The sequence below is a fragment of the Dermochelys coriacea genome, chromosome 2 (genome assembly GCF_009764565.3).
Source record: "Dermochelys coriacea isolate rDerCor1 chromosome 2, rDerCor1.pri.v4, whole genome shotgun sequence".
Lineage (NCBI taxonomy): Eukaryota > Metazoa > Chordata > Testudines > Dermochelyidae > Dermochelys > Dermochelys coriacea.
The window spans coordinates 133,710,739-134,864,171 of NC_050069.1; the positions used below are offsets into that span (position 1 = coordinate 133,710,739).

The following is a 1,153,433-nucleotide window of genomic DNA, read 5'->3' on the forward strand; positions in this document are numbered from 1 at the left end:
AGACATAATATAAACCCCAAAATGCTTGATAGAAAAGGTGATTTAAAAAATTAGATAAGAGTATATGGTCACTACAGTACTAGTAAAACCACTGAGGTTAAGAAACATCTGCAATTATTACTTTAAAATACAGGATTTTCTAGCTGGAGAAAGGACTAGAAAGATCAACCAGCATTTTAATCTCTTAGCCGCTGAAGGATCATCTTGGATGGGTATCAAGCAACTGAAAACAAGTAGCTCCTTCATTTATTGACAGAAGAAAAATAGAAATCTCTGTGCTAGTAAATCCATTTTAGAGTAGCAATCTGGGCTTCCATACTAGTTTTGAAGGCTAAATATGACATCATAAAACTCAGATTATGTTTCTAATTTGCAGGAACACGTTTTGTAACATGCTATTTATTGCCAAAAACCTTAATTTGAAAATCCTTAGTTATTCCTCACGCAGACCTAATTCCCATTGTCATCAATAACCTTGGAAAGACATGAGCTCTAGAGAGAAAGATTTTTGCTTCTCTAAGGTACCAGGAAACAGGTAACATTTTCTCCTCCTTTATGATATCTAGACACTACATATTTCTGTTATTCTCTTTGACTGAGGGAATAAGGTTTTCTTTAGCTGAAAAGTATGGATGTGACATCTTGCTCAGGTCACCCAGCACTCTGAGTCAGTATTACACCTCTGCCTCAGCAACAATGAACTTTGCTGCTGCTAAGCTATGTGTCAAGTCCTTGACACACCTGCTTGTCTGCCTTGCCAGCAAACTTTTCAGGACTTTGCCAACCCAAACTTAGCCTTTCAGTGAACCCCAGTTCCTGAGTTCCCAGAGACATTTTTCTGCAGTTTCCAGTCCCTCTCACTGGAGAAAAAAAATCACAGAAGTTATTAGGTATGTCCTACCTCTTTGGAGGCAGCAAACAACAGCTGTTAGATAAGCTGACAACTCACACTTCACCTCAATATAACACATGGACATAGTTTTGTAATAAAACAAGAATAATTTAAACAAAGAACATAGGTTTCAGTGTTTTCAAATAAGAGCAAAAGGTTTGAAAGGTTACAAAGACGTTTTAGTGACTAAAACTTAAATTTAGCAAGTTCCAATCTTTGTCTAAGGAGGTTTCTTCTTTTATAGTCAGTTCTCAGAGACTTTAGCCCACTTGGCTGAAGGATCTAACTCTCTCAGATTTCAAGAGCTTTCGCTTCTTTCGTCCCTCAAGTGACGGATGCCAAAATGGCTGTTCCTTTTTGTATTTCTCAAAGTCCATTTTCTCTATTTCAAGGGCCAAGAAGTCTTCCTGAAATACAGACTCAATCTCCCATCGTGATCATTAAGTGGTCATCTCCCACATTTGCTAGTTTGGTAGTTTAGTTTACCTTATATGTAAAAACTTTCATTGTTTCTGGCCTTGTCTTGTTCAATTAGCTTGGAGACACTGTCAAGCAGGTAAAAACATTCTCTGTCTAGTACTGGCTGGGCTTTTGCACTGTCTGCCAAACCCATTTTAAGAACAGATGTGTGCTGGACATATATAACTCTGTATACTCCACCTGTACATACCACAGACAATAATATTAAATGACCAGCATGCGATCAGCTTATATATGATACCTTAAATGACACCTTTTAGATACAGATTATGACCACAGTGAGTTGGAGCAAGGAGTATGTCAGGCCTGATGTGAGTTATGGGCTGGGGTGTTCACTGCCAGTTGGCATTGAAGGAGCTGCCTGGGTTGTTATAAGAGCATTTTTAATCCCGATGAACCTGAAGTAAAAAATTTTCTTTTAGTGAAGGACAACATGGAGGGAGAAGTTTTAACTTAGGTATCCATGTAAACTGAATGCAAGCCAATATATCTAAGGAAAGTAATCATAAAGGTGGATAAAGTATGGATGGTGAAACCCAGGAATCAATATGAGAACTACCATTGAGAGTAAACTTCTAATTTCTATGCAGAGATCTGGTAGAGTGTAGTGCCATGAAATCTGAACAGTCCATTTCTCCTATACACGTCTCCATCACCAAAACTCAATGGAATCCCTTCTCTGTTGGGCACCTATGGAGGGGCATCCACAAGGTGGAAGTGAGTAGGGACAGTAACGTGAGGAGAGCACTCCCCTTTCACTTAGGGAGATCCAAATAATTAAGGTCTGTGGCTCCTGCGTGGGAGAAAGAGACAAACTGGCGCAGTGATACTAAGCTGTTTCTTTCACTTTTCTTTTATGTAAGGAAGTAGCACACATATGATAGTTCCACAATGCTATTCATTCCACAAGAATACTTTAAAAAAAATCACTGCTGAAGAGTTTAACAAAAAGGCCCTTCTCTAAAGATGATATTTCCTGTTTTATGTGTGTGTAAATATGTAGCAAAGAACCTAATCACAAGTCACAAAAGAGCAAATCTTGCTGGGTTCTTTAAAGTGCATTCCATTTGATCATAAATTACCTGTTCAACATTACAAAGACTAGGTGGGTGAGATACTTTCTTTTATTGGATCAATGTCTGTTGGAGACAGAAATTCTTCTTCAGTTCTGTGTGGCTCAAAAACTTTTCTCTTATTGGACCAACTTCTGCTGGTGAGAGAGACAAGCTTTCATGCCACACACTCCTGAAGAATAGTCTCTGTCACCAACTGAAATTGGTCAAATAAAGCTTCAGAGGGGTAGCCATGTTAATCTGATGAAGTGGGTATTCACCCACGAAAGCTCATGCTCCAATACGTCTGTTAGTCTATAAGGTGCCACAGGACTCTTTGCCACTTGGTCAAATAAAAGATATTACCTCTTCCACCTAGCCTCTCTAATGTCATGGGACCGACTCAGCTACAGCTATACCACATACTGCTCAACATTGTTACAAGTACTGATTTTTGGCCTAGTACACTCCTTGTATTTATTACACCACGGTAAGTCAATCTAAGTATGTTGACTTCAGCTACGTTATTCACGGAGATGAAGTTGCATAACTTAGATCGATCCCCCCCGCCCCCAGTGTAGACCGGGGCTTAGACGTGGAAAATCTCCACTTCCTAGCTGCATCCAACTTGGAGCCTTCCCACAGGAATAACATGCAGAATGAGCATTCTGCACACAAAAATTAAAAATTATGTGCACAATATTTTAAAATTCTCCATATTTTATTTGTCAGAATAGCAATATAATTACACTGGTTTCAATTAGTTTGGTAATTTATTTCAAAATACAGGTCAACAAATATGTCTGTAACAATAAAGACAATTAAAAAGGTTCAGGATTTTTTATTTTTTTTTGACAAACAGATTCCTTAGTAGGCATATTAATATAAAAATTTGAGTACTAATTCATTTAAACTACGATATGGAAATGCATTTCCCACACCCCTGAAAAGCAGTGGAACAGCTTGGACAAGTATAGGGTAATGGAGTTGCTGAGGGAGAAGGAAGAAATTCCTGGAAAGGAGACTGAGAGTGAACCTGGAGGGTTGTTGGGTGTGGGTGGGAGAAGTATGAAATAGGTTTGTTTGGGGTTTTTTGGGGGGTGGGGGGTTGATAGAGAGCTAGAGAGGTTAGGGAGCTGGGAAGCCTCCCCATGCAGACCCTGACTGACTCCTAGCCTCTCCCATTCAGTCAGGCACATCTTCCCCGTCCCCATGTGCCCCTGCAAACCCTCCCCCATCCCCTTGTGTCCCTGTATTCCCACTCAGCCACCCCTCTTCCCAGTGTTTTTCCCAGGAAATGAAATTAGACGAGGTGTTCAAATATACAAGGGGGTGAGCGGCAACAAGGGGTGACAGCATGAGGATGAAAGTAGGCTGTATGGTACAATAGTAAAAATTGAAAAATGTTTCACAATCATTTTATTAGATTTTACTCATGTTTTAAAATCATCACAGAAATTAAAGTTGGCTACTCAGGCCTACTATAAAGCACGATGTTTACATCCTTCTTGGTTTCTTGTTGTAATTTTGAACAACTCTGTTACTGAACTTCTTGAATGCAGTGCATTCATTTTGGTTGGCTTCTTGTATGTCCGGTACTTCTTGTCCTTCATGATATGCTCCTGGTCAGGCAGAAGGCAACTTCTTTCAGTACACAATATTCTATTCAATGAGGGGAAAGAACTCAGCTAAGACTGTTGTGACTGGGATAACAAGCGATGAATTCATACTTCTTTCATCCCAGAAAACATAGCACAAAGATTAGGTCGAACCACTAGGGATGATAAAGAAGAAGGTGAAGTCAAATCTTCATTCATTCATTCATCATAAGATATTACACTCTGTGTTCAAATTCTTTATATTCTGTCCTGATCACATGGCAACCCCATTGTTGTTAGTGCCTCACTCCACTCAACTGTCAGTGTTTTATAAGACAGGCATCTGTAAAAGTTACACAGAGGTTGAGTAGAATCCAGAAGTCGCTGTTGTCGATTTCTAAGCATCAAGTCTCTGTACTTTTTCAGCTGGCTTAACAAACACTTCTTGTCCTCTTCACTTACAGCAGGGATCGGCAATGTGCTCCCTCCCCCCTGCTTCTCCCTCCACCGCACCCCACTCGTTGTTGTCTTTGGTCAGTGGAGACCCAGAGTACAAAGGTGATTTCATGTGAGTTCTCCTCCCACCCCCACCTTGCTTGTTTCTCCAGCTACTCACCACTTGCTCTGGCTGCTGTTGTCCATCATGCCATCATTCACTCCATGGCTCTGTCCCCAATGACCCTGCACTGTCACTTTCTGTTGCCACCTGCAACTACGACCTCTGTGAGTCAGTCTCTCAAGGTTCCACCAGCTCTCAGTGATTTCAGCTCTCGTTGGGGGAACCTCACTGCTCGTGCAGGCTGGGCCGTCTCTTCCACAGAAACTCTCTCCTGCAGCAGGTCTAACCCTTTGACTTGATAATCAGTGATTTCAGCTGTAGTGGTCACTTAAAAAAACACCCCAAAAGACTACCTATGGAGTCTAATCAGCCTCTATCTTTAAATAGGAAAGAGGGGCAGGTCAATAGTGCTGTGGCATTTAGGCAGAGCACACACCACCAAGCAACACACCTGTGCCCCACCCTCTCTCCCCCCACCTGGATCTGGCATCCAACCCCCCTGCTTAGCGAGGACAGTTCAGTTGAGTGTGACCAGTGCTTAATTTGTAATGAAAGAGGTGCTGGGGCTCAAGAAAGTTTGTTACTTTCATAACTGATATGTCAAGCCCAGAGGTCCCAGGCCAAGCCTAGAGGTTGACCACTGGGGGTGGGGTGTTGGGGAAATTCAGGAGGGAGGGGAGGAAATCCCTGCCTCCACCCCGTGGCCCTGCACCCCCACTCAACCCTAGCTCAATGCTCTCACCCCACTACCTCCTGTGTGCTTACCCCACTCTGTCCCTACCACTAGCCCTTCTGAACCTCAGACTGTGAGACTCCCAGCAGCCCCAAGTGCCATACTGTCCATCCCCTTGATATCCCATGACTCCTCAACTGGCCCCACAAGCAAGGTGCTGTGAGAAGTCAGCATCTTCTCCTCCCTCTCCACAGCTGGGTGTTCTGGCCCAAACCCAGCTGTCCTCTCTTCTGGTGCCACAGCAGCCCCTGGTGAGTGAAGGCTGTAATTGTGGGGCCTCTCTGGCTCAATGTATTTTCTGCAGGGGGAAAAAATCTGCATTTCACATGAATTCTTCAGATGAGCAGTGGCTCAAAATTCCTCCAGGAGTAGTGTGTCCAAAGATTCAATGCTGAAAACACTACTGCTTGAACAACTTGCTACCAGTTGTGCATAACCTAAACATGTGTAAACAAGTGATAGATGAAGAAAATGTTAGGTAGTGAGTACAGGCAATGGTGTTAAAAGTCAATATTTGCCGGGAGAGTTATCTCACAATTACCACATATATCCCCTATGGGAAACAGCGGGGAACACTGTGATGATTCAGGTATGGATATGTGGGAAATGTTGGCAGTGCTCACAACCACATGAAAATGATGGACCACAGATATGTCACTGGAATGTGAATAAATAAGACTGGACATTTGCTACCATGGACAGTGCTGGTAATTCATGTTGTAAGAGTTGGTAAATATTGGCTTTCTAATTATTTCTACTGTAATCTCCCCTTTCCTGCATCTCAAATCTGCAAATTTTAGGCAACACACACTGGATGGATCTAGAGTCAGGGTGTCAACAAGAGAAGTGAAATTTCTACTCAGCAACCTGTATTTAAATTAGAATGTTTCAAAAAAAGGAGACGTTTTCCTTGACAATTTTTATCAAAAGTGTGTCTTTGTGTGTGGAAAAATGTTGAGTTTCTATTCCCTCAATGAGCTGTAGTTTGAATATGAATACAGCCTGCAGAAGTTCTTTTTCTAGCTCATGTGAGTTAGGGCAATGACTGCTCTCACAGGAAGAACAGAGGCTTCTACTGACCTGCATCTGGGGTTGATTAGGACTCATTCAAATAGTTGCAATGAGCACGCTAGAGCCAGAGAGTCAATTTTAATTATCGTGTGCCACTTCTGGAAGGCACAACTCAGTAGTCTTCTCTTCATAAGAAGACTTTCACTATCTTTCCAAACCAAAAGGGAGGAAGGTATTATCTGATCTGCTTCTACTTTAATAAGGTTTTGTTTATCAATATGGCACTGTAACCTGATTCAACTCAGGACACCTTTCATCTTTCCTCATATATAATAGATGCTGTCAATCCACAGGTACCTCCTATTAAGTAACTAAAAATGCTAATCACTGCCTTTCTAGCAATCAACCACCTGCGCAACACAGGCAGTTTTGCTGTCTCTTCTGGACGTGATTTAATATTAACACACACATAAATCATTGCAAAGAGTCAGGAGGGACTGAAGCAGAGAGCTCCTGGACACAAAACAGTAACATTGCCAAGTAAGCCAAGCAGCTTCACTCATTTGAGTAAAAAGGCTTTGATATTCATACAACATTCCTTCCCCACCTCAGTCCATCGCCAGTATTGAAGCTTCTACAAAAATCATGCCCATGTTGCTCTAAACATTAAGCGAAACATCCAAGGGGCACTGACCCCTGCAGATAAATGAATATTAACATCACACATAATGAGATGGTCTGGTTGCTTTTTTTAAACAAGACAGAGTTTAGCAATAAATTGAGTTTTGAATGCCAGGAAGTGGGTTGTTTTCTAAGTGTAATATCACAATATAGAAAATAATTATTACACTGGGAGGCCGAGAAGTTTTTTTTTTAATATTCAAAGGAATAACTTAAATTATAGGCAAAATATGCAGACTAAACCCACCATCCTGCGAAGACATATACACTGGCTTACCTTTACTCAGAGTTCATAAAGTTAATACCATGCATAGATAGAATAGAATCATAGATATGTCTTTGCAGAATGGGGCATAAAGTAGATGGTACCAACATCATAACTTTGTTCTTAACAGAGCTTGGCTTACACTGAAAATGCCAATTCCTACTACATTTTAGTTGAATTCTAAATTGAATTACCTTTGACCCTTTTTATTCATTTTCTGCATTGATTTGTAGGACCGAACATTTATTTATAAGAAAGTCAAAAAAGAAGGCTTACATATATATTGATGTAAGTGAGTATACTTATGAAGGCTCTATTTTTGTATATGCTCAGTTCAGAAGGATTCTTGTGATCATCTTGAAGTAAGGGACTGGAAGGGAAGGATGATAGAAACAGAAGAGAAGGGCAAGCAAATCCAAATAATCAATAGCATCAGTGAGGAGGTTTTGTGGAGGTGCTCTATCAGATATCCCGCTGTTATCAGTACCATTGTTATTACCACAATTAGCAGCAAGAGAAGCAATGGGGTTTGCTTACACTAGAAAGCAATGCATCATAATGCTCGTGATCTACACACAAACTGGTAGATCAGGATTTTAAATGACCAGATCTTTGAACATCCAATCAGCCTTAGTATATATTTTTTTTTAATTCCAGTGCCTTGCACCTCTTTCCAGGACATTTTTCACTATCCATTTGATGCCAATAGCCAGAATATAACACTACAAGACCTCTTGAATTGGAGGGGGAAAAAGCAACAGCATTATCATTTGTCAGTTCCACTATATGTGGGGCACACTCAGGACTAGTTTTGTTTTGGTGACACTAGGCACTGTGGAGCAACCATGGTAGTGCTGGCAATACTGCTGCATGGCTTCCTCCCCAGTGGTTGCACTTGCGCTGAAACCTGAACCACTTTGCTGTTCTCCCTTTTTTAACTGAGTATATACATTGCCATATAACGGTAAGGAACTGAGATTCAGGGGAGGTAAAGGTTAAGATAGTTACTGTAACTTTCCACTTTCTGGAAGCGTTTCTCAGCTAGTGTAAATCAAATGTAGTCAGTCACTGAATTTAGTAGAGTTATGCTGATTTACACCAGGTAAGATTCTAGTCCATCCTCAGCAAAATTAGCTTTGGGGGCTGATTAGCTGGCATGACAAACTCACTTTCTGTCCTCTGGGGTGCCTGGAACTGGAGGTTATGTGTCTGTGCCTCTCCTTAGGTCATGCAAACAAACATTGGAATTGTTTTTAAGACTCCCTTACATGTTGACTTGTTTAACTGTTGCATAATATGCTACTTACAGCAACTGTTTACTTCTACAGTTCTGTAATTTTGAGTTTTGAATTGAGCTACAGCTGTCTACAGTGTGCCTCTGCCTCTGTAATTATTAGTCCTAGGAAGGGGCAGTTCAAGGATGATTATTAGACATATCCACAGGAGACTAGAGCTGTGAGCAAACCTGTTTGGGGGGATAAATGCTAGGAAAGACTGATAGTAAAGTCTGATCTGTGAAGAACGATATTTGAAATGAAAAAAAATCCCAAAGTAAAAAAAAAAACAAAAAAAACAAAAATCCCAAATGAACAAACAAAACCCCACCACCCTCCTAGTATAATCTATGTGATAATCAATGTATTTTGGCCTTTGAGAAAAGGAAGAGTCCAGTAGACATGTGAACTCTTTCTCCCTCTAACTTTACTAGATTTTTTTGCTCTATTGTTGTAAATATCCAGGGACATGTCTTTACTATATATATTTGCAGTGATGCAGTTGCAACATTCTTATGCAATGAGGGGAGTCTGACATACTAATGTACCTTATAGTTCCAGTTTTGCATTTTATTCTGGGCAAAACTACCTGTGGTTTCAATGAGAGTTTTGCCTGAGAGAGAACAGCAGGATCAGGTTCTAAGATTGTTTGCACAATTTCTTATCAGATATTAGACTACATAAAATTAAAACAGATGCTGTTGCTCAGTCAATTACCGATTTAAAATTAGGGCTATCAAGCAATTAAAAAAATTAATTGCGACTAATCACGCAATTTAAAAATTAATCACAATTAATCACGCGATTAATCACACTGTTAAACAATAATAGAATACCATTTATATAAATATTTTTGGATGTTTTCCACATTTTCAAATATATTGATTTCAATTACAACACAGAATACAAAGTGTACAGAACTCACTTTATATTTTATTATAAATATTTGCACTGTAAAAATAAAAGAAATAGCATTTTTCAACTCACTTAATACAAGTATTGTAGTGCAATCTCTTTATTGTGAAATTTGAACTTATAAATATAGAGTTATGTACAAAAATAATTGCATTAAAAATAAAACAATGTAAAACTTCAGAACCTACAAGTCCACACAGTCCTACCTTTTATTCAGCCAATTGCTCAGACAAACAAGTTTGTTTACCGTTGCAGGAGATAATGCTGCCTGCTTCTTGTTTACCATGTCACCTGAAAGTGAGAACAGGAGTTCACATGGCACTATTGTAGCTGGTGTCGCAAGATATTTATATACCAGATGCGTTAAAGACTCATATGTCCCTTCATGCTTCAAGCACAATTCAAGAGGACATATGTCCATGCTGATGATGGGTTCTGCTCGATAACAATTCAAAGCAGTGCAGATCAATGCATGTTCATTTTCATCATCTGACTTAGATGTCATTAGCAGAAGGTTCATTTTCTTTTTTCATGGTTCAGGTTCTGTAGTTTCTACATTGGAGTTTTGCTCTTTTTAAGACTTCTGAAAGCATGCTCCAAACCCCATCCCTCGCAGATTTTGGAAGGCACTTCACATTCTTAAATCATGGGTCCAATGCTGTAGCTATCTTTAGAAATCACACATTGGTACCTTTGTGTTCTGTGAAATCTGCAGTGAAAATCTTCTTAAAGTGAACAACATCCTGGGTCATCATCCGAGACTGCTGTAATTTGAAATCTCTGGCAGGATGCAGGTAAAACAGAGAGCAGGAGATGTACAATTATCCCCCAAGGAGTTCAGTCACAAATTTAATTAACACATAATTTTTTAACTCATATCTTCAGCATGGAAGCATATCCTCTGGAATCATGGTCAGAGCATGAAGGGGCATATGATTGTTTAGCATATCTGGCATGAAAATACCTTGCAGTGCTGGCTACAAAAGTGCAATGCAAACATCTGTTCTCTCTTTCAGGTGACATTGTAAATAAGAAGCGGGCAGCATTATTTCCAATAAATGTAAACAATTAGTGATTGGCTGCACAAGAAGTAGGACTGAGTGGACTTGTAAGTGCTAAAGTTTCCTTTTTTTTGAGTATAGTTATGTAACAAAAAAAATTCTACATTTGTAAGTTGCACTTTCATGATAAAGAGATTGCACTACAGCACTCTTATGAGGTGAATTGAAAAAATACAATTTATGTTGCCATTTTTACAGTGCAAATATTTGTAAAAAAATATATAAAGTGAGCACTGTATATTTTGTATTCTGTGTGGTCATTTAAATCAATATATTTGAAAATGTAGAAAAGCATCCAAAATATTTAATACATTTCAGTTACTATTCTATTGTTGAACAGTGCGATTAATCATGATAAATTTTTTAAATTAATTGAGTGAGTTAACTGTGATTAATCAACAGCCCTACTTAAAATATCTCATATCTATTTTCTCAAGTATGGAAAGTAATGGACAGAGCAGCCATTCTACTAATAGAAGATAACATTTTTTGGTAGATAATCATCACCCAATTACTAAGTTGTTCTGAAGGCTATTTTCATGCCCTGTGATACTGTATCTTATTACAAACAGTTGCTATGAAACCTTTTGAAGTTTGTTTCTAATGTGCCCTCTTAACATCATTAGATGGCACTACAGAACAGTTTCTCTTTGGGTTGGACAAAGCATAAACTTTTGCAATGATGTACATCCACTTGTTATTTCAACAATACATTTTGAGTTTTAGTTCATTGGTCTGTTCAAATGTTTCTATAACTCAAGAACTACAGAACTAGAGCATTTTCTGTGCAATCCGAAAGTGAAATAAACATGAACTGGGAAGAGGATTTGAGAGAATGATTTAGTAGACAAACAGAATCACTTAAAAGCATCTCTTAATTTTCTTAAGGAAGTTAATAAAGCATTCAGCATCTGATGCTAGGGAGCACTATGGAACTGCACAATTGAAGAACCAGTAGATTCTAGAAAAATGTCAAGACACTGGGGAACTGGAAGATTGAAGACACAGAATTAAAACTGTAAAAGCAGTTGGAAAATTTCTGAGAAATGTAATAAGGTCATGATTATACCTGGTTGGCTTCAGGGAATTAAGATTTGATCTTTTCTCGAGATTGTAATTGTCTATGTGTCAACCAAGAGAGTTCTGGATATATGCATATGGATTCCAAAGTAAAATACCTTAATCTGATCTCTAATTTTAATTCTCTGATGGAAGAGGGGAGCTCTCAGCCTAATTCCACTTACCTCTAATTTTATGTAGGTAGTAGCATAACCCACACTCAGAAATGATTTACAGGTCCCCCTCTGTGTCAATCCACAGAAGACATCAATTTTTACAGTTCCCAACTTTAGCATCTTACGCTCCTAATTTTAGAGGTTCCTGCTTCAGTACTTTTTCAGCACGCTCTGAAAGTCACCAAATTCAGGATATTTTAAGACTGAGGTTGAGAAACAAGTTTCAGGGTATCAGAGCCCTTACAGAATGCCCTGCCAGCCACACCCTCTATTTTAAAATGAGACATGTACAGTCACACACTGACTCCCAGGATGATGTTTATAAAAAAATCTCTAAAATGCCAGCCTGGGATGCTTACCCACCTAGGCCCTCGTATAATCTAAAATATGGCTAGAAGGAGTTCTTCTCTGATTGGGGAAAAAGTGGGTTACACATCTGTTGGGGATGATGTAGGTTTACTTGGTCCTGCTACAATGGAGGGGCAGGACTTGATGACATCTCGAGATCCCTTCCAGCCCTACATTTCTATGATTCTGTGTTATGCAGATTTAAAATAACCCAAACAAGTAAGTACAGCTCTTTCCTAAATAAAGTAATAAACACATTTTCTAGGAAGTTCAGAATTAAAGTATAATGAACTTTGATAAAGTCTGCACAGAATGTATGTCTATTAAGTAAATATTGTGAAAGTTTTTGAAGAAAGATTGTCAACATCTCTTGCCATTGTCTTAGCTGGATAAATACGATTTGCTGACAAAAGGACTTGAAGGTACCTTTGTACTGGTTTAGGATAAAATGAGGACTATTGGTGATGCCAGAGTCATATCCATATATTTGATAAGAGATGACGTAATAGTGAAAGGACAAATCAGACTAATGAGCTTATGTCTTCAATGTAATGCTACCTGAATAGAGGGTAGAGATAAAGTTTTTCTAGAAATGAATGAAAGATAAAAGTAATATGAAAACTCACACGTTACATTTTGAGGCATTTAAAACAGGAAGATCTCGACTGGCAGAAGAGAAGAAACAGAATTGGAAAGATCTTTTTAGCAAACAAAATGGTTAGTCAAACAGCCTTCCAACATCTCCTCTGGAGAAATGCTGTTGAGATAAATCTCCATAGAGTCCCTCTTGAAGACAAGTGTCCTCCAGGAAAAAGCAAGGAGCTATTCGGAGGAAGAACTACATCACTGCTTCCAAGATGTTGAGAAGCAGCTTAGAAATAGATTTGAGTTTATATCAAATTTAAACAAGCATCACAATGTGACTAAGTTGATTTTCTTTCTTTGTCTCTGAGAAAGGTATGGAGGCCTCCACATAAGTATGATACTGTTCCCATTGACATCTGTGGTATTTCTGACTCAAAGGATATAAGAAATGGAAATTCATTATAAGTTATAGGTTTCTTTGGCCACAGACCAATGCCAAAAAAGCTCAGCAAACCTTTATAAAATTTTAGTCCAATGCTTAAGTAATTTTCATTGTTGGACAACTATCATTCTTCTGCTTTGTCTAGATCCTAACTATGAAAATGGGGGCCTGTTTCACAGTAAGTATAAGGGGCTCACTCTTTAAAATACAAGTTTACTCTGTTCAGAAAACACTCACAAACATATTTTAAATGTGCAGTTTAATCTCTATTAAGTATTAACCAAGCATAAATAAGCAGTGTGTTTAAGAAACATTGTGTTAGCTTTGAATTTGATTGTTGCTGTGTATTAAATTATTTTTGAACAAGTATTCTCTGCTGTATTGAAATCTATTATGTTATCACCTATATTTGGCAAGTGGCTAATAAAAGGCCATTTAAAAATCCTCTTTTTCATATTAAGCATGTAAAGAGAGCTCTAAGAAACTTGCATAAGTATTTTAATGTAGAAGTGAGTCCTATTGGTTGAATTGGCAGTGATAGGTTGCCTCACACATTCCTTCACATGATCCTGTTTTCAGTTGCTTATAACAGTAGGAAGAGAGCCTGAGACATAAGCCCTTGTATTAGAGGCCTGTTTTTTTTAAAAAAAAACTCTTTTATTAATCAGTCTTACATTTTTTCTTTGAATAAAAAATAAAAATAAAAGGGGAAACCTCAACATTGAGGTAAAGATAATATTAACAAAATGTCAATTTCTTATTTGGGTTTTATGAACTTGTTTGCACTTTTAAATATAGTTATAGAAATGTCATAGCAATTTTTTTTTTAAAATTACAATTTATGCATAAAGCTATCCAAAGAATTTCAACAGGTTTCTACCTTTTCAGCAGGTTTCCACCTTTAGCTCCCAAACATAACAAAGTGTCATAAAAATTTAATACCCTCAAAGTGTTTGCATAAACTTGCATTTAAAATTTATTTTGGTTTAATTGTTAGACATTTTTATATTATGTTAAAGGCAAGTAGTTGTTAAAGATTGTGCTTCTAAATAGTTAAAAGTGGAATTAGTATCACAAGCAAATTAACTCTAAAAAACTTGTTGAAAATTATGTTATTAACTCTTTTGCTAAAACAAAGTGCTCAGCAAGAAGAAGCAATATGCCTTCTCATAGAAGATTGTGAGCATCTATTCTAGCAGTTAAGCATTACATTTAGTAATAATATACTAATACTAATACTAGTAATATATAATTACTAATATAAAATATTAGTAATGCACCTCAAGTAAAATTAATGTCTATACAATTCCTAAATTATTGTTATGAAAGACTTGGTCCCCATTACATTGTAAACAAATTAACTTAATCTGTGTATTAAATTTGGGTTACTAAAACAATGACAAATATAAAACAAACAAAAAAATATGTTAACTAACTAGCTGTTTACAGTTGCTTCTCGCACACCAAAACCACCAAAACTATTACACCACACAAACACTAGAAGACATCAGTGTACAATGAAGGAACCCCAAGCATCAAGAAAAGAAAAGTGAAGTGCTTTATAAATAAGATACTGGTCAACTACACCTCAGTCCACCACATATGGACAATTAAGTTGGCAATCAGTTAAAAACCACTAACTGGACCAGCTTAAATTGTCATTTAATTTGAATTTGGCTACTGTGTAAAAGCAAATGTATTATTGCTGTATTGCTACTTTATTGTTGTATTATTGCTGTACACCATTTACAATGTGCATAACATTGCTAAAATGTTTAAACAACACACAGGTAAATATCAACAAGCAAATGGCAGCAAACAACATGAAGACAAACAAAGCAAATCAAATTGGTTAAAAACCCATTACATAGTAACTACAAATTGGCTCAACAAATTCCCTAGTAGTACCAGTCACACTCTGAAGTCAGTAACACTGCATCTTTAGTAAAGCACATGTTATTCAAAACAATCTTGTTTAGTGTCAGGGTACCAATACTAAATGCTAACACAGCAATATTTAATAAATTAGTTACTGTCCATTCAGTAGGTTATTTGAAAGACAGCATCTATAAAAAAACAACTCATCTACAGCAGCTACTGGTGTATTACAGAGCAATGCAACCAATGAAACGAAAAAAGCTAACAGTTCCTATTCCCTGCCCAGCAAAGCTTACCCAAGGGTAACAACCAGCAGTAAGGGTAACCTATAACCACTGTTCCCTATAAGCTGTGCGCGTGTGCGCATGCACGCAGATCCTAAACCCCACGCACACGGCGAAACACCTCACGCACAAAAATATGCACAGAAGACATTTTTTGTGCACACGGCCTGTCAAAAATTTGCACAGAAGAAATTTTTTGCGCACATGGCCTGTCAAAAGTTAGAGGGAACATTGCCTATAACATGGATGGACAGTACTGTGTACTAACTAAACACACACAAAATTATATATAAAGGCCTCATTTGTAATGTCACTACTGCAAATTTCAGTTTTACTTCTCATATACATAGTACTGTGGAACACACTATAAGAATGCCTATCTGAGTATTTTAAAACAATCAGCCTACTACCAATAATCATACAGGTAATAACTGCTATCTGTGACACCAAAGTAAAAGGACCAAACTACAACGCCATATTAAAAAAAATATTGTTATACTTCAATATAAGGTGGTGTCATATATACACATATACATATACACTAAAAATATATACATCATAGCCATATTATTCATATGTATTAATTATTTGGTAGTGCCCCCAAAGTTCAATCATAAACCTACATTCCACAATCAAAGACCTGGGCCTAACATTCCCAGGCTTAAGGTACTACACATAATTGGAAAATAAAATCTGTCCATCAATTGTATGAGGGAATGTGCAACTAAGGGTACATGTATACTACCCACCAGATCGGCAGGCAGCGATCCATCCAGAGGGGGTCAATTTATCGCATCTAGTCTAGACGTGATAAATCGACCCCTGAGCACTCTCCCATCGACTCCTGTGCTCCACCGCCATGAGAGGAGCAGGCAGAGTTGATGGGGGAGTGGCAGCAGTCGACTCACCACAGTGAAAACACTGGGAAAAAATGGTATATAAACCCCTGTGACTCACTGCATAAACCAACCACTAATTGATTGAGGTTAGGAAGAAATTCCCCCTAAGAACAGCTTATTCTATAATTGCCTGTTATGAGGTTTCTTGCACCATCCTTTGAAGCATCTGGCATTGACCAATGCAGGAAACAGAATTCTGGAGTAGATGAAACATTGCTCTAGTCTGCAGTGGCAGGTGCTGTGTTCTTTCAATTAGGTAAAGCAAGAGATTGTCGATGCACAGACAAACATTTTAGTCACCGGGTGAAAAATGTTGGACATACAAGATCTGAAGAGGGAGAACAAGCAGGATGTGGCAATTGCCTTTAAGTGTGAGGGGAATGGACAGACAAACATCACATGACATTGTGGGAAGGAGGTTAGTTGTGCAAAGGAGAAGGGAGAAAAAGAAGAAAGTCTGAGAGGAAAAATGAAAAAAAAATCCTTGACTTTCCTCATATTACATCTGATCAACTGTCAGGACTACAACTGGATGGGAAATGGTTCCCACTCTGCATCAGAATGAAACCAAGACCATTTGGTGTTTTTCAATGAAAAACCAGAGATGTCCACCCTAACTCCAGTGTGGCCAATAGACTGCTGTGCTAAGGCCACTTGCCTTAGCTATGGGAGATTCCCTGGTTCAAGTTCCTTCTCCGCCTTATTCAGAAAAAAGGACTGAAAGCAAGTCTCATCTCATGGGAGTGTTTTGATCCTCTTGGGTACTTCTTTTTCTGAGATAGTCATGGTTATGTCTAGTCTCTCTCAGCTAGAAGTTCCATCCTGGTCCTGAGAAACCTTTCCTGATTAAAGTTTAATTGAAACAGGTACAATCTTGTAGAAAGTTTCCATTTCAAAAATTCTGCATTTTCTGATAAAAACTGTCCTGTCCCAAATTTTCTAGTATTGGAAATATTAGGCATTATGGCAATACAAATAAATAGTAAAAAGTAGAGGAAAATATTAAAGGATGTCCTATCATTTTTCCCCATACAGTCTCCTTCCCAATTCTAGCAGTAACAATTCCCAAAACAAACCAAAACAGAAAAAAAACAACAAAATTGTTTTTAAAACCAGTCCAAGTGCCAAATGGCAGCAACATTACTACCAATCACACTGTTTATAAAATCTCTCCACTTAAAAGTAAGGAAATAAATAACTAATGACAGCACAAAATCTTACAGTATGTACATCATAAGCAATCTCTGAATTCTTATCAAGCACAAAGAAATATGTTCTTAAGAATATATGAACGGCCATACTGGGTCAGACCATCTAGTCCAGTATACTATCTTCCAACAGTGACCAGTCCCAGGTGCATCAGAGGGAATGAACAGAACAGGTAATCATCAAGTTAACGATCTCCTGCAACCCCTTCCCAGCTTCTGGCAAACATAGGCTAGGGACACTTCACAACATGGTTTTGCATTCCTGCTCTTCCTGGCTAATAGCCATTGATGAACCTAGTCTCCTTATTGGGTTCTTTTAGATACTAAGGTCAGAAGGGACCATTTTTGAACCTTGTTATAGTCTTGGCCTTCACAACATTCTCTGGCAAAGAGTTCTACAGGTTGACTATGTGTTGTGTAAAGAACTACTGTCTTGTTTGTTTTAAACTTGCTGCCTATTAATTTCATTTGGTGACCCCTAGTTCTTGTGGTATGAGACGGCATAAATAACACTTCCTTATTTATTTTTTCCACACCAGTCATGATTTTATAGACCTCTAACATATCCCCCCTTAATCATCTCTTTTCCAAACTCGAAATCCCAGTTTTAATCTCTCCTCATATGGAAGCTGTTCCATACCCCTAATATTTTTGTTGCCCTTTTCTGTACCTTTTCCAATTCCAATATATCCTTTTTGAGATGGGGCCACCAGATCTGCATGCAGTATTCAAGATGTGGGTGGAAGCATGGATTTATCCAGAGGCAATATTGTATTTTCTGTCTATCCTTTTCCTAACACTTCTAAATGTCTCTTCTTTACAACATGATAGCCTTTATTCTGGCCATAAATGATTGAGTTGTTTTAATGCATTTTCATCTTGATTTTGGGGAAAAAATCAGTCAACTCTATTTCCTAACAATTTTGGAGAGTAGTACAGTGGTGGTCCATAACCCCAGCAATATGGTCTCTATCTATCAGGACATGTCATGATGGAGAGAACAGATTTTTTTTCAGCCCAGCAGTGTTTCCTTTTGTTGTAGAGGAAGATCTTTGACAAAGAAGCAACTATTTTCATGAAGAACAGGATCTTTATTAAAAACACTTACTCATCCATTAAACCAACACTTCTTGAGAAATCTTGGTATTTTCACAAAGAACCTGTTCTTCTTGAAAGCAGTATTGTTGTGTTGGAGATCCTTTCTTTATCTAAAAAAAAGTGATGGGGATGGGAGGGAATTTGGGGCTTCATTAAGAGCCAGTCCATGAGATTGTGTATAGTTTTAAGCATAGCACAAGGAAAGATTGTAGAGGCAGACAAAGTGTTTTGAACAAGATGAACACATAGAAATATTAATTGAAGATTTCAATTCAGGGTAATTTTTTGTTATGGACTTGTAGTCAAAAATCATTTAATGAACTTTCTTTAGATTGTGAAGAATAATTTTCTATTGGATTTGTTAACATTACTTAACCTTTGAATTGTATTGTATTGTATTGAATTGTATAGCACACAAAGTACCTGGAGGCCAGATTCAGGATCAGGCCCTATTGTGCTAGGCACTATGCACAGGTATAAGATTTCAAAGTAGATTTGATAATTTTCAAACAAAATCAGTTTTCCATCCCAAAGATGGAGGAGAAGAGGGCAGATGAAAGAGAGATTTATAGTGCAAGCTGATGAAACCTTAATTCAGAAGAGGCTACTGCTTCTGCATAATACTAAATTCGAAATCAGGCTTGTAAAACCCTTTTAAAATGATTGGCCTGCAGAGAGCAGCACTGGTTTCTTAAGAGAAATTATATAATATATGAAACTTTAACAGTGATAGATAACTATTTTTAAAACCTTTATTTTTATATCATGTTCATCCTGAAGAAAAGCACTTCAGCATGTGATATGTGTGTGTATATATATATATATATATATATATATATATATACACATATAGCAAGAAAGGAGGACATATTACTTTTCATTGATGGGTAATCAATGGCATCAGGTTGGTAGACCTAATTTTATGGCAAAATTAAGTCAAAGTCTCCAATAAATAAGACTTTGCCATTAACAAGGATTGAACTAGGGACCTCCAGGATGGAAAGCATGAGTTGCCATTTACTGAGCTATAAATCAAAGCCTTGCAGGATAGTAGCTGTATGAACTCACATCTTCTATGGATCAGACACAGAGAGGGACACAAGCCTACATCCACAAAGATATTTATGTGCCTAAACCCCAGACTAAGGCACCTAAATCTCAGGTTTAAGTGCCTATGTTCACAAATCTCTCCTAGAACCCTGTAGGCATCTAAATTCAGTCAGCACCTAAGTTTTCAAAGTAGAAGTTCCCTAAGCACCTATGTTTCTGCCTCTCTCCAGGCACCTGGACACCTATCTTCCTCCAAATCTTCCGATTTCATAGTAGCAGCCTTGTTAGTCTGTATTCACAAAAAGAAAAGGAGTACTTGTGGCACCTTAGAGACTAACAAATTTATTAGAGCATAAGCTTTTGTGAGATACAGCTCACTTCAGTAGCTGTAGCTCACGAAAGCTTATGCTCTAATAAATTTGTTAGTCTCTAAGGTGCCACAAGTACTCTTTTTCTTTTTGCTAACCTTCCGAGTGATTCACAAGTTCAGGCTGGCTGCCTAGGTATAGACCCCCAGGCTCTCTCCTTTTGCTGAGGTGCTGGAAATGAGAGATGCTTATCTGCTAAGGACACAGCTGCACTACCAAAAATCAGCCCAGCAGTATGTCCCCAGGGTGGAAGGGGTGCAGAGTGATTTGCAAACTGAGAGAAGATAGGTGCTGCATACAGGGCACTCAACAGTAGGTATGCTCAGAGGCTTCCCGCCCGTTCAGGTCCCATTCAAAGTCTACCTGCAGAGTGATGGCCAGGGGGTGGTGGTGAGGGGGGGGGGAATGTTCACCTCATAGTTGTTAGCTTAGCAACAAGCACACTCCCCTAGGATGCGGGAAATGCAGATTCAATCACCTCTCTTCTCTTTGCCGGTGGGGTGGGGGGAGAGAAAGAATGTGAACTCGATTTTTCTGCATCTCAGAAAAGCTCTCTAGCCATTGATCTAGTGGATAGTCTGGTGTCGGGCTATTCCAATCTCTCCTACGGAAATTATTCCATTGGGCCAGCGAGCTGGAGAAAGTTAGCAATAGATGGAATGATTCTGTCATCCAGTGGTTAGGGCACATACCTGGGAGGTGGGAAAGCCTGGCTCCAATCCTCCTGCTCTAATCACTTTCATTATTTAGCCATAGTGGGACAGCTTCAGCAGGAGAGATTAAGGGACTTTCCCCCACAAACTATTCCGTAGATCAATGGTTGAAAAACATGCCTACTATGTGGGAGATAATGGTTCACATCCTAGCTCTCCCTATGGAAAAGAGTGAATCTCACATCACAGGTCTGTGCTCTAACTAGTGGGTTATAAGGTCTGCTCATCTTGTGGTCATTTTGTGTAGAGAGAGGCAGGTACCTCAATCATTGCCTCAAAAATGACTTAGGCATCTGGTTCCCATTTGTGGCTTGCTAAACAGGGCTAGGTGCCTCCCTACAGACCAGATTTAAGTGCCTATTTTCAAGCGAGCAGCACAGCTTCCAAGATGCCAACCATTAGCTACCTTAGGTGGCTTCCTGCCTAGTATGCTGACTTTTGTGAATCACATTCTTAGGTGCCTAGCTCTCCCCATTCATTATGTAGGCCACCTAATTCAGCTTTGTGAATAATAGCATCATTCCTACGATTTTTCTAGGTGTCTAAAAGTTAGGCAACATAATGCTGAGCATTTCAACAGCTAAGTCCCTTTGTGGATCCCACCCACAGTGACCAGTGAGTTATACTTGGAGCAAATAATTGATTTTTTGGTTTGCTAGCCAAAACAAAAAAAATGAGGAAAAAAATCATTCAGGAGCAACCCAAAAGTGTATATATATAGTTTTCTTGGTGAAACAAAAAACAACAAATTTGTTGACTGAAAGAAAAACTTTTTGATTTTGGGCATTCATAAAATGAAGAAGAAAAGGGTGCTTTCCTTCCTGTCCCCACCCCCTTTTATCCAATAGCCCAATGGTAAGAGGGCTTTGTTCTGGCAGGGGGGAACTCCAGTTTAAATCCCTACTCTACAGCAGGCATGTCAATCCAGGTCTCCCCTACGGGAGTACCCAAATCACCCCGTATTGGCTACTTGGGGTATAGGACCCTCCTTATCTCCTCTGTTGAAGCTGTTCCACTTTCTATAAGTAAGTTAAATATTAGAAGGTTCAGTAGCACAAATCTATAGCTTGGTGTTTAGAACAGCTTCTCCAAGAGAATGAGAGAGACCCGCTCCCAGAATATTTAATTGCTCACTGGTTAGGGCATGCATGAGGGAGACCTAGGATTAAGTTCCTGTTTTTGTCATTGACAGCAGGAAAATGCTTCAGTTAGTTTTACAGCCTTATTCCCTCTAGATGTACCCAGGGCAGAACTATGTTCAAGATTTTAGTACTCTGGTAATGTACCTGAAACACAATTAAATCCAAACCATTTATAAAATCAAATTATGTGGGAAAATAACTACGGCATGTTAGACTGAGAACTTCTAACACACTGTACATAACATTCACACAACACCACATAGATTCATAAACTCTGCTGCATGTTGACCTTTTATAGGCACTTTTTCCCAGCATGCCTTTCTGGGTCTGGCTCTTTAAATCTGGCAGAGACAAGCAGCTGGAGCACTAATGGAAGCGCTTTGCACTTGGAAGCTACTGGCTGTATCTTATTTTTTCAGCTAGTAAATGTCTGTTGTGTTTTTCTTTTTTTATGGCTGAGACAATGACATATTCACATAGGTTGTTATCCTATTGTAATCCTTATTGTTACAAACTGGAAAGGCAAAGGAGCCTCTGTACCTCCAAGCCTTTTAACTTTAAAGGAGTTGTGCCCACTTATATCTCTACTGAATTTGATCTTTAATACCTTCCAATATTGTGGGGAAAAGACAAGATTTTATATTTTTAATTAATGGAATATTTGAATGATTGTGTATTTGTATTGTTCACATACCTCCTAGGACACTTTCTGTAACAGCTTCTTTGCTCAGGAAAAAGTCATTTGATACGAGGGCTGGTTTCTCCCATTGGAATTATTAGAAGGCCAGGATTCCCTGATCATTATTTATTATATATATTAATGTGTTGTCATATAGATATAAATATCCCTATGCAGCTTGTATTTTCTCCTGAAAAGCAATAATGAACAGCTTGTCATAATCTTGTTTTTTCCCATCTCTTTGGGGCAGAGACTGTGTCTTCCTAAGCATTTATACCATACTGAAAACAATGGGGCATGACTCTGGGGCTTTTTCGCTGTACTGTGATCTGTGATACAGACAACAAACAAACTCATCACATGTGGCTCAAAATTCAGGGAAAAGTGAGCTCTATTTATATATTGATATGGGGGGGAGTAAAAGTGCATGGAAATAGTATTTATAATGTGAAAATTCACTACTCCAGAGATGGGTGTATATATTTATGTGTGTGGGTCATCACACACACACACCCTTAGTTTTGAAACACAGTAATTAGGCCACCTGGCTTTTAATGAGCTATTTATTACTGTGTCTCCTCAGGGAATAATATAAGCAGACTATAGATACATATGAAAGGCTAAGGATGTTTTTTATTCTGAATCTGTTTTTGCCTAGCTCTAATTCACACTGTTTGCTGGCACACCGATTCAATACTCTGTGCTACTACACTGAGCTCTGGTGTAAAACATCTGTGCATAATTCTGCCTTGCTAAATATCCTCTCTTTGTATTTTCAACTAAAAATGTGTGCTTCCTGTCCTAAACTCTTTTGATGTGGAGTTTTTTTCCTATGCACTGTTAAAACAATACTATGTTCTACCGCAGAAGTGGCTGTATTTGTGTGGTGGCCAAAGACATATTTTTTATGGTAGATGCATAAGAGTATGTGTTCAGTATGTAAACAGTATACCTGGCATCTATAGTAACTTCACAGTTAAGGTTGTGTTGAAATTTTCACTTAAAGGTAAACTAAAATTCCAAAAGCAGAACAGACTTGAGGGGTGGAGTATACAGGGAGAAGTGGGGAAGTGTTCCTTTAATGCACCAGGCAAAAACTCCATGAGAATCCTTGATGCACAGATATGTGGACCCCCTACCATCCCAGACCCCCCCCTCACAGTGCTTCCTGTGTCTGTTTCTCCTTCTCTCCAATCCCCCCCCACACACACACCCCAAATTTCCTCTCTCCTGGACCTAAGAATGGTTCAGTTTGCTGTCTTCTGCCCCCATATAGTAACCACACAGCTCTCACCCTGTCACACAACAGGTTCTTCACTCATGAAAAAACAATTTTGGTCATGTAATATTTCATTTACATGTAAAATGCTAAATTTTACCACTGTGCATGCAGAAAGGTGATTTATTTTCATCCACCTAGGACTGGAGTTCACGTTGCACGTTTGAATGTGGTGTGTGCTTTGTGGTTGTTGATATGTTGGAGTTGAGAAGAAGTATAGTGTGGAGCTGAGGAATCTGAAACTGGATATTATATTTGGTGGTAATGGGTGAGTTGAAGCTGGTGTGTATATGAACTGTGGCTTAATAGGTGATTTCTGGGAATCTTAGTGATAGTGTTGAGCAATTTTTACTGCAAGTCAATTTCATGTGGGAGTATGTACGCACAGTTGCATGCACATATACTGTGACTCAGCCTGGAAAGATTTGGGTCAGCAAATGCTCCAAAGTCCTGAAATAGGGCAACATGGTTTGTGAAGTCACACTGTCTGTTTTTGCTCACTAGGAGGTTCTTCTTTTTTTAAATGTCTGCTGGGAGCAATAATTGTCAGTAGTTGTAAGCAAAACAGCAGCTTCTCTGGTAGTGTTAACATGATGAGGCGCGGGATCACCTTATGTCAATGAGACCAATTCTGCAGAGTCAGAAGCGTGGCACCAGCTACCCATCAGTCTGTTTCAGAATCAAAACTGGGTCAGCAGCAGAACCAGAACCACTAGCTTGCAGACCCATTTTCCTGTACAGTTTCCCAAAATCAGTGGTAGAACTATTCAGACTAAAGAATTTTGTGGTGATACAATGCTCAGTTATGTACAGTGCACAATGACCCTCCCAATGTTTTTACTTGTAAGCTTCTGTAGGGTATTGTTAGGGGTTGTAAAACAAATGGAAGTATGAAAGGCATAAGAAAGGAGCCTGGTTCAAAATCAGAGGGATATAAATATAAGACTGCAAGGCATGTTTCCCTTCTAGTCAGCATATACTTACTACTTTTCTGTATTTACTAGAGATAGTCCCAAATTCCAAAACTCAGAACTGGATTTTAAACACCCTAATATTCAAGTGCTTTGATCTGAGGGTTGCTGTTCAAATCCATCTCTGGCATTTCTATTCTGAAACACTGAAAACACTGAAAGAGAGGGGAAGGTTTGAGAATGCCACTGCAGCACAGTGTGTGTGTGTGTGTGTGTGTTTATATAATTCACATGAGAGAGCACAGAGACAAGGCTAGCTTTGAAGCTGGAGTCTCCTAAACATTGTCTCTCTAAGGAAGATAAAATACTGAAAAATACTTGGTTTAAACTGCTGCCAAAACTCCTATACTTTGTACCACTTCTGGAAAAGACCCTGGGGACCAGCACTGGAATCCTTTCTATTGATTGGCTGGTTAAATAGAGGCCTATTAAATTCATACAGGCTAGATTGATTATACAGCAGCATAAAGGAGCTTAGACTCAGAGCTAAGAGAGCAAGAGAGGGAGAGAGTATGTACTATAGCATCAGTATGTGACTGCTGGTGCCTGATAACACTGATACCTAGCTCCCTCAGTGGACAACTTACTGAGCTACCTTTTTCCTTCATGAGAGGATGCCAGCCTCAAGTCTGTGCAAGTGATGATAGACTGGACCTTGGAATAGTTCATTTTACTTATCTCTTAACAATCTTCATCTCTGAAGAAGAGGTCCATAACTGAAAACAAAAATTTTCCCTCTCCCCAGTAAACCCACACAGCACTGATGATATACCCAGTTTGATCCTCCAGGTAAGGATTTTATCTTTGTCCTTTCTCAGCAGTTAATAAAAAAATGCCTTATTCTTTTGTATACCTTGCATGTTAAAAATACCTATGAGCTTTGGCTTCATGTACAGTATGTATTTATTGCATATAGTTTTCTCTCTTTCTCAGATGGATAAGTATCAAATACTATGCATGCACAGAGAGAATTAGGAAGGAGCTCTGGATTGTGAAAAATGTTAATTATACTTTTGCCCCAAACTAAGTGAAAATGAAGTGGGTAGCAATTACATTTTTCTATCTACTTGTGCATTATTATAATGTAAACTGTCCCACAGATGCTAAGCAGTTTAGGGCAATAAATTCTTGGCTATTCATGTTGTGCAGCCAGGTAAGGCAGTGATTTCACTGGAGCATTTCACAGTGCTTGTCGGTAGTTTAAAACAAAATCTGTCTTTTGATGGTAAGCTAACCACTGCTGCACAAACATGATCTGTCTTAAATTATATGGCATTATACTACCATCTTATTAGAGATATGGTAATTATAGCTAATGATCTGCCTGAAAAGAAAATACCAAGGTTTAGGAGCTGAAACATGAACCCTCAGATATTCAGTTATTCTGTTCCTGATGTACCAGTCTTATCGAGCTGATTGCCTGTTTTGATGTGACATTGACACTACCCTCTCTTAAAGCGTCTTTTGTTCTCCATAAACTTTTCACATATTACATCCCTCAGCTTGGTGGGAAACAGTTTCATTACCTCTATGGAAGGTGATAAGTTAGAAAAGAAATAATCGAGCTTTAGGCTATGCAGCAGTCAGGAAGTTGATTGACTTTTGGATTATAGGTGACAGGAGAGTAAAGCTGAAAAGACAGCACTGTGACTTCAAACAAAAGGCATTCATATCATGTACTTTTTAACTGTGATGATTTGCATCACCTTTCATGTTAGTTTGTTTGTGCTTTCTGCTTCTTGATCCCAGCCAAAAGGATTTTTTGTATTCTAGCCACTTTAATTTTCTATCTGAGTAGAGTGGAATAGTCACTACATTAATCCAAGCATTTGAGCAGTTATTCTCACAACCAGGAACAACTTTCCTATGGGTCATCAAGTTAAGGATTTTTCACAGAAGGTTACTGATCCTAAAATTTCTGTTCTTTTAAACCCTACATTGCAGTCTACCCCTGGTGATGGCAAACCATCAATGGATATGCTGCAATTATCTTTTTTCCTCCCCCCAAATATTTTCCCTATGTTGTATATGCAACATTAAAGTATTAAATAATATTATTTCACCTGGTAACTACAAAACCCCCACAAGTAACATGAAATACCTTATTCATAATTATTCAGTTCACTCTTCATATTTTGTAGACCTTAAATATTAATTAAAAACTAGTTACCTGTATGTAGGGAAACATGGTTATAGAAAGAAAAGGAGTACTTGTGGCACCTTAGAGACTAACAAATTTATTAGAGCATAAGCTTTCGTGAGCTACAGCTCACTTCATCGGATGCTTATGCTCTAATAAATTTGTTAGTCTCTAAGGTGCCACAAGTACTCCTTTTCTTTTTGCGAATACAGACTAACACGGCTGCTACTCTGAAATGGTCATAGATGAATTTTTGAAATTGGCATTAGTATAATGGACCAGAGTGCATACTTGAATGGGTGAGTGAGGTATCTGGGTTCATTTTTAATATACTTTATGAAAAAAATTGCTAGAAAAGTAAAAATGCAAACTGACAAGCCTTAAAAAAAAAAAAGCAGTATCTGTCTAGTCTATTCAGCTTTGTTTTTGCATAGTGTAGTTAAGTAGTCCCAGTGCCTGTCTATAGTTGATAAACACAATTTATGCATATAGGTAATTCTAGCCTTTCCTCCTGTGATATTCTTCGCATTTAACAGTGGACTCATTTAGGGCCAGATTCTGCCGCATTTACGTGCATTGAATTGGGCCTCACTAAATGAACAGTCCCAATAGAATAAATAAGACTGCCGGCCAGAATACAGTACTGTACAAGGTAAGTGTCAGAATCCAGCCCAAAGTAAGAGAGAGAGAGACAAATGCTTTCTATTTTATCTACTGACAATGGTTAACAGAGCACAGTATATGTGTCAGGTACTGAAGGGGGTAGAGCTAGCAAGTATATTAGTTGTGGCTGGGATTTTTCACCCAACTCCCATTGAATTTCATTAGGAGCTGAACCCCTAACTCCCTTAGGCGCCTATGAAAATGCATGCCTGTCTGTTTAAATATGTAGCACTGAGGGTAACATTTCCAAATAGTTCTTTTGCATAGCTTTGACTAAGAGCTATGGGAAGGCTTTCACATTTCACCTCTCCCTTTTATCTGTGCAGACATGATTGCTTATTGAACCTGTGCTCTTTAAATGTACCACTTATGAAAGAGAGGAATCACTAATTGTTCTTGGTTGTTTCCCTCAATGGGATTCTGTGCCCCCCCCATGAAACTACAAAAAAAGCATCAGTTTTAAGTTACATCAAAGGGGTATAATATCAATAAGCCCCCTACAAATAAGTATCTAAAAACATTAACACTTTGAAGCTCATCATGAAATTCTAAAAGAAAATTACAAGGCTTTTATTTTTCTACTAGCAATACTCAGCTTGAATAATTATTTCTTCAAAAAAAAGGGGGGGAGGGAATCCAAAGCCTTCACATTATTTTAGGTTTTGAGATTGTTATATTTAAATGCATTGATAGCATCTGTGCATACGTTTTACACCATAAGGGTTCACTTTTGTCAGTCCCAGGTTTAAATAATTGAATTTACCTCTTAAACACATGTTCATTTCAAGCATTTATGTAGTCTAAACTGTTCATTTCCTTTGACTTTTTGAGCACAGAGAATCTTGACTGATCACTCTATTTCACACTTTGGTTCAATAATATCAACCACTTACCCAAATTACTAATTTTTTGCCATTCAGAAACATATTTTGCTTCTGCTTTCCACCAGGAACTCAGGAAACTGAAATCTATTTATTTTCACTGATAACTTGAAGCCATTAGGGGGCTCTTTCTTCCTATACTATTCACACAGCAGGCCACGTTGGACAGATACTATTGGTTCCTATACCCGTTTTTAAATATGTTCTGTTTGAATGAGTTTATTCTGAACATATATCTATTTTAATCAGATAGAGCAACCAGAAAATATTTATGATTTTTTTGCATGCATGCAGATGGTTGAGAAGCTAGTCCTGATGCTGATGCTGATTTATACAATGATGTTTTAAATTTATTGTGTGTGTCTGTCCATCTATCCATCCAGCTGTCCATTCAGTATGTGTAGGGAAACACTTTCAAGAAAAATAAGACAACTGCATTTAATATTAGTTGCTATAAATGTCCAAAAGATGCTACATATCTGCTCATTCCAGAAACATTTCCTGGGAGCTGTCATGAAAAGAAATAGTTCATGAGTGCTCTGTTATTGTTGGCGAAAGGCTCATATTTGACTGAGCTGCCTGATAAGAACCTTTAAGTTGTTTGGAATATGGAATAGGTAGTTTCTTCAGACATGCAACATTCTTTTTGAAGGAGAGAATAGATGTCAGTGATCTTTTAAAGTGGATGCTATTTGTTTGAAATGAGACATAGAGCAAATGCTACAACCTTCATTTCCCTTTTTCTCTATCAGCCTAAACTGGAAAACACTTACTCATGTGAGTAATGTCACTGAACTCACTTTTGAATGGATTCTGAAACTCTTAGTCATGCTGAGTATTACCTGACTTGAGAAGCCACCCATCAAGTGGAATACAACACTACTCCATAGGAGTGTCCTTGAGAATTACTTGCAATATTATTTATGTATACAGTACTATTTATATATATAGTATATTTGCAATATATTTCTGTATATAGCACTATTTAACACAGCAAATTGACATCAGCTGAGAGCAGCTCACAGTTAGATGAAAAGTAACAGAGTGAGCTTAACTAGTGAAAATATTTTCCAATGGAGGTTATACCAATAAGTATACTTAGAGCGATCAGTGGTTAGCACTGTTCCCCTCCCTGTGCTGAGGGATCCCTCTCATTAGCATCAAACATCCTATTGGGTGACAGATTTGCTGCACAGTTCCTCTATGCAGGAGGTCACTCCTCAACACCTTCCTCAGCATTGGTAACAGTTGCACAGTATCAGAGGTGGCTCTGGGGACTGAAATTTAGCAGTCCAAAGGTTAGGAAAAACCCATTCATAAATCTCAGTGCCAAAACCTAGAAAAAAAATCTTTCTACTTGATTAAGGCAAATATTGTAGAGAAAAAATATACTGACTGGAAGATTTTTCTCAAAATGAATTATTAAAGTCGTATTTTTCTTTTAAATGCCATCATTGAACTCTACTCTGCACTGATATGGCCTCAGCTGGAGTATTATGTCCAGTTCTGGGCACCACATTTCAGGAAAGATGTAGATGAATTGGAGAAAGTCCAGAGAAGAGCAACAACAATGATTAATGATCTAGAAAACATGGTCTATGAAGGAAGGTTGGAAACATTGTGTTTGTTTAGTCTGGAAAAGAGAAGACTGAGGGGGGATATAATAACAGTTTTCAAGTATATAAAAGGTTGTTACAAGGAGGAGGGAGAAAAAATATTCTCCTTAACCTCTGAGGATAGGACAAAACGCAATGGGTATATATTGCAGCAAGGGCAGTTTAGGTTGGGCATTAGGAAAAAAAATCCTAATTGTCAGGGTGGTTAAGCACGGAATAAATTGCCCAGTGAGATTATGGAATCACCATCATTGGGGATTTTTAAGAGCAGGTTAGACTGACACCTATCAGGGATGCTCTAGATCAGTGGCTCTCAAACTAGTTCCGCTGCTTTTTCAGGGAAAGCCCCTGGCAGGCCGGGCCAGTTTGTTTACCTGCTGCGTCCGCAGGTTCGGCCGATCGCGGCTCCCACTGGCCACGGTTTGCCGCTCCAGGCCAATGGGGGCTGCGGAAGAGGCATGGGCCACGGGATGTGCTATTCATGCTTCCTGCAGCCCCCATTGACCTAGAGCAGCGAACCGCGGCCAGTGGGATCCGCGATTGGCCGAACCTGTGGATGCGACAGGTAAACAAACTGGCCTGGCCCACCGGTGCTTTCCCTGAACAAGTGGTGGCCCTAGTTTGAGAACCACTGCTCTAGACAATACTTACTCCTGCCATGAGCTCAGGGGACTGGACTAGATGACCTTTTGAGGTCCCTTCCAGTTCTATGATTCTATGATTGCCAAGTGATCTGTTGCTAAAACATGAGAAGACAGGCTCAAGGGAATGCATATACTAAAAACAGTGACACAATGTGAAGTTGGAAAAAAATGTGAGTCAAAACTAGCAGAAAATTATTTCCCTCCTTCTTCCATTATTTTACTTCTGACAGAGTTATTTTTATAACTGTTTAACTTTGAAAGAGAATATATTTGCTCACTGGACAAGGTAACCTGCCAAGTCTGGTTGGCTTACAGAAGCTTTGAAATTTGTAATTCTGTTAAAAACAAAAGCTACCTTTTAAAACTGAGTATGAGCCACTCAACGTTACTTTCAATGTACTTATAAAAGATGGGATTCTCCTATGCCTGCTGATTTGTATCTTCCTACACAAATAAAGTTATGTCCCCACTTAAACCACTGCAGCATAGCAACTGCACCACTGTAGCCCTTGAGTGTAGGCATTCACTACAGAGATGGCAGGGGTCCTCTATAGCTGTAGTTAATCCACTTCCCCAAATGGCAGTAGCCCAGTCGACTGAAGAATTTTTTTGTTGAACTAGCTCTGTCTAAATGGCGGGTTATGTTGGCTTAACTATGTTGCTTAGGGGTATGGATTTTTCAGACCCCTGATCTGCCCCTCTGGGTCCCACCTAACTTTTTAGTGTAGACTTGGCCTAAGTTATCCAGTTGAACGAGACAATAGGAGTAGTCGCAGAATAAGGTATTACTCAATGTGAATAAAGATGGGAGGATTAGCCAAAATCACCTTTTACAATCTTGTAAATCTTTTAAAATCTTTTACAATACAGGTAACTTAACTTTTAAAGTACTGTTGTTTTGGTAGTAATTAGGGGCCACAGTCAGTGATCAGGCACTTTACACGCATGTAGCAAAAAGATGTCCCTGCCCAGAACTGCATCTTAAATAGAAACAATAGTCATTTTCCTTTTAGATTTTCCTGAAGATCACAATGATCACATGCTTGCTTGTTTGCATTTTTTTCTGTGAGACGAAGTGCTGCATTCTGAGAGGAGGGACTGCAATTCATTTTATTATAGTTGAACCTATTGGTTCCAATCAAGATTGGGAACCCAGTGCACTTGGTGCTGTAGATACATACAGCAAGAGAGAGTCCTTGTTTTGGAGATCGTACAGTCAGTCGTACAGACAGTCAGTAAGGAGGCAAGACTGTCAAAGACTGAGAGAAAGGAAGTATGATTTTTGAGATGGGGACCTGAGGCCTAGAGTGATTGATTAACATGAATAAGATCACACAAGAAGTCTGTAGCAGAACCAGGAAATGAAGCCAGAACTCGAGTCAGAGTCTAGTGCATTAACCCCAAGCTCACTGTCTTCTCCACAAATCCTGTATAATTTAATTATACTCTGCTTATCCAAAATCAATGAGGTTTCTTCAAACGCACCCGCACACAATCTCACATAGAAGCTCTTGCCACAGTGTCTACTGTGTTCCACTGCAGAGATGTCTCTAATTTACTGGGTGGTGAATTTATCCTTTAAATACACACGCTATGTAAAGCACTTTGAATTTTGAATGAAAATTACTGTGTAAATGTAAGGTGGTATTATGATAAACAGAAGTCACTCTGAAACTTTAGCTAATGAAACCTGCAACAGTCTGGGATGCTCTGCTAAACATGAATAAAACATTTGTCACTGATGAATGTTTAAAGATGTATAAAACAATTATTCAGACATGTCTCCAAATAAGACTCCAGATATGCTTAACAGGAAACATTTTTTCCCATTTTCTGCTTTCTTGGGGTCAATGAGGGGGAAGATTGTCATGTGTCTCTGACTATTATTGCTATAAGTAAGACATTTACAAGAATAACTTAAATATTATGAAAACTGTTAAAGACTCATTTTAATAGAGCTGATTTACGATATCAACTATATTATGCATATGAAGCTGGGTCTGTTGCTGTTAATTTTTCCAATTTCTTTTAAAAATTAAAAAAATTATTAAAGTTGGGACCCCTGTTCCCAGATACCTCAGATCAACCCAGGACCCTTAGCAATATGGAAAGGACAGATCATGACTCACTGACAGCTATTTACAGTCCTTGGCTTGAGAAGCTCAGGAATAAGCCAATGCTTATATTAACTCTACCTTTTGTTCCTCATATCATCTTGTATGTAAATATATGCATACCTCCATCCTTTCTATAATAGGTTTCAGAGTAGCAGCTGTGTTAGTCTGTATTCGCAAAAAAGAAAAAGAGTACTTGTGGCACCTTAGAGACTAACAAATTTATTTGAGCATAAGCTTTCATGAGCTACAGCTCACTGTTCTGTATTGTTGTGTATGTAGCCCCCAACCCTGCAATCAGATATGTGGATGGACTCTTGCAGCACCAATGCAGAAACTAGGTGTGTTCAATCAGCCTCCATATTGGTACAAGGATCCACCTGTGCAGATCCAGTTGCAAGATATGCCCCTTGTTGTGTTCTGTGGTGAATATAAAGTATTGAAAAAGCTTGAAACCCAAAATGCATGAACTTTAGTTGGTCATCAGATGTTTGAATCCTGCAATGAAATGTGGTTGTTGTTTTTTTTCCAATATGTACAGTTATTCCATCCAACTAACATGACCAGCTGTAATACATGAAGAAGGAAAAAATACTTTACTGTGTATAATGAAGAAAAATACTATTAAAGTGTGTGGAAGGACAGTCTGGAGATAAGCTTTTACAAATTCTGGATTTACTTGAATTTCAAAGCTTTTAGAACAGAGGCAACAAAATGCTACTGCTTTGCAAAAACACTGAATATGCTGAGGTGTAGAACAATGCACAGACAAATCTTCCTCTGTACAATAATTAATGATGCAGGTCTGTGGAGCACAAAATACATCAGCAAGGTCCTGCAGAACAGCTGATAGTGAAAAGTACTTCTTTTAGTTGGCTGTCCTTCCTTGGCAGATTTGTACCTTAGAAAATTAACTTGTTTATAGCAACAACAAAGCTATGTCAATTCCTTTAATTATTTATACCTTTATTATTTTTTTAAAAGTATTTTTCATGAATTCCAGTAGTTGGCTAAGGACAGTACCCAGAGTATATTTTATACCTTCCACTTATTGAAGATTCCTGATATAAATTGGTGCAAGTTTAGTAGTGACTACTTCAGTTACTAAGAATGCATGACGATTAACTATTTGCTTGATTCCATTGAGGAGTACATTTTGTTCTTAATATTGAAGAATGATCAGCTTGTACATGGCCCAGAATATTTAAAGGTGAAGATGATAGACTAGACAGGTGGCCACTGGGAATTATGTATGATATAGAGGAGAGTAGCAATATACTGGTTTATAAACTGCTGCATTCATCTTTTTCCTCTTGGAGTAAATGGACTTTTGTTTTTCTCTTCTAACAAAAATTGAGACAAAGAAATGGGTTTTCCTTTTTTGCACTGCCCAGACATCCAAAATCCAGACAATACTCATCGGCTCCAGCCTCTATTGGATGATAAATAAATGTACTGCAGAATGTAGAACGATAGACTCAATCGCTCTACAATTGAAATTGATGGAAAAACTACCACTAACTTCATTGGGAGTAAGAATGGACCCATTATTTAATGATTTCTCATGATGTACAAAGGCACTGAAACATGACCCAAACTTCATCCAAAGTTCAGATCCATTTTTTTTCTCAAGTTTAACTTTAAAAAAATATGCACATAACTTTCACATTCCAGTTTTGGCTGGGACAGTATCTGAATATACTAAATTACCATATGGGAGACTAGTGTTGTGAAATGTCCTACCCAATTGAAACCAAAAATCTTCACAGGAAAGCCACCTCTCTTCAGCTATCTAACCCTATTGTGAGATGTGACAAATTTCAATTAGCTTCAGATAAAGTTTTGAATGCCATTCCAAAACATCAAAGCTTTTGAAGTGTTGCTCATTACTGCTGTGCACTCATGTAAGAGAACAAGAAAGCTTTTCTTGATATTTTTCAAACTCAGTCCTATAATTAAGTAGATAATTTAATGAGCAAAATATCAGCAATGCACTTAGCAACTGCTCTTCCTTCTCCACATCTTATTCCACTAAAATGTCTAGGGCTATATTGACAGATGCCATGAAGCCACTTTGTTACACTGATACAAAGTGGCTGCAAAGAAGCTATAAAACACCTGGTAAAGAAAGCCCCACTGGTAGATCCAACATCTGCTCTACTGATTCTACCCTACCCCCTGCAGGAGGCCATGGTGCAGCAGCTATGGCCAGGGGAAGGCTTGGAGGATATGGAGGGATTGTTGCTGGGGCAGACCAGTGCTCCAACTATTATTTGGCTGTCACAAGGCCTACCGGGGCCTTGGGCAGCTGTGTGCAAGTTAAGTGGCCTAGTTAATTCCCAGGAGCTCCTGGATCAAGGTGCAAACTACCCACCTCAGTATTTGTGCAGAGATTATCTCCTCTATTTCTACTAGCAATTGGGGTCCTGTCACAAGTTATGCTCTTCCTCACTGCTGATGAAAGTAGTTTCCAGAACCAAAGTTCTTCTCTCTCTAGGAAACCAGATAAAGTCGTCTCCTCCTGTTGGTGTACAAGCAAGGAAACAGGCCCTTCTCAACCTAAATTGTAACTTTCCCCCTCTCCTTCCCCTTTTCTCTTTCCTCCTTTTATGATTGTCATCTGGGCATGATGGGTTTGTGAGGCACAGAAGCATACATTCCCTGACCCTCTTAACTCTTTCCAGTATGGTTCTAATGCCCTGCAGACTTGTCAGTTTCTTGTGTTATTTAGATTCTTGTAAGGAGCTCATCACCACATGTTCATCTGACTTTACCTGGATGTCTCCAATCAGATTCTAAAAGGCTCAATAAGACCACAAGCCCTTTCAGAGTATTTTGAACATCCATGTAGCAGACAGCAAAAACAATTACTAAACCCACAACCTGACGGTTATGAACTTCTCTTAAATGGTTCTCATTATTTTCTACCAGTTTTCTTTTTCATCAAATAAAATGTAAACTCCAGGATTGAAGTCCAGTGTTCTGCTAATTAAAAATATAACACCCGGGAATAACTGCTGGGAACATTACATACAGTAATGCAAATAATGATTTTTCTAATGCTCAAGAGATGCCCATGTTTGACCTACACTCAGTCTAGTTTATAGAAGTCAAACTGTTTAAATCTGTCTTGTGTCTCTTTTCACATGAGATGTTACTGAACACCTCAGCCAGGAAAGTTTTCCATTTAGTCTATCCCCACCCAAGGCATATCACTGCCAAATATTCCTCACAGTTTCTTTATAAGTGCAATACACAGTCTTCCCTTCTGGAAATAATCTCAAGAAGCTTCAGGACTTTGCTACTTTGAAAAGGAAATTGCTTAAGCAATTAACCTGTTTCAGCCAATCAACTGATTATTATACTATTTGAGGAGGAATTTTCTGCTTATTGCATCATGTACTTTACTAAAGAGAAGAAAAGGATTAGCAAAACACAGGATTATCCCGGTTATATCGTAGAGCTTGTCTGTAGACAATGGATCGTGTGGTGTGATCTGGATGAAAGCTAGAGGCATGTAGGTAGGAATAGTGGTCAGTAGGTTTCCGATATAATTTGCTGACCGCTATTCCTACTGACATGCTTCTAGCTTTCATCCAGATCACACCACACGATCCATTGTCTACAGACAAGCTCTATGATATAACTGCATTTGCTCCAACCCCTCAGACAGAGACAAACACCTACAAGATCTCTGTCATGCATTCTTACAACTACAATACCCACCTGCAGAAGTGAAGAAACAGACTGACAGAGCCAGAAGAGTACCCAGAAGTCACCTACTACAGGACAGGCCCAACAAAGAAAAGAACAGAACGCCACGAGCCATCACCTTCAGCCCCCAACTAAAATCTCTCCAATGCATCATCAATGATCTACAACCTATCCTGAAGGATGACCCAACACTCTCAGAGATCTTGGGAGACAGGCCAGTCCTTGCTTACAGACAGCCCCCCAACCTGAAGCAAATACTCACCAGCAACCACACAACAGAACCACTAACCCAGGAACCTATCCTTGCAACAAAGCTCGTTGCCAACTCTGTCCACATATCTATTCAGGGGACACCATCATAGGGCCTAATCACATCAGCCACACTATCAGAGGCTCATTCACCTGCGCATCTACCAATGTGATATATGCCATCATGCGCCAGCAATGCCCCTCTGCCATGTACATTGGTCAAACTGGACAGTCTCTATGTAAAAGAATAAATGGACACAAATCAGATGTCAAGAATTATAACATTCAAAAACCAGTCGGAGAACACTTCAGTCTCTCCAGTCACTCGATTACAGACCTGAGAGTGGCTATCTTTCAACAAAAAAACTTCAAAAACAGACTTCAACGAGAGACTGCTGAATTGGAATTATTTGCAAACTGGACAACTTAGGCTTGAATAGAGACTGGGAGTGGATGAGTCATTACACAAAGTAAAACTATTTCCCCATGGTATTTCTCCCTCCCACCCCACCCCCCACTGTTCCTCTGATATTCTTGTTAACTGCTGGAATTAGCCTACCTGCTTGTCACCATGAAAGGTTTTCCTCCTTCCCCCCCCTGCTGTTGGTGATGGCTTATCTTAAGTGATCACTCTCCTTACAGTATGTATGATAAAACCCTTTGTTTCATGTTCTCTGTGTGTCTATATAAATCTCTCCACTGTATTTTCCACCAAATGCATCCGATGAAGTGAACTGTAGCTCACGAAAGCTTATGCTCAAATAAATTTGTTAGTTTCTAAGGTGCCACAAGTACTCTTTTTCTTTTTGCGAATACAGACTAACACGGCTGCTACTCTGAAACCTGTCATGTTTCTCCAGTTACCTTTGCATAAGTTATGTTTTGTTTTATTTTTTTAATTTTGAAAATGTGTCTAGCCATCGTGGAGAAGGATGCTGTAATAAATATTTCATATATTTCTAGTGGGCAGAAGACTGAAGTGTGATCTGTGTCTTGAGGTTACGTTTACACCTCACATCTCCTGAGGTGGCATGGAGGGTCTGTGTAGCTCCATGAAGCAGTGAAAAGCAGGTTGAATCACACATGTTAGGGAGAGACTCGAGGGGAGGAGGGAAGGGCTTGGGAGCAGGGAGCTGCTGGAGACTTTCACCATTGCCTCCTCCTCTGAACTAGAGCCTTCCCCACTGCCAGAGCTGTTCCTTGTTACCTCCCCAAATGCAAGAATCTTTCCCCAGTGCTGGAGCATTTTCCCATACTGGTGAAAGTCTCCAGCAGTGAGGAGGCAGTGGGACACTATACTGCTAAAAATAGAAGTGTAGAAAGGGAGGCACTGTGTGGGTGAGTAGAGAGCCCTGAAGGCTACATACCAGGGTACATACCCACAGGGTTCAGAAATGTCTTTGCTCTATTTGCCTAAGCAGTACCTCATCATCTACACTGATATTTGTATCTTTGCTAGGGGTACATACAGTGTCTGTATTCTACATTCTGCTGAAAGGAATGTGCAGTGACATTATTAGACATTATTCTTTCTTACACTTTTTTGTAGTGGGAGTTGCTTTACATGTTCGTTTGTGCATTTTCAGCACCATACTAATAACTCTTGAGTTCAGATAACAAATATAATTAGGTCAAACTTCAGATTGCTTGCCTTGTAGATGATGCTTTAACTTCTGGATTTAACTGCAGGCATGTGGGTTTGTGAATCTAGAGATGTGCCAACTCAGTGAATTCTAGCGGTAAATCATAAGATACCCTGGTCTCGGGAAGGATAGTATACGAATGAAAATAAATGTATATAACTTATAGGTTTTAAAGCTGAGTCTTTCCCCAAATTGCAATAAGACCAATTTATTCTCATATTTTGCTCCTGTGTTTTGCTTGTATATTCACCATTACTTGTCATTCATTTCTGCTAATATATATATAAATTATATATATATAATTTACCTGTTGGCTCACCTTTTGGTATGCATCATGCAATATCTGTGGTGGAAAAATATGGTGGTATTCTTTGACGTGCTAATAGTGGAATAGATGTATCATTTTAAGGTAGTAATGTGGGTGTTTTGTATCCCAGGGGACAGATATAATACAGCAATTAAATGATTACCCAGGCATCACTTTGCTACTCCAACTCATAGGAACACATGTAACTCAAAAGAAGACTGATTGTACCTCATGCAGCATTAGCACCTTTATTCTCCTTTTTTTTCAAAACACTTTAAAAATGTGCAGGACATTCTCTTTCAACTGGTTTCAGTAGATGACTCTACATATTAATTGCTGGTGTTACTAATGTAAAGCAATTTTAAGTAAATTCCTTTTCGGTACTCACACTTCTTGTATTTGACATAAATGCAATATAATCTAAACTTTCTAAAATACTCTTCAAACCTGTGTATACACCTAAACGAGGTCATTATTTTTAGCCCCCAGTCCTGCTCCTTTTGAAGTCAAACCCTAAATATCCTTTTCTCCAATTGCACAGAACTAGGACCTGATTCTCTTCCTACTTTACAGCATTATGAATCAGGAGTAATGCTACTGAAATTAATGCCATTATTCTGACATAAAATTGGTATAAGAGAGCAGAGAATCAATTCCCTATCTTCTGTATAACTAAGTTCTTAAATTGCCTTAGTTATTTTTGTAGTCTTTTTTTATATTTACTTAATTATAGTTTTGTATAGCTAGGAACTAAACTAATTACTTCTCAGTATCTATTTTTATCCACCCAAATTGTGGTGACTTTATTGTTTCTAAACTTGTTGGCAAATTATATAGATTTCTACTGAGAGAATTGTGACTGCAGGCCAAGTCAGACAAATATTACTACTAGATTTAGGATTGAAGTGAATTTGGGACTATGAGCTATCGTTGTTTCCAAAAACAGACATTGGGAATATTTTCTCTAGTGTTTTCTGAACACTCCTAATCTCCTCCATATAACAAGAGGAAGTCATGTTAACATGTGCCATGTTCCTAGGGATCAGTGTAGGCAAAACGTACAGAAAATTGTGGTTCTATTTTAAGCACCTGGTCCTACAGCCCTTACACAGGAAATTTACCTATTCCTTTTTAAGGACATTTGCATGAACAAGGAGTACAGGATTGGACCATAAATCGGATTTCATGACATTTTGTATGTTTGTGTATATTGGCAGGGACAAGGGAATGCCAATATAGCTCTTGCATCCATTTTTGTTCTAATATAGTCTTGAAATGAGTCCATGTCTTTCTGTTGTTTTCTTAGAACAATATGGGCTCCCTCAATGGCTGAGAGGATACGTCAGTTCTCAGTGATATTAAGCAAAAGTGGTGTTGTGTGGTGTCAGATTGTCTGTCTGTATTTGCTCTCCTTTGCATACCCAGGTGGCTCTCTACCAGTGTGATTGCAGATCAGTGATCTGAAGAGAATTGGTTAACACTGACCTAAACTGCTGCCATTTGCTGGCGGGTGTGGGAGGCGCTTCTGTTTTCAGTATAATGGATTGCAGATTGTTGGAATAGAAAGGCCTAAGGAAGTTGTCCCATAGAAGTGTGGGAAGCTTCCAGATGACTCCCAAGACCTGAGTGAAGTGGGGCTGTGGACATTGCAAATAAATAGGGCTCAGACCCTCAGTCTTGTCTTTATTCTACCTCAGACCATTCAGCCCTCCAGGTTCTTGGGAGCCTGGGTCCAAGTCCTGTGTTAGTGCAGTTGCAGTGTAGATGTAAGGGGGGTTATACTTGAGCCTGGGCTCAAGCATTGGCTTACATTGCAGTGGAGATGTACCCACGGAAGGTATTGACATTTTCCTGTTTGTTTCAAAAGAAGAGCCATATGCCAAACTGGGTACTGCTTGCTTTAGCTAGGATTAGGGTGAAAGGAGAGAGAAATACCAAAGTCTGTGGTAAGTCGTATGTTCCTTCTGTCTGGCTTGTCTGCACTTGAAATGCTACAGCAGCACAGCTGTCGCCCTGGAGATGCACGCCACTATAACACTTCAGTGTAGACACACCCTACAGCAGTGAGAGGGGTTCTTGCATCATGCAGTTAATCCACCTCCCCAAGAGGCAGTAGTTAGGCTGATGGAAGAATTATTCTCTCATCCAAGCACTGTCTACATGGGGTTTAGGTTGGCTTAACTATGTCTTTCAGGAATGTGCATTTTTCACACTCCTGAGTGACATAGTTGGGTAGACCTAACTTGTTAGTGTAGACTAGGCCTTAGGGAAGTAGATTCCCTATGCTGATGGGAGAGCCCCTCCCAACAGTGTAGGTAGTGACTATGCTGAAGTGCTACAGTGGCACAGCTACATCACTGCCGCTGTGCCACTGTAGCATTTTAAGTATAGACAAGCCCCAAGTGTAGCAAGCTACACAACTTCACAGCTAAACCTTGTTTGCTGATGTGGACTTGTCTGGGAATTTCCTGACTTTGGTTTTTCTGGGCTAAGAGAAGAGAACCAACACTTCCTCTTTCATCCTTTCAGACTCCCCACTCTCTTTATAACTCTCCTTTAATGCAGGCTATCTGGGGAGTCCTAATTTTTTGCTGACAGATTGAACATTTTCTCTGGGGCAGGGAAAGACCCTCTGCCTTTTTCCATATGTGAGCAGATAACTCCTTCTCTTTCTAATTTTATGTGTGGGCTATGTGCGTCCTATCCCATCACCCTATGCAAGTGAACAATAAATGTAAATTTTCATAAAGTCACTTTCTGAAGGGCATGTACTTATCTTTCATGTTAGTTTTTACCTGATTATTTTGGACATGCATTAAGATGCATCTGGAAAGAAGATTAGGATATTGTATTGCCAACTCCAAACTTTCACAAATTCAGTCATACTCTCAAAATTCATGATAATGACTTAAACTATTATTTTAAAAAAACTCATGATTTTTATTTTCCAGTTGTTTTTTTTTAAACTTTTAGGATGCACATTGGTCACATTACCAAGTTTTCCTTTCTTTTTTACATTTATGATAGCTAGAACCATTATTTTATTTTATTTTTAAAAAGAATAAAAATAAAAGATAGACAAAAAAAGATGAGTTCCTCGTGTAATCATGCAACCCCTTGTCTCCAGGAGCTGGGGCATTTAGTAAAACATCCAATATTGTAAGATTTGTGATAAAGTTGTGACAGTTGGAAATACTGAGTGTGTATAACCTGGAACAAGGAAGAAGAGATTCTGAAAGTCACACTAGCACAGTGGTTCTCAAACTAGGGCCGCTGCTTGTTCAGGGAAAGTCCCTGGTGGGCCGGGCTGGTTTGTTTACCTGCCGTGTCCGCAGGTTCGGTCGATCGCGGCTCCCACTGGTCGCGGTTCGCCGCTCCAGGCCAATGGGGGCTGCAGGAAGCGGTGCGGGCCAAGGGATGTGCTGGCCACCCTTCCTGTAGCCCTCATTGGTCTGGAGTGGCGAACTGCAGCCAGTGGGAGCTGCGATCGGCCAAACCTGCGGACGCGGCAGGTAAACAAACCGGCCCGGCCCGCCAGGGGGTTTGAGAACCACTGGTAGTACCTATGACAAGAAATTCAGATTTATATTTGCAGTTTCCCAAACTTCAAAGGTTTTGGATTTGAGGTTCTGATTCTCGCCAACCTCTAACAATAAATATATATATATAATCTGTATTAAAACATCCAGATGTTAAATACTTACTGCACATTGTTCTTTTAAAAGTAATTTCTACCTAATTTAAAATGTGCATAGTTCTCTCAAACAGCAAATAATTTTATACTTTCACATTTAAAACTGATTGAACTCTTCACAAGCTGAACAAATACTGTAGCTGAGGTAAATTATGGTCAGCAAAACAATGCTCACTTTTCCCCGCTCCTCCAACAAAAATAAGTCTCAGTCTACTTTTCCAAAATGAAGCCAGAGTAATGTTGTCTATTGTAAAACCTGAGCCTTCCATATTTCTATCTACTTACTTCCCTTTACCTTATCACAGAGAAGACAGTCTTGGGAGGTAAGTTATTGTGCCTGCGTAGAATGAATGTAAGCTCTACTCTTGTAGATCCAATTAATCAAATTCTGCTTTTACTGGGAGACTGTCCAAAATGAGGGAATGGTCTCCAAGAGCTTAAAAAAATCTTTACTTTTAGGAAAAGATTTGAAACAGGAAGAAGACATTTATATGTAGGTTCACTTTGCTAAATTCTACCTTCCTGCAGCAGGCAAACTCACAAACACATCCCTATTATATTTGTAATGTCTGATGAAAATAACAGTTTATAACAAAGCAAGTCTATAACACCACTGTATTTTTCAGACTGATTACCCTTCTCTTTGTACCAGTGAGAGCCACAAACACCCTTAAAGAATCTGATCTGGAAATGCACAGAACAGTATGATCTCATCTTGTATAACTACTAACTACACAGAAACCCATTATAACATTTAACATACATATGCTCATTTACTTTATATAATAAAAGATGTAAACCAACCCAGTAATGCTTTTGTCAATACAAAAACAATCAAAAGTTGACACACTTAGAGAAAACTGTGTCCTTTTCATTCATGCTAAGCTGAGACAGTATCTTTTGTTAAATGTCCCATAAACCTTGCTTTAACATTGCTTTCATTGTTATGGCTGCCAACTCTCCAGGATTCTCCTGGAGTCTGTAGGAATTAAAGAATAATCTTTAATTAAAATTGTCATGTGTTGAAACCTCTGAGAATACATCTAACCAAAATTGGCAACCCTATGAACAGCGTAATTATTATTCTACAAGTGTAAGAACCCATTTCTTGCCTTCAGAAGAATGTGCTGCTTTACACATTTAAAAATAAGGTGGCTAGCAAACTCTGCTTCTTGAGACAGTGACCTGACCCTTAATTGCACTTATGAGGCAAGGAAGCTATGGTGTTTTTATTTTCTTCCTTGATTTGAAATGAAGCATGTTGTGTAAATAGGGACAAAATTCTGGTGCAGACCACAGAGAGTCATGCCCTGAAGAAACTCCTCTCATTACATTGTGTTCCTTTGAAAAGATGCGGGAACCTTTATTAATTGCATATTGAATGATTTGACTATTCCATCCAAACAACCATCCCCAAATGCACTGTAAGAAACAGTCGTATGACTAAATTCTGCCTGGTGATTGCCATAGGCCTATTATTGATATACTGCTTTTGAAATCCCTCTGTGGAGATCATTAGCTTGAGGCATAAATATCTTCCAATACAAACGTACATGCTATACTTGTAATGGTCAAATACTCTAGTGATGATATAAATATTACTTAGAGTGACTTTTGCCTCTACAGCTGTATCTGAAGACCACAAAATGCTCCTGTTCCAGCCTTTGGCTCCCTGAACTGCAGTTGTGCTCAATGACCCAAAAGAGAGATGATGCCAGATGACTTATGTTCTCAGTCCATACATAAAAGACCATCCAATTTTGTATTTAATATACATGCTGAAAGGCTGATTAGACATGCCAGCAAATAACCTCCATGGGCATTGTAGCTAAGTGCATGTGTGTACACGCACACACACAACTTTGTGTCCTTGTAGCCATAAGGTGGATGATTGCACCACCTGCTTTAAAGCCTTGAGAGACTGCAACCAACTGGTGGAGCCATGGCTTTTAAAAAATAAAATGTACCCACTAAAGATAAACTAAGTAAATTGAAACAGCCTGGGTGCTCTGATAACAAATAGCATGCCTGGCCCCACTAGTAGTTGCTGTGATAGCTCCCTCAGCTGCATTTAGCAACTGTAAATTGCTTGGTTCAAATAAGCATTTTTGCTGAGCAGAGCTATGGTCAATAAAGTCATAATGATTAACCCTCTGAGGGCAACAGGTAATGAATCAGTCTATACTCCCTTAGGCACCAGTCCTAGCAGGGAAATTTATATTTGGGTAGGAGAATATCATTTAATAGACCAGCAAACGTGCCCATCTCCATAATTAATTTTTACTCCCTCTGGGGAAATAAAAACTGCTTTTCTCAGCTGAAATACAAAATCATGTTACATTATACTTGGGCATTGAATGACACCAACAAATAGTTTTTACTCTGATGGATATGGTATTCCTTCATTACCTGACAGGCTTAATTTTACTAGGGGCTAGTGCTATGGATATTATCAAACTATTGTAAATCTACCATAATCTAGGTGCCTAATGTTGATTTCTATACCACAAAAACTATCACCTTTAACCTGAGTATAATGTAAGTAACCTGAAAGCCAAGCAGTTCTGCTATATTTATATGACCTGCAAATTGCTTCTTCCTACTTATACAGCTGGGAAGACATAGAATAGTTAAGAGAAATCTAATTCTGGTCTAATTAATATCATCACACTCATCATGGACTAATGCCAACCTGTACTACCACTATATCTCAATCCGTTGCTGTATCAATTGCCAGTCCTAACCTGTACAGTGATCCCTATACTTCTTTTCATTTGCCAATAAAAAATAAGGTAAAACTTCCTATTTATGAGTCAAATTCTGTTCTCATATCCTCTGATGTAACACCATTGACTATTATGGAGTTAATCTGGATTTACATTACATCAGTATAACTAAGAGCAGAATTTGGCTTTATATATTTATACATTATAAAAATTCCATATATATATTTCCTTATTGTCTTATAAGTTACAGTATACTTACTGACTTGGGTTCTGATTCTTTTGTGCCTTGCAGGTTGTTCAGTCCAATTACACCAATGTAGAATGCTACCACATCAGAATGGCAGTGTTTTATATTCACTTTCAACTGTAAATGACAGCATATGGTGAAAGGCTGTGGAGAAATAGGCGCTATGGTATTTCATGAATTAAAGAAATACTTTTAACATTTTGAGGTGTTTGATTTTAGACTCTTTTGAAAGTTACATTTGAAAATTTATATTCCTGACTCTTCCCATGAAGCAGCTAAAGGTAAAATTCAGGTTGGTCTTTCTATTGTTTATTTTGTAGGTAGGGACTCAGTCTTTTAATATTTGTGAAGTATTATCCACACTTATGACACTTGTTTACTGAAGGGTAATATTAAAATCTTAGTGCATAGGGGAATATAAGCTTGGCATAACACTTTAGATATTCAGCTTCATCTAATATTAATATCCACTTTCTTATACTTAGAATGTTCTGACTATTGCATTTGGCTATCATATCTCTGGTTTAAGGGGCAGACTGGCAGATGGAGGAAGTCCCTGGACGTTTGCCATGCTTAATCTGGCCATCCCATTGATAATGGCCAAAGTAAGCCCTGAATAAGCTGTCATTAATCTTTGCTGCTGGACCAGATGCAGGAGTTCCCATGGCACTCCATTAACCATCTGTGACTTCCTTGTTGCGAAAGTCTTCTGATTTCCAAAATCATTGTCCTTTTATTCAGGCTGTCAATCTAGTACAGAAAAAATATTTTTACTAGATAGTTATGAAATGACAATAGTTGTACCATAGGTCTGGTTCCAATGAGTCTCCATTAGAAGCCTGATTTTGCCTCTCCTCTAAAATGCAAAAAAAAAAAAAACCCACCCATCATATCAGTCTCAAAATTGATAGGTTAGATCTGAAGTCAGGGTAGAAATTTTCACAAAATACTAACTTAATCAGAGAAGAGACTCCTGACATATGATACTGTCTAATATAGGGGTTAAATGCTGTTCCAACACTCTTTTTAGATTTTTTTTTTTCAATTTTCTAGCAAGAAAATAAAGGAAGAGAGCAAATCTGCTTTACTGGATTGAGATCTGTAGTGCCAAAGACTCACATTTAGTTGATTTAATGTGGGTTTCAAGAGTTATTAATTTCAAGTAGTTTATACTATTAGCAGATAACATTGTATAGCTCAACAGAAGACAGAGGGAAACATTTACAAAAAGTGCACCACTCTACCCTTCTTTTAGATGAGATAGAGGTGAAAAGTATAGCTACACAGTTTTTTCTATAGGGAAAAAAAGATTTTTCCTGTAAAAAGGCTCATGAAGAGCCTCTTATAGAGAGAAAAGAGTGCTTTCTTCCTTTATGTGGACTTAAAGAGATCTATAGCAGGGAAATGCTACCCGCCCCTCCAGCAAGCCTTAAATTCATTGTTCTTCCCCCTGCCTTTATTAAGCTCATGAAGGGCAACCCCCAACTCACCAGGAGCCTTAGCTTAATTGTGAGCCCCCAAATAGCCATTTTGGCTCATTGGATGTAGTGTTGTTATAGCCTTGTTGGTCCCAAGATAGTAGAGATACAAAGTGGGTGATGCAATATCTTTTATTGGTCTGAAAAGCTTTTGTACTTACACAGAGCTCTTCTTCAGGTCTACAGAAGAGCTCTGTGTAAGCTTGAAAGCTTGTCTCTCTCATCAGTAGAAGTTGGTCCAATAAAAGATTTTCTCTCTAAGTTTGGCTCACTGGAGGATAATAATCCTATTTTGGTTTGTCAGGGGTGGGGAGCCCATTAAGGTTTGAAGTCCCTCCTAAATTTCATGGGGTGATATCTGAACAGACTTCTTAGGTGTAACAAGGGGACTCCAATGGGGATCTATTTAAGGATTTTTAAGGGATATCCCCTTCTGTTAATTTCAGGAGAGCCATAGAAATGAGGATGGTCCTCAGAACCTCCTCTCCGAGACCTTCATCCTCACTCAGTTTCCCTTCTCTGCAGACCTCCTTAGGGAGATCTGGAAGGGTTGGAATCTTAAAGGGGAGTGGCTATCAGGGGTCATTCTCTACTGAAGTCTACACGAACAGAGAACACTCAGACAGGGAATTTAGCCCCAGGCACCTATGGATTTTGGGAGATACACTAGAGGTCTGTGTCATGCATGATAGCCTTGTGCCTTCACACTGGCTCTGGTCTTCCTGCCTTCTATAAGGCTCTTTGGCAGCTTGGCTCCATCTGCAGCTGCCCTAGAACAACCTACTTTCCATGCTTTGGGTAGGGTCCACATGATGAAGGAGGTTTGCTGAAAAATGAATACAGCCTCATGATAGTTGAACCTCTCAGAGGATTCCCCATGCAGGGGTGGGGAATGGGGAGGAGATGTATGCAGTAGACATAGATCCCTGACTCTTCCCAAATGGAAAAGATATTTGGAGGTGGTTTTCTGAGAACCTTGAAATGGCTGATTTGCCCATTTGGTTCAAGAAGATGGAGATTTGAGGGGAGGAAGAGCAGGGCTCTCGTTTCTAGCCTTAATAAATCATGAGAGAACAGACCTTACACCTGTCATTGTTTCACACCCAAATATGGCCCTTGCTACATGTCAAAGCAGTGTAAATGTTGAAGGGAAAAATTCCACAGTTGTGGTGTATAGGTAAGGGAGAAGGAGAAAAAATTTTCTAGCAGGCTATTTTTAAAAGATGGCAGCTGGTTGAAGTTGTTTAGGGATTGGACATGTGAGAATGAATTCTAGGAAGAGGATTCCTTGTGCAGCATCCCCTTGTTGACAGCAGGGATCAAACCTGGAATCTCTTTGAGCTTAATGCATAAGCCTCTACTGCCTTAAAAGATGCATCTCTTTTAACCAAGGCTGTACCAGGTCTATTGATCGCTGGCTGGCCTAGCCACTAGTAAAGGGAGGCAGAGTGCCACACTAAGCAGGCAGGGGTTACACTTGGCAGGCTATCAGTTGTGTGTATCGCATGGCTTTGTCATTTATGAACAGTATCTCTGGGTGTATATATAGCTATAAAGTGCAACTATCTTTTCATATGCAAATGTATGTCGATGGGTGGACACTTTTTTAGGACTCCTCTTCCAGAAGGACTTTGTTAGCAGTTGGAAGGGAGCATAACGTGTGTGTGTGTGTGTGTGTGTGTGTGTGTGTGTCCAGGATAAATTTACTTTCATTCTTTCACAGACAAGAATTTATTCAAATGTCAGGACTTTATTGAATATAATAAGATGAGACCATCTAGCCCAGTATCCTGTCTTATGACAGTGGCCTTTTCTCAGAGGTCAAATGAAACTTGTCTCAGCCACCTTTTCTTAGAGGTCAAATGAAATGTGTGCTAGCCAGAGACTGTCTTTCACTTGAACTTCCCATAGCGATGGGTCCATAATTTAAAGATAAATTGCAATCATCTGGTATTTAAGTGACAAAATGGCTTTTATTGCATTGTGCTGTGCTTGGCAGATTGTTTAAATATACCATACAAGTCTGTGATATTTTTCACTAACAGATGCTATTACATACAGCCATTCACTGAATAGAAATTGTGCATAGCCTGGAAGTTTTCTGGGAGCCAACTGGGACCTTATTCTTAAAAGCATTTCCATTCCCTGTCAAAAGTTAACACAATAGCCAAGAACTCAAATTGTAATTTTCAAAATCACCTTGCAGATTATTATTAGAGGCTGATGAAATACCACAGAGCTCAATACACTCCGTTCTTTTAAAATTATCAGCAGGGAACAGTTAATTTAGTAACTGTTATTTATCCACGTGAGATTTTATTTTAATTTTTTCTTAGTTTGTCTCAACTATTTACTCCCACTTGTGGTTAATGATAAGCAATCTTTTCCTGTGATTACTATAAGGTGACAGCGATGTATCAAACTGGCTCATTTAATGAGACTCTTTCACTATGGGGACAGTTACAGTGCTGTAGGTATGCTGTCATAACCCCATACCATAGACACAGCGTACAGTGACAGAAGAGGGTTTTCCATCACTGCAAGAACTCAGTTTTCCTGAGTGATGGTAGCTAGGTTGATGGAAGCTGTGTCTATACCAACAGCTAGGTAGTTTAGCTATGGTGCCAGGGGTGTAGATTTTTCACACCCCTGAGCCCTGTCGCTATGTCAACCTAACTTGTGAGTGCAAGCCAGGCTTCAGGTTAACTCCACTTGAATTAGTCTAGCTTGAGGGAGAACAGAATGAGGGTGACCACTATGCAAAACAACAGCAGAGCTACACAGTGATTTGATTAGCATCATAGAGTGATTGGATTAGCAGTTGATTAGCTGTAACTTCAATTGATATATCTGTAGCTCTAGCAGCACTCAGACTTGAAATCACACCCCCAATGGGCCGGCTCGCTCAATTTGAAAATGCCACGTAACTCAACCTAGAGCAGCGGTTCTAAACTTTAGCAACCCAAGGACCCTCATTTAGATTTAAAATCTTTTGCAGACCCCCTAGCCCTCCCATCTCAGCACTAGGCCCCGCCCCAATTCCATCCCTTCCCCCAAGGCCTCACCCCCGCCTCTCCTCTTCCCTGCCTCTTTCCGCCCCGTCCCCACTCCTCCACCACCCTCCCAGCACCTCCTGCATGTTGGGGAACACCTGTTCACCGGCATGCAGGAGGTGCTGCGAGGAAGGGGGAGGAGTTATTCAGTGGGGCCCTTGGGCGCTCTGGAGTAACCTCATGACTCACTTTGAGAAACCCCAGTTTGAGAAACGTTGACCTAGAGAATTGTATGTATGGATGGGAGTTGAGTTGGGGCAAAGCTCGAGTTATAGTTCGAGCTAACAATACAGTGAAAGCCGATCCTTAAATTGAAGTGAATTCTTTTTTATGTAAACATCCTCATTATGGACCTTATTGTGAAATCATTTATCGGTTACAAGGTCAAAATCCAGATGATTTCAATGGGGCTTGTGCCTGAATAAGAACTCAGTCAAGACTGTATGGAGTCTATGAGATCTGAATCTCAGAGCAGCAGTGAGAAGCAATATTGTATGAATATATTGTATGTCCGCTGATATTTATAATTCCAAATATACAAGAAATGCATTACCAGAAAATCAGGAATAGTACATAAGCCATAGCTTTTGGTTAGACTTCAAAAGTATCCTAGGTAGTCATTGCAGCACTCTTACCTGGAGAATGTAAAGTTCTAGGTGGCTTTTGTGACAGGAAAGGAAACAACTTTCTGGCCAGCCATAGATGTTGAAATTCATTATGGCCCCGGTTACAATCTGAGAGCCAGATATTTTTCTGATGATTTGAGGTGCGATAGAGAGAAGACAGTGTGCAAGTTAGAGACTCCGATTGGACACACCAGGAGTAAATTCCCAGTAGAGGGTCTGGCATCAACCATTTCTCTAAATGGCATCAGCCCATTCCTGTAAATTTTACAGCCAACAAGCCTCATTTACATTTTATTCAGGTTGTGTCACAGTCAGTTTCTCTTTCATGTGGATCATTATCTTGTTCAGGCATGGGAAGACTGCACAATTAGAGTGTGATAGAGCTGAGCATCCTTGTATACTGAGGATGCTTCAGTCCAAAATATCAGTCTCCCCTAATGGCTTCACAAACATATGATAGGTGGCAAAAGGGAATGCTGAAGTTCCTGCACATGAAAGCCTTTGGAGAGAATGAGTCAAGGGCTACCTTCATTGAGCTGACAGGAAGAAATGACAATGGAGAAGATCACTACTACTATTAATGTCACTACTACCCTAATAGTAGTAGGGATGCCAAGGCTCTCCCAACAAATCTGGGGCTGTGGTGTTTGTATGCCCCAAGAGCCAAGGCTTTCTGCCTGTTGGCAGAAAGAGCATGTTTGTAAAGTGTGTGACATATATCCCACTAGTAACTAGCCCACAAGAGATAACAGCTCACTACTGCTGTCAGCTAAAGGAGTTACTTCTCCATGATAGAGGTCCATTTTAGTCCAGGTCTTGGATTAAAACCCTGCTGATGTGCGAGGGTTGTTACAAGATAACAGAGTCACCAATTACTTTTAGGAAAAATTGCTATGACAACTTTTCACACTTACAATCAGTTTACATTTTGAATGTGTCTCTGAAATGAGGGGAGCTAGAAACGTACCCTAATTTTAAATGAAAGCTGGGATTAGAATAATATTTAGGGGGCCAAAACATCATGGACCCCAAATGGTGAGCCTCTGTTACTGAGACCAATTACAGTAACTTCTCCAAAGATCAATGAAGCTGTGTGATGATTTTATCTGAGTTAAGTACATATAATGTGGATGTCAGAGTGGATGCTCATGGTAGTCCCTGCTGATCTTAACATCCAAACTTCCCCATTACTCATGATAGAGAGTCTCCTTGATCCTCATCTCTTCCTAGGACTTGTACTCCCCTTTATTATCCAGGCAGTGCCATGACCACTTCATCCCTTCTCATTTGCTTGGTCCGTATGCCGTTGCCAAGCCTCAGTTGGTCAGATGAATAGACACTGGGAAGAAGTTTCTTTTTTTTTTCTTTCACTACATTATTCCTCTTCCCTTTCTGACTCATAAAACTATTTACAGAGGTACAAGGTTACAACAGCTTAGTTCCATTAAGTTTGCCTGTAAGTGTACTGTACAGATTCAGCAAGTTCACAAACCTGTTTTGCCAATGCATTTTCCACATCTCAGGAACACTTCCCTGACAACATTTCCCATATTTAAGATCATGTCAGTTGAGGCAGTCAGCAAAATGTTACTCTAGTTGAAGAAAACAAAGATGCATTGAAAAATTTACAATTTAAAATTTGAAATGTTTTTATAAATAATGAGTGCTGAAAAGGGTGATGATTTGACAGATAGAACACAGTGCTCATGGAATTTCAAATCTCCTCTGATAAATACAGTCTCATTTGCAATGTTTTTAATACCTCTAACAGCATTTTAAGTTTGTACAAAAATAATTAAATTGTACTAAAGCATTTATGCAGTTACACGCACACACAGAAACTGTTGCAGCTGGTTGGTTTCCTCCTGTCTGATATCTTATCAACTCCAGAGTGAGCAGCCACTGATTACAAATTATTACAATAAAGCAGTGTCTGCTATCATGATCTGCTGGCTTTTTCTGTTCTATTTTGTCCCAACATTACTGCGCTTCTACTGGACATAAAATGTGCAGTCAATGGAAGCAATCTCAGGTCTATGGAACAAACAGTATTTTGTCAAAATCCAGTGGTAATTTGTAGATGAAGACTGCTGGATCACAGAAGCTTAGAAATCCAAAGTATGATTTTTGGATTGAGGATGACCGAGGGTGGCAATACACTAATAATAAAAATAATAAAAATCTTAGGAAGATATCTGGGAGAGAAACTAAATGAGATTGTCCCCACTATGGTATACCAGTTCCAAATTATGTATCATCTATGTTTTGTTTAGGCTTTTAATTGTGGATTCCTTCCTCTTGGTCTTTCTGCCAAAGCTGAGGTTTTGGCATAGGCCAATCCTTAAATAAATGGCTTTAGCAATGCATTACCAGAGAGACAAAGAAATATTGTTTGTCTTATACCTGTCTCACATGTTTTCTCTAGTAACTGAAAACGTGCCCAGCATGAAGCACATTGCTGTATATCAATACAGGGTGATGGAGCAGTATTTCTCACTGGCTGATGGAGAGGGGAGGTTCAAACAGACATGCTCTGTCAGCCTTCTTATTCAGACTCTGTTAGCCCCTTACATCCACATTTTAAGATAAGCCTAAGGTGGCTACTTTAATATATCAGACTCCTGGCATTTGAATAAAATAACCTACTTGTGTTTTGCTTAATAGCAGCTTTACTTACACTAATTTCCATGATGCAAATTCAATTTAGTGGGGCCCTAATTCACATCATGCAACTGTGAAATTACTGGGACGTTTCTTCTTGTCTCCTTATGTTTAAACAGTGAGGTATGCTGGGTAGAAAGTGGTTGTTGTTAGTCAGAGATGGTGTCACTATTCACACCAAAATTAATGACACTCTGGGTCTGACAGGGGAGCTCCATGATGGTGACTAATCTGCATTAACCATCCTATAAACAATCAAGTAAAAAGATGTTATTTCAACATCTCTGACATGCAGTGCATCATTTAGAATCAAAGTAACATGCAATAAATATAGAAAGTCAAAAGAGAAGATGAAATAATGCTGCAATCTTGCAAACAGCTGATTTACTTTATGCAAGTGAATAATTCTATTGTATTTGAGTCCTTATTTTGTCCTCTCTTTTGACATCCTATATTTATCATAGTTCATGTAGATCATAGTTCATTTGATCTCAACTATGTGCAATGTGCCAATGGCATTGAAATGATTTTTGTAATTATGTTTGAAATGCTTATTGTTGGAAAACTAGCACCACTTCAAACTTCCTCCTGTCACAAAAAGAGTGCTATTTTGGTGTCAGCAGTGGTGCCATCTCTGACTCGTACTGTCTTTCTGCCCTCTAACCATAAACAGCAATAAAAAAAAAACCCTTTACATTTGCATGCTGTTCAGAGGGACTGCTCAGGTGCTTACATATGCACGCACTGTTTTTGTGTACTGTCACTTGCAAAGACAAAAGAAAGAATGGAATGATTTAAAATATAAACCCCAAGATTGAATAATATTGTGGCAGCTCTTATCTTCATTGCCTCTGTTTGCAGTATGTAAACGCAATAACCATTTTTATATATAAATCATTTAGACACAAGTTATTTGAGTATACTATAGAACTAATCAGACTGTAGAAATAAAAAAAGTAGTTTTGCAGTAGGTCTGAAGATAGATACGAAAGAATTTCATGTATATGACATAGATCCTTGTATCAGCATCAGTGAACTTTTAAAATAATTCCAAAGTAACTACACTCATGCTTTCTTTTTTATTACCACTATTTTTCTTTTCCATACGCAAATCTGATATAACAAATTATTTTGAAGTAGTGATTTGACAAAAGAAAAAAATATCTTGATATTTTTAAAAGTCCTTAATGCCAATAAATTCAGAGCTCCTGCTACTGTATGAGCTTACATGTAGCATGTTGAAGGAAACTCTCTATTACCAATAATTTTCAGCTCTAAAGAATATCAAGAAACATATTTGATACATACAAACATATTTAATACATATTTTTCTTTCACTTACTTTAACTACATATTTCAGTGCACTGTGCATACAGCTGATCAGGAATTTTTCAATATATCATTTTTTTGTCTTCAAATGCTGATTTGTCAAATTCAAAACTGTTTGTGAAATTTCGATGAATTTCCTAACTTGAAAAAAAAGTCAAACAAAAAAGTTTTTAAATTGTTAGTTTTTAATTTTGTCATTTCCAAAAACAAAAATTCCCATCTTCCAGTTTAAAATGATTTTTGTTTCAAAATTTAAACTAATTAGAGTGAAAAAAGCTTTTTTAAAAAAGGGAGAAAAAAATTTAACTTGAAATTAAACATTTTGAAATATCAAAATGAAACATTTTGGTTGACCCAGAATGAAAAAAATATCATGTTTTTGGTGTCTCAATATTTTCAAAAATGTGTCCTGGTCTTGTTTCAAGACCATATCCGTGGGATGGGAAACAGTTTCCTGCCCAGCTGTAGTTGGGTACAGCTTGTATAGTATAAGTACAGTAAGTTAATTTTGATTTGTTAGAGTTTATGTTGAGTTCTATTAGCATCACTCGGGCATTTTTTAAAAGACATTTGTTTGGCCTGAATAACTGTGTTTCTATCCACTCAATCACCTGCATATATCCCTTAGTATTTGCTTCCTGTTTTGGATTTTTTCTCATCCTTGTTCTGGGGTTTGCAGCATGTAAGGGTACACATAAGAATCAAAATTTTCAAATCTAACTAGTGATTTTTGGGTGTAAAACATGATTCATCTTAAAGATGTCCGATTTTTTAAAAAGGCTGCTTTTAAGTTGTTACAGGTCAGGCGCACAATATCTTTAGTGACTTCTAAAAAATTAGGCCATGGTATAACTAATCAGCCTGCATCCTGATTCTAAGGATTTTAATATCTCAACTTTTAACTTCAAGTTATGTTTGTCTAACTTGTTCATTTAAAACTAAGCTAAAACTAAACAAACCCCCCCTCCCTTTGACTTTTTTCTGTTGTTTAGTACAATACATGCTGCAAGGTTGCTGATTTTAATTGGCACATTTTATAGTAAAATTCCATGAACAAATAGTATTTAATAGATATTTTATTACATGGTAAATCAGTGGTTATATCAGTCCAGCAGCTCAAACATATGGCTTATAAACTATGTCTTATAAACATCTGTAACACCTTCTACTAATGTGCTTATAACTGGAACTCTTTGGTTTTTGGTTTGTCATTGACACTCTCATCCCCCCCCCCCCTCCAAAAAAAAAAATATTGAATTTAAAACAGACATTTCCTGCGGGAGCTTCCATTTTGACAAAAAAATCATTTTTTATTTAAAAAAAAACTATTAGACCAAAAATTTGTGACCATTTCTACTTACAGCAATGTCTGGTTTTTAATAAGATTATCACAGTTTTAAATCACTTATTGACCCCTTGCAAGCTATTATAAATGCACCCTTAATATAAAGTGTGACCTACTTAATTATAGGTTTCAGAGTAGCAGCCGTGTTAGTCTGTATTCGCAAAAAGAAAAGGAGTACTTGTGGCACCTTAGAGACTAACAAATTTATTAGAGCATAAGCTTTGCATCCGATGAAGTGAGCTGTAGCTCACGAAAGCTTATGCTCTAATAAATTTGTTAGTCTCTAAGGTGCCACAAGTACTCCTTTTCTTTCTACTTAATTATATTATTGCTGTATGTGGTTCAGCCACATGGTACTTGAATTAAATCCTGTCTATTACTGAGGGCAAGGTAGGGTCCCATCTCATCTTGTGAGTTCCATAGTGAGCTTTTCCAAGGAGTTTTTCATGGTATTTAGATGCTGTTTTTCCTGTGTCCCAGGGTGTCATTCCACTTGCTCATTTCCTGTACCATTCAGCATTCTGATTTTACTGTTACATTTCTGATCTGGAGGTTGCAGCAAATGGCAGTATTGCATTTATATGCTTATTAATGGGATATTTATCCATACAAATCCTGAAGCATGGTCTCCCCCATGCAAAAATTTTCCTTTATGCATACTGCTACTGTTCTGCTGCACAACTACAACCTGATATATCATTCTTGTATAGTTTGTAAGTAAAGTTTTGTAAGTCTAAGCATTCTCCCACAATTAGCCTACAGATTGTTCTTCTTTGTGCCAGGAGCCTACCAGGCCTCCAGTCAATTTCTGAATCAGGGTAAGTGTTAAGGTGATACAAAATCACCTTTGCCCACAATTGCATGCTCACCCCTGCCATGTCTCCCAAGTAAAGATCAGCAAGACCTAGGGATCGGGCCTTCACTGTCTGTTTCTGAGGCAGATTTCTTTTTAAATATGAATTCATTTTTGCTCTTTTGATTTCACTGCTGCCAGCCACTCAACTCAAAATAACGTCTTACTAACTTGTTTCTTTTTTTTTAATTGAGAACCATATAGAACAACCGCAAAGATAAAAGGCCACACTATTTTTAGAAACTAGCTTTAAATATACAGAACACATACTCATCATTGGTTGCCATGTGCCTTAGGAACAGATCCTACTTGAATCTTAGTGCCCCAAACACCCACCAACTTTAATTAATTTATTTCCTTTCAATATTATTTCTAACACTATTTCTGTTGAAAACTTCTCTGCTTAAGATGACACCTGTTTCTCTGCTTTCTTGTGCACCTTCATTCTGCACTAATTGTGCAATACTTTGGGGAGCCAACCAAAAATACTGCAGTAAGGCATCACAACGCCAGCACCTCCAATTGTAGAAACTTTGTATCCAGATACCAGACAAATATACCCATGGCCTTGGCCACACCTAACAAGTAAGCTATTTTCTAACTAGCACCTTACAAAATGCAACGTTTTCACTAATTACCAAAACAGCTCTCACATTAAATGCTTAACAGTAAATACAAATGTAAATGTTTTAGCATAATACAAATATATTAGAATTCAAACTGTTGTTCAAAATCAATTAAGGTGTGCATTATCAAGAACAGCAGAAAGCTGGGACTTACTACAGAAATTACCACAAAATTAGTCATGGGAGAGGTCTTGCTTTTCATGCATAATAACCATAGTTACAATATGAAAAGAATAATTATCCACCAGTTGTATAAGTCTTGAACTCAGTCCCACATCTATCAATAAATTTGCAAGCATTCTCTTCCCAGTGGAATCTCAACTTAATTCTGCCATCGGTAGTAGTAGGTTGCTTCATAGAGAGAAGCCACTCAGGTACAAGTGAGTATCAGAGTCCAGATCAACACACTTGGGCTTGTGCTAAAAATAGCTGTGTAGTTGTGGCTTGTGCTGGAGTCTAGGCTGTGAGGGCACATCTATGCTGCAATAAAAGACCAGCAGCGTGGCCATGGCTGGCCCAGGTCAGATGAGTTTGGCTTTGGAATTCAGGCTGCAGGGCTAAAAATTGTAGTATAGACATATGGGTTTGGGCTAGATCCCAGGCTTTGGTGGTGGGAGGGTCAGAGAGCCCAGGCTTCCACCCAAACCCAAACACCTGCACTGCAATGTTTAGCCTTGTGAACCCCAGTCACTTGTGAGACTCAGTGCCACGGGATTTTTTATTGCAGAGTAGACCTACCCTGAGCCTATTGCTAGGTTTCAGAGCGTGAGCTCCAGCCCAAGCTGCAATGTCTATGCAGTCATTTTTACCATGAACCCCGCAAGCCTGAGTCTATTGAACCAGGCTCTGAGACTTGTTGCTAGGACCAGCTGCTCACTGTTTTGACATACACTTGGGTATCTCAGTGATGATTGTCATTAGACGGGGACTCAACGGCAAACATATTTTCTCACTGGATGTAGATATGTTTTATTTTTTAACAAAAAGATTAACAAACCCTCATTTGGCAAAGTCATTTTGTAAATCTGACCCCAATTTCTATAGTGCCCCATAATAAAAATAATTATATTTTCACATGCAAAACCAAACTGCCTGTAGTATGAAAAGGGAGAGATAACTGTTGGAAAGTGATTAATCGCCACTTGCAACAAATGTGTGAAAGTTTACAATTTGTTCCAAGTTGCAATTTTGCAGTTGTGCACCAACAAAAATAAAAGGCTGATAGTGGAAATAGTGGAATTTTGTTCCTTATGAAGTTTATCAATGTCTCTGATTGTTGCAAGAAAAATCTGTTTATGTAGTTTTACCATTTTTCAAACCCCTCTGATCTATATATACCCAAATTTTTGGGAAATTCACATCCAGATTTGAATTTTACAGCAGACCCATATTTCTGTTATGGGCCAAACGAAAGTTGTAGATATAACAGTCTCCAAATTTTGGAAGTCTGGACTCTAATCTAGATCCAGAACTTAGTTTTGCTGCTGGAGCCGATCCACGATCAGAAATTTTTATTAGATAAATCTTGGGAGAATTCACTAGGGAAACTGTCAGACAGTAAAATCATAGCAGCCAATAGCCTCCACAGGAAACCACTAAGTTCCTCATACAAATCAAGCACAATCCCAAGTGTAAAATCTATCTTATATTGTTGCCCATCCCCAAGTTTCTGAGTACTTTAAAATGAAGGAAAGTATAAATAATTTTCCATGTGAAATTCAATAAATTGCAAAATAAACTGTATCTACTATAAGAAGTACATTTCAAAGAGTTCCTTCTCCACACTGAGAAGCAAAAAAACTGAGTTATTCTATTGTGTGCATTCTGGATTTGGAAAAAAACAGTGTGTTGTGGAAAAATAGTTTCTTCATGAAATTTTCCTTCTGTCTACAACCGGTTTAGGATTTGTCAAAGCCATCAGTGGAGTGTTTCCCTTTCACCTACCAGATTGGTATAAGTTAATTTTCATTTAAAAATAGTTTTGTGGAGAAAAAATGTGGCCTTGTTTTTCTTCACAGCACTGGGATACATTATTACTACTACTTATTTGTATTAGAGTAGGGTCAATGCCTCATTGTTTTAGATCAGGAATGGGCAAACTTTTTGGCCTGAGGGCCACATTGGGGTTCCAAAACTGTATGGAGGGCTGGGTAGGGAAGGCTTTGCCTCCCCAAATAAACTGGCTCCCACCTCCTCTCCCACTTCCTGCCCCCTCAGAACTTCTGACCCATCCAACCCCCGTTCTGCTCCTTGTCTCCTGATCTCCCCCTCCCGGGATCCCCTGTCCCAACCTCCCCCCAGGCCCACCCCCTATCTGACCCCCCTGCTCCCTGTCCCCTGACAGCCCCCCCAGGACTTCCTGCCCCTAACCAACCTCCTGACCACCCCAATCTGATCCCCCCATTCCCTGACCCCTGACTGCCCCGATCCCATCCACCCGCCCCGACAGGCCCTCCAGGACACTCACGCCTATCCAGACCCCCGTTCCCTATCTCCTGACCACCCGTCCCCCCAGAACTTCTGCCCCATCCAACTGCCCCCTGCTCCCTGTCCCCGACTGCCCCCCAGGACTCCCTGCCCCTTATCCAACCCCCCACTCCCCGCCCCCTTACCATGCTGCTCAGAGCAGCAGGACTGGCAGCAGTGCTGTCCAGCCAGAGCCAGACCTGCCGCTGTGCTGCTCAGCAGGAGCTCACAGCCCCGCCACGCAGAACACTGGCTGCATGGCTAACTGAGGCTGATGGGGAGGGGGAACAGCACGGGAGGGGCCAGGAGCTAGCCTCCCCAGCTGGGAGCTTGTCAAGGTTCCTTCCCCACTCTGAACTGTAGGGTACAGATGTGGGGACCTGCATGAAAGCCCCTTAAGCTTATTTTTACCAGCTTAGGTTAAAACTTCCCCAAGGTACAAACTATTTTACCTTTTTGCCCTTGGACTTTATTGCTGCCATCATCAAGCATCTGACAAATATATAACAGGGAAAGAGCCCGCTTGGAAATGTCTTTCTCCCCCCATATCTCCCCAAGCCCTACACCCCCTTTCCTGGGGAAGGCTTGATAAAAATCTTCACCAATTTGCATAGGTGAACACAGACCCAAACCCTTGGATCTTAAGAACAAGGAAAAAGCAATCAGGTTCTTAAAAGAAGAATTTTAATTTAAGAAAAAAAAGTAAAAGAATCACCTCTGTAAAATCAGGATGGTAAATACTCTACAGGGTAATCGGATTCAAAACATAGAGAATTCCTCTAGGCAAAACCTTAAGTTACAAAAAGACACAAAAACAGGAATATCCATTCCATTCAGCACAGCTTATTTTCTCAGCCATTTAAATAAAACAGAATCTAACGCATATCTAGCTAGATTACTTACTAAGTTCTAAGACTCCATTCCTGTTCTGTCCCCGGCAAAAGTATCACACAGACAGAAAGAACCCTTTGTCCCCTGCCCCCCCTTGAAAGTATCTTGAAAAGTATCTTGTCTCCTCATTGGTCATTTTGGTCAGGTGCCAGTGAGGTTATCCTAGCTTCTTAACCCTTTACAGGTGAAAGGGTTTTTCCTCCGGCTAGGAGGGATTTAAAGGTGTTTACCCTTTGCTTTATATTTATGACAGAGCTCAAGGGCCAGGCAGGACTGTCCCAAGCTTCAACAGGTAGCACAAAGCTGTGACTAGGGCAAGTCACAGTTCAGGCAATAGCACCTGTATTCTCCCTTAGTGGTCCAGCCAGGGCACCCACCATAGGCTTCCAGCTCCTCAGCCATCAACTCTTTTGGGTAGAGCACCACATCTCTCTCCCTCTTGGATGGATTTTTTTTTCAGGCTGCACAGTTCTCTGCCTACATTGTGATATTCCCAGAAACCCGCACTGCCTAAAACGCCGGCATCTGTACTTTGCTTTCTCTTCAGAGGTTATGAAATTCCTAATGGCCCCCAGTTATAAGTTAGCACACAGTTCTTTATGATCAAACATCTTTATATTTCAGGTGAAAGCATAACAGAGGGGGAAAAACACTTTAAAAACAATGAAAGTACCTACATGCATGCTAAAGTACATGTATGCTCAATGATTGCCAGTTCTGTTCATTCCCTTTGAAACACCTGGGATTGGCCACTGTCAGAAAACAGGATACTTGGCTAGATGGACTATTGATCTGACCCAGTATGGCCGTTCTTATGTAAAAAGCTTTCCAGAGGTCACCCCAACCGCAAGCTCTGCGCGGTGTCAGTCCTTCAAAAAATCAGATTTTTCCCCCCCGATGGTTATTAGTTTCTCATTGTCTCAGATTCAGAATCTGAACCACCATGAAAAGTTGAGTCTTTTCTTTAGATATAGTAGAACCTCAGAGTTACAAACACCTTGTGAATGGAGGTTGTTCATAACTCTGAAATGTTCATAACTCTGCACAAAATATTATGGTTTGTCTTTCAAAAGTTTGCAACTGAATATTGACTTAATAGAGCCTTTTAACTTTAACTATGTAGAAGTAAATGCTGCTTTTAATCATCCTAATTTAAATGAAACAAGCCCAGAAACAGTTTCCTATCCTTGTCAATTTTTATAAAAAAAATTCCCTTTATTTTTAGTAGTTTACATTTAACACAGTATTGTATTGCATTCCCCTCCTCCCCACCCACTGACCTTTTTTTTTTTTTGGTCTCTGTTGCTGCCTGATTGCGTACTTCTGATTCCAGGTGTGGTGTGTGGTTGACTGGTCAGTTTGTAACTTTGAGGTTTTTCTGTAGGTTGGACCTTTGATCTTGACCTCATGTAACAGGCGTTCAGCAGCCAATGGTGTGCTCTTCAGGACATAGTGTCAAAAGGATGGGGTTTTGCATAACCAGAATGTGGAATTTGCATTCAACTCCCCCCTAAATATACCCCAGGAAAATGACTTCACGCTTTTTGTCTGAAAAGTCAATTCTTGTCTGGCACATTGTTCAATATAATAGTTTGGATCCCCAGGTCTCACATCAGTCACATTAACCCTCTCTAGAGGTTATACACAGTTCCAGCCCACAATAATACAAAAACCATGTATTTAATACAATGAACCCCAAAGATATTTACATTTAATTAAATAAAGTCTCCCAAGGATATTGCAGAAAATTGTCTACCACAGGACAATTCAAAAAAATTCCATCAAACATATATATTTCAATAGAAAATTGGGTCTGGGAGCAGACTTTTTTGGGTGTGTGATATTAAACACCATAACTGAACACCATAAACCAGAAATTTCAGTATTTGAATTTACACCAAAAATTAAAATTTCCATGGAAAATGTAGACAGAAAATATTTTTGTTTTGTTTTAATTAATCTCTGGCTGTAATCTTTGAGTTCCTACCATAAGCATAAACTTTCAGTCTCTTAAATTAAACTGAGTTAAAAACATATTTTAAAATACTCAAAAATATTCAGCAGCTCTAATAATATGACCAAATATGATATTTGATAAATATTATTTAAAACATATTTCCTCAACTGTAGAGTGGAGTTGATGATTCAAGTATTTGACATATATCATTGACATATATTGACATGTGACTATATCCCCGATTTTCACGATTTTTGATAAATTATTTAACAAATATTTTAATTATACTCCCTGTTCGACTTTGCAGTTAAAAATTCCTACTAAAAATAATGACCTACTGCTTTGTTTTCTAAAATCATAGAATCATAGAAGATTAGGGTTGGAAGAGACCTCAGGAGGTCATCTAGTCCAACCCTCTGCTCAAAGCAGGACAAACCCCAGCTAAATCATCCCAGCCAAGGTTTTGTCAAGCCGGGACTTAAAAACCTCTAAGAATGGAGATTCCACCACCTCCCTAGGTAACCCATTCCAGTGCTTCACTACCACCTCTCTCCAATTTGTCCACATCCTTTCTGTAGTGGGGGTCCCAAAACTGGATGCAATACTCCAGATATGGCCTCACCCGTGCCAAATAGTTGGGAATAATCACTTCCCTTGATCTGCTGACAATGCTCCTATTAATGCAGACCAATATGCTGTTAGCCTTCTTGACAACAAGGGCACACTGTTGACTCATATCCAGCTTCTCTTGCACTGTAATCCCAGGGTCCTTTTCTGCAGAACTGATGCTTAGCCAGTCGGTTCCCAGCCTGTAGCAATGCCTGGGATTCATCCATCCTAAGTGCAGGACTCTGCACTTGTCCTTGTTGAACCTCATCAGATTTCTTTTGGCCCAGTCCTCCAATTTGTGTAGGTCATGCTGGACCTTATCCCTACCCTCCATCATATCTACCTCTCCCCCAGCTTAGTGTCATCTGCAAACTTGTTGAGGTGCAATCCATCCCATTACCCAGATCATTAATGAAGGCGTTGAACAAAACTGACCCAAGGACTGTCCACTAATTATGACACCATACTTTAATTATGTACTGATTTCACCCTATATCAGCCTTTCCATGATTTTGTCCAGTAAGCTTGTTAAGCTAACTAGTCTATAATAATTCCCTCCAGCCACCCCATTTACCCTTTTTAAATATTGACACAATATTAGCTTTTTCCCCAGTCTTCTAGGACTTTCCTGTATTCCCAGATTTGTTAAGTATCAACCTCAATATAAATATAAAACCCCATTTACTGAGATTCATTACTATATGCATAAGACTTCAACTACTCAGACATCTGTTGGGAAAATATCAAAGAAGGACATAGATTATCCAAAAAATTATTGGAATTTATTGAAGACAATTTTTTTTATATCAGAAGGAGGAGAAAGCTACTAGAGGAGAGGCTGTTCTAGATTTGATTTTGAGAAATAGGGAGGAACTGGTTGAGAATTTGAAAGTGGAAGGCAACTTGGGTGAAAATGATCGTGAAATGGTAGAATTCATTATTCTAAGGAATGGTAGGAGAAAGAACAGCAAAATAAAGAAAAAGGATTTAAAGAAGGCAGATTTTAGCAAACTCAGGGATCTGATAGGTAAGATCCCATGAGAAGCAAGTCTAAGAGGAAAAACAATTGAAGACAGTTGGCAGTTTTTTAGAGACATTAAAAAGGGCACAAGTGCAAACTATCCCACTGTGTAGGAAAGATAGGAAGTATGGCAAGAGACCACTCTGGCTTAACCAGGAGATCTTTAATGATCTAAAACTCAAAAAAGTGTTCTACAAAAAGTGGAAACAAGGTCAAATTAGAAAGAATGAATAGAAACAAATAATGGAAGTAGGGACAAAATTAGAAAGACCAAGGCACAAAACGAGATCAAACTAGCTAGAGACATAAAGAGTAACAAGAAAATATTCTACAAATACATTAGAAGCAAGAGGAAGACCAAGGACCAGATAGGTCCATTACTCAATTAGGGGGGAAGAACAATAACAGAAAACATGGAAATGGTAGAGGTACTTAATGGCTTCTTTGTTTTGGTTTTCACCAGAAAGGTTGGTGGCTATTGGACGTCTAATATAATGAATGCCAGTGAAAATAAGGTAAGATCAAAGGCTAAAACAGGGAAAGAACAAGTTAAAAATTACTTAGACAAGCTAGATATTTTCAAGTCACCAGGGCCTGATGAAATGCGTCCTAGAATACTCAAGGAGCTGACTGAGGAGATATCTGAGCCATTAATGATTATCTTTGAAAAATCATGGAAGATGGGAGAGATTCCAGATGACTGGAAATGGGAAAATATAGTGCCAATCTATAAAAAGGGAAATAAGGACAACCCAGGGAATTACAGACCGGTCAGCTTAACTTCTGTACCTGAAAAGATAATGAAGCAAATAATTAAGTAATCAGTTTGCAAACATCTAGAAGATAATAAGGTGATAAGTAACAGTCAGCATGGATTTGTCAAAAAACAATCATGTCAAACCAACCTGATAGCATTCTTTGACAGGGTAACAAGCCTTGTGGATATGGGGTAATGGTAGATGTGGTATATCTTGACTTTAATAAAACTTTTGATAGTGTCTCACATGACCTTCTCATAAACGAATTAGGAAAATGCAACCTAGATGGAGCTACTATAAGGTAGGTGCAAAACTGGTTCGAAAATCATTTCCAGAAAGTAGTTATCAGTGGTTCATAGTCAAGCTGAAAGGAAATGAGTGGGGTCCCGCTGGGATCAGTTCTGGTTCCAGTTCTGTTTAATATTTTAATCAATGATTTAGTTAGTGGCATAGAGAATAAATTTGGTAGACAATATGAAGCCGGGAAGGGTTGCAAGTGATTTGGAGGATAGTATTATGACTCAAAATGATCTGGACAAACTGGAGTAAGTAGGATGACATTCAGTAAGGACAAATGCAAAGTACTCCACTTAGGAAGGAACAATCAGTTATATACATACAAAATGGGAAATGAGTGCCTAGGAAGGACTATTGTGGAAAGGGATCTGGGGGTCATAGTGGACCACAAGCTAATATGAATCAACAGTGTAACACTGTTGCAAAAAAACCTAACATCATTCTGGGATGTATTAGCAGGAGTGTTGTAAGCAAGACACGAGAAGTAATTCTTCCACTCTACTCTACTCCACTCTGATTAGGCCTCGACTGGAGTATTGTGTCCAGTTCTGGGCACCACAATTCAGTAAAGATGTGGACAAATTGGAGAAAGTCCAGAGAAGAGCAACAAAAAGGATTAAAGGTCTAGAAAATATGAGCTATCAGGGAAGACTGAAAATATTGGGTTTGTTTAGTCTGAAAAAGGGAAGACTGAAAGGGGACATAACAGTTTTCAAGTACATAAAATATTGTGACAAGGAGGAGGGAGAAAAATTCTTCTTCTTAATCTCTGAGAATAGGACAAGAAGCAAAGGGATTAAATTGCCTCAAGGGAGGTTTAGGTTGGACATTCAGAAAAACTTTCTAACTGTCAAGGTGGTTAAGCACTGGAATAAATTGCCTAGGGAGGTTGTGGAATCTCCATCATTGGAGATTTTTAAGAGCAAGTTAGACAAACACCTCTCAGGGATGGTCTAGATCAGGGGTTCCCAAACTTGGTTCGTAGCTTGTTCAGGGTAAGTACCTGGCTGGCCACGAGATGCTTTGTTTACCTGGGCATCCCTAGGTACTGCTGCTCATATTTCCCAGTGGCTGCGGTTCACCATTCCCAGCCAACGGGAGCTGTGGGAAGTGGGAAGCCCGGCAAGCGCCGCTTCCTGCGGCTCCCATTGGCCTGGAACAGCAAACCGCAGCCACTGGAAGCTGCGAGCTGCCATACCTGCAGACACTCAGGTAAACAGAGCATCTCAAGGCCTGCCAGGGGCTTACCCTGAACAAGCTGCGAACCAAGTTTGGGAACCGCTGGTCTAGATAATACTTAGTCCTGCCATCAGTGCAGGGGACTAGACGAGTTGACCTCTCAAGGTCCCTTTCAGTCCTCTGATTCTATGAACATTTTGATAAAGAAATCAGAACAATGATAAATCAACTTGGCACACATTAAATGGATTAAAAGCTGGTTAATTGAAGGACCTCAAAATGTAATTTTAAGTGGACAATCATCATCAAAAAGAAACAGAGTACTTGTGGCACCTTAGAGACTAACAAATTTATTAGAGCATAAGCTTTCGTGAGCTACAGCTCACTTCATCGGATGCATGTAGCTCACGAAAGCTTATGCTCTAATAAATTTGTTAGTCTCCAAGGTGCCACAAGTACTCCTTTTCTTTTTGCGAATACAGACTAACACGGCTGCTACTCTGAAACCAATCATCATCAAGTGGATGTGTTTCTAGTGGGGTCTCACAGGGATCAGTTTGTGGCCCTATGCTATTTAATATTTGTTATTAATAACCTGGAAGAATATATAATATCATTGGGAGAGAATGTCACAGGTTGGTCCCTTGAGAGTCCTTTCAGGCCTTAATCACAGACCACAACCACTCCAGATCCTCTGAACCACCTCTATGTTTTATTATATATTATATGTATTGATCAGTAGCTGACTTTCTCACTTACTTCTGGGGAAGGCTGCAATTGTAGCAACCAATCCTCCCTATTTCTGCTTTCCTTCAGGCTCCTAGCACTTCCTTCCTGCTTATATAATCCTAGCTGCTGGACTGTTTCCACTCAGTTAGCCCCCATCTGTGTCTCCACTGCCAACTGCCTGTCTTTCAGTCAGAGTTCAATTAATTTAAACAGGTGAGGAGTTGAATGACAGGATGTTGAGTTAGCTTCTGAGCTAAGTTATAATTTACCAAAGGTTGTGCCGAATTCTCCATCACTGGAAACTCATAAATCAGGATTGGATCTTGTTAATTTTTTTCTAAAAACATTATGATTCATGCTGATGAAGGATGAAGATTTGAGGGATTCTGAACTTTATAACAAGAATGAGATAGGAAACATTTCCATCAATATTTAACCTTCTCTCCATTTAACACCACTGCAGAAACCCCCTAACAGTACAGCTGTCAATTTCTTTTCAATGGGAAACATAGTAAGACAGAGTTCAACTTCTGTACACTTCATCTATATGAGTATATTGGGACTGAATACAATATTTCACTCATCACTGTTTAAATGCTGTGCTTTCTTAATGACTAAAACTGGTAAATGTGGTTTAAAAGCACCAAGAGTGCACTTCTATCTTTTTTGAGTATTTTAGCTTGAGACAGAAGAACATCAACACTTCAGAGAAGTTGTCACATTAGATTTCAGTACTGAAGCTTCAGTGGAGATCAGCTGTGAATGGGTTAAACTGTACAGATGTTTTAGCCAAGATGAAATAAACTAATTTTAGTGCTATTAAAGAAGTTGCATTTCATCCAGTAATCTCATGGGACGTCCTGGAAGATATTGTGGCACCTGTGACTATTGCCGGTGTATCCACTATAATACAGAATTTAATATACGAAGTATGCTGTTAAATTCCTATTGGATGACTCTTCCAGTTTAAATTAAATTATTGAACAATCACAGAACTGGATTTATTATTATGGAACCTGTAGTACAAAAGAATATCAGCCAAACTCAAATGTTTGCAAAGGGTCAGCATATCTACTGCCACAAGCAAGGAGGCTGCGCGGAGGGAGAGGGAACATGCCCATTTCTGAGCCAGCATTCTTCACAGATCCACAGAGTGATTAAAATGTCAAATCAGCTGACAGCAGCTGATTTGCAAAACAAGTGCATGAGCGAATTCACTTCTAGCAAAAAGTTTTCAAACATTAGTTAAAAAAAATTACAAAGATGCTTTTCAATAACAAACAGTTTGGCGAATGATTGAAAAGGGAGATTTAAAAAAAAATCCCATTCTGGACAACGTGCTTTAAACGATCCAGCAATTCTATCCTCTTGTTCTTCAAATAGACTCCAGTACATTATATGCAGAGAAGAATTTGGAAACATTCTGTCAGATTCCTACAACTGTGATTTCATAGGAAGCATAAAACAAGGCAAATTGATACCTCAATGCAGGTTGAATGCATGAGCTTTTACATGCAGGTTTGAATATTAATCATTCTTGAGTTGGAAATCATATCTAGCAGAATCATTGATATATAGCACCGGAAGTAGTTTGATTTTTATACTGACCTGCTTTATGATGCACTGCTTACAATTGTGTGCACATAAATTAGAAGTAAGCTTTTTATTTATTTAAACCATGGATCATTCTTGTAATAAAAAAGCATTTCAAGCAAGATTTTAAACTTCTCCAAGAGCACCTGTTCAAACAAGAAAGCTTTTTTTATTATTTTATTTTAAATGAATTTTACTGCTCATGAAGAGTGCTGAAATGACGGCCTTCTATTTCTCTTCAAATTGACTGAACACATGTAGCATAGGCAGAAGCTGTTCAAATGTCTCTGACACCTGAATAGTGTTCTTCAAGCCTGACTTAAACGATGACATCTAGCAGTGAGGCAGTTGATATTAAGTCTTTCTGATTCTTTCCATCTGTGGCCTCTGTAAGCATAGCTGCTTAGCCATGGACTCTGGTAATTGTGACATAGAAATTTGTTCACCCATTTCATATAAGCCTCTAACAACCATCATTTGGTCATTTGCTAGAGGTTATTGAATTATTTACAGTGAGAAATTGTGTTATTGAATTTATTCCATGTATCAATTTGGAATGCTGTACTTCATTTTATATGATCATTGAATTTATGCAAACAAATTTCAGTCTATTGATTTCAAACTATTCATAGTGAATATTTGATTATCTCATATTCAGAAATCACTGTTTAAATTGTGTGATTGGTCATCTAATTCACATTGTATTGTCTCTAATCCCTGATTGAATGATTTAATTTTAACAAAGAACTCTCACTTCTACCCAGCACCATTATTATTATTTTTTTTTGGTCAATTAAATTTAGTTTCTAAATTAAATGAAATATGATTTAAGGCCCAAGCCTGAGTCTTCTCCTCTCTAATACATCAATTTTACAGTAATGATACTCCATTAATTTTAGTGTAAAATATGTTTAATGAAGTGGAGAATTTAATCCCTAAACAAATCACTTCCAATAACATTCATATAAGCATAATTTTGTTTGTACGAATATTTGCAATTAAAGAACAATTTTATTTTAGTCCTGAGCCAGCAAGCACACAACTCTGCTGATGATGTATCAGGAATCTTCTAACAACAAAAAGCTGCAGGTGTATATGCTGCATGATAAGATAAGTGAGATTGCTTGGGTTAAGATAATTACTCTCTGTCCATTATTTTCATCCCAAGGTGCATTTGTATGTTATTGAAATGTATGTAGTCATTTAATAGTGGTAGATTAGGAAGCATTTAAGGAGGCAAACATTTAAATCTGAAAGACCAAGGGGAAAAATCAATAGGAGGCAATATGGTATCACAACAATGCTGAAGCCTTCATGCCACAAGTTTAACTGGCAAACGTTCCATAAAGTGTTAATGAATGACTTGGGAACTTTTTAAAAAGATCATAGCAAATCTGTCTAATTTTCTCTGGTTTTCTTCCCTTTCCTCTTGATTAAGGCTACAATTCTGTCATGGGTATTTTTAGTAAAAGTCACGGACTGGTTGTGGGCAATAAACAAAAATTCACAGAAGCTCCCGTGACCTGTCCCTGAATTTTACTAAAAATTCCCTGGAGGGGACATGGAACGAATAGAATCTGTGACTACCATGACAGAATCATAGCCTTACTCATGATTAATGGGCAGAGAGGTTATCTCAGCCCCCAAATCCCTTTAACTGAAGAAAAAACACCCCAAAACAAAAGAAGAGATTTGTACTAGACATAGGTTAGAGTATCATAGCTTGATCAAGACCCAAACTTCTCCAAATTCATCAGGGTTTGGAGACAGCGTTTTAGTTTGGTGTCTGTGTTTAAACACTACATCAACAGTATACAGCATACTGTTGCCTAGGAGACAACTGTAGTAATATTGGCCTGGGGTGGCATTAAAAGGATCAATGGGATCTGACCATAGAAATTCAGAAGAAGTTTAAGGTCTCAGAGCAGAATAGAAGAACTAAACTGGGGTTTCAGACAAGTGGTATCTTTTAAGAATCTATTCACTCTGGGGAAGGTATACACAGGGTAGCCCTTGACTGATCCCCAAAAAGAGCACTCAGAACAATGGTTTGCACTGGGCAATAACTGACTGAAAGCTCTTTGTCAAACCTATCTTAAAGGAAGTCTGAAAGAGGTGGAAAGGGGTGCTCCAATCTTAAAATATTTGCACCATGAAGTGACTATATCTCAGATTCTGTAAAGAGCTTTGAAGATGCTTTTCTGTGAATGGAGAAGGATACTAAGCACCTGCTTCGAGTCGTCTGTTCTGGTCCAATGGTGCTGTTCATGAGCCAGGCCCTGGAATGAGACCTACCATGTCATGGTGTAGAACTGGTCCTTGAAATAGAAGGTCTGCCTTTCTGGAAAAGTGAGGTTGCATTCACCGGTCAATTGGAGGAGGTCTATGAACCATACTCCTCAGCCAATCTAGAGCTAGAGGGGTAAGCAGGCTGTCATTTTTTTTCTCTTAGCAGTCCTAGTTGAAGTCTGGGACTGGAGGGAAGATTGTAGAAGTAATTAAAACAATATCTCCTTTGCCTACCTGGTCATGAATGTGTCATTTGCCAGGGCCCTGGGATCCAGTTAGTAACTGCAGTGCAACCTTTCTGGTCAGTGGCTTGCACTTGATGTGAAGAGGTTGACAGTCAGTGCTTCTGACTATCCCCTAGGATACTTTTTGATGGTCCCATTCCTGATAGGTTTGAGTTCTGTTTAGCCAGCCTTCATGCAGAGCTCTAAGATCTCACATTCTTTCTTGCCCAATAGTACAGAGAAGCTCCCCATTTCAGAAGAGTTGCTTTTCTTGTTCCATTTGCTTCTCATTGCACACTGTTTCACATATGACACTACTACTTTGTTTATCAGTTCATTTGGAAGACATAGCTTTCTAGGTAAATCATCCTATGAAGCATAGTAGCTCAATGCTAACAATCTAAGTACCAGGATGTTGATGAAGAGGGCCTTATTCTTGCCCCACCAATAGTCCTGAAACATGTTTCACACTGAATGTGCCCTCAACCAAATTGACTTCTGTCTGTGATTAAGCAATTAGGAGTGTTGGGCCTCCCTGAGGGTATCCTTTGGAGAGTGCTGTGGCTGTTTATTTACCAGTCTGGGAATGAAACAGTCATGTCTGCAATCTGCATGCTTCCTCCCCTTTTTTGGGCCTCTTCCTCATCTCGTCTTCCATGGTGATCAGTGCAGGTGAGATCAAATGCCTGTTCTGATATGTACAGGTTCTTATAATGCTCTCCTTACAATGGTATCTGAGAAGCTTCCAGAAATATGTTTGTCATTCATTCTCTCCACAGAGGAGACATTGTGTGTGCAATGCAGAGTTTTGTTTTAGAAGTTCATTATGTTTTTTAAACTGCCTGGAAAAAGATATCACATCCAACAACTTGTTAAAGCTGCTGCTTTAACAAAGGCAGAAAATCGATGAGGGAACCAGCTGCAGGAGTGTCTGCAATGAAAATTCTTACCATGTGGATTGGACACTTCCAGTCTCATTGAAAAGAGAGAGTTGATATGCCCAGAAACAGAATTAGGGTCAAGTGCTCCTCAGGAAAATAGCATGAAAGTCCTTTGATAAAAAAATGTCTGTTTTGTGAAATAGGTGAACATGAGTGATGAGAAAAGAGGCTGACAATAGAGGGTTTTTTTAGCAACACTTTACAAAATGTCATTCTGTGATCTTTATCAGTCACTTGTTACTCGTATGACCATATATATATTACAGTTTATATTACAGTTCCCAGTATGTTAAAATAAATTCTCCAGTGTTTCCCATGACAGCATCATATGAAGGCAGACAACTAAGTATTGACAAATTTGATAAGTGCTTATATACAAATGCTAGAAGTCTAAATACTAAGTTGGGTTAACTTGAGTGACTGGTATTAAATGAGGATATAGATACGTGAGGTGTCACACGTATTGATGTTGGAATGGTGATAATCAATGGAATATGGTAAAAACAGGGTACCAAAAATATATTTAGGAATGACGGAGGAAGTTATTCTGGGAAGGGGAGGGGCACTATATGTGAAAGAAACCATAAAGTCAAATATAGTAAAAGTCTTAAATGAATCAAAGCGTACCAGACAATCTCTATGGATAGAAATTCTGTGCTTGAGTAATAAGAGTATAGCAGTAGGAATATACCTCAGATCACCTGACCAGGATGGTGATGGTTATTGTGAAATGGTCAAGCAGATTAGAGAGGCTACAAAACCAAAAAACCCAATAGTAATGCAGGATTTCAATTATCCCCATATACAATTAACTTAGGCTTGAATAGAGACTGGGAATGGATGAGTCATTACACAAAGTAAAACTATTTCCCCATGGTATTTCTCCCTCCCACCCCATCCCCCACTGTTCCTCTGATATTCTTGTTAACTGCTGGAATTAGCCTACCTTGCTTGTCACACATCCTCCCCCCCCCCCGCTGCTGGTGATGGCTTATCTTAAGTGATCACTCTCCTTACAGTGTGTATGATAAACCCATTGTTTCATGTTCTCTGTGTGTGTGTATATAAATCTCTCCTCTGTTTTTTCCACCAAATGCATCCGATGAAGTGAGCTGTATCTCACGAAAGCTTATGCTCTAATAAATTTGTTAGTCTCTAAGGTGCCACAAGTACTCCTTTTCTTTTCACACAATAAAGAGATCATCTTGGAGTCATCTTAGATACTTTTCTGAAAATATTTACTCAGTTTGCAGCAGCAGTCAAAAAAATTAACAGAATGTTAGCAACTGTTAGGAAAGTGATAGATAATATGACAGAAAATATTATGTCACTATATAAAACCATGGTATACCCACCACTGAAATACTGCATGCAGTTTTGGTTGCTCCATCTAAAAAAAGATATATTAGAATTGGAAAAAGTACAGAGAAGGACAACAAAAATTATTAGGGATATAGAAAAACTTTCATATGAGGAGAGATTAAAAAGACTGGGACTGTTCAGCTTGGAAAAGAGACTATTAAGGAGGGATATGATAGAGGCATGGGCAGTGGGTGAACCCCCGCGTTGGGGAGGTTAGCTCGCTGGCCCTGCCCCCCCTGCACGCCGGAGCCCCAACCCTCCACCCCCGTTACAGGAGGAGCACACAATTACAACACAGAATACAAAGTGTACAGAGCTCACTTTATATTTTTATTATACATATTTGCACTGTAAAAATAAAAAATAGTATTTTTCAATTCACTTAACTCTATTTTTACAATACTTGTATTATGTACAAAAAATAATTGCATTCAAAAATAAAACAATGTAAAACTTTAGAACCTACAAGTCCACTCAGTCCTACTTCTTGTTCAGCAAATCACTCAGACCAACAAGTTTGTTTACATTTGCAGGAGATAATGCTGCCTGCTTCTTGTTTACAATGTCACCTGAAAGTGAGAACAGGCATTCACATGGCATTGTTGTAGCCAGCGTTGCAAGATATTTGTGTCACATGCACTAAAGATTCATATGTCCCTTCATGCTTCAACCACCATTCCAGAGGACATACGTCCATGCTGATGATGGGTTCTGCTCAATTATGATCCAAAGCAGTGCAGACCAATGCATGTTCATTTTCACCATCTGAGTCAGATGTCACCAGTAGAATGTTCATTTTCTTTTTTTGGTGGTTCGGGTCCTGTAGTTTCCACATCGGAGTGTTGCTCTTTTAAGACTTCTGAAAGCATACTCCACACTCCATCCCTTTCAGATTTTGAAAGGCACTTCAGATTCTGAAATCATGGGTTGAGTGCTGTAGATATCCTTAGAAATCTCACATTGGTACTTTCTTTGTGCTTTGTGAAATCTTCAGCGAAAGTGTTCTTAAAATGAAAAACATGCTGGGTTATCATCTGAGACTGTTGTAATATGAAATATATGGCAGAATGCAGGTAAAACATAGAGCAGAAGACATGAAATTCTGCACCAAGAACTTCAGTCACAAATTTAATTAATGCATAATTTTTTTAACGAGCATCATCAGCATGGAAGCATGTCCTCAGGAATGGTGACCAAATCATAGAGGGGCATATGAATGTTTAGCATATCTGGCATGAAAATACTTTGCAATGCTGGCTACAAAAGGGCCATGCAAATGTCTGTTATCTCTTTCAGGTGATATTGTAAATAAGAAGCGGGCAGCATTATATCCCATAAATGTAAACAAACATGTTTCTCTTAGCAATTGGCTTCACAAGAAATAGGACTGAGTGGAATTGTAGGCTCTAAAGTTTTACATTGTTTTGTTTTTGAGTGCAGTTATGTAACCAAAAAAAATCTACATTTGTAAGTTGCACTTTCATGATAAAGAGGTTGAACTATGGTACTTATGTGAGGTGAATTGAAAAATACTATTTCTTTTATCATTTTTACAGTGCAAATATTTGTAAAATATATATATTTATTAAAAATATAAAAGTGAGCACTGTACACTTTGTATTCCATGTTGTCATTTAAATCAATATATTTGAAAATGTAGAAAAAACATCCAAAATATTTAAAATATTTCAATTGGTATTCCATTGTTTAACAGTGCAATTAATCATTTTTAATCTTGATTTTTTTTTGTTACTCACATGAGTTAACTGCAATTAATCAACAGCCCTAGTTTTTATACGAGAGTTTGAAGGACATTGAATTCTCTCAGTCCAGCCCAATTATAAAAACACCTGCACTATATAAATTTGTGCTGATCCATTGTGAAAATTATGAGCTTTCAATAACTCACAATATATCTAATTTCATTCCGATGGTGTTGTGGTCAAGTTGTTACATTTTGGGAGCAGTACAAAGCATGTAATGGGGACATTTGTTCATGAAACCTTAAAATTTGTTTTCTCATTAACATTGCTTAAAAAGAACATCTGTGCTTACTTAATCATACTATACACTGTATAGATTGGCTTCTACTATAGGTCGAATTAAGAATTGGGACCAGATTCAAGCTGTTCCCCATGATCAAAGTGTTGAGATTTTCAGTTCTATTGCAGCTCATTATAAAGATAAGCTCTAATCAGAACATTTGGATCTGACTCTAGTTTTGAATTTTTAACCCATCTGAAATTAAGGTTTCAGGCTCTTCTCTGTTTCTCTACTTCAATTTACCTTCTGTAAGATTAGAACAGGATTTAAATTGCAGTACGGGGGAGGTAATTGCCTTGTAGTTAAAAACCTAGGCATTTTTGAGGTTCCCATGACTGTAGTATCTGAGAGATCATTAATGTATTTGTCCACAAAACGCTATTGTGAGGAATTTTCCTTATTTTACAACTGGGTCAAGGAGTCACAAAAAAAGGTTGTGACTTGCTCAAGGTCACAGAGGACATCTGTGGCCTACTGGGAAATCAACCTAGGTCTCCCATGCCTTGGGTTAGGGCCCTCGCCACCATCTGGCAAGATGTAGGGAACAACTTGAATCATTCTGAAGATACACTTTCTCCTTGCATCACTAATCCTCCTTTGGGTTTGTGACAATGTCAGTTTACAGTTTGGAGAGAGGCACTGATAAATTCTAAAGGGACTAAGCCCTGTGCTCCCAGTACAGGTATGAACTGTGCGGTGAGTTCAAGAATCTTACCCATTTAAAATTCTGCAAATAAAACCCAGACTGCAGGTACGATAGGCATTATTTTCTAGATTACTGCAACAGGGCATGCAACAGCTACCATTTTGATTTCTTACATTCTCTATGGTGTTTAGAGGAGCAGGCTGACATTATTTCATAGGAATTAAAGACGCGTATAATTAACTCTATACAATAGCCCTGCGATGGTGCCATGTATTATCTCTGTCATATGAAAACATCTCATACAGTCACTTTACTTTTTGGAGTTTAAAAGTCATCATCTGTCAGCTCGTATATCCCACTGATTTTGACCCTATGAGCCTGGAAGCCACTAGAAAATAAAGAAAATCTGAAAACATATTGGAAAACAGAGAGCCCTTTGTAGCACTGAATTTAGCATAGCACTAAAGCACATGCGATGGGATTTAGGCATGTGATTAATTGCTGTGTTGAAGAAAGTTGGAATTACTCATGTGCTTAAAAGTAAGCCCATGCTTTAATTGTTTTGCTGATTGGGGCCTGTATTTGTGGCTATTTCTAAATAGCAGCAATATGTAAGCTTTCTAAACTGCTTGGCAGCCAGCTTTTACTGTGAGTGATTTGCAGCTTTCTGACAATAATATGTTGACTGCCAGACAAGCATTAATTTAGCATTATATTATGCGTACAAAACAATTGGAGAAACTATTATCGCTTATTGTTATATATGTCTGAAGTTATAACCAGTCACATAATTTACCCCCCCCCCATTAAACTGCACAGCTCATGCCAAGTCTTCTTCCTGGATTAATCATGTATACATGGTAATCATTTATGACTGCAAAAGAAAAAGAGCTGGAATTGTCAGTTTTGACTGGTAAAGCTCTTCAAAGTTGCAACACCCCAAATAATAAAATTCTCTGAGAAGAAAAAAGTACTTAAAGAAATTAATCAAGGCATATTTTTGAGGGATGGAATGAAATGCCCTTCACATGCTGTTCTACTGTAATATGAAAAAGAAAGCATAGGGCTAAATTCTACTAGCAGTTTCATCCATCCAAGCCCATTGACCAATAAGGATGAATGGCTGTAAGGGAAGGCATTTTTGGCCTATAATTCTTACAAATTGGTGGTGCTGGGTAAATCATTCATTAAGAATGCTGCCAAGTTTCACTCTCCTTGGCTTTTTTGCCTCTTAGGGAGAAATGATCAATTAATGTCAGTTGACTTTATCTCAACATAGAAAGAGATCAGTGATCTGAAGATCAGGTTCTGTCTCTCCTTACAGTCCTCCCCTTGCAGTCTTTGTTAGCCATTCCTGCTTTTCAGGCATTCCAATTAGTTGCTTAGAGACCTATTCCTAAACAAGTTGTAACAGAGGCTAATCCAAAGGTTTTGCTAGAAACAATCCTAACAGCTACCTAAACCCAACAGTCAAAATCTAGTTTATTCAAATCAAGGTTCTGTCTGGGCTCAAACATAGCAGACCTTGGACAAATGACCTGAGAACCCAGGCTTTCAAAGACTTTGGCACATGCTCAGTGTTTAATTTGTGCCAGGGCTGAGCCCAAGCACCTCTTGGTTTTGCAGTTCATAGCCCCAGCACCTCAGGACTTGCTGCATCAGTTATGAATGTAAAAAAAAATGCTTAAGCCCCAGCACTTTGTTCATTGCAAATTAAGCACTGCTCCTACTTAACCTCATGCTTTATGATTTAAATAAGAATATTCATTGTGTAAAGTTAAGCACATATGTATGTCTGTGCAGGATTGAGACCTTAGGTTTTTGTTTTTGTTTTTAACTGAAAGATCTAGGAGACATTATTAAGGCCAGGTCTATACTACAAACTTACATCAATATAGCTCAAAGAGAAAAGGAGGACTTGTGGCACCTTAGAGACTATCAGATTTATTTGAGCATAAGCTTTCGTGAGCTACAGCTCACTTCATTGGATGCTGTGTTGCTCAGGGGTGTAAAATATCCACACCCCTAGTGATGTGAGTGGGCTTCTCACATTGATATAGCTACCGCCTTTCACAGAGGTGGATTCATTATACTGGCAGGAGAAGCTATCCCATCAGCATAGCAGTGTCTTCACTAAAGTGCTACAGAAGCACAGCTGTGCCAGTGCAGGTTTTAAGTACAGCCTGGCCCGAAGATGACAGATTAAAAATGAGCCAATAATGTAGCAATCAAAATTTGAGGAAATGTCAAACAGCCATAAAATCCACTTACAGAGTATTTGCTAGTTTGGAATCTTTGGAATGTGAAGAGTTACTTGAAAAAAATGTGGTTTTATATTCCCTGGATGTGTTTGACATTTACTACATATTCTAAAATTATTCCATATATGTCTTAAATCACTTCCATTTGGATCATTTTCCACTTAGTCTAGAAGAACTGTAATGGACAGGAAGCTTTCATGAGCTACAGCTCACTTCATCAGATGCATTTGAAGTGAGCTGTAGTTCACGAAAGCTTATGCTCAAATAAATATGTTAGTCTCTAAGGTGCCACAAGTACTCCTTTTCTTTTTGCGAATACAGACTAACACGGCTGCTACTCTGAAACCTGTAATGGACAGTGTCATGTCTGCATCATTATAGATAAAGAAAATATTTTATGTAAAAAACATAATGAGTGGAATGGTTCTTGGTATTCCAGCCTATCATTTACCATCATGATTTAAAATACCACTGTGATGGATGAAAATACTAATGATATGTTTGTTGAGTGATTTGCTGAGTAGAATTTTGCAAGGTTGCTTTCATTAATAATGCAGATGTAGACCCCTCCCCTCCAAACCTTGCCAGGGATGTTTTGATAAGGCCTTTATGTACTGTGAATTGGCTCCAAAGGACTATAACTACTTCCAGCTGAATTGTAGACAATATGAGAACTGCACATCCCATGATGCCATATTTGGTGTCTCTGGGACTCTTTGGACTTGGGTCTGTGATCCAGCATCTGGAGAAACTGAAAGCAAGAGATGCTACAGGGATTTCAATGATAGGATGCAAGTCTGAGGGCAGGGTCAAGCTAAGGGAAGCTAAAGAAGAGAAGAGACTGGAAAAGGGGGAGTGGGAGAAGAAAGATCAAGTACCTGAAAAAGAGAGTCAGGAGTTTCATGAGAAGGGGTTGCGAGGCCAGATGCCAGCTGTGCTACCTTACCAGTGCTGTACATCTATGCTACAGTAACTTGGTGCTAGGCACAAATCCTGTAATTTAAAATTCTTGTATCTTTTGTTCTTTTTTTTAAAAAAATGATAGAATTCTCTTTTTCCTTTGTCAAGCCATTAAAGATAAGTAATGGAGTGAGGGGAGAAAGAACCACTGCAGCAAAACATCTTTTTTTTTCCATTTCCCCCCAGTAACATTACAATAAAAATGCTAATTAAGATCAGGGGAAATATTGTGAGTATGTGTTCAAACTAAACCAGTGGTGGGCAACCTGCGGCCCATGGGCAACACGCCACCTGCCAGGGTAATCCGTTGGCAGGCTGCGAGACACTGTTTACATTGACCGTCTGCAGGCATGGCTGCTCACAGCTCCCAGTGGCTGTGGTTCACCTTCCCGGCCAATGTGGTTCACCTTCCCGGCCAATGGGAGCTGCAGGAAGCGGCGACCAGCACATCCTTGCGGCCCACACCGCTTCCTGCAGCTGTCACTGGCTGGGAATGGTGAACCGCAGCCACTGGGAGCTGCGGGCAGCCATGCCTGCAAAGGGTCAATGTAAACAAACTGTCTCGTGGTCCGCCAGTGTATTATCCTGTTAGGTTGCATGCGGTAGGTTGCCCACCACTGAACTAAATCAAAGTTTTGATTTAATTACATTAAAAGTGATTTTTCTAGGGTGATCATGAGGCAGAGCAGTGAATAGTATTAACTTACCCCTACAGACTGTGATGAAACTAAAAATGCATACTCTAATATGAAATTGCTCTAAAATGACATCCCATTGTATGAGAGTGTGCACATTTCTGTGATATCGCATCCAACATTCACTTAGTATCAAAGCTCACATGCTGTCTACAGGTCTATGATATAAGACTCTGTGATTACATTTTTAATGACAATAGAATCATTTTCCCCCAACAAATACCAGACACAGCCAATAAACCCAAAAATGCCAGACTATGAGTTGACACCCAGTCATCAAAAGTCTTATTAAAACACAATTTGAGCCACTTGTGTCATACTGTGATATACAGTATAGCAAATATGTTTTATAAACCGCCCTGCTGTGCTTAGAGGTATATTCTTTCTTAGTTACACAAGGATTTACATACGCAAATTTTCTAGTTAGAGCCTGATTCTTATTTTTAATGGAAATTAGGTGTACAAGTCAATATGGGCTGAGCAGAAAAATAGAAAAAAAAATGGTAATTCAGAGAAATTAGCACAAAAGATCAGCGTATTTAGGCAACGCCCTGGAACTATTTTACTCTGTGAAGTATGCTAAGAAATCATGATAGAGGACATATAACTTCATAATGGCTGGATTCAAAACTCATAGCAACTGTTACAACAGGTGAATTACACTCTGCAGATATGACTGCAATAATATAATACAGATATTTCAATATTTATCTGTTTGTAAGAAACTCTAAATAGTTTTGTGATTGTTCAGCACATCTTTATTGAAAAGTGTTAATAATTTCAAATCAAGTTTCTTTGACACATTACATTAAAATAATGAACCCATTAGGTTAGCATGGAGGTTCTTTTAAGCATTTTGATTGCTGATTATAACATCAACTAAAGAGAGTGTATATTTTTAAATCTGTGGTACATGAACCATATTCCCGTATTATCTCTTGTAATGTTAAATACCTTTTGCCTAATATAAATTAATTACCATAATTTGACAATTCCTTTAAATTAACCATGCCCTGATTACTTGTATATTAAATTTGTATCTACTTTTATGATCTAAAGCTTTATTTTCCATCTTTTAGATTAAACTGAGAATAAAGACTGTGTTACAGAATAAGTGCATTTTTAAAGTTGCAAACTAATACTACTAGCCCTGCTTTTTTCAGGGTGCCTTAATGATTCTGAACCAAATTTTCCTCTCAGTTACACCAGTCCAGTCCCATTGAAAGCACTGGTGTAATTAAAAGGAGAATTTAGCCCTGTGGGTAAATACAATCTTTTACATCCGCCAAAAAGAAAGAGACAATATATAAAGCTGATCAAGTGGAACAAAAATTAAGCAACTGGTTATGGGTCATGTCCTTGAAAATATCCCAAAATATTAGACAGTCTTGGACTGTCAACAAGAATATTAATACATTCATCAAGTGTAAAATAAATTCTGGAATAAAATCACACATACTCATTCATACTGAATAAAATTCAGCCTTTTGTATAGGGCTAGCCCAAGGCTTATGCATCACTCAAGTCATACTTAAGCCCTCTGAATAAAGAGTTGTGAGGGGCTTAATTGATGTGTAAGCCTTGTACTGTCCCTTTGCCCAGGGTGAATTCTTTCAGTGATGCGCAAGTAAACTTTTTGGCATGTCAGGTTAAAAAAGACATGAAGAATAATCTTTTCACAAGTAGGCTGCCTTGAGAGAAAATAATCTTAAAAACTGCAAAAGTGTATTGAAACTGTCTGATTTTTAATCTGTTATATACACCAGATCTTCCCAGTTCAAAGTAAGATATTTAAAAATTCAATTACCTTTCCACAAATGGATTCTGAGCAGGCTTATATCCTAGCTAAAGAGAATAAGTTAGAGGAAATGAAGAAAAGATACAGAGGGACCTAGACATATTAGAGGATTGAGCAAAAAAAAATCTGAAGAGGTTCAACAAGAACAAGTGCAGAGTCCTGCACTTAGGATGGAAGAATCTTATGCACTGCTACAGACTAGGGACCAAGGAGTACTTGTGGCACCTTAGAGACTAACAAATTTATTTGAGCATAAGCTTTTGTGAGCTACAGCTCACTTCATCGGATTCATGGAATGCATCCGATGAAGTGAGCTGTAGCTCACGAAAGCTTATGCTCAAATAAATTCGTTAGTCTCTACAGTGCCACAAGTACTCCTTTTCTTTTTTGCGAATACAGACTAACACGGCTGCTACTCTGAATACTAGAGACCGAGTAGCTAGGCAGCAGTTCTGCAGAAAAGGACCTAGGGGTTACAGTGGACAAGAAGCTGGATATGAGTCAACAGTGTGCCCTTGTTGCCAAAAAGGCTAGCAACGTTTTGGGCTGTATAAGTAGAAGCATTGCCAGCAGATTGAGGGACATGATCATTCCCCTCTTTTTTGGCATTGTTGAGGCCTCATCTAGAGTACTGTTTCCAGTTTGGGCCCCACACTACAAGAAGGATGTAGAAAAACAGGAAAGAGTCCAGAGGAAGGCAACAAAAATGATTAGGGGGCTGGAGCACATGATTTATGAGGAGAGGCTGAGGGAACTGGGATTATTTAGTCTGCAGAAGAGAAGAATGAGGGGGAATTTGATAGCTGCTTTCAACTACCTGAAAGGGGGTTCCAAAGAGGATGGATCTAGCCTGTTCTCAGTGGTAGCAGATGACAGAACAAGGTCTCAAGTTGCAGTGGGGGAGGTTTAGGTTGGATATTGGGAAAAACTTTTTCACTTGGAGGGTGGTGAAGCACTGGAATAGGTTACCTAGGGAGGTGGTGGAATCTCCTTCTTTAGAGGTTTTTAAGGTCAGGCTTGACAAGCCCTGGCTGGGATGATTTAGTTGGGGATTGATCCTGCTTTGAGCAGGGGGTTGGAATAGATGACAACCTGAGGTCCCTTCCAACCCTGATATTCTATGATTCTAAGAACTTTTTGAGCCAAGTTCTATTTTCAGCTGAAATTTTATCAGATTTAGAAACAACCAATTCCACCATTGCTATAAGTTTTTGTTTCTTTGAAAGAGAGGTCCAACTAATAGTCTAATTTGATGTCGCAATAATTACGGTAACATGGAACAAGATAAGGATGCCTCTCAACATATGTCATGTAAGCTGATATCCTTTTCTGTGTTGTAAAACTGTTTGATAAGATACAGCAACAAAATTAGAGTGCTTATTAGTCTCATGAAAACATAAGACCTAGTTTTACTGATAATAGTCCCGATTCTCTTCTCTCTTAGTTTTATTTCAGAGTGACTCCCTTGCCTTTGATGGAGTTGTGCTTGATTTTCACCAGTTTAAGTGAGAGGGTAATCAGGCCCAATAGTTATAGTTTTCAGGAGGTAAATGAATTGGTAAAATAAATAAATACAAGAATTAACAGATATTTTAAAGTTAGATGGAGAAGTATTCAGTCAATTACACCAATGGACAGTTCTAACCAGTGGGTGAAGAAAATGGAATTTTGGAGAACAAAAATGGATAGAGGTCTTGGGTCAAATTCTGGACCCTCCTGCACAAAGACGTTGAGTTTTGTAAATGGGACTGCACAGGAGACTGAGAGAGAATGGAAAGTTTATTCCTCTTGCAACAACAAACTGTAAAGTCATAATGTTTGCCCTGCAAGAGGCACTACAAGAAGCCTCAGAACTAAAATAGTGACTGCTGAGCTTGTGATCTCCCTTCACAAAGAATTTGGTTCATGTAGTTGTGGATCCCCTGGTCACACCTCCAGGCCTGTCCTCTACCACCAGTGTTCCTTCCCCGATCCCCCCCTCTGCATTGTTACAGAGAAGAATACTAGAAATATTTGTTCAATGATGTGCATAAGGGTTGTAGACTCTTCGCAATGCTGCCTTTCCCTGATTTCTCTCATCTGTGAATGGGGATTATGCTAATTTTTGCTGGGTCTGAGGATTGTTGTGGCACTAGAATGGCTGGGAAAAATTTTCACAAGCTATTTAAAAATTTGGGCCACGATCAAAACAAATTTTACCTTATTTAAATATTCTTAGGCAAAAAAGAGGCACTAGCAGGGTTTTCCTCTTTCTTCGAAATTGTGTTCTTTAGTTTATTTATTGTATGTAGGTATGCATATCAATATAAATATGGAAAAATTATTTGAGTCATGAACAATTTCACTTCATGCCCAGGATGTCTTACACACACATTTGTATATGAGTTGGGGGCGGGATGGGGAGGCACTAAGATGACATCTTGGATATAATGAGAAATTGTTCATGACAAATAATTTTGCCAGAACCATATTAATACACATAGGATTCTCAAATAAAATAAAAACAGACAATACTTGAAATGACTGCTGCCATATGACTTTGAGTTGTATAGCAGTTGACAACACTGAGTCATGGAAAATATCATCAGAAGACTAGTTTAGAAATAATTATGGGGCAAATGTTTCTTTAATTCAGGAGTCAACAACATTCGGCATGTGACCCATCAGGGTAATATGCTTGCAGGTTACGAGACATTTTGTCTATGCTGACCGTCCACAGGCATGGCCCCCTGCAGCTCCCAGTGGCCACGGTTCACCATTCCTGGCCAATGGGAGCTGCGGGTGACCATGCCTGTGAACGGTCAACGTAAACAAAATGTCTTGTGGCCCACCAGCGGACTACCCTGACGGGCCGCGTGCCGAAGGTTGCTGACCTCTGCTTTAATTAAATATGTTTCTAATTGTCTGGCTATACCGAAAGAAGGTCAGGAGACACTTGATATGGATTTAGTCAGGCTGAAATTTTATTATTAGATGATTGGGACTATCCAGCAGATGAAACTGCACAGTGCAGGCAACTCCATGTTCATTCAAATAGCTACCCAGGCCTTCCACTAGCCACCCCCTTCATTTTCCATCCAGATGGCCAGCCAACCCAAGGCTTGGATCTTGCCATCCATTCCCCCCTCCACCCCCCAAGAAGATGTTAAGATGTTAAAAAAGGGGTAGGTTCCTTGCCATACCAATCATAGGAGCCCCGAACCTCTCTCCCCTCCATTCTGTTCCTTTAACCAGCATCTCCTTTTTAAGTCCTTTACTAGGCCATTTGTCTGGTCACTGGATACCTTCCCTATGGAGTACCTGCACTGGACATCCACCCTACACTTACAAAATGGGTTGTGACATATTGTCTAATCCCTTTTCTTCATCACTATAATAGGTCCTCCCTGACACGCAATCTGGGGAAAGGGGAAAAAAAAACCCATTCTATCTAAGCCAATATGGTGGTGAGGGAAATATTTCTTCCCAGCCCCCCTAAAAAGGAGTGCAATGCCCACAGCAGGTCCTAACCTAGGGTAACCAGATATTCTGATTTTATAGGGACAGTCCTGATATTCGGGGCTTTTACTTATATAGGTGTCTATTACCCCACCCCTCACCCCCATCCTGATTTTTCACACTTGCAATCTGGTCACCCTATCCTAGCCCAACAGAAATATGTTTCTAAATGTATGAACTGTAGTTTAATATTTTAAATTATTTTACTTTATAGATTGTAACTGGCTGAAATTAAATTAAAAAGCAAAATTTCCCTAATGTTTTGTTACTGATTGTCCCAGAGCTTCTGAGTGCATGAGAAATAAAGGATCATGTAAATAAAGAAATATGATGTATTACAGAATGCTGAAATATATTTCCTGGAATTCTCACAACTGTTGATGCCTAGGAAAGATGCATTTATTTTAACCATATAGGCCCATGGATATGACTAGAAATTGATTATTCTATAACGTTATTAGGAAAAATCCTGAGCATGACTGTCTCAAAGGATCATGACGTCTATTCCAGATGTCCAGATGTCTATTATCTTGGAAAATATTATTGACTCTTGAAAAAATATTTACCAGAATGTATTTATGAAGGAAGCGAAAATGTTGAAAACCTCGAGGAATTAATGGCTGCTTTGAAGAACTTCTGTAGTATATACTGGTGGAAGTAAAAAGTATGCTTCCTCTGAGATACTTTTAGTATTGTCTATTTAGTCCCCTGAGACTGATTTGACAGTCTGATACCTTTAAAGAATGAATAATATTTTGATTGAATTCATTATGAATGAACAACATATTGAGGGGGTATAGCTGTTTTAATCAAGATGACATGGACATCGAATTTAATTGTCTTTTTCTCCAAAATTAACCCTTAGAAAAGTACAGAATATTTTGTTTTTCTATAAAGGCAAGGGTGAGGAATTAACTTTTATTTTTAAATAAACATTCTGTATATGAAAATTCTCTATTCATTATTGTTATATTTCATACGATGTTACCTTGTCTCTCCTAGGGGAAAATGTGCTTGATTTTTAAAAATGGAAACATTAAATTAAAATGAGGGTAAATTCTATTAGAGAATGAGGCAATTAGAAAAGTCAAGATTGTCTTTAACAAATATTTATTTCAGACCAGTTTATGTATCATTCTCTGTTCAGCTGAGGTTGCTAGTACTGCTGATTTCCCTTTACAATTCCTAACATTTTTTTAAACAAACATGAATTTTCCAAGTGTTTTGATCATGTTTGACTATCCTACATGGTATTTTCTCCTTGCGCACTGCTATAGGTGTTTCTAATGCATTGAATTAAATAATCATTATTTGATTAATGAAGTTGTATCTGGAGTTGGTAATGACTTTATGCAAGCATTTATTTTCTTATTCCTAAGCCTACTGAAATGATCAAAGGCTGAAACAAATATTGCATTCATGCCTTTGATGCATTATCTCATCTTTTGTAGGAGAACATATGGTGTCTCTGTGATCAAAGACTGCACAACAAATGCCATAACTAAATTGTTATTGAATATGTTTTAGGAAGAAAAAAATAAAAATAAGTTGATTATAAACTTTGGGCCAAGGGAGTATAATATTCTACCACTATAAAATCTGGTTAAGTAAAAATAAATAAAGTTATGTTAAAACAAGTCTGTGTTCTCAAAGGCACTTACCGTTGTTTATACAGATTACTGCAGAAGCATGTTTTGTCTTTGATCTACTAAGGAGTGCATCAAGGAAATCATGACTAGTTATATGCTTCTTCATCTAATCTCCTTCCACCTCTACAGGTAAAGCAATACAAAAAGCATATATGCTTTAGCAAACATCAGGAGAGTTTTTATGGTAACAGTCTCTATGGAAGCTGTTGACTAGTCCTTACCTCAACAGGGTTTCTCTACTCATATGTACAGTCTATTTCTAGATAGGGATGTAAATCCAAAAACTCCAGAGTAAATCAGGAGTAATGTCTTTCATTTCAAAAGCATTTCTTCTCACACTCAGCATATCTCACACTGTATGTTTCCTCTATGGTTAAAGATGCTGGTCCAGATTCTCAGTTGGTGTAAATTGGTGCATCTGCATTAACAAAAATTGAGAGATCTGTCCATGTATTTTATTCTCTGAGGAATCTCATAATTATGTTAATATATGATTCTCACAGTTCAGGGCAACAGCACCTCTGTATCCCCTCAGTGGTTCAGTAAGAGCATTCACTCTTTGCTTTCAGCTCCCCATTTGTGGCTTCTCTTGCATCTCTATCCTTTCTAACCAGGGTATCCCTACAACATTCTCCAACCAAAGTGCTACACTGGGACCAAGGAGGATCCCAACCTGGTCCCCTCCATCTCCAGCAAGAGGATCCTGGGTTGCATCTGTGAAGAGGACAACAGCTGTGTGATCTGGTTCTGGTTGCACAAGGGGGAGCCCCAGCGCTGCCCTCCTGCGGTGCCCATTACAAACTGGTCCCCTGCCATCTGCCACACTGAGAGGGTGCCCTGACCCCTGCGGGACCCTCCTGTCTCTGTTCTGTGGGATCCCAGGCCAAGCTGCCTTCTCTTTACAATGTCGTGTTACTTCTTGGAGCCAATAAAGAGTTGGTGTGTTAAAGGCATTGCCTCTTTTAAAAAAAACAAAAAACAAACAAAAAAGACTGTTCCCTGCCTTCATTCTATCATTCTCAGTAAAGACAGGTAGCTTGCTTTCTTTCAGAGGTGGATAACAGTTTAATTGCTATAGATATGCTACCACACAATTTTTTTCTATGACAGCCTAATTTATTCTTAAGGTAAACATTACAGAGAAAACATATTAAAATACTAAAAGAAACTATGTGCATACCAATAAGCTTAACAGAGTTCATTCCAGCTTTCTGGCAAGTGCAGTCTTTTAATATCCCACCCCAGGGGCATCCTTGTGGTTACAAATTCATCCTAGCTTCAGGTAAGAACAAGGATCCTCTTATCATGTTCAGTTCCCTACATCAAATCTCTAAGCTATTAGTAGAATTCCAGGTTTATTGAGGCAAGAACTGAAGATGGTTGAGAAAGTGTTAGGCCCTGTAGGTGTTAGCCCTCGTGAGTTCCAGTAATTACTCAGATACATGTCTATGGGAAAGGGAATTTTACTATGGCTGGCAAGAAAGGGAAAGGTTGCAGATACCCTAGATACAACTCATACCCTGAGTTACAACTCAGTGAGACAATAGTAGTTCAAATTTTGGCCCCTGGAGGCAGCCCAATCAAGGATTAGGGAATCTTCAAGCTTAATGCCTGGGTTGGCATCTACAGCCCAGTCTTCTAATAAAATTGGAGCTTTGAGGTGTCAAGACCAGGATCACTTAATGGTATCTCTTGCTCCTGGTCCAATCTCTGCTGCTTACCCCCCAAGTTCGGCATAGACTTGATCCCAGCTCTAATGTTCAGCAGTCTCACCCTGGCCCCCACACAATTCCCTATCCCCTGCTGCAGTCTGCTCTGCACATAGTTCCCTGGTGGCTTCTCCTGCATCCAACTTCCCTGCTGCTCATGGCTTGCCATGTGGCCTCTGTTTGCCCCAGAGCCAGATCACTTTCTGGGTCAGGGTTTTACAATATAGTTTCTGTCCCTTTCCCTGCTTTCTCCAAGGGAAAAGGATATGTCTGAGTGTTCACCTCAGAGGGTCATAGAACAGTGGGGATGGGGTTGATGGGAATGATGATTTCCTGCTTACCTGATTTCTATCACAAATGCCAGAATTTCAAATTCCTCGCACAGATTATTTGGAATCAGACATAAGATTAAGGTTTGTTGTAAAACAATGCATTTAATATTCCTAACAAAGAACAAATTCTACTAGAAGGACTGTAAATAAAATAAATATATATTGGCAAGGTACAATAATTCTTTCTCATACAATAAAATGTAGATTAAATGGGTGTTTCAGGAGAATTTAGAAAGTCAAGATAAAATGTCAGTGAACATATTTTTGAGTCCCAGTTCAAGCTCATAGAAGGAATCTAATGAGGCCTTATCAAAGTAGGAGAGAATTTTCTCTTAAGTTTCTGATCTGAGATCTTTAAGACTGCAATTTCCTTGCAAAAGTACAAATAATAAAGTAAAATATAGTGTGGAAGCTTTTAGCATATATAGAGACCCAGTGTAATGTTTGATACCGAAAATGACTCAAATGGAATAATGTAAATCTTCACATTCGAGATGAAACAGCACCATAAAATATAGATATGAATTCAGATCTGGATTTCAGACACCCTTCTCAAAAAGTTCTGGGGTGGGGTAACTGAGAGGTTTTTAAGCATGTAAGCCAGATCCAGGTTTGCGTCTAGATTTCAAATCCCATGCAGTGGTTAGGTTGTTCTGCAATCCATTTCAGGTCCATCTCTTCTTGAAACACACTTGAAAAATATATTCTTCCACAAAGTAAAAATCTCAGTATTAACTTTTGGCAGCTTGCTCAAAATAGTCATACAGGATTAATAATAGCAGATCTCTTCGTGTCATAAAAATATATATGTAAAGTATCTGTGTATCACAGCCAAATAAGGAATAAAAACAAATACAAAATACAGCCTGAATCTTGTGTTCCCACATAAATATATGCTGCTGATGTTTACCTCCCTCATTATAAACTGCAAGAGAAGAAGAGGGAATGAAGCACAGCACTGTTCCATAATGAAATGCCAATCCTGGGCAAATCAATGGCAAAATTCCCCCTGAATTTAGTAGAAGTAGAATCAAGCCTGAAAACTTTAATTTCAAAATTGCATACATAATGACATTTGATGACAAGCAAACATAATGTCTGGAAATTGCAAGTCACCCATTGTGGAAGAAAAGAATGCTAAGAATGATTAACAGACCTATATTTGAAACTATCTCATAAGCACAATGTCCCAGAAAAATGCTAATCACGACACACCTGATCAAATATTAAATGCAAACTAAATTTTTTACATTTCTAATGGAAGGGCAATTTTGTGATCTATTGTTTTCAATAAATAGTCTCTATTAAAGAAAGGACAGTTTTATTTGGTCTGATCTTCCTGCAATGTAAAAAAGGAGTAACTCTACTGAAGAAAGTGGAGTTATGCTGATGTAAAAAAGGTGGAATAAATCTCAGAATCAGGTGTGATATCTCTGAACATATCATCTTGGAGAAGCCCAGCAGCAAGTAGGGCAGATTGATCATAAGAAGTTGTCTGGCCAGTAATGTATCTGATTAATGGTTGCAACTGTTCCTAATGGATTATAGATGTGAGCTACAACTATGTGATAGGGCACAGTGGAGGTGCAACATGCCAGAGAGCAGCAGGGCTTGAGTGAAGAGGCAGTGCTGGTGAAGGAGTCGAAGTGAGGTGTGGGGAGTTGCAGAGCCAACCATGGAAAGTTTGGAGGCTGAGGAAAGTGCAGTAGGACTCCTGAACCCCTCTGATGTCCCTCATATGCCATTTTTGTGGTTCAATAAGAAAGAGAGATTAAGAACACAAGTTGGGAGTAGAACTCAAAATTTTAGGGCCTATAGGAGCTTATTGTTATGATTTAGTCCTGATCAACATATGATACTTGAACAGTGACATTATTAATCCTAAAACAATATATCTGTAAGTTTTAGGGTCCAAAGGCCAGCTCTACCAGGGATTTCACCAGATCGGACAAACTAAAGCCCTCCTTTACTCAATTCATGATGATATCTCCTAAGCTTGTCTCAGCTGGAAGATGTTCTTTGTGTGATGTATGTTTTAGGCTCTCTAGGTCAGTGGTTCTCAAAGCCGGTCTGCCATTTGTTCAGGGAAAACCCCTGCCAGGCTGGACCAGTTTGTTTACCTGCCGCATCTGCAGGTTCGGCTGATTGCAGCTCCCACTAGCCGCAGTTCCCCGCTCCAGGCCAATGGGGGCTGCGGGAAGCAACGCGGGCCAAGGGATGTGCTGGCCGCCCTTCCCGCAGCCCCCATTGGCCTGGAGCAGTGAACTGCGGCCAGTGGGAGCCGGGATCGGCCGAACCTGCGGACGTGGCAGGTAAACAAACCAGTCCAGCCCGGCGGGGGCTTTCCCTGAACAAGCGGTGGACCGGCTTTGAGAACCACTGCTCTAGATGGTAGCAGATACATCCCATGTTACCCAGCTGTGCTATCTAATTGAATAATTAAAATATGGAATCACACAAAGGAAATACTCTTAATTCTTTGATAAGTAGGAACACACAGGCACCCATGTACTTCAAGGGGCAATTGGATGCTTCCTTCTGACTTTGTGAAAACAGCATGATCTACTGATGAAGCAACATTAACTAACTCACTAATCACAGATGTAATAGTGGATAGAATCTGTAGGCAATGAACCATAATTGGCACAGATTTACACTCTCTCCAACCGTATTGATTTTTTGTGGGGATACACGTAGTATAAATCAGGATTAAATTTTCCTACAACTAAAATATGTATCCTCAATGTATATATAAAGAAAAGGAGGACTTGTGGCATCTTAGACACTAACAAATTTATTTGAGTATAAGCTTTCGTGAGCTACAGCCCACTTATATATATATATATAGTTCTCTGTCTGTGTGTGTGGTGTGTGTACACACACATAAAACTTATTTTTACTCACTGCTCATGCTTTGTTTTGTGAGTAATTTCAGATGACTTTAATAAAAAGTGGTATGTGGCTCTCTGATTTATTTTCAGAGCATCTGCCTGTTGTACCTTCATTTTGTTAAAAGAAATGTTCCAACTGTCATATATTAATCTCTTTACTAATCTACCTTGGTGTATTTCTAATGCACCCTGCCAGTATATCTGTTTGCCAGATAATCTTTAAGGATATATGGTGGCAATCATAGAATCATAGAATCATAGAATATCAGGGTTGGAAGGGACCCCAGAAGGTCATCTAGTCCAACCCCCTGCTCAAAGCAGGACCAAGTCCCAGTTAAATCATCCCAGCCAGGGCTTTGTCAAGCCTGACCTTAAAAACCTCTAAGGAAGGAGATTCTACCACCTCCCTAGGTAACGCATTCCAGTGTTTCACCACCCTCTTAGTGAAAAAGTTTTTCCTAATATCCAATCTAAACCTCCCCCATTGCAACTTGAGACCATTACTCCTCGTTCTGTCATCTGCTACCATTGAGAACAGTCTAGAGCCATCCTCTTTGAAACCCCCTTTCAGGTAGTTGAAAGCAGCTATCAAATCCCCTCTCATTCTTCTCTTCTGCAGACTAAACAATCCCAGCTCCCTCAGCCTCTCCTCATAAGTCATGTGCTCTAGACCCCTAATCATTTTCGTTGCCCTTCGTTGTACTCTTTCCAATTTATCCACATCCTTCCTGTAGTGTGGGGCCCAAAACTGGACACAGTACTCCAGATGAGGCCTCACCAGTGTCGAATAGAGGGGAACGATCACGTCCCTCGATCTGCTCGCTATGCCCCTACTTATACATCCCAAAATGCCATTGGCCTTCTTGGCAACAAGGGCACACTGCTGACTCATATCCAGCTTCTCGTCCACTGTCACCCCTAGGTCCTTTTCCGCAGAACTGCTGCCGAGCCATTCGGTCCCTAGTCTGTAGCGGTGCATTGGATTCTTCCATCCTAAGTGCAGGACCCTGCACTTATCCTTATTGAACCTCATTAGATTTCTTTTGGCCCAATCCTCCAATTTGTCTAGGTCCTTCTGTATCCTATCCCTCCCCTCCAGCGTATCTACCACTCCTCCCAGTTTAGTATCATCCGCAAATTTGCTGAGAGTGCAATCCACACCATCCTCCAGATCATTTATGAAGATATTGAACAAAACGGGCCCCAGGAGCGACCCCTGGGGCACTCCACTTGACACCGGCTGCCAACTAGACATGGAGCCATTGATCACTACCCGTTGAGCCCGACAATCTAGCCAGCTTTCTACCCACCTTATAGTGCATTCATCCAGCCCATACTTCCTTAACTTGCTGACAAGAATGCTGTGGGAGACCGTGTCAAAAGCTTTGCTAAAGTCAAGAAACAATACATCCACTGCTTTCCCTTCATCCACAGAACCAGTAATCTCATCATAAAAGGCGATTAGATTAGTCAGGCATGACCTTCCCTTGGTGAATCCATGCTGACTGTTCCTGATCACTTTCCTCTCCTCTAAGTGCTTCAGGATTGATTCTTTGAGGACCTGCTCCATGATTTTTCCAGGGACTGAGGTGAGGCTGACCGGCCTGTAGTTCCCAGGATCCTCCTTCTTCCCTTTTTTAAAGATGGGCACTACATTAGCCTTTTTCCAGTCATCCGGGACTTCCCCCGTTCGCCACGAGTTTTCAAAGATAATGGCCAAGGGCTCTGCAATCACAGCCGCCAATTCCTTCAGCACTCTCGGATGCAATTCGTCCGGCCCCATGGACTTGTGCACGTCCAGCTTTTCTAAATAGTCCCTAACCACCTCTATCTCTACAGAGGGCTGGCCATCTCTTCCCCATTTTGTGTTGCCCAGCACAGCAGTCTGGGAGCTGACCTTGTTAGTGAAAACAGAGGCAAAAAAAGCATTGAGTACATTAGCTTTTTCCACATCCTCTGTCACTAGCTTGCCTCCCTCATTCAGTAAGGGGCCCACACTTTCCTTGGCTTTCTTCTTGTTGCCAACATACCTGAAGAAACCCTTCTTGTTACTCTTGACATCTCTTGCTAGCTGCAGCTCCAGGTGCGATTTGGCCCTCCTGATATCTTTCCTACATGCCCGAGCAATATTTTTATACTCTTCCCTGGTCATATGTCCAACCTTCCACTTCTTGTAAGCTTCTTTTTTATGTTTAAGATCCGCTAGGATTTCACCATTAAGCCAAGCTGGTCGCCTGCCATATTTACTATTCTTTCGACTCATCGGGATGGTTTGTCCCTGTAACCTCAACAGGGATTCCTTGAAATAAAGCCAGCTCTCCTGGACTCCCTTCCCTTTCATGTTAGTCCCCCAGGGGATCCTGGCCATCTGTTCCCTGAGGGAGTCAAAGTCTGCTTTCCTGAAGTCCAGGGTCCGTATCCTGCTGCTTACCTTTCTTCCCTGCGTCAGGATCCTGAACTCAACCAACTCATGGTCACTGCCTCCCAGATTCCCATCCACTTTTGCTTCCCCCACTAATTCTACCCGGTTTGTGAGCAGCAGGTCAAGAAAAGCGCTCCCCCTAGTTGGCTCCCCTAGCACTTGCACCAGGAAATTGTCCCCTACGCTTTCCAAAAACTTCCTGGATTGTCTATGCACCGCTGTATTGCTCTCCCAGCAGATATCAGGAAAATTAAAGTCACCCATGAGAATCAGGGCATGCGATCTAGTAGCTTCCGTGAGTTGCCGGAAGAAAGCCTCATCCACCTCATCCCCCTGGTCCGGTGGTCTATAGCAGACTCCCACCATGACATCACTCTTGTTGCACACACTTCTAAACTTAATCCAGAGACACTCAGGTTTTTCCACAATCCTTTATGCTCCAGCTGTTTTGTGGCTCCCTATGCTCCTCTTACTGAAAAGGGGGCTTGGCAGGAAGGGAAGTGGACATGGCTGAAGTACCCTTGTGCTCCCTGGCTGCCAGAGTAGCCCACTGGACCATGGGTAGCCAGGTATATTTTTCAGCAGCTCCAGGATTTCTCTAAATTGCATCAGGTGATCAGGATGGGCCAGGATATCAGGTGACTTAGAACTACTTTTACACTCCTGTTGCTGAGCTGCACTGAACACCTTTAGCATAGCCCTTGATCTCTCCCATATAGATATAACAGTTTTACCCCTTTGCCACCATGGAACAAATCCCTGAACCCAGCTACAAGCCCAAGTAGCTGGGTATTGGGGAGATGTGCCTAAATTCAAGGTGAGACCTCTTTTCCTCTTCCCTCCTTAGCTAGCCTTAGATGCATGCTTGAGGTAGTCCAGCTTTTTCCTAATACAGCCCCACAGTGCAGGGAGGACTGAGAACATGTACAGCATCAGATCCTCCCATCCAGTTGCTCTTTTTCCCTGTGTGCTGCTGTGAAAGAAGCCTGTGCGAAGCTGGGCTCTGCACCAAGAAAGAAGCGCACGCTCCCTGAGCATCCTCCTAGAATATAGTCTCATCCTTGCTGTCGCTGGTTCCAGTGAATAAGACACCTCCATTGCTGTGTGTGTCAGGACTGAGTACATCCCTCATTGCAGGGCTTTCATCTCTGGAGGCCGATTTTCAGATGACGCTCATTTTACAGTCATAACTGTACAATGGTTTCAGTTCAGCGTTAGCTCATGACTCAAGTGACTCACATACAACGTAGCATATAACACAGAAATGTTGAGTGTTTTTCAAGGAAGATCTAGCTGATGCCACAATGCAGATGTGATTGGGCTTCTCCATATGGTAGGTCTGATGTTGAAATCTGGAAATAACATACACCACCATTAGAAGGCATCGGTGCTTCTCTCTCTCCCCCATTCCCTTTTAGAGCTTGTCAGTTCAGTTCCATTTCAAAATGTATTAAAGCAATTGCATTTTACTTTTGTTTACTTCCATAGGGCCAGTATTTTGATGGACAATGCAGCATCATGGGATTTCCTGTCTCAGAATGTAACTGCAACTGTTACATTCAATTTTCCCCATACTTTTAAAACTTTGCTTAAATGACCCTTTAAAGCTATTGGCAGCACAGCCACCAGAGGGCATATTCTTGTTGCTCCATGGGATTCTTGATTTAGAAGAGATTCAGGACTCTTGCTTCCTATATACTGATTTAATTATGTAATGTACCCAGTAAATTTAATCTTGAGGGCAGGCTTTATTTCCCCCGTCATCTGTCCAATGATTTGCCACACATCTTTTACCGTCTGTAATTATTATTAAAACAATTCCTTTGGAAGTATTTAGATTGACTATAAAGAAGAAATGAGTCAGATTCAGATCACCCTTTTACATGCAGATATCTACAAAATACATCGAGGCCAACTAGTAATATAATGTCCCAAATTGCTGGAAAAAGATGAAAGCTGCTTATTTCATATGGAAACTAGATATAAGAAAATGAATGAATTGGGTTAGGTCAAGTATTTTCTCAGTCTCCAAGATGGCTGTTTTAGAAAGAGAAAGTAAGGAATCATAAATATCAGTAATCGCCATATGATCAAACATAATTTTATTGTGCTATTAACTCACTAACAAAATCACTCACAGCCCTTATCAAGATCATTTAAATAGCAATATTTTAAAGATCTGACCTCCCTTTTAGCATGTACAAGTAATTATGAATGTAAATAAGCATATATACATATATAGGCCCAAATTTTCAAGAATCCATTGTCATCATCATCAATATGGCAAGCCCCAAAGGGACATGGCCTCCTTGTGAATCGAGCAATATCCAGATTGATCTGTGTCAAGGTACTTAGTGTTTGTCTATCATTGTCTATTTTGTTTTGCCATCAAAGCTTTTGGTGCCCATGTGCCAGCTGCATACCAGTATTCCTTGGTAAACCCACTGTGGAATTTGTTGGTCTTTTTTCCAGTTTAATAGTATGTCCCTGCCAAGAAAGCTGCCGAAACCAAACGAGTGCTGATAAGGAGGCTAGGTTTGGTTTCAGACATTCTCATTTATATCTTGTCTTACCACTTGGTATAGAGCAGCTGACAAAATTGACAAGAAATGAAAACATCAATCCAATGTTCTTCAGGCTTTCTCAGCATCCAGGTTTCATTGACATACAATAGAATTGGCATAATTATATTTCACTAATTTGGAGTGTGTCTAATTTGAGCTTCCTAAATGTTTCTTGGGCTCAGCATCCAGAAATTATGTCTTCCCATGTTAGCAGACATTTGAAAACTGATTGTGCCCACAGTTCATGTAATTAAATATCAAAATACCTTCATTTGTGTCTGCAAATAATTATAACTGCAAGCACAATTTTGTCAGTGTATGTACTCATGACAAAGGAAAGTTATTTTAAGGCTACTTTAAAATTACATCCCACACTGTAAATTGCAGGTGGATCAACATAAACAGTAGCTGTTATATGCAGCTGTCAATAGCGTATAGCTGATAATTAGGTTTCCTAGTGCATATATTTACCAGTTATTCACCATCAGCATGATTTTTAAGTGAATTTAATATTATATGTAAGATGTTAGATGACAGCTCCACTTTGCTTGTCTGAGTCAGCCATCTTGAAGTGTTTCACATTTCCACTAAGTCTTGGCTTATCTTACTGAAATTATCCTGATGTGCAATATAACAGGCTCTCTTAAAGAGGAAGTGTTTATTAAATGGAACTGCTATTAATTGCAGACACCAAGAAACAGGTTTCTATGTGGCTTGATTTATAGTTTGTTCTTTGCAGTGTAGTTGTAGCCATATCAGTCCCAATATATTAGGGACACAAGGTGTGTGTGGTAATATCTTTTATTGTCTCTCACCAACAGGAGTTTGTCCAATAAAAGATATTACCTCACCTACCTTGTCTCTCTAGCTTTTTCTTTGTGATTTTCCAAGGACCTCACCCTGTCTGGAACAGGACACAGCACAGAGATGTCTCATGGCTGAATATTATACAGAAAGGAAACAACACAGAAACTGCATCAAAGGTCACATTTGTGATTGTGCCTTTCCTTATGTCAACATTTTCCCATTTAAAACCAAACTGAAACTGCTACCTCACTTTACGTAGGCTACCATCTGCCATCAGTTGGTTAAAAACCTCCATTCACTACAGATTTGGGTAAGATTCAAATCAGTGACTTTGATGTGAGTAGTGTCATAAGCAATATGTTTCCTTAAAAGGAAAAGGAAATGCTCCTTAGCCTAAATAAGGGATCTGTTTATTAGTATTCATCTGTGTCTTCCAGCATGTCCTCACACTCCAAGGCACAACTTAGAGGGGAAGATGCGTTATCTAGTGAGTCATCCATATTCATTAGTATGCAAGTGCTTTTAAGCAACCAGTGCTGACAGCTCTGAGCAAGGTTCTTCATCCTATCCCTATGTAATCAGCAACCAAAAAGATGTGATCTGAATGTTCTCTGACTGATAGCAACTGATTTGGAAACCAACAAATGTTTCCTTCAAAGCTGGCTACAGCTGACTATTTCGTTCCCCATTACATTAGAGCTTGTTTTACGCTGACATTTGTAGCCCTTTCATCAAGAGAATAATGTCCATTGATAGAGGCACATTGTTTGCCTGAATAGCACCGCATCACTGTGAACTAATGATAACTAATGAGTTACATTTTTCAATTGCATTAGCAAATTGTTCTGGCAGAGTAAAATGTCTTACTCCTGCTGATGCTCTTTCATGTATTAGTGTTGCTGCAGTGTGCACTACTATAGCTTTTAGTCTCTTTTGTAAACTGAAATTCCAAAGATTAGGTGAGTAGGCTTTGTGGGATTTATTTGGCCTATGCATTAGAGTTTGAAAGGACAGTGATGAGGCCTGTAGATTTGTTTATGAGAACATGCTTCTGACTAATCAGGATCTTACATTGGCCAGAGGTTTGACACCAACACTACAATGCTGTAAGTATTTCATGCAGTGAGCAAATGAAAAGGGACAGCAAGGGATAGGTATATCTTCACCATTGGCAATTCTTTCTTACAGAAATTCTGTATCAGTCTGCTTCAGTCAAAGACGTCCAAGGGAGAGGTCAGGAATAGGTTGTTAATGGATGAGAAGGAGGGACTAATCAGTCATCAAATTAATACTATAGATTGTTAGCGCCTCAGCCATCTGGTATAGTTCAGTTGAACTAGCAATTATTTTTCTTACTTTTCTGAGTGTTTTAGATTTTATTTTTTAGTGCTTAATATATTCCTTCTAAGTCACCTTTCCCACATTCTTAGCAGTAGATACCGATTGTTTAGATTCAGTATTATTATTTCTATTGCAGTAGCACCTGAATTGTACTAAGTGTTGTCCAAACATAGAGGAATATAGACCCTGAAGCATTTATAATCTATTCTGACTGTCCACTGTCTTTAGTGTTGTAATTTGTTGCTGCAGCTGTACATATATGACACAGGTAGTAGGCTCCTGAGTTTTTATATTCTGAGGAGAAAGGAAAGGCCGATATTAAGTTCCTTTGCTTTCATATTCAGTACTGATATTATGATCTTCATAGATGTCCTTTCACTGGGAGGTATCCTAATGTCTCAGGATATAATAGCAAGAGCAGCTCTAAAGTTATGCTTTCATATTTGTCATTCAAACCAATGAACATATAGAATTTCTCTTAACATTGGCTCTTTCCATTCATTCTTTGGAAGATTGCCTATTTTTTTATATTGCCTACCTCCTCTCTTCTTGATTGGCAGCCTAATGCAGAGAGCAGGGGAAGGGAATGTTACATCACCCATATAATGAACTTAGAAACATGACCATTTCTGAATAAACACAAATAACAAGATTCCAAGTTTGCCGTGGTTGATCCAATGACACTACATTTCTTCAGGTCCCCTTGCCTGTGGGAGACAGGAGGATAGTCAGATATTGCATAAAACATCCATTTCTACTTCCAACTCTTAAAGTTATGAATTTGATCTCATACCCATTTTCAGACAACTGTGTAATGAACTGTGTTAGTAAATAATGGCAGAGAATAGAATACTATATATAGTATTATATGAAAATATGAATACTTTTTGCTTTTTGTGTGTTTCTCTGCTGGAACTTAGCTGAAACAGCTTCAGGGTTGTGTAAACCATGAAACTGGTTTGTTGGATTTTATCTGTGAAATCCTTGGTCTGTACAAATAGCAGAGTGAAACAGAGTGTCAAATGTGAATTGTTAGCTCCAGGTGTGCCTGCCTGCCCTTCCCCTCCCCGAACAAGACAAGCTAACAAGTAAAACCCAAGGTCAAATAACACCATACATGAAATGATAGTGCTTTTGCTCTGCTAGGGCAAGTAATAAAAGTTACATTATTTCTGCTATTACAAACTGGTACAGCAAAAATAATTGTGCATGTGTAAACTTGTGGCAATGTAACCTATTCACACTTATGTTCTGAATCTTTAAATATTCAAAATCAAATTTATATTTCTGTTACATTCCAAATTTTTCAAATATGAATAAAGACAAGAATTTCAAGATTTTAGGATGTTTAATGTGATTTTCAAAAATGCCTAAATCCTGTTCATTAGACCATTCCGCCTATGGAGTTAGATGCTTTTTAAAATCCCACCAGGCATCTTTTCCCTCTTTAGGTGCCTAAATACCTTTAAAATTCTGACCTTGCATGACTTAGGAGCACCAGCACTATACCATCAATGGAACTTAGTATCCCAAATCAGGTTCTCTTCAAAATTCCCCCCTTTCCCCATTCAAATCCAGGTGAATATAGTTTATATATGTATAAGATCTGGTATCTGCAGACATACCATAAGCATGTGCACAAAGCCTAGGATAAGTTCATGCAAAATTGTTTTCATAGAGTCATAGATTCCAAGGCCAGAAAGGGCTATTGTGATCAGCTAATTTGACCCCTTATAGAACACAGGAAATTAGAATTTTCCCCAAATAATTCTTAGAGCATATATTTTACAAAAACATCTAATCTTGATTTAAAAATGACCAGGTATGAAGAATCCACCATGACCCTTGATAACTAAGTGTTCCAATGGTTAATTACTCTCACTGTTTATTTAAAAAAAAAAAGCCTTATTTCCAGTCTGAATTTGTCTACCTTCAGCTTCCAGCTTCCAGCTGTTGCACCATGTTATACCTTTCTCCGATAGACCAAAGAGCTCATTATTAAATATTTGTTACCCATGTAGGACTTGTAGACCTTAACCAAGTCATCCCTGTGGTATACAGGAGGTCAGAGTAGATGATCAAAATGGTCCCTTCTGCCTTTGGAATCTGAGTCTTCGGTCACATCCTGCTGTCAAAGACACCTATTCAGCCAGTGTAACTGAAAGCAAAATTTTGGCCCCTTTAACGAGCTTTGTACACAATTTGATACCTGAAAGATTTTTAGTTACACCTTTTTAAATTAAAATTAAACAGATTTATTGATAGCTTGAGATATTTTCTTATGAAAGGAGTAAAAAGAAAGAGGAACAGGGTTGCTGATGGTAAAGATAAATCCATACATGAGTTAGGTTGGCTGAATCTGGGCCTCACTGATTGGCTTTTAATCCACCTTTCTTCAAACCAGTTTAGTTGACAAGCTAAGAATAAGCCTTTCCATATCTTTTAACCTCGAGAGTTATGTTTCTATGGGGCAGATACAGAATTCTGAAGCTACATTGGTGAAAAATATGTGTTGGCTGCCTTAACGAGGATTCTAAACAAATACCTCTGTTTAACTTCAGTAAAGCAAAAGATTTCCTAATATGATGATAAAAAAAAATTGGGGGGAGAACATCCCTGAAACAGCTCCTGTTGTGATACTAGACCAGATATATTTTGGTTTAGGACAATCCTGAAAGATAAAAAGGTGGTTCCATATACCTTGTCAGATGTCTTTCAGAATTTTGTGTCTCCTTTGTTTTGGTAATGCTCACAAATATCTTATCATGTTCTTTTGGTGTTCTCTTTATGACAAGGGGAAACTTGTATTATTGGAAATGAAGAAATAAATCTCTCTTGACTAGAGTAGTAGAAGGCTAGTAGCTGACTGCTGAAAGATTTAAAGATTTTATTCCCACTGAAACCTGAAAATATTGCCATCTTGATAAGAAAATATAAGATTCATTATTTTTGAAGAGGGTTTTATTTTTACTAATTATATTGCCTAGAGTGTTTCAGAATCCTGGCCTTGGAATCCTTCTTTTTTAAACAAGAATTCATGAAAGTAATTTTTGGTGAACTATGTCTGAGTTACTTTAACTGCAGATGTTTGCTTGTAAGTTACCCTAATAAGCACTTTTTCTCCCTCTGGCTCATTTGAGCATGTTATTGCTAGTCCATGTACAAGTTTTAGAAACAAAAAAGAGACTTCTAGTCATTTTGTTCTATGGAAACTTCCCAGTTTCCCAATTGTTAGGTAATACATTAAAACTCATACAAATATAGCAGATCAGAGTATTGCTTTATCATGAGTTCTGTTTGCCTGCAGCCGGGGCCATTCCCTGATACTCCCTCAGAAAACACCACTTTCTTCCCATTCACTGTCATGAAGCTACTTGTGCAATAATGAGCAGTATTATATAGATACTTATTGATACTGACAGATGAATTTACAATCTGATTCATAAAATTATCATAACATGCAGAATGCAAGTCAATTTAATTCATAATTGTTCAGAACCCCTAGTGTGTCATGGCTGAGTACATCAATACAAAAATAATCCTGCAATCTTTCTTACAAACTGAAATAATGCTGTGCCATTAGTGGACTTAACTGTCCATTTCTACCATCAGATAAGATGTATTACTCTCTTCCCGTTGGAGGTGAGTTCCAAATGCGTGAGAGTTTGCATAGTTGCTATATATATGAATGAATGACCTGATGCATGGCACTAGTGTAAGTCCATTGATACCAGAGGAATTACTCATAATTTGCTCTTTGTAAATAAGCACTGAGTCAGGTCCGAAGAGAGGACCCTTGGCTTCACAGGTGTTGATCCAGCATCTTCCACAAACCCAAAAAATAAAATTCTCTTAAAAATTTAAACAAACAAAATTACAAGCCTGAAGGAACCCAAACTTTAAAAATAGTAGCTCTAACCCAATCTACTGTATAACCAAAGATAACCTCCCAAAACATCTAAGTTAAAAAGAACTCCCAAACGTGTAATTTAGTGGTAAACTGAAAACTCTGTATTGTGTCATCTACTACCTTGATAAGTGTTTGTAACTTGTGAACTGAAAATTGTGATTGGCACTGGTATTTATGGTTTGAGCATTGGCTTGCTAAACCCAAGGTTGTGAGTTCAATCCTTGAGGGGCCCATTTAGGGATTTGGGGCAAAAATTGGGGATTGGTCCTGCTTTGAGCAGGGGTTGGACTAGATGATCTCCTGAGGTCCCTTCCAACCCTGATATTCTATGATTCTATGAACTATCATTCTCGTGGATAAAGATTATATAAAATATATAGTATTCTACATGGAGTTATAAAAAAGTAAAATAAAAATTGCACTTTATCAACTGATAGAACTAAATGCTAAAACTTAAATTGTTGATCTAAATCCAAAAAGAAATCACTTCAAGTAAAATTAATTTAATTGACTGTTCCCAAAGAAATACTTGAATTCACAAACTGTGTACATTCCTGTCAGAGGGGCTCTTGAGTTTGGGCTTTGAGTTTAACCATATATTTATGCTCCTTACACAACTTTAACAATCAGTATTATGGAAGCACCTCCACATTGCAGGGGCCCTTTTGATTATTTGCACTATATGGAGATAAATTACAGAATAAATCTAAGACGTTTCTATATTTCTTTCATTTTACCATGAAGAAGTTGATTTTCTCCAGTATAGTGCTGCTAGTGTTAGCTCCAACCATAAAAGAACAGAAGCAAAAGGAAGATTGTATATAGCAGTCTCGCTTCAAATAGCAGCAGCCAATCACATGCGTACTGGATTCTCTGAGTGAAAGAGGTACATTAATGAAGAATATATATTGCTTGGCAGCAACCCATTAATCTGATATCCGGACAGGTTCACTTTTGTGCCCAAACGTGTGAGGAAACAACTAGTGCCTTTGCCAAAGTGTCATATGTGCTAAAGTTGAAAGATTCAGATCCTGATTTTGAATACACCAAAGTTTGGAGATGTTTGGATCTGGGATGTCAGGTGAGTAGATTATAAAAATAGGGGCAATTTGCAAAATTCAGATCTGGATCTGGGGTAGTATTTCAAATGCCCTCAAGTTTTGGAGGTTGATCAGGGCCAGGATTTTGATTTGGAGAGGAAGGATGGTCCAGTGGTTAGGGTGTTAGTGTAGTTCTTGAGAGAAACAGATTCAGTTTCATACTCCACCACAAACTTCCTGTGTCTGTCCTTGTGCAAGTCACTTTGCTCCAGTTCCCCATCTGTAAAATGGGGGAAATAATACTTCCTTAGGAGAAATATGTTAATTTTGTGAGGCACTCAGATACTGTGGTGATAAGAGCCATATTAATATGACAGATAAATATGTATACTGACCCATTTCTAGGCAAGTACAGCTATGATTCATTTCACTGTTAATACCATTGCATCCTACACATTCATTCTGGTTTTCAAATCAAGTGCACCTTAAAATCAGTATTAAGTTATTTACTATTTGTGGTCTGTACAGAGAAATCATTTTCTCTGGAAAAAAACTCAACTTCCATATTTTGCTTTCCTCTTGTGCCACTTCCACAATTAGTTCTAGCTTGTCTGAAGACAATCTATACTGTGAACTAGCAAGTTCTTGAGGCTCTTTCCCAGATATCAATGTAAACAGGCGTCAGCTTCAGGATATATTTTATTATTATTATTATTATTATTATTTATTTATTTACTTATTTATTTTATTTTATTTCATTTGCAACATCACAAAGTAGCAAAATCCTGTAGGTAAAGACTGCTCTGCTCTCCCACAGCTCCTTTGTGGTTGGATCCTCAAATGGAGCACCCTAACATGTTGGATAATTTAGACTCATAAACAGTTGTTGTACATACTAAATTTGCCAAATATATAAATATATAACTGAAAAGTTCCAAAAGAAGCAAAAATAGCAGGTTTTATTGTCTGTGTAGGTGTTCCAATAATGTTGCACCATTACAGCAAATGCAAATCCTGATAACTGGACAGAAATAATCTTATTGATTTCAAAAGATCTTTTGTTCACTGCTGGACTGCCCCTTCCATTATTTTTTTCAGTGTTGCCATCCAGATTTTGTTTGAGTGTTTAGTTCATTGCCTGTCTAAGAACTCTTTTTTCTAAAAGAACATGTTAATATGGTGTAGTCTTGGAATCTTCTCGTGCAAGGCATTATATTGAATTTATGTCCTTGTGTGAAAGTATGTAACTGTTCCTTGATAATATTAAAGGCTCTAATAGTGCTCCTTGTTCCATGTCTATAATTCCCATTCCTGTTAATAGTTGTTAAACATGCAGATCAAGAAAACCATAGTAGATCCAGGTCTCTTTATATTAAGCCTTTGCTTGCTTTTTTTCCGATTGTGCTTAAGAATGGGTGTGTTGCGTGTTGTTTTTTGTTTGTTTGTTTTGAACCGTCATTTGTCAGTTTGTAACACTTCTTTTGGATCAGAAGATTCTGGATTTATGTATAACGCCAGTACTAAGCCTATTAGCCATTGCCAGCACTAGCATTGCCACACTATGAAGCAAAAGCCAAAGTATGAAAAAATACCCAGAGAACCCATCTACTATTTTTTTTTAATTTATTTTGGTTGCTCGCAAGTAAAGCTAAACTACATAACACTATTGCAAATAAAACACCAGCTTGCTCATTGGTATATTTTATTTCTCAAAGAATAGGTGCTATTGTTAAATGACTGAGAGTGACCCATGGTAAGAGCATAATAGTGATTTCCTTTGTCTGCATAGCTACTGCATTGCCAGAACTTAACTTACTGCAAAACTACATAAACTTCAAAGTTTATCCTATTTCAATAAGACCAACATTACGGTTCACATTTTAAGACTTCACTATTGTAATAGATACTAATTCCTTTTAGGGTCTGATTCTGTCATCCACATTGAGTAGTACCAAGTAGGCCATTATAAATAGAGCTGGTAAATATGTAATTTCACAAAAAATATTTTTTCCAGATTTTTCTATGGAAAAAACCCCCAAAATTGGAAAAGAAACCCCAAAATCTTAGATTTTGGTGGTTTTTTTTCCCATAAATAGGTGTTCCCGTATTTTTTCAAATGGCAAAATGAAGGGAAAAAAGGTAGGGGAGTGGCAAAACTGAGGAAAGGCTGACAACCAAAACTTTTTTTGTTTATCAAAAATCAGAAAATTTGAGGGAAAGCAAATGACACATGAACAGTTTTGCTATATTTTCAGAAATGTATTTGCATTTTGAAATTAATTCCTGAATAACTTTTGTCAATAGTTCTTGGTTTGGAAGAAGAATGGTCTAGTGGTGCAAGTGCTAACCTCAGATTCAGGAGACTGGAGTTTAATTCCCTACTCTGCTACAGACTTCCTTCGGTAAATCAATTATGTGTCTACATTTAAAAAACAAAATGTGTGCTGCTAACTCAAGTTAAATTAGTAATGAAGACGTAGCAACTTGGGTTTGCAGCTCAAGTTAGAGTCTTGGATTGAACTCAAGCTGCTAAACTCAGTTGCCCAGGCTTTGCTGCTTTTTTAACCCGAGTTAGCAAATGCTGATAAACTAACTCAGTTTCAAAACATGCCTTTTTGAAGTGTAGACATACCTTTTTTTCTCTTTGTGCCTTTATTCCCCACCTCTAAAATGGGGATATCACACTGGGGTGTTATGAGGAAAATACATTAAAAATTCTGTACAATATTATGGGGGGCATATAAGTATTTAAAATAGATACACAGCTGAAGAGAATTGTTTTTAGAATATAAACAAATATTAGGAGGAGTTTTGGTTTTTTTGCTGGGTTTTGTTTAGTTTTATTTTTCTTCCTCCTGTAGTATTCATGCAGCTGTATTGTAATGAAACAATGCAGGGTAAGTTTTGTGTGTTTTTATGTTTCCTTCTTAAATGTTCTCTCCTATTTCTACCACCAATCTTAGCAGCAAAATATAGATCTCTTATTTCAATCTGAATTAACTACAGTATGTTCATTTGATGTTATTAAATATATCTGGCACGCAGAGGCATTTGTTTAACATCTGACAGTCATGATGTTTTCACTTTTATTACCTGAATTGTTTTTCACCAGCATTTAGCTGGGTTTATTTTAACTGTTATGAAGAACATTTTATACTCCATGGTCAATTTGAGCTTCCTTATGCTCCTCCCAGAATGATTTCCTCCAAATTCCTGTTGATGAATAAACTGAGTAAATTTTATTAGGACATGATGTTCAGAAGTGACTAGTGATTTAGGATGTCTCCATTTTTGGATGCCCAACTAGAAATGCCTAAACATGGATCGATTTTCAGCAAGTGCTGAGCAACCTCCTCCTCCATCTGGAAATCAGGCCCCTTTAAGATAGGTCAAATTGGGCATCCAAAAAAAGAGAAGCTCTCAAAATCACTAGTCACTTCTGAATGTCTTTGTCCATTGCTTTTTAGTTCAGTTTTGCAGCATCATCTTGCCATGTGAAAAAAAAAATTGCGACCCAGTGGATAGAGCACTAGGCTAGGATTCAGGAGACCTGAGTTTTATTCCTCGTTCTGCAACTAGCTTGCTGGATGACCTTGGGCAAGATCAGTCATCTGTTCATGCTGCAGTTTCCCTGTCTTTAAATTGAGGATAATGATAATGACCTCTTCTGTAAAGTACTTTGAGGTCTATTGATTAAAAGTGCTAGGTACTAGTATCACTGCTCTAAATCCTGGCTCACCATCCGCAGATCATATGGAGGCTGATTGCTGTCAAACAAAATAATTTTTCTTTTGTATTAACACAGTTCCATAAATGAAGGATACTTACTTTACCTTATCCTTCAGTGTGATGTGTGTGGACAAAGTCCTGTTGACTTCATCAGGAATCCATGTGAGTCATGACTCTAAGCATGTGCATAATATTACAGGAGTAGGAACTTACTTTGTAAGGTACCATATGTGTGGATTTGCTCACAGATGTAAGAAAAGATAGAGTCCATATGTTTATATTTGAAATCCACAGTCAAACATTGTATATGCTGAATCACTGTTACATGCAGTTTCCTTTAAGTAGAATGCCATGCATCAGTGCCACACTAAACAATGTCCAGAGATAAGCTTATGTATAATAATTAATAATATTCACATGTCTGTGGTAAATAAAATCCAGAATACAACTCAGAGTGCTCAAATCCCATTTTAATATCATTAGTACATTCATGATATTTTCACACCTGTGGAATGGCATCAAATTGTTTGAGAAACTATTATGAAAGCCCAAGCCACAGAGCTCAATAGGATGACAATTACTTTTTTTGTTTGTTTTGGGGTTTTTTTTTGTTAATGGCATAGCTAAAAGAGAAAATAACATGATTATAGCTGTAAAGATCTAGTAAAAAAAGAAAAACAAAACCAAACCTCTCTTGCACTTCAATGAAAAAGAAAATACTGTAATACTGTTAGATAGATAGATAGATAGATAGATAGATAGATAGATAGATAGATAGATAGATAGATAGATTAGCACTGGAAGTTGCACTTAAATAGCACTTTAGTTGTATTCAGGCCCTCTGTGCATGTATAGCTTATTTTCTGTTTAGAAAAAAGGACTGCATCTGAGAACAACTGGCAGATACTTTTTCTCTGAAAAAGTATAATGGATCATAACACATTCAGACTGCAATTGACCAGTGTTCTCTGCAAGGAGAGATATTAGCAGCACACATGTCTTCCTTTTGGCTTGGTTGTGTATTTTCCTATATACAGTTGTTATTAATGCCCTAGTTTCTGTTGTGACTGAATTGTTTAGTGTAATTTGGCTGAATTTTAGCTCTACCATCCATAACCTAAATGTTAATGTTTAGTTGCATCAAACCACACAATATATTTTATCCTTATATCCTAGAACTAGAGCTATGTCAGATATAGCTGAAGGGATGAGATGATTTGGTCATTGAAATAACTGATACCATAACTAGACTCCCTGGGACTACACATCTGGGACAGAACACACTAGAGTTTGGGGACTTGAGAATATGGAGATTTTTTAACAATTACTATCTGCCTCTTAAATACTTAATATCCTAGCTCTGAGATTGCATTTGGGAGGCCAGGTTGCTTGATGTTTTCTAGGTTCAGTTAATCCCCTATAAGCGTCCCCCCCCCCAACATATATGAATTGTGGGAAGATTCCCAGACTCTCTGTTACGGTATCTAAATAAGTAACCTGATACTCATGATTATCAGCATCCACATCGCCCATGGCCAAATGCTTTACTAACACTGGACCAAATCCTACAATTCTGTACTCACTTTAATGATCCGGCAAAACACCAATAGACTTTTCCTTGAATTAGGACTGGGGGGGGTCTGTCTTTCAAGTTAGTTACACCAATGAAGTACAGCCAGGTATGATATGCAATGCTGCTTAAAAAATAAGAAAAGATTAAATGTAGGTCAAGGGCAAAAGAGCAAACACCTACTCTTACAAGAAGTGCCATAGAATCGTCAATGTCCACAAAGAGCCTCAGTTGTAAAGGCCTCATCATGAAGACATTGCTCAAAATTTTCAAACACTGGCACCTAAATCTATATTGGCTACCTCCATGGAGTGACCTGTTGATGAGCATACACTCTTTGCATTGAAATCAAATGTTTTACAGATTGTGGGCCAAATCTACAACACTATGCTCATTTTGAGCTGTTGGTGTCTGACTACAGGGAGGGGAGTTGTTCCATGTGTGTTTCTTTTACCTTTCACAGCCACAGAGCAGCAGGCCCAGACTCTTGAAAGAGGGACACACACTGCAAGATACATTATAGGGGAGGTAACACACTAATAATTTGTATTTGTTATTGTCTCATAATCTGGCATATTATTTGTTTTTTTCTGCACTAAATGATGTGTGTTTTCCAGCAAATGCCTTTTGCTTCTCTGAAAGAAATTCCTTTTTGAAATATTTAGAAAATTGGATAGTATTTCTTTGTTAAAAATAGGTAATAAGAATGGCAAATGCTGTGTATTTTGAAGTGGTGTTATTGAAAACACTGGTGCTCCACTTTATCATCTGAACAATTCCGTAATAGGCATTGGGTACACAAAGTATTTTGAAAGGTAACTCTTAGTATCACCATGTCACAGTTCTTGTTACTTATCAGGGATTATCCTGGCTGTTTTGATGTTTTTTTCTAAATTACTTAAAGTTCCCAGTGCATATTCTGTAGTCCACTATGGACCCTCAGCTTGTAAGAGAGGACTTTTAAAAAATGTAATGTTGAGTGTAAATTTATGCACACAGGTTAGAAGGCTAATGGGAACACCATCCAAGTGGAGAAAGACCAAGAACTGTCAGAGCACAGTAGTCCGTAACAGAACATTTTTATGTTTCTAACAGAGCGAAGCCCATAAATAATAGAAATCACTAAAAATACCCCTCATAATTACTGAGATAATGAAGGAAATTAAGGAGACCATCTTATAAAAAATGTAACAGGAATACAGTTTATTCCCCTTCTGAGATAAGATTGTGTCTGGCCCAACTATTGATGCAAGGGGAGGAGAGGCAAGGAGATGTTAAGAAACCACTCCTCAGTCTGATCAGCTGTGCAGGACACTAGCACAACTGGAGGCACAGGGAGTCCTCTGTTCTAGTATCCCCCAGGAATGTAAATTAACCTCTCCATGGGAAAATGAATGGCCCTAGCCCTCTATAATCTCTAGCAGAGAAGGGAACATGCCTGTACTATCCTAATGTGCAAGACAACATGCATATTTCACTTGTGTACTGGGGTTTCAGATCACCCAGAGGTAGAAATTACATATTTTGATCAAGTGTCCACCATTTGTGCCTTTACTTATATCGTGTCACCTTCAGAACCACAGGTAATGCACCGCTTTTACATAGTCTTGAAAGAAGCAAGACATGCAGAAATGTATAGTAGAGCTAGAACACATGTATTTTTAAAAAATGGCATTTCTGTAGTGTTTGGGTCACCCTGTATAGGGCCCAGATTCTCAGCTGATGTAAATTGACCTAGCTCCATTACATTCTATGGAGCTCCTCCAATTTACAGAAGATGAGACTCCAGCCCATAGAATAAATTCCATACTACCATGCTTTCTGCTTGTCCAAAAGAGAATAAGTAAACCTGTCTATGATCAGAAAGGCTAGGCACTCTTATTCACTTCTGGTTTTGATTGTGGAGGTATTTTGCTTCTATGATCTCTCAATTACACCTTTGTTTGAAACAATATAGTAAGTAGGTTATAAAAGTCCTGTTTATAGTACCTCAAAAGAATAAGGAGGAAAAAGATCTGATTCTCCTCTCACTTACAATGGTAAACATCAGCAGTAGTGGCTAGAGTTACAGTTGTCTTAAATCAGGGTGAGTTCTGAACAAGGAGAAGAGAGTTTGCAAGATAAATAAAAACTCATTTTGTACATTTTATCTTTTTACTATAAACCAAAGTTTGACTCTACGTGGACAAAACAGCTAAAGATCTAGGCATAGAGGTAGTGAAAACTGAGAATTTCTATTCCATGGGAAATTCCATTTTTTTTAAATTGTTCTAATTTGGAATGAGAAGTAATGATCAGAGTAGCAGCTGTGGTAGTCTGGAATCATTTTTTCGTAGACATTAAAAATAGCTGCTACTCTAATTATTAAAGAATACTTATCTTGTTCAAAGTGTCAAACTGTTTCATTGCAACATCAAGCAGAAGACATTTTCAACAAGAAAATAAGATACATTTCACTCTACTAAATTAGCAACTGATTTTTAATAATTTGAAAAATAAAATTAAAGCCAGGTGAGCTGGGGAGTCATGCTATTTTTTTAAATTCAGTTTTGATGTATGCGGATTCACACTGCTCTGGTTTCACTTTGAAACTGAGTTCAGAGAAACCCAAAAGCAAATCTCACTTGAAACTAATAAGTTTCTCACCTAATTTTGGTTGCATTTTAAAACTAAGTAAAATGGGATTTTGCATAATGTTGATGCAAAACCCACAAATTATTCCCTGTTTTCTCAAAATTGGGCTTTTATTTACCTGTAATAGGGTCCAGTATCAAGAAAACTGTGCACGAAGATAAGCAAACTGTTCTTGGAACCTAAGAAGAATTTGTGATAAAATTTCAAGACAATTTTTACTTTTTCAATTTTCACACCAAATGTTTAGTACAGTTCAATTTTTTTCAGTTTGAGGCTAGATTCTGGACATAATCAGACCACATAATCAGACTGGCATTGCCCCTTGGGGTTGCTGACAGCCAGCATAAAACAGAGCATCTCTAAGCCTTCTCTACTTTACACCAGGGATTGATGAAGGAGGATTAAAGCTGATTTTGTCCCCCGAGCCTGCTGGACTCCAGTAAGAGTAGTTTGGAAGTAGCCCTTAATTTATAAATTTGTAGCAACTAGAAGGGGAAAAAACTATTTTTTTTAAAATAAAAACGGATAAGGTCAGAAGAAGAGCCATTCAAACAGTGCCATTGTTGTACTACTATCCTATAGGGTGACCACTTTGTCAGAAAGCAAAAGCGGAACACATGAAGGAGCCTCTGCCCCTCGATGAAGTGAGCTGTAGCTCACGAAAGCTTATGCTCAAATAAATTTGTTAGTCTCTAAGGTACCACAAGTACTCCTTTTCTTTTTGCGAATACAGACTAACACGGCTGCTACTCTGAAATCTGCCCCTCTTCTTTCCCTTGAGGCCCTGCCCCCTGGCCAGGCCAGAAGTCGGAGCTGGGCAGTGGTAAGAGCTGCCTAGGAAGACGGGGATGCTGCGGGGAGCCCCAGACACTCCATCTGCCCTGGATGCGGGCCGTGGTGCCCGAGACCAGCCCCCAGCCCATGTCTCACCCCCCCCAGGGCACGCCTTCCCGGGCAGGTGGTGGGTTCAGTGTTCCTGCGAGCAGCCCAGGCTCCCTAGATGCTTCTTACTACTGCCCGGCTCCAGCATCTGGTCTGGCCTGGGGGCTGGGCTTCATGGTGGGGGGAGAGGAAAAGCAGGGAATAGGGTTTCATGGTGGTGGGGGGCTAAGCCCCACCGGGAAAAGGCTGGTGCACCCCTGACCTTTGGGCAGGTGTGGCCCGGTGCCACAGGGCCTAGGACTTGAACTCTGCATTTTGGGATTGTCCCACTCAATCCCAATTCGGTAAGGGTGGTCACCCTACTGCTCTATATAGCTGGTATTTATTATTATTATTTTGTGGTAGCATCCACAATGTGCCACACAGTGTCCACATATGCATTGAAAGCCAGTCTCTGCCCCAAAAGTGATTATCTTCTTAGGAAGCGATTACAGTCTACTATGAATTCTGTAAATAAGATGAAATTATTGCATGTGGTAGTGACTGTGCTCATTTATTATTCCTTGTATGACAGCATTCTTTCATCAATAATTGATTTTTACAAATCATTATTATACTGTAAATTTTTAAGTACATAAATTATTCTGTAGTTCTATATAATCTGTAGTTTCAAGGTAGAATAGTATTTGCCATTTTTTGCATAACAAAGATGTCAAACAGAGTAACTATTACGAGCAACAGAAGCTGTTTCATTACTGTGCCAACCATTCATTTTAAAAGGTTACATTTCCCCAGTTTTTTGTGTCTTTAGGTAAGTGAGTTAAACACATTGTACGCTGATATTAAAATGGCCCCTTTAGTATATGGAGCACATGAGTAAATGCGTATTAAAGGAACACTCTGTGAGAGATTTGTAAAAAATATTTCTAGAGAGTTAAATATGTATTTAAAAGAATGTATTATTAAAATAAAAATTATCTGAATCACAGTATCACCAGTTGAGATCAGGGCCTCTTCATACAAGCCACTGTACAAACATTTAGTAAGAAAGAGTCCTGAGCACAAAAGCATATATCTAAAGAGGATAAGGAAGATGATGGATGGGTGAAGGAAGGTATTACCCTAGTTTTATACATAGGTAATTGAGGCACATGGAAATTGCGGCTGGGGTTTACAAAGGAACTTTAAGAAAGTTAGGTGTGCATGTTCCACTGAAATTCAATGAGGAGTGGACACCTAACTATTATAGTCTTCTCTGAAAATGGAAGCCTAAATGACTTGGTCAAGGTCACACATTCAGTTTGCAGCAGTGCCAGTATATCACCTGAGTCCCAGTCTACTGCCTTTCCAATAAATGTCTGTGGAAGCTAAATGTTTTTTGTGACACTGCAGCTGCGATCTTATAGGGGATGTAGAGTAAAATGGTCTGAGTCATACCGGCACCTCTGTCATACTGCCCACCTTCCCAGTATTCCCTCACTGTTCCCACACCCGCTGCCACAACCATCATCCTCTCTATTATGGTGATGATCTTACCAGAATCTGAAAGACCACTTTTTCTTCTCTGTATTTATTGCTGCTGAAATAGCATTCACCTGATGTATACTGTGTTATTTTAGTGGGTATTTTTCCCCCTGCTTCCAGTGATTTGTGAAACATCTCTTCTTATGGAGCAGATTTGTGTTGTTTTGCATACTTTTCTTTAGCTATGATTTTGTATTTATTTATTTATACATTTTACAGCTATAGCCTGTCATCAAATAGGGTTGGACAAGTAGCTCAACAGAAAATCATAGATGTGCTTGACTTTGACTTGAAGACACACAGACAACTCCAAACAATCTTCAGGTGGTATCTCATCAGAGCTAGATTCATTGCAGAATGCATCACTTTTTATTGTTATTGCCATCCTAACATATTGGGTATGCACTTTATTTGCAAAGAAACGACCGTTCTATGAACACTTTTAGTGGACAATAAAGAATTATAGATTTTGGAAAATTTAAATCACCTGAGTGATCGCTAGCATGGTTGTGAATTCTATGGAAGACAAAAAGAAAAGGAGTACTTGTGGCACCTTAGAGACTAACAAATTTATTAGAGCATAAGCTTTCGTGAGCTACAGCTCACTTCATCGGATGCATTTGGTGGAAAAAACAGAGGGGAGATTGATATACACACACAGAGAACATGAAACAATGGGTTTATCATACACACTGTAAGGAGAGTGATCACTTAAGATAAGCCATCACCAGCAGCAGCGGGGGGGGGGGGGAAAGGAGGAAAACCTTTGATAGTGACAAGCAAGGTAGGCTATTTCCAGCAGTTAACAAGAATATCTGAGGCACAGTGGGGGGTGGGGTGGGGTGGGGGGGAGAAATAACATGGGGAAATAGTTTTACTTTGTGTAATGACTCATCCATTCCCAGTCTCTATTCAAGCCTAAGTTAATTGTATCCAGTTTGCAAATTAATTCCAATTCAGCAGTCTCTCGTTGGAGTCTGTTTCTGAAGCTTTTTTGTTGAAGGATAGCCACTCTTAGGTCTGTAATCGAGTGACCAGAGAGATTGAAGTGTTCTCCAACTGGTTTTGGAATGTTATAATTCTTGACGTCTGATTTGTGTCCATTCATTCTTTTACATAGAGACTGTCCAGTTTGACAAATGTACATGGCAGAGGGGTATTGCTGGCACATGATGGCATATATCACATTGGTAGATGCGCAGGTGAACGAGCCTCTGATAGCGTGGCTGATGTGATGGTGTCCCCTGAATAGATATGTGGACAGAGTTGGCAACGGGCTTTGTTGCAAGGATAGGTTCCTGGGTTGGTGGGTCTGTTGTGTGGTTGCTGGTGAGTATTTGCTTCAGATTGTGGGGGCTGTCTGTAAGCAAGGACTGGCCTGTCTCCCAAGATCTGTGAGAGTGATGGGTCGTCCTTCAGGATAGGTTGTAGATCCTTGATGATGCGTTGGAGAGGTTTTAGTTGGGGGCTGAAGGTGATGGCTAGTGGTGTTCTGTTCTTTTCTTTGTTGGGCCTGTCCTGTAGTAGGTGACTTCTGGGTACTCTTCTGGCTCTGTCAATCTGTTTCTTCACTTCAGCAGGTGGGTATTGTAGTTGTAGGAATGCATGATAGAGATCTTGTAGGTGTTTGTCTCTGTCTGAGGGGTTGGAGCAAATGCGGTTATATCGTAGAGCTTGGCTGTAGACAATGGATCGTGTGGTATGATCTGGATGAAAGCTAGAGGCATGTAGGTAGGAATAGCGGTCAGTAGGTTTCCGATATAGGGTGGTGTTTATGTGACCATCGCTTATTAGCACCGTAGTGTCCAGGAAGTGGATCTCTTGTGTGGACTGGTCCAGGCTGAGTTTGATGGTGGGATGGAAATTGTTGAAATCATGGTGGAATTCCTCAAGGGCTTCTTTTCCATGGGTCCAGATGAAGAAGATGTCATCAATGTAGCGCAAGTAGAGTAGGGGCATTAGGAGACGAGAGCTGAGGAAGCGTTGTTCTAAGTCAGCCATAAAAATGTTGGCATACTGTGGGGCCATGCGGGTACCCATCGCAGTGCTGCTGACTTGAAGGTATACATTGTCCCCAAATGTGAAATAGTTATGGGTGAAGACAAAGTCACAAAGTTCAGCCACCAGGTTAGCCGTGACAGTATCAGGGATACTGTTCCTGACGGCTTGTAGTCCATCTTTGTGTGGAATGTTGGTGTAGAGGGCTTCTACATCCATAGTGGCTAGGATGGTGTTTTTAGGAAGATCACCAATGGACTGTAGTTTCCTCAGGAAGTCAGTGGTGTCTCGAAGATAGCTGGGAGTGCTGGTAACGTAGGGCCTGAGGAGGGAGTCTACATAGCCAGACAATCCTGCTGTCAGGGTGCCAATGCCTGAGATGATGGGGCGTCCAGGATTTCCAGTTTTATGGATCTTGGGTAGCAGATAGAATACCTCAGGTCGGGGTTCTAGGGGTGTGTCTGTGCGGATTTGTTCTTGTGCTTTTTCAGGGAGTTTCTTGAGCAAATGCTGTAGTTTCTTTTGGTAACTCTCATTGGGATCAGAGTGTAATGGCTAGTAGAAAGTGGTGTTGGAGAGCTGCCTAGTAGCATCTTGTTCATACTCCAACCTATTCATGATGACGACAGCACCTCCTTTGTCAGACTTTTTGATTAGGATGTCAGAGTTGTTTCTGAGGCTGTGGATGGCATTGTGTTCTGCATGGCTGAGGTTATGGGGCAAGCGATGCTGCTTTTCCACAATTTCAGCTCGTGCACGTCGGCGGAAGCACTCTATGTAGAAGTTCAGGCTGCTGTTTCGACCTTCAGGAGGAGTCCACCCAGAATCCTTCTTTTTGTAGTGTTGGTAGGAAGGTCTCTGTGGGTTAATATGTTGGTCAGACGTGTGTTGGAAATATTCCTTGAGTCGGAGACGTCGAAAATAGGATTCTAGGTTACCACAGAACTGTATCATGTTCGTGGGGGTGGCTATCCTTCAACAAAAAAGCTTCAAAAACAGACTCCAAGGAGAGACTGCTGAATTGGAATTAATTTGCAAACCGGATACAATTAACTTAGGCTTGAATAGAGACTGGGAATGGATGAGTCATTACACAAAGTAAAACTATTTCCCCATGTTATTTCTCCCCCCCCCACCCCCGCCCACTGTTCCTCAGATATTCTTGTTAACTGCTGGAAATAGCCTACCTTGCTTGTCACCATGAAAGGTTTTCCTCCTTCCCCCCCACCCCTCCCCCGCTGCTGGTGATGGCTTATCTTAAGTGATCACTCTCCTTACAGTGTGTATGATAAACCCATTGTTTCATGTTCTCTGTGTGTGTATATCAATCTCCCCTCTGTTTTTTCCACCAAATGAATCCGATGAAGTGAGCTGTAGCTCACGAAAGCTTATGCTCTAATAAATTTGTTAGTCTCTAAGGTGCCACAAGTACTCCTTTTCTTTTTGCGAATACAGACTAACACGGCTGCTACTCTGAAACCTGTCATTATGGAAGACAAGAAGTTGGAAAAGATAAAAGTTTGGTAACTGGGGCCTCAGGCTGGTAAACCAGAACGAACAAACTGCTTATCCTGTAATCCTGCAATGCCTCATTAGAGATGCTATTTCCATTCATACTGGCCAAAGAATGGGACTGCAAACTGATGGAATGGTTTAGTATAAAATCTAGTTATAGTCAGGATGAGATTTAGTATTTATAAAAAAAGAAAGATCAGTAAAACCAAAGTTATAATTAGAGGTAAACCAATTGGAGATACTACATCTGCTCACTGTCACAGAAGCTATGAAGGCAGTACAGTCAGCCCATTGTCTGAGGGAAGCTCCTTATATTTCTCAGACTCCTTTTTTAAGGTTTGTAAAAGAGCAATGTTAATGGGCTCAGAGCAGTGATGTGATGGAAGGGGCTCTCAAGTGGCTGTTCATTAACATTCCTTCACCAGACTGAAGGGAAGTTGGGGAAAATTTTCCTGTCTGTGATGAAGTTCACCTTCTGTCTGGATACTGTACCACTTCCTTACCAGAGATAATATAAAGATGGGGCTCCTAAAAATAATCTTTAAAAACAATTGGTGGACATGTTTTTGGAATGTGCTAGATTATAGTTAACGGCAGGTTTGGGTTGTTTTTTTTTTAAATGTCTGAGGGAGGATACCCCGTCCCTCTTCAAGCTACCCAAGTTGAACGTTATGCTGTTCTATCAACATAATCAATATACCCCTTAGGAAACACAGTGGATTCCAAGGAAAGATCAATAGGTTAATACTTGTTTGACCAATATGTGTGGTTGTGAAGTGTCTCTGTTGGAGATATGCAAAATAAGATAGACTGGGGAAGATTAAATGAGGATTGCAGTTCTTTGAACAAGTGGATACCTCAAGCACCAAACATATCAGTTAAGCGTTTGATCTCTTTAGCCCAACAAGTCTTGAAAATCAAATGCATAAACTTTGTTTAAACTCTGTATAGAAGAATAAACTTTGTTTAAACTCTGTATAGAAAACCTAAGGGAGATAGGGCCGCTTTAACCTAGGAGATAACAGGCTTCCCTCCAGGTCCATAATGAAGATTATTTATTTTAGATAATTAGATCAATTTAGTAGCCAACTGTGGGAAGAAATGAGGATTCGAGTGGTCATTCATGGTTTGTACAGGAGGGTAAGTGTTCTGAATCCTTCAGGGTATCTCTTATGAATCCGAGCTGTGAGGCAATATTGGCTAATCTGATATAATTTGATGCTTGGTGCCCCTCAGGCCTTGTTTTGCTGTAGGTGCCAAGACACATTTGATGATTTACCTCACAAAATAAATAGGCCAATAGTTGTTCTTTCTTAAATCATGTGTGTTTATTATTGACAACAAGCAACATGTGCAGATGATAAAAAATATAAAGAAAAATATTGTGATTATGTTGATTGTGTTTAATCCTACTCATTACAAAAATGGTAGTGACAGCCACATCACATCTCACCCAGAATGTGACGGAGTGGTGGGGGTTGTTTAGAGATTACTTTAGAAAATCAGAATGACACCAAGAAGTGTGTTCAGACTATGATTTAAGGTCTGTCTGTCTATCTACCTGTGTATTTATAGTATGTCAAACAACATGGTATCCAGGCAATAAATGTGTCATTCTGAGAGTCAGAATATGGAGGCGGATATCTAACCCAAACCATCAGCTTGATACAAATCCTATCTGACCTGACCATATCGGAAGTCTTAATCCACTGATTATACCATTTCTACCATGGAAACTAATGCATCTCAGCAAACCCAAACTATACTTGGCTAGACAGAAAATCCATCTAATGAGTGGTTAGACTAAGAATGAAGGATGGGGGTAAGGAGTTGAGTCCAGTGCATGACTGGAGGCTGCAAGATCTATGCTTTTGGTAAAAAGTGAATGAGAGAGTCATTTTCCTATGAGTTCATAAACAAAGGTATAGATCAGTCACTAGCTGGTTCCTCTAGAAGGCTGAAAACCTATCATAGAAGACTTGTTTAACTCACTGGTCAGTGTATATTATGATGCACTGATAATGAGTTGTTACAGATCTCAGCCACAGAGTGTGGTTCATTTGTTCAAACTGTAGACACTTAGCTTTTAGCTCTGAAAGTCCCCAGTTCAAACCCCAGTGTGTCAGTGAAGATGATATTTGTTACACTTGCACATTACGGGGGTTGGTTAAGAGTAGGATATGACAAACTAGGAAAATGTATTATTTCTTAGTTTATGTATGACTCAGTTTCCCCAATCAGTTTTATACTGCTGCCTACTTGAACCCAAAAGACTCAGTAAGAGGGGGTTTGGCCTTGGCAGGAAAATAAATGATGACTAAGAGATAAGATAGCTTCAGGTAGACATCAAAGCAGGTAGGGGCCATTACGGGGAGATGCTTCTTCCTGGCAACACCAAAGTTAATGCTTTTTGTATTGCCAATGTTGAGACCCTAAAAGATCAGAGGACCCTGAGAAGGTGCCCTGGCAGCAAGGAAGAAGATCTGGGGGTGAGCTGGAGAGGTGGCTTTGGATGTATCACTGAAAAAGCTGACAGGCTTGAAGGAGACAGCTGACAGAGACAGGAGGAGAAGGCTGCAAATAGTGCAGGCTACGTCTTTCAACTCAATGAAGCCAGACCGACCTGAGCTAAAGATAAGGAAGTTACTCAGTCACAGAGGTTAGCAGATTTCCTGATTGGAACCCAAAACAGTGTGAATGAAGAACTGCATATCAACTGTAAAATTTACAATTTGAGAAGAGAGTTATCTCCTTGGCTATTTAAACTATTCCAGTTTGTTTGCTGGATATTGGCCAAAAGTGAACATGACAGATGTATTTAAGTGAACATACAACGTTGAGGTACTTGCCTTTTTACTCTTTTGATTGGAAAGTAAAATATTACAACATTTCGGAGATTGTTGTTTCAAATCAAGAACAAGTCAGTAGTTAGCACAGATTGTTACCATCTCGAGGCTGTTTATTGTTTGATGTTAAATGTGCATGTTGGTTGCAATTCAGCTCATAAGAGACAGATGTGCTCATTACTAAGCTGCTATCATAACAAGCAATAATTGGCACTTTGTTGGTGATGTCAGTGACTAATATGATGTGGCTTCAGACCATAGAGATGGTCTTTTATGGAGGAAATTTTCTCTGTCATACTCCAGTATACATTGTAGTTGAACCCATGCTTTTCGTATGCCTATGCTGTACCTAGTTTTTTAGATAAATAAAGAACTTGAGCACTGGCAATCAAACACCCTTCTCGGACTCTAAACTGACTTGAGAACAAACAAAAAAAACCCAGTACTGAAACTCTAGCTTTTAAAAAAGAAGGAAACAAGGTCCTTATACCATTTGATGTGCATTGCAAATTTCTGCATAATAAAAAGATTTTCTCCACTTACTAGAAGTGCTTACGAAAGTACTGTATTTAAAAGAGATGAAAAACATGGTTCTTTGCATATGTAGGCATTTATATTTTTAATGAGAATGGACGATAAAAGCCAGAGTCAATTACAAAGAGTTTTAATAATACAGAGTTCTAATAAAGAAAACAAGAAAACTAGGCTTTCTCTTTAAAATTATATGATACAAAGGAAACAAAAGGTCAAGCACAACATTATACAATGGAATTCATACAGGAAAGGCTTATTCTAGTGTTATGTAGACTTAAACATCATAATATTCTCTAATGGGGCTAGAAGCTATCAACAGCCATAATCTCAGCACTACAGTTCTGGAAAGTTTCACTAATGCTACCAAGTGTGAATTGTCTTGTTATAGACCAGGACTTGGATGTATCAAGTCATCACTGTCCGACACAGTACTGAATATTCTTAAGTGGTAGGTCTTTCTGCATAGGAAGAAATGGATTATGTGAATCCATTCTAAAGCTTGAAAAATTTCACTGAATGGTAAAAAGGTCTGCAAAGGATTTGTGTTTGCTTATATGCACTGTATAAGTAGGAACTCTGTATATATGTGTATCAGTATGTTGCTTATATACAGCGGTCACCATTAAACCTCAACTTTTATCAACAATTAACACAGCACTGTATCTGAGAGACAATAAATCTTCATCTCTCCACCCCATACTTAGAATATAAAATAACTGGTATCTCAGATACAGTGTTGTGGTAAATGTTAATTGTAATGGTGACTACTCTGTGTACGTGTTGCATGGCAATATATAGCATGCACACAATACATACACTGACACATAGTATAAATATGTTAAAAACATTATTTCAAAATCTTAGGGGTTTTTTCAAACTGAAATGGCATTCTGGAAGGTGACAGGCAGGACAGCCAGTCATCTCTTTAAAAATGTGCCAGAGCTAAAGACAACTCCAGACTCAATCTGCAAAAACTCAAGGAGATGGCTAAAAAGCCTTATCATGCAGCTTGATATGTGAGTCCTGGTGTCATAAATATAAAGGGAAGGCTAACCACCTTTAAATCCCTCCTGGCCAGAAGAAAAAACCATTTTACCTGTAAAGGGTTAAGAAGCTAAAGATCACCTCGCTGGCACCTGACCAAAATGACTAGTGAGGAGACAAGATACTTTCAAAGCTGGAGGAGGGCGGAGGAGGAACAAAGGGTTTTCTCTGTCTGTGTGTTGCCTTTGCCAGGACCAGAGCAGAAATGCAGGTCAGAACTCCTGTAAATGGTTAATAAGCAATCTAGTTAGATGTGTGTTAGATTCTGTTTTGTTTAAATGGCTGATAAAATAGGTTGTGCTGAATGGAATGTATATTCCGGTTTTTGTGTCTTTTTGTAACTTAAGGTTTAGCCTAGAGGGATTCTCCATGTTTTGAATCTGATTACCCTGTAAGGTATTTACCATCCTGATTTTACAGAGGTGATTATTTTAAGAACCTGATTGCTTTTTCCTTCTTCTTAAGATCCAAGGGTTTGGGTCTATGTTCACCTATGCAAATTGGTGAGGATTTTTATCAAGCCTTCCCCAGAAAGGGGGTGTAGGGCTTGGGGGAATTTGGGGGGGAAAGATGTTTCCAAGCAGGCTCTTTCCTGGTTATATTTGTTAGACACTTGGTGGTGGCAGCAATAAAGTCCAGGGACAAAAGGTAAAATAGTTTGTACCTTGGGGAAGTTTTAACCTAAGCTGGTAAAAATAAGTTTAGGGTTTTTTTCATGCAGGTCCCCACATCTGTACCCTAGAGTTCAGAATGGGGAAGGAACCTTGACACCTGGATTGAAGGAGAAGCATTCTGACATCTTGAAATGGAGCAACATTTGAGGTTGATGTAAAATATTGTTTTCATTACAACAGATTTGGGGAAAAAAGAAGTGATGACATTATAGGCTACTGTCAGACCAGATGACCTATTCTGTTTGTGCATCCTCTGTGTGTGTGTGTGTGTGTGTGTGTGTGTGTGTGTGTGTGTGTAGGGGGATTTTACCCTCTCTAAAAATATTAAGCTGAGTGAGAACTTGATGGACTATAGCCTTCAGTGATTGCCAAAAGAGGCATATTTGCACACTTTGAGAGGGAAGATAAGCATTTTGATGTATTATTGTCCCTATGGTGATTTGTAAGGTGGCTGCAGTATTTTTTTTTCACAGATGTGAAGCAACTTCTTCAGAATGTTAGGTGCTTCTTAAACAAGTGGTGTGTGATTTACTTCATTAATCATCCTAATTACCTTCTAAATACACAGTTCCTGTTTGTTTGTTTTTCTTGACAAGTGAGACTTCATAAATTTAGAGACTAATACATTTATTTGAGCATAAGCTTTCGTGAGCTACAGCTCACTTCATCGGATGAAGTGAGCTGTAGCTCACGAAAGCTTATATTCAAATAAATGTGTTAGTCTCTAAGGTGCCACAAGTACTCCTTTTCTTTTTGCGAATACAGACTAACACGGCTGCTACCCTGAAAACGTTCATAAATTTAATCCCTGATTTAGCAAATCACAGTATTTAAGTGGATCCCGATTCCGTAAAGCACTTAAATATGTACTTAAGTCTTATTGACTTCAATGAGATTTAAGCACATGCCTAAAGTTTAAACATATACTTAAGTGCTTTGCTGAATATGGACAAAGTGATTAAGTACTTTGCTGTATTGAAGCCCTTTTTTTAAAGTCCCTCCATAATGCTTGGGTTCTTTAGCTACAGTTTTTTAAAAGTTCTCTTCTTTCAGATCTGCCAGATCAACACGTTGTGACATGTGTTCCCCACCAATCACCATTATTTTATAAGAGAAAGTGCAATATAATATGATTTACATTTGGGAAAGAAGAGTGATGCTTTCTGTTCATAGTATGACATACTAGAACTTGATATCAGTGGCAGAATGTATAACCATCTGTGATCAGGGTCCCAGGGAGGCCACACTAAGATTGCTCAGTTGGGGCAAACTGCAAAGAATGAGGCAGACAATCCCCCAAACTGGTGGTTATTCTAATACTTAGATTCACCAAGCCAGCAACAAAACAGCTTCTGCAATACCTTACTGGTTACCCAGAAGCCAAAACACAGTTCCCTTAAAGCAACCCAACCTTGGGCTACCACCCAGATAGCCAAGTCAAATATGATGATGATCCCTGAAAATCTTGTTCATCTATAAAAAAAGTTCCAGTCCCAAAGAATGGACCATTGCTCACCAGATCAATTAATATTTTAGATCTTACCCAAATACACACTTACAGTCAATTCTTATTAACTAAACTCAGATTTATTAAAAAAAGAAAAGAGAGTATTGGTTAAAAGATCATTATACATACAGATATGAATAAAGTTCTTAGGTCAGTTTCATGGTAGAGGTGATGAGCTTCAGAGTTGCAAAGAGTTATTTCAGAGTTATTTCCATAGGTTATAATCCAATGTCTAATATCGGGGTGATCCCGAATGGAACTGGAGACTTCAGTCTTGTGACTCACATTTCCCTTGATGAAGCTTAAGCAGATCTGAGATGGAGGATCAGGGCCCTAGAGTTCTTTTTGTAGTTTTCTTGCAGCCTTTTTACAGCAGGTGAATAATAGGTGAAACATTGTGTCTTTGAAGTAGACCTCCTATGTCCTAAGCATCACTGGTAATTAACTACATGGGTTAGCATAAGGCAACTGCTCATCTCCCACCATTTACAGTAGTTTACTACAAACTTCAAAGAGAAATAAAGTCAGTGATATTACTACATTTACATTTCATCTAAATGTTAACATCTCCTTTTGATCTCTGTCAATTCAGACAGGAATTGTTTGGTTACATTGTCCATATCTAACAATATATATATAAATGCACAAAAAACCACAATCATTATCTACTAATATGTCTCTAAAGATTGAATCTGGGTCAATTAGCCTTATAGTTGTATAACAATTTCTGGCCCTGTGTCACACTATCTAAAATGAAAACACAGTGGGCCAGGTTCACCAGTGCATTCTTGCTGCCTTCCACTGCTCCTATGACATAGAGCAACTATTAATTCAGCATAGTGCTAAAATAGCATACATGCACATTTCAGAGTAGCAGCCGTGTTAGTCTGTATCCGCAAAAAGAAAAGGAGTACTTGTGGCACCTTAGAGACTAACAAATTTATTAGAGTATAAGCTTTCATGGGCTACAGCCCACTTCATCGGATGCATACACTGGAACATATAGTAAGAAGATATATTAGTGGGCTATAACCCATGAAAGCTTATGTTCTAATAAATTTGTTAGTCTCTAAGGTGCCACAAGTATTCCTGTTCTTTTTGCAAACAGCATGTGTTACCTGTAAATCTGGCCCTGTAATTATAATAAAGAATTAACAAGAGTGGGCCAAATACTGAAATCATAGCTTTGTGTTTACTCATGCAAAACTCCCATTAACTCCCAAAATGCATCATGGTTGCACAGCAGACTGTTTTATTGGGATATCTAGTAAAGTGTTAGGAGAAGATCTCAGCTACTACAACCCTTTCTTAATAGACCCAAAGGGGCATTGTCTTCTAACTAAAGAAAGTGATCAGATCTTTAAGCCACCTAACATATACTGCAGTATGCCATTTAAATTAGCCAATATGGTGCACTCCACTCTTTTTTAAAGGAGCAATAATGTGCTTCTGATCAAATAATTACCACCCTCCTCCTGCATAGCCAGGGAGGCTTTACTAACTGAAGTACTATATCTAGCAAAAAATTAATTGATCTTTTTAATGTATTTTTCTTTTTTTTCTCTTGTCCTCCTCATTAAATAAATGAAAATCTTTATAACTGATATAGGGGTTTGCAAATTTGCTTGAAATGAGTTATTTAATAAAAAAGAGAAGACAATCAAGTGATTAGGCCAGAGTACAGGGAATTTGCACCCCTCTCTCATCAGCTGACTGTGTTACCCTGGGCTCTGTGTACATCAGGTATAAAATGGGTATAATAAAACTTCCCAGTGATATAAGGAATTAGTGTTTGCAAAGGACTTTGAGATCCACCACCTAAATGTACTATATAATGTGAATTTAATTTGATTATGTTCAGTGAATCTTGTTTTTAAGCATCTAAATGTTTTTACAACACAATTCAGAGGGGCCTTTAATAAAAAACAACTCTATTTCATGTGAATGTCTGCATAACTGCAATTGCTCTTTCAGTGTGTGGAATGTTATTAGTCTCTGTCCCTCATTCAGTTATTTCATTCGGTGGTTCCCAATGGATAACCTCCCCTCTCAATGTTAAGATAAAAAATAATGCCGCTTATCACATCTTGGGGTGTGTGTGTGAGATTGGGCTAATATCACTCAAATTATTATTTCTTTTGTATACAAGCGTGTTCGGAATGTGCAGGCCAGGGGGCAATTTACTAAATGAGATAGATTTCATGGGTTTTGCACATGAGATTTTGTACATGGAGTATGAGGAGAAAGGAAATACACAGTGGGCAGGAACTGTAAGACTTCTTATATGATGAACATGAGGCTGACTTTTAAGTCTTCAAATTGATCTCCCAATTCCAGGTGACACATTCGATCAGAGTGTTGCTGAATAAATGGTGTTCTTCATCTTGAATTGGAGGGGGGGGGGTAGTCTTTCCACCTGCCCAGTTGTCTAGGGTTGCAATACAACATTGGTCTCTCACGTAGCTTGGCCTTTGCTTACCACTAAGAGAGGTTGGGAGGGGGAATAAAGGAGTATAGAAGAACAAAATAAAATTTAAAATGTGAAGTGTAGAATGTAAAACAAATACAGAGACTGCAAAAAAAAGGACAAGAAATAAAAGCAGCTGATGAGATGTTTCTCTGAACTACACTTCAATTGCAGTAGCAGTTCACCCATCAGTAATTGTGAGAGTCACATCCTGGAATTGAATCTTTGTGCACAGACCAGTCTGCCACTCAGAACCCCGTTAATATCAGCAGGTCTCTGAGAGTGCATATGTCTGCCTGGATAGTTCCAATTGCGGAATGTGGCCCTTAGACATGAAGTTCTTCATCCTTCTGCAGTATGATGGTATGTAAATTGTTTGAACCCAATATGACTAGGTAATTAAAACTGGTGAAATCCAAACTGTTGTGAAAATAATTCAAACAGCCATTTGTATCTATTAAGCATGAAGAGAAAGCAATAATTAAAGATTGTACAAGGAAGACTGTCAACTGTGATAAAGGATGAATAGGGGATTCACATGAAACAGCTGGTGGGAATAAGCAGGAGGAAAAAAGAGGAGGAACAGCTGGAGAGGATAAAGGAAGAGTGGCATATAAGATGAAGCAGTAGCACCAGAAGAGGAGTGAATAAGCAGTAACAAGAATAAAAATGTGCTCATTTCCACTATATATTGTCAAAAATGAAGTATATCAAAATTATGGATTTATTTAAAGAAAGCAATTATATCTAGATTTTCTGGGTTCTTGATTCCTTAAAGTTCAAAGTTTTATTCCATTTCTATCATTCAAGTTAACCAACAGAAATTTAAAGCTACATATTGATGAAGAGAAACAAAGGAGTTACAGTACTGCTGTGGTCTCTGTAGTTTGTGGAATGTGTACTGCACATTCAAATAGAGAGAATTCCCCTCCTTGTTCTGAGACAGCTAAAATTTTATACTCAAATGCAGCCTGCTATATGTGTGGTCCTACAGTGAAAATTACTTTTGTACTTTCATGGTTTTGTTGTTCTTTTAATAAATGTTACTGTGATTGAAATATTTAAGTTTTTTTAATCAGTTAAACACATGCATGGTTCTTAGTACACTCCTGTAGATGTAATCTGAAGTAGGAAACAAACTGAGTTCACCTGCATCTGATGGGAAGTCAATTCTTGAGAAAGTGCAGATGGCAGGGCTGCTGCTTTAATGTATCAGGGTTAGTCAGCTTTAAATCACAATCAGGACTCCATAATAGGTCCACCACCAAAGGAGACCTGGGGAATGCATTCAATCAGTGCCTTTCCAGTGTCCCTGATCCCCACTCCTCCTGCAGCTAGCCTAACCAAATTCTGGGTTGTAGGGTTTGCAAGCATTTTATGATGATAGTCTATTACTCCAAGTGGACTTTCGACCAAGCAAGCAGCCCATGTTATGCTGTTAGAACCCTTCCAGTAAATCAGGCTAATTTGCTTCTTGTTTCAGTAAACATCAAGTTCATTGACCCTTTTGGAAAATATTGACTGAAGTGAACCCTGCAAGGTAATCCTGTCAGAAAAAAAAATTAATTTAGAATTAAAGTTCTATATGCAATTCAAACACAGCATATTATTACACACATTATTAATTCCTCATCCAACAGCTATTAAAATTTTATAAGCAATTTGCACACTAAATCTTTACGTCCAAGTCACAAACAGAGACCATTAAATAGAAAGGGACCTATTTCCTACCACCCAATCAATGTTAACTCTAGCCTGTAACAAAATACTTCCACTAGTCAGAAAGTATAAAGCAACCTTTCCTGCCATCAGTCATAGCTCTTTACAAAACCACTAACCTTTATACATGGGGGACAAATCTTCATGCAAAAAAGGGTCAAAAGATAGTTTTGGTAGTCAAAACTATTTGAACATCATAGAAACAGCAATCTCCTCTCACAAAGCAGAAATGAATTCCATGTAGTTATAATTAGACAAATGTCATATGTAAGAACCTATCTTGATACTAACTGTTATGCAAAAACTAAGTAATTAGTGTTATCACCAGGACCATCTGTGAAATTGCAGCCTCAGAGCACATATCACTATATGCTTAATTGAATTAACATAATTCCACGTATATAACATTTATCTATTTTTAATTATTGCTATTTTTGTGGCTGCTGTTATGAGAAGACCCATTAGCTTCATAGTTTTTTTGAGATGTATCACTAGAAACTTTCCCATTTTAATATCTTGTAAGTTTCTTTTTCCTTAAACAGAGATTGATTCCAGTAGATGTTGAAGAAGCATTCACGTCACACAAATGCATTGTTGTCACTAATTAGCCATTATTTTGGTAATCTAAGTCAAGAGGCTAAGAAATGAGTGGCCAAGGTTTCTGAGATGGTCTCTCCTGTCAGACTTGAGGCTCATTAGTAGGACAGTCTGAAGAAATGTACTTCTGAGAATTAATAAGACTTCATTAGTTTTTATAGAAACTCCTTTTGTTTACTAAAGATGTTAAATAACAGTCCAATAAGGTAACTTCATAAAATGTATGCTTCCAAAATCAATGGGGATTAACAGAGTGAGGACATACATATCAACATCTACTTAAAGTATATGCTGCAATGTTTTTTCAACATCTTTTTCAGGAGTAACAATTCAATACTACTACCAGACCACGTGAGAACAATGTCGCTGTAACAGTATCATTGTGATTTGCCTGTATTTTGAAGGTTTCTAAAATACAGACAAGTACATACAACTCTTCTTCCTTGCATTAATCCCATCTTTCACAAAGTGCTCTACTCACTGCCAGAGTGCCTCCTTTCAGCTACATCTGGGGATCAGCTCTGCCGGCCGACACCCCTTCCTGCAATTGTACTCTGTTACTCTCTTCCTTGCTCTCTCAAGACAGAATTTCTCCCACTTCATGCTTGACTCTCCAGCCAGGTCACTCATATTTCGTGTTTTAAAAAACTATTCTGAATTGGAATAAAATGTTATCTACTATATTAAAAAACACTACAAAGATACATTGTCACCAGTTTGCTAAAGGGTCTACAAATGTTTAAAGTGCTAATACTCAGCTCATTAGGCATTGTAATAGAGGTAAGATAGAAGGATAAATGTTTAGAAGAGAACTTGTACTAAATATATGCTTGTGGTAAGTCACTGGAGTTACACGAGGTGTGAATTTGATAGTTATCGGTGCTATGTGTAGGTATGGGTGCAGGTTTGCGTGGGTATGTGAGGAGCAGATAAAAGTGCTTATATAAGAGAGTGGACTAGAATTAAGATAATTTCACCATCATTACCTACATCTGTGGAAATGTTCTTCACTTTGAACCATCACATTAAGGAGACTCTGAAGTTACATCCTAAAATCAGAAGTTACAGCCTAAAATCTGTATTTAGGCAGCTAAATGTCCATTTCAAACACCTCCATGCTAATTAAGGTGCTTAATCTTTAAGTAGAAAGAAAAGGAGTACTTGTGGCACCTTAGAGACTAACAAATTTATTAGAGCATAAGCTTTCGTGAGCTACAGCTCACTTCATCGGATGCATTTGGTGGAAAAAACAGAGGAGAGATTTATATACACACACACAGAGAACATGAAACAATGGGTTTATCATACACACTGTAAGGAGAGTGATCACTTAAGATAAGCCATCACCAGCAGCGGGGGGGGGGAGGATGTGTGACAAGCAAGGTAGGCTAATTCCAGCAGTTAACAAGAATATCAGAGGAACAGTGGGGGTGGGGTGGGGGGGAGAAATACCATGTGGAAATAGTTTTACTTTGTGTAATGACTCATCCATTCCCAGTCTCTATTCAAGCCTAAGTTAATTGTATCCAGTTTGCAAATTAATTCCAATTCAGCAGTCTCTCCTTGGAGTCTGTTTTTGAAGCTTTTTTTGAAGGATAGCCACTCTTAGGTCTGTGATCGAGTGACCAGAGAGATTGAAGTGTTCTCCAACTGGTTTTTGAATGTTATAATTCTTGACGTCTGATTTGTGTCCATTCATTCTTTTACGTAGAGACTGTCCAGTTTGGCCAATGTACATGGCAGAGGGGCATTGCTGGCACATGATGGCATATATCACATTGGTAGATGCACAGGTGAACGAGCCTCTGATAGTGTGGCTGATGTGATTAGGCCCTATGATGGTATCCCCTGAATAGATATGTGGACAGAGTTGGCAACGGGCTTTGTTGCAAGGATAGGTTCCTGGGTTAGTGGTTCTGTTGTGTGGTGTGTGGTTGCTGGTGAGTATTTGCTTCAGACTGGGGGGCTGTCTGTAAGCAAGGACTGGTCTGGTCTGAAATTAAATGCCACAGTGTTGGGATGATGAGGTGTTCTTCCCACCACAGGAATGTTAAATGTTATTATATTATGGTCACTATTTCCAAGAGGTCCTGTTATAATTACCTCTTGGACCAGATCCTGTGCTCCACTTATGACTAAATCGAGAGTTTCCTCTCCCCGGTGGTTCCTATACCAGCTGCTCCAAGAAGCAGTCATTTAAAGTATCGAGAAATTTTCTCTCTGCATTTCATCCTGAGGTGACATGTACCCAGTCAATATGGGGATAATTGAAATCCCCCACTATTATTGAGTTCTTTATTTTGATAGCCTCTCTAATCTCCCTTAGCATTTCGTCCTCACTATCACTGTCCTGGTCAGGTGGTCGATAATAGATTCCTACTGTTCTATTCTTATTAGACCATGGAATTACTATCCATCAGAATTCTATGGAACATGTGGATCCATTTAAAATTTTTATTTCATTTGATTCCACATTTTCTTTCACATATAGTGCCACTCTTCACCCCTACCCCCAGCATGACCTGTTCTGTCCTTCCAATCTATTTTGTACCCAGGAATGATTGTGTCCCATTGATTGTCCTCACTCCACCAAGTTTCTGTGATGCTTATTATATCAATATCCTCCTTTAACATGAGACACTCTAATTCACCCATCTTATTATTTAGACTTCTAGCATTTGTGTACAAGCACTTTAAAAACTTGCCACTCTTTATTTGTCTGCCCTTTTCTGATGTGTCAGATTCTTTATGTGAATGTTTCTCATCTGATCTGGCCCATATTTTATCCTCTTCCATCCTCTCCTCCTGACTAAAACCAAGAGAATCTCTATCAATAGACTCTCCTCTAAGAATAGTCTCTCTCCGATCCATGTGTTCCTCTGCAGCAATCGGCTTTCCCCCATCTCTTAGTTTAAAAACTGCTCTGCAACCTTTTTAATGTTAAGTGCCAGCAGTCTGGATCTACTTTGGCTAAGTGGAGCCCATCCTTCCTGTATAGGTTCCCCATATCCCAAAAGTTTCCCCAGTTCCTAATAAATCTAAACCCCTCCTCTCTATACCATTGTCTCATCTACGCATTGAGACTCTGAAGCTTTGCCTGCCTACCTGGCTCTGCACGTGGAACTGGAAGCATTTCTGAGAATGCCACCATAGAGGTCCTGGATTTTAGTCTCTTTCCTAGCAGCCTAAATTTGGCCTCCAGGACGTCTCCCCTACCCTTCCTTATGTCATTGGTACCTACATGTATCACGACCACCGGCTCCACCCCAGCACTACACATAAGTCTATCTAGATGCCTTGAGAGATCTGCAATCTTCGCACCAGGCAGGAAAGTCACAAGACAGTTCTCCCAGTCACCACAAACCCAGCTATCTATGTTTCTAATGATTGAATCTCCCATTACTAACACCTGCCTTTTCCTAATGACTAGAGTTCCCTCCTTGAGGAGGTAACCTCAGTGTGAGAGGATACTTCAACATAATCTGGAAGGAGGATCCCAACTATGGGAAGGTTTCCCTCTGCTCCCGTTGACTGCTCTTCTTCCCTGGGCCTTTCATCCTCCTTAACAGCGCAGGGTCTGTCTGACCGGAGGTGGGACAAATCTACAGTGTCCTGGAGAGCCTCATCAACATACTTCTCTGCCTCCCTTAGCTCCTCCAGTTCCGCCACCCTGGCCTCCAAAGCCCGTACACAGTCTCTGAGGGCCAGGAGCTCCTTGCACCGAATGCACACATACACCACCCACCCACAGGGCAGGTAATCATACATGCCACACTGAGTGCAATAAATAGGATAGCCCTCACTCTATTGCAGGGCTTCTGCCTGCATTCTCTCCTACAGCTACCTAGGTTAATGATAGGGTTTTTATTTAAATCAAGAAGTTTTGATTATAGTTTAATTTAAAGGTTTTAAAGAATGGCACGTGTACCTCATCCCCTTCCCACTCCTCTTCCAAACTCCCTCTCAAAACTCCCTGCTAGTGGCCCCTGGTCGCTTGCTCACTGCTTTATAAAGCCCTGGCTTTCTTGATAGCCCCGTCCCCTGACTAGGGCTCAGCCAATGAACAGAGGCTTCCAGATTTCAAACCTTGTTTAGAAGCTCACAGCTTCCAACTGCCGGCCACAGCACATGATCCTTCAAACAAACAGACAGACAAACACAAGTGCAGCACACAGCAAGTAACCCCCAAACACAAACACACACTACAGACAGCCACTTACCCCAAGAGTCCCGTATTTGCTCCTCTTTCACCTGGAGAACTCCCTTTTGAAACTTCCTGTTAGCAGCCCCTGTTCACAGAATAGATGTCTACCCCACTTGCTGATACAGTAGCAGAATCTCTGCACCCAATTCTTTTGTTGAGTATAAGTAGGCTTTGGGCCCCGTTGGAAGAGTGCTCAGTTTAGATGACTATTTGAATTGCTTATCCATACTGGTCTTTGTTGGATTGCACAGGTTAACACTGAACACCATATTTGAGTCAGGGAAGGAATATTGAAGCAGATTGGCCAGGCCTCAGGGATGTGGCAAGGTTTTGATTTCCACTCTGCACTGGCCCCTCAACAACTTTGGTAAGCAATGCCTGATTGTGTTGCAAATATATTCTCTGAGTTCCCATTGGTATAAAGGCAATTGTCTTAGCCCTGCATCCCACTTTTCAGTTAACATTGAGAGAATGAGGGCTGAGCTGATATTGCTGAAATCATGATGGGAATGGTCCTTAATGGTGGTCCTGCTGTGAAGCTCCCCTTGTCTCACATGCAGGCAGTGGGAAATGTGAGGGAAGAGAACTTTATTGATCCCTTTGATAATAAGACTAATGAAATGTCCAGAGACGTGCCGGGTCCAATTATTTTTATATTCCAAAAAAAAAATATTGTAAATGTTAATTATATTAATGCTTGCCCACATCTGTTATGTGCTTTAAGCTCCTCAGGATCAAAAACCACTATCAGTTAAAAGTATTCACACTACACATATTTCATTAAATTAGGCTCAACATGCACAAAAAAGGTTCCCTGGATCAATAGTGAAAATCTCAGACCTGTGTGAAGGAAAGCAGAATATGCCATTGCTGAAGCCAAAAAACAAGGCAACATTGGAAAGCATAGACAACTATCACTGCATTCAATAAATCCAGTGTCTGGTTTTAGATTATAATCTCTTTGGGGCTGGGACTATTTTTTTTTGTTTGTTTGTATAGTGCCTGGCACAATGGAGTCCTAGTTCATGACGAGGGGTCCTAGTTGCTGTGGTGATACACATAAATAATAAAAAGCTCTAGCTGAACTCTGTCTTGCACTACAACAAGACTTCATTTTAGACAACCTGCTCAGCTTTATAGGGCCATGATCCTCAATCGTTATCAACCAGAGAAGCTCCATTTACTTCTATGGAGCTTTGTTGATTTTCACTCGCTGAGGATCTGCCCCGTAATTTCTATACCACATCGAGTAGTCATATACAACAAGCTCTTAGATTTGAACATCAAAACCACCAAACAAATGGGGCAAACATGGAAAATTGTCAAGGGCCTACAAAGAATGGTAAAACATATGAAATAATCTGCATAAACCATTGTGATTGGTGAAGTAAGAGTTGAAATCTTTCACAGAATACCCTAATAAGCCTACACAGGTTGGAATTAAAGAGTCCAAATGAATGCCAAACATGTATAAAGCAGGATAGGGACTGCATTGGTGGCATCAGGAGCAGAAGGTGGTGGTGCTTTGAAAATATACACACCAAATATACACAGAAATTGTACAATAAATAAAGTTCATGGTATCTAAAAATTGATAATAGGGCTTGTATTTGAAATAACTACAGTACTTGTCCCTGCTGGTATATATTCCAGTTGTCATAATTCCCCTGTTCAAATAATCAGAGTATTTAAATCACTGTATAAATCAACTTTCTACAGCTATATATAAATTTCATCTTAAAAAGATGGCAGGGATAATTTATGTACAAGGTACAGAGATACTAGAGAAATAGGCAGCTATTAGAAATCCTTCTAGAGAAAGACAATGGTATGTTTGATGCTAAATCATGAATATAATTGGATATGACCTGTATTTTTGATTTTTTTATAAATCACTTGAATTCCAGGATGAATGGAGAATTAATAGAAAGAAATAGTATGCTGACTATAGCTATGCTATTGCTGTGCCTTCTTGCTTAAACTTCCAATAGTCAGAAGCACAGTGGTTCAGGACTATAGAATACATGAAAGCCGGAAACACTATCAATATGTAGGATGTGCATGTTCGCTTTGTGTCAGCTCCCATGACAATATGTTCTTTGTGCCTGCATATTTTCAAGGGAGCCAACATTGATAAAATTTGAGCAATCTATAGCACCACCGATGGTAAAAACTCAACAGAAAGTAGTAAACAACTTAGAATAACTTTATTTTCCCATAGAAAAGGAAGTAGAGAGAAGTCCTGTCTAAGGTATTTTTTTTTCATGTAGTCTCAGTATCAGTTTTCTGCTCATGGGGCAACTTTTCTGTTTAAATTTTAGTCTTAGTACAGTAGAACCTTGAAAATGTATACTAATATGTGGGGGGAGACATTAGAAATTTCCAGATTTTGGTGTTTATACAAGTATATAATTGTGATATTGTATGATAACAAATGTACAATGAAAAATAAACTTGAGCTGTGCAGCAGAATATAAACTAAGAGCACAGTTCTATAGACACTTTACTGTGGTTTTCTTGACAACCGGGGAGTGCCACGTTTGATGCACTGAAAATGCCATTATTTATTAACAGTTTGGGGATTTGCGTCTTTCTAAAGTGCACACTGGTGCAGGTCTACTGTACTGTAATCTAGGCCTAGTTAAGGCCCCAATCTTGAGTGGTGCTAAATGCCTTCACCTCATATTGACTACAGTGGAAATTGAAGATGTGAGAATCTGTCGGGATTAAGTCCGAACATAGCATCTCTGAACTGGTCCATTATTTTAACCTCGAGAGTGTGACAGAATGAGAGTGCATGATGGGTACAGAGAACAGCAGGAAAATTAAAATCTTTTATGAAACTGCAAGGATTTTTAGAAAAAGATACAGGAGATAATTATATATTATTTTGGGCCTACAGAAGAAACTGGAATTAACCTCTCCATGGCTAAGTCTACCATCCTAGAATTCATTCTGTCTAGGGGTATCCAGTTTAATAAGCATCAAGGCACAATATAAGACATACATATCTGGTCAAGGTTTTTGGTTTAGTTATTACCAGAGAATGCAGTTTTCTGTCATGGAGCAGGGTACTTTTCCTTTATACTGAAAGGCTGTTATTTTATTATTGATAGTTTTTCAAAATCTTAGGGAGCCAGATAGTTAGCTATAGGTAGTAATATAAAGATTTTTGGTTTGTAAAAATTTTCAAGATTTTGACTTTTGTCCTGATTTAGGATTTTTTTTTAATGTTGAATTCTCATCTTACATGGCAAAACTAATTGCTCCCAGACCTAGCCAGCATCTTAACTTCTCATCTAAACCATGCAATCTCATAGAAGTCAGTGGATTAAAACCATTATAACCAAGGGCAGAATTTGGCCTGGTCTCTCATTTTCCCCTATCTATAAAGTTAAAACACTACTTCTTATATATTCTGCTGTAGTGGTTGTACTTAGCTAAAGCCTTAACATGATTTTTTTTAAAGAGCTATATGAGTTCAAATTTTATTTTATATTTTCCCATTCTTGATTAGCATGTTCCTCATTAATTTCAGGGTGCAGCTGGACAATAGGAGAGGAATGTATCTGGGAATTTTGCCCACAACTAAAAGCAAGAATGAGGCCTTTTTCCAAAGTCAATAGGCTTCTTTCCATTGACTTCAATGGGTTTTGGATCTGATGGGGAGTTCATTCTAATAGCTTTTAGCAGTTCATGCTGACTCCAGAGATTCATATAAGAAAACATTCTATTGCCCTTTGTATCTAGGAGGCTTTTCTGAGTGATTTTCTTTATTAAAGCCTCTTTATTTGCATAACTTCCTGTCTTGTAAACAAATACTACAAAAGTGGTACATTGCTGAGTGAGTATGCAAAGTGGGCAAATAGAGAGTGTTTGTGGCAGCAGGCCAAGGTTAGTTCTCAGCCAGCTGATCTACTCAGGAAATGTACTAGAACAGATAATGGGCACAATGGGTTTCTTATAGGGATGATTTATTGTCCATTGTAAAGTATTTTTGAATGAAAAATTATGCTAGCTGTTAGAGTTAGTGTCCTTGGATTTTTTTCTTTTTCTTTCGATGCTAATAATGTAAGAACTTGCTGGAATTAGCTGCCTAGCTGTGTGTTTCAGAATGTGCTAGGTTTTCTGGTTGCAGACAGTTATTTGGAATTGAATATAATATATTTTGTCAAATGCATTGTTTATCCAGGTTGCAGATCCCACATTGGCAGGGGGAGAAGGGGGAAGGATGATACATTTAAACCAAATCTCTGCATTCCCAATATATCCATTCTGAATACAGTTATATCTGATAACTTGAGAGTTTCCTCTAGTGTCACAGATTCCCACAAATCAACAGTATAGATTTTTGTTGTAGGTCAAGCAAGATGATTAAATCCTTGATGTACCTATCTAGTCAAGTCTTTGAAAAGTTTTTCATTTAGTTATTACCAGAGAATGCAGTTTTCTATCATGGAGCGGGATTCTTTTCCTTTATTTTGAAAAGGATTGTTATTGTTATTATATTACTAGTTTTTACTAGTACTGTATTACTATATTACTTGTTATTTTATTACTAGTTTTTCCAAAATCTTAAGGTGACAGATACTTGGCTATATGTGTAAAATTCTAAATAAAACTGTACAGGATTAGGAACAGGGGCTCAAGAAAGGAATTATTATGATTCCTTAGCTAGATGGGATGAAAGCTAGTTCAGGTATAAGATCTTTATCCAACATATGTATCTCTCCACACATGCTCTAAACTTTTGCCAGTTTCTAGCCCTGAACCAATCTTAGTCCTTTCTGAAGAATTTAAAATGGATGTCAAATGTGTGGTATAAGAAACTCATCAAGGGACTGAGTTTCCCTTGGTTTCTTGTTCCATTAAAGCTTTGGGTTATCAAGGCTCTGTAACCTCTGATGCTGAAGGAGCAAAAACTGGATTTTCACATTTTAGTATGAAATGTGAAATCCATCCAGCCATCAGAAATCTTCTTTTTTCTTTGTGTTGGACTCTGTCCTTGAAAATTAGCTGTTAGTTCCCTGACTAGTCTTAATAGTGTACATATAGTTAAAAGTTGGCTAGGTCTTGGCTCAGTCCAGTTTCTAGTCCACATGACAAAATCCACCAAGATAACTGGCAGTAATTGGCATCCTAGCAGACAATCTTAGCAGAGAAGACAAGGACAGCATGGGCATGAGAACTGAACTTGTCTATCCTTTCTCTGCTAAAGGTGATTCTGCCAGATCAGAGTTAAGGCAAATGAGCAGGGTAGTGCAGGGAAACTAGTTCAGATTGTACTGGACCTGTTGTGTGGATTTTTTTTTAAAGGAACATCTGTCTCTGGCTGTCACTCAGATACCCTTCAAAGACATTCTGAAACCCAGTCTTCCATAAAGTAACGAAAAGAATACAGAGAAGAACCTGGTGCATCCAAAAGTATGTCCCTTGCCAGCCATTTTAATTTGTTCCCAGAGCTCATATGTCAGCAGGGGTATCCTGGAACTATTATTTAACAGGCTCACCTCTTCCCCTTTATTTTTTAAAGCACAGCAAAGCTTTTTGAACTAATTCCATGCATGTAAGGAAGAGAATGAGTTATTGGTCATGAAAAACAGTGATTCTACTTACATTTCTTGTTCTGCACTGTGGCAGGGTGATTCAGATTCAGCTGTCAAAAAGATGCTAACCACATCCACACTTCCCCTTACTATATGTCAAGGCTGATTCCCCACTCTGGCGCTTCGAGTGCAGAAGGTGGGGGCCCGCAAGGATTCTAAAAATTAATACTTGCCACTCCAGGCTTGTATTAAACATCCAAGGTTACAGCTTTTCTCTGACCTTGGATTGGTAGATGCTGGCAGCACCCGAGTGCAGAACCCCGGAAGGCACTCTTGGGAATTCCTTCCTGTGAGGTACCCTCAAGCCCTTTCATGTGCCCCCCTTCCGGGGAAGAGATGAGAAGGGGCAGGGGAGAATTCAGCTGTTGCCACCAGCTAATTAAACATGTGCACAAACCTTTTCAGACACAAAAATCCAATTCTGTTCTTAAGGTAAAGTTTATTAATTAAAAAAAAGAGAGAGAGAACATATATCTGGGAATTTAGGCTTTTGCTAGATTAAAAAAAAAACTACAAGGATTAAGTATTAAGAATAGCTTTTTTGAGTCCAGTTTAAAAGTTACAATAAAAAAAAAGCACTTGGGGTTAGCACAAAGGAATCCACAAGCCATAAAAAATAAAAGAAATAAACCTAATCACATCTTCCTAGACATTTCCTGATCTACTTACATATCTGGAGTTTTAAATGAGTAGTTTCTAGATATGATACTGATGAATTTCAGACCTGACCCAAAGCTTCTTACAGCATAACTGCAGGCCTCTCTGCCTCTCCCCAGTGAACAACAACAGACAGACAAAAGGGGAGTCTTGTTTTAATTTTAAAAAGCTCTAGCCTTCCCACTGGCTCTTTTGGCCATGTGCCCACTCACTTCCTTTTCCCTATGCATCACAGTGAGACTTTTTAACCCTTTACAGGTAAAGCAATTAGAGAACAGCTACTAAGAGGGATTTTATAGCTACTAGCTGGCTGGGTGTCCATAAAAGGGAGCTACCCCACACCCTTTATTTATCACATTATATATTGGCTATCTTCTAATCAGGCTTAGCAGCAGTGATGGTGGCTGTACCATATGGTGGTCCCGATTCTCAACTCCAACACAGCTTGGGCTGTCATTTGCCTGTGCACAAAATAGGTATAAATGGTTCCAAATCAGAATCACTACCATTCGCAATGGGTTTTTTTAAAACCTTCATAGGCACTGATATAAATGGCTATATAAGATGCAAAGCAGCAGAGAAGCAGATCCTGGGTTTTATTTCTATTCTCATTGAAATCAATGAGCATTTTGCCATCAGACAATCAGAATCAGGCCCAATACACTGATTCACAGAATCATAGAATGTCAGAGTTGGAAGGGGCCTCAGGAGGTCATCTAGTCCAACCCCCTGCTCAAAGCAGGACCAATCCCCAATTAAATCATCCCAGCCAGGGCTTTGTCAAGCCTGACCTTAAAAACCTCTAAGGAAGGAGATTCCACCACCTCCCTAGGTAACTCATTCCAGTGCTTCACCACCCTCCAAGTGTGAAAGTTTTTCCTAATATCAGAGGTGAAAGTAAATTACAGCTCTTACCCGTACGGGTCCCACTCTTTCTCCCCCCCCCCCCCCGGAAGAGGCGGTGCCTCAGGCAGAAGGGGCAGGGCCAGGGGTGGAAGTAAGTTACTTTTCTTACCCCTACAGTCCAAACACAAGCAACCCACCTCTTCTACATACTTCATGGATCCCTCCCATTGCGTGACTTAGCTATAGAAAATAAAGCTACTATTACTACTACCAGTACTGTCTGTAACAGAACTTTACTATTGGAATAAGCCTGAAAACTCACTGTCACATTTTTCTCCTTGTCCTCCCTCCTCCTCCTCCAGCCAGGCTGCTGTCATGGCTAGGCTCCACATTCCCCTGACCCCCGCATGCTGCAGGGGCTCCCCTCTAGCTTGTAGCAGGGAGCAGGGGGACTGGCTGAGAGAGAAGTCTCCCCAGGTAGCCTGCTGCCTGCATAAGAACAGTTTAAATTTAGCTGTTCACTCCACGGTCTGAACCATGGGATTCGGGGCTATTTCTGGCATCTGGCATCCTTTTAATTTCACTCAGGGTTGTTGCTGGGAGCAGGGGAGGAGGGGTTGTGTGAAACCATGGCAGGGGCAGAATACAATAGCCATTTGGCCGCACAGCTTAAATCTAGATGTGACAGTGAGTTTTCCCCTTACACTGGCTTTTATTAGCTCTGGATTTAAACTGTGCAGAGTTACGCACTCGTGAGGTCTCGAAAGTTGACCACTTATGCATTTAGAAGAGAATTAGGATTGAATTGTATTCCAGCAGCTCATTCTCCAGCTTTGATTAATCTGTATTCAGCATCTACAACAACTGGAAAGTGATGATCCTCCAGTCATATGATTATGCTCAGGTTTTTCTGTCTTTGCTTCACATAGCTGGCTAGAGGCCCCACTCACACCATACAAACTTTTTGTATGATACGTCGTCAGTATTAATTCATATTTTAATTGCATGCATTTCTCTAAACCAATCATGCATTAAGTAAAGGAGCTAATGGTAAAAGATATTTTTGAGGCTACAGTTCGAGCACTAACAGGGCTGACATGGGAGCAGAAGTGATCCAGGACAGCATTTCTGCAAGTGCAATAGGGTAATCTGTGACTTTTGAGGTGCTATTGCAAAGGTTTTTTTGAAGGATTGGGTTTAAATCAGGTTTTCTTCCAGATACATTTGGATGCAACTATTTCTATAGACATACTGAGGGAAACAAAATACACACCTTTTTAGAGATATATGCAATAATAGTTAAGGGTGGGTCTTTGGGGGGGTACATAAATACAAGCAGATATATATTTCAGATCTGGTCAAAATTTTCCAAGTTCCAAGTTTAACTATTTTTTTTTAATGGCACGATCTACTTTGCAATTATTTTTGTGGGGAGTAGAGTGTATTTCCAATTCACTATACATCTGCACTGAAGTGCAGATGCACTTTCAAAAGTTGAAAGATGTTGATGCTTTTCAAAACTGAAAAAAATCAGTAAAGGGGGTTTTGTTTTGTTTTGTTTTTTAATTTGCACAAAAAGTTGTTGTTGTTGTTTTTCCCAGCCACCTCTAATATAAAGACATCTGCAAAGATTGTATTGGACATTCTGCAAATAAGGATTTATTACAGTGTTTGGAGATATGTCTGCAAGTGCCAAGTTCTGTTGTTAGTTATATGGGTTTTAACCAAAACCAGGTTTCTCTTTAGTAACACACACCAACATCTCAGATTGGTTAAAAATAAATAAATACAATCGCCAGGGGTACTGTTTATTTTAGTCTGTTAGCATAATAAGATGCCTACCACAGACTCCTCTATCTACAATCCCAGACCCCCCTATTCCTTTATAATCTTGAAGAGCAGTGATTATAATAAGAGAAACACAATTAGTCCAAATTCCAGGAGAGTTACCCTTCTAGTTATCCAGGCTAGGGAATTTACTTGTGGTATAGCTGGGTAGTATCTCAGCTCCCTAGCCAGGCTCAGGCCAGGTTAGCACATTACATAGTTTCAAATTTGAAGGCAAACAATGCCAGCTTGTTTAACCCTACTGATTCTGGATTAATCTCTATAGTAGACACAGGGTTGTAATAGGGTTAATGATTATGGACCAGCTTTGTATGGTGCACTGCTGGTCCAGAATTGTTTCTGCACTAAATCCTGAAGGGCTAGTATACCACATCACAAATACTATATCTCCTTCAGTCCATTCATTATGGATTTGTAATAGACATCAGAATTTTACCCCAGGTGCTGCTACTCTAAAAGGAGCATAGCTTTTGTTTGATTGGTTTTTGGACAAAAGTATATAGCTCTAGTTAGTGTGCTGCTATCTGAAAATTGCATATATGGAATCCATTTTAGGAGCATAGTGTAATCCTGACTTTAGGAAGAATTCTTTTACTTCTTGCTGTCAGCCAAGATGTATTTCCATAGTGAGTTGACTGGCAACATGTCATGTGCAAATCCATAGTTCCCAGCATGAATATTTGCATACTGGAACATTGTGTTAATTTGAGACAATCAGCAGAGGAGTTTGGTTCTATGAATAAAATATAAGCAGGTTGTGGCAGGCATAATCTTAATGTCAATGAGGGCTCTATGTATAAATTGGCATGAATATAGCCTTTAAAATACGTATTCTTGGATGTAATCTCAGATGGGAAGGTTTTGATCCTGTGTGTTAACATTTCATATTCTAACTAAATTTAAAGAGCACAATGCAAAATCAGCCAGAGCCAGCGGACATTCTGGAAATCAAGTACTTATGATTCTGCAAGTTATTTTACCTAATATTTAGATATTATCCATTCATTAATACTATGCAAAACTGCCACTGAATATGGAAGGCTTTATTACAGAGTAATTATATCATTACTAATACACATTTTATGACATCAGAGAACCCAAATTTGCCCAGCTCTAAGAGATCGCAAGATCTTATTGATTTTGTGATAAAGCAACTACAAGTCTCGAATAACAATGGAAATCATGTACTGAGCATTGTTCTCAGTGTGCTATAAGTCACAGCCTAATAATTCCGTTTACTTCCCAGTAATTACCTGTGGACTTTTAAATTATTCCCTAGCTCTTGATGTTCATTAGTCACTGGAAATGAAAATGGCAAGGAAACCAATAGTGCATAATTTGGAACATTTTTAATGTTTATGGATTTCTTAGCATGATGAGAAAATTGTAGTACTGCTGCTCCTTCTCCTGGATCAATATAGATACATATTAGAAACCATAACAATAGTCTTGTCAAGGATAATGATTTAACAACATTGGAAATAGTGCTCGTACTACTGATTTTTTACATTTCCATTAGTGAACATGGGAAACTGCGGATTTTTTTTTAAACCAAAAACAAAGAAAACTTTTGACTGAACTGCTTTTGGCACAAATATTTGATTATTTTAAATCTACATCCACTGTATTTAATGAGATGCCTCTAAGGTCTTAGCTGTTCTGGTCTGATACTTCTCTTAATTTTATGGCCTTACAGATCACAATTTTTGTTCTCTCTGAACTTTGGTTACAGTTCCACAGTGTAAGAGAAAATGCCAACCAGAAAAAGTTTCATAGCAACTTAAAGCAGCTTTGATAATCCTCCCCCCACTCTATACTGAAGTGTCATAATTAAATGTTGACTCACTCTTCCTATGTAAACATATTAAGATGGCCTTGATTTGAGATATCTATATAATTGTATTAAATTGCAGATTCAAACGAATCAGCTCAACAGTTGACATATCCCATCCTTTAGAAATAGCTTATTAGCATATAGATATTTTTTAAATAATCAGTTCTTCAAAATTGCTAAATCAGACTTAGTTTATTTTTTCAGACTAATATTTTAAGATTTGGTTTAACATCAAATCCAATAAAAATCAAACAGAAAAATGTAATGTGCTTATTCATTTTAATTCCATTTCTAACAGAATAGGTCTTATTTTCTTCTTGCACCAAAGGTGCTGTGTACATTTAAAAATGTATTCCCCTGTTTCTGCAAGCAGATTGATACAGCTACAGAATTGGGTTCTTAGCCTAAATTCAGTAACAGTTTCCTTTGGTTTCAACAATGAAAAACAATTCTATAAGACCATAAGGTAGTGTAAACTAATATGCCAAAACTGCTTTTCCATAGATTGTCATGGATTTTATTGTAATGGGGACATTGTTAATAAGTGTTATGAGCAAAGTTAAACCTTGTCATGGATTGAGGTTAAACCTCACTGAGATTGATGGGTGTGAACACATCCTTCAGTTAGCACAACCATAAGGATAAGCCCACACCTAGGAAAAAAAGAGTTGGTGAACTTGCACAGGAGTTTTTGCTGAGTATTGTTTTGGGTGAATTGTGTGTGTGAGGGAAGGGAAAACTGAGAAACACCAAAACTGAGAACAGACAAGAAAAGAGAGAGAGAGAGAAATGCAAAAGCCAAAAGCAGGAAAGACAAGCCGTAGCCTGAGAGCACAGTGTGATGCTGGAAAGAGCTAAGAGCATACTTTGGAGTCGGCTAAAGAGGCTTGGGGCTGTAAACTAAAAGACTGCTCCTTTAGTTTTTTGTGCCTGCTGTGTTCAGACAAGCAGGACTTTGTAAACAAACAAGATTGAATAAACAAAATACCAGACTTCACCAATTCCTCCTTTTAACTGGAACATCCCAGGGCCACAAACTTTGACTAGCTGCTTGCTTCATAAACATACAGATCTGTCTTCACTATTGTTTGATTGGAATAATCAGATTCCATTCAAAATTTCTCATTTAGTTATATTGTACTCTAAATATGACCACACTTGCAAATGCATTGTCCCAATTAAAAAAAAATGCAGAAACAGTAGTATTTCTGTTTAAAATTATTTCTATTATTTCTATTTCTGTTTAAAGTTAAGGGGATCTCCCTTAAGAAGTGAGCCAGTGAGGGAAAGAATATTCAACTTCCCTTATTTGCTGGAACATGAGTACCATATAGGCAAACAATAAATGGATAGCCATTAGTTGTATTGGTCACAGCTGAATTTGAATTTTGATCTCATGTGGTGGTGAGCATTAGCAGTGATCCAGTTCCCACATGGTGGTGTCTAAAGTGCTCCACTTGTTTTCCCTGTTGTTCAATGAGGAAACAACTATGATGCCTAGGGTATAGTACTTCTATTATTGTACTGCAGGTAAATAGTGATCTAGTAACTATTCTTGTCCACTGTAATGACATGAACAATTTCTACTACAAAGCTTTAAAAAATTACAGATGAGCTAGTTTTGAATTCTGTCAGCTGATGTCCACCTAAATGCCCATGATTACATGAATGGCCAGAACCACCATAGTTGTACTTTACTACTAGAATTGTTATATGTAAAACTGTAGTAATATCAATATATCAGGCAATCACTATTACCCAGTGGGGTAAGGAGCACTCTATAGGAAGACTTCATCTTTTCTTTTTTCTCTCACTGGCATGTGGGGAGCCGTGAGGAGACATAGACCTGGGATAGGGAAGATAAGCTACCTCTAACAGTCAACCTATTGTTTTTTTCTGGTTATGTGACAGAACAGAAAAAGGAGTTGTCAACATGGTAAACATTTAACTGTGGTGTGTCCAAAGATTTCCCCAAAGATGGGTGTTTTTTTCATATATTCTTTAATGATCTGGAAAAGGGGAATGAGAAATAATGAACAAAATATGTAAGTAACACATTATTATTTAATAAGTTCAAGGCTAGACACAACTGAGGAACTTCAGAGGGACCTAACAAAGCTAGATAAATTGTCAGCACATAGGCAAATGGCATTTGATCTTGAGAAATAGAATGCAGTTCACATTGGAAGAAATAATTTGAGTTAACCATAAATATTGCTAGGTTCTAAATTTAATTTAGCTGTAGCTAGTTTGGACAAAAGATCCAGACAGCAATTGTGGACAGGACAATGAAAATTTTGGTCAATCAGCAGCAATAGTGAAAGAAAAAAAAGAAGTTAGGATGGAATAGAAAACAATTCTGAAAATATTGGAATGCTATCATATGAGTTGAATACTGAGCTCACATATGGCTACCCAATTTTATAAAAAGTATAGTGGGAAAAGATGCACAGAAAGAGGCAACGGAAAATGATTAATGTCACGGAAAGACAAGCATGTGAAGCAATACTGAAAGGCACTGGGCTGTTCAATTTACAGAGGAGAATAATAAAAGGAAATGAGTTCCATAAACTGCATAATTCACTTATGGAATTCACTGCCATAAAATATCAGCATCAAAGATTTAGAAAAGCAGTTGACTGACATAAAATGAATCCACAGATACATTAGAATAAAGAGTAATAGAGCCTGAATTTCAGAGGTGCTGAGGACTTTCAGCCCCTTTGTGCTTCACTTCTGCTGCTGAAGTGCTAGAAATCAAGTGGAAGTGCCTTAACTGCAAGTCCCCCTATGTATGGGCATCCCTCAGTTGTGGGTTGTGAAGGTTGTGCCAGGACTCAATCTGTCCGCCTCATCTTGAGGCAGCAGAAAGGATGTAACTGGGGGAAAGCAAGCACACTTTCAGAACCCGTGGACACTCATTCTTCCTTGTCGCTGTCTGACCTTGGGGCTCTAGATGTATGCTTGATCAACCCCGAAGCCTGCTCTACCTTAAACTCCAGAGTCGGGGTTCCCCAATGTATCTAAAGCACTCTTGTTCCACTGCTTGGATTCTGCACTGTGTGCAGTGCAGCCAACTCAAGAACAGATCCCATATTTTGTGATACATGATGGTCAAGTAACCCAACACTGGAGCTAAACATCTAGAGAATTTACTTACATATGTACATAATAAGTATATTAAGACTTGAATTGCTTGGTTTGTCATGACAGTTACAGTGAACAACTTGGGCAAAAAATTGTCTGAAGGGAATTTAGCCCGGTCTTTAATTGATCTGTTTCCCTTACTTATGTCTGCTACTGCATTCAAATGCAAGCCAGGAATATAAAAGACTCTCAGAAATGCTAAAACTTGTGTCAAATGCATGTGTGTCACTCCCTTGAAGTCAATGAGGCGCACACTTAATTTGAGGGCAGATTTCAGTTCTTCCAATTGCCCTTTTGAGTGTTAGCCACGTCATCATTTCACTTTTCTGAAACACACCCACACGAGGCTTTTATTTTTGGTGGGTCTTGCTCCAACTTTTCTTGACAATTAAAATTATATGATAAGTCCTTCAAAATCTGTGAAAATCCACTTTTCTCACTGTGAAGAAGGAGGAGGAAGTCGGTGGTTTAATCTGGCAGTAGATAACTTTGTCAGAGGACTTGCTTTCTGTGCCAATCATTGTCGTTATTTGCTCCCTGGAATCCTCCTGGCACATGTAGAGTAGTCATGCTATTTTACAAGATAGAGGACAATGTTCTATGGGAAGCTTTTAAGACTAAACTCATGTAATTTAGTGTGCTTAATGTCAAACAAGGGTCCATACTACAACAGAAGTACTCTAATGTCAAACAAATCAATTTTGCCAAATGTCAAACTGACATTAATGAAAACCATCTCTCTCACCATAATGCCTTTCTAATTCATAATAAATGTTACAACATCTTACATCACAACCATTTTGTAACACAGGAAATAACTTCCAGCCTGAACTCTTTGTTAGGGATTCAAGTTTCCTAATTCAGATGAATCATTTACAAGCATACCCATTATAATATTAAAAAATGTGTGTTCAAAACAGACAATATAGGTATAAAATATACAACTTGCAAAACAAGACTATACAAAGTCTTTCACAAAATGCTACAAATCCCTTGAACAGTCTTGAAATGATAGATTTAATGGAAAGAGACATTAATGGAGGAAACCTAGACAATGACATTAAAAATTAAAGCCAAACGCACATGGATGTAGACATGTACATATTTCTTACTTTATATACAATGTATCATATATATAAATTAAAACTATTTCAAATATGGAAACCTTTCCCACTAATACCTGTTAGAATTTTTTTAATGTATTTCAGCAATGCTTTCATCCCTGCCATAGTGTTGTTCCACAAATATTTGAGCAATTCACCTTTGCTGGCACAGATTTCAAAGGTGAAAGCATGAGTGTTCATGAAAAATTAACTAAAAATTAATTAAATGCAAACAGGTTTGAGGGAGGCATCCATGTTAGTTTGTATCAGCAAAAAGAACGAGGAGTACTTGGGCACCTTAGAGACTAACAATTTTATCTGGGCATAAGCTCTGGTGGACTAAAGCCCACTTCATCAGATTCATGCAGTGGAAAATACATAGGAAGATAGATTAGATTAGATTAGATTAGATTAGATTAGATTAGATTAGATTAGATTAGATATATACACACAGAGAATATGAAAAACATGGGTGTTGCCATACCACCTCTAATGAATAATAATCAATTAAGGTGGGCTATTATCAGCAGGAGAAAAAAAAACTTTTGTTGTGATAATTAGGATGGCCCATTTCAAACAGTTGAGAAAAAGGTGTGAGTAACAGTAGGGGGGAAATTAGCATGAGGAAATAGTTTTTACTTTGTGTAATGACCCATCCACTTCCAGTCCTTATTCAAACCTAATTTAATGGTGTCCAGTTTGCAAATTAATTCCAGTTCTGCAGCTTTTCTTGGAGTCTGTTTTTGAAGTTTTTTTGTTGAAGAATTGCCACTTTTAGGTCTGTAATTGAGTGACTAGCGAGGCTGAAGTGTTCGACTGGTTTTTGAATGTTATAATTCTTGACATCTGATTTGTGTCCATTTATTCTTTTGCGTAGAGACTGTCCAGTTTGGCCAATGTACATGGCAGAGGGGCATTGCTGGTACATGATGGCATATATCACATTGGTAGATGTGCAGGTGAGCGATCCTCTGATGGTGTGGCTGATGTGGTTAGGTCCTATGATGGTGTCCCTTGAATAGATATTGGACAGAGTTGGCAACAGGCTTTGTTGCAAGGATAGGTTCCTTGGTTAGTGTTTTTGTTGTGTGGTGTATGGTTGCTCGTGCATATTTGGTTCAGGTTCGGGGGCTGTCTGTAAGCAAGGGCTGGCCTGTCTCCCAAGATCTGTGAGAGCGAGGGATCGTCGTTCAGGATATGCAAAGTTATTCTTACAAGAAGTGCTGGCATAGAATCATAGAATATCAGGGTTGGGAGGGACCTCAGGAGGTCCTCTAGTCCAACCCACTGCTCAAAGCAGGACCAATCCCCAACTAAATCATCCCAGCCAGGGCTTTGTCAAGCCTGACCTTAAAAACTTCCAAGGAAGGAGATTCCACCACCTCCCTAGGTAACGCATTCCAGTGTTTCACCACCCTCCTAGTGAAAAAGTTTTTCCTAATATCCAACCTAAACCTCCCCCATTGCAACTTGAGACCATTACTCCTCGTTCTGTCATCTGCTACCACTGAGAACAGTCTAGAGACATCCTCTTTGGAACCCCCTTTCAGGTAGTTGAAAGCAGCTATCAAATCCCCCTTCATTCTTCTCTTCCTCAGACTAAACAATCCCAGTTCCCTCAGCCTCTCCTCATAAATCATGTGTTCCAGTCCCCTAATCATTTTTGTTGCCCTCCGCTGGACGTTTTCCAACTTTTTCACATCCTTCTTGTCGTGTGGGGCCCAAAACTGGACACAATACTCCAGATGAGGTCTCACCAATGTCGAATAGAGGGGAATGATCACATCCCTTTATCTGCTGGCAATGCCCCTACTTATACAGCCCAAAATGCCATTGGCCTTCTTGGCACACTGTTGATTCATATCCAGCTTCTCGTCCACTGTAACCCCTAGGTCCTTTTCTGCAGAACTGCTGCCTAGCCATTCAGTCGCTAGTCTGTAGGACTCTGCACTTGTCCTTGTTGAACCTCGTCAGATTTATTTGGCCCAATCCTCTAATTTTTCTAGTTCCCTCTGTATCCTATCCCTACCATCCAGTGCATCTACCTCTCCTCCAGTTTAATGTCATCTGAAAACTAGCCGAGGATGCAATCCACACCATCCTCCAGATCATTAATGAAGATATTGAACAAAACCGGCCTGAGGACCGACCCTGGGCCACTTCACTTGATACCGGCTGCCAACTAGACATGGAGCCATTGATCACTACCCATTGAGCTTGACAATCAAGCCAGCTTTCTATCCACCTTATAGTCCATTCATCCATCCCATACTTCTTTAACTTGCTGGCAAGAATACTGTGGGAGACCGTGTCAAAAGTTTTGCTAAAGTCAAGGAACAACACATCCACTGCTTTCCCCTCATCCACAGAGCCAGTTATCTCTTCATAGAAGGCAATTAGATTAGTCAGGCATGACTTGCCTTTGGTAAATCCATGCTGACTGTTCCTGATCACTTTCCTCTCCTCAAAGTGCTTCAAAATTGATTCCTTGAGGACCTGCTCCATGATTTTTCCAGGGACTGAGGTGAGGCTGACTGGCCTGTAGTTCCCAGGATCCTCCTTCTTTCCTTTTTTAAAGATGGGCACTGCATTAGCCTTTTTCCAGTCATCTGAGACCTCCCCCGATCGTCATGAGTTTTCAAAGATAATGGCCAATGGCTCTGCAATCACATCCACCAACTCCTTTAGCACTCTCGGATGCAGCACATCCGGCCCCATGGTACTTGTGCTCATCCAGATCTTCTAAATAGTCCTGAATCACTTCTCTCTTTACAGAGGGCTGGTCACCTCCTCCCCAGGCTGTGCTTCCCAGTTCAGCAGTCTGGAAGCTGACCTTGTTTGTGAAGACAGAGGCAAAAAAAGCATTGAGTACATTAGCTTTTTCCACATCCTCTGTCACTAGGTTGCCTCCCTCATTCAGTAAGGGGCCCACACTTTCCTTGACTTTCTTCTTGTTGCTAACATACCTGAAGAAACCCTTCCTGTTACTCTTAACATCTCTTGCTACCTGCAACTCCAGGTGTGATTTGGCCTTCCTGATTTCATTCCTGCATTCCTGAGCAATATTTTTATACTCTTCACTGGTCATTTGTCCAATCTTCCACTTCTTGTAAGCTTCTTTTTTTGTGTTTATGATCAGCAAGGATTTCACTGTTAAGCCAAGCTGTTCGCCTGCCATATTTACTATTTTTTCTACACATCGGGATGGTTTGTCCCTGTAACCTCAATAAGGATTCTTTAAAATACAACCAGTTCTCCTGGACTCCTTTCCCCCTCATGTTATTCTCCCAGGGGATCCTGCCCATCAGTTCCCTGAGGTTGTCTGCTTTTCTGAAGTCCAGGATCTGTATTCTGCTGCTCTCCTTTCTTCCCTGTGTCAGGATCCTGACCATCTCATGTTCACTGCCTCTCAGGTTCCCATCCACTTTTGCTTCCCCTACTAATTTTTCCCAGTTTGTGAGCAGCAGGTCAAGAAGAGCTCTGCCCCTAGTTGGTTCCTCCAGCACTTGCACCAGGAAATTGTCCCCTACACTTTCCAAAAACTTCCTGCATTGTCTGTGCACCACTGTATTGCTCTCCCAGCAGATATCAGGGTGATTGAAGTCTCCCATAAGAACCAGGGCCTGCGATCTAGTAACTTCCGTTAGTTGCTGGAAGAAAGCCTGGTTCACCTCATCCCGATGGTCCGATGGTCTATCACAGACTCCCACCATGACATCACGCTTGTTGCTCACATTTCTAAACTTAATCCAGAGACTCTCAGGTTTTTCTACAGTTTCATACTGGAGCTCTGAGCAGTCATACTGCTCTCTTACATACAATGCAACTCCCCCACCTTTTCTGCCCTCCCTGTGCTTTCTGAACAGTTTATATCCATTCATGAGAGTAGTCCAGTCATGTGAGTTATCCCACCAAGTCTCTGTTATTCCAATCACATCATAATTCCTTGACTGTGGAAGGACTTCCAGTTCTCCCTGCCGGTTTCCCAGGCTTTTTGCATTTGTGTATAGGCACTTGAGATAACTTGCTGTTTGTCCTGCTTTCTTCGTATGAGGCAGGAGCCCTCCCCTTTCGTGCTCTACTGCTCGTGCTTCCTCCTGGTATCCCATGTCCCCATTTCTCTCAGGGCTTTGGTCTCCTTCCCCCGGTAAACCTAGTTTAAAGCCCTCCTCACTAGGTTAGCCAACCTGCTTGCGAAGATGCTCTTCCCTCTCTTCGTTAGGCGGAGCCCATCTCTGCTTAGCACTCCTCCTTCTTGGAGCACCATCCCATGGTCAAAGAATCCAAAGCCTTCTCTCCAACATCACCTGTGTAGCCATTCGTTGACTTCCACAATTTTGACTTCCAGGCCTTTTTCTTCCATGTGGAGGATAGCTGAGAACACCAATTGCGCCTCAAACTCCTTTATCCTTCTTCCCAGAACCACGTAGTCTGCAGTGATCTGCTCAAGCTCTTTCTTGGCAGTATCATTGGTGCCAACGTGGAGAAGCAGGAAGGGGTAGCAATCTGAGGGCTTGATGAGTCTCGGCAATCTCTCTGTCACATCGTGAATCCTAGCTCCTGGCAAGCAGCAGACTTCTCGGTTTTCATGGTCAAGGTGGCAGATAGATGACTCAGTCCCCCTGAGGAGAGAGTCCCCGACCATCACCACCCACCTCCTTGTCATGGGAGCCGTGGTCATGGAACCCCCATCCCTAGGACAGTGCATCTCATGCCTTCCAATCGGTGGAGTCTCCTTCTGTTCCCTTCCCTTAGATATATCATCTAGTCCCCTCTCTGCATTAGTACCTGTGGAGAGAATATGAAAATGGTTGCTTACCTGTATCTGCGTTGCTGGTACATGGATGCTCCCCTTTCTTCTTCTGGAGGTCAAATGCTGCCAAATTTCTTCACTGTCCTTCTGTCCCCGCTGTGCGGCCTGCTCTGAATCTTCAGAACATTGTGCCTGTGGAAGCATATCCCGACATCTATCCAGAAAATATTCAATTTCTCTTATGCAACGCAGGGTTGATACTTGTTTTTCCGGACCTTGAACCTTCTCTTCCAATATGGAGACCAGCTTGCACTTTGTACAGACAAAATCACTTCTGTCCTGTAGAAGAAAGACAAACATGGCACATACAGAAAAGGAGTACTTGTGGCACCTTAGAGACTAACAAATTTATTAGAGCATAAGCTTTCGTGAGCTACAGCTCACTTCACGAAAGCTTATGCTCTAATAAATTTGTTAGTCTCTAAGGTGCCACAAGTACTCCTTTTCTTTTTGCGAATACAGACTAACACGGCTGCTACTCTGAAACCTATGGCACATACAGTGCAGGTCACAAGAGCTGAATGCTCCCCATTCATATTACCTGCCATCTATGAGCTTCCTCAGGAGTTGTAGTAACTACTCAGAGAAGCCGACAAGATGTAAGCCTCAGTGGGCTCTCCCTAGGCGAACTCCCAGGCAAATGCCCTCTGTTAGCCTCTCTGCTGTTTGCCACTCAGCTGTTTCGCAGCTGACTGGCTTTTTATAACAGTCAGGCCCACTCAAGGCTCACCTGGAACAAAGCACTCCCAATTCACACTTTTCAAACAACCAGTCAAGCACACGGTCAAACTGTCAAACTGTCCCCACAACGGACACTCAGATACTCACTAACACTGTTACTCCCTCATGCTCAGTCCAGCCCCAGTTCGGTAATATAGGTTAACACGTGCCTCACTTTAAGTACAGGAGTTGTCCAGTAGGAGACCAAGGAAGAGAAATGAGCTAGGATCTGACCCCTTGGAGAGCAACTTATTTTTATAATTATATATTTCTTGAGAAGATTCATTTTTACAGGGCTCTTCATACTAGTAAAGACATGCATAACAAGATCCAAAGCCTGAAAGTTGAAGCTAGAAAAAATCAGACAAAATCAGGGATAAACTTTTGATAGTGAAGGTAATTAACCATTGGAACAGCTTATCAAGGAAAGTAATAAATTATCAGGCATTTGAAATAGTTAATTCGGGGTCGAATGTCTTTTTAAAAAGAGATTTTTAGTTCCACGATGCGTTATTGTAGTTACTGGGTGAAATTCTATGGTCTGTGTTATGCAGGAAATCAGGTCACATTATCATAAATGGTCCCTATGAATAAGAAGATATTGATTTATACATAAAATTAATTTTTCAGACTCAAACAATGATAAATCTCAAAATGTGGATGTCCCTATTGTGGAAGTAGTAGTATTTGCCATAAGATTTACTACATGAGAGATCACTATATCCAGAACAGCATACGATTAAACATTAAAATTCTGTAAGGTTTCTTTGCCCCTGTTCAGTTCTATTTCCTCATGAGGTTTGTTTCCTCATTCAGCGATGGAGGCAGTAATCACAGAGTGAATGATACCTTCAGCATGGGAAAGAGATGGCCTGTGAATGATCAATGATGTCCTTTGTCACCCCTGCTTTTTGCTTTAATAATGGAACCCCTGGTTAGTTCTTAAGTGATCAACCCCATATTTAAAGGTTTTACTTCAGAATGAACAAAACAGCACTCTTTTTGGATGATAGTCTGCTCTTAATCTCGCAGCCTGAAAAATTCTTTACTTGCCAGAAATTTTGTTTACTTGCAAGACATTTTAAACAATTTCTGGGTTTAAATTGAACATGTCCTCGTTAGAAATTCTGCCTCTTTACATGACAGATTTCAGAATTGAAGGTTTTAAGGCCTGATTTCTCTAGGGTCCAATCTCGTATATGCTATCTAGGGAATCAAAGTATCCAGAAACCTTGGCTTTTCTTTCTTTTCTTTTCTTTTTTTTTAAAAGAGTTTTACAAACATTTTAGCCTTGATTTATTATGTTTGTATTTACTGGAAATAGTTGGGTCATTATGAAACATCTCAGCAGTATGTGAATAGATGAAAGTGGTGGGAGGTGGAAGATCCCTGCTTCCAAATCAATCCTAAACTGCACTGCAAAAAGGCATTATGACACTTCATGGGTTACGAGAGGTGTATCACTACCACCATGAGAGTGAGAGAGACTTGTTGGTGCCCACTGGGGGAAATCTCTCATTCTTATTTCAGCATGTGAGAGCCTTATTGGTGCCTACTGAGGGAATCCTCATAACTGACAGCACACGTCCTCTGCTCCAGGCTCTACAAACATGGCTCTTTTTCTCTGCAGGTTAGCCCCTAGCATACACATCCTTGCTTCTTTTGAGTGCCCAATCCCTTATCTTCTGGACAGCCCCAGTGTACACTGATCTGCTGCCTTCAGAGAAGCAGTGCACCCTGGTTCTCCCCTCAGTTCAACAGTGTGTTTAGTGCAAGGCCCTTGGTTGTTCCTATAGTAAAACCAAATATAAATTTATTTAACACAGCTCAAGAGAGATCCAAAATAGTAGCAAGTAAATGGAAAATCCAGATTACAGATAGAAGAAAAATATAAAATGCCTTCTAGAACCTATACTTATTACTTCATAAGAACAGCCATACTGGGTCAGACTAAAGGTCCATCTAGCCCAGTATCCTGTCTTCCAACAGTGGCCAATGCCAGGTGCCCCAGAGGGAATAAACAGAACAGGTAATCATCAAGTGATCCATCCTCTGTCACCCATTCCCAGCTTTTGACAAACAGAGGCTAGGGACACCTTACCTCCTCATCCTGGCTAATAGCCATTGATGGACCTATCCTCCATGAATTTATCTAGCTCTTTTTTGAACCCTGTCTAACTTCCCTGTCTAATAATATATTTCTCACTCAATGGTCAGTCTTTACAGTTTTCAGAGTAGCAGCCGTGTTAGACTGTATTCACAAAAAGAAAATGAGTACTTGTGGCACCTTAGCGACTAACAAATTTATTAGAGCATAAGCTTTCGTGAGGTAAGATTTTTGACCCATCACTCTCACAGATCTTGGAAGACAGGCCAGTCCTTGCTTAAAGACAGCCCCCCCAATCTGAAGCAAATACTCACCAGCAACCACACACCACACAACAGAACCACTAACCCAGGAACCTATCCTTGCAACAAAGCCCATTGCCAACTCTGTCCACATTTCTATTCAGGGGACACCATCATAGGGCCTAATCACATCAGCCACACTATCAGAGGCTCGTTCACCTGCGCATCTACCAATGTGATATATGCCATCATGTGCCAGCAATGCCCCTCCGCCATGTACATTGGTCAAACTGGACAGTCTCTATGTAAAAGAATGAATGGACGCAAATCAGACATCAAGAATTATAACATTCAAAAACCAGTTGGAGAAAACTTCAAACTCTCTGGTCACTCGATTACAGACCTAAGAGTGGCCATCCTTCAACAAAAAAGCTTCAAAAACAGACTCCAACGAGAGACTGCTGAATTGGAATTAATTTGCAAACTGGATACAATTAACTTAGGCTTGAATAGAGACTGGGAATGGATGAGTCATTACACAAAGACAGGTTTCAGAGTAGCAGCCGTGTTAGTCTGTATTCGCAAAAAGAAAAGGAGTACTTGTGGCACCTTAGAGACTAACAAATGTATAAGAGCATAAGCTTTCGTGAGCTACAGTTCACTTCATCGGATGCATTTGGTGGAAAAAACAGAGGGGAGATTTATAAACACACACAGAGAACATGAAACAATGGGTTTATCATACACACTGTAAGGAGAGTAATCACTTAAGATAAGCCATCACCAGCAGCGGGGGGGGGAAAGGAGGAAAACCTTTCATGGTGACAAGCAAGGTACGCTAATTCCAGCAGTTAACAAGAATATCTGAGGAACAGTGGGGGGTGGGGTGGGGGGAGAAATACCATGGGGAAATAGTTTTACTTTGTGTAATGACTCATCCATTCCCAGTCTCTATTCAAGTCTAAGTTAATTGTATCCAGTTTGCAAATTAATTCCAATTCAGCAGTCTCTCGTTTGAGTCTGTTTTTGAAGCTTTTTTGTTGAAGGATAGCCACTCTTAGGTCTGTAATCGAGTGACCAGAGAGATTGAAGTGTTCTCCAACTGGTTTTGAATGTTATAATTCTTGACGTCTGATTTGTGTCCATTAATTCCTTTACATAGAGACTGTCCTGTTTGGCCAATGTACATGGCAGAGGGGCATTGCTGGCACATGATGGCATATATCACATTGGTAGATGCGCAGGTGAAGGAGCCTCTGATAGTGTGGCTGATGTGATTAGGCCCTATGATGGTATCCCCTGAATGGATATGTGGACAGAGTTGGCAACGGGCTTTGTTGCAAGGATAGGTTCCTGGGTTAGTGGTTCTGTTGTGTGGTGTGTGGTTGCTGGTGAGTATTTGCTTCAGATTGGGGGGCTGTCTGTAAGCAAGGACTGGCCTGTCTCCCAAGATCTGTGAGAGTGATGGGTCGTCCTTCAGAATAGGTTGTAGATCCTTGATGATGCGTTGGAGAGGTTTTAGTTGGGGGCTGAAGGTGATGGCTAGTGGCGTTCTGTTATTTTCTTTGTTGGGCCTGTCCTGTAGTAGGTGACTTCTGGGTACTCTTCTGGCTCTCTCAATCTGTTTCTTCACTTCAGCAGGTGGGTATTGTAGTTGTAGGAATGCATGATAGAGATCTTGTAGGTGTTTGTCTCTGTCTGAGGGGTTGGAGCAAATGCGGTTATATCGTACAGCTTGGCTGTAGACAATGGATCGAGTGGTATGATCTGGATGAAAGCTAGAGGCATGTAGGTAGGAATAGCGGTCAGTAGGTTTCCAATATAGGGTGGTGTTTATGTGACCATCGCTTATTAGCACCGTAGTGTCCAGGAAGTGGATCTCTTGTGTGGACTGGTCCAGGCTGAGTTTGATGGTGGGATGGAAATTGTTGAAATCATGGTGGAATTCCTCAAGGGCTTCTTTTCCATGGATTCAGATGATGAAGATGTCATCAATGTAGCGCAAGTAGAGTAGGGGCACTAGGGTACAAGAGCTGAGGAAGCGTTGTTCTAAGTCAGCCATAAAAATGTTGGCATACTATGGGGCCATGCGGGTACCCATCGCAGTGCCGCTGATTTGAAGGTATACATTGTCCCCAAATGTGAAATAGTTATTGTTGAGGACAAAGTCACAAAGTTCAGCCACCAGGTTAGCCATGACATTATCGGGGATACTGTTCCTGACGGCTTGTAGTCCATCTTTGTGTGGAATGTTGGTGTAGAGGGCTTCTATATCCATAGCGGCTAGGATGGTGTTTTTAGGAAGATCACCAATGGACTGTAGTTTCCTCAGGAAGTCAGTGGTGTCTCGAAGATAGCTGGGAGTGCTGGTAACGAAGGGCCTGAGAAGGGAGTCTACATAGCCAGACAATCCTGCTGTCAGGATGCCAATGCCTGAGATGATGGGGCGTCCAGGATTTCCAGATTTATGGATCTTGGGTAGCAGATAGAATACCCCAGGTCGGGGTTCTAGGGGTGTGTCTGTCCGGATTTGTTCTTGTGCTTTTTCAGGGAGTTTCTTGAGCAAATGCTGTAGTTTCTTTTGGTAACTCTCAGTGGGATCAGAGGGTAACGGCTTGTAGAAAGTGGTGTTGGAGAGCTGCCTAGTAGCCTCTTGTTCATACTCCGACCTATTCATGATGACGACAGCACCTCCTTTGTCAGCCTTTTTGATTAGGATGTCAGAGTTGTTTCTGAGGCTGTGGATGGCACTGTGTTCTGCATGGCTGAGGTTATGGGGTAAGCGATGCTGCTTTTCCACAATTTCAGCTCATGCACGTCGGTGGAAGCACTCTATGCAGAAATCTAGGCTGCTGTTTCGACCTTCAGGAGGAGTCCACCCAGAATCCTTCTTTTTGTAGTGTTGGCAGGAAGGTCTCTGTGGGTTAATATGTTGGTCAGAGGTGTGTTGGAAATATTCCTTGAGTCTGAGACGTCGAAAATAGGATTCTAGGTCACCACAGAACTGTATCATGTTCGTGGGGGTGGAGGGGCAAAAGGAGAGGCCCCAAGATAGGACAGATTCTTCTGCTGGGCTAAGAGTATAGTTGGATAGATTAACAATATTGCTGGGTGGGTTACGGGAACCATTGTTGTGGCCCCTTGTGGCATATAGTAGTTTAGATAGCTTAGTGTCCTTTTTCTTTTGTAGAGAAGCAAAGTGTGTGTTGTAAATGGCTTGTCTAGTTGTCAAAATCCAGTTGGAGAACACTTCAGTCTCTCTGGTCACTCGATTACAGACCTAAGAGTGGCTATCCTTCAACAAAAAAGCTTCAAAAACAGACTCCAATGAGAGACTGCTGAATTGGAATTAATTTGTAAACTGGATACAATTAACTTAGGCTTGAATAGAGACTGGGAATGGATGAGTCATTACACAAAGTAAAACTATTTCCCCATGGTATTTCTCCCCCCACCCCACTCCCCACTGTTCCTCAGATATTCTTGTTAACTGCTGGAAGTAGCCTACCTTGCTTGTCACCATGAAAGGTTTTCCTCCTTTCTCCCCCCTGCTGCTGGTGATGGCTTATCTTAAGTGATCACTCTCCTTACAGTTTCAGAGTAGCAGCCGTGTTAGTCTGTATTTGCAAAAAGAAAAGGAGTAATTGTGGCACCTTAGAGACTAACAAATTCATTAGAGCATAAGCTTTCGTGAGCTACAGCTCACTGCATCCGATGAAGCTGTAGCTCACGAAAGCTTATGCTCTAATAAATTTGTTAGTCTCTAAGGTGCCACAAGTACTCCTTTTCTTTTCTCCTTACAGTGTGTATGATAAACCCATTGTTTCATGTTCTCTGTGTGTGTATATAAATCTCCCCTCTGTTTTTTCCACCAAATGCATCCGATGAAGTGAGCTGTAGCTCACGAAAGCTTATGCTCTAATAAATTTGTTAGTCTCTAAGGTGCCACAAGTACTTCTTTTCTTTCATTACACAAAGTAAAACTATTTCCCCATGTTATTTCTCCCCCAACCTCACCCCCCCCCCCACTGTTCCTCAGATATTCTTGTTAACTGCTGGAAATAGCCTACCTTGCTTGTCACCATGAAAGGTTTTCCTCCTTTCCCCCCCTGCTGCTGGTGATGGCTTATCTTAAGTGATCACTCTCCTTACAGTAAAAAGAAAAGGAGTACTTGTGGCACCTTAGAGACTAACAAATTTATTAGAGCATAAGCTTTCGTGAGCTACAGCTCACTTCATCAGATGCATCCGATGAAGTGAGCTGTAGCTCACGAAAGCTTATGCTCTAATAAATTTGTTAGTCTCTAAGGTGCCACAAGTACTCCTTTTCTTTTTGCGAATACAGACTAACACAGCTGATACTCTGAAACCTCCTTACAGTGTGTATGTTAAAACCCATTGTTTCATGTTCTCTGGGTGTGTATATCAATCTCCCCTCTGTTTTTTCCACCAAATGCATCCGATGAAGTGAGCTGTAGCTTACGAAAGCTTATGCTCTAATAAATTTGTTAGTCTCTAAAGTGCCACAACTACTCCTAGTCTTTATAGTGCTTATCTAATCCAAGGAGCTGGACCCACTTCTCATGAGACACATGCTGCCCAATTGTTGCCTCTGTAACGGATAGCATCTTTGTGCCTTTTCTTCTTCCCCAGATGTTTTGTCCCAGATTTTTTGTCTCTTTTCATAATAATAATCAGGGTGTTTCATTAACTTCAGCTCAGCTGTGGGGTCCTCTATTCAGAGTCTTTTCTTGGGCTTTCCTCTATTCAGTCTTTTCTTGGGCTTCCTTTGTCTTTGTAAAAGCTCAGGGCTGCATCTTCTCCAGATTGTCAGCATCAAAAGATGTTGATTGATCTCACTCTTGATTGAGATAGCTCTGAGGCCCACCCTGCCTCAGGTGACTTACTTCATCTCTAACAAGTGTGGAACGTAGTATCCTACATTTTACATATATTCACCCCACTCCCGCCTTTGGCAAAACATAGAGAAGCTGATCAGACATAGGTGTAATATGCCTGGGTCACAGGCATGTAGCAGTGACTGCATGGTTTCTACAAGCCCAGAAGATCTAGGAGGCATTCCTTATGCCTTCCAGTACTGCTCCTGGTGTGACGCAGCTCTGCACTGCTCTTAGTACACAGCCTCACAGACTATTGAGCCCAGAATCAGTGCCTTCCTTTCTATTTCATATGCTGCCTATTTTCCCTTCCAGTCCCCACCCCCCACTCATTTTTAATATGTTCTCACTCTGTGGAACTGGAAAAAAAAATCAAAACAATTCAAATCCTAATAAAGTCAACAACCAGGATGGTGTCTGACCTCCGAATCGCTATGTTTTATTACTAGGGAACTCAAGTATTTTGTGTTGGCAAAAAAGGGCCCATAACACTTAGTGAAAATGGAGCCATGCTCTTTCCTTCCCATATAAGAAGAATGAATGCCCTCTTTTCTGACTAAAAGCTCTAATTGGCAGTGAATTCCAACCCAGTGAATTTTAAACACAATTTGAATCTGGCAGAAAGCTAATATAGCTTTAAAATTCAGAACGTATCTGGCATCTTTCACCCCAGTTCATACTAGTCTTAAAGCTGTAAAGCTTTTGATCGTTGGCAGGCTTGGTGCTTGGGACATCATTAGAATATTTCAGATGCTAACTAGTACAGGTGTAATGACTTTAGGGAGAGGTGTGGGTAACTAAAATTATAGGGTATTTTATAGAGCTGGTCAAAACCTGAAATTTCCGTTCCATTTTGAAACATACTTTTTTTTCAAATTGAAACAAAAAATATTTCCTATACAATTAAGTTTTTGAAAATAGTTTTGGAACAAAAAAAGGGTTCCATTTCAATTAAATCAAAACATGTAATTCTTTAAAAAGTCAAAATCAGAATGAATTATATAATTTCATTCTAATATAAAAGAAACTAATTTATGAATCAACTCCATTTTGAAATAAAAAATCAAAATGATCTATTTTTACCAGAACACTTTTTTTTTTCATTTTTCCCAAAAACAAGATTTCATCAAAATTGATACTTTTTTGTGAAAAGTTAATGGAACTTAGTTTATGCCGAATTTATGACTTCTTTGGGGCTCTGTATATGCATAGGAGTCTGCATATGTGGAATAACTTGAAGGCTGGAGGCCTTAATATTTTTCAGAATGCATCCCTATTAAGAAGAATTTTGTTTATTCTGTCTTGATTAAACAGAAATCATTGACACCCACTCTCATTTGTTTAGCTTGCAAGTAGAAATCCCAGTGCGTTAGTGCCCTCCCAATTATGTGGAGTATCCTGTACTTTCAATTAGTGTTGTGTAGGTTTGCAAAATCCTAATCTCAAGGGGGTCCTGAAGGGTGCCATTTCTGACTCGGGGTGGGGGAGGCAAACTCTTGGTGTTTTTTTTTTCCAGATAATAATCTATACAGTGTTCCTGTCAGACAATAATTTCTAATTCCTATATAAAGAGAATTAAATAAATATTAGACCCACGCAGCTCTAATACTAACATGTTCTGACATGTGTCATTCACTTAAGGGACTGGTTAGGTTTAAAATTGTAATGTATATTCTTACTTTGTTACTAACTCTTGACTACAACAATTGAAACAATTGTAGAAAAATCTAGATTACTTTCTATCACTTTTGTTGCTGTTCTTCAAGCCTGGAATAGATCATTTAATTTTTGAAAACATCCTATTAGGGCAAGACCTTGTGAGTTTATACTGCACCTGCTTGGGGCTCTAGGGATAGGAGTAGTTACCCCACTACAAATAATAGACTAGAAACTGACTTTAAACAGGAGTGAAACTGACACTGTCAAGTCACTTATAGTATTGCCACCCCCAAATGTTCAAAAATCATGAATCAGGCTCACCAAAAATCATGAGATTGGGTTTAAAATAATGAGATTATGTAAAAATAATAGATTTGGTGTACTTTTTATTTACATTCTGCTTTTTGAGCCTTTAAGGTGTACTGGGGTCACATTGTGAAGCTTTCCCCATAGGCACAAGGGCCAGAAAGATCATTTTTCTTTAAGAATGAAGGCTGAAATCATCATATATCACTTGACTCCAGGAACTGGAGCTTTAAGGAAAAAAATAATTATCATGGGTCCCATGACAAAATCATGAGAGTTGGCAAAGGCTATTTTCTTTCCAGAAGGGTCTTAAACACAACACTAGAGTAACTGAGTTGCAGCTTTCACAGGAGAATATTTTAAAGCAAACACCAAGAAAATTCCACATTTTAAAGTTGAGAAAAAAAATGAGACTTCTGAGGTATATCAGAAAGAAAAGAAAATAAACAGGCACAGGAGCTCTGGGCAGCTCTTCTTCTTGAAAGAAAGTTGGAGGATCAAATCTTCTAGTCCTTAATCAAATAAAACTTCTATCTCCATCAGCACCTAGACTCATAGATATAAACGTGTGCTTAATAACTATACCCTTCATACTTAAATATCTGAGCCATCATATCCAGAGTTACACATTTTACATGCATTGGCTCAGGGATTACATTTTCTGGCATATGCTGAACAGTGCTGAGCACACAGATGGCGCCCAGTGAATAGTACAAATCATGACAGTAATCATCTACTTTATGGACTCTGTCAATGCAGTTTCTGATCTTTGTTCTGGAATTGCCATGAATACAGCTGAAACCCTAAGAATTTGAGGTATAATCACATCTGATACTCATATGACACTTTCTCATTCCTTCCTTTTCTCAGACTCAGAACAAAAAATGACAAAACAAAATGTTTTTCAGTTAAAATCTGAAATGGTACATCAGGCATTGCTGTACAACCCAGCACAGGGTAGAACCTGCCACCCATTAACAGTTAAGTGTTCTTCTCTCATCTGACTCTAATTTTCTTTCTTTCTTTTTTCAATCCTTCTTGACTTCTGTGCTGCTTTTCATACTGTCAGCCATGACATCCTTCCCAATGTCCAGGGACCAATTGTTGGAGACTCAGGGAACTGGCCGCCTTGGTATTCCTCCCATCCGAGTCCTCTTTTTTGCAGCATGCAGCAGAGAGCAAAAGGCTGGTCCACTGGATGGAGCTAGCCCTGAGTGGGAGACCTGGGTTCTACTTCCCCTGCACATGGACTTCCTGTATGACCTCAGGTCAGTGATATAGGGACAGAGTTTTAAAGATTTTTAGGCACCCAAAGATGCAGCTAGGCATCAAGTGGGGTTTACAAAGTACCTAACCTTCTAGGTGCTTTTGAAAATCCCACTAGGTGCCTAAATACCTTTGAAAATTTGGCCTTTAGTTTATGTGTCCCTCAGTGCTCCATCTGTACAATGGGGATAACAGCACTGCTCTATCTCATGGAGGTGCTGTGATGTGAGGCGCTCAGATATTATGATGATGGGGCAACATAAGTACCGCAGGTAGAGTGGGAACTTCCCTATACCACTGCTATTCCTTTCCTGGCCCCTTCTTTTCACCTACCCCATTCACATCTCCCTCTCTTCTTAATGTAACCTTCGCTTAGAGGGCTTAGTTGTATTTCAACAGTTTCTCCCCCCTGCAGAGGGATTCCTATTTTACGGGTTCATCTAACAATTTCCCGATCCTCAGTTTAATTATCAGCCCTTACTTATCTGAATCACCCTACCTCTGTTTGTAAACAAAAAACTGACTCCCTGCCCCAGGGACACAATCTGGGAGCAGCACCTCTCTGCAGAACTCATATTCCATACTAATTCTGTGCAGTTAAGATCTCCTTCTGGGAACACACATCCTGTATGAAACTCAGTAGGTGGATGGAGCCTCCCCCTTCCCCCTCCCCCCACACACACAATTGGCGCCCTGTATCTTAGAACTGCAGTAACTGTGGGTTGCGGAAATTCAGTCTGGAGCCACAGGGAAATTAAAAATTTTATACATACACACATCGCTGGCCCCAGGATATGATAGCATTCATCTATGTGCCTTACATAATTTTGGTCCTGAACAGTGTTTAAAAAAAAAGAGCAGAAAGTAGTCTGTGTTCTTCAGGCTGGCTGGTTTCTTGTTCATTCAGCCAGCAAGATGGAGAGGCATATTTCATAGGTTCTGCTGGCCCTCTGCAGCCTTTCACATTTTGTGCAAATAGGAAATATATTGACAGGTTTCAGAGTAGCAGCCATGTTAGTCTGTATTCGCAAAAAGAAAAGGAGTACTTGTGGCACCTTAGCGACTAACAAATGCATCCGATGAAGTGAGCTGTAGCTCACGAAAGCTTATGCTCTAATAAATTTGTTAGTCTCTAAGGTACCACAAGTACTCCTTTTCTTTTTAGGAAATATATTTAATCTCTATTTTAATACAGCTTTCAAAAATAGACAACAAAACTGTAAAGTAAGCCTAACAAGTTCATATTCAATTTAGACATAATGAATAACTTATTTACATAAATAGCAATCAATTACTACATGTACACTAATTTTTTAATTAGCTCCCTGCTGGGAACATTTGATTTATTTATTTATTTTTGGGTGCAAGTGAAAGCGAATTGATGCAGAAATTATTGAATAAAATGTTATGGGGTGTTATGTAGAAGATTGAACCAGGTGAGCACAGCATCCCTTCTAGCTTTAAAATCTATTCAATATTGTATTAATACTTCACTACAGGCACATGTATTTTGAAAGTATCTGCAGTATGTGCACATAATGCAGAAGGCTGGGATTGTTAAATATGTTGGGATGTATTTCTCACCATATTTAAAAGGTGTGCAAATTGCAAAGACTGTGGATAAGACCAACAAAAATATGGGTCACAATGAAATATGAAGAATGCCATTCATTTTCTACAGTACTATTTAGCAAGGTGTACGGTCAAAAATGAGCATAAATGGACACAATTTAGAGAAACTTGGTACTAGAAAAGCATTGCATGCAATTGGGTACCATTGTCATCCCCACCCCTGGTCATATATGCAGAGTATGTCTCATATTACTTCAAGCAACATCACAAATTAGATCTCCAGCCATAATAAATGAGGTTGATAAACTGGGACAGCTATATAGGGATGTATCTATGCAATCATTTAATCCCCATAAGGTCAACAACAAATGAAAAAGTGTAACCCTTACAAGTATTAACACAATTGATTTGTCATGTCTATAATGATTATTATGAATAATCAGTCACAGATTCTTTCCCAAAATGGGCTACACATGAGATTCCTTTAGGAACCCCCATTTTTCTTTCAGGGACTGAAGTGATTGATGGTAGAGTAGTATAGATTCAATACTAACCTTACAAAGAAACCTGATAGTTGTACTATCTATAAACACAAACTGGCATAAAAAAAAGTTTCCAACCAAATAGCCTGTATACCCAGTAGGGCCAAGGTAATAAACATATTTCATATTTGCACTATAAAAGATGATGATGAAGAAGAACTAGGGATGTAAATTAGCAAGTGGAAAACCTCAGAAGGCCATACATCCAGTTGATGCTAGTCCAGAGCCAGAGAGAACCCAAGGAAAGGGAACTAGCATGAGGCCTTATACACTACATTATGCAGAAGTTACAGATTTATGCCCATATTTATTCTGATATCCCAATCATCAATGTTAGTGCTTGCTCCCCTCCATCAATGGCATTCTGGGAGTCCCTAATTAACCATAATCACTAATATTAACCATTGGCATCAATCCTTTCTCAATTATTTCCTAACAATTCCGATGTGTCAGTGTGGTCTATCTACTTACCTACCGATTGCAAAGTGATTCTGTAAGTATGGAGTTTTGGTCTTGTGGTGTACTGTCCCTTTGTGGTCTCCTGTTTATCCTCTTGAATGAGAGTGCAAAAATATGAGCAAGGGTTATATTCCTTTGCGCCTATACTACTATAACTAAAACCTTAACCTAACTACTTCTAATAATTTTCCTGCTAATACAGCAAATCATTAATATAGCAACCCTGATAACCCAGTTACTTATATTCACCTACTTGCCCGCATTCCTGTTTCAAACCAATAAGAAATACAGCAAGATCCATCACATACCTATGATAATAGCATTATCCTCATTGCAACAACTAATGCAGAGGAAGCAGGGGAAAGGTCATAGGTCAACAAAAGGCAAATAGGAAACTAAGCCCCTTGTTCGCTCTGAGGAACTGAAGTGGCAGAAGATGACAACTTAAAATGGCCCTCCCTTCCCACCATCCCAATGACATACTATTATACTCGGTGACACCATGTAGTACAACATGACTGTGACCTCCTTCCAATGATGGATACAGGGTTAGTAGGTGGTTTTGGTTCTTTGGTTTCTTTGATGACTGGCGTTGCTCTGAGAACTACTCTGAAAGTAGCCTTTTTAGATTATCTGAATTTTCTCTGTGTGGGTTATGAGTTTACTGTGTGCCCATCACCTGCCCTCTCCCTCCTCTCAGCATATCTGAGTAAAACACCAATCTGTATTGTACCTACAGTTCAACTCTGATTGCTAGGAGAGTGACACAGCCACAGCAAACTGCCTCCCAGTTACAGTGCACTGCTTGATTACTGCCACCATCTGACATACAACTGGACAGTATGCCCGAGTCTTTTCCTTCCATGTGCCCCCATTCGTCTCATTTTCTTTGCTGAGCCTAATCATGCACTACCTCAGTGAGACTTCACCTTGACATTTTCCAGTTTGCTGTATTCCAGATAATCGTTTATGCATACTGTATTTCCACACAGCCTGCAGCATTACTTTGGCTCATAGCACTCCATAGTACTGGTACATGTACATGCACAGTCAGTGTTCTGCTGCAGTGATTAGATCTGCCATTCAGTCCATATTTCCTCTGCCACTATGCTGTCTTGAAGGAGATCCTTTCAAATTGTTACACTCCTTCCCTGACTAATTTCTCATTTGGACAATAGTTCCTTATCATTACTATTACATGCATAGCACACTGTTTACAGTGCCAGAGTAACACTGCAATTTTGGCTTTGCTATCATAGCAGTTGTGGTGTATTGTAACATGGTGGGGCTCACTTGGTTATTTTGGTCTTACCTTGCTATTTTCTTATACTTATTTGATTGGGCCCCTCTCATTTCATGTATTCCACCCTCCCCAAGTACGTATACCACCCCCCAGCTCTGAAGGCAGAGTGAGGAGCAGTGAGGACTGGCCAGGTCCCCAGCTCCGAAGGCAGCGACATGCTAGCAGCAACACAGAAGGGTGGCAATGTGAATATTTGTCAATATCACTTTCCACCGCAGACTTAGTGTCCCATTGTCACCCTTACTTCTGAGCTACTGTTGCAACCCTGGGGCTGACAGCCAGAGCCCTGCCACCTCCAGGTGAGGGATTGGGGTGGGGGGAAGGAGAGAAGAAGCCTGGGTGGCAGGGCTCCTGCTGTTCCCTTTATTCCTACCTCCTAGGCATGAATGGCACTTCTGCATAAGCCCCAGCCACCCTAGGCTGACAGCCAAAGCTCTTAACCTCCCCCCCACACACACCCTTTGCCTTTCTTCATATATTCCTGTGCTTCAACTGGGAGGCCTGCCACATAGTTTGGGAACTGCTGGTCTGAATCAATGGAGCTTTATCTGCTTACCCCAGATATTAATCTGGGACATTGAAATCAGTCTGTCAGCTTGTGCTACAATAATCTTAATGACAGGTTTCAGAGTAGCAGCCGTGTTAGTCTGTATTCGCAAAAAGAAAAGGAGTACTTGTGGCACCTTAGAGACTAACAAATTTATTAGAGCATAAGCTTTCGTAAATGCATCCAATGAAGTGAGCTGTAGCTCACGAAAGCTTATGCTCTAATAAATTTGTTAGTCTCTAAGGTGCCACAAGTACTCCTTTTCTTTTTAATAATCTTAATGCTTCCTACAGGTGTGTTTGAATACAAACAATCCAGCTTTGGCATTCTGTCTCCTGAATAGTTTAGCCTTCCAAAAAAAGGCCAAAATTTTTATATTTTTAGAGAAAGTCTGTGTTGTGAAACTGTTTGAGGAAGCATGGAGATAAGTTAGGGAGATGACTACTTCAGACTCCTTTAATAGTTCTTACCCATCTGACTGAACTGCTCTGAGCAGAATAGATAAATTGTGTATACTGAGGGTTTTCCCTAATGTCATTCCTATGAACCTACTGAGTGTACATAAGACAGACAAAAGGCCTAAAGAAACTCAATAGATATACAGCAGGAAGAAGTTTAGCCCCAAATGATGTGCCACAGTGTGGAAACCAAGATAATTGAACAGCTGACTCTGAGGAAGCAATTTTCCTTTGGAAAGAACAAAGTCTCTGTAGTTCTAAAAGTAAATTTAAGTTGGTGAGAGCCCTCACGAATGAAAATGTGTGTTTTATAGAAGTCCTAGCAACATTAATTCTAAGACTCTGATCCAGCAATCAGATCTTTACAGCTGGAGACCTGTGCCCATGCAAAGATGCATTCATTTCAATGGGGCTCTACATAGATGCAGAGGGCCCATCTGCTAAAATCTGATTGCAGGATTGGGGCCTAATCAATGAGTGGACATCTGTTAAAAAAAAAAACATTTAGTATATAATTAAGCTTCAGTACATATGTTTTTGATGGGTCACCAAATGTTAACTCCTACCCCAACATATAAGAGCACTATCAGCTAGAAATCTCAGGTGGTATATCGTGTACTTTGCAAACTTCTATGAAGCACTCAGCCAGATAGCTCTGCAGTTCCATAGATATCCTGTCAGATGCTGCCAAAATCCAGCAAATTTGCAAAAACCCTACAAACTCCCAGAAACCTCACTGTTGGAATCCACTGTTGTTCAGCAAATGATCCTGCAGAGACATGATAAACTGTATTATATAAAATGTATTGATTTTACTGACAATAGAAATGCTGAGCCACATTAATTCCGTATGTAACTCCAATGAGCAGAATGGAATTACACTAGGGATGATTATGATGCTCCTTGTTTCTTCATGCCAGACCTTCCTTATTCTTTACTTCTTTTTTTTTAAGACCTGTGCATCTCATAATATATTGGCAATTAAAAAGAGGAAAAGGGGAATTTCCTTCATGGTTTCAAAGTAAATCTATATTTCATCTCATCAGTTCATGTTACAAGCCAATAGACAGAAGCATACATGTAACCAAATATTACATAGTCTAGTTCCAGTTTTTTCTGCATACATCAAGGGTGATAACTGTGAAACATGCATTGACTTTTTTATCTAGATCCTAAATAAAATCCAGTGGATTTTATACTTTATGACAGTCGGCGACTTTTTCCTGTTCCAAATGATGAAAGGAAAATTAAAGTTTGATTCCTTTAGTGTTTAGAGATTTCAGACAATTGTGCAAAAGTGCATGCTCTGTGCCAACTACATAATAACTGAATTTTCATACCACCTGCTCCTCATCCCAGTGCAGATACTGGGGAGGAACAACTGTCTGTGTAATGTTGAGAGAATATTTTGATTTTATTGTTTTCTACACTTCCTCTAATGAAACATAAAGAGGCATCATTACAACATGAAAAATGCCCTTGAAGATGTACACAGATGGGTGATATAGCTGGTAGTATACATCATAATGCTATAGCAGAATGGCAATGGAGTTGAGGCTTTCTTAGTTTTTATTAATCAGTGTTTCATGTACTTTCTAATAATGAATATCTATAACACAGCTAGTTTAACGATCCTTGCTGGGGGGTTTTCCCCTCCCACAGAAAATATTTATATTAAGAGGGTGAAGGATAAGAAGTGTTTTGTGTTTTATTTCTTCCTCCCTGCTCATGAAGTAGCTTTCATGATACCCCATCACAAATCTGTCTTTCTGTTCTTTGCAAAGAAGAAAAACTGAAAGAACAGATATAACTTAGATAATTTTTTCACTTCAAGGTCCAAGAGACACAAGAAAGGTTTTTATCTCAAGGCCAAAATACCAAAAAGATCAAGATACTTGATCACGGCCTTGGATAGGCCAAGAGACTACTTCCACTTGATCTTAGCTCATAGAGTTGAGAAGCGAATGTTCCCCACAGCATCAGGCACAAAAGCAACAACCAACCTTCAGCATCTGTCTATGCTCACATCTCTCTTAGGCACAAAGCACAATAATATGTCAGAGAATATTTCCCAGATCTGAAGAAGAGCTTTGTGTAAACTCAAAAGCTTGTCTCTCTCACCAACAGAAGTTGGTCTAATAAAAGATATTACCTTATTGTGACATACCAGGGTACAATCCAGATTAATGAGCACCTGTGTCACTCCTGCCCTGCCAACTTGGGTGCCTTTACAATGCCTAGCTCTCACCTAGGATTTAGAACCACAGTTGCCAACTTTCACACGATAAATAAGCACCCTGACTTTCACAATAAGCCAAATATCAAACTAATCCCATTTCAAAACAAGGTCAAAACAAGCCAATCCCTAAGAACCCCAACACTCTATGTGACTAGATTCCCCTGGTGTGCAGTCTGGGACTCTGGTGGGCCCACTTTGCACCCCTGACTCTTCCCCCTCCCTTGCCCCTATTTGCCCCTTGCCCACACTTGCTGGGAACCGATCAAAAAAAAAAAAGAAGCAACAAGCTACAAGTCAAAAACTAGCTAACAAGCAACTCACAAGCCAATTAAGTTAAAAACAAGCCCAATTTCTGTTTGGTTTTTGTTGTTGTTTTTTGGGGTTTTTTTTTTGCGGGTTTGGCATGTTTGGTTGAAACATGTGTTAATAACACCATACAGGGAATCTTATAACTTTACGTACAGCTTTTCCATACACGTTTTATCAGGACAATACTGACCAGCAAATTATAAGTTTTTAGATGATACTTTGCAAGGCATACTTTGTACAAAAGTCATTACAGTAGTGTGTAGGGTGTGAATACAAGGGTGTATTCAAAAGCTTGTCTCTTTCATCAATAGAGATTGGTCCAATAAATGATATTACCTCAGCCGCCTTGTCTCCCTAATATCCTGGTACCAATATGGCTACAACAATACTGCATACAGTAATATGTAATGTCAGATATGAAAGTTTGATTAATAGGTAGGCTACAGCTTTCATTTGCTTGCTAACGCTTACAGCAAAAGAACTACATTGGTTACATAGTGAAGCTGAACTGATTCTTACAGATTAACTGCTAATGTGTATGTTGTCAAGCAGGTTTTTTTTTTTTGTTATTGTCAGGAAAGCCATTCTCATGCACCTTAAGTCTTTGAATGTTCCTTATTTTAGAAATGGTTAACACCTAGGAACAGCAACTTCTTGTTTCTTGGAGTCAAGAAGAGGGATCAATGATGCATATATGTTGTTAGAGGTGGGGCAGGGAAGGAAGAAGGAGGTAAGAGCTTGGTTGGACCAGAAAGACTGGGGGCAAGATAAAGTTCTAGAAGGAACAGACATGCAGGAAAAGTATTAGAATATGTAGTGATCTGGGCTGAGGCTGATGGGGGAAAATGGGTGGAAGAAGGCAGTGAGGAGAACGAAAGAGGTGTGATAAGTATGGCCTAACCTTCAGGGGACATGGAGAACAATTGATCACCAGCAGCCGCGTAGCCAGGTGGAGGGAATGGGGGGAGTGATCCAAAAAAAAGGTGATACCCGCTGCGGTGCTTTTACTCACCTGGCGGCGCTCCGGCAGCCGGCCCTCACTCACTCCGGGTGTCTTCTCTGGCACTGAAGGTCCCGCCACCGACGTGAGTAAAAGCACTGCAGCGGGTGGCGCCATTTTTTTGGATTGCTCCCCCTGTTCCCTCAACAGGGGAAAATTTAAAAGGTGCCAAGACATTGACAAGGCACCACTTGTGCTCAGTGGGGGAGCGGCCGCTGCCCCGCTCCCCCCCTAGTTATGTTACTAATCACCAGCCACTTTATAACAGCCCTTAACATATTTGAAGACTGTTATCACTTCCTCCCTCAATCTTATGTACTCAAGACCAAACCTGTCTTAAGATTTTTTTTTTTTAAATTCCCTCATATGCCAGGATTTTTGTTTCTCTATTCTGTACTCTCTACCATTTGCCACATGTTTCTTAAAGTATGGCACCAAAAACTGGACACAGTACTCTAGCTGAGGCCTCACCAGTGTCAAGTAGAGTGGGATAATTACATTTTTGTCCCACATGACATTCCTTTTAATACACCCCAGAATTATATTAGCCTTTTTCTTGACTGAATCGGGTTGGCTCATATTCAATATGTGGTCCACTATAAATACCAAAGCCTCTTATGCAGTACCACCACATCACCAATTATTCCCCTTTTTGTATTTGGGTATTTGATTTTTCCTTCCTAAGTATAATTCTTTGCAGTTGCCTTTACTGAATTTTTTCTTGTTGATTTTAGACCAATTCTCTAATTTGTCAAGGTTGTTTGAAATTCTAATTCTGAGCTCCAAAGTGCTTGTAACTCTTCCCAGCTTGATGTCATCCACAGATTTTAAGAATACTCTCCACTCCATCATCCGAGTCATTAATGAAAATACTGTCTACTACCAGACCAAGGACAGATCCCCTGAAACCTCACTTGATACATTCTCCAAGTTTGATAGCAAATCATTGATAACTATCGGTTGGGTACATCAACATTCCAGTTGGGATATATGATTCCCAGCTCACGTAGACAGACTTGCACTAACTCAGCTTGAGCTAGTGTGTTAAAAATAGTAGTGTGGACATTGCAGCACTGCCAGTGGCCAGTGCCTGAATCGAAGCCCACCCAACTCTCTGGGTCTATGCTTTGATGGCTACCCTGAGCTGTCAGCAGTGCCTCAACATTCACACTGCTATTTTTACAGGTTTCAGAGTAGCAGCCGTGTTAGTCTGTATTCGCAAAAAGAAAAGGAGTACTTGTGGCACCTTAGAGACAAACAAATTTATTAGAGCATAAGCTTTCGTGAGCTCATCCGATGAAGTGAGCTGTAGCTCAGGAAAGCTTATGCTCTAATAAATTTGTTAATCTCTAAGGTGCCACAAGTACTGCTATTTTTAGCATCCTAGCTCAAGCTGAACTACTCTGAGTCATAGAATAGAATCATCCAACCCTTGGCTCAAAAAGCAGGACCAATCTCCAATTTTTGCCCCAGATCCCTAAATAGCCCCCTCAAGGATTGAACTCACAACCCTGGGTTTAGCAGACCAATGCTCAACCCACTGAGCTATCCCTCGCCACTGAGTCTGTCAACCCATGCTGCTAATTGCACTTCCCAGCTATAGTGTACACATACCATTTGAGTACAGTTTTTCAGCCAGTTGTGCACCCACCTTATAGTAATTTAATGTAGATTGCATTCCCCTAGTTTACTTATCAAACTTTTAAGTGGGTCAGCATTAAAAGCTTTACTCAAAATCAAGATAAATCATATCTACTGCTTCACCCCTCCATCATCCACAGGGCCAGTAACCAGTAATTTGTTTCAGAGTAGCAGCTGTGTTACTCTGTATTCGCAAAAAGAAAAGGAGTACTTGTGACATCTTAGAGACTAACAAATTTATTAAAGCATAAGCTTTCGTGAGCTACAGCTCACTTCATCGGATGCATTTGGTGGAAAAAACAGAGGAGAGATTTATATACACACACAGAGAACATGAAACAATGGGTTTATCATACACACTGTAAGGAGAGTGATCACTTAAGATAAGCCATCACCAGCAGCGGGGGGGGGGGGGGGGGGGAGGAGGAAAACCTTTCATGGTGACAAGCAGGTAGGCTAATTCCAGCAGTTGACAAGAATATCAGAGGAACAGTGGGGGGTGGGGTGGGGGGGGAGAAATACCATGGGGAAATAGTTTTACTTTGTGTAATGACTCATCCATTCCCAGTCTCTATTCAAGCCTAAGTTAATTGTATCCAGTTTGCAAATTAATTCCAATTCAGCAGTCTCTCGTTGGAGTCTGTTTTTGAAGCTTTTTTGTTGAAGGATAGCCACTCTTAGGTCTGTAATCGAGTGACCAGAGAGATTGAAGTGTTCTCCAACTGGTTTTTGAATGTTATAATTCTTGACATCTGATTTGTGTCCATTCATTCTTTTACGTAGAGACTGTCCAGTTTGGCCAATGTACATGGCAGAGGGGCATTGCTGGCACATGATGGCATATATCACATTGGTAGATGCGCAGGTGAACGAGCCTCTGATAGTGTGGCTGATGTGATTAGGCCCTATGATGGTGTCCCCTGAATAGATATGTGGACAGAGTTGGCAACGGGCTTTGTTGCAAGGATAGGTTCCTGGGTTAGTGGTTCTGTTGTGTGGTGTGTAGTTGCTGGTGAGTATTTGCTTCAGATTGGGGGGCTGTCTGTAAGCAAGGACTGGCCTGTTTCCCAAGATCTGTGAGAGTGATGGGTCGTCCTTCAGAATAGGTTGTAGATCCTTGATGATGCGTTGGAGAGGTTTTAGTTGGGGGCTGAAGGTGATGGCTAGTGGCGTTCTGTTCTTTTCTTTGTTGGGCCTGTCCTGTAGTAGGTGACTTCTGGGTACTCTTATGGCTCTGTCAATCTACATGGAGTGCTTCCGCTGACGTGCACGAGCTGAAATTGTGGAAAAGCAGCATCGCTTACCCCATAACCTCAGCCATGCAGAACACAGTGCCATCCACAGCCTCAGAAACAACTCTGACATCATAATCAAAAAGGCTGACAAAGGAGGTGCTGTCGTCATCATGAATAGGTCGGAGTATGAACAAGAGGCTACTAGGCAGCTCTCCAACACCACTTTCTACAAGCCATTACCCTCTGATCCCACTGAGAGTTACCAAAAGAAACTACAGCATTTGCTCAAGAAACTCCCTGAAAAAGCACAAGAACAAATCCGCACAGACACACCCCTAGAACCCCGACCTGGGGTATTCTATCTGCTACCCAAGATCCATAAACCTGGAAATCCTGGACGCCCTATCATCTCAGGCATTGGCACCCTGACAGCAGGATTGTCTGGCTATGTAGACTCCCTCCTCAGGCCCTTCGTTACCAGCACTCCCAGCTATCTTCGAGACACCACTGACTTCCTGAGGAAACTACAGTCCATTGGTGATCTTCCTAAAAACACCATCCTAGCCACTATGGATGTAGAAGCCCTCTACACCAACATTCCACACAAAGATGGACTACAAGCCGTCAGGAACAGTATCCCCGATACTGTCACGGCTAACCTGGTGGCTGAACTTTGTAACTTTGTCCTCACCCATAACTATTTCACATTTGGTGACAATGTATACCTTCAAATCAGCGGCACTGCAATGGGTACCCGCATGGCCCCACAGTATGCCAACATTTTTATGGCTGACTTAAAACAACGCTTCCTCAGCTCTCGTCCCCTAATGCCCCTACTCTACTTGCGCTACATTGATGACATCTTCATCATCTGGACCCATGGAAAAGAAGCTCTTGAGGAATTCCACCATGATTTCAACAATTTCCATCCCACCATCAACCTCAGCCTGGACCAGTCCACACAAGAGATCCACTTCCTGGACACTACGGTGCTAATAAGCGATGGTCACATAAACACCACCCTATATCGGAAACCTACTGACCGCTATTCCTACCTACATGCCTCTAGCTTTCATCCAGATCATACCACACGATCCATTGTCTACAGCCAAGCTCTACGATATAACCGCATTTGCTCCAACCCCTCAGACAGAGACAAACACCTACAAGATCTCTATCATGCATTCCTACAACTACAATACCCACCTGCTGAAGTGAAGAAACAGATTGACAGAGCCAGAAGAGTACCCAGAAGTCACCTACTACAGGACAGGCCCAACAAAGAAAACAACAGAACGCCACTAGCCATCACCTTCAGCCCCCAACTAAAACCTCTCCAACGCATCATCAAGGATCTACAACCTATCCTGAAGGACGACCCATCACTCTCACAGATCTTGGGAGACAGACCAGTCCTTGCTTACAGACAGCCCCCCAATCTGAAGCAAATACTCACCAGCAACCACACACCACATAACAGAACCACTAACCCAGGAACCTATCCTTGCAACAAAGCCCGTTGCCAACTCTGTCCACATATCTATTCAGAGGATACCATCATACGGCCTAGTCACATCAGCCACACTATCAGAGGCTCGTTCCCCTGCGCATCTACCAATGTGATATATGCCATCATGTTCCAGCAATGCCCCTCTGCCATGTACATTCGCCAAACTGGACAGTCTCTACGTAAAAGAATGAATGGACACAAATCAGATGTCAAGAATTATAACATTCAAAAACCAGTTGGAGAACACTTCAATCTCTCTGGTCACTCGATTACAGACCTAAGAGTGGCTATCCTTCAACAAAAAAGCTTCAAAAACAGACTCCAACGAGAGACTGCTGAATTGGAATTAATTTGCAAACTGGATACAATTAACTTAGGCTTGAATAGAGACTGGGAATGGATGAGTCATTACACAAAGTAAAACTATTTCCCCATGGTATTTCTCCCCCCCACCCCACCCCCCACTGTTCCTCTGATATTCTTGTCAACTGCTGGAATTAGCCTACCTTGCTTGTCACCATGAAAGGTTTTCCTCCTCCCCCCCCCCCCCCCCCCGCTGCTGGTGATGGCTTATCTTAAGTGATCACTCTCCTTACAGTGTGTATGATAAACCCATTGTTTCATGTTCTCTGTGTGTGTATATAAATCTCTCCTCTGTTTTTTCCACCAAATGCATCCGATGAAGTGAGCTGTAGCTCACGAAAGCTTATGCTCTAATAAATTTGTTTGTCTCTAAGGTGCCACAAGTACTTCTTTTCTCTATTATAAGGAAGCGTTGCTTATGGTTTAAATATTGGTAGATAAGGCTATTAAAGAAATTCAAGAAAACATTCTATGACCCAGTCTTGCCATATGATGGTTATACATGGCAAGAAGAGAAAGGTCACATTCATCAAGAATGGTTTCAGAGTAGCAGCCGTGTTAGTCTGTATTCGCAAAAATAAAAGGAGTACTTGTGGCACCTTAGAGACTAACAAATTTATTAGAGCATAATCTTTCGTGAGCTACAGCTCACTTCATCGGATGCATTTGGTGGAAAAAACAGAGGAGAGATTATCAAGATTCATCAGGAAGAGGTTCTAATTGCCTATATTAGTGTCAATGCCTGCTTTCTTTTCTTATTTGGAAGGGAGCATTAAGGCATTCATCATCTATTCCCACTCTGATAAATTGCAACAGCATCTGAAAAAAAGTCTTTCAAGTGTGTATTTCTGATATTATATGGATCTGTAGGAAGTTTATTTTGTTAGATCGTTTTTGTACTGTAAAATGGTAATTGCATTTCCAGCTACAAGGTTCAGCAAAATGCTGCAAAAAAAAAAAAGCTCTCTAACTTATCTGAAGAAAACTCATTGGCTATTATTATCCACTATGGAATCATAGAATTGTAGGACTGGAAGGGACATCAGGAGGTCATCTAATCCAGTCCCCAGCACTCATAGCAGCACTAAGTATTATCTAGATCATTCCTGACAGGTGTTTGTGGAATCTCCATCATTGGAGATTTTTAAGAGCAGGTTAGAAAATCAGCCTGAGCAATTTATTCCATTGTTTAATCACCCTGATAGAAAGTTTTTCCTAATGTCCCACCTAAACATCCCTTGCTGCAATTTAAGCCCATTGCTTCTTGTCCTCTCCTCAGAGGTTAAGGAGAACAATTTTTCTCCCTCCTCCTTATAATAACCTTTTACATATTTGAAAAGTGTTATAATGTCATATCTAAGACTTCCTTTCTCCAGACTAAACAACTTGAATCTTCCCTTATAGGTCATGTTTTCTGGACCATTCAATCATTTTTGTTGTTCTTCTCTGGACTTTCTCCAATTTGTCCATATCTTTCCTGAAAAGTGGTGCCCAGAACTGAATACAAAACTCCAGCTGAGGTGTCTGTCATCAGCACAGAGTAGAGCGGCAGAATTACTTCTCGTGTCTTGCTTACAACACTTCTGCTAATATATCCCAGAATGAGGTTTGCTTTTTTAAAAAAAAAAAACACAAAACAATGTTACACTCTTCACTTATATTTAGCTTGTGATCCACTATGACCCCCAGATCCAAATTCTGCAGTGCTCCTTCTTAGGCAGTCATTTCCCATTTTGTGTGAGTGCAATTGATTGTTCACTCCTAAGTGGAGTACTTTGCATTTGTCCTCATTGAATTTCATCCTGTTTTCTTCAGACCATTTCTCCACTTTGTGCAGATCATTTTGAATTTTAACCCTATCCTTTAAAGCACTTGCAACCCCTCCCAGCTTGGTATCATCCTAAATTTCCTGCAAGCAGTGAGGCTATGTAGCCACCTATTTAGCAACGCGCAGGCACTCAGGGAATCCATCTGGAGACCTGCCATGGCTGGGAGAGGGATGCCCCTCCCCTGGCCCCAATTTAGCCCAGCTTCCAACCTGCAACAGCCGAAGCAGCCCCCTGGCCCCAACTATGCTGCAGCTCGGACATGTCGGGGCACCCCTCCTCTGGCCCGAACCCAGTCGGGGTGGTGCATTGTGGCCCCAGCCCACAGGCGTCAACTTTTGTTGACACCGGTGGGTGCTCATACTCCCCAGCCCCAATCCCGGCCCCACCCAGACTCCACCCCTCTCTGCCCCTAACAGATCCCTCCCCAAATCTCTGCCCTGGCCCAGCCTCTTCCCCAAGCGTGCCGCATTCCTCCTCCCCCCTTCCTCCCAGACTTGCTGCACGAAACAGCTGTTTCGCAGCGCAAGTGCTGTGGAGGGTGAGGGGAGAAGCAGGATATGTTGGCCCCTTCAGGGGAGGAGGTGGAGGCGAGCTGGGGTGGGTCAGTGAGCTGCCAGTGGGTGCTCCACACCCACCAATTTTTCCCCATGGGTGCTCCAGCCCCAGAGCACCCACGGAGTTGGCGCCTATGCCCCAGCTGCAGCCCATCTGACCCAGACCCAGCCGCAGCAGCCCTGCCTGGACCAGCCATGGCCAGGGTGGCCTGACCCAAACCTGGGTGGCCCAACCCAAACCTGGGCGGCCCGGCCCAGCCCGATTGCAGGGCACCCCTCTCTGAACCCAGCCCCAGTCCAAGAGCTGCCACTGCCGAGGGAGAGGTGTCTATACCCCCAAGCCCAAGTGCTGCTGTGGAGAGAGAGAGCTGAGGGGAGTCCTCTCTCCACACTGTAGCCCCAGAGCACCTTTCTGCACCCCAAACCCTCACCCCCAAGCCTGCACCCTCATCCGGAGCCCTCCCCTCCCCACACCCAACCCTCTGTTCCAGCCCTGAGCCTTTCATCCCCATCCCCACTCCAGGGCCCACACCCCCAGCCAGAGCCCTCACACCTCTGCACCACTAACCTTCTGCTCCAGCCCTGAGCACACTCCCACACTCCAAACCCCTCAGCCCTACCCCCACCACATGAATTTTGTTATGTGCACCAATATGGAGGTGATGTGTCACACATCACCTCCATATTGGTGCACATAACAAAATTCATTCTGCACATGGGTGGGAAAAATTAGAGGGAACAATGGAGCTGGGCAATATTTTTCAGGCAAAACTTCTCTTGGTGAAAAATACAGATTCAATTAAACTGATTGTATGTCAATTTAATTAAATTGTTTGCTTAATTCCTCCCCTCCACACACAGAAGTGTGTCCTAATAAAACGAGAACATTCTGAGTTTGACAGACCAAAGTGTTTCATTCAATTATAAAAAAAAACAACAACAAAAAACAAACAAAAAAAACCACACACACACACACATTTTTTAAAATCTTTTTGATTTTCCAAAAGTTTTGGAAGTGTTCAGTTTTGGCCTGACCCAATAACAGGTTTTCTAACTTTTCAAAGTTACCAATAAACCAAAAAGATCATTTTTCACCCAGCTCTACATATGCTTAATTTCAAGCATGTGAGTATCTCATATAATTAAGTGTGCCCATTCATATGCTCAAAATTAAGCATAAGGATCCGGGTATTAATTTCTTTTTTGTTGTTTCTTTTTAAGGCTAGAAAATACTTAATGTTTTATGTGTGAACATAAATCCTCAGATCCTTTATTTACAGCCATGCAAGTAAAATAGAAGGTTTTGCTTTGAAGTTCTCAGGTAAAACAAAACTCAGTGATAGCAAAAGATATAGAGTGAGAGTGATGTCATTAGAATTAAGCTAAATTGATCAAAAGTCCATCAAGTGAGTAGCAGGCAAGGTAGAAAGACTTTCTGGCAAGCAAGAAGATAAGCATACTCACTTCTACATCTAATTAGCTACTTGAGGTTCATACAGAATGCGAAAGGTATCTCAATACCTCAATACTCAATAGTGAGTAACCTTCAGATCCATAATTAGTATTTTTGTAGCCTTTTTAAAAGAGCATACTATAATCCTTAAACCAGAACACTCAAAAGCCTTTCCTCCATATTGCTTAGCAGTTGCTCTCACTTTAACAGAGAGAGTATATAAATGCTAATCATTACTTCACACCCATTCCACTAAATGTGAAATATCGGTACTTTGTGGTTTCTTCTAAATTACCAATAGGAACCTTGATAACTTACAGATGCATCAGGCCTTTATACTTAAACAGGAATACTGAGTGCATAAAATTGACTATAGACCAGCAATTCTCATACTGGGGTCCATGGACCCCTGGGGGTCTGCATGGGTACTCCAGGGGGTCCACGAGTCATGTCTGGCTCCAGGGGGTCTGCAAGTCATGTCCAGGGCTGCTGGCTCTGCTGATCAACTCCTCCTCCTCCCTCCCAGCATCTCCTGCCCACCACGGAACAGTTGTTCAGCAGCATGCAGGAGCCTCTGGGAGGGAGTGGGAGGAGCAGGGATGGGGCACGCTCGGGAGAGGGGGGCGGAAAGAGGCAAGGAAGAGAAAGGACAGGGGTGGAGTTGGGGCAGGAAAGGTGAGGTGGGACCTTGGGGGAAGGGGTGGACTGAGGGTAGGGGCAGGGGCTGAGCGGGGGTTGAGAACCCCCAAGGAAAATTAGAAGCCGGGTTGGGGGTCCGCAAAAAATTTGAAATCACAGTGTGGGTCCTCGGGTTGCTAATGTTTGAGAACAGCTGCATAGACAAAAGAATGAAGAATGTTCATTAGCCCCTTCCTACCCCTCCTACCCAGCCTTTTTTTTTTTTTTTTTTAAGCAGAGTTTTCACTTACTATTCAAAAACAGTGAAATAGAACAGGTATAAATCAAAGCCCATTAAAGACCATGGAAATCTTTCTATTGACTTCAGTGGACCATTGCACCCTGGATATGGCCTTATTGGGATTGTAAAGTGAATTAGCCTTTGAAAAGGACTTTGAAAATTAAGTTGTTAAATTGTTAAACTTGTTAAACTTGTATTGACAATTTTAATTTAATTTGAAGTTAGTTACAAAAATTCACAAAATATATAGTAAATATATATACTAAAAATTTGAGCTACTGGAACGCTATTATTTCAGTGAGAACACAGAATTCACAACAGCAAGTAAGTGTTCCACCATTCCCCATATAACCCTCTATCTAACACAAGCAGAAGTAAACCACATACCCCCAAAATATAAATGTTACAGGCAAAAAAAAAGGCACATCAAAATTACCCATCCTCCCCAAAATCCACACACAATATATGAAAACCCAGTGTCCCCTTCTCACATAATCTGACACATAATATACACAAGAAATCGGAATTGATATTTCTTCTCCTCTTTCCCTTCAAGGTTTGATAGCCCTTCATCCTCATTTACCTTCCCAACACTCATGAACCCTGAGAACTCTTCCACTCTCTGTAGATCCTTAACTTATTTGCTCTTTTGGAATGGTGGGAGTTTCTGTGAGTTGCTTGCACAAATAGCTGTCTGAGGATCTCTGTGATTAGTAGAGTACAGGAAGCTGTAGTCATAGTCAGTTGTCCCTGAATACCCTGTGATGACTGGCATGACCAGATTAAGCACCTGTAAACTGGCTAGCTGCTGGCTGAAGCAGCCTCATGAAGAGGTGACTCCTAAGTGTGAACTGAACTGGGACACCAAGCATGAACTATCTGGAAAATATGGTGTGTCCAGCCAATAAAAATGAACGGCAGATTCCACGAGGCTGAGCCCATGCAGTTTCTCCTTCTTCCGTGTGCCTGTAAACCACATTCATACTCACAGTCTAGCTGCTACTGTGAGAGCTGAGAATGTGTTGTGCCAGAGTCAGGTGAAAGGAAAAAGCTGTGGGACAAGGTGAAGACCAGAAAGCATCTCTGTGGAGGTGCTCCGAGTCCCCAGCCCGGCCATTGCTTCCCAGTCCCAAAGGTGGGACTCACAGCACTTTGTACTCCCAGACTTTGAGCACAGTTTTAGGATCAAAATTTTGGGTCCATAGACATCCTCTCAGCAGGATCCAAGCTCATTGATCCATGCATCCTGCTTTAATACACAACTTACTATACAAGGAAGCTGAGCTCAAAACATGGGGGTATTGACACAAAAATCTTTAAAATAACATTGCAAAGCCTAGAGTCACAAAAAGATGAATAATAGCCCAGCACCATAAAGAAATTCAAGCTAGTTTTTTGAAAGGAACACAATATTTAGTAAAAAGAAAAGGAGTACTTGTGGCACCTTAGAGACTAACAAATTTATTTGAGCATAAGCTTTCGTGAGCTACAGCTCACTTCATCGGATGCATTTGGTGGAAAAAACAGAGGGGAGATTGATATACACACACAGAGAACATGAAACAATGGGTTTATCATACACACTGTAAGGAGAGTGATCACTTAAGATAAGCCATCACCAGCAGCGGGGGGGGGGGGGGGAGGAAAACCTTTCATGGTGACAAGCAAGGTAGGCTATTTCCAGCAGTTAACAAGAATATCTGAGGAACAGTGGGGGGTGGGGTGGGGTGGAGGGGAGAAATACCATGGGGAAATAGTTTTACTTTGTGTAATGACTCATCCATTCCCAGTCTCTATTCAAGCCTAAGTTAATTGTATCCAGTTTGCAAATTAATTCCAATTCAGCAGTCTCTCGTTGGAGTCTGTTTTTGAAGCTTTTTTTGTTGAAGGATAGCCACTCTTAGGTCTGTAATCGAGTGACCAGAGAGATTGAAGTGTTCTCCAATTGGTTTTTGACAACTAGACAAGCCATTTAGAACACACACTTTGCTTCTCTACAAAAGAAAAGGACACTAAGCTATCTAAACTACTATATGCCACAAGGGGCCACAACAATGGTTCCCATAACCCACCCAGCAATATTGTTAATCTATCCAATTATACTCTTAGCCCAGCAGAAGAATCTGTCCTATCTCGGGGCCTCTCCTTTTGCCCCTCCACCCCCACGAACATGATACAGTTCTGTGGTGACCTAGAATCCTATTTTCGACGTCTCTGACTCAAGAAGTATTTCCAACACACCTCTGACCAACATATTAACCCACATAGACCTTCCTACCAACACTACAAAAAGAAGGATTCTGGGTGGATTACTCCTGAAGGTCGAAACAGCAGCCTGGACTTCTACATAGAGTGCTTCCACCGACGTGCACGAGCTGAAATTGTGGAAAAGCAGCATCACTTGCCCCATAACCTCAGCCGTGCAGAACACAATGCCATCCACAGCCTCAGAAACAACTCTGATATCATATATCAAAAAGGCTGACAAAGGAGGTGCTGTCGTCATCATGAATAGGTCGGAGTATGAACAAGAGGCTACTAGGCAGCTCTCCAACACCACTTTCTACAAGCCATTACCCTCTGATCCCACTGAGAGTTACCAAAAGAAACTACAGCATTTGCTCAGGAAACTCCCTGAAAAAGCACAAGAACAAATCCACACAGACACACCCCTAGAACTCCGACCTGTGGTATTCTATCTGCAACCCAAGATCCATAAACCTGGAAATCCTGGATGCCCCATCATCTCAGGCATTGGCACCCTGACAGCAGGATTGTCTGGCTATGTAGACTCCCTCCTCAGGCCCTACGTTACCAGCACTCCCAGCTATCTTCGAGACACCACTGACTTCCTGAGGAAACTACAATCCATTGGTGATCTTCCTAAAAACACCATCCTAGCCACTATAGATGTAGAAGCCCTCTACACCAACATTCTACACAAAGATGGACTAGAAGCCGTCAGGAACAGTATCCCCGATAATGTCACGGTTAACCTGGTGGCTGAACTTTGTGACTTTGTCCTCACCCATAACTATTTCACATTTGGGGACAATGTATACTTTCAAATCAGCAGCACTGCGATGGGTACCCGCATGGCCCCACAGTATGCCAACATTTTTATGGCTGACTTAGAACAACGCTTCCTCAGCTCTCGTCCCCTAATGCCCCTACTCTACTTGCGCTACATTGATGACATCTTCATCATCTGGACCCATGGAAAAGAAGCTCTTGAGGAATTCCACCATGATTTCAACAATTTCCATCCCACCATCAACCTCAGCCTGGACCAGTCCACACAAGAGATCCACTTCCTGGACACTATGGTGCTAATAAGCGATGGTCACATAAACACCACCCTATATCGGAAACCTACTGACCGCTATTCCTACCTACATGCCTCTAGCTTTCATCCAGATCATACCACACGATCCATTGTCTACAGCCAAGTTCTACGATATAACCGCATTTGCTCCAACCCCTCAGACAGAGACAAACACCTACAAGATCTCTATCATGCATTCCTACAACTACAATACCCACCTGCTGAAATGAAGAAACAGATTGACAGAGCCAGAAGAGTACCCAGAAGTCACCTACTACAGGACAGGCCCAACAAAGAAAAGAACAGAACACCACTAGCCATCACCTTCAGCCCCCAACTAAAACCTCTCCAATGCATCATCAAAGATCTACAACCTATCCTGAAGGACGACCCATCACTCTCACAGATCTTGGGAGACAGGCCAGTCCTTGCTTACAGACAGCCCCCCAATCTGAAGCAAATATTCACCAGTAACCACACACCACACAACAGAACCACTAACCCAGGAACCTATCCTTGCAACAAAGCCCGTTGCCAACTCTGTCCACATATCTATTCAGGGGATACCATCATAGGGCCTAATCACATCATCCACACTACCAGAGGCTCCTTCACCTGCGCATCTACGAATGTGATATATGCCATCATGTGCCAGCAATGCCCCTCTGCCATGTACATTGGTCAAACTGGACAGTCTCTACGTAAAAGAATGAATGGACACAAATCAGACGTCAAGAATTATAACATTCAAAAACCAGTTGGAGAACACTTCAATCTCTCCGGTCACTCGATTACAGACCTGAGGGTGGCTATTCTTCAACAAAAAAAACTTCAAAAATAGACTCCAACGAGAGACTGCTGAATTGGAATTAATTTGCAAACTGGATACAATTAACTTAGGCTTGAATAGAGACTGGGAATGGATGAGTCATTACACAAAGTAAAACTATTTCCCCATGGTATTTCTCCCCTCCACCCCGCCCCCCACTGTTCCTCAGATATTCTTGTTAACTGCTGGAAATAGCCTACCTTGCTTGTCACCATGAAAGGTTTTCCTCCTTTCCCCCCCTGCTGTTGGTGATGGCTTATTTTAAGTGATCACTCTCCTTACAGTGTGTATGATAAACCCATTGTTTCATGTTCTCTGTGTGTTTATATCAATCTCCCCTCTGTTTTTTCCACCAAATGCATCCGATGAAGTGAACTGTAGCTCACGAAAGCTTATGCTCAAATAAATTTGTTAGTCTCTAAGGTGCCACAAGTACTCCTTTTCTTTTTGTGAATACAGACTAACATGGCTGCTACTCTGAAACCTGTCAATATTTAGTAGTAACAGTGAGATTGGGAGAAAGACTATATTTTACAACTCTGACAACAATTAATGAGCATGTGGAGTGGTTCACCTCAGATTGCCTTAACCAGCATATTTCAAAAGGGGCTACATTATGATAAACTGTTGAATTGATTGTCCTATATAGTAATGTCAGCAACACTCCTCAGACAGATCTGATACACCACTCAAGGGGAGTGTGGGTGAAATCACCAGGTCTACTACTCAAGGTACTCAGGATCTCCAAATCTGGCTGCTAGTGAACAAATGGCAGTTCCCTCCTTTTCTCTCAGCAGTACTTGTGGTCGTGAGAGATGTACCCATTCATTTTGGTTTTATAACATTGCCTCATGCTTATTCCACAAACTTTTTTTGCGTTTAAAACAATAAATAAAAATCTATTGAAAAGTTTTTGGGGAGGATTTTCAAAAGCACTAGGTGTCAGCCTCTCTTGTTCTCCCGGAAGTCAATGGGAGATTTACCACTGGCTTTAATGGAAAAAGAGTTAGGCCAACTCCAAGTGCTTTTGAAAATCCTGCTTTTACATCCGTGAACATATTCATAATAGTTGAAGCCTATGGATACTTCGTAATATTGCAGTCAAATTGTGCTACTCTACCAATGGTCCTGGATACTTTTAAACTTGGATTCCTGAGTGATGCTGCATTTCTGTCAAACATAAATTGTCAGAGTGATGCCCTGAGCACCCTGGCAGGTTCTAAAGAAAATACCTTTATATTAACTGAGGAGAATGCAATTACCTGCCAGTCATTTTGCATAAAAGATAAAAGGAAAGCATTTCTATCATGCTTGATAGAGGTTAGCAACCCATTCAAATCTAATCAACTAGTGTGGGCATTTTCATTCTTGACACAATTTTCTTGACTTGTAATCTCTAGAGAGAGACAGACATTTAAATGCAGGTGATATGTGATTAAATTGGCTGGAGGTAAAACAGAAAAATTGTTCCATATTCAGTTTAAATACACAACTCAAGATGGAAAATCCTATTATCCTGTGCCAAATAGAGCTATATATATATATATATATATTATATATATTTCTTTACCCTATGTCTACATGAGTGTAGCCACTAATTGAGTGCCTCCTCATGGCTAAGGGTCACTTTTCAGGCATCCTATCTCTATTAGCCCTCTCTTCCAGACCGCTTAGTAGACCAGATAGTTTTAGTTACAGATTCACAGCACTCCTTTTTCAGACTGGCTTAATGTCAAATAAAGCTCATAAAAACCTCAGTGTCCTTCATCACAAAATAATCCAAACAGCTTTCAACAAAGTCTAAAATCATAAACCCTACCTAAGCCACCACTCCCCAGACCTCACTGTTTGGAGCTCACTTTTCTAGCCCTACTTCCTTCTCCTGTCAATATCCCCTGATTTCTGAGCTTCTCGATGACTGCAGCAGATTTCCAGACTGGGTCTACAAAACTGCACTGATTTACCAAATTTCCACACTAAGTATGTTGTGGTGTAGGTGTATTGGTCTTGGTTTATCAGAGAGATAAGGTGCTGAAGTAATATCTTTCATTGAATGTGTCAAGGTTCCTTCCCCACTCTGAACTCTAGGGTACAGATGTGGGGACCTGCATGAAACACCCCCTAAGCTTATTCTTACCAGCTTAGTTTAAAAACTTACTCAAGGTACAAACTTTGCCTTGTCCTTGAACCCTATGCTGACACCACCAAGCATGTTAAACAAAGAACAGGGAAAGAGATGACTTGGAGACATCTTCCCCACAAAATATCCCCCCAAGCCCTACACCCCCTTTCCTGGGGAAGGCTTGATAAAAATCCTCACCAATTTGCATAGGTGAACACAGACCCAGACCCTTGGATCTTAAGAACAAGGAAAAAGCAATCAGGTTCTTAAAAGAAGAAATTTTTATTAAAGAAAAAGTAAAAGAAAGAATCACCTCTGTAAAATCAGGATGGAAAATACCTTACAGGGTAATTAGATTCAAAACATAGAGAATCCCTCTAGGAAAAACCTTAAGTTACAAAAAGACACAAAAACAGGAATATACATTCCATTCAGCACAACCTATTTTACCAACCTTTTAACAAAAGGAAATTAATGCATTTCTAGCTAGATTACTTACTAACTTAACAGAAGTTCTGAAGAGCATTCCTGACCTAGTCCCAGCAAAAGCATCACACAGACAAACAGAAAGACCCTTTGTTTCTCCCCCCCCCAGCTTTGAAAGTATCTTGTCTCCTCATTGGTCATTTTGGTCAGATGCCAGGGAGGTTATCTTAGCTTCTTAACCCTTTACAGGTGAAAGGGTTTTGCCTCTGGCCAGGAGGGATTTTATAGTTCTGTATACAGAAAGGTGTTTTCCCTTCCCTTTATATTTATGACAGGATGAACTTCCGTTGGTGAGAGAGATGCACTTTCAAACTTACATAGAGCTCTGAAGCAAATTGGAATGCTCACAGTGCAAAACACTGATTTTTGCAGGATCAAGGCCCAAATGGACAATTGGGCTATTCTGGTCTTGCGATTTTGATGTTCTTAATAAAAAGAAAAGGAGTACTTGTGGCACCTTAGAGACTAACAAATTTATTAGAGCATAAGCTTTCGTGAGCTACAGCTCACTTCATCGGATGCATTTGGTGGAAAAAACAGAGGAGAGATTTATATACACACACACAGAGAACATGAAACAATGGGTTTATCATACACACTGTAAGGAGAGTGATCACTTAAGATAAGCCATCACCAACAGCAGGGGGGGGAAGGAGGAAAACCTTTCATGGTGACAAGCAGTTAGGCGAATTCCAGCAGTTAACAAGAATATCAGAGGAACAGTGGGGGGTGGGGTGGGAGGGAGAAATACCATGGGGAAATAGTTTTACTTTGTGTAATGACTCATCCATTCCCAGTCTCTATTCAAGCCTAAGTTAATTGTATCCAGTTTGCAAATTAATTCCAATTCAGCAGTCTCTCGTTGGAGTCTGTTTTTGAAGCTTTTTTGTTGAAGTATAGCCACTCTTAGGTCTGTGATCGAGTGACCAGAGAGATTGAAGTGTTCTCCCACTGGTTTTTGAATGTTGTAATTCTTGACGTCTGATTTGTGTCCATTCATTCTTTTACGTAGAGAGTGTCCAGTTTGGCCAATGTACATGGCAGAGGGGCATTGCTGGCACATGATGGCATATATCACATTGGTAGATGCGCAGGTGTATGAGCCTCTGATAGTGTGGCTGATGTGATTAGGCCCTATGATGGTATCCCCTGAATAGATATGTGGACAGAGTTGGCAACGGGCTTTGTTGCAAGGATAGGTTCCTGGGTTAGTGGTTCTGTTGTGTGGTGTGTGGTTGCTGGTGAGTATTTGCTTCAGATTGGGGGGCTGTCTGTAAGCAAGGACTGGTCTGTCTCCCAAGATCTGAGAGAGCGATGGCTTGTCCTTCAGGATAGGTTGTAGATCCTTGATGATGTGCTGGAGAGGTTTTAGTTGGGGGCTGAAGGTGATGGCTAGTGGCGTTCTGTTGTTTTCTTTGTTCGGCCTGTCCTGTAGTAGGTGACTTCTGGGTACTCTTCTGGCTCTGTCAATCTGTTTCAAAGGAAACTCAAACAGGTGAGAAAAAGGCAGCAGAGAGAACATCTTTCCACACAGACTCGTTTTCTGTTAGTACCCAGGTGTAAATGTTTTTTTTTCAGAGAGGGACTGAAAAGATAACAAGTGACAAATACCTCAAGCCCCTCTGCCCCCCCCCCCCCCCAGTCCATTGATTCACTGCAGCTGCAGGGACAAAGGAAGGAAGCATTGGTGTCTGTGGGAAGGAGTCCTGAGCTAAGAAGTTCGGTCAGTAAGACTGCAGAAAGCATGTGGTGAGAAAACGTTGCTTTGAATTTAACATAGTTTGTAAGTTAGTCACCAGTAATGTTTTATCTTTATTTTTCTTGTAACCATTTCTAACTTTTATGCATCATTACTTGCACTCACTTAAAATCCATCTCTCTGTAGTTAATAAACTTGTTGTCTTGTTTTATGTAATCCAGTGTGTTTAAATTGAAGTGTCTGGGAGACTACATTTGGGGTGGCAAGTTGTGTGTATATTATTTTCTTAAAGGAATAATGGATTTAATATAATTTGTACTGTTCAGTACAGAACACACATTTCTGGGGGGAAATCTAAAACTGGGGATGTATTGGGGTCATCCTGCAGTATAACTAAGGCTGCTGAGAGCCAGAGTATAACCCAAGTGTTGCTGGCAGGCTGCAGTTACACACAGACACTCAGGGTGTGGCGTGTATGCTGACAGGCTGTTTGTGAGCAGCCCAGGTGGGAGCTACTTCAGTAAGGCCATTTTAAGGCAACCAAGGTTGCAGGCCAAGGGTGAAACAACTGCTCAATAGTCTGCATTGTACCCTGGTATGTCACATACATGCCTAGCTTTAAGTATGTGTTAACTATCATTAAGGTCATGTGCTGAAGTGCCTTGCTGAATCGGGGCCTAAAAATATGAATATATATGGGGAAAATGAATGAACAACTAGTTGTCTGATTTGTTTTTATATGGAATGTAATTTTATCTTTAGCCTCCTTTTTGGAAAGGGGGGTTGTTTGTTCGGAACAGCTCCTTTATAGATCAAGATCATAGAGTAATAATTAGATTGGCAAACTCAATGAATAAATGTTTAATCATATGCACTAGAGTGTCGGTCTCACTTTCCTTATCTCCTGTGACCATCCAGCTATGGCTTCTTTATATCTCCTGTGTGAATTGCTGTCCTTTGCTTTTTAAAAACCCAGATTATAAATAAATCTTTTTATTATATTGTTTCCTGCCACACATTTATTCAAGCAAATGTCTCTGTTTACAGATGCTTTGTCTAGTTATCACCACTGTTCATTGTGAAGCTAGTTACTTAAAAAGGTGGAGACTACTTGGCTTCAGGCTGAGCTGACTCTGTTTGTAATAAGTTTCCATCTGGGTTACAATGAGACCACAGTGCATTTCTGTAATTTTTTTGCTTATTAATTCACATAAGGGTTTCTGATCATCTTTTTGGGTACTGCACAGATCTCAGAAAAAGCAAAGAACCCTGAAGAGAGCATAAACCTAGACCTGAACATTGTCATGAATGTTTCCACAAGCCCAAGAATGTCCTTCCTGCATTAATATCTTTAGCTCAAAATGGCATAATGGAAAAAACTATAATTTGTCCTGTAACATTAGAATTGCCTTTGGTGGTCAATGGACAGCTAAACCCTCAAAATCAAAATCTTTCCTGACTTTTCTTGATGTAGGAAGAGAGATTTAAAAACTGTGTCTGAGTTTGCTGGTCATACCAGGATAAATATCTGGAAAAGTTTGGGCTGGATTCCAATTTGTTTTATAAATTGGATCCAAAAGTGTATCCAAGATTTTCATGTTTCAGAGTAGCAGCCGTGTTAGTCTGTATTCGCAAAAAGAAAAGGAGTACTCGTGGCACCTTAGAGACTAACAAATTTATTAGAGCATAAGCTTTCGTGAGCCCCCTGTAGCTCACGAAAGCTTATGCTCTAATAAATTTGTTAGTCTCTAAGGTGCCACGGGTACTCCTTTTCTTTTTGCAAGATTTTCATGATTGCCAACAATTGTGCTTCACACTACTCTGACCTGGAAAGGGGGGCCTGCTGGGAGATACCTTTTCTATGCACTTTTTTTTTCCATTCTTTCAATCAAGTTCATGGCTATTCATCTCAGAGCCTTGTATTTATTTTATTCAAGGTATTCAAGCAGGCAATACTGCAGTTAAAACTGAATTGTATACCAGTGATAAAGCCCTTTTCATTTCTGAGTGCAGCTCTTCTCTTCCAGCTGTTATTGCTTGTATATATGAGCTTCCAAAAAATCTGCAATCTCTATATGAATTACTCTAAATCAGATGCTTTAGCTTTTTCTTCCCATTCATATATATATATATAATTTCCTTCTTCAACGGGCAAAAAACACATGGAGCTTTTTCTGTCTATCCTTTTCTTTCAAATTCTAGTATATTAATTCCCTCATCATACATCCGTTCAAGATTTTCAGAACTGCATACTGATTTTGGTTGCTTCATTTTTTGGGTACTCAACTTAAAACATCTTAAAGGGGCTTGATTTTCAGAGGCACCCCAGATCACTAGTAATTCTTAAAAATCTTTACTCCCTATATAATTGACAAGTTCCAAGAGACATTCAAAACCATGGCATTCCCTCCCCGATTCTTTATAGAGCCATATACATGTAATTAAAATAGTCTTGATTTCCTGTTTATTAAATAAACTCCACATGTTACAATGAGCCTTACAAAGCTTAATTGACTTTTTTCATTGTATTTAAGAAGGTTAAAGCCCACACGTGTTTAAAAAGGATGAAATTGCCCTCTGATATGCATGTCTGGTTTCTTATTCAAAGCAATTGAGCTCAGCATGCCAGCTGCTCCCTGGTGTGTCTGTTCAATGATTTTTACCAGCAACGATGCCCACCTAAATCAACCAACTGGCTTCATTTTCTGTGTCTTTATTTGTTGAATGTGGACCTATTTTATTAACATGGCTTGAATGAGATAATCCATCCCTTGAACTTGGATGACCTCTACTCAGATACATATTTTTAGCCATTTTGTATTGCTGATTTAAAGATGGACCTACAGATGGCATAAAGGAAGTTTAGAATGAAATCACTGAATTCTGAACCATTATGTTGTTTGTTGACAAGCAGCTATATCTTTTACCTTAACTTGGAATGTTCTCTGCCTATACCCAACATTGCTTAACCATAGGTAGCGCAGTTTCTCCTCATTCTCTTATCTCCCTCCTCTTTTCTTTGTTAATGCTTTCTTGGGTTGGGAATTAAATTTTTTTTAATATATTTTTCATATTTAGGGAGTTTTCATATTTATGGGAGCTAAGCGTATTTAGTGATCAAACCCAACTGGGGAGGCACCTAAGGCGTTGGGAAAGAGGCCAAGAAGGAGACCCAGGTGACCTGGATAGCTTCTCTCGGGCTAAAGGCAGAAGGAAGCCTTGGAGGCCTGAATCCAGAATCAGAGGCTCCTGAGCCAGGAAGAAGCCTGGAAGGTTGGGGGCCATGAAGCCTGGAACCAGAGGTGAGCTGTCCTAAGTCAGAAGAAAGCGTAAGGCAGTGACATCCAAGAGGCAGTGAAGATAAAGCATAAGGGGCATTTGGACTGGAGTCTGAGGGGCTACAGGGACAGATTGATAAACTCCGTAGACTCAAGACTATAAAAGGGTTCAGAAAAGAACTAGATAAATTCACAGAGGATAGGGCCATCAATGGCTATTAGCTAGGATGGGCAGAGATGGTGTCCCTAGCCTCTGTTTGCCAGAAGCTGAGTATGGATTTCAGGGGTTGTATCTTGATGATTACCTGTTCTCTTCACTCCTTCTGAAGCACCTGGCATTGGCCACTGTTGGAAGACAGGATACTGGGATAGATGGACCTTTGGTCTGACCCTGTATGGCCATTGTTAGCTCTTATCCTCAGTGCACTATAAAGAGGAGATATCTGAAATCCACAGGATTGGAGCAAGCTCCTGTGGTTAACCCTGATACAAGGCTCAGAAGTGGGGATAAACGCTGGTAGATGTTGCTTGTTACAAAGAGCCCACAAAGGGGCTGGTGAAAAGGCCTTGAAGAAAGGCTAATGGTAGGAAGGAGCCCAGGGAGCCAGTTGCGAGGTGTCTCGTGAAGCACACCTTGGCTGCACAATCTGTTCTTGTTCTTGTAAAAAGTCTGCATGAAGCCCTCAGAAGGGGATATGGACTACTGAAAATCCTGAGAAAAGGTTATAATGATCACTGGGCCCAGAATTGAGGGTGGCAGACTATACAGAGGGATCAGACATTTGTTTTTGTTGGACTTCTGTTAACCTGGAAGGGGTGGGACTAAATGTGACCTGCCAGAGGGCCAAGTCATGAGAAGAGGCAGACAGACAGCTAAGGGATTGAAGTGATCATCAGGGGCTCTAGAGAAGGCAGAGCTGCTACACTACACCCAAGGAGGCATGCCAGTGGTGAGTCCACTCTTCTAACTCTCCACTCAACCTTAAAGATCCACAGAAAAGAGCATGATCTAGTTCTGCTGCCCTTTCACAATACAATTCTTAAAGGTTCAGAGTGCCCTCCATTCCTGTTGAGTACAATCAAAAAAAGGGTACTTAGCATCTTTCATGATAGAGCTGATAGCCACATGAGGAGTGAAGGCTAATGCTTACTATCTACATGTTCGCAAAAAGAAAAGGAGTACTTGTGGCACCTTAGAGACTAACAAATTTATTAGAGCATAAGCTTTCGTGAGCTACAGCTCACTTCATCGGATGATCTCAAAAGCCACAGAATGTAACACACTAGCTGTGTTGTTTAGGAATTAGTGTTCTTTTTAATTTAGAATATTCTGATATTCTTCTTATAAAAGTGTTTGAGATGCTCCCTTGTTAAGGTGCCCTATAAATTGTAGGGTATTGTATAGCCTAGCCCAATTTGAAGTTTGAGTATGAAACAGTCTATCAACTAGTAGCACCCAGGACCAGAATGCATCTTGCATTTTTCATGAGTAGCACCCCCGGGCTAGAATTCCTGTTGTATTCTGTGTGCATTTGCTCAGTAAGTATAAGAGTCAATGTTGTATGCTTAGTTGGGTATCGCACTGTTACCTGCTTGCTAATTATAATGAAAAGGCAAAGCGTTTTCAGGGAAGAACATATATACTGTGTTTACTGTGATGAAGAAGAAGTAGAATTCAAAAGGAATAAAATGGTTTTGTTTATTTTCCTAACAAAAGAGAGGGGAAAGGCAAGAACATTAATTAGATATTCATTTTATATTGAATAAGCCATTATGAAATTAAGAAACTATTGCAAACCTGTCTGAGAAGTGAGACATAAACCTCCTGTTGGTTCTTTCTGAATTTTATAGCCAGTAAAATATCATCTCATTTTACAGAATATGAATCCATTGTTATTCTTCAACCTTCTACCTTGGGATAGAATACAGCCTTGGGAAATAAAGGATCAATTTTATTACCATACAAAATATCTACACTAGAACAGATTTGCTGGGATATGCATACCTAGTGGAGATGCAGTTATAGTTTTTTTGCCAGTATCAGCTACATCTACACTAGGCTTTTGCCAGCAAAGCTATAGAAGTTGGGGGTGTGATTTGTTTTTTTCATACTCCTAACTGACATAGTCATGCTGATAAAACTGAAGTCTAGACCAGGCCTTCTTCTCCTCCTGGCCTCCACTCTGCCCACTCATAGTTTTACTACTGTGGGTGCAAGAGCCTTCTCCTGTGCCGCACACTGCATCTAGCATTACCTTCCCTTCTGTCTAGTTTGACTCTCTACCCTCTTCTAAACATCACCTGAAAACATCTTCTCTTCCTTGCCTTTGCCTTTTGATTCTCTTTATTAGAAGGAAAGCTCCAGTGTTTCTACTTCAGAATTAATTTGTATCAAGCAGGTTCAGTAACGTATGAGGCATCCTTACAACAGAGAAACTTACTAGCCAGAAGTATATTTCTTGCTATGTGGGCACTGTTGATTATTTTCACCAAGGCTTGCATGTGCCTCCAAGCCAGAAAGTCTGTATCCTTCAGTCCTAACTTAGAATTTGTGGTGTTTTTAGAGCTGTTGTGTGAATAGTTCTCAAACCCAAATTACGTTGTATTTTTGTATTTGAATCACATAGTTGTTGCTGTGCACTGATGGGGCAGGGATAGCTCAGTGGTTTGAGCATTGGTCTGCTAAACCCAGGGTTGTGAGTTTTAATGCTTGAGGGGCCCATTTAGGGATCTGGGGCAAAAATTGGGGATTGGTCCTGCTTTGAGCAGGGGGTTGGACTAGATGACCTCCTGAGGTCCCTTCCGACCCTGGTATTCTATGATTCTATCTCTAATTTTTCCAAATTCATTTTTCTGAATGCATTAGGTCTGATATTTTGAAAGGAAACTCTTAGAAATGGTCTCATAACACTGATAAAAGCAACAACTCAACAAAATCAACATATTACTTCCAACACATTTCTGCAAAATACATATTAAAGTAAATATGTGTAGAATAGGCAATCACTAGCAACTGTAGTAAAAAATTAGCATTGAATTGCAAGTTGTCAAATGATCAGAGCAAAACTGCTGTGAACTGGGTAAATAGTGAACAACAATATTCCTGGATACTCATTTGAATTTGGAAGTGAATTCTGATTTAGACCATATCCATGACTTTTTATGAAAGCTTTCCCTTTCACACTAATATTCACATGCCGCAAAAGAGTAGATTTTTAGCTGAAATAGTCACTGACAACAACTTTCTATATCCATTAACTACCCACCAACAGTGTACCCCTTAAAATGCAGATTCAATTGTAATTGAGTTAGATATATGAAAAAGGGTGGAGAATCAGGCTTAGGGTGAATTTTGAATATTCACTGTTTGTGACTGACATACAGACCTGAGAACTACTCACTGGAAAAATCCACAAATAATATCCATGATTAATACATTTGAAAATGTTATAATATGTTTGCAAACAATTCATAAGCAAAAGAAGTAGGCCTGTTAGTTTGATATCTGTAGTATGCAAGGTCTTGGAAAAAATTTTAAAGGAGAAAGTAGTTAAGGACATTGAGGTCAATGGTAATTGGGACAAAATACAACATGGCTTTACAAAAGGTAGATCGTGTCAAACCAACCTGATCTCCTTCTTTGAGAAAGTAACAGATTTTTTAGACAAAGGAAACAAAGTGGATCTAATTTACCTAGATTTCAGTAAGGCATTTGATACGGTTCCACATGGAGGAGAATTAGCTAAATTGGAAAAGATGGGGATCAATAGGAAAATTGAAAGGTGGATAAGGAACTGGTTAAAGGGGAGACTACAGCGGGTCACACTTAAAGGTGAACTGTCAGGCTGGAAGGAGGTTACTAGTGGAGTTCCTCAGGGATTGGTTTTGGGACCAATCTTATTTAATCTTTTTATTACTGACCTTGGAACAAAAAGTGGAAATGTGCTAATAAAGTTTGCGGATAACACAAAGCTGAGAGATATTGCCAATACAGAGAAGGACCGGGATATCATACTGGAAGATATGGATGACCTTGTAAACTGTAATAGGATGAAATTTAATAGTGAAAAGTGCAAGGTCATGCATTTAGGGATTAATAACAAGAATTTCTGTTATAAACTGGGGATGCATCACTTGGAAGTAACAGAGGAGGAGAAGGACCTTGGAGTATTGGTTGATCACAGGATGATTATGAGCCACCAATGTGATATGGCCGTGAAAAAACCTAATGTGGTCTTGGGATGCATCAGGTGAGGTATTTCCAGTAGAGATAAGAAGGTGTTAATACCGTTATACAAGGCACTGGTGAGACCTCATCTGGAATATTGCGTGCAGTTCTGGTCTCCCATGTTTAAGAAGGATGAATTCAAACTGGAACAGGTACAGAGAAGTGCTACCAGGATGATCCAAGGAATGGAAAACCTGTATTATGAAAGGAGACTCAAAGAGTGTGGCTTGTTTAGCCTAACCAAAAGAAGGCTGAGAGGAGATATGGCTGCTGTCTATAAATATATCAGAGGGATAAATACCATGGAGGGAGAAGAATTATTTAAGCTCAGTACCAATGTGGACACAAGAACAAATGGATATAAACTGGCCATCAGGAAGTTTAGACTTGAAATTAGAAGAAGGTTTCTAACCATCAGAGGAGTGAAGTTCTGGAACAGCCTCCCAAGGGAAGCAGTGGAGGCAAAAGACATGTCTGGCTTCAAGACTAAGCTTGATACGTTTATGGAGGGGATGATATGATGGGATAGCCTAACTTTGGCAAATAATTGATCTTCAACTATTAGCAGTAGATATGCCCAATGGCCTGTGATGGGATGTTAGACGAGGTGGGATCTGAGTTACTACAGAGAATTATTTCCTGGGTGTCTGGCTGGTGAGTCTTGCCCACATACTCAGGGTTTAGCTGATCACCATATATGGGGTCGGGAAGGAATTTTCCTCCAGGGCAGATTGGCAGAGGCCCTGGGGGTTTTTCTCCTTCCTCTGCAGCGTGAGGCATGGGTCATTTGCTGGAGGATTCTCTGCACCTTGAAGTCTTTAAACCATATTTGAGAACTTCAATAGTTCAGTCATAAGTTAGGGGTTTGTTACAGGAGTCCCTTCTGACCTTAAATTCTATGATTCTACAAGTACAACTTGTTCGATATATTATTCACTACAAATTATCCATCAAGCTCTATTATTTACATTATCCTGTCTTTTGCTTTTTTTTATTTTTTTGGTCATCATTTCTTTAGACATGAAGTATTTACAACCCAGTGCTGATATAGCTTAATAAATTATTGACTGCATCCAAAGTGAAATTTATTTTCAAGGTATTCTGAAGCTGCAAAAAGCAGGAGATAAAACAAGAGAAGAAAGAAAGTTTTGTTTTTCATATTTTAAATTAATTCATTTAGGAGCTGATAGAGGTATTTGAGGTGCAGTACAATAAATAAAACACCTAGAATATCAACCAACCCACACCACCAAAACACTACTAAACCCTTAAAGTGCCTTGATTGTGCCTCCCATCTCACTCTGAATAATACCTTACTTCTTGTATGGGTCCTTGTTTATTAAAAGGAATGTTTGTGCAAATGGTGAAGACAGGTAAATGGTGTAGAATGTTTCCAGTGAGATTCACATTCTTAAATGTGAGTATCTATGTTGGGAAACCAATTCTAAAGGCATGTCTACCCTGCATACCACTGGTGATGGTATGTAGCTACATGCCTCAGTGAAAAGCAAGCTGAACCCACACCGTGGTATGGATCTACACATAGCTGTGAAAAGCTATGGCAAGGGGAAGGCAGGCTCTGGTAATGGGGAGCTGTAGGAGTCTTTCTCCATTGGCAGAGTCTTTGGGCTGTTGCGCCACTGTAGCACATCTGGTGAAGATGCTCTGCGCTGACAGAAGGGAGCTTTCCCATCAGTATAATAATTCCACCTCCATGGGAGGTGGTATCTATGTCAGTGGGAGAAGCCCTCCTGCTGACATAGCTCTCTTCACACTTAGGTTGATGTAACTTACTTCACTCAGGTAGTGGCTTATTCACACTCCTGAGCAACGTAAGTTGTACCGAAGTAAGTGGTAGTGCAGAGCTGGCCTTTCACTTCAGCAGGGGAAGACTCCAGGAGGACTCGCCACTGCTGGAGGCTTTCCCTACTGCCCTTCCTACTGTCAGTCTTTCCCTGTATCAGTGTTGATGAGGGAGGAATGGCTTGGGCATATAAAGTAAGGTACATACCCTAAATATTCAGGTGTATCTTTACTTGCCCAAGCAGTGCCTCACCATCTACACTGCTATTTATACCAGTGCTGGGGTGGGGCATGTAGTGTATGTATTCTATGTGCCACCATAAGAAGTGTTCGGTGTAAACATATCCTAAGGGCTTGTCTATACTGCCAATTTACAGCGCTGCAACTTTCTCGCCCAGGGGGTGTGGAAAAAAAAACCCTCTGAGCACAGCAAGTTTCAGCGCTGTAAAGCACCGGTGTAAACAGTGCACCAGAGCTGGTAGCTTGTGGAGGTGGTTTCTTTAGAGAGTGGCAGCGATTTAGTGTTACCAGGGTAGACTAGCTCTAAGAGTTACATTTAGTTATTCAGGGGATAGAAACATCCCATGTAACTGACATAGTCCAACAAAACAGCTTAAATAGAAAACACTCACAATAATTGTCCATGAATGAGCTTCAGTAAAACAAATATTTGCAGAAATTATATGACCATTAATTTCAGGTAATGAACATGTGAGACAACCACAGACTATTTACAAGCACAGAGGAGCAAATATTTGTTTTAAACAATATTTATTATGAGTTATTCACCCAGCTCTGGTAACATGGACCCATTTCTTGTCCTTTACTCAATATGAGGAATAACTTATTCTTTTACAGAAATCGGTTTTACAGAACTGAGCTCTAGGTTATGTGACAATTAGTTGACATGGATGTGGGGGAGGAGCAGGACTGGGCTCTTCGTTAGTCTAATTTAGACTAAAAGCTCTTTCAGTCTGGGACAATGTCTTTTTTATTTCTGTAAAGTGCTGCAGAAATATACAGTGCTATACATAGTTAATATTAAAGATATAGGGCCCATTCTTGCAGTCCTTACTGAAGCATTGAAGTCACTGGAGATTTGGGGAAATACTGATTATTAATTTGAAAATGGAAAGTTAGGTAAGCAGCAGGGCCGGATTTAGACCTTACGCACACCTAGGCAGAGCATCTTCAGCGCCTCTCCCCCCCGCCTACTGCTGACCTTTGTGCTGCACACATTTTTAGAGAGGTTAAGTCGCCCCTAGAATTCCAGTGCCCCTAGGCACTTGCCTACTGTGCCTAATTGGAAATCCAGCCCCAGTAAGTGGTGAATGGGTGGTAGAGACATAAAAAAAACACCAAACCAACCAGCCAAGCAAAAACCCCTCAAGTGGTAGCTATGAGATTCTGCAGAATGAAATCACCTCTCTCTCTGTACCCACACAGATCTGTTTTTGTTCTTGTAAACAGAGAAATGGCAATTAACACTGTTTCCATATAACATGCTTGATCTAGTCTGTTGTACTGAACTACATACGTTCCAAGGTGCTGACTCCAGGACACAGCTATCCTCACAGTCATCCCCGCTGTCAAAGGGAGGTTAAGGTTTGTTGAGAGGATAGCAGAAAGTGGGACTGAATTTTTGGTCCAAGAGTGGCAATCATACATACACTCTCTCTCTCACTCCTATTGCTGTTTACCTTTTTTCAGTCTACATGATTTATTAAAACATCAGTTGCTTCTGAGTATGAGTATTTAACTTTCAACATCAGATAGTTTTTGTATGCTAGTTTTTGCAGACAATGATAATGTAAGGCCTGATCCAAAGGCCTTTAAAAGCCATGGAAAGACTTCCACTGACTTCAGTGTAGTTTGAATGAAGTCTAAGCAATGTATGATGTAAAAAGTCATTATCTTGCAATATAATAGCATGACCTTCAGTGTCTCAAGTATTTAAATAGAGAAATAATATACAGTCTCTCTTCCTTCTGCTCTTGTAAGACAAATAGCTTTATTAATTTACAGCTTTGGTTTTTAATCTGTTTGTATGAACGAGTGAATAGGCAGATTTTGGTGTGTATCTCTTTCTGAAAGACTCAGGTTTCTTTCAGTCTTTCACTAACTTGTGCCTTTCTCTTATTTTATTATCTCTAGCTGCAGAATAGTATGTGCATTTAATATAACACACGTATATGTGTGTGTATGTATGTCTCTCTCTCTAATGTATGTATTTACTTACATATTTTGAGTTATACAGAAATATATAAAAACACTTATATGCGATGTTAAGTTCCCATGTCACATTTTAACAAAATACAATTATTGTAATTTATGACTCCATCGATTTTACCAATTTCCTGTAACCAAAAACGGCCAGGAATATATAGACACTACAAAAATCCTTTCCCTTCCCACCACTCCTTGTGCTACCAAATTTCTGCCATCTTTTCTAAAGGCCAGGTTGAATGTGTGGGTGTGGGGGGAAGCTTTGCAGTGCATTATAAAGGTCAAATAATGTGGAGTATTTAGAACCCAGGGAGGAAGTTCCAAAATCAAAGGGTTTTCTTAGAGAATGCCTTACCAGCATCTCCTAGGCTTTTATACTCACTGGTTTCCAGCCTGAGTGTCTCCAGTTACCACAAGTGCAACAGTGTTCATTAAGAAAGGGAGCTGTTGTAACCACAGTATATTTGAAATTTCTGGTTTTGTTTGAAAATAGAAATAGTCTTTGGAATCTGAATACTTAGACATCTATTGGACAGGGAACTTTACAGAACCACTGGCTGAACCACATTGCAGAGCATGACATAGGACTTCATTCGTAATAAATTATCAGTCTGTATTCTTGTTACAAGCCTGTTTTAAAATTACAGGGCCCAGTCCAACTCCCGTTGAAATCAATGAGAATATTTGCATTGACTTCAGTGGGAGTTGGATCAGGAACACAATTGATTTACAAACATTACTTAATATACTGCAGTTTCAAAGGGTTTGAATATATGAATCTAGATATGCAGGCATGCACACAAAGCAATTAGTGCTAATTTTAGTTTAAATGTGCCACAGTACCTCAGGGGCACTGTATAAATTTGTTAGAGAATCAAGAAATATTTTATCAGGAACTAAACCTTGCATTAATAATTAATATGAAATTTAACCTTGTCCTTCCACATTATAGAACTGTTCTTAAGAGAACCTGCACTACATCTGGAATACAGGGGAAACTATTTTACACTTAAAAAAACCCCTACAATATATTTTAGTACATGGATACAGTTTTGTGTTCTGGTAATTGATATGTCTTCCTTAAAAAAATATAGTGCAGTATTAATCCTTGTTCATGAAGCAGGAATGAAAATTCATCCTTTTTTTTAATGAAACTACTGAGTTTTTTTGATGTATGTATAAAATAAATCAGCTTTGAAGTTCATTGCTACTAGCAAAACATACATTTATTATAGAGCCATTCCCTTATGGAACATTGGATTTGGATGATTAAATTTAAAACTCAGTTTGGTACTGACTAGCTTGACAATTGCTATTTCCTTTGTAAGCACGTGGTATATTCATAAATAAGAAGTTCGTTCTATTATCGTTTCAGCTATTCTGAAATCCTAAGTAAATCTACCCAGCCACACTGGAAGTACTTTAACATTTTACTTCACTGTTCTGGAATAGCAAATGTGGAGATGGCATTTTCCTTCCATGCCATCAAAGAATTCAAAATATTGTTCAGGTATGATACAGCTGCAATTATTTTACCAAAGCAAGGATACAAAGTGTATTCCTGTAGTCTTAAAATGTCACCTGCTCAAATATTTTTAAAGGACAAACAATTTTTGCATTATTAAAAATAGAGAGAGGCCCAACTTGCAAAATTTGGATCCATATTTGTATTTGGCTCCCCAAAATTTTAGGGCCATTAGAATTTGGGGTTCTGTTTCAATTTTATTTCTAATTACATTTATTTATTTATTTTTAAATGTGGGTTTATTCATCCTTTCATCACATTCCTCTGATGTATATTTACTCTTCAATTTTTTGTGAAGACCCAATTTAGAAAATGTATCATCAGCTTTTGCACTACATAAGCTCTGAAAAAAAATCTTAAGTAATGTAACATTGTTATGTTTTACTGAATTGGACCCAAAGGGTAGCGTTGCCAACTTTCTAACTGTAGAAAAACAAATACCCTTCCTCCGCCCCTTACTCCTCCCCTGCCCCTTCTCTGAGGTCCCGTCCCTCCATTGCTTCCTCTCCCTCACTCTCACTCACTTGCTCATTTTCACCAGCCTGGGGCAGGGGGTTGGGATGTGGGATCTCTCTGGGGGTGTGGGCTCTGGGGCCAGGGATGAGGGGTTTGGGGTGTAGGAGGAGGCTCCAGGCCAGGGCAGGGGGTTCAGTGTGGGGTCAGCAAGGGCTCCAGCTGAGGGTGGGGATGAGTGGTTTGGGGTGAAGAAAAGAGCTCTGGGCTGGGGCCCAGGGATTTGAAGTGTGGGAGGGGACTCAGGGATGGGGCAGGGGGCTGGGGTGGGCTCCGGGAGGGAGTGTGGGTGTGGGAAGGGGTTCTGAGCTGGGGTACGGGGTTGGGGTGCAGGAGGGAGTTTGAGGCGCAGGCTCTGGGTGGTGCTTACTGACCTCAGGAGGCCCCAGCATTTCCCAGGAATGGAGGAAGTCCGCATGGCTCCCGAGAAATGGCAGCATATCCCTCTGGCTCCTAAGCGGAGGGATGGCCAGGGGTCTCCACACACTGCCCCTGCCTGCAGGCACTGCCCCCACAACCCTCGTTGGCCGCAGTTCCTTTGGAGCAGATGTTCAACCCAGGTATTCCCCTCCTAAGTGGGTGTTCACCTAAGAGGAAAAGACCTGTGTTCAAGTTGCTGCTTTGGCATAGGGATTTGAACCTGAGTTTTCCACATCCCAGGTGAACACTCTGATTACTAATTCCCCAACTCTGGGGAATGTTGCCTAAATCTGCTTAATGTTTTGATATTTTGATACTGTCAGAATGAGTTGTTTCAATACTTCAATTATTTTTTTTATTTCAACCAAAACCATTTGCCAAAATCTACACAAGTTCACCAAATGTTCCAGTTGACCTAAATCTGCACTTTTTTGGGGGTGGGAGTGGGGGATTGTCCCAAAAATTTTGCCCAGATCTAAGTCTGACATTCCCTGACCAGGCAATAATCTTGGCACCCATGAGTCTGTCACTTTTAGAAATGAAGTCAGAAAATATGTTAGGGTTTTTTTTTTCGAGCCCAGATCAATGTTTAGTGAGAAGAGAAATCATAAAAAAAATCAAACCAATTTTGCATCAAGGAATAATGTTTTTAAATGAATATCATTACTGAATGTCAGTTTGTTTTGCTGTAGGCATCAGTCTTCAGGATAAAATATCCTTCTGGAAAGAAGAAAGGAAAAAAAAAGATTAAAAATGTGTTCCTGTTCTTTCATTGACCGGTTATGTTAAAAGGAAATAGCAACAACATTTGTTAGAGTTACAATGGTGAAAGGAAGTTAAATAATGCTGGGCTAACAGGAGAGCTGTGAGGTATACACAGGGGTTTAATGGTTAGAGTTTTGGTTTCGATTTCAATTTAAGAATGAATGAATCAAATAATGTCTCATTTTACAGTGCAGTGGAATATCAGGAGGGGATCTAGAATGCAACAATAGAACTGAAGCAATCAATAGAGGCAATTAAATACAAGTGTTTTCTAGCAATTTGAAATGTTACTTCATTTTCTGGAAGTGAAATTAAATTGATTGTTTTTTGACTTTGACTTCACCTTGCTCCATGTTAATTATATGTTATAAATGGTCTCAGAAGCAGGGAACTGCCTTTAAATTAACCCCTTTCCTCCCCCCATCCCCAACTTTGCTGTTTCCTCATTTATATTATTGCCAGGGGCTTTCTCCAACCTTTTTCTTTTTCTCCCCCACCACCTTCCTATTCATCCAGAAATTGCTATGGGCTCCTCTCTGCCTCAGTATATAATCTTACCTCTCATGACGAAGTATCCTCAGTGGCTGTTATTCAGAACAGCCTTCCGGCACCTTTCAATCATATTTGAAATTTCTGTATGAAATATCTTATCAGAACTTTTCTTGCCATTAACCACACCCTACAATGCTTGGGGGGAAAAAAGAGTTGGACCTTACAATTTGTTATCAAAGTCAGCTGACTTGGACTATGTTACACCAATTGGAGGAAACAAGATCTGGAGTCAAAGGGTCTGGGCCGTTTTAAATCTAGGAGCTTCTCAGCTGACCTCAGCTCATACTTATAAAGAGAGAGAGAGTGTTTTTCATGGAGGCAGGACCCAAGCCATGTAGGTTTCTTTACATCAAAGGCATAACTTTGAACTGCACCAGAAATGAAAAGGAAGCTGGTATAGTTCCTATTACAATTTATCAGTTAATATTTTGTAAGGCCAGGTCTACTCTAGGACATTTTAGAAAAATCCCGTCGATGGTGGTGGTGTTTTTTCATACATTCCAAGATCAGAAGAGACCACTGTGTTCAGCCCAGATGATTTCCTGTATAACCCAGTCCATAAAACTTCCCCAAAATAATTCCCAGGACATATCTTTTAGAAAAACCTTAAATCTTGATTTAAAAATTCAGTGAAAGAGAATCCACCATGACTTTTGGTAAATTGTTCTAATTTCTCTCACTGTTAAAGATTTACACCTTATTTCCAGTCTGAATTTCTCCAGCTTCAGCTTCCAACCATTGGATCCTGTTATCCCTTTCTCTCCTATATTGAAAAGCCTATTATTAAATATTTGTTTCCCATGTAGATATTTATAGACTGTAATCAAGTCCCCCTTAATCCTATCTTCGTTAATTAAATAGATTGAGCTCCTAGAGTCTACCATTATAAGGCATATTTTCTAATCCTTTAATCATTCTAGTGGTTCTTCTCTGAATTCTCTCTAATTTATCAACATCCTTCTTGAACTGTGGGCACCAGAACTGGACACAGTATTCCAGCAGCAGTCACAACATTTCCAAATACAGAGGTAAATAACCTCTCTACTCCTCCTCCAGATTCCTTTGTTTATGTATTCCAGGATCACATTAGCTCATTTTGGCCTCAGTGTCACACTGGGAGCTCATGTACTGCTGATTATCCACCACAACCCTCAAATCTTTTTCAGAGTCACTGCTTCCCAGGATAGAGTCCCCCATTCTGTAAGTATGACTTACATTCTTTGTTCCCAGATGTATGCATTTTCATTCAGCCGTATTAAAACATATCTTCTTTGCTTGCATCCAGTTTACCAAGCAATCCAAATTGCTCTCAAGCAGTGATCTGTCCTCTTCATTATTACCACTCCCCTATTTTTGTGTCATCTGCAAACTTTATTAGTGATGATTGTGTGTTTTGTTCTAGGTCATTGATAAAAATGTTAAATAACATAGGGCCAAGAGGTGAGCACTGAGGAACTTCAATGGAAACACTCACTCCATGGTTCCCCACTTAGTTACATTTTGAGACCTATCAGTTAGCCAGTTTTTAATCTATTTAATGTGTGCCATGTTATTTTATATAGTTCCAGTTTTTTTAATCAAAGTGTCACATACCAAGTGGAACATCTTACAGAATTCTAAGTATATTATATCAACATTATTACCTTTATCAACCAAACTTGTAATCTCTTCCAAAATTATATCAAGTTAGTCTGTCAGGATCTATTTTCCATAAACCCATGTTTATTTGCATTAATAGCATTACCTTACTTTAATTCTCTACTAATCGAGTCCTGTATCAGCCACTCCATTATCTTGCCTGGGATCAATGTCAGAATGCAAGGCGTATAATTACCCCAGCCATCCATTTCCCTTTTTTAAAAATTGGCACATTAGCTTTCTTCCAATCTTCTGAAACTTTCCCAGTGATCCAAGTCTCATTGAAAATCCACATTAATGGCCCAACAAGCTCCTCAGCCAGTTCTTATAAAACTCTTGGCATGTAAGTTATCTGGACATGCTGATTTTAAAAATTGTTAGCTGTTGTTTAACATCCTCCTGAGATTCTAGTGGGATGGAAAGAGTGTTGTCACCATGTTATGAGACTATACCATCTGTTTCTCTCCCTCCCACCCTCATACAGAACAAATATTTATTGAACTCTTCTGCCCCTTCCACATTATTATTGATAATTCTATTATTTTTGTCTAATAATGTACCAATAACATTGTCAGGGTTTTTTTGTTCCTAATATATTTAAACAAACAAACAAAACCACCTATTGCCTTACACTCTGCTGGCCATAGATTTCTCCTGGTTTCCCTTTGCTTTCCTTATCAATGTTATCAATCCTTAACTTCTGTTTTATATTCATTACTTTCTTCCATTTGTAAAGTATTATTTTTCAATTTACATCTTCCTGCACTTCCCCTCTAAATGAGGTCAGTTTTTTTAACCACAGTTGTGGCTCTTGGGATTTCTCATAAGCTGTTCTTAAATTATTCCTAATTATCATTCACACTTTTCTGATTAAGTTCTTCCTCCCATATGATTTTACTTAAAACTGTTGTCTGCTTTGTGAAACTGTCTCTATTAAAGCACCAGTTATATATATTACTGGTCTGGACTTTATTCTGCTTGCACATTATAAATCATGATCACTTGTACCTGAGCTACCATGATTTTTTAAATCTGTAATCAGTTCCTCTTTGTTTGTTAGGACAACACCTAATATAAAATTCCCTTGTATTGGCTGCAACATTTTTTCAGTTAGGAAATTGTCATCTATAATCTTTAGAAATTCCAAGCATGTGTTAATATTGGCATATGTCACTCATATTGAAGGCCTCCATGATCATGAAACTTTTTTTCCCCTGCACATTATAGACAGGTACGTAAGGACTGGAGGCAGTCTTCCTGCTCTCTGATATTATTGGGTGATCTGTAGCAGTACCCCATCTTGTGTTTTATCTATTCCAATATCGATTCATAAACATTTAAGATGATTTTCAGTGATTCAGAAACAGGTAATGCCATTTCTCATGTAGTGTCACTCCGTCTTCCCTTTTGTCTACCCCATCTTTTCTAAATAAGTTATAACCATTGATTTTAACTTTACAATTGTGTGAATCATCCCACCAGGTTTCAGTGATACCAGTTCTAATTTATGCTCATAAATAAGCAATTCCAATTCCTGTTGTTTGTTACCCAGGTTCCTAGCATTGGTATATAGGCAATTCAGTGATTTCTTCTCTCCTTCTTCTTTAGTTCCTTAATTGATTTTGTTCTCAAGATCTCAGTTCTGTGCTGAAAGTTCATATATTCCCTCTTTTCACTCACTGATTTTACTATTAATTTAAACCACTCCTGACTACTCTACCCAGCTGGTCCCTGAGGAGATTGGTCCAACGTCTATTGGTAGAGGAAGCTGTGTAGTTTGGATGGCCTCTATTTCAGTAGAAGGGGGCACCAACATTCTGCAAAACCTAAACCCTCTACCTTACACCATTAATCTTACCTCGTTGGAACCTAAGAATAGATAAGGCTCTGGGAGTCGTCTGGTAGCTTCGGTCATGTTTCCCATTGTATCAATTAATTAAACCTGCTGATGAGCAGGTTTAACTAGCTTAGTCATAGAAACATCAGAAGTCACCAGAACCATTATAGTCAGAGCAAGTAGCTGCTCCCATATTTGAGGTTCTATTTAGCTAACTAGGTGTCCTGGAGCCTTCTCTACATAGGGTTTCTACTACTGTGGCAGAACTAGTGTTAGTACTGACTGATTTGGTTTTTTTCCTCATGTGGATGTGGCCAACTTAGAGTAGTTGTCTGCACCAACCAGAGGTGAAAGTAAACCGGTATGGTCTGGTACGGCATAATGGTAAGAAAGTAGCCGCCGTACCGGCAGGTCTGCTGATGTGGGGTGGGCCCTTTAAATTGCCGCTGGAGCCCCAGGGTTCCCAGCCATCGCCACTACTACCCCAGGGCACTGGCAGCGATTTAAAGGGCCCAGGGCTCCCGGCTACTGCCACTACCCCAGGGCTCCGGTGGCGATTTTAAAAAAAGGAAACCAAAGGTGAGGAATAAAAGAGAAAAGGCTATTGCCTGCACATGGTAGAATGCAAATGGTACAAAGTTTATTTTGCCTATCACATCCCATAATGAAAGGGCTGCTGGAGAGGAGAATTTTTATGCAAAGTCAGGTTAACAGGGCAACAGCAATAGGTTTGAAAATGAACAGATGAGGAAAGCAGCAAATGAAAAACACGACTGTTTGCATCATTTGGTGAATTGTGCAATGTGTGTTCCACTTAGACATTTACAATCTTTCTTCTGAATGTTGACACAGCAACCGTTGATGGGGTAACGGGTCACACAAGGAGACTAGACATTGTGATGTCAGTGCCGCAAAAAGAATAGTGCGGCAATAGGTTATGATAAAATTTTAGTTACAGAAATGATCCTAAAAAATGTTTCGGTATAAGTAATAAATCCAAGGAAAATATAAAAAAGTAATTGTTTGATGAACTCTGCTGTAAAAAATGAGACAGTATGTAACTGCAAGTTTCAGAGTAGCAGCCGTGTTAGTCTGTATTCGCAAAAAGAAAAGGAGTACTTGTGGCACCTTAGAGACTAACAAATTTATTAGAGCATAAGCTTTCGTGAGCTACAGCTCACTTCATCAGACGCATTTGGTGGAAAAAACAGAGGAGAGATTTATATACGCACACAGAGAACATGAAACAATGGGTTTATCATACACACTGTAAGGAGAGTGATCACTTAAGATAAGCCATCACTAGCAGCAGGGGGGGAAGGAGGAAAACCTTTCATGGTGACAAGCAAAGTAGGCTAATTCCAGAAGTTAACAAGAATATCAGAGGAACAGTGGGGGGTGGGGTGGGAGAGAGAAATACCATGGGGAAATAGTTTTACTTTGTGTAATGACTCATCCATTCCCAGTCTCTATTCAAGCCTAAGTTAATTGTATCCAGTTTGCAAATTAATTCCAATTCAGCAGTCTCTCGCTGGAGTCTGTTTTTGAAGCTTTTTTGTTGAAGGATAGCCACTCTTAGGTCTGTGATGGAGTGACCAGAGAGATTGAAGTGTTCTCTAACTGGTTTTTGAATGTTATAATTCTTGACATCTGATTTGTGTCCATTCATTCTTTTACGTAGAGAGTGTCCAGTTTGGCCAGTGTACATGGCAGAGGGGCATTGCTGGCACATGATGGCATATATCACATTGGTAGATGCGCAGGTGAAGGAGCCTCTGATAGCGTGGATGATGTGATTAGGCCCTATGATGGTATCCCCTGAATAGATATGTGGACAGAGTTGGCAACGGGCTTTGTTGCAAGGATAGGTTCCTGGGTTAGTGGTTCTGTTGTGTGGTGTGTGGTTGCTGGTGAGTATTTGCTTCAGATTGGGGGGCTGTCTGTAAGCAAGGACTGGTCTGTCTCCCAAGATCTGAGAGAGCGATGGCTCGTCCTTCAGGATAGGTTGTAGATCCTTCATGATGCGTTGGAGAGGTTTTAGTTGGGGGCTGAAGGTGATGGCTAGTGGCGTTCTGTTGTTTTCTTTGTTGGGCCTGTCCTGTAGTAGGTGACTTCTGGGTACTCTTCTGGCTCTGTCAATCTGTTTCTTCACTTCAGCAGGTGGGTATTGTAGTTGTAGGAATGCATGATAGAGATCTTGTAGGTGTTTGTCTCTGTCTGAGGGGTTGGAGCAAATGCGGTTATATCGTAGCGCTTGGCTGTAGACAATGGATCGAGTGGTATGATCTGGATGAAAGCTAGAGGCATGTAGGTAGGAATAGCGGTCAGTAGGTTTCCGATATAGGGTGGTGTTTATGTGACCATCGCTTATTAGCACCGTAGTGTCCAGGAAGTGGATCTCTTGTGTGGACTGGTCCAGGCTGAGGTTGATGGTGGGATGGAAATTGTTGAAATCATGGTGGAATTCCTCAAGAGCTTCTTTTCCATGTGTCCAGATGATGAAGATGTCATCAATGTAGCGCAAGTAGAGTAGGGGCATTAGGGGACGAGAGCTGAGGAAGCGTTGTTCTAAGTCAGCCATAAAAATGTTGGCATACTGTGGGGCCATGCGGGTACAATGAAGATATACATTGTCCCCAAATGTGAAATAGTTATGGGTGAGGACAAAGTCACAAAGTTCAGCCACCAGGTTAGCCGTGACAGTATCGTTCCTGTTCCTGATGGCTTGTTCCTGTTCCTGACGGCTTGTAGTCCATCTTCGTGTGGAATGTTGGTGTAGAGGGCTTCTACATCCATAGCGGCTAGGATGGTGTTTTTAGGAAGATCACCAATGGACTGTAGTTTCCTCAGGAAGTCAGTGGTGTCTCGAAGATAGCTGGGAGTGCTGGTAACGAAGGACCTGAGGAGGGAGTCTACATAGCCAGACAATCCTGCTGTCAGGGTGCCAATGCCTGAGATGAAACCAGTTGGAGAACACTTCAATCTCTCTGGTCACTCGATCACAGACCTAAGAGTGGCTATCCTTCAACAAAAAAGCTTCAAAAACAGACTCCAAGGAGAGACTGCTGAATTGGAATTAATTTGCAAACTGGATACAATTAACTTAGGCTTGAATAGAGACTGGGAATGGATGAGTCATTACACAAAGTAAAACTATTTCCCCATGGTATTTCTCCCCCCCCTCCACCCCATCCCCCACTGTTCCTCTGATATTCTTGTTAACTGCTGGAATTAGCCTACTTTGCTTGTCACCATGAAAGGTTTTCCTCCTTTCCCCCCCCTGCTGCTAGTGATGGCTTATCTTAAGTGATCACTCTCCTTACAGTGTGTATGATAAACCCATTGTTTCATGTTCTCTGTGTGTGTGTATATAAATCTCTCCTCTGTTTTTTCCACCTAATGCATCCGATGAAGTGAGCTGTAGCTCACGAAAGCTTATGCTTTAATAAATTTGTTAGTCTCTAAGGTGCCACAAGTACTCCTTTTCTTTTTATGTAACTGCATGCTCACAGCTTTTGATCCACACTTAAATTTAAAAAATCAAAGTGTGTTAGACATTTAAGATTAATGCTGGATCTAAATGTTACAAGTTGCAGTATCTTGTATTCTATCTGTTCTAAACTGAATATTCTTATACATCTATAAGATTATTTTTTCAAGATATATTTTTCTTCCTGTGTTGCTTTAAGTCCACTTGTCTGTGTTTGTTTGTTTACTTTATTTTATTTGTTTTTCTTTCAGTTCTGTTTGTATTGTTTTCAACCTGTTATAAGACTTTTTTGGTATTGATTTTATGATCATTAGTTACCCATATAACCTTTGACACAGCCAAGGACCTGGGATCACTGTTCTTTTTTTTTTATTTGCAGGTGAGCTATTGTCTAAAAGTGGTAACAACAGATTAGGAAACAGATCTAACAACTGAGATCCAAAATCCTTTGCTTTATCTAAGAGGACCTTATTCTGGTGTATTACCTGCTTGCTGTTGTAGTCCCATTATTGTCATGGAGCAAGCAGGTATTACACCAGAATATGGGTATAAGAATAGGATCCTTAAAAAAAATACCTGTTCACCTGCAATTGTTGGAGCTTATTCTATTTATTTTTAATTCATTTAGACTATAGTAAGGTATTTGAGTAATGAACATGATGCTTAAGGTGGGGTGTAGTTTCTCTCATATCTCCTGGCCCTTACATCCCAACCACCAAAATTGTTTTTAGGCTGAAACTTTCAAAGTTCTGTTTTAGCTACAAAGCTGACAAGTTTATATGTCAGTTGCACTGAAGACAGCTTCTTCTTCTTCTTCTTCAACAGCATATTGGATCAGCATATTGTTAAAGCATATTGGATCAGATTCATCTGATGGTGGTGATAAAGCTTTACATAGCACCTTTCATCTTAAAGGATTCCAGAACCCTTCACATTACAGGAGTTACTTGATCCGCTTCCTATAGTGAAATGGAGTAGTGCACAGCAATAAAATAAGTGTACAATTTGTTTTGCTAATTAATAAGGTATAGTTACATTACACAACAATTTAGAAAGTGAATAAGACTATCACATCCTATTAAAAGTGTAGGGGGAATGTAATTGCAGTGCTACCTGCAGTGACTCAAGAGTGTGAATACCACCCTCCAGACAGACTGTTAAAAACCAGGGCACAAACACATTATCAAGTATAAGCTCCTCGGTCAGTATAACAGCCTAAATATGCAAAAAGAAAAGGAGTACTTGTGTCACCTTAGAGACTAACAAATTTATTTGAGCATAAGCTTTCATGAGCTACAGCTCACTTCATTGGATGCATTTGGTGGAAAAAACAGAGGGGAGATTGATATACACACACAGAGAACATGAAACAATGGGTTTATCATATACACTGTAAGGAGAGTGATCACTTAAGATAAGCCATCACAGCAACAGGGGGGGAAGGAGGAAAACCTTTCGTGGTGACAAGCAAGGTAGGCTATTTCCAGCAGTTAACAAGAATATCTGAGGAACAGTGAGGGGTGGGGTGGGGGGGAGAAATACCATGGGGAAATAGTTTTACTTTGTGTAATGACTCATCCATTCCCAGTCTCTATTCAAGCCTAAATTAATTGTATCCAGTTTGCAAATTAATTCCAATTCAGCAGTCTCTCCTTGGAGTCTGTTTTTGAAGCTTTTTAGTTGAAGAATAGCCACTCTTAGGTCTGTAATCGAGTGACCAGAGAGATTGAAGTGTTCTCCAACTGGTTTTTGAATGTTATAATTCTTGACGTCTGATTTGTGTCTATTCATTCTTTTACGTAGAGACTGTCCAGTTTGACCAATGTACATGGCAGAGGGGCATTGCTGGCACATGATGGCATATATCACATTGGTAGATGCGCAGGTGAAGGAGCCTCTGATAGCGTGGCTGATGTGATTAGGCCCTATGATGGTGTCTCCTGAATAGATATGTGGACAGAGTTGGCAACGGGCTTTGTTGCAAGGATAGGTTCCTGGGTTAGTGGTTCTGTTGTGTGGTGTGTGGTTGCTGGTGAGTATTTGCTTCAGATTGGGGGGCTGTCTGTAAGCAAGGACTGGCCTGTCTCCCAAGATCTGTGAGAGTGATGGGTCGTCCTTCAGGATAGGTTGTAGATCCTTGATGATGCGTTGGAGAGGTTTTAGTTGGGGGCTGAAGGTGATGGCTAGTGGTGTTCTGTTCTTTTCTTTGTTGGGCCTGTCCTGTAGTAGGTGACTTCTGGGTACTCTTCTGGCTCTGTCAATCTGTTTCTTCACTTCAGCAGGTGGGTATTGTAGTTGTAGGAATGCATGATAGAGATCTTGTAGGTGTTTGTCTCTGTCTGAGGGGTTGGAGCAAATGCGGTTATATCGTACAGCTTGGCTGTAGACAATGGATCGTGTGGTATGATCTGGATGAAAGTTAGAGGCATGTAGGTAGGAATAGCGGTCAGTAGGTTTCCAATATAGGGTGGTGTTTATGTGACCATCACTTATTAGCACCATAGTGTCCAGGAAGTGGATCTCTTGTGTGGACTGGTCCAGGCTGAGGTTGATGGTGGGATGGAAAGGTTTTTCCTCCCCCCCCCCGCTGCTGGTGATGGCTTATCTTAAGTGATCACTCTCCTTACAGTTTTCAGAGTAGCAGCCGTGTTAGTCTGTATTCGCAAAAAGAAAAGGAGTACTTGTGGCACCTTAGAGACTAACAAATTTATTAGAGCATAAGCAAATGCATCCGATGAAGTGAGCTGTAGCTCACGAAAGCTTATGCTCTAATAAATTTGTTAGTCTCTAAGGTGCCACAAGTACTCCTTTTCTTTTTGTGAATACAAACTAACACAGCTGCTACTCTGAAACCAGCCTAAATATGGAGTCACAGACAGTCCTCTTGGGTACTCTGATCTATCTTGCCAATCGTGCGAGTTTACCTTTGTGATAGATGTTCTCTTACACTAAGAATTACAACAATATTCAGATTACTCCCAGTCCCAAAGGACCAGTTCATTACCCTGGATCAATTGCACCTTAAATCTCACACCAAAGATAATGTTTGTAGCCAATCCAATAACAAACTATATAAATATTTATTAAATAAGAAAAGGAAACAAGGGAGTTATTTACAAGGTTAGAACAGGTAACATATATACAAATGAGTTACAATTTTAAATTTCCAAAGGTAATAAAAGCTTCCATAATAAGCAAGATCTATAGGTACTTTAGGGCTAACTGAGGCTAAGCAGCTGCCGATCTTTTGCGTATGCCTAGGACACATTGCCCCACAGAGTCCAAGTGTCACAGAGATATAGTTCTTGGTGGTCTGAGCTGCAAACTCAGCTGATGGGAGGAATCCACTTGCTTCCTAATCTGAAGGGGGTGGAGGGCAGAACATCACAATGCCTTGGTCCTCTTTATCATCCCACAGTAGTCCATCTGGTGTCAATGGATTCTTCCAGGATGTAATACCTCCTATTGGAGATCAACACTTTATGCTAGTTTATGTCTCTCCCTGTCTGGTGATTTCCAAGGTCACAAAGGCTCCAATACAACCACTCAAATATTACTTTACAGTATGGGATATAAATGTTATAAGTAAGATTAATGGATGCAGCAACTCACAAGCATTCAATAGAGACTAAACATGAAACATACTTTTAATTCTAATAGCTATGTTAATGCTACTAACACACAGGTGAGCCAGACTGGTTCCAGTTATATATTTGTAAGTGTCTAGCTGAGCCATAGGAACTTTGGCACGATCTGGTACCTGGGTCTGCCAGCATCACAGTAATAATTCAAAAGATATTTCGGCCAGGACATCAAAGTTAAATACTCCTTTAAAAACACTAGGGGATATTTATTAATCAGAAATGGTTGGGACTCTGCTTTAGTGCATCACTGAAAGATGGCAGCTCTGCCAGCACAGTTTCCTCTAATTACATGCTTGATCATTGGTCCAAGCGTCAGCTCAGATGGAAGAGATCCACATGCTGAATTACCACACCTACATGCTGCAGCACCTAGTTATTTGTAAAGGCTCCCTATCCAAACAGGGATAAGGTTTAACCTTACATAGCCTATGACCAGACTGACCAAATGTCCTATAGGTCATTTACAAGCATTTACTACCTCATTTAATTATTTTTATCAGGTTTGGCACAAAGGGACTGGGCCAAATTTCAGTGAGTGGCATTGTGAGATGGCACATGGAGGTTGAAGCACTGCTTAGGTTTGGACTGGCCACCCCTCTGTCATGATAACAAATCTCCCTGAAGTTAATTTGAAAATGTTGGTCAATATGCTTATGACATCTGCGATCACATACCAAGGTGGCTTCATTGCAGGTATATATAACTGTAAGGCTCATCTCAGTACAGACTTTTAAAACTAAATCTATAGGTCAGCTCAGTCTGGACTATCGTACCCACATAAGGAGCCATTGGCAAGGGCACATGGAAAGGCCAAAGCAGTGCTTTCTTTTTTGGATGTGCGTAGAAAGTTGTTGAATCAGGAATGATTGTTTTACAGATTATTGTGAGGATTAATTTTTGCAAATAGAATCCATAACTGTTCTAATAAGGCCCGGATCAGACTGTCGATAGCACCAGTGTGCCTGGTAGTTTCATGATATGAATATACACTCTATAAGGAATTTGCTAAGAGCACAAACCCATTTCCTTTTTTGACAAAGAATATGCAAGATCTGAAGCCAGGATACTAGAGGAAAAAGGCTGGATGAATATCAATATCTAGTGTTTGCTTTATTTTCTTTGACTACTTTTATTTTCCTCCAGAAAACTGTTGTGAAAGCTGTTTAATGTGCAGGAGGAACTTGCTACAACATATGCACTGATGCATACAGATGGACTGCACTCTAAAATAATCTGTGATTATTTCAGAGCTCATGATAGGAGACTGATGCAGAGAGCAATATAAGGAATGCAATTTCATGAGGAGTGTTAGTGGGTTGCAGGCCTCATCAAAAACAAGCTGGCAGTATAGCAATCAACACACTTCAGAATTGTTTCATACCAGAAAGGTCAGTGAGGTCTTCCATCCCGACGTCTGTAGTGAAAGCTTTGGTATATTTTACTCAAGGAACAGTGTTTGGTGACAGACTTTACTGCCAGTCAGCACTCTCCATTAGTTTTAAATAAAACCTACACAAGGAGTAGACTGGGTGAACATCTCTGGGGAGATTCACTTTGCTGAGTAAGCTGCTGACTCAACATTCTTGGAGCAGCTGCAGGTTTACAGAGAAAGCAACCAGCAGACAAGCAATCACACAATGCCAGTCTCTGCTTCCAGATGGTTCTTGAGCTGTTAGGGAGGATATTATTTATTATGCTTCTTTGTGAAAAATGTATAACACATGGTCTCTGAAATTCCATGGAGTGAAGAACAAGTGCCATTAGTCCTGATGTCATACTATAGTTTCAATTTGTCCTCATTTTCAGATGAGCTGAATGCTGGCAGTCACCGCTGAAATCAATGGAAGTTGAGTGTTCAGCACCTCTGAAAATCAGTCCATTGTCTGTATTATGTATTACTGGGAGAGTGTAAACCTTCATGTCCCATGTTTCTTAATCATTTTAATCTCTATTCTTTTTTTTTTTTAATTTGGTGGTCCCTATTTCTCTCTATACTACTAGGAGATGCAATCAAACAATGTGTTTTCAATATGGCTAAATGGAAATGTATGCATTTTAAGAACAAAGAATGTAGGCAATATTTACAGGGTGAGGGACTCTACCCTGGGAAGTAGGAGAGGCATGTGCTCTAACCGGTACAAACTCTTCTGCTCTTTTCCCCGCAAGCTTAACTAACCCCTTCTGTCCCTTTCCCTCCAACCTGTCCCAGTTCAGTTCCTTCCCCATTCCTGGCTTCTTCTCCCAGTCTCATTTTCCTTGTCTAAATAATCCCATCTACACTCCTCAGGCTTCAGACCCCAGCCTCTTTGCCTGATAAGTCCCAGTCTCATCCCTCCAGACTTACAACCATTGTTCCAATCTCCCATCTTCTCCTATTCCTAGTTGTCTTACCCAGACATTCCAAGTCACCCCCAACCTTCTGGCTCCTTGTTCCCAGTGTCCTTGCCCAGCCAGTCCAAGTTTCCTTCTCAAATTCCCTAGCTATCATTCTTCATCCCTACTGACTCCTGGTCCCAGTTTCCCTTTCCAGGTTTTTCATCCATTTCTACTATCCTCACTGCCCCGATTCCTTTCCCAGTGTTTTTGCCTAGCCAGACCAATTCTTCCATCTCAGCTCAACTCCTTGACCTATCTGTCTTCCATTCCCACCACATTCTTCCCCTGTCCTGCAGTTTCCAGTTCCCAGTCTCCTTGTCCTACCAGTCCCAGTTTCCTCTCTGGTTCCTAAGCCCTGCCACCTACTGGTTACCCTTCTCACTCTATCCCTCACTCCATGTGAGTGAGTTGGTTTCCTCCTCCATCCTGCCTGGTTGCCAGCTGGGGTGTGTGTGTGGTGGGGGAGTCACTCTGCAGAGACAGACTGCCTGCTCTCAATGCCAGTGACTGGCCCAACCCCAGCCAGGATCAGCCATTACATGGAAAGTCCTTCTGAGCCCCCGGAGTGCTGAGCTGGAGGAAGCAAGCTCCTCTACTGTGTGAGGATGGTGCATGCACAGTCTGCTCAGCACTAGGAGCTGTGAGAGTGTGGAGAATGCTCAGTGATGACAGATTCCTTGGAGACTTTAGCTGCTAAGCTCTACTAGATAACTGTGATTTTTTTCAGAGGATTATAACTTGGACAAATTTGGGCAGGTTTTCAGAGTTTGGCAAAAGCCACATCTCCAATAGAAAGGCCACCACCTGCAAAATTTCCGATCCTTGCTCTAAGGAATTTTTTGATACTTGGAAAAAACATATTTTTTCCTTGACTTGTTCTCAGAATGGCTGAACTGTTTGGACTGAAATTTTCCAGAAATCTTCACCCTGAGGCAGCATGGAAAAATTCAGCCCAAACAATTAGTTTGGGAAAGCTATGACAAACTAAAAACTGGGTCTTAAAATGGGGGAAGTGTCAGGCAACCTGAATAATCAGTGGAGCTATGAACCCTACCTCTAATAAAGAACTTGTGTTCTCACTATATACTTTGTCTTTCAAAAAGGAGCTCACAGTGTGATCTGGTCATTTGCATGTTAATGGAACCTTCCTTCCAAAGAGGTGCTAAATAAAATCTTTAGCAATGCAAAGAGAAAAGGCAATCTGAAAACATGCAAAGTGTTTTGAGTGCTGGAAGAAAGACAAGGCAGCTAATGATATACTTTGTTTCAAATCCCATTAAATTTTGTTTAACCACATGGGGAAGGAACAGTAAAGGGGAGAGAGGTCTCCCTATCTCTCAGAGGAGATTCAATATATTAAGTCATTATTTTGTAAAAAGGGAGAATGGAAATAGTAATTGTTCTATAACTATGCCTCCAATTTGGAGGATGTCTTAATCAAAATGTATATGTGCTTTGGCATCACTATTAAGGAAATCATGCTTTCTATTGAAGACATAACATTTTTGTGAATGAGATACCACACAAGTAGTAGGGGTTATGAGCCTAATCCTGTTAGGTTCTTGTTGTCTTCCCATCCATTGACTTCAGTGAGAGTCGGAGATGCTCTGCACCTTACAGGCAGGGGTGCCATTTGGGGAGGGGAGGAGCAGGGGAAGGCTCTACCCCCTCCTCCCCGAGATTCATAGGGGAGGTCTATTCAGCCTATCCCCAGACAGAGTTCTTAACTGCAGCAACTTGAGTGTGATGAGTTCAGAAGCTGGGAGCAGCACAGCCTTTGGGGCAGGGAATTTGTTTATAAACAGAGGCAGGGTGATTAAGATAACAAAAGGACTATCATTAAAATAAGGATCATTAGATGATCCTGAAATCATTGCCAGGCATGTCAGTTAAAAGATAGGAAACAAAGGATAGGAATAAAAGGTGAGAATGGGGAGAGGTAAATAGTGGTGTCTCCCAGGGGTCTGTACTGGGACCAGTCCTATTCAACATATTCATAAATGATCTGGAAAAAGGGGTACATAGTGAGGTGGTAAAATTTGCATATGATACAAAACTACTCAAGATAGTTAAGTCCAAAGCAGATTGCAAAGAGTTACAAAGGGATCTCATAAATCTGGGTGACTGGGTAACACAGTGGTAGAAGAAATTCAATGTTGATAAATGCAAAGTAATGCACATGGCAAAATATAATCCCAACTATACATACAAAATGATGGGATCTAAATTAGCTGAATCCATCAATAAAGAAATCTTGGAGTCATGGGTAGTTCTCTGAACACATCGGCTCAATGTGCCATGGCAATCAAAAAAGCAAACAGAATGTTGGGAATCTTTACGAACAGGTTAGATAATAAGAGAATACCGTATTACCTCTATATAAATCCACAGTACGCCAACATATTGAATAGTGTGTGAAGTTTTGGTCACCCCATCTCAATATATTGTATTTGGAAAAGGTACAAAGAAGGGCAACAGAAATGATTAAGGGTATGGAACATAGCCACTGACTCTGTGGGTGCTGCAGAGCTGGAGTACCTATAGGGAAAAATTAGTGGGTTCTCCGCACCACCAGCAGCCAAGCTCCCCCCACCCCCTCCTCCTAGCCTCCTGCTCCCCCGAGCACTGCGTCCCCGCTCCTCCCCCTCCCAGCACTTCCCCCCCCCCGCTGCCTAACATCTGGTTTGTGGTGCTTAGGACTTTCTGGGAGGGAGGGGGAAGAGTGGGGATGCGGCGCACTCAGGGGAGGAGGCAGAAAAGAGGCAGGGCAGGGGCAGGGACTTGGGAGAAGGGGGTGGAATTGGGGCTGGGCATGGGTGGTGCAGGGATGGGCAGGGGTGGTGCCGGGGGTGGGGGTCGAACACCCACGGGGCAGAGGGGAAGATGATGCCTAGGGTATGGAACAGATTCCATTTGAGGAGAAATTAAAAGGACAGGGACTTTTCAGCTTGGAAAAGAGATGACTAAGGTGAGATATGATAGAGGTCTATAAAATTATGAATGGTGTGGAAAAATTGAATAAGGAAATGTTATTTACTCCTTCACATAACACAAGAACTGGGGTCACCCAATGAAATTAACAGGCAGCAGATTTAAAACAAACAAACAAAATATTTCTTCACAGTCAACATGTGGAACTCTGTGCTGGGGATGTTGTCAAGGCCAAAACTATAGCAGGGTTCCAATAAGGACTAGATAAGTTCATTGAGGATAGGTCCAGCAATGGCTATTAGCCAGGGTGGGCAGAGATCCAACACCATGTTCTGCATGTCTCTCGCCTCTGTTTGCCAGAAGCTGGGAGTGGGCAACAGGGCAACTTGATGTTTGCCTGTTCTGTTCATTCCCTCTGAAGCACCTGGCATTGGCCACTGTTGGAAAACAGGATACTGGGCTAGATGGACCAATGGTCTTACACAGTATGGCCATTATGATGTTCTTATATAGAGCCCATATATGTCTGCTCCCAGCTGTAACCCACTAGGCCCCGCTGTCCTCCCAGAGCTGGGATAGAACCCAGGAGTGGTGACGGGGTCTCTCTCTCCACAGAAAGAAAAGGAGTACTTGTGGCACCTTAGAGACTAACACATTTATTTGAGCATAAGCTTTTGTGAGCTACAGCTCACGAAAGCTTATGCTAAAATAAATGTGTTAGTCTCTAAGGTGCCACAAGTATTCCTTTTCTTTTTGCAGATACAGACTTACATTGCTGCTATTCTGAAATCTCCTCACAGAGTTAGTAATAAAGTAAGAATATACATTAAAATTTTAAACCTAACCAGTGTCCCTTAAGCGACTTGCCACAAGATGTCAAAACATGTTGTTGTTGGAGATGAGTGGGTCAAATATTTATTTAATTTTCTTTCTTTCACCAAAATCTGAAATGGTGCCCCTGCTTACAGGATCAAGCCCAGTATCTGAACATTGGGTCAGATTGCCCTGTGCCATAAAAAATGAAGTGGCTAGATTCCCTTCTGTTTCACCAGCTTTCAACTTGAGCCCCCTCCCTCCCCCTTAGAATTTTCCCTAGGCCAATTCATCAGAGAGACAGGATTTGAAAATAGTTGAATCTAAAGGTAAACATTGTGGCAGAGGAAAGCAGGAGCTGTGAAATAATGGGTTTCTTTGGGAGGGGTGTGTCTTTCCTATGTAACTAAATTCTGTGGTCACTTGAAATCACTTTCTGCAATATCCATAACAGGTGCACAATATTTAACTCTTTGTTTTCTGTTTTCCTAATATTAAGTTCCAAACACTACTTCTTTTTTTGTATCTAATCTGAGCTGGGTATGCCTGTTGTATCTTGAGGAACATGATGACTGGTGTTCTCAAAGGGAACAAGTCTCCATTTTCTTAAGGAAGCCAACATATATATATATATTGGGATGTCGACATTAAGAAGGCTTCAGGCTTTTATCAAAACCAGTGCCAAAAAAATCTTGCAAACACTATTTTGTCAAAAGATGGTAAAAAGGCCATAAGGTTACAGGGCTGCATTGCAATTCTCCGTATGATATTTTGGAATTTTTTTTTAAAGGAAACAGTCTTTTAAATAGAAGAATTTTGAACATAACTTATATGATAAAATATAAACAAATAGTGGAAAAAACATGAACTTTTGTGATATTGAACAATGTATTGCTAATGCTGTTATACAATCCATGTAGCTAGAAGTCTCCATTTCGGCTTGACAGCTCTCAGACTAAAGTCAGTGGAAAAAGCTCATGGATTTAAAGGCAACAGGACCAGGCCCTTAATGAGTAGGTCATGGTTCAAACCTGTACTGCCAAAGCATCAGCATTTTACATTTTCATATATGATCCATTCTCCATTTCACCTTTTTTTCATCAGTCTTTTTGTTTTCCACATGCCATTCTCTCAACCTGCTTTACCTTGATTTTTAATGTGTGTGTGACAGGTCTATTGTTTTTAGTTCTTTGTAGTACCATCACTTTAAATTTTAAATCTAATGCTTTACATTTAGCCGCATGAAACAATGCAGCTGTATTTCTGTTTCTGAGACTTAACTTTTAATAGAAATAACACTGTTTTAATACAATCCATTATCATTTTCAAGCTTCTAAACATAGATATGTGACACATAATTTATTTGAGTTGTCTTTTTAAATTGTCCTTGGAAATAATTATTGGCTGCAAATCAGCAAATATTCTTTCAGAGGGCAAAGATGGAGAGGGATTAACTGCTGTACTTTCAACTAATGTAGAAGCTTTTACTTTATTGTAGTGGTAAGGCAAAGCAAATATCGTCAGTCTTCTGAAAGTAAGAAGTGTGTAGGCTTACCAGTCTTCATAGACTTAAGTTTTCTTAATTTGCTACAGATGAATTATATATATTTATATATGGATACTGAATAAGGACTGAAAAGCTCTGGATTCATCTTTGACACAGATGTCTTTGTGATGCTGGGTAAGTCTCTAAAGTATTTCTATGCTGTAGCTGTAGTGTGTGGTTGCACCACATATAGGCATATCTGAGCTAACTTTAATCTAGATAGCTCAAGCACCACTAGCAGTGAAGTTACAGCTGCAAAAGGTTCAGCATGGGCTATACAAGCCCACCCAGGATATGTCTTCAAGCAGCTAGCCTGCATGGAAGTCAGTGCTGCTGTGGCTTCACTTGATTGGTACCAGTACAACTGGAGTGTAGATATACCCTTAATCTCTAAAAGCCTGATCCAATGGCCATTGAAGTCAGTGGGAGTCTTTCCATTTACTACAATGCACTTGGGATCAGATCATGATTTCCCCATACCTCCCTACTTCCCAGGAGTGCTATGAGGCTAAAGTCATTAATGTTTGTGAGATCCTCAGACAATACAACACTGGGGTTCATAGAAGTACCCATATAGATATATTTATTACATATATCACAGATTGATAGTTGTTTTCCAGTGCTTAATTTGTAATGAAAGAGGTGCCAAGATTCAAGCAATTTTTTAAAAATTTCTTTCATAACTGATGTAGAAATCCCAGAGGTGCTGGGGCTATGAAGTCCAAATCTTAGAGATGCCAGGGCTCAACCTTGGTACAAATTATGCACTGCTATCTTCCCTTTGAGCTAGTGATGTCGTTGGCTCTTGCACACTTAGTTGTCCTCACTAAACTCGATCTATTTTAATGTTGCAATGTTACTTTCATTGTTGTAAATGAAAGGAGCAGTCTGATCTCTGCAGACAATTTTATATTAATCACTGATCTCTTATTCATGAATATGCAGATTTTCTATTTCCCTAGACTTACACGTCATGACTTTTCTGATGGAAGGTAAAAACTGAATCAAGTAATTTCACAATCCCTTAAATTTGTTAGTCTCTAAGGTGCCACTAGTACTCCTTTTCTTTTTTGCGAATACAGACTAACACGACTGCTACTCTGAAACAATCCCTTAAAACACTGTAGAACTGGTAGGCAGTAGGCTATGTGTTAATATCACATGCACTTGGTGCTTGTGCCTGTTTAAAGGTTGTGGGAGTTCTATATTAGCAACATAGAAGAAAAGTCATTTTCTTATATAAGAGTTTTATTACTAATGCACTAATATCAGCCCTAGATCATACATGACCAAGAGCAGCATGCAGCTGCCCAGGAACAAATGCATCACTCCTTGGATAGCAGTGTCAAACACTACTCAAACTTACCCTTTTCTTTTGGTTTCAACAGGCCATTCCAGTAGTCCAGCAATCACTGGACAGAGACATTCTGACTATATTCCCTTTCTCCTGGTTTTGTCCCCTGTATATGCAGTAGTTCTTAAGCCATCCAGGCTTCCCCACTACAGAGGGATAATTTTCAGCTGACCAGATCCATTGGATTTCCAGCCTCTTGGCAGAACAGCACAAAGAGGTCATGGCAAAAAAAGAATCAGCATTCATAGGAGACCCCTGTTAAAATTCTTGTAACAAATGGAAGGGATAGTTGGAATAATTTTGTTACTCCTAATGGAATGTAAGCCCCCTCATGTCACTTCTTAATCATCCCTGCCAGAGATTGTTATCCCAATAAAATAAAAACCAACAGGATCTTATTAAAGGGGAAAAGGCAAAATGCCACATTTATTGTGAATACAGAAAGAATCATAAAAGGCAGTTAGTTATAGCTATACCATTCCATTCAATTTCATATTTATTCACACATTCATTCATACACACACACACAGGTTCTGCAAGGTTATTATCATAGTTATCAGACTAGAGTTGATCATGCCAAGCCACTGGCCAGGTGGCTTGGACATGAGGAAGGAGCAGGGCCTTGGCAGATGCACATCTGATGCTCCTGGAAGTTGGTTTACAGAATCAGACCCCAAAGTTCTCAGTTTCTAGAGTCCATTTTTATAGGAATGTATTCCTATGCCAGTCTGTGGGAATTGCTTCATTATGCTGTTGCTGAATCAATCAGCAGACAACACATTCCTGACGGCTCTGTGTTGTTCTTTGGTTCTCCCATCCTTGAGGCTGTTGGGTGGATTCCAGTCTGCCCTCCGGGGGTCCTCTGGTTGTTTCCACTTGATGCCTTCTTCGGCTGATAGACACTGGATTCTTAGGCTGGCACCTCCCTGATCATTCAGTTATTATCCACCCCAAGCATCCATCCACATACATCTATTTTAATCACAATTGTTAACAAAGTGAGATAAATACAACAAAAGGGCAGGGAGCCTCTGTGTGCTGTTTCTGTTGTTATAAAGTATTGCTTTGAGAACAGACTCTGTCTTAGAATGTACTAACACAATTAGCAGCTTGCAAGTTTCACACAGAGAGGGAGCGAAACAGTACAAAAACCAAGAGACCTCTTAATTAGTAATACCCTGGAATTTAAACTATGGGGAATGAAACTCATTTGTGATTTTAATATAGAACTTCTTTAATATGATCCAACAAGATGACTTCTCCATGGTTCTAATAAAAGTACTTTTGAAGAACAATGTTTTTGCCTTTAGAGTATACTTCACTATGTTTCAGATATTTTCAAAATAAGTTTCTCTGGGGAGTGTGACATTACTCTCTGATTAGTACAGGACAACTTTCTAATGTGCCTAGGAGGAGTTTAAATACCTTTGTTTGCTTTACTGTAAAACAGAATTAAGAATGTCCTCTCTGTTTATGGTAAAAATGGAAAATGAAACACAGCTAGAATGCAAAGTGTAGATTTCTGCAGGCAAATTCTACAGAGATAAAGGAAAACACTTGTTCTTCTCTGATTACATCCCTCTTTGTGAGGGATGACTTCCTGGCAGAGGCACACTCACTTCCTATAACAATAGCTAGTGGATATTGTCCCCTGTCATGTGACTGAGGCCAGTCATCATTTCTTCATGTAACTGGGGCAGGAAAATAAAAAAGTTTGTGTAATATCTTTATTTCCAGATAGTGGGGTTTTGGGCCGGCGTATGGGGCCAAACTTCACATCCCTTACTCACCCTGAGTAGTTATTACACAAAAGAGTAGAGGTAGTGAACACTGGTCAGTTACATAATTGGACCCATAGATTGCTGAGTGGAATTAAGTAATCCCCCAGAGCTGTCTCAGTCGTATTAATTTGAAAATCCTGCACGCAGGACATGTAACAGTCTAGTTAACAGGAGAGGGTTCCTTGCCATACTGAACTGGGATAGATCTATCTAGCTGTGACAGGGAGAATACTAGTAGACTCCTTTGTCAGTCTTTACTCCCTATTTTAAATTATGAACATCAAATATATTTATACTATTTATACACTCTGGGTGAAATCCTGCCCCCATTAAAGAGAATAGGAATTTTGCCACTGACTGCAATGGAACCAGGATCTCACCCTCAGTGTATTTTTCAGGAGCAAAGTATGAAATTTTCCAGCAAGCATATGCCATATGCATTTGTTTGCCAAGCACTGATGTTTCCCTCCTCAATCACTGTTATAACAGAGGATTTTTGCTTAAACAGGAAAAAAAAACAAGTTTAGAGATTTTCAGGAGCAAAAGTCTTTTGAAAAGCCCAGTTGAGCTTAAGCATGCTGTAGAGCAGCGGGGGAGTTGTGGGGGGTGTCACATCTGAGAGCCAATCTGCTGACCCCCTGCCCCAACCGATTGGGAGGTGCAGGATCTGATGAAGGGGGCAGCCCATGTCCTGCCACACCTGAACTCTTATATTGCCACAGTCAAGCCACAGAGTTCTGTTCATTCCCTGCTGTCCACTCAAGAGATCTTCCTCATCCCCATTGAATGAGGTGGAGTGGATATTTTTGCTTATAGAGGAAAAGAAATCTAATACATTTCTAAGTGTTTCATTGTCTCCCTACTGTGGCACACCTGCCATTACTACAGAGTTTACCACAGACAAAAAGAGATTTTTTGTGGGCGCCTCTTTTATAAATCACTGCTTTATTAATAGTGGTGGGTTTTTTTTGCATAAGGAGGCCAGCTTGGAAGTTTAGCAGGTTTAATTTTTTCTTGATACTCATGAAGAAGCTTTTCATATATTTCATAACCTACAAAATCCACCCAGTGGCTACCCAAAACTCCTGATTTACAATTTTGATATAGACAAGATGGCCATGAAAAAAACAAGCAAAAACTTTGTTGTGAAAATCAAAGACAGCTAATGAGGCAGTAATGGTACTTGCTGACATAGAGGTCTTAGCAAGCAAGCTTTACAAATATTTCTGCAAGAAAATTAGCCTGCAGTAAAGTGTGTAGAAAAACAAATGCAGTTGTTAGTACAAATATTCATTACTTTCAAAGTTTGCCTTATTTGCCCTTGACCAAACTCTGCAGGTGTTACTGCTGCTTCTTTCTAGATAGGATGAAATATTGATGTTTAGATATAAAATTAAGCATAATTATCTACATCATGCTGTTAAATGATCTGCTAATGAAAATTAGTCATGAATCTGGTTTATTACTGTCAGTGTCTGGAGTAATGCATAAATATTGGAGAGGAAGACATTTACTGAAAATATATGAAGGTCCAATTGTCTACAGTAGACCAAAAAAGCAGACACCCAACAAAATGCATGTAATAAAATACACAGAAATGGCATAATGGCATAATGGTATGCTGTATCCCTGTTAAAGATATATGCAAAGTACACTATGTGATGCTACTATAGGTTGGGTTTGAAAGTGTGCGTGACAACATTATTGTGTAAAATTTTACATCTGAGAAATAAGATTTGTATTTAGTTCTGAAACTGCTTGTTCTCATCTCATGGCAATGAGTTCCATACTCTAGACCCATATCCTGTGAAAAGTTCTATCTTCTGCACTGACAAGCCTCTCTGTGGTGGTGTTTTTTCTAGTGTTGGTAGTTTTTTGCTGCCATGGCTATCTGGACATCTAATACCACTCAGGAGTCCATGCCCTCTGCAATTCATCCAGGGGTGACTTCAGCAAGGCATTGAGGAAACTGAATGTACTGCTGTTTACATTGGCTGTAAAGGAGATCTTGCACTGAGTATTATCTGCATTTTCCTGACATTTCAACTTGTATCGCCTCACCAGCTTTCCCAAATGCTTCATATAGATGTTGGATAATGGGGAGAGGAGAGGGAGGACTAAGAACTGTGTGATGGATAAGTGGTGAAACTTTGCTACAGACTAAAAGAAAGTGGCATTGCAAATGGGGGGCCTTTTTTAAAAAAAAGACTGGTACGGAAGTTGTAATTCATCCATGCTGTGATATAGTGCTTGATCCTGCTAGGAAGGATGGGAAGGTGCTGCTTTTCTTCTTTCAAGGAAAAAGGGGAAGTAGGTAACGTGTTTCTGCCTTGGTTAGAGCCATATCTCGGGATGTAACATGTAAAGAAGATTCATAATGGGACACACACAAAAAATGTATCCATGTAGGAAATTTACATTACATCTGGTTGAATGACAATTATTTTCCATGGGAAATATTTAAAAATATTTGTTTGTTTTTTTAATTTCCAACTAAATTGTTTTTAACAAAAACAATCTGGTTTTGGCAAACAGTTTTCAATAAAAAAGTGAGTTTTCTGCTTTAAAAAAAGGAAAATTAACAAAAATAGGTCTTTGAAAGATAAAGGGAATATTTTATCCAAAAATGAACCAAAAAACCCCATATATTTTTTTTTACTGAAAATTCATTTTACTCAAGAAAACAACAATTTAATTTGAAACTTTTCTGGTTCTCATTTTTGATGGAAGAGAGAATGTCTATCAACATGAAAATTTTAAACACATTGTTTTGGTTGAAAAGCCGATTTTCTTTTTTTAAAAGCATTCTGATGGGGGGAAAATGTAACCAGCTTTGCTTAAAATGCTGTGGGGTTAATTCCTTTATTCGTTCTCTAAACCTTTTATGATAACTCTTTTGTGAATTTTTTTTTAGTACTTATAGCAATAAAAGAGAAAAAAACAGTTTCATATTGAATGTTCTGGGAATTTGGTGACTAAAATTAGAGCCATTTCTTGAAATGAAGGGCTTAGATATGTTTAGGTCTTTCAAGTCCTAAGGCCCAGGGATGCAGCTGCTGAGATTGTTTCTAGTGCTAGAGGAGGTGCTCCTCACTCTTGACTCCTGATGTGAGAAGGGAAGAATGGAGTTTCATTGTCTTTTGAGTGCTGCTCATTGATGGAGGGAGAATTTATATCCCTATATTGGTATGGTACAGATCAACAGGTGACACTGTTACAAGCTTTCCGAACCATTTTTCTTAGCAAGTTTTTGTCTTGGGAATACATGTTGTGATGGTGTTAGCTTTTGGTTCCACAAGGTTCTGGATAGAATGAGTTGTGTGAGCAGTACTGTTTGCTCTCAGCTTTGTGTCTGATTACAGTCAATACTTGAAGCAGAGTTGCAGAGGAAGCAGTAATAGTTGGGGTGCTTTACATCAGCTTGTGGGATTACATTTGTGTAACTTGTTGCAAAGTGAAACAGGTCAAAGCAATATGACTGTGTATCTATTCAGTATTCTAAAGAAGGCAGGTACAAGATAACACAAATGCATGAAGAGAAGTTATAAGGCTAAATTTCACAGGAGAATGAAACAGTGCACCAGGACAGAGATTCTTTCCTGGCTGTTAGAAGGAAAGGGGTGGAGATAAGGAGTTTTGAAGGTTGGGTGCTTTCTTCTGTGCTGGAGCTTGCCCTATTTTCCTGTGGCTTTCTCCTGGTCACTTTGATGTGCACTATTCCCTGTGCAAGTAAAAGTAGCCAAGGGTGAAACGCTTGCTCTCCCTTTCCACAGAAAGGGTTTGTTTTCCTCTTCTTCTCCCTCTAGCAGCAGTTTTCTCCTTCTTGATCTGGAAATGTGGATTTTGGTCCAAAACCCCAGATGACAGTTTGTGTTCAGGTTCTATTTTCAATTCATCCCTAACTACAAGGTAGTTAAAAAGTCCATGCCTAGCTTCTGTCTAGTTAGTGTATTGTGTTTGACCATTAATTCGGGACACTCATACAGGATTTAATCTTTTTTGAGCAGAGCTCCAGCAGTCTGCTGGACACTCGAACGCTTTGTGCACTAAATTGAGCAATGCTGGAATGCTCAGGTTACAGTTGGTGAGACACAGTTACATTATTCCTCCAATCACTTACAAACACAACAATATCTAATAAATATATTCTTCTGTAGTTTTCTGTTCCTAGTTCTCATGCAAAGCACTATCATTATTATAGTCTTGCAGACCTTCAGCCCTAGTTACATTTTGTTCTTACTATGGTTATTTCAAAAGATTGCTTATTGTTTAGGAGGTTTGGGTTTCCTCTGAATTATTATTATTTGAAGGCATTTTATTGTCAACTGTTTTCTTCGTGGTTTTGTTCAACTGTTTCCCTTGCTTATTTTCAGTTCTGGTGTCTGACTCACCAAGAATGGAAGGCAGAAAGCATTTTTCTTGCTGGTTCTGGCTTTTGTCTGTTTTACTGCCAAGGTACATCCAAAGTTCCTGTGAAATCAGTTTAATCTTTTTTGCCATCAGATCTTCATTTGCACTCTTGAGTCCCTCAATATTTTAACACCTTGTCAGTTGTCTCTTTTGTAAATCTGACAGTTTTTTCTTGCACCTGCAGGAGTTTTCTCAAACACTTTTTTCAGTCTGCAGCTGCTTGAAATCTTGATGTAGCTTTATCAAAGAACTTTTCACCACCTTCACTTTGACTTCTTACAGTTTCCTCTTTTTAGAATCACTTTTGTACATTCTTCTTTGGCACAAAATATATTCTAGATCAGTGGTTTTCAATCTGGAGGCCCACTAACTATGTCTAAGATTTCCAAAGTGGTCTGCACTTCCATTTGAAGGTTTTTTTAGGGGTCCACAAATGAACAAAGTTTGAAAACCACTGTTCTAGATAATACTGTTGGAATGCATGAGAGATCACTTTCTCCTCTTCTCCTTCTACTGCTTTCAGAGCACTGCAGTTTCAACAGGCTGCAAGCTGTCTTCCAGGTATGTAAATGTGTTCAGCTTCCCCCAAGTCAGTGTTGTTTTCTTGTGCAGCCATTGCCTAACCAACTTAAAGTTCTCACACATTAGCTATATGTAGGGTGACCAGATGTCACAATTTTATAGGGACAGTGCTGCTATTTGGGACAGTGCCGCTATTTGGTCACAAATTGTGTCAATAACCATTTTTTCCCCTTTCCATATTTATAGAATTCCATTTCAAATGGTGGGCAAACTGATTATCTTTCACAGTGTTGAGATCCACTCTTGCATTTTGAGATTTGGCCTGTAGGCTATGCAAGTTTGCAAGCCTTTTTAATAAACACAACTTGTACATAATGACAGGTTTCAGAGTAGCAGCTGTGTTAGTCTGTTTTCGCAAAAAGAAAAGGAGTACTTGTGGCACCTTAGAGACTAATAAATTTATTAGAGCATAAGCTTTCGTGAGCTACTGAGCTGTAGCTCACGAAAGTTTATGCTCTAATAAATTTGTTAGTCTCTAAGGTGCCACAAGTACTCCTTTTCAACTTGTACATAGTTTTCCATGCCTATTGCATATAATGACATTACTTCTATAGCCTGCCTAGTGTCCAAAAGTTTATCTGGCATAATCTGTGTCACTTACACTGAAGTAGGGTGTAGTTGAAGAGCAACTTGTGTTATTTTGAATTCCCAATTTCAATCACTAGATACTGTTTAATCTGTTTCCTTGCTCCATCATTGAGCGACTGTGTCAACCTTGTGGATAAGGAACATTAGGAAAGTAGATAAAACAAATATCATGTACCTGTTTGAAACGTGTTGTGTATAATTGTTGTTTTTAAGTGTGACTTTTTACTGTTTTTCAGACACTTTGCTTATTTTTTCCTTTTTATATCTGTGCTTCTTTTTTACAGTATATGACTTTCCCGCTAAGGCAGAAAAAAATGAATGGTATTAGCTGAATTGTTTGTTTTGGGGGAGAGGGAGAGGATAACAGTTTGCATAAGATATAAAATTGAGGCCACGAAAACTTGAAGTAACAAGATTCCATGATATTTTTCACAAGAGTAGAGTTGACATCCCTGGTTTCCTAGTCAAATTCCAATTTGGATCTATTAAAATTCCCCCTATGGTTACTGTTGGAAATTCTATTTTCACTTCCTAATCAATTAAGGTGGACTATTATCAGCAGGAGAAAAAAAAACTTTTGTAGTGATAATCAGGATGGCCCATTTCAAACAGTTGAAAAGAAGGTGTGAGTAACAGTAGAGGAAAAATTAGCATGGGGAAATAGTTTTCACTTTGTGTAATGACCCATCCACTCCCAGTTTTTATTCAAGCCTAATTTAATGGTGTCCAGTTTGCAAATTAATTCCAATTCTGCAGTTTCTCATTGGAGTCTCTTTTTGAAGTTCTTTTGTTGGAGAATAGTGACCAGGGAGGTTGAAGTATTCTCCAACTGGTTTTTGAATGTTACAATTCTTGACGTCTCATTTGTGTCCATTTATTCTTTGTGTTGAGATTGTCTGGTTTGGCCAATGTACATGGCAGAGGGGCATTGCTGGCACATGATGGCATATATCACATTGGTAGATGTGCAAGTGAATGAGCCTCTTATGATGTGGCTGATGTGATTAGGTCCTATGTTGGTATCCCTTGAATAGATATGTGGACAGAGTTGGCAATGGGCTTTGTTGCAAGGATAGGTTCCTGGGTTAGTGTTTTTGTTGTGTGGTGTGTGGTTGCTGGTGAATATTTGCTTCAGGTTGGGGGGCGATCTGTAAGTGAGGACTGGCCTGTCTCTCAAGATTTGTTAGAGTGAAGGATCGTCATTCAGGATAGGTTGTAGATCCTGATGATGCGCTGGAGAGGTTTTAGTTGGGGACTGAAGTTGACGGCTAGTAGCGTTCTGTTACTTTCTTTGTTGGGACTCTCCTGGAGTAAGTGACTTCTGGGTATTCTTCTGGCTCTGCCAATCTTTTTCTTCATTTCAGTAGGTGGGTAATGTAGTTTTAAGAAAGCCTGATAGAGATCTTGTAGCTGTTTGTCTCTGTCTGAGGGACTGGAGCAAATGTGGTTGTATCTTAGAGCTTGGCTGTAGACAGTGGATCATGTGATGTGGTCTGCTGTTACATTTTAGTTTCAGATTAATGATTCCAACAATGGAAGTCACAAAAAACAACAACTCCCATCTATTACTACAGTTGTCTGCTATTCTAAGTATAGTGAAAAATAGTGGTAAACTCAGATACCATGGAGAGGTGGCTGTATAGTACATATACAATACATAGTTTCAGAGTAGCAGCCGTGTTAGTCTCTATTCGCAAAAAAGAAAAGGAGTACTTGTGGCACCTTAGAGACTAACAAATTTGTTAGTCTCTAAGGTGCCACAAGTACTCCTTTTCTTTTTTGCAAATACAGACTAACATGGCTGCTATTCTGAAACCTGTTATTATGCATGGCAATGAATTTAGCCGTATGGAGTGGAAATCTATCAACTTCATGAAAAAACTCGCACAGATACAGACAGACATCATCTTTGTCTCCAATTTGTTAGTCTCTAAGGTGCCACAAGTACTCCTTTTCTTTTATACAATACAAAGTAATTATATGGCCTTTAGAATGAAAGATTTTATTTTATATACATATACATTTCATTACATTGTCTTAATATAAGTGATGGCTATAATTCTCAAATGTGGATGTCTAAAAATAGGCATCTGGATCCATATTTAGGTTTTTAAATAAGTGGGCTGATTTTTCAGACGTGATGAGTATCCTCAGCTCCCATTGAGCTTTGATACAATTTAATATTCCCTAATTAGTTTTCATGCACTGCAAAAGGAATTATATTAGTTGGAGAAACACATGAAAGAAATTAAACCAATATGATGTTCTGAAATTAATGCATCAGTATAATATAATTCCAGAAACAAGAAAAATGGCATTTTTGAAAGCTTTTAAAAATAATTTTAGAATTTGATTTTTTATCAAAATTAGCAAGGAATACTTAGCATCGGAAAATGCAAAAAGTAGTAGAGGAAAAGTGTAGACCAAAAATGGAACATCTGCTTTGTTCGGAAGATGTAGAGGTGTAATTAAATAGATAATTCTATTATCTCATAGCAAATGAGAGTTTGGAGGAGAGAGCACAGTGCTCAGATGACCTGCCTTAAGCATCCTGTTACTTTCTTTGACATAAATATAGCTTTTAAAAGGTCAGCAGTTATTTTGTAGTTACAGAGAATCGCAGCAGTCATGAATACATGTATCACTGTAGTTAAGTCTGAATCCTATAGGAGGGAGAAATGGCATTTCTGCAGCAGCAGATGGAAAATGGCATCTATTTAACTATGGCTGTTTGAGTAGCATTGAAGAGTTCAGGCAAACACTGAGGCAGCAGACTGTCTTAATGATCTTAAGGGATGTGCTCTCAAAAGAGGCATGATATACCTCCCCTTTTCTAAAGCTATTTCTAGATTTAGAGTTGTAATTTATATCGTAGCCAAAGAAAGATCCCAATGAGAAAATATTTTTAGAGGTATTTTTTTTTAATTTAGGGTTAGATCATGCATAAGTTTTCTGGCAGGGACCAAGTGAAAATGAAGCATGCAGGCTTTTGCTTGCAATTGAATTGGTTTGTGAATTGTCTTTTTGGCAACAGAGTTGAGTGCTGAATGCTGCAGAACAGTTATCTCCTGGGTCTTGCATTCAACTCCTGTTAATATTGGAACATTACTCTTTTTTTCAGATGCATCATATTGTTGACTCATTCAGTCTGTGATCCAGTGGAACCTCCAGATCCTTTCTCAGCAGTACTACAACCTAGTCAATTATTCCCCATTTTGTATTTGGTATTTCCTTCCTAAAAGTAGTACTTAGTGCTTGTCTGTGTTTCATCATGTTGATTTTAGACCCATTCTCCAATCTATAAAGGTCCTTTTCGGTTCTAATCTTGTCTTTCACAGTGTTTGCAACCCCACCTAACCTGGTGTAATCTTCAGATTTTATAAGCTTATTCTCCATGCCATTAAACAAGTCATAAATGAAAATATTGAATAGTTCAAGATCCAGGATGGATCTCAGTGGGATCTCATGTGATACATCTCCCAGTTGGGCAGTGAGCAATTGATATCTACCCTGAGTACAATCTTTGAACTGCTTATGCACCCACTTTATAGTAATTTCATATCTAGATCACATTTTTCTATTTTGCTTATTACAATGTCATGCGGGACAGTGTCAAAGCCTTACTAAAATCAAGATATAGCCCATCTACTGTTTCCCTCTTATCCAATAGGGCAGTAACTCTATCAAAGAAGGAAACTAAGTTGGTTTGGCATTATTTGTTCTTGACAAAGCCATGTTGGCTATTATACATCTCCCTATTATCCTTGAAGTGCTTACAAACTGATTGTTTAATAATTTGTTCCAGTATGTTTCCAGGTATCAAAGTTATGCTCCTTGTTCTAGAATTCCCCAAGTTCTCTTAGTTTCCCTTATAAAAGTTAAGTACTATGTTTGCCCTTCTCCAGTCCTTCAGGACCTCACCTGTCCTCCATGAGTTCTTGAAGATAATAGCTAATGGTTCCAAGATTGCTTCAGCTAGTTTCCTAAGTCCCTGAGGTGAATTTTGCCATTTTAAATATGATTTAGTTCTCAGTCACCCTCTCAAATGCCTTCCATATGCTTCCTTCAGCACACATAGTCACAGTCACTTGAATATATTACTGCCAACTGAGGAAAATATTGTGTGAGTAAGAACTAGAGCTGATCAAAATTTGGAATGTTTATTCTGCAGGAAATTGAAACTTCAACACTTGTTTCCATCCCAGAAGAAAAAAGTTGAAATATAGATTCTGAAAAAATTCAATTCAGAAATGTTCAAACATTTCATTTGGGCATTTTTTTCTAAATAAAATGTTTCAACCATTAAACATGATATTGCATATCTGTTGCTCCATGGGAGTTGTAGTTTGGGCCCCCATGGTTTCATATGATAGATTTAGTCCTTCAGGAAACTCTATCAAGATGCAATGTGGACCCACCTGATCAAACTACATGGATCATCAGGGAGCCACATAATTCTGGGTACATCCTAGAAGACATATGCTTGGTTTTAGGAGAAATAGGTACCTGAACTACAACTACCCAATCTGCTAGAAAAATGCAGGGGTTATGTTTTTATTTATTTTAACTCATTCAAAGCAAAATATTTCAGGTTAATTCACTAAAATAAAATATTCTAATTTGAGTTGTCCTCACCCAGTACAAAATATTTTATTTTGATTTTCCTGACCAAAACTTGAAAAAAAATGGCAAAATTTGAAATTCCCCACGGAAAATTTTAATATTGTGGAAACCGTGTTTTCTGTCTTTTTTTTTTTTAATCTTTTTCTTTTGATGGAGAATTCCTGATCAGCTTGAGTTATAACTTAAGGTAAATTCTCCTTTGGGGTAGAAATCTCCCGTCAGGATGGTAACACATTCTGGTGACCATGGCAATAACTGTTCTCTTATGAATTGAAGGAGTTTATCCCAAAGCAGAATTTTATGTAAATGCTTTGTCTATATATAAATAGTAGTGCTGTCAATTAATCACATTAACAAATTAACTTAAAAAAATTAATCACAGTTTTAATCGCACTGTTAAATAATAGAATACTAATTGAAATTTATTAAACATTTTGGATGTTTTTCTACATTTTCAAATACATTGATTTCAATTACAACGCAATATAAAGTGTATAGTACTCACTTGATAAACAAAAGAAATAGTATTTTTCAATTCACCTCATAAAAGCACCATAAATAGTATTCTGTTATTGTTTAACAGCACGATTAATCACGTGATTAATAGCGATTAATTTTTTCAATCGTTTGACAACCCCTAATAAATAGTTTTAGATAAGATTCCAGTTGATGGTGCTTGACAATATGTAGCAAAGTTTCTGCATTTTATCGGATCAATAAAACTTGTTGTGCACTGTGACTTCCTGGCTGCAGCTCTTTATGTCAGTTCTTATTATCATAGCAGAACCAAAAGGTTTTTTGTTTTTTTTAATGGCTTTAATTCTTCATTATGTATGACCTGAGACACTGAGTCACTTCAGCAATGACTCTGAGCAACTTTCCATTCCCTGCTGCAGTGCAGGCAGGGATACCTACAAAAAGTGGAGCTTCTTCAGAGCCTCAGTGACAAACTATGAAGTAGCTGAAGGTCTGGACAAAGAAAGTATGGCAATCTCTAAGGTGCCACAAGTACTCCTTTTCTTATGGCAATCAGAGTGGCTGCATTGAATACAGCTATGGATAATGACTACATCCTAATTTGCCAGCACTTGAGACTGTGTCTGTCCAAAAGTTAGTTACTAGACATTCACGCCTAAAATATTGTGTTGTAAAAGAACCTGTTACTCAATGTGATGCTAGTGAATACAGATTGGGATCGAGTTTTCATGAAATGGTCATCCTGTATTTGCCTCTAGGGCACTATATCCAACACAACAAAACTGTGCTCAAATAGAGAAGGAATGCTTAGCCATTGTGGTTCATGCACCAAGCATGACTAGGGTCTCCTGGGGTGTAGTTGTACATAGATACAGAACAAAAACCTTTGGAATAAAGCTGTTATCAGCTCCAAAATTTCTTCAAAGAATGTTAATGAAAATTAACAACATTGGTTGGCTGTACAAAGTGTCTGGTGTTCATTGCAGATTTTTTGTCGAGGGCAGCATCACCACAAAGGACTGTGATTGCCAAGAAATTTGATTATGAAATCTTCAGCATATGCAAAAAGGGGAAATTTCATCAGGAACTTGAACATATCAACTAAGCAGAATTCTTTCTTGTGACAGATATAGTCAAGCTGCAGATAGAGATAAATCCAAACAGAGAGTTGGACTAGATGACCTCCTGAGGTCTCTTCCAACCCTAATTGTCTATGATTCTATGCTGTTCAAGAATTCAGAATGGTCATCCAGTTAGAGATGGGAAAGGTGCCATTTAATATTAATGAACAGTGGGACACATAGAAGAACTGACAGTACAAGGCTTTATAAAGGCTATGGGGTCACAATGCATAAAGATATGTCTGCTAATGTTAATCCACATACACACACAAGCCACACTGGTGCTGAATCATATGTACCAATGCCTGAGACATCCTGTATTAGCCAAACATGAGAAGTGAGGTGAAAGACGATACAAGCCAGGGACATAGCTGCAATATGTTTTTAGCCAGTCTGCAAGGAGAAGCACACAAAATATCTTATCAGCCATGGAGCAAGCTTGAAATGGATTTATATACATGGCAAAACAATTTTTACCTTGTGATGGCTGATTAACCATTTGAATTATTGGGAATTAGACCCCTTATATACAAGAGCAGAAATTTCTGCCAGAGAGTGCTGCAAAGCTCAGTTTGCCCAGCGTGAAATTTCAGATGCTCAATATAATTAATGGGTCTCCGTTTTCCTATTGGGAATTGGTTGTATAGTTTTCAGCATTAGCGAATAGAAAGATATCACATCACCTTCCTCCTCCCCACATCACAGCCAGTCTAATGGCACAGCAGAAACAGGTGTAAAGAAACAATTAAAAAATGCATACTAAATAAAACCCCACAAACAGCATTGCTCTACCAGAGAAATGCACTAACAGAAGGCATGTGCAGCAGTCCAGTACATCTCATCTTTCCTAAGATTCCTAAGGAATGATTGTCCTGAAGGGATGATCTAGGAGTCCTCCCATATTTGGATGTAGGGAAGATTGTGAGGGGAGTTCACCTACTAGTGCTTCACAGAAATTGGCAAAGCTGATGCAGAAAATCTAGTGGCCCATAAATCTCTGGAGCACAATGAAGAAGAGAGGGAAGGGACTCCCAAAAGAACCCCAAAAGAACAACGGTATAGTTACTTTGTAACTTTAAAGACTATAGCTACTTGAAATTACTCAGTTTTTAGTAGAGGATGAGACATAGTAAGTGTGTCCTCTGTCTGTTTACATGTAAATAGATAAGCGATATGGCACTCAAGAATATGCAGCGTAGTTTCTTGGTTTTGCAGTACTGGTACAACTTGTTGTGCACTGCACATGGCTTCCAGTGTACAGCTCTTCATATTAGCTTTTAACATGCACAATATTGGAAGTGCTTTTTCAAAATTTAGATATCAGACACTAAGTAAAATCCAGCTGTTAGTGTTACAGTTCATGGCAACTGTGTCTATATTTCCTCTGATAGTCTGGCATGGGCACCCACTCTCAGGCCTCCAGCTTCCTTACCAGCCACCTCTCTCAGGGGGAGAACTATGTTTCTCTCCTTTCTGACCAGGATATCACTAGGCAGAATAGTTCCTTGCCTGCACTCTCTCATTTCCAGGAAAAGAGAATCTGCCTAAGCACTCCTCTTGCTTTCATTTCAAAGACTAATAACAGTTTAACTGCCTAGAGTTAAGCTACCACACAGCTCTTTCTATGCAAACTTATGTAATATTTTTACCTTAAGACTATGGAGAAAACATATTAAAACAATAAAAGAATCTACATGCTTACTACGGATATGTCTACACTAACAATTTTGTTGGTAGAACTTATAGTTGCTTTGGGGTGTGAAAAAAAAACTCACCACAAATGACATAAGTTACACCGATAGAAGCGCCGGTTTGGACCACACTATGTCAGCACGAACTGCTCTTCTGCTGACATAGTTACAACCGCTCATTGTGGGTGGTTTAATTGCATCAGTACAGCTCTGCTGCTGTGAGCTCTCTCCTGGAGACATGGCTATTAAGCTAATCAGAGATCAGTCTGATGCCAACATGAGCTCTGGCAGGTGATTAGTCCTCCACACACTAAAAAGAGTCTCTTCTATGGTCACAAGTTCACAACAGCCTTACCTGTTATGTGCACCCAGGACAAGTTTAGTCCATCCTTTATACTGTTCAGGGGGTCTCTGGCCTGGAGTTTTCAGGAGCAGGACATCAGTAGATAATGACTTCAAAAGAACTCACAATACCTTCTAGGAGACCCATTTCACATATTTTCCCAAGCAGTTCTTTGAAGTTCCTAATATATCCCCAAGGTTTACATTAGTAAATGTCCTAGAAAAGTTATACGCAATCCCCCAGCAACACATAAACAACTGCATTTTTAATACAATGGACCCCAAAGGTATTAAGTTAAACTTTATTGAATTAAGTTTAATTAAATAAAGTTTTTCCAGGCTATTGCAGGAAATTACCCTATATCCCAGTTATTACTCATAGTCCCTCCTGAGTGAGGGGGAATTCCTGCCATACAGGAGGTGTATCTGTGGTGGTTCAGAAAGACTGATGCGGAAGAATGGGGGTACCTTAGTGCATGTTCTTCCTTTTAGTGCATACTTCATGCCAAACATCTGCCCTGTGGATCTGTTTGCATGACTATACCACAAATCAACATACCAAATTTCCTTGAGGTGTGTGCACTACATTCCAAGGGGTCCCCTGTTTGGAAACAGGAGTGTATCCTGAGCATGGTGGATCATGCTGCACTGGTGCAATGGCAGAAAGGAGCATCTTGTACATGAAACAGAGAGCAGGAATTTGGTTCTGTGTTTGTTTGGTTTGGTTTCATGAATATTTCATGAATGACAAAAATGGGTATTGCATTTTTAAAAGCCTAACAAAGCTTCAGTATAACAAGCACAGAAAAAATACAGCTGTGTTTTACTTCTCCCAGTGTAATGTACGGTGCACCGAGCAAATGTTGCTTCTCACATTTTTACTCAGTACTCATCCAGAGCCAGATCTATAGACACTGGCATGCTGATCAAGGAGAAAGAATAAGATCAAACGGATTATGCAGTTTTTGCACTGTATTCATAAATCCTGGGTTCATTAATTAAGAATATGTTTATGCATCACTAGAAAGCTTTAATACGCCAACTGTGCATACAAAAGCATCACTGAAGGCATAAATTGTTACTTAATAGTCTAATACATTTGTTTAATTTTTTAATGGATGAATATTATTGGCAGTTAATAAGAACATTACCCGTCAGATTGGTTAGCTGATGATAGCTCTGATGACTCTGGCATCAAATAACTTTTCTGCAGTCTTTTATTACATCTTAAATTGTTTTAACTTTCAGTAATAATAGCTGCTTACATAATTCATGGCCTTTTCAGTACAGAGGTCTTGTATATCAGGTGCCAACTTTTTTCCTCCACTTCTCTCTTTACAAGCTCATTATAAAAATAGAGGTAGCTGAACTGTTTGGAAGAAGTGTGTTTTGGTGAGTCTAACATTATACTACCTACCCACCAGCTATTGCTTTTAGGAGCTGGGGCCTTCTCTAAGGCTTTTGCTGCCCTAAGCAAACCACAAACCGCAAATGCCCTCCCCTTCCAGCCCAGTTTCCCTAACTGTCCTTCCTGTGTAGCCACTCACATAAAGCAGCCACTTAACACTTTTCTGCCCTAAGAAACAGCATGTTCTACACCTTTGTTAGAGCTAGCCCAGAAGGAACCATAATCTCTTCTCTGCTAAATGGCACTGAGGACAGCAAATTTAGGTTAATCCTGTTTACGGTGGCAAAAATCAGAACAGTAAACATATAACATGTTGCCCTCCTGCACACAATACATAGTAAGAAATTTGTGTGTATTAAATCCATATGACATTATGGGGGAATGGTTAGCATAAATTAGGGCCATGCCTGGCAGAATTTACCATAAGTGGCACACTTCTATAGCAATGGTCTTTAACACAGGCTTTCTGCTACCACAGGTACCATAGCAGCATTAAATCTCTATCTACAGATCTTTTCCCTGCAGAGGTGGAACAAGCGGAGAACTGTGATAGGGAAACAAAACAACTGTATGGCCACTGAATCAGATGTGCTGTCAGTGCTGGTTTGAAAGCATGGTAACTGGAGGGGCAGGCATTTCATGTGAATTACCCAAGAGCTGTGAGACTGGAACTAGTGCTTACCGAAGATCTTTAGCCCTATTTTCCATTGCTTGTAATTTCTCCAACAATGGGAGAAAAAGTGGTGCAAATTTAGTACAATTGTTTCATTTTTTTACTTTTATGTGCATTTTATTTCCTTTGAAGGGGAGTACATGAAACAAGAAATTTACTATGGAGCTGTTGCATGTCTGAGTTAATGATGACTCAAGATTGTCAAATAACAGGCTCAATTGGAATTAGTTAATCACAGATTATCAATCAGAGACAGAAAGAATAGATACATTACCTCCTTGGTAGTGGCGATGATGATGATAAAGAACTTTCTGTGTGTCTCTCCTCCACTGTGTCTGGAGGAATGTGGTAGATTTCATTCCCCAACTAAATTCCCATACCAATGTCATTATGTAGGATTTCCAAACAAAAAGAACTTTTGCCAAAAGAAACATGTTTTGATGTAATTTCTATACATTCTCAGTTTACCTGATTTGTGTGTAAAAACATGACTAACAGTCAAGAGGACTAACAAGATAATATATTTCAGTGGGTCTTTTGAACTCAATATATTCTTTGTTAATATCCTAAAGATTCTAAGGAATAGTTAATACATTAACCAAATATACAGAAAGTAAGGGACTAAAAGTGTTAATATTTGCTAATTTGCTTACTAACAGAGCACAGAAAAGTAATCTGCTTGAATTATAACAATACAAAGGAATTAGCTTGCAGAACTTCCTGTCACATGATGTTATCAAGGCCAGGAATTTAGCAGGTTTCAAACACAGATTGGAATTTATGGATAACAAGGATATCCAGAGTTATAACAGGTTTTTGAAGGCATATGAAGCCTCATCCTTTTGGGCAGAAGCTAATGAGGTGTTAGAAATTTTCCTCATGGGAGGGGTTACTTCCAACTGCCCCACAACCAGCTAGTACTACTCACTATTGATGTCAAGACACTGAACTAATAGATGATCCACTGGTTAGAGCTAGTATGGCACTGCCACTGTTCATAAACAGCACTGATCTTAATAGAATATATTTAAGCATATAGTGCAATAGTTATCGGCTAATTAAAGCTTACTTAGAAATCAGTAAGAGTGCATAAAGGATAAGTTACATAAAACTTACACCAAAACATAACTTAAAAAAAAATTAAATATAAAACTTAAACTGGCACTCCAGAAGTTGGAACCCAAACAAAGAGAAATATTTTATAGAGAACTGTGAAAAAAATTCAAGCGTAAAGCAAAACTAACTGTTGGGGCTCTTTGTCCTTCTTTCTGAATACAAAATTTCAGGCAATAATAAAATAGTTTTTGAAACTTATAAAGGGCTTTATTCCTCCACATGTAACTTTTTTGGCCTTAATGTAAAATCTTACTTATCTAGGGCTTAGTAGGTCTCAGATGCCCACGCCTTAAGGATTTGTTTTCTTAATTTCTCTTTGAAGTGTTAGAGATGGTTGTTGATAGTATACCATTTTCTAATCCTTGCCTTGCTCTTATTCTGTAGCAGGTCACAGAATCCCTGGTCAGCTAATGTATTATTTCAGTCTGTTGAACAGGGCTATGCTCCACTGAACTGAATGTGGGTAGAAACTCTAGAAACCTAACAGTGAGTCTGTCACAAACTAACTGGATCTGATTTCCCTGTGTCTTGCTCCTTGTGTTGTAATTTATGCACATGTAAAGTGGATTTAAAATACTACCATTTGTTGTATACCAACTTTGTATTCATTTTCTACAGGTATAACTTAGGGCATAAGGCTATGGAGGATCAAGACTATTGTGTGGCCTTGATCATATCACTTAAAGAATAATTATAACCATAAATCTGCTTCAGTTTCCTTCACTGTGTAAAATAGGATAATTATTTCATAGATATTTAGGCCAGAAGGGACCATCATGATCATCTGGTCTGACCACCTGCACATAACAGGCCACAGAACCTCACCCAGCCACTCCTGTAATAGGTCCATAACCTCTGGCTGACTTATTTAAATCATGATGTAAAGATTTCAAGTTACAGAGAATCCACCATTTACACTAGTTTAAACTAGCAAGTGACCCATGCCCCATGATCTGGGGGAAGCTAAAAAAAAAAAACCCAGGGTCTCTGCTAATCTGACCAGGGAGAAAATTCTTTCCCAACTCCAAATATGATGATCAGTTATACACTGAGCATGTCAGCAAGACCACTAGCCAGACACCTGGGAAAGAATTATCTGTAGTAACTCAGAGCCCTGCCCATCTAATGTTTCATCTCTGGCCATTGGGGATATTTGTTAACAGCAGTCACAGATCAGCCACATGACATTATAGACAATCTCATCATACCATCCCCTCCATAAACTTACCAAGCTCAGTCTTGAAACCAGTTAGGGGGAGTTTTTTGCACCCACTGCTCCCCTTGGAAGGCTATTCTAGAACTTCACTCCTTTTGTGATTAGAAACATTCCTCTAATTTCAAGCCTAAACTTTCTGATTGCCAGTTTACATACTTTGTTCTTGTGTCAACATTAGCACTTAACGTCTCTCCCTCTCTGGTATTGATCCCTCTGATGTATTTATAGATTCATATCTCCCCTTGGCCTTATTTTGGTAAGTATAAACAAGCCAAGATTCTTGAGTCTCCTCTCATAAGATGGTTTTCAATTCCTCTGATCATCCTAGTAGCCCTTTTCTACACCTGTTACAATTTAAATTTATCTTTCTTAAACATGGGAGAAGTAACTCACAGTGATGCTATGATGATTTAACAGTGTTTTTTTTAAATATAAAACACTATAAAAGTCGTAATTATTACCTCATAGCCCTTTCCATTTGATAGCTAGCCTGGGATGTGGTAGTATATTGCAATGTGCAATAGAGTACAAAGTTTATCAATCATGCATGGTAAAACCCAATATATGACTAAACATGTTTTCTCTCAAACCGCTGCTGCCATCATTAAAATTAGAGCTGATCAAAATTTTTCTGATGGAACAGTTTGTTTCCTGAAAATGCTGATTCAAAGAAGTCAAAACCTTTCACAGGAATATTTAGATTGTCCTGGGAAATTATTGAAATATTTTGTTTTGATAAGGTTGAAAAGCTTCATTTAGACTTTTATAATTTGGGAAAAAAACAAATATTGATATCTCTGAACTTCCTATGGGTATGGAAATTCCATTTTTTGATCAGCTTTAATTAAAATATTACAACATGGCACAGAGCTAACAAACAGTGAAGCTAAGAAGATATGAAGGAGCATGAGATATTATCTATATTGCCTGGATAGAGTATAAACTCTATTCCTTTGTTATGGATGTTTTTTCTACACTTTTGCTATTAAATAGTCATAAAACTCTTTAAAAATCATGATCATTCTTTCTATAACAGTTTTTCATTTTTGTTTTTAAAAAAGCTGATTGCCTAACCAATTTTCCAAGCTGGAATGTGATGTATGGGCAGGAAAATTCCTGAGCTACTTACAAGCCTGGAAACATTCCCACTATCCATTTGTTGTGATCTGAAGTTGCTGTTATGGACAGCTGTTTATTTTTGTTTGTTTGTTTGTTTTAAAAAGCATGTGCTATTACTATTGGAACTCGATAATTTGATATATTTTCTGAAAGTAAATATCTCATCATCTCTCTGTCCTAAGTGCAGCATTTTAGGTATATTGCTATTTTTCATTTCGGTATCATGCTGGCAAAATGTTATCTGATAGGCACATGGTTATCTGATAGGCATATTGAAAGCAGTATTATTCTGTTTCAGTGAAAGTTTGTGAAGACTTCCACATCCACCTCTTGATATCTTCATGGGAGATGCTCAAGATTGTTTAACCAACATGCATTTCTGAGCTGTGGGCTACTCATCAAATAAAAGGTATTTTACCTTTTTTTTTTTTAAATAAATTCAGTCACCTCTCATGAAAACTTATTTGGCTTGTTGTATGATTTATTAATTTATTTAACTTTTGACATCTCTCCTTGCTGTTCTAAACCCTCCCCTCTTTTTCCTGCTTTAGGCTTTTAACATTTTTGGTCAGGAAAATAGAATGCTTAGATTCTAAACTTTGAGGCAGGGGGCACGTTTTCATTATATGTCTGTACAACATCTATTGCACTGAGCCTTGATCCCTGATTGGTGACCTGTGGGTACTACCATGCTATAAATAATAAATAGGAATAAGAATGCATAGTGTCTCCTGTGACTGATGTAACTCCTATATGCTGCTCCATAGTCATCTTGATGGGACTGCTGAAGAGGTCTGCTGTAGGCCCGGGATTTTGTTATCAGCATGATGTATCTTAAGATCTTTATATCAAATGTATTAGTGAGCAAGATTTCCAACGTTACTTAGAAACCTGGTTGTTTTGGATGTAACAGTTCCAAGCATAATTTTCATTTTAAATGCATTTGTCAACAAAAATTCAGATAATAGTTTCCTGACTACATTTTTCATGCCCATTTGTTTGACTTAAACGACCCCAAAACAACTCCCCAGTCCTTAGGTCCCCATAGAGCCTTTCCTCCCAACCCCAGATTTCTTTAATAATATGTGATGTGAAGTACTATAGTTTGACAGATAGAAATAAGGAACTCTTCCTGCTTTTAAAAGTATCAAAATGTGTACCATGGGTGGAATTATTTGAAGAAGATAGCTCAAATATTTTTCCACAAGTTAGAAGCTCAAACACTTTATTAATAACAAAGCTAGTATCTCTAATCCTGGCAGGTTTAAACTGACCTAGTTACTATGAACTAGAGTTGGTCGTTCTGGTTTGGGGATTCAAAATTACTTTTTATTTTGAGTTAATGTTATAGTTAAAAATAAAAAAAGATTGAACTCAAAACAAAACATTTCAAAATTAGTGAAACAAAACTTTTTGATTGACCTGAACTTAACCTCCCTTCCCCCCCAGTTTTTGGTTTATGAAAATTTTTGAGATTTCAACAATTAGTCACAATTCTATATGGGAAAATTTTCAAAATCTCAAAAATTTTCATGGGAAGGGAAAACTGTTTCCCTCTTAAAGACCTGCATATAATACATTAGGTGATCATCAATGTTAAATTAGCTAGAGCCACTACAATTTGTAAAACTGTATTTTTGTATTTCATGGCTCATTTTGTGAGTACTGCATAATACTTTACCTAACATTTAGGGCTCAGCTAAAGTTTGATTGTGGAAAATTTCCAAATGTTAATAAGAGTGCTGGTAGTTACACAGGCACGAAAGTAAGAAAGGATACAGCCATGGGTAGGAGAATGTATATAAGGAGCGAGGGCGGTGTGGATACTAGTCTAATAGGTTATACTGGCTGTAGAATGACTGTGCCTAATAGGGTACAAAATGTGAGCAAGGCCAAACAGCAAAAATTAAGATGTTTGTACACCAATGCGAGGAGTCTAGGTAACAAAATGGAGGAACTAGAGCTACTGGTGCAGGAAGTGAAACCAGATATTATAGGGATAACAGAAACATGGTGGAATAGTAGTCATGACTGGACTACAGGTATTGAAGGGTATGTGCTGTTTAGGAAAGACAGAAACAAAGGTAAAGGGGGTGGAGTAGCATTGTATATCAATGATGAGTTAGAATGTAAAGAAATAAGAAGCGATGCAATGGATAAGACAGAGGAGATCTGAATACAGTCCCCAGCTCTGCCACACGCTCCCTGTGTGACCTTGAGCAAGTCACTTAATCCCTTTGCCTCAGTTTAACAGTAAAATGGACTCTGATAAGACGGACTCTGTCTTATCAGTAAAATGAGGATCATACTTCCTTTCTCCTATTTCATTTAGATTGTAGGCTCTTGTGGGCGTAGATTGTGTCTTAGTATGTATACATTCCAGACAAGATCAGGACATCATTGTGCTAGGCATCTCTGTATCACCAGAGTATAAAGAATGTCTTCCATTTATTTACAAAAACAACAAGGAGTCAGATGGCATCTTAAAGACTAACAGATTTATGTTTTTACCCACAAAAGCTTATGCTCAAATAAATATGTTAGTTTTTAAGGTGCCACCAGACTCCTTGTTGTTTTTGTGGATACAGACTAACATGGGTACTCCCTGATACTTTCATTTATTTAGATTCTCTTCATAGTCCTCCTCCTCCCTTGTACATAAGCTCCTAAAAATAACTTTTCTACAAGAGTGGACTGTGAAGAAAGTAGCAAGTCTGGAAGATTTCAAAAGAAAAGACTCTTGTATTGAATTATTTTTTTGAATTATTATGAGTCTACATAGCCAGACAATCCTGCTGTCAGGGTGCCAATGCCTGAGATGATGGGGCGTCCAGGATTTCCAGGTTTATGGATCTTGGGTAGCAGATAGAATACCCCAGGTCCTGGCTCCAGGGGTGTGTCTGTGCGGATTTGTTCTTGTGCTTTTTCAGGGAGTTTCTTGAGCAAATGCTGTAGTTTCTTTTGGTAACTCTCAGTGGGATCAGAGGGTAATGGCTTGTAGAAAGTGGTGTTGGAGAGCTGCCTAGTAGCCTCTTGTTCATACTCCGACCTATTCATGATGACGACAGCACCTCCTTTGTCAGCCTTTTTGATTATGATGTCAGAGTTGTTTCTGAGGCTGTGGATGGCACTGTGTTCTGCATGGCTGAGGTTATGGGGTAAGCGATGCTGCTTTTCCACAATTTCAGCTCGTGCACGTCGGCGGAAGCAGTCTATGTAGAAATCCAGGCTGCTGTTTCGACCTTCAGGAGGAGTCCACCCTGAATCCTTCTTTTTGTAGTGTTGGCAGGAAGGTCTCTGTGGGTTAATATGTTGGTCAGAGGTGTGTTGGAAATATTCCTTGAGTCTGAGACGTCGAAAATAGGATTCTAGGTCACCACAGAACTGTATCATGTTCGTGGGGGTGGAGGGGCAAAAGGAGAGGCCCCGAGATAGGACAGATTCTTCCGCTGGGCTAAGAGTATAGTTGGATAGATTAACAATATTGCTGGGTGGGTTACGGGAACCATTGTTGTGGCCCCTTGTGGCATATAGTAGTTTAGATAGCTTAGTGTCCTTTTTCTTTTGTAGAGAATCAAAGTGTGTTTTGTAAATGGCTTGTCTAGTTTTTGTAAAGTCCAGCCACGAGGAAGTTTGTGTGGAAGGTTGGTTCTTTATGAGAGTATCCAGTTTTGAGAGCTCATTCTTAATCTTTCCCTGTTTGCTGTAGCTACAGGATACTGGATACTCTCATAAAGAACCAACCTTCCACACAAACTTCCTCGTGGCTGGACTTTACAAAAACTAGACAAGCCATTTACAAAACATCATAATCAAAAAGGCTGACAAAGGAGGTGCTGTCGTCATCATGAATAGGTCGGAGTATGAACAAGAGGCTACTAGGCACACCCCTGGAGCCACGACCTGGGGTATTCTATCTGCTACCCAAGATCCATAAACCTGGAAATCCTGGACGCCCCATCATCTCAGGCATTGGCACCCTGACAGCAGGATTGTCTGGCTATGTAGACTCCCTCCTCAGGCCCTTCGTTACCAGCACTCCCAGCTATCTTCGAGACACCACCGATTTCCTGAGGAAACTACAGTCCATTGGTGATCTTCCTAAAAACACCATCCTAGCCACTATGGATGTAGAAGCCCTCTACACCAACATTCCACACAAAGATGGACTACAAGCCGTCAGGAACAGTATCCCCGATACTGTCACGGCTAACCTGGTGGCAGAACTTTGTGACTTTGTCCTGACCCATAACTATTTCACATTTGGTGACAATATATACCTTCAAATCAGCGGCACTGCGATGGGTACCCGCATGGCCCCACAGTATGCCAACATTTTTATGGCTGACTTAGAACAACGCTTCCTCATCTCTCGTCCCCTAATGCCCCTACTCTGCTTGCGCTACATTGATGACATCTTCATCATCTGGACCCATGGAAAAGAAGCTCTTGAGGAATTCCACCATGATTTCAACAATTTCCATCCCACCATCAACCTCAGCCTGGACCAGTCCACACAAGAGATCCACTTCCTGGACACTACGGTGCTAATAAGCAATGGTCACATAAACACCACCCTATATCGGAAACCTACTGACCGCTATTCCTACCTACATGCCTCTAGCTTTCATCCAGATCATACCACTCGATCCATTGTCTACAGCCAAGCGCTACGATATAACCGCATTTGCTCCAACCCCTCAGACAGAGACAAACACCTACAAGATCTCTATCATGCATTCCTACAACTACAATACCCACCTGCTGAAGTGAAGAAACAGATTGACAGAGCCAGAAGAGTACCCAGAAGTCACCTACTACAGGACAGGCCCAACAAAGAAAACAACAGAACGCCACTAGCCATCACCTTCAGCCCCCAACTAAAACCCCTCCAACGCATCATCAAGGATCTACAACCTATCCTGAAGGACGAGCCATCGCTCTCTCAGATCTTGGGAGACAGACCAGTCCTTGCTTACAGACAGCCCCCCAATCTGAAGCAAATACTCACCAGCAACCACACACCACACAACAGAACCACTAACCCAGGAACCTATCCTTGCAACAAAGCCCGTTGCCAACTCTGTCCACATATCTATTCAGGGGACACCATCATAGGGCCTAATCACATCAGCCACACTATCAGAGGCTCGTTCACCTGCGCATCTACCAATGTGATATATGCCATCATGTGCCAGCAATGCCCCTCTGCCATGTACATTGGCCAAACTGGACAGTCTCTACGTAAAAGAATGAATGGACACAAATCAGACGTCAAGAATTATAACATTCAAAAACCAGTTGGAGAACACTTCAATCTCTCTGGTCACTCGATCACAGACCTAAGAGTGGCTATACTTCAACAAAAAAGCTTCAAAAACAGACTCCAAGGAGAGACTGCTGAATTGGAATTAATTTGCAAACTGGATACAATTAACTTAGGCTTGAATAGAGACTGGGAATGGATGAGTCATTACACAAAGTAAAACTATTTCCCCATGGTATTTCTCCCCCCCACCCCACCCCCCACTGTTCCTCTGATATTCTTGTTAAGTGCTGGAATTAGCCTACCTGCTTGTCACCATAAAAGGTTTTCCTCCTTCCCCCCCCTGCTGTTGGTGATGGCTTATCTTAAGTGATCACTCTCCTTACAGTGTGTATGATAAACCCATTGTTTCATGTTCTCTGTGTGTGTGTATATAAATCTCTCCTCTGTTTTTTCCACCAAATGCATCCGATGAAGTGAGCTGTAGCTCACGAAAGCTTATGCTCTAATAAATTTGTTAGTCTCTAAGGTGCCACAAGTACTCCTTTTCTTTTTGCTGTACATAGTTCCTGTTCATAACAATGAGGAAACAAGCATAGCTTTAGCCTGCAACAGCCCTCTCTTGCACTTCTTTCATTCTGCCCCAGTCTAGGAAGTCTCCCAGAAAACTAAAGACTGCATGAAAAGTATACAGGAAGTGTGGCATCTCCACACTTCGTAGAGAATTTACTCTATATCACATCTTCCCTTTTTTGGATCCTTTTTTAAAATTTACTTACTGAACTTAAACACTGTTAAACTAAACTATTAAACTATTACAATTACTACAATGGAATTAACTCTTCAGGTTGCTTGAAACACAACCCTAATATACCTTGCTGAGTCTTTTATGGTATTTCAGCTATTTGTCTGAACTGCTGTATTGCAAACTGTCTTCAGGTAAATCCTTGTCTGTAATAGTTAAGTCTCCTGGTCAGTAACAGGGTCAGTCTGAATATTTTTCAACGTGTGTATCTGGTCTTACTTCAGACTTACTTGTCTTGGCCAAGGTGTTTAGTATCTTGAGCAGATTATTATGATTACTTAACAATATTTTGCCTTCATCTATGATCACTAAGTATGAGAAAGGTTATTCTTCTTTGATCCCTGTGGCTTTGACTGGCCAGTGTCTATCTTCTGCCAAATTCTCATCGGGGCTTTGTTTATTGAGCTGTGGAAATGGTCATGCTCCTTTATTGTAATATTTTGTCTACTTGTACTTTCACAGTCTTTTCCTCACTATCACAGGCTCCTTAATAACAGGTTTGACAATATCTGGGACTAGATGTCTCATGATGAAAGTTGTACATTTTAATAAAGTTCAGGAATTCCCTATTCTTGAACTGTGATCTGATGTCAATTATTACTTTTCTTGGAATTCCATGACAATGCAAATAGAGATTTAATGTTTCTGACAACTGTTACTGCTATGACAACTGTAGGCTTGGTTTTACATGAGTAAGTACACATGTTTGCGGTCTCATTTCTTGGGAAACAGGATTAGGGAGTTAAATGGATCATCAGGCTTTGAAACAGAATGTCTGTGCTAGCTAAGATAAGGAGAAACATGCCGGGAACCATTTACAATGGACACGATAAGCCTGGATTTCAAAATGAGGCACAGTAAATTGTGCACGGACAATGTGTTACAGCATGCTGTACAGGGATTGGCTCCTACAAAGTAACCAGGCCAATCCCACCCCCTATGCTTGAACCTGATCAACTCAGCATAGCTTTGCTGTATAACAAATAAAAATACTGGAGTAATGAAATCTGGAGTCAAACTGAGTTTTTAGGAAACTGAGGGGAAAAGAAGTCTCAGAGAGAATCAATCAGAATCCTCCAATGAGACTACTTTTGGGAAATTGCTTAAGTAGTCTATTATAACCAGGTGATTATTTCTTCCCAAACTGAATATGTCAATTCCAGCTTTGCCATGTGGAACTGCAGGTTATTCGTGTGGTAACATTGGTTCTTTCTGCTGGGAATCTCTGTATTTCTGAAATGTTCCAAATCTGCTCACCATTTCTTTGATATCACTATTCATCTATGGCCAGAATACAGCTTCTCCAGCTCTCCTTTTTGATTACCTTTCCCAGGTGCCTTTTGTGTATTCATTCCAACATTATCCTTTCATCATTGTGGGAACCACAATATGTGTTCTCTTCAGAAGCACTCCTGAGATCACTGAAACCTTATATTTATAGTGTGAATACGCAGGTGGGGAGTGTTTTTTGTTTTGTTTTGTTTTCTGCTTTACTTATCACTTGTATCACTGTTTGGAACATTTAATCTTTAGCTGTTTCTGTCCCCAGTTTATTTCACATGCCTGGAGATACAGCATGTAACACTTTTATCATATTCACATGTATGTTTACTCCTTGTTCCACATCATCAGGCTGTGTATTGTCAGATGGAGCATGTTTCTTGTGGAAGCAGAGTCAGGATGAGCTCTACCCTGACATCTGGTGGCGAGTCATGGTGGGTTATGGAAAAGAACTTCAGGGGCTGATCTCATTTGCATAGGCATACCCACCCAGCCTTGATGGTCACTTTGACTGCTGTAGGAGCCCCAGTTTCTCTGTTATTGGTGCAGGAAGAATAAACTGTTATTATCCTGATTATGTGACTCAAGGACAGTGGAACTGTACTTGGCCTTTTGTTATGATGGAGGGACTCACCATCAACTTAGCAGCACTCTCTAGGCAAGGGTCATGGGTTCCAAAAGCCAGTGAATTGACACACAGACAGAGACACATTCACATTGGCTCCTGGTGAGGGCCCTACAGGATAATTGTACCAGCTCCTCTATCTATGGTAGAATATCAGAGCTAGTTTGATTCCTCTAGGAGTCTAGTTACAGGCTGCTGAGCTGAATTCACTTTGCGCTAATGGTGTACCAGCACTGAGGCTCCCCTACTACAAACTGAAATCACTAAAGAGCTAAAATTACAAAGAGCTGAAATCACTGAGCGTTGTGTTAATTAATGGGGGGGCCTGAAGATATATTGCAGAGCAGTTTGTGGGATGGCTGGTGAAGCGGAGCAGTTTGCGGGGTGGCTGGCAGAGCAGAGCAATTTGTGGGGTGGCTGGTGGAGCGGAGCCCCACAGAGAGATTGGACAGTTGGCTTTGGACCACGTAAGGTGCCCCTTAACCCCCTCCCCCCCATTTTCACCCAGGTTGGGAGGTAAAACTCTGCAGATAAACTTTCAAACTTTGGGGCTGCACTGACCAGGGACAGAGACTTTTGGGTTGTTGGACTTTTGGGACTTTGGGTGACTTTTGGGTTGCTGGACTCAAGAACCAAAGGGGAAGGACATGGCCCAATTTGCTTGGGGTGGGTTTTGGCTCATGGGTTGTATTATGAATCCTGTTGGTGGTGTTTCCCCAACATAATGCCACATTGTTTCTCTCTATTATTAAAAGGCTTTTGCTACACTCAGACTTTGTGCTTGCGAGAGGGGAAGTATTGCCTCTTAGAGGCGCCCAGTGGGGGTGGTATATATTTGTCCCAGGTCACTGGGTGGGGGCTCCAGCCGGTTTTGCATTGTGTTATTGGAATGGAACCCCTAGATACTGAACCCAGCCCTTGTTGCTGCCAACTCTGATGGGCAGAAGGGTTACACTTGAAAGAGAGTCCGCCATTCTAAGTAGCATCCAGGTTGGACCTCCAAGTGACATCATACTTCTGTATTTTCAAAAGTAGCTACTGTGTCCCTGTTGGAACTTCTCCAAGTCCTTATTTGTGTATTGCAGTCAGTGGTTTGTGACCAGTTTCTGCTTTGAAGCTACATCCATAGAGAAATTTGTGAAATCTTGTACATCCTTACACCAGACCTAGTCTCTTTTTCAATTTGTTCATACGTCTTCTCTTTGGCTGTCATAGCCCTAGTTGTATATAAGAGTGGCAGTTAGTTCCATAATACTGTAATAGCACTGCTCTCATCCCTCCTTTCAAGGTATTTGTGGAGAGTTTGTCTTTCAATAGATAAAAAAATTGCCACACTGAAGCTGGTATCAAAAAGTGCCTTAAATCACTGAAATCTCTTACATGTTTTGGCATCCAAGGCCATTGAATGAGCTTGTGGAAGAGGTGCCTTAGATGAGTTATATGGTTATGTATGAATTTGCTGACATAATGCAACATGCCTACAGCCTTTAGAATTCCGTTTATCTTAAAGTCTCAGCATGTTGAGTGTTGCTTGAACCTTTGATTCATCAGGCAAGATTCCCTTGGAGGTCAATCTCTCTCCCGACTATGTTATTTCTGTTGTTTGGAATTGATATTTGCCCTTGTTCAGTTTAAGGTTTCTATTTGTCACAATTTCCAATACTCTCCTTAGTCATTCCTCATATTCAAAGGAAGTCCTGCCCCAAATTATTATGTCATCAATTTATACTTTCATACCTACTAGACTCTTTAGCATCTGATTCATTTTGCAGTGAAATACTCCTGGAGCCAAACATATTCCAAAAGGCAGTCTTAGAAACAGTATCTGTCAAATAGTTTGTTGAAAGTGTAGATCTTGAATTTCTGACTGTCTACAGGGATCTGCCAATATCCTGCCAATGCATCTTATCTGGCTCATGCTGAAGCATTTGGTTCATGCCATCTCAGAAAATAGTTCACTTGTGGGCAAGTGGAAGTGTTCTTTTTATATTTTTCTTCAGCCCTTTAGGGTCCTTACACAGTTGTAATCATCCTTCTTTTCTTTTTCTTACAGTCACTGAAAAGTGAATCCAATCTCTTGGTTCTTCGATTCTCCAAATGATACCATTTGTCATGTTTTGAAACTCTTCTAGTCTCTTTCTTAAGACTTGTGGAACTTTTTGTGTAGCACAGGATCTCCATCTTCTCTTAACTACTTCTTGAATATTATTGAAAGGAATCCATTTCCTGAGAATACATCTTAATATGATATTATTATTTTCATATCCGGTTCTGTATAGCTTTCTGTCTCTCTATGGCAGGGGTCAGCAACCTTCGGCATGTGGCCCATCAGGGTAATCTGCTGGCGGGCCACGAGACACTTTGTTTACGTTGACCATCCACAGGCATGACCTCTGCAGCTGTTCCTGGCCAACGGGAGCTGCAGAAAGCAGCTGCCAGCACATCCCTGCGGCCACTCGGAGTGCAGAGGGCCGTGCCTGCGGACGGTCAATGTAAACAAATGTCTCGTGGCCCGCCGGCAGATTACCCTGATGGACCGTAGGCCAAAGGTTGCTGACCCCTGCTCTATGGTAATACATCCTCTTAACAAGACCAAACACCTAACGCATGTGTAGGCCCAAGACTGGTTGCTTGCTTCTGTGTACCACTGCAAACTTGTTTTATCATTTGCCTTTGTATTTAATGTCAGCCAACACTTTAATTATTTTTCCATTGTAGTCTTTCACAGATACTTTAGATTCTTCCACTTTTATGTGCTCCATATAGCTGTTTATTCCAGTTTCTCTTGTTACATTTATTTATGCCTCAGTGTCTATCATGTATGTCACATACGTGTCATTTGTGCACATTTTAATTAGACATTCTTCTGAGTTTTCAGCCTCCTCCATTATTATGCTTAAGAATAGCTCTTCCTCTTCACTTGGGGGAAATCCCTTTCTTCATTAATACATTCACTTTACTGCTTTCTTTGCACATTTTAGCATAATGGTTGGGCTTTTAACAGTTTTTACACATTCACCTGAATGCTGGGTATTTCCTTTACTCATGCTGGTTGTCACATTACTGGCATTGTTTCCTGCTTTCCATGTTTCTGTCCTTGCCAATTTAATTTCTGTGAACTTTTCCCTTGCTAACTCAGCTGTAGTACTCACAGTTGTGCTCTGTGCCTTCCCTAGGATTTTCATCTGTGTTTCATTATGTTCTGCTGCTTGGCATATACATATTGCCGTATCTAGTGTCAGATCCCTTTTCCTTAGTAATCATTCATGGACATTTTATTGTTACACCCTGGTACAATCTGGTTTTTAATGAGAGAGTCTGTTAACATTCCAAATTCACGGGACTGATATTTTTGTGTGTGTGTGACAAACTCCTCTATTTCCCCTACATTCCATGTTCTCATCCTGAACATAGGTCTCTCAAAAATAACATTTTTTCCAGAGACACAATGATTCTCAAACATTTTCTTTTTCTCCAAAATTTTCCTCTCTTTCCCCACCATCATCTACATAGAATGTATTATATACATCTAGTTGCATTTGTGCCTGCCACCGTTAAGAGCAAGGCAATCTTCTGCTCATCCACCAGTTTAATTTCAACTGTGGCTTTCGTTATACAGTTGAAATTGCTGTTTGAACATTTTACAGGCACATTCAGCATTTTCCCCTGATTCTCAGAGCTGGGAAGGGCGGAGTTTAGTGCGACTGGCTCTGTGGTAGCCATTTCAATGTTACTGCTCTGACTGGTCTTCCAGCATTCTGTGCCTTCCATTCCTAGTACCATGTCATATCTTACAGAAGAGCAGACCAGTGTCAAGATAAACCCTTTATTATGTACAGAAACTATGTGCAGCAATGAGGTAATAAGCTTTCTACTGTTCTGTGTTGCTGCATCCTGTTACTGCCCTATCCTGGGCAGCTTTGTTTCTGTTCCCATCAGGAAGTGTCCCAGGAACCCAAAGACTGCATCTAGAGTGAACAGGGAGTGTGGCATTTCTTCACTTCCTGGAGGACTCCTTCTATGGTGCAACCTCCTCTGTCAATTAGCAGAGGATTTGATCCTGCCCAATTGAAGTCAATGGAAGTGGGAGCAGGACCTTGATCAGTCCTTTACCCAAATACTGACCTTCTATTGAGAATCATAATCAAAACCACTTCCTGTTGGAGATTCATTATTACTTTATGTGTTCCCCGAGATGTATTTAGGGCTTGCTTATGCAGAAAAAGATTATCCTTGTAGTGATTGGTCAGCCTGCAGTTTCTCCCAGTCCCTGGTGCCTCTCTAATCTTCCTTAATATGTTGTCTCCTCTGAAAGGAGGGCTGTCTGTGTGCCTATAGAGAAAGAGGCCAACTGAGGCAGTAATGGAACTATGTCATTCTGAACTGCTGCCTTTTCCTGAGGTTATTTGTTCAGAAATAGAGCTGTTTTTTGTTTTTTTCAGGAATGCTTTTCCATCGCATCAGTTCAAGGCAATAAACATAATTTTAAATAACAATTTAGGATTGGCCCAGTCCATAAAATCTAGTGTTGACTAGGATTGGCTTTTAAAGAAGGAAAACAGATAGTTTTATCAATGAAATGAGACTGTATGAGCCAAAAAAAAAAGGAACATAATCCAAACTCAGTGGTAATCAATATTCACAAATATAGATAGACTTTTCTGTAGGGAACTAAAGCTCAGACTCTGTAATTTAAAATTTAATAGTTCAGTTTTGTCTTGCCATTTACTATTCTTTAAATTATAAAACAATTCACTGAAGAGTGTCATCTTTTAATGGGCCCTTATTAATTTAAATTTAAATGAAAATAGATTTAAACTGAATTCTGAATAAAATAGGCTAGAAACAAATGGTCAAATTCTGCTACTAAATTCAGTGGGACTCCTCAGCATAAGGTGGTACTCCAGCATGAATAAGTGTGGCAGAATTAGGTCCAAACTTAGAAAGAGACATACAAAAAAAATCCATTAGAGAAGCTGCAGCTAGCAAAGTTCAAATCTGAAATTCGGCATACACTTTTAAGCATTAAGGTAAATAATCACTTGGACAGACTACCAAGGGATGTGGTAGATTTTGTCACTTGATGTCTTTAAATCGGGATTGGATGTCTTTCTAAAAAATATGTTGCAGTTCCACAGCAAGTTACTGGGCTTGAAGTCAGAATTACTGGGTGAAATTCTTTGGCCTGTGTTATGGAGCAGGTTAAGCTAGATGATGATAATGGCCTTCTAAACTTATGAATCCATAAATGGGTCATCAGTGTTCCTCATAATCCTACTTGGAGGCATGTGGCCAGTCAGAAGGTTGACTTAAGACATATTGATGTTTTTTTTTCTGTACTTCGTCTAAATAAGCATGTGGTATGTGGCATTATTTAAATATCACACTGTTAATGGACATTCTGAACATGGGAATAATATAAATAAAAAATACACAGAAACAAATAAAATTAGCAAGGAAGTTTAAAAAAACAGGGAACATTAGGGAGCACAGATATAAAGCCAGATTATTACCTGGTGTCTAGAAAGCAAGCCAGCAAGCAAAAAGCGAAAGTGCCATAGCTCTTCAAGTAGTGTGATGCTGTGCACATCATTGCTGAATAGGTAAAAGAGTAATATAGAGCAGTGGAATACAACTATACATTTGTGATGTGCTCCTCTCACCATGAACTTCAACATTCACGATCTATTTAAGGAATTTTTTTAAAAAGGAATAAATTTTCAAAGGTTTGTGAAGGACTTTAGCCACGTGACTCTCTTTGATGTTAATGGGAGACAGGCAGTTAAATCTTAGCACCGTATTTTGAGAATTCATTTATAGCATTTATTTTTAAGTTATTTGGGCAAACCAATTCCACTGGGGGCTCTGAGATGGTGTGAAGAGGAAAGAAGGTAACATTTTCTAACCATGCTATGAATTTTGTAAAATGTATTTAAGTAATATATAAGCTAAGTAATTACCTACATAACTAAGTGATAGGTAATCAGAGTTGATTTTCACTCTGTCTCAGCAATTTCAATTTCCTTTGGACTTTTGTAGGTGTTTGATATATTCAACCACAGCTTTAAGGTCACATTGGTATACATATTATGGTTTTGGTCTATGTTTTTCTTTTCACTCTGTGTGTGTGTGTGTGTGTGTGTGTGTGTGTGTGTGTGTGAGAGAGAGAGAGAGAGAGAGACAGAGAGAGTGAGAAGCTCAACACTTCTCAAGACAAGTCCCAAAAATACATTACCAGCAAATAAACTATGTATTTAAAATAACCCAAGAAATGATTGTTAAAATAATACAGTGTATTGAAATATCAAGGACAAAATCCTCAGCTATATTATAGCTTGATTCAGATGAGGCTGGGAGAATCAAAGGTAGCCTAAGCCACCATTCAGTCCTCAGACAGAGGCTGTCTCCAGGCCTAATTGGGCCTAAATTAGACCTGTCCAAGGACAGCTTTTAACTTGTGTAAGCTTGTAATGGTGTTGAGGGGCTATTATACTAGTGAGTATTGCTGAATTGCAGCTCCCAAAATACCCACTCCTATGAAGCACCTATGCTGGAGGGCCAGGAGAGGTTGGCACAGAGCCACTCTGCTGGCCTTACTATAGACCAGGATTCCCCCATAGCACAAAATTCTCAGCTTCCTACTTAGGGAACTTTTAAGGTCCTATAAGCAACACAAAGATTCATTAGCGGTGGGCTGAGATCTGGCCAATTAAATGCATAGTGCTGTTTCCCTGTGAAGAACACTTTAACATGTAAAATGCATAAAAACTACACTGATTAATTGAGATTGGGGTAGAAACAGCTGATGTAAATTGGGTTTCAATTAAATCAATGTCCCCAGAGCTGTGAGCATAATGGAAAGTGAGAGTGGAAACTGTTTTTGACATTTTGTTATATATCAAAGCAAAGGAGGTGATGTGTCTGAAAGGCATATGTCCAGAAACGGATTATGTATCTTCTGTAAGTAGATAGAAGTTTCTTCAAAGAAACAAGGTGTGCAAAAAAAAAAACCCCTTAATTAATGATCAAAGGTTAGGAAAGAATAAATATGCATAACTTAACGTAATTTTTAGAAGTAGAAAAATATCATTCTATGCTTTCTGGCAAACTAGTCTGGATCAAAATTTTAGTGGGTTCTTTGTTGTTGTTTTTGTCATTTGCTTATTAATACAATGCAGCATCTAAACATGTAAAATTGGATCAAGTGGTTTTCTAAAATATATTTGGCAAAGATGTTCCTGGAGGACAGTTAGCTGGCTCAGATATTTCTTGAGGAAGGGGCAAATTCCAGTCTCTCCCTCCCCCTCCCCCCACCTATGGAAGGAACTCTTTCTGGTCCCCATTCATGTCCACCTCCTCCTAAAGGGAACCAGTGAACTAGTGAGGTTCTACTAAATTTAGATTTTATCACAAGATTCTATTACTTTTAGATTGTGTGTGTGTGTGTGTGTGTGCGCACGCTTTAATCTAAAGCAGAATGAATAAAATATGTAAATTTAAGAAAACATTTTAACAACTGGGCTCAAACTTTTAGAGTAACAACCTGCTGTGAAACCACTGCTGGTATGAAGGGTAGGAAATTATCGCAAACATTACTGTAACTATACTGCAAATCATACATCTCTGTAGACCGTTGTATAAAGAAATGGACACAAGACTGACAAATCCAGAAGCCTTCCATTGCTTTGTTTTTTGTTTCTCTCCTCAATGTAACACAAAATAGGAGTGTAACACAATGTAACACAAAGTATTAGTAGGAGCATTGCCAGCAGATCGAGGGAAGTGATTATTCCCTCTATTCGGCACTAGTGAGGCCACACCTGGAGTACTGCATCTGGTATTGGGCCTCCCACTGCAGAAAGTCTGTGGACAAATTGGAGAGAGTCCAGCGGAGGGCAACAAAAATGATGGGGGGCTGGGGCAGATGACTTATGAGGAGATGGTGAGGGAACTGGGCATGTTTAGTCTTCAGAAGAGTAAGGGGGGATTTGAGGGCAAAACCCCTACCTGGAGGGGGGTTCCAAAAAGGATGGAGCTCAGCTGTTCCCAGTGGTGGCAGATGACAGAACAAGGAGCAATGGTCTCAAGTTGCAGTGGGGGAGGGCTAGGTTGGATATTAAGAAAAACTATTTCACTAGGTGGGTGGTGCACTGGAATGGGTTACCTAGGGAGGTGGTGGAATCTCCATCCTTAGAGGTTTTTAAGGCCTGGCTTGACAAAGCCCTGGCTGGGATAATTTAGTTGGTGTTGCTCCTACTTTGAGCAGGGGGTTGGACTAGATGACCTCCTGAGGTCTCTTCTAATCCTAATCTTCTATGATTCTAAAGATAAAAACAACACAGTGCTCACAATGTCTACTGAGACTAATGGGAAACTTAATTCAGCTAATGTAGATAGCTGGGTATTTCAGAGCCTTGTGCACATCCCAACCTAAATACCATTTTCATTTATAACAGTGGCTCAGATCAGCTCATTTATTCACAACTAACATTGCTGATACTGGGAAAAAAGCATTCTTTGCTCATACAATTATTATTTGAAGCCTACGCAACCATAGACTGTTAATAGTTGAAATGACAATTCTGAAAATAACCTATCTTATGTTAACACACCTTACATTTTGCTCTATTGTAATTTTCTTTTTTTAGCTTTTGCTAGAAATACAAAGAAAGCAATAGTGTATCAATGCAGACTGCAGGATTCATTAAAAAGGCTGTTTGAACAGTTTGCAGAGGATATGGTGTGAAACACATACACACACATAGTGAATGTTAATTAGCAAAGTGTGTCGACAGTGGAGGCAGGGGCACTTCAGAAGAAATTTTTCTTTGCTTTTTTTCCCCAACTATTCCTCCTGTTTGTAGAAACAGAAAAGTCTGTCTTGAGCTAGGATCTGGGCAAGTTCTCTGTGTTTTTCAACACTTGTTGGAAATAAATTAGCAGGAACCCATGTCCCTGTTAAAGGGTGTAAGCTAAACTGTCTTTTCTTTAAGATTGCACCATGCATGCTTCTGATTTTTGCTGCTTTCCTTACTGAATGTTCCAATTAGAATATATATTGACACAGGCAAAATTTGTGTTTACTCTGCACTTTTTGTTTACTTTGTGCAACTGCTTGATATATTTGTACCATAGTCAGTGACAAAAATCTATTAATCTTTCGCACTATGGAACCCTATGTAAGGCTGTGCAAACCAAGGAGAAAAACTATTTCCTCCCCCCAGGTTTTTGCAGCCAGAGAATTAGAGCTGAGTGAATACTGCACAAATTAACCATAAATATAGGTCTGGGGTTTTTTTTTTAAAGGATTTGGTTTGATTATGTTTGTGCCCCCTTTTGTGCTCACTTTCTACTAATAATCAAGTAAACAAGTTTACTGGTTTAAATATTCAACAAAAGAATTAATTTAAACATTTGTTCCAGAATATTTGTGGGCTGCAAATAATACATAATCATGAGTATTCCCAGGGGAAACTTGATTCTAAGAATCATGCTAATCCATTTGGAAAGATACATTCCTAATGAAGAGAGGAAGGATGGTCCTGTGGTTACAATGCCAATCTAGAACTCGGTAGACCCGGCTTCAATTCCTTGCCCTGTTAAAGAGTTCTTGTGTCACATTGGGTATGTCACTTAGATTAACTATTCCCCATCTGTAAAATGGGGATAACAACACTTTCTTACCTCACAGAGGAGGATCAATACAGTCACATGATTATGAGTCTGTAACAAAGCAGGGCTTCTCCCCAGCTTGCAAAGGACCTATTGTCATGTCCACAGCCTCTTTTAGGCAGTTTTTATTTCTCAAACATTGCAAAGCAAACAAAAACAGTTATTCAGCTCACCCCACAAGATTTTTTCCCTTTAACTTTTAAGCTGCCCCAGTCCTCAAGGACTCTGGGAGTCCTGCTTTCTCCCTGAAGGCCCTGTTTTCAGAACAGTTCATGTCAGGTTCTCACTGCTTCCCCTCCCCTCTGGCAGTCTTGCTTCCTGTAGCTTCCTAGCTCTGACTCACCAGTCTCTCTCTGCACCAGGCACAGGTGTCTTCTTTTAAAGCCTAATCTTGGTCAGGTCATGAGGTACAGGTGCACTTGCTCTGCTCCATCTTAAAGGGTCAATGTTGTCTTGCGACAGAGGCTCTCAGATACTACGATAATGGAGGCCATACGTGTAGTTAATATACAGAATCATAGAAATGTAAGGCTAGAAAGATGGATCATCAGACGTCATCAAGTCCAATCCCCTTGTGCTGAGGCAGGACCTGGTAAACCTAGACCTATTATCCTCTAGGTTCTTACAAAGTGATAGTTTAATATTTTTTTCTAATATGTTTCCAGATATTAAAATTAGGCTGACTGGTCTGTAATTATCCTGGTCCTATGTAGACAAGCCCTTTTAAAAGTATATAAAGCTATAGCATTTTGATTCTAAAGCTATAACATTTTTAATTTTAAATGTAGTTTAGTGGAAGAATGCCATTGGCAAAATAAACTAATTTGTTTACATTGCCATTCAACTATAATTAAGGTTACATAAATAAAGAGGGGTTAGTAAGCTCAGATAAGAACTGACCTGAAACTTCTTTTCAAATTTCAGCCCAAAATATCTGAAAACCTTATAAGTCTGGAGGACTTTTGGTTAAATTATTTTTTATTTATTTTAATCCATTTCTTAACTTCATGGGTCCAGCAAGGCAGAAGCAGAAATGCTGAAATAGTGCAGGTAAGACTTCTTTTGCAATGTAAGAATCTCTTACATGTCAGGATTCAGGTAGCCCTGGAAATCATTTGTGAAAGACTGTTCTTTTAAGACTTTCATTCTGTTTCTTGCAAGTTCAGGAGGCTCTGACAAAGTCTGGATAAGCAATACAGACTTTTGGAATGTTCCAAAGCGAACTTATTGCAGAAACCAATAGGGTCACATTATACATGTCTGACCTTCTGGGAAATGCAGTATTTTCTTAAACTGGAGTGGCTGTGTGTCTAATATACTTCAATATGATAGCACACTGTGTCTGAGGGTGAAAAAGAATAGTCAATTTCATACTTCCTGCTTGTCCTAATCGGGTATTATGATATTAAAGATAAGGTCTTTCCCATTTTACAGTGCTTTTCTTCCCCATCTCTTTAAATGTGTTCAAGTGTCTGACATGTTGCTTTTTAATTGTTAAATGAAAAGCTTTTGCAAAGCCCCCAGAACTGGGAAATACCGTCTTGTCATTCTACACATAGAGAAAAGGAGTACTTGTGGCACCTTAGAGACTAACAAATTTATTAGAGCATAAGCTTTCGTGAGCTACAGCTCACTTCATCGGATGCATTTGGTGGAAAAAACAGAGGAGAGATTTATATACACACACACAGAATTTATATACACTACACATAGAAGCTCCATTATTTTCTCCTATAGCCTGTGAACTGCTCACAATTAAAAAAAAATCTCCTTATGGACCCCCCAGCCCTAACTATAATAACATGAACATATTTTTGAAATATTCTATTTTAAAATATTTTTAGGAGATAGCTTGGATAGCTGAATAGACCTTTTCCCTCTCTAACTTTTATAGTTCTATAGAGGAAGTCCATATCTTTATTCAGGCTGACATACAATACATATTATGGTTTCATAAAACACATTTGCACCATCTTTTTGACTACTTTTGGTTTTACGTACTGCCAGCAACTTTTCGCAATAAAATTCCTAATTTTTACACACAACCGCTGCAACATGTACTTGGGAAAGAGCCACTTTACATACTATCATGGTGCTGCACACGTAGCACCCAGGGGGACCTGAGAAGTGGATTATTACTTTTAGGAGAGAGAATGAATGGGCAGCCAAAACAGGATTATTAAATTATCCTAATCGACTTTTATTTACAAATGTATAATTCTTGCAGATGTTTCTGAATAGAAATGAGATTTAGTAGCAAAAGCAGCACAGTTCAAGCTTGCAGAACCAGGATAGCAGCCAAGGATTTTCTCACCACAGTCCTCTTTGACAATACTCTGCATGTCTTCCTTCCAGCAGAGCCCAGATGGTTTTTCCCTGCACAACTTGACTTGTAAAGGTCACTTTCTCTGTTTGGAAGTCTCTGACCCAAATTCATTTCTAGTATAATTTCACTGGCCCTTTGTGTTTAGCTCCTCCCTAAATACATATTAGCCCTCCTTTCCCTTTATTTTGTGTTCAGACATATGCTTCCGGAAGCATTCTATCTAGGGCACTCATCCTGGTGGTTCTGCAATAGGATTAGAGTTACTTAGAGACCTAAAGATTTTGATGTCACTTACTGTCTATTATTTCTAAAAGGACTTTTCATACAAAATCAGTAGCCCCTCGAGTTATCTCAAATATCAGCTGTGTAAGCCAAGCTTGTTTCTGAATGACATGGTAATGGTGTCAGCTCCCTATTTTAAAAGATTGTATTCACATTTTCAGTATCCTTTTATATGCCTTATATTTTTGCTACTCCAGCTAAAACACATAGATCAATGTTAAGGCCCTTATTCTCCACAACCATGCCACTTGTGTACACCTGAGCAAAGTGAGAGCAAAACTCTACTAAATCAAAATGCCTTTTGCACTCAGTTTATACAGATTTGTTCTCAGTTTGTGAATGGCTACCCCAGTGGAGAATCATGCTGTAAATCTGTAGTACATGAGTCAGTTGTAAAGGGAACCTGTAGCCAACAACACTTTATATCAGTTGTAGAAGTATTCATTGTATAAAGCCTTTAACTTTTAACAATTCAAGAATTAAGTTTCTTAGACTTTAGATGTTAACTACATTAAAGAAGGCACTATAAGATAGTATTCAGAAAGGCAATGAACTTCAAGTTTCAGAGTAGCAGCCGTGTTAGTCTGTATTCGCAAAAAGAAAAGGAGTACCCGTGGCACCTTAGAGACTAACAAATTTATTAGAGCATAAGCTTTCGTGAGCTACAGCTCAATGCATCCGATGAAGTGAGCTGTAGCTCACGAAAGCTTATGCTCTAATAAATTTGTTAGTCTCTAAGGTGCCAATGAACTTCAAGTAACCAATAAAAAGTACTTAAATGTGAACAAGAAAATTGTGGCAGTGTTAACATGGCTAGGCCATGGGTTAAAAACCAAACAAAACACACACACACACACACACACACATCCTCTAGAAATGTATACACATCCTTTAGCAAAGACTACTGTGATGAGTTTGGGCTAGAACTATAGAGAAGTTATTTTCCCTCACTAATGGTACCTATTGCAAATAATCCATATTTTAACCCAAATCACGAACAAGAGAACTTTAAAGATTGGGAGAGCCATGGAATACATATGGTTGTCCAGCTATTCAGTAAAGAAATTTTCTAATTTATTTAGAGATCAAAATTTACTGGTCCACTCTCTCATGGTACCACTACTTTCAAGTTAGGCATTACGTTTCTCATTTTTCTAGAAAAAATGTTTGATACAGAAAGCTAACTTCAATGGAATCAATGGCATCTGGTCAGTTAGAAAACAAAACAAAAAAAATTAATTAATTTATATCAGTCTTTGTAGACAATGTTTCTAACAAAAAAAGTCCATATGTGAGATGCCAAGAAAAGGACCTAAACAGACCAATTGGGGTTTGATCTGGAAAAGAGGACCAGCAACCTCAGTCTGTAGCACAATAAAATCAAATGTCTTTCAGAGAATATTTCAGTCTTACTTCAGACCTTTCAGGTTAAATATATAGCTACAGATTGAATGAGGATCCATGTTGGGGAAATTGTGAGGAAAGAGAAGATTGTATGCATTTGTGGTGGACATGCCCAGTACTGAGATGCAGTCTGTAACCAAATATCACAAATTATTGGATGTTTATTACCAAATAAGCCTTTTGTAATACTTATGGGACTTCCTAACAGACACAGTCACACAAGTGGAAATTAAGAATAAATATCTTATCTACTAGTAGCTGCTTGATAGCTTCTCATGGAAAAAGAAAATAGTCCAAACAAAGAAGAATGGTTCATAAAAGATGGGAGGTTGTTGTTATGAAAAAAAATGCTGCACCAATTACGTGCCCTGCAACATAGATGACAAATAGGTATTTAGATACGTTGTTACATTTTATTCAATATTCAAAGTACATTCACCTGCAATAGAACACCCAGCATATGTCAAATTTTCTGAATATTAACAGTTCATAGACTTTCCTGTTGTCCCTGTAGCCTGTTAAATATGTGTAATCAGATTTTTCACTCAATTTAATACAATCACTAGAAATAATATATTGTAGTTGTCATCATGATGCTCACTCTTTAGTATGTTAGCACGCTGTTAAGTAGAGAGATCTGGTGACTATATATATATATAAAATCAAAACACTTATAGTTGAAATCATTATTGCTTTATTTCTGATATTTAGTGGCAAGAATTTGTAAACCTGTTAATACGTCATAAATAAATAGTATTTTTTAAAAGATTCATAAATGGTAATGGTTAGAGAGCAACTAGCCAAAGAATAATTTTGAAAGTGGGTTATTGAAAAATGTTCTGCATTTTATATCCTTATTTTTTTTTTTGTTTTGATTCATTATATATATGTATGTTGTCAACAGATAGTTTAGCAAGTGTTTTCTTTTAGGATTGCCAACTTTGTAATATTTAAAAACCGGACACTACAGCAGGAGTGCCAAAACCACCCCATCCTACCTCTTCTCTCTAAGGCCACTGCCCCATTGCTCGCTGTTTTTCCCTTCTCTCCCCCCTTTCTTTCCCCCTCTGCTCGAGTTGGTAGGAACTCACCTGCAGAGCTGCGGTGTGGAGCTGCAGCCAGCCAGTGCAGGTAGGAGGCAGCCCCGGCTGAGTAGGGGCTGGTGCGGGTGATGACCCGGTGCATTAACCAGACTTTTGGTGTCTAGTCAGTAGATCTGACCAGATACTGTCAGGTCCCCTTTTCGAATGGACTTTCCTGTCAAAAACTGGCCACCCTAGTTTGCTTTATCAAAATATGACAAGTGCAATCTTCACCTTTTATAGGCCAGTCATTTTTCCACTTCTTCAATTCCTTGCCCATTTCTTTGGAAAAGTCAACAGCTCTGATATGTTTTCACCAAGGCATGTTGTGATCGAACAAAACTACCCCCATTGGTGTTAGAGAATTGCTCAAATCAGGGAAGATAGATGAGTACCTGACTCTCACTCCTCTCCCCATCTTACTTTCCTCTTTTATATGCTGCAGGCAGCACTTTCAGCTGCACTAGTGTGATTGAGACTCAGTCAGACCCAGTTCTAGAGGTGAAATCAGGAGTCAGGCATAGAAGCCAGTCAGTAGACACACTGGCCAAAGTTTTCAGAAGTTCTTACTAATATTTGGTACGTAATTTGAGAAAAACAGGACTTGATTTTCCAAGCACCCAAAACTCCAGCTGAAGTAAATGAGAATTGTGAAAACTCAGCACCTCTGAAAATCAGGCTGTCTCAGAATGGGCACCGAAATTTAGTGGGCTCTTACAAAACTTTGGTGACCACATTGGTATGGTGAGGGCAGAATGTTAAAAATATACCTAATCTTTGGAATAAAAGGTTAGCTACATTTATTTCCCAGTGCTGTTTTCAACCATGAGATTCTACTTGTGTGCCCTTTCTTAGTAGTACTCTCCTGTTTACAATGATTGTCACCAAAAGTGGTGATTCTATTTTTCCACAGTGCTTGCTGCAATGTAACCCATCTTAACTGGCAGCAAGACATTTTCTGTTATGTCATGTTTTGGTTCATTTTTCAGGTATTCCAGTTCTGAAATATATTTTCCAATGCTTCAGTAACAGCGAGGAGAGAGGATTTTTGCAGAAGAGAGAGGTCTTGTTTCCTGTCTAAAATGTTATTGTTTGGCAATATAACAGATGGGCATGAGTGGAAGCATCCCAAATACCATGTCCAGGCATTAAATGTGTTCAAAGAAGGCAGGATTCCCATTTTAGAATACTCCAATATCTTCTACTTTTGTGGTAATAGTTAAGGAGATACATCATTGTTAATCCTTCTTTTAGTAGGATTAACTTTGGGGGTGCGGGGGGGGGGGAACACTTCCCTCAGCTGCAAAAGGAGATCCTTTCCTGGTTTTGAAACTTTGTTTTATTGCATTCAGGATAAAAAAATAAAATGGGATAGTTACATGGGAAACAAAAACACTGAATGTTATAGCAGATACCAGAAGCACAAAGAAAACAAATAATATTTAACATAGTAAATATAACTATTATGAATAATAAACTTTCCTTCTTTATAAATCTAAATACCACATACTACTGAAATCTTGATGAAAATATTGATTGCACAGAACTTGGTTTTCTGTGGAATCTATATTGGTAGTGGACTGATTTAATCATTTAGTAATATCCCAAGATGTTTATTTATGTGTCATGTAGTTTATGAAAGTTGGTGTTGGTGTTGGTCAATATGTTCTTTTTGGCAGATTCAAGTAGGTTCAGACTTCACATTGCCCCATCTGTAATGTGATCTTTGTTGGTACACTTAGTAGATTTAAGATTAGTTACCCCGGGAGTACAAATATCACCCAATTTGTTACATTCCTCAGAGAATCAGCAACATGGAAAATTAATTACTGTCTTGTTGGATAGGTGTCACACAAAACTTACAGGGTGAATTCCTATCTCCCACTGTGGGTTCTGGGGCTCTAGTAGCGCAAAACAATCTTAAACACAAATTTAAGGGCTATTGAGGATTCCCCTTATATAGATATGGTAGAGTGACATAGTGACTTCTATAACTCTCAGCTTCCAGCTCAAAGGGTGAGTCTAGAGGAAAGGATGTAGTGGAGAACCCCTTGTTTCTGGCAATAGTTGGCTGCTTGAATGGCTGCTTCAAGATGTAATTAGCCATTATGGAACTAACCTTCAGCCAAGTGTAAAGGTAGCTAAACTTGCACTGTCCCCTCCTGAGCTGAATCACGCATGTACAGACTCAAGGTAAGGATCTGGCCTACTGTACTGAAGGCTTCTAAGTCTTCTTTAAAGTGTTTAAGAGTAGCTTGTTTTTTCATAAGATACAACAGGATGTCATCTATGACAAGAGCAGTTTTATGTTCTTCATGATGGATGACTGAATCTCTGGAGGTTCTCTGACAGTTCTTACAAGTAGTTTAGTGGATATAGTAAACAAAAGAGATGACAGAAGGATACCCTTGCTTTGTTCCACGCTTTAAGGAGAAGATCTATGACTGGGAACCCATCAAACAGAGAACACTCATCTGCAGTTTGAGTGAGAGAGAACACCAAAAAGAATTATTCCAAAAGGAAATGTTTGGTTAAAATTATTATTTATTATTATTTTGTTGACTATAGTTTGTTTATATATAAAATTGACTATACTCACAACCCACTTTCTCATATACCCCATTATTAAAATATATTTTGTTACTGATATTGCAGATGTTAAATACATGAATTTCATGTTTTAGAACTCTTCTGTCTTGATTTAGTATGTCCAAAATCATGCAAGCTTTTACTCATTATGGGAGGGAGGGAGTTGGCAAGGGTGGAATGACATGCCGATATTTCAGAATGCTAAACAGTGATAGTGTCTCATTAGGCAGAGTCTTAAAATATTTGATCTTGAGATACCATACAGAGAATACACTTGAGATACAAAATCCACACACATACCCCAAAAGACCCTGTATGGACCCTAACGCTTGACTAGACTGGCTGCTGGACTAGAATACTTGTGGCGAATTAGAGAACAGTTTGATGGAAGTTATAAATGGCAGTCTGAAATTTACATTTCTCCAGTAATTCATGTAGTCTCAAAACGCCCTCTCAAGCACCTCTCTGTCTGTTTGTCTAGAGAGGCAGGCGTCTTTCATTTGTTTAATATGACAAAATTATATTTAATGTTTGACAAATATTATGATTTATGCTACTCCCTGAGGTAAAACTAGATTGGTCAGTGGGAGTAAGTTATGGGAGGGCTAGAGAGAAAGCTGGTTTTTTAACACTCATGCCAGTATCTAATTGTCTGGATTAATTAGCAGTAATGGTGGTATGATCAACGGTCTTCTGGATTTTTATCTTTTTTTCAGGGGAAACAACATACTGGCTTCCAAAGAGGAATTGGGGGTTTCCCTTGTTCAAGAGAGTGAGGAACTTTTTGATCATTTGAGGCATTAGAAACTCCTGAAAAGACTTTCACAATTTGTTGCTACAGCCATCTCAGCTTGGTAATTTGCCATTTGAAATGTATCCTATGGCACTTGGAACTTCATCGGTTGATCTCTGTTTTGCAAATTGTGCCTTTTAGTTCTTGATATTCTGGGAAGTTTAGGTTCTTCAGGAAACAGGGTGAAATATTCTTTACCTTACCTAAGTTCTACTCAGGCACAATGGAGAGGAGATGGCAGAGATGGCACTGGGAGCTGATTGGGGTTCCCTGGTTCTCGGTCACTTGGCCCTGGCGTAAGTTAGAGCTGCAAGAGAAGAGCAATAAATTATTCCATGGGCTGGATACAGCAAAGTTCTGTGCTGTCATAACCTCTCCCCTCCTTCCCTTTTCATCAGTGGTCAGGGAGAGGCTGCCATGGCAGGTGCATGAACCACCTCTATTAGCTTTCTGCCAGTGGTGAGTTCTCCACTGGCTAACTACAGATGTTGAAAAGTACAAAATGCCCTTAGTAGACTGGAAGATCTGTGTTGGGTGCTGCCCCCTACCCTTTCCTCTGAGTAGTAGCAAACCACTCTAGTGCCACTAGTGCCTGCTTTCTTCCTGGTCCATCTGGGAACTGACCTCTCAAAACTCAGATAAGTATTTAACAAATCCTTTATTAATGATGCAAGGTTACAGACACCAGAGCTCTGCTGACCAGGCAGAATCACGATGGGGTAACCTGACCAGCAGAAATCGCCAAAAAATTGGTAACACCATACTTTGTGTGTGTAGGCAACTAACAAATCAGTACAGAGTCACATAAATTGTTGTTAAGTAAACTGATCAACCAATCAAACACTGTTTGGTACACAGGTACCTTTCACATGAATCATAACCATAAGCAAGATTCTGAGGGCTGGGAACATCAGGATATCAGGACTTCCGCTCACGTGCAGACCCACAAAGGTCACACAGCAGACACCTTAATTGACTGCACTAAACTGCACTCACTCTGCTGGCCATATATTGTTAGCGCAGCCTACAATCTAGTCAGATGTACTTGCGTAGTGGGAGTTTCTGAGCATATTGTTGTTGTTGTTGTTCATAGAAATTTAAAAAGTAGGCCTGTTTTAAAAAGTAGGCAGGCTTTTAGCTACATTTCTAAAATAGTTGTTGGTCATATGAGAGGTGCTTGTGCCCTAACTATGTGCCCTAACATTGTCAAACTGCAGTTAAATTTGTTTTATTTTTTTTCTTGGGAAAGAAACTAAAATCTCCTCAACAGTAACTGATTGTCCATGCTTCCCAAGATCATTTGCCCTGTTAAAAGGGCTATTTTGAAGCCAGATCCTGAAACTTCATCTATGCAAGTAGACTCCTGAACTGAGCCTGCTCAAATGGAGTCAGTTGTAGGATCTGGTCCTTGATTTGCATCATATAGGTAATGGTCATTCCTCTGATGTTTGCTTTTTATCCCTCTGGGAAGACTACCACGGTGTCATTCATTTCAAAATACTCATGTATGTTTGTTGATAAATTGAACAAACATTTTTTTCTTTCAAGAGATAGGAGGAAAAACTGCACCTGGGTATTTGATTTTAAATGCCATGCTTTGAGCTAGGTGTATATGGGTGTATGTTCTATGATAAGTAATAGAATCATAACTATTTAGCAATGTTGTTCAGGTGTAAGATTCAATAGTTAGGAATATCATACTGTAAGAAAGAAAAATGTATGGAGACTTATTAGGAAGGTTGAATGCATACAACTTCCCTTCAGATTATATACAAAGCACAGACAGGACTATCAAATGCAAGGTCATCATAAAATTATTACAGATGTTCCTTATTAATTTATAATAATTTAAATTAACAACACATCATAAAACTAATAAGAAAAAAATTATTATTTGAAGATCTTTGATTTAGAAAATAGTATAGTCTTTAAATGACATACCAGCATTAGCTTATCATACACACAAAATGTGTCTTAAGTCTTAAGTTTTCTCATTTTCAATCTTTACAAATTTCAGAACTTCTTTAGGGTTTTTTAACATAAAGATACATTTTTTTAAAGTTCCTTGTGATTTTTGGCCATAAGGTAACATGGATTGAATGTAGTTTTCTGCCACATGAAAAGGGGAGAAAAACCTTGGAAATATGACATTTTCCACTTTAGGGCCCGATTCTATCCTCCTTACTCACACTGAGTATTACCTTCATTTATCACCCTTTGGGTGAGAGTCTCATCCTCCTTCCAGTCTCTGAATACTGGGTAGAGGGGCCAGAATGGTGGGATAAAGAGGCTCTAAAAGCCATGAGAAGATTACTGCAGCATAGGAGCAGAGACAGCCACAGCCTGTCTTCTGAGAAACGGCCAAGCAAGCTCCAACATAGGATGTGTTTCAGAGATGGGTCTTGCAGTCCCAGTCTGTGTAAATTATGTTGTGGATCACATTGACTATTGAAATAGCCAAGAACTGGGAAAACACAAAATTGGATTATAACTATGTTAGCATCCTCTCCTTCTGGGCTGTGAGTTCTGTGCTTCTTAGATGTGCATCACATAACCTCACCAATTTATTTCAATGGAAACTATTCCTGGAGTAAGATTCTGCTACATGTGAGTAACTGAGGCAAAATCTGGGTTCAAGTAAATCATTGTAACCTGTAAAATGTATTGCCTGTCTTGGAAGATGCTTTTCCAGAGGAAGATGGTATTATCTCTGTTTTGCAGAAGGGTAAAATTATGCAGATAGATCAGGTGTGTGGCCTACAATTACACTCACAGTCAGTAGTGAACAAGGAATAGAACCAAGGAGTTCTGACACCAAATCCTGTGTTCTGACTTTTGGCTAATCCTTCCTCCCCATACTTCCAGTGCATTCACTCTACAAACCCAATCTGACCCATCTTGCAGGCCACTTAAATTCATGCTGAGCTGATCTTACAAATAATTCAGTTCGATCTGTTTACCATTTGTTCTAAATAACAAGCAGCATATTCTATGTATTCACATTTTATATATTTCTATTTAACAGCAGCAGTGCCCAGCTCTTTTAGAGCCTTTTTTACATTATTGTCAAAGAATAAGCAGGCGTTATGTTAAAGGATGTGTTATATGGGGTACAATAGAATTATGTAAATCCAGTTAAAATACATGGGTCATAGATTTAGTAAACTACCTGTACTCTTGCTTAGTCTTCATAAATTAGCAAATTGTAATATGTTTAACATTTTACATTTACTCCTATATATTATCTTAATTGTGAATACAATTATCTTTGATCATAAAATATTAAACATTCAACATTATTTTAATAAAAAGAATAATGCATAATACAAACAATACAGTTTAAAGCTGTTTGAATAATTGAGTAGCACTTTACCTAGAGAGAACCACTTGCAGCAGTTGTTTACTTTTAGTAAAGTAAGTAGAATGAAAATTCCAAGCATCATCTTGACAAATGTATTGTGAAACCTGCTGATCCTGTTGCATATGTGTGTTTAGAACATCTAGACACTGACATTCCCCTAACATTATTTATAGCTGCAGCAAAAAAGCAAATGATAAGTGCACTCAAGTGCACAGAATGTTAAGTGTTTAAGACTGCAATTTAAAATGAGATCTATGTACTCAGAGGAGCAATATCCTTTAGGGCGTTCATAGCAGGAGAACTACAGTATTTCTGGAGAACGAATCCAACAACAAAAAGGGCATAGAAAAAAAGTGGTAATTCATCTTTTCATATGAAAACCAAAAGGTAGAACTCGGTTCAAAGGATTGTATTTTCAACCTTGTCGGTTTTCCTTTTCATTTCTTTTATTCCTGCTTTGAATAGAAATAATAAAACAACTACTGAAAAAATGCAAGATAGTTCATCTGTAGCAGTTCTTTGGATGTACAATTAAACCTTTGTGTATGAACACATAACAATGAAAAATTTAGCAAAGTATGAGGGAACAATTCAACTTAGAGACCTTTTGATCTTCCTTGACTAATATTTCCAGTAGATCTGAAAGATCAACTGTTGAAATAATATGTATTAGGCTTTCTTAAATTTGAAATGGACTATGAAACATTGAAGAAAATGTAGTTAGTAAAGCATACAGAAGTTATGGACTAAAGAAATCATTTGTATTTTAAGGAACTTCCATTACTTTGTTTTTCTTTATATATATATATATATATATATATATATATATATATATATATAAAACAAACTAATGGAAGTTCCTTATATATATATATATACACACACACACACACACACTTAAAGAAAAAGAAGCCCTTCAATTCAATCAGTTTTTTTTTAAATGGTTCAACACTGTTGATTCCACTGCAGGTGACAGTCTCAAATCCCTTCTGCTCCGCTGTTTTGCCTACTAGCATGTAGCACACCATCATAAACTGTATGTTATTGTTGGGTATGATTTTAATTCTTTTCCAGCTGAGAGGATTTTTAGTGATGCTAGATTTGGGGGATAGAGGGCTGTTGATTATGTGATTTTTGAATCTCTGTACATATCAGATCAGGTACTCCAGACATGATACTTGCCATCATCCAGCTGGGTTCACTACTCCACCTTCCTCAGGAAAGGTATGAGGAAGAAACACAGATGTTGGATAGAGAGGGTTGTTGGTAAAGGCCCAAGTGGCTTGTTTTGAGCGGTTTACTTTTCTCTGCCTTCACTAGAGCAGGGATCAACAATTAGCATCTTTTTTTGATTGTCTAAGCTTCTAATTGTATCCCTATTTCATTTTCAATAGTTTCCTTTTGCATATTTTTTTTTCAAATCACAATCAGATTGGGGTTAACCGGGTTATTTTATTACAAACTCTAAGCAAGGAGAAGGATCCGTGTTATAAAATTGTGGAATGAGATTTTTGGATGTCATTATCAATTGATTTAGGACACCTTTCCATTTCAGCCTGATTCCGTCTGAACAGAAAGTGTTAAACATTCAAAACTATGATGACTGTGTGGGTTTGAAACCATAAAATGTTTGCCCTGCTGAAATTGAAATATATGACTCAAACTATTCAGAAGTACAAATTGGTCCTAGCGGAATCTAACAGAACATAATAAGTAACCTTTTAAAGCATGTGTTCATAGGCCCTGTTAGTTAAAATAAACTGTGAGTATATGATCCCATTGAAGTTCATTGAAGAACTTCAAGGAGAAGCTTTAGACTAGGCCATCAGTTCATATTTCTATATCTACCCTGATTGTCTTCTTCTACTTTGGAGCAATTTAAATATAAAACTTACTGTGGATCATCTGTTTTATGATTAATAAATTTGATAGTGTTATCAGATCTATTTATCACTCTTAATTTTTTCCCCACTGTGATCATTTTTGGATAGTCCTGACTGAGTTCTGATCAGAATTTTGTAAGGAAGTATATCAGTTTAATAATTACTAGGGCTGTCAAGCGATTAAAAAATAATCATGATTAATTGCACAATTAATCAATATAATACCACTTATTTAAATATTTTTGGATGTTTTCTACACTTTGAAATATTTTGATTTCAATTACAACACCAAATACAAAGTGTACAGTGCTCACTTTATACAATATTTATTTTTTTATTACAAGTATTTGCACTGTAAAAAAACAAACAAAAGAAACTGTGTTTTTCAATTCACCTAATACAAGTACCGTAGTGCAATCTCTTTATCAGGAAAGTTGAACTTACAGATGTAGAATTATGTAAAAAAAACCCCTGCATTCAAAAAACACAGAGCAGTGTTGTACAAAAATCAAGGAGCTCAGGCAAGCGTTCAAAAAAGCCAGGGAGGTGAACGGGCGCTCTGGGTCACAGCCCCATACATGCTGCTTCTACCATGAGCTGCATACAATTATGGGGGGTGACACCAACACTACCCCACCACTATCCATGGATACCTGCAAGGGGGGAGTAGCACGGAGAGAGGAGGATGAGTTTTTGGAGGAAGAAGAGGAGGAGGAGGACACTGCAGAGGCAGCAAGTGGGGAATCTGTTTTCCCCCCAGCCAGGAACTATTCTTAACGCTGGAGCCAATAGCCTCCCCCTACTCCCAAAGCATGCTCCTGGACCATGACCCTGGAGAAGGCACTTCTGGTGAGTGAGAGCTTGATCGGAACCACGCAGTGGGGGATGGGGGGAAACCCAGCCACGCTGGGCTGTTCACGTTTAGTTTAAAGGGCTCATCCCTGCTCAGAACCTCATCGGAGCCACGTGGTGTGTGTGTGTGATGGAGTGTGGGGAGGGTGTTGTGTGAAGCGATCATTCCAGAGAGCCCGCAGGCCCTCCTTTTATATGGCAAACCCACCAGGCATTGCTTGCTATGGGAAAGGGGGCCCAGCAGTTTGAAAGCATTGAAATGAATGTGGAAGAAGCACAACCCCGTGTGCCCCTAGCGCTTACCATGGCTGCCTGCAAGCTGAATTCTGTTGCCTGGCTGCATGTGATGGCTTACTCACACCAAAGTGGCAGGCACTTCAGTATAAGAGACAAAATGAGACCTTGTACAGAAAGAACATGTGCTGTGTACTATGAATTGCCTCTTTCACTAAAAAAGAGTGTCCCCTTTGTTCTCTAAAATGTATCTTTTAAAATACTACCCTCCCTTTTTCTCCTCCTGCAGCAGGTGCAAATGTTTCAACGTGGCCCCTATCTACTCTGTCCCAGGGGCTGGTCCAGATTAGAAAGTGGAAAAAAAAAACTCAGGATGACATGTTTGCCGAGCTCATGCAGTCCTCCCTGATAGGGCCCAGTTGAATGCATGGAGGCAAACAATTGCGGAGTTGCATAAAGCGTTACATGAATACGAAGAGAGGAGGGACACGCGTGATGAGATCAGGCAGGATGTTATGGTGAAGCTCATGAGGGAGCAAACTGACATGCTCCGCTGTATAGTGGATCTAATGCGGGAAAGGCAGCAAGACCACAGACTGCCGCTGCAGCCCCTGAATAATCGCCCTCCCTCCTCCCCAATTTCAATAGACTCCTCACCCAGAAGCCCAAAAACATGGGGGGAGCGGGGGAGGCTACTGGGACCCACACAGTCAACCCCAGAGGATTGCACAAGCAGCAGAAAGCAGGGATATTCTAAATTTTGATTTGGTTTCTGGACTTGTCCTTCCCTCCTCCTTCTCCACTACACTAACCCAATACGCGCCCCCCCATCTCCCCATCCAGCTTCTGATTTCTTTCATTGTTTTGTGCAACAAATAACAAAGAATGGTTTTAAAACAATTGTGACTTTATTTCCTTTCATATATGTGTGGGGGAGGTAACTTTAAGAGAAACAAACACAACTGTCACACTGTGTCCTGGCCAGTCATGAAACTGGCTTTCAAAGCTTCTCTGATGTGCAGCGTGCCCTGCTGCGCTCTTCTAATCACCCTGTTGTCTGGCTGTGCAAAACTGGCCACCAGGCGAGTTGCCTCAACTTCCCACCCCGCCATAAATGTCTCCCCCTTACTCTCACAGATATTGTGGAGCACACAACAAGCAGCAATTACAATTGGAATATTGGTTGTGCTGAGACCTAATCGAGTCAGTAAACTGCGCCAGCGCAATTTCAAATGTCCAAACGCACATTCTGCACTTGCTTAGCCTATAGTTGAACTGCTCCTTACTACTGTCCAGGGTGCCTGTGTACGGCTTCATGAGCCATGGCATTAAGGGGTAGGCTGGGTCTCTGAGGATAACTATAGGCATTTCAACATTCCCAATAAAAATTTTCTGATCTGGGAAGTAAGTTCCATCCTGCAGCTATTCAAACTGACCAGAGTTCCTGAAGATGTGAGCGTCACGCACCTTTCCCGGCCATCCCATATTGATGTCGGTGAAACGTCCCTTGTGATCCACCAGTGCTTGCAGCACCATGGAAAAGTACCACCTGTGGTTTATGTACTGGCCGCTCCGGTGTTCTGGTGCCAAGATAGGGATATGCGTTCCGTCTATCGCCCCACCGCAGTTAGGGAACCCCAGCACATTAAAGCCATCCACAATGGTCTGCACATTTCCCAAAGTCACTATCCTTGATAGCAGCTGGTCAATAATTGCATTGGCTACTTGAAGCACAGCAGCCCCCACAGTAGATTTGCCCACTCCAAACTCATTCCTAAATGACCTGTAGCTGTCGGGCGTTGCAAGCTGCCACAGGGCTATGGCCACTCTCCTCTCAACTGTGAGGGCTGCTCTCATTTTGGTGTCTTTGCACTTCAGGGCATGGGACAGCAAGTTACAAAGTTCCATGAAAGTGGTCCTATGCATACAAAAGTTTCTCAGCCACTGGGAATCATCTCATACCTGCAACACAAAGTGGTCCCACCAGTCTGTGCTTTTGCCGGGCCCAGAATCGGCTTTCCACTGCATGAACCTGGCCCAACACACCACCGTGATCTCCCAATCGCCACATGCCATGCTTCTAGGAACGTCTGTGTCCATGTCGTCATCACTATCGTAATCACGCTGTCGTCGTTTTCTTGCCCAGTTTTGCAGGTACTGCACATACTGCTGGATAATGCGCAAGGTATTTACAATGGTCAATACTGCAGCGGAGATCTGATCGGGCTCCATGGCTATAGCACCTACATGGGTAATCCTGAAAAAAGGGTGTGAAATGTAGTAGAGCAGAGTGGCAGCGGAAGAGGTGCTGGTCGGTTCGCAGTAGCTGAAAAAAGGTGGTAAATGGTTGTCTTCTGTAGCTTTCATGGAGGTGGGAGCCCAGGACAGACAACATGGAGAAGCTCGAAAGCATGGCAATAGCAGGAGAGCAGAGTTGGTGGTGGAAGCTGTGCTGCTCGGTTCATGATGGCTGAGCAGAGTTGGCAGTGGAAGTGTTCGATGAGGAGAAAGAGTAGATAGTAGAGATTACATAGGAAGATGAGAGGAAATGAGAGGTGGATTCATAATAGCAGGAGAGATCTGCTGAAAGCAATATGGCATCTGCACGCCAAAAAGGCACAAAACGATTGTCTGCCGTAGCTTTCACGAAGGGAGGAGCGACAGACGAAACACACCCAGAAACACCCGTGAGAATGTTTTTGCCCCATCATGCACTGGGAGCTTAACCCAGAATTCCAATGGGCAGCGGGGACTGCAGGAAGTGTCAGATAGCTATCCACAATGCACTACTCCGACATTCGATGCTAGCCTTGGTACTGTGGACACACTCCGCCGAATTCATGTACTTTAGTGGGGACACAGAAGACCGAATGTATAGAATAGCTTCTGAAAATTCAAATAGAATAATTTCGAAATAATTTCATACTGTAGACATACCCTAAGGGGGAATATAATTGATGTCTATAAAATCATGTCCAGTGGGAGAAAGTAAATAAGGAAGTGTTATTTACTCCTCCTCATAGCACAAGAACTAGGGGTTACCAAATGAAATTAATAGGTAACAGATTTAAAACAAAGAAAAGGAAGTAGGCACAATAGAAAAACAAATTATTTTAATAGGGTGATGCCTTCTTTTTCTGTTGTATAATTACAACAAACTTAGAACAATCATAGGATGATTTCTGTTGGCATAGGTCAACGATGTCAGCAGCATCGCGGTAGCAGTTCTTTTGACAGACCAGAAGATCAATTATTTCTCAACAGAAACCGAGAAAGAAGACAATTTTTAAAATGTATAGAGATTTGTTTAAAATGCACAAATCAACAGCTAAGCGTATGTGCAAATTTTAATACACTAATTAAGTCAATATTATTTACAAAGTGGCTCAGCGCCACTGGAGAACTCTCCCAGCCATGCTCTTCAGAGACTTATGAAATACCCAGTCCTGTGTCCCCAAGAACAGCTGGCAAATAGTTTTCTGCTGACTTTGGAAAGCAAAAATGAAAATGTTGATAGCTGTAGAGTAAGATTAGTGTGGCATATGATGAGAAATGTGAGGTTAGACAAAAATAGGATAGATTTGATTCATATCTCATTCATAATCACTTTCCTTGTCCTTTTGAATTATGTTCGGAGCTACTTTTTATGAAAATAACAGCTATGGGTGTGGATGTCATTTTTTTGTAGGACCCAAATCCCTTGAAATTAAAAAAAATGAAAACAGTTCATCAGGGGATTTTAGCGTTCAGTTCTCTGTCCTACTGCATTGAGTGAATAGTGTTGATGTTGTGGGGAAAAAAGTTGCTCTCTGTGCTACGTCATCTATTCTAGTTTGTGTGTATCAGCAAGTATGTAATGTTGCCGTCCAGTGTCCAGGGAGAGAGTAAAGTAATTACTACTATTATCCCGTTGAAGGAGTTCTTCATTTAGCTTAGTTTAGCTCAAGGAGGGAGTGGCTTCTAATTTTCTAGATGAATGGCTAGTGTTCTAGTCCCAGTTCATCATGTATGTCTATATGGGAATTGTTATCTTTATGATCTATATGGAAATTGTTTCCATAGTCATCCAGAAATAGATTAGGCTCTTCAGCACCAGCAAAGTCATATTTCTGTCCAATTCAACTACTCTGAAAAATGCCATAAAGATTTCTGAGAAAGAAATCACATTTTCTGAGGACTTCTGTCAAAGCAGCCCCCCAAGTGTGCATTATAATAAACTGGGGTTCCCCATCAAAATTGCAGGGGCCACAGAACTCAGCTGCTGGAAGAGACTATAATTTTCTGTGACACCGCTAGGATGGGATTTTGAAGAGGACCAAAATTAGCTCACAACTGGTAGGCTTTATTTTTACCCATGCAGTGACAGGAGTAAAGTAAGCTCAGCAATAAAATATAATCCCTTTTTATTTTGTGTAAAGGAGAGTAAAATAGTAAGCTGTAGAAACAAGTAGAAAGAAATATAAATAACCTTATATTAGAGCTGGGACCAGTCAGTACATTTTAATCTGAAGCCATGTTTTGGATTCACACACATACACACAATATGATGGTGTTCAGATTTGAAGGTTGGGGTTCAGTCTATTCTAGAGATAAGGACCAGCTGTGAAAATATCACCAATATTCAGATTTACAATATGAATTTTCCTGGCCCCAAACTCTGCAAAGATTTAGAGGTGTTTGGATCCAAATGGAAAACTATCGATCCTATTATTTTATTGTACACAGACTCATTTATCTGCAGCAATATTGTGACTGTGCAGTGAGCAGGTCTGCACTGCAGGTCTGCTTAAGTAGTGTTTGGGAATCAAGTATGGAACTGCACGTATACTTTTCAGCCAAATTGTTCAACCATTACTGAGGTGTGTGTTTTTGTTTTGGTTTTGGTTTGGTTTGGTTTTAAACCTCTGTCCTGCCTTGCATGTCTTAAATTCCATTGTACACTAACTCCAAGACACCCTCCTTAAGGCAAAACTGGCAAAAATTATGGCACTCTATATATTCACATTCTTATTTGATGACTAAGATGGAAGGACAATTCTCCAGATCTAGATGAATTTTTCCATTAGCTGGCAGCTCTGAAAAATCTGGGGGACAAAATTTGGTTTTGTTGGATCCATGTTTTGTTTGACCTAAAATGGATTTTTCTGGGAAGTGGCAGAGGACGAGGCAGCCTCCCTTTGAACCGCTAGCCTCTGGCGAGGGCGCGAGGGCACTCACGCACAATGTGGAAAATCCAGTGTCAGTGCCCACCTCTGCCTGATGTGGAGAACTTGAAAGAGAGTGCCCTAGCCACTAGGCTCTAGGGAAAGTCTTCCTTCCTCCTGTCGAAGCTTTTCCACTGTGTAAAAATAGTTAAATGGTCATTGGATCAGGGTCTTGAGTCTCTCGCATCCTATGTGAGTGTCCTAACCACCAAACTCTAAAGTCATTCTCAGTCTCTTGCCCTGGCACAATTCATTGTCATTCAGAATGACTCTTCATAATCATTCATAACTGCAATGAATAAGGCCAGGGAAAGAGACTGACTATAAATTATACTAAAATTTCACCCAGCTCTGTGATGAACTCACAACAGATACATGGATCATTGGTCAGGCCACTTATAACTATGAGTTGGTTTGAGAATTGTAATATATGGACAGATTGTGAACCTTTGAGCCTCATTGGTGGGCAGCTCCTCACACAAGTGGTCCACTACTCATTAATCTTGGATCTGATCCAGCTCCCACTGAAGTCAATGGGCTTTGGATCAGGCCCATGCCATGAAAGGGGTTCACAGTCTAAGCCATAGAAATTCCTGACATGTCCATCTTAAAGCCTCAGCTGTAAAGATGCATTAAAACAGTCCCTTTTTATCTACTTTTTTTTTTAGCTGGGACTTTTAAAAGAGATTATAAAAAGAGTATTGCAACTGGGCTTATTTGAATACAGTATGTATCATTGCAATAAAGGCAAAGAATGCATACATCTGTATGGTGTAGATGTGAGGAACACTAACAAGGAGTGTGTATGTTTAAATTCTGCCTCTTGGTTACAAGCTAAAAATTTAGTGAAAAATCTTGTACTGCACATGTACAACATATGACTTTCATCTCATTACTTCAAAATCAGTTTTCTTTAAACATATCAGTTCCATTTTTCCTCATTAAGGCATCCCTGGTAGGTCTGATATCTTAAAAATGAAGTGATATTGAAACACTAATGTTAATTAAAATCTGATTTTTCTTAAAGCATAAAACCGATATTTTCTCCATTCTTGCATAATTTATAAACAGAAAAACAGAATTTTACCAATCGTTCCAAAAATATTTGCCTTTGGGCTGAGAACAAGCATAAGAATTTCAGCCAAAAGTATGTTTTTTTTGTTTTGGTTTGTTTTTTCCACAAACACTTAAATAGGATCTTTTTCCAAATGGTCTCCTCAATAATAACTACCAGTACATTTACTCTAACAATATAAGCTCTGAATTTGACAAAATGAAAAAAAAAATCTCAAAGACTGCAGTTCAAATGTGACAGTTTGAGATTTTTTGCATATCTCTACTTTATCAGCAACTATATTAGAACTAAAGACACTCTGAAGGTTTAAATGTGATATGGACTGAATAACAAATGAGCTATTTGTAGTGTTAACTAAATTAGAACAGATCCTGCAACTGTGAGTAAGCAGTAGACAAATATGTACAAGAAACTCTTACAATGCCTTTTTCCCCCAGAATGTTATTAGAGTTAATTTTCCTCACTTATCCCAATAGATTACAGGTAAACTGACCATTTGAAACTCTTGCCCTTTTATAAATAGGGGTAAACTATCTAATGGTTTTATGCATTTTTGTTAGTATTAACAGTTATGTTAAAGGATTTAAAATTAAGAAAAACAATATTAATGTATTAATTATGACCTCTTCTTATTTAATGCCTGATGATGACCAACCCAACCCCACTTTGGTCTTGGGACTTTACCAGAAAGAAAATATACAAATGCAAAGATTAATTAAATTGAAATGTGTAGCAAGCTTTGTTCTTGCACAGTTAATCAGATTGCATGACCCTAGAAAAGTAATAAGGGCACTTTTCTGAACAGCCTAACCATATATTATATTATTTTTTTGGCCATCATGTTTGGATTGCCTGGGGGAAATGCACTGTTAGTAATTTGCAAGTGACTTTTAGTTTTCAGCAACTCTTCATTTTAGAATACATAATTAGAAAAATCCAATTAAAATACACTACAGCAGTGGTTACCAAACTTGTTCCGCTGCTTGTGCAGGGAAAGCCTCTGGCAGGCCGGGCTGGTTTGTTTACCTGCCGCGTCCGCAGGTTCGGCCGATCGTGGCTCCCAGTGGCCGCGGTTTGCTGCCCCAGGCCAATGGGAGCTGCTGGAAGCGGTGCAGGCCAAGGGACATACTGGCCACTGCTTCCAGTAGCTCCCATTTGGCCCGGAGCAGTGGAACAAGTTTGGGAACCACTGTACTACAGCATACTTTGGAAACAGATAAACTAAGAGTAAGATCTTTTCATTCCATTTTGGTTTCCTTCAGTGGATTCTCTCCCACTCATCCTTCCTAGGTAGTTAGTTTTTCTTTTTCCTTTACAGCACACAAGTAATAGTAAATTTAGGCTAAAGAATGCTAAATGAAGGCTTCATTTATCCTTCTCTTCTAAGAGGAATTATGCTGTATATCTGTAAGATAAGCATGATGTTAGCTAAACAAGAAATACGGGAGGATATTCTCTCTTATTTTTTATGTTAATTTAATCATCCCCTTGAATCTGATGAAGAGACAATCTCAGGTGATGACACTGAGTTTCCAAATTCTTTGTCTGGAAGACAGTAAATTTTCTGGACCTGTAGCTTTTATTGCTTTGATCTAACAACAAACCTTGACTAATTGTTCATGCTGAAATGCCACAAGATTAATTTAGCAAACATATGAAAACAGAAGCAGGAAGAATATAAAAGTTACTCTCCTCCATTAGAGAGAAATACAAACTTTAATGATTATATAATTTTAATGAACAGTGTGTGCACGGCTAAGTATGGCTTTTGAAAGCCTCCCACTGATTATTATCATTGTATCTGGCAGAATTCAAGATTCTCACAGTATGATGCCCTATTAGTTTAATAAATGTCAAGGATACAAATAAGAATTGTTCATAAGGCGGTGAGTCCAAATGTTTCCCCCTTCAATTTGATTTCAGTAATTACCAGCCTTGTGTATTATTTGTTTCCTCAAAACATGACACATAGATGAAGAAGAATGAACAGATGTTGTTTTCCATTGTCTTTTTCTGAGTGCACATTTGTTTTATTATGACTGGACTGTATGTAGGTATATGTAGGACTGTGCTTTTAGATATGTGCATACATATATAACGTGTATATGTACAAAGTTTTTCTCAGCTGTTAATGTAAACCATAGGCATATATAAACTCTATCAATAATTGTATGCAAGTGAGAAGATCCGTCTCTAAATCTATATTTGTATATGTAGATCAACTGTTGCCTTTTTCTCTAATGAAATTTGTAGATTTTTCTTTCTAAATTATCCTCCTCCAAGTCCACCCCAGATAAAACAAATGACATATTCTTCAAAAGAACTAGAAGTGGAAAATGCAGGACTTCGGGCATTTCTAACAGAAGTCTGTGCATTTTGATTGCCCTATTGAGATGGGGGGAAAGATAGATATCTGATATTCAAACTTACTCCACAAAAGTGTCAATGCTTAAAGGAGAGGCACCACTTCCATTTTTCAATTAACCTATCTTTAAATTGCAATCCCATAATCTACTCTTCTCTGCAACTAATGCCATTTGTTGTAATTACATAAGTGTTCTGACCATAGTAAAGGTTTATTCAGTGGAGTAAGTGGAAGGATGCTCTCCGTATATCTCTTGCAGAATGACCTCACTGCACATTATGTAGACAGGGTCATTGTCTGGCTTGTTGGAAAAGGTGTGTGCCCTTTTTCAGGGCTAGAAAGCCAGGGAGTGACACTTATCTGTAGCAGCAGACCAGGTCAGTATGGAACGCTGATCCATCACGATGCCAGGTGACAGGAAGAGAGAAAGGGTTATATAGGTTCATGCTGGTGCAGGAAAAGCCCTCTTGTGTCTGGACCAAGTGGAGCAACACCCACCCTTCCATGCATTGAAGTGATGAAATACCAGGTTTTGTGAGGACCTGCTGTGGGCATTGTGCTAGTCGCTCCTTTCTCGGCAGCTGGGAAGGAATTTTTCCTTCACCATTAAATTGGCCAAGGTGAAAGCGGTTTGTTGGGGTTTTTTTGCCTTTCCCAAAGTGGTTTTGGGGGGTGGGGTTTGGTTCGGCAAACATGAAATGGGAATTAGTCTATGATTTTGCAACTAATTATGGAAATTTGGGGCAGATTCCAGTGCAGTTGCTCCATACAGAAGGGAAACAGTGATCAGATAAAATGGATTGGTAAAGGATTTAAAGGAAGTATTTTTAAAAGAGATGAAACTGGGGTTTGGGGGCTCCTATGACTGGTACGGCAGGAAGCCAACACCTCCTCTTCTTTGTATGCCCCTTTAACCTTCTTTCAAGGTGGATGGTGAGGTCCCAGCAGCGGGTTCACTGTGGACCATAATGGGTAAAGAGGAGGAATGAAGGAAGCCCCCCAGGTACATACAGAAATGATTAGGAAATTACCTTTACTGTATATTTTTCTCTGCTGGTATTCTCGGACATTTAAGAATAAAGTTGCAGCCTAATTAAACCATATCCAGTGTCTCCTGTTCTCTTTTAGGCATAGCCAAACAACAGTTCAATTGCATTGCATTATCTTGAATGAGCCTGGAGCATAAGGCAATTCTGCACTTGTTACACATCACTGTTATTCTATATTCAATCTATTTCATATCAAGATTGATTTTGAGGAGAGGAGGTGGGTTAGTTAAGAAGTGGAAGGTGTTCTTAAAGGTTCTTTCTGACAGTGAATTAAGAATACTCAAAAGTCAAGACTTGTGTCGGAGTCTCGCTTTATTTTAATTTTTAAAATATTCAAGAAGAGTGCTCTTTAGGAGTCATAGATTTAAGCAAACTCATTATGTTAATCTTCACATTTTTTTTTCTTTGCCCCCTTATATCTCTGATCCAGAGATGGCAGTGGTTTGAATAAGATAAGAAGAGAAGTGGATCTTCTCACAAAGCTCAAATTGAACCATAGACAAACTCTCCAACTGGTTAAAAATGTTTGGATGAGACTTTTAATTTCGTGTGTGTGTGTGTGTGTGTGTGTGTGTCTAGAACCTGATCTGATGATAACTGAAGTAATTGGGAACCTAGGTGCTTGGAAGTGGATATGCTAAAGACTAAACAAAGTCTTATCTCGTGATATTTCTTGCTCAAGCAGATGCAAAAAATACTGGAAATATCACAAGAGATTGTGCACTCCTGAGATTTCCAAATACAAACCTGGTCCTCTCTTCTGCATAAAATTAACTCGTGTAAATAAGAGTTGGCAGGATCAGGCCTCAATATTACAAAATCAAGCAGCTGGTATCAAAGCAAAGCAGTCAGACTTTTGAATGCTTTCCAAAACTAAAGTGAACCTAACTTTCTTTTATATTTATCCACGATACATCTGACTTCAGGATTAATCTGACATATACCAATAAAGTGAAAAATAAATCTCACTTTGAAATATTATCAGTTTGTTTAAGCATGATTGTAATGGGGTTCACTTACCACTCTGCCATCTCCTGATGGCTGTCCTGAGATTAGCTCTGTTTGACAATGCATCCTTCCCTGGTGGTGCCTCACTGCTGTCACTTTTGTTCCAGGATCCATGCCTTTCCAAGGCCCCTGGCATCCTCTTCAATGCCACAGCCCTCCAGCCATGCCACACACTGTGCTCCCCCCTTCTGGGGGATCTGCAGTCCATTGTTCAGGCACTTCCCTTAGTGGCTACTGCAGCAAATTGTCTGGCTACTTCTTCATGGCCCCAGCATCCTCTTTGCCCTTGCCACAGGGCTAAGCCTGCAAACCTCAGCAGCCAGTCAGGAGCTGTCTGTCACTCCCCTGGTCCCTGCTTGCAGCACTGCTCTATCCAGGATGCTGGCAGTTCTCTCAGTCCTCCAGAGACACAGTCTTTCCTCCCTGGGCTCCCAGCAGAGAACTGCCATCCTTTGCCCGGCAGCTCCCTTTTTATATGGGCCTGCTTGGCCTTGCTTGGCTACTCCCTTTAGCCCTTCTCTGATTGGCTGCATCCTGCACAGCCTTCCTAGAGCTCTATTACCCCTTAGAGTCCAGTGTAAGGCAGGTGCCCCATCACAATGATATTTTACTTCTGCATTTAATAATAGAGGAGTTTGAATCTCCTGCCTGGTCAATGGCATGATCTTTACTTTTTTTTTTTTTTGTTCTTCACTGTGACCCTAGGAGTAGTGAGTGTACTCAGGGTACAAAGTGGCAGTAGAGGTAGGTGCACTGTTTCAGTTGGAGTAAGTCTATGATATTTTAAAGCTTTTTTCCAAGTATTCAGCAGACTGTTGAATTTCCTGCCTTTTCTCTCATTTTTGAACTGTAAAATATGTCTACTGAATCATCATTATTTGTTTTTTAAAAAATCCCTTGACAGGTTCCTTTATGGGATTTTTTAAAGCTTTCAAACAACTTATTTTGGAGCCTTGACAAATTCTGTGCAGCCGGTGTTGTTAAAGTTGATTACTTATTTGACTGTGGCTAGATACACAGCATTTCTGCTTTAGTTTTCCTGGCGAGATCTTCACATGAGCCCCCTAAGACAGTCTGGGCAGTTCTGCTGCTGCAAGCAAGGCGTATCTGTGCTTACCTGATCACGGCACCACCCATTCAAAGATCCCCTTGTCCCAGCTCCTGTAGGATGATTCTTACCCACTGGATTATGCAGGACAGCCATGGATACCCTCTATCAAACTGTGTGCAGATGTAGGGTAGGAAGGAAGATTTATCTGTGTTTCTTTTGCACCCTCAGTAAAATCTTTCTGTGTGTGTGTGTGTGTGTGTGTGTGTGTGTGTGTGTGTGTGTGTGTGTGTGACGGGAGGGGGATTTATGGTCTATCTGTATTTAATTCCAAGGTAGTCCTGCTTACAGGACTGGTATTTAGATGTTCCAACAACTCCTGGAGCCCAAGAATTGACTAGGAGCCTCTCCTCCCATAGGATCTCAAATGTAAAGAGAGAACTGTAGGGATGTTGTACTTCCTGAGTCCTAGTGCAGCCCTTTAAAACTTTCCTGTCTTCACAAGGTGTCAGGGTTTCCTCCCCACTCTGAACTCTGGTGTACAGATGTGGGGACCTGCATGAAATACCCCCTAAGTTTACATTCCACCAGCTTAGGTTAAAAACTTCCCCAAGGCACAAATTCCTTCCCTTCTCCTTGGACAGTATTGCTGCCACCACCAAGTGATTTAGACAAAGATTCAGAAAATGGACCACTTGAAGTTCCTATTTCCCCAAAATATCCCCCACACCCTTTCATCCCCTTTCCTGGGGAGGCTTGAGAGTAATATACCAACCAATTGTCTTTAATAAAAGTATAGACCAGACACTGTAGGTTTAGGACACTAAAAACCAATCAGGTTCTTAAAAGAAGAACTTTATTATTAAAAAAAAAGTAAAAGAAGCACCTCTGTAAAATCATGATAGAAGGTAATTTTACAGGGTAATAACAATATTTAAAACACAGAGGATTCGCCTTTAGGCTCAACTTCAAAAGTTACAAAAACAGGAATAAACCTCCCTCCTAGTATGGGGAAAATTAACAAGCTAAAACAAAAGATAACCTAACACATTTCCTTGCTATTACTTACAATTTCTGTAATTTTAGATGTATCATTTCAGTAGGAGCTGGATTACTGGCTTGGTCTCTCTCTTTGTCCCAAGAGGGAACAAAACAAAGAGCACTTACAAACACCTTCTCCCACTCCCTCTGATTTGAATGTATCTTCTTTCCCCATTGGTCCTTCTGGTCATGTGTCAGCTAGGTTTATTGAACTGACTAACCCCTTACAAGGTAAGTGATTCTGTACCTCTGGCCAGGAGGGATTTGATGTTACTGCATACATAAAGTTTGTTACCCTTCCCTTTATATTTATAACACAAGGTGTGGGGTACTTATGCCCCAATCATCTTCCCCAAGTTCTGTCATCCCAGATTCCACCAAGTGCAATACCACTTCCATCCTTGAACAATTCTAGCCTCTCATTATTCATTTCAGGATCCAGTCCACAACTGCCTTCCTTTGTTTTCAAAACCCTTCTTAGACTTTGCTACTGTCAGTCTCATGGATCAGTACTGGCAAAAAGTAGATGCAACTGCATCAACTTTGTGTATGGTGATACAGGGAAGCTCCTTATCCAGATAGCATGGGAATGGGCACTATATACATGAATATGTTTGAATAATCTAGTTTCTTGATTTTCTCAATTCCCCTTCTTGTTCCCTTCACACATACAACACTGACTTCTTCTTTGTCCCTCTATATAATGTGATCACTGATGGTGAATGAGATTCTTCTCTGAATTTCATTACATCTATCTAATCTAATGTGTCTACCTCATGTTTATCACTTGGTATATGGATTTCTTACACATAAAACATTCTTCCTGTATTTCTCAGTCATAAACGGACATTTCATAAAAATCAGATGCAACATATATTCTCTCCTTAGATTGTATTTTTTAACTTGGTGTTTCTCAACCTTTTCCAGGTGGCAACACCATATTCAAAGTCAAACATTTGTATGATCTATCCCTTTGTGCATTTAGTGTAAGAATTAAGAATGTATCAAAGATAAGACTATGTAATACAATTACTACATTTGACCTCAGAAACTTTGAATGTTTTGGCTGCTCTTAACTTACTCTGGAAACTTTGTTTTCCTTCTTTTAGAATTGTAATGCAATTTTCAATGCCTCACAAGTACCCAATTGCTTTTCATGACCCTCTTGGAGATATCGACCCACTAGTTGAGAAATACTGTCTTAACTCATCTCGCCTTATGCTTTTTTCAAATATGTTATCAGTTTCTTTAACTGTATCATTTAACTTTAACGGTAACTCAAAATTGTTTTCACTTTGAAACAGCTGCACCAAATGAAGGTGCATCATACTCCGTTCAAAAGGCCTGATCCTCAGCTAGTGTAAATGCATCTGACTTTTATATATGTGACTTCAGTGCATCTGTACCCCTCAGAAAAGCTGAAGATCTAGCCCAAAAAGTTTAGTCAGTGAATTCTTTATTGAGTGGTGTTTGAATTTCAAAGTTGTCTAACTGATTATGTGGAGAATGTGGGACATCCTCTTTTGCAAATTTGTCATTCAAAACAGTTTTATATTCTGTTTTATTATATGTGATATCATGAACTACAATGGTAATCTATGTTTACTGCTTAGTAACTCAGAGTTGACAAGCTTTGACAAATTAAATCAGTGAGAATGAGGTGAGGGGAAGAAAGAAGGGAAAGGACTCATGGATATACATTCCAGATTCCTTCATCATTGGAGTGTGAGACTTCAAAAGTGCCTTAAAATAAAGTCAAAAATGTGTGACTCACTCCAGCTGTGTTCTTGCAATATCATGAAAATTAGCATTGCAGTCTGTCTTTGTTGACTACGAGTGACAATAGCATCTTCACCTTAGTACTAGCTTTTCTTTCTCCCCCCGCCACTGTGATTTGGTTTTAATGATAATTCTTCTTTTTCTTCTTCTTTCCTTTCCTCATTTGTTTCTCTCATGTAGGTGAAGGTGATGTCTCCCTTTATTTGACTCTATCCTAATTTTTTTCTTAATTTCAAACTTTGTCTCCTCTTTTCCCACCAATATCTTGTTTCATCAGTCCCCGTTGTGGCCACACTGAACAAATACTTTCCCATTTCAGGAAGCAGTTCTCATTATTAATATTTGACACCCAGCATGTTTTGGGAGAAGAAGGGAAGGTCATTCCACAGATGTCTTTGGTACTTCTGCACAAGCATCATGCTCTGGCCCCTGTCAGGATATTGAACTAAATAGACCATTGTTCTGGTTTGGTATGACAAGTGGTAGGGTCTTCACATAGCATCATCTGGCAGGGCTGAGTTATTCTAAATTTTTTTAGGAATCTGGCTCCCATCAGTAGGCTAATCTCAAAATGAGCCAAAATGATTCTGGTTGAGTGAGATGGACTTTTTCTGCCTCAGCCAGGCTGAATTTGCTCCCTACTCTCTAAAGGTGATTATCTAACAATAGTTTGCTAATGCGGTTTCTCTTTATGTGTAATGGTGTGTAATAAAGTATAATATAGGCCTTTTAAGGTTGTTGAGGGGGAAGCATCATAGGCCAGTACCACACCGCTGCTACAGTTGCCCTATAAGAACACCTGGATGACAGCAAAGGGTGGCACTGGGGAAAAAAGGATCCAACCAACAAATAAATGATGATGATACACATAACATTATTTACTAGTGTTAGCCAAAATGTGGCAAAAAAAGAAAAAAATGTCAATTTCCATGGACATTTTGCATTTTTTTACCCTTTGTATAAGGTATATGTTTGTTTGTTTTCTGAGTTAGATACTAATTTCCCCTCCCTTCTTTCTTCCTCCACAATGCAATTGACTCATAATCCTACACAGAAGTTCTCAGTTTCCAGTATCTGTCTTTTTTTCCCCCCTCTCTCGCTCCCAAAATCAAACCCTTTCCCATCATATAAATGATAAGTTAATTCATAAGTTAAATGAACAGGTAGGAAAATGACGTAAAGTTCTTTGGGTGTCATGGAACAAATGGATTTTTGGAAGTGATATAAATAGAGGGCAGTGGCTTTGCAAACCAGCTCTTCAAGAACAGTTTGTTTCTGTAATTATATCTTCATAATGCAAATAAAAAGTTGTAAAAGTAAAAAATAAAAGCTTTGTGAACTCTGCTGCTTTGATTAATATAAGCAGACTAACAGAAGAGAAACATAATATTGAACTGATCAATCAAGTGATTAGTACTAGGATAACACATTATTTTTTTGAAATTACTAGAACTAACCTTGGCTTATTTTTTTGAGGCTCTTTATATGCCATTTCATAGTACTCAATCTTATTTGATTGAGAACCTTCAGAACCTATTTCAGAATAACTCCATTAATGTATTTTTCTGCCCCCAAATCAGTGAATGGTACAACAAATTTAATTCTGCCCAATGCTCAGCTGGTGTAAATTAGCATAGCTCTGCTGAACCCAGTATATTTTATAAGGTATTAAATGATGGTCTGAGTCAATCAAGGGATCAGGTGGGCATGATTTTTTATTTTTACTTTTTTTTCTGGTGAGTTATGTTAAATGAAATATAAAATGGAAATACCTAAATATTCAGGTACCAAATTTCAAACCAGTTAAATACTTTTTTTAAAAAAATAAATGCCTCTTGGGTAAAACTAATGACAAAAACAAAAAGAAAAAAAAACTCCACATCTTACAGAGTGGCACAATAAGCACAACTGTGTTGCAACACAGTTTTACATGGTGCTCAGCACCACTGACTGAACATTCATCTAGAATTTAAATCACATTAAGATTGCATCTAAATTCAATTCAGGTAGAAGTATTACACAATTTTCAAATGAAAGACAGAAACAATTGAAAACCTTCCTAAAATAAAGATGTTAATTTTCCTTTTGCTTGGTCTATTTTGCATATTATAGCCAATCCTTTCATATGTATGGAATTCTTTTTAAATGCAGGCCATTTTGAGAAATTGAATTCCTAGGGAAAGATTAAGCAATTGGTTTAAGTTGAAGTTTAATGTAAGACAAGAGGGCATGGAATCACTATCTCTTTACACCATGTTCTTAAATTGAATATTGAAAAGAATTCTAAACAAGTTGAAGGGTGTGACATGTGATCTAGAGTTAAACTCCTGAGTTTATGCAGATGACATTGCACAACTGGCAGACATGTTTGTATTTATGATGATATTTTTCGCTACCTTGGAAAAATGGTGTAATTGAGTTGGACTTCCAATAAATGCTAAACAATGAAGTGTTCGTATCTTGGAAAAGGACAATAGATAAAGTGTTGAAATTCAGTAGCAGTGAAGTCATAGAATAAGTAAAGACTTGTGTACCTAGGAAGCTTGACCAGTGCCAACAGTTCCATCAAGGATGAGGTTAAAAGGAGATTGTGACCACATCAGGGTAGAATACAAACTAAGGAGGATCTGTGTCATCCCTGCCCTGCAACTTTGGGTGCCTTTATAATGCCTTGCTGAAGTAGCTCCCACCTGGGCCACTCACAAACAGCTTTCCAGCATGCAAGCCACACCTTCAGTGTCTGTGTGTAGCTGCAGCCTGCCAATCACTCTGGTTCTCACTAGTCTTGGTTATTTTGAGGGTGACCCCAACACACCCCCAGATTTAAATGCCCCCCCGAAATGCATGTCCTGTGCTGCCCAGCCCTCTCCTGGACAATACAAGTTATAATAGGTCTGTTATTTCTTTAAAAGAAAAAAGATGTACACAACTTGCCACCACAAATGGAGTTGCCCAGACACTTCCGTTTAAACACACTGACGTAGATAAAACAATAAAACAAGTTTATTATCTACAAAAAGAGAGATTTTAAATGAGTACAAGTAATGAGGCATAAAAGTCAGAAATTTTTACAAGAAAAATAAAGATAAAATGCTTACTAGTGCCTAATTTAACAAACTATGTTAAATTCAAGATAAAGTTTTCTCACCACATGTTTCAGCAGTCTTACTGACCAAACTTCTTTTGTCAGAGCTCCTTCCCCAGTCCAATGGCTGCTTCCTTTTTCCCTTCAGGTGCAGTGAATCAATGGGCATTGAGAGAATGCCCATCGACGTGAGTGTTTGTCCCTCCCTTTTATAGGTTCAGTATCCCTCTTGAAAAACATTTACAGCTGGGTACTAAGAGACAAAAAGTCTATATGGAAGGATGTTCCTTGATGCTTTTTTCTCACCTGTTTTAGCTTCCATTTTTCCCTTCCTATTTGATAACTTTGTTTACTGCTTAAATGCAAATTAAGCAGAGCACACATTCTCTTATTTAAGACAGACCTGTTTGCCAACCTCAGTTTGGAACATGTTTTAATAACCATACAGCAGACTCTTATGGCGTCACATACAATGTTGGCACACATATTTTATCAGAACAATAATGACCAGCAAATAATGAGTTTTCAAATGATACCTTACAAGGAATACTTTGTACAAAGATTATTACAAGAGTGTTTAGGGTGTGAATATGACATTCTGTCATAGAGATGTGCTTTAGCTACAAATACAAGTACAGAAATTGATGACATTATGAACCAATAAAAACATTGTTTGGTGCCAAAGTGAGAAACTATAAAACCAATGCACTGACAATATTACTGTATGATTTGGAAGTAGCTGTGTTAAATGAAATACATCAGAAGGCTCGAAGCAGTAATGGCGAGCATTCTTCAAAAGATGGCACGTGTAAAATGGAATGGTATTAAGACAAATGACAATGTTGGAAGGAGAGAAGGATATGAAATCAACATAGGGGACTTGCTACAACTGAAAAGATATTGAAAGTGGGGGCATTGCAAAAAACAAACAGATGATATGATGCCAACAGAAATAATGCAAACATAGCCAAGGTCAGTCTTACCTAGAGGCTGACCACCAACTAGATGACAGGCCATTTTACACAGAGATATGACTAATCTGGGTTTAATGGAGGAACAAGCCATGGACTGACTCAAAAATGGCGATGCTATAGCACACTCCCTATCTGCAAAGATGCTCTGGGATGAAAAGAAGAAGAGGGGAAAAATAGTGGAATCTCACCCCATTGTTTTTTTTTTATTATTGCACAGCAGCAAAAATTCTCTGACAGACTATCCAGCTTTCAGAAAAGCACAAAAGACATAGTCATTTTTGGCAATTTTTTAAAAATGAAAGTATAAGGCTAATTTGTTTGCTCAATGATCAATCTTGAAACTTTCATTGGAAGCAAGACAACCCTATCTATAGTTCATGGTCTGAATTTTGGTACTGGGCATAGATATTAACTTCAGACCAAGACAAATTTTTAAAATCTTTGTTTTATGTTTTTATTTATCTGTCACTTAGTTTAATTTAAGGGAGATGCAGCTCAATTTAAGGGGAATTCTAACAGCATTAATAACTTCTATGAACATTCTCCAAATGCTCATTCATTTAGGTGCCTAACTCCCACTGATTAGTTCTTTATGGCAGCATTTCCTTAACTTCTGGAAATTGAGCACCCCCTTAAGGAAAATAAAATCAATCATCCACCCTTCATCCTCATCATCTGGTTCGAAAGACCTATGCAACATAAGGAATTAGAGTAGATTGTGTATATCTTTGTAACAAGATCCTTCTTTTCCTTTCTTCCAAGTTTTGATCAGCAGTGAAATAATTAGCAATGTTGATATAATTGGAATCTGAGTTATCCCCAATTGAGATGAATGTGGCAAGTCATATTTCGTAGAGATATTGTAATCTCTAGCAAACATTGTTGCATCAGTTAAACTCTGGTCAGATTTTAATATTTCTTTGCATCCTTAACAGTTATAAAAATCTTTTAAAAATAAAATCAGACATTTAAGACGTCTGTCCACACACACATGCACAGATCCCAACAGTCTTTTGCACCCCTGCATGGGAGTGCACCACACATTTTGAGAAACACTGGTTTTGAAAACTTACCACACTACAACTCTATACTTAAGTCTATCTGTATTTGGAATCAGTTCAACTTACCAAGGGGTATGGTGAATTCTCCATACCTGAAGTCTTCAAATTAATATCGGGTGTCTTCCTAAAAAATATGCTCCAGCTAAACCACAAGATATGGACTAAGATACATTAATTATTGGTGAAATTCTGTGACCTGTGTTGTGTAGGTGCTCACACTATGTGACCATATTGTTGCCATCTGGCTTTAAAAATCTATAAATTATATGAAATTTCTCAATAAAATGTTTTTAAGGTTTTTTCATGAGCATTTCTGTTTGCTTAATTAGAATTTCTGTTTCCCTGTTTTTTAAAAGAATTCTGCTCATTCTCTTCCACAAATTGCTGTTTTTTCTCTGTTTCTCTTTTTGCTCCCTTTTATTATAGTGTCTTTGAAGTACTGTGTTATACAAGTAAAGTGAAACAGTGAAATAGACTTAAACCTACACTTTTATCTGTGTATATTAGTTAATTTAATCTAAAACTTGTCCTTGACTCTAATAGCTTTTAGATCAAAGAAAATATTCGTATAAATAGATAAACGGTGTTCAAGTGAGTCAAAATTAACTAAATTAATTTTGTCCGTTCCTCTTGGGCACACTATAGTAATAGCAAAATATACTTTTTAAGATTAAAAAGTTATTTTTCAGTGTTCGAAATCTCACCCTTAAGTCTTGGATTTATAATAAAAGACTTTATTAAGCTTTTGTAATAAATACATCTGGACACAGAAAATGAATTTCCCCCCTTAAGATGAGGAAAGGGTTTTACACCTGTGGCAAATAAGGTATTTTAGAGGTAGCTGAGCCTTGGTTAATCTCTGTGCCCACTACCAAATTTTAGACCATGAATATACATTAAAATAAATGCTATTTTACACAGCTGTGAGAACAGACTGATGTCTCACCTAGAATTTACGCTGCATTATTTACTGTCATTAAAAGATGTGCATGGACACTGACCACTCTGCACCTTTAAGTGGGGCGGGGCGGGGTGGGGTGGGGAGGGGTGGGGGGGATGTTGGCTGGCTGGCTGAGTGAAGGGAATGGTGCTTTATGGCTGGGGTGGGGGTGTAAGATGAAAACTGCTGCAAAAAGTGGTCAGTGTGATTGCCGATTCATACCCTGGGAATGCAGGGTTTAAAAGGGGCAGTTCATCACCTCAAGCCTTCCTTTTTACATGGACCAAGGCTGAAGCAGGACCCACCCTCCTTCCCTTTTAGGTGGTAAAATACCAGGTTTGGTCAACACCTGCTGTGGGCATTGCGCTAGCCACCCACGTTTTAGGGGGGCTGGGAAAGAATTTTTCCCTTACCACCCTATTGGCTTGGGTGCAGTTTGGGGTTTTTTCGCCATTCCCATTGCAGGTTCAGGAAGGGCTCTGTTCATGCATGGCATGATGGGCAGTAGACCATATGTCATGACTCATTAAGTGTAGGGTGGATGTCCAGTGCAGGTACCCCATAGGAAAGGTATACAGTGACCAGATAAATGCCTTGGGAAAAGACTTAAAAAGAGTTGTTCTTAAAGGAACGAATGGGCAGTGTTTGAGGACTCCTATAATTGGTACAGCAGGGAGCCAACCCCCTATTCTTATAACCCACCTTAACCCTCCTATTGGGGGCAGTGGGGTTGGATGGTAAGATCCTGGCAATGGATTTTCTGAGGGACCTGGATGGAAGAAGAGGGGGAGCTGGTAAAAGCCCCCTGGGTAATTAAGGAATAAACATAGGGTTACCTGCATGGTACACTTATCTACTGGGTAGTCCCAGACATCTAATAATAAAGTTGAAGCCTGATTAAACCCATATCAAATGTCTCCTGTCTTTCTTTGTGAACAGCCAGACAATTACTACATTTACACCATTGACAGCAAAGAAAGATGAAGCTGTGAGAGCAACAGCAAAAATGCTTTCTTCTGTCTCAAACAATCAATTTGGAGGAACAATATTTAAGAACAGAGAAAATAATTTGTTTTACTGGAGACTGGGCTTCCTATGCATACCAAAGAGTCATTTTTTAACTATCAGTAAGAATATGAAACTATTTCTAAATGTTAGTTTAATTCCAATTTCATTAAATTGTCATATTGCTTTCTAATTTCATCTGTGCAAAATGGTAACATTACGATTTATGGCATTTTCTGCTTTGCAAATATTACTTGTCCTATTTATGCAGAAAGAATTCTAGGAACTGTGTTTCATAAAATGCCTAGGTGGCAGAAAGTAAAATGGAGATATATTATGAAAACTTCTTAAATAATCAGTTGAGAGAGAGGGAGAAACTGTCAAACTAATAGGTTCCAATCATCCTATTCTGTTCATAAAAGTGGGAATACGGGAAAGTTATATCAGTAATTGCACATAAAATGGGCTGTGATATGTATCTACGAGCAGCTTTTTAGGAGGTGTGAAAAGTGGCCTGTGAACAGAGAGGAACAGATTATACTTTTGGTGTCTATGGCACGGGAGATAGAGATGAGTTTGGGATTGTAGGGAAGTTTAATATTTATTTGTATTCTTACACACTGTGTGAGCATAGATTAGTGCAATGTGGAACTGTAAATAAATAAAGAGAAAATCATTGCCCCAAGACTGCATGAACCACATCCCAGTATTTTTCAGTATCAATACCATTGTTTTTATGATATTTTTAATTCACAAAAGCTTTCCTCCTATGCATCATCCTTAGCACCATTCTGGACTGTTTCCAAACAGAATTCTGAGTGAAGGACTTGTGACATATTTGATTAAATAGGTCTCTGACCGAAGCCACCCCATATTCACACTCTACACCTGTGGTCCCCACACATTTTACCTCATGCCCCCTTTTGCCCCTGTCCATGCCTCCTCCCCCTGCCCTGGGAGCTGGGCTGGGAGCAGGGCTGTGGCTCTGGGAGGTGGGGACGTGGAATGTGCTAAGGGGGCCGAGGCTGGGGACACAGCTGGGGGCAGGGCTGGGAGCGGAGCCTCAGCTGGAGCCAAAACCAGCAGCCGGGGACCCAGGGTATGGGGCAGCAGCCAGGGACGGGTCTAGGACCGGAGCTGGGTGGTGCTTCCTCCCCTCCCCATCCTACATGGGGGCTGATCCAGGCCCTGTCCACACCCCATGAACATTCATCCGTATGCACTCCACAATTTGGGGACCTCTGGCCTATGCACTATTGTAATAATCTTTGGGAAGAATATGCCTTGTAAGGTACCATTTGAAAACTAATTACTTGCTGGTCAATAATATCATGGTGAAATGTATGTAGCAACATTATGTGTGCAGTTATGAAATCTCCATTTATGATGTTATTAGTACATGTTCAAAATCACACAGCCCTGCTTACGGAAAAGTTGTTAAACCCTAAACAAAGGAATGTGGGTTTACCTCAATTTACTTATAGGTAAACAGGGTCCTTAGTCAGCAAGAGGGGGAAGACATGGAAAATCTACATTTCAGCAAACAGAGGTGAGAAGGAATGGCATTCAACCTCTTTTCACCACCAGACACCATGTCACCTTCTTTACTTTTTAATAAACTTTAACTAGCTGCAACCCTCAGGAAAATGCATTTCAGAGGGTAACTGAACCATAAAGTGAGAGGCAAAAACATCCCAGCTCATCTCTACCTCTCCCCCATCTCTCTTGTTCACCTAAGAAGACAAAAGAAACGGCCTATGGACTTTGCAGACCAAGTTTCAGGTCAGGATCTACTCCAAGTGTTACTGGGAATCTGTGGTGAGAATTTAACTTTAAACCAAGTGTGACACAGTTCCTCCTCTGCCTTGGTGGATTCTGTGCTTATTGGGGGATTTGCTCACCTCGGAGATTCACGGCAGCCCTCAGTTTGGCCACTTTTGCTAGTGGCTCAAACCTGCTGTCCACTCAGCTAACCTCATCACTGACCAGCATGGGGAAAAGGAAGGAGAACAATTCCCACAGTCTCTGCTGACCCACCTAGTGGGTCATGGGACAGGCCAGGGACCTTCCCCTCTGATGGAACCCACAGTCCAGGCCAACTTCTCCTGTATCTAATAGGGAGTTGGGGGGATGGGCAGAACCCGGGCCCACCCTCTACTCCGGGTTCCAGCCCAGGGCCCTGTGGATCACAGCTGTCTACAGGTTTCTTGTAACAGCTTTGTAACAGATACAACTCCCTGGGCTACTTCCCCATGGCCTCCTTCTAACACCTTCTTTATCCTCATCACAGGACCTTCCTCCTGATGTCCGATAAGGCTTGTACTCCTCAGTCCTCCAGCAGTATGCATTCTCGCTCTCAGCTCCTTGCTCCCTCTTGCTCCCAGCTCCTCATACACACTTTACTAACTGAAGTGAGGTCTTTTTAAAACCAGGTGCCCTAATTAGCCTGCCTGTCCTACCTGATTCTAGTAGCTTCTTAATTGGCTCCAGGTGTCCTAATTAACCTGCCTTAATTGGTTCCAGCAACTTCCTGATTGTTCTGGAACAGCCCATTATCTTACTCAGGGAAAAGGGACCTGCTTAATCTGGGGCTAATATATCTACCTTCTATCACTCTCCTGTAGCCGTGTGGCCTGATCCTGTCACACAAGTCTAGTTTGTTAAGTTTAGAAAGTATTTTATCTTATAAATTTCTGACTTTAATAACTTACTTAAAATCTATCTAATGGTATGTTCTCTTAACCATTTAGCAGCCATGATTATAGTTTGCAATATTCTACATTTAAAGGCTCCAGTCTCTGTCCTAGCCTTACAGATTCCATTCCATGTTTCTTCCTCACTATATTTTTTAAATTCAGATGGAACTGTTTTGCTAGCAACCCAGCACATCCACACCTTGTTAAATTCTTTAGGGATTTTTAGGGAGCAGTTAAGGGAGTTCCCTAACAGTTTTCTGCCATGTTAGATCATGATTCTTACAGAGGGCAGCTTGCTTACTTACCAGATCAGCGGTTGGGGGTCACCAGTGTGGTCAGATGTTTGGCTGCGTGTGTGTTCTCTCTGCATGCTGTACTGACTCTGGCCAGATAGCCCATACAGCAGGCTCCAATTGAACTGCCCAGTAAATAAAGACTTGGTATATTGCTGATGAAGCACAGTGCTCATGCCCTGGCTCGATGGTTACAGGTAGACTAACACATGGATGCTTGTAACAATATAGCGGCTAAGTCAGTGATGGGACTTTCCACTGTCCCCTCAGCCACACAGAGACATTCCCTCTGAGTCTCCAAGTTATACTTCAGTTCAACAAGTTACATACTTCCCCTCTGACATAGTTAGTTCACACCCTCTGACGTAGCCAATTACCACCCATCACCTTGTACTTCTCTATCCATCACATTGTCATCCTGAACTTATCTTTAGGATGAGTCAGCATATTCCTGTTATCTTTAGGGAATGTGTTGGTATCGAGGTGTTCTAATACCACCCTTTTGGAATGTGTTTGCATGAGTGCTCTGTGCCTAGCACCTCTTGGGAATGTGTGTTTTTGCAATATCAGCCCTGTTCTTTCCAGATTCTGTGAGCAGGATCTGCCTATAGCTCACAGCCTAATTTTGCTTTATAACAGCAAAGCTTTGACCACTACTTTTGCCCAGGCCTCAGGCCTCATACCAGGCCTCTGATACAAGGGCTTACGTCTCAGGTCCTCTTCCTGCTACAACAGGAGTTGCTGGACCAGAGCTGTGTCTATACACAGAGACGCAGGCTGTAACCTGCATGCTATTTGTCTGTTTGTGAGGATCCCAGGTTGGGTGCTTCAGCAAGAAAGCATTGTGAGGCACCCCAGGTTGCAGGGCAGAGGTGACGCAGTCCCTCACTGGTCAGGATTGCACCCCAGAATGTCATAATGTCTGCTTACATGAGTCATCTGGCTGCAGCAGTACTGAATCCTTGTGCAAATTGGCATCTTAAATTGAGTTGAGGGTTCACACTATGGGGTAGGATTTGGTGTTCAGACCTTTTGGTTACCAGTCATCTTAGGCTTTGCATGATTTGCCATGGAGAGACCATTCCTCCCACACTCTTCCATCAATGGGACTACCTGCTCTTGGCTTGATCCCTCCACCCACATTCCTGGAGCAGTCAGCTACTCTCTTCAAATACACACACCCTGTAATGATACATAAATTAGTAGTATATTGTTCATCCACTAGATGTCTCTGTGGACTGCATCGAGTTCCAGATAGGCTGCGGTCACTGGAAAAAGTTGAAATCCAGAAATATGGAAGCCTATTTGTTGCTATCTCTATAACCTGTAATTATTGTTTTTCTTTTTTATGTAAATGCTTTTTATGTAAGATAGACTGCGATTTCATATATCATGGTACACCCTACTACCCATTTGTTATGGATTTGTGCAGTAAGGTTCTCACATTTTAATGTGAAAGCTATACCACCAAAGCCAGTTGTTTCATGACACATGACACAAGTTATTAGAATGGAAAATTTACAGTTGCTCATGTATGTATCATCACATTAGACCCTCTAAAATATATTATCAGACTGAGCCATATGATGCAATTAGTAAACAATAGTACGCTTGCACTTTCACCCAAATCATTTGCCTTTCTGCAGAAGGGAAAGAAAAACCCCCAAAAGTTCTAACATCTAATTGCTTAGTAATTACTGTTCAAATGTAATGTAATCCAATAGCAAGAAACATCATTTTTTGGTCAACCTTTATTTTGAATATCCTATGCATTGTAAAATCCTTACTGCCTATTTTTTATGCTGCCATACTTCCAGCAGAATAAATTTTGTTAATATAATGAATGTAGATTCAACCATATTCCATACATGTAACTATAAATTATAAGGGTATATAAAAACTGAGCACAAATATGTGGTCTTGTGTCTGAACCATATTAGTTTCTTCATGAAACAATACAGAAATGGATAGCACAATGTATATACCACCTCTCCCTGACTACTTTTGAAGTTTGGAGGTGTTGAACCCAAGATTTACATCTCTTTATGCACCAGTGCATTATGTTCCAGTCTTCCCTATTAAATATTTGTAGCTTTTCCACTACAGGAGAATGAAATGTGTCTGTGACATTTTAAAATATTTCCCAGGATATATGATTTTGTGTATGTGTGCATTCTCTGAAATTCAAGGAAAGGTGATTTGTTTAAAAACAAGTATTTTCTATTTTTTTTTAATTAACAGGGTGCTGGCCATTTCCCATGCTGGCCAGTGATGAGGTTAGCTAAGTGGACAGCAGGTTTAAGCCACTAGCAAAAGTGGCCAAACTGAGGGCTGCCATGAATCTCTGAGGCAAGCAAATCCCCCAATAAATGCAGGACCCACCAAGGCAGAGGAGGAACTTTGTCACAATTGTGATTTATGGGTTCCCCATAAACTCCCCTCCCCACTTCCATCTCCCCTTTGTAAGAGTAAAAATTACCACTCACATTCAAATAGAGACCATGTAATGTAATTACATGTAATGTAATGTACTGCATACTATTGGCCCAATTTTGGGTACCCTGTGAAAAGAATGCAGAATCATACTTATATTCAAAGTTAAATTATGATCTGCTTGACTCTTCCCCTCATTTTAATGAACTATATCTGCTTACTTTACTGTCTAAACCTACAATTATATATAAAAATAGAGTTGGACCAAAACTTTGGATTCAGCTTTCATGGAAGTTCCCTGTTACGACAGTGAGTACATCCTAGATCCAAACACAGAACAACAAAGGAGTTTGAAATTCAGAGCCTGTTCTGTATCTAAGGTGGATCCTCAGAGCTGGTAGGTAGAAAAGTACATTTCTGCTTATGAGCTTAGAAGATCTGATCTGGAAACCATTGTGACACAACTAACACAAAGCAAAGTTAACAAATATTGTTTTGAGGAGATTGTCTGAGCCCCAGTTAGACATAAAATGCCTGATCTGGTTTACATTATTAACAAATCTTGTTGCTTTCTGGAATGGTGCTTTGAGAAGGACTGTCTAACCCAGGCAAGAAAAAGGGTTAAATTTTATAAAATTCCGTAGTTCTGCTTGTGTACTGCCTTACTCTAACTCCTGCCTCTCTTTGAGTGACTTGGAGCCATAGAGGCTTCATCAAGTCCTCCTTATTGTAAGAGTTGTGCTTGTCCACTTAGGGAATGGAAACAATACCATGTGACTAATCTAAACTAACCAAGTTATTGGGTATGATGCAAAAATTACTGGGTTAAATTCCATGGCTCACGTCATACTAGATGATCATAATGGTCTCTTTTGGCTTGAAGAAACACAACTCAGGTTTTAAAGTGTTGACTACCGAACATTCCATGCAAACTATTTACAATCAATCCATAGAGATAAAAATACAAATTGGCAGTAAATTTGACAAAGCACTTTACAAATTTAAATCAATTTATGCAAATGAACTCAAATTATCCCTATGGGATAAGAGAGGATTATAAATTCTGATTTTGCAGATGGGGAAACAGATATAGCACTTTTCAAAGTTGTCTACTAACTTGGGATTCCTCAAGTTTTGGTTGTCCATCTTGAGACACTGACGGCCTCAATTGATTCAACCTTTTAAAAGCCCATAGAACAACATATTTTTAGATGGTAACCTGAAATAGTTTTACGGAACAACAAATCTCAACTATATTCCTAACTGTTAAAAAAAAAAACCTTCTGCATTCTCAAACTCAGTGGGTAATTTGATACAAGCTTAATGATAATAGCAGATAGTGACATGTGAGTGGTTGAAAAGGGTTTTTTCTTTTTCTTTTTGTGTCTGCTCATTCTTGTTAAGAACATGCCAGCAGGCATTTATAGGCTCCAGATCAGAATACTTAAAACTGGCTGTGGTAAGGTAGTTCTGTAAATAAATTGATGGATGTTGAGACATAGTAAATCTGTCCTTGTTATTATGATTGAATAATCCTAGTACATACTTCAGTAGATTGCTCAAACACAGTACGTTTTGTCATCCCGGGATATCCCCCTTGCCGTAGAATATAATAGACTCTTCCTTTGGCATCCACTAATTCTTGACATGACAATTCTTTATTGCTTCTTTTGTCCTCTCTTGGCAGTCTTTCACTTGGCATTTCTCTTGCAATGATTGCTTTGGCAAAGAGAAATCTTGTGACAGTTTGGTGACGATATGCCAGTTCAAATAAAGGATAGTTTACACTTACAAATATGCAAGTATGCAACCTCAGGAGGGTTTCTTTTTCTATTGGTCTTCACTATGGATAATGTTAAAATCTTCATATCTCAATCTGTGGAATTCAAGAAAATCTGTGCAAACCACATGTATTTACCTATGAAAAATAAATGTCTCTTCTGTTGCCCCAAGCTTCCTGATCATGGAGGTATGTTTTGCCATTTGTTGTGTAGTGCATAGTGCATCATAAACATCTACTAAACCTTGCCAGATATATCTTTTCTGAATAGGAATAGCAAGAGATATGAATATTGAGCTTTACAGAATAAAGTTCAAAATGTGCAGAACATTAGCAAACCTGTTAATGTCTGCCATTTAGATTATTTGTATTTTTACACCATTCAACTGAAATTTTCCAGTGTGAGACTCAGAAATAATACATTTCATTTATATAGCTCCTTCCATGCTTACATCCCAAAGTATTATATAAAACAATGGGAATATTTTTTCCCATCGGAGTCAATAGGCGTGTTGCATACAAACATGTGACGAGGAGACAGAATGTCACTAACTGTAAGGTAAACATGTCGTTTACCAAAAAAATGCATCTACAGGCTGTGCTGCAAACAATCATGATATTATCACACATCACTCAATACTTGTTATTTTAAAGCCCCAGCTCCTGGTGTCATGTGATTATGTGAAAATCTCAGCTTTAATTTAAAAACAAAACAAAATTCTAGTTCCTCTTTGTTGATAAATGAGCTTGAAAACATGACCTGAGTGTTCCTTGCAGGCTCAGAAACCAGAAGGCAAAGAGAAAGAAACCAACTTTATTTTTAAATCTCAAGATTTTTAATTCAATTTCATCACTTTCTGAGGCTCGACTCATGATTATTGAATGCTTGGGGTTGGCAGTACTTTACTGATATAATATAACTGCAATGCAACATGTTAGATAGGAAGTAAATACTGAAATCAACTGAAACTAGAAGAGGATTTTATTTATAAGGTGCCATTTTGCCAGTCTGAAACTTCACCAGGACACTGGTGTGATGGGTTGGATCCCAGAAACCCCCCAGGAATTGCCACCTGATGAGCCAAGACTACTTCTGCCCCTGCTTTTCCTGCCCTCCCAGCTTGGGACTTCAGTTCCCTGCCTGGTTTGAGGCAGATCCACTAGTCCACTGCAAACCCAGATCCAGGTCTGAACCACGTGCCCTAACAGTTGTAGGCTTAACTGAAAGCAGCTTACAGAAGTGTGCCTGTCTTTAATACTCAGATGCCCAACTCCCAATGGGGTCCAAACCCCAAATAAATCCGTTTTACCCTGTATAAAGCTTATACAGGGTAAACTCATAAATTGTTCACCCTTTATAACACCGATAAAGAGGTATGCACAGCTGTTTGCCCCGTCCAGTTATTAATACATATTCGGGGTTAATTAACAAGTAAAAAGTGATTTTATTAAATACAGAAAATAGGATTTAAGTGGTTCCAACTAGTAACAGACAGAATAAAGTGAATTACCAAGCAATATAAAATAAACCCACAAGTCTAAGTCTAGTACAGTAATAAATACTGAATACAGGTAAAATCTCACCCTTGGAGATGTTTCAATAAGTTTTTTTCACAGACTGGACACCTTTCTAGTCTGGGCATAATCCTTTCCCCTGATAGAGTCCTTGTTCCAGCTCAGATGGTAGCTAGGGGATTTCTCATGATGGCTCCCTTCCTTGTTCTGTTCCACCCGCTTATATGGCTTTGGCACAAGGCGGGAATCTTTTGTCTCTCTGGGTCCCTCTCCCCCCCCCCCCCCCCCCCGCCCAGTGGAAAAGCACCAAGTTTAAGATGGATTTCAGTACCAGGTGAGATGGTCACATTTCCTGTGTGACCCCAAGCCTTCATTCCTCCCAGCCTGACTCACAGGAAGGCCTGCCTGCAAACGGAGCCATCCACAGTCAATAGGAGAGCTTTTGTAAAATCCACTAATACCCTGATGCTCGGGCAGTAATTCATCTCTGAGGGAAACTGTTCCACCACGTCCTTTAGTACCTTGGACGTTTCCTGTACAAGTACTTACCAGATCAAAACCTGTTTAGTTTATGAAATTTGATGGGCTCACACCTCAGGGTGGTCTGTCTGAAGATTATTATTATTTTATATGTTATTTTCTTGCAAATGATTTTATTTGCTGAATATCATAACACGATTTTGCAAATGTTAAATTAGCAAATTTAGCTGTTTTTGAAGTGCAGATAATTTCTGCTGAACTAGAACCTTCAGTGAACAATGTAAACCAAGAAAAAAAATCAGAATTAAAGTATGCTATTAGGAATGTGTAGTATTTGGTATTTTTCATGTTCATACCAATGTACTCCCTAGAAATCGGTTTTGCTTTAATATTTTCTTCAGATCAAATTCAAATATTTATATAGCATTTCACTGACAAACTAAAGAGAGAGTAAATTAAAGAACAATAGAATAGAAGGATAGCTTTTTACAGAGTAGGCAAAAAGGGGAAATGATATTTGGAAATAGAAGGGAGTAACAGAAAAAAATACAGGTTTCAGAGTAGCAGCCGTGTTAGTCTGTATCTGCAAAAAGAAAAGGAGTACTTGTGGCACCTTAGAGACTAACACATTTATTTGAGCATAAGCTTTCGTGGGCTACAGCCTAACCCTAACCTTAACCTTTTTTCTTTTACTGGGGTATTGGTTTTCATAACCATTCATCCCCATAACAAGTGGCACTGGTGGAGATACTGGGAAACTGGAGTGTCTAAGGGAATTGCTTGTGTTACTTGGGGTTAGCCAGTGGGGTGAGACCAAAGTCTGCTCTGTTTGGCTGGTTTGGTTTGCCTTAGAGGTGGAAAATCCCCAGCCTTGAACTGTAACTGCTGCTTTAAGCAGTTTGTCCTGAATTGGCACTCTCAGTGGGGTCCCACCAGAACCAGCATCATTACAGTGGCTGTAGCCCACGAAAGCTTATGCTCAAATACATTTGTTAGTCTCTAAGGTGCCACAAGTACTCCTATTCCTTTTGAGAAAAAAATACCTGATTTATTAAAAAATTAAATATTTAGAAATGTATTTTTACAAATCACTTAAAGTAAGAGAAGAGAGGAAAGATGCTGTAATGAGTTAGGACCCACCACCAAGCAAAGGATAAGCAAAGAGAAAGATTTTAGGCCAGTTTTGGATGTGAAGTGACTTTCCCTCCTTTATTGTTTGAGTTCTATCCAAACTTAATTGTTGGGTCAGATTGGAAGGTTTCATGTTGCCACTTTTGTGTTGCATGTTCTGTAGACTGTAGGTCATATCCTCAGGTCCAGCTGAGCTTGGCTCAGCTCAGACGAGGGGTGGGAAAAGGAAGCTGCAAGCCATCTTTAACTTTTCTGATTCTGAGGCCAGCCAGAAGTTGATTTGCACTTCTGCATATGCCTAAAAGTGATATTGTTGCACCAGCAGTAATAGTATCCTAGGGATTGTTCTGTTAGCAAGGGATCACCAGAGCAGAGTGTACCCTACACCCCTGGCCTATCCTAGCTCACCCACTTGAACCAGGGGGGCCAGGAGTGGGTTGTGTAGAGCCAGCTACACTAGCTTGGCAGTATCAGGGATTTGCCTCCACAAAAGTTGTACTCAGCTCCCCAAGAAGTGCAGATATCCAGCTTCTTTAGGGATTTGTCTGTCTTACCATAATGGATCCACCATATCCATCCATAATAGGATTATCACTCCCAGGACCGGTTCTAGGCACCAGCAAAGCAGGATTTGTTTTTTTGGTTTTTTTTTGCTTGGGCAGTTGCATTCTTGGAGTTTGGGGCAGCAATTTTTTTGCTTGGGGCGGCAAAATACCTAGAGCCGTCCCTGATCACTCCCACTCTTTGGATATTATCATGGGGCACAGAACTTGCTGTAACCCCCTCTTGTGCTGTAGGTTAAAGGAAAAGGGGCATGACTGGAAAGCACCCATCCTATATTGATCCTTGGATGATGTTTAGCATCTGGTGTGAGTTAGAACAGCTCTCAGGATGCTCTGATTTATGTTTGGGAGCCAGTTGTACAAGCAACAGCCCCAGTATCAGAGGAGTGCAAAGGTGAACTTCAAACTAGAGCTGGTCATGAAAATGCCGATTAGCTTAAAGCAAATATTTTTGTGGGGAAAATATATATTTCAAGTATTCTCAATATGCTGGGTCTTAAAGTGATGCTTTCATATGCAGGACAGATCCATAAAGTAAACCTACCATCCATTTCATATTATTTGATCATTAGTCAATCATAGTTGTCTACTTTGAGGAAGAATTATGGGTAAAATACATGACTTCTGGGAATTGAGTTATGTATGGTAAAATCCTCCTTTTTAATTCATATTGCAGCTCCCTTTGGAAAATTCTACAGTACTTATTCCACTCACTTCCTGCACATAACTTCCATGTAATATGTGGGAGTTCTACACTCAAAGGAGTGCACAGTAGAGACAAGCATGGCATATAAGAGTATAATGCAGATCACAGAAGAATTATTTTTGTAGTTTCAGAAACTATATACATGTGCCAGACAAAATCACAGCTAAATTACAGTGTTAGTTTAATAAATTAGGAATAGGTATAGCCAAAGGAAAACTATACAATTCAAAGAAGGGTAGGTAAGTACTGATAATGTTTTTGATCCTGTGCATATCTATTTTGATATTAAAATACTGTAATGGGGAACCCCTTGGAAACTGGTTCCATTTGCAACCAATCAGGACATCTGAATTACCAGATGTTTCACAGCTCTTTTTCCTGTTATTTTACCGAAGTTTTCAGGGGAATCATGCTGCAAGAAAGGTGAATTTCCAAGTCCATGGTGCTAGATATTAGAGGCTTAAATGAAATAGTGTATAGTGAGAAATTAATTGTAAACACTTTACCACACAGCTTACCATGTACAGTGGGTGACATTAAAAATAAAATATAGAGGTTTATTTCATTGCAGTATACATTTTTACCATGTTGGATTCATCACAAATATTACAGTAACTTTAATGACCACATGAGTAAATGTACTGTTGGCATACCTAAAAACTGCATGTTTGTTGTTCTTTTGCACAGAAAAATGGGAGAACACAATGATAACTTTACGCTTGTGTGTCAGATATGAACTACATTTCTTGTACCTTACCCTTAGGTACAAATAGGACCAGTTATTCCTCCTTATCATTGTAATTCAATTTTCTATTCTATTCTATTCTATTCTATTCTATTCTATATAATTTCTTTTATCATGGTCATCTGTTATATCTCAGCATGTAACACTTCCACGAAGCAATGCCACCTTTTACCAGTCATTATGGCAGCCTCAGTCAGATGTCACTCTCACATGCCTGGAATTTATTTGTATGCATATAATGGATTTTCTAAATTTATTTTTGCATTTTTTATCCTTATATTTTCATTTTTTTATTATGACAACCAACCAGCCTTAGATAAAAAAGTAGTCACAATGTAATGCAATAAGCACATACCCTCTAAATTGGGTATACCCCTGAATGAATATGCATTCCTATATAATCCACTCTTACAGCTAATTTTCCCCAGAGCTCTGACCCTCAGAGAACAATTTAACATATGACTACAGCAGGTTTAGGTATGTTTCATTTTTGCCCTTGTAAAATTATTTTTGCCTGTGCACTATTTTTGTACATTGAATGCACCCAGCTTTGAGGGCTCCAGCTGTTATGGTAGCACAAGAAAAAGTGTGAGTAAAATCACGCTTTTTCACATCAGTTTAATTTTTGTTCTTTTTTTTAATAACTGCCTTGCATATCATAGAAGAAATCCAGTGTTATAATATGTTATTACATCTGTGGTTTCTAAATGGGACTCGAAAACCTTGAAGGCAAGAATTCATTTGGATGCTTCCTGATTTACCTTGTTAAGAAATATTTATTAGAGCTTTTTCAACCAGCAAATGCTTCTAATCAGGTAACAGATTATTATGCTGTTATGATCCTCATTACAGTTCTCATTATTGTAATAAAACTCAACTTTGGTCAATCCAATGAATTTGTTTAAAATTCATTTTTAATATTGTAGTAGGTGACAGAATTAAACCAGCTTCTACTGAAGGTAGTGTAACAATTGGCTGCAGTCAAGAATATATATATATGCGCAGAAAGAAAAGGAGGACATGTGGTACCTTAGAGGCTAACAAATTTATCACAAGTCCTCCTTTTCTTTTTGCGAATACAGACTAATACGGCTGCTACTCTGAAACCTGTCATATATAGTATGATTTGTTCTGCTTATTTGCACACTGATTCTTATGCTGGCATGGTATTTTCTCTAAACATTAATCTTACAAAAAGCAAAGAAGTCTATAAAAATATGTAATTAAAGTGATATAAATGTTGAAACAAAAATATATTGGGACACACTCCTGCCAGGAATAGTTTCCTTGATCTGAAAAAAATTCAGCAGTGATTGATTTAGCCCACAGTTTTCATACTAGACAATAGTATTTCATTATTGTTAAACCTCCAATAAGATTCTCAGTCTCTTTGCTCCTTAAAGTACTGGTGTCTTGTATACTTTTAATGTGGAACTCGATAATTCAAGCAAAAAGTTAATACAGAATATAAAATGGAGGAAAAAATTATCAATCTTTTCCCTCACTTGTAGGGTGTAAATACCTGGCATAATAGCTTCAACAATTAAAATAGAAAAAAGCCTTGACTTTTATACAACCTATTTGCTCAGCTAAATGTTCAACAAACCTTTTGTGAATTAATAATTCCATAGTGAACTGGGCCAGTTTCTAATTTCACTTATTTTGGCATAAATCCAGAGTAATTTCATTAACTTTTCAATGGTATATAGTCTATCAGAATCTGTCCTGTAGATAAAATAAAAATACTAGTTGAGCATTTTTTTAAGTTTATAAAGTTCTATGGAGGCAGTGAACATTCCTGGCCAGTTAACATTGCTTCACTCAATCTAAGGCCATGTTCATTTCAAATAAAAAGTGATTTCTGAGTTGAAGGATTTAAGGGAGAACAGGTTGTGTATTTGAATTTCAATGAACTTTAAGGCCTATTATAGTTATTCTGTAAATAATGACAATAACAACAATTCAGAAGAGATAATGGTAATTAGTCCATTACTATGTTTAAGCTTTTGCTTTAATGAGATAAGGCTATATGAGCAGCAGAAGGAGTAATGTACTAATCTAGGGTATTTATATTGTGTTCATGACCATTATATTTGAATGCCTCACAGTCTAAAAATGTATACTGAAGGTATGATTCGAATGAAAGTCTTCAAGACCTTTACTGAAATATATGTTTATATATAGTACCAGTGAAAATGTTAATGAATTCAAGTCTGAAGCTCTTTAGTAAACAATGGGTCACATCTGCCAGTTTTTTTTTAATTGGGTCTAATCATGGTCTCTTCACTGCTGAGCTCCAACTGTATTTCCTCAGTGAGTACATAATGGACTCATAATGTTTTCATTGAGTTAGAATATAAACTTGGTCACTGGAGATGAAAGGCAGGGAATGAAGAAATATTGTACTGGTCCTGTTAAATCACATTTTGACTTTGAAGTTAGGGCAGCTTCACTCTGCAGATTAAAAGTTAAAAGGGTTGGTTGATCATGGTGCAAATGGGAAATTAATAGGAGACATATTGACACCAGTAGCTTGACATGCCATTACTTAGAGTCCCAGTGAAGATGGATGTCTGTATATGTTTATGCTAGATCTACACACATGATAATAAAAAGTAACTCAGTGTCTGGTTCAAAGCACATTAAAGTCAATGAAAAGATACCTTTTGATTATAGAAAGTTTTGGGTCTGGCCCTTCAAACCTATGCCTATCAAACCTCTTGTTGATCAGAAACCACTTACTCATTTATTTCAAACTCAGGGGTGCACCTGTCAAACACTATTGAAACGGTTAATCAAAATGGGCTTTTTTGTTCTCACCCATTTCACTATTGCTGGTGGTGCTGTTGAAACCAGGTTGTAGATGAGGTTTATAAGACTCGGACTGGCTAGTACAAATTGGCCTATGCGATATCTTTTGGCCAGCTGACAAAATACTGAGTGACAAAATATTGATGACAGGGGAAGAAGAGAAAGCCATTGTCTAGGAGTATCACAATTCAGTAAAAATATATTTCATGTTGGCCATTTTGATGAATTGTAATGCTTTCTAGTGGCAAAAAAAGAAATGAACCATCTTCCTCAGCCACACTGGGTTGACACTTACCCAAATTTTCCTGAGGATCATCCCTTTTTTGAGGTAGCTGTCCTGAGAAATCTGTAAATTTCCCTAGGAGATTAAGAGCCATGGTTTTGGTCACATCCCATTCCCTAGCCCTCGGCACACCTTTCCCTCCTGGTTTTCCCTCCATGCAAGGGGCTGCCCTTGGTTTGGCTGCCTGATGAGTCTGTCCTATACGCAGAAAGAATCATGGCCCACCTTAGAGGGGACACCTGGGCATTTTCCTCAGGCCTGGACCGAGACAGGGATGCAGGGCCTAACAATGGTGCAGCACTCTTTCCTCATGCTCCTCAGTGTGTCACCATTTTAAACAATACAATGTGCAGTGTGCGCAGGGACTGAGCCCTGCTGTCCCCTACCAGTCCAGACTGCCCACCCCCATGTCCTGGTGTTTTGTACCTCAGAAGTGGAAACCCTATAGCCACACCATACTCCATCTGCATGAATAAAGTTGTGTTTTCTTCATGGTAAGTGCACATTAATTCTGGGAAAATGAGTCACACATCCCCAGCTGGTGTAAATAGACATCAGTGGAATTATGCTGATTTACATCAGAGGAGTGTCTGACCTAGGGTCTGGAGATTCTGAGGCAGCTTTAGTTAAATTTGTTTAAAATTGAGGTTTTTATTTAATTAACCATGAAAATAAATAATTAAAGGAATACTATACTTACTATACTTAATTGCATATTTAACTTAACATTCAATTTATTTTCTGGTGGCCTCTTATTTTCCGTTTTGTACTGACAGCACATAACTGAATTGTATAAACTCTTAGGGTGGAGATAGTTTGGGGCTGTGTTGTAAGCAAGTTCACTGAGCGTTTCTGCCCACATGACCATCAGTGAAATAATTTACAATGTTGCCACCTTAAATCACCACTTTCAGGTTCAGAGCTAACCCTCCTTTGAGATAAACAGGTCAGCTCACGTCTCTCAGAGTCAGGTTCTCTGCAAAGTCAGAAAGGCAGCACTGTCTAGTCTCTGTTCCCATTTTCTGAGTTGTTTATAATCAGGTGAGCTAGAAACATAATGTTTTCAGAATGAAAGCTGAGGATCTGGAACACAATTCTGTGGCCAGAGGTGTATTCTTCTCCAAATACTACACCTGCTGTATCAGGATAAACAAATCCCAGGCTGCACACAAAGCCCAGTAATTCAAAGGTTATATGGGTGAAGTGGGTTTCACCCAGTGACTCTCTCCCAAATTATCATAAACCTATCACAGCTGTCCATCCCTTTGTTGCTTCCAGTACCTCTTATCTCATCTGCCTCAGCTTAAATGTTGTCTTTAACATCCAGTCCTTAACCATCCATCAGATGGGAATGGAGGTAAAGAGCTGGTGTGCCTGAGCTCAGTGTAACCATGGACGGAAACACAGCAACTTATTTCCTGGTTTTGTAGATGGGGTAAGATAGCTCCCAGCTCTACCCCCATTCCATTCCTCATTGGAACAAACAGAAGGGATCAGAGGGTGTACATCCTGTTCTTCCTCCCCATCAGGAAAGCCTGTAGTCATATATACATAAAGCTAGATGTACCATGTCCCTGGTTCTGCAACCCTTCTGTACAGGTGATATTTCAGTTGCTGGCAAACAGACTTCTTTATTAGCTTGAACTCTATGGTATTTAAAGATACCCAACTATTTTGTTCTCCAGAGTCTGATCTGTTCACTTTGTGGAGGGAGTTTACTGGATGTGAACTTCTAATGCTCTAAAATGTGAAAACAGTGTTTTGAGAAACAGACTTGTAGTAACATTCATTTTTAGTAACTAAAATGCAACTAATAGTTTCCCCCACAAAATAAATGTAATAATGACCCATATTAAACCTACTTGATTTTGGAAATTAACTTGACACCTGTTATTAAAATCCTCAATATACTGTCAGTAAAGTTCATATTGGAAAGTTTGGACATACCCCAGCTAGTCAAAAGTGACCATCTTTCCAAGTTCACTGTATGCATCTACCTGGGATTGCCATTAAAATGTGCCACAGTTTCCTTCCTGCGAGGGCTCAGTATGCTGCTTTGCAGTGCTCTCTGCCTGCAAGGGTTTTAAGACTAAAAGCTTTGAATCTGAAACTGGAACCCTAAGTAGTGAAAATGATAGCTGCTCAGCTGGTCTTTCCTTAGCTTTAGCTAATTTAAAACACACACACACACACACACACACACACACACACACAGTAATTCAGGTCTTAAGAATGTAAGCTGTCCAAATTACAGAGGATATACCTGTCTTTCTGGGAAGGGTTTGTCTTTTTGCACTTTCCCCTTTCCTACCTGGCTCATCCAATTAAAGGCCAATTTTCATGTGGTTTCAGAGTTTGTAATGGAAGATTTGCACAGCTATCTTCAAAGTATCTTAATCTACTTCTTTGTTTCCTCTGTGCACTCCCAATGTTCACTTCCTTTTAAAATCCCCTGTCAGTGCAGAATTGATTTCAAGTACGAGGGAAAAAATCAGGCATCCGAGAAACATATATAACAGTAGACTTCCAAATATTTTATATGCTTGTTAATAGAGGTATTAGCACAAATATAATACAGAATTAGACATGCATTTGTATAAGAATTCTTTTAAGGTGCTCTTGATAGAATACATATACATCTGCATTCTCTCCTCAGTTACATTATGCACTTATATGAAGTTGCACTGATGTAAAAATAAGAAGAATATGCCCTATAATCTATTTACTATTATACACAAAAACTGTTAAAATATTATTATGGTTGCAGAGTAAAAACACTCAAAAATTAGGAAATGCTAGAATTAAGTTTTCCTGTGCAAACTTAATTCGGTTCCTTGTGCGTATACATTATTGTACAGTCTTTAATTACATGATTGCATATACAATTTTTTTCCACGGTAGCCCTGCCTCATTTGGTGCACGGAACGAACAATGCTCAATGAACAGCCTTGCGATATTTTATATCCTCCTTGTTCAATATATTGCCCTAGGCCTTTTTACTGCATAATATTTACACCCTTCTCTGAAGACAGAATTATTCAAATCCCCATGCGCTTTTCTATGACGTTCATCATTATAATATCCATGTGCTTCACAAGCATTAATGTATCTTCACCAAACTGTTGTGAGATGATTTTACAGATGGGGAGCTGAGGTAGAAAGAGATTAAGGTCAAAATAATTCCAGGTGTCCAATTTGAGACAACAAGTACTTGATTTTTCAGAGGACATAGCATTATGTAAGATCTCAACTGTTGAAAGCATAGGTCCCATTGATTTCAACTGCAGCTGTGAGTGCTCGGAGCTTCTGCAAATCACAGCCCAACATCTCATGTTGGGCACCCAGAAAATTATGAATGCACAATTGATGACCACCTGTGAAAAGTCTGGTTTAAGTGACTTGCCCAGCATCGTACAGAAACTCTTGTATAGAGCAGGCTTAGAATTCAGTTCTTCAGGGCATCATTTAACTATCTTAACCATGAGGCTGTCCTCCCCCCCCCCCGCAATACACTGCCCAATTCACTACACACAACCCACTTTTTCTTTACTGGCTCCCATTTTCAGTCTCCCACCATCCTTAAAGCTCCAGTCTCCTTACCCAACCAGGCCCAGCATGTCTTCCATCCCCAACTCCCAGTCTCCCCCTCCAACTCCCAGTCACAGTTCTCTCCCCTCTAGTCCCAGTCTCACCAGCCTTCTTGTCCCAATCTTCTCCTTCTTCTCCCTCATGGAGCGGCTCTTGTCCCCTCTGCATTAGACTCAGGTGACTTCCTCTTCTGTGCTGCCTTGGCAGCAGCAAGGAGGGTTGTTGAAAGCAAAGGAGAGACAAGCTTCCTGCTCTTGGTTATTGTGCCAGCCCCAGTCCAGCTCAGAACACCCATTTCAGGAAAAACACTTCTGACCCCTTTGTAGGCACCCTAAATTGGAGCATGCTCAGTCAGTCTCTCAGGATGAAAAAAAGAAAAAGGAGGACTTGTGGCACCTTAGAGACTAACAAATTTATTTGAGCATAAGCTTTCATGAGCTACAGCTCACTTCATCGGATGCATCATCTCAGGATGGTACATCTACAATCAGATTATCATTAGGAGCTGAGAGGCTCAAGCATGCTCAGGGAGCCTGGAATCTTAACGCAAAACTGTAGCAAGACTATACTGAGCATGTGTGAATTGCAGTTCTTTAAAGAGTTATAACTTGGCCAAAGCTGGGCAGATTTTCATGGGAAAATCTCTGACTCAAAACTCACTTCCCCGCACTCCCCTTCATCCCAAATTTCAAATCCCTACCCCCAAAACATGGGGGCTCTAGAACTTTTCAGATAAGAGGTTGCCAGAATATTTCAACATCGGCAAAGCAATATATTTCTCCCTAGTCTTGTTCTCAGAAACAACTGTAACATTTTGGCTGAAATTTTCCAAAAAAATCAGTGCAGCATAGAAAGTATCAACCCACATGATTAAATTTTCTTAAATTTATAAGCAACTAAAAATAGATTTTGATAATACGAAGTGTCAGGCAACCTTAATAATAATCCGCACCTATAATAAAAATATGTAATATACTTTTCCATCACAGTACTATTATCCTGGCAACTGCCATATAGTTCAATTCCCACATCATTGGATTGTAATAACCACTGATGTTCCCCATCATCACAGAAGCTATTTGATATTACTGAAAACAAGACATTGTGAATTAAATATATAATCCACCACAAACTCATTAGTGACTATGTGTTTTGAATACTTAATGCATGTAGTGGGCCCAGAAACTTGAGTGAACTTTGCACATTGGATTTTTAACAGTTAGAAATATTAGAGTCTGCAAAATAATTGGTGATGTATAAGAAAAAAACAGGTGTGGTTTAATTACCTCTGTGACTTGTATATTTTTATTCCCCAGCACAGAAAAATACAACCAAATTATATATTTATGCAAATGTCTTAATGAGTGTTTGGTTGAACTCATTCTGTATGACTTTTCCAATAATGGCGAAAGCCAATTAAGTAGCATATTTTCCCCTGTCATTATGTGGGTGGTTGAAGCTATTGTGATAACAACACTGGGATTCCCAAAGACATATATTTTGAAAAAAAGACACAAACTTAAGTTGCTGGAAAAACAGAGCATTTACATTGCTGCAGCATACTGTATGACTGAACATTTCTGTGTAGGTTGCCATGTGCTTAATTAGATACAGAAAAGGGTAGGAACTGTATATTCATCCTAAAGCAGGAGACAAGCAGTCAGTGGACTCTCACCTTGTACAAATGATAAAAATTCACCTTTTATCAACATATGGACAAACAGATGGATGTTCATTTTGATCCCTGTAGAAACATGAAAATATAATGTGCACTTTTTACTAAACTCTGCAGTCACAAAGGGTGCATTATATAATGTTTTAATTGCTACAGAATCGCTAGGCTAAATTATTACAAAGAATAAGGATGTAAAGAGTAGATAGGGAATATTAGGTGCTATCCAACTATAGTTCTACATAATGTACTTGGGCTGATAATATTTCATATTGGATTTTCTGCAATATCTAACATGCCTAAAGGATGAAAGGTCCACGTATTGAAGATTATCCTAGCATCTAAAAATTAACAAATTGAATAGACTAATAGAAGTTAGAGATGAAAAATGTTTTTTTAGATCATCCAGTGCATCTCCTTGCCAATGCAGGATTGTTTCCTTGGATATATATTCTAATAGTGTATTAAGTCTAGTCCCCCAAAGAAGAGACTTTCACTACATCTGAACTGTGATTATTCCACACCCTGATACATATTGTTAGGGAGTCTGGTACATGGATCCACCCTTGGCCATTTGCACTGAGAATTCCTCCAGCACAGGGGAAATCTCCTGGTGGCACAGAGGTGGTATAGTTCTTCTAATTTTCTAAGTGTTTGCACAATTAGAGCATTATTTTTTACTCCTGGAGGGGAGGGGGGTTGATAGGGATTACTTATTTGGGGCTGGCCGACCAACGTATTTCTGAGACACCTCATGGACCCCCATCTACACTGTGGCTGCTTTTGTGAGTAACCAAAGTGATACTTGAGGGACTATTATCTATTTAGTTAGCTAGTTAAGTTCAGAGAAGCTTCTGGAAAAGGACACTCTGGGGGGTTGGACTGTTTTGTTGTTGTTGTTTTCCATAATAGACTCAAACACTGTGAAACTTTGGCATTGGATCTTCATAATGTACTGGACTATGTGTCTATAAGAAACACTAAGATTTCTATTAGCATTATGTTCAGATTCCTTCTCTGGTATACAGCAGTTCTTCACATACTAAAAAAAGAACAAGAGTACCTGTGGCACCTTAGAGACTAACAAATTTCTTAGAGCATAAGCTTTCGTCAGATGCATAGAATGGAACATATAGTAAGAAGATATATATATACATACAGATAAATTGGAAGTTACCATACAACACAAACTTTGCTTCTCTACAAAGGAAAAAGGACAGAAACTATCTAACCTGCTACATGCCACAAGGAACCACAACAGCAGTTCCCTTAACCCACCCAACAATATTGTTAATCTTTCCAGCTATACTCTTAGCCCGGCAGAAGAGTCTGTCCTATCTCGGGGCCTCTCCTTTTGTCCCTCCAGGCCCACAAACATGATACAGTTCTGTGCTAACCTAGAATCCTACTTTCGATGTCTCCGAGTCAAAGAATATTTCCAACACACCTCTGAACAACATACTAAGCCACAGAATCCTTCCTACCAACACTACAAAAAGAAGGATTCTGTGTGAACTCCTCCTGAAGGTCAAAACAACAGACTGGACTTCTAATAGATTGCTTCTGTCGATGTGCACAGGCTGAAATTGTGGAAAAGCAGCATCACTTGTCCCATAATCTCAGCTGTGCTGAACACAATGCCATCAACAGCCTCAGGAACAACTCTGCCATCAAAATCAAAAAGGCTGACAAAGGAGGTGCTGTTGTCGTCATAAATAAGATGAAATATGAACAAGAGGCTGCTAGGCAGCTCTCTAACTCCACATTCTATAGACCATTATCCTCTGATCCCACTGAGGATTACCAAAAGAAACTACACCATCTGCTCAAGAAACTCCCTGAAAAAGCACAGGAACAGATCTGTGCAGACATATGCCTAGGCCCCAACCAGAGGTATTCTATCTGCTTCCCAACATCCATAAACCTGGGAATCCTGGATACCCCATCATCTCAGGTATTGGCACCCTGACAGCAGGTTTGTCTGGCTATGTGAACTCTCTCCTCAGGCCCTACGTTACCAGCACTCCCAGCTATCTTCGACATACCACTGACTTCCTGAGGAAACTACAATCCATCGGTGCTCTTCCAGAAAACACCATCCTGGCCACTATGGATGTAGAAGCCCTCTACACCAACATTCCACACAAAGATGGACTACATGCTATCAGGAACAGTATCCCCGATAATGTCACAGCTAACCTGGTGGCTGACCTTTATTACTTTGTCCTCACCCACAATTATTTCACATTTGAGGACAATATATTCCTTCAAGTCAGCAGCACTGCTATAGGAACCCTCATGGCCCCACAGTATGCTAACATTTTTATGACTGACTTAGAACAACGCTTCCTCAGCTCTCGTCCCCGAACACCCATACTCTACTTGCGCTACATTGATGATATCTTCATCATCTGGACCCATGGAAAAGAAGCCCTTGAGGAATTCCACCATGATTTCAACAATTTCCATCCAACCATCAACCTCAGCCTAGACCAATCCACACAAGCAGTCCATTTCCTGAACACTACTGTGCTAATAAGCGATGGTCTCATAAACACCATCCTATACCAGAAACCTACTGACCATTATACTTACCTACATGCCTCCAGCTTCCATCCAGGACACACGACACAATCCATTGTCTAAAGCCAACCTCTAAGATACAACCGCATTTGCTCCAATCCCTCACACAGAGACAAACACCTACAAGATCTCTATCAAGGATTCTTAAAACTAAAATACCCACTTGCTGAAGTGAAAAAACAGATTGACAGAGCCAGAAGAGTACCCAGAAGTCACATACTACAGGACAGGCCCAAAAAAGAAAATAACAGAATGCCACTAGCTGTCACCTACAGCGCCCAACTAAAACTTCTCCAACGCATCATCAAATATTTACAACCTATCCTGAAAGATGATCCCTCACTCTTACAGATCTTGGGAGGCAGACCAGTCCTTGCTTACAGACAGCCCCCAAACCTGAAGCAAATACTCTCCAGCAACCACACACCACACAACAAAAACACTAACCCAGGAACCTATCCTTGTAACAAAGCCCAATGCCAACTCTGCCCACATATTTATTCAAGTGACACCATCATAGGACCTCATCACATTAGCCACGCCATCAGGGGCTCGTTCACCTGCACATCTACCAATGTGATATATGCCATCATTTGCCAGCAATGCCCCTCTGCCATGTACATTGGCCAAACCGGACAGTCTCTACGTAAAAGAATAAATGGACACAAATCTGACATCAGGAATCATAACATTCAAAAACCAGGAGGAGAACACTTCAGCCTCTCTGGCCACTCAGTAAAAGATTTAAGGGTGGCAATTATGCAACAGAAAAGCTTCAAAAACAGACTCCAACGAGAAACTGCTGAGCTTGACTTAATATGTAAACTAGATACCATTAACTTGGGTTTGAACAGAGACTGGAAGTGGCTGGGTCATTACACATATTGAATCTATTTCCCTAAAAAGAAAAGGAGTACTTGTGGCACCTTAGAGACTAACAAATTTATTTGAGCATAAGCTTTCGTGAGCTACAGCTCACTTCATCGGATGCATTCAGTGGAAAATACAGTGGGGAGATTTATATACACAGAGAACATGAAACACTGGGTGTTACCATACACACTGTAAGGAGAGTGATCACTTAAGGTAAGCTATTACCAGCAAAAGAGAAAAAAAACCTTTTGTAGTGATAATCAAGATTGGCCATTTTCAGCAGCTGACAAGAAGGTCTGAGGAATGGGAGGGTGGGGGAATAAACAAGGGGAAATAGTTTTACTTTGTGTAATGACCCATCCACTCCCAGTCTTTATTCAAGCCTAAGTTAATTGTATCTCTAAAGTTAAGTATACTCACTCCTTCTTGTCAACTGTCTAAATGGGCCATCTTGGTTATCACTACAAAAGTTTTTTTCTCCTGCTGATAATAGCTCATCTTAACTAATTAGCCTCTCACAGTTTGTATGGCAACTTCCAACGTATCTGTATGCATATATATATATCTCTTCTTACTATATGTTCCATTCTATGCATCCGATGAAGTGGGCTGTAGCCAACAAAAAGCATATGCTCTAATAAATTTGTTAGTCTCTAAGGTGCCATAAGTACTCCTGTTCTTTTTGCGGATACAGACTAACACGGATGCTACTTTGAAACCTTCATATACTAACTGAACCTTTCAGCCACACCAACTGGGCCTGGAGAAAATTAGGGCTCTCAGAACGATCAGTTGTACAAATGTATTCTAGCAAGAATACTACTGTCACAAACAGATGCCACAGAGACCTAGGAGAATGGCAATCTGGGGATGTAAGATGTTGATGGGTAAACTGACTGTTTCTGTTTCCTTCATAAAATATTTCATTTTCCATTTTTTCCCTTTGTGCTTCACATTAGGAGTTCTTCCTGTGTTTGTGCTGGCTGCTCCATTCACTCAGAGTTCTGAGTAAGTGTTGCTGTAAACTGATATTGTTCACAGAGGCAGAGTGACACCTATATTGTTCATATCCTCAAGAAAACTGGAAGCATTGAGTAAAAACATTAACTGATGACATCAGATCCAGTTGCCATTAAACAGACAGTTGCACAAAGCAGGTTGAAACCACCACAAACTAAAAACACAGCCACTCAAACTTATTAGCTCTTGCCAGAGAAGTGGGGACAGGAGTTACAATTGTAAAATCAGTCATTTTTTTGTCTTGTGGATGGGGGACAGGGGCTCAATTCACATTGAGCTTTTGTACACTATTAGTCCACAACAACTGCATGCTCTATTTTCGGCTCCAATATGAATCAGTGTGTGTCAACAAAGTATGTATTTTTTGTATATTACCCACCGAGAATTCCGTGTGCTTATCCCATGATGCTTTGCTTGGCTACTTAGTGAAGCATTCTCCTTTTCCATATTACAGGTGCTAGATTTTTTTCCCATATCACTCATATGCTTTCTCATATTCCGATATTCCTCCCTGACACTGTCTCCCTTTTCACATCAAATAAAATATGTATAATAGAACTTTTAGATGAAGCTTGAAAAAATTCACAAAGGAACACATTGTTTCATATTGCTATATGATTGATCCTGATCTGTCCTTGGCAAGCAGTGCAACATATGCTCCCATTATTTGATTCCTGAGCAGCAAAATCTGAACAAAAGGTTCAAAATGCTTAGCAAGGTTATGTATTATGTAAGACTATTTTTCCCCCAATCAAAACGGAGAATATTTGTTGTTTGTTTTTTCTTCTTGAAGCAGGTTTATATTAGTTTGGTTTCTGGGACTGTAGGATATAGGGTTGAGGAAAGTGTTTTGGAAAGTTAGACTGCCCTCTCCCTTTACCTTTAAAAGGAATCAATAATCACTTTTTTTGGAATGGAAAGGACCAGTAAGTCTGTAGGTGTACATAGTTCAGCACCAAAACCAGGGTAAATCGTGGTGATTTCTTCAGCATATTGCATCACTAACCCCATAATAAGAGAACTGTCAATGTAGATAGGATAATAGATCATTAAAGGTTTCATGATTAATTTCTATAGGCCATAAATATTTATGGTTAAACTATCTCATTTATTATTCTTGGTTTAATAATGTGTATTCATGGTTACACACAAGAATAATTTGTGGATATTCATAAATATTGGCTCCTTATAATGAAACTAAGAAATGTTAATTCATGAATTTATATAAATGAAACACAAAAAAAGCATTGTGAAAAAAATCTTTTAAGCTGTGTATTCACAGAATGTTTTCCCTTAGGGTCTAACCATTTTTTTTCTTTATTTTCTACTAAATTTCATACTTTGACCTTCTGTCTTACTCTCTAGACCCATATTCTTAAACCAGTTTGTAGCAGTATAGCAGAATACTTATGAATACCTAATGATCTATAAACTCCTTTTCCTACATTCTCATTGCTCTGGGGATGTTTTGTAAAGGTTTGCTTCATTCTTATGGTATAGACAGATATTCCTCATTAGCATTACTAAATTTGTTGTGCTGGTATTTCTTTTGTCTAATGCGTCTCTGCCCTGACAAGTGCACAATGTTAATGAAATTTTCCAGTTCAGACTTGAAAATCTAGAGCAAACACTGATCACATCCATACACATTGGTTCTCAATTCAAAGGCCGTCTGCAGTTTACAAAGTTCATATTTTTTATGATTGAGATGAATCCTCCAAGTTCTAATTGCCTTTTTCTTTTAGTTTCGTGATGTTTTCCTAATATCGTTGTTTCTTTTGACATCAGCCTCCTTAACTAAAGTTTTTTTAAATTATTTTTAGCCTTATTTTGTATATCAACATCATTCATGACTTGTCAGTTACCGAAATACAACCAAGTTGGTCCAACTTCCCACAATGCTCTAGGTAAAAGTGTGTTGCTGTGGATGACAGCATAATTTCTGTTCTGAAATGCCCCAAAACGCTAATGAATACTATGTTTCAGAGCAGCAGCCGTGTTAGGCTGTATCCGCAAAAAGAAAAGGAGTACTTGTGGCACCTTAGAGACTAACAAATTTATTTGAGCATAAGCTTTCGTGAGCTACAGCTCACTTCATCGGATGCATTCAGTGGAAAATACAGTGGGGGAGAGTTATATAAATAAAGAACATGAAACAATGGGTATTACCATACATACTGTAAAGAGAGACTGGGAGTGGATGGGTCATTACACAAAGTAAAACTATTTCTCCATGTTTATTCCCCCCTCCTTCCCACCCAACTGTTCCTCAGACGTTCCTGTCAACTGCTGGAAATGGCCCACCTTGATTATCACTGCAAAAGGTTTTCCCCCCCACTCTCCTCCTGGTAATAGCTCACCTTACCTGATCACTCTTGTTACAGTATGTATGGTAACACCCATTCTTTCATGTTCTCTGTGTATATAAATCTCCCCACTGTATTTTCCACTGAATGCATCCGATGAAGTGAGCTGTAGCTCACGAAAGCTTATGCTCAAATAAATTTGTTAGTCTCTAAGGTGCCACAAGTACTCCTTTTCTTTTTGTGAAATCCTAAATTAACTAGTTTTCATGATATAAACCAGTTGATCATTTAGAGGCTGTCATACATTTTATCTTTAAATAAGATTCTGCTTTTAAAAGCTCAGTGGAAGGTATCTAGGCATCTAGGTTGCATTTCCCTACTTTGTTTATGAGAAGGTCATGCGAGACAATATCAAAAACCTTACTAGAGTCAAGATATACCACATCTACTGCTTCCTCCCCTCCCCCCGCATCCACAAGGCTTGTTACCCTATCAACGAAAGTTATCAGGTTCATCTGACATGACTTGTTCTTGACAAAGCTATGCTGACTGTTGCTCATCACCTTAAAAAGAAAAGGAGTACTTGTGGCATCTTAGAGACTAACAAATTTATTAGAGCATAAGCGTGAGCTGTAGCTCATGAAAGCTTATGCTCTAATAAATTTGTTAGTCTCTAAGGTGCCACAATACTCCTTTTCTTTTTAATGAATACTATGTAGATAATGAAATTTAGACTTCCAATCAATTTGTGTGATTTCCCTGACATTGTTAAAGGGAAAATTAAAAGGTGGCAAAGTCTTTCTACTCCTGTGTGGGTCCTTAAGTATTATTGTGAAAGGATACTAAGTCACAGGCATTTTAACATACCTTTGCTCTATCTAATTTAAATGATGTCCATTAAAATATTTTTTCTTCTTTATGGTTTTCCCTTTATCCTGCTTTAGTAAATAATGACAAAATTGATCCACAAATGACCATGGGGCTAGAGAATGAGCAGCACATTGTAGCAAGGAGGAAAGGGCTGTTCATACGTTGGTTTGCTGATTATATAATGTATAGAAGGTTTCTTGGTGGTAACTATCAAATTAACATAGTCAAGAATGTCTCTGTGTTGTGTTCATCATTATCAATGCTTTCTGAGAGGCTTTAAGGCACAGAAGAGTCTTAATAGTTTCTAGTTCATGGTAGTCCTTTAAGATTTATTAACATTATGCTATTTTGTATAAGTAGTAAGCTCTACAGAGCATTCAGAATTCAATAACAATATTCAATTCAGAATATTCAGAATTCAATAAAGAACAGAATTATCAAAATTAATGAAGCGGTGAGAGTAAAATATAACTTCATTTGGAGATTTAATTCAGGAGGAAAAAAGTAAATCTTCTTGTAGTGTTTTGCTAAATAAAGTAATTACTTTTTTGTACCACAAATATATAACATTCATCATCTTGCATGTTTTGTCCCCATTAAACAATAATAATTTCCAGTGTAACAGATGATGCTATTTACTTAATTTTCTGAAAGGAAGATAAACAGGTTGCAATGTCTAATCAATAAGATTAAAAAATTTTAATTAACATATTGTATAATTCATTGTAAATTAACAAAATTAATCTAAAAGATGAGCATTGCCATTCAGAATTTGGCATCTGACATGCCAGATTTGAGTCAAGCACTGGGAGAGATAGAAGCAAAGAATGTAATGTGAGCAGCAGCTGTAAAAGGGAAAACTTGTAAGGCATATTGAGAATGTTCTTGAGCCATGTCATTTGCTTTCTTTAAGTTATTGTTTTTATTAATTTACAAGGACAGATATCTCACAGAAAAGTAATATGGCTGCCCAGAAACACAGATCATACTAATCTTATGGTAGGGTCAGCTTATGTTACTTCATCTGCAAATGATAAGTTGTTTTAGGATCTTTACTTTCTAGTTGTTTCCTAGCAAGAATATTGGCAGGAATTAAAATAAATAAAATAAAAACACCTATTTGGCTACCAGCAGACAAATTCACTTGGTTTCACCAGGCCTGAAATTGTCCCTTGTTGTTTATATTTCTAACACTAGAAGTAGGAAGATTGGGAGGTTAATAAATAAATCACCACATTAATTGGTAACAATGAGTATTAGTGATAATGGGCCAGATTTTCTTCTTCTGCACTGAAGAAAGAGAGCTTTCTTGGGAGGAAATCTCTTCTGGAAGTTAACATCTTAGCTGGGATGCTGAGCCTGCTTCCATGTAGTAAAGGTGCAAGGCTCTGTCCCCAAAACTGTTGGGTCTGCAGGAAGTGAGGATGACCTTTGTCATGGTCATATGCTTCCACATTGGCTGTATTCCCCCCCATTGGCATTAACACTCTCTGGCAACATGAATGGCAGGAACTCTCCAGAATGGGCTATGTGAAAAAGGTAATCCAGTCTGGGAATGTGGCCCCTTTTTTCTTAATAAGGTGCACAAGTGAATGGGGGGTGTGGAAAAGGAGAGTAACAAAGTGTGGTCCCATCCTGCACAGCCTCCTCCCCCTTTTCCAATGCAGGCCCCAGATGGATCCACATGAGGACTGTTTTAGAGGAGGCTCAAAGCACCTCCACACATAGAACAAGGGAGATCTGGATGGGTAGGACACTACCATATGCAGACTGGGAGTAGAAGATTATCTGATCCAGTACTTGCTACAGTGAATAATCATGTCTGTGTGTTTAAGTGTTAAAGTTGTATATGGTTTCCATCAGACATTTAAAAAAATGTTACAGAAATAATTCAAGTTTTCATATTCCTTGTAGAACAGTCAAACTCTGCTTTTAAAATCTCTCTCTAGCCTGGCACGCTTAAATTTATGATAGTAGAATAGTGTGTGCATGTGTGTAAGTTTTTGGTTTTTGAAGTTCCTGTTTAGATAGGATCAAAGGTCCTTATTGAAATTAGCATGCTGATTATGGGCAAGTCACCAATAGTAATGCATAACTAGTCAGAATGCACTGACTGATAGCCTGTAATAAGAATCAACCCCATATTGGTTGATCAACCCCACACTGAGGGTCTCTTACAAAGATTGGGCTTTGTAGAAGTCCTTGAACCAAAGGTCCAAGGCACTGAACAAAACTTCCTCCAGCTGAAATATCCTGGAGGAAAACACAGAGGTCAATGTGGTAGAAAAATAAAATAAAATATTCTAAGGACTGCCTAGAGATGACAAGACCGACCCCTATCTTCCAGAGATTTTTTGAGCTTTTCCTTTGAGTAAAGGAAGCAGCAAAGATAATTACCTCTTCTATCTACTCCATATTTTCTTAACATCTTCAGAGCATCTTCAAGATTAATCAATTATCTCCTCAGATGGTAGGAAACTGGCCTTCAGGAGATGCATCTTTCATCACAATCTCTAAAAATACATGTGACTTCACTGTTACATCAGTGTGGAACAATGGATCAGCTGCTTGTATCATGTGACAGGCAGAAGAATCATCAAGCATCAACAAAAATGTTGCTCTGTACATCCCATATTCTGTTTCCTGTTTTCCCTAGTTCTGACAACGCTTTGCTTAAATTTGGTCACAGGAATATATTTCTACTCCTGTTGTGTGTAAAATAAAGAATTTGAGCCCACTGCTGCTGAATTGCATTGAATCCCCTTCTCCCCAACCCCAAAAATCTAAACCAAGTGAGGCCATCTTAGAGGCATTTGTTCACCCAATCTATACTGCTGTTTAGCTAGGCATTTATTTCATGTCTATTACCATGGTGGCTCCAAAGTGGGAGAACACTTTTGGAATAGGAGGAAATGTTCTTTTTTCTATTCGTAACTCATCTAGCTGAGTAGACCTTGATTTTCTCCACAGGGGACTTTATCAGTCCCAAAATCCAGGCTTTGGGGCTCTTTGGGGTGAATTTCACCTTACCCAGTAGATTCTCACATTTAGTGGCCCATTTTCGCAAAGTAAATTCTCATGTCAGGCTTCATCTGGATCCTGAGTCTAGCCCTTCATAAACTCTTTAGCCATGTTTTATTTTATTCTCTCATCTATTTGTGAGCCTCTTGAATAGGAGGAATGCCAAGGTACTGTCTTAAGTCTTTGTGTTAGAGGGTTTTCCCTTCACCCCCTCCCCTGGTTCTTGTCACGCAGACAGAAAGCAGAAGACCAGAAGTCCAAAGAGCAGGCAATGCAATGTTTATTGAGGTTAGTTTCAAGCAAGCATATCCATAGCTCTGATGCTGCAGAGCCTTGTTTAACAGTGTTCCATCCACCCTCCTCCTTAGCAAGCATAAATATACCTGTAATACATACCCCTGATCCCATCTCTTACAATTCATGGTCATGTTCCATTTTAGGGGGTCATGAGTCTGGGGTCTTCATCCCACCTCTTTTGTACGCATGGGAGGGGTGAGGTTGTGCTACGATCAGGGAGAGGTATTTATTTGGCTTTAGTGTTTCTTATACCTCCCCGCCCCATCTCCCTTGCCCCTCCCAACTGGTTGTTTAACCTTGCCTTGAGAGAGGAGTTGAGGCAGTCTTTGAGTGTGTGCTTGTACATTATACCCCCACTATGCCCAGTAACAATTTAACTGTTACTGTATGTTCCCATTATACTAACAAACCCATCTGGCTATGCAGAAGCAACATAGAGTGTCTTTGTTCACACATTAGTAAGGATACAAGTATATAAAAATATTCAAATGGGCCAACAAAACCCAAAATTCTATCTCATAAATATACAGGCCTGAATCCTACATTGTCACTAGCATTCCTGACATTTTGAATTAATGCTTATATTTTTAAATGCTACTTATAATCATAGATTTTCAGGCCACAAGGGTTAATTATACTCATCTAGTCTGAACAATACAGGCCAAATAACTTAATCCAATAATTTCTGCATCAAGCCCATAAATTCTATTTGAGCTATCTTTTAGAAAGAATAAATGCAGCTAAAAGCTGATACAGAAACCACCATGTCCCTAGGTAATTGTTCTACTGGTTAATTACTCACATTGACAAAAATGTGCACCTTATTTCTAATCTGAATTTATCTTGCTTCAGTTTCCAATCACTGGATTTTATTATGCCTGTTTCTGCCACGTTAAAGAGCTGTCAACTATCAGAAATCTCTTCCAAGTGTAGACTGTGGCAAAGTCACTGCTTAAACTTTCCTTGGATAAACAAAATAGATTGGTCTTATGTCTGACACTATAACACGTGTTCCAGACCTCTAATCATTCCTGTAGCTATTTTCTCAACCATCCAATTTTTCAGGGTTTTTTTTGGGGGAGTGGGCAGTGTGGATAGACAAACAGGACATATAATTCTGGTAATGGACTCACTACAGAGGTAATGCTACCTCCCTATTCCTACTGGATATTCCCCTGCTAATCTATCCAAAAGATTGCATTCACCCTCCTAGCTCCATTATCACACCATAAGCTCATGCTCAATTGGTTATCTACTATGACCACTAAATCTTGTTCAGAGTCCGAGCTTTCCAGGAAGTGGAAGGGTTTTAATGTCCATTGAATGTCAGGGACAATTTCTCTCATGCAATAGCCTTGTCTTTGACGGAGAGAGGGTTACCTTCTGCTGATAAGAGATTCAAGTCCAAAGTATAGTTTTCCTTACATTCCTTCAGAAGGTAGCAGATTGATATGCATGTATCAGTAGATAGGACTTCCAGCTCATCTTAAGCTTTCTCTTTTTTTCTGAATACAATGAGGTAGCTTAATTTGGAACATAGTCCCCACCACCAAAAAAAAAAAATGCAATTTTTATAAACTTTGGCTTGGCACTTGTGTGATACAAAAGAACAACATGAATTTATAGTTACAGTCAGATACAAAAATAATTTACAGGTAAACATTCCTATGTTTTCTTAATATATGTATTGCTTCATGCAGAATAAATATGTTTAACAAGCTTTAACTGTGTTTTCTGAACTCCAATTAAAGTATCTGCCTTTCTACATATCTAAATTGAAATTGAAAAGAAAAATTGCTGGTTTTTGAAAACATGTCTTAAAAAAAATTTGGAAAAATAGAAAAACTTTTATTCTGCTATGGAAAGATAAGGGAATAGGACTGTTTCAGGGATATGGGTAAGAACAGATGTCTTTTAAAAACACATTGCTGCCTTGTAAATTGATCAATATTAATTTTCTGTTTTCTGGGCACAAGCAAAATGTAAGATGGCCTAGAATGAAAGCATGGTGTACTAGTTAAAGCTCAGAATAGGAAATCAAGATTTCTGTGTTCAGTTTCACTCTTCCGTAAGTGGTACAGTGTGACACTTAATCATGTTCTATAGATGCTATGTATTGTTAATACCTACCTTGTTGTGGAGAGTAACTTATTACTATTCGCAAAGTGATTTAAGATCTTTGGAAGGTAGGTGCTGTATTTTGTACCATGACTTTTACAATTTCACTCTGTAGAATTTGAATATATGCATTTGTGACCAGGTGCCTAGAGGGGCCACACTGAGAATGCCACACTTGGGGCCCACTGCAAGAAATAGGGCAAACAAATCCTCAAACTGATGGTTAGTTCTATAATTAGATTCACCAACCCAGTGACAAAATAGCTTCTGTAATACCACATTGCTTAACAAGAAGCCAAAACCAATCTACTTTAGGCATTCCAGCTCTTGGCTCCCATCTAGACAGCTAAGACTAATATAGTGAGAGGTTTTTAAAACCCTATTCACCATAAATCAAGTTCTTCCAATCCCAAAGGATTAGACACATTACTCCCCAGGTCTATGAATATTTCAAAACTTATACAAATACACACTTATGGCCAATCCTTAATAGCTAAATGTAAGATTTATTAATAAAAGAAAGAAGAGTTATGTATGATTACAAGGTCAATTTACATATACATGTGTAAAGTCCTTAGGTCACTTTCATAGCAGAGATGGTGAGGCTGCTGATTTGTAAAAGTCTCTCTGGAATCAGTTCAAAGGGTTATATTCCGATAGGCAGTTCAGGTGTCTATCTGGATATGTCAGTCTTATGGCTTAGATCTCCCCTGTTAAAGTTTAAGCAGACCTGAGATGAAAAGATCAGGCCCAGGGCTTTCCTTTATAGCTCTCTAAGGAGCTGACAAGCCTCCTCACAGTAATGTCACAGCAGGGCCTTCCCCCAAGAAAGAATAGGCAATGCAGATCTTTGCTTCAAAACTAATCTTCTATTTCCTATGCATGCACAGGTAAACTAGTTGCATTTATTCACATAAGACCATTAGCCAGTCCTTCATTATAGCTTAGATAGTTAAGCTGAAGACAACATAGATAATATTAGTTTCCTATAATGTCTCACATCTTTGATCTTAAGGTTAACATACATAATTAAGGCAGTTAAGACACGAAAGGGAATTACAAGCTAATTTGGTTACACTTTTAAACTTCTATCAGCATATCGGTAAACACAGACATCTACTCTTAGCATCTACCCTTGATTTCTATTATAGAAATAAATGGATTGATTATTGCTGGTCTAGTACACCTTTTAAGTTCACATACAAGTAGATTGTCTTGATTACATTTCAGTGCCTCTTTGTTAAGTTGCTATGGGTCATACACAGGTTGGCTAGTCTGTGCCTGTCACAGCATTTTTATACAAAAGGCAATTCTAGTGCAGGAAGAAAAGCATTGGGATGCTGTCAGTGACATTCAGGGGAAGTTCAGTAAGTGTACAAGTTGTAAAATGGGTTTGGCTGCTGGACCCTTGTCTAATCCAGCTACCCTCTCAATCATTATGAGCTAAATGTGACATACCTGGGTGCAATTCAGACAAGTGAGGGGCCATGTAACCCCTGCCCTGCAACCTCAGGTGACTTATATCTTGCTGATACTAGCTCCAACTTGGTCTGTTCACTAACAGCCTTCCAGCCAGCAAATAACACTCTGAATGTCTGTGTTTAACTGAAGTCTGCCAGCCACACTTGGGTTACACTCTGGAGTGCACCAGCCTTGGTTATAGTGCAGGGTGACCCCAACAGTTCCAGTCCTGGATTTCCTCCCAGAAATGTGTCTTGTACTGCCCAGCTCTCTCCTGGACAGTCCAAATATATTAAGTCTGTTATTCCTTTAAGTGAATAATATATACTAGTTTACCAACTTCAGTGGAGTTACCCAGACACTTTAAATTAAACACATTGGATTAGATAAAACAGTAAAACAAATTAACTACAAAAAGAGATTTTAAGTGAGTACAAGCAATGAGACATGAAAGTCACCATTTTTTACAAGAAAATAAAAAATGCTTTCTAGTGCCTAGTTTCACAAACTATATTAGATTCAAAGCAAAGTTTCTTACCACATGCTTCCAGCTGACGAAACTTTGTCAGGACCCTTCCCCCAGAGTCCATCGGCTATTTCCTTTCTCTTCTGAGGTGAAAAGAATTAGATAATCAGGGAGAGAGAGATGGGTGTTTGCTCTTCCCTTTTATAGTGTTCTAGTCCCTCTTTGAAAAGCATTTTCATCTGAGAACCAGGAGACAGGCAGTCTGCTGGAGGAAGGAGACTCTATGCCGTTTCCTTGCTAAGATGCAGATCTTTTTGTACCTGCCCCCCTTTCTTGCTGAAGAATGGCCACTTGGTAGGTGATGGTCCTTTAGCTTTGTTGACACCTGTCTGGGACATCAGCTTTTCCTTTGTCTTTGAGATACTGGTTTAATCACTCCCCAGATTTATCTGGGAAACATGCTTCAGTCATGATTTCAGCTTATGTTCATAACTTTACATATAATGTTGCTACATACACCTTACCATAGTATTACTGTTCAACAAGTTACGAGTTTTCAAAGGATATGTCACAAATCATACCTTTTACAAAAAGTACAGTACTGTGTAGGGTCTGAACACGAGGTGTATTCCATCACACTAAGGTGGGGTCTTTTGTAAATTACCCTAATGTAGACATGCCAGTAATGAAATTCCCAACCAAGATTTCAGTTGTGATATCAGTTTTCACGATGTGGACTTCTGTCCACCAAGAAATGTGTATTTTTAGTAAAACTGAATCTGGTACACTACAGTATTGTATGAGAAAGTAAGGTTAATGTGTGTGTAATAAGTGTTTGATATTTTCAGAATAATCTATCAAGAATATATTGAAAATGTCAGTCTTGCAACAAGATTGGATGGCAGGTCAGTTTATTGACTAATCAAATACATATAAATAATTTTGACTGAATGTTACTCAACCAGACAAAAAAATTAAGATTAGTTTTCTTGACTATCAAAAAAATGAAAACTGCATAAAACCTAGATTATTTAAGCATGAAACATTGAAGTCAAGTTGAATACTGACTAGTCAGAAAAATAAAGGGAAGGGTAACCACCTTTCTGTATACAGTGCTATAAAATCTCCCCTGGCCAGAGGCAAAATCCTCTTACCTGTAAAGGGTTAAGAAGCTCAAGTAACCTGGCTCACACCTGACCAAAATGACCAATAAGGGGACAAGACACTTTCAAATCGGTGGGTGGGGGGGGAGGAGGGAAGGGAAGGGAAGAGAGAAAGGCTTTGTCTGTCTGTGTGATGCTTCTGCTGGGGACAGATCAAGAAAGCAAGCAAGCCAACTCCTATAGAGTTAGTAAGTAATCTTGCTAGAAAATGTGTTAGATTTTTTTGGTTTTGGCTTGTGAAATTCGCTGTGCTGGAGGGAATGTGTATTCCTGTTTTTGTGTCTTTTTGTAATTTAAGGTTTTGCTTAGAGGGAGCTCTATGTTTTGAATCTGACTGCCTGTGACATTATCTTCCATTCTAATCCTGCAGAGTTGTTCTTTTATCTTTGTTTTGTTCTTCTAATAAAGTTCTGTTTAAGAATCTGATTGGTTTTTAGGGTCCTAAAAGCCCAAGGCTTGTTTGTGCTCATCTTGTTTATACTCAAGCCTCCCCAGGAAAGGGGGTGTAAGGCCTGAGGGGAAGACGTCTCCAAGTGGTCTCTTCCCTAATTCTTTGTTAAATCATTTGGTGGTGGCAACATACTCTCCAAGGGCAAAAAGTTTGTGCCTTGGGGAAGTTTTATGCTAAGCTGGTAGAAATAAGCTTAGGGGGTCTTTCATGCAGGTCCCCACATCTGTACCCTAGATTTCAGAGTGGGGAGGGAAACCTGACCAGAGCAAACTGCCATCCTTACTTTTCCCATTGTGAGTGTTTACACTCAGTTCAATAGCAAGGGGTTATTTTTATTTATTTAGTGCTCAGGTCAGACTGATTTTGATCATCCAATTGCTTCCAGTTTATGGTGCATGTGGATTTAAATCTGGATTTTTCACAAAAATTGTGTACTCTTCTAATGTAAGATAAGCCTTAGCAGAATGTGTGTCCATAAATATTAATAACCAAGTCTATGGGATAGTTCCCTCTTGACTTGTTTTGGAAATGTGTTTCAGTAGCAAAGTACAGAAAATGTCAGTGCTTAAAAATACTGCTTTTCAAAACTAATTTGTTGTGCAAACTTTTATCCATTTCAGGGGAAGAAACATCTAAATAAATTTAAAGGGCCTGAATCTCATTTATATTAATGTCCAAGGGCAATGTAAAGGGCCTCAAAATGAGTGGAACAGTAATTTACACTTACTTTAAGGATCTTTGCCACAGCAGCAAAATAGGGATTTTTTTAATAAATGAGACTGTGGCCCAAAATATACATTAAAATACTGAAAATGTAATAGGATAAATAAATTAGTGTGCATCTTTGTGCTTCAGTTTAAAATGCATCCTACTTCTAAATTTTGAAATTGTCAAGACAACATTTAATCTTAGTAAAATTTTGAGTGGTTTACTTAATATAAAAATGATTAACTGTACAGTAAGAGGCCAAAGTGAAGTAGAAATATGTACCCCTTCTTTTTGAAATGGACAGTCCACAACTTTAGGCCCCAATTCAGCAAATCACTTAAGCATGTGTTTAAGTACCACTGACTTTGAGGGGAGTTGAATGTGCTCTGTTTTTTGTTTTTCTATGTAAAAATAGATGCAGGAGCTTAACTTAAACATGCGGGTACGTACCTTTTGGGCTACAGTGTCAACCAGCAAAAGTGCTTGTGTAGACAGATATCAGATGGTTTTAGTAGCATGTTGTGGTAAAAGCACCTAGGGTAAAATCTTGGATCCATTAAGCTGGCACCAGGATTTCACCCCAATCTCTCTACACTAGTACTTAAGATATTGTTACAACTATAAGTGCTAGTGGCTGTTTTACAGGTACTACTTTTGCATACCATGGACAAGGCTTGAAACTGATATGATTTCTCTCCGAATACTTAGCAGTTAGAGTATTTTCAAGGAAATTTCTTTTCCTCTTGAAAATCTGAATTATACAAGCATGCTCCTTTTAAAATAGTATTTTATTATTGTCTGTCATATTACTTTCTTTTTTTATTTGACTTTAAGGGCCACAGAGTCAACTCTCTTCTGTATGATATGTATTTTTTTTTAAAAAAAATCTGTCACTGCAGCATGCACACAAGTGAACAGGCGATAAACTTCCATATTCATTTTTATAACTCAGTAATATACTCCAGACAGCAGAGAGCATCTGTTGTCCTTTCATGGTACCTATCTTTTAAAAAAAAAAATCAACAGAATCCTAATGGCTAACCCATACCCTTACCAGCTGAATTTGGCTTAGAATAGGACAATCCTATACCACAGAGATTGTTCCCTCAGGATGTATGTTAATAGAACATGCGTGCTTGCAGGCTCTTGTGCTCCATGGTGAACTCTGCTTAGCTATGTTTAAGGACAGAAAAGGCTCCTTCCTTTCGCAAACCACTCTCCACACAATGTTGGCACTGCATCAAAATTTAAGTCACCTTACTGATAGTGGCTTATCAATTAAGGGTGCTTTTGGAAGAGTCTCTAAATCCTCTGCTGTAGCTGGAATATTGTTTGTTGAGATTGTATTGCTACTGCTTTAAGCTTCTAAGGCAACTTTGCAGTTTATCACACGATTATGCAATTCATCAGATATTTATCAAGAGGAGGTGATAATCTCACAGAGCCATGTGATAAATTGCATTTATCATACACCCTTAACCATCTCAAGTGTACTGTGCCCACTAATCCATCTAGCCAAACAGATTCTAACATTTTAAGACTTGGATTGGTGCCAGTCCCCTTTTCACCTTTTCTTCATATAATCCTGCCAAAGAAATATTTCCTTCTGTCCTCAAAATTTGGTAGAATTTTCCCCTAAAAATTACCTTGTTCTGTCGCACAGGATGGGAAATGTTTAGTGACAGTCATGAGGTCTGACATTTTGTGACCCTGTATAGCTAAAATCAGGAGCTTTACACCAGTGGAAACGAGAAGATTCTCAACTCTCTAGTGGGACACAGAATACTTACTTCTAGCCTCCAGAAGGACCCAAAGTATGAGATTAGAAGGTGATAGTATTGTGTAATTCCTAAAATTTGTTAGCTACAATTTTTCTGCCTTCAAACTCCTGTGTTGTTAGACTTATAGGTTCAGATCCAGGAAGGGACTCAGACTACATCTGAACTGAATGTTTCTTTTGGCGGAGTGAAGAGTATGTACTTGGGTAGCCCTCATTGTATGGGTGTAAATAACAGTGTAGATGGCAAGGCATGGCTTAGGTATATTGAGTGCAGACAGGCCTGAAGGGTGTGCATGTGTACTCCAGTACATACCGTATAAGCTCTGTACTTGCCCAAGCCCTGCCTTCCTGTCTACACTACTACCTTTAGCTGTATAGTATCCCACTGCCTCCCAGCTGCTGGAGCTTTCCCTGCTGCTAGAAAAGTAGGCTTTCCATGATACATGTAGTTGTACACTGCAGTGTAGATGCAGCTTGATTTTCTCTGCAGCATGTAGCTACATATGCCCTACATGCCACTGAAAGTGGCGTGCAGCGTAGGTGTAGTTTTAGATGTTGCAACACCTTACTTATAGGCACTTAGAAAAATCACTGTGAACCACAAAGCTGCAGTGAGGCACGTAGGCTTCCTATGCAATGAATGGGGAGCAGGGCTGTCCCTTGCTATTCTGGGGCCCTACACAGCCCCCACCCCATGGGTGGGGAGTGTGAGGCCCCAGGCCTCCATGGTGGGGAGGAGAGATGGCTTGGAGGGAAACGGGGAACTGCCTCCCAGCTATCACCAGCGGTGCAGCTGGGGCCGGGTCGCTGCACTTTCCGCCGCCGGTGAGTGCAGACCTGGCCCTGCTGCAGTCCTCAGGGGAGTGGGGGGCGGGACTGGGGTGGAGAAAGGGTGGGGGCTTTGGGGAAGTGGTGGAGTGGGAGCTGGGCTGGGGCAGAGCAGATGCACAGACAGCTGCAGCGGCACAGGAGCTAGCAAACAGAGCTCTAAACAGGGGAGTTTGAGTGGGAGGTTGGATTGTGGTGCTTGTTTGGGGTTTGCTTTTGCTGGGGGAGGGTGGTCTTTTTGGTGTGGCTTGTGTTTCCCAGATTAACAGGATTTAGGTGGGAAGGAGATGACAGATACAGAGGAAGCTGTGGGAGTGACTCCTGCAGTGAAAGACACATTGAGGATGACTGGATGTGGAAGCTGTGGTATGTACATGATCCTGGAGGGGGGAACCGGTAAGAGTTTTGTCTGCATGAAATGCCGTCTGATAGAGCTGATGGAGGAAAAGATCCGAGGTTTGGAGATGCAGGTGGAAAGTCTGGTTGAGTTTAGGAAGGGGTTTGAGCAGATGATGGAGCAAAGATATGAGGTATCTGAAGGGAAAAGCTCAGACTCACGGATGGAAGCAGGGCTGGGGAATTTTGAGGAGAGACTGGATGAGGAAAGTGGTCAGTGGAAACATGTGACTCAAAGAACCAGGCAGAGAAAAAGATGGGCTAGTGAAGGAGAAATAGAGCTTAGGAACAGGTTTGCAGAGTTGGAAAATGAAGAAGGGGCTCAGCAGGTAGTCGCTGAAGGTGGAAGGGTAATGAAGAAGAGAAGAGAGGCTAGCCCTATAGAAAAAGGGGAAGAGTCAAGGGAGACTACACCAAATATGAGCCCCAGGAGGATACAGGATGGGTTGAAGAGAATTGTAAGGGAAAATAGGAATGGAAAGAACTTGCAGCCAGAGGGAACAGGGGAGAGACTGGAGAATAGCACTGTCACCAGGAAAAGGCAGGTCTATGTGATCGGGGACTCTTTATTGAGAAGAATAGACAGGCCTGTAACTAGAGCTGATCCTGAGAATAGAAGGGTGTGCTGTCTTCCGGGTGCTAAGATACGGGATGTAGACCTGAGGTTGAAAAGGATCCTCAAGGGAGCGGGAAAGAATCCCCTAATTATCCTTCATGTGGGAACAAATGATACAGCCAGATTCTCGCTGGAAAGTATCAAGGGAGACTATGCTAGGCTGGGGAAGACGCTTAAGGAAATTGAGGCTCAGGTGATCTTTAGCGGGATCCTTCCTGTTCCTAGAGAAGGGCAACAAAGGTGTGACAAGATTATGACTGTCAACAGATGGCTTAGGCAGTGGTGCTATAAGGAGAGCTTTGGGATGTATGGCCACTGGGAGGCATTCACGGACAGAGGTCAGTTCTCTCGGGATGGACTTCATCTGAGTAGGGAAGGAAATAGTCTTCTAGGATCAAGGCTGGCACAACTGATAAAGAGAGCTTTAAACTAGGAATTGGGGGGAGATGGATGGGAGATGTCCAGAAAATCTCCACGCCAGATTTTAGCATTGAGAGGGAAGAAGATGAAGTAAGAAAGGATACAGCCGTGGGTAGGAGAATGTATATAAGGAGCGAGGGCGGTGTGGATACTAGTCTAATAGGTTATACTGGCTGTAGAATGACTGTGCCTAATAGGGTACAAAATGTGAGCGAGGCCAAACAGCAAAAATTAAGATGTTTATACACCAATGCGAGGAGTCTAGGTAACAAAATGGAGGAACTAGAGCTACTGGTGCAGGAAGTGAAACCAGATATTATAGGGATAAGAGAAACATGGTGGAATAGTAGTCATGACTGGACTACAGGTATTGAAGGGTATGTGCTGTTTAGGAAAGACAGAAACAAAGGTAAAGGGGGTGGAGTAGCATTGTATATCAACGATAAGTTAGAATGTAAAGAAATAAGAAGCGATGCAATGGATAAGACAGAGTCTGTCTGGGCAAAAATTACATTGGGGAAGAAAACTAGTAAAGCCTCTCCTGCGATAGTGCTTGGGGTGTGCTATAGACCTCCGGGATCTAATTTGGTTATGGATAGAGCCCTTTTTAATGTCTTTAATAAAGTAAATACTAATGGAAACTGCGTGATCATGGGAGACTTTAACTTCCCAGATATAGACTGGAGGACCAGTGCTAGTAATAATAATAGGGCTCAGATTTTCCTAGATGCGATAGCTGATGGATTCCTTCATCAAGTAGTTGCTGAACCGACTAGAGGGGATGCCATTTTAGATTTAATTTTGGTGAGTAGCGAGGACCTCATAGAAGAAATGGTTGTAGGGGACAATCTTGGCTCAAGTGATCATGAGCTAATTCAGTTCAAACTAAATGGAAGGATTAACAAAAATAAATCTGCAACTAGGGTTTTTGATTTCAAAAGGGCTGACTTTCAAAAATTAAGGCAATTAGTTAGGGAAGTGGATTGGACTGAAGAACTTATGGATCTAAAGGCAGTTGAGGCCTGGGATTACTTTAAATCAAAACTGCAGAAGCTATCGGAAGCCTGTATCCCAAGAAAGGGGAAAAAATTCATAGGAAGGAGTTGTAGACCAAGCTGGATGAGCAAGCATCTTAGAGAGGTGATTATGAAGAAGCAGAAAGCATACAGGAAGTGGAAGATGGGAGGGATCAGCAAGGAAAGCTACCTAATTGAGGTCAGAAGATGTAGGGATAAAGTCAGAGAGGCTAAAAGTCGAGTAGAGTTGGACCTTGCAAAGGGAATTAAAACCAATAGTAAAAGGTTCTATAGCCATATAAATAAGAAGAAAACTAAGAAGGAAGAAGTGGGGCCGCTTAACACTGAGGATGGAGCGGAGGTTAAAGATAATCTAGGCATGGCCCAATATCTAAACAAATACTTTGCCTCAGTCTTTAATAAGGCTAAAGAGGATCTTGGGGATAATGGTAGCATGACAAATGGGAAGGAGGATATAGAGGTAGATATTACCATATCAGAGGTAGAAGCGAAACTGAAACAGCTTAATGGGACTAAATTGGGGGGCCCAGATAATCTTCATCCAAGAATATTAAAGGAATTGGCACCTGAAATTGCAAGCCCATTAGCAAGAATTTTTAATGAATCTGTAAACTCAGGAATAGTACCGAATGATTGGAGAATTGCTAATATAGTTCCTATTTTTAAGAAAGGAAAAAAAAAGTGATCCAGGTAACTACAGGCCAGTTAGTTTGACATCTGTAGTATGCAAGGTCCTGGAAAAAATTTTGAAGGAGAAAATAGTTAAGGACATTGAAGTCAATGGTAAATGGGACAAAATACAACATGGTTTTACAAAAGGTAGATCGTGCCAAACCAACCTAATCTCCTTTTTTGAAAAAGTAACAGATTTTTTAGATAAAGGAAATGCAGTGGATCTAATTTACCTAGATTTCAGTAAGGCATTTGATACCGTGCCACATGGGGAATTATTAGTTAAATTGGAGAAGATGGGGATCAATATGAACATCAGAAGGTGGATAAGGAATTGGTTAAAGGGGAGACTGCAACGGGTCCTACTGAAAGGCGAACTGTCAGGTTGGAGGGAGGTTACCAGTGGAGTTCCTCAGGGATCGGTTTTGGGACCAATCTTATTTAATCTTTTTGTTACTGACCTTGGCACAAAAAGTGGGAGTGTGCTAATAAAGTTTGCAGATGATACAAAGCTGGGAGGTATTGCCAATTCGGAGAAGGATCGGGATATTATACAGGAGGATCTGGATGACCTTGTAAACTGGAGTAATAGTAATAGGATGAAATTTAATAGTGAGAAGTGTAAGGTTATGCATTTAGGGATTAATAACAAGAATTTTAGTTATAAGCTGGGGACGCATCAATTAGAAGTAACGGAAGAGGAGAAGGACCTTGGAGTATTGGTTGATCATAGGATGACTATGAGCTGCCAATGTGATATGGCTGTGAAAAAAGCTAATGCGGTTTTGGGATGCATCAGGAGAGGCATTTCCAGTAGGGATAAGGAGGTTTTAGTACCGTTATACAAGGCACTGGTGAGACCTCACCTAGAATACTGTGTGCAGTTCTGGTCTCCCATGTTTAAAAAGGATGAATTCAAACTGGAGCAGATACAGAGAAGGGCTACTAGGATGATCCGAGGAATGGAAAACTTGTCTTATGAAAGGAGACTTAAGGAGCTTGGCTTGTTTAGCCTAACTAAAAGAAGGTTGAGGGGAGATATGATTGCTCTCTATAAATATATCAGAGGGATAAATATAGGAGAGGGAGAGGAATTTTTTAAGCTCAGCACCAATGTGGACACAAGAACAAATGGGTATAAACTGGCCACCGGGAAGTTTAGACTTGAAATCAGACGAAGGTTTTTAACCATCAGAGGAGTGAAGTTTTGGAATAACCTTCCAAGGGAAGCAGTGGGGGCAAAAGATCTATCTGGTTTTAAGATTCTACTCGATAAGTTTATGGAGGAGATGGTATGATGGGATAATGGGATTTTGGTAAGTAATTGATCTTTAAATATTCAGGGTAAGTAGGCCAAATCCCCTGAGATGGGATATTAGATGGATGGGATCTGATTTACTATAGAAAACTCTTTCCTGGGTATCTGGCTGGTGAATCTTGCCCATGTGCTCAGGGTTTGGCTGATTGCCATGTTTGGGGTCGGGAGGGAGTTTTCCTCCAGGGCAGATTGGAGAGGCCCTGGAGGTTTTTTTGCCTTCCTCTGTAGCATGGGGCATGGTTGACTGGAGGGAGGCTTCTCTGCTCCTTGAAGTTTTGAACCATGATTTGAGGACTTCAATAGCTCAGACATGGGTGAGGTTTTTCATAGGAGTGGTGGGTGACATTCTGTGGCCTGTGCTGTGCAGGAGGTCGGACTAGATGATCAGAGTGGTCCCTTCTGACCTTAGTATCTATGAATCTATGTGGGAAGAGGTTGGGCTGGGGCACAGGCCAAGGAGAAGAGGGGGAGCAGGGCTGGAGCAGCATGCAGCTGCACAGGGCATGAGGAAATTTGATGTCCCAAATTCCCTGGTTCCCTTCGCAGCTACGTACTTTGCGTATGGGTAGGGATGGCCCTGATGGGGAGTCACAGTCTCCTAAGAATGTGATCCACAAAACCAGATGCTAGGCATGGAGCCACTTAAGCTAGTCAATGGGAGATGTTGATCAGAGATGTATGTGCTAAACCCTCCAACTTCTCTGAGATAGACATCTAAATCTGGGCTTCAGGGAAGTGGCTAGCTTGGTTAGTGATCCACAACTGGGAGAAAATAGGTGTTCGATCACCTATGTTATGCATAGGGCACGAAAACAAAACAACTAGGAGAGAGGAGGCTAGACAGTGATTCTCACTCTGGCCCAATTAATATTTAACTATTCAATTGTTTGTTTAAAGTGGTATAACTTCACTAGGCAAGACTGAGGGATCCCCACATCAGAATATTCCATAGTGGTCAGGGTACTCTTCTGAGAGATAGCTGATCCCTGTTCAAATCCCTTCTCTCCCTCAAGAGGAAGGCAACTTGAACCAATCGTCTCCCATATTCTGGGCACCTTACCCACTAGGCTAAAGGTTGCAAGGAAGGTCCTTCTTTTCCACTCCCACCCCCCATAGTTATTTTGTATGAACTTGCTTGAGGGGCCCCAATCTGGGAGGCATGTTCAGACGCCGCCTACTGGATCAGGGACCCACATGTGACTTAAATGCCCAAACAGCTTTATTCCAGTTTGTAAGTTGCTCTGGGGCTTACGTGGGAGACACATATCCAGATTACCTATAATGAGGCAGTAGCGTGCATGCTCAGCCAGGTGATAGATGCCCAGATGCCTAGAGCGAGGCTGCAGTGCGCTTGTCCAGAGACAACAGTTCAGGCACCAAGTGAGTTTAGTTGCTTACAGGGTTAGGTGGCAGCCAAGCAGGAGTTTTGTTAATTGCAATCATGCCTAAAAATGGGATTTAGGTGCCTAGGTACCTTTGTGAATCTCACTCAGTCATGCAGGGCAAGCTGGTGCTACAAGAAGAGGGTTTTAAAAAAAGTCCCATTATAGGTTTTGAAAAATCACTGAAACATTTTTAAACTTTAAATATGTAACATGAAAATGTTGTTTGGTATAAATATTTTATTGACAACTATTGGAAATGGCCTCCCTAACTCAGTTCTTGCTGACAAAACCTTTATCCCACACCATCAGTTATACTCTATACTGTGTGCTTACACACACATAAACACAAAACATGGTAAAATATTTATTTTATGGTGTGCTATAAAGAGAGGTTACAGACCATTACATAACAAATGCTTTAGAAAAACAATTAGAAATTTAGAAACAGATTCTTAACTCATGTTAAACTGATTGCAATTGAGCTCTGCTGAGTTATGTCAGCTAAACATCTGGGTGCATATTATTTGCTTCTCTTAGAGTTCAAAACTGCTGTACTGCTACTATCTCAGACTTTTTAGTGAATTACATTGGCGCTGTGATGAGTTTGAATAACTCCATAGGGGACGGCCTAAAAACCTGAGTCAGGTTTAAAGTCAGGCTTTTATATTTTAGGAAGTATATGTCTGAAAGAGGACACTGTTAATGGTAATCAGTGAAACATTCACATTTCTGTAATATTATATATAGGTTTTTATATCCTTTGTAGATCACATCCACTAAAGTGCAATATGATTATGTACATTTTTCTAATTAAGAGAGATAGTAGATGTACACATTGTAGAGAAAAAACAAACATTGTTTATATTGCTGTATAAAGAAGGTCTCATACCTCTCTTCTTCTGGCAGTATACAATAGTCATGTCTGTGTAAGTGATAAGTGTCAGGAATTACAGATGAGTGACTCTTAACTGGCTAACAGAGCACTATGTTTTGTCAAACAGACAATCATAGGGTCCACTGAATACATTATACAGCAGTGAAATACAGGAAAAAACAACTTGGAGATAAGTTTATATTTTCAAACAGAGGAAAAGAAAACAGATTTATAACTGTCAGCAAAATGTGGCCCTATATTTGTATATTTAGGAATTTCATAGAATCATAGAATCATAGAATATCAGGGTTGGAAGGGACCCCAGAAGGTCATCTAGTCCAACCCCCTGCTCAAAGCAGGACCAAGTCCCAGTTAAATCATCCCAGCCAGGGCTTTGTCAAGCCTGACCTTAAAAACCTCTAAGGAAGGAGATTCTACCACCTCCCTAGGTAACGCATTCCAGTGTTTCACCACCCTCTTAGTGAAAAAGTTTTTCCTAATATCCAATCTAAACCTCCCCCATTGCAACTTGAGACCATTACTCCTCGTTCTGTCATCTGCTACCATTGAGAACAGTCTAGAGCCATCCTCTTTGAAACCCCCTTTCAGGTAGTTGAAAGCAGCTATCAAATCCCCCCTCATTCTTCTCTTCTGCAGACTGAACAATCCCAGCTCCCTCAGCCTCTCCTCATAAGTCATGTGCTCTAGACCCCTAATCATTTTTGTTGCCCTTCGTTGTACTCTTTCCAATTTATCCACATCCTTCCTGTAGTGTGGGGCCCAAAACTGGACACAGTACTCCAGATGAGGCCTTACCAGTGTCGAATAGAGGGGAACGATCACGTCCCTCGATCTGCTCGCTATGCCCCTACTTATACAACCCAAAATGCCATTGGCCTTCTTGGCAACAAGGGCACACTGCTGACTCATATCCAGCTTCTCGTCCACTGTCACCCCTAGGTCCTTTTCCGCAGAACTGCTGCAGAGCCATTCGGTCCCTAGTCTGTAGCGGTGCATTGGATTCTTCCATCCTAAGTGCAGGACCCTGCATTTATCCTTATTGAACCTCATTAGATTTCTTTTGGCCCAATCCTCCAATTTGTCTAGGTCCTTCTGTATCCTATCCCTCCCCTCCAGCGTATCTACCACTCCTCCCAGTTTAGTATCATCCGCAAATTTGCTGAGAGTGCAATCCACACCATCCTCCAGATCATTTATGAAGATATTGAACAAAACGGGCCCCAGGACCGACCCCTGGGGCACTCCACTTGACACCGGCTGCCAACTAGACATGGAGCCATTGATCACTACCCGTTGAGCCCGACAATCTAGCCAGCTTTCTACCCACCTTATAGTGCATTCATCCAGCCCATACTTCCTTAACTTGCTGACAAGAATGCTGTGGGAGACCGTGTCAAAAGCTTTGCTAAAGTCAAGAAACAATACATCCACTGCTTTCCCTTCATCCACAGAACCAGTAATCTCATCATAAAAGGCGATTAGATTAGTCAGGCATGACCTTCCCTTGGTGAATCCATGCTGACTGTTCCTGATCACTTTCCTCTCCTCTAAGTGCTTCAGGATTGATTCTTTGAGGACCTGCTCCATGATTTTTCCAGGGACTGAGGTGAGGCTGACCGGCCTGTAGTTCCCAGGATCCTCCTTCTTCCCTTTTTTAAAGATGGGCACTACATTAGCCTTTTTCCAGTCATCCGGGACTTCCCCCGTTCGCCACGAGTTTTCAAAGATAATGGCCAAGGGCTCTGCCATTTCCTGTTTGATTACAGTGGGAAAGTTTTGTACTATCTTACATCTCATAAAACATTATTAAATGCTATGTAATTTAACACAGAATTTAGTCCTGTAGCTACCTCCTTTGTCTCTTTTATTTGTGCATATAGATTTTGGTAAGTCTAGAAATGATGTCTTCTAAAAAAGCAGCTACAATTATTTTCTGATTAGTAGACTTCTTTCCATTATAATTTGGACCTAAAATTTATTCTGTGGATGTGCTTTTTGTGGTCTTATTTATTACTGAACCTGGAGGTAATATGGTAACAATTACAATGGTACAATTAATATGGTAATAAAATTACAATATTAAAACACAATGTGTCTTGAGGTCTGACAAAAGAACAAATACTGAAAACACTTTTCTTGAAAGACTTTTCTTTTCCAGTTTTAGTTGCTAATTGGCATAGTGCACTAAACCCTATTCCTACTTCCTAATACTCTCTCATTTTAAAAGCTTCCTCAGACAGTTGAAACTAATTCAGATACATCAATACAGAATGAGTTCATTCAAATACTGTAAAGTGTGTTTTGGTTTTTTTTGGCATAAAAGTGGCTGGCTGCTTATGGGTCTAATTTACAATTTCAATCATGCTCACACAGTGATCCAGATTCAAAGAGAAGTTCAAATCAGAGTTCCACTTAGTATAGAATCGGAGAATCATAGGACTGGAAGGAACCTCAGGAGGTCATCTAGTCCAGTCTCCTGCACTCATGGCAGGACAAAATATTATCTAGACCATCCCTGACAGGTGTTTGTCTAACCTGCTCTTAAAAATCTCCAATGATGAAGATCCCACAACTGCTCTAGGCAATTTATTTCAGTGCTTAACCACCCTGACAGTTAGGAAGTTTTTCCTTATGTCCAGCCTAAGCTTCCTTTGCTGAAATTTAAACCCATTGCTTCTTGTCCTAGCAGCTGTGGTTAAGAACAACATTTTTTCTCCCTCCTCCTTGTAACAATCTTTTATGTACTTGAAAACTGTTATCACGTCCCCTCTCAGTCTTCTCTTCTCCAGACTGAAGAAACCCAACTTTTTGAATCTTCCCTCATAGGTCATGTTTCTAGATCTTTAATAATTTTTGTTACTCTTCTCTGGATTTTCTCCAATTTGTCCACGTCTTTCCTGAAATTTGGCACCCAGAACTGGACACAACACTCCAGTTGAGGCCTAATCAGTGCAGAGTAGAGCGGAAGAATTACTTCTTGTGTCTTGCTTACAGCACTCCTGGTAATACATCCCAGAATGGATGTGTTTTGGGGTTTTTTTGCAATAGTGTTCACTGTTGACTCATATTTAGCTTGTGGTTAGCTATCACCCCCCTGATCTCTTTCCACAGTACTCCTTCCTAGTCAGTCATTTCCCATTTTGTATGTGTGCAACTGATTTGTTTCTTCCTAAGTGGAGTACTTTGCATTTGTCCTTATTGAATTTCATCCTATTTACTCCAGATCATTTTTCCAGTTTGTCCAGATCATATTGAATTATAATTTGTCCTCCAAAGCACTTGCAACCTCTTCCAGCTTCCAGCAGTATCATCTGCAGACTTTATAAGTATACTCTCTTTGCCATTATCTCAATAATTGATGAAGATATTGAACAGAACCAGACCCAAAACTGATCCCTGTAGGACCCCACTCATTATGCCCTTCCAGCTTTACTGTGAACCACTGATAACTACTCTCTCATAAAGGTTTTCCAACAAGTTATGCACCGACCTTATAGTAGCTCCACCTAGGCTGCATTCCCCTTGTTTGTTTAGGAGAAGATCATGTGAGATAATATCAAAAGATTTACTAAAGTGAAGATATACAAGTCTACTGCTTCCCCCCATCCAGAAAGCATAAATGGGGCTGGTTGATTAAACTGAATGAAAAGTATGGAGATTTTTTTTAAATCTACAAAATAAATCGTTACTGCACCATTTTAAAAATATATGGTGAACTTAAGAGTACAGTATACAGTATGTGAATACCAATAAAGTCCAGTTTATATGTAACTAGTTCCTGCCATTCTGGACATTGTGACAAGATGGCTAATGTTAGTATGGTGGGTCATGCACTTTTCTTGGTGGGGAGTTAAGATGCCACCCCTTGCCCCTGCTCTTAGGCCCCCAAGGGCCCCCACTAATGGCCCAGGAATGTGGTAGAGGAAGGAAGCAGGGTAGTGGTCTGGGTTTGCTCCTCACTCTGAGCCCCAACCCCTCTCAACCCCTGCAGGTTCTTATGCTTTTCCCCTTTGGGTAGGGTACCTTCGGTCCTTAGACACTAGGGCAGGATCTCTCCTACTTCAGTTCTCTGGTTTTTCAAAAACACACCTCCAAGCTCCAGTCCTCTTTTCTTCCTCCTCTTCCCTTGACTGCCTGAAGCAGGGGGTTTTTATTAGGTTCCTGACAGGGTCTTAAGTAACAAGGGGCTCTAATTGACCTGTAGCAACCCTCCCTAGTCTACAGGAAACCACACCTTAATTAGCCTAGGGCTTATATATTTCCCCTCTAACTCTCTACTACTCCTTCCTGGCCCTCCTGTATCACAACTTCTATAGGCCTTCTTTGTAAACAATTTTTTTGAATATTTAAAACCTATAAGAAGGAAATCTTGTAAACCAAAAGTCTCTATTCTTTCTTTTAGAAGATTTCAAAAGAGAAGACATTTTGGAACAGAGATTCTAAAAAGGATTGCATCAGAGGCTCACATCAAAATTCATAAGGTAGTTTTTCTATTGTTCTTCATGTTACTGTTTAAAAAATAATAATATAGAAATGTCAGAATTCTTGTCAGTGTTATCCTTTTTTAGAAGATCTTGCTTTAAGACAGATCAGTATGTAATATAAAAAATACTTTTGTTCTGTTGCTTAAAAGGTTCTTATTTTAATTATTTATCTAACCATTTGTTCTCCTTCATAAATATTAATAATATTCCAAAGTCACACTCCTTGCAAATGCCATGGCATAAGGAGGGTTCTTTGTTACTGTGAAATCTTTTGTAGGTGTTTCTAAAATAGCGAGGGGGGGGAGACCCACAAAACCTTTTTAATTGCTAAAAAATAGAGAGATTATATCTGAGGGGAAAGCTAATTCTTCAATGCAGAGAAAGGCCCATAGTCCTAAATGCTAATAAAATGTTTCCACTAATATGAGCATTATGATTAAGTGTACAATTAATGTTTAGAAAGGAAGAACATATAAATATTATATATACATATATTTAAAAGCATGTGTGTTTTACTATTTGTCATTAATTCTGTGTTTCTTCGCTAATAAATGCGGAGTAGCTTTTTGTTTCAGAAATCTTTTAGGACCTCAGTCAAAACTAACATATTGATCCCTGACTTACATTGCCAATTTATTAGATGCTGGGGGCTGGAGAGGAAGGGCCTAGCAAATAACTAGAGACTGAAAAATCAAAAGTAGGAAAAAATGAGGTGGTATCAAATAAAAATAGAGAACCGATCTTTCAACAACACTCTTAATACCACATCTGGTTATCTTATCTCAAATGTTGATTGAGCCTCCCTTGTGGCACCATCAACCAGATGAAAAGCTGAAGACTTGAAAAGAAAGACATAAGAGAGCGATGTTACTTTTTCATTGTGTGATGAGCTTTCCCTCTAATTGATCCTCATTTTAACCAGCCCTTAGTAAAATAGAATAGATATGTTGCATCTTTGGAATGGTAGATCAGTAGTACTGCAAAAAATTGAACAGTATTGTAGAAGAAAAGTCTAAAGAGTGCTAAATCCAGTAGATTTTTATGTGTTTAGGACTAGATTGGAGAGGGCATACAGAGCCTTTTCTGGAATCTTTGTGCAATCTACATTGGGGTTATGCTGTGAGGAGCACAGAGACTGCTCCATTTCTTCTCCTCTGGGGGCACAGAGCACACTAGTCAGTCAGGATGGAAATGGGGACTAGATAGGCACCTTGTAGTCATTGACCATTGAAGCTGCAAAGACATACAGGTTAGACATAGGCTAGACTCCACCAAAGCTGCCTCTGCGTGCCCAGGAGATCAAGGACTTATTTTTCCACAGAGTGTGCCAAAATAGCAAAATTGTACCCTCAGGTATTTCTTAAGCATGTGAATAAGTTCATTGGCTTAGATAGGACTATTTGTATAACTAAAAACCAGGTGCATGACTAAGAACTTGCTTGCTTAGGACTTTGTTTTGAAGAGAGAAGAGAAAGGTATCAAATTCTGTTGATTTTGAATCATTATGGACAGATACAGAAGCACAGTACCATATAACACTTCAATGCCTCCAGGTGTAACATTTGGGGAAAGGTGTTGATTTCTTAGTTATCATCATACCAATAATACACTTGGTTCTTTAGCAGTTGGTTCTTTGGAGGATCACAAGATGGCCTTAGATTGTATTCAACATACAGCACCATTTTTTCTCATGCTAACATTCAGTACTGATACCAGGTTGCTCCTCAGGAGTTGTTCTTTTGTTGAGCAGCTCTCTAGTGACACTCAGGAAACAGAAACAGATAAAGTTAAGAAACTTCAAACTTATTGAAGAAATCAGTCCTATGAAGAGCTGAATATCCTCTCCCATACTAATTTCAATGGAGTTGAGGGCATCCACCGCCACATGGACTCAAACCCTTCATTGAGCTTTAGTTAATTTTATAGAATTGAAGCCCATGGTTATGATCATTAACTTTTCCTACTGTGAATTTCTGTTTAAAATTATGATTCAGTCTTACCTAAGCATTGTTTCATACTGGTAACTGACAGCAACGAGATTGTGTGGAGAGATGATAGAAAGCAGGTGCCAGGAGTGGGGAAAAATAGTGATAAAATGCAAAGCCTACTACATTCAGACAATATGTGAAGGATTGTGTATTTCAGAGTGAAGGAGGTAGAAAACGCATAATCAAATGCAGAGTTTCCTCAAATAAAAAAAAAGGAGTACAAAATAAAAAAAATTATACACTTGTAAACTTAAGTATTTCTCCCCATTTCACAAATATTTTCCCTCCTGATCTTGAGATGTTTTAAAGAATTTGATGTAAATTAAAATAAAATCTTTGTGTAAGTTTTTAAGTAGATTTTTTCAGTTATGAAATTTTGTTTTGGGTAGTGAATTTTCAGTTTTTTACCCACTATGTATCAACAGTTGTCTAAGGGTATGTCTATACTGCAATTAGACACCCGCAGCTGGCCCATGAAAGCTGATTTGGGCTAAGGGGTTGTTTAACTGCAGCATAGAATTTGGGCTCAGGCTGCAGCCTAAGCTCTGGGATGCTCCCACCAAACAGGGTCCTAGAGCCCAAGCTCCAAAGCAAGCCCCATTATCTATGCTGAAGTTAAACAAGCCCTTAGCCCAAGCCAGCTGACATGGGCCAGCTGCAGGTTTTTAATAGCAGTGTAGACATTAGTGAGAACCTACTTAAATAAGCAGTATGCCATTTAAGGAATATAGTAGGAATTTTGTGAAGCAGGACAGCCATCATTATGATCTACTATTGATATTGCTCATGGACACTGAATGCACTTCTCAAGGAACATAGCTTGCTGGTGTCCTAACATATTCTTTAATTTCTGCTTTAATCCAGTGCCACAGTGGTGGGTGGTCTTTCACTGAGAACAAGTATATGTCTTCCAATTGCAGTATGACGTGCAGAGCATTTGAAAGAGCAATCATTTATTAATTATCACCATATACCATGATGCAAATACTGCCCTCAGTTGCACCCAATCACTATCCCTGAAGTTGAAGATGTTGCAGGGATATAACTAAGGCAAAATATAGCCTTATGCCTTTAAAATGAAGATTATCTATAGTACTCTTTAAGGGCTACATACAGTTTTTCTTCCATAGCAGAATTTGCATTGACATCCCATTGATAAATGACTTTTTTATACAGATTGAGATTGGTATTAGACCATAAACACAAAATAAATGGAACTGATGTTGTCCACATAGTCGATGGAAGTGATACTCACTAGTCGCAGATCAAACATGCCCTTTAAGTGTGCAAATGGCTACATGGAGAGCAGAGTTAACTGCAATCAGTCAGTGGCTACACTATCATGGTAAAATTGGCCAAAAGCTGCCTAAACCTTAAATTTAAATACAAAACTAATCTCTGAAGCTTGATCTGTTGACTGAGTCAGAAACAATTTTAGACACTCTCTCTCTCTTATACACACACACACACACACAATAATAATTTATAAGTAAAATATATAGAGATATTATTGAAGATGATTGCCATGCCATATTAAATAAATCTTTGAAGCAACATAGACATGTGACTAGCAAACTCATTGTTCCAGACAGATATGCTGTTGAGAGACTCTCAGTTCTTCTACAAGAGTAAAGTGGGAAGTTCATCACGCTTTTTGGAATGATCTGTGTAAGAATCATAGCTTTTGTCATATTAGTAGGTACGAATTAGGTAATATGCAATGAGACTGTTCTCTAGTGGGACTTGAGTTAAAACTGGTACAGAGCTTATATTTTCTAGACATTACATGTAGTCAATTAAGATTGATGAACGTTGTTGTATTAATGTAGTTCCCATTGCTTCAGTTTGAGATTTCCATGTTTATTCACAGTTTCATATATATGAACTGGCTTGCAATTATATACCAAAAATGCATTAGTTATTATATAGCAATTATTTCCTTGCATACTTTAATGCTTCCTGAGCCTGTGATGATGAATATCATATTTCATTTTACTTTAAGTCAAGCATATATCTTTTAATTTGTCACCTAAAATGATGTGATTCAAAGCAGTAATAGCACTTATCTACATTAAGCCTATGTTTTCAAGAGACCCAAAGTCATTTCAAAAACTTTGCTTTTGTGTGATGTTTTAAAATTAGCTGCATATATCCAACGTAGATGGGTGTCATTTTAGTTTTCCAAAGCTCTGTTGCTTGAGTTTTGGATTTACAAAATCGAGGGTGGTTTAGATCTAGATCTTTTTATCCTAACCTCTTGAGTAGTGAGGTCTTGGTTCTGATTATTAATTCTTGTTCAGTCCTTGTTTTTGTTATGAGGCTCGACTACCTCTAATGTCCAGATATTTCTGACTTTAGTATTTATAGTTCAGTTTTGGGATCTCACATTTCAGATCTGTCACTGCCACCTGCTAACATGAGTCATTCACTTTCTTCTAGCCCAGGGGTCCTCAGATTTTTTTCCTCTCCTTTTTGACTCTCCAAGTACGTGTGAGACTCTTATAGGATCTCAATTATTTGGAATAATACATTTCAAAACATTGTGCCAAATTCAACAAAGCTAGCTCACCAGCTAAGCCTGCTGCACTAGAATTTGGTAGCTTTCCTGGCATACTGCAAAAGACTTTAGTTTCATAGGGTTTCTTCAAAAGGCTGGAGGTATGCTTCTCTTATCAATGAAGGGGCAGAAGGGAGCATTTGTAGGTGGCTGGCTGAATTCCTGCTGAACTGGTTATTTGAATGCAGCTATAATTGTATTGTTAATGATGTGTTAGGGCACCTAGAACCTTGGAAATTCTTCAGTTATTTAAATTGAAGTAGATAAATAAAATTTTTAAAATGGGGGAGGGAGATTCAACCTAAGTAGGGCAGTTTCATTTTATTTTCCTTTCTCTTCCTTGTGTGGTACAAAATATAATTTGAGAGTTTCTCACAGATTGTGACTGAGGTTACGATATTACAATTGATGTGTATTTTCTTTGTTATAACTGAAATTGAAAATCAATTCTAAATTTTTCTATCAGGAGCCATATATTTTTCTACCAGGAGCCTCAAATACATACTCCCAAAATAAACAAAATTGGGGTTTGTAACAATACTAATAAAGCCAATTTGTCTGTAGGAACACCAATATCTCCTGAAACATTTTATTTTGTTACCAAGCAAAATGCTACTTGTAATTATTTCATTTTGCATTGTTTTTTGCCATAAACTTCAACTGGTTGGACATGAGACCAAATAAAATACTAGAACAGCTTATCTAAATGCCTTATGATAAGAAACATGTCGAGCTAAAACAAAAGTAAATAAATCAATCAGATATTAGCTGTGTTCTAATAACCTGTCTCCTTGCATAACACAGATATCCAAACCAGAGTACTGTCTCTTTTTATAGTACTCATAGAATCAGTGTCTGTAATAGGGCAGGACTTCTCTGCAGCTCCCACATGATCTACTGTGATACCTACAGTTTCTTTTAGGCAGTTTTATGTCAAATTTAAACAAAATAAACAAAAAACAGTTCCTCAGCTCACCCTGGGCTTTACATTTCAGACTCACTGCTTCCCCTCCCTCTGATTTTTGTGGCTTCCTAGCTCTGACTCACCCAGTTTTCCTCTTGTCTCCTCTCCCTCAAAGCCCAGATACCTTCTTACACAGCCTAATCTGAATAAATTGATGCAGCAAATGTACTTTGGCGCTGCTCCTTCTTAAAGGACCGGTGTCAGTCTGTTACAGTGCCCTTATGTTACAGAATCCTTCAGGGTTATGGAGACAGAAAAATACAAGTCACAAAGAATAAGGCAAGAAACCTGTACTTACCAAATAAAAATCTCTACTAATATAAGCACAAATATCAGATTGAGTAGAAGGGGAGATAATTGGTTCCCGTAGGGCAGCTTGACACATTTCATGTTCTAGATTCTTCATAAGTGGTTCAATACACCTAAAATAAAACCAAAATTATGCATGGAGTGTTAACATCTGCACTGTTCAACATGAGCTGGCTAGTGAAACCAAGGTTACTATTACAAAGTCAACTTTTAACAACATCTCTGATATAACAGTATTTTCCTGTGCCTAGAACAAAGAAATAATTGTGTTATCCCCAATTCTGTTATATTTAGAAGTGTCGGTAAATGAATGTGCAAATGTTCAGTTGTGACAGTTAAATTAGGTGAAAAAATTAAGGATATTGTGTGAAGTCTGTCACAAGGGGAAAACTGATTTGGCAGGAGACAGAGCTTTGTTGGGGTCAGCTTGAGACTGTGGAATGAACTCCCACAGGAAATAAGGACCATCACAATCCTCACCACTTCTGGCTCCAAGTATAAAGCATACTTTTTCAGCTTTCCTTTCTCTTAAATGAACACATGGCAACATGTACCAAACCTACCAAAACACTACACTACATGTACAATTCTTCACCTGAGGAGAAGATGAGAGGAAGACTTATCACGTGACAGATATTAATCATCTTCATTTAATGCACTTCTGGAAGAGACCCATCAGCCAGACACCTGGGAAAGAATTCTCTGTAGTAACTCAGAGCCCTCCCCCTTTAATGTCCCATCTCTAGACACTGGAGATATTTGCTAATAGCAGTTATGGATGAGCCATATGCAATTATAGGCAACCTTGTCATACTATCCCCTTCATAAAATTGTTAAACTCGGTCTTGAAACAAATTAGGATTTTTTCCCCCATTATTCCCCTTGGAAGGCTGTTCCTGAACTTTGGTCCTCTGATGGTTAGAAACCTCTGATTTTTCCTTTAATTTCAAGCATAAACTTCTTCATGGCCAGTTTATATCCATTTTCTCATTTTTTCAACATTGGACCTTAAATTAAATAACTCTTCTCCCTCACCGGTATTTATCTCTCTCTCTGGCACTCGTATAAAGAGCAATCATATCTCTCCTCCATTTCTAGGATCATCCTAGTAGCTCTTCTCTGCATCTGTTCAAGTCTGAATTCATCTTTCTTAAACATGGGAGACCAGGGCTGCAAACAGATGAAGTCTCGCCAGTGCCTTGTAGGAGAGTAATAACACTTCTCTATCTCTCCTGGAAATAACTCTCCTGTTGCATCCTACGACTGCATTAGCCTTTTTCACAGCTACATCTCTTTGGAGGCTCATAGTCATCCTGTGATCGACCAATACACCCACATCTTTCTCCTTCTCTGTTGCTTCATATTGATAAGTCCCCAGTTTATAGCAAAAAAGTGCATAGTCTCCCCTTCAACTAATTCCTTAACCAACTTTCTATTCTCATATTAATCTTGGTCTTCTCCAATCTATTTGGAACTATATCTAATCCTTTAAGAAATCCAGGTAGATTAGATCTATTGCATTTCCTTTGTCTATAATTCAGTTATATTCTCAAAGAAAGTGATCACATTATTTGTTTTCCATCAAATCAAGCTTTGATTCTAAGGATGTATATCTTCTGTTGTGTCGTCCAAGCAAGATAGCTCTCCTTCCTCTTGCTCCAGGTTGTTCTGTGGTTTGGTCATTCACTGGGAAGACGCATGGGGGCTGAAAAGAGTAATTCTATTTCTCAGGTTGTATAGGCACATCACAGGCTTCCCAAAACTAATGTTTGGAGTACCCTCTGAGAGCCATTATATGCCCATCAAGGGAACAGAACGATCTGTGCAATTCCAAATTTTCTTATACCTTGAATATTACCACGCAGGGAGCCTCTGCATGGATACCTCTCATCCAGCTACACATATCATCAATCCTCCTCCTCATAATTTAATCAGTTCCATGCCATTGCAGGGGCCGAAGGCATTGGTGCACCTCAGTCTTTCCTATACTCTGTTTTCTGAGGGCTGTAATGCTAATACTGAGGGCTGGTCTCATTTCGGTTCTTAGACTTGGTATGGAGGTGGCTGGATAATGTTAGTGGCCTGTGACATACACGAGATCAGACTAAATGATCCGGTGGTCCCTTCTGGCTTTAAACCATGTAACACGATGACCGCTCATGTATCAGAACTGCAGTGGGCCCACTGTCAAGGGGCTCTGCAGCAAAGGAGGAAAGGACTGGATTTGCCTCAAAGGGAATAAAATTGTGCATTTATAATTTCATTTCCCTGAGCAATATCAGATTCTGGAAGCTGAAATTACTGTCAAGCTCAACAGATGGTGAGGAAAATGTTGCCACCAATTCTGTTAAATAAAGGAGTTTTAAAAATAAGTCTGCTGAGTTGACAATTCTATCTTCTTGGGCATTTTCAAAATATGACCTAGATTCATAGATACTAAGTTCAGAAGGGACCATTCTGATCATCTAGTCCGACCTCCTGCACAGCGCAGGCCACAGAATCTCACCCACCCACTCCTACAAAAAACCTCACCCATGTCTGAGCTATTGAAGTCCTTAAATCATGGTTTAAAGACTTCAAGGAGCAGAGAAGCCTCCCTCCAGTCACCCATGCCCCATGCTACAGAGGAAGGCGAAAAACCTCCAGGGCCTCTCCAATCCGCCCTGGAGGAAAATTCCTTCCCGACCCCAAATATGGCGATCAGCTAAACACTGAGCATATGGGCAAGATTAACCAGCCAGATACCCAGGAAAGAATTTTTTGTAGTAACTCAGATCCCATACATCTAATATCCCATCTCAGGGGATTAGTCCTATTTACCCTGAATATTTAAAGATCAATTAATTACCAAATCCCATTATCCCATCATACCATCTCCTCCATAAACTTATCGAGAAGAATCTTAAAACCAGATAGATCTTTTGCCCCCACTGCTTCCCTTGGGAGGCTATTCCAAAACTTCACTCCTCTGATGGTTAGAAACCTTCGTCTAATTTCAAGTCTAAACTTCCTAGTGGCCAGTTTATACCCATTTGTTCTTGTGTCCGCATTGGTGCTGAGCTGAAATAATTCCTCTCCCTCTCCTGTATTTATCCCTCTGATATATTTATAGAGCAATCATATCTCCCCTCAACCTTCTTTTAGTTAGGCTAAACAAGCCAAGCTCCTTAAGTCTCCTTTCATAGGACAAGTTTTCCATTCCTCGGATCATCCTAGTAGCCCTTCTCTGTACCTGCTCCAGTTTGAATTCATCCTTTTTAAACATGGGAGACCAGAACTGCACACAGTATTCTAGGTGAGGTCTCACCAGTGCCTTGTATAATGGTACTAAAACCTCCTTATCCCTACTGGAAATGCCTCTTCTGATGCATCCCAAAACCGCATTAGCTTTTTTCACAGCCATATCACATTGGCAGCTCATAGTCCTCCTATGATCAACCAATACTCCAAGGTCCTTCTCCTCTTCCATTACTTCTAATTGATGCGTCCCCAACTTATAACTAAAATTCTTGTTATTAATCCCTAAATGCATAACCTTACACTTCTCACTATTAAATTTCATCCTATTACTATTACTCCAGTTTACAAGGTCATCCAGATCCTCCTGTATAATATCCCGATCCTTCTCCGAATTGGCAATACCTCCCAGCTTTGTATCATCTGCAAACTTTATTAGCACACCCCCACTTTTTGTGCCAAGGTCAGTAATAAAAAGATTAAATAAGATTGGTCCCCAAACCGATCCCTGAGGAACTCCACTGGTAACCTCCCTCCAACCTGACAGTTCTCCTTTCAGTAAGACCCGTTGCAGTCTCCCCTTTAACCAATTCCTTATCCACCTTTTGATGTTCATATTGATCCCCATCTTCTCCAATTTAACTAATAATTCCCCATGTGGCACGGTATCAAATGCCTTACTGAAATCTAGGTAAATTAGATCCACTGCATTTCCTTTATCTAAAAAATCTGTTACTTTTTCAAAAAAGGAGATTAGGTTAGTTTGGCACAATCTACCCTTTGTAAAACCATGTTGTATTTTGTCCCATTTACAATTGACTTCAATGTCCTTAACTACTTTCTCCTTCAAAATTTTTTCCAGGACCTTGCATACTACAGATGTCAAACTAACTGCCTGTAGTTACCCGGATCACTTTTTTTTTCCTTTTTTAAAAATAGGAACTATATTAGCAATTCTCCAATCATTCGGTACTACTCCTGAGTTTACAGATTCATTAAAAATTCTTGCTAATGGGCTTGCAATTTCAGGTGCCAATTCCTTTAATATTCTTGGATGAAGATTATCTGGGCCCCCCCGATTTAGTCCCATTAAGCTGTTTCAGTTTCGCTTCTACCTCAGATATGGTAATATCTACCTCCATATCCTCATTCCCATTTGTCATGCTACCATTATCCCCAAGATCCTCTTTAGCCTTATTAAAGACTGAGGCAAAGTATTTGTTGAGATCCTGGGCCATGCCTAGATTATCTTTAACCTCCACTCCATCCTCAGTGTTTAGCGGCCCCACTTCTTCTTTCTTAGTTTTCTTCTTATTTATATGGCTATAGAACCTTTTACTATTGGTTTTAATTCCCTTTGCAAGGTCCAACTCTACTCGACTTTTAGCCTGTCTCACTTTATCCCTACATGTTCTGACCTCAATTAGGTAGCTTTCCTTGCTGATCCCTCCCATCTTCCACTCCCTGTATGCTTTCTGATTCTACTTAATCACCTCTCTAAGGTGCTTGCTCATCCAGCTTGGTCTACAACTCCTTCCTATGAATTTTTTCCCTTTTCCTGCTTCCTTTCATACTGTTGTATGGAGCTAGGACCCTTCTGCAACCTTTGTACTGCCACCTACTAAGAATTCTCAACCATGCACCCTGACAATGGGACCCTTGCCTCAATTTTTTGCCTCATAGTAAATAACTAGACTTTGAAGCATACTGGCACAGTGGAGCTACTCCTAATTAAAAAAAATATGGTAATCTTTTGGAAATGCCATTCTTCCTGTCTGAAGAAATTGGTAAAACCAAAATTATGAAATCTTCTCAAGAGGTGAGTTTATTAATACATTTCCTCTGACACATTCAGTTAAATTTAAAATATTTCTGGTTAGTGCAGCAGGAATGGATTAAGCCTGTTTTGTTCCTCTTGGATATCATCTTTGTAGCAATGATTAAAAAAAGACATTGCCTATCATAAATCTTTGTAAGAGCCAGCTCATATAATTTGAATTGCAATTGTCAGCAAAGAACCATTAGGAAACTAGGTATGATCCCAGTACATTGATTTATGAATAGTGCTGTATATGAATAGAATATTTCCAAGCTTAAACCTTTCAAAATTTTTCATGGACTCTCTATTCAGCATTATTGAATGGGAGAGCATTGTTTTCAAGGAGAGCAAATTATTAGGCTTTCAATATCAGATTTTCAAAGGTATTTCAGCATCTAAGGAGCGGCACATATTGAAAATTTCAAAAATGCCTAAGTATGTTAGGTTCCTAACTCCTGTTGATTTTCATGATTTCAAGGGAGTTAGCTGCCTCACCTGCTTGGGCACTTTTAAAAATCCCATTAGGTGCCTGTCTGCATCACTAGGTGTCTAAATACCTTTGAAAATCTTGTCCTCAGTTACTACCATGATAGCAATAAGTACCTAGATAGATAGATAAATAAATAAAACATATAAATTGCTTTGCTTTGAATAATTCTTGTTTACTTTAAAAAAAATTGTTGGAGTCAAGAAAAGTAGTGGTTAAGATAGGTGAAATAAATGAATTTAGAAGTAGTATTTGTGGAAGAGATACAGGGAAAACTTAGGTCACTGTTGAAAACTTGGCAAAACAGATTTTGAGTGCCTTAATTTTAGTTGCCTAACTTCTGACACCTTTGGATTGATTTTCAGAGAGGTTGAGCACCATCATCTTCCATTCACTTCAGTTAAAGTTGTGGGTGCTTAGCGCCTCTAAAAATCAGGGCCAAGCTCTCTCAAATTGGTGTCATAGGGCAGCCACCTCCAGGGCACTCCCTCGTGTCCTCAGAGTGGCTATGCAAGCAACTCTCTGCTTCAATTTTGTTGTTTTGGGCACTCATAGTTCCCCTCTTCTAGTAGTCAATCACCTGCCCACAATCTCCACCTTATATCATATAGCATCCCTTCCAGTACCATGTTGCTGCATGACTGGTGCCCCTTCCTCAGTTTTCACTTCACTGGTACCAGTAATTCCAGTACAGCTTTCTGAGCATTTAAGTCACCCTTTTGCAGAGTTAGTTTATTATGAGTCCCACAATCTTCATGAAGAATTCTCCACCACAGTCCAAGCACTACATACAATCTTTCAATTCCCAACAATCCATCAGCACACCAAGTATGTCTCTGGCATCTCTCAAAACACATCATCCCAACCAGACTAGTTGGGATGCTTCTCCCCTCCTTATTGCCTTTCAGTTCTGTCTGCTCTTGTGAGTTCTCTGTGTCTCGGAACTCTGGACCCTTTACCTTGGGAATGTGGTTCTGAACTCTCTCCCTTTGGGCTGTGGGCCCTCATTTCTCTTGATCTAAACTTCCTGTGGTGTTTGGGCTATCAGTTATATCTCCCAGGGGCATATACTGGGACATACCCCCAAGGTTAAAACTTCCCTGCTCTCCTCATTACACCAAACTAAGGCACATCTGGATTAAAACAGGAGAGTCTGACTAGATTTCATTTAAAGGAGCCACTACCCTGTTACATAACTGCCCCTCTCAAAAGCAAAATTAAATAAGTCCTGCTTATCTCACGGGAAAGCCTCTACTCCCACCCCCACCCCTTCCTTTACGTTTCCAAACATATCCATGGGATACATCAGACATACTCCAAAATGAGACATATTCTCAAACCATTTTCACTTAATGCACGTAGCTATGTCCAGGACTTCCCAAATTCCCTATGAGTTTTCAAAATAGTCATTGAGGAATAGACTTATCTCAAGTCTCATCCATGATGCAGTTCCATTGATGGGAGAGGGTCTTCCTGATCTTGTCAACTGACCAGTCACAGGTGAACTGGCCTCTTTCTTGTTCAAGGGCCAGTGTCACCCTCTGACACGTAAACACACAAAATCTGATGCCATTTTATAAAACATTGACCTTAACTTGTTAACAGTACCTCCACTATTGTGCTCTGTAAATAATATATGCTCTGATTCAGCAGTACTTATACATGTACTTAACTTTAAATACCTGAGGGTATGTCTACACAGCCCAAACAGACGAACCTCCCATCCCAGGTCAACACATTTGGGCTAATGGGACTCACACTAGTGCTCTAAAAATAGTTGTGTAAACAGTGCTTTGAAGTTGCAGGCTTCAGAGCCTGAGTTCCAGTCTGAGCTGCAACTTCAAAACTGTTTACACTGCTATTTTCAGAAAGCTAGAGTGAGCCCACTAGACCAAATCTATCAACTCACTCTGTGAGGATCACATCCCCAGATTGTGTACACTGAGTAGTTCTATTGACTTCAATGGGCTGCCACTTTACAAAAAACAAAACATCAAAAACCATAAGTCTGGGTAGCGTGATTTTTTTCCCCCCTCTCCCCAAGTCCCATGGTTTATTAAGACTAATCACATATTTAAACATAGGTAGCTGCTTAAGTAACTTGCTGAATTGGGGCCAAACTACTTATTTATTACAATTTATATTTTTGTAAGCAAAATAACAGTAATTAGTTCATGGTATAAACCTGATTTGAAGCTTTATTATAAAGATTACCTTGCAAAGATAAGGAAAGCCCTTGTGAAAAACTGTAGACATACTCCCTAATAAATTGCACTTTGATTCTACTTTAGTGTAACTACCAGTCACCAATAAATCGCCCAGAGAGAGATCCTCCCACATCCAGTTGTCTACAATTTTAGGATTCCTGCCAATTGTTGTTGGACTGTCACATTTGGATTTTAAATCTGCAGCTGAAACAAAGTTTTTAAAAAATGGAACATAATTTGCAACCAATTATTCTGCTCTTTCTTTGGCCAGCAAAAGAGGGGGGAAAATCTGATTCTAACTTTGGCAAAAACTTTGAATCAGACATAAACCGATAGATTCTTAATACAGAATATTGCCCAAAACTCAACACAAAACAAACTAGAATTTGAACAATATATCTTGTGTTATCACTAATGAATATTAAGGGTCAGACTGTGCACAGCTCCCGTATGTCTATGTAATGGACACAAGGAGCTTCTTCCTCCCATCTGCCACTCCTTCCTGTGAACAGACCAGCTTCTTAAGTCCCTATCAGAGCTAATGAGGTGAGAGTGAGGCCATCGATCTATCCCTTGCTGTACTGGACAGCAAAGTTGATTGGGTGTGGTGTTGCGGGGGGGAGCATGCAGCAACTTCTCTAAGCAGAGTGTTGTGTCTTTGTAACCTATGGCGGAGGGAGGGTCCCAAGTCCTCCCGTATGCCACTCTACAGAGGATATGAGTTGTTACAGAGCTTTAGGTCAAGCTGTAGTACCTTATGGCTTCATCTCTGGAGGATCTCTGTTCAATCCTTGGTCTGTCAGCTAAGATGGCAGCTATCTCATCTGCGTAGGCTGAGAGTCATTGGAGGGAATTCTTGTGGAGACACAATTCCTTCTGTGGATTCCAGCCATTGCATGGTCCCTCTGCAGCCCCTCTAATATACCTGGCAATGCCAAGGGCAAAAATCTAGCCTTATATTTGATTAAGGAGGAAAGGAAGAAAGATGATTTACAAACATCTTCTACTGCAAAATGGTTCTGCTATTTAGAGAATGACCGACCAATCGTAAGCAACAAAAATCTTTTGTGAGAATTGGCTAGACTAATACCTGCTCAGTAGAATGAAATCAAATGACCTGTCCTTCTCCTACAGACACCACTATCAATGGGAGCAGGTTAGAGTCCACAAAAATGGACATTTTAGTACTGATATAAACAGAAATTAAATATATCAGTTCCTGCATTAACTGAGGAACAGGATCAGCATATTACCTCCTTCACCTAGCCTTCATCTCATGTCTATTCAGACTATAAGCTCTTTGTGCAGGGACTGCCTTTTATGGTAATCTGTACAACTACTAGACCAGTGAGGCCCTGACCCAGGATTGGGGCCTTTACCCATTACCATGATACAACTGATAGTAGTAGTAAATGTAGACTCATTTTATTCTGGAAATACATAGGGTCCTCCCAATCACATTGTTCTACCACCTTCCACTAGGTTTTTACAGACTCTGAATGCAAATTATTTCACATTTCTGCACTGGTAACAATAATATTTTTACTAAGGTATGTTTTGTAATTTAGTGGTAGGCAAAACAAAGGCATAATTTGGAGCAAATTTGTATTGGGCGGTATGTATTTCTTGTGAATTACCATTATTTTATTTGAAATTATATTCATTAATAGGGACAAAATATGGGTCATGTACATATTTTGAGCGCTGTGGGCTTCTTGAACTTCTTGTTGCTTCAAATCCTTTTTTGTATATAAAGAGAATATTAGCACTAGCTGTTACTCTGAATCCAAGTACTGCTACAAAATCCTCTATGAAAAATGAAAAAAATGAAATTAATGTAATAAGTATTGCATTCTTCTATATTTGAACAGTCACTTGACAGACCAAGAGCTTCAGTAACGCACTTACGCTGTACATGTCTTGTATACTAATGTCTTTATACAGCGATACTTGTCTAAGAAATCTATCACAGTATAATGACAGGTGTCTTTAAAACCATGCTTCCAGCTACGCTCATGTTTCATGTTATGTATTTATTATTTATTATTATATAAAGTTGCAAAGAAAGTGCATATTCCGTTTTGCATTCATGCATCTTGAGATTGTAAAAAGCAGAGTGAAATAATTCCTTACAATATTGTCAGACAGCCAAACCCAGCTGCCCTGTTATCTGCAAATTCCCTTTATTCCAAGGGGTACAGATACACCTCAGCAATCACTTACCATCCCGGATGTTGCTGTAAAATCAAAAGTTGAACAGAAGCAAAAGTTGGGAGGGTGAAGGACAATCTGTGGGTGAGAAGAGAAAAGAAAAATAAGCAGTAGTCTCTTGGGAAAGGGGACTTCAAAAATCCTAAGGCTGGAAAGGATCATCGTGGTCATATAGTCTGACCTCCTATATAGCACAAGCCATAGAACTTCCCCAAAATAATTTCTATAGCATCTCTTTTAGAAAAAAAACATCCCTGATTCAAAAATTGTCACAATGGAGAATCCCACCATGATCCTGGGTAAATTGTTCCAATGGTTAATTACCCTCATACTTAAAAATTTATACCGTATTTCCAGTCTGAATTTGTCTAGCTTTCAACTTCCAGCCACTGGAATGTATTATACCTTTGTCTGCTAGATTGAAGAGCCTTTTATTAAATATTTTTCTCCATGTAGTTGATCGTAGATTGTAGTCAACTCACCCATTAACTTTCTCATTGTTAAGCTAAATAGATTGAGTTGGGTACATTAGACAAAAAGAACACCTGGGAAGGAGTTTTAAATGGCATTTATATCTGAGAAATGTTAGGAAGCCTTGGAAATGCAATGAAGACAACTAATGCTTGGAGGCTAGAGGGAAAATTTCTAATGAGAGGTGATAGTAGAAAAGGTTCATTTTAATTATTGGACACCAATAATTTTATTTAAAAATATTTAGTTTAGAGAAACAAAAAATGGTTCTTACTAATTGTTTCTCTTACTACCAATTCAGGAGTCTGATACCTATTACGTAGTCACAGGGGTTCATTTACTTACCATAAATGGTACCATAGTTAGGACCAAGCAAAATAATCACAATTATTAACCACACTTATTTTATTATTAAAGAAAGAAAAAAAGAAAACATTAACAAAACTACACCCATGACTAAACACAAACGATAAATGTGTTACTTCTGTTGAAAATTTTTCTGCATGCCTCTGTGAACATCTTGTAAGAAAAGATACACTATTGTAATAGAACCACCTCTGGGGTCCTTTTCTCTTGGTAAATTAAAACCAAAGTATATTATTTCCTCAACTTATTGTGAATTCAGTTTTAGTATCTTATTAGATAATTAACACTGTTCATGGGCAACATAATTTGGTTAAGAGCAAGTGAAATCTGTCCAGTTGTTGTTAACCTAAACAGTTTATAAATGGGCAAAGTAAGCAATCTTAACTAAATCATATGAAATCAAAGAAATATTTAAATTATTTAGGAGAAGGCTTTAATCAGCTTTCTTAAAACAGAACAATTATAAATATTAAGAATCCTAAATCCAGTTAAGTCCTAGTATTTCCCTGTTTACCAATGTTTAGCCCCACTCTCTTCTCTAGGAATACATGGTCTAACCATCTAGTGATGAAAAGGAAAAACCAAGTATTAAGTTACAACAGCATTTCGCTGTCTGGCTATGTTGAAAGAATGACAAGAGACATTAGATATGGGTTTGATCAGGCCACAACTTTATTATTAGATGTCTGGAACTAACCTGGCAGATAAAATGTGCATTGCAGGTGAAACCCCACAATTAACCAGGATGGTGGGGTGGTGAGTGCTTTTACCACCCCCACCCCCTGCCACCTTTTCGTTCATGTCCTTCCAACAGATCCACTGCTGAGAAGCTCCAGTTCCAGCCAATTCCAGCGGGGGGAAGGGAGATTTCCACCAGCTCCCCCGCATTTTCATCCAGGTCCCTCCAGCAATTCCCTTGCCAGGACCTTACCGATCATCCCCCCTCTTCGGAGGAGTTAAGGTGGACTATAATGATGGGGGGTTGGCTTCCTGCCGTACCAATCACTGGAGTCCTTATCTGCCATCAGCTCTCTCAATTACCAGCACCTCTCCTTAATTCCTTTTCCAAGCCATTTATCTGTTCTTTTGTGCCTTAATTTATAGAGTACCTGCACTGAACATCCGCCACAAGGAGGCACCAGCCATTAGCTTGGCTGCCTCCTCCCCACACCCAGCCGGGTTCCCAGACATCTCCCAAGGCCCTCTTTTATATGAGCCAAAAATATGGCAGCACCTGAATCTGACAGGTGCACCCCATCCTTCAGAAATAACTGTGGTGCTTCATAGAATATGCCAGGATGTGAAATTACTGTGCCCCCCAAGGTCAACAAGAATTTCGCCACTTCCCTTTTCACATACCTCCTGGTTTTGTTCACCCTGGCAGGGTTCATGGCTTCCCGCCGGACACTGTGCTGAAAGATATTTGACCTGACAGTGTTAACCCCTGGACAAATTGCCAGGATCTGCTTCAGGTTCCTCCTAGTTCGAAGCATTAACTCCAGTCCTTTAAGTGTTCCCAGACCATTTTCTCCCAGATGTATCACCAATATATCCGGTGGCCACTGACACGCCTGCACAGCATATAACAGCGATATCAGTTAATCCCATAACATACCCCTCTGTGTGTGCCAACTGAGTAATGCTTCACCACTGAATCCAAGCAGGGAGCCCATGGGCAACCTGGATGCGTGCCTATGCATCCAAAACACAATACTGTGCCCACAGATCCACACCTTTGTGTGTATAGTCAGCTGTCCTGTATCTGAAATGAGAACACAACCGATTAATGTTGATTTTCCACCTGTGGTCTTACATACGTTTGGTATGCATTAGACTGCCAGCACCTGATTGCCTGAATAGCCTCTGCTTCCATACCTATCTGCACTGCTGCCATAGCCCTGTCTATTCTGAATGAGTGGGAACCAAATTCATGGGCCAGGAGCCCCAACCTCATTAGCCCCCATCTCAACATGGTAATCAATTGATATGCCGTGAGGGGACTCCCGTCTCCGTGTAAATAAAGGGGAGCTTCTCCCGTTCACTGTATTGCCATGAAGGCCCTTAATGCCCGAACGGGGCAGACCCCAGGCTCACCACCCTGCTATAGTGTAATGATTGCACCCCGGCTGACTTGATCAGTCTTTGACCTTCGCAAGGGAAATATCATTGCATGCTTGTGCCAGCTTATGTCATGAAATTCCAAAGCCTTTCCCATAGAATCCCTCATGGACCCAGGCACTAGCTTACTGATCCTGAAAGCACCAAAAAATGCTGTCAAGAACGCTGCCGTGAATAGGGACACCTCCTGTGTGCTATGACATATGACACCAAGGATGTGAAGGAGGTCCCTGAGCGCGGAAACCCTGATGGGATGACGGGAATCCTCCCTGGGTCCACCGCTACATGACCATCCCGCTAAAAACCTTGAAACTAAGAAACCCCTGCAAGGATCTGGGTAACCATTTAGCCTACTGACAAATGTAATGGCCGAAAGGCGATTCAAGATTATGGAGGACGCCAGTTGATGGGTTGCCAATGACAGCATGTACTGCAGCACCTGTTCCTCTGTAATGGGCCATATTGCCAACTGGCCTCCCCGCTCCCGAGTGGGATGTCCTGGATCTGTGTGACCCGTTCAGCTCTGTACAGCCTGTAGTGCTGTGGAAACAACCTCATATACAATACATTTAATTAATCATATCAACTCCATGCTAACTGGCACCCCATCAGACGCCGCTAGCTCAGTTGGGTGAGTGAGAGCTGCACCTGGAGCCCACACTTTCCCAAGCCCAATAGGCCATCTGTGATAATCCAATGCACTTGGGTGCGCAAGTGCTGCACCTGGTGTCCCCATTTCTCCAAGCCTGATAGGATGAGTTTGATTCTCCAGTGCACGACCCCAGGCTCCCCCAACCATTTGCCCTTGCTGTATGGACTCTGTCCCTGGCTTGCCCTGGGGCCAACTAAATGCACTCCGTCCACCCTGTGTTTGATTTGATTGCTTTCTGGGTTCCTGTGGTAAAGAAATTAACTGTGGGGGGTGATGCAAATTCCCTCCATCCCGTTGTTCTGGCTACAGCAGGGAAAAACTGCAACATGATTTGCTAAGCATCCATGTACAGTGCAACTGCTCTGGGAGGGCCCGCTCCCCCCTCCTTTTCCTTCTTGTTCCTATACCCCCTCTAATGAACTCTACCTCTCTTTGAGAATCTGTTCTCCTGTTGCTACCCTGCTCCAGTGGTGCCAGAGGAAAAAGAGAATTAAGCCTCCCCTTTTGTGAACCCATTTTTTCCCCTTTTTGTGGCCCCCTTCCATGCTGAGATTGCTTACCAGCTCCTGCTCCTTTTCCCTCCTTGACTGGCTTTTAACCGAATGGTTTGTTTGTTTGCCTCTGTCTGTCTCTCTCCCTCTTTCTTTCTCTTTTGGCCCTATATCAGGACCCCACTTGGGTCTGAGATCATCCCCTAGGACCTTGTGTCCCCTGCCGCAGCCAAGGTTTCTCCCCACTTAACTGTCTCGACTGCCCTTTGGGGCTGAATTGAGTTGCCCAGAGCCCTTTTGTACCTGCCAGAGGAGCAAGGAGGTTTCTTCCCCCCACTCCCTCAGTATATGGGCTATATGCAAAATTGTGTTGGTCCCAGTGCCCTCTTTCTCCCTCCTGCAGCGATTGGGGTGGGGGTTGGGGGGTTCCTGCCTTTCCCTACCTGACACTGTGTGGCTTTATGTGGTAGTGGACTGAGCACTGTTTATGCCCCCTCCCTCTCCCTGCTACCTTCCAATTGTGACAGGGAATTGTGTTTTTGTTGTTTTGTTTTAAACAGGGCTCTGAGTTGAACACATGGAGTTTCTAGGGAGCAGGGAACCAGTGCCTGCTCCCCTCTGCCACCGTGTCCCAAATCCTCCCCGTTTCTATGGCCTGAAATGGGGAAGGGGCTACTCCCCCCTTGCTGTTCCTGCTCACTGTCGGGACTGATTCCACATGGAGGGTTCTATGGAGCACGGAACCAATGCCTGCTCCCCCCCTGCCGCTGTGTCCCAAACCCTGACTGCTTTTATGCCATGCAATGAGGGAAGGGGTTTTTCCCCACTCCCCCAACCCCTTCTGATCATCCAGACTGCTTCCACACGGGGGTTCTAGGGAGCAGGAAACGTGTGCCCACTCTCCCCTTCCACCGTGTCCAATTCCTGCCTGTTTTTTATGTCCTGAAATGGGGAAGGGGTTGCCCCCCCCCACCCATCCCCGCTCATCATCTGACTGCATATGATCCTGCAGCAAGCCATCTACGGGAGCCTCTGCTTGCTGCCTAGCCTGCTCCGAGTGATGAAAGGAGGGTCCAGGCCCAGGCTGACCTTTTTAAACCCTTCATTCCTAGGTGGTGAGTCATCCACCATACTGACTGATTTTCCAGCAGTTTTACATCTCCCCTCCTCCCCACAAGCCAGAAAGCATTGCCCTCTTCTCCCGGCCAATCAGACAACCCCCCCACCCCTTGCTTAAAATGCAGGGTGGTGATTATCCCAATAAAATCATTACAAGACTGTATCTAATCCCTTGGCAGTGTCTTACTTAGCTTCTCTCAAGAATTCACATTGAAGGTTTGGGGAGATTTTCCTTGGGTTGTTTTCTTCTTGAGTCTTCTCTGTTTTTCTTATTTGTCTTGTAGAGCTTGCTTTTAGACAGGGATGGGATGTGTTGTGGAGTGTTTGCTGTCTAATCAGAGAAGAAAGGGTGTGTGTGTGTGTGGGAGAGGGAGAGAGAGAGAGAGAGATGCTCACTTCAGATCTTTTATACCATCTCCTTCTTATTTTTAAGAAATTATAGGAAAATGCACCTATTCCAGGTTTGTTTAGATTCAGAGTTGGTTGTGTTCACCTTTTCAATGGCTTCATGCCTTTGGGGTTGGCTTAGGTGGCACCCTCAGCTTCTGAATATGCAATCTGTTTAATAAATATGGAATACTTATTTAATTTGTTCTTCTTCTGGCAGGGAAGCATCAGATAACTTTCAAAGCTAGTTTTAACTTTCTTTTTCTTTAGACCATTCTCTGAGATATTCTTTCAATTGTATTAGAGTTTGGAAACACTGAGAATCAGGAATCTTGGGTTCCATTCCAGGTTCTGGAAGGGAGTGGGTCCTAGCACACAGATTTGAAAGTCTGAAAGAAACTGTGGGTATATAGATGAGATTTTCCACATTAGAGACCTGAGTTCACATATCTGCCCCTTGCAAATGCACTTTACTATATGATTCTTAACTATACAATCATATGAAATATGATCATATCATGAATTTCCTAATTTTTTTATGCTTGAAGGGGAAAGCCAAGACAAGAGAGAGTGTGTAAAAAATCCATAATGTGTAAATATTTGGCCACAATGCCTTATCCTATACAATTTACAAGGTCTATGGTAAAGTAAAGTAAAATCAGTGTTTACAAAAGTAATAATAAAGCAATGCCTGTTATGAAGTCCAAACAGCTCAAGTCATAGGTGGCCAACACTCAAAGATTCTTCATTCTTGGTTATCAGATGAGTGCACAGACAAAGTTATAGGAGAGGGCTGAAATGTTAATTTTAAATTGAACCCTACGACAGAATCCACTTTGTTGCATATGACTCTTTCCAAAACAGCATTGTTAGATAACTAGAGATTAATTATGGGCTACAAGCTATTTCAGTCTGGTTTAGGTTAATAATAAGCATAAGAATGGGCATACTGGGTCAGACAAAGGTCCGTCTAGCCCAGAATCATGTCTTCCAACAGTTGCCAATTTCAGGTGCCCCAGAGGGAATGAATAGAACAGGTAATCATCAAGCACCTGTTGCGCATTCCCAGCTTTTGGCAAACAGAGGCTAGGCGCACCATCCCTGCCCATCCTGGCTAATAGCCATTGATGGACCTATCTTACATGAATTTATCTAGTTGTTTTTTGAACCCTGTTATAGTCTTGGCCTTCACAACATCTTCTGGCAAAGAGTTCCACAGCTTGACTGTGAGTTGTGTGAAGAAATACTTCCTTTTGTTTGTTTTAAACCTGCTGCCTATTGATTTCATTTGGTGACTCCTAGTTCTTGTATTGAGAAGGAGTAAATAACACTTCCTTATTTACTTTCATCACAGCAGTCATTATTTTATAGACTCTATCATATCCTCCTTAGTCATCTCTTTTCCAAGCTGAAAAGTCCCAGTCTTATTAATCTCTCCTCAATGGAAGCTGTTCCATACCCCTAATTTGTATCTCATGTCACTGTCAACTATCACCTGTTAGGGCCAGCAATTGTGGTGATATGATAGAAATATACTATCATTTTGGTGCTAAAAGAGTGCTCCCCTTTGGCCTTTTCTATATTATAAGAACCAAAGGCACTTGATGAAATTAAGATATCACATTTCAAAGAGATAAAAAGAAGTACGTCATGAGGCAGCCTGTAATTAGCCTGTGGAGTCATTGCCACAGGTAGTAATAGCTGAGCAAGCTTGAAAATAGATTAGATAGTTATATGAATAAGAATAGCATCTTCATGTATATTAGGTAGCATTAAAATTATAAGTACTATTAGTTCTCATCCTTCAAAGTATAAACCAATCACTAGGTAGGATATGAAAGAAATGTCAGCCTCCAGTATAGTATTTCACTGTTAGATGCATTATGGGCTTTTTTTTTTACTTCCTCAGAAGTATCCAGCATTAGCCCACAGAGAGAGCAAGGATACCGAACTATATGAACCACAGGCCTTTTCCAGTACGGCAAGTCATACACTGTAGCTTTTCCTTAAATAGTGCATATGTATATTAGGGATTGATGTTACGACTGAATGTGAAATGAGCTGTTGCTCTGTTTCCTAATGGACAGGTGTTCACCTCTTTAAAACAGCCCACCCTGCCTTAATGATATTACTGTTGTTGGCGGTCTTAACTGAGAGAACAAGGATTTGAATAGGCTTAGAGAATTAAGTACTTTTTTACTCCTGGTCTGATTCACACTGAAGCCACAAGACCTATGAAGGAGAAACCTACATGGCTGGAATCTTTAAAGAAGGGAAAACTTACGTGCAATTAGTTATCACATAGGATTGTCAGTCATGGTTCTTGTCCCTGTAGGTCAAATCACCCCACTTTTTTCACTTTGATTTCGAAACCCAAGAGATTCTTATGTGTTTGGTTTCATGTCAGAATGTAAATTGTCCAAAAACCTATATTTTCGTGAGATTTACACCCTGATTTCCAAACCAAAGATGTATGGTTACTGGATAAGCTTCCAAAATACATCTGAAAACTGAATTAGGTCTCTGAACCATTTCATTCTCACGCATCATTAATTAAATCATTCTGAGAGAGAGCCTAGAGATGCTAAGGGTACTTATATTCATTATTTATTGATATTTATTATGGTAGATTCTGCAACCAAGATAGGAGGTCATTGTGCCGTACAGAGAAATGGCATGAGACGGTCTCTGTACAAAAAAGTTTACAGTCTAAATAGACAAAGGAAGTATTATCCCCATTTTAGAGATGGAAACTGAAGCACAGAGAAATTAACTGATATATCCAAAGTCACACAAAGTCTATGGAAGAAATAGGAACTGAGCCCTCATCTCCAGAGTCCCAGTCCAGTGCCTTAATCACAAGACATGATTCCCACCTACTTGCATATGCAAGCCCACTATAGAGATTTCAAAATATGTCCCTTGCCTATGTCTTAAGTGTTTTCATAACATCTCATCAAATGATGTGTAACAATTTTTTTGGATCTTTACAAAACAAAATACACAAAAAACCACCTGTTTCCACAATAAAAATGTGAAATATCAGTTCTTCTGTATTGTGCATGACTGAGTGCAGCGACTACTAAAATCTACATAAGCAATTTGACACAACAGAAATCAGCAACTACTGATCCAGCTTATAAATTCATTTTATCTTGGTTATCGTTTTGCAAGGAAAATTGTTTTCATTTTACATGGAAGCTACTGATTCATGAAAATGAAATGGAGTATAAATAAGATTCCCATCCTCCTCACTCAGGAGTTTGTCACTTCATCTGTGGCGTCTTGAGGTTCATACTTTCAACAAACCAGTTTTACATATTTAAAACTCCATCACATTCAAAGCCCTGTATCAAACCCATCATCCACCCAGACAAGCAGAATTTGACAATATTTCCTAAGGAGTCAGTCAGTGATTCTCCTTAGCCTGATACTTGGAAAATGCAAAGGAAACCCTTGCAAGTCTCCAGGAGAATAGTCTTCAGCACATGAAGAACAACAGAATACTACCGATAGGCTACTGAGTTTACCCCATATGTTTTAATCTCGTCTTCTACTACATGGTGCCCCAAGATCCTGAATGCCTGGAAATAGGAGGCAGATTGTATTTAATGAGGCTTTACAGCTCTTCAGTAGATCCAAATGGAATATGATTATATATACTGTTAGTACAGTACTTCTGAGATTCTAACCATTCAAATTGCAATTTAGTGAGCTTGTAAAACTAAATTAAACAATCAGGCATACACTAGCGCTTACACATCCCATTTTTAAACAAAGGCTTTACAAAGTGCATATTATATGGGCAGAAGACAAACATCAACTACTGTGTCTTGTTACTGAGCTGCCTCCTGAATACATAAACAAAAAATATCACTTTTTCATGCATTTAAAAGTGGGAAGTGTGAATTAAAGATCTCCAGCATCAAGATAAACAAAACACAAATGACAGATGGAAGAGAACAATAGCTCTGTATATGTGCCCTTATATGGAAATTTTGTGTGCATTAATATATGCCAAATCTAGAGTGGCATGGTCTAAACACTGGGCATATTCTGTGCATAGATTAAGCAAGAGACTTATCTAAACTGTGTCTATCTGCTTAAGGTTTGAGAGTCAGTGTGCATCATTCATGAAGTCTCATAAAAGCTGTGAGTGTTATTTACATTTCAGTTTGAGTGTCTGGGGAAGTTGCATTGCTTCAAAGAAGTGAGAGCACTCAGATGAACATGGATAAGATAGTGTATGTAATATCCAACATTCAAGGCCTCTCTCTCCTTCCTGTTATCATGGGCTTGAGAGGCAAACTGAGCCTGGATTTCTCACAGCTTTGATCCAAGAGCACACTGTAAATACAAACTAATGTTTTATTTTCTCTTCTCTTCAGGAACCTAAGTTCACTTCAAACAAAGTTCCTTTAAAATGCTGCAGAGATGTAGATCAGGAGTTACAGGGACACTATCAACTTAAAAGCCATATTTCCACATGAAAATGTCATATCTACTATCCTATAAGTATCACCTATGATTATTACAATTGATAGATACAGGAGGAAATAATTTCATTTTTTCCAGTGCCATTCCTTTGTGCATTTGACAGCACTTTGTGTATAATCAGTTTCACCTTTCTCCCACTCTTTGTTTTGATCTTTAAGACAGTTACACAGAAGAGCAAAAAAAAAAAAAAACCCAGGAAAATTGTAGATCCACTAACCTGAAACTTTGTTTTTGTAAAGTAGACTGTTTAAAGTTAATAGTATACTATCAACTTCTGGTACATTAAAAGTGCAAGAATTCTGGACACTGAGACATTATGTGAAAGCATTCACTGCTGAACCTGTATGCCAAGGAGAAAATAGGAGCTGATATTTGCTCTAACTTTTGTAGAGATTTAATTTAAATAGGATTGATTGGATTTTTTATAATAATAATTTACCAAATTTCGGAGATTCTTTCTCAAAAAGGAGTAAATGCTGAAAGAAAAGAAGTTTGACTTTATTTTAAGGCAAGGATTACCTGGCAAAAAATCAGATAGGACACTATTTTTGTCCAGCTTATACATCCAGGCAGTTCCGTGCAAACTTAAAGCTACATCTTGCATTTAGGCCCAGTTCTATCTTGGGGGCAATGCAGAGCTGTCTCATCCCACGAAGGGAGCATTCTTAATCCACTCGGAGAGACTTCTTGCATCCCTCCCACAATGTGGACCTAGGTAAGAGACAGGCAGATTTTGACCCTTTCTTAACCTTGATCTCAATGGGAGATTTGGGTCCCAGCACTTCTCAAATGAAGCCATTTGGGTTTAGGTCCTAATTATGGATTTAAATAGTTCCTACATTTGAATATTTTCTTAACCTCTCTAGTATTTTATGTACAGGGGTTCCTAAAATTCTGTTGACACAGACAAACCCATTTTACACAGAAACAAATTAACCAAATGCCAGGAATCCAGGTCAAAAGAAAACTTGCTAGAAAGTGAAGATGGCTATGTGTTTGGCAGTCTAATATCACATATTACAATAGAATACTGATTGGAGACATGGAGGAAATCCCTTCTTTTATAAGAAGAATTCATTCTATCTTCTTTCTTACTGAAGCACTAAAATATAATCTACAAGCAGTTAGAAGGATTATACAATTCAGATTTAGATACTGTAGTTTTAAGACATTTAATGTTGGATGCTTGGAATTTAATGCCAAATTCTGCCTTTGGATGCTCATGTGAAGCTTCCTTTGAAGTCAATGAGAGCCCTATATGTGTTTTCCCTGAAGCACAGAAATTGGCCTACAATGGTCATAAAGGAACTAGTAGAGTTTCATACATTTTCAGAGGCTAATACCTTTCCTTTATGGTTAAGAAATATGAAATTGTAAACATTTACATGGTAGTGTCAGGAAATCTTTTTTAATACTATACTTTCACAGAAACACTGGAAGATTGTGAATAATCTGATATAAGAGGTTATTAATAATAACCTAAAAAGAAAAGGAGTACCGGTGGCACCTTAGAGACTAACAAATTTATTAGAGCATAAGCTTTCATGAGCTACAGCTCACTTCATCGGATGCATTTAATAATAACCTAAATCTGAAGCAGATCATACAATCTCTAAACCATTTTGGGTTGATCTGACATGGGTATCCTCCAAATTCCTTCATAAAAGAATGGAAAGTGAGTGGTTTCCATTGTAATTTGGATGAATTATGAATAAAATTCCTGCTTATACTATGTTTATTATCATGCACGGCAACTTTAGCATGGTATTGTCATCTCTTGGCCAAATTCTAATGTTCTTACTCCATCAACACTCTTGCTGAAGTACAAATAATACAGCCTTTTGTTTGTAAAATGTCAGATATTTGTGTCCACATGGAACTGGTGAAAAATAAAATGTTTGCCAGCTTTCAGTGCTGAAAACCTTATTTCTAATGATGATGTCTATCAAAGTTGACTATTTTTGTGACTATCCAACGCAAATTTTAAAAGGGCTCTCAACCCAATCTCGAATGTACTTTGTGCAATTCTGCATATCTGAATATTTCCTAGTGGAATTACAAAATTTGCATGCGCAAATACTGTTTATATATCATATTTTTGTGCATAAGAGTGTTTGTGCAATATTAGAGGCCACAATTTAAAAATGTTGCCCTCAATATTTATCTCAGATCTCTGAAAGAATGTAATGCCTTTCTAAAATAGCTTTCCAAAACTGACAGTATGCCAAAAATGCACTTCACATAGGTAAGAGTATTGCATATGATACACTTTACATATGTGCATTGTATTAACTTTGACCAAATATGTGATATATCTATTCATTTGTGATTTGTTGATCAACATAATTAGCAATGATAGAACACTAACTGATTTGATGACTAGGACTTTAAGGACTTCTTTCAAAGTCTCAAATAACTATAATCTGAAAAGTATAATATATCGTAAAGTCTTTAAAATAATTTTATGACGTTGGTAATAAAACACCATCCTAAGAGTTAATGTTGACAGCTGTTTCCATTGTACAGAAGTCAGAGAAACAATGAATTCACAGCTATGATGACAAGCCTGAGTGGAAAGTGAAGCTTATGATAGATGGCAAGAAAAATTTCATATTTTTGCAAATTAGGATGTTGGAAGCAGTGCCATTGTCATATCATAGTTCTTGCAGATTAATGAAATTTTTCATTAATAACTGAAAAGAAAAAATACTTATGATGATGAGAAGATCCAATGGGATACCTAAGGCCATAACCAGGGCAGGGTGAATGGGGAAGTTGCCCAGAGCACAAAGCTGCAAGGGCAGAACAATGGGGCAGAGAATTGAAGGAAAAAATGATAGAATATGCTTGCTTGCCCCAGGTGCTAAAATGCCCTAGTTACTGGGCTCTGGAGATACTACCTTCCTAGAAGAATTACTGAAGCATACGTTGCTTTCAGCAACACCAGAATTAATCCAAAATAACTTAATTAACTTTGTAGGAGCTATTCCAAATTTAAACCAAAGACATTGGGCAAAATTCTGTCCCTATTGAAGTGAATGACAAAACTCCAATTGACTTCAGTGGGGCCAGGATTTTACCCCTTATGTCTGCAGGATATTTGCTCTCATGATATGAATAAAAATATACTTACAAATTAAGGCCTTGATTCTTAACCTCTTGATTCTGATTCCTTAACATTCTGAGGTATTCCACTGAAATCAATGTTAAGCATGTCCACAAGTCTTTGTAGGAGATTGAGTTTTATTTTGCTTTTCCTGATATCCATTGCACATACTGTCTTTATTCGCAAAAAGAAAAGGAGTACTTGTGGCACCTTAGAGACTAACAAATTTATTAGAGCATAAGCTTTCGTGAGCTACAGCTCACTGCATCCGATGAAGTGAGCTGTAGCTCACGAAAGCTTATGCTCTAATAAATTTGTTAGTCTCTAATGTGCCGCAAGTACTCCTTTTCTTTTTGCGAATACAGACTAACACGGCTGCTACTCTGAAAACTGTCTTTATTGAAATATAAAAGTTTCCAAGATTTATTACTTGCTCTGATGGGTACTGGGGATATTTCTGAAACATGTATTATGTCATAAATCTGAAGGAACTTTTTAAGTGCACACATTGTATGCATTTCTCTTCATCCTACCTCCAGATGGTGCTGAAAGGTGTATCTCCTGCTAATTTGCTCAGTGTTCCTGACAATGGCTATAAAATCAATACAAAGTCAGACAGTTTAGCAACAAGCACCTCTTGCCTCTGCTGCTACTGTTTTTGAGCTGGTTTGCTACACTTCCACATGCACAGATTGGTTATAAAGTTGTTTTATTTGTCCACAGAGATCAATAAGATCCACATTTGAAATGAATATCAAGTTAGTTGTTTTACTAGCGATGACAGTGACTTGTGAAATGTGTCCTTTGTGACATACAGTAGTAATAAATAGTTCTTATTTCACAGCATTAGGAGTTCTGAATCTTTAATTAGAACATTTGGATGATTATCCATCTGAGACTATTTGTTTCCTTCATTATTTACCTTTTTACCTAGGGGAATAGGTCCTCAAAAAGTTTCCAAGAAAAATGTGTTAAACAGAGGTCTTATTTTGCCATATTTCTTTTCATATGAAGACAGAAGATTTATTTTTTCCCCTTTAGGATCTGTTAAGTCAGGTAGTCAAGACAGGTCTTGTCTCCCTGTTCAGCTGCAAGAAGTCACAATGGCACAGGTGTTAAGGAAGCAAGTGAGGATCACATTAAAACTAAACCAAGCTTCAGCATGGTAACCACTGAAAAAGAAAAGGACTTATGCTGACAATGGCTGGTGTTCAAATTGTTTGAAGTTGTTCATTGTGTAGACAAATTAAAAAAAAGAAAATAAGTTCTTGCTCTTAAGTACAAATCAATTGAACATAATACTTACTGGCATGTTGACAGAGGCATGTAGCTACTACAGGCAGAACAGGGTTAAGCAGATAAACTGAAATAGTATATTTTTTTCCTTTGGAATTCTGCAGGTAGCGATGTTTGTTTCATTTTCCAGGAGGCTTATTTTATACAGCAGAACTTTTGCCTGAGGAATCAAAGATCATAGAGTAATGAAACTTATAGATCATTTGTGATAGGAAGAAAAATCACTGAGTTCAAAGTCTCAAATTGCTTTGTTTTCCAAGCCATGGGTATAAAGCAATAGTCAATTCTAACCTTTCTTTATCAGTAAAATGAAGAGATGAAAATCTTCTTCTGACAGCATTCTAGGAAAGCCAATTTAGTATTTCTGTTACACAGTTCCTTTGGGGTTCTTCTTCTTGCTATTCTTTCATACAAAACCCCAGATCTTTTCAGTATAGAAATAATATTTGCTTATGGGTTTGTTTGTTGTGTGTGGGCGGGAGTGGGGGGGGTTAATCTACATTACCCAAGCTAATTTTTATATTTGATTTTTAGTTATTAGAAGGAGGAGTCAGATTGCATGAATTCTAAACTTAATTGGTGAAGTTACAAGGGCTTTCAGTGAAACAAAACTTTAAAAAGAGATGGACTCCATCCCTGAGGAAGACTTATTTCTTGTTCTCTTTCCACCTAATCTGTTCCTTAACTTTTTTTAACTGCTGTTGAAAACAGAGAGACAAAGTGGGTGAGGTACTATCTTTTATTGGACCTGTTTCTGTTGGTGTGAGAGACAAGCTTTCGAGCTTACACAGAGCTCTTCGTCAAGGTACCTGCTCCAATAAAAGATATTACCTTGCCCACCTTGTCTCTCTAATATCCTGGAGCCAATATGGCTACAACAACCCTGCATACAACATTCTTGAACATAGCTTTATATTTTGTAATTCTGTCCTTGCTTGTTTTATTCACTGAGGTGTCAGAGCATCAGTGTACTTCAGACAGATGGAGTGGATTTTACCTTAGTATACAGAACTACAAAAAGGCAGCTGCAGCTTTAAATGCCTATGTTTCTGTACTGATATTGAAAGGAAATTAAAACAGAAAGCATGGTGGCCTCAGCTGGGAATGCATGGGAAGGCTACAATGCACTAAATATACAGGGTTAAATCTGGAAGATTAGAGGACATTTTAAAGTAGTAATATTATGGGGGTCAGGGATTGGGGGTGGATAATAATTGAAGGTTTTAAAATCAATCCAAAACTAGGCCAATGTTGTCAAAATTAAATGCCTAAATTTAGACACTAAAATCCACATAAAATCTGGAGCACACAGCCTGAATTTCACAGGTGCTGAGCAGCCATCTCTGAGATTGAAGATACTGTTACTCTTCGTGCTATACCTGGTATGTGGATGAAAAGCAAGAGTTACACATTCTGTGAAATCCGTGAGAAATCCCCACAGGAAAGGATAGCTGTTAATCACAAAGGCTGTCAGTTACTGGCTGTGATTGGCAGACTTTCTGACCAAAGGAAAAAAAAAAGACAAACAAACAATTTCTAGTGTAGAAGTAAATATTATTTTTTAGTTGTTTTTTGTGCGTTTCAGAATGACTAGAGAAGTAACCCTGGAACCTTAATTCTTTTATGTACCTAACAAGTAAAACATGGACAGTGGCAGGGCATGATTTCCCATGTGGTCTGGCCATTGTACTTCAGTCCTAACCTTGATAAACTCAATAAAACCAAAGGGCTCATGGGACAGCTGGAATCCTCAGATAATCAGTGGAGCTGGCCCAGAGAAATCTCTGGAGTTTCGGCATCAGATCTTGCTGGCTCCTTCCCCAGGTTGTAGACAACTAGCTGGTTCCCCGAGGCCAACAAATGCAGCACGACTAAAGAGCAATTGAGTGCAGAGGCATTAGGGCAAAAGCTGAGGTATAGCTATGAAGTATGTTAACAGCGTATCAGTTAAGGTATGTTGCTCAAAGCATTTTAGTCTCAGGTAAGACATTTTAGCTAATTGTGGGTGATTCTCTTCCTCCCAAGACTAGCCTGTGCTGAAGATAAGAACCTGCTACTTATCAACAGCTCATGGCAATGATCTTTTATGCTCATATAGCAGGAACTTGTGATTATGGTGCAGAATCAGGTCCTGGCTTCTATCTCTGAGGTTCTCTGGGGACTGTTGAAATGTTCATTATAGAATGGAACTTTCATAGGGTTTGAACTCCTTGTAGACCTCATGCTCCTGAGGATGACCCATGACTAATGAACGAATATATAATATATTATCTAACTGGATGTGATTGAACCTCTCTAGTGGCTGCTCTATATTGAGGATGAAAGTCTGCTATTGACTAAGAGGAGTTACCCTATTTAGTTTGAATATTAGTGGTGTGTGCTCTATGGTAGTGTTGAAAGTCCCAGGATTTATCTCCGCTGATGACCTGTGGAGTAGATGGCCATGTGGTCACAGATTCATTGCACCAGCAATAAAGTCCTACTGACCTGGTTGGCCATCTATCCAAACTTCACACAGCAAAAACTCTTCTAGAGGCATGACCCTCTTTCATATTAATGGTTTTCGTATAAATGAGGTTGTAGTGTATCTTTTCAAGATAATTTAGTCTCCATTCAGTTCTTGGCTTCTCTTCGGAGCCAGGCAACAAAGGAAACATAGATGGGTGATCTAGATACATTTCTCACTAGGAATTGGATTAATTGACTAATTGGATTAATTGATTAACCCAACAGTGGAATAAAGTCACCTCTGAGATAAGAAAGAGCAGCTGATTAATGATGACAAAGCAGCATAGCCATCAGGTGGTAACAACTTTCAATGATTTCACTGTGGTCCAGGCTCAAAGAAGTGAGCTAGATAGTCTGTTGCCAATCTCCTGCTGAAATAAATTGCCAGAAGGTAAATAAAAACAATCAAATGTATTATGTTTCAAAAAATCACATATTTTAAGCCATTCTCCTGATTTTTGAGGCCAGCTAATGATTGTTGGACATTTGAAGTTGACAGTAATGCATTGGATACTCAGGCAACATGAGTGGGGAGTGAGTGAATCAGGATTTTAGGCTTCTGCCTTGCCCTTTTCCAGAGCTAATTGTTGAAAGCACCAGGAAAAGATATCCCAAGGCGAGGAAAAGGAGAAAGCTGTCATAGTAGCAGTGGTGAGGATGGAGAGGAGGCTGGTGCTAGATGAGTGGAGTGGTGCAAGGATGGGAGCGTGTAGATACAAAGTACATGAAATAGGTAGGAGCAAATTTACAAAAGTTGTAAAAACAAGAGTAAGATTTAACTAGATGCTGAGGGGCCAATGGAGGACTTATAGCATGTGGTTTTGCTACTTTGTAGGTGAAAGAAGGCTCATGGTGATATTCTGTATGAACTGCAGTTGAATGGTTGCAAACTCGGCCAGGGTCACTTGGTAGTAGCAACACTCAAGCTTACATTTTTCATACTGAAAAAGAAGACTTAAGTATTGTTGCCCAGTACTTGTTTACCTCTTCACATACTGAGCACTGAATTTTTTTTAACTGGTACTTAAATTTTTGTCCTTTAAAATGAAAAAGCAGTAATTTAGCTAATTTTTTCCTCTATCTACTCGGGAACATGATGTGACAATTGTAGTGTAACTAAAGCAAAACTCACATCAATTAAATACCAAAGTGAAAATGATTTATCTGAGCAAACAATATGCTAGTGATGTTAGTACATTGTTCTCTTGCTGTTAATTATATTAATTACCAAAGATCACTTTGAAGTTGAAATCCAGATTGTCAAATCTAATTTGATTTCCACCAATGACAACCTGACAGTTAATTCCAGCAATTGTTAACAACATTGATGTGATTTGTCTATAGTGAGATATTTTCCCAGGCTAGATGATGAACTGCACTATAATATGTAGATTGGATAGTTCAACAATAAGGCTAAGATTTAGTCATGGGTATTTTTGGTCAAAGTCATGGACAGATTAGGGGCAATTAGTAAAAATTCACCCCCCCCATGACCTGTTAATGACTTTTTAAAAAAAATACCCTACTTAAATCTCTACTTCTGGGGCTCTACTGCTCTGAGAGCCCCGCTGGGAGGGGGCCCTGCTCCAGTGCTGGGGGTTGACTGCTCTCCGGCTGCTGCTCCTGGGAATCACTCTCTAAATGCCCTTTGGGCATCCTGGGTAGCTGCTCCAGCTGCCCCAGGGACTGCTGCCCCAGCTGCCCCGGGACCGCTGCTGCTTGGGTGCTCCCCAGGACACCCCCATGACCACTGCTTGGGTGGTCCCCGGAGCCAACTGACCCCAGGTCTCCTGAGCAGCGGCTGGCCCCAGGGACTGCCAGAGCAGCTGGCCACAAATCACTCCAGCAGCGGCCGGTTTGGGCCACCTAAGCAGTTGCCAAAAGTGATAAAAAGATCCTTGTGCTCCTTTAGTCCCTAACAAGGATACACATGGTAGCTCATGACTGAGCCCATAATTTCCAGAGAAAGAGAACACATTGGCAGCATAGCCAGTTTTAGCATTTTTTTTTAACTAGGTATATTTCACAACCCATTATCTGTACTTAACCTTGCAGTCCCAAACTGGAGATTATAACTACTGGAGAAAGCAAACTGAAACATGAACCAGTTCTTTGATTGATTGGTTATTATATTTGTTTATGATATGCATAAATAAAAAATAAAGGAAGATAATTGAAATATATGCAATAGTTTAGATCAGAAATTTCCTAGTTTTAAATGGTACTGTCGGGGACTTGAACCCCAGACGGCGCGGTTCGTTGTCTGACCGCAGAGAGACAGGCAACACCAGCAAGGACCAAACACAAAGCTCTTTATTGAAGAGTGCACACAACAATAGAGAGCAGCCCATCTCCAAAGAGAACCAGCTTGCTCCTAGGCAAAACTAATAGGTTCTTATAGACAGGTCCGTTGCGTCACAAATTATTCATGAAATAGCCCAACCCCCCCCCTTTGCTAGTTAAAAGTCCTTTATCATGCATGCATACCTATTTCCTATTGTATATAGCTTTTTGCAAGTTGTTATGCCTCCCCAACTTTCTTATCAATTCAGTTGTAAAACCGGAGACGAGGAGTTAAAACATATATGAAACAAAAACAGGGAGTGGAGACAGTGTCTCCATCTCATTCTCAGAACATCTGGTACAATAATGCAGGCCTCCCCTTTTTCTCACTCTGTACCTTAAACAAGTATTTTGTCATCCTACTTTCAGAGACTTTCCCAGCAGCCTTTTTTTGGCCTGACTTTGGTTCGGTTGGCATAACTGCTTCATGTTTAACTTTTCTCACCTAACATTACCTTGTCATCTGTGTCATAATGGGCTGATCTAAAATACGGAAGTCAACTTTTCTGAAGGAAAATGTTGTGTTGAACAAAAAACTTTTGCAGTAAAAGGTTAGTCTGTTCTTATGAGATTGCTAACTCAATTTTTGCAGAGATCAAAGGTTTGGATAGCTAAGATAAGAATCAGAACTCTGAACCTTTTCAGGATGTTCCATTATTAAACAAAATAGGGATCAATTAATTGTATGAAGCAGTGGGTAATCTGAGATATACATGCAACTCAGATTGTTGATAAAGCTTTGCATTTATATAAAGGCTGGGGGATAGCACAGAACCTATACATTCATGACAACCGAGTTCTCATCTCCCTAAAATACAAGGAATTAGGAAAGCACAAAGACACCTAGTACTCTAATGACAATAGAACTTGTCATGTGGGAGGTCTTGCATCCCAAAATGAAGTATGACAAAGAGAGAAGCAAAAAATTCAGAAGAAAATTAATCCATCAAACTAATTTCCTTCCCAGTTTTAATTTTAGAGGAAGTGGAACAGGTTTTTGTTTTTGTTTGACCTACAATGATGAGGATTCCACATCGTCCCTTCATCTGTTCTTCAATAACTTCACTGGCTTCCTGTTCACATAAGATGAAATTCAGATATGTACAAAACTCCAGCACAAAATGCACACACTGTTTAAATCATGTTTAAGACCACTGTGGAATAATCTAATCATGGATTTAGGCCATGCATAGCAAGAGGTTCTGTCAAGTATTTGAGATCTTAGTTAGTGTCTTGTAAGTTTGATTTTAAAGAGATTGTACAAAAGTGTGTTTTGAGGAGCAATTTGAGGTAAGAGAGGGAATTAGATTCATATATGAAAAAGATGTTTTCAAAAGATAAGGGATGGCACTAACAATTCATATGCTTTCCCATTTTCATTTTGGTACTTTGCTATATTTATATCAAATAGGAAATATCAGTTATGCACATCCTATTTTTACTACATTAATTTCTCCTTTTTCTTTACCTTTGCTTTTTTATGTTCTATTTGTTGTAGTACTGCAATTATATTTCAAAATGAAAGCAAGCGACTTTGAAAAAATGTTAATAAAATAATCAATGTAAAATTAAATGATCATAAAGACAAACTACCAAAGAGAAGTTTCATCTGAACTAACACATTTCATCAAAGTAGGACTATTCAATAAATTAATGAGAATATAAGCACTATTGTTTCAGTTAGAAAAAAATGAAGATGATTATTTCAATGGAACCAGCAATGAAAAGTAATGAGAATTTTTAGCCATAAAATCAACCCATTACTGATGAGATTCAAAGCAGCACTGGTCTGTTAAAGGATTAGCTCAAAAAAAAAAAGGGGGGGGCAACACACTTTCACAGAAGTTATAGCCCAAATGGTATCACAGACTGCAAGAAAAGCTCTTGCCAGATTATACTCAAAATCGTGCTTCCAGGTAAAGACTTAAACTTCATATATGCTCTCAAAGTACTGTTGAGAACCAGACATATTTCTGCTGTGTGTGAAAACTAAATGCAAATGTGAAGATTAGGATAATACTTATTTTAATTAAGTATGTTTATTTGTTCTGAGAGTTTATCTCATATAAGATTTTGACACTTTGTGCCACAGGTTGCATTGCATAGATCTGCTTACTATGTAGAGTAATATTTACCATTCAGGATGTAAGATAGTCCAGTGTAAGCCAACATCACTTGTATTTTTATTAATAAAAATAATTATTTTCCATTGAAAACTTTAAGCTTATATGCCTGGATCATCTGATGTGCCTTTATTGGGATAGGTAGAATCCATATAAATGTCAAAGGAATCTAATTATTTTAACTAAATATTTAATACATTTGAAAGACTGCAGGCGAGGTGGGGATGAAGGATATCTACTCAGGGCTGGATCCTTTTTCTAAAATACAGAAATCCACATAACCTTAAAAACACAGATTTTGGAGGGGATTTGTATGGCTCTGTTTATGCTTAATTTAGCATATATAGGACAACCAAGAAATAGAATGTACACAAGCAGAGATCTATGCCCTTGGATCCTAAGGATCTAAAAGCTATGAAGGAAATATCTTACTAGAAGGAAAGAGATTATAAATTGTATAAGACATGAATAAGAATTTTTTTTTAAAATGCTGTAAAAAGCTTTTGAGTTGCATGTGTGTATGCTAATACAGAAGTTTTAGTGTAACAAATGCTGACCATGTCACAAACTTACGTGAGAACTACTGTATTTAGTTGCAAATTTTGTTTCATTTTGTGTGTAAAGTGCAAAGTTAAGATCCAGATTACTACCTCTTCCCCAAATAAATACTGAGGTGTCTTGATCCACAATTTTTATGTAGCCTGATTGGAAAATACAACATTATTAACTTTTATTTTCTTTCCCTGCCTCATGTGAAACCATTCATTTTCACTCTGTTATGACAAAAACCTGATTTGCTCAGTTTAAAATGTTATCCAGAGGAAAATTTCCATCAGATTATGATTTTAAGATGGTGTGTTGTTAAACATAGAGTAGGCTGAAACTACTTGATGATGTATCTTTAACCATGGTCCATCATCACTCATAATTGTATTTCCAACCAGATACAATGCAATATTTTCTTTTTAGATCTTTGAAACATAATGTGCACCTGTAAGGCCAGCATGATGCTGTTTTCTGTTCTTTAATGGTTCTATTGTTTAAACATCCATGCTGTTTAACTCTAGAATTGCAATGTTGGAATGTTGAGATGGAGCAGGATCCATGTTGAGATGTGGGCACTTCTCTACATTGGTAAAATATAATGCCAGCTATCCTATATACTCACCAAGGGTTTGATTCTGTGCCCATTCAAGTCGCTGGAAAAACTTCCATTGATTTGAATGGTGCAGGACTGAACAGTAAGGGTATATCTTCATTGTAAGACCAAGTATAGTAGAACTCAAGTTAGCAGACCCTGGGTGGTAAACCCAGGACTTGAGCATCTATACTCGTTTGTAACCCCGGGTTTGGAACTGTTGAACCCTGGGGTTACACTGCATTATGCAGACCTGGATCCAACTACTCATATCCCAGACTTCCTAGTGCCCTCCCAAAAAGTGGCCACTCTAGCCCTTTTTTGGACATCCAGTGCAGGAAAACTTGAATGTCCACCAAAAGATAAAGAAAGTTTTCTTGTGGAATTGTGGTATACTTCTGGGGGGCTCACAGACTATGAACTCAGTGGAGTTACACCTACACTGAAAAGCAATAGGGATTAAACCCTGGGTCCTAGCTTGACTCAGGCTTGGACCTCCACCCCTGTGAGGTCATGGGACCATTGGTCCAAGCCCTGGGCTAATGTGACTTGTGTGTAGATGCAAAGGGATTGGGCTTGAGTCTGAGTTTGAATGCTGGACTTGCATTGTGGTATAGACATACCCTAAAGGACCAGGGTCATTGACTTCAATGGGCTTTGAATCAGGCCCCATGAGTCCAAGCAAGGTGCTAACCTCCGAGAGAGTTCATTGGGAACTGAGGACACTCAGCGCTAATCAGGAGGTGCTCTGAACCTTGCAGAATCAGGCTCTTGGCAGGGGTGCTGGAACAATTTGTATAGTGAGGGTGCTGAGAGCCATTGAACCAAACTGTAAACCGTGTATATAATGGAAACCACTTCAAGCCAGGAAGTGCTGCAGCACCCTTAGTTCCAGCACCCATGGTTCTTGGACTATCCCACGTCTCTTATTAGTAGGGCCACAATAATTATCTGTGCCTTCAAACTGTGAGCTGTATGAAGCTGCTACTTTTTGCCTTTGGAGTAGAATTGCCTGAGATTTTAAGTCAAGTTTCATTAAGGCGTTTTTTCCCCCTCTCTTAAACCCCATAGATTTTTTTATTGCAATTATGGTGAATAATGTAAAATTACTATTTACATAAAGAAATGTCATCATTCTGTTGTAAAATTATTCTTCGGCATGGGGAAGCAAAATGGCTGTTCTGAAAGCAAAAGGAAATGTTTTCCATCTCTTTGTTACATCAGATTTCAGCCCAGTTTTAACAAGGTAAAACTTTCATAATTTAAATAGTACCATTGACTTCAAATGGAATGATCCAATGACTTCTGCTGGATGGTGTGGGCAGCAACAATGGCCAAGTTCAGTATATAGGGGTCCTCTTAATATCACTAAACAGAACTGCCTTGAGACCCCACTCAGTAATCTAGGAAAACAGTATCCCTGGACACCTCCAATAGGCTTTACTTCTCCACTTGCAAGTCTGAGTCTGGTATAATACAAGAAAACTTTTAATAAAAGGGAGAGGGAACTCAGCATTAATTTGGGGAAACTATTATTCAAAAGCATGCAAGTAATAAGCAAGCACATATCCCACAGTATATTGGCCAATGTCCTTTGCCTCAGTTTCCCACTTTGCAGTGTGAAAGTTCAACAGACTCATGCCTCTCCCCTTTTCCCTCCACTCTACCCCACTCAAGGTTTGTTGTCCGAGGTAAGCAATGTCCCAGGTGTGGATTTGGATGGGTTCCTAACAGGAAGGATGCTTGAGTGATTACTCCACCTTTGTTCACCACTGTCACTGCAGTCTGCTGCTGTCTCTGCCACCACTTGTCACTGAGTCTGCTGCTGCCACCTCTACTTGTGATGCTGTGTTCTGGGGTTCCACCACTTAACTCATTTCTTAGTGATTTCAGCGCTTCCGGGATTTCATTGGGTAGTGGGGAATCTCTCTGCTGTTTCCTCTTCTGTGTTGTCTTTTCACTGCAACATTGTCTCTATGCCATATCTAAAGTTCAGACTTCTTACATAAGCTTATCAGTGACTTCAGCTCTATTAATCACTGAGCAGAAACAAGAACTCAACATTGAATCTGATCAGCTCTCTTTAGATGCTAGAGGGAGAGAGTGAAATGGTAACTGGGACTTTTTGAACAAAGGTCATGCCACCAGGTAGGAATATCTGCCCTCACCCTTTGACCTTTACTTGGATTTGGGATCATTACTTCCTGCTTAATCAGTGAGGTTAAAGATAGTGTCCCCCGCAGCTAAGGCATGTTAAGTACTGTTCTGGTGCCCTTTACTTGTACAAGAAGGATAACAACATTTCATTACCCCCACATTCATTAATAAAGAGAATTTTAGCCCCAAACTGCTAAAATTAACTACTTTGACAAACCAGGTCTGTCTGCTGATCACCTAGGCAGAGTAAGTCTGCTTCTGAGGTTTCTTTCTCCCAATTCATCACTAGATGTCAGGGGAGAGTTCATTCAGACCCTGCTTACAAAAGTGATTAAAGTTAGCACTTGCTTAAGTACCTTGCTGAATTGTGGCCTTAGAGCTCCTGGAAAAAATGCAGCTGAGTATTTGCTGGTGTCACGGATTATGGAGGAGAGAGGATTTTTGTTCTTTTTCATTGCTTCTGCTTCTCAAAATATAGTAACATGGTATTACAGAGAAGCAGAAGAATGGTACTTTCAAGTGGCAGCACAAATAAATGAAGTGGTTAGTAATATCCTGTTGCACTATGCTTTGCAATATCTATGTAACTTAGGTACAGTAAACATCATAGCTTTCCCTACCAGTGAGCAGATTAGAGACCCAGGACACTATGGTCATGGTGAATGCAAGGCTTGTTTACAGAGACTCTTATAGCCTTACTATAATGCTCTAACATTCAAAGCTAGCACCACATCCCCTTTCTGAAAAGGAAAGAATGATGAACCCTGTATCTAAGCTTTCAATTAAAGCACAACATATAACAGTCATGAAATATGAATACAAAACAAGAATAAACAGCCCTATGAAGGACAGGGTAGACAGCCTGAACCTTCAGCCTTATGTCAGTCTCAAGGTAACACACTATATTGGAGGTCCACCTGATTGCACAAGATGACACTGACTATGAAAGGTGATTCCTAGTGGCATTCTTACAAAGTAGCATACACTGGCACATCCCTACACTGTCACCTTTTCTTGAGAATCTTTCACCTAAACAAGATCTCCTGAATTCAGTACTCTCAAGGATTCGACTCTGACATATGTCAAAGTACCACTTCTCTTGGGTTTTATTTTGATCTTTCTTCTTCTTCTTTTGTCTTGGGAAATGAGGCCAACAAGGGTCTAATTGGCAAGGGATGGTTGGAGTAGTAGACCTCAATTCTTTCCCATCAACAGTTCTACAGGGCTGAGTCAATTTGTTAGAGGTGTTGACCAGTATGCCAACAGGCTACAGTGATGATGTGATTAAAAATAAGTTGTTTTATTGTCTTTATTGCACATTCTGCTTCACAATTCCTCTGGGGGAACTAAGGGCTGCATATGACAAGAGTGAAACAATAAGTATCTGCAAACAACTTAAAGGCCTGAGGAAAATTGAGGACCATTCTTAGAGATGATTTGCTGTGGAATCCCGTAGCAGATGAAGATGGGTTTTATCCTCTCCACAACTACACTTGATGTGGTTTGTGAAACCTGGGAACTTCAATGAATCTTTAGAAATTATCAAAAGATAGGTTGTAGTATTCAGATAGAAAAGATCATTCCCAACTTCCTGCTTATCTGGTAGAACAGATGATAACAATTGTCCCAGTGGGTTGGTTCTTATGCAGCCACAAACATCAGATTTCTCAATTCTCTGCAGTCATTTTTTGGTCAGCCCAGACCACCAAATAGGCTGTTTAGCTATTTCCCTACATTTTGTAATGACTTAGTGTCCCTCCTGAAGTCTGTCAAGGATTTCCTGTTGTGTTGATATAAAGATTACCAGTGTGTAACCTTTCAACAATAGACCTTGATTTTTGGTAAGATTACCAGAAACCCCCTATATGGTTTCATAGAGGTTTCTGAATGTGTCTGTTTGGTCCAGCCTTCTTTGCAGTGAATTATGTCTTGACTCAGCAATTCTTCTGTCTCTTGCTGCTTTTTCACTTGTAGGTATTTTTCTTTGACTGGTGATTATTAATTACTGCATCTAGAAAATCTTCTATGAACAGCTCCTCCTGTTTACACACTTGTTGTGGTGTGTTTGGTACTGGGGCCCTGGAGAGTGTATTGGCTGTGACAAAGCTCTCAGCAGGGACAAGCACAATCGGGAACAGAAAACTCATATGTCTCATTTGAAAATGTATCTTAGAGAGTAATGCATCTATATTTTTTAACTTAAATGAGTGACAAGTTCTTTGTAGTCAGTTTTCACATTAAATTTTGAGCCCACTAGAAAGTTTTTGAAATGGTCACAGCCCATGTAGTAGATAGTGCTTCCATTTCTATATATGCATAGTACTGCTCTGCATTCCCCTGTATTGTGCTTGTGAGGCATACACTACTGGCTGCCACAGTGCGATAAATTGATCCTTGAAGGAGGGCTGGACCCCCCACCCCTGCCATATGGTGCATCACCAGCAGAAACTGGTGAGTTTATTTGGCTGATATAGTGTCAAAAGTGGTGGAGTGCTCAGGTCTTGTTTTATTTCTGTGAATGCCTGTCTCTGTTTAAAGAAAAGGAGTACTTGTGGCACCTTAGAGACTAACAAATTTATTAGAGCATAAGCTTTCGTGAGCTACAGCTCACTTCATTGGATGTATTTGGTGGAAAAAACAGAGGGGAGATTGATATACACACACAGAGAACATGAAACAATGGGTTTATCATACACACTGTAAGGAGAGTGATCACTTAAGATAAGCCATCACCAGCCTGTCCTGTAGTAGGTGACTTCTGGGTACTCTTCTGGCTCTGTCAATCTATTTCTTCACTTCAGCAGGTGGGTATTGTAGTTGTAGGAATGCATGATAGCACTCCCAGCTATCTTCAAAACACCACTGACTTCCTGAGGAAACTACAGTCCATTGGTGATCTTCCTAAAAACACCATCCTAGCCACTATGGATGTAGAAGCCCTCTACACCAACATTCCACACAAAGATGGGCTACAAGCCGTCAGGAACAGTATCCCCAATAATGTCCCGGCTAACCTGGTGGCTGAACTTTGTGACTTTGTCCTCACCCATAACTATTTCACATTTGGGGACAATATATACCTTCAAGTCAGTGGCACTGCGATGGGTACCCGCATGGCCCCACAATATGCCAACATTTTTATGGCTGACTTAGAACAACGCTTCCTCAGCTCTCGTCTCCTAATGCCCCTACTATTGAAAGAGCCAGAAGAGTACCCTGAAGTCACCTACTACAGGACAGGCCCAACAAAGAAAAGAACAGAATGCCACTAGCCATCACCTTCAGCCCCCAACTAAAACCCCTCCAACGCATCATCAAGGATCTACAACCTATCCTGAAGGACGACCCATCACTCTCACAGATCTTGGGAGACAGGCCAGTCCTTGCTTACAGAGAGCCCCCCAGTCTGAAGCAAATACTCACCAGCAACCACACACCACATAACAGAACCACCAACCCAGGAACCTATCCTTGCAACAAAGCCCGTTGCCAACTCTGTCCACATATCTATTCAGGGGACACCATCATAGGGCCTAATCACATCAGCCATACTATCAGAGGCTCGTTCACCTGCGCATCTACCAATGTGATATATGCCATCATGTGCCAGCAATGCCTCTCTGCCATGTACATTGGTCAAACTGGACAGTCTCTACGTAAAAGAATGAATGGACACAAATCAGACGTCAAGAATTATAACATTCAAAACCAGTTGGAGAACACTTCAATGTCTCTGGTCACTCGATTACAGAGTAATCAGTAAAAAAGCTTCAAAAACAGACTCCAACGAGAGACTGCTGAATTGGAATTAATTTGCAAACTGGATACAATTAACTTAGGCTTGAATAGAGACTGGGAATGGATGAGTCTTTACACAAAGTAAAACTATTTCCCCATGTTATTTCTCCTCCCCCACCCCACCTCCCCACTGTTCCTCAGATATTCTTGTTATCTGCTGGAAATAGCCTACCTTGCTTGTCACCATGAAAGCTTTTCCTCCTTTCCCCCCCCTGCTGCTGGTGATGGCTTATCTTAAGTGATCACTCTCCTTACAGTGTGTATGATAAACCCATTGTTTCATGTTCTCTGTGTGTGTATATCAATCTCCCCTCTGTTTTTTCCACCAAATGCATCTGATGAAGTGAGCTGTAGCTCACGAAAGCTTATGCTCTAATAAATTTGTTAGTCTCTAAGGTGCCACAAATACTCCTTTTCTTTTTGCGAATACAGACTAAGACGGCTGCTACTCTGAAACCTGTCTCTGTTTAGTTCCCCAGTACCAGGAATTGTGTGGGCTCAGGTAGTCTCATACTAGGTTTTACTTCTGTATCAAGTGACATAGGAATTTTCACAGTGTATCACCATGCCAATGCCCTGACATAATTCACTGACATTGTGAAGCTGCTTCATCTGGGTAAATTGCTCACATTTTTTCTGTATCTGGTCTGACCCCTGTTCCGTCAATGCTCTGCCCTAAAAACATGATTATCTTCTGAGAATTCACACTTGTCGTTAACTATTAGGTCTGCTTTCTCCAGTCTTTCCAGAATTGCAGACACCCAGATCATGTTGTTTGAGTTGATCCATAGGTAATTATGTCAGATGTTTGAAAGGGAACCCCTTCCAAATCCTTCCTCCTTGTGACATTTCCTCTAGAGTTCAGGAGCAGATGATATGCCAGTTGGCAGTCAATTGAAATAAAACCTTACAAAAGGTGTGCTGATGGTCATTGGAAGTACAGACTCTGCGATAAGTGGTATCCATCAGAACCCAGACTGGGCTCCAATTTTGAAAAGACTTGCTTTATTAAGTTGTCCAAGGTTTTGTTCAATGCACGGGAGTTAATGTCACTCTCTACCATTGAGCTAGGTAAGATGTACACATTTTTGAACCTTGTTTGGTTTTGAGACAACTAACATGCCTGCACACCATTCAGTCTGGGTGTCTATTGTGGAAATAACACCCATATGCTCCATGCAGCTGAGGGATGGTCTGTAATCTGTTGGGTATTTATTTGATCCTGTTCTGACACCGGGTAGAGATTACAAAAACCGAGCACACCCTGGTTGGGGTGAATTCAAGACTATCTTTATTTCCTGTTTATACAAATGCTTACCTCCTTGTGTTGTGTGGCCAGTAGAGGACACTGCATAGTGGCTGTAAATATGCACAACTAACAGCATAACAAAGGCTAAATACGCTATTCTCCTGTATCACATAAATAGTGACTATTTTCCACTATCAAAATGAGTTTAGAGTGTGGGGTACTGCATTTTTAAAACAAGACATGACAAGCTGCAATTTAAAATACATTAATATGTAGTAAATGTTTATAAATGTTCATGTTCTGTACACCTTAAGTAAGGAACAAATATATAATGAGTTATATGAAAATTAAATATTTACTTTGCGCTTCTATGTAACCTCTCCTGAAATTAACCAAATAAAGCACTGGTCCACAGCAGATTAATAATTGCTATAATTAATTTCCCTAGCTGCAGAGAGAGTAGTACATCACTTTCTTAATGTGTATATTTAAAGTGTTAACTTATTTTTAGTCAACCATTGCCTTTTTGTGGTTCAGTTGTCATATATTTTTGCTGCTGGGGTTCAATTTTTGTCTTAAACTGGATTGCTCCCAAATCAATATTCAGGCATCAAAAAAAATGGCCTGATATTCAAAAGTCCTGAGCACTTACAAATCCCATTGGATTCATTGAGAGCAACTTGGCACTCAGCATCTTTGAAAATCAGCCTGCTGATGTAGGAGCCTAATTTTAGGCACCACATTCAAGAATTTTGGTCTTGGTCCTCATACATTATGATTAAGCATCATTTGTATTCCCTTTCTTGCCTTTTAAGCCACTACAATGTTGTTCCCATTTAGAATCTGGTTTGTTTTAAATGGTCTAATGTGGAAATATAGAAGAGCAGTAGGAATGTCTCATACAAATAATGCATTTTATGTGATATCACCACGTCTAGACAATAGATTTTAATCTACTGTAGTTCTCCTGATACTACAAAGCCATTTATTGATTTCATCCCAGTTGACATTCCCTCCTCAACGAACATCTAAACAGGATGCCAAAAGTCCGACATTCCTATGCCCAGTGTTTCTGCCACATTGGTCAAGATGACTGATTATTCCTGGGTAGAAGCTGTCATAGAAAATATGCTAAGAAGAATGACTAGATGATGAGGCAATTAACAGTTGTAATCTTTTAAGAAACACTTGAACTAATGTAATTATTTAAAGTTATTGCATTATAGATCAGTTTTAGATTATCGGGAGGAAAAGGTCTCACCACAATATTACGAAAATTAAAGTAGAATAAATGGAGGCATGTTCAGACCTGGATATATTAAACATTTCTGTATTCTTACATTGTTGTTCTTCTCCAGTAAAGCCACTTATAGAATTACATATAACCGCATACTAGTTTGCATCATTTATGATCTCTGAAGCAGGACTATACAGAGATGGAGTGACAGTGACAGCTGGAAAGCACTCAAATTGGAAATGTAAAAGTGCACTAACTAGCAGCAACGTCTCAGTCTGGCAGCCTTTGATTGTGTCTTCACAACTTCCACTATTCACTCACACACCCCTTGACAAGTGTGCCCGCACTACTCTCACCCCTGCCTGCCCATAATAGGTGTCAACCCTCCAACTGTATGTCAGATTCTCACAATGATAGCTAAAATGTAAGACAAAATGAAATCCCATAAGCATCTGTCCTGTGAAGCTATCACATTTCAATACAATGTAAATATACGTATATGCACATGCATATGGTTATTGTGTATTTATATAATGTTGTTGCAAATTTTCTATGAAAATATAAAAGTTAAATCACATTTTCATTGTTTTTGTTCTTTCTTTCTGTTTGCACTTACTTCATGCAATCTTTTCTCCCATCTTCCCTCCTCCCCCCAGTTACTTGTCTTCTCACTTTTTTTTCCCCTAGTCTACCTCTGGGATTCCCCATCTGACAATTCATGAGCCACAGGGGAGGCAGAAGAACATAGGGCTTATACTTTTCTCCCCTAGACAGCATGATTCACATGAGCAGAAGAATAAAAAAGAATGACTTTCATAAATGTAGCTAGCTTTCTTAAAAGTGTGAGATTTTCTAACTTGCACTCAAATACCATTCTGCTATCTGCAGACACTCAGATATTATACCAGAATACATGTCAATTGCATGAATTGTAGTCAACCTGTAATTCTGTGATGTCAAGACTAACAACTATATTTATGTGCTTGTATATGAAGACGGTGTTGCAATTCTCTGTAGTGGAGTGGACCATTATATGATAGGTGGACCCCATTTGTGCTTAGCAGTCCATCTTCCCAGAACAGCATCCCGTGGTCAAGGAAGCCTTCTTCCTTCTGGTGACACGATCCTTGCAGCCAGGGATCAGTTCTTGGTCCAGTTCTGTTCAATATCTTCATCAATGATTTAGATAATAGAGTGCACTTAAAGTTTGTGGATTATACCAATCTGGGAGATGGATTGGACTAAAATTCAAAAGGATCTGGACAAACTGGATAAATGGCCTGAAGGAGTACTGCAGAAAAGGATCCAGAAGTCATAGTGGGTAACCAGCTAAATATGTGTGAACAGTGTAACACTTTTCCATAAAAAAAGCAAACATCATTCTGGGATATATTAGCAGGCATGTTCTAAACAAGACATGAAGTAATTCTCCTGCTCTATTCCACTCTGATTAGGCCTCAACGGGAGTATTGTGTTCAATTCTGGGTGCTACATTTCAGGACAAATTGGAGAAAATCCAGAAAAGAGCCAGAAAAATGTTTAAAGGTCTAGAAGACATGACCTATGAGGAAAGATTGAAAAAATAGGCTTTGTTTAGTCTAAAGAAAAGAAGACTGAGAGGGAACATAACAGTTTTCAAGTACATAAAAGGTTGTTACAAGGAGGGAGAATAAACCTCCTTAACCTCTGAGGATAGGACAAGAAACAATGGGCTTAAACTGCAGTAAGGGTGGTTTAAGTTGGACATTAGGAAAAACTTCCTAACTGTCAAGGTGGTTAAGCATTGGAATAAATTGCCTAGGGAGGTTGTGGAATCTCCATCATTGGAGATTTTTAAGATTACAAAATATCAATCAATAACATAGTTCAATCAAAAGAAGTCCATAGCTTGTATTTGCGATATAAGAATGTGTTAAGTTACTATTTATATAGGTATGTCATTAGCATAAGAATGAATCAAAATTTTAGGATAGCAAAAGTGCTACATAGATCCAAATCCTCTACTTCTGGATCAAAAGTAGTGGGGCTTTGTGCAAAGGTATTCAGGGTCAAATATAAGACTAAGTCGTCCAGTAGAGTCTCCGCAAAACTGAGTCCTGCCCACTGTTTCCTAGACAGAATTAAAACAAACAAACAAATATAAAAGCTCCCATATTCACACAGACACAGGATTCCTACAGCTCACAGTGGCCAAAGCTGAATGCTTCCTAAGAACATATAAAATACATCTAATTGTGCTATACATGGTCCCAGGCAATATGCTTGTGGATACTAATTTAGGCTCTGGTCTTGCAAACACTTATGTACATGCTTAACTTTAAGCATGATAGAGAAATTGGATTACTCAGATAAAGTTAAACATGTGCATAAGTGTTTGCATAATCAGAGCCATCACCCAATGCTATTTGAGTTTTTTATTCCATATGATTTTCCCCTACACACTAGCATATCTGATTATAGTATCAGGGTCTTAATCTCCTGGAGGGGAAGGAAATTAACACATTAGCGAATGTAGCAATTTAGAGCATTATGTAAATAATTGTATATTAAAAATTAGATGACAGCTCAGTAATTTTATGCTTATAATAATAACCTTCCGAGTGCCAGAAATTTGTATTTCTATTGGCTAATATATACTTAATTAGATAGACATGGTGAAAATAAGAAGGTGGAGGCACAGCACACTAGAAAGTTTGAGTGCAACGTAGTACAAGACTTGATTCTTATTTTTGTTTTCAACCCTCACCAAAACTTGCACCTTGTACATCATGGAGATCAGGACTATTGTGATTCTCACCTCCCTGTTCCTCCAGAATAGGGGGTAGTTAAACTATCTATCTCCCTGTTTCCAGTGTGTCTCGATCTAATCTAGTGTCGTCTCCTGTCTGATCTCACTAGTTGAGGCATTTATTAGGACTCGAGCAGCATTCCCCAAAGTCCCTTCATATCAAAATAAATGCTTAATTTTTCAAAATAATTCTAGAAATACCATTGCAAAGTAAGGGTAATCGTATGTTCTGCCTTTTCATAGGATGATACGTTGCAAAATGAATAAGAAAACTCTTACCATAGATAGTAATTGTGCATACTACCCTTGCTGTTGAAAAAAACAATAAAGACTATTTTTAAGATGCACAGTATTTGCAGGCACAATCAGTTAGTTGAATGAATGAGCAGTGAAACACTGACATCCATCATTAACTCTGCATTAAATAACTGCAGGCACAAATATTCACTTTTTCAAGGAAAGCTCAACATTTTCTGTGGAGGACAACAGATGCTTTTCACAGACCCCTATGTGGCCCTGCCAACAGCGGTGGGCTTGTAACCAGAACTTTCATAGGAGCCAAACCAAGGATATGGAACTCACTACCAGAAGAAAAAAGTCCAGCCACTAACCATACCCCATTCAGAGCTAAATGTATAACCAACCTCTTTGCCAAGGCTTACTCACTGTAGTACTATTACATGACCTTGTGGTCTCCTTCTGGGTTAGCACAATCAACCAGAGTCCCTAGAAACATGGCATTGGCATGAGCTCAGTAATACCAAAAGATGCGTTTGTTACTTTAAGATGGTACAGAGGCAACTCCCCTCTCGCTGCTGATGCTGTTGACTTTGCATACTCCCTTAGGCAGGAAGCACCTTCCTCTGAGGGTTACTTCTTGGATCAGGGATCTTTCCCTTTTTTGGAGGAGCCACACTCTTTACAGACTGTGTGTTCATGTGCCAAACAGAGACCCAGCCAACACGGTAACTTCGTTACAGCATCCTCATTTATAATGATTCATTCATTTAGAAATAAAATATCATAAGCTATATTGTTGGTGGCAAGGGGAGAAGACAGAAGACTGAGTATCCCCCATACTTAAAAAATGACAAATACAAAGATGATGAGGGACATATATTGGTGGGATTGCTAGATAGAAGTACTGACTATTCTATAAGCGTGAGTATAGAGAAGGGGAAGTTGACTGTCAAACTATTTTTAAGCAAAACTTTTTTTTTAATTATAATTCTTGTTCATAATCATGAATTGTGGTAATTAGATGATTGTCTCCATTTAATAAACATTTACTCTTTAGTTCTTTTTCCTCCTGGAATTGTTTAAGGAAAATGTATAGAACCGTTATTTGCAGTTTGAAAAGAGAGAGCTCATTTGGAATAGTGCTCAAATAATTCGAACAATATTTGTTTTAACTGCTTCATTACTAAAGCTCTGAGGTCTTGCGGCACTCCTTTCTAAATTGCTGGGAAAGTAAAGTGGCTCCACATTTTTAGGCTGCTGATTGATCTGTTTAAACACAAACACCACCACTGCAGTTGCATGTTCTTTTCTTCCATGTTAGAATAAGATGACCTAGTGCTATCTAGCTGCCAGATAAAAAACACCCTTTTAATTCAGTGAAAGTTGTACATGAGTAAGAACTCTAAGACTGGTCCCATGTCTCATAAGGTTCTTTGTGGGATTTTATGGGAGTCTGTGTGACCGTATTCAGTAGCTGCTTCACAAAGTATGCTCTGTATCCTTCATCCAAATATAACCGATCCCCACGTTCTATTTGACATTATGAAAACTTTTTCATCTGCTTGCATTTGATGCTGATACTCTATCAACTCAGTTTCCACATCAGGTGTGACACTTGTCCCATTCATGGGTCAGTTAAATATTAGTATTTGTTGCTGTATAACCCACTGTGCTAATGCCTTTAAGCAAAAAAATACATTGTCGGTCTATTAAAGCAGAGCTGAGCAATCTCTCATCATAAAAAATATTCCCCACCTGAAAGACACCTCTGATCCTCAGTAAAGCTCTACTTTACTGCAAAGGACCAGCCTTCCCTAAAAAGGATGTAGGTCATGTGAAGAGTCATGAAGTTCAGCTCAACAAGTATCATTGCAGCAATGGTAGTCAGTTTAGGTTACACTGACTTTATACACTATAAAGGTGAAGTCACAAGTCATGTACTGTGTCATGTCTGTGACTTAAAACATTCATGTTATATTGACCTGAACACATCAATATGCGAGAGCATGAGAGGCAAAATAATTTTGATGCTTCTATCAAAATGAAACATTGTTTCTGATGTACCTTCCAAATTGGCCTTATTTTTTAATTTTCTATTATGCATCTGATTTTTATTAAACATTAATTTCACCTTATACTTCCATTTTTAGCCCAGTCAGAACACTTATTCAATCAACTTTTTTAGTTTCACTTTTGTCATTCTGAGTCAGTTTCTGATATTAATTATCTTTCCTAATATGAACTTACACACCGTGACACAAATGCTTTTAATTCTTCAAGCATTTTTGAATGAAAAAATTTGAATACATTTGCAAATTATAAGTAAATTCATTTGGGCAATCAATTTTTCTTTATCCACCCTACTATGGAAGAAAATCAAGGGGAAAAGAGGCTTGTTCAAGAGAATACAAACAACATAAGCTACAGACTGTGTTTTCAAAATTGATTTTAAGTAACATCAACTATTTGAAAAATGTCCATGAGAGCACACAGTATCATCTTTCCTCCTAGGTTCAGATGATGTCTACTAAAAGAATGCATCCTACTGATATTATAAATCAAGGTATAAAAATATGAATGGACAACATTCATTTTTTTTATTTGGAAGAACTTTTTTTTAAGTTTATGAAGGAATACAATTCTTTTAATCTTTGTCTTAGAAAAGTCACTTCAAGCCCAGTGAGCTAAAAAATGGCAAGAAGAATGGCAAGTTCCAGTTAGGTAAACATATTTTCTGGAAGTCTCACAGCACACTAGTTTACATTTTCTTGAAGACTAATCCAGATTAAGTTTTGCTCCATTACATATCCTTTTTTGTCACCTTATAATATTTGCAACATAACACAAGGTTACTAGTAATTTTGTCTGTTATTATACTAGCTATGTTTATCTTTAATGATCAGGCTAATGGAGATGGGGCTATAACATCCATAGTTCTTGTCAGCTTTTATTTTTAAAGTACTGTGAACATCATTTCAGTTTAAATCTAATCTTATCCTCTGCCCCAACCCTTAAACCAAGTTCCGATGGCTTGTTGGTCACTTGCCTTCACTTGCTTAATATGATTTAATCCATAAATTGTTATACTAAGGTAATCTCATGCAAAAGTATGTCAAGTCACCTGTCAAAGATTGCCACCATTCTTCATCATATACAGTTTGTGAAGGGCATACTGTCAGGGTAACCAATTAGGAACCACCGTGACAGGGTTTGACTGGTCCTTCCTATTTTCCATCAGACCATAACAAATCAGGGCTGCCTTCTGCATCTTTTTGCTAATGTACAATATTTTACTTCTAGGTCCTGAAAACTAATACTGTTTTGAATATATTTTCTGTGTGGTGTAAAATTTATTTTTAGTTATAATGCTCTTTCAAATTAAAAGCATTTGAAATTGCAAGCAATTTGGTAGGCTTTTCATCTCTGCTAAAACCCCTTCAGTTTTTTTAATCAAAAGCATATTCTCTTCCATTGTAGATAGAAATTATTCAATCTCCCTTTATGCTTCTCTGATAAGTTTTTACTCACAATCCATTATGAAAAATGAAAACAGCTAAACAGTTGCAAAAAATAGAAAGTTAATTTTAGTATTCTTCACTAGGAAATGAGGAAAAACACAGCAAGAAAGCTGTGCTGTGATTGAAATACTTAGCATAATTCCTTTTCCTATCAAATACTGAGAGCACAGGGAACAAGGCAGGAGTTTCCAAAAAGCATCATCATCCCTATAACAAATCAAATGTTAATTGAAAAGGAAAACCAAATATGTTTAACCACAATCCCACTACCTTTGAAATATTTAGTTATGAATATTAAGGAACCCTTTGAAAAAAATCTTTAAACTAACACACAGAGTAGCTCATGTTGCTAAATTATGTGGTTAGTGGTTAGTTGCTGATATCAGCTAAAGCAAGCTTGGTCAGTTCTCTTCTCCGTAAACATGTATAATTTCCACAGTATTAACTGGAGTTATTGCTAATGGAAATCATGAACGTTCATTAAATGGAAAATAGATCTCATTGGAACAGTGCACACAGACTTTATGAACAACTAACTAAGATTGGAATGAGTACTGACTATCAGTTATAGCAAAGGTGTAGTGCCAAAAGGGCAGAACGATTCTTCCTTCCCAGGAGTTGAGTCTCAGATTCTGCTCTGAAATGGGGCAAAGGGAAATGACCTCGGGAGATGCATTAAATGCAATGTCCCAATAAAACACGAGTGGGTTCTTTCTTGGCTGACTGACCATCGATTAGGAAAAAACATAATATATATGAGATACAGTATATGGAATTTTCCAGGCTGACAACTGCATCACATGTCTCCATCTCTGCCCTGCTACGCATTTTTCTTGGAATAGAGTAGATAGTTGGCTTTGTTTTTTGGGCAGCATTTGGCTTTGAACAGCAAGATGTCTTTACCTTAGATACATTGGCTCAACTGACCAACTAATATCTTAGCCTTCTAGGCTTTATATAGAACCAAATGGTACAGCTGTTCTGAGATGGAAGGATGGAGAGCTACATGTCACCTCAAAAATTCTGTAAAATCCTTGTATATATTCATATTCTGAAATAAAAACTCTTTGCCCCAAATTGTCAAACTCGGCTGTGTAAATATGTGAGTAAAGGCCATGTTTATGCACCTTAATATAAATGGCCTGATTTTCCAAGGTGCTGAGCATCAAAAACATCTGTTTACATAAGTAAAAAGAAAAGGAGTACTTGTGGCACCTTAGAGACTATCAAATTTATTTGAACATAAGCTCACTTCATCGGATGCATTCAGTGGAAAACACAGTGGGGAGATTTATATACATAGAGAACATGAAACAATGGGTGTTACCATACACACTGTAACCAGAGTGATCACTTAATGTGAGCTATTACCCGCAGGAGAGTGGGAGAGGCGGGGAACCTTTTGTAGTGATAATCAAGGTGGGCTATTTCCAGCAGTTGACAAGAACATCTGAGGAACAGTGGCGGGTGGGCGTGGGGATAAACATGGGGAAATAGTTTTACTTTGTGTAATGACCCATCCACTCCCAGTCTATTCAAGCCTAAGTAAATTGTATCCAGTTTGCAAATTAATTCCAATTCAGCAGTCTCTCATTGGAGTCTGTTTTTGAAGTTTTTTTGTTGAAGTATTGCCCTTTTAGGTCTGTAATCGAGTGACAACAGAGATTGAAGTATTCTCCAACTGGTTTTTGAATGTTATAATTCTTGATGTCTGATTTGTGTCCATTTATTCTTTTACGTAGAGATTGTCCAATTTGACCAATGTACATGGCAAAGGGGCATTGCTGGCACATGGCGGCATATATCACATTGGTAGATGAGCAGGTGAACGAGCCTCTGATGGTGTGGCTGATGTGATTAAGCCCTTTGATGGTGTCCCCTGAATAGATATGTGGACATAGTTGGCAATGGGCTTTGTTGCAAGGATAGGTTTCTGGGTTAGTAGTTCTGTTGTGTGGTGTGTGGTTGCTAGTGAGTATTTGCTTCAGGATGGGGGGCTGTCTGTAAGCTAGGACTGGCCTGTCTCCCAAGATCTGTGAGAGTGATGGGTCATCTTTCAGGATAGGTTGTAGATCTTTGATGATGGAGAGGTTTTAGTTGGGGGCTGAAGATGATGGCTAGTGGCATTCTGTTATTTGCTTTGTTGGGCCTGTCCTGTAGTAGGTGACTTCTGGGTACTCTTATGGCTCTGTCAATCTGTTTCTTCACTTCAGCAGGTGGGTATTGTAGTTGTAAGAATGCTTGATAGAGATCTTGTAGCTGTTTATCTCTGTCTGAGGGGTTGGAGCAAATGCGGTTGTATCGTAGAGCTTAGCTGTAGACAATGGATCGTGTGGTGTGGTCTGGATGAAAGCTGGAGGCATGTAGGTAGGAATAGTGGTCATTAGGTTTCCGGTATAGGGTGGTGTTTATGTGACCATCACTTATTAGCACCATAGTATCCAGGAAGTGGATCTCTTGTGTGGACTGGTCCAGGCTGAGGTTGATGGTGGGATGGAAATTGTTGAAATCATGGTGGAATTCCTCAAGGGCTTCTTTTCCATGGGTCCAGATGATGAAGATGACATCAACATAGCGCAAGTAGAGTAGGAGCATTAAGGGACGAGAGCTGAGGAAGCGTTGTTCTAAGTCAGCCATAAAAATGTTGGCATACTGTGGGGCCATGCAGGTACCCATAGCAGTGCTGCTGATTTGAAGGTATACATTGTCCCCAAATGTGAAATAGTTATGGGTGAGGACAAAGTCGTAAAGTTCAGCCACCAGGTTTACCGTGACATTATCGGGGATATAGTGACATTATCGGGGACGGCTTGTAGTCCATCTTTGTGTGGAATGTTGGTGTAGAGGGCTTCTACATCCATAGTGGCCAGGATGGTGTTTTCAGGAAGATCACCGATGGATTGTAGTTTCCTTAGGAACTCAATGGTGTCTCAAAGATAGCTGGGAGTGCTGGTAGCGTAGGGCCTGAGGAGGGAGTCTTCATAGCCAGACAATCCTGCTGTCAGGGTGCCAATGCCTGAGATGATGGGGCGTCCAGGATTTCCAGGTTTATGGATCTTGGGTAGCAGATAGAATACCCTAGGTCGGAGTTCCAGGGGTGTGTCTGTGCAGATTTATTCTTGTGCTTTTTCAGGGAGTTTCTTGAGCAAATGCTGTAGTTTCTTTTGGTAACCCTCAGTGGGATGAGAGGGTAATGGCTTGTAGAAAGTGGTGTTGGAGAGCTGCCTATCAGCCTCTTGTTCATATTCCGACCTATTCATGATGATGACAGCACCTTCTTTGTCTGTAATCGAGTGACCAAGAGATTGAAGTGTTCTCCAACTGGTTTTTGAATGTTATAATTCTTGACATCTGATTTGTGTCCATTTATTCTTTTACGTAGAGACTGTCCAATTTGACCAATGTACATGGCAGAGACAGACCTAAAAGTGGCAATACTTCAACAAAAAAACTTCAAAAACAGACTCCAATGAGAGACTGCTGAATTGGAATTAATTTGCAAACTGGATACAATTAACTTAGGCTTGAATAGAGACTGGGAGTGGATGAGTCATTACACAAAGTATAACTATTTCCCCATGTTTATCCCCACCGCCACCCCCCACTGTTCCTCAGACATTCTTGTCAACTGCTGGAAATGGCCCACCTTGATTATCACTACAAAAGGTTTCCCCCTCCCCCGCTCTTCTGCTGGTAATACGCTCACCTTACCTGATCACTCTCGTTACAGTGTGTATGGTAACACCCATTGTTTCATGTTCTCTATGTATATAAATCTCCCCACTATTTTCCACTGAATGCATCCAATGAAGTGAGCTGTAGCTTACGAAAGCTTATGCTCAAATACATTTGTTAGTCTCTAAGGTGCCACAAGTACTCCTTTTCTTTTTGTGGATACAGGCTAACATGGCTGCTACTCTGAAACCTGTGTTTACGTGAGTGAGACTTGTAGGTCACAGAAAATTAGGTCATTTATATTACAGCTGACTAAACATGAATTTAGGTATCCAACTGTAGGACACCAAATTTGAAAATGTTATCTTAGTCTTTAGTAGAAATAGCTGCACAATATGATTTTTTTAAAAGACCCCCTCCTAAGCCTTTTTCATGGAATTGCTTTCAGCTGATGCTGTGAAAGATAGTAAAATAGTGGCTGTTAATATTTTATTGAATAAATACCATAAATAAGTTCTAGCTGAGAAAATGTGAGTAGTCAGTCAGTGGGCAAAACAATGTCTTTGTCCCAGGCCCATATTTTATTGTCATGGGGAAATATGCAGTTATTGACCCCTCACCTACTGCTGCAGTATTTAGCTGAACATCATCCCAAGTCAGTAGCAAATCATCTTTTCTGCCCTGTCATTAGATTTTCTTTTTAGTTTCTTACCCACACATTTTAAAAAATAATTAAACTAAACTATAAAGAGTTCTTTGAAGATTCCCTGTGGGTTTTATGGTGTAGTACAAGGGAGGAAAGATCCTTTGAACTGTATGCTTTATTTTATGGCAATGTAGTATTTTATGCTAAGACAGCTGGAGGTGTGTTTTCAGGACTCATAATGTATCAATTATTTTCTACTTTATTTTAAGTTTCAATTTCATTCCCATGGTTTGTCTAAACTTCTGAAGTTTTAGCCATGTTCTGCTGAAACACTTTTATTATAAAAGGATTGAAGAGATTGGCTATTTCATTAAAGATTATGGATCTCCCATGTGATGGTTAGAATTCAGTTTTGTGAAAAAGTTCAAGATTTTTAAAATTGTCTTCCTTCTACACCAGCATGAAAACAAGACCCTTTCAAAAAATTTTCATAACTTTTTTCACTACTATCATAACCAATAGCTCAGTGGTTAGGACACTAACTTGGAATGTTGGAGACACGGGTTTAAGTCCCTGGTCTGAATCACATAGTAAGCTATACGGGAGGAGGAGGGGGAGGATTTGTGGGGCCACAGGAGTTCTTGTATCCACTGAGTAGAGTATTCCCTGCATGTTGGGTTCAGCAAGTGTTGTAATATATCAGTTCTATCATTTGTGTATTTTCACCTAGAATCAAACATAAACTGATTTGTATTTACCTCTGTGAACTTGAACTGCAAAATAAAAATGATAATTGAGCTAAGAATCCATTTCAGTCGTTAATTTGGCTTGATCCTGGAGTTGCAGAGCACCCTCACTCCCACTGACGTTAATGGTAGGTAAAGACCCTCACTGACTTGCAGGATTGAGCCCAGTGCTCCCACGAACCAGACTGTATGAAGCAGATACTTTCTTTTCTCAAAATTTGAATTTCCCTTCTGTGAAAACCTCCTGGTTCTTCTTAATTCACCAAAGATTTACACTGTTTTTGTGATCTCATGGAATGAGGCATTTGGAACTATACTATATAAACAAACTAGTAATGAGACAGCATCACGGAGAGGATAAATAGTTTTAAAAGAGTGCATTAAAACTTGTTTTTGTGCTGTATTCTCCCCCCACTGCCCCAGCGCAAGGTTAAAGGGAAGTGTTCAACACATTACTGTGCACTATGTTCCAGTTTTGTTTTCTCTTTGCAGTTCATCTTTCACAATCCAAATGGCAGAATTTAAAAAATTACATTTATTAAAAGTGCACTTAACTGTATTAAAACTTCTGTTCAGGATGCTAGTAGATCCCAAATTGTTTTCCTGTAATATTCTTGTGCTATGTGTGACAAAGGTCTGTCCTTGCCTCCGTGGGTCCCGCATTTCCTGGCAGATTTTGCTAGCCTCAGAGGCTCACTGTGACCCTCCACATAACCCTTCTTTCTCTAGAGACAAGGGTCACAGTCTACTGAGCCATTTTCATCATAAGCCAGCGAGGGAGGTGAGGAGAAGTTATCCTTCCTTGCACAGTCTCTGTTGTCTCCCAGTCTCATTGATTAAACAGGGGGCAAAGGTGGGGGGGAGGCCGGGCCCACCCTCTACTCCGGGCTCCAGCCCAGGGACCCTAATAGTATCAGCTATGGTAGCTGATCTTTTAGAAACATGATATGTACAATTCCCTGGGCTACTTCCCCCACAGCAGCCCTCACTTCCTCAAACTCCACTTCACCCTTACCTCTGGGCCTCCTTTCTTGTGCCTGATATGGTGTGTACTACTCAGCCTCTCCAACTGCACAACTTCTTCCCACAGCTCCTGACATGCACCCTCACCTGACTGATTGGGAGGCTTTTAATTAGTTTTAGCCAGTTCCTGATTAGCTTCAGGTGTCCCAATCAACCTAGCCTTCTCCCAACCTTCTGGAAAGTTCTTAATTGGCCCCAGGTGTCTTAATTGACCTGGAGCAGCTGCCATTTTATGTATCCTGGTACCAGGGGTTGGTGTAGCCTGGAGCGAATCTCTCTCTCTCTCTCCCTCTCACTGCTCTCCCATAGCCTTCTAGCTTGGAGGGAGGTGGGAAGTTGCTACTCCTGCTGCTACTAGGTCCTAAGCTCTCCCTGCTGCTCCAGCTGCTCCCCTGGCTGAGCCAGACACCCCCCATTCTCTGCTACCTGGTTGCTGGACCCCCCACTCTTGGGTGTTGCTACTGCTGCAACTGCAGCCCCGGGTAGGGGGCTGCGAGCCCACTCCCGAGAGAGGAGGAGTGAGGGACCCCAGCAACTGCTGTTGTGGATACCACCACCAACACCACCACCTGAGAGGGGTCCATTCTGCCTGCCTGGACTACAACCTGGAGTTCCTGGAGCTGCTGCTACTCCAGAGGCCGCTGCCTGGAGCTGCTGAAGCCTGAGGAGGAGAAGAAGAGGATCATCTGCCAGTGGGGCAGCACCTAGAGACTTTGCAGACCACCGTGGAGGGGGCCCTAAGACTGAGTAATTTTCAAACTGTGCTCTTTTTGTGGTGGGGGATTTGACTGTGTTTGTAGGGACACAGGGGGTGTGGTGTGGAGCTGCTCCCCGATCCATCTGTGTGTCCCCCCCAACCCCCACCACCATTACCACCACCGCTGCCCCCTCCACCACCTCCACTGGCTGTATACCATCTGCCTCAGCTCCTGCCTCTGGACTCAGCTGCTTGCTTGGCTTGCCACGCCCTATTTCCACCCTTTGGGCCAGAAGCAGCAGCCAGCTAAAAAAGACTTGTGCAAGTGCACATGGGCACATGTGCCCCCCCCAGACTGCCTAACCCCCAGCTTTGCCCTTTACTACCTGCCCCGTTTGCCACTTGCTTTGCCTCCTCTTTTGCTCCAGCCCCCCTTACTAGCTTCAGTTTGTTTGCCTGCCCCGCCCATTTCCTTCTGCAGCCTTTGTTTGTTTGCCCCGCCCCAGCCTCTGAAGCTAGCCCCTTGGTTTCCCTGTTCTACCTCCAGACTGCTTAGCCCCTCGCTCCGTGTGCCCATGCCCCCTCCCATGCGCTTGTGCAATTCCCCTTTTTAGTTGCAACCCTCTTCACTGCACCCGCAATGTTGTTATATCCCCCCCTCCCCTAGTGCACCAAGAGGAGCCGGAATTCCACCTTGTGTCGGTGACTGACCCCTAACCCCTGATTGCCCCCCGTCCAGCCCACCCCTTTTGGCGCCCTCCTCCCCTGCCTGCAGCCTAGCGGGGAGGAGTGGTCGACCTGTTTCCCCTTTCCTCCTTGCTCATGATGGCGGGGGATGAGACGGGTGAGACCTCTCCAGTAGCCTGAGCTCTCCCTCCCCCGCCTGCCCCTCTGTCACCCCCCCAAGCTTCTACGTCCACTGCCAAACCATCTGCCATCGCCCCCGCTGGGGCACCAGCAGCGACAGGCACCGGGGTGACCTCCACTGCTGCCACATCTATCACCCCCTCAGATTTGGGGGGAGCCCCCCCAGCCGGCGGGAAGGGCCAGGGGAAGAAGAAGGGGAAGGGCCCCGCTAAAAAGACCAGGCCCTCCATGGCAGGGGCTGCCCCCGATGCCCCAGCCCCATCTCCAGCTGGGGCGCCCCTCCCCGCTGTTCCCTCCACCAGCTCTGCAGGTGTCCCTCCCCAGGCCCCCAGAGCATACGCCCAGGTGGCGGCAGCCCCTTCGCCTGCCGCTACGTCATTTCTCCAGCCCACCGCCTCCGCTACCATCTATAGCGGCCGGGGCCCCTTTCCCACCATGACCAGGAAGCACGGCGTCCGTTGTCTCCTGGTGCCCGCCTCACCCCACGTGGAAACCTATGTGCGGGCATTGGCGAGGGTAGTGGGGCCCACGGCCATTGTGGCGGCCTCCAAAATGTATGGCAAGGTCGTCTTCTTCTTAGCATCGGAGGCCGCCGCCCAGGAGGCGGTGGAGAAGGGCCTGGCGGTGGGGGGTGTGTTCGTCCCTTTAGAGCCGCTAGAGGACCTAGGCGTCCGCCTGGTCCTGACCTCCATCCCTCCCTTTCTCCCCAATGCCACTCTGTTACCCGCCCTTTCTACCTTAGGAAAGCCCATCTCTGTCATCAGCCCTCTCCCGTTGGACTGCAAAGACCCCGCCCTCCGTCACGTCCTTTCGTTCCGCCGGCAAGTGCAGCTTCAACTGCCGCCGGCAGCGCGCGATGGAGAGGCACTCGAGGGGTCCTTCCTAGTCCCCTACCAGGGGACCCATTACAGGGTGCATTATTCCACGGGGGAGGCCCGGTGCTACCTCTGCCGGGCAATGGGGCACGTCCGGAGGGACTGCCCCCTGGCCCGGGAAGAAGGGGCATCCAGGACCCCCGAGCCCCGGCAGGTCACCGGCCCCGTCATCGCCAACGCCCCTGGCTGCCCGGCGCCCGAAACCGCCCCTCCTCCTTCCCAGTCCACCATTGCTCCCGCTCGGGCCCAAGGGGTACCTCCCCCACTATGCCCAAACGAGCGGGAGAACCCCGCCCCCGCTGTTTGCAATCTGGCGAGGCCTGTGGAGGAGGGTGCGGCAGGGACACCGCCAAGCATGGGAGAGGGCCCGCCCCAAGGGGAATCTTCCCTCCCTTATGTTGCCCCACCGTTACCCCCTCGAGACCCTGAGCCATCGCCTCTGCCCCCTGACACAACCCCTGCTAGCCAGCCCCCGGATGATGCCATGGAGGGCTGGGTCCTAGTCCAGGGGAAGCGGGGCAAGCGGAAGGCTCGAGCTCCGCTCCTCCCATCTGATGCGGAGGCCCCCCGGAAGACCAGGAAGGGGGGCACTGATGCCCAGCCTTCCGCTCTACCCACGGGTGTGTTCCATCCACCAGAGCCGGCTGGGGAAGACGTGGCAGCACTGGAAGGCAGTATCTCCCCTCCACGGGAGTCCCTCCCCTCCAAGACCCCCGAGGCACCATCTGAAACCCCAGTGTGCCCCGAAGTAACCATCGCGTCAGGTGTTGGCGGGGAGAATCCCGGGGTAGCGGAAAACAATTTCCCCTCTATATATGAGGAGATCGAGGCCCTGGGTCTGACCCCGGTCACCCAGGGGGAGGATGATCCTATGCCAGCGGGCCTCGATCTGGGCGACTTCACTCCAGCCCCCTTTTCCCCATGTTCCCTCCCCCTAACCGTTGCTTCTGCTCCCACCTCCGAGGAGCCCCTGGACTCCTCCATCAACCCGGCTGCAGAGGGCACCCCGCTGAGAGCCGCCGAGCCAATTGAGGCGACGGCCAGTGCCACGCGGCTGGAACCTGAGCCCCCAGGGGCATCCCTCGCTGGTGAGGAGCATTCGACCTCCTTTCCGGGAGAGGACCCTACAGAAGAAAGTCCACCTCTTGATGCCGTGGCTGCCAAATCCACCAGAGAGCTTGCGCCCAGCATCCGTGAGAGCCCTCTCCCGACCCAGACTCTTACCTCTACCCCTGCCCCTGCCCTTATCCCGCCCAACTCCCGAGATGTTATTGCCACCCCGGGACTGTCTCCTTCCCCTTTCCAACAGATGACTCCCAGGGAGTGGCCTTTGTGTTTACCCGTCCCGACCCACCAGGGGCTGCTATCCTCCCTCTGCCGCCCCCTATCGCCCCAGCATTCAGGTCAACCCATCAGGAGCCCCGTCGGGGGTCCGCATCCTGTCTGCCCGTCTCGGTGGGCCACGGGGCTGTACCAAGGGCCCCGTCGGGGAGTAACCAGACCATAACCCCAGCCCCCCATGCGCTGCGAGAGGAGTTGCGGGAGTTTCTAGAAGACGTCCGTGGCTCCCGCAACAAAGTCCAGCTTGCCCTCCAGCGATGGGGGGACTTTAATCAAATCCTCCAGGCCGCAAGGGCCCTCATGGGGGAGGGGAAAAGGACCGGGAGGCAGGGCGCCGCGGCCTACCAGCGGGTCCGCCACTTCCGTGACTCCTTACTCACCTACGGGGTGGGTCACGGACTGCTGCGTGGCCCACCGGGAGCCACGAGCATCCCTGCCGGTGAGGATACCCCGCAGCCCTCCTCATGGCACCCTTTACCATCGCAACATTGAACACCCATGGCTGTAGGATGGGTCTCCGCAGGTCCCAGGTGCTCTCCTTCCTTCGGGAGGGGAGGTACTCTGTGGTTTTCCTGCAGGAGACCCATACGGATCCGACCGCCGAAGACAGCTGGCGGCTGGATTGGGGGGACAGGGTCTACTTTTAGCCACCTCACAGTTCCTACGGCTGGAGTGGCGACCCTGTTCTCCCCCGACCTACGGCCCGAGGTGCTGGGGGTCACCGAGGTTGTGCCGAGTCGCCTGCTGCACCTCCGGGTCTGCATGGAGGGGCTGGTAGTCAACCTCGTCAACATCTATGCCCCAGCAGTGAGCCCGGAGCGGCTGCAATTCTATCAGCAGACGTCCGCCTTCCTCGGCACCTTGGATCCTCAGGAGTGCCTGGTCCTGGGAGGGGATTTTAACATCACCCTTGAGGAATGGGACCGCTCGGGAACCGAGCAGAACCCGGCCGCCGTCGCCGTCCTCCAGGAGATAGTCGAACACCACTCCCTGGTGGACGTCTGGCGCGACCACCACGCGGATGACACTTCCACGTTCACCTTTGTCCGGGTGGAGGCCCATCGGTCGCGCCACTCCCGGTTGGACCGCATTTATATATCACGCTTTCATCTTTCACGAGCCCACTCCTCCAGCATCCGACCGGCCCCATTTTCTGACCATCATATAGCCACCGAGACAGCCTCCCTCTTCGCGGCGAGGCCGGGGCCGGCCTATTGGCATTTTAACAACAGCTTGCTGGAGGATGCGGGCTTCGTGGCATCCTTCCGGGAGTTCTGGCTGGCCTGGCGAGGGCAGCGGCGTGCTTTTCCCTCGGCGTAGCGGTGGTGGGACTTAGGGAAGGTGCGCGCCTGGCTCTTCTGCCGTGACTACACCCGGGGCGCCAGCCGACGGAAGGATGCGGCGATAGAGCAGTTGGAACGGGAGGTCTTAGAGCTGGAGAGGCGTCTGGCCGCAAGCCCCGAGGATTCACCCCTCTGTGGAGCGTGCCGGGAGAAGTGGGAGGAGCTCCGGACCCTCGAGGACCATCGGGTCCGGGATGCCTTTGTTCGACCCGCATCCGTCTCCTTCGGGAGATGGATCGCGGTTCCCGCTTCTTCTACGCCCTGGAGAAAAAAAGGGGGGCTAAAAAACATGTCATCTTCCTACTGGCAGAAGATGGCACCCCCCTCACGGATCCGGTGGAGATGTGCAGGAGGGCGAGAGCCTTCTACGCTTTTCTCCCCGGATCCGACCGATCCTAACACTTGCAGAGTGCTCTGGGAGGAGCTCCCGACGGTCAGCGCGGGCAACCGAGACCGACTAGAGCTGCCTCTCACTCTGGCCGAGTTCTCGGAAGCCCTCCGTTGCATGCCCACCAATAAATCTCCGGGCATGGACGGGCTGACCGTGGAGTTCTACCGCGTGTTCTGGGACGTCCTCGGCCCAGACCTAGTCACCGTCTGGGCCGAGTCTTTGCAGAGCGGGGTCCTCCCTCTTTCATGCAGGCGAGCCATGCTCGCCTTATTGCCGAAGAAGGGGGACCTCCGCGATTTACGAAATTGGCGTCCCGTCTCGCTCCTCGGCACGGACTACAAGGTCGTAGCGAAAGCCATCTCGCTGTGGCTAGGGTCCATGCTGGTGGACATGGTCCACCCAGACCAGACCTATGCCGTCCCGGGCCGCAGCATCTTCGACAACCTATATCTGGTCCGGGACCTATTGGAACTTGGGTGTAGGGATGGTCTGTCATTCGCCCTCCTGTCCTTAGATCAGGAGAAGGCGTTCGACAGGGTAGATCACGGGTATCTCCTGAGCACTCTGCAAGTCTTTGGCTTCGGACACAGGTTTTTGAGTTTTCTCCGGGTGCTGTACGCCTCCACAGAGTGTTTGGTCAGGCTCAACTGGACCCTGGTCGAACCGGTCAGCTTCGGGCGAGGAGTACGGCAGGGGTGCCCCCTCTCGGGCCAGCTGTACGCTCTGGCGATCGAGCCCTTCCTCTGTCTCCTCCGAAGGAGGTTGACACGGTTGGTGCTATGGGAGCCGGAGCTGTGGCTGGTCCTGTCAGCGTACGATGATGACCTGCTCCTCGTGGTCCAGGACCCGGGTGACTTGGCGCGGGTGGAGGCTTGCCAGGCCATCTACTTGGCAGCCTCCTCCGTGCGGGTCAACTGGGTCAAGAGCTCTGGCTTGGTGGTAGGGGACTGGCGGCAGGTGAGCTCCCTCCCACCCGCGCTTCAGGCCATCCGGTGGAGCACGGGTCCACTGCTCTATCTGGGCGTTTACCTTTCTGCCACGCATCCCTCTCCGCCGGAGAACTGGCAGAATTTAGAGGGCGGGGTGATAGAGCGGCTCCGGAAATGGACAGGACTACTCCGGTGCCTCTCCCTTTGAGGGAGAGCGCTGGTGCTTAATCAATTAGTCCTGTCCATCCTCTGGTACCGGCTCAACCCCTGGTCCCGGCCCCAGGTTTCCTGGCCAACCTCCGGACATAGATTCTGGAGTTCTTTTGGTCAGGATTGCACTGGGTCCCTGCAGGGGTTCTCCATCTACCTCTGGAGGAGGGAGGGCAGGCCTAAAATGTCTGCTTACTCAGGTCCATGTCTTCCACCTCCAGACCCTGCAGAGGCTCCTTTATGGTGCAGGTAGTCCGGCGTGGAGCATACTGGCGCACGCCTTCCTGCGCCGCTTCCTAGTGCTCCGATACGACCAGCAGCTCCTTTATCTCCACCCGTGAGGTCTTCCGCGAGACCTCTCCGGGCTGCCGGTCTTCTACCAGTACCTCCTCTGGACCTGGAAACTCTTTTCAATGACCAGGTCCGTGGCGGCCACCGAGGGGGCAGATCTCCTCGCGGAGCCCCTGCTACACAACCCCCGGCTCCGTGTGCAGGTGGCGGAGTCCCGCTCGGTGCGCCAGATGTTGGTCCTGGCAGAGGTCACAAGAGTCGGAGACCTCCTGGACTATGACCGGGGAGACTGGCTGGATCCCCTGGCCTTCGCTCAGCACATGGGTCTTTCCAGACCTTGTACTCCCCGGCGCATACTTCAGGAGGTGAAGGCCGCTTTGCCGCCCGCTGCTCGAGTTTATCTCGACCGGGTCCTGCACAAGGGTACGCCCCGCCCACCCACTACCCCAGGCCCGCCGGACCTTTTAATTGGACCCCTGCCCCGTGGACCCAACCAACCCCTTCACCGGAAGCCGGCTGCACGAGATGCAGCCGGTCTGCTTTCAAACCGCGCCAAGAAAACATCTCTACAGACTCGTGCTCCACACCCTTCACGCCCGCACCCTCGTGTCCCTCCCCAATACAAAATGGTGGGACCTCCTATCACCTTTGTAGGGTGAGGAGCCCCGGTGGGCCAGCCTATATTCCACCTTAGTGCCAAGGCCCGCCGGGGATGTCAATTGGCGGCTCCTTCATGGAGCCGTGAGCACGGGCATGTACTTGGCGTGGTTCACTTCAATCCTAGACACCTGCCCCTTTTGCGGCGTGAGGGATACCCTGACACATGTATACTTGGAGTGTGCCAGGCTGCAGCCCCTATTCTGGCTCCTCACCAATATTTTATTACGTTTTTGGTTGCACTTCTCCCCTCACCTTCTCATTTACGCACTCCCTATCCGTGGCCCCACAAAGTCATGGGATCTCCTGGTCAACCTCCTCCTGGCCTTAGCTAAAATGGCCATCTATAAAACCAGAGTGAGGAGGTTGGCCGATGGAGTCTCCTGTGACTGTGGGACCTATTTCCTATCCTCGGTCCGTTCACGTATCTGGGCAGAGTTCCTCTGGGCGGCGTCCTCTGACTCCCTTGACGCCTTTGAGGAGCAGTGGATGCTGTCCGGGGTTCTCTGCTTGGTGTCCCCGTCCGGTTCCCTTCGTTTGACCCTTTGATCGCACTCCTGTACCTGTTATTTCATTAGTTGTCCCCCGGAATTCTTTGGGTATCTAGGTCCTGTGGATCCCCCTTTTAGGCTGGGGGGGATCCTTTAGCAGTGGACGGGCTTCGCCCGCCCACTTCCCGGATCCCAATAAGACTACTCTTCCATAGCCATCTGGCCTTGCCCCATCACATGTGCTAAATCCTCTTTGCAATGCAAAGAGAACTTAGAGATACACTACCAGGGCAGCTGAGAATTCCCCTTCTGAAAAGGAATCCCTAACAAGCATAGAGGCAGTATAGCTGTTCCCCTTCTCCACACCTCCAACCCCAGCTCCCTTCTGAACAAATGTCAAGGGCTGGAGCAGACATGGCCAAAATCAAGGGGGAATGGAATTAAAAGCTAATAGAACTTCCAGACAGTCTGAGGTTTCTTAACTTGCATGACTGGCTGACTGACCCTCAGCTGTCTTCCAGGATAAAAGAAGGGACAAGGGACACAGAAAGGTGGCTTGACACCACCTTTGACACCCCCACCCTCACCCCGATGCAGTATGCTGAGTGGAACTTCTATGTACTTGAGAATTTGCCTCTTGATTTTGGCATTCTTTCTTCTTGTGGCATGGCCCAACCTTGTAATAGGAACCTTATATACTTGTGCTGTACTATAATGATTTAAGGCAATGAACACCTATTAATTAGAGATTATTAATAGTATTCTGGGTAGCTTAGTACATGATAACATCAAATAAGGGCAGTAGGCAGAAAAAGTCACAAAAACTTTATAATCTAAACCAGAGAGATGCTAAATTCCTGTATCTCCTTATTGGCTAAGATTTTCAAATTATGGATGCCTAAATTTAGGCTCCAAAACCCATATTTAGCCACTAAAATATGTGCCCTGATTTTCAAAAATGCTGAGAACCTAGCAAATCCTACTGAAGTCAAAATAGTGTACGCTCTCTGTGGGAATGTGTGTGTGTGTGTGTATGCATACACACACGTGCACACACTTCCACACAAACACTCAAAATAATTTGTTTTGCTTACTTATTTACTACAAGTAAATTTCACATGGATGACAAGGGGGAAAAGGTTACAATGAAAGTAGTCCGTCTCAAAGGAATGAGTCATTAGGCTGTATCCTGTGTCATGCTGTCTGGAGAAGCTCACAACTGTGAGTGCCTACCCCAGGGCAGACTGTCAGAAAACAGAGCAGACACCACTGGTGGTATGTTCTATACTTAGATTTCACCAAGCCAGTAACAAATGTGAACTCCTGGATCACTATATCAGTCTTACCATGGAATCACAGACAGTCCCCTTAGGCTCTCCAATCTATCTTGCCACCCAGACAAACTGGACTTAGTGATAAAAAGTCACTTACACCAAAAATCACACCACATCAGGTTGCTCCCAGTCCCAAGAGACCAATCACTTACCCCAGCTTAATTGGCATTCCAGATCTACGCTGGTAGCCAATTCTATAGTACAATAACTAAATGTTTATTAGCTAAGAAAAAAGAAAGTTATTGAAAAGTTAAATCAGGTAAAAGTGAGTGTACAAGTTTGTATGTACAAGTGAGTCACAGTTTGTAATTCTGAATGGTGGCAGTGATGTAATAAACTTCCAGTTTCCCAAAATCTTTTCAGGGTACCCAGATTGTCTCTGGGGAATCTCTGCTTTGAATCATAGAATCATAGAATCATAGAATATCAGGGTTGGAAGGGACCCCAGAAGGTCATCTAGTCCAACCCCCTGCTCAAAGCAGGACCAAGTCCCAGTTAAATCATCCTAGCCAGGGCTTTGTCAAGCCTGACCTTAAAAACCTCTAAGGAAGGAGATTCTACCACCTCCCTAGGTAACGCATTCCAGTGTTTCACCACCCTCTTAGTGAAAAAGTTTTTCCTAATATCCAATCTAAACCTCCCCCATTGCAACTTGAGACCATTACTCCTCGTTCTGTCATCTGCTACCATTGAGAACAGTCTAGAGCCATCCTCTTTGAAACCCCCTTTCAGGTAGTTGAAAGCAGCTATCAAATCCCCCCTCATTCTTCTCTTCTGCAGACTAAACAATCCCAGCTCCCTCAGCCTCTCCTCATAAGTCATGTGCTCTAGACCCCTAATCATTTTTGTTGCCCTTCGCTGTACTCTTTCCAATTTATCCACATCCTTCTTGTAGTGTGGGGCCCAAAACTGGACACAGTACTCCAGATGAGGCCTCACCAGTGTCGAATAGAGGGGAACGATCACGTCCCTCGATCTGCTCGCTATGCCCCTACTTATACATCCCAAAATGCCATTGGCCTTCTTGGCAACAAGGGCACACTGCTGACTCATATCCAGCTTCTCGTCCACTGTCACCCCTAGGTCCTTTTCCGCAGAACTGCTGCCGAGCCATTCGGTCCCTAGTCTGTAGCGGTGCATTGGATTCTTCCATCCTAAGTGCAGGACCCTGCACTTATCCTTATTGAACCTCATTAGATTTCTTTTGGCCCAATCTTCCAATTTGTCTAGGTCCTTCTGTATCCTATCCCTCCCCTCCAGCGTATCTACCACTCCTCCCAGTTTAGTATCATCCGCAAATTTGCTGAGAGTGCAATCCACACCATCCTCCAGATCATTTATGAAGATATTGAACAAAACGGGCCCCAGGACCGACCCCTGGGGCACTCCACTTGACACCGGCTGCCAACTAGACTTTGCATCTGGTACACTTCCCTGTAAGAGTTGAAACAGTCCAGAGATGAAGGATCTTTCCTTGAATCCATATTTACAGCTTTTTCTCAGAGAAAACAAGCTGGCAGGGTCAGTGTGAGCTTTTCCTTTGATTATGGTGGGTGAGGAATGCACTTTGAGTCTTTGATTGCTGATCATCACAGACTATGACACTTGCTCTGAAGGAGCACTTTTCTGTTAAAGGTCCTCATTTGCATTCCACAAGGCTTCTTTCTTGTTTGATGGGTTATTTAGTTACAGGGGTATACCCAATATAAATGTTTGCTATTACATTACAACAGGATACAGATAAGTAAAAACAATGTATCCCTAACCCATTAGGTTTCATGAAGTTTAAACACCAAATGTACACTTGTATATTTAACTAGCACTTTGATCTATACTAATGATTTAACTGGGACTTGGTCCTGCTTTGAGCAGGGGGTTGGACTAGATGACCTTCTGGGGTCCCTTCCAACCCTGATATTCTATGATTCTATGATTAATGCACAAGTGAATTGTCCTGGTGCTTTGGCATGAGCTGTCACTTGGTCTGCCAGCATCATATCTGGTGTCCAACATTCTCCATGGATTCTCTTGTGTGTGTTCCTTCACATCCCCCCTTCATCCAACAAAAAGAGTCCTCCTCAGCAGTAGAATTGCAGTATCAGTTCAGTCTCTAACTGAAAGAGTGCAGTAGTGCCCTCAGAGGAATAGCACATAATCTGCCCATAATAGAACAATTTTGGTAACTATGTCCCTGTTCCTGTTTTGGTAATAAACCTTCCAGGATACTGAGAGCTTGATTGCTTACCACAGAACACCTTGAGTAATTTTTTACACCTTTGCAAAATGGGTGTAAAATGCTATGATGATGATATACGCGTATGTTGCATAGGTGTAAATAAGTACCAAAGATCAGTGGGAAAACATGCCCAGCATGTCCTTGGAATGCAGATGCAGCACCTTGGAAGTTTCTTAACAATAGACTGGCAGTTCTTAACCTAGTGACTTGTGCGTCCCATGCTAACACATTAGCGATTCAGACGGCAGTATTAAATCAGTTCCTTTAATCTAAATGCTACTTGAACGTACAAGAAGTCTAACTTTATTCAGAATTGAGCCAAGGACATGTGCACTGAAAACAGCAGGTTGGCCACTTGAACAAAAGGTGAATTGCGGTCGCTTTTTCATGGATATCCTCTCTGCAGGCTCCTAGTCAATATGGCACAGGAGTATTGCAATATTTGTTTCTAATTAACATGTTAAGCTTTAGCAGCAGTATTCCAGTGTTCTGACTTTTTACACTGCTCTGAATTTAGTCAGTCACAGCAACACCCTAGCCGGTCTTGGAGGGTCAAGGCAACACTTTATAAATTTATCATATTTCCCCAAACATATTCATAGAAGCTTTATTAATTTTCTGAGGCTGCCTTTGCTGCATGTGCACTGTAAAAACAAGGACAATATAGCTGACAAAGAGTCCATCTTTTGTCTGTTCACTTCCTTCTTTATAGTGTGGGGATTATTTAAAAACTATAAATACATTCCATTTCTCTATGGATATCTATCTGTATCTGTGTGCATTGCAACATGAAAACGTTAACCTACAGTTTAGTCTGCTGAAACATACTTTCTCCCAATGGTGCGAACACTTTAAAAAAGAAAAAAGATTAGATTATAAAGGAAGACAACATTCACATTCAGTACATTAAATCTCTAGGCATTAGCAGCCCAATCCAAGTTTTACTGAATCAGTGAAAGTCCTATATAACCTTCAATATATGTGAGAGATTTAGGATGTTTAATTACTAAGGCTACATTTTTACCCCTTTTCCTCTAAAACCTTGCTGTTCTGATTACTGTGGACTGGAACATCCATTGTAGACCTGTGTGCAAAGGTGGCATGTTCTTTGAACCAGGGATTGGCACCTGTAGGACACAGTCCCTTCAATTTCTTACCCTTCATGATGCTCTGCTGCAGGAGCTCTGTATGGATAAAGTTCCACACAGCCCATGAAGTTAAATAATGGAAGGGGGATCTGATCAGCTGGAGGAGCTTACACAAGCCCCTGATTAAGGGCATGACATGAAGCCCCCTGGAGCCAATGGGAGTCTTTGCATTGCATACAATGGACTTTGGATCAGACCCTAATTGAGCCAGATGTTGGGTTCTAGGGAAGACGATCATTTCTTTCATTCACAAAGAAAAAGTAGTTTCTTACAGCAATAGCCATTCAAAATGTAAGCTAATCAATAGGGTTGGAAAGAATATACAACTGGGTTCTGAGTCTGAAGCAGGAGGCTTAGTAGACCCTAAGTTCTTCTCCTACCCTTCCCGCCACTCACACTAAGCATGCACATATATTTTGTGTGAAATGAATTGGATCCTTATTCAAAGCCCATTAAAGACAATGGAAAGACTTCCAATGACTTAGATGGACTTTGGTTCAAACCCATAGCTTGGTTTGGGGTGTATACTTTAAAATTCCTCTTACTGTTATTCTCCCCCAAAATCCCCTTGTGAATAGAAGTGAGATAAAGGCAGATGGGAATTTGTTTGATGGGAAGTTGGGCAGAGTAAAGAAATTGTTTTTTTCTGGCTTATTTGGAAGTTTAAGGCTGGTCCTGTTTGTTAAAGTGTTGTCCAGTCCTGGACCCATACTTCAAAAAGGATGTTGATAAATTGGAAAGGTTACAGAAAAGAGTTACAATGATGATTCAAAGTCTGAAAAAAACTGTCTTATAGCAGGATTCTAAGGAAGCTCAGTCTATTTAGCTTATCCAAGAGAAGTTTAAGAAGTAATTTCATCATGGTCTGTAAGTACTTACATGGGGAAGAATTTCTGAGAGTAGACAGCTCTTGAAACTGGCAGAAAAAAGCATAACAAGATCCAATGGATGGAAACTGTAGCGAGACACACTCAGAATAGAAATAAGGGGTAATTTTTAAGTGAAGGTAATTAACCATTCCAGAAACAACATTCTTAAGGAATTGGTAGATTCCCCATCACTTGAAGTGTTTAAATCAAGAGTGGATATCTTTTTACAAGATAGGATATAACTCAGACAGAAGTTATGGGCTACATGCAGAAATTATTGGGTGAGGTTCTATGTCTTGTGCTAGGTGGGATGGTTTAACTGATCATAGTAGTCCCTTTTAATCTTAAAATCATGAATCTAGAAATTCCTTTCTCAAGCTGCAAGTGAAACAGCTTCTGTTCGCTCCAGGCCTGTTTCTGTAATCTTCACTCACCTTGAACAGTAATATAAATAAATAGAACTTCTTCTGCAAGTGCTACTCAACACAAATATTTCTCCTTAGCCAGCTGCTGTGTTGCAGATGCTTGTCTTCTAGGAGTTGAGGGAAACAGTATCCTATTCTATAGATATCACATATATTAATAATTAGGATGGAAAATTTCTGAGTCAGCCTCTTAAAAAAATTCTGGAAGCATATCATGGTGGGATTGGGAGAGGTACCACACATGTAGCATTATGCTCTGCAAAGCTTGAGGATATCCATATCAACTTAAGTGGAAGATAATATGTCTTAGACTGTGATCTGACTAATGCAGTTTTTATTTGGCTTCAGATATCTGTCAATTTCCTTTGGGAAAGGAGTTCAAGAAGTTTCATGGCACCTTCCACTTGCACAGCACTCTAATTAGAAAGAAACACACACATTTTCCCCTAATAAACCATTATCCATGCCATCTCTGAATTAAGGAGAATGTGAGAGTAAATGAATGTTAGTTCTTCACTTTATAGAGTTATCCTTATGACCTTTGATAACCAATTTTATTGCAAGAGAAATGAAATAATGTATGGGGTAATACACAGCCTAAATTAGGTAAAGTCGGTATGTATCAATTGTTTAGGTATCTTAAATACATATACACAAACAACAAAGTCACCCCTTCTGAAATAATAAATATGAGTGCAATGAATGACTTAGTAGAACAGAATGCTGAAAAGCTTAATATATAAAGATACATAATAATCAGCATGTTTTACTGAGATTTTTATTGAAATGTGTACAGGCTAGATTCCCCAAATTTCAGAGTAGCAGCCGTGTTAGTCTGTATTCGCAAAAAGAAAAGGAGTACTTGTGGCACCTTAGAGACTAACAAATTTATTTGAGCATAAGCTTTCGTGAGCTACAGCTCACTTCCCCAAATTATGTCTCCCAGACTGAGCCCCTGTATCTCAGATGAAAGGCAGCTCATCCTTCATATTTTCCCCACATCATCACAATACCCAGCATTCCTAACACCTCTGTGAAATTTCTCGCTGTGTAAATCATGGGTGAATTTGGCTCTTTATATTAAGGCAGATCTGTGTATAAAAACAAAAGGCCAAGTTAATATTCCAGTAATGGAAAGCAAAGGCTTAGTCTGTGTGATATCCACCATCTTGGCTGAAATTAAGGATTTGACTAGGGACTGCCAGAGTTAAATGAAGGCTTCAGCTAAAGAGCCAAGGTTCTCTAACTGGGGTAGTAACAGATTCACATCCTCCATGCATCATGCTCAGAGGAGAAAGTATAACACACACACCGACCAATGGGATGTACAAGCAAAGAGATACCAGAGTTAAGTTTGACACTTTGTCTTCCGCTTAACTCAAATGTATGTAGGAGTTGTGGGGGTATTTGCACAGTTTAGCAATAAGAGCCTCCCATCTGATTTGAGGCATCTGGGCATTCCTGTAAATAATAATAATGATAGTGCCATACAAGCACTATGCAGTAACAGCTAGACATGATGGGCCTTAACTCGTGAATGCAGAACATTGATCTACAACTCTAACACATTAATGGTTCAGTTTCATACAGCTTTGTGTAGGTGTGCAAAGGTGGGCCAGAGAAAATGCAAGGAGACTTCCTTCTCCATCTCCTTACACAGCTGTACAATGGCTGAGCACAAGGATTGCATAGCTCTTGTGCCACTGCTGGCTCAGACAGAGGGAGTCAGAAGTGGCCATTTCCTGCGTGCACACAGGCCAGGAAGCACATGCTGTTCCTGTCAAAGGCTTATACTGTGGCTGTGCTTCCCTTGGGGTTTTGGAGTCATGAGGCCTGATTGTTCCTTTTATAGCCATATACACTTGTGTAAAGTGGGAGTATAACACTAACACCAGTGTGAAGGATTGGAAAATTGTCAGTGTTTTGCACCCACTTTATACTGGTGCAAGCAACTCGATAACATTCAAGGCAGTGGAGGGTTAGGCACATTGTGCCTGGTCTAAGCACAGTACCCCTAGGCGTGCTCCCATTGAGTTGGTGTGTCATAAAGGAACCTTTTACCTCAAATGTGCCGTCCAACAGAAACACAGCATTCATTCTCCACAATATCTTGGCACGATGGGGTGTTAATTCTGGCCTTGCTTTATTCAGTATATGTTTAGGTCATTGAACTTAGTTTGAGAGGAGAAGAGCTACTGTCCTCCAATTTTAGTGCATCCTTTCTTCCTCACCAACCTAACCCTGAGCTTGGGACTTGGAACCCTGGGACTAAGACATGCAGAACCTTTCTCTTTCCTTCTTCCCCCATTCCCGGTCTAAATAACTTCATATAAAATGTCTTTCTTAAGATGTTTCTTATATTATTGCAAGGCTTTCTTCTCTCTCAGAAGAACATAGGAACAGCCATATTGGATCACACCAATGATCCTTTTAGCCCAGTATCCTGTCTTTGATAGCGGCCAGTGACAAATGATTTAGAGGAAATGAACGGAACAGGGCAATTTTGAATTATGCATCCCTTGTCATCCAGCCCAAGCTTCTGGCAGTTAGAATTTTAGGTTCTCCTGGAGCATGAAGTTGAATCCTTGACAATCTTAGCTAATAGCCATGGATGGATCTATCCTCCATGAACTTATCTAATTCTTTTTTGAACCCAGTTATATTTTTGGCCTTCACATCATCTTCTGGCAACCAGTTCCACAGGCTGACTGTGTGTTGTGTGAAGAAATACTTCTTTTTTGTGTGTTTCAAATGTCTGCCTATTAATTTAATCAGGGGATGACTAGTTCTTGCATAAGGTGAAGGGGGTAAATAATACTTCCCTGTTCACTTCCTCCACACTATTCATGACTTTCTAGAACTTTACCATATCTTCTCATAGTAAGCTCTTTTCTAAATTGATTATTCTTTTTAATCTGTCATTGTACGGAAGCTGTTCTACAACCCTAATCATTTTATTTGCCCTTTACTGTACCTTTTCCAGTCCTAACATATATTTTTGAGATGTGGTGACCAGAATTTCATGCATTATTCAAGGTGTGGGCATACCATGGAAGAAATGTGTTCTTAGAGCTAGGGAAAAAATAAAAGGTTGTAGGGACTACATCACAGAGTACATAAAGCATAGAATACTCTCACTATAGAAGGAGAGTAAACTAAGGAGCTATAGCATTGACACTAGTGGTTAAAGCAGATCTAGATAGGAGTGAACCTATGGCTGATAACATAGGTTTTAATATGTGGTAGTGTGCATTTCATTATTTACTAGGATGTGGTGAGAAGGAAAAATGGGGACAAAAAAGAGAACAGTATCTAAAACAGTAGTGGGCAACCTGTGGCCCACAGGCCACACACGGCACATCAGGGTAATCTGCTGGCAGGCCACGATACAGTTTGTTTATGTTTGCACCACCGCCCGCAGCTCCCAGTGGTTGCAGTTTGCCTTTCCCGGCCAATGGGAGTTGCGGGAATCGACGCGGGCCACAGGGATATGTTGGCCACCGCTTCCCGCAGCTCCCATTGGCCGGAAATAGTGAACCACGGCCACTGGGAGCTGCAGGTGGCCATGCAAATATAAACAAACTGTATCACGACCTCCCAGTGGATTACCCTGATGGGCCACAGGTTGCCCACCACTGATCTAAAAGGAGTCCCTGCCTATAGCCAGGTCTGCATCCAACTAAGCAAGAATGTAAGAGCTGGTTGAAAATTAAAAAAAAAAATCTTCCAACATTTCATAAATGTGAAATTGTTTCCATTTCTACTGGGTTTGAAATCAACCCATTTTAGTTTTTTTCACATCAATTAGTCAGTCAAAATTCTTTACATTGATTTTTGTATTAAAATCGTGATAGACAATTTCCATTTGCTGAAAAGTGAGTTACTGGTAAATGAAGCATTTTATTAGCTGTTTTTGATAAATTAAAAACATTTAACAAAAAAAACCAAGCCCCCATCCCAAATGTATATGGGACTCCTCCTCTTTCCCCATTTTTACCAGGATGGCAAATCTGTATTGGTGTAAAACTGTGGGAAAGGACTGGGGGATTCTTCCTTGATGATTGCCATAATTTTCTGTATTTTACAAGATTGTACAGTATTTTAAGGGAAAGATTTAGCTTCAGATCTATGAGTTATGTATCTGTCATCACACAGAGCATGCAGGGTGGGAGTTTCTTTCCCTCCCCTTTGGAAGGGTTGGAAAGATAACAGTCTGCCCCTGGAAGAATCTTCCGTTACAGGAAGAAAGGACAGGAGCCCCTTGTTTTCCATGTCAGGTTCTGCTGTTTCCACCCATTTTGGGAAACCTTAGTAATTCCAGAAATCCCCTTAAAACCTCTTCAGGATTTCCTGTGTGGTGAGTCCTCCTGTCCCCAGCTAAGAAGGAAGAGGAGCTCCTCCACACCAGGATCAGAAAGAGGAGAGTGATCTGTACCTTGCTTTCAGCAGAGAAATGCTGCCCGTTATTCACCTTACCTTAATTCCTGATTGACACAGTCTGTTCTTGCAAAATAATTGTCTCACTAGAGACAGAGAGATGCATGGCTTCTTGAGTAAAAAGCCATCTACTTTTTTCTGAACCAGACTCTCCCATATGCAATGGTGAGGCAGTGCCATCGTACTTCTTAGATTATGAAATAAGAAATAAGTTGACTGCATTTTTGGGAAAGGTTGTTATGCCTTAATGTAAACAATGTATATTTGTTGGTATTCTGCTGTTCAAAATCTCAAGCAAAGCACTTTATAGTGCCAGATCCCAAGGGAGCATCCTTTTGAATCAAATTAACGAAATATAGACATATGCAAATTAAACCTAAACAATAAACATTTATGAATGTAATGTAATCACCAGGTTTGTTTCTTAAAAGTAAGAAAAATGAGACAAATCATTTCCTGATATTTTTAGTTTGTTTTTTGCACTGTAGTGCATTGAAAGTCTACTGTTAGGTTCTCCTCTCTGATATTACCCTACCTTTGATCTTTCCTGAACTCTCTCTTATACCCTGCCCTTCTTCCTCTCCCCCCCCCCCATAATGTATCTATGATAAATATTTATAAGAACTGCAATTATTGGAAAGGAATAATTTCATATGTTTTCATAAAATGAAGATCACAATCATAGGGTAGGTTTGAGGTATATTGTTTGGGTACAATAGGGATGCTTACACTACACTTACACTTTAGTAATTGCTCTGTAAATAAACACAGGACTTCAGTGTCCAGAAATTTTATAGATCTCATAGAATGTTAATACCAGAAGGGACCATTTTGATGATCTAATCTTACCTCCGGCGTAACACAGGCCATAGAAATTGACCCAGTGATTATTGTGTGAAACCTAACAATTTGTAGATGAACTAGAGCAGGATTTTTATGTAGCACTGGTGATACATGAGTTTGTTGGAAGCCAAAGCCTCTTAAAGAAAAATATTTTTGTTTGAAACAAGCAGTCATTGCGTACATTGCAGTGCACCAGAAAATGCCCGAAAAACAAAATGTTCACTTTCCGCTGTAACAATGAGTAACACTCACTGACCATGCTGGAGTAGCAGTTTTATTTAGTGATGTGTTTGATGCTGTGTCTGTGTACATGGACACTGTATTCTGATCGGGCGCATAGCTGGCTGGCTTTCTGCTAGGCCTCTCCTTCAGCCGCCAGGCTCAGTTTACTGAGGTGAACTTGTGTAGTTCCATATCACACTGCCAAAGTTCCTATCTTCCAAAAAGACAGACAGAGGGCTGGTTCTGAGCGGCTGCAAAACCTGCAGCTGCAGGGAGTCCCAGAGTTCAAAGGGTCCCCCACAGTAAGCCACTGCACTCCTTGGCACACAAAGGCTGCAGCCTGGCCCCTGCAGGGCTGGGATGCAGGAAGAATTCCCTCCTGTCCCCTCAGGGAGGTTGGGGTGACAGAATTCCCAACTCTCGTGATTTTTTTCACAGTGGCAGTACTTTGGCTTGGACTGGATCCCTGTCTGGTGTTGATGAGAGAAGCTCCAGCAGCCTAGCAAATTTGAGCCTTTTGATTGGCTGCTTGCCCCACTTGCCCACATCCTAGGGCTGAACAACCAATCAGAGCTTCTGCAGGTGGAATTCTGTCCTGCTTCCCCTAAACAACCCAAAGCCATTTTTAATGGGGGGAAAGGGGAATAATGGTGCTAACGAACCCAGCTGTTCATTCCACTCCTGTGAGCTATCGGTACAGGATGGTGCTCTGCTCCTCCTCTCCCTCCTGCAGCACCCAGACTAGGAAGGGTCAGAAGGGGGTAAAAAGCCCTTGGAGTCACCACCCCTCACCCCCAGCCTGGAAGGGGAAGAGGGGACCCTGCAGCAGCTACCCGGACCTGGGAAAGGGTTAGTTAATTGAGGAGCAGAGATGATGCTCGGAGGATGAACTGATGGGGAGTGGGAGCTGAGGGGGGCAAAATTAATTGATGGGCAGGGGACAGGTAGATGTATGGCCAAAATAACCTTACCCCATAAAGTCTTGCAGTGGGGGCCAAAATCACCTTAAAGTCTGGGAGAGTGGACTGTCTCTGATCCAGAATGGTCCCTTCTGACCTTAGTATCTATGAATCTATGATCCCACTCTGCTCCAGAAATGTCCTCTCAGGCCTCTAGCCATCATCCCAACTGGGGAGGGGCCCTTCTCTCTCCAGGCCAGAGGATTAGGTTGCAGCTGCCTGAGATTGCACTGTGATTATCTCAATAGCTCTGACTGATATCCAGCCCCTTCACTTTCCTTTCTCTCCAACAGCTATGAACCAGTGCATGCCAACAGTTACACGTGACCACAGAGACCTTCCAAAGCAGAGTATGTTTATTTCAGAATGAAAGCATTTTGAGAAAACATGTAACACAATTAAAGGATCTAAAATGCTTTACCAATAGCCCTTTCTGCCCATCAGTCCGATGGAGACCCTGATAGGTTCCAATCCAAACCTGCTGCAGGATTGCATGCTCCCTTGGACAAGATGTCATGCCCCTTTGTTGAATGACAAAGAACCACCCCTCTGTCAGATCAAATTCAGGCTTTTATGTCCCAATTTCATTCTTTGTCTCTTGCATCTCTTAAACATCCAGCTTCAGCCAGGATATATACACCACTTCAAAGGATGGTACTTCTCTGGAGCTGTTGACAGTCTAGGGACCATAATAATCAACTCCCATTGATTTTAGTTTTTAAAGGAGCTGTGGTAACCCTCCCCAATGGAGTAGAATACAATCTCTAGACCCCAGACATATATATAACCTTCATAAAGTTAATATACTAGTCCCCAAAGACTTTTCATGTGGTTGCATTATCTTTCACATGCACACAAACTGGGGATAGGCAGGGAGATTTCAAAAATCAAAAGACACAGACCAAAAAATAACAATATACTATTTTTTGTGGCCAAATATCATGGTTTTTTGGGCTCCAACTCATTATTTTCTTTCTCTTGATGGCGTCTGACAGTTGACTTTTGATCTCTTGAGACTGGAGTGGTCATTTAGGTTCCAGTAGATAAAAGCCAGGCTACAGAACTATTGATCTGGCTTTTCAACAGAAAAGCCAGCTGGCACCTGTTTGAGCTTTCTCCCAGCAGGCAAGCTGCTATGCAGTTTGTCCAGCATTGCAGGCATCTAGGGACACTGCTTGGTGAGGAGTTGCTAAAGAGCAAGGAGAACTTCTGGAGCTGAAACTGGTGCCCAGGTAAAGCTTTCACTGCCACCATGACTCCCCCACCTCTGCCCTTCCCCACTAAGGCCCCTGCCCTTTTAGTGTATGTCTATACTTCAATTGGACACCTGAGACTAGCCTGTGCCAGCTGAGTTGGGCTCATTGGGCTTATAGAATCATAGAATATCAGGATTGGAAGGGACCTCAGGAGGTCATCTAATCCAACCCCCTGCTCAAAGCAGGACCAATCCCCAGTATAGACATTCGGGCTTGGGATGCAGCCTGAGCTCTGGGACCCTCTGGGATCCTAGAGCCCAGGCTCAAGCCCGAGCCCACATGTCTACACCATAATTAAACAGCCCCTTAACCCAAGCCCTGGAAGCCCAGCTCAGCTAGCCAAGGCCAGCTATAGGTTTTTTACTGAAATGTAGACACTGTACTCACAGACCTACCTCTTTACCTTCTTATTCATGGCACTTTGTTTTTTTTTCTCCAAGAGATACTCAAAATGTTTTGATTCCCATATGCTCATCTAAAAAAAAAATCACAGCTGTTTTGATTCTATATTTGTTTGTAAAGTGTCATGCACTCTCATGGTGTTTATAACTACACTATATACATGTTAATAACTTTTAAATTACAAAATTGTCCAGCTTTTGCCTTATTCATTTTAGATCTTTTGATTGTTACGGTTACTATCTAGTGCATAGTTAAGGAAGGAAAAAAGGAGTTTATTGGGTCAGGCAGTCCAGTGGTTAAACTGTAGCAATAAGGCTTATTTCTATACCTGTTTGAAAATTTGATTCTGGGCATAATGTTTGTCTGAATACCTTATTGGTTTTTACTTACTGCTACATTTTCACAGCAGTGCATGGGGATTTAGCCGTGTGATTCCCACTATCTTCAGTAGAGGTTTCATGGCAAACTGGCATGCACTGCTTTGAAAAATATTCTTCTTCACGTTTTTACAATATTGGTAGGTCCACATTTGTGATTTGCCTATGTTAGTGGGCTATTTAATCTAATGCTTTCAATAGGATGGTGCCTATGGTAAAGTTCAAAATATACAGTTGAAAATCACCTTTTTAATGTGGATGCTGTGCTTGCTATAGAATTCTATATAACAGTAAAAAAACAAACAAAAAAACAAACAAAAATAATACCCCAAACCAAACCAAAACCCATAGACCCTACACAAAGGATGTTACTCTCTATTACATTTTGTAGGTTTTTAGAGAAATGTATATAGACCTGCCCCTCTCTCTCAACAATTTAATTAGGTCTTGATCCTTTAGAACCTATTCACAGTAAGGGTGGCATGGTTGGACCCTAAATTGTGTGGCTTCTGTCAACAACTGTGGTAGGTGCATACAAGAAAATTAGTTATTAATTTCATCTTTAATGACTTCACACTTACCTAGTTATGTCCAGTCTAGGAGCTCAAAATGCTTCCCAATTGTTATTAATTTAATTTTTAAAAGTTAGGGAAATATAATATTATTATTCCGTAGATAGGAAAATCGAGGCACATAATGGTTAAAGGATTCAATCATGGAGCAAGTGATATAACCAATATAGACTCTGGCAATGCTGACACCCTAGCACTCTGCTCTGCCTGTACAGCTCAATCTTTTTTGTTCTTTTTCCTTTTATTTATTATTTTTAAATTGAAACAGCACACTATAATTAGTTCCTTTCACAGTCCACAAGGCTGAGCCAGGGCCAACTCCCCATGGAACTAAAGGCTCAAGCTGCTGTGACTTCAGCAATTAAATTCAGTACAATACTAGGAAACAAAGCTTTCCTCCTCAAAGCCAGTAGCACAAATTAAGCCCAGTTGTGTCCAGGTATCTTTCTATCTGCCCCCAGGCCCAAACTGGACAGGATACTCTGCCATTAGGCACGGTCCCAGACTACTGCCAAATCACTGCCAGCACTGGGTATTCAGAGCCTTCATCTGCTAAGCAGTAAAACCATAGATCACTTGTTCACAAGCCACAGACCACATCCTCAACGTAGAGTCAATTTACATGGAAATAGCCAACACATCTTGGCTGGTCCATTGCCTGTCTGAAATCTCAGAGGACTAAGGGCACATTATGAAATAATAGTTGGGTACCAGTATGCAATCTAAAATATGCTGTGGAGCTTTTTATGGGGCCAAAGCCATTCTTGAATGCAGCACTGTAGTGGATTAAGAATGTTGTTTGCTACATTCTCGTCAGTATATTTTGTATGTCCCGGTGAAAAATATCAGCAGAGTTTAATCTAGGCTGAAGAAAGAAATTCACAGCACTTGTCTATAGGTGGCAAAGAAAGGAATATTGGTTGTTTGACAAGAAAATGTGGTTGTCCCAATTTTCAGTCTAACTCTCATTCTCTGAAGTAAATTAAACTGAGATATTGTGGCTGCTGTGATTGTCTAAAGCATTCTTTGTCTTCTGCATGTTCTGTTTTGGTCCATTGTGCCTGGGCTTTATTGTTCTTCTTTTGTTTTTAGTGTGTCTGATTCTGACTTGGTCTTATAATACGCTGTATGGAAAGGCCCTTATTGTGCTTAAAATTGTTTTGTTTCAGCAACAGGAGCGCTACTTTATTCTCTGCAAATTTATATAGCCAGTAATCTGAGAGACCTTGTGTTTAAAAGTTTTCCACAAGAAACGCTGCAGTTTTCTGTCATGACACATCCAAAGTTATCAGTTTTGGGGTCATAGTAATAAAGAGTTCTTGTCCATAACTTCCTTAATGTTTGCCCCGTAAAGGCCCAAATTGGCTGAAAATGATCAAAATGTGCCTCAAACTATATTAAAGGTAAGGCTGAATGGACTGAAGAACTTAAAAATCATACACAAGATAAAATATTGCAAACAGCCAATTTGGAATAAAATTCTTTTATTTTTTTTTAATATTTATGGACAATAAAATGTGCTAAAGAACTAAAAATTCTTGCCCTACTAGGGTGTTTTATGCATCAATGTTTTCTACAATTATCAGTCTAACAAATAATGTGCAATAAATTACCATGTCTACCTTTTTGTGGTAAATATAGGTCAAGTTATTTACCTCATCCCCATAATTTGTTTTTCTTGGCAATACTCACCTTTCCCTGTAGGCTGGACTATGTTACCATTTGCTCCCAAAATAACCGTTTATACGCCGGCCTAACTATGTGAAATTATAAATTTAATACATCTGATGGATTTTTCTCTGTAAATACCTAAAATATTACTTTTTCCCTTGACAACAAGCATATTTTCCTCAGCTCCAGTTCTGAAAAAGGTAAAATGTAAAACTTTTTATGGGAGTACCTTTGTATGTGACATTTATTTCTCAAATATTTAAAACTGACATCTTAGCTGGATTGGCCTGAATTGACATAATTATTAATGTAAATCAAAATTTTATTTTCTTATTCAAATCCAGTGTTCATTTTGAGTCATGTATATCGTTGGCACCGTAGGGCTTATTCCCTCAGTAAAACACATTTTTATTTCCCAGTGTGACAGTCATAGCATCTGACTCATCAAAGTAACTCTTGTCGGACACATCAGCATTGTGAAAGATAGGTTCAGCAGATTTTTGGTTAATATTCTCACACTTCTGACACTTACACAAGTCTGTGCAGGTAAGCCCAGCAGCAAGACAGGAACACCTCCTTGTTTGACATTTAACATGCTTTCAGGTGTAATGCACTACCTGCAACATACTGTCTGATGTTGGACTTCTTGTTATACAAGTGAAGGCAAGCTTTTTGTTTTCTGAATACCATCTGCGGCCAATAGGGGAAGAAACATTCATCCTGTTAAAAAGAGTGCTTCATTATTGCAGCCTGGTAATTTGCCTCTTTGCTGTGTTGGTGTGCAAGCAGAGTCTTATAAAATGTTGTTTTTCAAGCATGCTTTTTAAGAGTAAAAATTAGTGTATTCAGGCTTATTATCAAAACTCTAAATGAATGCCACATCTAAATAATATTTAAAACTAACTATCTCCAGTTCTACAAGAGGGACTTCTCTGAGTGCATGTGGAATCAGTGGGTGTGCCACAGAACCAAATCTTCTCCCTTTGCTACCTGTTCTGGCTCTTTCATATTAGTAGGAGTTGAGAGGATGCCAAGTTCCATGATTTTTTTTCTCTTTGTTGTCAATGGAACTAATTTAGAATAAAATAAAATGTAGCGCATTTATCTTTATTAACACACTCAACAATGCTGCCATCCAGGATGCAAGCACCATCTTGTGCGGGGATTTGGTCAACTAAAGCTCCTTTTGCTGAGTAACTGCACAAATCATAATGACAGGTTTCAGAGTAGCAGCCGTGTTAGTCTGTATTCGCAAAAAGAAAAGGAGTACTTGTGGCACCTTAGAGACTAACAAATTTATTAGAGCATAAGCTTTCGTGAGCTACAGCTCACTTCATCGGATGCATTTGGTGGAAAATACAGAGGGGAGATTGATATACACACACAGAGAACACGAAACAATGGGTTTTATCATACACACTGTAGGGAGAATGATCACTTAAGATGAGCCATCACCAGCAGCGGGGGGGGAGGGAGGAAAACCTTTCATGGTGACAAGCAAGGTAGGCTATTTCCAGCAGTTAACAAGAACACCTGAGGAACGGTGGGGGGTGGGGAGAAATAACATGGGGAAATAGTTTTACTTTGTGTAATGACTCATCCATTCCCAGTCTCTATTCAAGCCTAAATTAATTGTATCCAGTTTGCAAATTAATTCCAATTCCGCAGTCTCTCGTTGGAGTCTGTTTTTGAAGTTTTTTTGTTGAAGAATAGCCACCCTCAGGTCTGTAATCGAATGACCAGAGAAATTGAAGTGTTCTCCAATTGGTTTTTGAATGTTATAATTCTTGATAATTCCAGGTTTGTTCACCTGCGCATCTACCAATGTGATATATGCCATCATGTGCCAGCAATGCCCCTCTGCCATGTACATTGGTCAAACTAGACAGTATCTACGTAAAAGAATAAATGGACACAAATCAGACGTCAAGAATTATAACATTCAAAAACCAATTGGAGAACACTTCAATCACTCTGGTCAAACAAAAAAACCCATTGTTTCATGTTCTGTGTGTGTGTATATCAATCTCCCCTCTGTATTTTCCACCAAATGCATCCGATGAAGTGAGCTGTAGCTCACGAAAGCTTATGCTCAAATAAATTTGTTAGTCTCTAAGGTGCCACAAGTACTCCTTTTCTTTTTACAAATCATAATGTAGATCCTACATAATCAGTGTCTAAGTTATAGATTAATTTCACTACAGAAAAATGATGTAATAATTGTTAATTATTCTTTTAATTCTGGAGACATTACATGTTAGATTATAAATTTTAGGGGACTAAAATTCAGACTTAAATCTTTAATCGTGTCACTATCATGCACAAGTTTGTTTCTTTATACAGCTTAAGACATGCTGAGATATGTATTAGGTGCAGCAAGGAAATATTAACCTCCTGTGGGAAGCAAGAAAAACTGCAGGCTGTCAAGTTTAGCAATGTTTTGTCTGGGGGTTGATTGTAAGCTTGGGGCAGTAGTTTTCACCAAGATGTCACACACCAGTTTTTCTCTCTCATCCTCCTTCATCATCTTATCTTTTAGGGATGGGGTCTAAATAGGTCTCCTCTGACAGTGGTAGCTATCTACAGTGAAAACACAAATAGTAACTACCAGCATATGCTCATGTTGCTTTAAATAAAGCCAAGCTTTAATTAAAAAATGGCTCAAGCTACCAGCAAGCCATTTGCAGGGAGTGGACCCCTGTGGTCTTAAATTAATTTCATTGCACTCAGTTCTTTCCACCGCATCTAATGTTATCATCCTGGGAACACCATGGCATTCAACAATGAAAATACACTAACAATGTATTTTCATTTCCGACTGTCCATTACAACATTTTATAAAAACAAGCATTCCCAAGAGCCCACCTGCCACAAAAAAGGATGAAGTTGATTCCACACATACCAGCTCATAGTCTGACGGAACTGCATTATGCTTGTGTGTTACAAACTCCACTGCCATTCTTTTCAGAACAAAATTTGATTCAGAGATTTCTCAAGGAGTTGGGTTCCCAAATGCCTTTGAAATTCAGTGGGAGGTAGGCAGCTAACTTCCCTAGACTCCTTTGAAAATCCTGGTCTGAAGTACTAGTGTTTATTTAGAAACACTCAGTGGATTAAGACGTGACTATATTAGATCTAGTTCTGCAAAGGCCTGAAAGACAATTATGCACCACAAGAACTATACAGCTGCGGGTCTAAGGTTAAAACTATCAGATTCAGAAGCAGAATATTCCTAAGCAACAGACACACACACACATACACACGAGTCCAAGAAATAATAAGAGTCCATGCTTGTCTCTGACCAGAGCAAGAGTTAAGGCATATTTCTTCAATACGTTTTTCTTTAGGTACAACACAAACATCAGTGAATATATAAGCTATTTTTTTAAAATCCATGACAAATATAAACATGTTTATCCCTCCTTGCTGCTCTGAAAACTGGAGAGAGGCTTCCAGACAATTTTGTTCAGCACAGAGATACCAAGTTTATTGGAACCTTAGGCATACCTTAAATAGATTAGACAAATAGTTTGACAGTCTCAAAGATTTAGGCATTTTACCAAGCCTGGAAGAGTCCCATGAGATCAGTAAATCTGGTGAAATACTCAGTTTCAGTCTTGTGATACCAGAGATGCAATGGTTTGTGTAATACAATAGCCTCCAAACAAAGCATTAAAGTGGTCCCTTGTTCCACCCGAGAAAACTTTTAAGAGCTCCCTTCTCACATCATACCACTGTTCCCTCCGTTAAGGAGTAATAAAGACAGATACCAACATTTGTAAAATATTTTGTTTTTTGTTTTTCAGCAGCAATGTACTATATAGTAACTTCTAAAGAGCGATCTAAAACATACATTATCCATAAGAGTAACTATAGCAACTTAAGGAAAATATTAGCACCCCAATCTGTGAAATGCATCCATCCCATCCTGGCTGGTAAAAGCCAGCGAAGAACAACTATTGCACTAGTAATAAAAATAGTCAGGGCTTCTTCAGAGAAGCACACCTACTGCAAAACACAATAGTTCATTCAATTTTCAATCTGGAAGACTTCTCCAACTACTGTCCTGTCTCCAGCCTTCCAAGCCTGGGCAAAATAATTGAGAAAGTAGTAACCACTGATCTTCATCAACATGGACATCAGGGATTGGGTGCCCCACAATAGGTTCAGATCAGGTCACAGCAACCTTCTTATGACCATGGACACAGGCACAATCTCCATACTCATCGAGCTAGACCTCTCCACATCCATTGACACAAGGTACTGCTAACCCACCTACATGACATAACAGGAGTAAATGGTCCAGCGTCACAGTGGTTCCAGTCATTCCTCTACAGCAAACCTCAGAGTGGTGATGGGTAATTCTTCCTCATTGCTAAAGACCCTTGCTTGCAGAGTCCCCCAGATAGCTCTACTACCCCTCTTTTCTTCAATATCTACATGAGATCACTGGGAGAGACAGACACACATGGATTCAGCTGCCAGAAGTATGCTGATTACATTCAACTAAATATATCATTCTCTGTGGATACAGCCACTGTCATTGCTGAAATGTTGGAATGTGTACAAGAAATCAATGCTTGCATGAAAGTAGCTTGCCCAAGTTTAACCCAGGCAAGACCAAACTTATGCTGGTCAGAAAGGGGAATCATTTTCAAGAGCCAGCTAAGATGTTGTCTCCACCTTCCATTGAAGACATGCAGTCCCCATTCATCAAAGTGGCATGGGTCTCAAGGTACTTTTTGACTCCTCACTTTGTCCCTTTCTCCTGGACAAGGAACTGTCCACAGTGATCCATACATTTGTCATCTCCAGTCTTGATTACTGTAATTCACTGGATCTGAAGCTTAATGTGAAGAAGATACACAAGCTCTAGCTGGTACAGAATACAGCTGTGCACCATCTCCCTGGTTTAGACTGCTATGAGCACATCATCTCTATGCTCTAATCCCTCATCTGGCTCGTAGTCAGATTCTCATGCCAATTTAAAGCTCTGGGTCTAATTTTCAAAGAAATTCATCAAGCCTTAATTACATTAAAGAGCATATTTCAATTTATGAACCACTGTGTCAGCTGCACTCCTCTGGGATAATGCAAATCAACTAGGGACTTTACTATTGCTGTTGAATTCATGTGTAAGGTGCTCAGATAGTGCTGTGATGAGCAGCATCCCCTAATAGAGATTGATAAAATAAATTTTTAAGGTGAGAGAAAAAGTTGAGAAATACTTATACATTGATATACAAATAATAATAAAATGTTCTCTCCTCCTTTTGTTGCTCCACTCCTCAAAATTGTCTCTCTTTCCACAGACATTTCCAACATGATCCCTTTCACAAAACACATATCCCTTTTGAATTTATGAAGCTAGGATTCAGTGAAAAAATAGTATGTTTGTGGAAAGTGTCATGAACATGGCCTAAGGGAATACATGTTTTTCATTTGAATGCTTTAAAGGTCTCCACCATTTGTTTCCAGCTGTTAACTAGGTTCCACAAAGTATGGATATCTTTCAGATCTAGTCTTCTCATCTTATATTGTACCTGCACCATCATTTTTATATTGTTTTTCTTCAAAATAATTTTATTACAGCAGTTACGGCTATATAATGCAAAAGCTATGTCAATTATACAAATATTCTAAGGGTGACCACCAGGTAAAGAATTAGAATAGAATTTTGGAAACAATGAAGAAAAATAGTGATACTAATGAGAAGAAAAATGCAAGGGGTAGTTGGCTAGTACACATCCATTTTTCCCCATATATTTAATAAGTTTGACATATTTCTATATAAATAGTATTTTCATCTGTTTTAATATGGATGAGTTTTTCCAATGAGCAATTGTTCGATGCTGCCTATTTTCAAATAACATGACTGAAAGTGATGTGTGTGAGGTATAGATATTGTGGTGCTAGATGGAATGGTTATATTAATATGATTTGCACTGTGCTGAGTTGTCCCAAGTTTGCATTTTTACTGTGCACTGCTTCTGCCCAGCTCAGACCCTTCACACATAACTATAGCTAGGGATAGATGTGTGTTTAAGATATGCATAAGGGTTTACACTTTCTTTTTAATCATGAGTTATATATAGCAATAAAATCAAAACAAAACCAGTTTTTTCAGTCTTCCAAGGTAAATAAAATATTTTGATGACACTGAAAAATGGCATTGTTAGGATATAGATATTCAGGCCTGTCTGTAAAGGCCTATACTCTAAGAATTTAGGTGTATTCTTATCACTTGGCTAGTTAGAGGTATAAAAGAAAGAATCAAAATCATTGTCTGCCAGTGTAAGGTCCTTCTCTTACTGTGACAGTCTGAGGCCCTGTTCTTAGGCTAAGGCCTTTGGCTAAGCAACAGAGGCAGCCATAAGCTGGGAACAGAACGGTCACATCCTCACATTCCAAACTAGTCACATTGAAATAAAGTGCTATTGGACTGTTAGGAATACAATCCTGTCCTGATAATGCTTATCACCTCCAGAAAAAGGGAAGTGCCTAGAAAACGTAAAAGGAAACTTAGTTTGATAGCATCCTGTCTGGCAAGAACTCACTTATCAATAGCTGGGATGTGAAATCCTGACTTCTGTATTGTTTTGTCATTATAGTTCCCACTTTGCTATTGTTTGTCTGTATAATCTCTGTCTGGTTCTGTGATTGTTCCTGTCTGCTGTAGAATTAATTTTGCTGAGTGTAAGCTAATTAAGTTGGTGGGATATAATTGTTTACATAATCATGTTACAATATGTTAGGATTGGTTAGTTAAATTTCAGGAAAATGATTGGTTAAGGTATAGCTAAGCAGAACTCAAGGTTTACTATATAGTCTGCAGTCAATCAGGAGGTGGGTGTGTGGGTGGGGGAAATGGAAACAGGGAATGGGGTGGGGAAATTGAAATCATGTTTGGCTAAGGGCGGGAATGGGAACAGGGACACAGGTGTAAGGCTCTGTGGTGTCACAGCTGGGAAGGGGAACACTAAGGAAGGAAACTGTAATCATGCTTGCTGGAAGTTCACCCCAATAAACATCGAATTGTTTGCACCTTTGGACTTCGGGTATTGTTGCTCTCTGTTCATGTGAGAAGGACCAGAAAAGTAAGTGGGTGAAGGAATAAGCCCCCTAACAGGCATGAATGATGTTTCAATAATCACTCATGTCTGCACCTTACATACCTTTAAAATATTGTTCCTTGAGTAGAATCTAAATGACTTTTTTTTTTTTGCTGTATTTAGATTCATAGATACTAAGGTCAGAAGGGACCATTCTGATCATCTAGTCCGACCTTCTGCACACACAGACCACAGACGCAGGCCACAGAATCTCACCCACCCACTCCTATGAAAAACCTCACCTATGTCTGAGCTATTGAAGTCCTCAAATCATGGTTTAAAGACTTCAAGGAGCAGAGAAGCCTCCCTCAAGTGACCCATGCCCCATGCTACAGAGGAAGGCGAAAAACCTTCAGGGCCTCTCCAGTCTGCCCTGGAGGAAAATTCCTTCCCGACCCCAAATATGGCGATCAGCTAAACCCTGAGCATATGGGCAAGATTCACCGGCCAGATACTACAGAAAATTCTTTCCTGGGTAACTCAGATCCCATCCATCTAATATCCCATCTCAGGGGATTAGGTCTATTTACTCTGAATATTTAAAAATCAATTAATTACCAAAAGCATATTATCCCATCATACCATCTCCTCCATAAACTTATCGAGTAGAATCTTAAAGCCAGATAGATCTTTTGTTTGAAATTTTTTGTATTTGTTTGAAAGATCATGGTAAATAATGTAGACATATTTTATTTTAGGAATTCATGAAATCAAAGTTATGTACACTTTTGTTGAAAATCTGTTAAAGATTGCCTGATAGGAATATTTTTGTATAGTGTCCTATTTATACGATGTCTTGCTGATTGCATTTAAGAGAATGCCTCCCTGTGCTGATGACATTCAGTTTTCTAATTCATTTTAATAAGGCAATCCTTTTCTGAGATTTATTTCCTTACGATAATGAAGTAGGATTATTGAGGTATTAACAGCAATGCTATTGACATTTTTTTCCTTTGGTATAGCCTTATGCTTTCTGTTTGAAAGTAAGTAGAGATTTATTTTTCCTAGGCCAGTGCAACAAATGCAAGAGCTGAAGACGAAAAGACAGCTGAGATAGTAATTCTTTGGTGAAATTAAGATACCTGTGTGTTTGAGGTATGTTTGTTTTATAAATCATATAAACTATTTTTCAGTCTCTCTGCTTGTGTTTAAAACTAATTGTAACTGTTTTTGAACATTTGTTCTTAATCACATTTCTAAAGATGTACATGTTGCTTCACTTTAGGGGAAGCCCAGAAGTATTGGGCTTTCTTTCTTTCTTTCTTTCTTTCTTTCTTGCATTTGATAATTCTAAGATACTGGAAATTATTTTGTTTAGAAATCAGTTTGTGTTTTATCTATGTACAATACAACAGAAATAGCGAGCTGTCTATGTAGGCTAGTTATATCCAGACAAAGTCTAATAACTAGTGATTCTACCCCGTTTATAAACATTGCATTTGCAACTGTTCTCCATGTGCCTGGTTGATGAAATAGGATAGTATTTAAATGTTCTGAAAGAAATCATAGACACTTATCAGACTGTGTCACAAAGTTCTCTTCTGGATATTAGAGCTATCTCTACAGTTCATGTTTGTGTTTAGTGATTTTAAGTGAAGCCTCTACCAGTTCAATGTGCAAAAATAAAATAGTTTGTAAGTAAATTCCATATAGCTTGATAGGAGTTCAGCAGGTGGAAAACAGAATGCAATCAGTAGGTATACAGGCCAATGGAGGCTGTACTGAGAAAATCCAGGATCTGCTTTAGGAATTAAATTAGTGTGATTAGCCCTATCACCGCAGGTTACAGAAGTAGTTCTAATTTTAGTGGACTTGTTTCAGCCTATGTAAATTTCACCGACAAAGCTTAGAGTGAAGCTACATCCATCCACTTGTTCCTAATGTAAAGGTTCTTATACATACCATTATCAGCATACTCACAACCTCCATTTTACAGCAATAAAAGTAGCTTTAGTCCTGCTCTTACTGCTGTCATTGGTTAGGCTTGAGCTGAGGAATCGCATCACAAAGATACTAAACAGTTACAAGAGAAACACCATAAACTCGCAGCTGATGGCTAGACAGACAGCTTCCCAAAGACATTGTAATGTAATAGGAGGTTTTGGGATCCAGAACAGACTGACTGTTTTCTGTTACTATTTGGAGATATCTAGGACTGGGACCCATCTGTTTTCCCTCCTCCATTGGCAACCCCAGTTTTACCTGCCTTTGAATAGGTCAAGGAGACAAACATTTTCAGCTATTATTCAGAAACACTGAGTTTTCCCAAATAGCAATTTTCAAGCTGTGACAAGTGTTATTTCTTCCATCTATACTTGGCTAGGAAATTGCTATTGTTTTGTTACTGGTGTAAGCATATGGTAGCTGTACTTCCAATTTATTTCCCTGTGTAATTCAAGGTGTTAGCTTTGACCTCTAAAAGCATTTTATGATTTCTGTCCTGGCTACCTTAAAAACCATCTCTCTTCTCATGTTCTTCCCCAAAAGTTAAGATCAGCTGGTGTGGGGGTTGATAGCAAGGTATTTTTGAGAAAGCTTTTCCAACTGCAGGATTCATGGCCTCATACACTGGTCTTTGTGGCCCTGCCCAAGACTTTTGACCCCTGGGCCTCACCTATTGCTAAAGCCTTTGCTTGAGGACATTGGTTGGACAGGTTTTGTGGTGTGTTAGAGGTGAGAATTTTGTTGAGTCCTTTAAACTGGATTCTGTATAGTATTCCCTAGTTGACATTGGCTCAGCTTTACTAATTTTTTTTTATTTCATTAATATAATAGAATATTTTGAAGATGTATGTAGCAAGAAACTGAACACATTTTTATACATCTAGACAAATAAATAAAAATATCTTATTTTCTAACATTATCTGGATCGTGGAAGCCTTATTGACCATTCTAGAATTTATAAACACAGATACCTCTCTTTCAATGATCTGTCTTTCTTCCTTCTTCGAGGAACCAATATTTGAAAGCATTATTTTTGTGGTATAAGTTACCAGAGAGAAACCAAAGAATGGAAATAGATGTCACACATTCTCACAATTAAAATATATGTCACACATTCTCACAATTTTCGATGTCAGTTATCATATCCAAATTTCCTATAGGTTTGTTAACAAAGGAACTGACATTATTACTGAACTTCTGACAACCAACCAACCGTTTGCTGATGACTTACTAGAACAATACTTCAGAATGTGTCTGCCCCCGATCCATTGAAACAATCACCATTAGGTCCTCCTGACTCCCATTGTGCTAAATGCAAGTGCCCTTATTTGTCTTTTATAGATTGTATTTAGTGTGTATGTTCTTACAGTTTTCAGAGTAGCAGCCGTGTTAGTCTGTATTCGCAAAAAGAAAAGGAGTACTTGTGGCACCTTAGAGACTAACAAATTTATTAGAGCATAAGCTTTCGTGAAGTGAGCTGTAGCTCACGAAAGCTTATGCTCTAATAAATTTGTTAGTCTCTAAGGTGCCACAAGTACTCCTTTTCTTTGTTCTTACAGTTGAAACTCATAGTGTGAGTATTCAATTTATATTGCTTTTAGGAGCATAATAAAGAATATTGTTATATTCAACTATTAGAAGATTTAAAATAAAAAAACCTTTTTTGCTTAATGTAATAAAGCAGGGCTACACATAAATTGCTGATTTTATATATTTTCAGCTATTTTGCTTTTCCATGTTTCTTTTCCAGTTTTTGTTAGTTTTTAAAACTATTACATAACCTGCACTAAATGAACACCACATATAAGGAGATAGAATAAAGCAAGAAGAAAAAAAAGTTTATAAGGGAAAATATGTATTTGCCTTTTTTGTCTAACTTAATGAGAGAATGCAATGCTGCATTTCTGCCTTCTTATGGTGGTGTTTAATACTTATCAATCAGCTGCACGTCAGGTTAATTCAGAAGACTCCAAAATAGTGGTTCCCATTAGTAAGTAGTTGCTGCTGGCTTCTCCTCTGGCCTTGACCAACAATCTTTCCAAAGGTAAGAGCATTCCCTGGAGTCTCTTTTTCTAGTGTAAAACTCAGAAGAATAGAGGTGACCAGCTTTGCAAACTGCATCTGGGTCCTTCTTATCTATCTTTCCCTTGCGATTCCATACTGGGCTTCTCAAAAGGGATTTGATATAATTATCATAGGATACCCTTCTGGGTTAATCCTTCAGAGTGGCTTCCCATAATTCCATGGGCCTTTTCTTTCTCACAGTCAGATAACACTATCATAAAATAAGGAAATAAACTCTCCCCACCTCGCCCCGAAATGTGGAAATAGTGTGATAGATTTTTAATGATACAAAAACAGACCCTATCTAGTGAAACTTGTTAAAGCCATTGAAACAATTCTTGATCCTAATGAACCGAAATGATCGTTCAAATATTGATTCCAGAAGACTGTACCAACTGATGCTTTCATGTGCATCTATGTCATCTGATTTTTTGTATTTAGTTTTGACTCAATAAATGGTGTTTTTTTTACTTTGGGGGAGTTGTGAAGGTGATTGAGCATCTTGCCCTGGCTTGAGGTCTCTCAAAAATCAAGACAATGGCATTTGATTGACATTGTAAGCAGAAACAGGATTTACACTATGATGCTTTGTTACCATCATATATTTAGTTGCTTGAAGATATTCAGAGGTTTGGAATATCACAGATAGACACAAGGAATATAGATTAATGGACCGGGTGCAAGTGAGTCAATGTTACCATGGTGATAAGTGCCTTAGAAATTTATAGTGAAGTAGGTGCATTATACATGTGATTTATTAAATATGTATTGCCACCACATATGCGATATATTATTGTTTAGCTCACAACTATAACACGTTTGTCTTGTTATGGAAGTCTACTTTGATGTGGAGATTTCTGGGTTTAAGGCCTTATGTCACAATTTCGTCTATGTGTGATCCTTTTCGATGAACTCCTAACCATTTTTTGTCCTTCCGTTCTTCCTAAGAACTAACAGTCATCTAGGGATTTTTTCTTTGCATCCCCCATCACTGATTGTGTAGCCTGCTGTTCTGCTGAACAGTCTAATGCTCTAGTGCTGAGTCACTATTTTGCAATGCATTTGTAATCCTTTCAAATTCCCCTTTCCCACACCAGTACCCTGCTAAGATGTTTGACAGCCTTTTCTCCCTTCGTGCTTACATGCTGTGCCAGCACCTTTAATTATATTCCCTATATATTAAGACTGCATCCTCTTTATTTGTCTGCATGGTGTCCACCATACTTCTGGGGGCTTTGCAGATAAATAAATAACTATATAATGTAATACTTGTCAACCCTTCTCCCTCCCCATTTCTATTAAGTATATTTCTTCGTAATGGAGCTTATACCCATTTATCTGACTATTTATTCACATTCCATTTGTATAATTTTTCCTGCGATATCAAATATAAAGTATATTGCTTTTCTTTGTTATATAAAATATTTGGTTTGTATGAATTTCATACTTTTGAAAAGGCATCATACTAACTGGCTGTCTTAAATACTGCCATCTTCTGGTGTATCTTTTGGACCAATGTAGCATGGGAAAAGGAAGTGAAAACTTTCCTATTTTGTCCTTCATATTCATAGAATCATAGACTATCAGGGTTGGAAGGGATCTCAGGAGGTCATGTAGTCCAACCCCTTGCTCAAAGCAGGACCAATCCCCAACTAAATCATCCCTGACCTTAACAATCTCTAAGGAAGGAGATTCTACCACCTCCCTAGGTAACGCATTCCAGTGCTTCACCACTCTGAGTGAAAAAGTTTTTTCCTAATATCCAACTTAAACCTCCTCCACTGCAACTTGAGACCATTACTCCTTGTTCTGTCATCTGCTACCACTGAGAACAGTCTAGAGCCATCCTCTTTGGAACCCCCTTTCAGGTAGTTGAAAGCAGCTTTCAAATACCCCCTCATTCTTTTCTTCTGCAGACTAAACAATTCCAGTTCCCTCAACCACTCCTCATAAATCATGTGCTCCAGCTCACTAATCATTTTTGTTGCCCTCCACTGGACTCTTTCAAATTTTTCCACATCCTTCTTGTAGTGTGGGACCCAAAACTGGACACAGTACTCCAGATGAGGCCTCACCAATGCTGAATAGAGGGGAGTAATCACGTTCCTCGATCTGCTAGCAATGCTCCTACTTATGCATCCCAAAATGCTGTTAGTCTTCTTGGCAAAAAGGTCACACTATTGACTCATATCCAGCTTCTCATCTACTGTAACCACTAGGTCCTTTTCTACAGAACTGCTGCCTAGACACTCGGACCCTAGTCTGTAGCAGTGCCTGGGATTCTTCCGTCCTAAGTGCAGGACTCTGCACTTGTCCTTGTTGAATCTCATCACATTTCTTTTGGCCCAATCCTCTAATTTGTCTAGGTCCCTCTGTATCCTATCCCTACCCTCCCACGTATCTACAACTCCTCCAAGTTTAGTGTCATCTGCAAACTTTGAGGATGCAATCCTCGTCATCCTCCAGATCATTAATGAAGCTATTGAACAAAAGCAACCCCAGGACTGACTCCTGGGGCACTCTGCTTTATACCGGCTGCCAACTTCCTCATCTCTGACCTGCGGGAAAAACCCTCCATGTGCAGTCAATACTTAACATCTCTACTGAAATGGTTTCAGAGTAGCAGCCGTGTTAGTCTGTATCAGCAAAAAGAACAGGTGCCACAAGTACTCCTGTTCTTTCTACTGAAATGGGCAACTAGTGTTCAATTGTGTCACTTTCTGGGATATGGAATCTGTTATTGAGCAATGAAACTGACAAAGTAATTTCAAATAGAAAAAATGAACAGCCACTAGTCAATACCAAAATGTTAGTCTCTGCTAAGCTGGACTGAATTTGAACTGGTGGTCTAGAAGTGAAGGTGTTGGCAGGCAATTTGAAATTACCAGTTTGTTTTGGATATGATCTATATGATTTAGAAAAGAAGAATAGTTTTCAAATCAATTTGAAATTGATTAATTTGTTTACAAATATGTGTTTTACTTCTTCCAAAACAACTGCCACAAAAATTAATGTAGTGGGTTAGTTATATGAAGAAAATGATGATCAAAATATTGCATATTTATATGATAGTTATAGCTGCATATTGAAATCTCCAAAATGTAAATCTAGAAAAAAATCTGCTAATATCTGATCAAAAGATACTTAAAACAGCATCTTCTAAAGGTTGGTTTAGATCAAGAGAGATCTGTACAAAATGCTATCATAGTAAAAACCTATTTTGCAGTTATTTGTGAGGCCAATTTCCTTTTTGTTTTTAAGTATTTTTGGCACTTTTTGTCAAATTGAACAAAACAATCTTTCACACAACCTCTTTTAGAATAGCAACTAAAATCTTTGATTACTACTAGTAGGATTGCCTTCGCCTATGAGTTTAACACCTATAAATATGTATGTGCCATTGAAGTAATAGGACTACATTTATAATTAATTGCATTTTAAATGAAATAACTTGATTTAATAGACAAGAAAAGAAAAAAAATCTAAGTATAATTGTATTTTATTAAAATTCATAGATTCATAGATACTAAGGTCAGAAGGGACCATTCTGATCATCTAGTCTGACCTCCTGCACAGCGCAGGCCACAGAATCTCACCCACCCACTCCTATGAAAAACCTAACCCATGTCTGAGCTATTGAAGTCCTTAAATCATGGTTTAAAGACTTCAAGGGGCAGAGAAGCCTCCCTCAAATCAACCATGCCCCCAATTATTTAAGCTGAGCTTAAATAATTCCTCTCCCTCTCCTGTATTTATCCCTCTCATATATTTATAGAGAGCAATCATGTCTCCCCTCAACCTTCTTTTAGTTAGGTTAAACAAGCCAAGCTCCTTAAGTCTCCTTTCATAAGACAAGTTTTCCATTCCTCGGATCATCCTAGTAGCCCTTTTCTGTACCTGCTCCAGTTTGAATTCATCCTTTTTAAACATGGGAGACCAGAACTGCACACAGTATTCTAGGTGAGGTCTCACCAGTGCCTTGTATAACCTCCTTATCCCTACTGGAAATGCCTCTCCTGATGCATCCCAAAACCACATTAGCTTTTTTTCACAGCCATATCACATTGGCAGCTCATAGTCATCCTATGATCAACCAATACTCCAAGGTCCTTCTCCTCTTCTGTTACTTCTAATTGATGCGTCCCCAACTTATAACTAAAATTCTTGTTATTAATCCCTAAATGCATAACCTTACACTTCTCACTATTAAATTTCATCCTATTACTATTACTCCAGTTTACAAGGTCATCCAGATCCTCCTGTATAATATCCCGATCCTTCTCAAAATTGGAAATACCTCCCAGCTTTGTATCATCTGTAAACTTTATTAGCACACTCCCACTTTTTGTGCCAAGGTCAGTAATAAAAAGATTAAATAAGATTGGTCCCAAAACCGATCCCTGAGGAACTCCACTGGTAACCTCCCTCCAACCTGACAGTTCTCCTTTCAGTAGGACCCGTTGCAGTCTCCCCTTTAACCAATTCCTTATCCACCTTTTGATGTTCATATTGATCCCCATCTTCTCCAATTTAACTAATAATTCCCCATGTGGCACGGTATCAAATGCCTTACTGAAATCTAGGTAAATTAGATCCACTGCATTTCCTTTATCTAAAAAATCTGTTACCTTTTCAAAAAAGGAGATTAGGTTAGTTTGGCACAATCTACCCTTTGTAAAACCATGTTGTATTTTGTCCCATTTACCATTGACTTCAATGTCCTTAACTACTTTCTCCTTCAAAATTTTTTCCAGGACCTTGCATACTACAGATGTCAAACTGGCCTGTAGTTACCCGGATCATTTTTTTAATCTTTCCATTTAGTTTGAATGTCAAACTAACTGGCCTGTAGTTACCCGGATCACTTTTTTCCCCTTTCTTAAAAATAGGAACTATATTAGCAATTCTCCAATCATTCGGTACTTCTCCTGAGTTTACAGATTCATTAAAAATTCTTGCTAATGGGCTTGCAATTTCAGGTGCCAATTCCTTTAATATTCCTGGATGAAGATTATCTGGGCCCCCTGATTTAGTCCCATTAAGCTGTTTCAGTTTCGCTTCTACCTCAGATATGGTAATATCTACCTTTATATCCTCATTCCCATTTGTCATGCTACCATTATCCCTAAGATCCTCTTTAGCCTTATTAAAGACTGAGGCAAAGTATTTGTTTAGATATTGGGCCATGCCTAGATTATCCTTGACCTCCACTCCATCCTCAGTTTTTAGCGGTCCCACTTCTTCTGTCTTTGTTTTCTTCTTATTTATATGGCTATAAAACCTTTTACTATTGGTTTTAATTCCCTTTGCAAGGTCCAACTCTACTCGACTTTTAGCCTGTCTCACTTGATCCCTACATGTTCTGACCTCAATTAGGTAGCTTTCTTTGCTGATCCCTCCCATCTTCCACTCCCTGTATGCTTTCTGCTTCTTCTTAATCACCTCTCTAAGATTCTTGCTCATCCAGCTTGGTCTACAACTCCTTCCTATGAATTTTTTCCCCTTTCTTGGGATACAGGCTTCCGATAGCTTCTGCAGCTTTGATTTAAAGTAATCCCAGGCCTCCTCTACCTTTAGATCCATAAGTTCTTCAGTCCAATCCACTTCCCTAACTAATTTCCTTAATTTTTGAAAGTCAGCCCTTTTGAAATCAAAAACCCTAGTTGCAGATTTATTTTTGTTAATCTTTCCATTTAGTTTGAACTCAATTAGCTCATGATCACTTGAGCCAAGATTGTCCCCTACAACCATTTCTTCTATGAGGTCCTCGCTACTCACCAAAATTAAATCTAAAATGGCATCCCCTCTAGTCGGTTCAGCAACTACTTGATGAAGGAATCCATCAGCTATCACATCTAGGAAAATCTGAGCCCTATTATTATTACTAGCACTGGTCCTCCAGTCTATATCTGGGAAGTTAAAGTCTCCCATGATCACACAGTTTCCATTAGTATTTACTTTATTAAAGACATTAAAAAGGGCTCTATCCATATCCAAATTAGATCCCGGAGGTCTATAGAACACCCCAAGCACTATCATAGGAGAGGCTTTACTAGTTTTCTTCCCCAATGTAATTTGTGCCCAGATGGACTCTGTCTTATCAATTGCATCATAAAATATGCCTTTAAGATTTCTTAAACAATGTTGCAGTGCCGCAATTGCCACAGTACAAAGCAACTGAGATCTCCATCATGATACATTGGCTTTGCAGTGGGTTTTACTGCAGAACAACTTCCTTTAAGCAGCCTTAGTCATGGTGTCATCAGATGCATGTAAAGTATGTATTATGTCTGTTCTAATCAAGGAAGATCAGTCATTTGATATAATGGAATTTGATTATAATTGGCCATCTCTGGATAGCTAGTGATCCCAGTCTTTGTATTTGCACTGGATCAAATTGTATTTGCATGTATATTCTGGATATCACAGAAGATACAACAGAGTCTCAAAAATATGGAGTCCCATTACTAATAATCTGAGCTATTTTGTCCCCACCAAAAAAAAATCTTGTCACTTGCATATTAGCACTTTTAAAACACATAAATTAAAGGCCTAAGAAATCAGCCTTTATATTATACATAGATGCACACTTTTTCCTTTTTCTTATGCTCCTTAATATTCTTTCAAAATAACATGTCACGAAAGCTTATGCTCTAATAAATTTGTTAGTCTCTAAGGTGCCACAAGTACTCCTTTTCTTTTTATGTACTCTTATAGCACTTCATTCACACAATGCTTTTTTTTTTCTTTTTCTTCTTCTTCAAAAAATGCCTTTGAAAGTGCATGTGTCATATTTTTCACTCACTTTGTGTTGTGACCATGGGTGCAGAAAGTTTTATAAAACTTATAATCTTAAGAAAATCTTGCTTTCTTTTGTTATTGTAGATGTCTAATTTTTCTACTCTTGTCATTGTTTGTACAGGATTTTCATGAAGCAGCTCAATATAAGTCATTCCAGTAAAATGTGCTAAGGAAAAAAAGTAAAACGTCAGAAGGAAAAAATAATTAGGATCCTCCTTTGTTATATTGTGATGAGCGGTCTCTTTAGAACACAGTGAAATTCAAGCAAAAACTGTTTTCAAATTAAATTATATGGTGGACTCATAATAATGTACAGCCACATTATGTTCTTTTACCCTGATATAAATATGGAGTAACTCTATTTCTTACAATGGAGTTACCCTAGATTTACACTGTTTGGCTGAGCAAAGCAAGGCCTTCCTCTCAACTTAATGGCATTTTTGTCTGTCTGTAACACAATAACATTTGAATTCTGCACCTGCTTAATTCCAAAATGTCAGGAAATGTTCTGGACATCAGTGCACAGATGTTTATTGGTTTTGGAAAAACCTGGAAAAACAAGAAGAAAAATAGGGGACAGAGAACCCATTGCATCTGGCTAGTATACTTATTAGTTTTAACCAGGTTTGTAATTTTCTGTAGATCAAAGAACTGGCTGATGAAAGCCATTGACATTTTCCAGCATAACAATAACACCCCAGCTCACCCCATCGTTCCAACAGAGTTCAAAATGTTGATATCCTGAGTGATTTATCTCCCAATCTGAAAGAAAATAAATAATTCAATGATTTACACAAGGTTACATATTTGCATGTGTCCCTGACATAGAGGAGGATGGGAGAGTGACACACCAGGTGCTTTTAGAGTGGGGATGGAGGGATGCAAGGAGTCCCTGTGTGTATAATGAGTTCAGCCTAAAGAAGGAATGGAGTTTGTGACCCTCTAGACATGGGTAGGCTAAGGTGGGACCAGTCACAAAATAAATGGGGTACACACACAGCTCCTGGCATGTGAATGAGAGGAGAATGGAGGGGAGCACAAAGAGCTGTGGCATTGGGGAGGAAAAGGAGAATGGGGGACTCTAGTAGGGAGGTATCATTGGAGGCCCCCAGATTCTCTGGCATTGGGGAGAATGATGGACCATTGTATGGTGAAGAGAAGAAATAGGGGACATGAGTTGCGGGATTGTAGGTGTACACACAATTCCTGGTATGGGCGAAGAGGTGGGGTGGAGTTGCTGGGACTCCCTGGAAAATAGAGGGGGATGGGAGGCACACAGGGATGGGGTGGGGGCAGAATGGAGAGATAAAGTAGCCCCTGCTGCTTTCAGTGAACATTGCCTGAAGAAGCAAAGAAGTGAATGACCCACTAGCATAACTTGATCTTTATAAAACAGCTGCTAGGTTACAGGCTTCGTACGTGAAGTGGTGTATCACACTTGTGTGGAAAACTTCATATCCCAAAAACGACCTTTAGCTAGCCTTTATTATATATGGTCTAGATGAGTTGCCATTCCATGCAGCTCAACGAGACTGATAGAACACCAACTGAACTGTCAACACACATTTGACTTAGGAGAGCCTATCCATTTCTTGAACTTCAGGGCTTTCTGAATTATTTTACCTTGCTGGGAAGTTATCAGTCCAAAATAGATTTTAATTTACAAGACAGAACACACATGAAACACAAAAGAACAGGTTTAGAAAAATGAAAAATCATGCTTTATAGACTTCATCCTCAAAACATGACTTGCAAGATCTGGGTTGTTAAAACATAAGAGAAAACGTTTAAAAAAGAGTAACTCTCCCTCTATCAAACATTCTGTTTTAGCTATACTTGGTGGTGGATGGGAGGTGCTGGGGTTGTATAATTTGGCTTGGTGAAAGGAGAGAAACAGGGATGCTGAGATGTTCTGGTTTTTGGATAGAGGACTAAAATGCCAATGGGTTGTGGTCATGATTAATCGGGGTGAGAGCAGTGTTAGAGGGCTTTCCCTTCACCCTCTCCCCTGGGAGAAGACAGAAAGCAGAAGACCAGAAGTCTGAAGTGCAGGCAATGCAATGTTTATTGGGATTAGTTCCAAGTAAGCATATTCATCGCTCTATACACTGGCAGAATCTGTTTCCCAGGATTCAGTTCTCAGCTCTGACACCACAGAGTGTTTACCCGTGTCCCCCTTCCCAGTTCTGACACCGCAGAACCTTGCCTATGTCCCCATTCCTCCTCATTCCCATTTCTCCCTTCTTAGCAGGCCCAAATATATCTGCAATGCACGTCCTCAGTGCCACCCCTTACAAACTTATTGTCATGTTCCTTTTTGGGGGGTCGTGAATCTTGGGTCTTTGTCTCACCTCTTCTGTATCCCCTGGGAGGGGTGAGGAGTGAAGTTGTGCTATGGTCAGGGACAGGCTCTTCTTTGGCCTTTTAGTGTTTTATACCTTCTACCAATCCATCTTTGCCCCTCCCAACTGGTTGCTTGACCTGGTCTTGAGATAGGAGTAACACTTTAACTGCTCTTCTCTGTTCCTATTATGCTAACAAACCCATCTGGCCAAGCAGAAGCAACACACACTCTGTTTTTGTTCTTTTTTTCACACATATTAGTATAAGGTGTAAGAATATTGATAGGTCAAACCCAAGCCTATATACTAACAAGCAAATGATATCTGCGGTTAAGAGTGCAGTGAGGAGCCAGGTTAGACTTGGTTGTGACATCTGGTGCTTCTGATGTTGGAGGTAGGGAAAGGAACCAGAATGAATTTAAAGCTGTGCAGCAGAACAGATCTGAGGAACAGATGTGATAGATGCTGGGTCGAAAGGGATGTATGCACAGATGTTGATTTCGGGTGAGACTCTTAGGAGATTTCTGTAACATGGAAGAAGTTGGAAGTTGTTTCAAACTCATTGCTTCTGATAGCGAACATGTTGGAGGGGAGATTCGTCATGTTCTTGCCATTTGTAACTTCAGGTGAGAAGAATTCTTTGATATTTACCTGCAGTAAATTACACTGTACTGTGGTTGATGAGATCTATGTCTTCATTACAAATGGATGTATTTGTTCTGAAGTATTGTCTGGTTCTGATGTATCCAAAGATTCTTCTTGAATTATCTTTGGTGAAGGTGGGTGTTCATGGGAGAACCTTTTGCCAAGGTAAATGTTACCTTATTTGGTATCTCCCTGCATTTCATGTGCACAGTTAGTTAAGGGCCAAAATCTGAGCTGATTTACACCCTGCAGCCAGGATGTATGAGGTAAAAGTGACCATAAGAATGGTCATACTGGGGCAGACCAATGGTCCATCTAGCCCAGTATCCTGTCTTCCGACAGTAGTCAATGCCAGGTGCTTCAAAGGGAATGAACAGAACAGGTAATCATCAAGTGTTACATCTCCCATCACCCATTCCCAGCTTCTGGCAAACAGAGGCTAGGGACACTTCAGAGCATGGTTTTGCAAGTCAAGGCAGAACAGAGACTTAAAAATACATATATTTATTTTAAAGGCGATTCTATTTTAATAAATGTCTATTTAAATTTTATGTGGTATACATTGAGTATTGTAAATATGGTGTAACACAAATTAAGGGGAGTTGAAACTGCATTCTGATGTCATTTTGCACAGTCTCTCAGCAGACACATCTATTTTGCATTCCTCTGATCATTATAACTGAGTTTTAATGTAGTACATGTATATTATCATGCGCCTGTTCTGTTAATTTTAAACCTGTTTCTGTTGAAGGGTGTTAGTGTCAGGCTTATTGTTGGAGCTATTAAGTATGTCCTACCAAATCCTACTACTTAGATACTTCTGACAGAATGAAAACCAGATACACAGCTTTGATTTAGAAACACTAAGAATAGGCTTAATCCAAGCCTCAAAGCTATAATCCAAAGTGATACAGAAGACATAATTAACAAAATGAACAGCTTACTGGCACCGGATCTGACAGGGGAAGACCCAGGAATAGACACACAGCATATTTCAAAGACTTTAAATTAAAAGAAGTGACTGTACCCATCCAATTGTTAAGGCTGTAACCATCAGAATTTTATATCCCAAATTGCCTTTTTTTCATTGTTCATCTTTGAGGTTTAGCTAACCCTTAATTCCATGTTAATCTAGAGGCTCAATGATTGATTTCCTGAAAGTAACAAATCTCATGAATTGTTTCTGTAGCTTGCTTCAAGTGGAGTGAGAGTGAACAGAGATTACCTATAGCAAAACAGTGATTGTTCACAAAATAGTTTCTTGTAATTGTATGTTCTTTCATGAGCAATATGTTGGCCTACATATTGTTGATATTGGGGGGGAAACAGTGGATACGAGCAACCTTTGTCAGATCATCCTGTAGATCATTACTTAGAATCCTACCTGCTACCAAGGCTCAAATTTTATTCAGAATGAGAGAGAAGATAGCTGCTTCCCAAAACTTCCAGCCATACAGCAGTTTAGAGGAGTAACACTAAGATAGGCGCCACATTTAATATACTCCATTGAAATGAATACATGTACTTCAGACCTTTCTGTTCTTTCAGACTTCCTGAGGATATTCAATAATAAGGTTTCCTCTGTGTAAGGTTACATATCAACTTTGGCCATAAGAGCTAGAAACTTGATTTTTGTTTTTTAATAAAGAGTTCAATGCAACAGAAACTCATAGGTAAAAGCTCTGCTTATCATTTGCAGTTATCAATATTTGTGGATGAGGATTAAATATATGAGAACATTTTTTTAATAATTTTGATCAACAATACATGATATTGAAGTAACATGCCAAACCTTTGCTCTGTATTTTATGATGCTTAAGTAAAAAGGCTCTGGGGTGCATGCTTCTCTCTCCCACAGACACTGTTCTCCTCCCACAGTTCCCATTGGCTGAGCTGGTGTTCTGGGCGGTCACAGCACGCAGAGCCTAGTGGCCCCCCCGCCTAGGAGCCAGACCTGCTGGCCGTTTCTGGGGCACAGCATGGTGCCCCAGGACAGGTAGGGACTAGCCTGCCTTGGTTCCGCAGCACTGCTGACGGGACTTTTAATGGCTCGGTCGACAGTTCTGACCAGAGCTGTGAGAGTCCCTTTTCGACTGGATGTTCCAGTTGAAAACTGGACACCTCGTCACCCTAATTGGTACACAGATGGAATCGCTATTAACAAGATTTATACTGCACTATGGGTGCAGATAATTTCTCATAGTACAAATTGAATGCACAATGTTAGGATTATTGTGGCTAGGATGTGCCAAACTTAATGTGATGCAGAATCATTTAAAATTTGGAGATAAATTTAAAATAAATAAAAAACAAGTAGGCATCATATACTAATGGAGTAAATGAACTGTGCATATGCGTTTGTGCAAATGAAGAGGTTGCCCTATATTCTAAGTTTATGGTAGCCTTGCAAAATGAGGTTTGAAGGGAACAAACTATGTTTTACCACAGCATTTCCCAAATGTATAATAACTGACCACCCCTTTGGGAAAATAAAACAAAAATGTCCTCCAGAGATTCTGCCAAGGCCTACCCATCTTCATTTATACATCTGCATCCACTGGCTAATCGTTCACACCCACTTTGGGGTGGGTGCCTCACATTTTGGCATATGCTGTATTTTGGATAGATGAAGTGTTCAGAAAAAAAATCTCATTCCACTGTGAAGCCCTTCATTAATGCAAATGTATTAGTTACGGTTTCTTCAAGCAAATAAAATTTGGCAGGCTGCAGAAGCATAGTATTTTTGATCAGGGGAGTCATCAACTCTTTAATTTGCTTTGATCCATTGCTGGAAGAGCCCAGATTTCTTAATTCAGGCACAATGCAAAGTCCATCTTTTCTCACAGGCTTTGTGGTAGGCTGGAGTTCAGAGGAGGCTGGAGGTTGAAGGATGATTTCAATGGAGGACTCATGGTATGTTTAGGTAGATTCATTTCTTTGCCCAGCTATACTGAAAGAAGACCGGAGACATTTTGACATGGGTTTAATCAGGCCGCAACTTTATTATTAGATGTCTAGGACTACCCAGCAGAAAACAGTGTACAGTGCAGGTAACCCCACATTTAGTCCATAATTACCTAGGGGAAAGGGGCTTCTGCCAGCTCCCCCTCTTTTTCCAGGTTCCAGGTTTTCCAGGTTCCCGCAGCCAATATATCCCTGGGATCTTAGCATTCTCCCTTCCACCCCGTAGGAGAATTAAGGTGGGCTTTAAGAAATGGAGATGGGCTCCCTACTGTACCAATCATATAGGAGTCCCCAACTCTCACCCCCCTCCCCGTTCATTCCTTTAACAAACACCTCCTTTTAAAGTCTTTTTCCAAGCTATTTTTCCGGTCACTGTACACTTTTCCTATGGAGTACCTGCACTGGACATCCACCCTACACTTATATAATTAGTGAACAAAGCCCTTTCTGAACCCATTGTGGGGAAGGCTGAAAAAAAAACAACTGCATTCAAGCCAATCTGCTGTTTCTTCCCAACCCCCCTAAAAATGGGGCATCCAGCATAATGCCCACAGCAGATTTTCGCCAAATCTGGTATCTGACCAGCTAAAAGAGAGAGAAGGTAGGTGCTGCCTCAGCCTGCTCCATGTAAAAGGGGACTTCAGGCACAGGGCTGCCCCTTTAAAGCCCTTCATTCCCAGGGGATGAGTGAGCAACCACACTGACCCCTTCTTCCCTTTTGCAGCAGTTTTCCTTCCCCCCCCGCCAAGCCATAAAGCACTGTTCCCTTCATCCGGCTGGCCAGCCAGCCAAATCCCGCCCCGTGCTTAAAGGTGCGGTGTGGTCATTGTGGGAAAGTCTCTTAATTTGATAGTTTGTAATAGGGAAACTTGATTAATTAAAGTATGGTATTGACAATTTTAGATTTCCGTTTTCTAAATTTCAGAAGGCACTTACATCTCTAGATGGATACCAAGTAAATGTAAAAAAAAATAATTTTCTTTATGAGCAGTATTTTTCCGCTGTCTCACTTGGTCTGGGATCTCTCAGCTCAATAGCTGGGACATTACAGTGTACTAGAAGTGATGGTGGGTTTTCTAGTGTAAATGCTAAGAGAGACTATTCTCACTTCAGTCTTCCAAAGATAAAACTTCCATTAATTCTAATGGAAGGAAGATTAAGAGAGTTAGATGACCAATTAAAATATACAGTGTAAGTAGGGCAAATCAATTAAAGATGCCACATATTACAGAATTGTTATGCTATATATCATCTGAGGAAGTTTGGATTACTTCTTGAAAGGTCGAGTGTTACTTATCAGTTGTATCTATATTTATCTCAAAAAATAGAGAGAGATGCAAAACACACACATGCCAAGGAGCCAGGGATAGCCTGGTATTTACCTGAGGTGGTTTTTACAAGGCAAAATCATGTTTTTTACTACCTCACGAAAAGCTATTTAGTCCCACTTTAAGGCATTTTCTATTTTTAAAATGGTTTCATTAATGCACATCACATTACACCTAGTTTTAGTTACATATTCATATTGTGGTTACATAAGGCAGTAAATTCTTAGATTAATTTAGGGTTATACTAATAAAAAGTAAAACTGCAATGGGCTAGTATACCAATATATATATCATTATAATACAGAACACTGGAATGTCTGTGCACATCTTGGTTCAGTATTTCCTAAAGGAAGTTATACCTCTTGACTCATTTCAATTTTCAATATTATACAACTAAAAGTAAAAAGCATTTGATTATATGATTATATGAAAATGACAATAATGCAGAATTGTAGGCTGAAAGAATTAAGCAATCAGAACCATCAGAATTGCAGGTTCATTTTGTCATTCAGCAGTCTAAAGACAAACTTTGATGTACTGGATAAACTATGCCTATTCCTCAGCTTTCAATGGACGTATCCAAAGTTTGAAATGATTCGTTCTATGCTTTCTGAACCTGCAATTATTTTTCTGAGTTTCATGGTTTAAACTGGGTTTAAGCAGGTATTTACCAATACCCTGTCATAAACTAGTTTTTCCCATGAAATTGCCAATCCTGCAAGGAGCACCATCCAAACTTGAATGAGCTTCATGAAAATATTCCCTATAATTTATAAATTGTAAAGTCATCCTATATATTTTTGGCAAGCCTTCTGATTGATGTGTAGTGGCGAGGCTTTCATTTTTTTAGTATATAAGGGAACAAGAAAACATTAACTTTCAAGAAGCCTAACCCTCGGATGATATACAATATAAAATTACTATAACATGCCCTGTCATTTTAACTGCCTTAACTTCCTGATCTGTATCTGCCAGGTGTTCAACTGACTACAGCCTCTCAGAGCAGAGTAAAAAGTAATTTGGCCACACTTCTAGAGTCTCCCAAATTGTAACAATGTTCCATTACTTTGTTCCCAGATAGTCTAATGGTGCAGTTCTACAGAAGTAAGGCCATGACTTTAGGGCACTTATTATTCATCTTTGGCACTTATGGTTTCCAAGCAGTGCCAAAGTTATCTTGAAAGCTCATTTACAGACTATTTCATTTAATAATCAGTGCTCTCTATAATTAAATGCAAAGTCATGTAATTTATTAATAGAGGAGAGAATTTCATTAAGATTACTGATTAGGACAAGAGCACTAACAGAACTCTAAAGGTTATACAAATTTAGTGCCTGCTTAAGGTAAATTAAATACAAAACCACATTTAAATAAAGTGGAGAGTCTTGCTTAAATTGTCAAAAGCTAGGAAATTTTAAAATTTAATTTGATATTTTGTCTTTACTGAAACAACGCTGTCCCCCCAAATGAATGAAATTAAAATATAGTTGAGTGAATCAATAGTTTCAAATATGTTGTCTTTTATTTGGTTCATAAGGATCATTAACATGATCCTCTAGGTCTACTTTTCAAATGCGATAAGTTGTTTTGGGTATCTCAGCTTTTAGTCCCCAAATTTAAAAATCATAAAGAGGCCTGATTGAGAAGGTGACTGTTTAGCATTTCTGAAAATCAGGACACTTGAAGGTGTCCCGGGTAAAAGAGGTGGTTGGGGTTAGCTTTGGACCCACAAATCAAGATACCCAAAATTGCTAGTCCCTTTTAGGAAGTTATAAAACAGATAGGGTAAGTTTTGCTATTGACTAAAATAGAGACAGGATTTCACCCATATTATTTACCAAGGGTATATAATGTCTCCTTTTACTCTGAATATACATTGTTTTATGACCCTGATTCAGTAGAGCATTTAATTACATGCTAAAATACATTGCTGAATTGGGAGCATAAAGTGAGTTTATTTATATTTATTTAACCTGACTTTAAAATATTTTTTTTATCACACACATATTGTATTTCAGAATGCACAATATGTCCCCAGTTCACCAAGGTGCATAGGCATGTGACTAATTTTAAGCATGTGCTTAAGTAACTTGCTGAATTAGGGCCTAAATTATTTGACAACAAGCAATTCATTCCCAAATATATCAGCTGCTTTATTTGAAAACTCTAAATAATATTTTATTTAAACCAGTCAGAACCTGATCCCATTGACTGGAATCAATATGAGCTTTTGCCATTTATTTAATCAATAGTGGGATTGGGCCTTGCCTGACCAATACTATGAGCTAAAAGTAACCCTCCAATATATGTGCTTTCTAAGCATATCTACTGCATTCTTCTGTATTGCAGCAGTGAAATATATATATGTGATATATATCCTCAATTTTAGAGAACATTCTTTGAGATATTTTAAGCTTTAAGAGTGGAAAACAAAAATATATAATGTTCACAAATGTAACTGCTGCAATACAGATTATATGTATATATATGTGTTTGTGTATAAAGTCTGATTATGAGACTTTTATGTAAGATCAGTATTAATAATATATTTATTGAGCTGAATTCATAGATTCATAGATACCAAGGTCAGAAGGGACCATTCTGATCATCTAGTCCGACCTCCTGCACAACGCAGGCCACAGAATCTCACCCACCCACTCCTACGAAAAACCTCACCTATGTCTGAGCTATTGAAGTCCTCAAATCGTGGTTTAAAGACTTCAAGGAGCAGAGAATCCTCCCTCAAGTGACCCATGCCCCATGCTACAGAGGAAGGCAAAAAACCTCCAGGGCCTCTCCAATCTGCCCTGGAGGAAAATTCCTTCCCGACCCCAAATATGGCAATCAGCTAAACCCTGAGCATATGGGCAAGATTCACCGGCCAGATACTACAGAAATTTCTTTCCTGGGTAACTCAGATCCCATCCATCTAATATCCCATCTCAGGGGATTAGGCCTATTTACCCTGAATATTTAAAGATCAATTACTTACCAAAATCCCATTATCCCATCATACCATCTCCTCCATAAACTTATCAAGTAGAATCTTAAAACCAGATAGATCTTTTGCCCCCACTGCTTCCCTTGGAAGGCTATTCCAAAACTTCCCTCCTCTGATGGTTAGAAACCTTTGTCTAATTTCAAGTCTAAACTTCCTGGTGGCCAGTTTATACCCATTTGTTCTTGTGTTCACATTGGTGCTAAGCTTAAATAATTCCTCTCCCTCTCCTGTATTTATCCCTCTGATATATTTATAGAGAGCAATCATATCTGCCCTCAACCTTCTTTTAGTTAGGCTAAACAAGCCAAGCTCCTTAAGTCTCCTTTCATAAGACAAGTTTTCCATTCCTCGAATCATCCTAGTAGCCCTTCTTTGTATCTGCTCTAGTTTGAATTCATCCTTTTTAAACATGGGAGACCAGAACCGCACACAGTATTCTAGGTGAGGTCTCACCAGTGCCTTGTATAATGGTACTAAAACCTCCTTATCCCTACTGGAAATACCTCTCCTGATGCATCCCAAAACCACATTAGCTTTTTTCACAGCCATATCACATTGGCAGCTCATAATCATCCTATGATCAAGCAATACTCCAAGAAGAAAATGAGTACTTGTGGCACCTTAGAGACTAACAAATTTATTTGAGCATAAGCTTTTGTGAGCTACAGCTCACTTCATCGGATGAGCTGTAGCTCACAAAAGGTTATGCTCAAATAAATTTGTTAGTCTCTAAGGTGCCACAAGTACTCCTTTTCTTTTTGCGAAATACAGACTAACACGGCTGCTACCCTGAAACCTGTCAATACTCTAAGGTCCTTCTCTTCTTCCATTACTTCTAATTGATGCGTCCCCAACTTATAACTAAAATTCTTGTTATTAATCCCTAAATGCATAACCTTACACTTCTCACTATTAAATTTCATCCTATTACTATTACTTCAGTTTACAAGGTCATCCAGATACTCCTGTATAATATCCCGATCCTTCTCCGAATTGGCAATACCTCCCAGCTTTGTATCATCTGCAAACTTTATTAGCACACTCCCACTTTTTGTGCCAAGGTCAGTAATAAAAAGATTAAATAAGATTGGTCCCAAAACTCATCCCTGAGGAACTCCACTGGTAACCTCCCTCCAACCTGACAGTTCGCCTTTCAGTAGGATCCGTTGCAGTCTCCCCTTTAACCAATTCCTTATCCACCTTTTGATGTTCATATTGATTCCCATCTTCTCCAATTTAACTAATAATTCCCCATGTGGCACGGTATCAAATGCCTTACTGAAATCTAGGTAAATTAGATCCTCTGCGTTTTCTTTATCTAAAAAATCTGTTACTTTGTTACAGAATTGTTACTCTTACATGAGTTAGTCCCACTGAAATAGAATTTGACTTATTATGCATCTGTGATCTTACAAAACACACACACACACACACACACACACACACACACACACACAGATTGCTCAGGGCACAAAATGACAATTTGTAAAAAAAATATGCAGTAGAATAAAAACAATGAGTCAATTCTCTGAAGTAATTCCATATACCAGCAGAGAATTTTGGCCAAAACTTCTTCCAACTACATATTACTTATACCAAATGTAATTCCAGACTGACTTATTTTCTGATGTGTTATAAACTCCTGAGAATAGGGATTTATAATGGAAGTGTCACTTTGCCCTCACCCCCTTTCTCCCAATGTACTAGTGTAATGCAGTGAGTCAAGCATGCTACTGCACAGTTATAGAAACAATGCCATTTATAATTAAATAGTCTTGTACAATTGCATCAGATTTCATATCTGATTTTTCCATTACGTTCGGAGTAACTGTGGGCTTCCTCCTGCTCCATATTCTATTATGTCCTTGCCAGCACACAGTTTCACCGATGTTTGCATTTTGTTCCATTGCTAAGGACTGAAAAACAACTAAATGACTCATCATATAATAGTGTTTACTTAGAATATACCATATAATTTCTACAAACCTTTCTTTTGGCAGTCTAGTAATCCATTTTAAAGTTGTTATATTTCATTCTTTCTTTCCTTTTTATTATTAGGAAAATTAATTTCAAGTTAATAAAACCAGTCTGATCATACTGTGAAAATCATTACACTACTCAAAAATTCATGACAATCTTTAATTAATTAAAGACAAAAAATACCTCTTCTAGGTATTGTCTGCAGGGGCATGTTCCTTTATGCTACTTCTGCCTACAGTACTTTGTTTTCCAAGAAAAATATTTAGTTAGAGATATTACTATTAGGACTGAATCCTGTAAAGACTTACTATTGTCATGCAAGTTCTACTAATTTAGTAAAGGGCTGTAGGATGAGCCCTTAGTCAGAAAAAACTCTATCCTATGAGTTGCTCAGCAGTTTTGACTCCAATTGATGTTAACAGAAATGTAGGGTATTTGGGACCTTACACGATCACAGGTTTAGCTAACATCAGCTTTCATCTGAGTGGTTACACTGAAATTCACTGTGCAAAGCTCTACAACATACACAAAATATTATCATTTGACAGTTGTTGCAGACTTAACACTTTGGAATATGATTACTGGCAGTGGCATTTTAGGTGATTGACATGTTGATTGGAAATGTTCAAGTGGAAAATGTTATAGTTCCTCATTCTGAACTGGGTCTTGTTTTAAGAGTTGTCAAGGCTTTGCACAAGCTGCATGAGATATGAGACTTTATCTTGCATCTTCTTAATTTATAGCCATTTCACAACTGCTGTAAAGTTTCCACAAAGCTAACAAATGTCCCAACCTCCACACTTGCGTCATAAGTTTAGATCTTGTAGTAGCTTTACTGATTTTGAAATAGTTCACCCTCCTTTTATATGAAGAGGAATCTGAGTAGTGCCCTAAAAAGTTAGATTTTTACATTATATTGTTACTTGTTTTCTACTCACATGAGTGCAAAAACTATAAGAAGCAGAGAAGCATTTCAATCACATAATATTTTTCTCAGTAATGACTTTTACACAAAGTACATTCAAGTCAAGTTCAATATAGATGGGGATATGAAAAACTTCTGTGTATCATTGAGAGAATCAGGGACTATATGGCCTACCTGCCCTTACTATGAAGCTTGCCACCTCTTGCATGCTTTTATTTATTGACAAAGGAGTTTAAAATTATGGTGTAAAGAACCACTGGAAATGGTAATGTGCTGCCACGATTTTAACAAAGGACACTCTCAAAGGTTGTGTGTCTCAGTTTGTCACATGATCCCCCAAATCTAAGCATCCCCGCCCCCATTCCCAGTGATTTCCCCTCCTCATGACTTCATGGAGGCGCCTATCAATGGCTGTATACCTGATGGGTATCCTACAGTCTTGTCTGGAAATAGTGGTGGTTGTTTGTTTCAAATCACCATGTGTGGGGGCTGGATAGGAATGGATCCCCTTTGGTTTCTGAGGTGGATGGGTTTCTCTTCGTTTGTGTTAAGGGGTTTGGTGGGAGACTAGGTCTTCCTGCCTTGTTGGTGCAACTGGCAAGAGTGTGCAGGAACTACAATGGGGTGTCCCCCATATATTCCTATATGCATTTGTGTAGGATGCAGGAAGGGAGCAATGGATGCACTGTGCAACAGTCTGAGAGAGCAGCAGCCAGCTCAGTTCCATAATTAGAGACAGTTGAACATTATATTGGCTTTAGTATTTTGGGCAGACCTGTGAAAAAATGCTTTGCCCTCTCCCCCAAAATAACTGTTTCCTGCCCACCATTAACAGACAAGACTATACACAGTACTGAGCTAAGAATTTCAGGGAGGGTCAGGGAAATGATTCTGTGGAAAACATAATTGGCTCTTTTCATATAAAAAGTGTGTCGTATGGGCATCATTAGGTCTCTCTGGAGCCGCTACAGAAGTGGAGCTTATCTCTAGTTCTTTTGAACCCAACTGATCAAGTAACAGGAGCAGTTTGTTTTCAAGGCTACTCTGCAAGGAAAGGGGAGAGAAACTTCCACATTTGTTTCTTTTTCTTTAAATAAAAACTGTGATTAGTCAAAGGTCAGTTAACAAGGGGCTGGCAAAAACCCTATGGTGCCTCAGCTTACCAGTGAGAATGGTGAAAATCCCAAACATGTGATAATGATAAACAGCTGTGTACTTTGTTGAAAGGAGGTGTCTGACAGATGCTGCAGGGATTAGACATGTTTTTCTTAACATCTTCATTACTGACCTGGAAGAGGGAGCAAACTGTGTTAATGAGATTCACAAATAATGCTGAAGTTCTTGGAAAGCAAACACCAGCAAGAACAGTGAAATATTAAATAGGGTCCAAGAGTGGCTTAGAATTTGGGGATCCTGCTTGCTGTCCTTCGGCAGGCAAAACTCCTATTTAGTGGAAAGGGAAAAGGAGTACTTGTGCCACCTTAGAGACTAACAAATTTATTTGAGCACAAGCTTTCGTGAGCTACAGCTCACTTCATCGGATGCATTCAGTGGAAAATACAGTGGGGAGATTTATATACACAGAGAACATGAAACAATGGTTGTTACCATACACATTGTAATGAGAGTGATCAGGTAAGGTGAGCTATTACCAGCAGGAGAGCGGGCGGAGGGGGAAACTTTTGTAGTGATAATCAAGGTGGGCCATTTCCAGTAGTTGACAAGAACGTCTGAGGAACTTGGGGGGAGGGGAAATAAACATGGGGAAATAGTTTTACTTTGTGTAATGACCCATCCATTCACAGTCTTTATTCAAGCCTAAATTAATTATATCCAGTTTGCAAATTAATTCCAATTCAGCAGTCTCTCGTTGGAGTCTGTTTCTGAAGTTTTTTTGTTGTAATATTGCGACTTTAGGTCTGTAATTGAGTAACTAAAGAGACTGAAGTGTTCTCCAACTGGTTTTTGAATGTTATAATTCTTGACGTCTGATTTGTGTCCATTTATTCTTTTACGTAGAGACTGTCCAGTTTGACCAATGTACATGGCAGAGGAGCATTGCTGGCACAGGATGGCATATATCACATCTGCTACCCAAGATCCATAAACCTGGAAATCCTGGACACCTCATCATCTCAGGCATTGGCACCCTGACAGCAGGATTGTCTGACTATGTAGATTCCCTCCTCAGGCCCTACGCTACCAGTACTCCCAGCTATCTTCGAGACACCACTGACTTCCTGAGGAAACTACAATCCATCGGTGTGATCTTCCTGAAAACACCATCCTGGCCACTATGGACGTAGAAGCCCTCTACACCAACATTCCACACAAAGATGGACTACAAACGATCAGAAACAGTATCCCCGATAATGTCACGGCAAACCTGGTGGCTGAACTTTGTGATTTTGTCCTCACCCATAACTATTTCACATTTGGGAACAATGTATACCTTCAAATCAGCAGCACTGCTATGGGTACCCGCATGGCCCCACAGTATGCCAACATTTTTATGGCTGACTTAGAACAACACTTCCTCAGCTCTTTTCCCCTAATGCCCCTACTCTTCTGGTACTACATTGATGACATCTTCATCATCTGGACCCATGGAAAAGAAGCCCTTGAGGAATTCCACCATGATTTCAACAATTTCCATCTCACTATCAACCTCAGCCTGGACCAGTCCACACAATAGATCCCTTTCCTGGACACTACGATGCTAATAAGCAATGGTCACATAAACACCACCCTATACAGACAGCCCCCCAACCTGAAGCAAATACTCACCAGCAACTACACAACAGAACCACTAACCCAAGAACCTATGCTTGTAACAAAGCCCGTTGCCAACTGTGCCCACATATCTATTCAGGGGACACCATCATTAGGCCTAATCACATCAGCCACACTATCAGAGGCTCATTCACCTGCACATCTACCAATATGATATATGCCATCATGTGCCAGCAATGCCCCTTTGCCATGTACATTGGCCAAACTGGACAGTCTCTACGTAAAAGAATACATGGACATAAATCAGACATCAAGAATTATAACATTCACAAACCAGTCAGAGAACATTTCAATCTCTTTGGTCACGGGTAGCACTATAGTGAAAAAGAGTTTTTTCCCCATCATTGTAGTAAATCCAGTTATCTGAGAGGCCATAGCTAGGTCAATGGTCGAATTCTTCTCTCAACTTACCTGTGTCTACAGTGCAGGTTAGGGCAACTAAACTGTTGTACTGGGCATGACATTTTTCACAGCCCTGAGCCATGTACTTCAGGCGACCTAAATTTTAGGTGTTGAACAGTCCTTAGTGGGGATTCATCCCCAGGGAGAGCAGGACGTAGTTCTACCACTGCTGTACATCAGAAGGTCTTCCTGCGTGTGGTAACATAAGTTTCTGCTGTATTCTCCATAGGAACCCTGTTGTTAGAGGCTGTAGGGGGATTTGATGGATCAGGACTTCTGCAGGTTGACCTTGCCTGCTATGCCTTCTCCCTCTAATCAACCTCACTCATTTTTTTGGGCTGCGCTAGCTCTGGTAGCTGGGAGTATGTGTGGAGACACCTCACGCAATGGACTTTCCACTGCCAGGAATCTGGCACCCTAGTTTATGATGATATAAACCAAGCGTAAATTTGGTCCAATATGAATATCCTGACTAATGGATAACTGACCATGATGTTGTAACTATGCACAACTATTTGGAGGCTCTAAATACCAAGAACAGAGAGAGTGTGTTTACACTGTTGTAACTTACACTTAAGAAAGAGAGATTCAAGCTGAAGGGGGTGGGGGAGCAACTTCCTGACAGTGAGATCTATTGTATTGTCTCTATGAGAAGTAATGGAAGCCCCAATTCTTGGGGCATTTGAAATTAAACTGCAGAAAACACTTGAAAGTGTGTAATAAAGACCATATTCCATTACCATGGGGATTGATATCAATTACCTAATAAGTCTCTTTTATTGCTAATTTCTATTATTTTATAGTCTGGTGAAAGATATCCTTTTGTAACTTTCCATGTATTTTTTTGACAGAACTTGAGCTTGAGGGCCCACTGAACTCTCATTTGAAAGTCTCCTCCTTCATGAATAAAAAACATGGAAAATGCTTGTAGTGCTCATTATAACTGAAATGCAAAATGACACAAAGTGACAAAGGGTTTTTGTTTGGTTAGTTGGTTTGGGGTTTTTTTATACGTTGATACGTTTTGAGGACTTACATGAAATGGAAGTTTTGGCATGCCTGGTGATACTTCACAACATCATTTACAGTACCTACTTGACTATCATCTTAATAAAACTGATATCTTGCTCTTTTTTATTAATAAGGCTATTTAGCATAAGTAGAAGTATAATTAGACTGTATCAGGCTATTAAAAATTGGTTTGCATTAATCTAGCTCCTTATATCTTTTACACCTCTCACACCCCTCCTCTTCCCTTTCTTTTCGATTATAAGGGTGTTTTGAAGGTGGTCCTGTCCCTTGCCAGCTGACTGGTCTGTTTTAGAGCTGTTGGTCACTTTAAGTACTGATAAGGTAGATAAGTCACTGATTCTCTTTGTTAGCTCCCTGGCTAAGCTCCCCAGATTTCATTCAGACTTCCACAAAGACTTTGGGGCTGCAACAGCTTTTCTTTCACTACCCAAAGGGCTTTCCCATTTCTAGATTGAAACAAGTCTCCATGGGTACAGAACTCTTCCCTGGCCCTTTGGGTGCAGAATAACCACCTCAGGGTTGGAGTCCAAAAGACTGGGCCAGCTCTAGGCACCAGCCAAGGAAGTACGTGCTTGGGGTCACCCATTTGAAGGGGCGGCACTCCAGCTGTTCTTGGGGCGGCACATTTCAAGAAGAAGCCTTTTTTTTTTTTTTTTGCTTCGGTGGCTTGGTGGTTGGTGCGGCAAAAGAGCTAGAGCCGGCCCTGCCAAAAGAGTAATATTACTTAGCAAATCTTCAAAATGCTTTTATTAAGTATTCCCCCTCTCCCCCCTTCCCCCCGTAAGGAAGGTGAGGAGAATGAGAGAGCCATGTGTATTATTTTTTATAAATTTCATATGCCCCTTAGGTGATCTGTTTGATGTTAACCTTCTGGTCTGCCAGGAGTTAAATCAAAGGAGACTGTTAAGCGCAAACCTTCAGGAAATGAAACAATGATAGACACAAAAAATGCTGGAGGAAGCAATGGAAAAGCTGTTTATTATGGAATATCCCTGTTTGGCTCCATCCATAGTTTACTCTTCCTAAGGCTGAGTCTAGAATCAAAGGGAATTCTAAACCTAAAACAAATGCTTGAGGATGAGGAGAGAGGAGTGGGTTGTCACCAGACAGACACTGACACCAAAATAGGTAGACACACAGAGACAGAGGACAGGCTGGCTCTTCCAAATAAGAAATGGGAATAAGCAGGACCTCCCTGAGCTGTGGATAGATAGGTTAAGCTTCAGTAAGGAAGTATACATCTAGGTCTTTTATTCTGTTAACCTATTTTCATAAATGCTTTGTACCTTTGAGGAATAAATAAATAATGCTTTGTTCTGAAGCCCCTCTTCCTGTGCCACTGCCAAATTATGCTGCCATGGGCTTCCTATGGGAAAACGGTTTCAGAGTAGCAGCCGTGTTAGTCTGTATTCGCAAAAAGAAAAGGAGTACTTGTGGCACCTTAGAGACTAACAAATTTATTAGAGCATAAGCTTTCGTGAGCTACAGCTCCGATGAAGTGAGCTGTAGCTCACGAAAGCTTATGCTCTAATAAATTTGTTAGTCTCTAAGGTGCCACAAGTACTCCTTTTCTTTATGGGAAAACGCTTACCAGTGCCAGACTTGAGTTAGGCCTGTGTCAGTTGAGAATCAGGAGGTACTGCAGCACAGAGAAACAGTCTGCTTATGGTTGGATCGTGTGGTTCCACCCAAACTGAAGTGCAGGGAGCCAGGCCTGCACCTAAGTGGTACTCAGAGAGACCAAAAGGGATCTAAGGTACAATTCACCCTGTAGCCATTAAAGTAGGCAAGTATTATTTTAGAGATGGGAAAGCTGAGCCTGGGATGTTAAGACCTACATTTTGATAAAATTTCCCTAATTTTTGCTCCTTCTCGAGACATCAAAGATCTGATTTTTCAATAGTATTAAGGAGCAAGGTATCAGCTGACTTCAAGACTTGCTGTAGATTCCCAGCACCTTTGAAAATCATGCCCTAGGTTTTTTAAGTAGGGCACCCAATAATAGTCATCAGATATTCTTCAAAGTTTAGGGCCAAATGACTTAGTCTAAGACTGGGATTAGAACTCAGAAGATTCTGGTTTTTAGTCCTGTGTCCAAAACAACTAGACCAATATCTTCTCTGTTATCAGATTGTCCAGTCACTGGGCTACTCATAAGAAAAAAGAAAAGATGGGCTAGTGAGTTGTTAGCTTCTTCCACTGATTTATTTTAATAATCTGGCATGAGTCAGAAGCTACTGGCTTCAAGTCAATCTCATTATTGGCTCAGGGCACAGTGTATTTGCGGATTCAGTTCACTTTGCCAAAATATGTTTTGAATGCTTGCTTATTTAGAATTAGCGTAATTCCTGTTCTGTTTCTTTAGCAAGAATCTTCCAAACAAACCCAGTGGACTCCTACATATTTGTTCTTTTATAAATAGTTTGCAAGCTATACAACATCTGAGTTATATCACATTGGCAATCATATTTGTATCATGTGATAGTAAGTAATAGAGGAAGAAATTGGAAATACTGGCTCAATTATGTTTATGCTCTGGTATGTCTAGGCTCTACTGGGCCTCATGAAAATCTCCTTAAAATGTCATTTCAAATAATGTACCATAACGTGGGCTGATAATTGTGTTAAAAGAAAACAGATAAAAAGAGAAAATGAGGTTTACATACAGACTCTTCATCATTTTGACAAGTATTTCCATGGAACAAACTAGCTAATACAAACAAGAGAACTTTGCAATTTATCAGAAGCTCATGGAGCATAGCACTCCTTAACAATACAAAATGGACTAATTGAGGACTAGTTTTCTTCAGAGAAGTTAGAACAGTCAGATCATAATCTCACATCTGAGAAACTCCTTCACTACTGTCAATCTGGTCACTGGTCTAATAATCATAATGACTAATAGCTCTGGGAACAGGGCTTCCTAATGGTCACATACTACTGGCATTTGACATTTCCAGATCATTAATCTTTAGTTTAAATCTTCACTGTATGATTTTTAATATTGTATTCTGATTCAAACTGTGTAAAATTTCATAAAGGAGTTAAGATGTGTAGGGGGAGCAGTGTTTTGGGTTTGTACTCTTATGGATGGTATTGAAACCAGGATGAGTCTGTTGATTTCTCCCACCCAAATCCATTTCCATCTGGAAATTTAGTGGGGATACAATGCTGCTATCCCATTTCACCGGAAAGGTACTGCTTGTCTAGATCTGTGATGAATTCTGCATTGCACATTGTCCTGCAGTACTAATTCAGCAGCTCAGGGCTTAGACACTGTGGTAAAAGAGTGCTATAGAAAACACTTGAGAGAGAGAAGATTTTCTCCTCAAAACATTTTAAAACAAAAATCTCTCAAGTAATTTGCTCTGCATATTACCTTAGATGAGAAGTGAGAAAAATGAGATTCAGTGATTGCCTTCACTAGAAATTCACACAGTAGACATTTTCAGGTAATAAATTAATTGCAGGTATAAAATTTCTCTAGATCATTCAATGTACCTCCTTTTTAAGGAAAATCCAGCCCACTAACAATTTGCTATTGTAACAAAAGGGAATGATCTACTCTATTAGCAAGTATGGCCTCATTTACTTTTCTGCTGTCATATCATGTTATGTCAGCTCATGTCAAACTTTCATATAAAACATTATTGTAACTGAAATGGAAAGAGGAATAACAATTTGCAACATTCAAATAACAGGTATTTATTTTTAATAAATACAACTTGCCCTAGAGTACCTTTTATGGTATAAATTATATACGAGTGGCCTAAGGCTTCAGGATGTACATTTCTTATTATGATCTGAAAGGTGTTAAAACAAAATAAATAAATAGTCAAATAGGGAGCACTGTTTCTTGAATTATTTTAAAGACATTTTTCACATCCTAAAAACACTGCATCTGGCAGTGATGGGGTAACCTTAGGATTGACATATAAACAGCACATGTAAGAGTGACTTGCAGCAAATCATATTTGTTCTAAATGTATGCAAATTCCTTTTAAAGTAAAATCAAGGCTGAGTCATGAAAATCAAATTAAATGGTGAAGGACAAGCTGTCAGCAGCGTTTAGAACATGACAGACACAGAAGAGGCAAAGTTGCAAAGATGTAGCCAGCTTTTGAGCTTCCCAAGGGGCTGTGTGCCATCACTTTACTATCTGGGACATGTGAGAGTTATCTCAGGAAGATAAATGGTACAGTGTGTTAGTGTTTAAAAAACCCCAAAAGTCAGTAAACTAAAAAGCAGCAATGATTCCAGACCAAACTTCAAAGTGAACTGGATCCAATGTCAAAACATCTGGAGGATCGCTTTGTGTGGACAATTATCTAGGCAATTATAGTGTCCAAAGTCAAAAGACAAATTTCAGAGACTAGGAAAAAAGAAGTGTAGTGATAAAAGCAAAGCCATTTTTGAAAAAGAAAGAAAGAGAAAGAATAGAATCCACAAGAATCAGAATATCATATTAATGGCATATTCTGGACCTGGAGATTATCATGAAAAGCTAGCTACATTCAGGGAAAGTTACACTTCACCTCCAACATAGGGTAATTTCCTCCTTTGTCCTTTCATCATTAAGACAATACATATAGTTTCATAGTACCCATAACCTATGAATCTACTGCTGTGTCTTCACTAGAAATGCTTCAGCCACAGAGCTACAGTACTATGCTGTAACACTTCAGTGTAGACCAGTGATACTCATACATCAGTGTCCCAGGAGCCAAATTAGTGATCAACATTACCAGAAAGAGCCACAGTAGTGTGAATTCATTGTTTCATTTATTATAGTACCATATATTCATAGTTAAGCTGTCTGACAGGGGAAATACTTTGTGTGTGTGTGTGTATACATATTTTCACAGCAAAATGACTGACCAAGTATTATTACTTTATCAACTACAATTGGTTAATAACATAGTAAAAGCATCCTGATTGATTAATAATTTAGATTGGTTATTAATTAAATCACACAGTGTTTTACTGTCATGTGTTGCAAAGAGCAGCAGGAGAGCCTCTTGCATCTCTCAAGGCTTAGTCTGAGTATCACTGGTGTAGACGGGAGGGGTTTTCCCATTGCTGTAGTCAATCCACCTCCCCAGGAAGTGGTAACTAGGTCAACATTGACCTAGTGCTGTCTGCACCCGGATTACGTCGGCTTAACTATGTCACTCGAGGGTGCCGATTTTTCACACCTGTGAGCAATTTAGCTGGGTCAACCTAACTTTTTAGTGTAGAACTAACTTAGGTGTTCTAAGTATGTTGGCTGGCTGAATGCAAGACATTTAAAATATACACTAAGTATTCTCCTTATAGACCTTATAGAATTCAGTGGCAAACACTATTAATAGAGTTTCAGCTGCTTGTCAGTATGTCATCCCCTTGCAGAACGTTGAGTTGAGCAGAACTCAAACTTCTGAAAATCAGGGAAATGAACAGTTAAGGTTGCATGGACATTTAACTCTGCTCTCTTTCAGCAAAGGTAACCTGGCCGTGTTGTGGAGTGCATGAGGTTTGGGGGTACACTGGCATAGCTGGGGGAGCAGGGGAACTGTAGTTCACTGGCAGAGCTGGGGAGTGCAGAGGGGTTGAGGTGCATTGGCAGAACTGAGGTTGTAGGGAGTTGGCCTGCATTGGTAGAGGTGCCTCACGCACCTGAACCCCCAACCTCTCATTGCAGCCCCAAACCCCTTTCCCCCTATTCCTTCACTCTTCTGCCCCCTTATGTCCCTTCCTTCCCCTCCCCTCCCAGGAAGCATTCAAATATATAATTTTCCCCAAAAATACTTTGAATACTTTCCCCTCAACATGATACTGCCACCCATGACTCACAAATTGTGACAACTCCAGCCACTCCATTCAAAATTCCCTTTGTCATTCTTAGGTATGGGTTTGTGATTAAATTATCCTTAGATATGCTAATAGAAAAGTGAGTTCACAGCCATCAATCTCAACAGCGTCTGATTCATCCAGTAATTAGTACCTCTGAGTTTAACAAAACAAGGCAGAAAAAGGAATTTTTTTTTGTGGGGGACCCTTGAAACCAATGACACCAAATCTGGGTATAAAATGGCAGGAATGGAAACCCCCCAGCTATTTTTCTGTATTGGTGCACATGCAGTGCCAAAATATACATTTTCTTAACTGCCGTTCTCAATGTTGGTGCCCCAGATATTTAGTGTGTATCATGCACTACCTCATGTAAAACTTAAAAGATTGAAACTATTTTGACCTTCATTATATTAGTAGTTTGATCTCTAGCTCTGCAAAAGAAACACAATCCTATATTTTTTTAAATGGCACTTTTTTCAGAGCTTCTGTCTATAGAACCCCTGACTCAAATTACTCCAAATTTGGATCACTGACCCTACTCTGCCATCCTCCTGATGTACACCAAATTTCAAAGGAATCCAGCAAAGCATCTCAATTTTAGTGGACTTAGAATGATTAACCTTTAATCAAATGCTGTGATGCAACCATAATTATAATATTTATTTTGATTGGAGTTGTGATTTACAGTGAGGTTGGGTTAATGTATTGTGTCTTACTTTGCAAACATCAAGATTTGCATATTCAGAAAAAAGATTTGTTCTTTTGCTTCCATTCTGTGTAAGATTAGCTGAATGCAAGTTGCCTGCTAATTCAAAACATGGGTTACTAACCTGGTTTAAAGAGGTTTTTAGCTTCCCCAATGGCAGAAAATGTAAGAAAATACCTCTTCAATGAATCAATTACTGACTAGTGGCCAGGTTTTCAATATGAATTTCTGCATTTCCCAGACTCTTGGAGACTAGCTGTAACTGAAAGAAGTCTGTAGTTCACTAGTTTATGCATGTTTGTTGCCTTCTATAGGCTGGTCACAGTTTACAACAAGTATATGACGGAAGGTGTCCATTTCATGTAGTCAATGTTCAAAACAAATCCTTACACATCATTTCACAGGTGTTGAGTGTCTAAATAACTCAAACAGGGGTTATGGGCTTGATGTAGAAATTACTGGATAAGGTTCTATGGCCTGCATTATATAGTGGGTCAATAGTCCTTTCTAGCCCAAAAATTTGAGGATCTGTGAAAAGCCTTACAACTCTTCATAGCTGTATAAATCTTATCCATTAGAAGAATTATTAAGACCTTTCAGAAACCAAAAGACTTGAAAAAAGAAAAGGAGTACTTGTGGCACCTTAGAGACTAACAAATTTATTAGAGCATAAGCTTTCGTGAGCTACAGCTCACTTCATCAGATGCATTTGGTGGAAAAAACAGAGGAGAAATTTATATACACACACAGAGAACATGAAACAATGGGTTTATCATACACACTGTAAGGAGAGTGATCACTTAAGATAAGCCATCAACAGCAGCGGGGGGTGGGAAGGAGGAAAACCTTTGGTGACAAGCAAGGTAGGCTAATTCCAGCAGTTAACAAGAATATCAGAGGAACAGTGGGGGGTGGGGTGGGAGGGAGAAATACCATGGGGAAATAGTTTTACTTTGTGTAATGACTCATCCATTCCCAGTCTCTATTCAAGCCTAAGTTAATTGTATCCAGTTTGCAAATTAATTCCAATTCAGCAATCTCTCGTTGGAGTCTGTTTTTGAAGCTTTTTTGTTGAAGTATAGCCACTCTTAGGTCTGTGATCGAGTGACCAGAGAGATTGAAGTGTTCTCCAAATGGTTTTTGAATGTTATAATTCTTGACGTCTGATTTGTGTCCATTCATTCTTTTACGTAGAGACTGTCCAGTTTGGCCAATGTACATGGCAGAGGGGCATTGCTGGCACATGATGGCATATATCACATTGGTAGATGCGCAGGTGAACGAGCCTCTGATAGTGTGGCTGATGTGATTAGGCCCTATGATGGTATCCCCTGAATAGATATGTGGACAGAGTTGGCAACGGGCTTTGTTGCAAGGATAGGTTCCTGGGTTAGTGGTTCTGTTGTGTGGTGAGTGGTTGCTGGTGCGTATTTGCTTCACATTGGGGGGCTGTCTGTAAGCAAGGACTGGTCTGTCTCCCAAGATCTGTGAGAGTGATGGGTCGTCCTTCAGGATAGGTTGTAGATCCTTGATGATGCGTTGGAGAGGTTTTAGTTGGGGGCTGAAGGTGATGGCTAGTGGCGTTCTGTTCTTTTCTTTGTTGGGCCTGTCCTGTAGTAGGTGACTTCTGGGTACTCTTCTGGCTCTCTCAATCTGTTTCTTCACTTCAGAGGTGGGTATTGTATTTGTAGGAATGCATGATAGAGATCTTGTAGGTGTTTGTCTCTGTCTGAGGGGTTGGAGCAAATGCGGTTATATCGTAGCGCTTGGCTGTAGACAATTCATCGAGTGGTATGATCTGGATGAAAGCTAGAGGCATGTAGGTAGGAATAGCGGTCAGTAGGTTTCCGATATAGGGTGGTGTTTATGTGACCATTGCTTATTAGCACTGTAGTGTCCAGGAAATGGATCTCTTGTGTGGACTGGTCCAGGCTGAGGTTGATGGTGGGATGGAAATTGTTGAAATCATGGTGGAATTCCTCAAGAGCTTCTTTTCCATGGGTCCAGATGATGAAGATGTCATCAATGTAGCGCAAGTAGAGTAGGGGCATTAGGGGACGAGAGCTGAGGAAGCGTTGTTCTAAGTCAGCCATAAAAATGTTGGCATACTGTGGGGCCATGCGGGTACCCATAGCAGTGCCGCTGATTTGAAGGTATACATTGTCACCAAATGTGAAATAGTTATGGGTGAGGACAAAGTCACAAAGTTCAGCCACCAGGTTAGCCGTGACAGTATCGGGGATACTGTTCCTGACGGGGTTGAGGTGCATTGGCAGAACTGAGGTTGTAGGGAGTTGGCCTGCATTGGTAGAGATGCCTCACGCACCTGAACCCCCAACCTCTCATTGCAGCCCCAAACCCCTTTCCCCCTATTCCTTCACTCTTCTGCCCCCTTATGTCCCTTCCTTCCCCTCCCCTGGGGGAAGGGGAGTGGCGTGGGGGGGGGGGGAAAAATACCATGGGGAAATAGTTTTTCTTTGTGTAATGACTCATCCATTCCCAGTCAAAAGACTTGCATTACTTTCTTTGATTCAACATGTGTCTGGCTTTATCTGGTATGCTTGTGTCTTTGTCATATATACCTATGGCTTTGTTGATGTAAACTGGGCCTGAATGAATTCTCCCCTGATATCTCTTGATGAGTTGAGGGGAAAAGACATCAGGAACTGACCTTGTTTGTACAGACACACCTACTCTGTCTCGGTGTGCTGCATGATGGGGCTGCTTTGCCCAAAGGATCATTTTTAGCTGGTGTTGGATTGCAAATCACTTTGGTATTGTGTGCAAGGATAATAAAGTGTTGTTACCTTCATTGTGTGAATAAAGGGCAGCAGAACTGTGCTTGGTATGCCCTGATGGAGGGCAGTCACCCTCAACTGAACTACACTTGATAAGCAGGAAATTAGAGTGCCAAAGGCTAGCGGAGATATGAGAGGTACTTTTGTGTCTGGTGGTGTGGTCTCTACCCTTCCTTTCTCCACTGTTTAACGACAATGTTGATTAGACTCAATTGGGAGTCTTTTGTTTTGTTAATGAGCTGAAATCACTGATAACCAGGTCTAAGTGTTAAACCTTAGACCTGGTGTGGGGCAGTGTCTCCGCTGAAAGAAACTGACTAGCCTGCCCTAGTAGTAGGGCTCCCCTACTAACTGCTGAATTCATTGAGAGCTGTGTTAAGTGGTGGGACCTCAAGACCGTCACACAGGTTGCAGCAGAATGATACAGTGAGTGATGGTTCAGTGGCAGAGTGAACAACAATACAGAGGGCAACCATGCAGCCAGTGGTGGAGTGGACAGTGGGGTGGTGGCGGCGACGGCAGCAGCAACGCAGAGTGACTGGTGCAACAGCAGCCACTGAGGCTTTGCTCGACACCTTCTCCCTCCCTCCCCGCAGGGTGGGAGGTGAACTCTCACAAATATACCGTTGAATTCTGAGCCTTCGCTGACCAAGGACCACAACTGTGCGTTGGAGGGAAAGGGGAGTGGCATATTAAAGGAATATTTGTTTGTCTGATTTTCACACCACAAGGTGAGAACCTGAGGTGAAGAAAACTGGCCAACATACTCTGGGATGGGTGTTTTGCTCCTGGCCATATACTTGCAAATCACGCTTATGGCATTTTCCCAAATTAATGCTGGCTTTCTTTTCTTTTTTTATTACAAGTTTTCTTTGCCAGACACCAACTCTCTACTTGCAAGCGACCCCCAGAGGCGGTGCTTCATTTTCCCAGATTATTGGGTGCGGGCTCGAGCCAGTTCTGCATTATATTGTTAGAAGAAACCCTTAGATATTGAACCTGTCTCTTGTTGCTGCTGACTCCACCTGGCAGAAGGATTATATTTTAATGACTTCAGCCTATGCTCATTTTGAAGGCATTTTCCATGGAAAGAGAAACAGGTGTTTGATCATCCATGTCAGTTTTTCATATATTTTATGTCCTTTATGGTCATTTACTCATGACCCCTGAAATACACAGGACAAAGAACTTTACCCAGTTTCTTGGTACTTGTGTTTCATTGTGTGGATAGGACTTTCTTTTAAGACTGTAGTGAAGAGAAGAGTCACCAGCACGTGCCTCCTGCTGGTCGTCTTGAGAATTAGCTCTTCAGCCTATGAAGCGCCCTCTGCTGGCCAATGTCTCGCTTGCCTCAGGCCCCCGTGTCCCTCCTGGACCCTGGTGCGCCTTAACCTCAGGGCTCTGCCCCAGCAGTACCCCCATTTTCTGGGTCTCCCTTCCCTGGGAAACCCCCAACCCTCTATCCCCACCTTGCCTCAGTGGCTACTGCCACCATCATCTAGCCCCCGCTCACTAGGGCAAACTGCAGTCTGTCATTGTCACTCATCATTGGCAAGGGGTTAGGACCTGCTGCCTTTGCCTATTCCCAGGCTGTATCTCTGCAGCCCAAGTACCTCTGAGAGGGCCTTTCCCCAGCACTGCTCTACCTCAGGTACCCTTCTCTCCCAGGCTGCCACGTCCTTCTCTCTCCAGACTTAGAGACTGCCTCAGTTCCTGGCTCACAGCCCTTTTATAGGGCCAGCTGTGGCCTGATTGGGGTGTGGTCCCAGCTGTGGCTGCTTCCCCAATCAGCCTAGCTTTTTCTCTCAGGAGCAGGTAACTGCCCGGCTACATACACCCAGGGTCTGGGTCCATTTAGTGTCCTGTACCACAACCACCTGGGTCCCAGCCTCTTGCAGGCCCCACTCTGTCTGGGTTTCCTCACTGGGGACTTGCTCAGCAACTGCCTGGGTCCCAACCTCCTGCTGGGTCCCCTCCATCTGTTTCTGCCTCCACCACCTCTCGTGGGTGGCCCAATGGCTGTTCAGACATTATTCCTGCTGCCTCCACCCTGCCCTTGAAGGGGCAGTGTCTCTTAATGTGGCCTGGTTTCTGGCAGCCCCAGCAGGCTCCATGCCTCCTTGCTGCCTTCAGCCTTTTCCACTCCTTTCTGGGCCCAGCCCTCTCTGGCCTGTCCTGGGTCATGTTCTCTGGGCCTGGGCAATCCCTCCAAATGTGCTTTCGCTGCCCACAGGCCCAACAAGTCCACAGCCATCCGGGTTCCCTCACCCAGTGGACTGTCTTAGGGACTTGCCCCTGTCCCTGGTTGGGGTGAGATGCCCTGCCCCCAGCCCAATAGAGACAATCCCTTTTTAAGTGTCCACTCCTCGTACAGGCATAACATGCCCTATGTTCTCTGCCCAGCCTCTGTGTCCTAACGCTAGGCTTTCCGTCCTGCTCTCGGCTGCTCCTCCAAAACTCCCTCTGAAGGAGTTTTACCAGGGCCTACTGCTCCTCTGACAGCTAGCCCATCTGTTCATGGAGGGCCCATTGCACCTCCCATAGTCCCTCTTGGGTCTCCCGGATCCCCTGCAGGTCATCTGCCCCCTTCCGCCAGGGCCCCACCAGGGATGGCACCTGGGGTCTCCACATAGAATACTCCAGGGTAGCCAGAATCCATCATCCCCTTTCTCTGGATTTCCAGGCAATAGTCCCTCAGTCCTTGCCTTGCCCCTTGTATCAGTGGTGGACTGCCTATGCCCACATTCTCCACCACTTGTAGTGGAGCGAAGACTCAGCAGCATGGCGCCTCCTGCTCATCATCTTGAGAATTAGCTCTTCAGCCTATGAAGCACCCTCTGCTGGCCAATGTCTCACTTGCCTCAGCCCCTGTGTCCCTACTGGACCCTGGTGCCCCTTTACCTCTGGGTTCTGCCTCAGAAGTACCCCCACCCTCTGGGTCTCCCTTCCCAGGGGAACCTCCAACCCTCTATCCCCACCTTGCTTTAGTGGCTACTGCCAGTCATCATCTAGCACACTGGAGTACACGGCAGTCTGTCATTGCCACTTATCATTGGCAAGGGGTTAGGACCTGCTGCCTTTGCCTATTCCCAGGCTGTATCTCTGCAGCCCCCATACCTTTGATAGGCCTTTAACAAGGCCTTCAGCCTGGGGAGTTAGCAGGCTGGGGCTCCCCAGCTCCTCTTGCCTTTCCCCAGCACTACTCTACCTCAGGTACCCTTCTCTCCCAGGCAGCCAGGTCCTTCTCTCTCCAGAGCTAAAGAGAGACTGCCTCAGTTCCTCACTCACAGCCCTTTTATATTGCCAGCTGTGGCCTGATTGGGGCATGGCCACAGTTGTGGCTGCTTCCCCAATCAGCCTAGCCTTTTCTCTCAGGAGCAGGATAACTGCCCCACTACAAAGACACTTAGTGAGTTGAGAGGAGTGAAATGCTGGTTATCATACTGATCATATAAAATTTCCAGAACCAAAACACTGTCATGTGGGAAAGTGTGCTGGCTCTGATACTACAGGACTTAATCGGAGGGAATTGGCATCTATCTTTGCTGATTTACATGGGTCTTAAATCTCAGAATGGAAGAAAATAAAATTATTGGGTAATACAAGACGAATTAGTCACTTGGAAACAACAATGTAAATCTGTATTCAAGAATATCCATTCAGTTCCATTCACAAATCTTTTCTACATTGGTCCTGACCCAAAGGGGAAGGATTAGCAGTCATAGATTTCTTAAAAATAAAATTTTGGAAACGGATTAGGAGCATTAAAATGCAGTCATATTAGCATCTTTTTTTTATTAATGACTCTAATGTACCATGGAGTTTAAGATATAAAATTTTAACTGCCAGCATTTGAACACAGTTCCTTATTTATGAGGTTGTAAAGATTTTAGTTTGAAGCTCTGGTATGTATGTATGTATGTATGTATGTATGTATGTATTTGGGGATGTTTGTTTGCTTACAGGGTAACATAAAAGTTTTAGTTGAATTCAAATATTTAACAGATTTTCTTTCCAAAATACCATGTATCTGGGTGAGAGAGAGAGAGAGAGAGAGAGAGAGAGAGAGACTGTCACCATAAGGTTACAAAAAGGTTCCTTAAATATTACAGGACATTGGAAGTTCCAATAAACATGTTCATTTTACAATCCTAGATCATTGTCTCTATATCCAAATATTTTGGGTATGATTCTGTCAAGCTAACTCAAATTGAATAATCTACAATTTTAATGGGGTATGTGGAATAAGTGTAGCTGAATTGGGCCATTTTTAAATAAAATAATTTCATCAATTTAAATGTATCTTATTTTTAAAATTATGGTCAAATACTTTGCAATCCTATAGCACCCTTTCAAAGGATAAGCTGTTTTTTACAAACACAAAGAAAATAAGTTTGCAACACTCATGTGAAATAAGAATTATACCAATTTTACAGATGAATACACTAAGGCACAGAGTAATTAAGCACTTTGTCCCAAGTCACACCCTGAGTTAGTAATATCACTGGGGATAGAACTCATAGACATTAAGGTCAGAAGGGACCATCATGATCATCTAGTCTGACCTTCTGTACAACTCAGGCCATAGAACCCAGTTCTGTAAGAGATGCCTAACCTATGGCTATGTGACTGAAGTCCTCAAATTATGATTTAAATACTTCAAGTTACAGAGAATCCACCATTTACACTAGCTTAATGTTGTAAGTGACCTGTGCCCCATGCTGGAGAGGAAGGCAAAACATGCCCTGGATCTCTGCCAGTCTGCCGTGGGGGGAAATTACTTCCTTACTCCAAATATCAGTTAGACCTTGAACATGTGGGCAAGACCCACCAGCCAGACACCTGCAAAAGAGTTCTCTGTAGTAACTCAGAGCCCTCCCCATCTTGTGTCCCATCACTAGCCATTGGGGATATTAGCTACTAGCAGTCGCAGATTGGCTACATGCAATTGTAGACAGTTTCATCATACCATCCCCTCCATACATTTATCAAGCTCAGTCTTGAAGCCAGTTACGTTTTTGGCCCCACTACTCCCCTTGGAAGGCTGTTCCAGAACTTCACTCCTCTCATGGTTAGAAAACTCCATTTAATTTTAAGCCTAAACTTGTTGATGGACAGTTTATATCCATTTGTTCTTGTGTCCACACTGGCACTTAACCTAAATAACTCCTCTCTCTCCTTGGTACTTATCCTTCTGATGTATTTGTAAAGTGCAATCATATATCCCCTCAGCCTTTTGTTTAGGCTAAACAAGTCAAGCTCTTGAAGTCTCCTTTCATAAGGTAGGTTCTCCATTCCTCGTATCATCCTAGTAAACTTATCTGCACCTGTTCCATTTTGAATTCATCTTTCTTAAACATGGAAGACCAGAACTGCATACAGTATTCCAGATGAGGTCTCACCAATATCATGTATAATGATACTAACACTTGCTAGTCTCTACTGGAAATACATTGCCAGATGCATCCTAGGACTGCATGAACCCATTTCATTGCTGCATCACACTGGCATCACACTAGTCATCCTGTGATCAACCAGGTCTTTCTCCTCCTCTGTCGCTTCCAACTGATATGTCCCCAGCAAAAAATATTATTAGTTCCATAGTGCATGACATTGTACTTTGCCCTATTAAATTTCATCCCATTTCTAGTAGTCCAGTTTTCAAGGTTGCCCAGATCTTCTTGGATGATGTTCCAGTCTTCCTTCCTATTGACAATACCTCCCAATTTTGAGCCATCACCAAATTTTATTAGCACACTCGAACATTTTGTGCCAAGATCACTAATAAAAATGTTAAATAAGATTTGTCCCAAGACCGATCCCTGTGGGATTCCACTAGTAATCTCCCTCCGGTCTGACAGTTCACCTTTCAGTATGACCCATTGTAGTCTCCCCTTTAACCAGTTCCTTTTCTGCCATATTCATCCCCACCTTCTCCAATTTAACTAATAATTTCCCATGTGGAACTGTATCAAATGTCTTATTGAAGTCCAGGTAGATTAGATCTACTGCATTTCCTTTGTTTAAAAATCAGTTATCTTCTTGAAGAAAAAGATGAGATTGGTCTGGCATGATCTATCTTTTGTAAAACCATTTTGTATTTTATCCCAATTACTGTTTACCTCTATGTCCTTGACTACTTTCTCTTTTAAATTTTGTTCCAAAACCTTGCACACAATTGAGGTTAAATTAACAGTCCTGTAGTTTCCTGGATCACTTTTTCCCCATTTCTTAAAATAGGTACTATATTAGCAAATCTCCAATTATAGGTATGACCCCCAAGTTTACAGATTCATTAAAAAAATCCTTGCTATTGGGCTTGCAATTTCATGTGCCCGTTTCTTTAGTATTCTTGGATGGAGATAATCTGAGTCTCCCAATTTAGTCCCAATAAGATATTCAAGTTTGACTTCCACCTCAGAAGTCCTCATTGCCATTAGCCACCTTGCCACTACCCCTAAGCTCCTCATTACCCTTTTGAAAACAGAAGCAAAGTATTTGTTTAGGTGTTGGGCCATGAATAAAGTATCTTGAATCTCCACCCCATCCTCAGTGTTTAGAGGTCCCTTTTCTTTTGTCCTTGTTTTCTTTTTCCTCAAGATCTATGGCTCCCAGGCCTGTGTTCTCATTCCTTCCTCTCATTCCTTCCTCTCTTAATGTGTAATGGCTTACAAACAGAAGCATGGAAATCAAACAGGCATAGTTTTAAAACAGGCAGAGTTTTAATAATGTTTTTAATAGTGAATATTTAGTATTGAATGCATTTGTATAGTCTCTGCCAGTTATTTGCTTTCTAAAATTTACTTTCTCATTGAGATTTTCATTTGGCTAACTGCTAGGAAACGGTACACTGAAGTATTGTTTGTGCTTTTATCATTAATTGTTGAAAAATGATACTGATTATATACTGTTTCAAGTATGATGAGAGGAATATCCTCTTGGTTGTCAGCAGCCAGATGTCCAGTGACTATATCGTCCACAGGCTACCAGAATTGCATACGCCTACATGTCAAGCAAATAAATGAAGTGCAGTAGAGGCAAACTGGTTAGAATGACTGAATAACCACTGAATATAAACAAGCTTCAAATGGTTCCCAAGTGCTGCACGGTAGAAAGAACACGGATATTAGCAACATCTGTTTTATGTATCCAAAAACTTGAGTGGGTGGAATAAAAATAGATTCTTTTTGTGTCTTAACAACTTGATGAATGTTGTGAAGGCTGTCTGACCTCTGAAGGCCTAATAACAAGAAATTGTGGCATGAAAATGTGATTTAAATAAAGTATAGTGGTAATAAGCTTCTCTTGAGTTACTTAGCTCCTGCCCTGATTCTTCTGGATGGAAAGACTGTTTTAGTTCCTTTTTATTTGGTCTGTTGTACTATGGAAGTATAAAATCAAACAAATAAAAAACCCAGAACTGGTTCTTCCTTTGAGATTTTTTGGCTTTATATACTTACCTGACTTTACACCATGAGTTTCTATCTTAAGGTCTTTGTCACTATAGTATTTGAGGGCTTTACAAAAATAATTAATTTACCCTCACAAGACCCCTATGAGGTAGGGAAGTATTATTAAAGCAATTTTACAGAGGGGGAACTGAGGCACAGAGAGTAAGTTACTTGCTCAAGGTCACACAGGAAGCCTGTGGCAGAACTTGGAACTAAACCCAGATCTCAGCGAATCCCACTCCAGTGCCTCCTCAATAAATACCCTGGGGACAAGGCTGGCTTTGCACATGGACCATGAGCAGAGTGTAGTTCGGGTTGTTAGGATATAGATGTTCAGGCCTGTCTGTAAAGGCCTATACTCTAAGAATTTAGGTGTATTCTTATCACTTAGCTAGTTACAGAGGTATAAGAAAGAATCAAAATCACTGTCTGCTGGTATAAAGGCCTTTTCTCATTGTGAAAGTCTGAGGCCCTGTTCTTAGGCTAAGGCCTTTGGCTAAGCAGCAGAGGCAGCCATAAGCTGGGAAGCGAACGGTCACATCCTCACATTCCAAACTAGTCACACTGAAAGAAGGTGCTATTGGGCTGTCAAGAATACAATCCTGTCCTGATTAATGCGTATCACCTCCAGAGAAAGGGAAGTGCCTAGAATACATAAAAGGAAACTTAGTTTGATAGCATCCTGTCTGGCAAGAACTCACTTATCAATAGCTGGGATGTGAAATCCTCATTTCTGTGTTGTTCTATCATGGTAGTCCTCATTTCCCTATTGTTTGTCTGTATAATCTCTGTCTGGTTCTGTGATTGTTTCTGTCTGCTGTATAATTAATTTTGCTGGGTGTAAACTAATTAAAGTGGTAGAATATAATTGGTGACATAATTATGTTACAATATGTTAGGATTGATTAGTTAAATTTCAGTAAAATGATTGGTTAAAGTATAGCTAAGCAGAATTCAAGTTTTACTATATAGTCTGCAGTCAATCAGGAAGTAAGGGGGGGAACAGGGAATGGGGGTGGGAAAATTGGAATCATGTTTTGCTAAGGGGGGAATGGGAACAGGGACACAGGTAAGGCTCTGTGGTGTCAGAGCTGGGAAGGCGGACATTAGGGAAGGAAACTGGAATCATGCTTGCTGGAAGTTCACCCCAATAAACATTGAATTGTTTGCACCTTTGGACTTCGGGTATTGTTGCTCTCTGTTCATGTGAGAAGGACCGAAAAAGTAAGTGGGTGAAGGAATAAGTCCCCTAACACAGGTCTCCCATCAGCAAGAAGCAGTCCTGATTGTTGAGATAAGCTTTAGATAAGTATCTGAATTTTGGGGTGTTTATCCAAATCAAGTTGAAACTTTTGGGCTTTGCCTATGCCAAATTCCTATGAGTGTCTGCATCGAAACAAAGGATTCTTTTCTGAAAAATCTTGAGATATGTCATAAATATAAAGGGAAGGGTAAACACCTTTAAAATCCCTCCTGGCCAGAGGAAAAATCCTTTCACCTGTAAAGGGTTAAGAAGCTAGGATAACCTCACTGGCATCTGACCCCAATGACCAATGAGGAGACAAGATACTTTCAAAACTGGAGGGAGGGAGTAACAAAGGGTCTGTCTGTGTGATGCTTTTGCCGGGGACAGAACAGGAATGGAGTCTTAGAACTTAGTAAGTAATCTAGCTAGATATGCATTAGATTATGATTTCTTTAAATGGCTGAGAAATTAGACTGTGCTGAATAGAATGAATATTCTTGTCTTTGTGTCTTTCTTGTAACTTAAGGTTTTGCCTAGAGGGATTCTCTATGTTTTGAATCTAATTACCCTGTAAGGTATTTACCATCCTGATTTTACAGAGGTGATTCTTTTTACCTTTTCTTATATTAAAATTCTTCTTGTAAGAAATTGAATGCTTTTTTCATTGTTCTTAAGATCCAAGGGTTTGGGTCTGTGGTCACCTATGCAAATTGGTGAGGATTTTTATCAAACCTTTCCCAGGAATGGGGTTAAAAGGTTTTGGTGAGGATTTTGGAGGGAAAGACGTTTCCAAACAACGCTTTCTCAAAAATAAACCCAGTTAGACGTTTGGTGGTGGCAGTGGAAGTCCAAGGGTAAAGGATAAAATAGTTTGTACCTTGAGGAAGCTTTAACCTAAGCTGGTAAAAGTAAGCTTAGGAGGTTTTCATGCAGGTCCCCACATCTGTACCCTAGAGTTCAAAGTGGGGAAGGAACCTTGACATGGTGGCAGAGCGGTGGGATCAACTTGAAATCATTTTGAGATTTTTTTGAACCAGAAGCACAGATTTGAAAAGGAAATATTTTTTTTTCCTTTGGGCTGCTGGAAAGCAGGTTAAACTGAAAACAGTTAGAGGGTTTTTTTTTCTCTGCTTTGGGACGAGAGCAGAGACAAAAGGGAATTACCTTTTGTGTGGTGGAGTTTTCTCTATCTAAAGGCAGGATAGTTAACCTCCTGCAGGGCAATTCACAAGTTCTGATTCACAGATTCACAGACCTGAAGTTTTTTTGTTTTTTGTTTTTTTACCTAAGAGCAACTAGAGGAGTTTTCTGCCCATTTGCCTGGACCCAAAGGTGTTAGGGTTTTTTTTGGATTTTTCTGTAGGCTGACAACCATTATCAGAGAATATAGGTATCCTATTACAGCACAGCAAAATTTTAGAAGTCAAGTTTTGTTTGTTTTATTTTTAAACTTTGGGTGAAAAGTTAGTTAAAAACAGAGAGGTAAAGACGACAGAAACCAAGACACTACTCAAACTGGAGTTAGCCAAACTGGAAGCAGTGAAAGAAGCAGAAAAAGCTCGAGAATCTGCCCACAGGGAGAGCTGCCCACAGGAGAGGCAAAGGACAAAGACAGGGAGGCAGCGAAAGAGGCAGAACAACACCAAGCGGCTGCCCACAGGAGAGCAATGGAGGCCAAAGACAAAGAACTGGAGGCCAAGGACAAAGAACTGGAGGAGAAGGAAAAAGAGAGGAAGCATGTGGAGGAGGAGAAGGAAAAAGAGAGGAAGCTTGAACTGGAGATGGAGAAGGCAAAGGCTCAGCAGGATATACCAACAAACCCTAGCAATCCTTCTCCAGGTACCACTTCCCATCCCAGAAAGTTCCTCACCTACAAGGCAGGCGATGATACTGAGACTTTCTTAGAAAACTTTGAAAGGGCCTGCCTTGGGTACAGCATCTCTACAGACCAATACATGGTAGAGCGAGGCCTCAGTGGACCCTTAGCTGAGCGGCTGAAATGCCTAAGGAAAGCACGAACCAGTATGAACTGTTTAAAACCAAGGCAAGAGTAAGAATGGGGCTAACTCCTGAACATTTCCGTCGGCAGTTCCGAGCCCTAAGGTGGAAACCAGATGTGTCATTTATCCGACATGCCTACCACACTGTGAAACATTGGGATGCCTGGATATCAGGAGCAAGTGTTAAATCTCCAGAAGATTTGCTCTTCCTAATGCATATGGAGCAATTCTTAGAGGGTGTTCTTGAGGAAATAGAAAGATACATCCTAGATGAGAAGCCCAAAACTGTAATCAAGGCAGGGGAGATTGGAGCCAAATGGGTGGAGGTGGCAGAGAGGAAAAAAACTGGTGGCAGTTGGAGGGGATACCAGAAGGGACAACCTCAGACCACACCCTACTACCGGGGGCCGCTCAAGGCCCCATCTACCCCCAAGGAACCCTCCAGTCACCTTATCGTCCCACCACACCATTCTCCAGCAACCCACCTCGCCCCAGCAACCCGTCAGCTGGATGATGTTTTAAATGTAATGAGCCGGGGCATGTGAAGGCAAACTGCCCCAAGAACCCTAACAGATTGCAGTTCATTGCACTGGAATCACCCCAGAGATCCTCAGGCCCAGATACCTCCCAGATACCCTTGGAGCGGAGGGAAACTGTGAGTGCGGGCGGGAAGAAGGTCACCACATGGAGGGACACCAGAGCACAGGTGTCCTATGCAGGTGTCCTATACTATCCATGCTTCCTTAGTGGACCCCAATTTAACCAACCCAGAGATCCAAGTGACGATTCAACCCTTCAAGTCCAACTCTTTCAATTTGCCTGCAACCAAGTTGCCCATCCAGTACAAGGGCTGGTCAGGAACGTGGACTTTTGCAGTCTATGATGATTATCCCATCCCCATGCTGTTGAGGGAAGACTTGGCCAATCATGTGAAGTCAGCCAGGAGGGTGGGAATGGTCACCCACAGCCAGACTAAACTAGCCGTCACACCTAGCGCTGTTCTGGAAACTTCTACCAGGACCCACTCAGAGGTGATGGACCCAGATTCCAGGCCAATGTCTGCAACAGCAGTAGTGGATCCAGTCCCAGAGACCCAGACAGAGCCAGCCCCAGAACGGGAACCAGTGGAACAACCAACACCAGACCCATTGCCAGCACTGAATCCAGTACTTGCAACCCCAACCCCAGAGGGCCCCTCCGAACCTGAACCAGAAGCAGCTGATAACCCTATACAAGAGGCTCAGCCGAAGCCTAAACCCCAACATAGTGCACCAGCGGAGAGCGGTTCACAGTCAATGGAAACAGCCCCATCCCCTACATCGCTTCCAGAGGGACCAAGCATAGGTCCACAATCCAAGGAGGAACTGATGTCTTCAGCCTCAAGGGAACAGTTCCAGGATGAACAGGAAGTAGATGAAAGTCTCCAGAGAGCTTGGACAGCGACACGGAGCATCCCACCGCCTCTCAGCTCTTGTAATCAATCCAGGTTTGTTGTAGAAAGAGGACTCTTATACAAGGAAACGCTTTCTGGTGGACACCAGGAAGACTGGCATCCTCAGAGACAGTTGGTCGTTCCAACTAAGTACCGGGTCAAGCTCTTGAGCTTAGCCCACGATCATCCTAGTGGCCATGCTGGGGTGAACAGGACCAAAGGCCACTTGGGGAGATAATTCCACTGGGAGGGAATGGGCAAGGATGTTTCTACCTATATCCGGTATGCCAAAAATTGGGAAAACCCCAAGACCAGGTCAAAGCCACTCTCCAGCCACTCCCCATCATTGGAGTTCTATTTCAGCGAGTAGCTGTGGATATTTTGGGTCCTTTTCTGAAGAAGACACCCAGAGGAAAGCAGTACATACTGACTTTTATGGATTTTGCCACCCGATGGCCGGAAGGAGTAGCTCTAAGCAACACCAGGGCTAAAAGTGTGTGCCAGGCACTAGCAGACATTTTTGCCAGGGTAGGTTGGCCCTCTAACATCCTCACAGATGCAGGAACTAATTTCCTGTCAGGAACTATGGAAAGCCTTTGGGAAGCTCATGGGGTAAATCACTTGGTTGCCACTCCTTACCACCATCAAACAAATGGCATGGTGGAGACGTTTAATGGAACTTTGGGGACCATGATACGTAAATTCGTAAATGAGCACTCCAATGATTGGGACCTAGTGTTTCAGCAGTTGCTCTTTGCCTACAGAGCTGTACCACATCCCAGTTTAGGGTTTTCACCATCTGAACTTGTATATGGCCGTGAGGTTAAGGGGCCATTACAGTTGGTGAAGCAGCAATGGGAGGGATTTACACCTTCTCCAGGAACTAACATTCTGGACATTGTAACCAACCTACAAAACACCCTCCGAACCTCTCTAACCCTTGCTAAAGAAAACCTACAGGATGCTCAAAAAGAGCAAAAAGTGTGGTATGATAAACATGCCAGAGAGCGTTCCTTCAAAGTAGGAGACCAGGTTATAGTCTTAAAGGCGCTGCAGGCGCATAAAATGGAAGCGTCGTGGGAAGGGCCATTCATGATCCAGGAGCGCCTGGGAGCTGTTAATTACCTCATAGCATTCCCCGCGTCCAACCAAAAGCCTAAGGTATAGCATATTAATTCTCTAAAGCCCTTTCATTCCAGAGAATTAAAAGTTTGTCAGTTTACAGCCCAGGGAGGAGATGACACTGAGTGGCCTGAAGATGTCTACTACGAAGGGAAAAGTGCTGGTGGCGTGGAAGAGATGAACCTGTCCATGACCCTCAGGCGTATGCAGTGACAGAAGATCCAGGAGCTCTGCATTAGCTATGCGCCAACATTCTCAGCCACCCCAGGACTGACTGAACGGGCATACCACTCTATTGACACAGGTAATGCTCACCCAATAAAAGTCCAACCTACCGGGTGTCTCCTCAAGCTAAAACTACTATAGAATGGGAGATCCAGAATATGTTACAGATGGATGTAATCCACTCCTGTGGCAGTGCATGGGCATCTCCAGTGGTTCTGGTTCCCAAACCAGATGGGGAGTCCATTTTTGCATGGACTACCGTAAGCTAAATGCTGTAACTCACAACTATCCAATGCCATGCACAGGTGAACTGTTAGAGAAACTGGGATGGGCCCAGTTCATCTCTACCTTGGGCTTAACTAAGGGGTACTGGCAGGAAGTTACCGCTAGATGAATCGACCAAGGAAAGGTCAGCCTTCACCACACATGTCGGGCTGTATGAATTTAATGTACTCCCTTTCGGGCTGCGGAATGCACCCGCCACCTTCCAAAGACTTGTAGATGGTCTCCTAGAGGGATTAGGAGAATATGCAGTCACCTACCTTGATGATGTGGCCATATTTTCGGATTCCTGGGGAGAACACCTGGAACATCTACAAAAAGTCTTTGAGCGCATAACGGAGGCAAGACTAACTTTTAAGGCTAAGAAGTGTCAAATAGGCTTAAACAGAGTGACTTACCTTGGATACCAGGTGGGTCAAGGAACTATCAACCCCCTATAGGCCAAAGTGGATGTTATCCAAAAGTGACCTGTCCCAAAGTCAAGGAAACAGGTTCAATCCTTCTTAGGTTTGGCTGGTTATTACAGGCGATTTGTACTGCAATACAGCCAAATTGCCGCCCCACTGACAGACTTTACCAAAAAGAAACAGCCAAATGCCGTTCAGTGGACCGAAGAGAGTCAGAAGGCCTTTAACCAACTTAAGGCGACACTCATGTCTGACCCTGTACGAAGGGCCCCAGACTTTGACAAACCGTTCCTAGTAACCACAGATGCGTCCGACTGTGGTGTGGGAGCAGTTTTAATGCAGGAAGGACCGGATCAAGAATTCCACCCTGAAGTGTTTCTCAGCTAGAAGCTGTCTGAGAGGGAAAACAACTGGTCAGTCAGTGAAAAAGAATGTTATGCCATTGTCTATGCTCTGGAAAAGCTATGCCCATATGTTTGGGGACGGTCGGTTTGCAGGTGGAAACGCCATGCTGCGCTACAGTGGCTTCATACCGCCATGGGAAATAACAAAAAACTTATTCGGTGGAGTTTAGCTCTCCAGGATTTTGATTTCAACATACAACACATCTCAGGAGCTTCTAACAGTGGTGATGCACTCTCCCGTGAAAGTTTCCAAGAACCAACTGGTTAAAATCATCCTTGATATGTGGAAAATACTGTTAGTCTTTATATACTTGGTAGTATATGTAGAGGTGCATGTGTCTTATTAACTCTGTTTTTTCCTAGAGCTCCAGGAAGAAATCCCAGCCAGTGTTTCACCCTAGCTGTGATTTCGGGGGCATGTCATAAATATAAAGGGAAGGGAAAAAACCTTTAAAATCCCTCCTGGCCAGAAGAAAAATCCTTTCACCTGTAAAGGGTTAAGAAGCTAGGATAACCTCACTGGCACCTGACCAAAATGACCAATGAGGAGACAAGATACTTTCAAAGCTGGAGGGAGGGAAAAACAAAGGGTCTGTCTTTGTGATGCTTTTGCTGGGGACAGAACAGGAATGAAGCCTTAAAACTTAGTAAGTAATCTAGCTATATATGCGTTAGATTATGATTTCTTTAAATGGCTGAGAAATTAGACTGTGCTGAATAGAATGAATATTCTTGTCTTTGTGTCTTTCTTGTAACTTAAGGTTTTGCCTAGAGGGATTCTCTATGTTTTGAATCTAATTACCCTGTCAGGTATTTACCATCCTGATTTTACATCTGTACCCTAGATTTCAGAGTGGGGAAGGAACTTTGACAAGATATTTCATTGTAACAAAAGAAAATCAAATGTGGATAGAGAACAGGATTTACTTGCCTTAGTTTGGCCCCCATACAATTAATATTAGTGAATTAGAAATGTTTATTTAAGCAGCAATGCAAACAGCTATAACGGCTTGTGGGCCGCCTAATACATCGATTGTGGATAGGAAGGATATTTTTCTAGATTACGCAAAAAGAAAAGGAGTACTTGTGGCACCTTAGAGACTAACAAATTTATTAGAGCATAAGCTTTCGTGAGCTACAGCTCACTTCATCGGATGCATTTGGTGGAAAAAACAGAGGAGAGATTTATATACACACACACAGAGAACATGAAACAATGGGTTTATCATACACACTGTAAGGAGAGTGATCACTTAAGATAAGCCATCACCAACAGCAGAGGGGGGAAGGAGGAAAGCCTTTCATGGTGACAAGCAGGTAGGCTAATTCCAGCAGTTAACAAGAATATCAGAGGAACAGTGGGGGGTGGGGTGGGGTGGAGAAATACCATGGGGAAATAGTTTTACTTTGTGTAATGACTCATCCATTCCCAGTCTCTATTCAAGCCTAAGTTAATTGTATCCAGTTTGCAAATTAATTCCAATTCAGCAGTCTCTCGTTGGAGACTGTTTTTGAAGCTTTTTTGTTGAAGTATAGCCACTCTTAGGTCTGTGATCGAGTGACCAGAGAGATTGAAGTGTTCTCCAACTGGTTTTTGAATGTTATAATTCTTGACGTCTGATTTGTGTCCATTCATTCTTTTACGTAGAGACTGTCCAATTTGGCCAATGTACATGGCAGAGGGGCATTGCTGGCACATGATGGCATATATCACATTGGTAGATGCGCAGGTGAACGAGCCTCTGATAGTGTGGATGATGTGATTAGGCCCTATGATGGTATCCCCTGAATAGATATGTGGACAGAGTTGGCAACGGGCTTTGTTGCAAGGATAGGTTCCTGGGTTAGTGGTTCTGTTGTGTGGTGTGTGGTTGCTGGTGAGTATTTGCTTCAGATTGGGGGGCTGTCTGTAAGCAAGGACTGGTCTGTCTCCCAAGATCTGAGAGAGCGATGGCTCGTCCTTCAGGATAGGTTGTAGATCCTTGATGATGCGTTGGAGAGGTTTTAGTTGGGGGCTGAAGGTGATGGCTAGTGGCGTTCTGTTGTTTTCTTTGTTGGGCCTGTCCTGTAGTAGGTGACTTCTGGGTACTCTTCTGGCTCTGTCAATCTGTTTCTTCACTTCAGCAGGTGGGTATTGTAGTTGTAGGAATGCATGATAGAGATCTTGTAGGTGTTTGTCTCTGTCTGAGGGGTTGGAGCAAATGCGGTTATATCGTAGCGCTTGGCTGTAGACAATGGATCGAGTGGTATGATCTGGATGAAAGCTAGAGGCATGTAGGTAGGAATAGCGGTCAGTAGGTTTCCGATATAGGGTGGTGTTTATGTGACCATCGCTTATTAGCACCGTGGTGTCCAGGAAGTGGATCTCTTGTGTGGACTGGTCCAGGCTGAGGTTGATGGTGGGATGGAAATTGTTGAAATCATGGTGGAATTCCTCAAGAGCTTCTTTTCCATGGGTCCAGATGATGAAGATGTCATCAATGTAGCGCAAGTAGAGTAGGGGCATTAGGGGACGAGAGCTGAGGAAGCGTTGTTCTAAGTCAGCCATAAAAATGTTGGCATACTGTGGGGCCATGCGGGTACCCATCGCAGTGCCGCTGATTTGAAGGTATACATTGTCCCCAAATGTGAAATAGTTATTGTTGAGGACAAAGTCACAAAGTTCAGCCACCAGGTTAGCCATGACATTATCGGGGATACTGTTCCTGACGGCTTGTAGTCCATCTTTGTGTGGAATGTTGGTGTAGAGGGCTTCTACATCCATAGTGGCTAGGATGGTGTTTTTAGGAAGATCACCAATGGACTGTAGTTTCCTCAGGAAATCGGTGGTGTCTCGAAGATAGCTGGGAGTGCTGGTAACGAAGGGCCTGAGGAGGGAGTCTACATAGCCAGACAATCCTGCTGTCAGGGTGCCAATGCCTGAGATGATGGGGCGTCCAGGATTTCTAGGTTTATGGATCTTGGGTAGCAGATAGAATACCCCAGGTCGGGGCTCCAGGGGTGTGTCTGTGCGGATTTGTTCTTGTGCTTTTTCAGGGAGTTTCTTGAGCAAATGCTGTAGTTTCTTTTGGTAACTCTCAGTGGGATCAGAGGTTAATGGCTTGTAGAAAGTGGTGTTGGAGAGCTGCCTAGTAGCCTCTTGTTCATACTCCGACCTATTCATGATGACGACAGCACCTCCTTTGTCAGCCTTTTTGATTATGATGTCAGAGTTGTTTCTGAGGCTGTGGATGGCACTGTGTTCTGCATGGCTGAGGTTATGGGGTAAGCGATGCTGCTTTTCCACAATTTTAGCTCGTGCACGTCGGCGGAAGCAGTCTATGTAGAAATCCAGGCTGCTGTTTCGACCTTCAGGAGGAGTCCACCCTGAATCCTTCTTTTTGTAGTGTTGGCAGGAAGGTCTCTGTGGGTTAATGTGTTGGTCAGAGGTGTGTTGGAAATATTCCTTGAGTCTGAGACGTCGAAAATAGGATTCTAGGTCACCACAGAACTGTATCATGTTCGTGGGGGTGGAGGGGCAAAAGGAGAGGCCCCGAGATAGGACAGATTCTTCCGCTGGGCTAAGAGTATAGTTGGATAGATTAACAATATTGCTGGGTGGGTTACGGGAACCATTGTTGTGGCCCCTTGTGGCATATAGTAGTTTAGATAGCTTAGTGTCCTTTTTCTTTTGTAGAGAATCAAAGTGTGTTTTGTAAATGGCTTGTCTAGTTTTTGTAAAGTCCAGCCACGAGGAAGTTTGTGTGGAAGGTTGGTTCTTTATGAGAGTATCCAGTTTTGAGAGCTCATTCTTAATCTTTCCCTGTTTGCTGTAGAGGATGTTGATCAGGTGGTTCCGCAGTTTCCTTGAGAGTGTGTGGCACAAGCTGTCAGCATAGTCTGTGTGGTATGTAGATTGTAATGGATTTTTTACCTTCAGTCCTTTCGGTATGATGTCCATCTGTTTGCATTTGGAGAGGAAGATGATGTCTGTCTGTATCTGTGCGAGTTTTTTCATGAAGTTGACAGTTACAGACTAACAGTTGAAGTTACAGACTAACACGGCTGTTACTCTGAAACCTGTGATTTCTAGATTACATTACTCACCCTGCACTATAACAAAAATTACATTTTGGTGCCTGAAATACTGATTTAACATTACTTAATGTATTCTTTACAGATATACTTCCTTCACTTCCAACATGGTATGTTAATGAAATGAGGTACCTCTGAATTTATGTCTGGGACAGAGAAAGTTTTTACTACCTTCTGTAAACATCACTTTTCGTAATTGCCTTGTAAGTGCATATGAGCTCCTGACTTTCAACTTTGACACCACTTCAATATTTTCTTCCCGTAATCTGTATTGTTCATAGATATGTTACCATTCCCATAAGGGTAGTATTTTGTATTTCACAATTCAGAATTGTATGTCAGGGACTTAATATGTTTCCATATAATATTCGTCCATCCTCGTGGCAAGATTATGGAAAACACTGTCATATATATTGAAATTCAGAGACATGGTGCTCATTCGATATAGCAGATTGCTTAAAAAATGGCCATGAAATATGCAGCCTAACGCTGTTTCTCTGAGTTCATTATGCTGTAAACAGCCATGTCCTTCAGTCTGCTTCTCCGTGGGAAATTAAACAGAGATAATCAGTCAGGAATTAACAGCCTTCCGGATGCAGAAAGCATTGAATTAACAGCTGATTAAACAACTCTGTGTGTGTGTGTGTGTGTGTGTGTGTGTGTGTGTGTGTGTGTGTGTGTGTGTGTGTGAACCCACATCATTGGTCATACACATCACTACTTAATTTTAAAATTACAAAAGCCGTCATCCAGTGTGTTTTATAGAGGTTTTAATTTATTCTTCATCTTTATTGGTATTTATTCAACAAACTATTGCTATCTTTTAAACATTTACATTAAATACAATTTTGAGACAGTTAATTAAAATTGTTACAATTTGTTTATTTTAGTTGCAGAGTGTTTAAATGATTTGTTATTGTTACTTAGTCCCTGATGTCTAAGCAACAATAGCTTACAAAATTATTCTTCTGCTCCTCCTCTCCCTGCCCCCCTATCAAGTGGAAATTATGTTCCATCATCCACCTGTTTACCATCTTCTTTGAAGCCATCCATCCATTGCTTCCTTGCCTCTTTTTCCTACCACACTCTCCTGCCATTCTATCTTCATTAGGTCCCCTTCATTCGTTCTCTGAATGCATCCAAACCAGTGAAGTTGCACTGCCAGTATTTTGTCAGCCACATCATGGACATTGACTTCCATCCTAATACTTTCATTTCAAAATCTGTGTCTTTGTATAAGCCCTCTTATGGAAAAAAAGACATCTCATCTCAAACACCTGTAGGTATTGAACCCGCCATCTACATATCGTCCATGCTTCTGTATCATACAAGTTCCGGGGCACACCATTGTTCTAAACAGTTGGGTTTTTAGTCTCAGTGTCATATGTTTGTCATGCACAGCCCCTGAGATGTTATTCCTCACTCTTCCAGCACTTCCCAGTCTGGACTATATCTCATGTTCAAGCTTGCCATCTTCCATGACCCAGCCACCAAAGTACTTGAACAGGTCAGTCGATGTTTATTCTCAGTCCATTAATCTTTATGTGCAATTCCCCTGCGGCAACTCTACTGACCTCAGCCTTCATCATGCATATTTTCATCCTCGGTCTGCTTAGCTGGTCATACCACTGGTATACATTTTCCTCCAGGTCTTCTTATAGAAAATGCTGTATTTCCATGTCATCTGTATATAGCGGCCTCTCACTTTTTCCATTGGGATCTTCCTGCTGACCTAGTCCAGTAATAATATAAAGAGCAGTGGACTTAAGGCCAACCCTTCGTGCAATCTGACTTTTATGTCAAAGTGACTTGTCATTACAAAATATGCTTGGCCCACTATTTTAGGTGATCAATATATGGCATTCACCATAGCTATTGAATCCTCAGAAACTCCATATTTCCTCAGCACTGGTGTGAGCATCTGTCTCTCCACTTTATCTAATGCCTTTTTATAGGGGTATGAAAGCCCAGGCACCATTCTGTTGGTGCTCTCGCCGCCTCTCTATCCTCTGATGAATTAAAAACATGACATCTGTGTTCCCCAAAAGTCTTTCCTAAAGACCTTTTTCTAAAGCCAAACAGTTCTTGTTTAGTGAGTGGATCCACCATTTTCCTAATCCTAACATCCAAGGTACATTCCAGTATCTTCATCCCATGCAACAATAGCTTTATCCCTTGATAGTTTTCTTCTTCATGCATGCGTCCCTTCTTATGTATTGGGAACGGGATAGACTTGCATCAGTATTCAGGAATTCTCTTGTCTTGCCATGTGGCTTTAATTACTTTGCTCATCCATTTTATGCCTCTGTAGCCCAAGATTTTTACCAGGTCTGCCCTCACTTAATCAGATCCCATTGCCTTACCATTCTTCATTTCCTAGACTGCATTGCTCACCTCATCCTCTGTTAGGTAGATCACATGTTGGCAACTTCATAAATGGGTTTTGCCTCATTTAAGACACTCGCTAAGTATTGTTTACATCTCTCCTTCACTTGCTCAGGAGCAGTGTCCCCAATCATCATTTATAAGTGATGTTCTAATACCATCCACCTTCCCTTTGTGTCTCATTTGTGCAATGCTATAGATCTTTTTGCCAACCAGCTGTGGGTCATTTACACGCTAAGTGTACAAATCTATACGCAAAATACAAATATAGTTTTATGAAGCAGAGACATTATTATTGTATTGCAAGCAAGACACGAGAAGTAATTCTTCCACTCTACTCTGCGCTGATTAGGCCTCAACTGGCGTATTGTGTCCAGTTCTGGGCACCACATTTCAGGAAAGATGTGAACAAATTGGAGAAAGTCTGGAGAAGAGCAACAAAAATGATTAAAGGTCTAGAAAACATGACCTATGAGGGAAGATTGAAAAAAATGGGTTTGTTTAGGCTGGAGAAGAGAAGACTGAGAGGGGACCTGATAACAGTTTTCAAGTACATAACAGGTTGTTACAAGGAGGAGGGAGAAAATTGTTCTTAACCTCTGATGATAGGACAAGAAGCAATGGACTTAAATTGTAGCAAGGGCAGTTTAGGTTGGACATTAGGAAAAACTTCCTAATTGTCAGAGTGGTTAAGCACTAGAATAAATTGCCTAGGGAGGTTGTGAGATCTCCGTCATTGGGGATTTTTAAGAGTAGGTTGGAAGAACACCTGTCTGGGATGGTCTAGGTAATACTTAGTCCTGCCTTGAGTGCAGGGGACTGGACTAGATGGCCTCTTGAGGTCCCTTCCAGTTCTATGATTCTATGATTATCAATTTTGTACATAACTAACAACATCCCTTGGAAGTCTAAGATCTTGTCCTAATTATGTACCCATTTGTTCATTAAACCTATGTAGATGATGACCAGATAATATCTTTATATAGCTGTATATTAAAAAAGATCCTTAACATTGTCATGAAGTTTTATTGTTAGTCACATATTACAAAATAAATTCAAGATGTCTCAGGTAAGGAAGAAAAAACTCATGTATCAAAATAAGCTGAATGACCCTAACTAGTTTCACAAGTGATTTTACAACACCATGAAATTCAACAAAAGAGAGACCATGTGAACAGTAATAAAGAGAAGATGCTGCAAAGTGTGTGTGTGTATTTGTGTATGAAATCTGACTTCTTTCTGTAGTGCATTTGACAACCACTTTCACTTTTCATATTCTCATGCGAAACATTGTTATTTTCAGTAAAAAAAAATATGAATGTGATCAAAGATTAAATGACTTGGTTTCCACCATAAAAAAACCAGCCTTGCACTACAAAAACTACATAGGGTTTACATAGAGAAATTATAGATGTCCACCAGGGGAAAAAAAAAATCCTATTTTGGCAGAAAAAAGTTTACTCAAGGTGGTAGTGTTTCACTTGTGAAATCTCCTTTTGATTTTCACTGAAACCAGTGAAAAATCTGATATGAGAGCACAACATCTAAGATTTTTGTATAATTAAAAATAACATTTTTCTTGGGTGAGCATTTTTTTTAAACACACAGTCCTATAAATGACCATGAGTATGCAGGATTTGCTGCTGTTCTACAAAAAAGAAAGAAGCAGGCACAAATGAAAAGGATGGAGGAAGAAATGGGTGTGGGTTGGGGTCCATGTTTGTGCTAAAATGCCATATAGATTATTCTTTTGCTTTGTAGTTCAGAGTTAGTGAGAGGTAGCTTTCTACGAAAGGCCTTTTTCTGAATCTTAACAGAAAACTACTGTCCAAGGCCAACCATTGCAACTGGATTTTCTGACCTTGCTCCTAAAGGCTTGGAGTATGAGAGGTTCATCCCCCTGCACAAAAGGTCTCTGATGAAGTGTTTGTGTCCTAAAGCATAGGAGACTTGGATCTTCATTTATGTATTACAGTCTAAAAAGAAGCTCTGCATTTAGTGGTGAGAAAGCAGTATTAAGCCCTTAAGTTTACCAAGGAGTAACCAAAAACATACACAGCTTGATTTTCAGAGGTTCTGTGCACCTGTAGATGCCGTTGACACCAGTGGACTTCTTGTATGCTCAAACTTCTGAAGATCAGGCCACTTCTATTTAGGTGCCTAAACGTGGATTTAGGAGCGTAACTTTAGACAGCACTTTAGAATGACAGCAGAAAACTGTGCATTCTTATTGGAATTTTTACTTGTTCATTTACAAGTTCATTTTTACTTGTTTTACTGTTAGAGTAAGAGGAAAACCTAAAAAGCTTTTGTAGAAATTAAATGAAATAGCATTTGGAGTTAAGGCCAACATTTTGAAACATCTAGAGTTCATCACACACATCCATACTTTGCCACCTAAATAAGTGGCTTGGTTTTCAGAAATGATGACCAACCTGTTGAAAGTCCGTTAGAGCACTGGGTACTATCAGGCTTCTTGTTTAGGTGCTTTGGTATATATATATAAGTGATTAACTTTACATATCCATGTGTGAAAATTCGGAACTATAGGATGTTCACAAAAACAGCTCCACAGTAGTTACTTAATATATATGTGAACATTCTAGTGACGAATGGTGATGCTACCTTTTCCTAGGAATGTGCAGTCTGCCATTCCCTTTTGTATTTCTCCAGTCTAACACCTCATTTTCTTAACAAATAATCCTTCAATTGAAAGACCAGAAGGACATGGAATGAATGGTGGAATGTAAAGAAAAGAATGAAATGGAATGAGAGGCAGCATGGAATAAAGGTTAGCTTGAGTCCAGTGGAGTAACCAATTTAATGGCTGGGCCCACTAATGATAATTATATTCATTGCCCTACTTTCAGCCTTATGATTTTTCAGGAACTGAAATTTTATCTTTGGATTTGGTCAGTAAGGGACATAAACTTGCTAAACCAGAGGAGATTGATGATGCATCCCATCCAATATCCTGTTTCCAGTAGTGGCCAGTAGTAGATTATTCAATGGGAGATGTTAATTGGAGTGAAGAGCAAATTGATAATAGTATGAATATGAGAGAAATTTCTTTCTAACCCTCAGATAATTATCGGCTTGTTTATGTCCTGAAATATGTTGGCTGGCACCCCTTTAATTGTATATCCTAGTAAAAGTAAAAGTAGATGATATTTTTTGTCATTCGTATTAATGACTAATGTTGTTGTGCTTTTTGCCTCAATAATATCATGTGTCAGTTTAGTTACATGTTATGCAAGTTTAATTATATATTATATATGTATTTCCTCTTTTTGCTTCTAGATTTGTTACCTTTTAATTTCATTAGGTATCCCTGTCTTTTTTTTTTATTATGAGAAAAATTAAAAGGAATATCCATGTGACCTCCTACATACCACTTTTATATACCTTTATTGTTTCATATTCATCTCCTCTTTAATAGTCCTAATAATTTTAATTTGCTATTGTCAAGTTTGCTTAGGTCTTTCCGAAGTTTCTCACAATCCTCTCTAGTGTTGATTAATTTAATTCATTTTTGTCCTCTGCAATTTTGCCATGTCTGGCACAACTATCACTACCTTTCAGTCCCTTGATATAAGAATTAATTTTAATGATAGATTATAGATTTCTGGTAGCAGCTTGACCACTTCATTCTTCAGTTTCCTCAAAACATTTGGATGGATGCTAATATAAATCTATATTTGCTAGGGTTTGCTCCCACATTCCCAAAGTCATTGGGAGTTTTAACATTGGTATCAACGGAACCAGGAGCAGGCCCTGTATGTGCATCTAAATATACTGTATTCTGAGTTCGTTTACCTCAGATTTTACCAGTGGCTGAGATTCTGCACTCTTTGCATACCCAAAGCTCCTAGTACAATCCACAGGAGTTTTGAGTGAGAAAGGCATGCAGGATCTGGTCCAGTTTACCAATGTGTGCCCTTAGCTAACTATAAAAAAGAGTGTTCTTATGAACAGAAAGAAATCTGTTATTTAAAACTTCAATTTCAATGACTCCCCTTGCATTTTGTTGAAATAGCCCCTTGGTTTAATATACACAAAGTTATTACAAGAAGGCTATTCCTCATTATTACTTTCATATTCCTTCTCATTCTCTCTCTCTCTCTCTCAAACGGTCAAGTAGAGACATTCCCTTTTGCTTGGCTGATGACAGTTTCTGTCTTGAGTGATTATTTCTTTACAAAGCAGGGTCTCTAAAGACTTCCTATTAACTTCTTTTTTGACACTTCTTGTGTCAAATTAACTCCATCTACCTAAATGACACTGATATTTGAAAAAAAACCCTCTATTCTTCCACCACAATTATGCCACAGTGTAATGATAATACCTAGCTTTTATATAGCGCTTTTCATCAGCAGATCTCAAAGAAGATGAGCATCATTATCCCCATTTTACACATCGGCAAGCTCACACAGAGAGGTAAAGTGCCTTGCCCAAGAAGAGAACTCAGGTCTCCTATCCAGTGCTCTACTGACTAGCCCACAATAAGTACAGAATCATGACGTTCCTATAGAAGAATAACCCAATGGCAATTAACCCTTAAAGCAGTGATGGGCAACTCGTGGCCTGTGCCGATTCCCACAGCTCCCATTGGCCAGGAACGGCAAACCACAGCCACTGGGAGCTGCAGGCGGCTATGCCTGCGGATGGTTAATGTAAACAAACTGTCTCGTGGCCTGCCAGCAGATTACCCTGATAGGCTCCATGTGGGCCAGAGTTGCCCACCACTGCCTTAAAGTAACCACTTAGATTATGCCAGGAAATGTCTCTGGTTGCTCTTTCTAAATTAAATAAAAAGGCAGCAAAAATGGGGGAAGTGACCCACATGTAATTAAGAAGTAGATTGTTACAATTAGAGATGGAAAATATATCTGTTTCATAACTCAACATTGTAAAATTTGCATATTTTCCCAGTATTTTTAAAGGGTTTTTCTCATTATGTTCTACAATTTGATACAGTGCCTATTGGAAGGTGCAGATGATCTGCACTTTTGAAATTCAGTCCATTTGTACCCGGGTGCCTACATATTATTTAGGAGACTAATTTTGGACACCCGGACTTGAATATTTTTGGTCCTTCTTTTAACACACATAGTATGTCACTTATTTCGAAGCATAATTATGGTATAAAGATCTCTTGCTGTTGTACATTGCTCTGCAATGGTTAAACATTTATTCACTAGGCAATAATAATGTCTTTTTACATCTCCAGCCTTGAATTTCTATTGACTACTCCTTAAAATTTCATTCCCATGTAAGATGTACTGAAAATTTATAGTATTTAATTATTTTTCCAATACTTGTAATATCTTAGTATCTGTTTTTGGACACCTACATCTGCTACTGTAAAATAAGCTTGCTAGTTTTGCCATGATGATGCATCCTATTGGGAATGTTTGTAGTTTAAGGTGACAGCCTCATTAAAATACTTTTGTGTTCTTAACAAAATCATTATTTTGAAGAATGAAACTGATCCTAACAAACATTATAAGCTTTGAACCTTTCTCAGTAAATTTCCTTAAACAATTTACCCATGTCCTCTAAAAAGTACTCATAAAAAGGAGGGAGTTTAGGCTTGCACTAGGACTGTTTTAAAGTAACTGCTTTATAAAATAAAGGGAATCAGTGGCTCAGTAGGCAAACTGATTGGGAAGAGATCTGCATGCTTCTTCATACAGACTCATCCTAGCCCAACTTCAAAACTCCCATGGGCCGAAAAACCAAACAGAAGAACAAAGCATTACTTCAGTCAAAACAGTGTCTCTGTGTTGTGCTTTTTTTAGGACTGGAATTTATATTTAAATGTTGATATTCATATAATATTATAATCAAATAATGTTACCCATTAATGAGTAGACTGCCTGTACTTTATGGTTTACTTTAAAAAAATATCCCTTAATCATTACAGTACTTTCATTTAATTAAATTCAACTAACAGTCTGAATAGCTATTCTACAGTACATACCCCATCTGAATTTAGAATTAGTCTGAGACTGAAAGTATAACTAGATAGTATTAATATCGAGGAAACCTCATTTATGTGGCGGATTCTCTTTGTTTGATTAGCTAGGTCTGGCAATACAAGACAGAGTGAAGTCTGTGTGCTCAGGTTTGTTCTAGTGAGGGTATACAGTACAGTGCACTTGCCATGGTTCTGCACTTAACATAAAATAATTGCTGAGTCAAATCTATATTTACCTACCATTAATTTATGATGCAAGTAGGTTATTAATGATTTATCATCAGTGACTGCAGGCCTGGCCCAAAGAATTTAATGTAAGATGTAATTTAGTTTTCATACAGTTTTCTGCCTCTCTAGAGAGGAAAATTTTTAAAATACCAATCCAAATGCTGTGCGTTTTGCTCCCTTTCTAATAAATTATTATAATAAATATACACCTTATAGCTATGCTGAAAGGAAAGTTCATCATCTCTGTATTATAGAAATGTACAATTTTTATATTAAAACTTTGTCACAGTTTCATTCATATAGTGTCATACTTATTAATAGCAATAGTAACTGATTCTTGGCAATTAATGACCAGCTTCACTTTGGGGCTTCAGGACCTTTTGCTGGTCATTAACTGCTAGTAGATCCCCTTACCTTATTGCTATGTTTTAAAATGAGATGGAGGATTTATTCATTTTAGAACCTCAGCTGGGTTTAAGAGCCTAATCCTGACACCATGAAGTCAATAGGGACTTTGCCATTAGGTTCACTTGGAGAAGGATTGTGGGGATCAGAAAAACAATGAGGAGTGCGGTGGCACCTTAAAGACTAACAGACTTACTTGGGCATAAGCTTGATGCATCAGAATAAATTGTTTTTTTTACCCACAAAAGCTTATGCCCAAATAAATCTGTTAGTCTTGAAGGTGCCACTGGACTCCTCATTGTTTTTGTGGTGTGAGAGGGTCGGGACAGATGGTTATAGGAGAGTAATAAAAGGCAGATATATTAGCCCCAGGCTAAGTAGGTCCCTTTTCTGTGCCCTCATTCTGGGAGCAGGAAATACATAGAAGTGAAGACCATCTTTTTAAAGATCTTGTGACTTTTTACTAGTTTCGGTACCCTTGACCCATCCTTTTCTGGCTTTCTGGCAATATGATTCAGTGCAGCTACCCTTAAAGAAAATTGACAGGAATTAAGAGGGATGAAACCAACAGGGTTTTTTAGAACTTCAGTAGATATTGCTCTGCAAACTTCTACCATTTAATATCCTTTCTGTGTGGATATTTTGAAGCAGATGTTTAAAGGTACAAATGGCAGTTAGGCACCTAAATGCTGTTGGAAGTCAATGTGAGTTGGGTGGTTAACTGCCATTTCTGCTTTTGAAAAGTTCCTCTATGAGCTCCATTTCATTTTATAAGATAGTTCAAAGGATTTCTAAAAAGGTTTTCAGTGTCCATTAAATTCTATAGGACTTTTCCACCAGGATGTACCATCATGGCCTCCCTGGCTCGATCTAGCCATTTAAAAAAACCTTGTAAAACGTAAGAGCATCTGAGGAAAAGGTGTAATAAAGTTTAAATTTTTATCATCCTCTAGTAATCTGCCTGTGGTGTGAATTCCTTTCACTCTTTCCCTCCATATCTCCTGGTGAACACAGGCCAATCCACTACCTCTGTCTTATCCACCCCACTTGGATTCTGAATCCATGGAGAAACCGTGTGAGGTTCCAGGAAGAGGGTAGAATATATGCATATGGCTAATCCACCCTCCTTTACATACAGATTGAGGGAGATATGCATATAGATCTAAAAAATCATGTCTGGCCTTACATTTCCATGACTCAGACATCACACACAACCTTCCTTTTATCAATATGTTCTCTTCTAAGTTACTTTCCCCCCTCCACCTCCAAATTAGGAGAAAGTATTGTATATGCTGCCTTTAGCATTTTTGTCAAAAGTTATATTTATGTTTATTTCCGTGCACAATTTATTTACAATGACTGCAACATGTCTTTACTAGCTAAGCTCTAAGGTGCTTAAATATTTTTGACATTTAAAAGTAGCATACAGAGTAATGAGTTGCCAAGTGTGTCATATCTAGTAGCAGTTTATTTTCTGCACCCTTTTTCTGTCACTGGAATCCAATTTATCAAGTTCTTTGTGTTCTAGAGGTCAAAATATGAAAATGTTTAAATTGCCTTTTAACAAGCTGTCAAGGTTTTTTCCCCACTCTGAACTCTAGGGTACAGATGTGGGGTCCTGCATGAAAAACCCCCTAAGCTTATTTTTTACCAGCTTAGGTTAAAACTTCCCCAAGTTACAAACTATTTTACCTTTTGTCCCTGGACCTTATGCCACCACCAAGCATCTAAAAAATATAACAGGGAAAGATCCCACTTGGAAACATCTTTCCCTCCAAAATCCGCCCAAGCCCCTCATCCCCTTTCCTGGGGAAGGCTTGATAAAAATCCTCACCAATTTGCATAGGTGAACACAGCCCCAAACCTTTGGATCTTAAGAACAATGAAAAAAAGCAACCGGGTTCTTAAAAGAAGAATTTTAATTAAAGAAAAAGTAAAAATCACCTATGTAAAATCAGGATGGTAAATACCTTACAGGGTAATCAGATTGAAAACATAGAGTATCCCTCTAGGCAAAACCTTGAGTTAAAAAAAAGACACAAAAACCGGAATATATATTCCATTCAGCACAACTTATTTTATCAGCCATTTAAACAAAACAGAATCTAATGCATATCTAACTAGATTGCTTATTAACCCTTTACAGAAGTTCTGACCCGCATTCCTGCTCTGGTCTGGAAAAAAAACAGACAGAGAGAACCCTTTGTTCCCTCCCCCCTCTAGCTTTGAAACTATCTTGTCTCCTCATTGGTCATTTTGGTCAGGTGCCAGCGAGGTTATCCTAGCTTCTTAACCCTTTATACGTGAAAGGGTTTTTTCCTTCTGGCCGGGAGGGATTTAAAGGTGTTTACCCTTCTCTTTATATTTATGACACGCCCCCCAAATCACAGATAGAGTGAAACGCTGGCTGTGATTTCTTCCTGGAGCTCTAGCAGAAAACAGAGTTAATAAGACTCATGCACCTCTAAATATAATACCAAGTACATAAAGACTAACAATATTTTTCACATATCAAGGACGATTTTAACCAGTTGATTCTGGGAAACTTTCATGGGAGAGTGCATCAGCCACTTTGTTAGAAGCTCCTGAGATGTGTTGTATGTTGAAATCAAAATCCTGGAGAGCTAAACTCCATCGAATAAGTTTTTTGTTATTTCCCGTGGCAGTATGAAGCCACTGTAGCACAGCACGGTCAGTTTGCAGGTGGAAACAGCATATGGGCATAGCTTTTCCAGAGCGTAGACAATGGCATAACATACTTTTTCACTGACTGACCAGTTGTTTTCCCTCTCAGATAGCTTCTAGCTGAGAAACACTACACGGTGGAATTCTTGATCCAATCCTTCCTGCATTAAAACTGCTCCCACACCACGCTCGGACGCATCTGTGGTTACCAGGAATGCTTTGTCAAAGTCTGGGTCAGACATGAGTGTTGCTTTAAGCTGGTTAAAGGCCTTCTGACACTCTTCGGTCCACTGAACGGCATTTGGCTGTTTCTTTTTGGTTAGGTCTGTCAGTGGGGCGGCAATTTGGCTGTATTACAGTACAAATCGCCTGTAATAACCAGCCAAGCCTAAGAAGGATTGAACCTGTTTCTTTGACTTTGGGACAGGCCACTTTTGGATAGCATCCACTTTGGCCTATAGGGGGTTGATAGTTCCTTGACCCACCTGGTATCCAAGGTAAGTCACTCTGTTTAGGCCTATTTGACACTTCTTAGCCTTAACAGTTAGTCCTGCCTCCCTTATGTGCTCAAAGACTTTTTGTAGATGTTCCAGGTGTTCTGCCCAGGAATCTGAAAATATGGCCATATCGTCAAGGTAGGCAACTGCATATTCTCCTAATCCCTCTAGAAGACCATCTACAAGTCTTTGGAAGGTGGCGGGTGCATTCCATAGCCCGAAAGGGAGTACATTAAATTCATACAGCCCGACATGTGTGATGAAGGCTGACCTTTCCTGGTGGATTCATCTAGCGGTACCTGCCAGTACCCCTTAGTTAAGCCCAAGGTAGAGATGAACTGGGCCGATCCCAGTTTCTCTAATAGTTCATCTGTGTGTGGCATTGGATAGTTGTCTAGGCGAGTTACTGCATTTAGCTTACGGTAGTCCATGCAAAAACCTATCTCCCCATTTGGTTTTGGAACTAGAACCACTGGAGGTGCCCATGCACTGCCAGAGGTGCGGATTACCCCCATCTGTAGAATATACTGGATCTCCCATTCTGTAGCAGTTTTAGCTTGAGTTTTAGCTGGTAAGGTTGGACTTTAATTGGGTGAGCATTACCTGTGTCTATGGAGTGGCATGCCCGTTCAGTCAGTCCTGGGGTGGCTGAGAACGTTGGCGCATAGCTAGTGCACAGCTCCTGGATCTGCTGTCGCTGCATACACCCGAGGGTCATGGAGAGATTCATTTCTTCCACGCCACCAGCACTTTTCCCTTCATAGTAGACACCTTGAGGCCACTCAGCGTCATCTCCTCCCTGGGCTGTAAACTGACAAATCTTTAATTCTCTGGAATAAAAGGGCTTTAGAGAATTAATATGGTACACCTTAGTCTTTTGGTTGGAGGTGGGGAATACTATGAGATAATTAACAGCTCCCAGGCGCTCCCGGACGTGAATGGCCCTTCCCATGATGCTTCCATTTTATGGGCCTGAAGCGCCTTTAAGACCATGACCTGGTCCCCTACTTTGAAGGAACGCTCTCTACAATGTTTATCATACCACACTTTTTGCTCTTTTTGAGCATCCTCTAGGTTTTCTTTAGCAAGAGCTAAAGAGGTTCAGAGGGTGTTTTGTAGCTTGGTTACAAATTCCAGAATGTTAGTTCCTGGGGAAGGTGTAAACCCCTGCCATTGCTGCTTCACCAACTGTAATGGCCCCTTAACCTCGCGGCCATATACAAGTTCAAATTTTGAAGGTCACCGTGTGAAGGGACACTGGAGCACAAGTGTCGGCTACCCATGCTTCCTTAGTGGACCCCAATTTAATCGACAGGTCAGGATGTGGTACAAATCTGTGGGCAAAGAGCAACTGCTGCAACACTAGGTCCCAATCATTGGAGTGTTCATTTACGAATTTACGTATCATGGTCCCCAAACTTCCATTAAGTTTCTCCATCAGGCCATTTGTTTGACGATGGTAAGGAGTGGCAACTAAGTGATTTACTCCATGAGGTTCCCAAAAGCTTTCCATAGTTCCTGCCAGGAAATTAGTTCCTGCATCTGTGAGGATTTCAGAGGACCAACCTACCCTGGCAAAAATGTCTGTTCATGCCTGGCACACACTTTTAGCCCTGGTGTTGCTTAGAGCTACTGCTTCCGACCATCGGGGGGCAAAATCCCCATGAAAGTCAGTATGTACTGCTTTCCTCTGGGTGTCTTCTTCAGAAAAGGACCCAGAATATCCACTGCTATTCACTGAAATGGAACTTCAATGATGGGAAGTGACTGGAGAGTGGCTTTGACCTGGTCTTGGGGTTTTCCCAATTTTTGGCATACCTCACAAGACCGGACATAGGTAGAAACATCCTTGCCCATTCCCTCCTAGTGGAATGACCTCCCCAACCAGTCTTTGGTCCTGTTCACCCCAGCATGGCCACTAGGATGATCATGGGCTAAGCTCAAGAGCTTGACCCAGTACTTAGTTGGAACTACCAACTGTCTCTGAGGATGCCAGTCTTCCTGGTGTCCACCAGAAAGAGTTTCCTTGTATAAAAGTTCCTTTTCTACAATAAACCTGGATCGATTAGAAGAGCTGAGAGGAGTTGGGTTGCTCTGGGCCGCCGTCCAAGCTCTCTGGAGGCTGTCATCCGCTTTCTGTTTGGTCTGGAACTGTTCTCTTGAGGCTGGAGACATCAGTTCCTCCTTGGATTGTGGACCTATGCTTGGTCCCTCTGGAAGCAATGTACGGGATGGGGCTGTTTCCGTAGACTGTGAACCGCTCTCCGCTGGTGCACTATATTGGGGTTTAGGCTCCGGCTGAGCCTCTTGTGTAGGGTTATCAGCTTCTGCCCGTTTAGGTTCAGTGGGGCCCTTTGGTGTTGGGGTTGCAAGTATTGGATTCAGTGTTGGCAATGTGTCTGGTGCTGGTTGTTCTGCTGGTTCCCGTTCTGGGACTGGCTCTGTCTGGGTCTCTGGGACTGGATCCACTACTGCTGTTGCTGATGTTGGTATGGGGTTTGGGTCCATCATCTCTGTCCAGGTCCTGGTAGAATTTTTGAGATCAGAGTTAGGCGTGATGGCTTGCTGAGCCTGGCTGCGGGTGACCATTCCCACCCTCTTGGCTAGCTTCACATGATTGGCCAAGTCTTCCCTCAACAGCATGGGGATGGGATAATCATCATAGACTGCAAAAGTCCACGTTCCTGACCAGCCGTTGTACTGGACGGGCAACTTGGCTGTAGGCAAATTGAAAGAGTTGGACTTGAAGGGTTGAATTGTTGCATGGATCTCTGGGTCGATTAAATTGGGGTTCACTAAGGAAGCATGGGTAGCCGACACTTGTGCTCCAGTGTCCCTCCACACGGTGACCTTCTTCCCCCCCACAGTCAAAGTTTCCCTCCTGCCAGTATACTGATTTTCCTGACCTCTAATAATGATGTTCCACCTTAATGTACTGCAGTTTCAGTCACTCTCTGCTGTTGCTTTTGTATTTTAGCTGAGTAATTTTACCCTCTACTAGAAATAATTGTTGCATTGATAGATAAGATAGTTAAATTGAACTTATTGTCTATCCGTTACATTCACTTTACATTTTTGTTTCTGAAAGGGCAGTACCACGGTTGACTGGTCCTTGTTACATCATTGCTAGCATTGCAATGCCTAGCTTTTCCCACTGGTGGTTGTTTTCATTAACCAGCAGAGCCCCTCCTACCAGCAGATCTTCCTCTTTCTCAGACACAGTTGTTTCCTACTTCAGTGACAAAGGAGGATCTCCTTCAGCAGTGGTAGCAGAAGGGGGGTTGGAAGGCACATGAGCCACTGCAGTGACTACAAAGTGGGTCTGGTCCCTTTTGTGGCTGGACTTTACTGTCTCCTTGCTCCATTGGACCTTCACTCTTGCCTGAGAGAGAGGAGGGAAGACATCCCCCATCCTCTGACCAGGCCAACACCAGACTGGCTGCCTGTGCAACTTGAGAAGGCCAGAGCAGAGGCATAGACCCAGAGGAGATTTTACTCAGGGAGAGCTGTATTACACATTAGTCCTAACTTTCCTCCTAGCTAAATCTCTCTCAAGTGAACTTCTTCAACTCTGAGATTGAGGTATCTAATTAAGAGGTAACTGGGCATTCTTCCTCCCTGGAGATACTGAGGCGATTCAAGGAAATCTGGGAGCAACTAGATGCTCTCCCTGCACAAAGGTGATGCCCCTGAGAGATATTACAAAACTGGAGGTTACTGTCATGCGTATATATACTGTAGTCACTTGAATGCAGAAGTTGGCTTTCCAGATGGAGGGGATCATTTTCCTGAAAGATTCTTCTGACAGGAAGTTGAGGAGAAAAGATAGTCACATATACCATTTTGGAATGTTCAGCTATGGCCTTAACAATTTGGCTGCAGAATCTGTATCCAGACTCCACAATGGATCACAAGTAAGTAATGAAGGCCTAGAACAACTTCTAATTCATTTCCAACTTCATGGTGTGGTCATTTTTTCTAATTGTTATTTCAGTGTGTAGTTTTTGTATATTCTTAATATATCATTGAATATAATTATTGGATACACAGGGAGAATGAAAAGAGCCAATTCCTCAGATTTTTATGGACATGATAGATTTTAATATTGTACCTTTTGTGTTTTAGACATTTTCTGTTCATGTATAGTTCTGCTCTGAAAAGTGACCGTACAAAATTGGTATAGTATTTAAAGATCTACCTGTAGAGAAAGGTATCTCACTGTTTGTGGAAGAGGGTCTTCTGACTCTTCTTTTTTCTTACCCTCTGTCTTTTAGCCACAAAAGCCCTTTTGTAGATTGTTCCAGAGAATGGGCTCTGTTGGTTTTTTGGGAAGTTGGGGTAGGGATTCTTCCTGAACTAATTCCATTGGTTCAGACAGAGTCTGAAATAACTTAGGCTGTCACCTTGTGATTTGGGACTCCTGTAAGGAAAACTTCAAGCAGCATGTCTCATGCAGGAGACATTCCCCAGAGTTGAATGGAGCCATGGGATGAGCCATATATATTGCCACCAGCAGACCCTTGATAAAATGAGGTTTTATGTTGTAATCCTAAACCTCTTTTGTAGACAATAAGGTATTTTGGGGGGCAGGATGAGGGTGGAGCAAACTCCACCTTCTGATGAAAGAATTCTAATGCAACTGATTTGACTCTTGTAGCTTCTTCTTCCATATGGGGGTTATTCTGGGTGCTTTATTCAAACTGGAATGTTAAATTCTGCCATTAGTTGTGAAGTCCCTCTAGACTGTGAAGAACTCAAAGTTGTAGTCAATGGGGTAACTCCGGATTTACACAAAGAAAGCAGAATTTAGCTCATTGGATTATAAAGGCAGAATTTCCCCTTCAAAATCTTTATGATGATGATGATGTGCAATCCAGAAAGAGTATATTTTAAACTGAAAAAAATTAAACCAGAAAAGCATTGAGACAATGAACAAGGGATCTAAGTATGATGTTTTTTAGAGAGTCACTTCACAGAAAATAACCACATGTTAATCTGCCATACATGTTCGGCTTGGGGACATATAAACTGAAATGTATTATTGTTATTGATTGTGCCAATAGCACTGTTAGGCAATAACCCACTAGAAACTCTCTCTCCTCTGCTTTTTCTTCATGACAGACTAGTGTGTCATTCAACTGGAAGAATTGTCTTCTTAATTCTGCAGGGTAGATCTCTGTTTCACATTTGGCAGTCAGTCATTATATAGGACTTTCATTGACGCTGATGATAGTTGGACATGGATGTCAAGTGCAGAACACAAAATCTAAGGTGCAGTTTGATTGGAGAATTTTACGTATTTATTAGGAAACTTTGTTTAATACTAACCTTCTTGTACATTTCACAGTTCCTAATAGACACATAGAAACAAACTAACCTCCTTTAAAGAAAAAAGTCAGAAACTATCCATTTTATTTAGGGATACCAACCTTAGTAAGAGATAAACAAAAAGTCACCCTACAGTAATCAGAAGCTTCAGAGAAGAGTGTCAAATATGTATTCAGCTGGGAAATATGAGTGCAGCAGTAACTGGTCTATTGTGTTTATAGACAGAGAGAACAAAATCAGAAGTGTGTGAGATATTTTCAAGAACACATCCATAATCCAGAGCCAGAGAGAAGGTTGGTTTTTTTTGTTTTTTGTTTTTTTAAACTTAGGCTTTTTAGGGAACCAGCTGGGAATTTTACTGAGCCAATTGCCTAAGTCAGTTTCAATTTACCAGTGGATAGGAATCTGTCATTTTAAACTTTTTCCCCCGGATTATGACAGCAGTCGCAGCTGCCAAAAAGTAAACGCACTCTGTTCTCCATAATCCTGCCTCCACAAACCTATATAATGGGGTATATGCTGTATACCTATGCAGAAACACATGCACACACACACTCACCACTAAACAAAAAGACAAAAAGTAAAGGATGTTGACAGTGCTGTATAAGAATCAACATTAATTGATTTTTAAAATAGGGCAAACGTATGTATGAATGCAGAGCATATTTTGTAGCCTTGTAGTTTATATTGCAATGTCATATCTTATAGCAACAGAATACAGTATATTGGTATTGGACATGGCATTGCAATGTAAAATATAAGGTATAAAAGTCCATAATTTATCACATCTGTAACATCTAGTTATACATGTTTGCATGTATAATACATTTGCATGAATCTGAATGGTGGCAGTTATTGAAGTGTACAATTTCAATAGCTTGAGTTTAAATGCTTTCTCAGATCACAAGTAAAATTAAATTTGGTGATGTTATCTTGGTCCCTATTTTTCACATTACAAAATACTCATCAGTTTGGTGTGACTGGCAGTTCATGTTAAAGAGCGACCTAGGTCTGAAATACTACAGTGCTGTAGCACTGGCATTGCAGATCAGGATTTATTTACTCTTTCAATTTGTACATTGTATCTATCTATAAATCTCTAGGCAATCTGAGGCATTGACATTGCCGTATGTGGAGCTTTATATAATGCCTTTCCCAAGCCAGTGATATTAGTTCCTCAATTTCAAGAACATTAAAATTTCACTTACATTGAAAGGAATAAACAGTCAATATAAGCCACAGTATACTTTGTAACACACTGATGGATGGCAAAACAAAAAATATACAGGTGAAATATCATAGTGATGAAAAATAAAAAAAAATTCATAATAATGAGTGGCAAAGTCAAGTGGTCAGAAGATGGGACTGGAAGACAAGAACTCCTGATTTCTAACCCCAGCTCTGACACTGGGTGATTCTGTATTCCTGGGCAAGTCACTTGTATTTCATTTCCAGATCTCTAAAATGGTGGTGATGATACTTGCCTGTCTGTCTTTCAGGGATATTGCTATGATTTGATGTTTGTCTAAATAGCTTTGGAATGAAAAAGTGGCACCAAAATGCTAAATAGTGGGAACAGGATTGTGGATCTACAAATCTGGGAACCGGATGAGATGAAAGGTTGATTCCATGGATCCAAGGGAAGCCCAACATCTGTCACTCTGGGGAAAAAGTGCTCAGAGATTTGAGGCATAGATGGCTAGTTACTTGGGGGGATATTTACAAAGGCACAAAGGTGAGTTAGCTTCCCAGCTCCCCTTTGTGCCTTTGAATATTCCCCCCTTTCCCTATACAGGTGCCTTTCTGTTGATTGTGTCTACCATACTGCTGCTGGCTAACCTCTCATCAAGAAATGGAAGATTTAGACTATTGGAAAGAGATGGATTTTCCCATGGAGATCATAGCACTTTTCCCATGGAAAACATAGCTTTTAGTCCTGGTTGGTCCTGAGATGTCTGACTTTAAAATAGATGTTTTTAGCAAATGTTTTCAGTTTATCAGTTCTAGTTTTCTTTCCCTTGAGTCCTGTACATTTGGACTCATGAAGCCTTGATTTGCAGGTAAGGCTATACAGAAAATTGTAAATAATATTTTTGAAAACACACATAAAATAATAAAATAGTGACTGACACAGAATGCATGATAGAGTAAGGAGGTGTTCCTTGTGTATTGCCAGTCAACTGGAATATACTGCAAAAGTCTATCGTGGATTTGGATGATGCAGCAACCCTAAACACATGCCAGTAAAATCATTATACCACACTATCATGTTCAGACTCTGTATATGTAACTGGGATGAAGCTTCTGCTAAGGCTCTGAAGGCAAAATTTATAACAACTCTCTTATAGAAATCAAAGGATTTATTGGGACAGTGCTAATAACGACTGCAGCACACAGGCAGGCAGGATTTAACCTTCTCCTTTTCCTCCTGAATCAAGATAGCAGAATATCAACACAAGACAATTTAACAATAAGATAATGATACACCACCACCTATTGTGGATGTGCTATATACACTGATCATGACAGAATTATATCAAGAGTATATCAAAAGTGTTGTTACAGTATTATATCAAGAGATATTCTGAAATCAATTTGGAGTGAACACATTGGCCACATTATATTTTATTACATTAGGCTAACGTTTTTCAACTTGAGTTCCTAAGAGTTGGTATATTATAAGAATTTTGACATCAAGAGTTCACACTAGTCTATCGTAAAACAGAATATGGGCTTATTTTTCAGATAAGCAGAGCTCTCACAACTCCCATTGAATTCACTTGAAAATTAAGCCACTGAGGGATTTAGGTAGTAAACATTAGGCCCCAATTCAGCAGTCCACTCCTGTTCAGCAAAGAACTTAAGCACATGTTTTAATTTTAGGTATGTGTGTAAGTCCCATTTACTTCAATACAATTTAAGCATATACTTTTAAGTGTTTTACCAACTAATGATGGACACACACAGTTGCTTAAATGTTTTGATGAAATGGGGGTCCCAGTTCGTTTCTGTAGTTTGTGAAATATTAAAAAAAAAGAGGAAAGGAAAAAAAAAAGTCTGTTCATATACCATGGCATCTCACAATTTTTGGTCTGATGATTTACATCGATTTAATCAGAACATTGTAAAATTCACACAGCCATATTGATCACAACCCCTGCATGCAAATAATAATTAAAAAACATGCACCTTCTGTGTGTGGGGGTGTCCATTTTAATTGCACAAGTTTGAACTCTTTACCTGTCTATTTCAAAGATGTATCATAAACAGTTTTGTTGGGGGGTGGGAAACGTTCATTAAATCAGTGTCATCGTTGTGGATTGCTATTCTTCTTGGATGGATGAGGACATTTTTCTTTTGGCCAACATTTCAATTTTATGTTTTGCTGGAAATGAATGTTTATAGTCAGAAAAACACCATGGTAGCTCTTCTATTATAGAATCTCAGATAACATTCTTCTTAATCTTCAGCATCTACATTAAACTGTTCTATGATGTGTACAGAAGTGGTCAACACTACGTCTAGGAGGTAATTTGTTGCTTTTCCATCTTTCATAATAGTAGAGCATGTGCTTAGTAGTTCAAAGCTGAAAAGAGGCTACTCAGAGGGAATGCCATAGTTGTCTGGATGATTTAAATGCCTCAGTTCCAGTTGGAAGTTTAATCCCAGCAGGGATCAACTCAGCGCTTCATCCTTCAAATGTTGATAAATTGAAATCTATACAGTTTAATATGTGGAAATGTAATGGCCACATTTTCACATATAGCTTTAATTTTGCAACTATATCACATCCAAAAATCAGGTACATTGCTGACTGTTAACATTAAATACTAAATTTAAAATTAAATTTTACTAACTGATATATGCATATGGTTAAATTCACTACACAGAATCATAGACATGTAGGGCTGAAAAGTACCTCAATAAGTCATTTAGCCTAGCCCCCTCCACAGGGTGGTGGGACCAAGTAAACCTAGACCATCCCTGATAAGTGTTTATCTAATCTGTTTTTTTTAAAACCTCCAGTGATGGGGATTCCACAATCTCCCTTGGAAGCTATTCCAGAGTTTAAATTACCCTTATAGTTAGAAAGCTTTCCCTAATATCTAATCTAAGTCACCTTTGCTGCAGATTAAGCCCACTACTTCTTTTCCTACCTTTAATGGTCATGGAGAACAATTGATCACCAGCCTCTTTATAACAGCCCTTAACATATTTCAAGTCTGTCATCAGGTTCCCACTTAGTCTTCTTTGCTCAAGACTACACATACCCATTTTTTGTTTAACCTGACCTCTGAGGAAAGGGTTTCTAAGCTTTTTGTCAGTGCTGTTGCTCTCCTCTGGATTCTCTTCAATTTGTCCACATCTTTCCTAAAATGTGGTGCCCAGAACTGGACACATTACTCCAGCTGAGGCCTCACCAGTGCCAAGTAGAGCAGGACAATTGCCTCTCATGTTTTATATCAGGGTTCCCAAACTGTGGCAGTGGCCCATAGATGGCCTCAGCATAGTTCCAAGTGGCCCACCATTGTGAGCAGAGTTTCAGGGGCTGGTGGGAGTGGTGATGCCAGGCATTTTGTGCATCCAGGTCAGTTTCCCCATGTGGGCTGATAATGGACACTGTGCCCTAGAGGCTCAGGTAGGTGTAGTCCATGGTGCCTGTGAACCACTGGGTGCCAGTGGTCACAGTGACTGTGTAGGATGGCATGACTGGGCCCAGCCCAGTGCGCACATAGCCAAGCAGAGTGAAGCTGCCCTCATAGTGCCAAGTATGGACCAAGTGCCTGGATGGGCCCCACAGCAGCACCCCCTTGGACACAGTCCTCTCCCTGAACCCCTTGCTATCCCCCACCCCACCTGCACACAGCCCCTTGCTACCCTTTGCCTTGCCCCCTGAGCTAGCTGAAAGCTGAAAATTTAAGATGAGATCAGGTGAAGCTGGAAAAACTGTGCAAGGAGAAGCAGGCACATCCATCCCATTAACACGACTGCTGGTCTGTAAGTTATTTGATATTTTTATTTGCAATATTTCATTCTTTTCTAATTAGTAGAGAATAGGGTTGGGTCTTCACTTAGCACAGAAATTCAGATTTTACACTAAAAATATTGAAAATATAATATAGGGTTCAAAGTTGGACAACTATTTTGTTTTAAAATCAAATAACACAATTTGTTTTTAACAATTTTGTTAACATTGTTGTGTTGCTTATTGTTCCATTTTTACAAATTGTGCTTTCCTGGTTTGAACACTACATTTTGCTCTCAACATTTTTTTAAAGTGTAGTTTTACTAAAGCTTGTTTGGTTTCAAAAATATTGGAAAATATTGACGTATTTTTTGAGTGCAGATTGCTAGGGATTTCTATCATTACAATTGTTTATATTAAAATGAAAAGGAAACATGTACATTGTTCATTTATAGTGCTATAGTTTACATGCATGTGATAATTAACATTAATAATTTTCCTCAAGAAGTGTTAAAAGTGGGCCACAGTGTCTATTCCAGCTGCACAGGTGGGCTTCAGGGAAAAAAAAGTTTGGGAACCCCTGTCTTATATAACAGTCCTTTTATAATTGGCTTATAACCCCCTTTTAGAACCTCCCATAATGATATTAGCCTTTTTTGCCTCTGCATCACATTGTTGACTTATATTCCATTTGTGGTCCACTATAACCCCCTGTCACAGGTAACTCACTCACTGCCAGTGGTACCTTCTTCTGCTGTTTTGGGGATTAGCTCTCTTCCAACATCTCCACTTGCTGACACCTTGCCTTGCTGTCTCTCTACCCCCATTGTCCTCTCTCTCACCTTATGGGCCATTTCTTGCTCTAGGAGCTGCAGCTTCCAATTTGTGACTCAGTCCTCCAGCCAGGTCTCCATGTTGTTTCCCCTTGCAGGGTATAGAGTCTCTCTGGACCCACTATCCCACCGCTCAGTAAGTGGCTGATAGGGAAACCCGAGCCTGCCCACTACTCCATTTTCCACTCCAGGGACCCTACAAAGTGCAGCCAAGGTCTACTCAATCCCCAGCCTTTCTGCTCTCTCCCTTGACTGCTTCCTTCTCGGCTCCCAGAGGCTTTCTTCTCCACCCTTCTCTCTTCAGAGTATGCCCTTCTCTCATCGCCAGGATCCCAGGTTCCTATTCTTTCCCTGGGTTCCCTCCTTCCCTCTCTAATACACAGAGGATGGCTCTAGACTTCTTCACAGTTGCCATTTCTGTTACCATCTTCCTGGCTTTATACCAGCCCAGCCCCCACCTGGTCAACTGAGCCCCATTTTCTACTCAGGGTTTGCTTCTCGGACCTAAACCCCCCATGTGTGGCCATTTCACTAATTGGCCCCTTTCTCAACTTCCTTAAACTTCTCGGGGCTGGTGTAGGGTGAGCTCCCCATCAGACCCCCAGATAGTTTTTAGCACCACCTAGCCAGTTATTCCCCCATTTTGTAGTTGCACACTTGATTTTTCCTTTCCAAGTATAGTACTTTGCACTTGTCTTTACTGAATTCATCTTGTTGATTTCATACCAATTCTTTCATTTGTCAAGATTGTTATGAATTCAAATCCCATCCTGCAAAGTACATGGAACGCCTCCTATCTAAGTACCTTTCCAAGTATGCATTTTACGTTGTATTGAAAAGGGAATTTTACATTGAGACAAAGTAGAAAAATGAGATTGTTTGTTTGCAAAAATTAATAATTTTACCTGGCTGACTATCATTTGTATTCCTTTCTCTTTTATTTCAAATATCTTCTGTTCAGATAAGAACTTCCTCCCTTACAACTCAGTTTCTTCTTCTGATTGATCCTGCAGTAAAATCATAAATCTGAGTTTATGACATCACTATCTGTCCTCATGGGAATAAACGAGATTTAGAACTACTCCCTAACTACAGAATAAATAAGGACAATAAATAATGGTGTTTCTTTTTATTATGATTGCTATTTTACAATTCCACAACAAAAACATGCTGTACCTGGCACTTAAGAAAAGAACAGTCAGATGAATAAATGTAAGGTAATTATTGCTATGTGTATCCTGTTGAGTTACACGAGAGGACTGGTACCAAGGCCTAGTGTGCTGAGGTAAATCTTATTAAGGTAGGATTATACATTATATGCATGGCTAGATGGTGATAGTGAAATGATGAAAGGCAAAGGTGGTCTGCACTGGAGTGCAGCAAGCATGGTTTCTTTACGTAAACTGTTAGACATGGTTCTTTTTAGATCTGACATTCCCATTCATTTTGGAAGCACATCATTATTACCAGAAGCTTCCTTTTTAGGCTGGAAAAGATCAGTGTAAACATATGGAAGTTTCTGTATTTCAGAGGAAAGAAGGTGAAGTGTGAGGCTAGCAATATCTGCAGTTATGCACAAGGAAGCGTATGCATGCCTATTGAAGTTCACTGAGATGGGGGTGGGGGGAGGAATAGGGAACCTTTTCGTTGACTTCAGTGGGAGTTGGACTGAGCCCTTTGAGAGCTGTTTCTTTTTTATGGAAAAATAGGAATAGGTGACTTTGTGGTTAAAAAAAAATGATTAGGGCTATATTTATACCTAGATAGAGATGAAGAAAAATACTTAAATTTTGATCTGGAGATATAAAGGGATATATACGTTATCATCTGCTGCCATGAGAGGAATTAAATTTAAATAAGAAATGAATCCTTACTTCTTGTTTAAAAATAAAAAATACACCAAAGTAGGATTTGAATTCTGATCCAGTAAAAAATACTCATTCACCAGTAGCCCATTGAATAAAACCCAATTGTGACGCTTTGCTCTATCCGTATAATTGACAAGCTGTGATAGAAGTGAGGTCTTTTCACCTTCATGTGTATGGAAGTTTCTCTTTATAATGCCATTTTAAAGTTCTGTATATATCACTCTATGTAACAAAACGAGGATTCCCACAACACCGAGAAGAAAGAGAGAAGTTCCCTCTAGCTAAATGCCAGGCAATGTCATGGCATTCATGGGTGGAGGGGAGTAAAGTTGTGCAGTGGTTATACAAGGTAATTATTTTGTGTTATTTGGGGTATAATTAAGGAGCTGTCATTCTGCTTGACTGGGATTTTTTTTAATGCTGCCTTTGGCTGTCGCTGGATAAATGAGAGCCTTTCCTTAATTCTTCTTGACCTCAAAATGTACTGTAGAATCCAACATAACTTGCAGTCTCTTGGGATACCTCCTGAAAGAAAAGAAAAATGTTCATCTGCTCTAAAATGTTAATTTCTGTAGCTCACCTTTTGCATACGAAAATGTTTGTGTGATAAGATAGTTCAGCTTTTTGCTTTCCTCTTAGTAGGGAGAGTATAAAGTTGAAGGTACACTTGTGCTGAAAAGGGGCAGTGTATGGTACTCCAAACCTACACAGCAGGGTACTGTGCCCCCAAATGCAAAAGCCATAGTATTCCAAGAGCTGCTTCATAATTTAAGCAGATTTTGATCGCCTTCCTCTGGGGCTTTGCAGTGCAAACTGAGGTGGGGAGTCTATGGATTTTACTGCTGCTTGGAGCATAACTGCCTCCTAGAAAGATATCCACAGTGACTGGAGGGGAAGATGTGGCTTTCCAGCATCTCTCCTCTGGGAATACACTTTTAACAAGTGGAGGTCTGTCCTTGCCAGAATCAGGGCAGACGAGCCTAAGCAGGCTGTGAGGAGAAAGGGAACTATGCCTTACAGCTGCTGTTCTCATCTTCCTATGTTTCCTTCTCCTGATTTGGTGCTTTTTATTCAGATTATTAGGGTCCCCATTCTCAGTCAGTTTATAACTCTATCCAGAGTAAAAAAGCAATAATTTGATATGTACACAAAGTAAATATAGTTCTATTTTAAAAACAAATGGCATGTGCATATATATACTGCTTTTAAAGCTGAAACATACTTGTTTTTTAAAGATTAGAAGGCACTAAGCAGTTTAAGACTCCCCAAATTATTTTCAGAATATGACCATGTTTGTGCTGTTTTTTAAATGCCAATATTTCCACCGACTAGTTTGGGAGCAAGACTGAAGCCTGTGATATATGTAAAGACCTGAAGAATGTTAAATACAAACTGTTGGGAAGAACTCAATTTTCTTGTTAACTAGAAGTCCATAGCAGAAAGACTGCCTAGCCTCAAGATTTCAGCAATGGAAGGTAGTCCCAACTCTCACCCCACAGAGTCCCTAAACTGTCAAACTCCCAAAGTGTGTGGTTCTGGATGGAGCAGCCAGGAGATACACTAACTGAGCCCTTGCCAAACATAGCATGCTGTCCCTGGGGTGAATTCCTTCTGTGAGAGCAGCAAGCCACCCCCTCTGTGACAGCAGGGCTGTATCAAGATCAAAGGAGTTAAAAATAATTTCCTCCTTAATTTACCTGCCAAAGCCTGAGATTGGGATTTAGTGTGTCTCCCGAAAGAGTTGATAGCATCAGTAAAACTTAATATAAATCAAAGCAAGTGGGTGGCAGTTTCATTTGTTTTAGGAGTTAGTGTCAAGTGTCAGTGGGCCCTGGTATTGGAGCTGCTATTACTGACAGAGACCCACATTCTGTGGAAAATCTTGAAATCTCGGTGCATGTTCTTCAGCATCTTTCTTCTGGGCTTTATTTTAGAAGTTCATAATATTCAGTATGTCATAGGACCATAGGAGGAAGGAAATTTTACTTACCATTGGGGTAGCCAGAGTATCTTTACAAAGGCATACATGTCTGTGGTAAATAAGGAGAATGTCCATGGGAATGTTTAAAGAATGTATTAATTTCTTAGAACTTTTCCATGTGTCACATAGGCAAACCTCAATTATCCAAACGGAAGTTAATTGGAAACTCTGATATGCAAAAGTCAGATCTGTCCCCTTGTGGTTTGACTTCAGTATATAAGGTTGGACTGGTCAGACGTGTGCATATAAATCTCTATATGCTCAAGTGATTTATATGCTAAGTCTTTATATCTGTGTTTGACCAGTATATCAAGATATATACACTGCAGTCCTAACGTGCAGCTCCTTCTGTGTCTTAGAAATGACACTGAAGCCTACCAGTAAGTCTGAACTCTGAGCTCAGGACCAGGGGACTTAAAAGCCTGCTAGCTGGCTCATCCAATTATCTGAAGTTTTCTAGAGTCCTTCTAGACCTTTGGATAACTGGGGTTGTGCTTTATTGTTTTCTTTAATTTTGATCCAGCTCTTTTTAGATGAGCCTCAGTGCTTTGATTTCCTTTGTGTTTTCTTTTTGAGGTCTGCATCACAAATATATTTACCCAGAATTTAGGCAGAGCTTACAGATTCTGTAGTTATAAATAATAATGAGGATTAGAAAATTAACTTCTTTCAGATCATTTGAGTCTGTGCAGAGCAATCTTTCTACTTGATTCTATTTTTCAAATATGTTTTACTTTAGTTGCTATTTGCTGCTGACTATTTAAGAAGAGTACATCTGCTAAGTGGTTGCAATTAGAAAAAAATCATTCTCCATAAACTAAAGAGGGAAGAGCAAATTATGTTTTCAAATTCCTAAAAAAAAGAAAAACAAAAAAAACCCTACAATGTTGTTATGAGGATCACAGTTAGTAACAAATTATCAGAAATGAAAATCCTCTCCTCCATTGATTAACTGCTCTCTTTGACATAAAACACTTTCTAGATCATCCCAGAACAATCTAATTAAAATTAAAAGAACACATCCAAGAAGTATTTTATTAGCTGTTGTGTGTTTGGCACTGCTACAGTTGCAGAAATCCCCCTTCCCTTTTTTATTAACAGATAGTTGTCTGGACATGATACATTCTTTTTCTAGCCTTCAATTTTACATTCACTTTTTTCTTATTAAATATCCAGACTGGAAACAGGGAAAGATGGAAGTGATGCAGCCACATGTGGGAAAGAGAGAAGCAGGAGATTTAAATGCTAGGAGACAGATTAGGCTATTAAGTCACAGGTTTGCATTTGAGACAGAGCACAGACCAGCAGGAGAACACACTGTCTCCCCAAAGTACTTATATGATCCCCATTACTGTAGTATTTGAGCACCTCCCAATTTTAAAGGAATTAATCCTCATAACATCCCTGTGAGCATCCTAGCCTCCCATTTTATAGATGGGGAATGAGAGACAGAGAGACTAAGTGACTTTCCCATGTTAACACAGGAAGGTGAAGTAGGGAATTGAGCCTAACTCTTGAGTCCCAGGTTAGTGTCATAACCAGTGGACTGTCTCTTCTTATACTGTTTACAAGCATATAGCAAGTATTCCTTCCTGCAGCCAGTTATCACTATAGACCAGAGTTTGTCTGTTAAGGGAAGGTGGGGCCATGACCTTACCTTTTCCCTTCTCCCTCTCTCCATCATTTAGAGGTTTGATTCTCACAGCAATGCAGGGAGTGCAGTTGTAGCCAGTCTCTGTGCAGAATACAAGGGGCCAAGGCTCCTTGTACCCACCCCTTTACCCACCTGCACAAGAATCAGCTACAGCCTGGCTGTACGTAGAGACTGTCCAGTTTGGCCAATGTACATGGCAGAGGGGCATTGCTGGCACATGATGGCATATATCACATTGGTAGATGCGCAGGTGAACGAGCATTGGCCAAACTGGACAGTCTCTACGTAAAAGAATGAATGGACACAAATCAGACGTCAAGAATTATAACATTCAAAAACCAGTTGGAGAACACTTCAAATACCTTTCCTCCCTCTAGCTGAGATGATTTCATGTTCTCTGTACCTCTTTGCAACTTAAGAGGCAATTGTTGAGTTCATAATTCGATGGGAACAGGTAGTTTCATGGCATGTGCAACTTTGTTTTCTGCATGCCCAGGCCACATGTTTTACTTGTCATTTTATGGAATATTAAGGGGAAATGGTCCCTCGTGTCACTCATTGTCTGTGATGGGCAACTATTATTGGTATTATTCTATTTAGCAACAGCTGTTGCTGTTTTGTTAGAAAATATTCCAGTGATATTAGATATATAGGGAGCCAAGACAGCATCAGCAACATCACCTCACTTGAGTTTTGTTGGCTGTTGCAGAATTTGCAAATCTTTAACAATAAGTTTATTTTTACAATCAAACTTTAAAAGAAGCTTTTAAAAAGAAATTGGAGGGCCAGATGAAGAAGGGGACCAACCAGTGGGGACTTACGTAAAATGAACTGCTTGTCTGAATCAATTTCCCAGTGGAAATGTATACGTTACCAAACCTTTTTTTAAAAAAAAAATCCACTACCACAATTAGCACTAACTGGCATCCTTGTAGGCAGTCTCCGTCAGAAGTTTGAGGATTATGAGATTATAGAGAATTAACCATCCTCTCACTTGATAGGATGATTATTCCAGAACAAGGTAGAAGACTGTTACTGTGCGTAGTATATATTTACTGTGGCTAAATTGAAGTGTTTGTTCTCTAAGTCAATTGCTTTGATATCTGTAAGAGTATCTATCGCCAACAAATAATGTTCATATTAATTTTAATGTGATCCTATTTCTCTTGTGTAACTTTTCATTAATCTGACACTTGTGGAAAATTGTTTCATGTCCAGTTTTACTGGCATGAATGCAAGGATGCATAGTTTCATTACAAGGATTATGCCTATTAAAGGGCTATATTTGGTCCATTTTTGTCCAATAGTCTTTGTGGATTACAAAAGCTTTCAAAACATAAACTAATTATTCTTTTATTATTTCTACAGAACCCAAAGTGTGGTATGCACTTTCTAGACACATAAAATATGCTCCAAGTCCTGGAGAAATATAAGTTAGGGGAGAGATGCATGGTCTGTTCCAAAGTTGTGATAAGTGTGCCTGCAACATTAGGGCCTTTTTTGCACTGAGGTCAATGGAAGAACTCCCAATGGGTTGCCAACCCTCCAGGAATGTCCTGGAGTCTCCAGGAGTTAAAGATAAATCTTTAATTAAAAATTATGTCATGTGATGTAACCTCTAGGGATATGTCTAACCAACATTGGCAACCCTTACTCCCATTGATTTTAATGGGGGTAATCTTTGATGGAGTGGTACATTAATGTATACACTATACTATAGAAGTATGCAGAAAGATTTTAAAGAGTATTATTATTTGTATTGTGCTAGTTCCCAGAGGTCCCAATCAGGATACAGGCCTCATCATGCTAGGCGACGTCAAGGCTCATGGGAAAATACTGTCTAGAGGACTTTAGAATTTAATTAAAACAATATACAAAAAAATGGAAGTAGCAAACAACAAGATGAGGGTAATAATAATTAGTGACCATCCCACTGAAATGTTCTGCTATACATTGACATCTATTGTTTTGTTGTTACGTATGTCAAGGTCTTGTAAATGGGGCTGAGTGGATTAAAAAAGTGTTGATGACATAAGAAGTAAGATAATGAAAGGAGAAAGACATCAGTATGACAGACAGACATACAGATGTGGCTGGCTGTTCTTATGCATTAGAGCAGAGGACAAAAATTATGGTGGAGTCCAGTCAAACATTTTGCCCTGCCCACAACCATGGAAAACACTATTATTTAAAGAGTGAGTTTCATTCCTTTTCAGAGATGGCAATCTCATTCCTTTGGGTGGGTGGAAGTAGATTAATGATAAAACAACACAAAGGGTCTCATGTGACTGCTGGAAAGAAGGAATAATTGTTAACTGTTCTTGTAAAACTGGAAAGTTTCTGCTAAAAAATAAGCCAGGGGTGGGAGGCTTTCTCTGGTGGTAATCGCAAAAAGAAAAGGAGTACTTGTGGCACCTTAGAGACTAACAAATTTATTAGAGCATAAGCTTTCGTGAGCTACAGCTCACTTCATCGGATGCATTTCGTGAGCTGTAGCTCACGAAAGCTTATGCTCTAATAAATTTGTTAGTCTCTAAGGTGCCACAAGTACTCCTTTTCTTTTTGCGAATACAGACTAACACGGCTGCTACTCTGAAATCTGGTGGTAATGTCATATGAACAGTCGGAATACTAGAAGCAGTGGTGAGATCTTTGGCAACAAATGTGTTCAGTTTCTTTGTCTGCTGCTGTACACAGGACAATCTATTTTTTTTTAAATGTTAGGTTCAGTTGGCCGCATCATGCGGCCAATGCTTAGCCGCTCTGTACATCCCCGAGGTGCTGGCAGTTTTCAATCTGTAAATGACCCTGATTTGTTATTACCTTATTTACTAATGAAAGAGTCAGTCTTTTTGTAACTGTTTTAATATTAGCTGAATGATCTATTCTCTAGCAGTGAACTGCAAGATGATCAATACATTTAGCATAATAAGTGACAGCAAAGAGAGACCAGATAAATTAGAACTATTCTGCAAATGGTTACCTAGATCTGTTAAAGCAGGGGTGGGCAAACATTTTGGCCCGAGGGCCACATCAGGGAATAGGAATTATACGGCAGGCCGTGAATGCTCACAAAATTGGGGTTGGGGCACAGGAGGGGATGAGGGCTCTGGTTGGGGTTGCGGGCTCTGGGGTGAGGCTGGGGATGAGGAGTTTGGGGTATAGGAGGGTGCTCTGGGCTGGGACCGAGAGGTTTGGAGGGGGATCAGGCCTGGGGCAGGGGTGCAAGTTCCGGCTGGGGGTGTGGGCTCTGGGATGGGGCTGGAGATGAGAGGTTTGGGGTGCAGGAGGGTGCTCTGTGCTGGTATCAAGGGGTTTGGAGAGCAGGAGGGGGATCAGGGCTGGGGCAGGAGGTTGGGGCATAGGGAGAGGATCAGGTGTGCAGGCTCTGAGTTGCGCTTACCTCAAGTGGCTCTCGGAAGCAGTGGCATGTCCCTTCTCTGGCTCCTAGTTGTGGAGCAGGCCCCCCACCCTCGGTGTGGAGCCATGGAGTGGCTTCCAGGAACTGCTTGATGCGGTCTCCGACCTGGTGCCCGGCTGGACCGCCAAAGCAGGGCTGAGCCGCATGGTGCGGTCCTCCAGCCGGCACCCCGGCTGGAGCAACGGAGTGGGACGAAGCTGCGTGGTGCGGCCCCCGAGCCCGCTCCCCAACAGGCGCTCGTGGGCTGGCTTAAAATGTCTCGTGGGCTGGATTCGGCCCTCAGGCCTTAGTTTTCCAACCCCGTATTAAACAATAAAGAAAAAATATCCCAGAGGTGAAATACTGCATGTTTTCTTTTTTAATGTAAAAGAAAGGATTATTGCTGTAGTGAAGAGCTGCATGTTCTACTTCAGAACAAGAAACCTCTATTTCAGCATTACTCTTAGAAGTACTATATAACAAGCCCTTATGCTGGAAAATACTAAAAAGAACCGGTTTTTTTGTGATTGTCACAATCTCATGAGTTCACAAAAGGAACTTTCTGAATGTAGTCTACAGGAGGAGTTTCTACCTTTTGAGAATTAAAAAGTACAGGAGCCTACTGGACTCTTGAGATAAAATTATGTATAGAATTACTTGAATGTGATATGCCTACATTTCCCTGGGAATACCTCTGATAGTATTGTCACAATCCAGGACAGTAATTTTATCTTTTGCATTTCAATAGTAGGTTCTGCATGAATTCTGGATTAGATTCATAGGTAGGTACGAATCACTTAGCTATGTATGTATCACTCAATAGAAGGATTCTTCTAACATGCTCAAAGTCATACAAGTAGGAACTTGGCATCAGCAATGCCCATTCTCTCAGTCTCAGAGATTAGTGCAATAATAAATTCCAGTGACAGATATATTATATGTTTTTCTGCAATCATTTTTGATATAAAGAACCTTAAGCACCTTACACAAATAACTTGATTTTATATAGGTGGGCTATTTGCTCCTTTTGATTCTCCTTATAAACTCCAGAGTGGAAGAAGAGTCTGAAAGGCAGTATACTGAGGCTTATCTTTTTTCTGACTGTCCCTTTCCTCCCATGAGCCCCTCTAATAATTCCAAAATGTTCAGAACATTTCTAATAATTTTATACCAATGCATCTTGTAAACTTTTTACATTGATGTTTCTTAAGTGAAGTCTGTATAATGTCAGAAAACATTGTAAACTCTTGTAATCTCAATTTGTAAACTCTCTTTATGGAATTTTGTATACTGCTCTTTGGAATTATCAATCGTCCCCTCTGCATGTCATCCTAGTTTACTACACAGTACAGTAGCAAATGCCTGTTGACTTGCATTGTGAATTTCCAGTGGCTGTGCTTAGTTCTGTTTTAGCCAGTGAAAACCACCAGGGAAGACTTGCAATTTTGTTTTCGTCTGTCCCTGGGTTGCATATTGGTGGCATCTCAACAAATGCTTCAGAGGCAGACAGGCAAGCAAACATTATGTCTCTTTTCACTAGAGGCAGTGAAATATACCAAGTAGGGCATCTCTAAAGAATGTCTTAGTGTGATTTTTTTTAAATGAAGCTGTATCACCCATTAAAGAGTAAAAAGTTTTTGTTTGTTTATTTTGTTGTGCTTTGCTTTTTTTTTTTCTTCTTCACACACATGCCCTACTGCCCCTTCCTGATGGGGGAGATTTGAAAGTTATTCCTGAGGTAACAGCAACAACAAAAAGAGCTGAGTTAAAAACAAAAAATCTGAATCTGGAGATATACAAAACATAGTTTGTTCAGAACAGAAGCTGCATGAGAGAGGGCATGCAGAAATACTGAACACTAAAGCATTGATTCATATGTGTTGCTGTTGCAAGCCAGAGGACACACAAATAGCAGATGGAAACAGTTTCTGTTTCACTTCCTGCTGAGAGTTTAGATTTCCCAAATCCAAACTCCTAACTCCCTGGCTTCAACGTTCCTCCACAAGTTGCACACATCTTTTAAAATATGTATCCTAAGGAAGCTAATGGTGTTTACGTTTGAAAAATGCTGAAGACCCAGCGCCAGATTTTATCCTCTTGGATGTCTAACTGTTTGCTGGACACAGTTCTGCTGCTCCCTGCATCTAATTCAGGATATCGGCGTTTAGTCCAATTACATTAAATTGTAGAATTTCTCATGCCATCTCTCCTTTACCCAGTCTCGAGCATCTCCATTTTTTGTTTCATTATGAGATATATTTTTCTCTCCTATTATTCCTCCTTGTGTAACTTCAGCATGTTCAGTTTCATCTGTCCACTCACCCCAGTTCATGCTGCTCCCCAGAGGCTAAAGACAGGATCTCTGACTGCCAACTGTCTGTGTGCCAGAGTTGCCACTTATATGGTAATTACATTTCTTATGGATTGCCCACAGCAGGTTGGGTAAGCAGCATCTGGCACTTGTTTACTCTGTAATCTAAAAGCTGGATTAGGCCAATGCTATTTATCTTGGGGTAGATAGGTATGGAGTGATTTGTTTGAAGTGAAGGTGTTAAAGAAGACATAGATTCTGGAATAAATTTTTCATGAAGCCAGTGTGTCCTAACACAGAGCTGTCTGAGGCAACAAAATACCTACAGAGTTTCATTTTATAGTAGAATAATGTAAAGGAGGGGATGTTGAAGGGCAGAAAATCCTATCTATTCTTCTTTAAATATATAGGGCTGACCTGGTGGGGGGTGAGCTATCTGTGTCCTGGCTAGACTGTAAGAAGGCACTAAAGGACATCACTCATGCTGAATCTCTCAGCCACCATCAGATCGCGTGGATCATTGATAATGAGCCAGCAGTTGAATGTTTAGCTGGCTGTGACGACTTTGCACCGAAATATGAAAATTTATTACCAGGTTACCAACCAATGCCTTACTGCGTGCTTTCCCTTGTACAGTCCTTCTGTGCACTCCCAATCCATCTGACAGCCAAGCCCCTTCTTTCTGCTGCTCCCCTCCCTCTCCTGCACTGAATTTATGGGCTAACTGCCACAGACCTGTCATTTTTCCAAAGCTCTAGTACCAAAGGGTGCTTTTTTTGCAGTGATGCTGATGCTGAGCTAAGATATATATTTTCTTTATGTTTCATGCAAGATGACTTTGCTGAAAGGCTAAAGGGGGACCAACACTGTATGCTCTAGAATTTGCACAGCCCTGAAGTGCTTAAGAAAGAAAAACAAGGGGGACAAAAAGGAGAGAGAGAAGGAGAGGATCAGACAGACAGGCAATGCCAGCCAATCAGAGAAGCTCTCATGAACTGCAGAAGCAGAGCATATGAGCTGAGGGGTTTGGAGGTATACAGAGCTGGAGTCGTGTGCCTCTCTGAGGACTGGGAGCAGCTGTGCTGCGAGCACTGAGAAAAGTCCCCATTTGCTTCTTATAAATTAAGTTCCTTGTCACCAGTTAGGGCAAGTCAGCCAAGGTAAGGCTTAAATAAAATGACACCTTAATATGTAGCAACATTAATATTTCTGGACTATGGTGCTGCTAACACAGTCTTCTAACCAGTGTCAACAATATTTTGTGAAATATTACTGTAGCAGTGGATCCACAGCCTATAATATGCTTATTTTAAAGTTAACTCTAATGTGTAAGCCATACCCTTGTGATATTTTAGAATTGTGTTTGCTTATCCAAGAATATTGCAGTGCAACCTACAAAATATAAGCATAAAAATATAGCTGTGTTCTCTGTGTGCATTTATCTGTGAATGTCTGAACAATACCTACATTTCTGCTGTATAACTTGTAAGAATAATGTGCAGATGCATTTTAATGGTGATCACATTCAGATGCTTTAGATCAGATCTCATTTATATATGTACCTAAATATATATTAAAAGGCAAACCCTGTAAGATTGTATAGCAGGAACATTACATTTGATATTTGAACAGTGATTTTTAATCAGTCTTTCCAGTACCCGTAACATTACATGATATCTGAGCACTGAAATTGCAGTAGAACAGAGCTCTTGTCATGGTTTTAGCTGTAGCTGCCTGTGAAAGCTTAAGCAGTGCCTAAACTTTTACTTCTTGTAAAGGGCACTGTAAATGATGCACAGCCAGAAATGAGACCTCCTTTCATTTCCCCTTCCCACCCCTACACAACTTGTGCTAATGGACAAAAAATATTATACGATTCAGCATTACTTTAGCTCACTCAATGGTTTTGCCAATTGAACTTCCGCAGGGTTTGGAATTGAGGTTTTTAGCAAGGAAGGAGTTGCTTCACTAACGTGTATTCTGAAAACAAGGTGGCATTGAACCTATGTGCATGTGTGACTGTGTTTGTCTGCATGAGTGACAGCACCGAGAGAGGGCAAGAGGGTGGGGAAGCTACTTACTTGTCACAAGAGTAAACAAATAGTAATGCATTTTGGAGTCAGACTTTGTAGTATAGTATGTATACTTTTCTTTATAAGTACTTTGTGGGCTAAATTGGGACTTGGGATACATCCAACCTCAAGAACAGTGATGCCCCATCAGTTTTCTCTTGCTCAGAGGAAAGTGGTGAAAAGGAAAGGTAAAAAGAGCATGGACTTCAGTTAGCTCAGGTGATAGCATCATTGACTTTATTTAAGGTACAGATTTTTTTCTTCATCCAGAACTCTAAACATAGCTCCGGTGTTTTCAAAGCTTTATTTTCTATGCTGCAGTCAATCAAATATGGTTGTCTGAAAACACAGTGAAGCTTTCCTTTTGCAGTAGTTGTTCTTCTCCTTTATGGTAGTAAACACATATCTTCAGGGGAGATAGTAAACTAGTGTAAGATTTTAACGTGTGTTTGGTATAGTGTCTTTCTTGGTAGGGAAAAGGACACATTTAGAAAAAATAACGTGACTTTATCCAAAGCTAATTTACCCTGTTGGTATTTACCACCTTAGAATATCACCTAGAATAATTAACTCAAGCTTTTCTTGGATATGAGTTAAGTAAATGTGTTATAGGATTTCAAGTCAAGTTATGGTTCCCATTCCACATGGTGGATCTAATTATATAAAGCATTTTGTCTGGTAGAATATTTTTGTGCTTCCTGACTGGTTAAAATCACCAGGGAACTTGCTGACTAGCACTAATGACACACTTCCTGTTTCATTTCTGCTGTGAAAACCATCAAAAAACCATGAGCAGGAACATATGTATAGGTAACAAACATTGATCCAGTGCACCAGCATGGTGTTAGGGGGCACTGTGCTGCTGGAGATGGTGCCACCTTATAGATCAGAGACAGAATAAAACTTCTGATCACTTGCAGATGTTAAAGATCCTTTGGGACTTCAGAAGAGTAGGAGTGCTGACCCTGGTATTCTGGTAAAATGCCAATTTGGGTAATTACATTCTACCCATATTAATTCCCTCGGCAATTTCATACAATATTCTTTAGTTCCTGAACTAGAACTATGCTGTAATTCTGTCTTGAGCAGTTTACTATCAAGTCCAAAATGAAATGTGTGTGTGTGTGTGTGTGTGTGTGTGTGTGTATGTGTGTGCCAAAAATGTGTGTGTACTATTACTGACTCAGCTGCAGTATATAGTCAATTTGCCTAACTTAGTGTAGTTTGGGAGATGGTCTGCATTAGAAAAGGATATTAAAAAATATATATACATTGACATTTTTCCTGTCTTATTCTTTTCTCCTGATTTTAAAGTTATTTACTGGTTTTAGTGACAATTGTGAATTTATAAACAAAAATAAAAAGAAATGAATTTAAAAATTGGACTTGTCGAACAGGTGGTTTTGAACTTCAGCTGTTTGTAATATTTAACCTCCTTCAGAGTCCAGTGAATAGGGTTTAATGGACATGCAAAGGTATGCTTCAGTTCCCTAAAATCCTACTTGGATTAAGAATTAGTGTTCTGTTAATGTGGTTGTGGCATTGAACTTACTGGACATGATCAATGTTCTGAACAGACAACATCAAACTGGAGAGGTACCAATAAGCTCTCTCTCTCTCTCTCTCTCTCTCTAACAGCAAGAAGCCCTACACTAGATTAGCTATAATGACACACACTGTGGCACAGCATTCTTAAGTGTACTGAACATGGGGGTGGAGACTGACAAGAAACAAAGGGGTGGTGGGAAGAGGTAACAAACAAATCAATAAAATATATTCTGTTCATAGTGTTGGACACCCACTATGTGATGTACATAAATGATTCAAAGCAAATGGTAGTGCATACAGTAGTTTACATAATCCAATGTACAAAAAACCAGCTAGAATTTGGTTTGAGACTTTAGTGGAACACACATGTTATGGGTCAACAATGTCGGAGCTTAAAGGAAAGGGAATATGGTCTAGTGATAACAATAAGAGTCAGGACTCTTGAATTCTGTTCCAGATTCTGTCACCGATTTGCTGTGTGAACTTGGGCAAGTCACATGTTCATAGAATGATAGAAATTTAGGACTGGAACAGACGTTAGTAGGTCATCTAGTCCAGTCCCCTGCACTGAAGCAGGATTAAGTATTATCAAGAGACCCTCCCTCACAGGTGTTTGTCTAACCTGTTCTTATAAACCTCTAATGATGGAGAGTCCACAACCTTCTTAGGTAATTTGTTACAGTGCTTAACTACTTTTAGAGTTAGGAAGCTTTTACTAATGTCCAACCTAAAGCTCCCTTGCTGCAATGTAAGCCAATTACCTGTTCTGTCCTGAGTGGTAAAGGAGACCATTTTATCACTCTCTTCTTTATAACAATCTTTCATGTACTTGAAGATTATCATGTCTTCCCTCAGTCTTCTTTGCTCCAGACTAAACAAACCCATTATTTTCCATCTTTCCTCGAAGATCATGTTTTCTAGGTCTTTAAACATTTTTGTTTGCCTCTGGACTTTCTCCAGTTTGTCCACATCTTTCCCAAAATGTGGTGCCCAGAATGGGACATGGTACTCTAGTTGAGGCTTTATAAGTGCTAAGTAGAGTGGAAGAATAGAAACTCTCCTGCTAATACAGTCTAGAATGATGATTTGCATTTTTTTGAACAATATGACTTTGTTGTCTCATATTTAGTTTGTGATCCACTGTAACACCCAGATCCTTTTCTGCAGTACTTCTTCAAAGGCAGTCCTTTCCCATTTTGCATTTGTGCAATTGATTGTTCCTTCCCAAGTGTAGTATTTTGTATTTATCCTTATTATTGTCCATAATTTCACTGTATTGTCCTTAATCTACCTATGCCTTAGTTTCTTCATCTATAAAATGAATATGAATAATATGTAAATTATATAGGGATTCCCTGATGCTTAATTATGGAGTGCAAGCAGTTTCAAAGTTAAGGTTGCAAATGAGTTTCCATTATATGCCCAATTTTACCCTCCACTTCTACCAAATGAAGGAATATGGGACCCAAAATTGGTAGATTTAGGTCTGGGACTGAAGATTTTCCCCCAAATGTGAAGAGACATGGAAATGTTAACTCATGTTCAAAAAATAGGTGTTTCCCCAAAACACTAAAAATGTAATTTTTTGCCACCTTTGGGACAAAGCAAGAAAGAGAAAAAATAGTTTCCTGGATTCCCCTCGCTGAAGAGTAGTTAACATGACCAAAGATTACTTGATTACAATTAAACTGTAAAAGAGTTTAACCTTCTAATTAGGAATATTGCAATAGATTGTTGGTTTCAAGCAGTTTAATATAGGGCACTGACTGACTATTTGAGAAGTCCAAAGCTTAATTCCCCCATCCCCGCCAAAAAGTGTGTAGTAACTTTTTTTGCAGAGACAGACCTCAACCTCAATGCATAAAGCAATTGCCAGATAGGCTTTTCAATGGAGAAAGGACAATGTGTACTTAAGCCTGGAGTTAATCAGACAAGCTCATGGTAAATTAAGAGACACACTCACAAAAAAGTGACTCCACAGTTAGAAAATAATTCTTAATTTTTTTTGCAAGATCTTAGCATGGGAACAGACAGTTGGAGATAATTAAAATGACGTTAATTGCAATAATTTCTTTAATCAGTGGCCGCAGGGGGAATGCCTCCCACCCCATTTTACTGCTAGCCTCAGTATCTTCATCATGTGACTGCTAATGTGCTTACTACTTTTGGCTCTTGAGAGGTCTGCAGAAAGTGTGTATACGAGAGGGAGAGGAAGGAGCTCTTGAAGATTGAGGGGATGTTGCCAGTAGAGCAGGAAAGCAGTGGAGAAGGAAAGAGGGGAGAAGCAGAGTGAGAGGAAATGTCAAAGTATGGAAATGAAAAATATGATGTGCTGGTGGTAGGGTTGCCAACTTTCTAATTGCACATAACTGAATGCCTAGCCCCACCCCTTCATGAGGCTCCCCCCCTACTCACTACATTCCCCCTCCCTCAGTGGCTTGCTCTCCCCACCCTTACTCACTTTCACTGGGCTGGGGCAGGGGGTGAGGCTCGGAATAGGGGTGTAGGCCCTGGGGTAGGGCCAGGAATGAGGGATTTGGGGTGCAGGAGGGGGTTCCCAGCTTGGGGAGGAGGGCTCAGGCCTGGGGCAGGGGGTTGGGGTTCAGGGTTGGGGTGCGGGCTTACCTTGGGCGGCTCCTGGTCAGAGGCACAGTGGGGCTAAGGCAGGCTGCCTGCCTGTCCTGGCTCTGTGCTCTTCCCCAGAAGCAGCCAGCAGGTCTGGCTCCTAGGCGGGGTGGGGAAGAGGCTCCGTGGCATGTGCTGCTCTCGCCCGCAGGCACCTCCCCCCGCAGCCTCTATTGGCCGTGAACCAGCCCAATGGGAATGCGGATCTGGCGCTCAGGCAGCCCGCAGAGTCCCATGGCCCCCCCACCTATGAGATGGACCTGATGGCCACTTCCAGGGTGCAGCACGGTGCCCCAGGACAGGTAGGGACTAACCTGCCTTAGCTCCACAGCACTGCTGAGCGGGCTTTTAACGGCCCAGTTGGCGATGCTGACCAGAGCCGCCAGGGACCCTTTTCGACCTGATATTCTGGTCAAAAACTGGACACCTGGTCACCCTAACCAGTAGTAGAGCAGAAGATTAACAAAGAAATTAATGTTTTATGTTAACTTAAAGCTTTAAAAAGTGCAAAGAAAATAATAATTAATATTCAAATGTAACATGAAGCAAGTTGATACTGTAATTTATTAGTTAATTGATGTATGATGTAGCAACTCTTGCATGTTTCCAAGCTTAGGCAGTGTTCCTATTAGAGGGTTATATGTTTTCATTTTGCCAGGTTATTAGTGATTTTTCACGGGTGCATCACATACTGTATCATTTCACAATGAATGATTATTAATAGACTCATGTTTTAACTGAAAATACGTTGGGGGGGATGAGGGAAAAGAGTGTATCAGCTTTTAAAAATGCAATAATAATGCCACTAAGAATAGAGTGTTTGTTACTAGTAAACACATTTATAAGGTACTGCTAACAGTGTGTAGCTGAATAATGATCTCTTTCTCAGAATGTTTAAATAAGGCCAATATGTTTATTTTCAGAGATGGAAACTTTCATCTTCACAATTACACTAAATGATTTTATCTTAAAAAAAATTAAATGACTGGATCACTTAACCTAGCGGTAATGTTATATAATACAATGCAGGAGACCTGAATTTGAATCTTGTATCACTCAAGTCTTTTCCTGCTTGCAAAGATTGAGAGAACTATGAATTGAAATTCTTTGCCCCAAGAGACAGTGCATGTCTTATGTTTCATAATAGCGATCCCACTGGTTGATTATGGAATAGCACTTGTAGCCATGAAGGGGATTTTTTAACTTTGAAATAATAAATGTTGCTTTCAGATCTCCTAAGCTGAAAGAATTGAGGTCACAATGTAGGGCAATGAAGGTTAAAGCAGGGAATAATGGATACATCTTCAGGGTTTAATCAGGAAACTTGAAGAAAATTTGAGAGGGGGGAAAATTAAAACAATTAAATATCAGACTAATGATGAGTAAAGATTTTTTTCACCACTCAATTCCTGTGGCTACTTGGAGTGCGTGGGCTGTTTTGACATTTGTAATTCTAGTTGTAGAAATAAGTTTGCTTCTGTGTTCAGCTTTCCTTACTGGGTGAAATTCTGTCTTCCACTGCATTCAAGTCACTCTTTCAGTGTGGCTACATGAGTGTGAATGCAGAATGTGAACCCATGTGGTTTGCCTCATGCCCTGTGACTTTTTTAAAATGAAAAAGAGTTGTGTTGTTTGATAAATGAGGGACATTCCAGCTGGTGCAGAAGAGTAGGTTGTGTTTTTATACAATACATTTTATCCATAACAATGGATCCAATTTTGCTGGAGGAGCATGAAAAAGTTGAGTATGCTTGGATGAACTATTTTTGTTTTGTTTTAACATTTCTTGTTAAATATAACAGGAATATCTAGGTAGCAGTCACACTGATTGACATTCTTTCAGTGTGTATGTATGTGTGTGTGTGTGTGTAGAGTATCCTGCTGAAAGAAAGCTGGCTACTATGGCTTCTCCTGTAGTGAGAAAGATTTCATTTGATTCTAAGCAGGTATTTTTAACATTGATATATGGCATTAGCACTATGGAAGTACTGACTTTTCTAATTGTAAAATCTTGGCTTTCAGGAAAGGTGAAATAAACTAGGACACGTGAGCAGCACCATAGCATGTTATCTGACTGAGGAAAGTGCCAATATTTAAAAATAAAGAAGAAAATTGTAATTTATAGCTGGATTAAAATTCTGAATCATTACTTCTTTTATGTTTCAAATTTTGTTCTTGCTAATAAATAATAGGCCTTATTACTGAAGTCACAGAAAAGCTACACATCATTTGTTATATGTAATTTTCACACGCTTCGCTGACGAAGAGGACATACTCTAAATAAATGCATTTGTAATTGATTAAAACAAGATTTCTTGTATTCAGTTTAGAGATATTCATCTTAGAGTTATCTCACCTATTCAGCTTAAAGTGATGTGAACATATTTTTGTATTTGTATGGTACAAGGTGTAAAATAAATCAATTCAGTTAGCAATGTCTTCTGCAGTGACATGAGATGAGCTTCTTTTAAAAGCTACATTTTAAAAAGTTTGTTTTTAAAAAAATTGTAAAACATCTAAAACCTTCTTTGAAAGCTGCTAAAAAAACACGGGGGCTGGATCTTTCACCCCCCAGTGACTTCAGTGGGTATAGGATTGAGGCTTAGAATCCAACACAGCTTTGTATAAGAAACTTTTATAGAAGGCTTGGAGGTGGGGAGGTAGAGGACAACCAAATGTGTGTAATATACAACATTCAGACATGGCAATTCTGATCACATTTTACTTCTTGTCCCAACAAATGTATTCCAACACAATTAAAAAAAGAAAAAAAAAGGATCTCAGACTTACAACTTTCTTAGCTCGATGTATAATGGAAACAATCATATAATAATGGTTTTTATCCATGGGATTCTTCCAGATTATAAATCCATATTCTCCCTCTCTCTCCCTCACCTTGCAGCTTTACTTTCATAACTGTCACTAAGCTGTTTTATACGGTACTGCTAATCCCAGTACGGTTCAGCTGTGGAATGCTTTTAATACTACTGACCTTTGACAGGTATTTTTGTTACCATTAAAACTTTCTTGATGTTTTCCTTCCATTATGGATAAATTCTATGCAATTTAATAGAGTTTTATATCCCTACTCTGTTATGTTTAGGGTTGCCTACCATCCAGGATTAGCCTGGACTCTCCAGGAACAAAGATTAATCTTTAATTAAAGATGTCATGCTTATGTTATACACTAGTTATACTTAAAGTTGCCTGGCACTTACCTTTATGAGACTCAGTTCTCAGTTCCTGATAACTTTGTCAAGTTGCAACCATTTTGAAATTTACTATGTTGGGTGTGTGCCTTCATTTATTTATTTGTTTATTTATTTGTGGCTGTTTTTTTAAGTTTCTGCAAAAAAGGATTCAACTGTTTCAGAGAATGAGATTAGGGGAAAATACATTGTTTTGCCCAAGTTAAAAAAGTCTTATAACCATTTCATTGAATAACCCTGGCCATTTTTCTATTTTTGTTTCACTCAAAAAAACAGCATTTTTAATTATTTTTTTAAAAAATATTCATTTTCCCCATTTTCTCTCTCACCCTTTCTTTTTGGTGAGCACAGGAGAAGGGGGAAAACAAGGGGGAAATGAAAGAAAAGATGAGAGTAGGAAATGGTTTCTAAAAACTAAAAACAAAAAATTGCAATAAATAAATAAATAAATTCATAAAAAGCAGTTGCCATTTTTGGACCATTATATCTGTAATACAGTGTGTCTCCCCATGAATTAGTGAATTCCCCTCTCCCCCACACAGCCTAACACCGACTGTGCCTCCAACCACACCGGTTCAGATTCTGCTCCTGCTCCTGATATCCTCCTCTGTTCTGGGCTTCTGCTTCTTCCCCATCTGATTTGCTCCCTCATTCCTATCCTGAGTTTGGGTGAGGTCACTGGGTTGGGGCACCTTCCTGCCCCCTCCCCCTCTACCCAGTGAGTAGAGATCAAGAGGGAATTCCTTTATTTCCCTGACTTTCCTCCATCATGCTAGGCCAGGGAGGGGGCAGAACTGGGCGATGGCAACCCAGATGAAGAAAAAGAAGGCTGTGCTCCTTGGGGCAATCCTGGTCCTTTAAGAGGGGCTGGAGGGTGGGAGGGAGCACTGCCTGCTTCATGTGCTGAGGGATAAGAAAATTCTGCAGTGTTTGGAGTTGCTCTCATTGGCTGTCTTTACCCAGGAGACAGAGGAGTAGGGAAGGACAGCCAATCAGAGGGGATTTCCTTGAAAATGACTCTGAAAACCCATTGTCTACAGGGTCAACCCATAAATTTGGCAGCTGTGCAAATATCCCTTAAGCAACCAGAGCAGAAGAAAGCCTGGGTGAATGTATAGGGCTTGTTGTGTGCCTGGATGGCCAATAAACTTGAGCTTTGTTACACTAAGGTGAGTTCAGGTGAATACCAAGTTCCAGAATCTAATAATGTACCGATGTGCAACTGGAGTCAGATTGGCCTGCACTGATAAATAACATCATTCATATTTAAACTTTTTTAACTTCAGATTTATACACTTTGAACAGTGTTAATATGGATAAACAATGACAACTAGACACCAGCCAGAGGAAAGTTGAGTAACATTATTTATATAACCTGGATCCTCTGCACACCATATCAACACTTAATATAAATTTTTGGTCACTCAGCACCTCATTCTTTGCTTACTTCCATGCAGGAATCTCAACCATACCACCATCAGCCCAGGCAAACCAAGTCGTGCAGAATATTTGGAAATGTAGAAATTTTAGCAGAATTAAATCTAAAATAACAAAAAAAATTAGAATTGTTTTCTGTGTATTGCAGTTGGATATCCTCTAAGAAACTGAAGGTCTGCTTGATGTTCTTAATTTAAAAGTTGCACTCCTAGTAAATTCAGACAAGCAAATGACTCTTTAACAAACTATTTTACCTTCTTTTAATGCCACTAGCGGGAGCTGCACACATGGGAACTAGATCCTTGGCCCAGATTCTTGTTCCAGAATGGCCTCTTGGAGTCACAGGTGCAGATGCACCTTGATCAGCCCTAAGATCAAGGAGCCTTAAAGGGAGTAGCTTGAAGACACATATGCCTGCTCCAGCTGTGCTGAGTGTACTTTGTTGCAGCTGAACATCTAGCCCATTAAATGATGCAACAGATGACACTTAGCTTCTGGCTATCCAGATATACAGCATACTCCGCAAAAGGTAGCTTTGTATGCATTCTTTGTAATGCTGGTCAGTGATCTAAGCAATATTCTGTTTTTTTTAAAAAGCAGGAATGGAAAGTATGAAAGATGTGAAACAAATAATTCAATAAAGTAAAAAAGGTGTTCTTTAAAATAAGAACAGCCATACTGGGTGAGGTGAGACCAATGGTCCATCTAGCCAAGTATCCTGTTTCCAAAAGTGGCCAGTACCTGTGCTTCTGAGTACAAAATAGGGCAGTTGTTGGAGTGATCCATCCCTCTCTTTACCTCCTGGCTTCCATCAGTCAGAGATTTAGGGTCGCCCAGGGCATGGGGTTGCATCCCTGATCATATTGGCTAATAGCCATTGATTGACCTATCCTCCATGAATATATCTAGTTCTTTTTTGAACCAAGTTATACTTTTGGCCATTGCAATATCACATGGCAATGATTACATGTTAACTGGGTGCTGTGTTAAAAAGTACTTCCTCTTATTCTTTTTATCAAACTTGCTGCATATTCATTTCATTGGCTGACTCCTGGTTTTTGTATTGTGGAAAATGGTAAATAACACTTTTTATTCACTTCTTCCACACCATTCATGATTTTTATAGACCTCTGTTATGTCCCTCCTTACTCATCTCTTTTCTAAGCCTTAATCTTTTTAGTCTCTCTCTTGTGGAAGCCGTTCCATACCTTTCATCATCTTTATTGCCCTTCTCTGAATCTTTTCCAGTTCCACTATATCCTTTTTGAGATGGGGCAACTAGAACTGCACATGGTGTTCAAGGTGTGGGTGCACCATGGTTGTGCTCCATTGTATCACGGGATGTTCCCTAACTGAAACATCAGAATTTTCCCTTCTCCTTCCTTATAGTCCTCTGAATCCTTTGGTCTTATTGCTGCAATTATATTCCATTCTTGGATTTGCACCTTGAGATTTACTTCCTCTTAGAACACTAGTTCTCTAACTGGTACATTGTCTCTCTTCTCCTTCAAAACCATCTGTAAAACTGACTTTGGACTATCCTTACCTTCTCCTCTTCCCCAGTAATTGCTTCAGTTCTGGCCACCTTATGTTAATACATTTCTGGTAATAACTGAAAGAATTCAGAAAAGAGAAAAATCCTCAGAAGACATGAGGAAACATTAAATAGAACTAAATATGAACAGCTTGGTTAAAGTATGACTAAGGGTGTCTTGTAATGGAGGTGGGGGTAAAATTAGATATTTGAAGAGAGTACGAGCCAAAGCAAGAAAGGAGCTGTTGAAGGTGAAACAAACATGTGTACTAGGATTTGTGGGATAAAATTAAGAAGGGGAAAATTGAATCTGGATTGAGTCAGATGGAATTTCCAGACCAGAAGCTCTGTTAGGTTGTGGAATTGTCTCTGAAGGAAAGCTATAGAAGCCCCATCATGTAGAATATTTAAAACTCAACTGGATGAGGCACTAGAAAATCTACTTCTGGGGAAAAGTACTTTTGCTGACAGAGGATTGCAACAAATGTTTATTTTTTTCTGGTTTTGTAATAATAGTACTATGCTAATTAGCAGAGCCACATTTTAAACATTGTTCCTGAGTTCATTGAGTTGGTATTTAGTAGTTTGGTAATATTAGATAAAAACGAATGTGTAATGCTATATGTACAGTATATTATACAACCTTTGTAGAAACCTCAAACAACTTTTAGCATTATTGTCTTCCAATAACATGTGCTATATAAAGTAAACAAATGGTCCTCTTCTTGTAGATGGAATAAGGTTTAGACAGGATGATGCGTTTGATTTGTTTATGGTGGATTTTTTTATTTAAGCTATCAGGATGTGTTTTTAATAGAAATAATTTAAAAATATTTTGTTAAGATTATTTTGTAACTGAGTTTTAATATTTTACAATTTCTTGATATTGAGTCTGGAATGTGTTTTTTATCCAGTGAAAGGTTCAGCCTCCTCTTGGTAAAATTGTTTCATTTTATGATTTCTTAAGGGATATTTCCCCCGCATATCATTATTGAATGTATCAGACTGAACTGATGGCATCATAATTAATTTCAACTGCCAAAGCAGGTCAGCTGCTTCAAAGTAAGCAGATACCCATGTTTGTGTTTCTCAGATGCAGACAGAATCCTGCATCACTTTCAGATCTTGCAGCATCTTCCAGAGACCCCTAATTCTGTTCCTCCCCCCCCCCAACACACACCTATCTTTTTTAAATAAGAGAGCACAGAACTTTTGATCTCCTCTAGAATAGAAATCAAATTAGAATGTGCCATGTCCAGATAAAACTGATGAAAGAAAATTCATTTTCACTTTTTACCTGGAAGCACATTCTTTTCTATGACAGCCACATACCATCTGTTCAGCATTTATTACAGATTGCTGCCACTGGAGAAAGAGAAGGTGGGAGAGGGAATCACAGTTGTGTTTATACCTCATTACATTGTTTCTTCTTCTTTCAATGGTTAAAGATGCAAAATTAGCAGTGTAGTGACATTATAGTGTAAGGTGTTTGATATTTCCCTCTGAAAACTACAGGCTTCATACCAGAAATCCTCACTGTAATCACATCCTAATGTAGTTATTCCAAAGAGACTAGTATTAAGCACGTTTGTCCTATACCGTAAGAATGCCCATACTGATCCATCTAGCCCAGTATCCTGTCTTCTGACAGGGGCCAATGTCTGATGCTTCAGAGGGAATGAAAAGAACAAGCAATCATTGAGTGATGTATCCCCTGTCATCCACTCCCAGCTTCTGGCAAACAGAAGGACACTCAGAGCATAGGGTTGCATCCAGTGGTGAGCTAGAGCCGGTTTGCGCAAACCGGTTGTTAAATTTTGAAGCCGGTTTAGAACTAGATGTTAAAGGGGTGGGCAAACTGTGGTGGCACTCCGGCAGCAGGTCTTTCACTCTCTTTGGGCTTTCAGCGGCACTTCGGCAGCAGGTCTTTCAGAGCCGCCGAAGACCCGGAGTGATTGAAGGAACCAGTTCTTCAGCTTCTGGCAGCTCATCACTGGTTGTATCCCTGACCATCTTGGCTAACAACCATTGATGGACCTATTCTCCATGAACTTATCTAATTCTATTTTGAACCCTGTTAGTTTTGGCCTTCACAACATACCTGGAGATTTGAGCTGAAATTTTCCAATGTGGCTGTCCAAAGTTAGAAATCTAAATCAAACTGGCCACCACTCTCATTAACTGTGCTGGGAGATGTGTGTGCTCAGCGTTTCTGAAATCAGGTCACTTTAATGTGGGTGCCCACATCTGGTGCCTAGCTTTGGGAAGTGAAATTTGTAAGTGTTGGCTTTAGTATAAATCTGCTTCTAAATTTATGGATGGCTTCACCTCTTTCAGGTTAGGTTTGGGTTTGTTTTTACCTATCAATCAAAGGACAATGTTGAGGAATACACGACAATATCCTTGGGAGCATGTAGTATATTGTCTTCCCAATTCAGCTACAACCACAAAAAAGGCTCTAAAAAAGAAAGATGCATGCAAGTAAACATTAGACCTGCTACTGAAAACACTTATTCCAGAGCATAATGCTTGAAATGGAGATGAGTTCCAGTAATGAAAACAGGACAAGAGAGACAAGCACCTTGTGTGGAAAGGAGCATTTCTAGGATAGGGCTGGAAATACCTTGTACTCTGTAGACAAGGATGCTAGAAAATTCTAAAGTGACTAAAATTCTGTACAGGTTTCAGAGTAGCAGCCGTGTTAGTCTGTATCCACAAAAAGAAAAGGAGTACTTGTGGCACCTTAGAGACTAACAAGCTCACTTCTGTAGTTCACGAAAGCTTATGCTCAAATAAATTTGTTAGTCTCTAAGGTGCCACAAGTCCCCCTTTTCTTTTTGTAAAATTTTGTAGTGTGCTGAGGGAGTGGCTGGTACTTCCACAGTCTGCCCTTCTTCATCTGTGTTTTCTAAACACTTAGAAGAAATCATTCTTCTTAGAATTTTTTCAAGGCCCTGTTTCAGAGCATCAAAAGTCTTACTGATACTGGAACCAGGCCAGCAGAAGCTATGCTTAGGATGGATGCTGCCAGCGTATCTATTACAGTTTTCTTGGCCAATGTGGCTGCGGATTTTTTTCTCTTTTATGAAAGACAAGACAGGCAAAATGTTTTATAGATGATTTTAAACACGATTGTTTCCAGCCTGGTCCTAGCTGTAGCATGGACAGAGCCAAACATTCTTTTCTGTGGATCCCAGAAATGTAAACTAATTAAGCTTTACTTACACAGGAGGATAAACATGATGTGTGAATATACAATTGTGTGTGTGTGTGTGTTCATGTATATATATGTATATATTTATTATTTATCTTCAGATAAAAGGTTGATTTCCTCCACCTGAAAAAAAGACTGTTGAATTTTAACTTGAGAAGCTTCTCTCTGCATTATTCCTATAGCACCAGATTTTTATTGGAGCATTTTTTTTGTTACTTTCAGAAAAGAGCCCTTCCTTATGTATGATGGAAGGCCTTTGTGTCTTTAAGAACGTTCCATAGATTTTTGAAAACAGAGGTCTAATACAGAGTCAGTTTCAGTTCTCTCAAGGAAGCTCAGATGAGCTTGAACAGCTACAAAAACATCAGTTATAAAATAAAAAGGTTCTGACCTCCCTATCTGAGTATCTGAGAAACCATTCCATGCTTTCATTTTTCAGTTATTGTCCAAAGCAAAAGTAGCCTAATAATTTTCAAACAAAAATCTCTCTTTTGAGGACTCAATGGCTCTAAGCTGATTTGATTCTAATTTTATTTTTAAAAGGTATTACTTTTATGGAATTCTTGTACTGCTGTATTAAATCTAGAAACTCACTGACCAGACATTGTGAAAACAAAAAAGACTCGGAGAGCATTTTAATGTTCTGCCGTAGCAAAAATTATTCACTTTCCTAAAACTAGTAGAATTCAAGGGGAGATCACCAGGCTAAATTGGCTAAACTAGCTACAACATGGTATGTATGTCCCTTTTGTTCACAGATTAATTTATGATAGTAATGTTTTGCAATCTTTGAACAAAAATCTTAACCTCCACATCACTTCTCGTTTCCAGAAAAATCGGTATAAAACCAAATAAAAAAATCTCAAGACACTTAACAGAAATGATTAAGTATTTTATAGCATTTCAGCAATGGAGAAGCTGAATCACATAGAGATTAAGGCCCTGATTGTGCACAGACATATGCACATGTTGAAGCATGAGCATAAGTCTGTGCAGGATTGGCATTTAAGTGATCATACAGTAAATCAGTGACTGAGTCTGTAATAGAATGCAGGACTTTCAGCCTTGTTACCTCTCCTTATGGCATCTCTGTAGTCTATGGGACTGTGATACAGGAAGATGAAAGCAATGTACTATAGAATCTATAACGAGGTCCCCATGGCCTCACCATGGCAACAGAGATAGATAGTTTAAAGGCATCTTTGTTTTATCTATCTTGAATGACCCAATAGTCTTCCTCCTTCCAAGCACTTTGATTCAGTTTGGTGTCCAGTAGAACTGGGTGAGCAGCTGATCAAATGCAGGATTTTTTTATTAGCTTTTTCCCTCCACAAAAATCTTTCACCAAAAAAAAATCAAAACATGTTGAGCACTTTTATATGCTGCTCACCCAGTTCTACTGGACACTGAACTGAGTCAAAGTACTTGGGAGGAGGAAGATTCTAACTCTCAAGTAAATATACAAGCATTGGTCCTCAAGCTGAGTTTGTGTTTGGTGAATTTTGGTTTGCTGGAGTGTTCAGGATATGTTTGAGGAAAACTGAAATGTCCTGAATAACATTAGCAAGGTTACAATTCATACCCTTTCGCTGCTACCGCCTGTGAGATGAAAAGGATGAGTGCTGGATTTTCCCAAAATCTAATACTTAGTAGACATCCAGAGGACATCTGAGAGATTCTGTAGGGTGTGATATACTGTATAAACAGCAGTAACTTGAAGAGTAAGGGAGCCTAACATGGCCACCCTCAATACACCCTGTCACCACAAAGAGGAATCAGGAGAGCAACCCCAACATAACACAGACATCATATGGATTATTTTGGTAGCAGCCTACAGAAATTGAATTGTCCTCCAATTCCTTTGTTATGGCCAGTTTGGGGCTCTGGAGGAACTTGCTGGTACAGCTATAACTTCAGCCTTTTTGTACCTGATCTCAAAGGGGATGCAATTTTTGGATTAGGACTCTGATAGTTAATTGGCATTTTACTGTAGGCACTTGGGTGGTAAGTGCAGGGGTTTTTGTTTGTTTGTGGTTTTTTGTTTTTGTTTGTTTTTTGCTATAAGAAAAGAATCATTTTGCAAAATAAAATACTCATCTCCTGCTGGCTTCATAAGTTGAACCTGTTATAAATAAAAATAAAATATAAATCAAAGGTTTCTTGCAGGCTTGGAGAGTCAGTATTTTTTTTTAAAGATTACTGCATACTGACAAAGGTAGAAGGGTTAGTCCAGAGTACAGCAGTATAGTCCACCCGTGTGACCATACTTTCAAAAGTGTTCAGGGCCATATTTTTCAAATATTGGATCACCCAAAATTGGTCCCACATTTTTAAGAGAGTTCAACTTCCATTTTGATACCTAAATAAGAGCCAGAATTTCAAAAGTGTTCAGCATCTAATAGCTTGCAGTATGCAGTTACCGTCAGATTTTTTCAAAAGATTTTAATATCTAAAGTGCTGAGCAGTTCTGAAAATCTGTTTCCTAAATAATGCATCTATAACAGTTCTGCAAACTTTTGTTAACAAATATTTTCGATATGTTCGTTCTGAATAGTGCCTTAGATGACAATTATATGTGACTTTGGAGAGATGAATGTTTATAATCCGAGTTAGAAATGGCTATCAGCAGCATTATTGTGACTAACAACATAATTAAATGATGTTGGAAATTTACTGATCTGCCTTTGTTAAACAACTAATACTCTGAGATGTCAGAGAAAGAAGGATTTAAATGTGTTTTTTATTCATTGGGATGGATTATTTAATCAATATAAATACCTTTAATGTCCAACATCTAGTGAGAATACACGACAAAAAATATGGTCATGTGCAATTATATTCTGCTTGTTTGTCATTTAATGAATACATAATGTACTTAAATCCTTCTAATTGCACATGGCCATATTTTTTTTGTCATGTGATCACACTAGATGTTGGAAATTAAAGGTATTGATTGCTAGGGATGGATGTTCTCAAATAACGTTTTTATTGTTCTATGGCTATATATTTGTTTACATCTGTTTTTGTTTGTTAGCTATTGCTTATTTAATCTACACTTCCAGTCCTCTTTTTATTATTTTTTAAAAACTACTGAGTGTTTAATTTTACATTTAAGAAAAATTATCTCAATGTAGTTTCAGGTACTACGCCTGCCCTTGAGTCCCTTTGTCAATTTTTGACTATAAAATCAAATTTCCATTAGTGTGTGAGTATGTATAATACATTTTTCTTTCTCCTGTTTCTTTGTGAAAGACTCACATAGAAATTGCCTATACAGAGGGAAAAATGAAACTAACTATAATAAACAATCTTTAGTCCCTAGCCCAAATAGTTTAGCTGTTATTTGTAGTAGTAATAGATAAAACAGCTTCATGCAAAAGTGCGACTTGTAAGTTAGCAGTGTCTTTTTAATGAATATCTTTATTCATACATCCAGAAAATAAAATCTTTGATACAAAGTACCTTATACCCGTATCAACAGGTTCATTATGTTGGTTTGTGATGCAAACATGTTGGTTGTCTTTTTTTTGCACTATACAAAACACTTCCTGATGCAAGAAGAAAGCTGGGATTCTTTATTGTGTGAGCAGATAGTGGTCACTGCCATCTCACTCTCTGGTTTGTTTCATGAAATTTTTCCCAGGTTGAATGGAATACTACTGATGATTGACTGTTAAATTGGAAGCAGAGCACAAGTGGAGCTATGTCCAGAGATGCACAGAAAATATTTGATTTTCCTCTCTATACTCCTATGGAATGATAATTCTAACTGAATGACTGATGTCAGTTGAATGACTTATGCAAAACTGGCAACTCTATTATAAATGCATAACTTTTGTATTGTTTTTATTAATCTAGCCACAGATGGTAGTGCCATAAAATGGCATGTGATTTTATTTTCAGTGGCCATACTGAATCTCATTTGCATGCCCTGGCAACGCCTGCTCCTAGTAACTAGACGTTAGAAACCATAATTATGTATTATACCATGATGACTGAAAATGTTTAAGGCTGTGCACAGATACAATATTTAGGGGCATTTCTCACTAAATGTGTGTGTGTGCAAAACTGCTAGAATGAATTAGAAAATCAAACCATGTGATATATGTTAATATTTTCTACTAAAGTGTAACATTATTTTCTGGGCCTATTTATAGCTCTATGTCCATAATCTATTCAATATTTAAGCAATTATATGTTTACTTTTTAAAAATTAAGGTATTCGTCACTGTCACAGTGAAACAACAACACTTTATAGGGCAGATTTTGTTTGCCTCTGATCTTTTGACTAGTTGAATATGACATGGGAACAGATTTCATCCCAGATCTGTGTTCACTGTGTGCATTCTTTATTCTTATTCATTACTGTTACTGTGTGATGAGTAGGAAATATTACTCTGATAGATCTAAGGAGCATGGGCACATTGGAATTCAGCCTGTGCAAAGAGTAGCACATAGTACACTTTCTCAGATGTTTAGTTTCACACACCTTAGATGGAACTCAGTAGCATATGTGAGCACTCCTCTTCTCTAATGTTATGCAGCGTTTGCTCATTCTATTGAATTATTTGTTAGGTAAATACATTTATATATGAAAAAGCAATCAACGCTGATATAAAGAAGTCATTCAGATGTTTGAGTACACTACTATAACTCCTCTATTCAGTATTATAAGTGTTTTCTACCTCTCTGCCTTCATATAGCTCCTGAATATAGTTTATTTTGGATAATTGATCATAACAATTCAGCTCATACTGCTCATCCAAAAGTGACATTTTAAATCACATCTCCTTTTCACTTTTAAAGACTGGCATAATATTCCATATTACGACATGTCTTATGATTTGGGGATTGAACCAGACATCTTTCTAGGTTCAATCTATGGCTTCTGGAACAGTTAGACTATTATCAGGTCTTAATATTTACATGGCTTACAACTGCAGCTGTACATCAACTGGAAAACATGGCACACTAAACTGGACTATTTCTCCTTGTAACATTTCTGTATTAATGTTATGTTAAAAAAGTCTGTTGCTTAAAAGGTAATAAGGAATGTCAATTTCTCTTTCCTGTTGAAGACTCCTTAAGCTCTTGGGCATTTGACGCTTCTTATTGCACAGTGGAAAAAAATGTAATTTTGTCTACAGATAGGCCCAAGCCACACAAATTAGATCCCATTTTGGATCTAGACTTCCCAAATGTGGATGTGTATGTGTCTGTGCTCATCTCTATTAACTATTATATATTTATACATTTTTGGTCTCTAATATCTATAAAAACATTTGTATTGTCTCTATCAATTTGCCGTCATAGGATCTTGAATCTTTGTAGTGTCTTCATTCTTTTGGGGTGTTTGTGTGCATATTTGCTCAAGTTCTTGTTTTCCTATTTGCCTGATGAGCAATAGTGGCTTTCTGGAATGCTTTATATGGAAACTATGCCTGCATCACAAAATACATTACTTTGCCTGATCTCCATCAATCTTTCATGTTGCAGAAAAATCCATGCTGATTTGCATTAAGTTGATAATGTCAGCAGTGTAACTCCTTTTTGTGGCAATCTGTTATGTATAAGAGTCACCATTAAAGTGTTTTCCTTTGCTAATTGTTAATATACAGTAATGTCTTAGATAGCATAGCATTCCTCTCTACATAAACATAGATAATAACTGTTATCTCTTAAAAAGTTGACATTTTGGCAAATAGTGACTTTTATATGTATTTGCACAAACACGCTAATAAGTGATATTTTGAAAAATCTAAACCAGTTGTTGAACTTCCTTGGTTTCTTTCAAGAGACAAAATGGTTAGCAGGACTTTCATAGTAAACTAAAACTGCAATTAAATACAAACATGATTTTGTATACCTGAATTCAGAGGAGGGAGTCAAGGAGTCTATTTGGATTACATTCACGATAATCAGTGATGTGACATGTATGAGGAAAAATGCTGTCTCGTTCTTGTTAGCATTTTCCTTTCTGAGAACATCATTAAAACAATATAATGAAGCAGTGACCTACCAGACAGTGTTGTAAGCTGAGGGACATAGAACAATAATGAAAAACAGTTCCTGAGTGATATTTTGTAGAAATTGCTTACGTGTGTGAGCTGCTGCCAGCTCAACAACATACAGCTCGCTAGGAATTTTAACACAACTTCAGAACCTCCCGGCTGGTTACATTTGATATATATGTATTGAGGTTTAGCATTAGGATATACCAACAACTCCTTGGAACTTGCACGTGTGACAATGCTGCTTCATACATATGTGTTTATGCTACAAGGAAGGTCCATTTATTTGTGAAAAATCCCAGCGGCCATGTCCAGGCACACTTCTAACTTTCTACATGGCTGACCCATGTTACTTAACACACTGTCTTTCTATATTATATTACTTGCCCTTACTGCCCAAGCTGAGTACCAGAGTTTTACAGTCACCTGATGAGTGGGCTGCCTAGTTTTTTTCCCCAGAGATCTAGAAGGCAGTTGCAAGTGGTAGGCTGCTGAAATCCATGTTGAGAGGATTCATAAGCTGAATGCATAGGTACATGTTCCTTGATGTTCTAGATTGTGCTTTTAAGTGTCAGACTAATCAGAAAGGTCATTTCTGCCCTGTTAGGGTAAGTGAGAGTTCATCATTCTCCATCACTACAGACATGCTGCATTATCAGGCTAATTATATTAAAAGCACAGCTATGTGACAGCTCACTGTGAGTAGTTGTCTTGGATATTGTCTTTATCTGTGATACAGTTAACCATTGTGTACAGCTATACTTTCAAAACCTTATCTGTAAAGTGTGAAATACTTCTGACATGAAAGAACAAGTCCCAGTGCAGTTTCACCTGAATTCAGATAGCATTACAGAAACTCTGAGAACTTTCACAATACAGCAGAGCTTCCCCAAAAGTGGGTCATTACCCCCCTGCAGGAGGGGGTGGCGAGGGTCATGTAGGGCTTCTTGGAGGAGTCACAGAGATCACACACAGTTATATTTTGCACGTACGCACACATTTGTTTTTAATTGATAAACATCATATATTCTCTACTAATGTGTTCCTTGAAGACCATTGTATTTTGTATTATTATTTATTATTCAGTTAGATTGGGGGCCCACTGTACTGGTCCCTGGGCCTTTAAGGGCTTGAAAGACTAATAGACAGACCTCTCTGTTGACAAGACTAATCAGTTTCAATTCTGCTATTCAGTGTTGGGCTGATAGTATTTCCATGGTCCCCTGCTCCACTATGGGTCACCAGGCAGGCAGTACATTTCTGTGTTTCCAGAATTATGTATTACAGGATTTCAATTCCATTCTTTAGTTTGGGGATTTTTATCCTGGTTCAGGCCTTTTTTTCCAAAAACTTGAATTTTTTTTGCAGAACTTAACTTTGGTTTCCTGGCCAGCCCTCCTTAGATTAAATCTCTTTGGAGGCAGGGGCTGTCTCTTTGTTCTATATTTTTACAGTGTGTAACAGAATAGGTCTTGGTCCATGGGGCCCCTAGATCCTACCACAATATGTACACACACACACACACACACACACACACACATCTCCAAACTCTACTCTCTGTTAGGGTAAGTCACACCCACTCTGGTTTGTATAAGACTGAAATACAAGGAAGGTATCATTCACATATAGTACTATAAGTCTCCTTATAACATTAATAGTCCCATTCTGAATTTATTTATTATGATGTATTTCTATTTGCTGTTCTGTTAGTATTATAAAAAATAGGAGTCACTAATTATATTGGAGCTGTTTATATAAACATTGTACTTGTGTTTATATTGCTGTCCTCAAAGTGCAAGACAATAAGCCATTTATGGCAAGGATATTAAAACCTTTGTACTGGCAATTAAAGAACAAATGAGTTGGTAATAATGTGTTACCATGGATCATGTGTGACCGCCTCACAATGAAAAGGTGATTTTATTCTACTGACACAAGTGTTTGGAATTGAGAACAATATATTAATTGAATGGATAATGTAATTATCTCTTAAAAGATTATTGTACACTATACCTTCATGTAAGTACATGCAAAATAAAAGGTACTGAGCATATATTGGCTAATGAACAAAGAGATGGGGGCAATATGATCTTACTATGCAGCTGTTCTCCAGTAGCCTTTAGTATCATAATATCATTTCAAATGGTACCTCAAGCACCAATGGATCTGATTTCTTGATAGACACCAAGAATTTGTTTCTGGATTACCGAACCCAGGTTTTCTGTTTTGTTCTAGAAATTATGTGCATTACAAATTGAACATGATCCAGTGTCCTGTAGCATACATAGTAGGGTGCACTAGGTAATGGGTTTGGTTGATGGATATTTCCGTGTTTAGAGGCACCACTTACTTGATGGGTTTGGTTGATGTATATTTCCATGTTTAGAGGTACTCAAATCATGCCACTTACACACACACTAATGCCACTTACACACACACACTAATGTTAACAATATAAAATTTTACTGTAGGTAGGAAGGGTGATTTATTTTATAGGAATGAACCCAGCAGACATGGTGTTCAGTTTCTGGCTCCGCCACAGACTTCCTGTGTTAAGAATTAAGACAACATTTAGGGCTTTTAGCACTAAACTAAGTACTTATGTTAAGAAACATAAAAGCAGAAACTGAAAACACCCATACCGATGCCTTCTACCCTGTATGCCATGCTCTAAGTGAAGCCATAATTACCAATGCCACTGTACTAATAAGCCCTGGGGGGAAAATATTTCCTAAAATCCAGTTTGGTGATCAAATCAATTCTATAGCAAAAGTCATTAGATCCCTTTATAGTCTTACACCTCAGCACCTCTACAAGAGCAGGGACAGCAGACCTGTAATTATCCCTTTGTTTAGTGAGTATTAGGTAACGTCCCTACTCCCTGGCTCCAAGTTATTGTCTTCATCTGTTAAAAATATTTGTGTATGCAAAAAACATGGATCTAAAATTGTAGCTGCAGTACAGCATTTGATCTTTTGCACTGCTTGAGAGGTTGGTTGGGTGGTAAATCAGCACGTTCAATCGCTCAGCCCCCCATTTACCACTTTATGTACCAAACTGTAAAATCTTGTAAAATGCAAGTTGGCACAATGAGAATGGAACAGACTTTTCCATCAGTTTCTTCAGATTTCTTTTTCTTTGTTTTCTTTTCTTTTCTTTGGATGAGTGGAATAAATTGACTACATGATTTTATTTTTTTATGATTAGTTTACCACAGTGAAAAATATCATTTTCCTGACTTTAAAATAAACAATCTTCTCCTTTTTGCCAGTGCCATTCTATATGTGTGCCTGGGCCTTGACCTCTAGTTTTGAGTTAGAAATATTTTGATTGATCTTCACTACAATAGTTGGATGGACTTCAGACACTTCCTGAGCTCTGAATCTTATCAGTACTCTGCTCTTCAGTCCATTTCAGTTGCTCATTGATCGGGATTCTCCAGTGCTTTCAGAGTCTTTTTTGGCTCTCACCTGGTTCTGTAATGGTCTGATTGGGTTTGAAAAACCCTTTGTATTCACTCCTCTCCTTGGGCTAAAGGCTTTCTTAGTCTTTTGCTATGGCTTTTTTAAAGGTGATTTCTAGATGGAGAGAGCATCACCTTGTAGACATTTCCTTTCCATTCTGTATTATATAATCTGCTATAGCATTCCATCTTACTTTCACTGTCAGAATGTTCAAGGGGGTAGGGGTGTGTGTGTGTGTGTGTGTGTGTAGGGGTAGAAGAACTTTGCTTTTTTGGATTGGGATTTCTAAACTTTTATTAGGTGATTAACATTAATATAGGCCTTGTATGTTTTATATACCTTCCTAATTAGTTGATTCCCATTTTGGAGGAAACTATAGACACCAATGTTAACATTTTGTAAGTACCATATCTAAATATCTCTGAGATTAATATCATGTAGCTGGACAAATTCAAAGAAAAGAGAAAGAAACCCGTCTAACATTTTGTTTTGAATGAAACAGCTCGCAGCTGTATGCTGAAGATTTTTGAAGTATTTTTAAGTGTCTGCCTCTTGGTGCTGCTCTTAAGAGAGGGTGAGAATGGTAACAGAAACAATGTTTAAAATATCTTCAAAGTAATAGGGTCAGCAGTAAACTAGATTTGCAATAAGAGAAATGTAGTTAATATTGTGTCTAAGTTTTTATTGTAAATATATAACCAGCTAAAAAAAATCATACATTGATTTAAAAAAAACTGCCATCATCCCAGAACAGTGATCAAGAAGTACCCTGTGCCTGGAATTGATTACCTTATTCAGATTTCTTGGGCATATGCTGTTCTGTTAAATTAGTGTATGACTGAAGTAAATCAAAATCAGTGAAGTTACTCTGGAATTACATTTGTGTAACTAAAGGCAGAATTTGGTCCTCTAAGGTAGGCCTGTTTTTTTTTTCTTCACTGTGCTGTGCTGGTAAATCAGCTTTGGCTGTTTATGTGTTATAGAAAATGTGACTGGATGAATTGTGGAGTACAAAGTGTAATGTACAAAGCAGAGCTGCAAAGGATACAGTTATCTAAAAGGCTCAGCAAAATCCTCCTCTGAAGGAAATGATGGAAATTTAAAACTAGTTTCTTGAACTACAGTACTCCAGAATTTTCCATTACAGGAATGGAATGAGAATGTACCTTTTAACTGTATAGTACATTTCTGAATTTAGTGAAGGTGGAATTAAGTCCTTTTTTTTAAGATTTAAGTGAGGAGGTAGACATTTGATCATTTGATCAAAAACACTGAGGGGGAGATACAACTTATGTACTGTAAAAATAAGTATTTTAGAAATTTATAGGAAAAAAAAATCTTTCTATACAATTTCTTTTGAATGAAAACCACATTCCATGTTGTGGGGAACTCTCTTATCAGGATTCCAGACACTGCTATCAAATCCTGATTTAAAATTAAAGCTCCAAGCATGCTGGTGCTATTACTCGTACTTCAGTTTGTGGGTTCTGTTGCACTCAAACCAAAAACAGTTGGTGCTTGATGGCAATGTGTGTAGTTTAAAACAACCAATATCCTCATAAAATTAGTCTGGCATTAACACTTGAATTTTTTCCATGGCAATTCACTTCAGGATGTTTCAATGACATACAGAACTGAGTAGCACTTTCCAGCACCAAAGCACTGAAGTGAAAAGCCCTCTTCTCATAATCGCTTGTTGGAGACCAAGTGTGAGAGACCCACATTTTAAATAGAAAGTTTATTTGTGAGGTTTTTCTTTGTCCTAGTGTGTTCAAAATTGAATTGCTTTTGTGTAGAAGATGAAGGACTGAGCACGCCAGAGGCTAAAAGTCATAAGCTGAGTAGAGAAGTATCCAGCCTCAGCATCAAGCTGAAATAACCAACTTTTTTCTGGGAAGAGGTAAAAAAATACATAGTAGTAACTGGGTGGAGTGTGGGTTTTTTGTTTGTTTGTTTTGTTTTTGCTCATGTTTGATTTTTGAAAGTGTGATAGAAATTCTGAATCAAGAAGAGGTATCTTATGTTGTGAAGAATACTGACTCAGGATTATTTCAGTATATTCATACATATTTATGTCATACATACATACACATTTCCCATAATATTAGAAGATGAGGTGGAATGCCTTTATTATTGTAACCTACAAGGCTAGGCAATGTAGTAATAAATCATGTAATCTTAGTAATGTAGGGATGAATGGGACCTCAAGATGTCATCTAGTCTATCCGCCAGCCAGGGCCAGCTCCAGGCACCAGCGTTCCAAACAGGTACTTGGGGTGGCAATTAGAAAGGGGCGGCAGTGTTTCCGCGGTGGCGGCAATTCGGCAGCAGCTCCACTGTCCCGGCGGCGGCGGCAGCAATTTGGCGGCAGCTTCTCCCTTTTGCCATCCGCGGCGGCAGTTTTCTTCACTGCGTGGGGTGGCAAAAACTGTAGAGCCAGCCCTGCTGCCTGCATGAAGATAAGATTAGTTTTAAAAGAGTTTTTATATTTCCATGAAGCCCAGCTAACAACTCCAAATTATCATTTTACAGTAATATTTTACTTTACAAAAATACTTTACATCTTTTAAAAATCTTAAATATTAGAAAGTCTGGAAATTAACAACAGATGTATGGAAAACTTTTCCTGAGCATCTCACTGAATTAGGAGCCTATGTCCCCTTTTCAAAAGTGACTTTCAGTGAGGCTTGGGCTCCTAGATGTATCACTTTTGAAAATGGGATGTAGGCTCTTAGGTCCGTGAGATGCTTTTGAAAATTTTACCCCTATAGGAATGACGACACGGAAGGTCCTTTCCAGTCCTGTGTCCTGTGTTTCTACATAATTCTTCACCATATAATGCTCCCTCACTCCCTAAAACTTACTCTGATTTGCATAACCTACCCATCATTAGCTAATTCTAGTTCCATTATTGAACTGTTCTTGTGGGGATATACTTCAGATTTAAAATATTATTCCTTAATTGTATAATGAAGATTTCAAAATAGCCCCAAGAAATGTTATCAGGTCTGAGTTAAGATTTTTTAAAAGTATGATATATTGATGGTGATTCCAATGGGACTGCTTACAGAATAAAATACTGCTCACCATAAGCAAGGGGGGTAGAATCTGGTCATGTTCAAGTCTTCAATTTTGTTTAATTTTTAACTATATTTTGTGTCAATTAACCTTTTTATAATAAATAAAAGTATATTTTAGTGCTCTAATAAACTGGAAATGGAACCCTTGAGTAGGAAGTGCCATTATCTTACTTAAATCTTGGTAGCTTTATATTTTCCATGTACGTTGTGTGCATTTATTACAAAAACACTACCTATCTCTTACATAGTGTTTATCATCATTAGATCTGAGAGAGCTTCCCAGTCTGTATTGTAGTTATCCTTACAACACCCCTGGCAGGTAAGGAAGTATTACTATCCCCAGTTTTCAGCTGGGAAAGTGAGGCACCCTAAGTGAGTTGCCCAAGGTCAGAAAGGAAGTCTGTAGCAGAGCTGGGAACTGAATGTACAGTATTGGAGTTTTGGAAAATCATATAACCTCACTCTAAAGAGTATGAACAGTTGTGCTAAGTTACTTTTTCACCCCTGTACTGCATGAGTTAGTGAATAAATGTTTAAAATCCTCAGGCCTTGGTAAATCAAGTGGTGTGAAACCTTTTAGTAGTTGAGAATATTGCTTAAACAGCCATTGTGGAATGATCCGTACTGTGCTTTGTCCAAACATGTCAAGCCTGTTTATTCAGAAGGCTTAAATAAAAAAAATAAGGTAATCTCTGCAGCCAGCTGCAGGAAAGCTGCCTTTGACTGATCATCTGCACTCTCTTTATCACTGAAGTTTAAAAAAAGAAAAGTAAAATGAGAATAAAGGGTAATAAACTACATATACAGAACTTACCAGACAGCCACTGTACTAGTGTAGATTTCAATACTTCATTTAGTTGATGGACCAATTTTTCTTTATTCCGCCTAGATTGCAGTTTTATATAAGCCTTTAAACTTCTTTGCAGGTACTCTGTTAAAGGCATTGTCTGTATGCATCCGAGTGCTTTGGTGTTACATGATACTCAAAAGGGCAATGAATCATGCAGCTTAGCACCCACCATATTTTGTTTTGCTAGACTTATATGGGAGCAAAACCCATGCTTTATAAATAGAGGTATCTTGAATTAACACAGATAAAACAGAATATATTTTATAGCTCTAGATTTAAAAAAAGATTTGACCTACTATATTCCACATGTCTTATTTTGACTACGACTAAATGCCCAAAGAAAGTAGAAAGCAAAAACTATTTTCAACCCTCTGGTTTACACTCTGAATAGAAGCTTAGGATGGATTTACTGCTTAGCAGGGGCTAATCAACTTTTTCAGCCTAGGTTTTGGGAACAGCACATGCAATCATTTCAAGGATGCATCTGTTCTTTCCCAATAATCCTTTTTTAAACATTTCAGATAATAGAGCTATTCACCTGTTATATATGCGGCTGTATTATCTTATGCTTGTTGTTAAGGAGCTATATTGTTGTACATAAAAGATGAAATCATCCTTTAAGATTTTATTATAATGAAAGCTCTTTGCCAGCACATGAAAATGTTCTGCTATCACCCAACCCCTCCTAAACTGAAAATACTCTTATTAAATGAATGTTGAGTAAGGTCCAGTAAAATCCCCAAGGAAATACAAACCTAAGGTAAGTGCTCACCAATGTGAATATTGGTTCCTCACCTGGGTTCTGTTGATTTTTACAGCAGTTTCTACAGGACCCCATTCATTTTTAGTAAGACACTCTTCATTTCATTCCCCTTAAATTCCATGGGATTTGTTTGTAAGGGTTAACTAAATTAAATTCAATATATATTACCACCTGGCTAGGTAGCCTGTAATGACATCTGGTTTATTTGATCTTAGAAATGACTTTTACAGTTTAGGGACATGATGTGTACCTAATGGCACTGAGATATGTATAATACTGCTTCGTTACAGTGGACGAGAAATTGGCTATTAGTCAACAGTGTGCCATTGTTGCCAAGAAGGCCAATGACATTTTGGGATGTATAAGTAGGGGCATTGCCAGCAGATCGAGGGATGTGATCATTCCCCTCTATTCAACACTGGTGAGGCCTCATCTGGAGTACTGTGTCCAGGTTTGGGCCCCACACTACAAGAAGGATGTGGAAAAATTGGAAAGAGTCCAGTGGAGGGCAACAAAAATGATTAGGGGACTGGAACACATGACTTATGAGGAGAGGCTGAGGGAAATGGGATTGTTTAGTCTGCGGAAGAGAAGAATGAGGGGGGATTTGATAGCTGCTTTCAACTACCTGAAAGGGGGTTCCAAAGAGGATGGATCTAGACTGTTTTCAGTGGTAGCAGATGACAGAACGAGGAGTAATGGTCTCAAGCTGCAGTTGGGGAGGTTTAGGTTGGATATTAGGAAAAACTTTTTCACTAGGAGGGTGGTGAAACACTGGAATGTGTTACCTAGGGAGGTGGTGGAATCTCCTTCCTTAGAATTTTTTAAGGTCAGGCTTGACAAAGCCCTGGCTGGGATGATTTAGTTGGGGATTGGTCCTGCTTTGAGCAGTGGATTGGACTAGATGACCTCCTGATGTCCCTTCCAACCCTGATATTCTATGATTCTATGATTGCAGGACAGGAAGTGATAGGTCACTAATCACAGGAAATGAACATTAGATATTGAAGTGTGATTTGTTATGAGCACCAAGAGAGCTATGTCAGCTAACATGAAGTATATGTGTTTCTAATCCATTGCGCTCTCATTAGTATTCTATTTGTGCAACATTTAACATTTCGACAACAGTCACATGTAACAATTTGTCTAATTCCAATCCCGTTTCCCACTGGAATAAATATTACATGAATGGTAAACTATGCTTCAATAAACTCTTGCTGAATATCCCTATTAAGGAAATGATGCATTGTTGGTGGATGCTAGCTCAGTGCTGTACATTTTGATGAACATTTGTAATGAAGGTTAATGTTCCTACCAAGCACCACTTAAAATTGTGTCAATTGAAGTTCACATTATTCACAATTTAAATATTTTACTGTGCATTTTATAAAACATGAGTCTGAGTCTGATCAGGATGCAGACTAGGTAGGCAATTTAGCATTCTTTTTATGCTTTCTTCTGAATGTAAAAATAGGGAAATATTCATCTGCTTAATGTTACTGAAAAGGACATTTAAAAACTAAAAATACACTGAGCAAAAAATGCAATAGACAAATATGACAAGATTATGTGTGTGTGTAATATGTATTTCTGCTTTCAGTGCAAAACTCGACTCAACCATAACTAAGAAATCAGGACCAGTGCAGCCACACTATTGACTCTAGGCAGCTGGAGTAGCAGTTTCTTCCTAGTTTGAATGTGCAGAGACAACATTGTGCTTTTTTTTTTCACTGTAGGATAGAGGAGAGAGCATTTAAAATTCATGTATCAGAGGGGTAGCCGTGTTAGTCTGGATCTGTAAAAGCGGCAAAAAGTCCTGTGGCGCCTTATAGACTAACAGATGTATTCACTATAAGTGATTAGTGTTAACTCGCATTAAATCCCTATTTACAACCAAATGTGATTCTGCAAACTCTTCCTCCTGTGAGTAGTCTCATCGAAGACATTAGTAGGATACTTGGACATAGAAGGTGTGAAAGTCTAATTTTTTTTGTTTTTTAAACCAGTCAAGTTTAAAAGCTCACTTGTCTGATTTTGTTGTTGTGGATGTCATTATTTGTTTATTACACAATTTGTTTATGTAAGTAATGTCCTTGCCACAATTCAAACGGAATAATCATGTTGCTCTGGAATATAACCTATGCCAGTAATATTTCTTTAGTAGACTGAACCAAACTCTGCTAGGCATATATTCAGGGCTGGATTAACTGAGGGGCTTTAGGGGCTGCAGCCCAGGGCCTCTGGCTAAGGGGGCCCCCACAAAAATAAATCCATAATTATATACAATTCAGTGATCACCAACTCAATAATTGTGATTGACAGGTGGATCCTGGAGCCTCTGCCAGTCGATCGCGATCTCCAGGCCACTAAAAGTCCAGCGGCACAGCAGGGCTCATGCAGGCTGCCTGCATGCCATGACCCCATGCCGCTCCCGGAAGTGGTGGGCTGCTGGCACATCTCTGCGGCCACTGGCAGGCAGGGGGAGGAGGCTCCGCGTGCTGCTCTTGCCCCCAGCACCGTCCCCACAGCTCTCATTGGCCAGGAACTAGCCAATGGGAACTTCAGGGTGGCACTTGCAAGCTTAGGCAGTGCACGGAAACACACTGTTCCCCTCCCCCCAGGGGCGCGCAGAGATGTGCCAGCAGCTGTTGCTTCTGGGAGCAGTATGGAGCTATGGCAGGTAGGCAGGCAGCCTGCACCTTGCATCCCCTCCTGCACTTCATCCCCCTACCCCAGGTCAGAATCCCCTCCTGCACCCAAACCCCCAACCCAGAAAGAAATTAATATAACAGCTGTATAAGAAGTAGGCTATTTTGAATTAACTTAACTATATTCTACATGTTTTAAGACTAAAGTGTAACCACAGAACAACTTTATGTTAATTAAAAGGCAAGTTTAATATAGCATTAATAGCCTCGATGCCATAATTGTGATCATTTGTTTTTAAATTTTGAAAAAGACTTGTATAAGGGGGCCCCAGAAAATCTAATAGCCCTGTGCCCACAGGAGAGTTCATCTGGCCCTGTATATATTACCTCTGTTTTATACTGAGTATTCAGCCTCCTGTCCCTCCTCAGAAATAAGTAACTATACTGATGAGCCTCAGAGTTACGATCATAGAATCACAGAATATTAGGGTTGGAAGAGACCTCAGAAGGTCATCTAGTCCAATCCCTTGCTCAAAGTAGGACCAACCCCAGGTAAATCATCCAAGCCAGGGCTTTGTGAAGCCAGGCCTTAAAAACCTCTAAGGATGGAGATTCCACCACCTCCCTAGATAACTCATTACAGTGCTTCACCACCCTCCTAGTGAAATAGTGTTTCCTCCTAGACCAACCTAGACCTCCCCCACTGCAACTTGAGACCCTTGCTTCTTGTTCTGTCATCTGCCACCACTGAGAACAGCCTAGCTCCTTCTTCTTTGGAACCCCCCTTCAGGTAGTTGAAGGCTGCTATCAAATCCCCCTTCACTCTTCTCTTCTGCAGAACTAAATAACTCCAGTTCCCTCAGCCTCTCCTCATAAGTTGTGTGCCCCAGACCCCTAATCATTTCCGTTGCCCTCCACTGGACTCTCTCCAATTTGTCCACATCTCTTCTGTAGTGGGGGGACCAAAACTGTACAAGTATGGCCTCACCAGTGCCGAACAGAGGGGAATAATCATTTCCCTCGATCTGCTGGCAATGCTTCTACTAATATATCCCAATATGTCATTGGCCTTCTTGGCAACAAGGGCACACTGCTGACCCATGTCCAGCTTCTCGTCCACAGTAATCCCAAGGTCCTTTTCTGCAGAACTGCTGCTTAGCCAGTCCGTCCGCAGCCTGTAGCGGTGCATGGGATTCTTCCTTCCTAAGTGCAGGACTCTGCATTTGCCCTTGTTGAACCTCATCAGATTTCTTTTGGCCCAATCCTCCAATTTGTCTAGGTCACTCTAGACCCTATCCCTACCCTCCAACATATATACCTCTCCGTTCAGCTTAGTGTCATCTGCGAACTTGCTGAGGGTGCAATTCATCCCATCATCCAAATCATTAACAAAGATGTTGAACAAAACCGTTCCCAGGACCGACTCCTGGGGCACTCCGCTTGATACCTGCTGCAAACTAGACATTGAGCCATTGATCACTACCCATTGAGACTGACAAACTAGCCAGCTATCTATCCACCTTATAGTCCATTCATCCAATCCATACTACTTTTAACTTGCTGGCAAGAATACTGTGGGAGACCATATCAAAAGCTTCGCTAAAGTCAAGATATATCACATCCACAGCTTTCCCCATATCCACAGAGCCAGTTATCTCATTACAGAAGGCAATCAGGTTGGTCAGGTATGACTTGTCCTTGGTGAATCTATGTTGACTCTTCCTGATAAATAAATGATCTGGAGGATGGTGTGGATTGCACTCTCAGCAAATTTGCGGATGATACTAAACTGGGAGGAGTGGTAGATACGCTGGAGGGGAGGGATAGGATACAGAAGGACCTAGACAAATTGGAGGATTGGGCCAAAAGAAATCTAATGAGGTTCAATAAGGATAAGTGCAGGGTCCTGCACTTAGGATGGAAGAATCCAATGCACCGCTACAGACTAGGGACCGAATGGCTCGGCAGCAGTTCTGCGGAAAAGGACCTAGGGGTGACAGTGGACGAGAAGCTGGATATGAGTCAGCAGTGTGCCCTTGTTGCCAAGAAGGCCAATGGCATTTTGGGTTGTATAAGTAGGGGCATAGCGAGCAGATCGAGGGACGTGATCGTTCCCCTCTATTCGACACTGGTGAGGCCTCATCTGGAGTACTGTGTCCAGTTTTGGGCCCCACACTACAGGAAGGATGTGGATAAATTGGAAAGAGTACAACGAAGGGCAACGAAAATGATTAGGGGTCTAGAGCACATGACTTATGAGGAGAGGCTGAGGGAGCTGGGATTGTTTAGTCTGCAGAAGAGAAGAATGAGGGGGGATTTGATAGCTGCTTTCAACTACCTGAAAGGGGGTTTCAAAGAGGATGGCTCTAGACTGTTCTCAATGGTAGCAGATGACAGAACGAGGAGTAATGGTCTCAAGTTGCAATGGGGGAGGTTTAGATTGGATATTAGGAAAAACTTTTTCACTAAGAGGGTGGTGAAACACTGGAATGCGTTACCTAGGGAGGTGGTAGAATCTCCTTCCTTAGAGGTTTTTAAGGTCAGGCTTGACAAAGCCCTAGCTGGGATGATTTAACTGGGACTTGGTCCTGCTTTGAGCAGGGGGTTGGACTAGATGACCTTCTGGGGTCCCTTCCAACCCTGATATTCTATGATTCTATTCTATGATTCTATGATCACCTTCCTCTTCTCCAAGTGCTTCAAAATGGATTCTTTGAGGACCCTCTCCATGATTTTGCTGGGGACTGATCTGACCGGTCAACCACACACCTCATTTGGGACCAGAAATATGCAATCAGGCAGCATTAGAAACGCACACAAAAAAGCAAATACAGTACAATACTGTGTTAAACCTAAACTACTAAAAAATAAAGGGAAAGTTTTTAAACAGAAAGATTTGACAAGGTAAGGAAACTGTTTCTGTGCTTGTTTCATTTAAATTAAGATGGTTAAAAGCATTTTTCTTCTGCATAGTAAAGTTTCAAAGCTGTGTTAAGTCAATGTTCAGTTGTAAACTTTTGAAAGAACAACTGTAATTTTTTGTTCAGAGTTACGAACATTTCAGAGTTATGAACAACCTCCATTCCCGAGGTGTTTGTAACTCTGAGGTTCTCCTGTAGTATAATCTTGAAATCTGCTTCTACATCCAGATGCTCAGCTGGTATAAATTGGTGTAGCTCCCTTCCCATCAGTATAGTTATGCTGTTGCCATCAGCAGAGGCTCTGACCCCTAAAGTTTTAGTTTAAATAAAACAGGCCTCTCAAACATATTATTTATACTGTGTTCCCAGAATTTTTGTGTTAGTGGGTATAAGCACATTATAGACAAAATTCCCAGACTATCTAGATTGAGTTGGAGTCAGACTGGTTTGTTAGGGTCACACCAGACTAAGGGGTGGTATAGAACTTTATCTCCAGAAGGAGCACCTGTTCCCCTCATGATCCACTGGGGGAAGTAATTTACTGTAAGTGTGGAAAAAATGCTGCTTATTTTCCTCCTCATACCTGGCCAGTTTTGCTGGCCAATATACTGGGGAGGGCAGACTCATTCCTTTTAGCCAACTTGATGAGATGATGTTCTAGTGGTTAGATTGGTAGCTTGTGACCTCAGAGATCCAGATTCAGTTCTCTGTTCTACTACTGACTTTTTGTGCGACCTTGGGAAAGTCCTTTAATCATTCTGTGCCTTAATTCTATATCTGCAAATGGGAATGTAACCCCCTTTGGAGGTTGCTAGCTCCTGGAACACTGAACTGATCCTCTGCAGGTCCTTTCCTCTGGGCTACAGCAACAATGGCTCCAGAGCCTCCAAAACCATTTCCCAGCCTGCTTAGAGTCTGCGGAGGAGGGACTGAAAAGAGTGGAAACTCCTACTAAAGGCAATAGGAAGCTTTGGATTGAGTGTTCTATATAGACAGTTCGCTGGACTAATGGGGAGCCAGGATTGCTCAGTCCCTTAGTCCGAAGGGACAGGCTGCCTGAGAACCAAAGGAAATAGTTCTGGTTTGACTCTTGGGCTGTTTGAGTTTGGAGCTGAGAGACGAGCAGTGCAGCTTGCGGAATCTCTACTCAACTCCCACTCCTCACAGAAAGGGAGACTTGAAATTATTGTGGGGTTTAGTACCTGATCGAGCAGTGCCAGTCCTGTAGAGACCAACAATCTGGGAGGCAATGAACCAACCTAATGCTGAGACCAACTGAGACCTCCACAGGGCTCCAGATTAGGACCCTGCCCTACTCAGTAAACACCCCAAGGGAACACCTTTCTTTTGGTGTAAGCCAGTTAACATTCACTGTGCTACAGCACCCATTGCAGGACCAATTCCCCAGTGTCCCATTTGCCTGGAAAGATGCTAGGGAGGTAATTGGGGGTCAGGGTGGTAAATGCAGGGAGGTAGGGAATGTATCTTGTTGAGTTCTAGTATTCTGGCTAATCTTGAGCCTTTCCTTCCCTAGAACCTTTGTTGGCACCCTCAATAAGGTCCCCTGTGTTTTATTGTTCTTTTTGAGGGTGCCATTTCATTGGTGAGCTTCGTATTAATGTATTGTGTTTGTGTGATGGCTTTACTCTTTGTGAACAGAGTAGTTATTTTCCCCAGTGACAGCACCCCTTGTGTCCCTGGCTCAGTGAGGACTCAGCTTGGGTAGAGATACCAGGTACCAAAATAAAGAACTCAGGATCTGAGCATCTGTGTATAGCTACAGCACTGGTCCAGCAGCTCGGACCCCAGCAGCCTATCAACAACACTCCAGTCACACTCTGGTTTCCAGCAGCCTTGGTTACTACCTCTAACTTCACCACTTCAACCAAGTTTCACAATTATCATTGCTGTTTACAGTATTAAATTGTTTGTTTAAAACTTGTACTGTATGTGTGTGTGTGTATGTATATATATAGTTTTTTGTCTGGTGAAAACGAATTCCCTGGAACCTAACCCTCCCCCCATTTACACTAATTCTTATGGAGACATTGGATTTGCTTAACATCATTTCGCTTAAAGTTGCATTTTTTCAGGAACTTAACTACAACGTTAAGTGAGGAGTTACTGTATGTGAATGTTGCAGCATTGTTTAAATAGGATAGAAGCAAGGTGGCTTGGGCAACCTTCCTCCGTCCCCCTCCTTTTTGTCCTTAAGTCCTGTTAGATGGATTTCTATGGGTAAGAATGAACAGATTGTAAAAGGAGGAGAAAAACTTATGCATTTCAGCACTCGTAGGGTTGGCAGAGTAAAGGTATGTGTGTTATTGATGTGTGTTGGGGCATTGCAGAAAAGAGGCAATGTTATGGTTGCATGGGCAACCTTAACCGTGTATTTCCTGATTTTTAGAAGTTTCATATAATCATAGAATTGTAGGACTGGAAGGGACCTCAACAGATCATCTAGACCAGTCCCCTGCACTCAGAGTATTATCTAGATCATCCCTGACAGGTGTTTGTCTCACCTGCTCTTAACAATCTCCAGTGATAGAGATTCCACAACATCCCTAAGCAATTTATTCCAGTGCTTAATTACCCTGACAGTTACAAAGTTTTTCCTAATGTCCAATCTAAACTGCCTTTACTACAATTTAAGCCCATTGCTTCTTATCTCTTCCTCAGCGGTTAATGAGAACAATTTGCCTCCCTCTTCCTTGTAACGACTTTTTATGTACTTGAAAACTGTTATGTCCCCTCTGAGTCTTCTCTTCTCCAGATTAAACAAACCTAATTTTTTTCAATCTTCCCTCATAGGTCATGTTTTCTAGACTTTTAAGTTTGAGTTTTGCTCAATTCAACCTTCTGCAAGGGAACAATATACCACCAAGCAACTTTAACTCTGCGTTAACATAGCCATTGAAATGTTCCAGATATGTGCACCGAGCAGTTATTCAAGGCTGAATGCTGGACTATGACTTAAAGCACAAATTATATTATGGTAGTACTCTGTTCATATGCTTAGTTACATGTATTTAGGGAAATTGAATATGGATATTTTGGTAAATCTTCTATTCCCTCAGCCTTGCTTCTTACTCTGTGGCTTAATTAGGCATGTAGAGCTATTTATTGTAAATTATGTTATTAAAATGTTTTGTTAAAGTGCCGACAGGTCCTAGGAATGAGTTCCTAAGAACTAAATATTATGATGGTGATCTAGTTTGTGAATTACAAAACTGCTCCTTCCATTTAAACTGCTGTCTTGTAACACTTATGTTTGCATTAGATTACAAGCTGTTACAGGAAAGGCAGTTTGGGCAGGAACTTCATCTGATGTAATCAGTGTAGCCTGTGAAAAGTGTTATGTATGCTTAGAGTGACACTATTCCCTGTACTTCAGAAAACAAAAACTGATTTTGCAGTTATTATTGTCTAGTTTTCCATCACTCAGAAAGCATTATAAACCTCTACATTTTGGGTCTCTTTGTCAATATCAGAAGAATCTATGGCTTTATCCGGTTAGATGCAGTTGCTGGTTCCTACGTAAGTTGCTGGTTTGTAATCGCATGTGCGGAACAACCGTGGGGAAAAGAGACTGAGTTGGGAGATGAGTCTATCCTAGTCCCAACAAACAGGGAGCAAACAGTGGACATTTATAGGGGCATCTTATAGTATGCACAGTGGTTTGGGAGAAAACTACAAGCTTCAATGGGGCGGTAAGAAATGGGATGAAGAGAGACTTCTGAATTAGTTTAAGCTATGTCTACACTACAGCTTATAGAAAAGGAGTACTTGTGGCACCTTAGAGACTAACGAATTTATTTGAGCATAAGCTTTCATGAGCTACTGCTCACTTCATCGGATGCATTTGGTGGAAAATACACAGGGGAGATTTATATACGCACACAGAGAACATGAAACAATGGGTTTCATCATACACACTGTAAGGAGAGTGATCACGTAAGATGAGCCATCACCAGCAGCGGGGGGGGAAAGGAGGAAAACCTTTCATGATGACACGCAAGGTAGGCTATTTCCAGCAGTTAACAAGAACATCTGAGGAACAGTGGGGGGTGCGGTGGAGGGGAGAAATAACATGGGGAAATAGTTTTACTTTGTGTAATGACTCATCCATTCCCAGTCTCTATTCAAGCCTAAGTTAATTGTATCCAGTTTGCAAATTAATTCCAATTCAGAAGTCTCTCTTTGGAGTCTGTTTTTGAAGTTTTTTTGTTGAAGGATAGCCACCCTCAGGTCTGTAATCAAGTGACCGGAGAGATTGAAGTATTCTCTGACTGGTTTTTGAATGTTATAATTCTTGACGACTGATTTGTGTCCATTCATTCTTTTATGTAGAGACTGTCCAGTTTGACCAATGTACATGGCAGAGGGGCATTGCTGGCACCTGATGGCATATATCACATTGGTAGATGCGCAGGTGAACGAGCCTCTGATAGTGTGGCTGATGTGATTAGGCCCTATGATGGTGTCCCCTGAAAAGATATGTGGACAGAGTTGGCAACGGGCTTTGTTGCAAGGATAGGTTCCTGGGTTAGTGGTTCTGTTGTGTGGTGTGTGGTTGCTGGTGAGTATTTGCTTCAGATTGGGGGGCTGTCTGTAAGCAAGGACTGGTCTGTCTCCCAAGATCTGTGAGAGTGATGAGTCGTCCTTCAGGATAGGTTGTAGATCCTTGATGATGCGTTGGAGAAGTTTTAGTTGGGGGCTGAAGGTGATGGCTAGTGGCGTTCTGTTCTTTTCTTTGTTGGGCCTGTCCTGTAGTAGGTGACTTCTGGGTACTCTTCTGGCTCTGTCAATCTGTTTCTTCACTTCAGCAGGTGGGTATTGTAGTTGTAAGAATGCATGATAGAGATCTTGTAGATGTTTGTCTCTGTCTGAGGGGTTGGAGCAAATGCGGTTATATCGTAGAGCTTGGCTGTAGACAATGGATCGTGTGGTGTGATCTGGATGAAAGCTAGAGGCATGTAGGTAGGAATAGTGGTCAGTAGGTTTCCGATATAGGGTGGTGTTTATGTGACCATCGCGTATTAGCACCATAGTGTCCAGGAAGTGGATCTCTTGTGTGGACTGGTCCAGGCTGAGGTTGATGGCGGGATGGAAATTGTTGAAATCATGGTGGAATTCCTCAAGGGCTTCTTTTCCATGGGTCCAGATGATGAAGATGTCATCAATGTAGCGCAAGTAGAGTAGGGGCATTAGGGGACGAGAGCTGAGGAAGCGTTGTTCTAAGTCAGCCATAAAAATGTTGGCGTAATGTGGGGCCATGCGGGTACCCATTGCAGTGCCGCTGATTTGAAGGTATACATTGTCCCCAAATGTGAAATAGTTATGGGTGAGGACAAAGCCACCAGGTTAGCCGTCACAATATCGGGGATCGTGGTCCTGATGGCTTGTAGTCCATCTTTGTGTGGAATGTTGGTGTAGAGGGCTTCTACATCCATAGTGGCTAGGATGGTGTTTTTAGGAAGATCACCAATGGATTGTAGTTTCCTCAGGAAGTCAGTGGTGTCTCGAAGATAGCTAGGAGTGCTGGTAACGAAGGGCCTGAGGAGGGAGTCTACATAGCCAGACAATCCTGCTGTCAGGGTGCCAATGCCTGAGATGATGGGGCTTCCAGGATTTCCAGGTTTATGGATCTTGGGTAGCAGATAGAATACCCCAGGTTGGGATTCTAGGGATGTGTCTGTGCGGATTTGTATTCCTCAGATGTTCTTGTTAACTGCTGGAAATAGCCTACCTTGCTTGTCACCATGAAAGGTTTTCCTCCTTTACCCCCCCCCCCCGCTGCTGGTGATGGCTCATCTTAAGTGATCAGTCTCCTTACAGTGTATATGGTAAAACCCATTGTTCAATGTTCTCTGTGTGTGTATATAAATCTCCCCTGTGTATTTTCCACCAAATGCATCCGATGAAGTGAGCTGTAACTCACGAAAGCGTATGCGCTAATAAATTTGTTAGTTTCTAAGGTGCCACAAGTACTCCTTTTCTTTTTGCGAATACAGACTAACACGGCTGCTACTCTGGAACCTGACTACAGCTTATGTCAGCATAATTTATATTGCTCAGGGGTGTGAATAAACCTCCCTACCTCTGAGCAACATAAGTTACGCCCACATAAGCATTCATGTGCACAGTACTACGTCTGTGGGAGAGCGTCTCCCACCAACATAGCTACTGCCATTTGCAAAGGTGGTTTCATTATGCCTACAGGAGAGCTCTCTCCCATTGGCATTGAATGTCTTCACCAGCTGTGCCGCTGCACCGCTATACATGTAGACATGCCTTTAGAAACATGATTGGAAGATTTGTACACGGCTGCTTATTAGTCTTGTCTGCTAGTCATACTTGGGACATAAGAGTAATTAATTATCAGAACTTACCAATGTGTTTGGGAATGTTCCTGAAGATGCCTTTTATGGTATCTGAGTCAATGAAAGATGAGACATATTTAAAGTTATTAAAGGGAGTGGGGGGGAAGCGCTCTTTTTGTTCGTCACTTGCTATAACAAACTGAAAAAAAATAGCTTGCAGAATGACTGTGCTAACAATTTTTTTTATTAAGTGTGGAAAAGCGAGAACAGACAAAAAGCAGTGTTGAATGAACCCTTCACTTAATTTCCATGGCAACCAATCCAAACAAATGCATGACTGCTAGATGGCATCTTCAAGATAGAGAACTGCAAGTACTGAGTCTTAACATGTAGGAATCGTCAACTTCAGTATTTCTACTTCAGGCCAGAAAATTCAGTGTAGAAAAGAGAAGTGTTGATGTTCTTAATAGCAGGCTCTTACTTGACATTTCAGGTTCAGGTTACAAAGAAAATATGTTAATGTGACCCATGATGTTTTAAAACAGACAGATGGCTCTTTCTTTCTTTCCTTCCAGAATACTGCTATTCTTGTTATCTGCAGAGAAAAATAGATGATGATGTCCCTGCCTGGAAAAATTTAAAATCTGAAGGCTTGCTCCTGAATAGTAATATTCACATGAGTAGTCCTTACCCTTACAAGTACTTTCCTTGACTTGAAAGGAACAATATCTTTGATAAAAGATAACTCAGATGAGTGAGGGTTTGTAGGACTGGGTACTAGGTTAGATGCAATGGGATGAAAAATGTTTACAAACACGGGGTAAAAGAAAATGGGAGCACAAGGATCACATTAATATGCAATTGATAGCTATTTTTTGGTGTTGTAATGGGAATTGGGTACCTACTTCTGTTAGGTTCATTTGAAAAGCCCAGCCTCAGTCAACAGAGTTCTTTCTTAACCTGTTTGATTTTTTTTAAAGGCAAAAACTGAATTATCTACATGAAATAAATAGCACCGACAGTGGAAACTTGTTACTGAGGAATAGATCTTTAGTATTTTCTTTTTTTCATAATACAGTTGCTCGCACTTTCATGGAGACACAACAGACTGCTTTTACCCATCACATTCCAGCTACATTTCACTCCTTCAGGCTTATCTCTCAGCACTTCATTCTCTGAGTTTTCAGCTAATATCTAGCAGTGTCTGTGTTCTAGAGCACTTGAGAGCTTTCTATGCTGGAAGAGTTGTTCCCATGAGTAGCATGGCTTTTCTTAACTTTACACAAAGGATGAAGTTGGTACATTGCTACTTCCATTTAATGCCATAAGGATCAAAGCTTAATTAGTCAATTATTGATAATAGAGTGTAGGAGTCTCTTAAAATAGAAATTTTATTTAACCCCCCCAAACAATAAATATTTGTATTCTATTAATCAAGGAATCATACTATGCCAACAGTATGCGTGTAGTTTGTGCAGAGGATGTGGAAAGGCATTGCCTTCTCAAACTGCAAGCCTCAGGTAGCTGCAGAATTTGCCTCCCACCTGTTGCCCTATTGGCAGCCGGAGCTGCACCCCCAAATATAGAATTAAAACTTTATCTATGGCTATCAGCAAGATCTGAGTAATTTTGAAGGGACATATGATTTTGTCCAGGGCTTTTTTGATTATAGGACTGTGTAGATGAGTCTCCATAAAGGAAAGTGTAAGCTCTTCATGTTAACATAGTTCTTCTCCAGTCAGAACTATAGCAGGTTCTGTAGTATAGCCAGAACTATAACCAATACTATAGCCTATAAAAAGAAGAAAAAATGCCATGTATAATTATAATTTTAGAAAATAAATCATGTCAGAACGAATATGCCACATTGATGTATGTACTCTAGGATCTCTTCTCTTTGTTAGGAGTATTTGCTGTGCAATTAACAGACTTACTTGTATGAGTGAAATGTTCCTTTCCTAATCTTCAGCATGCAATACTGTGGAATGGTAGTGATGACATGCTCTATCTTCCTGTGCATCACAGAGAATTATGATTCCATTTCTATACCATTGTGGGAGTAAATGCTTTCAGTTAGCCTGAGCTGATGCTACACCTCATGCCAAGTCACACATTACATTGTGCCAGCCAAAAAGATAACTCAGGCTCAGATTTTTGCATACTAAAAATAAGAATAAGAACATGTTTACTCCTTCAAGAATTCAAGTCATGCCTTACCACTAAATATGAATATAGAAAACAGATACTTTAAACACCTGACATTTATCCAGTTCAGATACTCATTTTGAAAAGTTGCACATTTGTGTGCGTTCTTCAAGAATGCCTTAAGGGATTAGGTTGCTGGTAGAATCCCTAGCTACAGAAGAAATGCTTAACATCTGTTTTAGAATCATCCATTGAAAATCAGGTCCACAGTTGTTATCATAAATTTATGGAGATGTTCAGATTAGCTAAGAAAAACTACAGAGGCAGCAAGCTTATGGTAACCACTTTGAATGTAGTATTTGCCCAATTTATTGAGGGGATGGGGGAGAGAAATTGAGCCTTTTGTTTTCCTGTGATCATATTCCTTTTCTTTTCTTTGATTCTCTGTCATTATTTTGTAGCAATAACATCTTCTGAACAAGAACAGTTCACCCTTCTCATATTATTAAACAAGCTTTGCATTTGTTTACCCATTATTTATCTGACATTTACTGAACGGATGGTATATAACTGCTTATTCTGGAAAGTAATGCAGCTGCTCATGTATTACTAAACAAACAGATAAATATAACCTTGGAGTGACAAAGGTATTATAAAATTCCAGTCAGTGGGAGTTTTGCCTGAGTAAAGAGTTCAGGATTATGTCTTAAGGTTATGAGGATAGAATTTGTGGTGTTGTTTCATGTTACTGTTATATAATGCTTTATTTCTGTGGTTATGATGCTTTATATTAGCTTTTTATTGCTTAATAAGGCCATTATACATTAGGCCTGTCTGTCTAAAACTGTCATTGATCTCATTCTGTATTCCAAGATCATTGTTTAAGATCAAGGTGTATTCATCACCTATAATACAATGTATTTACATTTTATTATAGCTATGTGTATGTATGCAGAATGGTTTTGTGATTAGAGAACAGGATTGAGAGTCAGGAGACCTGGGACCAGTTCTCCCTCTTCCAAATTAGAGTAATTCTCTCTGCTGACATTGGGATTTCATCTTATCATATGAGAAGGAACTGGGTCCTAAGTATTAATCCTTTCTTTGACAATGACTTGGTTCATGGAATTGGGCATATCACAGTTGACCTGTGTTCCCATTTAGAAAATGGGTGCAGTACTTATGTCACAGCTGTAATTTTGAGGTTTAATAATAGCTGAGATATTTGAATGGAAGAGCTTTGAGATCTGCAGATGGAAGTCACTATATAAGTGCTAAATAATCATAAGTTACAAAGCAAAACAAAAAGCCCATTATGTTAAGATAATGGCAAATTTGCAGGTATATACCAGTGGTTTGAATGTTGTGACAGGGTTGGGCCAGATGGCTACAGGAGAGTAATAGAAGGCAGATATATTAGCCCCAGGTTAAGTAGGTCCCTTTCCCCTGGGTAAGGTAACAGGGAAGGTTCCAGAAAAATCAGGAGACAATGAAGACAGACAGGCTGATTAGAACAACTGCAGCCAATCAAGAAGCTGCTAGAATCAATTAAGGCAGGCTAATCAGGGCACCTGAGTTTAAAAAAGGAGCTCATTTCAGTTTTTGGTGCACGTGTAAGGAGCTGGGAGCAAGAGGCGATAGGAGCTGAGATTGAGAACGTTACTGTTGGAAGACTGAGGAGTACAAGCATTATCAGACACAAGGAGGAAGGTCCTATGGTAAGGATAAAGAAGGTGTTGGGAGGAGGCCATGGGGAAGTAGCCCAGGGAGTTGTAGCTGTCACACAGCTGTTCCAGGAGGCACTCTAGACAGCTGCATTCCACAGGGCCCTGGGCTGGAACCCGGAGTAGAGGGCAGGCCCGGGTTCCCCCCAAATCCTCCCAACTCCTGGTCAGACACAGGAGGAGCTGACCTGGAGTATGCGTTCACGAAAACGGCCAAACTGAGGGCGGCCATGAATCTCCAAGGCGAGCAAATCAGCCAATAAGCGCAAGACCCACCAAGGTAGAGGAGGAACTTTGTCACAACTGGTGTTAGCAATGTGATCTGGTGTGCACAGTGGGGCAGAAGAAGGAGAGTATTAGGGGGGAGAAAGGGAGAGGGTTTATTTTTTTTTCACCGCAATGGAGGAGGTAGTGTGGGCACCGATAAAAGCCATGGCTGCCCAGCTGGAGGCTACCCATGTCCAGGTAGCTGCCCAACAGGAGGCAGTGCGGCTGCAGCAAGAGACTAATCGCCTGCTGATGGACCAGGCTGCTCAAGACCGGGCTATGTTGTGGGAACTGGTAAATCAGGTAAAGGCCCTTACAGAGCTGAACCGTGGCCATGATGGGACGCAGATCATACGGGCCAGCAATTGGCTGCAGAAAATGACGTGGGAGGATGATGCAGAGGCATACCTCCTGGCCTTTGAGAGGACAGCCCTGCGGGAGGCTTGGCCCAGATAACAGTGGTCTGGCATCCTCGCTCCATTTCTGAGTGGGGAGACCCAGAAGGCCTCCTATGATTTGCCTGAAGAGGCTGCGGCAGACTATCCCGAGCTGAAAGCAGAGATCCTGGCCACATCTGGGGTAACAACCGCAGTGCGGGCCCAGTGATATCATAAGTGGAGGTACGTGGAAAACAAAACCAATTATATGACCTCATCTATCTATCTCACAAAAGTGGTTACGAACTGAGTCCCGGAGTCCGGAGGAGATACTAGAGGTTCTTGTCATTGACCGGTTCATGAGAGGACTACCACCAGACCTTCATGCCTGGGTAAGCCAGAACGAACCCTCCAGCTACAACGAGGTTGCCGTGCTGGTAGAAAGGTGAAGGACAGTGAGGAAGCTGACCCCACCAGTTAAGGAAGAAGCACCCTGGGTTAAACTAGCAGCACCAAGCCCTAGAGGCCACCAGGAGAGCCCAGGTGGAAAAAGAGAGGGGCTGAAGGTCCACCAGAAGCCACAGAGTCGGAGCACTGAGGGGAAAGAGGATTGTGATGTTAAATTACCCAAACCAAGAGACTGGGGAACGCTTAGGGCTCCATACAGATGTTATGCCTGCAGGGAGTGGGGACACATAGCTGCACAGTGTCCCAATGCCGAGGAGCCTATGCAGTGTAACCTGGGGAACTGGGCAGACCCATGCTCCCTAATCCACCTTGTGGGAATCTCACTAACCCCACATATGTACACCAGACCAGTGAAGCTAAATAGGGTAGAGACCACAGCACTGGTTGATTCAGGGAGTGCTATCACACTTGTCTTGGGGAAGCTCGTGAAGCGTAGTCAGCTGCTGTGGGCTAAGTGTATGGGGATAACATGCATCCATGGGACAGTTGGTTATTACCCCACCATCCCAGTAAAAATCGAGATTCAGGGGAACACTACTGAGGTAGCAGCTGGGGTAGTCCCTAAACTCCCATACCTGGTGCTTATAGGGAGGGACTTCCCAGGGTTTGGAGACTTACTCCTGGTACGGGAATTGGAGAAAGGGGGAAGCCCTGAAAGTAGTGAGGCATCCAAGGTAGACTGTCAACCCCCAACCTTCTCTGAAATATCCCCCAGATTTGTTCTCCATTCCCAGACAGCGTAGAAAGACAAAAAGGGGAAAAAGGGCAGCTATGGCCTTGGGAACCCAAATACTAGCCCAAAGCCAGAGGGTCGCTCTCGTAGGTAGGCGGACCCAAGCAGCTAAAAAGGAGGCCACCCAGGAGGGAGAAGCAACCGCGTCTGACCCACACCCTAATGCCTCTGAACCAGTAGAGGCAACAGAGCCTAGCCCCCTAGATCTATAACAGTTTTAAAAACAACTAGATAAATTCATGGAGGATAGGTCCATCAATGGGTATTAGCCGTGTTGGGCAGGGATGGTGTCCCTAGCCTCTGTTTGCCAGACACTGAGAATGAGAGACAGGGAAAGGATCACCTGTTCTGTTTCATTCCCTTTGGGGCACCTGTCACTGTCAGAAGACAGGATATTGGGCTAGATGGACCTTTGGTCTGACCCAGTATGGCAGTTCTTATGTTCTTATATTATGGGGTTAAATAGAAACACACCCTTACCCAGCACAATATCTTTTGGACAATGTTTATAAAACCAAATAGTTGCCAAATAATCTATTATATATAAAGCAATATTGGGGAGGAAATGTTTCCCCCAAGTTTGTTTGAGAGACACCCTAACACACACCTCCATCCTCAAGATACTACCGTCTTCCTAGTTCTTTTATCCTCTGCTGTGAAATATTCACAGTTCCATAAGGTCGGTTTCCGAGATTCCGACTCCTTACCTTTTACTTCTTTCACAGTCATACAATATTTCCACAGTGGTCAAAAAGCTATATTTGTTTGTACTCAGGAAGGCCTTTTAAAAGTAAATCATTGCCAGTTTGGGGTGGGGGGGTTGTGTCTCTCTATTTGTAGCCAAATTTGAGGGACTTCACCAGCATTAGATGTTGATTCAATCAAGCAATGGGCATTTCAACTAAACAATAAAGTAGTGCTTTACAAACCTTAATGTAAAAAGAAAAGGAGTACTTAATGTAAAAAGAAAAGCGAGACTGCTTTTCCACAATTTCAGCTCGTGCACGTCGGCGGAAGCACTCTATATAGAAATCCAGGCTGCTGTTTCGACCTTCAGGAGGAGTCCACCCAGAATCCTTCTTTTTGTAGTGTTGGCGGGAAGGTCTCTGTGGGTTAATATGTTGGTCAGAGGTGTGTTGGAAATATTCCTTGAGTCTGAGACGTCGAAAATAGGATTCTAGGTCACCACAGAACTGTATCATGTTCGTGGGGGTGGAGGGGCAAAAGGAGAGGCCCCGAGATAGGACAGATTCTTCTGCTTGGCTAAGAGTATAGTTGGATAGATTAACAATATTGCTGGGTGGGTTACGGGAACCATTGTTGTGGCCCCTTGTGGCATATAGTAGTTTAGATAGCTTAGTGTCCTTTTTCTTTTGTAGAGAAGCAAAGTGTGTTTTGTAAATGGCTTGTCTAGTTTTTGTAAAGTCCAGCCACGAGGAAGTTTGTGTGGAAGGTTGGTTCTTTATGAGAGTATCCAGTTTTGAGAGCTCATTCTTAATCTTTCCCTGTTTGCTGTAGAGGATGTTGATCAGGTGGTTCTGCGGTTTCTTTGAGAGTGTGTGGCACAAGCTGTCAGCATAGTCTGTGTGGTATGTAGATTGTAATGGATTTTTTACCTTCAGTCCTTTCGGTATGATGTCCATCTGTTTGCATTTGGAGAGGAAGATGATGTCTGTCTGTATCTGTGCGAGTTTTTTCATGAAGTTGACAGATTTCCACTCTATACGGCTAAATTGAGTGCCTTGCATAATGACAGGTTTCAGAGTAGCAGCCGTGTTAGTCTGTATTCGCAAAAAGAAAAGGAGTACTTGTGGCACCTTAGAGACTAACAAATTTATTAGAGCATAAGCTTTCGTGAGCTACAGCTCACTTCATCGGATGCATTTGCCCGATGAAGTGAGCTGTAGCTCACAAAAGCTGATGCTCTAATAAATTTGTTAGTCTCTAAGGTGCCACAAGTACTCCTTTTCTTTTTGCGAATACAGACTAACACGGCTGCTACTCTGAAACCAAACCTTAATGTATTACTATTGTGGACACATAAAAGAATATACTTCACAATAACTGAACAGACACAAACGAGATGCAGTTGATTAAAAGATTCCAGTTTTATTTAAATATTTTCAAAAATAGTCTGAACTTACAAGAACTATGAGACAAGTCAAATGTGCTAATTTTGAATGTAAGGAATGCACAAGCGAGAAAGTGCCCTATAGGGTGATGAAAAGGAGGTGTGGAGATACCACCTGTCTTCAATCAGGAGTACATGGCCTAAGTTTGATTGGACAGTAGAATTCAGTTGTGCTACTAAATGTTCACACATTCTTGGTGCATCTTTATTCACTTTGCATATTTTATGCAGATTTGGAAGAGTAGATGTCTTGATAATAAAATGTTAGCTACTCCTATGAGGGAGGAGGAGAGATAATTTTATGGTTTAGGCGTATGAATGGCTAAACATGCCATTTTGAACCCTCAGTGGTTAGACATAGGAACAAAGTGATTCTTTTTACTGACAGCATCCTGATTGTGCATACCAAATATCCTTGCACTGTGTAGTGTGGATAATCACAGGGAAGAATGATCAACTTTGCTCTTTTTCATTAATAGTGGGCATGTGGCTGAGTATATGAGAGGGTGAATACAAAAAAATCATATTTTTACATTTCTTTTTCCATGCATACATTAATATGTTATAAACCTCCTTAAAATAATGTAAACCACAAAGGTGGGATTACTAGCTTCTAAATGAGAGGCTACATCTCAATGTAGGTACACTAAAATATTCATTTATATTTCCTTAACTAAGTATTAAACCACTAATGATAACAAAAAGACAACAACAATAAAACTCAGAATGAGAGGTTTGCCTATAGATAATATGAAATGCTTGCTTACTTGATATACATTATATTCCATACTTAACCCAAGAAAGATTCTTTACTAAGAATATAAACATATGTAATGTGTATGTGAGAAAATCTCATATGTGAAGGCTTAATGCATGTTGCCTGAGTTGTTCATGCAGTAGAAAGTGTATGGTTATGGGCATTGTAAATGGATGTGGTGTTCTGCTGAGTACAGCAGGTGAGATGTATCGTTTGTGGACCCAGGATTTATTATGCATCAAGGACATTGAGAAATATACACAGATAAATATAACAGCTGATATATGACTGTGAATCATCCAGGTTTACTTGGGTCAGCTCCTAGTTACCCTTCTCTCTCTGAGACACATCTTCACCAGGTAAAGTACAATTATAGAAACTATGCCTCAGGCTTTTTCTTGCATAGTGAAAAGACTATGGAGTAGATCTGGGGAAGCTGTAAAAGAATTGGTTTCAGCTCCCCAGCCCTATAGTCATATAGCACAGCCTCAGTATTATTCTATGCTTCACCTTTGCAGTAGCAGTCTCCATGGGGCCAACTTTGTCCATTATTCCCCACCCTACCACTACCATCACTGGATGCTGAGAGGCCATGGTGTATGGTAGACTAAGCTGGTTTTATGCTACCCAATGATTCCCCATATATCGGAGGGATCCCTTTGCATCACCTGGACCAATTATATTTATAGCCCCGATGCCTAAGGAATAAATACAGAGATTACACCTCCATTGTACTAGGCACCATACAAACAAATAGCAAATAGCAAAAGAGAGTGTTTGCCCCAGAGGGTGAATAAACAGACAAATGGGGGAAAAGAGGTGAGTAGAAAACATGTTTTTTCATGTAAGTTTCTGTCTCTCTCTCTGACAACCTTATTCCATACTCTGATTCAGTCTGTGGCTGGCCATCTTTTTAAAGACTTCTGAAAGGATCAGTTGCCCTGTATCCTGGGTAGCTCCTCCCTAAAGCTGCTGCCTCCTGACTTATTGTTTCTCCTCTATTTTTATAACTGCTTTCTTAAAAGCCACATCTGCAGGAACCAGGAGCTGGTATGAGAATCTATTTTATTTGGTTTTTTAGTAGGTATCTAGTCCACATGGTTGCAGAGAGAGAGCTGAGTGTACCCTAAAGGCTCAGAAAGCAGAAGGCAAATTAAAAACAAAACCAAAAACAATTAAATGAGGATTTTGGGGAGCCAGACTCATGATATTTCAAAGCTTGGGGTTGGCAATACTGAATTCCTATAAGAGTGGGAAAGGCTGGGAAACCAGAGCAATATCCATAATCCTTTCTCCTATTCAGTGGTAAAACTTATTTCCATGACAGTGAGTTTATCACTTTTTAGTTAAAGAATAAGATGAAACAAAGATGAAAGAAAATTTAAAAGGGTAAACATGTTAGAGTTAATGCATATTCGGAAATGAAGCTTATGCATGAACAAAAATACAGAGTACTCTTTGTTCACTATTTATTGAGGTTACCTTTCATCCTTTCCACACTGAATAGTAATGCAGACCTCCCCCCCTCTATATTGTGTAGAACTGGTCAAGATTACATTCTGAAATCAAAATAATCTTTCCTATTTCTTGGGTAGAGTGTATGCTTTTTTATCAGATATGGAGAAATGGCCAGTGGGATTTAGCATACTGTATAAACAAAGTAAAATTTAAAAAAGTGCATTGAATTTATAAAAAAAGCTTGAACATAACCAAGTTATTTATGACTGCTAGGAATATGCAACCTGGTTCAGATAAAATAATTGATGCTTCTATGAACAAACCATCTAGTGATATATGAAAACAAAAACGTGTAAATATAATTTAAATAGTTGTATGCCTCTATGTTACAGATGTTGGGACCAGAAACTGAAGAGTGTGTAAAGGAAGGGGTGTGTGTGTGTGAGAGAGAGAGAGAGAGAGAGAGAGAGAGAGAGAGTAAAAGAAGCAAGTAAAATACAGTACCCAGATCAGAAATAATACCTAGCTCTCATGTCGTGCATTTCATCTGTAGATCTCAAAGCGCTAGATAAAGGAGGTCAGTATCAGTGTCCCTATGGAATGTTTTAATTAAAACCGGTATCTTGAATTGCAGAAACAAATTAGATGCCACTTCAATCTTTTGAAGCATAAATGTATTTTGTGCCCTTCCCAACATCTGCTAAGTACTTTAACAAATGAACCCTCCCCTGCAGTGTGTAAAACTCAAATCTAAGAATATTGTGCTACTGCATGAGAATTGGAAAGTGAAATTCACTGGCACCTACTTAGAAACCAGAGTGAAACTGAATAGTTTAGAAATCCAAAAACAAAACCACCTTCCCACCTTCCCCACCCTCTGGTCTCCCAGTAAGTAAAGGGTAAAATAAATTAGCTTAAATTAATTCAGTTTAGTAATATAGATATGGAAATACAATTTTTAACCTACAGTATCCTTTTTTTGCACAGCTGTGTAGCTTTCTGGTCTTACCTGAGCAACTAGGCAGAAGCATTGAAATGCTGCAAGGATTGCCATAAGCAGTGCCACTGTTTCTGACATATCTGAAGGGGTACTGGAAAGCTCAAGAGAGATGCTCTGTTCATGATTTTTCCAGACTTACTTTCAGAGTTTTGCTGAATTCAAATATGACTCGTGTACATTAAAAGTGTTTTATGTTCATCTGTACTGAATTGAAATCATCAAATCATCTGAGACTTATTCATAACTTGTTAACCTTTGCAAAGCAAATGGAAGGAACCAAGGAATGTAAGACTCACTTTTAGGAGTTTTTATCCAGTGGTAAACAAATTAGAAGGGCTTTGCTATGAAGGAGAATATTTGTTTTATTTTGATGCATTGATAAATGAAATTCTGTTCCCTATTTTAGTTAATTGAACATCTGCCATTATCTTCAGTGGGAGCAGAATTGGGCCCTTTACATTGTTTTTTCACTGGGCCATGCTACAAATCTAATTCTCTCATTCAAGTTATTCTGAACTCATGCTATTTATTTTTATCCACTAATAGCACTTAACTTGGGACTGCACTAAATGAACAACAGTTAAATGTCTAATGGAACTAAAGACTTAGTAATAATTCTGAATGGGTTTTTAAAACACATAATATTATCTTTTTCAAAATCCTTCTATTTTAAGTGACCAAGGACTGATATACATTACAATTATGCTCTCATACAGCCACCGTGTTCTGTGGTTATTGAACATGTCATGAAAATGTGATTTTTCAAAAGGAATACTGTATATACAGAACAGACACATACCTACAGACGCTTACTATGAGGTGCAGTGCTGACTGTACTAATTTTCTCTGTCTTAAATGTTTGAATGTGCAGTCCTTGTACATAAACACACTATCATTAAAATTAAACAAAAATCTTTGCTTTAGTGTGTCCCAAATTCCTCTGAACTGAATGACCAGTTTCATAGTAGACTGAGTATCATGTTGTGTGAACAAATAAGATTAGTTTTTAATTATGACAATTAGAAAAGAGGTTACACGAATGAACTTGTTTAAAATGGGTTTTTTGGGGGGGGTGTATTTATCTTATATGGTGTTGATTCATACTCTCCTAAATCAATAGGTGCTGAATATCCCTTTAAGGCTTTACTGTCAAAAGTAAAACTCATTAAATTCATAGTCAGAAACAATTTTGTTAGCAGGTTTTTATTCCAAAAGATGGACTGAAGCAGGTGACCCTGTAGTGGGATTTATTATAAAACTTTACTGCAGGACAGAAGATCTGTAGCTATAATTTTGCTTCCCATTAACAGTCAGTTGGAAATCTCATGGAGTGATGTACTCTTCATAGAATTCTCCATAAAAGGACCACAAATTACATATTTCAGCATATATAGTTGACAGCCTATGCTTTATTTCACATAAAAGTAATGACATGCTGGAAAAGAAATAACTACTTTGAAGCCCATTAAACTTAGTTATAATAGGACTGAACTGACTTTTGCTGAGAACACACTGTCTTGGATGGAATGTAATTTAAACAGAGATGATATACGTTAAAGGACTATTATAGCACTAAGCATCCCAATACAATATTTATTCTTTCAAGTTGTTGGCTACTACTCTCTGCATCTAAAATACTTGTTCTTATTTTGTAATATTTTTAGTCAAGAATTTTGTTGAAAATCTGAACTATGCCAGTTGTGGTGCAGTCTTTATTTGGGGCTAAGAATCTTGTCCCAACTCATTACAAAAATGGTGACTGTACAAGTTCAGTAAGTAGCTAGGCAAAAGTACAATTGTCACTTGTCTTACCAGTACTCAGCTATTTTATTTTATGTTTTTTTTTTTAAATTGTGCTTGGTAGATTTTCCTGTCATGTTAAATCAGTAATGGGTCTGATCCATGACAGGCTTGTAGGTGCTACTGTAAAACAAATAAATAATAATATGCTGTATCAAAGTAGCAGAGTTTAAGACCTTATGTGAGAGGAATGCAAAGTTCTTCTTTCTGAATCCCTCTTGGCACAGGTGATATACCCGAAATTAAGATTCAGGATAATTACTGCTAAGTCATACTGGCATATGAGTGCGGTTAGTTTAAACTACTACTGGAAGATGCTCAGATAAGGCAGTGATGATGGAAGTATAAGAACCTGAATAGAATTCATAAATCTAAGTCAGTGATCTCTCTGTCACCTCCACCTCCATCATCCAGAGCTCTAGCCTCCAGTTCTTTGCAGCTGCTGTATTATGCATCCTAAATTGTCCCGCCACTCCCACTGGCATCTAAATTTACAAATCTTAAATTCATCTTGATGCACCAAAGAAACTGCATCTGATGCAGTGAGCTGTAGCTCACGAAAGCTTATGCTCAAATAAATTTGTTAGTCTCTAAGTTGCCACAACTACTCCTTTTCTTTTTGCAAAGAAACTGAGACTATCAGGAAGCACTGGTATGCCCACCCTGCTTCAGATGTAGTCTGCTGAATGAGCCATTAAAAGAACAACATCTGTCATGCTTCAACAAGTATCCCTTTAATGTGAATAAATAGATTTTTAGCCTGAGAGGGCTATTTAAAACCATTATGCTTAGCTCTGTTCCCAGGTAACTGTGCCTTGTGTGAAGATTAGACTATTGTGCTTTTGCAAAAGTTGGTATTTGCAGAAGTAACATTTTGGCACCTCAAAAACTTATTTGCAGAGAGCAAAATACTTTTTTTGGTTATTATCTACTGCAGCTTCATATTCGAAGCAGTGTGGGTAGAATGGCGAAAAGGAGTAAATACTCATATCATCAAAACCATCTAAACTACTAACTTTCTTTGACTCTTTAGAAATATGTTTTACGGAGACTGCTTTTAATCCTTCGATTTTAAAATAGTTTCCATATATCCCACCAAAGACTGTCTTTCTTGCTGGTATAGTATGTTATTTCCCATTGATTTTAGTAAGACTGCTTTCAGAGTAAGGCACTGCTCAGTATGAGGCAGGGGAGGGGCAGAATCAGGGTCTTATATTATCCATATTGTTTTTCCCTCACTTGGCATAATGACTCAACTGTTACTTCAGTTATACATCTATGTAAGAGAGACATAGGGAGTAAGAGCACACGCATACACCCTGCCCCTGGTGTGGGCTACCCATACCTACAGGAGAGAGTAAGCTCTGTGTGTTCACATAGTTCCCCTCTCCCGGAGCAGTTGGTGAAGAGGGAAACTGGATTGAGATTTGTTTCCAGATCCCTGATGCATCAAGCAGCAGAGCTAAGTCACTTCAGGGGAACCCAGAAAAAGCAGCAGTTTTGTCTCAGAGGGGTGTCTCTAAGGTACAGTGCCTCTAGGCATGTACTCCTGGTGTAGAGCCGTCTACTCATCACCCTTTGTTCAGGACAATACCTTAAAGCACAATCTAGCGATAAATGTTTCCAGCTGTGATCTGACCTTTCAAAAATAATTACTATAGACACCTGATGATTTGATGATGAGTTGGGTATTTTTATTAGATTTCAAAGCAAGAGACTAAGAACGAATCTTCATTGGGGGAAAAACGCTGCAAGTTATCTGATCTACTTAGTGTCATGTAGAACCATATTTCAGTGAGGTAGCCATGCAGTATGGGGAAACAATGTGGTACAAACAGAAGCGATTTAATAAAATTAAGAAATGAAAAATGTAGGATGAATATCAGGAAAAAAAATCCAGTCAGTGAGCTCTGGCAGGGACATAATGGAAGTCTCCTTATGGGGACATCTGAATCTGGAAAAGAAAAACATTTTAAAATGTATTATTATAAATCACATCACTCCAGACCACCTTAGAGAATAAACTATGAAGTGTTTACAGCATAGTCGAGAGAACACCTTCTATATATGCCAGAAAAAATTGAGTTATTGATAGGTCTTTTCTAATGCTAACTTCTGTGATCGTATCACTGATGATAAATGATTTCACAATGAAGTTACATAAATGGATTTAACACTATGTCAAGTGAAACTCAGCAATTTCAAATGAAACTCCCTTTGAATTTTGGTTAAAATGAATCCAAAACCTTAAAGCAAAACATTGCAGAGAGAACCAAAGAAAATATTTACACAAACACCTGAGAAACAAAACTACTGGGTTTCATAGAGATCTAGTTGTTGTTTTTTGCTTACTTCATCTAAATAGTTGATAGGTTTCAGAGTAGCAGCCGTGTTAGTCTGTATTCGCAAAAAGAAAAGGAGTACTTGTGGCATCTTAGAGACTAACAAATTTATTAGAGCATAAGCATTCGTGAGCATCCGATGAAGTGAGCTGTAGCTCATGAAAGCTTATGCTCTAATAAATTTGTTAGTCTCTAAGGTGCCACAAGTACTCCTTTAAATAGTTGATGAATATCATGTAAGTTTCAATGTAAATAATCCAAAGAACATAGCAAAACACAGAATATCAGAGTCTTTTCTAATAGGAAAATCAGAAACAAAAACAAGGCTTCACAATGTAGACATTAGTCTTGTAGGCAAATTTGCCAATCTCTGTATCCTTCAGTGGCATTATTGTTGGAAAAATCCTGTGTGTCATAGTGCAGGTATGAAAGGGAAGAAGTTTTATTCTAAAGAAGAGGAAACAGACAGATTTGACCATTTCATTTGGATTACCAGTAATGTTAAGGGTATGGTGTACTTTCTTCATAGTACCATGTCCCACTTGTAGCACAACCTTTTCCTCAGACTCATAGACTTTAAGGCCAGAAGAGACCATTGTGGTCATCTAATCTGATCTCCTGCACATTGCAGGTCACAGAAGCTCACTCACCCAGTCCTATAATAGACCCATAACCTCTAGCTGAGTTACTGAAGGCCTCAAATCATGTTTTAAAGACTTCACATTACAGAGAATCCACCATTTACACTAGTTTTAAACCTGCAAGTGACCTGTGCTCCATGCTCTAGGAGAAGGTAAGAATCCCCAGGATCTGACTCAGGGGAAAACTCTTTCCTGACCCCAAATATGATAATTAGTTAGACCCTGAGCATTTTGGCAATACCCACCAGCCAAACACCTGGGAAAGAATTATGGTAACTCAAAGCCCTCGCCATCTAGTGTCTCATCGTGGGTGATTGGGGATATTTGTGACTAGCAGTCACAGACCAGCTACATGCCATTGTAGGCAGTCTTATCATATCATTCCCTCCATAAAATTGTCAAGCTCAGTCTTGAAGCCATTCAGGTTTTTGGCCCCCACTGATTCCCTTGGAAGGCTGTTCCAGAACTTCATTCCTTTGATGGTTAGAAATCTTTGTCTAATTTCAAGCCTAAATTTGTCGATGGCCAGTTTTTATCCATTTGTTCTTGTGTCAACATTGGCACTTAATTTAAATAAATACTTCCCTTCCCTGGTGTTTATCCCTCTGATGTATTTATAAAGAGCAATCTTATCTCTCCTTAGCCGCCTTCTTGTTAGGCTAAACAAGTGAAGCTCTTTGAATCTCCTCTCCTAACATAGGTTTTCCATTCCCCTGATTGTCCTAGTAGCCCTTTTCTGAACCTGTTCCAGTTTGAATTCATCTTTCTGAATCATGGGAGACCCAGAATTGCACACAGCATTTCAGATGAGGTCTCACTAGTGCCTTGTATGATGGTACTAACACTTCCCTATCTCTACTGGAAATACCTTGCCTGATACATCCTAGGATTGCATTAGCCTTTTTTCATGGCTGCATCACATTGGAGGCTCATAGTAATTCTGTCATCAACCAAAACACACAGGTCTTTTTCCTCCTCTGTCTTTTCCAACTTATAAGTCCCTTGCTTATAGCAAATATTCTACTTGTTAGTCCCTAAATAGTTATACTTTGCACTATTAAATTTCATCCCATTTCTATTACTCCAGTTTTCAGGGTCATGCAGATCTTCTTGTTTGATATTCCAGTTCTCCTCTGTATTGGGAGTGCTACCCAACTATGTGTCATATGCATATTTTATTAGCACACTCCCACTCTTTGTGCCATGGTTCATTAATAAAAATGTTAAATAAGGTCCCAAGACCGATTCCTGAGGAACTCCACTACTAATCTCCCTCCAGTCTGATAGTTCACCTTTAAGTAAGACCTCTTGTAGTCTCCTCTCTAACCAGATCCTTATCCACCTTTCAATTTTCATATTAGTCCCCAGAATCTCCAATTTAACTAATAACTTTCCATGTGGAACTGTATCAAATGCCTTACACAAATCCAGATGGATTAGATCTACTGCATTTCCTTTTTCTAAGAAATCAGTTTTCAGAGACATATCATCTACATATTTTTGTGGACTAAGGAGTTGTACATCCAAGGCTATAGACTAAAATCAGCCAAGAGTCCATGTTCAACAAGTGGGTGGACTCTAGTTGTAGAAAATGTGCACCCTCTGATGGAGTGGTTGCAGGCCAGTGATGCCCCAAAATTGAGTGAGCACTGGCTGTGGAAGGGGCTGTTGTGTGTCTGGGTTAGTGACTCAAGACTGTCAAATAACAGGCTCAATTGGAATGCTTTAAGCAAATATTATCAATCAGAGATTAGTACAGCACTATACAGAATACAGAAATAAATAGATTTGTTGTCACACCAAGAGCTGGCTCTGTTGTGGTTACTTGTCAGTCAAGGACCCATGTTCTGGGCCTTAAAATTCGGACATACTCTTTGTTGAAGTTAAATATTCTAAAGAATAGTTAAGATATAAATGAATCAAATATACAGAAAGAACTAAAAGGGTTAATATTTGCTAACAGATACAAACAGGGCATAGCTAGGGAATATACAGATAATTATATCCTTCTCAATGTCTATTGCTGTGGGAGCTGCTGTTCAGTTACTGGTGGGTTTGAAGCTGCCCACTCATGATAGAAACCCCAAGGAAGTGCAGGCATCAGGAATGCCATCTGCCTTTCTTCAAGCTTAAGTGAGATAACAACAGAGCATGCAAGGGGAGAGGCTGGAGGAGTAAATTTTAATTTAAAACTCTCTGCACCTTCTTCAGTGAATCTGGCCCTATATATTTATTTCTGTGGATGATATGTCATCACTCTGAAACATCACCAATAAAACATCACACTACAAGAGCAGTAAGGTGAGATAGAACAGGACAAAATGTCATTGCACTCAGATGTTTGGTACCAAAAAGTCCATTACAAGATGACATAGACCTGTTAAAAAAAGAGTCCCCTTTAGTTACATAGTCTAGTTCTTAGTTTTTCCCTGATGTGCATTTCTTTATCTCTTAAGTCTGTCTATACACACTTTTATTTTTAGGATGCCACACAAATCATCTTTTAAAAGTCTTAACGCTAATTCATTCATCATCTCATCATTTGGTGAACATTCACTGAAGGACACTGTTTGAAATTTAAATTTCATTCTAAATTTTATTTCTTAGTTTTTCTGGTTTTGGAAAAACCATGTGCTGGAACTAATGTCAACTCTAGTTATAAGTATTCATTGAAACTACACCATTTAGCAAACTTAGGGAGTTGGTAGTATGATACCATGGGAAGAAAGTCTATGGAGAAAGGTTTGATTGGTGGTAATTTTTCAAAGACATTATTAAGGTCACAAGAGCAAACTATCCCACTGTGTATGAAAGGCAGCAAGAGACCACCCTGGCTTAACCAGGCGATAACCAATGTCAGGGTAGTTAAGCACTGGAACAAATTGCCTAGGAAGGTTTTGGAATCTCCATCAGGGATGGTTTTTAAGAACAGGTTAGACAAACACCTGTCAGAAGGTCTAATTATTACTTAGCCCTGTCTTGACTGCAGGGGACTACATAAGATGACCTGTTGAGATCCTTTCTAGTCCTACACTTCTGATTCTGTGATTTGGTATCTGGAAGAGTAAAGAGTATTCTGCTAAGGGCAGGCACTTAGGCCTTCTGTTCTTCCAGTTCAATGTCATTCTTTGTCATTCTAAATATCTGCACTATTGTGACTCTCTCTCTAGCAATCATGGGTCCCCCGAACACGATACATCAGGTCTTCATTGTTTCTTTTACTATATGTTAACACCAAAGTTAGTCACACAGTAACAATTTAAACAGCACACTTTCAATTGCATATTTGAACAGCAAAATCCAGAAAAAGATTTCATACAGGTAGAGACAGGATAGTCTTGTGAAAATCACTGGACTGGCACTCAATTCCTAGCTCTGCCACAATCTGAGCAAGTCACTAATGTCACTATGACTCAGTTCCCCATATATTAAATGGGTATAATATTTTCCTACCTCATGGGATGTTGTGAGGATGAATAAATTAATGTTTGGGAGGTGTCCAAGTTATATGTGAGGAGAAAGTTATAAATATATAGCCCCTCTTGGAGTGAAGAATCCACACAGTATTACAAAAAAGTATTTGCTCAATCACTTATACTAACTTACACAATATTCATTTAAAAAGTTTATACAGCAGAAGATGCAATAAAAATAGTTTTGTTTGTTTGCTCTTTTGTTATGTCAATGGATTTTCCCTGAAATATTTATTTTGAAGTTTTTGTTTAAAATATTGATAAAACTCCTTTTTCCGATTAAAAAAAACCTTTTTCTATGAAAAATTGTCAAATTCTCTCTGAATTACAATATAAAGACTCAAACATAACATGAGGACGAAGTAAATAATACTCTTCTTACCACAAACAATTTAGACAACAGGCTAGGTCATATAATGAAGAGAAGGCAGCTTCAGTTTCACAAACTCTGCTCGGTCTTACAATCAACTCACACATAATTCCACCACCAGTCGTAACCTAATGCCAGGTGGGAACAAAATGAACCACCTTTTCTAAATGACCAGCACTAATCTAGTCTGTGTTTATCACATTCTAGACTTTGCTACTACATCATCACACCATTTCTATGTAAGAGCCCCAGTTTGGCACTGCCAAGCTACTTATTATCTCCGCTGACATAATGTCCCTTGCCTTTTGCAGAAACACTGCTTTCTCAGATGTAATATTTCAGCAAATTATCTCAGCATAGGGATTGTTGTTTCACTTGCCATAATGTCACTATTAGCATTCCATGGAGAATCACAGATTCCAAGGCTAGAAAGGACCGTTGCGATCATCTAGTCTGACTTCATGAACTCATAATTTAACTCCAGGTAAGAACTGAGATCCTGATATGTTGGCTATTTTCAATAGAAGCCTTCTATATATTTACTGCATCACAAGGGAAGATGTGTTCTAGCATAAGGGTGTCCACCAGGCTCTAAATGTTGGCTCTTGAGAAGGACCGTGTTAAGAAAATTTGGATTAGGTTATTAATTGAAAAAGTGCTCCCTAAACCCTGTTTTTAAGCTGAAATGTTGTGGCTTTCAATACTGCTTAGCACTTGTTCTCCTATTGCCTCAGGCTCTAGTGTGTAGCTTCTGAGCAGCTGTCTTTCCTGTCTGCTGCAGCAAGTCAGCAGCTCAACTCCCTCTCTGGCTGCTTGCTGCATTGCAGAGAAAGGAGACTACTCCATAGCCTCCTGTGGTGCTGGATTACATCTACCCTGTAGCAGGGGGTAGCCTCCCAGCCCAGGTAGACAGACTTGTGTTAGTGGGGCTTGTGCTAGCATGCAAAAAAAACCAAACCAAAACGAAACAAAAAAACATAGCTCTGAGGATGTTGTGGCTTGGGCTGACCACATAAACTCCAGCCCACCCTGCCCTCTGGTTTGAGCGTGGATGGTTACCCCGTCAGTGCTGCCATGTCCGCAAAGCTATTGTTAATGTGCTAGCTCGAGCCCTGTTAGCACAAGTTGGTCTGACTGGGCTTGGAAGCTTGCTGCCAGATGCACTGGAGTCTCAGGGGAGCAGGATAGGAATTATCTGGCCTTGCTTGAGCCCAGGAGACTGCATAGCAAAGGATGGTACCCACTACCACCAGCATCAAGGGCAGTTCAGCAGATGGGGGAAACAGGAGAAGATGAGAACCAATAACCAGTTATTGCCCTAGAACTGGCTGGAAAATGGAAATCCTTTCCACAAAACAAAAGTTTCTGAATGTTTTCCCATCTCAAACTGGGGCAAAAAGTCAAAAAGCACAACCTGTTTTTTATGGGAAGGGATTTCCAGAAAACATAACAGAACAAAAATGGAATTTTTCAGCTTGTTGGCTGTTTGTTTCTTGTGTGGGCGGATGGGTGGGCTGCCCAGTTCCCTGGCTGGCCACCGTCCCATGCTGCTTGGGAAGGCAGCTAACCAAGCAGCTTGGCAATCTAGGAATCAGCTATCTGATGTGCTGGCTAGCCAGGCAGTGAACAAACGCTGTGAGCCTCATAGCTTGGAGACTCCCAGGTCCTCTGTAGTCCAACTGGCAGTCTGCTGGAGAGCCTGGGAGCCATGGGAAGCCTGGTAAGGGACCTGCAGGTGGTTTCTCTTCCCCCAGTACTGCCTGAATGGTGCTACTACAGAAGGTCAGGTAATCTGCCCCTCAGCACTGATTGATTGTGGCTATTTGGTTCCTTCTGCCCTCCTGAAAATGCCTAGAAAACCTGATGCTTTCTAGGGTTTTAATTTTTGGATTTAAAGTGACTGAATTGATACTTGCTTGAAAGAGTTTAAGAAGTAACACCTTGTTTCTGCTGTTGTTCTCTGTCATCATTAGATATGAGATGACCTAGGTGATTTGATTTTAAATGGCTGGAGTTCAAAAAGTGAAAATCTTGTTTGGCAATTTACCAAAAACAAAAAAGAAAGATAGGGAACATGATTGTGTTTTGTGTTACACCAGCATAAATCAGGAGGAATTCTGTCAGAGTTACTGAAAGGACACCAATATAAAACTGTTGTGAGATCAGAATAAGCAAAGGAAATTAATCTACTTGTAATGCCACTGAAAGGATTTCGGAAACTGTCTTGAATTGTCGTTCACAGTGGGCATCTGTATAGTATATATGCTCACCAGTTCATGTACTTGCTTCTTCTCTTCAGCTCTCTTCTCACTCTTTATCTTTCATGGAAGAGAGTAGACGCTAAATTGAGATAGATTATCGCTGTCAAGATCATGCTGGTCATGTCCAAAAGACATTGATACCTTTTTTACATGTGCCCTAGGAATGTAAATGTAGTTCACAATTTTTAGATTGTACTATGTTTCTCCTCAACACCACCACATTAAACAGTACCACAATTTCTTTTAATCCAATCTGGTCAATTCTTTCAGGTTTTGTGGCAATACCAACAGAATGAGATCAATTAATTATATAGTCCCATCAACATTGCTTGTCCTTGTCAGTCATAGCACTCTTTCCCTCATATCTCTTTTCTTATGAAAAGTGGTGGTGGTTGTTATAAATTTACTTGTTGTTGTTGTTACTTTAAAATACAAAATTCTAGGACAGAAGATTATTTAGATTTACAAGTGTTGGTTTCATCCTAACTTGGAGATCTGAGGCCATTTAATTGCTTTCACTTACTTTGTACCTCTAAAGATGTTCGGTATTTCTTGGAGGATCACCAGCAAGTTACTGAATGTGCTGAATTTCCGCAGCATTCAGTCACGACGTTATACATCTTGGATGGCTCTTAAAGAATAGATTAGTACAAGCTATCCACTTATTTAACTTTGTATTGCTATTAATTAATGTTTTCGCATTTGTTACATTGAAAATTACTGTCCGGTGTCATGGCTCCAATTATATTACACATAATAATCAACCTTGCTAATAGAATAATCTTAGAAGACCCCTAGTATTTTGCATAACTTCCGAATGTGGGTGTACATGAATTTTGATAACACATGTTTTCCTTAGTAATGTCATGTTTATCTCAGTCACCTCTAGCAAAGTGCTGGGAATGCTTATTCTTAGGTTTTGAATTCATTATAGAGTTCTTTGAAGAACCATCTCTATCAATGCACCGTGGCTGTTATTATTACCAGGGTGAATGCAGATAGATGAAACTACTATGTATTGAAATTCTTTCTTGTGATAGAAAATATTTTAAAAGGAGCTACTAAGTGGTAGTGACCTGTTTTGACAAAGTGGAAAATTTGAAATCTGAGCCTTTTCTTCTTTAATTCATCCCTGATGTAACTACATTGACTTCAGTGGGTTTACATCCAGAGGTGGATTGTAGCTAAATATGTAAAAAGAAAGCAGCGAGCTTGTTTCTGTAACGTAGAAAACCAAACCACACACAAAGAAACAAATCTACCCTGTATAATAAGAAGTACAAGTAAGTCATGTGCCTATTTAAACTAATATATGGCTAGGGCCCTATCAAATTCACGGTCCATTTTGGTCAATTCAATGGTCACAGGATTTTTTAAATAGTAAATTTCATTATTTTAGCTATTTATATCTGAAATTTCACTGTGTTGTAATTGTAGGGATCCTGATACAAAAAGGAGTTGGGGGGGGGGTTGCAAAGGTTATTTTAGGGGGCGGGGTTGCGGTACTGTTACACTTACTTCCGTGCTGCTCTTGGTGGCAGAAACTGCCTTCAGAGCTGGGCAGCTGGAGAGTAGTGGCTGCTGGCCGGGAGCCCAGCTCTGAAGGCAGAGCCGCCACCAGCAGCAACGCAGAAGTAAGGAGGGCATGCTGTGGTGTTGCCACCCTTACTTCTGTGCTGCTGCCTGCAGAGCTGGGCCCTCAGTCAGCAACTGCCACTTTCTGACTGCCCAGCTCTGTAGTCAGCAGTGCAGAAATAAGGGTGGCATGATATGGTATTGCCACCCTTACTTCTGTGCTGCTGCTGCTGGCGGGGCGCTGCATTCAGAGCTGGACTCCCAGCCAGCAGCCGCCACACTCTGGCTGTCCAACTCGGAAGGCAGCACGGAAGTAAGGGTGGCAACTACAGCCCCCCTCCCCCAAATAACCTTATGACTTGCCCCCACAACTTCCTTTTGGGTCAGGGCCACCAATTTGAGAAATGCTGGTATCCCCCTAGGAAATCTGTGCAGTATAGAGTAAAGGCACACAAAAGACCAGTTTTCACGGTCCTTGACACATTGTTCATGGCCGTGAATTTGGTAGGACCCTATAAATGGCCATATTCTAATACCTTTGCTTGGTTCTAGCTGGTAATTTGAGCTTCCCTTCATGGATGCCTCGGTGAAGCTACTGATGAAGGGGATTATGGGGAGCCAAGCAATTGGACTCTAGGTTTAATTAAAAGATTTAAAAAACCCTCTATAAGTTAGACAATAAGAATTGGGGGGAAAGGCAGCATAGTAAATATTTGGTTTATGCTTCAAAAATGCAGTTTATGTATGACAAGCACACATTATTTCTTACTGGTATTCTCAGAAAGAAATGAATTTACCATTAGAACAAATAGCTGTACGCTAATTCATTTCCCGTTTATGGCAGGAAAAGTTGTCAAGTTCAGCTAATGGCTCTATACGGCTTCAAGCAAATGTCATACGTAGGTAGCATTTCAAAATTATAGGGCACTAAGTGACCATCCCTCCCCCCACCCCTTTTTTTTTGTTCGTAGCATAGTAAGATCACTAAGATCATTATACTGTTATCGGAGCTTAAAAATTGAAGCTTTTAGGTTCCTGCTAGGTGCTTGCATTCCCTAGAGTGCTGCTCTTGTTTCTATGCTTAGACTACAGTCACTCAGTTGGATTCCAGCTATGTGCCAAAGCAAGAAGATGAATTAGTCTTTCAGTGCTTTGACTTTTCAAGTAGCCACGGGGGATGGGGAGGAAAGGAATATTTATAGTGTAACAAATCACAAGGAAATCATTTCTGATGATCACTTTTCTGAGCAAATGCTTACCAACTGAAAATTACTTGAGAATATAGTTTACAAGTAATCAATATATTTGAGCATAAGTTTTCATGAGCTACAGCTCACTTCATTGGATGCATTTGGTGGAAAATACAGAGGGGAGATTTATATATACACACACAGAGAACATGAAACAATGGGTTTTATCATACACACTGTAAGGAGAGTGATCACTTAAGATGAGCCATCACCAGCAGCGGGGGGGAGGGGAAGGAGGAAAACCATTCATGGTGACAAGCAAGGTAGGCTATTTCCAGCAGTTAACAAGAACATCTGAGGAACAGTGCGGGGTGGGGTGGGGGGGGGGGAGAAATAACATGTGGAAATAGTTTTACTTTGTGTAATGACTCATCCATTCCCAGTCTCTATTCAAGCCTAAATTAATTGTATCCAGTTTGCAAATTAATTCCAATTCAGCAATCTCTCATTGGAGTCTGTTTTTGAAGTTTTTTTGTTGAAGGATAGCCACCCTCAGGTCTGTAATCGAGTGACCAGAGAGATTGAAATGTTCTCCAATTGCTTTTGAATGTTATAATTCTTGATGTCTGATTTGTGTCCATTTATTCTTTTACGTAGAGACTGTCCAGTTTGACCAATGTACATGGCAGAGGGGCATTTCTGGCACATGATAGCATATATCACATTGGTAGATGCGCAGGTAAACGAGCCTCTGATAGTGTGGCTGATGTGATTAGGCTCTATGATGGTGTCCCCTGAATAGATATGTGGACAGAGTTGGCAACGGGCTTTGTTGCAAGGATAGGTTCCCGGGTCAGTGGTTCCGTTGTGTGGTGTGTGGTTGCTGGTGAGTATTTGCTTCCAATTGGGGGGCTGTCTGTAACAAGGACTGGCCTGTCTCCCAAGATCTGTGAGAGTGATGGGTCGTCCTTCAGGATAGGTTGTAGATCCTTGATGATGCGTTGGAGAGGTTTTAGTTGGGGGCTGAAGGTGATGGCTAGTGGCGTTCTGTTCTTTTCTTTGTTGGGCCTGTCCTGTAGTAGGTGACTTCTGGGTACTCTTCTGGCTCTGTCAATCTGTTTCTTCACTTCAGCAGGTGGGTATTGTAGTTGTAGGAATGCATGATAGAGATCTTGTAAGTGTTTGTCTCTGTCTGAGGGGTTGGAGCAAATGCAGTTATATCGTAGAGCTTGGCTGTAGACAATGGATCGTGTGGTATGATCTGGATGAAAGCTAGAGGCATGTAGGTAGGAATAGCGGTCAGTAGGTTTCCGATATAGGGTGGTGTTTATGTGACCATCGCTTATTAGCACCGTAGTGTCCAGGAAGTGGATCTCTTGTGTGGACTGGTCCAGGCTGAGGTTGATGGTGGGATGGAAATTGTTGAAATCATGGTGGAATTCCTCAAGGGCTTCTTTTCCATGGGTCCAGATGATGAAGATGTCATCAATGTAGCGCATGTAGAGTAGGGGCATTAGGGGATGAGAGCTGAGGAAGCATTGTTCTAAGTCAGCCATAAAAATGTTGGCATACTGTGGGGCCATGCGGTTACCCATTGTAGTGCCGCTGATTTGAAGGTATACATTGTCCCCAAATGTGAAATAGTTATGGGTGAGGACAAAGCCACCAGGTTAGCCGTGACATTATCGGGGATAGTGTTCCTGATGGCTTGTAGTCCATCTTTGTGTGGAATGTTGGTGTAGAGGGCTTCTACATCCACAGTGGCTAGGATGGTGTTTTTAGGAAGATCACCAATGGATTGTAGTTTCCTCAGGAAGTCAGTGGTGTCTCGAAGATAGCTGGGAGTGCTGGTAACGAAGGGCCTGAGGAGGGAGTCTACATAGCCAGACAATCCTGCTGTCAGGGTGCCAATGCCTGAGATGATGGGGCGTCCAGGATTTCCAGGTTTATGGATCTTGGGTAGCAGATAGAATACCCCAGGTCGGGGTTCTAGGGATGTGTCTGTGCGGATTTCTTCTTGTGTTTTTTCAGGGAGTTTCTCGAGCAAATGCTGTAGTTTCTTTTGGTAACTCTCAGTGGGATCAGAGGGTAATGGCTTGTAGAAAGTGGTGTTGGAGAGCTGCCTAGTAGCCTCTTGTTCATACTCCGACCTATTCATGATGACGACAGCACCTCCTTTGTCAGCCTTTTTGATTATGATGTCAGAGTTGTTTCTGAGGCTGTGGATGGCATTGTGTTCTGCACGGCTAAGGTTATGGGGCAAGTGGTGCTGCTTTTCCACAATTTCAGCTCATGCACATTGGCGGAAGCACTCTATGTAGAAGTCCAGTCTGTTGTTTCGACCTTCAGGAGAAGTCCACCCAGAATCCTTCTTTTTGTAGTGTTGGCAGGAAGGTCTCTTTGTTTTAATATGTTGGTCAGAGGTGTGTTGGAAATATTCCTTGAGTCGGAGACGTCGAAAATAGGATTCTAGGTCACCACAGAACTGTATCATGTTCGTGGGGGTGGAGGGGCAAAAGGAGAGGCCCCGAGATAGGACAGATTCTTCTGCTGGCTTAAGAGTATAGTTGGATAGATTAACATTATTGCTGGGTGGGTTACGGGAACCACTGTTGTGGCCCCTTGTGGCATGTAGTAGTTTAGATAGCTTAGTGTCCTTTTTCTTTTGTAGAGAAGCAAAGTGTGTTTTGTAAATGGCTTGTCTAGTTTTTGTAAAGTCCAGCCACGAGGAAGTTTGTGTGGAAGGTTGGTTCTTTATGAGAGTATCCAGTTTTGAGAGCTCATTCTTAATCTTTCCCTGTTTGCTGTAGAGGATGTTGATCAGGTGGTTCTGCGGTTTCTTTGAGAGTGTGTGGCACAAGCTGTCAGCATAGTCTGTGTGGTATGTAGATTGTAATGGATTTTTTACCTTCAGTCCTTTCGGTATGATGTCCATCTGTTTGCATTTGGAGAGGAAGATGATGTCTGTCTGTATCTGTACGAGTTTTTTCATGAAGTTGACATATTTCCACTCTATACGGCTAAATTGAGTGCCTTGCATAATGAGAGGTTTCAGAGTAGCAGCCGTGTTAGTCTGTATTCGCAAAAAGAAAAGGAGTACTTGTGGCACCTTAGAGACTAACAAATTTATTAGAGCATAAGCTTTCGTGAGCTACAGCTCACTTTATCGGATGCATTTGGTGGAAAATAGAGAGGGGAGATTTATATACACACACAGAGAACATGAAAAAATGGGTTTTATCATACACACTTGAATAGAGACTGGGAATGGATGAGTCATTACACAAAGTAAAAATATTTCCCCATGTTATTTCTCCCCCCCACCCCTCCCCGCACTGTTCCTCAGATGTTCTTGTTAACTGCTAGAAATAGCCTACCTTGCTTGTCACCATGAAAGGTTTTCCTCCCACCACCCCCCCGCTGCTGGTGATGGCTCATCTTAAGTGATCACTCTCCTTACAGTGTGTATGATAAAACCCATTGTTTCATGTTCTCTGTGTGTGTATATAAATCTCCCCTCTGTATTTTCCACTAAATGCATCCGATGAAGTGAGCTGTAGCTCATGAAAGCTTATGCTCAAATAAATTTGTTAGTCTCTAAGGTGCCACAAGTACTCCTTTTCTTTTTGCAAATACAGACTAACACGGCTGCTACTCTGAAACAAGTAATCAATATTAGTCAAAAATGTTATTTCCAGTACAAAAACGTGTAGAAGACAAGTGGGTGGGGTACAGGAATGAAGTTGCGGGCCTTAAATGTTGAGGACTTCTTTCATCCATATGGATCCCTAAGCATTTATACATTTTGCTAAATGATATAAACACTTTGTCCATCAGTCTAGTCTAATCACTTTACCCGCTACCAAAACTGAAAGAATTATTGAGTATAACATAGCCATTGATAACAAATGCACAGAAACACTATGCAAGAGCTTAGGACAGGAAGTAACAATATCATTTCCAACCAAAATGTCACATTGTAATTAGATGAGCAGATAAGGATGGTTAATGACATCCTCTTGCAAAAATTGCTGTGGGATTCTTACATGCCCCAAGTATAATAACTGGGTCTCTAGGATAGTAGTCAAGCTGACTTCTGTTTTAAATCACACCTAAAAGACAGCTTCTTCAATAGCACAGTGCCCACAACAGCAATTATTCAGTTATGTCAGGTACTGATATTATAACTTCTATAGCATTATCAATACTAGTCCCTGGCACAGTTGGGTATGTAGGTCAGGCCCAGTATGTTTACCTTCTGAGAATTAACAAGATCACTTCTTGGGATGATATAGCTGCGCTGTTTCAAGTTGTAAATGTTGGGAGATTTCTTTATGATGGGTTGGGCACCATTGCAATGCACTGTGGTTCTCCCACAGGGACTAGCCACATACATTTATATTGGGATTGTAAGGCAGGTTCCCCAAAACAAAGTGAGTCAGAGGCACTATTTATGGTAAACAAAAAGATAATAGCTTTAGTCGGTTAGAAATATACAGAAGGGGAGTTACAGTGCTCAGCTCCCTGAGGTGGGGAGTGAGGAATTTAAAGACTAATCATGTTGCCAATAGCACTACCTCCCCTCAATTATACAACCTAACCCCCCCCCAAAAAAACTTGCCATAATTTGTGTGGCAATAAGTTGCTTCTAGTTCCCCTAGTGGCTCATTATAGTATCAATGGGAAAACAGACCATAACTCTTAGATCTCTCTTACCATTTCAAGAAGCAATAACAAGAGTAAAAGTAATAAAGATAATATTAATAACTTCTTTCAGTGTAAGGTTGTTGGATTTTTTTTAAAAAATATATACTGTTTATTTTCTTTTCTCCCCCAAGTATATCCTTAGAGTGGTGCTAATCAACACAGATTTATTCCAACTGTGATATTAAACCCAGAAGGGGAGAACATCTTTTTTTTTAAAGCATCTACAGTTGTACTCATTTCCCTTCTTCCTTTCATCTTTTAGTGATGATGATGTTAGTTAGTATAATTGGTCTTGTGTGTTTCAAGGAAGAACAAAACCAGACTCTGAGTGCCTATTTCTTCTCAACAAGCAGGTTCCACCATGACTCACCCTGCTCAACATTCTCTGCAAAGGGGACAAATGAAATATTCTAGGAGCAATTTACATGTGTTCAGTGTAAAAAGCTACTGTAGATGAATGTGCTAGCGCAACCCAGGTAATCACCAGAAGGAGAGAAAAGAATATTAAACATGTATGAAAAAGTGCAGGACAGAAGGAAATTTTGAAACAGCTGGACAGCACTTTTTCAAGGTTCAAAATATAACCGTTATATTTTGACTCTTGAAAAAGTGCTGTCCAGGTGTTTCAAAATTTCCTTCAGACCTGCAGGAACAGGAGGGGTTTTGTTTTGTTTTTGTTGTAACAGGCACTCTTTGTTATTCAGTGAAATCCTCTGCAGAATTGCTGGAATTATAAGGCTGCAGAATTATCAATGCACTATAGAGGGAACTACACATATCTCATTTTAACACAGAAGGGATTTTTTTTTCTATTTTATATTTTATTCTGGAGGCCAAACTTGGTGCTCCATCTCCACATCTGATCTCTCATGATAGTCTTCAAAGGCAATCAATTTGACATCTCCCATGTTTTCAAAGTCATTAAAATGAGCATCTTAAAGTTTGTGCCCAACTTGCTGCCACTTCATGATTTTTCTTCAGTTTGTACTTTTTCATACATGTTTAATGTTCTTTACTCTCCTTCTGGTGATTACCTGGGTTGCGCTAGCAGGGGAGAGAGCTTCAATGCTTCTCTTCACCTAACAGCTACCTTGGTTATCCCCACTTGATGCTTTCACGCAGGAGAGGGGTCATGACATGGCTTACAGTCCCTGCTATTATCTGTGACAGTGGCAGATCAGACAGGGAGGCTCAGAGTCCTGCTACACCCCCACTGGTAACTCATACACTCCGCCTTCCCATTCAGCTCTCTTCCAATTCTGCGAAGAGCCTGGGGAGAGACTAGAAAACCAGTGTCACCTTGCTACACATTGTTTATCTTTCAGAGCTTCATGCTATGGTGATTGTGATCGTTGGATTTCATTTGCCCTAAAACAATATGGGGAACCACGAAGGGGAGACACCATCCCAGCTTTTATCCTTCAGCCTCTTCCAGGAGTCTTAGGGAGGTGAATAGACACCCTTCTAGCTGTTCCTCTGCTCTTATCTCATGCTCTTACAGGACCTGTGTACACATGAATTCCCCTAAGTTGGCATTACTGTGATGTCACCTTGCTGATATGTAAAATTAAGTGAATTTCACTATCAACACAGGTCAGACATGCAACTGACGGGATACTAGCTACTTAGATTGCATAATCTCCATGGAGGAGGAACATCTTTTTAATTTTACATGTGTCCTGATCCCTAATAGAGGCCTCCATGTACTGCTGCAATACAAATAAATAACTAATGCAAAAATAAGCTGAAAAATAGAGAGCACCACATTTTATTTAACCACTTGCAATTTCTGTATGGTAAGGTTACATGCAAAAATAGTAGGTAAGAGACTTTCATATAGAAATGAAGAAAGATCTAGAGAAAAAGGTTTTTGGTTAAGGCACTGAAATGGAACTTAGGAAAGCATGGGTCTAGACTGAGTTCCACAACAGACCTTCCTCTGACCTTGGACAGATCACTTCATCACTGTGTCTTCATTTCCCACATATGAAATGGAGATAATACTCCCTTTCTCCCACCCTTGTATTGTCTTGTCTATTAAGATTGGAAACTTTTGAGGACAGGTACTGTCTCTTAATACATGTATGAACAACATAATGAGGCACTAATCTCAGCTGTGGCCTCCTAGCACTACCACAATATTAATAATAAAATGACATTTTGAAATTGATAGTGTTCCTTTAAAATCCTTTCCTCATTATGGTTGGTGGGGTTCTCAGAAATTATTTGAAAATGTCACTAGATTTTTACTCAGCATTGCCAATCTCAGGAGATCAAATATCATGAGTCAGACCTTAAATGCAATTTACTACTATATCATTAATAATAACATATGCATTTATTAATATTATTAGTGCAATAATGTTAATAAACATGTACATTTTAATGTTATTATTAATTGAAAATGTTATATCTGAATAAAATAGTGGGGGTTTTGGTCTGTCTTTAGATTTTTGAGCTCTCCCGGGGGGGGGGGTGAGAGAGAGAGGTTTGGCCCCATGCTTCAGGGGCTCTTACCCCACATCTCCCCATCCACTGCCCAGAAATTAATTTTGCCCCAACTTTCAAATCAGGACTGCCCCCCGCAGTCCTTCTTTCCATCAGTTCACCCCCACGTTTTCTCAGCCACACTTCTGCTCCTCCTGGTGTTCTTCACCCCTTTCTTTCAGTCTTTTGGGTTGGGGGCTGCTGTGGGGTCACCTCTCCCCCTTCCAGGTGTTGGGGGGGTGTCAGCTCCAGGAATTCTTTAGTTCACTACTCCTCCCCTCCCATGAGCATGGGTTTGGGATTATGAGGTGGGGGGGAGGGGAAACTGCTTTTCCTATAGCACCTGTGATTGGTTGCTGTACCCCAGGAGACAGGCAATTGAGACAAGGCTCAAATTCGCTAGAGGGCTGGAGTTTCTCTCTTCATCTCCATACTGGGCTCTAGCCACAGCTAAAATCCCGTCACTGCGAAAAAATCTTGAGTTGGCAACACTGATGTTACAAAACTGTCATCATTTCCCTAAGTTTTGACAAGCTTTACAGACTGCATGGAGAACTGAAAATGGAACAACTGTAGGTGTAAGATTGTAAGGAATATATGCTTCAATGTGGTGACATCACTAATGTATCATAAGAGAGGAGTGATTAAGAGTTTTAGCTGCATCTCTTTTTAAATTTTTAATTAAATTAACACTGTCTGATATTTTTAATGGAGCTTACTAGAAACAGTATATGCTTCTTCATACTAAGTTAGTAAATGTCTGTCTCACACATGAATGCTAGTAAGAGTCAACTGAACTTTATTTGTTTACCCCAGTCAGCTGACATAGGTATGGGTTAATAGCCCTGTCACATGACTGGAGTCAGGCTCACTGGCTCCAGTGATTACTGTAACCTTCAGTAAACAGCAGTTGTCACACATGTATGTCAGAAAGTCAGTGTTTTCTTCTATTTGCACCAGCAGAAGAAGAACTGGCCTATGCATGACAGTGGGGTCTTTACTCCAAAACCTACTGTTCTGGGGGGTTCTCAGCCAATGCCACTCCGGCCGAGGACTGGGTGACAGGAGAATAATACAGTAGGCCCAGCCTACTTATCCAAACAGATATATCACAGCTACCATCACTGCCTCCACAGGGGAGAGGGACAATTCCTGTCACCACTGAAGCTTCCATGCGGAGTAGGTATCTGCTACTGTTGCAGGCACCGAGTGCCCGAGGCAGGCAACAGCTGGATTCGTTGCCCGGTGTGCGTCGCCCAATAATCACAACGGGGTGGAGAAGTAGAAAAGTTTATTTGAAGCTTCAAGCGGTACAGGGAGACAACAATCTCAAATCCTGCACACCAGTGCAAGCAGTTACACATATTTTATACATTCATTCTTTAGCATAGTTATCCAATAGCAAGCTGTCCTGAGTATCCATATAGCCAATCCGGTATACCAGCCAGTTCCCCTTTTTCCTCTTATCATCTATTACCTCCTATATAGAGTTGTTTGTTCAGCATTCCTGTCCTGCTTGACCTAATCTTGCTCCAACCAGTCTGCACCTGCAATACACTGTTGCAAATTTCTCAGTGTGACCGCTGAGTATCTCCGGGCAGAAAAGGGAAGGGGGGGCATCTGGGCCTAGAGTGAGGGGGCTTCATCGACACTCGTGGTCTTCCATCCCCTTGAGTTACCTAGTGGCCATGCCCGGTGTCCCCAACACTACTGTTCTGTACAGAGATTACACAGCCCTATCCTGCTGCCTGTTCCACTCTACCTCATTTCAAGTAGAGAGCTGGGTCATAATTTGGGGTCAAGGCCAGAAGTGCCTTGAGGATGTGGGTATGTGAGTGTTGCCTTTATGTGGCCCTGAATGGGTCTAACTTACAATGAAGTTGATTGAGATGGGGATTCTACTTTCGTATGATAGGCAAACTATAAAGCGTTTCAGAGTAGCAGCCGTGTTAGTCTGTATTCTCAAAAAGAAAAGGAGTACTTGTGGCACCTTAGAGACTAACAAATTTATTAGAGCATAAGCTTTCGTGAGCTACAGCTCACTTCATCGGATGCATTTGGTGGAAAAAACAGAGCGTTTGTTGTTTTGGATTTGGCTTGCATTTGGGTGAGATGTGCACCCTGAAGTTTGAGTGCTAAATGGAATGTCATCTGATGTATCCTAGACTTTTTCATAGGAAAATTTGAGGTGGACATCTCATAATCAGGGTCTCCTCCACATGTGACTTCTGCTTCCAGTCAGGCTGGAAATTTGTTCTGTTTAATACTGCACTATTTTGATTCTTGGGTTTCCAGTTGGTAACTGGAGGTGACATAGCATGGGGAATAAATAAGAGAGGCTATTTAAAAAGAAAAGTTAACTCAATACTCTGGAACGTTCAGGATTGCTCTTAAAAATGGCCAAAGGTGAGGGTGATGGATCTGATTATTTTTCAGTATCCTGATAAACCCATCTGATTATTTTTTCTTGGTCAGATCTGAACTTTACACAATAAAATATTTGTGGCTAGATTTTACACTGACAGATTGTCATTAGTTTGTAGCAGGTAGGGGTTAAATGGAGTCCACCGTCAGAAGGAAAAAAAGGAACTTCCATCCCTATCTGCATTTCTTTCTGAAGAGGAGTCTCAAGTGTCAACAGTATTTCCAAATAGATGTACCAATATCATTTATGCTACTCTTAACTCTAGCTCCGGGCAAGAGTTAAAAATCTCTCTTCTTTCGCGAATGTCTGATTTGTTGTCTTATTTTTATTTCAGCATCGTAGAAGCAGTAAGATTGGCTTGGCAGATTGTGTGAGAGAAGGGAAGCACACAGCTACCATTGGGTAGTACATGCCAGTTTTAAGTGTTATTTTCATAGCTAACCAGCAACACATATTGCTTCTGGTTTTGAAGTGAATGGAGATGAGCAGAACATTCAGAGTGATTGGTTTGAAATGTTTTTAGACTTGTTGCTCAGCACTGGAGTGCTACTTTCATTTCAATCACTTTGTAACACACACACGTGTACAATCCAAACTACTTCTAAACTGAAGTGCTCTGAAAAATGTCAAGATATCAATTTGGCGGTAATCAGAGACCTGGACATAAGCGCTGTACAGAAATATACAGTAAATTATTGATGTGCTACAAACTGAAAAGTGTGTTAAACAGCATTCAGGTAAACTCGTTCAGATACCAAGAAGTTTTAAATAGATAATATTCAAAATTATTCAACATCCCTCTAAAATTAGATGGAGCAGTGTAGGCATGCACACACAAATCTATGCCCTCAGAAGCGAGGAATAAAGCCATATCTGTCCATTCTGTATGCATGCTACAAAAATGCCACTCTGTTTTATATTATAAATGACTGTCAGCTTTGTTTGCAGTGTGCCTTGCTGCTAATTTACACTGTTTTTGGAATAATGCCAGCTTAATTTCCATTGTAAAATATAGATGGCTTCAGTTTTTCCCCTTGAGAAAATATCCCTGCAGCAGAATACAACATATAATAATAAACCTTTAAGGGGTTGGTAGACTTAATTTGCAAACAGCGCATAATACACTAAATTTGAGGGCTGATGGTGTACGAACATTTAGAATTATTTGCAGCTGCATTAAGCCCATCAGCTGCTTTCTGAAAATAATGCAGAGATTTTGCATGTGTGACTTTTCATGCTGCAATTATCAGTTTCTTAAAACATACAACTAAGTGTAAGGGTGCCATTTATGAACTAACTAGAGTTAAAAAATTGAGAGCTATTCAGGTAGAACTGTCTGGAAATGTAGTTTGGTGCTCTAGGTCTCATGGTTCTGCCTTCAAATAATTAGGGGATGGATTGTGCCTTTTCCTTTTGCAGAATTGCAGATTTATAGGAGGGAATAAGGTCTTCCCTGCCAACATCTGTGTAATTAATGTAAGAGACAGCAAGATGTGGAATTCCTGCACTCCTGAGAGCACAGGAACTTTACCTCAGCTACTCCCCCTCGGAACAACTGAGCACAGGGGTTGGGGAGGTGGAACAAGGGTTCCACCATGCCCATGTTCTGGCTGGTTACGCTGTGAGAGAGTATAGTATTCCCACTATGTGGCTGTAATAACTGACTCCCCTCCCCCCCACCACAACTCAGAGATCCACAATGCCTCTAGTGCATCTCCACCCCATACCTTGCTATGTACTCTATACTAAAAGCTCAAGCTAGCACTAACCTAAATAAATCATTAATACTAGCTTAATGCAGTAGTGGGAAAGAAGAAAGGAAGGAAGACAAAGATAGTAGCTACATCAGATGAATTACTAAGTGACATGGGGTGATAGAAAAGATCTAATTTGCTTGAATAAATATGGGAATCATCCATATACCAGCAAGATAATCTGGCAACCCATCTCCTACAGTCAATAAAAAGGTGCCAATCCTATGTTTGACATGAAATTTATCTTAAAAAAGATCACCTTGAAGGTAGGTCTGCATTATTTCCTCAGAAATCAACACCAATGTTTTGAAAGAGAGGAGCATCCACTGAAATATAAGAACAAGAAGAGTGATGATAAAACTTGTAATTAAGTGGGGGGCAAAGATGAACCAAGAAGGTGTGACCTGCAGCTCTTTGTTTGGAAGAGCGTCCAGAGAAACTGGAGGCTCATGGGTTTATTAGTGGGAAATAGTCTCTTTCTTATGTCACTGACACAAACCCAGCCTAGTCCAATAGGGACCAAACATTATTTCCACCCAGTGATTTTTTCACACTGTATGTGTAATGAGCAAGATAAAGGTATCCATGTTTGAAAAAACAAACAAAAGAACCCCACAACTGGTATTCATTGTCACTCTTGTTTACAGTTTTAGCGGAGGAGCTGAAGACTAAATCCCCTAATTCACAGGTTTTGTCAGCCCTGCAAAATGTCGGGTGGGATTGGATAGGCAGGGTGTGGAAAACTTGCCTTACCACTGGCTATGCTGTTCTTTTCCTGGTCACACATGGAGGAGTTTAGTCTGCAAAGCTGTCAACCCTGTGTCCTTCACAAGCAGAAAAAAAATGAGGGGAAAAATAAAAACATCTGCCTAGTGCTCTGCGTATTTACACCGAGAGGTAGTATGTTGCCATTATTAATATACTGCCATTATTTTGTTAATTGTTCAAAAAATAATTGGTGAGCAAATATGAGAAGTGGCCGTTATGTGTACATAGCACCTACCACCACTCTTTATAGAACTTATATGATATGAATAGTCAACGTTCACAGTTAAATAGTACATAAGCTGTTATTTATTAAGATGTTTCCTACTCTGGCTGTTCAATGGGCCATAAAATACCAGTTGATGGAACAAAAATATTTTATTCTATTTTCTCCAAATAAAATGAAGATTTGTTCCCTAATGAAACATGTTTCCAACAATCATCCCTATCCTACCAAACATGTGTGGACAACTGCCCACTTCTGATGGACTTTGTTAGTGATGGTTATGGGGTAAGAACTGGAAGACATTTCAAATCAACCCAAGATAGTTTTCAGCATAGGTAAATGGTGTACAGTTCAAACATTCAGAGAGGAAAAGAGTGTTCACATTTAAATAATTATGACCTTAAAGTAGATGATAGAATACAGAGATTCCAAAGCGAGTTGGGCCAGATCCTTACCAGAGGGGGCAACTTTCTGCTGCTCCAGTGATGCAGAGCTGCTCTAAAGCCATTTTAGCCAGCTTCTGGAGGATTTCTCCAGTGCAGGGGAATTCCCAGGTAGAACAGATTTGCTGTGGAAGCTCCTACTCCAGCCTCTATCCCTGAAGCCAGCACTATGGGTATTAGTGGGGGAAAAAGAGTGCCCCTGCTATCCCTGGCAGTCAAAATAGCCCCTTACAACCTTTAGGAAACTTTCTTAATGGGTTTAGACTGGAATGTAGCAGCCCCAAACAGCAGGGTTGCAAAGGCAGTTTACAGGCATCTCTACACTCCATCCCTGCCACTTATCTCCTCGGGGCAGCAGCAAAGGATTGGGGCCATGAGCTCAATATTATGATACGCTGTTTGCATATTAGCACCAGTGGTCACTTATTTTATAAACCGCATAGCATAGTAGCTCATATAGGGGGTAACTATACTGCCATCAATGGTCTTAAGCGTTGCCAGGAAAAGTGAAGCAAAATTAATACCCCGTTCTGTAAAAAAATATATTTTATTCATCGGTAAAATCTCTGTTTGTAGTAGTGTCTTGCACAACGGGGTCCTGGTCAATGACTAGGGTTCCTAGGTGCTCCTGTCATATGGAAAAAATAATCTGTATATTTTAATCAGAGAGGAAATACTAAAATGCAGGGATACAAAGCTGTAAATAAAGATGTCTGATCCACGTTTTTCCTGACTGGGTGAGGAATAGCTGCATCATGTTGAAGATGAGATTGTAGGACTTTTGGGTCGAATATTTGTTGGCTGTTTTCACCAGGAATCAGTATCATGTAAAAGTTCAGAGACCCCTTTCTATCTGATATTCTTTTTCCTCATTTTGTTGTTCAGCAGGGGCCAGATTGTGCAATCTATGCACATCGGTGAGGAGGTACTCACATAAGTAGTCCCATAAAAGTCAAGGGGCTAAAATTTGGCCCCATAGAAATCAATGGCAAAACTCCCATTGGTGTCAGTGGAGCCATCATTTCATCCAAGGAGTTTACAGGATCCAATTCTACCACCTGTACTCCCATTGTGATTATTTATGGTGGAATAAGGAACTACTACACAGCTGTGATTCTGGCAGAATCAGGCCCTAAACTATTTGAGGATTTGATTTTCTTCAAAAATGATCACAGCAGCACTATGATCATCTACTGTAACTTCCCAGTCAGATACTTTTCCTTCTGGGCTTGTAAATTGTAAATCCAACATTTGAAAACCTACACTGTATAGCTGCCGCTCTTTCTTCTAAAGGGTCAAGTCTTTAGGTCATTAAGTCTCAGGTTTGAAAATCATATCAGAAAGTCTTTTAAAGCTCAAGTCTGAGTCAGGGCTCAGGATTGAGAAAATAGCTGCTTTTAATGTCACTCCTGGTCTTGTCTGGGGTGAAAATGGAAAAGTTTGTTTTTTTGTAAACATCCTAATCATTCTAACACTTTGACACATCATAACAAATCTCTGTAAATAAATGTGTCAGTGGGGCTAATGTGTCAATAAGGGGACTAAAAATAAAATGGGAGTCAGATTTCAAAGATATCTGCAGGCTAACAATCTTAAATCCAAAGCAATGAGAACAGAGTGGTCAGCAAGTGAGAAGTTCCAAAGAGAGAAGAGAAATCAAAGGTAGGATCTCCTCATGCCAGAAATTAAACTGACAAACTGTCTCCTAGTCTATAAATCTACAGAAGGAAGAAAATATTAAAAGGAGACGAAAGCAGCAGGGCTAAACAGTCAAGGGTAGTACCAAGCTATTTCTAGGAGTGAGCAGAAAAGAAGGAACATCTGAGGAAGGAAACTGGCTGGACAAACTCAGCCTAGATTACCAGATTTCTCAGTCTTTAAGGCTCTCCGTATTCATCCCATGTCCTCAAAAGAGCAACCAAGAAAGCAGAATGGTTTCCAGAAGCAAAGAATAACAAAAGACTGCTAAAATATGTGCAGTTAGGAAGTGATAGCAGAGAGCTAATGTATAAATCTACTCCCTTTACTTCCCACATGTATGTGGCCCCCACTTCCCTTCCCTTCCCTCGCCCCAGTACTTTTTCTGCATGTTCACTCCTGGATTTTTTAATGATTCTTGAACATTGAGTAGGATGATGATAAATGTTCTTTCTTTTCACTTACAGGAAATAGATTTCAGAGTAGCAGCCGTGTTAGTCCGTATTCGCAAAAAGAAAAGGAGTACCCGTGGCACCTTAGAGACTAACAAATTTATTAGAGCATAAGCTTTCGTGAGCTACAGCTCACTTCATCGGATGCATTTGGATGCACCAAATGCATCCGATGAAGTGAGCTGTAGCTCACGAAAGCTTATGCTCTAATAAATTTGTTAGTCTCTAGGTGCCACGGGTACTCCTTTTCTTTTAGGAAATAGATTAAGATCCAGCGGATGTATAGGTCATACTTTAAGTTAGCTTCTGCATGTAAAGTGTCTAGTAGCTTCTTTCAAATATTAAAAGAAATGTTCTCAGGCATACAACAAGTGATCTCATATGTGGCTCCTAAAATGTCCTTCAGCTCACACTTGAAAGCTTCATATATATCAAATTCTGTGTCAGATTTTATAAAGAACATTTCAAAAGAAAGTTTATACTGTTTGTTTTGGTGCCAGGCTGCTACTAATACAGTGTGAAGGGGGGGAAGTTTTGAAAATGAATGCTACAAATGCTCTTAACACTTCTTAGTATATATCAATCTGTATTTCACTGATTTCTCATAAATATGTGCAATATAAATCCCATGGCAGCTCCATGATAAAAGTGCCACAAAGTTTGCACATTCCCAAAACTGAGAATTTGCTGAAAGTCATGTGAGTTCAGAGAACACATTAAAAAGAAAAAAAATACGGAAACAGAAAATGTTTTTGTTCTGGGATATCAATCCACTTTATGAGTCTATTGAACCAATATACAATAGAGAGAAACTATCAGTTTGTAAATATATCCACACATATTAGTTAGCATTGCATGTATATTCTGAATTGGTGATATGTTCGTAGGCTGACGAATGTGAATAATTACAAAAAGAATCACAGCATATTATATTTGTCAGATCATAAACCCAGCTGTCAGAAAGGTGAATAGTTAAATCATCAAATTATTTTATGTTGCAAACATGTAATGGAAGTTTTGTAATTGCTATGCGTATGTTGTGAAAATTAGGATTTGCACACATTATGGAATTGCATTGTATATACTATGGATTTGTGTTTTGCAAGTATGTGTAAGAGAATTTGCCAAACACTTTTGCATTATGTATATATTGTACATGTATATGTATAGGTATATATCTAACTAAGTAACATATATATAAATATACACACACACACACACACACACACACCAAAACAAACTCAGAAGCAATTATTATGCTCTTGACATATTTTTAGTAACAATGTGCTAGTATACAGACTGAAAAAACAAAAAACCCACTCACAAAAAACCCTACAGTTTTTAAAAAAATTTAGAGGTACAACAATATTAGATATAAGACACAATTCTCTGCTAGCATAAATTGGTTCAGTGAGATCAATATTATCATATAGTTGACTTCAGTAGAGCTGGGATAGATCATAGCAACAGAGAATTTGGCCCCAAATTACCTGCAGATATACAATTTAAAAAAAATGCAAATACGCTTTTACTACGTAAGTAGGGTAAATATTTCCCTACTCATTAGTAAAATTTAAAGACTTTTTTCCCCCCCTGCTACAGTACATTTCTTGTTGGAAGGCTTTGGTGCAGATATAATAACCACAAATATTACTTTTTAAAATGTATTCTTTAGATATGATCAAACTTTTGTATGTGGAGTTAAGTTGAGATTCATTTATTTGCAACAGTAATACTGAGCAAATTTATAAGCGGAAAACGTATAAGGATGCTTTCTTGGAGATTCTAGAGATTTCCAGTGACTGTAGGCAATGTATTCATAGCAGATACACTAGCTTCTTTTAATAATAGAAAAATCTCAGGTTTTTCATGTCCTAAAATAGATAACCTAGTTATCCGGATAGTGAGAATCCTCCAACACAATAAATGTCTTTAAATGTAAAATGTTCTGTGCAAGTCCATTCAGCCAGTCTTGTTTGCCCCAAGGGTGAAAAGTTCTAGGAAAATGCTTGATGCTTGTCTTATGCTTCAAAGTGACAATACAAATAGTTATTGCTAAAAACAGAAATGTGAATTTTCTCCAAAGTAACTAAGAAAAAAATTAAAATGTGACATTTAGTCCTTTATTTTCTCAATCTGTTCTGGAAGGCTTCTGGACTAGATCTGGTATTTTTTCAAATTATCAAGGATCCTTTTCCTGCCAAGATGGTGTAGGTAAGTCAAATATGTTTTTGTTTGCAGAACTAATTGTGGATGGACAATTCCACTACTAAATAATATCAGACCCAAGGTTTTATTTGTTTAGTTTTTGGTGGGCAGCTGGCTCCTTCCCTTCTTCCCCCACTGAAACACACATCTAGCTATCTGTCTAATACACAAACTACATTAAAATAAAATTATTACATTTGCAGTGCACGCACTCAGGAGGTAGGAAATTCCAGAATTGGGGTTGCCTATGCATCCTTAGTTTGCCCCCCTTGTGAGAATGCATTATGATAATTTCATGGTGACATACTATTTTTCCCCATGGGGTCCCTGCCTCATTCAGTGCACAGTGTAGACAGTGCTCAATTAATGAGAAGATATTGAATATTTTATCTTCATTGTTCAATATATGGCCCCCCACCTTATTTTTTGCACATTTTTCAAACCATGCTCTGAAGACAGAATTATGAATTTCCTCCTGGGCTTTCGTATAACACTTGTCTACCGTGCCTGAGTGTTTAAAACATATTTATTTTCACAAAAGTCCTATGAGGTGAGGGGCTATCATCTCCATTTTATAGATGCAATACTGATGCACAGACAGAATAAGGTCAAAAGTATCTGCTAATGTTGGGTGCCCAATTTGAGATACTTGGAAACTGATTTTGCAGAGTATTTAGCTTTGTATGTTCAAAGTACAACTCCCATTGACTTCAGACCCAGGTGTGAGAGCTCAGCACCTGGACAAATCAGATATGAGGAGGAACATACAATTACCTGTGAAAAGTTTGGTTTCTCCAGTGTCAAATAGGAACTCTGTGGCAGAAAAACAGGAATAGAATCCAAGTCTCCACGGTAGCATTCAACTGCCTAAACCACAAGACCATCATTGCAGGAAGAGAGAGGATGATTCTTTTTCCATCCTCTGCATTCTTAGGATGATCTGTCACCCACTAACCCTCATTTGTCCTGTGTGTAACAATCTGTTCCTCCTTGTACTTAGCTGTGGCACTCTAGATATGTCTGCACTGGAATTAACACCCATGGCTGGTCCATGTTAGCTGACCTGGACTCTCAGGGCTCAGTCTAGGTGGCTGTTTAACTGTGGTGTAGACACTCTCTCTGGAGCCTGGGCTCTGAGACCCAAATCTCAGGTTCCCAGCTTGAGCCTGAATTAAATTTTTCTCCACTAAAATTCACTGGGACATTGTGACCTGTCTTCCTTGTAGACATAGGAACTGCATGTTACAACAGAAGTAGCATGGGACTCAAATGATTACTTTCACTTTTCAGATTGAGAGAATCCCAACCTAGGGACAGATGTTAACATCTCTTCACATTTTGTGAAAGAGATAGAAAATGTTAGAGGGTTAACACTAAAACAGCTAAAATATTGAAACAGTTGAATAAAATGAATAACACTCCCTCTTTAAAGTCTGATCTTTCTGAGTTAGATACTGAGATTCTGCTCTGTGATGCAAGACACATTCCCCACACAATTTCCCTGTTTACAAGGGGGTGAAGGCATCTTTTGGAGAACCAACATAATTGCATTATGCTGCCCAAACACCACAACCCGAGAGTAAGAGACATATCAAGGGCAGAAAGATGGCTGGCTGGAATAATGGCCTATAAAGAACCATTTCAAACCAGCGTTATTTAGAGCAGTCCTTGGGTTACTCTAAGTTTTGCTTCTGGCTAAGGAGGACTCTGGCTCTGTACAGAATTTGTAACACCTTTTCCAACATCTCTCTCTCCTTACCTGCACTCAGCACAGGAAAGGAATAACAGAATTTAACCTTAATGCAATTTACCCCCTGAAAACTGACTTTAAAAACTTCCAGATAGTAAGCAGCATTTATTCTAGCTCCAACAAGATGATAGTCACTAAAATCCTGGAGGAACTGAAGTTTGGAGAAAAAGGTTCTGAAAAAGGTTCATAAGGGCTAGCAAGCGTTACTATTCATGACTGAAATGCTGAGATCCCAGGCGTTCATAAGATTTATAGTAGTAGTTTCTAAACCCAGAAACCAACTGAAAATGTACTAGGTAACAAGGCACAAAAGGAGGTTGAAGTCAACAGCCAGTTGTAGGAATTTCTCCTTGAAAGTTTAAATTTAACCTGTAGGCATTGGTTCACTTCCAGCATTTGTGAAACACCCCATAGGGTTCAATTCACAAGCCACTTCATTGACCAACCCCACCTCCTTAACTACAGCTTTCATAAAAGTTGTGACAGTTCCTATGTACCTATTCTGTTTCAAATTAAAAACTAATCTAGGTCCACAGCCTCTGTAACAGAAACTGTAGAGTTTGAAGACTAATAGAGGAGCCCTGGTGTTTTCTCTCTGTTTCTCTTCAACACTTCCTGCAGCTAAACAGCAGGATATTTATAGATTGAGTTTCAGGATATGTTAAATTAGCAGAGATTGACTGTGTGGGACTTTCACTGAGACAAGAGCAATTTACTCCCACTTTCAGCCAGCACTCAAAACACAGCTGACAATTAATTAAAATGATTGTGTCATGTCCATAAGTCACCTAAGTCACTAAATGTCTCTGCTTTTTATTGGCTAAAATTCTATCATGAACCTCAAACTGTCCCCCATATATGACTCCACCTCCTATGTTGGAATATCTATACACACTTGCAAATACTCAGAACCTAACTCTCCCTGGTGTTTTCAATTGGTATTCAGAAACATATTATTTGGATTTCCAGTGCAACACTCTTTCAAATGGAAAGTAGAGATTTCATGCAGATTCGTTACAGATGAGCTTAATAGTAATTGTTTAGAGTAATTTCTTTCCTACAAAGTAACTGCCCAGAAGTGCTGTCGGCAGTCTTTAGCAGACCACCTACTCAAATATTTTGCCGTGTCGTTTTCAACTAGAATGTTTGTGTGTAGAAAAATCAGTGGAATTCGTGATACTTTACGTATGTTACACACATAGTTTTTTCAGTTTCTGTTTAATTCAGGTAAAGATGCAAGTAGTTATAACTAGAGCTGGGCAGAATTATTTCAGTAAAAAAAAAAAAGTGCGAAAACGCAGTTTTGGGTAAACCAAAACTGCAAATTTAGGTTGAATTTGGCAAAATTCAGGAAAAAATGGAAAGGGAACTTTCTAAAAAAATCAAAATGTTCCATGTTGAAACTTTTCATCTAAAAAAAGTCACATTTCAACTTTTCATTAAGAAAAAAAATGTTTTGAAACTTAGCTTGATTTAACTAAAAAAGCCCATACAATAAACAAAATATTTTGTTTCAGGTTGAACAAAACATTTTGTTTGCCCAGAAATGATTTGTTTTCCAATTTCTCATTTCATTAGAAAAAAAAATGGAAAAACTTGTCATTGCTATATACAGTTATATATTTTTCGATTTTGCCACTGAACTGAAAGCTCAGTTGTTGCTCAGCACCTCTGCCATCAACACCTTGTTCCTTCTCTGTTAATCCTTTAAACATCCTTTAAATTTTTGAAAGCTGTTGTCCAAACATTGACTGATAAACTTATCATCTGTAGTCTAATATACTGTTTGCAGGACACTCTTGTGATGGGTCAAACAAGATTTGGAGGTTTGGGGCCGTAGGGATTAATCTCTAAACATCTGGATAAGGTTTAGTGAAACTTCAGAACTATCTACATTTCTTATGTCTGCCACATGGAGCTGGAAATCTTGTGAGAATAGCAAATATTGCTATTTTAGCACTTCAATTTCCAGTCTTGGCAGGCAGGTGGAAGTGCATGAAAATGAAAAATATCTTTTTAAATAGAGAAAAGATTTGGTTCAGGTGCAGGGTGAAGGTTCAGATCACTGCTTCTGCTGTTCTTGACTTTAACCAGCTGAGAGAGAACTGAACCTTGGTCTTCATTGGTTAGATATTTTGCCAGCAGCTGAGCTATTAAGCTGGTCTACTCCTCAACATTTGAGCCACAAGTTTCTGAGAGATCCGGCTTTAAGAAGCCAACTAAAGATAGACATGGGGGTTTATATTTTAAGCACAAATTAATGAGCTTTTCAGAATGAGGCATTTTGCTAGTCACTCATAGCATTTCCTATCATATATTGTTGTAATTAAAGATCTGTTCACATTTCAATTGTGAACTTTGGCTTTGAGAAATTTATAACTCAAATAAAAATACATTTGAGGAGGGAAAAAAGTTCATAGGAAAATTACATAAACAGTGCATAACATGTGTTTTTGTTACCACGATACTACAATTCATGCTGCATGCTACTAAATTGAAGAGGAAGTCTTGGTCCTGTTGAACTCAAAGGGAGTTTTGCCATTGATTTCATTCGGGCCAGACAGTGATTAAAGTGTGCATGGGATAAGTAACAAGGGGTTGCAGATCCATCAATAATTAAACAACTACAAATAAAATTGAGCTGGGTCACTGAGGCATGCACTTTAAGCATGTGTTAGTAAAGCTTCTGCTCCCAGGTTATGATAGACCGCCCCTTCCCTTTTTGTCAGACCATATTAAGCGCAGGAGCCAGGATTTCACCCTTGATTTTTGAGGAGTATGTCTGTAGACTGCTTAGTCATTTGAATCATGTATAGTTACCAACTTTATGTGCAATGATAATTATGATTATGAGAATATCAACACAAAACTTAAAACAATATATAAATGCATATACCTTAAATGCAGAGCGGGTAGGGAATTTTCAGGCACAGGTTTTGTTGATGGAAGATGTCAATTTGTCAAAACTGAAACTATTCATGAAAAGTAATCGATTTCAATTGAATCTCCTGATTCAAAACATTTTTGAACAAAAACTTGTCAAATTGTTGAAACATTCCAGTGAAACATGTCCAGAATGAAAAGTTTATTATTTTGGACTCAAAATAACTTTTGGATTTGAAATTTCTGTTAATTTATACTAAAAAAAAAGTCAAAATAATGAAACATTTCAAAATTGTTGAAACAAAACATTTCAGTTAACCAGATTAAAAAAAAAGTTTGGATGATCAGTTGGTGAAAATTGTCAAAGCCATGATTTTTAATCTCAACTCAGGATGCAAAAACAATATGAAATCTCACAAACTCTTGTGGGATAGGAAAATGATTACCTGTCTATGGCTACTTCAGTGCATAACCACAACATTTTGTTAGCTCTAACCGTTGTCCTTCCTCACATGACCACTTTCCTGTTGACTACCATCCTCACTTGCCAATCACATTTACATTTAGATTGGACAGGGGTGGCGGAACCAGGATGACAGTGGGGTAGGTGGGAGGCTTGTGCCCCCGCAATGGGAATTGCGGGGGAGGGTGGATCTGTGTTTCCACTCCGTAATGTTTTTTGTCCTCACAGTATCTCTTGGAAGCCAGGGAGGGACCTGGCTATTTTCCACCGTGTATGTGTGTTGTGGGGGACAGAGATGAGAGTGGGACCCAGAGAAGGGGCTGTAGTGGCCATGGTGGTGCAGGAGCTTGGCCTGGCTGCCATGGAACAGGTAGGACTTCTTTTCCCAGACGGGTCCTACCTTCCAGCTACTGCAGGGCCCATGGAGACACCTGACCTGGGAGAGGGGCAGGAGCATGTGTGCTAGCTATTGGGATGGGGGAATGGGACAGGACTCCAGCATCTGGGTGAGGGGCATGGGGGTGTCAGCACACAGGGTGCCAGCCAAGGTCTGCTGGGGAGTTCTGGGAAATAGGTACCAGATGCAGAGGAACTGCCATTGGAACAGTGGTAGGAACTTCCAGGAAGCTGGCTTGTGCCCCTCCCTCCATCTCAGTATCTCCCCTTACCCACACTTCTATCTCTTCCCTCCCCCATTCACAGGAGCCATCTATCCCTGCCAAGATTGGTAGCGTTTGTGGACAGAGGTTCTGTCTTTTGGTCTGCCCTCTAATGCACCTTGCACACTTTTGGTAGCTGTCAAAAAATGAGCAACAATAACAATAGTGATTGTTTAAGAAACAACGGTGGCAACTGGTTATGCTATATTTAGTTGGAAAGCAAGGAATACAAATAGAATCAAGCAGTTAAAATGCATTTTGTCCATGTTCTGTCTGAAAAATTCACCTTTTAAAGCATGCTTCTACGTAGGGCAGACATGCCTCTTGGCATTTAGAAAAGAAATGTTTTCAAACAGCAAGCATATTTGTGTGCAATAACTACTGCAAAGACTCATTAGTTATTGATTATAATGACTTTTTATCCTTTCAGATGTGTGATTTTACAATGCTTTATAGATCTAAAACTGTTACACAAGCATCATTCTTCCTGCCCGTGTGCATGCACTGTAACAAAGAGTGGAGCACAAAGCGGAGTTAGGCACCTCAACCCAGATCCACAAAGGGACTTAGGTGCTTAAGCAGAGCCGGGTTTAGGGGCAGGTGACCCAGGTGACTGCCTGAGGTACAGGGCTTTGGAGGGTGCTAGGCTCAGGGTGCTGTTATTGTTGTTAGTGACAAAAGGAAAAACAGAATGTTTGAAGTAATATGATTCTGGTATTCTGTGTGTGGATTCATTTTTCACTGACCTCCTAGAATGTTCCAATGGTGGGCAATCTGCGGCCTGTCAGGGTAATCCTCTTGCAGCCCGCCAGACAGTTTGTTTACAGTTGCACGGCCGCCCGCAGCTCCCAGTGGCCATGGTTCACTGTTCCCAGCCAATGTGAGCTCTGGGAAGCAGCACGGGCCTGGTCTTGGCGGGGTGCCATTTGATCTAGGACTGGCCCTAGCCTAAGACACCAGTTTTAGGCTCCACTCTGATTCACAAAGCTCCTCCTTGGCTGACAGCTAACCCTGTAGGCAGATGAGCTAACTTGGAACCTAAATTTCCCCTGTGTAAGTTCCCTAAATTTCTGCTTCAGAGCACACGCACTACAGCCTCACTCTAGGTGTCCAGTCGCCTATCTTCCATCTGAGCCCCAGAGCAATCCATGAAGCTGGGGAAGCTAGGCAGGTGAACACCTGTCTTCCTAGAGGCGGCTGAGCCAGTAGGCATGCTTTGAGGAGAAGAAGATGATGGCAGTATCCACCCAATAACTTTTAGCTCAATGCTTAGACCAGTCACCCATGATGTGGGAATCCCAGGTTCAGTTCCTCACTCTGCCTCAGGGGAAAAAAGGACTTGAACAGGGGTCTCCCATAACTCTTAGGAGAGTGTGCTAACCATTGAGCTATTCTGATGTGGGGCTCGCACAATCGCTTCTGTTGAAGCTCTTGCACTATGGATAAATGCTTAAAGAGTTGCTGGTCCAGAAAGAGAGAGAGAGATGGTCTATAGCCTGGAGGTTGGGGCACCCACTTGGGATGTGAGTGTCCAGTCCCCCTACTCCAATGACTTTTTAAGTATTTATCCAAAGTGGAACAGCTTCAGTAAGAGAGATTGAGAGAGCCCCACATCAGAATAGCTTAGTGGTTAGAACCCTCTCAGAGTTATGGGAGACCTCAGTTCAAATTCTTTCTTATCCTCAAGCAAGGAGTGGGGAATTGAACTTGGTTTCCCCACATCCTGGTCCAACGCTTTTGCCACTGCAATAAAACTTATAAGGTGTGTGGTGCCTGACTCCTGGAGAGAGATTCCTAGTTGTGGATTGCAAGCAAAGATAGGTGCCTCCTTTCAGCCCAGACTTACTCACCTATCTCTGGGGAGAGGTGAGACTTAGGACACACCCTTCTCATCAGCATCTCCCATTGGCTATCTTGGGTGTGGGGGGGAGTCATTTAGCATTCTGGCTTTTAATGATCACATTCTTAGGCCTGCATCTCTTCCCATTCACTGTATTGAGACCCTAGGTACTAACACAGGCACTGTGGATTGCAGTGTTGTTCCTGTGATTTTCAAGGCACCTAAAATTAGGCACTGAAATACTGAATGTCACATTGTCTCAGTTACTTTTCGGCTCCAGTTCTAACTCCTATTGGTTTCAGTGTAATTTGGATGCCTAGGCACTTTGGAAAATTCCCTACGGTGCTTATCTGCATCATTAGGCACCTCAATACCTTTAAAAATCTCTCCCTTTTATGGTTTGCCTATTTTCAATTATCTGTTAATGTGTCATGATTTTCACAGAAGTATCATTATTCACATTTGTTTGACAAATAATTTGTCTGAACAAAGTGTATGGATTACATAGAAATGGACAGCTGCAAATATTTGTTATTTAAGTTGCATAATTGCTCATCAAAATCACTTTTTGCTTGTTTGTTTGTTCCCTGATTGAATAACCTAACCATTATGAACAGGGTGAAGAAATCACTGAAGCTTTGATTCTCTTGGGGAGCAGCTTGGAAAAAGACAGAATAGGAGAATTTAGAACACTTAAAATATTTTCCAGTTCTCTCTTGTATATGAAATTGGATTATATTTGGCTAGCTCTATGGACTCCAGATTTAGAAATAGCTGGTGTGGTGCTTGACAGAGAGAAAGCTGTAAGTCAGCTATGGATCATTTAGCAGACTTTGCAACTTGCTTGGGTCACTTTCACATCAGGTAATTGCATGTGTGGGTATGTGTGCAATTCTAATTGTGAAAGATGTGACTAGATCTTTGTGTGGCTAATCTAGTTGTTACTTGCCATTGCTTTGGCCAGTAGCATTTAAGAAAGTGCTGGATTCTTGTGTCTATTCCATATGCAACCGTAATTCAATAACCATCCAGCAATCTCTGATTGTGTATACTATATGTTTTTATTGCTACTTGCAAAGATCTCTCTCAATTAATTGCTGACTAAGAGATTCAGGGAGCAAGGTATTGAGGTGCCTACTGCAATGCATAGGATACACTTTGTTCCGACAAATTATTTGTCAAAAAATGTGAATAATGAATACTTCTGTGAAAGCATGACACCTTAACAGATAATTGAAAATAGGCAAAGCATAAAAGGGACAGATTTTTAAAGGTATTGAGGTGCCTATTCCATCTACCAAACACAATATTTCATATATCTACCATGTGTGTTCACACAATGAACTGATCTTCCTTTAATGTCACACTTCTATTAACCATTACCATTGTCATTAATTGCAGGTAGGCATGTAGGGTTTGCAAATAGTGGAGTCACCTATCTTGTTGTGTCTCTCTTGATTAGTTGCCTGAGTATCAGGGCTCTAATCAGGAAAGGGCTAAAGGAGTACTCATGTATTTCTCCACTCATGTACAGGTGCATAGTCTTTCATAAATCATATCTGCCAAACAAGGTTCATTTATTGAATCCACTGGCTTCAGTTTTGTCATTATATTTTGCTATCAATGATTTACCATTGTATCTTATTGTGTAGTCATGCACAGTATTTTTTTTTTGCAAATGATGTGAATTCCTAGCTTTGTGTCACATATTTGACTAATTACTTCCATGTGAGATCCTTGAATGGGAATGAGGTAGGGTTGGAAAAATCCTTTGAGTCTCCTACTGCCATTTAATATAAATCCACATTTCTTGTGTCTCTTCAGTGCATTTATTAAATATATTGATCTACATAATCAATCACTGCCATAATTGCTGCTCACTGGAGCCATTTGTTACAATAATTTAGCAACTGTGGTGAGGGATGCAACTCAGCTTGTGCATCAACATGTAATTATAGAACGAAACAGTTACACAGGTGCTAACCCACATATGGAAATGGGACTGCTCCTTTGTCATACTGCCTTAATCTGAAGACAATAGTGAGGGGCTTATTTGGCCTGTAGAATCTCTATCCCTGGTGGTGTGTCTAGGGAGGAAAGATTTTCCCCAAACTCTGAAAGCACAAGGTGAGCTTTCGGACCTGAAAGTTAGAAAAGTCATCTTTTTCCTTGTAAATAATGCACATTTGCTATAGAAATCACTGAGAGCCAAACGACCATGGAACCCCAGGTTGCCATTTTACAGCCACTTTTCAGAGTGGATCCACACTCTGAACAGGAGCTGAAATGATGAACTGTGAACAATAACTCTTCTCTTTTTAAAATCAATAAAAATTGCAACTGAGCCTGAATACAGCTCTTTGCTCATGCCAGCTTGGGACTGACTGCTTGCAAAGCCCATGTGGCTCAGCTGTGCATCAACAGGATCTTGTGCAGCAGCAACCACAGAAATGGTTTGCAGGTCAAATGTCCTGGCTAAACTGTCAACAGACTCTCTTTGAATGGTACTCTGCTCCTGCCTCCACAGATGCTGTCCCATCTCCAAGACTACTTGTGCTCCATGAGCAGCTCCATGCTTCTCCTTCAGCACCTGCTTTTCTACAGAGCACCACGTTGGCACCTAAGGTCTTGGTCCTTTACCATCACAGCAGCAGCCAAGTGAATGCTCTCACTGAGCTGATGCCTTTGTTACAGGCAGCATTTATGCCTCATCCAGCACTGCTTACAGTTATGGGCCTCCTTCTTCCTCTGGCACTGCTGAAGCTGTTCTCTGCTTCTGTCCTTCACTGTGATACTGTCTCTTCCCTTGGTCTTGGCCAGATATAACATGGCATTTACCTAGTTGCTAACAAAGAGCTTCTATTCTAGGATGGTCCTCACCCTCCTCGCTGCCTGTCCAGGAACCCAGCTAGATGAACAAGTGCATCCCATTCATGTGTTGGTGGTTATTGCATTGACCATATTGCTGCTAACGCACCATCTCACCACTCTCTCCCTGTGACTGCTGCACATACTTTTTCTTGCTTTGGGGATCCTCATTTCTATTCTGAAGCCTTTCTTCTTCCCAACTCACAAAGGTTGTTCAAATACGGCATGTGGGACAACTTCCCCCATGAGTAATTTCAAAAAACATTCATTCATGCTAGTATTTGCACTCTAATATGACTTCAGCTAATTTAAATAATATGATTCATATTACCCAGTGAGGTAACTGTATGTTAATGCCTATTAAACTAATGCAGCATATGGACTCTGAATGACTTTAAAACTGCATTTTGGCTATGGAATATGGCTAGAGAAAAATGGACTTTTATCAAAAACCTCAATTGAACAAAAACCTTGTGGAACTTCAGGAAATGTGGTTAATTCTCTTATTTTCATCTCTCTCTCTCTCTCTCTCTCTCTTATTTTCATATATAAATAAATAAAATCTCCACACTGCCTGATTTCAGTCAGGATTTTAATCAAATGTACTGCAATCCTTTACTCAGAGCAAACATAAGACAGTCAGAACCCAGTAATGTCAGAGATGCTTAAGCAGCATGAACCAGTAATCTCTAATTTTTTTGAAGAACATGCCCATCCCTTTTCCTTCACTCCAGTCTCCAAATTGTATTTATCTTTATTACTCTGAGGTACTATATCTTGACAAAGAAAGAAAAAGAATCCCATGCTTCTGCGGTAGTGAAAATAAATAAAAGGACTGCCTGCTCTTGCAGTACTGAAGTGGGATATGAATGGTCTGAAACCAAAGCTATGAAGCAAATAAAAACAAGAACTTGGGTAATGTTTTCCACATATCCATGAGTGCAAAGGCCTCTACATCAAACAACAACAAATGCAGCAGCTGGTTAATCAGAGGAGGTTTTCAGCTATGTGTGGCCCCCCCCAAAACAACCTATTCATTAGTGGCAATAATTTCATAATTGCTATCATTTGGAAGCCACAGTAACGGTATTCAGCAGTTAATGTAATAATAGTGGAGGAAGCAACATCCTTCAACATTCGTGTAAAATCTAGCCGGAAAGAACAGGAAATGGGGCATAACTTTGAGAAGGCAAAAAAAAGGGCTGTTATTTTTATTTGTCATGTATTTGTACCAAACTGGACCATGCAGCAATGTTTATACATTAGGTGGAATAGAGAGGATGTTCTCATAGAGAGACAAATTCATATATTTGAAGGCTAGAAGGGATCATTATGCTCATGTAGGCTGACTTTCTCTGCATAGCACAGAGATAAATTAAATTTCACTTGGCAATTCTTGCATTAAGTCCATCAAAGGTGTGAGGCCTAGACCAGAATGTGGAATTGATATTATATTCTTGGACCAACATAAGTGAGAACTGTCTCTGTCAATATGCAATATTGGACGTGCTGGCTGCCACTTCTGCTGTTCCCATTGGCCCAGGAATGGTGAACTGTGGCCACTGGGAGCTGCGGGAAGCAGTGTCTGCGGATGGTCAATGTAAACACTGTCTCCCGGCCTGCCAGTGGATTACCCCAACAGGCTGTGTGTGGCCCGCATGCCGCAGGTTCCCCACCACTGATCCACAGTGACTCCAAGATCTCTTTCTTGGGTGGTAACATCTAATTTAGAACCCATCACTGTAAATGTATAGCTGGGATTATTTGTTCCAATATGCATTACTTTGTACTTATCACCATCAAATTTCATCTGCCCTTTTGTTGCCCAGTCATCCAGTTTGATAAGATCGTTCTATAACTCCTCATAGTCTGCTTCAGATTTAGCTATCTTGATTTATTTTGTATCATCTGCAAACTTTGCCTCTTCAGTGACTACCCCCTTTTCCAGATCATTAATAAATATGTTGATCAGCATAGGTTCCAGCATACATCTCTGGGGGACCCTGCTCTTTGCCTTTCTTTAACTGACCATTTCTTTCTAACCTTTGTTTTCTATCTTTTAATTAGTCACTGATCCATCAGACGACTTTCTGTCTTAGTCCATGGCATTTAGTTTCCTTAATACCTTAAGAGACCTAATCAAAGGGTTTCTGAAAATCCAATTACACTACATTGACTGGATCATCTTTGTCCACGTGCTTGCTGACACCCTCAAAGAACTGTGATAGATCAGCGAGTCATTGCTTCTCTTTACAAAAGCCATGTTGACTCTTTCCAACAAATTATTTTTAATCTAGGTGTCTTATGATCCTGCTGTTCTTTGCTATAAGTTTCCACCAATTTGCCTGGTACTGAAGTTAGGCTCATTGGCCAAGATCTCTTCTGGAGCCCTTTTTAAATCTCAGCATTGCATTAACTACCTGCCATTTATCTGGTACAAAGACTGATTTAAATGATAGGTTACATACCAGAGTTAGTAGTTCTGCATTTCATATTTGAGTTCCTTCAGAGTTCTTGTGTACATATCAACTGGTGACTTATTGCTGTTTATTTTATCATTTTGTTAAAAAAATCTCTTCGGGGTCAGGGGGAGTGGTAGGGGAGCATTGCCTAGTAGTCAGTGCTTAGGCCCATGACCTGCAGTGGAGTTGTTGGTAGGGCATCCAGGTCTCTCCCACTCCATCAAGCTTTGACCCAGGACCCTTTGATAGCTATCAGTGATCTCTGACAGTCAGGGGATGCTTAAGGTTGTCCTCCCTGGTCCAGTTCCTATCACTCCTCCCTCTGTGATTGCCCCAGAGTCACCATCTGGGTTAAGGCAGCGTGCAAGGTATCCGCTCACCAGATGGCACCTGGTGGTGGCTGTGTGTAGTGAGGCTGCTCTCTTTCTTGCTCAGGCAGCAACTGCCTCCTCCTGCGCTATGGACCACTCTCCTGGGCAGGATCAGTCCTGGGCTTTTCCCTGCTGGGGTAGTCCACACAAAATAAAGGGTAATTAACAAAACCTCAGAGTCCATAGGAGAGGGAGGGGGGATTGCTTCCCTCTCAGGCTTTCTCTGTAGTATGTCCTTTTTTCCCTCAGGGAGGGACCTTTTCGCAAATGTTGTGGGGAGAAATTTTGCTTTTTTCTCAGCTCTTTTCTGCTGGAGCTTCAGATTGCAGGTCTGCTCTTCCCTGGTCTGCCACCAAATGAGTTGCTCCCCTGCCTTTTAACTCCTCCTATAGGTAGAGTGTGATTGGCTGACCCCAGGCTAGTTCCTTAACCCCCTGTTGCCCAGTGTGGGGTTTGTACAGCCATCACATAAACACATTAATTTAATACGACTTCAGATTTGTCACCCAAAAAGACTAGGTCTCATGTAGTATCTGCTCCATATCTGTAGTGAAGATGAATTCAAAGACTTAATTTTGTTCTCTACAATGATCTTCTCCTTGAATACTCCTTTAAAACCTTTATTATCTAGTGGCCCCACTGCCTGTTTGGCAGGTTTTCAAATGCATGGATGTGATGACATAGGGAAGAGGGATTTAGGTTTATTAGGAACAGGGGAACCTTTGGGGGAAGGAGTAGCCTATACAGGAGGGATGGGCTCCACCTAACGCAAAATGGACACAGACTGCTGGCACATAAAAAGGCTGTAGATTATTTTTTTGTTAAATTAATGGCTGAAGGAAAGTGCACAGTTGTAGGGGAGTACACAGTTTGTGCAGAGACATCCTGTCAGGGTTCTTCCCCACTCTGAACTGTAGGGTACAAATGTGGGGACCTGCATGAAAGACCTCCTAAGCTTATTCTTACTAGCTTAAGTTAAAAAATTCCTCAAGGTACAAACTTTGCCTGGTCCTTGAACCCTATGCTGCCACCACCAAGCGTGTTAAACAAAGAACAGGGAAAGAGCCCACTTGGAGACATCTTCCCCCCAAAATATCCCCCCAAGCCCTACACCCCCTTTCCTGGGGAAGGCTTGATAAAAATCCTCACCAATTTGCACAGGTGAACACAGACCCAAACCCTTGGATCCTAAGAACAATGAAAAAGCAATCAGGTTCTTAAAAGAAGAATTTTAATTAAAGAAAAAGTAAAAGAATCACCTCTGTAAAATCAGGATGGTAAATACCTTACAGGGTAATCAGATTCAAAACATAGAGAATCCCTCTAGGCAAAACCTTAAGTTACAAAAATATACATTCCATTCAACACAACCTATTTTACCAGCCCTTTAAACATAAGGAAAACTAACACATTCTTAGCTAGATTACTTACTAACAAGTTCTAATACTCCATTCCTGTTCTGTTCCTGGCAAAAGCATCACACAGACAGACAGACCCTATGTTCCCATCCCCCTCCAGCTTTGAAAGTAACTTGTCTCCTCATTGTCATTTTGGTCAGGTGCCAGCGAGGTTATCCTAGCTTCTTAACCCTTTAGAGGTGAAAGGGTTTTGCCTCTGGCCAGGAGGGATTTTATAGTTCTGTATACAGAAAGGTGGTTACCTTTCTCTTTATATTTATGACACATCCCTTAGGGATTAATTTCTTAAAAGGGAATTCTATATCCTACTATAGACTATAGGAAAGAAGTTGGTAAAGTACAGGTAACAGTTAGTAAGGAACAGACAAATGTAAACGAGTCCCATTTAAACATAACACATGAAGGCAAGCAACTGAATATTAATAAAATGTACAAGAGCTTATATACAAATGGTAGAAGTCTAAATACTAAGAATGGTGAACTAGAGTCCCTAACAATAAATAAAGATATTAATATTATAGGCATCACACAAATGTGATGGGATGATGATAATCAGTGGGACATTGTAATAACAGGGTAGAAAATATATAATAACAGGAATGGCACTCTGGGAGGAATGGCACTCTGTGAAAGAAAGCACAGAGTCATATAAAGTAAAACTCTTAAATGACTCCAACTGTACCATAGAATCTCTCTGGATAAAAATTCCATGCTTGAATAATAAGAGTTCAGCAGTAGAAATACATTGCTGTCTACTTGACGAGGATGGTGACAGTGATTGTGAAATGCTCAGGGAGGTTCGAGAAGCTACAAAACCAGAAAACATAATCATAATGGATGATTTCAACTATCTTCATATTGAATGGGTACACGTCACCTCAGGGAGTAATGAAGAAATAAAATTTCTAGACACATACCACCACAGTACTATTTAACTTCAAAAAAGGGATCTAACTAGTGTCCTCATTTTTGCTTAGTTCCCTTTTTTGAAGTTAAATAGTACTGTGGTGGTATGTGTACATATATGTATATGTACATATATGTATATATCATATATACATATACATATATGTGTACATATATGTACATGTACATATATGTATATATCATCATATATGTATATATCATATATCATATATCGTAATCATATATATATTATATATGTACATATATGTATATTTATTCCCCTCCAAAAGGATCTTAAATTTAATGCCTGCAAATAACATGGAGACTTCTTAAAAGCATCATAATAGAGGCTCAGACCAAGTGTATACTGCAAATCAAAAAAAGACAGTAGGAGGACCAGAAGAATGACCCCAAAACTAGAGTACTTCACAAAAGCCAAAGGTTGAGAATTTTAAAAATCTGACGAGAATCTCCAGCTGAATAATTTAAATAGAAGATGTGTTGCTAAATTCCTTAGCCAGCTTGGAAAATATCATCAGGGAAGCATGATTTGTGAATCTCTAGGTCCATTTCTTAATTATGGTACCTTACCACAATGCTAGGACATGCAGAGCCAACAGTTGGGCTATCAAATTGTCTCTATATTGACATAATACAGCAATTTTTTATATTTGCACCTGAGTACCAATATGAGATTCAGGCCTCTCAGGGGAGGGAAAAGTTTGCTCCAGGATTCCTATTTGAGAGGCCCCCTCCAAACCTGAGAGACGCTGTGATCCCATGGGCTAGGTCACAATATCTGAAGTGGTAAATTCGACCCGGCCTGCAGGACAGGAGCCAAGCCACCACAGTGAGGGTGAATACCGTTTTGGCTTCATCTCCAACCCTTTCCACTGTGGCCTCCCCAGTGGTAATTTTTTTTGGAAGGGTGGGGGTCCTCAACTTCAGATTTTGCCCCAGACACCCAAAAAAACTCTGTGTGGCCCTGTTGAGATGCTAAAGGAAGGATTTGCTTATTTAGGGAGCTCCCACACCAAATGGGAGATTGTTTCTTTTTGGACTTTTGACACCTGCTGTGTATCTATTCTTTTGTATCCCACATTTGGAGCAATCATGCAACTACTTTATCAACAAACAAAACAGTGTGTTTGTACCTTTTATCTGAGGTGTTCTTTCCTTTTACAAATGTTGCTTTGTTCTCCTTTTATTGTGATGTGTTTCACCCTTTTAGAATGGGAGTCCTAGTATTATGCAATCTGTATAGAAGCAGGTTTCACAGGGTACTGCTGTGACAACTCAGAACATTACAGATTCTTTCTTTTTCTGTTGTTTGTGGTTTGTTTTCCCTTTCTTTCCTTTCTTTTTTGGTTTTACTTGGGCAGCATTTATTGATTATTCTGAGCAGGAGTTGACTACAGATCAAGGTGAATAACTTCACATTACTCATTTCTCTGCATGCAAACTGTACACAAGAATGTTGTAGCCTATCGTGCATCTATTCATACTGTATAGCTGCCTCTAGTAATTAAACTTGAATATTTCTCTCTATACTCATGTATGATTACAAGCATTTTATGTTTGCTTTTTCTCATGTCCTGGGCAAAATATATCATCAGCTGACTTCAGTGGGAGTTGCACTAGGGACATGTGACACGGAACAAGAACCATTGTTGTTGTATGAAAAATAGAAAACAGACAGGGCCAATTTCTGTCAGTTTTGCATTCACATCTGTCAATACTGTGTGCTGACTTTTGTTACAGAATGATTCCTATAGGTTGATCATAAATCCAGTTAATTCCTATAGGCTGATTCACAGATCCAAAGCCAGAATCTGGGATTCAAATGTATACTGTGCATTTGTCTGATCCACTAGCTGATATATAGATAGTTTCATACGTTTAATAGTGTTTTCAACTGTGTAAGATATACAGTTGATCTTTTTCATTTTTCAGAACTTTTTACTGTCTGCTTCAATCATCTTTAATTCTCAGATGCATGCTATCAATTTATTAGATCAATCTCTTATTGAGGCAGAGCTTTCCACAGTATCTTTCATGATTGCCAAGTTACCACATGTTCTTTTCTTTTTCTTTCTCCTGTGCTTATCTACCTTGATGTCCTTTCTTCAGTCATTTTCAATATTCTAAGTCTTCTGAAAACAAATCCATCTCAGAGAGAGAGAAAGAGAGAGTTACACCCTGTATCTTGCACAATTGCAACGTTCCCACTTGGCCTTTCCTTTTTCTTTCCACTTTTTTTTTCTGTCTCTGATGCCTTTTCTTTAGGCACTTTCAGTATCATTTTATCTCATGCAAAATTTTCTATCATTTTCATCTTCTTCAATGTTTGTTTCATTCTTTTCATGCTATCTGTCTATCTTTGGTTCATCATTCCTGTTTGTTCTCATTCTTGCACTCTTTCTACTCCACCATTTATTCTCTCCTCTCCATTCTCTCCAAGCTTCTTTCACATTTCATTCCACATCTTAAACCTGCCCAGTCCACCTAACCATGGCTTAATGATGCAGTCGATAAGAGTTAAAATAAGTGCATTAAATAACTTATAATGTAGGGTTTCTACAGTGACATATTAAATGAAAGATCTGTATTTATTTTAGCCTGACTCCACTGGGCGTGTTTATAGTGTGGTGTGTGTGTGAGAGAGAGATATCCATGTGATAAACTGCACAGGTTGTGATACATTTATTATGCATGTTTGATCACATCACTTGACATTAATCCATCAGCCTCAGAATACATTCTAACATTCTAAAACCCTGAGCTGTTTCTGTAAGTTATCATTTAAAAAAAATATTTCCATTTGATTCCCTGCTCAGCTCCTTAAACAAAAAAAACACCACTGCCACCACAACAACAAAAATACCAGCCCAAATCCCAGGATGGGAAAAATTGAATCCTGGAACAATAAGAGTTTTTATGCATAAAATTAGCAGAATTTCTAGTCTAATCCCTTATGATTCTGTAGATTGAGAAAAAGGAATTTTATACCATTAGAAAAAAAGAATATTTCTAGCTTTTCAGTGGCAGGCACTTGGTTCTAGGGTGGGAAGATGCTGAGATATTAGACTATGAAGTCATGACTTTTTTTGTACAGAAGAACTTTTTAAAATCATTTGTTAGGCATTTTAATTGTATTATACATTTTTCTTTTCTTTTGAGTTCTATACATGTAACAAAAGGACCTGGTTTTACAGGTGTAGGGGTAAGATAACAGGGCCCAAAATATCCTAAAACATGTTAAGATAGTTTCTTAAATTATCTGGGATGTAGAATACCTGATTATGTGATTTTGTATAAAGTGTTTTTGAATTTCACATACATGGTGGCAGTGTCAAGCCATGCTGAGGGAACCTTTTGCATGACACCATACCATGATGACATTCCCATAAGTCCAACTGTACAGGTTGTGGACATAGAGAAATTAAGCAAGACGTTTTAGGGACCCTTTCATATGTAATGCACAACTGAATGTGGTGGGACTTCATCTAGCCAGCAGGAAGAAAAGGGGTCATGGCTCCTTTAAAGCACCCCACTGCCATTGGGTTATGAGGGAGAATAAAGGGGGACTCACCTGAATGGAGCCAAAGGGGGGAAATAGAAGTGGCCAGAGCAGATGGGGACACCATGAGCACCAGGGGGATAGAGAGTGGGGATGTATTTATACCCTAGGCCCTCCAGATGGAACCCTTTCTCTCATCATATCCTGCAGCAACCAGCTATAGGATGAGAGTAGTACTGGGTATTATGATCTGCTGTAGGCATTGAGCTAATCAACTTTTTCTTTCTGTTCGGGGCTCAGAAGAAATATTTCCCTCACCACTAAACTGTCCAAGTGGTGGTGGGCTTTGTATGCCTTCCTTAAAGCAGATCAGGGACCCAGTGGGAGATGTAACAAGATGCTGCAGATTAATAGGTAGCAAACGTGGTAAGTGTCCAGTGCAAGTACTCATTACAAAGCAGCTACGGTTCCTGATAAACAGGAGTTGGAAGTGGATTTAGGGGAAGGCATCCCCTAAAGAAGTTGGGCAGTGGGAGTGTGGGTTCCTAACATCTGGAATGCTGGTGAGATAGCCCTCAACAGTCATATATAATGTTAGAGAAACAAAGCCGGGGAGGTAATATCTTTTATTGAACCAACTGCTATTGGTGAGAGAGACAAGCTTTTGAGCTTATGCATAGCTCTTCTTCAGGTCTGTGTAAGCTGAAAAGCTTGTCCGTCACCAACAGCAGTGGAGCCAATAAAAGGCATTACCTCTCCCCCCTTGTCTCTCTAATATCCTGGAACCAACAAGGCTACAACAATACTGTGCACATAATATTGTAATTTTAAAATGGGATTTTCAAAACTGTTCAGTGCTGGCCTAACTCAGTCAATTTTTTTTCAAAATCAACACACTCGTGGGAAACATTTCAGTTTCAACTAAAGTTCAGTTTCTGAGGGAAATATTTTACCAGCTCTAGTCCTGACAGAGCGAGAGAGAGAGAGAGGAGAGAGAGAGAGAGAGAAATCAGTGAACAGAGTGCAGGTGAAGCAGTCAAATGCTTATGAGAAATGCAGTTTATCACAAAATTCTGTAATTGTTTATCTGTTTGTCACCACTACATATGTGCTTTTGTGTGTACATATGTATAGCATTCTATCCTCAGACAAGGAATGAAAGAGGTCTGTGATAAGAACATTCAGTGAATGTGAAGGAGTTGCCAGATTTAGATGTATAAATATCTGTTAAAATCAATCATTAAGCTGAATTCAAATTTAGGGTCAGTTTGCATTTAGGAAGGGTGTGACTTTAGGGTTCAGGAATTGCTTGGGCCCATCTTAATTACTGCTCAGCTTGGGCTGCACATCTTCCTGCTGGTGAAGCATACCTATTCTGCATTTCCATGCCGGCACTGGTTCCAGGGGAATTCACTAAAGCCCTGCTCCCACGCTAAGCAGTAACCACGCTAAAATAATGATTTCCGGCAATGCTAGCAGAACTTTTGCACATCGTCTTATTTAATAATTTATTTTAATTTTAACTCATTGTGACAATCTCTTGAGATACAGCTCATTTTCATGAGGGCTCCCAGGATTCAGCAATCGTACAAGTCTGCTCTGTAATACTGTATACCATTATAATACAAAAACATAGAGCAGGACACTCAATCTAAAATTGCAGACAACAGCGTTGAGCAGTCAGCATCTTAGAGCATCAGCTTAACCAGCAATTTAGAGGAATTTAAAAGATTCAGTCCCATGTTTGTTTAGTCCCTCACAATTAAAGTAACTTCAGCATTTTCTTCCAATTATGTTCACCGTTCAGTCTCTTCCTGTCTTTGTAATTTTATCACCAATAAGCTAGACCTTGCCATGAATACTTAAATGGAAATGCAATGGATTGTTTGTTTTTTAAAGTGGGGGTGAGCTCTTTAATTTAAGGAATGTAGGAGCTGAAACTTTATCAGTGAGATCTTTTCTCCTGAGCAATTAAGTATTGAATTTCTAAAACCAAAGCATTTTAAACAGTCTCACTAAAAATTCCTACTTCTTTCAATTGTTCAGCTTTGAGTCTCTCATGATGTAATAATGTAAATATTTCTCTAGTCATCCTACAATATTCCATGAGTGTCAAGAATTGGAATTTTAACAAAAAACAAGCAGTATCCATCCTTACATCTTATTAATTATTATTATTATTTAAAAAATAAAAAGTTCAGAACATGGTCATACATAGTAAAGAAAGAGGAAACCCCACCAAGATACACCCTTTTGCAGGTCATATTTACTAGGTAATTTCCATACTGGATAGCAGGGTGGATAAAAATGAAGATTTTTTAAAATCAAATTTATAATTTAAATTGGATGTTTTAATTTAAATTAAATATGGGGGGTTATAAATAATCCTATTTAAAATTAAATTTGAAATTATGACAACCTATAGTAGGGCTTCAATTTAATAGTCTATTTAAATAATTTAAATTATATGCCTGCAGAACATGCTTCCTGCCACGTTTTAAAGAAAATCAAACCATTGACCTGGTGGAGGTCACTGGCTAAGCACCTGGAACCAGGATTTGTTAAAGCGTTGAATGAACATTTGACAACAGAAGCCTCTCTGTGGTACAGAGAAAATACTTTCTTTGTTACAGTTCATTCAACTAATTTAGTTCAATGACTAGTTTACTCAAAACAGAAAAAAACCCACTGATCATTTTTAAAAAAACAAAAAAAACAGAAAATGTGGTTTCCCTCTTCCAATCTATAAACACAGACTAGACATGAAGGGATGATATCTACTGTTTCTAAAATCATGAAGAACATGGTGACCAGAAATGGTCAGTTCTGATCAGTAACTACAGATCATACTTCCTTTGTTTAATAAATCAATTTTTTAAATGCAAAACGTATTTTGATATTTTTTCTTGTGTAGCCAGCAGAGGTGGGTTTATTTAGCTAATTGAAAACAGTTTTAAAATGCTGTTTTTGCACATTTTTAATTTGAATTTTCATCCCATTAGAGCTTGACACAAAACATAAGTAAAAAATTAATCTAGTAAATAAGAAATGCATCAGTCACTATTTTGTAACATAAAAATGTAGAAACTAAGAATCTGAATAATTTTAAATTAAGCTATATAGTGGCTTAAAAATAAATGAGTAAGCAGTGTTTTCCACAAAACAAAATCACAAATTTCCACAGAAAAGGCATGTTGTGTAATGATGAGATCAGATACATTTTGTATACTTCTTAACTGCTCCACTGAGAGAAATTTCACTGTATATTGTTTTTTAAAGGGTTTCTGGGTTTTTTTGCTCTTCATTTTTTGTGCTGGAAGTGAGGGAAGAAAAAAAGTAATCATTAAAAAGAAAAAGTGTGGCATTTTTGTAAAGTACTATTTAACTTTCATTTAATTCACATGTATTTATATTGGAATGTATCAATACCTAATTTATTGGAATAGTTTTTCATAAGTAAGTGAATTGTCTGGAGTAAATCTCATGCTTTGGGGCATAAACTAATTTCCTGCTGGGATGGGACAGGAATGCTTTCTCCTACATGCAGAAAGACTGTCAGAGGCTAGGCACAGAAGTATGTGCCAGGAATCCTGTATTCTGTCACAGACTTCCTACACTATCTGGCTATGGCAAATCCCTCAAATTGTCCTTGATTCATTTTCCCATTTGTAAAATGGGGATAATGCTATTAACTGCACAGGGGTGTTGATTAGGACTTAATTCATCAGTGTTAGAAAAGCACCTTGTAAGGCAAATGTTTTAGTAATAAAGGTGGCTCAGTACATTGCTGTTTTTGTGCATCATGGCATTGACCATTGCTGGAGCTGAGATGAGGTACGGGGGACCAATGGTTTGATCCAGTGTAGTGAATCCTCTGTAAGTCTTCCAGAGAGAGCATGAAAGTGGCATCAAGGTAAACTTTAAACTTTATACAGATCTTTTCTCGTGGGTGGAAAATACTTGTATTATACCCTCACCTAACTGCCCACTGTTCCAAACTACATGCTTGTAATGGAAAATATGTCTCTCTTGTGGGTTATTCTACCTGTTAATTAGCAGCAGAAGTTTGGGCAGGCATTTGCTCTGTGCTCTGATGAACTGTACTTGGACTCAGTACAAATACTGAAAAAGAGTAGCTAGTGTTCCGGTGGGGATATTCCTTTGAAATGTGTGGATAGAAAGACAAAGCAATCCATAAACCATAAAAATTGGTGAACTTCTGCTCTTATATGTCCCCTCTGATTTCTAATTTCTTGTCTTACTGTTTTCTAAAGGTCTCTCCCTCCGCCCTCCCCGGGACATTTAGGTGTGTGTTCAGGTTGCTAGTCTGTTTGCTTCTACTGTCATATTAGATGATTAAACAATACAGCAAAAAGGGCAGAGGTGTGGTTATCATAAGATACACACACCCATTGGTGTGAGGGAAAACAGTATGTTCCACATAGAATTTGCTTTATTATATCTGTAAAAACAAACAAAAAAAACCAAAGATGTGTTTTTTTTTCCCATCAGGAATATTGTGTTCTTTTACCTCAAAAATATTTTAATATCAATGACTCAGAAACATCTTCTGGCAAAAAGGGAAGGATGGGGGAAGCAACCCAGTGTTACACAAGTAAAATTATCTGTGATGGTTACTGAGAACATTATGACAGTGGAGAGGAGCAATAGAAACCAGATAACTTTTATAAGAATACACAAAAAAACTGAAGTGAATCTCATCTTTAAAACAGATTCAGTAATGGCTAATTTACCTAATTATAAGCTTGCTCCATCTGTATTGGAGGGCAGTTTTAATTCTAACTCTGCAGTGAATGTTTGTACATGTGATTTCAGACCTTGGGAATAGTCAGTGTCTGACATCTGCAGAGATTATATGTTGCTACAGAATTCTGGAAATAGAACAAACTCCTTGTCAAAAGAACATTGGCCTTTCATTGGATCCTGTGAAGATTTTGAGCGACTTTTTATTTTGTATTTTCCCCCCTAACCATTACATTTTAAAGACTGATGTTTTACCCAAGGCTAATTTTCCTTTTTTTAATGTGGGAGAGAAAAGGGACTTTCATTACTGGGACACAAGTACCTATCTTATACAATTTGAAGGCCTCCTGATTTTCAGACCAACACTGCTCTCTTTTTAATTAGTTTTATGTACATATTTCTGGAATGCTCCAGACAATCCTGGGGACTGAAGCCTTCTATGCAGCCACATAGGAGGTAAAACACAGGCACTATCAGTTTATGGTTTGGTCACACAGTTCTGTGAATTTGCCTGAGTTTTAACCTGGAGTCTCCACACACATTCTTTTTTTGCCCTCTCTCTCGAAACTACCAGTAGCCACAATGGTGGTTTTCATAATGTTGGACCACTGTTCAGTTGAAAATTCATGGAGACCAAGAACTTATTTCACATAAACTGCTAAACACTATCAATCAGGTAGCAGTAGTTTTTGATTACAACCAACCTGGACTAATGCTGTCACCCTGAACCAGTAGGTAAAAGGCCTGATATCATACTACCAGAATCACTTGAGTCATCCAGTCCTTACATTGCACACATTTTATGCACTTTTAAAGAGCCATACTAACTGTTAAGGTGCTTTCATAAAAACAATCAGAAAACACTTCCACAAAAAATTGAAAAGAAATGTTGATTAGTGTAGGACCCTTTGACAGAACTAATTAGCACAGCAGTAGGTACATCACCTTTTGAGGTTGAAAAGCTCTAATTACTGTTTCTAGTGATGAGTAAGTGGTTTTCATTTTTTCCCCTTTCTATTAGGTATAAAATGGTTGTCTGTGGCAGTCTATTGTGAAGATCTCAGAACAAATACCAGAAATTTCTACACTCAGTTCTTCATGATGTAAATGCAGTGTGACCTTTCCCCAATGGGCAGTTAAACCATGGACATACTAAAAAAAAACATTTTGGATTGTTTTTCTAAACCAGGCTTCACCTTCCCTCTTGGGGACCTATTAAGGGATTACGTCTGAAAAGAAAACCAAAAGAGAGAAGGAAACCTTGAACTGGAAAGTTATCCTACAATGAGAATTACGAGCACATCTTGTATCTGCCCAGTCCTAGTTTGTCTCTGTTTTGTGCAGAGGTGTTATGGAGCTGCTCATCATGGCTCCATCAAGGTGACCAGAAATCAAACCAAACACATAGAAGGTGAAACAGAAGTGCACCATCGTCCCAAGCGTGGATGGGTATGGAATCAGTTCTTTGTTTTAGAAGAACACCTGGGACCGGATCCCCAGTATGTGGGAAAGGTAAGGTCTTATTTCTTTTCTGTAAAGGGGTACAGGGACATTAGGAGAGGAATATATTGTTGTTCCAGATGCCAATCTAGCTGATGTCTCCTGTAAAGTTGGAAGCAACTCAGAAGTCAATGATGTTACAGACATTCACAAAGTATTTGCCCACTATCCCTATTTATTTACAATAATAATCATGGTGAGTAAAAAAGATGACATACAACTATAAAAAGTTGCAAATCTTCCCTGAGAAATGCTTTAGGTACAAGATTTGTCCAACAAGTTGCAGGCCAACATTGAGATCCGTGTGCAGAAGCACCATTTTGGAGGGAGTTTCATTGGGACTCTTCCTCTATCAGAGGGTATATCATATCCTTCCTTCCACAGCTGGCCATGTGTGCATCTGGGGGGATAATGGCACCATATCTACCACATCCATTTAGGATGCAACTTTAGAGTGGTAGGAGCCCAAGGAGAGTGCAAGGACTACATTTATGTCTGGCTTTTATGCAGTGAATTCAGGGGAAAGGTCCTTATACTTTCCCCACACCCTTACGCTCACGTGTAGGTGTCAACCAAAAAACTGGCTCCCAGCATGTGATGTTGTCTGCATGAGATAATCCATGCTAAAAAGTATTACAAGAACATGAAGGCTGCAAAGTGTCATTTCCTGACTTCTGAGAGCCTCTAAGTTACAGGCTGTCTATACACTGTTCTCTTCTACACATTATGATACAGGCTTTCATTAAACCATGTTAGTTTTTCCCTTAGGACCCCCACCGCATTCATTGGCCAGGATGGATGGTGCTCAGGCAGCTATTCAATATTTTTTTTCATCTCCCTCATTCAATGTGTGGGCCCATGCCTCATTTGCTGCACTCAGTTCAGACTCTGCACTGAATAAGGATATTATTTTTCCTTCTTTCTTCTCTTTAGTGCAAACCATCTTAGTGCCTCACAAAAGTTAGTGAATTTATCTTTGCAGCAAATTCCTTACAATGGGAGGGATCAGAATTCCATTTTACATTTGTCAGTAGTTCTGATGCTCGAATTTAGTGTAGAGATTGACCAATATTATTGTAGGTAGCTTTATTTATTATTATTTTTATTCAAAAAGGGAAATCTGTAGAGACTAACATAATATTAGTAATCAACAGAATTTAAATCATGGTTGCTGTGTTATAGTGTCTCTTCATTTTGAGAAATAGGTTTCTGAACTGCTGTAACATTTACGGTAATTTCGTCTATATAATCTAGGTTTCATCTGATGTGCCTTTAATTTGACAAGAGATTTTTCTACCAGGACCCTAGATTTATGAAGGAGTGAATGGGTGGGTGTGTCTCTGTAATTCTAGGCGTCTGTTCAATGTCACTGACTTGCCAATGCTGTCAATTATTAATCAAGTCATCTATTCTGCCTCATTGGTGGTAGTGTTAGATACATGCCCTTTCACATTTTTCATACCCAGTTTAGGAATAACATCACAAGAGCATTGTAATTATGTAAAATGCTGTTATAATGTTGCAGTCATTGTCATTGTAATGTTCACTACAGACAAGAATAGGTCTCTAATCAAAATGGTGAGGTATCTCATCCTTAGTATGAGGATGGATTAATTTTCTGTCACTGACTGTGTTGTACAGCATGTGCTCAGACACATAGGCCTTAAGGCCAGAAGGGATCATCATGATCATCTAATCTGACCTGCTGCATGTTGCGGGCCACAAAACTTCACCACCCACTCCTGTAATAGACCCATAATCACTTGGTGAGTTATTGAAGTCCTCAAATCATGATTTAAAAACCTTAAGTTACAGAGAATCCAACTTTTACACTAGTTTAAACCTGCCATTGACCCATGTTCCATACTGCAGAGAAAGGTGAAAAACCCCAAGGGTCTCTGCCAATCTGACCTGGGGGAAAATTCTTTCCCAACCCCAAATATGGCAGTCAGTTAGATCCTGAGCATGTGGGCAAGACCCACCAGCCAGGCACCTGGGAAAGAATTGTCTTTAATAACTCAGAGCCCTCCCCATCTAGTGTCATATCACCAGCTGTTGGGGATATTTGCTACTAGCAGTTGCAGATTGGCTACATGGCATTGTTAGGTAGTGTCATCATACCACCCACTCCATAAACTCATCAGGCACAATTTTGAAAGCAGTTAAGTTGTTTGCCTCCACTAGTCCTCTTGGAAGGCTTTTCATTGCTCTGATGGTTAGAAACCTTCCTTTAATTTCAAGCATAAACTTGTTGATGGCGAGTTTATATCCACTGGTTCTTGTGTCCATATTGGTGCTTAACTTAAATAACTCCTCTCCCTGCCAGCTATTTATCCCTCTGATGTATTTATAGAGAGCAATCATATCTCCCCTCAGCCTTCTTTTGCTTAGGCTAAACAAGCTAAGCTCTTTGAATCTCCTTTCCTAAGGTAGGTTTTCCATTCTTCTGATCATCCGAATAGTCCTCCTCTGCACCTGTTCCAGTCTAAATTAATCTTTCTTAAACATGGGAGACCAGAACTGCACACAGTATTCCAGATGAGGTCTCACCAGTGCCTTCTATAATGGTACTAACACTCCCCTGTCTCTACTGGAAATACCTCGCCTGATGCATCCTAGGATTGCATTAGCCTTTTTCACAGCCACATCACATTGGCAGCTCATAGTCACCCTGTGATTAACTAGTACTCCCAGGTCTTTCTCCTTTGTCACTTCCTTCTGATAAATCTCCAGTTTATAGCAAAAATTCTTTTTTTTATTCCCTAAGTGAATGACTTTGCACAATCTGGGGTGCCTCAATGTCCAGGTCACTTCCCCCCCCAGTGGCTACTGGAGATGGGAGAGTGAACCCGGGCCCATCCACTACCCTGGATCCCAGCCCAGGGACCCTGTAGATTGCTGCCATCTTCTGTGTCCCTTTAACAATGTTGCACGGCTTCTCTAATTCCCTGGGCCAATTGCCTGTGGCGCTACATCATCATAACCCTTACCTCAAGGCCTTGTCTGAATGGAGTCCCAGCAACCAACTCCTTCTCACTCTCCCCAGCTTCTGACTGCACTGCCCTGTCTGGGGTTCTGTAGTTCAATTAGCCAGCCACAAACCATCCACATTCCTACAGCTCTAGCAAGGAACTGAACTCCCTCTGGCCCTGCAGCTTTTCTTATACTAGGTGGCTGGACTCTGATTGGCTGTGTCCCACACAGGCACTCTCCACAGTTTGGAAGATCCTCTCAATTTCCCATTTTTGGGGCGGGGTGTGGCAGGACCACGAGGCCTCCAGCAGGGGGCCTCAGAGGATCTGGTATACCCTGTCCCATAAGTACTATATTACTAATCCTCCATTCATAGGATATAACCTATTAAAAATCCTTGCTATTATGTTTTAAATTTCATATTCCAGTTCCTTTAATATTCTTGGATGGAGATATTTGGGTGTCCTGATTTAGTCTCATTAAGCTGTTTGATTTTGTCTTTGACATTGTATGTGGTAATTTCTACTTCCATTTCCTTATTTCCATTAGCCACCCTGCCACTACCCCTAAGGTTTTCATTACCCTTATTAATAACTGAGACAAAGTATTTGTTTAGGTGTTGGCCCATGTCTAGATTATCTTTAATCTCCATCCCATCCTCCGCATTTAGTGGTCTCTCATCTTCTTTCCTTGTTTTCTTTTTATTTATATGACTATAGAATATTTTACTATTGGTTTTAATCTCCTTTGCAAGGCCCAACTCTGCTTAGTTTTTGGCTGTTCTCACTTTCCTGCCCTACAGTTTCTGACCGCCAAAAGGGAGCTTTCCTTGCTGATCCTTCCATTCCTCATAGGCTTTCCGCTTTCTCTTAATCACTTGTTTGAGATGCTTGATCATCCAGCGTGATCTGCAACTCTTCCCTACAATGCCCCCCCACCCACGCTCCCTGCTTGGGATGTAGGCTTCAGATAGTTTCTGCAACTTAGACTTAAAATAATTTCAATCCTCTTCCGCATTAAGATCCTTTACTTCTTCAGTCCAGTCAACTTCCCTAACTAATTCCATTATTTTTTTAAGTTTCCCTTTTGAGATCAAGGACCTTAGTTGCAAATATATTTTCTTTATCCTTCCATTTAGTTTAAAGTGAAGTAGCTCATGATCATTCGACCCAACGTTGGCTCATGAAACCCATTTTTCTGTGATGTCCTCACTAGTCACCAATTCCAAACCAAATCTAAAATATCATCACCTCTTGTTCATTCAGGAACTATTTGTTGAAGAAATCTGTCAGCCATCGCATGCGGGAAAATCTGGACTGTACTATTATTAGTAGCACTTGTCTTCCAATCTATATCTGAGAAGTTAAAGTCTCTCATAATCACACAATTACCAGTAGTATTTATTTAATTTGAAACTTAGAGGTCTCTATCCATATCTTAATCAGATATTGGGGGTCTGTAGCATACCCCAAGCACTATCTCGGGGGAACTTCTGATAGCTTTCTTCCCCAAAGAGACTTTGACCGAAACAGACAGTTTTATCCATTCCATCACTTCCAATTTCTTTGAAGTCTATCTTATCAGTAATATGCAATGCTATTCCACCACCTTTTCCTTTATTTTTTTCTTTCTTGAACAGCATATACCCTTCAGTATCTGTACTCCAGTCATGACTAATGTTCCATTGTGTTTCGGTTAACCCTATAATATCTAGTTTCACTTCCTACACCAGTAGTTCTAGTTCCTCCAGTTTGTTACCCAGGCTCCTTGCATTGGTGTACAAACAACTTAGTTGTTTCTGTTTGGCTTTCCCCAGATTCCTCACCTGATTAGGTACAGTCATTCTACTGCCAGTATTGCCTACCTGACTGTTAGCTTCTTTGGTACAGACACTATCTTTCCCTCTTAAACTTCATTCTCCTACCCATTGCTTTTCCTTTCACAGTTGCTGTATTTCATTTTGATTTCCATCCTGGTCAATATTAGAATCAGGCATGGAGATTACATAAGCACTTCCCAACCTTCACCATTGTGTTCCTAGTTTAAAGCTCTTTTAATCAGTTTTGCCAACCTCTATCCCAGAAAAGACTATTTCACTCCCTACAAGGGTGGAGTCTATCCCATGAGAACAGTCCTCCTTATAGCACCACTGTGTGAGCAATGTATGAATCATCAAAATCTTGTGTTGCCTTCATTCTTCTCCTCTAGGAACAGGTAGAATCCTACTTAAGATCACCTGAGCCTCCATTTCTTTAAGTTTCTTCCCTAGCCTGGCACACTCTTTCTTGATGCGTTCCAGCAAGAATCTATCAGTATCATCTTTTCTCATGTGAAGGAAAATCAGTGGACTCTTGTGCTCCCATTAGGATCCTCTTTCGCCTTACATCTTCAGGTCCATGTTCCATATCTTAGCTCCTAGCAGACAGCAAACTATTCTGTTCTTCAGATCAGCTCTGGTGACAGTCCTGTCTATTCTTCTTAGTAAGAAGTCACCAATCATGTAGACCTTCCTCTTTCTGGTGTTGTGGGATTCTCTGGACTTCCTCCTGTTCTTTCTGGCTGCAAGTCCTCTTGTCTTTGGTCCTCTCTTGCAATATTCTGCAAATCATCCTGTATCCTCCCAGAACTCCAAACTCTTTCCATTGACTCTTCCCCTCTTCTTGTATGAATAGCAGCTCTTAGCTTCTTCCTTGCCATCCCACCTTCTGTTACTGCCTACTGTGCCCCTTCTTCATTTTCCAACTCAGCAAACCTCTTCCTGAGCTCTTTCTCCTTCACTAACTGGTCTTTTCCTGTCCTTGGTTCTCATAGTCACATGCTTCCACTGCCCTCTTTCCTCACCCAGCAGTCTGTCCTCTCTTTTCTCCAGTCCATCTTACATCTGCGAGTCTTGACATTTTCCTCCATCATGCCCAAATCCCCTCTGAAATTCAGCCATAGTTTCCACATGCACCTCCAAACTTCGGATCTTTTCTTCCATCAGCTCTATCAGGCAGCACTTCATACAAACAAAGCTCTTTCTGGGTACTCCCATTACAAACACCCACTCAAACTCCCCTGTTTTCAATTCTATTTGCTGGCTCTTGTGCTGCTGACTGGCTACTTGGCTGCCATAATAGGAGCAGACAGGGGGTGGGGCTTTGTGCTGAGAGAGCAGCTGAGCCCTGCCTAGGGGGTGGGGCTTCTGACTAGGGGCCCTATAAAGGTAGCCAGCCAGTCAGGCAGCGGCACAGACAGCTGCAGCAGCACAGGAGCTAGCAAACAGAGCTCTAAACGGGAGTTTGAGTGGGAGGTTGTATTGTGGTGCTTGTTTGGGGTTTGCTTTTGCTGGGGGAGGGTGGTCTTCTTGGTGTGGCTTGTGTTTCCCAGATTAACAGGATTTAGGTGGGAAGGAGATGACAGATACAGAGGCAGCTGTGGGAGTGACTCCTGTAGTGAAAGACACATTGAGGATGACTGGATGTGGAAGCTGTGGTATGTACATGATCCTGGAGGGGGGAACCGGTAAGAGTTTTTTCTGCATGAAATGCCGTCTGATAGAGCTGATGGAGGAAAAGATCCGAGGTTTGGAGATGCAGGTGGAAAGTCTGGTTGAGTTTAGGAAGGGGTTTGAGCAGATGATGGAGCAAAGATATGAGGTATCTGAAGGGAAAAGCTCAGACTCACAGATGGAACCAGGGCTGGGGAATTTTGAGGAGAGACTGGATGAGGAAAGTGGTCAGTGGAAACATGTAACTCAAAGAACCAGGCAGAGAAAAAGATGGGCTAGTGAAGGAGAAATAGAGCTTAGGAACAGGTTTGCAGAGTTGGAAAATGAAGAAGGGGCTCAGCAGGTACTTGTTGAAGGTGGAAGGGTAAGGAAGAAGAGAAGAGAGGCTAGTCCTATAGAAAAAGGGGAAGAGTCAAGGGAGACTACACCAAATATGAGCCCCAGGAGGATACAGGATGGGTTGAAGAAGATTGTAAGGGAAAATAGGAATGGAAAGAACTTGGAGCCAGAGGGAACAGGGGAGAGACTGGAGAATAGCACTGTCACCAGGAAGAGGCAGGTCTATGTGATCGGGGACTCTTTATTGAGAAGAATAGACAGGCCTGTAACTAGAGCTGATCCTGAGAATAGAAGGGTGTGCTGTCTTCCGGGTGCTAAGATACGGGATGTAGACCTGAGGTTGAAAAGGATCCTCAAGGGAGCGGGAAAGAATCCCCTAATTATCCTTCATGTGGGAACAAATGATACGGCTAGATTCTTGCTGGAAAGTATTAAGGGAGACTATGCTAGGCTGGGGAAGATGCTTAAGGAAATTGAGGCTCAGGTGATCTTTAGCGGGACCCTTCCTGTTCCTAGAGAAGGGCAACAAAGGTCTGACAAGATTATGACTGTCAACAGATGGCTTAGGCAGTGGTGCTATAAGGAGGGCTTTGGGATGTATGGCCACTGGGAGGCATTCACGGACAGAGGTCAGTTCTCTCGGGATGGACTTCATCTGAGTAGGGAAGGAAATAGACTTCTAGGATTGAGGCTGGCACAACTGATAAAGAGAGCTTTAAACTAGGAATTGGGGGGAGATGGATGGGAGATGTCCAGAAAATCTACACGCCAGATTTTAGCATTGAGAGGGAAGAAGATGAAGTAAGAAAGGATACAGCCGTGGGTAGGAGAATGTATATAAGGAGTGAGGAAGGTGTGGATACTAGTCTAATAGGTTATACTGGATGTAGAATGACTGTGCCTAATAGGGTACAAAATGTGAGCGAGGCCAAACAGCAAAAATTAAGATGTTTATACACCAATGCGAGGAGTCTAGGTAACAAAATGGAGGAACTAGAGCTACTGGTGCAGGAAGTGAAACCAGATATTATAGGGATAAGAGAAACATGGTGGAATAGTAGTCATGACTGGACTACAGGTATTGAAGGGTATGTGCTGTTTAGGAAAGACAGAAACAAAGGTAAAGGGGGTGGAGTAGCATTGTATATCAATGATGAGGTAGAATGTAAAGAAATAAGAAGCAATGCAATGGATAAGACAGAGTGAGTCTGGGCAAAAATTACATTGGGGAAGAAAACTAGTAAAGCCTCTCCTACGATAGTGCTTGGGGTGTGCTATAGACCTCCGGGATCTAATTTGGATATGGATAAAGCCCTTTTTAATGTCTTTAATAAAGTAAATGCTAATGGAAACTGCATGATCATGGGAGACTTTAACTTCCCAGATATAGACTGGAGGACCAGTGCTAGTAATAACAATAGGGCTCAGATTTTCCTAGATGCGATAGCTGATGGATTCCTTCATCAAGTAGTTGCTGAACCGACTAGAGGGGATGCCATTTTAGATTTAATTTTGGTGAGTAGCGAGGACCTCATAGAAGAAATGGTTGTAGGGGACAATCTTGGCTCAAGTGATCATGAGCTAATTGAGTTCAAACTAAATGGAAGGATTAACAAAAATAAATCTGCAACTAGGGTTTTTGATTTCAAAAGGGCTGACTTTCAAAAATTAAGGAAATTAGTTAGGGAAGTGGATTGGACTGAAGAACTGATGGATCTAAAGGTAGAGGAGGCCTGGGATTACTTTAAATCAAAACTGCAGAAGCTATCGGAAGCCTGTATCCCAAGAAAGGGGAAAAAAATTCATAGGAAGGAGTTGTAGACCAAGCTGGATGAGCAAGCATCTTAGAGAGGTGATTAAGAAGAAGCAGAAAGCATACAGGGAGTGGAAGATGGGAGGGATCAGCAAGGAAAGCTACCTAATTGAGGTCAGAACATGTAGGGATCAAGTGAGACAGGCTAAAAGTCGAGTAGAGTTGGACCTTGCAAAGGGAATTAAAACCAATAGTAAAAGGTTCTATAGCCATATAAATAAGAAGAAAACTAAAAAGGAAGAAGTGGGGCCGCTTAACACTGAGGATGGAGTGGAGGTTAAAGATAATCTAGGCATGGCCCAATATCTAAACAAATACTTTGCCTCAGTCTTTAATAAGGCTAAAGAGGATCTTGGGGATAATGGTAGCATGACAAATGGGAAGGAGGATATAGAGGTAGATATTACCATATCAGAGGTAGAAGCAAAACTGAAACAGCTTAATGGGACTAAATCGGGGGGCCCAGATAATCTTCATCCAAGAATATTAAAGGAATTGGCACCTGAAATTGCAAGCCCATTAGCAAGAATTTTTAATGAATCTGTAAACTCAGGAATAGTACTGAATGATTGGAGAATTGCTAATATAGTTCCTATTTTTGAGAAAGGAAAAAAAAAGTGATCCAGGTAACTACAGGCCAGTTAGTTTGACATCTGTAGTATGCAAGGTCCTGGAAAAAATTTTGAAGGAGAAATTAGTTAAGGACATTGAAATCAATGGTAAATGGGACAAAATACAACATGGTTTTACAAAAGGTAGATCGTGCCAAACCAACCTAATCTCCTTTTTTGAAAAAGTAACAGATTTTTTAGATAAAGGAAATACAGTGGATCTAATTTACCTAGATTTCAGTAAGGCATTTGATACCGTGCCAAATGCGGAATTATTAGTTAAATTGGAGAAGATGGGGATCAATATGAACATCAAAAGGTGGATAAGGAATTGGTTAAAGGGGAGACTGCAACGGGTCCTACTGACAGGCGAACTGTCAGGTTGGAGGGAGGTTACCAGTGGAGTTCCTCAGGGATCGGTTTTGGGACCAATCTTATTTAATCTTTTTATTACTGACCTTGGCACAAAAAGTGGGAGTGTGCTAATAAAGTTTGCAGATGATACAAAGCTGGGAGGTATTGCCAATTCGGAGAAGGATCGGGATATTATACAGGAGGATCTGGATGACCTTGTAAACTGGAGTAATAGTAATAGGATGAAATTTAATAGTGAGAAGTGTAAGGTTATGCATTTAGGGATTAATAACAAGAATTTTAGCTATAAGTTGGGGACGCATCAATTAGAAGTAACGGAAGAGGAGAAGGACCTTGGAGTATTGGTTGATCATAGGATGACTATGAGCTGCCAATGTGATATGGCTGTGAAAAAAGCTAATGCGGTTTTGGGATGCATCAGGAGAGGCATTTCCAGTAGGGATAAGGAGGTTTTAGTACCGTTATACAAGGCACTGGTGAGACCTCACCTAGAATACTGTGTGCAGTTCTGGTCTCCCATGTTTAAAAAGGATGAATTCAAACTGGAGCAGGTACAGAGAAGGGCTACTAGGATGATCCGAGGAATGGAAAACTTGTCTTATGAAAGGAGACTTAAGGAGCTTGGCTTGTTTAGCCTAATTAAAAGAAGGTTGAGGGGAGATATGATTGTTCTCTATAAATATATCAGAGGGATAAATACAGGAGAGGGAGAGGAATTATTTCAGCTCAACACCAATGTGGACACAAGAACAAATGGGTATAAACTGGCCACCAGGAAGTTTAGACTTGAAATCAGACGAAGGTTTTTAACCATCAGAGGAGTGAAGTTTTGGAATAGCCTTCCAAGGGAAGCAGTGGGGGCAAAAGATCTATCTGGCTTTAAGATTCTACTCGATAAGTTTATGGAGGAGATGGTATGATGGGATAATGGGATTTTGGTAAGTAATTGATCTTTAAATATTCAGGGTAAATAGGCCAAATCCCCTGAGATGGGATATTAGATGGATGGGATCTGAGTTACTATAGAAAATTCTTTCCTGGGTATCTGGCTGGTGAATCTTGCCCATATGCTCAGGGTTTAGCTGATTGCCATATTTGGGGTCGGGAAGGAATTTTCTTCCAGGGCAGATTGGAGAGGCCCTGGAGGTTTTTCGCCTTCCTCTGTAGCATGGGGCATGGTTGACTTGAGGGAGGCTTCTCTGCTCCTTGAAGTCTTTGAACCATGATTTAAGGACTTCAATAGCTCAGACATGGGTGAGGTTTTTCATAGGAGTGGGTGGGTGAGATTCTGTGGCCTGCGCTGTGCAGGAGGTCGGACTAGATGATCAGAATGGTCCCTTCTGACCTTAGTATCTATGAATCTATGAATCTATGACCCCTAATCAGGGCTGCGCGATCAAAGTTTCTGATTCTCTCTCAGCACACTGCTCCCTTCCAGACTTTGCAAACTGAAAACACACACACATACACAAACTCAATCACTGCCCCTAAGAAATAGGGGCTTGCCTCCTCTCTCCTTCTCCAGCAGAACTCCCACTCAAACTCCCCTGGTTGCAGCTCTGTTTGCTGGCTCCTGTGTCGCTGATCCTGAATTTTAACATGTTATATATCCATTCTTAAAGTGTAATATTTCTATTCTCCTAGAAACATGTTGCTAGGAGACTGGAAAATTGTATGAAATTAATCTATATTAGTAACACTCTTAAGGTTTTTTTTATAGGAACATGGAACATGAGAAAATACAGCCCTTCACTAAATGGGATTGTGATAACAATGAGAAATGGTCCTATTGTACATGACTCTCTCTGATGTTAATATTATTATTAGCATTGCCTTGCTAATGTGATACTTGGGGGTTATATGTACAATTGTGGAGTATATATTTCATGTGGAATGAGTCACTATGTTAAAAAGGGAAATTATGGTTGATCTTGGGAAGTTTTCCGAAAACTTCCAAGAGAACCACGATATCTAACCTAATATCTGTCCTTGCGAGATGTCCAGCATATATACATGAAAGAAAGAAATTCCATTATGTGGATCTATTTTCTTGATAGCAACAAAATTCTCCATCCTTCATGAGTGTTCAGTGAGTCAAAGGCCCAGGAGGACCTTACCTCTGAGTAGGCAGTTTACATGTTAAGGCAAAGGTCTACATTCTCCATTGAGCCTTGAGCACTGGATGAAGCAGGGTTCACATATGCAGAATGACCTGGGAAGGAGTTGGATACAATTCTTCTATGCAGTGCACTACTCTCATTAAATGGGAGAGTCCCAAGAGGAGAGCCACAAAGAAGTTGGCACTGCTTGCTGCATCATCTCCTCACTTGCAATAATTCACACTGGGTATATTTTCCACACATAAAAGAAAAAAAACATGCACTTTCAGTTGATCTGGCTTTTATGTTAGACTAAGGAAAACAACAAATAGAAAACTCCATGAGACTGTCAGAAAATCAGAGCTCATCTTGCAGTCCATAAGATTCTCAGACATCCCTGCCTCTGACAGACAGGTAGTTATACTCCCGGTATGTTTAAAAGTGCACTGCACAGGAAATAGAATCGTAGCTCACATCCTCAACATTCCTCACCTTGGAGACACGAGTAAAGTGCATGGTGATGGCGGGCTGGCAATAACAATCTGACTCTGGAGTGAGTTGTACTGCTAAGGAAAATTGCATAGTGACATAGGCATGGGATCCATGAAGTTGGAATCTGCTATCTCTGATGGTGATCCTTAGGTTCTGTGAGTTTTTAAGGGTACACCCCTCATAAGCAGCTGCAAAAATCTTCCCACAATGGGGGAATGAGTCTGGGAGTATTTTAGCCTTTTCTTATTTATTTTTTTTACTGTTCACTGTAAAACACTTTGACACACTATTTATGATGACAGTACAGCAAAATATACCAAATGGAATTATATGACTCTCAGATTAAAGGGAGTTCAAGCAGGGCTTTGAAGTGGAGCCTGGAGCTGGAGCGCGGAGCAGTTCTGGAGCAGTGGAGCTGCAGGTTTTTGCCTGGAGCTGGAGCGGAGCCACAGCACAGGTCCAAAGCCCTGAGTTCAAGTGATAGATAGTACAAGAGGAGGATACGATTTTAAAGAAAATTATAGCATTTCCACTTCCCTGGTAAAGTATTGCACTGCAAATTAGCCATATAGAGAAAGAGATCCCCATTATCATGTGGGATTTTCAAGATAATTCCTTGGAAGTTTTATTCCCTGAAGACTGAAGATACAGTATATTAAACTTGTATGCAGTGCAATAGCCAGGTTGGTCCCAATATATTAGACAGACCAGGTGGTTGAGGAAATACCTTTCATTGGACCAACTTCTGTCCAAGCTTAAACAGACCTGAAGAAGAGCTCTATGTAGATCGAAAGCTTGTGTCTCTCACCACCAGAAGTTGGTTCAATAAAATATATTACCTCACCTTGTCTCTCTATATTATTGTCATTCATACTTCCTGAAAAAGACAATGTGGTGACATGATGCTGAAAGAGATTAGTTCTAACACACAGCAATATTGATTTAGTGATTTTCCTGATAATATCAAGAAAATTCAAACTTTCTTGTCTTAATGTTAGTAAGGAGAGAAACTGAAAATGTAGAGCTTAAATCAAATATTAAGGAGGGAAACATAAGTTGTTTTCACTAAATCACATGTATAAAATGCACTTTATTGAACCTTACTAACGAGCTCATATGTAATAAATAATGTAACTAGTGTTTGAACATTTTCATATGATTATTTAGTAGACGGCATTACATTTATTTTAATAATTTGAAACAATGTTCTTACTTGATAAAGAAAATGAAATGAAAAATGTACATGCCACAATCTCGCTGAAGGTTTTGCACATTGTTTGTTAGCTGTCTTCATGCCTGTGTAAAGATGAGTGCAAGTGGCATAATCAACAGCTAGAAAAATATGTACTTTGTTTTATGCCTTTTTAAATTGCTAGTTTCACAAATAATAAATTCAGATAAAATTATTTTTCTAGGATCTATTGCTGGTGAAAAATGAAGGTGGTAACATTAATATAGTCATATGCACATGAAAGAACAGCTTGTTCCTTTTCTACACTGACCTTGGGTACTTCCCAAAAGTTGTGACTTAAATGTGACTTGCAATCAATCAATCAATCAATCAATCAATCAAATCCTTTATAATGTAGGAAAACGGCCTGCAAGTCTGTTCTTAAAAACAGATAAAAGTAATTACATTTTTAATTTCTCCTAGTTGTTTATACTAAACATTCATGTGTTGTCTACCCTGTTTTGTTTTGTTTTTTGGATGACTAGAGAAGTAGTAGATTTTGAACCCATAGATACCCTGGATGGAAAACCTGATTGATTGAGAGAGGAAGTGATTTTTTTTCAGACTGTTTCAAGAAGTGTGTGTGTGTAAAACAGTGGGAAGAGAAATTTGTTCTTAAAGTTTCACTACAACAACTCCTTCAATTAAGGGTTGAGAGAACTCACAAGTTACCTTTCTGGGTCCTTCAAGGGAGACCTCCAGCAAAACAGCAAAGATAACAAGTAAAATTCTTGATACTTCTACTGTAAAAATTCAGTTGAGGGAAAAGTATTCTTTAAGAACAATAATAGTAAAAGTTTCTCATCTTTTGTACATTATAAAGAAGCACCAAAAAAAGCCCAAACCTTCCTTTTGGTCATTTTTAAGTTAATTTTCTATTCTATTGTGTTTTATCTGCTTTTCTAGTATCTGAGGCTGCTTAGGAGCTTGTTCTTGCCACCCTTAATCATGATGAACAGGCACCGATTCTGAATATGATTGTATGAATGTGATTGACATTAATCTCATTGGGCACAGGATCAGGCACTAGTTTCCCATTCTGTGTTTAGTCTCATTGATTTCAGAGTGCTTACTCACTGAGTAAGATAGGTAGACTGAATTAGGCTGCAATATAAGAGCAAAGGCTTCCCATTATCACAGTACTGATATAAAATCTGTTGTAAATATTCAGTTTTTTGCATGCCACATCTAGTTCTTGCATAATCCTAATACATTCTACTTGCTACATTTTCTTCCTCATTTTTTATATGTTAGTACTCAACATATCGACTATCTGATTGTTTGGCTACAAGGAAAGAGGGACTCATTACACAAATTGTACTAGTCATGGAATGTAATGGAACTCCCTTATGACTTAGAATCTCAAAACATTCAGAGGTTATTGGGGAGTAGTTAAAACCCAGTAGAAGAGACTGTTTTTACTCTTCTGAATTTGATACATAGAGTTCAGCCATGTCTTAAATTTCCTGGAGCATGTTCTCCTTGTCACTCATAATGCAGTTCAATGACAAGAAATGGCTATCTAGATGAGACTGACAAGTGCATTTTGACTTGACAGAACAAACAAACAAAAGCTGGAACACAGTAGATTTCAGTGTTTCTGGGTCAGATACCTGGTGTAACTTCACTAAAGTCAATGTGGAATTCCACAGGGAGGAATTTGTCCTTTTATGTCAGAATGACAACATTCAATCTACTATATCAGTAGAATATTGTTTTTGTCAAAAGGCTTTATTCAGTTTGTTAGCCTCATACTGTAAACTGTCTGATTGCTGCAGTGAGACTATCATTTCAATTAAATGTTCAAATAAATTTTATCAGGGTGAACTCATCTTCCTTGAGATTCTTTTTATACTGAAAAGTCAGGACAAGACTCAGCTTTCTCTAACTTTCTCCTTGTTGTTACTTCTTGCCCTTTCACCCCATATCCACACAGGCCAGTATCTGAAGCATAATAACTTCTAAAACATTTTCTGCGCTAAGTGGAAACATTGATCAAGGCAAGACTTTTAAGTGCACAGGGCCACTCATTCCTTAAACTAGCCACTTTCAAGTTAAGGAAGGCCCTGGTTGCCTGCCTTCTGAAAGTAAAGAATGTCTCATTAGGAGGATAAAAAGAAGGAAACCACCTTTGTATGGAACACTAGAGAGATGGTTGGAAATATTATTACTACATAACAAATAGATCTTGTAAATATCAAATAATCTTAGGGGGAATTAACACATGTAGGGGAGATTCTAAATTTAAATAAAACTCATGAAGAAATCAGACACATTACATGTAGTACTACAACTGCAATATATCACACAACCTTTTAAAAGCAGCCATTGTCTTTTAACATACTATATCTCCCCAGGCTGGGGGACCAAAGCCAAAGGCCAAGGGCCTCAGCCCCAGGCTGGGGGCCTGTAACCTGACCCCTGCTGCCCAGGGCTGAAACCCTCAGGCTGGGGCTTGGGCTTTGGCCCTGGGCCCCAGCAAGTCTAAGCCAGCCCTGGCAATACCATTAAAAAGGTGACGCCATTAAAAAGGATACTTGCACTGTTTTTAATTACAGTAAAAAGTTGTCGGAAAATAAGGAATAAAGCTGTAGATGTGTTGCCTGAACCTTTTTGAGGTAAATAATGTTGGATTAATGGCCAATAGATCTGACAGTGATGAGGTTCTTCCCCCAGAATCAAGCTACACAGAGTTCACACTATGGAGCTCAATATCTTGTGGGGAGTCTCGGGGTGGATGACAAGGACACTTGCACTGAGAGCAAAATAAAGCCTTAGATATCTTTATTAAAACAATGGATAAAGCTAGAAAAGATCCAAGCCACATAACCCCAATCCTATATTATTGCTATCTTGTTATCTTTGTTACCATTCTGTACATAAGCTCTTAGTATTGCATACTCATACCTTAGTTGAGGACCTGGTGGTAAGAGAGAAAAGGACCAGCCCTGTCTCTGGCATACCACAGTGTCCAATAGTCCAAGTTCCCCAATGAGTTGAAGGGTCAAGAGGTAGAGAAGCAGACAGCAATGAAAGAGGCCCAAAAAAAAAACAGCCCCTGATCACATGGTGACTGTCCTGTTATAGTGCCTGAGTATCATCTGCTTGTGCTCAGTCCTCCATGCCCATATTTAGCCTTTTTACCAATATAAAATGGAGGGTGTACTTATTCTATAGGTTAACATATTGATATGTGTAACTACCCTTTCAGTGCATGACCATACCGTCACCCCTTGTTTAAGCGGATTTGCGGCAGTTACTTCCATGTTCCTTGCGGTAGCACTTACTGGAACATTCTAACTCTTACCATTGAGCAAGCTCTTCTTAGTTCCCAAAATCTAAAGGTAACTCTTGATCTGTGCCAAGGGTTACAGCCTATTTAACTACACTTATGCTAACCTATGCGCCAGCTAATATCTTACAGGATACAGACCTATAGGATTCTTGTGTTGTAGCTGAATATAATAGAAGCAATTAAATATCATAAAGGCAAGCCAGTGAATAGAATGGGATGAATATAATGGCCAAGCTTGATCACAGATCATGGACATCTACCAAAAGAAGGAGCAAAAAATTATTTAAACCCTTGGATTCCTCATCTGTAACCCAGAGGGCAAGCTTGGCCATTATATTCACCTCATTCTATTCAGTGGCTTGCCTTTATGATACTTAGTTGCTTCGGTTATATTAAGCTATTACACAAGAATCCTACAGGCCTGTATCCTGTAAGATATTAACTGGCGCATAGGCTAGCATAAGTGTGGTTAAGTAGGCTGTAACCCTTGGCACAGATCTACAGTTACCTTTAGATTTTAGGAACGAAGAAGATCTCTCTCTCTCTCTCTCTCTCTCCCTCCCCCCCACTGACTTAAAGTAGCAATAGGGAGATCCCAGATTTACTGACACCTTTATAAACCTTTAAGGATAATCTCTAACTATAACAGAAATTATCAGTCAGAACAATGTGAAATGACTATTTCAGATTTTTTGCTCACCAGCATTTTATTGCAGCTGTGGGAGCTATGGAAGGTTCTTAGTGAGCAGTTAATTTTCATGTATGTCATTTTCCCCTGCGAGCTTGTCAGTTGCAGTTTGAACATTTTTCAGTAATACTGAATAGAACACAGAGAAGGAAACTTCTAACCTTATATAGAGAATAGAGGAAGTGGTATTTTCATCCAGTTTAGATTTGTGGCTGTAGAGTTACAGCCACAGGCTTAAGCTGTGGTCAAGCTGTGTAAGTCAGGAGAGGACAGAGGAATAGCATGAGTTAAAGTCACCTCTGCATTCTCCTGGTCCTAGGTGCATTTGTCTTCCAGTGTGTTCCTGGTGAAAATGAGAGCATCCTTAGGGTTCCTTTTTTGTGCAGGCCAACCCCATGGAGCTGTTTATGGTTGCTAAGAATTAATTGCCAGGGCATAGGGTTAGGAAGTAGTGTGGCATAGGAGCTGCTACAGTGGACTTCACCACTTGAGGACTTAGGGAATCCTTCACAATCTAGAAAAGTCAGCTTTAGACCAGGTCACCATGCAAGAATACCACATAGTGGCCTTAATGGCACACAGAATCTGGCATTTAGCAGATTAGATTCAATGGTATCAATGGTTTCAGAGTAGCGGTTGTGTTAGTCTGTATTCGCAAAAAGAAAAGGAGTACCGGTGGCACCTTAGAGACTAACAAATTTATTAGAGCATAAGCTTTCGTGAGCTACAGCTCACTTCATCGGATGCATTTGGTGGAAAAAACAGAGGAGAGATTTATATACACACACACACAGAGAACATGAAACAATGGGTTTATCATACACACTGTAAGGAGAGTGATCACTTAAGATAAGCCATCACCAGCAGCAGGGGGTGGAAAGGAGGAAAACCTTTCATGGTGACAAGCAAGGTAGGCTAATTCCAGCAGTTAACAAGAATGTCAGAGGAACAGTGGGGGGTGGGGTGGGAGGGAGAAATACCATGGGGAAATAGTTTTACTTTGTGTAATGACTCATCCATTCCCAGTCTCTATTCAAGCCTAAGTTAATTGTATCCAGTTTGCAAATTAATTCCAATTCAGCAGTCTCTCGTTGGAGTCTGTTTTTGAAGCTTTTTTGTTGAAGTATAGCCACTCTAAGATCTGTGATCAAGTGACCAGAGAGATTGAAGTGTTCTCCAACTGGTTTTTGAATGTTATAATTCTTGACGTCTGATTTGTGTCCATTCATTCTTTTACGTAGAGACTGTCCAGTTTGGCCAATGTACATGGCAGAGGGGCATTGCTGGCACATGATGGCATATATCACATTGGTAGATGCGCAGGTGAAGGAGCCTCTGATAGTGTGGCTGATGTGATTAGGCCCTATGATGGTATCCCCTGAATAGATATGTGGACAGAGTTGGCAACGGGCTTTGTTGCAAGGATAGGTTCCTGGGTTAGTGGTTCTGTTGTGTGGTGTGTGGTTGCTGGTGAGTATTTGCTTCAGATTGGGGGGCTGTCTGTAAGCAAGGACTGGTCTGTCTCCCAAGATCTGTGAGAGTGATGGCTCGTCCTTCAGGATAGGTTGTAGATCCTTGATGATGCGTTGGAGAGGTTTTAGTTGGGGGCTGAAGGTGATGGCTAGTGGCGTTCTGTTGTTTTCTTTGTTGGGCCTGTCCTGTAGTAGGTGACTTCTGGGTACTCTTCTGGCTCTGTCAATCTGTTTCTTCACTTCAGCAGGTGGGTATTGTAGTTGTAGGAATGCATGATAGAGATCTTGTAGGTGTTTGTCTCTGTCTGAGGGGTTGGAGCAAATGCGGTTATATCGTAGCGCTTGGCTGTAGACAATGGATCGAGTGGTATGATCTGGATGAAAGCTAGAGGCATGTAGGTAGGAATAGCGGTCAGTAGGTTTCCGATATAGGGTGGTGTTTATGTGACCATCGCTTATTAGCACCGTAGTGTCCAGGAAGTGGATCTCTTGTGTGGACTGGTCCAGGCTGAGGTTGATGGTGGGATGGAAATTGTTGAAATCATGGTGGAATTCCTCAAGAGCTTCTTTTCCATGGGTCCAGATGATGAAGATGTCATCAATGTAGCGCAAGTAGAGTAGGGGCATTAGGGGACGAGAGCTGAGGAAGCGTTGTTCTAAGTCAGCCATAAAAATGTTGGCATACTGTGGGGCCATGCGGGTACCCATCGCAGTGCCGCTGATTTGAAGGTATACATTGTCACCAAATGTGAAATAGTTATGGGTGAGGACAAAGTCACAAAGTTCAGCCACCAGGTTAGCCGTGACAGTATTGGGGATACTGTTCCTGACGGCTCGTAGTCCATCTTTGTGTGGAATGTTGGTGTAGAGGGCTTCTACATCCATAGTGGCTAGGATGGTGTTTTTAGGAAGATCACCAATGGACTGTAGTTTCCTCAGGAAATCGGTGGTGTCTCGAAGATAGCTGGGAGTGCTGGTAACGAAGGGCCTGAGGAGGGAGTCTACATAGCCAGACAATCCTGCTGTCAGGGTGCCAATGCCTGAGATGATGGGGCGTCCAGGATTTCCAGGTTTATGGATCTTGGGTAGCAGATAGAATACCCCAGGTCGGGGGTCCAGGGGTGTGTCTGTGCGGATTTGTTCTTGTGCTTTTTCAGGGCCTAATCACATCAGCCACACTATCAGAGGCTCCTTCACCTGCGCATCTACCAATGTGATATATGCCATCATGTGCCAGCAATGCCCCTCTGCCATGTACATTGGCCAAACTGGACAGTCTCTACGTAAAAGAATGAATGGACATAAATCAGACGTAAAGAATTATAACATTCAAAAACCAGTTGGAGAACACTTCAATCTCTCTGGTCACTCGATCACAGATCTTAGAGTGGCTATACTTCAACAAAAAAGCTTCAAAAACAGACTCCAACGAGAGACTGCTGAATTGGAATTAATTTGCAAACTGGATACAATTAACTTAGGCTTGAATAGAGACTGGGAATGGATGAGTCATTACACAAAGTAAAACTATTTCCCCATGGTATTTCTCCCTCCCACCCCACCCCCCACTGTTCCTCTGATATTCTTGTTAACTGCTGGAATTAGCCTACCTTGCTTGTCACCATGAAAGGTTTTCCTCCTTTCCACCCCCTGCTGCTGGTGATGGCTTATCTTAAGTGATCACTCTCCTTACAGTGTGTATGATAAACCCATTGTTTCATGTTCTCTGTGTGTGTGTGTATATAAATCTCTCCTCTGTTTTTTCCACCAAATGCATCCGAAGAAGTGAGCTGTAGCTCACGAAAGCTTATGCTCTAATAAATTTGTTAGTCTCTAAGGTGCCACCGGTACTCCTTTTCTTAATGGTATCAATGACAGGTTTCAGAGTAGCAGCCGTGTTAGTCTGTATTCGCAGACTAATTATCAAGATAAAATTTGTTAGTCTCTAAGGTGCCACAAGTACTCCTTTTCTTAATGGTATCAATGGTTCTTGAACTGTTCTGACTAGATTTTTTTTCATCTTAAATAGCACAGAAATCTCAAGTGTATTCTCATTTTTTTAATATTATTGTTTTGGTATTTCCTGTTTTACCCTATATTATTTAAAGCACCATATATGTGGGAATGATGCACTCTAATTTAATAAATAAATAAACCCCTAAAACTTCCTAACAACATATAAAGCATTTTAGATATGGTAGAATATTGAAAAAGCATTGTTTGGAAACACACACTTGATTTATGAAAAAAAAGTACAATATCAGTTTGTTTAAAGGAGATAGCTGTATAACTTTATGCCACTGATTTTTATTTTTCACACATTAGATCAGGGCCAAATGCACTGTCCCTCTGAGCCACATACAACAATCTTCAGAAGTTTGAGAGCTGGAGCACACTTGCCAGGAGCCAGAACTCAGGGCTTCAGCTCCACTCCTGCTGAAGCCCCGAGCCCTGGCAGGTGTGCCCCAAAGACCTGAGACCCTCCTCCCCATTGGACAGAAGCTCCTACCCCACCACTGCACTGCAAGAGCTTCCCCTCACCTCCCCCAGTCTGGTAGGTGGAGAATAGTGAGGCAGAGGGGGCTTGCAAGCCACAGTTTGGCTACCCCTGCATTAGACACTTGTTCAGATATTTCTAGGTCAAACATAACAACGGGTAACCAGAATATGTCAATATCCACTAATATTATTTGCTAGTTTGCCTCAGTTGCCCCAGAGATCATCCTGTGACAGATCTCCATCAAACAAAACACTTATGCACATGTGTACCTTTAAGCACATGAGCAGCATTATTGTCTCATAGGGATTCAAATATTTAATCAGAACCCCCAAAATTGTGTGATTGGCTTAAAATTCATAAGATTTTTAAAAAATCACATTGTTTTTTTGCCTGGTCACTGATTTTTTTTTTTGCCTTTCATCCAGTTTTTGTGAGATACTCTCAGGTTTAATATTCAACTTTAAATATATCTCAAAAAATTCCAGATTGCCTTCTCACTATTTGAAAGGAGTCTCTTTACCCTCTCCTGTTCCGTGGAGTGTGGGGAGTTCCATTCTATCCTCCTCTATCCCTCTTTTAGATAAACAGGATAGGCAGATGCCCCACTCATATTCAATATTCATGCTCCTCTACAGTCTCCTGTCCCGCACCTATCAGTAAATTCACTTGGTCCCCATATTTTGCTACCTTTCCCCTCCAGTGTCCTACACATGACATTCTTCCTCTCTGTTTGCCAGAAGCTGGGAATAAGTGACAGGGGATGGATCACTTGATGATTACATGTTCTGTTCATTCCCTCTGGGGCACCTGGCATTGGCCATTATCAGAAGACAGGATACTGGGCTAGATGGACATTTGGTTTGATCCAGTAGGGCCATTCTTATTTTCTTATGTTATTTCTATTCCCTGCTTCCCCTTGAGTATTCCCCTGATCCCCCTATTCACTTGAATCACTCTCAATCTACCTCCTGATCCACACATTTCCCTGTAGCCTTCCTGCCACTTTGTGTACCCCTGTCTGGATCCAACTCCCACGGATTCCCACCCATGATTCTCTGTCAGAACAGAGAAAGCAGAGAGAGTTATTCTGTGCCGTATGAGTTTTGTACTGAGGTATAAGCCACTATCCACAGAGCTCCTAAACTACAGTAGTCAAACGGAAACACCCTGTAATGAAAAGGCAAAAGACAAAGTTTAAGAAAGATCAACAAGAGGCTACACCAACCCCACTCATACTGTTGATATGGGTTCATAGACAAACACACTTTTAAAGTTGAAACTTATGGCACAGAAAATCCCAGAAGTATTTATGTTCTTTCTTGTGTTCATCTTTCATGAATATTCTAGTGAATTAATTTCCTGGTTGGCATGTTCAACAAAAAAGAAAGCTCATTTTCAGTATATTTGTGCAAAATGAATTTTGAATTTGTAAACACACATTCTTAATGAAAATCTGATTCTACGACTATTTAACAATGTTCTAGAGCTAGCCTGGGGGCATAGCAATTCTGTTTTGTTTGACAATTTGAGAGGTTTCAAAATTGTTTTTGTTCGAATGCAGAACAAAACCAATACCTTTGGAATGTTTTCATGAAATGGCACTCACTGACATTTCATTTTTTGGATCAAAATGGTCAGATTTTTTATGAGTCTCTGTCAGTGACTGGAGAGGTCATACTCTGGGTCCAAATTCAGGTGGTTAGCCCAAGCCCCAACTGGTGCTACAATATCCACATTGCTATTTTTAGTGTGCAGGCCACAGAACCTTGCCCGTCCACTCATGTAATAGAACCATAACCTCTGGCTCTTACTGAGGTCCTCAAATCATGATGTAAAGACTTCAAGTTGCAGAGAATCCACAATTTACACACTTTTAGACCTTCAAGTGACCCGTGCTCCATGCTTCAGAGGAAGGCAAAAAACCCCAAGAGTCTCTGCTAATCTGACCTGGGGGAAAATTCTTTCCTGACCCCAAATATAGTAATCAGTTAGCATGAGCATGTGGGCAAGACCCACCAGCCTGACATCTAGGAAAGAATTCTCTGTAGTAACTCAGAGTCCTCCCCATCTAGTGTCCCATCACTGGCCACTGGGGTAATTTGCTACTAGCAGTTGCAGGTCGGCTACATGCCATTGCAGGCAGTCTCATCACACCATCCCCTCCATAAACGTATCAAGCACAATCTTGAAGTAAGTTAGGTTTTTTTGCCCCCACTAATCCTCTTTGAAGGCTGTTGCACAACTTCACTCCTTCCTTTAATTTCAAGCCTAATCTTGTTGATGGCCAGTTTATATCCATTGGTTCTTATGTCCATATTGGGGTTTAACTTAAATAACTCCTCTCTTTCTCTGGTATTTATCCCTCTGATATATTTATAGAGAGCAATCATATCTCCCCTCAACCTTTTTTTGCTTAGGCTAAACAAGCCAAGCTCTTCAAGTCTCCTTTCCTAAGGGAGGTTTAGCATTCCTCTGATCATCCTAGTAGCCCTTCTCTGCACCTGTTCCAATTTGAATTAATCTTTCTTAAACATGGGAGTCCAGAACTGCACACAGCATTCCAGATGACGTCTCATCAGTGCCTTCTATAATGGTACTAACACTTCCCTCTTTCTACTTGAAATACCTCAACTGATGCATCCTAGGATAACATTGCCCTTTTCACAGCCACATCACATTGGCAGCTCATTTTCATCCTGTGATCATCCAAGACACCCGGGTCTTTCTCCTCCTCCGTTGCTTCCTACTGATAAATCCCTGTCTTATAGCAAAATTTCTTGCTGTCAGTCCCTACGTGCATGACCTTGCACATTGCACAATTAAATTTCATCCCATTTCTATTACTCCAGTTTTCAAGATCTACTAGATCTTCTTTTATGATATTCTGATCCTGCTTCATATTGGCAATACTACCCACATTTTTATCATCCACACATTTTATTAACACACTCCCACATTTTGTGCCAAAGTAATTTATAAAAGTTAAATAAGACTGGTCCCAAGACCGATCCCTGAGGAACTTCACTAGTAATATCCCTCCAGCCTGACAGTTTAGCTTTAGGGTAACCCATTGTAGTCTTTTCTTTAACCAGTTCCTTATCCACCTTTTAATTCTCATATTAATCCCCATGTCTCCAATTTGGTACTGTCAGGCTGGAGGGAAATTGCTACTTCTACAATTTTGGAACTGAATCAAATGCTTTATTGAAACCCAGGTAGATTAGATCTACTGCTTTTCCTTTGTCTAAAAAAAATAATCAGTTATCTCCTCAAAGAAAGAGATCAGGTTGGTCTGGCACGATCTGCCTTTTGAAAAACCATGTTGTATTTTATCTCAATTACTGTTTACCTCTATTTCCTTAACTACTTTCTCTTTCAAAATTTGTTCCATGACCTTGCAAACTAGTCAAACTAACAGGACTGTAATTTCCTTGATCACTTTTTTCTCCTTTCTTAAAAATAGGTACTATGTTGGCAATTCCCCAATCATAGGATACAACCCCCGAGTTTACAGATTCATTAAAAATCCTCGTCATTGGGCTTGCAATTTCATGGGAATCAGAAGACCTGTATAGTATTTCTGGCTCTGTCACTACCTTGCTCTGTGGCAGTGCACAAGTCACTTCACCTCTCTGCGTCTCTGTTTCCTCTCCCAACTTTTTTCTATATATTTAGCTCTTTGGAGCAGAAACTTTTACCATCTGTTTGTACATTGCCTGACACATTGGGGTCCTAGTCTTGGGTGAGACCCTTAGACATTACAGTAATATAAACTATACGTAGTAATAATCCTTATTCCTGATGGTGAAATTTAAGTGGGTATGCTGCATAGGCCTTATACTGGCTTTTTGCACAAGGGTGAATTTCACACTAAATCAACAATTCTTTGGGTACGTCTACACATCATTAAAAAATGCACAGGTCTCAGAGCCCCAGTCAGCTTACTTGGGGTTGTGGGGCTAAACATTGCAGTGTGGACATTTGGGCTCTTGCTGGAGCCTGGACTCAGGTACCGATCCTCCTTTCATGGTCTTGGAAGCTGGGCTCCAGTCCAATCCCAAACATCTACACGGCAATAGTATAGCCCAAGAGCCTGAGTCAGCTGACCCGGGTCAGCAATGGCCATGCCACAGGTCTTTTATCACAGTGTAGATGTGACCCTTGTGATTTCATTGAAAAAATGTTCCAAGCTGCTGTAACACTAACATTTTTGTTGTGCATAAGCAATTGGCATAGAAGTTATGTACTTCTATCCAAAAGCCTTTTGTGGGAAACAACAGAATACAAAAAAGCCACAAGTGTGAATTTCATGACACTACAGTTTCAGAACACAAGGAGAATTCAGAAGTTTTCCAGCTGTTTTGACACCCTTCTAATTCCTGGTTAACATTTTTTCCTCAGAGCTATGAGAGCATTATCTGACCTTTAAAATCAAAAATACTTTCAAAGAGCCTCTTCTGAGAATTCCAAATACATCATTATTTAATAATTGCCCGTATCAAATGCAGTGCCCTAACACTGCATTACGGGGGATGCAGTGGCAATAACTATTTACTAAATTGGAAAGAATCTGAATTACAGTAAGTTTTATTTAAGAAATATATCCTGCAAAATTAGAGTCTTTTCAAAGCCAAGTGATTGTCCTGGTTTGTCTTGGATAATCCTAATTTAAAATATTCCATGTTTCTTGTGTTATTCCCTTTTTCTTCAGCTATATATTATCTGCTTTCTCCCTCCCCAGCCCCCACCTCTAGCAGCAATGCCTCTGGGGAAGTGGAGTTTTTTTTTTTAAGATAAGTCTGTTGAAATGCTTCAGCTGGATTCTGTTCACTTGCTGAAATTTCACTGAGGGATTGCAGTCCCAGTTTTTAGTAACTCGTGAGTGTATTTGGGACCTGTAATCCCTTTGCATGCCATAGCACCTGTGATTTCAAGAGCAACTTTAAAAGATTGCTTCATTTCACCCCCAGACACGCTCCTTTGAGGTTAAAACATGATTTAATTTTTATGTCAGCTCAGTCCATGCTTCTGCCAAATAGAGTGCTTTGTGTGTGAGCAGAATGTTATAAACAGGCACTAAGAGAAGCTAAACCAAAGGTTTTTTCAATCACTTTGCTTACAACATACTCTGAACCAAATTAAGCAAGGAGATAATGTAACAAATTAAACCAGGAGATAATTTATGTTTCAAGGGTACGTAAATTGCTTATGCTAATAGGAAAAAATAGGGATTAAAATGCATCAAAATGATTTTGAACTATAGCACATTCTATCTAAAGATCTCAAAGCTCTTTGCAGTCATTAATGAATTTAGCATCACAATACCCCTATGATTTGGGGAAATATTATCTCAATTTTACAGAAATGGAAGCTGAGGTACATAGCTGGAAGGTCACATCATCTTCTGTCTTCAGCCCCAAAGCTGTCTTTCCAGTCCTGATGAAGAATATATGAAGTTTATTAAAATCAGTTTCTGGTAAATGAAACAACATAATTTAATTCCTAGGTTTTATTACTCTGTACATCTGGAATAAGCAGGGATGAAGGTTCAGCTTCAAAAACACTGCCTTTTTTTTTTCATTTGAATTGTGTCTTTCCAAAACCAGACTCTTTACTGTAATATGTACTACTGAGTATACACAATGACAATCAATCTCCCTAGGTTCCTGGCGTCACAACACAAATGGTGTTTAGGGCAGACAGATGCAGATCTGTTAGCATTATTCAGACAAAAGGAGCTCCAGGCATAGCTCAGGACCACAAAACAAGGGAATTAATTGTAATTGCAGCAGTGTTGCTTTCTCTGAAGTGTTCCTCACTTCATTGAAGCCCTAAATTAATGGGTAGTCATGCTGTGTAACAGTGGAAGCAGAGTCCTCTTTTGTCTCCTTTTCCTTTCCCACGTGCAGATAGAAATCGGTATCTCCACTGTCTGGTGCCTGCAGAGCACAATGTTAAGTTATCGGAAAATTGCAACCCCCCAGTCAGTAGGTAAATGATTTTTAATAATTTTAATTAGTTTTTTATATTTACTGTGTGTTACTGACCATTGTTTTATCTGTAGCCCCCAGAACACAATAAGAGCATAACCTGGACATCACCAGTTGCAGCTGTGCCCATCTATAATACCTGAGGATCTGGACCCCTCTATGGCAATTAGTAGAGAATTAGAGAACTATTTGGCTGATACCTTGTAGTAGTTGTGTTCCCTATGTTTTGATTGATAGAGCTGTTCATTTGTTGTACAGCCTGAAGACTTACTGAAGACAGGTCTACACTACTGTTCAAGTTGATCTAATTTGCATTGCTCAGAGGTGTGAAAAAGACACCTCCCCCCACACCCGAGAGTCACAAGTTACAGTGACCTAAGTACTGTCCACACCAGTGCTATGGTTGTGGGAGATGCTCTCCCACTGACATAGCTTCTGCCTCTCATGGAGGTGGAGTAATTATGCCGATGGGAGAGTGCAGTCCTGCCAGCATAGAGCGTCTTCACTAGATGCGCTACAGTGGCGCAGCTGCACCAATGTAGTGCTTCTACTGTAGACCTGCTCTGAGGGAATTAAAACATTGGTTATCATCCTTATCTGTAAATCCTTCCCACACTGTAGATAGTCAACTATATCTTGTAACAGAGTGCATGAATGTGTCAGTGTGTGCTTAAAAGGGAACACAACTTGTTCCTATTGATTACAGCCAATGGAAAAATCTCTTATGTGGGGCAAAGGTACATAGACAACACAGAAGACAGGTTATAGTAGCATCCCAAATTGCATTTATTGAAAGTACATACCAAAGTGGCTGCTCTTCACTGTCTGTCACTTTGAGTTCAAATATAAAATTAAAGTGAGCCTGTTTGAGTGCCCTATGTTGCCTCTTCAGTCTTCACTCAAAGCCCTTTGATTTTGCTCAGCTTTTTCCATTCCATCCTTCTTTTAAGAAGACTCTGCTTCTGCTAATTGCAAATCCTGAATTTCTAAATAAATGATTGGGTTTTAAAAGCTTCATTTCAGACATAAGTGCCATAAATATTTCCAGTGTTGGGATTGTTGAACATAAGAAAGATAACTAGACATCTTTTCCTCATTTATTTACAGTTTAAAACAATTTGTATTTCTGTAAATGCCTCTCACCCCACCAGCATGAAAAAAAGTATTTTACACTTGTTTGCTGTGTAGTACAGTCTAAACATTGCACAGAAATAGTCATGTCCTCAGGTTAGTGGGCATTGTGTTTGCTTGCCTTTTACCTTGTAAAACAAAACAAAACAAAACAAAACAAAACCCTTGTAAATCAGAAATGTTAGAGATATTTAAGAAAAATGAAATGATTAACTCCAGAAACTTTGGAACACTTCTGCAGACAATTGCATTTTTAACTTTGCAGAATTTTGTAGTTACCAGAGTGACCTCAAATGGATTCTTGAGCATTGCAGCAATGCTTCAGATTTTTATTAATGTTCAGTTGACAACCAAAAGAGGGATTTGTAATTGGCTTTTGTTTGATAAGCTTCTGCTGTGTAGAGACAAACAGGACATGGATAATTAAACAGGTGAAAGAAGCCAGTTTATTTAACTGTCTGGAATTTCAAAGAACCAATTTCATGTTGTGTAAAAGGGACAGATCTCATACAATCCACCCACTCCTGTCTGCAGTAGGAATGCCTATCTAAGGATACACTGAAAAACTGGGTGACTAGATTATTAATCTGTGCAAAGAGTATGACAAATACAACTTGATTAATGAAGTGTGGTGTCTCTTTGGCAATTGAGTTGGGGGTTTCTTGATTTAGGACTCTTTGTAGTGAAATTAGTTAGTTTAGTGAGAAAAAGGGAAATTGCAAGTAAAATATATTGTTTTATATGTACTGTTCTTCAGGACCAAATGGGGGAAGGGGTTGTCTCTTAGGGTATGTCTACACAGCAAAGAAAAACCCATGGCTAGCTGGACTAGTTGACTGAGTCTCGCGCAGCTCATGTTGTGGATCTGTTTCATTGTTATGTAGACTTCCAGGCTTCAGCTAGAGCCTGAGCTCTGGGATCCTCCCACCCCACAGAGTTCTAGAGCCACTCTTTCTGAATGGTGAAGAGATGAAACCCTGCTCCTTTCCTTGGTAACTTGAGGAAAATTGTCAGTGTTCATTCCTATTTTAAATCCTCCACACTCCTTCATCTTAGAGGATGTGAGACAAATAAATTCCTTTTGAAGGGAAAAAAATATTTCCCCACAATTAATATCCCACAATTTGATATCTTAATTTACATCATTACTTATTTCTTTTATATCTTAGTTTACCTGATTGATAAGCTAAAAACCCCTGTTGTAATAAGCACTTTCTAATGAGTTAAAAACATTTCAATTGGTCATTATTTCATAAACCACAGAAAACACGTGCAATAACAAATGTCTCATATCAATCACAGCACATACTTGGATTATAAGCATCCCCTTACCAATTACCCAGTCTTGTTTATAATAACATATTTCTGTAGGGTCACTTCATTAGTTTTGGGGTACCCCTTCAATAATATATCTGGGCTATATTTGTAAGGTTATGGGAAAGAGCAGGGTAAAAGATTATGCAGATTCCATTCTTGAGTTCTTTTTCCCTTCACCAACTAAGTTCAAGTGTGGGACAAAGGACATTTCAGTTTCAATAGGTAAAAGGCATTAAATTCAGTAAAAGCTTTGTTATCTGGCATGTTGGGGGTATGGAGGGTGCTGGTTAGTCAAAAATTCCGGTTAACTAAGAGTTATACTTACCAATGGAGGGTGGGAGCTTAGGTGTGGGAGGGGGCTCAGGGCTGGGACACAGGAGGAGGTGCGGGCTCTGGGAGGGAGTTTGGATTTGGAAGGGGCCTCAGGGGAGGGGGTAGGGGTGAGGTAGAGGTTTCGGGGTGCCAGATTTGGGAAGGTGCTCACCTCAGGCAGCTCCCCACAAGAGGTGACATGTCCCTGCTGCTCCTAGGCGGAGGCGCAGCAAGGCGGCTCTGTGCACTGCCTCTACCTGCAGGTGCCTCCCACCAGCTCCCATTGGCTGCAGTTTCCGGATAATGGGAGTTGTGGAGCCAGAGTTCAGGGTGGGGTGGGGCGGGGGCAGCACACAGAGCCCCCGTAGCTGTTCCTCCACCAGGAGCAGCAGGGATATATTGCTGCTTCCGGGGAGCTACGTTGAGCCAGGTAGGGAGCTTGCTGGCCCCACACCAATCGGACTTTTAATGGCCTGGTCAGCAGTGCTGACTGGAGCTGCCAGGGTCCTTTTATGACTAGGCGTTCCAATCGAACAACAGACACCTGGCAACCCTACTGAAGATTTGTATTGGGAGATATCAGAGATGCCAGTTTCTAGAGCTTTCCAGGAAAAGTGCTCGATAACACAGTTTTTACTGTAAATAGATACAATATAAAATGATGTTGGTTAGCACATAAAAAATTATGAGAGTTTAACATACAGAAATCATAAAAAATATATTTACTTACAACATTCATTCATAGTACAGCAGGTAAGACAACATATGTAACAAACATACCAATATCAATCTGTCCATATCTCTCAGGGCTGAAAGTCTACACAGCAATGAAACAGACCCACAGCCTGAGTCGCATGAGCCTGAGTTGATGGGCCCTGCCACAGTTTTTTCTTTACTGTGTAGACATACTTCAGGAGTCGAATCCATCCAACTTTTGGTCCTGGAGAACAATACATATAATTCTTCACTAGTTATGCTTTAGCTCAGCAAAAAATGATTTGTCTTCCACATTGCAAATTGCTTTTTGTGACATCTCAAGGCATGGTGGACAGCCCCCATATATTGTAAATAGAGTATAACCCTGTAACATATATATTATTACAAGGTCATACTCCTTTTAGCAAAGGAAAAATACTTAATTTGGATGAATGCCATAAATACTATAACCAAAGCTTAGGTGGTATAATTTCAAATTAATTTACACATAACAGATACATAAAGAAGTTAGTGTAACCCTAAATGGTTATTGCTGAGGTTTTGTGTAATGAGAATAAAATTTATTCAAATACTTCTCATGGCTGATTTCTTGTTGAGAAATTTTTCCACAAATTTTTTCGAGATTTGGTTTATCAGTTCCCTAGACCTTTTAGGTCACCAAATGTGAGCTTGAACAAAACTTTCTCATAAGGTATCTGATGCTTCCCCCTCCTAGTTGGCCCAGATGCACTAAGAGAAACTTTTCTGCTAGTATCTCAACATTTCCACTTCCAGAATAAATCAGGAGCAGGAGAGGGGCATAAAAAGGAAAGATTCCCTTAAAAAAATCCTTTTTAAACCTCTGAAATGATTTGTTTAGAAGTCTCTGTGTTAGTAGACGTTGGTTTTATTGTTTTGTCTGTATCAGTTCACCTATCCTTAGTCAAAGCAGCCTTTGCTGCCTCCTTCCTGACACAGAAAAACAATATCATGGATTAAAAGGAATGAGAATATTCAGAGACAAAATGGCTAAAAATATGTAAAAGGAATAATAAAAATAGAAAAATTTAATTAACCATTGACACTTGCTGAGTTTTGGAAAGAACACTTAGTGATCTTGCAAAATCACCACAAGTGTCAGAATTATGCATCTTTGTTTTACTCACCAGAAGTCAGTCAAATGCCATATGTGGTGATTCCAGGGATATATAGATAAAGCAAGTGTGATACTTCCCAGGAATACCCAAGGTTGTAAGGCACCTCACGAATACCTGTCTTTCGTGTTAAGTGGTCTTGTCTATGCCTGCTGTAGCTCAGCTCCTGGAAGCCAACAGCTTCTAGCAACACAGACACTGTCTTCCAGACCTCCACAGGCCTCATGCCCTCTGTGCAGGCTAGTGATAGACAAATGCCAATCTCGGAGTGCTCCCTGCAGTGTCCAGCCTTTAACCACTGGAGTTCAGAAATTACTAGGTTTGCTATCTCCAGAGGGATAACATACAAACTAGCTTCTTTGATTCAGCTCAAGATCAAGTCCATTATAAAATCACAGCACTGAGATACATTTATAGTGAAAACAGTCATAAATTTATCATCACAGATTAGGACTGAAGAGATAGTAAGTATGGATAATTAGAAACAAAATGGTTATACATAAAACAAAATCAGAAAATGGAAACTTAGTGTGACATACCATACCTTGGGGGCTTGTAACCCACATATTCCTCATTGGTATATAATTGTGATTGTGCATATAAAGCAGGCTGTGGTATCGGGAAAGGTATGATCTGCTGACAGTCATTTTTCTAATCCATATATGTGTATCATTAATGCATATGAAGTTATGAGAATTGTGTTGTATGGTTGTCCATAAAACATGCTGTAAATTGGTAAAACATGCAGCTATTATTTCCCCAGAGGCAACAGCAAAGTTACCAATTCCCAGGTGGGGTGTCAAACAACCCATCGCTTGCTATTGTCCAACAAGGGAGCTACATGCAATGACTCACCTGCATAAGGCCAAACCAGGGGAATTGCTCAACCTTGCCTGGGGATTCAGCAATGCCCATCACACTTCATCAATAGAAAGTGAATATACACCAGCCTTTGCCTGAAGTGTTTGATAATCTGCTGACGTTTGCAAACTCACTGGTAAAAATAAACCAGTGAACAAATTTATTGACTACAAACGATAGAATTTAAGTGATTATAAGTTATAGACAAAAAATCAGTGTTAGTTACCAAAATAAAATACAATAAAATAACCATGGACTCTGAACTCTCTATTAGAGTTCCCTATTAGACTGGCCAACATCTAGATTAAGCAGTTTTTCTCACCCCACTGGATATTGCAGTTCATAATATACAGATTTCACCCTTGAAACCTGGGCCAGTCTCCTCTGTTGGAGTCTTAAGTCTTCTTCTGAGAGTCTTTGTTACTTGCAGCACAGGGACAGCAGAAAGGCAAAGCATGGGCCTACTGTGTTCTGTTTTATACCCTCAGTCCCATGTGCTTGGAGAGTCCAGTCATGTCTGTTGGGCATATTTTTTATGCAACAAGTTTTATTTAGCATTAATCCACCAACACAAAAAAGGTTACAGGGAATAGAAAGTGCATTAATAAAAGCTAGTCTTTACCAAAAAGAAAAAGAAAATATACTATTGATTCAAAATATCTTACACTTGAATGATGTAATAACTTTGCTGAGTCCCTCGGCAAGGTTGAGTCATCCTCTGGTTGACTTCATATGTAAATTGGTCTCCCAGTGTGTTGGCTTATATGCTTAATTTACATGTGAACAGATAGACAAGTGACTATACATCCTCATTCCTGTCTGGAAGAAATCTTTTTTTTTCTTTTCTTTTTTTCTGTTTGGTTGATGAAAGACTTTAAAATGTATTTTCAGTACATACACATAGCTCCTTACATATCATTTGTACATACGTCACAATGCTTATGAGGATCTATATGACATAATTCTTTATTAGCGACCTTCTGTGATATTCTTTATGGATAAATACTATGAAAGTGGTGTGCTAGATGTAGTGAGTTTGTCAGGCCTGTTTGGGGCTACTGTTATAGAACAGTGAATGTTTGCCAGTGGGACTCTGTCACAAGAATGCAGTGAAATGCCATACTTAGTGATGTCAGGGTTATATGGCGAAAGCAAGAAATGCATGAAGTATATCCCATGGATATGAAACACTGCTTTCTCCAAATGTTCAAATTTTACAAGCAATATATGGTATAATGAACTTTCACAAACTCCATCTTAAAAACAAAAAGTAGTGACTCCCTACGTCTATATCAGTTAATAAAGAAACAGTAATTGCATCATATGCAAAAATGATAACTCTGCAGTAAAAATGGGAACACATATCTCACTGTGTATAATACTTCAAGATTTTAGGCTTATGTGTGCAAGCAAAAAATCTGTTGTCATTCATTTTATTCTCCTGATTGAAACATGGTGGACTATCCAGAAGCAGCTTCACTAATTATTGAGTAGGCAGGACTTTTTTGGTATCCTCAGTAGAGCTTGAACTAACTTCATGTGGTCCTCCAGTTCATGGTTCTGATATATTCATGGAATGTGTGAGAGAATTTGCCATGTTCTACTCTGTGCTGTACCTGTTCTGTGAACAAACTGATTACTTGAATGGATAATAATGTCAGTTGATGACTTCCTTGTCCAGAAGATAGGGAACAAGAGGACTATCAATCCTGCTTTTTTCACAACCTCTAAATTAACTGATTTGTTTTTGTATATATTTCAACCAATCTCTTCCCCTTTTTCTCCCCAAAACTCCCCCACCAAGCATACAGAATACTGTGATGACTATGTGATTACTGTGTCTTTGAGGATCCTTGACCACTGTATGTGGTGTAGCACTCAAAAGAGATTTGTTAAATGGAAGGAGTTGCAGCTGGATTTGGTTAAAGACTGAAGAGAAGAAAGAAGTGGGGTCAGATATAACTTGTAAATGGATACCCACTCATTGTGTTAATTCAGCTCATTGTTTTTTATATTATTTTCTTGCTGTTATTCTGATCCCAGTAAAATCACTATATTTAAATTAAAATTCACAATTGGCTCATTTTTTAAAAGGCATAACAAATATTAATGTTGTTTTTCTTCTCAAACTTGTGGGGAATTAAATGGTGTCAGAGTCCCTCTGAAGCAGGGAAGCTGTAATGACTTTCAGGAATACAGTAAAGTATAATCCCAGAGAACATGGTGGATAGAGCCAGATGAGTGGCATGCATATACTTTGGATTATTTTACTTTGGAACATATGTTATTTCCAGTCTATATCCTACGTCAGTGCAGGGTAGCACTGGGATGATTATAATTGCAATGTCATCATTTTATTTGCAGAAATATGTAAAGAAAACAGATAAAACACTGCAAGAGACAAATTAAAGGGTTCCCATTAGATGACTTTCTTCTCCCCTAATTATTAGCTGTGTGAGACAGGGACTAAGTCTTTGTTTCTCTATCCGGCCGTGTGCACACCTAAGGAGCTCTAGACACATGTTGAATAACAAAAGTGATGCGATAAAGAAGAGAAAGTTGGACGGAGATAGTGTGATAAAAGGACAAGCATCATGAGCTAAAATAAACTTATATTCAGACCTAATTAAGAAGAAATGTTTGTTCATCTAGGTAGCATGATTAATAAGCGAATAGTTACTGGCATCAGAAGAGTTCATGCCAGTCTATAGGGATAGTACAGTGTATACTGAAAGTTCAAGAGTCTGTTAAATATTTGGTAGAGCTAGAGCTCCCTGAGATGGTGGAACCATTGCAGAAATGATGGTCTTGTGTGGGGGGCCCTTACAGAATGCTCCACTGTAGTTTATAGGACTCCAAAAATAAGAACATAAAATGGCCCTACTGGGTTAGACCATCTAGCCCAGTATCCTGTCTTCCGACAGCAGCCAGTGCCAGGTACCCCAGAGGGAACGAACAGAACAGGTAATCATCAAGTGATCCATCCCCTGTCACTCATTCCCAGCTTCTGGCAAACATACACTGAAAATCAGCCTGCTCCCAACACTACTATAACATTCACAAGTGCTATGGCATTGACCCCATAGCAGGAGGCGACCCAGGTACTGTCCACAATTGTGAGGCTTTGAATGTAGTTTGTGGAGGTCTACAAGTGATTTGCCTCAGCACTGTGCCATTTCCAGTGACCTCACCTCCTAACAGGAGTGTTCTTTTAAACAATGACTCCAGCAGGAGACCTCTCTTAGTCCTGCCTCCCTTTCTAGAAAATAATTGCTCCCTTCACCTGGAGGACTGAGTCTCTTCTTCTCTCTGAAGAAGAACAATTGAAGGGAGCCCTCTTCTGGAGTTAGGGGGATATGACACCAGGTTTTCATAAGGGATTATGATTTAATTAACAATTATAATTTGCCATACAGTTGAAAGTGTTCCCGCTAGACAACATCCTCTTCACCTTTGCCTGATGTCACCTCTCCTCTGTCATCCCAAGTTCTTCTATTTCTATATCTCAGAGTTTCCTTTGGCATAAAAGAGAGAGAGGGAGTTTTCTACTGAAACTGAATCAGGCTTAAAAAAACCAGGAATGTAAATGATATAAAATGTTGCAAACTCATCAAAAATAATGTGGGATATATGCAAAATCTGAAGCACTTGTATAGACTTCCTGTCACATGAACAGCTATAGGCAAGGATGAGACAGCAGCATTATTATTAGCAGTCTCATAAATAGACTATGAATAGAGAGCCAATATTACTCTGACCCATTTAAGCACAGCTAACCACAATTGATTATGAAACTATCAATAAATATTTGCTAGATTTTTATCAGAAAGTAAATTCTCAGAGGCTGCATTTGTCCTTGAAGATTTTGAGAATTTAATTGGACATTATGACTTTCAACTCTTAAATAACCAAATTACATTGAAACCAGTATTTCCAGAAAAAACAGAAGCAACAGCAAACAACATTCAGACTGAAGTGGGCACACATGTTTTTTCTGTGTGTTTTGCCAATGCTTTTATCAAAGATGTAGCCACGGCTTTTATTTAGATGCATGAAGCCCTCCTCTTATGAGTAGTGATAGGCTTACAATTCTGAAAATTGCCATTGTTTTGTGTGTTTAAAAAAAAAGCAAACTACAAATTCAGTGTTTTAAAATATTCTGATGTTTAAACCTAATTTTATCCACTTGTTCAAGGTTGCATATGAGTGCAATTGCAAGGAATTAGCTGTGGCCATTATGAGTGGTTCTGTGTTAGGACTGAACCTGAGTTTCATGCATACTTGTGGACTTTGTGATTGTGTCTGGTTAAGAGATGTGAGATGGGTTTGGTATGTGTTGAGTGCTGGTTTCACTGGGGATTGCCTTCATTTTTAGTGATTGCTTTAGGGAAATTTTCACCCTAGTGACCTTAATTCTAAATCAATGAAGGGTTTTTTTGTTTGGGAAACTTCCCAGGGTATTTAATATACATATCCGGGTGGATAGCCACATGGATCACTATCAGTAGGGCCCTACTAAATTCATGGCCATGAAAAAACGCACCATGGACCTTGAAATCTAGTCTCCCCCTGTGAAATCTGGTCTTTTGTGTGTGTTTACCATATACTATAGAGATTTCAATGGGAGAGACCAGCATTTCTCAAACTGGGGGTCCTGACTCAAAATGACACATGCAAGGTTATTTATGGGGGGTCATGGTATTGCCACCTTACTTCTGCGCTGCTTTCAGAGCTGTGTGGCCAGAGAGTGGCAGCTGTTGGCCAGGTCCCCACCTCTGAAGACAGCACCCTACCAGCAGCAGCACAGAAATAAGGGTTGCAATATCATACCATGCGACCCTTACTTCTGCACTGGTGCCTTCAGAGCTGGGTGGCCAGAGGGTGACGGCTGCTGACTGAGGGCCCAGCTCTGCAGTAAGCAGGGGAGAAGTAAGACAGGCAATACCATACCATGCCATTCTTACTTCTGTGCTTCTGCTGGCAGAGATGGGCTCCCTGCTCTCCAACCTCCCAGCTCTGAAGGTATCACCACCACCAGCAGCAACACAGAAGTAAGGGTAGCAGAGCTGCAATCCTGCCTACAACACCCTTGCGACCACCACACAACTCCTTTTTGGGTCAGGACCCCTACAATTACAACATGATGAAGTTCAGATTTAAATAGCTGAAATCATGAAATTTACAATTTTAAAAATCCTATGACCAGGAAATTGACCAAAATGGACCGTGAATTTGGTAGGGTCCTATCCACCCTGGTAAGTATTTATCCTTGCTGTGCTTCCCAGGGACCCCAGATGCCCTTTATTTCCCACTACAGCCCTGATTTTCATACTGAGCGCACACAGCTGTATTCCTCTAATATGTCCACAAAAAGCCCTGCACCCTGCTGAATCTCCCTTCCCCTAACAAAGCTCTATAACTTCTCCACCACATTTATTATAGCTTTTAAATGTTGATATGTACGAATGTTCATATGTACCAGAAACCGAATGTGGTGGCAGGGTGGAGGAGAGGTTGATGAGGATATGGATGATGGTGAGCAGTGTAATGAGGTGTATAGTTGCGAGGGAGCATGTGGGGAGCAGTGCTCAGTGGAGAAGAGAGTGGGAATAGGAGAAAGATTGTGTGAGGCGGCATGGAGCTCTCTGGAGGATATAGGGTTATAGGCGAGCATGACAAAGGTGTCCAGGGATGAGAGGGTGCTGGAAGGAGAACAGAGTTTTAAGGGAGAAGCATAGGGGAAGAAGTGGTCTTCAACTGGCGAGTATGTCTCATTCAAGAAGCACTCCAGTTCGATGAACTCCTGTGGTTTTTCAAAAGAACAGCTCCTCTCTGACAAACCTTAGGCGAACTCTATCCTGAATGCAACAGCTCAGAAAACATCTACCACCTGATCCACCAGATCTGGTACTCACCTTCTGTGTCACCAAATGCTTCATCCCAGAAACCCCTTTACACACCCCTTATTTTCATTCCATCAAGTCGTCCCCCGCCCCCTATGCCTGGATAAGCAGATCCCAAGGCAGCAGGGAGAGAATGTGGCTGCATGGAGTATATGCAAGGAGCCAGAACACCTACATCTATGGGACTAATCTGAATTAGCCCCACAGAGATCTGTGTGCCCTGTGCCTCAGTTGCCTGCAGGCTGTGTATAGTATTGCAGGAACTCCTATTAGCCCTGGAGCACCTCTGGATGCACCAGGAAGCTCCCAGTGGCAACAGATCTACAAGAGTCTACAGCAGGGGTGGTCAAACTACAGCCCACGGGCTAGATCCAGCTTTGGATCCGGCCCATAGGATTGCCACCCCTGTGGAGCTGCGGGCACCGTGCCGCTCCCAGAAGTGGCTGGCACTAGGTCCCTGCAGCCCCTGGGGGAAGGGGGGCAGAGAGCTCCGTGCGCAGCTCTTGCCGGAGGGTACCTCCCACAAAGCTCCTATTGGACCGGAACAGGGAACTGCGGCCAATGGGAGCTTCGGGGGAGGTACCCACAGGCAAGAGCAGTTCGTGGAGCCCTCTGTCCCCCCGCCCCACAGGGGCCGCAGGGACGTGGTGCCAGCCACTTTCTGGAGCGGCGCGGGGCTGGGGCCAGGGCAGGCAGGGAGCTTGCCTGCCCTGACACCAGTGTGCACTGCTGCTTCCCTGGAGCCGCTCCAGGTAAGCAGCTCTGGGCTGGAGCTTGCACCCTGCACCCCTCCTGCACCCCGCACCCCAACTTCCTGCCCTGAGCCTCCTGTCTGCACCCCAACCCCCTGCCGCACCCTGCACCCCTCCTGCACCCAAACCTCCTATCCTGAGCCTCCTGTTGCACCCTGCACACCTCCTGCGCCCAACCCCCTGCCCTGAGCCCCTGCCACACTCTGCAATCCTCCCTGCACCACTACCCTGAGCCCCCTCCCACACTGTGCATCTCCTCCTGCATCCTAAACCCCTTCCCTGAGCCCCCACATATACCCCACATCTCTCATCTGCCCCAATGCCTTGCCCTTAGCCCCTTCCTGCACACCGCACCCCCTCCCACACCCCGCACTCCCTCCCGCACCCCAACCCCCTGCCCAGCCCTACATTCATGGCCCTGCATACAATTTCCCCACCCAGATGTGGCCCTCGGGCCAAAAAGTTTGCCCACCCCTGGTCTCCAGTGTGGCTCACAGCTGGAGAATTAGCCCTACCAACCCCTAATAACTAGCCAGCCTACCTATATATAGCACATAAGGAATTTCCATCAGAGATAAGGAAATATTAATACTATTGTACAAGGTCTTATTTGAAATAGTGTGTACAATTCTGGTCACTCATGTTCAGAAAAGAAAAGGAGTACTTGTGGCAGGTTAGAGACTAACAAATTTATTTGAGCATAAGCTTCGTGAGCTACAGCTCCCTTCATCGGATGCATGCAATGTAGCTCACGAAAGCTTATGCTCAAATAAATTTGTTAGTCTCTAAGATGCCACAAGTACTCCTTTTCTTTTTGCGAATACAGACTAACATGGCTGCTACTCTGAAACCGTTCAGGAAAGAGGCATTCAAACTCAAACAGGTGCAGAAAAGGCTATTAGGATGATTAGGGGAATGCAGAGTCCATCTGTAACAGGATCACACTCACCTCTCGCGAGCAACCTCTGGCCAAGTGGTTGTGCCTGCACACCCATTCTTGTGGTGGATCTTCGGTGATTCAGCCGGAGGGCTGAGTCATACAGTCTGTCTCATAAAAGCAAAGCAAACCCCTTCCAGGGTATAAGTCTAACTGGGGGCCTATTTCAATGCCCTCTGTAAGGTCCTTTCATCTTCAGCCCTATCCTGGGGCTCACTTTTCAATCAGTTCAGCAGGGCCTATGTCACTATCCTGACCAATCTGTCTCTCAGCCCCTTCTGGGCTCCCACAAATTATCCCTGCTTTTTAAGCAGTCCTGGACCTGGTGTGGGACCACATTCCCCAGAGCTCCACCCCTAGAGACTCTATGCTTGCTCCTCTCTTCCCCCGTCACTCTCTCCCTCTTCCTCTGGGGTATACATGCAGAGCCAGGTTGGGAGGAGCTGATGCAGAGCGAGCCTGCGTGCCTTCCCAATTGGGACACAGGTGCGGAGTGAGGTACTGGAGAGAGCCAGGGCCATGGGTGGTTGAGAAAGTGGGACAGGTTATCCATGCAACGAGCCCACCTGTTGGCCCCACTCCTCAAATGCCATGCACTGTGAGGATCCCTGCTCCTTCAGCAGCAGCTGCTCTTCCATCCTCCAGGAAATGGAGGGCAATTATGGTTACTACGGTAACTGGACTTTTGGTGTCAAGTCAGCAAAACTGACTGGACACTGCATAGGTCCCCTTTCGACCAGACTTTCTGGTCAAAAAATGGAAACCTGGCAACCCTAGAGCTTGATAAGTTTATGAATGGAAGCATATGATGGGGTTGTCTCTGATTGCTGCGGACTGGACTCAGTGACCCAGGAGGTCCCTTCCAGCCCAATGTTCCTGGAGGTAAAAGGGCTGGATATTCCCTTTTTCATCCTACCTGCACATCTGTCGATCCTTGGTCTTAAGGGTACACAAATCTTCCCTTTTTATACCTGCATCCAAACTACTTTCTATTGCCTTAACAATAACTAAACTGGGCTATTCTGAGAAATAGAAAACTGCATGCCCATCTTTTCACAAATGGCTCTCAGAAATATCCAACGCTTCACTGACAGAAAAGCTAATGTTCCCTTGCAAAAATAATAGAAAATAATAAAACCTATAATAATAAGCTGTGCTTCTTTCATGGTCAGCTAACTGAAGGCATTATATGACAATATCCCTTATTTATTTTAGTGTTTCTTTGGGACTGGCAGTCTGCTGACCTCTGAAATTAAAGTTGTCCCCTTTCTATGATGTTATCTAGTTATGTTTTTATATTTATGCTTTATTATACTGTATGTATACATATTAATAATCTTACCTTTATACAAAATTTTTGCTTCTTTTTTTTTACTAAACAGTTACAATAAAAAATAATTACTTCAAGAATATTCTGTCTTTATGCCTTATTCAGTATCTGCTGGCATAATGGGTCTGAACTAAAGCCCCAAAAGTCAATGGGATTCTTTAAACTGACTTTAGTGGACTTTGAATCAGGCCTAGATTAAATAATACAAGATCCAGGGGACAGTCAATGATACTGAAAGGTAGTAAATTTTAAACTTCTCAAGGGAAATGCTTTTCTTACACAGTGCATAATTAAATGTGGAATCCATTGCCACAAGGTATTATCATGGCCAGGTGCTTAGTAGGACTCTAAAAAGTATCACAAATTTATAAAGTGATTAAGAACATCCAGATTAAAATATATAGGATTTAAAATGAAAAAAAGAAAATTAAATGCTTATGTTTCAAGGCATAAGCCAATCTTCAACTGACAGTGCTTAGGAAGAAATTTCCCATTTGGACAGATTATTTCATAAGTGACCAGGAAAGATAAGATAAAGCCTGGCACATTTTAGGGGGACATTTTTGAGGATTGTAAAATAGTCATGCACAAGATAAAAGAACACTTTTTGTGTTGGTGCCACCATTGCTGGTGTCTGACTCAACAAGTGACTTGTGGCTATTTCTCCACTGGACTTAAGTTTTTAACATTCCTTTTAGCAAAATAATAGCTCTGATAATATCTAAACTCATTCACATTTTTTCTTCACTGGAAACAATGTTTTTTGACTTGGACAAAGGTAGATAGATTTTGATTCATGAAATGAAAAACTGGGACATGTCAGGTATCCACAAAAATGTTCCTAGAATATCATATAAAAATGGTTACACGTGGTCTTTTTAAGTACAACATTTCTTCCATTCTCCTCTGATACAGTGTGGCAGTTGCTATATTCCTTTTTTTCCCCTCTGAATGTTTTGTATTTTATAGTCCTTTTATTGCCAAAACTAAAGATGATGAAAGAGTTGGAGGGGTGGAAAGGGTATACAGTGTTAAATACAACGACAATATAAAACAACAACAAATGCAAACTTGTTGCATTGATACAGTTTAGAGTATTAATATGTAGTTTATCATTCAACAATCTGTTTATACATTTTTCAGACAAGATGAATTATCTCCTACATTTGGTGCTTGCTTTCTTTTCCTGTCATACAGAGCTTCTGGTTAGCTTCCCAGTATCTCTTCCTCCACATTTGATAGCAGCTATACAGTACAGGCATCAGAAAAAAAGCCATTCTCATTTTCAGATTATACTTTAGTATTGAAGGCACCCAGTTGAGTAGTTACAAATTAATCATTTGAAGAAAAACAGATTTTCATGCTGGAAACACCAGTTGGTCACCGCAAATGTTAAAAACTAGAGTTATGTCTTAAAAAAAGCATAACATTTGCTGAAATATATAAATATAATGATATTTAATATTAATTTATTATTATTATTATTTATTATTAACAATAATAATAAATGTGGTCTTCATATAGTCACATGTCTTCTGCAGTTAGGGGTTTAAAAAAAACACCAGCTATTGTGAGAATTGGCAACTCTGTTAAGAAGCCTCTCTAGTGGACAATCCTTATTCATACACATTAATATATTTTCTGTACAGGGCTTGATCCTGCAATGTACTTTGGCCCCAGTGCAGCAAAACACTTAAGCATGTTTTTCACATTAAGAAGGTGAATAGGTCCAGTTAAGTGGAACTACTTCTGTTCTTAAAGGTAAATGGCTGCTTGAGTGCTTTACTGGTCAGAGCCAGAGTACTTGGCACCTTGCAAGAAGATTAAGAGCATAGAGTCCTTTCCACCCAAACTACTGGATGGGTTAGTAGAGTGCTTTACAATATACTTTTAGACAAAGGGTCACTCAGGATGGAGTTATAATCCTGAAAGCCAGTAGTGCTGCCTGTAGCCGTAGCAAAATTTGTTTATAAGCAAGTGTTTTAAAATTCCAAAAGGAAAATGAAGAACCTAGGAATGCAAAGTGGAAAAAAAAACATCCCTTAAAAAACGATGATTTCATTATATTCTTGGCTGTTTGATTGGTAGTCCATATTGTATCAATCAGCTCTATGAACTATTTTTCTACTATGTTCTCAGAATATTAGTGAATGTTACTGTAACCTTTTAAATCACTGGTTATGTTAATCTAGGTAGGATACCATATTTACCTGAGAGAATGAAACCTGTATGCAGTAGATATTTTAAGTTATATGGCTACAGTTAAAGAGCCTAAGCTTTTCCCCAGAAACAAAACATACATGTCTGCTTCATCCATAGGTTTTATACTTCTAGAGCCTGATTCTGCTGTTTCTCATATTGGTAAAAATAACAGTGGTGTGAGATCAAAATCTGACGCTTTGTTCCCTGCCACATCAGCACAGTATTAACATACTTCCTGCAAGATTCCTCTAATTTTTTAAAGGTCTATTGTGAAAATCTTAATTAAATGAATAGGAGAGGTGTCCAGATTAAGTACACACCGGTATTTAATAATCTCTGCAATAATCTCTGGAAACAAACTGTATTAAAATTCTCATTTTCATCATATACAGAATCTTCAAAAATGAGGTATTTGATATTGATGTACCTGTCATTTTGCCAAGCCCACATTACTTTGTAACACTTATGGTGCTTAATTATTCTTTGGCAGAATACAGTGTGAGGCAATAAAACCCTACACTGCTGGAACGTTCATTAGGGGATCTCTGGGAAGTAAAACCACTGAAATGTTGATCATAGATGACTTTGCTACTGATGTTTGAGCAGACACCGCAAAGCACACCAAGTGAAGGTTTTTAACCATCAGAGGAGTGAAGTTTTGGAATAGCCTTCCAAGGGAAGCAGTGAGGGCAAAAGATCTATCTGGTTTTAAGATTCTACTTGATAAGTTTATGGAGGAGATGGTATGATGGGATAATGGGATTTTGGTAAGTAATTGATCTTTAAATATTCAGGGTAAATAGGCCAAATCCCCTGAGATGGGATATTAGATGGATGGGATCTGAGTTACCCAGGAAAGAATTTTCTGTAGTATCTGGCTGGTGAATCTTGCCCGTATGCTCAGGGTTTAGCTGATCGCCATATTTGGGGTCGGAAAGGAATTTTCCTCCAGGGCAGATTGGAGAGGCCCTGGAGGTTTTTTGCCTTCCTCTGTAGCATGGGGCATGGTTGACTTGAGGGAGGCTTCTCTGCTCCTTGAAGTCTTTAAATCATGATTTAAGGACTTCAATAGCTCAGACATGGGTGAGGTTTTTCATAGGAGTGGGTGGGTGAGATTCTATGGCCTGCGCTGTGCAGGAGGTCAGACTAGATGATCAGAATGGTCCCTTCTGACCTTAGTATCTATGAATCTAGAGGAAGACCCAGTTCTCTAAGTGTCGGTAATTAATTTTTGTTGTTTCATGTATTAGGGAACTCTGTTTCTGAAGAAGGGTCAAGATAGAACTGAAAATGAGTTGATGACAGCAAACAACAATGCTGTATATTAGGAATTTAATGGACTTCCGTTGGTATTTGCAAAGGGGGATGAAAGAGTGTCCCATTTGGATTTTGGTTTTGATGATCTTTGGACAGCATCATCATAAGGAGAAAGGCACGCACCAAAAATTTATGGAAAATATTACTAGTAAAATGTGCTGTTGTCCAGATGACAATATGCTAGGTGTATGGAATTCAGGCCACTGGGTAGGCAGGCAGGATCTCTCTGAGACTCCCAGAATACCACATTGCTTTTAAATCTAATCAAGAGGATAACTAAGTAGAAAGGAAGGCTGACTCGACCTGTTTTTTTGTGTATGTGTCAAGTTCCGTAATGAAATTACCACATGACCAGCGTACAGTCAACCTGCAGTCAGACCAGGGGAAGTTCAAATTCCAGCTTCTGGTTGAGACTTTCCATGGACTCCACATTAGGGCAGTGAAGAATTTAAAATCCTGCTTCAGTGAGAAACTTAGAACCAATATGTCCCTGAAAAAAAACAAATCCCCCCCTCAAGTATTTTAGTATGGTTGCTGAATGTGGAAGATCTACCTTTCTGGCTCATGTTAGCACATTCTCAGTTCTTTACTGTGGGCAAAAGATTTGTTGAACAGTGTGACAGATCAAAAGTACCAGCATATCAGAAGTTAGAAGTATACATTTTAGTGCATGGTTTCAGATATGGATACCTAATTTCTGCCAATAGCCAGTGCTTTTGTTCACATTGTGCACTCAAAACCCACATTTGCATAGAGAAGCAGATATTTTTATGTGTAAAATGTTTGACACAGGAGCACAGTTAGACATTTGCTTTGTGCAGTTGTGGATCTGAGCATGCAATAGATACCCCTTTTTAGAAACATCATATTGTTTCTTTGTGTCCCTTGTCTATTTGTTGTCATGTATAGTTGTGAAACCATTTATTTTCTGCATTACTGGAACATAATATGTTGTCATTATCTATGGTAATGGTTGTCATTTGTGAAAAGTTATCATGCACAGCAGACTTTGGAGAAAGGAAGTCCTACTAGATTTGTGGTGAAGATTTCATGTCTGACAAGCACTGGATTGAAGGGTATACAAGGATTCCAAGCTAGGAAATGTGTTTTATTCAGCAAATAGCAATATACATCTGAAATAGGAATGGACAAACTATTTTGTATAAAATAAGTATCAAAATCTTGTCCAGAACTTGATTGTTTGTCCGGCACTTGTGCTGAGCCAAATCTAAACATTTGAAGTTTGATTGTGTCTTGTAGGCAGAGTCCTGCATTATTGCCACAAAGGGAAGACTTGGAGTCAATATGCCTCCAAGAGGCATTCGGGGGGGAGCAGCTTACTACCCAGTCGTAGCCATCAGAAACATGTCCTTATTTCCTCCCCATCTGATTTAGTATACCATGCACCCCCAGGGAAGGAGGGCAGGAGCAGTTTCTGACTTCCTCTGAATACTGACACAGCAGTTGTGCCTAGCTCTCATATGGTTGCTCAAGGGCGGATGGGAAAAGGCTTCTCAGACCCTCCCACTTCACATCCATCTAATGTGGCAGAATGTGGCTCTTGCTGAGGTTCAGGAGAAGCTTGGTTAACATTTCTTTTTTGGAGGGGACAGGGAAATGGAGATTATTTCTGCAAACTTGGGAATTTCCTGGCTTTACCCAGAGCTAGTGTGTGATTCAGCTAAACCAGATTGGTATTAGAAATCTCAGAACAAAAACCGAGTATGAGATTTTTTTTCAGCCTTTGAATGAGGTTTATATAAGCAGTTATCGTTGTAACAGTAGCCACATTTGTGTCACTCCTTTATTACTATCATTACCACATCTTGCCTTTATTGAGAGGGCTGGTGAGGAACATTTATAAACAACACTGGTGGTTATCTGAATTAGCCAGCAGAGGTGTCATGAATAGCATACCTGATGTTCACCTCCTTGCCGTTATCAGGGAACATCTGAGCAGGAGGCACAGGTGACCTTCTAAAGTAGTTCCTAATCCTCGTTCTTCACTATGATAATATGACACTCCATTCCCAGGCCACACAGGTCTTTGGATTTATATCAGACAATGAGAGTGCTATGGTGGAAGAGGCAGGAAAGTGATCATGGCTGGGAGCAAAAGAGATACAGTATTGTAAAGGAGATACGCTGAATGGAAACCTCAGACTGAAGCAATTTTCATATACATCTAAACTGTGCCCAGCAAAGGTACTATCTGTGTGCCACATGAAAAAAGTGAAGTATCAGAACCATAGCCAAAACACCTCTGTAGTGCTATATCCTCTGTATATGGCTACAGAGTCAAAATCTTCACCACTAAATTTCGTGATCTTATCATCCTGTGACTTTGAAATAATTCAAAGTAACTTTTAAAAGCCAGAGAACATTTAACAAACAAAGTGAAAATAAAAGTAATATGTAATACAGAGTAGATTGAGATGGAAAAATCCCTTTAAATTGAATTGTTATGGGATCTGTAGCAGGGGAGGAGACAGATTCTCATAATATATTTTAAATTTATTTCTTTCTTTACCTTTTTGGCTACCAGTAAATGTTCAGTTTCCTCACTGTCTGTTTGAACATGTCTATATTATCTACTGTATTTATAAAAAAAAGATTCATGCAGTTTTACTGATATTAAATTGGACTAATCATCTCTGGAGATTCTTCATATCAGGTTGTAAAAGGCATGTCTCTTTTATCGTATGTAAACAAACAAACCTCATGTTTTAGTGAACTGGAAGCCATTTGATACTGTCCTCTCAAAGATCCTCTGTTTCTTATTTCACGGTCATCAGTGTCTCAGTAAAAGCAGAGGAAAATTAGCCCTCAGACACTGAAAATTAAACAAAATAAGCATTAAGTGTGTTGGGGTGGGTGGGATGGGGTGAAAGGGAATTGGACAAACTAAGCAACTCTTACTGCACTCATTCTGCATAATATTTTTCCAGTTCAAATTCTTGAATTAATGGAGTCCATAAATTAAAATGGTTCCTAGTTAGTTACCGTTTGAACTACAATCACTAAATGAACAAATCACATATATTTCTCTTATCTTTGCACCATTATGTGCAGGGGCAGGGAAGGAGTAGGTGACTCACATTGTCACATGGATAAAGTATTGAGACCTGGAGGCTATTACTATATAAAGTGTCCATGGTGCATAAAAAATATGTGACATTATCAGCTCTGGTTAAAACAAAATAAAACTGCTTACATTCCAATAATCATTAACAGACCTGAGCAAATAGACAAAACACTTTGTGAGCATTTGGGGAATTAGAAACTGGTGTGTGTGGAGGGGTGGTTTACAGCTACACATGTACAAATGTTCATGAAAAACTAATTTTGTGTCTGCAGCTGAAATGTGTTGAAACAATTGAAAGAAAAAGAGACTGCTGTGTCTTTCCAAAATAACACTGTGGTTTGCTGCTAGTGACAAAGAAACACATTGTGACAAAGAAGTCACGCAGGTAGTGTCCATTGTAAGACTCTCAAAATGTGTCTGTGGCAGATCCCTATATCCTTCCACTGCTAATTTTCTTGTACATTGTATGTGTGGATGACCAGTAAAGCAGTTACAAATAGAACAATTCTTAGTACAATGGAGGAGTAGAACTGTGGAAATGGATTGATCCCCAGAATCCTGACATAGACTACTGCAGCTGTTTAATGAACCCTTATCAGTTTGATGGTGCATGTACACACAAGGCAGGAGTTTCAAAAGTCCTCAAACATTGGTCTACCTCTTCTCCCATTGAAATCTAAGGTAAAACTCACATGTAATTTCAGCAGGAGGAGAGTTATACCAATATTGAGCAATTCTGAATCTCCCATGTACAGACTACAGTTGTTGAATGTCAATGACTGTGATGGATGGTGATATATCATAGAATACTGGAGACCAGTGCATTTAAAAAAAATCCTGTAGTATATGGTAAATGGATGTTATTGTAGATGGGTGTCTGCTTAACAACAACATACATCCAAAGACACTGATATGCTGCCTGGACTCCTGGTCAGAATCATGGTATTATGAGTATCTGGTTGGCTTTACCAACTAGGAGTGGGGGTCTGTACTACTACTGCAATTACTAATTTGTTTATGACAGCGAGTGTGGTGTGTGGGGTAGGTGACAGAAAAAAACCTGGAGACTAGTAAATTAAATAAATGCAGTAGATATGGAATGCTATTGTACAGTATCACAGGGAGAGATTGAATTCCCAAATTTCAAAGCCAGAACCCTAACAATAATACAGTTAAATAAAGTGGGCAAGGATATTGACCACAACCATTGTAGCTAGACTTTCAAACCTCTGGCCAGAGTCCTGGTACAGGGACAATTACAAATCATCCAGGCAAGACTCTGACAAGACCCTTCACAGCTTTGACCATTGGTTTGGTTGAATATTACAATAGAAAATTAATTTTAAATCTGACCCCAGATACGTTATGATGGCCTATTTTTTCTAGCAGTGGTGTCATTCTTTTGGCCCAGAAAGTAAAAGAGTTAAAATATCCTAAAATTCCCTAATCCTCCCAGATTAACTTTCCCTAACTCCACAAAGTGCTATCTCCTTTACTCTGTAACGTCTCATAATTCCTCTTCCTTTTTAAAGTTACCCTCACCTACTCAGAAAAAAGAAGCAATATGTTGTGACTAAGGTAACTGCTTACACCTCAGGAATAACCAGTAGTGCATATGCTCAGGCAGCTGGGGAAGTGAGCAGGCTATAGGCTGAAATGCAGTATGTTCACATTATATCATTTTCAAACAATTCTGAATAACACAGAGATTCATTAAAAATTGTTGGTTTTCAAACAAATTCCCAAGCAGAACAAAATTATGTTCAATTAATAGTTCAATATACTCTGAGCATTTAGCCATATAACCAGCAAAAAAAAAATGCTTTGGTCTAATGGTGACATACTTAAGATGTTGTTTGGGCACATGATTCTGCAACCAGAGTGGCCATCCTGCTGTACAAAGGTCCATCTGAAAAAAAGAAGCATGTGTTTAAATCCAAACTGCTGTAAAGGGCCCTATTCTTGTGAATAGTACATTTAAATGCTCATCACATCATCTCACACAAATAAAAACATAACTGAAATGAAACCCTACTACTATGAAGGGAGTTCACATGAAAACTTTAACATAACTGAGAGATTTGTTTTCTTATATATTGATCGGTACACATAGTGCACTGTAGATGTAGCTTCTGAATCTACAACCATTTTATTTCTAAAGGAAAGATACTCTTGTTAAAGAGGTCTAATAAATGAGCATTTCAGTTTTCTTCTGCTGACTATTTTCTTTGCTATTTTATTTTCAGGCTGTATTTCACTTGAGTCATTCTCACAGTGGTCTTTCTTTTATTATCAGGTTTTTGTGTGTGTGGAACAAAGTAAAGAGTATCATTGACCGCTTGTATCAGCTTTTATGCTATAGAAGTTATTTCAAACTCCATTACGTATGCATCTGCACACTCCAACCATTACCCAGACTCCCCAAAAATAGTAGGAAAGGAGTGGACTTTAAATGAATACATCTCATGAAAACAGATGTTGGTGTGCTATTGTGTTATACTCTAGAGTTAATACAGTTTCGGTTGTGTTTTCTTGGATGATTGCAATCCAATTATTTTCTTCTATCTCAGAAAGTCCATTTACCAGATGGGGGCAATTGCAATTCTGTGTTTTCGGCCTCCTTTTGACATGGGTGTTTGAGTAGCTCCGACTCAATTTGTGAACACCACTATGGATAACACAGTTATCTCCTGGGCTAATGATTCCCTCTGAGAATTCATTAGAAAGGTGTGACATTGCCCACAGCAGTCCTTTTCATTAAATCAGATTTTGTAGTATATGCGAAAGGAAGAGATTCACTGGGGAAGTCTGAGGATGCTCTCAGTTGCATGGAGACAATGCACATCTTAGTGGCATCAAGCCAGATTCCGATTATGCAGTATATGCCTCATTTGGTAGCATTTTGTATGTGGTTGTTAACCTCACTGGTACATTAGAGGAGCATTTCTGTGAAGTTACATATTATATCTACATAAGTATCAAAAGAAATCATCATGATCAATATTCTCACAATGAGTACCAAAGAGAGAGCAAAAGATTTGCCATTTAGTATATTATTAATTTATTATTATAATGTAATTTCCCTTATATCTATATTTTGACTATTTTCTAGAGAAACACAAAATGAATAGGAGCCTCATATACATACCCAAGGACAGAAGTTGCCCTCAATACTGTATACAGGTCTGAAGTTAGCTGGCATTATGTATGCATTTATTGTCTACAGTTACTCCCTTTCTTTGTCAAAAATAGTTCATGTGATTGCTGCAATATGAGTGGGAGATCCAGCTTGTAAAGTAATCTTGGGATTCTTCCTTCTTGGGTCAGTGGAGATAAGAATGTTATGGTAGTACTATGCTTGACATTTGGAAGTAGCATAGTAGACCCACATGTTGTCTGGTTAATGGAGCAGCGATGACAGCAGTTTTAAGGAAGCCATGCCTTCTTCCTGGGCAGAAGCAGTGTGTTTGTTCACAGGACTGAAGAGAATAGGGGATCCAAAATATATAGTGGCAGGATCAGAATAAAAATATAGGAAATAAAGAAACTCCTTGCAAATGGATTGATTTCACTGACTAATTCACTGATGTATATATTTGCTGTTGTTCTTTTACAACAAACACTATCACTGCTTGAGACTTCTTTCAGAGGTTTTTTCCTGTTCATTTTATATTGGTTCCAGTTCACTTACCAAACAGTTTCCAGTACAGATCTTCATCCCACAGCTTGAGTTGCTTGTACTTTCCGTGGGGACAGCAACATGCGCATTAGTTATAACGCAGTATGTGGAATATAATTGCTACAGATGCAATTTAGTGTTGCAAAACTAATCTGGTTTTAGCCAGATTAACCTGTTTACATTAATATCTAAAGCCCTAATGAACTGAACGGCCGTGTTACTACTTGGACTTTAGCTGTGTCACTTTGTTCCAGATGGATACTGAGGAAATTAGAAATTAGCCTCAATACATTACAACTAAAGCTCAGCAATTCTATGTTCTATTTTATTCTAATTATTAATTTACTTATTCTAAGAAGAAGTTGTGTTATCATTTTAATGTTAATTCATATTAAATGAATTTTGGACTTGGCTTGTGGGATAAAATATATTTTAGCATATGGTAATCTGAAAATATAATATTAGTTTAAAGGTGGAATGGACTGCATATAATTTAGTAGCATGGATAAATCAGCCTTCGTTTATTAACTCCTTGTTAGGTGTGCTGTGCTGAATAGAGTTCTGCTGTGACTATGGGTTGGGGAAGCACATTTTTTCTTGTGTGTGTGTGCGTGCATGTTTAAAGAAGAAACAGCAATATCATTTGTTTGCAAATTCAGGATAAAAATAAACTCTGGAATGCTGAAGAAGGAAAGCTAGAAGCAGATGCTGGCTGGGAGCGTTGTCTAAAAATGACAAATCGGAGATTAGGAGGACACATGCTGTTTGAATGAAGAAATTTTAAAGTTTGCTTCTAGTGGAACTAAACCCAAAGTATTTTTGGAGTTCTGTAAAATATAAAGTGAACATTCCAGAGCTTTTCCTGCATCTCACATTCATACAAATTTGTAATATATGTAATTTGTTAAAATATATTGTAATCACAAAATAGCTAAACTCTCTTTATCAATCCTTACTTTAATTCAAAGTAGTAATCTCAATTAGGAACAATTTTCAATTCCCACCCCCTGCTGTGATTGGGAGTACAGATGCTTTGCTGCCCCTCACATCATTGTAACCCCCTGACCCAGTCTCCGGAGCAGAAGGAAGCAACATTAGTGTAAAAGGTTTCAGAGCAGCAGCCTTGTTAGTCTGAATTCACAAAAAAGAAAAGGAGTACTTGTGGCACCTTAGAGTAGTGTAGACTCCAATGCAGTTCTCTTAACACAGGGAAGGTAAGAGAAAAGACACCTGCATCCCTCTGGAGCCTGATTTACTGAAGGCAGCTGCACTTTATTACTAATGAAAGAACTTATAAGAGGCAGTTCCTAGGGGAAAGAGACTATCAGGGGAACAGTTCTTTGTTTTCCCCAGGTGCTTAGTGAGTTTACTGAAGCAAATCTCAGAAAACAAGCCGAGGTGTATATGTAGTTTCATTTGTTTGTATGCATGTCATTGTTTATCTGAATACCAACAGAGATTCACTGAATGTAGTGAGAATCAAAACGAGTTAAAACTTTTCATCTTCATTGATACACAAAGCAGTACTTCAGGCCTATCCGAGGAAGGCTTTTGTTTCTGTTCTGTTTTAGAGGAACATCTAATCAGGGACTTGAACTGGAACCTAGCCACAAAATATTGTTCAACTCTAATAACCTCCATCTTATTTTATTATTGTAACACCAATCCCAACATGAAAAACCACTCTACTAAAGGCAGTATTGGTAGCACTGCTGAGATCTAATATGAAATATTGCCTGATACTTCTTGTTATAGGACCCTGTCTTCAATTGCTTATAATTTTGCTGAACGTGGGCTGAAATTTTCCATTTTTGCCTCAAGCTTTTTCCTCCCAGCTAAAATGGTCCAACTGTTGGTGAGAATGAGCCTAGAGGGGAAAAAAATGTTATTTTCCCATTTTTTTTTAAAAAAGTCTAGCTTTAATTTGAAAAGCTCTAGTGTTTTGGGGCAGGGACTTGAAAATTGGCAGGGGAGGGGTAATCCAAGTACCAGGGATGAGCCAAATTTGGCCAAGTTTTAAGTCTTGGAAAAATTACAATTCACACCTGCTCACTAGAATGTAGCAATTGAATTCTCCAAATATTCCTTCCATACTGGGCATATCCCTGTGCAGGGCTGAATAGACATTCCCTGCAATTTCTGATCTGTGGTTCTGAGGATTGGGATTCAGAACTGAGAATGTGAGCCTGTCTTTCCTGTGTTCACAATGTCCCACCAGTGATGCCTGGCCAGCAGGATGGAGAAGCTTGTCTGACTGGAATGCAGAGTGGGCAAGAACTGGTCCTTGAGGAGGGATTAGGGGGTGTAGAATGAGACTAGGATCCTTCAGAGAGGGAGACTGGGACTAAAATCTGATGTGGCATGAGGGGAAGACTGGGACTAGCTTAAGCAATGACACTGTGACTGGAAACCAGTGTGTGTGGCAAAAGGAACAAGGTGTGAGGGGAATGGGAAACAGATATAACAAGGAACTAGGATGCAGGGAGAAAATTGGGACTGCCTGGGCAAAGAGACTGGGACAAGGAACTGGGGACTAAGAGTGGTGGGGGAAGACTGGGAGTCAGGAGGGGCTGCAACTGGGATGGGAAGTATGTAGGGGGATACTAGCACTGGCTGGGCAAGGACACTAAGGCTAGGAAGAGAAGCCTGAGGAGTGGAGAATGGGACTGGGAGGAGGATGGGAAGAGACAGGACTGGGACAGGGACAGGATGAAAGGGGAAGAGGCAAAAAGGCTTTAAGCTTGGGGGGAGTGGGCAGAAGCACACACACTCTTGAAGCCCAGAATAAAATCCAGAATTCCTGATTCTCGTTATTTCTCTGCTGTCAGCAAGTATCTGTGAACCACAATGGCAAAGGATCTCACCCTCTACTTCTGGTGCATATGGAGGATGTCAGTGTACTACTTCTACCAGTTACTCTGCTGGCTCATTTGGTGGGGAGCTGTGTGTGGGATCTGAAAGTCCCAATGCTGGTGATGTCCCATGTGGATATCAATGATAATACCATGTGATGAAATTACTGTTTTTAAAAACAAACAAACAAAAAAACCTGGGAAATTACACCCATACAAACTGAGAATAGAACTCAAAGAATAGTATTAAATTTGCAAAGTCAGAGTAGATGACTCATGCCTCCCCATACTGGGTGGGGGGGCACAATCTAAAGGGGAGGACATGTGACAGTCGCACATGACTCCTCTGCTCAGTGACTGTACCCAGCCTCGGGCTGCCACACTCTCCTCTCCTCATTTCATGTTACCGGGGAATGGGGGGGAGGGACTCTGTCCTTCTGCTGTGCCTGCCCCTGGTATATTCGGCTGCTCTCCCTAGCAGCCAGGCCCAGGCAGGGAGGGTGAGGGAGCTGCTTCTCACATGGCTCAAGCTGGCCGCTCCAAGTCACTGCTCTGTGCAGTTCAGCACCTGCCTGAGAGAGCCTGATTGGGGAGGCAGTGGTGGGCTGCCTCCCAGGCAGGCCCAGTGACTGGGGATAGGGGCTAAGCAAGCAGAAAACATGTTGGGGGAGTGGAGGCTCTGGCTTGCTCTGCCCATGTCCACAGCAGCTGGATGCAGGCAGGGGGCAGCCCGCCACCATCTCCCCAACAAGGCTCTCTCAGTCTCTCTCAGACATCTGCTTTGTTGCACAGAACCATGACCCAGAGCAGCTGGCATGAGAAGTGGCTGGTCCTGCCCCTTATATTCCCCACTCAGCTGCCAAGGACAGGGGCTGAGTGTGCAGGGGGCAGTTGTAGCAAGAGAAGGACAGAGCCAGTGAGCCATCTTATGCGTCACTCTTAGGTACTCAAAAGTTAGCAAATGCCACAATTAAGGTTGTCTCTCTTAATTTGGCCCACTTGGCATATGTGTTATGATAGTCTTTAATTACATAATTACATGCTGTTTTTTGCCACAGGATCCCTGCCTCATTCCATGCACAGGATGGACCTGCTCTTGGAATGAATCAAAGTGTGGTAAAGGAGACTGTTGTCTGTAGGAACCCTTCCTTATATGTTGCAGAAGTTGGAAGTTGTATGGTGAATGAGGCAGTGGATTTCAGGAAGAGTGAGGATGGTCTCATGGTTAAGGCACTTTAATGCTGCCCTGGAGAATTGGATTCTATCCCTGTCTCTGCCACAGAGTTCCTATGAAATGTGAATCAAGTCACTTAAACCAAACCTTTCACTAACTGTATTTTCCTCATTTTATGGATACCTGACTTGAGACCCTGGGGTCTGATTTACAGAATGCTGAGTTGCTCCCAGCTTCAACTGAATTCAGTGGAACTGTGCTTGAATATATACAAGTGCTATATAATGCCAAGTACTCTGAAAAATCAGGCCCTAGGTATATCAAATTGGACACTCTAAATTGGTGGACATTTTTTACCTTAATCTCCATGCTTCCATTCCCTATCTGTAAAATGGGGATAATACAACTACCCCACCTTACAAGCGTTTGGTGAAAATTAATTAATTAATGTTTTTGAAGTATTCAGATACTGTAGTAATGAGCACCATAGAAAAGTCTCTGAGGAAATTAATATTTCTTATCTTCCTTGTAATAAATAAGACATTTTGAACAATGAAGATAAAAAAAATGTTGAATATCTGCATGTTAATTAAGCACTGTCTACTCTGTGCATTGAATGAGGCGGGGCTCCTGTGGGGAAAAGTACTGTGTGAGCATGTAATTAAAGAGTGTATTATAATGCAGACACACAAGGGGCTACATTAAAGTTGCACAGGCATAATCGTCTACTTAAGGTAGTTATATGGCCCTCATCCCTACTTCATGGGGGTATAGTGAATGAGGAAAGTGCTGTTATCCATACTGTGCAGTTGAGGAGCACAGGCACAAATTAAATGACTTGTCCAAAGTCACACAGTGTCTTTGGCACAGTGAGAAATCAAATACTCTATGGGTCTCTAAGTCCAAGGCACCCTAACCACAGGACCATCCTTCCTGTCATATTCAAATACAGCACTGAAACAAATTCCTTCTTTGTGGTTAATTAACTATGGTGACTATATTTAAATTACTACAAATATGTTCCCCCCCAAAAAAATTTAAAGTCCAAAAAATCCCACATCATGTTTTGCTTGAAATAATCAACCCCCATAGTAAAATAATGACTGTATTTATTATGATCCCTTCATTAGTATGATGCAAATTAACATTTTTTCTAGGTAGGGTGTGTGTGTGTGTGTGTGTGTATAATATAAAAAAATCACAAACAAGTGGCACTACTAATGGTTACATTTTGCTTTAATAAAATTTGCTAGCAATTCTTACCTTCTCCTCATAAGGTAGCACTAGAACTTTCATAACATATTAGTTATTACTGTGATCGATTGGCAATATACCAAATGAACTATATGAAGTTAAGGTAAACTTTATAGAGTTAAGTTAAACTTTATTGCATTATATCTAACACCTTGGGGTACATTGTATTAAAAATGCAATTTAGTATGTAGAGTTACGGCATTATATATCCTCCTGTAGTAGGGAGGGGAAATACTAATGTACTTCCTCCATATCAACCCCTTGAAACCACCCTCCTTGGGGAGAAATGCATATGCTAGTTCCAACTGGAGCCTCCAAGGAGCAACAGACAAAGAAAGGATTTCTGGATAAAAGCCTGCGGTTTAACGTGTCTCAGAGCCTTCTTACTGTTCCAGCAAATGGACAGGTCCATGGAGGGCCCCAATTCTTAGGGGAGGTTTGGAAGGACTAGGCCTACTGAGGCCTCATAACACTGAGTGCTTGTTCTGAGTTGAAAGTCTGATGAACTTGTAACCACAAGTATTCCCCTAGGTTAAAAGATTGCACTTGCCAAATCCATAGCAGAAAATTGGGTTGAGTTCTGGTAAGCTTATTAGCACGCCTTGTTGGTTTTTTATTGTTTTTAATCTGTTTTCTCTGTAGTGCTTTGTACCTTACAAATGAAGAAAGTTTATTTAGAAAGAGCTGTGTGGAACTTGTATCTGTAGCAATTACACTGTTATCTTTCTCTGAAGGGAAAGGAAGCAGGTATTCTAGGGCAAGCTGTCTGTGCTGGAAAGACACAGCGAAGGAATGGGAACTCTCCAGCCTGGGAAAACACAGAGTCAGAAGGGAGAGAGAGATGCATGTCTTCACCTAAGAGAGGCAACAGCTAGGGAGCTGAAAGCCAAGAATAGGTGCCCATGGTGAACCATCCATGGGAAATACAGGTTCAGTTGCCCTGAACTGTGACAATTACAAAATCATTCAAATAAGCAGGTATAGCCTTTCCCTTTCTGTACCCAACTTGATGAGAAATAAAGCTTGCTTCTAAATTATCACTTTCAGTAGCTACACGTTGGTGCCACACAGATCTTGATAGTGATAACCTAGTTCCGGATCTGTGGTTTTTAAATATTGTACTGAAATCCCTGTGTGGCGTAGTTAGTGAGTTAGCAATCGAGATTGCAGGTCTCTGAAATTGTATGGCATTTATTTAAAGGTTTTAAAATTAGTTGTGGGAAACTGATATTAGCTAAGAGAAGTTTAAATGACATCTGTTAACATGTTCTCTGTATATATATAATCTCCCCACTGTATTTTCCACTGCATGCATCCGATGAAGTGAGCTGTAGCTCATGAAAGCTTATGCTTAAATACATTTGTTAGTCTCTAAGATACCACAAGTACTCCTTTTCTTTTTGCAGATACAGGCTAACATGGCTGCTACTCTGAAATCTATTAACATTATGCCTTTCAGAAACTTTATCCTTTGTATGGTATCTTGAGGATTATAAAAGAAAATTAGACATATTATAGCATTAATGGAAGAAAAATGTTTGTCTTAACAAAACAAGGACACCTTGCTCACTCTTCTGCTAAATCAATCATATGCTCGAGAAATAGACCAGTTAAAGATGAAAGAGCTATCATAAATCATCTTGAAGCCAAACTGTTATTAAATATGTCAAGAAATGAAGCCTACTGACTTGATAAAGGTGACATTTCAGATTTACTCTTCAGCTATTATTTTCACTTTCTTGTTTCTCAGAACAGGTACATATTTAAAGAAATAAAGACAGGGACGGGGTGAGTGAGGAATAAAAGAAGAAAACTAAGCATACTGCAATACTTGTCTGGCTTCCTCTTGAAGTGAACAGATTCAGAATATGTATTGTATTTGTCCTGTCGAGGAATTTTACCAAATAAACAATATTGGATAAAATCTTCAAAAGTGCCTAAGTGATTCAGGGCCTAAATCTCATTTTCAGAAGAGACTTAGGCCTTTTCTACACTATATAGTTTTGTTGACAAAATAGTGGAGGTGTACACACTGAAATGCTCCTCCCGCTGATGTAACTCCCCTGCTATGCCGACATAATGTAGGAGCCCAAGTCTCATTTCAGGTCAAAGGGGATTTGATTGCTAAGTGCCTAGATCATTTTTTAAAAGGGAGCTGAGGCTCCTAAGTCACGCAGGCACCATTGAAGATGTTATCTTTTATTTTTGTATGGGTCATCTACAGAGAAAGGTACATATAGAAATACTTTCTAGTATTTCAATATATAGCCTGCCCTATCTATTTGTGGAATGACCTAATCCTAGTTTGTTTATCTACTAACCTACTCCCATTCAAACCTCTCCATGTATTTACAATTTGGAGGAAAGGGGAAAAAAAATCTGTGTTATCACACTTTTCTATTTTTCTAACTTTTAGAATGTTGTTTATTAGACTGTAATTTCTATAGGGCAAGTACTGTCTTTATTTTTTGTTATGTCCAGTACAAGACAAATGAATAATCAAACACCTTGTTTTCTGAGACACAGAAGCAGACTCAGAATGGCCAAGATTTCCAAAAGTAATTAGTGATTTTAAATGCTTTGGTTTTGGATGCCCTGTTTGAGACTCTTTGAAGGGACCTGATTTCCAAAACACAGGTGCTCAGCACTTTCTGGAAAACCAGGCTCATCCAAGGTGTCTTAATTTGTGCACCCAGTAACTGAGACACCCAAAATCACGTAATCATTTCTGAAAATTTTGGCTCTGTGTCCTGCATGTGGAAATGCTCTTTTATGAGCAACCATGTCTGTGGAGTTTATAGGGAGAAGAAAATGTCTTGGCATGGATAACAACAAAAAAACCTGGGACATTAGGAATAAATGATTATGTCTTGGGCAGATGTGCCACAGAGACTCTCAGAGCTCATGTACTTTAATAACCTAAAGATGTTTTAACCTAGAAGATGGTCACTATTTATTCTTCTTTCCTCATGTCTATGGTTTGTTGTCTTGTTTTTGACTTCTTGGAGTTGGATTCAGTGATATTGCTTTTGATGGAGAGACCTCAAAGGAATAGTAGTCATTGAAAGGAGTGGAAATAGGGTTCCAAACAAGCATTGGTAACTTGGCATCTGATCTTTCTATGTTATCTATTAGGAAAGTTAAGTAACCTCAAACCTGACAAACTCACTACACCAAACACATGATTTACAGGATATTTATCCATAAAGAGTAACATGAAAGGTATCCACAGAAACTACATAACTTATCAAGATTCATGATTATTAGGAGATGCATATATGGGTAATATTCAAGTCATAAGATGTTTATATTGGAGTAGTAATTAGTCACAAGGAGATGATGTGTCTTGGTGATGGCCTATTTAGTCAAAGAGGAATTGATACTCTGTCCTGTTTGGCCTGTGATTCAGTGAAAGGCTCAATTGTTCAGCCTTGTGGAATACTAAGATTTTGTATAGGAAACCACCAGAGGCAACAAGAAGCAACTGAAACCACTTAAAGGTAAAAAAGAAAGTTTACAACAAGACAGGATTTCTTCCTATCTGTGAATAGAAAAAAATTCTGTTTTCACTATAACTCGGGTGGGAGAAGCACTGTGGGTCCGTTCACTGAGGAGACACCTGGTGGAGTGTGGGGAGGAGACATCATGAACATTTGGATCCTGTGAAGCCAGACAGCTCTGCAACAGATTGACTTTAGGGGTGGGAGGACCTACTTTATTAGATTGGAAAGGTAACTATTGATAAGTGTAGATCCAATTTGCATTTTACTATTTCGTGTTGTAACCAGTTGCGTCCATCACTTTCTCTCATTTCTAGTTTTTTTTTTCTTAAATAAACCTACTTCTTTTTTCTTGTAAGTGTTCACAAGTGCCGTGTGGTTCATGGGAGTGGTGGTATAAGGTGAAACAGGTAAACTGGGGTACACTGTACCTTTGGGGGTAGAGAATTTGGAATTTCTGTGAGTAGCCAGTAGCAGTGGCTGGATATCACAGGAGAATGGTTCAAAGGGACTCAGGGATAGTGGTGTCCCTATTGTTAATCTGTGAGGTGACGTCAGGGATGCCATAGCCTAGAGGAGAGTGCTCGAGTGGCTGTAAGGCTGGTGGACCTATCTGTCATCCAGCTACCACAAGAAAGATTCTCTCTCTCTACAGTCAGGATTAACAAGGTGATTCACAGTCCTGCGTATCCCAAGAACCCTAACATCCCTATTTTACAAATAGGGAACTGTGGCAAATAAGAGTAAGGGCTTGTCTACTGCAAAGCTCCATGTAGATACTGCTGGCATGAACTAAGAATAATATGAATTAGGTGCCTTTTAATGTGTGCCAGGAGGGTCTGTGTTGAGCAGTTAGAGTGCAGCATATTCTATAAATCACACCCCCAATGTTCTTTATCGTGTCATAAGGACAAGCCCTAAGTGACTTGCCCAAGGTCACACAGGGATTCAGTGGCAGAACAGGCAATTAAATCCAGATTTCCAGAGTCCCTGCCTAGTGTCCTAACCACTGGACCATCTTCTAGTCATTTTTTTTCTTTATGAGCCCCAGGGATACATTGTTTCTACTGGGGATGATTTAGTAGTATGCGGGGGGGAGGGGGGAGACCAACTTCTTCATAAGCAGGGGAATCACAAAAAGCAGAAAAAGAGGCACCCAAATCATTTTGTGCCAGTTTCTTTCTTTCAGCAGTTGCTTTACAACGAAGTATGAAAGACACAATTGAAAATTTGAGGGTTTCAGGTTTTGCTAATGTAATCCAACTCATTGTCTTCCCTTAATTATCCCAGCACAAATTTTCCTTTAATAGCTTGCAGGGTAATTTTCATATAAGATGTAGCAGGACAAGCATATAATTTGTTGACACCTGTGAGCAGAGGAATATTTCATTGCTGGTACATGCTTCTTACCTCCTACAGTTTACCTGTGAGAGTCAAGATTCTCCTGGCTGAAAATATACCTGAATTTTCATTCTGAAAGCTAGTGCTAACCTTCCTTCCCCTCTGTCCTCCCCTCCACCCCCACCCCACAATAAAAATCAGTCCAATACTGTTCAGTTCCATGAGCAAGTCAGTGGTTTTGGAAGATTTTTATATCCTAAGATATTTCATACTTAGAAGCAGCCTGCTACAGACAATTTTTAAAAGTTCCCTTCTCTGGTAGACTAGTAGAACTGCCTTGAGTAGTGGCATCTTTACAGAAAAATCTTACAAAGCTGAAGTGAGGAAGTGGATGAGCCCATTCAATCTGTATTGCTCAGTCTGTTCATTTCTTACCAGGGTTCTGGGCTTGGACAACAACTACACACACAGAGTATTAAAGAAAGAGAATGAGGAGGGAATTTTCCCTGTTATCTCCTTGTAGCATGGAGTAGGCTTCTGCACATTGCGGGGACAGCTCCATTGACTTCAGAGATTTATACCAGGGGTGGATTTGGAACGATCTGCCGCATGCAGCTTGTCTTCAGTTTAATAAGAAATTAGACCACTCATGTGCTTTCTGAAATAAATTCTACTGGCCTAAAAATTATGGCACATAGGAATCTATCCATCAAAGTGGAATTAGCAATGATGCACATGAGAATTCTCGCAATTTCACTAGATGGACCAACATCCTCGTTCTGATATTTCAGTTTCACAGGCCAAATTCCAACTTGGTGAGTGTTTTAGCTTTATAAGCATTACAAGACGGAGCACTCTGAGCATTATAAATTAAGGGGAGGACGACTTACTTATGAACAGATTCTCCCCTTGATAATACAAGCACCAATTCCATTTAAGTCTGTGAGATATGTGCATGTATCTGAATGCAGAATGTTACCAAAGGAATAAAAAATGAGATATATAAAAATAGAAAGATGTCCTTTCAGGACTAGATGGTTGCGCACACACACTTTCTCAGTACAACTTTGTCTCCCTCCCCACACATTTTATTTTTTTATTTTTCAGACTTGAAAAATGAGTTCAGAGTTATGGAATTTTATAACTTTTTGATTTGATCTTAATCGTTAGGCCAGGTCATCCACTAGCTTCAATCTATGTAGGTACACTGACTACCATGGAGCTATGCTGATTTATATCAGCTGAGAATCTGGCCTTTAATTTTATTAGACTTTCCCCAGCAATGTAAATACATACAGAACACAGTATAAATGATGTGCAACATCAACCATGCATAGCTGATAGAACCACAATGAAAAACGTAAGGTGACTCCATATGTCTTTTACCTGTATAAATCACAACCTCAAATGCCTTTCAAACACAAAACAGAGTTTCCAAAGAAGGAAGTAGGTAGAAGGGATGATAAGAAAGTGCCTGAAGCTTCTGACTTGACAAAGCATAAACGAGAACGTTACAATCTCCTTAACGATCTCATTTTACATTATACTCTATGTCCTAAAATGGTTTCTAAAATGAGGTTTGAATGGAAATTGTACACTAATGGAGAGGCACAAATTGGAGCAGCAACTGGAAAGCAACACCATGTATTGCATTAATTGAATTAATAACATTTGTTGGTATTCTCTATACATTTAACTCACTTTCTTCAAGGAAAGTTAATAATGCCAGATATTTAATGCTAACACATGCTAGAAAAATACAATTTGTGCTATTCAAGCAAATTCAGTGAGTATGAAAATGAGTCAGTCCTTAAAATCAGAAAGTCTATTTCTCCAGTTTAATGCCACTGGAGGAGAATGTGAGGATTGGGACAGATGTTGATAGCTGTATTCTCACTTTGGTCAGCATTGTACAAAATTCACTCTCCTCTTATCAAGGTGATGTTAATAAAAAACTTTCAACCCATCAAATAATGATGCCCTCCTGCCAGAGAACACAGATTTATTTTTAATGTACATAACCACTAGTTTTCCATGGTTAAAACCCCAAAATTCTCAAATTAAAAGAAACATAAAAATCTACATTTTTGTGATTAAAATGAAATGTTGAACTTTGCTTTCCCTAGCCATAATATGTATAGGTATTACTTGAACAATGTTTTATTGATATACAGTAGAACCCCATTTACCCGAGCCTCTGACTCTCCATATTAACTGAGCTCCAGTGGCCTGGGGCTGGCTGTCTGAGCCCCACCACTGTAAGAGCCTGATAATGGAGATGGCTAAATGGAATTCTGCTGTATGAATCATAGAATCATAGAATATCAGGGTTGGAAGGGACCCCAGAAGGTCATCTAGTCCAACCCCCTGCTCAAAGCAGGACCAAGTCCCAGTTAAATCATCCCAGCTAGGGCTTTGTCAAGCCTGACCTTAAAAACCTCTAAGGAAGGAGATTCTACCACCTCCCTAGGTAACGCATTCCAGTGTTTCACCACCCTCTTAGTGAAAAAGTTTTTCCTAATATCCAATCTAAACCTCCCCCATTGCAACTTGAGACCATTACTCCTCGTTCTGTCATCTGCTACCATTGAGAACAGTCTAGAGCCATCCTCTTTGAAACCCCCTTTCAGGTAGTTGAAAGCAGCTATCAAATCCCCCCTCATTCTTCTCTTCTGCAGACTAAACAATCCCAGCTCCCTCAGCCTCTCCTCATAAGTCATGTGCTCTAGACCCCTAATCATTTTCGTTGCCCTTCGTTGTACTCTTTCCAATTTATCCACATCCTTCCTGTAGTGTGGGGCCCAAAACTGGACACAGTACTCCAGATGAGGCCTCACCAGTGTCGAATAGAGGGGAACGATCACGTCCCTCGATCTGCTCGCTATGCCCCTACTTATACAACCCAAAATGCCATTGGCCTTCTTGGCAACAAGGGCACACTGCTGACTCATATCCAGCTTCTCGTCCACTGTCACCCCTAGGTCCTTTTCCGCAGAACTGCTGCCGAGCCATTCGGTCCCTAGTCTGTAGCGGTGCATTGGATTCTTCCATCCTAAGTGCAGGACCCTGCACTTATCCTTATTGAACCTCATTAGATTTCTTTTGGCCCAATCCTCCAATTTGTCTAGGTCCTTCTGTATCCTATCCCTCCCCTCCAGCGTATCTACCACTCCTCCCAGTTTAGTATCATCCGCAAATTTGCTGAGAGTGCAATCCACACCATCCTCCAGATCATTTATGAAGATATTGAACAAAACGGGCCCCAGGACCGACCCCTGGGGCACTCCACTTGACACCGGCTGCCAACTAGACATGGAGCCATTGATCACTACCCGTTGAGCCCGACAATCTAGCCAGCTTTCTACCCACCTTATAGTGCATTCATCCAGCCCATACTTCCTTAACTTGCTGACAAGAATGCTGTGGGAGACCGTGTCAAAAGCTTTGCTAAAGTCAAGAAACAATACATCCACTGCTTTCCCTTCATCCACAGAACCAGTAATCTCATCATAAAAGGCGATTAGATTAGTCAGGCATGACCTTCCCTTGGTGAATCCATGCTGACTGTTCCTGATCACTTTCCTCTCCTCTAAGTGCTTCAGGATTGATTCTTTGAGGACCTGCTCCATGATTTTTCCAGGGACTGAGGTGAGGCTGACCGGCCTGTAGTTCCCAGGATCCTCCTTCTTCCCTTTTTTAAAGATGGGCACTACATTAGCCTTTTTCCAGTCATCCGGGACTTCCCCCGTTCGCCACGAGTTTTCAAAGATAATGGCCAAGGGCTCTGCAATCACAGCCGCCAATTCCTTCAGCACTCTCGGATGCAATTCGTCCGGCCCCATGGACTTGTGCACGTCCAGCTTTTCTAAATAGTCCCTAACCACCTCTATCTCTACAGAGGGCTGGCCATCTCTTCCCCATTTTGTGTTGCCCAGCACAGCAGTCTGGGAGCTGACCTTGTTAGTGAAAACAGAGGCAAAAAAAGCATTGAGTACATTAGCTTTTTCCACATCCTCTGTCACTAGCTTGCCTCCCTCATTCAGTAAGGGGCCCACACTTTCCTTGGCTTTCTTCTTGTTGCCAACATACCTGAAGAAACCCTTCTTGTTACTCTTGACATCTCTTGCTAGCTGCAGCTCCAGGTGCGATTTGGCCCTCCTGATATCTTTCCTACATGCCCGAGCAATATTTTTATACTCTTCCCTGGTCATATGTCCAAGCTTCCACTTCTTGTAAGCTTCTTTTTTATGTTTAAGATCCGCTAGGATTTCACCATTAAGCCAAGCTGGTCGCCTGCCATATTTACTATTCTTTCGACTCATCGGGATGGTTTGTCCCTGTAACCTCAACAGGGATTCCTTGAAATACAGCCAGCTCTCCTGGACTCCCTTCCCTTTCATGTTAGTCCCCCAGGGGATCCTGGCCATCTGTTCCCTGAGGGAGTCAAAGTCTGCTTTCCTGAAGTCCAGGGTCCGTATCCTGCTGCTTACCTTTCTTCCCTGCGTCAGGATCCTGAACTCAACCAACTCATGGTCACTGCCTCCCAGATTCCCATCCACTTTTGCTTCCCCCACTAATTCTACCCGGTTTGTGAGCAGCAGGTCAAGAAAAGCGCTCCCCCTAGTTGGCTCCCCTAGCACTTGCACCAGGAAATTGTCCCCTACGCTTTCCAAAAACTTCCTGGATTGTCTATGCACCGCTGTATTGCTCTCCCAGCAGATATCAGGAAAATTAAAGTCACCCATGAGAATCAGGGCATGCGATCTAGTAGCTTCCGTGAGTTGCCGGAAGAAAGCCTCATCCACCTCATCCCCCTGGTCCGGTGGTCTATAGCAGACTCCCACCATGACATCACTCTTGTTGCACACACTTCTAAACTTAATCCAGAGACACTCAGGTTTTTCCACAGTTTCGTACCGGAGCTCTGAGCAGTCATACTGCTCCCTTACATACAGTGCTACTCCCCCACCTTTTCTGCCCTGCCTGTCCTTCCTGAACAGTTTATAACCATCCATGACTGTACTCCAGTCATGTGAGTTATCCCACCAAGTCTCTGTTATTCCAATCACGTCATAATTCCTTGACATCACCAGGACCTCCAGTTCTCCCTGCTTGTTTCCAAGGCTTTGTGCATTTGTATATAAGCACTTGAGATAACCTGTTGATCGCCCCTCATTCCCAGTATGAGGCAGGAGCCCTCCCCTCACAGACATTCCTGCCTGTGCTTCCTCCCGGTATCCCGCTTTCCCACTTACCTCAGGGCTTTGGTCTCCTTCCCCCGGTGAACCTAGTTTAAAGCCCTCCTCACTAGGTTAGCCAGTTCAGAGTTCAGAGTTATGAGTTATGAGTTCAGAGATGTCTGAAATGGGTAAGGAAAATGTTATTCTCGTAAGGCAGATAACTTGCAGTGAGTGAAGCTACCAGTTTTTATCTTTACATTAAATGTAAAAACTAAAGATTTTTCCTGTAAAAGCTGAAATTCTACATTTTTCCATGTTTTTTCTGTGGCAAACAGATTTCTAGGCTCCCTTTTTATGAGTTTAGTAGGGGAAAGCCTGGATAAATAGCTTTTTAGCCTTCATTTTTAATACAATTTGGTATTTATTGAAGTTCACAAGGAGTTTTTTTGGTTGTTTTTGTCCTATTCAAAGGATGAAATAATTACATATTTTAAATAGATATGCTAGCAGTAGTTAAGATATAGACCATTCAAACTCCATTACTTTATAATGGATAATACAGGGGTCAGCAGATTAGGTGACTTTCCAATAGAAGAAAGTGAAAAAGTAGTTATGTTTTAGGCAGAGGTAAAATAAGGCGGGGGGGGGGGGCATCTGTCACTCAGCTGCTATCCCCAGCTTCCAGTTATTACAAATGGTATTGTGCATGGGGCCATACGGGATGACTTATGGGTGATGGGATCTGAACCATAATCAGTGAAGTAAAACTTAATCATATTGCCTTAGCTCATCAGTATAGATGTTTCAGACACAGTGCTCAAGGTATTGCTCCAGCAGTGCTGACTCAGTTTGATGCCAGCCTTAAAAAAAGGCAACTGATAGAAATATTGTTTTCATGTACTTGCTGGTACCATGACAGAGTTGAAGAAGCCCACTGACTGGAGAGAGATCCCTATGGCACTCAAGCAGATCAGTTATGATGAGGTAACCCACAGCAGAATAAGTCTGAGTTGGCTAAACTTATGCACAGAACATTACAGCAGCCAGGGAGGAGTTTTTTTCTAGACCAGTACTAAAAGCATACAGATGCATTACATCGCTTTATATGACATGTTATATTAAATATTATTTTACATGATATTGTGTGTTTGTGTATATTTTTCAGCTACATTCCAATTCTGACAAAGGTGATGGATCAGTCAAGTATATCCTTACTGGAGAAGGGGCTGGAACTATATTTATTATTGATGACACTACGGGAGACATCCATTCAACCAAAAGCCTAGATCGAGAGCAGAAGACACACTATGTGCTGCATGCTCAGGCTATTGACAGACGGACGAACAAGCCACTTGAGCCTGAATCTGAGTTCATTATCAAAGTGCAGGACATCAATGACAATGCACCAAAATTTACAGATGGACCTTACATTGTTACTGTGCCAGAGATGTCTGAAATGGGTAAGGAAGATGCGTTATTCTTGTAAGGCAGCTAAATTTTAATTAGTGAAGCTACCAGCTTCACAGAGTTATAACAAAGTATTTTCTTTATCATCAGTTATACACAAAGGCCAACAAAAGCTGGAAGGTTGTAGTAATAACAAGGCAGCAAGATTTCAAATTGAACATCACATGTTAGTTTTCTTTATCTGCCTGTCCATAATTCACTCATACAATACATTATGCATGTCAGCAGAAGAGGAAATGCAATGCTATTCTTAAATACTTCAATAGTTTTTCACTCCTGGGTAACTGCACTTTGGGGGAAAAAGTTACATTCTTACATTCCTGTACAACTACACTGTTTACTTTATTTTCAGAGGCATTTGTCTGTGTAAATAATCTATGCAATTTATGGAAAGAATAAAATAAATGAAAGGAAAAGTAAATCTCCAGTTCATTTTAGACCACAGCCTCACAGGTTCATCTTCAGTTATTTTTATAATGTAAGATAAGTGTAGCTCAGCTTTGTATTACCCTATGACAGTTTTACCTTAGGTATTAATAATATGTCCATGCATTTTGCTGCTGCTTGATCAGTGCTAATTTAAAGATGCAGCAACATGCTAGCAGTTCCTGTTACTTATTGGTTCCTCAATAATATCATTGATTTAGATTTTTTTTGGCACAGTGCTAGATATATATCTTTTCTCTTGCAGGATGGACAGATCCAAAAATATATTTTTTTTAGAAAGCTCAGCTATTGTAAGCAGTTTTCCCCCTGAAGCCTGCTGCCTTGTATCACTAATGGGTGATTGGGGACAGTTACCCACACTAGTTCTAAAAGAGAACAGCAGGAAGTCCAAGACAAAAATAACCCTCCGGAGTCGATTTACATAAAACATATAATTTGTTCACTTCTACTGACTCTTTCTTTCTTGAGTCAGCAGGTGTCTAGCTGAACTTTTGCAAAGTAGAATTTATAAACACCAACAGGAAAAAATATCAAAGTGAACTGAGTTACTGGCCTCTCATAAAAAAAGTGATTATTTGAATTATATGTTTGGAGAGAAAGGCTGGTATGATTGAATCTTGATGGTTTATCATCATTCAGTCACACTGAATTTTGATGATGGTTCATCATAATGGGCCAGATGCAGCAAAAAAATAATCAGGGGTGCTTTGTACGAGTAAGGAAAGCAGAGAGAAAAAGGTTTTATTTTTAATGAGAGGTAATTTGAGGACATTTAAAGTATGGAGAGCTTGCTTTGGGCTGGGAGTCCTTTGTTTGTTCATTTTCTGGCTCACTGGAATTTAAGATGTAGAGTGGGGGGTGGGCATCACCTGCCATCATTACTGTGAGCCAGTTGACATATAGGTCTCTTGGGTTCATCAAGTTTGTGACTCTATCCTTGCTGTGGGAGTGGTCCAGGAACATAGCTAACCCTTCACATTTTCCTTCATCACATGCATGTAGTAAAATATAGCAGATAACATATTAGCATGTGTGTTGGTCACACCATTGTAGGTAGCACCAAACTGTTAAATCATGTTCCTGAAATATTCAACAGCCAAAGCTAGGATTGTAGCAGTTTGAAAACTTGAGACTGATTCTCCTCTCCCTTTACATTGATGTAAAACAGCCATTATGCTGCTGATGTAAATGGACTTACACTGGTGTAAGAGAGAGGTGAATTAGCCCCATTGATTAAATACAGTTCTTTCCCATCTACCCTGCAAGAGCAGATTATTTTAACTGTCCAGCCCAGCACAGTAACTATCATAATGTAGAAGGATCTAAATCTCTCCCTCCATCCCCTTCTTTTCTCCTATTTCTAATGCTTTTAGCTCCATCCCCATTTCTCGCCTCTCTACTGTTTCATTCCTCCTTAGGTCACGGAACAATCTCCTTGTTATATCCCCTTGGTTCTCTTCTCCCCCTTCCCCACTCAGTCTTTTCCCCTCAGACTTTCTTTCACCCTCATTATGCAATAGAATCCCAATTTCTGTCTTGCTCAGCATCTCTAACCCCCCTCACCATGTTTCTCTTCCACGGATTATCTGATATATTCTGTAAATCTCCATTTGTTTCTCTCCCCAATTCTTTCCCCTTTCTAAAAGTCTGTCCCTAACTCCCACCCCTTAGAAGTACCCTTCTCTCTTCCTAATAGCTGAATGTCCAATCCTTTGGTAAGTCTTCCCCTTGGGGTCTTTCTGCCCCCAAGTCTTCTTGATTCCTTCTTTTGGTCTCCTGCTAACTTTTGGTCACCTTTTTTCCACCCCTTCCTTGGGTCTGTGTCTTTATCTCAACTCCCAACCTTGATTCCATGAGTCTTTCTTTTTCATCAGTCTTTCCCCCATACTTGGAATCTCTCCCTCAGCCCCTTCTCCTTCCACTACCCTGCTTTAGCTTAAAGCACATTATCTACCTTTTCTCCCAGCTCCAGATATCACCATAAATCCTCTCTACCTGCTCTGCACTTTCTATCAGCCACTCTAATTGGCCAGTCTTTGAACTAAGATAGCTCTTCAGATGACTGATAGGAGGCTTTCTAACTATCTTGATATCATTTAAAACAAAAGGTGCAACACTACTTTGCTTACGGTTGTTTGTTCCTGTCTGAATCCAGGACTCTTTCATGGATACTGACTACTTAATTGATCTATTGTTTCTGTCCTAGAGTTAGCAAGATTTTTCTGCACACACAGATTCTAATAAGAAGAGATCCACATGTTTTATTTTAATGCTTTGAATCCATATCTGCTATGCCCCACAACCAAAATATATGAATTCTCCCCCACCCACAGGAAGAAATATAATTCCTGGAAGTAATGTCTCTAAGGCCTGGTCTACACTACAAACTTAGGTTGACATAAGCCATGTTAAGTCAATCTAATAATGTATGGGTCTACACTACTGAGTCCTTTCTGCTGACCTAAATGGCCTGGGATGTCGACTTCTGTACTTCTCCTTCGCGAGAGGCGGAGCGCTTGATTTGATATCCATGGGTCGACATGGGGATAGTGTAGACTCTGTTGTGTAATTCAAATGAATTGGCCCCCAGGAGGTGTCCCACAATGCTCCACTGTGACTGCTCTGGAAAGCACTTTCAACTCTGCTGCACATCAGCCAGTTACACAGGAAACAGCTGCTCCCCTGTTAAAGCCCCTGGAACTTTTGAATTTTCATTTCCTGTTTGAGCAGCATGGAGAGCATGCTGGCATAGCTGATGATGGAGACTCAAGGCTGAAAACGCACTCCAGCATGGAGTACACAGGAGATGGTGGATCTTATTGCTGTGTGGGGAGAAAAGTCTGTGCAGGCAGAGCTCTGATCCAGAAGAAGAAATGTTGGCATCTATGCCAAAATTGGGGGAGAAGGGCTATACCAGGGACACGCAGCAGTGCCATGTGAAAATAAAGGAGCTTCGGCAAGTGTACAGGAAGACAAGGGAAACGAAAAGTCGTTCTAGTTCTGCCCCACAGACATGCCACTTTTATGAAGAGCTGCATGCAATTCTCGGTGGCGACCCCACCACTACCCCAAAACGCTCTGTGGATACCTCCCAGGAGCCCTGGGCACCCTTGAGCAACAACAAGGAGGACGTTGTTGTTGATGAGGAGGAGGAGGAGGAGAATGGAGACTCAAGGCTGAAAACGCACTGCAGCATGGAATACACAGGAAGTGCTGGATCTTATTGCTGTGTGGGAAGAAAAGTCTGTGCAGGCAGAGCTCCGATCCAGCAGAAGAAATGTTGGCATCTATGCCAAGATTGGGGGAGAAGGGCAGGCAAGTGGAGGATCAATTCTCCCCAACAGCCAAGAACAGTTTTTAACCCTGGAGCCCATCACTTCACAGGATCAGTTGGCGTCAGAGTATGATGCTGGGGAAGCACCTCTAGTGAGTACACATTTCCAATCAAACTCTGAGAGTTACATTCTATTATTTTTAATGTTTAATCTGAACAAAAAAGTAGGTGTAGTGGGTATCGGTGGCCTTTCCAGCTACGCAGAGAGTGCCTTCTGAAAAATACTATTTATATGCACAGGGATGGCCTGGGAATCCTCCATGGAGATCTCTAGGAAGCTTTCATGGAGGTATTCTGCAATCCTTTGCAGAAGGTTTCTGGGAAGGGCTGCCTTGTTTTGTGCACCATGATAGGACACTTCCCTGTGCCACTCCAGTATTAACTCTGCTGGCATCATTGCAGCACACAGCATTGCAACGTCTGCTTCCTTGCCATCTATGTTACCCTCAGGAGAGTGATATCACATAGGGTCACTTGGGGGAAACGGGGGGAGTTTTCAATGCTAGCCCTTATACCACAAACAATTCAACAAGTAATCTACCCCCTCTCTGGTGAAATCTGGGTCACACAACCACACTTTCCCAAATGTGCAGTGGTTGTGGTTGGAAGAGATCACCGTGCATTGCAAGCAGCATTGAAAAAAAGCGGGGTGGCAGCTTCCTGTTTGTCTCCTTCTCCCCAGTGCTGCTTTTGTTAAAAACCAAACTATTTCAGGGGCTTTACCCTGGTCCCTGTCCTCAAGCACCATCCAGGTTCCTGGGGAAAGGGGTTTTTTCTCAAGTTCCAACCTGTGCTCCCAAGGATGTCTTCACAAAAGCAGCAGCAGAAGACCTCTCGCCCATAACTTGTGGCCTTATTCTCCATGGCTGGAGCAGCAAACTGACTCTTGCAATAGCCTCTGGCTATTGACTCATTATTATGTTGCGGCTTGCAGTGAAGTGTATGGAGGGGTGGGGTTTTTAATTACAAAAATTAACCTTGCACCAGAAACAATGTATGAACTGTCGGTGCTACCCTTGTACTTTGCATTCCTTGCAGCTGAAACCTTGTCTGTCGGTGCATCCTCCACACCGGGACACAGACTTTCCCAGATTAGAAGGTGGAAAAAGAAGACTCGGGAGGACATGTTCAATGAGTTCAAGAGTGACAAGATGGAGCTCAGAGCATAAAGATCACACTATCCAGGAACCTGGATATAGTCAGGGAGTATAGGTGAGCATCATGGAACAAGAGCGTGTCATGCAGGAAGAGATGCTGTGGATTATGAAGGAGCAATCAGACATGTTGAAGTGTCTGCTTGAGGCTCAGAAAAGGTCAGCTGGATGCTGGAGTCCCTCTGCAGCCTATGCTGAACGTGCTGCTATCATCACCCAGTTCTACATCCTCCTCCCACAAATGTCCTGTGAGGTGGAGGCTGGGAAAGTCTGTTATTCCTTGCACTCAACATCAGGGGAAGGTACCACGACCAGAAGGTGCCCATTTCGACACCTTTGATTGTTATTGCAGTCATTCTGTTGGCAAGCTTTCCTTGTTTCTCCTCCCAAGGTGTTATCAGCCCTTTTGCCTCAGGTTATCTTACTTTTCTTTGCTGTCTCTGTAGCTCACGAAAGCTTATGCTCTAATAAATTTGTTAGTCTCTAAGGTGCCACAAGTACTCCTTTTCTTTTTGCGAATACAGACTAACACGGCTGCTACTCTGAAACCTGTCCTTGTGTTTGTGTGCATAATAAAACTTAAGTGCTTGAGGAGAAAGGGCTCTTTAGTCATTGAACACAAAGTGGTTGGTGGGGGTGGAGTATACAGGGGAGAAAATGCAAATGGCGGGACATTTTGGTAAGGAACAGCACAGATGTGTCACATTACTCTGGCTCATTGCTGAAATTTGTTTTCAACACCTTACTGAGATGTAGAGACTCTCAATGTGCTCTTCTTATTGCCCTGGTGTCTGGCTGCTCCAAATTGGCTGCTCAAAATGGCTGCCAGGCGATCTGCCTTAACCCTCCATCCCTGCAGAAACTTTCCCCCCTTTCTTTCACAGATACTATGAAGCATACACCAGGCAGCAACAACAATGAGAATATTGCTTTCACTGAGGTCTAACCTAGTCTGCAAACAATGCCAGCAACTTTTAAACGTCCAAAGGCACATCCCACCACCATTCTGTCCTTGGTCAGCCTATGGTTGAACCAGTCCTTACTGCTGTCTAGTCCTTACAGCTTTCTGAACAGACCTGTGTTTCTAAAGATGAGCATGTCATGCATCTTGCCTGACCATCCAATGTTCCTGGTGGTGAAATGGCCTCTGTGGTCCATCAGCGCTTGCAACACCATTGAAAAGTATCCCTTTCAGTTTATGTACTCTTTGGTGGTATGGTGCCAAGATAGGGATATGTGTTCCATCTATCATCCCTCCGCAATTAGGGAACCCCATCACGGCAAAACCGGCCACTATGTCCTGCGTGTTGCCCAGAGTCACTACCCTTCTTAGCAGAAGTCTGTTGATGGCCCTGCAAACTTGGATCGCTAGATTTACCCACTCCAAATTGATGCCCCTCTGACCGATAGCAGTCTGGTGTTGCAAGCTTCCACAGAGCTATTGGCACTCATTTCTCCACTGTCAGAGCAACTCTCATTTTAATTTCAGAGTAGCAGCCGTGTTAGTCTGTATTCGCAAAAAGAAAAGGAGTATTTGTGGCACCTTAGAGACTAACAAATTTATTAGAGCATAAGCTTTCGTGAGCTACAGATCACTTCATCGGATGCATTTGGTGGAAATGCATCCGATGAAGTGAGCTGTAGCTCACGAAAGCTTATTCTCTAATAAATTTGTTAGTCTCTAAGGTGCCACAAGTACTCCTTTTCTTCTCATTTTAGTATTGCTGCACTTCAGGGTTGGGGAAAGCTCTTCGCACAATTCCTGGAAAGTGGCCTTACACATTCCGTAGTTCTGCAGCCACTGCTTGTCATCCCATAACTGCATAACAGTGTGGTCCTACCAGTCGGTGCTTGTTTTCTGGGCCCACAAGTGGTGCTCAACTGTGTCAAGGTGATGCGTGACTGTCGCCAGCAACTGGGAATTGCTCCGCACTATGTCTTCCAGCAGGGCTGCTTGCGTGGCAGCACATTGTTGTGTGCATCAGCTCCTGTATCGGCTGTGTAAATACTGCAGAATAAGGTGTGAGGTGCTTGTAATGCTGGCAACAACAGTGTACAGTTGAGTGGGGTCTATGCTTATTGTGCTATGGCAACCATGTGGGTAACCCTGGCTTATAAAAAAAAGGCTCGAAAAAGGCTTGGTTTGTTTGCCATTGATTTCAGGGAAGGAGGAGTTAAGTGCATCATGGGAGGCTAATGCCATGTTCCAATACCACCTGCGCCAATGTTTTAGTCCCATAAGGCATTGCAAGTCCAACCCAAAATTCCACTCGGCTACATGCACTGTGGGATAGCTACCCCCAGTGCAGTGCTCTGTGTGTCGATGCAAATGCTGCTAGTGAAGATGCACTCCGCCGACACAATGAGCATAGTATGGAAATTCAAGATCAACTTGCTTAAATCAGAAGCTCGATGTGGACTTAGATGAAGTTGACTTAACTTCGTAGTGTAGACATGATCTTAGAGGCCTTTTCTGGAGATGGTATTACAACCGTGACAGTGTTATTTCTTCATGAACAGTATTGATGTCAGGGAATGTTGCTGTCATGAAAAATAGAGCAGATCTGCATGAAGTCTCTCCAGTTGTCTTTGGTTTGTTGCTGCAGTGTCACATCACAACTATAGAAACAGCTCTGCAATTTTTGTATGTTTTTGGGTTAATTATTATTTTTGTCTTATAGTTACTAGTTTATATGCATTCCTTGCAATACCTTCCAGTCATCTGTAATCAGACTACGTGCCAGTTACTTCTGTCAGTTCTGTCTCCAATAAGACAACTTTCTATGATGAAAACTCACCTGTTTTACTCCTCCCTTTTTTCAAATTCTATACTCTCGAATAGGGTAGTACTTGTAATTAAGCTCATGAGTCTCTGTCTCTTCAGCAGTCACTTTATTGTCTACATACTGAAAAGGTTGGTAGAGAACAGATCGATGTTGTCCTCGAAGTCAAGAGCACATAAAGTAATGATTTCTTCTTCTTATCTGTAGTAGTTCACTTCTTATTGTCCTCTCACTAGTCACTCCAGGATAGAGCTTGTTTTATTCTTCTATAGATAACAAACCTCATTTCATATCTGTCTGAATTCCTGGCTTTAATTCACAGCCACATTACAAATTATGTATCCTGATCATCAGCTTTTAGGGATTCCTCAGACTCTTCCAGGCTATTTTAGGACAACATTTTGGGTAATAAATTAGTGTGTTTTATTTTAACCCAGAACACTGCTAATGCTAAGGTGAAGCATCAACATCTAGCTTGTGTGGAGAAAAACATATATTTTTTTCTGTTGATGGGCTGTGTCTGAGATGATTGTTAAAAGAATATATTCTAAGAAACTTCCCTGTGATTCAGAGTTAATGTTACATCTCACCATTTACTGTAATCAGTCTTGATGCTTTCATTGCAGGTTTTTGATCATTCTTTTCTTTAACATTTATTGATTTTTTTCCCCACCTCGTCACACTTTTTGAAAAGTCATTGTATATTGTGCACAATTTGTTTTCTTGTCAGTCTTTCCAGTGATACCTGATCAAAGTCTGTTATTGCTTTTTGTAGATTTTTTGGGGTCTCTTTATCTCCCCATCACCACCTTCAATTGATGGATAGATTCATCCCATGTGGATTGGATCCACTCTCATGACAAGTTTGCCATTTTAACCTTCCGCTGGGATGCTATAAACAGCTGAACTTCTTACCTTTATTTTAGTATTTGTTAAAGGTGTTTCACCAGTAGCTATTCTTGTGCTTGTTGTGATATCTGAATTTGTTGTTTTGCCATTCAATGTACTTCCATTGGTTCTTGAATTCTACATTACAGTAGATTTGGTGGTAATGCTTTATGAATCTCTTCTCTCTCTCTCTCTCTCTCTCTCTCTCTCTCCCCCCCCCCCCGCCCCGGTCTTTCTCATTGTCATTACCAAGAATAAATTTGTGAGAATCTAGAGGAAAATAGGGTGATGAGTAATAGCCAGCTTAGATTTGTCAAGAACAAATCATGCCGAACCAACCTAATTTCCTTCTTTGACGTGGCTATTGGCCTAGTAGATAGAGGGGAAGTGGTAGACAGAATATGTCTTGATACTAGAAAGGCTTCTGACACAGTCCTACATGACATTCTCATAAGCAAACTAGGCAAATGTGGGGTCTAGATGAAATTATCATAAGTTTGGTGAAGAACTAGTTGAAAGAAGAATACTCAAAGAATAGTTATCATTGGTTTGCTGTCAAACTGGGGTGGGGAGGGGAGGGGAGGGGAGTATCCACCAGAGTCCTGCAGGGGTCTATCCTGGGTCCTGGTACTATTCAATATTTTCATTCATGATTGGGAATGGAGTGCACAGTATGCTTATGAAATGTGTGGATGGCACTAAGCTGGAAAGAGTTGCAAGCACTTCAGAGGACAAGAATAGTATTCAAGCAACCTTAATAAATTGGAGAATTGGTCTGAAATCAATAAGATTAAATTAAATATTGAAAAGTGCTACACTTTAGTCAGGAAAAATCAAATGTATACAAAATAGCGAATAGCTGGCTAGGCAGTAGTATGGCAGAAAAGAATCTGGAGTTAGAGTGGATCATAAATTGAATATGAGCTGACAATGTGATGATATTGTGAAAAAGGCTAATGTTCTGGGGTTTATTCACAGGAGTGTTGTATTTAAGACGTGGGAGGTAATTGTGCTGCTCTACCTGGCACTGCTGTAAGGCCTCAACTGGAGTATTGTGCCCAGTGCTGGGTGCCACACTTTAAGAAACATGTGGACAAAATGGAGAGAGTTCAGAGGAGAGCGATAAAAAATGACAAAAGATTTAGGAAACCAGACCTATTAGGTAGGTTTGGTCTTGAGACAAGACTGAGGGGGACATAACAATTTTCAAATAAAGTAAGCACTATATAAAGTGTATGGTGATCAATTGCTCTCTGTGTCCACTGCAACTAGGACTATTCGTAATCTGCAGCAAGGGAGAATTACATTAGATATAAGGAAAACCTTCTCAAGTATAAGGATTGTTAGGTAATAGAATAGGTTACCTAGGGATGTTGTGGGATTGCTGCCACTGGAGGTTTTTCAGAACATGTTAGACAAACGTCTGTTAGGTACCATCTGAGTATATTTGGTATTACTTCAGTGCAGGAGGATGGACTACTGATCTATTGAAGTCCTTCCCTCCCTCCATTTCTGTGAATCTCTGTGTGTAACTATAATCACATGCTTATGTGCTTCACTGGTGCAGGCCAGAATGTTCAGCAGCTTACAGGATTGAGCCCTATCCGCATGTTATCTGATTCTGGTTATCTCGTTCGGCATGAGAGAAAGAGAATGTGACGATTGCTCAGGGGACCATTTTGATGGAGACAGGACCACTTCTTCCAGTGGTTTCCTTCAGAGTTATCATTACCTGTAAATGTCAGCCAAATTAACAATTTCTTCCAATGAACTATGTGGCTATATGTAAACCAGGACACCATTACTGCTACCAGTAATGTTAATGAACCTCGTGTAGCATGTGTGATTACCCGACTTATGGATGGGTGGCGTATGTGTGCATTCGGTGCAAAGAGCTGCCGGCCCCCAGAGAATGCATACAGGCTTTGGAGACCAGAGTGGCTGAACTGGAAGAACTAAGGGAAACAGAGAGGTACATAGATGAGACTTTCTGGGACGCAGTAGAATGGTCCCTCTCCCAGTCTGACAACCTTTGTACTATTGAGGAGGATGAAAGTCTCAGGGAAAGAGAACATCAAACTGAAGCAATGAAATGATCCCATATTTGGGATCCTCTTTCCAGATTATGTCATGATATCCTGTCACACTAAGGATACTTCTCTGGGGGAGGGAACTCTAGTTATTAGAAAGAGACAGGTAATAGTCTTGGGGGATTTGATCATTAGAAATATAGATATTTGCATGGGTTTGCGATGATCAGGAGAACCACATGGTGACTTGCCTGCCCTGTGTGAATGTTACTGATCTCTCGAGACATCTAAATTGACTTTTGTGTAGTGCTGGGGAGGAGCCAGTTGTTGTGGTACATGTAGGTACCAGTGACATAGGGAAGGACAGGAGAGAGGTCCTGGAAGCCAAATTTAGGCTGCTAGGTAAGAGATTGAAGTCCAGGTCCTCTATGGTAACCTCTGAAATGCTTCCAGATCCACATGCAGCATCAGACAGGCAGAACTGCAGGGTCTCAATGTGTGGATGATGTGATAGTGTAGGGAGGAGGTGTTAAGTTTATTAGGAACTGGGGAACCTTTTGGGAAAGGGGGAACCTATGCAGGAAGGATGGGCTCCACCTAAACCAAAAATGAATTGCTGGCGTGTACAATTAAAAAGGTTGTAGAGCCGTTTTTAAACTAAGGGCTCAGGGAAGGCGGACAGGTGTGGAGGAACATGTACTTCAGACAGAGACGTATCTTAGGGGATGATCTATTAATTTAGATTAATTGAGAGGTATCCTTACTGTGACAGGATACCATGACATCATATCCAAGTAAGGAGGAGAGGATGGAAGATGATAAAATGCAGGTAGGATCTGAAGAGAAACAGTCAGATGAAAAAGAATCCCATTCCAATTACATCACATAAAGGCAGACAACGAAAAAGTAAAAAATTGCAAGTGCTTCTGTACAAATGCTAGAAGTTTAAATAGTAAGATGGGTAAACTTGAGTGCCTCATATTAAATATTGATATAATAGGCATCATAGAAACTCGGTGGAATGAGGATAATCAATAGGATAAACTAATACCAGGGTACAAGATATATAAGAAGGACAGAATAGGTCATACTTGTGGTAGAGTGGCACGATATGTGAAACAAAGCATAGAGTCAAATGAAGTAAAAATCTTACATGAACCAAAAACTCAGTAATAATAATGGGGGATTTCAACTATCCCCTTATTGACTGGGTACATGTCACCTCAGGATGGGATAAAGAGATAAAGTTTTTTGACCCTTAAATTCTGCTTTTTGGAGCAGCTAGCCCTGGAACCCACAAGAGGAGATGCAATTCTTGATTTAGTCCTAAGTGGAGCTCAGGATCTGGTCCAAGAGATGAATATAGCTGAGCTGCTTGGTCATAGTGACCATAATATAATACCATTTAACATCCCTGTGGTGGGGAAAATACCACAGCAGCCCATCATGGTAGCATTTAATTTCAGAAAGGGGAACTACACACAAAATGTGGAAGTTTGTTAAACAGAAATGAAAAGGTACAGTGCCAAAAGTAAAATCTTTACAAGCTGCATGGAGACTTTTAAAGACACCATAATAGAAGCTCAATTTAAATGTATACCCCAAATTAAAATAAACATAATAAGAGGACCATAAAAGTGCCACCATAGCTAAACAACAAAGTAAAAAAAGCAGTTAGAGGCGAAAAGGCATCCTTTAAACAATAAAAGTTAAATTCTATTGAGGAAAATATAAAGGAATATAAACTCTGGCAAGTGCAGTGTAAGAATATAATTAGGAAGGCAAAAAAAGAATTTAAAGAACAGCTAGCAAAGACTCAAAAGGTACCAGCACATTTTTAAGTACATCAGAAGCAGGAAGCCTGCCAAACAAGTACTGGGGCCACTGTGTAATCGAGGTACTGAAGGAGCACGTAAGGACAATAAGGCCATTGCGGAGAAACTAAATGAATTCTTTCCCAAACCTGAGCCATTCTTTTTTGATGACAAATATGAGGAACGATCCCAGATTGAGTTGTCATTAGAGGAGGTTTTGGAACAAATTGATAAATTGAACAGTAATAAGTCACCAGAACCAGATGGTATTCACCCAAGAGTTCTGAAGGAACTCAAATGTGAAACTGCAGAACTACTAACTGTGGTATGAAACCTATCATTTAAATCAGTTTCTGTACCAGATGACTGGAGGATAGCTAATGTGATGTCATTTAAAAAAAAACGATCCGGTAGCAATCCTGACAATTACAGACCGGTAAGCCTAACTTCAGTACCAGGCAAATTGGTTGAAACTATGGTAAAGAAAAGAACTATAAGACATATAGATGAACACTTTTTGTTGGGGAAGAGTCAACATGTTTTTGTAAAGGGAAATCATGCCTCATCAATCTACTAGAATTTTTTGAGGGGGTCAACAAGCATATGGATAAGAGTGATCCAGTGGATATAGTGTACTTAGATATTTAGAAAGCCTTTGACAAGGTCCCTCACCAAAGGCTCTTAAGCAAAGTAAGTTGTCATAGGATAAGAGGGAAGGTGCTCTCCTGCATCAGTAACTGGTTAAAAGATAGGAAACAAAGGGTAGAAATAAATGGTCAGTTTTCAGAATGAAGAGAGGTAAATAGTGGTGTCCCCCAGGAGTCTGTTCTAGGGCCAGTCCTATTTAACATATTCATAAATGATCTGGAAAAAGGGGTAAACAGTGAAGTGGCAAAATTTGCAGATAATTCAAAACTATTTATGATAGTTAAGTCCCAAGACTGCAAAGAGCTATCAAAGGATCTCACCAAACTGGGTGACCGGGCAACAAAATGTCAGATGAAATTAAATGTTGATAAATGCAAAGTAATGCACATTGGAAAACATAACTCCAACTATATATATAAAATGATGGGGTATAAATTAGCTGTTAACACTCAAGAAAGAGATATTGGAGTCATTGTGGATAGTTCTCTGATAACATACACCTCAATGTGCAGCATCAGTTAAAAAGGCAAACAGAATATTGGGAATGATTAGGAAAGGGATAGATAATAAGATGGAAAATATCATATAGCCTCTATATAAATCCATGGTACACCCACACCTTGAATACTGATCATCCTATCCTCAAAAAGATATATTGGAATTGGAAAAGGCTCTCAAAAGGGCAACAAAAATGATTAGGGTATGAAACGGCTTCCATATGAGGAGTGATTAATAAGACTGGGAGTGCTCAGCTTGGAAAAGAGATGACTAAGAGGGGATATGATAGAGGTCTATAAAATCATGCCTGGTCCGGAGAAAGTAAACAAGGAAATGTTATTTACTCCTTCTCAGAACACAAGAACTAGGGGTCACCCAATGAAATGAATAGGCAGCCGGTATAAAACAAACAAAAGGAAAAATTCTTCACACAGTGCACAGTCAACCTGTGGAACTCTTTACCGGAGGAAGTTATGAAGGCCAAGATTATAACAGGGTTAAAAAAAACCTAGGTAACTTAGTGGAGGATAGGTCCATCAATGGCTATTAGCCAGGATGGGCAGGAATGCAGTACCATGTTCTGAAGTGACCCTAGCCTCTGTTTGCCAGAATCTGGGAATGGGCAACAGGGGATGGATCACTTGATGATTACCTGTTCTGCTCATTCCCTCTGAAGCACCTGGCATTGGCCAGTGTCGGAAGACAAAATATTGGGCTAGCTGGACTATTGGTCTGACCCCCTCTGGCCATTTTTTATGTTCTTGAAAAGAAACCAAGTAAAAAAATAAATATCTAATTTCCCTGAAGGCCTTTATTCACTAAACTACAGCATAAGTCTATATCAAGGAAAACTGAAAATTTTGCTGTGAAAGCATTTTTGACATTGCAAATATTTTTTTTAAAAAATGGTGTTTTTTTTCCCAAACTTGGATTAGTTGGTTGTTCAGTGTACATTACCATTCCAAACTATTCCCCTTGGCACTTTTAGAACTACATATTGGGTACTACTTCTACTTAGTTGATATTTTGTTTGTAACTGTAAAATATGGCTGTGTACTTTCAGAATCACCTCCCCCCCCCAAAAAAAAAAGTTTTACTTTTTCCTGTGTTATCAAAACTAAGGCTGAATTGATTTGGGAAATCAGAACTGTAGCCATATATTAGTCTCTTTGTTTTTCTTTTCTTTTTTTTTGCAATCAGAATGTTGTAAGGTTATCTAGAGAAGAAAAGCTGAAGAGGATAACGTCAGTCTGTGTCTCTGCAGACAAACCTTTAACATTTAATGAGGAAGTTTAATAAAAAGTAAATTTCTGCTGAGAATGCAAATCTGTATGTATAACTTGCTGTGATTTGCTGCACTGTTAAAATCTCAGATAGATCAATGTTGAACAAAAACTTTAAGAAGTGAAAATAAGGTGAAGATTTCTGAAGGCTGGGAGTACTTGCCTGCCTGCATGAACTGCTCTGGGCTGAATTCTCAAATGAATTCTCAAGGATTGTAAAACAGCAACAACGAACAAGATACAACTTGAATTTCATTCTGCACAAGAAAACAGTAATTTCTGCAGCAAAGCCATAACACATGGATTCCAACGGTGCGATTTGATAAAAGGTCCTGAGTATGCATTCTAGAAAGTCTTTATTTTTCATTTTTGTTCCTTTTTAACAGCAAATAAAAATGAAACCATAAATAAATAATTAAGCATGAATGCATATTTATTGCTCTTTATGAATAAATAATAAAAATGCCCCGATTATTTTAAACTCTGGTGTCTTCTTGGTAAAGAATCATGATAACACTTCAATCTATGAATCTTTTATCAATGTATTAATTTCCAAAAAAAGGGCTTTTGGGGGCCGACATGTTTCGTGCTTGGTCTCAACCTTGCAATGCTTAATAGGTCATGCTTCACCAATTTTAATGTTAACTGAAAATGAAAGAACTTTTTTCATTTGTTAATTTTTTCTCAGTTTTGTTGTTTTTCTTAGATACAAAAAAGCCATTTTAAGTTAACTAAAATAATCGTAGAAATGGAGGGCTGAAATGTATCTTAAGAGGTCATCTAGTCCACCTCCAGCACTGAGGCAGGACAAAGTATAGCTACACTATTTCTGACAGTTGTTTATCTAACTATTTTTCTTTAAAACCTCCAAGGATAGGGAATCCATAATGTCCCTTGGAAATCTATTCCAGTGCTTAACTAACCTTATAGTTAGAATTTTTCCCTAATATCTAACATAAATCTCCCTTGATGCAGATTAAGCCTATTACTACTTGTCCAACCTTCAGCAGACATGGAGAACAATTGATCACAGCCCTCTTTATAGCAACCCTTATCATATTTGAAGACTGTTACCAGGTACCTCTTTAGTCTTCTTAGTCTCAAGACTAAACATTCTCAGTTTTTTAACTTCCTATGTCTTACACGTGACCCTCCTGTTAAAACACCCCTGAATCATATTAGCCTTTTTCCACAACTGCATTATGTTGTTGACTCAGATTCAGTTTGTGATCCACTATAACCTCCAGATCCTTTCCATCAGTGCTACCACTTAGCCAGTTCTTCCTCATTTTGTAATTGTACATTTGATTTTTTTCCTTCTTAAGTGTAGTATTTTTCCCTTGTCTTTATTGAATTTAGTCTTGTTGATTTCAGACAAATTCTCCATTTTTTCCAAAGTTGTTTTGAATTTGAATCCTGTCCTCCAGAGTTCTTTTAGCCTCTCCTAGGTTAGTGTCATTTCCAAATTTCATAAGCATACTCTCTGCTCAATCATCTAAGTCATTAGTGAAAACATTAAATAGTACCAGATCCTGGACAGATTCCTGATGTATCCCACTAGATATGTCCCCCAGTTGGATAGCAAACCATTGATTACTATTCTTTGAATAAGTCCTTCAACCAGTTTTGCACCTACCTTCTAGTAATTTCATCTAAAACAGATTTCCGTAGTTTGCTTGTGAGAATATCATGGGGGACTATTTCAAAAGCCTTACTAAAATGAAAATATATCCCATCTCAGCCCATCCCTTCCCATCCACTATGCCAATAATTCTGTCAAATGAGGAAACAATGTAGGTTTGGCATGATTTCGTCTTGGCAAATCTGTGTGGGCAATTACTCATGAGCATTTTATCTTTAATGTGTTTACATAATGGTTGTTTAATAATTTGTTCCAGTATCTTTCCAGGTATTGAACTTTGGCTGAGTGGTCTGTAATTCCCAAGGTCCTCATGGTTCCTTTCTTAAATGATAGGTGCTATGTTTGCCCTACTCCAGTCCTCTGGGACATCAGTGATCCTCCATGAGTTTTCAAAGATAATTACTAATTGTTCTGAGGTTGTTTTTACTAGTTTCTTAAGCACCCTAGAGTGAATTGTATCAGGCTTTGCTGACTTGAATACAACTAACTTATCTAACTACATCGTAACCTGTTCTTTCCCTGTTCTTACTTGTTCTCTTTCTTCTTTGTTATTAATATTGTGTTAAGTATCTGTTCGCTATTTATCTTTTTAGTGAGGACTGAAGCAAAATGGGTTTAAACACCTCAGCCTTCTTGGTGCTGTCCATTATCCTCTCTCCTTTCCTCCTTGGTAGTGGGCCTACAGTTTCCTTCCTCATTTGGTTGCTCCTAATGTTTTTATAGAACTTTTTCCTATTGTCTTTCATGTTCCTTGCCAGGTGCAATTTGTGTGCCTTAGCCTTTCTGATTGTGTCCCTGCATGTATGCACTATTCTTTTGCACTCATCTTTAGAAATTTATCCATGGTTCTATGTTTTGTAGGATACCTTTTTGATTTTCAGGTCATTAAAGAGCTCTTGATGGAGCCATACTGGCCACTTACTATTCTTTACTCTACATCCCCACCTATTCCCAGGTCTCCAACTTCCACACACAGAGTCACTGGGACTATTCATGTCTGTAAAGTTAAGCACATACTTAAGTGTTTTGCTGCATTGGGAAAGAGTTTAGCATCTCACAGGATCAAACTTCCAGTCCTCCAGATGCCTTCCTACTTCTAGGAAAAAAGGTACTGAACTACTGGACTATCTCAAAAGTGTAGTTTAAGATGTTAGCTGTACTCTGTAAACTCTTAAATGTCCTGGAATGTGCTTACATGAGACCTCCATTCTCACTCCCTGTTTTAGATCCTCATAGCAGTGATCAGCAGAGGCACTCAACCTGTAAACTCCTCTATTTAAAAGAGAGAGGGACTGTTAGAAAGGTGTTTACAGTGAAATAACATCAGCTTTGGACCTTACTCCTCCTATGCCTTCTGAAAAAGCCCATATTCATTGACATGTAGAGACTTCTTCAAAGCTCATATGCTTTCCAAGCTTTGGGGAAGGTGTTTGTATGGGGCTAATATGTTTTGACAGGGAAGGCACCTGCTGGTAATTACCGTTTTGAGGGTAGGAAGAGATTGCAGTTTTTACCATATTTTAAATATCTATAGAACTTGCCTACATGGGTAGGTGGTTTTGGTTAGTATATACATTGTAATGAATAAAATCACTTTGTTCCTATGTCCTGGCATTGATGGTGGCCCAAATAAAATAAAATTATACGTCAAGATAAAATAATAAATTCATTAATAAAAAGTATAAGTAAATTAATATGGAAAGTCTGTAATCAGCAGAGATTTTAGACTATACTAGGGTACAGAGAAGATATGGCTTTTTCATGTTGATGTTTATATTATTGCTGAAGAGGGTGGAAGTTCATTCTTCAGGTAGTTAGGCAAGTTGTAAAACAGAGGAGGGGGCATTTGCTGTTAGTTGAAGTTATCTGTCATGATTTGCTGAAACTTGTACATGAACATTAAGTATGGGCATCACAGTTAAAAATGGCCATATGGATTTCAATAACAGTTTAAGGAAACAACATTTTATTTCTCTTTTCAGCTTATTGTACTTCAAAAATAATTCAGTCATCTTGAACCTAAAATAATTGCATGCCAGTGTATCTGTTACATTTCTATATAGGTTATTAAAACTTGGATAAAAATAAATGGTCAGGTCATTATTGGCTAATTGAGCTATATTTAACTTTTCAAATTAAACAAGCTATTCTCAAATTTCACTCTTTCCCATGTATTCAAGTTATCTATGTGAGTAGAATTAACAACTTCATTGGATAACAATTCTCAACCTTATAAGGTATATGCTAATCTCCAGCTTGGAAGTAGAAAGGAACTTTTATGTCCAGGATATAACATTGCACTTATAACATGGATGCTTCCTAAGCATTTACAGGTCCTGATCCTGCAAAGACTCACATGCTTACTTGACTATGACTCTGAGTCCCATTGACCTCAAACAGTTCAATTCATGGTGCATAAGTATCTGCAAGATCAGAGCCATAGGCTTCAAATATCACTGCCAGCTTTATGATAACACTAGAAATGGGCTAATGGTCTATTCCAATATTACATTTCTTATATATCTCCTCATTGATATTGGCCAACTCTATGTGTGGAAATAGGAAGTATGAGGCTACATGGAGTAGTGGGACAGAGAATTAACCTCCATAACTTCACCCTGCTTCCACTAACTGATTTCTTGAAAATAGTGTCCAAATGAGATAGCAAAAAAGATTCATAATCAAGTATTTACTGGAGAAATTACAGTAAATTTCGAAGTTTCTTTATTGCAACTGGAGCCATCACAAACTTCTCTGCTTCACTTTATCTACACAGCAATTCACACAGTTTAATCTTTCTAGAGTGCAGTTTATAACCCTATTCCACTTTATGACATAGTAGGAGTTGCAACTGATAATTTGTTAAAAAATCTGTTAACCACAGCAAGAAGGCTGCTTGCAGATGTTTCTGTTAATGCTGGAATTCTGTCTCTGAAATTCCATTGGTAGTCTTGTAAAAAGCAGTTTTAGGTTTAAGTTTTTGTTCTTTTGGAATCTTCTGATTTCTATACTTTAATTATTTTACACCATTCATTGATTTATGGAGCTCCATTGGTGTGATTTAAAATGGAATATATCTTTCAAGATTAGTATCTGCAGTAAATGGTGGCCTTATCCCAACATGTATAACTTTGGTGGTTCAAAATCTTGATCTGGATATGAATTTTGAAATTGGTGCTATCTTTACATAATGAGCCAAAACAAAACCCCAGATCTTAACACCCATAATTTTTTTGCAATTGGATATTAAGGTGATAACACCTTAAAAATATGGAAGGATGGGAAAAGGAGAAGCAATTCTGCAATTTGATTTCTTCTTTAGCTAGAAAGAAGGGATTTCTTGGGGGGCGGGGGGAAGGAAATTTTGGAAGTGCATTTAAAAATAATTGTTTGACAGGAAATCTAGAACTTTTATAATCTAAACCTTGTTTTCCTGGATGTACAGGTACCTCTGTTCTACAGGTGACAGCTACAGATGCAGATGACCCTACCTATGGGAACAGTGCCCGGGTGGTATACAGTATTCTTCAGGGACAGCCATACTTCTCTGTTGACCCTAAAACAGGTGGGCACTTTATATTTCTTATAGTTCGATTCACCTGATAGATTGCATTCTGGTATATTGTAACACAACATATAAAAGAATTGTTTTTCTCCTATTAAATTCTACCATTGACTTGAACACCCTTTGAGCTATGAGAATTGCAATTTTGTACTATAAATTCAAATGAAATGTCTGTGTATAGAATTAATTCTTCAAGGAGTTGTGATATAAACCATTCAGCCAAAGTGGAATATCACTTTTTTTGTACTTTCAGGTTTAGGCTCAGCAAACCACTCAACTGTGCCTACTAAATTATTTTTTTAAATTCTTTGTCTTGCCTGTAGGACAGGCTTAGCAGGATTAGTGAATGTGAGCTTCAACACACATACCATAAGAAACAAATATTATGTTTGTACTTCTAAAACTGCAATATTGTCATTACACTGAAAATGTGTTCTATATGACTCAAGGAGGAGAATGAGCTGGAATGATCAGATTTAAGCTCTGTGCATCATTTATGCTCCCCTCCCCACCCCCCAAGATACATAAAAGCATAAAACAAGAATAAGAAATCCAAATAGCTTATTAGAAAGAGTAAGAAATGTCTACCAAGTGGGGTGTTTAATATTGCTTGAATTTCCTGAACCCCATTAACCTATTTATTGTTTGATGACAGACATTTTATTTTGTTTAACATGATTTTGTATCTTTAATAACAAAAAGCTGTTTAATTTAATACAATATTCACTTCAGATTAATTTAATAATTGTTGTTTTTCCTTTTCCCTCTCTTCAAAAACAAATCCTTGTAAGCCAGCAAAATTTTGCTATGGAGCAAAGAGATCACAACTACTATTTATGACAGAAACAAATAATGATTTTGAAATTGTATGACATGAAAAACTTGTTACGTGTGTGTGTGTATGTGTGTGTGTGTGCTGATCTCCCTATGCACAACTGCTGGAGGAGTAAATTTACTATGTGAGGTAAGAGTATCTGAATCTGGCCCTTGGTGATTATAAAACAAAACATTTTTTATCAGGAACAATGGGTTCTAATTTTCCCTGACATGTCTCAAGACAAGAAGCCTGTAGACTCAGGTCGAAAAACAATATTTTGTGCTATGTCTTTAAGAGGTGTAGTACAAACCTCCCAGCCAGGTGCTGGTTATATCATCTTTTCATATATACACCATATACAAGGTGCTGTTATATCATCTTTTCTTGCCCTGAGATTTCAGGCAACTATGTGGGCTGAAACAGCCCTGGGTGCAATTTAGGCAGCCCTATATTTGAGGACTCTAAACCATGTTGCCTATCGGCAGCAATGCCACCCAGAATCCACTATTGTGGTGCCCCACACATATTCCATAATCTGGGATTTGCAGAGATGGCCTCTACTCCATTCCTATGGTGGCTGGATACAGGATTTTCACAACCCATTTTGCTGCCACAGTATAAAGCAGCATAAGGATTCCAGAATGGGAGGAAGAATTTCCTCCCTACATCATTTCTTGATGAATTTGATAAAACAATAACAACAGTTTGCTAACTTATATCCAGCAAAACTGATCCAGGGTACCAAGAAATACATTAATGAGGCTTGTAATATTTTACACTTCAAGTTGCTCATGGAGCTTCCAGTAGGGAGGGGTCATCTTCTGATTTAGAGTGTTGAGAACAAAATCTTTCCAATATGTAATTCAGACAACTAGATAAAGGTGTGTGTGTGTGTACGTGTGGATGCATGCCGCATAGATATATCAGATCCTTTAGAAAGAATTGAGTGTGTTTTAAAGGTGATAGAATATCTGTATTTGATTGGCCAAGCATTATGATGTGTTTGATAGTTGATTTTTTTTAGAATTGTATTAATGTAGGTCTTTTAGAGTAAGATAATTTTAAACTAAATTGCATTTTAAAAAGCTTAAGAAGAAAATAGGAAATTCAGAGTTAAGTTTACGCAAATTTTCTCAATCTTTGTACCACACCACACTATTCACCATCCACATGATATCAGATCACAGCAGTGACAACTATAGTTCCCATAGTTGCCATCTATATTTCTACTTTATTTTGTCATTCTAAGGCAATGTTCGATCTAATTCATTCTGGACAATGAGATATTCTGTAAACTGGAGCCATTACTTAGCCAATGGATGGCTCATAGTGCAGATTTGGTTGTGTGTGGATGTTTGAAAGTCAGGCCCACATCAGGGAAGAGAATAAGGCAGTTGTAGTGGTCTTTGTACTCAGAAAGTGGATAGATTTAACATTAATTTCTGAAGCCTTCATGAGGATTGGCCTAATAAATTTAAGTGGTTTCAAGATTTATGTAGATGATAAGATGTGACAATATTATGACTTCTTGACTATATTGGAAATATGGGATGGGAGAAAGATAGGTTTTATTCTTTATAAGGAAGGTGAAAAGTGAGACATTGATAGAGATGGTTGATGTGGGCAGGGAAAATTGGAGAAAGGTATTTCACTTGGAAGGTGAATAACTATGTTGTTATGTTATGTTCCGATAACATCAGTATACTGAGTTTGGTATGATTCAAGGGGAAAATTAAGATACTGGAAAATGAAGAAAAAGATGTAGTGTGTGGCTTTAAGGTGTGTTTAATCTAGATGTAGGATAGTCAGAGATATAACAGGAGAATATGAACTGTTTGACAGTCTTTGTAAAATCTTAATTCTGAAGTTCTGAGATTGCAATGGCTTCAAGCATTCCTCATAAGAAAGCACTAATTTACAACATCTCTGGACTGGTTCTTTTACTGAGAGTACAATAATAATGATTTAAAATGTGCCAGTACAAAGAAGGGATGTGCAGGTAGTTCCAAGCATAAGGATGTGCCATGTGTGCCAAACTGGCTATCTCAGTGATTTATAACATATTGTCACTTCTATTTTGTCTAGAACAATATACTTACCCATAATTTACAGACAGCACTTAGATTTTGTGGTATCAAAATCTTTAAAAAATGATTTTGCAAAAATGTATTTATAATTCACATGGAGGGGAGGCGGGGAGGAACAAACAGCACTTGATACTAGCTCATAAGCCAACTGAATACGGTAGGACTTATACAATTTGTGTATCTTTTTTATTTTTGACATGTTAAATCATGCTGCATAACAGTAATATGTGATGAAACTATTAACATTAATAATTTATAATCATGGTATTGCTATACGCACATATGTATATAGCAATATGCTACAAAGACTTAAGTGCTCACCCCATTTCAGCTCACTTAAAAATGCAGCACTAATGGTACAGGCACGTTGTATTCCTATTTTAGAGAAAGTATATCTATATAAAATGATTAATGTGCCTCCATTACCATTAGCTCTGAATTTTTAAGTGAGCTGAAATGAGGTGAGTACTTGAGTCTTTGTAGTTTTAGGTGGTATGATTTTGTTCTTTGTGTGTTTGATGTTTTTGATCACATTGGGCAGGATTGTGACTTTTGAGGGAGGGGGTACAGTGTCCCTTTGTTTCGATGCAGAGTTCAGCCACAGAGCACAAAACACTACAGGAAGGGCAGAGCACTATATTTTTGATTTATTATTAATTGTTAGTATCAGTGTAACTTAGGGATCCTGATCAGGGCCCCATAGTGTTCAGTTCCGTACACACACAGGTCATAAAAACACAGCCAACACTCCAAAAAGCTTACAGTTTGAAGCCTTGACTAGAGAGAAATTTGCACCAACGTAACCAGATCTGTTTAGGTTTCAGAGTGGTAGCCATGTCAGTCTGTATCAGCAAAAACAATGAGGAGTCCTTGTGGCACCTTAGAAACTAGCAAACTTATTTGGGCATAAGCTTTTGTGGGCTAACTTCATCAGACGCATGGAGTGAAAACTCACTTCATCAGACGCATGGAGTGAAAACTACAGTAAGCAGTATATATATTACAGCCCATGAAAATATGGGAGTTGCCTTACCAAGTGGGGGGTCAGTGCTAATGAGGCCAATTCATTTAAGGTGGAAGTGGCCAAATTCTCAACAGTTGACAAGAAGGGGTGAATATCAAGAAAGAGAAAAATTATTTTTGTAGTGTTAACGATGCCAATGCAATCAAGGAGGACGTCACCCATTTCCAACAGTTGACAAGAAGGCGTGAGTAACAGCAGAGGGAAAATTACTTTTTGTAGTGACCCATCCACTTCCAGTCTTTATTCAGGCCAAATTTGATGTTGTACAGTTTGCAAATTAATTCCTGTTCTGCAGTTTCTCTTTGAAGTCTGTTTTTGAAGGTTTTTTTGCCACTTTTAAGTCTGCTATTGAGTGTCCAGGGAGATTAAAATGCTGTCCTACTTGTTTTTGAATGTTACAATTATTCATGTCTGATTTGTATCCATCTATTCTTTTGCGTAGAGACTGCCTGTTTGGTTTCCGTTTAGAAATTGATTTAATTACAATGGTGAAACTCTCTTGTGTGAACATTTCAGTTTCAATGTCTTATATAAATTTGGCAAAAGTACATTCCTTACTGACCTAAGCTAAAGCTAAAGCCAAAGCCAAGCCTGCTTGGTAGGACTCATAATTAGCTGTTGGTATGGAGGATGGTTGACAATAGCACAGAATTTAGCAGATCTGAATCTAATTCTTTCTTCTGCATCAACTTCCTTCTGTGACCTTGAACAAGTTACCTCTTTCTGTTCTTCAGTTCCCCATCTGTAAAATGGGGATAATAGTACTCTCCTGCTCACAGGGGTGTTGTGAGGATAAATATGTTAAAAAAGATGAGGTGCTCAGATACTAAGGCAATGGGGCCATATAAGTAGCTTAAATTACTTCCACATTGGAGCAGGGATGGAACTTTGAATCATTTACAACTCCCTGCTCGGTCAGCTGCTGAGACTGCACAGCTGAGTGCTGCCCAATGAAATGGACTCAGAGTAAATTCTTGATCTGGCTTATTATGTTGTACTACAGTCTTGACATGACAAAGGGCCCTAAACCTTTGTAGCTCAACAGTCAAACCTTAAGAACTCTGCAAGAATTGTTACACAAAAAATGGAATTTTGCAGAAGATAAATTCTATTTATATTATGCAAGCAAGTATAGAGAGTCTTGAAAGTCTTGCTTACAGTTATCGCTCAGACCATTTATTTATATCCTCCACTACAGAATCCAAATGTTTTATTATATTTGACTGATTTCTGCTTTGTGGTATCAAAAAGAAGTCATACTGGAGAATGACCATGTCAGTCAAGGTCTTCTCTATCAGTGTTATATGTTACTAACAGAGCATGCAGCTCCACTTAAGCTAAAACTTACTGTTTCCGTTGTGGATGACCATTTCACATTTTCTCCAGGAGATTTAAAAACTATATTCCATGAGCAGGTTTTATTTTTTTTTCTTTGAGGTATCCTTGGAAATAGCTCCCATGGATATTTTACTTCCTGTTTACACCAATGTCAAAGCATTCAGTTTACCGTCAAAGAGAATTACAAGAGAGACAAGGTAGGTGAGGTACTGTATTTTATTGGACCAACTTTTCTGTTGGAGAAAGAGAATCTCAAGGAATTCAAGCTCAAAACAAAAATTAAGAGTCTAGTCACTTTCTTCTAATTCTGCTAGGTATTATTAAATGTATTGTTCTGATCCTTGAGGTTTTTATTTAGTTTTGTTTCTCTTTTCAAGAATTATTTTTTACCCTGATTTTAACAGTGCTATTTTTTAACTAGCAACTAATAATACCCTAAGTATTATTATTTCCTTCGCTTTAGATTTCATGGCAATAATTAAGACACAAACGTGAATCTTTCTTACTATGATTGTAAGCTGCGAGTATTCACCAGTCTTTGTTGTACTTCCATTTCTTGTGTTCAGCACATTTGCACATCATTAGTATGTTCCCCAAAGGTACTCAAAGAAAGGGAAAGGTGGTAAGAGAGATGAGTTGTACATGTGGGAAGATGAAAAACAGAGTAGAAGAAAAATAGTTGGTTGATGCCACTTAATACATTTACTGACATGCTGCTGAGTGCTACAAAACACAGGCTAGGAATATTTAACATCCTAGTTTTGATTAAATAAAGTAGCTTTTGCTGCTCTGCATCTGGTTTTCCTGAGAACTCTATTTTGGCCCAACTAAAACTTTCACAGGACTTGCATACAATTAAAACCCTCATTGATTAGGGCTATTTGTTCACTATGATGCAAAGACTACAGGAGAACAAGATGCGCTCCAAAAAAGGGGGATGTGAGAGGAGTCCCAAACTGGGGACAGATACCTAGCCATTAATTTCCAGAACAAAAGTGCTCAGCAAATCTTGTGTACAAAGAACAGAGGAAGGTACAAAACTGTGTGCAACATGTCCAAAAAAAGCCAGTGAAATGGTCTTGCATCCTTCTCCAAAGCTGTCTGAAAAATGATGCGTAGTTGACAACCACCATTGGTGACCTACGTCCTGATAACAGATTTCTCGGAGAAGTTGGAATGAGGAGGAAGAGGAGGTAGGATGTAGCACAGTCTAGCATGCTTCAGACCTTTATTGACAAAGGCATTGGATACAGACACATGTCCCAGACAGGACACAGGATGACAGTCATTACCCCCTAAGAGGCTGCAGTGCTTTTACCCCAGACATATCCAGTATAATGTTTATTTCAGAAAACAGTTAAGAGGATCAAGACAAAGGATAACAGGCTGCCCAGCACTCCAAGATAATTGCTCTTCTCCTTTGGAAATGGAGCTGGGCACTGGGGCTTCTTCTTTTTTTTTTTAAATAAAAACCCTCTTTGACCTTCTGGGCAATTGCTGTGGATGTTCTGGATGATCCAGCATACTGTTATCCTTATCAGCCTACTGGCATTATGTCTGCCTACCTGCTAATTGCCAGTCAGCACCTGTTCAGTGTTGTTTTCTCAAGGCTTCTGGACATGGCACCTATGGACGCTAACATCCTGACTCTATAAACAGAACCATTATCCTAAGATGGCATTGTCCCAGTTTTCTGTGGACATATACTTCCCTTTACCTATGATCTGTGGATATATTATTATATCCTTATACTTTTGACGCAGTGCCTGGGCAGCTTTGCCCTGTGTATTTGTTATACCCAACTCTTAAACACATGGTGGGGAAGAAGTGAGGCGTATACTGTAGCAGAGGTTCTGTTCCCTTACTCTTACTACCTGTTTCCCTTCTCTTATGTGTAAATTGCCCTGTGAACAGCATTATTGGAGGTTCGAGCTCTGTCTTCTGCATGCTGGGACAGCATAATGATACTCCAGCTTTTGTGTTTATTATGTATGCTTTCCCCTGTCTGATAGCTGTTTGCATCTCTTTTCACATGTACTGGCCCCACTTCATTCAGGATGCTAGGGCCTATATTTTTTTGCCCTTAAAATATCCTACTGGCTGTTATACTAGCTAATGATTTTGGTGTAAGAAAAAATAATTCAGTTTTATCAAGCTGTAAAATGTGATATCCGTAAAGTAGGATTATCCTTCTATTCACAGATCTTTCTCCCTGACTTGCTTTTGGCAAGAGATGTATAAGCTTTTTAATTTAAGAGATTTGTAAACATTGTGAGCTAATATTCTATACAAATACCATGTAGAAAATGGCATGCATTGTAGAATTGTGTTTAACTTCAGGGGGAGGACAGGAAAAAAAAAGAGATTTCACCCTTAAACCACACATACATCACTGTAATTTTTAGCTCATCTGGGATGTGAGCCAGCACAGTGACTCTAAAGAATAATGCACCAGACTCTTAAACACTCTTCCCCTTAGGACTTGTTCCACATGTTAGAAACACTTTGCAGGTCAAATTTCAGTTCTGTGGAGTTAAGTAATATCTTCATGGTTTTTGGTTGTGCTAACAGGTGTCATTCTTCTTGACAATGATTCTCTCTTTCTTACTTCCTGTTAATTTACTATGATAGAAAGAATGGGGAAAACATGTTGCCAATAATGCATCTAATCCTCAATTCAAAAATTACTGGGATGTTCGGAGGATACTGTTTGTCTTTTTGTTCTATACTTACATTTTCTTTAAAAACTGATTCAATAATTTAGATTAAAATATTAGTACAAAAATATATAACTTTCTTTGTGTACTAGTACTCAACAAACTTTTACTCCTCCATCCACAACATACACCTTAGCATTATGGCAACTATCATACTACACAGATCACTCTCCAGAACCTTAATTTTGCCACCCTTTGCCTTTCTCTACCCCATTACCTAATGATTTTTTTCCAACATTAATAGCTATGGATCTTAGCTGTAGTAGTGGGTTGCACTTGATGAAGATATTTTGCTAAAGGCTGTGTGCATCAGGGAGGTTAAAGAGGATGCTGGAACACTGGCCTCCCCAAAGGGAGCGGAGATAAGGCAGCAGTGTGGTTTATAATGTAGGTTAGTTGTACTAATGGTGAGGTGTATGTTTGTGGAGGGAGGAGTAGAAGTTATGTATCATTAGGTGACTTAACTTGTCATGACTTTGCTTTTGTGGGTTTGTGTCAGGTATGCTGTGCTAATTACTTCACAGTGAGGTGTTGTGTGTATTAAAGTCCTAATTTTTTTAGTGTTAAATCAGAGCTTGAGGTTGTATAAAGGGCAGTGGACCTGTGGGGTGATAAAAGTACAGCTATTGGTGGAGAACATTTTATCTGTCAGCAGCTGCACATGGATCCTCATTCATCTGCCAAAAAAAATCTGACAAAAACATTAGATTTCCCTGACGGAGAAGGTTGTATGTATGTCCATCAGTCGTATTTGCATGCATTCAGGCCCCAACAATCAGGTTTGAATGCACAGCACACAAACGTTTAGTTATAATGTGAATAACATCTAAAAATGACTCAACATTTTATTTTAAACAAACTACTTATTCTGCCAGATTTAGTCAGGAGCCACCTGTCTTTTAATGTAGGTGCATATAGACAATTTTTCTCGAGGCATTGGACAACAATGAAAAGTCGTGTTGTGAAGGACAAATTGCAACTCAGCACAAGCAGAAATACTTCCTACTAACCATTTAAATTTCACATCAATTGGCCACCTACTTTTAGAGGAAACACAGAAATATATACCTCACTTTAGAATTCAACACTAACTGAGGAGTTGATATCAGGAACCTCCATAATGCATTTTTTTCATCTGAGCAGGAAGGTGGGAGAGAAACCACTTTCAAAGCCCAAGCACATTACCTCCATAATGGTTCTGAGCTTTACCAACCCAGAGTGTCAGAATTTGGTGTTGGCTTCTGGGATGTTTTAGGGATCACCAAGACTAGTTCAGGGTTCTGTCACTATCTGTCCTGTTACCTTGGGTGCCTTAATGCTGTACTGCTATGTCTCAGTGCCCTGACACCAATAGCCAGTCTAAAAGCATAAAGGTCTCACCTTGGTTGCCACTAGCCTAGTTACTCCTTACACGTTGACATCAACATCCCTTCCAGTCCTGAGTCTCCCCAGATCTGTCCACCCTGAGCTCTTAACTACCAGACATTTGGACTTTTCCCCTCTGGTTCATCACCCCGAAGGAAGAAAGCTACTCCTCATGTTATAGGTTCACTTTGGCACACACACACCACACAGTCTCCACAACATAAACCTGTCTGGGATAAAAATAAACAAAAAAAAGTTAATTTAATAGAAAAGTCTTAGTTTCAAAGGTGAAATAGTAAGGGAAGAAAACAGAGATGTGTTATCCAGAAAATAAGCATATATACAACCTCAAGCTTTATATTTCTATATTAGCTAAAATCCCTTTTCTAATACAAGTTACCTATAATTTCTGGACAGTTTTCCCGAATGCTCTCTGGGAAGGAGGGATTCCAGTATTCCACAGACAGCCCTGTGCTTAGGTGCTGGCCCTCCATTTCTGGATTAAAAAAATCTCAGCAATAAACCTGCTTTTAAAAGTTGCTCTCTCTCTCTCTCTCTCTCTCAGACTCCAGTGATCCATAGTGAGGGAAATTCCCTCATCTCTTAGATTTCCGAGGGGTTGTCTATGCTTACAGTGTTGCAACAGTGCAGCTGCGCTGCACCACTGTAGAACTTAATGAAGACACTGCCTATGCCGAACACCTCCCGTCAGCATAGGTACTCCACTGCCCTGAGAGGCAGTAGTTACGTTGATGGGGGAAGCCCTCCCCATGACATGGTGCTGTCTATGCAGGGGGTTAGGTCAGTATAACTATGTCACCCAGGGGGGTGGATTTTCCAGAGTGATGTAGTTATACCCACATAAGTTTGTAGTGTAGATCAAGGCCAAGACAGCAGTTTTCTTTTCATTCTCAAATTGTTTCATTTTTTTCTCGTTAACTCAAATGATCCACCATTATCTCTTCATGGCTGGACAATGAATGGGTACTTGAAATTGGTTTTGTGTAAACAACTAGCTTGGGAGACGCCACTCCCTGTCTGATTGCTTGTGAGGTGATGCTGTAGTTGCACCATAGGTACAATTTAAATGATCTATATGTACATACATTCATAATCATAATCTGAATACATATCTCCCAATGACCATCAAATTCAGAACGTTACAAGCTTTCATAAAAGACATTCCTCAATACATTTTTATATTACAGCAATACTATATACTATCAGGTGATTCAATTACTTATTCTTTGATGTTCAGGCTCACTATTCTCCTACGATGTTCACTGGACCCTTTAGTGGTTCACTGAGACCAGTAAGGGGTTCTGTTACAGTCTGCCCCATAACCATGGCTGTCTCTGTGCTGTGCAGCTTTGGCTCAGAGCCCTGACACTAGGAGCATTCTGACAGCATAGTGGTCTCACCCTGGCTTTCATCAGTCCAGATACTCCTTGCAGGAAGACCCCAATAACCCTTCCAGTCCTTAGTCTCCCAATGGCCATCTCCCTTGCAGTGCCCAGTCTCTTTTACTGGACACTCACAGAGGAAAAATCAAATTTTACACAAAATTTGGCTAAATTTTACTAATTTACACAAGCTGACACTTATTTCCTTCCCAGTAGAATGAATTACAAGTGTTAATGGCAAACGTTCAATCAAAATTATAGGTAATGTATTAAAAAAATTAAAAACAATATTAAAGAAGCATTACTGTTAGCAAAGTAGTCTGAGGGTAAATACAATAGCACAGAAGCAAACAGTGTCAATTTTTGCTCTTAATCACAGTGTAAACTGGTTTACTTCTGAACAGAATTTAGACCACGGAATGAAAGGAGTTTATTTTATTAGTTAATTTCTTTTATTTTTATCTCATTAAAGCTGAGAAATGAAATTAGTTTCAAGAGTGATGAAAATACACTTACTCATATGCAAAAAAAACCCCAAATAAAAAATCTTGAAATATTTGAAAACATCACTTTCTTCCAAAAGGATTATTTTTTAACATTTCAAAGAAAAGAATAGAACAATGTTTTTTCTTCCCTCTTGTTCCTGTAGCTTTAGTGGAGTCACATACTTTTTATTGATTGATATAAAATATGCAATTAACTTTCACTTAAGATTATGGGAGTGCATTTCCCATCAACACAATTATTTAGATACCAGGAATTCCCTAGTTAAGAAAACATCACCCAAACACATTACATGCTACCTAGCTTTACAACCACATGTAACACTATACATATGTATTCTTACACTATGTATTCCTTTCAAGAAACACATCTATACCAGCCCATAAATACACACAAAGAAAACTAGTTTTGTCTGAGATTCTGTCTAGAATAATCCAAACCTAAATTTTAAACCACTATTAGCAAACTATTTGTTCGCTAGAGGGCATTGAAGGAAAAGTTCAGACTAACAGCATAAATTTTTTAAAAAATTATTTTTAACTGCTAACCTTTAAACCATTGAGCAAATTTTCATGTAAATTTCCAGAAAAAAGTCTCTGTGTCTTGCAAGTATAAATAAAGTGTTATCACCTTATCTCTTCACAAATTTAATTTCCATTAAAACTGTGAATCTCCATAAAACCTTATCTATGGAATAACTAGCAATGCCTTCATACATAACAAAAAAAAAAGTCACATTACATATGTTACAACTTGTTTGCAAATATGGTTTGGGGTTTTATTTTTTGGCTTTGCTAAACCTTTGAATTAATGAATTTAAGATTAATTTATTCTGGGATCTCAAAAAACCCTAAAGGCCAGCATCAAGGCTATCTGTGCAGCCTAAAGCAACTCCTTAGGGGAAGGGTTACCACAGCTTGTCCAGGAACTGAAAACAGAAGCGGGTGATTACTACAGTGCTAGAAATTTTAAATAGCTCCAGAGAAGTACTCTCCCCAGGGGGGGTTGCACAAACTGGTTTAGGGCAGTCCCTAGAAAGAGCAAGAAGAACTTGGGATATCAAGGCTGAGTGTGGGGAGATAACAAATGGATGCAACAAATGAACAGGGCATTGGATCTTCAGGGGACCCCAAATTTTGCTGAATGATTGGAAAGACTTTGGCCAACTGATGAGTATGATGGGTGATTCCTGGAATGTATAGGCTGCGTTCAAATGTGTGTGTATATATATATATATATATAAAATGTGTTCTTCATAATGCTTTTGCCTTAAAAATAAGGGTACTTTGCTGTGGAAGGTCACTGGTAAAAAACACTAACTTGGAGAGAGAGTGTATTAGAGATTGGGGCCACCTTTTTGCTGGACCCTGGCTTGTTCTTGCTGAGCCAGAGCTCCCCGTAGGGTAATTCTTCCTAAAACCTTCTCACTGAGAACAGGGAAGGTAATTTCCAGCAGAGTCAGTTGTTGTGATTTCTTTTTCTTTCATTTCAAGTTTTCTCAACAAACAAGATCAAATCTTCCCAGAGTCTGTCCCGCACTCCCCATAAGTTCCTCAACCCAAAGTTCCTGGCTTCTACCTGAGAGCCTTTTGATAATAGGACTTCCCCCACAGTCTTCCTTCTGTTCACCTTTTTGTTTCTGGGAGCAGTTCCTCCCAGCTGTAGCTCCAGTCTCTGATAGGTACTGCAACTCTTCCCTTTAATTGCCTGACTTCTCCTTTTATGATGATTAGAGGGTAAGCTGCCAGCTTTAGCAGGTGCTGTAGGCGGGGCTAATCAGCCAGCTAACTAGCTGCCAGCCTCTGACCTCAGTCAAATTGTATCCCTTATATCTTCACAGAAAGCAAAGTACAGGTGGTGGCATTTAGGAAGACTGGCTTGATAGGGGTATCAAAGTGTATGGCAAGGTGCTGTGCAACCTTAAAACACCCAGTTAGGAGGTAAAGACAGAAGGGTCTCTGTCCAGGAGTTGATTGCTGAAAGTCTGAAATCTTAAGTTTGTGGGTGCTTTTGAGGAACCACAGAAGGGTTTAAACATGTGCAGTTATCCTGTAACTCTGACTCAGTTTAGTTAAACATGTCCATAATTGTTTTCAGGATTGGGGTCTCATTGAGTCATAAAAACTGAAATAGATTTGACTTTATTTCCTAGTCACCTCTATAGGTCAGGGTTCCAAAAATCATAGAACATGGTTCAGTATCTGCTCACAGTGGGTATTGTTACATATTCTTGATAACTTCTTTCATCCTTCTATTCTTGTTTATAACTGCAAATGTGTCACTTATTTCAATAAAGTGCTTCCAAACACAATTTGGATAGAGGATGTTATGTTGCACTGTAGTGTATTGCACAGATTGACTGCTGATATAAACACAAAAGGTTAAAGAAAATCAGAATCTAGGACATTACAATGATATCACTATTTAATGGAAACATTCTTCATCTATAGTTAGGGCCCTACCAAATTCACGGCCATGAAAAACATATCACTGACCGTGAAATCTGGTCTTTTGTGTGCTTTTATCCTATACTATTCAGATTTCATCGGGGAGACCAGTGTATCTCAAATTGGGGGTCCTGACCCAAAAGGGAGTTGCAGGGGGGTCCCAAGGTTATTTTAGGGAGGGTCACGGTATTGCCACCCTTACTTCTGTGGCAGGTTTCAGACTGGTAGCCGTGATAGTCTGTATCAGCAAAAATAATGAGGATTCCTTGTGCCACAAGGACTCCTTACTTCTGTGTTGCCTTCAGAGCTGGGCAGCCGGAGAGCGACAGCTATTGGATGGGTGCTGAGCTCTGAAGGCAGCGCCCCTTCAGCAACAGCACAGAAGTAAGCATAGCCACCCTTACTTCTGTGTTGCTGACTTCAGAAATATGAGGCTGGAGAGTGGCAGCTGCTCACTGAGGGCCCAGCTCTGCAGGCAGTAGCACAGAAGGATGGCAATACCATACTGTGCGATCCTTACTTCTGTGCTGCTGTTGACAGTGGCTCTGCCTTCAGAGCTGGGCTCCCAGCTAGCAGCCACCGCTCTCCAGCTGCCCCGCTCTGAAGACAGTGCCACTGCCAGCAGCAGAACAGAAGTAAGAGTAGCAGTACTTCAGCCCCCCTACAATAACCTTGAGACCCCCCCCCCCAAAACTCCTTATTGGGTCAGGATCCCAACAATTACACCCCCTGAAATTTTAGATTTAAATAGCAGAAATCATGAAATTTATGATTTTGTAAATCCTATGCCTGTGAAATTGACCAAAATGGACCATAAATTTGATAGGGCCCTATCTATAGTGCAGGTTTTTCTTTAAAGACTAAAGCATTCTGATAAAGCATTAGGGACCTAGTATTGTGGAGGGGGGAGCTATTGTCATAGGGGATTTTCCTATTTGCTTTCATAAGTACAACATTCTCTTTGATATATGAAAAACAAAAAACAAAGAATATTACTATTTTTTCATCAATGCCCATCTGCAGTTCCAATTCAGATATGTACAAGTAACTGTTAATTTCCATTTAACTGCAAACAAACAACACTTTATTTCACCACAATGTGAAATGTTTAAATCAGAAAGAGAAATGTGATAATGTACAATACAGTTCCTCTTTCTATATCACCTGCTCTTCTCTGTTGAGTCTGTTTTGAAAACATGTAATAAGACTGCTAAGACTCACCCACTCAGGGACAAAATGATTGAGAAAGACTAAACATTATTATAAAGCTAATTTACTAATGAATAAATGCCCCTTGATTTATGAAGTATTGCATAGACCAACTAGTCTCTATACAGAGTCATTCATGTGTTTATGATTCTTTTTGTCCCTCTAATAATTCAGGCTGACACCAGCAAAAGCTAGCTAAGTGATAGGACAGATTCCTTAGGTTTGGCAGACCCAAATAATGGATCTGTTCCAATATTTAAAAAACAAAACAAAAAGAAAACAAAAACCAGTCTTGTAGTCTCCCTATACATGTCTTTATTTTACACAGCATAGTTTCATAGAAGCAGTAGCTATCTTAAAATAATTTTAAGGTTGCAAAATCAGGCATTCCAAACTTCAGACATGCCAGATTTAAGGTTGCTTGTGCAGTCCTAATGCATTATAATCAATAGTCTTGTCAAGCATCACATAAAGTTTATCTTTGAAAACTCGTGGCGAACGGGGGAAGTCCCGGATGACTGGAAAAAGGCTAATGTAGTGCCCATCTTTAAAAAAGGGAAGAAGGAGGATCCTGGGAATTACAGGCCAGTCAGCCTCACCTCAGTCCCTGAAAAAATCATGGAGCAGGTCCTCAAAGAATCAATCCTGAAGCACTTAGAGGAGAGGAAAGTGATCAGGAACAGTCAGCATGGATTCACCAAGGGAAGGTCATGCCTGACTAATCTAATCACCTTTTATGATGAGATTACTGGTTCTGTGGATGAAGGGAAAGCAGTGGATATATTGTTTCTTGACTTTAGCAAAGCTTTTGACACGGTCTCCCACAGCATTCTTGTCAGCAAGTTAAGGAAGTATGGGCCAGATGAATGCACTATAAGGTGGGTAGAAAGCTGGCTAGATTGTCGGGCTCAACGAGTAGTGATCAATGGCTCCATGTCTAGTTGGCAGCCGGTGTCAAGTGGAGTGCCCCAGGGGTCGGTCCTGGGGCCCGTTTTGTTCAATATCTTCATAAATGATCTGGAGGATGGTGTGGATTGCACTCTCAGCAAATTTGCGGATGATACTAAACTGGGAGGAGTGGTAGATACGCTGGAGGGGAGGGATAGGATACAGAAGGACCTAGACAAATTGGAGGATTGGGCCAAAAGAAATCTAATGAGGTTCAATAAGGATAAGTGCAGGGTCCTGCACTTAGGATGGAAGAATCCAATGCACCGCTACAGACTAGGGACCGAATGGCTCGGCAGCAGTTCTGCGGAAAAGGACCTAGGGGTGACAGTGGACGAGAAGCTGGATATGAGTCAGCAGTGTGCCCTTGTTGCCAAGAAGGCCAATGGCATTTTGGGATGTATAAGTAGGGGCATAGCGAGCAGATCGAGGGACGTGATCGTTCCCCTCTATTCGACACTGGTGAGGCCTCATCTGGAGTACTGTGTCCAGTTTTGGGCCCCACACTACAAGAAGGATGTGGATAAATTGGAAAGAGTACAGCGAAGGGCAACAAAAATGATTAGGGGTCTAGAGCACATGACTTATGAGGAGAGGCTGAGGGAGCTGGGATTGTTTAGTCTGCAGAAGAGAAGAATGAGGGGGGATTTGATAGCTGCTTTCAACTACCTGAAAGGGGGTTTCAAAGAGGATGGCTCTAGACTGTTCTCAATGGTAGCAGATGACAGAACGAGGAGTAATGGTCTCAAGTTGCAATGGGGGAGGTTTAGATTGGATATTAGGAAAAACTTTTTCACTAAGAGGGTGGTGAAACACTGGAATGCGTTACCTAGGGAGGTGGTAGAATCTCCTTCCTTAGAGGTTTTTAAGGTCAGGCTTGACAAAGCCCTGGCTAGGATGATTTAACTGGGACTTGGTCCTGCTTTGAGCAGGGGGTTGGACTAGATGACCTTCTGGGGTCCCTTCCAACCCTGATATTCTATGATTCTATGATTCTATGATAAGAAGTCTGGAGCAGAGCCAAGAATAAAGTCCAGCTCTCCCAGGTCCTATTCCAGTGCCTAAACACAAGCACACCATACTACACTATGCCCCTGTCATAAAGTCATCTTGGAAGCAGAGAAAGGGCCAGATATGGGAGGTAGGGAAGTGCTCTTTGCTCCAACAATTCTGGATTGCAGAACTTCCTATAAGCAGACAGTTACGGTTGTTGTAGGTTAGAGCAACCTCTGGGACTGTTGTGTTTTATGTCAAGGATTGGACTGATGCCTGAAGCATCAGGGGTTGAGGAACTTATGGGGAGTGAGGGACAGACTCTGGGAAGATTTGATCTTGTTTGTTGAGAAAACTTGAAATGAAAGAAAAAGAAATCACAACAACTGACTCTGCTGGAAATTACCTTCCCTGTTCTCAGTGAGAAGGTTTTAGGAAGAATTACCCTACGGGGAGCTCTGGCTCAGCAAGAACAAGCCAGGGTCCAGCAAAAAGGTGGCCCCAATCTCTAATACACTCTCTCTCCAAGTTAGTGTTTTTTACCAGTGACCTTCCACAGCAAAGTACCCTTATTTTTAAGGCAAAAGCATTACGAAGAACACATTTTATATATATATATATACACACACATTTGAACGCAGCCTATACATTCCAGGAATCACCCATCATACTCATCAGTTGGCCAAAGTCTTTCCAATCATTCAGCAAAATTTGGGGTCCCCTGAAGATCCAATGCCCTGTTCATTTGTTGCATCCATTTGTTATCTCCCCACACTCAGCCTTGATATCCCAAGTTCTTCTTGCTCTTTCTAGGGACTGCCCTAAACCAGTTTGTGCAACCCCCCCTGGGGAGAGTACTTCTCTGGAGCTATTTAAAATTTCTAGCACTGTAGTAATCACCCGCTTCTGTTTTCAGTTCCTGGACAAGCTGTGGTAACCCTTCCCCTAAGGAGTTGCTTTAGGCTGCACAGATAGCCTTGATGCTGGCCTTTAGGGTTTTTTGAGATCCCAGAATAAATTAATCTTAAATTCATTAATTCAAAGGTTTAGCAAAGCCAAAAAATAAAACCCCAAACCATATTTGCAAACAAGTTGTAACATATGTAATGTGACTTTTTTTTTTGTTATGTATGAAGGCATTGCTAGTTATTCCATAGATAAGGTTTTATGGAGATTCACAGTTTTAATGGAAATTAAATTTGTGAAGAGATAAGGTGATAACACTTTATTTATACTTGCAAGACACAGAGACTTTTTTCTGGAAATTTACATGAAAATTTGCTCAATGGTTTAAAGGTTAGCAGTTAAAAATAATTTTTTAAAAAATTTATGCTGTTAGTCTGAACTTTTCCTTCAATGCCCTCTAGCGAACAAATAGTTTGCTAATAGTGGTTTAAAATTTAGGTTTGGATTATTCTAGACAGAATCTCAGACAAAACTAGTTTTCTTTGTGTGTATTTATGGGCTGGTATAGATGTGTTTCTTGAAAGGAATACATAGTGTAAGAATACATATGTATAGTGTTACATGTGGTTGTAAAGCTAGGTAGCATGTAATGTGTTTGGGTGATGTTTTCTTAACTAGGGAATTCCTGGTATCTAAATAATTGTGTTGATGGGAAATGCACTCCCATAATCTTAAGTGAAAGTTAATTGCATATTTTATATCAATCAATAAAAAGTATGTGACTCCACTAAAGCTACAGGAACAAGAGGGAAGAAAAAACATTGTTCTATTCTTTTCTTTGAAATGTTAAAAAATAATCCTTTTGGAAGAAAGTGATGTTTTCAAATATTTCAAGATTTTTTATTTGGGGTTTTTTTTGCATATGAGTAAGTGTATTTTCATCACTCTTGAAACTAATTTCATTTCTCAGCTTTAATGAGATAAAAATAAAAGAAATTAACTAATAAAATAAACTCCTTTCATTCCGTGGTCTAAATTCTGTTCAGAAGTAAACCAGTTTACACTGTGATTAAGAACAAAAATTGACACTGTTTGCTTCTGTGCTATTGTATTTACCCTCAGACTACTTTGCTAACAGTAATGCTTCTTTAATATTGTTTTTATTTTTTTTTAATACATTACCTATAATTTTGATTGAATGTTTGCCATTAACACTTGCAATTCATTCTACTGGTAAGGAAATAAGTGTCAGCTTGTGTAAATTAGTCATCAATTAAGTTAGCCCAAATTAGACTAGTTGAGGATCTGACCATATATGTAACCACAAGACCAGGCCGCTGATTTGGAAAAAAGAAGTTAGTCCTTCCATGTTTAATATTAAACAATTTCCACTCGTCCCATCATCTCATGTGTTTGCTGATATTCGTTCCTACTGTCAGTTTCAGACACAGGAGAATTCAAAGAGCTTTTGAAATCAGCATGAAGTGCCATGTGCAGCTGAACCACATGCTCTTTTAAGTTCTTTGATGTTTCATTCGATCACACACAAATTTCTAGTCCTGCAGGGATCAGACGTTCTGTGACCATATGGAAGTTCTCTGAATAGCCCATTGTCAAAAGCTGTGGGAATTATGGTTTTCATATACAATATTTATACAACATGGAGCTTGTATCTTGAACTATTGAAGTTCATGGGAGTTTTGCCACTGACTTCAGTGGGAACAGGTTTGGGCCTTGTGCTTGCTTCTTTCTTTCTTTGTTTCTTTCTTCCATTTGAGCTTTAGCTATTCATCTATTATGCTTTCTTTTGCAAAGGCATTCTATTCCCTTTTCATCCTTCTTACATAGAATAAGAGAATCAAGTGCTGTTTCAACCAGTTCAGCACAGCACGATAGTGGTAACCGGTATAAGGCTGTTGTCTACAGTTGAAACATGAGCTGAAAAAGCAACAAATTCTGGAACACTGTAAAAATTCTAAAATCTACAATTTTATTGTGAATGATTTTTCAGAAGACTGGAACTGAGATCCTATCTGGTCTGTAAATCACAGCTCTTCCAGGTGAACTATAAGGAGACCTGTTTTTGGCCAGCACTGTGGGAATCTACTATGATTCCCTGCTAAAAGTTGTGTTTTTGAATATCATGACAAGGGCCTGGCAAGTTACTGAGCCTCCCACAGTGGGATGTGGGGATAGGGAAGTGCCAACTAATTGTAGAATCAGATCCCAGATGTTTAACTCATTTTCTCCTTTAAAAAAAAGAGAGAGAGAGAGAGAGGAGTTAACGAGTTGATTCACACAATGTTATGTAACAAACTCAGCTCAGCAGGACCATGATTCAAGTCACAGGTTCCCCAGGTACATATGCCTTCACAGGATTGGGGCTATAATTCGTATTGTCAAGAATTCTGTTGATCTTTAATTAAATTTTAATTACTAAACAACAGCAAAATCCCGCCTAGTATTCTGTGAGAGTGCTCCTAAAGCCACATCCTGGTCTCACCCTTTCCTTGTTCAGACAAAGCTTCTGTGGACTCTATAGGAGTTTTGCTTGAATAGGAGCTGAGGGAGAAAGCCTCCCTTCATCCCCCCACCCCCATCCTCCCTGATTGCACAAACATAGAAGATCCATTCAGTGTGGTTCTGCTTGTGTCTGTTTGAGTGCAGGCCATGTAGATGAAATGGAAGGGAGAAATGACACCCATAGCACTCACTGGAGAGATGCTTTGCATTGGCTATGTCTCAAAGAGTAGGTTGGAGGAGGGGTTCGTTGACCAAAATCTCTTTGTAGGGGAACATGGTGGCCTGAGCACTGTAGCATTCATTGCATAGTAACTCTGCATGTGCTGGTGGACGTATGGGGTATGTTTCCATCCTCCATAGAGGTTAAGATGCACAAAGCTTGTTTACTTTCAGTACTTGGGTAATGAGGATTGCACCCTAAGAAAGTAGGAACGACCATACTGGGTCAGACCAAAGATCCATCAACCCCAGTATCCTGTCTTCCACCAGTAGTCAATGACAGGTGCTTCAGAGGGAATGAACAGAACAGGTAATCATCAAGTAATCCATCCCCTTTCGCCCATTCCCAGCTTCTGGCAAACAGAGGCTAGAGACATCATTCCTGCCCATCCTGGCTAATAGCCATTGATGGACCTATCCTCCATGTATTTACTTAGTTATTTTTGAACCCTGTTATAGTCTTGGCCTTCACAACATCCTCTGGAAAGAGTTCCACAAGTCATGATTTTATAGACCTCTATCATATCCCAATTTAGTCATCTCTTTTCCAAGCTGAACAGTCCCAGACTTAATCTCTCCTGATATGGAAAATGTTTCATACCCCTAATTAATTTTGTGGCCCTTCTCTGTACCCTTTCCAATTCAAATATATCTTTTTTTGAGATGGGGCGATCAGATCTGCATGCGGTATTCAAGATCTGGGAGTACCATGGATTTATATAGAGGCAATATGATAATTTCTGTCCTATTATCTATCCCTTTCCTAATGACTCTAAACATTCTGTTAGCTTTGTTGACTGCTGCTGCACATTGAGGGGATATTTTCAGGGAAGTATTCCCAATGACTCCAAGATCTCTTTCTTGAGTGGTAACAGCTAATTTAGACCCCATCATTTTATATGTACAGTTAGGATTATGTTTTCCAATGTGTTTTACGTTGCATCTATCAACACTGAATTTCATCTGCTATTTTGTTGCCCAGTCACCCAGTTTTGTGAGAACTGAAGGCTGTGGCACTGTGGTAACAAATCGAGTAAACTGTTGCCTCATAGACTATTACTGCAAAATTCTGTGTTAATCAAATTAAGCCACGTCTCAGTTTACCAGGATTTTTCCACAATAAATTTTATGTATTTACATTTTCCAGCAATGCTGCTCCTCTGAAAAATAAGTGGAAAAATACCCAAGAGTGAGAGTAGCCATGAATTCTTATGGAAATCTATCTCTTCACATGTGAAAAAGCATAAAAATGGATAGTTGTACACAGATCTATTTATGATCTATTTATATCGTTAATATTGTGTCAACAGTCTTACAGGTCTTATAAAACGGTGATAATAATTTGCTCTCGGGCTTACAATGTAAGCAAATAAAGCCCATTACAGTACCTCTGATAAAGGAAATCTCATTCATTTTTTTCTCTGCACAATTTTATGAAAATCTCTTAAATTCTTTAAAAGGGATGCATTTTTGGTTCTAAAAAGGTGTACAGATTTAATAATGTATCTAAATATATGGAAGGCATTTAGGATCCAGTCCTGTGAAGTGTTTAATGTCCAATGATATTAATGTACATTGAAGGTGACCCATACCTTGCAAGGGTCAGCCCTCTAGTTCTCAATCCAACCTGGGGCCTTGTACTTTATATATAATAAATCCAACTGTTACGTTAGGATCAAATCCAGATGGTTGCAATCACATCTTGAATCAGCAGTCACTAGTCCCAACTCCTAGTATAACTGGGAAAACCAGTATGATCTTGAACTTAAACAAGTGGTTGGTGGTGTTAAAAATACACAAACATTTCATTTAATTATTTTTAAGGCTGAAACATGATTTAAAACATAGCCTCAATGAATATACCTTAAAAGTGGGAAACTTGATTTTCTTCAATGAAGTTACCTATTTACATTGGTGTAAGCGATAGCAGAATCTAGCACAATCTCTTTATTGTCCCAGTCTCTCACCAGTGACCCCTGTTTTTCCTCCCCCCAGGCTTTTGCTGTTTGCTACTATTTATTGGCTTTCGCCACATTTTTTTCCAATTTTGTATTGGTGTTAGAAGCTGAATAGTTCTCATTATTTTTTTACATGAATAAAATTATAATGTTGCATTCATGACAGTATGGTGGTTGTGGATTTGTAGTCTCTATTATAAACCTTGTTCTTTAATGAGCCTTTTTGATTACCATGTGTACAGCTTTCTTTCAGATATCATACATTTAAATAAGCTTTCCTCATTTGCTATCTCTGAGACAGCGTAGACTCAGAATATCACATGCTAAAGAAAGAAAGAAATTGAACACATAGGAAACCAAGAAACTTTTTTCATATTGTTGTTAATCTATTCTCAGGTCTTCTGGTTGTTACTCGCTTTATCAAATACTGAGCTGAGCTGATAAGCCTTTAAACATTTTTATGGTAGGCAGGCACCGTATTTCTTTATAGTTAGGCAGGTTAGACAGTTATTTCTTATTAGTTAAACTGATGACATTTACATTTTAAAATGAATAAAGCCACTCTTTTGATGGCAGTGTTTTAAATTACCTGAAACAATAGGGTATGATTTTAAAATAAGTGGCTAGTCATTAACAGTTTACAGTATTTGGTATTCGGTGTAATAAAGATAATCATGGTGTACTAATCAGTATATAACCTGTACTTAATAAATTGAGCAAACAATAATTATGCATAAACATGTGAAGAATAAAACCCACTATAGTACAAACTGTCTCTTGGCCAAAATATCCGTTCATAAGTACAGTAATTCCTCGCTTAACATTGTAGTAATGTTGCTGAAAAATGCTACTTTAAGCTAAACAATATAAAGCGAATCCGATTTCCCCATAACAATTAATGTAAATACGGAGGTTAGATTCCAGGGGAAAATTTTTTGCCAGACAAAAGACATTATATATATAAGTTTTAAATAATTTTAAACAAATAATTTAATACTGTTCTCACCACTGATAATTATGAAGTTTGGTTGAGACTGGGCATAGCGTGGTCAGGGCACGGGGGCTTGCACCGCTCTGACCGCCTGGCGTTCCATCCAGGAAGCGGGGTTGGGGTCCGGGGGTCTTCCTCCGCTCCACCCGCCTAGCATTCCAGGAGCACCAGATAGGCGGAATGAGGAAAGCCAAACACCTTATAAGGGAACATTGTGCGACTTTAAACAAGTATGTTCTCTAATAGATCAGCAACCTAATAACAAAACAATGTTAACCGGGATGACTTTAAGTGCGGAGTTACTGTAGGTCCCTCCAAATTCACGGCCGTGAAAAACATGTCACGGACGGTGAAATCTGGTTTCCCCCGTGAAATTTGTATAGTATAGGGTAAAAGTACACAAAAGACCAGATTTCACAGGGGGACACAAGCATTTCTGAAACTGGGGATTCTGACCCAAAAGGGGTTGCAGGGGTGGGGGTCACAAGGCTATTGTAGGGGAGGTCACAGTATTTCCATCCTTACTTCTTCATTGCCTTCAGAGCTGGATGGCCGGAGATTGGTGACTGTTGGCCAAGGGCCCATATCTAAAGGCAGCGCAGAAGTAATGGTGGCAAATACCGCAACCCCCCTCCCCCCACCTCCCTCTTTGGGTCAGGACCCTTACAGTTACAACACCATAAAATTTCAGATTTAAATATCTGAAAACATTAAATTTACGATCTTTAAAATCCTATGACCATGAAATTGGTCAAAATGAATCGTGAATTTCATAGGGCTCTATTCATAAGGTTCCCTCTTCCCCCTTCTTTAGCCATGAACTACACTTGTGTATTGTGGATTCCTCTACAGCTTGACTTAAAGTCATTATGAAAATCTGCTTTCCTTGCATAGCATTTCATGAGTGTCATATGAAACATTTCAGATATGCAATGAAATGATGGGCACTATTGTCCAGTAAAGGCACAGAAAGAGAAGAGGGGAGTAACTGGCTTAGGTGACAAGGAGGTTGCATGCTATCAAATATTTATGAACTCACTCAAAAATAGAGTGCACATGCTTAGATGACTGGGTGGCTTGATAGTAGGATATGGAGACTTTCATTTCCAATGCCCATGGTGAGAGGTCATATGGTTTGGATGTTTTCTTGTTGGTAGTAGTGACCAGATCCTCAGTTATCAGAATACTTTCCAATTGCCTATTGTCGTTTCTGTGGCTGTGCTGTAAGATAAATTAAAAACCCCAGTCCTTTGCTTGTTTGGAGTCTGCTTTCTTCTAGGGGCTTTAAAACAAATAAACAACAGTTATAAATGTGGCAGGTGCAAATGCAGCAAACAGTGTGAGATGAAAGATATTTCCTTAGAGGCAAAAGAATCCATGTTGTTGATCATGGCCAGATCCTTAGCTGGTGAAAGCAATGTAGCTACAATGAAGTCACAGTTAGGTTGATTTACACAGCTCAGGATCTGGGGCTTTAAATCTTATTCAGCTACCTGTAAAATCCTTTGAGGGAAAAGGAAAGAGAGGAAAAGAAGCTGTTAATTTGCAAGTGCATATTAACAAAATCTCTTCATAGGATATGAACAACTCTCTCTCACAAGCACTCTGTCTTTTAACAGCATGATCAAGGCTGCTATCTTTCACTCTGATGAAAATCTACAGAGCACTTGAAATCATCATAACCTGACATTTATTCTTTATAATACAGTCATAAACTAACATGCAATTTGCAGTATTTCTTAACTTCTGTCATTAACTAGTTTCCTGAACTGTAGAATGAGAGGTTCCATATGAAGATTTGGCTATATGAAAATCTGCATTGTTACTTCATGTTAGTTTTGCAGGTATCGTGGTATCAAAACAAAATGGATTAAGAAAATGGAATTCTGAAAAAAAAACAGTCCTTAAAATCAGGATTTTAACAGATGACTTCATGTAAAAAGAGGAAATGATGGTGTGGGGAATAATATATTTTATTTATTTATTTGTTTTATGTATTCTATTTGATATCTTTTCACACCCTGGCTTTCACCTTAGGCCAAACCAATTTCCTCCAGACTAAACTGTTTGCTCTTTTTTTTAATTGATTATTGACAGAATAGATGTTTGAATTTAAGTGTACAGATTGAGCTAATCCATTTAACTAAATTCATACCTCTTTGCTGTGTTTAAGCCCTGTGTAACAACCCTGCTGTGTTGATTGTAATTTGTGCTGCGTTTTTATTCTCAACTACTTCAGCACCAGCTGGCGTCACTTCTGTGAGACAATGTTGCTAGCATATCAATGCATTGGTAGCAGTTCGGATAGGGAAATTGTTAGAGCAAATCAGTTCCAAGATACTGTGTCCTACTCATGGATGAACTCTGTCCAGTGGAGGCCAAAACATAACTGTATGTCACTTCTGTTTACCGTATCTTGTCATCTTTTTTTCTCTCCTCAACTCCCTCCTTATGTCATCAGTCTGGTAGTACTATTTACCTCATTAACAAACATTGCCATGCTATGGTTTCCTTAATAAATACCTTTAAAATCTGTAAATCTTCCTCCTTGAGCATCTTTAAGATGGTGGCCACACCTCTGATTAAGAACAGAACCTTTCTGTGAAGTTTAACTCTGTTTTTATTTTTCATATTTGATCTGAGTTTAGTAATGAGACAGATGTAATATCAACCTTGAATATCCAGACATGTCAGACAGCTAACAGTTATACATGTTGTACTTGTTATCTGCTTATTCAATGCATGTAGTTTTATTAAAAATTTTATCTCTCTATTTTATGACAAATGGACTCAGGAAACAACACCAAATAGCTCTTCTGGGTTAAGAGTAAGGAGTCAAGGAACACAAAGTCTGATTAAGACAATTACATCTTTAAATACTAGATTGTAACGGTCACATGCAACATTAATGAAGTGTTCAAATGCCCCATAAAGAGAAGGGGAATCTTTCTTCTGAATTTGGTGGACACTGAATGAGGCCCGATTGAAGTTGAAAATAGATATAGTTGTCTTAAAAGAATATATCCAGAAGCATTTATCAGATTGTAGTTCCATGGAGAAATTTAAAATATTTCTTCTATTGTTTCTGCCTTTTTGTTGTCCTAGATAAAGCCTTCAAGCCATGATCTAACCTCCCCTTCTTCCAATGCCTTTAATATCTTATGTGTAAAGGAAATAAAAATACATTATTTTTGAAACAGATTAATTCCTCCAAGATCTCAAGGAATTAATAAATGACATTGATCTCCACTTTACTACTGTTAATAGGTATTGCTTAGGCAATTGACAACTTCCAGTCTTGTTTTCTCTTTAACAGAAGCTGCAGAAAGCCTTAACCTCAGATTTTATTGATTTTAGTGTACCTTAATGGTAACCAAATTAAATAATACCTTTGCTAGGAAACTCAGCACATGCTTGTTTTCCCTGAGAGAGCACCATATCTTAAAAGGTTCAACAAAATATCCATTAGCAATGACAGGAGAAAAATGTTTAAAATCCTTAATTTTGCTAGCTTTCATGCACAGATAGATGTATAAGTGCAACATTAAAATCTCCACAAAATTCGTTTTTAGTATAATTAAAAAATGTTTTCACTTTCTGTTCTGATATTCTGAAGACTATTTGCCTCTGAGATTATAGTATATCTAGTATATCTATAGAAATATATTCCAAGACACAGCATTTTGTTAATAGAGCTAACGTTGACACCTGTTTTTGTAATCAAAAATATTTTTTCCTTTAACACATCATCTGTACTATGTTATAGATAACTTAGAAAAACAACTACATGGAAAAAATTCATAGATAAGTTGATAGTGATAGAAAGACAGCTAGAAGCCAGTTCTGAGGAGCAGCTTGAAGCATGTGTGAACCTTATCCCTACCTGATGCATCCGATGAAGTGAGCTGTAGCTCACGAAAGCTTATGCTCTAATAAATTTGTTAGTCTCTAAGGTGCCACAAGTACTACTTTTCTTTTTGCGAATACAGACTAACACGGCTGCTACTCTGAAACTTATCCCTACCCAAAACTTTTACTAAAATTTAGTTCAGCTTGTTTAAACTTCACTCCATTCCTAAATACATTATTAGTACCAATAGGAATTGTGAACTAGTGACAATCCAAAACATGAACATCAGAAAAGATGAAAAGTTCCCATAAAATACCTGGCCAATAATTTAGAAGAATAACAAACATCAGAGTATATGTCAGCATGGAAAAGGAGCTAAATTCATTAAAAATATATTATTTGCTAAAAAACAGTTCACATAACTCTAGATAAATAGCAAATCTAGATACATAGCAATGGCTCTTAGAAAGAAGAGCAAGCAAATGGCTGCTTCAGATGTGAGAATAATTCAGTGAACTTCTGAGGTGCCAGTGGAAAATATACATGGTATTTAACTCCTCCAGCCCTGTCACCAGAGTGGACTGAAATCCTTAGTGAAAATAATTAATCTTTATTTCTCTTTGAATGATCTTACTACACATCAGCTTTGCAAACTTTAACTAAAAGCTCAAGTCTGTGATAGCATAGATTTTCAAGCCCTTCCATTCATAGTGTTTCACCTTAGCTCATCCACAGAGTAATACACAGGATATGAGGAGGAAGATAAGATAATTTGCAACTCACTGTAGCCCATAGTTTTAACTTCAGTTCTACAAAATGGTCATATAAATATTTGAAAGGAAGTATTCTAAGCAAAAGCAATTTACTTTATTAATGTAAATATAGATTCATTTTTAAATATTTTATGCAAATTGTATGTTTCAGTTCACTGCGTAAAATGCACTCTGAACATTCAGTGTAATAAAATAAACCTTCCATCAGGAAGAGAGACAAATGAATGCTGCAGCATATATTCCTACACAGTGAGGTTAACTTGCAGTAGGGAGCAGTCCTGCATTGACAAAGAGAAGGAACTAGATGACTTAATACATCATTTCCATCTCATACTTCTATGAGTCTTGAGTATTTGTCACGAGCGTTAACACACAGAAAATGGGGAGACTGGCATATTATTTTAATATCTGTGCCATCCACTCCTTCACACCAAAAAAGACCATTAAGATTTTGACTCAGATTTATTGTCCAGTTTTTCGAGCATTTGTGTGTGTGAGAATTCATTACTGATCATGATTTTTGCACTTAGCAGGGTCTTAAAAAGACTGAGCCTGGAGTAACTTGGAACAGCAATTTCTGTCTTATATATATAACGTGTGTGTTTGTTTGTGTGTGTGTGTGCGTGTGTGTGTATCTAGCATGTCTCTTGGATGAGCAGATAGCCACGATATAGTGGTGTTGTGCCCCCACTTTTGTTTATATAGAGCTATTGCTCCTGGGTTCTTTTTCTTCCACATATTTCCTAGCTGGAATAGGTGGATGTGGGAAGAAACAGAGATTTTATCATGAGGGAGAAAAATCATATATATGAAAGAGAGAGAGAGCACACAATGATTTTCTCTCTCATGATAAAATCTCTGTTTTTTCCCACATCCACCTATTCCAGCTAGGAAATATGAGGAAGAGAAAAAAAAAAACAGGGGCAATAGCTCTATATAAACAAACATGGGAGCATATCAACTGTATACTGTGCCTGTCCAAGAGACATGCTATGTGACTAGCATGCTACCTCCCACATTTAGAAAAAGAGTTTCTTGGGCAATTTGATGTGGGTGGCATCTATTTTGGATGTATAAGTATTCACGTGTAGCTTTCATTCACAGCTACACCTGGAAGTTTAATAATGCCTTCTGTTCTACATGTATGGACTTTAACAAATAAAGTGGAACACAATTACAAATATAAATCCTATTACAAATCTTTGCATAAAACCTGCCATAACATAGTTCTGTGCCTGTACAGACCATAGTGAGGATGCCTCTCCTAGAAAGCATCACAATGAAAAAAATATGTTGTAATATGATATGATAGCTATATGATAATGGATCAAAATAATGGATCAAAATAAAATGGAATGTAATTTGAGGATTTACTTGTAGGAAGAATTGGTTTGGAAGTGAGTGAATAGAGTTTGTGCATAAATCTAAATACATTGTTTGCTGTACTGCCTCTTGCAGAATAATGAATATCATTTTTGACAGAATATAAATAAAAAAGTCCAAGAAAAGTCATGGCAGCATTTTCCCCCATTCAGCTATAGCAATAAACCTTTAAAAATATCAACTTCTGCAGAGAACCCAAATACAGCCCCTTGGGCTTGGGAGAGCTTTGTGTCACTCACAAACATCCTTTTCTGGCAGACACCCAAAGTCCTAGCCTGTCTTCTTTAGCCAGAAGGAGGTCACTGTGTTACGGGGCCTTTGAGGGAGAAGAAGGAGAAAATGAGGGATCCCAGTATTCCACTGCTCAGCACTGAAAGAAACTAAAAGATGCTCAGCTACATTTCTTTTGGATTTCTCCCTAGGACTTTTTGTTAATGCCATCTGATATTGCTAGATTTTTTTTCCCCCTTGTACTCTGGCTCTGTATGTATTCATTAACTGTGGGCCAGTCGTATATCAGTTGCACTGGAGGGCCATACACCAAATGTACAGATGACATATTTAAAAGAGGATTACAGATGATGGCCTGAAAGTTATTATCTTTCCTGTATTTTGCCTTCTGACAAGTTTGCACCGGCATGTACTTATACCATTTTCTATCTACATATTAGTCTTTTTATATCGGAAATGTCCTGGATGATCAGGAAAATAGTTTAACTTTTGTTTAGTAACTCTATGCAGGAATGTTGGTTTAGCTGGATTGACTTCCCTCTTAAAAATAATGGAACCAATCTGACCCAGTTTTAATTCCATTAAAGCCAATGGAATTACAGTGTGTTAGAATTTAGACCAATCAAAGCACGGACACTCCATTCAGTGAAGATGGCTGTAGCTGGATTTATATTTTGGGGAGATAGGGTTGCCATCTTTGTAATATTTAAAAACCGGACACTCCAGCAGGAGTGCTGGAGCCTCCCTTTTCCTACCCATTCCCCTGAGGACCTGCCCCTGCCCTGCCCCTTTCCCCTAAGGCCCCATCCCCCCCATTCACTCCTCTTCCCCTCTCCCTCCGTTGCTCACTGCTTTTTCCCCTCTCCCCCACTCCCTGTGTGGGTCGGGATGGATTCACCTGATCAGCTGGGACTGGGAGCTGCAGCTGCCCAATGCAGGTAGGATGCGGCCCCAGCTAAGTAGGATACAGGTGATGGCTCGGCACCACCCCACCCTAAGTAATCGGACTTTGTGTGTCTGAGCAGTAGATCTGACTGGAAACCATCAGGTCCCCTTTTCAACCGGTCTTTCTGGTCGCAAACTGGACACCTGGACACCCTATGGGGAGAATAGGAGGAGAAATTGACCTATCTTAATGATTTCCCTTGTCCTTAAGTACGAGGCTGATAGGCCAGACCTCCACTTCGTGGCTCCAAGAAAGTGGAAGCATCCAGAAGGTCACCCCCTGAAATCTGTAGAGGTGGAGGGCTGGGAAGTAGAAGGCTATCAGACTAACTCTCCAGAGGACAGCTCTTGTTAAGGAGAAGAACCTGGTGCCAGATCTGCACAGTGTAAGCAGGAGCTGATGGGTTAGAAAATTACTGATCAACTTGGGGTATGCTGCTGTATCCTGTCCAGGATCAGACCATAGGGATAGGTGACTGAATATTGCTCAGATGAATATTGCCAAAATGTACAGTTTTATATTCTTGTCCTTATGTATACCACAATGCTGTAGCTTGAGTTTTAACCGTGAAGCAAATGTTTACATTATTTATATGATGAGTAACCTGTTTCATTTGGTAATATCCTTTTAGCATAGTTTTTGTATGTAATTTCCTGTTTTTTTTTAAAAAGAAACTGAAAAAGCAGAATTCCTATAACGTGGAACCATATTGACTCCCCACTGGTGTCATCATGGGTATAAATACAGGGCCTTTATATCCACAGCACAAAACTTTTTTATATAGAGCAATTTTTCACATGAGCTAAAGAAGTAACAGGTAACAGTATTAGGTTGTTATAGGGGAGTATATAAAATAATCCAATGACTTTGCCAGTCATTTCCATATTTCTTTGCTAGACAGCAGTAGGAAGGAGGGAATCAGTATTGCTGGGTTCTATTACTGAGTTGGAAGGAAAGTGTGGTGTAGTGGTCACAACACAGCCAAGTATATGGACCTGGCCCTTTAATTTTGAAAGGCTATGGGACTCCTTGGATGAGACTTGGAATATGACATTTTAGTGACATGGCTTCTATTCCCATCTGTGCCAGAAGAAGGCACTTTGTACAATCTCTCAGTTACTCCATTTGTTAAATGGTGGGAAGATATTTGTTGTATCCCAAATTTTAGGATTGAGGCCTTACTCAATAATATGTGAAGTAAATATAAATCATTAACATCAGTCAGCAGAAGAGATACTAGAACTCATGACTTCCTCCTAGCTTCCAACCAAGAACTCGTTTTTGTTCCTATCCGTTCTGCCTATTATAAATCACTTCATCAGGAGAAGCTTGATTAAACAGACAGACTTTGCAGTGTTTCCGGAATGTCAGCAATCTCTGGTTCAGTTGACTGAAGAGGGTAAGCAAATTCCAGTCAAAGGCTCTCTCCTGAATACTCCCTTCTGTAAACTTCAGATGTTTAAGTCTAAGGATTGTTAGCCTAAGTGCCTCAGCCGACTCAAATGTTGGGTAAAAGTACAAAGAGAGAGGGTGTCTCTGAGGTTATCAGTACCTAAATTATAAAGAGCTTTATAGTGCAAAACCAAGTTCTTGATTTGCATTCAGAAATGGACTGGAAACAAAGCCTCACAACAACCCTGTTGAGATAGATTCGTATAATATTCTCATTTTACGTGAGGAAATGAGCCAAAGTGGCTGACACAAAGTTACAATGAAAGTTGGTTGTAGAGGCAGGAAGGGAACTCGTATGTCCTGCTTTGCAGGCATTTAATTTAACCGCAAGATCAACAGTCCTCCGCTTCCTTTAAGAAAGACTAAATATTGAGAGAGGGGGGCAGAGAGAGAAAGAAAAGATGTAATTCATTATTGGACATGAGCCTAGGGTTGCCTGACTTGAGCACATTGTAAAGTGAATTTTGGCAACATTTGATTAAAATATTAAAACTGAACATCTAGTTGGCGTTAAGATTATTTCTGGCATTTGGGAAGTGCAAAAAGAAATGTTGAACATGCTAGTGAAATATCAGAACAGTTTTGTTTACCAAAAATACATTGGCTATTTTTTTAATCCACTTAGAAGGAAGGTTACTACCAGTGTTTAAATTACATTATGTACCCTAATGCATCCAAGGAAAGTTACTTTACATAGAAATTACATCTCAGTTAAATAGCTTTATGTACATTCCACAGGTAGAATTTCAATTACTTTTTGGCTTCTATTAGCATGCAAAATCTATTTGAAAGGCAAGCAGAAGAAAAGTGATCTGTTTCCTTTTACTCATAACATGTAAAGAAAGGGTCAATTTACCTTAATTCTAATCCTAAATGGGGAAAGCAATTGCTTTTTGGAATATCCAATGTAATGGTTTGCATGGTGCATGTTAGATAGCACTTTCTGAAGATGATGGAACACATTTAATTGATTTTGTAGCTTAGTGACACCAGGATAAGTGATTCTCTCAATCACACAGCACAACTCTAGGACTTGTTTTCTTTTTCTTCCTTTCAGTTTGAAAGGTTTATATCAAATATGTGGGAGGCACTTGATGGGAGAAACATACCATTCAGTATATAATTAGTATGATGAATGCAACAGCCAGTGTCTGTGTTTAGTTAACTTATTGAAGTTATGTAAGTGCATTAGGAGCTTAGGAGGAAAAGCATCTCTCTTTGGACTGTAGCTGAGAGAGGGACAAAAAGTGAATAAACAAAAATGTTCCTTAATGTACAAGTACATGTGGAAAGCAGCACCTAGGAATTCTGCAGTGAGGGATAGTTTATTTTTCATGCAAAAATGATGTCACCAGTTTTATTATTAATGGACTTCTGAAAATGTAATTATTATTAGTTTTCCAAGCAACAATACAGAAATTCACATAGGTTACAATAAGTTATTAATAAGGAACATACCCAAGATACTAAGGTGCAGAGATGCCACCCCTCCCTAATTTTTCACAATTCTCCCAATTATTTACATTTCATTATGAAATTAGTAATTCGGGTTTAAATTTACAAATTTTGTAAACTGAAACATATGCATGCACACACGTATATAAAGTTTGTGTGTCACTCATCACCACTCGGGTCTTACAAACACAGCAAAAAAGAACTACAGGGAGCCACCTTCTCCAACGCCCCTGTAGCATACGTGCAGACTGCACAGTCAAGGTCTGATAGGAGGCAAGCGTGGTAAGTTTTTGAATGGGTTGGAGTGCTGCTACATTTATCACCCAAGCCACAGGCTGGGCGTTGCATTCTAACTGCTTCATGTGGATTCTGCTGCACCATGTTTCAATGCACTCTAGGTGTCTAGAGCGCACCAGCAAGATGCATATGGGGCAGTTAAAATACAATACTTAGTGTGTGGCTTGGGTGGAGAATCCAGCATCCCAAACCCCACTGACAGTTTCCATGGCTTTGCCTCCTATCTGAACATCACTGCTTAGTCTCAAGGGAGAGAAGCAGGAGAGGCAGGAGGAGGAGGAAGAGAGGGAATGCAATAGAGGAAGATCATCCTGGAAAGGAGATCCAGGCCCGAGACTGGCCAAGGTAATTAAGCACCCCAGGCACCATAGGAGGGCATCTTTCCTAGGGTCAGTCCTCCCCTTCTCCCTGTTTGGGGCACGAGGGCCAGAGGTGCAACAAGTGGCAAAGGGCAGGGGGAGAGAGAGGTCCTAATGTCTCCAAGGGGAAGAGAGAGAGAGAGAGACCAGATTTTCCAGGAGAGGGTAGGAGTTAGAGAGAGTTCCCAGTTTCTCTAACATATACAGGAGTGCATGTAAAATGCACCTCAGGTGGTCAAGGTGTTACCCTAGATCCCCTGTCTGTATTTGGCTTAGCACCTTCAACACTTGCTGCCAGTCCCAGGAACCTTACCTATTTCCTCCCTATTTTTTTTGTGTATAAACATCCCTAAAAGTCTCAGAGAAAGACTGGCATCTCTGCAAGGTGGAATTCTTTGCATAGTTATCAAACTCTACCCTTTTCCAGAAATTGCAAATCCCACTATGTAATACTGCCAAGCTATCTAGCAGGGAGAGAACAAGCCCACTGTGTCTCTTCCCACTCCTTTCCCACCATTTATTCCCCAAAAACTCCATCCAGACTCAGAATGTTTACAATATGCCAAGTGCAGCACCATGACCTGATACTCCCCATGAGAAGAAATTGTGACTCTAGATACCCCTGTATTTGCACCCTATACATTATTGCAATAATGTGTACAAAATATGCCTTGTGAGGTTGTGACATACCATGGTACAATCCAGACTAATGAGCACCTGTGTCACTCCTACCCTGCCACCTCAGATGCATTACAATGGCCTTGCTGAAGTAGCTCCCACCCGGGCTGCTCAAAAACAGCCTGCAAGCATGCAACCACACCCTGAGTGTCCGTGTGTAACTGCAACTTGCCTGCCAGCTGCACATGGGTTACACTCTGGCTCTCAGCTGCCCTGTTTATACTGCAGGTGATCCCATCACATCCCCAGTCTTAAATATCCCCCCAGAAATCTATGTCCTGTACTGCCCAGCCCTCTCCAAAATAGTGAAAATATTTTAAGTCTCAGAGTAGCAGCCGTGTTAGTCTGTATTCGCAAAAAGAAAAGGAGTACTTGTGGCACCTTAGAGACTAACAAATTTATTAGAGCATAAGCTTTCATGAGCTACAGCTCACTTCGTCGGATGCATTTGGTGGAAAAAAACAGAGGGGAGATTGATATATCAATCTGTTAATAAATGTGTATTGTGTAAATGTGTAAATAACACATTATTTAAGGTGCCACAAGTACTCCTTTTCTTTTTATTTTAAGTCTGTTATTCCTTTAAGGGAATAATGTGCCATTTTATTATCTCAAATAGTTATTCAAATACTTCAGTTTAAGCACACTGGGTTAGATAAAATAGTAAAGCAAGTTTATTAACTTCAAAAAAGAGAGATTTTAAGTGGGCACAATTAATGAACCATAAAGTGTTTACAAGTAAAACAAAGATAACATGTTTTACTAATGCCTAACTTAATAAACTATATTAGATTCAAGCAAAGTTTCTCACAGCATGCTCCAGCAGATTACTGACCAAATTCTCAGGTTAGTCTCCTCTTCCAGAGACTAACACTTGCTCCTTTTTCTCTTCAGATGCAGTGAATGTGATAGGCAGGGAGAGAGAGGGGTCCATTTGGGGGTGTTTTTCCCTCATTTTTATGGTTTCAGTCCCCTTCTTAAAAAAACATTTCCAGCTGGGCACAAGGAGACAAAGAGCCTATGTGGAAGGATGTCCCTTCCCTTTTTTTTCTCACCTGTTTGAACTGCTTTTGTCTTCCATCCTGCTTGATGTCTCTGTTTACTGCTTAAATGCAAATTAAGCTGACCACACATTCCTTTTTTTAGGACAGACCTGTTTGCCAACTTCTGTTTGGGTAGGGCTCTGGGGTTTGGAACATGTATTAATAACATCATACAAGCAAATCTTAAAACTTCACATACAATGTTGCCACACCTATTTTACCAGGATGAGACTCACTAGAAAATGATGAGTTTTGAAATGATACCTTACATGACATTCTTTGTACAAAATTATTACAGTAGTGTGTAGTGTATGAACATGGGTATATTTCTGTGACAGAGGTATATATGAAAACTGATGGCACTCTGGTAATTTATATAATTGCAAAATGCATTTGTTAACTTTATGTGTAAAGTTATGAATTCATTCTGTGTGATGCTAAATTCGACCTAAACTCGTAGCGTAGACCAGGGCTAAGTGCATCTGGAATGGACAAAAAAGGGAAGTTAGAGACTGGGCAATAATTGGTTATTATTCCAGCATCACATCAAGACACTGTTTCTTAAACCGGTCGTCACCCCTTATTAAATAAGATGTTGAGAACATGTAACGGTAAATACATCACAGCCACAGAGTAAGCTCTCAGAATAGACTAGAGTCTGAGATAAGGATAACAACTTCATCACAAAATGTAAAGAAGCTCAGAGTTAAGGCTGTCAGTTCTCAACTGGCCTTTTATTGCAAAACATATTACATAAAATAAAGCATTTTAGGAATTCCAGGATCATTTTCTTTTAATCAAGGGCCTAAAGAGTGTTTTTATAAACACTAGTTAAATTTTAGCTTGGAAAAGAGATGACTAACGGTGGTTATGATACAAATCTATAAAATCATGATTGGTATGGAGAAAGTAAATAAGGAAATGTTATTTACTCCTTCTCATAACACAAGTGCTAGAGATCACCAAATGAAATAGGTAGCAGGTTTAAAACAACAAAAGGAAGTATTTCTTCACACAATGCAGTCAACCCGTGGAACAGCCTTGCCAGAGGATATTGTGAAGGCCAAAACTAAACAGGGTTCAAAAAAGAACTAGACATATTCATGGAGGATAGGTCCATCTATGGCTATTATCCAAGATGGGCAGGGATTGTGCTCTTAGCCTCAGTTTTGACAGAAGCTGGGAATGGGGAACAGGGGAGGGATCATTTGATGATTACCTGTTCTGTTCATTCCCTCTGAAGCACCTGGCATTGGCTACTGTCGGAAGATAGGATATTGGGCTAGATGGATCTTTTGTCTGACCCAGTATGACCATTCTTATGTTCACAATACCTCTCTGAGGTAGGGTAAACTGGCTCATGTTATAGATGGATTATTTAAAACAGGGATGTTCTGGGATCTCTACAATGCCGATTCAGTGCCTCTTTCTGTGCCTCTTTGGCTTCGTCTCCAATTATTTTTCTTCACCATTTTGAAATAATGTGCTGGGTATTCCCAATAAATAGGTGATATTTCAATAGCTCAGACAGAGATTTTGAAGCCAGCTGTCCAAATTTCTCTGTGTGAAAGATAGTACAGGGAAAAGTTCAGAGCTACTAGACATCTGTAAGGAATGAAATATAACACATGCCGCAGCATAAACTGTGGCTGAAGTTCATTTTCTCTCTCTCTCTCACATACACACACATACACACACACACACATACACATTCAGAATTCCCACTTAGTTAAATTCCAAGGAGTAATATTATTATATGTATTCACTGCTTTTCATTCCAAGGAATCCTAAAGTTCTGCTTTTCAAACAGTGCCATTGAAATGCAGCTACTTCTAAGATGTATGGTGCCATCCAGTTAGCACACAGTGTGCTGCAGAAGAGTGATGGAGAGGGGACATTCTGTCCAAGGATATTGAAGCAAATTGCTACCCTTATGAATGGTTCCACACAATCTTGTTCCCCACAGAGCAGACAGCCCTTTTGTTTATAAAGTTTGAACTACAAAGCAAATTGGACAGAACTTTATCTATCAACGATTAAAATGTGAGGGACTGAATTGACTGTTCTGAAATTGTCACCTGTGGTTCTAGGGTGCCTACATTTTCTAAATGTAAGGATTAGACCAAAACAATAAAATAGCATGAGGTATACTAAGCAAGTTTATATCCTGCTAAGGGATTTCAGTATTATAACCTAATGACACACTACTATTTCTTTTTATAAACCTTTGTGATTATGTATTTTCCAGAGAGCGCAGGATTTAATAAAAAGGAAAAAAATAATATAGCAACTAAAATAGAGGTTATAGCTACAATGACTCAAAATAAAACAATGTAATTTGAGGGTTTATACATCAGAATGGTTGTTTAGGATGTGACTAAGTAAAGCTTGTGCATAAAGCTCCCAGTGAATGATCTGCTGTACTATGTTCGACAGAAGAATGGATATCTTTTTTGGACACACAAATTATGAAACATTTCAGAAAGTCAGAGCAGTCTATATTTTGCCACCAAAGTTGGGGGGCCCCTTTTGGAATGCTGCTGAAGCACCAAATTCATCCTTTGGGGATTCTTAGTGCTTACAATTTAGCCTGTCTGGCAAGTATCCAAAGCAGTATTTATTGGCCAAAAGAGTTGTTATGATTTGGGACTCTGGAGGGCATGGACAGGGAACAAACAGATCCTCAAGTACCTCCCCATGAAATCATCCTGTGCCCTCTGAAAATCTGCGCTGCTGCATAAAAAATGCATAGTTGACACTTAATAGTTGAGCATACACATATTCATTTTATTGTATGCAAAAATGTGCATGTATATTTCTTTGGGCACACTCACTGCATCTGGTTTTGAAAAAATGTTCCTCCTCCCCCGCACTCTGCAGGATCTGTTGTTAGTCATTTAATTTAGATAGAATTTGTTTTTTTTCTTTTGGCTTTTCAAATATTCAGTTAGTGTGAGACCATAATATGCCATCTGTACAGGAGGGATACATACTAAATACACAAACATAGCATTCAAAGAAGAGGATTACAAGTGATGGCTAGAAACCAGTTTTTCTTCTAGTGCTTTGCCTTTTGACAGGTTTGCACCTGCATGTACTTGTTTGAATTATCAGTGCTTTATTATCAACATCTCAGTCTTTTAGGTGGGGAATGCACTTAATGATCTGGAAAACGATTTGAGTGTTGCTCAACAGCTGTATGTGGGAATACAACATGTGTGATGCAGTTATCTGCTCTCAGTTATCACTGCCATGAAAAAGGATAAAATAAAAGCACTGCTAGCAAAGTGCAAAATAAAATGTCAAATTAGCCATCATTTACACTAAACTTATTAAAGTTATGAAAGAAATGATGCAGTCCAGACATATAGATGTATATTGTCTTTATGAAACTGCTGGACTGAAAGCTACTTGGAAAAATGACTGTGTAAAAATGGCACCTTTTCTCATAGCAGCTCAGCTTCCTGTATTTATTTTGAATCATAGTTCCATTGCTTTACTGATAGTGGTAAAAAGTGGTAGATTTTTTTACTTCTGTTAGCCCAGCAGAACCAATGTAGCTCCAGAAGAGGAAATTTCATTCTTTTCTAGCTTGCACACAATAAACAGAATTATGATTTCCATTTGATAGGTCTTTTGGAGAGGGCTGAGTGTATTTCTTGAGCTGCAAGAGGGGGTAGAAAGGAACACTTTACTTGGCTGCCTGTGTTCCTGTCTGGCTCATTGTTTTAATGTTGTTGGGATTACACTATAACATTAATGGATTGTTAGAATTCCTAGAGTCTCAGGCATCTTTATATACAATTTTTTTTAAATTTATGTAAATCAATTGTAGTAAAAAAAAATCTGAGTTCTACTTGCTCCATAGGCCCCTTGTATATCTCACAGTATTCAAATTTTCATTCTGTTATTCCTGTGAAAACCCCACTGAAGGGCAAGAGCACTGACTGTGTGTTCCTGAGGGCAGAATATGAAGAGGTTGGAGCTGCCCAGCTGCAACAGGCAGAATTTGGCTTGCTGAATCCTGATCTTGGTGATGATGAAGAATTTTTTATTATGATTTTTTCAGTTGCCATGGAGTTTAGTGGAAAAGGAGACACTGAACATTTGCCAAGAAAAATGTACAATTTCTGTAAAAAAAACCATGAAATTCAAACTGCCACTTTTTAATTTGTTACATGTGCACTGAAAAAAAGCTTGAGAGAGGCAGAAGTGATTGAGCAATTCAGTTCTCTGAGGTGAAGGAGGCAGCCATAGCAGGAGGAAGGAGGCTTGCTCTTCCGCTCTCTCAGCCTGAGATGCCTGCTGACTGGATCTCTGAGAAAAGCAGCAGAGAGAAGGGAGAAGAAAACACAGAAGTTAAGGAAAAAAAAGACACAGCACTGTTCATTCAGTGGAGATGCATGTCCCCTCTCTCTTAAGTTCTTGTGTTTGCTCTCCTCTCCCCACTTATTCTCAGGGCAGGCTCCACAATCACCTACCTCAGTTGTGAGAGAGACAAAAGAATCAAGAACTTGTGAAGGGACTTTGACACTTCTTCCCAACCATCCAGAGAAAACACTGGTGTGTGCCTAGGTGCTGGGGATGCTACTGCATCCCCTGGCTTGAAGTGGATTCCATTTACAGTTTGATTCAATGGCTGTCATCACCCCCACTATAAATATTGTTCCAGCACCCCTGGGAGACCCCTGGGACTCCATAGCAGGAGAGAGAAGAAGTCATAATACTCCTAAAATTCCTTCTCCCTCTTCTGAATGATTTTCTCCCTCTCAGGACAGTTAATCTCTGGCTACGCTATGTTTGCCCTGGAGCAGTCACTCCTGTAGATTAATCTGAAAGACTTTAAAGCAAGTACCACTGTACATAGTAAGTAGAATGATGAGGCAAACAAAATAGATTCTAAATTAAGAAATATTTCTGTCAAATTTCATTCTCCCTGGATATAAAGCCTCATATCTCCCGCGTTTGTGATGTTACGTTTTGTGTTCCATGTAATAGTCCAGTTGCTCATAAAAGCATGTGTTCATTATCTAGAAGTCTCTTTGTATACTAGAAGAAGTGAGAGTTTGATCTTACTGCAAACTGTTGTGCAAAAAATCAGGTAACCATGAAATAGTTGTTTGGCACAAATACAGAGCAACCAAAAAAGCAGGCTTTTCTAATGTGATGGAAGCATTTATATCTGTGAGTGTTCTGTACTGTGCAATGCTGAATAATAGCTATCCATTTCTATGTGGAAGCAAACCTAAAAATCTCCTTTCTATAATAGAAGTTTCAGAACATTTAAGTTGATTTTATTGAAATGTGTTGAGTTTCGAAACAAATTGTACACACGTTACCCTGTAATACTAAGAAGTGCTCAAAGTAAAGCTCCAACAGGGTAAAAAATGAGTGGAAAGTCTGATTCTTTCTTCAGGTATGTTCTGAAACAATTTTAGCACTTTTTTGGTTCATGCTGGGCATTGAAATACATGTGTATTTAAAATGTCATGTAGCTTTGTTGTCACTTTGCACAATTGAAGAGAACACATTTCCCGCCCTAAAGAAAACAATTTTAATGAAGAGGCAGAAGCTAAAAAAAACACAGCTTAACTTTCAGATCCCAGACTATTTTAAAAGGGATGGCAGTTATAAAAATTATTACTGAGGGGAGAATGGGAGGCGTTGTTTTATAGAGGGAAAAATTATTCTTTGCTAGAAATAACTCTGTTTGCTTTTCTGCAAAATGTGAGGCAATCATAGTGACTTTCTTCTAGGTAGGGATCTGAGGCTTTGATCATTATAAAAACTTGTGAAGTGCACAGAAATATTACCAACAGTTATCAAAAGAGGTTACTTGAACTCATGATAGTTTGTCTTCCAGGTCAGTGCAACTTGTCCTAAACCAAATGATGTGTTGTCGTATATAGTCTAATAATTTTCTCCCCTCCAAGTTTCATTAGACAGCGCTGGTGTCCTATGTATGAATAGTAGCAGCCTGGCATACCATTCCATAGAACCAAAACCAAAGTCCAATAACTTATTGAAATTTGGAGCTGGTTCTTGGTAGATCTCAGCAGGGGCAGCTCAATGATATAAATAGAACTTGGATATTTCCCATTGTTTTTTGCTTTTGCTTTTTCCCCTATCTGTGCACAAAAAAAAATGTTCTAAGAAAGATGAAATGTTAAAAATGGGTTATTGAGTGGCAATGGTAACATCTCTGGTAATCCCTTAATCAAATGACTCCATATTAATAAACAAACTATACCATGTGTCCTTACCTAGCATACCTATGTGCAGGCCAGTCTGTCTGCTTATGGCTTTTAGATAACTTTGAAAATTTTGCTTTAACATTGTTGCAAACTAAAATATAGTTCAGCTACTTACCATTCCATTATGCTTAGATGCATTCTTCTGTACAGAGTGTTAACACTAACTGTTACACATCATTTTGTAAAATTAATTTATGAATGCATACTCTGTAGGAAATATTTTGCATTGATTTGGATGGTTTTATTTTGTTAAAATGGTCAAGTCAGACAGCTGCAGCGGCACAGGAGCTAGCAAACAGAGCTCTAAACAGGGGAGTTTGAGTGGGAGGTTGTATTGTGGTGCTTGTTTGGGGTTTGCTTTTGCTGGGGGAGGGTGGTCTTCTTGGTGTGGCTTGTGTTTCCCAGATTAACAGGATTTAGGTGGGAAGGAGATGACAGATACAGAGGCAGCTGTGGGAGTGACTCCTGTAGTGGAAGACACATTGAGGATGACTGGATGTGGAAGCTGTGGTATGTACATGATCCTGGAGGGGGGAACCGGTAAGAGTTTTTTCTGCATGAAATGCCGTCTGATACAGCTGATGGAGGAAAAGATCCGAGGTTTGGAGATGCAGGTGGAAAGTCTGGTTGAGTTTAAGAAGGGGTTTGAGCAGATGATGGAGCAAAGATATGAGGTATCTGAAGAGAAAAGCTCAGACTCACAGATGGAACCAGGGCTGGGGAATTTTGAGGAGAGACTGGATGAGGAAAGTGGTCAGTGGAAACATGTGACTCAAAGAACCAGGCAGAGGAAAAGACGGGCTAGTGAAGGAGAAATAGAGCTTAGGAACAGTTTGCAAAGTTGGAAAATGAAGAAGGGGCTCAGCAGGTACTTGTTGAAGGTGGAAAGGTAAGGAAGAAGAGAAGAGAGGCTAGCCCTATAGAAAAAGGGGAAGAGTCAAGGGAGACTACACCAAATATGAGCCCCGGGAGGATACAGGATGGGTTGAAGAAGATTGTAAGGGAAAATAGGAATGGAAAGAACTTGCAGCCAGAGAGAACAGGGGAGAATAGCACTGTCACCAGGAAAAGGCAGGTCTATGTGATCGGGGACTCTTTATTGAGAAGAATAGACAGGCCTGTAACTAGAGCTGATCCTGAGAATAGAAGGGTGTGCTGTCTTCCGGGTGCTAAGATACGGGATGTAGACCTGAGGTTGAAAAGGATCCTAAAGGGAGCAGGAAAGAATCCCCTAATTATCCTTCATGTGGGAACAAATGATACGGCTAGATTCTCGCTGGAAAGTATTAAGGGAGACTATGCTAGGCTGGGGAAGACACTTAAGGAAATTGAGGCTCAGGTGATCTTTAGCGGGATCCTTCCTGTTCCTAGAGAAGGGCAACAAAGGTCTGACAAGATTATGACTGTCAACAGATGGCTTAGGCAGTGGTGCTATAAGGAGGGCTTTGGGATGTATGACCACTGGGAGGCATTCACAGACAGAGGTCAGTTCTCTCGGGATGGACTTCATCTCATTAGGGAAGGAAATAGACTTCTAGGATCGAGGCTGGCACAACTGATAAAGAGAGCTTTAAACTAGGAATTGGGGGGAGATGGATGGGAGATGTCCAGAAAATCTCCACGCCAGATTTTAGCATTGAGAGGGAAGAAGATGAAGTAAGAATGGATACAGCCGTGGGTAGGAGAATGTATATAAGGAGTGAGGAAGGTGTGGATACTAGTCTAATAGGTTATACTGGCTGTAGAATGACTGTGCCTAATAGGGTACAAAATGTGAGCGAGGCCAAACAGCAAAAATTAAGATGTTTGTACACCAATGCGAGGAGTCTAGGTAACAAAATGGAGGAACTAGAGCTACTGGTGCAGGAAGTGAAACCAGATATTATAGGGATAACAGAAACATGGTGGAATAGTAGTCATGACTGGACTACAGGTATTGAAGGGTATGTGCTGTTTAGGAAAGACAGAAACAAAGGTAAAGGGGGTGGAGTAGCATTGTATATCAATGATGAGGTAGAATGTAAAGAAATAAGAAGCGATGCAATGGATAAGACAGAGTCTGTCTGGGCAAAAATTACATTGGGGAAGAAAACTAGTAAAGCCTCTCCTACGATAGTGCTTGGGGTGTGCTATAGACCTCCGGGATCTAATTTGGATATGGATACAGCCCTTTTTAATGTCTTTAATAAAGTAAATACTAATGGAAACTGCGTGATCATGGGAGACTTTAACTTCCCAGATATAGACTGGAGGACCAGTGCTAGTAATAATAATAGGGCTCAGATTTTCCTAGATGCAATAGCTGATGGATTCCTTCATCAAGTAGTTGCTGAACCGACTAGAGGGGATGCCATTTTAGATTTAATTTTGGTGAGTAGCGAGGACCTCATAGAAGAAATGGTTGTAGGGGACAATCTTGGCTCAAGTGATCATGAGCTAATTCAGTTCAAACTAAATGGAAGGATTAACAAAAATAAATCTGCAACTAGGGTTTTTGATTTCAAAAGGGCTGACTTTCAAAAATTAAGGAAATTAGTTAGGGAAGTGGATTGGACTGAAGAACTTATGGATCTAAAGGTAGAGGAGGCCTGGGATTACTTTAAATCAAAACTGCAGAAGCTATCGGAAGCCTGTATCCCAAGAAAGGGGAAAAAATTCATAGGAAGGAGTTGTAGACCAAGCTGGATGAGCAAGCATCTTAGAGAGGTGATTAAGAAGAAGCAGAAAGCATACAGGGAGTGGAAGATGGGAGGGATCAGCAAAGAAAGCTACCTAATTGAGGTCAGAACATGTAGGGATCAAGTGAGACAGGCTAAAAGTCGAGTAGAGTTGGACCTTGCAAAGGAAATTAAAACCAATAGTAAAAGGTTCTATAGCCATATAAATAAGAAGAAAACTAAGAAGGAAGAAGTGGGGCCGCTTAACACTGAGGATGGAGTGGAGGTTAAAGATAATCTAGGCATGGCCCAATATCTAAACAAATACTTTGCTTCAGTCTTTAATAAGGCTAAAGAGGATCTTGGGGATAATGGTAGCATGACAAATAGGAAGGAGGATATAGAGGTAGATATTACCATATCAGAGGTAGAAGCGAAACTGAAACAGCTTAATGGGACTAAATGGGGGGGCCCAGATAATCTTCATCCAAGAATATTAAAGGAATTGGCACCTGAAATTCCAAGTCCATTAGCAAGAATTTTTAATGAATCTGTAAACTCAGGAATAGTACCGAATGATTGGAGAATTGCTAATATAGTTCCTATTTTTAAGAAAGGAAAAAAAAGTGATCCGGGTAACTACAGGCCAGTTAGTTTGACATCTGTAGTATGCAAGGTCCTGGAAAAAATTTTGAAGGAGAAATTAGTTAAGGACATTGAAGTCAATGGTAAATGGGACAAAATACAACATGGTTTTACAAAAGGTAGATCGTGCCAAACCAACCTAATCTCCTTTTTTGAAAAAGTAACAGATTTTTTAGATAAAGGAAATACAGTGGATCTAATTTACCTAGATTTCAGTAAGGCATTTGATACCGTGCCACATGGGGAATTATTAGTTAAATTGGAGAAGATGGGGATCAATATGAACATCAAAAGGTGGATAAGGAATTGGTTAAAGGGGAGACTGCAACGGGTCCTACTGACAGGCGAACTGTCAGGTTGGAGGGAGGTTACCAGTGGAGTTCCTCAGGGATCGGTTTTGGGACCAATCTTATTTAATCTTTTTATTACTGACCTTGGCACAAAAAGTGGGAGTGTGCTAATAAAGTTTGCAGATGATACAAAGCTGGGAGGTATTGCCAATTCGGAGAAGGATCGGGATATTATACAGGAGGATCTGGATGACCTTGTAAACTGGAGTAATAGTAATAGGATGAAATTTAATAGTGAGAAGTGTAAGGTTATGCATTTAGGGATTAATAACAAGAATTTTAGCTATAAGTTGGGGATGCATCAATTAGAAGTAACGGAAGAGGAGAAGGACCTTGGAGTATTGGTTGATCATAGGATGACTATGAGCTGCCAATGTGATATGGCTGTGAAAAAAGCTAATGCGGTTTTGGCATGCATCAGGAGAGGCATTTCCAGTAGGGATAAGGAGGTTTTAGTACCGTTATACAAGGCACTGGTGAGACCTCACCTAGAATACTGTGTGCAGTTCTGGTCTCCCATGTTTAAAAAGGATGAATTCAAACTGGAGCAGGTACAGAGAAGGGCTACTAGGATGATCCGAGGAATGGAAAACTTGTCTTATGAAAGGAGACTTAAGGAGCTTGGCTTGTTTAGCCTAACTAAAAGAAGGTTGAGGGGAGATATGATTGCTCTCTATAAATATATCAGAGGGATAAATACAGGAGAGGGAGAGGAATTATTTAAGCTCAGCACCAATGTGGACACAAGAACAAATGGGTATAAACTGGCCACCAGGAAGTTTAGACTTGAAATCAGACGAAGGTTTTTAACCATCAGAGGAGTGAAGTTTTGGAATAGCCTTCCAAGGGAAGCAGTGGGGGCAAAAGATCTATCTGGTTTTAAGATTCTACTCAATAAGTTTATGGAGGAGATGGTATGATGGGATAATGAGATTTTGGTAAGTAATTGACCTTTAAATATTCAGGGTAAATAGGCCAAATCCCCTGAGATGGGATATTAGATGGATGGGATCTGAGTTACTATAGAAAATTCTTTCCTCGGTATCTGGCTGGTGAATCTTGCCCATATGCTCAGGGTTTAGCTGATTGCCATATTTGGGGTCGGGAAGGAATTTTCCTCCAGGGAAGATTGGAGAGGCCCTGGAGGTTTTTCGCCTTCCTCTGTAGCATGGGGCATGGTTGACTTGAGGGAGGCTTCTCTGCTCCTTGAAGTCTTTGAACCATGATTTAAGGACTTCAATAGCTCAGACATGGGTGAGGTTTTTCATAGGAGTGGGTGGGTGAGATTCTGTGGCCTGCGCTGTGCATGAGGTCGGACTAGATGATCAGAATGGTCCCTTCTGACCTTAGTATCTATGAATCTATAACATTGTCTATATACATTTTTTCCAATAAGACCAAATGAAAGCTAGCTATTTAAAACTTCTTTCCCCCATTTCACATACTAAAGCACAATCTGTAAACAAATCTGTAAACAGTCTGTAAACAAATTGTTATGAATATGTTTAAGATTCAAGCAATTAAAATATAAAGGTTACATTTTCAAACATCGGTTGACTAACGTTAGAATTTGATTTCAGTAGGAACTGTGGATGCGTAGCACCTCTGAATATTAGGCTATTCTTTAGGTGCCTAAGTTTAGATACCCAGATTTGAAAATTATAAGCATAGTCTGTGAATTCCTGCTAGCACATAAAAAGGGATTACATTGTGAGGGTACTATTTGATAATGTTGAGACCAAAATTAAGAGATGTAATGCTCAAGGACAGCTTTCAGAAATGTCAAATCTCATATTCTGTAGAAGTTAAAAAAAATGTTCAAAGCATAGTGATACAGCAGTGTCCTTTGCAAAATATATTTGTCTACATCATTCAATATCTTAAAATTCTCAGGATATATGTGTCCTCGTCCATGTGATAAATTACATCTTTTAGAAATGGTAATGAAAATCTGTTCTCCAATCTTTTGTAAATGGCTTCTGCAACACAGTTTATAAAAAAAACCCTAAGTGATGCAATATTAATGTAATAGATAAGCATAAAAGGTTTTATACATATCAAAATATGTGTAAAGTTTACTGTTTATACTTTAGCACTCAGGATATTAATTCTCTCAAAGTTTTGGAAAATATTAGAAAGGTTTTCTGTTTTGTTGTTTGTTTTGGTTGTTAAAGCGCCAATGCAGGGTTGCCAGTCTGTTAATAACTAAATTGTTCTCTGTGACATAACAAGTAGAACTACATGAAAACTGAAACAAAAATATTTCCACAAGTATTAGCTCAAATGTAATAGCAAATGACAGCTATTACAGCAGTACTTACTGAACATCCTTTTTGTGTTCACTTTCCTTGGGCATTTGAGCAACTGAGTTAACTGGCTATGCTAGAAGAAGGATAGGAGACACTGTATTTGGTTTAATTACGCCGCAACATTATTCTTAAATGGAGTACCCAGCAGATAAAAGTGTAGAGTTCAGGTAATTCCATAATCATTTCAATATATACTCAATATATATTCAATATATATAGGGTGGGATTTCCATCAGCCCCCCTTACCCATCCTGCTTCCCAGCCAACCCTCTGCTAGGGACTTAACCCCGCACACCCCTCGAATGAGGGTTGGGGGGAGGCTATAAAAATGGGGTTGTCTCCAGTCATAAGATTATCCCTCCCCCTTGTCACTCATTTAAAGAATACCACCTTTAAATCCTTTACCAATCCATTTTATCTGCTCACTATACCCCTTCCCTATGGAGTACCTGCATAGGACATCTGCCACAAGGAGGCACCAACAATTATTAACATGGCTGCTTTTCTCCCACACCTAGCCAGTTTCACAGACATCTCATAATGCCCCCTTTATTATTGGCCCAAAAACGTGTCCCTCCCAAGTCTGACAGGTGAACTCCACCCTCCCTGATAATTCGGTGCCATGTATGCTATGTCCTGAGGCAGAATTATTAACACCCCCCACCCCATGACACCTTTTCACATACCTCCTAGCCATGTCAACTCAACATACCCTGCATTGCGGCATGTCCAACCACACAATTTTTTACTCCTGGGAAAAGTTCCAGGATCTGCCCCAAGTCCTTCTTAGCTCTGATCCTGAAGTCTACACATTCCCAAATCATATTCCTCAAGGTGAGCCACAATTATATCGGGTGCCCGCTCATGGGCCTCCACAGGGTACAGAAGGGGAATCACCTGGTCTCCTCCCATGCTGGCTCAGGACTGCATCACCACTGAGGCCCAGCCGCGAAACTCCAGACAACCTGGAAGCCCACTTGTGCACCAAGTAAATGATACAGTGCCCATAGCTCCACACCACCATCTGCCTGGCCTATCTGCCAGCATCTGAAATGAAAACACTACAGAAAATTAACACTGATTCCCTACCTGTGGTCTCATGTACATTCTGTATGCTTCAGAATGCCAGTGCCCAATTGTCTGAATTGCCCTAGATCTCAGACCAAGCTGGACCACTGCTATTGCCACCATGATCCTAAATGAGTGAGAACCAAATTCATGCACTGCGAACCCCAACTTCATCAATTCCCATCTTAAAACTGTAACAAACTGGAATGTTCTGAAGGGGCCTCCCCTCATTGTGAATAAAGAGGGGCAGTTCCTGGGATTACCAAGCCCCTGTAGAATAATGGATTAATCCCCGCACCTTGATCTAACTTTGATTTCCTCAAGGTTAGTATAACTGATCACCCCTCCCACTGTATGTTCCTTAGTGCCAAAGCCCTTCCAGAGAATCACTATCAGGAACTAGGTACTTAGCTTACTGATCGTAAAAGCTCCAAAAATGATACCAGAAATGCCGCTCTGAACACAACAATATGGGTTCCAGGATCAGCAGCAGATCCCTAAGCATATTAACAGTAATGGGATGATGTGTATCCTCCCTAGGGTGAACTAAAAAAACTGCTGCAAGCTCTAGTTAACTGTTCAGCTCACTGACAAATGTAAGGGCCAATAGGTGAGTGGAGATGGTTGAAGACACCAGTCGTGTGGTTGTTGACGACATGTACTGTAGCACACGTTCCTCTGTAATAGGCTATATCAGTGACAGGCTTTCCAGAGCCTGAATGGCACAAAATCATTAAAAAAATTCTCTCATAGCTCCATAATGTTTGCAGAGCCACCGACCCTTGTGCTATACTGGCAACCATCATATGCCAAGGTTCCACAGTGCTAGCGGCGTCTGTTTGGGTTCCTTGCTGGCTCCTGGTGCCAGAACCTAAAATCTATCCATCTGAAAAGGAGACAATGCACCTACTATTCCAGTATCAACCCTGCACAAGTGTTTGGAAGTGAAGCAGATTTAAAGCTTAAACGTTGTAGTACAAATATCCTTACTAACCTCGTAACCCTGTGTGATCTGGAGGACTGGCGATTGATAATGTGTACCACTGCCATACTGTCACACCAGAAGCACATTCTTGTATTTGCTAACTCTGTTCTCAAATGACCACAGTGACCAAAATGGGGAAAAATCCAGAAATGTTATGTCCTCCACTATCCCTTTTTGCAGCCAGGTGGAGGGCCATTTCTGGACACACCCCACATTGGTAAAATACCCCCAAACCCATACCTCCCAAAGCATCTGAATTCATCTTTAATTCAGCCTCCAGTATCCATTCTTCCTTCTATGATGACACTGCATTAAAATGGCCCAGAAACTGTTCCCACATCCCGAAATCTTCTTTCATCTCCTAGTAATTCATAAAAGGGTGAGGTCTCGCTATACCTGCAGTGTCTGCTGCAAGCTGAACACAGAATGCTTGCCCTGGGGCTAACACCTGGCAGGAAAAGTTAAGATTCCCAATAAGAGATTGCAGCTCACAGAGTGTAACTAGGTAACCCCTTTACGTCTCCTAATCAAGTCCAACAGCTCCTGAAGCTTATATTAAGGGAGTCATGATTTATCTGCCAGTGTGTTTAGCTCAATCCTCAGGTAGGTCAGTGTAGTGTAAGGTTCCGCTGCTTTTTCATACCCCCAATTCTTTTAGCAAGGGACTGAAAGGTGTCCATCAATTGTCTGAATTAGTGCTGCCCATGAACAAAAAGTCAAATAAGTAAAGCACTACTTGCCATAAACCAGCTTCCAACATCACTGCCCAGTGTAGCATTGTACTCATTTTTTCAAATGCTGAAGAGGATAGTGCATATCCCATGGGCATAGTTTATCAAAATAAAATTGTCCCTTGAAAGAGAAATCCAAAAGGTTGAAGTCAGAAGTTTGCACCAGCAACAGTCAAAAAGCAGATTTGATATCACACCTGGCCATTGGAGTCCATGGGCCATAAGACCTAACCATGCACATAGCCACAGGTGCCGGCTTCCAATTGTCCCCGGGGGGCGGTGCTCAACCCCTGGTCATCCCCAGGCCCCACCCGCACTCCACCCTTGCCCCAATCCCCTCACCTCTTCCTGCCCCTGATCCACCTCATCTCTTCCCACCCCCTCCCTTGAGTGCATCCCGTCTCCTCTCTTCCCCCTCCCTCCCACCACCTCCTGCATGCCACGGAACAGCTGATCGCAGGGGGCAGAAGGCCCTGGGGAGGGAGAGGGAGTAGTCGATTGGCAGAGCTGCCGGCAGGCAGGAGGCGCTGCCCCATTTTGCTAGTCACTCTACAGACGCATACTAAGAGACAGCCCCTGCCCAGGGCAGCTTACAGTTTACATAGACAAGATGGATAGAACGTGGAAATAAAAAGAGGCACAGAGAGGTGAATTGACTTGTCCAGAGTCATACATCGGGTGAGTGACTGAGCTGGGAGTAAAATCCAGTTTTCCTGAGTCCCAGTCCAGTGCCATAGCAACATGTCGATAAATGCATATTTTATACATCAAGCATATTTTAGTCTGGAAAACAAAAAGACAATGATATAAACAACTTTAATTAAGAACTAAGGGCCAGATTCTCAGCTGGTGTAATTGTTGTAGTTTTATTGTTTATGATTTAGAATGTGGAACTTTTACTCATGTGGCAGATTATTCTCTCATGAATGACTGTTCTGTTCATTTAACATAGTGAAATGTTTCCTAATCCTTGTGGCCAGATACATAACTGTTGTAAATCAGCATCGTTCCATTCATTTTGAAAGAGGTACATTAATTTACACCAACAGAGAACCAGGCCCCAAAACATTTGGATTTAGTATTATAAACTAGTATTCTGTCTTACTGTTTGCCTTCCTTTGTGCAGCATCTTAATACTATTTGTTTCAATTTCCAAATTAAAATTTTCAGAATTTTTTTTTGCCCCTGAAAAGAATCTTGATAGATTGATGTTTCATCCTGATTTGGGATGAAAATAAATTTAGAAATACCAGGAATGCCTGTGGAATTGAAATTTCTGATCTTCAACCATCTCTGGTTCTCAATGACTTAAATGGGCTTTTGATAGTGCCCTAAACTTCTTTATCTCATTGTTCCAATCTATAAAATAATCTCATGGGGGTTTTGTGAGGGTTAATACAGCCAGTGTTTTGGCTGAAGATGTAAAGCACTTCAGTATATAGAAATGTTTTGTTAAACAAGAGTCTTATAAAAGATTTGAACAAATAAGAAGTTCCAGTTTTCAACAGATGATGATTCATTTCACTGTTAATTGAATTAGACCAGCAATATTTACTGAGCCTTGAAAATACGTTACTGTTTCTCTCATGCTACTGTACAAATGCTTTGTACACTAGTAGATTAGTGCAGTACGTGAAACTGACTCCTATTGGCAGAGAGCAATCAAGTTATAAATTAGTACGTTTCAGCAATTCCTCATAAAATTAAACTATTTGAAATCAGAAGTCAGAAAATAAAGTCTTATGCTTTTGATATCAAATGCTTAAAAGAATGTATCTGAAAGACAGCAAGAGGAAACAAATAGAAGATGAATGATGGTATATGATTCCCTGTAATAAGCTTTATTTATAGCATGCCAAAGATAAAGTTTTTAAAATGCTGCCTTTCTTATGGAAATAGGATATTTCCATGCCAAATCAGACCACTGGTTTATCATGCCCCTTCCCTTTCTCCTGGCAGTGTCTCACATGTTGTTACCTATTATGCTGTGCGACAAAGCTCTGTCCTTGCCTCCATGGGTCCCGCGTTTCCTGGTGGATTTCGCTAGCCTCAGAGGCTCACTGTGACCCTCCACGTAACCCTTCTTTCTCTAGAGACAAGGGTCACAGTCTACTGAGACATTTTCATCATAAGCCAATGAGGGAGGTGAGAAGTTATCCTTCCTTGCACAGTTGTCTCCCAGTCTCAGTGATTAATCAAGGGGCAAAGGTCGGGGGGGAGCCCGGGCCCACCCTCTACTCCGGGCTCCAGCCCAGGGACCCTAATAGTATCAGTTATGGTAGCTGACCTTTTAGAAACATGACATGTACAATTCCCTGGGCTACTTCCCCCACAGCAGCCCTCACTTCCTCAAGCTCCACTTCACCCTTACCTCAGGGCCTCCTTCCTTGTGCCTGATATGCTGTGTACTACTCAGCCTCTCCAACCGCACAACTTCTTCCCACAGCTCCTGACATGCACTCCCACCTGACTAACTGGGAGGTTTTTAACTAGTTTCAGCCAGCCCCTGATTGGCTTCAGGTGTCCCAATCAACCTAGCCTTCACCCTACCTTCTGGAAAGTTCTTAATTGGCCCCAGGTGTCTTAATTGACCTGGAGCAGCTGCCATTTCACTTATCCTGGTACCAGGGATTTGTTTAGCCTGGAGCTAATATATCTATTTCCCAATACTCTTCCATAGCCATCTGGCCTTGCCCCGTCACATAGCCCCCCTCCCCCGCTCAACACCGTGGAGTTGGGCCACGTGGGACGCCAGGCAGTATGCTCATGACAGACCATCAGCGTTGCCATGGTGGCATCCAGCCCTGTGCCGTATCTGGAACTGGAATGGTTGGAGGGATAAGAACCACCTGGTGACCCTTGCATTCTTTTCCTTACTGCATCCACTGGAGGGGTGCATGGTCCGTCACCAGAGTAAATTGTTGGCCTAAGAGGTAATAACACAATGTATCCATAGCCCATTTGACAGCAAGGCATTCTCTCTCGACTACTGCATATTTCTGTTCTCTTGGGAGAAGCTTTCTGCTTAGGTAGAGGATTGGGTGTTCCTCTTCTCCCACCATTTGTGACAGAACTGCTCCCAACCCCACCTCGGAAGCATCCGTTTGTAAAACAAATTCCCTGTGAAAGTCCAGGGCTATGAGTACGGGGTCATAACAGAGGTCATTACAGAGGTCCTTCTGTAAATGCCCCCTCTTCTGTGTCGGTCCACTTTACCATGTCTGGACCTTGGACCTTCACCAGCTCCGTTAGGGAACTTTCCCTAGTGGCGAAGTGGGGAATAAACCGTCTGTAGTAGCCTACCACACCTAGGAATGCACGGACCTGTTTCTTTCGGGTTGGCCGGGGCCAGTTTTGAATTGCCTCTAGCTTATTCGTTTGGGGCTTCACTATGCCCCTTCCCACAATATATCCCAGGCACCTAGCCTCTGCTAGCCCTATTGCGCATTTAGCGGGATTAGCAGTGAGTCCAGCCCGCCTTAAGGTGCGCAGTACTGCCTCAATTTTCTCCAGGTGGGTTCCCCAGTCTGGTGTATGGATGATGACATCATCTAGGTATGCAGCTGCATAACTAGTATGGGGGCGCAGCAGCTTATCCATGAGGCGCTGGAGTGTGGCTGGGGCCCCATGTAGCCCAAAAGGGAGGACGGTATACTGGAATAGCCCATCCAGGGTGGAGAATGCTGTCTTTTCTTTAGCTTCTTTGGTCAGAGGAATCTGCCAATACCCTTTTGTCATCCAGTAGTCAAGAATCAGGCAGTACCCAGTCGGTCAACCAGTTCGTCGATGCGTGGTATTGGGTATGCATCAAACTGGGATATTTCATTCAGTCGGCGAAAGTCATTACAGAATCTCATGGTACCATCAGGTTTAGGCACTAGAACAATTGGACTGCACCACTGATTATAAGATTCTTCAATAACCCCTAATTCTAACATTTTCTTTACTTCGGCCTGATTTCCTCTCTTTTGGCTGCTGGGATTCGGTAGGGTCTCAATGTTACCTTGGCTCTGGGGATCGTGCGGATATGGTGATAGATCTCAGTCATCTGCCCTGGTTTTGTAGAGAACACATCTCAGTTGTGATTAATCATGTCGGCTGCCTCGATCTTTTGGATCGGTGTCAAGTCGGATGATATCCTCACTTGCTCGTGTAAGTTATCCTCCTGGGGAAGGGTCTCCTGCATGACTAAGGATGTCTCTAGATCGTGCAAAGGTTTTAGAAGATTGATGTGGTAAATTTGCTCCGATTTCTGGCAGCCTGGCTGCCGCACCTTATAGTTCACCTCTCCCATGGCTTCGATTATTTTGTAGGGTCCCTGCCACTGGGCCAACAGTTTACTTTCTGCTGTGGGCACCAGTACCATCACCCGATCCCCTGGTTGGAACCGTCAAAGCTTCACTTGGTGGTTATAGTGGGTTCGTTGGGTCTCCTGTGCTCTCTCCAAGTAATCCCGTACAATGAGCGTAACTCGGGCTATCCGATCTCTCATCTGCAGTCCATGCTCAACTATGTTCCTTCTGGGATTTGGCTCCTCTTCACAGGCTTCTCTGGCTATATCCAATATGCCCCGAGGGTGGCGCCCATATAGTAGTTCGAATGGAGAGAAACCCGTGGAGGCTTGCAGAACCTCCCGGATGGCGAACATGAGGTAAGGCAATAGGATATCCCAATCTTTCCCATCCTGGCTCACCACTTTCCTGATCATGGCCTTGAGGGTCCTATTGAACCTTTCCACAAGGCCATCTGTTTGTGGGTGGTATACAGAGATCCGTAGGGCTTGTACATGGAGCAATGAACAGAGATCTTTCATCAACTTGGACATGAAAGGTGTACCCAAGTCTCCTTGGGTAGCCCAACTTGGGCAAAGATCTGTACTAGCTCCTTAGCTATAGTCTTGGAAGCTGTGTTGCGCAGGGGAACAGCTTCCAGCTACCAGGTTGCATAGTCCAGTACAACAAGCACATGTTGGTGGCCCCGAGCTGTCTTCTCTAGGGCCCTACCAGGTTCATGGCTATCCATTCAAAAGAAACCTCTATTATTGGAACCCACAAGTGCGGGCGAGGGCAATGTAACTGACACTCCGGACAAGAAGTGCAGTATCACCGGACATCTTCATGTACTCCTGGCCAGAAGAACCTCCACAGGATCCGTGCCTGGGTTTTCTCTACCCCTAGGTGTTCTCCAAACAGGTGATTGTGGGCGAGACTCAATATGTCTTTTTGATGTTTTTGTGGCACCAGAAGTTGTTGTATCTCTTGCTCCTGCATTTGCACCAGGCGGTACAGGAGATCTTTCTTCACTATAAAGTAAGGTTCGGGACCCAGGACCTTCCCATCCACGGGTATCCCATCAATCTCAGCCACCTCTTTCCTGGTGTTATCATATCTGGGGTCCTCTGCCTGGTCCCGCCCAAAAGTCTCTCTCCCGGGACTAACCTGCCCAAGCTCCCAGGGGCCGGCTTCTGCTTCTTCCAGCGGCTCGCTGCCGTCATGGCTGGGGCAGCTTCTGGCTCACCTTCTGTGGTGGAAGTTTCTCTGTTGGCTGCTCGCGTCCATCTGCCTACTAGGGAGGTCTTCTGGCCCTGGGTCAGGATCCGGGTTCCCAAGGCCTTCGCGGCCTTCCTCTCCTTTTTTGTCTTCTGGGTCTTTCGGGGGGTCTAAGAACAGATCCTGAGAAATCTCAGCAAACATCGGTGGTTGACATTCCCCCGGTGACTAGTCGCTGTCCTCAGGGTCCCCACCTCCCTCCAGCCTCTCCAGGGGGAACTATGCCAACGGTCACGTCAATGGGGTTTCCCTGAACCTCTGTCTCCACTGGGATGGTTGGGTAATGGCTCACGGCCCCATGCACACACGTCACTGCTATGTGTTTGGCTTGTAGCAGCTGACTATTTTTACCAGCTTACCTGATATAAGGGTGATAGCACTCCCAGAGTCCACAAGCGCTGTAGTCTCTGCTCCATTTATCCTCACTGGCCCGGTGTAATTATGCGGGGTTAATGCGACTCCCACGAGGTCGATAAGGGACCATGGGACCTCCCAATCCCCCAAGTTACATTGCATAGGCTCCTCGGTGCTGGGACACTGTGCTGCTATGTGTCCCCACTCCCCACATGCATAACATCTATAATTGCTTTTAATCACTCCCCTATCCCGGGGGTTAGGAGGTTTAGTCCCGGGGCTCCCCCCACTCTCCCCTTCCTTCTGGGATCTTCTGGTTTTTGCCCTCCCTTCTCCCACCTAGGACTCCCCAGGGCTTTGGCTGCCCTACCTTCCAGGGTTGGGGTCAGGTGCTTGCTTCAAAAGGGGCCTTCCTTGGGTAGTTGGGTCTGTCCCCTGACTGTCATCCATCTTTCTACCAGTGTTATCATCTTGTCGTACGTGGATGGATAATTCTGGCCTACCCATTTGCGGAGATCTGGTGGCAGTCCCCGCATGTAATGGTCTATTACCAGGGTTTCCAAAATCTCCTCCGGCCTGCACACCTCGGGCTGTAATCACTTTCGTGCGAGGTGTATGAGGTTGAATAGCTGGGACCTTGGGGGTTTGTTCTCATGGTATTTCCATTCATGGAACCTCTGGGCCCTTACCGCTGCTGTTACCCCTGCTCGTGCTAGGATCTCTGCCTTCAGACTGGTATAGTCAGTGGCATCTGTGGCAGGCAAGTCAAAGTAGGCCTTCTGGGCCTTTCCACACAAAAACGGGGCGAGGATGCTGGCCCACTGCTCCTGGGGCCATGCCTCATGCTGAGCAGTCCTTTCAAATGAGAGGAGATATGCCTCTACGTCATCTCTTGACGTCATCTTTGGCAGACAACCAGTGGCCCTCAGGGTTTGAATCCCATTGGACCCCTGGGCCTGGGTGGTGAGGATCTTCAGCTGGTCCACCACTTCTCTCAAGAAAGCACGATCTTGGGTCGCCTGGCTCATCAATAATTGATTGGTTTCCTGTTGTAGGCGCATAGACTCCTGTTGTGCCATTGCCTGAACCCGGATGGCCTCCTGCTGGGTTGCCGTGGCTTGTACCAGAGCTCTTACCACCTCCTCCATTGTGGTACAAAGGAAACAAACAAAAACCAAAAAAAAAAAAAAATCCAAATGCCCAGTGCACTTTTTTTTAAAAAAAAAAACAAACCTCTCTTCCACCACGCTGTGAATGAAATCCCATTTCTGACATCAGTTGTGACAAAGCTCTGTCCTTGCCTCAGTGGGTCCCGCATTTCCTGGTGGATTTCGCTAGCCTCAGAGGCTCACTGTGACCCTCCATGTAACCCTTCTTTCTCTAGAGACAAGGGTCACAGTCTACTGAGCCATTTTCATCATAAGCCAATGAGGGAGGTGAGAAGTTATCCTTCCGTGCACAGTTGTCTCCCAGTCTCAGTGATTAATCAGGGGGCAAAGGTCGGGGGGGGAGCCTGGGCCAACCCTCTACTCCGGGCTCCAGCCCAGGGACCCTAATAGTATCAGCTATGATAGCTGACCTTTTAGAAACATGACTGTACAATTCCCTGGGCTACTTCCCCCACAGCAGCCCTCACTTCCTCAAGCTCCACTTCACCCTTACCTCAGGGCCTCTTTCCTTGTGCCTGATATGGTGTGTACTACTCAGCCTCTCCAACCGCGCAACTTCTTCCCACAGCTCCTGACATGCACTCTCACCTGACTAACTGGGAGGTTTTTAACTAGTTTCAGCCAGCCCCTGATTGGCTTCAGGTGTCCCAATCAACCTAGCCTTCTCCTTGCTTTCTGGAAAGTTCTTAATTGGCCCCGGGTGTCTTAATTGACCTGGAGCAGCTACTATTTCATTTATCCTGGTACCAGGGATTTGTTTAGCCTGGAGCTAATATATCTATCTCCCACTACTCTTCCATAGCCATCTGGCCTTGCCCTGTCACAGATGGTAAAAAAGAACTATTTGGATTTATAGGGATAGTTTGAGCAATAATATCTATTGGTTTCTTAGGCTTTATTGTATGAGCCCATCACATATTTACTGTTGTAATAGATGTAGACACACAAGCCTATTTTATATCCGCAACAATAATAATTGCCATCCCAACAGGAGTAAAAGTATTCACCTGATTAGCCACCCTACATTGTGGAATAATTAAATGAGACGCTGCCATACTTTGAGCTCTTGGTTTCATCTTCCTATTTACTATTGGTGGACCACCAGGCATTGTATTAGCCAACTCATCCTTAGACATTGGACTACATGACACTTACTATGTAGTAGCACATTTCCACTAAGTTCTCTCAATAGGAGCTGTGTTCGCTATTATAACAGGGTTTACTCACTGATTCCCTCTTTTTACAGGATATTCACTACATCAATCCTGAACAAGAGTACATTTCGGAGTAATATTTGCAGGTGTTAACATAACCTTCTTCCCTCAACATTTCCTAGGCTTAGCTGGAATGTCACAACATTACTCAGAGTATTCAGATGCATAAATCTTACGAAATTCTATTTCAATGATAAATCTCCCATTCACTTCAGTGTGGCCAGGATTTCACCCATGGTATTTTCAACCAAGGGCAGTATACCATACACTATAACATACCTGGTTAATTCAAAAGGAACTTTTTAAAATGTTTGTCCCATAATGTTGCTTATAAATATTTATTATATGTTGAGTCATGGTGGATAGGAGGGAGAAAGAAGACAAGACTTTCTTAATACACCATAGCGTATTGGAGGACTTTTTTTTTTTTACATAAGCCAAAACACTTCACGACTTTAATAGCCTTTTTTTTTTCCTGGTACCATAGTGCATGTAACAATGAAACAACACAAACATCTATTTTCAGACAAATTTAAGATTTATTGTAACCTTCAGATAAAGATTTATCTTGTCTTCAATGCAATCAATATTCAACTCTCAAGTCAATAAGTCCTGAGTGAATCCCAACAGAAGTCAATAGCTACCTATTATGTCATCTAATGGATAAATAAATTGGAGGTGTTGGGTCTAAGAAGCAAAATAGCATTTTTAAAAACACTCATCACAAGTTTCTTGATGGGATTGTGTTACACGTTCCATATATAACATACAGCATTCTTTGTTGTGTGTGTTGGAAAACAATAAACGTGTTCACATAGTGAAGGTTCTTAAATCAAGCACTGAGCATCTGCAGGAGCCATGAATTTCTGCCTGTTGTAGCAAACTATCATTTTATACTAGCTGGCTATTCAATCAACCATTTGCCAAGAGTGCAGCCAGGAAGAAATCAGATGCAGTAATATGTTTGTTTTCTTGATCTTTTGGGGGGGGGACACAATGGAATTTGCAGAAATAGCTTTTACCATAGTGAAGGCAGATCAGTAGTACTGTTATGACTAAAAAAGCATCCAGAATTAGTGAATGTGGTGTTTAAGGTGGTCCTGCATTTCTCCACCCATAATTCTATTCTATTCTATTCTATTCTAAATAGATTTTTATACAGCACTCACACTCACCATAGTATCTGAGTATCTCCCAGTATTGCATTAAACTATGTGACTAACATCCATTGCATATTGTTCTCTCATTTCCTCCCAAGAGGGAAAAGAATGTACAATGGAGTGTCTCATACACACACACACACACACACACACACACACTGCTGTCTATTTATGTTAAGAGAAGGCAGGTCAAAGAAATGTGTCTTGCACTTGGAGTGGAAGATGGTAAGATTTGTGATAGTCCTTAGATAGGACTTGGAGTGGAAGATGGTAAGATTTGTGATAGTTCCTTGCACAGTCACCCACCAGCCTCCAAGAAAGATCTGTCTCTCACACAGACGACCTTTACCCTTACTGTTGAGAGTTCTATTGTGTTCGAGGAGCAGAGTTGTTGACTACAGTCTTCATCCCAGGGTTTTAAGTGATAAAACTCAGAGTCCAGGCCATTGAGTACCTTGAAGATAAGAGCCAAGACCTTGGATTTGATTTGAAATTGTGCAAGAAGTGAGTATAAAGAGTGGAAGACAAGTTCCATGTGCTCAAACTAGCCTGTGTTGCTGAGAAGACACACAGCAGCATTCTGTACTAGTTGGAATTTCCTAAGTGCTGAAAGCTTCCAGGTTTATCGCATTGCTGTAATCCTGCTGAGAAGTGACAAAGGTGTGAATACCTGAGGCAAGATTATTGTCCACCAAGATGTGACAGAGTCTCCTAGCCAACCACACGATTGAAAACATTACTTATGGATGCTGTGGATGTATTGGTTAAAGATAACATTGTCCACGGTTTTAGCATTGTTCATCCAAGAATCTATAGGACACTGATTAAACAAAGCACTTTGCCACATATGCACCTTTAGATATGTAAGTAGTCCCACTGACATCTTCAAATTAACTTCAGTTGGACTACTCTAGTCATCAAAACTTACATGTATGCTTTAAGTGATTCTCAGGATTTGGGACTAAATGCTTTGCAAACATTACTTAAATCTCCCCATATTACATGAAATAGTTGACCATTAGGTCATTTAAGAGATATATGGATGAAGTACTGAGCTTAAGTTCAAGGGCACATAATGAATCTGTGGCATAAGTGGGAAAAGAACCTAATGATCTTCAGCTAGAGCATGCTGTCTCCCTGGCAATACATAGAGACTGAAATTATACATCAAAGCACTGTAATGTAAACAGATCAATAAATCAAACTGAGCTGAAGTAGAGTGAAGGTGAAGATGAAATGGAAGTATTCTCCTAAATGCTTTTTTTCTATCAGTTTTCACATCTATTCTCTAGTCTGACCCCATATGAATGTTCCATTCTGGTGCATAGTTTCTTATCTTGGCCCTATCATTAAGGTGACCTGCTGTCTGTTGAAACTTCAGTATTATGTAACAACACAGGCAATCACATTAATTATTTCAGATTGTTTACATACACAATCAAATAATTATTAAAGACAAAAAGGTAAATTTAATTGACATAAGAGTCCAACTTAAAATGATAAATAGGAAATGCAAAGTTAAGGTTGCCACTCCATCCTTTGCTCCCACCATTGTGAAAAAAGTAATAAATGGAACAGCAGCAGGCATTATGGATGGGACAAGTAGCAGATTAATCTGACTTTTCCTGCTTTTTGTCGATTTGATTGAGGCCCTAGAGCAGGGATTGGCAACCTTTGGCATGTGGCCCGTCAGGGAAATCTGCTGGCGGGCCAAGATTGTTTGTTTACCTGCAGCATCTATAGGTTCGACCAGTCGCAGCTCCCACTGGCCACGGTTCACTATTCCAGGCCAATGGGGGCTGAGGGAAGCGGCGTGGGCCGAGGAATGTGCTGGCCACCACTTCCCGTAGCTCCCATTGGCCTGGAACAGCAAAATGTGGCCAGGAGGAGCTGCGATTGGCCGAAAGTGCTTGTCTAAAGTCCAGCCTCGGGTAGTGCAGGTGTCAGTATGAAAGTGCGTCAGGGCTTGGGGCACTAACACTTTTTTCCTTCCTTTGAGTGATGTGGGGAATGGAATCCCCAGGATTCTCCTCTTATTTTATTATTTTATTAATAAAGCTTTAAAATTTGGTCACTTGGTGTGCTCTGTCATCTCCTCCCCTAACAATCCTGCGGCCTCAGACTGATCGTCTGAAGCCTCAGGCAGCTTGGTAACATAAATTTGTCACACCTTTATATTTGCCATCCAACAAGAATTCTGTCTTGTGGATAAGATTTCTTGTGATGGAGAATTTGAATCTGCTCCCACTATCTAAGGGTCTTACCTAGGGCTACCACTGCCTCCCCCCCCCATCTCAAATTGCATAGAGTTGTTTCTTTTCACCAAGTGCCATGGAACTATACAAACCTATAAGAAAAAAAATAATTTATCTGAAGAAGGAGCCCGTAACAGATGATTTCCTTAGCTTTAACCTCCTCTGTAACCCATCCCCTGCACAGTCATTCACTCTATTTCAGCCTGCCTGCCTGGTGTTATGAATCTATTATGAAGGAGCTTGGAGAGGATTTTGAAGTAGAGAGAGATATGTGTTCACCCAGGGCCTCAGACATCTAGGCAGCAATAGAATTAAACACAGCAGGGACACTATATTACTGCAGGCCCAGTAGACTGTCCATCACTCAGGGAAGATGTTTTCCCATGGTATGAAGCCTTCAAGGCCTGTGGTGTTCCTAGAACTTGATTGTCCAGATTCTAGGATTTGAATATTCAACCATTTCTATTCACACCCAGATTTTTCTCCTGATAGAAACCCCACTGAGTCAGACCTCAACCCCAAGCAAGTGCTGCCAGTAAGTGCTGCCAAGAGTGCTGAAGTGCTCTCTTTTCTAGAGAGAGTTAGGAGCTTACCACTATTGAAGTCAGTGAGATCTACTGTTGAAACTTTTTGCATCTTAAACTATAAGATATTGCAGCCAGAAAATCTGCAGAGTGTCTGGACTGGGCCAGCAATTGTGGAGAGCTCCCCATGATGGAGAAAATATTGGCTTACAGATGAGGAAGGAGATTATAATGATTCAGTCAGTGAAGTGACCTGTAGCTTTATGAGACCCGAAAGTGGCTCTCACTATCAAGCATAGCAAGAGTGGATTCAGGTGTGGTGGTATATGTTGTGGGCTTGAGGAAACTTCAATAAGGGCCTTTCTATTGGAACTTCCTTAGTTCTTTCTCTGTATTTAGCTTCCTCCATGTCTGTAAAGAGCTAGACACCAAACAAAGGGTCATTACAGTAAGGATCTTTTCAGCTATTGTTAAAACCCCTATGCTGGAGCCTTCATGAAAGGAAGTCCAGGAGAATAACAAACACCCTCAGTGGGCTGCCTGGGCCCCTCATTCCATAAACTGGATTGCAAGGAGTGTAGCAAAATACTGAGAAATGGGACATATTCAAATGATGCAATACAAATTACTAGCATGACAATAGTCTTTTCTTTTTGCAAGGCATATCTTCTGCTGTGTGACTGGAGTCACAGCAGATTCTAGATTACAGGACTATAAGGTAAGGCCATTCCCCAAACACAGGGATTTCCCAACTTTTCAGTCTCTGACCGGTTAGGGTAGAGTTACACAGAGCTGATTAAGAAGTAAGATAGTCATCCCAAGGAACATAAAGAATACAAAAGCCCAAAGTCATTATTAGCCAGAGACCATTTTCATCCACTACACCTTGTGAGTCACAAGTAGGAACTGGTTAACTCCTGCTTGCTGCTGGAGGTATGCAGTTACTATATGTTGGTATGCAAGCCAAACGAGTATCATCGTATCAGCCATTTCATAGTGATTACTTTGCAGTCCCCGTCAGAGGTTTTAAACCTGCCACTGCCGAGAGAGTTGCCCACCGATTGTGAAGAGTGTCACGTCATCACACACACACACACACACACACACACACACACACACAGAGCCAGCATGTTGTATATCACTGCTAGAAGTAGTAATATATTTGACCGTCAATCCAGTCTGAAGGGTGTCCTGACCACAGATAAATTTAGGCCAAGCTAAATCTTTAACACTGGAGGAAGAAATTTAGGGGGGGGTCTAAAAGCAGTTCAAACAGGGATTTGTCAGAGCTAAAGTCATTTTGCTGTCACTAAATCCTCAGGAGATTATCGTCCAGTACTTATATCTCAGACCCCTGAACAATTCCGTAAGGACACAGGAACTTGATTGACACTAAAAAGAAAAGAAATCAGTGAAAAGCCCAGTTAGAGAAAGTAAATCACTTTGAAAAGGTTGCTTGGATTATTTTGGAAGGGATCGGGGGAGGGTCGCAATATTTGGTCTCTGTGCAGTTCCAGAGCTATTAAAGGTGTTTAGGAATAATAAGAGCTGGAATTCACCTTTTAAGATCTTTAGGTCTAACAATGTTAATCCTTTTAGACGATTACACGTTAATTGCAGATGCATCAGGATAACTTATAAAATTACACTTAAGGGCCTCAGTACATCTGTTAAAGGCCTGGGGTATGGCTAAATGCAAGTCTATTTTTACTTCCTCTCCCATCTTCAATTTCCTAAGTGTTCGAATAAATGCAGAAGATTTACCTTAAACATGCCTGAGTCCAAAAGCCTATCTCTAATAGCTTTGTGTCAGGAGGTGAGTATTAATCCCTTCATCTCACAGGAAAAAAATAGCCAAGATACTGATGACCAGTAATGTTGCTACCCACTTTTCCTTGGCCACTCTCTATTTATAGAGCATTAAAAGCTCTTTTCTGAAAGCCAAGAAACATCTAAAGAACTGTGGAACAATATTGGCTTGTCATAGACAGCTTGTAGTCTTGGCTCCCAGCTCAATGACCATTCTTCTAGACCAGTGGTTCTTAACCTTTACTGCAGCCTGCACCCCTTTGGTTCTCAAAATATGTTCTCACACCCCTTACCAAAATCAAAATATGTTCTTGCACCCCTTATCAAAAATTGTTGAAGTAGGTCTGTTCTTTAAACCTAGATATATTTTGTTTGTATATGACAGTAATCGTTAAAAATGTATAATGTTAGTAAATACATAGGTTTGATTAAACATAGTAGTTGTACTTACATGCCTGTGCTTAATTGTGTTTTCGATGATTTATCTTCTAAAAAAATCTGGCATGTTACGCACCCCCAGAAAGGGCATCTCACACCCCCAGGGGGTTGGTGCACACAAGATTAAGAACCACAGTTCTAGACCATGTCATTAGGGAGGTTGGTTCTTATTGTATTGCAATATTTATTGTGTTAAATACTGTTTTACCGTCTTTCTGCACTAGAAGTGGCATTTACTATCTGTGTTACTTGACGATTATCACTAATAAAACACTTATGTCTATTGTTTCCCTGCAGGGATCTTTGTGCTCCTTCCCCTGCATGCACTGCTGCATGGCATTTCTTTTATCAGTCCCAATTCATCCCTCCCCAGTATTTATAAGCAGCTTGAAAAGCATTTAAAGAGCCAGCTTTCTGTCTTCAGTTACATCCAGACAATCCCACTGAAATCCATGATAGTTGTACCTGATAATAAAATTGAGCCTAGTTAGGGCCAGATGCTGAGAGAGTTTATCAACATAACTTCATTATCTTCAGAGTATACCCGCTTAGGTTCGGGCCATTCATGTATTTTGCACAAATATCACTGCTTTAAAAAAAAAACAAGAAAAAAACACTATATAGAAAGCTTTAGATTTTTGCAGTGTGCTTAAAACTTGGTATGTTACTAGATAAGTTGGTTTGCACTGGAGAATGCATATGTTTTGTTTGGTTGCTAAATTAGTTCAAAACAGGTCAGTGAACCAAAGTCAAAGGGTAAAGTTTACAAAAGTGAGCACACTCGAAGTGGTGTGATCCTGCAATCAGCGGACACCAGAGACCTAGGCAAAATCCCCTCAGTCTCACAGTGATTGGGAAGCAACACTCAGAAAGCAATTTGCAGGGAATGGACAGCTACAACACCTCAGCAGAAAAACAATCTGCAGGTAATAGGATCCTGCTGATTCAACCAGCTCCAGGAGTCAGAGAGGAAAGAAGAATATTTTTTAAATGTGATTGTAAACACCAACTGAAGAAGAACTGACAAATCTGGCATCCATATTATAGCTGCTTTAACTATGGACAGTAGAAAGAATGACAGGTTTTTTTGCCCAGCTAATGTGGTCGATTGCTATGGTAGTTCTGTAGCCTACAGTTCTTGAGTTTTCAGCCACTGTTCATGACAGATTAGGTTTTCCTTTCTGTTCATTGGCAGCATCTACTGCATTTTATGCACTTTGTTAGCTCTGCATTAAGAAAGTGTTGAATATATTGTGATTACATTTGGCATCTAGAAGAAATTATTGTAGTTAGGTCTTTCCACTCTACCAGTGAAGGCTTCCTTCAATCAATAGATATTATTGCTTTTGGAAGGCTAGTGCATGAGGTTTTTTTTATTTTATACTTCTGGTTGCTATTCAGAAACCTTTTTGACAAGGCTTTCATTATTAATGACAAATCATGACTGATTTTTCCCCTCAGTTTCCTTATAATACCATTCTGGCTAAATTAACTTGATTTAATTTAAAAAATGTATTCTAATTTAGTACTTACTATTATTGCCTACTTAATTACGAAGTCTGTGTAAGATAAGTAAAATATTTCTGCAATAACTCGCTCTAAAGAGGAAACTTCTTCCTTTTACACACACAGAAAGTGTCCATTAATGCTACAGTCTTTAATGTAACAGAAATTTGACCCCTACATGAAGGAATATTATCAGTTCTATTCCATTTTCTTGGCTGTAATTGTCAGATCTAGTTTCATGGCTGACTTGTATACTCTCAGCAAGAAGCACAATGCAAGATATGTTTTATCTAGAGAGAGACTGGAATGAAAAGCTTGAATCCAAATGCCTATATTTTGGAAGTATTCACAGTCTGAATTGGGACTAAAATCTCAATTTCTATATTACTCATATCTTTATAATTAAGGCTGAACAAAAAAATTGAATCCAAACTTTACGAAGCTACATTTTCTAGCTTTAGTTTTAAGTTTCTTTTGTGATGAATAGTTTCAGAGCTTGTGCTTCTTCAGCAGTTACCCTAAAAAGGCAAAAATAATACAAAAAAGGGATGTGATGAGCTCCTTGAAAGTTGTGGTATTTTCACATTTAGAAATTTAGAAATTCATAATAATATGCCCATGACAGTCCAATAAATAATAAGCTATCAGAAAATGAATCTAAAAACCTATCCCCACATTCTTAAATCAAAGCGGTTTCAGAAATACAGCTTTCATCCACCGGGAGAAAATGGCACTAATTAAATTATCATATTCCAATGCTTTCAGAGGCACTTTTTCTTTCTTTAGTAATTAGTCAAAATCCCATGCATAATCAGTGTGTAAAGTGGACATTTAAAAGTATATTTTGTGTTTAGCACTTATGATTGTTATCTGACTGACAGCACAAGAAACTAAAGTACTAATTGCACAGAAGCAGGAGAGGTGGAGTCAAAGTGGGCTGGTATGAACCCCTCTGGTTGATCAGCTTCATGTTCCAGCAACAAAATAAAATATTTCACATGCAAAGATTGCACTTCCACATGGCAAATAGAGTAACGGCTAAAGGGAAATGAATATTCCTAGTTAGTTTCCATTAGCTACAAGTGTTTTGTGTTAAGAATGTGGAAAAAAAAACTTAGTTTATTCTTTTCAGATGATGAGCACATCAACAGCAATGTGTGCTCCATTTGCACCTCACTAAGAGTCTTGTTTGTTTGTTTGTTTGTTTGGCTGCTGTCTACAGGTTACATCTATGCAAGAAAGAAAAATATATCTTGTTGCCAAAATATTACCCTAATTTTAATATGTATGTTCTATATTCATATTTATGAAATTTAAATATATTTTTATTTGACTGGATCAAAAATCTTTTAGCACTAGATATACGTATATACACTACATAGATAGATAGATAGATAGATGACATACCCGTGCAAGCAAGTAAGAGGGAGTAAAAAAAAACAACCTTTTAATCTCTACAAGGACTTCCCTAGACTTTGGGCCCAAGCATTAAGGAGCAAGAGGAACCAATTGCCTATTTATTTGCTCCCCAGAAAATACAGGTGAGAGATTGTCAGGAAGGGTAGAGAATGGGCAGTACCGCCTAGGAGTAAGGAAGACGCAAAGAGAAACTATGACTGAGAAGGATTTATTTTGTATATGGAGAAATTGCTTATTCTCAGAACTGCCTTAATGTTAGTTAAAATTTATCAATTTAACCCTCATCACATCCATGGCATAATATACCCTACGGGATATATGTTGGGATAACTCATGCACATTGGCCCTCCTAATATGTTATTTTAGGACATTGCATATGCTAATTGATAATGCATTGCAGTGACAGTGGTTATTGTACACATAAAACCCTGCAAATCACTGGATACCCATTTTATATCCATGGATATCTGCATCCACAGAGCCCGATTCAGTTGTACTGTTTACCATCCTTGCAGATCGCGGAGCGGATGTGGATCCAATTTTTTTTTTTATCCGTGTGGGGCTCTAATAGTGAGATAGGTGCTGGTGCAGGTGCACATATACATACATATAAAAGGCGGATTCGATACAAGTTAATTATCACAGATGCGGATTGGATGCATGTCCAAATTTTTTATCCGTGCAGGGCTCTAAATATACAAGTATCAGGGGGTAGCCGTGTTCTTCTGTATCCACAAAAACAACAAGGAGTCTGGTGGCACCTTAATGCATCTGAAGAAGTGGTGTTTTAGCCACGAAAGCTTATGCGCAAATAAATCTGTTAGTCTTTAAGGTGCCACAAGACTCCTTGTTGTTTCGATATATACAATCAACCTAAGGTAGAAGGGCTAAATGAGACCGCTGCTAATTCTTTCAATTTGCTAGTTAAATAAAGTTGTTGGCTGTTTTTTTTGTTCATTTGTTTTTTTGCCTAACACATTAAAAAGCTGTTCTTAATTTCTGAATAAATTTGGGGACAAAAGTCCACAACAACACAGTTAGTATAACTTTTTTCATGATACTTGATTTTAAATATTTTTGTTCTAAAATATTAAAGAATTATTCTTGGTTTCTGAATGCATTAAGGGTACAAATTTTCTCCACCTCACAGTTCATGTAACTTTTTTCTTGACACTTGAGAGAGGTTAATATTCTTTGTGTTATAATTACTTGATTATACTGTTCAATTCAATGTTCAATGAAATTCAGTGTTGACAAATGTAAAGTAATGCATATTGGAAAATATAATTCCAACTATATATATAAAATGATGGAGTATAAATTAGGTGGTACCACTTAAGAAAGAGATTTATCCACAATAACTCCTAAATCTCTCAAAACATCCAGTGAATGTACCGCAGCTGGGAATGTTGGGAATCATTAGGAAATGCATAGGTAACAAGACAGAAGATATCATATTTCCTCTATATAAACCCATGTTTCACCCACATCTTGAATACTGCATGAAGATCTGGTCACCCCATATAAAGAAAAAGATACACTGGAATTGGAAAAAACTACAGAAAAAGGCACCAAAAATTATTAGGAGTATGGAACAGCTTCCATATGAGGAGAGATTAATAAGACTGTGACTTTTCAGCTTGGAAAAGAGATGACTAAGGGGGGATATGATAGAGGTCTATAAAATCATGACTGCTGTGGAGAAAGTAAATAAGGATCTGTTATTTACTCCTCAGAAGACAAAAACTAGGGCTCACCAAATGAAATTAATAGGCAGTAGGTTTAAAACAAATTAAGGAAGTATTTCTTCATACAAAGAAAAGGAGTACTTGTGGCACCTTAGAGACTAACAAATTTATTAGAGCATAAGCTTTCGTGAGCTACAGCTCACTTCATCGGATGCATTTGGTGGAAAAAACAGAGGAGAGATTTATATACACACACACAGAGAACATGAAACAATGGGTTTATCATACACACTGTAAGGAGAGTGATCACTTAAGATAAGCCATCACCAGCAGCAGGGGGGGGAAAGGAGGAAAACCTTTCATGGTGACAAGCAAGGTAGGCTAATTCCAGCAGTTAACAAGAATATCAGAGGAACAGTGGGGGGTGGGGTGGGAGGGAGAAATACCATGGGGAAATAGTTTTACTTTGTGTAATGTCTCATCCATTCCCAGTCTCTATTCAAGCCTAAGTTAATTGTATCCAGTTTGCAAATTAATTCCAATTCATCAGTCTCTCGTTGGAGTCTGTTTTTGAAGCTTTTTTGTTGAAGTATAGCCACTCTTAGGTCTGTGATCGAGTGACCAGAGAGATTGAAGTGTTCTCCAACTGGTTTTGGAATGTTATAATTCTTGACGTCTGATTTGTGTCCATTCATATTTTTACATTTCTTTTAGAGACTGTCCAGTTTGGCCAATGTACATGGCAGAGGGGCATTGCTGGCACATGATGGCATATATCACATTGGTAGATGCGCAGGTGAACGAGCCTCTGATAGTGTGGCTGATGTGATTAGGCCCTATGATGGTATCCCCTGAATAGATATGTGGATAGAGTTGGCAACGGGCTTTGTTGCAAGGATAGGTTCCTGGGTTAGTGGTTCTGTTGTGTGGTGTGTGGTTGCTGGTGAGTATTTGCTTCAGATTGGGGGGCTGTCTGTAAGCAAGGACTGGTCTGTCTCCCAAGATCTGTGAGAGTGATGGCTCGTCCTTCAGGATAGGTTGTAGATCCTTGATGATGCGTTGGAGAGGTTTTAGTTGGGGGCTGAAGGTGATGGCTAGTGGCGTTCTGTTGTTGTCTTTGTTGGGCCTGTCCTGTAGTAGGTGACTTCTGGGTACTCTTCTGGCTCTGTCAACCTGTTTCTTCACTTCAGCAGGTGGGTATTGTAGTTGTAGGAATGCATGATAGAGATCTTGTAGGCGTTTGTCTCTATCTGAGGGGTTGGAGCAAATGCGGTTATATCGTAGCGTTTGGCTGTAGACAATAGATCGAGTGGTATGATGTGGATGAAAGCTAGAGGCATGTAGGTAGGAATAGCGGTCAGTAGGTTTCCGATACAGGGTGGTGTTTATGTGACCATCGCTTATTAGCACCGTAGTGTCCAGGAAGTGGATCTCTTGTGTGGACTGGTCCAGGCTGAGGTTGATGGTGGGATGGAAATTGTTGAAATCATGGTGGAATTCCTCAAGAGCTTCTTTTCCATGGGTCCAGATGATGAAGATGTCATCAATGTAGCGCAAGTAGAGTAGGGGCATTAGGGGACGAGAGCTGAGGAAGCGTTGTTCTAAGTCAGCCATAAAAATGTTGGCATACTGTGGGGCCATGCGGGTACCCATCGCAGTGCCGCTGATTTGAAGGTATACATTGTCACCAAATGTGAAATAGTTATGGGTCAGGACAAAGTCACAAAGTTCAGCCACCAGGTTAGCCGTGACAGTATCGGGGATACTGTTCCTGACGGCTTGTAGTCCATCTTTGTGTGGAATGTTGGTGTAGAGGGCTTCTACATCCATAGGGGCTAGGATGGTGTTTTTAGGAAGATCACCAATGGACTGTAGTTTCCTCAGGAAATCAGTGGTGTCTCGAAGATAGCTGGGAGTGCTGGTAACGAAGGGCGTGAGGAGGGTGTCTACATAGCCAGACAATCCTGCTGTCAGGGTGCCAATGCCTGAGATGATGGGGCGTCCAGGATTTCCAGGTTTATGGATCTTGGGTAGCAGATAGAATACCCCAGGTCGGGGCTCCAGGGGTGTGTCTGTGCGGATTTGTTCTTGTGCTTTTTCAGGGAGTTTCTTGAGCAAATGCTGTAGTTTCTTTTGGTAACTCTCAGTGGGATCAGAGGGTAATGGCTTGTAGAAAGTGGTGTTGGAGAGCTGCCTAGTAGCCTCTTGTTCATACTCCGACCTATTCATGATGACGACAGCACCTCCTTTGTCAGCCTTTTTGATTATGATGTCAGAGTTGTTTCTGAGGCTGTGGATGGCACTGTGTTCTGCATGGCTGAGGTTATCGGGTAAGCGATGCTGCTTTTCCACAATTTCAGCTCGTGCACGTCGGCGGAAGCAGTCTATGTAGAAATCCAGGCTGCTGTTTCGACCTTCAGGATTCCACCATGCCTCTAGCTTTCATCCAGATCATACCACTCGATCTATTGTCTACAGCCAAGCGCTACGATATAACTGCATTTGCTCCAACCCCTCAGACAGAGACAAACACCTACAAGATCTCTATCATGCATTCCTACAACTACAATACCCACCTGCTGAAGTGAAGAAACAGATTGACAGAGCCAGAAGAGTACCCAGAAGTCACCTACTACAGAACAGGCCCAACAAAGACAACAACAGAACGCCACTAGCCATCACCTTCAGCCCCCAACTAAAACCTCTCCAACGCATCATCAAGGATCTACAACCTATCCTGAAGGACGAGCCATCACTCTCACAGATCTTGGGAGACAGACCAGTACTTGCTTACAGACAGCCCCCCAATCTGAAGCAAATACTCACCAGCAACCACACACCACACAACAGAACCCTAACCCAGGAACCTATCCTTGCAACAAAGCCCGTTGCCAACTCTGTCCACATATCTATTCAGGGGATACCATCATAGGGCCTAATCACATCAGCCACACTATCAGAGGCTCGTTCACCTGCGCATCTACCAATGTGATATATGCCATCATGTGCCAGCAATGCCCCTCTGCCATATACATTGGCCAAACTGGACAGTCTCTACGTAAAAGAATGAATGGACACAAATCAGATGTCAAGAATTATAACATTCCAAAACCAGTTGGAGAACACTTCAATCTCTCTGGTCACTCGATCACAGACCTAAGAGTGGCTATACTTCAACAAAAAAGCTTCAAAAACAGACTCCAACGAGAGACTGCTGAATTGGAATTAATTTGCAAACTGGATACAATTAACTTAGGCTTGAATAGAGACTGGGAATGGATGAGTCATTACACAAAGAAAAACTATTTCCCCATGGTATTTCTCCCTCCCACCCCACCCCCCACTGTTCCTCTGATATTCTTGTTAACTGCTGGAATTAGCCTACCTTGCTTGTCACCATGAAAGGTTTTCCTCCTTTCCCCCCCCTGCAGCTGGTGATGGCTTATCTTAAGTGATCACTCTCCTTACAGTGTGTATGATAAACCCATTGTTTCATGTTCTCTGTGTGTGTATATAAATCTCTCCTCTGTTTTTTCCACCAAATGCATCCGATGAAGTGAGCTGTAGCTCACGAAAGCTTATGCTCTAATAAATTTGTTAGTCTCTAAAGTGCCACAAGTACTCCTTTTCTTTTTGCGAATACAGACTAACACGGCTGCTACTCTGAAACCTGTTTCTTCATACAGCGCACAGTCAACCTGTGGATGATGTGAAGGTGAAGACTATAACAGGGTTCTAAAAAGTACTAGATAAATTCATGGAGGATAGCTATTAGTCAGGATGGGCAGGGATGCAAAACCATACTCAGAGGTGTCTCTAGCCTCTGTTTGCACAAGCTGAGACTGGGCAACAGGGGATGGATCACTGGATGGTTACCTGTTCTGCTCATTCCCTCTGAAGCAGCTGGTATTGGCACTGTCAGAAGATAGTATACTGGGCTAGATGGATCTTTGGTCTCACCCAGTATAGCCATTCTTATGTTCTTATGTTTTCTCTGTGTGGAGGAGAGAAATCCCTTTTTGTGTTGGCATTTGAGATTTCAAAATGTTGTATTTATTCCAAAATGGAATGAAAAATGAAAAAAAAATCATTATTTGTAGGGCTGTCAAGTGATTAAAAAATTAATCATGATTAACTGTGTGATTAAAAGAATAATCCTGATTAATCATGTGATTAATCGTACTGTTAAACAATAATAGAATACCTTTTATTTAAATGTTTTGGATGTTTGCTACATTTTCAAATATATTTATTTGAATTACAACAAAGAATACAAAGTGTACAGTGCTCACTTTATATTTATTTTTTATTACAAGTATTTGCACTGTAAAAAAACACCAAAAGAAATAGTATTTTTCAATTCACCTAATACAAGTACTGTAGTGAAGTCTGTTTATCATGAAAGTTGAACTTACAGACTAGAACTGTGGACAAAGGACATTCAAAAGTAAAACAATTTAAAATTTTAGAGCCTGCAATTCCACTCAGTCCTACTTCTTGTTCAGCCAATCACTCAGATAAACAAGTTTGTTTACATTTGCAGGAGATAATGCTGCCCACTTCTTGTTTACAATGTCATCTGAAAGAGAGAACAGTTGTTCTCATGGCAATGTTGTAGCCAGCTTTGCAAGATATTTATGTGACAGATGCGCTAAAGATTCATATGTCTTCATGCTTCAACCACCATTCCAGTGGACATGCATCAATGCCGGTGATAGGTTCTGCTCCATAACAATACAAAGCAGTGTGGACTGCCGCATGTTCATTTATCTGAGTCAGATGCCACCAACGGAAAGTTGATCTTCTTTTTGGTGGTTAGGGTTCTGTAATTTCCACATAGGAGTATTGCTTTTTTAAGACTGCTGAATATATGCTCCACACCTCATCCCTCTCAGATTTTGGAAACCTTAAACCTTGGGTTGAATGCTGTAACTCTCTTTAGAAATCTCACACTGGTACCTTCTTTGCGTTTTGTGAAATCTGAAGTGAAAGTGTTCTTAAAATGAACAACATGTGCTGGGTCATCACCTGAGACTTCTACCATGTGAAATATTTGGCAAATATATATGTGGTTAAAACAGAGCAGGGGACATACAATTCTGCCCTGAGGAGTTCAGTCACAAATTTAATTAACACATTATTGTTTTAATGGGCATCAACAGCATGGAAGCATGTCCTCTGGAACGGTGGCCAAAGCATGAAGGGGCATATGAATGTTTAGCATGTCTGGCACGTACATACCTTGCAATGCTGACTACAAAAGTGCCATGCAAATGCCTGTTCTCACTTTCTGGTGACATTGTAAATAAGAAGAGGGCAGCATTATCTCCTGTAAATGTAAACACACTCGTTTGTCTTAGCGATTGACTGAACAAGAAATAGGACTGAATGGATTTGTAGGCTCTGAAGTTTTACATTGTTTTGTTTTTGAGTGCAGTTATGTAACAAAAAAATCTACAGTTGCAAATTGCACTTTCACGACAAAGAGATTGCACTACCATACTTGTATAAGGTGAATTAAAACTACTATTTCTTCTTTTTATCATTTTACAGTAAAATATTTGTAATAAAAATATTTACACTTTGATTTCAATTCAACATAGAATACAATATATATGAAAATGTAGAAAAACATCCAAAATATTTAATAAATTTCAATTGGTATTCTATTGTAGAACAGTTCAATTAAAACTGCAGATTAATTTTTTGGAGTTAATCACATTTGTTAACTGTGATTAATTGACAGTCCTAGTAATTTGTTTTGTGTTGATTGAAACGTTTTGTTTTGATTTTGACTTTAAAAAATAGATAATAGATAATCTAATTATAATAGATAATATAATGCAAAATAAAAAATACAGAATGAAGTAATTTCCAAATGTAAAATCAAAATTTTCTAATCTGGAACTGTTGAAATGGGAAATTGCAATATTGTTAGGATTTCCCGGCCCCAACACTTTTTTTCCAAAATAGAAATTAGGCAAAATTAATCTGGTTTCACAAAACATTTCAATTTTGACAGATCTGCATATTCTTACTGAATGTGGTTCCATCCAAATTTTTTTGGCAAGTTCTAGTAATTACATATAAATTGTGGTTAGATATTTATTCTTGAAATGTTCTGAGAATCTCTGTGGGAAAATATATGTGTAAACAGATCACCCTGAATAAAGACAAATGTTGTGGAACTATACAAATGTTTCTATTTGAGTGAGATGTGTCAAGCAAACTTCCTTTGGTTCTGGTGTATGCAATTCCAGAATCTTAAGTTGCTGCTGATAATGAACCTAGAGACTTAAAGCTGTACTGAGTTAAAACCACAAATTTTCACATGATTTCCTGTTTAAACATACTGTGATGGGTTCCCCTGGGTGCAGCCTGGGACTGTGGGACAGCTGTGCCACCCTTAACTCTCTCCAGCCTGGGCTGTCTCTCACAATGCCGTGCTAGTGACAAGCAGCAAACCCCTCCAGATGCTGTTATCACTCAGCAAAACCCTATGTAGAGACCCACACCCAGCTAGATTTCATGAATGCTCCCCGAGCCACCCATGAATCACACAGAGAAAGGCCCCAGCACCCAGCACTGTACCCCAGGAATATACCATTTTGTACTGCTCAAGATGGGCAGTGCAAATTTATTAATTGCTTCACCACTTCAGCAATGGAAAGTGGACATACACCAGCCTTTGCAAAACCTGAGCAGATTTGCCCCACACTTCATACAAACTCACTGGTAAAGATAAACAATTAAATAAATTTATTGAGCATAAAAGGTAGATTTTTAGTGGTATGAAGTGATAGGCAAAAAGTCAGAATTAGTTACTAAAAGAAATAAAATATAAGCACACAGTCTAAACTCTCAACCATATTAAACTGGGCAACATCTAGATTAAGCAATTTTTCTCACCCCATTGGATATTGCAGTCCTTAATATACAGGTTGTTCCTTAAATCTGGGCCAATCTCCTCTGTCGGAGTCTAGTCTTAGTTGCTTGCAGCATAGGTGGGGGCAGGAGAAGGGCTAACATATAGCCTCTGTGTCTGGTTTATACCCTCAGTCCTAGAAAACACAAGTCCAGGCTTGTCTCGGGGCATTGCTGAGTCTCCAGGCAAGGTTAAGCAATTCCCCTAGTCAATGGTTGTTGATTGATTGATACCCCACCCTGGCATTGGTTACTTTTCTTGCTTTTGCCTCTGGGGAGCTAATATCTGGCTTATTCCCCAACTTACAGCATGTTCTAGTGACAACCATACCACACAATTCTCATAACTTAATATGCGGTAATGATACATATGTATGGATAGAGAAATGACTTTCAGCATATCATAACCATTCCCTTGACACCTTACAAGGCATGCTTTATATATAAGATCACAATTATATAGAAATGAGGAATATGGGAGCTACAGGATGCTCCCCCAAGGTATGGAATGTCACACATACATTGTTCCAGGTTCTGTTGAAATGGTACAGTACAGAATCTCAAAAGATTCACCAACCTTTTAATAAACCTAACTGAGTTTACGGTTGGTAATGAAGTGTCAAACTAGGAAAGTTGCATGTGTTTTAATGTTACATAACCATGTTTAACCCAGTTCTGGAAATATGTTGTGTGTTTTGCTTACCTGTGAGCCAGTCTATAGAGTCTAATGGCAAGGAAAATGACATAGCCTTCACTTTGAAAGTGGAATTTGTATTTTCTCAAGTACGGCCAGTTTGATCTAATCTTAGGCCTCTTGCAAAGCTACCACAAACTCCCTGCACTGCGCAATGTGCTAATGATATGAATAGGAGTGTAAGAGGAAACGGTAATGATCCTTATCCTCATTTGGTATAAATTGCCATAAATAGCTTCATTAATCTCAGGGGTGCTATATCAGTTTACTCCAGTGGAGGGTCTGGCTCATTGTTCTTAGAACTCATTTGTATGCTTCTGGAAAGAATTAGGAAACTAGCAAGTGGATAATGGAGGTTTCAGAAAGCAGAAGGAGAACGCTTTGCTGTGTACCAGCCAGTGTAATGATTAGGGAGAGAAGCAGAGTGATTCTCACCGCAGAGCTGTCATACATCACGAAGTAGCTCATACTCCACCTCACACCTCACTGGAGCATGCACAATTAAGATCATATTAACATTTCAGTCATTCCCTAGTGGGCTGAAACACCTGTGACCTGGAAGCTTGCTGTAGACTGCAAGTGATGCTTTTATGTCTAAGCCAGCCCTACTTTCAGTTTAAGTGTATCTAGGACCCAAGCCTGAAAACACTTACTGTATGAGTAACCCTTACTCACACAAGTAATCTCATCTTCATTGTGGTTACTTGCATGAGCAAGTTCTGCTCATTTAAGTACAGATGTGCAGAATCAAGCCTATAGATCAGGGATTTTTCTAAGAACACTAAACTACAGTTATATTTATATGAACTATATACAACATTCACCAATTTAAAAAAAAAATTATGATGTTCTCTCATATTATCCTGAAGAATTTTCCCTGTGTACACACATTGAATGTATTGGCATGAGCTGGTCAGAGGCTTCACAAATAGTTAAAAATTAGATGTGTTTGGTTCGTTGAGTCTAGACAAATTATCCATACAAAGTTTATTTTCTAGTTAGTATAGTAAGAATGGGCAAATCAAAAGAGGCTCCATGTGGCTTCTGTGCCAAGTTACATCTTGGGAGCTGTGAAATGCTGACCCATCATCACCTCTCTCCTGCAGCTGGCCAATGGGTGCCAGAGACTCCCAGGGGGAGGAGCTAACTATTATCCCATGTGGAGTGTCTCCCTCCCTCGCTGCTAGGACTTCCCACCTTTCACTGCAGCCCCATCAAGTTCCCTCATCCATCAATGCATTTGTTGTTATATCCCTGTCTGTTCTTGTGCATGGTTATCAAATTATTTAAATTTGAAAAGAAGCAACAGTTACCATGTCAGGACATTTAACAAGTTTAGTCTTTCACACATTTTTTTAAGGAAGCTTTGATAGTGGTAGGTTTGTTTTCTTTCTCTATTTAACAATCTGTTTCAAAATGCCCTTACAAATCCTTTTGTAATTCTAAATCTTAAAGTGGGACTCTGTTCTGGGAAGTGACTCCTGCAGTTTCCTTTATGTGTGAAATGCTCCCCACTGACAAATAATAGTTTGTGGAGAGGAGGGGAGCATTTTCTGGACTGCCAACCTTGTAAACTCAGTCTGGGCTCAGAGAATGTAGCTGGGTTATTCTATCTAAAACAGGGATTTCAAACTCGAATCACCAGAAGGGCCACATGAGGACTCGTACGTTGGCCCGAGGGCCGCATCTCCCCCCCCCGCTACCCCTGCCCCCCACACTCCCACCCCCACCTGCATGGTAATGCAGGGGGCTGAGGGCAGAGAGTTGGGGTGCAGGAGGGAGTGCGGGGTATGGCAGGGGGTTGGGGTGTGGCAGGGGGCTCAGAGCAGGGAGTTGGGGTGCAGGGGGTGTGGGGTGTGGCAGGGGGCTCAGTGCAGGGGGTTGGGGTGCAGGAGGAAGTACGGGGTGTGACACAGGGTTGGGGTGCAGGCAGGGGGCTCAGAGCAGGGAGTTGGGGTGCGGGATGCTGGAGGGGTTCGGGTTCCAGCCTGGCGCCTCTTATCTTGAGCAGCTCGCGGATGGCAGCAGCACGCACCGGGGCCAGGGTGGGCTCCCTGCCTGTCTGCCCTCGCCCCAGCCCAGGTCCCAGCCCCGGCCCCGGCCCTGGCCCCGTGCTGCTCTGGGAAGTCGCAGGCACCGCTTCCCTGTGGCCCCGGTAGGAGGGGGAGCAGAGAACTTTATGAGCTGTTCTTGCTTGTGGGTACCTTCCCCAAAGCTCCCATTGGCTGTGCTTCCCTGTTCCTGGCCAATGGGAGCTTCAGGGGAGGTAACCACAGGCAAGAACAGCTCACAGAGATTTCTTCTCCCCCTTACCCTGGGGCCGCAGTGAAGCGGTGTGGGGCCCTCAGCACCACGGGGTTGGCAAATCTGCGGGCCGGATCCAAAGCCCTGAGGGGCCGGATCCGGCCCGGGGCTGTAGTTTGCCCACCCCTGGCCTGGAGGTATGCTGGGGATGTGGTGCGCTGGAGAGGGGACATGAGGGGAGCGGAGCGGAGAGCTTGACGGGCCACAGGGAAGAAGCCTGTGGGCCACATGTTTGAGACCCCTGATCTAACATATCACCAGTGACAAAAGTAATATTGGTCAAGCCTTAGGTGATACCTGCACAACCCTTTTGTCATCAGTGTGCTTGAAGATATTGGAAGTTAGTAAACATTTCTGCTGATGATGTGTAAAATTAAATAGAATCTTTTGCTCACTCACCTCCAGCTCTATTGGCTCTGCTGGGCTAAATAGGAGTCAAAAAGCAGCAAAAATGCATTTTTCTCACTAAGGTCAACTGTTTACAGCTGTGAATGGGTATGGGGATCAGATCAAGGCATTTTGAATAAGAGGGTGCCATTTTTGAAGTCACGTTTCAGAATAGTTCCAAACTTTATGCGCAAAAACAAAAGATTATTTTTTGTTTGGCTACCGTATAGTGGAATTTGAGACTTCTCTTGTGGGGCTTGAATGCATATTCATTAATATTTCAATTAAACAGCTACTTAAGCAATTATTATATAAGATAAAACATTGTTTTTTGGCAATGTGCCTTGAGGTCTTTCTACATTACATGAATTGGAGTAATCATTTATTAATATATTATTACATTTTCTTGTAATATGGGGTGTTTTTAATTTCTACATATCCTCAAGCAAGCTGTCTGTCTAGCAAATGCTGCCACAATTATATTCAATGTTTTAGAAAACAATGCAGTTATCACCAACATTTCTCCACAATGCATTGTATAACCCATTTTCTTTCGTTGTCTTCACACAAGAGACTTCCAATCCGTTGGTTAGAAATCACAAATTAAATTAAAAATAGTTTATTTTGGCTATAAAGGGGCTTTGCAATAGTAGAAGTTCTGTGTCCCACCTCAGTTGACTATACAGGCTCTGTAGATGTCTACCCTTGACAGTTGTTCAGAAATGCTAACACGGGTGTTTCTTTTATTTTTCTTTGCATCACAGGAGTCATCAGGACCGCCTTGCATAACATGGACAGGGAAGCCAGAGAGCATTATTCCGTTGTCATTCAAGCCAAAGATATGGCTGGGCAGGTCGGAGGGCTATCAGGGTCAACAACTGTAAATATCACACTCACTGATGTCAACGACAATCCACCCAGGTTTCCTCAGAGTACGTAAAAGTTCATTATGTATTTGATTTGAAAAGCCACACTGATTTTTAGTGATGGGAGTGACCTATTAATGAAAATCAATCACTGTTTAAGTTACAGGTGGCGAGGGGACACAAAAAGTGATGTTTTCAGGGGGTTTATTTTTCATCTTTTTCATTTGGGATAGTGTGTGAGGATGTGATACAATTCCAGCACAGAAGCCAACCATGATCCCTTTACATATAATACTACTACTAACAACAATAATAATAGGGAAAAGATAAGAACTCTACTGTGGGTTCTGCTCCATCCATTTTGGAATGTAATTACATGATAATATGGTATGGATTCACCAAGTTAATCGTGTTGTTCCCATGAAAGGGAAGGAATTATAAACTTGAATCCAGCATGTACATCCCCCCCCCACTCCAACACAAGATTTATAAATCACTTTTGATATTAAAAACAATAGTTCAAAGTATGATATTACTATTATTGTTGGTGTTGTACAGTAAATCCTGCCTTTTCCCGAAGTAAGTGAAGTATGGATACTAAATATCAAAAAACAAATGCTTGCACATCACAAGTTATATTGAATGTTCATGAAGTAAAAATATCTTAGTGTAACTCCTCATTTATGGCATCATGTAGAGTACAGACACTTCACACTTAGCTAGCGTGGATATAAATGTCTGTGTAGATGATGAGGCACTGCTTAGGTGAGTAGAGTAGGGTGCCCTACCCGCTTGAGCCTTTAATGTATGTACCCTATATAGCTTTCTACACACCCAAGCAGTGCTTATTTTTATCAGTGTAGTATCACAGTGTCAGAGCCTCTCTCCATCCTCCCACCCACCCTCCCCACTCCCGCTGCCTCCCCCTGCCTTTCATTGCTGCATGTAATATACACCAGAGTGAGGGTGGACACAGCCTGTCTTTCACCTTGATGTGTAGCTTCATGTAACTGCAAGTGCATACAAGGTCACAATCAAATAACAAATAGGAAATGTATTGACACCCAGCATATACATTTAGAATTCTGAAACAGGAATTGTAGTCTTCTAAGACTTCAGAGTCTGGCCCCAAAAAGGTATTTAAGAGACTTTTCAGACCAAAATTGCATGAGTAAATCTACTTTTGATTGTAAATTGGCTCAGGGCCAGTAAAAGTATGGTAATCTGGATTTAGACATTATTAAGAGCCACTGTAGAACATAGTGGACTAGCAACTAGAAATTCACCCAGTGGGAAATATGTTAAGCTGTTTAAAGGAAAAGATTTATCAGGAAGAGTTGAGATCACAAAGCTCCAAGGAAAGATACAATTATCTGACAATTAATGTTATGTAGTCAGGAAGATCTTTAAAAGTTTTGTAATAATGAATACTTGTGCTGTCCTTCCCATATGCACAATGAAGAGCCTTTGAAATGTAATCTGAGATAGTTAATTCAGTTTTATATCCCATAAAATTGGCAAGATAGCCACCACCATCGTTAACACTTTCACATTATCATCGGAAAGATGAAGGCTACAGCATATAGTGGAATAAATGTAATATTTAGATATCTTAATTAAGGAATAAAAAGTCTTAGGTTACCATGATGTGTGAGAATTCAGCAACCAAAGAAGACAAAAATACACAGCAGCTTTCGAAAGTTTGGAGAGTTGTTTCCTTTTATTGGGGGGTAGGGAGAGTCAGGGTGAGGGATGTGCTTAGATATTAAACTGACACAGAAATGCACACCAACACGTGTGTGTATCACAGTTGCCAACTTTCACGCAATAAATAAGCATCCTGACTTTCACAATAAGCCAAAAATCAAGCTAATCCCATTTCAAAATAAGGCCAAAACAAGCCAATCCCTAAGAACCCCAACACTCTATGTGACTAGATCCCCCCGGCATGCAGTCTGGGACTGTGGTGGGCCTGCAGTGCATCTCTCTCCCCCACTTGCCCCTGCTTGCCGGGAGCTGATCAAAAAAAAAAGAAGAAGCAGCAACAAGCTACAAGCCAAACAAGCAACAAGCTAAAAGCCAAAAACTAGCCAACAATCAACTCACAAGCCAATTAAGCCAGAAACAACCCCAATTTCTGTTTTTTTTTCCCACAGGTTTGGCATGTCTGGTGTGTATGTGTGTTTCTTTATGTAGATTTATGTATATTTCAATTTGTTTGTAAGTGGGTAGAGAATATTTACAGGGTTAACTATATTTCTATATATTTCAATTTATTTTACTGCTTCAAACTCACATTTTTTTTTAAATACAAGACAAAATGATCTCACTTCTGAAACTTTGGACACCTATTAACTAACTGGACAAGGCTGAGTAACAGAAGCTTTCCTGAGCTCAAAGTCTTTTCTTTTCAGAAAATATTACTCCCGAAATGTATAATATGGAGAACAACCACCCAATCCAACTTGCTCTTAAACAAGTTTCTAATACTAAAGCCATGACTATAAGTTACACTTCCTCAACAAATTTAATTGAAACTTCCTAAACGCCTTGCAAATCTAGTCTTAAACTGTAATAATGTATCTCCAGCACATGGTAAATATGTAGGATGGTCTAACACAGGGCAATCCTTGTAACATGAAATATAACCACTAAATTCATAAAATTAATTAATTTTTGATTTTCTTCTCTGATTCATGTCCTTCATGCTCCTGATGTCTATCTCCTTACACTCCATGGCATTTCAGACTATATTAGCTGGTGATGTTGCTCCTTTTTGGAGTCATGTAGTGAGTCTTGCTGTGGATTGTTGGTGTTGTACAGTAAATCCTGCCTTTTCCCAAAGTAAGTGAAGTATGGATACTAAATATCAAAAACCATAAATATCTAAATATCAATGTGGATATCACAGAAAGTGGAAGTTGCCTCCCATGCAGGTTTTGGAGATGAGTAACTCCAATGTATGAACTCTAATGGCTGCCAAGTTTGCAGAGAACACACAGGCTGAACTAGTGGTGTAGTGGTTAAAAAATGGGTAAAGTAACCTAAACTAAACTCCATAGTCCCAGATGAGAAGAAGGTATACTCTATTTACTCTTGTTTACCTTTGACTGTACTACTGGGCTGAACTTCATGTTCCCTTATTGTTAATGTCTTTATTGACCAACACCCTGTTGAGTTTTGTATCTACATGATGTGTGGACTGTATATTAGAGCATATTGTGAAGGATACGTTGATCGCAGCTTTCCTGAATTATGTCTCTTGTAAATGTATACTTTGTTGTTGTTATTATCTATTTAAAGTTAAGGCCAGAACTTTCAGGCCTTTCTCAAAAAATCTCTTATTGAAGAAAATTGAGTTTTGACTAAGGATAGTAGAATTTGTCCTATACTATATAAAATATTAAACTCCAATCACAAAAAGTAAGTCACTTGAGATCAACATGCCCATTTAATTCAGCTACTGTACTGCCTGTAGGATTTCATGAAATGTGTTTGTATATTGTACTAAACCAGAGGTGGGCAAACTACGGCCCACAGGCCACATCTGGCCTGCGAGACCGTCCTGCCCGGCCTCTGAGCTTCCAGCCGGGGAGGCTAGCTCCCGGCCCATCCCCTGCTGTTCCCCCTCCTGCTCCCACACAGCCTCAGTGCGCTGTGCTGCCAGCACTCTGGCCCGAGGCTCCTGCCGGGTAGCGCGGCAGCATGGCTGGCTCCAGCATGGAAAGGGGGATAGGAGCAGGGTGTTCTGGGGAGCAGTCAGGGGGCGGTAGGATGGGGTGGAGGTTCGGGGGCGCAGTCAGGAAATGGGAAACGGGGGTCTGGATAGGCGTGGGAGTCCCGGGGGGCCTGTTAAGGGAAGGGGGTGAGGATAGGGGTCCAGGTAGTCGAAGGACAGGGAGAAGGGGCAGTTGGATAGGGGGTGGTGTCCCGGGGGGCAGTTACGGGCAGGGGTCTCGGGAGGGGGCGGTCAGAGAACAAGGAGCAGGAGAGGTTGGATGGGTCGGGGATTCTGAGTGGGGCAGTCAGGGGAAAGCGGGAGGGGGCGGATAGGGGGTGGAGGCCAGGCTGTTTGGGGAGACACAGCCTTCCCTGCCTGGCACTCCATATAGTTTTGCAACCCCGATGTGGCCCTGGACCAAAAAGTTTGCCCACCCCTGTACTAAACAAAAATTGTTAGAATAGCCCCTAAAAAGGAATATGATTTTCTGAAATACTACAACAGTCTAATCAGGAGAGGGGAAATATAAGACACAGATTCATACATTTTCATAATGTGATTGGACCTTTTACATATAATTTTATACGTAGTAAAAACAATACCTGCTATAAGAAATGTATATGAATTTCTGCAATTCTGTTTGCAAAACAAAAGTATTCATCAGGTGCATGCCTGTGAATATGACTTCAACAAGACTATGACCTGAGTGTAGTGAATTCCTCTCTAGACTACACTTCCCCACCAAGCATCTCAATGGCACCCTGGCCTATAGTAATCCATCTTTTTAATCCATGTTATTATCTTCACAACCTTTCCCTCTCATTGATTGTCTAAATGCAAATGAACTACCCATATAGAACAAGATGGAAGACACCATTTCACTTGAAGGAGCTTTTGGTTTTCAGCAAACTATATTTCCCAGTTCATGATGGTCAGCATTATCAATGTCTACCTTAGTTGAGTAATGCCCAGCTTTAGGCTCTAACTCTGACATAAAATGTTCCTTGAACTACTCTATGGTCTTAGAAAAATGATACAGGCAATTTCATCTTCTTTTCAAGTTTCATGGCCATCTTCTGTAGACTTTATCCTTAGCATGATCTGTGATCTTAGCCTTAGTGCAATATGGATATCTTTTATGTATTTTGCTCTTTAGTTTGATCCTGTTTCTTCTTGCATCAGGATCATCAGCACATATGGTGGTTTCAACTGACACATCTGAGTGTTTTAAGTGCTAATGTTGACAAAAAGAACCAGTTATGGACAGACAAATGCATTTCTTCTGGTAGCCTTACTATGCTATAGATTCCATAGGCCATTCTCCAGTAATCCTCTTGTGTTTGAGAACTCATCTTGCAAGGAGATGAGCACCTCCTGAGAATTGCTGAGTGTCCTGATCTTCCATTGGCCCTGCAAACAAGGGGGAGACTATTTCCTGGTCCACTGCCTCGCAAGATTTCAGCTGGCACTTCCCTTATTGTCTTGGATAAGTAACATTTTATATAGCAGATTAAATTTTAGACCTTATATTTTGACAAATCCATTAGCTTCTATAGAATAAACCAAAATGTTAAGGACAAAATATGACGATAATAACTTTCTTATAAATTCCAGATATTTCATAGGATTGCCTGAGATTCTTTAATAGTGTATAATGTGTGAAATGTAGAAGGGTCCAAATGATGTAGGAATCTGGAAAAAATACATATATAGATAGCATTCAGTTTTAAGTTACATATATATTTTGATCCACATGCCTTTCTTTCTTGAGACACTGTTTGAAAGAAGTCTGATCTGTGTCTCTGGTAAGACTTGATGGAACAGGTTATTGTTATTAAATAAATAAAAAGGATTGAACTGGCTAGTGGCTTTCACTGTGCTTGATCCTGAAAGGTTCTGATTGCCCACAACTTATTGTTCACTCCATACATGTAGCCACATCAGGATGCTGGTATTCTAACCCCAGAACAATAGTCTCTCAGTCACAAATGTTGTTGGAGATGCTGGCTGCTGAATTCTGGACTAACGGAAGGTTTACAGTTTCATGGCTTACCATGGTTAGGAGATGGGATGCAGTGTTCGGCCCAATCCAGTAGCAATACAAGGAGGACCTCATGATCACAGACAGATTTATGCTTGTAACTTTAGTGCCCTTGTAGCCAAGATGGAGTCTGCTCCGCAGGCAGTTCTGGCCAAGAAAAGGTGCACACAAAAACTCAACAGGGCAAGTATCTTCCACCCCCAGAGCACGTGTTCCAAACCATCAGAGTGAACACACACACACTGGAAGAGTACAATGAATATAGGAAAGGGAAATATTTACAATTCAGTGGAGAAAGTTAGGTGGAGTGGTAAAACAGGGTTACATTCAACACAAGGTCCAACAGGCCCAGTGGTACCACAATCTGAAAGGGCAGATACTGAGCAATGCATCTGCACTCACAGTTCAGGAATCCTGGGCAAATTTCTGGTCCAGTGGAAAGTCTTGATTGTCCTGGACATCTTCACAACCAGTAAATTTTCCCCCCAAAACGCCTATAGTGCCTTCTTCTGTCACTCTCTGCAAAGCCATACAGAGTGACAACATTCCCGCTTAACAACAGCCTTCTTCCTTATTTCCAAAGCAAAGTCACAAGCTCCAGTACTCACTCTGGGCAGCAGCGATAATGGGTCCAGCTCTGGGTTGTCCTTCTTGTGAGATTCCTCCTTGGCACAGTGAATCATAGAATCATAGAATATCAGGGTTGGAAGGGACCTCAGGAGGTCATCTAGCCCAACCCCGTGCTCAAAGTAGGACCAATCCCCAAATAAATCATCCCAGCCAGGACTTTGTCGAGCCTCACCTTAAAAACCTCTAAGGAAGGAGATTCCACCACCTCCCTAGGTAACCCATTCCAGAGCTTCACCACCCTCCTAGTGAAAAAGTTTTTCCTAATATCCAACCTAAACTTCCCCCACTGCAACTTGAGACCATTACTACTTGTTCTCTCATCTGCTATCACTGAGAACAGTCTAGCTCTGTCCTCTTTGTAACCCCCTTTCAGATAATTGAAAGCAGCTATCAAATTCCCCCCTTATTCGTCTCTTCTGCAGACTAAGTAATCCCAGTTCCCTTATCCTCTCCTCAAAACTCATGTGTCCAGCTCTCCTAATGATTTTTGTTGCCCTTCACTGGACTCTTTCCAATTTTTTCCACATCCTTCTTGTAGTGTGGGGCCCAAAACTGGACTCAGTACTCCAGATGAGGCCTCACCAATGCCAAATAGAGGGGAATGATCATGTCCCTTGATCTGCTGACAATGCTCCTACTTGTACAGCCCAAAATGCAGTTAGCCTTCTTGGCAACAAGGGCACACTGTTGACTTATATTCAGCTTCTCGTCCACTGTAACCCTTAGGTCCTTTTCTGAAGAACTGCTGTCTAGCCACTCGGTCCCTCGTCTGTAGCAGTGCATGGGATTCTTCCGTCCTAAGTGCAGGACTTTGCATTTGTCCTTGTTGAGCCTCATCAGATTTCTTTTGGCCCAATCCTCTAATTTGTCTAGGTCCCTCTGGATCCTGTCCCTACCCTCTAGCGTATCTACCTCTCCTCCCAGTTTAGTGTCATCTGCAAACTTTCTGAGGATGCAATCCACACCATCTTCCAGATCATTAATGAAGATATGAACAAAACCAGCCCCAGGACCAATCCTTGGGGCACTCTGCTTGATACTGGTTGCGAACTAGACATGGAGCCATTGATCATTACCTGTTGAGCCTGATGATCTAGCCAGCTTTCTATCCACCTTATAGTCCATTCATCCATCCCATACTTCTTTATCTTGCTGGCAAGAATACTGTGGAAGATCATATCAAAAGCTTTGCTAAAGTCAAAGAATAACACGTCCACTGCTTTCCCCTCATCCACAGAGCCAGTTATCTCATAATAGAAGGCAATTAGGTTAGTCTGGCATGACTTGCCCTTGGTTCACTTTCCTCTCCTCTAAGTGTTTCAAAATTGAGTCCTTGAGAATTTGCTCCATGATTTTTCCAGGGACTGAGGTGAGGCCTGTAGTTCCCCGGATCCTCCTTCCCTTTTTTAAAGATGGGCACTACATTAGCCTTTTTCCAGTCATCTGGGACCTCCCCCGATTGCCATGAGTTTTCAAAGATAATGGCCAATGGCTCTGCAATCACATCCTCCAACTTCTTTAGCACCCTCGGATGCAGCACATCAGGCCCCATGGACTTGTGTTTGTCCAGCTTTTCTAAATAGTCCTGAACCACTTCTTTCTTCACAAAGGGCTGGTCATCTCCTCCCCATTCTGTGCTGCCCAGTGTAGTAGTCTGGGAGCTGACCTTGTTTGTGAAGACAGAGGCAAAAAAAGCATTGAGTACATTAGCTTTTTCCACATCCTCTGTCGCTAGGTTGCCTCCCCCATTCAGTAAGGGGCCCACACTTTCCCTGACCTTCTTGTTGCTAACATACCTGTAGAAACCCTTCCTGTTACTCTTAACATCTTTTGCTAGCTGCAACTCCAATTGTGATTTGGCCTTCCTGATTTCACTCCTGCATGCCTGAGCAACATTTTTATACTCCTCCCTGGTTATTTGTCCAAGCTTCTATTTCTTGTAAGCTTCTTTTTTTTTTTTTTTTTTTTTTAAGATCAGCAAGGATTTCACGGTTAAGCCATATTTGGTCACCTGCCATATTTACTATTCTTTCTACACATTGGGATGGATTGTTCCTGCAGCCTCAGTAAGGATTCTTTAAAGTACAGCTAGCTCTCCTAGACTCCTTTCCCCCTCATGTTATTCTCCCAGGGGATCCTACCCATCAGTTCCCCAAGGGAGTCAAAGTCTGCTTTTCTGAAGTCCAGGGTCCGTATTCTGCTGCTCTCCTTTCTTCCTTTTGTGAAGATCCTAAACTCGACCATCTCATGGTCACTTCCTCCCAGGTTCCCATCCACTTTTGCTTCCCCTGCTAATTCTTCCCTGTTTGTGAGCAGCAGGTCAAGAAGAGCTCTGCCCCTATGAATATTTGAAAACTGAGGTTTGTTGCTTAACTGTATTTGGTCACATAAGGTTGATGGTATTGTCTTTGTTCCCCAGTTAGATAAGCATAATTTTTATAATCAGGTTTTATTGTAAATACTCCTGGAACGTAAATTTAATACTCAGTTTCCAAGAGTATTTTACGTATGTGATCTTAAAAATTGATCACATTAAAGTTCTTGGAAATCAAACACAAAAGGGTAGCTAACATGTCCAAAGAGATTTGTATTTAAATTCAAATAAATGCTTGTGAAAAATTATTTTCTTTATTCACCTACTCGGGGGGTTGGATGGTGGGGAGGATGGGTATTCCCACATCCATGACAATAGCCAGATGATTGTTCCACTTGATACAGTCATCCTTGTGCTTTTCTACATACAACAAATTATTCACATATATTCCTCACATTTCCAAGGTAGACAAGAACATTTCCCAGGATCTACGTTGAAAATAAATGGACTTGTTTCAGCAAATACCAAACATTCATGACTGACAAATAGGGATAAAGATTTTAGCTAGAGCAGAAAACTAATGTTTTCTCTAAACAACTTAATGTCATAAATGTGCTTTGTTACCCAGCAGCACAGTTACAAACATGGGGCCTGCCCTTGCAAAGGAGACTATGTAGGTGTAGTCCTGTACACTCACAGGACTCCCATTTAATCACTGGGACTCCGTGTGGGTACAGTTTCTGCCCTGATGCAACAAGTTACAGAATCCAGTCCCCAGATCTCTATGATGTGGATTTCCAATGGAATTTGGAACAAGTCCTTGATACATTACATGAAAACTTCAGAACTTAATTTTACATAATTTCTCTGGGTAACACAGGGAATATAAAATCAATATTACTTTGTTCTAATTTACTTACTGGTGAAATCAATGCTGGGTTTTAATTAGATAAACTGATTTTTTTTAAGCTTCCTAGTTTAGTTTTGGGGTTGACAGCAAAGAGCTAAAGCAGTCTCACATTTAAAGAAAACACTGTATATTTGTTAGTAGCAGACTGAAAACAAACCCTTGTTTATCAAGTAAAAATAGAATGCAAGACCAAATGTGAGAAACAAATTCAGACTTTATAACAGCATCAAAGTCTGAGTTATCATCAGGTAATATAGTCTAGGTGTTCTTAAAGTTCATCACAGTCTTAAAACTTATTTTTCGAAACTACAGGTTACAATTCAGCAATGAATTTAAGCTCGTATTTAATTTTCAAATCTATCTTTAAGTAGATCCAGTGCAGTGCATAGTTTTGAAAATAACTTTTTGTAGGATTAATGCTATTTTTTTCTGTTATTCTTCATGACTGAAAGTGTCTCTTAAAGCAGAAGCTGAAAAAAAAAGTGTCCATCTGAGAAACTCATGAAGAGTTGTCCTGATTCAGAATGACAGCACCATCTGTTGTTCTCAATAAGACTGAGGCCACAGGCTGTCCCTAATTAAGACAGTGGCAATTTTGGCCCAGTCTTCTTTTGTTCTCAGTAGGTCTGAAGACACAGGCTGCCATTAGCAAAGGTTGGCAGTCTGTAGCCTCAGTAGCTGTGCTGTAGTGACACCATGCGGAAAAAAAGGATGAAATAATGTTTTCAAAAATCAGTTTAATATGTCTTCATTCAAAATGACAGCACCTTTTGTAGTTCTCAGACTGAGTCACATATTGCCCCCGATTAAGATGGGTCTTCTCAAAATGGTCACTGTCTCTATTTGTTCTTAATGTGACTGAAGTCACATGCTGCCCTTAGCAAAGATTGGCAGCCTGTGGCCACAGTAGCTACTCTGTAGTGAGACCATGAGGAAAAAAAAGTATGAAATAATGTAATGTTATTACAAGCTAGTGTAATATATCCTGGGATCCCAAACACTACATATGGTGTTGCATATCATCTCTACAGGACAGAATTAAGGTTGGTTGGGTGATTTCACTATGCATTTCTATGACTTAGCATGTCTTGGTTATTAGAGAGCTTATTCCTTCACTCTCCCACTTCCCTGGTCCTTCTCGCATGAACAGAGAGCAACAAGACTCGAAGTCCGAAGGTGCAAACAATTAGATGTTTATTGGGATGAACATCCAGCAAACTTAAATCCAAGTTCCTTTTTCCTTATTTTTGAATCCCAGCTTACTTCCTGTTTGCCCCTAATGTATATAGTAATATTCTTAGCAATACCTTAACCAATCATTCTTCTGAAATTTAACTAACCAATCCTAACATATTGTAACATGATTAGCTAACCAATTATATCCCACCACCTTAATTAGTTTACACCCAGCAAAATTAATTTTACAGCAGACAAAAATAATCACAGAACCAGACAGAGACCATGCAAATAAACAATAGCAAAGTGGGAACTATAATGACAAAACAATACAGAAGTGAGGATTTTACAACTACATCTATAAAGACATAAGGGTTTCCCAGCTGTGTCTATTGATAAGAGTTTTCTGTCTGGTAAGAACTCAATCAACCTAAATTTCCTTTTACGTCTTCTAGGCTCTTCCTTTTCTCTGGGGGTGATAGATCGGATCACCGTCCTAACAGCCCCATATTGACTAGTTTGGAATGTGAGGAGGTGACCGTACGCTTCCCAGCTTATGGCTGCCTCTGCTGCTTAGTCAAAGGCATTGGCCTAAGAACAGGGCCTCAGACTGTCACAATGAGAGAAGCCCCTTACACAGATTCTTTCTTGTATACCTCTATTACTAGCTAAATGATGAACATATACCTACATTCTTAGAGTATAGGCCTTTACAAACAGACCTGGATATCTATATCCTAACATTGGTTTCTTTTAAGGTTATCTTTCAGTTCATAATTCTTGTTTTAGGCATATTTTTAACACTGCTGTATTTTTTTACCCCCAAAATAATATATTCTCTTAACTTGAACTCCATCTTAATATTGGTTCTGACTGGGAATATTAAGTAGCATTTAATGAATTTTAACTGTTTTTAATGTGCTTTAGCAGCTGTGAATAAGGCAGAGAAGTACTGCTATCTAACTATCCACAAGATGCTTCCCGAACCACCATTGGTCTATGGATCACAAGATGGGAACTTCCGTTGTAGACAGCTGGATAGTTACTTTGTGCAAGAAAGTTAATCCCATAAAGAACACCTATTAAGGATTCATTCACATTGGTATCCATTAAAACCTCATGCTACCTACCACTGAATGGTAAAATTACGACATATTTTAAGGAGATAAATACTCATGAGGGGGGAGAACAAGTTAAATGATTCAAAGTACATTGTAGCATAATTGGGATAATGATACACAATTGATCATAGGAAAAAATTAGACTTAAGAACTATTTATTTGGACAGTACTCTCCTGAAGGAAGAAGTGGAAGCCCCAGACCAAAAGTAATTTAAATGTAGATGGACAAAACGCTCCTACATACAACATAGGGAACAATACTACACTGGCAGGGATATGGGCAAGATCCATTCATCTGATCTCTGCAGCACATCTAATAGTTCTCTTCCATCTCTTGTTTTTTGATAATGCAATACCAATGTGATAGTTTTGAAATACTTATTAGGCCTTCACCTGTAATAAATCTTACGAAAACAGCAATGGGAGAGGAAAGTAATACTAATTTGCTGTGTGAATGTGGGATACACAGGTAATCATCTAATGCTTTTGTATTACAAGTGAAAAAATGAAAAGGCAGCATGTAATACACTTGAATTCCAAGAAATAGTCCAGGAAGTTTGTCATGTGGTCTTGGTTGCTCTTTGTTGTGGGCAGGATTTTAAGGACCAGCCTAGCAGTAATGATTTGAATAAAGAAAATAGTTGTCTTTTTCAAAAATCTTGATTATCTTCAACTTACTATAGTACGACATAAAAAGTGTTTAAGCATCACATGTCCTGTCTCTTGCACCTATGAAAAAAATTGTTTCTAAAAATGACATTTGTGCTCTCCAGAATTTCCATGTCAGCAGAAAAAATGCTTGAGTCTTGGACATTATGTCGGTGTCTGTCACATTATAGCTAGCATTTTCAAACATCCAAACACTTCACTTTCATGTGACCAAAGCTTCAGCTGTTCTTCAGAATATATGGAAGATGTTTGTTGCCAATGCAGAAGGTTAAGCCAAACATGTACATTCTTTAAAATGATGGGTTTCTTTCCCTTAGCTTAGAGCTGCAAGACTTGGTTGTTGGCAACAAAAAACATACCCAGAATAAAGGTAGTGGATTTGAAATTCCTGTGGTGAGCTGTAGGAGAAACAAGTATTGACTGGATTCACAAAAATCACAAATTTAGTGTGGATGTATTATATTGAGAGAAGTCCCACTTGAAATAAGACAAACACATATATACTAGCTGTCCAAGAAAGTGCTAAGAAGCTAAAATTTAGAAAGCTGCAGCATTATGGGAAAGACCCAGAAAAATGATGCCTGTTTGTTTTTTTTAAATGTACCACACTTGTGGGTTGGTGTTGGTGGTCACATCTTGTTTTGACCATGCATAACTGTGTTTTAGAAGATAACAGGGTGAAAGCTGGAGAGTTTGGCATTTGGGGAATTACAACTATTGTTTCCTTCTGTCAGAGACTCAGGAAGGCAACACAACATCAATTTGCAATTGAGCTCAGTGGAGTTAACAGGGGTAAGTTGGCTAAGCATATCAACACGCCAGTAGATAGCAAAAGGATTCTGTGTGAAGTATGCTGTTAGAGTCACTGTGAAAAGATATTTCACATATTAGCTAGGGGACTAAGTACCAAATATATTTGTCACCAAATTACTAAAATTAGAGCTTAGAGAAACAAATATTAGGTAGGCTGACAAAAAAATCACAATACAAAAAGATAAATAAAAAACCACTATAAACTTATAATTACCATCTGTAGCATACAACATAGTGTTAACTTATATATGCAAAAACCATTTTAACTTCCTTAACATTAAACTATATAATTTAATATATAAATACTTGACAACTAAATGGGGGAGGGCGGGAGGGTGACAACACTAACAAGGTAGCCAGGGAAAAGAAGAGGGAAGGAAGAACCAAGAGGGGGGGATGGATGGGAAGGAGGCCAAAATTATTAACAGTTGTTTTCCATGATATCAGTTCAGTATGGGGACCCCATTATTTGTCATCTAAAAGTGCTTCCATGCCTTAATGGATGTCATAAGCTTGGCAAGCAAGAGAACTCATAATTATTAATAACTAATAACTTTTTTGACAAAGATAATAGTACATGAAAATAAGTAATAAAACCATGCAAGTTCAGTTACAGTGTCTTCTCTTGTGTTTCTCTTGTGGGGAACTTCCAACAGAGACGACATTTCTGTAAGAGTGAGACCCTGCCTTATAGGACATACATTTCTCTAGGCAAACTAGAACAGAAGTTTATTATTCTCCTAATCAATAGGTAGATCCTGTCTAGATAGATACTCCAGACAGCTTATTCATAGCTAAATGAATTTTGTTTAAAGGAAGTTGAATTCAGATTGGTTTATTATAGATTAACAAAAGCAGTTACAAAACTAAGTGATTTTACTAGTAGTATTTACATTCAGTCACTGTAACAGAGCACTAATTCAGTCACTTAATTGAGTGAGTGAATGAGTATTCAGTGACAACTTAAAATCTCAGGGCCAGATCCAACTTTGTGCAATCCTAGTCATCATGGCACTGGTTTGATCCTTCATAGCAGTTTCAAGCAGCTTCAAGACTGCTCTAAAAGTTGCACCAGCTGCGATAGCTCTCAATGGGCTACCTGCAGCTGAAGTGTAGTAGCACTTAATTTAGCACAGTGCCTATGGCTAACCAGTAAATGAGCCTTAGTAGAGACTAGTGTCTGGCCTTCAGCATTCTTTTAACTCACCTACTCATTTAAGGAGTGGTTTGAGACAGGCAGATTAATGAAAAATAAGACTCTTAAATTCATATTATATCCCATTCAGCCTATCTTTTTTAAAGTGGGCCCTAATCTCTAATCCTCTGAAATAAATGGGAATCTTTCCATTTACTTCAGTGGGTTCAGGATTGAGCCCTTAGTCAGCATGTCTGCTTCCCAGTAATAAACTATACAGTATTTAACAGGAACACCTGTCAATAAACTTTTAATCTACAATTTCAATATCTAATTAAATAAAAGTTAGTAATAAAATCAACCTATTACTGAGTTGCTGAGTTCTCTCCTCTTCGGGGTTGGCTTGGATCTGAATATCTGTGCTTATCAGTTTTCCATTGGCTCATAACTTTATGGGCAGATTTCAGTCAGATCTTCAGGTCAAGCTTATGCAGAGTAGTAAAATTCTTGAAAGACACGTCTCATGCGGTGTTCAGGCAGAGACAGCCCTCAGAATCTCTTTGAAGTTTACTTTTAACACTTTTTCTTTTATTAGGTCAATTTTCTGAAAAATCACTTCAGTTCCACAAATGCCGATTCATACTTAAAGAGCTTCTTCAAGTGTTTTGACTTTTTAAAATATAGCACTTTTCTCTTATTGCAATACTCTTCTGAAATGTATAGCTAAAACTCTGTGACCAATGTCTATTCTTTTTATCAGGCTGTATTAGCAAGGGCACAAGTGTCAAGATTGTGGTCCATATCAATTTTAACAATAAGCAAATTTCAAAAGGATCCTCTGACTTTATAATTTTTATTTTGTGAGATAAAACAAGATAGTAAGATAATGTGAGTTAACATCACCCTTAAATATAACATATAAAAATGCATGGCAGTGTTTCTCTTTTGAAACTTGTAAAGGTGAGGTTCTATGTGGATATCACAGTAGCATCCTAAATAATATGCATTGCAATTGAATCACTACTTTATGGTTCAGTATTAATTTTACCGCAGTGTTGATTGTTTCACTTTATTCCAGTTATATTGTTTTATCCTGCTATATAGCTTGTGTTTCCCTTGAGAACCTCCTGATTCATGGTCATTTATTTTGTGTTGTCCCCGGTGATCCATTTCTTAAGTGTTTACAGAGATCATCACACTCATCCATCCTTATCACATTACTATTTGTGTATTATTAATTATTATTATTATTATGTATTTATTTATTTGCTTGTACTACAGTAGTACCTAGAAACAATAATTGGATTTAGTCCCCTTGGTGCTATCTGATCTACAAACACATAGTAAAATCTTCTGTTTCACATCATGTCCATTTATTTATTTATATGATGTATTAATTTTATTGTGCATTTCCTTTGCAGCTTCAACTTTTGTAGTATCATCGTTTTATGTCTTCATTGAAGGAGTCCTTTATGCCAGAAGTATTGGTCTAATCTAAATTCAGATTAAATTCTCCTTTTCCCTGAAATAGTCTTTTTTAATAAAGTCCTTTCTTTACTTATCGGTGGTACTTTATCCATCTTTTAACAACCTCAGGTTACTCTGGTGCTGCTATAATGTTTTCAGTGTGACATATCAGGTCATATGGAGACAATCTCATTCTTCATTTTGAGACTTCATTTTCTTGTTCTGTATTTCTTTTTCTTTCTGTAAAATAATTTGTGTAATCCTTAAACTCTGTTGTAAATTCTACCAGCTCATCACACTCTTCCCTTGTAGTTACTATTTCAAGGTGACCTATCTCCCTCTCTCTTTTCTCTATTTAAATCTTTTCTTAGAATTCATGTATCCAGCATCATTAAAATGGAATCTTCAGCTTTGCAGATTAGTCATAATGGACATCCTCTACTTTCTTTACTGGAGTGCCCTCTTTTAGTTCACAAAAATGAATGATCCTTTGTCATTGCCTTTTTTATTATTATCCTCTAGAGATTTATAACATACATATTTCCTAATATGTGTTGACAGATAAATCAACTTCTGTTTGTGTGTATATACATCTGAATATATTTATAAATACTTATATATATATATATTCACATAAAAAGCTTTGTTTTGTGAGTCCATTGAGATACTTACTTGACAGTAAACCAAGAGCAAGGACACGAAGAAATAGGTGGGTTTGTCAATAAAGGTGTCAGCTTGACATTACTGGAAAGAGAACCATAGGACTGGAAAGGATCTCAAGAGGTGATCTAGTCCAGAACTCAAGGCAGGACTAAGTATTTTATAGATCATCTCTGACATGTGCTTGTCTAGCCTGCTCTTAAAAATCTCTAATGATGGAGATTTCACAACCTCCCTAAGCTATTTATTCCAGTGCTTAACCACCCTGACATTAGGAACTTTTTTCCTAATGTCCAACCTACACAGCCTTTACTGCAATTTAAACCCATTCCTTCGTGTGCTATCCTCAGGGGTTAAGGAGAACAATTTTTCACCCTCCTCCTTATGAAAACTATTATCATGTCCCCACACAGTCTTCACTTCTCCAAACTAAACAAACATTTTTTTTTTCAATCTTCCCTCATAGGTCATGTTTTCTAGACCTTTAATCATTTCTGTTGCTCTTCTCTGGACTTTCTCCAATTTGTCCACATCTTTCCTGAAATGTGATGCCCAGAACTGGACACAATACTCTAGCTGAGGCCTAATCAGAGTGGAAGAATTACTTTTTGTGTCTTGCTTACAATCCTGCTAATACATCCCAGAATGATGTTTGCTTTTTTGTAACAGTGTTACATTGTTCACTCATATTCAGCTTGTTATCCACTTTGACCCCCAGATCTCTTTCCACAGTACTCCTTCCTAGGCAGTCATTTCTCATTTTGTATGTGTGCAACTGATTGTTTCTTCCTAAGTTGAGTACTTTGCATTTGTCCTCATTGAATTTCATCCTGTTTTCTTCAGACCATTTCTCCAGTTTGTCCAGATCATTTTGAATTTTAATCCTATCCTCCAAAGCACTTGCAATTCTGCCCACCTTGGTATCATCCAAACTTTATGAGTGTACTCTGTATGCCATTATCTAAATGGCTGATGAAGACATTGAACACAACATCACCCAGAACTGATCCTTGCGTGACTCGATTGGATATGCCTTTCCAGCTTGACTGTTAACCACTGATAACTATTCTCTTGGAACAGTTTTCCAGCCAGTTTTGCACCCACCTCATAATAGCTCCGCCTACGTTGTATTTCCATAGTTTGTTTATGAGAAGGTCATGCGAGACAGTATCAAAAGCCTTACTAAACTCAAGATATACCATATATGCTGCTTTCCTTTATCCACAAGGCTTCTTACCCTGTCAAAAAAGCTATTAGCTTGGTTAGGCATATGTTTTTGACAAATCGATGCTAATTGTTACTGATCACCTTATTATCTTCTAGGTGTCTGCAAATTGATTGCTTAATCATCTGCCCACAAGACTGGTATACAAATATGAACACAGGAATTGCCAGAATAGTTGCCAGACTAGTGGATCAGACTACCTATTATGGTATTTTTTCTCTGACAGTGGCCTGTTCCAGATGCTTCAGATGAAGGTGGAATAAACTCTATAATAGCCAGATGTGGAATAACCTGCTAACAGAGAAAGTTTCTTCCTAACCCTCTGAGTTAGAGTTTGGCTTGAGTTGGCCCTGAAGCATGAGGGCTTACATCCCATTCAGTTATTTGTTTAGTCCTTACTATAACTGTGTGGTTTTGCTATCTATACACGTCCAATCTCTTTTTGAATTATGTGAAGTTTTTGCCTCAATCCCAGTCTATGACACTGGCATTAAGCAGTGTAAACTTCCTCACACTGCCTTTTTTCACTTGTCCACACCCCGATTTTGAATAGCTAAGAGGATAGTGCACTTGCCCCTGTTACTCAGCCCTTCTGCTCAGACTGCTAAGAAATTGTGACTTTTGTGTGTGTGTGTGTGAGTGTGAGGTAGATCACAAAATCATTTCACATACCACGCATCTTGCTTCTGCTGGTAATGACTGGCACTATCAACCCAAGAAAAGTTTGAACTGGTGCCCTAGAAATGAACCCCCCATTCTATTGCAAATCACCTCTTCAAAGATCATTTTAAAAATACTTGGTGAAATAACTCTCAGTCAAGGGGAGTGGGGAGAAGATGCTTTAAGCCATCCTTGTGCACTCCTTACACTGGGATGCTTGAGGGCTGGTCTGGGCAAAATGTAGGGCATGTCTATGTGGCATGGCAATGCACCTTAGAAGTGTGGAAATTCTAAAGCTCACCAATGAATTGTGCACTTTTTGCCTGGTGTGGACCCTGCTGGCACAAACTTAAAGTCCCCTAGTGCAGGGGTTCTCAAACTGGGGGTCGGGACCCCTCACGGGGTTCCAAGGTTATTACATGGGGGGTCACAAGCTGTCAGCCTCAACCTCAAACCCCGCTTTGCCTCCTGCATTTATAATGGTGTTAAATATATTTTAAAGTGTTTTTAATTTACCGTGGGGGATCGCACTCAGGGGTTTGCTATATGAAAGGGGTCACCAGTACAAAAATTGAAGAACCACTGTCCTAGTGTGTGATACTGAGCACTATGTTAACACGTGTTAGGGAGCTTTTAGTGCACGGAGTAGGATCTACACCAGCCAACTAATGTGCAATGTGTCACACCCTCTGGTGTGCATTTCCATGCCTTGTAGCCAAGACCTTAGACAGCCCCAAGAGTTCTGTCTACGGGTGTAGCACTGCCCTGAATCTCCACAAGACTGTGAGCTGCAGACTTGCCTCCAACTTGCCTCTCCCCCAACATAGCCCTCCCTCCTCAGCCCTGTCCTCTGCATATCCCCTGTGCCAGGGATTAGGAGAGAGTTCTCTGAAATGGCCTTATGGCTGTCTTCCTCAATATCTATGCTGAAGAAATCCTCCCCTGCATGGGACTGGGGCTCTTAAGGCAACTTTACACTTTTCAACAGAAACTCAATGTTTTTTTATTTTATTGTCGCTTAGTAATTACTAATATAGGTAGGCCTGGAAGGATAGTATTTTTATTGGTAAATGTTGATGAACATTCTCACACACATACACACCGATGAAAAAATATTTCCAGCAATATTAATTGAAATTTACGGATGGATAAAGTAAGAAAAATGCTGTTTGATATCTTTATTAGAGCTTGATTTAGGCATATTTACTCTGCATATTTTGACATGTGATGTTAATAGTTTGTAGTTTAACGTTTATAGAACTTTATCTGTTTAAATCTCAACATCTACTGTCACGAAATAATTATTGTCTAACTCTTTCCATTGTTTGACCCCCCCCCATCATTCCCTGCAACTATGAATGTTTAAATAGACAAAAATCAAATAAAATGCTTAAAACCCATAATTATGTGATACTGTGAAAATTAAAACTGATAAAACATCAAATATTCACAATTATAAAAAAATCAAATCAAAGAAATTGAATTCTGCCAAGCCTAAATATAGGTCTGCTAGTATAACAGTACTGGGCATATTTCTCAATGAGCTCAGTAATATTTAACTCTCCCAGCTCCATATCAACAGCCATTAGTTTCATTGTATCATAATTGCAGCTTCTCTGGTCTCATTCTTTTTGACAGGCATTTACGTTACATAATAGGCATTTTTATGTTATGTCTAGACAATGGGGTGCATGAATACTCACTTCAGAAATAAACAGATTTTATTCAGTGCCATAAAGTTTTGACTGGTAACCATTCTTGCAACTGCAAGAGTTGGCAAGGAAGAGAACAACTCCAAGCTTTTAACATTGTTCTCCTTTTACTCTAGAATAGTTACATTTGTTTCCTTCACCAGATGAGGTGGGAAATGAACATAGAGAGTTATAAGTTTACTAAGGCTGCAAAATACACATGCTACACTGGCTGTTGCCTCTAAACCTTATATTGAAACACGTTTCAAAGTATAAGAACTGGGACTTTTCTGTTAACATAGATTTTTACTCCACTGTAAGGAGACTGGTTCTGTCATTCTTATCTTCAAAACAGTGATCTGCTCTTTGAAGAAATCATGACCCATAGTCAAGGTATGTGCAGTGTGTTGATACTTTGATATTTTTGTGTGGATAATATAAACCAGTGATTCACACAACAGTGTATTTTCCCAAATGTTTGCTAACAAGAGGTATTGTGCTCCAATTATTTAATTAACTCTTGAACTAGTATTTTATCTTTTAGTGACCATCAGAACCTGCTTGTACAAATACTGAATGTCACTTAGAATTCTGGCTGGTGCTCTTTATGGTCAGAAATATATATGGTTTGCAGTTTAGTATGGTCAGTATTCTGAGATAATTGTGTTCTCTGATTAGCAGGCATGATGGGTGTTGAGTATTCTGAAATTCTGTTTCTAGCTTGATTAGAAATATTGTCCTAATATTTTTTCCAGAGCATTATCAGCTGTATGTTCCTGAATCAGCCCAAGTTGGGTCAGCAGTAGGCAAAATCAAGGCAAATGATGCAGATGCTGGTTCTAATGCTGACATGAAATACATGATCATAAACGGTGATGGCTCTGGAGTGTTTTCCATATCCACTGACAAAGAGACACGGGAAGGAATTCTTTCCCTGAAGAAGGTAAGCAAATGGCTTTGGAAGTGCTTCTGTAAATATAATTAAAATGTTAGTGAAGTCTGCACAAGACAAGCAGAGGTCAAGATGGAAACGTTTGTTTTAATTTGTAAACTTACTAGAGCACATATTGATCCAATGCTAATATAATGTCTCAATCAAAACTTTAATTCCGTGCAGGAAGTGCAGAAGGAGAAGGAGATAGGAAACAATCTGAAGGCAACAATTAATTAAATATTCTGTGCTTCTAGAATGACCAGAGTTCAATATTCAGTAATATCCAAATAGACTGAATCAGATTAAACCATGAAGGATTTTTTAAAGGTCCCGCCCCTACGAGTGGCTATATTGTTCATGAAACATTTTGGATTAAACAAACTAAGAACAGACATACAGCAAGGGTATAGTTGTCCCCAAATGGCTTGAATCCTGACCTAGAAGGTTCATCTATGGCATGAGAAATTCAGTTTAGTTTTCATGCCTTTTCAGTCCTTGACCTCCCTGCTGAGACTACCAGAAAGGTGCCAATTATTGAGGTGGTTTGTATAACATACACACCTACACCTTTGCAAATAGACTGAAATCACTAAGTAGCTATCAGGTGGTTATAACTTATATGAATTATCTATGTTATCCAGGTTTTAGTCAAACTGTTGGCCTTTAGACAAAAGGCTTTGTGCCATATATGGTAATGTTTTACTGAGTTCTACACAAATGGCTTTATGACACCGAGTTCGTCTCATATCTGTATTAAGCAGGTCCCCTGAACTGAGTTTCTAGTGAATTCCCCAAAAATACTTAGAACCCTTTGTAGGATGTGGCTGGATTTTTGTTTAGTTTTACATGAAGAAAACAGGAATTAACCATACGCTGTTATAATTAATTAATTTTCAAAACATTGCCAATGGTAGGAAATCATTTTTAGATGTAAGTCTCTGTTTGGATTAACAGGCATCAATTAGTTTTTTTCTGATGTGGAGCTGTTGTTTACCTGTGTAGGCCTGGATTATACTACACCAACAAGCAATGGAAGAATGCATTAAAATTCATATTTTACTAATGTATTTGCTCACTTTCAATGAAGTCAGGAAGAATGAAAAACAATCTCTGGAAGATATGAAGAAGGGGAGATGTTGAGAGGGAAGCTACAGAAGTGAAATCAAACAAAACTTTTTGAAAGAAAATATACTCCCCCATCTCACTTTTCATGTTTATTGAAATATAACCAAACCCCCAAAATTACAGTCAGAACAAATCACAGATACACACACACACACACACAAATCCAAACCCTCCCCACCCCGGAATTTTTGTCCTTAAAACTAGAAGATCAATCCAGTATTATAGGGTCCCATTTCAGCCTCCATTCCTCCAAGCTCATACTTTTTTATCCACATCGCCAGTGACTGAACAACTGCACAAATAGCATGAACAAGAGTTTCAGGTGTGCCATTCTGTGCTTGCCCCAGACAGCTGAACAGTGGCTTTGCAGAGGTAGTATAAAACCATTGTATGAACAACTCCTAGTTTCAGAGAAAATGTCTGTCTTTTAGTTATTGGATCAGATGCTGAGTCCTCTGGTGTCTGAAAAAGATCCAAAAGTCAATTTTCCATAAGTCTGACCATGCAACAATGGAACTCTCAGTTTTGAAGCCAACAGATCCCAAATGCAGATGTGAAGGGAACAGAATAATAAAAACTGCTCCACTATCTCCTCTGATCCAGAGCACGCTTCCTGAGGATCACCTTCATCTACTATGTATTTCCCTCATGAGCTACTTCTAATATATCATTTACTACGAAATACCTGCAATCGTATGTCCGTGTACTTGACAGGAACTCTGTTATTTGAAGGTTCTATAATGAGCTTACAGAGACAATCTTTTGGGCAATTCAATACTGCTAAATGGCATTCGGAGAAATATTCCATAAGCACACTCTGGTTTAGAGCTCTCCTAAATTGAGCCACTATGCTAGAATGCTGTTGCCTGAATTTACCAATGGGAAATACATTTTAAAGTAAGTGTAGGTTAGAGGGAGGCTGCTTGACTGTTACAGGGGAAAAAATTACCTTTTTTTTCCCACCAGTTACTCCATTTCTTCCCCTGTGACATATCCGAATAATACTGGGAATTGAGTTACCATTCTGAACTCTCAACCATGCAAAGCCTATGAAAATTAAAAATAAAAAGAATTCCATCAAGAAAGCTTCAGGGCATAACAACCCAAACCCCCTTCTTTAACTGGAAGGTAGACTATGCTTCTGTCCATTAGGTTACATTATTGCCCCAGAGCATCTGAAAAATAACTCGGTTTTCCAGGGTCAGGATAGCCATATGCTATATAAATGCAAAGGACTAATAGGAATATTTATAGTTAATATCATCCTTTCTGCCAACATTAGCGTTCATCTCTTCCACCTCATCACCTTAACCTGGCACCTTATCACCTTAACCTGCTTCTCCCAGTTCTACTCAGCAACTGAATCATTGCCCAAGACAAGTGCCAAAATATCTGTAACTCCGGGAGGGCTCATCACAAGCTCCAACTTCTCTGAAAGAACAAAAGAGCACCATGAAATCCCCACCCGCAAAAACTCTTCTTCATGTTAATTGCTGCTCTGGCTGCTGCTGAATAATTATGTAAAGTGCAAAGAAAGAAAAAGTCCCCATCTTCTGTACTGCCCACCAGCACTGTGACATCATTTATGTGGATAAACATTTTCACTGACAGAGTGAAATTCCTCTTCCCCTTAATCCATGTATTTATGCCCTGAAATCCTATTACCATACAATGCCCACAGTAAAGTGTCCAAAAAAAAATAATACAACAGTGGACTCAAGGGACAACTTTGTCTTATCCCAGAAAATAGCCTCTCCCTTCCACTCTTTTACTAAAGGGCATAATACATGAACATACAAGAGCTGCAGCCAATTAATAAACAGTAGAGAAATACCACTATGAGACTGGACCAACCATATATAATACAAGTTCATTCTTGTCAAAAGTTTTGGTCCGATCCAAGGACAAAACATAACTCTCCCATTTCCCCCGTCACCCAGTTTCAAATAATTCCTGCAAACTACACAAAGTGCCTGCCACTATGTGACCTTGAAGTACATTAGGCTGAGTGGGATCAATAATTTCCCTGCTTTCTTCTTTAATCTTTTGGCTAGAAAAGCCAAAATTTTGTTTCCTGATGTCTTCCCAATCCTGTTTTTGAAAAAAAGAAAGGCCTTCATAAAAGGAAGGTCCAATATACATGTATTCAAAGTGTCACTGAGAGCACTGCAGAGAGGGGATTCATAAACCTTTGATAAAATTTGACTGTGTAATAGTCTGCCCTCAGAAAAGTTCCTTTCTTCAGTGACAAGACAACTACATAAACTTCCATTTCCTCTATTGGCCTCACAAGTGAGTCCTGTTCCTGAGCTGCAAATGTTGGAAAACCTGCAATATTATCCAAAAACTACTGCTGCTGGAAAGGAGGAATGGTTTGTCCCTAAAGAGCTCATTGTAATATTTGTAAATTATCCTCCACATGCCATTAGAGTCCCTGCAGATCTGCCCAGTGTTAGGATCCTGTAACCCCACCATAACCCACAATAGTCTCTTTTCTTTACATCCTGAAAACATATCAGAGGAGACTATTTTACCTTCTGACCTCAATTTCTTTGCAAATATAGCTGATTCCAGCTTTCTCCTTCAGTACTGAACAATTTCCTGCTTAACTTCCCCAAAGGGCCTTATTTCTAGGCATTCCCCACCTTGCAGTCAACTATGAAGATCTCTCAAATAGCTCTGCAATGCTAAATAATGCCTAATCAGATGTATGCAGCTGTCCTGAAAAGGAATGTCAATAGCTCACCAGATTCCTCTGTGACCATTCCCAGCACTCCATCTGGGGTTCATAAAATTTCCAAACTATTTCTCTTTCTACAAAGATGGCTTCAACCTTTCTAATTGTCACTGCTCTATTAAGTAAACAACCATTTAGTTTCCAATAGCACTGACCAAAAAATCACTGTTCTATACTCCCCAAGTTCAACTTGATCAAGCAGTCATCAGAAAACTCTACTGGCTGCACTGTACATTGTCCAGTCATTGAAGTAGCTTTTGCATATACCCTGTCCAATCAACTACTCTACAAAATTCTCCTCTACAAAAATGTAAATTCCCCCTCTTTCATTGAATGAGGATACCTAAAAACATTTCTTAATCCAGCAGCAACCCACACTGCTTCTAAGTAAGCTTCGTTAACTCGTAACCCTGCCAATTGATTCACACTGTCAGTCACTGCAGCTAAACAATTAAAATCTCCTATAAAAAACAAGTGTCATAATGTCTGTAAAAAAAAAAAAGAAGCAACCTCTATAAATAAATCTTTCCTCAACTTTTGATGCTGTGGGTTATAGATGGTGCCACCCCAACCCAAATAACAGAAATCAATTTAAAAAATTCTCCCAGCTGCATTTCTTCTACGCTTTATACTGATGCTCCATAAGTATAAAACAGTACCCCTACTCCTTCATATGTATCAGATGCTGGGGACCAAAAAGATGAGCTTCTCCTCCAGTCTCTCTGCGCTCACAAAATATGACACCTAGAATATTGCTTTTGTTTCCTGGATCCCCATGAAATCCAAATCCCGCCCCTCCAAAAACCTGATAGATCATCTGCCTCCAGACCACACTCAGAATGGAGTGCATACTCCAAGTTGCAAAACCATCTATACAAAGGGAGGTCCAAATACTTACTTGTACTTGTGATTCCTGTCTACTTGACCACCTTGTCACTGTTACTAATCCGTCTGATTTACCCACACACACTTTCCTTTAGCCACTTTTTTGTTGTTGGCTGGTTTATTATTCTCAGCTGTGGGGGGGCCTTCTGAGTCCCCAGATATTGATCCCAGCTGACAGTTCTTTCTGAAGTTGCTCAAGCCCAGGAACCCCTGGGTCCCTTTCCCCTAATGAATGCATTTGTAACACACCCACAGGGTCATCTCTCTGCTCTCCCTCATCCAGAAGAGTGCCTAATAAAAACTGTATTATAATGCTGCTTCTTGGATCTGTGAAAATACTATGTGTTTCTCAGGGAATCGTCCGGAATTGGGCTCTATCTTCCGGAGGCTACTGAAGCCAAACTGAGATTTTTTAGGAGATAAAGTCTGGTGGTGCAGTGGGGCTAAGCCAAGGTCCCTACCTGTGCCTACAGCCCCTGTGGGAGGGTACCTGGAGGGGGTGGGGGTTAGGGGCCAGAGGGACATCCCAACCGCTTCCAGGAGCGGTGCAGGGCCAGGGCAGGCAGGGACTCTGCCTTAGCCCCACTACACCATTGATCAGGAGCTGCCCGAGGTAAGCGCTGCCCAGCTGGAGCCCACATCCCTCCTGCACCCCAATCCCATGCCCCAGCCCTGAGCCTCCTCACGGAGCCAGCACTCCACACCCCCCTCCCACACCCCAACCTCCTCCCCCTGCCCTGAGCCCCCTCTAGCACCCAAAGTCCCTCCCAGAGCTTGCACCCCATACCCCCTCCTGCCCCCGGACCTCCTGCCCCAGCCCTGAGCACCCTCCAGTACCCAAATTCCCTTCTAGAGCCTGCACCCCCTCCTGCATGCCAGCCCTCTGCCCCAGGCTCATCCCAGAGCCCCCTCCAACACTCCAAATCCCTCAGCCCCAGCCCAGAGCCCACACTGCTTCCCACACCCAAATCCTCTGCCCCAGCCCGGTGAAAGTGAGTGAGGGTGGGGGAGAGAGAGAGACAGAGGGAAGGGGCGAATGGAGTGAGCAGGGCGGGACCTTGGAGAAGGGCCGGGGCAGGGAACAGGGCAAGGGTTGTTTGGGTTTGTGCGATCAGACAGCTGACAACCATATATGTGGTTCAAACAGTTGTAGGCTATAACCCCAGCAGTCTTCTCGGATCCTCTCTTTTAAAAAAATCCTCCTGTTCTTGAAACTCAGCACATAAAACATGCTGCCCAACTATCAGGTCTTCTATACCAGAAGCTGCCAGTCCCTCCCTGGTGACTTGGCTTCCTGCACAACCAATTACACTTGCAGATGTTCCTTTCCAATTTTCTCTTTTTCTTTGTCATCATCTCTAATAGACTTCTCCATATTATCAGTGCTTGTACCCTCTTACTCTGATCCCTTCCCAATCCTTTACCGCTAAAGGACAGTCAGTCCTTCTCTCAAAAGTAGGGAGGCCAGGCTGCTCAAAATAGGGCTTTCATCAATCATTGCAGGGCTGCTTGGAATCCTCTGCCCCCCCAGCTCAAGGAAGGAAGAAAGGTCCTTGCACGGGTAGGAATGAAGTCTTTCCCTATTTTGCCATATCTCTGGGCACTGCCTATAAACATGCCACTTTTTACACACACACACACACACACACACACACAAAGCATCTAATGAAGTCCCTCCCATCCTCAGTCTTGTGTGCATTAGAACGAAAGTGCATGTACTTCCTCAAACACTCTTGTAATGCCAGTTAAGACAAGTGCATGGCTTCCAAGGATGCCTACAGTAATTCTGTTCAGAACCTAAATAAAATATGTTGGCAAGATGCTGAACTGTATTATTTACCTGGAAAAGTACAAAGGTGCCTTTGAATTCACTATTCCAAACTCTACATTGACCCTGTATTTTAACTGGAGGCTACAACACTTTGGCATAACATGGAACCCAGTGTAGAATATCTGTTTCATGTATGTTTTTATTGTGGAAGAAAATAGCTACAGGCTTAATGGCAGGTTGGAATAAAGAAACGGCTACTATATCCTCCCAATCCCTACTTCCTTTCCCAATTCCAAACTGCTCCCAGAAAAAATCCAGTTCATTATCAGAGTGAAAGCTGACAATTAATTCTCTGCTGCCTAGCAGATGGATCACAGTTTTCAGCTGTGCAAGCGAGAATCCTAAAGATTTTAACAAGAGTCAAAAGAACAAAATCCCTAGTGTGACCTTTGTCTATGTCCTCTGTGTAGCTCGGACATATCACAAATCTATGCCAAGGCATCCTAAAATAATCCTTCCATTGTGAGGCACCCTGCCCAGAAGCCTGATCCTGATTGGCTACGATAGCTGCATGGGGTTTCTTCCTGGGTGGCCCCTCAGGAAACATAGAGTCAGAAATAGACAAGTTAGGTCCTTCCTTATTGTCATTATTCCATGGTTGCTTATTCAAAACAGGCCTTTCTGCTCCCTTATCAGCACTGCAGCTTCCCTCTGTGTTTCTGGGGCGCCCAGGGACAGGAAAAACAAAAAACCCTACTTCCGAGTCTTAAAAATGCTTCTTTTGGGGCACTTTTCCCTCTGGTCAGCTCATATTCTTAATAATCCTGAGTAAAGTCCATTAAAGTGAATGGACCCTGCAACAGAGGAGAGCCCAGTACTACTCCCCTGTCCAATCACAGGGGAAGGGGGAGTCATAAGTGTGACTGCTAAACTGCCCTATACCCCTACATTACTGATACAGCCTGATTGTGGCAAAGCTCCAATGTATTCTTGCCCCTCTTGAACACCCAGGAAGAGTTTGAAATGGAGTATACCCTGCAAGCCATTTCCCAGAGTAAGGAGAACTAGTTCCACTATATCTGTACCAACAACTTCCTCTGTCAGCTGCTCCCCAACAGCAGAGAAAGGTACAGTAAACTCTTTCTCCTTTTGAACACATACTCCTATTGCCTGTCCCTTCATTGCAAATCCTTCCAGTCCCCAAGTGAAGTTCCCAAGTCAGCTTCCCTACGGATGCATTTGGCCTGGGTGCACAATCCCCTCAGGCAACACAGGAACAAGGCTTATAACGTCAGCTCATAGAACCATGGGATCTACCAGTCTGCGCAGAGTAACTTCTGCATCAGTCTCCAAACAAATGGACTTTTCCACCATCACATCCAGTGAACACATTGGAGGAACCACACTTCCTTCAGCTCCAGCCAGTGAGGCTGCAACCATCTTGGCAGGAAGAAGAAATGAGAACAAACTCTCTCCAGTATAAGCACCTAACAATAGTCCTACATCTAAAAGTAGATAAAAATACCTTTATATGACACCTCCAATATTGGCCTATGCATTGTTATTTTTAATTTTACAGTATGCCCAACTAATTTGTATATAAGTTAAGAGATTTTATAACATTTTATTTTATTGTGTGTGGGGTTTTTAAAATGGCTCCTATGTCTATCCAAATCATGTCAAGTTTTGATTCATTTGTTTATAGTGAGTGGGTAGCATCTGCCTTTTAATATTAAATTGTCGCTGTATATTAAGAGTGACAACTGATGCAGATGCATAGAAATAAATTCTGCCCTTCTTTATGTCCCTGCAATCCCAGTAAAGTCAGTATGGTTATATGAATGTAACTAAAGTCATAATCTGGAATATTTTGTTTAAAATAAGAGTGGTTCAAACCTTTAAAAGCTCACTATGACTATTGCCCATTAAATGCAATACATTGACATTTTAAAAATACAAGGAGAAGGTGCAGAAATTGCACTGGTACAAATGTATACTTCAACCAGTTTAAAATCTGAGTTAACTCAATTTATGGCTGACACTGTAGCTGTTGGGAAATGTTCATTTTCATACTATTTTGTTTTAGGGCATGACCAATGTGAACATAGCCTATTTTGTGTCATCATGCAAAATAATAGGTGATATGAGTCACTTGCACATTCAGACATACAAGGGCATATTTTGCTGAGCTAATACCATGATTTGGATGAGCTGAAATCCAATGCTTCAGAAAATTCCTAGCATCCCATGTCCCCTGTATTGCCTCTGAGACATGATACTATCCCCACTGGCTATATATGCATTTTAAAAGCATCCTTCAGCAATATGTTTAGTGTTTGGTCAATTCTATAAATGGATGCCTGGAAGACATTTAAGATCTATATTTTTGTCAAGAACTTGAATACAAGCCCCTAAACTAATTCTTTACTCCTATGATTCCAGTTCAGGGAATGAAAGGTGATTTCAGTTAATCTTTAAAAATCTCTCTCCTTGTTTAATCGCTGTAACATTTTATCTCAAATAGCTTATCTCCGCTAAGATCAGAATCGGTTTTGTTCAGTAAATAAAGTTGCAACAGATTCTCTAAAGCATATAATAATATGCATATAAGAATATCCCTTCCCTCTTGCTTTTCTGTGGAAGAATGTACTGTATCATGAGCACATCAGAAAAGTCACAAGTAAATATAGTAATGAAGTCTGCACAAAATTTCTCTTCAAAATCATCTGAAATTTGGCAGGTTTGAAGTTTTGATGCAAGAATAAACTTCTCAGAGATTCACTTAAGGCTCTAGGTCAGGTTGGTCAACCTAACTGGAAAGCCCACATAAACTTCTGTGAGGATTCTCTCTAACCTTGTTGTGGTCTGGCCCAGGGCCTTCTATTCCCTCACAACCTCCTTCCCTCATGGTCCCTGTGAGTGCACACTTCAGACGTCTGTCTACAGAAGAGACCTCAAGCTCTCATCAAAATCTTATGAGCAAGCTATAATTTCCCTTCCCTTCATATGGTTTATCAGGTCTGGGGGGAAGAGGGTAAAAGTGTGACAAAAAACATTACTTCCCTGGGTGGCATATTCCCTCCAACCACCCATTTTATCTCTTGAGGAAGAAGTTGGCTATATTTTTACTGATTCCCTCAAACAACTAGATACCCTGTTACTCTGTGGAATAGCCTCAGTAGGCAGCCCAGCCCACATTCCCATTGCCCCTGTGCTGAAGTGGAACAGAAAGCAGCTCTCCTATTGCTGATGGAACTACTGCTGAACCTCACCAAAATCCTAGTCCTAAGAAACCCATACGGCACTATGGTAGTGAATACTTCCCCCAATTAATCCCCTAATTGCTTAGTAAATGGTGAGTTTTGGAAAGGGTTACGTGATATTCATTTAGTGTTTTTTATATTAACATGAACCTGAAAAAACTGGAAGAGCAAAACAACAAAGGTATATACAGCCCAAATACAACCTAATCTATAGTAGGTTGAATGCTGTATACCAAATTTTTAGCCCAGTTTTAACCAGGCCTCCATTGTTTCAGGTGCAAACGTAATCATGGACACAGGATTTTTTTTTCTTTTAGATTACATAAAGCCAAATTCAATTTAAGTACACAACTTCAAGCAGCAGCCATACAAAATCTAGTTCTGTCAGTCCAAATTACAAACACACTTCAATTTCCCACATTTTACATCAAATGTAAAAGAAACAGGTCAAATGATAACAAGAATTATTGGTAGCTGTGGACTATTTTGTTAGTTTTTGTTATATGAGTGAGTGTCCTACGTTCACCTTAGGATTTTAAGCGGCAAATTCTCCACTGATTTTCTCCCTGTCATCTCACTGCCTTCAGTATGATTGTATGGGGTGTAAATCTCTACCGTATGTGTCCCATATGCTATGGAATAGCTAAATATTAAAGGGCATTGGTCTTCCCACCACCATGAAGCACAAAATAGCGGAGTGGAATGGTCTTCCTCTCCCACTTTTCAATGACAGATTCTTTTGGATAGGCTGGAGGAAGCAGAAAGAAGAAGAGAGGAAAAACTGTATGGGTCTGTCTTTTGGACATAAAGGCATAGATGCCCTTGAAATCTCAGCTGTTTCCTGCTTATATGAAGTTATTATTCCTACTTTGCTGTAGCTACAAATATTGTTAAAATAGAAATAAACTTTGTTGACGCTGTTGGGTACAATTGCCACCCTTCACTTAAGATAACTGCAAAAAACAATCACGTTCCTAATTAGACTGTGTATCTTGCAACCATGTATTTGATTTAAAATGATTTATAGCTCTCCACAATTTACTTGGGAATCCAAATATTGCTATGGGCCCATTTACTTTCATCTTTCCACAACTATGGCTTAAATTGTGTTTCCTAAGTAATACACATTGTATGTTAGTTGCATTTTGCATTGTGTTGTATAATTGATTAATCATTGTCTAAACATGCCATCTAGCAGTACGAATTGTCAATTTATGTTCACTTCATTTAAAATAGACATGCTTATTAAAACACTGACTAACAATGTCATATGAGTCGTAATTACATAATTATGTTGTGGCAATTGGCAATGATTATTTATTTTGAATGATGTATATGGTTCTGGGCTTCATGCTGGAAGATTTGCTAGGTCCTGAGAAATTTGTATGACTTTTAAAATAACATACATTTCCATCCAAAGAGACCTCATTTCCTTAGCATTAAGATTGCACAAGTTCATTTCATTTCAACATACCCAGTAAAAACTGAAGAAATCACCACAACTTTAGGCAACTTTAACATCCAAACAAACCTAAATGCCATACCTTATCACCAAAACATACTGTAGAACTGACATTCACAGCAAACTCCCTTTCACTTGGCACATGCAGCCCCCATGGTTCACACATCTAGTTCATCACAGTTCCTGCCTTAATTAGTGATTTTTTAGATTCCCAGTGTTTATGTTGATAGGAAATGCATATGTGTAGCTGTCACTCTGAAGCTTCACTCTTGCACCGAGTTCTACTCAGTCAGCCCTTTGTGATTTCAATGGAGTTCTGTGTTGGGGTATTGTTTCTGCCTGCAGAAAGCTCAGTGCTAAATTGGGGTCTTGTTTGTGTGTGTGTGTGTGTACCACAAGGCATGATGTTCATTGTTTAAAAAGAGATACATGGTTTACTTTCATGTAATTTCACAAAATGTCTTGATAACATTGTTAAACAGTTAGAACTTTCTTGAGGTTGCAGAACAATTTCCATTATAAGCTGCTTTTTTCATATGATCAAAATTTTCTTAAATATTCAAAATGTGATCTTATATTTTCCTTGCTTGTTGTTTGCTCAAAGATGGAATTGGTTCAAACATTAGAACAAAATCTCTTCAGCCATTTGGGAGTTTAGTGATGGAGAAAAAAATACACATACACACACACACACACACACACACTCTCTCTCTCACATTTCCCTTTTGAAATAAAGAATCTCTCTTTCTCTTTTTGGACATGACTGACGTAGGAAGTATGGTGTAGATTTAATCCTCTCATGACTAGTACCTTCTTTATTTAAAAGCATTATTATTTTTTAGTTTACTAGTTTATGAACCTTTGAAAACTACAGCTTGAGCACATATTTGCATTAAGTTGATACATGAGTACATGTACATCATGGAATGTGTTCACTTTGCATCTAGAATCACAGGCTAGTCTCTGTGATCCTGGGATTGTATTGTACTGATTGCAAGGTTACTGGAAGCATTCCCCGAGCTGGTTATTATTACCCCCCTTTAACTCCCCAGGATGTTTCACAAAATTACGAGCATGTAGCCCGTAGTACCAGATGGTAAACATGAATATCTAAAATTGTTTAAAGAAAAAAATTATTAAGAAACACCATGTGATCACAGAATTAAAGACACTAGACCAAATTCTGCTCCAGCGATTTCAATGGAGTTACTCCAGATAATCAGAAGGGTAACAGTGAAGAATGTGGCCCTATGCCATAATATTTACACACCAGAGGCAGAATTAGGATTGCACATGTAACCTTAAATTTTATATGTCCTGACTGAATGTACAGCTGCAAAGTTACCATTGCATTAATATAATTTAATTTGTACTTATTATTCAAGGGGTGAATGGACATAAAAAGAAGCAGAATGTAAATTTAGAATTTTTTCCATGGGTTCAGCCCCAGCCCAAAGTTCTACACTACAGTTTTATAGCCCCATAAACCAAAGTCACAGACATGAGCCAGCTGCAGGTGGTTTAATGCAGTGTAGACATACTCCAATTGTCTTTCCAACAAAACTGAAAGAAATTTTGTTTGCAACAAGTTAAAAAAGCACAATGTGATAATGTCATATCTTTCTCTTCCAACAGCCACTCAACTATGAAAAAAAGAAATCCTATACACTTAATATAGAAGTAGCAAATACACACCTTGATTTCCGTTTTTCACATTTGGGACCATTTAAAGACGTAACAATGTTGAAGATCATTGTTGGGGATGTGGATGAACCTCCGCTATTCTCTATGCCTTCCTATGTCATGGAAGTTTATGAAAATGCGAAGATTGGGACTGTTGTTGGTACAGTGGCAGCACAAGATCCTGACAGCACTAACAGCTTAGTAAGGTACAGTAAGTCCAAGTAGTACTGAATTGATCTCTGGTTGCTAATGGATAAATGAGAACTGGGTTATGTCAGATTATGTATTTTCTGTTAACCTATATTAGAAAAAATGGATGAATTTTTTTTATTCTCAACATGCAATTTTGTATATGTACTGGAGTTATCAGCTTTTCAATTAGTTTGTGCTAAATTGAGGAATTTAGCCATCAACCTGGATAGAAGTTAGCATGAAGCTTACATTGACACAATCCTTCTCTTAGTAATCCATTGAGCAGGAATGATTTACTGTTCATAGTATCATAGAATCATAGACTCTAAGGTCAGAAGGGACCATTATAATCATCTAGTCTGACCTCCTGCACAACGCAGGCCACAGAATCTTACCCACCCACTCCTGTAACAAACCCCTGACTTCAGATTGTGGTTTAAAGACTTCAAGGTGCAGAGAATCCTCCAGCAAGTGACCCGGGCCCTACGCTGCAGAGGAAGGTGAAAACACCCCAGGGCTTCTGCCAATATGCCCTGGAGAAAAATTCCTTCCCGACCCCAAATATGGCGATCATCTAAACCCTGAGCATGTGAGCAAGACTCACCAGCCAGACACTCAGGAAAGAATTCTCTGTAGTAACTCAGATCCCATCCTATCTTGCGTCCGGTCACAGGTCATTGGGCATATTTACCGCTAATAGTCAAAGATCAATTAATTGCCTGATTCATCCAGTAAGACTGTACAGTCTGCTGTTCAACTGGTATAACCAGCCCATTTTCTGGTTAGGACCATGACCCTGGCTTCTCTCCACCATCTTTTGAGGTGCTGTGCTTGCACGGAGAGAAAGCAGTCACTGCACTTTCCCAAATGGAGGAAATTTAGGAGTGACAAGCACTTGTGCCAGGTGTCAAGGAGATTCCTCCCACACCATGGGAATACAGTAATTTTACAAAATATTTATAATCTGAGTTATAATATTCTAATATTTTTCATTCATATCAGAGTAGAAAAGAACTTTGGTCATCTAGTGAATTCTCCTGCATTGCTGATATTGTTTGAGGCATACTTTGCAAACATTTACTACCAGGCATAGTACATACAAGGATGATTAGTCCTGTTGCTATTTGTCTCAGTAGTGAGCATGTGCTAGATCAGATACGTCATTTGTAAATGAAACAAATGTATAACATTTTAGTGAAGAAAGAAATCAAATAGTCTTCTCACTGGAATTGATTTCTTGGAACAGTTTCTGAGGGGGCAGGGTTAAATAAATTCTGTGATATTCTGTGTTAATGGTTTGACCATGACACTACAGTTTATAACACAGCTAGGTTTGAAAAACATCAAGATCTGAACTATGAAGCTGGCTCCAAATTCCACACACTCTGTATTACAGGCCATATCACCACGCTGGGGCTGAAAACTCATATACCCAGGTACAAGAAATTTTCTAAGTTTCAAAGTGTTTGGATTCAGCCAACATAGAAAAAGAGGGTTGCTGGTCATATCTAAAATTTTGGTTTGGATCCATTTCTGGTTTACAGCAGAGTTACTCTACATGTTTTAGACCATACTGAGGAATACAGTGGTGGTTCTTGTGTTGCTTTACATAAGGAAGTGTGGTTCTTTTCAAACAAAAAGTATGAAAATTCCGTAGATAAACAAACAAATATCTAAGGATGGAATTGGATTCAGATCTTTTAGAAAAAATTAATTCCCATATGACTATATGTTTGGTAGCCTAATCCTTTTTATGAATGAATTGTTAATCCCTTGCATGACTATATGAGAAAGTAAATGGCAATCAGTCTTTCTGAAGTTAATTGGACATGCACAATTTTAATTAAAGCCTACTGTATGAATATGATACTCTCAATACAGTGGAACAATTATCATGGAATGTTATAAACTCCTAATTTTTATGATTCTGAAATCTGTTTTTGTGCTGATACTCCAGCTCTCAAAATTGTTTGGTATCCAACAGTCAGTATCCACAATTTGATAATGCTAAGATAATTAATTTAAACTGTGGTTATGTTATTGTCTAAACCATAACATTTGTATGTTAACTAGTAAAATTAACTAGACTAAGAGACCAGTCACTTTCTAAGTCAGCTAAATGACAATGGCTGTAAAGAAGATGAATCTGTGACCTATAGTGTGGAGCAACATAGGGATTAGCTTTCTTGCTGGCCTGAGAACAAGGAAGCCAAGTGGAGATTCACTACCCCTCAACAGTTTTCAACTATTAAGAAAATTTCATCTAGAGAAGAGTCAGAAGAAGGTGGTGGGAGGAAAGCCATAGCAAGTTGTGAAGGGCTGAGAAGGAAAATGGCAGTAGATTTGGTGAGTAGAGTGGGAAACTAGTTGGAGAAACAGCTGGCACCGGTCCTGGCAGTGGATCCAGCCCTTTGGCGTCTTTTTCACTAGCAGCTTGAAACAAATGGCTGAGGTGACAACATAAATTATTCAAATTCTTTCAATAACTAAACCTAAATTTTGGTCACCCCTGCCTGAGCCCTCTTCTTTCTTATCATTTTCCTCACTCATCTTATTCCCTTTATTTCCTCATTCTTTCTTCCATTTCTCTCTCTTTTAATGTTTTCTCCCTATATGAAAGATACGCTTGTGGAAGGAGCTGGACTGACTACCTTGGACATTGAAACCCTCTCTTTATCCACAGTAGAAGTTTAGCAGGGACAGCAGCAGTGCAAATACCCCCTCACTGCCGTACTAGCGGGTTCAATCCTGACCTGTAGGAAATATTGTTAGGCGTCAGGGGGAAGTTCATTGTGCATCCTCTCTTTATCCATCCTTCTGAGAGTACCAAAAAGGGTGCCAATTGTGATGGTTGTTTTTGTTATGGAGATATGTATCCTCTAATAGCTGGACTAGCCATCAAACTTATTTCACATATAGTCACCCGAACAATCATCATCTGGTAGCAATTTCTGTCATAGTAGCTTTGGGTTGTATTTGAGCCAGAATTCAAGAGGTGAAAGAGTGTACATCCCAATATTGAACCATCTTATGCCCACACACAACATATTAAGGGGCTTGTAACTGTGCAGGCTTCATCCCCATCCCCTGAAACCCCGGAAACCTCTCAAACTCTATCAGTAGGTGTCAACTTCATGTGAGTTTATTTACAGTCCTGCCACCATCCCCAGTACAATCTCACACAGCAAAGTATTTATGGTGCTTCTGGCCCTTTGGCCATTTCCTACAGGAAAAGCCCTCCCTTCCTGAAAATCTCAGAGCATACAGGGCTCAGCTAGCTCAGGTGTTCCCCTTCAATTCCTTCCTGTACCCCCTTTTATAATAGTAAGCTCCGGTTCATCACCCCTCTCAGCCTGACTGGGGATTTCCAGCTAATTATCCAATCAGCTTTCTCCAGGGGGTCTGATTGGTGCCTAAATGGTCAGAGGGCTGACTTATCTTTTAGTTTCCAGCACTCTGTCACAGGGCTTTAATATTTAAAGGGCAGCATTGTGGCTTTGTGACTGCTCTGAGTAATGGGTGACACATACTTGTGCTGCCCCATGAGCAGAACAGAAATGAGCACTTTGCCTGGTGCATATTGCCTCCCCCTCTATGCTTGTTGTCACACTGAGGAGGAGAGTCAAATCTCTCTCCTTATTTCTTACCTACCTGAGCAGAGGGAAATTGCAGCTCTGTGGAGACTACATGACCCATGATTCAGGAAATCAATGGAGGGAAGTAAAGGATTCCCTTATTCCCCTGCCATGGTATGGAGGGCAAGTTACTAACTTACCAAATATGTTTGAAATATAGCCATAAAACTCCCATTAACTTTAATAAGAGCTGTTTGATTAAAGTCTTGAAATTCAGGAGTGAGCCTGTTGAGAGGAGGAGAATAGGATTACCTTCTCCATGTTCATCTCCACAGAATGCTAGTTTAAAACAATCAAACAAAACCACTTTGCTTGACATCGATTTACAAGAAAATACAAAATCTACAGCCTGTGTACCACATAGATAAAGGTATGTGTTCCACCGCTGATCCATCTACAGTGCTAGCTACCAGTCAATTAAGTTACTTAGATCCATTATAGAATACTAGTCCACAGTACAATTAAAGAGCAATGACTTTCTTCACAGTGTTTCCTAATCCAGTTGTATGTCCTTTCTGTTTTTTAGGGACACTGCCATTACTGAGGTTGATATAGCTTTAGACACACATGGTTTAAAGCATATTATTAATTTATTACTTGCTGGTTTAATGATACAATTTATTTACTACCCAATTAAGTTACACTTTATTCTGGTGGCAAGAATGATCACTGTGGACAGAGTAAGAATCAGAAGAGTGATTACAGCAAATAACTGTCCCAAGGAGAATTATTTTTTTAAAAAATTCTTAGCAATAAAGCCAAGCAGCAGGTGACCAAATACAGATATTGTTATCTGTTGTTAGGAGGTGGGAGATCCTTTCCTCTATATTGCATCATTGTTGTCCCCACATAACATTTCTTATTTTTCACGTAAGTCTAAATCGAAGGATGCTGCCGCTGTGTCAAATTGTACATGCGGTTAAACATTGCTAGTACTGACACTATAGTTGACATAGAGGACAACATTCTACTATTTTTTTCCCATCCACAATATCATCACAATCTTTATATGTCTCCTTCTTCAAATTGATGATGATTAACCATCGTCTTCTGTACCAGTTTCAAAATGCAATATTTTTTAATTGTCAGTGGTTTCTGTGCTTGGGAAAATCAGTGACCTTATTTCTTTCTTTTTAATGTACCGAATTTACTTTATCTAGACATTTTACTTGCTCAGCGCTGTGCTTTACAAATTATAAAAGTAAGCAAATGAAAGCTTATATTTCTATCCATCCATCTATTTCTTTCCATTCACTCATTATATATTTTTGGATTTGTCTGTTTTTTATTTATTTTGGGAGGGACAAATCACCAATTATTTCTAGCTTTTTATTTAGTTAAGGACTCCTATCCCAATTATCCTAGCACCCTGTTTATATTTTGCATCACTTCTCAAAGGTTCTGCATACACAGGGTTACATACAGATCACAATAAGCTTGGCAAGAGTGCAAAGCATGGTGGTAGTTTGGTTCATACTGTAATTAGTGTAAATGCTCAGAATACAAAGCCTTCTAGAAATATCAAATTAGTTAACAAATATTTTTCATGTATTGAATTTTACATTATTTCCAGGATTCAACTCACTGTTTTAAACAACAATTTTAAGATTTCCTCCAATCATCTGTTAGACCCATTTGTTTGTCCTACCTTAAATTAGATTGTAAGCTGTTCAGAGCAAGGATTGTCTCTTACTAGCTGTTTGAACAGATGGTCCCTGGTACAAAGGGTCCTAATTTTGATTTGATCTCTATGTACGACTGTAACAAATAACAACAAATACAAACATCTCCTGCTTTTCTGTACAATTGCCATCATTGTTTGCTTAAAATTGACTCTTCTAAGTGATTGACTTTTGTTAGATCCTTCCAGGGCTGATTAAGACAGGTTTCACTGTATTAGTGTTTTGAAATTCACAGCATTTTCATGTTGAACCAAACCACTCGGTATTCCACTTTGCTATAATTAACTTCATTAGTCAATGCAGAGCTTGATTAACAAAAGGAAACTAAAGTAGTCTGAGTACCTTCCTGAATGCACTAGAAAATAAGCTGCTTTCTTTCCTTCCCCTCCAATCTGACTCTTGTCAATATAGCTAAAACAGAATAACACATGGAAGATTTAGATACGGAGTAAATTGGGCTGCATGGTTCAGTTGCCTTTTATACAAAGCAGCTGCTTTATTTCCAGGAAAAGTAGAAAGCATTAACCAGATTAAGGAAACCTACAAAATTGGAAAAGCTTTTCTGTGAGCTTCAGACTGCTCATTTTATGGGAAGTTAGTAGAGCATGTACTAGAGTCTCCCGGCTGCTTTTGACTTTCTGCTTTGTCTAACTGTCGCGTAGTATTACCTCATAATGGATGATATATGATAGTGGTTAAGATACCTACTCTGTTACAGAGTAGAAGAACCTGCTTTCCAGTCATTGAGTGATATCGGAGCTGTAATGAACTCAGAATTGTGTCAGTTTAGTCTGGATTAAATTGCTAACCTTTTGTTTGGAGCTTTCAAATAACCTACTAATTAAATAATACATTACTTAGTCACAGGATTATAAAATTAACATTATATAGGGAAATTAATTTTGGTTTCAAATAATTGAGCAAATGCAGAAACCTATTTTAACCTTTGCTGCATTGCTAGTAAAATATAGGGATGATCTGACAAATTGTATGGTATCATACTTTAGAGAGCCAGGAAAAATTTTGATATTTTAAAAGGAACACTGAGATTCATATTGTAACAAAGAGTATATCCTCCTGAAATTCAATGTACTACTAACATTCTTTTTGTGACCTTTAAGAACTTTAATGATCTTGAGCTGGATTATATTTACGTTCCTAAATGCAAAAATTTATATTTATTAGAGATGGAACAAAAGCAACCCCTCAAATTCTGAACCCTCCTTAATTTTTAATTTGAGGAACCAATAGCCAAACCTGTGCTTACACAAAGTAGGTTCTGGTTCAGTATCAGAATCTTAGGAGTGAGTATGTGAGGGATCTGTAGTGTGGGTTTGGAAATAAAATGAATGTTGCAAGAATTATGTTCTTATAGTTTTTTCTTCCCTGCCTAGTAGCTGGTTTTCCTAAAACCCACTGCTGATAAATAGGGAAAAGAATGAAAGCTAACTATTCTAGCTCCACCCTTCCAAAAAAACCCAAACAAACCCCAAACAGACAAAGCTAAATTGCACAGGCTCAATTATCTTACATGTCTTTGGGAAGATAGGTCTAATGAGCTTCGGTGTCCTGGTAAACATCCTGACTTACACCCTGCTGCACGCCCACACTGTAAGAGGAAGCAGAACAGGGAGCAGAAACTGCTTGCTCAAGTTTCAGAGTAGCAGCCGTGTTAGTCTGTATTCGCAAAAAGAAGAGGAGTACTTGTGGCACCTTAGAGACTAACAAATTTATTAGAGCATGCTCGGGGGTCGCAGAACAGGGAGCAGAAACTGCTTGCTCAAGTTTCAGAGTAGCAGCCGTGTTAGTCTGTAACTAGTTATGCGACCCCCGAGCATGCTCTAATAAATTTGTTAGTCTCTAAGGTGCCAGAAGTACTCCTTTTCTTTTTGCTTGCTCAAGTGGGTTCTATGGCAAACACACTGTCCAGAATCACTTATTACTCTTTTTATATTACAGTACATGCAAAGCTGATGGAGAAAAAAAAACATATTAAATATGGAATGCAGCATATAAATGGAGTGAAGGTTTCCATTGATAAAGTAGGCCACAATATATAAATGATAGAATAGCATCTCCTATTTCAGTTAGGCGCACAATACATATAAACAACGGAGTGACAGGCACCTAATATAAGATTGAAACACATTACATCATCAGTGCAATAAAAAGCTCCTATAATAGTCTGGAATGCTGTATGTAAAGAGTGCAGTGAAAAGCCCTACATAAAGTAGGTCCAGTACATGCTGGAACAGTAAAAGCTATTATATTATATAATATAGTCTGTGAACTGTGGGAGCACAGGCTTAATATGGAAATGTAGGGTTAGTGGAAGTATCCTTACTGGATACTGGAAAGCTGTATGCAATCACTGTGTGAGAATAAGGTCAACAACAACAAAAATACTTGGCTAATATGGAATACAGTGTATGATTGAGAAGAGAAGTCAACAGAAGGCCCTTACTACAGTCAGAAGTGATGCAGTATATAATGTATATTCAGAAAAGGGTCAGTTTGATATTTTAAATCATGGTGTAGTATAGAGAATGAACTGTTTTCTGTCTGTGTTCTGTATTTAATATATCACTTTGGCTCTATTTTATGAATCTGTGCTATGGGGATCACTCTGTTTGCTACTGCAGAACCTACTTTGGTGCAAAGCAAAGGGCGGATAAAAAGGTAGACATTCTTTCTAGTGTTTATTCATAAAATTTGTAAGGCACTAGGATGAAACAGTGAGCAGGATGGTATCAAAGTCCTGACAGATGGACAGTAAAGTTTTCACTCTGTATATCTCTATAGGAGTTTCAGTGTACAGTAGAGCTATGCAAATAACTGATTTTTGTTTTGTTTTAAGGCAATTTCAAAAAAATCAGAGGAAAAAATAATGGGTTGACCCAAAACCAATTGTTTTCAAAATTTTCTGTGAATTGAAAAATAAATAAATAAAAATGGTCTCAGGTCAAAGGAAAAAAACTCAGTCAAGCCAAAACAAATGGTTGTATTTTGAGTGGTTCCTTTAAATAAATAAATAAAATTGAAGCATATTTTCAAATGAAGTTATTTTGAATAAAAAAATCAAAACATTGTCTTTTTTAACATTTCATTTCAACATTTTTTGCACTTTTGGCATTTTTGTGTCCTGTTTTTTTTGACATGAACAATTTGGCAAAACCAACATGCATTCACACAACAGTTCAGTGTCGATGAATCTGCATTTTTTGCCGGAAAAATTCTCATGTGCAGATCCATGCAAGCAGAGAAGGCAGGGGCCTTCTTTTCCTCTCGTGTTATATCTTTGCCCTCTCTATTCCCTCAATATAATTTTTCCCAAGGTCTGCAAGGTTGTCTGTAAATCAAAATATATGAAGAGCACCATATTTTGCCTGGCTGAAGACTAGAAATCTTTTGCTTTGTCTGAATTGCTGTGGGTCTTCCCCGGGGCTGTAGCATACATCTCTTTAGTGACAGTGTTGGAACGGAAGCAGCTCTCATCCAATTGCTGCTCCTTCCCTGTAGATACCCAAAATATTATTGCACTACGTCAAGCTGTGTGCTCTATCTCTGCTATGCATATAAAAACAGCCGTTTATAAGTCCAAAAGATGCTATCACATCACAGATTTCGAGTACAAGGTGTTCAAAATTTCTCAGCAACCAGAATGGTTTCTTACCTTATCCATAGTTTTGACAGCAAAACTGACAGTTTGTTTCTCTGTTGGAATTCCAAGGGCCTGAATTTTCACTCTGTGCTGGTGAAATTGCGCTAACTTCAGCATAATTACACTAGAGTATAACTTGCGTATAGCATTAAGAATCAGGTCATAATCTGAATGTCCCCAAAATCTAGACATGATTTGATCTGAAGGATTGATCCTCACCAATCTGTAATCAACAGATATGAATATATAAGCTTATTCTTATATGACTTACTCTGCTATTTTGTGTATATATGTCCAAAAGCATGAGTAAATATGTTATTAAAATCACATTTAGTGTGTAAGTTCCTTGGGATGGAGACTGGGCCTGGTATTTTACTGAACTCAATATTGGTACTTACCTAGCAGCCCTGGAACCTGAGTAAAATATTTATTTCGCTGAAAAAGGGGGATTCTGATTATAACAGTGAGATGCCCAGTATCAATACACCTATTTAAAGTGCCATTGCAGCAGGAGTCATTCTCTGAAGAATTCAGTGAAGTCAGTAAAATAAGAGGGATCTTCATCTTGCTTTTGCTTCTAACTTAGGTCCTTACAGGCTTTTCTGTCCATGCAAAGGTGAAGAAAGAAAATATGGAAGCAAATCTTTTCCTAGAAAAGCAAGATAATAGAGTACACATGATCAAGGGTAGGAAAGATGTGTAGAAGTTGTCAGTGAATAGAAGTGAGTGTGGGAAAAATGTTTTTTCCCCCTCATACAAACAGCATTCCATTTTCTCAGAATGAAAAGTATTCTGTTTTTTTACATGGTGGGCTAATGCCACATAATTTTTCACATTTGGGAGGCACATCTGAAGGCTGCATCTGCTGAGTTGTATTTGTCCACATTTGAGGGGCTCTAGTAATGTTTAATGAAGGTTCTGTCTTCTGACCAGCAAGCTGTGGCTAACTGCAGCTAGAGCAGCCAGCTCTCTGACAGTGCCCACGCAGACTCAGAAATGTCCAGGTCACTTGAAATTTATTCCAAGACTTGATTGTATTGGATCTATTCAACTTGTAAAACCTCTTAGGTATCTAAACCAGTTTATCTATCCTCAGACCTTTTTGTATACTTAAGGCAGGACAGTGACTAGCACAATCCTCAGTCTCTCATCAGTGCCAATTTAGAGCTGGATAGGATTACAGTCTCCTGAGTTTTAGTCTTGCCTGATGAGACAAATCCATAATCTTTTCTATTTTCTTGGGCACAATGCAGATGTTAAGCACCATTGCCTTCAACTGGCACACAACTTCTTTCCAGAAGAACATTAGAAATATCTTGTAATTTGAATGCATGAGGATGACAGGAAAGACTCTGCTCAAACCTGGTTTTGCCAATAAAGTATACAATGGCTTTTAAATCTTTGAGGTCACCCAGGTGAAATGGCTGTCATTAACTGATTAAATGTGTTTAGACTCAAACCAGGGTGGACATGGAGGACTGTGGATATAAGATCTAACCACTCTCTCTTGAATCTTCACATTCAATAACCCTTCTTAAGGCCTGAAAGTCTAAATATTACCAGTTTTATTCCTTTAGAGCCAAACAGTTACTTCTATCTATCTATCTATCTATCTATCTATCTATCTATCTATCTATCTATCTATCTATCTATCTATCTATCTATCTATCTATCTATCTATATTTAAGATTATAAAACCCCTTGCATCAATTTAGAGTTCATATACAGATTCAGCCCCAGTGACCACCAATAAGGATGACTGGGGACTCTTTTTTATTTTTTTTAAATCAGATGTCAAGTTTAGGCTGCCTTCTTTTGCTAGGGTCTGATGGGGAAGGGTACAGGTTTAAATCTTTCTGGGTTGGATTGCATCAGTTTGGCACTGCTTGTCGTAACCGGCCATGTGGAGGTTTCCCAGGAGTGCATAAGCAGCACATCTATTACAAGCCTTTGTGAAGTGCTGTATATTCCATCGTTCACCCCGATGCAAGGCTATCCAGATCTGCTAAATTCTAGTGGATAATGAGACCACACCCCCTTGCCCATGACCCTAAAAGGAATGTGCAGATTGAAATTGCAAGGAAGGAAAGATTCCTTATGCTCTTCCCCCCACCACACAAACACACAACCTTTCTGTCCACACTAGAGTGGTGGAGTACTTCTACCATGAGACAAAACAGAGTTAACAATAGCGGGAGAAAAAAGAAAAGGAGTACTTGTGGCACCTTAGAGACTAACAAATTTATTAGAGCATAAGCTTTCGTGAGCTACAGCTCACTTCATCGGATGCATTTGGTGGTGTTTTTTCCACCAAATGCATCCGATGAAGTGAGCTGTAGCTCACGAAAGCTTATGCTCTAATAAATGTGTTAGTCTCTAAGGTGCCACAAGTACTCCTTTTCTTTTTGCGAATACAGACTAACACGGCTGCTACTCTGAAAATAGTGGGAGATTTTCTTAAGAAGTAGAAACTTGGCCTCTTGGGATCCTGTTTCTCCATTTTGCGGGTGGAGGTGACAATCTACCAGTCCTCTGAGATGCATTTTTAAAATCAAAACACATCCACTGAGGTTAGGCTCAAGACACCAGTCAAAGCTAGTTGTCCTCATCATATCACTTAGTATTATGTGACTGTTTCTTACATAAACAATAGGCTGCAGTATCCTTTAAGGTTTGTATTGATCAAAATCTTTGTGCAAACTTTTGATCACAGGCAGTAAACTTAAAGGAACAACTTACTTTTTTCTGTGCTACTGTTTGAGATATCTTCCCTCTCACCTTTGCTTTAAATCTGAGACTCTTTTGTGAAGAAAGAGGCTCTACTACGATTTGAAGCCAAATCAAGTCTCCCAATAGGTATCACTGTAATGCTATTTAATTATATAATAGTATGTCTGTGGATAGTGTGATTAATAGGTATGCCAAGATACCTATTTATCTGAGTGATATTTTTGGTTTGGGGATGAACAGTTTATGTAAGGGTTGCCTGGCTAAGCATGCTTTGATGTGTAAAGTCAAAGATGTATTGGGAGTTGTGAACTCAGGTCTGTCTCAAAAATGATTGATGGAGGATTATTAGGTTGGATAGCTATGTATGCCAGACGACAAGGAGCAATTGTACAAGAACATTTCTTATTGTCCATAGCTGTTGAGACGTATGAGACAGACACCAAACTGGGTTTGTAATATCTATAATGTAATGTGTAAGCCAATAAAAGGGGTTAGGATAGGACGAAAAGCTAGGTTTTTTCCAATAAAACAACATGACTGGAGAGAGACATGCAGTAACTCCAACTGACAGCTTGTTTGGCTTGACAGAGAGACAGATTTTGGTATTATATGACATCTTCAGTTAATTTAGGGAGATTTTGCAAAAGCTTCTAAGGGATTTAGAAGCAAAAATCTCAGTGAAAGACTATCAATAATGATTGTGTTTCTAAAATCCTTAGGTATTTTTGAAAATCTCCCTTACCCAATATTTTCTGTATCTAAGCTCAGAGCCTAACTCACTTTGCTTTTCACATCTGTGTACGGTAATATTCTGCTTACTGCTTATTTTCTTTATAACTTCTCTTTGTTTCTGCCTCATGGCAAATGTACTTTGCTTTTCTTAAGATAACTGGGGGCACCTGCAACGGCTGCTCAACTAAAAGACATAGAGCTGGCCAGTGCAGCCCCCACCCCCACTCCAAAACTGATAGCTTTGACCAGGAACTGGGTCAGAAGACCCAAGGAAAACAGTGATTCACATTTCATTTGACCTTCTCTTCAGCGAATCCCCCTCTGGGGCATAGACCCCCCTCCTGACAAAAGGGTGATGCAGGTTGCATCTCAGTTTCATCTATGATGAAAATTCAGTTTTGAAGAAACAATTTGAAGCTTTAGAACTTCAATGATGCTATCCCCATTTTCTATTCTACAGAAGCACCAACATTCATTACTAGTATTATTAAGAGTAATAACAATGTAATTAATTAATTAATGTCATAAGCAGCAAGGTGGTTTTTGTTTGGTTGTTTGTTCTGGGTTTTGTTGTTGTTGATTGGACCAAGAAATTGAAAAACCGAGGTGAAGTATAGTCATCTAGCTCTAAAAAAAGGCTATCTGAGTGGAGCTATTTGGTCATCAACCTGAATCCAGTGGATCTGGTCATTAAGAGGCAGGAAGCTTATTTCTAGAGCACCAATAGTATGCATACATAGTACTTTATAAGTACAGCAAAGTGTCCTTTCAAGGGACTGGCAAAAAACAGTAGCTTAACCTAAACAGGATTGTACTCAGTACAATTGGGGCCCTTTGGATCTCCCACCAAATACAAAGTGTTTGGTTTCTTTGTTGTGTTAGGTGAAAGATAACTTGGGGTTATCTGACTTTTATAGTCCAGTGAACTTTTGAAATGTATCTGTAATGGGGTGGCTACACTGCTCCTAAAATAGAAGGGGCCCTGGAGAGGGCTGTGGCTGGGGATGGCTGATTGGGGAAGCAGCCGCAGCTAGGCCATGCCCCAATCAGCCCTAGCTGGCCTGTATAAAAAGGCTGTGAGCCAGAGGCCCAAGAAGTCTCTCTCCAGGCTGGTGCAGTGCTGGGGAAGGCTGAGCGGGGGCACTCCAGGGGGGCACTCCTGGTCCAAGGCCCATAGAGGTACTGGGAGGCAGAGGAAGGCAACAGGTCCGAACCCCCTTGCCTATGATGAGTGGCCTTTACACTGCAGTCTGCCCCAGGGAGCGGGGGCGTGGTGATGACTGGCAGTAGCCCAGACTGAGGTAATGTGGGGATAGTGGGTTGGGGATTCCCCAGGAAGGGCCAGGCCACGTCTCATGGCCTGCACCGCTTCCCGCAGGTCCCATTTTCCAGGCACAGCAAACCGCAGCCAGTGGGAACCACAATCGTCCGAACCTGCAGATGTGGCAGGTAAAAAAACCGGCCCGGCAAACCAGGGGCTTTCCCTGAACAAGTGGCATCCCAAGTTTGGGAAACACTGCCTTACACAATACCTATTAGACATAGATTATAACATAAGTTAATTGGGATACACTGAACTGGTCAGACTAGCTGAAACGCACTACCAGATACTGGCCCTCTGGCATTGGGATGGTCTTCGGGTCATACCTACAATGGTTTACCATACATAGGAGACAAGATACTTATAAAATACAAGTGAAGAGTTTACCATCTAAGAGTCTGATCCAGCAAACAGTTAGCGCTGCATGCATCATTTCTTCTGCACATAGTCCAGTTGAAATCAGGGGGACTCCATGCTACAGTAACTACTTGTAAGATGCTTCTAGATAGGATACACAAGAAACAATTGGGACATGTGGAGGTTGGAGACCTCAATGAAAATATTAGTATTGGAAATCTTTAAGCAAGAAGTGGTTTTAAGGAGGACTCTGGACTCTTAGAAGACAGGGAAACACTCTCTTAATATAAGATATTGGGGAAGATGAAAGAACAGTCCAGTAGTCCATTTATTTATGCCAAAGAAAATTTCTCTTACCTTTGCCATGAAAATATTTAGCCACCCAATAGATTTTTTTTAAGATACATCCCTAAATGTATGTAAATAAAACTAGTGAAAAGGTAAATACAACTGTGGGACGATTCAAAACTTTTCTCTCTCTCTAATATCATAGTAAGTGAACTGAAACAGTGAGTGAAATAAATTTTCATAAGTGACATAAAAAATAAAAATGAAATTATTCATTCAACACTGAGTGCTTTAATCTCCCATAGAATATATGTATTGTGACGGGGCAAGGCCAGATGGCTATAGGAAGGTAGTGAGAAAGAGGTATGTTAGCCCCAGGCTAAACAAATCCCTGTTACCATAGCAACCAAATGGCAGTTGTTCCAGGTTAAGCAAGACACCTGGGGCCAATTAAGATCCTTCCAGAAATCAGTGAAGACAGCTAGGTTGATTAGGACACCTGAAGCCAATCAGGGGCTGGCTGAAACTAATTAAAAGACTCCCACTTTGTCAGGTGGAGGGCGTGTGACAGGAGCTGTAGGAGGAAGTCAGGCTGCTGGAGAAACGGAGTAGTACAAACCTTATCAGGCACAAGAAAGGAGGCCTGAGGTAAGGGTGACGTAGATATTGAGGAAGTGGGGGCTGCTGTGGGGAAGTGGCCCAGGGAATCATACTCATCCTGTTTCCAAAAAGCCAGCTACCAAGAGCTGCTACTATCAGGGTCCCTGGCTGGAGCCCGGGGTATCATAGAATCATAGAATCATAGAATATCAGGGTTGGAAGGGACCCCAGAAGGTCATCTAGTCCAACCCCCTGCTCAAAGCAGGACCAAGTCCCAGTTAAATCATCCCAGCTAGGGCTTTGTCAAGCCTGACCTTAAAAACCTCTAAGGAAGGAGATTCTACCACCTCCCTAGGTAACGCATTCCAGTGTTTCACCACCCTCTTAGTGAAAAAGTTTTTCCTAATATCCAATCTAAACCTCCCCCATTGCAACTTGAGACCATTACTCCTCGTTCTGTCATCTGCTACCATTGAGAACAGTCTAGAGCCATCCTCTTTGAAACCCCCTTTCAGGTAGTTGAAAGCAGCTATCAAATCCCCCCTCATTCTTCTCTTCTGCAGACTAAACAATCCCAGCTCCCTCAGCCTCTCCTCATAAGTCATGTGCTCTAGACCCCTAATCATTTTTGTTGCCCTTCGTTGTACTCTTTCCAATTTATCCACATCCTTCCTGTAGTGTGGGGCCCAAAACTGGACACAGTACTCCAGATGAGGCCTCACCAGTGTCGAATAGAGGGGAACGATCACGTCCCTCGATCTGCTCGCTATGCCCCTACTTATACAACCCAAAATGCCATTGGCCTTCTTGGCAACAAGGGCACACTGCTGACTCATATCCAGCTTCTCGTCCACTGTCACCCCTAGGTCCTTTTCCGCAGAACTGCTGCCGAGCCATTCGGTCCCTAGTCTGTAGCGGTGCATTGGATTCTTCCATCCTAAGTGCAGGACCCTGCATTTATCCTTATTGAACCTCATTAGATTTCTTTTGGCCCAATCCTCCAATTTGTCTAGGTCCTTCTGTATCCTATCCCTCCCCTCCAGCGTATCTACCACTCCTCCCAGTTTAGTATCATCCGCAAATTTGCTGAGAGTGCAATCCACACCATCCTCCAGATCATTTATGAAGATATTGAACAAAACGGGCCCCAGGACCGACCCCTGGGGCACTCCACTTGACACCGGCTGCCAACTAGACATGGAGCCATTGATCACTACCCGTTGAGCCCGACAATCTAGCCAGCTTTCTACCCACCTTATAGCCCAGGCTCCCCCCTCCTCTCCCCAACTAATCACTGAGACTGGGAGACAACGGAGACTGTGTGAGGGAAGATAGCTTCTCCTCACCTCCCTTGCTGGCTTATGACAAAAATGGCTCAGTAGGCTGTGACCCTTGCCTCTAGAGAGAGAAGGGTTACGTGGAGGGTCACAGTGAGCCTCTGAGGCTAGCATAATCCACCAGGAAATGCGGGACCCACTGAGACATAGTCAGAGCTTTGTCACAATATGTAATTGATGTGGACAAAGCTGTTCCTCTTTAAAAACTAAAGCCACCATTTGTTATGCAGCTGTGAAAATCAAGTATAATATAGATATAGTTTGTCTAGTGATTTGATAGTTATCCATAAGCATCCATGTGTTTCTAACATTGTAATCCTTATCTCACTTACTCCCATCTCTAGCTGTATTCATTGTACTATATCTAATCCTAGGGTACAGTGTTCATGTTCAAACAAAACTAAGCATAGTACATGCTAGTGTGAATAGTCAATTATGTGTCTCCTCTCGGTCATAAACAAAGTGTCCGATAGTCAGTGTCTGCAGGAGCCAGACTCTTAGATTCGAAACTCCTTGGAATAGGGACTATGTATTTTATTATCCTTCAATGTACAATACATGTTTGTAGTGATATATAAATCATAATGAAAATATTTTTCATTTTGGATGTGGTATGTCAAAACTACTGTTTTGACCTATATAACTTCTGTGTGTTAAAACTATCACAGTTACATCACGACTGTCATAAACTATCTGAAGAACCACTTACAGTACTTAAGAGATATTCAGTATCTTCTTCCTTTGTTTTTCATCAGAGATTATGAACAAGCCTGGAGTTAGAAAGAAAGCTTGACTGAAGTCTGTAAATGATACATTTATTAAAAGTAATTGTTAATGAATTATACATTGAAAAATATTGCTTGCCAATCTCTTTCTCTGTGTTCCCTCACTCTGTTTTATTTTGTTTTTCTTTCCCTACTTCAAGGCTCTCACTTTCACTGTTAGGAAACATGCCAACAAGCCAAGGCAGTTAAGCTTGGTTAGTTCTGCTTCTAGTCCAGTGTCACTTGCAGTTTCATGAATCAGCTATTTTTGATCTCAGCAACCCTTAATGTTCTAAAATATCTTACATCATCATGTTTCAAAATTCATTATCAGTGAGACATGCTACATTATTGGTACAGGAAATAAGCAAACAAGAGAGATTGCTGTCACAGCAAATAATTAATAATAGAATTGAACCTTTTTTTTCCTGGTATGTAAAAATCAACTCCTGGCAAAATGTATCTTGTAAATTCCTGTGGAAATTTTGTTTTGAATAAAAAAATCAAGTTGCATGATGAAATAAGAAATAAATGTAATTTTATTTTGGATCCTTTGATAATATAGAATTTCTCCTAACCTTTTAAAAATCTGCACCATTTTTAAAGACTTACAAATTAACCCATATTGTATTCCTTTGTAGCTTTCTTCAGCTCTGCAATTATATATTCCACAAGGAGTAGATCTGTGCATTTATGCTTTTTTATTCCTTCATAGATATTTCATTGACCATAATACAGAAGAAGATAGGTATTTCATCATTGATGCTAACACTGGAACCATTAAAACTGCCAAGATCTTTGACAGAGAGGAAACATCTTGGTACAACATCACAGTTGCTGCTTCTGAGATAGGTAAATAATACATTTAGTAGATGTGTAACAGAAAAGCTTCCCTATCTTATGAATGCAAGACTAATAATTGTTTTTAAGGAATATTATCCCAATTGTCTATAGGTTCTCTTCAAAGTCAGGCCTTTTCCCACCAATTTGGAGGTAAAGGAGAATTTGAGGTATACATGTTATTTCTCTAATTCCAGAAAAAATACAAATACATATATTTATTCATCTATGTATATTTATAACCTTTTCCTCTAATAAGCACATCAATACCAATTTGTCTTGGGCACAACTCCATTATATGTAATGTTCTCATATCGGGAAGGAATTTAGCCTTTTTGTGTGGGTTGAATATTAGCTTTCATATTTCTTGACAAATAAACAGTATCAGTTTTTTAAGAATATTGCCTAATCTGAGAAATTCAACCATTTCCGTTTATAGCTAGAATTAACCTAATGACCCTATAGATTGAATCTCTCTCCCCCCTTCCACCTGTTGTTTTCATCTAAGAAATTAAATCCCCAAATATTCCTTAAGGTTTTATTAATCTGTTTTTGACTTTGGAAAATGGGACACAAGTTAGGAAATGTTGAAACTTTTACTCATTGTGACTAAGACACAGAAAGCTGAAGCAAATTGTCTGGGGGTCACTGTAGTTTAGTGGATAAGATTTGGATCTGGATTCTGTTCCTATTCCTACAGCAAACATTCTGTGTGAAATGCTCATAACTGCCTAATCCAGACCAAATTCCTCTGAAGAAACAAGGCTACTTGCAATCTTAAAATAAGAGTATTTTCTTGATATGTTGCATCTGTAAAGCCAGTTTTGTCAGTAGCCCTATTTAACTGAAGAAGTTGTCAAAATGTTATTGGTACAGGGGAAAAATTGTTTTACTTTTTAAAATTCTCCTCCAATTAAGAAAATAGCTAAAAGTGAGTGAACTCATTTTCGTCACAGATCCTCCATCCTGGCAAAGTATAAATGCTGGCATCAAAACAAAGGGAGATAGGAATACTAAGCATGTGCCCACACAAACTGTGCCAACTGAACCCGCAAATGTAATCTTTCAGTGGCTATGATTTTGCTTGGGAACATGAACTATTTTCAGATGCACTTTTTCTTTTCTTCTTGCTATATCCCATCATTGCCACAAGATGATGCAACACAATGTGGACCAATGACAATAGCCACCAACGCTGGTGAGCATCCCCTCTGTTTTCATCTGTTTCAGCTACAGATTAAAATTGAATCTGTTTTGCAGTTTCATTTATGGAAGATGCTACTAGCATATGCTATAGTATTAGTATAATTCTATACCAATAGAATTCTATTAATATATATATAAAATTGTATGAGGACAACAAATTGATTTTATTATTATGCTTATAGTAAATAGTAAAATCTTGAGTTTTATGTGGTTAGTCATAAAAAAACACAACCACTGAAACCTCAGAGTGCTTTACAGTTTCTTTGCAAATTGTCATATTACAATGCAACATGCATTAAACTATAATTTAGGCCTAATCATAAACAGGTGCATAGTAAAAGTGAGCTTTAATTAAGAAATTAAAAGCCACATTGTGACATCCATATGAAGCTGCAAGTGAAAAGGAATAGTAGCTATCCAGGCTTTCCAAATGTAACTCTTTTGCAAAAATAAATCTCAATAGCATTAAAGTTAAATGTAGCTTTTCTATACATTATTTATGTCACATTATCAAGAGAGTGGTACTGTGCACAGGATAGTAATAAAGATTATATTTATAACTAAAGAAAATGAGATGTATGGTGATGAAATGCTATTTTAAAAGACAATCTCCTTAGAATTCTGCATCCACAGTGCTCTGTGTTGTGGGGGGAAATGGGCATTGCTTTCCCTCCATGTACTTCTCATTCTTAAAACTGGAGCGTTGGAAAGATTTGAAGCTTTTGGTTAAAAGGGGGGGATTGGCAGACAGACTAGGTTTTGATTAACCTTACTTGGGTCGTCTTCTTCCATAACTAGTCTCTAAGATTAAAATATTTTAATGTACGCCAGTTGGAATTGTCTTCAAGTTATAAAGATTATCACACTGTACCAAATCCCCTGAGAAACTTTAAATTGAAACTAGTACTGGACCAGGAGTCTATACAACATGCAGAGCATCAGAGTTCTCATCACTCTTTGTTACTCAGACAGGCTGCCAACTATTGTACCATATGTATCTTTTCTATGGCACTCACTTTCAAATGCACAACACATTTCAGAAGACAAGCCTGTGGCTGACAAACAGGTAGAACCACCATGTCTAAATCCTAATATGACAAGCAGGGTCACAACCTTTAAGCAATTTATGCCAGTTGGTTTGCCAATAACAATGAGGAATGTAGAAGGTCCCTGAAAATGTGCCCCATCTTGACAGTCGGAGGGCACAGGTCCTCTGGTGACATTATAGTTTTGGCCAGGTGTCCAAAATGTTTTTCTCTCCCCACCAACATCACTTCTGTTTTGCCTAGGTTTAGTTTTATCCAGTTAAGCTTTTATGCTGCAGCTTATCTCACAATGCTGTCGGTATTTGATGTGAAGGAGATGTAGAGCTTTGTGTTATGTGTATACTACTGGCACTCACGCTCTGCTTACATTTCAGGTTTATTGTTTCTGAGCCCTCTAGGAGGTGTTCACATGCACTTTCTAGGTGGAATTTTGAGAGGAACTCAGTTTCAGATCTGCTAAGGTATTTAGGCACCTAATTCCCATTGAAATCAAGGGATCCGGGTCTCAGAATTGGCCTAACTACTCCCATTGAAGTTTTATCTCAGTGGGAGCAGAGTGAATATAATAATGAGTCCTTTTGAAAATTTCTATCCCCAATGAGCACAAAGCATGAATCCTTGCAAGGGGAATGGGGCCATCCTTTCTTTAACACATTAACTGGGAAGATGGATAAGAAATGAGATACAAGAGGGCCACAGTCAGGGTAAGTGGGATGTGTCAGGAAAATAATATAGTTGAAGTAGCTGCTTTGGCTGTTTTAGCATTGGTTGGTGCAAATCAGTCTGCAATAACTCCTGCTATGAATTCCCCACATATCAAGGGAATAAGAAAGTTGATAATGTGGTACTACATCTTAAGTGAAGGAACTGTAGAGTGATGAACCTCACCTCAGTTCTGGGAAAACTGACTGAGAAAGTATATTAAAGACAGAGTAACATAAGACTTGGATAAGAGTAAATTAATAGGATTAAAACAGCATGGCTTCAGTGAGAGTAAATCATGTCTCACTAACTGTTAGAATTCTTTGAAAAAAGTAAATGAAATAGTGATGGAGGAGAGTCAGTTGACATGATTTGTTTGGCTTTTCTAAAGGTTTGAGACAAGGTCTCTGACAAGAGACTATTAAGGGAAATAACTGCAGAATGAGTGGGCAATGTGCTGTTGTAGATTAAAAGCTGATTTAGTGAGAGGGAACAGAGCCTCAGTGAAAAGTTGTTCCTCTGAAAGGAAAATAGTTAAGGGGGTGATGTTGGGATCAGTGTTGATCAGAATACTTTGTAATGATGTAATGAATGAAATGGGCAGAAAAGTGGTGAAATCAGATTACGGTATGTCCCATCCCAGTTGGTAAAAACTAAGGAGGATTTAGACGGACTCCTGAAGAATCTAAGCATATTGGAAATTGGGCAGTGAAATTTAAACTTGGATAAATGTGAGGAGTCATACTGGAGGGAAAAAAAATCAAAACGTCTCATTCATATATATGTATATATATGAATGAGACGTTTTGATTTTATATATTAAAGCAGATGTTTCAGACATGTGTATATATATTCACACACACTGATACATTCTGTATCAATAAACACTGATACAAACCATATATCAGTGTAATATTATATACACCTCTACCCCGATATAACGCAATCCGATATAACACGAATTCGGATATAATGCGGTAAAGCAAAAATGGTTTTCTGTCTCATCTACAACATTGGTTCTCAAACTGGGGGTTACAACCTTCAAGGGGTCGCTACCTAGTTATGTGTGGGTGTCGTGAGCCCTGAGCCCAACGCACGGCTACAAGTTGCGAGCTCCAACCCCTGCTCCACGCTGCGAGCCCCAACCCCTGTGTGGAGCTGCAGGGCTACGAACCCTGACCCCAGTGCATGGCTGTGAGTCCCGACCTCCACCCCTACGCCAGGCTGTGAGCCCCGACCCATACAGGGACACGTGGCTGCAAGCCCCGACCCCGGCGTGCAGCTGCGAGCCCCGACCCTGGGCTTGATGTGAAGGACGACATCAGTTGTGGCCTTTCTAAAACAACACCAAGAATAAAACTTCTTGTGTCAAATACTGTGTTAATAACAGAAATGCTCGAGGCCAAAGCAAGGTCAATATAACGCGATTTTACCTATAACGTGGTAAGATTTTTTGCTCCCGAGGACTGCGTTATATCAGGGTAGAGACACACGCTGATATATTCTGAAGAAGAAAGATCTACTGCAGGAATCACTGATAGATGCTTCATTTAAGATTATTGCTCAATATGCAGCAATGTTGAAAACAACAAATAGGAGTCTGGCCTACTTTAAGACAAAGATGAGGGTCAGAAAGGGGCAGAAGTACTAAAGCACTCATTTCTAATAGGCTTGTTCCAGCTCTAAAGTCAATTCCAATTAAAATTAACTTATAGTTTGAACAATCAAAGCAACACACGCTACAAATGGGAAAGATTAAAAAATATCCCTTGGAGCCTGTTGGTCCACTAATATGGAGTGAGAGCTGTGGGGGGAAATAAGCATAACATGGAGGCATTAGAGGATTAGAATGAGAATGGCATGCTGCATCAGAGGTCCCAGCCAAGAAAAATTTCAAGTGTTGTTAAGATTGTTGCTGAAGAATGTTGTTACTGCTGCCAGGTTGTTATGGCTGCTCAGTGCTTCTTTTCTTGGAGCTCCACTGTTATTAGCATTAGCAGAAAATGCAACCTACTAATTCATCAGGCCTCAATGTCAGTCATAAAGACAGACCACGGGCATGATTCTAACTCAGCTGGGTTTATTGCCCTGAAGGCACAGTCTAGCGCTCTGGCTCCATAGTTATAGTTTACACTAACACATGAGTGCCCAGTAACAAGGAGTGGCTCAGTCAGAAGTGGGACTTTCTGCTGTTCCCTAGGCCACACAAAGTGTTAAGGAGAGGTACCCCAACATTTATAGACTGAGTCGAACAACTTACATACCACCTTACATGTTTCATGATATCTACTTGTTACCTCCCCTTATACTTTGCTCCAGATGACTTAGGCAAAACATCCCTATTCATCACTTCTGTCAATCCCTTTTATCTGGGTTAGGTCAGGATGTACCTATGTTAATCTTTTGAAATATGTTCACATACATACCTAGTATCTGTTGTTTCTTAGGAGTGCTTGTGTTTTAGCAACAAACTAGCAATAACTCTTTGCAAGGGAGAAGGAGACATGACTATTTCCTTTTAAGAAAAAGAAATGTGTTGTGAGATTAAAATCCATGTTATTACTGATTCTGAAAAATGAGAGAGAAGGATGCAGCTGGAGGAATTGAAAGGTTTAATGAAAATGGTCAAAAGCATGGTAGAGGTCCAGAGGATATAAAATAGATGTGTTAACACTATCAAGAGACATACTGGCTTGGTTTATGGTAACAGTGACCAAAATGTGTGTACATTTACATACACTTAAAAATGAAATGATAGATGCACACAAGCACTCTTGTTTAACTTTGAAGAAAGATAAAGGAATTTATATATGTACAGCCTGGTGGGAATAAGAATATGGGGTGATATGATTCTGGTGTATAAAAGGGAAAAAGGGTTTTTTTCGTATGAATTAGCACTGATAGGACCAGAATTGTTGTTAATGTAATTACCTTCAAAAACAAGTGAGATTCTTTCAAACTCACATCCCTAATTTTAAAGATCAAAGACACCGCCCATCAAAGACACATGTGAATGTTTTTGAGGCTATTAATCTGGATTATAATTAGGCAACCACCATAAATGTGCAAGACATTTCTTGGGAATTAATGTCAATCTGAGAGGTGCTGGTGTCATGAGTAGCAGCCCCAAGGACCTTTAGTTACAACCAGTCATGAATTCCAAGGAAATACACTATTAGGAAGATCATTTAAGCTATTACAACAAAGAAGAGCCAATGGTTGTGCCCAAAAGAAATGTTATTGATGTGATTGTCAAGAAGATTCAGCATTGGCATAAAAGTTCCTATTGAAGTGAATGGGATTTCTTCCATTCATTTCAGTGAAAACAGAATTGGTTCAGTGTTGACCACTTTTGACAATCCCATCCTTAAATCCCAGGCCCTAATCCCACAAGGCCTTTCATATGGGCACAGATTGCAGGCTAAGGTCCTAAGCAGAGTCAAAGGAAACCAGTACATGCAGGAAGTGCAGTGGGTGATCAGCATCAGGGCCAGCTCTAGGACTTTTGCCACCCCAAGCAAAAACATTTTTGGCCACCCCTGGCTCTGCCCCAACTCCGCCCCTTCCCAATTCCTTCCCCAAATCCCCAGCCCTGCCTCCTCCACCAGGCATGCCACATTTCCCCCTCCATTGCTTCCTGCGACACCCCCCACCCGCAACCCCCACCCTATCTCACCTCCGCTCCGCCTGTTCCCCTGAACACGTCTGCTTCTCCCCCCTCCCTCTCAGGGGAGAGAGAGGCAGCACGTTCAGGGGAGCAGGCGGAGCGGAGGTGAGCGAGGCTGGGGGGGAATGCAGGAAGTAACGGGGGGGGTAGAGAACTGCTTCGTGCCCCAGCTCACCTCCGCTGCCTCCCCCGAGCGCACCGCCGCTCAGCTGCTCCTCCTTCCCAGGCTTCCCACCTGAAACAGCTGTTTGGTGTGCGGCAAGCCTGGGAGGGAGAGGGAGAAGCAGAGCGGCAGCAGCGCGCTCAGGGGAGCAGGCGGAAGTAGAGTGGAGGGGAGCTAGGGCGGCGGGGGCACATTTCTATGGGTGGCATGGCAGGCGCCGGAATGCCGCCCCTAGAAACGTGCTGCCCCAAGCACCTGCTTGTTTTGCTGGTGCCTAGAGCTGGCCCTGATCAGCATGTGGAAGAATCACAAAGTGAGACAGACTAAGATATGCCATTTTGAAGATAACACTTCTCTTTTGAGAGAACTACTACTTTAAACCAGGAGTGTGTTTTAAGGAGTTACATTCCAAACTATAATCAATTTGTGGTGGTTTTATGTAATGTTGACACCTCTCCTCCAGTATAAACTGAGGCACAGTAAGGTGAAGTGACATGCCCAAGAGTCACATAGTCAGTGGTATGATCAAAAATAGAACCCAGAAGACCTGACTCCCACTTCCCCTCTCTAACCAGGAAACTGTATTAATGAGGGAGCATTATTGAGAGGTAAAAGAGATTCCTCATGACTATTAATATTTTTGCTGCCATTAAAATAGGATATGCTGTTTGGTTTCCATTCACTCATTCTTTATAAAATGGAACTGAGAACAGAATGAGAATAGTACTATGTTAGGCCATTTTATTTTCTCACTTCACATTTTCCCATAATCATGAGTTAACAATTAACTGTAATGTCTGGTATCAGATAATTATTAAACAGATGAATTCAACCTTTTGTTCATGACAGGATTGTAACTAGAACAGAAAATTATATACAAAGCATTCAATCACATAATTGTTATAACATTAAGCTCATAACACTGTGTATTTGGCAGAGGGTTCTGGCTGATTGCCTATTCAATTGCGGTAATTATGTTGCTGGTTCTACTATTTTGTTGCTCCTGGAAATTTTTTTACCATGATTTTTGTTTGATGAATTTTTCCACAAAGGCAATATATATTGCAGCCACAATGAGCCAAATAATCCCATTGACTCCAATAGAATTTGGTCACATATATTTATAATACATGGGTGGTCATATCTAGAAAATTAAATTCTATTATAAACTTCAAAATTGTAAAATAAACTGTTGCATCACAATATAAACTGAATTCATTTTTCATCTTTGGCCTCACCCATATTCTGCCTACTAATCCATTTTCACTTCGACTTTTAATATTCCAGGCAGTTGCTTTATTTTTCAAAGAAATAGAATCTACCACAAAATATTTCCTCCTTTATCCCTAAATCTGGATCTGGTAAAAGTGGAATTTTAAAATTACCGGGTCTGAGATCCAAGACCAACTATATTTTATTCAATGAAATAATGAAAAATTGAAGGTCTGGTATCTTTTTAAACAGCAAGAGCTAGAAATACCTCTTTACCCTGTTGATGAACTGGGGATCCCAGGTTTTCAATTTTTTAGCATCTATATCCATCCTTGGTAGGTTAATAGAATTTGGACCCTAAAATTCATGACACGCTGATTTGTAGAAAGTCTATCTATTTGTTTTCAAGCATTTCTAACATACTTCTCACTGTTCTGTGGAAACATTGTACAAAATTATAAAAATATAATGAGAACTGTTTAAAATGCAGTTCTCCATTCTGAGTATAATTCCCAGCCCTGTGTTCATTCTCCTCCCTAATCTTGGTTTAGTTATTGGTTTTTACTTCTAGAGATGATGGGTTTTTTTCTCTTTGGGTTCTTTGGGGAATGGTATGACAAAGCAGAGGTTCTTACATTGTCATCTGAAGATTGGGAGATAGGGATATTCCTGAATTCGCTTGGAAAGGTGTTCCAGAGCCTTGAGCCTGCATTTGACAAGATTCAATCTTCTGCTCATTCTGGGATCTGATAAATTAAATGTTCCTCATGATTGTAGTTACCAAGGTGGGTTCCTGAAAGGAAGGAAACCTTTCCGATATTGTGGGCATTATCCCACATCCCATTCATGGCTTTGTTAATTAGTACCAGAATCTTAAAGTGGCTACATTACTGGTCATGGATCCAATAAAAGTTGTGGTGCCCTGACATGATACTTTCCCTTTGGTTTGTCCAACCTAGGCGGTTAGTGTCCATGGTGTCTGCAAGCTGTGGCTTGTTGCTTATCTCAAGATAGAGTTGCCATAGTACAGCCTGAATGTGGTAAATGTTTCTACTCCATTGCAGTAGTAGTAATAGTAATAATTAATGATAATGTGTCAAGATCCATATTCAAGAGGAATGGTCAGGGTCTTCTTGCCTTCTGTGGAGGGAAGAAGCTATTGCTGGTGCTATCTGCTAATTGATTTTCCCAGTTCAGTTTGAGTTTGATATACTCTCTTAACTTCAGGAGGGCATTCCCCCTCAGTGGAGGATAAGGTAATTACCACCTCCTTAAAACATTTACCTTTTATGATTAGCATCACAAACTGGCCTATATCAGAACTTCAGTCTCCTTTATTCACTGAGTGAGACAATGCTGTCTGTGCAGAATGAATACATTGTGCATGAAATGTACTTGTAGCCGTGTCGCTCCAAGATTTTAAGGAGACAAGCCTTGGCAGGTGAGGTAGAAATTTTTATTGGACCAGTTTCTGCTGGTAAGACACACAAGCTTACTTCACCCGCCTTATCTCTCTTGTGAAAGAAAACCTATTTTAGATCATTTGGGGAGGTTTTAAAAAACATTGGTTGTATTCTCCCTGCATAGTATGGTAACCAATGTAACTTCACTCTAGAGGTGCAGCGATCCTGAAAATAGTGCGTATAAAATGGGAAAAATAGGACTGCGCAAAATTTTCTGTCAAAACTGTTTTTTGATGAAAAAAAAATTTTGGGCAGGGGTTTGACTAATTTTTCTCAAAGTGTCTGCTTTCTGTGGAAAATTTCAACTTTTGTCCAAAACCAAATACACTAAAAGATAAATGTTTTTGGTTTTCAGCCCAAAGCCAAAAATTTGAATTTAGAAATGTCAAAGCGCTTTTTATATACATTTAATAAAAATGAAATGTTTTCACAGTCCCAAATCAAAATGTTTGATTTTAGCTTGGTTTGACATTAAACCCAGTCATCCTAAGCCACTGCAGTACATATGGGAGTTGTAGTTCAGGTGCCTCATGTCCCCATTTCTTCTTTGTGGGACATGTTCCCTGACTGGACTTTATTCCTCATGATGCACCATGGCTTCTGAAGCACCATGACATCCAGGTGGACACCATTTGTCAAAATTCCCCCAAACAAAACATTTCAGTTTAGCTTGACAAACTGAAATATTTTGATTTGGTTAGATCCAATCCGAAATAAAATATTTCAGTTTGATTTTCCTCGCAGGAGCATTTCTTTTCCTGGAAAGATTTTGGGTTTTCGACAAATAATGGGAACTTTACTGTGGGAGTGGAGGGGATCTAGTTAAAACTCTTTAAAAAATCTAAAGTGATGTCTTGAAAATATGGCATTAACTAATATATGTCATAACATGTTACACTGGCACTTATTTGTAATAATCTGCATAATTCAGTCATGGCTTTACCAAACATGAGCCATCATGAATAAATGCCAGCAAAATCTGAATATGACCACATATAGTCACATCTCATATATTGTCTCACTATTTAGAGTTCTGTATCTACAGTTTATTATTTTTTTCTTTCTAAAGATTTATTTTGTTTTCTAAGATGATATAACTAATTATTGCTGTTCTTGTTCACATGTGTTAAAAAAGTAACATAAATGCTTCCCCCTACTCTGTGAAATACTAAAATAGTTATTTGACTTAACTTAGTAGAATTCACCTTCCCTCTGTTTTAGGAAAATTAAGTAAAAAACAGGCACCTTTTCTTTGTTATTGGTACAGTGTTTGAGAGGAATAATTAATTGTTATGATGATTCCCATACCTGAGCCATCCTTATGAGGTGCCAAATTCAGAAAGTGTTCCAGATTGAGGTGTCAGTAGAGCAGGTTTTGGAGTAAACTGATAAATTAAACAATAATAAGTCACCAGGACCAGATGGTATTCATCCAAGAGTGCTGAAGGAACTCACATATGAAATTGCAGAATTACTAACTGTGGTATATAACCTATTTCTTAAATCAGTCTCTGCACCAGTTGACTGGAGGATAGCTAATGTAATATCAATTAAAAAAAAAAGCTTCAGATCCTGGCAATTACAGGCCAGCAAGCCTAACTTCAGTACCAGGTAAATTGGTAGAAACTATAGCAAAGAACAGAATTATCAGATGGATAGATTAACATGATATGTTGGGGAAGAGTCAACATGGCTTTAGTAAAAGGAAATAATACCTTGTCAATTGATTAGAATTCTTTGAGGGTTTCAACAATCATATTCACAAGGGTGATCCAGTGGATATACTGTCCTTGGACTTTCAGAAAGCCTTTGACAGGCCAAAGTAAAGTATGCAGTCATGTGATAAGAGGAGAGGTCTTCTCATGGATCCGTAACTGATTGAAACAGAGGAAATATATGGTAGGAATAAACTATCAAGTTTTTATAGTACAGAGAGGTAAATAATGGGGTCTCCCAAGGATCTGTACTGGGACCAGTGCTGTTCAACATATTCATAAATGATCTGAAAAGGGGGGTAAAAAGTGAGGTGTCAAAGATCGGAGATGATACAAAATTATTCAAGAGAGTTAAGTTCAAAGCAGACTATGAAGAATTACAAAGGGATCTCACAAAACGTTACGTGGCAACAAAATGGCAGATGAAATTCAGTGTTGATAAATGGAAAGTAATGCACATTGGAAAACAATATAAACTTATATGTACAAAATAATGGGGTCTAAATTAGCTGTTACCACTCAAGAAAGAGATCTTGGAGTCATCATGGATAGTTTTCTGAAAACATCTGCTCAATGTGTAACGACAGTCAAAGAAGTTAACAGAATGTTGGGAATCACTAAGAAAGGGATAGATAATAAGACAGAAAATATCATATTGGCACTATATAAGTCCAAGCCCACACCTTGAATGCAGTTCAGGTCACCCCATCCAAAAATATATTTTGGAATTAGAAAAGGTACAGAGAAGGGCAACAAAAATTATCAGGGTTATTGAACATTAAGAAGACTGGGTCTGTTCAGCTTGTAAAAGGGAAGCCTGAGAGGGGATGTGATGGATGTCTATAATATCATGTATTGTGTAGAGAAAGGCTATAGGGAAGTGTTATTTATCCCTTTACATAACACAAGAACCAGGGGTCACCCAATGAAATTAGTAGGCAGCAGGTTTAAAACAAATAAAAGGAAGTATTTCTTCACACAACACATAGTCAGGTTGTGGAGCTCATTGCCAGGGGATATTGTGAAGGCCAAAGCTATAAATGGGTTTAAAAAGGAATTAAATAAGTTCATGGAGGATAGGTCCATCAATGGCTATTAGCCAAGATGGTCAAGGACACAACCCCATGCTTTGGATGTCCATAATCATCTGATTGCCAGAAGTTGAGACTAGACAACAGGGAATGGACGGCTCAATAAATAGCTCTGTTTTGTTTATTCCCTCTGAAGCATCTGGCACTAACCACTGTTGGAAGATAGAATATGGGGCTATATGGAACATGGGTCTGCAACCTAGAATGACCATTCTTATGTTCTTATGGACTAACTTGAGTATTCATTATATGTCATAAGCTTCATGACATTTTTTGACTCAAAGTGGTGTGGGTTGGTGTACAAAGTGCTTCAAGCTTTTCTGAATTTCTACATTCTGCTAGAATATTAATTCAGACCAAAATTTTAAAAGTCTTTATTCACTCTTCTCTCATAGAAAACTATCACTGAATTCAGCAATCCAAATCCTGGTCCTAGTTATACCGGATAGCAAAGATGTCATGCAATAACTGAATCCAGAGTGTTATTAAGGGTATCCTGTGCATTTAAGAATGTTTTTTTTTGTCTAAGTCTTTAAGATGTTTCATGAGAGAGCAGTTGCACAAAGGAAGGGTAAAGGCCCTGACTCATCTTTCCACATTATGTGGTGTCCATGAGCAGCTTTCGATTATGGATTTCCCAGGTGAAAAATGCAAGGGGCACAAAGTTTGTTAAGTAGTTGAACTGGAGTGAGGAGCCCCTGAAAAGTAACAGAGGTGCAAGATTATTGCTCTGGAGACAGGGTAGCAGTGTCTGATATGAAGGTTCTGCAAGAAGAAAGTTGCCTGTTTTGCTGTTTGTTACCACTCCTCTTCAAGCAAACTTGGCTTGTATACACTTTGTGAAAGAACAAACTACACTAAAATGTGTGCTTCAGCATCACCAATTCCTTCTCCAAACAGGAAACTTACCTGCAAGTCTCTGGATTCTGCAAACACTCCACAAAGGGGCAGGGTAAAGCAGTGGGGCCCGTCTATAGCAACAGCATTTTACCAGACAAGGTTTTGCTCTTGCTGAGCCAACTTCCTCCCTGGGGTAATTCTGTCTGATGTTCTCTCACAGAATCCAGGGAAGCAATTTTCAGCAGGTTTAGTGGTTGTTTTGGGGGTTTTTTGTTTTTTTTTTTTAATTATTACTGTTATTTCAAGCCTTTTAAAACAAATGAAAAAAACCTCACAGGCTCTTCCCTCAAAGTCTGTGCAGGCTGAATAGTCCCTTCCCCAAGTTTTCCCCTCACACCAGTTAGTTTATCAACCCATTTTTTCCTGGTTCTTACCTCAGAGCCTTAGTAAGACAGTTTCTCTAGCAGCAGTCCATTGGGCTCAAAGCCACTGGCCCCTCCGCTTTCTGGAGGGTATTGCTGACCCCTCCCTCCATTTCTTACTGCCTTCTTCTATGAGGATCAGCTAATTAAGTTCCAGCTCTTTTCCCCAGCTGCAGTGGGTGGGGCTAATCAGCCAGGCAGCCAGTTGTGGGCCTCTGATCCCATAGGAATGGAATGTCTTATACCTTCACAGGCAACACTATAAGAAAAGGAGTACTTGTGGCACCTTAGAGACTAACAAATTTATTTGAGCATAAGCTTTCGTGAGCTACAGCTCACTTCATCCGATAATCGTGTAACTCACGAAAGCTTATGCTCAAATAAATTTGTTAGTCTCTAAGGTGCCACAAGTACTCCTTTTCTTTTTGCAAATACAGACTAACACGGCTGCTACTCTGAAACCAGGCAACACTATGTTTCTATCTAGTGAACTCTGCTCTATGTTGTGCTCTCACTCACGTTTTTTCTTTCCTTCCCCATCAGTGTATTTCTCTCACCTTTAGAGGAGCAATGCTGTTCTTTGAATGGGAGTCATCATCTTTCTTTTTCACCCCGAGCTCCCTCTGGTCATGTCTCACCTGACGTCTTCCATTTCTTTCTCCCCAAAATTGATGGGATTATCCCCAAATCCATTTTTGCTTCTTTATTCACTCATCCACAAGTACATTGTCACTTTCTTCCCAGTCCATTCCTCCTACAATCATTCCTTGTCCTCCTCTGTCCCTCAGTATGTCTGCCTCCTTGTGTTAGTTTTTGTCCCTTTCCAGTTCATATCCCGCTCAGTCCATATGTACGAACCTGCTGGGTGAAAAAGTAGGGATCAGTCTCCTCTTAGCCACAGATCAGCTCAGGCTCAGCTACTGGCAGAACCCACCTCCCATACTTCCCACCAGTGAGATGCATGCTCTTGGACTGTCCCAACTCTGCACCAAGAGGGAGGGATCAGGTAAACAGAAGGCAGCTTATGACTATATTTTCCCAACTAAAAAGGAATGTGCTGTCCTTTCATTCGTACTCTCCTAGGAAACTTCATGGTGTGCCTATTGGGGAGGGCCAACTTTGAGCTTCTCCTATACCTTAAAATCTTCTTTTACCAAGGTCTGGTTTTCCCACCACCTTACTTTGAATTATCTTCTGTGGGGAAGCCTACTAGTATTCCAAGTCCCTCTAGCAGTGACCAGACAGTTAGCTTGCTCCTTTCTTCCAGCTGTTCAGAAGTGGCCAGTTGGTGTCCTTCCTGTTCTGAATCTCCTCTTTTCCCACTATTCTTTCATTCTCAAATATTCCCAATACAGTTATCTTCTCTGGTGCAGGTGACAACTTCAATGCCTCATCCTTCCATTAATGTGATACAGAAAATATCCATAGTTGCACCTTCTACTGGCCTTTAGTATTCCGTAGTGAAGAGATGGTTCAGTTTACAGTGGGCTGCTATGAATCTATTTATATAATCTATTCTATTCAATATAGGTTCTTATACCATGCTCATGACTATAATATCTGAGTACCTTCCACTAATGCATTGAACAATATGACTAACATCTGACCCATGTTCTCTCATTCTCTCCTTATAGGGAGATGTGCATGCAATGGAGTGTCTTGTTTTGTTGGGAGGAATTTGTTTTGTTTTGATTTGGGATTTGGTAGCGTGGATTTTTCTATTTTTTCTTTAATATACATGTTGCCATTTATTTGTGTTAAAAAGGCAAAATCAAATAATTGTACCTTGTACTTGGAGCAGAAAGTGCTGAAGTTTGGATGGTCTTTAGCTCCTGGGGATGTTCCTTCCACAGTCTCCATTATTTGTGGTATGTCAATATTACATATAGCTAGAGATTTTACAATGACACAGTGGATTCTGTGGGAACAAAAGGAGGATGGTCAGACCTTCTCCTGCTCCATAACAGTAGAGTCTGAGGGGCTTTTTGGGGTGTAGATATATCAACTTCTTCGAGTGATTGCACACATATATTTCACCAGATACGTGTGTGCGCCTAGTATGCCAGAGCCAGTGCTCGTTGGGGTGGGACATGTCCTGCACATCCTTGTGGCCTCTCCTGAGCCTACATAAAGGCAGCACTGCCCTGACCCAGCTCAATTCATTTTCATCACCTGTGGCCTGAGTCAGAAATCAATGTATAGTTTACCTCATGTTATTATCTTCTACCGTTAGCCAGTTTAGCCTTCTACCTTATCTGTAAATAGTTAGCAGTTGGTAACTGTTGTTTAGCTTTTTATTTTATGTATTACTTGTTTTTTTTTAAATATTTTAGTGCTATGCACTGGTGGCATGAAATGTTCACTAGGCTTTGAGCACTTCCCATCATATAAGTGTCTATCCTGAATAGTCACCCTCATACATGCTGCCTTTTTGATCCTCAGTGAGGAGCACATTGAGAAGTGAGGAGCACATTTTTAGAAAAGAATGCAGCTTTCCCGAAACCCACACCTCAAACACCACCTATGGAGCAGGTGAGGCCTGCCTCAGCCCCTGGGGCCTTCACATGAGTGCCCTGCTGTTATGAACCAGCATGTACACAGTCTGGCATAGTAGTCAGAGCAGGAGTCAGGTCTAGTGGGTGGAACAGGCATCCAGGTTGGGGAATGAAGCCAAGGGTCAGCACCAGAATCAATTACCAGTTACTAGAACCAGGGGCCAAGCCAGAGTCAGAAGCAGTAATCAAAACTCAGGGTGAGAGTTGAGATCAGATGCCAAATACCAGAGCCAAGAGTCAAGTAGGAGTCAGGGTCAGAAGTTGGGGGCTGGGATCAGAGCAGGACTGGTCACTGAAGATTGGAGGGAAGGCATAAGGACAGAAGAGAGGCAAGGATCAAGCATAGAGTAGGAGCCCATTGGGAATAGGAGAGAAGGTGGGAGTGAAGTAGGAGGCAGGAGCAGAGCAGGAGTCAGGAACAGGGTTGAGTGGAGGAGGCAGGAACAAGCACAATCCAATGCATCCACAACAGAAAATCCCGGGTTGCTCTGACAAACTTCCTGTTCCTCCTCTTGGCTTAAATATCATAGTTGGGCTAATCGGTGGAGCCGAGTGATCCTCCAGTCAGAGCTCCCATGGGTGGTCCCTTGGCTGGCGCTGTAGCCCTAGTAGCTTCTCAGCTCACCCACTTTACTACCTATTGGGTGATCAGGATGTGGCAGCTGCTTGGGGACTTTCTGGCCTGCCTTCAAGCCCTGGGACATCACACCTTCCATTCACATGAAGTCTGCAAGTTGTCTGACAGTCCCCTGGACTTGCACTCTTCTCCACAGAGAAGAGGGGGCAATCTTCTTCAAGGCCTCCCCAAAAGTGGGCACATAAGCTTGTCTTCCTTGAAAGAGAGCTCAAAACATCATTGGGCTCTTCAGGTACCCATGTTAGAGCTTGGCCATGTATACATCTTCCTGGTACTACAGCAGCAGGATATGGGTACCATGTCATCAACTCTGGTACCATCCACAGGACAACCATTGAGTTCAGTACCATGCCATTGACTCTGGTACCATCGATAGGAAGGATGTTGAGTCTGGTACTGCAGTGAGACGATACCAGTACCATCCTCTCAACTCTGGTACAATCTTTAGGATAGCTAACTGAGTCCAATACCATGGAGGACTGATATCAGTAATGTGCTGTTGACTCAGTGCATTATCTACAAGATGGCTGTTGAGTCCAGAACCAGTGCATGCTGTTTCAGTGCTGACATCATACTGACAACCCCACAGGTCTCTGAGGCAGCAAAAGAATTTGCTTTGCCTCTCTGTTCCAGACCATCCTGTACTGCACAGGTCCATGCATTTGTGACATTCCTAGAGTACCAGCTCTGTCTCCTTAACTCTGGTGCAGAGACTGTTATTGGTACTGATATCAGTACCAGCTAAGAAGTATATTGTGGGTTAGGTGCCTTCTCTGGTACCCACTTTGACACCAGGACATGCTGTGTCAGTGGTGGGAAAGTCTTAGGTCTCATTTTCAGTCTTGGACTCTGCTTTGGCATCAACATCCTCAGTACCAGAATGATTTTTAGCTTGGCTATTGATCCCAGCTTATACCATTGCACTGACTATGAAGTCTTTCTCACAGCAATTCACGATGATGTACCATTAACATCTTGGGAGGTTTTTGTGGTATCATCTGCCATACCTGTCTCAGTACCTACATTGACCTCTTCACAATGGACTAGAGATCAATCCGTTCAACTAGTGGTCCCATCAATTTTTGATCCGCAATGCCTACTGAATATTTAGATGACCCCTTGCAGTCTGATCAGAGTCCTCCATAACTTTGTCAGCATAAGCCCTTGTGATCAATGAGTCTCTTCTAATACCAGCAAAGACCTTATGGAATATGACAGTATCCTTAGCCCCTATAGCTAAGTGCACAGACAAACGTTATCGTATTCCTGTGAAAGACTTTGAGGGGTTTTCTTCCCATTCTGCTCTGAATTTTTAGTAGTGATCCCTGCCAAAGAAAGATCATGTTTGGGGAGATTTAAGTCAACCCACAAGAAATAGGGCACAAGAGACTTGATTTATTTGGGAGAAAAAATTATTTCCCCTCCTTTCTCCAGATGCATATAGCAAATCAGCAAGCACTGTGAGTTACATGTGATAGCCACACTATCAGAGGCTCGTTCACCTGCGCATCTACCAACGTGATATATGCCATCATGTGCCAGCAATGCCCCTCTGCCATGTACATTGGTCAAACTGGACAGTCTCTACGTAAAAGAATAAATGGACACAAATCAGATGTCAAGAATTATAACATTCAAAAACCAGTTGGAGAACACTTCAATCTCTCTGGTCACTTGATTACAGACCTGAGGGTGGCTATCCTTCAACAAAAAAACTTCAAAAACAGACTCCAACGAGAGACTGCTGAATTGGAATTAATTTGCAAACTGGATACAATTAACTTAGGCTTGAATAGAGACTGGGAATGGATGAGTCATTACACAAAGTAAAACTATTTCCCCATGTTATTTCTCCCCCCCACCCCACCCCCCACTGTTCCTCAGATGTTCTTGTTAACTGCTAGAAATAGCCTACCTTGCTTGTCACCATGAAAGGTTTTCCTCCTTCCCCCTCCCCCCGCTGCTGGTGATGGCTCATCTTAAGTGATCACTCTCCTTACAGTGTGTATGATAAAACCCATTGTTTCATGTTCTCTGTGTGTGTATATAAATCTCCCCTCTGTATTTTTCACCAAATGCATCCGATGAAGTGAGCTGTAGCTCACGAAAGCTTATGCTCAAATAAATTTGTTAGTCTCTAAGGTGCCACAAGTACTCCTTTTCTACATGTGACTGTGTAAACTGGGATGCAATGTCCAGGTTTACTGAGAAACTACCAGGAGGAAGTGAAGTCTTTCCTGCCAGAAAGTTGCATAGTGGCCAAGATGGCATTCCAATCTGCATTTGCTGCATCTGATGCTTCTTTTATGGTGATAGCATCTGTACTAACAATGAGAAAAATTTTCTGATTACAGAACTTTGGGTATAGCAACGGACATGCAATAAACTATGTTTGATGGTTTGTGTTTGTTTTCAGACAGCACTAATGAGACTTTACATTCTTTTAATGACTGTTGAGCTACTCTTAATTCATTAGAGGTCTATATCCTAGCCACCAAGAGGCCAAAGGCCCACCACCCCCAGAAGGGGAAATGCTAAGTCTGCCGAGATGAAGGAGGTGCCTTGCCACGAGTGGTGTCTGCCTTTCATTTGCATTTTATTCTTCCCCCCAAAAAAATCACACTCACGTAAGGATGAAGAACATGTACGTACTTTGGCATGCACCTTTCATCCTGATAGGACTAAGCCTTTTAAGATGTTCCATTGGCTATTTGTTTCTTATGCTGACAAACTCAGAGGTCAAGCAGTTACCACACAATTTCTAGATGGATTGCTTCCTGTATCATCATGGTTCATGGGAGTAACAGATACCCGTCCTCCACGTACACTATTGGTTCATTTAGTTAGAGCTCTAACCACTTCAGTGGCTTTTCAAAAGGATGTCCTAATACTGGACATTTGTAGGGCTGCCACTTGGTTCTTGGTGCATACCTTCACTCATCATTACACCATCATGACTGCTTTGAGATCTGATGCAAATGTTGAGAAGGCCACATTGCAGTTACATATTGCAGACTCTGAGCTCCACCTCCTAATGGTCCTTCATGTGAATCACCTGAGTGGAATACACATGTGCAACCACTTGAAGAAAAAATGGTTATCTGTATTTTAACTGTTGTTCTTTTAGATGTTATTGCCCTCGTATATTCCACAACCTGCCCCCCTGTCTCCTCTGCATCGGATTCTTATTTTGCCATGTTCTTGTGTGAAGAAACTGAGGGAGGGATGGGGTGCCGCCACCCTGACATAGTCTCAGGTGTCACAAGGTTGTGCAAGGCTCATGTGTGATCTCCAGTGGGTACTGCTGCAGAAAACTCTCCAGCTCTGGTGTGCTGGGTATGCATGCACCTTAACGAAATACACATTTGCAGTGATATCTCGAAGAACAACATTTGCAATACAGGTAGGTAACCAGTTTTTTTAATAAAGCTGAATTGAAAATATCAACACACAAGAAAAGTTGAAGCAAGAAAATAGAAGTGTCCAGCCTGTATCTTACTTCTGAAAAGGCTCATTTGATCTGATTTCTACTACTGGGGGGGAGGGGAAGTTTGGGGTAGGAGTAGATGTTCTTATGCTATCCTGATCAGGTCTTCTATCCCTATGAGTGACACTTCTTATCATTAAGGAGTCCAGTGGCATCTTAAAGACTAACAGCTTATTTGGGCATAAGCTTTCATTGATAAAAAACCATTTCTTCAGATGCATGGAGTGAAAATACAGATGCAGGCATTATTATACTGACACATGAAGAGAAGGGAGTTACCTCACAAGTGGAGAACCAGTGTTGACAGGTCCAATTCGATCAGGGTGGATGTAGTCCACTCCCAATAATAGATAAGGAGGTGTCAATTCCGGGAGAGGCAAAGCTGCTTTGGTAATGAGCCAGCCACTCCCAGTCCATATTCAAGCCCAAATTAATGGTGTTACATTTGCAAATGAATTTTAGTTCTGCAGTTTCTCTTTCAAGTCTGTTTCTGAAGTTTTTTAGTTCAAGTATAGCTACTTTTAAATCTGTTATGGAATGTCCAGGAAGATTGAAGTGTTCTCCTACTGCCTTTTGTTTGTTACCATTCCTGATGTCCGATTTGTGTCCATTTATCCTTGTACATAGGGATTGTCCAGTTTGGCCAATGTACATAGCAGAGGGGCATTGCTGGCACATGATGGCATATATAACATTAGTAGACATGCAGGTGAATGAGGCACTGATGGTGTGGCTGATGTGGTTGGGTCCTCTGATGGTGTTGCTAGAGTAGATATGGGGACAGAGTAGGCAATCAGATTTGCTACAGGGATTGGTTCCTGTGGTGTGTAGTTGCTGGTGAATATTTGCTTCAGGTTGGGGGGGTTGTCTGTAAGCAAGGAGTGGCCTGCCTCCCAAGGTCTGTGAGAGTGACACATCACATGATCCATTGTCTACAGCCAAGCCCTAAGATACAACCGAATTTGCTCCAATCCCTCAGACAGAGACAAACACCTACGAGATCTTTATCAAGCATTCTTAAAACTACAGTACCCACCTGGGGAAGTGAGGAAACAGATTGACAGAGCGAGATGGGTACCTAGAAATCACCTACTATAGGACAGACCCAACAAGGAAAATAACAGAACACCACTGGCCATCACGTACAGCCCCCAGCTAAAACCCAGCAGATTATCAACGATCTACAAACTATCCTGGAAAACGATCCCTCACTCTCACAGACCTTGGGAATCAGGCCAGTCCTCGCTTACAGACAGCCACACAACATGAAGCAAATACTCACCAGCAACTACACACCACACCACAGAAACACTAACCCAAAAACCACAAAAGCTTATTCCCAAATAAATTTGTTAGTCTTTAAGGTGCCACTGGACTCCTTATTGTTTTTGTGGATACAGACTAACATGGCTACCCCCTGATACTTGATTTCTTATAATTATTTTAACTTCCTCCTGTTTCTCATGTTAACTCATTAAGAACTGTTGAATAGGGGGGAAGTGGAGTATAATTTGAAACACATTTTTGTATGCATTTGTGTGTGCATGCGAGAGAGTGGAGTCTCTTAAGGGGACCTGTCAACCAGAACCTTTGTCCCAAAGCCCATCTATAACTCGAAAAGACTGGCCGACTATCTCACCTTGTTAAAGTACACTAGAATGCCAGCATTCTGATATATTATCTCACCAGGAAGTTATTTGGTGATACAGGTTACCTCTACATTTGAGTTGAGAAGTGTGATTTTCATGGACCACTGCTAGCTTTGCGAGCTAGCTCCCTAAAAATAGTGCTACCTCGCTACACATGGGTATGTTTACATGAGCTAGGAATCACACCTCCCCGCTCAAATCTAGAAATAGCCTTAGAGAGAATTTTTTTGGACTAGAAAGCTGTCTCATCTAATCAATAAGATGGAAGAATTCTGAGCAGCAGTCAGCAAAGTTATAATGAGTCTGAGCCATCACACCAATAACCTTTTTGATAGAGGTATGTGATATTGGCTAATTAAGGCAAAGATATCACACACACACACACATTATAAAAAACACAGTTCTCCGTGGCAGTTACAAGCAATTTACATCTATGAAGTGCCTGAATATTGGACCCAGGTGTCTTTTACTGGTAGTTAGGTTCCAGTGGAGGACATAAAAATGAAGACCACAATTTTCAGCAAAGGGTCTATGTTTTTAACCAGTTAGGAAAGATTTTTTTTCTTCTGTTCAGTGATGCATATTGAATTTTTTTTTGAAAGAGATATTGCTACAGGAGCTGAGGTATTATAATGAAGAATGCTAATTATAAAAGGTTTTTCACATAAAATTTATACAATGAAATATAAAAAGCCAGTGTAAGATAATGAAAATGAGAGAATATGCATACAGATCAAGAAAACATGCATTTCCTTCCCATTTCATCATGTAAAACTGTTAATTGAAACAAGTCTGTTTATTGTACTTTTTATTTTGATTTTTTTGGAAATCAGAGACAGACCTAATCTCATAGAATAAACTCTGTTTTTTTTAAACCTAAACAACTTAAGCCTTTATTGTTCATTATTTTGTTATTGTTTATGTGATTGATCCTGCACCTTTAAAGTCAATTGAAAAACTCCCATTGACTTCAATGAAACAGCATCAAGGCTGACTTTATTATATTTATATAATTTGCAGCTGTGTAATATCTTGCATGGAATCTGGAGCCCAGTTTAACAAAATGGTTTAAACAGTTTTTTTCCTTCTCTTATCACTTCAGTATTTTATTTCCATACCCTGAAATCTTTGAGGGACACAGGAAAACAAAAGTACTATATTTAATTTTAGATTTTGTTCAACACTGGAGTGACACTTACAGGTTAATTGTGAAGCCAATTGATCATTTCTTGGCATACAGTGTGACACCATCTATTAAACTCTGAAAATTTTCTCCCACTTCAGTTCCTGAGTAACTTGTAATTTTCTTGATATGACAAAATAGCGATTTAGTATTCATGCTATGCCTGTCTATTCATTTTTCATTTTTTTAAATGTTAATGAGACTCAGCTAATAGGATCTTTATAAAGTATCTTTACTGAAAGTTCTATTGTAGTAGCTGGAGCTGCCAACAAACCATGATTTTAAGAATTTTTGTTTAGACTAAGGCTTTAGAGTGTGTATTAAAACTGTCAAATGACTGAATCCATTTTTGTTTGTATTACAGACAACCCTGGCCTGCTAAGCCATGTTCCAGTTGATATTCGAATCCTGGATGTCAACGACAACCCTCCAGAGCTTGCCAGAGAATATGATGTAGTTGTCTGTGAGAATGCAAAGCCCGGTCAGGTAACCCGTTGGTCTCACGGTTCTCTTTCCTCTAATGTATGGCAAAAGAACAGATTTATTTCTGGTAATGTCGCGTGAAAATTATTTTGATTCAATGAATACTTGAGCATCATATTTTATAGGCAAAAAATATGAATGCCATTTATATTTTGTATACTTTGTATTTGATCAGACTTTTAAATGTGATAGATGGAGGGAAATGTGTTTTGGGGATTTTTTTAAAATATTTTTTGTGATGTTAATGTTAAAAATCGGATGTCTATGTTCAGTCAAGATAGTCAAAATCATAATCGCATCTGTTAAATGAATATATATTGGAAACCCATGATCTTGTTTATAGATGTCATCATCATCATCCATCACCATCAGCATCAACAATGCTACAAAACAAATTCAATGTATCTCCACCCCAGTTGACGCTCGGTGCAAGATTCCTTCATGGTGCTCTGTACAATGGTAGATACAACAAAGCTGCCATAGTGCTTCTTTGAACATTTTGTTGTCCTAAAGAGCAGTTTGTGTGAGGATTACAAACAGGCTGAACCCTACATTTGTTTCCCTGTGAAATGGCATCAGATGTTCATAATGCAAAGGAGGCTGGCATTTTTTTCTTTTAAAACTGAGGCTGAATAACGGAGTACTGCTCTACTGCTACTTCCATTGCTGGTAGGCTCCATCTGTGCCCTGGGCTTTACCATATTTCCACATTTTTCACTCTCTTTCAGTATTCTGCACTGTTCGCGACCACTTCCTTCTGGATCTGCACTAGTTTGCTTGACAGCCTTAAAATGGATGTTAGGATGTAATTGCTTTTCACATTTTCTGTTCATTTGGGGATGCATTTTATCTCAATCTGTGCTAATTTATGCTTAGTGGAGAAATCTGATTTTATGTGTTTAATAAAGTATTGCTCTTACCACAGATTACAATACAATCTGAGACAGATATTGAGCAGCTATTAGAGATAAAGTGTTATCTGTAACAAAATGAAAAACACTCAAAATACAAGGGTACTCACATTTTTATTAATGGGTCCATTTTTTGAGCAATAATGGCTTTCACATCAAAAACATGAAAACTCATGTGTGCATTGAGGAAGGGGAAAGATATTCATATCTACAATGTAAGAAATATCCACACCAAATCTTTAAACCACGATTTGAGGACTTCAGTAGCTCAGACATAGGTTAGAGGTTTGTTACAGGAATGGATGGGTGAGATTCTGTGTCCTGCGTTGTGCAGGAGATCAGACTAGATGATCATAATGGTCCCTTCTGACCTATGATTCAAATAAAGTACAACTTCAGGGACTGAAGAATTGAACAAAACTAAATGGTGACAAAAATTTGTGAAATTCTCCTAAATAATGTGACTTTCTTTTCCGACTTCTAGATATTATCTAATGCAATGCTTTTATTTTTAAATGATGTAAATTAAAAACAAGATATATTTTTAATGAGTTATAACAGGACAAGGAAAACTCTGAAATGTTTATGAGTTTTCTTTGTTTGCTATGTTTTTAAGTCAGCAAATTAGTCCCATTGACAAAGATTTAAACTCTAAAAAGGAACTTCTGTATATGGGCATTTATGAGCAAGCTATTTATTAAATGATCAGATATGTCTGACCACACTGACATCTGTTGCTGATGTGTACTGGGATTATATTTCTCTCTGGAGCTATTGTTCCCTGATGTGAATGATGCCATGACCCCTGCTACACTACAATCTAACATCCAGAAGTAGTACCTCTGGGAAGGACTTTATAACACAGTAGTTTAATATGAAAGTGTGCTTGTTATTAATGTTTTATTTTTAAACTAGGAAAACTATATTGCACACTTTTTATTGTTATTTATTTGTATTGTGGAATTGCACCAAGGCTCCAGTGAGAATCGAGTTACTGTACTGTGCAAGAAACATATAAGAAGTTATGGACCCTTCCTCAAAGAGCTTACCATGAAATTGAAGACAAGATACAACAACCGAGTTTGACAAATATTAAGAAAGAGGGGAGGAAAAATGAGGGTACCATTATAAGTTAACCATTACTTATGATAAAAGATGTGATGGTTCAGATAGATATGATGGTTCAGAATAATTTAAAAGACATTTTATTGCTTTTATTTATTCTGACTTGGCCACAATTGGTGAAAATGACCAATAGGATGTCCCATTAAGGAACTTATTGCATCAAGCAACCTCAATTCTTAAATCCTTAGACTCCACATGTATTTGGTTTAAGGTATTCCCAGCTTGACATAAAATCCCAATTCTGTATCTTTTCCCTAGATTAATACATTTACAGTTAGCTGCATTAAAACTCCTGTTGCTTGTGCCCAGTTTACCAAGCGACCCCAATTGCTCTGAATCAGTGACCTGTTTTCTTCATTATTTACACTCCCCCATTTTTGTGTCATCTGCCCACTTTATCAGTGATGATTTTATATTTTATTCCAGGTCACTGATAAAAATGTTAAATGTAGAACCAAGATCTGATCCCTGAGGGACCTCACTGGAAACACACCTGCTTGATGACAATTCCACCTTTCAGTTACATTTTGAGGCTATTAGTTAGCCAGTTTTTAATCCTTTTAATGTGTGGCATGTTAATTTTATGTCATTCTAATTTTTTTAATGAAAGTGTTATTCGGTACCAACTCAAACACCTTCTAGAAGTCTAAGTATATTCATCAACACTATTACCTTTATCAACCAAGCATGTAATCTCATTAAAAAAAATAAATTTGTTTGACAGGATCTGTTTTCCATAAATCCTTGTTGATTTGCATTAATTATATTAGACTCCTATAATTTTTTATCATTTGAGCCCCATATCAGCTGCTACATTATCTTGCCTGGGACTGTCGTCATGCTGACAGACCTATAGTTACCTGGATCACCTCCTTTACACTTTTTATAAATTGGAACATTAGCTTTCTTCCATTCTTCAGGAACTTCCCCAGTCCCTCAAGACTTCAACATTAATAGTGCAGTTAGCCCTTCAGATGCTAACTCTTAGATGCAATTTATCTGGATCTGCTAATTTCAAAATGTCTAACTTAAGTAGCTTCTGTTTAACATCCTCCTAAAATACTAGTGGAATGGAAAGAGTGTTATCATCACCATCTGATGAAACTATATAATCTGTTTATTCCCCAGATATGGAACCACAATATTTATTGAATACTTCTGCCTTCTCTGCATTATTATTGATGATAATTCTATGATTTCCATCTAGTAACAGACCAATACCATTGTTAAGGTTCTTTTTGATCCTAGTATACTTAAACTCCTTTTTATTTTCCTTAAATCTGTTGGACATAGATTTCCCCTGGTGTCTCTTTCCTTCCCTTATCAATTTTCTGCACTTCCTTACTTCTGATTTATTGTCATTATTATCAACTTCCATTTATATATATATAAGAGCTGCCTTCAATTTTGGGGCATCTTGTAAAGTGTTCTTAAAAGACTGTCAATTATCATTCATAGTCTTCTGATTAAATACTTCCTCCCAGGTGATTTGGTTCATAATTGTTTATAGCTTTGTGAAACTAGCCCAATTAAAGCACCAAGTATATAGATTACAGGTCTGGACTTTATTATGCTTGCACATTATAAATGTGATCAAATCATGATCACTTATTCTTGTTACCATTAATTTTTAGTTCTGTAATCAGTTCCTCTTTATCTGTTAAGACAAAATCTAATGAAGAATTCCCCCATCTTGGATGCAACACTTTTTGTGTTAGGAAACATAAAAGCTGGAATTGTATTCTATTACTTGATTATAAAAAAAATAGATTCAAACACCCAATTTTACAATTCACAAAAAACAGGCATTCACTTCAGCTAATCACAGGGCAAATAAATTGTCAAGCAACTCCATAAGATTGCTTCACTTTACACTGTTGTGAGTAAAAATCAAATTAGCTATTAAAAGAACAATTTAACAGAGAAAAATATTTTTCTTTATTTTAATACAGACTTGGGGCTTAACATTTTCCTGGAACTCCATAAATAGTCAACACAATGGAAAATTTACTTTAGGGGTCACATCAAAAATGGAATTAGAGTAGGGATTAGCAAGAAAAGAGGATAGTGGCCTTATGGACTAGTTCACAGAAGGCATTCCAGTTGTAAGGGGCTATCCCCTCTTTAGTAAAATAACTTGGTTTGGGAAATTAAAACTTGATTGAATCCTAGAGGTAGGAAGGACTATAACCAGAAGAATCCTGTTTCTGAAAGCAGAGGGCTAAAATGTAAACACTAAGAGCTTGTCTTCACCACTGCACTACATCAGCGAAGATGTGCTATGTTGAGAGGCAGAAGCTATGTTGGTGGGAAAGTGTCTCCCCCCAACATAATGCAATGTAGACAGCACTTCAAGTCAATGTAACATATGTCAACATACTCAAAGGGGTATTTTTTTCAAATCCCTGAGCGAAAAATTTACATCGACTTAAGCGGTAGTGTAAACAAATCCTGAGTTGAGGTTCTGTACTAATAATTACAATAGCAAAATATTGCTCAGCATTTCTTGGGTTTCATACAGTTTCATCTTTGAAAATATGAAGTACTTCAGTTTAAAAGTTCCATCTAACGAAAAACATAATTTATGTAAGAAATCAGATGTATAACAGCAATGTATGAATGTATGATTAAAACTTGCTTTTCAAATGTCACTTCCTGATGAGAGATAAGGCGTGTGAGGTAATATCTTTTATTGGACCAACATCTGTTGGTGAAAAGGACAAGATTTTGAGCCACAGATACGTTTCCTTCAACTCTGGGAAAGGTACTGAGCATCACAGTTAAGTGCAAGTTGGAGCAGATTGTTTAGCGTACATAGTTAGCATCTACCTTGAATGGTTCCTTAGAATATGTGCTAACTACTTAGGTTAATCAATTTGCTCCATCTTGCATTTAGCTGTGATGCTCAGAGTACCTTTCCCAGACCTGAAAAGAGAGCTGTGTGGTTCAAAAGATTGTCTCTCTCACCATCAGAAGTTAATTCAATTAAAGATATTACCTCACCCACCTTGTGTCTTTAATATCCTGGGACTGACTAGGCTACAACTACACTGCAGCCTTCCTGATGAGCTAATTTGCAGGTTTGTGAAAAACACTTGGGTTTTGGGTCCAACCCTCCTCCCACACTGTCCCAGCGTTTTGTGAATATTTTATTTCTGTTTTAATTAGCTGTTGTTGTTGGACTCTTTTGGATTTAAGTTCATCTGAAGTATTTACATGAATATATATACATATTGTGACGGGGCAAGGCCAGATGGTATAGAAAAGTAGTCTTATTGGGATCTGAGAAATGGGTGGGCAAAGCCCGTCCACCACTAAAGGATCCCCCCCAGCCTAAAAGGGGAATCCACAGGACCTAGAAACCCAAAAAATTCTGGGGGACAACTAATGAAATAACAGGGACAGGAGTGTGGTCCACAGGGTCAAACGAAGGGAACCGGACGGGGACACCGAGCAGAGAACCCCGGACAGCGCCCACTGCTCCTCAAAGGAGTCAAGGGAGTCTGAGGATGCCACCCAGAGGAACTCTGCCTGGATGCGTGAACAGATCGAGGATCGGAAATAGGCCCCACAGTCACAGGAGACTCCATCAGCCAACCTCCTCACTCTGGTTTTATAGATGGCCATTTTAGCTAGGACCAGGAGGAAGTTGACCAGGAGATCCCATGACTTTGTGGGGCCACGGATAGGGAGTGCATAAATAAGAAGGTGAGAGGAGAAGTGCAACCAAAAATGTAATAAAATATTGGTGAGGAGCCGGAATAGGGGCTGCAGCCTGGCACAATCCAAGTTTATATGTGCCAGGGTATCCCTCACGCCGCAAAAGGGGCAGGTGTCTGGGATTGAGGTGAACCGCGCCAAGTACATGCCCGTGCTCACAGCTCCGTGAAGGAGCCGCCAACTAACATCCCCGGCAGGCCTCAAGACTAAGGTGGAATATAGGCTGGCCCACCGGGGCTCCTCACCCTCCAAAGATGGCAGGAGGTCCCACCATTTTGTATCGGGGCGGGACACAAGGATGAGGGCATGAAGGGTGTGGAGCACGAGCATGTAGAGATGTTTTCTTGGCGCGGTTTGAAAGCAGACGGGCTGCATCTTGTGCAGCCGGCTTCCAGTGAAGGGGTGAAGGGATCAGTTGGGTCCACGGGGCAGGGGTCCAATTAAAACATCCGGCGGGCCCGAGGTAGGGGGTGGGCGGGGCATGCCAGGACCCGGTCGAGATAAACCCGAGCAGCGGGCAGCAAAGCGGCCTTCACCTCCTGAAGTATGTGTCGGGGAGTACAAGGTCTGGAAAGCCCCATGCGCTGAGCGAGCGTCAGGGGATCCAGCCAGTCTCCCCGGTCATAGTCCAGGAGGTCTCCGACTCTTGTGACCTCTGCCAGGACCAACCTCTGGTGCACTGAGCGGGACTTCGCCACCTGCACACAGAGCTGGGGGTTGTGTAGCAGGGGCTCCGCGAGGAGATCCGCCCCCTCGGTGGCCGCCATGGACCTGGTCGTTGAAAAGAGTTTCCAGGTCCGGAGGAGATCCTGGTAGAAGACCGGCAGCCCGGAGAGGTCTCGCGGAAGACCTCTCAGATGGAGATAAAGGAGCTGCCGGTCGTATCGGAGCCCTCAGAAACGGCGCATGAAGGCGTGCGCCAGTATGCTCCACGCCGGACTACCTGCACCATAAAGGAGCCTCTGCAGGGTCTGGAGGCGGAAGACATGGACCTGAGTAAGGAGACATTTTAGGCCCTACCCTCCCTCCTCCAGAGGTAGATGGAGAACCTCTGCAGGGACCCAGTGCAGTCCTGACCAAAAGAACTCCAGAATCGATGTCCGGAGGTGGGCCAGAAAACCCGGGGCCGGGACCAGGGCTTTGAGCCGGTACCAGAGCATGGACAGGACTAGTTGATTAAGCACCAGCACTCTCCCTCGAAGGGAGAGGCACTGGAGTAGTCCTGTCCATTTCCGGAGCCGCTCTATCACCCCACCCTCTAAATTCTGCCTGTTCTCCGGTGGAGAGGGATGCTTGGCAGAAAGCTAAACGCCGAAATAGAGCAGCGGACCTGTGCTCCACCGGATGGCCTGAAGCGCAGGTGGGAGGGAGCTCGCCTGCCGCCAGTCCCCTACCACCAAAAGCCAGAGCTTTTGACCCAGTTGACCCGCGCAGAGGAGGCTGCCGAATAGATGGCCTGCCAAGCCTCCACCTGCACCAAGTCGCCCGGGTCCTGGACCACGAGGAGCACGTCATCAGCGTACGCCGACAGGACCAGCCGCAGCTCTGGCTCCGGCAGCACCAACCCTGTCAACCTCTTTCGGAGGAGACAGAGGAAGGGCTCGATCGCCAGAGCGTACAGCTGGCCCGAGAGGGAGCACCCTTGCCGTACTCCTCGCCCGAAGCTGACCGGTTCGGTCAGGGTCCAGTTGAGCCTAACCAAACACTCTGGGGAGGCGTACAGCACCCAGAGAAAACCCACAAACTGGGGTCCAAAGCCAAACGCCTGCAGAGTGCTCAGAAGATACCCGTGATCTACCCTGTCAAACTCCTTCTCCTGATCTAAGGACAGGAGGGCGAACGACAGACCATCCCTACACCCGAGTTCCAAAAGGTCCTGGACTAGATATAGGTTGTCGAAGATGGTGCGGCCCGGGACGGTGTAGGTCTGGTCTGGGTGAACCACGTCCGCCAGCAGGGACCCTAGCCGCAGCGAGATTGCTTTTGCCATGACTTTGTAGTCCGTGCTGAAGAGCAAGACGGGACGCCAATTTCATAAATCGCGGAGGTCCCCCTTCTTCGGCAATAAGGTGAGCACGGCTCGCCTGCACGAAAGAGGGAAGACCCCGTTCTGCAAAGACTCGGCCCAGACGGTGACTAGGTCTGGGCCGAGGACATCCCAGAACACACGGTAGAACTCCATGGTCAGCCCGTCCATGCCCGGAGATTTATTGGTGAGCATGCGACGGAGGGCTTCCGAGAACTCGGCCAGAGTGAGAGGCAGCTCTAGCCGGTCTCGGTCACCCACGCTGACTGTCGGGAGCTCCTCCCAAAGCACTCTGGAAGCGTTAGGATCGGATTGATCCTGGGAGAAAAGGCTTGCGTAGAAGGCTCTCGCCCTCTCGCACATCTCCACCGCATCCGTGAGGGGGGTGCCATCTTCTGCTAGTAGGCAGATGATATGTTTCTTAGCCCCCCTCTTTTTCTCCAGGGCGTAGAAGAAGCGGGAGCCGCAATCCATCTCCCGAAGGAGACGGATGCGGGATCGAACAAAGGCAGCCCGGGCCCGATGGTCCTCGAGGGTCCGGAGCTCCTCCCGCTTCTCCCGGCACGCTCCACAGAGGGGTGGATCCTCGGGGCTGGTGGCCAGACGCCTCTCCAGCTCTAAGACCTCCCGTTCCAACTGCTCTATCGCCGCATCCCTCCGTCGGCTGGCGCCCCGGTTGTAGTCACGGCAGAAGAGCCGGGCGCGCATCTTCCCTAAGTCCCACCACCGCCGCGCCGAGGGAAAGGCACGCCGCTGCCCTCACCAGGCCAGCCAGAACTCCCGGAAGGATGCCACGAAGCCTGCATCCTCCAGGAAGCTGTTGTTAAAATGCCAATAGGCCGGCCCCGGCCTCTCCGCGCAGAGGGAGGCTGTCACGGTGGCTATATGATGGTCAGAAAAAGGGGCCGGCCGGATGCTGGAGGAGTGGGCTCGTGAAAGATGAAAGCGTGATAAATAAATGCGGTCCAACCGGGAGTGGCGCGACCGATGGGCCTCCACCCGGACAAAGGTGAACTTAATAGTGTCATCCGGGTGGTGGTCGCGCCAGACGTCCACCAGGGAGTGGTGTTCGTCTATCTCCTGGAGGACGGCGACGGCGGCCGGGCTCTGCTCAGTCCCTGAGCGGTCCCGCTCCTCAAGGGTGATGTTAAAGTCCCCTCCCAGGACCAGGCACTCCTGAGGATCCAAGGTGCCGAGGAAGGCGGACGCCTGCTGATAGAATTGCAGCCGCTTCGGGCTCGCTGCTGGGGCATAGATGTTGACGAGGTTGACTACGAGCCCCTCCATGCGGACCCGGAGGTGCAGCAGGCGACCCGGCACAGCCTCGGCGACCCCCAGCGCCTCAGGCCGTAGGTCGGGGGAGAACAGGATCGCCACTCCAGCCGTAGGAACTGTGAGGTGGCTAAAGTAGACCCTGTCCCCCCAATCCAGCCACCAGCTGTCTTCGGCGATCGGATCCGTATGGGTCTCCTGCAGGAAATCCACAGAGTACCTCCCCTCCCGAAGGAAGGAGAGCACCTGGGACCTGCGGAGACCCATCCTACAGCACGGGTTTTCAATGTTGCGATGGTAAAGGGTGCCATGAGGAGGGCTGGGGGGATCCTCGCCGGCAGGGACGCTCGTGGCTCCTGGCGGGCCGCGCAGCAGTCCGTGACCCACCCCGTAGGTGAGTAAGGAGTCACGGAAGAGGCGGACCTGCTGGTAGGCCACAGCGCCCTGCCTCCCGGTCCTTTTACCCTCCCCCATGAGGGCCCTTGCGACCCGGAGGATTTGATTAAAGTCCCCCCATCTCTGGAGGGCAAGCTGGACTTTGTTGCGGGAGCCACGGACGTCTTCTAGGAACTCCTGCAACTCCTCTCGCAGCGCATGGGGGGCTGGGGTTACGGTCTGGTTACTCCCCGACAGGGCCCTTGCTACAGCTCCGTGGCCCACCGAGACAGGCAGACAGGGTGCGGACCCCCGTCGGGGCTCCTGATGGGTTGACCCTAATGCTGGGGCGATAGGGGGCGGCGGAGGGAGGATAGCAGCCCCTGGTGGGTCGGGACGGGCAAACACAAAGGCCGTTCCCTGGGAGTCATCTGTTGGAAAGGGGAGGGAGACAGTCCGAGGGGTGGCAATGATATCTCGGGAGGTGGGCGGGATAAGGGCAGGGGCAGGGGTAGAGGTGAGAGTCTGGGTCGAGAGAGGGCTCTCACTGATGCCAGGCGCAAGCTCTCTGGTGGATTTGGCAGCCACGGCATCAGGAGGTGGACTTTCTTCTGTAGGGTCCTCTCTCGGAAAGGAGGTCGAATGCTCCTCACCAGCGAGGGATGCCCCTGGTGGCTCAGGTTCCAACCACGTGGCACTGGCCGTCGCCTCAACTGGCTCGGCGGCTCTCAGCGGGGTGCCCTCTGCAGCCGGGTTGATGGAGGAGTCCAGGGGCTCCTCGGAGGTGGGAGCAGAAGCAACGGTTAGGGGGAGGGAGTATGGGGAAAGGGGGGCTGGAAAGAAGTCACCGAGATCGAGGCCCGCTGGCATAGGATCGTCCTCCCCCTGGGTGACCGGGGTCAGACCCAGGGCCTCGATCTCCTCATATATAGAGGGGAAATTGTTTTCCGCTACCCCGGGATTCTCCCCGCCGGCACCTGATGCGACTATTACTTCGGGGCACACTGGGGTTTCAGATGGTGCCTCGGGGGTCTTGGAGGGGAGGGACTCCCGTGGAGGGGAGATACTGCCTTCCAGTGCTGCCACGTCTTCCCCAGCCGGCTCTGGTGGATGGAACACACCCGTGGGTAGAGTGGAAGGTTCGGCATCGGTGCCCCCCTTCCTGGTCTTCCGGGGGGCCTCCGCGTCTGATGGAAGGAGCGGAGCTCGAGCCTTCCGCTTGCCCCGCTTCCCCTGGACTAGGGCCCAGCCCTCCATGGCATCATCCAGGGGCTGGCTATTAGGGGTTGTGTCAGGGGGCAGAGGCGATGGCTCAGGGACTCGAGGGGGTAACGGTGGGGCAGCACAAGGGAGGGAAGATTCTCCTTGGGGTGGGCCCTCTCCCATGCTTGGTGGTGTCCCTGCCGCACCCTCCTCCACAGGCCCCGCCAGATTGCAAACAGCGGGGGAGGGGTTCTCCCGCTCCTTTGGGCATAGTGGGGGAGGTATCCCTTGGGCCCGAGCGGGAGCAATGGTGGACTGGGAAGGAGGAGGGGCAGTTTCGGGGGCCGGGCAGCCAGGGGCGTCGGCGATGACGGGGCCGGTGTCCTGCCGGGGCTCGGGTGTCCTGGATGCCCCTCCTTCCCGGGCCAGGGGGCAGTCTCTCCGGACGTGCCCCATCGCCCGGCAGAGGTAGCACCGGGCCTCCCCCGTGGAATAATGCACCCTGTAATGGGTCCCCTGGTAGGGGACTAGGAAGGACCCCTCGAGTGCCTCTCCGTCGCGCGCCGCCGGCGGCAGTTGAAGCTGCACTTGCCGGCGGAAGGAGAGGACGTGACGGAGGGCGGGGTCTTTGCAGCCCAACGGGAGAGGGCTGATGACAGAGATGGGTTTCCCCAAGGTAGAAAGGGCGGGTAACAGGGCGGCATTGGGGAGAAAGGGAGGGATGGACGTCAGAACCAGGCGGACGCCCAGGTCCTCTAGCGGCTCTAAAGGGACGAACACGCCCCCACCGCCAGGCCCTTCTCCACCGCCTCCTGGGCGGCGGCCTCCGATGCTAAGAAGAAGACGACCTTGCCATACATTTTGGAGGCCGCCACAATGGCCGTGGGCCCCACCACCCTCGCCAACGCCCGCACATAGGTCTCCACGTGGGGTGAGGCGGGCACCAGGAGGCAACGGACGCCGTGCTTCCTGGTCATGGTGGGAAAGGGGCCCCGGCCGCTATAGATGGTAGCGGAGGCGGTGGGCTGGAGAAATGATGTAGCGGCAGGCGGGGGGGCTGCCACCACCTGGGCGTATGCTCTAGGGGCCGGGGGAGGGACACCTGCAGAGCTGGTGGAGGGAACAGCGGGGAGGGGCACCCCAGCTGGAGATGGGGCCGGGGCATCGGGGACAGCCCCTGCCATGGAGGGCCTGGTCTTTTTAGCGGGGCCCTTCCCCTTCTTCTTCCCCTGGCCCTTCCCGCCGGCTGGGAGGACTCCCCGCAAATCTGAGGGGGTGATAGACGTGGCAGCAGTGGAGGTCACCCCGGTGCCCGTCGCTGCTGGTGCTCCAACGGGGGCGATGGCAGATGGTTTGGCAGCGGAGGTAGAAGCTTGGGGGGGTGACAGAGGGGCAGGCGGGGGAGGGGGAGCTCGGGCTACTGGAGAGGTCTCACCCGTCTCATCCCCCGCCATCATGAGCAAGGAGGAAAGGGAGGACATCAAAAGGAAGAGGGGAGAGGGGAAGCAGGTCGACCACTCCTCCCCGCTAGGCTGCAGGCAGGGGAGGAGGGCGCCAAAAGGGGTGGGCTGGACGGGGGGCAATCAGGGGTTAGGGGTCAGTCACCGACACAAGGTGGAAATTCCGGCTCCTCTTGGTGCACTATGGGGGGCTGGATTCAACAACATTGAAGGTGCAGTGAAGAGGGTTGCAACTGAAATGGGGAGTTGCACAAGCGCATGGGAGGGGGCATGGGCACATGGAGCGAGGGGCTAAGCGGTGTGGGGGTAGAACAGGGAAACCAAGGGGCTAGCTTCAGAGGCTGGGGCGGGGCAAACAAACAAAGGCTGCAGAAGGAAATGGGCGGGGCAGGCAAACAAACTGAAGCTAGTAAGGGGGGCTGGAGCAAAAGAGGAAGCAAAGCAAGTGGCAAACGGGGCAGGTAGTAAAGGGCAAAGCTGGGGGGTAAGCAGTCCGGGGGGGGCACATGTGCCCATGTGCACTTGCACAAGTCTTTTTTAGCTTGCTGCTGCTTCTGGCCCAAAGGGTGGAAATAGGGCGTGGCAAGCCAAGCAAGCAGCTGAGTCCAGAGGCAGGAGCTGAGGCAGATGGTATACAGCCAGTGGGGGTGGTGGAGGGGGCAGCGGTGGTAGTAATAGTGGTGGGGGTTGGGGGGACACACAGATGGATCAGGGGGCAGCTCCATGCCACACCCCCGGTGTCCCTACAAACACAGTCAAAACCCCCACCACAAGAGCACAGTTTGAAAAATTACTCAGTCTTAGGGCCCCCTCCACGGTGGTCTGCAAAGTCTCTAGGTGCTCCCCCACTGGTAGATGGTCCTCTTCTTCTCCTCCTTGGGCTTCAGTAGCTCCAGGTAGCAGACTCCACAGCAGCAACAGCAGCTCCAGGAACTCCAGGTGGTGGTCCAGGCAGGCAGAAAGGACCCCTCTCAGGTGGTGGTGGTGGTGGTGGTGGTATCCACAACAGCAGTGGCTGGGGTCCCTCACTCCTCCTCTCTGGGGAGTGGGCTAGCAGCCTCCCCCCCCCCCGGGGCTGCAGTTGCAGCAATAGGAGCACCCAAGAGTGGGGGGTCCAGCAGCCAAGTAGCAGAGAATGGGGGGTGTCTGTCCCAGCCAGGGGAGCAGCTGGAGCAGCAGGGAGAGCTTAGGGCCTAGCAGCAGCAGGAGTAGCAGCTTCCCACCTCCCTCCACGCTAGAAAGCTATGGGAGAGCAGTGGGAGGGAGAGAGAGAGATTCGCTCCAGGCTAAACAAATCTGTCCTACCAGGATAAGTGAAATGGCAGCTGCTCCAGATCAATTAAGACACCTGGGGCCAATTAAGAACTTTCCAGAAGGCAGGGAGAAGGCTATGTTGATTGGGACACCTGAAGCCAATCAGGGGCTGACTGAAACTAGTTAAAAGCCTCGCAGTTAGTCAGGTGGGTGTGCATGTCAGGAGCTGTGGGAAGAAGTTGGGCGGTTGGAGAGACTGAGTAGTACACACCATATCAGGCACAAGGAAGGAGGCCCTGAGGGTAAGGGTGAAGTGGAGCTTGAGGAAGTGAGGGCTGCTGTGGGGGAAGTAGGGAATTGTACATGTCATGTTTCTGAAAGGTCAGCTACCATAGCTGATACTATTAGAGTCCCTGGGTTGGAGCCTGGAGTAGAGGGTGGGCCCGGGCTCCCCCCCCCACCTTTGCCCCCTGATTAATCGCTGAGACTGGGAGACAACAGAGACTGTGCAAGGAAGGATAACTTCTCCTCACCTCCCTCGCTGGCTTATGATGAAAATGGCTCAGTAGTCTATGACCCTTGTCTCTAGAGAAAGAAGGGTTACATGCAGGGTCACGGTGAGTCTCTGAGGCTAGTGAAATCCACCGGGAAACACGGGACCCATCACGGGAAGGACAGAGCTTTGTCACAATATATATATATATATATATATATATATATATATATATATATATATATATATATATAGAAGTGGGACAGAACAACTGATAGAGTCCTTGATAGCACTGTGAACTGTTAGAACTGCTTGGTTTGCTAGAATCTGGAAACTCTTTGAAGGAGTCAGGGCACTTGATAACATGATTATTAGTTTTTCAGGCTTCACAATATTGAATTGACTAAGGGGTTGTTTCTCATTCTAGTTGCAGTACATGTGAAAGCTGCTGATCAATACTGCAAATGGTTGATAAATATTTAGTGATTATAAACATTGTTCATTAGTCACTAATTAAATATGTCTGAAGTTGAAAAAAGTTAAAAAATCCTCAGTGAACTGAAGTAATGAAAATAGGTAATTCTAAATAAAAATGTAAAGATTCTTTAAGATCAAATGTGACACTGAATGATACTTTGTCTTTTGAAGTGGAAAAGCAGAACATCTACTGTTTTAATGATCCTGGAAGTGAGGCATTGTGTATGTCAGTGCTTCTCAAGCTATCTGATGTGGGGGACCAGCAAATTTTTTTTTCCAATGTGCCTGCAGACCGGCAGCCGATGGCTCGCGGACCAGTGCCGGTCCGCGGACCACCACTTTGAGTAGCACTGGTCTATGTTGTTATCTTCTGTTTGAAAGTTGCGATAATTAAAACCCTTGTTCACAGTCTTTCAGCATCTTTTCAATATCAACTTAATTCGGGAAAACTCTTTGGTTTTCTTCAACTTTCAGGAAATGACAAAGAATAATCTGTATATTCAGTTGGTGAATAATTATGCCAGAAAAGCAACTGAAAAGCAAAGACTTGAACTTGATAACTTATAACCTTCTTTTATGCTGACACTGCCTTCAATGTAGCACAAAATGAGCATTTTAAAGAAATGATTGAAGCACTTTGCCCTAGAGATATCTTCTGAGACAGATTTAAATCTCAGAACCACTGCTTGATGCTACATGTGAAATAGCAGAGGAAAAATTAAATTAAGGGAAGAACTAAAGAATCAAGATTGACATCAATACACAATGGTTGATCAAACCCACACTTTCCTACATTGATCCATCAAAAAGAACAATTACTAATTTACATTAAATTTGCATGATTTCCACATTAACATTTACATACAATTACCATGCTTATCGCTAATTTCTACATCTCTGTCTCTCATCTTTTCCCTCTGTGTAACTCCCTTCCCCTTGAGTACACTACAGATGAAGCAAAATCTCCGGTCTATGCCTAGGAAGGGAAAATAAGTTGTGACTGGCTTTTCTAAGAAAAACACCCCATGACAATACACCTAGGCCTCATCCAAAGTTTTCTTCTCCCCTGTGCACCATGTACTCACCCCCTCACACAATCACTTCTTTCTTCTCATAGCAGAATGAATAGATTTGCCTCCCACAAAATTAGTACCTCCCACAAAAATAAATTCTCACCTCTCCCAAAATCAATTTTCTCCACAAAACAGAATTTTAAAAAAATCATTTAGGGAAATCAATAATTTTGAAATGAAATTCTGCCTGGTGGGCTGATGGGGATCCAAGATCCTGGAAGCCCTGAGAGCCTCGGCAGAGCTGAGAACCTTAGAGTTTGAAGCCAGCACTTTCAGGCTCCTGTCTTCCCTAAAGCCTGCCTGGCCAACTTTGGAAGAGTTGGGTGGGCGAGCTGGCAGGAAACCAGGTAAGTGTCTGGTGGAAACCTATCTGGCTGGGAGGATTCCATCAGAACCCTGGCTGGGTTCTGTTTGACCTTTCTTGAAATCAAACCTTCTCCTCCAAATTATTCAATGTTGAGAAATCTGCATTCTCCAAAGCTGTTCCACCAGAGAGTTTCTAACCAGTTCTACTTAAAAAGTCAATAACATAGTTGGGCAGATTCTTAGCTGCAGATGAATTCTACAATTCAAGGGGCAGTGGGACACAATGACATCCTAAGAGCTGCTTTATTTTATGCTAGTTGCCCAGGGTCCTAAGAGACTGTACTAGCAGTCAGGGATTCCCCTGGCCATACCTTTTTGGCCCAGCCATTCCTCCTGCCTCAGCAGCTAGGATGAGAGTGCAGGTAGCCCTACAGCAGCCCTAAACTGCCTAAGGTTTTCCTTACAAAGTGATAATCCTCCAGTGTCCAGTTAAGCAGAATAAAGCAGATTTAACATATTGGATTTATTTTGTTTTTAATTCCATAAACCTGTGGGATTTTTTTAGTGAGCGTTTTTAGGTAGGGGTTTGGGGATAAGTTTGAGGTGGGGAAACTAACAGCAACACTGATTTCCACAGTCTTTCCTTCTGTTTCTCCCTCCCTTCCCAAGAGCACAATTGATTTTGTTTTTAATTCAATAAAACCTAATGTTGGAAAGGAATTATTTCAATGAATCCACAAAAGGATCTCCCACTCAAAAACACTTGTGAGGAGAAGACCATTTGAACATTCTGCTCATGACTTTCCTAGTCTGGCATTCACCTTGCTTAGGTGATACATTCTGTATCCCACAGGAACTGTTGACTGATGCACAATAAATATAGCTTGAGACACAGAACCAAATTCAAATCCATCATAAGAGAGTGCAATTCCCCTTGAAGTGAATTAGAGTTGTGCCAGCTTATGCCAGGACAGAATTTGACCATCGGACAGAAAGACTTTTACTCATACATGTTTCAATACATCTGTAAAATAAAATCCTCTTTTATGATGTATTCCTTATTAAACAAATTATAAGATTCAAATTCAAAGCTTGTTATTTATTAATGGGGGGAAAATGGCATATAATGAGATCAGAGTTCAAGGTTCTTGTATTCTGGAACTATTCAGACTCCAATTATGGATATTATCCAGACCTGATAAATGATAGCAAAACTTTCATCTGAACTGTGTGATTAAGTTTGAGAAGCTGATTAAATGTCTGGCAGGAAGAACAAGCCTCATATACATGAGATATCCCTCCACCCATATATTTATACCTCACTCCTCACTAGAGGAGGACAGAAATTCCATTTTCCAAAATATTTTGGCTTCATTACAAATAGGAAAGGGAAGCAATTATTTCAAAATTCACCATGAAGGAATTTTTTTCAATGTTTCATGTAGATTTTGAGGATATTTTTTATTTTGTATTATACAATATATAATATCCTACAATATAATACAATACAAAAATGAAGCAAAAATATTTCATTCCCAAATGTTGAAATAGGACATTTTGACATTGTTGCACCTTTCCCTCTTCCCCACCTCCATCCCGCCCAATTTTCTTCTGCAAAAAAATATCGATCCAATTTAATGAAGCATTCCAATTTCAATAGCTAAGGTTAGGGTCAGGGTCAGCCTCACTTCAGTCCCCGGCAAAATCATGGAGGAGGTCCACAAGGAATCCATTTTGAAGAACTTGGAGGAGAGGAAGGGGATCAGGAACAGTCAACGTAGATTCACCAAGGGCAAGTCATGCCTGACCAACCTGATTGCCTTCTATGATGAGATAATTGGCTCTGTGGATATGGGGAAAGTGGTGGATGTGATATATCTTGACTTTAGCAAAGCTTTTGATACGGTCTCCAACAGTATTCTTGCCAGCAAGTTAAAGTATGGTTTGGATGAATGGACTATAAGGTGGATAGAAAGCTGGCTAGCTTGTCAGGCTCAATAGGTAGTGATCAACGGCTCGATGTCTAGTTGGCAGCTGGTATCAAACGGAGTACCCCAAGGGACAGTCCTGAGGGTGGTTTTGTTCAACATCTTTATTAATGATTTGGATGATGGGATAAATTGCACCCTTAGCAAGTTTGCAGATGACACTAAGCTGGGGGGAGAAGTAGATACGCTGGAGGGTAGGGATAGGGTCCAGAGTGACCTAGATAAATTGGAGAATTGGGCCAAAGAAATCTGATGAGGTTCAACAAGGAGAAGTGCAGAATCCTGAACTTAGGAAGGAAAAATCCTATGCACCGCTAAAGGCTGGGGACCGACTGGCTAAGCAACAGTTCTGCAGAAAAGAACCTGGGGATTACAGTGGACGAGAAGCTGGAACTGAGTCAGCAGTGTGCCCTTGTTGCTAAGAAGGCCAATAGCATATTGGGCTGTATTAGTAGGAGCATTGCCAGCAGATCGAGGGAAGTGATTATTCCCCTCTCTTTGGCACTGAAAACTTAATATTTTCTGTGAAATGCAGACATGTTTCATGAAGCAAATTAATTTTGTCAAAAACCCAATCTTCTGTTGAAAAACAATTTGAACAAAAAAATTCAACCAACCCCAATGTACACACTTTGTACATGGAAAAAGTGTTGTTTCCACATTGCCTGTTTTCAATTGACTATAGACTCTCTCAGTTATATGGCTTAAGTAGAGTAAACATGGACTTTCACATGCAAAAATGGGAGAATATAGTTAGGGTATTTTCTTGAGATTTAAAGTGCTAGTAAAGACACTCTACCAATTCTTCTGTGGCACAGAAACCTTGAAATAGAGTATTGAAAAACTGTGGCATCCTGTAAAATCATTGGCCTGAGATGTTAGATAAATGACATAGGTACATTTTTACACATTTGGATAGTAAGATTTTCCTTGTGTCAACCACAGTGACTCCATGGTATGTTCCGTCATGAAAAACTAGAAAAAAAATGCATGTATTTCAGTATTGTTAAAGATCATTTATTTCTAATAGTGGAGTGGTGGCTCAAAAGTTCTTAATCTTCCACCTCTCTGTATCTCTAGAAATCCTCAATGTCAAATAAAAGCAAGAACACTGATTTTATTTCGCCTAACCAGAAATGCTGGCTTTCCATAGCTTTACCTGCTCTTTTAGGATGAGGCCTTCAAATTGAAACCAAAGGCTACTTACTCAGGGATGCATTTCAATGGAAGGCACATGCATCGGAGGGAAAAATTTGGTCCAGTCTTCCATACTGAGTGTAGTCAGATAGAGCTACTTATATGAGTAAAGCAGGATTGAGCCCGAAGATTAACCCATTAGCAAAAAAATAGCTTGTCAAAGAAAAGTGTATAATGTATGACAAAATAAAGTGTTTTTGCTAATAAACAACCAAGTTTTTGGAACTATTACTTAATGAAACACACTTTCATTTTCTCAGGCCTTTGATCTACATTTTAACTAGCTATTAAAGAAAAAAAGAAAAAACTGTCAAAAGAAATTCAGTAGTCCCAAAAAACTGACGTACTTGAAATTGAAAATATTCCCTCCCCAAGTATCTCTAAACATTAAAAATGAAATATCTGAATTTAGGCTGATGAGGTGAGGCATGTCTATCCTTCTTTCATTTTGCAAGGCCATTTCAATTACACATATGCCTCTTGGGGTTTACCACCTTTTCAAAATGTAATGTAGAGCAATTAGCTGCTTACCAAAGTTTTAACAGGGGGTGCTGTAGAATGAGGCTGCTTAGCTGCAGACTTCAAGATTATAGATGATCTGAGATGTAATTTGATTGCTTACAATCTGGTAAATAATTGCATTGATTGCTTACAATCTCGCAAATAATTTATTGTGGCTACTTTTAAAAAAATCAAATCTTCCCTCCTGCTCCCAATAAAATATAATTATCAGAAAATATTGTTTGCCTTCTTATCTGCTTCAGATTCAGACTCCACTGATTATAAATTAATTGATGTATTATATTAGCTTTAAAAATATCATTTCTTTCTTTTGCTTTGCCACTCCTGTATAAGTGGATATTGAGACAAGCCTGTGTACTTCAGCTTTTAATACAGCAGCACCCCTAACAGCCCTTAAAGAAGTTCCGTGTGGATGAGTCTATAAACATTTGGATACTTATCAGTCTACAAAACTGAGCAGGAAATCTCATGAGAAAATGTATTTCCCTCCCTGGATTTCTGTCATTTGTGTGCAGCAGTTTATTCAGTCTTATCCAGAAATACTTTAAGAACAGTCTTTTTTGGCACTCGAATTTCCAGTCCCACCGAGAAAATTAAAGTGAAAGGTGAAAGTTTTGGGTTGAATTCAATTTGAAAAATCAGTAGGGATTTGGGTTATAGGAATCTTATCTTTCAAACCTGGCTCTCCTAATCATGGTGTCTGTCTCAATATATTTCATCTACTGTTACTCTGGGGTAAGCCAAACTAAAACCGATTATGGCTGCTGCTCTTCATCTTCTGCTCTCTTACAATTTGGTACTGAGTCCTAAAAGGAGATTTAAACACAGTGCTGGTGTTGAGTGTCTGTCACTGTGATTTAACAATTGTTTCCCCTAAGCATTGTTAGAGTGGAAAAAATGTCAACTGCTTTTGCATTTCATTAGTAGGGACAACACACAGAGGATGCTATATATTGGAGACATTTGTCTAATCGTTGTCTTGTCTCTCAGAAAACAGTTGTTTATGGAAGACTGTAATTCTGGAAGTCCCCAGTATGCACTATTGATGATAAGGAAAATATTTGTAGCAAGGTCCTGACTCATATTAAAATATTGTGAAGTATGGATGTTTTTAGCTTGCTCCATAGTATGGGTCCTAAAATATTTCATTTGAGAGAAATCAAGCTAGTGGGCCAGTAGTTTCATGGGTGAATTTGGCTGCAGCCAAGTAGAAAATTAAAATAAACTAAGCTTAAAGATTGTGCTGAGGTCAGGTAATATTTGGGTCAAGTTGAAATTTCAATACATTTACTATTTAATTTATATTTCAGGTCATTCAGACTATCAGAGCCACTGACAAAGATAACTCTGCAAATGGGCCAAGATTCCATTATTCTCTTGATGAAGGCCTTTCTTTGAATCCCAACTTTACCCTAAGGGACAATGAAGGTAAATCAAAGACATTAATCTATAAGAAGTAGGACTCTGTTTTGCCTGGGATGTCTCATTGAACAAAGCAATTGTGCTCTGTTTCCACACAATTCTTGTCAGGAGGTGAAAACTATAATCCATCAATGTTCAACTGGCTGATTCCAAGGACACCATATTTGTACATTGTATTGTGAACTATGAATAACCAGAACTATATTTCAAAAATAGTCTTTTAGAAAATGTTGTTCCATTTTTATATACTGTTCTATTTTATACCCAGCATGTATGCTTTATAGTCTTTTTATCCACTCATGGTGGTTGTTTTATGTAAATGAGTTGAAGAAATGTGTTTGCAGTCAGTGCGGTTCCTAGTTGATGATGATAAAGCCACCACCACTACACCAGTATGAGTTGTCAGTATGGCTGACATTCTTACAAGAGAAACCAAGGACTGAAGGAAAATGAACTCCCTCTCAGTCCTAGAGGTCTGTATCCCAAAGGAAGGCCTCTGGCACTGCCCCGGGAATGCACTATCCCCTCACAGGGCTGTGACTTAATGGTGCAATCTAGCCCTTTGCCAACTTGGAGCTGTCATTCTGTTCAGATCATGATGGAGCATTATATTCAGGGATGGGAGATCTACCTCTGAAATGAATGCAGAGTGTACTTGTGTGCCTTTATATTTTGAACATTGAAGGGAGATTCAAATAAACTCACTGAGTGTTTGAATGTTTTCACGTTTGGGATCACAGCTGCACTCATTTCAATGCACAGAGCTTCAGATGTTTGCATGTTCTTGAATGGATATATTTTGATCCCTGGATCTTGATATATTATTAAACCTTTGGAGCCTTTGAACAAATTGTATGCTCTAAACCATACACTTGTCTGGCCACCAGCAAAATATCAATGTTCTAAGGCTTAAGGGCCATAATGGGACTTGGACTACATATTCACACATACGGATGTCAGGGAGAGTAAGAATTTTCCTTACTTCTATGTGCAAGCTATCCAGACTTTGGATGCAGTTGAACTGAAGTAAGCGGTTGCTGCTGGCCTACTATACCCCCTGGAGCATCTGAGTGTGGAATATGGGCACATGGAGTGGAGCATTGGCTCCACCCCCACCAACTACAGCTGGTATATGGAGTGTCATAATTTGCTTTTGTTATAGGACAAGAAGAAATGACTACCACTCTTGAGCAGGGGAAGTAGAGGGGGAAATTGTGCCTCCAAAGGCTGTCCATGAAGCACAATGTGTCCTCGGTTTAAGCTATTTATCTAGCACCCTTTCTTCAGAGCTGTGTTGTTAGGCACGATCTAGCCCTGAAATATCAGTGGAAAACATATACAGTGTATGTGCAATATGCAATTTTCAACCAATTGAAACTTTGGTATTTCTAAACCATTTTTTCCAGACTTGGCTGAAGACACATCCCATGCATATGACAACTTTGAACTTTTCAAACAAAACCATTTCTAAGCAGTGTTGCGCAAAAGAAAGATCAGAACAATTTAATAAATTGGTTTTGTTTTACAACTGCATAACTTTATAATGGCTGAATATTTGGGGATTGTTAGGTTACAAAAAAGAAAAAAAATATCAGTGTTGGGCTGAGAACAAGCTTGAGAAAAATCAATTCAATAATGTTTTTCAAGACTGTAGAATGAAAATGTGTCTCAATGAGAATTGTGCCATGTCACTGCAGAGCTACAATATTATTGTGAAAGAGGAACTGCAGGACCTTTTGGATTTTAACATATGCCCAAGTCTTTCTTCTTTTTGCTTTGTTTCTTTTAGAAGTAGGCTGAAACTGTAAAATTCAGCTCTGGATTTAAGGCCTTATACACTACTACATTAATTCCATTTTACACCATTTGACATCAGTGGGACTAAACCAATTTAAAACTGAAGCTCTGCAGTGATGCTTCAGCCTGCCCTGGATTTTAATCGCTCCTTTCAAAACTCTGGGGTGTTTGGAGCCAGGATTTTGGCACAGAAATAAGGAGGAGCTCTTGAAATTTAAATGTGAAGTTGGGTTTGGATTATGGTCTGGGCCTTTTAAAAAAATTAAAAGGGGAGCCGGGTGCTGATACTCTTCCTTATGTTGAGTAGTATCTTACTTCTCAAGTAGATTCACTGAAGTTGACTGAGTGTCCTTATGAAATAAGTATTATGCAGTATGAACAGGGTATCAGAATCAGGCCCAGAGGGATCAGAGAATACCACGAGTAGCAAAATAATACAGTATGCACAGACAAATACAATAAAGAAACAACAAAATATTGCTACATTGAAGAAAATCACATACATTTTTAGTTAATCATTTAATCCTGCAATTCTAGAAAGCAAGACCAATGAAAAATGGCTTTTCAATTATTTGGGAGTTGGTCGTGCATAGGGCTATTTGAAAATTTTCCGCTGCAAATCTTTTTTGATGGAAAACTGGGTTTTCAAGAAAATGGTTTTTTTTGTTTTGTTTTGCTTTTTTTTGTTTTTTTGCAAAATATACTACTTTCTGAGGTAAAGTGTGACTTCTTGTCCAAAAAATTGAATCCCATACAAACATGAAAGATTTTTCATGCAGAAAACTGAAAATATTAAATTTTGAAGACCTACTGTGGTTCCTCATACGACTTGTAGTTTGGTTCCCTCATGCCCACATTCTACTCTGTGCCTTCAGGGTCCCCAGCCAGAGTGCATCGCTCAAAATGCACCACAGGGATTCCTGTTCTTCATACGCAGGCTCAGCAAGAGGAGACAAAGGTACATCATGGTAGATATATTCCAGCCTGGGATCCTGGCTGATAGAGAAGGGAAGCACATGAGTTACAACTCCCATGAAGCTGTGCAGTGGCATTTGAGTCAAAAATTTTGGGTTTCATCTGAAAGTTTTCAGGTGAAAATTTTTGGTTTATAAACTTTTGCCAAAAAGTCAAAATTTTCTGGGGGGGAGGAGAATTCTGAGCTTCTCTAGTCTTCCCACATTGTTCTTCATAATGTTGCTAGCAGTGGGCATTATGGAATCTATTAGAAAAAAATATGTATTCTCTGTAGGTTTTTTTTATTTATCAATAATGTCTTAACTTAGCAGTTATTACTTAGTCTAGCATAGTTACTATCATTTTTTTGCAATACAGTTTCCCATTCACCCAGTTTAAAATCTTCTCGTTTAGTCTGCCAGTGTGAATCTGCTCTTTATTATTAATTCTGTACCCACCCAAATGGTCTCTTTTTCCCGCTAATGTGTAGTTGATTAATATGCTTAATTCCTTTTATGTTTTTTTAAACCTTATCCTTTCCTCATCAATTCTAGCATTCAGAGAACCTTGCATATGGATCTTTCTCATCCCATACAGAAGATGGTCAGTCGGATACCCTGATTTTGCTGTACCTCAGTTCCTTCATGGGTTTCGGGATCTGTGTCTGGGAAGGGAAAGGGGTCAGTAACAAGGACTTGCCCTGCTCCCCAAAGACAGCAATAGAAAAGACAGCAGCATGAATGCATTCTACATAAACTGTTCCTCGAGTCTTTTCCTGCTGGGGGAGGCTCCTTACGGGAGTTTTCACAGTTAGAGACACCCAGGGAAGTCTTTGCTGCAGGACCACATTATCAGGGAGCCAGAAGGAGGGGAGAAGAACCTCTTCAGAATGCAGAGCTGGCTGACAAAATTTAAATTTTCAAAACATCAACAATATTTTTTTCTTTGCAAAAAGCTTGCACGGTTTCTTGACCAGTTTGCAGAATGGTTGACATTTTTGAAAAAAAAAATAGATTTCAATGAAAATGTTTGTGAATGTTTTTCAGCCAGCTCTGTCTACTCCAAGTTGTGGTGAAAGCCCAAGACCTCTGTACAGATATATATAGGTTGGTATGGACATAGTCACACACATGCATACAGAGTCTTCCTGTATGTGTGTGTGTTTGTGTGTATTTATATATATATATATATATATACATATATATATATATATATGTATATGTATATATATATATACATATACATATATATATATATACATATATATATACACACATACAGAGAGAGAGAGAGAGGATTAGATTGATAGATCACTTCATCCCTATTTTGGTTCATGCTGTAACCTGCAAGCAGAAGTTTTTCTCCCCTTGAGACACTTGGAAGAGACTGTAACCTCTAGAGGGAACTTCACTCAGGTTTCAGGAAACTTTTAAGGTTTTCAAGCTCTTTGAGATACAACTTTTTTTCTCACAAGATTTACAAATCCTACTGGCTGCCCCAATGGCTCTGGTAAATTCTCTGTAATTTTTGGTGTCACAGAATGTACGTGTTTAGTCAGCTGTGCCAATATAATTTGTAAATTCCCCAAGCTTTAACCCACTGAGACTGGTGACTTCTGAAAGTCTGAAATTGGACTTAACCCCAAGAAAATGTTCAACTCCAACTTGGTAAAGATAGTCTCATGCACTAATTGTCATTGAGGATCAATATTGAAAACAAGTTTGAAGATTTTCCAATGAGTCATTTTTCAGTTATGTGTGGGTGAAAAGTTGCATGCCTTTTTTATAGCTACAGCTTGTTTGCTATTCTTTTTTCAACAAGATATTTTAACAGCAGCTGCAGGAGAGGAGCTGCGTCCAGATAAATACCTGAGCACCTCACAATTTGTAATGTATTTACCCTCACCAGACTCCTGTGAGGTAGGGAAATACCATTTATTTCCGTTTTAGAAATGGGGAACTGAGGCAAAGAGAGACCAAGTTATGTATGTGTTGCAACATCTTAGTGATTTAGGGGCTGAAGTCCCATAGACTTTCGATGAGTCTTAATGTAAGTCTACGTGGCAATCAAAGATTTCTGGCACAGTTGCGGCTGGCCCGGGTCATCTGACTCAGGCTCATGGAGCTTGGACTGCGGGACTGAAAATTGCAGCATCAACATTCGGGCTTGGGCTGAAAGTCTGCACTGCTATTTTTAGCCCTGCAACTTGAGCCCCTTGAGCCCAAGTCAATTGACCTGGGCTCTGAAACTCAATATCTCAGGAGGGCAGGGGGTGGGGTGTGCAGTGTAGACATACCCATAGGGTCCTAACTTCCAAACTAACTTTTTAAGATAAGACTTAGGGTCCTAAGTCAGTTAGGCATTGTAACACTGAGCAAAGAAATGCCTAAATATCTTTTAACATTCTGGGCCTAACATCATAACAGAACTGGGTTCTCAAGTTCCAGGCTAAAGCTCTATCCACTAGGCCTTCCTTTTCCAATAATAAATTCATGTTGTTCTGTTGATTACTGAGCTTATATCTGTACCATTATTCCATGGATTGTGTTCACTTGTCCTCCAATGTTGAGCAGACTGCAAAGTCACATAACTCTGGGATCAAGGCCGGGCTCAGCACATAGCAGGCAAAAGAAAGAAAAGGGTACAGAGGCACCTCCTCATGCTGGTGTTGCTGATATCAAACAGCTTTGTTTTCTCCCAGATAGAGAAATCCACCTGAACTTTCAAAATTAATTCTGTAAGAGCAACACATTGATGTTACCAGAAGATGTAACATATGCACATATGTTTTTACTGCTCTGGTAGCACTAATACTTAATGAATGGGCGTGAGAGAAATAAATATTATTTTTAGTAGAGTAGCACAAGAAGAAATCACTTCTTTACTGTAGAGCTGGATGGAAAACCCAAAAGCTAGCAAAACTTATAGAACTATTACAAATACAAATGAAATGTGGACTTTTAAAGAACATATTTTTGCTGAATTAGCAGGAAGGGAGAAAATGTTAAGATATCTGGGAAAGGAGAACAGCATTAGCACTAATTATGATAACTGTAAGACTGAGCCCCAGAGCACTTGGGGCATCAGCAGCATGTATACTGTCTTGCTCAGATATTATCACACAACTGAAAAACAAAAATAAAGAGGAAATCTGCTGCAAGTGCAAAGGGAGGCAGAAGGGATGGCAACTTATGAGTCATGCAGAGAATTTAGAGAAGGAGTGTATCAGATATCAGGAGTTTTTCCATGGTGAGGGGGAGGGAACTCCTCCAGCTAAACACTCCTCAGAGCTGTGAAGATCTCTGCTATTTTCCTCCTCTCTCTGGCCAAAACATTTCTTAACTGAAAAAAAAGCTAGATCCCCCTCTGCTCCTGAGCTGACCAGAGGGGATGCTAAAGAGTAACAAAGAGGCTCTTCATCCCTTTGTTTGAGTGGGTGCACTCCCCCGCCCCCCCAATCTGCAACTCACAATCCCTGCTAGCTGAGAAATGAATTTCTGTGCCCTAAGCCCAAACTCTGAACTGCACTGTAGCCACACATTGTGCCATCACTACTGGAGTGGCAGACCAGCCCCGTGACAGTACTTTTGAAACTAACCAGAAATAAATGTTTGTCCCAGTGTTATCAGTGAAGAAATGAAATGGAAATACCCAAGAATATAGTCCTACGTAAACAAATTAAAACTCAGAAATTGAAAGCTTGGACACCAGAGGGCACTGTGACTGAGGTGGATGCAAGTTTCTTGAGCTCTAAAGTAGCCAATGGGGAATCGCCAAATATCGTCCCCTAAAACTCACCATCCAACCCAGAGAAATATTGCTTCCAACTATGGAAGCCCTCAAGATGCCCTTTAGTTCTGCGTCTTCATCTCTGAATCCAAAAACACAGGGGAAAAAAAAACAACTGAAGAGACCTGCCTCCCCATTTCTACAAACAGAAGCATGCCCAAGCCTGAGGCAGCACAATTGGGTGGTACTACTGCAGGCAACCATAGATACTGGTGAAATTAAATTTACAGTTTCAACCCTACAGACCACCACAACTGAGATTCAGAGTGTGCTACAAGCTCAATCCAGATGGGTGAAGCACAACACAGAATTTCTGATGTGGAATATTATTTCAAAGAGAACAAATTGCAGGTTATGAAGAACTGTAATGATATCAAGACTGTTAAGACCAAGCTAATTGATCTAGAAATCCACTCACAATGATGTAACATGAGGATTGTGTTTTTTTCCTAAAGGACTAGAGAAAGGTAAACCCTCTGAATTTGTCCTTAAACTGCTAACTAAGTTGTTGGATCTTCTGGTTTTGGCATAGAATGGGCACAATGAGCTCTTGCTTCTTAGCCAGCTCCAGGAAATTAGCCTAGACTATTGATTGTACAGTTCCTGAAGTTTACCACTATGGGAGTTATACTGCAGAAATCCAGAGGGGGAAAAAGGAGCTGGTATGGGGAGAAACAGCAATTAAAATACAGCTCTTTCGAGATTATTCCTGTGTGTGGTTGCAATGAGTGCAGCTTTTAACCAAGCAAACCAGTTGGCCAGGAAGATAAACTAGAAATATTTTATTTGGCAATGCTCCATATTAAGAATGGTGAGGGGACAGTATCATTCAGTTCCTCTTAGGAGGCAGAAAAATTGCCTCAAATTCTGCACACTCCTCCCTCACAAGAAGAGACATCTAGGAATGTTCTGACTGTAAGGAATTAATATATGGCTCTCTGAGATCTGATATGGCCCCTCTAAAGAGGTTGATTTGCACTCTAGATATTGATATGTTAGTTTCTTTTCTTTTCCTTTTTTTCTCTCTCATTGAGGCTGAAGTGTTGAAAGGTTAGCATCAATTTACTTCCTGTTGCCTTAACTTGTCCAAAAAGAGGATCAATGTAAAATCAATAATTTGATCAGTAATTATATTTTTTGTAGTAACTTTATTAGATGGTGCTTTCTTATTGACAAATGTGTTAAGGTTCTGTTGCTAGCAGACAGTTACTATAATTTTAATGTTTGGGGCTCCAGGGGTTGTGAGAATCTTAAAATTTCACCTGATCCAACCACCTCGTCTGGTTGTCAAGTGTGTATTTTTGGACAGTTTAAACAAATTCTTCTTTTGGATTGTATAATACTTATGTGTATTTCTCTCTCCCATATCTTTTTTTATTTCATTTATTTGCTTATTTAATTCCTCTTTCTGCCTCTCTTTCATCACCCTTCCATGCTGGGAATTTCCTTCCCATGCCTATAGAATATGTTCTGGGAAGTGACACCCTCTGCCTAGATTATATAGTTTTAGTTGCTAAGATATGAAAGAGTTGTATGCTACTTAGGAACATCTGCAATTTCTCATTTATTTGCAAAACGACTTTATATTTTATCCAGTATATTTTAACAATGATGGCTCCAATAATTTAAAGCATCTCCTGGAATATAAAAGAATTTAATAACCCCATTGAAAGAAAAAAAGTAATTCAGTACTGAAAAAAGAGAACGTTCACATTGCCATGCTCCAGGAGATGCATCTGACAGAACTTGAAGCTTATAAACTGAAGAGAGATTGGGTAGGCCTCTCAGTTTCTAGTTGCTTTAATTCTAAAGTGAGGGGTGTTGTTATACTAATACATAAAAAGTTGAATGTTAATATTTTGATCACAGGATCTGACAATGAGGGTGGATTTATTGTCCTTAAGATTGAAATTGGCAGTTTTATAATCATCTTTTGCAAACTTACAGGCCAAACTTGGATGATCCCAATTTTTTTTTCATAAATGTTTTATGAGTATAAATGCCATGGGGCCACCATATCCTTTTTATAGCTGTTGATTTTAACAAAATTCTAGATCTAATCCTTGATAAATCTTCTCCATTTCCGTATAAAAAAAACATACATAGCTGACTTAGGATGACAAAATGTGTGGAGATTGGGTATTCCTACAGCCAGAGCCTATAGGTTTGGGGTGTTTTTTGTTTTGTTTTGTTTCCTGCAGCTCATTCAACACATTTAAGATTGGACTATTTCCTACTTTCACAAAACTTGACCAATTCTGTCACTGATTGTGTCACTGGTACTATTACTATATCTGACCATGCTTATCTATATATGTCTTTTAGGTCCCCATGTTATGTACCCCCCAACTAAAATGTGGAGTTTAAACACATCTCTTCTGTTTGATACATCATTTGATAACTCTATCCAGCAGGAGTTAGAATTTTTTTAATACAAATGCCCCACTGCTTCATCAGCTGTCACACTTTGGGAAGCCTTTAAAGCTTTCATCAGAGACCATATCATCTCTTATGCCTCCTTTAAAAAGAAATGAAGAGAATATAGAATTGATGTACTTTCAAAGGAAATTAAGGCCTTGGATGTAGACTGCATCTGCCCCTTTCCTAGAGGAACTCAGAACTCTCATTCATCTAAAATACGAAATCAACAAATTTCTGTCCCAAAAGGCTGAGTTTGCTTTCTTCTGTTTGAAGCAAAATTGCTGGGAATCTGGCAAGGAAGCTAGAAACCTATTGGCATATAGATTTAAGCAAAAGGCTAACAGAAATAAGATGGCTGTTATTCACGATAGTAGCAATACATTATATAAAACACAGATATTTAATGAAGAATTTCAACAGTTTTATTCAAACCTATATTTACCTGAAAAGAGAATCAGCAAAGATACCCTACATGACTTTTCTAGTGTATTGTCTCTTCCACAGATCTCTAATTATCAGAAGCAACTTTTAGCTGCTCTTTTAGAAATAATGGAACTAATGCCAGCTGTAAAAGAAATGAAAGTTGCAAAGATTCCTGGTGTTGCTGGGTTCTCAACTTAATTTTACAAAAAGTTCTGTGTAACTTTAACACTCAGATTATTGAACATGTTCAATGAGGCCAAGAATGAGCAAACTCTCTTGCCTACTCTAAGAGATGTTGTAATTTCAAATATTTCTAAACCTGGGAAAGACCTTGGACTACGTAGAAATCACAGGCCAATTTCTTCAATAAATTGTGATGCTAAGATTCCAGTCAAAGCTCTTGCTATGCAATTGGATGAACTTCTCTCACACATTATACACATAAATCAGGTAGGCTTCCTTCATAATAGACAAGGCTCAGATAATTTGTGTCATCTGAATGATATGATTGCTGCTTCAGGAGATACTAAGGAACCCTTAGCTCTTGTTTATTTCGATGCCAAAAAAGGCCTTTAATCACATAGCCTGTGACTATCTTTTTCATGTGTTAGCAAAATTTGGATTTGGTAGTGACCAAAGGTATTATTTCTGCCCCATTTCTGTTACACAGAGGAACGAGGCAGGGCTGTCCCCTTTCTCCTCTTCTGTTTGATTTAGATCTAGAAGTTGTAGCCATTGCTATCTGACCAAATCAATATATTTATGATATCAGGGTGGGGGATAACAGAGTCCAACATTATGTTCTATGCAGATGATGCTCTTATATTTGTATCTAAGCCCAAAGTTACCATTCCTAACCTTCTAACCCAACTGTTTAAAAGTCTGGACACCTCTCAGGATATAAAATTAATTGGAGTAAATCAGAAATCTTAGGCATTAACAACTATGCCCACAAAGGTCTTTTTTTAAATCAGAACTGTCAATGGCAATCGTTTTACATAAAATGTATAGGAATACTGATTATACAAATATAGAATATTCAGGACATTCCTAAAATAGAGAGAGCCAACAATTACCCAAGTACCTAACAATCTGGGGAGATGGAACTCCTTAACCCCTCAGTTTGTGGGGTAAAATTAATATACTGAAAATGAATGTCCTTCCGAGAATTTCCTATGTTCTGAGGGGTCTCCCTAGTCTATTCCTCAAAATTATTTTAAGAAATTCAATAATATTTTCAGAATGTTCCTTTAGGATGCAGGTAAGAAACCTAGACTGATTCTGAACAGCTCCCTCTTTCTCTGGGAGGGTTTGGCTTTTCCAACTTTGAAAATTATGATATCTCCTTTTTTGTTAAGCCAGGTATCTTTGTGGCTGTTAGATTTGGCTGCAAAAAGTGTTCAGTCTTCTATGATTCTATGATTGCATGAGAATTGGTATATCCTCTCCCTATTTCAGACACTGTAGAATTGAATTATTATGGATTTGAAGACTCCAGAGTTTCCACAATAACAGCTGTGAAGCAAGCTTTAGTCATACTTGGCTAGAAAGTTCGTCTTCCATGCTTTCTTCCATAAAGAAGCAATCCCATAGAGCAATCCTATTTTTAAAATCAGTGGCAAAACCTTGACTGGGGTGGATTGATGGAGACAGGAATTAAGATTGTTTCACAGCTAATAGGCAATGAAAAATTGAAAGTATTTGTAGATTTTCAGCAACAATTTGGCTTGCCCTGCCTCTGAGCATGGAAACATCTCCAATTAAAGCATTTATTAATGAATGTGTTTGGACTGGATGCACTGGGAACTCCAGAATTTTTATGACTTTGGAGGAAACTTACTGGATTTACTTGACCAGCGGTATCCTTTTACAGTTTTCTGACCCAAAAAACTCTGCCAAAGACTGATAATTGGAGAGTTGGTTGGAAGAGAGATTTGGATACACAACTATCTGTTACCCAATGGAATACAATTGCATCTAATGTTAACAAAAATAAAAGCAACTGTAGACCTGAGACTATGGCTTATTCACCGAAAAACTTTTTTTATATATATAGTGGTCTCCACATAGGCTAATGATAATGGGCCTCATGAATGCTGACTGATGTAGGAAATGTAACTCTCTTGATACGTTAGTGCATATGTTTTGGGAGTGCCCCTGTGTCAAGAATTTCTGGTATGCGGTAGGTCAAAGGATCAATTTGATATTGGATGCTAAGTTGGAGCCCTCTCCCTTAAATTTCATTCTTGGATATATTTCTGATACCTACAGATTACCTGGTAACAAAGTGGTGTGATTCCAATGTCAGCTTTGGTCGCTAAAAAATTAATTGTGAAAAAATTGAAAAGTTGATCTTCACCAAATATGTATGCCTGGGCCAGTGATATGCCTGACCTTGCAGCTAACAAATGACTGGCATTCTGCAGAAAGGAAATGCCCAAAATATACATAGCAATTTGAGCTGACTTTTTAGAGATCTATGATTAATGTAGACTCTGAGGATAAATATGTTGCTTCCCCTTGACTCCCTTTATTCTAACCATCTTTATTTACTTGGTGTATTATATTGAATCTAGTATTTTGGTATATTTGTTGTATTTGTAACTATTTATATATTGTAATATATAAAATATATATTAAAAAAGAAATTGGCAGCTATTGCTTTAGGAATATTACCAATGCAAACATTGTGTCTTTGATAATTTTGTTTATTTGTAATTAGTCACAATACCTCAGAGAACTTCTAAAAGTTTAGCTGCTGACATAAGCAGAGCTGAGCAACAAATTAAAATATGCCTAAAGCAACAAATGGATTTTTATTTTATTTTTGACTTTCATTTCTCTTCGGCCTGCCTGTAGTGTGTCAATAGAAGCCTCAATTTGTGAATAATACATAAATTAGTAGTCCACAAAGTGCTCCTACTTTCATCTTCCCCAGAACTAGCACCAGTTCTCAACTTCTTTGATATTTTCCCATTCCTGCATTGCATTTCTCAGGGTGGGAACAAAATATAAAAAGTCAGAGATGAACAGCACTTTGGAAACAAAGAGGATTGTGATAATGGCCTTGAGTGCAGGATAGTCTGAATCCATAGTCTACAATTCCAAAGTGTAAAGAAAGATTGCTTAGAGCTGTGTGGAATATTCCACTCTGAACCTCATACCCACTTGAGCAGAGTCTTGGGTTCCAGCTTCCGTGTATTTGCAAAGCATAGCTCATGTGTATACAAATTCAGTTATCATGAACTACCATTATTTGCACAGCTACAAAACTGACAAATCTCCCTCCCTCTCTAAGTTTGCCCCTTAGCAGCCAACCCTCTTATCCCCAGCAAGCCTTGAGACCCACCTTCTGACTTTACAAAGCTACACCCTTCCTTCCTGAAAAGATCTAAAGGAGTCAAGGGCCTGATTGGAATGTACAGAGTATATTTTGTTATGGAACAGGTATAGATAGGTCATTGAACATGAACCATCTAGCCTATTTACAAAGGCTGGTTTACTTCTGGCCTGGTGAACCAACCTGTACAGTTTTCATCATCCTAATGTTACTGCTTCTGTTCCAGTATATCTGCCTTCTTACCTATCTGCCTCTGTCTCTTTTCCTTTGTCAGAAGAAACTCTCTATGTTATTTCTCCCATAACCCTTAAATGGATCATTAGCATCTTTCTTTGTACCCCACTGTCTTTGGCCTTCTACATTTGTGGGATTTTTTTGTTTCATGTTAAGTTTTTCCACTTATAAGTTGCACAGTCCATAGTTTCCCTCTCAATGGCTTCTCCAACTTCTCTTCCTCCCTCAGAAAAGTCACTCAATGTAAATATAAAAAACGTAGGAAGAATAGTCATTGAGCAAATGTTTGGCTGAACTTTTATACATTTATTCACTTTATTCATATTTAGTCACTAGACTGAAATGCTGAACACCAGCTCTGCTACTATCACTGTCCTGCTGGGTGAGTTTGGGCAAGTCACTTCACCTTCCTGTGCTCAGTTTCCCCACATGGAGTAAAGATACTGACCTCCTCTGTAAAGCACTTTGAGATCCACCGTAGAAAAGCACTATGTAACAGCTAAGTATTACCTTTATCAAGGTTTCCCCCATAGTAATAATGAACAGTAGAATATATGGACATGCTGATACTCCTGGACCTTCTATTCCACCACCACAACACATACCTACAATCTCCTTTGCTTGTATTTATATCTGTAAACCTCCACTGGGAGAAAAAAATACTTATTTTTCGTGCACATGGCTCTAATTTTGCTTACTATTATAGAGATCTTAGACACATTCCAGCTAGGGTTTTGTCTACTTATTCCATGTCGTAAGTACTTTTAGAAAGAATATAAAGTACCAAAATGAACATGATCAAGGGCATTTCTAAATTAGAGACCTTGGTTCTAACTGCTTTTGTGTTTAAACCCATGCCTCTTGATGGTTACTATCTTTTTTAAGAAGAGTTAAAAATGCAAAATTGTGAAAAATGTAGTTGCATTACATTCTTCCTATTTTTTGGTGTTTAGTAATTTATTTTATACAGTATAAAAATGTCAGCTTCTCATTTGGGGGGGTGGGGTTAAACTTCATTCTTTCAACATTTCTTCACTCTAGTTCACATCTGCCAACTTCGTCCATGACTTTTTTATTTCATTTTCTCGCAACCTTGCCTTTTTTTTTGACATCTTTGTGATTTTTTCAGTGTGGATTTCCCCGTCTGCAGTTATCTGCTGCCTTATATCATATCAGACATCATGTTTCAATGTTCTTTCCTTCACAGCTTTGCCAATAAGCTTCCATGCTTAAATTCTTTCATCATTGCTTGGTTGCTATTCATGTTTTTTGTGTGACTTTAAACCCTTTCTGCTCAGGATGGTTCACTTTTTGCTCTTGTATTAGGTCTCTGATGTGTTTGGTTTTTTTTCTTAACAGACTGCATTTTTGTCACTGCTGTTTTAGCTGCATGCATTGGATCACTCACTCTAGGTTAGATTTATGTCGGGGAAGAAAGGAAAAGAAAGCTGTTATGCTTTCTTTCCCAGATTTAAAGACTGGACCTCTTTTGGATGTCATCCCAAGCAAATTTACATGGACAAATATTGTAGGAACTTCTTATTCTGTCTAAATTTACACAGAGTAACTGAGCTTATATGTTGGGGCCTGTAGACACCATCACAACAGAATAATAACAAATCACAAATAGAAGTAAAGGGCCATCATCAGTATTCTTAATAGCATTTGCTACTGCATTTTTGATTAGCTGTAGAAGATCTGAGGATAACTTGTATTGGGAAGAACCTCATGACTGATGCAATTGTTGATGCTCAGTTGATGGATATGGTGTTACTTGTCACGAAAATGGAATTGCACTACAAGCTTTAGCCCATGAATGTATTCTTGATATTTTTACTTTATTACATTGTCTAGATAACTTTGTGGTGTTGTTTTCTCACCCCATGTTTCTTACAACTTGAAATCAAACCGTCCCTAGCATTGACCATTCTGTTATAAAACTGCTGAGATGTGCTGAGTACCTGCAACTCCCATTGACTTCATTGCAATTCCAGGAGCTCAGTGCCAGTCAGGATTTGGCACTTTTTAAAAAGTCATGTTGCAAATTAAAGTATTTGCCTACATTTTGGTTATGCTGTTTCATCAGGAGAAAATTCTGGTTGATAGAATGCAATTCAGTTGGATTTTTAAGGCCTGGCATTCCATTCTGGAAGATATAAGTTCTTAAAATGTCAAATTTGTTGGCTCTTCTGTACAATGATCCTCCTTCACATATTGTAAATCTAGCTCTTGGAGTGGTTTGCAGATTTGCACTACAAAAACACATGGAGTGAAATCCTGGCCTCATTGAAGGCAATGGAAATTTTGCCATATTAAATAAAACATTATTGTATAACATTGTACTTTTGAGTATGAAAATTACTAAGGATCTTGTTCTTGGTGTCAAGGTCAGAAAAAGTTAACTTGAATTATCCCAGATATGGGCTGAGTTATTAGATGAACAATGACAATGTGTAAAGTCCTGGCCTCACTGAAGTCAATGGCAATTTTGGGAACTGAAGTCAATGGTAATTCAGTCCATGTCTCTGTTTCTGCTCCTTTAAAGCATACCTCCTTTACCAATCCATTTTGTTCGATCATTATATTCTTTCCCTATGGCATACTTGCACTGGACAGCCACACCACATTTACATAATAAGTTGCGACATCATAGTCTAATTCCTTTCTCATGTTTGCCCAACTAAGCCCTCCTGAACCTGCTATAAGGAAGGAAAAAACAATACAAAAACACTTTGCCTTTGCCAGTCTGGTGGTGAGGGAAAAATTTCTTCCCAGCCCCTTTTCCCCTGCCCCGAGAAAGGAGCAACTAGTGCAATGCCCACAGCAGAACCTGACAAAACCTGGTATTTTACCACTTTCATGGGTGGTAGGATGGGTGCTGTTCCACTGGTCCAGGTTAAAAAAGGCTTCTTCTGCACCAGCATGGATCTATATAGTCTCCCCTCTCTTATGGTCACCTGTGGATGACAGGTCAGAGACTCCATGCTGCCCTGGTCTGCTGCTGCAGTCAGAAGTCACTTCTTGTCTTTCTAGCACTTAAAGGGGGCACACTTCTTTTCCAAGAAGCCAGACAACATCCTCCCCCCCACACTGTTTAATGAGTGGCTAGGTCAATATTATGATCTTTTGTAGCCAATTCAGCATCAGGATAGCCCATCACCCCATCTGTATGCTAGAATAAAAAAACTGAAATTGTTTGTAAAAAACATTTTAGTAAATGTAAAATGTCATACATGTATCAAAGAACAAGCTCTTCCAACCTCTTGTCAAATAAGCCTTACAAATCTTCCAATTCTTTTTAAATTAAATTGGCAGAGGCCTGTAAAACCTGTGAACCTGTGAACTTGATGAACCTCTTTCCATGGCACAGTCTGTGAATAGAATCTGCAGGCCAGTACTCACCCTGCTCTGGGGAAGAGGTCTCTGAATATAATAAATGTAATCTGAATCCCAGTGACATTTAATTTGATCATTTCAATCAAGTGACACAACTGTAACACAAAATGAGGGGAGCTGCAAAATAAGGTGGAAATAGCATGTACTTTAATGGTGAAACAGTGAATATTAGTGGAGGAAACTTGATTTTTTTTAATAAAATGTCATAGCTGCAGAATCTCATTAAGGCTACTTCCCAAGACAATGTATGGTAAAACTAAAATTTTATCAGCTTATTTGGAGATGTCTTAAAACAAATCTTTTTGTATTGCATACACATTTAGGTGTATTTTGGAATAAGGTCTGTGTCACAAAATCAAAAGCAGCTGTACAGATTTGCTGTGTTTCTTGTGTAGTATTTCTGTTGGGGTTTTCTTGCAGACTATTTGACACCCTTTTATTTATTGCTGAGGGGTTTTCATTCATTTTATTTTAAATGTGCAACACCCGAGCACCTCAATAACAGAGGGGATAGATTGTATCATTATAAATATTATTTCCACACTCTCGGGCTGTTTTGTAGGAACATACTGTCAGTGGGTATTAATGACTTCAAAATAATGATCTATTTGTGTTTTTATATATGGGGCCTGATCATGGATTTGTGGGCAACAATGCAGGCTGGCATCATACCACCAAAAGAGTGGGAGGAAGTCTGCTGGGCAGCCAGCCCGTCTCACAAAAGTGGCACCTTGACCTTTAAGTGCAGAAGGAGACTTACGAGGCAGTTTTATATATTGCAACCAGTGGAAATGGAGACAAAGATGAATGTATTTAGCTAAGTCATCCAAGAAAGCACCAATAAGCACAGTGAATAGGCCATTGGATTGGGACTTGCGAAATACATTCAGTTCCTGGCTTAGCCACAGACTTGCTGTGTGATCTTGGGTACGTCAATTAATCTACCCTTTGCCTCAGTTACCCACATGTAAAAATGGGATAATATCTACCTCACAGGGTGTTGAGAATGAAATCTATTAATGATTGCCAAGTATTCGAGTCCCATGGTGATGGGGGTCACATAAGTACATAGATCTTGCTGCAGGCATGGGTGAAATGTTAGGATAGAGAGACAGATGAGATCAATGTTTAAAATGTTGGCACAAAGAGCTTGATAGAGAAAGGGCTGGCTTATTGAATCAAAACCAAGTAAGTAATACCTAGTCAACCTAGTCATACTCATGACCCCTACCCACCATGGAAAACAACTAGCCATGTGCGCTGGAATGTGCCATTCTATCTATATTCGTGCACCTGTATCCATTTTTCAGTGAAATCTACCTAGTTCTCTGTGCCCCTTTCCCAAAGCATTGTTAGCAGAGTCTTGAAGCATCACTAAGCCAACCCCGCTGTTTAGGCCCTTTAACAGGACTCTTGACAATATGTATGCTCTTTCCTGCTTCAATTGGTTTCAGAAGCTCATATATTGACTATGTTTGCTTCAGTATGTCCTGTATGCAGCAACTCAACACTTAAACAAAAATATTCCAATCAGAAAGAGTCAGGCAGTGAACAGACTTTAATAGTGATGTGAAAGCCTCTTCCAAGAAAGAACTGCCCCAACACACGTGTGTGCAAGATCTTCCTGCCTGTATAGTTGGTTAAACAAAGCTTGTGAGGCTATCTATGTAACAGTATCATCTGGTGACTCCCAGTAATATTACAAAATCATCCCACTGTTTTCTCCTCCCTGCCTTTAATCACTCCACTCTTACAGAGATATATCTCCATGGTCATATGTATCCACCTAATTGCATAACACATACACGATGACCCATCTCCTCGGCTCTGCCAGTGATACCAGACTCATCAGCTCACTTACAAGTTTCTCTTGAAAACATCACAACGCTCCCTGAACTGATCTGTATGGCCACTACCCTCCTCTTCCATACTGCTCCTCAGGATTCATCTCTGCTCACAATGTCTTTAAGAAATCAACCAGTTAAGGATGGATTTGGTACCATGTTGATGGGGATAAGTGACTCTCATTTATAATAACTAAAAAATACTTCTGTAGATGTGTATACGTATATAAAAAGTATCAATTCCCTCTTCCACTTGATTTCTTAGAAGATTGTGTGCTGTTTGGAGTAGGAACAGTATCTTCTTACGTGTTTGCACAACCTCTGGCACTGGGATTGGCAACCTTTGGCACACGGCCTGTCCGGGAAATCCACTGGCAGGCTGGGCTGCTTTGTTTACCTGCAGCGTCTGCAGGTTCGGCCAATCGCAACTCCCACTGGCCACAGTTCACCGCGCCAGGCCAATGGGGTCTGCGGGAAGTGGCGGCCAGTACATCCCTCAGCCCACATCGCTTCCCGCAGCCCCCATTGGCCTGCAGCGGCGAACCGCAGCTGGTGAGAGCGTGCCAAAGGTTGCCAATCCCTGACCTAGCACAATGGCGTCCTGATCCTAATGAGGGCCTCTGGGTGCTACTATCATATAAATGTAAAATTAAAATAACCCCTATTATTATTAACTGCAGTGCATGCCAGCTGGACCTGAGTAACTTTTCAATAATGAAATTCAACATGAACTTCCTTTCCCCTCTTTTTCGTTCTGCTATGACTCGAATCTATTTGCCTGTTCCGTCAAGTTTAGCTGAGCGTCACCTTCTAATTTCCCATGCCCCCTACCCTAGCTCACTCCGTCAACTCTCACCTCCACCTTGAATGTCACACAGCTGGTGCTTTTTGGCCACCCTCTTCTCCTCACTCAGATCTCTCCTGATAACTCACTTCTGCTGTGAAGCCTATAAAAAACACAGTCAGTTAAACTGAAGGGCCTTATTCTCGTTTATTCTAAAGAACTTTTCACAACTGCGGTAGTGGAAAATGGGACGTTAAGTGGATGTAATTTACACGTACACCCCCTTTCAGGTCCCTTTACACTACCCAGATGGTACAAAGTATCCTTAAGTGAGAATGAGGCCCAAAAACTTTATCAAAGTAAGAACTAGCAAAGCTGCCACATGATATTTATGTAACCCTGCCTAATCCCACCACACTTCCCCCTATTCTTTTCCTCGTCACACACCTTTGTCCTGCCATGTTTAAACTGTAGAATGTAAGCCCTTTGAGGCAAGTACTGTCTGTTTGTTGAGGTGTCTCTCACACCCTTGGGCATGACAGAAACAATAAATCATAATTATTCTTCATTAAGCCATGGTGTCCTGCTTTTTGTGATTATAGATAACACAGCCAGTATCCTGACCAGACGGAGGAGATTCAGTCGAACTACTCAAGATGTCTACTACCTCCCGATTTTGATTTCTGATAGTGGAATCCCTTCTCTTAGCAGCAGCAGCACCCTTACAATCAGGGTCTGTGCATGTGAGAGAGATGGGCGCGTTCGGACCTGCCATGCCGAAGCTTTCCTTTCCTCAGCTGGTTTGAGCACAGGAGCCTTAATTGCAATTCTGCTCTGTGTCATCATTCTTCTGGGTAAGCCACTCTTTTAGTTAAATACTGATATCCTTTCATTAGCCTTCAGAATGTGGCAGTAGCAACTTTTAATATAATGCGTTTCTGAATCAGGGATTACTTGTGAAAAGAGGTAATTAGAAATATAAAACCATGGTTTTATATATAGGTTTTGCTAAAATTAATAGGAAAAATGCCTTTAAAGCATACTGGTGAAAAACTGGCATCCTGTAGAAAAAAATTTCCAGAGGTCAGAGTAATTAGCATTGTAGATCTTCCCAGGTAATTTGAAAAGATTTTAGAAAGCCATTGACTCAAGGATCATCACTAGAACAGCTGAAAAAATGATGAAGAGAGATGAAGAAAAGAGTTTTGAATTGCATTACTCTGTAAGAAACACTATTAATACTGTACAAAATCCACTTTCTAATTACCTCTGTGAGATGAGCTGATATCAATGCACAACATAATCAAGAGGAGCAGGGGACATATTAAATGATAAAATGATTCCATTAGATAAATGTCCTTGGATATGCATTTTCTCTGTTTTCCCAGACCAATTTTAGTTTACCCATTACTTAATATTCTCATTTGGCAGAGATACAACATGTTGTACATAAACATCATTGTACTATCCATGTGTTTTTATGCATTCTAACAGAGAATCTTTGAAACAATGGGATTTGTCTTATGACCCACATACATCCCTTAACTCAATGAATTTATCTTGAAAGCCTGTGCTCTTTCTACTGATTCCTTTCACCGCAGCTTATCTTAGCCATTTCCTGGGTTTTAGAGTATAACTTTAAAATGTACAGAAATGCACTTGAGTTATGTTATCAACATTACAGTCACAATATGTGCAAATACATGGACATGGAAATGAAAGAGCATTTTGTTATTTTTTCCAAAAGGAAAAAACAAAACTTTGATGATTTTAAGTTGATAGCTAATTGATTATTAATTGTAATAGAAATTGGGCATCCAGATCCCTTATGCAGTGTTGAAAAATCTCATCTTTTGTATATTAGGTGAAGATTTTCAAAGCAGGAATTAGGCACCCAAATCTCATTGATAATTAATCGGGGTTGGACACCCAACTGCTCTTTGTGCCATTGGAAATTTCCCTCTTAGTCATTATAGGCACTCTTGCTATATTCTGGCAGGCTGCTGTGCCAACAGGGAGCCCCATTGATTTAAGCGGGACTCCACATGGGTACAGCAGACTGTCTGCATATGACAACTTGCAGAATTGGCGCCTTATTGACAATGGAGCCTGATCTTCCACTAATGGGCTGTGCATGGGAGGTAAACTTTAGATGTGCTCACAAAACCTGTAGTTTATGTGTATTACATATTCTTCCAGTGTTTTACATTATGTGTGCCAAGCTTTATGACACACAGGAACACATAGTGCAGGTTCAGGCAATCTGAATGTTACAAGGGTCCATAATGGGAAATGGAAATTTGAAACGTATGTGTTGAGTAGTGGAGCTGTTAAGGGACATAGGGAGGAGTAGGATTGTAACTAAAGCTGGGTATTAACAAAAGTGGCCTGATGTTACCAGTCCTGAGTAGCCACAATTTCCAGTGAAGTCAGCGCAAGCTGCAGGTGTTCTGCACCTCTGAAAATCAGGATGCCCTTATTTAGTTGCCTATGGTGGATTTTAGTGGCTGGATTTTCAGCAGATGTAAATTGGCACAGCTCAGTTGGACACCAGCTCCATTTCAGCTGCAAATCTGTTCTTTGATGCCCAAATTTAGGCATCCAGGTTTGAAAATATTGGCCACGGTGTATACAAACATACAGCTGAGTTAATCATAACTCCACTGAAGCCCAACATCATAATGCAAGAATCCAAATAGCAGTCCACAAGTGTCTGATCCATTTTTCTTTGGGATTTCATATTTGTGACCCATGTAAGAGATATGTTGCTTATTTCATATGTAATGCCTGTAAACCTAACCTAATACCTGCAATTTTCTCTTTAGCAATTGTGGTCCTTTTCATTACATTAAGACGCAGCAAAAAGGAGCCCCTGATCATTTCCGAGGAGGATGTTCGGGAAAACGTTGTCACGTATGATGACGAGGGTGGTGGAGAGGAGGACACTGAAGCATTTGACATCACAGCCTTGAGGAACCCATCAGCTGCTGAGGAGCTGAAGTATCGGAGGGATGTGCGTCCTGACGTGAAGTATGCACCTAGGCACCAGCCTTCTTCAGGCCTGAACAGTATAGATGTTCATGAATTTATTAGACAAAGATTAGCAGAGGCAGATCTCGATCCCAGTGTGCCTCCCTATGACTCCATACAAACATATGCATATGAGGGTCATAGATCAGAAGCCGGATCTATCAGCTCTCTGGATTCAGCCACTACACACTCTGACCAGGATTATAATTACCTTGGTGACTGGGGACCAGAGTTTAAGAAGCTAGCTGAACTCTATGGAGAAATAGAATCAGAAAGAACAACTTAGTTACCATTCCTGGAACAAGAAGTGTTTTAGTTCCCAAACTGGAGAGAACCAGAGCAGTGGTAACAATAAATGAATACGGTACTTGGAACTGAGCAAGTTGTACACAGTTACTGTAGAAACAAGTGCCCTTTTCATATTTGAAACTGGGTTCTTAAACTGGAAGAAAATCAAATTTTGAAAAATACAGAAAAAAAAGAAACAATTGTCCTTTGTGTATATTTTTTAATTGCTGAATAAAGTCTGTGATACCATATCCATAACAATACCTAAAATAAATGAAGCAATGACATTTTTATTGCAATATATTTAAACATACCAGAAAAACAATAAGTCTATGGTGGTGCCTGTTGTGAGGATAGTTCCCTGGAGAGCTTATGCAGGTAGTTGTGACATTGCCTTTCTAGCTCTGCACTAGGCTTGGGATCCCAAACTGAGATAACCAATGGGGATCATTACTGCTGTGATAAATGCCAACAATCCATTCCTTTACAAAAGGGATACATTGGAATTATCCACTCAAATGGCCCTTTGGTGGGCCCCTATTAGTAATACATTGAATCTTATTGAAACATCAGGCTGCAGTGCAGGTATGTAGTTTCATTGTACCCTCCTTCAGTCTATTCCTCGATAACAAACCAATGGAGATGGGGGTAACTGGCTGCCTGCACAAATATGCATGCAGCCCATAGTCACAAGACCTGCACTGTTATTGAGTGGCGTAGAAGCTGTTGCTTCCATTGTCTGTTTCTTTTTTTTTTTAACCTTTCCACAGGGACCTTGTTCATCTAAATGGAATGGTATAAAATATTCCCTATGCAGTGAAGGAGATGAGACATAGGCTTTCTCAATAAAAAGAACCACACAGTACATTTTAACCTATGCAGTAGTTTGGGTCACTGTGCATCCTTGGGGGTCAGTGAATGAAGCTAACTAGGCTTACATTTCTTTGTGTCTGGGGCTCCAATGGTCAATTTGTGATGCGAGGGATCTCCTATGCCATGTTTATTTTGCATGTGTTACCAAAAGAAAAATAGACCTGCTGGTATGATGTTATCTGAATGTGGAAACTGAGACAGCAAGGAGTTTAAGACAATGTTCCTGTGTTTTTTTTAATGATAGTTACATTAATTATTATTACCCAAAATGCTGAAGGATCTTAGAAGTATCTCCCTCCAAGCACAGCAAATTTTTTGACTAATTTAAAATCTGATGTGTACACAAGTCTATTAAAATCAGTGGAGGTGGAAAAAAATTGTAACGTAGAAGTGCCATTACTGGGGTACATGTAAATGGAGTAATTCAAGATTTTCAATTTCTAATTGTTTATCATTGTAGAATTTGCTTTTTCAGCATTTTAACACTTAAGCCAACCTCCCACAGTTTTTTGATGGCTAGTGTTTTTAAAGTAAGTTTCTTCTGCTCTTCATCTTTCTCACGCTCAGACTATAAAAGGACCATGATCAGGATTAACGATCTTTAAGGTACAGCCCAGAGCTAGGAGTAGTTTGGAGCTGCATAGGCCCTGGTGGAGCTCAAAAAGATAGAATTCCTCCCCAAGATAGGAGTGGTGGAAGCACCCTAAAAGTGGGGGGGCCATAGACACCCGAAATGTGGCCCCGCCCCTTATGCCATGCTGCCCCCTGCACCGCCCTTGCACCACCCCTCTTCCCCAAGCCCTCACGCTCACACTGCCCCTTCCGCCAAGACCCTGGCCCCGCACCGCCTCTTCCCCTGCTTCTGCACCACTGCTTCCCACCCCATTCTGGTACCCCTGTCCCAAGCTCTCTATTGCACAGGGAACACTGGCTGCTGCTATGCTACTCTACAACAGTCCTGTTCTGCAGGTAGTTGTGGAGGGGTGGAAAAACCATAATCCCACCTTCTTCCCATCCTTCCCTGCACCTTTGGGCTGCTGTATGCCCTCTGGTGAGTAGAGACGGAAGCACTTCTATAGTTTCCCACCAAGCAAGGATCTCCGCTGTATATGGCCTTTACATGAGCCACATAAGGCAATTAGAAGGCTCCTTAAGACCTCCTTCCCCACAACACACCTGAACAAGGGCCAGACACAGATTGGACCTTAATCATCAGCTCACACTTAACATTACTTTAGATTTGTTGAATTTTTTTGCCAGCCCCTCATGACATTATTGAAGAGTACTTTCAAGTTTATACGGCCTACTAGGCAAATGGGCAGGAAGTTCACACATTTTGAAAGAGAACTGATGAAGAGCTCTGTGTAAGTTTGAAAGCTTGTCTCTCTCACCAACAGAAGTTGACCAGTAAAAGATATTACCTCACTCATCTTGACACTTTGAGACAAACATTGAAAACTCCTTTAAGCTATTTGCTGCAGCACTTCTCACAAACTTCTATTAGCCACTTTCTCATCACCTCCTACCCCCAAGCACAAGTAATATTTTTTAAAAAATATTGATGTGCTAAAATGAATTTGAACACAACATGAGTATATAAAAGCATAGCAGTTGTAAAAAGACCGGTTTGGGAGGAAAAAAATTTCAAGAGAAAATGTTCTCTTTTTTTTTTTAACTTTGAAATTCAAAATTTCATTGCGATTTGAAAAAAAATTGGTCTACTTTACTTGCAATGTGAGGTCTATTCAGGGCTCTAGGTTTTTTGCTGCCCCAAGCAGAGTGCCGCCAATGCAAAACAAAAAAAAGGGGGAGGCGAGTGCCGCCAAAGCAGAAAAAGGGGGAAGGGGGTGGAATGCCACCCCTTGAAAAGTGCTGCCCCAAGCACATGTTTGGTTTGCTGGTGCCTAGAGCCAGCCCTGGGTCTATTTAATCTGGCATCCTGTCTCAATTTGTGACCAGTGCAGGATGTCTCAGAAGAGAAGTCTTCATAGGAACTTATTCAAGCTGACATCCCTGTTCAGGACAATATTGAAATACGTGCTTAATATAAAGTGATTTCAGTGGGAGTTAAGCACATGCTGAGCCCATGGAGCACATGCTTATGTGTGTTCCTGAACTGAAGCCATAATTTATTCAGTGAGGCAATAAATGATGTGGAGATGTTTCTTCCTGATTTAAATGATGATCAGTTTATGCCACCATCTGTATTATTTGTATAGCACCAATAGAGTGCTAGGGTAAGGAAACCACGCTAAGACAAAAGCTTTCAAAAGCTTTAGTACCCATGGTCCATAATATTTTATATTACATCTGCTTCATTATTATATTACAGTTTTGAGATATGGAATCTAGGGAAGTTTAATCTGCAAAAACCTTTCCCTCTACCCCCAAAGAGGAGAAATGAATTGCCATTTGAGTTGTGTAATATTTGATAAGATACTTTTGTATGAATTGTGTCATAGATACATGAAGGTTTAAAGCCAAATAAAAGTGAAGCGTAGTGACACAGGCAGATGGACTTTCCTAATGCTCAAATTTAGGCATTGAGAGTAGGGGGTCACATTTCAGAAGAAGAGAAATCCCTGTTTGACCATTTGTAATGTTCCATATACCATTGCTGCTATGCTACACATATACTGTGCACAGGATGTGTGGAATTCTGAGGTGTTTAAAGTGCAAATTCTTCTGTGGGGTTATTGAGACTCTGCTTCACTGATGCTTCTGTGCGTTGTTTCATATCTCCTAGCAACTATGATCTCCAAATGTGCTTTTATATCATTATAAGTCTGCATGCTATGCTTACTGTCTTTTACTCAAATAAACATCACAGTGCTGTGTTGTTTGCATGACAAAGAGCAGAATACCAAATCTTCAGAGACACAGAGAAGGATCTCAAGGTGGAGATCAAATAGGTTTGCCAGATTTCCCCTTGTTAGCTTTCCATTTTACCTTTGATTTTCTTGTCCCAGGAACAAACTACAACTATACTTGATGCTTTCTGTGTTAACATGATTAAACTGAAAGAAAAAGCTAACTCTGTGTGTCATAGAAGCCATGATCATTTTGTCACACTATTGATTTAAGCAAAGGTTACATAGAGTGAAAATATTGTGTTAAAATCTTTTCTAGTTGTGGTTGAGTCTGATTCTATAGACATCACTTAAATCTTTCTTGGATCTCTTGTATTAGTCATGTTTTTAAACAATTTACTCTGAGCCCAAACATTAATTCTATTGCAGCTCTGCCAGCTTAAGCACTGGAATCTGCTCAACTTTTACTAAAGCTGGATGATCCTGAATCAGAATAAAGCTATATGGCTATAATAATAGTTAAGTGCCATATTACAGGGGTTACTTAAGGCTTTCTAATTATTTCTGCAAAAGCTGTCTGATATTTACATCCAACCAATTAATCATAATAATTCAAACAGATCTTTTTTGTTTGCAAGGTACTGGGTGAGGCACTCAGTATGTTGTAAGCATGGTTTATAATCTGGGGAAATGATCAGTGCACATACAGGGGGAAAGAATAGAATCTAAAAGTGCACTGCCAGGTTAAAAATCACAGAGCTTCATCCATTGCCTATTGAAGTCAATGGAAAGATTATCATAGACATATTGGCAAGGCCGGTATTAGGAGGTAGGAAACAGGGCAATTGCCCAGGGCCCCACACTACAGGGGGCCTCACGAAGGTAAGTTACATCATCTCTACAGAGTTACTGTGGGTAAATGTAATGCAAGTATTACAATAATTTAATCTCTAAAAGTGGGGTGGAAATCACACTGAAGCAGAGGTTTTGAAAGTGTGGGGTGTGCCTCTTCAGGAGGGGAGGAAATTTTGCAGGGTAGGGGTGAGCGGCAACAGGAAGTGGCTCAGGCTTCAACCATAGGCAGCAGGGCTCGAGCTTCAGCTTGAGCATAGTTGGGGCCCACTCCTTAGTTTCTGCCCTGGGCTCCAGCGAGTCTAACTCTGACCCTGCATATTGTTGTTGGATTTGGCAACAGATCAATTTCTTCATCGGTGCTACTATTAACACCTTGGATGTTTTAAACTGAAAAAAAAAATTAAAAGTCCAAAATAGTTTCCACTCTCTAATGTTCTTTGTTTATTTTTAGCATTGCTTTCAGCTTGGAACATGTCAATCATTGTAATCCATTTTGCTTTCAGATTTGAAGTTGCTGCTATGTTTGAATTGCAAATACCGCAGGGTAATACTCATTGCTGTAACAACTATTTCTATTGATACTTTTAAAAAAATACAATATTTCTGTTGGTCTTAGGCTTTGTAAAACCTCATTTTACAAAATTTTAATGTCAATCACATTGGAGTTAACCGTGTCCTGTAAACTCCTCTATACATTGTCATACAAAAGAATAATGAAGGAAACTTTAAAAATCTAGAGGAGAATAGCAAATTGTGCTGCAAAAGGTAATTGTTTTGGGATTGCAGTGTACTCGGGACTTGTACTTGCCATTCATATATAATAGCACAATGCATTCTGAGGAACATTAAAAGCAGCATTTCAAGTATTAGGATATTCTTACTTTTCCAAAGTCACCAAATATATATATATATTTTTTAACAAAAGAGAAATGTCAAAAGTATAATCTTATATTGAATTAGGTTACAAATATCTCCTTAAGCAAGTGTTACCGTTAGAGATTGTTACATTTTTCTTTGAATAAACAAAAGGGATCAAATCTTTTATTCGTATTTTTCAAATAAACTATGCCGTTTGCCATGGTGATGGGTTATTGCATTCCTCATCACTCCTGAAACACAGTGGGATATTTGCATGTAACCCCATATATTGTATGAGCTGATGAAATATAACCATTTAAAGGCACTTCACATTTAAAAATAGGATACGATGTAACAGTATTAGTGAGGTAAATGTATGTCAGCAGTGCTATAGTAATTTTAAATAGGATTTTAAATCTCCATATGTCCATTCAATTGATTCACTGTCTCAAAGAACATGCTGCAAATAGGGAAGGAGCAAGAAACGCCAAGAGCTATTTCACAACAGCAGTATTATAACTGCTAAACAGGTCATTATTTATACTCATGTAAGTACTCCACTCAAACCACCATTGTCCTGAAATGGAACCAGGGCTTCTTAGATGAATCAATGACCAAAATATAATATTTGTGAAACCATTTGTGAACCATTCACAAATATATATAAATGATCAAAGTGATTAAAACAGTGAATTGCACATACATGGATCCATGGTCACAGCAGGGGTTATTATGGTTGCTTATTACTGATGTGGAAGAAAATAAAGGCAAGAACACGCATAGCCACTCTTAGGCACGTGTATGTGTATGTGCATGTGCAGCAATCATTCTTTCAGAAATTAATTCATTATTGGCTGTTATGGTGGCAAGCTGCCTTGCTTTAGACAATTCTCATAGATGCCGTCAGAAAAATTGTAAGAATGGCTTTTGGAGACAAGGTACCATCCAGCTGTAAGATACAGATATTTTAGGCCTGGACCTAGACAGGAAGTTTAAGGGAGAAACTGATCATTTTTTAAAAAACATTTAGGGATACTTTAGACCCTCTTTAATGTTTAATATCCTCTGTATCCTTCCTTCTTGGCACAGCCAATTTGTAGGCCTACCCCACTTATTATATTTTAATTTTAGGGTTTCGCCAACTCTGTTCTATTTCCCCTGTGCTGGTTGGAATATGAATCATTTGTATGCAGTTAGGGATGAACACAGGGATGAGCTGCCAAAATCTTAACAATGGGTTCCCTCCTCATCCCACAAGGGGTCGTTGCCCACCCCCGCCCCCCAGGACTCCTGCCCCATTCACCCTCCTCCCTGTCCCCTGACTGCCCCAGAACCGGGCAGGAGGGTCTCGTGGGCCACCGTAGTGGGTGCTCACCCCACTCCTAAGAGCCAGAGGCACCTGCCGGGGGGTGAGGTGGGGAGTCCCCACGGTGCTTACCTGGGGCAGCTCCTGGGAAGCATCCGGCAGGTCCCTCTGGCTCCTAGGGGTGGGGTAGTGAAGCTGGGGGGGAGCAGGGGGAACGATATTTCCCCCCCACTGATCACATCAAAAGTGGCACCTTAGGCACCGACTCCCTGTGTGCTCCGGGGCTGGAGCACCCACGGGGAAAAATTGGTGGATGCAGAGCAGCTCCCCTCCCTGCGCCTGGCCCCAGCTCAGCTCACCTTCGCTCTGCCTCCTCCCCTGAACGCGCCCCACCCCACCCGCTGGCTTCCTGCGAATCAGCTGTTCAGTGGGATGCCAGGGAGGGCTGAGAAGCAGGCCGTGGCTTCCCACTCAGGCCCAGGGTGGCGGAGGTGAGCTGGGGCGGGAGCGGTTCCCCTGCGTGCCCCCTCCAGCTAACCTGCTGCGGCGCAGGCGGCCCTCCTCGTCCCCGCCCCGCCCAAGCTCACCTCCGCTCTGCCTCCCTGGGCCTGAGCGGGAAGCCACGGCCTGCTTCTCAGCCCTCCCAGGCTTCCTGCGCAAACAGCTGATTTGCAGGAAGCCTGGGGGGCGGAGAAGCAGCGCAGGGCAGCGCGTTCAGGGGATGAGACGGAGGTGGAGCGGAGGCGGAGCAGAGCTGGGGCCGGGGCGAGGAGCTGCCGGTGGGTGCTCTGCACCCACCAAATTTTCCCCTTGGGTGCTCCAGGGCTGGAGCACCCATGGAGTCGGTGCCTAAGGCGCCACTTTTGGCTGGTTAAATTTAGAAGCCCTTTTAGAATGGGTTGTCCCTCGTGGAACAACCGGTTCTAAAAGGGCTTCTAAATGTAACAACTGGGTTCTAGTGAACCGGTGCAAACTGGCTCCAGCTCACCACTGGATGAACCTCAAAAGAGATGAATGCTTGTTTCCTGTCATCTGAGTTTTTTCTTGGTTCTTTCTCTGCCTTCCCAAGGGTCTCTCATAGGTTCCAGTTTCATCCTCTTCTCAGTTCCCCACAAACCTCAGCTTCTGATTAATCCATTGTAGGGAGATCTAACAACCTCTCTATTCTATACAGGCTACTTCTAAATTCACATTGTTGCAATCAGAGCAGCTGCTGAAACTTTCTTGCCTAGCAATGCTATCTTCAAAGAGGAAGGGTGTCAGACTGGAATTTTTGGATGATTTTTGGATGGAGTCTGGTTTGCGGTATTGGGATCTTTAGTTAAGTTTGGGAAAAAGTTCAGATGCAATTCAGAGACTGGACGATGATTTGGGATGTTTACAGTGTGCTTTATTCATTCTTATTTATAACTATCACTGCAGTCACTATAAAGTGGCAAGCACCATGGGAGATCCAAGGAAAGCTATTTATAAAAAGATGGATCATTAAAGAAACAGGGATATGATCATGCAACCCTTATGTTAATAGACCTATTAAAGTCAATAGGACTATCCATGCAAACTCTATGGCCTCATTCACTAGTGAATTTAAACATGCTTAACTTTAAGCATCTGTGTGTTCTGACCCAAATCAGTGAAAATGAGTAATCCTATTGATTTTCAATGGGATTACTTAAACAGAGTTTTAAGTACTTTGCTGAACTGGGACCTGTTTGTTATGTGGTAATTGTTACTCAAACATTTAGAGTCTGAATTTACACATGCTTACTCATACAAGTAGTTTCTCACATGTGCAGTCTGCCTGACTTCAATGGGTCACACATGAATAAAGTTTTGTCGTTTGCTGATGAAAAAATTTCAGATGCAACATTTTCCTTTTGGAAAATAGGTTTCCATCAAAATTTTCCATAGGAAATTATCAATTTTGTCAGAATTTTCCATTGGAAAATTGAAACAAAATGTTTAATTTCCAGTTGAGTCAACTTTAATGTCTGCAACAACCTGAGCTGCTGCAATGCCTCATTGAAGTTGTAGTTCCAGGTCCACTGTGTCTTTATTTTCCCCTGTCCTCCCCAGCCTGACTGCATTGCTTATGATTACCTATGGCCTCTTCCTCTGGGTGTGCCACCATAGGGAATCAAGTCAGCAAACAAATGAAATGTTTAGATTCAGGAATATTGAAACATGTTGTTTTGATTGAAAAGGTCTGTGTTTCATTTCAACATTTCAATTGAATTTTTTCTCAATCTTCTGTTCCATAAAAAGGTTCAATTTTTCAATTGTCATCCCTCTGGCAGGATGAGCTCTAGTTTGTAGGCTGTTACATGTGATCACACAGTGCGGGCACGAAGTTGGAGATCCAGAGCTATGTAAAGACCTTGTGCATTTCCCATGCTGTCTGTGAGAGCATGGTTTTGAAACCTGAGAAATTACTGATACCTGAGATCTACCTGATGCATTGAAAGTTATGAGAAAATGATTATTTGTAACTGAATATTAATTTTTGAAGAGACATAAGAGTTTGATTTCAGTTCTAGATTAATCACTATTTATTCTCAGTGTATCATTAAAAACTATGCAGAACAAATCAGCTGCAAAGGGCTGGGAAAATTCATTCAGGATAAAATTCAGTCCTGTACAGAAGAAAAGGAGTACTTGTGGCACCTTAGAGACTAACAAATTTATTTGAGCATAAGCTTTCGTGAGCTACAGCTTACTTCATCAGATGCTGCACAACCTATCCATGACTTATTCCATAATCAAAGGATAGGACTTTGGTGATGGCTAGGTCTTATACTGGTCCTGCACAGAGACATGTTAATTTCACCCCCAAGGAGCAAAATCATTTTTAAAGTTACACTATCAAAATAAAAAAATGTTTAAAATATGTACAGCTATGTAAATGCATACTTGGCCTTATTATGTTATTCATCCCACCTTTGGATTACTTATGTGGAAAGAATAACAAAATTAATGAACTTTTCAGCATTTGTGCTGTTTATTACCCTTTTGCATTTTATTCTACTTGGATAATGTAAGTATTCTTGACAGGCTAATTTTTGTTTTTGTTCTAATTTTCTGTTCAGTTTCAATATTTAGTACTCATAATCTCCTTAGTCAAAAGAATGCAACCGCCTTTTGTAGAAGAAGGGACACAATGATCTAGAAAGTCTTTTAAAACTCTAGCTACTATAATGCTAAAGCATTTCTTAAAGTTTCTGCTTCTAAAGGGAATTGCATGGAAAGATCTGGAAATCAAAGTTCTCTATGACAAATAAAATAATAAATGCAGTATTGAATCAGAAGCAGCAGTGCATCTCCTATATGTTCTAAACATGACAATCTCTATGGGTGAGAAGGTCGGTGTCCATTCTGTCCTTTGTCTCTATGCTGAGACTCTAGTTTTGTGAAAGAATAGTAGTTTATAGAGAGTGCTTTCATCCAAGGATGTCAACATGCTTTACACTCAGTAATTAATTAATCTTCACAATAACATTGGGCATGAGGAAAGCATTATTGGACCCATTTTACAGATTGGGAAATGAAGGTTAAGTGATGTGTCCAAGGTCACACAGTGAAGATGGAGGAGCCAGAAATTAGTAGCATTCTCACTCTTGTGCTTTAACCAGAAATCCAGACTCTGACTTGAACTGAAACCACTGATTCATAATCATATTTCAATTCACTTATTAACTACACGCACACCCAGTTACTATTATTGATAAAGGATGTCAATAATAATAACTAATGCACTTTCATTAGGCCTGATCCAAGCTTACTGAAGTCAGTCTGAGTCTTCCCTTAGATTTCAATGGGATTTGGAACAGGCACATTAGGCCGGATTTTTAAAGGTGTTTAGATGCTTAAACATGGGTACTAAGTACTTTTGAAGATCCCAATAGAGGCCTATCTGGCTCTTTAGGAACCTAAATAATTTAAAAAAATTGGATCCATTGTAAATGATAAATCAAGCGTGGTCTGATCGATTGACGGCAACTGCAAGTGAAATATTTATTATAGTTAACCTCGCACTAGATTGGTTCAAATCTGATTTATTTGGATCTATGGTCTATCATGCATAATTAGAACAAATTCCAGGATAGAAATACAATCATAAGCTCACAGGTGTTGAAGCAGAAAAACACTAAATTTTCAAATAGTGGCTGACCATTATAATTACTTATTTGAACTACTCTAGCAAATGATAACATCTAATGCTGACCTTTATGAATACTCTATATCTTTGTGCTTACAATGACTAAGAGTGCACATAGAAATTCCCATGTGTGTGCACAAATGCAGGATTTATGCACGATAATGTTGCATATGCCTTTTGGAAAATGTCTAGCTACCCTCTCATCCCCTCGCCCCATGCATATGCATAGGATTGTACCCTGTAGGGGAAAAAACAATACTGTAGTGCATATGTAAAATCATTTCCCTTGGTCATTTGTGGCATTTTTAAACTCCTCTGGTTAGAATTATAAGTTGTTTTTGATTGTTAAAATATGTAAAAGTGGCATGCGCCATAATGTATAGCTATGGTTTTGAGTTGTAGGTCTAACTGGCATATGTATACTCTTGGGAACATGCCAGTTTTCACCTGGTTTTGTGTCAACACAAACCATATATCTGGCCAGGTTCACTGACATTTGGATGGGGCATCACTCAGAAGATATATTCATCAAAGCATCTGATGAATCTGGCCTGAGGTCTCCATTTGTAACAGAATATGAAACTAGGTGAGTTCTGCAAGAGCTCATTGCAAACATTTCACTCAACTTGTGTGAAAAGCCAGGAGAAGGGAGGCAGCATACAAAGTATGGAACATGAATAAATAGATGGCTTACCCTTCAAGGCATACACCAGATTTATCATATTACCTGTGGAGAATGACATAGGGATAAAGTGTTGGATGGCTTTGACATACAGCTCCTACATCCCATTCACCATGGTTATATCAGTCAAATGGTTATGTCAAAGTGGCACATTCAGGGTGCAGCTGTGATGCTGGGCAGCTGTGTGGATTTGAACTCCAGCAGCCACTTGTCAAGGTATTTTTAAAAGAAAAGAACACCAGGTGAGCTGTAAGGTGGTCAGGTCAAATGTTCCACTTTAAATGTGCTGAAGAACCTGGTCACTCTGTCTTGCAGGGTTTTATGTGCCTCTGATGGACAAGTAGAGGCTGCAGTTGGCTATTTCTGACTAGGGAAATGAAAACTCTCATACTCCATAAGTGAAAAGGTTTTGCTTGTTTGCAACATGTTTTCCACCATACTTTGATATAATTTAAAAGGTTTCTTCTACGTACAGTAGATTGTGACATCTGACGATCAATCCACCTCCTTGACTATTGCATGGACAGAGGTAGTGTGCCATTCAACAGAGGATGTCTGCTGATCTGTATTCCATCCCTTCCATCTCCTTTAAAGGTGTGATGGAGATGGATAAGAGGCCTGATAATGGATAATGAGCATTTCACTTCTGGGTCACCAGTTCAAATTTGAACAATATCAATGGTGACCAAGTGTTTTACCATCTCATGATTAGTGGTTTATGTGACATGAGCTGGTGATCTCACTCCAGTTCCATCCCAGAAAATATTACCACAGTTGATGCTAGCCTCCTTGGCAATCTCACTGTGGACACAATCTCAGAATCCTATTTCTTGAAGCATTTTGAGACTCCTACCGGATATTAGACTTGGCCCTGCACATGTGTGTGTTCTTTTCAAATGATGTCACTGTGTTTCCCAACTCCACATAATTCTTCTCTTCACTCAGCCCCTACCGAATTGCTGGTACTAAGTCCAGACTGGAACTGCTGCCCTCTGCTCATATGATTTTCATGTGGTATTCTATTTATATGATTCTTTTTTCTTAAAGCAGATCAATCTTTCTCTCTACTTCTGTTTAAAATAAAACTCCCACCCTAATGACATTTTCTTCTTTTAGAGATATTGCACATGACAATGGTACAGATACTTGTTTTCTCCCGTTTTTCTTTGCTATAACATGCTACCATTAACAGTACATAGTTGTGGTGGCTGTCTTCTTTAGTTTTGCTTGTTCTGTGACACTGATTTGAGAAGTAGGTGATGGGACTTGAGTTGATGTTCTTATTCATACTCCAACATCTCTACCATATCAGAATCATCAGAAACCACATTTAAATGTGCAGGCTACCTCATCTCCTAATACACTTCTTCTTTCCACTCTTGCACAACAGGAATGGGCAGAAGAGAGGACAGTTATGTTATAATCAAAATAATTTCACAATGATTTATTTATATTGCAATAGCACCCCAGGGATCCACTGAGGGTCAGGACCCCAATATGTTAGATGGTGTACAAACACGAAGTGAGATTCTCTGCCTCAGTGAGCTGACAGCGTACATGAAATTGAGAGAGGGTGTCATCTGGAAAGTAACAATATGAATGATAACAAAGAGTAATCAACCATATTTTATAGTCAAAGTTTTGTTAGAGGAACAATCCAAGGAAAGAGAAGGATGAATAATTGCTAAGGGAAAAGGGACCAATGGTTAGATAAAGTATCTTGGCGCTCTTGGGTGACTTCAACTTTCCAGTTATTTACAAAGGAAAATGTGTACTGAAGCAAAAGTCCTTGGTACATATATTTAAAAAAAAAATGATAAAGGATACCTTTAAAACACTCAAAAGTTGAAAAAGATACAAAGAGGAAATGTCCATCAGAGATCTGATTCTAACAGAGATTATATTAAAAAGTAGAGGACATGTGGCAGTTGTGGTGATGAACTAACTAGGCTGAATACTGAGCTGGTACAACCACTTTGAAGTCAATGGAGTAACATCAATACAGATCCACTTATTGATCTTCGCACAATAAAAGATGAAACCATGGGCAGTGACATAGAAATGGTCCATCTAATAGTTTGATTAAGAGATGGTGAGTCAGGAATACAGGACTGTATTCTAGATCTAGAGGTGCATCACTGATTTTTCTGGTTGGTCACAGTTCCAAAATATTGAACAAATATTTAAATTCAGGTTGGACCAAATCTGAAAAAAAAAACAGAATTTTTTGAGAATCAAAAAAAGGCCATGTCAGGTCTGTTTCAGAGTGCGGACACTGGATCTCCTACTTCCTGGTGAGTATTTGAGCCAATGGTCTGGAGGCTAGGGGGGAGGGAGGGAGGGAAACCATCCTCTTTTTCTTCTGGCCATACTGTGAATGGCCAAAACAATTCATGTCAAATTTGCAAATATTTTTTGGTTGACCAAAACTGCATTTTCTGTCAAATAAAAAAAATCATCCAAAAAAACTTGCCCAGCTTTACTCTAGTCCCAACTTTTGCCATTACCTCAGTGCCTGATCTTGAGCAAGTGACTTAAGTTTCCATAACATTTTTCTGATGCTTAATTAACTTGGCCCCAAATGTTCAAAACTGAGTGCTTAAAATTAAGATCTTAAATCCATATTTAAATATTTTATGAAATACAAGTAGACTAATAAATGGACTGCAGCCAGAGTCTTCCATGGGATTTGTGTGAATGAGCACTGTTTAAAGCTTGGCCATTTATAATTAGGTGCCTAAATATTGAGTTAGGAACCTACCTTTTGGTCTCCAGGTTTAAAAATGTTTGCCTCAATATTTCTTAAGAGCAACTAGGATGAAAGTTGCTATATAATTGCCATTATTTCATATGCCATAAACTTCAAAAGAGTTCTTACTGAAACATACCACAGAGGGCCTAGAAATAGGTGGTTAGAAATTATAAAAACTGAAGAGATGCATTGCAGCAAGGAGGTGACACCTTAAGACATAATACCAGGTGCCTGTTCTGGGAAATGTTCATAGCCTTGAGAATGTAGGTCACCAACATAAATCTAGCTTTTGTCAGTAGCATTCAAAAGTCATTAACATTTGATACCTACCCAGTGGCCTATATAAAATAAGATGGTGTCTCAGTCCAGTCTCTAGGGAACACATTTTCTGTATCAAAGACCACTACCAACTGGTATCAAATGGCTCACTTCTCTTTAGTCTCACCAAAGTGGTTATGTGTCAGATGGATAGAACATGTAATCTAGGACCTGATATAGTGCCCCACTGAAGTCAGGGAGTCTTAATTTACTTTAATGGAGTTTGAATCAAGTCTTAATGGCTTGATCCAAAGATTACTGAAGTTTACTTCAGTGGGAATTGGATGGGACCCTAGGAGCCAATATCAAGGCGGGAAAAGGTTTGTGTTTTGTAACATATCACATACGCACTTTACATTTAAAGAGAAAGCAGAAGAGAAGCTATCTAAGGAACAATTATGTAACAAAATTATTGCAATCTAGAGCAGAATCACTGTAAAGGTTTGATCCTGCAAAATTCTGATCACTCTGTCCTTGATCCAGCAAAGCACTTACTCATGGGTTTAAAATTAAGCATGTATTTAAGGACTTTGCTTGAACAGGGCCAGAGTGCTTGATACCTTGCAGGATTGTGCCCCAAGATGATACAAAATATTAGTTAGTTAACTCTAATGAACAGAAATATTCAAGACCAGGCTGCATACATCTTAGATTCCTGTAATCACCAATGAAAAACCTTTAGGACCCAGAATTTAAAAAATAGAAATCAAGTACTGTGCTCAAGAAGTAGAGGAAGACATACAGTTTATTCTTTTAAAGAGAAAAAGGATGTCCTGAAAAATTAATCTGAACTGTTTTAGCCTAACTTCTTGCATAGGGAAAATGCTTGTAAACATAATGAAGGTCCATTTGCATGCATTTGTTCAGAGAAAATTATATGGCAGGCCCTATAAGGCTAGGAAGAAAAGATTGTGCCAAGCTGAGCCCCTTGTTTGATATGGTAAGAGTCTGAGCAATTAGAGATGAATTTGGTTGAAATGACAGTGGCCTAAATTTTCAAAAGTAACTAGCGATTTTCATTGCTGAGAGCTTAGGGTGCCCAACTTCAGACATCTTAAAGGGGCCCCATTTTCAGAGGATGGGCATTCAGCACTTTATGAAAAACCAGGCCCCTTACAAGTGTCTCCAGTTGAAACAAGGGAGACACTCAAAATCATTAGTCATTTTTGAAAATCTTGGCCAATAGGGTCCTGTTCTGCCCTCAGTTGCAGGAGTATAATATCCATTGAGGCAAGTGAGCACCACACCATTATTTGAAGGTAAATTGTCCCCAATTTATCTGGATTTGGAGGCCAATATTGAAGGCTGTACTGAGACAAAAACCTGCATTGACTAACATGCAGGTATTGCCTCTGCAAAGCCTTTTAAACTAGGTAATTTAACAAAATTCACATCTCAGTGCTACACAGAAAATCAATCAAGATGTTAGATATATATTTTCTGATGGTAAAATAAAAGAATGGCATGCAAAGAGTCTGCAGATAGGATTCAAAAGCTACTATGAGTGAGACTATGGTTTATGAAAAAGGGTTAAGAGAAATTGATTTTTTTTTAACCTGGAAATGATAGTGGAACAATTTGGCTGATGAATTGCTGTGGTCATGGCAAACAGCAGAGAAATTATACAAATCAAAATCAAATAAATGAGTGGATGGATAATATTAGGTATTAGGTAATATTAGGTAGGATGTCTCATGCTTGATGATGTAGAATGGGTGTAAAAGAAGCAGTGGTAAGCCAGCTAAAACATCAGATCCTTTCCAGCCTTATTATATATGAACAGATGCTGCACCTGAACCTTTTTAAGAAGATGCAGTTCATCTGTGGGTAATACTGGGTCAGGATAATTAACCCAGATATCCATCTGATGCATATTGAATTATGAACCAGCTTTCTAAGGAGCTGCTTGCCCCTACTTGGTCTGTACTGTCCAGAGCCATATATTATTCCATTCCACATGCTCTGAAGTGAACTGCTGTTTAACTAAATTACTAAAGGCTGGGAATTATGAAGCAGCCATATAAATGATTCAGCCAATCAGGCTTAAAGAAGAATCCAAAAGTAAGTCATTATATTTCTCAGCCATTAATCATCTCCACCTCTGACAATCATGGAAATCTTTAGCTTTACAGCTGACCTTGTACCTAACAAATCCTGCCATCAGAAAATAACTTTCTTCATGATTTGGGTAAGCCACAGAAAGGTTTATCCATTTAAGATGGTGCCTATTTATATGAAAGATTTAAACAAATAAACCAAAATTCCTTTGTTTAAAATCCAGTTAATATAAAGATGTTATGTGACAACAATAGACCTAACTACCACATCCTTTACCAATCTCAACTTGAAAACCAAAGAAATTAATGGATAAAGACATTATAAATCTTATATTGCCCACATAATAAACAAACAGATTTAAATATGAAGTATAAGGAAATGCATATTGCATCACATCAATCTTAACTGTGACCAGTGCATTAGTGAGTTTAGGCAATCCTCTTCACTTCAGTGTCTAAATTTTTAAAGGAGATACTATTAAATATTTAAATACTGATAGTATTTTGCATTTGTCAAGTGACAATAGAATATTTTTGGGAAAGTACTTATAATTGCTGTTTCTTGAGACTAATGTATATGTAATTAAAAGAAAAATGTAATACTATTGATTATAGTAAAAATATTGTACATATGTGGGCTTAGATTAGAGGCTGGTAATATCAATAATATATATATATATATATATATATATATATATATATATATATATATATATATATATATATATATATATATTGTGACAGGGTCGGGCCAGATGGCTATAGAAGAGTATTCCTATTGGGATCCGGGAAGTCGGTGGGCGAAGCCCGTCCACTGCTAAAGGATCCCCCCAGCCTAAAAGGGGATCCACAGGACCTAGATCCCAAAAAATTTCAGGGGACAACTAATGAATAATAAGGACAGGAGTGTGGTCAAAGGGTCAAACGAAGGGAACCGGATGGGGACACCGAGCAGAGAAGCCCGGACAGCATCCACTGCTCCTCAAAGGCGTCAAGGGAGTCAGAGGACGCTGCCCAGAGGAACTCTGCCCAGATAAGTGAATGGACCGAGGATCGGAAATAGGCCCCACAGTCACTCCATCGGCCAACCTCCTCACTCTGGTTTTATAGATGGCCAATTTAGCTAGGGCCAGGAGGAGGTTGACCAGGAGATCCCATGACTTTGTGGGGTCACAGATAGGGAGTGCATAGATAAGAACGTGAGGGGAAAAGTGCAACCAAAAGCGTAATAAAATATTGGTGAGGAGCTGGAATAGGGGCTGCAGCCTGGCACACTCCAGGTATATGTGTGCCAGGGTTTCCCTCACGCCACAAAAGGGGCAGGTGTCTGGGATTGAGGTGAACCACGCCTGTGCTCACGGCTCCGTGCAGGAGCTGCCAACTGACATCCCCGGCGGACCTCGGAACTAAGGTGGAATATAGGCTGGCCCACCGGGGCTCCTCACCCTCCAAAGGTGGCAGGAGGTCCCGCCATTTTGTATCGGGGTGGGACACGAGGGTGAGGGCGTGAAGGGTGTGGAGCACGAGTGTGTAGAGTTTTTTTCTTGGCGTGGTTTGAAAGCAGACCAGCTGCATCTCGTGCAGCTGGCTTACAGTGAAGGGGTGAGGGGATCGGTTGGGTCCACGGGGCAAGGGTCCAATTAAAAGGTCTGGCGGGCCTGGGGTGGGGGGGGGGCGGGAAGTGCCGTTGTGCAGGACCTGGTCGAGATAAACCTGAGCAGCGGGCGGCAAAGTGGCCTTCACCTCCTGAAGTATGTGCTGGGGAGTACAAAGTCTGGAGAGCCCCATGCGCTGAGCGAGCGTCAGGGGATCCAGCCAGTCTCCCCAGTCATAGTCCAGGAGATCTCTGACTCTTGTGACTTCTGCCAGGACCAACCTCTGGCGCACCAAGCGGGACTCCGCCACCTGCACACGGAACTGGGGGTTGTGTAGCAGGGGCTCTGCGAGGAGATCTGCCCCCTTGGTGGCCGCCACGGACCCTGGTCATTGAAAAGCGTTTCCAGGTCTGGAGGAGGTCCTGGTAGAAGACTAGCAGCCCGGAGAGGTCTCGCGGAAGACCTCTCGGATGGAGATAAAGGAGCTGCCGGTCATATTGGAGCCCTCAGAAGCGGCGCAGGAAGGCGTGTGCCAGTGTGCTCCACGCCGGACTACCTGCACCATAAAGGAGCCTCTGCAGGGTCTGGAGGCGGAAGACATGGACCTGAGTAAGCAGACATTTCAGGCCCTGAGCTCCCTCCTCCAGGAATAGATGGAGAACCCCTACAGGGACCCAGTGCAGTCCTGACCAGAATCGATGTCTGGAGATTGGCCAAGAAACCTGGGGCCAGGACCAGGGTGTTGAGCCGGTACCAGAGCATGGACAGGACTAGTTGATTAAGCACCAGCACCCTCCTCGAAGGGAGAGGCACCGGAGTAGTTCTGTCCATTTCCAGAGCCGCTCTATCACCCCGCCCTCTAAATTCTGCCAGTTCTCCGGCGGAGAGGGATGCGTGGCAGAAAGGTAAATGCCGAGATAGAGCAGCGGACCCGTGCTCCACCGGATGGCCTGAAGCGCAGGTGGGAGGGAGCTCGCCTGCCACCAGTCCCCTACCACCAAGCCAGAGCTCTTGATGCAGTTGACCCACACGGAGGAGGCTGCCGAATAGATGGTCTGGCAAGCCTCCACCCGCGCCAAGTCACCCGGGTCCTGGACCATGAGGAGCATGTCATCAGTGTATGCCGACATGACCAGCCGCAGCTCCAGCTCCCGCAGCACCAACCCTGTCAACCTCCTTCGGAGGAGACAGAGGAAGGGCTTGATCACCAGAGCATACAGCTGGCCCGCGAGTGGGCACCCCTGCTGTACTCCTCGCCCGAAGCTGACCAGTTCGATCAGGGTCCAGTTGAGCCTGACCAGACACTCTGCGGAGGCGTACAGCACCCGGAGAAAACCCACAAACTGGGGTCCGAAGCCAAACGCTTGCAGAGTGCTTAGGAGATACCCGTGATCCACCCTGTTGAACACCTTCTCCCGATCTAAGGACAGGAGGGCGAACAACAGACCATCCCTACACCCGAGTTCCAAGAGGTCCCGGACCAGATATAGGTTGTCGAAGAGGGTGCGGCCCGGGACGGTGTAGGTCTGGTCTGGGTGGACCATGTCTGCCAGCATGGACCCTAGCCGCAGCGAGATTGCTTTTGCTATGACTTTGTAGTCCGTGCTGGGGAGCGAGACAGGACGCCAATTTCGTAAATCATGGAGGTCCCCCTTCTTTGGCAATAAGGTAAGCACGGCTTGCCTGCACGAAAGAGGGAGGACCCCGCTCTGCAAAGACTCGGCCCAGATGGTGACTAGGTCTGGGCCGAGGACATCCCAGAACACGCGGTAGAACTCCACGATCAGCCTGTCCAGCCTGGAGATTTATTGGTGGGCATGTGGCGGAGGGCTTCTGAGAACTCAGCCAGAGTGAGAGGCAGCTCTAGCTGGCCTCGGTCGCCCACACTGACCATCAGGAGTCCGTCCCAGAGCACTCTGCAAGTGTTAGGATTGGTCGGATCCGGGGAGAAAAGGCTTGCGTAGAAGGCCCTGGCCCTCCCACACATCTCCGCTGGATCCGTGACGGGGGTGCCATCCTCCGCGAGGAGGCAGGTGTCATGCTTCTTAGCCCCCCTCTTTTTCTCCAGGGCATAGAAGAAGCGGTAGCCTCAATCCATCTCCCAAAAGAGGCGGATGCGGGATTGAACAAAGGCACCCCGGGCCCGATGGTCCTCGAGGGCCTGGAGCTCCTCCCGCCTCTCCCGGCACGACCCGCAGAGGGATGGATCCTCGAGGCTGGTGGCCAGACGCCTCTCCAGCTCTAAAACCTCCCATTCCAACTGCCCTATCACCGCATCCCTCTGTCGGCTGGCACTCCGGGTGTAGTCGCGGCAGAAGAGCCGGGCATGCACCTTTTCCAGGTCCTACCACAGCCACACCGAGGGAAAGGCACACTGCTGCCCTCGCCAGGCCAGCCTGAACTCCTGGAAGGACACCACGAAGCCCGCATTCTCCAACAAGCTGTTAAAGTGCCAATAGGCCGGCCCCGGCTTCTCCGCACAGAGAGAGACCGTCACAGTGGCTAGGTGGTGATCGGAGAACAGGGCTGGCCGAATGCTGGAGGAGTGGGCCTGTGAAAGGTGGAAACGGGATAAATAGATGCGGTGCAACCGGGAGTGGCACAACCGATGGACCTCCACCCGGAAAAAGGTGAACTTCGAGACGTCGTCCAGGTGGTGGTCACGCCAGACCTCCACCAGGGAGTGATGGTAGACTATCCCCCAGAGGGCATCCATGGCGGCCGGGCACTGCTCGGTCCCTGAGCGGTCCCACTCCTCGAGGGTCGTATTAAAGTCCCCGCCCAGGACCAGACACTCGCGAGGATCCAAGGTGCTGAGGAAGGCGGACGCCTGCTGAAAGAAATGCAGCCGCTCTGGGCCCCATGTCGGGGCATAGACATTGACAAGATTAACAATGAGCCCCTCCATACGGACTCAGAGGTGCAGCAGGCGGCCCAGCACAGCCTCAGCGACCCCCAGCACCTCGGGCCGTAGGAGAACAGGGTCGCCACTCCAGCCGTATGAGCTGTGAGATGGTTAAAGTAGACCCTGCCCCCCCAATCCAGCCGCCAGCTGTCTTCAGTGTCCAGAACGGTATGGGTCTCCTGCAGGAAAACCACAGAGTACCCCCCGATACTACAGCTACGGGTGTTCAACGTTGCGATGGTAAGAGGTGTCATAGGGAGGGCTGGGGGGATCCTCACCAGTAGGGATGCTCGCTTCTCCCGACGAGCCGCGCAACAGTCCGTGACCTACCCCGTAGGTGAGTAAGGAGTCATGGAAGAGGCAGATCCGTCGGTAGGCCACGGCGCCCTGCTTCCCGGTCCTTTTGCCCTCCCCCATGAGGGCCCTCGTGGCCCGGAGGATAAGATGGAAGTCCCCCCATTGCTGGAGAGCAAGCTGCACCTTGTTACGGGAGCCACGAACGTCCTCGAGGAACTCCCGCAGCTCCTCTCACAGCGTATGGGAGGCCGGGGTCAGTAGCCCCCAGTTTTGCTCTGGAGGGACCGCCGACATAGCCCCATGGCCCACCAAGACGGGCAGGCAAGGGGTGGACCCCCGACATGGCACCTGATGGGCTGGCACCACATTGCCCCCCTCAAACCCCGGTTCAATTGGGGGCGGCGGAGGGAAGATAGCAGCCCCTGGTGAGTCAGGACTGGGAAATACAGAGGCTGCTCCCTGAGGACTATCCTCTGGGGGCAAGGAGATGGTGGCCCCAGGGGCCGCAATGATATCACGGGAGGTGGAGGGGACAGGGACGGAGTCAACAACGAGGGCAGGGCAGGGATCCAGAGTAGGAGCAGGACAGGGGTTGGAAGCAGAGGCAGCGAAAGGGGCAAAGGTAGGATTCTGGGCTCCAGGAGCCACGCAACTGGAAAGTGGCCCCCCTTGGTGGAGCTCAAGGGACTGGGGCGTGGGAAGAGGGCCCTCCACGATGCTGGACTCTGGCACCACAGCCGGTGGAGTAGCCACAGCATCTCCAGTGGGGTTCCCGCCTGGGAAGGAGGTCAATTGCCCCACACCCACAAGGGACAGCCCGTGAGGCCCGGGTCCCAGCCGCATGGCACCAGCCATCGCCTCAATGGGCTCGGCGGCCGAAAGCAGGGTGCCACCCGCGGCTGGGAAGATGGAGGAGCCCAGGCAACCCTCGGGGGCAGGAGTGGAAGCAGCAGTTAGGGAAGAGGAGCTTGGAGAAGGGGAGGCCGGGGTGAGGTCGCTCACATCGAGGCCCACTGGCAGAGGGTCGTCCTCCTCCTGGGTGACCGAGGTCAGACCCAGGGTCTCGATCTCCTCGTAGATGGAGGGGAGCTCCCCTTCCACCACCCCGGGGATCTCCCCACCAATGCCCGAAGTGACGCTCACCTCGGGGCTCACAGGGGCTCCGGATGGTAATGGGGCAGGAGGGGCTCCATCGGGGGCCTTAAAGGGAAGGGGCTCCAATAGAGGGACAGTACTGCCCTCCTGTGCTGCCACGTCTTCCCCAGCCGTCACTGGGGGATGGAACGCGGCCGTGGGCAAAGCAGAGGGCTCAGCATCGGTGCCCCCTTTTTTGGTCTTCCGGGGGGCTTCTGGATAGGTGGAAGGAGTGGAGCTCGAGCCTTCCGCTTGCCCTGCTTCCCCAGGACTAGGGCCCAGCCCTCCATGGCATCATCAGGGGGCCAGCTAACAGGGGTCGGGTTGGGAGGCAGGGGCGATGGCTCAGGGACTGTGGGAGGCAGCGGTGGAGCAGCATGAGGGAGGGAAAAATCCCCCTGGGGCGGGCCCTCTCCCGAGCTTGGTGGTATCCCTGCTGCACCCTCCTCTAGATGCCCCGCTGGACTGCAGACAGCAGAGGCGGGGCTCTCCCGCTCGTCTGCGCGTGCTGGGGGGAGCACCCCTGGGGCCCGAGCGGGAGCAGTGGTGGACTGAGTGGGGGGAGGGGCGGCTCTGGGCAACCAGAGGCGCCAGCGATGACGGGGCCGGCGCCCTGCCAGCGCTCGGGGGTCCCGGATGCCCCTCCTTGCCGGGCCAAGGGGCAGTCCCTCCGGACTTGCCCCATCGCCCGGCAGAGGTAGCACCAGGCCTCCCCCATAGAATAGTGCACCCGGTAATGGGCCCCCTGGTAGGGGACTAGGAAGGACCCCTCCAGCGCCTCTCCGTCACGCGCCGCCGGCAGCAGTTGAAGCTGCACTTGCCGGCGGAACGAGAGGACGTGATGGAGGGCGGGGTCCTTGCAGCCCAGTGGGAGAGGGTTCAGGATGGAAAGGGGCTTCCCCAGGGTCAAGAGGGTGGGTAACAGGGCAGCTTTGGGAAGGAAGGGAGGAACTGAGGTAAGACGAGGCGGACGCCCAGGTTGTCCAGCAGCTCCAAGGGGATGAACACGCCCCCCACTGCCAGGCCCTTCTCCACCGCCTCCTGGGCGGTGGTCTCCAACATTAAAAAGAAGACAACCTTTCCGTATATTTTGGAGGCCGCCACAATGGCCGTGGGCCCCACCACCCTCGGCAACGCCCGCACATATGTCTCCACGTGGGGCGAGGCAGGCACCAGGAGGCAACGGACGCCGTGCTTCCTGGTCATGGTGGGAAAGGGGCCCTGGCCACTATAAATTGTAGCGGAGGCGGTGGGCGGGAGAGATGATGTAGCGGCAGGTGGGGGGGCCGTCGCCACCTGGGCGTACACCCTGGGGGCCGAGGGAGGGACACCCGCAGAGCTGGTGGAGGGAGCTGCGGCTAGGGACGCGGCAGTGGGGGCAGTCCCTGCCATGGAGGGCCTGGTCTTTTTGGTGGGGCCCTTTCCCTTCTTTTTCCCCTGGCCCGTCCCGCCAGCTGGGGGGGCTCCCCTGGAATCTGAGGGGGCGAGAGGCATAGCAGCAGCAGAGGTCACCCCGGTGCCCGCCGCTGCCGGTGCCCTGGTGGGGGCAGGTGGTTTGGCAGCAGCAGGTGAGGTAGAGGCTTGGGGTGGTGATGGAGGGGCAGGCAGGGGAGGGGTGTCTGGGGCTGCTGGAGGGGCCCCACCCGTCATGTCCCCTGCCATAAGAAGCAGAGAGGGAGGGGAAAACACCGGAGAGAGGAGGGGACGGGGGAGGCAGGTTCAACTGCTCCTCCCCGCTAGGCTGCAGGCAGGGGAGGAGGGCGCCAAAAGGGGGGGGCTGGACAGGGGGGTATCAAGGGCTCGTAGGGGACAGTCACCGACTCAGGATAGGAATCCGGCTCCTCTAGCTGCACTAGTGGAGGGAGGTCACAAGAACGTTAGGGGGATGAGGTGAAATGGGGGCAAACTCAAACAGGGGAAGAGCACAAGCACATGGGCGGGGGCATTGGCGCACTGGGTAAGGGGCCAATCAGGGCAGGGGTACCACGTGGGAAGGGGGGAGAACCAGGCTGGAGGCAGGACATGGAACCGAGGAGCTAGCTTCAGAGGCCGGGGCGGAGCAAACAAAAGCTGCAGAGGGAGAAGGGCAGGGCAGGCAAAACAAAACTGAAGCCAGCGAGGTGCTGGGGTAAAGGGGAGGCAAAAAGGCTGCAAAGGGCAAAATGGGGCAGGTAACGGGGGACAAAGCTGGGGCTCACTAAAGGGGTCCAGTCCAGGGGGATGGGGGGGGCACGTGCACTCACATGTGCTTTCAAAGAGTCAGTTTGGGCTGGCTGCTGGTTCAGGCCCAAAAGGTGATGAAAGGGCATGGCAGGCCAAGCAAGCAGCAGAGTCCCAGAGGCAGGACCTGAGGCAGATGGTATCCAGCCAGTGGGGGTGGTGGAGGGGGCAGCAGTGGTGGTAATGGTGAGGGTTGGGGGGGACACACAGATGGATCAGGGGGCAGCTCCACACCACACCCCCTGTGACCCTGGAAACACAGTCAAGACCCCCACCACAAGAGCACAGTTTGAAAGTTACTCAGTCTTAAGGTCCCTCCACGGTGGTCTGCAAAGTCTCTAGGTGCTCCCCCACTGGTAGATGGTCCTCTCCTTTTCCTCCTCAGGCTTCGGCAGCTCCAGGCAGCAGACATCGCAGCAGCAGCAGCTCCAGGAACTCCAGGTGGTAGTCCAGGCAGGCAGAAGGACCCCTCTCAGGTGGTGGTGGTGTCTACAGTAGCAACAGCTTGGTTCCCTCACTCCCCCCTTCTGGGGAGTGGGCAGTAGGCTCCCCCCAAGGGGCTGCAGTTGGATCAGTAGCAGCACCCGAGGGTGGGGGGTCCAGCAGCCAGCCAGCAATCAGGTAGTAGAGAACAGGGAGGGGTGGTCTCTAGCCCAGCCAAAGGAGCAGCTAGAGCAGCAGGGAGAGCCCAGAGTCTAGCAAGCAGTACCAGCAGCAGCAGCCCTCTCCCTCCAGGGCAGAGGGATACAGGAGTGCAATAGAAGGGAGAAATGTTGGTCCCAAGTTAAGCAGGTCCCCTTTCCCTGGATAACGGAACAGGGAAGGTTCCAGAACAATCAGGAACATTCTGGAGACAATTAAGATAGGCTGATTAGAACACCTGCAGCCAATCAAGAAGCTGCTAGAATCAATTAAGGCAGGCTAATCAGGGCACCTGGGTTTTAAAAAGGAGTTCACCCCAATTTGTGGGTGGGGAACTGGGAGCAAGAGGCACTAGGAGCTGAGAGTGAGAATGCGGACTGTTGGAGGACTGAGGTGTACAAGTATTATCAGACATCAGGAGGAAGGTCCTATAGTGAGGATAAAGAAGGTGTTGGAAGGAGGCCATGGGGAAGTAGCCCAGGGAGTTGTAGCTGTTGCACAGCTGTTCCAGGAGGCACTCTAGACAGCTGCATTCCACAGGGCCCTGGGCTGGAACCCAGAGTAGCGGGCAGGCCTGGATTCCTCCCAACTCCTGGTCAGACACAGGAGGAGTCAACCAAGTTGGCCAAGCTGAGGGCTGCTGTGAAGCTCCAAGGAGAGCAAATCCGCCAATAAGCACAAGACCCACCAAGGTAGAGCAGGAACTTTGTCAGTGTATATATATATATATAATGCTCCTTTTACAAGGGTCTTTGTTGTGTTTGTGTTGAGATTACTATTCAAAGAATTGGATTTTGGGGGGGATCAAAGTTGTTGTGTTGAGTGTGCTGTATTTCTTTATATTTTATAGAAACAATATGTGTTTATTATGGCTCCAATTCAAGAATGTATTTAAGCACATGCTTAAGTTTTTAAGCAGGTGAATAGCCACATTGGCTTCCTTTTCAAACATATATAGGTGACATTTCTCAAATATGACTACAAATAAATTAACCAGCTGTACTCTGTTCAGTTATTTTATACCTACTCTAGTGTTTTGAGTCAAAACTTTAACTATCAGCATCTAATCTGTTTCTGGACAATATGCAAGAGTACTTTGCTGCTCAGGCAAAATTGGTAGCTGAGTCCATTGCATTGAATATTCCCCCATAAGGTTAAAAGAAAGAGATCCTTATGTGTTCTATTTTGGTCCTTATAGGTCCTGATAGAATTAGCTGGAATTTTACTATTGACTTCAGTGGATCACGATGACCCTATAGGTTTGCCCAATGGGAGACTTATAAAGAGTTCCCCAATTTATCTCCTTCCAAAACTAGTTTTAGTGTGAGCTAAAATTAGCCACTTTAAACCAAGTGGTGGAAATATTGAATAACAATAGTTTAAAAGGGAAAAAAGACCCCCATTGAACATCAAATTCCATAGTACTTACTCCAACACACTGTCGCTTTTCTCCTTGTACTGAAATGCTGCAACCCATCTTCTTTACTATTGTGTTTATTTGATACAGCCAGGGATGTTTGTTACCTGGCACTGAAAAGAGGAACTGGCTTTCTTTTCTAAAAATGTAGTCTACTGCACAGGAAATGTTAAGGCAGAAAAATGATTTAGAGGTTAAAAAAAAGACTCTTGGAAACTGCATTTACTGACTGGGATATTCATTCCTATTCAGTTACTGAGGCCTTGAAGTTAGATTACTTCTGTATGAAATATTTATATTTATGTCTCTGTCTGTTTGTTTTCACCTCTGTTGCACGCACTACAAAACTGAAGGGACATCTACTTTCTCACTTGGTTTGCTTGCTCTGCTGCTGATTTTGAGAACTCTCTAAGGTTGTCTCTCTCATTTCATTGATGCTACACGAATATTCTCTGTGACAATCTGCTGGGGTTTCCAGAATTGTGTATTACCCCTTTCAGCCTCATCAAGTGAGAGTTTTTTGCTACTCCTAAACTGTGTGACAACTCCCTGATGACTGCCTGGCCAACAAACTCTTCAGGATAGTGCTAGTCCAAACTGTGCCTTTCAGGTAACACTCAGTGAACCCCAATTCCAAAGTTCCCCACAGACGTCTCCCTCCAGTGTCCAGCCCCCTTACTGAACACTTACAGAAGTTAAGTTCATTGCTCCTTTAAAGAAACAGTACACTGCAGACTGTTATCTTAACTCAGCTCAACACACCTTTCCCATCAATCAGTGCTCTGAATTGGGTTATACTAAAAGTAAAACAAGTTTATTGAACAAAAGGATATAGAATTATGTGATACCATGAATAAGGACTAAAGATAGAAAGGGTTACAGGCAAACAATGTAAAATATGCTTTTAAGACAAACATCTGATTTAATAAAGTAGACTCTCTTGCTCAAAGAAGTCTTCCTCACCTATTTCTTTTCCACCATCGCTGACCAGACCCTGGCCAAGACCCTTTGCAGATCTCAAAGTGCCTGGTTCCTTTCTCTTTAGGTAAAGGATGCCAAAATTGATTTCTGTCCTTGCTTATATCTTCCAAAGTTTAACGCCTGCTTCAAGAGGCTGGAAGGTTCCTGGGGGTGCTGTGTCCATCTCCTATGGAGACTGTTAAATCAATGTCTTTCCCCACTTGCTCTCCTGATGACTTTCTTTACCTTTCATGTACATGCAATGGCGCTGGAACACTTTTTAGAGTGGGGGAGCTGCTCCCCTCTCTTCCCCCATCTGCGTCCCTCGACACCCCTAGAACTGGGGCCAGGAGCAGGGCCATGGTTCCAGAAGAGGGGGATACATACGGGATTAGGGGGACAAGGCTGGGGCCACAGCTGGGGGTGGGTGAAGAGCCCCAGGTTGGGGGCCAGCAGCCGGGACCCAGGTGCAGGGTTGGCAGATGGTACCAGGGCCAGAAGCCGGGACTCGATGCAAAACCTGGGGGTGCTGCAGCACCCCCTGCACCATTAATTCCCCCATCTCTGTGTACATATAACTTCATTGTCTTTGCCTGATAACCAGGCTGGTCTGACAAGCAAATACACATTTCTTTGTCTAAAGCAAACTGAGCTTGTGCATTTCCTGCCAAACACATTTTAAGAACATAATTCTAACACCTATTTATAACTATTTGTACACATCCTGTATATAAACCACATAAAGGTTTTGGGGATCGGTGTGTTACCATGTTGTATATGGTACCTTACATGGCACCTGTTAGATATAGATTATGACAACACTGTGCTAGGTGTAGTAAGTATGTCAGACCTGCCTAGAGTTACTGACACAGAGTGATGAACCACCACTGGGCCTCTATGTGACATTCTCCCTAGGGGAAAATTGCCATGAATCCCAACATTCTGATGGGATATTGAGAGAGAGATAAGGGTGAATGGCATGAGGAAAAAGCACTGGTTTTTTTCTGTTCCAAAGTGGCCTGATTCAAGCATTAATGGGAGCAGACATAGCTCTAATCTATAGTATACCCTATGGACCATCTATTTGGTGTCACCAAAAACCTGTCATCACCAAAAGCCACATAAAATACGTAGAATATTTTCAGACAGAGACAAACACCTACAAGATCTCTATCATGCATTACTACAACTACAATACCCACCTGCTGAAGTGAAGAAACAGATTGACAGAGCCAGAAGAGTACCCAGAAGTCACCTACTACAGGACAGGCCCAACAAAGAAAAGAACGGAACGCCACTAGCCATCACCTTCAGCCCCCAACTAAAACCTCTCCAACACATCATCAAGAATCTACAACCTATCCTGAAGGACGACCCATCACTCTCACAGATCTTGGGAGACAGACCAGTCCTTGCTTACAGACAGCCCCCCAATCTGAAGCAAATACTCACCAGCAACCACACACCACACAACAGAAGCACTAACCCAGGAACCTATCCTTGCAACAAAGCCCGTTGCCAACTCTGTCCACATATCTATTCAGGGGATACCATCATAGGGCCTAATCACATCAGCCACACTATCAGAGGCTCGTTCACCTGCGCATCTACCAATGTGATATATGCCATCATGTGCCAGCAATGCCCCTCTGCCATGTACATTGGCCAAACTGGACAGTCTCTACGTAAAAGAATGAATGGACACAAATCAGACGTCAAGAATTATAACATTCAAAAACCAGTTGGAGAACACTTCAATCTCTCTGGTCACTCGATTACAGACCTAAGAGTGGCTATCCTTCAACAAAAAAGCTTCAAAAACAGACTCCAACGAGAGACTGCTGAATTGGAATTAATTTGCAAACTGGATACAATTAACTTAGGCTTGAATAGAGACTGGGAATGGATGAGTCATTACACAAAGTAAAACTATTTCCCCATGGTATTTCTCCCCCCCCACCCCACCCCACACTGTTCCTCTGATATTCTTGTTAACTGCTGGAATTAGCCTACCTTGCTTGTCACCATGAAAGGTTTTCCTCCTTTCCCCCCCCCGCTGCTGGTGATGGCTTATCTTAAGTGATCACTCTCCTTACAGTTGTATGATAAACCCATTGTTTCATGTTCTCTGTGTGTTTATAAATCTCTCCTCTGTTTTTTCCACCAAATGCATCCGATGAAGTGAGCTGTAGCTCACGAAAGCTTATGCTCTAATAAATTTGTTAGTCTCTAAGGTGCCACAAGTACTCCTTTTCTTTTTGCGAATACAGACTAACACGGCTGCTACTCTGAAACCTATCATTATATAAAGTTAATATCCTTAAATAAAACTTGAATAAGTTCTCAAGCAAAATTTTTTCTTACTCTGTGTATCTGTAAATTTAGATTATCATTGATGGAAATATTTGTTTCTATGTTTGTGAGTGTATGGTGAAATCAATGTTTGCTGATAAAAAATATCTAATCCTTCCAAGCCTATATATAAATTAAAACTCACGTGACTGTCTATAAATCGAGCATACACTACAATAAGGGATAATGATGACTTTTGCCCCACTGTCCTGAAGAAGGAGCAATGCTGAGCTATCCTGCACCAGAAGTAGCACCAAGGAGATTGTGTCTTGGGGGTGGTAGAAAAGTGTGAATGGGCAGGGGATATGAGCAATCTGTCACATTTCTTTGGATGGAGAAAATTGCTCCTTCCAGTGCACCGGCCCTGTCCCATGGGCAGAAGCAAAGAGGTAGGGGAATCAGGAGCTACCAATCCTTTGCTCCCTTTTCAGCAATCTGTTCTCTAGAACACAGGGTTTACTATTATGAGAGAGGCACAAGAATGCTCCTCCCCCCCTTGTTTCATGGGGGACTGAATTTATTTGGCTCTTAGAGGTCAATCTAGTAAGAAACTTATTTCCTGGCCTTGGTCACGTGACTGAGGTCAGAGTGATAAAGAGCCAACCCATATCACATGTCTCCTCCTTGTCAGCTGTTGTTTCTTACAATTTGTTTTGTTGGTTTGTTGCTATATCTTGTTCCTGTTAGCTGCATTCACTAATGCTTAACTTTCTAATATGGCAGAAAAATAACTAAAATGGAAATAATACAAAAGAAACATTTTAAAAAAATTCAAAATCAAATCTAGTCTTCCTTCATTTGTTTTGTAGTCAATGAAAAATCAATCACTTCAATCAGTGCCTTTAAATAACTCATCATTAATTACACTTATAAATGCATCAGTTTAGTCTGGGTACACAATTAGATGATGAATTATATTAAAAGTACAATTGCACATTTAATTAGACTGCAACACCTTTGTGTCTGCCCAGTAGCTTTTGCCTCTTTGTCAGCCGTAGTTTCTTTTCCATTAAGCACCACCTGCTGAAAATGTCAATGTGTGCAGCACTACAAATGAGTATCTAAGTACATGTGACATTGTAATTCTAACATCACCACAGGAAGGTCTTGTAGAAAATGTATCTTTGGTTCCATGTGGTGTATGTGATATACCTACCTAAAGAAGGGGTAATTTTTAAAACCCAGCACTCATTTGGGGCTCAATCCAATTCCCATTGAAGGCAACAGGAGGACTTTTTGTGAACTTCAGTGATAGTTGGATTGGGCCCTTGGTGACAAGGAAGTGATTGGGCACATTACATTGGATTACTGTAAATTAGATAAGAGTATCAGATCTCTTATGTTCAGTGGTCAGCCATTTTGAGTTCTCTCTAAGGATGTAATGCTTGTTTCTTAACATACTTATTATCTTTGTTTGGCACACTGGCAGCTGGTCTGATATAGTATCTCTTGCTTAGGGAATATGCCACATCTCCTGTTTTATGCAGATGACTTAAAGCCTGACAACGAAGCAGTTGTTCCCCTCCCCCCAAATAACCTTTGGATTCTCACAATACTCTACAGAACAAAGTGGGAGATTTTCAAAGGTAAAAATGGAACTTAGACATCAATTTCCATTGATTTGTCAATGGGAGCTGAGCACCTCACTGGTCTTTGACTCTGAAAATTTTCCCCGAAATGAGTGAGAGTAAATTTATCAGTTTGCAACAACCATTATTTCCCAACCATTTCAGGTTTTCATCATAACTTTGCTGATCTTTTCATTCTGGATATAGGTAAAATGCTGAGGTATGGGTCGTTTCTGAGCTGGATTTTTGGAAGATGGAAGGGAATATTTGGAGCTCACACTTGAAAGTTAGTAAATCAGATTGTTCAATCCTATGCCATAGTTTTAACACTCGTGTAACTTCACTGATTTGAATGATATAATATATATGTTTAAAAGTGGTGAAACAACTGTGGAAAATCTGGTTCAATTAATTTATAATGTTATATTTTATTAATTGTAATTGTTAATTTCTTCCTGGATATTTTGCATATTCACTGAGTTGGCAATGATTCAGCTGGTTACCAAACCCAATATTTACATAACAGGTGGGTGTCTTTGCATATATTATATCTGACCAGATTTTGCGACCTCTCCTCAACACTAAGGATCATCCTGCTCCTCAAGTAGCCCTATTGTTTTCAGTGGGACTATTCTTGATTTCTCAGTGTGAGCAAGGATGGTGGAATCTGACTCATAGAGAATATAATTATAGGGAACATTACAGAAGACATCACACGCACAAAAAGATGCTACTGTATTGTGAACATGTACCTCAAGCTTTGGTCAGTATTGTTGGAGATATCAAGAAACTTGGTCTCACAAGCTCCTGTGACCAAACATGAAGATGCATCTGATCCAGTCTGTCCATAATCAAAGCTTACTTGGGTTTTAAGCGGGTAAGAGTTTCTGGAATTCCAGTGAACTTGAACAAATAGCTCCATTTTGAATGAGTCATTTAACAAAAGAAATGACTGTACAAAACAAAATATTGACAGCAGAGAGGGAAAAAAATGTAACTGTGGAAAAGAAATGCTAAGCAGTGCATAATATACCCTCTGTACATAGTACTTGAATTACTTGCTGATTAACATCTTGCAGTGGATGTTGCTATTCATTATGGTGTTTGCTACATAATACTGTACTTGCTATTTCAGATATGGCTTAGTCAATAGACATTATCTCCAGGTTACTTGGAACCTAATCATGTAGAATGTCAGATAAAAACTCAAGGGAGGGCAAGGTTTAATTAGGAAATATCAAAGAGTTTCAAGAGCTCAACAGAAATTCTGTCCAAACTTTATTTTAAACATTGCCTCCTGCACCTCCCATTTTCCGCAACAATGACCAGCCTTCTCTAAAAGCTTTTATAACACTTTCCAGATACAACTTCAGTTATTTTTACTTTACTTGATGGAGATTACTAGTCCCATGTGTCGTGTTAGCTAAGTAGTCATGCAGCATATTTGAAGTTTGAATTAAAAGTCCTTACCCTGTGTCGCTATCCCCCAATAAGATTCATAAATAAATAATACCACCTTGGGGAAAAAAAATCAGATGTGGCACTGAGGGAAAAGGCTTTATATATAAAGCTGTCAAGACTCGATGATTCACAGTACACTGGCTGCAGTATTGGTGACATGCACTGCTATTAATTCTGATATTAAGCTACATTTAGAGTCTCTAACTTCTACTTTAAAATTCAAACAGTTTACTAGATTTCATAAGATTTTCAGTCAGAATATATTCTATTTCCTGCATTTTAGTGGAAAATGGATGTAGGCTCTATGGAAATATATATATATATATGTGGTTCTGGATCTACCCCCCTTACTCGTGTGTGTAGTCCCACTGGATTCATGTGAGAATGGTCACATGAAGAAAGACAGCAGAGTCAGGCCCATCATTATTTAGAGTCATATTCATAGTATCATATTCATTTATAATATATATCTACATAATTTTTCCTGTTCTCAGTGAAGTTAATGCAGCAGGATCTGGTCCTTAATTGATCACAATGATGATGGGTGAACCTCAAAAGATACAGAAGATCAGTTTATTTAAGCACAAAAAATCAGCAGAACCTTTTGGATCCCCACACAATACTTTTGAACCCGAAATTGGGGAAGCTCCTCTAATCCCTGCTGCCAGGTTATACTGGCACAATTACAGCTTCCCTTGAGTTTAACGGGCAGACTTCATTCCCACAGATGCCAGCCAGACCCCAACTCATGTCAGTTTGTCAGTGTTACAGAGATCAATGCTGAAGTCAGTGATATAAATGTAATTAGGATCACAGGCGACTAGTAACTGCAGATAGTAAGGCGGGGACAATTTAAAGGTTATGGTAGTATGCAATGGGGTTCAAGGCAGTACTCATGAGATAAAGGAGTTTTGGTTTCTACTACTACTTTTTATGTCATTTTTTACAATACTATGTAACAGTAAATGGATACTCTTTTAAAGAGAGCTACACATGAGAAAACTGTGTTTCATAGGTGCATTAAAAATCTTAAGCAAGTTGTCCTAATATATGACTAGCATTTAGGCTGATTTGTATGTTGCTGGCTCTGACATTTGAGATTCTTAAAAAAAGAGTGCTCACAGAAATTCTTACGCATTCTGTTAATTGCTTTTTTGGTGTGCTGACTGCTACCTTAGAATAAAGGGCCAGAATCAGTCTTGTGAATAAATATAACCCCAACACAACTGCATACACCTTTATAATTACAGCGAAACCATGTGAGGTTTTGATAGAAAAATAATCTATCTTTATTTTAATAATAGGAATGAAGTCCTATCCCTCATTCACATTCCCAAGCACTAAGATAACAAATGATTTTTATTAACACACTAGATGCATATTAATTTCATAGGCAGTGTCAAGGAATTTTCCTGAGTCTAGTGGCAAAGATGCAAGCAGACCATTAAACAGCATGGGACAAAAGCATTGCCACTGAGGTGAAAGCTCTGAATAGTAGCAGCTTAGCCCTCCAACGGGTTTACATTTCCCAGAAAAATTCCTGCAGCTGCCCAGAGATAAGGTTGTTTTACCTGCACTTTGTGGATTAGAGAAATTCAGTGGAAGATGGCTGCCAAGAGACATACGCTGTCTCACAGCATGCAAACAGGCAGTGAAGTATACTACTAGACAGAGTTTGTCTGGGGAGAGCCCCCAGCAAATTGGACAATAGAATGGGGACTTAGAAGCAAATTAGCAAGGTCTTGCTCAGACAGTGCACAAAAATGTGTCACTGATTTGTTATCTAGATGGCTTTGAACCCTGCTAAAGTGAATGAGAATTTTATGCCATTGAGCTGCTATATCCCCATCAAATCAATGAGACAGCTGATCCACCTTTACTTCTGTATTACTTATTTGAAAAGACCAGCCATGGGCTAAAAATGTAAGAGACTGTTTTCCTGTAACAACAGCTATATAAAGGAGGATACCAGGCCAAGATGCTTATTTCAGTGATCCGTTACTCTGGTCTAGTTTAGAGATTTGGGCTTAATTCTCCACTGTGCCCAAGTGGAAAGATCCCCCAAGGACTTTAAACCAGCTGAGAACTGGGTATATCAGAGCATAGCTCTTCCTCCTCCCCTTCCCTCACATGGCTCTGTCTCCTCCTTGCCTCCGAGAAGCCTTTGCTTTCCCTTATGCCACACAGTGGGTTCCAGCACAGTAGATGGCAGATGCAGAAGGTAGCAGAACCATCACTGCCACTGGGGAGATTCTTTGGCTGTTTCAAGTTCACTCTGTGCTGCATTAACAGAGAGCTGTCCCTTAGGCCTGTAATACCAGGGACGGCTAATGGTGTGGTCATCTTAGACCAGGTTTACCTCCTCTATCACCACTGGCCTGCTACTTTCTGTTTGGCATTGAGAACAGAGCAGATCTATTGCATCTCTTCACCAGACACCAGGTTCTCCTTAGCAACCAGGACCCCCCTCCTATTTTGCCATGTCACTGCAAGAAAGAAGCTCACCAGGGCAGGGCAAGCAGCCGCAGAGCGCAGGCAATTACTCTCCTTCTGGCCCAAGGCAGGTACCTGAGCACAGCTGTAACTCCCCGCCCCCTCTGGAATGTGCCCCCTGCCCATCCCCACCGCATCTGGGGAAGGTCATGTGACCATGCCTGCCCCTCCCTAACGTTGCTTCTGATTAGGATGGAATAAATTGGATTTTTCTATATGATGCAATGACGCCTATTTTAACCACCCCCAAAGGAATGCTGGAAACCCCTCAGCTCCTAGATGATATATCCTTCCTGGGCTGGTCAACCACAGTAGGGCTGCTAGCTCCCCTCCAAACATAGGTTTCAGAGTAGCAGCCATGTTAGTCTGTATCTGCAAAAAGAAAAGGAGTACTTGTGGCACCTTAAATTTGCTAGTCTCTAAGGTGCCACAAGTACTCCTTTTCTTCCTCCAAACACAGAGGCCATGGTAAGAGTTCAAAAAACCACTAGCCTGGTATCTTGAAATGTGTGCTTCATACTCACTTCATTCAGATGAACTGTCCAATCCTCATATACCTAGCCTATGGAACAAAGTAATTGTCTGACCTTGGACAATAGTAATATTTTAGGGCAACAAAGTGTGTCTAGTTGAAAAAATCTTTGCTTGACAGATCAGTTTTCTATAAAAGAATTTTAATATATTGAGGGTTTGTACAGCTGGTGGGAGGACCTATTTTGCAGGAACTTGAAGACAGCACTGCTGTTTTGCTGGAGCTCTGAAAATAATATTGTTTTTGTGTAAGCTTTTCGGTTGTTCATACATCCCGTAGCGAAATATTAATAGGAGCTATATACATAATTGTAGATAACAGTAGATTAGGAAGGAATATTCTGATTCTGTAATTCTGTTTCGGTAATGAATTAACACACTCCAGAAGTCCAATCCCCCTTCTGACCACTTGGACAATACTTTTGACAGTAATCACATCTCATCTTACAAATAGTGGAAAGTATAACTGTTTCCATAATGCCACTAATTAAAAAAGTAAAATCAGTCAATTTTTACCATAGACAAAGTAATTAATAGCACAGCTTTGCCTAACGCAAACTACAAAAACTAATTGTTCTGATATATTTATCTTTGACACTGTGACACTCATTACTGTACTATATTTTGCAGGATACCTGAAACATTCACCAACTACAGACAAAAGTAATACTTGTTTAATTTGTATTTGTGTGCTGAAACAAAACATAACTTCTTTCTACTTACGACGGAGACAGAGTATTATCTCATTATGCCAGTAGACTTGTAACTATGTGTTTTGGTGCACTTACTGGCCTCTTGCTCCTTTGAAAGTAGCTGAACGCTTTAAAATCATCTAATTAGCTTGATTAAACAGTTGCAATTTGTCTGGCATTGATTTTGGGATTTAGAGATTATTGGGGGTCACCTAACAATTTTTCTCTGTACAGTGTTGGCAATTAGCCAGCTTCTTGAATCATTAAATCCAGGAACAATACCAAACTAACGCTAATAGTGTGCTGAGAGCCAAGCAACTTTCTGATATTGTAAAGTTGGTTGTTATAAATGAAGAAAATAAAAATAGGTTTAAGTTGTGTGAGATTAGTAGATGTGGCTCTTAGAAGGCGACAGAGACAGTATTTTTGTCCTAGATAGTGAAGAGATAATTTTCCTCTCTTGCTCTTTTGACCATGTTTTTCCATTTCTCAAATCTCTACGTTGATTTCCCATATACTTTTATATATACATTTATGTTCTCCAAATAACTTTCACACCCTCTCTATTGGTCTGTCTTCATTTTCTCCCCCTCCTCCTCGTCGTCTTGTGCCCCAATGATTCTCTTTGCAGGATCAGGATCTTTTTCTCTTTCCCCAACTTCATGTGTTCATTCATGCCACCATCTGTGCAAATGAGGCAACCTGTCCTTATAGGTGGATGATTCCAGAAATTAATACTGCTTATTTAAAACAAAAGTTTAAAATTTTCAAAATATTCTCAAATGCTCTGTCTTTAACCTGTGGCGTAAGCAACAAGAATACTTGATGGTGTTTGACTATTATTTATAATGTATATTACAGTAACAAGCAAAATCCTTTTAGCATAACACAAATATAGGAGGACACAGTTCTTGCTCACTTCAGGAACTTACAGTGTAATAAGGGATGTTTTGCATAATTTACCAACAGCTTTACCTGTAATGAGTAATGTGGTCACTAGAGGCAAAGCAGTCTGTAAATGAAGTAAAGCATCTCAGAATTCATCTAAGAAAGCATTTTTGTGGTATTGGCAAACCCCATATAATTTACTTATAAGTCACATTTTTGAATGTTAACTCAAAGCTAGAGCAACTTGCAGTGTGTGCAATCTCAAACCACCTGAGATTCTGTGCCAACTCAAAATTGTGATATTTAATCTTAAGTATGAGATTGCTTCATATTCTGGAGGTGTTTTAAATAAGGGGATTATCTCACATGGCAGATAGTCTCTGGGCCTTCTAAAATGAGGGTAGTATTAAACTTGATTGGGCTGACTCTCTTTTATGCAGTGGCTGTTCTATGTGGTTTTGGCAATATAAAGAGGCCTTCCTTGAAGTGGAAGTAAAATTATGTTCACACCTATTTTAAGGTTGTTTTTTTCATAACTAAAGCATTAGCGTAAATGAGACTGAGGATATGTGTACACCTAGAGCTGAGGGTGTAATTTACAGCTTGAGGAAACAGATCCATGCTAACTCTGACTGAGGTAAAATTAGTGTAGTCAGTGCAAGGCTACAGGAGAAGGATGGTCCAGTAGTTAGCTGCTGGTCCAGTAGTTAGATTCCAGAGACCCCGATCCAATTCCCTGCTCCTCCATAGGCATCCTGTGTGACCTTGGGCAAGTAAATTAATCTCTTCCTGTCCCATAAGTAAAGGAAGGCAGAAGATGCTTGAAGAGCACCACTGGATAGGTAGGTGGTGGAAGGTTTTGATTTTGTGGAACTTTGGTTCACCTTCTATGAGGGAGGGGGCTATCAAATTTGGATGGTCTCGACCTCGGTAGAAGGGGAACCAATCTCCTCAGGGAAGGGCAGGATAGATTACACAGGAGGAGGTTAAATACTAGCAAAAGGGGAAGGTGAAAAGGGGGGAAGATAGAAGCACTCAGAACAAAAGTGAGATGTAGTGAACAAAATGATTAAAAAAAACAAAGGCCACTAAGAAAAGAAATTCTATATACTAATGCTAGGAGACTGGGTAACAAACACATGGAACTGGAATTACTAATTTATAAGCATAAATTTGATCTAGTTAGTATTACTAAAACTTGGTAGAATGTTTCATACTATTTCAATGTTAAAAGTAATGGTTGTAACCTATTTTAGGAAGGACCTAGTGGCCAAAGGGGAGGGGGAGTGGCACTCTATGTAGAAAATGGCATTACCTGTTTCCAAGTCACTGCTAATTTGGAAGAAAATTATCTTGAATGCTTATGGATCAATGTCCTAACAGATAAAGCACAAGATGGGGTACTAACTGATGTCTGCTACAGTCTACCGCATAACACTAGGGAACAGGATGACTGCCTCCTTCTGAATTTATCTATAATGCACAGGAATATAAGCTATATGATCATGAGGGACTTCAATTTGAGTGACATATGCTGGATGTGTCATGCTCCCTGTACTAAAATATCCTGAAATTTCTCAATATTATAGATGACAATTTCCTGACTTAAGAATTGTTGTGGCCAACACAGAAATATTAGATAGCAGGACTGATCACAGAACAGAAAATTAACAGAAGCTTAGGTGCAAGTGATCATGTCAAGCTCAATAAAGTCCAGATCAATAATATATATATACATATACACACACATTTGGTACTTTAATAGGGCCTGTTTCACAAAGCTGAAAATAATTGAGTGAGGAAGAAGAATTTAATCAGAAAAATGTGAGTGATAATTGGGAATCTTTTAAGAACATCTTACCAGATGCCCAAAAATCCATAATTCCACAATCAAGGAAGAAGGCCATAGTGGGTACAAAATCAAACTGGTTCAGAGGGAAAATGAAGACAGCTATAATATATATATAATATATATACAGACAAATGGAAGAAAAGAAAAGTTGATAGTAAGGAATATAAATCAGAAGTTAGGAATTGTAGCAAATTGATAAGGGAAGCAAAGGGACACTAGGAGTGCTCTACAGAGTTAAGAACAACAAGAGTTGTTAACAGAGTTAAGAACAACAAGAGTTAGAACAACAAGAAGGAGGGTTTTTTAAAAAAATATTAGGAACAAAAATATCTTCTCAATGGTATTGGTCCATTACTAGATGGAAATAGGAGAGTTATTAATAATAATGCAGAGAAGACAGAAGTGACGAATAAATATTTTTGTTCTGTGTTTGGAAGGAGTGGGGAAATAGATGATATAGTCTCATCATATGCTGATGAGAACACTTTTGCCTTTTCACTAGTCTCTCAGGAGCTATGTATCAGGGTGGTCACCTGCTCCTGCCCTGAATGGCTTGAAATCAGCCCTGGGAGAGGGCTGAGGCTGCAAGAGGGCTGCTGCTAGGGAAAGCAGCAAGCCTCGGCTGACTGGGGAAACAGCCACACCGCAATCAGGGCCCAGCTGAACTTTAAAAGAGGGCAGTGGGCCAGGAGGACACAGAGTCTCTCTAGATGTTGAGAGGGAGGGGCCTGACGGCTGGGAGCTGAGCCAGGTACCTAAAGTGGAGCAGGGCTGGGGAAAGGCCAGAGGAGCAGGGAAACCTCTGGCTGCAGGCCTTGATGAAGGGTACTGGGGTTGCAGAGGGCAGCCCAAGGATAGGCAGAAGCAGCAGATCCAGACCCTCCTTGCTGATGATGAGTGGCAATTATACTGCATTCTGCCCCAGGGAGTGGGGGCTAGATGGAGACTGACAGTAGCCAAAGACTGAGGTGGGGTGGGGATTCCCCGGGGAGGGGGAAGAAGACCCAGATCTGTGGGGGTACTGGCAGGGGGCAGCACCCCAGCGTGAAAGGAGCACTGGGGTCTGGTAGGGACTTGGGTCCAGTGGCAAGCAGGACACTGGCCTGCGGAGGGTGCTCTGGAGGCTAGAAATGCTAATTCCCTGGACGACCAGCAGGGCGTGCTTCAGGGGCGAGTCCCGTCCTGCCACAAGGTAGTTAAACAGAAGCTACAAAGTTAAACATTTTTAATGTATAGCTCCAAATGGCTTGCACCCAAGAGTTTTACAAGGCTTGGCTAAGGAGCTCGCTGGACCATTAATGCTGTTTTTCATTAACTCTTGGCACACTGAGGAAGTTCTAGAAGAATGGAAGCAAGCTCATGCTGTGCCAATTTTTAATAAATTTAAATGGGATGACCCAGGTAATTATAGGCCAATCAGCCTAACATTAATCCCAAGCAAGATAATGGAGAGGTTGATAAGGGATTCTATGAATAAAGGATTAAAAATGATAATTTAATTAGTGGAAAGCAACATGGCATTATGGAAAATAGATCCTGTCGAACTAATGTGGGTCCTTTTTTTGATGAAATTACAATTTTGGTAGATAAAGGTAATAGTGGTTGAAGTAATATACTTGGGGCACTCTTGCAGTGAAAGACAGTGCAGAGACTGTACTAGCAGTGAAGTTCCCCGCTACCCAGTGAATGCACTAAGAGTTGAAATCACTGAGAACATAGTTGAGTGGCGGAATCTCAGAACACAGCATCACAGAAGTGGCAGTGAGCAGCAGCAGCACCAGAGATAATAGCAGCACAGGTGGCAGTGAGCGGCCGGGGATGGCAGAGAAAACAGTAGTAGCTGTGGCTAGTGGCAGCAGAGTACAGCGGTAAGTAGCAGAGGCAGCAGCAAGCGACATCAGAGATAGCAGCAGCAGAGGGTGGGAGTGAATCCTCATGAACACACCTCTGAACTCTGGGTCTGGTTGACCCAGGACCACCAACTGGGAATGGGGTGCAGCAGGGGAAAAAAGGAATGGTGTGTTGAAGGGACATTCGTTCCTTGGACTTCCTCACCACACGGTGGGAAATTATGGCAAAGGACACTACCCACGGTACTGTGGGGTAGGTATTTGCTTATGGTTACATGCTTTTGAATAATGGTTGTGGTGTTTTCCCAAATTAATGCTGGGGTCCCTTTTCCTTTTAATAAAAGTTTTCTTTTGTTAAGCACAGACTCAGTGCTTGCAAGAGGGGAAGTACTGCATCTTACAGATGCCCGGGGGGTGGTGTTTGATTTTCCCAGATTACAGGGTGGGAGACTGAGCTAGTTCTGTTTTGTATTTGTAAGAGGAACCCCTAGATATTGAATCTGGCCCTGGTTTCTGCCAATACCACCTGGCCAAGGTGTTACACAATGATTGCACTTAGTTTGTGTCTTACACACAGAAGTGGAGAGCAGCTGTATAGATTGAAGACACACATGGGCAAGAGCTCTGTTTCTTTTTTTAATCTTCTCCTTGAAATACTGGATGATCCAAAATAACTGAAAGTCATCAAATAGATATATGGACAAAATGTTCAATCGTGGTTACCTAAAAGTGAATTTAGATGCTTACCTTTACGCACCCAAATAAGTTACTTGATTTACACAGGTGCAAACCAGTTTTGCTCAGGAGACTGCCAATTTCATGCACCTTCTGCTGGACTCCCAGCTGTCCACTTGACTCTCTCACATCACAGATGCCATGAAAGCTGTATAGAGATACCACAGAGATACATTAGAGAGAAAAAGATGATGCCCTCACATACGTTCATGGAACAGTTCAGGTGGAGGAGGAAGGGAGACTGGCCAATGAGGAAGGGAGGTAGCCCACACACGTGGGATTGAAAGAATGTGGAGAGTGGTGACTTCTATGTCTGTATCAATGTGAAAGCTTCTAGGAGTGAATGAGGTTCTTGGGTCCTGGGAGTTTAACCTGGTGCTTGAAGCTGAGGTACCTGCCATGGATATATCCACCCTGCAGGAGTGTTATACAAACCATGATGACTGGGTTTTTTAACCATTTATTCATGTTGTTTAGCCAGTTGATGGGAGGACATTTGAATGTTCATTCTTTTGCAGTAAACCTGAATCTGTCTTCCACTCCAAAGTTAATCTGCAGCTTCAGTAGCTTTTTTTTCCTATTTGCCCCCATTGAGCTTTATAAGTGGAAAAGGGTCTAGGTGGCAAATGGCTTGTCATAGTGCTGTGAGCCAGTGTATGAAGGCTGAATGCTGATGACCTCTGGGATGAGGTAATGTGGCCGATATTCAGTGTGGTGCTCTCTTCTCTCCCTCCCCCACCCCTAACTATGTAGCATGGTGTTTATGCAAATGATGTAATGCATAGTCACAACATATGACAGGTTCTATATTGCATCCTTTTCATAAAATCTGCAGATTTCTGGACGTTCAGCCTATATATATGTAGGTGCTGATCTCTTGCAGCTCCTATTGAAGTCATTGGAATTAAAGACAGCTCAGCCCCTCTACGAATAAGGCTGTTTAGTTGTTTGTTACCCCCATGTTGCAAACACTTATATACAAGATTACCTTTTCACACATGAGCACTCTTATTTAAAATGTGTGTTGACAGGATCAGGTCCTTATTATTGGATTTGGAGTTAGATGCCTGATTTTTAAGTAAGAGGAGGGTTGGGAGAGCCAAAAATAGAAGTCATACAAAAGGATTTGGTTAGCTGCAGAGTTTTGGAGGAACTGCTTCAGGACAGATTGGAATGGAGAAGAAATTCTTAAATTAGCCATTCTATCTAACTCTAACCTACTCCCTATTCCTGAATAAAGGGGTATGACACTTTGGGATGTGTTACTATTTTTAGAACTAAATGCATGGCAACTCAGCTACCATAAATTAACCAAGGTAGAAGAGTGGTGTTCCAAATTATCTGGGAGCCACAGATGCCGGACTGAAATATTGTTTCAGTTCTCTTTGTGTTGTTAAAGATAGCAGAATTCTTTTAAATCCATAAACCAACATGTTTCAAAGAAAACTTATTAAATAATCCTTAATTGTACTAATTTGAAGTTAGCTGTGCTGAAGCTCAAGACAAACATTTGGGATAATGTTCTCTCATTTATTAATAGAACAGCAATTTTGGACATTTCTTTTAACTATGAAGAATTAGCATCTCAGAAAATATGGGTGTTGTAACACAGAATTTTGTAGCTGTGAGAACTTAAAGAACAATTCTAATTTCATCATCAATCGAGAGTATCACTCCACAGAGCAAGAAAGTGGTGTAAAGCCTTGAAGTTGTGCTGTAGTCCTCACTATCTCTGGACACACAGATTGGCTAATATGGAGAGGAATGCTTTCTTTCACACTCAGTTGGTCAGGTGATTGCAGCCTGTCCTGTCAGACAAGGGCCTACCTACTGAGATCCATGCTTTTGTCACCCCATAGCCTGGAATACTGCAACTCACCTTATTAGCAAAACTGGCTGATGCAACTATATTGCACCAATGCTATTCAAACCTCCCATTCACTTCTGTTTGGAATTCATCAGTCCCTACAACCCATCACCTAACAGAGAGCCCTGGCCAAGTATGTAGACTTTATAATATGCCCAGATGATCAGTAATTCAGCATCTGACAGAGCATGGTGGTGGGGAACTAAGAAAATGATTCAGAGTTAGTGAAGGGCACTTCACTCAGCTCCCATTTTAACAAATAAGTGAGTTAGTGAATCTCCTTTCTCTTTTGTTCCAAATTCCCTTCTCAGATATGTGTATCCATTTTTCATTTTCTTTGATGTGAGTTGTACATGTATAACAGAGGGGAAAAATCTGTCCCTTTGTGTTTGTTGTGCTGTCTGCTTTTGGCAACCTGGAATATCAACGCTTCCATTTCCACACTGAATGGAATCACATAATCATTTGACTTAAAAGGGGGCTCTAGTGCATCTAGTTTGTGGTACAGCATCATGGCAGGAATAGATTAATTTAACTTTTCCTCAACTGATACTTGATAAAAGGAGGATTTGGTTTAATAGTAAAGATCTTCACTGACAGTGATTCCATCCACGACTTCCCTTAATGCATTTTGTTGTTTCATTACTCCTGTTAAAGATTTTTCTATGATTTAACTTAATTTTTCACAGCAGCAATGTAAGTCCAGATCAAGTTCTGTACCCCCCACCCCCAGAGTAATGAGTATAATATTGCTTAAGCAGTCTAGATCCACTGCTTGCTGATCAATGAGGATAACTCATCCATGTCCCCTTTAAAATATCTCTTTATGCATTTGCACAGTTAGAGCTGTTTTGTGGCCAGAGCTGCATTAGCAGTGTAAGTAGAAGGAGGAGAAGCACTGTTCCAGAGGGGACAGACATTGTGGCATTATGGCATTAAGGCATTATGCCTTCAGATGGATAGAAAAATGTGCTTTCTCTATCTTTTCTCCACTATAATATACCCACTTAAGGCAGTCACAAATGGGACTTCTATATTCGTGACAAAACTTGAGCAGCACCACAGCAGTAGCCCAACATCTTTGACTTGAGTGAACTTGACAGATCAATTAAACACAGGTTTTACAAAAATGCTTCTACATGCCATATGAAAAAATCCTCAATACTTAGCAAGTAGGAAATTTTCTAAAGTCCAAAGAGCCATTAAGCACCTAATTGCCATTGAAATTCAAGGGGAGACATGTGCCTCACTGTACCATTGAAAATCTGCCCCCAGACGAACAAGGGTCTCTTCTTTTCTCCTTTTATTTCTTCATTCATAGTTACTTTATTTTAAAAGGGTATAAAGTAGGTTTTATACATGATGTTGGAAAAGCTCTAACAAATGCACACAAAAGCCAAGGAAGGGTTCAAAAATGTTTTTTGCTAGAGGCATTGCCATTAAGATGCATGTACCAGTATATACCCAGATTTAGATCTCATTTGCACCAATGTAAATCAGGAGATACTCCATTGAAATAAGGCAACACACTCCACTGATGTAAATAAAATTAAAATCTAGACCCAGATGAGAAGTTGAAGCAAATGTGCTTGAGAAGGAAGAGGTGAGAGTAAAGTGAGTGGTATAATATATTCATGGCAAGGTGCAATTTTTAAACAACCCTGAAAAGTTCTCCATTTATTAAAGATTATTTAAAATAGTTTGTGCAATTCAGGCTCTCTTTTTTGGATAACCTTTAGGGGAATTGCTAAAAAGTAAGAGGTGAACTGTAACTATAATCCTTGATTTGGGATCAGACATAACATGCTGTACATGTTAAATTGTCTTAACATAGGATAATTGTTCAAATAAAATGGAAATAATTGAACCATTGATTCTGGAGGGGGAGGTGCTGTATGAAGAAATAGTAGAGGCTTGAACTTGTGTTGAATTTATACCTTATCTAACTTTCATTTGCAGAAACACTGAAGTTGACTAAACTCTCAAGTAATGCCACAATGAATATTATTATCCCTACAGTTCTACAAATGTGATTAGATTGGTCTTAAAATGGGCATGTTTTATGTGTATCCAGGAGAGTTTCAGCAACTGTTTAGAGGATATGTGGTCTACATGGAACCGAGAGCCAAGAGTTTAGCATTTTGTTCTTGGCTCTGCCACTGACTTAGTGTTTGACCTACAGAAAATAATTTAACCTCGGCATTAAGGCCAAGAATTTAGCAGGAGTCAAAAAAAAAAAGATCAGACCTAGGATAATAAAAATATCTGGAATTCTAAATATTTGTAAAGATCTTTGCACCCTTTATCTGGCTAAAGATAATGGGTAAAAATTGAAGAGACATGATGGAAGGGGTCTGCTATAGTCCACTAAATCACAACAAGGAGGGGGTCAGGCATATTTAGAACAAATAACAGAAATATCTAAAACACTAGACCTGGTGGTAATGGGAAACTTTAATTGTGCATACACATCTTTTGGAAAAATAACACAGCAAAACACAAAATTGCCAATAAGATATTTGATTGTATTGGGGTCAACTTTTTGTTTCAGAAAGTGGAGGAAGTAACCGGGTGGGGGGAGGAACAGAAATTTGAGACTTGATTCTGACCAATAGGGAGGAATTGGTAGTGATATTGAAGATGGAAGGCAATTTGGGTGAAAGTTATCATCGAATGATAGATTTCATTATTTTAAGGAAAGGAAGGAGTGAGCAGCAGAATAAGGACAATTGACTTAAAAAAATCAGACTTTAACAAACTCATAAAACTGTTAGCGAAAGTCCCATAGGAAGAAAATATCAGGGGAAAAAGGAGTTCCGGAGAGTTGTCAGTTTCTCAAGAACACAATATTAAGGGCACAACTGCAAATGATCCTGATGCAAAGGGAAGATAGGAACAATAGGAAGTGGCCAATATGTCTGCATTAGAAGCTCTTTAATAACCTGAAAATCAAAAAGGAGTCCTACAAAAAGTGGAAACATGGTTGAATTGCCTAGGAGGAATATAAAATAATAGTATAAGCATGTAGAGACAAAATCAGAAAGGCTAAGATACAAAATTGCCAGGGACATAAAAAGCAAAAAGAACATGTTATTTATATACACTGGAAGCAAGAGAAAGAAGGAAAGTGTAAATTCACTTCTTAGCGAGGAAGAAGAGCTAATAACTGATGACGTCAAGATGGCAGAAGTGTTTAATGCCTGTTTTGCTTCTGTCTTCACTAAAAAGTTTAATGGTGATCAGATATTCAGTATAATTAATATTAACAACAAGGAGGGATAAATGGAAGCCAATATAGGGAAAGAACAGGTTAAAGAATATTTAGATAAGTTTGATATATTCAAATCAGCAGGGCCTGATGACATTCATCCTAGGATACCTAAGGACCTTGCTGAAGCAATCTCGCAGCCTATAGCAATTATCTTTGAGAACTCATGAAGGACAGTTGAGGTCCCAGAGGGCTGGAAAATGGCAAACATAATACCTATCTTTAAAAAGGGGAACAAAGAAGACCTGGGGAATTAAAGGCCAGTCATCTTAATTTCAGTACATGGAAAGATACTGGAACAAATTATCAAACAATCAGTTTGTAAGCACCAAGAGGATGATAGAGTTATAAGAACTAGCCAGCATGGATTTGTCAAATAAATTAAGCCAAACCAACTTAATTTTCTTCTTTACTTGGGTTACTGGCCTAATGGTTGGTGGGTAGTGGAGAGAGCACTAGATGTGGTATAGCTTGATTTTGGTAAGGCTTTACCAGGTTTACTGATGCCAGTAAACTGATGGGTGAAGGGTTGGAGCATGATAATCCTAAGGAGCCATGAATATCCAGGTTTGAAACCTCTGGATTATGACAAATGGGAGGTTATTCTTCTACTTTTACTTGGTACTGGTGAGGCCTTAGTGGAAGTACGTGCCACACTTAACTAAAGATGTGCCTAAATTGGAGAGAGTCTAGAAGAGAGCAACAAAAATAATAAAAGGTTTACAAAACCTGACCTGTGAGGGAAAAGTTGAAAAAACTGGGTATGTTTTAGTCTTGAGAAAAGAAAACCTGGATGGGGACTTGATAGCATTCTTAAAATATTATAAAGACTGTTATAAAACAATTGTGATTTATAGTGATCAATTGTTCTCCATGTCCATTGTTGGTAGGACAAGAAGTAATGGGCTTAATCTGCAGTGAGGGAGATTTAGGATAGATATTAGGAAAACCTTTCTAACTATAAGTGAAGTTGAGCTCTGGAATAGGTTTCCAAAGGCGGGTGTGGAATCCCTATCATTGCAGGGTTTTAAGAAGAGGTTGAACAGGAAGGTTTACTTGATCAAGCCTCAGTACATGGGGCTAAGCTTATTGATGTCTCAATGTCCCTTACATACCTACAATTCTATGATTCTCTAACCCCTCATGTTTCAAGGCATAAGCCAGTTTTGGAACACTATGGGGAAATTTCTCTGAGAAAGATCATCCCAAGTGATTCTTAACGGGACACTGAACCAGATGGACAATTGGTGGGATCCATTATAGCAATTCCTGTGTTTCCTATTTTCCCAAAGAGATGGGCAATTTTTTTTCCAATTGACCAGATTTCCATCAGAAAATGCTGAGTTTATGAAATCGAAATGTTCTGAGGGAATGTATCAATTTCACTGAAAGCTTAGAAGGAATCTCAGTGGGCGGACTGGTTGGCAAAGAAGCAAGGTTCCCCAGGCTGTCCAGATCCTACTCTCCACAGCTCCCTGAATGGCCAGCTTCTTGAGCTGCCACTTGACAGGCCGTCCAGTTTTTTATGATATTATGTTATGTAACCAAACCAATTACGAAATCAAGTACATATTATCAAGTGGAATAACAGTTACAAATCACAAGTTATAATACCATTTGAGCAAACCAAGTACCAAACTAATTTAAATACCAATTACCAAATCAACAATTGCCAGTTAGATTCTAGAATATCATGTACTCATCCAAATACCAAGTACCAGTCAGAATACCAATTTCAAAACCAATTACTAATTTAAATAATAAAAAATGTAAAATATATACTTATAACAGTCAAAACATTTTACATTATAAACATAAAAGTTGAGTCAATAAAGTCAAAACAGAACATTTCAACTTATCAGACCAAAAAAAAAAGTTTTGATTTTTTTTTGAAATTAGACCTTGGAATTTCACTGCATGGAAAATTTCAAAACATTTGTTCTGATTTGAATGAAAAAAATGAAAAAATTGGAACAATAAATCTGGGTTCTGACCAGCTCTTCTTTCCCATCTGTAAAATAAGGAAAATATTTTTATCTACTTCAGAATGGTATTGTGGTGATCCATTAGTTAATATTTATAAAGCTCTTTAAGCTCCTCAAATGATACACACTACAGAATTGCAAATTAGTATTATATTAGATAATGAGTTGTTGGAAACACTCTTAAGGGCCAAAGCTAGTTTAATCAGGTGCAACTCCATTGACTCCACTGATTTTAAAATAGTTTCACTGGATCTGACACTCAGCTTAAGTAAACTATAGAATATCAACAGTCAAATTAATTTAATTATTTATTTTAACTGATAAAAGTTGCCTATTGTTCAAACTTTATACATACTACAAATAGCAATTAGAACTGATGTCCAAAACCAAACACTCTTCTAAACCCCTATTTAAAGCTTTCCTCTCACCTCCATCATCAAATATGGATATTCTACTGAGGACTGTTGCACCAACCAGAGTGACCATGGTTGATGATGTGGTACCAGACATAGTGTAATGAAGTTCCCAGATCTGACTCAATCCACTGAATCCATGAATCACTGGGGAAGCCCTGCAGCCATTACCAGTTAGGGTCAGGGTGTGCATCCCTTTGAGGTCCTAGGGAGAGATTGAGAGCACAGTATGCTGAGGTGTTTGTGTCCATCCAGGCAACATGAATGAAGAGCATGCAACACTGCTTTTGAATATAATGAATGATTGAAGGAAGGCTAGATCTTTGTGAGATTGTGACATATCTCCCACCTTTGCTAACCATTAATCATCAAAGCCTGGGAGAAAAGATTGGACTTGTATATTAACAAATTGAAGCTCTGGCACACTGATGGTGGAAACAGATTCCACTTTTGTGGACCCTTCTCTGAAAATATTTCCAGTCCCATCTAGTTAAAGTAGGGGAATGATATCGTAGACACCTCAGCTGATCTTACCCAATGAGAGTCTTTTGGTAACAAGGTCTCTTTGGTAACAAAACCCATGTAGGGCTTTGTAGGTTAAAATGAACTTCTTATTCTAGACCTAGAAATAAATTAGAAAGCAGTGTAGATTGCAGAACGTATGTGCAATGCTGGCAATGCTACTGGTCACGAATGGCCTTTAAAATCAAAATATTCCTGTACTAATCTAAATTAAAAAAAAACCACTAAGATATAGGATTCTGGCAAAAACCTTCATCAAATCCAGTTGAAAAGGGTGTAATATTCAGCTGAAGATTTTTTTTCACTATTCATATCATACATTACTTAATCCTGAGTGAACTGCTGACAGCATTACCAGACAGAGAATATGCCACTCTTCAGATTATGTTTATTTGTCACTTTCTCCATTGTCTCCAGCATGACCCTATCTGAGTTCATTGACCTGCTACTCTCAAGAGAACTCAGCAATATCTGCAGCACTTTTACTTTTATTTCTTTTCAGAAGCTCCATACATTTTAAATCTAAATCAAATACAGGTTCACCAAGAGGGCAGCTGATTACCTGTGTAACTAGCAAGGATGGACATTATGCTACTCCATGTAGCTAAAACTTTGGCAAACTCAAGTTTCTAAATCACCAGGTATTATGTTATTTATTATTATCTAAAAACTCTGCCTTATTGTTTCTGGACTATTTCAGAGCAGTTATTATGGAGCATTCATTCTGCTATCACAGTTTAGCATTAAGATGGCCAGAGCAGAACAAAAACACTGCTTGAACAATGGACCATTTTAACCTCTGCCTTTCTATAGGCTCAAACAAAGACTTGAACAACAGCACAAGACTGATATGAAAGAAGCAAAGGGAAATGATTTTTATAAACCTCCTTTGTAATGTGGATGGTGATTATGTATCACATTTAGTCAACAAAGAAGTACTTTTTAAAAGACAAAATAAATGACTGCAGTGTGGCTAATACAATAACGCTTTTTTCCCCTAAGGATCATGCAGACTCTAGCAGGAAGAAGACAGCAATCATGAGCTCCACAGAAAGGTGAGGGCATTGCTTCACTTGGGGAGGCACATGCAGCCCCTGCTTCCCATCTTGAACCATACTCCACTGTCCATTTTCTCTGCCCCCCCCCCACCACCACAGGCAGCCATACTCAGGCAGGCAGCAAGGTGGCACTTTTGGGGCCCTCTCATTTTCACAGCTTTGGGCCTACCCACTGACAAGATACTTATTCTTTTCCTCTTGGTGAACTATTCTGTTTCTGTCACCATAGCTACTGCTGCCTGTTGCTGACTCACTGATTGGTTTACTGCCTTCTGGTTCCTGTTAGGAATTTGACTGTCCTGTTAACTGGCTGCTCCAATAGCTCCTAAGTGATTTCTTCTGCTTGTAAATTTCATTCCTGACTCATGCTGAATTGCTCAATTGCGCTTTCCTGTTTAGTCCAATGAGCTTCAAGGTATAATGCAGCTTTCACAGTTATGACTGAACTTGTAATATTTTGAATTTTATCAAGATACTGACATAATGTCCATAGTGAGCTCCTCACACACATTAATGAATCTATCCTCACAACCCCTGAGAGTCAGGGAATTATTCCCTGTTTTATAGATAGAGAACTGAGGCACAGAGAGATTAAGGGCTAGAGTGTGGTATTTAGCCATAGCCCTGTAACAGGAGATGCACTGCATCCGAGGTAGTATTGGGAAACATTCTGTCTTAAAAGTACAACGCCTTCCGCACTCGGTGATTGTGCTGGGAGGGAGAAATCCATGACAACCCTTTCACAGGGAGGGAAGGGGGGGCAACGTACTTCCCCAATGCAGCAAGCCAGCTCTGCTAGCCATGTATGTGTGAGAACCACAGCTTTACTGACTCCCTGCCTTCTTATCAGCAAGTTTCTTCATGAAGGAAACCGCTTCATTGCTGCCCCTTCACTTCTATGTCTGCAGCAGCTGAAACTTTTCTTCTTTACATAAGCTATACAAACAGGACTGAGCCATCCCCCTTACTCCCACTAAGCAGCCACATATGGGGCACCACAGTCTAGCCCTAAATAATTTGCCCATGGTCAGACAGGAAGTCTGTAATAGAGCTAAGAACTGAAGTGTTGTACTTTGTGTGCTGATCCTTAACCATCCTTCCTCTCCCGCCTTTAGATATTTTTATGTATTTGTATTGAACAAAGTCCTTTAGTAAAAAAACTAATAACTAGTCTCATTCCATTAATTGTTTTGACTAATGCCCATAAACCTGGCCCCAGACTAAAACACCTACACAAGTGAAGTCAGGATCTCCATGGAAAGACACACCAAACATCTCCAGTCCCTACTCCAGGAAAACAATGTCTGGTCACCCCCTACGTAGTGATTGCTTCACCTGTCCTTTCAGCCTGCCAGTTATTTACAAATTGATTTATTGCGCCACATACTGACTTGACTTCCTGCTGTAATTATGGTATAGTAATGGGCTGCTAATAGTCCTAGTTACTTCCAGTCTACGTCATTTGTTTGTATGAGTTTATGTATATTCTCTGTGTTGAACTGCATGTTCAGCTACTGTATTGCTTTTTTTTTGTAACTTTGAACTATAATAAAGTTGATGAAAGATACCCTTTCTCAGTATTAAAAAGCTAGCAATATAATAGTAAATTGGACTGATTTTTAAAAGGGATTTCTTTTTGGTCTTGACATGATCAAGATATCCACAGCAGCTTTTTATTTCTTATTTTTGACTCTCACTACCTTGCAGGTGAATTTGGTGTGTATTAGTTGTCCTGAATGTTTGATGGAACACTCTAAGAGCATGTATTTAAGTCCCAAGTCAATGGGCTATATGCATGTGTTTAAATTCTTTTCTGAATAGGGATGCTTTCATGAAACAAGGCCAATATGACAAGGGAGGTGGGTAATACAAGATGTGTCTGATGTTTATAGATGTATTTATTTACACAGATACATGGATGTTGGTAAATAGTTTTGTAGGGTTTCTGTGTACTAGCAGTGGTTGCAGAACTGAAAGAGGAATACAATTTTATTGGAAATTCTTAAAACAGCTACCAAAGGTATGCCCAAATCATGTTTGAAATATGTTGCTTCTCTTAAGCATAACAGTGGACCTGTTTAAATGGATAGCTATACTGAGCACCATAAAAATGCCTTTAAATTAATTCATTAATTAAATAAATAGAGGGAGCTTAAGTTGCAAATGAGTGGCTGTAGAGGGCTGTTTATGGGCATATATCTATGTGTGTATTTTTAAGGAATAGGATACTGCCAGTTCTGGTTGGTGATATTTAAATGCTTTGCAAAGTTCTTAACTGAGTTTCAAATGGTAACTGGAGCAGCAATCTTTCTATTGGCAAGAAATGCCTGGGATCAGAAATATTGTGATCTAGGCCCCTATGCAGGTTGGCCCTTAAGCCAGGGGTCAGAAACCTATGGCACGCGCGCCAAAGACGGCACGCGAGCCCATTTTTAATGGCACGCTGCTGCCTGCCGGGGTCTCGGCAGCTTGTCCTGCAGGCTCCCCTGCCTCTTCCCGCAGTGTGCTGGGTTCCTGCCCCTCCTCTTCGTCCCTCCCTCCCTGCCGGCCCTTGTAATGGAGGGTGTGGGGGAGAAGCGGAGTCAGTGTGCTTGCTGCTCCTGGCGGAAGCAGAGAAGAAACAGGGGCAGAGTCTTGGGGAAGCAGGGCATATCCCAGCCAGCCCCCTGCCATGAGCACCCCATGACCCCAGCCCTCTGCCCTGACCCCCCCACACACACACACCCAGCCCTCTGCCCTGAGCCCTGCAGCCCCGCACACCCTCAAGGCCCATGCCCTGAGTCCTGTACCCCCTCACACACACCCAGTCCTCTGCTTGACTCCTTCACGTCCCCCACGACCCCAGCCCTGACTCTGGCACCCCCCCCCACATACCCACCCCCACCCTGAGCACCAAACGGGAGCTCCTGCACCTCCCCCCCCCCACATTCCCACCTGCACCCCTTCCACCAAATGGGAGCTGCCCAGGTAAGCGCTCTACACCCAAACCTCCTGCCCCAACCCTGAGCCCCCTCCCTCATTCCAATTCCTGGCGAGACCCTACACCGCAGCCTGCTCCTTCACCCCCAGCCCTGTGCTCAGTGCACTCCCACCCTCAGCTCAGTGCAGAGAGAGAGGAAGAGAATGACCAGAACCAGGGAGAAGGTAGATAAACCCGGCAGCGGGCTGAGTGGGTTTGGCAGCCAGGATCCCTGGCAGGAGCCGGTGGATGGAACACCTGAGCGGCAACGGGCTGAGCCGCTCAGGCCACTGCCGGTCTGGGGTTCTGACTGCTGGCCCCTTGCCAGCTGGGGTCCTGGCTGCAGGCCCCACTCAGCCCGCTGCCAGCCTAGGTGAACGGAACCCCAAACCAGCAGTGGGCTGAGCGGGCTGGTGGCGTAAGATCAACATTTTAATTTAATTTTAAATTACGCTTCTTAAACATTTTGAAAACCTTATTTACTTTACAATACAACAACAGTTTAGTTATATAATATAGACTTACAGTGAGAGAGACCTTCAAAAAACATTAAAACGTATTACCATCACGTGAAACCTTAAATTAAAGTGACTAAATGAAGAGTTGGCACACCACTTCTGAAAGTTTGCCGACTTCTGCCTTAAGCACATACTTAACATTAGTACATCAGCAGTCCTATTTACTTCCAAGGAGTTGTTCTCATGCTTAAAATAAAGCATGTGCTTAAATGCTTTGCCGAATCATAGTAGTTGTAATCATAGGGCTGTAACTAATCTGCTAGATTGCACCTATGTTAATGATTTCGTCTGGGGACAGGAGGGCAGTTTGAGAGCTAATAAAGAGAAAGGAGCTAATTTCATCTCATTTCTGTGCCTAAAATAAGGTAAGCATTTTCTAAAGGGCAAGCAAGCAAGCCCTGAATGATTCTTCAGTAGGCAACCGTGATGCCGACGGGGCAGCAATTACACCCTTTTGAACTTCTCACTTATTCCCATGCTTTTTTTTCTTTTCTTGTCAGGCCTTTATATAAATAGGGTCTGACGCTAACAATTGACCTCTGAGAGACCCAAGTAAACACTGTCCTTTACAAAGACACTGTCTTCAGCATATTTTCTCTTGTGTGCTGCCTGGATCCCGGGTGCTTCATGCCTAATCAGCAGCCTGTCATTTTGTATTTCACAAAAGTCCTTTCTGAAAACCCAGGTAAACTGTGTATATAGCCTTGCTTGGGCTATAACCTCAATGTCGTTAGGCAGTAGCTTTAGCTTTTTGAATTTTCCCTTGTCTCATTTTGTCTTACTGAAATGGTTGGATTTTTAATGTAAGGATATTGGTTCTAATGCAATAGAAACCAACTTGAACCTTCCCTAAATCTTATTATATCTTCTGGCTACAAAGAGCAAAACCTATACCTTCAGACTGGCTGCTGCTTTTTTCACATCAGGAAAAACAAAGAAAGAACACATTTAAAGAGCCAAATCTTCAAATCTTTGGGGGAAAAATTGTGTGTGTGGGGGGGAAACTACGATGTATAATCATTCTCTCTCACTTTATATGATCTCAGAAGGATACAGTACAATTGGCTTGAAGGATGTGTTAAATGTTTTAACAAGTGTCATATTAATCATTTGATAATATCTTAAGTAATTGTAAAATTGGGCATCTAGGTTTAACTGGAGTTGTGGTCATTTCTGAGTTGGTTAAGCTTATGGCTAAGTCTCCTTAAGTGGAAGAATTTTATTTTTTTGGTCACTGCTAAATTTCATATACATTGCAATAAACTCATGAGGTAATAAGCTGCTGGAATGTTTGTTAACACTGAAACATTTTTTATGACAATGATGAAAAGGGCATGCTGGGTAAACTTTTTTTTTCCCTTTGTTTAGAAATCAGCTCCAAAAAACCCTATTTATTTCTTCTGTAGAAAGTACTGTGACTACCAGGTTCTTTCAATTTGGATCTTTCAGTTAGATTTCAAATTTTCACATCAAAAGAACTGCAATATCCATCAGCCTTGGAAAAAACCCAAACATTGGTGGTTCAAAGACATTACAGTGAATGCTTACTATGCTCAGAATAATTCTTGCATGCTATTTAATTGCCATTTATAACATACGGGGTGTTACCAGGTTTGCCCATTACCCTGGGTATGCTCATTTATTAGGGTTACTCTTCTGGGGGGGGGGGGGAGTTCTGTAATTCTATCAATGTACTGCTTGTGTCACTTGTGTTCTCATACAGAGCTCTACTTCTCCCTTCTGCAAGTTCCTTCCTAATGGAGCTATCTTGCAGGACCTAGGTTCCCCAGGGCTGGGTTCCTCCAGTCCCAGAATCAGATGAACACACACATTAACAGAGCATGTCTGAGAAGACTGGGTTAATCAGCACTCCCAAGCTGTCCCCTTAGATGTCCCTGGACTCAGCAGGCTGGGTCGAGCAGCACTTCCAAGCTGCCACCCTCCTATGCCACAGGTTCAGCACATCCCTATCTCCACTTTCACGTTACAACTGTTCTGGTAGTAACTCACTTGATGAGCAAACCCTACTGGAGTTTTGGGTGCTGCAGGGATCTGTAGCTTAGGTAAGAGGAACGTTGCTGCAGAGCAAATAGGGAAGCCAAAAATGCAAAAGAGAGAGAAGGAGGGAGGGAATCAACCAGCTTAACCATAAAAGTTATTTATTGCAAGGTAATCTCCATACAAGGAGAGCCAAACAAACGAAACAGTTACAATATTAAATCTAGCTTAATTTGACTACAAAAGTCAGGTTTAGAAACCTATACCTGACCACACAAGTCAGGGTTAGAAAGCTGTACCTAGCGTGGGGTGGGGGCGGGAAAGAGAGAGAGTAGGGTTCTCACCACCCCGTGAAGCTTGAACCGGTCGGGGTTCCTAGGTGATAGTGGCAGCTGAGGGTCCGGAGTGCTGGAGAGAGGCAGAGCCCCCAGCACAATCAGTCAGGAGAAGATGAAGTCCCAATGGAACTGATGCAGATTTTGAATCCAGACATTAGAACACTTACCTGAGAGTGGGTAGGGTTTTTTTTGTTTTTTTTTTGTTTTTTTTGTAGGGAAACAACAATGATTCAAGGAAGAACACTAGATTTGCTTATGGGTAAACTGATGCCTCAAGGGAGTATACCAAAGTTGTTTTATTCAGGCTGGAAAATAGGAATTGACCATTCCTGGCTGTGGGCAGTGTTCCTTGGAGGGAGCTCACAATGGAATTAGGAAGCTTCAGTATTTTGGGTACCAATAAAGGATTTATTACTAGAATTGGTCTGATAACTACTGAGCTGGGTGTGTGCAGGCGTAGGTTCATTAACATCTGGAGCAGAGATCCCCCATGATGCAGTGCTTCCCTGCTTTACTGGTCCCAGAGGTCAGTGCCGTTCTTGCCTTGGAATCTCTGTTCTCAATTCTGTATGCTAATGGACATGCCTTCCTGTCCCATCTTTGATGAAAATGAGGCTAGGGGAGTTTCCTTAATCCTGTCACCCTTGTCCCAGGGGTTTAGGTGTATCTCCCACTGCCTTTTCAGTGCTTTTTGTAAGTCTTTCTTCTGATTGGTTTTGGTTCAAGCAGAGGCTGTGTGTGGGGGTGGGTGGGGGGGGAGGTCCTTCATGAGTCAGACAGGCTGGATACTGTGCCCTGGTTTCCCAAGAACACAGAGCTGATAGGTAACAAGGGAATTGTGCATGTGGTTCATAGACACATTCAGAAGTGACTTGGTTAAACCGTATACATACCTTCATAGAGAGAAAATGCAGGGTACTAAATGGCTCTCTTATCAAACAGAGAAAGGCATAATAAGAATCAGAGGCTGAAAGCTGAAGCCAAACAAATTCAAACTGGAAGTAAGATGCACATTTTAAGTGAGGGTGACTAAATACTGAAATAAATTACAAGAGGAAATGGCAGAGTCTCCATCTTCTGATATCTTCAGCTCATGACTGGATGCCTTTCTGGAAGATATGCTTTAGTAAGCACAAGTTAATGGTCTCAGTATAGGAGTAATTGGGTGACATTTGAGGGCCTGTGATATGCAGGAGGTCAGAGTAGATGATCTAATGGTCCCTTCCCGTCTTAAACTATTTGAATCTTGGGCCACATCAGATCTGTGTTTATGCAGCTAAGGCTGGAGTGTTGGGAAGATGTTCTGAAGTCCCCTCAGTGTTGTCCTGTCCTGGAAACGCATCAAATTTTATGATACCCTCAGACACCATGCTGATGTGTGCTGTGTAGAGTGTCAGAAAACTTTCCAGACACATTTCTATACAAAAGAGAGAAACAACTGAGCATTTGCCATTTAACTATTACTATTTTCTTGTCTGTATAAAACACATTGTATATTTATTACATTTCTGAATTTCCTTTTGGAAGGGAGAAACCAGGATTATTGATATAGAAATGACAAGTATGGCACTTCATGGTACCACTCAGTACTGACAAGCTCAGTGGCCATATTGAATGGATAAGAGATGTTATTTGTAATAGATGACAACATTTTTAGAGGTCCTATTTAGAAAAAGTGCACTTGGCAAAATATCATACTGTCTACCTTGCTTTTCAAGATAAGGGGTTTCCATCTCCAGGTTTGTATTTGAATAGGTTATAGATGTGCAATGCTTTCATAGGGAAATCCCAAATCAGGAAGGGACACACAACTTTTGTTAAAAAAACTTCAGAAATAATTTGGTGAGCCTGGACCAAATTGCAAGCAGTCCTAGTTAAGATTTGTGTCCACCAAAGACTATATGCAAATTCTTGTGGTGGGTATGATTTCAATCAGCTGATTTTAACTCTGAAAACAAAACGCAAAGCAAAACTCAGAAAATGCAAGCCCATATGAACTGAAACTGAAAAATGTTCTAACAAACCTTTACACACTCAGTGTCAAGTTCCACAAAGCTCTAAAAAGCTCTAAAGCCAAATTTCTCATTGGTGAAATTTGTATAGCTACACTGAATGAATATATACCAATATGTACCGGCTGAGGATCTTTCCTCTTATATTTTGGCTCAGGGTGATCTTGAACCTAATATGAATGCACAGAGAAATCTGAATGCACAGAGAAGTCTTTCTTCTTCCAGGTAAGACTCTTGCATTCCAGAATGTGTAGGCACTAATCCCTATTAGTGCTTTTGGGGATGCAAATCACCCCAAAAGATGAGTGTGAAGGTGAGACTTTCCCTTCCACAGTAACTAGCAGAGCTGCCTAGGAGCACATTAAGCAAGCCCACCACCAAAAGGGATAGTACACCTGGCCCTGTGCTTTTCCAGGTCAAGCCAATGCCTTAATACCACAATCTGACCATTCATATTTCCAAAAAGCTGAGACAGATCCAATATTAACATTTTGCACATCTTCATATATCTGTGCTGGAGCAGTTTCCTGTATTAAGAAACCTACAGTAGTTGGGGATGTTGTCTTCCTAGTCTTTCTGTGCAGAAAGTCTGTTTTGGGTTATAGCTTTCTCAAAGCTACGTTTTTCGTTTCAATTTTCCTTTTATCTAAAATCATCATCAGTTCCAACACTTGTCTTGGTTTCTAAATGTATCTAAACGGTGCATGAGGGTACATATTGGTTGCATTTTCCCATCCTTTCTTTCTTTTGCCTTCTGTTTTAGTCCTTTGGTTTAAAATGTCTTTTTTTTTAAATCTTACTAGACTTTCATTTGTACAAACAAAATACCTGGGATTTATATTATTACCTTGAATGACGCCCCCTCTCCCATTGCTTTAACTTGACTGTTTCATATTTTATTGTGTGTTCCTCTTAGCTTGTGTTTTTGTTTTCCCTACGTATTGTATTTTTGCACTTATAACCTGTTTTTTTAATTCCTGTAGATGCTCGTGTGTGTGTGTGTGTGTGTGTGTGTGTGTGTGTGTATAGTCCTTTGGTTTTGCACAAAGACTTTTGAAAATCCTGGCCTTTGAAGTCACCACCAAAATCCATCATACAGACCACTTGCTGTGTAATCTCCATTCTTTTTTCTGATCACCATGCCCCAGTGATTTCCTCACACATGACACCATTCCTTACAGGTGGGATTTTCAAAAGTCCTATATGATTTAGTAGTACAGGTTCTATTGAAAGTCAATGGGATTTGTGATCCTGACACACCTAGTCTTAATATGTTATTCCTTTATACTTTAACTCTCCTCTTCCCTGTCTGTCCTTTATCTAGACAGTGAAAAATCTGACTTATGTTTAGATACCTGTTTTCATTTAGAATAAAAGGATCTAAAGAGACTGATTCTGCAAGGTGCTAAGCACTTCTTGAGATGGAGATTAGATGGGTCTCAGCATCACTTGTCAGGCACAGTTTCTTCAGGCTCTATGTTTTTAGCTACATGAAAGTGAGAAATGATCAGAGCAAAGGTGGTAATTTTAGAAATTGTTTATATTAAATTCTTCTGATTATGTCAAGTTAGGATATGCCATCAGAGTACATGATGGAATGTGACTGTAGCTGATATATATATATATATATATATATATATTTAACATTATGCCCATAAAATCAATATACAATGTCTAGAATGGTAGAAAATGTAATCCTAAGGTTTGGATGTCTATGATAGGTTATTTTAATGTATTTGTGAAGTGGATGATTCCTAACTCTATTTGCATAGATATAGATATTACTTATGGCCTAGTGTCTTTCCTACATTTCTAGACAGATGGCATCCAAACTGATAATGAATCAATAAGGTGTATCCATAACCAAAAGACTTGCAGCCAAATTTTCCACTGGTGTATACTGATGCAGATCAGAATTTAGCCTCTTCAACACAGTTTTATTGGCCTGACATCTACAGTGATTCATCCAAATGGAGAAAGCAAAGTAGGTTATTCTAACTTAAAATTTAAAATTGAGCATATCTCCTAATGGTTGAGAATCATAACAATAAGCTGATAAAACTGATAGAATGCAGAACATATAAACATTAGTATAATGTCCCTCACTGAAACAGTGGGCAACATTATCACAATCAAGACCAAGCACATGAACAGAAATCTTCATGTGTGCACTACTTGGCAGTGTGTTGGTGCAAAGATGGCTTTAGTCTACCTTTTTGCTTTCTTATCCAGGGCTGACTTTTTGCCAGGCCAGACATTTAATACAGATTACAGAAGAAGTCAGTGAAACGGATGTTTTGTGATTGGCAAAATATTAAGCATTTGATTACATTTTTTGAAAAATCAAATGCTTAATATCATGTCCAGCTAGTCAGAACACTACAGGTCTGTTCTATTACCCAATCAGCTAGCTCTCATAAACTTTAGTATGAAGGAGAAAAGAGTTAGTTTTTTCAGGTGCCCACAAAATGGACCTATTTGATAATGTCCTTGCTTTATAGCAATGTCATTTAAGATATGAATATATGGCACTGTATAGCCTGTTCATATTCACTTGACTCTGATGAGTACTTCTTACAACTAAACAGATTCCAATCCTAAATAAAGAGCTAAACTCTCCTCTCGGACACAGGTGCACAGCTCCCATTGACTTTAATGACAGTCAAATGCATGTATTCACAGTTGTACTCCTGAGGGCATTCTGCACCAAAAAATTAAAAATTCTGTAGCATGGCATTGGGGAGCACAGGCCACTGGCTGAACGGAGGTGGAAGATCATCCTGCAGCTCCCCCTGGGACACAGACTCAGCGGTGAGGCTGCACCCAACCCTGATAGCACAAGGACCGGACCTGCCCCAGAAACACCCCAGTATCCTGCCCCTCTATGTCAGGTGCACCAGGTGTGGGCAGGCAGACTCAGACCAGCAGGATCCACGTGTGGAGGGGCTTAGTGTGGAGGGATCCAAGTGTGGATTGAGAGGGTTCTGTGTGGAGCTATCTGGGTGTGGGTGGATCAGTGGGGTATCCGAGTGTGGGGGTATCTGAATGCACAGGGACTTGTTAGGGGGTTCTGGATGCAACGGTAATGGGATGCTGCAGGAGGGTCCAGGTGAAGGTGGTTGGGGCTCAGCAGGGAGGTGTGGGGAGATAGGGCGTGGCGGGGGGGGTCTGAATGTGGGGATCTCAGTGCAGAGTCCAGATGCTGGGGGAGTGGGGCTCAGTGGGGTAGTGATCCAGGTGCAGCTGGTTGGGCCTCGGTGAGGTGCAGATCCAGGTGTGAGTGGCTCATTGGCATGGTCCAGATGCAGCGGAAGTGGGGCTCCTCTGTGTGTGATGGATGTGAGGCTCAGCAGGAGGATTTGGGTATGAGGGAGCCTGGATGTACAATGGTTAGTGGAGCAGCTCCCCATACAGTGATCCCTCCCCCTACAGCTGAGGAGCAATGGATGTAGGAATTGGGGCGCGGAGGGAAGAGTTTCCAGAGCTCCCTGGAGCTGGGGGACAAATCTGGGTGTGGGTCTGACCCAGGCCCGGATGCCATGCAGGGGAAGAGGAAGTCACATCCTCCCTAGTCCAACCGGAACTAGCTACTGAGCCCGGCGCACAGTAGAAGCCACCAGATGGGTCTTCCCCAGTCCTTCCCCCTGTCCTACAGTAATTTACTTTTCTGCCAGCTGCTGTGGAAACTCAAAACGTACTGCTGGGGAAGGTTACATTACTGCTCTTGTGGCTTCCCTTTTTTTCCACATCAGAAAGTCATTTTCTGCGGAGAAGCAAAAAAATTGGCAGGGGACATAAATTCTGCACATGTGCAGTGGTGCAGAATTCCCCCAGGAGTCACAGTTTGTATTATGGACTAGTTATCAGATATATTCTGTACCAAGTGATGAATATTTGTATTGCCTATAAGTTAATACAATAATAGCAGCATAGCAAGTAGATTTTATAAATATGATTGTAGTGAGGCAGTGTGGGTCCCTGCCACCCCAGAGAGAGACGAGCCCCTCCTTACACCACAGTGGGTGGAGCCGGGGAGCTCTAAGCCCACCCCCCAAAGGGTCAGGCACAGGAAGTAGAAAGGCCCGACCCCAGAGCTCACTTGGAGAGCAGATACCTCCAACTTACTTCCTGTTTGGGAAGCCCCTGCAGCAGACCAAGGGCTGGCCAGGCCCGTCCCAGGCCAGCTACCCAGAGGAGTTGCTAAGCCTGCCCCAGGCCAGCTACCTGGAGGAGTTGCCAAGCCTGCCCCAGGCCAACTACCCGGAAGAGTGGCCCAGCTTGCCTTGCAACAGCGATCTCGAAGAACCCATGGTATTGGACCCCCCTGAGGATACCACTCTGACCCAGGTACCTCAAGATGGGGAGTCTGGAAGTAGCCCAGGGGCAGCTGACCCTAGTCTTGCTGCGACACTGCCAGAACCCATGTCAGTGTGTTGTGGCCAGGATCCTCACTGACATAGCAGCGGGTCTTCATCATCAGCCTGCATCCCCCCTGCTACCCAACTTGTGGGTACCAGTCTCCCTCTCTCCCAGGCCTTCGCACCCAGGGCCTGGGCTCACTGTTGATAAACCGTTGTTGCTCAGCCCCGCCTGAGGGCCTGAGCACCTGACTCACCATTACCCCGCCCTGACCCAGGGCCTGGGCTGACGACTAAGTGTGTTGTTTCTGCCTTCACAAAGGCCGCGGAGGAAGACTTCTGCGGCTGGACTAATTCCCTGCTAGACCTCCTCCCGAACTTAGTGAGACGGTGGGGGTCCCTGCCGCCCCAGAGAGAGACAAGCTCCAGCTAACCTCATTACAATGATCAAAGAATGAAAAAAAACTATGTAGGAAGAAAAGCATGAAGTGGAAGTTCAATTGGGTTATGGTTTTGTTATATGTGTGGTATAAAAATTAAATATTTTCATTGTAAAGAGAGTTGTATTTATATCACTGCACCTGATTTGGGAAATTAAATTTTTAAGCAGTCACATTATATGAAAGTCAGTACAAAATGTAGGGATATTGTGTTTCAATTTGCTTGACAGTAAATTTTAAAAACTCTTGAAAGGTAAATATTTTTAATATAAACCTCTTGTTAGAGTATATTATTCCAGAGCAGGAGTTCTAAACAACTTTTTCCTAGGACTCGCATATCAGTCACTTTTTATTTTTAATCTTGTGATCCACCTCCCCACATCTCAGAAACATTTGTGCCATTGACCATGGATCTTCAAAGGATTTCGAGAACTGGAGGAACTCATTTTTTCCCATTTCCTTCTTATTGTCAAGTTAGAGACTAATCCAAAGAATACTGTAATTAATTGGTTCCTCCAATAAATTAGACCTTTTATGAAGAAAGAGAAATGTTGCTCTTTTCTCTCTTCGTGTTGTCTCCTGAAGCAGAGATTTTTTGTTTTTTCTCTCTCTGTGCCTTGCCTCCTTTTCTCTTTTAGTTGATGCTAAAGGCAAGTTAAAGTCTATAGTGCATCTTGGGTGTTTCACGTTCTATTCTGCACAACGCAAATGTATCACACAATTTTCTCCTGGGACTGGCTTTCCACTTGTGCAAAATATGAAGCAGTGTTCCATCTGGATATAATGATAGTTTAACAGGTCAGGTGGGAATCAGCCCAGTCTCATGAGCTCATAATGACCTGCTGGTGACTCCCTCTTGTTCATAATTTACCAATTGAGGATGATTCCTTAAAGTGCAATAATAGTTCAAGTTTGGGTAACACACATCTGAAAGCACTTTAGAGCAAATCTAAAAGCTTACCCTTTTGCTATTTATAAACATAATGAAAGTTGTTACATTATTATTTACACAGTGTAAATATATTCAATCTTAAGTACTTAACAAAAAATCATTCATTTGAACAATTTAAGGACACTAACAGGGCATAGCTGGGTCCTCCCAGGGTCCTGCCTCTGCTCTGCTGCAAAAACTACTCAGAGACACTCCAGTTCAGCAATCACTGGTGCAGTTTATTTATAGTGTGCTGCAATCCCATCACCTTCTCACCACATACAGCATGGGGGTTTCAGTCTAAAGGATTTCCCAGCCTCTGCAGCCAGGAGAGAAGCACTCCCACTTTCCTTCCACTTTCTGGTTTCCCCCGTTTTTGTCTGCCCCGTTCGGCTTCCTTCCTCTGAGGCTTTTATGAAGTCCCAGGCTAATTAGGCTGGCAGCTGTTTCCCAGGGCCAGCCCACAACATTTTGGCACCTGTGGCAGGGAGCTCAAATGATGCCCCCATGTGCCCTCGCTTGGGCCAAAAATTTGAAAGGTCTCAATTCTGCCTTCTTCCTGTTCTACTTTTCTCATGGTACTTCTCTGCTACCTAAACCAATAAAGGAGAACTAACAACTTAAAATGTCTTGTTCAAAAATTTTAAGTAACACTTAACTTTCAAACACCTGAACAGCAAATGTAACTTTTCTTGTCTGCATAGTAAACACTGGCATTTTTATATGTTTGAATAATCAAAGTGGTGCTTTCTGTGCCTTCTTGGTTGCAAAGATTTGAACTGCTTCCTGAAGGTCCACAGTCTGGGCCAGCTCATGCTCTATTGAGATAGTTGCAAGGCAGACCAGCATCTCCTGTGTCATTGTGGAGCGTAGATGTGTTTTTTATGAACTTCAGCTTCGAGAAGCTGCGTTCTCCACTGACAACTGTTACAGGAAGTGTTAGAAGTATGCACAGAACAACAAAAGCATTTGGAAAGAGGGTGGTCATCTTATTTGTGCACATATATTCCAGAACTGCCTTTGGAGTTGATCCTGCTGAAATGTATCTTGAAAGGGCTTTCAGTTAATCACCTAAATCACTCTCATCAATATTGTGCATGTCATAATGTGTCAACACTGTCTCTAGTGCCCTGCATTGCTGGGGTAGGTCTTCTTCAGGTATAGTGAGGAGTTTTGGAATATCATACAACATCCCAAATATACAGCTGTGTTCCTTGAGCTGCATGAAACGTTCTTCAACTGACTATTGCACAATCTAGCACCTGGTTAAAGAATTCAACTTTGAATTGTTGTTTGGGGTCTCTTATGGGATTATCCCGTGCCTCATAATCAAAATGTCTTCTTCTTCGGTGACTCTTATATTCTTGAATGGGTGGGAAAATAGCTTCAGTGTGAAGTTTCTTCGCCAACTTCTGTGCACTCTTCAGAATGTTTTGAAATCCCTCAGATGGCCAATAAGACATCATGCCAGAACACTAAGCCACACAGAAATTTGAAGTTGTATATGTTTCTCTTGATTCCATTTCCCTTTGCCACTGTTCTCCCATGAACAGTTCTTGTCATAGCATTAACCTCCATCATGGCAATTATGGCATCATCTATCTTTCCAATTTGGTGTGTGTTAGGCTTCATCGCCTCCACTCGACTTTCCCATCATGTGGCACTCAGTGGTTTCGGTGTCAGAGAGGATGTTCCCACATGTTGCTTCAAAATTTGCCATCAATGAGTTGATGCAGAGAAAAATACATAGGTGCTTTGAATTACACTAAAAAATTCAGGTTTCAGAGTAGCAGCACAAAGGCTTATACTCAAATAAATTTGTTAGTCTCTAAGGTGCCACAAGTACTCCTTTTCTTTTTACTAAAAAATTCAGCATCCTCACTAGAAGCTGATGCTGCATCACTGACCACCAAGATCAATGAATGAGAACTGCATGGGACAAAAAAAGCATGAGAGTTTAACTCTCGGATCTGTGTCTGCACTCCTCTGTTCTTTCCTCTCATGTTGGCACCATTATCGTAGCACTGACCTCTCATGTCAGCTATCACAATTCCCGTATCTTCCAGCTTTTTAAGAAGCACATTCGTCATACCAGCTCCTGTAGTATCATCAATGTCAATAAATTCTAGAAAATTTTCTCTGACAGTTACAATTGCAGGGACATCTTCACAAGGTTCTGTTGTTACAAAATGTACCATTAAAATCATTTGCTCCATATGGCTGATGTCAGGTGTGCAGTCCAGAATAACAGAGTAATATCTTGCTGACTTCAGATCTGCCACAATCTTCTGTTTGACTTTTGTTGCCAGTAACTGTATGATCTCATTTTGAGTTGTTTTTCCAAGGTAGTGGTGTGTGTACATTTCTTGGGTGGTGACTGTTCTTAGATGCCCCTGGAGTACAGCATGAAACTCAGCCATCAGCTCCACAATTTTAAGGAAGTTTCCATTGTTTGGCACATACAGCTGATCTGAAGTGCCATGCAGTGCTAGGTTTTGTGTAACAATCATTCTCACAACGGCAATGAGCCTTTTCAGAACATTTTGCCAGTAAAGAGACTCTGATGCAATCTTCTCTAGATGCTGATAATCTATGGTGCCTTTAACTTTAGTCTCATCTCAAGCTCTTTCCACCTATGGAATGCTCTCTGGTGATTTGCTGCCTTCTCATGGCATGCCAGATTTCTAGCCAGATTTTTGCAATCCTTTGTTCCTGTAGAACCCAGTGTGGCTGGAACATTAGACTTGAAGAGTTTGCAACAAAAACAGTATGCAGCATTCTAGGTTTTTGAGTACATAAGCCATGGCCTCTCCACTTTGTCATCATTGGGGATTTCACGCCACTAATGTGTTGGATGGAAACTTCTATTTTCATTGTCTTTGGGGAACATGAAGTTTTTCATTTGCTGTGGCCCATGCAGTACAAGAAGTCCCTCAGTCTACTGCTCAAGTAGTTCCACAGTCTTGGATCATCTAGACTTAAGGAACTAAACTCAGCAGCAGCTGTTTCTTGCGCCTCCACGACATTCTTCTCTGATCGACACTTTTTTTTAGGAATGTTCATGGTTATATCCATTTGAGGTGGAGATATGGATGCTGCAGTAGCTGCCAGGTCACCTGCACTCTGACTAATTGGAAGATCAGACATCTCCTCACCACTCACATCCTCACTGGGGATGGAAGGCTCTCCGTGAACATTTGTGTCTATGTATCTCAGGAGAGCTCCTACCTGCGTAGATAGAAAAGCTTCCTTTGCTTTCTTTCTTTTTCTGAATGCTGCCCCAGAGGGGCGTTTTCTTCTTTCACTCATGACTGCTGTTCTGTGCCAGCTATAGAGTCTCTCAACACTCAATTGAAGGGGACAAATAAGCAGGCTGGTAGCAGGGCCTGAGTGAGGGAAGATATCAGCATATTAAGGGCCTAACTGGCTCCTACTACTTCAGCTGACTGCCTGTTCTCCTCAAGTGGGTTCAGGGAAGCAGCAGGAAACAGGAAGCTCCCTGAGAAGCTGGCGTTAATCATCCAGGCTTCTGGGGGTGCTAGAGAGGCTTCTCCTCCTCTCTCTCCCTGCAGCTCCTGCTGCTTTCTGTTATTCCCTCTCACCTTTTCTCCTGCATGCCTGTTATGTATCTTGTGCCCTCCTTCCTCCAGCACAGCACTCCACCATCTCTGTGCATCTAGAGCAGAGAGAATACATATGCACCAGCAGCAGACACAATTTTCTACACTCTGGGTCCTAGTGGCACCCCGCCACAGTCTGGCTCTTGAGGCGGCTGCCTCAGTTCGCCTCATGGTAAGGCCAGTCTGCTGTTTCCCTTTTGTCAATCAGGTGCAGGTTTCTCTAGACAGCTTCAATTTAGTTTCCTTAATTAGAGTTAGCATGGCAGAGGGCTGGTTTAGGAGTCCCAGCCCAGCACCCTGTCACAGACACATTTAAAAAAAATTAACAAGTTATATAAACTATTCTATGTAGGAGGGGGAAAATTTTGATAGCCCAGAGCCCAGTAACATCCTTACACCACTGCTCATAGCTGGAATGCCAATTGTTATGCTCATTGCAGAAAGTAGCTAGAAAGGCCATTCTGAAGCTTTAGCACAAATAACAGACCAGGAGGAGAGGGGGGATATGAGTGACCATGAGACATAAACATGACCCTGTTCCCTCCTGACTTCAGCTTTTTGACAAAACATGTGGTTTTACAAGATGGAAAGTCTGGCAATAGTTAACTATTGCTATGTGAAATACAGCTGGTTAACTGATGGAAAACTCCACACTTAACTTAGCTTCTTCTCAGCAGTTTGGGGTGAGGAGTTGGTTTTTGTTTTTTGATCAACAAGCTATGTAGTACTAACAAATTGGGTATAAAAAGAGGAAGAAATCTGAGCTTGGTGGACTGTTGAAGACCTTGGATACCTCTCAAGTTCCCCAGCAGATGGAAGGTTGGCCTCTGGACATCTATAGAAATCCAATCGAGACCTCATCAAGACCCTGAGTAAATATTAACTAACCTGTTGCAGACCTGTGTAAGTGCTGGAGACTAAATAAAGTAGAAGCTTTGAGTGAAAGCACTTTTGTTTGCCTGCTTGCATCAACTAGCTATTGGTCAGATGGCCTCTATCCCCACTGACGTATTTCCTGCCAGTGCCTTGCAAAAAGTAAAGTTACCAAGAGTTTTGGCTTTAGCAAAACTCCAAGTAACAGAACTGGTGGCCCCAGTGAGATGGTGGAAAGGAAGGCGTCTGTTGGTGCAAATTGCTAGTTGTTTATTGCAATAGGAAGTAGAGGACAGTGAAGTGGGGTCACAGCCTATGGCTTTTGTGTTCTAGCTCGCAAGTCAATTAATGGATACATTCTGTTACTGGTACTTAGAGCTCAGACTGGCAGCCTGGTCAAGTGAGGAATTTTGTCCAAAGGAAAGGAAACATCTGGTAAGGAAGAACAGTTGAAAATGATGTTGGGAGACAGCTTGACTGATTTTATACAGAAACATGGTAACAGACCCTGGAAACCAGGAGTCTTGACTGGCCCTGGAGAATTCCTGCAACTCTGTAAGAAGATGGTAGCGATGGCAGTAGATAAAGAGAGGGATCAGTTAAAGACAGAAATAGAGGAATTAAAGATAATGTTGAAAAAAAACAAAAAGATATCCAGCCTGAAACCTGAGTCAGACATGCTCTGGGCTCAGACAGTGGAATTGCATAAGCAGGGGTGTGACTGTAAGCGACAGAATAATAGGGTGCAGCAGGAAGTGTCTGGATTGAAATAGCAGACAGTGGAGAGTGAAAGAACTTTTAGAATCTTACTGAAGGGGTCTCAAGGATAAGACCCAGGCAGACCCTGGGGAATGTAAGAGGCAGGGTTTGGAGAGCAGAAGGGAATAGTGGCTGTAATTAGAGGAAGTTGTAGTCTGGGGAGGGGGGATGGGTCAGAGGAGGACCCTCATTTGTATCCTTATTATGATGATGATGAGAAGGATGATCCCTATGAACTTCCATTTCCTTTGAGCTCTTCTGGGCAATCTCTGTATGGTCCCTTGCTTGAAACACTGGAAGAGCTGCAGACATCCACACCCATAGGTGCCATGCTGAGGAAGATTGGTCTCCAAGGGGGTAACCAACGAGGGGAAGAATGGGTAGAAGTCAGGCCCTTCTCATCTGAAATGAGACCCCAGGGAAATTGGTTGGTATGTTAAACTGGAGCACAGCCTTGTGGTGGCTGGCAAGCATAGCTGGCACCCCTGGTTTCACTCCAGTGGATGTGGTGGCAATTCCCATTCTCCTCTTGGAGCCAAGATAAGGACTAGAGGTTTGGGTTCCTGGATGCTTTGGCTCACAGAGCCCTACTTCTATATTTGTTGATGCTGTCCATAGTTTTTCTTGGCTTAAATTCCCCTTCTCTCACGTCAATCTTCACACACACTTTCTTTGCTCGCCCTTTCCATTTCTTCTCTCTCCTCCCCTCTCTTCCCCCATCTGCTGTTTTTTGCCTTTGTGTGTTTTTGTTTTGAAAGTTAAGAGTTAAAGCCCAGCTGGCTTTACTTTACTAAACGTATTTTACTGTCCTTGAAAATATCGTTGCCAAGCAACAGGAAAATTTACTTTGCTAATGATCCTAACTACTGCCTGGAAAGCAGTTTTGAGAAAAAAAGTAGATTAACAAAAGAAGGATTGGGCCCAAAGATTGTAGTTTATTTGAGAGCTAAAGGGAAGAAAGGAAAGAGAAGGGAGACTGGCGGTACAAAAGTCGAGCAGAGCCCCTGATCCCTGGGGGGTGGAAATTTGGAGACAGCGCCTAAGGTATGAACTGAAGGACCAAATAGGTGGCTTTTCCATCCCAGAAATTTTATTAAGGCTGGCTGAGCATGAAGGGAAGATCCCAAGTGCACCTCCCATTGCCTCCCCGTGGGGAGGCCAGTTGCCCCCAGTTCTCCTGATTTTGGACACTGATGGGTTGGGGGAGGTTCACAGTTTATGTGGAGTTTGAAGGAGGGGTGTTTGGATAGAATTTGTTATATATAGGTGCCACCTATTCCTTGATTAGTACCCAGAATAAGAACCTATTTGAATCACCGGCTGGAGTTAAAACCTTGCAGGAGTTTAATGAGGCACAGAGAGTTGTTCCCTTTTGCCGAAACATTTTGCATTGAGTAGGGAAGAGGAGAAATAAAAGGGCAGTATGGTTCAATGGATTTGGGAGGAGAAGGGATCCTGGGAATTGATGTCTTGAGAGAATTAAGAGTGTTAGTTGATTTTACTAACAGATCCTATGGGAAACGGCCCCTGACGTGCCCTGGGAGCCAGTGGAGATTTCAGCAAGCTACTGGAGCATCTCTTAAGATATCTGAAGAACTGAATTGTCCCATGTGGCCCCCAGAAATCCTAGCAATTGCAGAGAAATGCTGTGACATTTGGGCCAAAAATAAGAACGTGTTAAAAATGGTACAGAAATATTAGTCATACACCCTGCTCCCCCACCCCAGAAGCAATAAGAGGCAAAAGCCAGTCTGAAACAAACATGTGATGGGCTTTTGGGCCAAGGAATTTTGGTGGAACAGATAAGCCCCAATAATGGTGTTCTGTGGCCATTCCTTAAAGGTGATAACAAAACTTGGAGGCTGGTAGTGGATTTCCCCTCCTCCCCCCTCCGAATTGGGTGAGCTGGCTGATGGCTAGATATTAGGAGGGGATGGCCTCCATTGTAGGAGTGGCTCAGTGATTTTCAGTTTTAGATTTGGCCAATGCTTTCTCTGTTATCCCTTTACATTTGGACAGCTATTACAAATCTGCTTTTTACCTTTTAAGGGAAGCAATTGTGTTTTCGTAGGGTCTCCATGGGCTGGATCAATGCCCGAGTCAAGATGTGGGCAGGAATGCCCAGGAGAGACAGTGTAATTTTTTTATATGCATGATATCCTGGTTTGCATTCAGACCAGGGAAAAGAATCTGGAGGAATTGGAGAGGCTGTTACAAATGATTCAGGAAACTGCGTTGAAGATAAGCCCAAAGAAAGCCCCGCTCTGCTCCGAGCAAAAAAACTACCTCGGAGTAATCCTGGAACAGGAGTGGCACTCCCCTGATCAACAGAGAGTAGAGCTGATTCTTAAATTCCAGGGTCCCAGTTTAGCATATCCCAGGTGGAAGAACCATTTTTTCTGCAACTGATGACTACTGAGAGTGGGATGGGAGCTATTCTGAGTCAAAACCATGGAACAGAGTTCCACCCGATGTCATATTTCTTTGTCTTCCCAGGAGGTAGAGAGGGGATTTACTCCCTGTGAAAAAAGGAACATGGACTTTGCAGCATTGGGAATATCTGGTGAGATTGTCCTTTGTCCTGAAAAAAGACCACACTCCATAAAACATGTTCTCGCTAGCAAAAATAACAGGAACATGTTTAGCCCCAGGAGGCCCTAAGCAAATCAGGGCTGATGAAGTGGGTGCTCAAAGTACAGTTGAAAGCTCAAGAATCCCCTCCCAGGAAAGAGGGGAAGGGGAAGAGGGACTCAGGCCTGGATGGGTCTGAGTAAAAGTTAATAAATTTAGCCTAAATGTTCAGTGATACCTCCTGCTATATAGGGAGGGGAAATGTTTGTTTTGCTTTGTGTTTTAGATTATTAACTATGTAGATACTGGAAGATCTTGGAGGCAATGCACTCCTATGTGCTGCTTTTGCTGACCTTTGGATTGCAGATCTTTTCCTTTGGTCATGTGAATTAGGAACCTGTTCTTTTTGCTGCATAGGGAGACTATCCATGAATGACTGTGAAATGTAAAGTGAACAATACCCTTAACATCACTACCAATCCCAACCTCCTGGGAGAACAAATCACGCCTTTGGGCCCCGGGGACGGATATGGCCCCACTTCAATAGAATCGAAAGTATATATTAACATTGGTAATGAGTGAGAACTGGTAATGTATCATGATCTGGGTTCCAAATGGTCTATGCTGGTGACTATGGAATCTCTACCACTTTGGTTGTACCCACACCATCCTCATGTAAACACAAGGGGCTAGTAGAGGAGTGGATTAGTTAGTGGGGGGAACTAAAAGCTACCCAGTTGGTTACAGTTGTCACTGGGTGGGAACTAACAGGCTGTTGTTTAATTGTAGAAAGCCCAAATGTGTTTACTGGGGAATAGTCAGGTTTTTTTTAAGTAGAAACAATCCCTTTCACCCCCAAACACTGGACAAGAAGATCTACAGATAGTGACGTCTGTTTAAAGGAATCTGGAATTGGACATGAATGCAACAAAAATGCCCTGCAAGTACAGAATGTGTGTTTGGAAACAACTGAAGGGAAATGCCACTGTGCTATTAACCCATTAGCAAATAATAACTCTATGCTTGTGTATATATAGGTGATAACTGTGTGTGTCTTAGAAGCTGATATCCTATGCTTCTTGTTAATTACATGCATAAAGTAGATCATGATCCTCATGAGAATAAATGTTTTTGTCATGTTATAGTGATTTGGGATGTACTTTTGAATTTCAAGTGCGTGAACTTAAATATAATCAGTTAAAAGAGACATATACTTTGTACTGTGCTGTGAAAGCTGTATCCCTTGGAATGTATTTAACTTTTTTATAAATGTTGCTTGTACACTCTGACTTACAGGGCCAGATGCACACTGCTAAAAAAGAGGTGCGTAAGGTCATGGTTACCATACATCATAATCCAATGAAATTAAACATGTATTTACAAGAATTTGCCAGGATATAAAACTCCAGTCGTGGAAGTTATTATTGGGATGGTTCCCCACTGGCACAGGGATCTTAAATTTGGCTCTGAATATCATTGTAGTAATTTTAGTGTTCCAAGTAATAATGATCTTCTTTTTCAGCCTGATGACATGTTGGACCTCATGAAAATTTGGCAACTCCAAGTCCCCCGACAGATGAGCCAGTGGCTTCTGCCACCATTGCCCTCATCCTTAGAAGGGGAGTGTATGTAATTTGCCACCCTATAGTCATCACACAGTTAATCTGGTGTGCTGAGTTTGGGATGCCAACAAGAAGAAAATTTGATCAATCTCGGCTGAGACCCTTGAGTTTTCATTGTATCACAGCTCTGGTGCAACCATAACTCTTGGTGGAGTTGACTGTGGCTATGTGAAAGCCCCCTTTTAAAAGGAGGTGACCTTCAAGGAGGGCACTGTAGGAGAGGGAAAATTTTGATAGCCCAGAGCCCATTAACATGGTACACCACTGCCTGTAGCTGGAATGCCAATTGTTATGTTCATTGTTGAAAGCAACGAGAAAGGCAGTTTCTGAAGCCTTAACTCAACTAACAGACTAGCTGGTGATGGGAGATATGAGTGACCGCAAGGAGTAAACATGACCCTGTGCCTCCTTGATTTGAGCTTTTTGCCATAGCATGTGGTTTTGCAAGATGGAAAGTCTGCCAATAGTTAACTATTTCTATGCGAAATACAGCTGGTTAACTGATGGAAAACTACACACTATAGGCTGGAATATTTCTCACTTAGCTTCTGCTCAGCAGTTTGTTTGTTTGTTTATCTATTTTGATGAACAAGCTATGTAATGCTAACAAACTGGATATAAAAAGAGGAAGAAATCTGAGCTTCTTGGACACTTGAACACTTGGATACCTGCCATGTTCCCCAGCAGATGGAAAGCTGGCCATAGGACGTCTTCAGAAATCCACTCGAGACCTCATCTAAACCCTGGTAAATATTAATCTGGGATTAATTTGGGGTACTCACCTGTTGTGGGCTTGTGTAAGTGCCGGAGACTAAATAAAGTAGAAGCTTTGAGTGAAAGCACATTTGTTTACCTGGGTTCATCAACTATCTATAGGCCAAACTGGCCACGTCCCCATTGATTTATTTCCTGCCTCTGCCTCGCAAAGAGTAAAGTTACCAAGAGCTTTTGGTTTCAGCACAATACCAGGTAACACTAAAAGCATTTTCCTGATATCAGTCTGATTGTCTGTACTTTTGAGAGTTTGTGGATTTTTTCCCCTTGTGCTAGAGATTAAGACTCAGAACATTTCCAGTTACTACTGGGTCACATTCACGTTCATTTTAACAGCTGTCTTTATAAAAGCCATAATTGGCTCCATCATTACTAATTTGTGTCAGATTAATAATTTTATCATTTACCAAACCCTGCTATCAATGATGTGGCATTCAGGGATATTGATAAATAAATATAGATTGTTATGCAATAGAGAATTGGAAATGTTGATCTCACTCCAGAAAATAATTTTTTTTTTTTAAAAGCCTCACTAATTGTAGGCTCTGACAGTTCTTTTAGTCAGTACACACATTTAATTTCAAAATCTGCAGTAAAATATTGTACATATAGCTGAAATTATTTCCATTAGATAGACACATGCAGTTTCCATTGAAATGTTCCTATGGGAAACCCAAAGATATCCCAGGATGAATATGAAGTTAACCTGTGTCCTGGCTGTATACACAATTGCTCAACTCAACGTGAGGGAAATCTGTCCAACTGAACAGCAAAATCAGTCTTCCTAAAATAATGTTCATTCTGTTTCATGACCGCTGCTCTTTCTTTCACTAATAAGAAAGTCCACAATCTCAGCATATGATTAGGAAATAGTGATGGGGATTATAAGGAGATATGTTTATCTTTTTATCCAATTTTAATAAGTAAATGGCATTCATTTTTATCTAGTGATAAATCATAATTAACGGATGTAGTAAAAACAGATGTATTTATTTATAGAAACCTATTTCAGTTCAAGGTCACCTTTAAACTATATACAATTTTAGCAATTATCACTGGAACAACTTAATAACATCCCCAACTAGAATAATAAATACATAGTGTTCCTATTAACTATTTAAGTTTAAAAATAAGTTGCTATCCTTTTAATGTCTCCCTAAATAAATTCAAATATTACCTTATTGATAGGAAGTAAAATAATTAAATTATGTATAATATTGCACTCCATAGCTCCTTCCATGCTAGGATCTCAAAGGGCTTTACAAATGTTTAGGATTGTAGGTAAAATATTCAAAAGCAACTAACTGACCTAAGATCTTAACTTCCATTTTCAAATGTGACTCAGGCATTTAGGAGTCTAAGGTTTAGATTTTTTAAAGCATATTAGCCACATCTACCTGCATCCTTATGTACCTAAATACCTTTAACAATCTGGCCCTAAGTGCCCAAGTCAAGTTTGAAAATGGAGCTTAGGTTCTGTGACAGGGTTGGGCCGGATGGCTATAGGAGAGTAATCCGATTGGGATCCGGGAAGTGGGCAGGCGAAGCCCGTCCACTGCTAAAGGATCCCCTCTCGCCTAAAAAGGGGATCCACAGGACTTAGATACCAAATAATTCAAGGGGACAACTAATGAAATAACAGGGACAGGAGTGTGGTCAAAGGGTCAAACAAAGGGAAGTGGATGGGGACACTGAGCAGAGAACCCCGGACAGTGCCCACTGCTCCTCAAAGGCATCAAATGCGTCAGAGGACGCCGCCCAGAGGAACTCTGCCCGGATACGTGAACGGACCAAGGATCGGAAATAGGCCCCATAGTCACAGAAGACTCCATCGGCCAACCTCCTCACTCTGGTTTTATAGATTGCCATTTTAGCTAGGGCCAGGAGGGGGCTGACCAGGAGATCCCATGACTTTGTGGGCCCACAGATAGGGAGTGCATAAATAAGAAGGTGAGGGGAAAAGTGCAATCAAAAATGTAATAAAATATGGGTGAGGAGCCGGAATAGGGGCTGCAGCCTGGCACACTCCAGGTATGTGTGTGCCAGGGTTTCCCTCACGCCGCAAAAGGGGCAGATGTCTGGGATTGAGGTGAAACATGCCAAGAACACGCCCGTGCTCATGGCTCCGTGAAGGAGCTGCCAAATGACATCCCCAGCAGGCCTCGGGACTAAGGTGGAATATAGGCTGACCCACAGGGGCTCCTCACCCTCCAAAGGTGGTAGGAGATCCCACCATTTTGTATCGGGGCAGGACACAAGGGTGAGGGTGTGAAGGGTGTGGAGCATGAGCACGTATAGATGTTTTCTTGGTGTGGTTTGAAAGCAGACCGGCTGCATCTTGTGCAGCCGGCTTACAGTGAGGGGGTCGGTTGGGTCCACGGGGCAGGGGTCCAATTAAAAGGTCTGGCAGGCCTGGGGTAGAGGGTGCTATAGGAGAGTAATAGAAGGCAGATATATTAGCCCCAGGCTAAGTAGGTCCCTTTTCCCTGAGTAAGGTAACAGGGAAGGTTCCAGAATAATCAGGAACCTTCTGGAGACAATTAAGACAGGCTGATTGGCTGCAGGTGTTCTAATCAAGAAGCTGCTAGAATCAATTAAGGCAGGCTAATCAGGGCACCTGGGTTTTAAAAAGGAGCTCAGTTCAGTTTGTGGTGTGTGTGAGAGTAAGAGGCACTAGGAGCCGAGAGTGAGAACGCGGACTGTTGGAGGACTGAGGTGTACAAGTATTATCAGACATCAGGAGGAAGGTCCTATGATGAGGATAAAGAAGGTGTTGGGAGGAGGCCATGTGGAAGTAGCCCAGGGAGTTGTAGCTGTCACACAGCTGTTCCAGGAGGCTCTCTAGACAGCTGCATTCCACAGGGCCCTGGGCTGGAACCCGGAGTAGAGGGCGGGCCTGGGTTCCCCCCAAATCCTCCCAACTCTTGGTCAGACACAGAAGGAGTTGACCTGTACTGTGGGTTCAGAAAAACAGCCAAGCTGAGGGCTGCCATGAAGCTCCAAGGCAAGCAAATCCGCCAATAAGCACAAGACCCACTAAGGTAGAGCAGGAACTTTGTCACAGTTCTTAAAATACTTTGGTGCTTTTCAAGATTTCACTAGTAGTCTTTCAATACCTCTGTAATGAAGTTGTATGCTATTATGTCTATTTTACAAATGAAGAATTTGAAAAAGAGTGATTATCAAGCCTAAATAAATAATTAAGCCTAAATTTTCACATAGCCCACTCATCTTGGTGTGGCACTGACGGATAACTAGTTCAGGTCACAACTTGATGAAATGAGCTGTAGCTCACGAAAGCTTATTGCTCTAATAAATGCTTCTGAGGAAGCAAAAAGATTACTAAGAGCCATGTTCATCTCTCTCAGCTAACAGAACTGTGCCCTTTCAATCTGCAGGAAATAATATTTGAACTTACAACCTTTAATTCACCTATAATGGATTTGCTTGCTTTAACCTCTCAACAACACTCATTTCTTTTTCTTAGCTAATAAATCTTTAGTTTAATTTAATAAAGGAATTGGCTTCGACATTGTCTTTGGTGAGATCTGAAGTATACCTTAACCTAGTAAAAGTGACTGACCATTGGGGGCTGGAAGAACCTAGTATGTAGTGGTTTTGTTTTTAATAACCTCTCATCATAAAGTCCAATCGGTCTGGGTGGCAAAGTAGGGGCTAGCGAGCCTAAGGACAACAGTCTATGGCTCCAGAGTAAAACTAATGTTGTGATCCAAGAGTGCCCATTTGTTATTAGTTTGGTGAAATCTAATTATAAAATATACTTCCACTTTGGGTGTGTCTGCCCAGTTTTCTCACAGTCCAAACTGAGATTGGCACACACATCTGTGACCTATTTCAGGACACCGTGATACTTAACTTGCCCATTTGAATTCTCTAAACCCAATCTTCAGGAATGCTGGACAGCCACAATTACAATTTACTTCAGTGAGAGCTTTAGGTGCTCAACATCTCTGAATAGCACACTATGCAAGAGAAATCCTGGACACATTGAAGTCCACAGGTGTTTTGCCTTTGATTTTAATGGAGCCATGATTTTACCTTGCATGTCTCAAACTGGCCACTCTAAAACTGGGTAACAACTTTCAAAAAATTAGGTCTAAATAACTTGGCAAAATTAATACAATTTCAGCCAGGAAGTTTATTGCTAACTGATTGCTTTGACTAGTGTCTATTTGCTATTCATAATGATGATGGTCAGCTAAGCTGCATGGCATTTTTCCGCTCCCTGACTGGATGTTCTATTCTTTTAAAATACGATGATAATAACAAACAATCTATTATATATTTTGGTAAGAATGTTCTGATTTATGTTGAAATTTGTCAAACTTCGGGGATTCTTGAAGGTCTTTGTGAATAGCTTGTACCCCTCTGAACACTTATGACCTGTGCATAATACACACCCATATGTGAAAGTGACCTGAATATGCTGTTTTTCACACAATAACTGTAAGTCACCTTTTAAAAAAACAACAACTCTATTCAGCAGCCCTATAAGCAGTCCTGTGCATTAATGAAATTACCATCTTCCCTCCCCTAAACAAGGACTTTAGAAGTTTACTATGTGCCTTGAAATACTATACCTGCTTAGGTGATAAAGAAAGCATAGGGTTTTTTTTTGTGATAGGGGAATATAATTCTTGAAAGCCTACATCTCTCATGCCAACATTTTTTTTAAATTTAAAGTTGCGTTTTGCACAAAGAACCATATTAAATCTTTGTTTTTAAAAGTGCCACTGTTTCTGCTTTCACTCAAAATAGGCCAAATAAACACATATGGGATATGTTGAAAATATAGCAATGAAAAGGATTCAAGCAAACAGGCCCACAGTCAGTAAACAGAAAAGGAATAACACTTTTTCATTCTCTCTGTAGGAGATGAACAAGAAGCAATTAAGCTGAAGGGAATCTTAATTTATGAAAATGTTGTTTACACATTGCTTCATAGGGGCCAAACAATGAAGAGTGATTGACAGAAACTTCAGTATGTGTGAAGAGACTTGTAAGGTTCCTGGGAATGAAACATATTTGTCTTTAGAGAATGAAACGTGAGTTGTAGAGCCAAAGTTTTACAGGGGCTGAAGAATTAAAATGAGTCATTTCCCCCAGTTCCCCAGCCATGTATCCCTGAATGGTTTTCTGATACTATTTGATTAATTTGGAAACAGTAGGAAGAAAACTTCTAGCAGTTTAGGATACCTTAGTGCTAAGTGCAGCGCATGAAATTAAATAGAAAAGACAAGGTGCAGTAAAAAGACAGACAAAGGAGATGACCAAGGCTTTGGCTATAAACAAACTTTCCCTGATTTAGTAAAACCCTATATGGGCACTCTTATTTTCTGTATTTGGCCACAGTATGACTGTATTAGATAACAGAAGAGGGAAAAATTTTGCTGTCAGGCTGCTTTCAAAAACAAATGCTAAATAATGAAAGGGCAGTTGTCTGAAGCTGCTTGGGCATTTTCAAGTAGTTCTGGTAGTGGTGCACTGAAAAGCTGAGTGCAGGTGAGATGTTTAAAAGTGCATGTTGAATTCTACTTCTCAAATGGATCTTTAGTTTAATATATGGTGAACACCTTCATATGTATGGTATATGCTATTGTGGATTTTGTGCAGCAATCTACCATTGAAGCAATATTACATATTCATATGATTATTATTTGTATTACTGTAGTGCCTAGGAACCTCAGACATGGACCAGGATCCCATTGTCTTAGGCGCTGTGCGCACTAGAACAAAAAGATGCCCTCTACCCCAAGAAATCACACAACAAAAAGTCAGGAAACAGAGTTAAGGTTGAAGCAAACCTTATCTCTGTTTGTGTATGTGTCTTCAAAGATGGCCTTATATATTTTGTCAATTATTACAGTGTACATTTTAAAACTACTTTATATATAGTGCATAGACTGTATTGAGCGTGATGTACTACTGCTTAATACAGAGCATGCATCAAACCTAATAATAATAATTAATTAACATTTGGTAGCAAGAACAAACATATTTTAAAAAAGAAAAACCCTGATTCTCTATTTTGTTATATTCAATGTTGTTGTAGCTATGTTGGTCTCAGGATATTGGAGGATATAAGGATATAAGGTCTCAGGATATAAGATGTATGCAACAATCTGGTCAACTGACCTTTTAGCTGAAATGCCCAAGAGATTATTTGCCTCTGAGGCAAAAATTACCATTGAAACCTTGTTAAAGGGCCGTTCTGGTACCCTGTGTGTTGGCAGTCGATATAAAGTTGGTGCCTGGAATGTTAGAAATAGCTAAAGCTGTCCTCCTCTTTGAGAAGCTGCAAAATCTGAATATTGATATCTGAGCCTTCTCTGAAATGTTCTGGCCAGGAAGCGGTGAAAAGAAAGTTGAAGGCCATATGTTTTTGTTCTCAAATTGCTTCTCCAGGGGTTGCTCCAGCAAGGGATGGCTGTTGTACTTTCACACAATGCCCAATTGGCATTGCAGCATTGGCAGTTAATGAGTGACTGATCAGTGTCCAATTCTGTTTCTTCTAGGCTGATGCAATTGAACTTTTCTGCTGGTAAGATGGACAATAACCTGTTTGCTGTCAGTGTGATGACGTACACACACCACACTTTTCCTGGCCATTTTGTCCAACATGCTGTGTCAGATTGCTGCTTTGGATGTAAATCTTAATTTCCTACTTGAACCATCCTGACAGCATCCTATTACAGGCTTCTCATACCACACTGGAAGCTATTAACAACATATGCTCCCCCAGAAGGCTCTGGTGTATAGAAATAGCCATGAGAGGATGAGACCCTTTCCTAATTAGCAACTGTTGCTAGATGGATATGTCTACAAGTGCCACAATGCAGGGTGCTATTGGGAGAGATAGAGAGAGAGATGGATGTTTGGTTAGAAGGTGCTTCCTCCTCTTAGATGGTTACTTCTGAAAATTTGAGTTAATCGGTAGGGGCCATTACATTACCTGACAAACCTCATCCTCATCCATAACTGAACCCTTGTTTTAGCCAGGTTTTGTAAATTGATTTTTCCTATAAAATATTGGATTGGATACCACACAGTCATTTTACGAGGATCAACATGGGGTGCTGGGTGTTCCCTCTGAGGTACAGAGTGTCACAAATATTTTCCCAGAAAAGGTGTAAGGGGCAAAAGTCAAATAGCTCAATTAATCTTTTAAAATGGAAACCGTAGTCCTGAGACTCTACTCTGTTACTTTGGTTTTATGCCAGTTGAGAGTAGCCCCAGTGTAAAATAAATACATAAATAAATAAATATGTTCTTACCAAATGCAGAATATGTCTTTTATTGCTTTATCACTTTCCCTGAGTTTAGAAAAGAGATCTGTTTTCACCAGTGAAAACCGTTGTCCCATGACAAACATGCAAAACATACAATTCTGGAGCTGGAGGAGTAGGCCTATAGTTCAGTGTGGTCTACCAACCCCTGGCAAAAATTATAGCAGACTTGTTTCTGCACTAACTTACATCAGTGGCTGATTTGGCTCCAGGATCAGAGGAAGCAAAAAGATTACTTAGAGCCATGTTCATCTCTCTCAGCTAACAGAACTGTGCCCTTTCAATCTGCAGGAAATAACATTTGTATCTCAACGCTGCTAGTATTTTTTAAATTTAGTATTCTAAAAGAGTAATATAGCTAGAATGGATATATTGTGAAGTTGTAGAGAATTTAGTAATGCCATACGTTTGTGCTTCTATTAAGTACCTCTGAACTGTAGGGCTTGCTGTATATGCAACATTCATCCAATTACCTAATTAATATGAATAGCGCTAGTAGTCTAATAAATACATCCTGGTAATTACTAGGCATTAATGCGGCTAGTCTCTTGTCACTCATGACCCTTGTAGTTTGACTTTTTAATTTAATTGGAAAAAGATGAAATTCTCTCAAGAGATAATCTGTATTCTGCCATTGCTAAATCCAGTATCTCTCAGGCAATTTTAAGAGGTGAGTGACTGGGCGATGTGGGTTGTGATGCAATTGTAAGGGGGGAATAGTCCCACTATTGTGGGGAACTTTCCTGGCTTCTGCACTACTCCAGTGAAGTGGGCTAGCGAAAGGATTTGAGTCCTCGTTCCCACTTCCTTTACCCAGTGGCCTCCCTACCCTTGAGGACTTCCCTTCCACACTCCTGTCTGGCAGAGTCCTCGTAACTCCAACAAAGCTGGACCCAGAATTCCTGGGGGGCTTGACCCCCAACCTTGATGTGGTCATCTAGGACAGGGGATAGGGTGTCCCCACTCCGGGGTACTCTCTCTGCACTGGGCACTTCTCTGACCCACTGCCCATTATATACAAGTTAAAGCAAATGTAAGTTATTTAATCAACAATTAATTTTAAAAAGAATAAGGAAAAATGGGAAAGGTTAAAGGAAACACATCAACCCGCTCTGTGGCAGGGAACATCACAAATAGTGTCTCTGGAATGTCAGGGCAGTTCACAGTCTGTTCCTTGTAAGTCCCAGGCCTTCTTCTCAGGTCCTGACTTTGCCCCACTCTGTCTGACCCAGACAAATACAGCTCACATGGAGGATGGGACCTTCCTGGCCTCCTGACTCCCTGATTAGCCTGCCTGCCCTGTCATTCAGGCTGACCTGGAGCATTGGCCTCTCCCCATTGTTCCTGGGGGCTGTCAGTCTCAGAGTCCTGATTCCCCTTCGATCCTTCCCCCTTTTTAGTACTGAGAGCTAGCAACTAAAACACCCCCACTGAATGTTAGTAAGGAGGCAACAGTCCCCTTACACAATTCATGTTTTTTTAAATGATAGAATATACATGCTCCTATATCCATTTTTATTACCAGTAATCTTCTTTTGCTACTTGCTTATCAAGTAAATAAAATGATTCTTTTTGGCATAAAAAGGAATTAACAAAATTATTGAAATATTGTCCAACTTCCCCGACTGAAATCACCCTAAATGTTTGCAGACAATTTTAATTCCATCTCAGACCAACCATGGAATAGAAAAACCAATGGTTCAGGACATAAGAATTAATATGCCCTTAATTATGTAAAATATAGTGCAGTAGATAAAATGGTGTAGGTATGGAGAAAGTACTATGTGTAGATGATGTTACAATGCACGTGCAGGATGAGAACTGATAATTTCCCAAATCCTTCTGAACATTTGGACCCACTCATCTCCCTTTCTTCACACTAATTTGAAACAAATACAATCAGCATCTGTGAGAACACCAGTGACACAACCCATTTATATATCTTGCACAGCAATGTTTATTTCTCATAAAAAGTCAGGTCAGGATGTAAATCATCAAGCCCAAAGAGTACATTATCACACTATGTAGATTATGTTTCAAGATGCTGTGAACTAGTAGTAGGTAACTTTGATATGATTGGCTACAATTTTGCGATTAGGAAGGAAATGACTACTATTAATTGTTAGATTCCTAGATCCTACAGTCATTGAGACTTTGTGGATATGGCAGAAATGTATAGGGGGCAGTAATAGTGACAACAGTGATTAAAAGTAAAAAGAATAAAACATTTAACTGACAACTTCAAATGAGGTGGAAAAGGTTTAATTTCTCTTGGAAACTTTCATGAGATATATTTACCTGTTTTCAGCTAGTGCTAGTCTCTTGAGGGCCATAACACTTTGTTTTGATTCCAGGTGTTGGGTTTAGTGTATGGGTGCTGGGTGGCCTGTGATATACAGGAGATCAGCCTAGATGATCTGGTGCTCCTTTCTGACTTTAAACTCTCACTCTATTAAGCACTGATGGTATGCCTCAGGTGACACAAGATACCAAGAAAGCGTGGCACCTGCCTTGTAAACCTTATTTAGGCCCCTTTTACTAAAGGGGCCTCTGAACTTTATTGGGAGTGTTCCGGGGAAAAGCCTGTGTGCCACAATCTAGCCTTAACAGGTTTCAGAGTAGCAGCCGTGTTAGTCTGTATTCGCAAAAAAGAAAGGGAGTACTTGTGGCACCTTATAGATTAAAAAATTTATTTGAGCATAAGCTTTCGTGAGCTACAGCTCACTTCATCGGATGCATTCGGTGGAAAATACAGTGGGGAGATTTATATACACACAGAGAACATGAAACAAGGGGTTTTATCATACGCACTGTAAGGAGAGTGATCACTTAAGATGAGCTATTACCAGCAGGAAGGAGGGGGGAAGGAGGAAACCCTTTTGTGGTGATAATCAAGGTGGGCCATTTCCAGCAGTTAACAAGAACGTCTGAGGAACAGTGGGGGGGGGGAGAAATAACATGGGGAAATAGTTTTACTTTATGTAATGACTCATCCACTCCCAGTCTCTATTCAAGCCTATGTTAATTGTATCCAGTTTGCAAATTAATTCCAATTCAGCAGCCTCTCGTTGGAGTCTGTTTTTGAAGTTTTTTTGTTGAAGGATAGACACTCTCAGGTCTGTAATCATGTGACCAGAGAGATTGAAGTGTTCTCCAACTGGTTTTTGAATGTTATAATTCTTGATGTCTGATTTGTGTCCATTTATTCTTTTACATAGAGACTGTCCAGTTTGACCAAAGTACATAGCAGAGGGGCATTGCTGGCACATGATGGCATATATCACATTGGTAGATGCGCAGGTGAATGAGCCTCTGATAGTGTGGCTGATGTGATTAGGCCCTATGATGGTGTCCCCTGAAAAGATATGTGGACAGTGTTGGCAACGGACTTTGTTGCAAGGATAGGTTCCTGGGTTGGTGGTTCTGTTGTGTGGTGTGTGGTTGCTGGTGAGTATTTGCTTCAGGTTGGGGGGGCTGTCCGTAAACAAGGACTGGCCTGTCTCCCAAGATCTGTGAGAGTGATGGGTCGTCCTTCAGGATAGGTTGTAGATTAGGAGGAGTGTACACTGTGGGATGGGGTGAATGGTGGCAGTGTCAATGCCAGTTAGATAAGTTTCATTTATCACTGTATCCTATATTTGTTAATTGATTTTATTCAACTTCCCCCCCTGTGGATTTAAATTAATCGTGAAATATTTTAGTCTGTTATACCCTGTTCTTTAAGTTTTTAATAAAGGTGTGTTAGCTCTAATTTAAGTATTGGTATTTTTGAGTTACACCTATGCCACAGATTATATTATTATTATTTGTTATTAGAATAGCTTTATTCCTGGAGGTTCCCAAGGTATACCATTGAGTGTGTACAGAGCCTAGCCATGTGGAGGCACCGCCAATTTTTTATTCCTTTGGGGGCAAAGGGACTGCAGCAGAGGTGTGGATAGAGGATTCCCACCTATCCATCAACCACTGGGATACTCAGGATCTCCTTGAATGTCAACAACATCAGGCGCCCAGGCACACAGGTGAGTGTTGCCTACTCCCTAGTAACCCAGGGAGGAAAGGGGTGGCGGGGAGTTACACTTATAATCCAAGAAGAGCTCTCCCCCTCCAACACACACACAACAAAACAAATATCACTGGGAGTCTTAGAGTTTTTGGCTATACTAGACTCTGATCTTGAAAGCGTGGAAAACTTCAAAGACTATTATGAGACTGAGATGTACCAGACTCTGTGGGCCCACAGAATATTCATAGATCTTTGTACAAATAATAGTTATATGTATCTTTGTGTTCCTGGCTCAGTGGGTGGATTTCCTGTGGAATCTGGAAGCAATGGAGGTGATTAATACAAAGTCCCAATGCCAGTTACTCAGCTATCCAGCCTTTGAAACTTTACCCCCTTGAGGAAAGTGGCATTGAGTGGTTTCATCTGTTTCAGGACATCTGGGCAACAAAAGTTCCAAATTGTAGGCAGTGTCAGCTCGAAGTGACTCCAGGTTGACCCACAAACTGACGTGTCACCAACTGATGTGACACCTTAGCCAAGAGGGCAAAATGCTGCTGGAAGGACTGGAAACAAACCCAGGTCTCCATGTGGAAGATGGGTGATGCCTGGTAAGCTTAGTGTGTTTGTAGACTGTTTATTGTTGATATGCTTTCTCTGTAGTGCTTTTGTCCTAAAATAACTGTACCGTGCTTTGTGAGAGCTGGCTGCTCTCTGGTAAGTGCTGACATAGCCTCTGGGAGATAATAGAATAGCAGATGCTGGACTAAAGTTAGACACACTGAAATATTCACAGTGAATTGCAAGAGCACTGTGACCCTAAAACTGTGTTCTGGAGGGAAAGTAAAACAGGTGCTGGCCCACAGAGAGGTCACGTCCTTAGGGCTGAGCCTAAAAGGGTGTTCTTGAGGGGACCATGGAGAGCGTAGAATTACAGTTAACCCTGGACCTGACAGGCATGAAGAAAAGAGTTGGAAAGGCTATTTATAGGGAAAAGCTTCATAAAACCTTTCAAATAGACAAAAAGCAGGAAAGTTTTGCCAAAGTGGGTTAATTAGTTCTGTATACTGTTTGTGTAATGGAAGAATAAACCAGTGAGTTGAACACAGTACAGTATCTTACTCGAGGGCTGTTCTTTTCCAATAGAAAGCCATCTAAGAATAACACAAATTAGAGATAACACTTCAAAACAGAACATTTGAATAAGCATCACTTGTCTTGATGCATTATCTTAAACCACTGGCTGACGGTTGGATTATGTCATTCTAAGTGCAAGTTATACATCCGAATTCTGAGAGGCAGCTTAATCTTTACTTGTCACATGTTACATCTTTAAGGACCAATTGAGCTCTTACAGTTGAAACTCTTCACAAGTTATTCATGGTGTCAGATTTGATGTGTTCTGACAGATGTGATGTAGCCAAGCCTTTGACAGATTTTCAAAAACAAAACAGAAAAATGAAATTAAGCTCTTTTTCAGGGATACATAAGTGACACAATCATGAATACAGTGGACTCTGGAGGAGAATTGCTCTATCTGTACTCATATAAGTCATGATCAGCTCTTGCTGAGTGACAGTTATAGCTAGTTTTTTTCAAAATGAATGATCAAAATGTCCATAGAAACATGTTAGTGTCCCTTTAAGATGGAATAAAACAAGGAGGCCTGATGAACAAAAGTATTATAATTTTAATCATAGCCCCAAATTGTGAAGTTGAGTTCTGGATCAGAACAGAATAATTATTCGATCCGATTTTTCTAGTTCAGGGTGTCTAGCATTTATATAACAGTCAAGAACATGATATCGATTATAAACAGACTAATTAATTCCAGATGAGTGCCCATACAAACTTCAAACCGTACCATATATCTATTGTCCATTCTGCATACTTTACAAAAAAAACATATTTTAAAGAATTTTAAAAAGACATAGTACTGCTATTTTTCATATCCTCCTGCTTGTATAGACAGGCTGCCTAAAAAGTATAATAAATGTAAGAAATCTTTTTAATACAGCAGTTTAGTCAATCATAGTCCAAAATGTAAAATCCTATATCCTTCAACAGACCAATGCTAGAAATAAGTCCAGAATGCTATTGGAGAGAGAGGATTTCCAGTTCTTAAGTGGTAGACGGAGCCAATTTCGATCCCTGAAGGTTAGGATCCCAAATCTGCACCAGGATCTACAAGTGTGCCCCACTGTGCCCTTGAAGAATCCATTGACTTCAAAAGGACACCACAACGATATAGGTGTCAGTGCTAGCAGTTCCTCATACAGGACTAATGCCTAAAAGTAAAATTGATTTAGGATTGGATATTGCCTACCCTGCATAATGCATTTTAGGGGAAATCATTTCATATTTGAGGGGAAGGAGTGTAACATTTTGGCAGATTTTTCTCTTTTTTTAAAATAGAAGCTCTAGGAAAATTTCTCAGGGATTTGAAATGTTAGAAGTAGTTTTGGCGGTTATAGATCAGTGTTTAGACAGCAGGTGAGGCAGACTAAGGCACGGGATACTATAGAACAGTATGATAACATGGATTTCAGCAACATATGTGCTTTAAAGTAGATTGGGAACTTTTATTCACCCTGTCTCATAATACAAGAACAGAGCGACATTCAATGAAATTGAATGGTGGCAAATTAAAAAATGAATAGAAGTATTTTTTTCATATAACTTCACAATCAGCCTGTGGAACTCATTGCCACAGATATAACTGAGACCAAGCGTTTAACAGCATTCCAAAAAGGATTTTATATTTCTACAAATAACTTACCTAGAGTTAACACAATAAATATTAACCAAAAACCCAACAAGCATTTTCAGCACATAAGCCTACTCCTAAGTATTAGGGGCTAGGAGGAACCTCTCCCTGTGGGCAAGTTATCCGATAGCTGCCTGCAACTTCTTCTGAAGTATCCAGTAGCTTTTGGAGTTAGAATCCTGCTGGTTTGATCCATTATAACCATTCCCATGTGTCAGTAAGTATTTCATTGTAACTTTCCAGGAATAAATGCACATTCTTTCTTTTCCTTATTTTTTATGATCCATTTATCAATTTCTCCCACATAATGCTACTGCCCAGTCAGTTATGCCACTGTCCCTCTTACTACTCAGTTCTTCCAGCAAAAGGAGACTTACATTACAATTTTACCACAAGTATAGTCCTATAAAGTTGAAGTCTTTGTTGATAACACTCCATTTGTCAACACATTGGTCCTCAATCTGTATGGCAGATTCTCTCCATTTTTATCATTTTTTTTGTCTAGTATGAACAAGCCTCTGGCAACTTTTCTCCTTTGAAATAGCTGTTCTTCTCACTTGGCAATGGTGTTGTCATAAATATAAATGGAAGGGTAAACACCTTTAAAATCCCTCCTGGCCAGAGGAAAAATCCTTTCACCTGTAAAGGGTTAAGAAGCTAGGATAACCTCGCTGGCACCTGACCAAAATGACCAATAAGGAGACAAGATACGTTCAAAAACTGGGGGGAGGGAGAAACAAAGTCTCTCTCTCTCTCTGTCTGGGTGATGCTTTTGCCAGGGACAGAACAGGAATGGAGTCTTAGAACTTAGTAAGTAACCTATCTAGATATGTATTAGATTCTGATTTCTTTAACTGGCTGAGCCCTGGTCTACACTAGGCCTTGAGGTCAAATTTAGCAGCGTTAAATCGATGTAACCATGCACCCATCCACATGATGAAGCCCTTTTTTTTTTACTTTTTTACTTTACTCTTAAAAACGATTTCCTTACTCTAACCCCAACAAGGGGATTAGCGCTGAAATCAGTTTTGCTGGGTCGAATTTGGGGTACTGTGGACGCAATTAGATGGTATTGGCCTCCAGGAGCTATCCCAGAGTGCTCCATTGTGACCACTCTGGACAGCACTCTCAACTCAGATGCACTGACCATGTAAACAGGAAAAGGATCGCAAACTTTTGAATTTCAATTTCCTGTTTGGCCAGTGTGGCAAGCTGCAGGTGACCATGCAGAGCTCATCAGCAGAGGTGACCATGCAGAGCTCATCAGCAGAGGTGACCATGATGGAGTCCCAGAATCGCAAAAGAGCTCCAGCATGGACTGAACGGGAGGTACGGGATCTGATCACTGTATGGGGAGAGGAATCCGTGCTATCAGAACTACGTTCCAGTTTTCGAAATGCCAAAACATTTGTCAAAATCTCCCAGGGCATGAAGGACAGAGGCCATAACAGGGACCCAAAGCAGTGCTGCATGAAACTTAAGGAGCTGAGGCAAGCCTACCAGAAAACCAGAGAGGCAAATGGCCGCTCCGGGTCAGAGCCCCAAACATGCTGCTTCTGTGATGAGCTGCATGCCATTTTGGGGGTTCAGCCACCACTACCCCTGCCGTGTTGTTTGACTCCTTCAATGGAGATGGAGCCAACACGGAAGCAGGTTTTGGGGACGAGGAAGATGATGATGAGGAGGTTGTAGATAGCTCACAGTAAATAAATGGAGAAAGCGGTTTTCCCGACAGCCAGGAACTGTTTCTCACCCTGGACCTGGAGCCAGTACCCCCCGAACCCACACAAGTTTACCTCCCGGACCCACCAGGGGAAGAAGGGACCTCTGGTGAGTGTACCTTTTAAAATACTACACAAGGTTTAAAAGCCAGCATGTTTCATGATTAATTTGCCCTGGCATTCGTGGCTCTCCTGGATATACTCCCAAAGCCTTTCCAAAAGGTTTCTGGGGAGGGCAGCCTTATTCCATCCACCATGGTAGGACACTTTTCCACTCCAGGCCAGTAGCACGTACTCGGAAATCATTGTAGAACAAAGCATTGCAGTGTATGTTTGCTTGCGTTCAAACAACATCCGTTCTTTATCTCAGAAGAGTGATATCATTCATGGTCATCTGGTTGAAATAAGGTGCTTTTCTTAAGGGGACATTCAGAGGTGCATGTTCCTGCTGGGCTGTTTTCCTATGGCTGAACAGAAATGTTCCCCGCTGTTAGCCACATGGTGGGGGGAGGCAAAATGTGACCTTGTAACGAAAGCACATGTGCTATGTATGTAATGTTAACAGCAAGGTTTACTATGAAAGAGTGTACCCATTGTTCTATAAAATGTGTCTTTTCAAATACCATTGTCCCTTTTTTTTCTCCACCAGCTGCATGTGTTTCAAGGATCACAGGATCTTCTCCTTTCCAGAGGCTAGTGAAGATTAGAAGGCGAAAAAAACACACTTGTGATGAAATGTTCTCTGAGCTCATGCTGTCCTCCCACACTGACAGAGCACAGACGAATGCATGGAGGCAGACAATGTCAGAGTGCAGGAAAGCACAAAATGACCGGGAGGAGAGGTGGCGGGCTGAAGAGAATAAGTGGCGGGCTGAAGAGAGGGCTGAAGCTGAAAGGTGGTGGCAGCGTGATGATAGGAGGCAGGATTCAATGTGTAGGCTGCTGGAGGATCAAACTAATATGCTCCAGCATATGGTTGAGCTGCAGGAAAGGCAGCAGGAGCACAGACTGCTGCTACAGCCCCTGTGTAACCAACCTCCCTCCTCCCCAAGCTCCATAGCCTCCTCATCCAGACGCCCAAGAACACGGTGGGGGGGCCTCCGGCCACCCAGCCACTCCACCCCAGAGGATTGCCCAAGTAACAGAAGGCTGGAATTCAATAAGTTTTAAACTTTTAAAGTGCTGTGTGGCCTTGTCCTTCCCTCCTCAACCACCCCTCCTGGGCTACCTTGGTAATTATCCCCCTATTTGTGTGATGAATTAATAAAGAATGCATGAATGTGAAGCAACAATGACTTTATTGCCTCTGCAAATGGTGATCGAAGGGAGATGGGGAGGGTGGTTAGCTTACAGGGAAGTAGAGTGAACCAAGGAGTGGGGAGTTCATCAAGGAGAAACAAACAGAACTTTCACACCGTAGCCTGGCCAGTCATAAAATTGGTTTTCAAAGCTTCTGTGATGTGCACTGCACCCTCCTGTGCTCTTCTAACTGCCTTGGTATCTGGCTGTGCGTAACCAGCAGCCAGGCGATTTGCCTCAACCTCCCACCCCGCCATAAATGTCTCCCCCTTAATATCAGATATTGTGGAGCGCACAGCAAGCAGTAATAATAGTGGGAATATTGGTTTCACTGAGGTCTAACTGAGTCAGTAAACTGCACCAGCGCACTTTTAAACATCCAAATGCACATTCTACCACCATTCTGCACTTGCTCAGCCTGTAGTTGAACAGCTCCTGACTACTCTCCAGGCTGCCTATGTATGGCTTCATGAGCCATGGCATTAAGGGGTAGGCTGGGTCCCCAAGGATAACTATAGGCATTTCAACATCCCCAACTGTTATTTTCTGGTCTGGGAAGAAAGTCCCTTCCTGCAGCTTTTGAAACAGACCAGAATTCCTGAAGATGCGAGCATCGTGTACCTTTCCCCGACATCGCACGTTGATGTTGGTGAAATGTCCCTTGTGATCCACCAGTGCTTGCAGCACTATTGAAAAGTACCCCTTGTGGTTTATGTACTCGCTGGCTTGGTGCTCCGGTGCCAAGATAGGGATATGGGTTCCGTCTATGGCCCCACCACAGTTATGGAATCCCATTGCAGCAAAGCCATCCACTATGACCTGCACATTTCCCAGGGTCACTACCCTTGATATCAGCAGATCTTTGATTGTGTTGGCTACTTGCATCACAGCAGCCCCCACAGTAGATTTGCCCACTCCAAATTGATTCCTGACTGACTGGTAGCTGTCTGGTGATGCAAACTTCCACAGGGCTATTGCCACTCGCTTCTCAACTGTGAGGGCTGCTCTCATCTTGGTATTCTTGCGCCTTAGGGCAGGGGAAAGCAAGTCACAAAGTTCCATGAAAGTGCCCTTACGCATGCGAAAATTTCGCAGCCACTGGGAATCATCCCAGACCTGTAACACTATGCGGTCCCACCAGTCTGTGCTTGTTTCCCGAGCCCAGAATCGGCGTTCCACCACATGAACCTGCCCCATTAGCACCATGATGCCCACATTGGCAGGGCCCATGCTTTGAGAGAAGTCTGTGTCCATGTCCTCATCATTCTCGCTGATGTCGCCTACTTGCCCAGTTTCGCTTTGCCAGGTTCTGGTGCTGCATATACTGCTGGATAATGCGTGTGCATTTAATGTGCTCCTAATTGCCAAAGTGATCTGAGCGGGCTCCATGCTTGCTGTGGTATGGTGTCTGCACAGAAAAAAGGCGCGGAACAATTGCTGTTGCCCTGATGGAGGGAGAGGCGACTGACAACATGGCTACAGGGTTGGCTTAAAGGGAATTAATATCAACAAAAGGGGTGGCTTTGTGAGAAACTGAATGGATAGAAGTTTCTATCAAGGATAGAACTCAAAACTGGGTTTAGCAGGCTGTTGATTTCACAGAGGGAGAAAGGGAGGGAGAAGAAAATGAATACAAAACAAATCTGGTCTATTTCTTGTTTTGAACCGCTTCATCTATCTTTATACATCATGCTGGCAGCAGACTGTGCAGTACGACCGCTAGCCATCGTCACCTCCTGGGTGCTCGGCAGAAGACCATGCAGCATGACTACTGGCCATTTTCTTCTGCTAGCTGCAGATTAAAAGACAGTGCACTGCTGGTAGGACTCAATCACCATGAGACGAAACACTCTCATGTGAAACACTAGCTGAGTCACTCCCATGTTTGCCCAGGCACCCGGTTAAAAGAGCACCCAGGACTACATTGACAACGGCTCCCAGTCATTCTGCACTGTCTGCTGCCAAAAGGCAATAAACTGCTGCTGTGTAGCAATGCAGTACCACGTCCGCCAGCACCCAGGAGACATATGGTGACGGTTAGCTGAGCAGGCTCCATGCTTGCCGTGGTATGGCTTCTGCACAGATAACTCAAGAAAAAAAGCGCAAAATGATTGTCTGCCCTTGCTTTTACGGAGGGAGGGAGGGATATGATGATATGTACCCAGAACCACCCGCAACAATGTTTTAGCCCCATCAGGCACTGGGATTTCTACCCAGAATTCAAATGGGTGGTGGAGACTGTGGGAACTGTGTGATAGCTACCCACAGTGCAAAGCTCCAGAAGTTGACGGTTGCCTCGGTACTGTGGACACAGTCCGCCGACTACATGCACTTAGAGCATTTGTGTGGGGACACACACACTTGACTGTATAAAAATGCTTTCTACAAAACCAACTTCTATAAATTCGACCTAATTTCATAGTGTAGACATACCCTGAGAAAATAAGCTGTACTGAATGGGATGTAGATTCCTGTTTTTGTGTCTTTTTTTGTAACTTAAGGTTTTGCCTAGAGGGATTCTCTATGTTTTGAATCTGATTACCCTGTAAGGTATTTACCATCCTGATTTTACAGAGGTGATTCTTTTTCTTCTATTAAAATTCTTCTTTTAAGAATCTGAGTGCTTTTTCGTTGTTCTTAAGATCCAAGGGTTTGGGTCTTTGTTCACCTATGCAAATTGGTGAGGATTTTTATCAAACCTTCCCCAGGAAAGGGGGTGTAAGGTTTGGGAGGATTTTGCCGGGGGGAAAGACTTTCCAAATGGGCTCTTTCCCAGTTATATACCTGTTAGACGTTTGGTGGTGGCAGCGATAAAGTCTAAGTGCAAAAGGTAAAATAGTTTGTACCTTGGGGAAGTTTTAACCTAAGCTGATAAAAGTAAGTTTAGGAGGTTTTCATGCAGGTCCCCACATCTGTACCCTAGAGTTCAGAGTGGAGAAGGAACGTTGACAGGTGTCTTTTTATTATTTTTATTGTGTTTTACAGTCTTATTTTTGCTTTTTTACTGCATGTAACATTGATCTTCTGATGTCTTGCATGTCCCTTATAGGTTGGTTTTGTCACCGGATATAGCAGTAGCTGTGCTGTGCTGAGAAGCTGTTGGAATACATATATATAACAATTTAGCCTTTTCTGAATACCAGATTAGTAATCCTGAGAAAAATCAACCTGGTTAATAATAGTATTAGTACTTAGCTGATATTTAATGATTATTAATGTATTCATTTGATTAGGGTAGCACTCAAAAACACTACAAGGATTATCCTGGGCTCTATACAAAAGTATTCAAGGCCTAGGAAGGGAATTCCCCCCGCTCCCCAGTGTTTTCTGTGACTATTCTCCCCCCGCCCCCGTCCTCTGAGATTTCCATAACTGGAGATGGGACACTGGTGGGGTGGGCCAGAACTCTGAGGTGGCACAAACAATTTTCTCTCTTACATGTTTCACTGGCTGACTCTTGCTCACATTCTCAGGGTCTAACTCAAGGATTGGCAATCTTTGGCACGCTGCCCGTCAGGGAAATCTGCTGACTGGCTGGGACAGTTTGTTTACTGCAGCGTCCGCAGGTTTGGCCAAATGCAGCTCCCACTGGCTGTGGTTCACCGTTCCAGGCCAATGGGGGCTGCAGGAAGCGGCATGGGCCAAGGGTTGTGCTGTATGTGGGGTTGGGAAGGAATTTTCCTGAAGGACAGATTGGCAGGGGGTTTGGGGAGTTTTTGCCTTCCTCTGCAGCTTGGGGCCTGGGTCACTTGCTAAGATTACCTGGCTAGATGTCACTTAATCAGTTCCCTGCCATTGCTGGAGCCTCATGCACTGCTATACCTGAGTTCAACCTGTTCTCTGCCTGTGGCACACAATACTTTATTTTCCCGAGGGCTGTAATACTGTGGTCTGATTATGGCTGTTTGCTTGGTGTGGAGTGGCTGGGAGGTGTTAGTTGCCTGTCCTGTACAGGAGATCCGACTAAAATGATATGGTGGTCCCTTCTGACCTTAAATGCTGACATATATGAACAGATGCAACCCCTTCCCCCAAAGATCTTACAGTCTCATATATTCCATATGTATAAGCTATGTTTATTTGCTAGCTTTGAAAAATGTTTGAATTAATGAAGTTATGACTATTTGCAAATACCATTTGGATCATGCAGAGTAAAAAAATAGCAAAGTATACATGTCTGTCAACGCTTCATGTACAGTGCAGATGTGTGTACCAATGTTTTATTAATATATTTTCCCATGATTCAGGGGAATAAGCTGGCCTTTGGGGACTGGATTTGCTTTTATTTATTTATTTTTTAAAATTTAATCTTTCCTCTTTCTGTTTTCTAGCTTCAATCTTTTAGGAAATGGCAGGGAAATTTAAACTCACAAGCTAATATGAATGCAATGAGAAGCTTGAAAAAAGTCAAGAAACTCCAAAAGTTAAGTTTCAGAGTAGCAGCCGTGTTAGTCTATTTTCCCATGTTATTTCTCCCCCCACCCCACCCCGCACCCCATTGTTCCTCAGAATTCTTGTTAACTGCTGGAAATGGCCCACCTTGATTATCACCATAAAAGGTTTTCCTCCTTCCACCCCCCTCCCTTCCTGCTGGTAATAGCTCATCTTAAGTGATCACTCTCTTTAGAGCTTTCAGAGTAGCAGCCCTGTTAGTCTGTACTCGCAAAAAGAAAATGAGTACTTGTGGCACCTAAGAGACTAACAAATTTATTTGAGCATAAGCTTTCGTGAATGCATCCAATGAAGTGAGCTGTAGCTCACGAAAGCTTATGCTCAAATAAATTTGTTAGTCTCTAAGGTGCCACAAGTACTCCTTTTCTTTCTCCTTACAGCGTTTATGATAAAACCCATTGTTTCATGTTCTCTGTGTGTGTATATAAATCTCCCCACTGTATTTTCCACCGAATGCATCCGATGAAGTGAGCTGTTGCTCACAAAAGCTTATGCTCAAATAAATTTGTTAGTCTCTAAGGTGCCACAAGTACTACTTTTCTTTTTCCAAAAGTTAAGTTTTCTGTTCCTATGCTAACATGATATGTTGCATTTACTAATTCTTTCCTTGCTCACTGAAATTTTTTATTTAATCTATACCATCATGAAGGGGGAGGGGCATGTTTGGTCTTTCCAGCATGAGGGAGTCCCCAGCAAGCATCCCCCATGGGATCACCTTTTTCCACTGCATCAAATGCAAACTACATTTCTTCACTTTTACAGTCTATTTCTTCCATTGATATGTTCTCAAATGCTGTCAAGCTGCCCATATACAGCTGTGATCTACCAGCAATACCAGCCTTTATTGTCCTTTAGTCATATTTTTCCATAAGCACCTTTGCACTTTTTCCCATGCCTCCGGGTAGGCAAGCTTTGTCAAAAATCTGTAAGTCCACTACATTATCCTCCTTTACATCTCTTCGTTAAAACTCCTGTCTGTTGTGATTCCTGCAAAACACTCAACAATGGATAGGCAGTTGTGACTGCTGCTTCTAATAACACTCTATGCTCATCACAATTTTCTCACTGTTATTTTGTTAATTTGTTGTATCCACCAGTCTCCTTCACCTCCCTGTATGCTCTTAGGGGCCAAAACTATCTTTTATTTTTGTGTGTGAAGAGTTCTTACCACATTCCCTCACTGGGAACTGTAGATGCTAATTGTGATGCTTTATGGAATTGGAGATGGGGCAGGGCACGTTAGGATATTATGAATACCAATATTGCAAAATTGCAATGAGTTATACCAGATATGCCATGTAAGGTATCTGCAAAAATGTTATAATTTGCCAGTTATGATAATCTTATTTATGTGTTTGTATCACCTTTGTATTGTAGGTTATAGGTCTGGTATGTCTGTTCCAAAACTTGTGCTGAGCATCTGGGTGACACTCCCAGACAGATTGGCATCAGCACTGCCTAGCCTGATTGATGGCCCATCAAGGGACATCATCTATACCATTGAGAGAGGCAAGGGATACACCTTATGACTCAGCAAGGCATACAGGGGCATACCTATGAACAGAACTCTAAAGCTACCAGGCTATGTGCTGGGCAGCTTGTGTTTGAAACAAAGGAAATCAAGCTGCTGGCAAAAGACTATAAAAGGCAGCTGCATTTTCTCCATTTTGTCTTCAGTCTGGCTTCTTGTCTTCACACCTGCTTCTTACCTCTGGAGTAACTTTTCTACAAATGAAGGCCTGAAAAAAGGACTGAATGACCATCCAAACTGTGGAGGTATTCCAGAGGGACGTTCAAACCAGCAAACTCACCAATACTGCTAGGAACGTGATGGGCTTTGAAGTCTTTGTATGTTTTGCCATTTAAATCTTTCTTCTTGTTCTTTCTTTTTTATATAATAAACCTTTAGTTTTAGACACGAAAGGATTGGTTGGCAACGTGGTATTTTGGGTAAGATCCAAACTATACTAACCTGGTAATATGGCTGATCCTTTGGGGTCAGAAGAACATTTTGTATATGTGAGCAGAGTTTTTTAAATAACTTCTCACTGTACTGGACCTAGGTGCTGATTGGTAGCCAGAGAACTGGAATGCAAAAAAGGGGGCTGTGTGATTTCTTTTTTGCTTCTTGATAACCAGTGTGGGAGATTGAAAGCAGAGTTTGTGACTGGTTGAGGAGTTTAACCTAAGTGTGATCCACCAGGCTTGGGAGTATCTGCTCTCCTTTTTGAAGCCTGCCCTGACATTGGCATTTCCAGTTACGGCTGCCCTAGGCACTCCGGGTCATACTAATGCAGTGCAAATATTTTAATAATAATAATTAATGAGAGGTTAGCTAGCTCAGCACAGGGGCTGTGTTGTGTGGAATGCCCTGAGGTTGCCTTAAACTATGGAAAGTCTGGTATAGACCTGGACCCAGGATCAAGGAGCTACTAATGGCTCATTTGGGCATGCCCCAAATATTGTTTGTATTTGGGTATTATACTTCATGGGTGAGAACAAAGATCTTCCGTAATATACCCAGTAAGTATAAAGTTTTAAAACGTCCTTTGAGGTATCGGTAAATTTTCCGCGTTATCTAGCAGCCCACTCGCACAACATACATTTGTGTCACTGAGAGCAGAAATTAGCAATTATGCAAGCAGATAAGTTATTCCAGACATAACTAATGAGACACTTCCATAAATCAGAAAGATCCATTAAAAAAGAAAATCTACAAAGCCTCTAATAGAATAGAATTGGATTATTATCAAATTTGGCAAGAGTCTCTTGCAGGGGTGGCCAAACTTGTTGACCCTCTGAGCCACATACGGTAATGTTTGTAACCTCGAGAGCTGGGCACGCCTTCTGGGGCTTGGGGCTTTAGCCCTGTGGGGCTGCCTGCCAGGGTGCAGGGCTGTCCTATGAGGCTAAATTGTCATATGCATAATGATCTTTATTCTCGCCTGTACAGGGTACTTGCCTTGTAGATCACAAAACAGCAAGAACAGCATCATGAACTTGCAGTTATTCTCCCTCTCATGCAGCTACACAGGCAGAAAGAGAGTAGGCAAAGCCTCTTTTCCATCGCCACCACCATGCCTTAATGCATTAGCCAGCACAGCTGAGTAAGCAGAGCAAGGGAAATGATCTGGGTTCAGTAATGGACGGGCACAGATTACTTTCCTCCTGGAGAAAATAGTGAACCAGGGACAGAATTGTCACAATTCAGTACTGTCCCTTATTTGGGGCTCGTTACTAAATCTATAATGTTAGTAAATATTAAACTTTTTAATCCTCTTTTTTTCACTTGTAAATTAAATTTATTTACATATTAACTATTGTCCCAGAATCTCTGATATTAGCAAAAAGTGTTTGTTTGTTTTAATTCTAAGGCCAGAATGATGACTCTTAACCTGTGAGTGATCTGTACTCAGGATTTTTTTTTAATGTAATTGAGATTTGGGCTGCATCTAATTATTCCCACAGACCTGGAGTTGCTGAGGATATAGATGTCTAGGGAAAAGACCCCTCAGGTGAATGAAAATTGTCTACAGAAGTATGCTAGACTGAGACTGGGTGATTGATATGGAGTGCCTATGATTTAATTTATCTTCAATGATTGATAAGACATACTTGTTGCAGATGTTTTCTTTAATGGATGAATTAAAGATCCATTGAAATGTTTTTAACCCCATAAGAACTGCCGTCACAGCCGTTAGTAATAATGACAGGATTAGCATTCCCTTTAGCTTATTGTTCATGTAACCTAACTATAACATAAAAGAAATTCCATCAGTAATTAGGTAAAATGAAAATGTTAAAAAAAAAAGAACAGAGTTAAATTAATCATGGGAAAGAATTTTCCCTCCAAAAAGGAGTTTTTGTCTCACACCCTACAACTGAAATAGGGTTGGAAAGTCAGGTTAGGAATGAACACTGTCAACATTCTACCAAGTACAGAGGAAGGGACCAAACTGCCTTCTTTTCACCATCTACGGGGGATGATAAATTATATCTTCTTTCTGTAATCTGTATAGTACTGCACTAATCTCTGATCGTTAATCTTTGATTAAATAATTCCATTTGAGCCTGTTATTTGACAATTTAAAATCATTATTAACTTCAAGCATACAAAAACAGTCTAGCTCCTAGCAAATGTATTGTGGTTAGGGAGCGTGTTAATAAATGTTTCTGTGGTAATGGGCTTTGGGGCTATAGGCACAGAATAATTTGCATTTTCGAAGCCAAATTAGCTAAGAAGAGTCAGGAGCTGTTCTGAGCTTTTTGAGATTTAAAGCCATTGCTTATTATATATTTCTTAGGAACTGAGATCCCACAATTGGGTCTGATCCCATTAAATCCTATATGTGAGAATAATGTTACTGAGGATATTAATCAAGGCAACAATTTATGGGACTAGTATTACTCATGTGAACATTTAGCATTGGATCGTTTGGTAGAAAAGTATGAAGTTATGTCAATAAAACTTGATTTTAACATCACTGAGATTTCTTTATCCCAATATTTGTGACTTTTCTGGTGAAAAGGGTTTTAAAGGACAAAGAAGTTGATCAGAACCCAGGAAATTCACACTTTTTAAATTAAGACTGAAAACTGTATCCAGAATTTGATATTCTGAAGCCAGCTCCCCAAATCCTAAGGGGAAAGATAACTGATACAATTCTGGAAGGTCTTATCTTTAATTCGTGTGCTGTTGAAATCTGTCTTCATCTTGTTTTTGTTGATTGAATAACTGTTCTATTTCTTTTCTGGGAGACTATCTGTACTGCTCTAAAAAATTTCATTGAATGTTTTAGAACCTTTGGAAGGATGTTGTTTTAAACATTAGTTTTGTTTTTGTCTTGAGACTGAACTTATTTAACAGAGTTGTTTGGGGGGCAAAAAGGTGTATTCAACTAAATGATCCTGCTCAGATTCTTTTTACCACTCTGTCTAAGTCCTCACCTCTCCCAAAATAGTTCTTCATAGTTGGTTTCACAAAGTCATCTAAATTTATGGAGCAAGTAAGATTGTATTCAATTTCCTCAGTAGAGAAAGCAATAAATGAATCTGGGCCCCTAAACTGAAAGCAATATTAGCAACAAATTTTAATGATCTGGCCAGGTTGTTTAATGGTATTTCATTTTTCCTTTGACTGGGTGGGGAGAGGTGTGTTAGAGTTCTGATCCCCAGCTCATCCCTGACCTGGATGTGCTAAAGAGGTATTGCACTAGGCATGTTGGGAGCTGACCTCTCATTTTGTTCAAGGGAGCTCCCTTAAGCCGACAATGAAAGAAATTTAACAGGAACTAATGTGAACCATACTGAATTAATTGTCTGAGTCACCATTGCCTGGAACTTTGGTGGTTAATGCGAAAAAAGCTCGATATGATTGGTTGGAGATCCTGAATACAACTCTTGAAGAGTGAGAAACAACTGTGAATTCAGGGGACTCGGACTTTAAATAGGTTTCAGAGTAGCAGCTGTGTTAGTCTGTATCCACAAAAAGAAGAGGAATACTTGTATTACTAAAGAACCAAGTCTTTTTTTTTAGAGCATCCCAAGCGTATTCATCATTTGACTAACACTATTGGAGCTCAAATAGGGTAGGTCAGAAAACAAGGATTCTGTTTTAAAAAAAAATGAAGTTTCAATACTTGTTTTCATTTCTCATTACACAATCCCCCCCAAAAAAAAACAGAACAAGAGAGACCCCAGATTAGCCAATAGGTTAGTCATTAGGGCACTCAAAGGGGATGTTGCAAACACAGGTTCAAGCCCTGCTGTAAATCAGGCAGAGTAGGTATTTGAACCTAGCTTTCCTATGTCCTAGTGATTTACCACCAGGCCATAAAATCAGCCTCTCAAGTGCTCCTGTGAGTACTGTTTCAGTTTGTAAAAATAAATATTCCTTTGATGTTCTCAAGAGGGACTGACTCTATATCTTGGTGGTCATAGCACTCACTTGAGATGTGGGAAACCTAGGTTCAAATCTCAGTTTAGGCTATTTGCTATTCTGGGCTGGGTCCTTTCTCTGGTTTTGACTATAAATTCTGGGCTGAACCTGAAAAATCTTCCTGCTGAATTTTTTGTCCAAACCTATGTGTTTCCGTGAAAAGTTTTCGTTTTGATGAACTGGCATTTTCCATTGAAAAAAATGTTTATTGAAAAATTCTCAACCTGCTATAAGCTCAAACCTTAACTCAATGGAAGTTGAGGGTACTTACCACCTTGCAGGATCAGGCACTTAATCATCTGACTCATGATGAAAAAATCATGGTTTCCTCAGCCCCCCATACTAATGCACAGGGAAGCCAAACAACTTGGCAGCATTCTGTATAACTGTGCTGAAATGTTGATGTTTCAACCCACAATCTTTTTGGTCATGTTTAATATAGCAGCAGATATAGATAGTCTCATTTTGCTCTCACTTACATCTCTGTAAGTCCAGTGTCTTCAATGTAGTTACTTTTGTTTTCTACAAAAATAAATGAGATTAGAAGGCAGCCCACAGGTAGCATGTCTTGAGTTCTATTGAAAGTACTATCACTTAAAATAAAGTTGTAAATATGTCTTTTCCTTTACATTTGCCTCACATAGTTGACACACCTTCCAAAATTTACAGTGAAAATTTTTTCCTTCAGTTTTTAAAAAAATTAGCATATTTTCATGATCAGTACTTTTTATTACCTATACAAAGCAGTTTATATTTTTAACTTTAAAATGTGCCTATTATGCCAATCATTGCCAATATTTATAGGGCATGTGACAGGGTCAGGCCAGATGGCTCCAGTAGAGCTGCTAGAAGGCAGATATATTAGCCCCAGGTTGAGTAGGTCCCTTTTCCCTGGGTAAGGCAACAGCAAAGGTTCCAGAACAATCAGGAACTTTCTGGAAACAATTAAGACAACAGACTGATTAGACTGTTCCAAAGATGGGCACAGGTATATAAGCTCGTAATTCTGCTCTGGAAATCACAAATTGTTCTTGAACAATTTGATAGGAATCGTAGAATCTACTGTATAGCTCCCTATTTTGCACTATTGGTTGGGTCCAGTTTTCCTGTATGATTCCAATAGTAGCATATAGAATATCTTCACAGGATCAAGTGTTAATAAATGTTCAGAGCAGTATGTGAGAACATCAGGGCAGAGAGGGGGTTAAAACAAACTAACAACTAAACCATGATGAACAGGGAGCATGGAATGATTTGCTCCACAACTGTCCACTCCTTCACAGTAGAATTAAAATTTCTTGCTTTTTGGGGGGGAAGGAAGACAGGGGCATTTTTCTATAATCCTAAACCCTTGTACTAATCAAATCCCAAGTGCACTGTAAATTTATAGTGAAAATTTAAAAAAAAGTTTTCATGCTGTAATTAGTATTTTATATGAAACACGGAGCTGTTACTACTGAGTAACATGATGCTTTTAAAGCTTTAGCTACAGGTTAGTCACTAATAGATGTATAATCAGACATTTGGGGGGGGGAAGTGGGTTTATTATTATTTTTAAGATAACCTAGTTGCATTTTGTGCAGATGACTTACAAAAGTCAAATCTTGAAACCTCCTCTTCTTCACTGAAATTCAGATGAAACCAATTCATATAGTTATACCAGGACACTGCCATAATTATGAATGCCACGTAATTGATGTAAATTGTGATAATTATTTCAAGGAAGACAGTTCTCTTGCAGTATTGATTCCCATCAAATTTGTCAGTAGATGTTAAACTTTAATTAAAGGGTGATCTTTGTCAGTCACTCTATTTTCCAGATTTAAATTCGAGACTATATTAGCATCTTCAATTAAGTTTACCTTAGTCACTGTCAGGGATGTCTTTGGAAGAAATAAACTCGCTCCTCCAGTATTCCCTTTCTGGGAGTTCTGAGGTGGTGACAGTACCACTGAGACCTCTTATCAATGTCGGCATGAGTAGGGCACAGCCTTTGGGATCATTGGTTCCTTACGCATTTTCAAGAATTTGCTTACACAAAGGTTGCAAATGTTTACTGCCCATTCCCACCTCTCCCGCCCCATATTCCATCAACAGGCCCAACTTCAGCTGCCAAACAAGTAAACCCTTTAATATCATGTTTAATGCTCTTGGACTGACATGGACCAGCACTGACAAAATAGTAGGAATAACTTGATGTAAGGTTGTAATGATGTAGGAACTTGGGCCCAGATCCTCAAAACTCCTGAGTTCTGCCCCTTTTAGGATTTGAGCCCTAACTCCATTTAATATCAATAGAAGTTAGGAGCCTAAATATCTTTGAGAATCTCTGCCTTGGAGACTTTGAGATGAAAGTTAGTGTAAGATATCATATTTTAAAGTACTTCAATAGAATGTTTTTGACCATAGTCATTCAAGTTCCTTATCTTTCATTTAAGATCTTGTAACACCTCTCCTTAATAGATATTGGGAGGTTTCATAGTATTTACATTTTGCCAAATGTCAAGTAAGATTTCATAAGTCCTTTAATGCCTGTGCAATGCAGTGCATCAGTAGAGAAGATTAATTCAAACTGACTTCATCCTTTAGAACAAACAAACACACAACTATGATCAAACTAACATAACTTTTAACTTCCTACAGCAAAGGGATATGCACAGCAGCCTAGATAAAATAAGAAGTGACCCAAACCTTCAAGAACAACAGGAAGTTAAACCAAAAATAAACCATTTTTAGTTTAAAAAGGCCAATATTCTTTTAGCTTCTTTCACGACCAGAAGCAAAAATACCAGAATATCATGGACTCTTCTAGCTGCCTAATAGGCAGGACGGAAAACTGGGAAGTTATTGTAAACTATATGAGATGCTGTTCTTGTAAGATTTATAGATTGATCTGTTAAACAATGTGGTTCTAACAGCCTTTCTTCAGTTGTGCAGAAGAAAATGCAGTATTTGAACTGAGTTAACTTTCCAATTCTTCAGAAGTTCACTTCTCACTGCTATAAGGGTAGGGAGGCAAAAATATATTTTGGTTTACATTTTTGTGAGGAGGTGCTCTGAGGTATGGTGATTACATCTGTATATGAACCATGGTTGTTCATTCACTGATATTACTTCCTGTGGGAACTTGGAGTGTTCAGCACGTCTTCTGATCAGGCACTATTACACTAGGCCTAATTGGTATAGACCCAATCAGAGCCTGTTGTTGAAGCAAATGGGGAGTTTGCATAAGGAGCAAAGTTCAGCACAGTGCAGATGACTGGTGTAAGGCTCTCTGTACCACTTGAACCCTGAATAAGGGCAGGGCTGGGATTCCATTGGCTGTATGTGCAGCCATGCAGAGGTGACGCTGTATTTCCCATATCCCAGTGGAAAGGCTTTGGTAATAACCCTATTAGGAATAATAATTATAATAACCCTACTGATAATAGTTCATCTTAATTAATTAGTCTTTTACAGTTGGTATGGCTACTTTCACCTTATATCTATATCTATATCTTCTTACTATATGTTCCATTCTATGCATCTGATGAAGTAGGCTGTAGCCCATGAAAGCTTATGCTCAAATAAATTTGTTAGTCCCTAAGGTGCGACAAGTACTCCTGTTCTTTTTTGCAGATACAGACTAACACGGCTGCTACTCTGAAACCTAGTAGGAATGACTTTTGGACAGGCCAGGTGAGAGGCCCATTGATCTGTGTCTATGTGGAGTAACCAGGGCAGAGGGACTGCAACCACTCTTCAAGCCCATAGGCTGGAGCAGCAGCTTTTTGTGGGGAGGAGGTGCTTGCATGACAGCCTTGGGGGTGAGGGGGGGACACTTCAATTTCCCAATCACACTGCATTCAGCTAGTGTAGAGGTCAATTATTCTGCATTTGTGTGGGTGGAGTGAACACCTGGAGTGGCTGCTGGACTGGGTCATTAGTCATTTGGGAGTAGATCCAACTCCCACTGAAGTCAATGGAGATATTCCCATTGACTGTGATGAAAGCTGGATTGAACCCACTGATGTCATTCGAAGTTTTATCCTATTGTAAAGGTAGAATTGGTCCTTAGTCATTTATTGAAACCACTTAATACCATATACAGTCCTGTACAGTGATTACAATATTATAAGAACAAGTGGGATTCTTATATTATACAAATCTTAACAGATGTGCATTTATAGTTCTTATAAGCTGTACATACTAAAAAGATTTGAGTCCTATATAGCTGCAGCAAAACATGAAATAATTCATGCAATACTGCTGTTTCTTTTTCAGCTCCTCTTTTTTCTTAATGCTTCCATATCTTGAGCTGTGATGTAAAACTTCTGTTGAATTCCCTTTTTTTTCCACCATAGCACAAAGTGAAGAGAACAAAGCCAAGGAGATAGTTAATATACAGAATTTAAACAACATTTGATTAGGTGATAGCTGTGCTAATTAGCCATTGGAATGTGAATAGTGCTGCATAATCAAAAATGAGTTTGCTTCGTTGAGATGTGGTCTCATGGGAAAATGGGCAGGGCCACAGTTATTTTGGATGACAGGGAGTTTGGGAAAATTAGTGTGTTCTCTATGTAGATACATATCATATAAAAAACAAAATAAAACCAACACTAGAGCCTGTCTGCAAGAAATAGCAAAAGACTAGCATAATATGTTCAACTATTTTTATTTCTATAGACAATGACAAAATAATGCAGATTTCTCCTGAGGTAACTTGAAATCAAACATAATATATAACATCTTTAAACATTACTTTTATGCTTCATGTTGTTTTTTTTCCTCTTCCCCTTGACTGAAGCTGTGCATTGCGATGAATTCTTGTGTACCAATGGGATTTGCTCTATGGTTTTTAGCCTTTGAACTTCGGTTTGTGGAAAATAGAGTAAAATCTAATTATGAGGCAAATTATACAATTAAATAAAAAGCAGCAGCTGAGCATTGCAAACATTTTATATAAAAATCCATAAGAAATGCTTACTTTTTTTACAAGTAAATAGCACCGAATGTGTTATCTAATGAGGGGGGCTCCACAGCAGCAACTCATTTACCGCCACTGAGGCTGTATTTGCATTTCAGTGAATCCCTTCTTTCATATGTGTTTAAAAATACAGTCCTAATTATGATGAAGTGATGGAACAAGTTTACCTATTTAGAATTACTGAAATCCAGATAGTATTTCTGAACATCTTGAACTAAAGCTCTTTAGCTAGGGCTGTAATGGACTTATATCCTTTGAAAATCAGATACAAAGGGGGAACTGTAATACATACTCACCAGTGGGCTACAGCTAGCACCAAGAGGCCCCAACAGGAGTTCGGACCTCTGGGCACTACTGTAGAATAGATATAAATGAGACATTCAGGTATGGTCCAGGACTCCAAATATTTGTTTTCTAACATGAATTTTTCCCTACAGTTTGGGGGTAGTGTGTTTTAGTAAGGGCATAAGTCTGCAGTGTTCTGCCCCTAACTGTGGTAGAAAATGAAGAGCAGGATGGGGAATGAGATGTAGCTTGATCTCACATGGTTAATTCACTGAATCAGCACCAAATTGTTTTGTTTCCATAACAGTCTGATGTAATTCGTTCCACAAACTGCACAGTATCCTCTGAGTGATGAACACAGTCAAAGCTCAAAGTTTGAAGACTTTTTTTTTTTCTCATCATCAGTGAAGGCTCTGTCTTTTCAGCAACAGCGGTAAATAATCAAGGAAGAATCTCACAGAAATACTTTTTAAATTTTGCTTCACCATCTCATCTTGCAGTTCTCACAGTCCAATTTCTATCATATACTGAAAGGCAAACAAGCAAAACTTTAAATGATTTCTGTCCCTCTGTTTCCTTGCTTTGAAGAAAAAGTGTAACATCAAACTGAAATGCAGATGGTAGAGCTAATACGTCTCTGAACTATTTTCAAAGGAAATTAACACCTCCCCGTCACCCCAACTAGTACCATACAAGAGGATCAGTAGGCCTACACTTAAGATATTCCTTTCCTTCCTTTTGATATGTTATTTTTTTGAGGATTTTAGTTTCCTGACTCCAGCCAGCCACTGCATTACTAGAATCATCTTCTATAACTTCCAGTCAGACACCTTCCCATTTTTGGTTGTAAATTGTGAGCCCAACATTTTTTAAACTTGCAGTCTCTAGCTTATGAACACAGGACGGGACTGGGAGGGACCTCATGGGTCACTAAGTCCAGTTCCTTGCTATCGCAGGCAAGCTCATCATATCATCGTGTTCATAAGTGTATTAAAATGCATCTTAAAACCATGTATGTTTCCTGCTCCACAAAACAAACAAAAGAAAGTATTTCTTCACCCAGCGCACAGTCAACCTGTGGAACTCTTTGCCAGAGGATTCTGTGAAGGCCAAGACTAAAATAGGGTTCAAACAAGAAGTAGATAAGTTCATGGAGGATAGGTCCATCAATGGCTATTAGCCAAGATGGCCAGGGACGCAAAACCATGCTCTGAAGTACCTCTGTTTCCCAGAAGCTGGGAATGAGTGACAAATGATGGATCACTTGATTACCTGTTCTGTTCTTTTCCTCTGAAGCACCTGGCATGGCCACTGTCGGAAGACAGGATACTGGGTTAGATGGACCATTGGTCTGACACAAAAAGAAAAGGAGTACTTGTGGCACCTTAGAGACTAACAAATTTATTTGAGCATAAGCTTTCGTGAGCTACAGCTCACTTCATCGGATGCATTTGGTGGAAAAAACAGAGGAGAGATTTATATACACACACACAGAGAACATGAAACAATGGGTTTATCATACACACTGTAAGGAGAGTGATCACTTAAGATAAGCCATCACCCACAGCAGGGGGGGGAAAGGAGGAAAACCTTCCATGGTGACAAGCAGGTAGGCTAATTCCAGCAGTTAACAAGAATATCAGAGGAACAGTGGGGGGTGGGGTGGGGGGAGAAATACCATGGGGAAATAGTTTTACTTTGTGTAATGACTCATCCATTCCCAGTCTCTATTCAAGCCTAAGTTAATTGTATCCAGTTTGCAAATTAATTCCAATTCAGCAGTCTCTCGTTGGAGTCTGTTTTTGAAGCTTTTTTGTTGGTCTGACACAGTATGGCTTTTCTTATGTTCTCCTATTAGGACGCTATTCCAGAACCTCACTTTTCTGGTTAGAAACCTTTTAATTTTCAGCATTACTTTTTTCATGCCCAGTTTGTGCTCGTTTCTTCCTGTGCTGATATTGTTCTTCAGTTTAAATAGCTCTTCTCTCTCCTGATGTTTTTATAGGGAGCAGTCATAACCCCTCCCAGGCACAGATAGTGAGCATAATTCTCCTCTCAGTTACATCAGTGTAATTTCAATCACATTACCCCTGACTTATGCCTGTGTAGGTGAGAAGAGACTCACCCCACCTGTTTCCTCTAAGGAGTACCTTATTAGTAATTTTGTCATAAGATTTTATTCCTTTCAGGGTCAAGTCTGTGTTGAGGGGTAGGCTGCAAAAGTAATAACTGATGTTGTCCCGTGTCTTGTCTGAGGAGAAAAATGAAAAGTATGTTGTTTCCAAACATCCTGCATGTTTTTTGCCTTTAGCATCATGACAATTAATCAACAACATTTTTTTGCCAAGGGATTACGTTTTCAGCAAGGGGACAAATACATCTGCATAGATTTTTTTTTTAAAGTGACCAGTCACAAAAGTCTTACATCCAAAGAAATGAGTGCAGTGTGGTCCTCAAGCTCAGAGGTGTCAGACAAGAAAAGGGGAAGGAAAGGAAAGATTGCTGTACATGTTTCATGGAGGAAATCCTGATGCTGCCTCCTAGCTAGTGTCATGTCAACAGAAAGCTAAGAAAAAAGGGAGAAGTTGTGATGTGGTGTGCAAACCCCTCATTAGGCAGGAAAGGGCTAATGACCCTGTGGGCTCACTCAGCCCTGCCCTGCTTCACTTGAGAGAGATTTTAAACCTGGAGGGAGGGGTTAAAAAGGGAAACAGGCCGGATGCAGTGGCTGGCTGGGACGAATAGAGGACATTTCATGCTAACCCCTTAAAAAGGCTTGTCTGGGGTCAGGGCCTGTCCTCGGGCTGCCTGAAGGGAGGCCAGGATGTGGTTGGAAGATAACCAGAGGCTGCTAGACTCCAGGGTGTTCCTAGGGGCAGGTAGGCTCATCACAGGACTCTTCCATGCACTTTGTTCCTTGGGACTATGGTGTTTTTTTTTGCAGGGGTTTGTGGAGGAATGAGCCTGGGAGGGGACTGGTGGAAAGATGTAGAGGCAAGGTAAGGTAAGGAGGTGGTCCGGGTAAGAAGATTTTTATTAAAGCTGTTTATTAAAGGGTCTCTGGGCTGGAACTCTGCATAGAGGGAGGGCCTGGATTCCTCTAAAGGTAGAAGGTAAAGGTAGCGTGGATGCCTCAGAGATAAAGGCTGGAAAGGATTATTAAGGTTGAAGTTGGGCTGAAGAGCCACCGAGAAGTTGCTTATAGACATATATTGCTTATATGTTTATAGACATAAATGACTCAATTTACCCTGCCAGGGCATATGTGACCCAACTGGAGCACTGAGTCATAAGAAGAATTAGACCACTGCAGGACTGGAACAGCTGTCAGCAGGGGAAAGACACCTGAAGAGGATATCCTATTACTTCATGCCCTGAGGGAGAGTGGTGATTAGGGAATGACTTCATCACAAGAAGGCAGCAGGGCAAAAGCTTCACAAAGTCACTCAAATTCTTGAGGATTAGAATTAAACTAGCTCTAGGAGCAAGTGGCAACAAAGGAAGGTCCATTTACAATACTTTAATGACTTTTTTTTTCTTTTTAATCGATGTTAATATTTTCTTGAGCTGAAATCAGATAAGTGATATGCTCTCCTTCCAGGCCTGCTCAGAGGTTCTTATCCCTGGCAGATCTTTCCAGCAAAGATAGTCTGTTATTCATTCCTAAGGCTTGCAGTTAGAGGGAGGAGATATTTCCATAAGAGCCTGTTGACACTGGGGCCTTGAAAGTGATACTGTTCCTTCAGTACTGTCATGGTGCTGTCCTTTTAGTGCAGTCATTATAATACTGAGCAGAGGAAAGGTTCCTTCTGTTACATTTTGCTAGGGAATCTCACTGAAACATACAAGTTTATGAATGTAATGTAATTGTATTCAAGGACAATTATAACCGGGAATTTAATGGGGAAAAAAGTCATGAGCATCGGCCAGAGCCATTTGTTTTCTCTTTTCCAGTGCTGTTGTAGATATTAATTAATCTTCCCTTTATTCATTCATGGTCCTGCAAGGCGAAACTGTACAATTTTCACTCAACTAATTCAGTTATATTTACAGTGCGGTTTAGGGGAAGCCTTCAGCTTTCATGAGAGTCATTAAAGCTACCGATAGATCATATATCTCATCTGTCACAAAGATTTGCAAGGTTGGCATTCTCTAAAGGTTCTCTAACTCATGCGATTGTTGGCAGGTGTTGAACTGTGCTGGCTTACAGCAGTTGGGCAAACTTTTCCGTAGAATTCATGCTTTCATCTAATAATAAAATAATAATAATAAAGAAGTATTGGTCTCCAGTGTAAACAAAGATGTAAAGATGTGGTTTGACATTGAGATAGCTATCTTGAAGTAAATTAATAGTGGAGATAAGGCACAGGTAGCTTTCACCTCGATGTATCTAGTTAAAGTAAACCTGAAGTGGGGAATCTAGGGTTGAGCTCAAGCAGCCACATTGAGGATTTTACATCAAGAGATCTTGAGTTAACTACCTTAAAGTAAAAACACTTTTTTTCCCATCTAGCTTAAATTTCTAGCTCTTTATTGTTGTGAAGACAATTTATAAAATGTAAATACAGTGTAAATGAATGCTCTGATATCTACCATAGTCTGGAGGTAACCTGAAACAATAGCTCGGAGAGGAATAAACTATTTTCATTCATTTTAGTGAAGTGTTAACTTTGAAATAGAGCTTGGAAAATAACATATTTTTTCCAGTTCACTGGCAATTCAGGAAAAATAATTTAAAAAAGGTTTTGGGGTAAAGTGACTGAAACGTTTGGTGAATTCCACATGAATTCATGAAATATTTTGGGGTCAACCAGTCTGCATTTTTCGCTGAAAAAAGTTTCAGTGAAAAAATATTTGTCCAATTTTATTCTGAAGAGTAATTTTGATAATTTAAATGTCAACATTTGTAAACAAGTTCACTGCTGATCAAAGCACACAAGAAAGAAGAGACACAATTGTGTCAACAAATCTGCACAATCCACTGTAAGTGATGTATCATTTTTGTGTCATCTGTGCATGGAGAGCATGGTCTGTGATTTGAACTTGGGGGAGCACCATGACTCCCCCCAATCAGGCATGTTTTTTGTAAAGATATATTCTTAGTCTTATGTTAATATACCAATATTAATATCTCCTAATCCAGAATTCTGGCTGGCTGCATTGACATTTGGAGTAGGAGTTCTAACTCCCCTAATACACCTTTTAGCAAATGTGAAGAAACTAGTATTGATGCACAAGAAACACAAGTAGTGATGACATCTCATCAGTAAAACGTCCATTCGATCATTCTGCTTGTTTAAGTTCCCACAGCATAACCTTTAGCTTTGCTGCTATTTCTTAGGCCCTATTCATGTTTAAGGAAATTCACTCCCAACTAAAAACTTAATGTAGTTATACCAATTGAAGATACGCGGCACCCACCTAAAGCAGGACTTACACCATTGAAGCTTTATTGGGTAACAAAGTGAAATAATTTGTACCAGTGTAAGTATCCTAATGCAGATAGTCTGAGTTCAGTACAGGAATTATTAGTGATAAGGTCCTTTAAAGAAGATCTGCAGATAAAGCAATAACAACCAAACAGATACATTTTCAAAGTCGTCCTGTACAGGTAAACTTCTTCTGAACAATAAGTTTGCAATAATTTAGGTTTTGCAGTCTACTTCATCCTTCACTATTGAAGTGAAAGGAGCTTTGCATTTAAGTTCCATGGGCCCAAGATCAGGCCCATTAGATAATGCTGTCTTCCTTACTAGGTGGTTCAGACAGGAGTTGTGAGAACTAATTCAAAGCAGTAAAAGAAAACTTCTGGGAACAAGGTAACTGAGTAATTTAAGGTAAGGTGTTCGGATCAGAAGTCATCCACTTTGCCTATAGCATCACTGTAGATGTTTCAGTTATCACAAGGAGTGATGAGCAAACTGCCCTCTTTCACTAGTCTGGTATTTAGTGCCTTTGGCTTGAAACAAACATTACAATTTAATTAGAAACTGGCCCATATATTTTTCAGAAAATAATGTTTTAAGGCAGGGAATCTGCCTGTCTGTCTCTATCACTTCTTGCCTCCAGAGTCCCCTAACCCTGCCTTACTCATCTTACAGTCCTTCAGGGTCTTTAGAAAAATCTGCTATTCGTATTTTGAGGGCTACAGAGTTTACTTTGTTGAATAAGTAAACATGTTTCATTAGGAATGTAATGCAAGTGTAGGTATTTGCCAAAACTGAGCTGTAAATGCATCTTGAACCCTGCAATGTCCCACTGAAATGGCATGCAAACTACAGCCCGTTGGGCAACTCCCCTGGTGAACACAAGTTAAATTGGCAGGAGCTGGGGATACTGAAGTTGCAATCCGGAAGAGGCAAAAGATACTCTTGAGGTTTTCTGACATCAATCAAGGCCTTCAGTCAGCTAGATCAGGTAGACGATGTTGGTAAAGGGGTTTGAAAGATGTAAAATGAAAGTATAAATGCCAAGGATGAATCTACTAATTATTATAGTCATATGCTGGGAAAGTGACATAGTCCATATGGTTTCAGAAGTTGTCTGTCTCTATCACTTTGCTACAACACAATCTCTTTTCAATGTGAAATCACAAGAACCAACCTGAGAGGCTCCTCCCCACCTTTTCACAAACTATTATTGCCCTTCAACTTCCAGGAGGAGAAGAAATAATATATATAGTATATTAATATTTCAGAATGAAAAATATACTGAACTTGTGCACCAGTTGATTTTCTGAACTCAAGGGTTTTCTGCTAGAGATTGGTTGACCTAAGTGACTGGGGCTCCACCAAAGACTGCAGAGGGAGATATACTCAACTATGAATCCCCAGATGCCCTAGCCACACCCTTTCTCAGGCAGTATCACCACCCATTTTGGACAGAGCTGTCAGATTGAGAACTACCTAGCTACCACAGCCACCTGCCCCTCTATTAGACTTCCTTGGCCCTTGGCTTTTCAAATGCTTCAGATTCATTCTCTTGTGTTTTCTGTGGAGGAGGGGGTAATGGTAAGGATATATTTTACTTTGTTTTGTATTTTGTTTGTGCACATTCTTTAATTTTACCATTGACCAAGACCATCCTGTTTTCTCCCATTACATGAGACCTTGGCTTTGTTCTATGCAGTTCAGGCTCCTGCACTACACTCATAATCATATCATCTGACCACTTAGTGCTAATCCTACTGCTACCACTGACCTGCAGAGTGATCTTGAGTAAGTCGCTTTGGCTCGCTATCGTGTGCCTCAGTTTCCCCACCTGTAAAATGGAGATAAAGGTAATAAATTAATAGCTCTTCTATGTAAAGCAATACAGAAATATTTAAAATCTAAGTATTATCTGAATAATTATATGATTCTATTCCAGTTGAATTAATAAGGTTATTTTGTATACCAATTTTGAGTTGTAGGTACTGTGATGGGGCAAGGCCAGATGGCTATGGAAGAATAGTCCTTTTGGGATCTGGGAAGTGGGCGGGCAAAGCCCGTCCACTGCTAAAGGATCCCCCCCAGCCTAGAAGTGGGATCCACAGGACCTAGATTCCAATTAATTTTGGGGGTCAACTAATGAAATAACAGGGACAGGAGTGTGGTCAAAGGGTCAAATGAAGGGAACCAGACGAGGACACCGAGCAGAGAAGCCCGGACAGCGCCCATTGCTCCTCAAAGTTGTTAAGAGATTCAGAGGACGCCGCCCAGAGGAACTCTGTCCGGATACGTGAACAGACCGAGGATCGCTATGGAAGTGTAGTGGGAGATAGATATATTAGCTCCAGGCTAAACAAATCCCTCGTACAGGATAAGTGAAATGGCAGCTGCTCCAGGTCAATGAAGACACCTGGGGCCAATTAAGAACTTTTCAGAAGGCAGGGAGAAGGCTAGGTTGATTGGGACACCTGAAGCCAATCAGGGACTGGCTGAAACTAGTTAAATACCTCCCAATTAGTCAGGTGGGTGTGCATGTCAGGAGCTGTGGGAGGAAGTTGCGCTGTTGGAGATTCTGAGTAGTATACACCATATCAGGCACAAGGAAGGAGGCCCTGAGGTAAGGGTGAAGTGGAGCTTGAGGAAGTGAGGGCTGCTGTGGGGGAAGTAGCCCAGGGAATTGTACATGTCATGTTTCTAAAAGGTGAGCTACCATAGCTGATACTATTAGGGTCCCTGGACTGGAGCCTGGAGTAGAGAGTGGGCCCGGGCTCCTCCCACCTTTGCCCCCTGTTTAATCACTGAGACTGGGAGACAACAGAGACTGTGCAAGAAAGGATAACTTCTCCTCACCTCCCTCACTGACTTATGATGAAAATGGCTCAGTAGACTGTGACCCTTGTCTCTAGAGAAAGAAGGGTTATGTGGATGGTCACAGTGAGCCTCTGAGGCTAGCAAAATCCGCCAGGAAACGTGGGACCCATGGAGGCAAGGACAGAGCTTCGTCACAGTACTTATACTCTGAAGTCTTTTAGTAATTAAGAATAACTATGAAGATGAAACATAAAAAAGACTTCCTCACCCCATGAAAAATAGCATCCCAAACTCTATCATGAACACATGACAGCGGATGATTTTCTTTCTGGGATGAGAAAATATTTTTTTGTCTTTCCACTGACTAATTTAATATATGTTACATGGTTAGATGTTGATAGATGTTTGGCTGTGTGTGTGTGTTCCCTCTGTGTGCTGCCCCAGCCCTGCGCAGAAAGCTGACATGGCAGACCTTGAGTGAACTGGCCAATGACCACAAGTTCCGTTAAGGGATGAAGGCACCCAACCAGGCTTATTGTCGACTAAGCACGGTACTAGTATCCCGCAGACTCTATCGGACCACTAATACATGTATGCCCATAACAATGGACCAGCTCAGTGAATGGAGAGACTTTCTGTTCTTCCCTAGGCTAGATAAAGGTACTCCCTCTGAGATGCATCTTTATACCCTGATACAAACAGGGTATAGCAGGTCCTGACTTGTACCAGGCCTCTGATACAAGGGCTTATGTCTCAGGCTCTCTTCCTACTACATCATAAAACAGCAAGTAGTGTGATGTTGTCATCATTGATTGTTCCAAATTTTAAAACATAAATTGGACTAGACAGTGGTCCTGCTACATGAGAATGCTGATTAATATCACAGTAAATGGCTCTTGAAATTTTTGGTCCAAGAGTGAAGAAAAATCAAGTCACCATCAAAAATTAAAATGGATCCATTGTAAAGTGTTTGTGTGTCCCTGTAGGTCTGTCTGCTTGTCCCTGACATCCAGCCTCAGTTCCTAAAATAACAAAAAGGGGGGGGGGGATTCTCCTTTTAGAAGAGCGTATGTCTGTAGAAATCTAGTTCTGAATGTTGCCTCCTGTGAACTTCAGTGGCACAGTGCCTGGCTTCATTCAAGGTCTTCTCTTCATCCCCAGTCCTATGGATGTTCCAAGCCAGCTGCACAGAGGAATCCTAGCAGGCAAAAAGCAATTAACTTAAGAGTTTGGAAAAGCATCTTCACCAGGGTCTTTTAAAAATAATTCTTGAATAGATAGGTTTACTTGTTTCAATGCTGTTAGATTTAAAGTGTACCAGACCCTTTTATTTTTTTCTTAAATAAAAATCTCAGGTCATGTCTACACTAACACTTATGTTGGCAAAACTTTTGTAGCTCACGGATGTGAAAAAAACAGCCCCCTGAGTTTTGCCAGCATAAGTGTTAGTGCACAGGGGTGCACAGTGCTATGTCAACAGGAGAGGTCTCTCCTATAGGCATAGAGCAGTTACATGAGCACTCTTAAAGCTGTGCATCTGCATCGGTACAGCTGTGCCACTGTAAGCTCATGTGTGTAGACATGGCCTCAGATCATTTGAAGATCGTCACCTGTAATTGTTGAAATGCCAAAGTTTCGCTATAGTGTTTTCCTGGAAGCCTTCTGTGATCGTTTTGTTCACTCTGTTGCTGCCCTAACTGCTTCATGGTTAGTTTGTGTTTTCATTGACACCTTCCTGCATGTCTTGTTTCTTTGTTTGTGTTTTGCAGATTGCTGTTCTAGGGTGCATCAGAGAGTAACACTTTCCCTGCCCTATGCAACAATTTATTTTTAATAACTCTGTGTTTGCCTTCTGCAAATAAACACAGAGCAGGTAAGTAGTGAGGGAAACTTTCAAGTCTTTTCTTCACAAGTTTGCCTTGCTTTTCTTTTAATAACTATTTTTTTTAAAAAGGCCAAGTCTACACTACAAAGTTTTGCTGACATAGCTACGTCCATCATGGGGATGGGGAAAAAAACACACGCATCCCCACACCTGACAGCTATGCTAGCAAAAGCTTCGGTGTAGATGCAGCTATGTTGACAGAAGAATACTTCTGTCAGCATAAGTTATGTCTACATTAGAGGGCTCTACTGATAGAGCTTTACTAGCAGAGCATTTGTAATATAAACAAGGGCTAAATTTGTGTATCTGAGTTCTGAATTACTCTCTCCACTCTCTAACTATCAAAGTACTAAAAGGAGCATCTCTCCAAACATGCTGACAGAACCCAACATACATGTTTGTAATTCTTGACGTCTGATTTGTGTCCCAGAAGAGTACCCAGAAGTCACCTACTAGAGGACAAGCCCAACAAAGAAAATAACAGAACGCCACTAGCCATCACCTTCAGCCCCCAACTAAAACCTCTCCAATGCATCATCAAGGATCTACAACCTATCCTGAAGGACGACCCATCACTCTCACAGATCTTGGGAGACAGGCCAGTCCTTGCTTACAGACAGCCCCCCAACCTGAAGCAAATACTCACCAGCAACCACACACCACACAACAGAACCACCAACCCAGGAACCTATCCTTGCAACAAAGTCCGTTGCCAACTCTGTCCACATATCTATTCAGGGGACACCATCATAGGGCCTAATCACATCAGCCACACTATCAGAGGCTCATTCACCTGCGCATCTACCAATGTGATATATGTCCTCATGTGCCAGCAATGCCCCTCTGCCATGTACATTGGCCAAACTGGACAGTCTCTACGTAAAAGAATAAATGGACACAAATCAGACGTCAAGAATTCTAACATTCAAAAACCAGTTGGAGAACACTTCAATCTCTCTGGTCACTCGATTACAGACCTAAGAGTGACTATCCTTCAACAAAAAAGCTTCAAAAACAGACTCCAATGAGAGGCTGCTGAATTGGAATTAATTTGCAAACTGGATACAATTAATTTAGGCTTGAATAGAGACTGGGAATGGATGAGTCATTACACAAAGTAAAACTATTTCCCCATGTTATTTCTCCCCCCACCCCACCCCGCACTGTTCCTCAGATATTCTTGTTAACTGCTGGAAATAACCTACCTTGCTTGTCACCATGAAAGGTTTTCCTCCTTTTCCCCCCCTGCTGCTGGTGATGGCTTATCTTAAGTGATCACTCTCCTTACAGTGTGTATGATAAACCCATTGTTTCATGTTCTCTGTGTGTGTATATCAATCTCCCCTCTGTTTTTTCCACCAAATGCATCTGATGAAGTGAGCTGTAGCTCACAAAAGCTTATGCTCTAATAAATTTGTTAGTCTCTAAGGTGCCACAAGTAGTCCTTTTCTTTTTGCGAATACAGACTAACACGGCTGCTACTCTGAAACCTGTCAGTCTATCACAGTAGGTTCATGTCTGCAGTTCTAATAGTCGCTTATACTAAGACAGTAACTGCTTATCTTTTCAGGCCACCATTTAATTACCACTTCTTTAAGGATTCCCAATGATTCATCCTCTGTTTCCTCTCTTATTTGTTGCAGTTTCCTGTTAGCTATGGGAATTGACTTTACAATGAAATCTATTTGCTTCTCTGTCTCAAAAGCCTTCTCTGGTTTTGTGGGAGCCACTGTCTAGAAAGTGCATCTGCAGTGAACATGAATTTACCAGGAGTATAGGTCATAACCAAATCAGACTTTTCCAGCTTTAATCCTTAAGTTACAGTCATTTAGTTGTTTGTTAAATAATGCTATCAGGGGCTTGTCATCCATTTCAAGTTCCACAGTCTGTCCATAAATATACTGATGAATCTCTCACAGGAAAACACTATTCCTAAAAACTCCTTCTTGATCTATGTGTATCTGGTTTCTACCTCAGTCAGTTATTTGGATGCATATGCCACTGGATGCCAACAATCCTCATTCTTCTGTAAAATCGCTGCACCTTACCCAGACTGTGAAGCATCTGCTGAGAGATTAATAGGCATTCTTAGTGCATAGAAATTTAATGCTGGTTTCTTGTATTAGTTGTTGCTTAAAACCTTGCCATGATTCCTCCTATTCTGTACCCCAATACCATTCATTTTTATTCTCTAGGAGGTTTCTCAAAGCTGCTGCTTTGGTAGATAGATTAGGTATGATTTTTCCAAGATAATTAACCATTCCCAGGAACTGTTGGATATCTTAGTTTGACTGGGCATGTGACATCATTTCATTGGCTGAAATCTTCCTCTTATCAGGTTTTACAGCTTCATTTGAAATAATGACCTCAAGAAAAGTCAGTTAAGTAACCCCTAAAACACATTTCTCCTTATTTAGTTTGAGGTTTGCAGCTCTAGTTGCATCCAGAACTTACCAAAGTCTATGATCATGCTCCTCTTTCGTTGAGCCCCAGATGATGATGTTATCCATTGAGGTGTCAACACCATCAGTATGTTCATAGACCTTTGCAAAAGGTCATGATATTCCCCAAAGACTGCCTCCTAGCCAGGTTCAGTATGATCTTGTAGTGAGAGCACCCGTTTTACCAGACTGAATTTTTCACATGCACCCAGGCCTAAAGTTGGTGTCACCTCTTTTGGCACTTCAATGAACGGGAGCCTGTACAGCAGGGGTGGGCAAACCAAGGCCTGTGGGCCGGATCCAGCTCTTCAGGGCTTTGGATCTGGCCCACGGTATTGCCACCCCCATGGCAGCCCGGGCACCACTCCCAGAAGCAGCTTGTACCATGTCCCTGCAGCTCCTGGGGGAGGGAGCCTCCAGGGGCCACAGGGACGTGGTGTTAACCACTTCCTGGAGCGGCGTGGGGCCACGGCCAGGACCAGGGCAGGCAGGGAGCCTGCCCTGACACCGGTGTGTGCTGCTGCCACCCTGGAACCTGTCCAGGTAAGCAGCACTGGGCCGGAGCCTGCACCCCAAACCCCTCCGGCACCATGCACTCTCTCTTAACACATTGTCTTTAATGCCACAAATGATACTATCTCTGACCACAGACTCTGTCAGCTCACCAAAGTCACATGTTTTATTGAGTTTTAGCAAAAGTGGATGGGAACTTGGGAGGCAGTGACCGTGATTGTCGGGCTTAATGGGTAGTGATAAAAGGCTCCATGTGTAGTTGGCAGCCTGTATCAAGTGGAGTGCTCCAAGGGTCGGTCCTTGGGCCGATTTTGTTCAATATCTTCATTAATGATCTGGAGGATGGCGTGGATTGCACCCTCAGCAAGTTTGCAGATGACACTAAACTGGGAGGAGAGGTAGATACGCGGGAGGGTAGGGATAGGATACAGAGGGACCTTGATAAATTAGAAGATTGGACCAAAAGAAATCTTATGAGGTTCAACAAAGACAAGTGCAGAGTCCTGCACTTATGACGGAAGAATCCCATACACTGCTACAGACTAGGGACTGAATGACTAGGCAGCAGTTCTTCAGAAAAGGACCCATGGGTTATAGTGGACGAGAAGCTGGATATGAGTTAGCTGGATATGTTGCCAAGAAGGCCAATGGCATTTTGGGATGTATAAGTAAGGGCATTGCCAGCAGATCGAGGGACGTGATCATTCCCCTCTATGCGACATTGTTGAGGCCTCATCTGGAATACTGTGTCCAGTTTTGGGCCCCACACAACAAGAAGGATGTGAAAAAATTGGAAAACATCCAGTGGAGGGCAACAAAATGATTAGAGGACTGGAACACATGACTTATGAGGAGAGGCTGAGGGAACTGGGATTGTTTAGTCTGCGGAAGTGAAGAATGAGGGGGGATTTGATAGCTGCTTTCAACTACCTGAAGGGGGGTTCCAAAGAGGATGGATCTAGACTGATCTCAGTGGTAGCAGATGACAGAACAAGGAGTAACGGTCTGAAGTTGCAGTGTGGGAGGTTTAGGTTGGATATTAGGCAAAACTTTTTCACTAGGAGGGTGGTGAAGCACTGGAATGGGTTACCTAGGGAGGTGGTGGAATCTCCTTCCTTTGAAGTTTTTAAGGTCAGGCTTGACGAAGCCCTGGCTGGGATGATTTAGTTGGGGATTGGTCCTGCTTTGATCAGGGGGTTGGACTAGATGACCTCCTGAGTTCCCTTCCAACCCTGATATTCTATGATTCTATGAATTCTGTGACATACTGCTCTATGGTATCATCAGTTTTTTGCATGCATGTAAAAAATTCTCTCTCTCTCTCTCTCTCAAAGGTGTCATTCCTTTTTTGGAATGCACTGTTCCTCAAATTAATAAAATAGTATTTACTTAACTTCATGCTTTCAACTTCTTCAAACTTAGAGTTGTTATAAATAATCAATGCTTCAGCCCCAACAACATGCAAAAAGACTGATGGCTTTCACTTTATCATTTTTCTCCTCTGCCCCTATGGCTTCTAAATACAATTCAAATCTCTGTCTGAATTTTTTCCAGTTCTCTGCAACATTGCCTGACAATTGCAGACTGGATGGAGGTTGCAACACATCCATTTGAGGCTTTCCCTCCCTTCTTAAGCTAGTCAAGCTACTATTGTGCTCACCAAATACTTACAAAACCCTCTGTGCCTTGTGCTCTACATGCCTCTCTGATGCCTCCCTTTGTCTCTGCTTTCAGTTGAAAACATATGAGTTAACTTCAAAATGACTGCAGTTTCCTTCTCATTCAGCACTTCTGATATCATGCAACAATTTTGGGGTTCATTAAATAACAAACCAGTGAAGGAGAAAGGAATAAAACTTTAATAAGACCAACTTGAGGGTGTGTCTGGTGAACTACTGCACATAGCCATGCAATGTTCCAAACACCTGCCTCCAGGGCACATCTCCAAATACCTATGTTCATAATACTGTCCATAATGAGGAGCATATCTAAATTATAATCTTTTACAACCATATCTCTACATTGACTACAAGGCAGCTCAGCACGAAACTCACACCTGCCACCTCTTTCACCAATACATTTTTTAAAAAAATTAGGAGGTCATATTCTCTATAACAAAAGGACAGTCAGAAGTGGAGTTTTGTCTGGATTTTTTGGTGCAGTAAAATCCAGGTATGTGCTTTTAAGGGAGATCCTGCAACCCTTCATTGAAACATTTCAAATTTCTAGCAAAACATGGGCAGATGGGCTTGTCAGAATAATGCCATTTTGCAACAAAGATATCTAACAAACACAAGTTCCATTTCTTTTCTTAGCAGCCTGTTTCATTTGGAAACTGGTACTTCTAGTCATGCACACTACTCACATTGCCATCCACGAGCTATTGAGTTCAACAGAAATTACCCAGGCAGAACATAAAGTAAGACTACTTGAATGACTAAGGTCAGCTAGACTTGGTGCATTACTCATATACTTGAGGTTAAGCATGTGCTTAAATGTTTTAAGGGGTATTTTAAGGATCAAGGAAAATATGCACACATTTGTAAGAGAAAAAAACAAAATTAAAATTATTTTATTTCTTAGAAACGAAAGCAGCTTGTATGTATTTCTTTTTTCAATTATCTCTTTTAATACAGTAAATAAATCTGGAAACAACTATTGTAACAAATCTGTAATTTTTAAATTACCTTTTTTTCAAAATGTTTTAATTTTTTGACATCTGCTAGTAAAACTCTTATTGAAATCAATGAGAATTTTCCCTGAATTAAGAATGTGGAAGATTGAAACCTTAAAGAATGAGAGAATCAAGATAAGATTGATAGGAGGAAAATATTTGAGGTAAGGCTAGATTCTTAAGTCAAATGCAAGTGATAGCAGAAATTGTTCTATTAAAATTTACTTAATTAATTATGGAAGTTCTTGCATGGTATCTCCATTTACATGATTGAAAGCTAAAGGAATTTCAACCCCATTATTACTGAAAACAACTGTGGAAACAAGCACTTCCGAAAGAGTTAAAAACATCTTTCAAAGGGCCATTATTTCATAAATCACCAAAAACAGCTACAATAAGAAATATCAGTCACAGAACTGTTCAGTGGTCCACTGACCCGAATCATAAGTACTTATCAATCACGCTGCCTTATTCATTACAACACACATCTGTAGTAACAGGCATCCTTTGTTAGTTGACTGGGGTCCCTTTCTGGATATAGGTTACCAGAGTGAATAATTAAGCACAGCCCTACTATAGATTATAGACATTAGTCACACACTAACTCAGTCTAAAATATAGTATTGTTAAGGCATTGGAGTTTAGACATGTTGGCCCATACAGCAAGGATCCTGGGATTTTTGGCTAAATAATATACAAAATTAATATACAAAAAGCTTAATATACAAAAAGAATCATGAAGGATTTATATCTACTAATACAGCTAAATTAAGCCAGTGAAGATTGCTTGTTACCTTACTTAACATTCCCAATTCCTTATACTGCTTAGTCATTCCCAGTAGCTATGTAAATACATTTATAATAATTTAAAATAAATGCTAGACAGTTTGTAGATTTAAATTCTAATTTATCTTTAATGGGTGATTTTTCAGCTACTGTGAATCCAATGTGAGACGTTTAGCGAGCAGGTCAATACGGCATGATATGATGAAAGTATAATTATCTTAAGTAGCTGTATTTGTTGTTGATTTTTCACCTATCTTGGGGCCCCAAAGAGTTCTAAATACTGCAGGCTTCTTTGCCAGTGATGGACATAAACATTTGTATAATTAAGCAGTTCTACTGAAACAGTCACCCACTCTGCAAAACACAACTTTTTTCATTAAGTGATAATCGGTTTTTTGGTTTTGTTTTTGCATGTGAAATATGCTAAATTGACAGCGCCAGAGAAGTATTGTGCTTTGTTGCAAACAAGTAGAAATGAGCAGTGTCAGTATAAGCTACCCCACATCAGCCAGCACACTGGTTTATCTCAGTCCTGATCTGGAGAGGCTGCTTCTAAGGGGCAAAGAAAAAGAGTGTATGCTCATTAAGTTTCTGACATCTCGCTCTCTTGCACGCATCACCCTCCCACAAAGGTGCCAATTGTCCATTAGGAGCTAGCCTGAAAAATCCATTTAAAATAAGCTACTGAATGACTTATAGTCACTTCTGACCTGGGCTGCACGGGACTGTGAACTAGAAAAAATAAAATGTCACAGCCCATTAATTAGTACCCCAAGACATCTACAGCAGTCATCTCCAAACATTTTTGAGATTTGAAAGAATTTGTTTTACATAGATATTAATCCAGACTATTAATAGATCAACCATCACTTCACACTGAATTCACCCAGATCTATACCTAGAGTATAAATTGGCTTCTTTTCTTGGTGGCTATTCTTTTTATGATCTTTAGTAGTAGGAGGAGATGAATAGTAGTTTGGATGAAAATAGGGAAATGAAGGATGACTTTTCTCTCTCTAGTCACAACAGAAGCAGTTACTTTCTTTAGGAGATTATTTACATCAGTTCCCACAATCCCCTGTGTGGGGTTGTTTTCATGCCCTAGTAGATCAGCTTTTTGAATTCATCTTGCTCCTCTGTGGGGAGAGAATCAACATATAAATATGCTTCTTCCATAACTTGAACTGGTATTCGCCCAAGAAGAACAGTGCTCTGCGGGCTTGTAAGCAATCTTTCTTCTGACTACATCCTAGCATCTTGAATCTCAGTCAAGAAGTGCCATAAGTCTGGATACTATAGCAATCTCTGTAGACATGCTTATGTAGAATGGATGGGAGGAATAGCTGGTTCTTTCTACCCACTGCCTTTTGCACAGTTGGGATAACATGATGATGCTAAAATAACTCAGAGTCATTATGTTTATTCTCTTCCTCTGTTGAAAAAATATTTTACATCAAAAGAGACCTTTTGTGTCAAAGTACTGCTACTTATTATCTGACTCCAACTTTCTCTTTCACCTCACACAGGCAAAAATGTGTTACACTGTTATAAGAATGAGTAATGAAACTACTAGATCATGCCTAACCACAGGCTTTGCTGGAGGGACTTGCATAGGCTGTGTCAATGGAATGGTATAAGTATTGAGATCTGTACTCAGTACATCAGAGGAGTTGAGTCATACAACATGGGATTTGATTCTGCTGCATTCAGTGCTTCCATGATACCGTGAGTTCCAAGTATTGTTTGCATTTGAATCTAGATTCAGCATGCTGCCAAAAACTTTGATGTAATCTAGGCAATCTGACTCAAGAAATACATCATGTCCATCAGCATCTTCTGTTATCTCAGAGAGTCGTTTTGAATAACATTCCCAGTGCAAAAAAAAAACCATGAAGGATTGTCTAGTGTTTAGGCTCTTAACTTGGCAGCTTTAATTCCCTGCTCTGCCATAGACTTTCTTTGTTCTCTTGGACAAGTTACATATGGCATGTCGACACTGCAGCTGGGTGGTGTAATTCCCAGAATGGGCCGAGAGACACATTATTTCAGATGAGGCTAGCATGTTAAAAATAGAAGTGTGGATGTGGTGGCACTGGCAGTGACTCAGGCTAACTACCTGGCATGGACCCAGGAGATTAGGTAGGTTGGGATTCAGGTGGCTAGGCTGTGTTGCAATGTCTGTTTTTAGCGTGATAGTTTCAGCTGAACTAGTACAAGTCCATCTGTCTGCACATGAAATCACATCTCCAAGCTCCAATATAGCCATACCCTCAGTGTCTCTGTAAAGGGGTGATAATAGTCCTATCCTCACTCACAAGAGAATTATGAAGATAGATATATTGAAGGTGCTTGGAGGAGATGAAACCCCTGTAAATACCATAGGTAGGTAAATAGGGCTATACACAAAGGGTATACGGCCAATACTCTTTCCTCCCCTAATCTGTTTTCTTAACATGGGTTTAAACTAAAGAAAGTGAAGGATGCTAAAACTCTGATTAGTAGTAAGGTCGTGTTTCTTCTTAATTTCGTGTTTTCTCTTCAGACCATGTTATTATTCTAGAGGAGTGTTTCAGTACACTCCTGATATTTTTTATTTAACCATGATGACAATTGTTGTTAATTATATTTTTAGTCATTAAGGAGCTTTAAGATAGAGCACCTTAGTAATTAAATGAATCATTAGATTACTAGTATTATTATTTACACAGTGTGATGTGGATATGAGGACTAAGGATGAGGCTGATATGCTTGTTCATGTATGTTGAGTATGAATGCATTTTTAATGAAGGGACTGGTATAGTTTCCAATGGGTTCTCCAGCCTCACCATTTAGTGGAAGATGTTTTGTGGACATTGTTGGAGACAATTGCCATGGTTTGCTAGGGACAATATTGCAGGATATTTCCAGTATATGGATGATACCTGGTGATTATGAAATAAGATATATCATATTTGCCTGATTATATGAATGCATTTAACCCATGTTACATTTACAGAAAAATAGTAGAATGACATTTCTTGTGTTGTCTACTTCAATGATATTATTCAAGTGTATCACAAGAAAACTGAAATGGTACAGACCTGAACTATTGAAAAAGCTATATGTTTCCCATACCAGTGAGGGGTCAGAGCACAGTCTTCTGACCAATTGTAAGAATGCTGCCTTTGGCGGGACATTTCTGAGAGTATCAATTCAGGACAAATTGCTGAGAGCAAGGGAGTTACAGCAAAAAGCTGGGATTCCTCCACTTGTAAGGCACATCGAACCAGCCAGACAGAGAGACTTTGGTTTTGCCCCACTGGCTAACCATAAGTCTTACAAGCAATTCCCTTAGATACTCCAGTTTCCTAGTATCACCACCAGTGCCACTCATTATGGGGATGAATGGTTATGAAAACCAATACCCCAGTAAAAGAAAAAATGTTCTCCCAATCCCAAAGGAACAAGTCCCAAACCCAGGTCAATATACAAATCAGATCTTACCCACAAATCACACTGTTGTCAATCCTTTAGAATCTAAAATATAAAGGTTTATTCATAAAAGGAAAAATATATAGATGAGAGCTAGAATTGGTTAAATGGAATCAATTACATACAGTAATGGCAAAGTTCTTGGTTCAGGCTTGTAGTAGTGGTGGAATCAACTGCAGGTTCAAATCAAGTCTCTGGAGTACATGCTGTGACAAAGCTCTGACCTTATCTCAGCGGGTCCCAGGCTTCCTAGTGGATTACGCTAGCCTCAGAGGCTCACTGTGACCCTCAATGTAGCCCTTCTCTCTCTAGAGGGAAGGGTCACAGCCTACTGAGCCATTTTCATCATAAGCCAGTAAGGGAGGTGAGGAGAAGCTATCCTCCCTCGCACAGTCTCTGTTGTCTCCCAGTCTCAGTGATTAGTTGGGGAGTGGAGGGGGGAGCCTGGACCGCCCTCTACTCTAGGCTTCAGCCCAGGGACCCTGATAGTAGCAGCTCTTGGTAGCTGACTTTTTGGAAACAGGATGAGTACGATTCCTCAGGCCACTTCCCCACAGCAGCCTCCACTTCCTCAGTATCTATGTCACCCTCACCTCAGGGCCTCCTTTCTTGTGCCTGTTACGGTCTGTACTGCTCCATTTCTCCAGCAGCGTGACTTCCTCCTACAGCTCCTGACACATGCCCCACACCTGACTAACTGGAAGGCTTTTAACTAGTTTCAGCCAGCCCCTGATTGGTTTCACGTGCCCCAATCAACCTAGCTGTCTCCACTGCTTTCTGGAAGGATTTTAATTGGCCCAAGGTGTCTTGATGAACCTGGAGCAACTGCCATTTGGTTACCACAATAACAGAGATTTGTTTAGCCTGGGGCTAACCTACCTGTTTCTCACTACTTTTCTATAGCCATCTGGCCTTTCTCCATCACAATCCACAGCTGGGATGGGTCACTCAGTCCTTCGTTCAGAGCTTCAGTTTGTAGCAAGGTTCCTTCAGAGGTCAGAAGCAGGATTGAAGGCAAAATGGAGGGGTTTCCAAGGCCTTTTATATCCTCTCTGCCCATGGAAGGACACCCCTTTGTTTTTACTATGGAAAATCACAGCAGCAAAATGGAGTCTGGAGTCACATGGGCAAGTCACATGTCCATGTATGACTCAGTTTGCAGGTTGACACCATTGTTTACATGTTAGTTTGAATGTTCCCAGGAAAGCTCAGATGTGGATTGGCATCTCCCAAAGTCTGTTGTCAGTTAAGTGTTTCTTGATTGGGCAGTTACTGAGAATAGTCCTTTCTCAAGAAGCTGACCAAATGCTTCACTGAGGCTACTTGGAATCAAATACATTTGAAAAACAAGTGGATAGCCCATATTCATAACTTCAAATACAAAAATGATATACACATACAGCTAGCATAATTATAACCAGCAAATCATAACCTCTTCATAGGTATCTCACACAACAACCTTTGCTCTAAATATATAACAGTGGTGGCAACAATGATCTATACGGTCCCAGTTCATTTTAATAATGTCACACCAATTTATGGTGGTCTTAATAGAGTTCCAAAGCAATTGAGTCACCCTATTCTCCAGAGAGTTGTATTGATCCAAGGCAACTACACAGATTGTGGGAGAGGCTGATTACCTCAATGTATAAAGAGACTTCATGAAGTCGTTTGAATTAATTCCCCTGGAATAAACATAATCTAATTTAATCTAATCTATCTATCTAACTCCTTAAAGCATTCAGAAGATTTGTTCGTGCTATGTGATTTACTGTTTGCCAGTCATTATACTATGGTTTTGTCCCTTCATTGTTCTAAGATAAATTGTAATTGGCCAGTCCATGCTTTTTCATGAAAACAGGCCATGTTTAGCTCATCTGTAACATCTTGATCCCCACATCATCTCATTTGAGACTAAGAATAAATTAGTGCTCTAATAGATTCTCCAAGGATGAAGGTGGCTAGGTGATTCCACACCTCTCTTATGATGGAGAAAAGAAGCACTTTTAAACTCCTGTATAAAGTCAATGCCTCTAGACTCCTGTCCTTTCAGTCCATTCTTTGACCCTCTGGCTACTTTCAGTTCTCATTTCCATTGCAAAAGCTTGAGTATGCAACTTTTAATGTATTTTTAAGTGCTATACACGTTTTTTATCATGATCATACTAATTCCTGCTCAATGCAGTTCTTCCATGATATAAAGAAGAGTTTTTTGCAGCATATGCTGACTGTGTTCAGACTGGATTACTTGACTCCTCATGAAGCTCTTTCCACATCTGAATCCCCTCAACTGAGAGCACTTTATCCCTGGCTCTCATATAGTCCCAGAGAAGCACAATTGTCCATTACAGAGTCCATTACAGTACCAGGCAAACTGGTTGAAACTATAGTAAAGAACAGAGTTGTCAGACACATAGATGAACATAATTTGTTGGGGAAGAGTCAATGTGGTTTTTGTAAAGGGAAATCATGCCTCACCGATCAACTGGAACTCTTTGAAGGGGTCAAGAAGCATGTGGACAAAGGGGACCCAGTGGATATAGAGTATTTATATTTTCAGAAAGCCTGTGAAAGAGTCCTTCAACATAGGCTCTTAAGCAAAGTAAGTTATCATGGGAAAAAAGGGAAGGTCCTCTCGTGGATTGGTAACTGGTTAAAAGATAGGAAACAAAGGGTAGGAAAAATGGTCAGTTTTCAGAATGGAGAAAGGTGAATAGTGGTGTCTCTCAGGGTTCTGTACTGGGCCCAGTCCTATTCAACATGTTCTTAAATGATTTGGAAAAAGGGGTAAACAGTGAGATGGCAAAATTTGCAGATGATACAAAACTACTCAGATAGTTAAGGCAGACTGCAAAGAGCTACAAAAGGATCTCTCAAAACTGGGTGACTGGGCAACAAAATGGCAGATGAAATTCAATGTTGATAAATGCAAAGTAATGCACATTGGAAAACATAATCCCAACTATACATATAAAATGATGGGGTCTAAATTAGCTGTTTTCACTGAAAAAAGAGCTCTTGGAGTCATTGTATATAGTTCTCTGAAAACATCCACTCAATTTGCAGCGACAATCAAAAAAAGGAAACAAAATGTTGGACATCACTAAGAAAGGTAATAAGACAGAACATATCATATTACCTCTATATAAATCCATGGTATGCCCCATCTTGAATACTGTGTGCGGATGTGGTCACCCCATCTCAAAACAGATATATTAGAATTGGAAAAGGTTTAGAAAAGGGCAACAAAAATTATTAGGGGTATGGAATGCCTTCTGTATGAGAGAGATTAATAAGACTGGTACTTTTTAGCTTGGAAAAGAGACGACTAAGGGGGATATGATAGAGGTCTATAAAATCATGACTGGTGTGGAGAAAGTAAATAAAGAAGTGTTATTTACTCCTTCTCATAACACAAGAACTAGGGGTCACCAAATGAAATTAATAGGCAGCAGGTTTAAAACAAACAAAAGGAAGTATTTTTTTACACAATGCACAATCAACCTGTGGAACTCTTTGCAAGAGGAGGTTGTGAAGGTCAAGACCATAACAGGGTTAAAAATTAGATAAATTAATGGAGGACAGGTCCATGAATGACTATTAGCCAAGATGGACAGGGATGGTGTCCCTAGCCTCTGTGTGACAGAAGCTGGGAAGGAGCTACAGGGAAAGCTTCACTTGATGATTACCTGTTCTATTCATTCCCTCTGGCACATGGCATTGGCCACTGTTGGAAGACAGGATACAGTGGTAGATGGACCTTTGGTCTGACCCAGTATAGTCGTTCTTATGTTCTTAGGCAAATCATGGAAGGAAAGCATTTGCTGATGAAGCTGTGTTTTGACCCATCAATTGCTTTGGAGATCAAGCTCAAGGCTTTGAAATGTCAGTGGAAATGGTTGGGCAGCCTGGGCCATTCAGGTGTCAGAAAGTCACATTCGGGAGCCTCTGGATTGCACACATATTCAGTGCCAAATATGGTAAACAGTACTGCCAACCCCAGGTTCAAAATCATGAGTCAAATCCCCAACAATTATGAGACTGGTCCCAAAATCATGAGGTTTATTTTTTAAATAAAGATTAAATCATGCCTTTTTAATTGTCTTTTGATTTTTAAACTCCCTCTACACACAGTGCAATGTGTCTGTGACAATTACAATGTCACTAGCTCTCACAAATGTGTAGTGAATAAAGAAATTTTGGTTCCAAGGCAATAGTTCTCACTAGAGGGTCCAATAGTTATCATTAGAGGATGGGGCCCCCATTTTGTTAGGTGCAATATGAATTCATTCCCATAATTACTTCAGTGTCATTATACTAACTCTTATACATGAGAATTCAGCAGGGTTTGAACCCAGAGCCTTTAAATCAATGGGACTGTCTTGTCCACATCAATTATAGTATAAGTGATAGGAGAAAGCTTGTTGTTACACTCCATGTGGGCCAGAAATCTTGGTCTTTGGGCTTATAATTTAGTGGAACTTTCACTAGGCAACAGGGTACTGGGGAGAAGGGGTAGAGAGTGGTGACCAAGACACACTCATATCTAGTTTGCTTTCCCAAAATTATATAAACATTGGAAATGTACGTCATCATGAGCCTGCCCAGATGAGAGGCCAAAAATCACATTATTCAGTTGGCAACACTGGAGGTGACAAGTGCACAGATTGCTGTGGCCAGATTGTCTTCCAGTGGGAAACAATTTCCTAGAAAAATACAAGTGAAAGAAGTCTTTTTAGCCATTGACTCTACCTAATTAATTAATTTAAAGGTTAGGGAAGAAGTGAAAAGGTCCTTGTAGCTTTGCATCATTTTGATGAAGCAAGTGGTGGGGCAACTGCCTCAGTGGAGGACAGAATCCTGACCAGATCTTCAAAATGTTTTCCCCTCTGACCACCATCACCAAAGTCTAGCCTGGGTTCAGTTACTACAAACATATATGCACACTATGTAAAGGGTTCACTCTAGGGATGAGTAAACTGGTTCATATAAAATATTAACTGATCCTTTTCCCACTTTTAGCAATGAATGTATATTGAACCATTGCTGAGGTTCTGAAAGGTTTATATTATTTTTTAATTCATTTTGCATGTCTTTTCATTTCCACGTTCTGGCTTGGGCTGAGAATAAAAGGCAAGACAGATATGTGAGAGCATCTATTTATTGTGAAATTTCCAGCCCCATTTTGCAGCTTCTAGAAATTGTAAGCATTGGATAATTCTGTGGATGCTTATCTAAACTGAACCTAAACTCTAAGCCCTTAGAGGTTCACCCAGGCCTAGTCTACAGATTAATGTAGATTGATAACATGCTATAGCAAATCACAGCATATTACTGCATTCTTATTGAAAGGATTCAGCACTGAAGGCTTTTTTTCATTTACAATCTGCAATAAGTATGTTAGTTTCATTACTACCATTGAGAAGAAAACTAACATTTAGAATACTGAACCTCAAATGAGAGAAACTGAAATAATTTCCCCCCACAGGCTTACGACTTCAAGACAAATGTATTGCAGGATTAAAATCAAGCAGGGTTTTCTAAAACCTAATGATGTGGAAGTCCAAGTGGTGAAAGAAAACCTGAGAAGTAAATGATCTTTATTTTGTATCCTGAAGTGGAAGCCTACTGTTAAATATTAGCATTCAGTGTTATTTCTTGTGCTATAGAGATTACAATGGAGACAAACTTCTACTAATCTGTCTTCACTTGGTTTAAGCTAACAATATAAAACTGCTATAAAGTCAGCTGATTATTCTGTGCAGCCACTACTTTTCTGCCATGATTTATTTCCCTAATAAAACAGCCAGTATTCTCTATTTGCTATGTGATAGATATAAATAATATGAACTATACAAAAGGGGAGAAAAAACATATTGAAAAAAAAAGCCAAAATGATTTTGTCCTTAAAGGTCTGAGAGTCCATAAAGGTATGTGTTTCTATCTACAGGAGGGTAAATTGGCTCACCATCCCTAGGAAAAACAGGAAAATACTTTATCATTGCTAGACAATGGGAATTGCTTGTGCTGTTTCATTTTAGCCAAATACTTCATTCTGATTGATAAGCAGCACACTGTACAACTCATTGTTCTCTTATGGTTTCTCCTAATGAATCTCCTAGTTTCGACAGTTCTTCATACTATCAGATTTATGATAGTGAAGTAACATGCCTTTTCTCCATTTCATCCTCTTTCTGTCCTATAATATATAATTATCAGGTACCAATAGTTCTCAACAAGGTAGTGGTTTTTTTAAGTCTTGTTAATATATGGGCATTTCTAGCTGACTTATTTCTTTCATATGAGTGCAGGTTTTTCCATAGCTTTCTCCTGTTCCCCTATTTTCATTTACTTTGTTCCTCCTACACTTTCCCTCAAGCATTTCTTATACAATATAAATATAATCTCATTTTAAAAGCACCTTCCTTAACATCCCAAGGCTCTGGTGCTGTTGTTTCCCTTGTTCCTAAAGCGCAATATAATCACGCCCAGGAGGAGTTGATAAAGTAACTCCTGATTCTGTCAGCCTCATTTGGAAGCATCCTCTGAGGCTGACTATGATTTCATTTTCAGCTGGCACAGCCAGTAAGATTTTTAGTTATTTAGACGCTTCCTCATATTGTACAAGCTTGATTCTTCACGGGCCCCGTTCCTCACAGCAATGTGTGTTTAGGGCTGGACTGAGTTGACTGGACTGAAAAAGGCTATCTTATAAGAGTCTGCATCTACATTCAATTAAGGCAGCTTCCTTGAAGCACCAGAAACCTGGTCATGTGTTAAGAAGGAGCCTTTACATTTCAAAATACAGAAAACTTTTTTTCCAAGGCTTACTACCTGCAATGACAGAGTAGTCTCTTACATGGCAAGCCTTTCTGCCTGCTTGGCATACTACTTGATACTCTTCTCCCTCTGCCTGAGAACTGGAATAGGAAGCTCAATTCTGTTCAGTTTGTTTATCATACAGACCTGATGGCACTTTGGAGTTACTAGACTTTCTTCTGCCTATGTGGCAGATTACAGAAAAGCACCACCAAGAAGCCCTTCCCCTATGAGCAACTGGGAGAAGGGAGTAGGAACCATGTAAACTCCCTACACTACGGGGTAAAGGAGTCCATTGGGGATTGCATGGAAGGAAGAGTCAGTAATGCTTGAGAAATATTGATATTAGTGGATGTGGATGACCATCTTATAACCAAACATTCTGGTTAATTGAAGATCAGATAAACAGTAATTGTACTGTGGGTCTATGGTGTAATTGTCTACTTCTGCTATTTGATGTATCTATCATCTGAATAATTATTTGTCAAATGTACTGGTCATAAACATATTCACTGCTATATTTATTTTAAAATTGAGTGTTTTTTTCATCACGTGTACAACTTCATCATAGAGAGATCCTCTCACAGATCATGTTTCTCCCTTCCCACGACCCCAGTCCTACAATTCCTTGGTTGTAAACATATTTAATCTGGAGTGTTCCAGGAAAAGCACTATTAACCATACATTATTCTTAGAGAAGTGCACAAATCAGACTACCACTGCTACCACTTCCCCTTGAAGAGCTGCTGCATACTCCCCCTTTGTGGTCACCCTCTGCTGGCCAGGATATAGAATGGGTTACAACCATGGTTCTACCTACTCCTCATCTCTCCTTGACTAACTTTTGGCCAGTTAATTCTATGATGGGGGCAAGTCAGTAGCAGCTCCTGCACTCCCCTGAATGCAGAGTCTGCACTTATGGACAGTACAGAGGAGGAGTCTCTCTTTTTGAGAGCCCTGTTCTCAGTGCCCTTATCAGCAAAGACCCACATGCTGGCCTTGTAATATTTTGGTAACTCCTAAATGAATGATGAATTCCTTGAGATGGAGCAAGAGCTCCAGCAACTAGAAGTGCCACTCAGATTTCCTGTAAAAACCACAACAGTGTAAGCCTGATTGGGAATAACAGCAGCAGGTGGTGTTTTGAAGGACTTCAGGAGTTACACCAATACAATTTCCTGCACGGAATTGCTTAAAAGTACTTTTTCTATTATGCTTAAATTTCACATAACTCTTTCCTACAACCTTTTCAGGGAAGAGAAAGATGAATTTCTGTATGTCCATGATCAGTCTTTCATATGGATCTACAAAGTCATAACCCAAGCACAACTGATTTGGGCATTATTTTTTGTAGTAGCTTTCTCTTTGCAATGAATTATCACAAGTAGCTTTATTTCTAGAGAATGGAGAAAAATAATTAACAATAGACAACTGGAATAAGAATATGAATCTCATTGTGTAAACCATTTTGTGCTCTTATTCCTTAGAAGTAAAAATAATTTTTTTGTGTGATGCTATTGAATTGCTCCCTTCTTAACAACTTCTGGACTTCATGTTGTTTGTTTATTTATTTTTGTTCTCTGCTTTCCCCCATCACTAAGGCTGACTCTTCATCTAAGCTCTGTTCTGAACTGAGGACTTTACCACATAAATACTGCCAGGATGTGGATTTGGATAAAACACAGCATTTCCTCTTTATCTTAGCAAAAACCCTTTTTCATTTTTTTGAAGGACAAGAAGAGATGCACATTTTAATGAATGCCACTGAAGAAATAATAATGAAAAGACTTCTTTGCATTTTGAATGGGAAAATGTGCAGATTTGTGGTTTCAAGGCCACTAATAAATGTTTCTGTCATACAAAATACAACAAAAAGATAATTGTACAAAATGAGAGGAGACCCAACAGATAACAGGGGAAATTATTAGGAGTACACAGGACACTTTAAAGATGGACTCTGTATGGGTAGGTATCATGATACTTATTTAGGAGTGGCTATGCTAATGAGACAATTTAATGTTAATATGGGAGCAACTTATAATACTTATGTCAAGCCCCTCTGCCTTCCAGAATCCTCGACACATGATATGTTGTGCCTTGTCCCCACCCAATTGCATTTTTGAGGATTACTGAACACTACAGTCTCAAGCCCCCTCAAAACTCTTGTTTAGACTTGTCTGATATCGGGATAGTGGTCAGTTGTAAAATGCAAATCTGGATTCAGATTCCAAAACCCATCCCTTACGTCCATTCTTTGGGGAATCTTTGGCTCCAGCATTTGTGCCTGGGGCCCACCTTTGGTACAGCTTACCCAAAACTGATATAATTATTAAGCAAAATTGATTTAACAGCTCAAAACTGAATTAAAAGTAGGACAAGTAAAAAATTAAATTGTGGGGTGAGATGCATACCTAGTCCCTGATTTAAGCAAGCACCACTCATTTGTAATCAAGAGCGTTATGCCCGTTTACACCAGGGCTGAATTGGGCACGTTGAACTTTTGAACTTAGTGATCTACAAATAAGGGAGTACATTTAACAATGTTTTAATAAGCAATAAAATCAGTAGAAAAAAATCATGACTTAGTATCTCAATGGCACTTGGTATAAATTCTTCTGCAAATGAGGCATTGAATCCTCAGACACTGAGGCATGTCTTCAGTAAGAGGGATCCCCTTAACTCCTCATGCACAGGCTGTCTCTTCTTTGAGTAACCAGTCAAGGCCTCTAGCTATTCCAGTAGCAAGTATTGTATTACCAGTATTGTATTACCAACACTGGGAATCTTTGTTGATTATATTAGACCTGGTTTAAGCAACTGAAGTACACTTAGGGTGAAACACTGGCCTCATAGAAGTCAATGGAAGTTTTTTGCCATTGAATTCAATGTTGCTAGAATTTCACCATTAGTGTGTAAAAGGGTGGTTGTTGGTACTGTGCACAAGGCCTTCTGATGTTGCTAATGGTGGTGGAACTGAACCAGTATTGGCACGGGTGAAAAATATATAGAAAAATTACATAGTATAGACTGGACTTTTATGTTGTCTCTTTAGATTTTAAATTTCCCAGGGAAGGAACTGATGACCTGATTCACCATTGTTCTTCACCTTGTGCAGCCATTTATGCTAATGGAAGCATTTTATGCTTAGTTTATACTGGTATAAATGACTAGATAAGGTGCAGAAACTTATGAGTTGGGTTTTGTATACTTGCCTGTAAATCAATTTAGCTCATGTTTGGAACTACACAAACAGTAAATGATAATAATAATAGCCAGTTTTACCAATGTGTCTCTTTATTGATGATAATTGTTAATGGCTTTAGAAATGTAGTTCTTCCTAGGAACAGTAGGTAGCGAATCTTGTACCCAAGGTTAAGTTTACTGCAAACATTTCTCACAACTCTACTAATAACTAATGTTGGGACTGAGCAAAGAAACCTTTATATAACTAATTTCCTTTAACTAATGAATGAAGAAGAAAAAAAATGTTTGAAGTAAAGATCATGGGTCAAATCCAGCTCTATGATTGCAGGGTACAATTAAGAAAATGTTTGACCTCATATTGTAACCTGTTTCATTTAAGCTAATTCCTTATTTTCATGCCTCAGTGCTTTGCAGTTACTATTACTTTTCTGTTAATATTCCAAATGACATGAACATTTGTAACAAAGATGTTTGGGTTTGACTGTAGATTTCGCTTATATGATTTTATCACACATTACTTTATACTTTTAACTGCTAGATCAATTTCTGTTTCCTCAATAAGTTCTTCATACACCCAATCACATGCACAAACAAAAATTAACAAATAATAAACCCCTGAAAACTAGCCAGATTTGTTCTCTTATTCCTTTGGAAGGAAGAAAGAGAGAGGTTCTTATTGTTTGCCCTATTTTTAAATACTTTGGAGGTACTTGTCTATTATGGTGATGGGATCCATAACAGTATCTTGAGAAACAGACAGATGCACTCCATTTAATCAGGACACATATAAGGGATGAATCCATTTAACAGATAAATCTCCCAAAGACCAGAATTACGTGATAATAAATATTAATCATATCAATGTAATGGGGATGCAATTTTGCTCAGTGATTTAATGGCACTGGGTGCTGTAGGCTTTTTGTGCATCTTTGTCTAATGATGGTTCTTAGTTGTTTGTCCCTCTAATAACTTTGAATCGCTAATACCTTACCTGGAATGCTCACAGAAAGTTCATGGACTCCCAGTGCCAGCTCCTGACTGACAAATCTTGTCTATTTTAGGAAAATTACTACTGCTGACAGTAAGTGCAGATCAACCACTGTTGAACACAGTCAAACCATAAGTGTAAAGCACGTTGACCATTGTTCAAAACCTGTGGTTAAGCCTAGCAGGTTTTAACTAGAGTGGGTCAAAAAACCAAAACAAACAATTTCTATTCCACAGTGTTCTCTTACATTTTGAAATGTCTTTTCATTCTAAATGGGGACAAAAAGTGAAATTTCAAAATATTTCATATGGAACAGAAATTCTGAAATATTTTTGTTTGTAGAAGTTTCTTTTTTATATATCAAAACATGATTATATCATAGAAAATACTAACAATAATGTATACATATCAAACATTATACCTTATATTTAATATTTCATACTATCATCACACTATTTATAGTGTTTTGACATTACCAAAACAACTATTTTTACCTTAACAACATGAAACGAGAAAGTCTAAATTAATCATTTTGAATTGTTCTGTCAAATTATGTTAAAATTTATATGTTCCCACCATAAATGCTGGAACTAAGGTTACTAGGGGTGCTGCTGCATCCCCTAGCTTGAAGTGGTTCCCATCATATACAGGGTTGCAGTTTGGTTCAATGGCTCTCAGCATCTTCACTGTACACATTGTTCCAGCGCCCCTGCTTCCCACAAAACATTTAGCTTTTGATGAAACAACATTTTCTGAAGAAAACCTATTGGGTTTTTCAACCAGCTCTATTTTTAACCATTGTTTTAAACACAGCTCTTTCATCAAATGTTTCTACCAGTGGAGAACAGTTCCCTTCAAATTCAAATTGATCCCTGTGGTGAAAAGTGACACTTTCCTTGGTAACTGAGTCAGAGAGGTCACAATTCTATTCTATGTATTGATTTACTTGTCCACCTCTGTCCCCCTGCCCATCTTCCCCGCCCCTTGGCTTTCATATTTTATAAAGTACTGATTTCTTTGATTTTGTAGTTTAATATTAAAGTTGTTAGAGTGGTTTTTGCATATGTATGTTTGTTACCGATGGTGATTATACATTCATAATGTTCATTTTTGTTTTCTTTTTATATTATGATGTTTGTATTCAAAAGCCAAAATCAATACAAATTTAATGAAAAGTAAAACACTGCTTCTGAAATAGCATTTGACCGTGCTTCTACTCTTGTGGCCAAACCTTGTAGAACAGTCGTTTACTGCACCTGCTGCTGACATCCCTTATCAAAAGCAGATATTTTCCTACTGTAGACAAGGTTTTGGTTTGCTCCTTCCATGCCAACTACCATATATATCCCGTGTCATAAAACATTTATCTTGCATCTGCCCCTCTTAATTTCAAGGCACAGAGAGCAAGCTCCATCTCTATGCCAGGCATATCAGTGCCTCCTCTGAGCTTTGTAGGTCTGTTCAGTAGTATACTGGAATCTCTGCAGTGATCAGTATTGCTGCTAATATTCTGCTGGCAATTCTTCTGGGAAAGGGCAATTCTTGTTAGTGGGGTAAACCAAGGGTGTTTACCAGAGTAGCCTGATTCAAAGGATTCTAGAGTATTACCGAACAGTTTGGACTGGATTCTGTGCTGCCCCTCACCTTAATTTATCATTCAGACCAGTGTAAAGGAGGTGTAAAATGCTACTAAGCCTGAGTGATTATAATTTACACCCACTTTGCACAGGTGTAAATGACAGCACAAAGGGCAGCGCTATAGTGAATCATTATTACAGAATTTTATTGCTTGAAAAAAATACATGGAAAATAATTTAGTTAAATTAGATAATTTACCTATCTGTCAAAATTAAATAAAGGTTTACTATTTTCTATGAAAATTAAATACTTTTTTTATTTAAAAATAAATTCAATAATCCAAACACTCTAGTAGTTGCAAATGGCATTCGTATCAAGGAATATTAGCTTCTGACATCTCTCACTCACAGTACAGGCAGCTATCAATAAACCTGCACAAAGATCAGTTATCTGAATTTTCCATTTATGCTGTTACTTTTAGTATTATACACAAATAACACAAAATGCTTGTTCCATTTCAACAAATGCTTCTCCTTATTCACCACCACAACAATCTCATTGTCTGGCTGAGTTTTTATAATCTCACTATATTTAGAGATTCTCAGCAAAAGGAAGACAAGGTAAAAAGATTAATGAACTTAAAAAATGCCAGAGGCCAGAAGATAACCCAGTTTTCATTCAGCTTGGTAATTAACATGTCAGCTAAAGTCTTTGTTATATGGAATTTAAAGTGCTCTTAAAAGGTTAGAACTATGTATTTGCCTTCAATGCTCGGTATAATGATCTTGATGTTGGCATTAATACAGAAATCATATTACTGAAAACTGCACTAGCAATAGCTGTGGATTGAAGTCAGATATCTGCATTTGTGGCAATTTTCAGGAAAATTCAACTAAAGCCGTATATGGTCTGTGCATTTGTGCTCATATTTTGTAATGCCACAGAGACCAATTCTGGGGGCCCAAAACAATGTGAAACTGTTTCCTTGTATTTTCACCATCCAAATACTAAAATACCGGAATGCCAGATCTGACATTACTTCAGATACAGAATAGTATCCTTGGGCAGTACAAATATACATTAATATTAAGACATTAACAAACAATGGAAAGCTGCAAACGGCTTATGACTATTAGTCATGCACATCCATCCTAATCTTGACTCAAAGACTAATAGATGTGTTAATGCTGGTGTGCTGGCCTGCGGCTAACTTAGAGCCAGATTCTGCCACTCTTATTCATGTTGAATAGAACATTATTAACGAGAAGCCCCATCGACAACAGAACTCTCAGCCCCAGTGGAGGGAAGCTAAAGTGGCATTAAACAGATATACTTGTCACCACCGGATTCTGAGCTGCTTGGTGCGGGGACTAAAAGTTTAGATAACGCTAATGTACATAATGCATAAGTTACAGCATCCTGTCATTACTTGTCTATGGGTAGCAGCTCTTCCCAGAACCTCTGTAGTCCTACAAACTATGGCACTGCCTATAACATGCCCCTTTCACTTTCAGTTTCACCCCTAGTATTCCCCCTATGCCAGGAACTGTGAGATGGCCATTGGAAGCAACCAGTATCTGTGTTCTTCAATTCCTGCACTTGGGGCATTCTCCCTCAGCAGGATCTGGGAGTTTTTAGATCCCCTTTATGCAGCACTGGCCATTTTATATAGCAAAAAGGGGCTTGATAGGGGTGAGAAGCACACACAGTGAACTATTGGTTGAATAAGGTACTATTCAACTTAAGGCAGACAGAATTTGACCTTTAGACAGCTACCTTCTGTCTTCCTAAAATTCCCTCTGCATTGTCAAATGGCGAAATTATTCTCTACTCCCTTCCATGAAACTGTTAGCCATCTTGCACGAGAAAGATGATGCATCACATTCACATTCAACAACTGTGGGGGTTGCATTTCTGTGGTAGTGGAATAATCCTTGTCCAGACAGCTAGTGAGGCATTTTTTTACATTCTTCTGGATGAAAGGTATATACATGTAACTGCACTATTAAATTGGGTAAGGAATGGTGTCCCTAGCCTCTGTTTGTCAGAGGGTGGAGATGGATGGCAGGAGATAGATCACTAGATCATTACCTGTTAGGTTTACTCCCTCTGGGGCACCTGACATTGGCCACTGTCGGTAGACAGGATACTGGGCTGGATGGGCCTTTGGTCTGACCCAGTATGGCCATTCTTATGGATCAATAAGCTACAAGAAAAGGCTTAAGTGCTAAATTGATCAAATTTTCTGATATCAACATAATTAGAGGGAAGCATACATACTGGAGGACAGGTCCAGAATGCAAAGTGATCTAGAAAAGGAATTACATTGGGAAGAATGTTGTAAGAGGCGAGTAGACACTAAAAATATGTAACGCCATAAGTGTGGGAAGAAGAAATAAACAATGCAAATACAAACTGGAGGGGAAACCGTCTAGAAAGCAATGAGTGAAAGGGAGATCTGAAGTGACAATAGAACAGAGGCTAAGTATGAGCTTGCTCAATGAGTCTGTTGAGAAAAAAAAAGCAACCCAGAGCTATTCCTGGATGGATGTACAAAGGCATCTCATTTAGAATAAGGGAGATGATAATGTCACTCTCCATAGCTCTGATATGAGCATATCTGTAATGTTATATGCTATTTTAATCCCAATAGTCCAAGAAGGATATTGCTAAAATGAAGGAGAATACTAAAAAGGGCAACATTAATGACACAGCAATGGGAGAATAAGATGTATAAGGAGAGACTTAAAGAGTTTGATGTGTAACAAATGGAAAAAAAAAAGACTTGGGGATGAGTTTTGTGGCAAAGCAATATAAATGAAGGAAAGAAGATGAATCACTTCATCATTACATTGTAGAGAAAAGAGTAATTATTGTCTAAGATGGGGAAAAGAGTGCTCCTTGACCACAGCATGACAGGTGAGGTGAACATACTATGATTCCATGGAGGGGTTTGCAGCCCTTATGTGGCACCAACCACATGGGTCAACAGTGAGTCAGCAGTGTGCCCTTGTTGCCAAGAAAGTTAATGGCATTTTGGGCTGCATTAATATGAGCATTGCCAGGAGATCAAGGGAAGTGATTATTCCCTTCTATTCAGCACTGGTGAGGCCACATCAGGATGATTGTGTCCAGTGTTGGGCCCCCCACTACAGAAAGGATGTGAATAAATTGAACAAAGTCCAGTGGAGGACAACAACAATTATTAGGAGGCTGGGACACATGAGGAGAGGCTGAGGGAACTGGGCTTGTTTAGTCTGCAGAAGAGAAGAGTGAGGGGGGATTTGATAGCACTCTTCAACTACTTGAAGGGGGATTCCAAAGATGGATCTAGGCTGTTCTCAGTGGTGGTAGATGACATAACAAGAAGCAATGGTCTCAAGTTGCAGTGGGGGAGGTCTAGGTTGAATATTAAGAAACACTATTTCACTAGGAGGATGGTGAAGCACTGAAATGGGTTACCTAGGGAGATGGTAGAATCTCTATCCTTAGAGGTTTTTAGGGCCCAGCTTGACAAAGTCCTGGCTGAGATGATTTACTTGGGGTTGGTCCTGCTTTGAGCAGGGGGTTGGACTAGATGACCTCTTGAGGTCTCTTCCAACTCTAATATTCTATGAGTCTATGAACCTGCATGATCTAGAGGATCCCTGCAATTCAACTTCCTGGAGTGCATGGGATATTGTGGGAGGGCCAGGAAAGGAGTGGGGCCAGTGGATCCATATCTATTCAGATACCACGAGCATTCTTCCTGGAGGTTCAGTGAAGTCATTGCAGTCTTGAAGGTCTGTAGTCTCTTCCCCAACTGGATCCTTTGGGTTCCCCCGGTACATAACTCAATTGTTCAAGATGTGAACTGGGAGTAGAAACTGGTTCTTACAGCACAAAGTAATGGATAGACATCACAGAACAGCATCAGTTGCAGTGAATGCTATGTGACAACATATCTATATATTACTCTGTCAGCTGTAAAAAAAAAAGCTGCATCCTGTATCATTTTATTTATTGTGTTTTGATTTTATTCCTTCCACTTGATCTTTGTTACAATTTAATGGCCAGTCTTGTAAACTTATTTTTCTTACAGGTGATTCTTTTTTATTTTGCTTTTCACTGTACTGTAGCTTTCCTTGTTGACCTTCTGCTCATGTGTTTGTTCTCAATTTCACATAGTAAGCCCTTTTTCTGAAGTTCTGTCACATATTTATTGGATTATGTGGCATGTTGTTTTCATTGGTGTCACTTTTATTTGCCCAGTTTTCCTTTTACTCTCAGTAATTCTTTTATATAGCTGGTTGAAATCAGTGTTCAGGCCAACATTTTCTTTGGTTTCAGTCTGCATGGTTTCTCCGTAACCATGAATTTCATCCTGAGCTTCAGGCACAAAGCAACCTCAAATATCAAAGTGAAACTGCAGTCACTAATACCATGGACAAAATTCAGAGGTGAGGTAAAAACCCGAGTGAATTAGACCCCTGGTCATTTCACTAATGTGGACCCAGATCCACAAATGGATTTTGGCCTTGCAATACCTAAATTTTAGGTGTGTTGAAAAATCACTGGAATCCACAAATCTTGCATTAGGTGCCTAGGTTCCCTATATAATGCATGAGAAAGGATAGGCACCTGAAAATGGTATCCAAAAAAGCCAGCATGCTAGGTGGGGAGTTATCTAAGATAGCCAGTTGAAGATGCCAATGAGAGGAGTGTATCCTAAGCTGCACCCTTCTTCTGAGGTCAGGCACCTAAGTCAGAGCTGGAGGGAGTCATCCACTGCTCTTGTGATCCATACCTGAGAACCCTCTCCTGGAGTTAGGTGTCTAAACTGTTCTTGCAAGAGAAGTTAAGACACCTTCCTAATTCTGCACAAAATAGCCAGGGCTGGGGGAGGAAGGAAAAGAAAGGTGGAGGTACCCACTCCTTTACAACCTGCAGTCCGGTGATTAAGGTACTCACCAGGGATGTGAAAGATCCACTTTAATTTATTTATAGGCTTGTTGAGGTAAAGAGATTTGGGCAAGGGTCTCCTCAGGTGAGTGGTCCAATCTCTGGTGTAAAGAGTTATTCTCACTCTTTCTGTGACCCAATTAATATTTTATACAAAGTGGAATGGTTTCAACAAGACAAAATGAGAGAAACCCACATCAGATTGTTTCATAGTCCAGTGGTTAGAGAACTGCTTGAAAGGTGGGAAAACCCTCTTCAACTCCCTTTCTCTCAGGAGAGCATTGTGAATTCCTTAACTGCTGGACTAAAAGTTAAAAAGGAAGCTGCTAACTTCTCCTTCCCAATGCCTATTGTCATCTGGTTTGAGGATTGTGATAGGGTATAGGTGTGAGATAAGTGCCTGGCTGAGGCACAAGGGCACATTCCCAGAAGTGGAAACTTAGGTGCCTAAGGAACCTTTACACCAAAAATTAAATGCCACCTAAGTCTAGGCACCTGTAGGGTTTGGCAGCAGCTGAACATGGTGTTTGTGGATCACAATAACATGTAAATAGAGGGGTTAGGTACCCAAATCCCATTGTGGATCTGGGTAATGGTATTAGCCACATGAATCAGTGGGTTTTTAGACTTACACACACAAGTTAGTACTGAGAGTGCTGTCTAAACTCCAAGTACTGCAGTGAACTGCACACAGATGTATTGATTTGATGTCGGATGTAAATGCATCCGATGAAGTGAGCTGTAGCTCACGAAAGCTTATGCTCTAATAAATTTGTTAGTCTCTAAGGTGCCACAAGTACTCCTTTTCTTTTTGCGAATACAGACTAACACAGCTGCTACTCTGAAACCTGTCATTTGATGTCAGAGAGGATCTGCACAGCTGCAGGTATTTGCCATATAGTGCTCATTGAAGGCTTAGGGCCCACTTTTCAAAACAAGGAATCAAAACTAGATGCCAATTAAAAGTAGGGTGACTTATTTTCATTTACACATTCCCTGGTACAGTTTTGTGAGTTACTTTTCTTGCTACACTTCTTTTTTTTCTGGCTGCTTGACATGAGTTATAGCAAATTAGCTGCTCTGAGACTCAGTGATCCAAATTCAGAGCAGAAATATCAGGCAGAGAGTGTGAGAAAAGAAGAGACTATAAAATAGTCTAAAAGTAAACTAATCAAAGAAAAAAACACATCATAACTCTCAAACATATTTCAGCAATGACAATCTCATGGAGCCTGATGTTTTTCACCCTGAATCCTAGTGCTCAGAAAGACAGGAATGCAACCACTTCCCTAAGAACTTTTTCCTGTTTCAGTTACAACTGAACTCTCTGCTCTAGGTTCTTCCTCCCATGAAAATCTGGTAGTTGCTCCTTTAAATCTGGGGAGAGAATCAGCTGCCACCTACAGTGGCCATGTTACATCTGAGTACTAGAAGGCTATGCCAATCAATCTTCCATCTATCTGGTAAGTATTTTTAGCTATTGCTATGTTTTTTGCCTGGTTTTCCCAAGCTCTTACACCTGAGAAAGTGGCATCTCTGCACAGCAGGTCACATAATCTCAGGCTCCAATTTGAATTCAGCCCTGTAAATACCAGTAATTATGGAGATAGTCTAAGTTCCTGTGTTTCACCTGGACCCAGAATTGCTGTACCCCATTTTACTTGAAAGATTTGTGAATGTTATCACCTATGGTTGGACTATCAAATTTATAGGAGAATTCCAAACAGAGTCTGGATGGTTTTGGGTTGTACTGTGAGCATAGTTCCCAGCTTTATGTATTGTCTTTTTCTAAGGATTTTTCTCCTCCTAATCATTTGCAAATTATAACTTAATCTAAGGTGCTGGCTGAATTTGTTACTCTGCTGTCCTGCAGCAGGAAATAGAGTTTTAACCAATACTCAGATCAGGTTGTCAGAGAATAGATATGTTCCTCCTGTGATTTTTAATATATTTGGAGGGGTGGCAGATGGATAAATAAAGTCACCCTCAGGCCCTTTATTATCTAGTACACAAGCTCATAAATGATAATGCTAAACATTTTATTTAAATTAATTCCAGACTAGTTGAGAGGTGCCAAGGGTCCTCAACTCCTGCTAAAAGATTGCACTTAGCAGGCTCAGGTCCATAAACAGAAGTTAATAGAAACCTCAGAATTCTGATCTATTTTCATCCTCATCCATATTTAATCACATTGATTCATTGGTTAGAGTGCACATTTGTGCCTCTAAGACCTGTCTTTTAAATTGTCTCCTTTTCTGCCTTCCTGTTAGCACGGCAAGGGGAGGTTTTGGGCTCAACCACAGAATTGTGTACCTTCCACACACAAAATTAATACTGTTGTCTCTGTTAGATGAAAGATGCCACTAAACCTACCTCTCCTTCTGTGTCTGGACAGGAGCTTACACTCCCAGTTGTCGTCTGGGGCTGCACAGAAGGTGAGAGTGCTGCTTCTGAGCCCTGACCTTCTCTAAAAAATGGGTCTGCTGGTTTATGTGTGGTGGCACAGGCTTCAGCATGGGATAGCAACATGAGTACATACCTGGGGTTCCTGGGTGGGCTCTTGCAGCCTATGGTGCTAGTGTGCTAGATAGATGTAAGCGTACCTGTGATAGCTTTATTGAGTTGCCATCAACTACTGACAAATTCTCCACTCATCACCAAGCCAGGGTGTGAAGATAGAAGGAAGCCAACATAAACTACTGTGAAGTGAACTGCCCTGCTGAAGCTGGTTGACCTTGGGGTGGACAAAATTTGGGAGAGTGCTTGAAATCTTGGCTCCTGCTGGAACCAATTTGTGCAGGGGATGACTGGAAGCATGGGGAGACCTGGTCAGCAATGTGGAAGCTTATGGGCTCTGCAAGATGGTTCCATGTCTCTGGAAGATCTGATATATGTAGGTTTCTGAATGGTCCCTCTGGACAGACTTCCCATCCAGATAAATAAATTTGCAGGAAAAACAATACAATTTAAACTCATGGCATTTATACTCTCTTAACTGAGCGGTTTCTGGATAGGGAGAATGCAACTCAGTGTTTGCCTTTTAATCTTTTTAAGGCTTCTTTTGGAATAAGTAACAAGAACTGCCTGTGAAATCAGTCCATAATTCAACCAGCCACTCAGATAGTAAAACCTACCCTTTATTAATACCTGAACCATCTTACAGAAATTGCATTTAATGTAAACATATATTACTCACCAAGTATTATGTGGAAAAAAAATTATTAAGATTGCAAAGTCAAATGCTCAGAAGTTGGGAAATGCTAGAGTTAAGATATTTGTCCAAATGTTTTTTTTTTAAAAAAGGTCACCATACATTTTTAACATGGAAAAATATATTTCCCCCTCATTTTGTTTTCTGAAATAGCCAAATTCTTTTGGCTAAAGTTAAAAATGGTCTGAGGCAGATATCTGGCATGGAAAACTTCAACCCAGACACCTAAAGTTTGACACAATTATAAGCAACTGAAAAAAGGATCTTATGATGGGCAACCTTAACAATAGGCACAACCTATAACTTTTATGAGATAAGGGATCTCCAATAAAGCTGGTTCATTAATTTGAATATTTTTCATTTAGAAAATGTCACAATATTTTTTTTTCAAATAAAGTATCTGACAAATATTTCCCATTATTTGTCCCCATTCAAGTGACCAAAAAGAGACATATATATATATGCCTCTTTTTGGTCACTAGAATACATATATATATATGTATTATATATTATATATATATATATATATATATATATATATATATATATATATATATATATATAAACAGTTACTTTTTTAACAAGGTGAATCAATTGCAATGGATTGTTCTGAGATGTCCCGCAGAAACTTCTTTAAGAAAAACGTGTATGATTCAGGATTAGTCCAAAGAAATGCAGCACTTCAATTAAATACAGATAGTTGTTTGGGGTTATTCCATGTAATGGCAAATACATACCCTTTACAACATGCATATGAATTGCTAAAGAAGAGAAGAGATAGATGAAGACAAAATGATATGATAGAATTTTCTTTTGTTTGCCTCACTGAAATACAATCTATTATAAATCAGATGTCACCTTGTTGTCACAAAGAAACACCAAATTTAACAGTTGTATGAATATTCAAAGAAAAGCCATTTCATAAAGGTGAAAGGTGAGGCTAGAGGCTGCATATCTTTTCTTGAGATTTCCTATTGACACTTCAGTGATTTAATGGTCCAAGTGATCAATGGTGGTACTAAGGAGGAACTGATAAATCAAAGCCTTTATAGCTTTTAACACAATTTATAGCTTAAAGTTTGTTGTGAATATGTGGCTACACACTGCATCTTATAAACTAAATGATTATCTTTTTACTGAACCAGCTAAGGAAAATGCTTTATAGAAAGAGACCATGCATTTCTATGAGCTAATTAGAAGTAATAGTTGTAAATAATAACTTGAAGTGCTATGCTTTTTACTTTTGGATTCATCAAGAGAAGTGAGCAAATATCAACAAAATTAAACTACCCATTCAAAGCAATGACACAGAAATTTGCAGCGCTGAAGTCTTTGTTGGCAACTTGCCAGGAACCTGTGCCTAACCATACATAAATAATTGCATAGATTCAAAGACTTTTAACTGGAAATCTTAATGCACACAGTCTTTTTAATTTTTAGAGTATTTTTGACCATCCAATGTATTTCCCTCCACCCCTTGTCACACTTTGGATCCTCCTTTTCTGATATCTATTTTTAGTTCCAGAAACTCCTGTCATGTTTGCTCCTTGCCCCTCCCCTCCAAAAAAAAATGAAGAAGAAGAAGAAGAAGAAGAAGAAACTTTCCCAAAAACTACCAACTTGCTCTTTTCCAGAGCTCAGTACTTCTTTTGGACATTTTCTTTTCTTCACATGGCTCCTTTCAGGGCTCTTCTCAAACTCTCCTTCAATCATCTCTTTTGCCCAAATATGCCTGGGGAGGGGAAGGGCATAATTGTGGCATTACTGATGTTGATTGTTTTCTTAGCATGCCCATTCCATTAAACATACTCACTTTTTCTGCCTACAGTACCACAACCACCACGCACCTACTGAGACCACTGTAACTCCTAACTTGTACAAATGCAATTGTCTGTTACTTTGCCTCTCACCCCTCTCTCTTCCTGCTTATCTGTTTATTCATCCATTGTATAGTCTCTAAATTCTAGACTGAGGCAGGGAGACATCAGTGATATTTGTACAGCACCTGGTACAATGTGGCCCTAATCCGCATTTCTGGTCCGCAGACACTACTGCAGTAAAAAAGAACAAGGGCCCTCACTTCCTTCTCTTCATGCTATCTGTTGCCCTTGTCTCTCTCTTACCACTTGGTTTTTCTCACCAAATCACACACATACCAAGGGCCCTACCAAATTCAAGGTCCATTTTAATCAATTTCATGGTCATAGGATTTTTTAATTCGTAAAGTTCATGATTTCAGCTATTTAAATCTGAAATGTAAGGGTGTTGTAACTGTAGGGACACTGACCCAAAAAGGAATTGTGGGGGGATCACAAGGTTATTATAGGGGGATTATGGTACTGTTACCCTTATTTCTGCACTGATGGTAATGGTGGTGCTATCTTCAAAGCTGGGCAGCCAGAGAGTGGCAGCTGCTGGCTGGGAGTTCAGCTCTGAAGGCAGAGCCACCACCAGCAGCAGCACAGAAGAAAGGATGGCATGGAATAGGATGGTGTTGCCACCCTTAGTCCTTTCCTGCTGCCTGCAGAGCGGGCCCTCAGTCAACAGCTGCCATTCTCCAGCCATCCAGATCTGAAGACAGCATTGCAAAAGTAAGGCCGGCAATAAAATACCAGGCCACCCTTACTTCTGCGCTGCTGCGATCAGGGTACTGCTTTTAGAGCTGGATGCCCAGCCAACAGACACCTCCCTCCAGCTGCCCAGCTCTGAAGGCAGGACAGAAGTAAGGCTGGAATACCGTGACCCCCTAAAATAACCTTGCAACCCCCGGGCAACCCTCTTTTGGGTCAGGACCTCCAGTTTGAGAAATGCTAGTCTCCCCTATGAAATCGGTCTAGTAGAGGGTAAAAGCACACAAAAGACCAGATTTCACAAGGGAGACCAGATTTCACAGTCTGTGTCACTTTTTTCATGGCCATGAATTTGGTAGGGCCCTAAACATACCCAAACATTTTTAATGGCTATACTTGGCAGTATCCAGCTCCTCTGAAAGTTTAAATGATAAGCAGCCTGGTGTCCACGGGTTGTACATCATGTTCCTGATAAATCATTCTCATCTCTAGAATCCCATTGCACCATGATTTTCTTTTAAAGAGGTTTTCTTTTATCTCATTGTGGGAATTCTGCTTCAAATCTACTAGCACAAATGTCCCCCTAGTTCCTGTGATATTTAAACATCTCATATGAATATGTCAGCTGGGCCTGTTTCCTAAGATGGTCAGCAGTAAAGTAACTAATAATAACAGCCAGTGTACGGGTGTAATTAACATCTTTCAGAGTTAAGTATGCAGGATCTATAGCCTCAGGAAGGCAGCAATGCATCAATCCATATTCAGAAAGTTTTCATCAAAACAATACGTGCTGAAGGCATTTGCAAACTTGGGGTAAAATCCTGGCTTTATTGAAATGAATGGAAGCTTTGCCATTGACTTCAATGGGGCCAGAATTTCAACCCTTGTCCACATGGGGGAAACTTCCCAAAATATTCCTCCCAGTGCTACCATCCGTTCATGTGCAAGAGGAGCAGAGGCTGGAGGACAGGCATAGGTAGTAGCAGAAACAAATAATGTGGGGACATGTTGGATGGCAGCATGGGGAATAGAATAGGTGAAAGGTTCTGGAAGAGGGAGGAGGCAACTGGGGATGATACAGAATTGTGCGGTGGGCGGGGCGGCTAAAGAGAAGCAGAGAAGTGTATGTGTGAGATAGGGGGTGGGGAGGGTGCTGGTCCTGGATCCCAAATCCCCTTCCTCAGGTTCTGAGGAGGGTTTATGTGCAACTTCTGTGGTGAATAGGCCCTCTGCACTAGGCTAAATTTAATCCTGTCAGGATTTGGCCCCCAATAGACAAGGCACTGGCACAAATGAGCTGCATGTACTTTTAACCCATGTGTGTTTGTCTCCCAGTCCCATCTTTCAATATACAGATCACCTTCTTTCCTAGTGATCTCAGTAGGAACTGCAGGAACTTAGCGACTTGCAGGATGGGCTCTCCACCTTGCAGGGAGGGCCCTTGTTGCACAAAAGACAAGTGCGGTATAAGTTACCTGTTATCCATTGTTTAGAAAGAAATGTAATAGCCCTAACTTCTCCCATGCTGCCCCTCCTGCTTGGGAGGTGCTTCCCTTAAACAAGTGCAAAGCTACCTCAATATCTATCCTCAAATCCTGCCTCAAAACTAAGTCTCCTTTGCTGTGATCCCTACAAAAAAATCTTTGACAACGATTAGGCTGATGGTGTGCTCAGACCATGGCTTCTACTCCCCTGCCTGCCTATCTGTATCCATCTGTTTATCTTTTGTCTTATAGTTAGATTGTAAGCCTTTTGGGGCAGGAACTCTTTCTTTGTTTTGTTGGTACAGTACCTAACGCAAGGGGTCCTGGTCCAGGACTGAGGCTCCTAGGTGCTGCAATAATACTTGTTAATAATAATTAATAATCCAAATCTAGAATTCAGACAGAATCACTGAATCAAGTTGTTCATCAAATGTCCAGGAAAACATATTAAAATGCTATATCCAGCAATGTAGAATGCATGTTTTTTACTATCTGTAGATTGTTGTGGCAGTCCTGTTCGGTGAATTGGTTCACTTAGCTGTGACTAAAGAGAACAACATGTAACAATTTTGTTGTTTTGGTTATGCAGTTCCATCAATCTGAACACATGAACACTTTTACTGGCTGGAAATATGAACAGCCAGATGGTACCATGGGGAAAAAAATGGATTCTTCAATCTACTAGAAGATACATCAAAGATGTATGTTCCTTTATGTGGATGCAGAAACCTGCCGCCTTGCCCCAGATTGCTGGACCATCATCCAGTGCCTCCAAAAACCCGCAGAGTTCCCTTAGCTAGTTGTAGTGAACAATCTGGCTGCCTGTTGCACATGTTGAAGGGTGAAAAATTTACGACCTGAAAAATTATGGACATTTCTCTTGTGCAGAGAACAGAGCTATTTATCATTTGGAGATAATAAAAATGTGCAGCAGCTGTCACGGGATGTGAGGGTGGGGGGGGGGGGGGGGGGGGGGGGGCGGGGGGAGGGCGTACGTTCATGACAGCAAACCATCCACATCCCATCTTGCAGCTGCAAAAAACATCTGTTGAATTTTCAAAACAGGTTAAAATAGCACATGAAATAACTACCTGTACTCTGGGGTAATGCAGAACAGGAGGAACAAAGCAAAAACACTGACCTCTAACAGAATTGCAGCGTCTGAGTGATGTGTGGGGACCTGAAACGACTTAATGTAGCATGAGTTTTTTCCAAACAACATGCGCACTGGTGCCCCTCGAAAATGTTCCATATGCCTTAGATAACTAAATCAGGTTTGCAATTAATTTGAAAAATTGAATATTGCAAATAGTAAGTTTAGCTGTTCTTACTGTAAGCAATAGCACAGGAAAATACAAAGGAATACTGCAGCTATTGAAGTACCCTGATCTATTTATCTTAGTCACTGCAGTCACAGGTTGGGACTTCGGTACATATAAACCTCTGAGCTAGTTTTATTCTAGCTAGCTTGAGGTACCAGAGCAGTGAAGTTGCAGCACCATGGGCCTTTGTGATGGCTGTACAAGTCTGACTGGAACCCTGGGTAATTTTTTTTCACCGCCAGGCTGTGCTAAAGCACCAGCTGCTGTGGTTTCACTGGCTATTGGTGCCAGAGCTAGCTAGATAAAAACTAGACAAACTGTAATTGCACCCCATGACTGCACTGTAGACATATTCTTACAGTGCAACTGACAAGCTTTTCAGTCCCACTACTGTACTTATACACAACAGCCAGGGATCAGTATGAGATTTTTTTTTAACCATTCAGTTTTATTAAATAGTCACAAGATGAAAGCAACACCATCAGTAATGGTAGAATGAAGCAATAGCCACTCCAAATAATGTACAATTAGGCTGTGGCAAGGGGGTCTCCTTATGAGCTGTTTCATTGAACTGGATAACTGCACAGATGCAGGGAGGCCAGCAGGTTTTTTGAATTGTCTGAGATGTGATACAATTATAGGAGTTGCTACAGAGGAATTGGATTTCTTTTATTTCAGAGGGGGCAAGCCACCTGCTTGGTTACGGTACTGAATCCAGGTCATTTTATCAGATATTTTTGCAGTCAAAGATAAGAGCTTGTGGTTGAGAGACAGAGCACGTGGATGTGGTAGTGGAGTGAGCCATATTACCCCTTGATAATTTATGTCTCCCACAGAAAATAGATCTGCTCATAATAAATTCTTAAGAGGGATCATTTACTCTCCCATTTTAGATTAAATTACAACCTCAGAGGCTAATACTCCAGTTCAAATATTACAGGACTAGACACTAAGAGAATGTCCTACAGATACAGATCCCAGCACTTTTATCAGCTACCTGGCCATCTTAGCTCTGCAAGAACTGAAATACTGAAAGTGCCTTAGAAACAATCATTCACAAGATTCTGAGTATTCATCTGGATTTCTTCTTATAAAAGATCCACAAAAAGTGTGCTGGAGAAAAGTCTCTATAATCCCATGCTCGTATATTCTCAAAGCTGACTGTGCTACGGTTCATACTTTGACCTCAGCAGAGTTTGTTCACAATTTAGGAATAATGTTTGTTGTTGTGTGTGAACTGAGTGATCTTTTGAGGCCCCTGCAAAGAAAGGATATAACCTTGCCAGAGGCTCAGGTATTAATGTCCAGACAGATTTGTTGTTTTGCATCAATGGTTGACAACCCTTGGATGTTATGGTAAAGAGACGAATAAGCAAGCTAGAAAGTATCTTTTAGAAATATTTCTCTCCTTCAGGGCAGATGTGTTATAATTATATGTTGGATAGGTTTTCAAGAATCTGGCAAGCAACATGTTTCATGACTACTACAGCCTCATACATGGCAGAGTCTCATAAATTGTATTTACTGGAGGATATTATCAAGCACATATTGCAGCCTGTGTACATTACTTGGACCTAGTCTAGCACTAACAATAGACATTAGGCAGATAGAATTCCACTGCAGTCGATGGAATTCTTCTGGGCCAATGTCCAGCAATAGATTCCAATAGAGTTCTACAGACCCAGGATCTTTTGTTAGTGCACTGACTTAAATTTGGCTCATCTTTTTGGTGAAAAAAGATAAGAACCCTGTCCAAGAAATTTAACAGTTGAAATTTCAGCACATACCAAGACTATGGGGATATGGCATTGGCATGCGACCTGGAATCGTTGCTGATGTCTGTAGAAGGTCACTTGTTAACAGTGAGATGGGAGAAAGGGCTCAGCACTAGAAACCATGTCTTTTATACACTACTGAAAGACTTCTTACGTTTTAAATAGTTTGGTGCTTACAAGCCCAAACTTATAAACCTTTAAGCCATTTTGAATTTTACTTGCAGGAGGGAGGGAAGGGAAATGTTTAAGTACCATGAGGGAGAACTTGGTGGGGAAGGACCATGTTTAGGTCAGGCCCAGCAGGAGTAACTCCAGCATCTACACCTCACTCTCTCTCATTGGCTGTGCCCTTGTCTCTCTCTTTAATTCATAACTCTCTTGCCCACTCTTTTTAACCCATAACTTTTCTTTCACCTGGGGGGTGGATGTTTCCTCCTGCCATCATTCCAAGAGTGAATTAGAATGGGAAAACAGTCTCTTTCCCAGGATAGAGTCCGAAGCCACCTAGCAACTGTGTCTTTGATTGTATTCTTGTGTCACCAGAACAAAACCTGACCCTTGATTTTTGAAAATGGGAGATTCCCAACTCTCTAGTGATGCTGTGATGATTTGGTTGAGTAGATACAGGACAGCAGAGGACAGCATTGTAAGTCTAAGGGAAAATCTGTCACCCTTCTCACTCCTGATTGAAGGGTGATAGGAGAAAGGGAAAGTTCTGGCCCAATACCACGACCAGTCAGTGAGTTAGTTGAATACTTGCTCAAGGAGGCAGGATGTCTGGAGGCCATGGTAAGAGTGTTGCAGTTGGAAGCACCTGGTATCATGTACCTTGGGACCCACAAAGTACAAGGGCATTAGCGCCCAGCAGCTACAGCAGTTGCCTGAATTATGATGCACCTGACATGCTCAGCAAAGACTGTTTCAGGATAAAGGTTGATGTAACATACCAATTCAGGGTGATAGCAAGGTGATAGCAAAACACTCATTTTAACTACTTTTGTTCAGAAGATATTAAATCATAAATCTGTCACTGGTTTAGCACCTCAGGCCAGTGCAGAGTGATGGCAAGTTTCATATTTATGATTTTGCAATATATCCATGTATGCTTTAGCCCAAACACAAGTTATGTTTTAGTCAAATATGAGTTTTTAGGGGTAACTGGGTGAAATTTAATGGTGTGCGATATACAGGAGGACAGACTAATTTGACCTTAAACTCTATGAATCTAATTGAAATGAAGGAGAGAAATATGTTTGTGGAAAGCTATTCAGAAAGAGTGTTAGGTGTGTGAAACTCCTTGTGGGATTTGGAATGCTAGAATAAGTCCTGATGGAGATGGGATAGTGGGCAAAGTGAAGGTGACTTGCATCAGAAGTGCAATTTATCATTCAGTCTTCATGTAGCTCATGGATATCACCATGTTATAATATTTATTGGCAGGAACTATCAATCTAAAGGATTCTTTTTGTTAATAATCTGCATCCCTAGTAACAGACAGAGAGAAGGAGAGGCTCAAATATCTGTGAATCTTAGTAGATCTTAGTGAATCTACTAATCTATATCCTCTGCATTTAGAAAAAGGAAAGAACCATTGTAAAGTTTTAGAATTCAGTCACCTCCTCCCCCCTCAATAAATATGTAGGGCTGGATTATGATTTTAGGCACCATCTAACTGTGGTGCACCATCTCAGTATTAGCACTGGAAGACATGATTCAGAAACATCTCTCTGAGACCGTATTGCTCCCCTACTTCCTTCTTTTCCCTGATCTATCCATCCTGCCCAGACTCAAGCTTCTCTGCCTAGTATGTAAAGGGGATAACTGGAGTCAAGACTCTGCATGTTCTCTGTTCTCCTCTCTTCCCTAACCACTAACATCAGGGAAGAATTAAGCTGTCAATTATCCCCAAATTATACCTATGTAAAGCTGGTCAAAATTTTTCTGATGGAACATTTTTCCATTGGAAAATGCCATCATCAATATCAAAACATTCAAGGGAAATGTCAAAAAATCAGTATGAAGCTTTTAAATGAGTCCATAAGGAAGAAAACCTAATCAAAAGAAAACATTTTTAATATTTGTTTTGTTTTGGAAAGATTTTCTTTTGAAAGTTGCTGGTAATTTTTTAAAATATTTTATGTTATAGTGTATTTTAATTTTGTGTGTTATTTGTGTGTCATTTAATATTTTATATTATAGTATAGTATTGCATATATCATGTAATTATATTAATATAGTTTATATACTACAATTAAAATAGTATAAAATTAAAGAAATATTTTTGAAAAGGTCAAAATTGAAATGAAACATTTGACCTGAAACACATTTTGGGGGGAAATTTTGTTTCACGTGAAACTTTAAAATGTTGACTTTGTTCCAATTTGGAACTAATGTATTTTTAAAAAATTATTGGAATTACCTGTAAAACTGAAATTTTGCATTTTGACCAGTTCTAGTCCTATGCATGTGAATGCAATATCTTGGTTGGGTAGCCCAGGTAAATCTGTAAGGAGGGCAAGGTAGTTCTTACTTCCTTGCATGGGCATATAGTCAAATCCTAGCCCTTAATAGTCATATGAAATATTTGCTTTGCAACTATGCTACATCTGGTCTCAGTCCCTAATATGCATCCCCTCTTTCCCCTGCCTTTTCCCCATTGGTTTTTTGATCACATGTCAGTGTACTCTAAGGAAATGGCAACATGGTCTTTTTATTTATTTCTTTATTGTAAATAATTTAGTAATAATTCTTATCAAGATACCAATGTAACCTCTGCTGCTAAAGGCCAAACTATGTATATCAATATCCATTTACAAAAATATCAGTCACTCATTGTAGATCAGCAATAAAACTCTTCTAGTCTTTCTTCCTCCTTTTTTCTGTGGTTGTCAAAGTATAAATTAGGACAGTTTAATAAATCCAAAGTACAAAGAGGTTTATAATGAACCTGTCAGAGGACTTGCTTTTAATTTGCTTGAAATGATTTTTTCCCCCCTGGGAATGCAGCGGGTGACTTCTGTCTCTGTATAATTCTTCCAGAGCTTACTGCAGAACCCTGAAAATGGACAGCTGAAGTGACTCAAAGTAAAAATGCAGGTGTAAATCAACTTATCTAACAAAGGAAAGCTTATTTTTTTTAAAGAAAATGTTTTCTATTTAAAATACTCAAACTTTGCAATATTTAAATGCACCTTTTCTTCCTGTTTATGCTAGTAAAACTCAATAGGTCACTTTTGCTACCACTAGTCTGGCTCAAATCATGCCATCAGTTTTTAGTATACACCACTAGTTTCACTGGGGTATTCTACTTAAGTGATGGTGATCTTATGACCCCAAGTACAGAAGTGTTGGTTAGGACAACTACTGTATTCCACAGTTACTCTCCAGACATGTTTAGATGTCTTCAAATCATCAGGGCCTGATTAATGCATCCTAGAAGGAGCTGACTGCGGAGATATCTGGGCCATTAGCAATTATCTTTGAAAAGTCATGGAAGACGGGAGACATTCCAGAAGACTGGAAAAGGGAAAATATAGTGCCCATCTATAAAAAGGGAAATAAGGACAACTCGGGGAATTACAGACCAGGCAGCTTAAGTTCTGTACCCAGAAAGATAATGGAGCAAATTATTAAGCAATCAATTTGTAGACATCTTGAAGATAATAAGGTGATAAATAACAGTCAGCATGGATTTGTCAAGAGCAAATTCTGTCCAACAACCTGATAGCTTTCTTTGACAAGGTAACAGGCCTTATGTATGGGGGGAAGCAGTAGATGTGGTATATCTTGACTTTAGTAAGGCTTTTGATACTGTCTCGTAGGACCTTCTCATAAACAAATTAGGGAAATACAACCTAGATAGAGGTACTATAAGATGGGTGCATAACTAATTTTTAAAATCATTCTCAGGGAGCAGCTATCAGTGATTCACAGTCATGCTGGAAGGGCATAATGAGTGGGGTTCTGCAGGAATCGGTTCTGGGCCTGGGTTTGTTCAATATCTTCATCAATGATTTAGATAATGCATAGAGAATACACTTATAGTTTGCAGATGATACCAAACTGGGAGGGGTTCAAGTGCTTTGGAGAATAGGATTAAAATTCAAAATGATCTGGACAAACTGGAGAAATGCTCTGAAGTAAATAGGATGAAATTCAATAAGGACAAATGCAAAGTACTCCACTTAGGAAGGAACAATCAGTTGCACACATACAAAATGGAAAATGACTGCCTAGGAAGGAATACTGTGGAAAGGGATCTGGGAGTTATAGCTAAATATGAGTCAACAGTGTAACACTGTTGCAAAAAAAAGCAAACATCATTCTGGAATATATTAGCAGGAGTACTGTAAGCAAGACATGACAAGTAATTCTTCCACTTTACTCTGCACTGATTAGGCCTCAACTGGAGTATTGTGTCCAGTTCTGGGTGCTACATTTCAGGAAAGATGTGGACAAACTGGAGAAAGTCCAGAGAAGAGCAACAAAAATGATTAAAGATCTAGAAAACATGACCTATGAGGGAAGAATAAAAATACTGGGTTTGTTTAGTCTGGAGAAGAGAAGACTGAGAGGGGACATGGTAACAGTTTTCAAATTCATAAAAGGTTGTTATAAGGAGGAGGGAGAAAAATTATTGTTCTTAACCTGTGAGGCTAGGACAAGAAAAAATGGGCTTAAACTGCAGGAAGGGCAGTTTAGGTTGGACATTAGGAAAAACTTCCTAACTGTCAGAGTGGTTAAGCACTGGAATAAATTGCCTAGGGAGGTTGTGGAATCTCCATCACTGGGGATTTTTAAGAGCAGGTTGGACAAATAGCTGTCAGGGATGGTCTAGATAATACTTACTCCTGCCTTAAGTGCAGGGGACTGACTAGATGACCTCTTGAGGTCCCTTCCAGTTATATGATTCTCTGTATTCAGTGCTAGGCTCACCCTTGTGCCGGGGGCATCTGGTATCTACATTGCCCCTGGAAGCACATCAGGAAAGAATTGTAGTTTAAATACACACACTTCCCACCCTGCTCTTTTCTTGTTCCACAGTGTGTCAGAGTGCTGGGATTCAGCAACCGAACCCACACTGATCATGTTTAACCAGTTAGGCCTCCCAGGAAGACCTAATTAAGGAAAGGAGTTTCTGATTACCAGGTCAAATTGGGGCTTGGTAGTTGTCTCTGTGGAGAGGCCTCATCCAACCCCACCCCTTGGGAGAAGGGTTATTTATGCTGAATGACTCTGTAAATAGTATGGCTGCATGAATATGTAAAAGGGGGTGAGGTGAAGCACTGTAGATAACCTACTGTATGTTATCGGTAAAAGGAAGGTCTTTGAGCAGTCTGAGTCAGAACAATGAAGCTGGAAGGCGGGGTGCCCTGCCACACAGGGGAAAGGAGGAGTATCTTTATATGCACAGTATATTTCTTCCTCTTGCCCAGCTAGTTCCTTTTCAGCCATAATTCTGTCCACTTGTTCCTGCAGCTAACATGGGGCACAGTGTCCCTGCTCTCCACTAGCCTCTTTCTGTAATAGGCTTAAAGTCATGACTGGACCAGGCTTTACTGGCCACAACAGGGGCTCCCTCCTCTACATAAATGCTTTAGTCCCCTAACAGTTGAGCCCATAATGAATGAAATAGCCAGCAAGGAATATCTTTGTGTAGCCAACAAATAAATTAAAGATGGGCCACAAAGTCAGAACGGGTTTAGGAGCCAAACTTCTCAAAATCTGATGCTTGTATTAAATCAAGATTTTTAATTCTGCTTATTTTAGAAATAGAAATTAATTTAAAAATTGAGATCTTGATCCAGATTCCAGTTTTGTGGAAAGTTTAGATCCACTATTTTGGTTCAGGCCCATGTCCAAAATAAATGTAAGTGAAGTTGTTGTATCTCAGAGAGCGACTGTAGCTAACAAGAGATACAAGGTGGGTGAGGTAATATCTTTTATTGGACATCTTCTGTTGGTGAGAGAGAGACAAGCTCTCGAGCTTACACACAGCTCTTCTTGAGGTCTGTGTAAGTTTGAAAGCTTGTGTCTCTTGGTCCAACAAAAGATATTACCTCAACCCCAACCACTGTTCCCGATCTTTCTAATATACTCGACCAACATGGCTACAACATTGCAGGTAGCTCACATCTGAGACTGAAATTTTCTTTCTGTGTCTCAGTCAGAAAAAAGATTCAAGATTTGTCAGATCAAGAAAAATCAAATGTCATGCCTCAAATCATAGCCAAATTGCCTTCAGGGATTTGGAAAGGACTTTTACCCAGACTTTCCCTTATGAATATACACACACAGAGCCCACAGAAAGTTTTGCAATATGATTGGCTAAATACACTATGTTGGGGAGGGTTTGCTTTCCTCTGAAACACAAGTACTAATCATTGCCACAGGAAGGATACCAAACCAGACAAACCAGAATTCTCATCAAATATGATAACTCTTCTCATTAAATAAGTGCAACTCTGTCAAATCCTTGTGTATCAATAGAAGTGCCTGGGATTAAGAGCAGAAATGGCCACCTCATTTATTTTTCTATATTTGTTACATTGTTTTTTTTGTCTTAGTGCTTGTATATCCACAGTTCGTACTGCTTTCAAATTTTATTCATGTACTCTCTCATATATATTCTCTCTGTGATGTAATCTGAAGGCAATGACTTTAATATATCCAAAGGAAGGAACTACAATTAAATGGCAAGTCCATTATCAGTCCTGCTGGAAATGAACATCATTATAAATGCATAAACTGATGTTTGGGATCATGTATCTTGTATTTCCTCAGGAGGAGTTTGGGTATTGACTAAGAGGTCAAAATGGTCAAGTGAATCTATTAGTGAGGTTCCTGTAACTGATATTACTGATATTTTCAGAGTTGAAGATCATAGAATCATAGAATCATAGAATATCAGGGTTGGAAGGGACCCCAGAAGGTCATCTAGTCCAACCCCCTGCTCAAAGCAGGACCAAGTCCCAGTTAAATCATCCCAGCCAGGGCTTTGTCAAGCCTGACCTTAAAAACCTCTAAGGAAGGAGATTCTACCACCTCCCTAGGTAACGCATTCCAGTGTTTCACCACCCTCTTAGTGAAAAAGTTTTTCCTAATATCCAATCTAAACCTCCCCCATTGCAACTTGAGACCATTACTCCTCGTTCTGTCATCTGCTACCATTGAGAACAGTCTAGAGCCATCCTCTTTGAAACCCCCTTTCAGGTAGTTGAAAGCAGCTATCAAATCCCCCCTCATTCTTCTCTTCTGCAGACTAAACAATCCCAGCTCCCTCAGCCTCTCCTCATAAGTCATGTGCTCTAGACCCCTAATCATTTTCGTTGCCCTTCGTTGTACTCTTTCCAATTTATCCACATCCTTCCTGTAGTGTGGGGCCCAAAACTGGACACAGTACTCCAGATGAGGCCTCACCAGTGTCGAATAGAGGGGAACGATCACGTCCCTCGATCTGCTCGCTATGCCCCTACTTATACATCCCAAAATGCCATTGGCCTTCTTGGCAACAAGGGCACACTGCTGACTCATATCCAGCTTCTCGTCCACTGTCACCCCTAGGTCCTTTTCCGCAGAACTGCTGCCGAGCCATTCGGTCCCTAGTCTGTAGCGGTGCATTGGATTCTTCCATCCTAAGTGCAGGACCCTGCACTTATCCTTATTGAACCTCATTAGATTTCTTTTGGCCCAAAAGAAGATAAGATGCCACCATCTATGACAACACAACTCAAAGAAAAACTACAAAAAAATTGTAAATTATATATTGTTTAATATTGTGAAAAGCACAATTTTTCTTATATATAAAATGTTGTTTAACTTGGTAGACTATACTTTGATACATGAAAGGAGACCTGGTTGGAAAATAAACTGTAAGAATCCCCTGTTTTTTCACCACCTGGGTTATTATTGTACAGCTTGTATAAATAGCTTATCACAACTATGGTCCAGAAGTAATACATTATTTTCCTTAGTATTGTGGTAGCATTTAAAGGCCCCAGTCAGGGACCAGGGCACCATTATGATAGGCATTGTATGCATATATAACAAAAGAACAGCCTTTGCCTCAAGGAACTTACAAATTATGAGATGAAATTATAGATAAGTGCCACATGAAGACGGGGAGAGCACATAGTAATAGTGAGATAAGTGTTAACAAGCAGTGTTCACATCACAGGGTCTGACCTGGATCCCAATGGAGTCTATCAATTGATGGAATGAACTTTAGATCAGGACACAAATGCTTAGCAATTGTCTAGTGTTTTGTAGGCATTATAGCAGAGGTGAATTTGAATTTGGATAATGTTGTGGCTTTGCAGATCTTTACAGGGAGCGCCTCTTGAGTATAAAGAATAGAAACAGAGAGGAGAGTGTGAAGATGTTTGTGAGAAATTTTGGTTAATGGGAAATAAGGGAAAATAATCATTGATAGAGCAGAGGGAAAGTCTACAAAAATGTCATGTAAACTCCTTCGTATTTTACAGTCAATGGTAACATATATATTTATTAGAGAGAGGCCACAGCCATGAAGTTTGCATCTGATCCCATGTCTCTGAAAGTTTGAAGTTTCAGATTATGTTTTCTACCATCTACTACAAATATTAGAAAGGACAAAATAAGCTGGAACAGCAGGGTCAATAGAAATTATTATTTAAAATAAAGTGCACCAGGTTTTTATATTTAAAACATGATTTTAAAAGAAAAGTCAGTTCTTTATAATGTAATCAGAATTTTATGTACACAGTGCTAGTTCTTTCTTTCCCTTGTCTTGTCTTGTATTGCTGAAGTGGATGTTTTGTACTCATTTCTTTAGCTTCCTAAATGTAGAATTTGAGATTTCTGCATAAAGATTTTTTCTACTAAGCATTTTCACACTTAAAATGCTCATCTATGCTGAAAAACACAAGTCTAGGGCTTCATTAACACCAACTATGACAGCAACACAATCCCAGACACAAACTGATAAGAAAGTTGCCTGTGTTGTATTTGCACCCAACATTACCTTCTATTATATTGAACTTCCACATGTCAAGAAAGCAGAAATGTTTCAACTTGGCTATACTATACTCCATGAAAGTTTGCAATTTGAAATCAATGGAACTTGTGCTCTTAAGTGACTTAGGTGATTTTCCCTCTCCCCCCCAAAAAATACCATATTAGGTACACACACACACACAATTTTCTTTGAAGTGACAAAGATATTTTGTAAAATACAATTTAACCCCTCATTCTGCAAATTCTTATGCACATGCTTAGCTTTAAGAATGCAAACAGTACCATTTAAGTCAATGGAATTATTGATGTAAGTAGAGCTCACATATCTGCTTACATTCTCGTAGGGTCAAACTTGCCCTTAGACACACTGAATACTTAGATACTTCATTTGTGAATCTTAGCACAGAATAGGTAACTGACACTTTCGATATTGAAGGCTATTAAATAACTTTTTAATCATCTTAAAGTTTTTATTTTTCCTAATTACCTTCTAAGACACTGATATTTGTTTTATGTGCCATTTTATACTGGGTGTTTATATGCTGATGAACTAATACAGACATCTGGTCATTCCATACTACTCGGTGAAGGTATTGAGGGCCACTTCCTACTCTCTGTGCACCATGTGTATCTATGAAAATGTGATCCACCACTGTTGTGGTGTCTTCAAAAGGTGCAGACTGACATATCTGAATGGCTTAATTTTAACCAAAGAGTATGGATAGATCTACAATGCACGAAGTATCTCATTGAAAAACTTAAGCACTTTATAGGATGCCATCTGAAAGAGGTGGTCTTGGCAATATTTTCAGGAGTGTAAGCTACGGTGATTGAGTGGTACAATTTGATTTATGGTTACTTATCTCTATAATATTGAAGTCTTGAAAGCAAAAATATGGAGAGTCATACTTCTGATCCTTAAAGGGTTCTCAAGGCCAAGGCTTGAGACTCTTCTACACATTTATAGATTTCCCAGTATGGTGGCGGAAGATTGATGAGACAACCAAGTAATCTAAATGCAAAATCAAAGCTTCCTCTTTAGCAGCATCTTACCTGTCTTATATCAGGGCATCCCTGCATTCAGCAAAATTTCCAGTTATTGAATGCTCTCACAAATCATAAATCTATTTAAAAATCATGGAAATAAATATGCAAGGGATTTATTTCTTGGATCTGTCCAATGAATTTTCCCCCCAGAGACTGACACTCCAATAACTGATTTTTTTTACTATGATTTGTATGGAATCATCTATATCTATTATTAAAATATACATGTGTGGCTTAGTGCTTACTTTTTACCCCTATAGAAAATGAAAGGATATAAATATATTTAATAGTAGCTCTTATAAGGAGACTAGCTAAAGCGCATTATCAATGTGTTTAGGATTTCAGTCTGTCAGTAGTTTAATTTAATGTATTTTTTGCATTTATTTATTCAGCACCTATTACTGTAGCAGCTAGATGTTGTTCCAAAACATTTAAATTGTGCAAAGATACCAAACGAGAAATCTATAAGCTACTGCCACCATTGCTGCCAGAAATACATTCATGATGAAAGTGCTTTCAAACTTTTTTTAAAATAAAACTCAAATTAAGTCATATTAATACAATTTATCACCATGTCCTGGAGATCATTAAATCCAACAGATTACTGATGCTTATCAGACAAATTTTCTGTAAGAAAAAATGATTAATTTTTTGCAAGAGTGGAAAAAGTCTCTCAAGCATCTGAGATCAACATGATGGAACTGAAGGAAGTTTGGTTAATGGACAATGTTAATTATTCTGAAATGCTATTATACAATTAGAAACTAAACTCTACCTAAGATATCTAAGCCTAAGCACTTTGGGAGGAAGAGTTCTAGGGCAGGCGGTAGGATTTCAAGGTAGCCCCTCCACAGCCAGCCTCCTCCCTACAGGCCATTTGGGCCATTTGTTCCATGAAGTTGTATATGAAACATGGCTGCATGTGTACAGGCATCAAGGTCTTCAGTAGCGACCAAACTTAGTTCTTTCAACATAAGTCCCTGCCAAAGAGGGGTCCTTTAGCTATGAGTAAACTATAAGCTCTTATAGATACTTAGGTCAGTCACAAGAGGGAGATGTGATACCCTGGCAGCCCCCCCCATTCACCAGTGTCATATAATTTGATATATTTTGGACAAGGTATGCCTTGTGAGGTATCATTCTAAAAGTCTTGATCTGCTAGACATTAATATATCATTGGATTGTATGTGCTATCATTGTATGTGAAGTTATGAAGTTTGGCTATGTATGTGCTATTGAAACGTGTTGTGAGGTTGAGAACACCCACAAGCAACCTTTTAGGTACAATAATAAAAAGGCCAAACCATGTTAATGGATTATTGAGGAAATATACACAAGCACAAGGAGTACCCCGGGAACTGTGTACAATAGAAACCTCTCAGAGATAGCACTACACAATGGGAACTGTTTGACCCAGGTCACAGCAAAAGATCTTTCCAGAAACTTGGAAGAAGATATAAAAGGGGGGAATGACATCATGACTGGACCTCACTCTCCCTACAACAACACACCTTAAAGTACTGGAGGAAAAAGACTGAACTGGGGAGGGGGGAAGTGCTGCTCCCAGGGTAAAGGGATTTCTAGCCTGTGAATGGAAATCTGGTGGAGTGCTTGTATCATCAGCCAGGGTAAGGAACTGCTAATTCATATTCAATCTTTCTAGTATCTTTGGCTAAGTTTTATTTACTAGGTAATCTATTTTGATCTGTTTGCCATCACTTAAAATCACCCAAAAGCTATCTTTCTGTAGTTAATAATCTATTTTATATTTTACCCAAAATACTGTGTGTTGTTTGAAGTGCAAAGTGGATAAATCTCAGCTCATGAACAAGAGTTGGTGCACATCCACTTTCCTTTGTAGAAGTGGTGGATTGGGTAATAAATTCATACTGGTTGGATTTTGACCAGGTCAGGATGGTACAGGTCAGGTCTGGGGTCTTAGGCTGGGGAGCTGGGAGTATTTTACCTGTAGATTCTCTGTTGTGGGTTCATGAACACAGCTGGATGTGGTCCCTGCCTTTGGAGGTTGGTGTGAATGCAAGTTTGGAGGGCTTTGCAGCTTGTTCATAGGCGCTGACTTCCCCTCTGCCCAGTGGGTGCTCAACCCCCCTGCCCCTGCCCCTGCCCCTGGCCCTGTCCCACCCCCGCCCCTGCTCCCCCACCCCACCTCTTACCGCCCCTGCACTTTCCTCGCTCCACCCCCATTCCACCCCCTGCCCCAAAGTCCCTGCCCCACTCTGTTTTTTCCCACCCCAGCCCTGCCCCCATTCCACCCCCTTCCCCCAGGTCCCTGCCTCTGCCCTGTCTCTTCTCCGTCTCTTCTTCTGATCATGACATGTCCCCACTCCTCCTCCTCCCTCCCAGAAAGTCCTAACTGCCACCAAACAGCTGGTAGGCAGTGGGGGGCAGGAAGCACTGGGAGGGAGGGGGAGGAGCAGGGATGTGGCACGCTCCTCGGGGCAGGGAGAAGGAGGTGAGGAGGGGGGAGCTTGGCTGCTAGTGGGTGCAGAACACCTGCTAATTTCCCCCTGTGGGTGCTCCAGCCCCGGAGTTCCCATGAAGTCAGCGCCTATCAGCTTGTCACAATGACACAGTGCAAGAGGGAACTTTTGGTAAGACAAAGGACTCAGCTGTACCTCAGTTCCAGGTGGCACCCTGTGGGGGACCCACCACAGGAGACACAACCTGAAAAAAATTGATTATCATCATGAATATGGTAGCCTTTCCTCCGCCCTTCATTACAGATAAGGATGAGCACTCCTACATTAAAAAAGCTAAAGTTGTCAAATGAAGCAGCCAGCCTCCTCAGGAACACTAGTAATTGAGAGTGCATTGCTCCATTTTTCTGGTCACTACATTAGCTTCCCATGAAGTACTAGCTAAAACTGAAGTTCTTTAGTTTCTTCAGGAATGATGAACATGTCAATATTGAGAGTCATGCTCATAAATGTGGGAGAGGGTGCTTTTGCAGCACAAAATCTAGCTCTGTGGTATTCATTACAAGAGAAAATAATAATGAACACAGATCTCACTTTCTGCAGAGCAAAGCATGAAACTGCTTCTCTGACATGGCACTCCCATGCATGCACAACTTAAGCAATAAAAGACAAATAAGAGGAGAAAAGAAGGAAAAAGAGGCTAAAGAGGTGAAGGAGGAAAAACGGGTAAGAAGTAGGAAATAGTTTCTCTCTCTCTCTCTCTCTTTCATTGCTTTTAAAATATAATTCTGATTTTCTCAGAATAAAAAAGGAGGGAGAATTAGCCTGCTGGCCTACTGTGATTCCAATAATCATCTCTTGGCAGGGCCTCATATACTATAATGCCATTATAAGAACTTGAACAGAGAAATAGATGCTACAGTGCCTTCCACACCAGCCTATTTGGGAATGGTATGGAGTTCCGACTACAACATGCATTGTTTGCAGAAGCCACTATGCTCTCAACCCCCTAAAGAGGACTAATGCAGAGCTGAAATTGTGCATAGGGCCCAGTAAGGGGTCATTATGTGCAAAATGCACAGATTAGCTCCTTTGCACATGTACATATGTGTACACAAGCATGAGAATTATTTCCTTGATATATTGAGTAGAACTTTGAATGTCGGCATGTTGAAGGAAACTAAGAGCAGCCAGGGAACCATAAAACTTAATGAGATCTCAAAACAGGAAAGCAAACAACAGTCATAATTTTAAAACTATTCTGTTCAAAGCTTATGCTCTAATAAATTTGTTAGTCTCTAAGGTGCCACAAGTACTCCTTTTCTTTTTGCGAATACAGACTAACACGGCTGCCACTCTGAAACCTGTTATTCTGTTCTGGTATTTTATTCCAGAAAAGGGATGCCTTTTTTTCTTAATAGATTTTATTATGTTAGCGAGTAAACATGGTCTTTGGCTTGCTTTCAGTTGCAATGTAGACTGTCCCAGTCCATTGTATTAAATCTCCTGTCCTATAGCTTGCATTGTTAAAATGATTGAAATTGTCTATTGGTTCACAATATGGTGTCTGTTTTCTGACACATCCGTTATTTAATCTAACACTAGGAAATCATTCTTTACAGTGACTTTTGATAAATCTACTGTCAATGTTTGTTTATTGCTTGAATTTAATGCTTTAAAATGATATACTATAAATAAAAACACATATAAAAAGTGAATTTCCAATAAGAAGCAAAGTTATTAGTAAAGTTTCAAACAGTATTATGTGGCTATAAGCAATTGTCAGCAGAATTATTATTAACCATAACTATATATGCAGAGGATTCAATATTTCATATATTAAATATAAATTAGCAAAATGACACAATATATGGGGAAGATGTTTGTATTTTAAAGTTGATAGTGATGAGCAATTTGCATATATTATCTCTTCAATAATAAGGCTAAAAGTAAGCTACCTGGCTATTGTGACCTATTTAATTCTGTTCCAGAAGCAAATGTTCTAATTAGAGATGTATAGTACTTAAATTCAGATTTTTTTTTTTAAATACAAATGTTTAGGATTTTTTTAAGAGTCCTTTTTTCTCTGAATTTCAGAAAGCTGTATTCATTTAACTGGCTGTATTGTTCACTTTTAAGTCTTGTTAAGAAGTACAGGCTTCTGAACATAGCTTTTGAAACATAAAGCCATATTCAGCATGTTTTCTCAAACTATGGAAGCTTATGGTATGAGCTTTCAGGAGAACCTGTTTTCTGAAACTCAGTGGTGATAGGCTGCATGCTGCTGTAATCATGCACACTGCTGCCAACTATAGCAATGAAAGTCCAGCCTGATCATCTCAGTTTCATGTGGCTGTCAGTTCTAGTGACTAAAGGCCCTGATTTATGAATTATTATGAAGAATTGCCCAGGTATCAAGACTTTTCAGAAAAGAAAAGAGAAAGGCCTGCAAGGGTAGAGTCTCAAAATCCAACAGCACAGTTTCTTCATTCTTTTCCAAACACTGAAGAAACTCAGTTTCTTTTCCCTTTCAGAAGAGTATGTAATGTAACGCAGAATAGACAAGTCAGGAAACCTGTTAACCACCTACTTGCTGTAGCGGAAAGGAAACTTCCCTTTTCCATTTTCTCTACCCTACTTTGAAACAATGAATTGAAATATAGATACCTAATATTAAGATATAGTAGTTAGGTGTAAAAATAGGGAACTAGACTGAAACTATTTTGATGAAATAGTTATGTTTAAAAGGGAAGATGAAAAAAGTTAATACAGCTTTGGGCAGGATATTGTAAACTTTAACAACAGGGCTTACTTTAAGGGCAATCCTGTTGGGGGAACAGGGTTGCATTCATATTGATTTATTTTGTATTAATGGTAAAGTTATAAAGGAAGGATGACATTTGCAATCAACCATGCTTATATTACTACAAATCAATGAAATATACCTATACTGGAAAAGGCAGTAAATAAAAGGAGTTGAAACCCAGTAGAGTCTTATGAGAACACTTGATAGCAGTCAAATAAACAATGGTTTGATCAATAAAACACAAACACAGCTCATCCATACGTACTGAGGCCTTACCGCTACTGTTAAAATAAGGAGACTAGGAATGTAAGATTTATACAGCTACTCTGGCCTGCTGGAGAACAGTAGTTTAACTGACTTTGTGTTACTGTGTTGTGGACTGTTAAAACAAGTTTAAAGAGTATCAAAGAATGTGAAGAGATTTTTGTTTTGTAACAAGTTCCGATCAATTTCTTGTAAAGTAGGTTTGACACCAAACAAGTTACTACTGTAATGTTAATTAAGATAATGAAACACTATACATGTGTCTACTATAGGTAATAGTTCATATTGCCATTTGAATTCTAGGTCTATGCAGACATAAAGTAATGCTAAATGTGAAAGCCTCTTGAACTGTGTTCAGTTCTTGAATGCGGGGAGTGCAAGGAAGGGGAAGATCACCTGTGAAAAGGCTGGCTACAATCTGACTACAGTGCATAAATTCTTTCCTTTTAGGATTACAAATATTGGCATCTCAAGATCCAGCCCAGTCTCAACTTTTGACTTCAGTGGCACTACATTGACTCAGACCTCTTAGGAACTGGGCAATTCATTGATGGCATTTCCCATCATAGCTGCAAAAATTAAATTGTTTTTCCCATAAAAATTTGATGTAGAAGCTAGTCAGGAGTTTGAAAACTGAAATGACCAATGGCATTTTATATTACAACTCAGGCTAGGTTCTTTAACCCCATCTGCTGAAGGGGGAGAAAAAGTAAAAAACACACAGTTGTAAGAATGTCATGAGTCTAATTTAATCAAGATATTGTTTGAGGGTTTTTTAATTTGTTTTCTTGTTGTTTTTGGATTAATTTGATTTGATTTTTTGTAATAAGAATTGTTTAAAATAATTAAAACTTTTGATGAGTAACTTACTTCAAATATATCTGTCCTGGCTGCAGTTCAGTATGGTTCATTGCCTGGACTGTATTACACCCTCTTTTCATCCCAGCACTGTCTCCCTCTTTCTTATATAACTTCTTGTATAGTATCAAGACATCCAACCCTACCTCTTCTTCACTAATGACACCAACCTTCAGTAACGATTTAAAATTTTCCAGCCAGCTCCTTCATGCTTTCTCCCATCTTTATGGGTGGAAAGGGATCTCTATAAAGACTACAAAGCCACCACATTATCTTTCTTTAAATCTATCCTTAAAACTCACCAAGAAAACACTCAACAGTAGTTGGGCATCTGCTATGCTCTGACTGCTGGTTGAGTTGTCACTCTCACTGGAATCATCTTGCTGTTCCTGTCTCCTGTCACTCTCTGGAATCAACCTTGTCTTCTGCTGAGACTGTAAGTTGTTTGAGCAATAGATTATCAATTGGGTTAAACACAAGCATGATGGGGCTGAAGATTCTAGGTGGCCCCTCACTTCAAATAATAAGACAGGGATGAGAAAGATGCTACTTCCTCTTCAGATGATCCTTATAAAATCTGAGTGCTGCACAATCTTTTATGTATTTAGCCTCATAATATCTCTCACTTTATTATCCACACTTTACAGATGAGGAACTGAGGCCTACAGAGATTAAGTGACTTGCCAAGTTCACACAGGAAATCTGTGGTAGAGTGGGGAATTGAATGTGGTTCTTTCAAGAGCTCAGTTAGTTCCCTAAGCCCTAGATCATCCTTCCTCTCAGTACTTTTCAGAGGCATCAGAACTACACATGTACCTTTTTAAAGTGGGACTGTCCATGCTCAGCTTTTCTTTCCCCTTAAAATAAGAGAATACAGGCTATGTATGATATCCTCCCAAGCCAATTATGGAGATGGTAACAACTATGCTCAGTAAACTGGCAAACCAGTCATGACGTGTGTGTATTGTTTTTGCAAAAGATGTAGTTTTACTGTCTTTATCTGGTGGTAGAAAGAAACTGTTTTTAAGATCTGATTTCATATAGAAGACCAACAACTTGTGTTTTGAAAGCAGTCTAGAAAATATATAAAAAAATAAAAAAGTCAGACGTGATCCCCCTCCTATCCCTATCCCCTGAAATTCAGGATTTGTTAAAATCTTAAGCTTTGAAAATGTGTTTATGATCAATATATATGAAATGATCTTCAGTGTGGCTGGGGGAACAGACAAAATCTTGTTTCCATTTGCTGTTATGTATAAAAAAAATTGTTACTGTAACCTAGATTAACTAGAAGAAAAATTACAACCAGAATTAACACACAGCATGATACCACAGTTGTGAAGAGGGGAGAGACTGCTATATCTGACACTTTCAAGTTATTCCTCCAAACACACATTTTCACTTGATACCTTTCCAATTAGTGTGTTAATGTGCAGAAAGACAACAAAGTACAAAAGAAAAGTGAAAAAAAGCCATCAAAACTTTGTTAAAAGGAAACTTGAAAAAACAAGTACACTTTTTTGGTGTTTGTTCAATATGGGCGGAAGGAGAAAAAAGTGAAACCATGCTTTGTACATTTCTTCATGTTGCATGCTGTTGGATGAGTAGCTGTTTTGGTAAATATTAAGTAATAAGATGTAATAGGCAGAGAACTATAGGATAGTATCTTGGATGACTATATATGGCACAGAGTTGAAGTCCCAGTAATTTTAACCAACAAAGAAGATCAATAATTGACCTAAAATGCCGTCCTTAATGCCTCTCTATCATGAAAAAAGATTTAGACATAAGAAAGCAAACATTACATTTAAACTGTTAGTATGGAAAATCCAAGATTGATAAACTATCTAACCAGTGCAATTATATGTACTATTGCAAAGCAATGCAATCATGAAGGCTGGTTTATTATATTAGAGAAGTTGCCTGTTTGGAATTGAGGAGATAATTTTAGGGTTATATAAACTTCTTTTCATAAGCAAATGTGTTGTTTTATTTAATAGTGTACATTCTCTTCAAATTCATTAAAGATAGAAATAATTATATACAGGGCAAGCTGCCTTTCATAACTGCATGATTTATATTCAGAGCTATGAAATGCTAATTCACAGATTACTTGTGTATCTCACATTAATAATGTTATCAGGAGTGCCTATCATAAATTGAGACACTATATAGGAGATGAAGTGAGCTGTAATTCACGAAAGCTTATGCTCAAATAAATTTGTTAGTCTCTAAGATGCCACAAGTACTCCTTTTCTTTTTATATAGGAGTAAGTATTGATTGGATTTAAAAGCTACAGAAGAGATTGTGTAGTGGGTCAGAGCACAGGAGATAAAAGGCCTTTGAAATTTTCATTTTTTTCAGCTGATTTCCCCTGTAGTAGAAACAAAGTGCATGCTGACTCTGGGAAAATATAAGATTAATTTATGTCCGTATTTTACAAAGCATGTATTAATGAGTGCATTTGATGACTTACTTAAGAGTTTTTTTTATAAAGAAAAATGTGGACTACTTATGATCACTGTATCCTCTCTGCACTAGAATACAAGTGAAAATGAGATGTTGCTTTTCTTTGGTGGATACCTTTGGAGACCAAATTTAAATCAATACAATAAATGAAAAAAAAATTGCCTGTCACCTATTAGAACTCACTTTAGAGTAGATAAAGCAATTAATTGTGTCAGGATCATGCCATTTGGTCATCTTGATGTGTCTGCATATATTTTTATCTAGCAGGAAGTGATGAATTTTAACTCTTTTTTAAGTGGGTGACTTTGACTTAAATCTCTTCATTTGGTATTTTGCTATAGTGCCTCCACACAGTATCTTAGGAAGAGAAGGGAAAGGATATGCTTGCACAAAACCCAGTTAACATGCAAATGAAATGAATTTCTAGGTAACAAAGCATACATTAAGCTTGGAACACTAATGACTGTAGTAATAAAAAGTATATGGCATATTTTATGTAGCTCAATCTTTTTAATCTTTATGCTCAATTAGATGACAGTCTTCAGATAATTATAAAGGATTTGCATTCCTTTTGCCACAAACACGATTAACTGCTTTATAATGCCATTTTCTCAAGGGATAACTATTGTTTTTGTAAGCAGAGAATTAAAACAAAATTTAAAGTCCAGCTAAGGAAAGAATTCTTTTCAGAGATCCATATCCATTTTCAGAATTAGAATTTGAGGGTTCATGAGGAAAATATGTCTAAAGGCCCAAAGAAAATACCTAATCACTCTATTAGCACTAAAGACATGATAATGCATCCAATGAAGTGAGCTGTAGCTCATGAAAGCTTATGCTCAAATACATTTGTTAGTCTCTAAGGTGCCACAAATACTCCTTTTCTTTTTGCGAATACAGACTAACACGGCTGCTACTCTGAAACCTGATATTACTACTGTGCATTTTAGACCTGTTTAAGTAAAACATCACACCTCCTAAAAAGATAATATAAATAAAGAGAATTGTTAAAGGAGTGCAAACAGGTACAGGTCATTCTGTTCCTGCCGTCTCTGGAGAGCTGCTATACCTGCACAAACTTTCAGCAGGAAGAGCAAAACTCTTCCCTGAAAGCGAATGTCCTGCTCTCCAATTCCACTCCAACAGACTTACCCATCACTCTATCCATACAGATGCTTTTATATATTCCAAGAGATACTTTTTCCTGATCAGAGAAAATAATTACACAAAAGTAGAAATGTGCTTTACTGGAATCCTAAAATAAAATGATTATTTTCAAAAATAGGAGTTTAAAGTTAGGCTCTTAAAAAAGATATTTAGGCACGATTTTTCAAGGGCTGAGCACCCAACAGCTCACATTGAAATTTTCAAATATGCAGCAACCCAAGAGTTCCCATTGACTGCAGTGGGACCTGAAGGGTACTCAATTATTTTGAACATGAGGGCACATATTTACGTACTTATTATAAATTTAGGATTGTCTCTTCAGGCTCCGAATTTGAAATATCTTTGTCAATGTAGCCAAGGCAAAAAAAAATAAAATAAAATAATACAAGTTAGACTGAGAAGCAGCAACTCACAAAAGAATTAACCCAGACCAGTGCAATTATTTCCAGAACCTAGTGCTGTTCATGCCACACTGGCTTTCTGAAACAATAAAACTCCTTTAAAATACAGTGCTTGTTTTTAATTCTGATCATTCTTTATGTGGTGTTATGTGTTGCTTTAACAATTAGAGCTGTAACAGGAAACTCAATTATATATGTGCCCTATCCAGGAACATTCATTGATAGTTTAAATCACTGGCACCAACTATTTATAACTGAGAAGCTCTAAGTGCTGCAGCAATGGAGCAGCTTTATTCTGTAACCATATTCAATTAGTAAAGTTAGCCCTGGAATGAATTTGACCTAGATAACTGTCAGTGGAAAAAATATCAAGCCCTCAAAGAACCTAGACTTAATAAGAGCAGATATAGGAAGATTGACTACCTCAGGAAATAGAAATAGGGTGTGGTCTAGTTGGCTCCAGTTAATTACTTATCCTTAGCAAAGCTTGCTGGACTGGGGTCCTACATAATAAAGATCTGGCTGGCTCATTTAAGGGATGGCAGGAGAAGAGGTTATAATACAGAAGTGTGTGCTGCTAAGGGAATGCTGAGACTAGCACCAGGGTAGAAAATACTTTCTGAAAGATCTTGGGAAAACCAGTTGGGCACGCAAGTAAAAGTCTGAAGAGGTTCTCCTGCTTGAAAGACTGTGTACTGCAGGAAATATTGCATTTGGGAACTGGGGCACACAGGCGAGGGCCTGTTTCCTTATGGAGATCTTGGATTTACAGAAAGAAAGAAAAACAGCTTCAATCACACATGGGGCAGACTGAAGATGGGGAAATCTTTGGGAAAGGCAATGAAAGCAAGTGAAGGTACAAACATGCAAAATAAATACTGATCTGTCTTTTTAAGAACTTCTACATATCTGGCTTCTACTACTTCTGTGGTAGCTAGGTCATCTTGGCCCACCTGTTAGTACCTTTATAAAACAATTCTGCTTACTGATGAACTGAAAAAGCTTTAAAGTTGATATATTTGGCCCAATCTAAATCACACTGAAGTCAATGGAAAGACCTTGTTAACTTAGTGGTTTTGGAATATGAACTAAAATACCACATCTACAGCAGGATATATATATATTTCCTGCTGTAGATGTGATATTTTAGTTCATATTCCAAAACCACTAAGTTAACAAGGTCTTTCCATTGACTTCAGTGTGATTTAGATTGGGCCAAATAAATATATATTGTTTTTCAAGAGTACCTATGTCCTAGGGAAATTTTTACTCCACATCTTGTTTCGTTGTTTGTTTGTATTGCGGTATTAGGAGTATAAAAATGAATGAGGCTAATTCATGTCTTAAAATCCAAGGATTCTTCAACAAAGCACTCACTCCCCAGCCAACTTTGTCACACAGAACACCCCTGTCATAAATATAAAGGGAAGGCTAATCACCTTTAAATCTCTCCTGGCCAGAGGAAAAAAACCCTTTCACCTGTAAAGGGTTAAGAAGCTAATGATAACCTCACTGGCACCTGACCAAAATGACCAACAAGGAGACAAGATACTTTCAAAGCTGGAGGGGGAGAAAACAAAGGATTCTCTCTGTCTGTGTGTTGATTTTGCCGGGACGAGAGCAGGAATGTAGGTCAGAACTCCTGTAAAGGGTTAATAAGCAATCTAGTTAGATATGCGTTAGATTCTGTTTTGTTTAAATGGCTGATAAAATAAGTTGTGCTGAATGGAATGTATATTCCTGTTTTTGTGTCTTTTTGTAACTTAACATTTTGCCTAGAGGTTTTCTCTATGTTTTGAATCTGATTACCCTGTAAGGTATTTACCATCCTGATTTTACAGAGGTGATTCTTTTACTTTTTCTTCAATTAAAATTCTTCTTTTAAGAACCTGATTGCTTTTTTCCTTGTTCTTAAGATCCAAGGGTCTGGGTCTGTGTTCACCTATGCAAATTGGTGAGGATTTTTATCAAGCCTTCCCCAGGAAAGGGGGTGTAGGGCTTGGGAGGATTTTGTGGGGAAAGACATTTCCAAGCGGGCTCTTTCCCGGTTATATTTTGTTAGATGCTTGGTTGTGGCAGCAATAAAGTCCAGGGAAAAAAGGTAAAATAGTTTGTACCTTGGGTAAATTTTAATCGAAGCTGGTAAAAATAAGCTTAGGGGGTTTTTCATGCAGGTCCCCTCATCTGTACCCTAGAGTTCAGAGTGGGGAAGGAACCTTGACAACCCCTTTTATCTTCCTCTTTCCATTCCACACAGCCTCTCTCACATCTCACATCAATAATATATATATATATATATTAAAAGGGTGACTAAGTTTAGAACCCAAATATCTGAGCAGAATTTCTCATTCTGATCATCTGGCAAGACCTGTTGAGGATTCTTTGTTTTCTTTGCAACAACCAATGCCATTATTAACCGAGAAAATGTAGAAAAGCTCAATTTATGCAACAAGGTCATGGTAATACTTTAATTTAGTTGTAAAATTTAGCAGACTAGGACAATTAATTTAAAGTGGGTTTTATGCAACACAAGGGGGAATGTTGCTAATAGAGTTTGCTGAAGAGATTTTGACAGAACCGTGTTCTTTTAGAATATAGGGTTCCATCAAACTCATGTTGACTTTGCCAGAATTTTCTTTTTCAAAGAAAACTAGGGGAGGGGAAAGTTCCAATATAGCTGAAACATCCAGTTTTGCCAGTTTCTAAATGAAATGTTTCAATGCTTCAATGTTCAAAGCTCTTCATAATATATTTTTAAAATGTGTTCTATAGTACAACATAGAGTTGAAATCAAAATATTTTGACTTTTTGAAAATAAAATCTTCTGATTGACATGAAATGAAAAATGTTTTAAAATCTTCCTTCATGATCAACTTAGAAATGTTTGGATTTTTTCTGAGTTGGAACAAAAACAAATTTGAAAATTTTGAAATGCTTCACAAAATGGAATGTCTGTCCTCTGTGCAGCTCTAGTTTCCAATACATGGTAAATGGGGAAGGAGAGGATGGGAGGAGGGAAACAAAATGATCCAAAAAAGCAAATTGTTTAATACAGATTATCTGAATTAAAATATGAAAATGTCAGAAAATTATGAGAATGTGAATTTACTCTTCTCAGTGCAGGGATAGTCTCCTCTCTCACCTCTAGGCTTGAAGGGAAAATCACCTTTCCCAATTTTCAAGTAAGCGATAATTTAAATTGCAGTGAATTTCCATTCTACCTCTACCTGGGTTGCAGGTGGGTGAGATGTGAGAGAGGCTGTGTGGAATGGAAAGAGGAAGATAAAAGAGGTGTTTTGTGTGACAAAGTTGGCTGGGGAGTGAGTGCTTTGTTGAAGAATCCTTGGATTTTAAGACATGAATTTGCCTCGTTCATTTTTATACTCCTAATACCACAATACGAACAAACAACGAAACAAGATGTGGAGTAAAAATTTCCCTAGGACATAGGTACTTTTGAAAATATTACACATGATCAATGGGTCAGGCTGGAATAAAAACATATTTCACAAATGTTAAATCAATATTAACATTATAAATATAAACAATCATATAAACTCAAATCTTTATAATCAATGCTGCCTTCCAAGACATACTGCCCCTAATCAGTGTTTGTGGTGCCTCTGCTGCCCTAGGTACAGGTACCACTCACAAAGTTGAAAAAATTAGTTGAGTGAATCCTTGAGAGGGGTAAGATGTGGAAGCTGAATCTACCACTCAAAGCATTTATGCACCTAATAACCCAAGAAGATGCTGATGATTTAGACATCAGTCATTGGAAATCTGTATATATTGGTTGGAGCTTAATGATGTGTAGAGCAGAAAGGAGATCATTCAGTTTCCAAGCGTAATAATCTTGCTGCCTATTTATATCTGAATTATTTTATGTCTTTCATACTATGTCTTGAAACACAGTGATAAGCAGGTACACTACTTGTTGTAAATCGTCTGTCTCTTATTATTCCCTTTTCAATGTTTGAATGTTATGGAGCAAGAGGTAGAACCCAGTGACCCGCTGAACCAGAAGTTCCACCTTTCGGCTGTTGAAATAGATTTTGCTCATCTTTTTATGTAATCCTTTTCGCATCCACAGTTCTAATATTATATATAGAGACATATGTCATATAAAAGGTATTTGGATGCTCAATATATCTAAAATTTCTTGTCTCTCTTTAAAAAGCCATCAAAAAGCCTAAACTCAAGCACATATATCTTTAAAGAAGGACATAGCCATGGGTGGTCCACAGCCTATCCAATTAGTGTGCAGGCCCACCCAAACCTGAGCCTATATGAATGCAGAAACTGATGTCTGTGTGGTTGTGCACCGGGAACTCCTGGCTAAAGTGCAGATGGCTCTTGGCCTGTCTGTGGAATGCCATGGCCAGCAGAGAGTGAAGTGGAGATGATCAGCCTGGCCAGCCCTGCTGTTGCTTGCACCCAGTGCCATAAACTTCTCCTGGATCTTGTAAACTTCAGTGAGAGCTGGGCCCCCGCACGGGCAATGACTGGCCTCTTAACCTCATCTGAACCTGTACCTGCTTGTGAGGCTGCATAGATTGTCCCTTTCCAAAGGCTAGCCCAACCCTCAGGCTCGCTGCACTCAAATCCCTACTCTGCACCCACCTGTTCTCCTACAGTCCTACCCCCTAGCACTCAAATATACTGTGTAATATAATATAAAAGATTTGCTGTGACACAAGACCTTTGGTCATTGCCCATTAACCATAAATTTCCATTCCTACCTATGCCACAGCTTTATAGGTGAATGTTCAGGGTCATATTTTGGTGGCTAGTTAGAGAATAGGGAGTCAGTAAAGGTGATGGGCTCCACATGATCAGCTTTTCTGGTTGTATGTATATTTAATATGTAAATATAGGTTATTTTTGTGTGTGTACACAGCACTTTACAAAACACAGACAAAATGTGATTTGAGTGCTGCAGGAGAAAGATATATAAGTGAGAACACTTGCATTGGTCCTCTGAAACCAACTTCTTGTTTTAAGGTGGCTTACATCCATTCTAGAATGAAGGTTTTGTCTTAAATTGTTGCAGTGATTTTAGTAAATGTATTCTTTCATGAAACTTGCACTGGGATGGGTCCAGCTTAGTGTATGTCAGTCAGTTCTAGACAAACTTTATGTTAAGTACAGATTGTGGACAGCAGGCTTTTTTTTTTTTTTGCCTGCTGGTAATTTTTTTAAAAAAAGTTTCATTTTTAATAAAGTAATTTTGATTTTGAGCATTTTTCAAGAAATAAATTTGAAGGAAACTTTGGAAGGAAAAGTCATTTGAACTGAAATTAAAAAGTTTCATGTTGAAAATATCAGAACTAAAGGTTTTTTTTATTATTTTTTTTCTTAATTTTAGTCAGTTTTTTTCTATCTGAACAATTCAGGAGACTGACACACATTCATAAAACATTTTGGATTTGCCAAATCTGCATTTATTTATTTTTTGCCCCAAAAAAATAAATAAAAAGTTTTGGATGAAAAACTTCACCCTGCTCTAGTTCTAAACTTTATTAAGTTCAGCTTAAAAACAAGTTTACAGACAAATTGAACATATTTCTGAATTTAAGACCCTCTAAAAGTCTAAGATACTCCCAATCAAATTAATCTAGCAGTGTTGGAGTTTTAAAGCCAAAAATGGTGAGACTTATGATACAATCATCAGTATTGGCAACTTTGGAATTTTAGCATAAATCTTGTCTATGTTATCACCATGCTATTCCCCACAGTAATTGAAATGACTTTTCCCCCTAGAATGGTTTATTTCTATTTCTAGTTTGAAAGCAGTAAAGGTGAAGAATGTGTATAAATATGAAATATGAGGCTACACTTGCGAGTTAGAGTGCATTAAAGCAGCCCCGGGCGCCCTAGCTCACTACCCTTCCACACTGGCAAGGCACGTAGAATGCTCTCACTCCACGGCTAGAGCACTCCTAGTACTCCACCTTAGCTAGAAGATTAACACTTGGTGTGTCTTAGCTGAAACGCCTGGGCGCCAGTGTGAACAAGGTGTTGCATTACTACTCTCTGATCAGCCTCCGGAAATGTCCCATAATCGCCTTAAGTTAAGTGGCCACTCTTGTCATTGTTTTGGAATCGCTGCAGGAATGCAGGTATGCTCTTTGAAAGCTCCGTTTCTGACAGCCGGCTGCTTATCTGCTCTGAGATAAAGCAACCATTAGTGTGGAATGCTGTGTGTGTGTGTGAGAGAGAGAGAGAGAGAGAGAGAGAGGCAGGGGGAGGGGCAGTCTGCTGCTGTCTGAATTTACAAGACAGCATGCTGACATGCTCTCAGCCCCCCAAAACCCACTTTCTCCCCCCTACATACACACAACATACTCCCTGTCACACTCCACCCCTCCCCCATTTGAAAATCATGTTGCAGCCACTTACATGCTCGGATAGCTACCACAATGCACTGCTCTCTGTGGCTGTTGCAAGAGCTGCTAAAGTGGCCACACCAGTGCACTTGCAGGTGTCAGTGTGGACAGATTGCAGCACTTTCCCTATTGCGCTCCATGAAGGCTGGTTTAACTCAAAGCGCTCTACATCTGCAAGCGTAGCCATGCCCTGAAAGTCAAAACATTTAGTATATGCTTACATCAAAGTTCATTTCTTTTTATCTTCAAAGCAGAGGCGAACTGAGGAGCTGACATTTTCATCCGTATTAAGTTTAGGCTCTGTCTGCTTTTGGAGCTGACCCACAGCAAAAGCATAGGGATGGATTTGGAACCAGGAATTTGAATTCAATCTCTACCAAACATTCAGGGGTGTTCTGGATTTGTGCTTTCTCTGTTTGTGAGAGGCATAATACACTGAGAACTATAATGAAAGTAAAATTGATAAACAGATAGCACCACCTGTTAGCAAGTGTCCATGCGCCGCTACTGCCTAGGAGACATCCAGAGAAAATATGATGTGGCCTTGTATGTGTATTCTTTCCTTTGTGCACTTCCATTTTGCTTTGCAACTGTACACAGAGCACTGCTTCAGTCACATATGAATGCCTGTGGTGGTTCATGCCTCTGCCCTGTGTCAGACTTCTTCTATTGTTCTTTCTAAAGTCACCTGTCTACGTGTACCAGATACTTCTTTAGCAAAGACATTTCGCACCGTCTGTTTCCTGTGTGTCATTTCCTATGTCATAGGAAGTGGCTCTTTTCCTAGTAGTCAATCCACAGTTCCTCACCAAGATCATTTTTGGGACTGCAGGTTAACCATATCTAGTCATGCATGAGCAGCACATCTCCTTACCAGTTGCTTCATGGTACTTGCTCTTTGCCAGAGATGACACTGTGGTGGCTGTCAGTTAGGTCTTCTTGTTCTGTTTAGCCTCAATTCTGGAAAGCCTCCTTACTCAGGACATCACTTAAGCATGGGCCTAAATCCCCACTGGATATTAAGCATGTGCTTAAGTGCTTTCCTGAATCAGAGACTCTGTGTGTTTTTTCCCCCTTGCTTCCCAGTTTTGCCATAGCTTGTTCAACACAATGCTCCTTCACAGGCAGGCTGTGTTCCAGCTCTTCCCTGGGTGAAGGTAATCACACAATTAATTGTGTGCATGAATTTTCCTGTGGCACACTTTTATTCTAACTGAGATAACCAGGTGCTTGGTGTTAGATTCAGAAAACAGTCCGCTCAGGCAAGTGTTAAGTATCGGATCCAGTGTAGTCTATCTCTGCTGGAGATAGCAGGGGCACTTTGTCTCCTTACTGTTTAACACTTTAGGTGTTAAAATAAATTGGGGCATGACAGTAGATAGAAGAATGAGCAAGCATTTTGCAACTTGCACACCATTGACTAATTGATCCAGCTCCAGCAGCTATAAAGCTCTAAGTTTGTGGATGCTGAACAATTTCATGAGGAAGAAAATTGATTATTCCACACAGCAAGACTGCTGGATGTTAATTTGTCTAGTAATGAATCTGCCAGTGAAGTGGATATCCATGAAGATTTGTTTTCCTTTGTTTCCTCAAACATCACAGCCCTTCCAATCCCTGTTTAGTGGAACTAGTTCTGTGCAGGAGAATATGTATGCAATATAAGGAACAGATGATTTTAAGTAGAGAGCAAAACTAAATGCCTCCAGACCTCAAAGCATTTTCCCCCAAACCAAGAAACAAATAATTTGCACTCATGTCACTAGGGTGGATTAATTTAAATCAAAGTGATTGAAATCACTTATTTTAATCATAATTTAAATCAACAAGCAGGAAACCTTGATTTACACAATTGATTTTCAGAATGTTTTGCTTTTGTAATTTTTAGTTATTTTTCTAAAGAAAGGTGGATTATCATTAGTTGGTAACCATTAAAACATGTTGGTTTGCTGCTAAATATAGCCTTTACACTAAATTTAGTTCTTCTTTAAGCTAGTCAGAAGGATGCACTTTATACATTTATTTAGGATTCAAGATTTACTAAAATAATTTCTTACATTTATTCAGATTATTAATTTTTACATATTAAATAGTGAATGATGCATTTCTTATGTACTAAATGATTAATTTCTACATGTGAATTTTGTCAAACGCTATTTGGATAGAAATTTAAATTCAATTAAAATGCCCCAAAACAGCATTTAAAAAATAAACTATTAAGATACTTTCAAATGCAAATCATGTTCTGATCAAACTAATTGATTTATTAAACAAAGGAAGTGTTATGTGTAGTTAATGAACTGAACTTATTTACTTCTGAGCATCCTGTCTTTTGAGATTTTAAAACTAGTGTATCTCACCCATTTTTTTATTCTTAGACTACATGAGAAAAAACAAGATTTCCGGTTTGTTTGTGGTTTTTTTGAACAACCAATCAGTTCTTTTTTTAAACTCAACTTTGAATGAACTAAACACTGAACTGAACTAGGTGAATAGAATGAAATGAAGAAAATATTCTCTCTGCACCTGTGGAAGAGGCTACTGCTGTCAAAAGCTGATTTAGCACTTGTTTTCAATAAACTCTGGTTCCAGGTGTTTAGCCAGTGAATTCCATTAGATTAGTGGTTTGATTGTCTTTAAAGTAGGCAGCAGGCATATACTGTTTAATATTTTTGTATTTAATTTACATAATTATAGAAGATTATAGTAAGTTTAGGTCTCAACATAGTTTGTCAATTTTAAATTTTAGGTTTAGTCTTATTTTCTTAAAAAATAAATTTGTACTTAATGTAAATGAAAAAAAAATGATTTCAATAAAATCATTTTTTTATTTTAAAAAGTGATTTTTATCCCCTTGCATTTTCACCTGAGGGTCTAACAATGTTTCCCCAATATAAATGAAACTTCTCCTCACTCATGAAAGTATTACATCTTGTAAGGTGAATAAAGAAAGAAGTAGACAAGTTAAGTGATTTGTCCCAGGGTCATAAAATGAGTCAGTTTTACAGCTGGCTATAATTTTTGGGAGAAAACAGTTGGACAAGTGCCATAGTTAATTGAAGGTGCTTTGATATTTGTAATTATTAATTCCATCTGAACTGAGGGGTTTGGGAATAATGCTGGGATATATAACTTTCTGGTAAGTGTTTATGCCATATAGATTTGAAGGTTGACAATTGTTTATGTAGACAACAACTCCGTCTTTCTACAAACAGCAGGGAGCAGGGAATGGGTGGGGAGGCTGGTTTTGTGATTAAAGCACTGGACTGGGATTCTGGAGAAGAGGGTTCTAGTCTGACTTTGCCACAGACTTCCCTTGTGCCATCTGTCTCAGATTCTCATCTATAAAATGTGGAAACCTTTGAGGGGGAGAGAGAGGAGGAGTTTGAAGATAAATTGATTAGTGTGTGTGTGTGAGGCATTCAGATATCAGAGTGGGGGAGGCCAGGTAGGCCCAGAAGTAACTATGAAGATAGATAGAAGGAACTTGCCTTTACTTTTCTATCACAGGTCCACAAAGAGCTTGATTTTTATTTATTTTTTCTCAATTAACCCTGCTCTTAACAATCCTACCTTTACTTCTGTGCATTAATCCGTGGCTTTCCTGTTCCTCTTCAAAATCTCCTTATTGGGCTCCACAGGACTAGTGAGTGCTTGAAAGTCCTTTGATTCACTATTTTTCCTGCCATTTCTTTTGCTTACTGTTTTGAGGCTGCTGGTAGGACCAAAGACAGTGTATCAAGCTATCACACCTGGTATGATTGGAGCCAATGAACCTGATTGAGTCAGGAAAGAAGTGTGTGTCCACTGACAAACTTTGCTGGAGGTCCATCCTGTCCACAGACACTGACTTACATCTCCACAAGGCAATCCACAGACACTGGCTTACATCTCCCTGTTGCCATCCCATTTTTCATAGCTTAGTTTTAGAGAAGACCATGAGCAATAATGAATAGTCTTTCCTTGCCTGTTTCTCTATTTCCTCCTTTCTGACTTTGGGCTTCTCCATATTGTCTCACAGCTGGGACTACAGAACATGAATTGCAGCATGCACCAGAGTGTTGCACTGTAAGCGCCCCAAGTAGCCACTGTTAACACAAACTAAAAGGTACCTGGTTTTATTAGCATAGTCCTGTTTGAAGAGAATTATATATTTGAGAAATAAGAACATTTTTGTTTGCACCAGCAATGTCCACATGGGAGAGTTGCCATGCGGCATGCTGGTGCATGCTGCCGTTCTCACCCCATAGTCCTCACTAATGTACAATATAGACAAAGCCTTAAATATTTGTATTTGTTGCACAGAACACTTTCCTAATTTATGGAAGTATTTTCTATTACCCAATATATTTTGCTGCTACTGGCTCTGATTAATTACACTTGTTCATGACCTTTTCTGTCAACCTCTTTTGGGTGTTTAATACATTTTTAAAAGACTACTGCTGAAGTGAGTGTTACAATTCCGCTCTTAGCTGACATGATTTGGAAATAGAATCCCCAATTCTTTATGTTGGTGCAGCCTCGACTAATCCTTCTCATTATTAGTGCATTATTGGGAATGGATTTCAAGATTCCTCCCACTCTGTTGCTAAATATGAAGATATAAGCCACCCCAAATATTCATTCTATATACTATCTTTAGACAAGAAGAAAATATCATCATGGAAAAACGGAGGGAGTAGCGACTGGGATGACTGAGTCATGAGAGACAATGAGATATGGGATATGCTGGCTAGAGAGTAAAGAGCTAGGAAGAAGGCCTAGAAAAAGATGGTTTGAGATACTGAAGAAGGACATGAAGAGGGTTGGAATCAGCTTGAAAGATACACTTGACAAGTCTGTTTGGAGACTAAGAACAAGAGCCATTGATCCCCCGCCACAATTGATGGGACAAGGAGTAAAAGAAGACAGGGATTATGCCTGCTGAAATGAACCAATCAATCCAAAACTAATTTTATGAAGCCCTACTTTCATAAAGGTCTTTCTCCTGAGAGCCTGTAATATGAATTACCACAGAAAAAGGCCTGGAGGAGTTGTTCAGAGCACAGGGAAAGGTGTTAAGACATGCAAATCCCAATTAAAGTCGATGGGCATTATTAAGCTACCTAATGAAAAATTATCCCTTAACCATGTTGTTGTTGTGGTGTTTTTCCCCCCGTAAATAGGACTGTTGTGGGGCAGCTGCCCCACTCCCAGAGAGCAAGGGTTAAAAGCCAGTTCTGGAAGAGGACAGAGGCTGAGGGCCAATAGGAAAAGGCTGGGAGGCAGCCAGTCAGGGCCAGCTGGGCCCTATAAAAGAGTTGCAGGGCGAAAAGGCAAAAGACAGACTCACTTCAGCCCTGAGAAGGGCTTAGCTGCCTGGAAGCCTAGCAGTGAGACAGGCTTAGCAGCCTGGGAGTGGAACAGTGCTGGGGAAGGGCAAGAGGAGCTGGGGAGCTCCAGCCTGGCAACTCCTCAGGTTGAGGCCTTGTTAAAGGCCCAACGAAGTACTGGGGCTACAGAGGTGCAGCCTGGGGATAGGCAGAGGCAGTTGGTCCAAACCCCTTGCCAGTGATGAGTGGCCATTACAGACTGCAGTCTGCCCCAGAGAAAGGGAGCTAGATGATGACTGGCAGTAGCCACTAATGCAAGGTGGACTTAGAGGGTTGCGGTTCCCCTGGGAGGGGAGACTGAGTATGGGGGACTGCGGTGGAGGAGAACCCCAAGGGAAAAGGGCACTGGGGTCCAGGAAGGACACAGGGCCTGAGGCAGGAGAGACACCGGCCAGCAGGAGGTGCTCTGAGACTGGAAAAGAGCTAATTACCAGACAATCAGCAGGCGGCACCACGGCAGTGAGTGCTCAAGCTGCTACAAGCACCACAAAATGTATTTTTTTTTCATAGGCATGGCATAGTTTTCCCTGAAAAGAGCAGGCAAATAGCCTTGAGCTAACACAAACTGTTTTAGGTGTGACTCCAAGGCCTCGTCTACACTAGAAAATCAGGTTAGCATATTACGTGAGAAATCCACCACCCTGACTGGTGTAGTTAAGCTGACCTATGTCCCTCTGCAGGAAGTGCTTGATAGATGGAAAAATTCTCTCAGGGAGGTGGTTTACGATGTTGACAGGAGAATCCCTCCTGTCGGCATAGGTAGTGTCTACGCTGAAACGTTACAGTGGTGCAGGTGTGCCACTATAGCATTTAAAGTGAAGACAAGCCCATATTCTCCAGGGATTCCTTCTATTTTAATGCTCTCAATACTTTAAAGATGCAGTTTAAATGGAAGGGAACTGTCAGATAGAAGAGCATTGGAAGCAAACATAATAGAGGAAATACATTTAATTCATAAAAAGGAGAAATGTGCCCTCCCTCATCCGAATCAACAGTGTGGGAAATTGATGGGGGCAGTGGAGAAAAGAAGACAGTTCCACTAATAAGGAACTTGTCAAGGAACAATAGGTTGCTCCTCCCATGGGAATATCTAGAACCCATTGGCCAGCTGGGGTTGAGGGATGCCGATTGCCCGCATTCCCTAGCTCCTAGAATTTAGCCCAGCGTAGGGGCCATGTGGAGCCTCTTTCGGCTCAATTCCAACAGTGAATACCATCATGTGGAATTTCTGATTGTGGGAAGAGAGATTATAAGCTTCCACTTGTCTTTCATTTTTAGATTATGAGAATATTTAATCCTGAAAATGACTGCAATCATAGAACTGAATCTGCAATGTATCAATAATTCATTCAGAGCATCCTTTACCTGAGTGGATAGCTGGCAGCAAGTTGTTAACCAATATCTGCATATTTTTGACTGGGAGACTGTAGTTGGTTTTGTTGGACTTCTAGGACAGATTCTAAATTCAAGACCTTCTGGAAGCACATATTCTGTAACATATTCAGAAAACAGAGAAATATTTTCAGGAGGATTTTTCTGATTCCAGGTTTTGAATTCAGTTTGTATTTTGCGGAGAACAAAACCATTGGTGTGAAGACAATTAAAAATTGACTTTAGTTACTGGTGAACAAGTAAAGCTGCTTATTTTTTCCTTTCTCTACATTTTTAGATGGAAAACAATAAAAAATTTCCCAGTTGAAGATGTAGTTTCTCATACACATTGATTTATTTGTGAAATGGCTACAATCTGGGCATCAGCAATCACTTATATCCCAGCAGAGGGAAAGTTTGCAGAACAAATCTCAACTCTCCAGAAGCTTAAAAGGTACATCAGGACGGTAGAGCAACAGTTTAAGAGAACAGAAAACTAAACTGAATTGACGCTTCCAATTTAGGCAGCGAAATTTTACACATTTGGGACATTGTAAACAATGAATACCTTGTTAGTCGTTGTTTTATTTTTTATTATGGATTTGCATTATAGTAGCTACTAGTGGTGCCAATGAGGATCAGGGCCCAATAGTCATATGCTTTCTTATAAAAAATAAAAAGAGAGATTCCCTACTCCAGAGAGCTCACAGCTGAGAATTATAAGACTCAACAGTTGGATAAAGTAGTCCCGTGGGGTGGTATGAGAGCACTTTCTGCATTATGAACCCAATTCAGCAAAGCATGAGCTTAAGTCCGTTTGACTTTAAATACATGTCCAATTATTTTTCTGAACACAGACAGACTTAAGCACACACTTAAACTTAATTACCCAATCCATCAAGGCATTAAAGTACATGCTTAATTGATTTGCTAAATAAGGATGGATTTAAGGACAAGCTTGACTTTAACTACTGACATACTAATGGAGTCAGTGGAACATAGTCAAGTATGTGCTTAAGCGTTTTGCTATATAGAGATGGCCTGCTGTACTGAGGCTTATTAACAGCAGTCTCAGCTCACTATTTGCCTTGCTATTGTCGAGCACTTGTTAGTGTTCTCTAGGCACATGAAAATGTCTTTAGAAGGCTTTGAAAGAGGATAAGGTGGTGTCTTGTCACAAATTTTAAGTATTCAAAGGGTTTTCTCTCTCTCTCTCTCTCTCTCTCTCTCTCTTGGTTATTATAAAGTGCTGTTGTGAGCTCTTTGCCATCATCAGGTTTCAGGAATTTTTGTTTTTGCTATTGAAATGAAAGACTGAAAGTACTTCTAAAAATACCAGAAAGACACCTGAAAGGGAAAAATGAGGAGTACTTGTGGCACCTGAGAGACTAACTATATATACTCTGTGTATATATATCTTCCTACTGTGTTTTCCACTCCATGCATCTGATGAAGTGGGATTTAACCCATGAAAGCTTATGCCCAAATAAATTTGTTAGTCTCTAAGGTGCCACAAGTACTCCTCGTTGTTTTTGCTGATAGAGACTAACACGGTTACCCCTCTGAAACCTGAAAGGGAGATTGATCAAATATATTATCAGACTCCAGAAATGAAATCCTGGCTCCACAGAAGTCAATAAGAGCTTGCCATTGATTTCAATGAAGTCAGGATATCACCCCATGTTTTTAGGGTTTTTTTTCTTAATTTAACTTTAAATAAAACGAACTCCATCCAACACTTGCAATGGAGCTTGATGCAGTCCACTGCATGTGCTGTTATGTGAACAGATGTCTTTAGAACCAAAACTGTCATGTGCAGCCTACTGAAAAAAATTATTTTACCAAACCCTTTATTTGAGTTATGAAGAATTGATATCCTTCCATTTGCATTCTAAAAATATTACTAACTTTTGCTTCTTCTTAGTATTCAGAAAAATATGAAGTCTTTTTAATGCTACTAGTTCTTTTTCTATGTACATTTTTGTGCCAAGTTTTTCAAAGAAATGATGCTAGCTATGCAACTGATATGATAGACTACTTAAATATAGTGAGTTATTGACAACTAAATGCATGGGGAAATCCTTTATGTTCTTGTCTTGTCGATTCACCTCATTTATACCTCATAAAAAAACTACATTATTGAAAAATCCAATTTGAACAATCCAAGAAGGAAGTCTGATGGCCCAAATTTACTTGAATCATAGACTCAGATAAATGTAGGACTTGAAGGGATCTCAGTAGGGCATCTAGTCCAGGGTTCTCAAAGCCGGTCTGCCGCTTGTTCAGGGAAAACCCCTGGCGGGCCAGACTGGTTTGTTTACCTACCGTGTCTGAAGGTTCAGCCGATCGCGGCTCCCATGGGCCGCGGTTTGCCGCTCCAGGCCAATGGGGGCTGCGGGAAGGGCAGCCAGCACATCCCTTGGCCCACAACACTTCCCTCCGTCCTCATTGGCCTGGAGCGGTGAACTGTGGCCAGTGGGAGCCACAATCGGCTGAACCTGCAGATGTGGCAGGTAAACAAACCAGTTCGGCCCGCCAGGGGTTTTCCCTGAACAAGCGGCAGACCGGCTTTGAGAACCACTGATTTAGTCCAGTCCCTTGCTCTGAGCCAGGACTTAATATATTCAGACCATCCCAGGGAGTTGTTTGTCTAACCTGTTCTTAAAAACCTCCAAAGACAGAGATTCTACAACCTCTTTAGGTAATTTTTCAGTGCTTTTCAGTATCTAACATTTAGAGGCCAGTTTAACATTTCATGTTCTGCAACTGGCTTTAAGCAGGAGCTATTTCTAGACAAAGTCCTTCCTTTGACTTTTGCTTACCTAGGTTTTTCCTGATAGTTAAGTAGTTTTTCCTAATGTCAAATCTAAATTTCCCTTGCTGCAATTTAAGCTCATTAGTTCCTGTCCTCTCCTCAATGGTTAAGGAGAGCAATTTATCACCCTCCTCTTTATAACAACTTTTTATGTACTCAGAGACTGTTATGTCCCCTCTTCTCTTTCTCTTTTCCAGAATAAACAAACTCAATTGTTTCAGTCTTTCCTCATAGGTCGTGGTTTTAGACTTTTAATCATTTTGATGCTCTCCTGTGGACTTTCTCCAATTTGTCCACATCTTTCCCAAAATGTGGTGCCCAGAACTCGATATAATACTCCAACTGAGGCCTTATCAGTGCTGAGTAGAGTGGAATAATTACTTCTTGTCTTGCTAATAAAACTCCTGCTAATACTTCCCATAATGATGTACACTTGTTTGCATTTTTTGCAATATTACATGGTTGACTCATACTTAGTTTGTGATCCACTATAACCCCCAGATCTTTTTCTGAAGTACTCCTTCCTATGCAGTCATTTCCTATTTTGTATTTGTCCAATTGATTATTCCTTCCTAAGTGGAGTACTTTGCATTTATCTGTATTGAATTTCATCCTATTTATTTCAGACCATTTCTCCAGTTTGTCAAGATCATTTTGAATCCTATCTAATTCTCCAAAGCACTTGCAACCCCTCCCTACTTTGGTATAATCTGCAAACTTTATAAGTGTATACTCCATGTCATTATCCAAATAATTTATAACAATATTAATAGAACCAGACACAGGACAGCTCCCTGCAGGACCCTACTTGATATACCCTTCCAGATTAATTGTGAACCATCAATAACTACTCTGAGTATGCTTTTCCAACCAGTTTTGCACCCATCTTATAGTAGGTTCATCTAGGCTGTATTTCTCTAGTTTATTTATGAGAAGGTCATATGAGACTGTACCAAAAACCTTACTAAAGTTGAAATATATGACATCTACTGCTTTTTGCCCTTACACAAGACTTGTTACCCTGTCAAAGAAGGATATTAGGTTGAGTCAATATGATTTGTTCTTGACAAATCCATGTTGATTGTTGTTTATCCCCTTGTCTTCTAGGTGCTTATAAATTTATTGATTATGTGCTCCATTATTTTGCTGGGTTCCAAAATTAAGCTTACTAGTATATAATCCTTATTCCCCTCTTATGGATAGGTACTTGTCATGGATTCACAGGATCAATGCTATGACCCCAGCCTTGGAACTGTCTCTGGGTGGACCCCTTCCATGAGCCAGACCCCCAGGGGATCTCACTCTTCCTTCAGGATAAGTCCCATGGCTTCATTGCCTTCTTAGGCTGGACCACTGATCATTCAGCATTTCTGCTTCACACCATGAACTCTGTTCAGCATGTCCCACTGAGGCAGACCCCTGAAGGAGACTTGTACAATCTTAAGGATCAATGTACCTCCAAAAGCATCTTCAGGGACATTCAGAGTGTCATCAAAACAAAAGGGTTTATTAGTCAACTGGAACAAAGCATAGAAAGTTCTTGGCTAGCATAGAGAAAAGAAAGTTACAGCATGGGCCATTCTGGTTACCCAGAGCACCAGCCAAGCGGTGTTTCCCCTTGACTCCTGCTCTGTCCCTCTATGTCCTCTTTGTTCATGTTCCTGGCTCAGTTCCACTTGGGCAGCAGGGTGGGCCACCCAGGATAATTAGTTGCTAGGTAGAAAATGTCCTGTTTGGCTTTGACATTGTCTTCAGGGACTCTCCAGTGACAGTGGGCCAGGCCCCAGACAGCTGGGTATCAGTCATACCTCCATAGTAGCCTGCCTGAGAGTAAACAGCCCTTTGCCCCCGCTCCCCCAGGAGACAATGCAGCATATTGGGGAAACTGAGGCTCATGTAGGATTCATACAAAATATTTATAAAAAGTTTGTAGTCCATAACAGTACTATATTTGCCCTTTTCCAGTCCTCTGGAATCTCTCCCATCCTCCATTATTTCTCAAAGATAATTGATAATGGATCAAAGACGCCTTAAACCACTTAATTATTCTTGGATGCATTTCATCAGGCCCTGCTGACTTGAAAACATCTAACTTTTCTAAGTAATTCTTAACTTGTTCTTTTCCTATTTTAACCTCAAATCATAGAATCATAGAAGTGTAGGACAGGAAGCAACTCTATACATCACTGAGTCCAGTCCACGGCATTCATGGTAGGACTAAATAATAATTAGACCAGTGACAGAGATTCCACAACCTCCATAGGCAATTTGTTCCAGTGCTTAACCACCCTGACAGTTAGGAAGTTTTTTGTAATGTCCAGCCTAAACTTCCCTTGCTGCAATTTAATCCCATTGCTTCTTGTCCTACACTGAGAAGTTAAGGAGAGAAAATGTTCACCCTTCTCCTTGTAACAACCTTTTATATAATTGAAAACTGTTATCTTGTCCCCCCTCAGTCTTCTCTTCTCCAAATTAAACAAACCCATTTTTTTCAATCTTTCTTCATAGTCATGTTTTCTAGACCTTTAATAATTTTTTGTTGCTCTCCTCTGGACTTCCTCCAATTTGTCCACATCTTTCCTGAAATGTGGCACACAGAACTGGACACAATACTCCAGTTGAGGCCTTATCAGTGTGAAGTAAAGTGAAAGGATTATTTCTCATGTCTTGTTTAAAACAATACTGCTGATATATCCCAGAATGAGGAGAGAAAGACAAGAACAGAAAATGCAGCAGTGATCTTAACCCATTTATGCTGATGTTCACTATGTTGTCATCTAATCATTGCTAACTTTAAGGTGAAAACTGAAACAAAAAAAGGCATTTAACACTTCAACCATTGCTGCATTTTCTGTTACCACCTTTCTTTCCTCATTGGCTAATGGGCCTACCATGTCCTCAGTCTTCCTCTTGTTCTTTATGAACCCCTGAAAAATGTTCAGCATTTTCTTTACCATGGTAGCCACCTCTCCCAGAGAGCCACTCTTGATGTGGAGATCAAACATAGGATCCGTTGTGCCAGCACATTCTTCAGAAAGTTGTTTTGTCCTGTGTTTATTGACAGAAATCTGAGGATGGAAACTAAGATGCTGGTGTACAATGGAATAGCTATTCCCACTCTTCTTTATGGGTGTGAGACATGGGTGACATACCAAAAACCATCTTAAACATCTGGAGTGGTACCAACTTAGGAAGATTCTCTGTATCAGATGGGAAGGTTGTCATACCAATGCCAGTGTTGTCTGTGCAGCTAATATCACCAGTGTTGAGGAGGAGAGTTTGAAACACCAACTTTGTTGGACTGACCATTGTGTATGGATGGTTGATACTCATCTTCTGAAGTAAGTCCTCCTTTTCTCAGTTTAGTTATGGTAAGAGGACCTGCAGGGGACAGAGGAAATGCTACCAGAACACTCCGAAAGTATATATTAAGAAGTGAAGCATTGACCCCACAAATTGGGAAGAGCTGGCTGGCAATAGAGTGCAATGCTGTCGCATCATAAATCAAGCCTCAGCCCATTTTGAAGAGAATTGGCTTGCTCAAGAGGCTGAGAAATTGTAGAAGAGGAGGGAAAGGATACAGCATCCCGGCCAGCAGTTGTGCTTTCTCCAATCAACCACCAATCACATATGTGGAAAAAACTGTAGAACACAAATTGGACTCCTCAGCCACCTTAAGTCTCATCAATGACTTTCCCCCCTGACAGACATCATCCTCATATAGAGGGATAGTCAACAATGATGAAACTTCATGTATTTGTAATTTTTTTCTTTTTACTTTTTATGTCCCTAGCTATTTTAATCTTGTTCTGTGCCTCAGTCTTTCTAATTTTGTCCCTACATACTTGTGTTATTTGTTTATATTCATCCTTTGTAATTTGACCTAGTTTCCACTTTTTGTATTACTCTCTTTTTAGTTTCAGGTTGTTGAAGATCTTCTGGGTAAGCCAGCATGATCTCTTACCATGCTTCCTATCTTTCCTACACCTTGGGATAGTTTGCTCTTGTGCCCTTAATAATGTCTTTTTAAAAAACTGCCAACTTTTCTAAACACTTCCCCCCCTTAGATTTGTTTCCCCCAGGCTCTTACCTACCAATTTTCTGAGTTTTCTAAAGTCTGTCTTCTTGAAGACCTTTGTCCTTACTCTGCTGTTTTCCCTCCTACTAATCCTTAGAATGATGAACTCTATCATTTCATAATAAACCAAGCTGCCTTCCACCTTCAAATTCTCAACTAGTCCATCCCTGTTTGTTGGAATCAAATCTAGGATAGCATCTTCCCTAGTTATTTTCTCCACTTTCTGTAATAAAAAAGCAGTGTTTCCAATGTATTCCAAGAATTTTTTGGATAATCTGTGCCTTGCTGTATTATTTTTCCACCTTATGTCTGGGTACTTGAAGTCCCATATCACCACCAAGTCCTGTGTTTTGAATGATTTTTTTTAGTTGTGACATAACACCAGCTGTTTAAGGATTACACATTGCTGTCATTTCCACAGTTTAGAAAAACTTTTACTCTATAGGGTGGCATCATTGCAAATATCCTCATTTGTGATAAGTGTCAGGGCAACTGAATATGCTCTTGAAGGATCTATTGACACAACCTCTACTTTTTTTTCATGAGACTTCTTAAAAATAAATCTAAGGAGTCCATATCCAGCCTATATAACTCAAGCTAAATTCTATCAAGGGCTGAGCAAATGTGCTGACAGCAGTGTGGAATGGAGCTCTGAATCAACAAAGAGGTGATAAGTGGGATAGGATTGGATATACAGGTAGAAAACTTTTTCAGTTTATACAAAACATCTCTCATTAGTATGTTAGACAGCCAGCCAACAAAGTACGAATAAAGAGAAATGATTGATTTTCTAAATTTGGTGATGAGAGAAGGAATTAAATGTATCCTTTGAGTGTGTCCTTTACATAGTCACTTTGGAATGAAGTTAAAATGCACACAAATATTAGCTTAGACACATACATATATATCAGGGAGCCAAACGTTATACTGCAAGTCTTAGCAATTCTCACAAACTTCAGAGAGGCAGAAAAATGTTTTTTCTTAAGAACAGTAGTAAATACAAAGCAACAACAACAACACAAGCAAACAAAAAAGCCCAAGCAAACAAAAAAAAACATTTTCCCCCCCCAAAGCCCCTTAAAGTCAGCCAGGACCCTGAGTATCGTAGTGGAGATATCCTAGGTTAGGAACACAAGCAAAGCTTTAAAAGATTTGTTTTTTCATTATGTCTGAAGTCCAAGAGGGAAACTTGAAAGAATATGATCTATGGCCCTAGTCCTGCCTCACTTTTGGCATTTCAGGTTACTAAATGTGTATGGCAGAGTTCCCTTCTGCAACTTTATACTACATTTCCTAGCACGACTACACATACCATCACTGTGTATGTTCTGAATGTACCTTCCTTTCTTCTGTTACACAAATGGATAACAACTGCAAATTGTTCCCCCTGAAAATATTTGGAATGGAAACACTTCTTCCCCAGTTGCAAAAATTAATCATAACTTGTCATAACTCTGTTGCTAGCATTAGTTCATCAATCGTGCTGAACTGCTGGACAAATGTCTTTGTTGAATAACCATTTAGGACCAGATCCTGGCCCCCATGTTGCACTAAACCCTGTGGGAGCTGGCATAAAATGAGTTTTGGGATGAGGAAGCAGCCGCTAGGTCCGAGGTGATGCTCTGCCAGCCCTCTGCCATAGATCTGAACTACAATTTTCTTGCTGTGTTTGCCGTTTATCTTCCCTCTCCTCCACCCACTTGTTTTATCACTTATTCATTGAATCATTTGTCACTGACATCATGATCTAATACTCATTGACTTCAATGGGCTTTAGATCAGTCTCTTAGGGTACGTCTACATCACAGTTAGACACCCGTGGCTGTTTAATTGCAGCATAGACATTCAGGACTAGGGCTGCAGCCCAAGCTTTATGACCCTCCAACCTCACAGGGTCCTTGAACCCGGGCTCCAGCCCAAGTCTGAACAGCTACACTGAAATTAAACAGCCCTTTAATCCAAGCCCATATGCCTGAATCAGTTGTCATGAGTCAGCCATGGGTTTTTCATTGCAGTGTAGACATAGTCTTAGATTGAAATGTTTTCAAGGCAGAGACCACTGTCCTTTTCTGCACTCCACACCACTGGTTTTATGTCAATGTAACTCCTCTGATCTGCAGGGTGGAGAATCAGGCCCTTCATCTTTTCTTTGTGTATCTGCAAAGTGCCTGGCACACTTCAGGTGCTCAGTGATAAAACCTGATCCCCATAGTTGTGAAAATGTGATACTGAATATTCAGTTTGAATTTGGCAAATAGTTTTGGGCTTACTAAAATTGAGGAAACTTTTTTTTCTCCAAAAAGTCAGAACGGTTTCAACACTTTGTAAATGAACCATTTTTAATTGACACAGTTTGTTGTCAAAAGGACATATTACATCATCCAGAACTAATTTTTTTAGGTTATCCATTTTAGTGAGAAACTGCGGGGGGGGGGGAGGAACTGTGTCAGTTGGAAACAATCCATTTTTGGTTTATTGGGTGAGCCACTAAAGTAAAAAAATCAATTATGTGCTCAGCTCTTGTCTTGGGTTCAGCTTTGATAGACTGGAAAAAAGGTGGGAATATGTTCTAAAGCTTTTTCAATAACCAATAAATAGTTTAATATAAATCACATGCTGTATTTTCAGCATTATCACTTTTTAAAATTATATGTACAAGGCTAATCTTTTCCTCCTTATTCCTAAGCATAAAACACTAGTCCATACCTAGTTATCTTTACCATCATTACCATTAACCTCAACTTTTCTGGGTTTTCTGTGTCTGACCTTTCCCTACACCTGTCTGTACCAAATCTTGTTGCTAAAATTTTATTTTTGATGAGTTTTTCCTCCTTTTTCACATATCTTCAGTTGCTTCCTGTATATTAATATGTTAAATTTAGGCAACTCTCTTAACCTGCAAAGCTCTTCTCAGTTTTGTCCTAGCTAAATCTATGCTTTTCTCTTCTCCTGTTCCCTCTCACCTTTCTATGCTCCTCCTAAACTTCTTTCCTAATTACTCATGTAATGGTCCGCAGCATGGATATTGAGTGAGGATTGAACCTGGGACTTTCAGCTCCAAAAGGATAGACATCTACCAGGACAACTCTTTTAAATGGCAGTGGTAGTAATAGGCTCCTTTTCTCTATTGGCCAGCTACCAGAAGAGGGCATGGTGTACTTAATTAATTCCACTCCCTTTGGGCCTAACAATGCAAAATTATTCAATGATACTTTTAAATATTGTATAACTGTCGGATCACTCATAATATCTCCTTCCATTCTGCAGTCTGAATATCCTTTCCTGCTAATCCCTTCATTCAGTGCAGCTTCCCAGGTTTTTTCCAGCAGAAATTTGAATACTAAAATTTTTTTGTCAGAAAATAACAAGAAATCGATATTGAAATGCTGCTGCAGTGCCTCCTTGGAGTTGAAATTTGAGTCCCTCATTCTCTTATGGGCTGTGCTTCCCGGTCAAACTAAATATCCCATGATCTACCACAGTCTGTCTTGGAAAGGGGAGGGAGCATTATGGGAGCCATAGATTCATAGATACTAAGCTCAGAAGGGACCATTATGATCATCTAGTCCGACCTCCTGCACAACGCAAGCCACAGAATCTCACCCACCCACTCCTGCGAAAAACTTCTCACCTATGTAAGTCCTTGGCCATGGTGAAACATGGGAGAGGTAATGTCACTAGGGATCCCATCCCTTAGAGGAAAATTGGAACCTGAGACAACCAAACTATAATTCCGATGAGGCACCATGGCAGCATTTACAAATTATTTGTTTGTTTTTTCCAGAAAGTTTTGCAGAAAAACTTGTAATCTAACTCAATATTCTATAAAAAAAAAAAGGGTCATTGATGGGGAATTTTCAAACGGTCCCTATTCTCAACTCTTGTCCACCAAGCCACCTTCATTCTTTACCTTAAATTTCCTCCTTTAAAACATACTTTTATAAAGGCTCTCAGAGTTTGACCTTAATGTGGTATGTTCTCACTTCATCTTCCTTGTTGTATTGTTAACCAGTCTTCTACATTTTTCTACTCTTTCTTAGGGGAAAAGCTTGCTCTTTGCAAGAGCACCAATGGGGGAAGAGGCTATAGGGAATCTTTTATCCTTTACCCTCTCAATCAAAATGAACTGTGGATTGCTATATTGCCCTTGAAAGGCTAGGTTGGGCAGACAGCTACCTGCATGTTGGTGTACCATCACTACAAGTGCATGCAGTCTGTCAGCTTTCTCATGCCAGGCCTCCAGGGCTCTGTAAATCTGCTTCAGCCAACAGCAGCCACTACAGAGGGAACATATTGCTTCTTTTTCTTGGAGCAGCAATAAGGTACATTCTACCCTGTGCTCCTCCCAGGCTATGTTGAGCAATCATGCCCTAATAATAGGATGCTGTTATACTTACTAATAAGGCAGATATCTCTGCTCTCTACTATTTCCAGCTAAGTTAAATGTGATCAGGATTTAGATCTTCAACTGTAATCTCCCTGGGACAGGGACCATGCCATGAAACTGAAGTTAATGGAAGTTTTGCAATTAACTTCAATGGGGCCAGGGTTTCACCCCATGTCTCTTGTGCATTTAAACATCATACATATATACAGTGTTTCAATATTATAAAAATATTTGAGTGTGTGTGAAGCTTTGTTTCTTTGTAGATGTATATGCACATATATTTGGCCATACTCAGGTATGATCCAGCTTTTTTTCCCCATTCTGAATGGTAAACTGGTTTTACAACTGTTTTGTATCATCAGATCATGATATAGCATAATGGTAAATAAGAACATAAGAATGACCATACTGGGTCAGACCAATGGTCCATCTAGCCCATATCCTGTCCCTGATAGAGGCCAGTGCCAGATGCTTCAGAGAGAATGAACAGAACAGGGCAATGGTCAGAGATCCATCCCCTGACCTCCAGTCCCATCTTCTGGCAATTGAAGATTTAAGGAAACTGAGGAGTTGCATCCTTGACCATCATGGCTAGAAGTCTGTCCTCCATCTACTTATCTAATTCTTTTTTGAACCTAGTTATACTTTTTTCTTTCACAACATCTTATAACAATGAGTTCCACGGGTTGACCGTGCATTTTGTGAAGAAGTACTTCCTTTCGTTTGCTTTAAACTAGCTGCCTGTTAATTTCATAGGGTGACACCTGGTTCTTGTGTTATGTGAAGGGGTAAATAACACTTTCTCAATACCATTCATGAGTTTATAGGCCTCTATCATATCTTACCCCTGCATCCCCCACTCCCTTAGTCATCTCTTTTCCAGACTATACAGTCCCAGTCATTCTAATCTCTCCTCGTATGGAAGCTATTCCATTCCCCTAATTATTTTTGTTGTCCTTCTGTGTATCTTTCCAAATTCTAATATATCTATTTTGACATGGGGCAACCAGAACTGCACATCGTATTGAAGTTGTGGGCATACCATAGATTTATATAGTGGTATTATGATATTTCCTCTTTTATTATCTATTCCTTTCCTAATGATTCAGCTTTTTTGACTGCTGCTGCACATTAAACAGATGTTTTCAGAGAACTATCCAATATGACTCCAAGATCTCTTTCTTATGTGGTAACATCTAATTAAGATCCCATTATTTTGTATGTATAGTTGGGATTATTTTTTTACAATGTGCATTAGTTTGCACTTACCAACATTGAATTTAATTTGCCATTTTATTGCCCAGTCACCTAGTGTAGTGAGTTCCCTTTGTAATTGTTCACAGTCTGCTTAGGCTTAAGTGTCATTTGTATTATCTGCAAAATTTGCTCCCTCACTGTTCATCCCCTTTTCCAGATCATTTATGAATATGTTGAACAGTACTGGTCCCAGTACATGTCTTTGGGGGATACCACTATTTACCCCTTTCTCCATTGTGAAAACTGACCACTGTTTCCTAAACTATGTTTCCTATCTTTTAACCTGTTACTGATGCAAGTGAGGACTTTCCCTTTTATCCCATGACTGCTTAGTTTGCTTAAGAGCCTTTGGTGAGGGACCTTGGCAAAGGCTTTCTGAACAACCAAGTGAACTGTATCAGTAGGATCACCTTTGTGCACATGCTTGTTGACACCCTCAAAGAATCCTAATAGATTGCTGAGGCATGATTTCCATTTACAAAAGCCATGTTGGCCCTTCCTTAGCATATTGTGTTCATCTATGTGTCTGATAATTTTGTTCTTTACTATAGTTTCAATCAATTTGCCTGGTACTGAAGTTATTCTTACCAACATGTAAGCAGAATCACCTCTGAAGCTTTTTAAAAAAATCTGTGTTGCATTTAGCTACTCTCTAGTCTCTAGTACAGAGGCTGATTTAAGTGATAGTTTATATACCACATTAGTAGTTCTACAATTTCATATTTGATTCTTTCAGAACTCTTGGGTGAATACTATCTGGTCATGATAACTTATTACTGTTTAATTTATCAATTTGTTTTAAACCTCCTCCATTGACACCTCAATCTGGGACAATTCCTCAGATTTGTCACTTAAGAGTATTTTTATTTATGTGTGTTTATATATTTAATATAGACACATGCACATAACTACTGTAGGTTGATCCTATAACATTTTGCATTTTCTTTCTAAAATAAGATTATTCAGTATAGGTTATTTTAAAACATTAGCTAATGTTGGTAGGTTTTTTTGCTTGACTGAAAGGCAGGCACACAATGAAAAAAAATGTTTTGAACTTGTAGTAGTGAGAGAGCACCATGGACAAGATTTCCCTAGCAACTATGGGAGATGCGGGGGAAAGTGGTGATTCTTAATTCAACATAGAATAATTGTACTTGCCCACAGTCTTAGGATGTTTTTGTTTAATTATTTTTATTTAAATAGAGGGCTTAATATGAACATAGTTATTAAGAATATTCTTGCACATTTCTATTTTCTATTGGTTTTTTTTTTCATGTTGGGTCTGCTTTTGATACTTTGACTCAGATTGAGAAGTATCTTATTCCATAAGTGGTTTATACTGAAATCATTGGGACTACTCTCATAGTAAGCTACTACTCAGTGTGAGCAAGGATGGAAGAATCAGACCCCATTGTCCCAGTTGTGAAGAACCCTTACTCCTGCTGATTACTCATTAGTTCAGGGTCTGTATTCTCCCTCTATGGTTGAGCAAGGACACCCACGCTAGGTTTCCAGCTCCCCGGCCATCACCTCTCCTGAATGGAGGCACACATCTCACTCCCTTTTGATCAGGGTATTTCCAGGTTGTACAGTTCCCTAATTATACTATGATATCTCTGCAAAAGACTGCCTGAGCAAGGCTGCTTGCTTTCCTTTCAGAGACTAATAGCCAAGTAATTGCCAACAGTGATAAAGTATCACACAACAAGTCTATTTTAATCTTAAGGTAAAGGCATTACAGAGAAAACATTAAACCCCAATAAAAGAGCCTGCATGCTAATAAGCTTACCAGAGATCACTCCAACTGTAACATGGGCTCTCTTCCTTTCAATTCTTCATCTCTGTTTTGCTTCTCCCTCACTTCAGAAACTGACTCATAAGTGTCATGGCACAGACTCATAAGTATTTAGAAACAGTACCCATGGTTAGGTACTTAGAATGAACCGAGACATCCTGTTTTATCTGGCTTGGGGTCAGTTTCCTTAAACACTCCATTCTCTCTGGAAAGCATTCCCAATCAGGAAAGTTTGTAAGCACCTGCTGGAATTAAGCATATCTTAAAGTGATGTCCTAAATAGGGAGGACTTACTTAAGTTTTTTCTTGAACTGGGGCACTATCTAGAAGCTTTTTTCTGTGTGGTACGTTATAGAAAATAAGTGTCTGTTTCACAGTACTAGTGTCACCTTTTTTGTCTATAGTTTTTCAGGATTTCCATTAATTAATACAAAGAACATTGTTATATGATAAAAGGCATGTGGCATTACCAACTGTCTCATTAAAAAGACTAAATACTTAAAATATTTATTACACACACACACAGTGGTTGACAGCCATGTGATGAACTGTAGAACCATTTTATAGATAGCATATGTCATACACATTTGATTGCCCCACCTGCACTCATGATGAACATGAATCACTTTCAACAAGGACTACTTTTAACCTTCTAAATGTCTGATTGGCTGTTACTTGTTTATTTCATTAAACCACTTACCTGACAGAAATGCTACCATCAGGAGACAGACAGAAACCTGGGTGACCTATATTTTCAATCAAAAGCTCTAACTTGAATTTGAGAACAATTTAAGACTTAAGGCCAAGGTTTTCAAAACTGTCTAGAGATTTTGGATTCAAAATCTGTGAATTTGTACAAAAATTTGTGTGTACAATTGTGGAATCTAGATATGTATTTTGAAAATGTTGAGCCTGTTGGTGCAAGAACACTTTATACCTGCAGTAAAGCAGTCCCAGAGTTTTGTTCCTGTAACTCATGTGTACATTCTCCTGGCAATCCATAATAGGTACAAAATTGTGCTTGCAAGAATGGAGGCATCACTTGACAGTTAGGCTCTGTGGGCACAAAGTGTATACCACCATTCCATCAACAATTTCTGCAGTTGCACAAATTGCACAGCAAACTTCTTAAAATAGAAGGCCTGGTATATGTACTGGATGTGCACAAACCCTATTTTCTAACTGAGTAACTCTCAGTGTTAAAAGCAGCAACACAATAAAGGCACAAGGGCAAATCTGGCACTAAAGATAAATGTTCATGCTAATATTGAACAGAGATATTTTTCAAATCAATATAGTCTGTGTTCCTTCAAGCATGATGGCTATTTTTTTCTCTTTAAATAGCCAATATAATACACTTTGTGTAAACAGAAAATGTACCCATCCTGTTTTATAAACAAAACTAAAAGATAATTCACCTGTCTATTTGAGTCAGAGTAAGCAACTGCTGTCCACACTGGCGGGGGGGAGGGGAAGAGCAGCAGGATTACATGGTATGATGAATGTGAGTAAAAATTGGTTTATGAAAAGGAAAGGTAACTTACAACACAAACAGCTTAAGAATAATGAGTTAGAAATAGAAATCTGGACTACTTCTTAATTGGACTACTTCACATGGTAAATTAATTTCTCTTCCTGTATTTTTCCTCTTAATATGTTTTTCACCCTGTTTATGTATGAACAGGAAATTTAACAAATAAAAATGGATGTTCAAATAACTTAGCACTTAACGCCATTTTCTGCCTGGGAATCCTCTACACAGGAAGACGGAAAGGTCTATATGATAGTCAATCTTTGCTTGAGTGTGCATGTGCCTTCCGTGCAGAATTTGGGCAACAAAGATCTGAATAATTGCTCCAAATGAGGGTACGTGACTAAGGGAATGGAACAAATTCCAGACTGGGATTTTCAAATAGTGATCATCATTAGCCCCTCTGAAACTGATGGGAGTTTTACCATTGACGTTAATGGGAACAGTTAGGTCAATGAGTGCTTTTGAAAATTACATAGTTTATGTCCTTCTATCAAGCATATTATACATAGTTTATCAAGAACTAGAGAATTGCCTTATACTGTAGAGGCAAGCTAATGTTCCTCTCTGTCTAAAATACCTATACATTTCTATTGTGCTCAATTCCTTAACATCTTGTCTCTGGCACTACTATTACCATTACACTATCACTTTTTGCACCCTAATCTTTCTGGTAAAATTGTCCTATGTGAACTTAACCAAAAGAGGGGAGGAGGAACTGTAATGTAATTGGAATCCCCTGGAGCAATTCAGGCCAAGTTAACCACAGTTCCCCAATCTTTTTGGAGAGATTTACCTGGTGAAGTGTCACTGTCATGGAGCAGGGACTATGCCACCGAGTGTGATTCAGGCCGCACTGTGAACGATGTAGCCAAGAGGATGGAGTTGTATCTTTTGTATGGCAAGAGCGGTGACTGTTAATGTTCAAATAACCAAGTCTGGATTAGTGATTCAATGGGTAGCTTTGGAAATGGCTTGGTGTAATTCAGAGGTTCCACTGGCAAAGAATAGAAACATTGATTTACAATTTGGTCCCTAGTTTGCGACTGGTATCTACAGTCACATTCTATATAGTATCTCATCTTCCAGAGGTGTAAGAGGTGACAGCAGGTGTCATTTAATGTTCTGAAACAGTTCAGTGTGGACCATTGTTTCGGGGTAGGTTGAAGCCAGGAAGTTGGTGTTTTTTTGTAGGGTTAGCAATTAGGTGTTTACTTGGGACATTAGCATTATCCCAGAATTCCATCCCTATGCCTCAGAACTGAACAAGAACATTTTAAGAGCTTTAGCCCAATGCCAAAAGATGGCGTATAATTTCTTATACCCTTCTGGTATGTACACATGGGGGCTGGTTAGACTTTGAGCTACAGTCTCAATATCTTGTGCTGTTGGTATATTGGCACACTTTTGCATGAAGGGTTTCTGGCTGTTCCATAGGAAATCCTTTGTGGAATCTTTAAAAATAGTGCATATTGATAAAGATGACTAACAGAATGGTTATTTTGTGACCACCTGGATTCAGAAAATGCCTTTCCCTGTCTCCTCAGTGTAGGATACTATAGGAGGAACAAAAAAGGACTCAAACAATTAAAGAGAGGGATTTTTATTATCGTTGTGCAGGACGCACAGCTTCACCCCGAAGGAGGCTTATTTAGCAGTACAGCTGATCCCATTCCCATGCAAACCCCATTGCTATGCTGAGGCAGTCTCATGAAGAAACAGAGCTAAATGAGATTGACTGGCATGTAATTAATCCCTATGAAAACAATTTTAGAAACATATCTGAAAGCCCGAGAAGAATCCTGTAATGCATGCAAGCATCCTTTAAAAACTACTGTCTTTTATTCACCGTTTTAAAGGGCTTTGATCTCATGATACATCATATGAATCACTAATCTCCTTTTAAATCTGAACAAGAAATCTGCTGTACAAAAACCGACAACAAACCCCCAAATGATAACTAACTCAACCACTTAATCTCATGGCGATTCCAGTAGTTATTTGAGCTGATAACATCTATATAGAGGTAAAGTTGGCTCTGTGAGTAAGGAAGAAGATTTATGGGTTCCATTCTGAGGGTTGAAACTTTCAGGAAGTAATTCAAATGCCTTTTCTTATTCAGAAGGGGGTAATAATAGTTACTTACCTCAGATGCTTGTGATTTACTTTGTGGTATACAATATTTGGAAGATGTTTTTGCATCTTTGGATGAAGAGCTCCGCAGAAACAAAGTATTTTATGATATATCCACTGTGTAACTGACTAGACACTGGGAAGCTAACTCATTTTACTTCAGTGTTTGCAGAACACATAGTATAACAATGAAGGCCTTTTTTAAGGCAAGTGTGTTCTGACTCAGGACAGCATTCCTAATCAGGACAAGTCAAACATGTACCAACATGCTTCCCTGTATAGGGATGGACTGAAATCCCATGCTTAAGTGCTTTTTTTAAATTGGGGCCTGCATGTTTTCAGCTTGTGCTCCCCACTCCTATTGCTACCAAAGGAAGATCTGATGCAGGTAAAGGGCACACTATAGCTCTCTGCTGAATCCCATGTGCATTGAGAATCAATTTAATTAAGGCCCAATTTCTGCCATCGTTGCTCTCACTGAGTAGTGCCTTACTCCATGAGGTGCCTCAATGAAATGAATGAGAATACTTTCAGTGTAAAGTATTATTGAGTGCAAAGGGAGAGATGGTAGAATCAGGCTGTAGACATCAATCTCTAATAGCATAAAGCATTCACTTCATTAGATATCCTTACCACGAGCATTTATTTAGAATAATATGTTTTGATATATTGTGCCAGAATCTTAGCTGCTGCTGGAAACCAGTGGAGTTGTGCTGACTTCAATCATTTTTGCAGATTTATACCTGTCAAGAATCTGGTCTATCATTTCCATATTGTCAGTTTAACATATGGCCTTGGTTATGACTATGGGGGGCTGGAGAGAAGAGAAACACATAAGATATTTTTTCCTGTTAAAATCTCTAATGTATTGCCATGTATGTGCTGAGTCAAACCTACACTTTTTTCACCCGCCTAAACTCAGTAAAGATAAAGTGGACATCCGTTAAGGGAGAAAAGGTGTCTGAAATGCTGAATTTGCTTTTAATGTAATTACTTCCCTGGCTGACATAAGCACATAAATAGTATCTTAAGCTAGAGCAAGTCTCATATTATAGTCACTCGCTGTTCTTATTTGAAAGCCTTCATTACCTGTGGCAATGTCATATCTAGGTCATAAACATGCCTTGCTAACCTAGACAGTGCTGGAAATGGTACTTTTTGCTGAAGAGATGGGAGACAGTCATTTACAATATGCAAGAATCAGAGCCCATTGTGGATTCTGTATAGTTGAGTGAGGCTAAAGAATGCCTGATGTACAGAGAATGCAGTAAATAACCTTTTTAAGCTTTAAATATTGTTGCTCACTATTTGTCCACTATAGAAAAAAGCAATGAAGCCACTGAGAATTTATTCAATTAGGCACTTCTAATCAACAATCAAATAAATAATTATTTGAAAAATGCTTTTGAAATATTTGTTCAGCTTGTCAGAGATCAAATCTGGTAAGTTTGAGAACAAAGTGCCACAAAGAGGAAGCAGTGGGGGAAAGGTAAAAAAAATATTCAGGCAGTAACTCTGAATTAAAATTAAAATTCTTGTTAAATTAGAACAGCAGTGAGAGATGGTTCTGTTTATGATGTTATTTAACAAAATAATTTTAAAGATGTTAGTTAGATATCAGTCAACAGACTAATAAATGCCAGTTTGCATTGTTTCCCTGTGATATGATTTAACTAACCGTAGGCTATCTTGTTAAATATTAATTAAATGACTAAAAATTCCCTTCAAGTTTAAGGCAATAATAAGAATGTAATTACAGTTTGTTTATTGCATTTGCTGCCTAAATGTGTGAGTTAATTGCATGCCAGCACGTTTTGTTTCATGTATCTCTTTTGATAACTAAGAAACGCACTTCTGATACTCAACAAGATACTTAAACATGCAATTATTTCTTATTTAAGTGGACTGGCAAAGTTCCTTCCACCCTACTCCCACCACAGTGCTGTTCATTCTATATAGTTTGATATATCAAAACACACACTGGAAATCAAGAATTATGTTTGTTTGAATAACCTCTTTATAAAGTAAATGCATAATTCAGTATCAAATTAGATAGCACAATTCATCATACTTCAACAGGATTTGCCAACGTTGAAAACAGAGTTCTTACTGCAGAGCTGTAGTAAGAACGTTGATTTTTTTCTTAAGCGTTACACCAGTGATTCTTATCCTATTTTGCTTGCATCCTCACTCCATGTCACCTTATGCCATGCTCTTGTACACTTGAAGTCTTCTTTCCATTTTCCTATCCTGTCCTTTTCTGTCTGTTTTCCCGCTCACTAAAGTATAGATTCTGGTCTTGCAACTATGAGTAGGCAGGGCATCCTTTGGGGCAGGCTTTGTGTATGCTTGCAGCTGATCTGTGCTGCAAGAACAAACATTTGAATCCCTGTACATATGAGCAGCTTCTAAGCCTGGTTACATTGTGGGCTACCCTGGGAACAGAGTGGAAAGGTGGATGATTGCAGGGAGTCACTTATTACTTAATTCATTGCAACATGAGCATTTTTCCCAGGAGGGATGGAATCAGATTTATGAACCTTGGGAAATACAAGTTCAAGAATTTGAGTTTTGGCTTCTTTTCACTTAATCAAATCAACAAAACAAATCAACTTGTCACTTCTCCAAGACCTTTGTCTACTTAACATATTGAGGGTTTTCATTCACCCCTGTCATTTGGGCTGTTTGTTTATTTGTTTGTTTTTTGCTATACTTTCTATAATCCCCTCTGTTTTATTTCCCTTGCTAAGTATCATACATCTGCAGTTTTAAGCTAAAAGTATGTCTATATTGCAATGTAAGTTCAGGGTCAGTAGAATTCAAATTAGACCCTGGGTTTGTTAACCTAGGGCTTGAGCATCTACACTCATTTGTAACACCAGGTTAGTAATTGTTGAACTCTGGGTCCCAACCAGAAGCTCCAGCATCTACACTACATTACGCAGGCCTGAGTCCACCCATATCCCAGATTTTCTAACATCATCCCAAAACGTGGCCCCTCTAGCTCTTTGTTCATGGTGCAGTGTGGGAAAATTTGACTCTCCCCCAAACTTGACTGTCCAGAAGACAAAGAAAGTCAGCCTGTGGAACTGTGGGATACTTTTGCTGTACTGCCAGAGCCTGAGTGTATTAGGGCTACATTTACACTGCAAAACAATAGTGCTTGAACAATGGGTCCCAACTTGACTCAGGCTTGGACCCTTCACCCCATGAAGTCCTGGGAACTTGGGTCTGAGCCCTGGGTTAACACAATTTGTGTGTAGGTAGAAGAGGTCTTAGCCTTGAGTCTGAGTTCAAACCCTGAGCGTATATTGTTGTATAGAGATACGTGGAGTGTCCTAAGTTATAATATACATGAAGTGTATATGTATAAAACCCGTGAAAAATAGTCCAGTTCCATGGGATATATCTCAATGAACAAATTTTCTTTAAAGAAGTACTCTTGGCGTTGCTAGAAGATACTCCTAATTCAAGCTCCTTAAAGACTACTTCTGTTACTTATGGGCCCAGTTTGACTAGGTACCATTTATCAAAATAATGCATCCTAAACACCATTTGTGTCAATCATGTTTTTCAGTACTAGTTTGCATGGCCCATTAAACTCTTCCTGTTACAGACTTGCACCTTCCAACTTAGACTGTCAACACTGCAACTTGGTGAGGAATTGTTTTTTGGTAAGACCAATTACCTATTATTGCCCAGATTCATCTCCAATGGATTTTCAATGGTAGAAGGTTCCATGTGGTTAGTCAGAGGATATAGGTGTTAACAATTGGATAGAGGAGTTTGAGGCCTCTGGCAGACATAGCCCTAAGGACAGGAGCATGTATAGGGAGGCTACTGGAGGCTCTTTCAATGGAAACAGCCAGCTGCCAAAAAAGGTTCATATTTGTTTCAGTTGAGGGAAAGGGCAATGGTTTGAGCCTGTTCTTATGAATTAAGAATTTGTATGCCAATCCCTCCCAAAGAGCTTCTGCACTGGTAATTGAAAAAGTTATCCTCCCCATTAATCCACATTGTGACACTTGATCACTCATCAGAACTAGATCCATGCAAAACTCTGAGGTTCGGCTTCTTTGGGGTCATAGAATCATAGAAATGTAGGACTGGGAGGGACCTCAATAAGTCATCTCTTCCAGTCCCCTGCACTGAGGCAGAACTAAGTAGTAGATCATCTCTGACAGGTATTTGTCTAACCTGCTCTTAAAAACCTCCAATAACAGAGATTCCACAACTTCCCTAGGTAATTTTTACCACTGCTTAATTTCCTTTACAGTTAGACAGTTTTCCCTAATGTCTAACTTAAATCTCCCTTACTGAAATTTAACCCCATTACTTCTTATCCTGGCCCGGGATAAGAGTGGTGAAGAACAACAATTTATCACCCTCCTCTTTATAACAACCATTTATGTACTTTAATACTGTTATCATGTCCCCTTTCAATCTTCTCTTCTCCAGACTAAACAAACCCATTTTTTCACTCTTTCCACACTGGTCATGTTTCATTGACTTTAGTAATTTTGTTGCTCTCCTCTGAATTTTATCTAATTTGTTAATATCTTTCTCAAAGTACATTGCCCAGAACAGGCCACAGAACTCCAGTTGAGGAATTATCAATACTGAATAGAATGGTAGAATTAGTTACACTCTTGTTGTATGATGTTCACTTTTTTGTGAGGGTATTACATTATGGACTCATATTTAGTTCATGATCCAATATAACCCCCAGATCCCTTTTTTTCAATACTTCTTTCTAGGCAATCATTTCCCATTTTGTATTTGTGCAATTGATTATTGCTTCTTAATATAGTACTTTGTATTTGTCTTTGTTGAATTTCATCGTTTCATTTCACACCATATAAATACTTCCTCATTTCTGATTTATGTGAACTTGCTGTCCCAGAGTTTTGCTTTAGAATTTTGGATTTAATCCTGGCCATGCCCTCTTCTTCCTTCAAAATGAGTCATTTTAAACCAAGGAGTTTCTCTTGTTTCAGATGTAAACCCTGTGACACTGCAAATCTTGAATGCTTTCAAAGTGAAAGTTTAAACTGGCTCACATTTGCTTCAAACTGGGATTAGGTTCTGTGATGGGGTGTCTGCCCCACACAGGCCCCAAAGGGGTTAATAGAACCCTGGGGAAGCTGTTCAGGAGACAGCCAATCACAGAAGGGCTGAAAGAGGCAGCCAATCAGAGAAGGAATGAAGAGAACAGCCAACCAGAGTCAAACAGGTTCATATAAAAAGGGAGCTGCAGGGCTGAGGAAGACAGTTCTCTGCTGGGAGCCCAGGGAGGAAGGACGGACTGTGTGTCTGGAGGGCTGAGAAAACTGCCAGCACCCTGGACAGAGCAGTTCTGCTAGCAGTGACTGGAGGAGCAAGAGACCACTCCTGGCATTAGAAGAGGTTCAGAAAAGGGTAACTAAAATGATTATGGGTTTGGAACGGGTCCCATATGAGGAGAGATTAAAGAGACTAGGACTTTTCAGCTTGGAAAAGAGGAGACTAAGGGAGGATATGATAGAGGTATATAAAATCATGGGTGGTGTGGAGAAAGTGAATAAGGAAAAGTTATTTACTTGTTCCCATAATATAAGAACCAGGGCCACCAAATGAAATTAATGGATGGCAGGTTTAAAACAAATAAATGGAAGTTCTTCTTCACTCAGCGCACAGTCAACCTGTGGAACTCCTTGCCTGAGGAGGTTGTGAAGGCTAGGACTATAACAGGGTTTAAAAGAGAACTGGATAAATTCATGGAGGTTAAGTCCATTAATGGCTATTAGCCAGGATGGGCAAGGAATGGTGTCCCTAGCCTCAGTTTGTCAGAGAGTGGAGATGGATGGCAGGAGAGAGATCACTTGATCATTACCTGTTAGGTTCACTCTCCCTGGGGCACCTGGTATTGTCGGTAGACAGGATACTGGGCTGGATGGACCTTTCTGGCCCAGTATGGCCATGCTTATGTTCTTATGGCTGGCTGCTGGGGTTTGCAGGCCGAGGCCCTGAGGCAAGGAGAAAGAGAGTGCTGGGACCTTGGGGAAGTGTCCCAGGGTGGGGATGGCGGGTCTATGGAGCAGTTAGAGAGGGCACAGCAAGTGGCTGCTATCTCCGGCTGGGACCCGGAGTAGTGGGTGGGCCTGGTGGAGAAGTGGCTAAATGTTAGGCTGTGGTTGTCACTGAAGGAAGTGGCTGGAAAGTGGACTGCAGCTCCTCCTCCCTACCTGCCCCCCTGCATGAAGTGGGAAGCACAGTGTGTGGAACAGCCCGAGGGCTGTATCGCTGAAGAGGATTCTGAGGTCCTGGAAAGACCTGGGTCCTAGAGCAGGAGTGACAGAGGTGAGGCATCACCCAAAGAGGGCACACTAACATGCAGAGATAATTCCCATGACAGACAACAGGAGGTGCCAGAGTGATGAGTCAGCCCTATTACAGGTTCTCTCCAAAGGTGTGTGACCTTAGTGAATTCTTTTGTGCTTGGGAGTTGAAAGTGAGATTTGTAATAACTCCCCAAGCCTAAAAACACGTTATGCATTTTGGGGTTCTGTAATATATATTCTTTTAAACCAGACCTGACTTAGATGACAAATTTCATAAAATATTTGTCCCATTTGTCATCAGAAACCTGTTCAACAAAAATGACCTGCTCTGCCTTTTAACAAACATCTCTCCAAGTGACTCACCAAGCCAACATCTGACTGATGGTTACTTTTAAAACAGAATTTGAAGCAGATAGTACCATCTGCACAAGTCAAATACCAGTGAAAAAAATTGCTTCCATATCAACACCAGTTATGAAAGAAAGGGAGTGGGAATGGATAATCTTTCACTGTGAGGAGGGGAACAAACTGGGATATTCCACTTTCTGAGCCTTTTCTGGCAATGTTTATATGTGCTGCCCCTCACCACCAAAATCTATCTATCCAGTAATAAATTGTGTCACATTTACCATTAGATCTTCATTAAAGGGATGCTGTACCACAAAAGAAGACTGGAATGTCCATTAAAATGTGTTGTCTTCTCTGCCTGCTTGTACTGTAGCATGGGAGTCTCAATCATGCCACTCAACTATACAGTGTATGTACCATTTTTTTAAATATCTGGGGTGAAATCATGGCTCTGTTGAAGTCAATGGCATGATGCCCATTGACTTCAGTAAGGATTTTAGCAGGATTTCACCCCTAGAGTACATACTGTATTTCCAATTGCTTTTTTTAGGATGGTTTGGGGGAGATCCTGCCTCAGTGTGAGGGGATGGACTACATGACCTTTTGAGATCCCTTCATGCCCTATATTTCAATTATATCCTTGTTACCACTCTATCCCTTCTTCCTCAGCTTCCTGGCCCCATGGAAGCATATAAAGAATGATGGGTAATGAATGGCAGCCATGAACCTAAATCCTCTTGTCCCCCATGCCAAACCTGGACTCATGCAAACCTGCACCTGCAAATAAAAAGTTAGGCTTCTAAATGAGTGCAACTGTGCCTGAAATGTTTGCGGGGAGGGGAGTTAAATTACACTTTCAGTAAAGATTTGTGGTTATAACGTGAAGAAAATCTGGGGTTATAATGTGGGGAAAAATGGTGGTACTGTGAAATGTGTTTCTTGGCTTGCTTGAGGCATAACTAAAAAAATAAGGCCTTGTGTCATACTGCCATTGTTGTGATAGGCAGGAGAATCTGATCTGTGATACTCATTTTCCCTAAGACAGGGAGCTGACAGCAGAGTGTTCTCTGTGAGAATCTCTCCATTCTGGAAGAGACTTCATCCCATGTTTGTAATAGCCCAGATCTATTAATGGTCAGGGCATGTTGCAAAGCACATTATTTGCAGAGGATGACCTTGAGGTTGGGGTTTGAATGGGGGTTGACCTGACGGAGATTGGAGGAAGCTTTGTGTACTGCTGACAGTTTAATCATATTTCTGTATGTGTAATTTATAAAGGCAGGTGTCCTTTCTACATTTGCATATGAATAAATAAATACATTCCTGAAGTGAAATCAAATAACCGCCCATTCTTGTTCACCGGTTTTCTAAATAACCCTCTGAAAGAGCATCGTTTTGTGGAATTCTGTAAAAGTGTGTAAGATTGCAGTTAACCTTGCTGCTTGTTACTTTCCCATGGCTTACAACTATGTTGAAAACAGAAATATTTCTATGAATTAACTTTATTGTATTGTGTACATGAGCAATATAGCACTTGATTTATTCCAATTGACATGCTGAGCTCATTTTGTCAGTTTCATTGCTGATTCATTTTGGCTTGTTTAGTCATTTTATTAAAACATGGGTTGGTGGGGTGGGGGCAGGGTGAAATTGTGCTACCATTTAATCATTACAAACAATGTAATATTAATTTGAATAATGGAGAAGGCTGGTTGTATTGTTTGTTCATTCCTTTAAGTCATGTTGTCTTAATGAATCAACAGTTGTTCTGTTGCTTAAAGAGTTTTACTTTATGATTTGTTCTGTATGGGGGAGGGCGAGAGAGTTCAGCAGAAAACTAGAATGCTTTAGTGGCAAATTACATTCTACAAACTGTTGTAAACAGAAGTACATTTTCCAGTCACTGAATGTGATTTTACTATAGTCTCTCTTTTAAAGTTGCTTGGAATCACACAATTTAAAACCTGAATATTCTAAAAAAATACAGTATCCACTATCTAAATCTCTTGTTTTATTGCTCTAAGTGCATTTACAAAATCAGATATAAGCCAGTAATTCACAATTAATAATGATCCAATATGTCGTGGCTCCATTCATGAAATATCCATGAGCAGATTGCAATGTGCTTGAAATTATTCATTATTCAAAAATGATTAAATTTATTTTTATATTTTTTTAAACTATGGATTAATTTCAAGGTTCTTTATTTGTTTGTTCCCATTTTGCTTGCTTCAAGCTTTATTGGTTGGTCATGACTGGCCAAATAAATCACACGGTATTATTTCTTGTCCCTGATTGGATAAACTCATAGGTACTTTTGGCACAACTTTAGTTTTTGTAAGTTTTTTTTTTCATATAAACTTTCCCATGTAACTTTTAAAACAAGCTTTCCAAAACATTCCAGTGAATCAGAATTAAAACAGTGAAGAGGAAATGGGCATTTGTAAGGCCAAAGCATTCATTTAAAAATGTGAGTGACAATTTGCAGTAGATGTTTCATGGTATCTGTCTAACTTTAACCAAATTATAAAATTTCCAGTATTGTTTGGTAATTATTCTGAGCACAACTATAGTACAAATGTCTGTAAAGAGAAGGTAAAAACTTGAGTGCTAAATTTTGCCTTTCCCAGTACTGGTGAAAAAAGGAAGGAAAGGTATTAAGAAGACTACTGGTATGTAGGGGCCAGGCAGAAATGCAGTCTTGCACTCATTGAATGCAAAGGTGCCATAGACCGCTTCATAGTTTCCCTGTCCCTTCTGTGCTTGTTTACATCAATGTACAAAGTTATCAAATCAGAATGGTAACATGTTAACACCTACAAGGTACAGGGCAAAGATTAACTCTCAGGGGCATGTAAGAATTGTAAAGCTGCGCAAGCGCTCTGCACAGTCTAACACCTTTATGCTCTTTTATATTTAACTGTGTGAAGCACAGGAGAGTACTGATCAAAACAATCAAAATTGTAAACAACAATGTTCCTCACTTTCTTGCTTACCTTGTGACTCATTAGGGACCATCATTGTCCAGATGGACAAGCAGGTTGTCCCTTGTCTTATTCAGGTGGTAACATGGTGAATGTTCTCTCCTTCACAGATTGGAAGAAATGGCCTGCTGAGCAGACCAGCTTCTGCATTTTTTATAGCCTTCAGCTAAGGTGACACCCTTGCCAGCTTCCCCACTTGAACACAACCTCCTGCCAGGTGACTGTTGCCAAAATGACCTTCGCCAATGCTAAGCCAATCTTTTGGAAGGGGGCAGTCTTTTTTGTCTAGAGTGAGTAGATTTCCGATGCTTGGGTACTTAAAAGTCAACTACCCTATACTGTTGTTCTTTTGCCACTAACCTTTTGAATTTCAACCCAAAATGGAGGCGGTCAGTCCGCAGAGAAGGCAAAAGGCTGCATGTTCAAATTGGAGTTCATAGCCTGACACAGACACATAGGGATCATACTTTATCACAAGTAAGCAGGCAGAATACTGGGTTATGGCCCACTTACTCCATAGTAGCCTAGTAGATGTGGCCCTATAAAGAGGGGAGCACATTTTATACTCTCTGAAAGGATGAAGCAGGGACTTTCTTTTCCTTGTACTCCCTATGATACTGGGAATGCCTCAGGCATAATATCTTCAATACATTTGCTGGGCATCATGACTCCTTGCTATTTCTAACACAGCCAGTGGCTGTATAACCACAATCTAATCGTATGTGTGGTATCAATGACTCAGCTGAAAAGAGTAAAACCTTGTCGGAACATAAAGTTTCTACTCTTCAAACCTCAGAAAATAAAATAAAGGATTTGATGAAAAAGAAAACAAATGACAGATCTTCAAAGCAGGAGCCCCAGCAATACAGCATGAACTTGGATGGAGCTGCAAAATTAGTGGTTACTAATTAGTGGTTACAAAATAAAATGATGGCCTCAAGGAAAGGAAGCTCATGGAATCCTGTCAATCTGGAAAAAAAAGTTGGGTTAAATAAGAAAAACATCCTGAAATAAGTAGCAGATAATCTAAAATTGGATTCCAGGATTTTAATTAGATGGGACTACAAAGGAAACCCAGAAACAAAATGCCCAACAGCAGATTTTTTTAAAGTTTCAAAATTAAATAAACACAGGAAAGAAGGGGGAAAATAAAGATTTTAAGTGGAGATATAAAACAGACAATGAAGCACCATGCAGGCAAATACATATAGTTGGATGTATGAGATCTGGAATTACCTAATAGAATTTGATGCAGATATTTTCCTCTATGGAAAAAGGATGATAGTCCTGTACTCTGGGACTTTTAAAGACACCAGGTATCTTGGGAAAGCCCAGTTAATACAAAGCTTTTTTTATTTTGAACAAAGCATATCATACAAAAGGAGCCTGAGAGTGAATCTATTTGCACTTTGGCTGAGGGTTTATTTTTCTGTGGGGTCAATCTTAACTCAGCCACCAAAATTGTCTGTCTGTATTTGAATCTCAATGTGTATGTGTACCAATTTGTTACTTCACATGAGTGAATGCAGCTTGCATTTGTCCAGTCCAGTTTCACAAATGTGAAAAATTTGATTTGGAAAATCCATACTTCTTGGAACACCATTTTAGAAATATAGCCTTGTGTGTTTAATGGCTTGCACTATTATACTATTTAGTTATACTAAAAGAATACTAAATAGAAGTTATACTATTTAAACATATTTTAACAATGAATTCCTACCGGTGTTTTTATTTTTTTAAAAATCTGTGTTTTCTTAATACCAGGAAAGAGAGTCTGAATAGCAAATTCTGTGAATATTCATTATGTGGGTGGAAATTATCCATAAATTAACAATGTAGAGTCTGAAAATTATGGATCAGCAAGTGATGACATAATTTTGTGAATCTGAGGTGTGTAAGAGTACTAGAGTTGAAATTCTTCTCTATTGTGATAATCACATAACTGTGGTAATCCCTGAGAGAATGTCAGTTACTTGACTACCTTTGGCATTTGGAATACACAAATACATGATTCTCAAATGTTTTACCCCAAGGTCCAACAGAATCATATAAATATTTGGGTATGGAGGATCCAAATAAAATATGTGCTATGTTTTTTAATGAATATCATTCTCAAGAAACAGCAATTTCTGAGAAAGATCTTAGTTAAGTTTTGAACAGTGCTCAGTGGCTCACCTGGAAGTCAAAGTTATGCTTGACAGGTGCTCTACTGTTGAAGCAAACTAAAACATTTTCCTTTGCAAGTCTGGAGCTGGACTGTCAACATTCAACAGAAGGCTTCTTAAAATAAAACAAAAAAACACACTAATAGCTAGGAATGGTATGGCACAATACATTTGGCAGTAGCTCAAAAAGTTCAGTTTAACTGGCAAAACTTTAGCCTTAAGAAAGATATTAAATTGTTCGATCTATTTGTCTGGAAGCCAGACAAAACACACATGTAATTTTGACATTTTTACCACTTCCTTCTGCATCATTGGCACTATTACTATAGGTGAATGAGTTTTAGAATGTGGGCAAATTTTCTCTCTCTCTCTCTCTCTCTTCCTTTGTATCAAATGCTTCACAACTATTGTGTGCTTTTGAAGAGAGTTTAACTGTAAACAAGAAGCTTGACACTTTTGGGGTGGAGTTCTGGGAGAAGATTTAAGTGTAAGGGAGTTTGGAGGGTTAGCACTGAGCTCAGGATCTAGGCAACGGGACAGATATTTCCAGCTCTCAGGATGAGGTGGTAAACAAAAAGTCTGCAACCCCAAGATGATGCTTAGGGACCCTCAAGCTTGAGACAGGGGCTGGACTCTGTCCAGGGTGCCCAATCAGTTCTGTGATATTTGGATAGAACATCTGTCCTATTCCCCAACTTGAAGCATTATTAATATTGAGAGAAAGAGAGATCAATGAGATTTGCAGCTGGATTTTGGCCACAATCTAACAAAACCACTTAAATATGTGCTCAGTTTAAATGTGTGAGTAGTTTCATTGACTTCAAGACACATAACTATATACCTTGCTGGATTGGATTCAGAGCAATTGTTTTGCATAAACCTTTGAATTTTTGTGTGGAACATGGCCCCAAATCCAAACTCTGAAATCTTCTCAACCTTGTAGAGGACCTACACACATCCAGGTATTCTATTTACCCATGCTGACAGTACAGAACTGATAGCAACATTTCATCTTCTTCCCCCTGCCTGGTTAGTATGCACCAGTTCTGTATAGAAG

General features: G+C 40.3%; 2 protein-coding genes and 2 long non-coding RNA genes across 11 annotated transcripts; all 4 read left to right on the plus strand.

Moving 5' to 3' along the window:
- The first annotated feature begins 24,929 nt into the window (after positions 1 to 24,929).
- On the plus strand, positions 24,930 to 933,468 carry CDH18 (cadherin 18). Of its 8 annotated transcripts, none has more exons than XM_043508441.1 (15): positions 24,930 to 25,489; positions 247,466 to 247,576; positions 445,555 to 445,641; positions 611,633 to 611,703; positions 643,770 to 644,260; positions 712,759 to 713,053; positions 733,027 to 733,146; positions 814,220 to 814,387; positions 835,310 to 835,497; positions 848,367 to 848,620; positions 866,429 to 866,565; positions 889,956 to 890,077; positions 910,787 to 910,904; positions 930,483 to 930,734; positions 932,706 to 933,468. In XM_043508441.1, exons 5-15 carry the CDS (start codon positions 644,033 to 644,035, stop codon positions 933,194 to 933,196), a joined length of 2,373 nt encoding a protein of 790 aa, XP_043364376.1. In that variant the 5' UTR covers positions 24,930 to 25,489; positions 247,466 to 247,576; positions 445,555 to 445,641; positions 611,633 to 611,703; positions 643,770 to 644,032; the 3' UTR covers positions 933,197 to 933,468. The 8 variants fall into 8 exon arrangements, with proteins under 8 accessions (XP_043364376.1, XP_038247483.1, XP_038247484.1 ...); XM_038391555.2 differs by lacking the exon at positions 611,633 to 611,703 and adding an exon at positions 353,039 to 353,117 and having other exon boundaries at positions 25,078 to 25,489; XM_043508442.1 differs by lacking the exon at positions 24,930 to 25,489 and adding an exon at positions 353,039 to 353,117 and having other exon boundaries at positions 247,049 to 247,576.
- On the plus strand, positions 83,303 to 88,136 carry LOC119850648 (cytochrome c oxidase subunit 5B, mitochondrial-like). The gene is given in 3 exon segments (XM_038389074.2): positions 83,303 to 83,339; positions 87,790 to 87,954; positions 87,957 to 88,136. Coding segments are annotated over 3 exon segments (249 nt in total). The 3' UTR covers positions 88,004 to 88,136.
- A 63,184-nt stretch (positions 933,469 to 996,652) lies between the features above and the next one.
- Positions 996,653 to 1,005,138, plus strand: LOC122458504. Its single transcript, XR_006278545.1, has 3 exons — positions 996,653 to 996,742; positions 1,002,494 to 1,002,616; positions 1,004,885 to 1,005,138. It is a non-coding gene; the product is annotated as an uncharacterized LOC122458504 (long non-coding RNA).
- A 14,334-nt stretch (positions 1,005,139 to 1,019,472) lies between these two features.
- LOC122458505 lies at positions 1,019,473 to 1,029,856 on the plus strand. Its single transcript, XR_006278546.1, has 3 exons — positions 1,019,473 to 1,019,672; positions 1,020,089 to 1,020,264; positions 1,029,786 to 1,029,856. It is a non-coding gene; the product is annotated as an uncharacterized LOC122458505 (long non-coding RNA).
- The last annotated feature ends 123,577 nt before the right edge of the window (positions 1,029,857 to 1,153,433 follow it).

Bases quoted from the DNA above. Each gene is read 5' to 3' on its own strand.
- CDH18 (XM_043508441.1), top strand. From the start codon at position 644,033: ATGAGAATTACGAGCACATCTTGTATCTGCCCAGTCCTAGTTTGTCTC. The intron at 866,566-889,955 runs GTAAATAATACA...TTTGTATTACAG, and splicing joins AGTTGCTGCTTCTGAGATAG to ACAACCCTGGCCTGCTAAGC. The intron at 890,078-910,786 runs GTAACCCGTTGG...TTTATATTTCAG, and splicing joins AGAATGCAAAGCCCGGTCAG to GTCATTCAGACTATCAGAGC.